The sequence below is a fragment of the Capra hircus genome, chromosome 13 (assembly GCF_001704415.2).
Source record: "Capra hircus breed San Clemente chromosome 13, ASM170441v1, whole genome shotgun sequence".
NCBI classification, from domain to species: Eukaryota; Metazoa; Chordata; class Mammalia; order Artiodactyla; family Bovidae; genus Capra; species Capra hircus.
The window spans coordinates 17409613-18563045 of record NC_030820.1 but is presented as its reverse complement, the minus strand read 5'-3'; the positions used below and the strand labels follow the sequence as shown (position 1 = coordinate 18563045).

General features: G+C 42.1%; 5 protein-coding genes, 1 long non-coding RNA gene and 1 pseudogene across 45 annotated transcripts; 2 read left to right on the top strand and 5 right to left on the bottom strand.

Annotated features, from left to right (window-relative positions):
- On the bottom strand, nucleotides 163423-166194 carry LOC102187240. Of its 2 annotated transcripts, none has more exons than XR_310474.3 (3): nucleotides 165984-166194; nucleotides 165670-165870; nucleotides 163423-163598 (listed from the first exon to the last, which is right to left on the bottom strand). It is a non-coding gene; the product is annotated as an uncharacterized LOC102187240 (long non-coding RNA). The 2 variants fall into 2 exon arrangements; XR_310473.3 differs by having other exon boundaries at nucleotides 166043-166194.
- On the bottom strand, nucleotides 185208-759114 carry PARD3 (par-3 family cell polarity regulator). Of its 21 annotated transcripts, none has more exons than XM_005687901.3 (25): nucleotides 678581-678881; nucleotides 667077-667178; nucleotides 539137-539314; nucleotides 505289-505464; nucleotides 486343-486474; nucleotides 443609-443700; nucleotides 441310-441393; nucleotides 430358-430483; nucleotides 428977-429356; nucleotides 425023-425162; nucleotides 422072-422200; nucleotides 419751-419789; nucleotides 409877-410065; nucleotides 408108-408278; nucleotides 399636-399786; nucleotides 393146-393335; nucleotides 390465-390616; nucleotides 389371-389415; nucleotides 383800-384027; nucleotides 369515-369746; nucleotides 339235-339345; nucleotides 329195-329437; nucleotides 205542-205662; nucleotides 193565-193692; nucleotides 185208-187252 (listed from the first exon to the last, which is right to left on the bottom strand). In XM_005687901.3, exons 1-25 carry the CDS (start codon nucleotides 678704-678706, stop codon nucleotides 186856-186858), a joined length of 4062 nt encoding a protein of 1353 aa, XP_005687958.2. In that variant the 5' UTR covers nucleotides 678707-678881; the 3' UTR covers nucleotides 185208-186855. The 21 variants fall into 21 exon arrangements, with proteins under 21 accessions (XP_005687958.2, XP_017912557.1, XP_017912544.1 ...); XM_018057050.1 differs by lacking the exon at nucleotides 678581-678881 and adding an exon at nucleotides 758675-758866 and having other exon boundaries at nucleotides 186806-187252; XM_018057051.1 differs by lacking the exon at nucleotides 678581-678881 and adding an exon at nucleotides 758675-758794 and having other exon boundaries at nucleotides 186806-187252; nucleotides 390468-390616.
- On the bottom strand, nucleotides 772573-781882 carry LOC102184450 (annotated as a pseudogene).
- CUL2 (cullin 2) lies at nucleotides 853121-926674 on the bottom strand. Of its 5 annotated transcripts, XM_018057045.1 has the most exons (22): nucleotides 926372-926489; nucleotides 925789-925964; nucleotides 908878-909018; nucleotides 903443-903545; nucleotides 900255-900349; nucleotides 894199-894304; nucleotides 893448-893530; nucleotides 886774-886870; nucleotides 886567-886677; nucleotides 884722-884884; nucleotides 880478-880602; nucleotides 878529-878636; nucleotides 874904-874963; nucleotides 874093-874221; nucleotides 873910-873996; nucleotides 872777-872929; nucleotides 872201-872278; nucleotides 867811-867877; nucleotides 861417-861619; nucleotides 859662-859763; nucleotides 854462-854578; nucleotides 853128-853726 (listed from the first exon to the last, which is right to left on the bottom strand). In XM_018057045.1, the coding sequence occupies exons 3-22, from the start codon at nucleotides 908994-908996 to the stop codon at nucleotides 853595-853597; spliced, it is 2238 nt and encodes a 745-aa protein (XP_017912534.1). In that variant the 5' UTR covers nucleotides 908997-909018; nucleotides 925789-925964; nucleotides 926372-926489; the 3' UTR covers nucleotides 853128-853594. The 5 variants fall into 5 exon arrangements, with proteins under 5 accessions (XP_017912533.1, XP_017912534.1, XP_017912535.1 ...); XM_018057044.1 differs by lacking the exon at nucleotides 925789-925964 and having other exon boundaries at nucleotides 853121-853726; nucleotides 926372-926548; XM_018057046.1 differs by lacking the exon at nucleotides 925789-925964 and having other exon boundaries at nucleotides 853137-853726; nucleotides 926317-926520.
- On the top strand, nucleotides 952478-1019328 carry CREM (cAMP responsive element modulator). 14 transcript variants are annotated; one of them, XM_018056829.1, is made up of 10 exons: nucleotides 952478-952698; nucleotides 963198-963297; nucleotides 968501-968624; nucleotides 987529-987675; nucleotides 990702-990799; nucleotides 990941-991083; nucleotides 999103-999291; nucleotides 1010512-1010547; nucleotides 1014323-1014479; nucleotides 1018584-1019328. In XM_018056829.1, exons 2-10 carry the CDS (start codon nucleotides 963254-963256, stop codon nucleotides 1018726-1018728), a joined length of 1083 nt encoding a protein of 360 aa, XP_017912318.1. In that variant the 5' UTR covers nucleotides 952478-952698; nucleotides 963198-963253; the 3' UTR covers nucleotides 1018729-1019328.
- LOC102181609 (endogenous retrovirus group V member 1 Env polyprotein) lies at nucleotides 1035755-1043180 on the bottom strand. Of its 2 annotated transcripts, none has more exons than XM_005687886.3 (2): nucleotides 1043096-1043180; nucleotides 1035755-1038735 (listed from the first exon to the last, which is right to left on the bottom strand). In XM_005687886.3, exon 2 carries the CDS (start codon nucleotides 1038513-1038515, stop codon nucleotides 1037460-1037462), a length of 1056 nt encoding a protein of 351 aa, XP_005687943.1. In that variant the 5' UTR covers nucleotides 1038516-1038735; nucleotides 1043096-1043180; the 3' UTR covers nucleotides 1035755-1037459. The 2 variants fall into 2 exon arrangements, with proteins under 2 accessions (XP_005687943.1, XP_013823927.1); XM_013968473.2 differs by lacking the exon at nucleotides 1043096-1043180 and adding an exon at nucleotides 1042603-1043071.
- Nucleotides 1043538-1152977, top strand: CCNY (cyclin Y). The gene is made up of 10 exons (XM_018057043.1): nucleotides 1043538-1043885; nucleotides 1115519-1115593; nucleotides 1119167-1119201; nucleotides 1125704-1125804; nucleotides 1139516-1139551; nucleotides 1141190-1141247; nucleotides 1141340-1141459; nucleotides 1146054-1146220; nucleotides 1149534-1149696; nucleotides 1150327-1152977. Exons 1-10 carry the CDS (start codon nucleotides 1043732-1043734, stop codon nucleotides 1150441-1150443), a joined length of 1026 nt encoding a protein of 341 aa, XP_017912532.1. The 5' UTR covers nucleotides 1043538-1043731; the 3' UTR covers nucleotides 1150444-1152977.

Sequence of the window (1153433 nt, the reverse complement as noted above, 5' to 3'; positions counted from 1 at the left end):
ACGGGCTCCTTGGGGTTAATGGTGACCTTGCTTCTCTGTAATCTCAGTGGCTACTATGATGGCCAGGGCATTGCAAATATTCAAATTGTTGCAGAATGGATGAGCATGGTAGAATCAGGAGAAAAATTAGAATGAAATGGGAGATTTGGTCCTTCCTTCTGTCCATGGCTGTGTAAGTTTTGGGTTCTTAATGCCTGTTCTCATGTAAAAAGTATAAATGGCCAATATTTGCCCCCGTTTCAGCCAACCGCTCCCTGACTATTGAAATACTACTCAACTCAAAGATACGAATCGGGGGAGGGAGACAAACTGTAGATGGTGGAGAGAAATTGACACAGTTTCATGGTTTCGTTATGAGAAGGCCAGTTTAAATGGCTAAGGCACGCACTTCCCTGGTGGTCCAGTGGCTAGGACGCCTCACTCCCAGCGCTGGGGACCCGTATTCGATCCCTAGTAAGGGAGATGGATCCCACGCGCTGAGACTAAAAGTCCGCATGGCACAGGCAAGTTTGGGGATCCTAGAGGGCCGCAACTCACTCCTGGCACAGCCAGATAAATAAATCAAATAGATGCCTTCTTTCTCGCGTCTTCGACCAGCCAGCCCAGCCTTTGAAGCTGAGGGTAAGAGGTGAGCCAGGGGCTGCTATGAACCAGGGGACAGGGCAGTTGGTTCCACTCATATGGACTGATGTGTGCTGTTACATTTGGTGACACTGCCTGCTTCCCATCCAAGGAACACAGACTTTTTTCAAGCATTTGTCTTTCTCTATGGATTTTTCTTTGAGAATCTTGAAAAGACAATACAAAGCTGCTGTTAAACTGTGGGAACATGTAGGTCATCCACAACAAATAGGTGCCACTTCCTTCCCTCCATTTTCTCCCCCTTCTAAAGAATAGCACGGTTTTTCACTGGTGTTTTTGAACATGGTCAAAAGGGCTACCCTGCAGCACCATTGATGGAGGCCTCCCAGGCGAAAGCTTGTAGTAACCACCATTCTTGCAAGCCATATCCTGCCATTGATTTTTACATAGAACTCCCCATTGATTGCAATAGGGAGTTTTTCCCCTCGATCAATGGCAGGATGTAGCTAGTGACATTAAGCATAGATAAAAGATCCTGGTGTTAACTGTCAACAGAACGAAAATTTAGATGTAAACTCATTTAGCAAAATTGACTTTCAAAGGTTCATCAGAAAAGAAGGCATTTCAAAATGCCTCCCCTCCACCCCTTAAGTTCAATGTAAATAAGATTTCTTATTCCCAAATCATGATTTCCCTAGATATGTCTTTTTACTTTTTATGTTTATCAAAATCCAATCTTCATTAGTACTTCCAATAGCTTTAAAGATTTTTTTTTTAAAAGAAATGTGGATTTTGCCCTCAAATAGCAAAAATATCTAGAGGCAAAGAGAGATGAGTGCAGGTATAACTCTAGTACAAAGTGGGAGGGAAAAAGAAAGCAAACAAAGAAGGGACAGGGTGTTTCAAACTCTGGAATGTTAAGAAAGAGGTGTGTGGAGTATTTATATGGGTTCTCAAGTACTAGAAGGAAAAAAATCAAAGATTTAACCATCCAAATTTTTCATTTTATATGATGCACACATTTATCAGTCCTAATAGAATACCAATAGGTATACCTATATTCCAAGCCAAAAAAGGGAAATTACCTGTAGGCAGAATGGGAAGGAAAGCTATGACAAACCTAGATAGCATATTAAAAAGTAGAGACATCACTTTGCCAACAAAGGTCCATATATTCAAAGCTATGGTTTTTCTAGTAGTCACGTATGAATAGGAGAGATAGACCATAAAGAAGGCTGAGTGCTGAAGGGTTGATGCTTTCAAATTGTGATGCTAGAGAAGACTCCTGGACTGCAAGGAGATCAAACCAGTCAATCCTAAAGGAAATCAACCCTGACTATTCAATGGAAGGACTGATGCTGAACCTGAAGCTCCAATACTTTGGCCACCTGATGTGAAGAGCTGATTCATTGGAAAAGACCCTGATGCTGGGAAAGATTGTGGGCAGGAGGAAAAAGGGGCAGCAGAGGATGAGATAGTGGATGGAATCACTGACTGAATGGACATGAGTCTGAGCAAACTCTGGGAGATAGTGGAGATCAGAAGAACCTGGCGTGCTGCAGTCCACGAGGTCACAAAGAGTAGGACACGACTTAGCAACTGAACAACAGCAAGAAGAATGGGCTGTTAGTAGGGTCACCTTACCTCCCAGGATTTCCAGGAAGTCCCAATTGCCCTGATGTACTAATTAAGTAATTATTAAGAGTGCCCCTTACACTCTCAAAGGTAACTCAGTTAAGCTGATAAGACTCCACGCCCACACTGTTAGCAATGCTGATGTCAAAATCTTAGTTGTGGGAAGTGAATAAATGAGAACAGAATAGTAGGATGTGGAGGACAATGATGTGCCAGTTGGGGGTTCAGAGCCTGGGGGCCTGAGTGCTTAATCCTCGGTGAGGCTGGAGGGTAGGGGCACAGTGGTGCCCCCAGGCCACCTGCGGCAGTGAAGATGGGAACCTTGCTGTAATATTAGATTCTTTTCAATCTTGCTTCTCCTTTTCCTCTTTTTTCCTTTTGTCCATTGTTCTCTCTCCTTTTCCCATTCTCTGCTTTTCCTTCCCTCCTAGAGTCACCAGTTGGTTTGGTTGGTTCAGTCACTACGTGGTGTCCGACTCTTGTGACCCCATGGACTGTATGTAGTCCACCAGGCTCTTCTGTCCATAGGATTTTCCAGGCAAGAATACTGGAGTGTGTTGCCATTTCCTTCTCCAGACTCACCAGTTGCTGGATGGCTATTCCCAACATCACCTGCTCCTCTGGCCAGAATCTTTTGTTGGGAAGTCATCCTTTCCGATCTGCCAGCTGGTCTGTCAACAAATGTTGACTCAACAGCTGTTTGACGCTGGGCAGAGTGCTAAGTCCTATGGATCTCACGGGGGAAAAGTCATCTAGAGCTGTAATTGTTTATAGATGTGGGTTTTAACATGGGTCTACCTTGCAGTACTGGCTTCCCTGGTGGCTCAGCGATAAAGAATCTGCCTGGAATGCAGGAGACACAGGAGATGCAGGTTCAGTCTCTAAGTCAGGAAGAGCCCGTGGAGGAGGGCATGGCAACCTACTCCAGTATTCTTGCCTGAGAAATCCCATGAACAGAGGAGACTGGCAGGCTACAGTCCATGAGGTCCCAAAGGGTTGGACAAGACTGAATTGACAGAGCACGCACATACGTACCGTGCAAGACAGGCATGTAAACATGATTTCAAACTTGCAGACAAACTTGTGGTTTCCAGTCTAGCAGATAAAGAGCTTAGAAGTCATCGCCCCATCCTAACAGCAAGTAAAACCTTAACAAACTGAAAATCAACAATGGTCATTTGAGCCAGCCTAGAGGTGAGGTCGGGAGAAGGCAATGGCACCCCACTCCAGTACTCTTGTCTGGAAACTCCCACAGACAGAGGAGGCTGGTAAGCTGCAGTCCATGGGGTCGCTAAGAGTCCGACACGACTGGGCGACTTCACTTTCACTTTTCACTTTCACGCATTGGAGAAGAAAATGGCAACCCACTCCAGTGTTTTTGCCTGGAGAGTCCCAGGGACAGGGGAGCCTGGTGGGCTGCCGTCTATGGGTTCACACAGGGTCAGACACGACTAAAGCGACTTAGCAGCAGCAGAGGTGAGATCACAGGACAAACTGCTGCTTCCCAAATTGGAGACACTGAGAGGCGAACACAGAAAATCATGACTTACTGGAGCAGAAACCCACAAGCCACAACCCTCCTGGGAATCAGTGCCGCAGCAGGGAAACCTCAGCTGTCATGGACTGAACTTGAACTGAATTCCTGGAGCCTCAGTGTGGACAAGTCTGAGAGTTAAAAACTCCAGGGAGGCCCAGTCACGGTGGAGGGGATGAAGGAGGACGTTCCTAGCCTTGGGTGAGTTTTTGCCTCCAGGAGATCTACCTGGTTCTCATAGGGAAGAGCAGAGCAAACTCTGAGTGCTTCAGTCGGGGAGGGAAAAGCAACCATTGTGAAATATTCCAGACACTCCATTCCGTTAACCAGGGCTGCCCTCAGGAGAGACTAGTCAAGCTCAGCCTCACCTGCTGGGGTTTCATCAGACCCCACTGACCACCAGGAGGGGAAATACCCAACTTCAGCCCACTATCCTGTACCATCTAAGGGACAGACCGTGGAGCCAAGAAGCATGTTTGAAATTCATGGTCCAGAGTCACAGGCTCACCAAGCCTGAGACCTCTTCCTAGGACCCCAGCATACTCCCCACCAACCACCACCTAACCTCACCATTACAGCCCTAAAGACCTCCTTACAGCAGTGCCTTCTACCTAGTTCAGCATGTCCACTATCAAAAAAAATTCTGAATTTGCTGATAAATTTGTGAACATATAAAATTGTCTTGAAGGTTTCATCAGTCTGGACAACTTAAGTTAGAGCCAGGAACTCTGAAACATTTTTCTAATTAGTGGGGGAATCAGGTGAGGTTGATTCATGTATATTTGAAATTGACATTAATCTCATTCAAACATGTTTAATGAATAATCATTAATATTTGATATAAGTAGACTTCACAAATTATTCAATTTATAACAGAGGAATTGTGTGGGTAAAATAAAGCACAGTAGAGCTTTGCTCTCTGGACATAACACCATCTGACCGGCAGATTAAAAAGATTCTGTAAGGCTCATATGTCAAAAAATACTTTTATATTTTTAGGCGCTTTCTTTCTTTTTCCCCCTGTTCATACACCCATGTAATGAATCTCAGATTTTACACAAAATAAGCTGCTTATGTTGACATCCCGGAAGTGAAATCTTAAATTTGAGGAAATGGCTACGAACCCTGGTAAACTTACAGTTCGTACATCTCAGACATTTGGCTTCCAGAAATTTCAGTTCACAAAGGGAAGTTTATATATAGCTCTTGAAATTATTTTGCAGGAAGCTGAATTGTGTGGCTCTCCCATCCCAGGAGACCTGCCATCTTTGTCCACTGATTACCCCCTCATTGCACCCAGCAATTCAGAATGGGCCTGGGCCTGGATATTCAGATGTGAGTGTGGCATTTGGATTTAGCCTGATTTGCAAACAGCAGAATTCCCAAAAACCCATGTGAGTAACAAAAGAAAGAGGACAGGGTGGTGGGAAGCTGTAATTAACGTGAACCCGAGGATTTGCAAGCTGGGAGGCAGAAGCTCCCATGTTGACCTGGATTCCAGAAGAGTTTGCCACATCCATAAAGCCCTAATCATGCAAAAGATAGGTTAGAGCTGAGAAGATGATCAAAAAAGATCACCCTCTTTCTAATGATTATCCTCCGGGTGAAAAGGGAAGAAAAGATGTGCATGACCCCCAATTTCTTCTGTGACAGATAAAATCATTACACGAGATTAGAAACCCAGAGGGTGGGAACTGCTTCCCTACCAGAAAAGCCTTTCTTTTCTTCTCCAAACCACCAGGCTTCCTGCTGGTGTCCTGAGCAGACAGTCAGCTTTTGGCTTCCTGTTTGAGACAGTTCTATTCCTCTCTCCTCTCCAGAGAGAAGCTGTTCAACCACACTCAGCTGCCCCAGCTTGTTTCTAGCTCAGCAGACAGGGGTTCTTTATTATTATTAATCATTTTTATTGGAATATAATTGCTTTACAATGTTGTGCTGGTTTCTACTGTACAGCAAAGTGAATTAGCTATCCATAAACATATATTCTCTCTTTTTTGGATTTCCTCCCCATTTAGGTCACCATGGAGCACTGAGTGGAGTTCCCTGAGCTATACAGTAGGTTCTCATTAGTTATCTATTTTATACATAGTATCAATAGTGTATATATATTGACCACAATCTTCCATTTCCTCCCACCTCCTCCCTTTCCCCCTTGGTGTCCATACATTTGTTCTTTACATCTGTGTCTCTATCTCCGCTTTGCAAATAAAATAATCTATACCATTTTTCTAGATTCCACACATATGTGTTTGTGTACAATATTTTCTCTTTCTTACTTACTTCACCCTGTATACAGTCTCTAGGTCCACCCATGTCTCTCAGTTCAGTTCAGTTCAGTCGCTCAGCCGTGTCCAACTCTTTGCGACCCCATGAATCGCAGCACACCAGGCCTCCCTGTCCATCACCAACTCCCGGAGTTCACTGAAACTCACGTCCATCGATTCGGTGATGCCATCCAGCCATCTCATCCTCGGTCATCCCCTTCTCCTCCTGTCCCCAATCCCTTCCAGCATCAGAGTCTTTTCCAATGAGTCAACTGTTCGCCTGAGGTGGCCAAAGTACTGGAGTTTCAGCTTTAGCATCATTCCTTCCAAAGAAATCCCAGGGCTGATTTCCTTTATAATTGACTGGTTGGATCTCCTTGCAGTTCAAGGGACTCTCAAGAGTCTTCTCCAAGACCACAGTTCAAAAGCATCAATTCTTTGGCGCTCAGCTTTCTTCACAGTCCATGTCTCTACAAGTGACCTAATTTCATTATTTTTATAACCGAGTAATGTTCCATTGTATATGTTTGTGCCGTATCTTCTTTATCTAGTCCTCTGTCGGTGGACGTTTAGGTTGCTTCCGTGCCCTGGCTACTGTAGACAGGGGTTCTCAGAGCATAAATGAAGCAGTTCTACTGTAGTTAAACACCTGGATGCACAAGAGATTTACGGGGGCTGGGGCTAGGGCGGGTATCATTTGTATTTCTATAAGGCTGTTTACAGTCAGTCTTAGTTCTTCACTTTTGCATGCGTACACACACACATGCACACAGATACTCACTGGAAGTTAGGAAGGGCTTTCTGGAGTTTTGCATCCCCCAACCAGCTCTCTGGGGTTGGCTCACATGCAGTGTGCAGTGTTTATGGCTGTGAACATCATCAGAGCTGTCCAGAACATCTTCCTGGAGTTCCTTCTGAGCACATAGTAGGATTGCAATTCCTTGTCCTCCTAGACAAGCATGGGCCTGTGCTCAGCTCTGGCAAGAAAAGGAATAGGAGTGGCACACCCCCTGCCAGGGCAAGCTTTAAAAGCCTGTGTGTGACTCGCATTCTTTCTCCTCTCTGTTGAGTTGACTGGCAATTTTTTAGCTGATGTTCTATCAGACTAGATCCCAGAGATGGAACAAAGCAGCAAATGGACAAGTGCACAGACAGAACGTATACCCTGTTTTTTCACACTGCTGAGAGTCAGAAATTGCTTGTCACCCCAGTTTAACCTCGAAAATTTCCCGGACTTCTGAGAAATTCTTGTGTTTACACGGCCTGTCTTAGAGCAGAGTCTCAGAGACCAACACTTTCTCTGTGCGCTTTCTTTGAACCCCGATGAAGTCCGTCCTGCCAAGGCCAGCACAGACGCCTGCTGGTTTCCATATCAGCCAAGTGCTTCATAAAACCTCCCCAAAGCTCTTGACATCAGATTTAGGCTGCGTACCTCTTCAAAGAAGAAAGGTTCACTTTAAGAGTCTGAGCCTTTAGTTGTTGAAACGAGCTCTTGGTCTTTATCCCTTTCCTACCTGAACTCACTCTCTCATAAAATTCTAACAAAGACAACTAGCCCATTAGGCATTAATAAAGACATAGGGCCGCCAATCCATTTTGGGAAATACACACTGAGTCATCCATTTCTCCACCTAACTATTCATCTGCCCCCACTTCCAGGAATTATTTCTGTCGAGAACAGCAGTTATTCATTCTCCAGTACCCAGTCTTCCTTGGCTCGGCCATCTCTCAACCCATAATAGGGCAATTTGAAACACAAACCAACTCGGGGAAGCGGTCTGTCTCTGAGCACGTGTGTTGCTGTCTCGGTCTCCTCCAGGAGCCCCTCTGCTGGGGTTGCCCTGTCAGCAGCCTCTAAGATTAGTTGCTGCTCTAAGATTCTCACCTTCCATCAGCTCACAAATAATCACAGACTCTCCGCGTGCGTCTCTCAGCAAACTCTAGATTCATTAGCCTGCATTAAAAAAAAAAAATAAATTGATAATATCAGAACCTACTCACTCCCAGAGATCTGAAAGGAAAGAAACTTAGGTGGAAAAAAGCACAGTGATGCTGGAATATTCAAATATGGGATTTACTTGATAATGGAGGAATAGAATCCATTCCGCATCATGCTACCTGCAAATGATCACAGCTCCCTTGGCGCAGCAAAAGCAGATCGTTAGATTAAACCTGGAAGTTCAAAAGATTGATGGACATCTTTTGCTCACTTCCGAAACAAAGACAGCAGGAGACTCCTGACTGCACCCTGGATAACTGGTCTTTCCTTCCAATCTACATAACTGAGCTTTTTATCTCACGTCAAAATCCTCTCTGCTGAGACAGTCTGTAAAGTGGATTCAATTATGCCACGTTGCTCTGAAGACATTTCTGTTTCTGCAAAGTGAGGCCTCTCTTTGGGTTGGGTACCCCTTCTCTATGCTGCCCCAGTAGGTCTGGCACCCTGCTTGTGAGTGCTGTTCACGCTGATGGGAGCCTAGCACCCTTATCTGAGTGCATTCCTTCAGGGAGGGACCACTTCTGATTTCATTGCTGCATCCTTGGCAGTGAGCTTCATGCCTGGCACAGAGCAGACACTTGATACATACTGAATGTTGAGGGCTTTCAATGATGCCACTTTTGAGTATCCCAGACTCTCTTGCTGCCAGGATGGCAGTCAGGGGAGAACTGGGGTCCCCTTACAAGCTCTCTTCCCAGGAGACTCCAAGGAGCTCTCCTCACCAAGAGGACGGCTCAGTTACCAGGAGCATTGTGGATCTGCTAAGAAATCAAATTCAGCAGAGGGCATGACGTCTGTGATTACCAAATGGGAGCGTATTCTACTCCTAAGCCGACTGACAGCTTGATTTGGGCTCAGAGGTTACTGAAGAAGGATGTGCCATCTCTTTCCATGCATGATTCATACAACAGGAAAAGCTTAAGAGAAGTGCATTTCTTTTGGCTCAACACTGCACTCTCCCAAAATAAAACACATTTCCACATGAAGTCACAGGTGCCTAATTTTTGCAATATACAAGCAGCAACCACCTAGAATACTATAAAATGAATTTCTGCAAAATTGTGGGAGACACTCTTTCATGCTCCTTCAAACTCTAAAAACTGTATAACTTTGGAGATTTATTTCACTCCAGAAGATTTCAGATATGCAGATATTTCTAGTTCAGTGAAAGAGAGATCAGAAAAGAATAACCTTATAAATGATACAGAAGGAATTTAATCATGGCCACAGAACAGAAAAAGAGCAGCCGAGACTCCACTTTGAAGCAAGTGTCTCAGAAAATCGCGAATGGTGGTTTTATCTCCAGAGATCGATTTATCCAAACAGGAGGGACCAGGGCCATGGAGCCATTTCAGAGGGTGGCCATAGGGCAGGTGATATAATCAATCACCTGTAATCACAGGTGGTGAAAAATCAAGTCATCCTCCATCTAAAACAGTCTTAAGTAGCTATTCTTTCTTCAAGAATTTGGGGCTTCCCTGGCGGCTCTGATGGTAAAGAATCTGCCTGCAATGCAGGAGACCTGGGTTCAATTTCTGGGTCAGGAAGATCCCCTGGAGGAGGACAGAGCAACCCACTCTAGTATTCTTGCCTGGAGAACCCCATGGACAGAGGAGCCTGGCAGGCTACAGTCCCTGGAGTCACAAACAGTCAGACACCCTTCAAGAATTTCTTTTTGTAGCACTGGTTCTAAAATTGAGGGAGAGGGTAGAGCAGAGACACCGTATTAGAATCAACCCAGGAGTCTTTCTAAATAACATGTCCTTTCATACAACTGACTAAAAAATATTTACTTTCATTTAGTAGTCAAAGAAAATAAAATAATTAGACTACGGGGAAATACTCTCTTCCTTCTCAAAAATTTCAAGGATTGTTGAAAAAAGAATACATGCAATATAAATCGATGCATACTGTTTCGGACTCCAATTTGGCAATATAACTATGAAACTTTCTTTAACCAAATGATTCCATTTCATGGAGTTTGTTCCAACAAAATAGTTTGAACTATACACCCTGGTTTAGCTATTCAACTTATCATTACTTGTAATGATGATAATTATATACTCCATATCCCAAATAAATGGAGAAACCTGGAAAAAGTAAATTTAAAATTAAGAAATAAATGTCCTTGTGGAGGGGCTGAGAGAGTGGGTGGGGGAGGGGTGATAAGGCAAGAGTGTGTTTGAAAGGTTCCTCAGGTGATTCTTTCCTTCAGAATCATTTCACAGAAAATAGAATAAAAAGAATTTTCCTTCCTTTCCATCTATTTTGTTAACCATTTTTCCTCCAAAGTTGGCTTCACTTCTCACATGGCCTGACTTTCCTTCTGCTGGGTAGGCTGTTAAGGAAATGACTATAACAATTTATTCAGTAAAACTGTCTTAGCCAAGTCTAAAAGGTTCTCTTTTTTTTTCTCTCTCAATTTCAAAAACCCTATTAATTTGTGGTGATAAAAATCTTTCTCATCTTGAGAGTTCAGCGAAAACATTCAAAAAATACATGATTGCCAAAAGCTGTGGTAAATTCCCTTTTGTGTTTCTGCACAAGTAAAAATTTACCCCAACCAGACCTCCCATGTTTAGGGACCTTCCTAAAACCCCTTGACTTTTTAAGATTATGAAACATGCTCTGGGTCCAAGCCTCTCTGAGTCCACACCCTCCCACTCCAGGAGGAGATGGAACATCTGTTCCTCAGCTCTGTGGGAAAGTATATTAAATTATTGGATGCTTTCCTTTTCAAAATGGTGCTGGCTTTCTTCTTTCCTTTTTTTTCCCCTAAAGTCTCCAGGGCACAAACAAAATAAAATAATCCCTTCGATGTTTAAATCAGATAACAGCATCCGCATCAACAAAAATAACAGTTAATAGCACAAAATCAGGTCTTCTAGACCTGGAGAGAATCAAGAGTCAGGATCAGGCATTGCTCTTCTCAGCATCCATGAAGTAAATTTACCTCAGGAGAGTTGTGGACTTCCTTGGTGGCTCAGACTGTAAATAATACGCCTGCAGTGCAGGAGACCAGGGTTTGATCCCTGATTTGGGAAGTTCCCCTGGAGGAGGTGTGGCAACCCACTCCAGTATTCTTGCCTGGAGAATCCCACGGACAGTGCAGTCTGGTGGACTACCATTCATGGGGTTGCAACAGACCTGATTGAGGGACTAACAGTTTTAGGAGACTTGTAGACGCGAGGGTGGGCTGAAAACTGCGCAGTGGGAGAACAGGGGAAGATGATAGAATTCTGCAAATTTGAGAATCCCACGCGATTCAACTTGTGTGTTTCAATCCTGGCAGAATCTATGGAGAATTGCGTAGGTGCATGTGCGGGAAAGAGAGAGAGAAAAGGGATACATTGGAGGAGGATAGAAACAAAGTATGTAAGTTTTCTTCCTGAGAATACATGACATATTCCACATCATGTTATGAAAGACTGAAAAAATGAGAAAAGGGATTTCACTGGAGTCAATCTTAAAAAAACAGAAAAAAGTTTAAGTAAGTGTGAACCCGGTATCATTCACATTTAAACACCAACCAAGGACCAGTATCACCAGCCTTTGTAAGACCTTTGTTGTTGCAGATTTGTAATGTGCCTACCGTCTTCTTTTTTAAGTCATGCTTTTCTAAAAAAACAACAAAAACTAGCCAAAAAAATAGTTTGTTTTTGTTTTAGCAAGAGCAGAGAGGAATAAAGAAACCCACCTCAGTTTTGATTCAGTTCAGTGGTTATTTTTGAACACGTCTAAGCCTGAGTCCCTGCCCTCATGAAGCGGATGTTTAACAGAGACACACAATCAAAGACACTGTAGTTCAGCTTGGAAAGGAAGATTCCCAGAGAAGTGTGTCCACACTTGGCTCCCAAACTTCCAGAATTTCCAGGGGAGCCTTTGAGACTGCTCAAGCCTGGATGTCTCTCTCTGGATTTTTGGAATCAGAATCTCAAGGAGAGGACGGTCTGTTCAAATTTCCCCTGGAGAAGTGGAAGCAGTGGTCCGACCCTGGGTTCTGGGAGGAAGAAAATGATAAAGGATGTCTAGGAGGCTGCAGGTGAGACAAGCTCATTGGAGGGAGAGCTGAGAACTGGATGGGAATGCCTGGCTCTTGGGAGCAGCTCAAGCTTAGCTGTGAGATCAAACTGGAGAACTGAAGTGGACAGATCAGAAAGGGCTATGTGTGTACTGTCACGATGGCTGGACTTCACCCCAGAACAATACAGCTGGATGAATGGTCGGTGACAACCTAACAGGAGCAGTGGAAGTGCTGGGGGCTGTGGGGATAGAGCTAAGAGGAGTCAGGAGCCGTTCCAGATCCACACTCCCCCCCACTCGGAGGTTTAGTGCAGAGTTTATCCCTCCACCCTTCCCCTTCTGTCTACACTCTACACAATTCACCATCAGGGAAAACAGATGAGGTGGAAACATCCACGTTGTTTAGGATGGTCTGGTCCAGCTCCCCTTTCTCACCTGAACTAACAGAAATGCACACAGCTTCACCCAGGGAGAAAAGACATAGCCCTCCATCCTTTGCACCAAACTCTCCAGGCTGCCTGGCTTGCCTTCTTGCTCCACCCAAGGCTACTTTTAGATGCTCATTTTAGCATCTAAAGCCAAATGGTTGGTTTCAGTCTCTCTCTGACGCTGGTGCTCACCCGCCATAGGATGACACACATCCTGTCGTCCTGGTCACGTGACCACGGCCTCGGAGTGTGACTCTCCTCTCTGGCTTCATTAGAGATTCTTGATGTCCTAAGCATCTGAGTGCATGCAGCAGGGAGGAGCGGATCTATCACAGAGGAAAGGCTGAGCTTTGTCTTCAGGAGTATTGACGCAGCTCAACCAGCAAAACTGGAAGACGGGGACAGACACTGGTGGGAAGATTTAATGAAAACATCTCGTGGTAACAGGTCAGGAAGGTGGATCTTTGAAAACCACACATTTCTCTTCTGTTTAAGTAAATATACATGTACTAATAAATGAGCTTTCCCTATGTAGAGGAAGTGAGAGATAAGTGAGAGGAAAAGAACCCCTAGATAACAGAGGTTTTTTTATCTTTGGCAGTAGCCACATAGAAAACAAACTGTATTGGAGAGGATTTAAAGCCATCACACACTGCTATATTTTAAATGGGTAATCAACAAGGACCTACTGTACATCAGAGGGAACTCTGCTCAATCCAGGTGACAGCCTGGATGAGAGGGGAACTTTGGGGGAGAAATGGATACTTGCATATGTATGGCTAGTCCCTTTGCTATTCACCTGAAACTATCACAACATTGTTTGCTAATATGCAATACTCCAATACAGAATAAAAAGGTTTTTTAAAAAAATGAAAGCAACCCTCCTTCATCCAGAAGGTCTGTAAACAGCGCTGTTGTTGAAAGCATCAACCCTTGTGGAGAATCTCGGTTTAACGTAGCTGCTGCTGCTAAGTCACTTCATTCGTGTCTGACTCTGTGCGACCCCATAGACAGCAGCCCACCAGGCTCCCCCATCCCTGGGATTCTCCAGGCAGGAACACTGGAGTGGGTTGCCATTTCCTTCTCCAATGCATGAAAGTGAAAAGTCAAAGTGAAGGAGCTCAGTCGTGTCTGACTCTTAGCGACCCCATGGACTGCAGCCTACCAGGCTCCTCCATCCACGGGATTTTCCAGGCAAGAGTACTGGAGTGGGGTGCCATTGCCTTCTCCGAATGTAACTGCAGACATTTTCTAACAGGCCGCTACCTTCTCCCCACAACTGCCCACGGCTGGGTTTTGATGTTCTCAACTTTACTACTCCTTCATACATGCTGTGGGGAAAGCAAGGGGCTGAGATTAAGAGGATTTATCAAAGAATGACTGACCCAAAACTTTGTCTTCTATGCTGTCTGACCTGAACAAACAATTTGAACCCTTATTCAAAAGAAAACTCAGAAATCTCCATCTCCTCTACTAAGAAAATTTTTCTCTTATAGCTCTGTTAGTACATTGGAAAGAATACTCAGAGGTTGAAACTAATAAAAGCCATCATGAAGATCTAGAAATTAATTTGGGTGAAAGGAAGCTTTAACCAACACATGATTTTATGGAGTAGGGAGAAGTGTCTTTGCATTAAATACTTGTTTTGGGGAAAAAAAAAAAAACTAAATGTGAATTGAGTTACTATTCAAATGCTATGGTTTAATTCATTTGTTGAATGAAGCCAAGATCCAGATAAAAAGAAAAGCAATTTAAAATACAGATCTAAAAGATGAGCTCATAAGTGAACTCTTGAAAAGAAAAGAGAGAAAATCTTTCACAACGGAAGCATCCCAGTTTTGAACTATTCTCTCTTCCCAGGAGAAGAAAAGAGAAATGAAGTGATAAGCAGAAACAGAAAGACACAAGAGAGAGAGGGAAGCCAGAATATGCTGTTTCCCGTGGGCAGGTAACTTGTCTGTGTCCCATATCCCATGCGTTGCATGCCTGCTAAGTCACTTCAGTCATGACCGACTCTTTGAGACTCTGTGGGCTGTAGGCCACCAGGATCCTCCGTCCATGGGACTCTTCAGGCAAGAATACTGGAGTGGGTTGCCATTCCCTCCGGGGGATGCTCCCAGCCCAGGGATTGAACCCACATCTCCTACGGCTCCAGCATTATAGGCGAATTCTTTACTGTTGAGCCACCAAGGAAGGCCATCTCACACCCTACCTGAACCCAAATGCTGAATGTTTAAGTAAGACAGAATAATAACCCTTTTAGTGGGTGTTTGACATAGTCTAGTAAAACTTTTGACTGTAGTTTCAGAAACATCTGTCTCCTGCATCCATCACTTGTCTTTGTCTGCCTTAGACTACAGTCTTGGGTGGAACTAATAGCTAAATTCTGCAAGCTCATGCCTCCAGGAGAAGGAGGTGAGAACACAGAAATATTAGGTCACCATCAGAGAAACGACTTGAAAGCCAGCAGCTGACAGCATTTAGTTTCATCGACTTAACACGGACTATGTAGCTTTTAAAAGTGAATAATGAAAGCAGTCAGGGGCTTGCTTAAGGCAAATGTTGGTAGGTATCACAATCAGACTGCTTGTGGCTACTACTTCTAAGCTTCCAGCGGACAGGAGTTTGTGGTCAAGATGGCACAGAGGATTCTTCAGGACCCGGAGTTCAGCTTTTCTTAGTCTGATGCCAAACCCAAGAGGGGCATGAAAACTGATTTTTATAGAGTCCAAGTCACCGACAGTATATAAAGTTTTATAATCTGATTTCTACAACACGATCCTTGCTGTGTAAATTCTCATCCTGCTGAGAAGGCAGAATGGAAGACATGGGTTGTGAGGGGCAAGTCTAGACCTGCTCAAAGCCCAGGGGTTAAAAAGTTGATACGGGTAATTACTTAGGCGGTAAGCCTGAAAAATTCAATATCGAAATCAGGGCTGGTTCAACAGAGATAACCCTGGGTGCTAGGAGGGTGGACACAGAGGCAGGCGTGTGGCAACTACCTGGCCTCCAACACTTTGGAGCTGTGGGATCTTGCTAAGTTTTCTTATGAAATCAAAGGCAGGGCAGATTTCTATGAATAGTCCCTTCATGCTGTCCTGACAGCAAACATTGTGCAATATCAAGGCAATTGTCTTCCTTTTTGGTTCAAAAACCAGATTAAGTACATGCGACTGAAATTTAAAAATTTAGCCTCACCAATGACCATCCCCCCCCAAAAAGATCTGTGACATAAGCAAGTAAACAAGGTATTAATTCTGACCCTGCACAGCCCCCCTCTAGATGTATCTGCTGATATAAATAAATCAGGTATTCATTCTGACTCTGCGCTTAAGACATGCTCAGCATTAGCACTCTGCTTTTCACTTCTGTTATTGATAATTATTCAAAATCATCCACTGAGGCATAGAATGATTTCTATGGCAATTTCATGGTCCTGACTTCAAAGAAGTCACATTATTTTCTGAGATTCATTCAACAGTCTGAATGACAAAATCAGAGAAGTGCTTATTTCTAGCCCTCTGCTTGGCAGTGACCCAGATGAGTGATGGTGTGACGTGGGCAAACACTTCATTTCGGGTCCTGGGACCTGGTTCAGGGCCCCAGCTCCAGCCCGCTCCTGGCCCGGTGGTGTCAGAGTCCTCAGTGAGGCATCCGTTTGACTTGCTTTATTTTTGTTTCGTTTAAAACCGTATAGCACTGACATATATACTCTGCTGCTAAGTCACTTCAGTCGTGTCCCACTCTGTGCAACCCCATAGACAGTAGCCCACCTGGCTCTGCCGTCCCTGGGATTCTCCAGGCAAGAACACTGGGGTGGGTTGCCATTTCCTTCTCCAATCCATGAGAGTGAAAAGTGAAAGTCAAGTTGCTCAATTGTGTCTGACTCTTAGTGACCCCATGGACTGCAGCCTACCAGGCTCCTCCGTCCATGGGATTTTCCAGGCAAGAGTACTGGAGTGGGGTGCCATGTGTAAAATAGCTAGTGGGAAGCTGCTGCATAACATAGGGAGCTCAGCTTGGTGCTCTGCGATGATCTCTAGAGGGGTGGCATGGGGGGTGGGGTGGGAGGGAGTTTCAAGAGGAAAGGGATATACATACACTTGCAGCTAATTCACATTGTTACACACAGAAATCAGCACAATACTGTAAAGCAGTTATCCTCCAGTTTAAAAAGAGAGAGAAAAGAAAGGGGGAAGGAGAAGGGGGAGCCATATTCCCATTGTTTCCCTCCTTTCTGAAATTCTTCAGGCTTGCCATTAAACATTTTTACTATGCCCACTAGAATCATGCTTTTATGAAACATTGATATGCTAAAGAATACAATTTCAAGCTGCCTAACCATTGCATAAATACAGCCTGGAAGGAGATACCATAGTGACTCACATAAAGTTAATGAAAAAGAACGACTAATGCATAGCAGAGTGTTAGATGGTCTGTTTTTATGAAATCAATATTCGTGCATAATTTACAGAGTGAAATGTACTACAAAGTTTATCATGGATAACTAGAGTCATTCCCTTCCCCACACCTCTTTCCACCAAAGTCCTACTGTCCAGTGGCAAGAGCTTCAGCTTTTTAGCTGATTCTTTCAGTGTTTGCTTTCATGTTGCAAACTGTTGTAATTAAATTGAGACCAGATATATCAATTCTCTTTTAAAATAGGGGAGGATTTATCTCTCTTATACCAATAAATACACACACACACACACACACACACACACACACGCACGCGCGCGCACAGAGTTCTCTGTTACCCATTATCCTCCCATAACATTATATAACAAATTTGCTACCCTGTGCAATTATTGTTTCCAGCTGAATCACAGAGTGAACTGTGACAACATTTCCTTCTTCATATAAACTTTTTTTCAGTTCACTCCCAATTGCCTCAGTTTGGTTGGCTGATTTGATTTGTTTTGTATGCCCCGTCACTCAATCATTCTTTGATAGAGATGAGGCCTGCTAATATGTCCACATGCGTCATAAATCCTGACCCTTTTCTGATTCGTGTTTCTGGAGCCTTCTGTCTCTTGCTCTAATCTGTTCTGTTTCCAAAGAATGGCTGCAGTTCTGTGCCTTCTCTTCACCATCAACCCAGGAACATTAATTTTTTCCTTCCTTTCGTACCAAATCCAGTTTCCTGGGCTCCTTCCTATCTTTCTCTTTACTCCTTTGTCTTCCTAGAGCAATGTTCTAGTGGCTTCCATTGTTTTGAGATTTTAATAAGCCTTTGAAAAATTTTCACTTTCATTTGCTAATTTGATTTGCTCAAGAATTTCAGGTTGAAAAACAATTGATTTACAATTTTAAGGGCATTATAATACTGTTTCTCCAGCTTCCACTGTTGTTAACGAAATCTGGTACAATTCTAAAACTCAGTCCTTTGTGTGTGTGTGTGTGTGTGTGTGTGTGTGTGTGTGTGTGTGTGTGTTTTAATATGTAGAAGCTTCTCAGGTTTTTTCTTTATTTCTCAGTTCAGTTCAGTCGCCCAGTCGTGTCCGACTCTTTGTGACCTCATGAATCGCAGCACGCCAGGCCTCCCTGTTCATCCCCATCTCCCGGAGTTCACTCAGACTCACGTCCATCGAGTCCGTGATGCCATCCAGCCATCTCATCCTCGGAAGTCCCGTTCTCCTACTGCCCCCAATCCCTCCCAGCATCAGAGTCTTTTCCAATGAGTCAACTCTTCGCATGAGGTGGCCAAAGTACTGGAGTTTCAGCTTTAGCATCATTCCCTCCAAAGAAATTCCAGGGTTGATCTCCTTCAGAATGGACTGGTTGGATCTCTTTGCAGTCCAAGGGATTCTCAAGAGTCTTCTCCAACACCACAGTTCAAAAGCATCAAGTCTTCGGTGCTCAGCCTTCTTCACAGTCCAACTCTCACATCCATACATGACCACAGGAAAAACCATAGCCTTGACTAGACGGACCTTAGTCGGCAAAGTAATGTCCCTGCTTTTGAATATGCTATCTAGGTTGGTCATAACTTTTCTTCCAAGGAGTAAGCGTCTTTTAATTTCATTGCTGTAGTCACCATCTGCGGTGATTCTATTGCTCTGGAATTTCATATTAATGAGTCTTTGGTGCTTTTCTTTGTATTTTTCTGTTTTTAGTATTTTCAAATCAGTGTAGAAACTCAGGTCCGTCAGTTTTGCAATTTTTTTTTGGATTATATGTTTGATAATTTTCTCCCTTTTTTCTCTATCTTTCTGGAATTCCTATTAATTAGATATTTTACTTACTGGATTGTAAGTAAAATACTTACATATTACTTACTGTACTTTTCTTCTTTTTCTCTTTTGATGAGGATAAAAGTCATCTTCATTCTTCTACTTTTTGAACAATTTTTAATTTTTCCCCTCTCTATTAAATGTTTTTTACCTATTATCTAAAAGCTCTTTCTAGTTTTCCCATTGCATATTTTTATTGAACTATACATATTTAGTCCACCTCGATGTTGAATAAGAACAATTTTACTATTGTCATTATTATCAATGATAATAAGGCTATCCATTAATATTTCTATTAATAACCATTGCTCATGTCCTCTGGCCACTGTGGATAAGAAGTAGTTTAAAAAAGAAGTGTTATTGGTGAGAACTCAGAACCTGGAATATTTCACGTGCTCTTTGCCTGACTCTGAATAGCTCTCTCTTCTCCCTCTCAACTTGATGGCACCTTTTCATTGGCTTTCCCCAAACTTTCTGGGCTCCTTTCCTCCAGTCACTTTCTAGTCAGCCCCTGACTACACCACGACCCCGCTGTGAACCCTCTGGCTCCTGGCAAGTCTTTCTCTCACAAACCCATCTTCGCATTTCCACATTTCCTTCACCTCTTCCTGGTTCCAATCACCCTGGTTGGCTTTCTCCTTGTCAGGTCATCAGCAGGATCTTGATAATTTGGCTCACAGATCACTGACCCAGCAAGGCATAATTGAGCTTCAAATTAAGTCCTTTAATTGCGGCACGTGGCCCTGAGCTTCTCAGAGAAAAGGCTTCGCGTGGAGCGGAAAATAATCAAGGAAATAAGAACAAACAATGGCTTCTCAGAACACATCCCACGGTTCCACACACAAGCAGTGAAGGGAAACTGTGCGTATCCAAGTCAGAGGGGCGTATTCTCTGACCTGAGCTCACAGAGAAAACACAGGAGGGGAGCTGCTCCAAGGGCTGCGAAGACCTCACCTGGATGACACAGATGGAGAAATATTGGGGTATCTTTCCCTCTTCTTAACCTGGAGCTGTTCAGTGAGACAAGCCAAAATCCTTTCTTTGCCTGGAATATGAATTATTGGCAACCCTTCCCCACTGACCTTTGAATACAGAGACTCAAATTTCTGAAGAAAGCGTCCATTTCCATTCCTGGGTCTTTCCGTCATTCTGCCTAAGTACCGCATCGTCTTCCTGCAAAGAATTGGAACTGTGGCTGCAAATGAGATCTCTGCTGTTTTGAATATTTCTCATGCCCTTGGGATTCTCCAGCTTACTTATTTATTTATATACAACAGAGATGGGAGTGCCCCAAAGAAGACCTTCATGTACTGAAACGTCTTGGTTTTTGTGAGAGCTTTCAACTCTGGAGTGAAAGGGCAGAGGGGAAAAAAAAATGCCAAGAAATATCAAAGGCACAACAGCAGAAGTAACAGCACCTGCAGGGGACATGAGCGAAGGGTAATTGTTTGGCAACTTTCTGCATGAGACCACAGTGCAAGAGCAACCTAGAAAAAGATACACAGTGAATTTTGCAAGCATGTGAGTATGGTTTAATAACAATACTGTTGTCTGGCTGAAAGCTCCTGAATTGTTAACTGTTTAATACAAAGAAATGCTGGCAATACCTCAAGTTAGAAACCCCTGGTTGAGTTAACTCTCCACTCCCACCCTCCCTCAGTAAACCTCCCAGTGAGTTCAGGAGGTTTGCCAGTCCCACAAAATATTTTGGTTTAGAATAGAAGATTGTTTATCTTGGCTGCTAAAATTTCACATGTCATCTCTGACCTTTTCTTGGGTTGAAAAATACTGAATTCACAGAAGAGATAAGAAACCTCGCCCTTCAGAATAAAATAAATACGTTTTGATTCCTCGAATACTTCATAGGAAGATTAAGTCACGCATGTTCTTTAAATGATCCCCCACCCTCTGTTGCCTCCCCAGACCATGCTCCTTGCAGACGGACATTAGTAAGGCTGAAAAGAGGGACTTTATACCAGCCTCAGACCCTTCAGGATACACTCCCTGCCTTTTTATAATAAAGCCCAAATTTAAAAATTTTGCCCAGTCACAACAGTGAGGTAATCAGTTTTCACCATCAATATCCAATTGTGAATAAAGTAATAAAAATAACAGTGTAAGTTATACCAAAAGTTACTTTCAAATAATTCTTTTGTTGACATTTTTCCTGGTAAATAAAGGATCTTTGTAATTTCTGTAGGAAAATTGAAGTAATTTATGTAAAAGAAAGTTTGAGTGCTTTTTAATCAATTAAGAGAACCATAGCCAGTGGAACAAAATGGAAGATAAAAGTGATAATTTGAGGGGGGGGGGAAGTATTTCACTAAGGGGCCATTAAAAATACCAATATGGCTAAAGTTTCTTTATCTTCCCCAAAGCAGGGACTTTAAGATTAATATTTTAAAGCCTGCCCTGTGAAAGCAAGGATGCAGCTGCTGGCCTGTTTTTCTTGGCAGGCACTGGGACCCTTTGTGGGTACTGAATAAATCCAACATTTGGGCTGAGCAACTCTAGAACGAGGCTGCTACATGGTTCTCCTGAGAGCTCAAACACTTGAGTGAAAAGATCTATATAAAACTCACTTCTTGTTGGGATGCCAGGAAATATGGACACTTAACCAGGTGTGAAAACATGGCTGAGCTTCTGTAAACGTGGTGTCGGATGTCACCAGTCTCAGGAGGTGATGGGAAATGCGCCTTCTCCGGCTGCAGACTCTCGGCAAAAAAAACCTCAGCTCCCCAACCTGCGCCAAGAAGTGACCATCTATGCTTTGTGGACCGTCTCTACTTTGCAGTTTCCTTGAGGCTTTCAATTATGAAAACATTCCTTTTCTCTTTTGACTGTTTTCAAGTTTGATCCAGGTCAGTAAGCACCTGAAGCTTTTTTTTTTTTTTTTTTTTTGAACAGCAAATAACAAGCTTCATCAACTTCCTGATGAGGGAAAATGCTTTTGGAGTCTCAGCACTCGAGCCTTTGGCATTTTCCTATGCTAGCTAAGGCTAGATAATATCTGAGATCAAATGCACTTGATGAGGTTTGAAGGGCCCCAAAGCTTACTCCATTTTTTTTAAGAGAACTTAGTCCAATTACACGCGTATAAAAGTAGACTTCCTCACCAGAAAGCTACCATTTTAAAATAAGCTTTTTTTAAAGCCAGTATCTAAATGTATTGAGAAATTTTTACAACAAATGAGTTGCCCCTGGGATGCTAAGAAGCCCAGGAAGAGAATCAGGGGAAGCACACTGATTGAAACCGCCCACCCTGGCCAGGCACCATAGTAACCATCTGCATGAGTTGTTTTATGACAGGAGATCCTGATAAGGAATACGGAACTAATAAGCTGCCACCAACCGGAAGAGTTCGGAAAGGTCTAAAGGAGACACCTCATGTCCGTCCACTTCCCAGAATCCCACTCGCTAGCATCCATCTTGGCTGAGCCATGTGTGCGCCACCAGGAAAGACTCTGAATTAGAATGATTGGCCAAAGACCACCTGGAAACTCATCCCATCACCATAAAACCCGAGACTGCTAGCCACGCACAGAGCTGTTCTCCTGGGTTCCCTTACCCTACTGCTCTCCACCCGGGTGACCTTTCCCAATAAAATCTCTTGCTTGGTCAGCACATGTCTCCTCGGACAATTCTTTTCTGAGTGTTAGACAAGGGCCCGCGCTTGGGACCCTATAGGGGACCCCTCTTCCTACAACACTGCCACTTGGAAGACAGCTGAAAAACACAGTCTTAACATCTGTAGAAGTTACTAAAGTATTTCATTTAAGAAGGGCTGAGAGAAATTGGAAGAATAGTTGTACAGAAATAGACAATCCTTAAGGAAATCCTGGTGGCCCTTTCACAAGCACAGCAACTGTGACTTTGGCTAACTTACTCAGTTCAGGTTACTATTCAAAAACAAAAGAAGACATTCATCATTTTATCTTTACTTATTGTTGCTAGGATTAAATCCATAATTCTTGGGTATTTTTCTTGATCTGTGTAAATCATTGGGTGACCAAGACACTCTGTATGTTTCCTCACACAGCTCACTTGCAGAAGACGATCACTGTTCCTGATGACCAGAGCACCTTTCAGAGCACCTGAGTCAGTCCCTTCAAAATGTATTTTACCTTATTGCTCGTGATTAACTGATAGGCAGAAACATACACACAGCAATTACACTCCTCGTTAAAGAGCCGAGAGTCTCCTTTTTCTAGATCTCTAAGCCCCTGGATGGAACTGGAAGGGAAGATCTGAGTCATCCCATTAAGAGGGGTACTTGTTTCAGTCAACATAACCACAAAGCTCATCGGCCCAGAAGACATCTATCCAGCGGCACCTGACTTGTGCGGTTCCTGTCTGGCTCTCCCTTTTAATTTCTACTTAAAGTCTCACAGACACAACTTCCTCCTGATTCTGCCTTCTCTGGCTCACTCCAACCCCCTTCTTCCCTGCCTAGCCCCAAGGTCTGCTCTGCACATGAGGCTCCCGGCAGTGTGCCAGGCAATGGTCGCCTCATCCCTGCTTCATAATGACAGTGAAAGCACATTGCCATGATGTTGTGGGTAATCATGACAAAGCAAACATCATCTCTGTGACCCAGCGGAGGAAACTAAAGGATGACACCTGTCCTGGTCAAAATCAGCCTGTTGAGAGAGATGGGAGGGAAATGAGAAGTGAAGTTTGTATTTTAGACAAAGCTAGGGCATGTTGGTTTGAAAACAATATCATGTTACTAGATCTCCAGCAAATAATAATGTTTTAAATAGATTCAGCTTATTCCACATGCTGGATTACAGAAAAGTTGAGAAGAGCTGTACAAAGAGGCAAGCCTTGAGCAAGATTCTGAAGAAGAGGCAGAATAAGGACTCATCATGCAGAGGCACCTGACTTGTGCGGTCCCTTGTCTTCTTACAAGAAGAAGAAACAGTAGCAGCAAAGGCAAGAGGGAAGCAGGGGGGTGGGGAAGCAAGAAGCCAGGAAGGCAGCTGGAAGGTCTCTAGTTGGCTGGTCTGATTTCCGGGTGGAAGTAGGTAGACTCTTCTGCAGACAGAGGGGGGCCCATGATGGCTTCTGAGCAAAAGATTGTCATAATCAGAGTAGTATTCTTAAGGAAGATGAACCTGACCACACAAGTGGGTTGGAGGCAGAAGAGCAAAGCCCAGTACCTGGGAGGCTGGGGCACCATCTTTAAGGGAGGTGAAGGTCTGAGTCACTGATGAGAGTGGGGCTGGAAGTAGGGGACAGAGGATGCATCAAAGACTTGGATATGGCTGGACCTGAGGAGTGAGGAAGGAGCTGCAGCTACTCTGAGGTTCACAGCCCACGTGACCAGGCAGGCCGTGTCACCAAAGAGGGACCCAAGGAACCTATCCTAGATGTTTCAGTGAGGGGACAACCAGATGTCCAAATCCGGCCTTGAAGACACAGGCCTGCAGGAGAGAAATGAGCTTGAGGATGGATGCGTGGTATGGGAGGAAGGGATGGGGTCTGCATAAGGTAAGATCCCAGGGCAACTGGCAAGGCGCTACTCACCTCCTAAGTATCAGTTTCTAAAATGAATGAGAAAGGGAGAAAAATATGAATATATATTCATTAGCTCCCCGCCCCCCCCACTTACAGCAAAAATGGAATCAATAAAATTCAGATACAAATAAAGGCTGGAAAGTACAAGAGACCCAAGGAAGCAAGTGCTCTGAAAAAACTTAGTTAAATTGAAACCATTCCTGCCATCTAGAAATTACTTAATAAAATAGGCATAACATGATGTAATTACATCACGGAGCATAACTTGCACTAATGAATGATAACAACCACTCGCAAAATCCAAGAATATTTTTTAAAGTACCAAGAGTACTGCTCTGTTCAGTAAATCACGTAGTCAAATAGACCTATGGCATTCTTTCAAAATAGTAGGTATTTCTGAATTTGAGAATCCGAGCATCCTGCTTGCCAGAAGTGGCTTATTACATGGGATGTCCAAGCTTTGGAATCTCTTATTGAGAACAATGTTTCAGGTCATCAACTTTTGTAAATAATTTGGTTTGTTTGTTTACTCCCTCCTGAAACTAGCAACACGTTATAACAGTGAAGTTATAGACAATAGCTATCGCTTTAAATGATTGTTTTCTCATTTCTTGAGAGGTTGGTTGTTAGCAGAAAATCTGAGTGTACTTGTCCAAAAAATTGTCAGGGGCAGAGAAGAAATGGGGACATGTAATAATATTAACAATTTGTATTTCCAAAGCATCCTCACTTGAGAGTTGAGGATGGTTTTAGAGCTATTTTGTAACACCAGTGTAGATAGAAAATGTGATGGTCTTCATGCTAGTGATTTTTGAACTTGGTCAATTAAATTTTCTGTACTCTGTGTGTGATCAGTCACTGAGTCATGTTCGACTCTTTGCAACCCCATGGACTGTAGCCCATCAGGCTTCTCTGTCCTTGGGATTTCCCAGGCAAGAATACTGGAATGGGTTGCCATTTTCTCCTCCAGGGGATCTTCTCAACCCAGGGCTCGAACACACATCTCCAGCATCTCCTGCATTGCAGGTAGATTTTTTACCACTGAGACATCGGGGAGGCCCTTGCCATACTCCACCAATAGAGTATTATTAAGATGTCAATTCTTAGATCTGAGTTCTCTTTGAATCAATGGTTAGTCCTTTCTAAACCTTCACGGTTAATATCTCATCTGAAATAACTTGCACTAAAGTTCCCCTGGCTGCAGGACTAAGAAGAATTAATTGGAAGAATCATAGCCTTTCATTTCGAAAGAAAATAACTTTGCTACAGGAGTGATGGTGGGGGATAGAGGTAGAAAGGAGGGCTTTTGCTGGGAGATGGGAGTTGTTTTAGGGAAGCCACCACATGCAAAATTTAACTTCCATCAATATGTAAATAAATAAATAGACAGATGGACGTTCCAATTCTGTAAGTGAAGTCCAGGAATGTCTGTCTCACATTTTCTCAACCCAGCTGCCAAAGATAAAGTAAAATATATTCCAGCTATTGGAATTCATAAATAATTTGTACAAAGTCCAGGCATCTTTCAACTTTCACATCCTTTTGTGTGGTTCTCAACCAAGTTGGCAGCTAAGGAATCTAAAATCGTGCTCAGCCACCATCCTTCTCCCACAGCCACGAACCCTCGAAGGCGGAGAGGATGAGGTCCCCACGATTCTGCCTTCCTGGCCCCATCGGGTGGTTTCCCTGAGGACAGAGAGGAGCAGAGGAATGATCTGTTCCAGTTATGAGAGAATTAGCAAAGATGGAGAAGCCCAGCTCAGACACCCCTGCACTGAGTCTACTGACACTCATGGAGAGCTAGTCTTGTGAGGGATTCCAACTCCTGCCCTTGGGGCTTCCCAGGCAGCACTTGTGCTAGAGAACACGGCTGCCAATGCACGAGGCTTAAGAGATGAGGGTTCGATCCCTGGGTCAGGAAGATCCCCTGAAGGAGGGCGTGGCAATCTACTCTAGGATTCTTGCCTGGAGAATCCCATGAACAAAGGAGCTTGACAAGCTACAGTCCATGGGGTAGCAAAGAGTCGGACACGGCTGAAGTGACTGAGCATGCATGCGGGCATGCACTTGCCCTTGAAAAATATATCATCGGGGAAACTGTGATGCTCCCCATTTGCTGTCACTGTTGGAGATGGCTGGGCCCAGGGACCTTTGCTTGAGGGCCCCCGTGGGCTGTGTGTATCCTTCCCACTACTGCCTCTTCTCAGCCCAGGGAAGGGAGAGGTCAAAAGTGTGAATTGCTGCCTTTGTCTTGGCCCTCACTCTTTTCTCTCTCACCATGCTGCATCCCGTCTCCCTCACCAGCTGTCTCAGAAACACCAGCCTCCAGCTCCCACCTCCCTCCCGTCTCTCAGGAAAGGGTCTGAGGTCAGTGGTTGAAGCAGAAATGCCAGCCTTAAGATCTCAGGCTTTCAGGGAGAGGTGTCAGGACAAAGCCAATTGGTTGGGAGTTACCCAAGTTACTTTTTTGTCTTCAGGCTGGATGAGAACACCGCACTGAAATAGATAAACAGGGCTGAGCCTGTTTCAAAGCTTACAAGGAAAGGGAAATAAAACTGGCTTCTAAGCTGCTCTGTGACGCCACCAAGACCACAGTTTTCATTGTATTTGGTGGATGAGCTAATTGTGGTCAGAGAAAGTGCTGGGGCTTGCAATGAACTGACACTTTTTTTTTTCCCTAGGAAACACAGCACACAGGTGACATCCTTATGCAATTCAAGTGTTTCTTCAAGGGTTTGGAAAGATGTTTAAACCAAAAGAGTTCAAGATAAAGGGGAAGGGGGCAGAAAAGAGTATCTGTGTGTGATTGTGAAGGTTGAGTGGTGAGCAGGAAGGGAAGTTCAAAAGAGATAGAATGATGGCTCACAAAAGACAGCGATATGTGGGAAGGAGCAATTAATTGAATCAGTCTGTTAAGGCTCAAAACAGTCTGATAGAGAGACGACGTAATATCCTGATTCCCAAGCTAGGAGCCCGAGTCTTCCATATGATTAGTAATTAAAGCCAGCTCTGGGGAAATGCATTCTTTAATTTGTATATTCAAAAAGGGCAATGCAGTTAGCTCTCTGACCTCAGTCCAAACTTTCTTTTGGGAAGGTAAATTCTTCAAGGTCCTTGAAAAAAAAAAAAGTTTGGAAGCATTCTATGTAACCATGACAAACTTGAGGTCCTAATAAAAAAACCAGGAAACAGCCTTCACTTCCTAATGTGCAGCCAACCACATCCTACCCAAAACCCCAAAGTCTGCCTTTGAAGACTCAGCCGCTAGCCTTCGTGAACTTAAAGGGATTTTACTGACAGTGATGTCACTAGCTTGTCTATTTCTTCCTCCATCTTGCTAGCTGACATGCATACTCTCCATACCCAGTGCGTGCTAAGTTGCATCTAACTCTTTGCGACCTTATGGATTGCAGTCCGCCAGGCTTCTCTGTCCATGGGATTATCCAAACAAGAATGCTGGAGTGAATTGCCATGCCCCCCTCCAGGGAATCTTCCATGACCCAGAGATCAAATCCATGTCCCTACATCTCCTGCATTGGTAGGCGGGTTCTTTACCACTAGAGCCATCTGGGAAGCCCCAGATACCCATATCCATACACTAAAGCCACCAGAAGCCCACGGCCAATCTGACCACAAACAGAATTATATCAGCCCTGGCTTGGGGAGAGCCATGGGTACCAGAGGAATGCTGCTCTTGATCTCTGTCAAATAAGTCACTAGCACAGTCATGCTGAGTGCGGAAGAATATTTGACTGTCTTATGGTGTTTTCAAGCTGGATAAGGCTCCTCCTCCTCCTCCAACTCTGGGAATGTGAGTTATTCAAGCTTTATGACCTAGATCATGATAAGCAAGAAAAAGCCACTTAATGCAGTATTTGGATGCAATCTCAAAAATGGCAGAATGATCTCTGTTCATTTCCAAGGCAAACCATTCAACATCATGGTAATTCAAGCCTATGATCCAACCAGTAAGGCTGAAGAAGCTAAAGTTGAATGGTTCTATGAAGACCTACAAGATCTTTTAGAACTAACACCCAAAAAAGATGTCCTTTTCACTATAGGGAACTGGAATGCCAAACTAAGAAGTCAAGAAACACCTGGAGTAACAGGCAAATTTGGCCTTGGAGTATGGAATGAAGCAGGGTGAAGGCTAATAGAGCTCTGCCAAGAGAACGCACTGGTCATAGCAAACGCCCTCTTCCAACAAAACAAGAGGAGACTCTACACATGGACATCACCAGATGGTCAACACCGAAATCAGATTGATTATGTTCTTTGCAGCCAAAGATGGAGAAGCTCTATACAGTCAACAAAAACAAGACCAGAAGCTGACTGTGGCTCAGATTATGAACTCTTTATTACCAAATTCAGACTTAAATTGAAGAAAGTAGGGAAAACCACTAGACCATTCAGGTATGACCTAAATGAAATCCCTTGGAATCCAGTGGAAGAGAGAAATAGATTTAAGGGACTAGATCTGATAGACAGAGTGCCTGATGAACTACAGACAGAAGTTTGTGGCATTGTACAGGAGACAGGGATCAAGACCATCCCCAAGAAAAAGAAATGCAAAAAAGCAAAATGGCTGTCTAAGGAGGCCTTACAAATAGCTGAGAAAAGAAGAGAAGTGAAAAGCAAAGGAGAAAAGGAAAGATATAAGCATCTGAATACAGAGTTCCAAAGAATAGCAAGGAGAGATAAGAAAGCCATTCTCAGTGATCAATGCAAAGAAATAGAGGAAAACAACAGAATAGGAAAGACTAGAGATCTCTTCAAGAAAATTAGAGATACCAAGGGAACAATTCATGGAAAGTTGGGCTTGATAAGGGACAGAAATGGTATGGACCTAACAGAAGCAGAAGATATTAAGAAGAGGTGGTAAGAATACACAGAAGAACTGTACAAAAAAGATCTTCACAACCCAGATAATCACGATGGTGTGATCACTCATCTAGAGCCAGACATCCTGGAATGTGAAGTCAAGTGGGCCTTAGAAAGCATCACTATGAACAAAGCTAGTGGAGGTGATGGAACTCCAGCTGACCTATTTCAAATCCTGAAAGATGATGCTGTGAAAGTGCTGCACTCAATATGACAGCAAATTTGGAAAACTCAGCAGTGGCCACAGGACTGGAAAAGGTCCGTTTTCATGCCAATCCCAAAGAAAAGTAATGCCAAAGAATGCTCAAACTACTGCACAACTGCACTCATCTCACACACTAGTAAAGTAATGCTCAAAATTCTCCAAGCCAGGCTTCAGCAATACGTGAACCGTGAACTTCCTGATGTTCAAGCTGGTTTTAGAAATGGCAGAGGAACCAGAGATCAAATTGCCAACATCCACTGGATCATGGAAAAAGCAAGAGAGTTCCAGAAAAACATCTATTTCTGTTTTATTGACTATGCCTAAGCCTTTGACTCTGTGGATCACAATAAACTGTGGGAAATTCTTAAAGAGATGGGAATATCAGACCACCTCACCTGCCTCTTGAGAAACCTATATGCAGGTCAGGAAGCAACAGTTAGAACTGGACATGGAACAACAGACTGGTTCCAAATAGGAAAAGGAGTACGTCAAGGCTGTATATTGTCACCCTGCTTATTTAGCTTCTATGCAGAGTACATCATGAGAAACACTGGGCTGGAAGAAGCACAAGCTGGAATCAAGATTGCCGGGAGAAATATCAGTAACTTCAGATATGCAGATTACACCACCCTTATGGCAGAAAGTGAAGAGGAGCTAAAAAACCTCTTGATGAAAGTGAAAGAGGAGAGTGAAAAAGTTGGCTGAAAACTCAACTTTCAGAAAACGAAGATCATGGCATCTGGTCCCATCACTTCATGGGAAATAGATGGGGAAACAGTGGAAACAGTGTCAGACTTTATTTTGGGGGCCTCCAAAATCACTGCAAATGGTGACTGTAGCCATGAAATTAAGATGCTTACTCCTTGGAAGGAGAGTTATGACGAACCTAGATAGCATATTCAAAAGCAGAGACATTACTTTGCCGACAAAGGTCCATCTAGTCAAGGCTATGGTTTTTCTAGTGGTCATGTATGGATGTGAGAGTTGGATTGTGAAGAAAGCTGAGCACCGAAGAATTGATGCTTTTGAACTGCGGTGTTGGGGAAGACTCTTGAGAGTCCCTTGGACTGCGAGGAGGTCCAACCAGTCCATCCTAAAGGAGATCAGTCCTGGGTGTTCATTGGAAGGACTGATGCTAAAGCTGAAACTCCAATACTTTGGCCACCTCATGCGAAGAGTTGACTCATTGGAAAAGACTCTGATGCTGGGAGGGATTGGGGGCAGGAAGAAAAGGGGACGACAGAGGATGAGATGGCTGGATGGCATCACCAATTTGGTGGACATGAGTTTGAGTAGACTCTGGGAGTTAGTGATGGACAGGGAGGCCTGGCGTGCTGCAATTCATGGGATCACAAAGAGTCGGACACAACTGCGTGACTGAACTGAACTGATTGAAGAGAAAGATATAAAAAGGAAAAATTTCTTTTCTTGCAGGGGGATTTTCCTCTCTGCTTCCAGGAATAGACAAGGGTTTGCTCCGCACAACAGGGAGAAAGCAGGCATAAAGCGGCCTCAGGGTAGGAAGAAACAATGGAGGATACGCTGCACTGTCTGCTGGTGGGCCAGTGGGGGTGCAGGATACACCACCTGGGAGGAAGCAGTCATCGAGCATGCCATGGTCTGTGAATGAAGGTCCCCTGTTGAGGGTGGCTGAGAGCAAGGCCAACACCAAGGCTTAAAGAGCCTAGGGAGCGGAAGGTACCTCTAATCAGGGTTCAGCATCCACAGAATCACCTGTCATCTTGCTGGGAGGGAGAGGGAAGGGCGGGTAGGGCCTCCAGCCCCAGAGATTCTGGTTTGGCAGGTCTGGGATGCGGCCAGTACATTTGCATGTCTGAGAAACTCCCAGGTGGTGCCAAGACTGCTGGCACTGTTGATAGATATATTTCTGCAAGGGAGCCTGTTACTATGCAGGACTATGACAGGAAGCGAGGTGTCCACGTGCCTTTAATGGGCAGTGCACCAGTCTATTCTAGCTCATCCCTGAGAAGCACAGAGTGTCCAGTGGGGCCCACACTCTCAGGAACCAGAGACAGGGCTCATCACTAAGCGTCATTTCTCTGCCTCAGGGAAAAGTTTGGTTCAAATATGTACACAGCTTTTCCAGCCCTTCTCTAAACTAATGGGAAGTCTCACTATTCTGTGGTTCCGCTTCTTTGTGTTCTCCATTTCAAGATAACTCAAGAAATCCCTATATTTTAGGCCAGGATTTTTTTCTGTCCTTCTTCAGAAGCAATGGTTTGTATCCAGGCCTATTTGAAGCCCTTGGAGATATCTAAACACCTGTTCAGAAAACCCAGAATCACATTAGCTCTGGAAAAAGCTAATAAGGCTCAACACATTGGCTGTTTGGTGTTGAGTCGCTCTCCACGGGAAATTACGGTAATACACACCATACTTTTAAATGAAAAAGTCAGTGACTCCGAGACAGATATATTCCATTTGGCCATCCAGAAATTGTGTCCCCAGGTGATCAGAATGAGACAGTCACTTTAGCTATTGGTTCAAAAGCCTCACTTCCACTGTAAAACCATTTCAGCACTTGTTCATTAAATTTAAAACATCAAAGAGGATTTGCCAATCTGGAAAACATTTATGAAAAATTTAAATGGGGTGTCACTTTGGCAGTGTAAGTGGCACAACTGTTTGATTTTCAACTATTTACAGATGTATCTGACTCTGGGATTAATGCCTACATTTTTCCTGGAGAAATGGTGTCAGCAAAATTTTGATCAAATTGGCCTGAAAGAAAATTGGTCTAAGTATATGTAAGGTGGAACGATTCTCCTGGCTATAGTCTATGTGTCTTTGTGCATGAAAAACGAGAAGCATCTCTTTTCAAATTCATCTTGTTTTATAGCTCTTGATACCAGAAATTCTACATCAGAAAATTTAAGGACTTCATGTCCTAGCCTCATTTTTGTTTGGAACTCCTGAGTCCCAAAGTTGCCAAATCCTTTCTTTCCTAATTCATATTTATTTATGTTTGAAAACTTTCTTTAAATAACTATTTGGGAACTGGTCACATAAGACAGCGCCAAAAGACAATATGAATTGGGAACATGTCTGGCCGTCCACAAGTCTAGAAGTTTTCTCTGATATTGTTTTTCTACTGTAGATTCCAGTAAATGAATGATGCTATGACTCATAGCTTCAACCCTTGGGGAAAAAGAGGAGAAAGTTCAAATCTTAGCCTAGAATATATTTGAAAGATTAAACATTTTCTGTAACACATATTTTAGTTATTATTTATGTCACTTCTTACTCTTAAAATGATTTGCTGTGACTTACGTAAGCACATACAATCCTTTTAAAAGCAAGCCCAAAAAATGAGGGGGAAAAAAACAATAATCGTTGTAAGTACACTTCACTAAAAGTCTGCTGTACATTGGGATCTACAATTTCTAGCAGCCAGCCCAAAGAAGGAAATACTCTTTTTGAAACTATTAGGAAAAAAAGCAATTGCTCAAGAGAAGTATAATTGGTTTTGGTTCCAAGACCCGAGTGAAGAGTTTAACCTGGGTCAGTTTTGAAAGAATCCTCTGTGTTCTCAACAGCTTTCCTACTTGATAGAATAATGATTTTTAAAAGACTTGGATTCTATACATCCCGAATACATGCCAGTGGTTCAACCGCAGAGGAGAGCTCAATCAGAGAATGCCATGATGTGGTCCAGAGAATTCCAGAACATTCCAGAGAACCCGCTGTACCCTGGTCTGGCTTAATCCAGGACAATGTGGTCTATTTAGGAAAAAATGGATGGATTGCACATCTTTAAGGCAATTGTCCCTTTCAGTTATCTTGAAAACAAGCCTTTGAACAATGTAAAGCACTAACTAATAATCCACCTCCTGCATTTCACTTGTGGAGATTTAAAAATGCAGTCATCTTCATGGTCTTCCTGAAATCTCGACCCTTGATCTCAACCTTCTCTGCTTTCTCTCTGCTCCTGCCCTAAGCTGGGTCACTGCACCTCCCCTGGAATTACTGAACTCAAAGATCCTTCAGTCTCAACACTTTGGGAAGAGTTAGAATAGTTCAGATGGAATTATTAATAAGTTTTAGATTTCTAAATTATACTTCTGACTTTGAAAGTCTTATTTTCTTTTACTTACAAAATTAGCTATATCATCTTTGCATCTCATCCTGTCTTTCCAAGCATTTTTATCCCATACAGGTTCTGCCCTTCCATCTCTTTGCCAACGCTCACACTGTTTCCTCCAGGGGAAATACCTCTCTGATACCAACATAAATGAAACCCCATACCCATCGAGCACTCAAAGTCTGTTAGCTGTGTATCCCACAGATCAAATAGAACAATGTATTTTCCAAGTTTGGTGTCCAGTTAATATTGAATGAATAAGTGAATGCATGAATGTTCATCTCAGAAGTTTCTCTTGGCTGTGTTAGGCAGAAAAGTCAGAATTCTCTCACTCTTTTTACTTTAAAATGGCAACCGACTCCAGTATTCTTGCCTAATCCCAAGGATGGGGGAGCCTGGTGGGCTGCCATCTATGGGGTCTCACAGAGTCGGACACGACTGAAGCGACTTAGCAGCAGCAGTAGCAGCAACACAATCCTTTTGGGAGAAAATAGTCATTTGGGCCTGCTTTGGCATTTCTTAAAAACCAAAGAGAAAAGCTTTCATATGTGTTCCCTTCAAGGATCCCTTCAAGCGAGCCACGTGTCGTACCCTCTTAAGGAGACCTTGTTTCACACCATGAATCAGAGCATCTGTGAGGGGCAAGTCCAGGCCTGGCACAGGGAAACCCACAGGACAGGAATTTGCTCAAGACCTTGAAACCAGGCACCTGGCTGCTGAGCAATAGCTCAGTTAGTTAGGAAACAAGCGTGGAGGTTGCTCTTCACCTGCCTGCTGTTACAGGGTTTGTGACACTACAGGACACTGTGATTCAGCAAAGGAAAATTGCCTGGTAATAGGAATAGAACCTCATTAAGATGAAACAGTGTCTGATATCCTCGAGTCAGACAAAAGCGAATATGAAATTGATGTGGTCAGCATTATTGCCAAGCTGCATTTGAGAAGAATCAAACCAAGTGCAATTGACAGCTCTTGAGGAAGAAAATACCCACAAATGAAACAGTAGCATGCTGAATGTAAACCTCGAGTCTTAACTGCATTAAAATATGACTTTGTGTTTGGTTTCCTTCCACAGTGAGATCATTCAGAGCAAATCTGAAAAAGGAACAAGGTGTGTACACTCCACAGAGCCCTCCGGCAGAGGGTGGTGGGAGGGTTAATTTAATTACCAACTCTCATAATCTTAAAATAAGTACGGGCTTGTTTCTCATACTGGAAAGACCAAAAGCGCTCAGGAAAAGGTGGCAGAGAAGAACTGGTTTTGTTTGGTGATGCTTGATTTGGAGGGTGCTGCTGTCATTGGCCACTGCCTTCAAAAGACCCTTCATCATGAGATAAAGGCCATGTCAGTTATCTGATCTTGTTTCCAGCCATCTCCCAAAATTTGTAGGTGGCTTGGAGGCATTTGTCTATAGCGTCCTTAGCTTGTGAGCCATACAGTCTCTATGAGTGTACAGCCTTCATTCACAGGAATGGAAGATGGTCTTCTCACGTCTATCTGAGAAAAAGTGACAACTAGTGGCAGCCTTTGTATCCACCTTGATGATATTGTTGTTGTGTAGTGTTATTTATTGTTAATAGAAGAAAACTTGGTGATCCTTTTTTTTTCCAACAAAATACTTTTATGCATGATTTTCATACAAATTCTCCCAAGATACAACCGCTTCTCTCCCAGCAAGGAGACCATGCTGCTGCTGCTGCTTCTTAGTCATTCAGTTGCGTCTGATTCTGTGCAACCTCACGGACTGTAGCCCATCAGGCTCCTATGACCATGAGAATCTCAGGCAAAAATACTGGAATGGGCTGCCATGCCCTCCTCCAGAGGATCTTCCCAACTCAGGGATCACACTGGGCTCTCCTGCATTGCAGGCAGACCCTTTACCACTGAGAGCTAGGGAAGCCCACAGGGGGACAACGTTCAATCTTTTATCCCCCACCTTTGATGTCCCTCCCATCCTGAGCACATTTCCAATACAGACAAAGAGCAGCAGCAGGCAAAAGAAAGAGGAGTCAAACGTCTTTTAGAAACTCAACCTGAAGGGCGGCTCAAGGAATGGGTAGATTCCACTGCTCCCTCCTGGCTAAGACCCCTCTTCTTCCTTCTGTTTATTCTTTTCCGAGTGAAAAAATTATTATTTTTGAAACAATGTGAAGCCATATTTTACAAAGTATGGACACTTAACACAGTCTGCTTCTCTTCATGTTTGTTTATTGATTTTTGTCTGTATCGGGTCTTAGCTGAAGTACACAGGCTTCTCTCGAGATGTCGTGCATGGGCTCTGTAGTTGTGGCCCCAGGGGCTTAGTTTGCCCTGAGGCATGTGTGGAATCTTAGTTCCCTGACCAGGGATCAAACCCAAGACCCCTGTATTGGAAGGTGGATTCTTAACCACTGGACTACTAGGGAAATCCCCATAGCCTACTTCGTAATTTTAAACACTTCAATGGAAATGCACTTATATGTGGTCGATATTACCGTTTTCAAGAATAAATGTCCTGTGTTAGACTATTTCTCTAGAACAGAATGTTTGCAGAGAATAAATCTGCAGAGATCATCATCTCACTGGACACACGACTCTTTTCAGCCAGCTGTGATGGCAGTAATCAGTCAGTTCTGTTTACCCGCTAGTCATGTGCGACTCTGCAACCCCATGGGCTGCAGCGCACCAGGCCTCCCTGTCCATCACCAACTCCTGGAGTTCACTCAAACTCATGCCCATCGAGCTGGTGATGCCATCCAACCATCTCATCCTCTGTCATCCCCTTCACCTGCCTTCAATCTTTCCCAGCATCAGGGTGTTTTTCAGTGAGTCAGTTCTTTGCATCAGGTGGCCAAAGTATTGGAGTTTCAGCTTCAGCATCAGTCTTTCCAATGAATATTCAGGACTGATTTCCTTTAGGATGGACTGTTTGGATCTCCTTGCAGCCCAAGGGACTCTCAAGAGTCTTCCCCAACACCATCTTTCAAAAGCATCAATTCTTTGGCGCTCAGCTTTCTTTATAGTCAAACTTTCACATCCATACACGACTACTGGATAAACCATAACTTTAACTAGATGGACCTTTGTTGGCAAAGTAATGTGTGTGCTTTTTAATATGCTGTCTAGGTTGGTCATAACTTTTCTTCCAAGGAGCAAGAGTCTTTTAATTTCATGGCTGTAGTCACCATCTGCAGCGATTAAATGGAGCCCCCAAAAATAAAATCTGTCACTGTTTCCATTGTTTCCCCATCTATCTGCCATGATGTGATGGGACCAGATGCCATGATCTTCATTTTCTGAATGTTTAGCTTTAAGCCAACTTTTTCACTCTCCTCTTTCACTTTCATTAAGAGTCTCTTTAGTACCTCTTCACTTTCTGCTATAAGGGTGGTGTCATCTGCATATCTGAGGTGATTGATATTTCTCCCAGCAATCTTGATTCCAGCTTGTGTTTCTTCCAGCCCAGCGTTTCTCATGATGTACTCTGCATATAAGTTAAATAAGCAGGGTGACAATATACAGCCTTGACGTACTCCTTTCCCGATTTGGAACCAGTCTGTTGTTCCATGTCCAATTCTAACTGTTGCTTCCTGACCTGCATACAGATTTCTCAGGAGGCAGGTCAGGTGGTCTGGTATTCCCATCTCTTTAAGAATTTCCCACAGTTTATTGTGATCCACACAATCAAAGGCTTTGGCATAGTCAATAAAGCAGAAATAGATGTTTTTCTGGAACTCTCTTGCTTTTTCCATGATCCACTGGGTTAGCAATTTGATCTCTGGTTCCTCTACCTTTTCTGAAACCAGCTTGAACATCTGGAAATTCTAGGTTCACGTATTGCTGAAGCCTGGCTTGGAGAATTTTGAGCATCACTTTACCAGCATGTGAGATGAGTGCAATTGTGTGGTAGTTTGAGCATTCTTTGGCATTGGCTTTCTTTGGGACTGGAATGAAAACTGACCTTTTCCTGTCATGTGGCCACTGCTGAGTTTTCCAAATTTGCTGACATATTGAGTGCCTCACTTTCACAGCATCATCTTTCAGGATTTGAAATAGGTCAGCTGGAGTTCCATCACCTCCACTAGCTTTGTTCATAGTGATGCTTCCTAAGGCCCACTTGACTTTACATTCTAGGATATCTGGCTGTAAGAGAGTGATCACACCATTGTGATTATCTGGGTCATGAAGATCTTTTTTGTATAGTTCTTGTATAGCTTTTGTATAGTTTTTGTATAGATGGCAATAATAAAGGGTAGGAAAAGGCAGAATAAACAAAAAAGTGCAATATTTGCCTTACAGGGATTTACTTGGAAATGTGACCCATAATAATTACAAAAGAGAGAAACACTTTCTGTCATTTTTTAGAAACCCACCTCATCTGAACAAGTTGATCTAAAATGAGGGAACAAAGGACTTTGCTCAATTTAATCTCATTTCCTAAAGTAAATTCTTCAAAAGGGCAAAGAGACCATGTGGTTACAGGCAAAGCCGTGGCCTGGCAATGCCGAGCTTCAGCTCTGCCTCTGGGTGACGAGGACCCCAGGAGTCGTTGCTGAAATTGATCCAACTTTCCTCACTTGCGAGGTGAGATTCGATAACTGACTTCTCACAGATTGAAAAGATGTCTTAATAATAATAATAAATAAGATGGAAGAGAAGAAGGCTTCTTTTGAAAAATTCTGAACTTCATGAATCAAATCAGAGTATTCACATTATTCAAGACATTTTCTTAAAAGACTCACCTTCTAGCTTTGACTCTCCTGGAAGATTTTTTTCTAAGGAGCATTATCATGAGAAATAGAGTTGTTGTTTTTGTTTTTTTTCTACTACAAGATAAAGATGATGCATGTTATCCATGGAAGGATGAGAGGGGAGGTGAGGAACTTCATGATGAGTTGCTCCAGGAGACTGTGCCAACAACCCTATGAAGTCATTTTGCCAGTTAAGGGGAGATGGCAAAGGCCACTCCAAAAGTGATGCTGGGGTCAGAAAACAAGCAAGCACTACAAAAAATATATATATATATAACCCTTTAATTCTTACGTGAAATGTGAACATTTTATTTTCTCTGTCTTTATCATACAGCAAAGACTTGTTAATGAGTTCTGTGTTTGGGAAGGAGTTTTTGTGATTTAGGGGAAAAAAAAGTGAAAACCCCACAAATAGAAGAACCATCATTTCAACATTAATATAATTTCTTTTCCCACCCATTTCTCACAATCATGTATACTCTTGATATATTTAATCTTTTGCAGTGGTTCCCATAGCAACTCCTGCTGGTAGTGGCAGAGCTGAAGGCTACTGGAATCTTGAAACTCAGCCTGCCCTGGGCAGGTTTCTCCCTCTCTTTCTCCATTTGCTTGTTTATATTAAATCTTGACTGTTTTAGAACTCCCTTGTATTTGCCTTCAAAATCCTGCCATAGATGAGAATACGAGAGCCTGAGATCCTTTTATGGACAAAAAGATGTATTATTTTTGTTTTGTTTCATTTGAGGGTGTCCAAGCAGAGGTCCTGACTCATTTAAATCTGAACTCTCCATCACCATTTACATATTCCTTAACAGCACTTAACCAACATGAGGAGATACCACTTGAGTGACAGGTAGTCCTTAGAATTTGTCCCTAAAGAGTAAAATCATCACCTCTGCTCTGCCCTCAGTTCTGGGGTGACCAGGAAATCAAGGTGCTGAAAATCTGTAAAAATTTCTGGGTGACACAGGCAGGGTTTGCAAAGGCAGCTTTGGGACCATGTAATGCTTATAAATTCAAATGGTAGAACATTCTTCTCATTTCCTTCCTGCAATTTGTTTCTCTGCCTCCAGATAATATCAGCTCCGAGGAGTGGGCTTGGGGACCAGAAAATCAAATATTATTATTAATCACTGTAATTACTTTTCTTGGCCAAACTGTAGAGCTGGGAAGCAAATCAAATTCTCTTGAGTTCAGTCTTAACTAAAACACATTACTGAGCCATGATTACTTCATCCTTAGTCATCTTAAACTAGAACTATTATTGCAAAAATAATGGTTTCTAAAATATAATTGATCTTGTTTATTTACATATATCCAGCTCATAAATGACAGGGTTTGAAGCACTTCTTCCTAAAAATGGAGAAAGATCTTGCCTAATTCCCAAACATACTGAAAACTTCAAGGGAAACAATATTAGTTTAAAAGTTACTTACAAATACTGGTATGAGAATATACTTCTGCTTACTAGTTGAGGAAGATTAAAATGTCAGAGTTAATAATACTTAAATGTATTGGTTGAAATTATAGCAGTTATACTTCTAATAAATTAGCTGTACATTCTCTTTTTAAAAATTTTACCTTATTTTTATTTTATTCGTATTCTTTTTTGCACCATGCCACATGGGCTTGTGCAATCTTAGTTTCCCAACCAAGGATTGAACTTGTGCCTCCTGCATGGGGAGCATGCAGTCTTAAGCACTGGACCACCAGGAAAGTCCTTGCATTCCCTTTTTCTGATAAAAATACATCCAGGGCCTCCATTGTTGCCAAACTCTGTAGAGGGCCACTCAGATTGAAAAAAGTCATACATTTATGTATTTATTACAACAATTCTCCAGCAAATGAGATTAAACTCCTTTGATCCTAAACAGAGAAGAGCATATTGTGACAATCTTCTGAGAGCAGAAAGAAAATTACCCTGAGGAAGTATAACTTTTTCGAATTTGCACAGGAGCAAATACTAAATATATTAAATGCATTCAATTTAAAGCCACTGATATGGTCTATAGAATATACCAAAATATTTTGATTGGGATTTATGGTTAGATGAAACTCGTGGATATTTTGTGCTACATTCAACAATGATTCAAAAGATTGCTTGAATGTTTCAGCCAGTAGATTTCACCATCAGGAAGTCAGGTTTGAGACGACATGAGTATGACATGCTAGCCATTTGTTAAAATGTCACAGTGACTTAGCTCTATAGGTGGCAGGAAACCAAAACTTTCACTTCTGTGAGCTAGCTTAGACACACTGCATTGTTATGTGATTCAGGGCACATCAATTTACCCCATCCAGGCTAGCTTCTTCACCTAAAAAATATCAATGCTGAAACCTGAAAGTCTCCTGATTGTATATTGCATAAGATTATAAATTTGATCCATAATCTTCAGAAATTCACAATTGCATTATAGTCAAAGAGATACAGCCTTTTTTAAAAAGCTGGGTTTTCATAGGTCAAATGGCAACATGAGACATTCAAATAGGTCAGCTTCTATTTCCTTTTTGAAAAATATATATTGAGCTATAAATGACACATAATAAGCTGTACATAAGTGAAGTATGCAATTTGATAAGTTTTGAGTCATGCATATACGCACCATCACCACAATCAGGATAATGACCATCTCCATCACCCAGACAAATTCCCTATGTTCCTCTGTGATCCCCTTTCCTGTTCCCCTATCCCTCCCTTCCCCTCAACCCCCTTCCAATCCCCAGGCAACCACAGATATGCTTTATTCACTACAGATTAGGGGTTTTTTTAATTTTATATAAAATTTTTACATTTAAAAATACACAGTAGGAATTATTTTTTGGTTTGATTTCTTTCACTCAGCATAATTATTCTGAGGTTCATTCCTATTCTTGCAAATATTGATAATCTATCCCTCTTTATCATTTAACAGTATTCGATTGTAAAAAAGAATTTGTTTATCCATTAACCTGTTAATGGACATCACAGTTGTTTCCAGTTTCAGATTATTACACATTAAGCTGATAAGAACATTTGTGTATAAATCTTTGGACATATATCTTTATTTCTAAGAACAGAGTGGCTGGATCATATAGTAAGTGTATCTAACTTCTTAAGCAGCGGACACACTGTTTCCACAGGGATTATGTGCATATACATTCCCACCTGCAGAATATGAGAATTCCAGTTTCTCCACATCCTTGCCAACTTTGGTATCATCAGTGTTTCTAATTTTACACATTCTAATCAGTGTGCATCAAGATATAATTGAGGCTTTAATTTGCATTTTCCTATGTTCAGCATGGGCTTCCCTGGTGGCTCAGTTGGTAAAGAATCCACCTGCAGTGAGGGAGATCTGGGTTCGATCCCTGGGTTGGGAAGGTCCACTGGAGGAAGGAATGGCAACCCACTCCACTTTTCTTGCCCAAAGAATCCCCATGGACAGAGGAGCCTGGTGGGCCACAGTCCATGGGGTTGCAGTCAGGCATGACTGAGCAACTAAGCATAGCACAGCATGTTCAGCATATTTCCATGAGTTTATCTGCCACCCATATGTCTTCTTTGATGAAATATCTTTTCAAATAATTTGCTCATTTTGGTTTTGGCTGTTTATCTTATTTGTTGTTATTCAGTTGCTCAGTTGTGTCCAACTCTTTGCAACCCCATGGACTGCGGCATGCCTGGCCTTGCCAGGCCTTATTACTGAGTCTTAAAACTTCTTTCTATATTTTGGATTCTAAGTTCCTTAGCTGACATGTGATTTGCAAATATTTTGTTCCCATCAGTGGCTGACAGTTTCTGCCTTTTAATTGAAGTGTTAGACTTGATGGACGTGAGTCTGAGTGAACTCCAGGAGTTGGTGATGGACAGGGAGGCCTGGCGTGCTGCGATTCATGGGGTCGCAAAGAGTCGGACACAACTGAGCAACTGAACTGAACTGAGGCCATTGTGATTTAATGTAATTATAGATATGTTAGGGTTATATCCACCATCGTGTTTATTTTTTTTTTTGCCCCATGTATTTCTTGTTAAATGGTTGAATTCTATCTATCTTTTCACTATTTATTCGTATTTGTCCTATTTCTCCCTCTCTTTTTTCTTCTTTCTCTGCTTTTCTTTGGATACATTGTTGTTATGTGTGTGCACTCAGTCCCCCAGTTGAGTCCAGCTCTATACAACTCCATGGACTGTATGTAGCCTTCCAGCCTCCTCTGTCTATGGTATTTTCCAGGCAAGAAAACTGGAGTGGGTTGCCAGTTCCTTTTCCAGGGGGTCTTCCTGACCCGGGATCCAACCTGTGTCTCTTGCATTGGCAGGTGGATTCTTTATCCCTGTGCCACTTGAAAAGTGACTTTAAGATACAGCATCCCTGGTGGCTCAGACAGTAAAGAATCCACCTGCAACATGGGAGACCTGGGTTCAGTCCCTGGGTTGGGAAGATCCCCTGGAGGAGGGCATGGCAACCCACTCCAATATTCTTGCTTGGAAAATACCATGGACAGAGGAGTCTGGTGGGCTACATCACATGGTGTCACGAAGAGGTGGACACAACTGAGTGACTAAGCACAGCAAATTTTTTAAATTGCTTATTTGTTTCAGAGCTATTCATTTTCATCTACTTGATGACAGGCATTAGTCCGGACACTGAAAATACAATAGTGAGTAAAGCCGACAAAATCTCTGTTACTCCCTAGAGATATAACCTCTAGCTGGGGAGAGAAAGGGGACCAGGATGACTGGAGCAGGGTGTGCCGGGAGAAGATGGGAGGAAGCTGAAATAAGAGGTTCAGCCAGGACTCAGATCACATAAGATCTTAAAGATCATGTTAGGGTGTTTGCCTTTTATTCTCGGTGTCATGAGAAGCTAATGACAGCTTTTGAGCATGAAAGACACATAATCTTGTTTACATTTTAAAAGAATGACTCTGGTTACTGGATGGCAAACCTAGAGGAGAAGCAGAAAGTGCAATTAGGAGGCTTGCATTTTTCCAAGGGAGAGAAAGTGGTGGTGTAGAGTAGAATGAAGCAGTTCAGATGTCAAGTGGCTGGATTCTAGCTATATTTTTAAGACATAATGGACAGAACCTACTAATAGGTCAGATTTGGGGAAGAGAAAAAGAGAAATCAGGGGTGATTCCCAGGCTTTTATCTGAGCAGCTACATGAAAGCTAGTGCCATTTGCTGAGGAAGATTAGGTTTTGCTTTGGACATATGAAACTTGACGCATTTATTAAATATTCAAATGGATAAGTCAATTAGAATGATGGACAGGAGCCCCAAAGATGAGGGGAAAGGTCATGTTGTAGCAGAATATTTCAGAGTCACCAGGGGGCTGTGTTAACTTTTAAGAAAATATTTCAATTGGTACATCCCAGGAGGAGAAGCACTTATTTTCTTGTGAAGCATATATGCTATGTTTCTTTGCACTCCAAGTCCAATGCACAGCCTATACTTAGTGTATTAATGTAAGTTCTTTCTATCACATACAACAGAAGCTGACTCTGGATAACTAAAGCAAAAAAAAGGAGGGGGGAGGGAGAGATTAGCTGAAAGGAATTTTCCAATACAGTCACAGAATTGAAGGAATATTGGAAACCATGTCACAGGAAGGGCAGCATGAAGGGCCAGCTCAGAGACCTCTGTGATAAAAGTTTGAGGAAATGCTGTGAATAAAACTCAGGTCCATTGGTGCTAAGTCCTCTGTAGTCATTGCAATGCTCTAAAAAGCCAGAAGGACCACCTATCCCTCATCTGTTAGAGAAAGAGATTGAAAGAAATCCTTGCTATTAAAGTGTGGTCTTTTGCCAAATGTTGCAGCCAGTATTTACTTGAATACTCTTTCAGTCCCACTTTCTTTCTCTTCTTCTGAGACTCCACTGATACAGATGTTAGATCTCCTGATATTGTCCCTCAGGTCCCTGTCATCATTTTTATTTTTTCTATTTCCTTCTATTGTTCAGATTAGATAAATTCTATCCATCTGTCCTCAATTTTACTAATTCTATTCTCTGCTATTCTCTGCTATACTCAACCTCGATTTTGTTTCTCTTATTTCTTTATTTAGTTGTATAATTTCCATTTGGATCTTTCTTAAACCACTTTAATTTCTTTGCTGAGATTTTCTATTTTTTTTTTTTCATTTGTTTCAAGAGAATTTGTAATACCTTGGTGAGGCATTTTTATCATCACTGTTTTTTTTTTTTAATTTATTTTTGGTTGTGATGGGTCTTCATTGCTGCATGCAGGCTTTCCCTAATTGCAAGAAGGGGCTACTCTTCATTGGGGTGCACGTGCTTCTCATTTTAGGGACTTCTCTTGTTGCGGAGGAGCACAGGCCTCTGGGTGCACAGGCTTCAGTAGTTGCAACTCAGTAGTTGTGGCGTACTGGCTTAGTTGCTCCACAGCAAGTAGAATCTTCCTAAACTAGGGACTGAACCCATGTCCCTTGCATAGGCAGGCAGATTCTTATCCACTCTACCACCAGGGAACTCCTGATAACTGCTTTAAAATTCTGGTTTTTGGTATACAGATGGCTTTTGGTGGGAGGTGAGAGAGGGATTCAGGATTGGGAGCTTGTATACACCCATGGTGGATTCATGTCAATGTATGGCAAAACCAATACAGTATTGTAAAATAAAATAAAAATAAAAAAATTTAAAAAATTTTAAAAAAACACAAATAAAATAAAATGACTAAACAAGTAAAAAATAAATAAGTAAATAGATAAAATTATTTCCTGAACTTTTTTTTTTTCCTTAGCAGACCCTAGGTCCTATTTATTAAAGGCTCTTTCATGATACTAGGCAGTCACCACATTTGGGTTTAGCCCACAGGTCCTGGCCTAATTTTGAGACCGTGGTTCCAATGCAACTTAGTTTTCAGAGCCATGTGATATTATTTTGTCTGCTTGTTTTCTTTGGTGCCACTGGGGCTCCCGCTGGTCCCTGATGGTACTTCTTGGGGTGATGGGATGTAGTTTTCTCAAAGTATCGAGTGCCTTTAGGTGAGGGAAGGGTTTCTCTGTCCAAGAGGGCCACGAGCCAACCTGGACCAGGTTCTTATTGTGGTGGGTTCCCTTTATTTGTGCCACCCAACCACACTGGGTGGAGGATGCCAAGCTCAGGCCTAGAGGGAATTAGAGCGCTTCCCTGGCCTGTTGCTGATTTGCAGCAGGATCCCCCTTGACAGTGCCTCCTGGGGAGGAGAGAGAGTTCTTCTGGTTGTTCAGCATCACAGGGCTCTCAGTCAGTCCCCCTGCTGGTGCCCCTGAGCTTCTTGTGTGGCTGGCAGGACTGTCATTCAATTGAGGGGAGTTTCAGCTTCTCTAGCTGGCATCATGACCTGAAAACATTCTCCACATCATACCCTGGGTCATTCATGGGACTCAGCCTGGCTTCTTTCCTTGTCTCATATCTCTGCCTTTTATCGCCTGGTGGCCTGATGTCCAATGTCCTGAGGACTTTTGTTTCACCGATTTTTCCTAGTCTTTTAGCTTTTCGAGTGAAAGGGTAAATCTGGTCCATTTTAATTTGTCTTGGCTTACAATGCAAATGTTACCCTTATGCCCTTCTAAAAAGTGACTTAGAATTAACGAGTCAATGTGGGATTTCATTTAGGAGGCTGTGTCCAAGTAAGCCTAAAGGGGGAGAGAAGTGGATGGATTTGAGAGATATTAGGAGGACTCAACAGTATTTGGTGACTGATGGGCAGAGGAGGGAGGAGAAGATGTCAGCTTGGCTTGGATGCATGTGACACCGCTTGCTGACACGGGGAACTCTAGAGGAGAAGCTGGTTTGGAGTGACATAAGTTTGGTTTGGAATACGTCCTGTTTGACTTGGATAAGCAAGATGTTTATGGAGCGAGGGGTGAAAACTCATTAAAAAGTAAGGCTAGGGTATGAAATAGTCAGAAAGAAAGTAGATTATAAAGAACAGAAATAGAAGAAGATGAGAAGTGTGAACGTGGGGCTTCCCTGGGGTTCCAGTGATTAAGACCTTGCACTTCCACTGTGTGCGATGTGGGTTCAATCCTTGGCTGGGAAACTTAGACCCTGCATTCTGCATGACACAGTCAAAAAAAAAAAAAAAGAATTGCAATCACGCCTTTTTGTAGTATTTTATGGATCATTGCTACTCTCCTTTGTGAGAAGCATTTATTTAACACGTAGAAACAGATATTTCACTGACCAATACTGACCACTTTGAACACATCAATAAAAAGTAAAGTTGGCTTCGACTTCTGATTTTAGAATTAGCAAAGTTAAAGCTTCGTATTAACGGAATAGGTCTTTCATAATGAATTCCTTGCTAGTTGCTTTACTTTTACAAGAGTGAAAAGTCATGATTTGTACCATCAGGCTGTTATAAGCTTACATCCTATTAAGAAAACACTGATCCCAAATGTAGATGGCAAGCTGATGTCCAGAGCTGTCAGAGCGTTGAGCCAAATTGACAAAGCAAGGTATGAGGATTCACCTCAGGATTCAGACAAGGTAATGGGTGTGGTTGTAACACATCACAGAGAAAAAAAGAAATCTCCTGCTGTCAACTAAGAATTTCCAAAAATGCAAAAGTAATTACTTACAAGAAATCGTCACTATAAAATATTTATTCCAGCAATAATAATAACAAAACTAACAGTCCTAATTCTAAAATTGGAGGTGGGAACCATTTCTATTTTTATTGACATGTGAAAAGCACAATTGTTTCAGGCTGACTCTGAACGATCTGATTATGAGCCAACATCAAACGTGCAGACAGTTTTCGGCAAGGAGAGCAAACACCTGCTGAACTTCCCATCATGGTTAATACTGTGCTGAATTTTGAGATATAAGATCAGAGTTTAAATACTTGTCTAACAAAACAGCATCTGGCTGAAGACATTGATCTTTATTTGTCTAAAACACACAGAACACTCTCCTTCCTGTCAGTGAGCATCGCTGTCAAATGCTCTGGGTGCAGCCACAAATGCTGGTGGGATTGCAAGCTGAGGCATGGATGTTAAGCATGCATTTAATCAGCTGCAGAAGGTGAGATGGAGCATCACACTGACTAATTTCAGTAGTAACTGTAATAGGCTCTTAATTACATGTAGTGTCTGGTAGATTCATTTAGTTGCTGATTGCAAGACTTGGAGGCAAATATTGAGCAGGTTATAGATGGTACACATTTTAAAAAGAAACCCATGTTCTCAAGCCACGTTATTGGGAGTCTAAATTGGGGGAACGTCTTTGGAGAACAATTTGACAACACCTATGGAAACTGAAATGTGCTTCTAGTCCCTTCAGCTGAGCAGTGTGGGTGTAATACTCCACCCTACAGGTAGTTTCACAGTTGTGCACAAAGACATATGAACAAGGGTGGTTATTGCAGAGTGAAGGGTAATAGCAAACTATTGGAAACAACTTAAGTGTTCATCGGTATGGAACTGGTTAAATAAATTATGGTATTTCCATACGCAAGAGTAAAGTGGAGCAAGGTGGTTCAGTGGTTAAGGATCAGCCTGTTAATGAAGGAGACACGGGTTCAACCTCTTGGCTGGGAAGATCCCCTGGAGAACGAAATGGCAACCCGCTCCAGTATTCTTGCCTGGGAAATCTCATGGACAGAGGAATCTGGTGGGTTGCAGTCCATGGGGTTACAAAATAGCTGGACACAACTTAGTAACTAAACAACAACATCAAAAATAATGAGATGGTATTTCAATAAATACCAATTTGGAACATTTTTCTGAGATATATAGATAAGTGAGGAAAACAAAACTCAGAACATTGTGTAACATACTCCTATTTGTCCAAAGAAGGAGGGGCAAGTATAAATACTCTACATATATGAGTATATGTTTGGAAGATACATAAGAAATGAGTAATCTTGCTTGTTTCTGGAAAATAGGGAACCGCAGGCAGGGAATGTGGAAAGGTTTACTTTTCATATATAACCTTTATAGGCTTTGAATATTTTACTATGTCATATATAAGCTATTCAAATATTAAAAATTAAAAATCCATCAAATATTTAAAATTATATCAAACTCCATTATGAATTTTGACATGGCTTCATGAAAAAATACTTGCTAAGAGATGGAGTAGAGATACTTAAGAATGTACCAAATCCTGTTAAAATTGCATATTTCAATGAAATGAGAAGTTTCTGATAAAACAGATGATGATTAACACGGTCGGAAATATAGAAACAAAGGAGTTCCGGTGTTTTCCTTGCTGGGCACATTAGCTTCACACGCTGACGGGAAAAAAAAAAAATGATAGCCTTTCTGAACTGAAGATACTTAGTTCCTCGCCATCCCTCCTCTTCCTCTCAGAAGCTCAGACCCAGGAGTTGCATAGCATTCATTAGGAGGCTTTTACTAATATATAGGTTTCCCTGACCAACAAGGAAATCTGGAAGGTGAGAAAAGAAAACATTTGAAATTGTACACACACAAAAGAGCATGTTTACTGGAATAAAACATTTTACTGGAATAAAAATACTAGGAAAAAAAATATTTATCAAATTTCTAGGTAATGAACGGTAACTATCAAAATGAATTTCATTTGCGTGACTTGACCTCCAAGGTTGTAGAAGAATACAGGCCATAAACAAATGCACACGATAAAATAGGATAAGGGAGTAGTCAGCTCCTGAACGCCCGATAGCCCAGAGAAAGAACATCCAGGTGATGGTGAGTGAACGTGAAAGTTGCTCAGTCGTGTCTGACTCTTTGAGACCATGGACTATACAGTCCATGGAATTCTCCAGGCCAGAATACTGGAGTGGGTAGCCTTTCCCTTCTCCAGGGGATCTTCCCAACCCAGGGATCAGACCCAGGTCTCCCGCATTGCAGGCAGATTCTCTACCAGCTGGGCCGCAAGGGAAGCTCAAGATTACTGGAGTGAAGAGCCTATCCTTCCAGACCCAGGAATCGACCCAGGGTCTCCTGCATTGCAGGCAAATTCTTTACCAACTGAGCCACCAGGAAAGTCCAAGAATGCTGGAGTGGTGAGTACTTCTTGGCAAATTTTGCTTGAAGATATAAACTCTAAACTTAAAGTCATTATTTTGCATTTATAAATATGAGAAGCTTTGTTAACTCCTTACTTTCATATTGAAAAGAAGTTTCTTTTAATGGGCATGGTTCAAGACCTTAATCCACTAAGGGAGTTTTAGTTTTAATTAGACATTTTTTAAAAAGGTGTTTTGTTTTCTCTTTTTGGCCAGTTTTAACAATTATAAGCTGATGGACTAAAAGGCCGAGTAAGGACAGTAGCCATCGGTTAGAGGAGCGTGTCACCAGGTGGAGGACATGCTTCAAAAATCCAATTGGCCTGATCATGAACTGTCAGTGAGAAAAGTCACTTTTTAGCTTAGGAATTGCCCTCATCACTCATGAGAGATGCTCAACATCGCTAATCCTCAGGGAAATGCAAATCAAAACAGCAATGAGTTATCACCCCACACCTGTCAGAACTGCTGTCATCAAAAAAGAACACAAATAACAAATGTTGATAAGGATGTGGAGAAAAGGGAACCCTCATACACTGTTGGTAGGAATGTGATTTGGTGCAGCCACTGTAGAAAATGGTCCAGAGGTTTCTCAAAAGACTAAAAATAGAACTATCATATGACCCAGCAATTTCTCTCCTGTGTTTGTATCTTTAAAAAAATCAATAGCACTAATTCAAAACGATACATGCACTGCAGTGTTCAAAGTTGACAAGATATAGAAGCAACCTAAGTATCCATCAGTAGATGGATAGATAAAGAAGATACAGTGTATATATACAATGAAATACTACTCAGCCATAAAGAGCAAAATTTGCCATTTGCCTGGATGGACGTGGAGGGCGTTACGCTAAGTGGAATAAGTCAAAGAAAAAGACTGCATGACATCGCTTACATGTGGAATCTTAAAAAATACAAGGAACTAGTGAATATAACAAAAAAGCAGCAGACTCACAGAGACAGAGAACAAACTAGTGGTTACCAACGGGACAAGGGAGGGGCAATTTTATAGAGGTAGGGGATTAAGAGGTACAGACTATTAGGTTTAAAATAAGCTACAAGGATATATTGTACAACACAGGAAACACAACCAATGTTTTATAATAGCTATAAATGGAGTACAACCTTTAAAAATTCTGAATCGCTCTTTCATACACCTATAATTTATATCATAATATACATCAACTATACTTCAATCTAAAAATAAAAGAATTGTCTTTATCAAGGTTTAATTACATTCCACAAGTTGGTGGACGTTTTCTTGGGCATATTCCACGCTGGTAGAACTTAACCAACTCTAAAGGCAACCCAGCAGAAGATGAAAAGCATATGCTCCCCAGCACACACAGGTGGCTGCATTTTAAAGAACTGAACTGTTGCCAGAGACAGACAGCAATTTCTATGGGAGAAACACAAGGAGAGAAGAAAAGAAAAAGCAAGAGATAATGAAAAGAGGGTACATCAGAGGATTAAAAAAAAATTTAATTTCCTCTAGAGAAGCCATCTCCTCCCCTTCCTTCCTGCCTCATAGCTCCTCCAGACACCAGACTCAAGTCTCACCTCCATTCACCTAATAGAAACCATTTCCACTCCCCTCCTCTCCACTTGAATCTGTCTCAGGCATTCTACCCTAAATTTAAACGGTTTCTCTCCCTCTACCTTGAAGTCGTTCGCCGAACGTCTCTGCACACATGGGGCTGCAAGATGGCAGATGAGTAACTCATGATTCATCATCAAGCTCACAGCTGAGTAAGTGTTTGACGGCCCTTGACTCTGAAGCTTGAACTCAAAACAGAACAGACTTCAACATAATCTATCGTGACACAAAGGTCCTACCTGTTGTACTGACTAGAACTTAGGCTAACGGCTGAACGGAAGTATCTCCTCCCACTTTGGTTATTATTATTTCTGTTCACAGATTTTCTGCAGCCCCAAATACTACGTATTTGGTCTTTGCATTGCTTCCTGTGATTCAACTAAAACATGTGTCATCTATAACATGGAGGGTTAGAAATGGTCTTATACATTCCCTCATGCCTCCCGTTTTATCAATCTATGATTCTGTACACGGGGTAACACAAAGTCAGAGTAGCCTCAGTTAATTAGTCATTCACCGATTCTATAACTTATTTATTGAATGTTTAGTGTGTGTCAGATGCTATACAAGGCCCTTAGGATAAAAAATGTGAACAAGACATAGATCTTGCTTTAAAATTGCAAGACACTGAACATGAGTGTTGAACTGAAGGAAGGGCTGGAGAAAGCAGGTCACAGAAATAAACAACTGGCTAAAATAAGGGTGATCCTTGCTATGGCAGAAATACACCTTCCATGGTGGAACAGCACAAAGGAAGGAAACTTAAAACTCGGGGTCAGAGACGATCTCTGGGAACAAGAGGGTTGTGGAAACTTAAAGCTCGGGGTTAGAGAAGATCTCTGGAAACAAGTGGGTTGGTTGTAAGAGAAATCACTAAGTTGTAAATGCTGTCTATCAGAGAAGGGTGAGCAAGTAGCAGAGCATCCCAGAAGGGATGAGCCTGCTCTGGAGACAACTGACCGGCAGGACCCATTTGTCCACTGATTTTCTCCAGTTTTTTTTTTTTTTTTTTTTTTTTTGGCCACACTGTACAGCACGCATGGATCTTAGTTCCACAACCAGGGATGGAACCTGTGCCTCCTGCAGTGAAGCCCAGGATCTTAACCACTGGACTGCCAGGGAAGTCCTTGCCCCAGTTCTAACACAGACCTGCTTTACCACGTGCCATCAGTGGATGCTTGTTGCATGAATAAATGTTGATGACTAATGTTGTTTTTCTATACATCTGTAACATAAAGTGGAGTGCTGGGGGGAGAAGAATGTTAAAGAACAAGGTTTAAGGAGTAATACGGTCATAAAGAGATATATGCCTCCTGGAAAGGAGTTTGCAGTTTACTCTACAGGTGGGTCTCCCAGGTGGCACAGTGGTAGAGAATCTGCCTGCCAACGCAGGAGATGCAAGAGACATCGGCTCAATCCCTGGGTCAGGAATATCCCCTGGAGTAGGAAATGGCAACCCGCTCCAGTACTTTTGCCTGGAACGTTCCATAGAGAAGCCTGGAGGGCTACAATTCCTGAGGTTGCAAAGAGTTGGACATGGCACACACACTATGGGTAACACAAAGCAGTGAAGAATTATCCCCAGAAACACGCTTGGAAACATTCACCATCATTTGTCCCAAGAGTGAAATGCTATGTGTCTCTGCCCGTCCTGCCTCAGTCCCCAAGAGCACATGTGACCGTACCTGGAAGCATCCTTTGAGCACAACTCTGCTGGTACATCCTTCTTTGATGGAACGTTTCTGTAAGGAAGTTCAGAAGGATGAGCAGACTGTGTGTGTTGGTACAAAGTACAGCCGTATCCTTGATATAATCCTAACACCTTGGGGAAGGGGAGGGTCTGTCATCTTCCTCAAAGAATGAAAATCCTTGGAGGCTCTATCATACTGAATGAAGTAAGTCAGACAAAGACAAGAGTCATACACCACTTACATATGGAATCTAAACAAACGATACAAATGAACTTATTTACAAAACAGACTCATAGACTTCAGAAACAAACTGATGGTTACCAAAGGGGAAAGATGGGGGGAGGGATAAATTAGGATTTTGAAATTAGCATTTATGCACTCCTATATAAAAAATACTTAACAAGGACAATGCTGTACAGCACAGGGAAATTTATGAAGCAATGTACATGGGAAAATAAGCTACAAAGAATGGATATATGCACGTGTATAACTGAATTACTACCGTACACATGAAACTAACACAACAGTGTAAATCAACCATAGTATAAAACAAAAACCAAATTAAAAGTTGTAAATTAATAAGTAAAACTGGAAGGAAAAAAAAGAAAATAGTTGGAGGTTAATTTCAAGGAATCTATTGAGTCTAGCTTTCCAATAAGGACATGCCTGGGCCAGCGCCATGACCAGCCTGTGGCTGCTGTTCAGTTGCCAAGTCGTGTCTGACGCTTTGTGACCTCATGGACTGTAGCCCAGGAGCGGGGTCTGGCCTGAGTCTCTGGGGTGCTCATGAGGGCAGTCCCAGGTGGGGTGGTTCTACCACTGTGAGTCAGGAGGCATTCCTCAAATGACTGTCGATGGAGTCACCTAGGATGGGATTCAGATTAACTCTTAGTAAATGGAGTTGGTCAAGGCAGGAAAGTGGTGGCTTGGTGCTTCCAATGAAGAGGGGTAAAGTGGGGGTGTTATCAGAGTTGCTCAGGGACAAGAGGGAGACAGTGTAAGATGTACCTTGTGAGGGTTGGGAGTCTGAATGCCTACTCTAGGGCAGCCTTGCAAGGGTTGAGCTGCTCTCCTCCCAGTATGGATACCTGAAAACCAGAAGCACAGAAACCAGAAATTTCTGAAAACCAGAAATACCTGGTAAAATAGAAAGACCCAATATAGGAACACACCCAAAGAACAGAGAACCTGAGGGAGACAAAGTTTTATAAGACCGACCACTTGCCAAGGCTCTTAGTTCCCAAACCCAGTTCCCAGATCCATCATGCTATACATCTCTGTTTCATAAAACTCTGTACCACTGTATGGAGGAGGATGTACAAGGTGTATGCCCTGGAGGGGGATAACCGACCCTATCCACACATCTAAAGTACTTACAGAGGCTATGATCAGAGATAAGGACATGATTCTCACCAAAGATGCTCTGAAAGGAGGGGTGTGAATACTAAATAAATACAAGTACACAATTCAGGCATTGAGGCACATGAAAGGCAAAAGTGACGTGTATCTACTGACATCCGGTCCTTCCAAGCCTCTAGAAAGCACGTCCTCATCTTGGGTAAAATCTCCATGCTTGCCTGTCATTTCTTCACCACCACCCTCCAAACCCCAAGATGATTTCTTGTCTGGGTGCTTCATTCAATCAGCTTTATGGTTCTCTGATACCTTAGAGACAACATTCAACCTGAAATCTGCCTATTATCGTGAACAAAGCTAGAGTGTGAAGTCACAAAGATCTTTGGAGACATTTTTAGATGATATTTCCTTTTTTTTTTTAACATCTTATAACATGAGAAATAAATTAAGTTCTTAGTTTCAAGTATTCCAAACCAAAATAGAAGAGAAGTACCTCTTCTCACTTTTATTTTGAGATGTTGCCATTTGTGCATAATATTCTAAGGTTAAGAATCAGGAAATTATATAATTAACGCCCTAGAAAAGCTCATTTATGGTTGAGAGGAGTTTCCATGTAGGTTATAGCACATTCTCAACAGCCCCATCTTCACATGCGCACGTCAACGAGAAAAAAGCAATGACTGGGTAACAGACGACAGGACGGCTCAAGGGCAAATCATAAACAGTATCAGAGGCAAAGGAATTTACAGCCAGGGCACGTCGCTTTATTATCAGTCATACATGTGGCTGCCTACCGTAGGATCTACTTAAAAGACTGTATTCCCGATTCCAAATTATGATTATCCAATTATGTATCACCTGGTTCAAGAATTATAGGTAAAGAGACTTTGGATGACTAAATAATCCCTAAAACACTTGTCTTAAAGTTTGACTCTTTGTTGTTTAAAAAGAGAGAAAACACCTTATTTTTTGAAGGGGAGAAAACCCAGAAGATGTTAATAATGGTAGCATTCAAGTCGAATCACTTTATTTGGTGTCACGTGCTATGTTCATTTCAGTTTTCCTGCAGAAGAGGAAGGCTCACTGAAGGTTGCTCTGATATTTCCTCTCTCAGGGCTGTGGGCTCTTTTCTTTGCCACCTCTCTTTGACAAATAGATGTACACTGTTACTTTCTGAGCATGCTCGGAGGCAGTGGCTTCAGCAGAAGTCCCGTTTTCTGAACTCCACAGATTGAACCGGGGACCCATTAGAGAAGACAGCTTTAGCATGGGATTCGGGAGCTGAGCTGCTGGTCCTGGCTCCTCCGTCAGCTTCCACATGACCTTGAAGATGCCATCACCACTCTGGGGCCTGAGTCTTCATGTCAGACTGAGAAGGGGCTGCATGGGATGGTCTCAAAGATCCCCCCCAACCCCTCATATCATCATCTCTGGTTATGGAAAAGAACAGTCACAGAGAGAACAGAGAACGAAGGTAAGAGACAGTGGTCTGGAAGAAAACTAGTTCAAGCTGAAAATGCAGGCCAGCGATGTAATCCAAAGAAAATGGCAGGTGGTGGAATTGCAAGAGCCTGTTTTTCAGTTTCCCAGTTTCCATCTCAGATCTCAGAACGCCAGCATCTCCAGTCTTTTCTCCACATTGGAGCCTCTGTCTCCAAGTCAGCCCCGAGCCCAACCATTGGCTCCCCAAGTTCCGAGCAAGGGCTGCTCCTGGTCCCCACGTGTCTCTCTTCACACGCTCCCTTTCTCTCACACCAACTCATCAACAGTACATGGAGTGAAGGGGCTGAGAAAAAATGAAGGGAATGTGCAGACACGCAGCAATGACATAGTGAAGGGGGGAGGAAAGCTTGCGTCACAAAGGAATCCACAGAGAACAGAGAGGAGCAAATGGATGACTATGAGTTGGAGGTCTGAGACAAGCCTCAGCCCCCTCGGTGGGTAAATATCAGAAAATACCCAGAGGAGGAGGAGGAGGGAGGAAGCCCTAAAGAGAGTCAGCTTCCCTTGAATGATTGAAAAAACTCAAGAAATGGGGAAAAAAATTGAATCCAAAAGAGAATATATTATCCACTCCCAAGGGAAGACACTGACGACCCACTCCTGGCATCACTCAAATCCAAGCAAGTCCAGGCATCAGAGAGACACACCAGAGGGACCAGCTCTGGTGATAGGGCTACGTGACTAACTTAACAAGTCTTTCCTTGAGCATCTATGCTGGTCCCTGGGTGGGACCCACAGCAAGGGCCCAAGGGCTCCTCAAACAAGAGTAAAATCAGCGTAATCAATCGGACCTTGGTTGATGGGGCAGGGTATTAAATTGCTAGTCTGGGCCAAGGGTATAGCAATATACAAGTGTGTTTTCTCTGCGGGTACTCAAGTTTTCCATCACCATAAAAGCAAACTGCTTCTTGACAATAAACACCCATGTTTCTTAAGAACATTTGGGTCCTTGTGGGATTTTCAGGTGGCTGATGGGGCATGTTTGGGGAAGGGAGGCATTTTACATGGCATCCATCTAACCAAACATAAGGATGTAAACACATATTTTTCTGACCTAGATAAAAATGACATCAGGAGAAGATTCTGCCAAAGACCACAGCACTTCAGCCTAAATGGAAGCGGTGACTGTCTGCAGACATTGTAGCCCATGTCCCCCTCAGCACAAACAGCTCCTGTGAGTGCCCTGCTGAGAAAAGGAGACCCATGGCCTCATCTGTGACATCAAAGAACAGCCAGGCGTGCTGGAGCCCATCCAAATGTATTCCTGTTCCTCCCAGAGGACACTACCCCGTGACAGGACAGTCTCTGTTTTTAGAGACAGGGAACTCCCAGAGAGAGATAAAACAGATTTGCAAGTGAATTCTGCTCTGACATGGAAGCACCAAAGAAACTAGCTACCGAACCAAAACAACTCAGGCAGCAACCCAGAGCCCAGGTCGCTGGCTCCCCACTCCCTGGGATGGGTTTTTCTGTTGCTGTTGTGGAGCAGGTCAGTTCCCAGTTAACAAGAATTCCAGATTCATTTTCCTTGCAGGTTCTAACCAAGCTCCACCTGACTGACGAGTTCTTAGATTCTAACAACCTTTCTGCAAGAATGGCGCATCTTCCAGGATGAAACCTGATCACCACCTTAAATAGCTTGGATCCTAATGAAAGGCTATAAGAGACAATACAAGAAGTTTCCTCCCTAAAAATCCAAATTTAGGGCCCGATAATTCACTCCAAAGAAATCAGACCGACTCAAAGCTATCCCTGGGTTCATTAGAGCTTCAGTATCATACCTACTGCTGAGCTGATGACAGGCAGGGATTTTACAGAAAATCAGTGAATCCAATTAGCTCCAGGGGTCCCCAAGTCAAGCGCTCCCAGGCTACAAATTATTGGTGAAATTTCTAGACACAGATTGACAACTGGAGCCAGGACAGCCTTCTCCTCACCTTCGGAACATGATTAGGGAGCACGTACCCTAGCCAACTTTTCTAATTTACAGTAGAAAAAAAAGTGCATCCTAGGAATTTTGTCACCTCACGGGCTCACGCTCAGGGGACTGGCATATGCTTACACTAATGAACCCCAAACAAACTTGTCAGAGATGTTCACATTATGCACTTGTAGGAACGTACATATCCAGGCACCCAGACTGTATAAAAATCATTATCATGGTACAATTATATAGTTGTTGGTTGATGATGGAGTCACTTTGAGATTCTCTCCCCTGGAAAATTTCAGGCACCAGTCTTGCAATAAAGGACTTAAGAGTTCACTTGTGTTTTAGACTATTCATTCTCAAACTGTTTCCTTAAAATAACAGGGCTCCAGAACCAGACCAAAATATTCCACAAGTAGTGTCCAACAACGTCAGGCAGAGACAACTGCTAGGAAAAGGATGGAGTTATGATTGTCAAGTGGGTTTCCTCACATATATCTTTCTTAAATCCTTGATGCTTGTTCCCCACAAGGCCGTTACAATACACTGGCAGATGACAACGTGGGTGAACAAATAGCAAATAGTCAAGGAAACTCAGTAACAGAGGACCCTGCTGATTCAACAGCTTGTTTCTCTTCCCCTGCAGGTATGTGCTCACGGTGGTGGTTTTATATCACTAACATGTCACACACCTGTGGTCCGTTTTTCAAGTTTAGAGGAGGGGCAGTGTCTCTACCCCCAGCTCAGCCGACTGTTTAAAAATATCTGTCTTGGGGCTCCCCTGGTGGTCCAGTGGTTAAAACTCCACGCTGCCACTGCGGGGGGTGCAGACTCGGTCCCCAGATGGGGAATGAAGATCCCACATGCTGCATGGCGCAGCCAAGAAAAATAATAAAAAACTTCTAAAAAGTCTATCCTACCTTAATAGGAGGAAAAGAGCACACACACACCCCCGCTACCTACTCATCAGGGACTTTAACTTCACTCCTTGTCTTTCTCGGTAAGAAAAACAAGATGGAAGGAGATTCGGTTGGTCCGTCCCTTTCTGCATAATCTAAAGCAGGGGCAAGCTTTCTCTGTAAAGGCCCAGCTAGTAAATATTTCAGACTTTGTGAGCGGCATGTTCTGTTCCAACTATGTAACTGCTGTTGTAGTACAAACACAGGCATAGAAAATACGTGACTAAATAAGAATTATGTGCTTTGATAAGGTTTTAATTATAGATACGGAAATTGGAATTTTATATAATTTTCATGCCATGATATCTTTTTAAAATAACTTCTAAATACAAAAAAAAAAACACAACAAACCCACACACACACATTTGACCCACAGGCCATAATTCACTGACTTACCCTAAGGTCTAGCTGCTTTCAAATACATCCTTGATCACTGGGGAACAGAGTGCCTGACTCTCTGATTTTGGTCCTTGACTAGATTACATCCACTGAATTGGCTTTGCTGCAGTTCCATCAGACTATTAATACACAAAGAAAACTGTAGAAACGGCAGATGAGCTTCCTTCGCATCCGACATGACAAGGAGTTGATTTGAGTGAAGTGGAACCACGAGCCCAGGGAAAGCGGGTATAGGGGTCACCTTACGGACCGTCACTGGGAGTGCTTATTAGAATGACAGTTTTTTGGGCTTCACTTAGAACCTCTGGATCACCTTCTTGCAGGCATGGAGAATGGTCATCTGCGTTTTAAATGAGCTCCTTGGACAACTCTTTGAAACGGTAAAAGTTGAATAACATCACCCAAAGAGCTCTGCTAAGGATAATTGGAAACACATAATTCCAGGTTATAACACCAATTACTGGAGAATTTGGAGAAAATGAGCCTAGAGAGAGGGAGCCACCGGGGAAACGGGGAAGGTTCTCGGCATACATGAAGATGAGATCAACCCCAAGACTCATTTGTCTGCATTCAAATCTGGGCTCTGCAGGTTGCTAGCTGGGTAACCTTGGGCAAGTCACTTAACCTCTCGGTAAGTACGTTCATTCTAATTGATACCACCCATTGTAGAAGGAGGATGTTGATAAGCAAACATTTGCTGGGAAGACTCTGTGAGTGCCTGTAAGCTTTCAGAATAATCCCCACTTTCACAGTCCTTCCCTGTCCAATCAGACACTTTCTAATGCCTTTCCCAATGTCTCCTCCTATTGTTCCTCTTTCTTTTCCTCTCCTAGTCTGCTATTTTACCCTCTTGGAAATAAAAACACGACATTATAGAACCAAAGTGGAAAAAGCGAAGCTGATCCCGGTTGAAGGTGTCAGGGTCAGATTGAAGAGATTAAGAGGCTTGGAGGGAGATAAACTTTGTTACCTTGAAGCCACACTACGGGGAAAACCCCACAATATAATACGTAGTATCCTGACCAGGTGTGGCTGAAGGCACTTTTGCTTCCTTAATGGACTGGGCTGAATTCTGATGACACACCTGTAGACCAAGACCAGTTTTCGGATGTCCAGCTTGAGTCCAGCTTGAGTCCTCACTGCCCCTTATAGCCCAGCAGCAGCAGTGTCGACATTAACCCAGAGGATGTGTACACTCAATGAGTATCATCTTTTACTACAAGTACACATTAAGTGTAATAAGTACTTTCCAAAGGACTTCCCTGGTGATCCAGTTGCTAAGACTCTGTACTCCCAAAGCAGGGGAAAGGGGGTTCGATCTTTGGTTAAGGAACTAGAGTCCACATGTCACAACTGAGAGTTCTTGAGCTACAACCAAAGATCCCACAAGCAGCAAACTGAAACTCAGCATAGCCAGATAAATAATAAGTACTTTTCAATCATTAGCAATCATTTCAATAGGTTTTTGGCACATACAATGCCTTAAGGAAACAAAATGTAAGAGTGACTTGATGGAAGTGTTGTGTGTATATTTCAGTGTATGTAGAGAGTGGGATTACATCCATTCTTCAGAGGCAAAAGAATTTCAGCATTATACAATAGTTTATGGTCATCTGGGGGCTCCCCTTGTGGCTCAGGGGTAAAGAATCCACTTGCAATGTGGGAGACCCAAATTCAACCCCAGTGTAAGGAAGATCCCCTGGAAGGGGAAAGAGCAACCCACTCCAGAATTCTTGCCTGGGAAATCCCATAGACAGAAGAAACTGGCAGGCTATACAGTCCATGGGGTCGCAAAACAGTCAGACATAATTTAGCACCTAAACAGCAATGGTTATCTGGAGGGCCACAGCACATTGACAGGTATACAGTACATCTGAAGCTTAAAATGTCATGGGGAAAAGGAGCAATTGAGAAAAAAGTGAAAGTGAAGTCGCTCAGTCATGTCCGACTCTTTGCGACCCCATGGACTGCAGCCTTCCAGGCTCTTCTGTCCATGGGATTTTCCAGGCAAGAGTACTGGAGTGGGTTGCCATTTCCTTCTCCAGGGGATCTTCCCTACTCAGGGACTGAACCCGGGTCTCCCACATTGCAGGCAGACACTTTACCCTGTAAGTCATGAGGGAAACCCAGTTGAGAAAAAAGGTGTCTAAAAATCTTGGCAGGGTGGTGTAGGAGAAGATTAATTCATTAATCTTGAAATATTGTTTCAGTGAATGAGGCTGATGCAAATTTGGTGGCAGAAAAAACTCAGGATGCTCAGATAAAAAGAACCACTAAAATAAATCCAATGCCTGCTGAAGATTCCGAGGGGGCCTCAGAGTTTCTGGAAGACATCGTCATTGGCAGAAGTTTTAAGACGGGCCATGATGGGGTGAAATTAAAGCAATGCGTCGTAAAGTACACTCCATTGTGTTGTCAGTTAGCTCCGAGCCTGATTCCAAAGAGCCTTATCACTGGAAACTGAGAAATCTTTTTTTTTTTTTTTCCAAGAGAAAATCCACTCTGTATTCTTGAATTAAAAATTATGCCCCATGAATTCTGAACGATAACAATAGCTACAATAAAATGATTGAGATGCCCAAATTCATCTAATCACACATTCTGTCTGGCCTATTCAAGCACAAAAGAATGAGACCCAGCCTTTCTTCTCACTGCTATCTGTAAATAGGAAAGAATGTATGAAAGATTGTGATCAAGTTCTGTCGGAAACACTCATATTTCCACAAAATGTCGCCTGCCTTCTAGAGAAGAAATCGGCTGCAAATTTAGTTTATTAAACCAGGATACGAACACTGGGGTTTAAAAGAGCAGTATTAATATTCTGTTCAAATCATCTCCTGATTTCTATTTTGAAGGGCACCCTCCGACAGCTTGATTTTTATTACAGTGAAGAAAAAGAAAAACGGCTCCTTGCCATTAATCAAAAGAACTAAAAAAAAATAGGTCTCACTAAAAGCTGACTCTGACAAGTCCAAATGGAAAGTTTGATTTTTGTGAAGAGGTAAAGAATATCTTTCGAAATATTGCAATCAATTCTGAAAAACTTAATTTTTTTTCCTCCATAGCTTTGCAGCTATTGGGATCGTCCGTCTCGAAGGCTTCCCTGAGTGATTTCCTTCTGTCTCATGGCAGAAAATGAGCTATTTAGCTCCACACATAATGGCAAACTCCATTTCAGCATAGCGTTAGGCCCAGACTTGCTCAGACCCCGATCGATGCATTTGGTTATGAAGCATCAGTCCTTCCCTCAGTGGAGATGCTCACTGGAGATAAAGACTGGAGAGCATCCCTGATTTATGCCCTCTCAGCAGCGCACTGACAGGCCAGGCCCCAAGAAGCAGAGTGGAGGGCGACCAGAGGGTCCTTGGGGAAATGCTGACCAGCAGGGGCCCAGGATCACACCTCAAGACCAGCAGGACACAGCCCTGTTGCAGCACACCCTGCCCCATGGGAACCCAGACTCTACATCCGGCTGAAGCAGGTCTGTGAGCCACAGGGCTCTCCTGAAGCAGCTGAGGCACCCGTCCCCGAGGCAGGCTCATGCGGCACTCATCAGGGGGCCGCGGCTCCTGCCCCTCTGTGCTCACTCCTTACAGCTTGCTTTGACCAACAGCTAGGATCGAAGCATCTTTGCAGCTACAGCCCCCAGGTGATGGGGCTCAGCCTAAGACACCTCGCAGATTGAACACCTCGCAACACAAGTGGCAACAGAGAATTCTCAATAGCAGAGTCCTGGTCACAGGCAGCCCCCCGGGTGCTGAACAGCCCCTTCTGTTTGAGGATGCGGTACACCTCGGCTGGAGTCTGAGGTCCTTGCAGTTGCTGCCCATTCAGCATCTCCTTCTCCAGTTCTTTATCAGTTTTCCAGTCCTGGTGAAGGCCTGCTTAAGACTTAGATTTGTTTCACAGGACAGGTCTGTAGAAAGGCATAAAAGAGAAAACTTTGCAATTATCATGCAGTTTTGCTGGAGAACTCTGAAACTCGTTGAACATTTTGAGGGTAGCTGTGCTAGACCAATGGGCTTTAGTAAAGATCAAGGAGTAAGAGAAAAGTAGCCATCAGGAACATTCTAGCAGCCAAGCACAGATGACCCACCTAGGTCCACAGAGAGAAGGTATATATGTTCCTGGATCTATGCTTTTATATCTCCTCGGGTAAAAGTAAGTGTTAGTCGCTCAGTTGTGTCCAACTCTTTGCGATCCCGTGGACTGTAGCCCACTAGGCCCTTCTGTCCATGGGATTCTCCAGGCACGAACACGGGAGTAGATTGCCATGCCCTGCTCCAGGGGATATTACCCACCCAGGGATTGAAACTGCAGCTATTATGTCTCCTGTGTTGACAGGCAGGTTCCTTACCACTAATCCACCTGGGAAGCCTGTAAGACAAACCACAAACAGCTCTTTGCTGCTGTTGTTTCATCTGCATGTATGTGTAATACTTCATAGATATGATTGGAACCAAAGAGTCAAACATCCAAAACCTTTAAATTCATGCTTGGCTGTTAAACAGAAAGAAAATAATTAAGGGATAAAACAAGTTCCTCGAAAAAACTGATATCAAAAACTGACATTGGAGTTCAAAAGGATCCATTTGAACAAACTCAGACATCGAGCACAGGAGATGAAATGATTACTCAACTCCCTTTAAGGCATCTGCCCATCAGCTATTAATACAAGCGCAGAGGATCCATATTTTCTGTCAGCAATTTCATACAGTATGAATGCTCTGAGGAAAATCATTGTTTAAATCAGATAATCCACGTGAGGGGTCCTGCACACAGCAGGCAACTGAGGGAGGCCAGGCTCCTTCCTATGACTTGATAAGTTATTGTTGTTCAGTAGCTAAGTGGTGTTCAACTCTTTGTGACCGCATGGACTGCAGCACACCAGGCTTCCCTGCCCTTCATCATCTCCCAGACTTTGCTCAAACTCATGTCCATTGAGTCGGTGATGCCATCCAACTATCTCTTCCCCTGTTGTCCCCTTCTCCTGCCTTCAGTCTTTCCCAGCATCAGAGTCTTTTCCAATGAGTCAGCTCTTCACGTCAGGTGGCCAAGTTTTGGAGCTTTAGCTTCAGCATCAGTCCTTCTAATGAACATTCAGGGGTTGATTTCCTTTAGAATTGATTGCTTTGATCTCCTTGCTGTCCAAGGGACTCTCTAGAGTGTTCTCCAACACCACAGTTTGAAAGGATCAATTCTTGGGCGCTCAGGCGTCTTTGATAGGTTAACTTGCTATTTTAGAGGATATCCACCTACACAGAGAAAAGACCAATAACAAAATCCCCCTATGCACTCCCAGAAGACCTGTATTTATTCCAACACAGTGGCCCAAATATTCCCCCTCTGGTTTTGAGGTGAATTCTGATGAGAAATATCGTTTGTGGCTATTTCAGGTAATCCATTTGCGATGATATTTTGCCAAGTCTCTCTTTTCCTTTTCTTGTTTTGATTTGGGTTTTCATAACAACAGCTGGGCTCTGAATCAGCTTCTTTTTGTTCCTTCTAAAGTGGCTGGAATCTGAGGGGGCTTTGAAAGATGCTTCTCCATACCATTGATCAAAGATTCTTTTGCCTGAGAACGGGTTTCCTCCCTATCTGTACATTCATCAAATCCTCCCCTTTTTCTCAAGCTCCAAGAGTGTTTTCTTTCCCGCCCTCTAGCCTGAAGTCCGAGTCCATATTAGGAAAGTTGATGGAGTGGTTCTGTCGTGAGGGAGACCCGGAAAGGCTTTCATCTCCAAGACCACGGATTCCATCTCCCAGTTAGCAAATTCATCAGGCTGTGCCTTATCTGTCCCCTCAGAGCCCCTCCATTGCAGGGTCAGAGTCCACACCTGAGAGCTAGCAGAGACCAATCTGGCATGTTTGTGAAGCAATGACCTACAAGGGACAGCTCCCCCCCTTCCCCAGGGGGGACTTGACCCTTGAACACACATCCGGGATCCTTTTCCAAATGACAATTTCTCACTTTCTTTGCTGTCAGCCACTCAGCCATTTGTCTCCCGTGAGTCATTTTATCTTTTGCAATAAATTTTTATTGGGCAACTATAATTCTCTTAGACTTGAAACTCTAATTAGGAACCATCTTAGTCATGTAAAACTTTGGTTTTTTTGGTCAGAATAGCATTAGGTAGCCACTCTTTCACTCCACAGAGCAAATGGTTTATTTATTCCATACACAATGTTGCCTTCCTAATCGTATTCTAATTGCCTGCATTTGGACTCTTTCTGGCTTAGCTAGTCTTGTTCTGAGACTAGCCCCTCTAATTCACAATGAAGAAGTAAATAAATGGCTAGTATTTACAGAACTAAAACATTGCACCCGTCCTTTAAGAAAGGAAGAGAACTCAGCTTGGGAATCTGTTGCCTAGCAACATGGCAATAACTTTTCTCTCCATTTCCCAAACCAGTTGATAGCCTCCTGTTGGTTTGTCAGCATTCCAATGCAAAACTCCTCCCCTACCACTACCTTTTTAAAATTAGGAATGAATGTTTGGTATTTTAGTTCCAGAGAATTGACTTAAACTATCACCACTTTTTTTTTTTTCTGAATTTCAAAGTCATCTTGATTCCCTCATTCTCACTAGGCCCCAGTTTGTTTTCCTTCCCTGATAAAAACTGCTCTTATCCTCCAATTAAGTACTACATCTAAGAACAATTTGCATATTTCTCAGAAAAGGACATCAGCCTCAAATAGAAGTTGAATAGATTTTAATTAATAATAACACCAGGCAATTAGATGGCAATTTATACTTTGCAAAATCCTTTCATGTCCACTTATTCATTGAATTCAACTTTTAGAAGCTCATCCAAGCTTCTTCCTTGGCTTATGACACCATGCTGAAACATTTCTGAACTTTGGTAGAGGTTGGTAAGATTCCCATCCTCAGCCTGGTCAGAAATCCAGAGGGAAATCAGAATCTTTCTTCTGCTCCTTTTTTTCTTTCTCCCACATGAAGCTTGATTTTATAGGTGGTGAGCCAGGGAAAAGCCCCATTTTTCTTGCTTCTTCCATTCCAGCCCCTCTGGGTCTTTGATGGAAAGCAATGTCTCTGAGCACCCGGAACAATGGCTGAACTGAGAAGGCTCCCGGGCTCATCATTATCTTGATGCCTTTTTCTGACTATTCAAGGCCTTTGAAATATGCTCCAGACAGAAAGTAAAGAGACACTCTGACAAAGCATCTCCTTATAGCTTATAGCACATTTGCCATCAGTGCCACTGTGAACCACATTAGCTGTGTTAAGTGGTTCATGAGTTCTCGTTTTGACTCTGGTCCTTCTTGGCAGTTCTCTTCAAGTGGGCTTCCACTTGACTCCCAAATCCTGGGATAGTGTAAGGGGCTACAAAGCACAGTGATTCCTAGCCTTCATTCATTCAGTCAGGGAGCAGTTTCTGGGGAGGCTGGGCCCAGGTTCAGCACAATGAATAGACAAATTTATGAAAACCACCCATGTCTCCTCTGTTCAGTGAAAATACTCCGAGAGGTTTTGGTCTTTGCTTTCAGAGGTTGGAAACAAAGCTTCAGCACAACCAGTCTCAAAACCGCTCAGGGAGTCAATGTAAAGATGTGAATAAATTAAACTAGATGAGGGAATTTTCACTTCGAAGGCCTGTGTTTAGACATCAACAAAATGTAAGAGAAACAAACGTGTCCTAAAATATCGAAATCCTTTGGCAGCTGTATTATTTGGTTTGTGTTTTAGTATATGTGAATACGTATATTTTAAGGCTCCAAATATGTAACGTTAAAAAAGAGAGAGAGAAAATATACTTAAATATTCACCCTGACATCCCACAATGCTTTCAATGACCAAGTAAACCTTAGTAGAAATTATGCCTCTTTCATTGCTTTTTTTTTCTTTTTTTTTTTTCTTAATTCTTTCAAGCCAGAAAAAGGAGCTCCGGAGAGTCTTTCTCATCCTCCTCCCTCATTTCCCCACATCCAGCAGCTGATCCAGTCATCGCCTTAGAACGGGGAGTAACTGCGCATGCGTTCCTGCAGGACCAGGCCAAGCACCGAGAAAGCATCCTTTACCAGGACTAACAGTGGAGATCAGTCCTGGGTGTTCATTGGAAGGAATGATGCTGAAGCTGAAACTCCAATACTTTGGCCACCTCATGCGAAGAGTGGACTCACTGGAAAAGACCCTGATGCTGGGAGGGATTGGGGGCAGGAGGAGAAGGGGACAACAGAGGATGAGATGGCTGGATGGCATTAACGACTCGATGGACATGAGTCTGAGTGAACTCCGGGAGTTGGTGATGGACAGGGAGGCCTGGCGTGCTGCGATTCATGGGGTCGCAAAGAGTCAGACACGACTGAGCCACTGAACTGAACTGAACTGAACATTGGAGAAGGAAATGTCAGCCCACTCCAACATTCTTGCCTGGAGAATCCTATGGACAGAGGACCCTGGAGGGCTGCCGTCTGTGGGGTCGCACAGAGTTGGACATGACTGAAGTGACTTAGCAGAGCAATGTCCTGGTGAAGGATGAGATCCAGACCCAAATGAAACATCAACCTCTACTGCAAAAATGATTAAGGATTTCCAGGTGGCAACAGTGGACTATGAAATCAAGTCCAGCCTCTCTCTCAGCTCTGGTCCCACACACCAGAAGTCCAGCTCGCCTCTCGGAGAGGAAGCCCTCTCAAACAGAGCTAGAGCAAGCCCCCAGGAGAGGTCTCAGGGAACGGGAGACAGAAGAATGAGGCCGCTGTTCTCCCTTCACCTCACATCCTGCTAGGTCAGTAGGAAAGTAGTTTGGGTCCAGAAGACAAAAGCATCCATCAGTGTCACGCATGACACTGGACAGTTGTATTTAATACCTGCTTTTGCAGTGAACACCAGTAACGACGTTCTGAGGAAGTTATGTCAGTTTAACCGATGAAAGAAACTCATAGAATGGAGCACGCTTCTCAGCTTTTACAATTTAAGTGTTGGAGACTGGATTTTTAATCCCGATCTGGCTTCTCCCAAGACTTGCCCCCACTGTTGCGTTCTGTAGGTTCAGAAAGCCTATTCTTAGTGACCCTTCTTTTCTGTTCAATTTTTTTTTTCATTGTGGTAAAAAGAGCATAATATAAAACATACTACTATTACCATATTTAACTGTGCAGCTCAGTGGCACTAAGTACATTCACATTGTTTTGCAACTTTTATCATTTCCTGAATTTTTCACCTTCCTAAACTGAAATTCTCTTCCCATTAAACATGAGCTCTCCCTCTCCCCTTTCTCCCCCTCTCCCCACTCCCCCTCCCATCCTCCAACCTCCCGCCATCTACCAGTATATTTTCTGACTCTATGAATTTGACTATTCTAGTCAGTTCAGTTCAGTTCAGTCGCTCAGTCATGTCTGACTCTTAGTGACCCCATGAATCACAGCACACCAGGCCTCCCTGTCCATCACCATCTCCCGGAGTTCGAGCAAACTCACGTCCACTGAGGCAGTGATGCCATCCAGCCATCTCATCCTCTGTCGTCCCCTTCTCCTCCTGCCCCCAATCCCTCCCAGCTACAGAGTCTTTTCCAATGAGTCAACTCTTCACATGAGGTGGCCAAAGTACTGGAGTTTCAGCTTTAGCATCATTCCTTCCAAAGAAATCCCAGGGCTGATCTCCTTCAGAATGGACTGGTTGGATCTCCTTGCAGTCCAAAGGACTCTCAAGAGTCTTCTCCAACACCACAGTTCAAAAGCATCAGTTCTTCGGCGCTCAGCTTTCTTCACAGTCCAACTCTCGCATCCATACATGACCACTGGAAAAACCATAGCCTTGATTAGACTTGACTATTCTAGGTACCCCCCATAAGTGGAATCAGTATTGGTATCTAATGTATTAATATATTGAAATGCATTCTTAATACTGGAGACAAGCCTGTTCAGTTGAGTGAAAGAGGAAACCTAAAGAGTAGATGAGTATGTCGGTTGAAATAACACACTTGGCGCTTTCCTAATAACCCCGCCTGCACCCTCCTCTCTTTGGGGCTCACCCTGTGTCCAGGAGCCCCGTGCGCTCACTGTCCTCTGGTCCCCATAGTCACCCTGATGCTTACAGCACACCTTCCACACAACATTCCAAACCCTAGATCTTTCCCAAACTTTCTTTTCATCAAATGTCCCCAATCTATATCCTTTCACCTCAGCCCCGAGGTGGGAGTTCTCTGCCAAGATAGCTAATCAGAACAACATATTCATAAGCCAATACCTTAACTTAACCCCACAAAAATGTAAATAATGTGTGAATCTCAAGGCTCTATAGTGAGGTCATTTAGGTAAACTTTTTCCTTTTCTGAACCCCTTAAATTATACCTCCTAGTCAAATTCAGTCTGTGGTTCAACAGCATCTTTATCCATATAAAACAAAATAAATGATTTAGCCATGGTTATCAGGTTTACAGATCAATTAGAGATTGCAGAAAATAGCCTTAAGTACCAGCAAACTTTCCTAGGGAACAGCAATAAAACACTTTACATCTGATCTGTAATATCCTGTACCCTGGGAGCGCTCACCCTGCAGTGAACAAAATTGCCATTTCTGTCAGATTTCATGGTTAGTGATTCTATGATATGGAGAAATGGCCAGTATGAATTAAAATGAAATCATCAATGGCCCCACACTGACCACCTATGACAGACTTGAACCATCTCTCCCAAAAGTGCGTTCATAACTCACCCCACTTCACCATGGAGCCCACTAAAACAGTATTAAGTATATGGGGAAGTGTCCACATAAAAACATAACATAAAACACTCAAACGCACCATATTATTCTTACTGGATGCACTGTGCTATCTCAGGATTCCCTGAGTTCAATAGTCAAAAGTCCATCTTTGACAAAAAAAAGAAGCTATACTCTGTGTTCCAATACAACACACTGGAAAAACACACAACTCAAGGCCTGCAGCCTCTCCTTGGTTCCCACGCAGCTCCTTTGTATTCAGAGACGGTGCTGGGCCCCACACTGTCCCTGCGTCTATGGAGCCTTCCTCCCAGCTCTGATTCCACAAATTCACTTCCACTCTCCCAAAAAGCCCCCCATCTCTATCTCTCACTTACTACCCTAAACTTCTTACCTATTACTGTTATTGTTGTTCAGCCACTAAGTGACCTCTTTGGGAACTCCTGGACTGTAGCTCGCCAGACTCCCATGGGGTTCTCCGGGCAAGAATACCGGAGTGGGTTGCCATTCCCTTTTCCAGGGACCTTCCCAACCCAGGGATTGGACCTGCATCTCCTGCACTGGCAGGTGGATCCTTTATCACTGAACCACTAGGGAAGCCCTCTTGCATATTTAACCAGACTCAATTTCCGTTCTCATTAGAAAAAGAAGAACATCTATTGTACTTCGGAGTCTCATAGTCCCCCTTAGGTTCATTTTCACTCACCATCTCACCAGACTGTTTCTCTCATTTTAAGACCTGCAACCACCTTCCAGTCTCCTGAAATCCTTACCTTTTTCATATCCTGGTACCAAATGAATCGTCACAGAATATCAGTTTGTTTGTCTTAATTTCCTACTCAGAGGTGCTCAGTGAATGATTTCCCTTTACCCATTGAACAGAGTCCAATCTTGAGCCTCATGGTTAAATCCCTCCCAAATGTCTTCAGCTACACTTCCCCATCTCATCATAGTCCCCGATGACCAGGATATTTCACTCATTCTAACTCTCCACCATCCTGTCTAGGGTTGAAGACCTCCTGATACTTCCAGCTATTAAAATTCTATGCATTCTTAAAGACCCAACCAATTATATCTTTATTGCCTATGCGTCTCCCCCAGTTTCAGTCAGAAATATGTAGTCTCTTTCTTTTCACATATTTATTCCCTAAGATTATATATCAAGTAGGTGATGGTGTCTCATGTCCAGAGTATTATAATTACCATATTTGGGTTTAATTTTTTCACATAGCCCAGCTTTTCCACGTAGTTCACCTCCTGGATGTCTAATACTTCTGTGTAAATATCACAATATTAAATATAGTGTCTCACATACAGTAGACATTTGAAAAGTTTTCATCAGCCAACTAAATGAATGAATGAATAAGCCATCCTTGGCAACACCTTTGCTAATAATGGACTATTCTTTAAACAGTTAAAAATTTTGCTCTCAATATTTTTTGTGGGAGGCAAGTAGTTTGGCTTCAAAAGATGTCTATACAAAAAAAAAATAGAGTTGAGAGGTGAATGAGGCTGTAATTAATTAGTTACTATCAATGATGCATGCACAAGTTTTTGTTTTTCTAAGTACATTACTTAGCATGGGTGAAAGAAGGGTTTTTCTCAGATAAATTAATCCACAGTTATCAAGCATCACTAGGGGTAGCTACATGTGGGTAATCCTATTCCATCATAGCTAGATGCAATTGGCCAACTTTCCTAGAACAAAATTAGTCTATGACCACTAAGTTTAAAATACCAACTTAAGTCCAAGTAAAACAATAGATACAAAAATTCATAAACTATAAATGAGACAAGACCTCCACAGTCAATTCTAATAAATGCTCATATAAGATTTATAGCACTTTCAAAATATTTCCTCTTTTTGCTCTAGCATACCGATAAAGGGAGGTCATTGCTAGCTCAGAAATGACTAGTTTCCTGTCTCAAAAGCATGGAAGTCTATCCATTGTGATAATACCCATTTGAAAGGAGATTTTGAGATGCTGCTTGTACTGTATGGGTGAAGAACCATCTGTCTGGCATCAGAGTTGCTATGTTCAAATTACCAATGTTTCTATATGTTTAAAACCCAAAAGGATGTGGAGACCAATATCATGATTTGAGTTTTTAAAACAAACATGTGGGTAATACCCCTCCAGCAGTGTTCAGCAAAGTCTGCACACTTCTAGTGTCTATAGCTTTGACACTAGTTATTCCTCCAAGCAGTTGACAATTGTCAGGTGCTAGGCAATGTCACCCCACTCCAGTACTCTTGCCTGGAAAATCCCATGAACGGAGGAGCCTGGAGGGCTGCAGTCCATGGGGTCGCTGAGGGTCAGACATGACTGAGCGACTTCACTTTCACTTTTCACTTTCATGCATTGGAGAAGGAAGTGGCGACCCAATCCAGTGTTCTTGCCTGGAGAACCCCAGGGACGGGGGAGCCTGGTGGGCTGCCGTCTATGGGGTCGCACAGAGTCGGACACAACTGAAGCAACTTAGCAGCAGAGAGCTTTACAGGGCCTTCCCAGGTGGCGCTAGTGGTAAAGAACCCATCTGCCAATGCAGGAGATGTAAGAGGTGTGGGTTTGATCCCTGGTTGGGAAGATGCCCTGGAGGAGGTCATGGTAACCCATCCAGTATTCCTGCCTGGAGCATCCCATGGATAGAGGAGCCTGGCGGGCTTCAGTCCATGGGATCACAAAGAGCTGGACACGGCTGAAGCGACTGAGCACAGCACGGCACAGGAGCTTAACAGAGGCATGCTCCATGTGATGGGAAGACACAAAAGAAGTGGCCCCCAAATCTGCTAGGGAAACAGAGAGAGAGAGATTTTTAATACAATGTAAATGGTATGCAAATAGCTGCTGCTATGTGGCAAATTCAAGTTTAATAGCATTTTGGAACTTTCTGGACTCTTTTTCCTGAATACTTTTCAATTTACAGTTGGTTGAATCCATGGATGTGGAACCTGCAGACACAGGGGGCTGACTGCATACCAAACTTACAAGCGTTTCTCTGGGCAGTAACAAAATATATAATGTTCTACTGTATTTACATAAATATTTTTTCTATTTCCTACAATTGGCACATAAAGAATTTTTAAACAAAAAACACTTTAAAGTTAGCTGACTACATTCACAATTTTCAACATCTTTCTCTGTGAACCCACAGGCATATTAAAAGAAATCATAATTTAGAGAAGAAAACTAGATGATAATTAAAACAAGTCCTACAGAGCTTGTGTTTTCTTTGTTTGAAACTATGTCATATCTGAATGAAATATCACATCTCACTCCTCTGTATGCCTCAGTCAGATCGGACCTCCTGAATCATTTTGAGGAGACACGATTCATAGTGTTCATCTAACATTTCTAAACGGTCCTCTTGATCTTTTTGATTTTCTGCAGTTCAACTCCTCCCAACAGTGAGTCAGAAAGCACACTAAAGACCTTCTCTTTCAAACTCCAGTTCAGTATTTATTAAGAGATTTGCATCTCAACACAAGGCAGGGAAATCTGCATCTCAGCCTTGATGATGAAATTGGTTAATTACTGTAATAAGCAAGGCTAGATCTCTCGGAATTTTGCGGGTACTCATCGAACTTACACCATTTTGGAAAGCAGGAAAACTTGGAGTGGCACTTACTTATTTGTTTACTTACTTTATTTCATTACTTATTATACTAAATACAAGTCAGTTAAGTTTCAATCGTGTTGTTGGCCAGCAAGAGAGAATCAAAAAATCAAAAAGAGTAAATGCAGGTGGGAGGGGAGTTCAGGATGGGGAACACATGTACACCCATGGCTGATTCATGTCAACGTATGGCAAAAATCACTACAATATTGTAATTAGCCTCCAATCAAAATAAATAAATTTATTTATTTTTTAAAAAGTAAATGCAGACATATTGGGCATAGTTTCTTCACACCTTGTAAGCAGCCACTGTGAGGAAGTATAGTATCCATCACTTGCAACCCTCTTCCTTGGCCCCTTCCACATCTTCAGATAATAACTTCATCACAATATCCATATTCTTGGGTTCTTGAGAACAGGCTGGTTGAGAGGGTGTGCTGTGCTGTAAAGTACGGTTTGCCTGAAAAGGAGATTGCCATCTCACTCATTAATTTTACATTACCATACTGTGCTTCTATTGATGTTTATCACAATGCTTTTTACAGCTACTTACAACGATGGCAAAAATACACAGATTGTTCTGTCGTTAAGCAAAGTAAACAATTTTTTTGAGTAATGCAAGGGAAGGAAAAACTTAAATGATCATTTTCTCTGATTCTAGCAAACTATTCTACGATCACAGGTGTGTGTTTGTGTGTAAAGAGTTGTGGGCAACATACATCCACGTGATAGAATTCCTTCGTTGCCCTTGGACTGTTGGACTGTTGGAGATCTTTGGCTCGTCTGCAGAATGTTGGGTTAATGGCACATAAACAAAAGAGGCCACTGACATTGCTACAAAGATGTGACTCAATCTCAACTTTCTCTTCTCTTCCTACATCGTTGGAAAATGGATGAAACGCAATAGTCGTAGAACTTCTAGCCTAGCTGTTTGCTTAACATTCAGTGTATCTGTGCATGTCAATTCCTCTCCCCTCGAAAGATAAAACCATCATAGAAAACACTTTGGAAGCAAAGATAGTAATTTTATGTAGAGAAAGCACTGGACTGGGAATCAGAAAAAGGATTTCAGGTGCCCATTGGTCACTTAAGCACGTTCATTTGACAAGAGTCTGGAACTGATCAATGAGACAGACCTTGGTTTAAATTGAAACGCTACCACATATATCTGTGTGACCTTCAGCAAAGTACTGCCTGAGCCTCAGTTTTCTGCATCTATAAAAGGGACACAACAATAGTAACCAACTCTTGAGGCTCTTGTAAAACATGCAATAAAGCATATAAAGCATTTAGCACAGCATCTGGTACATAATACAATACAAGAAATAATGTGTATCATTATTACTCCTAAGACATTATTTATAGGGAACAAATTCTTCAGCCCTGTAACGCGACTTAGCGACTGAAGGACAACAATAACATAAACGTTCATATCTGAGGGTTCATCCAGTTGCAAGTCTATGATTGAACTAGACGATGATTACACTTTACAAAAGAATTCTTCACAGAACAATTCAAATGACAAAAATAGCAAGTCAAGTCATTCACAGAAATATGAACTGCTATTTTATTATAAAAATCTTTTATAAGGTAAAGATCTGATAGAAATGATAGTATGAGAGAATTAAGACTGTGTTTCTCTGTATTTGTTTATCTTTCCCAATAGACTATAAACTTTTTGAGGCAGGGATTATGTCTTATTTACCTTTGGGATCCCAATATAAATGAATGAATTGCTTAATGTTGGGAACAAGCAACATAACATCTCTGATTTTTGATGAATATAGTCAAGCGATAGACACGTTTAAAAAAGTATGCACAGCACTGATAATTATTAGAGAAATGCAAGTCAAAACTACAGTGGGGTATTGCCTCACACTGGTCACAATGGTCATCATCAGAAAGTCTACAAATAAAAATACTGAAGAGCGTGTGGAAGAAAAGGAACCATCCTACTCTGTTGGTGGGAGTATGAATTGGTGCAGCCACTATGGAGAACAGTATGGAGGTCCCTTAAAAATCCAAAAATAGAACTACCATATGATCCAGCAAGCCCACTCCTGGGCATGTATGAAACTATGAAAATTAATTTAAAAAAACACATGCACCCCCCATGTTCATAGCAGCTCTATTTAAAGTAGCCAAGGCATGGAAGCAATCTAAATGTCCATTGACAGATGAATGGATAAAGAAGATATGGTGTTTACATATATATATATATAGTATAAATGCATATATAATATATAAATACATATGTATAAATGTATGAGTGTGCTTGTAGGTCAGGTAAAATAATGACCAAGGACTGACCACTGGGATTAGCACCATGAAGGTCACCTATGACCTTGAAGATGGAGGTTTGGAGAGCTGGTGAGGCAAAAGTATGATGGAGAGGATGCAAGAGAGAATGACTAGAGGGAAACTACGGAGAACGTATGTAAGAAACTTTCAGTTTTTATAAAAAGATAAACAGTAGTAGCAACAGGGGAAGTGCTCTCTAGAAAGATTTTTTGTTTGTTGCATTTTTTCTAAAATGAGAAATAATTGCATATTCATGTGCTGATGGGAATAATCCACTGGAAATGGAGAATGATGGTGTAGGAGAGAAAAAAATCGTTAGAACAATGTCCTAGTTTGAGACAGGATAAGATCTAATGTTCCAAGGGAGCAGCTGGCTTTAGCTAAAGATCAAGGATGGTTCCTTCTCAGTCCTCAGCAGTGAAGGTGAAGGAGAAGTGAGCAGGTTTAATCCTGTGGTTCTTTATATTCATTCTGTTCTAATGATGAAAATGGATTGGCTCCTTTCTTAAATTCACATGTGATTGCTAGAACAGCCCTAGAGTTATTATTCCAGATTGCAGGTGTTATGGAAATAATTTTAATTCAGCGAATAACAGTTTCACCTGGCTTTTCAGGAATGCATCTATTGCCTGAAGCAAACTACCACCCGACAATATAGCTCACTTCTGGAACCAACCATGGAACAGTGCTTTTTTTGAGAATAGACATTTAAATTTAGATTTACTACATAGCTTATCATCTCAGTATAACAGCAATCTGTAATAATATTTCATATCTGAATAATCGTTCTATATTATGAAGCAATAGTCTTTAAAGTTCTTTTTGATTACTCTCCATCTGCTCAGAATGCTCATAGTCCTTATCAGACATGTCATTTCTTTAACACTTTATCAGCTAGAACGTTGTGCACTTTATTTCATGGATATGTGATACGTGTGTGTGCACACATGTCAATAAACATAATATTATAACTAACTGGAGACTATGGTCCACATTTTCTTGCATTTCTGCATTACTGATGATGACTGCAGTGGTGACCTAAAAACAAGCAAAATCAGGAGATCTCTGGTGAAACATCCATTGTCATATAGCCATAAAAACAGAAGTAGAAAATAAATTTAGCTATGAGTCCACGGAAACATTATTCTGGACTACCAGAATTAAATGGCAAGCTTATATGTATTCTTCAAAGAAGAAGGCAACTTACCAAAATGAATATCCAATCATTTTTAAAAAACAGTATCTTTCTTTTAAAAATTGGAGGAAAAGTTTCCTGAGAGAGTACCTGAAAATAAAATTGCTAGAATTAAAGATCTTTCATATAAACCTCATACAGAGAAGCTGGCTGCTCCACGTTGGGAGTTGGCATTCTAAAGTCTCCATTGGTATGCTATCAAGTGAAACTTGTATGCTTCTTCTTTCCTGTCTGAGGCTGATCCTCTTCTGCATAGTAGACCGTATCTACCTGCTGTGTGTTTCTCAAGGGAATGTCTTATACCATCCTATGTCATAGTATCAAGTACACTTGACATATACCTGTTAAATTTAATTTTCACAGAGAAATCTTCCAGGGATGACAAATATTTCTATAGACCACAGTTTCTAATTACTGGAGAATACATGTCAAAGCAAAATTCAGACTTAAATTGAAGAAAGTAGCCCATTCAGGTATGACCCAAATCAAATCTGTTAAAATTATATGGTGGAAATGACAAATAGGTTCAAGGGATTAGATCTGATAGACAGAATGTCTGAAGAACTATGAACGGAGGTTCATAACATTGTACAGGAGGTGGTGAGCAAAACCAACTGCAGGGGAAAGAAATGCAAAAAGGCAAAATGGTTGTCTGAAGAGGCCTTACAGATAGCTGAGAAAAGAGAAGCAAAAGGCAAAGGAAAAAAAGAAAGATAATTCCATCTGACTGCAGAGTTCCAAAGAATAGCAAGGAAGATAAGAAAGCCTTCCTAAGTTGATCAGTGCAAAGAAACAGGGGAAAACAATAGAATGGGAAAGGCTAGTGATCTCTTCAAGAAAATTGGAGATACCAAGGGAACATTTAAGGCAAAGATGATTCAATAAAGAGCAGAAACGGTGTGGGCCGAACAGAAGCAGAAGATATGAAGAAGAGGTGGCAAGAATACACTGAAGAACTATACAAAACCCAGAAAATCACGATGGTGTGATCACTCGCCTACAGCCAGATATCCTAGAATGTGAAGTCAAGTGGGCCTTAGGAAGCATCACTACAAACAAAGCTAGTGGAGGTGATGGAATTCCAGTGGAGCTATTTCAAATCCTAAAAGATGATACTGTGAAAGTGCTGCACTCAATATGCCAGCAAATTTGGAAAACTTAGCAGTGGCCACAGGACTGGAAAAGGTCAGTTTTCATTCCAATCCCAAAGAAAGTCAATGCAAAAGAATGTTCAAACTACTGCACAATTGCACTCATCTCACATAGTAAAGCAATGCTCAAAATTCTCCAAGCCAGGCTACAACAGTACAACAACCAAGAACTTCCAGATGTTCAAGCTGGATTTTAAAATGGCAGAGGAACCAGAGATCAAATTGCCAGTATCTATCTTTGGATCATAGAAAAAGCAAGAGAATTCCAGAAGAACATCTATTTCTGCTTTATTGACTATGCCAAAGCCTTTGACTGTGTGGATCATAGCAAACTGTGGAAAATTCTTCAAGAGATGGGAATACCAGACCACCTTACCTGCCTCTTGAGAAATCTGTATGCAGGTCAAGAAGCAACAGTTAGAACTGGACATGGAACAATGGACTGGTTCCAAATTGGGAAAAGAGTATGTCAAGGCTGTCTATTGTCACCTTGCTTATTTAACTTACATGCAGTATACATCATACAAAATGGTGGGTTGGATGAAGCACAAGCTGAAATCAAGAGTTCAGGGGAAAATGTCGATAACTTCAGATATGCAGATGACACCACCCTTATGGCAGAAAGTGAAAAGGTACTAAAGAGCCTCTTGATAAATGTGAAAGAAGAGCATGAAAAAGCTTCCTTAAAAAGATCATGGCATCCGTTCCCATCACTTCATGGCAAATAGATGTGGAAACAATGGAAACAGTGACAGACTTTTTTTTTCTTGGGCTCCAAAACCACTGCAGGTGGTGACTGCAAGCCATGAAATTAAAAGATGTTTGCTCCTTGGAAGAAAAGCTATGGCAAACCTAGACAGCATATTAAAAAGCAGAGACATTACTTTTCCGAGAAAGGTCATCTAATCAAACCTGTGGTTTTTCCACTAGTCATGTATGGATATGAGAGTTGGACCATAAAGAAAGCTGAGCACACTAAAGAATTGATGGTTGGAGAAGACTCTTGAGAGTCCCTTGAACTGCAAGAAGATCCAACCAGTCCATCCTAAAGGAAGTTAGTCCTGAATATTCATTGGAAGGACTCATGCTGAAGCTGAAGCTCCAATATTTTGGCCACCTGATGCGAAGAACAGACTCATTGGAAAAGCCCTTGATGTTGGGAAAGATTGAAGGCAGGAGGAGAAGGGGATGACAGAGGGTGAGATAATTTGATGGCATCACTGACTCAATGGACATGAGTTTGAGCAAGCTCCGGGAGATTGTGATGGACAGAGAACCTGGGGTGCTCCAGTCCATGGGGTCAGTCCGTGACTGAGTGACTGAACTGAACATGTCAAAGCAAAATTCTGGTGCTTATTACTTGTATTAATAAACTATAAAGTGCAAATTACTCTGTTAATCAATAGCTTCCTAAAGTGTGATTAAAGTGATACATATTGTTAACATCTATTAATTAGGCTTTGTTAGAAAATGTTACAATTCATTATAGAACAATTAGGAAATATGGAAATACACAAGGAAAAAGAAAAGCACAAAGAAGTAATTTTATATTATCATTCCAAAACCATGTCCGAAATTCACTAATGTTTTGCTGTATCTTCCCAGTAAATATTTTTCTAGCTAGTTGGCATTTTATGATACCTGTTTATAACATGGGCTTCTTGTCATAATTAATAATATCAATATAACATAAATGATCTTCCATGTTGTTAGTAGTTTTCTAGAATACCATTTTTACTGGCTGTATCAGTTTACAAACGCACTATACCATAATTTATTTAACAAACTTTCTGTCATTGGTCATCGATGTTTTTTCTAATTTTTCATTATTATAAAAGAAGCTAAAATAAATATTTCTATTAATGAATTTCCAAAATCTGAGGCTATTTCCTTAGGGTAAATTCATCAAAGTGGAATTACTTAGTTAAAAGTTGTACGTATTATTGAGACTAAATATACACTGCCAAATGACCCTTTAGAGAGACTGAGTAATTTACACTCACCACAAAGTAAGAGAAAAATACTGTTTTCTCTGTAATGGGATATTAGTTTGGGGTAATTTCTCCATTCTTTAAAATGAAAGGGTAGTGTCCATTTTGAAAATTCTGACATGAAGAATATCTCATTTAAAAAATTTTTCATTTTGCTGAACGCTGGTGACTTGAAATTTTTTATAAATTTCCTGGCTGTTTACTGTTCATTTTTTGGAAATTTCTGCTTATGTCTTTTGTACTGGGATAATCTTCTACTGATGTCATCTTTTTTTACTTTTCATTTGTGCATTTATATATTTAAGATATTAGCCTTCTGCTCTCACATGTTACAGATATTTTTTGTTCATTTTTTCTTTAATTGTATTAGAAGGTGTTTTCGATGTACTGAACTTTTTAGTGGGGAAATCTACTGGTTTTTTGGTACTAAATGTTTGTATGTTGGCTTCCCAGTATCCATATCCTCCTCAGTCAAAGCGAAAGTGTTAGTTGCCCAGTCACATCTGATTATTTGCAACCTCATGGACTGTAGCCCTGGGGGCTCCTCTGTCCATGGAATTCTCCAGGCAAGAATATTGGGGTGTGTAGCCATTCCCTTCTCCAGGGCATCTTCTCAACCCAGGGATTGAACTTGGGTCTCCTGCATTGCAGGCAGATATCTACCTTCTGAACCACCAAGGATATCCTCCTTAACAGCACTCCCTTTGGATATCCTCTAGAGCAGTGGTCCCCAAACTTTTTGGCCCCAGAGACTGGTTTCATTGAAGACAATATTTTCATGGAGCAGGGTGGGGGGAATTGTTTCAGGATGATTCAAGAGCATTACTTTTATTGTGAACTTTATTTCTATTATTATTACATTAGCTCCATCTCAGACTGTCAGGCATCAGATCCTGGAGGTTGAGGACTCCTGCTCTAGGGGGACTGTAATTAGAAGCTTCACCTCTCTTAGCCAGAGCGTGGATACATGATAAAAATTAGTCCTTTAGTGCATGCCGTCTTTGAAATTTAAAGTTTGAGCTGGGGAACAAAAGATACTGAAAAAGATTTGAGTTCCTCCAACTCCAGTTGAAGTGCCCTGTTTCCTGCTACAGGCTCATCTTAGGATTTTAACTTCCTAGTCTCCAAAGCTCTTAGGTGCTCAGTCGCTAAGTCATGTCTGACACTTTTGCGACCCCGTGGACTATAGCCCATCAGGCTCCTCTGTCCGTGGGATTTCCCAGGCAAGAATACTGGAGTGGGTTGCCATTTTCTTCTACAGGGGATCTTCCCAACCCAGGGATCGAACCTACGTCGCCTGCATTGGCAGGCAGATTCTTTACCACTGGGCCACCTGGGAAGCCCCTTAGGATAACATTTCCCAAGCCTGCCTATTTCCCGGCATCCACTCTGTGAGCTCTGGATATTAATCCAGCAACTGACCTTTCCTTAATAAATTAGCCTGGGTAAGAGCAATGCAGTGGTAACTGAACAAAGAACCTGACAAACCTCGCCCAAGTTCACCTCTTACTCAAGTTCTGTGCTGTCGAGAAAGTTCTGCTATTCAAAGCCAGTCAGGACCCACATTGGCCGAATTTTCGTATGGATACATATGTCCATGGCAATGGGGGCAAAGGAAAGAGTAAGTTAAATTTCTCTGAAATTTCCTGCCCAGAAGTGGCATACCTTTGTTTCTGCTTACTCTTCTTTGATCAGATCAGGTCATGTGACCAAGCCAGATGTTACAGAGGCAGAAAGGTATAACTTTTACCCAGTGGGCAAATGTGAGTATTTGGAACCAATATTAGTATAATATTGACTATGCTTAATTCATAAGAGAGGTTTCCTGCTGCTTAGAACCAAAAATCTTCTATAATACAATTTTCCTTTTGGAGATCTACCTTCAATACTACGTCTAGAAAGTCCTTCCAAACACCAAAATTATAAAAATGTTTCTTGGAACTGCCCTTTAGTTTAGGTTTTGTTTTTTTTTTTTTAAGATTTTTAAATCCAAATTTCCCAAACTGGTATTACACTTTGAAAATAAAAATAGTTCTACATAATTATGCCAAATGCTGCCTTCTAATGCAGCTCCTGAATTCACAATGCACATTAACTTCATTTTTAGAGTTTTTTTTTGCTGTAAAGAAACCAGCTTAATTTAGTTTAATTTGGCACTTCCCAAACTTATGTATCCACAGAACTAGTTTTCATGTTAATTCTATTAACAGCCTACAAGTTAATGTTCCTTTGAACACATTTAGGAATTGCTATTTTCTCTCCTATTTGGGATTTATGCTGTTATTCAGGAGGTAGAGTTCTATATCTGTAATCCAAAGAGTTAGTGAATTGTTCTAGCACCATATGTTAAATAGGTTTTAGTTTATGCAGTAATCCCGTGGACTTTGGTATCCACTGGGGGTCCTAGAACCAATCTCCCATAGATACCTAGAGATGATTGTTTCCTATTTCAATGATCTTTCTTTTATTTCTCATACAAGCAATACTTGTTTTAAACACTATGGCTTTGCTGTTATCCATTACTACAGGTCCTCTGCTGCTGCTGCTGCTAAGTTGCTTCAGTCGTGTCTGACTCTGTGCGACCCCATAGATGGCAGCCCATCAGACTCCCCCATCCTCTACTACTCTTTTAATGTTTTTCTTCCTGGTTTCCATTCAGTATTCCACAAAACGGCTCATGCCAGGAATTGTGACTGGCAAAAGAATACACAGGTGAATAACACACAAGGGGGTCTGCAGACACGAGACTTCTGTTCTTACAGGATATGCAACCATTAAGCAGTTAATTATACAAACTATTCTTTAGAATTTTCATGCACGTGAAGAAGTATGGGGCTACAGGGAAACAAGAGGGGATGAACTGAAGTCTGCCTTGAAATACATGATGTTGAACTGGTTCTTAGAGGACAAGGAAGACATAACCAGGGGAAGAGAAAGAGTCAAACAGAAGAAATAGTAAAGACCTTGGGGTGCAAATATACTAGCAATTTGTAGACTAAAGTTACATGCCCAGAGCATCCCTGTGTCAGACCAGAAAGCCAAGATGCAATGGGTGAGGTCAGAGGGGGCTGTGTGATGCAGGACTCTGTGGACCACAGTGGGACAGAGCTTGTGTTTGAACAGCAATAAGAAGCTATGAATGCAGAAGACCCCAGTTTGATTCCTGGGTCAGGGAGATCCCCTGGAGAAGGGATAGACTACCCACTCCAGTATTCTTGGGCTTCCCTGGTGGCTCAGATGGTAAAGAATCCTACAGCAATGTGGGAGACCTGCGTTTGCTCCCTGCAGTTGGGAAGATCCCCTGGAGGAGGGCATGGGAACCTACTCCAGTATTCCTGCCTGGAGAATCCCCATGAACAGAGGAGCCTGGTGGGTTATAGTCCATGGGGTTGCAAAGAGTCCAACGTGACTAGTGACTAAGTACAGCACAGCAAGAAGCTATGGAAGGATTTGAAGCAGTGGAGTTATAAGATCAAAGACATTCCTTATTATTACTGTTTAAGAAAAAATAAAGAATGGAGGTTGCCAAGGGCAATGATTGAAAAGGGAGACTACTAAGAAGGCAATCCAAGAAATGATAGCTGCCTGGATGGTAGGAGAGATGACATGATGTGGAGAAATGGAAAATATTTAGGGGGTTTGATAATCTATGAGATTTTCTCAGATCAGTTCAGAAGCCAAAGCCCACTGTGATTTAATTAAGATTAAGTTCAATCTATGAATAGCTTGGTGGACAGTGGATGGCTTTGTGCCATATTTATCCTCTAATCAGGAACATAGTTTGCCCTTCTGTATATTCACATCCTTTTTTATCCCTCTTTGGCAATATTTCCTTCTCTTCTTCATATAAATCACATGTACTTCTTGCAAGGCCCACTTTAAGGAGTTGTGTTTTCTTGTTATGAATTAGAATCCTTTTTCCAAATGTATTTTTCACCTGATTACCGCTTTGTCTGATATACGAGAAAGCTTCCAGCTTTGGTAATGATTTTGTGACTCATTACTTTGCAATAGTATTCACAATTACATCTAATTGGAGAAGGAAATGGCAACCCACTCCAGTACTCTCGCCTGAAGAAGGAACCCGGCAGGCTACAGTCCACGGGGCCACAAAGAGCTGGCCACGACTGAGCACATCAGCACATTACATCTAATTTTTTTTTCCAGTTGATTGTCTTGGGGTTTCTGTAGATAACGACTACTTAATTTCTCCGTTCAATGGCTATACTTCTCTGCCAAACCCCTTCTCCAACTTACTACATTGCCAAAAGTTCTAGAGATGATATCACATATTCTTGTCTTGCTCCTAACGTTATGGGGGATACAAAGTACAGTACTTTCTAAAGAACATTCCATAGGATTTTGATACATGGTTATACAAATAAGAGATTTCTGGGTCACATAAGCTTGGAAAACACCATCTTGAGCAAAGTAAAACTGATTTCTTGATTGCATTTCATTCTCGGAAAACTTAAATGTTAACCTTCTTTTTTTTTTTTTTTTCGGTTAGCATTCATTTTGAACATCAAGAAAAGAGCCTGGCACAGAGTATTTCCCAAATTTACATGCACATACCCTTTCCTTTTCTCTCCTCTTCAGCATCACTTAGGCTTCATGAAACACAAGTTTGGAAAATGCTGCCTGGCTATTTCACCACTGTTCTTCTCTATATCACCTCAGTTGTAGGCAAGGGCTACTCGAAGTAACTAGCTTTCAGTCCCAAACTCCTGAGATGGGGACTTTGTTGATCCCCAGCCACGGCCAGGGAACCACTTCACCTCCAGGCCTGGGCCAAGTCCTGCACCCACGTCCCCTGGGGCCAGTCCAAGACTGAGAAGGCACAATTCTCAATTCTTCAAGTTCTGTGAAGTCAGGCTATCAGGAAAATCATCTGTGTCCTCCCACTGTGGATACAGGAGGACTACTCAAGAAAAATCCCCTGTGGATTTCCTGATGCATCCCTAGTTGGCACCAAACCACTAGACTCACTTAAAAATGAAGAACTGAGGCATTTACCCTCTGTCCGTTTTATTCAGTGATCTGCGGTTCTAGCATCCTCTAACTACTTGATACCTGTCATGAAGGCGTGAAGACTGCATAAGTGGGAATAAAAAATATTAGTCTTTTTAGTGATGGCACAATTCCAGGGCGATCCTTGTCCACATGACAGCTTCCCCAAATTCAACCAACTTAAACAAAAAAAAATTATTATATGGACCATTTTTTGTCTTTACTGAGTTTGTTGCAATATTGCTTCTGTTAAATGTTTTGGTTTTGTGACCACAATGCCTGTGGGTCTTAGGTCCCCAACCAGGGATTGAACTCACATCCTCTGCTCTGGAAGGCGAAGTCTTAGCCATTGGACCACCATGTATGTCCCAATGTTTTATTTTAGAATTAAAAAACACTCTATCGCCCTTCACTTAACATTGCTTTCTTTTTTTTAAAATCTCATATCAAAGCAATCCATTCATAGTACAAACTGTAACACAAGTTGAATGGATGTGTTAGAAGAAAAAAGTCACCTCCATTGCTGCCTGATGAGGGAACCTAACAGGTGAGCTGTCTGGACTGGCACCGCGGTGCCTCAAAGATGCAACCTTTCTACACAAACACATTAACCATCTGCAGCAATGTTACAGCACTGGCTGTTCTCTTTGCCCAGCAGCTCCCCCACAGCGCATGTACCCACAGTTACGCTCAGAACTCAAATTGTTTCACACCCAGAAAGCCCCAAAATATGAATGTGTAGCTATACTATACACAGAACCAAAGATGCCGCTTGAATAAAGATATTTTTATTGCCACTCATTAAATTGCTATGTTTGAAATGTCTCAAACAAATGCTGTGGAACAGCATCATGCCAAACTACCCGCACAAACAGAAAGGCAACTCAGCTTAAAAAAACAAAGTGCCAACAGCCACCGTGCTCTGATCGCAGCCACATGGGACTCGAGGCTGCCATGTGCTGCTTTTTCCACCTGAATTCACTGGGAACATTCCCTCCTGAGGGCCCCCTCTCTCCCATTTCCTCCCCACTCCCTGCTTTAGAGCGCATTGCATGAAAATTGAATGCTCTTTATCTTTTACCCAAGGAGAGAGGACAACGCGAATTGATTATGATCAAATAGAGAGACCTGTTTATTTTGATCCGTGAGCCACTGAGACTACATTTTACATGTTTCACGAAGGACTCACCCAACTACCAGCCACAATCAGGATGCAGTTCATTTCAGGACTGTTGGCCCACCTGAGGTGTAGCCTGTGGTGTGAATGTTCCCGGCTGTGTTCTCAATGGAGACACTGTCTGCTTATAGCACAGCCCAGGCCCCTGGGGGAGAAAAGATGAGATGATGAAAACACCTTTACTGAGGAAGAAACAGAGATGTGAACTTTCTTTTGCTTATCCAAGATCCCCAAACTCCTAACAGATGGCAGAAGGACAGAGATTGAGGGTAACTGACACCGAAGCCCCAGATGTGTCTGCCCTGTGGTTTGGACTCCTGAGGTCAGCTTGCAGCAAGGTTTCCCTTTTGCCTAAGAAAACAATCGTGGTGATGGTTTAAGTCACTAAGTCGTGTCCAACTGTAGCCCGCCAGGCTTCCTTGTCCATGGAATTTCCCAGACAAGAATAGTGGAGTGGGTTGTCATTTCCTTCTCCAGGGGATCTTCCCGACCCAGGGATCGAACCTGTGGACTGGCATCTCCTACATTGCAGGTGGATTCTTTACCCACTGAGCCACCAGGGAAGCCTCAGCCTAAGAAAATAGCATATTTTAATCATGAAATAGACATTTATTTCATTGAATATGCAATTTGCTATATTTAGGACTATTGAAAAGCAGAGTTTTGCTTTAAAAAAATAAACAAAAAAACTTTTATTTTGCCTTGACTTGAGCAGAGCATCCGAATCTGTTTCTTTACTGCAGGGTCTCCTAAGTGCCACTACGTGGACTATCACGACAGCACTGTAGGGTATTTTCCCCACATAATGGATGGAAGAAGTGTCTCAGGATAAGCACAACATCCAGTTGAACGCCCTGTGTCTTGCCAGCACTTGATGCAGATGGGCATTCTGTAAGCATGGTACCCCCCTGCGGCTCATGAGGGCAGATTCCAAAGCATCGCAGCTGCACAGGTGCACTGGTCAGCACATCCCCTGAGCACTCTCAAGAGCACACTCAGCATTTGCACCTACACTGTCACCGCCTTGCCTCCCTGCCTCTTGGCCTCCTATAAACTCCTGGACCTTGCCTGCACTTCAAGGAAAGTTAGAAGCCACTCATTTGTTGTAAAAGAGAATTTGGGGAGAGCTCCTCTGAGCCAAGAAAATATATGGTCTAATTTCCTGGAAGAAAGAATGGAAGGAAAGGATTCTAAAAGAGTTCTATATTTAGAGGGAAAAGGTATTGAACAGGGTGGTGCATTGGCTAGATTGTTTTCAAGAATAATTTTGAAAGACAGATGCGCTGGTCCAGGTGTGATGTTTCCTGAAACCAGATCACCTTTAAAAAAAAAACTAAAAAGGAGGTGCAGGTCAATGTTTCACTCCCTGGACACTGGAGGTGATAAGGTTAACCATCCATGCCACCACCTTCTTGCCACCAGCAGCCTCAATTCCTAGCTACACAACCAGGCAGGATGGAGGACAAAGGTCTACACAGTGACCATCTCTCCGCACGAGTAGAAAACCCTTTCCTCTCTGACCTAGTCAGGGACTTAATTATCCAACCAAAAGAATGAGATTTCCAATTCCTCCTGTTACCCAAAGCACAACACAAAAACACCACAGCTAAGGGCAAAAACCTAGAATACACTCGGAAGGAGAGACCTGCAGGGCCACGCAGACAGAGAAAAGGCCGTTTGCAGACATCACTGTGACATAGGATTGGCGAGTGCAGGGGAGACGCAAAGCCCTCTAGAGCATGTTGGGTAAATTTTTGTCCTCTTGGTGAACCTGGATCACAAGCAGGGGCTGAGGTTCTCTTCCAGCTGGTTCTGGGGACCCTGATACAAGAAGTTCCCATACTAGGGCCAAAGGCAGAGTTCAGAGAGGCCCACTGAGAAACAAATCTGATGGGTTCAAAGCAAGAGAAATGCCACCTGATTCTAAAAGCTTTCTCATCCCCAAATGAGGCTCAGCATTCTCAGCCATTGAAACTAGGAAGAAATTGGATTTTTTTCCCCCCAGATCCTGATAAACAGTGGGACCAGGATTCAAGCACAGACCAGGTCATTCGTTGCATAGTGATGCTTTATTAACTACATGGAAACCACACAGAAACCTAATCCCATTTCTGGGTTCACTTGTTTGCTGATTGTTGTTGCTGCATTACTGTTGTCTGGAGTGAGATGGACTCTTCCTTAGGAGGGGTGACCAGGTGACTCTCTCCTTCAAGGGTCTTGGGTCCCTGTGGGGAGACCAGGTGAGTAAGCTGCACTGATGAGTAGCCCAAGCTGACTTCAGTCTGCATGAACTACGCCTGGCATAGAGAAAGGGGAACTAGGCGTATAATAACAAGATGAGGTGGTCCAATAGTTTAAGAGTCTGTACTTCCAATGCAGAAGGCACAGGTTTGATCCCTGGACAGGGAACTAAGATCCCACATGCTGTGCGATGTGGCCAAAAATTTTAAAAAAATAATTAATTAAAAATAATGGCATGACATGTTTACTGCATTCTTAAAACACACTCTCAGGTCATGTCTTTCTGCCTCAGTTGTCACCCCACAATGGCCTGAGGCCCTACACTATGACCATCACCTCCCAAGAAGGGTCCTCAGAGAGAGACTTCTCCGGAGGGCAGGGAGCTTGGCTTGCTCATCTTTGTAGTTTGTACCCTGCATACTGTCACTCCCGCAATTCCCAGAACAGCAGCTCCCATGCCATCAGCGCTCAATAAATATTTATTGGAGCCAATCTGCTACAACCTTCTTCATGCTAGCACTTTGACGATGGTGAACATCTTAGCCAGTCAACTTGAGAATAACAAAACTGTTTTTCTAAGGAGGAAGCATATTTCCAAATGACACGTGTGAGCTTTTCCTGATTACAAAAGTAATACATATTCATGGCAGAAATTTGGAAAATTCAGAAAAGCATAAATAAAGAGTAAAATAATTAATACTCCCATCATTTACAAAAGAACCACTGTTAACATGCTTATTCTTCCAGGTTTCTTCCTATGCCTCTACCCACATATATTACAAAACTGGGATCAGAGCGATTACTATTTTTAATCTTTTTAACATAACTTATGAGCTCTATCATGCATGTCCTTAAATATTCTTGAAGAACATGATTTCTAATGGTTGCAATGTGTTCTACCATATGGATGCTTCAGCATTCTGTAATTTAACCAATTTCCTTTGTTGGGTATTTTGGTTGTTTTTAATTTCCCACTATTATAAATAAAGTTTCAGTGAACATCCTAGCACATAAATCTTTGCACCCATTTTAATTATTTCCATATGTGAAGTTCGTAGAAGTGGAATGGCTCAAGGACTAAAAAGCAAGAGTATATTGAAGATGAAAAATGATACGCAGGCCAGAGTCTAACTTCATCCATTTAGGGGGGTGAGGATGAAGGAACCATCTCTCGGCCTCAAAGCACAACCCTGACATTTTTGGTTCATCTTCCACTCTATGAGCAGACTATTCTGTTGAGCGTTGGTGCCACTTAACAAAAGGAAGCTGTGGAGCCAGACAGACCTGTGTTCTAATCCTGACACCTCCACTTGTCAGCTGTGTGACCTTGGGTAATGCCCTGAGCCCTATTTTCTCCAAAGACACAGTGAAGATAAGAGAAAGAAGCGTCTAAAACTGCAAGCTTTTTCTCCTCTCCTTCTTACTAGCAGAATCCTGTTTCTCATTTGAGGAAACATTGTACCAAGTGAAGTTATGACAAAGTCAGGTTCCCTGGGCAGTTAAATGTGGCTAGAGGTGACCTTAAATATTAAAACTTAATCCTAAGATGTAGGGGGAAATTGTGGAACTCCTAGAAAGACTTTTTTCCTACCTTTTTTTCAGTTCAGTTCAGTTCAGTCGCTCAATCGTGTCCGACTCTTTGTGACCCCACGAATCGCAGCTTGCCAGGCCTCCCTGTCCATCACCAACTCCTAGAGTTCACTCAGACTCACGTCCATCGAGTCAGTGATGCCATCCAGCCATCTCATCCTCTGTCGTCCCCTTCTCCTCCTGCCCCCAACCCCTGCCAGCATCAGAGTCTTTCCCAATGAGTCAACTCTTCGCATGAGGTGGCCAAAGTACTAGAGTTTCAGCTTTAGCATCATTCCTTCCAAAGAAATCCCAGGGCTGCTTTTTTTAGGTTGGAATATAATTGCTTTACAGTGTTGTGTTAGTTTCTGCTATAAACAATGTGAATCATATATACATATATATATGTATCTCCCCTCCTTTTTGAGCTTCCCTCCCATCTCCCATAACACCAGCGTCCCAACCCCCCAGGTCATCGCAAGGCTCATCCTGTGCCATACAGCAGCTTCCCACCAGCCATCTATTTTACACATGACAGTTCATGGATGTCAGTGCCCCTCTCTCCACTGTCCCACCTCCTCTGTCCCACTCTGTGTCCACAAGTCCTTCTCTGCATCTGTGTGTATATTCCTGCTTTGCAAATAGGTTGATCAGTACCATTTTTTTAGACTCCATATATATGTGTTCAGTTCAGTGCAGTTCAGTTGCTCAGTCGCGTCCGACTCTTTGCAACCCCATGAATCACAGCACTCCAGGCCTCCCTGTCCATCACCAACTCCCAGAGTTTACTCAAACTCATTGAGTCAGTGATGCATCCCACTATCTCACCCTGTGATTCCCTTTTCCTCCTGCCTTCAATCTTTCCCAGCATCAGGGTCTTTTCCAATGAGTCAGTTCTTCACATCAGGTGGCCAAAGTATTGAAGTTTCAGCTTCAATGTCAGTCCTTCCAATGAACACTCAGGACTGATCTCCTTTAGGATGGACTGGTTGGATCTCCTTGCAGTCCAAGGGACTCTCAAGAGTCTTCTCCAACACCCATGTTCTAAAGCATCAATTCTTCAGCACTCAGCTTTCTTGATAGTCCAACTCTCATATCCATACATGACCACTCGAAAAACCATAGCCTTGACTAGACAAAACTTTGTTAGCAAAGTAATGTCTCTGCTTTTGAATATGCTGTCTAGGTTGGTCAAAACCTTCCTTCCAAGGAGCAAACGTCTTTTAATTTCATGGCTGCAGTCACCATCTGCAGTAGTTTTGGAGCCCCAAAATATAAATTCTGACACTGTTTCCACTGTTTCCCCAATTATTTGCCATGAAGTGGTGGGATCAGATGCCACGATCTTAGTTTCCTGAATGTTGAGCTTTAAGCCAACTTTTTCACTCTTCTCTTTCACTTTCATCAAGAGGCTCTTTAGTTCTTCTTCACTTTCTGCCATAAGGGTGGTGTCATCTGCATATCTGAGGTTATTAATATTTCTCCCAGCAATCTTGATTCCAGCTTGTGCTTCTTCCAGCCCAGCGTTTCTCATGATGTACTCTGCATAGCAGTTAAATAAGCAGGGTGACAATATACAGCCTTGACGTACTCCTTTTCCTATTCGGAACCAGTCTGTTGTTCCATGTCCAGTTCTAACTGTTGCTTCCTGACTTACATATAGGTTTCTCAAGAGGCAGGTCAAGTGGTCTGGTATTCCCATCTCTCTCAGAATTTTCCATAGTTTATTGTGATCCACACAAAGGCTTTGGCATAGTCAATAAAGCAGAAATAGATGTTTTTCTGGAACTCTCTTGCTTTTTCAACGATCGAGCAGATGTTGGCAATTTGATCTCTGGTTCCTCTGTCTTTTCTAAAACCAGCTTGAACATCTGGAAGTTCACAGTTCATGTATTGTTGAAGCCTGGCTTGGAGAATTTTGAGCATTACTTTACTAACATGTGAGATGAGTGCAGTTGTGCGGTAGTTTGAGCATTCTTTGGCATTGCCTTTCTTTGGGATTGGAATGAAAACTGACCTTTTCCTGTCGTGTGGCCACTGCTGAGTTTTCCAAATTTTCTGGCATATTGAGTGCCTCACTTTCACAGCATCATCTTTTAGGATTTGAAATAGCTCCACTGGAATTCCACCACCTCCGCTAGCTTTGCTCATAGTGATGGTTCCTAAGGCCCACCTGACTTCATATTCCTGGATGCCTGGCTGAAGGTGAGTGATCACACCATCATAATTATCTGGGTTGTGAAGATCTTTTTTGTACAGTTCTTCTGTGTATTCTTGCTACCTCTTCTTAATATCTTCTGCTTCTGTTAGGTCCATACCATTTCTGTCCTTTATTGAGCCCATCTTTGCTTGAAATTTTCCCTTGGTATCTCTAATTTTCTTGAAGAAATCTCTAGTCTTTCCCATTATATTGTTTTCCTCTATTTCTTTGCATTGATCACTGAGAATGGCTTTCTTATCTCTCCTTGCTGTTCTTTGGAACTCTGCATTCAAATGGGTATATCTTTCCTTTTCTCCTTTGCTTTTCACTTCTCTTCTTTTCACAGCTATTTGTAAGGCCTCCTCAGACAGCCATTTTGCTTTTTTTGCATTTCTTTTTTTGGGGGATGGTCTTGATCCCTGTCTCCTATACAATGTCACAAACCTCCGTCCCTAGCTCATCAGGCACTCTGTCTATCAAATCTAGTCCCTTACATCTATTTCTTACTTCCACTGTATAATTGTAAGGAATTTGATTTAGGTCATACCTGAATGGTCTAGTGGTTTTCCCTACTTTCTTCAATTTAAGTCTGAATTTGACAATAAGGAATTCATGATCTGAGCCACAGTCAGCTCCTGGTCTTGTTTTTGCTGACTATATAGAGCTTCTCCATCTTTGGCTACAGAGAATATAATCAGTCTAACTTTAGTGTTGACCATCTGATGATGTCCATGTGTAGAGTCTTCTCTTGTGTTGTTGGAAGAGGGTGTTTGCTATGACCAGTGTGTTCTCTTGGCAAAACTCTATTAGCCTCTGCCCCCTTCATTCCGTAATCCAAGGCCAAATTTCCCTGTTACTCCTGGTGTTTCTTGACTTCCTACTTTTGCATTCCAGTCCCCTATAATGAAAAAGACATCTTTTGGGTGTGTTAGTTCTAGAAGGTCTTGTAAGTCTTTGTAGAACTGTTCAACTTCAGCTTCCTCAGCATTACTGGTTGGGGCATGTGTTAATATACTATATTTGTTTTTCTCTCTCTGACTTACTTCACTCTGTATGACAAACTCTACGGTCATACACTTTACACAAATGAGTCAGTTTTGTTCCTTTTTAAATCTGGGTAATATTCCATTGTGTGTTTAGATTCCATTGTGTGTTTAGCTGTGCTGTGCTTAGTCACTCAGTTGTGTCTGACTCTTTGTGACCCCATGGACTATAGCCTGCCAGGCTCCGCTGTCCATGGGGACTCTCCAGGGAAGAATACTGGAGTGGGTTGCCATACCCAGAGGATCTTCCCAATCCAGGGATCAAACCCAGGTCTCCCACATTGCAGGCGGATTCTTTACCATCTGAGCCACCAGGGTAGCCCATATATATATTACACAGACATAACTGTCATACAGCATTATGCAAGTTTAAGGTGTACAACATGATGATGTAATACACATACGTATTGCAAAATGATCACCTCATTAGGGTTAGTTAATACACCCATCACCTCGTGTATTTATCTTGTTTTGTACGTGTGATGAGAACATTTGAGATCTACCCTCTTAGAAATTTTCAAGTATAAGATATAATCTTATTAACTGTAATCACCATGCCATACACGTTTTTCTAGGGTTCATTCATCCTGCAACTCAAATTTGTACTTTTGACCAATATCCATTTCCCCTCACCCCTGGAAACCATCAATCTGTTCCCTATTTCTATGAGTTTTTCTTCTTCAGATTCCACATATAAGTGAGACCCTACAGTATTCATCATCCTCTGTCTGACTTATTTCACTTTGCATAAGACCTTTGCGGTCCATTCATGTTGTTGCAAACAGCAGGATTTCCTTCTTTTTAATGATGAAGCAATATTTCTGCGTGTGTGTGTATATGGCATTCATAACATGTATATAATGTGCAATATGAAAATATAATATAAATGTCATTTTCTTCATCCATTCATCTGTGGATGTACACTTGAGCTGTTTTCATGTCTTGGATGTTGTAATGCTGCAATGAACTTGGGAGAACAGCTATCTCTTTCTTACTTTTTTCTTTTTTTATTAAGGCATAATTGACATACAATATTATGTCAGTTTCAGGTATACAGCATAATGATTCAATATTCATACACACTATGAAATGATCAGCACAATGAGCCTAGTTAACAACTGTCACAATATATAGCATTCTTTTCTTGAAATAAGAACTTATAAGACTTACTCTCCCAGCAACTTTAAAGTATGCAATACAGTATTATTAACTAAGTTGCATGCTAGAAATTATATTTCCAAGACTTGTTTATTTCATAACTGGAAGTTTGTACATTTTGACTCCCTTTACCCATTTTGCCCACTCCCCACCCCTAGATAGCTGTTTGAGATAATGATTTATTTCCTTCAGATACATATCCAGAAGTGGGATTGTTGGATCATGATAGTTCTACTTTTATTTTTTTAAAAACCTCCATATTGTTTTCCATAGTGGCTGGCCCCGTTTACATTTGGGGAAGACTTCTTAAAAGCAGGACTACTTGAGAAAGAAACTCTTTCACATTCCCTCCTTCCTGATGCTTGGAACTCAGATGGGATGGCTGGAGCTCTGGCAGTCATCTTGTGATCTTAATGAAGCCATTCTTTAAGAATATTAGAAAAGAAAAGCTAGTGTCCAAGTCCCTTGGGATACCATGGAGCTGTCACATTTGCCTTGGACTGACTCATTCACTTTCTCATAACTGTGCCAAGAAACATTGTTTGATTAAGCCCGCCTTGTTTAGAATTTTCTCTTATCAGCAGCCAAACCTAACTCTAGTTGATGAGAATACCTCTATTATACAATCATTGTGAGGATAAAATAGAGTAATTTATTAATATGCCTGGCATAGAGCTGGCTCTCAGTGAAGGTTTAGTCCTTTGCCGTTCTAACTGTATCCAGTTTTTATTCTCAGCACATGCTAACCTCCTCCTGATCCTCTCCCCATTCCCCTTTTCCCTCCCAATATGAAACCACAAAAAGAGCTACTCCTCCAGCTTCCAGTGGAGACTTTCTTCCTGGTAATCTTAGCAGTCTACCTGTTGACACAAATTTTTCCATTTTTCACCATTTTCTGCTTCCCCCGTTGAAGCCTAGGTTTCCATTGATTTACTGGGATTTCTGGACTTATATGCCTCTCTTAGGGATTCAGAACCATTCCTGATTTTCCAACAATTAATCCAGATCTATTTCTCATCAAGATATAGTCATAAACCACTCCAAATACCTTCAAACAGCTATCACACACTCAGACATATTTGTGCCTGAATTGACAGTTTAGATTACCTCCCAGATCAGATCTGACAAACTCCTTGGTCAGAAGAAACTCAGAATACTTTATTCTCAGTCTGGAAATCAGAAAAATACCTAACTGTTCATCTAAAGTGCTGAGCATGCCCTACCTATCTACCTTCTACATTCTCTTAGTGGGCTGGGAACCTGAAATGATAACCAGGGCAGGGCCAACTTCTTGAATGGTGGGAATAAAGTTAGTCTAACCAGTCAACAAAGTGACATTATGAAATTTGATCACAGTTGTTCAATTAAAAGGCAAAACCATTGTTTGAACTGAAAGTTGTCTTCAGTTTTGGTTGCAAATATATATACAGAATTAAAGAGACTAAACTATAGTTACTAATAGGTTTAATATTGAAAAGTTAAAAACAACTGAAATACAGCAAGAGATGCATAAATACGTTATAACCATAGATATAATCCTCAGTTACAAAAGTATAACTGTACATAAAGTAGACTGCAACAAGGAAAACATTTGTAGTATTAGGAAAATGAACCACACAGATGGCATAAACAACAAGGCCATTCTGTCCGTCTTCGTCACTGTTAGCTGCTGATTTTTCAGTTTCTCCCACACATTTGTGGAGCATTTTGGCGCCTACTTCACAATGTTGCTCTCCACGCTAGTTCTATTCAACCCTCCTGATGGCATGGTTATCTGATATAATATACATCCACAAACCTGGTGTATGGCTCTTCAGTATCTGGAATTCCACTATCCTAAGGTTCATGGCTTTGATTCATTTTGAGCTAATTTTTATCTATGGTGTGAGATGGGAGTTGATCTTGATGCTCTCAATACTTGAAATTCTCTCTCTTCTTGACCTTCAATCTGGCTTCCCTCCAATTTTCACCCAAGCTCACTTCACTTTCATTCTGGTTTTATAAAAAGTGTTGTTTTCTTTCCTACAGGTCTCCATTGTCATTGTTGATTTAATTTTGACTCCCTTTCTTGACTGCAAGTGTGTGAGCAGAAATCTCCGTATTTAATTTTATATTCACCAAAACCTCTGATGAAGCCTGGAACTCTGTGGGTATTCATCCATGTTTATGTGAAAAACAAAGATGACATCAGGAAAAAGGTTTTGAAGTAAAATATAGAATATATATGTTTGTGTGTTTTGTGTGTGTGTGTGTGTGCATACACACAGATAGATATAGATCTTGCCTTTTTTTCTTGTATTTTTTATGGTAAAGAAACATGGAAATAACAGGAAAAATCTGTATTTAAGGAGAAGAGGGAGAAGAGCTAAAATTCTGACAAACAGGAAAAATAACTTACTATGCTGACAACCTCATGTAGTTGTGAGATCAAATGAAACCACGTAATTGAAAGCAACCTTTACTCGTAGCTCTACAAACACAAGCTAAAGCTCTCACTAAACAAGCCTCAGATGCTTATGCCCTTGTCATCATCCAGTAAAGTCTGAATTCCTTTAGGGAAAGACCCATTTCATGTGGCTCTCCTGCACCTCGCACCATGTCTGGCAAAGAGCAATCCAAATTCTTTGGCTTATTCAACTAATATGCCTTGAGTAGGTACCACGTGCCAGACTATGCATTGTTCTGGAGACTAGAAACATCTGCCATCGTGACCTACTGTGCAGTTGAAACAGAGAATAGGTTTATATGAACAATATTAAATCTGCTGGTGTTCTTGACATGCTGTCTTTTCATAATCTCAATGATGATGACCATGCAACATATTTCAAATGATTTTTAAGGAAGCGGGACTTCCCTGGCAGTCCAGTGGTTGAGAATCCGCCTGCCAATGCGGGGGACACAGGTTTGATCCCTGGTCTGGGAAGTTTCCATACGCCACAGAGCAACGAACCCCGTGTGCCACAACTATGACGCCTGTGTCTAGAGCCCGTGCTCTGCGATGAGAGAAGCCGCAACCAGAGAAAGACAGTGAGCAGCAAGGAGGGCTCAGCACAGCCAAAAATAAAGATCTGTCAATTAATGCAAAGCAAGAAAGGTGAAGAAAACCTAAGGCCATGCTAGCAAAAACAAAACCTCTCAGGCATTTCCGGAGTACCTATTCTGGGTAAACTGCCCTAGACTCTGTGAGGAATAAGGGGATATCTGAGACTTGCCTCCTGCCTAGGAAGGTGCAAAGACCAGTGGAGAGAAGGGTAGAAGGGTAGGCTCTGAGGCATGCTGGAAGGGAGGCTTGAACAAAATGCTGAGACCGTTCAGGGCAGGGCAGGATGACAAGGAGAACATCATGTTATCTTAGGCACGTTTCTGCTCATGCCTACCTGTTGGGCCACTTAAGCGGGCTACCTTTACAAAGAGATTGGGGCATCTGTGTGGTCATCTCCCCGCCCACACTGATGGGAAGATGGCTTTTGCAGGAGTCATCACTGAACACTGGGCTCCTGTGAATTTACCGGATGAGCCCTAAGTGTGGTGGGCTTTCCATTTCTTCCAGAACAAGTAAGTGGGCAGGACAGGAAGCTGGGGACCATCTAATCCAACCTTCCACTCTGTGCTTCATTAATTGTTTGTTTTTTCTATCTCTGAGTCTATGACCTCACTCAAGGATGAATGTCTTTCGACCCCACCTTTCAGGAGACCCTTGGATTTTTTTGATGGTACCCATTTTTAAAGAAAAAGTTGAAGAAATGAGCATTCAATTAAATATAACTCAGACAATCTGTTTTATCAAAGCAGACTGATCATAAATCAGAAGAAGAGGTACATTCCGAATCACATACATGAAACAGAAACTTGGCAATGGGCCCATCCTGGACTGCCATCCTCCCAGGTCTATACAAGGTCAATATGGTAATTCATTTCCACAAATTACTTAATTCTAGTGTCGGTGACCAAATGGTGATTTATCTTCAAGTACAGAAGCATGTCATGTCAGGTAAAACTGTTATTTGAAAATCCAAGTTTACACTCAGGTGAATTGTTCAGTCAGTTCAGTTCAGTTCAGTTGCTCAGTCGTGTCCGACTCTTTGCTACCCCATGAATCGCAGCACACCAGGCCTCTGTGTCCATCACCAACTCCCGGAGTTCACTCAGACTCACGTCCATCGAGTCAGTGATGCCATCCAGCCATCTCATCCTCTGTCGTCCCCTTCTCCTCCTGCCCCCAATCCCTCCCAGCATCAGAGTCCTTTCCAATGAGTCAACTCTTCGCATGAAGAGGTGGCCAAAGTACTGGAGCTTCAGCTTTAGCATCACTCCCTCCAAAGAAATCCCAGGGCTGATCTCCTTCAGAAAGGAGTGGTTGGATCTCCTTGCAGTCCACGGGATTCTCAAGAGTCTTCTCCAACACCACAGTTCAAAAGCATCAATTTTTCAGCACTCAGATTTCTTCACAGTCCAACTCTCACATCCATACATAACCACTGGAAAAACCATAGCCTTGACTAGATGGACCTTTTTTGGCAAAGTAATGTCTCTGCTTTTGAATATGCTATCTAGGTTGGGCATAACTTTTATTCCAAACAGCAAGCGTCTTTTAATTTCATGGCTGCAGTCACCATCTGCAGTGATTTTGGAGCCCAAAAAAATAAAGTCTGACACTGTTTCCACTGTTTCCTCATCTATTTCCCATGAAGTGATGGGACTGGATGCCATGATCTTCGTTTTCTGAATGTTGAAGTTTAAGCCAACTTTTTCACTCTCCCCTTTCACTTTCATCAAGAGGCTTTTTAGTTCCTCTTCACTTTCTGCCATAAGGGTGGTGTCATCTGCATATCTAAGGTTATTAATATTTCTCCTGGCAATCTTGATTCCAGCTTGTGCTTCTTCCAGCCCAGCATCTCTCATGATGTACTCTGCATAGAAGTTAAATAAGCAGAGTGACAATATACAGCCTTGACGTACTCCTTTTCCTATTTGGAACCAGTCTGTTGCTCCATGTCCAGTTCTAACTGTTGCTTCCTGACCTGCATATAGGTTTCTCAAGAGGCAGGTCAGGTGGTCTGGTGTTCCCATCTCTTTCAGAATTTTCCACAGTTTATTGTGTTACTATATCAGGAGAAATATCAATAACCTCAGATATGCAGATGACACCACCCTTATGGCAGAAAGTGAAGAGGAACTAAAAACCCTCTTGATGAAAGTGAAAGTGGAGAGTGAAAAAGTTGGCTTAAAGCTCAACGTTCAGAAAACGAAGATCATGGCATCTGGCCCCATCACTTCATGGCAAATAGATGGGGAAACAGTGGAAACAGTGTCAGACTTTATTTTGGGGGGCTCCAAAATCACTGCAGATGGTGACTGCAGCCATGAAATTAGAAGACGCTTGCTCCTTGGAAGAAAAGTTATGACCAACCTAGATAGCATATTCAAAAGCAGAGACATTACTTTGCCGACTAAGGTCTGTCTAGTCAAGGCTATGGTTTTTCCAGTGGTCATGTGTGGTGGATGTGAGAGTTGGACTGTGAAGAAGTCTGAGTACCAAAGAATTGATGCTTTTGAGCTGTGGTGTTGGAGAAGACTCTTGAGAGTCCCTTGGACTGCAAGGAGATCCAACCAGTCCATTCTGAAGATCAGCCCTGGGATTTCTTTGGAAGGAATGATGCTAAAGCTGAATCTCCAGTACTTTGGCCACCTCATGCGAAGAGCTGACTCATTGGAAAAGACTCTGATGCTGGGAGGGATTGGGGGCAGGAGGAGAAGGGGACGACAGAGGATGAGATGGCTGGATGGCATCACGGACTCAATGGACGCGAGTCTGAGTGAACTCTGGGAGTTGGTGATGGACAGGGAGGCCTGGTGTGCTGCGATTCATGGGGTCACAAAGATTTGGACACAACTGAGCAACTGAGCTGAACTGAACTGATATCATAAAACTGACTCTTTATAGAAGGAACATTTCTTAAACACGCGAAAATTGGACTCCACTGACAAAAAATAAAAGTCCTCTCTCGCTACCTTTCCTAGAACACTGTGCCTACCCAGAGCTGGGCATATCTCTACAGAAACCTTCCGGTGTGGTCAGCAGATAATGTCTGTGCTCAGGCAAGTTCCAAAAGTCTGAGTGGTAAAAGTCTTTACGCTGCCAAGCCAGACTGTTGGAGGTCAGTCGTAACTTCCTTTCAAATTATAGTAATTAATAACAGATTTTCTTCCTGTTATTGACCCAGGCATAAATGCACGCTTGAAAAATAGCCAAGACAGATTTACATGATGCCCTACAAGAAAGTTTCCCTCTATGGCACCAACATAAGCTTTACTCCAGATTTCTGGCAGAGCGCATCTCCGTTGCCTTGCTCCAGCAAAGTGGGCCTACGCACACTGCAAAATAAACCCGGAGAACGCTCAGCAATCTGCTGGCGGAGGTGCTTGCTAAGTGAGCAGCTCTCCCCTCTGCCAGCCAAAGCGTGATCATTTCCCTGTTCACCTCGTTTGCATTATCTAGTGAAAAATGCACAACCTTGGACCATATTTGAAGCCGTGAATTTACTAGAACTTGACAATGAGAAGTCAAATCCAGTATGGAGGACTTCTCTGAATGCCTGCTCAATGACACAGGACAGCAGACACATTTTACAATGATGTGGGTGACATGCTTTATCTATCTGTAAAAGTTTCATGCATTTATTTAGTAACCATTTAAAAAAAACACTAAGAAGACAAGGTAAGAACCTTACCCTTTGGTAGAAAGAGGTAAACTTGGGGTAGGTTGGAGGGCTGGCTGGACATGACACAGTCTGAGAGAAATGGACGGACCCTCCGGAGACAGGTTGATTCTATCTTGGGCTGGAGAATGGCTGGACCCTTTGTATATTTATTGTAAAATTTGGGGAGATAATGTACCCTGGTGACCCTATAAACATCCTTCCTTCCTTGTGCGAACATGAAAGCTTTCAAATGATGATCTCCTTAACAGAGATACAAATCTGTTGTTGTTTTTTCCTAGAATTGAAAGTGTGTTTGGAAGAATCCCAGTGATGAGTGACAATGAAAACTCCTGTTTTGTTTTCCAAAAAAGAAAAGGCTATCTTCTTTTGTACAGATGTAGGACATTTCACAGCCTTTCTTACTCTCCTGAACGTTCTCTTTCCTACTGGAAGTTTGGTGCTGCAGGTGAGCTGATGATACCTAATTTCCCCTCTACACTTTAAAGGAAGAAAATGATAGCCAGACCCGGCACAAGGTATTGCCATCTGTAGGCATGAGAAGAAACCAATTTAATTTTTAGGACTTTCCAAGCCTTCGAAGCTAAAGGCAAAGAAGGGGGGAAAACCAGCACAGACTTGCTGGGATTCTGGAAGTGACTTTTCTCTCTTATGTGAACTATTAAGATGATGGAAACTGACATCATTATATTTACTCCATAAGATCTTGTTTTGTAATTGCATTTGAATATATTAATATATTACCGCAAAGGGAATAAGGAAAAGTAATATGGGTTGCTCTGCCAGTGTGGGAGCTGAGAGACACATCCACAGCAACCTGAACTTCTGTGTGGGGGGTTGTGGACATCAGAACATATCAGAGAATCAGAAGCCATCAGCAAATCCAACATGTTGTCAGTGTACAAAGCTGTTCTGTGCTCCCTGCAGAAAGGCACAAGCAGAATCAATCAAACTGGGCTTTAATGAAGACACAAGTCAATCGTTAGAATTAGCCAGGGCTAATTCTAGCACTGTCCAAGACAAAAACCAAACCAAAAAAAAATTCAATTTATTGTCTTCTGGTCCTCCTCTAAAATGGAACTATCGGCTTAATTAGAAAAAGACTTCATTCATCCAAGACAAGTGAGGAGACTCATCGCTGATGTGAGGGAGGGGTAAGAATTTCTATAACTCCCAAGAACGTGTTTACAGAATTACACAGCCTCTGATGAAATTTTCATTGCATCCCACTCGTGGAGGTAGCGGGAAGTGAGTTATCCTCATCTTTAAATGAACAAATGCCAAGAATATTCCACCCAATAGCTTCTCTCCACAGAGCAAAGAAATGTGTAATTTTGGGGACTGAATGCACATTTAGCTTCCTCTTTCTGTGTTGATTATATTTCTCAAATTCATTTTTATTGAACTGGTCCAGCTTAAAATGTAATTGGCTTCAGAGAAGACAAAAATAGGTCTCCTAACAGTTGTACTGAATTTTTAAAATGTAAAATAGAAAAATTAAATGATACGAACACATTGATTCAAGGATGCCAGTTCCAGCCCACATTATATCCCACACATGTGCAGTTCCATCCAGATGGTATATCTTTCCTTTTAAGATGCCCAGAAAATGATTACATGTGTAACCATATTAAGCAATTTATCATTTGGCTTGGAGGGAGCAATTTTACCTACATTACAGTTCTGCATTTTATTTTTTTAATTTTTACTGAAATATAGTTGATTTACAATGTTGTGTTAGTCTCAGATGTACAGCAAAGTAATGCAGTTATACATATATATGTTCTTTTTTACATTCTGTTTCTTTATAAGTTATTACAAGATATTGAAACAGTTCCCTGTGCTTTAGAGTAGGTCCTTGTTGGTTATCTATTTTGTGTATAGTATTGTGTATATGTTTATCCTTAACTTCTAATTTATCCCTCTTCTCCGCTTTAATGTAAGGAAAGCCAATCCAGGTAGTTGCACATTTAGCAAGAGTTCCTATGAGGGAACTTCCCTGTGAGTTTCCCTCGTGGCTCAGACGGTAAAGAGTCTGCACACAATGCGGGAGACCCTGGTTCAATCCCTGGGTCAGGAAGATCCCATGGAGAAGGCAATGGCAACCCACTCCAGTACTCTTGCCGGGAAAATTCCACGGACTGAGGAGCCTGATAGGCTACAGTCCATGGGGTCACAAAGAGTTGGACATGACTGAGCAACTTCACTTTCACTTTTACTTTCCTACCAGGGAACATCTATTAAGAATTCGCTTGCAGGTATGGCTGTAGCGAGTGTTCAGTAGAGCTCACATGTGTCTGAGGAAGCCAAAAGGCCTTCCTGTAAATCACATACCATCGAACACCTTATTTTGTCCTCAGAATTCAGTTTTCATGTACAGACTAAATTTTTAATGATGATGTTTTCATGTTTCTCCACAAAAATATCATTCCCAGAATATTCTTAAGAGGCAAAAAGGCATATAGTTATTTAGACATCCATTTTTTTCAGTTCAACTTGCATTTTTATATTAAGATCATAGTGTTTTATATTAATAAAATGACCCTGTGTGCAGTGATGGCTCTAGTTACCTGATGGGTTGTAAAAGCTCTTGTGTTTCTTCATTCAGATGTTTTTTTTCCTCATTTGAGAGCAAGTCAGGGCAGTTGGTATGAATCAAGTCTCCAACCCAGAGAAAAGCCCCACCTATTAAAGGTCATTGGAATGACTCAATGGCAACACAAAGGAAAACGGTCAAAATGGTCCACTCAGGAATATTACTCCTTACCCTTTCCCAATCTCCTTGTAGAACGCAGCCCACACCCTCGAGATGCTTAGAAGGGAAAATACCTTCTCTCCAATATTTCTGTGGAAGATTGTTATAAGGCTGCAAACCACTTGCCTTTGTAGGAACTCCTGGCAGAGAACTGAGTGTAGACGGGCTTCTCCAAAGAGGAGGAGGAAAAACTGCTCATCTTCCTCTGTTCCTTGTCTCCAATCCTCTTGCTGCTCTAAGTGCCTCTCTTTAATTTTCACCTCTAGCAGCAGCAGCAACACACACCTCAAATACCTTTCCCCAGTGTGGTCTAAACTTCCCTTTCTTAAATCTTGGAGAAGGAAATGGCAATCCACTCCAGTATTCTTAACCCGGTGAATTCCATGGACAGAGGAGCCTGGCGGGCTACAGTCCACAGGGTCGCAACAAGTCGAACATGACTGAGCGACTACGCTTTCTTTAATCTAGAATGTGATTCAACTACTCCATCCAGTCTTCTTGACTTCTTCCAAAATAAGCCTCTAGAGGATCCCTCACCTCTTTCATTGCCAAGATTTCCATTTGCTCCTTTGACAAAAGTACCATAGCACCTGTGTTCTCTCCATTCTTTGTTTGGTGTAAAAGGTGGCACATCCAAGCTGAATTGGATAGTGTTGAGATGTTCATGGAGCCAGTCACAGCTACGCTCCACCAGCAGTCCCTGCCCTCTGAGACTGCTGGGCGGAGACCTCCCACAGCACCAGAGTGTAGCTTTGGGACATGAATAGCCCTCTCCAACAGCATCCAAGGTAGAGAACCAACCAGAATGGGGATTTGGGAATGCAAGGAATGGTCAGTTGGTATCATAAGAATGGAACAAAAAGAAAGACACGTCATGACAACAGCTTGTGCTAATCCTAAGGGAGCACCTGTGCTGTGCTTAGTCGCTCAGTCGTGTCTGACTCTTTGCCACCCCAAGGACTGTAGTTCATGGGGATTCTCCAGACAAGAACACTGAAGTAGGTTGCCATGCCCTCCTCCAATAGATCTTCCCAACCCAGGGATCGAACCCAGGTCTCCCACAAGGAAGGTGGATTCTTTACCGTCTGACTACCGGGGAAGCCCAAGAGAGCACCTGACCTATCTCTATTCCCATGGCTTTCATACTAGCCCACATCTATCTTGAGTGAGTGTTGCTTAAGATAGAAAATGCCTAGTTAAATTGGTACCAGCCCACTCATTCTCTCTTGACACTCAACCTCCTTCACCCCTCCTCCTACATCCAGGAATCCCAATACTGTTGCTGATGGTTCTAGAACTTTCTCGCCACCCCTTAACCCTTGCTCCTTCAGCAATGCATCTCCACTCACCAACCATGGAGGTTGTTAGACACAGCTAAAGGGCACAGACAGACACAGCTAAAGGGCACAGACAGACACAGCTAAAGGACACACTCCTATTCCATCTCTTGAACTCACAAGAATGTCCCAAAGACACTTTAGTTAACTGCACTGGCTAGCTGAGTGCATATGAGAACAGCTGGGAAAGACATATATGAAATATAGAAGGCAAGCAGTTTTTGGAGCTGGTATCTAGGATCTACTGGAGGTCAGAACAAGTAAACATGTAATAGCTTAACTAGTTCCAGAAGGCAGTTTAAGCAAATGATGAAGATTGGGGGTCAGAACCAGTGATTAAAACATGGTTCAGAGTAGTCTGGAGTGATAATTCATGGACCATTTGGGAAATGCAATAGGTGCCTGAATGAAGATGGTTTTTCATGATGACCATTTTCATCTCCTGGAGTTTAATTGGAAGTTTTCTTTTTCCTGGAAATTTTATTTATTTTTTATGCTTATTTCTGGTTCCTGATATTGGATTAAAAACAATGAAATCAACCCATCTTAAATTGTACTAAGTTGTGTTGAGCCCTCTGCTAGTCTGCAATTTATTATCTGGGCCATCTTTACCACACCAGTGATGGCTTGCTTTGCAATAATGTTGCAGTTTAAAGCATTTTTATAAAGGGTAGATAGAGCCTATTGTGAAGGAATGAAATTTGTGTTTCTACAGTAAAACAAATGTCATTTTATCTTTTAAAGCCAAAGAGACTTTCTCCTCCAACCCCTTTAATTTGATTCCACTCTGAAAAACTATCTCCTTTCCTTTGCTTCACTGGAAAATGGTATTTTTATGTAAAAGCTGATGTAGACACTTTAATTTCTTAACCCAAATTTTTGTGTCCTGTGTCCCAGCAAGAGATCAAGTCTACTTACAGTGGTTGTCAGAATCTCAAGTGACCCACTGCCCCCTCTTTCCAAACAGCTCATTGTCAACAAAACTCATGGACACCAGGGAGATCCCATAGATTAAAATTTCATTTGCTATAGAATGAAAGTACTTGAACTAAAGGAAACCAGTCAAAGTTAATTTGGCCTTAAAATCCCCATTGAGAAGAAAAACCTATCTTTGATATTTACTTTGTGGCAGAAAATATTCCTTCAATCAATCAAAAAACAACAAGGAAACTTCTTGGAGATGCATGAACTAAAACATCATTGGCTCTACTCTAATTTTGTAATTATCTGTAATTATTCCGGACAAAAGTAATTTTAGTTTAGGTATGTATGTGAGCAGGCTTCCCAGGTGGCGCTAGTGGTAAGAACCCACCTGCCAATGCAGGAGACATAAGAGATGTGGGTTTGATCCCTGGGTTGAGAAGATCCCTGGAGGAGGGTGTGGCCACCCACCCCAGTACTCTTGCCTGGAGGATCCCACAGATGGAGAAGCCTGGTGGGCTATAGTCCATGGAGCCACAAAGAGTCAGACATGACTAAAGCGATCTAGCATGCACGCACCCACATGTGTGTGAGCACACACACGCAACTATGGGTTTCACAAGGCACCTGCAGGAAAAAAAAACAGGGACTTGAAAAGCAAGGTGAAGCCAACAATATTAGAAACAAACAAAATCGGGAATTACTGGACTAGAAAATGTACAGATTTTTGTCCTTTGCCTTGGACTGCAAGGAGGTCAAATCAGTCAATCCTATAGGAAATTGGTCCTGAATCATCATTAGAAGGACTGATGTTCAAGCTGAAGTTCCAATACTTCGGCCACCTGATGCAAAGAACTGACTCATTGGAGAGGACCGGGATGCTGGGAAAGATTGAAGGCAGAAGGAGAAGGGGATGACAGAGGATGAGATAGCTGGATAGTATCATCGACTCAATGGACATGAGATTGAGCAAACTCCAGGAGTTGGTGATGGACAGGGAAGCCTGATGTGCTGCAGTCCACGGGGGTCTCAAAGAGTCAGATACGACTGAGCGACTGAACTGATACTTTTCAACATTAAATGCCACTCGAACTGCACGATGACCGGTTCTCTTCTTTCTCTGCTTCTCACATGATCTCTGTCTACTTAGCAGAGCATAACTTCAATGCGAAATAGAACAGAACAAGATGCACATCATCCTGGCTCTGGGTCATGGCTGTAAGCCCAGGACTTCAGGTCAATGCCTGGCTGAGAGGCAGGGGTCTTGTCAGACCCAGACATCAGGCCACAGGGGGCCGGCGGCCCTGCTGCCTCCCTCCCTCCCTCCCTCTGAAATAGAGTTATCCTGGAGAGTGACAGATGACCAACCCAGAGGCGACAGTCCGTCGCAGCCTCCAACAGGCAGAGAGCCTGCAGAGGGAAGGAGAGCCACATCACCCATTTCAACTGGGTCAATAGGAGGCCTTTGTTTTCAAAACTGCCCTCAGGCTACCAGGGTTTTATTCCTCCAGTCTTTTGGCTGAGCTTTTTGGAAAACCAACCACGCCCATTTCCTACAAACTGGCTGAAGGCGGCAGAGAGTTTCCAACCATCTCAGCTCACATGAGATGAGTAACTCTCTGATAAGAGTCTTGTGCCTTCCCACTCCAGACCAGGAGTTGTGTTCCATTTAGAATGTTATCTCTTTTAAGGAGGACACTGTCTCTTCTTGGCTTCATTTCAGTGTGGTTCAGTTCAGTCACTCAGTCATCTCTGACTCTTTGCAACCCCGTGGACTACAGTACACCAGGCTTCCCTGTCCATCACCAACTCCGGGAGCTTTCTCAAACTCATGCCCATTGAGTTGGTGATGCCACGCAACCATCTCATCCTCTGTCATCCCCTTCTCCTCCCGTCTTCAATCATTCCCACATGATAGAGGAATGTTAATAAATATTTAAAATGGGTAACCAGCAAGGACACATTGTATAGCACAGGAAAAACTGTGCTATACCCAAGTATTTAGCGCAGGGAACTCTGCTCAACATTATTTAACAACCTAAATGGGAAAAGGATTTGGAAAAGAATAGCTACGTGTATATGTATGACTGAATCACTTTGCTCTACACCTGAAACTAACACCGCATTGTTAATCAACTCGACTCCCATATAAAATAAAAAGTAAAAGCAGAGAAAGAGTATGTTATCCTTCTCCACTCATGTTTTTGGGTCCCTTAAGTTCGAAATGCTCTGATATCTGATAGACTATAATGATGACTCACAGAGAGAACAGAAGCTGGCTCTTGGGTGCAAATGACACATACAAAATTGGTCGGCTTTATCAGCTATTTGCATCTAGAATCAATAGCTCTCCCGGTTGGCGCCTCCCAGGTTTGACTATCTGGCCTGTTGATTTACAAACATTCTCAGCATCCCCTTGCTAACATCTTGCCTTCAACACATGAAATGAGACAAGGTGGCCTTGTTTCATTCTCACTGCTCTAAGGGAATCTGTGCACTTACGTCTTTGCTAAAAATGTCCCGAAAGGTCCATCTGAAGAATCTACTCCCCACTTCCATCCTATTAAATTAAAAAAAAAAAAAATCAAATCATTGCCTACAATATTTACTTGAGTTTCTATGTTGAATCGCTGATATACACCACCATATATTAATCAGCTATTACCCAAAATTTGGGAAGGGTCTGCCTGACAAAGACATGTACACAACAAAGACAAGCTGTGAGCATCATTTGGAAGAAAAAACAAGAGATATGCTACCTAAATATTTGGGACATAAAAAGGAACTTCACAAAGTTCCTTTGTGTTGTGATGTCTGTCCTGATTTTTCCAGGTAGAGTTGATTTACCGAATAAAGGACAGAGTAGGCTGCCAATTTCCTCCCCTGACATGGTACACTAGCCTAGAGACAATTGTTCTGTGGTTTTCAAGTTTTTTATATTTTGGCAAATGGTTCAGAGAAGAACCTTATTCATGCCATCTCACAGCTCTCTCAAAGGTTTTCTATACGCAATGAAGATTGATGTGTTGTTTTGTAACCTACATTGAGTAGCAAAATGGTACTAAATTTTTCCTTCCTGATTTTAATAGATGTACCTTTAAAAAAAAAAAAAAAAAAACCTTGGGAATTTATCCCATATTGGATTTTTAAGGATTCAATTATCAAATTAATTGTTTCAAAAATATTAAGGACCTACCACCTACTAGACACCAAAAAAGTAAGAAGAAAAGCTATGGTCTTTGTTCCACAAAATTCCTGTATTACAAATGGCTGAAAACGAACCTTTCTTTTTTCCATTATCTGGTTAGGTAATGCTGAGTCCTTTTAGCAAAGGAATGTTGAAAGACAAGTCATAAAAAATTGGCCCCTGAAGGCTATTGGTCATCTGTTAAACTACACTGCACTTGAACTTTAGAAAAAGGAGAAAAAGCATACCTTTGAATGAAGTAAGCTACTTGCAATATGTCAGACAAACATAATGCATTTTGTTCACACCTTTTCTTATAACAGGTTTCTTTCAAAGGTAAGGTATATTTTTACACTAGCAATTCTTTTTAAGATCAGTAAACGCTGAGTTTAAAAAAAATTCTGCAAAGTGCCTAATTCACATATGGATGTTTTAGGAGGGATAGAGTTGGTTAGATTCGAGAGGAGTATGCATTTTCTAAATGCATACTAGTTCATCACTTTCCTCAGGAGGAAAGGTGAAGGCTGGCTTGCATTTTTCCCTTGCTGGAAACACCGGTGTATTCATTTTCTGAACATAAAATAATAATGATTTATAATAGCATCCCCTCCTAGTGTAGAATCTATTGGCTAGAATCATATTGCTAATGGAATTTAAGCTATTTTCACTTATTATTCATAGTTAGACTCAGGTTCAGCTCTAGGCAAAAATGTTAAATAGGCAAAACTTAACGCTGGTGCTGTCCCCTTTGGTAGAAATTTCCCCTAGTGGGGAAAGCTAGACCTATACTTACTAAGGTGTTTATAGCAAATGCAGCAAAACATTCAAATTACCTCTTCCAGGGATATTTGTGTACTAACAAGGAATTGTTAACGTTCCAGAAAAAGGTAACACTTAATTTGAGATTTCAGGTCCTTACCTTATGGTCAGCCAGAGAAGAACTATTTGGTTCAGATTGCTCCAAGGAGTGCCCTTCATGGTCTTCCATGCTTCTCTGTCTATGTCAAGCTTTACTCTTATTAAAAAAAAAAAAAGAAAGAGAGAGAGAAAGAAAAAAACAACAGCAAATGGTTCCATTTTAAGCATAAATCTTGCTATTACTCATAAGTATGTATTAGATGAGGTATTTCAATTTGACATTACAGAATAGCACTTTGCAAAATGTTGCACAATCTGATTATATATGTAGCATTCCTATTCTCCATGGTTTTTCAAAATACAGAAGGCAAGACACTCAACACATTTTCTTTGTTTATCTGAAGGAAATTTCCCTGAACTGAGGAAGAGGAGAAATTGTAGAATACAGACAACATCAGTGGTCTCCTTATCTACAGATATCTTATGCATGAGAAAGAACAACAGAATTTCCTTTGACCTGATAGCCAAATCAACTCTTCATTTTTAGTCACTCCCAGAGAAAGAAGTAAGTAGAATGAAATGAATTTTGGACTAAGAACCAAAGTTACAAGTTCAAATCATGGACTTGCTGCTGTGAGATCCTGAACAAACCACCTCTTCCTGGGCTGCTGCTCCTGCTGCTAAGTTGCTTCAGTCCTGTCCGACTCTGTGCGACCCCATAGATGGCAACCCACCAGGCTCCCCTGCCCCTGGGATTCTCCAGGCAAGAACACTGGAGTGGGTTGCCATTTCCTTTTCCAATGCATGAAGGTGAAATATGAAAGTGAAGTCACTCAGTCATGTCCGACTCTTAGCAACCTCATGGACTGCAGCCCACCAGGCTTCTCCGTCCATGGGATTTTCCAGGCAGGAGGACTGGAGTGGGGTGCCATTGCTTCTCCTCTTCCTGGGCTAGGATCTAAAATTCTCACCCAGATGGAGAGCTTGATTTCAAAAATCCCCACCAGCAATAAAGCCTCTTGAATTTTAGAACACAATATTAGACAAAAATGAATAACAGCCCAATAAAAAAACCCCAACATGGAATGACAAAGTATGGCTTTAAATCTTTGAACTACTTGGAATAATGAATGGAATCCTTTCCCAAGTTCACATTCGCACCTCTTACAGACTTCCAATTTATGATTCATTAAGGAAAAAAAAAAACCTTTCTTCCTGATTTAGTGAAAAGCTCATTTTAAATGTAATTCAGGTCAAAGTTTCCTTTTCTATGTCGGGTGAAATTACATAACTAACTCCAGAAATAGGATTACAGAATGGGTAGGATAATAGCATTTCCAATAATTAATGAGTCTGGTTGTCTTGGTAGACGCAGTGAACATTTCATGCAGATCTGTATTTATTCTGTAGTCAAATATAGGCCAAAATGAGACAGATAGCATTTGACTTGTACATCATAGTGGGGGGAAAGCCTTGCCCATTGCCCTGCTCCTTTCCACAAATTGCTTAATATCACTTAAGTGGCTTTTGAGAAATTGGATTTTCCCCACTTTTCCTCAGGCAGGAACCAGAAACAGGAAAAGCTCTAAATACAGTTAACGGGATCCTTTCCTCCAGACTATTTCCTGAAGCTGAATACAGATCAGAGCCCAGATTGGCCCCTTTATTTTCATTTAACATCATCTTCAGAGGAACACTTTTAAATAATAATAAACTACTCTTTGAGTCTCTGATTTAAGTAGTGACTATTGATTGGCTGGTTAGAACTTCCGTGTTTTATGAATTGTTCTCTGGAGGTGATGAAATGAGGAAATCAATGCTGCTATGTGCGTTTATAGTCAGTCTAGAGAGCGAATTGGATTTTCAAACACCAGAGACAAAAGGATATTTTAGAATGCCATTACTTAAGGAATACAGCTTTCAAAGGGCTAAGCACATCAAGGCCAATATTGCTCAAAATATCCCTAAATGTTCTGAAATGAGTCGTTAATGTGGAGAGACCATCCTCAACCACTTTCTATAAAAGAGAAATTGTCATATGCATCTTTGTTCCCTGGCTGTTTAATTCATGCAGAGCAACATCATCAGATGACTCAGAGCATGACGTGGAGTCACATGGACCCGGGTTCATCCCAGCTATGGGGCCTTAAGCACGTGGCTTAGCTCATCTAAGCTTTCGTGCCTTAGCTATCAAAGGGAATCATAATAGTCCTTCCCCCAAGGACTGCAAGGAGGGTTAAATAATGTGAACCGTTTGTAACAAGTCTATGGGAGGTAACATCACAGACGGTGACTACATGCTAAGTTGTGTCCAACTCTTTGTGACCCTTTGGACTGTCGCCCACCAGGCTCCCCTGTCCAGGGCATTTTCCAGGCAAGATTACTGGAGTGGGTTGTCATTTCCTGCTCCAGGGGATCTTCCTGACCCAGGGATCGAGCCTGTGTCTCCTGCGTCTCCTGCACTGCACGCAGATTCTTACCCACTGAGCCATCGGGGTAGCCTGATAGTAGCTGTCCTGTTACTGTTATCGCTACTACATAGTAAGTAGATACTCAATAACTGTTGATGAAGGGAACTTTGGAAAAAAATTTTCAGAGGTCTGTCCTCCCTGGTCTGCCCCCAGTGTCTCTCCCATGGTCCACCCTCATTCCCACTGACTTAGGGTATCTATTTAGAATTTGGTGGTCCTAAACAAGACCCCTGTCTCTTCCATTTGGACCTTTGGGTGGGTGTTCATTAACTGTACACACTCCTCCAACCATACGCAACCTGCTGAGCTCACCTCCACAGTCATCCTGTAAAACTCACCCTTCGCAGCTGGCCTTGTTTCGGTAGTCCCTAATCATGGAGCACTAGATTTAAATCCCACTTTGATGTGGGATTCAGTGCTTGAATCCGAGTTGCACTCAATCTTTTCCCCTGCAGGATGGAAAAGGCTGGATTTCCCCAAGATGCCGCAGGGAGGAAGGGAAATGGGTACTGGGAAGAAAAGCAATAACTATCCACCAGATTACTTGTCCAGAAAAAAATTGTAACCACATGATGTTAGGTATTAACCAGACTTAGTGTGGTGGTGATTTTGCAATATGCAAATATCGAATCGTTAGGCCGTAACCTGAAACTATTATCAGTATAACTGATATTTATATCAGTAAAAATGACCCTGTTCAAATTTTGCTTCTTCAATGTAAACTCAATTCATCTCCATTGACAGTAATTCATCTCTCCTCTAAACTCCAGTTAGGGTTTGTGCCTACCTTTCTCTCTCTCTCTATGGTTTCATTTTCGGCTGTGCTGCAAAACTTGTGGGATCTTAATACCCAGACCAGGAATTGAACCTGGACCCTCAGGAGTGAAAGCATGGAGTCCTAACCACTGGACCACCAGGGAATTCCCCATGTCTACCTTTCTGATATCATTTGATCACATTGTGCCTAATAGACCATCATTTCGGCAAACTCCAAGGCCTGAGTCACACTACATGATTCTTTGTATTTGCTACCCAGTGCCCTACTATAAATAGTGTTTTATAAATGTTTATCAAAGGAATAAATTAATAAACTCCCTAATGGAAGTTTTACAATCAATAATAATTTTCACTATAATAACTGGTTATTACATTTTCTTTCCTATCATTTTTACCGGTTATTTAATCTTTCTATCAGCTGCTTTCTCCAGGGAAAGAATAACTTTAAATAATCACTTGTAAAAGCTTGAATGGTTATACTAAAGTGCAGGTGAGATTTATAATACTCTCACTTAAGGGTATATATCAAACAAGAGGTTTTCTTTCTCTTTTTCTCATTGTATTCTCCAAAGGAAAATGGAGTCTTTTGAATGTGTTTATTATTAAATAAAGGGAGGTGTCTATAGGTTTACAAATAACAGCAACCACAACTGCACTCTTAAAAATGCTCTAGGTTGGTACTTCCCTGCTGGTCCAGTGGCTAAAACTTCATGCTCCCAAGGCAGAGGGCCTGGATTCAATCCCTGGTCAGGGAACTAAATCCCATGTGCCATAACTAAGAACCCAGTGTGGCCAAATTAATTAATTAATTTAAAAAATTCTCCAGGTCATCTCATCTTAGTGGAAATTGAAAAAGAAATTGTCTGTATAATGCTTCTAGAAGACAAAATTTTTTCCTGGGAACGAGAATCTCTCCCACACTCAAAGTTCACTGACTTGTAAGACAGACCAAGGAGACAAGTGACACAGATGGATGGAGGCAAAGACGAGCAAATCACCCAGGACTGAAGCTAAATGTACTGTCCCCTAAATGGGCTACTATCCTCCCCCATCATGAACAGAAATGGTTGGGACAGTGAGAACTAATGTGGGAGAAAACACAGGATATGTGAAGGAGAGAGGTCCAAAGGAAACACGTTTGTGCAAGTAAAGGTTATCTTCTTTAATTATCATTATAATTAAAGGTATAAAACATTCCAAACTTAACCATTAAATGTTCAAAAGATCTAGGAACTCATTGGTCTATCTCCCCACCCAATGCTGAAATCAACAAATCTTTATTTTTCCCTTTAAAATAAACATCATTACTATACTCATCAACTGGATCTTTTAAAGGTTTTGAGCTTAGCATTTAATCACATGGGTGTAATTTCCATCCCATCTTGCCTTACAATAATTTGAGCAGAGTCACAGCCCTCCAAAAATGTGTTTGAATGGACATACCTGACATTTAGCACACTCTAATGTATTTCCTGCACCAAAGAATTGATGGTTTTGAACTGTGGTGTTGGAGAAGACTCTTGAGAGTCCGTTGGACTACAAGGAGATCCAACCAGTCCATTCTAAAGAAGATCAACCCTGGGTGTTCTTTGGAAGGACTGATGCTAAAGCTGAAACTCCAGTACTTTGGCCAACTCATGCGAAGAGTTGACTCATTGGAAAAGACTCTGATGCTGGGAGGGATTGGGGGCAGGAGGAGAAGGGGACAACAGAGGATGAGATGGCTGGATGGCATCACTGACTCGATGGATGTGAGTCTGAGTGAACTCCAGGAGTTGGTGATGGACAGGGAGGCCTGGCGTGCTGCAGTTCTTGGGGTCACAAAGAGTTGGACATGACTGAGCAACTGAACTGAACTGAACTGAATGATTTGCAGTGCAACTAAGGAAATACATTCAGTCAGTTCAGTCCCTCAGTCGTGTCCGACTCTTTGCGACCCTGTGAATTGCAGCATGCCAGGCCTCCCTGTCCATCACCAACTCCCGGAGTTCACTCAGACTCACATCCATCGAGTCAGTGATGCCATCCAGCCATCTCATCCTCTGTCGTCCCCTTCTCCTCCTGCCCTCAATCCCTCCCACCATCAGTCTTTTCCAATGAGTCAGCTCTTCACATGAGGTGGCCAAAGTACTGGAGTTTCAGCTTTAGCATCAGTCCTTCCAAAGCACACCCAGGGTTGATCTCCTTTAGAATGGACTGACTGGATCTCCTTGCAGTCCAAGGGACTCTGAAGAGTCTTCTCCAACACCACAGTTCCAAAGCATCAATTTTTCAGCACTCAGCTTTCTTCACAGTCCAACTCTTACATCCATACGTGACCACAGGAAAAACCATAGCCTTGACTAGATGGACCTTTGTTGGCAAAGTACTGTCTCTGCTTTTCAATATGCTATCTAGGTTGGGCATAACTTTTCTTCCAAAGAGAAAGCGTCTTTTAATTTCATGGCTGCAGTCACCATCTGCAGTGATTTTGGAGCCCCCATAAAGAAAGTCTGACACTGTTTCCACAGTTTCCCCATCTATTTCCCATGAAGTGATGGGGCCAGATGCCATGATCTTAGTTTTCTGAATGTTGAGCTTTAAGCCAACTTTTTCACTCTCCACTTTCACTTTCATCAAGAGGCTTTTTAGTTCCTCTTCACTTTCTGCCATGAGGGTGGTGTCATTGAACATTTTAAATGATGTTTCTGTGCAACTGGAAACTGTACACTATATTTTACAGGTTCTTCCCTTGCTCTACTGGCCTGGAAGCTTTCTGTAAAGAATGTGAGCAACAAATATTGTTGTTTAGTTGCTAAGTCACATCTGACTCTTTTGAGACCCCATGGACTGTAGCCAGCCAGGCTTCTCTGCCCATGGGATGTTCCAGGCAAGAATCCTGGAGTGGGTTGCCATTTCCTTCCCAGGGGATCTTCCTGACCCAGAGGTTGAACCCACATCACCTTCATTGGCAGGCAGATTCTTTACTGCTGAGCCACCTAGAAAGCCTGAGTGATAAATAGATAAATCAAATTCTAGGAGAGTGACTGTTTCAGAATCATCACAGCAACACCTGTTAACATAGGTTACTTCTGGATCCAGATCCTCCAGATCTCTGGAATTATACTTTTTATTCTTTGTATTACTGGGAGTACAAGATACATTCTATAAATATCCTCAGTGTTACCTGTTTCAGTATCGTAAATGTTATTTGTTTATTTGATGCCATAAATTCCAGGGTGGAGAAGAGAGAATGAGAATTTTATGGGAAATTTTGTGTTGTTATTCTTTTAAAATTATTTACAAGGCTAGTAAAATATACGTCCAATGTTTTGATTTCAATCAGAAACAGAAGTTTCCTTTCGTTGCTGCTTGTCAGTATTTCTTAGTGCAGTCAGCTTTACAGAATTTTATTCCATTTAAAATCATCTTATCTTACAAGTAAAAGTGATAGCTCTGAGTGAAATAAAGATATTTTCTTGAGTAGAAGCAGTAATTATTTCCATTTTTCATTAAAGTAACCCATTCAGTAGTAAAGATTAGAGAAAATTTAAATTATGAAATAAAATTGCCATGAAAGCAGAAATGAGCTAATGGAAGAAAATACATAAACAAGATATTCAAATATGAATATGTTTGAAAATTACAAATGCAAGTAATGATAAACATTAACAGCAAATACCTTGCATTTCCAAAATACCTTATATCTAAAAATGTCAGGCAAATGAGCAAACAACTGCAATGCAAAGGAAGAACGGTGAAAGAAGACAGGATTCTCTTTCATCTTTAGCAAAACGAAATAGAAGTCAAAAGGAAAACAAAGATTTAAGGAATTTTTTTTTTCTGCCTCACTCTTCACCTTTTAGCATTCTTCTGAAAAATGAATTTTCTTTGAAGATATTTGTCTCTCCACGGGTTTTCTATACTCCATAGTTCCACTGGATTGTAGAGTGAGATAGTCTTGGTATACAGGGCCAAGATGGTAATGTGTGTGTATTTTGGAAGAAATACACTCCTTTCTTGCCTTACCTCATTTTTTCTCTTTGGTGTTTCTGAGTGGAGGGCAAAGACAGAATGGAAAGGCGGGAACTAAAAATCCCTCCTCTCCAGCTCTGAGGCTTCTGGAAACCTCCTGCAGGTAGTGTAAACCCATGCCAACTCATCAGAAAATGGACACAAGATCTGGAAACTACAGCATTTGCTGGTTGTACCAAGTGGCAGCTCTAATACTTCAGTCTTTGGTGGCATTTCCTCTGCCAGGCAAAGCCATACTGTTATTATTAGAACAAACTGTGGCTATACTTTTCTCCACCAATTAGAAATTCTGGAAATATCTTAATCCCAGCTTAATTAAGAAAAGAAAAAACAGGCATCTGTTTTATTATTTTTTTAAATCTCAAAATTCTCATCAAGATTATAGAAATTTTATCCATTCTTCCGGGTATAGTCAAGGGAAAGAAAAATATGTTAAAAGAAACGGCTCTCAGGACAAAAAGCAATGCTGTTTTGGAGCACTCTATCACCTATTACACCCACCCAGCAGCCATCACAAAGCACACCCTCCATCTGGTTTTGTTCCCCTGGCCCCCATACCCCCACAGTGACAGAGACACTGCTCAGAGGCCCTGTGACAGGCACTGTGTCCAGCATGAGTCGATTTCTCACGTCCAGGTTTGGTTAAGTCACTTAATTTCTTTAGGCTTAAATTCTTTCATCTATAAGATGGAAATTATATTACATGGGGGGTGGGGGGACTTCCCTTGTGGCTCAGCTGGTAAAGAATCCGCCTACAATGCAGGAGACCTGAGTTCGATCCCTGGGTTGGGAAGATCCCCTGGAGAAGGGAACGGCTACCCACTCCAGGATTCTGGCCTGGAGAAGTCCATGAACTATATAGTCCATGGGGTCACAAAGAGTCGGACATGACTGAGAGACTTTCACTTCAGTGTGACCTGGCATGGCTAGGCTCAGCAACTATTCCATATTTCTTATCAATTCTAGCCAGTGATCATTAGAAGTGTGTTTTAGAAATATTTTTTTTTAGTCCATCACACACTGAAATGAGTAGTTGATATCCCTGAGCTCAAAAGGGAGCTAAACATAAGCATTCTACTGCAGAATCCCGTAAGATGTGACTTGTGAGTAGAGACACATCAGGACTTGAACTCACTGTGAATTTTCCCTACTTTCTCAAAACCCTGTAAGTCTTCTGCACAGAAAAAGAAACAGCCAACTAATGAAAAGGCAACCTGTGGAATGGCAAAAACATACTTACAAATCACATATCTGATAAGAGGTTAATATCAAAACCATGTAAAGAACTTACAACTCAATAACAAACAAACAATCCAACTAAGATACGGGCAGCAAATATTTTTCTAAAGAAGACACACAAATGGCCAACAGGTACATGAAAAGATGCTCAATATCATTAATCATCAGAGAAATGCAAATCAAAACCACAGTGAGATAACAGCTCACAGCTGTTAGAATGTCTGTTGTCAAAAAGATATGAGATAATAAGTGTTGATGAGGATGTGGAGAAAAGGGAACCCTTGTGCAGTATTGGTGAGAATGTAAAATGGTGTAGCCACTACAGAAGAGCTTGGATATGCCTCAAAAAATTAAAAATAGAACTACCATAGACCACAGGCTTCAGCAATACGTGAACCGTGAACTTCCTGATGTTCAAGCTGGTTTTAGAAACGGCAGAGGAACCAGAGATCAAATTGCCAACATCCGCTGGATCATGGAAAAAACAAGAGAGTTCCAGAAAAACATCTATTTCTGCCTTATTGACTATGCCAAAGCCTTTGACTGTGTGGATCACAAGAAACTGTGGAAAATTCTTCAAGAGATGGGAATACCAGACCACCTGACCTGCCTCTTGAGAAACCTATATGCCGGTCAGGAAGCAACAGTTAGAACTGGACATGGAACAACAGACTGGTTCCAAATAGCAAAAAGAGTACATCAAGGCTATATATTGTCACCCTGCTTATTTAACTCCTATGCAGAGTACATCATGAGAAACGCTGGGCTGGAAGAAACACAAGCTGGAATCAAGATTGCCAGGAGAAATATCAGTAACCTCAGATATGCAGAGGACACCACCCTTATAGCAGAAAGTGAAGAGGAACTAAAAAGCCTCTTGATGAAAGTGAAAGAGGAGAGTGAAAAAGTTGGCTTAAACCTCAACATTCAGAAAACGAAGATCATGGCATCTGGTCCCACCACTTCATGGGAAATAGATGGGGAAACAGTGGAAACAGTGGCAGACTTTATTTTGGGGGGTTCCAAAATCACTGCAGATGGTGACTGCAGCCATGAAATTAAAAGATACTTACTCTTTGGAAAAAAAGTTATGCCCAACCTAGATAGCATGTTAAAAAGCAGAGACAGTACTTTGCCAACAAAGGTCCGTCTAGTCAAGGCTATGGTTTTTCCAGTGGTCATGTATGGATGTGAGAGTTGGACTGTGAAGAAAGCTGAGCACCGAAGAATTGATGCTTTTGAACTGTGGTGTTGGAGAAGACTCTTGAGAGTCCCTTGGACTGCAAGGTGATCCAATCAGTCCATTCTAAAGGAGATCAACCCTGGGTGTTCTTTGGAAGGACTGATGCTAAAGCTGAAACTCCAGTACTTTGGCCACCTCGTACAAAGGGCTGACTCATTGGAAAAGACTCTGATGGTGGGAGGGATTGGGGGCAGGAGGAGAAGGGGATGACAGAGGATGAGATGGCTGGATGGCATCACTGACTCGATGGACATGAGTTGGGTGAACTCTGGGAGTCGGTGATGGACAGGGAGGCCTGGTGTGCTGCAATTCATGGGGTCGCAAAGAGTTGGACATAACTGAGCGACTGAACTGAAGTGAACCATATGACCCAGCCATCTCACTTTTGGGTACGTATCCAGAGGAAATGAAAACAGGATGTCGACGAGATACTGTATTCCCATGTTCACTGCAGCATTGTTCACAATAACCAAAATATGGAAACAGCCAGATAGACAGATTTTAAAATGTGGTATTTTTATGCAATGGAATATTATTCAGTCATTAGAAAGAGGGAAATACTGTCATTTGAGATAACATAGATGGGCCTTACGGGCACTGTGTTAAGTGAAAGAAGTTGGCAGGAAAAAAGAAATGCTGTATGATATATGGAATTTGAAAAAGCCCAATTTATAGAAACAGAGTAGAATGGAAGTTAACCAGGGGCTAGGGAGAGGAGGAAGGGGAATAAGAAGACAGTAGGCAAAGATGCAAAGTTCCAGTTAGAAAATGAGTAAGTTCTGGGACTGTAATGTAGAGTATGGCGGTTATAGTTGATAAACCTGTATTATTCACTTGAAAGAGGCTAAGACGGTAGATCTTAAATGTTCCCACCACAAAAAGAAATGACATCATGAGATGTGATGTGGGTGTTAGCTAAGTTAGGGTGGTAACCATTTTGTAATATAGAAGTATATCAAATCAACTTGTACAACTTAAATTTACAGTGTTACATAAATGTAGTGGGGGCAGTAGGGGAAACCTAGGTATCATTTGTCCAATGCCTGTGGAAGGCTGCACTTGGAAGTGACATTGTATCTTTTAGGTGCCCTGGGTGCCAAGCCTGATACTCTACTGAGAAAAGTGCAAGGATTACATGCCTTCAGCTCCTCTCTCCTCTCACATCTATGCAACCTTGGGCAGGTCAAGGTTGCATAGGGCAGGTACTTAATCTTTTTAAGCAAGTGTCTATACATCTGTAAAATGGTGGATTTACCAGAATCTCCTCCATTGGTGGTTTTCAAGAGTCAAGTGAGCTCAAATGCTTGGTAAGTGGCAGGCTTAAAATAAAGATTGGCTGTTATTTATTCATATGATTCTCTCCTAAATTAAAACGGTGAGGTAGACTGAGAAAATATGTCTGTAACAAGGTCTGTTTGAGGGTGCTGCCCTCGACCCCGGGAGCGACCACGGCAGCACTAAGGTTCACGAGGCAATGTTCTCCAACGAGAGAGATGAAATGCCTGCTCTGAAATCTGAACAAGCAGTGAGCTCTTGGCTTTTGGTTATTAAACCAGCACTCACCCCATCCATTTTAGTCCTATGCCGACCTTTCCCTTTCTTGCCCAGACAGTGACTAGGGTGTCCCACTGGCCAGTACAGGCGGAGCCAGCAGTACTGGAAGGTGATGGGGGAGGTCCTGCAGTCAGCGGCCGTGTTATCTCTGAGCAGGTGACCAGCGTCCCGAGGTGAGCATCATTTCCAACCAGCTAGGAGAGGAAGGAGGAGAGAACTATAATAATGTTAGTCAGGTAGCCACTTCTACCTTATCAGCCCCAGCAGATGCAAACACGCGCAGACAAATACTATACCAGAGGGTAGAATAAAAGTAGAATTAGAAAACAGCTGCCTTCAGGAGATCCTGAGCTTCCGAACTTGATAGGCAATTATCATATAGATAACACAGAAAAACAGATAATAAACACAGCTTTTAATTCAAACATGACCTTCAAAGAGCTTTTCCCTTAGAAACACAAATGAAAGCCCCCCAGACATTTGAAAGAGCAGATTCAAAGTGTAAGCCTCCCCCTGGGGGTTCCCCACACCCTGAGCTCAGGGCACACCCCAGACAGTTCTTCCCAAGAACAGCGTTGGACTTTTTATCACATTTTACCACAAATTCTAAAGTTCCTTATCACATGGGAAAGCTTCCTTTACCACGTTTTTATCTCATTCCAAATGTATCTTATCAATATTCACGGGGCGAGTGCGTATTTCTAAGGGATAGCACAGAACAGTGTATGATAAACGGAACATTGCTGCCATTCTGATCGGTGGGAGAGATCAAGAGAAAGTGGCCAGCTGGAAAAATCAGCTGGGCTCCACTGAAGTGCCAGGATCATCTATAATGTGGCAGCAGTGATGCATCGCTGAGCCCAGGGACCCTTCCGAAGAGGCAGGGGACTAAGAAACCCAAGTTCGGAGTGGCTCGGGGTTTCCTGCAGAAGTGGCTTCTAACTGCAGCCAAGTAGAAGCCACTTAGTGTCCTTGAGAGGCAAGCAAGACTCTGCATTAAAACTGTCCTCTCCTCAAGCCATATTTTATGGGTGCCAGAGCAGAGCATTTTAAATGAGCTGAACTATGTGCGCAGTCCTCTTAAGGATCAGGCAGGCCCACCGTGACATTGAACCAGAGACTGTTCCCGCTCCTTCAGTTCAGTTTAGTTCAGTTCAGTCACTCAGTCATGTCTGACTCTTTGCGACCCCATGAATCGCAGCACGCCAGGCCTCCCTGTCCATTACCAACTCCCAGAGTTCACTCAGACTCACGTCCATCGAGTCAGTGATGCCATCCAGCCATCTCATCCTCTGTCGTCCCCTTCTCCTCCTGCCCCCAATCCCTCCCAGCATCAGTCTTTTCCAATGAGTCAACTCTTCGTATGAGGTGGCCAAAGTACTGGAGCTCCAGCTTTAGCATCCCGCTCCTTAGCAGTTTGTATATCACACAGGAAATTCTGAAAGGACGAAGTCCCCTCCCACGTCCCTGTTGTCTGCCTTTGTTCTCCCCCATCTCCTTGGTTTCCCTTCTGAAATGGATCGTTAGTGTCTTGTGTAGAAAACTTTCCAGGGGATAGGAAGGGTAAACACACAGCTGAGGCATTCAAAATGCTTTACTCCTTCCCAAGAGAACTGTAAAATATTATTTTCTTAACGAGCTTGTATGAATGGTCTAGTTAAGAAAGATGATTACACCAAGGAATTAAATTCCACCAAATATAACAAGACACACACATACTTGATCTTGATATGAAGACCCAGAAGCATTCTCGGATGAATCAAATAAAAAGGCATAAACTCGATCTGTAAGAAAAGGGGAATTTGATCCTAATAATGAATATATTGTTCGATCAAAAAGTAGATGAAGTGATACCTTTCAGAAAACTTCCTAACTCTTACCAGTACAGCTCCTGAACACCAGGTGCAAAACCAAGCCTGAAAGTTGTCATTTACGGATGACCTAGGAGGCAGGTCAGTGACCCTAATAGACACCAGGGTCCTTTTACTGGACAGAGAAGTTGCAATTCACAAGCAATTGAGTGGAAATGATTTCCTCTCTGGGGCAGTTGAGCTGGCCTAAAAGTCACAAAAAGCTGTGACTGGGTTAGCTGAGTTGTTTCAAAAACAATGCTAATGGTGTCAGGGTGGCAGGGTCAAACCCCATATGGGCTCATTGTCTTTGGAGAGGGAGAAATGATAAACACAGTCAGGGAGGCTTCACAAGCAAACATCTCAGGTCACATGGGGACCCAGTACCAAGACTTCACCAAACCCCATCAGCACTTTTGGAAAAGCGATCCAAAGGGCAAACTCTCTAGCTAATTTTGCCCAATATGTGTGACCCTTCAAAAGGAAGACATGAGGTTATGATAGCATTGTGTCAGCCAAGAATTCTGGACAAGGCAATGATCTGATTTCATCAAATGTTGTCAAGGAGATCAGAGGAAAGAAAAAAGGGAAATCAGGGCTGGAAGTATGGTGTGACGGTTTTAAAAATAGAGAGTGGTGTCTTCCAAATAAAATCTAATAGGTCAATCATAAATAACCCCAAAGGGGAGGACAAAATGAATGATCTTAAAAGATACGAGGAGCCCCAAAGAAAGACTCTCTCATGGCTATTCTTAACAGTCAACAAAACTCTCACCTCAGGGGGCCCCTCCCCAACCCCAAAACCTAACACAGCCTCCATGCTCCATCATTGAACCGCACTGCTGCTTTGCAGGGTAAAACAGTCTTAAGACACATGGCTCTTTCTTTTTTGATCTGTGTTCTCAGTGTGAAGTAAAATTGCTATTCAACATGTCAGTGGGTACTTGTGAATAAACACCACATTCTCAACTAACTTAGATTTTTCCCAGTTTTAAGTTTTGCACCATTATGAATTAAAGATAAACTACCACCTCTAAATAGGAATTTGGTGACTCAGCTCCTAGAAAACAAATTATTTCAACAGCTTCAGCATCAAAGAGCTGACAGGTAAGCATCACCACCAGTTCAGAATTCAGCCCTGTTCTGTAAATATGTTTAGATCCTGCCTTCCAGCCAGGCTGTTGTGTGTGCCAAACATAAGCCTCAACTCCATTTGAAAAGTGAGAAGATAGAAAGGGGCCATCTTTTTTAATGATTGGCTGACCAATCATTTAGAAAGTTAGACTGGATCCTGATGCTAAGCATTTCCCCAATAAACACTTACAGGAAGAAGGCCATTCTTAAAAATGTAAGGGACAACTCACCAATGGCAAGGTTAGAAAACAAGCAGAGGCTGTAAGGACCCAGGATTGAGATTTGACAGCTGAGCATGAGAGATGTGTTAATTATGTCTTTGAGAAAGCCAGTATTTCAAATCTCAGTTTCTCTGAAGGATTACCCCCTCTTCAGCCCTACAAATAAACTCCCTGATGTTTTCCATAGCTTCTACAATGAAGCTTGCAACCAACACAATTACATCTCTTAATTCTGGACCATTTAACGTTACCACTCTCAGGCTGGGCTTCCAAATTCCACAGACCTTTGTCTTTTTTATTATTATTAATTTATATTAGAGCACAGTTGCTTTACAATGGTGTGTTAGTTTCTGCCATACAGAAAAATGAATCATCTATATGTTTACATATATCCCCTCTTTTTTTGGATTTCCTTTTCATTTAGGTCACCACAGAGCACTGTGCTATACACAGGTTCTTATTAGATATCTATTTTATACATAGCATCAATCTGTAAGGAGTAAGAGGAATTTGATCTTCCCATCCCTGTTCCCCCTCAGTATCCATATGCTTGTTCTCTATGTCTGAGTAGCTATTTCTGTATTGCAGATAAGATCTTCTATACCAGTTTTCTAGATTCCACATAGATGTGTTAATATACAGTGTTTGTTTTTCTCTTTCTGATTTACTTCACTCTGGATGACAGTGTCTAGGTCCATCCGTGTCTCTCCACAGACCTTTAGGACAAAGTCTCAGAGATCCACACTGACAGAAAAGTATAGATATGGACACCTCTATCATTATTATGTTATTGTTGAAATATAGTTGATTTAGAATAGTGTGTTAGTTTTAGGTGCACAGCAAAGTGACTTAGTTATGTATCTTTTGCAGACTGTTTTCCATTATAAGTCACATAGGTCCTTGTTGTTTATATATACTGATTTGTATCTGTTAGTCCCCATCAGTTTCAGTTCAGTTGCTAAGTCATGTCCAACTCTTTGTGACCCTATGGACCACACCACACCACGTTTCCCTGTCCATCACCAACTCCCAGAGCTTGCTCGGACTCATGTCCATTGAGTCGGTGATCCCATCCAACCATCTCATTCTCTGTCGTCCCCTTCTCCTCCTGCCTTATTAATATGCCTAACTTATCCCTCCTCTCTCTCCCTCTCTTTTCTGGTTATTTTTTCCCTAAGTTTGTTTTCTATGTCTGTGACAGACACATACACTTATAAATGGAATCTATGATTTGATGAATATGCTGCAAACCATTTTCCTTGAGAACATATTTCTAGCTCTCGTTGAAGAGGAGAAAGTAGGAGAGAAAAGGTCAACAGCCAAAGAGATGATGCTGACATGTCAGATGATCCAAATAATCAACTTTTTAAAAAAAGCAAAAACCTGGGTAATAAGGAAAATGAGAAATGTAATTAAGCTCTCCCAGTTCTATTATAAACAGAAGAATGATTTACTGTCTCAGCATCCTAATGATTGCTGCTCACACACCTTAACAGAGTGAAGCTTTCCACAAAGGATTCAGCCTGGGGAATTTCACTGTTCACATTGAACCATATCGTTCGTCAAGCCCTTCCCCTGGACTCACGATGTCACATCGGAATTCTCCCTCAGCGTGACTCCAGTCCCTCCTGGGAACATGGGATTGTCTCCTTGATGTTCAGGGAAAACAGACAAGGAAAAAAAGAATCGACTGTGCTCAGTGATGACCTAAATGGGAAGGAAATCCAAAAGAGAGGGGATACATGTATATGCACAGCTAATTTACTTTGCTGTGTAGCAGAAACTAACACAATACTCTAAAGCAACTATACCCCAATAAAAATTAATTTTAAAAAATTAGAAGGATCAATACAGGGATTGACATCCTCTACAATGATGTCTCATATTTTCAGGCCTTTTCCTGACCAGCCCAGCCCAAAGTTCCTGTATCTCTTTTCCTCTCCACAAGCTCTTATCTTGAACATTCACTAGGTACTTGCCCTAACTGGTAGAGTTAGTTGTCTGTTTATGTAAACTTATCATGCTGTCAGAGTAGAAGGTAAGCTAATTGACACAGGAACTATTGGAAATGAGATAATGTGATAAGGTCATATATTTTTATAACTCTCCCCAACTTCATTTAACACAATAGCTTGTATAGTAAATAATCAATAAATCTATTAATTAAACATGTGTAGGTAAAATATTCTGTTGGAGAGCCAAAACTTCATTATTCAACAACCCAGTCAGGCATTTAACTTAGATGATCTTTAAATTCCTTCTGAGCTTTAATAGTCTGTGGTTCTTATTCATTAATTTGCAATCAAATGTTATACTAAGCTTTATCTTTGCACGGTATAACAGTATAAGAAAAAAAAAAGATGTTTGTTGAAAAACTAATAGAGTCTGACATATAAGACTCAGGAAAAATGAGCTAAAACTTCCTTTTTTTTTCCTCTCTCTTTTCCCCCCTGCACTTCAAGTATATCTATTTGATTCAAATTGCTTATTTAATTATACATCCTTATTCATTTTGATAACAGTTTCATTTGGTGCTCTAAATCAAATTATATTAAAATATATATATAATCTGTGATTCTGTGCCTGGATCACTGAAATGGATTTCACTCCAGCTAATTAGTGGCAAACTCAGGCTTCAGTCACTGATCTATTTCCCCAAGACCCACAACCTTTTGAACATCTTGCAAAGTGGAAAACATCCAAATCATCTTATTGAATTCGCTATTCAAGTCACCGTCTATCCTTTCTCTGCCTCATCTATTAATAACTGCTCATTCACAGCCAATCCAATAAATATTTACTAAGGGGCTATTATATTTCAGGCAATATACTCCCCACTAGAGTCAAGAAAAACATATAAACTAGGTTATAATTCAGGAGAGGTAGGCAGAATTATGCAAGCAGCCAATACTCAGCAGCCACATGATAGAGAAGAGCTGCAGACTCTCCTGGCTTCAGGAGTGGTTCCCAAAGGAAGAGCATCTTCCCAAAGGAGGAGATCCCAGCTGAAATCTGGGGGCTTAGCAGCGTCTGGCGAGATGTGATAGTTCTGTCAAGGGATACTCTGTAGTGATGAATACTCTTTGGAAGGACTGATGCTCCAATACTTTGGTCATCTGATGTGAAGAGCTGACTCAATGGAAAAGACCCTGATGCTGGGAAAGATTGAACGCAAAAGGGGAAGAGGACAGCAGAGGATGAGATGGTTGGATAGCATCATTAAGTCTATGGGCATGAACTTGGGCAAACTCCAGGAGATGGTGAGGGATAGGGAGGAGGCCTGGAGTCACAAAGAGTTGGACATGACTTAGCAACTGAAAAACAACAACAACAAATTCTCTAGTCAGGAGGAACTGGTCATATGAAAGAGAGGAGGTGAGAAAAAGCATGTTGTTAGGGGAGCAATTTTAAGCTGGACTAGAATTCAAGGGTGTAGAGGTGGAAGGAAGGGAGGGAGGGAGAGAGGGAGGAAAGGGGAAACCAGAAAAACAAGCGTGAGCAGTGGTATGATCAGCCAGGATTTGTGAGCCATATTAAGAAGTTTGGATTTATCTTCTGGGTGATGGCAACGCCCGCTGAAGTGGCCTAAGATACAGGAATAGGGACTTCCCTCAATGGTAAAGAATCCACCTGCAAAAGAGGGGACACAGGGGATACAGGTTCCATCCCTGTGTCGGGAAGATCCCCTGGAGGAGGACACAGCAGCCCACTCCAGTATCTTTGCCTGGAGAAGCCCATGGAGAGAGGAGACTTGTGGGCTACAGTTCATTAGATCGCAAAGAGTCAGACCCACCTGAAGCTACTGAGCACACACACATGCAAGACAGAGGAATAAAATGATACAATGATATGAACTGTAGTGTAGATAATTAATGAAAGACGGTCAAGACATGCCCAAGGAGAGCAGTTAGGAGAAGGTGGAGTGACCTTGGCCAGGGCAGTTGCTATGGAGACAGAGAGACGTGGTTGATCTTTTCAGATGTCGAGGTAGCGTCTAGAGGAGTCACTGATTGGTTGAATTTGGGATGAGCAGATGGAGAAGTCAAGGATGAGACCATGGGTTCTGCCTTGGGTACTTGCGACAGAGAATACAGGATGGGGAGTGGGGACCGCAAGGAGACACTAAGTGGAGTTTCTGTGGGACTGAGTTTGAGGTACTAGTGAAACACCCCATTGGAAGTGACTGGTTGGCAACTGACGGTGTGAGTCTGAAGATCAGATAAAGGCTTGATCTGACTTGGAGATGGAATCTGGGAATCATTAACATACAAATGGTGATGGAAGTCATTAGTGGCAGAAAGAAGGAATTAAGAGGAGAAGCGAACAGGGACAAGAAGTGAAAAAAGCTGAGTGGGAAGATCTGGAGAGGTAGGAGGAAAACTAAGCGAGTATGTTCTCATAAACACAAGGAAGAGGCTAGTTCGAGAAGGAAAAGGAGACAGTGCTGAGTGCTACCGAGAGATGAAGGTCAAATCACAGCCATTGAGTTCAAGGGCAAAGAAGTCACTAGAGGCCTTGTCGAGAACAATTTAGTAAAGGGATGATTAAAAGTCCAGTTTTAAACTCACCTAACAGACCTTTCAGTAGGACTAGCAACAGCCACCCCCTGTCTCTCCCACAAGTTTTCATTGGCATCTGGATTTTGGCTTCTCTTCCATCCCAGATGGTTCATTTCCTGGATCCTTTTCCTCCTGCCCAAGCCCACTGGGCACAGGCACTCCCCAAGGTCCAGCCCCAAGACTTTCCTGCTCCCTCCTTGCTCTTGCCTACCCTCCCCAACTCCTATTCTCCACCTTCATCACTTCCATGGCCGAAACATATCTCCTACAGCTGTTCATCCAAGCCTTTTGCTCCCTCTGTCTCTATCTCTTCCTTCCCATCCCTCCCTCTCCAGCTCTGACAGAAATTCCTGTGACTCCCTCCACGACTACACTGAGACCTGTGGACTTCACTTCCATAACTTCATCAACCAAAAACACCTTAAACTCAAGACAATCCACCTGAACTCTGCATTGACACTCTACCCTCCACCTCCCAACTCCTCTATTCCTTCATTTCCCTATTTCTCGCTTGACTTTTGGTCCTGGCATCCAGTTTGCGGAGAGATGCCATCTATCTCATGCCTGAAGTTTTGCTCACTCCTTCCCTGCCTTCCATTGCACACCCACCATTCTGGTTTAGGCCACTCTTCCTCTTTGCCAATAGATCTTTCATTGGCCATCTTAACATTCTGTCTCTTCAGCAGGCTGTACATTTTGGTGGAAGGTCCAGCTCCACTCAAGATGCTGCTGCTTAGAAGTTTTCATGTCTCCCAGCTGTCTGTTGAATTAAGTACAAGCCTCTCCTATAGGCCTTCAGAGCCCTCCATAACTTGACACTCCATAGCCCACCTTTCTAGTTTACTGTTCCTCTGCCTGCTCTCTAAATCCTAAGCAAATGAGACTGTTCACCTTTTAACAAATTAAACCCACATTTCTCACCATCAACTCCACTCCATCAACATGTCCCTTCCAAGTCCCTCAAAAATTCCTCATAGCATTTCTATTGTACTTCTGTTGTGACACTCACTGTTTTTTTTTTTTTTTCTTAATTATAATCATTTGTGTCTTGGAATTATCACCCTCTGCTGCAATCCAAGATTCCTCTAGGCCAAATCCATGTCTGTTAACCCAGGAGCTTTGGGTGGGTAGTAATTGTCTGTTGGCCTGAATTAATGAGATTCCATTGCACATGTGTAAGCATTTGTTAATAAGAGTTAATTTTTTTCTTTTCTAGTGGCATCTAGAACAGAGGTCCCAAATTGGCAGTTAGAAGCTGAATCTGGCCCACAGATGTGTTTTGTTGAATCCACAGTTATTTTTTTAATTGAGCCAACATTTTTCAATGGAATATTTTACGTAAAATGCCAGATTTTCAGCTTCTCTAAAAGTAGAGTGTTCTGGCAACAGCGAGCCCATATTCATTTCCGAGAGAATACGACTAAAGTGGGAGCCAGCCTGCCCCCTTTGGATGGAGCGTGTACACCTCACTTCACCCCACTCCGCAGCCCTCCCTGGTCCACTGCCTCATTGATGTAACCAATGCCTCCCCTGTGGGCATTAGAATTTGCAACCCCTGCTCTCAAGTCCTTGCAAGGGCAATCCATAGAACCTACATTGACCAATGTTACTAGCCCAGGACTGTCTTTCAAATCAAATTTGAGGGGTACATGAATTGGACCATGGTGTTCCTTTGCCTCGTGCCCTCCACAACATCTCCCCTCCAGTGCTAAAATTTCTCTGAGTAACGAGCTACACTCGTTTCTCATCAAAACACACCTGCCTTCTAATGCAAGTTAGATGATTAATATGTGGTCAACGTTAATGAATTAATAATGATAACATTTCCTGCATGGGTGTAGTATGACACGTCTGTGTCAAGAACAATGTAACACACACACACACAGGAACACACATAGACACCATGGCTGACATCACAAATCAACCACAGGTCTCTTTCCAGCTAGATCCTCAGAAATCATCTCTATACAGCCCTTCACGAAGCCGCCACCAATGGCTCGGAGCTGGCCCTGAGGGAGGCACCCCGCATCCTTCATGTACATCACCTCTTTATTCACACAGCAGGGAGGTGAGTGGACAGAACAGGCAACATTATTATTACTTTGGTGAGAAAACTGATTCCAAACAAAGTCTGCCACTTGTTCCACATTAAGGAAGATAAAGGTACCTGAGATAAATTTTAAATCCTGCCCTCAGGGTCAAAAATCCACTCCCCTATAGGAAGGTGGGGAGGAGTGACTTAACTATTCAATAGGAAAAGATTTGAAAGCTCTGGTTGATTTTAACTGAAAAGAAATGAAAATATGACGTGGCTCACCCACAGTTAATGCGAACACAGGCGCTCCCCGCTCCAGGCTTCCTGGGGTGCCTGTGGCCTCTGATGAGCTCCTGAATGCCCCAGTGGCTTCCATTTAACAGAAATAAACTCACTGGGGATGGGCAGTCCCGCATAAGAACAAAGGGTGACTCAGCAGGAAGAGGGACGAGGTGGCGATTACATGCACCACACCAGAAACCTGCCCTGGACTCGAGAAAGAGGAGAGGCCAGCGCATAATGTTGCTCACTTTGTGACCCACCCATGTCACTGGAAACATGGAGGAGGCTTTAGGAGGATTTTTTCACAGACTGGTGGGGGGAGAATCACTTCATGTCTTCAAGACGCCTTAAGTGGTTAGTATTCTGTGCTTCCATAGAAAGGTCACTTAGCTAGGAAGGATGGAAGTCCAACTTTACTGATGCCCTCTCTGGCAGGCTTTCTTTCAGATAGTATATTTGCATTTTAACAGAGGACATCGATGCCTTAGATAACATCATCCATCCATACAACACAATGCGCTGGAGACACACAGTTTCTGTATGTCTATGCAGGAGATACAGGTTTGATCCCTGGGTTAGGAAGATCCCCTGGAGAAGGAAATGGAAACCCACTCCAGTGTTCTTGCCTGGGAAATCCCATGGACCCCCGTCCATGGAGTCGTAAAGAATCAGACACAACTTATCAACTCAATAACAAAAAATCCTATCTTGTATGTTATCTTGCATCCTGAAACTTGACAGACTTTGTCCATTAGTTCTAACAGTTTTTGATGGAATATTTGGGGGGTTCTCTATATAATATAATGTCATCTGCAAATACAGACGTTTTAATTTTTCCTTTCCTTTCCAATTTAGATGTTTTTTTCCTTTCTTTTTCTTGCCTGATTGTTCTGGCTACAACTTCCAGGACTATGCTGAAGAAAAATGATGAGAGTGGGCATCCATGTCTTGTCCTGATCCTAGAAGAAAATATTTTTTTAATATGATATTAGCTGTGGAACTTGTTGTATATGGCCATTATTGCATTGAGGTATGTTACTTCCATACTGTTTGTTGAGCATTTTTATCATGAAAGAATGTTGAATTTTGTTGAGTGGCATCTCTTGAGATAAATGTATGATTTTATCCTTCCTATTGTTAATGTGGTACATCACCTTGATTTGTGGGTGTTGTTCAACACCCTTGCGTCCCTTAAATAAATCCCACTTGATCATGGTGTATAATCCTTGTAACGCATTACTGAATTCAGTTTGCTAATATTTTGCTGAGGATTTTTGCATATGTGTCCATCAGGGATTTGATAAGTCATTTGAGTTGCCCCTGGCAGTCCATCACTGTCCTTGTATTGCTTAGTCCTTCCTCATAGCCAAGGTAGTTACATGATGGGGTGTAAATGATGAAACTAGGGACTTGGGAGGCTCAGGGGGCCTGAAAGATGGACTATCACTCAGCCTGGAATGATACTCCAAGAAATCAAGACCCTAAATAATGGGACACGCCACTCAGGAAGCTTTCATAGCAAAAGACACTCCATAAAAACCAGATTAACTGTAGTACAAACGGGAGCACAAGCAGGGCAGGAGAGAAAGGATGTCTCCTTGCAGCGCGGTGGTCAAAAAGGCAACACTGTGTATTACAGCCTTTCTGTGACTGTTGGGATGAAGTGAGGAGATGGTCCAGAGCACAGAGTTTTCTGAGTTTAAGACATGGCCATTAGTCAGTGAAGTAAGTCAGAAAGAGAAAACAAATATTGTATATTAATGTATACATATATATAGTCTAGAAAAATGGGACTGATGAACCTATTTGCAGGGCAGGAGTAGAGACACAGACATAAAGAACAGATTTGTGGACACAGCAGGGGGAAGGAACAATTGAGAGAGTGGCCCTGAAACATATGCACTACCATATGGAAAATAGACAGCTAATGGGAAGTCGCTGTCTAACAGGGAGCTCAGCCCGGGGCTCTGTGTCAGCCTGGAGGGGTGGGACTCAAGAGGGAGGGAACTTGTGTATACCTGTAGCTAAAGCATGTTGTTGTATGGCAGAAACAGCACGACGTTGTAAAGCAATTATCCTCCAATTGAACATTTTTTTTAAAAGGACACAACCGTGAGGCTGGGCAGTAGACAGCCCTAACAATCACTCTCAAGCACCAACGCCCAGAGGATGCTGAGCGGTTCTGACTGTGGAGGCAGAGCTCTGGGCCAGCTAGGAGCTTCAGGGAGGCTTCCCATGAGGTCAGGAGCTGCACCCAGGTCAATTATAGCCTGAAGTATAAAAGGGCAGTGAGAGAGTATGCTGCCAAGAGAGGACACAACGTGACAGCTCAAGGACAATTCGAGCCCATTGCAAAGAGGGAACCTCTCAGACTTGGACCTGCTTTCCAGATTCCTCGTCCTGCCATGCATTGACTAAGATCTCCAGAAGTTGTATAGAGGAATCACTATTACCTTCTACCTTTCCAGAGCCCAGAATCAGTAAGCACATCACAGCTAGTATATGTTTATATGTTCCTGTAGGTCCCTGTACAAGCATGCGTGTGCGTGCGCACACACACACATTGTTACATACACACATTTTACTTCCTCATGTTCTGAGCCAAAATATAGCTCATCTGCATAGCTTGACAAGAACACAAGTGGAGCGAAATAGAAACCGAGTATTCCAGCACTTCATGATCTGGCAACACTAACCTTACTGCAGTCTACTCCCCAGTGGGGTACAAGCCTCACCTTCTGCTGGGTTTTCAAAAGTGGTAAAACCAGGCACACATTCCCAGAGAACAAATATTCCTCTGCTTCCTATGTGGCCATGTGCTAGACACCACGGCACACAGCTGACTGCCGAGTGAATGCCTTTTCATGATTCTGGTGGGACACCAAAACTCATACCAACACAGTTTTCTAGAACAGCAGTCCCCAACCTTTTTGGCCCCAGGGTCCCATTTCATGGACGATAATCTGTCCATAGATCAGGGTTGAGGAGGGATGGTTTCAGGATGATTCAAGTGCATTACATGTGTTTCTATTGTTATTACATCAGCTCCACCTCAGATCATCAGGCGTTAGCTCAGTCTAAAATGGAGGTCCCCATCTCCAGGATCTAACGCCTGATGATCTGAGGTGGAGCTGATGTAATAATAATAGAAATACATGTGGGTTGAATTCCTTGCACACTCTAGGCCAATTCCATGGGGAAGAAAGCGTTAAAAGCATCAAGTCTCACTCAAATAGTTGACTGAATAGCTCTGTTGGAAGGCAAACTAAAACTAAAAAATAAAAGAAAAAAATTTGCTTGTTAAAAAATTCCAAAAATAGTGATTAATGGATATACTTAACAGGGTATTGCTTACATTCATCTCTGCCATAAGTTGCCTTGATAGCTTTTGGAGACCTTTATCTGTGTTAATTTTGAAACAGATTATCATGAAAAGTATGTTCTGAGATGTCATCTTTCATTTCTTAGGACTGGGTGGTAGGCTCGCCAGGGGTACAGCCTGGAGCTTAATGACGAGGCCACTTCTATGCCCCCACAGCACAAGGGACTGGAGAACACTGCCCGCTCTTCTCTGAATGGAAAATACTACTGTTTCTTCTTGGGCCACGTTCAGGGGTAGGATCGATATCTATTTCTCAGAGTCAGGCTTGGGTGATAACTCAATATTAAATGCTTGACTGAATGGGGTTCCTTCTAATCAGCTAGAGGAGATAATCTAAACCCACTTTCTGGGCACACAGAGGCAGAGAAAAGGGGCTGCAGACTATCCATATATTGCATAAGGAAGGATGTGAGGTCTGCTGTGAATGAGGGAGTTGGAATAGCTCAGCACGAACCTGGGACCCTGCAATTCTAATGAAACTGTTATGATTTGTGGAACCAGCTAGCAGATGATGGGAGACTATTAGTTCCAGAAGCTGGAAATTCTGATCTAGAAAAATAGTGCTGATGAACCTGTTTGTGGGGTAGGAATAGTGACACAGATACCGGGAATGGACTTGTGGACACAAAGGAAGAAGGAGGGGCTGAGACGAATTGAGAGAGTAGCATTGATATATACACACTATGATTTGTAAGGTATTAGTAGATAACGAGTAGGAAGCTGCTATACAGCACAGGGAACTCAGCTGGGTGTTCTGTGATGACAGAGGGGTGGGATCGGGGGAGAGGGAGGGAAGCTCAGGAGGGAGGGGATATTTGTCTGCATATAGCTGCTTCACTTGTACAACAGAAACTAACACAATATTGTAAGGCAATTATAGCCCAATAAAAAGAAAAAGGAAGAAAGTTGAAATTTTGGGTCTTCTTTCTGAATGCCTCCTAAAGTAATGGAGATTTTTATAAACATCCATATTCACTCAACCTCTCTTACAGAAGCAATCTAAATGAATAAAGTGTTCACTCGAGATCCATTGGCGCATTTACAACCCATAAGGAAGTTATAGGAAACAAGATACAGCTTTAAAGAAAGAACTCAGGAGAAAAGGAGAGGCCAAGCATGGCCAACCCCTTCCTGAGCCTTGGCCTCACTGTCCGTCTGCTTCTGCTGGGCTCCGTGGCTCGTGGCAAACACCCACGAGGCCTGTCCACACTTGCCTGTGGTCACCGCACAGATGCCACCACGCCACGCAACCCAGACTCCTGGGTCATAGCCTCAGGCTGGCTTTGTAGACACAGGACACAGAATCTTTCACTGAATGGGACACAGGGAATCGTGGCATTTCCATCCAGACAGCAAATGGCTATGGTACAGATTTTGGTTTAATATGGACAAATCACAGTGCTCTTTTCACTGCAGATTTGGGTCTGCATTGAAGGTGACAACGGAAGATGAGATGGTTGGGTGGCATCACCGACTCAACGGACATGAATGTGAGCAAACTCCAAGAGATGGTGAAGGACAGGGAAGCCTGATGTGCTGCAGTCCATGGGGTCACCAAGAGTCAGACACAACTTAGCGACTGAAAAACAAAAAAATGACATTTCATCAATGATTGAGCCAGTCCCCTGATGGAAAGGCATGGTTGCAGTGCTCACCACATGCAAAGGGTACCTGTGACCCTGGTGACAATGCTACGGTTGTTGTGACTTTACCTGTGAAAGCAATAGGGCTCAGGGAGGTTGAGGATCTCCCCCAGTGCCCAGGACAAGAAAGCGGCTAAGCTAGAATTCAAACTCGGGTCTGCACGGTTGCAAAGCTCTCTCTTCACATGATCCTTGTCATCTCTCACTGATTCGCTGAACCCTGATGTCTCTGACGGGGGGAAAGGGTTGGGGAAAGAGCACAGAAAGGAGAAAGGGGAACTAGACAATGATATGCTCTGAGACCCCATGAGCCAACAGTGTTCAAGAGCACAGCTTAGAAAGTCAGGCCAAGCCAGAAACCCAGAGTCCAAGCAAAGAGCATCCTCGATGGCAGCACAGGGCAGGGATGGTGCTAGAGAAACAGACCAAGGGTCCACATGCTGGGAGCAGGCCCCGAGAGGCCCTGGAACCCGAGCACCAGCCCACGGGGAAGACAGAGCCTGATGCTCAGACCGTGGACGCCCCCGCGACCAGATGTTCTTCCGCTGTCTCTGCTGGCCTGGCCCTGCGGGTCCTCAGAGAGTCTGGCCTCAAGCCCCACAGGTGAAGAGAACGAGAAGCAGCTGCTGGGCAGCGCGCCGGGGACGGGAAGCAGACCCTCTTCTCTGGCAAAGGCGGTTCCCTGACAGGTGGCGGGAGGAGAAGCTGTTCCCACTCACACGGAGTTGGATGGAAGGAGTGAAGATGAAAACCAAACGCGGTGCCATCCCTCCGGAATCTCCACATGCCCAGGGAAGTGGCTGCTGGCTGGATCCTGGTGGGGGAGGAGGAAGTCTCCTGGCTGAGAACTGCCACCCAGATGAGGGTCAGCAGAGACCCCCACCCAGATGAGGTCCTGACTCACGGGAAGAGTCGTGATCCGAGTAACAGCAGCACTCACTGAAAACTCTTTACGACCTAACATGTGTACGCCTTTCCCTGTGTTACCACTCCAACCATCCTGGGGTTTCCCATTTCACAGGCAAGGAGCCGGTGGTCCCCAGTGGCTGAGGGACTCGCCCACGGCGAGGAGAAACACGCACTGCTGTGGAAGAATGTGCCACAGTCTGGAAAGGATGTCAGAGCCCAGAGCCTGCAGCCCTCCTCCTTCAGCCCATGGACGTGTTCTTCCCCCAGCAAGCAGCTCAGCCTGGAATTCACTAGGAAGAAACATACACACACACACACACACACACACACACACACACACACAGAAACAGACACATGCAGATACATAGACACACAAACATTCAAACATACATAGACGCAGCTACACAATCATGTACCCAGGGACACAAGCACTCAGACACACATGCACACAGAGAAAGTGAAAGACAGAGATACTCAGACACATAGACACACAGACGCACATAGATACATACACACACACTCCCTATATCACATTTGGCAGGATTCAAAAGTAATCCCAAATCTTTTGATTTTTGAAATTACCATACACATCCCTTTTTCTCCCAGAAGACATATCTTAAAATATATTTGAATGGAAACATACATTTTAAACAGGAATATAAAATCCTTTCTTCACATCCCTCTTAAGAGCAATTTTCTTGTTAATCTTTTCCCTAAATTTAACTTTTTTCAGAACAGAAATCATATATGTCCATTTAAAAAACTTAGAAAGCATTATTTTAACTTCCTAGATCCAATTTCTTTCATCCCATATTTCTTAATTATTCCAGTTGAATTCGATAATAGTTAAGGGACTCGGATAAAATTCTCAGAACTATTCCCAGCTAGCCTATTAAATTCCCTTCTTCCAGACCAGGAATTATGGGATCTACAAGTCAAAATATAAGTACCCTCCACATGAGAAACCATTTTAAAAGACATTTTTCCCATACCATTCACTAAAATGTGTATTTAGCACTTTGGGCCTATCAACAGGACAAGAATGAGAGAGCATCACGGAAAAAAATAAGTATATTTCACTCGTTCATCAGCAAGCTCTGTTTTTAATTTTAAACACACTGTGTCTTTAGAAAGTTTGTGGAAGTCAGTTTAAGGGCACGTAGACATTTAACAGTGGGTTGTTCTTATCTGTCATTTTACTAACAACACCAGCAAGCCCCTTCAAAGAAACTTCCTAGGACTGTCGTGCCTCTGAGGGGTTCCTTTACTCAGTCCCACTGTCCTTGTTCCCAAAAGGGCGCTTCCTAACAAGCACAGAAGCTGCAAACAACCCTGGAAAAAAATATCCTGGAAAATGGTAAGCAGCCTTCTAATGGCTTACAGATGGGCTGGGAACCTTCCTGCCATTTTTTATTGTTTGCTAGCTTCCTTTCTTCTGTCTGCCGTTTTACTGTTTGCTTTCCTTGTTAGCCTCCTGGACGCTTGAATCAACCCACTGAATCTTTCCATTCCAGAGAGAGGGATTGGCTGGGGAAGACAGAGGCAGGGCAGACAGCTCTTGGCCGTGACTGTACCCAGTGGATGGATGGAGCAGGTCCTCAGGCTGTGGGCTGTGTTTCTACAGAAGGTGCTCAGATGCGTCAGACCCAGCAAGGAGGTTATAAAGTGTATTCCTGTAAAGACATTAAACTGACTTTAACAACAGAAAATTTTTTTGTTTTACTCTTCACAGGGAGAAGCATGTCCTTGGAGTCCAGGAAGCTTATCCAGGTCAGCTTTATTAGGTCGAATATCAATCAGTAAAGCTCAGGCCGCCGGAGGACAATTATGTTAGAAAAGTAAGTCGCCGTGTTAATGGTTCTGCCTGTTCGCAGCGTTAACTGGTTCGCAAGCCTGAGACGGCTTATGGCCTGACACATGTGTATCCTATGTGACGGTTCAAGCCCAGCCAACAACAGCTGTGTTCCTGACAAGGAAATACCAGTCAACAGAGCCAGACAACCGAAGCAAAGGGGAAACTTGGCAAGTGCCCTGGATGGCGAATCAGAAAACTCCATCCCAGTCCTCAGGGGCCACCCCGGGTCCACGAAGGCACCTCCAAGGTGGTTGCCCCCTTCCTCCTCCTCTGTTTCTCCTGGGAGATGCTCTTCCTCCCAGACATCAAGCGCTTCTTCTAATGGGGATGTGGATCAGAGTGCTCACTGAATGAGACCTGAGCTGTCCTGGGAATTTCTGACCTTTAACTAAGAGAGGATGGCTCCCTGTGCTCTGCGGGGAAACGGGGAGCCACCAGTGACCACTGGTCTTCAAGCCCGTATCCTAGCACCCTGTCACCTTCTTGCAAATTCCCTTCCTCTCTGGGGCTGGCTGGGTCCTGCCATGAGGGGAAGAGACTCTATTAATGCCATTTTCCTGCCTTCCTTCTATGGCCATGCAGAGCCCATCACTTGGTCGATCGATCAATCCATAAATAGATAGATGGATGTCATATATCACTGACACCTACCTAACCACTCTCAGGAGTGTTGTGAGGATTGCAGCTTGAAGCTCTGGATTCAGGACACCTGGATGCAAAACTTCCATCAAAGTCTTGGGCAAGTTATCCTTCCTAGCTTTTCAGCGGCTTAATCTCCAAAATAAAGAGGATAATATTGACGTCATGGTCTAGTTATAAGAGTTGGATGGTACATAATAAGGAGTAGTGTAGCTGATCGGTGCCATTAAACCTGAGCTTCCTACCCACTTGGCCATCGCTCTGGGGCCATTAGCATCAGCCTCCATGGCTCAGACATTCTCCCTTCCATCCAGGCCTGACTTCTGTCCCTGTTTACCTGTCAGTGTTGCTGACTCGCTGCTGAGTGTGCTCAAGTTCCATACAAAGCATGACGCCTCCTTGGTGGTAGACCCTCAGGGGGTATTTACAGAATCAGTGAGTAAATGAGCTCAGGAATTAAATCTGGTGCCAACATCCACTGTTCGCTAAATACCAGTAATCTACTCAAAGTAAAAACCTGTTCAGTTGCTGTGTCGATAAGCACGGTGGCCTTCCCCGTGGGATCCATCCTCTGTCCTTCCATGTCTCTGTCAGTAAGGAGCCAACTGACGCATCATGCCTTCATCTCCTAGGACTTACAGGGAGAGAACTACCATGAAGGAAGTTCATACTCGGTTCTGCTGCTGCTAAGTCACTTCAGTCCTGTCCGACTCTGTGCAACCCCATAGATGGCAGCCCACTGGGCTCCTCTGTCCCTGGGATTCCCCAGGCAAGAATACTGGAGTGGGTTGCCATTTCCCTCTCCAACTTGGTTCTGAGTTCCTGGGATTTACCCAGCTCTAACACTCTGGTGGCCTCCGTGTAGACATGAGTCAGTCAATGCAATCTGTGCTCTGACTCCCACAGTGGGACTGTCCCCCTGTGGGGGTTAGTCATCAGGGGACGAAGGAGGTAACAAGGCTGTGAATGCCACCCAGAGCTTCCTACTGGGAATGAATTCCCAGGCGCTGGCACGGTAGCTGGGAGCAGCTGCTCCTGCCCTGGGAACTGCACTGGCCTCTGACAGAAAGAAGAGTAAAAGAGGTCAGAAAGAGAAATCTTCCCTATTTGGCTTACAAATACCTGTTCCATGAACTAAGGTTCCCTCTGTCACCCCTGAGCACGACCCTAGGGTTTAGAACCAAGAACAATGTCCACACGGCTTTGCTCCACTGATCATCTCAACCTTGCTTAGGGGACCCATCTACATAGACTAAAAATACATCTCTTTTCTTCTCATGTGCTGTTCTCAAGTGTAAGTATCAGGTCCTGGAAAAATTTAGAAAGCAGTAGGAAGGAAAATGGTGTTAGGAAAGCTAGAGTAACAAAGGAGAAGAAGGAGGCAATTTAATGAAAAGAGTGTGAAGATCAAGACAGATGGAAGAAAGGTGAGAATGAATCCTGAAGAATCAGTCAGGGGGAGGGGGGGGTTACATAACCAGGAACACATGGGCCAAGGACGCTCTGCCTGGCTTATGACTGCAGGAACCCATCCACCTGCAGACCTGCAAGAGACACAGGTGATTGAACTTGGAGTCTGAGTGCATCATGGCAGAGTGAGAAACATCACCAAAATATTTCACAACCATTTCCCCTTTGCAGTCCATCCTGTCACATCAGTGGTATAAGCACAAGCAGTGTCCCCAGAGAGGTTCCGCCCCCATGAGGCATGTGGCTGCTAAGCTGCAGACCTGGCCATGGACACCATCTCCCCACTTCCCTCTCTCATGGCTTCCGTCCACTGGGCATTGCTCCAGGATCGTGTCCAGCCATGTGGCCCTAGAAGGCAGGCATGCTGCAGGACAGGTAGGACATTAGCTGTCACTAAGGAATCAAGGACTCCCCAGGGCTCTGCACATCTTCGGGCCAGCCCTACAGTTCAGGGTGCAGGTTTCCCCTACTGTCCGCAAAGAGAGCTCCTTGCAAAGCCTTTCATAAGTGGAGATGGCATACAGTGAAGAAGAAATGACCTTTTTTACCATAAAAGTGAAAATTCTCTTTAGATTTCTTTTGACTGGTGAAAACAGAGGCTCATGTAAGTTTTTCATTAAAGCAAAGTGGTGGAAAGGGAACTTTCAAAAAGTGGGGGATACCTGTATCCTACAAGCCAGAGGGAGAGCTTTTATTTTGGCGCTTGACTTGATTCACTGTCGTGGCTGATTAATGGCTGGCATGCGTCAGCCTTTTCCGCTGCATCGGTTACATAGGCTCTTTAAGGATGAGGACGGTATCCAGGGGGAGTGACTTCCCACACGGTGTGGAGCTGGGGGCCAACTATGTCCTGGAACGGCACGTTTGAAGGTGGACACGTGGACGTCGGGACTGGGCGCTTCAGCCTTGTTCCCCGTCCTGACTGTCCTCTACGTATGGAAATATGACTTCCATCTGTGGCAAAGGAGTGTAGGAGTTTGCCAAAATTCTCCCCACCGCCAAGCTTTTCTCCCGCCAAAGATGACTCATCCGGGTTTTAAACTAAAGACCTGGAAGGCCTGTCACTTGCCGGGGCCGCATGCCAAGCGAGGGATGGAAGAGCTCACGTCTCTCTCTCTGCCCACGTCCCACTCTGCACAGCATCGATCTCCCCTCCAGCCTCAGGTGACCTTCCTTTTGGGAGTACAAAGGCACCGCCTCACTCTGGGCACAGCTTTGCCAGCAGTCACAGATTTCTGCGCCGTGGTGTCTCCCCTCTTTCCCTGGAGAGCATCCCAAACCTCCTCTCACCTTGGAATATGTGGGGCACTGGGAACCGGGTGGGAATGGCAGTGTGAGGGACTGAAAGGAGCTGAACTTTTCCCCATTTCCTTCTCTACTCCAGCCTTCCCTTGTCTCAGTGGAAGTAGAGAAAGGGGGTAATCGTGAATAGCACATAGAAGACACTATAAATGGTGTTGAAATATTTGGCCTCCAAACACAAACTGTGACAGATTCTCAAACATCACTAAAAAGACTGATTCATCCTGGAATCGTTAATTAGAGGACTCTTGAACCATGGGAAAGAATACAGTATCTGGTATGTAACGCGTGTCCACATCCCTGCATGTGTGTGTGCATGCATGCTTAGTTGCTTCAGTTGTGCCCGACTCTTTTCGACCCTATGGACCGTAGCCTGCCAGGCTCCTCTGTCCACAGGATTCTCCAGGCAAGGAAGCTGGAGTGGGTTGCCATTTCCTCCTCCAGGGGATCTTTCCAATCCAGGGATGGAACCCTGGTCTCTTATGTCTCCTGCATTGGCAGGTGGGTTCTTTACCACTGGGAAGACCTCCACATCAGTGGGTAATCAACAGAGAATTATTTCCCTATCATTTCTGTTAAACACAGCAAACATGAAGTGACAGGTCTATGCAAACCTCTGTGCCACATTCCAGACCAGAATGAGAGGGACGCAGGGTCTGCTTTCAGGCAGCACAACTGTATGGGGAGAAGGAAGGGTTCACAATTCACAAAGATGTGTTGAGACTAACACTCACTAGCATGAGTCTTCCTTGAGGTGGGACTGGTGGATGGAGGCGAGGAGAGGTTGATTTACAAAGCGAGGTTTCGCTGGGCTCTGAGGAAGGGCTAAGAGTTTCCTAAATATTGATATCGAGTGTTGCCTTGGGTGGGGCTGAGAGTAAGGATGGGCCAGGGTTCCTGGAAAAGGAAAGTCACCAGCAAAGGCAGGGAAGAGTGAAGACACATAGCTTCTTGGGGAACCTGGTTGATCCAATGTGCCTTCAGTGGAGGGTGTACAGAGATGTGGCGAGCCAGAGGGCTGGAGGGACGCAGGGGGTCTGACTGTAAATGCGTTGCCCTCTGTGCTTGAGAGACATCCTGCAGGCCCCCAAACAATCTTCTCCAGGAAAGCACCTGATGACATCTGCATTTTATAAAATGGATTACTTTCACCTGTTAATTAACCAGAAGAGCCTCCCTCACCTCCATTACCAATGTATTGATAAAAGTGGCACCCTGACAAGGAAAATTAAAGTGCCACTGGTGTGCTACGTAAAGATGTGTGTGTCACATTGTCCTGGCTCCAGGTGGTTCCTTGAGTCCACCTGCATACCGAGAGAGGCGTGTCCTTTTTCTTTCCACTGTACGGTTGGGTGTTCAGAGTCCCACATCTTTTTTTATTTTAAACATTTTTATGTGGACCATTTTCTAAGTCTTTATGGAATCTGTTACAGTATGGCTTCTGTTTGATGTTTCGGTTTTTTGGCCTCGAGGTACGTGGGATCCTAACTCCCCAACCAGAGATGGAACCTGCACCCCCTGCATCAGAAGGTGAGGTCTTAAACACTGGACCACCAGGGAGGTCCCCTCCATAGCTTTCTCTTGAACATTATCAAGGATATTTTCAGGGGAGCTCCCTGCCCACAGTTAATCAGACCGGAAGGTGTTGGTGAGGACCCAGACAGTCCTCACCAGCTGAGCAGCTGGGTGGGATGCTGGCCAGCCTCCCCCCGGGAGGGAGGGCGACCTGCACCCCGGTTCCCTCCTGTCTCTCTGATCTCTTTGCGTGGTCTCCATCCTCTGGCTCCATCTGCCCCCACTCCTGGGCCTGGACTTCCATCCTGGTGCAGGGCCGAGGGAGGAGGATCAAGTGGGAGCCTTGTTTTTACTCATGAGGTTTTCTTCTCCTTAATTTCATCGAGGTTGAGTCCTTGCCTTTTCCATTAAAAGGAAAAATGATCCAGGAAGACCTTTCTTTTTTTCTGTTTTCTACTCTCATTTCCCCTTTAAGAGTCAAGAGTTACAGATCAGTCCAGATCTTGAATGGGAAACAGGAAAAAAATAAAAAAGGAAATATTGCCAATACTTTATAATAGCTATTAGTGGAGTGTAAACTTAAAAAAAATTGTGAATCACTATATTGTACACCTGTAACTTATATAATATTGTACATCAACTATACTTCAATTAAAAAATTTCTGATATTTTTCCCACAGAAAGGAAAGAGAGATTGGGGGACAGCTGATTCATATCTCAAAAATATCCTACAGCAAATAGATTCTTTTAAGTTTATTGGGTTTTATTAATATATGTATTGTATACATAAAATACATAAAATGCAAAATTCTTAAAATTGATCAAATACTTTCCTATAGGCATTTAAACCTACTCAAGTCACCAGAACACAGGTATTCATAGACCAGCAAATACTAGTAAATTCATCTGATGCTAATTAATACAGTTATATTTCCACAAAGATAAAACTTGAATGCTTATTACAATCATTCAACCAGCTGACTGGTTCCTCCCCAACGACATACTACTCTGAGTGATTGTGCAAACGAAATATCTCAGCAAACCACTTTTTGTATGAAAAAGGAATTCAGAGATAATTCATTCCATCCCTCATCTATAAATCCTAATCCAGTCTAAGTATATTCATATCTCTCAAATAGTCTCCTTAGGCTCCGTAAGCTTTTGAGTCTCTTTCGAAAAATTGCTCAGTTCTGAAAAATGTCTCTTACCTGGTTCCGTGAAGTCTGCCCTGGACTCCAGCCAGCTCTGGAGACCCCACCTCTGAGGTCCCAACTCTCGGTAAAATCTCTTGGCACTGTAATACTGTTCTCATGCCATATTTCACCCTTTGGAAAAGTGCCAGAAGGTTTTCTTTCTGTTCTAATAGATGACATGGCCCAAAAAGTTTGAGAGAGATCACCTTCAATGTGGTCCACCCAGGAATATCCCAGTGACCCCAAGGCTGGGGGTCAAGATGCACCCACACCCAAGATCCTTAGATAGGTCATGTTAGATAGATCCTGGATCTCTGTTAAGCCTAGAGGAAGCTCTTCCAAGAGTAAGTGGGAGCCACTGATGCAGTCTATTGGAGATTCTTGCCCTGAAGATTCTTTATTTTTTCTGGACCTAATGCAGATAGTTTTGAAAACTCTTTCTTCTGTCTGGTCATCCAATCCAGACATTTTTCTGATGGCCAGGACAGCATGGTCTGGGAAAGATGCTCTCGACTTGGGTTCTTTATATTCTGCTTTAGATTAACTGAAATTAAATAGTTCTGATGATTTTTAGGGTGCTTGGTTCTCATCTGACATTGCTGTTTCCAAAATTACATGCAAGTGGAATCACTATTCACATGGTGTGGTGACAGGTAGGAAAGCCCTTCATCACTTCACAACATTATCTTTGCACCAGTGAGTGAGTCCCTGTGCGTGTATGTGTGTGAGAGAGCAATTTTTTGCGTAGAAGCCCATCATTAGGGAATTACTCACTTGGAATTAAAAAATGTATACGCTTGACCATGAAGGAATTTTTGAAGTATATCTCTAACAGGCCTAACTTATTAAGTCATTATTTCTTCAAGTGTCAGAGCCCACAGGAATGTCCTTTGAAGCTACAACTCTCTAGGTCCTACTCCTATGAAGTCAGGATCTTTGGTGGGAGAGGCTAGGGATCTGTGCTTTTAATGTTATATGAGCTTTTTAAAAAAAATTTATTTCTTCATTTTTTTTTTTTGGTTGTTCAGTTGTGTCCAATTCTTTGCGACCCCATGGATTGCAGCACACCAGGCTTCCCCATCCATCACCAACTCTCAGAACTTGCTCAAACTCATGTCCATCGAGCTGGTGATGCCATCCAACCATCTCATCCTCTGTCATCCCCTTCTCCTCCTGCCTTTACTCTTTCCCAGAATCAGAGTCTTTTCTAAGGAGTCAGTTCTTCGCATCAGGTGGCCAAGTAATGGAGTTTCAGCTTCAGCATCAGTCCTTTCAATAAATATTTAGGACTGATTTCCTTTAGGATTGACTGGTTTGATCTCCTCGCAGTCCAAGGGATTCTCAAGAGTCTTCTCCAACACCACAGTTCAAAAGCACCAATTCTTCGGCACTCACCTTTCTTTATAGTCCAACTCTCACATCCGTACATGAACTGGAAAAACCATCGCTTTGACTAGATGGGCCTTTGTTGGCAAAGTAATATCTCTGCTTTTTAATACATTTTAATTCATTTTTTTGGCTGTACTCAGTTTCAGCCCATGGGATCTTCATTGCCACATGCTGAAGCTGAAACTCCAGTACTCTGGCCACCTGATGCAAAGGGCTGACCGATTTGAAAAGACCCTGATGCTGGGAAAGACTGAGGGCAGGAGGAGAAGGACAGAGGATGAGATGGTTGGATGGCATCACTGACTCAATGGACATGACTTTTGTTCTTTTGTTTTTTGTTTCTGTTGCAACATGCTGGATCTTTAGTTCTGGCATGCAAACTCTTAGTTGCAGCATGTGGGATCTAGTTCCCTGACCAGGGGTTTCACTCAGGCCCCCAGGGTTGGAAGAGTGTAGTCTTAGCCACCGGAACACCAGGGAAGTCCTTCTAAGAGTTTCTTAAGGAACAGAAAGTCTGGAACCATCAACAAAATGAAAGGAAAATCTACTGAACAAGAAATATTTGCAAATGAAATGACAAATAAGGGGTTAATATACAAAATATATAAATGCTCATACAACTTAATTTCAAAAAACCCAATTGAAAAATGGGCAGAAGACCGGAATAGGTGTTTTTCCAAAGAAAATATACAGATGGCTAACAGGCACTTGAAAAGATGTTCAACATCACTAATCATCAGAGAAATGCAAATCAAACTACAAGGAGATATTATCTCACACCTGTCAAAAAGACTATCATCAAAACATCTACAAATAACAAACTTCAGGGAGGATACAGAGAAAAGGGACCCCTTGCACACTGTTAGTGGGAATGCAAATGGGTACAGCCACTATAGAAAACAGTATGGAAGTTCTTCCAAAAAATTAAAGAGAACTATCATTGTTGTTATTCAGTTGCTAAGTCGTGTCCAACTCTTTGTGGACTCCACAGACTCCACAGGCACGCCAGGCTTCCCTGTCCTTCACTATCTCCCTGAGTCTGTTCAAAATCATGTCCATTGAGTCAGTGATGCCATCCAACCATTTCATCCTCCATCATCCCCTTCTCCTCCTGCCCTCAATCTTTTTCAGCATCAGGGTCTTTTCCAATGAGCTGGCTCTTCGCATCAGGTGGCCAGAGTATTGGAGTTTCAGCTTCAACATCAGTCCTTCCAATGAATATTCAGGGTCGATTTCCTTTTCGATTGACTGGTTTGATCTCCTTGCTGTCCAAGTGACTCTCAAGAGCCTTCTTCAGCACCATACTTTGAAACCACCAATCTTTCAGCACTCTGATCTGGCAATTCCACTCCTTGATAAATATCTAAGTAAAACAAAAACACTGATTTGAAAATATATGTTCAAAGCAGCATTATTTACAATAGCCAAGATATGGAGGCAAACTAAATATCCACCAATAGATGAATAAGAAAGAAAAACGCAGTATGTGTATATATTGCATATATATATATATACACATACACGCTCTTGAGAAACCTATATGCAGGTCAGGAAGCAACAGTTAGAACTGGACATGGAACAACAGACTGGTTCCAAATAGGAAAAGGAGTACGTCAAGGCTGTATAGTGTCACCCTGCTTATTTAACTGCTATGCAGAGTACATCATGAGAAACGCTGGGCTGGAAGAAGCACAGGCTGGAATCAAGATTGCCAGGAGAAATATCATTAACCTCAGATATGCAGATGACACCACCCTTATGGCAGAAAGTGAAGAGGAACTAAAAACCCTCTTGAGAAAGTGAAAGAGGAGAGTGAAAAAATTGGCTTAAAGCTCAACATTCAGAAAACGAAGATCATGGCATCCAGTCCTATCACTTCATGGGAAATAGATGGGGAAACAGTGTCAGACTTTCTTTTTTGGGGCTCCAAAATCACTGCAGATGGTGACTGCAGCCATGAAATTAAAAGACACTTACTCCTTGAAAGGAAAGTTATGACCAACCTAGATAGCATATTGAAAAGCAGAGACATTACTTCGCCAACAAAGGTCCGTCTAGTCAAGGCTATGGTTTTTCCCGTGGTCATGTATGGATGTGAGAGTTGGACAGTGAAGAAAGCTGAGCACCGAAGAATTGATGATTTTGAACTGTGGTGTTGGAGAAGACTCTTGAGAGTCCCTTGGACTGCAAGGAGATCCAACCAGTCCATTCTGAAGGATATCAGCCCTGGGATTTCTTTGGAGGAAATGATGCTAAAGCTGAAGCTCCAGTACTTTGGCCACCTCATGTGAAGAGTTGACTCATTGGAAAAGACTCTGATGCTGGGAGGGATTGGAGGCAGGAGGAGAAGGGGACGACAGAGGATGAGATGGCTGGATGGCATCACTGACTCGATGGACATGAGTCTGAGTGAACTCCGGGAGTTGGTGATGGACAGGGAGGCCTGGCGTGCTGCGATTCATGGGGTTGCAAAGAGTCGGACACAACTGAGCGACTGAACTGAACTGAACACACACGTGCAATGGAATATTACTCAGACACAAAAAAGAATGAATTCTGCCATTTGAAAAAACATGGATGGACTTACAGGGTATTACGATTATATTTACTGAAAGAAGTCAGATAAAGAAAGACAATTACTATATTTTAACCCTTATATGTGGAATAGAAAAAAATAAAACAAACGAACAATTATAACAAAACAGAAACAAGCTCACAGATAGAGAACACACGCTAGTGGTTACCAGTGGGGAGAGGGAAGGGCAGAGGGCAAGACAGGGGTAGGGGATTAAGAGAAACAAACCAGCGTGAGTAAAATAAGTAAGCATACCCTGTACAGCACAGGGAAATATAGCCATTATTTTATAATATTACTTTATAGTATTGTGTATAAAAATATTGAATTAGGTTTACACCTGAAACTAGTATAATACTGTAAAACAACTATACTTCAATTTTAAAAAGAAAATAAATTAGCTGAAATTAAGAATTTGATAGCTGAGTTGTGTCTCAGATTAGGCAGAGGAGGAGAAATAATTTTTCTCATTACCCCAAAGAGAGGAAAAAACAAAAAGCTTTAAGTCTGAGAACCACTAGGTCAAATACTGGCTTATACCACACACTGGAGAGATACACGTGGTTGAGCCAAACCAGGGTCCTTCCTCAAGGAATTTCTATTCCAGAGGGTCTGGATGAGAACAGAAAGATACTCATGGTGTCGAGCAAGTGGAGAGGTAAGGAGGGGGGCGGGATGCGGAGCGAGGCACCACGGCCAGTTCAGAGGCAGATGGAAGGCTTCAGCGAGGTTCCCCAAAGAGGGTCGTGATTTACACGGGCCCTGGAGATGGGCAGGGCTGTGACAGATGGCAGAGGGGCGGGAACAGCTGGGACCTGCTCACGTAAGGCCCGGAAGCCCGCCGTGGGTGGCGCTCAGCAGACACACTTACATCCATTCACTCCAAAAGCAAACGCTGTTCCTCAGCCGGGAGGCTCTGCCTGCTCCTTTAGGGTCAGTACAAGGTACCGAGAAGGGCAGAGTGTTTAAACAAAGGCCCAGCACTGCTTCCGCCAGAGAAAGAGGAGCCGACTAGTGCCTTTGGAGCTAATCTTCACTCTCGCGAGAGGAGTCACTTGGGTTGCTTTTCTTAAAGAATTGCAGAGCCAGCAAGTGCCACAAGCATAAGGGACACCCAGAAAGACCCTTAAGGCTGGAGGAGTGCATCCCCCCGGAACCCTTCGTGGAGGGCTCTGTGGAGAGGGCGTGGCCAATGGCCACAATCGCTCCTGGATTCTGAAAAGCGGTCAGGCCAGCCACTATGGCTAGGGACTCTGGCTGTGAACTGTGGCAGAAGAGAAGCCAAGGAGCCCAAGTAGGAAGTCCATGAGGGAAGGGCGTCTGCGCTGATGGCCTGAGCTCAGCAAGGGGTGAAGGTCATAGGATGGACTAGTCCAGGCCCCTCCAGATCCACGAGGCTAGTGCAGTGCCGTGTTCTGGAACACGTGCCCGGGACATGAACAGGAACTGAAGGGACCATAATATTGGAGCCTAATCAGTATAGGTTGTGGGGCTTCCCTGGTGGCTCAGTGATAAAGAACTCACCTCCCAGTGCAGGAGATGTGGGTTCAATCCCTGGGTCAGGAAGATGCCCTGGAGAAGGAAATGGCAACCCACTCCGGTATTATTGCCTGGGAAATCCCATGGACAGAGGAGCCTGGTGGGCTACAGTAGTCATGGGGTCGCAAAGAATCAGACACAGCTTAGTGACTAAAGCAACAACAACAATCACTAGGGGATCAACCATTGAGCATAATCTATAATCCAAGCTGGGGAGCCCCTCCTCCCCCCACCCCTCCCCAACAGATAAACACCCACCAAACAGCACAGGACCCCTCCTCCAGGTAATAACTACCTCATTTTCAGCATAGAAGCAGCTGTGCTGGGCAACTTGGAGAAAGAGAAGAGTGTTTACCACATTAGTACCAGCTGGCCAGAAAACTCCCGCCATTTCCACACAGTTTTGTTTACTGTTCAACATGGATTTCAGTGTACGCCGATATTGACATGCACACCAGTATCCATGCCGTCTCTTCCATGCGGTGAATTCCTAGCTGAGACTATGGCTGTGTAACATGCAGGTTCATCCCAGAGAGGGGAGCCACCCAGACCACAGAATGATTTTTGATGAGGACATTGGTGAGCAAGTACTTGTTAAACATCTTAAAAATCTTTCCTGTAGCAGGTTACATGTAGATTATATTAAATTCATGAGTACAAGCCTTGTCAATTTGTCTCATTTATATTCAATCCTAGATAAAAGTCCCCTCTCTCCATGGTTTCCTGTCACCTATTATTTTTTAATCAGATAATTTAACATCAAACTACACTAGTGTGGAAGAAAGCAGCAGAATGGAAGGGACATCGGGTCATTTTGACTGATCTTCTTAGGTTTTAATCAAGGTGCTGGACAGAGCAACTGGTTACATTCTTTGGAGTCTCAAATTCACCGAGATCAATAACTCTACTTGCTCACTAACTCGCCTTATCTCCTATCTGTCTCTCCAACTGCACCATATTGTGTGATCACAGAGTGAAGGACAGCTCCCCGGACCCTCAGGGGACGGTCCTTGTGGGACTTGTACCTTGAACGTGCTGTCAGAAGGAACTGCAGGGGGGCGGTGACAATGGCCCAGGGCTGCTGACCTGGGGACCCTGTCTCTGGTTTCACTAGAGACACAGGGACAGGCAGCTGCTCCAGGCATGTTTGTGTATATGTAAATATCCATATATTCCCTCTGAACCCTGAGAGCAGTCTGGCCATCTGCCACAAATTCAGTGTATGTCTCATCCATACAGCAGCGTCACAGATGGAGCTGGGGTACCCACTGGGCATCGCTGCCCCAGCCTCAAGCATGCAGACCATCCCAGAGCTGCAGTTCTCCGCCTTTGAGATTTTCCCATCCTATGATTACAAAAAACAGAGAGGACAATTCAATGAAATGTTGTCCTATTATTCCACTGTTCCTAATGGGGCGGGAAAACGCCAAAGCGTTATTAACAAGACAAGGTTGAAAACGCTCAGACAATGATACATCCATACCCCCTCCCTTCTCGTTCAAAGCTGTTTTCGAAACACCACCAGTAACTCTCTCTCTCTCAGATCCAAGTCATCAGTGCATTGAGAAAGTTCCTTACTTCAGATCTCAGAGACAAAAGTGAACAGCTGAGCAGAGTCCCCAATAAATTCTATTGTGCCTCATCCCGCCCTCCCCTCGCCCCCACCCCAGGCTTCGCTGCCTCAGCTCTTCTTTCTTTCCCTGGATTCTCAGCACTGCTGCCTAGATTCCACAGTCACAGAAGCCAAGGCTAAAAAAGATTTTGCATGATTTTCCACTTCACACAAACCCCAAGGGCAAAATGTTACCAAACTCCAACACTTAGAGCCACGGCAGATTTTCCTGTGGGGGCGTGGGCTCTGAGCAGAGTCACACGTGATCAGTCCTGTCATCCGCTCGGAGAACAACCACGGGGCTTGGCAGGTCTAAGACAGCTGCGGGAATGCTCTCTCCTTCCAAAAGAGCTTTCATCCCTCACCTCAGTTCTCATTTCCTGCTCAGGATCCGATGCCTTGAGTTCACGTATATTTCTAAAGCACTCTCATGGCAAAATCTACCCACCACTAATGCACAGGGTGTACCCCAAGCCAAGAAACACTCAGGGAGATGGGTGGGGCAGGAGGCGGGGGAGGGGGTGCAGGTCAACTCCACAAAGTTTTCTTCAGTTTCTGCCACAGGGTGACCTAGGGAGCTGCCCAGCCCACGGCAGGCCAGCAGGAAGCCAACTGTTCCAGAGATGATGATATTTTGTAACATCTGTCTTGGAGGCTGGTTTCCTGTAGACCCAGTTATATGCCTTTCCTTCCTTCCCCCAGACCAAAAACCATTGCTTGCACTGTTGTTCTGGGGCCCGCCGTGACTGGCTTTGGGCTTCCCTTGTGGCTCAGACAGTAAGGAGTCTGCCTGCAATGCAAGAGACCCAGGTTCCATCCCTGGATCTGGAGAAGGGACTGGCCACCCACTCCAGCATTCTTGCCTGGGAAATCCCACGGACACAGGCTACATACAGTCCATGGGGTCCCAGAGTGTTGCACATGACTGAGCAACTGACACTTTCACTTTTGACTGACTTTACAGGGTCAGTGAAGTATCAAGATTTGGTTCCACGACCTGGGTAGTGCCTTCGATATCTTAGCACTGAAAGTATTGTCTAATGACAGAAAGGTAAGAGTTTTGAGAGCTGGCCCGTGGAAGAGATATTTCTGAACCCAAATTAGTGATGGTAGATAACCATCAGCTGTTTGGTGGGTTCCTGTGTTTATTCTTGAGCAGTAGAACAAAACATATGAAGTTGATTTTCCAGTCTTCCCATTACATGATCTTTCCATCATAGATAAGTCTCGAGGTGGTGCATCAAATATTCAGACCATAGGGACAAGAAAATATCCCCGGATTTTCCAGTCTATAAGACTGGCAATGTGGGCATGTCCAGGGCAAGTCCTTCCTGCTGGACCAGCTCACTCAGGCACCTGTGCCCACTGACTGACCCTGTCCATCCATGGAGAGCTGGTTCACACACAGAACAAACACTTGATCATGAGCTGGCCAACTTCACAGCTGTCAGGGTCTGCTCTCCACCACACCAGTCTGAAGATCAGCTCTGTTAAGAATCTCCATCAGACCTTATCAATCACTTCTCTCAGCATCTCTTTGAGGGATTCTCTAGATACATTTGACTGAGTTGGATTTAATTTAAACACTTGGCTATCTATAGATCCTATCGGGTTAGCTTTGTGAAAATTATGACTTGAAGGTCCTAGCTTCTCTAAGGGAGTGTTGAGTCCCAGTGTTCTCAATGTCTTGTTTCCCCAGCTTAAGGAAGGATTTGGGTACATCTGCTCCTCTTTTCCACATGAACTCTGAGCTACCGCCACCTGCTTCATCTCACCATGCCTTCTTGTCCCCCAGATTTCTCTCTCTGATGAGCAATGGCTTTCAAAGCAGTCTCTCTCCCAAGACCACATACCCACCACTCTCAACATTCCACTTCGCTCCAAGAAGCAACTTTCCTGCCCACGTAGAAAAATGAGGCAATTTGAAGGAGCTGCATTCCCTTCCTACTGCGTTTTTAAAAAATCATCTTTGACACCTCTAGGGAAGGTTGTCCTAGCCAGCGTCCACTGTCCTGATTCTTTGATTCGTTGACAGTGGGGCAGAGTGGGAATTACGGGTGCGCAGAGGAGATGGATTTTCAACCCCTTCATTTTCTCGAAAATATTTCCTCTGATCGTGTGAATGGAATTTTAAAAATGATATCTAAAGCACAGCAGGAAAATAATGTAAATCTAGTGCTAGGAAATTCTTCCCTCCAGGCATCATTCAAAAGCCAAACTCATTTGAAAGAAGGTGCCGGGGTTCAGAACAGTTGAGAGTGCACTTGCTCTGCGTGGCCCGATTACATCAAAGAAAGAGAGGCTGGTATGGAGGGGATGAGCTTGGAGACCCTGGGAGCTGGGAGCGTGGAGCCGTGAGTCAGCCCCGGAGACACCCACTGAAATCAGGCATTCAGACTTGTCGAGATGATCATCTGGAGGCGTGTGTAGGTGGAGCTCGTGTTGCAGATGCTTTCAGAGTATTTTGTCATGTCATTTGTTCCATTAAGGTTTGTTTAAAAGAAGAAAAATAATTCCAGGAAGCTAATGTCAACAGCTAAGAGGATTTTTTTTTAAAATACCATCCCTCCCACTTCAAGTGGCATTGCCTACATCAACACTTAGCCATACATCAGGAATGCTTTTGAAAGGAATTATGTGAAAACGGCAGTCAAAAGTTCCTATTATTTCAGGAAGCTTTTCCCAAAACACCTACTTTGATTTCACACTTCCGAACACCAGTAGCCAAGGCCGTCCTTTTAAGTGGAAGCCTGTTCTGAAATGGATGAGTGGCACTGCCACGAAACAGGAAGCTGGCCAACAGCAAAGCACAGGTGTGACCTGGGACAGTGGCGGCCCTAGTAAGCCGCCCTCGCTCTAGTCGTGTGAGACGTGGGGCTAGCCTGGGTGAAATCCGTCCCCAAGGGATGAAGATGTGAATGGTAATAGGTGCTAGAAGTCCCCTCCCAGCGGGATGGTTGCAGTAAGACCCCAAAGGCACCAGAGATGAAAGTGAGGTTGAGTGAATTCCTGGTCTTTGGGGTAACACTTGGATTGCAAAGGACTTCTGTTTTGCTCTGAATGGTTTTTTTTTTTTTTTTCCCCTCACCTAAGACCATAATCTTGTAAACTTTTCCCGCTGCATCAGTGGAAAGTATCAGTGGTCGTGAACGTTGCGTTTATTTGCTGGATTTGGGAAGATTAGCCAAGAACTGAGAACAGTAACAAGAGGAGTAGAAACGCAGCTGGCGAACTTGTGAGGCTGGGGACGGAAACCTTGCTCCCCGCAATCTTATCAGAGAACACGGAGCCGGGGTGCCTGCAAGTACTAGGCGAGAACATCCTACCTTAGCTGCGGGGCTTCTGTCCCGGCCCAGGGAGGGGTCTCACACCGGCTCAGGTTTCAGGGCGATTGATCTAACTAGGACCGTCTTTCAAACTAAGGAAAGACTTACATGCCAAACCCAAAAAACCTGGTGTGGTTCTTTCTATTCCAGCCATTTTCTGAACTGCACAGTCTTAGAGCTGTTAGGTGAGGCAGAGCAAGGGCTGGACGGAGGGGGCCACAGTGCCCCAGAGTGGGCTGAAGATGCCACAGAGGATAAGGAAGATATTTGCTCAGAAGGGTCAGTGACTAAGGATAGGAACCCTAGCTGGGTGAGGGGGTAGCTATGCAGAGTTGGCTTCACTGGGGGCTGGACTCACAGACCAACCTAGAGTGAGTGATGCTCTACATTGCTACTAGGCTGTAATCTTTTAAAATGTCAATATCCTGATCATCAAGCAGAAACTGAGAAAATTTCCAGACAGAGGCTAAAACGGCATGATCACTAAATTCAGGGCATGTTATTGGACTGGATCCCTTTGCTATACAGGATTGGGACAATGGGTAAAACTGGAATAAAGTCAGAGGATTCGATTATAAAAATGTACCCTTTTCAATATCCTAATTTTGTTGGTTGCCCTGTGCTTAGACAGAAAAACGTTCTTGTTTACAAGAAATATACACTGAAGTACAGAAACGTGAACTATTAGGTTGCCACTTGATCTCAAACAGTTCTGTTAAAATGAATTGCTGTATTTGTAACTTGAAAACTGAGATTCTTTCCAAAAAATGTTTTAAAAAATCTTATAAGATAGGTAAATTCTGCAAGGATTTTGCATAAATTAATACAGCAATGTAGCTTTCTGAATAGTGATTCTAAGCCAACAAGCATAACAGAAATGTTTCAAAAATTTTCAAAACACACACACATAGAGAGAAGTATCCAAATTTAGCTGCTAATCCAAGCGGAGTGAGCTTTAAAAAGGAGACACTGTTACTAAACCACAGAATTGGCCTGTGGTTATGTGCACCTATTAATATAACACAAGTGAAGGTTCAAAAGAAAAGTGAGTTAGTGCAAAGAAGCATTTGCTCTCTCTCCTCTAATAATATGATAATATGTTACCCAGATTATCACACAAGACTGATAACTCCTTCCGTAATCTATATGATTAATTCTCAAAGTTTAGGTCAGAATAATAGCAGGTACTCAGTAAATGGCAGCGAGTATCATTACTGTATGCCAGCAAGGCATTTATCAAGGGAAATATAATTACCCCCTAAGTGGTAAGTGGCTTCTCTGGTGGCTCAAATGGTAAAGAATCTGCCTTCAGTGCGGGAGATCTGGGTTTGATCCCTGGATCAGGAAGATCGCCTGGAGAAGGGAATGGCAACTTAGTATTCTTGCCTGGAGAATCCCCATGGACAGAGGAGCCCGGGGGGCTATGGGGTCACAAAGAGTCAGACACAACTGAGTGAGTAGCACACACAAGTGGTAATAACCTGTCTACCTGAGGCTCAGAGAGACTCAAGTTCTTGCTCAAGGTCACACAGCTTGAAATGTCATTAGTACTTTCTCTTTCTGACCCTGGGCAGAGGCCAGATAGCCTAGCCTCCAAGGTACCCTTCACTCGGTTGGAAGAGCCCCACATCCTTGGTAGGAAAGACCTAGAAGAAAAATAGGAAGGGACTTTGGAAAAACAACACTTTCTCCTGTCAGAGCACCTTGGAATTGAGCAAAGTCACTTTGCTGTCAAGACACATCATGACATCTAACCTGGGGAGGAGACTGAGGGTGAAGCTCCCCCCCTCCCCTCTGATGGAATCACAGCGCAGCACCTGGTGGGAGCCTGAGTCCTCCCCGCCCGCCAGCCTCCTGCCCCTGGAGGAGACAGGCTTGTCCCCACTGCCCATGCTGGATGGTGCTACCGCCTCTCTGACTCTCAAAGTCAACACCCTCACTGCCTCAGCTTCAGAGAACACGTTATGGGACAGAATCTGAAGGCCTGGCCCTTACATGCTTCTCTATCTAAGCTGTTCTAAAGCCTAAACACATCAGCTCTTTATATAATGCCTGAACAGGGCCCACTAGCTAGGAAAATGGCAATTTTGTCAGACGTACTTAGATCTGACAATTAAGATCTACTCAAACCTCACATCACCTCTTGCGAACTTCCAAAGGGAAATGCCTACAGATGCTGTCTTTAAGAAATCTGTAAACCGGATACTGCATTTCAGGTCCTATCTTCATGTCCCACGTTGATAAACAGGCAGTTTGCATTAGCCCCAGCCATAGTTTTGGGATCAGCTCAGATATTGGAGGACCCCCAACAAGGAAGCAGGGGAAATAAGTATGGGGACCCTAAAGGCAGTGAGAAATGGGCAGAAACGCAAACGATTAAGTGATACAAAATGGACTCAGTTGCAAGAATTACCTTCCAGAGGCGAATGGTTGAATCCATTCACGCATTCAACAAAGATTTATCGAGAGTCTGCTGCTTATCAGGCACTGTTTTTGCCTCTGAGAATACAGAGATGAACACAACAAATAAAATCTCTGTCCCTGTGGAGAATCAATTGCTCAGTCATTCACTCCACACCTGCTTATTTGCTCATACAATATTCAAAGCCCTGGGCTGGCGTGGCTGGTGACTTTCTGGCTCTTCCAGCCCCAGGTTCATCCAGCTACTTAGCTTGATGGCTGTGTTGGCCACCCATGATCCTCCCCATCCAGTCTATGAAGAAAAGAATATGGAACTCTTCCTTTCTTTCAACTAACCATACAGAAGTCAGGAGTTGACAATCGTGATTTCTTTTTTCTTTTTTTTAAAAAATATTTACTTCTTTGGCTTTGTAAGGTCTTAGTTGCAGCATGTGGGATCTAGTTCTTTGAGGAGGGATCAAATCCAGGCCCCCTACATTGGGAGTGTGGAGTCTTAGCCACAGAGCCACCAGAGAAATCCCAGACAATATCGAGATTTCTATCTCAAAGATGAACACAGTGATACCAGCTATCTGCTGAGTAAATTTTTTTTTCTGAAGAGCAACTACAGAAGAGTTCTACAGAGTCATTAATGAAAATCAGGCACTTCGGACTCTACCTGGATACTAGCATCATCTAACTGCAAAGTTTTCAATACTCCAGAAAGCAAAGCTAAAAGAGGGACCTCCCCTCTGCAGTCTGATCAGAGTGAAATCCACCGCCAGCGCGTTCCCAGGGACAATTAACTAGCCAGCCCGTATCCTGTCTGGGTGCTGTGAGATAGCTTTCAATGAATTCCACTATTTTTATGGCAAAGACAAACTCCTCGAGTTGTCTGGGATTTATTTCAGGCCCTCCTTATGATGGGAAAGAAAAGCCTCCCTATTTGTACAAGCCGCTGTGTGTTTACAGAGGGATTCTAAACATACTGCCAACTGGATGGCATGGAGCTGGCCTAGTTTTGACAAGAATCTTAATTAGTAACACCAGCAAAAAAAATCCCATTTGGACCAAAAATTTCATGTACCAAAAGTTTTCATCTCAACTCCCCTAAGGCTTACAGATGATTATTTCTGGAACAGTCTAGAGAAGAGAGAGTAAGATAATCCAGCACCGTATATTTATCTCATTATATCAAAGCAAAAACCTCAGGCGACTCCAAACTCACAGGTTGGAGCATGAGAATGAGTCCATATAAATACTGATGATCAGAACCTCGGGTTCGGTTGAGAGGTCCTTCTGTCTCAGAAAGTTTACCAAGAGGCCCCATCTCCTTTCCTGGCCAGGCCGCAGGGTCAGTTCCCCACACTTGGTTAAGGAAGGGCATTTTCAGTTAAAACAATGTATCTGTTTTCTAGGTGGGCATTTCTCAATTATTAATAGGTATGTGAAACTACCAGGGAATCTTGATAGTTTTGATTCAGGAGGTCTGGGGTAAGACCTGAAAACCCACATTTCTCAGAAGTCCCCATAAAATGCTGATGCTGCTGGTCCCTGGATCACAACTTTGAGGGGTAAGGTTCTAGGTGATGACCAAGTGTGAGAACTTGGTGCCACCTTATGCAGAAGTGACTCCCAACAAGTTGGAGGAGGCATGTGGTGCTGGAGAGCAGAGCCTAGAGGAGGAATGTTCACTGGTTCTTGGACCACTTAACCCAGCGATCCTTAATATTTTTGGCACCAGGTCCCCATTTTGTGGAAGACAATTTTTCTACAGAGAGTCAAGGGAGGGGATGGTTCAGGTGGTAATGCCAGTGATAGAGAACATTGGGGAGCGGTAGATGAAGCTTCACTCGCTCGCCCACCACTTACCTCCTGCTGTGCAGCCTGGTTCATAACAGGCCATGGAAAAAGAACCGGGTCCACAGCCTGGGGGTCTGGGATCCCTGATAACCCCTATATATCCCAGTCCAGCCTTTCATGAGAGATGTTCCTCAGTAACAAACCACCTGATGCCCAGCAAGATACTTTCAATTCTTTTCCACACACCCATCCAGGGATGCTCAAACCTTATGCTACTGGAAAATGGAGAATTCCACTGGTGATGTAGCTTTACCATTTAGGGTCTTACTTTGGGAACTTTGTTCATTAGTATAAACTGACTGACTGCCTTCCTCCCCATCTGAGCGGATCTTTTTTGAAGACCTTTGGTTTATTCCTTGCTCAGGAAGTCGAGCGCATTGGTCCTCCCTTGGATACGCAGCAAGGCTAAATCACTATACAAGTTTTAGATTCTCACTTTTCTGTACTCTGTGGGGGTAACTGACAGTCTGAAGACTGGCAGTCTTTCTGGGGACCACACTTTCAGTAGCACAGCTTTGAAGCATGCACTTTAGGCAGAAGGAAAGTGATCCCATATGGGTTGTCTGAGATACAAGAAAGAAGACGGAGCCAAGAAAGTGACTGATCTTGTTGAGGACACACTGGTAAGGAATCTGAATGTCAAGTTTTACATGGGAGCAATTTCACATTTCTTTTTAAATTAAGTGAAGCCGAGTTCTGTGTGGTGGCTCATTAAAGCAGTTTTGCAACCCAGCTTTGGATACGTGGCAGGAAAGAGTGAATCTCACTGCAGACAGAGAGAGAGACTTTTCCTCCTCTTTACAAAACCACATACATCGTATACTGCACAGTCTTTTAAGGATTATCACCTCTCCCTGATGATATAGGTAATTGTGAAAAACCACTTGAGAAAATTGCCCCAGAAAAATCTACTAAAACAAATTTTTAAATCAACTATATTTTCTCTCTCATATTATCACAAATAACAAGCTAAAACAAATTGTGGTCTGGGTGATTTAAGTTACGGAGTTCTCAAGTAGAGCGCCGGTTGGGACCCGGCAATATCAGAAGTGTTTCTCTTTTGATTGGTTTAATAAATAATAATGTCACAGCATAAAAGAAACATTTACAACCCAAGTGTAGTATTCTTCAAAATAATGAGAGCTTAACAATGAGATTCCAATTGCTGACTACTGAGGAGTTTATTCTACCAACTAAATCAGAAAGTGGCATTCCACTATTTTATGTCTTTTATATGAACACAAAAATATATATTCAGATCTCATCTTTATCTTTCCCAGTCTCAAATAATTAATTAACTAATCCCCTTTGTCTTCACATGCCACTTCTTGTTCAGTCGTTAAATTGTGTCCAACTCTTTGTGACCCTATGGACTGCAGCACACCAGGCTTCCCTGTCCTTCACTATCTCCCAGAGTTTGCTCAGACTCATGTCCATTGAGTCGGTGATGCCATCCAACCATCTTGTCCTCTGTCGTCCCCTTCTCCTCTTGCCCTCATCACTACTTCTGCTCCCCACTAAATGTGATTCAATTGTGTTTAACATGTATGTAATCTTACAAAATAAATATTCTTCTAAAATGCATATTGTTTGTCACATGCGTATCTTTATTACACGCAAATACGTGCAGACATTCAGAAAACGAAGACCATGGCATCCGGCCCCATCACTTCATGGGAAATAGATGGGGAAGCAGTGGAAACAGTGTCAGGCTTTATTTTGGGGGGCTCCAAAATCACTGCAGATGGTGACTGCAGCCATGAAATTAAAAGACACTTACTCCTTGGAAGGAAAGTTATGACCAACCTAGATAGCATATTCAAAAGCAGAGACATTACTTTGCCGACTAATGTCCGTCTAGTCAAGGCTATGGTTTTTTGAGTGGTCATGTATGGATGTGAGAGTTGGACAGTGAAGAAGGCTGAGTGCCAAAGAATTGATGCTTTTGAGCTGTGGTGTTGAAGAAGACTCTTGAGAGTCCCTTGGACTGCAAGGAGATCCAACCAGTCCATTCTGAAGGAGATCAGCCCTGGGATTTCTTTGGAAGGAATGATGCTAAAGCTGAAACTCCAGTATTTTGGCCACCTCATGCGAAGAGTTGACTCATTAGAAAAGACTTTGATGGTGGGAGGGATTGGGGGCAGGAGGAGAAGGGGACAACAGAGGATGAGATGGCTGGATGGCATCAGTGACTCGATGGACGTGAGTCTGAGTGAACTCCGGGAGCTGGTGATGGACAGGGAGGCCTGGTGTGCTGCGATTCATGGGGTCGCAAAGAGTCGGACACGGCTGAGCGACTGAACTGAACTGAACTGAAATGAGTGTTGTCTTATGTTTTTTAACAATCTGGATGGCTTTTTATTTCATTGACTCATAGACTCACAGAAGTTAAACTGAACTTGGAAGTCAAATTCAGCCTTCCTCCCAAGATCATCCCCAGGACAAGGGCCTGGATGTCCAGGTTGGCTCCAATACTCTCAGTAATGGGAGCCTCAGCCTTTGTCAGGGGGGCCAATTTCATGGCGATGGTCAAATTCCTTCTCCTCACTAACACCCAACCCTAAATGTCACCCTTTATAAGGTCTCTGTACCAGGGCCCACAGTGGCACCATCATGACCCAGTGGATGCCTCACCAGGTACCACTCTACCATCTCTTTCCCCAAGCTCAGACATAGGAACTGGGTCTTTTAAGACCTACTCCCTGACTTCTAATAAAGCTGCTTCCCTCAGGTCATTTCCCTATTTAGAATCCTCCCTCCTTCCCTCTGTTTCCCCTGCACCACAATGCCAGGGCTCTCGCTGCCCCTTACACACCAGTCTGTCCCTCCCTGGCGCCTCCCTTGCACACCTGCGTTACAACAGGCACCCATCTCTGGCTCCCTTGTTCACTTTGCTGGTTCCTGCCCCTGTGGATTTGTTCACACCACTCTTTCCTCCTGACTCCTTTTCCTCTCTCTCTTCTAAGACCCAGGATAACTTCCACTTCCTCGCCAAGAGTTGGAGTCCCTCCTACACTGGAAATCTGGAACTATCCCACAGAGCAATTGAACAAATTACTTTCTCCTGACATTTGAATCTCAAAGTAATAAAAATACAGGCAATGGTAGAAGCCACTGTTCTGATTTCAGTGTCCTTTAGGTACCCTCTTCTGGATCCCTGGCTGCTCAAATGGTTTTTTAAGCTGTATTTGCCACTCAATATCATTTTAATAAACTCCTTTTCAAATGAAGGTCAGCAGCATTGCTGTTGCTTTCACTTAAAGAACCCTGGCTGTCACAGATGGAATACCACCTGCTAGTAGGGGAACGGGGAGGGGGATGACTTTAAAAAAAAAAAAAAAAAAAAAAACACAACTCTAATTCTCTCCACTAAGAGATGTTTAAAAACCAATTTTTGAACTACTTTGATGTTATTTAGGCCGCGTTTTAAACACTAAAACAACTCTCAGCCCATCACGGTGAGAAGCAGAGCATCTCCTCAAGTCCTCGTACTCATCAGCACCCTCCACCCCACCAGTACTTGTATCTGACTTCTTAGCAAAAGACATGAACCCAGCTTGTGGCCTACGGCATCCATGTGCTAGGAAAGTGCCCAGAAAACAGTGTATGACCGTCCTCTGGCTCTAAAGTCAAAGAACGCATTAATTTTATCAGGGCTTTCAGAGCTAGGGTTATTCGCCTGCTTCCCTCACCTCCCCCTAGAGATTCAGCCAAACACGGTCTCTCGGCTGTGAAAAACAAAACAGAAACCAATTACTATTAGGAATATTAAACTTTAATCTTTGCTTTTTTTCAGTGACACTAAAGACCTTTTGCCAAAGGGATCTTCTCTCCGGTTCCTGTTCTTCACTACAGAAGAAAGTGAGACCTCCGTGAAGCGAGGATTGTGAGATCAGGTCCACAAGAGCCAGCCAGCCCGATGCAGGTAAGCGTATTTCATTGCCCTGCATCAAATGAGTACACCGTTAGAATGATCTGGTCGTTAGAAGAGTGGTCCACTCAGACCAACAGCCTGCAAGATGTTGTTTATTGTTTGGTCACTAAATCATGTCCAACTCTTTGCAGTCCCACAGACTGCAGCCCTCCAGGGTCCTCCATCCATGGGATTTCCCAGGCCAGAATACTGGAATGGGTTACCATTTCCTTCTTCAAGCCTGCAAGATATCGTCAGCCTATAAAACCAAGCTGAGTTGGGTTCTAGGCACAGATTGCTCAATGAAGGACCATGCCTCAGAACTAGGCAGGGACTCCTGTGTTTGGAATCACAAATGAGCCCCTTGGCACCTGGTGAGGAAAACCTGGGAAGACACTTGTGCCGTATGATGTGCCTGTCCCAAGAAATGGCCCGGCGTCCCCTGAGCACTGTGCTGTTCTCCCGACTTCTGCACGGCACCTCATTGTACTGAACGATTCAGCCCCATGTTCAATTAAGAGCGTTTCTTAGCAACCAAAACAAGATTATTTTGAAGCCAGAAGAAAAGCATCCAGTTAGCACAAAACCCCAATTCCAAATTCTGAATCGGGACTTCTCCCCAAACACAGGGTCCACTGCCCTGGATGCAAAGAGGTGTCTAAGGTGACTACCCCAAATGGGGCTCTCCTCCCCATCCATAGTGTGGCTGCACCCTTCGGGGTCTGGAGGCCAGGTGGAACAGCAGCCCAAGTGCTGGAAAAGGGTGGCAGCGGTGCTGTGGGTGGCTCGGGAGGCCCCGCCCAGAAGGACCTGAGGACACGGGCTGTCACAGAGCAGCTGTGAGGCCCAGATTGTTCCCACACAGTCCCAGGCCTCCTTGTACTTTGTTCCTGGAGCCACCTCCCTCCCGAGCCTCCTGACACCATTTTGGAGGGTGTAACACGATGTCCTTGGAGCTCGGTTCTTCCCACGGCTTGAATCTCTCCCCTGGGGAGCTGGGAACCATCCTTCTCCTGACATGAACTCGGGAGTGTCTGTCTGGGAGGAGAGACAGAGCAGACGAGGGTTCTGGGCGTAGCCAAAGAGCGCAAAGACTATTTCTTGAGAAACAAGGAAGAATCGAGTGAAAATTTGAGCAATGTTTAGGAACCCAAAAGAAGATAGCCAACAGATTAAAACATTAGAGTTTACCAGCCAGCAATGGATATATCCAGGCTCTGATTGGTCCCCTGCCCAGAAGTGGCTGGATCATTTCTTTGCAAACACATTGGGCATGTTGTAAATCCGGGGAAGACATTGGCTGTGCTGTCCTGCCATCTCCACACAGGATGGGGCTGGAATTACTGCTCCAAATCCTGGCTCGCCCACAGCACCTTGTGTATGCGTGCTAAGTCACTTCAGTCAAGTCCAACCCTTTGTGACACTATGGACCCTACATAGCCTACCAGGCTCCTTTGTTCATGCAGTTTTCCAGGCAAGAATACTGGAGTGGGTTGTTCTGCCCTCCTCCAGGAGATCTTCCTGACCCCGAGATCTAACCCATGTTTCTTACATATCCTGCATTGGCTGGTGGGTTCTTTACCACCAATACCACCTGGGAAGCCCCCACAGCACCTTCAACAACCTCACTGAAGACAATACAGCCCCTCTTCACAATCAGGTCATATTGGATCACTGACAGACAAATGATCCATAGGTAAGCCAGTGTTTCTGTTGGTCAGTGACATCCTCCTCAAAAAACATGGGACACACTTATCAGAAATCTGAACTGTGAAACCGAATCAAGCCAACAGCAAGTACAGTACCTGAAAAGGTGCAAAGAGAACATTTCCAGAACAGCGGGAGTGCCACATGTTTACGGATGAGATAAAAGGAGCTGGGAGGTGGAGTCGGGGGTCATGGCAAGCCAAGGGCTGAAGAAGCAGACACTGAAAGGTACAGACGTGGTGGACAACACTGCGGCTCCCTTTCCAAGTCAGCTCAGAACATCAGACTTTTATGAAGACGCTGTTGAATCTTCAGGGCTTCGCGTTAGGGCTGTGTATTCTGTTGGGAAGCCCTCAGTGTGTCATGATTTTTTATGATGGTGGATTTGCTCTTACCTCAGAGTGTGTTGTGCCCACGTCTTATATACGTCATTTGACAATCAACCAGCTTGAGAGAATCCCTGAGCCTCTCCCAGGGCTTCAGCTGATGAGAAGTTTTGATGAGGGCCACCAAGGTCTTCTCCAGTGCTAACATTTTCAGCACAGCTAATGGTTGTCACCATGATTTTCACCGATGCCTTCTCCTCCTCGCTGCACCTAGACATGAAAAAATACCGGTACGTTATCAAGGAGGGTGAGGATCCCTTGAATAGGCAGATTTGGTGGAATTTGACGCCCCCCCCCCCAATCCACAAAATTTAGAAACACACAGCTGCTGCAGGCAATAGCAGCCTATTTGGTCACTTGGCTTCCCTGTGCCACCCCTGACCGTCTGCTCTTGAGCCAGGATCACAGCAGGCTCGCTCCCAGGCAGGGGATGGTTGGAGTCACTTTTACCAAAATCTCCTGCGTCTCAGCTGCAGGACCTACATACAATTTCCAAAGGCTACGTCACCAAGGAAACATGTGATTGCAAACATCGACTTTCAATTTTCTGATTTCCTCTGTTAGCATAATTCCATAAACCTAATCCCTGGAGACCCTGGGGTACAAACATAGAAACACACATTGAGTCCAAGTTCCCAGGAAGAAGGAAGCCAGGGGACTGTGGAGAGGAGGCCAAAGACAGTGATGCGCACTGCCTCAGGCAGTTGTGAAAGAGGAAGAATACTGCTCCCGGCTCTGGGCTCGGAAAACTCATGCCCACGCACTTGGCAGATCAGACTGCCTCATTTTCTGGACACATACACATCCGGCCTTCCAGCGTTTGCTTCTTAATCTTCTTAGCTGTTTGCTGCCCGGAAGGTTCAGGTCCAAGGCAGAAGGTGGAGATTAGATGTAATAACGCCCCCTACTCGGGAGCGTGTTATGGAGCACATGTTTGCTCTCTCAGTCAGTGCATTTTCAAAGGCCTATTGGAAGTGTCAGGAAAAATTAGCTTAAAAGGGTTTCTGAAGTAAAGGCTGGTCAAAGGGACCTAGCAGGAGTCCTTTATGTGCCTGTCTACCCCGCAGGGCCTGGAGCGAGATTATGCAGCAGCTTCAGGACAAAGCAAGGTGGGTGGCTGAGCAGCGCCCGCCCCAGGAATGATGCTTTGGGAAGTCATGGAGCTGTTTTCCCTAATCCTCCTTGCATCCATTTGGGAAGGATTTGGGTCCTGAGAGGTAGATAGCATTGAAAAAACCACAATGGACCAGTGTTTGGAGTTCACCAGCTTTGCTGGGAAGGGCTGTTTAACAAAAGCGCCAGCCTGGACTTCACGTTGTGTGACTGCATCGCCACCAATACCCTCAGCCAGGCGTCCAGCACAGCCACCAAGGCTGCTCTTATTCCAGACTGAGCCGAGAGGAAAGTCAGGTAGTGCCCTGATGGGCCAGCAGACGAGGATGGGCAGGGCCGTCTGTGACTGACAGCCCCAGCACTCAGGCCTGGAAGCGTCAAGGCCCTTTGCACTCAGTGACAGACAACACACTTTTTGCGTGCACTTTTTGCGTGCTCAGTCATGTCTGACTCTTTGCAACGCCCTGGACTGTAGCCCACCAGGCCCCTCCGCCCATGAAATTCACCAAGCACGGATACTGGAGTGGGTTGCCATTTCCTTCTCCAGGGGATCTTCCTGACCCAGGGATCAAACCCGCATCTCTTGAGTCTCCTGCATTGGCAGGTGGATTCTTTACCACTGAGCCACCAGGGAAGCCCATATATGTCTTTTATGAGGATGCAAAAGAACTACACTCCCCCGCACTGTTGGTTGGGGTATAAAATGGTACAAACACTGCCAAATTACTACATAATTTCACTTATGTAAAAGTCTAGGAAATTCGTACTAATCTGTATTGACAGCATCAGTGGTTTCCTATGGATGAAGTGGACAGCAGGAAGAGGTTACAGAAGGGCACGAGAAAATTTGGAGCTAATGGGTATATTCCTTATCTTGACTGTGATGGTGATTTTGCAGGTGTAAACACAGAATGCTACTGCTAAGTTGCTTCAGTTGTGTCCGACTCTGTGTGACCCCATAGATGACAGCCCATCAGGCTCCCCCGTCCCTCGGATTCTCCAGGCAAGAATACTGGAGTGTGTTGCCGTTTCCTTCTCCAATGCATGAAAGTGAAAAGTCAAAGTGAAGTTGCTCAGTCGTGTCCGACTCTTAGTGACCCCATGGACTGCAGCCCACCAGGCTCCTCCATCCATGGATTTTCCAGGCAAGAGTACTGGAGTGGGCTGCCATTGCCTTTTCCGAAACACAGAATAGAATTTATCAATTACATCCTTTCAACGTGTGTAGCTTATTGTATGATAATTAGGCCTCATTAAAGCTGTTTGTAAAACACCCATGTCTTTTAGTCTTCTGCCTCTTCCTTATCTTTTGAGCATGGAGCACCTTTTCTGGGAAGGTTTCTTGGCCACGACCCCTCCCCATTCCCCACCCACCCACACACACACTCTGTTTAGGCCCACACCATGCCCCTCTCCCATCCCTCTATGATAACACTCTTTAGGGTATTTTGCAAGGACTGATCGTTTTGTGTGGTACTGAGAGTTGGGCTCCAGCTTTCATTTTTGCATCTTTGGCACCTACTGTGGCACCAGGAATATTATGTTCAGTGAATGTTTGTTGAAAGAATGACTAAATGAAAGAATTTTAAATATTTACTTTGCATCTTCTAAAACACTAGATACCAAAGAATGAAGATAATATATGCTTAATAGTCAACAAAAGATGGATGGAAGGCTACATGGATGGAAGGACAGGTGGATGAATGGATAGATGGATGGATGGATGGACAGGTAGATTGATGGATGGACAGGTAGATGGATGGATGGATAAATGGATGGATGGATGGGTGGATGGATGAATGGGTGATTGGATGGATGGATGGATGCAGCCCACATCCCATGTATTAGCATGCAGGAGGCACAGTAATAACCTACCCTTGCAGCTGATGTAAGCTTCCAAGTTACACACAAAATGGCCTCATCACACCTGATCCTGCAGCATTTGAGGTTAGAATTCCTCACAACCTGGAGTAAGCTTCTGAACTCTCCTCTTGAAACTTTCCCAATAGCCACAGTACCCCCCAGGCCAGCAGCTCAGACCCCATGCTCCCTCCATGTCAGGCATCATGAGATTCAGTCCAACCCAGAGTCCCGTTGTGATGTCAAGAATTTTTTTAGGCCTTTCCAAATCAAACTTTACCTGGAAATGTTCTATTTTGTCATGGCATTGAGTGGAGAAAAATGGAATAAATTATTCCAGTCTTCTTTTTTTCTAATAAACCCCAATTTCCCAAATTATAGTTAAAAGAAAAATATTAGAGCACAAACAGCATTATAATTTTGAATTGCTGTGTTCAGTGGAGTTTCCTCTCTAAATCCACATCAATAGGTAATTTAACAAAAGGCGAAATCGCAATGGGAGTTCAACAGATGAAATTAACACAGCACACAGCTCCGGACTGAAATATTTCTTTGCCCATGTAATTGCTTGCAGCCACCCTTGTGTAAAAGCCCCCATCAGATTACAGGATTTGTTGTATGTAAATTGAAGACTAAATGGTTGGTAGCACCTTTCAGCTCTGCGATGCTGGAAATGAGTTTTTTAATAGGAAATTAGATTAGTAATATTTTAGTCAACAAAAATGTGGGAAAATTCTGCATAAAGATGAGAAAATCATTCATGCAAAGAGACTTTAGACTCAAAAACGAACAATTGTTGAAATTTGTGAATGGTTATTCACAAAAGAATTTCTCCACATTTCTCCTGGCCAAAGTCCAGGGCAGAAAAAATGATTTTCTTTATACCTTTATCACAAGAGTCCACCACAATGGGTATTCTAGATAACGATATTGGAGTCCCTTCTTCCAACTCCCAGCGTTTTGTGTGTAACCTGGAAGCTTAAATCAGCTGCAAGTTTAGGTAATTACTGTGCCTCCTGCATGCTAATACACGTGATAGGGGCTGCATCCTAAGAACATTAGCTCATGGTCCCTGGAAGGCTGGAGATGGGAACTCATTGAGAGGGGAAGGGCGTCCCGGGAAAGGAGGTGAAATCTGGTATCTGGTTCTTTGTTCCAGGAAATGGACCTGGCTGTGTTCTAGGAACCAGGATGAGGCACCTGTTGTTCTAGGCCAGAAGGAAAAGGAAATCTGATACCTAGGTCTTGCTCTAAACCCAGGAAACTTGGAAGCCAGGACAGGGCACGCTGTCCTGGTAAGTGGGAGAGACCAAGACAGAGAGAACCGTACTTAGGAGCTGGTCACTGAGCTCCCGAGAGGCAGGTTGAGGGTGGGCAGATGCTGGCAGCATCCCTTCCTCACATGCTGGACTGAGGGGGCCCTCGGCTCCTGGCCACATGGGCCCCTCCGGACCGCAACTTGTCTTACAGGGAACACAAGAGGAGAGTCAGAGAGGGAAAGTGCCAGCAGGACTGAGGTCACCGTGTGTTATAACCTAGTCCCGGAAAAGCCCACCACTGTTGCTGTAATTGACGCACTAAAAACATGTCACCGGGGGCAGCCCGCATGTGCACGGGGTTGGGGGGCACGCTTCAGGCAGGGGCAGAATAGCAGGAGGTAGGGGTCCTGGGGAGCCATTGTACAGGCGACTGGGAACCGGTCTCTTCCCTAAGTTGGACAATTCCTCCCTTCTGAACTGCGTCTGAGAAGAGAGAGCGGGTTTGAACCAAGGGGTGCTGCTCCAGCGAGGGCGTTTCCTTCCTCGACTGTGCCCCGCCCTCAGCGACGGAGTGGCGGTCGGCGCTGTGCTGGTCATTGAGCAGCCAGTCCTGCCTGTGTGTTGGGCAAGCTACTCAGCCTCTTGCAGTGCTTCTTCCTCTGTGATCCGAATATAAGGAGAGCCTTGCAGGGACTCGGGGAATGAATGAGTTGGCGTCTACATAAGGCCTGATGCGTAAGGAGCACTCAGTCACTTTCTTTTCCTCACTCCGTGTTTTGAGCTATTTGTTGTCCCTCTGACCAAAAGCATCCCCCATCCTGTCTTCTCCCCTGAAACTTCTGACTCTTCTCTGGAGCCCTCTGAGGTCCCTTCTCTGCTTCCCCACAGCTTGGAACCCACACCTCTTACTACTTGGGAATTTGATCAATTTAAAACTTGAATGGATATGACCTATTACTTTGGGGCAAGCATTTCCTAATTTCCTATTGGAAATGATGTCTCCTAAACAGTGAGCTGTTGTGCCCAATATATCATCTTGTATATTCTTTTTCAGATTCTTTTATGTTATTACAAGAAATTGAGTGGAGTTTCCTGTGCTATACAGTAGGTTCTTGCTGGTTATCCAGTTTCCATATTGTAGTCTCTATATGTTAATCCCAAACTCTTAAATTATTCCTTCCCCTCCTTTCCCCTTTAGTAACCATGTTTGTTTTCTGTGTCTGCAAGTTGATTTCTATTCTGTAAATAAGTCCCTTTGTATCATTTTTTTTTTAGATTCCACATATAAATGATATTATGTGGCAGTGGTCTTTGTCTGGCTTACTTCACTTAGCATGATAATCTGTAGGTCGATCCATGTTGCTGCAAATGACATTTCATCCTTTATTTTATACACAGACACACACACACACACACACACACACACATATATATATACTCAGCCAATGTATATTCTTTTTTAAAAAATATCTGGGGCTTCCCTCATGGGCCAGTGGCTAAGATCCCCCCTCCCACTGCAGTGGGCACAGGTTTTATCCCTGGTTGCAGACGATTTTGCATGCCACGTGGCACAGCCAAAAAGGAAAAAATATCTGGCACAGGGTGCAGCCCACAGCGCCCGTTGGGCTGATTTGAACTAGTTCCCCTCCCTCAATCAGAGTGAAATGGATTCCATCATACTGCCTTTCTGCACCGCTGTCAGGCAGGGAATTACAGGATTGACGAGCTGACAGTTTCCCAAAGAGTCTGGACTTGCTTTAAGTTAATCAATGAATCCAAAACGTGGCAGGGATGCTTCCAGGAGAGAAGGCCCACTGAGAAAACACAGAAACACAGAATATGGGCTTTGCCCCCAGGGATGCTGACAGACCACGGAGACCAGCAAGATGTGAGCACAAAGAAGCATAACCAACAGTGAGAAGCCAAGCAGGAGTGCTCGGTGGGCGGTGTCTGCAGTCTAAGAGCTGTATGTGCAGGGGAATCACAGGGCAGCTGGGCAGAGTTTTAAAGGAAGGAGACAGGAGTCGAGTTGGATGTTGAAAGGTGAGCAGGATCCAGGCGGGCAGAATGCTTGGTGGCAAGGGCAGGGCTGAGGGAGACCTTTCAGTCCAGGGAATGTCATGGACCCAAATCAGACAGGAAGGTGGGATACAGTTTGACAGGAGGGAAAGTTAGAGATGCAACCTAGAGGAGAAAGGGTCAGAAAGGCGTATCTGGGCCACAGAAAGCCTTGAAGTCAAGCTAAGAAAGTTGGACGTATTGTCACAGACCATGAGGCTCCATGGGTCCCTTAAGCTTCAGAGTGACTTAATAATGTTGATTAAGGAAGGTTGGTCTAGCCTCAGGATACAGCCCCAACCATATGCTCCCAGTGCAGATGGCATTGAATAATCTAGCAAGTCACCCTCTGGCCATGGGACAGCCTGGTCCTGACCACCAGGGACTAGCCCCTGCGCTCCTCGCCCTGGTATGTCCGCCTGCACTGGACGCTCCTCACTCACGGTTGAATATTCCTTCTACAGGCTTCTGTGTCCTCAGAGGGGCCATTCTTACTGCAAGAGAAACAAAACAAAGACAAAAGCAAGAGGGAACCGTTTGAGAATTATTGCAACAGCTGTGCAAGCTGAATAATGGACAAATATGCTCTTACCTGAGACCGAGCAGGAGAATTAGGAAAAAGAATAAATAGACTTAATGGGTTTTTTTAGTGTGTCCCTTCCCAAGACAGTATCCAAGTGTTCCCTGCAGTAGAAAATTACTCTAAAACACAACTACCTCTTAAGAAACCAGATCATCATAATCATTTAAGGAACTTAAGCAGAATAATAAGCTTCGAAAACAAATTATGGAGTTATTTAAATGACTACCCTATCAACATGTTAGGAAATTCCCTCTGAAGCATAACAGACCCCAAAAAGGAGTTAAATATCCTGATGATCCCCCCAGCCCTCAGGAAGCAAGGGTCTGTCACTTGCCAGCAGCCTGGGCAAGTGAGCTGGCTCTTTTGGGGACAGGAGTGGGGTGGCCTTTGCTCCTGGGGTTACTGTTGAATACTTAACACTGGGCAGATTGTTGAGGGTTCCAGCCTGGATGCACAAGCTCTGAGCATGTGATGAACCGGAGCCCGAAGTTTCCAACAGTAAATTTCTATAAAATGCATCTGCTGGAGGGGAGAAGGGATTAGGAGAGGGATCAGTGGGTGGAGGATGAAGAGCTCAGTGACTGTCTAAGGTCCAGTTTTCTGAACGTCCCTGAAAACTCCCTTCTGAGCTGCGTGGATAGAAGGGGACTGCCAGTAAAAACTGAAGGAGACACCCTTACAAAGAAATCTGTAAAGAAAAACAGCATTTGGAGGGAGCAGGGGGCACTTAGGTTTTAATCATGGGACTAAGCAGTTGCATTATTGATGAATCCTCTTAACAGCTCTGTGAGGTAGGTACTGAAGTGGGGTACTGTCCCCATTTCACAGATGGGAACACTGAGGCTGCCAGAGGTTAAAATGGAAGATTATCCAGTAAGTGGCAAAGCTAGGATCCAAACTCAGGCCAGTTGACTTAAGCCCCTCCCATATAATATTGCACAAAATTGTGTCACATGCAAAGCTGGGGACAATACTATGCAGAACAGGAGGCAATGGGGTGAACAATGAGCTCCAGTGACGGGTGGAAGGTCCTCAGAGACCAGGGCCTCAGACACAGGCACTGCTGAGTCCATAGAGGGCACCACCATCAGAGGGAGTGGCTCCTTGGCACTGCAGACAGGAGCAAAGCAGACTGAAGACCATGGATAAGATGGGGGGGTCCCAGGGAAACGGTGGCTGGGTGTCCTCTGTGTGTTTACGGCAGTGGAAGGGGTGAGCAAGAAGGGGACAAAGAAGAGAAGAGAAAAGGGCCCAGTAAAAATCCCAGAGGAATAGCAACATTTCAGGGATGCAAAGGGGGGTCAATATTCCAATATTCCAGTTGCCCCACTGCATGTGGAATCTTCCCAACCCAGGGATCCAGTCTGAGTCTCCGGCACAGGCAGGCGGACTCTACCACTGAGGGACCAGTGAGCCCCTCCGTAGGAATAACTCCCTAACAGTCACTCAAGAGTCTAGGGGTATTTGCTTTCTTTAAGTTTTTCTACTTCCACTGTATTTACATCTCTTTCCTTTTTTTTTTTTTTTTAATAAAGTATTTTTTATGTGGAGCATTTTTAAAGTCTTTATTGACTTTGTTATAATGTTGCTTCTGTTCTTTATGGTCTGGTCTGTAGGCTGTGAAGCCTGTGGGATCTCAGTTCCCCAATCAGCAACCAAACCTGCACCCCCTGGATTGGGAGGCGATGTCTTAACCACTGGACCACCAGGAAAGTCCCGCCATCTCTTTTCCGTACCGTGCTCTGCCTCTTTCTGTCTCTCTCTCTCTCACTGTTTACAGAAACACTATACACTTGCCATAAGTGCAAAGGAGGAAATCAGAAGGATGCTACCACCAAACCTTAAAGTCCTTTAAATAAAGTTTCAGGCAAAGCATTCACTCAACAAACATTTATTGAATGCCTACTATACAAAAGAAGCCAGGAGAAGCCAGGTTAATTTTATGGTCAATTAATTTTGCCAAGTTAACCTATCAGAGGTGATGGATGCAGTGTCCTGGGTGCCATCTGGGGACAGCAAATGTGATCCAAGGCTGGAGCATGTTTGAAGAGATGCGGCTGAGCAGCTTGGTCAAACGGATGAGCCCAGAAAGAAGGACTTGCATAGGGGAGATGTGAACCAAAGCCAGAAATGAGCCTGAAATATGGCACTGGGACTAAACAAGTCCCTGAGGTTATGGGGTGAAAAGATCATTTGGTGATTTAAGCATCAGTATCGGCTCTCAGGGACTTCCCTGGTGGCTCAGTTGGTAAAGAATCTGCCTGCAGTGCAGGAGACTCAGGTTCTGTCCCTGGGTCGGGAAGATCCCCTGGAGGAGGGCATGGCAACCCTCTCCAGTATTCTTGTCTGGAGAAACCCATGGACAGAAGAGCCTGGCGAGCTACAGTCCATAGAGTCGCATAGAGTTGGATAAGACTGAAGCGACTTAGCACGCATGCGTGCATCGGGGCCTCGGAGCTTACCTGAAATCCAGGATTCAGGTGCACTTCTGGGGTCTCCAAGGGCTTTAGCTGTTTCTAAAACAATGAACCGAAGTCTTATTTGGATTTGAATGGACCCGAGGCCTGCAGCCTGCAGATGGATACTTTGCATGGTGTTGCTGCTTGTCCCTAAAAATCTTAGTATTCGTGGGTTTTTTTTTTTTTTTCATCCAACTGATGGTCCTATTTTCATAGGAAAAGCCATAGATCTTCGCAAAGAAAGGTTTATGAAGAAAATGGATAGAGCTTGCCTGGTGGCTCAGTGGTAAACAATGCATCTGTCAATGCAGGAGACACGGGTTCAATCCCTGATCCAGGAAAATCCCACAGACCATGGAGCAACTAAGTCTGTGCAGCTTGTGCTCTAGAGCCTGGGAAGCACGACTGCTGAAGCCTGCAGGCCCAAGATCTGTGCTCTGCAACAAGAGAGGCCACCTAAACAAGGAGACCACGTACGGCAGCTAGAGAACAACCCCCTCCTGCTGCAACTAGGGAAAGCCTGTATAACAGCAACAAGGACCCAGAGCAGCCAAAAAGAAAATAAACAAATTTAATTAAATTTTTTAAAAGAATGTGGGTAAAGAGAAGATGCACGATGATTGAGTCAGAAAGACGCAGCATCTGGAAGGGAAAAGGAAGAATGTCAGATCCATTAAAGTTACATGGTGGCAACAATCGGGATGGACACTCTGGCAGCAGACACTCCTTAATGTCGAGGTTTCTTTAATGTAGGCTATTAACCATGCTGACCACCTTAGGCTTGTGCTTGCCTTGGTAAGAAACTTTTAATCAGAGAGAGAGAGTAGCATTTCCTGCCCTGTGAAGGTGATCAATACTCCCGCTCATGCCAAGAGCCCATCTGCCAAAGCCAGCATTTTTGCCAGTCTCTCCAAGTTTCAAAAGGAAAGTTGGCACTCCTGAGCAGAGCATGAATCTTTGACAGTCTCCTAATGGCCAACATTATTAAATAGTAATCAGACGGCTCTAGACCCCTCTGCATCTCGTCATCTCAGGATTTGAAGGCCTGCCTATGTGCCAAGCACCTGCTCCTCATCCCAGCTCCTTCATCCCCCCAAGGATGAGCTGGAAAACTTGTACCTCAACTTTCCAGTATATTATCTGACTTCTCTGTGTCTCTGGCTTGCCCTCAGTTTGAGTTCTAGCAAAAAAAAAAAAAAAAAAAAAAATTGTCATTGTTTGAACTCATTCTGGAAAAGCCGTGATTTGGGTCATAAATGAGAGGAGGGAGGTCCTAGGGAGGGCCTCACCCTGTAGAGAATGGCCAATGCTCTTCCCCCACTAGAATTGGACTCTCCATCCTGAAGATCAACCTGTGGCAAAGTGCCAGCTCTTACTTTTAGCATTTGTAAAAGCAAAGCTTTTAAACAGTGCTTTTTTCTTACTAAACTTTAAAATCTGTTGATAAAGGCCAGTCAGAAAAGACCAGGCCAAGAGTTCATCATAGTAAGAGATGTAAACTTGTTCCAGGTACTGAATTGATGATTAAGAAAACAGGCAAATGGTATGTAAGGCTTTTGCTGCTGAACCAAACTGAGGGTTTAGAAAACTTTTCAGGCTCCACTTTACTGCACCCAGCTTTTTTTTTTTTTTTTTTTTAAGGAAAAAATAAAATTCTTCCAAACCCCTGAACCAACTCATTGGAAAAGACCCTGATGCTGGGATAGATTGAGGGCAGGAGGAGAAGGGGACAACAGAGGATGAGGTGGTCAGATAGCATCACCAACTCAATGGACACGGGTTTGAGCAAACTCTGGGAGACGGTGAAGGACTGGGAAGCCTGGTGTGCTGCAGTTCTTTGGGTCTCAAAGAATTGAACATGGCTTAGTGACTGAACAACAACAAACTTCTCTCACATGTGCTCAATGGAAAAGAGTCTCTCTTAATTTTTTTAGCTGAATAGTGAATAGTGAAGTCGCTCAGTCGTGTCCAACTCTTTGCGACCCCATGGACTGTATGTAGCCTACCAGGCTTCTCCATCCATGGGATTCTCCCGGCAAGAATACTGGAGTGGGTTACCATTTCCTTCTCCAGGGGATCTTCCCGACCCAGGGATCAAACCCAGGTCTCCCGCATTGGAGGCAGACACTTTAACCTCTGAGCCACCAGGGAAGCCCTTTTTAGCTGAAGTCACTGGTTAATACCAGTGAATTCTCACAGAGCAAGCAGATTTGAAGAGAAGTCAAAATAATTTTGGAGAAGGCAATCGCAACCCACTCCAGTACTCTTGCCTGGAAAATCCCATGGATGGAGGAGCTTGGTGGGCTGCAGTCCATGGGGTCGCTAAGAGTCAGACATGACTGAGTGACTTCACTTTCACTTCTCACTTTCATGCATTGAAGAAGGAAATGGCAATCCACTCCAGTGTTCTTGCCTGGAGAATCCCAGGGATGGGGGAGCCTGGTGGGCTGCCGTCTCTGGGGTCGTACAGAATTGGACATGACTGAAGTGACTTAGCGGCGGCAGTAGCAGCTAAGTAATTTTGCTCAATGTTACTTACCCAGAGAACATGGGATGGTTACTAGCTAGGAAGTTGAGCCAAGAGAAATTGGAACATTTCAAGGACTTTAAATTAGCAATAACTTGAGGACCTGTGAGGGGAGCTGTTTCAGGTACAATGGCCGTAAGACTCCACTATTCTCAGTCCATAAGTAAGAAAACTCAAAGTTTTGTCAAAAGTCACCCAGTTCAAGACCTCTCCTTCTTGCGGGCTTCTTGTAACATATTATGGAACAGTAAGAACCTTAGGGAAATTAAAGGAACTGATTAAACGGTGGCATATTTATATTATTACACTGGTATTATTGATAATTACACTGATATTATTATAATATCAACAATATTTCTGATTTTGGTTATTACTCTTCATACTAAGTGGTGCAGTAAAATATATCAGTGATTTTCACATTAAAGCTTTCATGATCTGCATGGAGTGACTTCCTGAGTAAAAGTTAACCTCCTACACATACAAGCTACATTTTAAGCTCATTTATTGAACTTTTGAGGGCTTCCCTGATAGCTCAGTTGGTAAAGAATTTGCCTGTAATGCAGGAGACCCCGGTTCGATTCCTGCATCTGGAAGGTCCACTGGGGAACAGATAGACTACCCACTCCAGTGTTCCTGGGCTTCACTTGTGGCTCAGCTGATAGAGAATCCGCTTGCAATGCAGGAGACCTGGGTTTGATCCCTGGGTTGGGAAGATCCCCTGGAGAAGGGAAAGGTTACCCACTCCAGTATTCTGGCCTGGAGAATTCCATGGACTGTATAGTCCATGGGGTCGCAAAGAGTCAGACACAACGGAGCGACTTTCATTGTTGGGCTTTTGAGATATTATTGCACCTCTGCTCAGTTGCGATGCCCATCTGCTCCCCCTGAAAGAGCAGACCCCTGGCTTCCTTTGCTTCTCTGTTTCCTAATCTTCCATCATTTCCCTCATGCCAGCATCACCCTCTGACTATTATCAGATTCCTCCTTAGAATAAGACCTGTGCTACTCACTGGAGTGTTTCTAGCATCTAACTCAACACTCAGTGCACAGTAGGAGCTACAAACAAATGAGTGAGTGAGTGAAGGAAGGGATAAGCCATTTTTCCTAAACTGACTCCACATTACACATTGTGCGTTTCAGGCCGTATACAGTGGCACCTTCTTTAAAAATCAATATTGGCCTCTTCATGGGCTTACAATTACTTTGAATAGATCACACATACAGGATATCCGTGACTTTCAATTAATCCAGAGGGACCCCTAAAAGGACTTAAGATGAGCAGCAGAAGATACTCATAGAGTGTATGAAGTAGCCAATCAGAAATTAGAAGTCCCTGGTGAGCCATCCCTTAACGAACAGAGAGAGCATTTCCTGGCTTACGGGAAGGAGAGCGGAGCCCGGGGAAGTGCCTCATACAGCTGGATTAGTTATTGGAAACTCGTTTCCTTGGGCCAGCCAGTCCTTCCAGACGCTGAGTCTGTGGCTGTCTGCGTCTCTCCTTCAGGGGCACAGATCAGGGAAACGGAGTGGGCCCTGTAGCATCAGCTGCTGGCTTCCGCCTCACAACCCCACAGTCCATTTAAAGGAGCAGAGGATGGGCACAGCTGTGCAGTGAAGCACCAGACAAACCCCAGAGAGCCTCCTGGAAGAGGGATCCCATCCTTCTGAGCCACCCAACCCTGCTCATTGCCTGGAAAGACACCCACTAACCGCTTGTGTCTCTCCAGACTCTGTGACTGTGTTTGATTAGGATCTTGAGTGAATAAGCTGGGAATGTCTTCAGAGCTAAAAGTTCCTTTCTATGCATAATTAATATTCCACCTCTTTGGAGATAAATTTTATCTATCCAACTCTGTAAATGGATCGTTTCCCCTTGGCTATTAGTATGTCGTCTCTTTACCAAAAATACAATAAAACACAAAGAAAAATGATAGGTAAAGAAGAACGCCTCGCTAAAAATGATTTACATTTTTCTTCCAACGTGAAACGCTTAAGAATGTTTTTAATGCCTGTCCAGCTTGAAACCCGCCGCAAATGTCTTACAACATTTTGTTACAGGCTTTACCCATCTGTGCTGAAAACAGCTGATGATTTAATGCAAATTGTTATTGTGTTTTTGCACAATCTCCCAGCGATCTTTTCTATTTTGTATTAGCATTTGGGGGTCTCCTTTGCATCTGCTTCAGAAACTTGCCTGCTAGGATTGGCTTTCTATTGAGGCCACTCTCTTCGAATGCACACTGCCTTCCCCATGGTGCAGACCCTACTCATTTTTTTTTTTCACTGTCTTAAATCTCAAAGGACTCTTTCTTTTCTGAGCATTAAAACCTGGCTGAGAAATGCATACTTTCAGGTCTAAGAGGTTTAAATAGTGAAGTGATGGATCCAAAGCATGGAACAGTGGTTTCCAACAAGGGACCCAGTGGGGTCTGCAGGTCCACATGAAGGCTTGGCTGGTTGTCTATTTCAAAAGGGATTTGGGGGCTAAAGTAAACTGTTATAGAACCATTATATTTATCTCACACTATGCGTATCATATTTGTACATATGTAATTTTCAAGTGTATGCAAATACTATTATGATTAATAAAATTTATTTTGAGAGTGTTGTTAATTCTCTACTACTGCATACTATTGTGTTAGTTTTGCCAGTTGATGAATTACAGTCAAGTAAGGAATTTTAAATTGATTCAAAACAAAAACCTCCCTTTGGCTAAAACCCTCATAACCCCACAGGTTCAGGACAATGGGTCCCACCTTCCAATCGGGCAGTTCTCCAAACAGCAAGTCACAAACTCGCCTGGTTTCCTCATGCGTAAAATTGGACTGTCGTTGCTCTAACGTGCTTCACAGGGTTTGGGGATGCAAAAGAAGCGAACGCTGTACAAACTGAAAAGCCCTGCACGCTTAAGTCCACCGAGGAATGTGGGAGCCAGGGGCCTCTCTGCACTGGGACGGCCACTTCAGATTTTGTGTTAACACTTTGGTTGCTTGGACCAGAGGGTGAGCTCTTTAGGCTCCGCCAGTCACACAGAAAACATTAAAGGAGGCTAGGAAATGGAGGTGCAAGTCAAGGGCACGTGCAGAACAAACTTACGTGGAGGCCCTGCAAGCCAAGGTCAAAGGTTTACACTATTCCAAAATACCTGGCTTCCGGGGTGAGTCCTCATTCCAGCCCTCTCTGGGGCTGTCAGGCTGATGTTTGCTCCCATTTCATCCCAAGGTAAACAACCATGGTAAGCTTGCTGCCGCTGACAGCAGGAGATAGGAACTGAGTGAACCCTGAAGCCAGCTCGTTCCCCAAGGTCACGACTGATTTAGACATGTGGGGCCGTTTCCTTCCTGTCACTTGCCAGCAATTTATGGCACGTCCCCCTTTCTAGTTTGCAGTCGGCTGGGCCCTGAGCCACATGAGACTGTTTTTAATGGCAAAATCTTCAAAGTTGTACTTAAAATATTTGCATCATAAAATCCCACATGGAGCCAAATTTGAGCTTCAGGAGGAGTCTCCTAGCAAGTACGACTCGCCTTCAGAGAGGGGAGGATTCCTCTTGGGCACCACCTTCCAGAACTGACGGCACCCCGGGAGGAGACGCAGCTCCACAGGAAACACAGTAAGGATGGGAACAAACTCCACGTGGCTCTCCTAAGCCAACAACGGTGCAAGGCGACTCGGCAGTTAGCTGAGCAATTCAAAAAAGCGTGTTTTTCACACATTTAATTGATCTTGTGAGGAAATAAGTGTTAAAGTATGAAAGATGAGTAACTGTTCAAACTCACTGTGGGAAACCTTCCTCCTTATTTCTTGCACTTTTCTCCCAAGTCCAGACTGAAATAGACACACCTGGGGAGTGACAAGCTGATGCACAGGTAACTCGCTTTAAAAAATTAAAAATGAGGAAATAAAAATTGATCGGTGGGATTTAAACTCAGAAAGGAAAAGAAAACTCATGAAGGAACATGATTATCCTCTTTAGCAAAAACATTTGATCTTATCCGGCTCATAGTGAAATCTTTTATAAAAATGAAATTCTCCACTATAGGGTTTCCTCTAAAACTAAATTTATGGACAAAGGACACCCATTGATTTTTTCCTTTGCTGAATATGAAAGCTGAGGGAAAAGAAAAAAGAGACAGAGGAAGATATATGTTGACTGGGGAGATGATGAATTTTTGGAGGGAACAACAACCTTCTAGCAGGAAAATAAGTTCCTTCCGTGGGGAGTGCAATGATAACCCCACCTTTTCTCCATGAAATCTAAAGTAAAATATCAGTTTCTTGTTTAAAAAAAAAAAAAAGCTTATGCTCAGAATTACAACCCTCATCCTCCACGCATTAAAAAAATAAAAGTCGATTTAATTCAGCCAGCTTTGTGATCTAATCATCAGTCAGAGATGAAGGTGGTTTTCCATTAACGTGTCTCCATCACTCTCACTTTCTGACCTGCGAACATTCTTATTAGCTGCCTTATTAAGGTGATATCCTGTCTCTGAAGAAAAGAAGATTATCTCTTTACCTGACATGTCATTGTCGAAGTAATCTTTGTTAAAAAAAAAAAGAGAGAGAGAGAGATAGAACTGTTAAATAGACATTTAAATTTATAGCCCTTGGTGTCATAGGAGGACATTTATGATGGGACAAACGTGATGGAACCTCAGTCACTTCCTCCACTAGGACCAGCAAAGCAAGCCAGAAGCAAATTGCTGTCTGCTTAAGCTTATGTTGGTATTAACTGGAGTCAAGACTTTTTGTTATCCTGATTCAACAACTTTAGTATGTTTTTAAATTAGTGTTCCATTGCCTTTATAGCTACCCCTTTATGCTTTAAAATTTAGTAAAACAAAATATATACTGTGTTGTGAGTCAGCTATCATTGTGTTAAAACAAAACTCTGGCATTCATGTTATTATACCAGAGGAGCTGCTGTCTTCATTTGTTAGGGACTTTAACTTACTGAGGTTATTTTTATTTCCTTCTTTCAAATAGCAGCTTATTTCAATTCTGTTGGCTAAGTAGCTAGTGGCTAGTGGCTATTCGATGGTGGCTCAGATGGTAAAGAATCTGCCTGCAATGCAGGAGCTACAGGAGATGCAGGTTCTATCCCTGGGTCGTGAAGATACCCTGGGGAAGGGCATGGTAACCCACTCCAGTATTCTTGCCTGGAAAATCCCATGGACAGAGGAGCCTGGTGGGCTACAGTCCATGGGGTCCAAAGAGTTGGACACGACTGAAGTGACTTAGCACACACACACTGCCTGCAATGCAGGAGACCCAGGTTCAATCCCTGGGTTGGGAAGATCCCCTGGAGATGGAAATGGCAAACCACTCCAGTATTCTTGTCTTGGACAATCCCATGGACAGAGGAGCCTATAGGCCACGGGGTCACAAGAGTCGGACATGACTGAGCGACTAAACCTAACCTAACCTAACCTGACCTAACCTAAATAGCTAAAAATGGGATTTCTGGGGCTTCCCTTGTGGCTCAGCTGGTAAAAAATCCGCCTGCAATGCAAGAGACCTGGGTTCGATCCCTGGGTTGGGACGATCCCCTGGAGAAGGGAAAGGCTACCCACTCCAGTATTCTGACCTGGCAAATTCCTGGGTTGCAGAGAATCAGACACAACTTTCACTTTGGCAAAGGAAATGGCAACCCACTCCAGTATTCTTGCCTGGAGAATCCCATGGACAGAGGAGCCTGGTGGGCTACAGACCATGGGGTCCCAAAGAGTCGGAAACGACTGAGTGACTTAACTAACTAATGGTAGTTTTATTCCTTTTCTTTTAAATTTTTAGTTTATATTAAAGTACAGTTGATTAAGACTTGGGTTTCAAGGATGAAATAAGCGACACATGAAAATAAGCAGCTAAATATAGAATTCCGTATGCATTTCACACTTGTTGCATGTACCTCTCATATGTATACGTGAATACTCTACTTCCTAATGAAAGCTCTGGGAGGAGAGGAGCAGCCCAGGAGATGCGAGCCCTTTGGGATAAGTCACATGGAGATAGCCTCTGGGGCCTGGCCTCTACTTCCCTCTGGCCTCTTGTTCAGACTTATGCTGGTGACTCATGGTTCAGACAAGTGGTGGTCAGCAAGCTTTGCTTATTTTCTGCTCATTTTCAGAAAGGGTTTGCAGTAGAACCAAAGGCTCTCACTCAACAAACAAAATTCATTTGGCTTACTGACACAGAATTGATAGATTAAAAATAAAAAAGAATTGATAGATCTGACTTCCTTGACAGAAAACCTGAGAAGCCTGGGTTTATATCTCTTTCCTTTTAGTGAGGCAGCCTGACGGTGGTGGGGTGCACGCACCCCTGAGCTGTTGTTGGTCTACCTGACCCCAGGAAGAGGAGGTGGGTATGATGACTAGGTTATACAGACTATCCATACGATACATAATGTTGTCTTTATAATGGATAATTACACATACATATTTAGACTTTCTACAGTCTCAATTGGCTAAGATAGGTGGTGACAGTGAGACCATCCTTTTTGAAGAACTGTTGAGTGGCTGCACCTTGATCCTCAGCTTTGTGGGTGCCTTGAGGTTGACACTCACCCCCATTCAAGACTCAGGACTTCTCCGTGAGAACATGTTCTTCCACTGGTCCCAGCAAGTGCTTGTGGGATGCCCTGGAGTAGAGGCCAGTCCATTTTTAGACAAGGTGGCATCATAGGCATATTCTCATTTCTGTGCTGACCACATCCATTCCTCCTCCTCTTCTCCGTGCAGCTCCGATTGTCAGTTCTGATCTACAAATCTGTGATTTGGGCCCCTGTAACATTCACTGCTGCCTCTCCTGCAAGGCTTCTCACTGTCAGTTGAGATAAATAACCTGCGAGTTTTGGCATTTGCAGCGGGCCTCCTGGTCAGTGAGAAAATTAACAAATCTGTCCATCTTTCTCTCTTCTCCTTTCCCACACCTTGTAGGCATATGAGAACCAAAGACGTGTTATCTATCACCTTGGCTTGCTATACCCCTCTCGTCACTAATCCTGAGGTGAGAGAATTTGGATTTAGTGTCAAGATGAGGGTAGCTATGACAACCAGCTGATGCTTGGCCCTCCATGGGAGGGTATTTTGAACAGGTCTTTGCAAAGCCTGCCTTTTGGACAGGGACCCACCCGGGGATCTAGCACCCTTTGTGCCTTCAAAGCACCATACAAATATTAACTAGCATCCTTCTGGAAGAAAGAGAAGAAGTCTCATTGTATAATTTGGGAAATAAGCACTGAACCAGTTGAAAGTGGGCTTGAATTTGGACTGCTGTCTGAGCTCCTGGTACACATGGCGGACTCAGTCAGAACATTTGGCCTGTCTAAATGGTCCATAGAGCAAAAGGCAATGGTGGAACTCTTACTAACACATTGCTCTCTATCCAATTATTCTTTTATTTATTCTAGTGTATCATCAGCTCCTTCCATTCAGAATTTCCCAGCTACTCTGGGCAGCCCGGGCCTTCCAGTGAACTCATTAATTAGGTCCTTCTCTCTTCCCAGTCCTCTCTCTCCTCAGGTGTTCAAATAAACAATCAATCATCCATTTCCATGTTTGCACAGATAGAGACGAGGAAATTTTCAACTGTCTCTAAATATAGGGGGAAAAAAATCACATCTGCTAGTAGACTTTTGAAAAACCCAGCTAGGTGAGTTTTCACAAGAATACTAAAGAGACACAGAGAACAGGAAGAAATATGCCTTTTATTAGAAGTCTCATATGTACAGGAAAGCTGTTCCTCACAGCACAGGGGAGGCTGTGAGGAAGAGCTGCTGTCGTCAGAGGTCACCACGCTTGCACCGGTCATATCATTTCAACATCGCCACGCTCCATGAACAAACAGAACTCTCATTACACAGAGATGCAAAAGAGACGCAGGAATGGGGACGGACCCCTCACATATTTTCCAAAAACAAATGGACACAAAAAATACAATGTGCCAGTAAAAAAAAAAAAAAAATTGGCATATCAGTACATGTCTTTTTTTTTTTTTTCTTTTTGTTAACACACAATACGCTGAGCTTTCATCTCAAGCTTTTTTTCACGTCGGGATTCGCAGGCACTTTAGCAATCCAGCCATGGTTTACAACAGGATGTTCAAACCAACAGATAAGATGGAAACACGGGAGCAAACCAGGTCCTCACGACCCACACGTACGTTAACGTAGCGACACAAGGGCAATCTTTCGTTATCACTGTTTGGGGACACCAGAATGTTCTGTGGGATGTGGAATGTCTGTCCTCTTATTTATCTTTTCTGTTTCATGGCAGAATTCTGTAGAAGCCTGATGGCATCACCAGGCAGGGAGATAGCAGGTGGATGAATAGACAAACATCAATTCCAATTGACTTTAAAAGCTGGAGACAGCAGGTGAGATTTTGGAATCCCAAAATGAGTGTTTGCCTGATCTTTGTCCCACACTATGCCCTTCTTGCCAACTCATCAAATAAAAACTAATTAAAAGGACAACTGGAAGGTACTGGGCCAGACGCTCATCCTGGGAGAATTCTTGCTCAAGCTATCGCCCCCTCCATGTCATGACACGCACCGGGCTGGTGGGCGAGCAGCCCCCTGCCCCACCGGGGCTGAAGCCCGTCTCCTATGTTCTCCACGCAGAGCTGTGATGACTCAACTCATGCGTGAGGGAATAGGACTAAACAAGGGTATTTATAAATGCAGACAGAATGATCACATCACTGATAACACTGAGTTATAAGGCAGTTACAAAAGGACCCCCCTGATAACCAGACAGTGTTGGAATATGGCTTAGCTTCTCTTAGATGAAGAAAATTCCCATTACAAGGAGCTGAGAAAGAAAAGGGAAACCATACTGGTCACAAAGGGTTAAAAATGACTGTGCTGGGAAGTACCACAGAGCCCCAGTTTCTGGTGTATGTCACCCAGTTTCATCCACCAGAGATGGAGATGTCACTTGGTCTGAGAAACTCAAAGGGGAAAACAAAGAGGGATCAACATCACCTGTGACTTCAGGATGATCTGTTGCCACAAGCTGCACAGGGCGGTAACACAAAGCCACGGGGTCTCCCAGGCTGGGCCAGGTTCCCAGCACCCAAGAGAGGAGGAGCGTAGGATGCCTTGAACAGGTGATTGTCACATGGCGGGAAATTCTTCCATGAAATAGACATGTGAAACACAGTGGCAAAGACATTAAGGCCTTCCATCAAACTGCCCACACTGCTTAAAGGCACTGATACCAGCAACAGAAATACTCCGCAGTACCACCAGGGTGTTAAAAAAAACTCCCGAATACAAGTCTTCGTAGGAAAGTGTCCTTTATTGCATGACACGAAGTGTCCGCTCTCCTCCTGCTCAGGAATAGAAGGGCCTCCCTTTCTCGGGAGTCTGGAGTCTGTTCAGCCTGGCGACCTGAGAAGGTGAGGGGGGCACGTCCTGCCGGAAGGGCCCCTTGGCGGAGATGTGACTGGGGTCCTGCACTTTCTTATATGAATCATAGTTGTTGAGCCCCTCGGGGGCCGGAGGTTGCTTCTTCATCTGCTGCTCCTTCCGCCTCTGCTCCTGGCGGAGCAGCTCCTGGGTCTCCAGCATGACCCTGGCGTTGAAGCCATGCCCGCCCAGATAGCCGTTCCGGGAACCTTGGTAGCTCGAGTACCTGGGGTTCTCCTTGGCACTCTGGAAGCCTTCCCCGGGAGGGTAGTTCTGCTCCCAAGAATCCTGGGAGACAGAGCTGGCGTTCTTCCTGCTTTGCCTAGGAAGCAAAGCCCAAGGTGAGTGTGAGTGTTGGGAAAAGGGGAGGCAGGGAGACGAAGGGGAAGAGTGGGGCGGGGGGGGGGGGGGAAGCCAGAATAGCATTTCTATATCTCAACAAACATCACAGTAAGTCCTCTATATATGAACCTTAAGTCACGAGCTTTCAGACATGCAAGCGCACGTTCGTGTGTCCAATCGCGTGTTGGTCCCCGTGTCTGGCGCACATTGCCATGTGCGTGCATCCTCTGTAAGCACCTGTGCTTCTGTGCACTTCGCTGTGCAGTACTGTAGAGTATGGTAGTACAGTATCTTTACTCCAGGCCCAGGATGTACGCAGACATCACCGGATCGTTTTGTCAAGAGGGTAGATAGAACTGAATCGAGCAAGGAATCAGAACCTGTGCCATCAGTGTCAGGCATGAGTGAGACTCCAGCTTGCCCTCCATCTCCTGTTGCTGATGACCCTTCAGCTCTACCATCTCCCACCTCCTCTTCCTGCTCCAGTCAGTAACTCTTCTTGCCTGTTCACTCCCCTGTATGCCAGCTGTTGTACTGGACTAATTTAGTTTTCAAGGTACTGTACTCTAAGAGTAAAAATGTTCTCTTTATTTTCCGTGTTTGTTGTTTATGTATTATTTGTGTGAAAAGTATTATAAACCTATTCCAGTACAGTACTATATAGCCGATTGTGTTAGTCAGGTACCTGGGCTAACTTTGTTGGACTTACGAACAAATGGGACTTTCAAACACACGCTCAGAATGGAACTCATTCATATGTTACTGGTAAGTATTGGGCTTCAGCTGATTCTCAGACATTGTGATAGGAGCTGAAGGATGGAAAGGTGACTGACTCCGGCAAGCTCAAGTCTGAGACAAGCCTGGATGAACAATGGCTGCCCAGGAGAGACAGCAAACAGACTCACAGCTACTCAGAAACAGGGTCTTCCTCCTGCGTCTGGGCGGGTGTGATCTGTTCCGCTTAGGGTAACAATATATCCTGCAATTTAGACTCATTGGCAGGATGCTCTATAGGGGTATTAGAGATTTGGCAGCTTCTGTACCAGCAATAATTGCTCGCTTTACAACATTACAATTCAATTCTAAACAAGCCAAACAAATATTTTACACAGCTGCCACCCTCATGCCAGAGATGCTAGCTAATATGAAGTACATGGAATGGATTACAATATGACTTCAGTTATGAAAGATTTAAGTCTAGACTCCTCTATGATTAAAAATGCAACAGGCAGTCCCTTAAAGCCGTGGCTTTCAAGTTACATATGTCAGCAACTGACTACCTCTGGAATACACGCTCATCAAGATTGCAGAACCTGGGTGTGTGAGGAGTAAGCACCATTTTCTGCCCACAGTATCCTCATCCAAGGCCAGGGTAACTTACTCATATTCTGTCACCCTGAGATGGGGAAATAAATCAGAGTCCTATAGAAATTTCAACTTCTTATCCTTTCTGCAATAAAGTTGTACATCATTTTCAGGAAACATTATTGTTTTGAAACATCTTTAATTTACTATCAAGTCTCTAGATGCTTTTATGAATTTACAATAAGATTGGCTATGATAAAGATTGGCTATGATTTTGTGCCAGAAAGACAGACATGCCCTAATTTTTTCGCCTTGAAAATGGAAGAGAGGGAGTGAGAATTGAGTCATAAAACAAAATATATTGCTTCATTTATCAATAAAAAAGTGATTCAGTGACAGTATGTATTGCTCAGCCTTTCACATCAACACACACAACATGACGGAGTGTTCAAAAAGACTCGGTAGGGGAAAAGTAAGGTCTATGCAGCATTGGGTCTCCCATAGGAATGAAGCCATTTGCATTTCTGAACATTCAGACGTGCCATCAATATGGCTGGGAGAAATCCTCCCATTTTCCATATGACCTAAAATGTAGCCAAGGGTATTCTCAATACGGAAGATGAACTACTGTTCAGAATCATCTCTGGCAATGACTGTTTAATGATGAATTAAACAGTCTAAAGTATATTCATCCTTGTAATGGGAATCAGGCCCTGGGTACAATCAGCTCAGGCAAGAATCCTTAGATTTGACGGAATAGTTTATTTGCCTAAAGCACTGATTATCTCCACTTAAAGAGTCATAAATTAATCTGCTCAGAGCTGTGAATGATGGAAAGTGCCAGCATGAAACCAAGGGATTTGATATTAATCATGAAACTTTAATTAAAACAACAAACTTGTTACTGATGTTATAGCAACAACATGGGATTCTTTCATGGGTTAGCTATCAATTTAAGGATAACTGGAGATAAGCTTCTTCAACCTTGGTCCACTGGGATCCACTAGTCCTGCCCATCCTGGTCCCCTGCATGAAGCCTGAGGCTTTGCTCCACGTGGTCATGGACTAGAAGTTGAATCATTCCAGGAAGACAGAGTCTTTTTGTACTAGGACACATTGAAAATTCATTAACAGTTTGTTTGGGATGGAGACTATGACAAAGTGGGAAAAAGAATTTCTTGTAGATAAAATTTTCTTCAGATTAAACAGTTCAGAGAGAAGGAAGAAAACCTCCCTGAGGTTTGAAGTAAGACATGTGGGGAAAGTTCATACACACAGATGTGTACACGTGGACACATGTACATACATACACACACTACCTTGGAAAGGAAGCTAGTGTATCAGCAAGCTCTTGATTAAAGAACAGGACAAGAAACGAGCAGGTTGTAGAGAAACACGAGAAAGCAGCAGACAGTAAGTTTCCTCCACTTACTGGAAGATGAGGCACGCAGGCATGGGGAACAGTGGGAGACCGGCTGGGTGTCCCAAGGACATGGATCCAGCCCTGGGTCTGCACATGCAGCTGTGAGCCTGGGAAAGCTCTCTATTCTGGGCTCAGGTGGCTTCCTCAATGCAACAGACAGAATCTCTAACCTCATAGGATTATGGGGAGCAATAAAAGAAATCACATCTGTAAAATGCTCACAAAAGTGTAGCATATACAGCTCATGGGTGACCAATCAGTGACTTTGCCTCCAATGATTAGGCTCTGAGTTTTGGGGGAGCATTTTTCTGACCAAAGAAGAAAATAAACAAAAAGATTAGCATTTTGTCTTTCGGGACAGAAGGGTTGGTACAGATCAAGGAGCAAAGAAAGGCACCAAAGACAAACTGGAGAATCTTCACTCAGAGAAGCAACTCACAAACACGGCCCAGAGTGAGAACCAGAAGCAACCCTTCCACCGTCCCAGGGTCGCTCAAAGGCCACCAATGACCACGGGGGCAACAAAGCATCATTTCTTCCAGTGAATCTTTACGACCAACACACAGGTTTGTTGGGTCCTGGAATGAGCTCGCTGGAGATGCCTGAGGCCACCCAAAGCCCACGCCCGGGTTTGGCAATAATCGCCTCTTGGTGATTATGTCTGAAGACCACCCTCACATAGAGGACACCCAGAAAAGCCCCCACACCTGAGGAAAGCTGTCAGGCATCACATTGAGGAGGGCACAGGGGGATGAAGACAGAGCTGGGCTGACAAGGTGACAAGCAGTGGAGACACATAATACATGGGCATGGTGGGGAGACTGAGTCAGGGCACGGAGACACAGCCAGGAAACGAGGAGGATGAGCAAGAAACCACCAACGGCAGGAGGAAAGCTGGAGAGGAAACAGACGGTGGGAAAAGGGAAGAGAGAAAAACATCCCCCAAGGGTCTTGAATACACTTTTTTATCAGTGACTATGACCCAACCTACTTCTACTGCTCAGATTTAGAGCTGCCTTTTGGATACTACAACTTCTGTGGTAGCTCAGACTATAAAGAACCTGCCTGCAATGCAGGAGACCTGGGTTCAATCCTTGGGTTAGGAAGATCCGCTGGAGAAGGAAACGGCGACTCACTCCAGTCTTCTTAACCTGGAGAATTTCATGGACAGAGGAGCCTGGTGGGCTACAGTACATGGGGTTGCATAGAGTCGGATGCAACTGAGCGACCAACACTTTAACACTTTGGATACTAAGGAATAAAGCTAGAAATTTTAAAAAGGGTTTTTTTAAAAAGAGAGTAAAACAGAAAAAAGAAAACTAATTTAGGAATTTGAAAAAAAAAATCCGCTTCCAGTTAAGGATTGAGTGTTGGGCTGATCGGGTCTCCTTGCCCCACTGATCTCGTGTTACCACCTGGCTAGTGTTTCTCACTGACATTTCACAGTGGAACCTGAATTCAGCCTAGAGGTCTCCATAATCACGGCAAGACTTCACAAACCCCTCTGGTGAGTATACAGCCCTCTAATTCAAACCACCTCATCTAGCGTGCCTGATCCCAAGTCCTGACCATTTGTTTTCTCTTATGCTCCACTTTGCAACTGACCTCTGTGTGTGTGTGTGAAATCTTTTTGGTATCGAATGCCACAGCGACTTGTTTAGACCAAACTCTGTCAATTGTCCATATCCAAAGAGCAGAGGTCAAGTGTCTGAAAAACATCATATGTCAGAAACTGGGATTTGCTTCTAGTTCATGTGGGTCACAGCCCCCTCAACTTCCCTCCAGCCTCTAGCTGAGTGAGGTGGCTCTGCAAGGAACCAAGCTGTGTGCAAGACCCCGAGTTTCTGATTTCCTCAATCAGAGGTGCACACTGCGGAGTTACGGTTGACCCGTGAACTGTGTTTGTTCGACTGCATGAGTCCCTTATACGTGGATATTTTCCAATAATGAATACCTCAGGACAACACGTCTGTGGTTGGTTGAATCTGAGGATACAGAGAAGCCATGGATGGAACCACGGATATGGAGGGCAGACTACAGTAAGTCCCCTACATACAAACGGGTTCCGTTCTGAGAGCGTGTTCAGGAGTCCAATTTGTTCGTAAGTCTGACAAAGTTAGCCTAGGTACCCAACTAACACAATTGGCCTTGTAGTGCTGTACTGGAATAGGTTTATAATACTTTTCACATAAATAATATATAAAAAACAAACACACAAAATAAAGAAATCATTTTAAACCTTACAGTACAGTACCTTGAAAAGTACAGTAGTTTAGTACAACAGCTGGTATACAGGGACTGGCAGGGAGTGAATGGCAAGAAGTTACTGACGGGAGGAGGAAGAGGAGCTGGGAGATGGTAGAGCTGAAGGGTCATCAGCAACAGGAGACGGAGGGCAAGCTGCAGTTTCACTCAAGCCTATTGTTGATGGAACGCATATTTGCATCTTTGAAGGCTCACAACTTGAAGATTTGTATGTAGGGGACTTACTGTAAAAGTTACATGCAAATTACACCCCCCACACACACACACCTGTACTCTCTAAAAGGAGTGAAGACGGTGTAGAGGTCGACCAGTCCCTGCACGCCTAAACTCACGGCACTCTTTCTTTTCAAGGTTTCTACTTTTCTCCTATCCACACAGAATAGAATGGCTAACCAGAAGGAAGCTGCAGTTGACCAAAGGGCAAGTTCTGTTTCTTAGGGAATCACTGACTGACAGCAGTGGTCCCACAGCAGCAAGCCTCAGGTCTATGGCGTCCTCTTCAGAGGAGAGGTGGGAGAGAGGCATGGGGTGGGGTGCAGAAGAGGGTCACCAGTGGACATGCAGAGGGGTACGCCAGGATGAAAAGATCGGTTTGGAGGACCGAGTAGCTTTGGAAGGTGAGCAGGAGAAACCCAGTGGATGTACTTGCTTCTCTCTTATCCTCTTCCTGAGGATGAAGCCCCAGGTCTCCCCCTATCTTCCCGCCAGGCCCTCCCACCCCTGTCCCTCCCCTTCTCGAGTCCTGGACATTTCTCTTCTCACTTCTTCTCACACACTTTATGAGAGCTCTCCCCCATCCCTTAAAAAATAATCTCAAACACAACTAAAATACAGGAAGCCAAACGTTTGGCCAAGAAGACCACAGCCCCTTGAGCTTTTACACTAGTTACACCTGTCCTTTTGGAGAACTCTAGATTCACAAGGTCCACTTATGCTAGCTACCACCGAGCCGTGCAAAGTAAAAGTTCTGTTTCCATTTCTTAGTGGAGGAATCTGTCTCCGGCCCCACAGGTCACAGAACAAACACCAGATCCCAGGTTGGACCCCTAAGCCCCGTCCTTGCGGGGAGCAGGTCACTTCACTTTCCAGGAGGGAGCTGTCAGCTGGGGATGCTGGCATCTCCTGAAACACCTTCCTGCCTGGTCCCCCCTGCCAGGCAGTGGTGTGGCCAAGTAAGCCACGGTTCCCACGATTTATGAGCGGTTCCTCGGAGGTGGAAAAGCCAGTGCACTGGGAAGGAGGGATTTCCCAAGGGACAGGGACAGGGCTTGGGGGGGGGGGGGCGGGGTTGGCGCGTACCGGGGAAGCGAGCTGTACTGACGCTGGGCCTGCTGGAAGCTCTCGCGCTCCTCCTCCCGCTGCCGCTGCATCTGCACCTCCACCGACACCGAGTGTCGCCCGCTCTGCGCTGACGGCCTGGAGTTGGGCTGCAGGAGAGAACGCAACACAGGTCACGGGGAAGGAACTCCGAACAGCACAGGACTTGGTGACTCTTTCAGTTCTCAGAGGCCGACAGGGAAACAATATGTGACTCCGTGAGTTTTTTAAAAATCGAGTGCAGCTTTCTCAAGAGGCACCTTTTTGGTCTTGTGAGCCCCAAATACCCCATCATCCTAAATTTTAATTACGGCCTTAGAATGGTTTAAAATTGAGAGATCCACCTTTCTAGTCTGCCTAGTGAGGCTTGGTAAATATAGACATCAGACACTAGTTTACATCCCTTGTGTCAATTCAGTTCAGTTCAGTCGCTCAGTCGTGTCCGACTCTTTGCGACTCCATGAATCACAGCACCCCAGGCCTCCCTGTCCATCACCAACTCCCTGAGTTCACTCAAACTCACGTCCATCAAGTGGGTGATGCCATCCAGCCATCTCATCCTCTGTTGTCCCCTTCTCCTCCTGCCCCCAATCCCTCCCAGCATCGGAGTCTTTTCCAATGAGTCAACTCTTCGCATGAGGTAGCCAAAGTATTGGAGTTTCAGCTTTAGCATCATTCCTTCCAAAGAACACCCAGGGCTGATCTCCTTTAGAATGGACTGGTTGGATCTCCTTGCAGTCCAAGGGATTCTCAAGAGTCTTCTCCAACACCACAGTTCAAAAGCATCAATTCTTCGGTGCTCAGCCTTCTTCACAGTCCAACTCTCACATCCATACATGACCACAGGAAAAACCATAGCCTTGACTAGATGGACCTTTGTTGGCAAAGTAACGTCTCAGCTTTTCAATATGCTATCTAGGTTGGGCATAACTTTTCTTCCAAGGAGTAAGCGTCTTTTAATTTCATCCCTTGTATAGAAAGCAAATATAGGGGAACAACCCTTCTTGGAACACTAGGATAGTTTGTGGGAAGCTTCTGCACAGTACAGAGAGTGCAGCTCGATGCTCTGTGATGACCTGGAGGGGTAAGATGAGGTGGGGAAGGGAGCCAAGAGGGAGGGGATGTATGTATATACATAGCTGATTCATTTCCTTGTACCGCAGAAACTAACAACATTGTAAAGCAACTTTAGCCCAATTTTAAAAGTGCCCAAAACATAAAAATTTGCTTCAATAATTCACAACAGTAGGAAAGTCCCAGGCTGTACACTGGAAGGTCGGCCATGCTGGTGAAGCTTTCAGCAGTCATGCGTCTCAGTATAGCAGCAGGACGCAGCGGAGCTGATTTCCCTTTTGTTAAAGAATGACAGTTAAATTTTGAACTGAGATTAGCTGAAACTAGGCACAGTTCAACTGGAATTCCATCACTTCCACTAGCTTTGTTCGTAGTGATGCTTTCTAAGGCCCACTTGACTTCACATTCCAGGATGTCTGGCTCTGGGTGAGTGATCACACCATCGTGATTATCTTGGTCGTGAAGATTTTTTTGTATAGATCTGCTGTGTATTCTTGCCACCTCTTCTTAATATTTTCTGCTTCTGTTAGGTCCATACCATCTCTGTCCTTTATCGAGCCCATCTTTGCATGAAATGATACCACCCCTATGGCAGAAAGTGAAGAGGAACTAAAAAGCCTCTTGATGAAAGTCAAAGCGGAGAGTGAAAAAGTTGGCTTAAACCTCAACATTCAGAAAACGAAGATCATGGCATCTGGTCCCATCACTTCATGGGAAATAGATGGGGAAACAGTGGAAACAGTGTCAGACTTTATTTTGGGGGGCTCCAAAATCACTGCAGATGGTGACCACAGCCATGAAATTAAAAGACACTTACTCCTTGGAAGAAAAGTTATGCCCAACCTAAACAGCATATTGAAAAGCAGAGACATTACTTTGCCAATAAAGGTCCATCTAGTCAAGGCTATGGTTTTTCCAGTAGTCATGTATGGATGTGAGAGTTGGACTGTGAAGAAAGCTGAGCACCGAAGAATTGATGCTTTTGAACTGTGGTGTTGGAGAAGACTCTTGACAGTCCCTTGGACTGCAAGGAAATCCAACCAGTCCATTCTGAAGGAGATCAGCCCTGAGATTTCTTTGGAGGTGATGATGCTGAAGCTGAAACTCCAGTACTTTGGCCACCTCATGAGAAGAGTTGACTCATTAGAAAAGACTCTGATGCTGGGAGGGATTGGGGGCAGGAGGAGAAGGGGACGACAGAGGATGAGATGGCTGGATGGCATCACTGACTTGACGGACGTGAGTCTGAGTGAACTCCAGGAGTTGGTGATGGACAGGGAGGCCTGGTGTGCTGTGATTCATGGGGTCGCAAAGAGTCGGACACAACTGACCGACTGAACTGAACTGAACTGAGGCACAGTTCACCCGGAGAAGGCAATGGCACCCCATTCCAGTACTCTTGCCTGGAAAATCCCATGGATGGAGGAGCCTGGTGGGCCGCAGTCCATGGGGTCGTGAAGAGTCGGACACGACTTAGTGACTTCACTTTCACTTTTCACTTTCATGCACTGGAGAAGGAAATGGCAACCCACTCCAGTGTCCTTGCCTGGAGAATCCCAGGGATGGGGGAGCCTGGTGGGCTGCTGTCTATGGGGTCGCACAGAGTCGGACACGACTGAAGCGACTTAGCAGCAGCAGCAGTTTCTTAGACAACTAAGGAGTTAGAGTTGGACACGACTGAAGTGACTTAGCAGCAGTAGCAGCATCAGGCACAGTTCACCATATTCAGGTCTTCTGTGGCAGCCACCGTGGCAGCCACATGCAAACAGAATAGCTTATCCAAAGAATAAATCTGCAAGCTAATAGCTCCTGGAACTGGTTGTGAAATAATACACTTTGCCTCAGTTATTAAGAAATGGCATTTTTACCCAGGTTAATTATATGTTACAGAGAAACAGTCAATCCTTCTGGCTAAATACTTCATGCAGCAGGTCGTCTGCTGATAGCTGCCACTGAATGAAACCAGATACTGGGGGAGTGTATGGTGCTGGGCCATTGTGCCTGCTTTAGCTTCTGCCAATGGCTTTGAGCTTGCCTTTACGATGGTACATTTTGAAAGCAGCTCCACTCAAAAGAGGCAACGATGCCTCTAACTTTACAAACACCCAACAAAGGTTGATCATAGCCATCAATGGCACGCACTCTTAAGTAACCCTTTTTGGCACTCATCAACCTCTGTCCTCTTTGTGTTATGCAACATTGTGCAATAGATTTATTCCAAACAAAGAATGTCTGTGATAAACAAGTTATTGATTTTTTTTTAGAGCTGAAAGCAATAGCAGACTTGGACTCGATAATCACTTTCTAAAATAAGAGTCTCAGCACTCATTTGGAGCCTGGAAAGATAACACGTAGGCTTGTTCCTTAAAGAGTGGTTCCTCTGGTGGCTTTTGTGCAAAGAGAAAGGCAGTAACCTCTATTGTCCCCTTCTGCCTGGCCAGCATATCCCATTTGTTGGTAAGCAATAATGAAGCAATATGCAGGACAAAATTTCAAAGCATATGGGCATCGTCAGCGAGCATATTAAAAATATCCCGATACAAAAATAATATGTGAAGAGATTAGACTTTACGATACCCTAGTCTCTACTAGTGGATGTTTATAACCACACACATTGGAACAAATGTGTGTTCGGAGACACACTCCACAACACGGTTCAAATAACATCCGTGGTGCCTTCAGCAAAGAAAACATGTTGCCGAATGAGTTCTGCTTATGCAAACAAAGCATGAAGCAATTGTTCGCCAACAACATTAAGGAGACAAACAGTTTCTTCCGTGACCCTGGATGAGGCTGGCCCAGAACAGTGCTGTGGTGATCTGTTGTTGGTGGGGAGCCCGGGGAAGGGCCAGTGGACAGGAAAAGTGAAGCAAGAAAATATGCCTTCAAAAAGAACCCCATTTTCATTTCATTTACACTCAGCCTAAGCTACACACATGTGTCAAACAGTCTTGAAAGACCTGGCATTCTGCTGCAAGATTTACTAACCAGCTTTTCAAGCTCACGCTGTTCTATGACACGCTGCTTGTGGAGTTGTGAAAAGAAAATGCAAGGTCTTGTAGAAATTTCAGGTGTATTTTTAAGTTGCTTCTCCCAGAGTCCTGAAAATATGATACTGATGGAGGGAAGAAAAAAAGTTGAAGGGCTTTTGTTTCCCCCACTGTGTGTTTTCTGGGACTGTTCACCTCCAACCTTATCAGTGGTATATCTCAGTGCATCTGGATGAATCCCAGTAATGAAATTATCATCGAGTGGGATCTGAAAACTTAGAATGAGGGAAGGAGTCTGGAATCAGCAAACTGACAGATTTCATTGTTTGCTTCACTCTGATGAAATACACACCCTAGCCTTGCTATTAATATTTTACTCTCTCTTTTCAGAGTGTGTGAAAGAGTAGGTTATTAGAAAGAATCACCCTTATCTTTAGGATGAAAGTTGACTGGGCCACAGATATCCAGGGAGACTGTGCGCATGATGGACCCAGAGCAACAGTGAAAGAAGTTTGTCCTGGCCCATTCTCTACTTAGGCTGCATCAAAAATAATCGGATTCATGATTTCAACGAAGATCTCATAAAAATGTGAATTGTGGAAACAGTATTACCACCAGGAACCCTGACTTTAAGACACTGGGGTTTTGTGGTTTCCATCCCAATGGCAGAAAGAGAATAGAACAGAAACAGAAACAGCAGAAATAGAAATATCTAGAGTCCAAAATCACAAAAATAAAGACAGAAATGAAGAAAGAGATCATGTGTAACCCCAGAGAGAAGGGAATGTTTTCAGATAAAACGGCAACTACAGTGACAAAGCGGTATCTATATGGGGAAACACATAGGCAAAGCATCATTGTAATGATTCTAGAGATTCACCAGATAACAAGACAGCAGCTCTGTTTAAGAGAGCAAATTATAAATAACCCTGGCCTTGTTTGCGATGAAACGGGTGACAAGCAATGACCTTTTAAGGAAAAAAAATAGCCAAGGTTGCCACAGCCATAATAATGATAGAGGTTGTAAGACAGAAGTAAATACATGATTACCTCTTACACAATATGCTGGAAAACCACGGCTACGTGACTCTCTTCATGGCTTATGTTTAAAAACCACCAGTCAAGACTATGCAGGTTGTTTTGGTAAATGAGCTGCAAAGTACTTGTGTTTATCATGATTATGAAGAGATTTTACTACTTATATTATATTTAAAAATTATATAAAAACTTGAAAGTTGCACAATTTTGGTATTACTTACTGCTGCTGCTGCTGCTGCTGCTAAGTCACTTCAGTCGTGTCCGACTCTATGCGACCCCATAGACAGCAGCTCACCAGGCTGCCCCCTGCCTGGGATTCTCCAGGCAAGAACACTGGAGTGGGTTGCCATTTCCTTCTCCAATGGAGGAAAGTTAAAAGTGAAAGTGAAGTCACTCAGTCGTGTCCGACTCTTAGCGACCCCATGGACTGCAGCCTTCCAGGCTCTTCTGTCCATGGGATTTTCCAGGCAAGCCTTCTCCTATTACTTACTAGTGTAGAACAAACTGTGAAAATCTCTTCTGTGTACTATTTCAGTAAATTAAGAAATGCTTTGGCATTTCTCTCCATTAAGTAAAATCATCCTTATTTTTCCAAATTAAAAAAGATAATACATAAAAATAAAAATACAAAGCCCAAACTGTTAATATACTAAATAAAGAACAAAAATAAATACACACCCTACAAGTTTCAGAACTGATTAGAACTAGGTGATATTATAAGACTTTTAGAGCTTCATGTAAAAAAGTGCCTCATGAATAAAATTCATTAGTTCTATTAACATTTACATAAAGTATTTAATAATTTTAAATACACTAATTTTTCTTCTTATAGATAAGAAAAAGCCTGTAAGAATATGTGTGTGTTCTTTTGTATGTATTCACACATATTTGTAATAGTCTTGTAAGTGATTATTTGGGGTGGGTTTTCTTTTACTTAAATTATGAATAACAAAGTTTTCAGCTCTGTAATGACCTAGAAGGTATAGATGTGGGGAGGTGGGAGGGGATATGTATATACATATAGCTGATTCATGTTATTATACAGCAGAAACTAACACAACATTGTAAAGCAATTATACTCCAATTAAAAATTTTTTTTTCAAATTTTCACATATGTCCAGGGCATGTAGAGCGAGCAAAAATAAAATGCAAAGTCTGTATGCTTTGGATGAAAGCCTGTGATGAAGATGATGGCAATGAAGATGGCAATAATAACACAGAGAACAATGATATCCCTTGAGATTTAAAGTTCTCATTTTAGCGATTCAAATATACTGTGATCCTAGTATGAATTCCATCTTCCGATAACAAAAGGTCACTGAATCATGTTAAGGGTGTAAGTTTTTGACTCTGTTTAAAAGTGGCCATTGCTAACACTGGTAAATGATTTTCTATTGCGGACTTAATTGCCAACTTCTAATCCAAACAAAGTTAACTTTTGCCTCTGGATCCTGTCCTCCCAGCCCTCCTCCCCTCTACCCATCACACACTGTACTGACACAGCTATCGATTGAACTCTGTGGGTTCTGAATGTTGAAAAGCTTAATTGCTACTAATGATGTGAGTAATGGTTGAAAAATGGCAGTGCATACCAATTTCCCTCATCAAGATTTTATAAATATGTGTTTTGGTCTTAACACACTATTTGTCTTCTTCTCATCTTTCCCAACCACGGCTAGGATCTGGTTTCCCGTTGGAATCAGCAGATAGGTTGAAAATAAAGGAGCAGCCTTCCAGCGTCACTGATGGGAGGCAGGCAGCCTCGTGCACTTCACCACCAGAGGGCTCCTTGGGTATAACAGCCCTCAGGTCATGGGACTCCAAGAAAGAGGGCTGCGCTGCAGCAGCACAAGGACACCCCTCCACGACTCCAGGGCACCCCTTCGCTGCAAGAATGGCTCCCTCCAGGTGGATTTCCAAGGGAGGTGATGGGCACCCAATGTGAACTGGAGTCAAACTCCACACAGTAAGGCTGTCAACTAGGAAGGCATTTCCTGAGTCCACGCGTGGAGGCCTGCTAGGAGGGGATCACAGCAGATGCCTATAAGTCTTAAGAAAGAGGAAGACAAAAAGAGAACCATCATTTCCTCAAACTCCCCTGGTCCAGGGAAGGCAGTCTAGGGGTGTAGGATGGCTGTGCAGTCTGACCAGCCCTCTAATTAAAGCAGGTGAGATGCTAAAGTGGTAAAAGGAGCCAATGAAAGTCCAAGGTAGGGGTGCCCTGACGGTCCAGTGCCTAAGACTCTGTGCACCCAATACACGGGTCCTGGATTCAGTCTCTGGTCAGGGAACCAGACTCCACGTGCCTTCACTAAAGACCCTGCATGCTGCAACGAAGATCGAAAATCCCAAGTGCTGCCACTACCCGGCCCGGCCAAGTACTTAAGTAAATAAACGCGGAAAACAGAAGTTTCTTTAAAAACAAAAGTCCAAAGTGGGAAAATGGAGAAAGGAGCAGATTTTGTTTTGTCTGAGGACAGACAGCTAGGAAGAAAGCTTGGGGGAGAAGAGGATTTTCACATTGTGGAGGATCAATTTTCTATCTGAAGGACTAAACTACTTTCAGTCCCTACCCACCCAGGATGGAAAGGATTTAGCAATAGAGCTATTAAAGGCTCCATTATCCCATCCATCAACCGTCTCAGTCAGTGAGTCTGCTGTGGGCAACAGTCAGGTATCTGCAAAGTTTTAACAGCATACTGTACTTAGGTCTGCAGCCTGCAATTTAATTCTTTTAAAAGCAACACACTAAGTCCTGTCCATATCTGAGCTCTGTGATAATAACCCTAACCTCAGCTATTGTTCCATTATCTTAAGAAAGATTTAAAGCAGCTTGCTGCTTTATTTATGCTGCACCTGGCACTTCGTGGGGAAGAAGTTGCTTTTCCTGCTTCTTCTTCTTTTACTCAACTTGGGAGATAACTCACTTCAATTATGGAGCTAAGGAAATTTTCTAGGCCTCTGCTCATCCAAAGACCCTTTGTGCCAAAAATTAGCTCCCTCCGGCCCAAATGTTATTTTGAACAAAAGCCCGGGAACAGGTGCATTCTGTGGTGCTAGAGTCAAGAGAACATTTTGAAAAATGGGAGAGTTAAAAAGGACCACTTGGAGGAATTTTCTGTAGCATCTCTCTCTGTGTGTGAAGTCATTGGCTTGGGTATTTTTCTGTATGATATATCTGACTGCACTGCACATGTGGGCATTTCCAACAAGCAGGACAATTTCAGCTAATATGGTCTAAGTTGTACCCACAGCTTGAAGATGTGCTTGTGGTTCCTTAACACTAAAATGATTTCAAACAGTTCCAGTAGGTGAGCTCATGGTCTCATCTTTTCCAAATACAGTGATCTTTCAAGGTCAGAATATATATGAGAAGAGAATAAACAGTCCAAGATACTCAAAATTCTTTTTGTAAAACAGATAATAAAAACCATAGACCATGCTACATTCTGAACAACTGAGCAGCTCTTCCTAAGGCAACAATGAGAATTGGTATGAAAATTAGCACACTACATAGAATTACTGTCACTTGAAGCTCATTTACATGATCTGTAGAATGGGGAGTACCCAGCAAGATCCCAACTGTTTGAAAATGAAAAAATATACAAATAAAGTCAATTTGTGACCCACAATTTAGGAAATTATTCCATTCCCAAGGTAATCAGCCTGTCATCCAAATAATTCCCAGCTCAATAGGAAAAGATCTTACAAGCCAAGCGGTCCATCTGAAGTTGCTATGGCATTTTTGATACACAATAATTTGGCCTATGAACTTCAGTAGTTGAGTTTCCTAATATATAAGATAGTCTCAAATTTCCAACATGATTGCTCATATTCAATAGATAACATAGAAATATATGCCAAAATGTTCATGTCCTACATTAAAAGAAAACTTAGAAAGATATCAAATGGATACCAAATTGTTGCCACATCTCTCAGTACAAAACTTCTAGACCTAAGGAGTAGGAAATGCTCATTTTGCTTCCAACAAACCTGTAGAGACATGATGTTACTATCCAGAAATAATTCCAATTAATCTTAGGTCCCAAAGATGGGTTCCTCTGTTTCTCAAAGTTATATATTTGAAATATCTTTCAACTTAAAAGATGTGTTCTTTCAAGCTTTTTGTGCACACCCACAACCAACTTGGGTGTGGTTCCTTTGTCTTCAAATGTCCCTTCTTTTCGCTATCAAGACTGCATGCAGCATCCCTTCTTTTGTATCAGCTTGATTCTAGGATTCTAAGGGCTTTCTTTCTTTGTTTTCCCGAGCTAAACACAATAATAAACAGAACATAATGAACACTCAAGAAATTTGATGAGTTAAATAATTAACTTTAGAATAAAACATGCTGCTTGGAAATTCACACACCCAGGTAAAGTAAAATGGCGCAACACTGCCCCTGCTGGGCTGGAGCTCTATAGAGCTGGGGGTATGAGAACCATTTTCATACGTCTATCCCTTCAGGCTGCACTGGCCTCATTCTTCCTTTCAGCACCTTTGTGAAAATATACATAGTTAAGGATGTTTATCCCACAACACAAAGAGGTCGGCTTTAAGAAGCCTAACAGGACTAGGTTGAGTCATTAAGCCAAACAATAGAAGTAAATGAACATAATTCCATCCTGTTGCTACATGGGAATGACTCATTTTACTTACCATCTAGGAAAATAAACTACATATTATTAATAGTGATATTGTTGCAGAGGACAATTAGATTTTCATAGGTATTTACATGTTTTATAAACTCTCAAAGTCGGCTACCGTTGATTTCTTCCAGGATGCAGTTCTCATATTGTCTCTTCTAAGGCCCCTATCTTTCTCACCTGAGCCAAGGTGAGGTCCTTCAAACTGGGATGACTTCTCCAATTTTCCCTTCTTTCATTTACAAAATGAAAGTTCTACAAACTCCAACTTGATCACCAAATTCCAGATAATAATGTCTATGGGTTTCTGGCTTTGTGTGGAATGTACTAACCATGTTGGATTTTAGGTCCAAAGAGGACCTCAGCAATGCTCTAAACTCTGGAGCAGGGCTTCTCATGGGTGGTCCATGGACCACACTTGGAGAAGCTCTGAACCGTGGCTGCAGTCACCTGGGTCCACGGAGACCTCTGTATGCAACCGAGGAGCTCTACTGATAGCTGCTTTACACACCCAGCTTCCTTTTAAATGTTTATTCTAACAAAAGGTTTAGTAACTGACACTCAATCAGCTACTGTAATCCCCTTGGTTTACAAATAAGAAAACTGATGCCTGGAGAAAAAAAATTAAAATTATTTTCTGACCTGGCTAGTGGGCCAGCATTCTGTTCTGATACCATCCATGTTCAGACTTTCCAACTAGCATGGAAAGCTCCTACCATCTTCCCATGTTTGTCTCTCCTTCCGTACAATATGACCACACTCAGTTCTGTGTCCAGCCTTTTCTCATTCTCCCTTCTCATTCTCCCAAATATTGAGTGTAATCATATTCCCGACACAGTGAACTGAACTCTTTCACTTTTGGGACCCTAATCACTCCTCTGCTTTAGGAATTTACATGCATGGATGGGACACCTTTGATCCCAACACCATCCAGATGTTCCAAGACTCCAAAAACACACTCTTTTGACCACAGCCTCCTAGGCTTCATAATCCTAGACTGCTGATACCCCGCCCCCACTCCAGCATCCTCTCAGGCTGTCGTGGCAACACCTCCCTGAGCTGCACTGACCACCTTTCCAGCCGGGGCAGTGCTCCACCAGCATCCTCCCCAGGCTTGCCTTCCTTCACTTTCTGCCATGTCTGTCTTGCCATTCCTCATCATGGGATTAATCTAAAAAATTATTTTGCTAAATAACAAGGTCCTACTATATTGAACTCTATTCAATATCCTGTGATAAACTATAATGGAAAAGAATGTGAAAAGAATGTATAAATATAACTGGATCATTTGCTGTACAGCAGAAATGAATACAACACTGTAAATCGACTCTATTTCAATAAAATAAATTAAAAATAATTATTTTTCTATTCCCAGCCCTTAAAGTGTTGTTGGCTATGATCCCACCACCATGTGGACTAGACTTAACTAATACATTACTTCAGCTAGATTCTCCTGCCTCCAGCAGCCTATTTACTCATTTCTAATTGACCTCTCCCTCAAGTTTTCAGAGTCTTCACAATTCCCATCATCTTGAACCCCCAAATCTGCTTCAGCACCTCACATCCGCACATGGGCTATCATCTTTAAGACAAAACACAAGATCAGAGCTTAAATCTGGGGCTGGATTGGGGAGGATTAATTAGCCTGCCACACTGTGGAATCTGGACTTATCTTGGGGACACTGAGAAGCCCATTCAAAGCTTTGCTGTAGAAAGACCACTCTGGAGGCTTTGGGAGGAAGAAATGGAATTGCGCTACAGGAAGATACATGGCAGGGTTCAACAAATACACAGAGGGGATGGGGGAGAATCAAGAATCTCTAAATACTGTACTTTGTACAGAGTAGATACACCACAGATACCCAGAACTAATTTATTTAGGCTCTGATTCTCAGAAAAACGTATATAGAAAATATTTAGTAAACTTTAAAAAAGGCATAGTTGCAAGTCAGAATATTCCTGCTCTGTCTTGTCGCCAGGCAAATGAAACCTATTATGTAATGGACAGATGGTGCAACAAGATATAAAATGAAATTAGCAATGATGAAACCTAGAAGGAAATGAGGAAAAAGGTCAATATGCTAAAGGTCAAAGGAATTTGGCTCCATCTCGTCTCGTTTTGTAAAGGTCTGAGGTCACAGCTATTAATGGCTTTTACTGCAGGGAAGTTGTAGGACTTCCTACAACTGTGTGGAGGCACCAGACACTCACCCAGGGTTGTTCAAAGCTATAGGTACGTCGCCGATCCTCCACGTCTTCATCCTGTTTTGCTTGCTGAAATTCTTGCCGGAGACGCTGTATCCGATCATGGTTGCTAGGAGTTGATCTGTTGCTGAAAGACAAAATGGGCAACAATGAACACTCTTCAGAAATACAATCTGTGGATGGCAGTTACTAGGGGAAAAAATGGCAGCTTGCTGTGAAATGGTGCTGTTTGGGAGGAAGTGAAATTTTAAGACCATATCTAGGCATTTCAAATATGTGTTCATTTTGTTCTTATGATTAAGACTTATGGAGGTGATTTCAGGCAGATATTCAAGACAGTGAGCAGTATTTTTAGACATTCCTTTTTTACACAGCTCTTTAAAAGCCTCATTTCCTCTCTGTAATCTGGCAAGGTGTTGGTAACAACAATAGTTTAGAAAGGACATTGCATGAAAAATCATAAATACCAAGGTCCTCTACCTTCTTGGAATAAGACACAGTGCCTCTGGGCTGTGGCTTCTTTGTATACAGAAAGTACACATATGAATCCCTTCTGTTCTAAATATCACAGTTATAACAAGTGAGATAACCCCATACATTGTAGCCTCACAAACATGCAGTATTATTTACATAACGCCATTATATGATGTTCTTATTTACGAGTTATCAGAGGTCTAAACACAAAAGCTCACACTCACAGCATAAATAAAAAACAGTTTAAAAGCAACTTCAGGTGGTAGTTGAATTGAATCAATAAGTTAATAATATTGTTGCCTTCATTTTGATAACTTTGAATTCTGTTTTATCCTCACAGAAAGCTTATAAGATAGGTGCAGAAGGTAGTATTTCACACACACACACACACACACACACACACACACACACACACACGTATCAACTGCCATTCAGAGAAGATAAGTAACTTGTTTCCAGTCTTTCCCTGGCCAGTAGGGAAATGTGAGACTAGAATTCAGAATTTTCTAGCTGCTCTCAGACAGTAAAGAATCTGCCTGCAACACAGAACCAGGTTCGATCCCTAGGTCAGGAAGATCCCCTGGAGTGGAGCATGACAGCCCAGTCCAGCATTCTTGCCTGGAGAATCCCTTGGACAGAGGAGCCTGTCGAGGACCCTACAGTCCATTCACTTCAGTTGCTCAGTCGTGTCTGACTCTTTGCGACCCCATGAACCACAGCACTCCAGACTTCCTTATCCATCTCCATCTCCCAGAGTCCACCCAAACCCATGTCCATTGAGTTGGTGGTGCCATCCAACTGTCTCATCCTTTGCCGTCCCCTTCTCCTCCTGCCCTCAATCTTTCCCAGCATCAGGGTCTTTTCCAATGAGTCAGCTCTTTGCATCAGGTGGCCAAAGTATTGGAGTTCAGGGTCCCAAAAAATTGGACATGACTGAGTGACTGAGTATACACAAATCGATCTTAAATTTCATGGTGCTTTTGGTCGATTCCATTCCCTAGCGCAAAATCACATCCAATCCGGACAGCTACTGAAGCACATCCGGTATACAGTTTTCCAATGAAACTTTAGACTTCTTGAGGACAAGAACCAAGTCTTGTATTTATCACATATACCCTCCAAGCTGCTGGCAGAATGGGAAGCTGTCAGCCAACAGAAGGATGGGTCCCTTCATGGAACACACATTGTCCTGGTTACTTAGAGCGGAGCTGACTTCTCTTGGCCACACAGCTTCTGGGGTAATGGCATTTGTGAGGGGTGGCCTAGAAACAGAATGTGTCAGAGAAGAGAATATAAAATTCTCAAACATAGGCCTTTGTATTTCACAAATTTTGAGGGATTCTATAGGTTTAAAAATCTCAGCTTGAAATGATCACATCGAGGACCATAACATGAACACCTTCTAAGAAGACAGGATTGTCTCTCATCACTTCGTCTCCTGGGTGGGCTCCTATCACCTTCACGTTTCTGTTAATTTCATGAGAGTTTTTTAAATAGCCGGTTGACTCATTCAATTTGATGATTTTCCCAGCGATGAGAACTCATCTTCCCTTTGTTTCTCTTCTGACAAATCTCTGGGATTGACCAGCTGGAGGACATGGAAAGTTAATGCGTCTGTAAGATGTGCAACTTGACACACGAGGCATCCTTCCACTGCTTCAGACTTCCCCTCCACACTCCTGAGCCTGGCAGGCTGTTATTCCTACTGGCTTTTAAGTCACAGATACAGCATCTTATCTTGTCCCAGCCCACACATTTTCCCAGTGTAATGCCCAATCCACGGAACTCCTTACTCTCCACGGCAAAACTGTGAAGGTATAGGCATGTGTGTACATTCCTCAGACAAAGAACTGGAGAGTAAATATTCATTCATCTCACTCTCTCTTTCCAGCTGCGACTCTCTTTTGTTCCTGGCTAACTTTACAGCTTTTTTTTTTTTTTTTTTTTTTCTGACCAGGTAGCTCAGTTTGTAGAATCTTAGTTCCCCAAACAGAGATCAAACACAGGTCCCCTACCATGTAAAGGGGGAGTCCTAACCACTGGACTATCAGAGAATCCCCTAAGTGTTTCTTTAATGTTCTTTCGTTCTTCCATTTTGACTGTACTGGGTCTTCAGTTACTGTGCACGGGCTTTCTCTGGTTGCGGTTAGTGGGGGCTCCTCTTTGCTGTGGGTGTGCAGGCTGCTCATCGTGGTGGCTTCTCTTGTGGAGCACAGGCTCTCGGCACACGGGCTTCAGGAACTGCCGCACAGGGCCGCAGTAGTTGCGGTTCACGGTCCCTAAAGTGCGGGCTCAGAAGTCCTGGCACATGGGCTTAAGTTGCCTGCAGGATGTGGAATCTTCCTGGATTAGGGATCGAACCCATGGCCCCTTCACTGGCGATGGACTCCCATCCACTGCACCATCAGAGAAGTCCTACTTCACAGTTTTTAGTAGAGGGATTTAGGAGGCTTGCCTGATGAAGTATTTTACAAGTCCAAGTAGAAATATTTTCCTATTATTTATTTTCATGTAGCACAGTTTTAACCTCATAATTATTAGGTCCATGAAGTCCAAGCCATCGGTGAAAACAGACCTTTTCTGACTATTTGTGATTACTTGAACATCCAGTCTCCCAACAAGGGAAGTAGACCCAGGGTCCTTAATGTTCAATTCTAGTGACCTTCACGTTTCTCACAGGATAAGACAAGTCCTGGAAGTCATTTCCAACCTTATTTCCAAATCTGAGCTGCTGGCGTGACCACTGTTTCACTCTCTTTTCCTCGCTTCCTTTCTTCTTATGCTCTAGAAGAAGCGGACTGAGACTAGCAAAGCACCTGGGGGTTGAAGGCGGCAGCGGTTTCCTGATGGATGGAGGTTCCCAAAGACTGGGAGCCCATTAAGCACCCTTGGGCGATAGCAGCCGGCAGCCTGCAGGTGAGACCCTGGCTTCCAGAGATGTAACACTGCAACTGCTCAGCTCTGCTTCTTGGGGCAGGTCCTAAGCGTCAATAACTCACATCTGGATTCCTAAAGTTTTTGGTTACCTCTTCTGCCAAGAAGGCCAAAGGAAATTTAAAATGCTTATTAGCATTAGTGATGAGTTCCTGAAGACCCCAATCAACTTACATTTGGGTTCATCGCCAACTTAAAGTTGCTCATTATTATTACTTTTTGGTGAGGAATATAATAAAGATATCACCTAAGTTGATCAGATGGGTGAGTAAAACAATAAAACTCTTTATGTCAGTCAGTCAATCAATTATAATTGATTCCCCCTCATAAGGAGAGGAATCAGAGATGCTTTTTGTGCAAAAAATCCACACAGTTTACACTCAACACTAGCATTTAGCATGTTGGTGTTTATACACATGCACACACACATGTATGTGTGTGTGTATGTGGGAATGGGTGTGTGTATTTTAAACTAAATAAGATTCTAACAGAATCAAGAAAGCGTACATTGGATCAGACACTATAGAGATCCCTAAACCCCATGTACAACCTAACCTTGACTTAGACAGAACTCAGATCTTTCCCATTCAATTACCATCGGAATGTACCCTTTCCTATCAGAGGTAGATCACACAGAGTGCTAAGCCTTAAAACCTTCAGACTGGATTCCTGTAATGTGCTTCACAAATGAAAGTAGCTGAAAACACCAATCCATGCCAAATGCAGCCACAGTCCTATCTGTAGGTAAGCATCAGAGCCCATCCTCCACCCATGCTGCAGACGTGTGTATTCCAGCCGTCTTCTTAGGTGCCCTGAACGAGGAAAAAACTTCATAACCGTGGCTCTCACCACTACACACGTCTTGTATATGAATTTCATCCTCCAGAATGCTTGTTTAAAAATGCTGATTAAGACTTACCTTGAGATATTCTGAGCCAATCAATCCATCCACTGCAGGCCCAGGAATCTGCATGCATTAGAAAGCGCTGCAAGTGCTTGGAAAACTATGCCTGCAGGCTTCACTTGGTATTGTTCAGTTAGTAAGTCATGTACGACTCTGCGACCCCATGGACAACAGCATGCCAGGCTTCTCCGTCCTTCACTGCCTCCTGGAGTTTGCTTAAACTCAAGTCTGTTGAGTCGATGATGTTATCCAACCATGTCATCCTCTACCACTCTTTTCTCCTTTTGCCTTCAATCTTTCCCAGCATCAGGGTCTTTTCCAATGTGCTGGCTGTTCATGTCAGATGACCAAAGTTTTGGAGCTTCAGCTTCAGCGTCAGTCCTTTCAATGAATATTCAGGGTTGATTTCCTTTAGGATTGACTGGTTTGATCTCCTTGCTGTCCAAGGGACTCTCAAGAGTCTTCTCCAGCACCACAGTTCAAAAGCATCAGTTCTTCAGCACTCAGCCTTTTGGGCCAACTCTCATATCCGTATATGACTACTAGAAAAATCATAGCTTTGACTATATGGACCTTTGTCAGCAAAGCAATGTCTTTGCTTTTTAATATGCTAGAGGAGGAAATGGCTACCCACTCTAGTACTGTTGCCTCGAGAAGCCCATGAACAGAATGAAAAGCCAGGCTTCACAGTCGGGACAAATTCCAATGCCTGCAGGGCAATTATCTAAAGAGTGAAGGAAACCCACGGTGCTGTGACAATTGGGGGAAATATGCTTGGTCTACAAAGGGAGGCCCTTACTGGATTCCAGGAGATTATTGTCCTGAAAGAGTACAGGTCTGATGCTGCCTTCTAAGTTTTTTCGAGAGAGAAGTCAGAATTACAGTCTTCCCACCTCCTAATTTTAAATATTGGCTTGTTTTATTTTTTCAGTCCTAGGTGAGACAAAAAATATGTTTGTTGCCTGCTAGCTTGTAATCTCTACTTTATATTCTGCAGATGCTGCTTATCTTGTATGTTGCTTTCTCGTCTATTTACTTTCACTGCACTCAGATAAGGCTACTGGATCCCTAGCAAGAGGCCCAAGAAACAAATATTAAAAAAAAAAAAAAAAAAAAAAGACCACTTAGCATTGTCCATGGACCCTTGCCTCTGCTCCTGAGTTGTCTAACCCATGGCATACTGGCCTGCAAGCTTGAGTTCTGACCTATCTTTTCAGATCAGCATTTGCTGAGATAGACATGTTTGTGACATAACTGATGAATTCTTTATGGACTAAAAATACTTTATCATTTGCATGTTTAATTATGCAGGGGAAATCCAGAAAGTGGGAATAGAGGGCAAGGGAGAAAAACCACTCATGGTTCTGGACAAAGAGGTACCTCCTTGGGACACACTTCCCTTCCTATGGAAGGAAGGAGAGCATGAAAGGAAAGAGAGGAGCTAGACAGAGGGAGGGGATGGACCCAGGGGCTCAAGAAGGGGAGAAGATTCTAGTTTCTAAGAGAAGAGAGGCTCCCAAGAAGAAAGGAGATAAATTTGCTCAAATCTTTCTTTCTGAGATAACCTCTCCTTCCCTTTCCATCTTTCCATTTCTAATAGGAAGTCGAAGAATTCAAATTCCACCTCCTTGAAGCCTTTCCTTATTCTGCAGCCCCTGTCCATTTTTTCCTTTCAACTCCTCAATAATCCTTGTCCTCTGGCATGTATATATTTTGTATGTCACATCCCCATAGTGGGTAAATTGTTAGCAAATATTTATAATGGATAGACTTTTCAGGTGTCCCACAATCCCTGTCTCTGGGCTTCACACCTTTGTGAGTAAGTCACACTCAAACTAGTGAGTGTAGGCAGGGCCTGTGACTTGCTGCTATCCATAGAAGTGTGGCAAAGGTCACGAAATAGATATGATTATATGTATGTGGTTCTGTAAGAATGCAGGGTCCATCTTGCTAGTCCATCTCTCTCCTTTCTGGCACTGAAGAAGAAAGCCACCATGAATCCTATAGCTTCTAAGAACTGAATGCTGCCAACAACTCCAAAAGCAGGAAGTGGTGCTTCCCCAGAAGAGGAGCCTCTAGGTGAGAACACAGGCTGGCTGACATCTTGGCTGCAGCAGGATGAGACCTGAGCAGGGGATTCTGCTAAGCTGTTGTCACACTCCAGACCCACGAAAACTGATACAATAAGCATGTGCTGTTTGAAGCTGCTGAGTCTGTGTTAACTTGCTCTTCAGCAAGAAAACAGATACCCATTGATGATGGCCTTAGCCGTGTGGCTTGATCTGGCCAGTAGGATGTTAGTGGATGTGATACAAACAGGGATTTGCAATGCGATTGCATGGTGGGTCTCCCCCTGGTGACCACAAAAGATAACACACAAATTCCCTAAACCTTCCTCTCTTCCACACACACACGTATCCCCTACCACCATCACCACCACACCACCCTTTGACAATGCAAAGGGGTTGTAACACTAAATATCAAGTGGCCTAGAAGGGCACACAGAACTATGCCTTGCCGACACTTGCAACCTAATAAATATTGCCTGTTGCAAAGCCTGTTGGATAAAAGAGGGAGAGGAAACTTACTTATGAATGAGTTTCACCACTACCATTTATACAGTTAGTCACTCCAAAGTTTTGGTCTTTGAGAAAAATTGGCCAAAGTAAATACAATTGTACAAGATGTCAGTGAAAGATGGTAACTGCCAGATCTTAATGTATGCAAAACAGAGCATGCTTTCCTCTCGACACCAGTTACAGCCAAAAACACCCCATGGAAGTCTATCCAATGGCTTAGGATGACTCCTCTTGTCAAACGCCCCATCACTTCACCAACACACCCCACTCTGACTCTGTGCTCTCTGTAATCAGCCTTCATAAGGTCAAAGCAGCATTGTGGGGGTTTTCCCAGAGTGTAGTGAGAACAGACCCCTCAACCAGGTTGTTTGGTAAAACTAAACTCAAGGACTCATTCTAGTTTTCTCTTTCTGGCAGAGACCGGTAACCAGCTAGGATGTGGGTCACACACAACCCACAAGGAGATATTCCTGGTTAAAATGGGTTTTACTTAATTTGCCAAGGACTCGGTACATAACAGGTGGTGCAGTAGTAAAGAATCCACCTGCTAATGCAGGAGATGTGGGTGTGATCCCTGAGTTGGGAAGACGCCTGGAGAAGGGAATGGCAACCCACTCCAATATTCATGCCTGGGAAATCCAATGGACAGAGGAGCCTGGCAGGCTCCAGTCCATAGGGTCACAAAGAGATGGACACGACTGAGCAACCGAGCGTGCATGCACTATGTAGCAGATTTCCTTCAAATCCCCAATTTACAAAAGAATAGGTACATAGTAAAAATTTTAGTAAACCATATCAGCTCATACCTTCAGCCTCTTAATTTTTGTTATATACTTCTCAGCTCTACCAATTTACTTTTTTGGCCTAAGTACAAAATTCTATTCTAAATGCTAGTGAATTTCACACCTGTACTTGGCATCCAATTACTAGGGATGCAAGAAGATATTATTCTTTTTCTCAATTAAAAAAATGCAAAAGCCGATTTCCAAATTATATCTGAGATGGTGGAAACAATACAGCTTCACACTGAAAGCATTTTCCTGGTGCATATCTATCACCTCCCTGCAGGCATTCCATGGGCACACCAGAGGGGAACACTGCCAACTTTTCTGCTGAAGGTACTCTTTCTCCTCCACCTGCCGGGACTTCAAAGACCTATCCTCTCCAGATCCTAGGATTCTGCGGTTAAGATGCTGAACCCTCATTATGGTCTGCATCACAGCACATTTAGAAAGGAGAGAGTAAATTAAAGCTTCCAGGATTCCATTCATTTACACTCAGATCCTGTTCTGCTGACGTCTGTCTTCTCCAAGACTTGGTGATGTCTTCAGGTAACAACTCAGCCTTCATGTGAGGTTCCTGGGTTTTAGTCGACTTATTTAAGGGAAGTGTATCTTTTTATTGATTTCCTCAGTATTTACACAGATGGAAAGACTAAAGATCCAGAACCTTATGGGAACAACCCATCCTGCGAGATTACTTGTTATTTTTGGAAACATTTTCATTGGAGAAAAATTAAAGCCTCTTTCCCTCCCTTGTTCCATTAATTCTTCCTACATCCTAAGAAAGGAAAATCTTTTGGTCCCTTTATTCATACCAACGGCAAGTCTAAAATTCAACTATTTCTAGGATGTCACTTAAATCAGACACCAGGACTGGAGCAGACCAACGGTGACACTGGGAAAAACATATGCAGGGCAGACCTGTCACATAGCAATGGAAACAGGCAGCCAGTGATGACCACAAGCGTCTCAGATCATTAAGCAATGTCTGACTGTGATGTCACGTGTGGATGTACAGAGTTGTAATCCTTTCCAAACAGACAGATTGTCAGCATGATAAAGTGGATATAAACAAGTTCTTGAACAGGGATGACTAAAGTGTTGGAGGGTGGGGATGTTACTGAACTAACAAGGGATGCTGGCTCAGGGACCGGGAACCAATGCTGTTCAGAGGCTGCAGGTAAATTACAGCACTATTCTCACTCAGATATTTTTCCATACTGATTAGCAATTCCATCAAATATTCCTGATCTTGTAATCGCCAGACAAGTAGTTATAATCTACAGATGTCAGATCTGAGTTCTTAATTGCTGTAAATTAGTGAGCAAACACAGGTTTCTCATTAAACCCATTACACCCCGTATGGTAAAATGGAGCACGTGTCATGCGTTCTCTTTCCTGGCATCCTTTGTGAAATCCTAGAGGCAGACAGAACAGCAGAGATGGTAGGGTATGCGTGGCAGGTTCCTGTCCCTGAAGCTATGTTTATTCTAGGGGGAAAAAAACCCTCTAAATGGCAATGAATGTGTTGCCTGTATTTTAACAATGAGCTGGGTTGCATCCCATCTTTACTTCTTTAAGGCAAAGTGGTGTCACCCCTCTGAAAACTTCTGCTTCTCTCAGAGCAGTGGTCCCCACCCCAACCTTTTCAGCACCAAGGATCAGTTTTATGAAGACAATTTTTCCACAGACCTGGATAGGGTATGGTTTTGGGGTGATTTAAGCATGTTACATTTGTTGTGTACTTCCTTCCTTTCTTTTTAAAATTTATTTTCAGTTGGAGGATAATTGCTTTACAATATTGTGTTGGCTTCTGCCATACAACAACATGAATCAACCATAAGTAATCATACATCCTCTCCCTCTTGAACTCCCTCCCATTCCATCCTACCCCTCTAGGTTGTCACAAAGCCCCGGCTTGAGCTCCCAGTGTTATATAGAAACTTCCCATTAGCTATCTATTTTACGTATGGTAATGTACATGTTTATTTCTATTATTATCACATCAGCTGCAACTCAGATCATCAGGCATTAGATCCCAGAGGCTGGGGACCCTGTCTTAGAGGAACCTGGAGACACTTCCTCCCAAGGCCCTGTCTCCTGTCCCCTGTGTAGGCGAAGAAGCATAAATTGCTAAATTAAAAGGGAAGGAAGGAACAGGCTAAAATGCCATGACAAAGCCAACTCTGAACTTCAGCTTAGCTACACGCCTTAGCGCAACCTGGCTGAGAGAACTGGCTTTCTGCTGTGGCTTTACCTCTCAGACTGGAAGATTTATGAGGAATGGGGGAAAGGGTGGGAGGGTTAAACCAAGAAATGTATCAATTACCAAACTACAAATAAAAATAGCTCCTCTGCACAAGCTTCATTAAGTTTTATCAGCAAGTATCTTGGGGTTTTACACTCAAACCACAGGTCATAAATTCACAGTAAATTCTCCATATGTTCACCAAACACCTGAATTCAATTTCTCTTCTGGTTGTGAAGTAGGAATGTGGTGCTCAAATTAATTATGCATGCAAAGTTAGTTTCTAACAAGGGCAGTTTTTTTGTGTGATGCTGAAAGGTATTTATAACATCTGAAATTTGAGGATAGATCTCTCTTCAGTCTTCGTATTTTCATACTGGCATAAATTCTCTCTTCCAAGCTTGTACAGTGAAAAAACAAAGTTGGTGAATACCTTGTTATAATATAATGTTCGCATTTTTCTGTAGATAATCCCAGATATTTATGAGATGTAACAAACAGTCTTAACGTTTACTCTAAGGATTTTAGACAAATATTTCTATGGGTAGGTACAAATCACCTTGAATTACAGGGAAAGTCTACAGTGAGACTAAATGGCTATATTTATATATGTCTATGTGTACATGTGAAATTAGCTACCTGGGAAATATCGTGTCATTTTAGGTTTATTTTCACAGTTTTACTCATCATCTGTAATATGAAAAGAATTATGAGAAACTTATGCAAATCCCAAAGGCACTTACTTTCCTCAGCTGATAAAATTCATTTTCAGATTCTGACAGCTATGATTTGTTGTCCATTTCACACCAATTTCAGTGTAATAAATCATAACAAATTAAAAACATACAGCTCTGTTCTCTAGGTTGAAAAGGTGGTCACCAAAGCTGTTAATACTGCATCTGCTTCTGATGTGATGCGTCAGAGGGAGGGTCACCTCTCTCCATCAGAAAGACCTGGGACTAAGGCTCGAGCCCAAGTCCCTCTGTGGTCATTCGGTAAAAGGGTTTATCATTTTATCAGCAGCAGAATCTCAGGAATGTACCCCTCACCCCCTTTTATTACTATCATCATTCTTCCTTATTAGCCTGTCACTGGGTTCAGGCAGGAGTGAGAAAAATTTAGCTTTACTTTTTTCAAGGGGAATTCCTCCAGTTGCAAAGAATACACACATGCATAAACATACATAATTTCAGGACCCAACAATAAATACACGAAAAAAAGACGTTCCATTGTGAGCCTTGAGGTGGCTTCTCCTGACTAGTAAATTTCACAGAAATAATCCAAGTTGGTTGCTACCCAAAAGGGTTGCTCAGTCTTCCAGTCACACCTCCAGTGAGGCAAAATGGTAAAACTCCATATCAAAAGTAATATTGTTTAACAAGCTTTAAAAAATCATCAATGTAAAATTATCAAAGAGATCCTATTCTAATAAATCTTGCTAAACGGTCCTTGAATATTGTGAGGGTGAATGTTAGAATCTAAACCCCCAGGATGGTGGAGAAATTCATACTGAACCCACATAAGCCCCTGTGAGAGAAGAGTGCTGAGCTGTAGACAGAAGCAGAGTCCTGCAGGCAGGAGTCTTCCTAGCAGGCAGCTCTGTGTGGCTTTACACGAATAAATGATGGGAGAGAAAATGTTTTCCAGGTATACCTTTGAATTTAAATGCACTCTTGAAAATAAAATGTTACTGCCTATAAGAAACCACATATGTCATTTTTCTTTGCATAATGCAAGAACCAGTTATAATTTGGGGTTAATGCCCAAAGTGCATTCACTTTTCATTAATCGTGCGATTTTCTTGAACTGTCTATTAAACGGCAAGGACATGTAAGGTTATTCTAATGGGTTACAGAGTTGAGGAAAGTTTATGGATTATACTATTCATTCAATAAAACCACTGAGAATACAAAGGTTAGTGAGTTGTGACCTACAGTTAAAGTCTATGCTTCAAACTAAAATATACATTTGAGTGTCTGAATAAAGAGTGAATGGATTTTTAATATTACAGGCGAAAACCCTGAAGAACTAAAAGTAGAGTGAAAATCAGGAATATATTATGGAAATTTGAAATAAAAAAAGCAATGGAAATTAAATTACAAAACCTGATGGGTTTTGATGACAAAATAAAACGATTAACATGTTCTTTTTCACATTACAGAGGTTTTATCATACAAGCATAGAAACTAATTATAGAACCATTATTTTAATTCTTTAATCATGAAATGATTACACAGAATTTAAGACTAACATTGTCTTTGTTTTTGCATTCATGCTGTCTTTAATGACAGCATAAATGCTAAATACTATATAAAACTAAGATTTTTTTAAGATAAAAATTCTAATGCAATTCAGTGCTTAATGCTCATAATTCTAAATAATGGTTAAATTCTATATGGCTTTTCTGAAATGACTTAAAGTGGAAAATAATGTAACAAGATATAATGCCTGTAGGCTTCATGAGTGCCTAACTCTAGAAGGTTTTGATACCTAAAATAAAAGTAGAAACATAAATTTATTCATTTTCTCTAAAAAACAGAACACTGGATGGGCCCAGATAGAGAGTCTTCATCTATTATTTTCAAACATTTTAAAGAGCATTACAATTTTTTTTGACTGGTAATTTTTTTTTTACTTCTATTTGTGCTCTGAGTTAAATTCATAATTATTAGTTAACAATTTACTCTTCTTCTATCCATGATTTGACCATGACCTAATTTACAAATTATTTATCTGGAAATAAATGAGACAAAAATGTCAATCAATTGAACTTCTCATTCCATGCTTAGCTGAATTATTATGAGAAAGCACAAAATGTGTGACTATATTGATTTGGAATTAATGGTGGACATCATTAATGATGCTTTTATGTTTTATGCTTATATTTTTATTTGTGTTATACATATGTATAACACATGTATATACACATACATATATAAATTTGAAGACTCCGTTTTTAAAGCATTGCCCTTGTAATCTGCAAGGCTCCAAATATAAGTAAATCCTACTTTAATGATTTACCCAAATCCTCAAACTTTCTCCCCTAAACACATGTTCTGACATTAACATTCAAAACGGTTTTCCTTTCTTTGACATGTGATGAAATTCACAGTTGGGCTTTATGTTTATTATACAGGTTTACTCCCACTGGTGGTTATGATTTATCATCTTTAATCCTCTACTTCAGTATTTTCTGGGATCCACTCTTAACTGTTCTGCCCAAGAGTAACCAGCTCCCATCTGGATCTCTTAAAAGCATTCTACTGGTACTCATGACAAAGAATGTGTCATGAGTTTCCCATTGTGCAATCGTGCCCCAGCTACAGAGCATACTTTTAGAATACAGCTCCAGACTCCACAGACGTCACCGCGAAGCTGATATCATTGTCCAGGTAAGAGCGTAGTCTTATGGCTACTACAGATGAATTAATATAAGCAAATAAAAGGTGGAATGTTGTTGTTTAGTCACTAAGTAGTGTCTCTTTTGCGATCCCATGGACTGTAGCCCACCAGGCTCCTCTGTCCATGAGATTTCCTGGGCAAGAATAGTGGAGTGGGTTGCCATTTCCTTCTCCAGGGGATCTTCCCAACCCTAGGATCGAACCCTGCATTGGTAGGTGGGCTCTTTATCACTGAGTCAACCAGGGAAACCCCACAAAAAACCTATAGTGAGATCCCAAATAATCATTGTCTTAGAAGAACCAGTCCATACTCTGATTAATTAAGTTTATCAAAATCTTTTTTTGTATGTTTCAATCCTTATGTTCAAAAATCCTTACAGAAAGCAATAAAGTCTCTATCATCTTTGAAAGAAGGAAAAATGAGTATCATTTAACTTTTTAAAAAGTTTTAAGAGTCTCATGGCCTTTAGTTCTGATTACTGACTACTCTGAGTAGAAAAAAGGGAAGAAACTGAGCTGAATCGTACTCTATTGACTATAGGTATTACCCCCAAAGCTCTTTCACCTTTCTAACTTTTTTCTTATTTTTTAAACAAATTCTCCATAATGGCACTTCTTATGCACCTATTTCTTTCTCCTAAACAGGGCAGTTTGCATGCTCATTGGCTAATTGTGGATCTGCTTAATTGACTTCTAGTTAATGGAAACTCCACTGTATCATTTGCTTAAATATTTATACATTTTAGAATTATACTGTAGCTGAATGAGAAAAGAATATTTTTTTTTTGTTGCCATAGTTTTCATAGAAGAGCTTCTTTTCTTTCATTTGACTTTTTCTTTCTCAATTTCAGGGATTTTTCAAATTACAAAAAAAAAAAATCAATAATATTGAATTCCAGACAAATCATTTAAAATGTGGAAAAGAACGTTTTGACCTATATCAGTTCAGTTCAGTTCAATTCAGTTGCTCAGTCATGTCCAACATTTTGCGACCCCATGGACTGCAGCATGCCAGGCCTCCCTGTCCATCACCAACTCTCGGAGTTCACTCAGACTCACGTCTATTGAGTCAGTGATGCCATCCAACTATCTCATCCTCTGTCATCCCCTTCTCCTCTAGCCTTCAATCTTTCCCAGCATCAGGGTTTTTTCAAATGAATCAGCTCTTCCCATCAGGTGGCCAAAGTATTGGAGTTTCAGCTTCAATGTCAGTCCTTCCAATGAACACTCAGGAGTGATCTCCTTTAGGATGGACTGGTTGGATATTCTTGCAGTCCAAGGGACTGTCAAGAGTCTTCTTCAACACCACAGTTCAAAAGCATCAATTCTTCGGTGCTCAGCTTTCTTTATGGTCCAACTCTCACATCCATACATGACTACTGGAAAAACCATAGCCTTTATTAGATGGACCTTTGTTGGCAAAGTAATATCTCTGCTTTTTAATATGCTGTCTAGGTTGGTCAAAAGTTTCCTTCCAAAGAGTAAACGTCTTTTAATTTCATGGCTGCAGTCACCATTTGCAGTAATTTTGGAGCCCAGAAGAATAAAGTCTGCCACTGTTTCCAGTGTTTCATCATCTATTTGCCATGAAGTGATGGGATCGGATGCCATGATCTTCATTTTCTGAATGTTGAGCTTTAAGTCAACTTTTTCACTCTCCTCTTTCACTTTCATCAAGAGGCTTTTTAGCTCTTCTTCACTTTCTGCCATAAGGGTGGTGTCATCTGCATATCTGAGGTTACTGATATTTCTCCCAGCAATCTTGATTCCAGCTTGTACTGCATCCAGCCCAGCATTTCTCATGATGTACTCTGCATATAAGTTAAATAAGCAGGGTGACAATATACAGCCTTGACGTACTCCTTTCCCATTTTGGAACCAGTCTGTTGTTCCATGTCCAATTCTAACTGTTGCTTCCTGACCGCATAGAGGTTTCTCAAGAGGCAGGTCAGGTAGTCTGGTAGTCCCATCTCTTTCAGAATTTTCCACAGTTTATTGTGATCCACACAGTCAAAGGCTTTGGCATAGTCAATAAAGCAGAAATAGGTGTTTTTCTGGAACTCTCTTGCTTTTTCAATGATCCAGCGGATGTTGGCAATTTGATCTCTGGTTCCTCTGCCTTTTCTAAAACCAGCTTGAACATCTGGAAGTTCATGGTTCACGTATTGCTGAAGCCTGGCTTGGAGAATTTTGAGCATTACTTTACTAGCGTGTGAGATGAGTACAATTGTGTGGTAGTTTGAGGATTCTTTGGCATTGCCTTTTTGGAATTGGAATGAAAACTGACCTTTTCCAGTTCCGTGGGCACTGCTGAGTTTTCCAAATTTGCTGACATATTGAGTGCAGCACTTTCACAGCATCATCTTTTAGGATTTGAAATAGCTCAACTGGAATTCCACCACCTCCACTAGCTTTGCTCATAGTGATACTTCCTAAGGCCCACTTGACTTCACATTCCAGGATGTCTGGCTCTAGGTGAGTGATTACACCATCGTGATTATCTGGGTCATGAAGATCTTTTTTGTACAGTTCTTCTGTATAGTCTTGCCACCTCTTCTTAATATCTTCTGCTTCTGTTAGGTCCATACCATTTCTGTCCTTTATTGAGCCCATCTTTGCATGAAATGTTCCCTTTGTATCTCTAATTTTCTTGAAGAGATCTCTAGTCTTTCCCATTCTATTGTTTTCCTCTATTTCTTTGCACTGATCACTGAGGAAGGCTTTCTTATCTCTCTTTGCCATTCTTTGGAACTCTGCATTCAAATGGGTATATCTTTCCTTTTCTCCTTTGCTTTTCACTTCTCTTCTTTTCTCAGCTATTTGTAAGGCCTCCTCAGACAGCCATTTTGCCTTTTTGCATATTTTTTTCCTTGGGGATGGTCTTGATCCCTGTCTCCTGTACAATGTCATGAACCTTTGTCCATAGTTCATCAGGCACTCTATCAGAGCTAGTTTCTTAAATCTATTTCTCACTTCCACTGTATAATTGTAAAGGATTTGATTTAGGTCATACTGAATGGTCTAGTGGTTTTCCCTACTTTCTTCAATTTAAGTCTGAATTTGACAATAAGGAGTTCATGATCTGAGCCGCAGTCAGCTCCCGGTCTTTTTTTTGCTGACTGTATAGAGCTTCTCCATCTTTGGCTGCAAATAATATAATCAATCTGATTTCAGTGCTGACCATCTGGTGATGTCCATGTGTATAGTCTTCTCTTGTGTTTTTGGAAGAGGGTGTTTGCTATGACTAGTAAGTTCTTTTGGCAAAACTCTATTAGCCTTTGCCCTGCTTCATTCTGTACTCCAAGGCCAAATTTGCTGTTACTCCCGGTGTTTCTTGACTTCCTACTTTTGCATTCCATTCCCTTATAATGAAAAGGACATCTTTTTTGGGTGTTAGTTCTAGAAGATCTTGTAGGTTTTCATAGAACTGTTCAGCCTCTTCAGCATTACCAGTTGGGGCACAGACTTGGATTACTGTGATACTGAATGGTTTGCTTTGGAAACGAATGGAGATCATTCTGTCGTTTTTGAGATTGCATCCAAGTACTGCATTTTGGACTCTCCTGTTGACTATGATGGCCACTCCATTTCTTCTAAGGGATTCCTGCCCACAGTAGTAGATATAATGGTCATCTGAGTTAAATTCACCCATTCCAGTCCATTTTAGTTCACTGATTCCTAAAATGTTGACCTTTATAAGGTGATTTATATGGTGACATTTTCACTTCTCTATGTCTAATCTGGTATTCACAGACTTTAGCCTGACACTCTACTCATTTAAATAACTTTCTTTAGGGAAAAAAAAAAAAACCCTAATGTAACATGACTACAGATTTTAATAAAGATTTGCCATAAACACAGAATTTTTTAAATCTTTCAATTAATATTGAAGAGCTGGAAAACCGAATAACTACCCAGCCACAGTGCTACTGAACCATGAGTGGGAGGGGCAAAGGTCATGAGAATGCAACTGTACATTTCAAAACCAGCCTTGATGCGTGAAGGCTCCTCAAGACAGTGGTAGTGCCAGCTACACCTGAGGACAGAGGAGAAAGAAAGGGGACAAAGCAGCTGCTAAAGCCCAGTATGGTCCCTTATAAGCAGATTGTAACACCGCCTGTCCCATATTTTTATGTTCAACTGATGTCCAAGTACTGGTGTGCAGAGAAGCTAAGCCAAGACCAAACAGAACTAATTATGTGTATAGTAGAACAGAAGGCCAGAAGGAACGTAGACGTAGACTTTGACACAGATTTAGACGTAAACATTAGCAATTTTCTAACACAGTCATTTATACTAAAGAACTAGTTTGGGATATTTTCTTGAGTGGCAAAAGGATTTAGAAAAATATACACCAAAATGTCACCCATGTTTGTTACAAAGCACTTAACCTGACATGAAGCTTCATTGAGTCTCAGGAGTCACAGATCTCAACGATACTGTTTTGTCTTTTCTCATCTTGTAATGTCTCTACAGACTGGCACTGATATTGTTTCATTTTGATATCACAATAGTGTCTCCATGGATTTTGGCTGACATTCTGTTTTGACATTATGCTACAATAGACCTCTACTGACATTTCACTTTGTCACTGCAACATTTTTCTATAGGGTTCTGTTACATTATTTTGTTTTGACATCAAAATGTCATCTCCATGGTCTTGGCATGACATTATCTACAGAACTTTGAGAAGATGTATGGAGTCCATGGAATAGACAGGTAAACTGCAGAACATTTAATAAATTTTAAGGTGTTTTTGATAAACACAAATATATACGAAACTTACTGCAAATTTTGCACAATTGTTTCCATCAAATCACTAGGGTTTATTACAAACATGGATTCAGTTAAGGAGTTGATTTTCTATCTTTCCAATAACATGTCAAAAACTTGGAGAAGTGATCCACTACTCTTCTGTTGCCAGAATCTAGCTGTTGGTTTTTTTCTTTTCTTTTAATCAATATAGTCTGTTTTTTTGTGTGTGTTGCAAGCTGTACTAAAATATAAGAAGTATGCATGGAGTATACAATTATAACTATATTTTGCTGAATTTAAGACATCACTAAATCACCATTCGTAGCAACATGAATGGACCTCGAGATTATCATACTAAGCAAAGCAAGTCAGATAGAGAAAGACAAATATTCTATAATATCACTTATATGTAGAATCTAAAATATGACACAAACGAACTTATTTAGAAGACAGAAACAGACTCAGAGATAAACAAAACAAATTTATGGTTACCAAAGGGGAAATGAAGTAGGGGAGGGATAAATTAAGAGTTTGGAATTAGTAGATACAAACTAATATTTATAATATAGATAAACAACAAGGCCCTACTGTATAGCACAGGGAAATGTATTCAATTTCCTATAAAAAACCACAATGAAAAAGCATACGTATACATATGTATGGGTTTCCCAGGTGGCTCGGTGGTAAAGAATCCACCTGCCTATATTTATAAACCCTATACAAACATAAGCCAATTCGTCATACAATTTTAAATTTTAGAAAATATATATGTGAGAAATTACTCCTAATATATAACACTGGAGAAGGTATTCCTATATATGACCTCATATCTTTCCATTTATTGCACAACTGATCATAATAAAAACATTAATAAATCTGATACAACCCTTCCATTGAAAATGGTCATTTTGCTATGCAATTTCTCTTTTACAAGTAGGTATGTTAAAAATGACTCCTGGAACTTAGTGCTAATGAGAACATTTCTCCAAATAAACTCATACATTTCCTTTTGTCATAGAGGATGGTTTTCATGCTGTCCTTTTTGCCTTAGCTACCAATAAACTCTGAGATATATTTAATGTCCAATTAAAATTACTCGTTCAACTTTCTAACATACCTTTTACTTTTGCGAGTTCTTTTAAACTTCATCTTAATAACTATTTTGAAGAACTGCTTCCAATGATTTTTAGAAATCTCGTGGTCAATTCTCCTACAAGAATAAATTTTGTTTCACTAACGACAGTGCATAGAGGTCCACAATGACTACTCTATTGAGTGTGGACTATAAAGCCTAGACTTTCTTTCCCTAGTTTGAGTAGTTATTCATTCTGACTCTTCTAATAGAAATAAAATTTGGCTAATAATAAGTGTATGCAAATAATGTGAGATGATGTCTAAGAAAGCATGCAACCCAGGCACTTGATAAACACTGAAAACAATGACTTCTGAGAGAGGCATGGAGTAGGTTATACATCTGGTCTTGTAGCTCAGGAAAGAAGTGATTTTGAAGGGAATATCAGCTGCCATCAACACACGCCATGCATATTTAAGCCGTGACAGTGGATCAGATACAGAGAGAACATGTTGAAAGAGAAGGATGAATATATACGATAAATCCAACAAATATTGTTAGGAAAGGAGCGGGTTTACTTTTTGCAGCAATAGAGAAGCAAAAAGGAAGGCTGGATTGTGCTTATGAAGGAGGGGATCTCATGATATAAAAATGTGCCCAGTTTGAGCAGCACCTTAAGTCACCTGGCAGGCTCTGCTGCTAAAGGCTCATTGCAGGGAATCCCCACGGGTGCAAACACTAGCCTCTCTGCTCCCTTCAGGCTGGGCCTCGGGCTTGTGATACCTGGACTGCTGGCAGGTGGCATCTGCTGCTGTGCTGGTGACAAAGTAGAGTGTCCTCAGGGCTTGTCAATCTAGCTCCTTTCATGAGAGCTAAGGTGTCACTAATTGAAAGAAATTTTAGAGTAACTTAAAATTTTGTTTGAATGAATTAAACATGACAGCTCTGATATACTGTTGTCTTGAGTATCCTAGGTCCAAGTCTCTAACCTTCTCATTTCCTTGATGTTAGGTGAATATCTGTTATCAAGTATGCTCCACCAAGAGTTTGGTTAACGCTTCTCAAGAAGAGAGTACAAGAAAGAGTCTAGTATGTGCCCTCTCCTGATGAAGGCTACCATTCACTATATTCTCAGTATTTATTTACAGATGAGTTACTCAGTTTGTGTAACTTCTAAGTCCTAATGGATATTATTATGAAGGAGACTTAAAAAAAAAAGTTGATTGGACAACTTCAATTAATTTAAGCACTTTCAAAAAACAAAAAGACCCCCCCAAACTTAATAAGATTTATTTTTTGTCCTTTTAATCTTGCAACTAAGATCTCAGGATTTTAGAGCAATTAAAATATCATTTTAAAGTTTTGTTTTTTTTTTTTTTACTAATAATGTAAGCCTAGTTAATGAACAAAAGGAGCACAAAAGGACAACGAGGTTTTGAATTTTTAAGAGAAAAGCCAGGATTTATCAGTAACGATGACCATAATCTGTGTTTGGAAGATCAAGCTGTTTAGCATTACAGAAAATCTTTTATTTGATAACATTTTAAGTAAAACTCTCATTCAAAACATGGGTGTATATGGACTACAGCCCCCTAGGCTCCTCTCTCCATGTAATTTTTCAGGCAAAGAATACTGGAGTGGGTTGCCATTTCCTCTTCCAGGGGATCTTCCTGACCCAGGGATTAAACCCGCATCTCTTGAGTCTCCTGCATTGGCAGGCGGATTCTTTACCACTGAGCCACCTGGGAAAACCAAACTTTCCAACTAAAGCTTAAGTTTGACATATGCATTTGTTACCCCTTTAGTATCCACTTGCGGGGGGCGTGCTCTGAGACTTTAGTCAAATTCAATCCATGAATAACCTCCAACCCTAGTCATATCACATCTTGCCATGTTGTAACTGATGGTATAAAGGGTTGAAAAGCTTGCATTTTGAAAAAGGCAGGCATTCTCAACTTTTTGCCACAGTGTGTTCCTAAAAACCACATCGTAAAGTGAATCACATTTTCCCATAGGAGCAATCCTATAATTGGAGGCTATGTTTCTGACCAAGGAGTTGGCGCCAGACAAGGCCACAATACAGTAACAATGGCTCATATACGCAAAGATATAATAATTCTAAATCTTTATAGTTAGCTTAACAGTAAAAGTAGACTGCAAATACTATAAAATGAGTTTAACTGTGATCTATGTATTACTTATACAAGAAAACACAAGATTCTAGAGAATATATATATATAGCTATAGCTATCTATCTATAGTACTAAGAAATTTTTAGAAATTCGGCACCAAATGAATGTGCCAACTAAATATCGTAAATTTTTGTTTTTTACCTAAAATGGCTTTACAGAGGATCAAGATTAGATTTGGTTTTGGAAGATGAAGAAAGATATCTAGTTAAATCCTTTAATTTTACCCTGTAGACCCAACATGCTTTTTATGTGATTTTTCACAGGATCTTTCAGTTACTTTGAAAAAATTTCCCTGTAGCTAACAGAGACTTTCAAATAAAATAAAGTCATCAACTTCAGAACTCTTCCAAAATGCTAGAGCCAGGACAACACAGATTGTTCAATTAAGTGTTTGGGTGTGTGCTGATCTCCATCATGGCATTTAACATTTGATTCAAATGCCATTTAAAAAACAAACCCAGCTTTAAAAAAAAGGAATATTCAATCATTTCCCAGATAATTGGTAGAACTGCCACAGAACAACATCCGGGCTGTCCTTGGACTGTCTGGCTTTCCTGTCTTCTAGCTCAGACACTGGCTGGGAAGGTTAAGGCAAAGAAAAGGAAACCATAAGTGTTTCTTACACAGTGTGGAATGAACAGCCAACGCTCAAACAAATTTTATACTGCAGACTCTAGTTTACCATCACAGGACTGCTTTAAAAGAACTGAAGAACACTCAAATCATAAGGTAGCTTTGAGATCCTGCTCTTTATCAAAGAAGAAATTGAGGCTCAGAGATAAAATGGCCTGCCAAGGTTATTAACAAACCAGGAGACGGCGGATTCAAGACGATGCAAATATACAGATTCTTAGCCCAGGGCTATGCCAGGTTGGCCCATGTCGTAACATTCTGTTGTTGCTGTTGTCTCCCTGATGAATAGAAATTGGAGAAAAAGCTTTCTCATCTGTGCCAGACTCAAACGGGATTTCTCTCTCTCTCTCTCTCTCTCACACACATGTATATATAATAAACTTTCAGATCATAATATGAATTTAAAGCAAGCATATGTATTCGCAGGGCTCTCACCCTTCAGGCATTGGGACCTCCACACACCACCCACCATCGACTGTGGCAGAAGCAGCCCTCCGTGTGATCTGGAAACAATCTGTCAGATCCAGGGAAAAGGGGGCTTTTTAGAGGTGAGCATAGCCTAGGGTTTGAAAGCAGAGAGCAGGGCTCTATCAGGGTTCCTCCATCTCTGGTCAGTTGTGTAAATTGAATCAGATGACAAACTGTCTAAACCTCTTCTGTGAAGTGGGAATTTCCTTGCAGGTTCACTGTGGGGATTAAATAAAGAAAAATAGAAAGAACAGCCCAACCTTTGTAAACCCTGTCTTAACAGTTTCTTCCCTCTACAGAAATCCATCCTAAAGAAGTTGGGATTAGCAAATACACACTGCTATATATAAATTAAACAACAAGGACCTACTGTATATCAGGGAACTCTACTCAATATTTGGTAATAATAAAATAATAAAAAAATAATATTCTTTTCCCGAAAGGAAAAGGAATTTGAAAAAGAATATATATATACATGTATATATATATAAATATTACTGAATTGGTTTGCTGTACACATGAAACTAATATATTGTAAATCAACTATATTTCAATTTAAGAAAACCCACTGTAAAGAGTTGAATTCAAAAAAAATAAATAAACATAAAACTACTCCTTATTTATTCCACATGGGATCAACCAAGTAAAGTCTTTAATGTATATTATTCCTAAAAGAGCACTACATTTGAGGTATGACAAACACAAAAATAAGAAGAACACTAGCCTCTGGCCATTTTAATGTGGATCCTCTAAAATCAGTCAAATTTATAGGAGCCCTTTGTCCAAGCTCTGTCTTTTATTAGTAGTTGGTTGAATTCAAATTCTGGTAGAAAAGATGAATTAAATATTAATCAAAGTCCAGTGAATTTTAAGCATCTATCCCATTATCTTAAATGCAACTGCAGACAAACCACCAAAGCAAATCTCTTTCCTTCCCCTAACCCTTCAACATAAATAAGCCTTTTAGTCTTTTCCCTGATGGCGTAACTCATACCAAATGATGACACTATTTACAGTATCTGCTTTAAAAGGGCAGAGCTTCCATTCCTATTTCAATTAAAGCCATTGTGCAATTATGCTTTCAAGAAACAATTAACAGAGGAAAAAACCATTTCCCTGGCTCCAGCCTTTTTAGAGCTGGGTAGCGCGGGCCCTTTCCTACCACGAGTGGCATTGAAGTAATTATTTAATGTTAAGGTTCACTTCCTCGGGTGTAAATTTTGGTTTTAGTTGACACTAAAAAGAAACATCAATTTATTAGGAGATAAAACTTGTTCTGCAGTAATGGAGCAGCTGCGTACATAAATTTATCTTAGTTTAATGTTCTCACACATAAAGCAATTAGAGTTTTCTGACAAACAGACTTACCACTGACATGACAGAGTGTACGGAGGTGGGGATGGTGGTGGGACAGGACACAGAATGTGAGGCTTCAGCGGGAAACTCCCCGAGGAAACGTACAATGACAATAATATGTGTTGGGCAAATACAAGTGAACTCTCTTCAGTGAGCATGAATGAAAAGAAATACTGCAAATTCTACAGCTGCGGGTGAATCCTCTCAGCACCCACAGCTTTCCTGGCAATGGACCGACTTCAGAATGCCTGGAACTGAGCCCGCCTGGATTCGGAGCAAAGGACGACACAGACAGTCCCAGACAGGCATCACCTGATTTTCCCCATCAATAAGGAATGACCGCAGACACAAGAGCAGCCGCAAAGATTTCCAATCGCTGAATGCCTGGGCCACGCTCACTGGGTAGGAAAACTAAGGCACATTTCCCCAAGAGTGTGCCTCTTCCTACAATGTCCCCGTCTTTCACACACAACCCCTCCTTTTTAAAAAAAATTTTCTTATTTTATATTGGAGTATAGTTTATGAATGACATTATGATCATTTCAGATGTACAGCAGAGTGATTCAGTTATACATACACATGTAGCTATTCTTTTTCAAATTCTTTTCCCATTTAGGTTGTTATATAATACTGAGCAGCATAATACACAGTAGGATCTTGTCGGTTACGTATCTTAAACATAGCAGCGTGTACATGTTGATCCCACACTCCCTAACCATCCCCTTTCCTCACCCTTACCCCTTGGTAACCGTAAGTTCATTCCTTGTCTGTGCGTCTGTTTCTGTTTTGGAAATAAGGTCATTTGTATAATTTTTTTTAGATTCCACATATAAGCACTATCATACAGCGTTTCTCTTTCTCGGACTGACTTACTTCATTCAGTGTGACAATCTCTAGGTTCATGCACATTGCAGTAAGTGGCATTGTTTCATTCTTTTTATGGCTGAGAAACATTCCACTGTGTGTATATGTCCCGCACCTTCTTCATTTGCTCCTCTGTCAATGGACACAGGTGGTTTCTACGTCTTGGCTGCTATAAACTGTGCTGCAACAAACATTGGGGCGCATGTATCCTTTCAGATCATGCTTTTCCCTGGACGTATGTCCAGAGAGGAGTGGGACTACAGGATCATATGGTAGCTCTGTTTTTAGCTTTTTAAGGAACCTTCATACTACTCCAGTTGGTACGGTGGCTGTACCAATTTACATTCCCACCAACAGTGTAGGAGGGGCCTCCCTTTTAATACAAGAGAGAGAAGTGCCAGGAACATGTGTTTTATTTCTTTGCACCCCCGTCCCTCCCCCAAACACCATGCCTACAGGGTCGTAGCTGCCTCATTGGTGAACATTTTTCCCAGTTCCTATGGGAAGATTAGCTGAGACGTAAAACTGCTATAACATCTTTCTGTAATTTGTAATCCATGGCAGTAATCACCATTGTAATTTACCAATCATCTATTAGATGCCAGGTATCCTGCCAATTGTGGAGAAGACCAAAGTGTGAAAAATGGTGGTAAAGAATCCGCCTGCCAATGCAGGAGACACAGGTTCAATCCATGCACCAGGAAGATCCCCTGGAGTAGAAAATGACAACTTGCTCCAGTATTCTTGCCTGGAAATTTCCACAGGCAGAGGAGTGCCGGGAGCCTGCGTGAGGAACTCTGTCCGTGGCAAAGGTCATGAGGAAGGAGGCTCGGCATACCCAAAGGCAGGATCAAGCCTCAGGAGACCCCCTGTTTCCAAGCATCTACCCCCAAAACCAGAGTCTGCCTACTTTACTGCTTCATGCTCTCACCTACACCTCTGACCTTACAGGGGACTGTCCCCCACCACCTCTCTTGGAGAAGGAGTCAACTTACAGCTCCAGTTAATTAAAATTCCTGGGCGTGACAAGAGTGTTTCAACTTACAAACTCCTCTGAAAGTTCTGTAGCTTGCCTGACAGGCTCATCTGGCCACATGTGATTGTTCACAACCTCCCAACCGTGAGGGGCACGAGATGCTTTAAACTTTTTAAATACAGACTCTTTTGAGAAGTTAGAAAGTTATTAGTATAGTATTAGTAGTAAAGGGTTTTCATTTGTTGGGCCAATATTTGCTGCTAAGTCTCCATATCCCCTGCCCTTATACACATTAATGAATACAACTAGCATATAGGAGAAATGAGTATTAACCCTTGATATTAATCATGTTACACCTTAGGCTAAGTAAATTCCTTTCTTGATTACAACCCCCTGCACCCTCACCCTATAGGAATGCAACTTTATCTGGTACCTTCGGAGGGTGGTGCCTGGTTTAAGAAAAAATCACCCCTGGAAAAAATAAGTTTTCTGGTTGACTGATTGTTATCAGAAAGGGCCATAAAATGTCAGCAGGCCTCATGGCCAGAAGATGATGTAAAACCCCTAAGACCTTTGTATACATTTATATGAAGCATCTGATTTTGACAAGGGTCAGGTCTGCTGACCCCACGTGACTCTGTATTCTATCTCTATGTGTAACAAAAAGTATATAAACAAACCTGAAAATAAAGAAAATGGACCAGTTCCTGGAAAGACTGGTTTCCCCCATGTGGTCTTTTCTTGTTCTCTTCTTTTCTGGCTGAATTCCCATCTGGAGTGTGGAGGCTCACCATGTCTACTTACTTGCCCTGGCTTCTAAGACCCACGCGAGAGGGAGCCCAAGGTGGGGCACCCTCCCCTATTCAAGCGGGTGCCGGTGGCCTACGTAGATGGTGCAAACTCCTTGTCTTGGAGTTTTATTGGTTTTCCACGTAAACCAAGTTATTCAGCCCCTTTTCTCCACTAATATTTCCTACTATACTATCCTTTTCTAATCTCTTTAATATCTGTAATTAAATAAGTTCTTTCCTAGGACGCCAACTCCGTCCCCCCTTCGAATTCCCTGGATTCACCGGGGCTAGACCCCAGCAGAGGAGCCTGCCGGGCTACATTCCATGGGACTTCGAAGAGCTGTATATGACTGAGTGACTAAGCACAGCACAGCATACTCAACAGTCAAGTAACATAACAGAAAATGAGGTTGTAAGTCAGAAAATAAATGTATACTTTTTTTTATGATGATAAGAAGAGAAGGCAATCAACTCTTCAGGGAAGGCAGACCCAGCCAGGTGCATTTTCATGGGCTCCCTGGATTTGGGAAGGGCTTGGAGTAAGGAACAGCAGAGAGATGGATCACAGGTGATACAGGATTGAAAAGCAAGTGGCTCAGGAGTGCCTGACTGGATGCTGAAAGTTCCTATGGAGAGGCTGCTGAGACACCAACTGAACAGGACAGGCAGCTCGGCTCTCTTCCAAAACTCCTCTAGAATAACAACAGAGAAATACAAAGTCTTAACACCAAAAGGATAAAAAGACTGACAATAGAGGAAAGTGAAAGTAGAAGTTGCTCAGCCATGTCCAACTCTTTGTGATCCCATGGAGTGTAGCCCACCAGGCTCCTCTGTCCATGGAATTCTCCGGGCCAGAGTACTAGAGTGGGTAGCCGTTCCCTTCTCTAGAGGATCTTCTCCCACATTGCAGGCAAATTCTTTACTGTCTGCACCACCAGGGAAGCCCGACAATGGAGGAGACTGAAGTAAATAAATGAAAGATAAGATTTTAGAAGCTGGAAGGCTAAGGGATGGGACTTAGCACATCTGAGAAGGTAAAAAGCTGAGCCTTCATGGAAGAAAAACCAAAAGGCGAAGTGTCAGCTCTGCGGGACCCCAGAGGGACTCAAGAACTGAAGCCCAGGAAACTCTGAAGATCAGCCAGGGAAGAAGATGACTCTTTGGACATTTTTGATTTACACAGTTTTCCCCTTTCTCCATCCTCAGAAACCACAAGCACTTTAAAGATATGTGTGTGAGTACACATGTGTGTACATGGTATGTATACAAACATGTATTTATATTAATATTTTCGGTTCCCATGGCAGCAGCAGTGGTGCCATTGAAAGGAAGCTCAGTGGAGAAGTGTGGCCACTGGTGGACAGACAGGTCTTCTGAGAATGGGGCATCTGTGTGGGGACCATCCGCATGGACCATCTTGCTCAGGGGTAGGAAGTGGAAGCAACACCACCCATGTACAACTTGATGCTCTGCCCAAGCAGGGTGACACTCAGCTGCTCAGCACAGCCCAAAAGTCACCCCTGTGACTCTGTGACCCAGGAAGCTGCCTCCCTCTGATGACGGTCCTTGAGCAAGAAGAGGGGAAGGAGACACAAGCCACATGGTCCACAGGCAGGGGGTCAGTATTACACTGCACAGTTCAACTTCCTATTTTTATAGAGCAGCTGCAAGTCCTAGATATTGTTGGAAAGCCACAATTTCAAATACTCTGTCCATGAACAGAGTGCTCAGGGTCAAAATGCATGCCCTAATTTCTCAGTTGGTCCTAGCTGGTCAGCCTGGCATAAGGAAAGTGCTCCCTCAAGAGAACTCAGGAGGGACAGGTAAGTTGCAGCCAAGGTTCTGCATGAGGAGGTCTTGCTTCCTTGAAGCCAGGAATTGAGCATAGCTGCTCAATTCCACTTCTGGAGGGAGCAGCCCCCCCGGAGCTGCAGGGATTGAGCCCAGCTGCTCCAAGTCTCCAGGCTGCTGGGGGATGCTCATTAGGCCAAACCACCGCCCAGGCACTCATGAAACTCCTCGTCTCTTTGGTTTACATGAATGGGAAGAACAGCTTCGGCACATTTAATCTTCTTACTATAAATACCTCGGTGAAGAAAAACGGCGACAATGAAGGCTCATCCACTCAATTTATTCTTGTTAGCATTCTTTCAGTGGAAAAAAGGAGGGGGGAAAAACCCAGCCCTTGAGTATGAATGCAACATGAAAAAACCCTCTGCTGAATCACAAGTGTGATTATGATATGAAAAGATTCAAGCTGAATTTTAAAATCTCATTTTATAGCTACTTATAAATCCTCGGAATGGCTGTGCATGGAACCCAGTGAACTTCACACTCTAGTGAAGGGCGGATATTCTCAAACTCAGGCTGATGAAGGCGACATGGGGCAAGAGAGCCTACTTGGACCAGGGAAAGCCCAGGGATGATGATAACACCCTTGCATGCCTCCAGCCCCCATGCCCAGCTGTCTTAGTGTTTTGGCTCTCCCTGGAAACAGGCAGCACACTTTCTGAGTGGAGGGACCTTGCCATTTCCATGTCTGTTTCCATAGCCCTGATCCCTATGCCAGGGAAATGCATGCTCCCTGAATTTGCTGAATGAACGAGAACCTGTGATCTATGCTTTCCAGGGATATGCTCCCTTCTCTCTCATTTTCTTTGATAAGTAGTTATATTTCATGCCTGCACCTCCCAATATAGAATATCGTGAGTACATTACACAGTGTTTCCCCCATGAAAACAAACAGAAAGCATTCTCTCTACTCAAATCTGCAAATTTCACAACGAAACTCTTTCCATCCTATATTCCCAAGATTTCCAAACTCGTGACTTATGTGTTTTGAGATGTCAGACCATCATGTGCTTCTTGGACAGGATCCCCTACTCCAACCACACACCCCCAGAATGAGGCACTCATTTCTCATGGTTGTGATATCCAGAAAAAGATGACATAAACTTTGACAAAGCAAGTCTAACACTATTACAGACATGGGCATTGGAAAATGAGAAAAAGAATCCTATCTTTTGCATTAGCTACAATTCTAACTCAGGGCTATTCAGACATTGACCACAACCCACAATAAAAAGCACATTTTACATAGCAACTGGTATAATGTGTATATATAAATCTATAACTGAAATAGAAATTATGAAACAAAACAAAATGTTTTCCACTGTATTCCTGCTCTTCCTCTTTAAAAACCCTTGATGCTAACCTACTAAAATGATTTTATCAACTGACAATGGGAAGTGACCCATGGCTTAAAATCTCAGAGTTTTCTATCTCTCATTTCATCTCGAGAGAAGTTCTGATATGATTCAAAGGACATAGGGTAATCTGAATAAAAATGTCCCAGTTTACAATCTACCCTATCAGCCAATGCCCAAAGCTAGAGTACAGCTGGCCAAAATCAGTTCTCTGTGCTATGTGTGTGCTCAGTGCTCAGCTGTGTCTGACACTTTGCGACCCCATGGACTGTAGCCCACCAGGCTCCGTGCCCTGTCATACATGAGTGTATCCACAGCAAAAGCAGCTAACACAACCATGCAACTATTTCCACATAGGTGGCCTGTCCTAGGCTTCTAATTTCCAAAGTTCTAGGAAGTGAGAACAATTATGCACATTCAACGGATGAGACACCAAGGAAAGAAGTGGAAAAATTATGTAACTTGTCCAAGACCAACAGTTATCTATCTGATAGCAGAACAGGGATTAACAGGTAGGACGCACACTTTTAATCATTGTGCAAAACTCCCTTTATATGAGGAGTGGGGTGTTTTTTTACACAAGAAGATCCAACCAGTCCATTCTGAAGGAGATCAGCCCTGGGGTTTCTTTGGAAGGAATGATGCTAAAGCTGAAACTCCAGTACTTTGGCCACCTCATGTGAAGAGTTGACTCATTGGAGAAGACTTTGACGCTGGGAGGGATTGGGGGCAGGAGGAGAAGGGGACGACCGAGGATGAGATGGCTGGATGGCATCACTGACTTGATGGACGCAACTCTGAGTGAACTCCAGGAGTTGGTGATGGACAGGGAGGCCTGGCGTGCTGCGATTCATGGGGTCGCAAAGAGTCAGACACAACTGAGCGACTGAACTGAACTGAACTGAATAGGCATCTTAACATATTCATCCAGGAACTCATATTGAAAATAAGACAGTAACTGAAGAGCATCAAAGGCACAACAGTAGAAGTGAGAAACGGCAGATGACTCTGGAAGAAGTCTTATAAAAGCAGACTAAAATATTTCAACAATCTGAAGTGATTTAATATAGGAGCCATCAGTTCTTTCTATCTTAGGAACCCAATAATTAAGGCAAATAAATAACCTAGAATCATTAAGGAAGGTTCAATTATCATTTGAATAACTGCTGGGGCAAGTTAGGGAGTCACCACATTTACTGAAGGAGAACTCCCATTCAGTACTGCAGATAATACAGGGAACTGTTTTAGCTTCGAAAAGCAGTAAGTTTAGTTAATTCAAAGACTCACTATACATATGAAACCCATGCACGAAATAGCTATGCAGAACTAACAGGACTTCAACAAACAAAATGGACTGGGGGACCTCCCTGGTGGTCCAGTGGCTATGACTCCAAGCTCCCAATGCAGGCCGCTTGGGTCCCTGGTCAGTTTGATCCCTGGTTGATCCCTAGATCCCACATGCTGCAACTAAGGCCCAGCACAGCTAGATAAATAAATAAATATTTAAAACAAACAAACAAAATCAAATGGACTGGATTCAGTGTCCTTTAAGTGCTTACATTCGAAAAAGAGTCTGTAGTCTGGTGCCATCAGTAAGCATCTACACAACAGCCTTCAAGAGACTTGCAGTGTCAACACTGCTGTTGGGTACATTGAAAAAATGTGCTAAAATAGTGGGCCGAGGAGGCATTCTGAAATTAGATCTAACAAGGGGAGTAACTGCTGTGCTAGTCACACTCCATCTTGTCGGCTGTGTTCTCACGGGGAGTGAGGTGCAGAGATTGCCTTTCAAAGGCATCATCTTCCGTCATCGTACTTCAGTGTTCCACACCCTTGGAAGTGAGGAAGAAAGCAAGGGAACAATGGTGTGTATTCCCCAGACTGCAGATATGGAAGCTCTGGCCTTTCAGTGTGCAGTGAGTGGTCAGCGGGACAGAAGGACTGCAACGCTCATGGGTAAAGAAATGCTGTGCCTTTGGGACCTGTTTCTAGGATGCAGGCCCAGCTAAGCGAGCACACAGAGAAGCCTTATCACCCCATGTGACGTTCTAGGCCCAGGCAAACTAGAGAGAAGCATCATAAAAGAAAATAAGGGCAGTATGAATTGGGGAGTGGTACTCACCTGAAATTCAATGCCGAGAGGCTAATGAATGGATTCTTTCCCACATTTCTATGGTGCATGGTGAGTGAAAGGCACAGTGTTATACCCATAGAGAATAAAAGATGAATAAGACACAGTCTCAAGAGCAGGAAAGGTCCAGTGGACCTATTCACGTTATTCCATGCCTCTTGGCAGAGTCTGCTGTGCTACGTGCTGGGCAAAAGTGATGCCTAGAACAGGTAAGTGTCCTGTCCTTTTAGAGTAACTGCGCCCATAAAAATGTTTAACTAAAATTGTGTTACGTGCCAGGAAGGAGAAAAACAAGGCACACCTGGACCGAATCCACCCAAATTCTGACTTGATGAAATGGGTTGAAATGATTATTACAAATTCTCCAGTAAATGTTGACCTGATAGGCTAGAAGGACCCACAGTGATGAAAGTGCCTGCGGATGGGCATCTAAAGCCCAGCCACACACTTCCGACAGGACTGTGAGAATTCAGACGCGTCCCCTTAGCCCTGGGGTGAGCTGCTGGGATAGAGGTCACCCCCTTGTGGGAATCCGAAACCCTGTAATTTCAGAGCTGGAAATGCTTCCTCAAACCGACAAGTTGAGTTGTAAGGGGATAAGGGCACATATAGCTAAAACCCAGCTAAGACTCCATCAGAGCAGAAACAAGCCCAGGTTCTTACTGATGCCCCTGAAGGGTAGCTTTTCATATCACTATAAACTAATTTAAATACTTCTGCGATTGTCAGGTGATCAAATCTGCTACTTTTGACTTTAGAAACAAGTGACTGTCACCCACTAGACTACAGATGATGGGGATGTAAGCCCAGCACTCAGGCTGGGACTCAGAGCAGCCACACCTGGGAAGGGCTGAGCCCTTATCTTAGAAGTTAAGTCTGGGGGAGACACCTGAGCTCCTGGACACTCTATGGGCTGGGTGAGGACATACCATAAGGTGCAGCACAGGCTGAAAGTGGAGTAATCCTTGCTGGTGGAATCAAAGCAGACCTCTTAGGTAAGGCAGCACGTATGTTGGATCTTAGAAGCAGAATTTGAAAAGACTAGGAAAAGATAATGCAGGCATGATGATGTGGTTGGATTTTTTTTTTTTTAAAAAGGAACGTTAGTCAAAAATAAGGCTGAGACACATGATACTCAACTGGCGAGAGAGGAAAGTGAAAGACAGAAGTGGGAAGACACAGGGGACAAATCGTTTACAGTGGGATTGAGAATTCCTAGCAAAGTTTTTCTATAAAGGGCCATATAGCTAATATTTTTTGCCAGTTTGTTTTAATCACTCAGCTCTGCCCTTGCAGGAGACAAAGTACCATAGACAAATAGTATCTCCCAAGAGATACTAAGTGTCTTGTGGGACACTTGGTCTGATCCTGTGTTAGAAGACTTCAGAAAGAGAAGATCTGCTCAAGAACAGCTGTGTGGGGGTGGGGGGGGTGGCCACTGGGACAGCAGAGGTCAAATCAGGAATGTCCTGCAGGAGGACCCAGATGAGAGGGGGTCCAGTGAGTAATGCCAACACTCAGAAGTAAGGATTCTTGCTATTCATACCATATGGTTCCCCAAGCAATACATACCATACAGAAAGCGGTAACAAGGAGCAAAGGAACCCAACTGGGGTATTACTCCATGTTGTTACTTTCCCTAGTTATTATAGTCTTAATATATAAAGAGTAAACACAGACCCAAAAATGGTTACATGAAATAGCACGCACCTTAGCTGACTTGTGGAAAGCAGTGAACAAAAATCACTGAGACAGACCTTCCCTAAAGCAGAGAAGAAGCTTGTAAAAGCCTTTGTATTTCCAACAACGGGCTACCAAACAATGAAGAAAATGATGAGATGGCCATAAAATCCATTTCTTCTCTTTTTGACTAACTTGTGAGAGGTGAGTGGAAAGGTTTCTCTTTATCTCAGATGGGCTTTTCCACTGAGCCGTTCAGATTGGGGAACACGCTGAAGCACGATCATGGTTTACTGCTGCCGTTGGCGAGTGCAAACAGCTTCTGTGTGAACTGCCACAATGCTTGCAATTTCCAAGAATTAGCCCAAAAGAGATACCTTCAGGTCCTGCAGTTGCTAAGTCATGTCCAACTCTTTGCAACCCCATGGACTGCAGCATGCCAGACTCCTCTGTCCTCCACTATCTCCTGGAATTTGCTCAAATTCACGTTCATAGAGCCAGTGAGGTTACCTAACCATCTCATCCTCTGCCACCCCCTTTTCCTTTTGCCTTTCCTAGCATCAGGGTCTTTTCCAATGAGTTGGCTCTTTGCATCAAGTTGCCAAAGTACTGGAGCTTCAGCATCAGTCCTTTCAATGAACACTCAGGGTTGCTTTCCTCTAGGATGGACTGGTTTGATCTCCTGGCTGTCCAAGGGACTCAACAATCTTCTAGAGCACCACAATTCGAAAGCATCAATTCTTCAGCACTCAACCTTCTTCATGGACGAACTCTCACAGACGTACATGATTACTGGAAAAGTCATGGACATTGGAAAAGACTCTGATGCTGGGAGAGATTGGGGGCAGGAGGAGAAGGGGACAACAGACGATGAGATGGCTGGATGGCATCACTGACTCGATGGACGTGAGTCTGAGTGAACTCCGGGAGTTGGTGATGGACAGGGAGGCCTGGCGTGCTGCGATTCATGGGGGTCGCAAAGAGTCGGACATAACTGAGCGACTGAACCGAACTGAATACTTATCATAAATATATTCTGTAATATATCAGAATGTTCTAAAAAGGAACATGCCAAAGCTTTCAATGAAGAATAGCAGCTGTTGAATTCTTCTCACCAAGATACAGGACAATGCAAGACAAAGAATCCCAGTCTGAAGCAGGGAGAACAGACCAGTCCTTTTCTTTTTTTTTTAACTTTGAGAAACATTTAAGTAAATTTAAGCATCAAGTTTTGCAGACATTTTACAGTCACTGCTGAACACGTCTTGTAGCTTTACTATGGGTAAACAATCAAAAGCTGACTTACATATAAAAAAATTGTTCTTTTCCCACCTGGAGGGAGGGGAGTTTAGGGGAGAATGGACACATGTATAACTGAGTTTCTTTACTGCCTACCAGAAACTATCACAGCATTGTTAATCAGCTATACTCCAATATAGAAGACCCAGAGGGATGTTGTGGGGAGGGAGGTGGGAGGGGGGTTCATGTTTGGGAACGCATGTAAGAAAAAACAAAACAAAACAAAACAAAAGCATCAAAAATAAATAAATTAATAAATTAATTTAAAAAAAGTTTTTTTTTAAAAAAGAAATTGTTCTTTTTCAAAATTTATGGAGTAATACTTCTAGTTTCTCTCCTCATTGAATAGAGACACACACAAACACACACACACACAGTACTTCAATTTCATAGCCCTTTTTGTTTGCTTTTTGAAGACACATGGTAGTATTTCTGAAACAACCCAACTGAAAACATCCATAAACGTTATCAAGTCATTAAATGGAAAGTTTGTAAGACATCACCTGGCCTTGACACTTGACTTCAGTCAACTGAGTATCAGTTATTTAAAACAGATAAGTCCTTTTTCATTACAAAAGAGGGGGCTTTTCTCTTCAGCCTGACAGAATCTAACCCTACCATTTCCTTAAATTTTAGGACACAGACAAAAAGAAAATCTTTAAACTCATTTCACCCTTATTTTAGCTTTCAAAAGAGTAGGAAAATACTGGTCAGACTCAGCCTCATAAAACCCTTTGTGTTTCTGAGAATAAGAACTAGGTCTCCATCCAGATTCCTCTTTCATAAGCTGAGTTAAACCTCAGTTCTCTAGCTTTGACACGAAGCCTCCCCTCCAGCCCTTCAGTCCCGTCTGTGAAGCCTGCCAAGTCCTCCGCAGCCCTTTCGATAAGCAGACATCAAATTTCACTCTGGCCTTCCATCACATCTCCAGCACACCAGAACCTTCTTCTATTAAAAATCAGGAAAATAAGAAAGGTAAGAAGCCAGAGTCTGTGTTTCCTGAAACTGTACTAAGTATCTAGCACATTCTGAGGCTCTGTCTCGGAGACAAACTTCATCATGGCTCCAAAGGAAAAATGGTCCACGTTATTTTTCCTAAGGTTAACGTGAGTTTTGGGGTCTCTATTTCACACTCTCCTCCGCCCACCTGCCAGCACACCACCCTCTCTACCCCTGCTCATGCTGGATGAGCAACTAGGACAGCCTTGAGTTATTTTTCTCCTACATCATCAGTGCCTCCTTCATCGCTGGATGATTTAATTCAGCTTCATAACATTTCCTTGACCTTTCTTCCTCTTCAGCTGAGTTATAAATGGTCAGTTCCATCTCTGCCTTCCATGTCCACTGCTGCCTGAGAACCACTGTATCTCCCATGCCCACTTCACGCTGTCTTCTCAGCACCCAGCAGGTGGGCATCAACTCCACCCACTGCACCTCACAGGGCATTCTGATAGCTACATAAATGAATGACCTCTTTAGGGACTCATTTCCAGCGCAAAGTGAGACTGCTGCCTCTCTTCACTTGGCAAAAACATGAATCCCCCTTATTCGTTAAGGAGCACCCCAGATTATAACACATCTCTCATCTTTGCTGCAGCCCTAGACGGACACATTCCCTTCCTGCAGCTCTGACTTCTCTCCTAAAACCCACATTCATTACTCTAATGGCCTGCCTGCCTGCTGGGTATCTCACCTGCATATGCTGATGACATCTCTAAGCTGGTATACACAGTTGGCCCTTTGCATCTGTGAGTTCTCCACCTTTGAACTCAACAAACTGAGGATAAAAGAAAAAAATTGGAAAAAAAAATTCTAGAAAGGTCCAAAAAACAAAACTTGAATTTATCATGCGCAGGCAACTATTTACACAGTATTAGTGTTGTCTTAGGTATTATAAGTCATCTGTGCTGTGCCGTGCTTAGTTGCTCAATCATGTCTGGCTCTTTGAGAGCCCCCCCTGGCTGTAACCCGCCAGGCTCCTCTGTCCATGGGATTCTCCAGGCAAGAATATTGGAGAGGGTTGCCATGCCCTTCTCTAGGGGATCTTCCCAACCCAGGGATAGAACCCAGTCATCTAGAGATGATCTAAAGTACATGTAGGTTGTGTGCAGGTTCTATGCAAACATTATGCCATTTTACAGCAGTGGATTTTGGTATCTGTAAGTGGAGGGTCCTGGAACCAACCTCCCATGGATACAGAAGGACAACCAAACAAAAATGAGGTTTTTCTACCTAGAGCTTCCCCTCTTTCTCTCATCCTTACATTGGTTAACGTGACCACCATTTTGTCTTTAAAATCAGCCACTTCTTTCTCCCTAATTCTTCCCTCAAACTCGATGAGCTGGATTCAAAGATATAAAGAAGGAATAAGGGATTTTACTTTAATGTTGATAAAACAATAAACTATGGAAAATAGTTCTGTTCTATAATTTAGTAATAATTTTATTACTAAAATTTAATTTAGTAATAAAGCATGGTGTGTTCCAAAGTATGGATGATACTCTTTCTCAAGAAGTACTGGTGGATATCAATTCTTCTCCTGAGTCTCACAGAAAATTCTATTTTGATCTTGACAAATGGAAACACCAGAAATTTCACTTGCTTTAAAAAGAGCTCAGAAAAATCTCAAAGAATCTGTATGGCTGTCCGAGGCCCTTTCACCCCCTAGAAGAGAGGACAGTCACAAAATGCTGGGTAAACACTCCCCACAACACACACACGCAACACCCAACCTATAATTCTGAAACGCTTCTTTTAATTTTTTCCCCAGATTTATTGAGAAACGATTGACATACGTCACTGTATAAGTTTAAGGTACACAGCATGATGGTTTGATTCATATTTATTAAGAAATGATTACCACAGTAGATTTGGCAAACATCCATCTCCTCTTATAGACATAATGAAAAGAAAGAACAAAAAAAGATTTCTCCTTGTGATGAGAATTCTTAGGATTTACTCCCTAAAGAACTTTTCTACAGATCATATTGTACATTACCTCCCCAGTACTTATTTTTCTCGTAACTGGAAGTTTAGAAACAAGCTAAAGCCTTGCCCCTCTTTGTGATGACCTATGTTTTCCTCCATTTCCAGTTAAGGATGGACAGCTGCTGTTACTCAGTATCCACATTCCGAATACTCCATCTGAAGCAATGCATTGTGTTGGGGCCACTATTTGAGAAAAATCAAAAAAATAAAACTATGGTGCCAACTAAGAAAGTGATTTGTGAGAACAAATAATGCATGGCCAATTTGTCTGGGCAGTAATGATATAAACCTGGCGCACCACGAAAGATTTACACCTGCTGTGGCGTCAGCTCAAGCTCTCCGCTGCCTTCCCCTCGGCTGCTGGCATGCTGAGTCTGTGCGTCTGTCTGAGGCAGTAACCTCAGGCAGGGGAGTAGCTGAGTTTGGCTACTGAAATCTCCCACTTATCCACAGCAGCATATTAAATATTGTTGACTAAGAATTATTCATCCAGATCTTACTTCCCCAAAGACAAACTATGATTGAGTATCCTTAGCCCAAATTATACTGAGCACCTGAGAGTCGCTAAGAAGGTCCACCATCATTGTCGGCTTCTGCCAGCATTTGCATGTTGGTGTGACGGGCTGCAGCGCCTGAAGGCGTGCCTTGCCAAGCACAGTTAGGCTCCCAGGAAAGCCTTTTCATTACACATTCTACTCTACGAACAGTACCGAGTGTGTTTCAAGAAAGGGTGCTCCATAAGTGACAAAAGTTCCTCATTCTCTAAAAAAAAAGAAAAAACTGAAAAAAAAAAAAAAAACTTTCAAGTCAAGAAATTACTCCTTTGGTTAGTAGGAGAAAATGGAAGAAAAGCAATATTCAGGTAAATGGAAAAAAGAACATCTTCTGAAATGAAAAAAAGTAGAAAGCACATAAAGGAGCAGAATTCAGGAAAATAGAAAAATGTCTTCCTTAAGGGTAATTTATCTGTGATATAGTCTAAACTTATTCTACCAGTTTCAAACAGAATAACATGTTTATGCTTGAACATGTCTCTAGTAATGGAAGATAGTTTTATAAGACATGAATTTCTCATTTGTTTTCTAATGTAATTATTTTCATAGCTACGCATGTGTGTCCTTGGTAACAATAATAGACTCTTGGTGCTAATTGAAACACCCACTGACCCTGTCCTAAAATCTTGTACCACCATCAACAGAAAGGGCTGCCCTCTGGCCTTCACTGATCCCAGGGGTGCAAGGGTATCATGTTGAAACATGGATCTTTTGGAGCAAAGGTCATGTCACTAGTAATGGTTTCAGGTTCAGCTCTTCTTTTCTCTTAATCAAAAGGCTGAATATTTGACAGAACTGTAACATGTGAGCAATCCTCACTTTATAGCTTTAGTATCAGTTGCTGAAATAGAGTTCTGAGACCCTTAGCTTAAATATTTTATGAAAACTGCCTCCTCTGACAGAAATGTTAATAATTTACTACATGATGGGCTATACGCTACGATTCAGAAGCAGTTATTTAGTAATAGTTTTGTATTTGGTAGGAAAGCTTAGTAGATAATTCTTTTGATGTACATTTTTATCTGAAATGGTGAGTTTTTTTCTGCAAAACTATGTTAGCATAAAAAGGTGTATGAGTGAATACTCATTTTAAAATGAGTTTCTAATTTTTAATTTTTTTTTTCTTTAACCCAGAGAACCGAGAGCATGTTTTTCGGCTATGCCAACATGTCTTGCCAAAGTCTGGTTTGGATGTTAAATATTCAAAGCCCACACATTGCTATGTGGTTCCATTTAGCAAAGAACTTTCCTGAGACATCGAGGGAAACCTCCTGGACAGGCATAGGGTTTGGTAAGTCGTCTAGAGGGTGATGTGGTTTGCTTTGATTTTCCTGACGGGATCTCCCTGTACAGGGTCTACTGGCTCCGAGGTAGCTACAAAAGAGAGCATCTATAATCAACAGCTGTGTCCTGATGTTTTGCCAATCTGAGCTCATAAAATATGACATCGGTAACATATTTTAAACATGGTTTGCTTTTGTCTTTTCAACACCAAAACTCCCACTTCTGCATTTTCTTTCATCCAAGGCTTTCTACTACTTTAAGGGCATTAATTATGCCATACAAAATCCTCCCAGAGTAATTATTGGTGTTACTGTTATCCTAATTATCCATAATACCAACAAATCCACTTTCTATATTGGATTGCATCAGAGAAATACCTTCATGGAATATGCTTTAATGTTACCTAGAAACGGCTGCTGCCTCGTTGACAAAGAGCTCTGAAACGCACACCACAGACTCTTCCCTGTTTCGCATTGTGCTGTCCACGTTACATTTTGGCGCTCACCTTCTCTTTCTAAAATGCCTCTTCCCTACACAGACTTTTCCCTGCGAGTAGGAATTAAGTCCACCAGCTACACTTCCTAATTAATTTCAGACAGACTGATGCTATGCACATCAAAGAAAGAAACAGCTGCTGAAAACCCAACTTTGACTTACTACCCATTGCAGGAAATACAAAGAGGAGTGCAATCTTTCTAGAAGCTTACAATTGTAGGGGCAGGTCAGATGCAGAACAGAGCACAGGAGTAAGTCTGGTGCCCCATGATGGTGACAAAAGGAGACAGGAAAACAGTCTGGGAGGAAGACACGTAGGGGAGCTGGAGATGACAAAGCAAGCTGGGTATTCTGGTGATAAACTCGAAGCTGAAAGTTCAAGTCTGTTTTTATAAATATAATGAGAAACTTTTGGAAACCCTAAGGAGATGATAACATGATCCAAGGGGTGGCCAAGGAAGACCCCTTGGAGGTGGCCAGCTGTCTCCCCCTCTCTCCTGGAGACCGAATGGCGGGAAATGGGCATTGAGGGATTTAGATTACAGAGAAAGAATACATTTCCAACAGTGAGACTTTATTAAACAAATAATGGAAGAGGTTAGAGAAGGAAACTGTGAAAATGTCATCTGTGTGAGTCTTTAAAATTGGGATATATTTTCAACAACCTAAAGAATGGAGTGGGCTTCCCAGGTGCCTCAGTGGGAAAGAATCTGCCTGCCAATGCAGGAGATGTGGGTTCGATCCCTGGGTCGGTAAGATCCCCTGAAGAAGGAAATGGCAACCCACTCCAGTGTTCTTGCCTGGGAAATCCCATGGACAGAGAAGCCTGATGGGCTACAGTCCATGGGGTCACAAAGAGTCAGACATGCCTGAATGACTCAACAACAACAACAGAATGGGGCAGTGAGGCATGGAGTGTACTGAGTCGCAACCACAACCATTAACCTCCAAGGATTAACAAAGGCTCCTTGTCTCCATCTGCTTGGATTCCTCCTCCACACTTGATGGTCAGAGTGAACCCCCATGGTCCTTCACGTAGCAACCCCTGACCCAGAGAGAGCGTCTGCAAGGTAACCAGCACAGGGGAGCCCGGATCAGATGCAGGGAATCAAGATTCGGCTTCTGTATGATATGAACCCACAGCATTAGATTCGTTTGCAGAATCCTTCACAAACTCAGTCCACCCCCTCAGATTTTAAATCTGGCATCCTCAGAGGATGTTTAGCCTTTGGTTTAAGATACTACGGAACTCACCGGTTTATCCATCCAACAACTCAGATGCTTACTGTGTATAGGTGGTATAGACACAGAGCAACAGAAAGTTACCACCACCTTGGGAAAGACAGGCATGTAAACAGTTAATTATGCACCAGAGTGACCCATGTTAGGACAGAGGGAAGCGCAGAATGTGGGGGAAGCACAGATGGCAGACACTGACCCCAGACAGAGGGTACAAGGGACACAGGCAGGCAGAGAGTGATCCTGGGAGGACAGTCAGGCAGTTGACCGCAGGGCAGAAAGGGGTTCTTCCCAGATAAAGGACAAGGTGTGTTGGAAGGCATTAGGTGCCATCACAAAAGAGGATGGTGAGAAAGCCTATGGCACGGGGAAATCTGGCAAAATCACCATTACAGTCTCAACTGGCATTCTCTCTGCCTTCCAGAGATGAGGGTGCTTTTTACAATATTTAAGTAAGACCTTCAGCCTTGATTACAGCATCTGTCATATGAATATGTATTTGCTGGCTCCTAAGAAGAATGTGTTAGACAAGGAATTCGAATGCCCTTTTGTTTATCAATGGCCACTAAGAACTGTAATCAAGCCAAGTCCTCTTATCTAAACAAAATTCACTAAATGTAAGGGTAGATGTCTAAACAGAAAACATGATTTACTGATCACTGATTTCTCCCCCCGTAAACATTCGCTCTTCATTCATGACATATATTCTCATATGTGGACACATGTGTTTATGCATAATATCCATCAATCGGGGGGGGAAAAGGGTGTCACATGGAATATATGATTTGGCAAGCTAGAACTCAAGCTTTACCAAGGGGCAAAAAGAAGCTTCAATGCATTTTTTAAAAAGTTTTTCCGGTTATATATCAGCTCAAAGTATAAAACTCAGAGTAAAGATAACCAAAGTTGTGTTTGTAGGTCCATCACCCACTGGGGCCTCTTCACAGCCTTTGTCCACTTCGTCAGCATGGCTAAGAGGTCGCTAATAGGAAATATGGATAAGGTCTCTGCCAGGGGTCAAATCATAGAAATCTCACAAAGGGATATAAATTCAATTTGTACAAGAAAGGGAGAGGAATGTCAATGTATGATTAGTAGAAATATGGGTTTGGGCTAGGCTGCCTGGCCTACACACGTCCTGTTTCTTTTCAGCACGGACACCTGTACCATTCTCCAACCCCACCCCCATCAAAGGTGTGTAAACCAGAAACTGTCCACATGGGGAGGCTGCACAAATCTGCCTCCAGGTTCAGAAGCAGGAACCCGAACCCTAACTTCTCTGAGGTCTTTCCAATGATTTCCCCCCACTTCCTTCTCCCCATCTCTTTGCCCTTACGAAGGATTTACTCAAAGACTGAGATTTTTTTGGACAGGCAATTGCTGTTGTAACACAACCTTCTCAAGGGTTAAGTGTAAATGAATCAGAAACATATGGCTTAAATTTCCCACAAAAATTGAATTCATATGGACTCAGATATGAAAGGGAAAACAGTGTTTTCCAAAGAATGGTTTGAGTTTTGAAAAACTTCAAGTACTGGGAAAATGGTTTAGGTATTCACTCTGACTTTTAACTACAGCCAGAAATCAGTCATCCATAAAACTCCACAACTTCTTTCTCTTCAATAATGCGTCATGCTCAGGGAAAGCTACATATATAATGATCATATATACTGATATATAGAGAAGCACCCATCTTCAAAATTTTGTAAAGACCTCCCACAGAATCAGATGAGAATGAAACCAAGAAAAGTGCACGTGTATTGTCTGGGAATCGTGAAAATTCACTTTGATTTGGCAGGTCTCAGGTGGGGCCTGAAATTCTATACTGACAGCAAGCTCCCAGGTAATGTTGATGCCGATGGTCCGTGGACCCCACCAGGGCAGCAAGTCCCCATGCTGATCGTCATGTACGTCATTTGATACCATGTTAACAGATCTCTGGGCTGCCTGAGATTCCTATTTGTTTGATGACAAAAAAAAAAAAAAAATCCAAGCAAAATTACATAAATGAAAATTAAAATATCCTGTTAAAAAGGTATAGATAATTGCTCTGAAATTTACATGACAATATTCACTGATTAGCAGTAATGAGTAATGTATTCATTACGACACATGAACAATGAGGAAACAAATAAGAAACAGTAAATATTCATCATTAGCAGCTCTGCTACCACTTACATCCTAATCCAACGGGGAATTCTCTCACAAAACCTTCCAAATCATTCCGGACATCAGAGAGACAGCCCGTTCTGGATTCAAGCACTTTGTGTTTACCACATGACTGATTAGTAAGGCATCCGCTAGTCTTGCACGCATGGGTTTTGCACATACAGATGTCTTATTTTCACAACTAGATTTTTAACCTCTGCGAGGGTGGGGACTGCCTTCTTCCTTCCTGAATTCCCCAGAACCCTCAGTGTGCTTTCTCAGTTGACTATGAAACCACCCGCAGGGCCTGTATAACCATACAGCGTCCTGGTAAACCGCAGATGGTGATTTTTCATGGCTGTCCAACAGCCATAGCCGCTTCTACAACGTCAGAATTCATGCTGCTCAGCACGCAATAAAGCAGGTTCTATTTGTTACCTGGAGGGAGGGGATGAGGGCAGGGGCTGACTTTGGAGCTGGATAAGGAAACACGCATGCTCTGAGAAAACATTCACTCTTTACCCACAAGGCTACTGAAAAATGTGTGCCTTCTTTCTTCCCTCTGGGGTTGAATGGGCCCATTTTTCATACACGCAGCTTTAGAGGAACCTTGTTAAGATGAAGAATGCTACCTTTCTCCTGCTGGGTAAAGGAAAGCACAGAAGCAGCATCCCTAGCATCCCACCACAATGGCAACATGAGCAAAGAGATGGGCAAGCCCCTCAACTTCCAAACCATGACCTCTGCCTGCATCTCCAAGAGCAAAGTAATCCCAGCTTCGGAAAAAACCCACTCGCAAACCTGCCACTGAAAGAACCACTGGTCACTGTCCTTCCTTTTCCACAGAAGAGCACCTGGGCTGCACTAACACAGAAGGTCCTCCCAGGAATTGAAGAAGGGCAACCAGCCAGTGTGGCCCCAGAATCCTAGCTGTGGGTTGCCATCCCTACTCTGAGTTTTTCTGCAGCTGAGACCCTAAAGCCACAACCCCTATCACCAAGGGAGCCGCACAGTCTGCTGCCCACCCTCAAGCAGGGATAGGAACCATTTCCACCTTGCAGCATGTTACATGGTTGGCCACTTGGTCATGGATGCGATGTCCTATGTGCTGGTTGGCTGGCTGACCCAAGCATGGGTTATGAAACCTAATGATGCTCTCCAGGAAAATGTACCCCAATGTACACAGGGCCAAACAGAAATAACAGAGCTATCTATTTGAGTAGGACTGTTCAAAATGGACTTCTCCAAGATACGATGTCAAATTCACCCTTCAAGTGTTAGTTGAACAGCAGCAATACACACAGCATGATGATAGACTGAGTTTTTGAACAGTGCTGATTTTTCTTCTTATCTTTTAACTGAAGAGGGTTGCAGTCTAGGTGGGAAGACAAGAGACACACATGTAAGCAGTTAAGCTGTGTTACAGAGCCAAGGATGCTCATGTCATGAAATGGCAAGAGCTACAAGAAAGAAAGAGGGTCCTGAGCTATGTCTTGAAAGTCAGGAAAAATGAGGAAAGAAAGATAAAGGTAAAGCGTTCCAGATTGAAGGGATGCAGTCCTGAAACCCTGAGGCTCACCTGTCTGACTGGTGCAACAAGGGCAAATCAGGTAGGAATTTAGGTTGTGGTGAAAGTGAAGAGAACCATCAAATCAAAGTCTGGATGCCAGCCAGAGAGTGGACGCTTTCCAAATAATGCCTCAGAATTCTAAGATGCTACAGAGATGACTCAAAATTCTCAAGGACTTGTATTAAAGTATATAAATGTAATGCATTTACCCTTAAAAATAAGTTCATACTAATAAAATAAGGCTGTTTTGATTAGTTCTATGTACTGAGTTTCTATATAGCTTCATTGAAAAGAAAAGAATAAATGATAAGGGAGAGCTATCTTTTTTAGTTATTACAGGGAGGAACAACATTAGTTAATTTCAAGTATTTTTCTTTTCTTTACAATACAAATTCGCTTCAAGATTAATTTAAAATTCATTGTACTTTAAAAATAATACAAATGCTTCATTTGACACTTGGAGGTCCTAGTACCTATGATGGCAAAGTTATTACAGCATCATATTATTAATTATATCAATCTGGCCACATCACATGCTATGATGAGAACTAATTAAGTCAGAACATGTACTGTTATGGGATTTAACTGCACATGGTCAAAAAGAACTGCCTTCTGCTTCCTTAAACATACAACATCCACATTAACTTCATGGCGAGTTAAGCATCAGGCAGGGCTGGCCGACGATGGGCTTTTGTCCTTGATGACTACAGAAAGATATTAATTTCAGTTTTGCAACTCATTCAGAAAATTGCCTTGATAAGTTGGAAAAGCCCTGTTTATGCTTTCTGCCTCTGTGTGTGTGTGTGTGTGTGTGTGTATGTGCAAACACATGTGAGCAAATGTGCATGTGTCTGAACCCAAAGAAACCATGCCAGCCGTAAAGGAAATTAAAAATAAACTTAAATATGCTTCCATATGCCAGTGCAGGGGCCCCGGAGACTCGACCATAAACTCGCACATTTAAACTGTCTCCATGAATTTTTGATTCAAAAAGTGTACCAAGCAATTTCATCATCACAATCACATAAAACAAAATATATTTCCACTTGGGGAAAAATATTCCTCGGGCAAGCAATGGGATATTTTATTTAGACGTTCAAGTATCAGACAATTTATAATAAATGAACATTCTGGATTTTAAAAAGCCTAATAAAGCTACTACTTTGCCTTGTACTAGAAGGTAATATAGAGTGACGAATATAGGAGATATAAGAAAGGGAATTTAAAACAATCAAATTTATGGGATGATTGAGAGTTTTAAAGTAAAATTACATTAACAATTTAAGTGTTAAATCCCTGTGTCAGCTCATTCCAATCCCCTTATATTACTAAAGAGAAAACAGGTGTTCAAGTTCTCACGCTACATTTTTCATATTTCCACCACTGTTTTCCTCTAGCTGTATCAAGATAATTTTCAAATACTGACTTCAGTTACTGAACATCCTTCATACAAGGATGACTGAAAACAACCCATCAGTAGAGAAAGAGGTCGATCTCTTATTCAAATAACCAACAAACACATCCCTCTAAAATTTTATTTCAGATTTTTGGATTAAAAGTTATCTCTTTGACATGATTTTTAAAATAAGAGGTTGTTATAAAACTGGAGGGTGTCACCACGCTCCTACAGTGACTGGCACTTGTCTGCATGTGGACTGCTGGCACTTGATTTATTAGATTCAAGAAAATAAAAAAAAGAATTGAATCAATTTAATTTTAATTCCAATTTAAAAAATGTGTCTGGCAATTAAATGACAGTCACAGACTTTTAAGCCATGAGGATGCAAAAATAGGGACAGCGAGTCTCACTAATGTGTAACGTTATTAAGAAAAATTTCAGCAAGCATCAATTAAATGGGGGAAAGCAACAGAGCGCTGGCGATTAAATTCGTAAAACTGCTTGTTAGCAGAAAATCCACTTGTTTATTGAGAGACAGCCTCAATTAGCTGATGGTGGAAGTGGATAATTTGTTTATTGTTTCCACTTTGAGGAAAGGTTTTCTTACGTATTTCCAACCAAAATAATGGCCCCAGTGGTGTTGCATTTTGTCTCTGGGGCAGCTCCTGCCACCTGTACCAGTCACCTTGGTCCCCATCCCCACCTCCACCCTAGGCTTGCCGATCACTCTCTACACCATCATACACCTTGGAAGAGGCCTGGATTTCTTGGGTTAAGGGACTTAGGTGTTGCCAAGGCTGGTGCAATCAGATCCGAAAATGACTACAATTAAAAAAAAAAAGTTTGCAAGGGGTAAGCCCCGCCATAGGGATGAAAGAGAGCCAAGGATAAAACCTTAAATAACAAAAGCACCTGAAGTCTCAATGCTTCCATTGGTACAAGATTGTCAGTGGGAAGTGATCTGCAGTTATGCACAATATAGGTTTTTTTCTTTAAAAATCCTTCCTAGGGTCTTCCCTGGGGATCCAGTGGTTAAAACCTGCATTTCCACTGCAGTGGGCATGGGTTTGATCCCTAGTCAGGGAACTAAGATCCTGCATGCCACGCAGCATGGATGAAAAAATTAGATTTAAAAAATAAAATAACATTAAAAAATCCTTCCTAAGAAGAGTGCAGTTGGAGGAATCTGTGCCATTAGTTGTTTTTATTAATATAAATGTCTTGATCTTCGAATCTAAGGCTAGTGCTAGTATGGATATACATATATGCAGAGACATTATATATGTATAAAAAGACACAACATATATGCAGACATTACATATATGCACATGGAAGGCAAGAAAGTAGTGAAAGGACATGCAGTCTTCTAAAAATAAACCAAATATTGAACACTGCACTCAGGCACAGCAAATGTTAAAAAGGGGAGCAGGAAATAAGCAAGCGCTGGGCACTGCTGTGACCGGTGCTCTCCCCACTGCCCTCCCCACCCTCTGCACAGCTCCTGGACTGCTGCTCTTCTTGAGGACCCATCTTGGCCTATACCTCTTTTAGAGCTGAGATTTGCATTCCTGAGTTGATGGAAGAAGATAAAAGATAAGACAAAGACCTCCCAAATCAATTTGACAAGTACTCATCAAGCAGATTTCAAAATGTTTAAGCAAGAAAACCTCCATCTTAGACAAAATAAAGTTTAAAAAAAGTCATCCTTTCTTCTCTCCAATTTGGTCTGCTCACTGAGTTGCCAGCTTTCAAGCCTGACCCTTCCTTGATATCCACTTATTGTCCCTAAACCTCAACCCACTGGGCAATTAGAACACGAGAACTGCTCAGCAGCCGCTGCAGTTTAGTCGAATGCCTGATCAAGGAGTTCCCTTGAAAGGGCAGGAAGCCTGCGCCAGGCTGGGGAACATCACAGCCGCTTTCAAGATGCTGCGACGTCCGCCCTCACAGTTAACAGAGCGACACCAGGGAGAGGGAGTCCTTGCTTCCTCGGCCCTCGCCTCTTCATCTGCTGCGGCAGCTCTGCCCTGATGGGGACTCACAGCCCTTGGCCACTCTGATTTCTTCAAGTGTTTCCAACCTTATAAAGCTGTTTATGCAAATTACTACCACTGGGCCTGAGAATGTACTGCAACAACACATAACCTAAAGCAGTGGTCCCCAACCTTCTCGGCACCAGGGACCAGTTTCGTGGAAGGCAATTTTTCCATGGACCAGAGGTTTCGGGATGATTCAAGCACATCACATTTATTGTGCACTTTATTTCTTTCTATTATTATTATATCAGCTCCACTTCACATCAGCAGACATCAGATCTCAGAGGTTGGCGAACCCTGACCTTAAGGATACAGAAAAATATTTCTGCAGAAGTATCTTCTATTGTCTTTGCTATAAAAACTAACATATATAAAATTTTTACATTTGATCAAAGTGATTTCATTAGAACAATATATTTTGGGTTGCAGATCTCGGTAAATTGTACATTTATAGAGACAAGGAAGATAAAAATATGTATTGTGAATACATGGAGATTTTTCTAACAAAACAATCAATCAACTTTCCTCTAACATAATTACCTGCAGGAAAGTTGGTTTCTTTTATTCATATATCCAAGTACAGAAAATGGAAAAACTTAAGATTTCAGCAGCAAAAGGGAAGATTATGAAAGTCAAGGGATCCTGGGGACGGGTTAACCACAGCCCACTTTCCACCAGACCACAGAGACACGCGTGCATGAGTGCTAAGTCGATTCAGTCTTGTCCGACTCTTTGCGACCCTATAGACTGTAGCCCACCAGGTTCCTCTGTCCATGGGATTCTCCAGGCAAGAATACTGGAGTGGGTTGCCCATTTCCTCCTCCAGGGGATCTTCCTTACCCAGGGATTGAACCCACGTCTCATGTCTCCTGCATTGGCAGGCAGGTTCTTTACCACCAGCGCCATCTGGGAAGCCCCACAGAGATGTGGGTGCAAACATAATTTTTTTCTTTTTAAGACAAGACAATGAGTTTTCATGTTTCTGTGAAAAAATGAAGCCCACGAGTGAGAATGCTTCACAAACACTGACCTTTAGTGTAAGAACTTCTCCTAAGGAAAACCAGGGATAAGAAAGTAGTCCTCATGGATCTTCCTTACTGAGTGGCTTCTATGGAATTATCTGCAATCACCATGTAGAAACGGACAGAGCTGCCTCCGTCTAAACTTGTTATTAAATGTTTGATGCATAGGGGTTGGCGTTTATAGAGGGATGAACACAATTCCAAAGAAGAACGCTTTGGGATAGAAGGAATGGAAAAAACAATTTGGTGACCACGGATATATATGACCATTTTCATTTCCCATGGTCTGCACGGCATGGTCGCAAAGAGTGGGACACGACTGAACAACTGAACGGAACCGAGTCTACCTGGTGGTTAGCTGTCACAGTGCTTTCATAACTTTTAGATGATTATAAGTTTCACTAATGATGCAGTTGAGGTTCAAAGAAGATACATGACTTGGTTAGAATGTGATATGAAAGAAGCACTGGAATGAGGACTGGATACCAGGGTCCTGGAGCTGTCAGTGACTGGTGGCCTCTGCCAGGTCACCCAGCCAGCCAGGCAAGAACACTGCCGCCGCCCCTAGGCCCCCCTCCCATGGGAACTGAGGGGGAGGAAAGCCAGGAATACACTAGGGAGGGGGGAAAAAAGATACCAATATTTTTCCCTGCCCTTCTAACACAGACACAGCACACAGGTGATTCATTTAAAGCGTCCCCACATACACACCAAGTTAGACAGAGTATTTTTAAATTTACTGCAGGTCACAGAGGCCCTGAGTGGAGGCATCTATAAACAGCATGGGGACTGGAAGGGTAGCCCTCTGGTGGAACATTTGAACTGTGTGACGGCGGCTGCTTGGAACAGTCCTCGAGGACACGTGGCATCCTTCAGCTGGAGGCAGCCTGTGAGTGTGGCAGGCATGGAACCGAGAGGTGGTTTCTATCATCTGGTAACACGAGAAACCTGGGTGTTTCCGTGGAGGAAAAGCAAAGCTTCACATAAATCAACTCGAAATATAAACATACCACTTAAAGATTAATCAAGGTGATTACAGAAAAATAGTGCAGAAAATCTCTGGAACAATCCAAGATAAATAAATGTCCCCAGACTCGAAAGAAATTCAGAACTCATTTGTTCATAACGTGACTTGACTTTCTTCACATAACTCATGCCGAATACCACATGTCTGACTACATCTGTCCTAAATGAAATTACCTTCCAGTTACTATCTGATTCTCATCCAGCAACCTACACAAAGCACATATTCAGGTTTATGAACGGGGAAAACGAAGTTCAGGGTTAAAAAAAAAAATCAACAAAAATAATCACAATATCCATCAAAGAGAACCATGCTATATTTTTAATAAAGCCGGTTTCTCAACTGCTTCCTTTGGGAACACGTGAAAAAGAAGAATGAGCATGTATGCAGGGGGCAGGTATACGTAGGCCAGCCTGTGGCTAAAACTCCTTACTAGGACAGAACGCCAGTAACCTAGGCAGGCAGAGAAATAGGAGAGGCCAGTTCTTAGCATCCACCAGGACAGCAACCTCTAGAGAGGTCTGAGTTGTGGTTTTGTTGAGGCAGTGAGGTTTGATGGACTCTCCAAGAAGGAGAAAACCACATCTATGGTGCATGGTGATCTGGGGAAATGGGATTGCAGACAGAAGAAAAAGCAAGTGAAAAGGCCCTGGGGCAACAAAAAAAATGTACTTTTGAACAAGAAAAGCCTCATCAGCAGGGGTACGAGTGCTCAGCTCAGTGCGCAGTACTCACCCTGCATACTCAAGAGTGTTATGTTCCTTTTCATCCTCTGAGCTCTTTCAAATTGGAGAAGGGGCTAGGTTAAGTAATCCAAGATGATTACCTAAGCTGCAACATCGTTTTGGTCACCAGGGAGGCAACTAACACAGGAACTTACTAGCTGGGTGACCTGGGGCCAGCTGCTTCACCTCTCTGAGCCTCAATGTAAAATGAGGATAATTACTACCATCTTGATGTGATTATCATGAAGATACATGCCTGGCACACAATAGGTGTGCTAAACTACTATTGACATGATATAAATACTCCTGGCTTGACCAGTTTCTTTTAAGAAGGTTCTCTTGGGGATTTTCTTTTAACAAGTCATTAACTTCTCGAGACACTTCAAGCTAGTGCGCCAAAACCAATGACAAGAGCAGACCAATCATAAACATGGATCAGTCAGCTCTGCAGCCGTAGCACGGTGGGGAGCCATGATCCAATTAAGCAACGTTTGGTTTGTGGACTGCTGTTCAAAAATACGGATCTGTACAATGTCCATTTTGCAAGTTAAAACATTCACAGGCTAAAATTCGGAGACAGATTTACAGGAAGCTTCAGTTTCAACATCTCCAGACCACTTCTGCAAAGTGCTGAAGAAGAAAAGATCCACCAAACCAGAAAGCATGCTTTCAGAAGGTAAATACCGTCACCATAATTTGTAGTTGTTTATCAGCTTGTGTCTAGTAGATACATACAAACCTCTCCAGTTTACAAGTTTGTTGTTGTTTTTTTTTTTTTCCCTTGCAAATCAGTTCACACCAGAAGTCTTAACAGCCATAGGTAACAAGCCACCTTTCTGGAACATGCTGACATCTGCTTACATGGGATTGCTCTGCAGCTTCATAATTCAGGAGGTCCCTACAGGAAACATTGTGTTTGACCTCTATGCAAATAATATGGGTACTTTCAGACATGGCTGCTGGTGTTGCATTTGAAAATGTTAAAATCCAGATTCTTCCAAAGGCAAGGGAAGGATAGAAAAGTCGCACAGCTGGAAACAGGATTCATCCTCAGAAATTGCCCCAACTTATCATATCAGGGTCAACTAAATGTGTCAGATAAGAATTCGGTGAATTTACTTTGGCCAGTGCAGCTCTCCTTCTGAGTACACACGGCTGGTGAAGAGCCAGATGTTTTCAATCTGCAAAGCTTAACACCACCACACAGCAAAACCAGCTGGCAACAGCCTGAAAGAAAGCGTGTGTCTTGCTGGGAGGAGTCCCAGTCCTGGCGTGTTTGATCTTTTACATGCATCAAACAGAGCTCCCCTCTTCCCGAAGTCCACGCCTGTGTCACTGTCCTGGCAGCCGGCTCAGCAAGGACTCTGGAAGCAAGAGCATCGCCTCATTTTTTTGTTGTTGTTCTAGAGCTCAAAAGTACTTAAAAAAATATACACATCCCCACAAGCAGATCTCTCCTTATATACTAGTTAACCTGAAAGTAACATAAAAATTATTTAACTCCCCCCTCCAATAATCTGGTTTTGCCATAGTACAGACTTACATGTGCATGAACACAGGATAAATCTCAGCAAGTCATATTCCGTTTATACTTATAGCTTCGGAAAAGCCAGATTGAAGTTGGCTTGTGCCCCAGTCTATGAAGGGTTGTTGTGTAATTACTTGTATTTTTAAAAAATCTAACACAATGGGTGAATCTATCATAGCAAACAACTGCTATAACCAGCTCTCAAGCACTTCAAAATTACCCACCCATCCAGGTGATACAGGGCCCAGGTTCAATCCCTGGTCAGGAAATGAAGATCCCACAAGCCACGCAGTGTGGCAATAAATAAATAAATAAAACATCTAGGGAAATACTGACTTCCTGTATGGTCCAACTGCTGCCCATCCTCCTATACTGAGCCAAGGTGAGCTAAGCCCAGATCCCTACTCTTAGGTTTTAAACCAAGTACAAGCAGAGCTTGGATCATGAAGAAGGAACAGCAAGAGGTGAAACAACCACCCGGCACACTTCCTGACAAATGCCTGGAGTCGCAGGAGAGAAATTGAATTGTTAGTGGACAGGCCTTCACTCAACGCACTCATAAAATCCAGGTTTATTCCCCACTCAGGCTGATCCACATTCTACATCTGTGGTTCTTTCTCCTAAAAATTCCACACAACCTCCCCGGCTCCCAAACCAGCAGAGCTGGACTGACTTGGATATTCACCCTGGCGCGAATCTCTGGCCCTCCTTTGTGATTGGTTACTGAAGGCACCCTCTGGCTCATAGGGGGTTTAGAGAATTAATTAATGTTTGCAAAGTGCTTGTAGATCCACAAGCCGAGGGGTATTATATAAATGCAAATTACTAGCATTATTCTGTTTTCCACAGGGGCAGATTGCCCAGAGCACTCATTCATGCCTTAGAAGACAACCAAGTCTCCCTGTCTAAGTCTTCCTCTGTGAAGTGGGTTGTGGATTTACAACCCAGATCACCAACTTCTGCACATCACCCTGAGCAGGCCTTTGTGGATTTTTAATTTTTTTTTTTTCCTAGGGGACCTATTTTGGAACTCAGGTTCCTATTTTGGTTCTCAGGCTCGAAGCCTGCGAAAAAGATCAGAACTCATCATGGAGAGCAAATCTCACTTCCAGAAAGGAATTTCAGCTCTCGCCTTCTCTTCACTGGGAGGAGATAAGACGGAGGTCTTGGTTTTCTGGAAAGTTCGCAGTGTCCCCTGGTAGACTCGGGAGGCCCTGGCCAAATTCCACTTTGAGTGATTACATTCTGCTCACCTCAAGGTCTCCAGCCACTCCAACCGCGGGAAGTATTTATTGCCACTTTCTGCCCTTGAATGTTTTGCAGTCTCTCTCGGTCCTGTTTAAATACACGCTGCTTGTACCTGCCACAGCCCCTCCTCTGGAATAAGGGGAGCAGGCCACCACCACCATGGCATCGCTTTTAGGGCCTAGACCCCTGGTTTATTTTGCTATGTAGATTGGAGGAGCCGTTCATATATCGTGTTTACACATGTACTCCCTGCCTTATCTCTGTTATTTTCACTTTAGACCTAGGAAAACAGTTGGGAGGTTATGTAAGCATTACCCTGGGTCTTGATCCTCAAATACCTTTGGCAACTTTTATTGGTCTCTGAGAATTCCATTCCTTAGTACTGAAAAACACTCTTTTCTATCATGTCATTCTAACACAACTTTAGGGCACGCTGCCGTAGAGGTCTCCAAACATGCTAGAGGAAGGGGAAAAGGATTTACATGAGTCTTTTTGTATGTTAAAAACAGAAACAGGAGCAAAGGGAAAGAAAAGGATCACTGTGAGGAAGGCTTCCTTCGCAGGATATTTACTGAACTCTCCTATGGAACTCAGCCATGGAAGGACGTGACAAGGGCAAGCAGTGGCCACAACTCCCACTCAGGGCTTCATCTCAGAACCAGAACAGTTAACGGGAACGTTGACAGGCTCCAGAGGAGGTGAGGAAGAACAGTTAAGACTGAAAGAGTAAAATATCTCCTTACCTATCATATTACATACACACGTGTGTACATATCGTATATTCCATGGTAGACATTCACAGTTTTGAAAGTGCTTTACAATGAGCTCATTTAACTCTCACAACAAACCCACAAGTACTACACCCACTCAACAGATAGGGAAACTCTGCCTCCGAGGAGTGGGTGACAGGCCTAATAACACAGAGCTGGTCCAGGTGCATGTCCCAGACTTGGACCCAGGAGCTTGTTCTCCAGGGAGCAGTGGAGAGGGGTCAGCCTCTCGCACTCTAACTCAACTGATGATATGGAGGAAGAGATCACAGGAGAGAAGAAACGCAGGTGGAGCGGGCCAGGGATGCTCAAGGAGATGGGTTACAGCTTTCCCAGACACCGGCTCCTCACCAGCACGTCCGTCAGAAAGACCTTCCCACATGGATCTGCTTATACAAGTTGGAACATGAGGTCTGACCCTCAGTCACAGCTCAGTGTGGTCCCCTGGCCTCCACTGGTGAGTCTGAGAGGCTTTCTGGAAGAAGCCATCCCAGAGACCGTGGCTGGCCCCAGATTTTATGCCTCAGTTTCCCTCTGATCAGCCTAGAGTGAGTTACTATCCCCAGAGAACACTGAGTGGGACCGCTGGGCAGGGAGTGGGGAAGGGGAAACACATAAGCAACGTCCACTTCAAAGGCCCATGTGACCCCCCGCCTCTCCTTCGCCGGATATTGAGGGTTCAGCCATCTGCCTCCCCCCCAGCCTTGCCCTTCTGGGGTCAGCTCCTTTCTCCTGTATCCTTCACATTTGATGTCTCCCCTCTCTCTCCAACCCTTCCCAACAGGACTGTGACTTCCTGCGGCCAGAAGCAGGACTTTGTTTCTCTTGGTATTCCATGTAATACTAACTCCAAGCCAGACATTCCAAAACTGTCTAGCGAATTAGCTCCTGAAAAATCCCAAGTCCTTGCAGAACCCACCTTTGCTCCCTTCCACTGTTCAGTTGACAGCATGGACTCTGTTCCATGTGTAAGAACATTTCCTTCTGGAGATAGGACCCTGCGCCAGCTGCTACCAATAGGCTGGATTTCAGTTTATTGGTGTGTGGAGTCTTGGTCCCGGGAGGTCATGGGGGGCGGGAGTGGAGACTTCAAGAACTGGCCCTGAAGGCTGCTGGACACCTTCACAGCTGGTCATTTAGAGACACCATAGCAGCAGCAAAAGGCACGGTACTGAGCAAGAACTGTAACAGAACATGTCGACGCTTCTATTAATACAAGGATAATGAGGGAATTGTGGTTGAAAATTCCCATCTGTTAGAATCACGTCTGAAAGCTCCTGGCCAAGACCCATACACTCCTGGACCCTCCACGAGAACAACCCCAACAGGTGCTTGGAAGCTCTTCCCGGGGACGGAGGCGGGCTTGACCCTGGTGCAGATCACTCTCTTCTGCATCTCACCTCACGGAGAAAAGTAGCAAACCACACCATTCATCAGGACATTGCCTGAAAAGGCAAAGCAATCAATTCCAGATTGGAAAGTCTTAGCATAAGGAAGTCACAAAGCATCTTCAGTGACAGCAGTCATGTGGGGGGTTATACAAACCCAGCCCCAAATGCTTTCCACCTGAATCTCCTTCTGTGACCCCAGTCTCCCCATGTTTTCAGGATAAACTAACGTGACATTTATTAATATACCCAGCATAGTAAACTCCTTTCCAACTGGAAGGAAATTAGCAATACGTTCCTTCTTTTTCTAGGGCAGTGTTAACTATGCTCTCGAAAGTGAAGCCACCAGGCTTTGTTTCTAAGGCATTTAACTAAATCACTTTAATCAACCTAGTCAATCAAAGATGAGCTATATATTCCTTTCTCTCATGGCAATGAAAACCTTCCTGTCACCCTTGCCAGGATAGGACAGCAAACCACCAGGTGGGTATGGCTGGGAAAGGAGGATGGAGAGCAGATAATTAAAGTGCTCAGGACCACTTGCCCATTGATTTTCCTCTTGTAAAGGTAGCTCAATTGAAATGTTCAGAATAAATCATGTGTTCAAATTATCTTCTGAAGTAAGAGCTGAGAGCATATTGATTAATAATTATTTGCACTAACAGACTCAACTAAGGCAATATCATCAATTATCTTAAAAATTGTCTCAGATCAATCACAATGGAATCAGCCGAGTTTGAAGATGCATTGTCTTCCGCTTAGTATTTTTAAAAGAGGTCCACAGAGAGGCTGGTCTTCAGAATGGAGTCCTAGACAAGCACGGCTGGCCTGGGAAGATGACACGATCACTTCTGCACATACATTGACCTGGAGCTTTTAACTGAGGAACGAGTCTCCCACACTTCCCCTGAGTGGGAGGTCTCCATGGTAAACAAATATTTTCCACATACGATAGAGGATAAATGTGTATCATCCAAGGAATGTACTGCTGGTGATAAAACACAAAGTAACAGGCTGGGAGGCCAACCAGTCAACGGTGCCCAAACATCCAAGCTTACATACATGGATATATGTTATACGCCTAGGATTCATCCACCAAGTAACACCCACGTAGTAGATACGAGAACACCCAGAAGTACCTCCAATCTAATTTATTTGTACAACTGAATATGACTTGAGTAGACACCACTCCAAAGTTTTGAAAAATGAAGACCATACTCAAGCTTATACATCCACTTGGCCACTCAAAAAAAATGGCTAATTTTGGCAGTGATGCCCAGGGCCAATTTCCCAAGTCCCCAGAAGATGTTCCACCTGCAGCCACCACAGTCCCTCTAAAGTACAAACCTGACCATGTGGCTCCTCCGGCCCTGTCCTTCCTGGCACAGCACTGACTAACTCTGCACCCCTGCCAAGGACCTCATCCTGACCCTTTGGTCCAATGGTACTCAAAGTATAGTCTGTGCACTCCTGGGTCTCCAAGACCCTTTCCAAGGGTCCAGAACTGTTTTATAATAATACTAAGACATTGTTTGCCTTCTGTACTGGATTAACATTTGCAGTGCTGGTACAAAAAAGTGCACCAGGGAGCTGGTGAAACCGCTGGCGATTTGGCACAAACACATAATCAGTATTCGGCACCAAACAATATAGCGGTTGTGCTCTTCAGGTCCAAGCACTTGAAGGAAAATGAGTGCCATTTTCACTCAGGCACAAACTTGATGAAGTGGTAAATATTAATGTTAGCAAATTTGACTCCAAGTATACCTCTTTTTAATTTTCTTTCTCGAGAAAGCACGCATGCATAAAGCCACTGTGTTACATACAGACTGTAGTATGATGTTTGTCTCAAGAAAAAGCACTTGTGGGATTCAGTTGCAAGCTGAACTAGCCTTGCCCCTCTCCCCCACAAAACACCATTTTTAACTAAAAAGAACAAGTAACAAAAATCTGCTATTCAGACTTAACTATTTAAAAGGAACTTTCTTGAAAATAAACAAAGTGTGTATTTGTCCCTTTGAGGAAAATTAACTGACAATATTTGTGCCAATGATAAAATCTGGGCTTTTTAGTAACAATTCAAACTTTGGAAAATTCACCATGAGTTTGATAACTCCCTAATACTTTCAGCTTTCTGTTCTGTTTTCTCTTACTGTATAATAAAATTATCACCATTTGGAAGATCTTTAGAACTTAGTGGACCCATATCTTCCAAGTGACCAATGCGTGGTATAAGTAAATCATTCAGGGCTCAAAAAAAGAATAAAAAATAAAAAACAGGTTTTGAGAGCAGGAGAGATCAATAGTTTCAAGGTAACAGAGAAAAGTTCATCCCTGTGGTTTCAGGTTTCACATTAGAATTGAATGAAAGAAATTACCTCATGTCAGCCTTGGTGTCAGAGAAGGCAATAGCACCCCACTCCAGCCAGTATTCTTGCCTAGAAAATCCCATGGATGGAGGAGCCTGGAGGGCTGCAGTCCATGGGGTTGCTGAGGGTCGGACACGACTGAGCAACTTCATTTTCATGCATTGGAGAAGGAAATGGCACCCCACTCCAATGTTCTTGCCTGGAGAATCCCAGGGATGGGGGAGCCTGGTGGGCTGCCGTCTATGGGGTCACACAGAGTCGGACACGACTGAAGCGACTTAGCAGCAGCAGCTTTGGTGTAGAAAACTACCCGCAATCAGGTGAACTGTCTTCATAAACTTTAAACAAAACCACCCACTGAACCAGGTTGAATGTAGAGGCAGTTGTAAGAATCCAGCTGTCTTCTCTTAATAAGCCAGACATTCTAAAAACATGAAGAGCTTTGAAAAAGTATAAAACAATGCCCATCTTCTTAGTACATTTTATTTTGAAGAATAGTTATCTTAAATACAGATGTACTTTGTAATACCGCATAATGAATTATTGTTGATTTTAAAGGAATGAATAAATAAGTGTCTCAGTTTAAATTTCAAATATGGCAAATATCAATATCTGTTTACCACACAATAAACAAAAGGTTCTTTGAAGGCCTCAGTAGCACTATGCAATGAGCTTGTGACCAGAGGCCCGGCATACAGCAGAAGAGAACACAAAAAAGAAAGAAACAGGCCACTCACAGCAACATGGATGGACCTAGAGATTATCATATTATCTGAACTAAATCAGACAAACATCATATGACACCACTTATACATGAAATCTAAAAAAAAAAAAAAGATACAAATGAACTTATTTGCAAAATAGAAACAGACTCACAAACATAGAAGGCAAACTTATCGTTACCAAAGGGGAAAGTGGGACAAATTAGGAAGTTAGCATTAAAATATACACACTGCTACTGCTGCTACTGCTAAGTCGCTTCAGTCGTGTCCGACTCTGTGTGACCCCATAGATGGCAGCCAGCCAGGCTCCCCCGTCCCTGGGATTCTCCAGGCAAGAATACTGGAGTGGGTTGCCATTTCCTTCTCCAATGCATGAAAGTGAAAAGTGAAAGTGAAGTCACTCAGTCATGTCTGACTCCCAGCGACCCCATGAACTGCAGCCCACCAGGCTCCTCCATCCATGGGATTTTCCAGGCAAGAGTACTGGAGTGGGGTGCCATTGCCTTCTCCCACACACTACTACATATAAAATAGATAATCAACAAGGACCTTCTGTATAGCATAGGGAACTAAACTCAATATCTTGTAATAACCTGTAATAGAAAAGAACTTGGGAAAAAAAAAAAGATACTACATACTACACATTTACATATACATATATATAACTGATTCTCTTTGCTGTATATCTGAAACTAACACAACATTGTAAATCAACTGTACTTCAATAAAAATATTTTTACTTAAAAATTTTTTAAAAAAGAAAAGAAAAGAAAGCACAACATGCCCAGCCCAGGCGGGTGACAGAAGGACCACGAAGAGGGGTAGCAGGTTTCCAGGCAGACTATGGAAGATGCTGCTGGGGAAGGAGCATTTCAGGCAGAGAAAACAGCATACGCAAAGGCTTAAAAATACGAATGACATGGCATTTTACAAGTCCCAATGTGCAACAACGAGCTGTAGCACAGAATGTGGGGAACAATAGAGAGAGAGAGGACAGGTTGAATTCCATGCCCAAAAGGTGAGAACGGGTACCAGAAAGTCTTTCATTGGGGGTGTGAGAGATGATTTGTGTTTTAAGATAAATCTGTTTGGTCAGCAGCGTGAAAAGAACAAAGGGGCATAGGATGAGAGTGGGAGAGAGCAGTTAGGATGCTATAGCAGTAAATTTAGGTAAGAAATAAAGCAGCCCAGGTAGTGTCATGGACAATTTGGAGGGAGGGGAGAGCAAATGGAGCATCATTAGCCAGAGAGACAGGTAGCGAAGAGGCCAGTTTGGAACAAAGTTACCAAGTTGAATTGGGATAGGTTGATTGTGTTGAATGTGGGACCTGCAGGAAAGGGATTCCAGGTGGGCAGCTAGATGGATTCTAGGCTGTGACTGTAGCAATCACTAAAACCAACTAACTGATGGAGAGGCAGTCACTGAGAGTACTAAGGAATCAGAGTAAAAGAAAGAGGAAGGTAAACAGACAGGAAGGCACACTCTAAGCTCCACATCACAAACATCCCCTGGTCCAAGGAGGGAACATCAACAACCAAGACCCTTCTGATCAAACCTAAATTGACTTGTTGGATCAAAAGTGGACATCACCAACCAGATGTTCTCCAACTCACAATCCCAAAGGCTCAGTATAGTAGGAGCTTTAGTCCCGGGGGTGGGTGTGGGTGAGGATGGGTCTGGGGAAGAAGAGGGAGGAAGGCTCAAGGAGGCTGGCATTAAGTCAGAAGGGTTTCTGTGACTGCTGAAATGACGGAACAGAGTCAACGCCCCAGACGGATGACAATATCACCATCACCCTTTAATTCCTCATGGCAGACACAGAGGTATTCCAGAGGAGGGAACCCAAGTCCAAGAGACTTGTATATGACATGTGATCAAAACTGTTCCATAACAAGGAACTATTTCTATCTCTGAAGCCAGGAAATAGATTCTCTGGGCTAACACATGGGCTCCATTTCAATCAGAGGACTTGGTCTGAATACACAATCCAGCAGGAAGGCAGAACTTCGCCACGGGAAGTGGAACTTTGCGGAATGCTTCAAAATCAAGCATCAACTACTTTCCTGCCTACTTCTCGGGTGGATGTGTCTGAGGAGGAAGCAGTATCAATCTTAGAAGACAGTTCATATCTTCTCAACACAAATCTTACATTTTTCAATTATTTGCTTGTTTCATGTGTTGCAAATAAGTCTTCCACCTATTTAAAAGCTTTCAAATGGAGATCAATTTCTTCTCCTTTTCTTCTGGCCCTGGCAAGGCTGGAAGATGCCTGTGAATGAATGGCTTGGGCTACTGTCCTTCCTGTCTTGCTTAAAAAAAAACCTTCTTAAGATCTAGGGGTAGCTGGCTAGCTGTGGTCTGTGTTTCAAGGCTTTCCATGAACTCAGTACACAAAAGTGTCATAGGAGCTTCATGTGAAATGGGTAGAAACAGTGATATCTAAACCTCCACCCTCACTCTCCTGTCTGTTAAGGGGAAAGGGCATTAAAAGCAGAATGCATTTTGATGGCATTCTCACTCTTAGGTTAAACTCAATTTAAAAAGTTTGGCTGAGCCAGTGACATCTCCTAAAACTGATTTTTGAAGGAAATGGGAAGACTGCTAAGAAGAAGTCTTCCCTGAATTATACAAAACATCCTTTGAATTAAACAAGTAATTCTTCCCACTGAAGTATCTAATTTGAATTTAAACATTTCTTTACATGCTACCTTAATTAGATGCACGTTTCTCTCAGCATCTTAATTTTATGCATTTTACACTTCTAAGCAGCTTGCGAGTGAGGACTGCCTATTTGCATTCATTTACATACAATTTGCAAGAAATGTTGAAAAACCTAGAAAGGGAGAGATTGTAAATTCGTGGATTTTTTTTCCCTTAAATAAAAATGTCAACTCTATGAGGAAACAAACAGTGCATTTCTTCCTTGCTTGTCTACAGTACTTTCAAGACTACTTTTAATATTTGTACACACAGAGATCCATTTAATGACTACTGCAGTAGGAAGATTTTCCCCTGCAAATTAATCAGAACGATGAAAAAGTCTCCAAACTTCTAATCGCCTTCTTAATAAGAACGTGAAACATCCTCAAGCAGATAATGTCTCCTCAAAAATATTATTTGCCAAGTGCATCCTCTCAGACAATAAGGACATAGTTTATCAATTCTCCTTCAAAGATTCATCCAATTTAAAAACTGTTTCTACTAGCTCAGGGTATTTATTCTATATGACTTTCACTCCAGTTAATTGGATTTTTCTCCACATCCCTCTCTCTTCCTGAGCTTAAATTTATCTTCACAATAACTCCGCCATCCTTACGAGAAGCTGGGGGAATGGTTCTGGCCACTCTATACACAAGAAAATTCAAGTTGGTTATTTTGCAGAGATGGAAGCTGTTGATACTTCCCTGGGTTTCAATGCCTTGCATTTCCACTAACATTATAAATATGGGGTGCCCCTCTCCCTGTGACCTTGAGCATGGGGTCTGATGGGGCGCTGGGAGGAGATTTCCTGAGGCAGCCATTTCTGCAAGGCTGCAGAGGGAGCAAAATGGTAGCACACACTGAAAATATAAGTGCCTTCCACATTAAAATTTTATCTCGCTAATTTCACTGGAACGTGGCAGGGAGTGCTCCCACCCAAGCTTCATAAATAACCACTGCACTTCCAGAAGGCGCTCCCCTCTCCATATTGGGAGTAATTCTGGGTTACTGGCCTGAGCTTTGGGAAAGAGAGCTGCCTGTCCTAAAGAAGACGTACCTAAGCAGAATGAGAGTACTGGCAGATGGAGCTTATCCTTGAAAGACAGTGGAAAAGGCAGGGTGGAAGCTGCTTTCACAGAGCAGTCGGGGAGGCTGGGGCCCCCAGGGGCTGGAGGAGGCTCCAGCAGCTTCCTGTGTGGGCTCCGAGGGTCATGTGATTCCACTGCCTCAGTCCCCCTAATGTAAAACCAAGATCTCACAGAGAAAGCAAAAACAGATGCTGCACTTGAGATGATCTCTCTAAAGTAAACAAATTAGGGAATTTATACATCAGCTGTGGTCTCTGGAAATGAGCGAGAACTGAGTTTCCTAAAATAATTCAAGAAATCACTATGAATATCCTGCAACATGCCAAAGCCATGTTGCTGTTGTTCTTTTTTTTTTTTAATGCTTTTCTCCCTTCATTCTCAAGGAGAACGGGATGTTAAGTGGGTGATGGGAGACAGATTGTGAATGAAAGATCTAAGGTCTCACCCTAGCCCCTGAAGGGTACCACGAAAAAAGAAATACCATTTTCATCTTAGGGCTGTAAGTAAACTTTGTAAACTTAAATTGCACAGCAGGTGTCATTACACACATTAGAGAAAGCAAAATCTGATGAACTTAATCTATTAAGTTAAAATGTCAGCATATGCTTGTTTATAAAACAGATTTGCTACTTTTGGACTAGCAGAATAATTCCTAGTACTGATTTTGCAACTTCCTGAATTGTCTTCAAATACTTCAAGATGCTCCAAAAGTGATTTCTCCATGCTCAGTAAATGGGAGAATCCAAGTTGTCTTATTTTACAAATAAATAATGCCAAATGATATCTTAAGGAAAAGCATATTGATAATCAAATCAAATAAGCTGCAAAAGAATTGAACACAATTAACATAATGTTTGTGGCTTCTTTCTTCAATTTTCATCTTATCTAATCCCAACCTTAAAATAAAATTTATTTTTTATGTCATTTTCAGACTTAGACAAATAATAGGATTCTTAGTGCGGACAGTGGACTTTCTTCACCACGCCAAACAAGGTGTCTGCTCTTTTCTGAGCTGTTCTAGCAATGTCTGGCACTTAGAACAGGCATTCTGTAAATATAATGTATAATATGCACATTCGCAGAAAGCCTGCTATGAATACACACACACACAGACACAGTTCAAAATACTACTATTAACTGATGGTACACACTAGGTGCCTGTCAGAGGAAATTTTTTCAAGAGAGACAGATCATAAGTTTACACATCATAAACAAACATTTATGGAGTGTTTATGTACTAGGGCAGGAGACACATTTACCATCCTCAAGAAACCAGTTCCAGTTTGGAAGACAAGCTCTATTTATACAACTAACAATATAAGGCATCATATGTTACATGCGAAAGAGAAGGGACAGAAGGTGCCAGAAGAAGCAACGCTTAGAAATGTATTTAGAGTCATATATATGGGCACAAATATCCCAAACAGAATCTTAGGAAGAGGTGTGTGATGTCAGCAAACAGAACAGGACAAGCTCTATGTGTATACACAAACACATCCTCACACCCTCACAAACAGAAAAGCTTGCCACTCTCTGGCTATGAAAACTTGGGCAAGCTCATAGCCATCTCTCTAAATCTTAGTTTCCCGATCCAGTCACCGTGGATCATAGCAGTCACACACAGAGCTGTTCTGAAAGCAAAATGGACAAATGATACCTGAATCCATGCAAAGCACTTACACGGTGCCTGGTACGTGGACCATGCTTTCAAGAAATATTAGCTTTAATGGAATTGATTGACGTTAAACTCACCTCACCTCTCTTAGCCCAATTATTCACTCATGTCATTTGATTTGCTCTCATCATCAGCCTTGCAGCTGGCCTGGGAGCCTCTTTTCTATACTTTCTAGAAACAAGTGACCCAGGCAGAGTTTGGTGTTGGTTACACAGGATGACTGAGCTGAGTGACACGCAGCTTGTAGACAGAGGGCATGGATGCGATTGCAGCCACCCATATGCGATCAAATCTCATGAAACAGCATCCTAACGCAATAGTCACTTTTTTTTTTTTTAAATCACTGTTACTCTTAAGGTCTCTAAGTGTCTTTGCATCGTGGACGGGTTCCTGTGTTTGTGATTATTTTTGACACGCTACATGGATGATCCTACCTCCCATTATAAGTGGAACAATGTGTGAAATAAACAGGGGGAACGGAATTCCCTGGTGGTCCAGTGGTTAAAAATTCACCTGCCAATGCAGAGGACAGGGGTTTGATCGCTGGTCTGGAAAGATCCCACGTGCCGAGGAACAACAAAGCTGGTGCAGCAGAACTACTGAGCCCACGCTCTCGCGCCGCGGAGCCACAGCAAGAGAAACCGGCACACGGAGAAGCCCACACACCGCAAGGAAGAGCGGACCCACCGCCGCAGCGAGGAAGACCGCTGGAAGCAACAGAGGCCCTGTGCAGCCAGAACCACCATAAACAAATGATTTCTAAAAGAGAAACAAGGGAGGCCTGGAACTCATTGTGTCTCATAGATTTTCATGGTGTGGCATTTTGTGTTACTTCTTTTTGACCTGTGTTACCTTTTAAGTTACAAATACTTTGTACACTTTCTGTTCCGATTACTAAAGGCTTTAAGAGGAAGACCAGAACTAAAAGCAGTATTTGTGGGGCATCCCATGAGGGGCCCCCTCAGCTCCTTCTTTTGCTCCTGATGTAACTTTGCAGCACAAGCTTTGTGCGTCCCTCCCAGGAAATGGCTGGTTGTGCCTGGACACAGGTAGTCGTCATTCTTTCCCACCTTGTCCTTTCCCACCTGCACTCAAGAGATGAGAAGTGTATGCACACGCTTACACACACACACAGATGCACAGACATCTAGCACACCGTCTTGAACAACTCCTCGCAGTGACCAAACACCACGTATGTATTCTTAGGAAAACACTTGCTTTCAGGATTCAGCTGGCTTCTGAGTACACACAGATGGTCTTCATGTTTTAATTATTCAGTCTGAGGAATTGATTGGACCAGAACTGGAATGAAACCTTCAACCTCCTGTTTTGTGTCCCATCGGCGCTCTGTTCAGACAACTCTTAGGACGATATATTGTTTTCCTCTAAGAAAAAATGCAGACCACCTGCCCACCTCTAACAAATTTAAAACAAAAAAACAAACATAAAAAACACCCCACCACCAACTGCCAAGTTCCTGGCGTGGATTCCTTCAACAATGTAAATATAGTTAGTTTTAGTTTAATTCCTTCGGGACCAAAAAAAAAAAAAAAAAAAATTGCTCAGTTCTACTCTCCTCCTTAGACCAGGTGCATACAGAACTAGCAAATTCACGACTCCAGGTTAACACACACGAGATTTTTTTTTCTTATACATAAATTAACTAGTTATTAGCTTGAATTCTCCACTATTGTTTACTGTACAAACCTTAGTTCCTACTACAGAACAAATGTAAATCTGTTATTATTTTATGAAAAGAATGAGAAATTCTTAGACCCTGAAGTTCACAATACAATTTTTAACACCAACGATAGCCAACAAGATTTTAGAAGATGGAGCAGTAATTAAAATTGTGGGGGAAAAATCGATAAGCCAAGCACAAGCAAAATCTCAAGCCAACTTACATTTAAAATTATGTTTTGATTATCAAAGAACCATAATAAATTCAGATAATACAGCTATATAAAAAAGAAGAAAAGAAATCATTTGTTATCTCAGCAATCATGAGTTTAATGTTTTGGTCCTTTTTCCTTCTACAGACAGACCTCATTTTATTGCGCTTACAAATAATTGCGTTTTTTTTCCTTTTTTTACAAACTGAAGGTGTGTGGCAACCCTTCGTGGAGCAAGTGTACTGGCAGCCATTTTCCAACGGCATTTGCTCACTTTATGGCTTTGTGTCACATTTTGGTAATTTTCATACTCCTTAAAACTTTTACATTATAATTTTACTTGTTTGATGATCTGTGATCAGGGATCTCTGATGTTACTGCTACCATGGCTGAAGGTGCCAATCATGGTTAGCAATTTTTAGCAACAGTATTAATATTTTTAATCAAGGTATGTACATTTTTTAGACATAGTGCTACTGCACACTTAAAAGACTACAATATAGTGTAAACATAACTTTCACAGACACTGGGGAACCAAAAAATTCTGGTGTGTCAATTTACTGAAATATCTGCTGTATTGCAGTGGTCCAGAACCCAACCCACACTTTCTCCAAGGAATGCCCACAGTCAACATTCAATTAGTGACACAATGAAGATCTATCATATTTCAATACATTCCACCTGGGTATCGATTTTAACCAAAACTAATTTAGACTCTAGAAGAATGCACATTTGAAATCACAGGTTGGCATGTGCACACACGTAAAGAGACTTCTAGAAGGATAATCCTAGGAGGATGTTGATAGGATACGGGATCACCTTAATTTTTTTCTTTATGCTTTTCTGCATTTTAAAATTTGTATAAAGAATAATATTTTTTATTCTTAAAAATTATTCCATTTGGTGGGAAGTTTTCACCGACTGTCTTTTTGTTTTGCGATCCACTGAGACCCAGACGCTCCCCAATATCCCTTTACAGCTGACAAAATTGTCACAAGCAGTTAGTTTCTTCAAAAGGTGTCACAAAATACGCAAACACAAAGGAAAAGACAAATTGCTAGGTTGAACCCCAGACCTCGAATGTACTAGGGCAATACTTGAGGCCATGGGTTCAGACTAACATGAGTGATGCCCTGCTCCCCAAGTGGGGGCTGTTTAAAGACAGTACTGGCCCCAGCCCGGAGAAACCACAGACATGGAGGCTGGCTCCATGGAGCTGTAGACATACCTCATGCAGCCCTGAGGGAGGGACCTTCCCAGAAGCAGGGATGGGAGGACCACGAGATAACCATGAGTGCTGCAAGCTGACATCCATCCCCGGTGGCTGGTTAACACAGAGCCCAGAGTTAACCAGGCCAGAGTCACAGCTTCAAGCTGATGACCAAGGAGCCTGTTCGGCTGACAGCCATTGATATGCACACGTGTGCTCAGTTGTGTCCAGCTCTTTGCACCCCCATAGACCGTGGCCCGCCAGGCTCATCTCTCCATGGAATTTCCAGGCAGGAATACTGGAGTGGGTCGTCATTTCCTCCTCCAGTGGATCTTCTTGACCCAGGGATCTAATCTTTGTCTCCAGCCACTGAGGATGCCCCCAACTCCAGTTACCTGTTAGCAAAGGTGCCTGTTATGTTGAAGAAGCTCGAATGAGGACATGAGAATAAAGCACTCAGAGTACTAAAAATTCACCTTCCTAAGAGGTTCTCAATAGCAGCCCCCTCCTACTGTTGAGACCAGAGGATGCAACCTTTCTATTTTGAGCAGAGTCTCCCAATTACAGAACAGGAGACTCAGTAGATGGTCAAAAGGAAGGTGTGAGTTCTTAGTTACAGCCCAGTTCTTTTCCCCTGGCATTCTCCTAGGTTCTTTAACCACAAAGACCAACCTTCAAATATGAGTAGCAACACTGTAGCCAAACAGAAAGCTGAATATTACACCCATGAAAAATGGGCTAGTGATTCCTGAACACCATGCATATATCCTGCATTTCACTGAGGCAAGGAAATCATCAAGATAGCCATGAAGAGGGATTTGGAAGTAAAGACCTGCTCAAAAAAGTGCAATTTTATAAAAGAACTATGAGACTATGATCATGTGGATCTTTGTCACAAATAGCGAAAACAGTGACCTCTGTTACTGACCTCTGGCTATGTTAAGCAGTTTATGCACTGTCTCACTTAATCTCCAAGTCAACCCCAGGAGACAGGAGAACCATGATTCTTCTTTCATGGAGTACAGCTTAGACAGGCTGAGTCACTGGTCTCACGTCACCTATCAACGTTAGGGTCAGGCAGAGTGAGCTCCCAAGAGTATTGACTTTCAAACCTCTTAACAACAGGAAAAGGAAACCATAGATTTCCTGTGGACAGTTAACTTACTGAGGGATGTATGATATTTTCGCTGGTTGGGAGGGGAGGTTAAAAGAACATGTCTGCTGAACATGGATGGACTCAGAGATTATCACACTAAATGAAGTAAGAAAGAGAAAGACAAATACCATATGATATTTCTTTTATGTGGAATCTAAAATATGACCAAAAGGACTCATCTACGAAATAGAAACAGACTCACAGACATAAAGAACAGACTTGTAGTTGCTAGGGGGAGGAAGGTTGGGGAGGGATGGACTGGGAGTTTGAGATTAGCAGGTGCAAACTACTATATACAGAGTGGATAAGTTCCTACTGTATAGTACAGGGAACTATATTCAATATTCTGTGATAAACCATAATGGAAAAGAGTATGAAAAAGAAAAAAATATATATGTATGTATAACTGAATTACTATGCTGGAGAGTAGAAGTTTACACATCATTGTAAATCAGCTATACTTCGATAAGATAAACTAAAAAAAATAGCTGCAGCTCTGTGGAAATTTGCCCCAAATGGAGGGAGTTAAACACCTCACTTTAGAAAAGAAACACATCAGGAAAGGAATCTGTGTCAGTACATGGGGCCTATCTGCTATCTGCTCATCTCTAGTTGAGGAGTCTCAGCCTGTCTTAGAAAAAGGAAACTGTTAGCTAACTTCCATCCATCCATCATACGACTTGCTACCTACCGAATTCCAATAAGGCATCAATAGCTCATTGCGGTTGGTGCAACCACTCAGCTAGATATGTGATAAAGAACAGGCTTGCTAGGGGACTGAGCATCAATAGACCCCGAGCAGTGACAACAGGAAGGCAGAGACAAAGCATTAGCTATTAGGCTACTGCCTCTGTCCGCCCCGGGGCTCCTGCTGCCTTATGGAACCACGGCCCCAGATCGCCAGCAGGGCTACCACAGCAGGTGATTTTCAGCGGCTGTGAGGCCCACCCAGGCACCTGGCCCATTGTGGCCGACTTGGCATCAGTCTTCACTATTTCATGAACAGGACAGATGTCAAACAAACTCTTTGGCAGCTTCTTGGCAAACCTCTGCTTTTCCCCCTCCGATAGATGTATAACAGACACATGCACCGGCCAAGCTATCTAATCCCTGTATCTGCTCAGGAGGAGGCAGCCTGGAATAGCAAAGGTGTGGGCTTGGAGACAGAGGGAGAACTGGGTTCCAGTCCGGTCTCTGTCCCCAGAGATGATTACGCTTTACATCTCCCACCTGTCAGTGAAGGATGCTCTCACCTACTTGCAAGGAGCTCTGAGGATGAAGCCAAGTTACAATGCACACAGTATACTCAGTGAACGCGACTTACTAAAGCTATTGTTAGGAGCCACTGAGCAGGAAATGCTGATAAATCACATTGAATTTCCACTGTGAGAAACTTCTGGGAAGAAAACAGGTAGTCTCTCATTGTTTAAAAACAGTATTTTATATAACAAAGGAAGATCTTTATCTCAGCATAAGTAAAACTTTAAATAAATGATTAGAAAACCAAAGAGAAATATAAACTTAAAATTAGAAAGAAACGAAAAGCCACAGATATTAAGAAGGCTGACATATTTTCGAGAGAGAAATTCCAACTGCTGGTTCATCTCTTCAGAGTGCTGACAATGACTCTTTCACAAGGGGAGGCTTTGTTTTTTAAATTTTAAATCAACATAGAGTAAAATTGACTTTTTGTGGTTCTTTGCATTAAAATCCATAGAGTTGTACACCAAAAATGTCAACTCACTCTCAGAAAATTAATTTTTATACATCAAGAGGTTAAATACAAATAAAATTTAAAAAGGAAAAAAAAAACTAAGGATAAAATATATTTTAAATTAATGTTAAAATAATATTCATTAAAATAATTTTAAAAATAAAATGTATTTTTATACACCAAAAATATATTTAAAATAAAATGGATCCATTTTCAAAGTAAAGTGAATTCATTTTGAAACTGAGCTTTAACCCATTAAGAGACTTGTGTAAGTACTCTACAGTTAGGCTCCAGAGTCCATCTCACCCTAAAAATTTAAAGAGGAAAAGTAAGGTCTGTTGAGCAGACATTCCCCAAATGCTCAATCATGCTGAGTGTGCCAGGTACTCACTAGAGAGGTAAAGCTGAAGGACAGGGATCCCCACCCTGGAGCCTCGCTGCTGTTGGTAAGAAGGACTAGAAGGCTTCCAAAGTAGTTTAAAGACTTTTCAAGCATATTCAATACACATCCCTTTACCATTGTACAGATGAGATGTGAGAAAGCATCATTTCTGTCGAAACATCACATTGTATAAATGAAGACTAATACAGAGGTACAGAGCAACTAAGAGACTTCACACAGTGGACAGAGAGCCAGGGCCCTGGCAGAAAACCAAAACTCCTTCCCAGCTTATCTGAAAACTCAGTAAGATAAATTTTCTCTTCCTTTTATTTCAAAGGATGTTTTTGCATATGGTGGCATTCCTTATATGTGTCAATATAATTGTATTGACAATTATATTCCTTTTCTATAATCATTCCTTTTATGAGTTTATCTCCAATTTGTGAGTTTATCAGTTTATCTCCAATTGTATTGACAATTATATTCCTTTTCTATAATCATTCCTTTTATGAATTTATCTCCAATTTAATGATAGAAGAAAAGAAGGAAAATAGGTCTAAATATGTGTTTAATACATTACTTTCCTGGCAACATTTAAGCCACAATATGTGGATCGATTTCTCTTATTGTGATACATACACGAAAGACAAGTGGCTTCGATTCAGAAAAAAATAAAAGGGTCCTCTCAGTGATAGTGGCGATCCCGACCTGGCTGTAACAGAATGTCTGAGGAGCCAGAGCTGGAATCCACCCAGGTCTGCACTTGAAGACAACCAAGCCAGGGATTGCTCACATCGCCTTTCCCACCGCCCTGGCCCTTCCACCATCTGCACACCCATGGGACACGTCTTCATTTCTCCTGTGCCAAGACATCAGGACAGTTTACTTTTGAAGGTCATTTGGGGGGTGGTTACAGTGTAAAAAGGAGCTCTGTCCACTTCGGACTCTACCAAGAGACAGAAGAGTAAAACCCTTCAGTGTCTGAGCCAAGCACCTGAAGAACGAAGACAAAAGGGACTAATCGCCAACAGCTCCTCCAGAGAGATCCTCCACTCAGATCGAAGGAATGGCAGTTCTGAAGCTGGTACAACTCCCCCTAACTCCTAGCCTAGCAAAGCTTCTGAAGTTAGCCTCCCAAATAACATCAGAGTCATCACCACCTGGAATCCACAAGTCTGAGTTCTGCTGATCTATCCAAGACTAGTTTTGCTACAGCAGAAAATATACTCAAGTTATGAAATAGGGATGATGTGAAAATGTTTTGTTCATAGGCAACAGAATTTGGGGAGATGTCAAATCTATTTTGAAGAATGTTCTGAATGAGTCAAGATACCTCTCATGATTAAAAATCAATGGCAGCTAGATTGTAATTAGAATATTCAGTTAGAGTTCTATACCTTGATTCAAGGTTTCTGTAAATGTATGGACTAAGCCTAGTTCTTAAGTAGAAAGTAGACGGGATATGGAAAGTAAAACTTAGTATATCAACATTTATCGATGGCATTGATTTCAATGATGATAGTATGTTACCTTTTCAATGAAAAGTTACATGGATTAGTTTTCAAATTATCTTTCTTGATGTGGATTTAGCCAGCATAAAATATTCCAACTCATGCCACCTATATTTCTGGCATATAGTCAGAAATATGTAACTTTATACATAGAACAATTGCTTGTTTGGCAGATTTTGGATCTGCTTCTCTTATATCTAGGTACAAGTTTGTTAATTTTTACAATCATATTAAAGAACTCCAATAAAACTTTCAGTGACTCAAGGGAAAGGCAGTTTTAGACAGTCAACCATAATAAGCATAATGATTGTACCAGCTTTATTAAGGCAAATGTAAGGCATAATTTGAGTCTGGGGACAATCATCTTTAAAAAAATTGGAAAACAACAGACTGTAAACCTTTGCATCATAAGCACATTTCATCAACAGCAGCCTCAGGGCTCCAGTGAAATCAATTAGGGTGTTACATATTTAACAATGGAAAAAGACTTTGATCTTTGTATTTCTCAATTAAGATCATCTGAGGCTGAAGCCATTAGAACTTTCAGGTGAATATCAGCAGGAGCTGAGAAACCTTTGTGTTGAACTTGCCTAATCTGACTATATTTATTCTGTTATATTGACATCTGAACTCAAGTTTAAAATATTCCTATGCTGGCCTAAATTCTCTTGAAATGCTTCATAGGCTGGGTGTAAATGAGGAAAAACTTTTCAAAGTATTAGAAAACAGTTAATAGTGCATTCAAATCTTTCTGTAGTTTTTTTTTTTTTTTTAACTTTGTTGTTGTTGTTGTTAAGAAAAAAACTCTTCCAGCTCTATTCCCTAGATCAGTTTTCAGAAGGAAGTCCACGAACATTCATCATATAGGCCTCTGGTGAAGTGTCACATGCAAGGGCCTGGATTTTGGAGAAGGATGCTAAGTCCTAAGGAAGCAAGGGAACAGGCAGGGAAAGAGGGTACCAGACACAGAAGGCGAAGTCAGGGTAAAGCCATGAAGGGAGCAGAGACTGGGTCCTGGAGAAATGCAAGGACTCACCTCCTGATACTGTTCTTCAGGGCTCCCCACTTTTTAAACCTCATCTGGGGTCCAGAAAAAGCTGCAGATTGCAAGGACTCTCTGCCTGGTTTCTTCTGTAGCTACCTGGACTGGAAGGAGGCAGCACCCTGGGGCACTTGCTCTGGATAGAGTTTCCCACCCCTTGGGCTGGGTGAGCTGCTGTCATCAAACCCCAGGGGGCGGTGGCTGAGGACTGATGCTGAGCCTGGGAGGAAGGGCAGTCCTAGTGGAGGGTGGAGTGAGAGGGAGGGCAAGATGATGGAGAGACGCGTGCACGGATGCACAGCTTGACCTTCAACCCCACACAGCAACTCACTGGACACTGTCTCAGACAGAAGTAGGGGGGTGGTCCAGAAGCAAGTGTGAGAGGTAGCTGTGCCTGAGAAGGACCGAGGTGTGCCTACCTGACGGCCCAGAGACAGCGAGGGAATTGCAGGCTGGCTGGTCAAGCGCTCTAGCGCCCCCTGGCTGTAACTCGCAGACCTTTAGTATATGGAAGTGAAGTGAAAGTCGCTCAGTCGTGTCCGCCTCTTGCGACCCCATGGACTGGTCCGTGGAATTCTCCAGGCCATTATACTGAGGTGGGCAGCTATTCCCTTCTCCAGGGGATCTTGCCAACCCAGGGATCGAACCCAGGTCTCCTGCACTGCAGGCGGATTCTTTACCAGCTGAGCCACAAGAGAAGCCCTTAGTACATGGGGCGTGAAACTAGTTAGCGCCTGCAGTTGGCAAGATCCTGACAGATCTGCAGATCCAGCGGTGTCAGAAAGCAGAAGACAGGTGACATTTTCCCTGAGTGAGCCCCTAATGCCCTGGTTATGCCTCTCCCTCTGCTACCGGGAACCTGCTGAGGTCCAGGCCTGTCCCATTTGTATGATACTGTAGGAAGTTCTCCGGAGATCAGGGACCTTACTGGAGGAAGTTGCCCCGAGATCAGAGAAAACTTGTGATATCTCTGTATAAGTCAGGAGGAGCAATGCAGGAGGCTACGCAGACTCATCAACCAAGAGGCATCTAGCGCTCCCTCGCCCTGCACCCAGTTTGAAGCCACCATCTGCTGTGGTGTCTGAGTGCCCACAGGTGTGCTTGCTGGGAGAGTTCGGCAGGTAAGTTCTCTCTGCTTACAATTTTACTGGAGGAACAAGACTGATGAAGCTCACATCAGCAATTTGCTCCTATATCCTCCCCCTTTATCTTATAGAGGGATTTATACTTCATTAAGATTCGGTCTTCTGATTATTTCTCATTCAGATGGTTGTTTGTTTTGCAACTCTTGGGCAAAAAGAAAAAAGTAATAAATAAAAATAAGCAGGGCGGTGAGTGTTTTCAATAAGCAATCCTCACACTAACTGCTGGGCAGTGGAGCCCATTTTCTGCAAGCGAATTTAATGTAAACAAGTCAGGACATAGAAAAAGTGAAACCACAGCCATGGAATTCCTGGTAAGGGCATTTACTGAGTGGGTGGAGAGCAACCCCCCACCCCCATCCTCAGAGGGAGAGCGTGTTAGAGGTCAAGGCAGGCTGGGACACCATGGACTGTTTCACTCTCAGGACAAAGCTGGTTACATAAATAAGGCTAGAGGCACCAAAGGGTTAAATGCATGTTCCACCTTTTCTCTTACCAAGAAAAGATGATTCTTCCCCTTTTTTTTACAAATTCCCCAAAGCACACTCTTTAGAGATACACAGTAAACCTTATGGGAATTTCCAATTGATATTTATCAAAAGGGTTTCATTTCAGATTTCTCAATTCCAACTTTAAATAAAAATAACCAGTATGATCTTAGTTTTTAAGATGATATCAATTCCCTTCAGAGTGGACACTGAGGATTTAGCAGAAAAGTTCAAATATCTGATTTTTTAAAAAAAAAAACTCCTTTTTTCCAGAAAATAGATATTTGATGTCAAAAGAGGCAGTGATCTAACTTTTTAAAAAAGAAAAAAGTAATGAGCTCTCTCTGGACAAATTATGCCTGGGATTCTCATGCAAAGAGTGTACTGCTCCAATTTTTCAAAGCTTGAATATTCTCTATGGTGTAAAACAATTGTAAGTACCTTTGCTAATTAATGAGCTGCTTTTAGCTGTAAATCAGCAGAATTGCATTTTTTTTTTTTTTAGAAACACATAGCCATGAATGTAAGATTTACTTTTTTTTTCCGTCTCTGTATCTGTCATTTTAAAAAAATTCAATCTTTGTCACGGACACAAGTCAAATCAGGACTAATGAGCCATTCTCTAAAATGCAAGTAATAGCGTTCATTAAAGAAGAAGTATTTTCGCAAAAAGTAACTGACAATAAGGATGACGTGTAAGTGAAGATTGCCTGCAGGTGGCCTGAATGTGGGATGCTGCACCGAATTACAGAGGTTTTACATGACTATTTATTCAATTGTTCAAGATGAGAAGAGTAATATTTCCGAGTTCTCTTCTAACATTACTAACAATATTCCTTTTGTCTTCCATTTTCAGAATCCTTGCCAACACCACCAGGGGATGCCAGGCCTTTCAGTACATCTTTAACAAGGCTTTTTACTAATATGTCACACCTCATGGCATAGGTTCACCTATGGCTGATTTCTTGTGTCTCATTTTATACCAAGTTACCCCTTGAAAGGAAAGCTATGACAAACCTAGACAGCGTATTAAAAAGTAGAGACATCACTTTGCTGACAAAGGTCTGTAGAGTCAAACCTACGGTTTTCTAGTAGTCACGAACGGATATGAGTCAGTCCATAAAGAAGGCTGAGTGCCGAAGAACTGATGCTTTCAAACTGTGGTGCTGAAGAAGACTCTTAGAGTCCTTTGGACATCAAGGAGATCAAACCAGTCAATCCTAAAGGAAATCAACCCTGAATATTCATTGGAAGGACTGATGCTGAAGCTGAAGCTCTGGTACTTTGGCCACCTGCTGCAAAGAGCCCACTCACTGGAAAAGACCCTGATGCTGGGAAAGACTGAAGGCAAAAGGAGAAGGGAGCCACAGAGGATGAGATGGTTAGATACCATCACTGACTCAATGGACACGAATTTGAGTCAACTCCGGGAAATAGTGGAAGACAGAGGAGCCTGGCGTGCTGCAGCCCACGGAATTACAAAGAGTCAGACATGACTTAGCGACTGAACAAAAACAACAACAGGTAACAGACAAAGCAGAAAGATCCAGCAAAGACGGCAGGATGTGATGGTTCCTAGGTACCCCTTCAGGACAGTTTGGTAGTGAGCAGGAGCTGTGTACTGAGCAATCAGTCCTTTACCAGTTGTATTCCAGAAATAAACTTGTCTGATATATTTGAATATTCTTACTAAAGGAGAAAAGCAATATTTGAGGACAACCTTTTTAATGCAAACTAGATGTTCACATATGATATTTTGACACTCCCCACCCCCAGAAAAAGAGGTAAAACACAGCAAACGCATCCTGTCATTTAAAATTAACTAGAAGGAGGGGAGGGAAATGGCTTCAGATTTTCTTTCTACTTTGGTAACCTAAGAATCCCTGATTCCTTTAAATTCTATTTCTTGGGTCAAGAGAGGAAGAATATATGAATGCACTGGTTGTTTTAATGAGAAAAAAACGTCATTTTGCAGGAAACATCTTCTCATCAAAAGTCTAGCAGAATATTTAGTTGGAGGATTATTTGGTTATCAGGAGCCCAAAGGATTCAATCTTACTTAGCTTCTTTTAATACGATGCTATTAAGTAGTCTAGAGGTGAAGGAGGGGTGGAATTTACATGGAGATGTTGTTGGTGCCAAGAGTAGAGTCGGAACCTGGGAGAGAAGTGTTTTGAGAAGCAAAGCTTGGCTGATTCTGTTCTTTGTGAGATAACTGATATTAATGTTGAACATTAATGTATTGGGGAAAAAAACACCACGGGAGTAAATATCTAGAATCTTTTATAAACAGGAAAAAGAGTTCTTAACTCAGTTTTCTTAACCAAGAGCAAAGAAACCTGAGTCAGAGAGACCCAGGTTCAAATGCTGCCTCAGCTCTTTAGTGGTGGCTGGAGCTTGGCTGGGTAACCCTGCTAAGTCTCTGTGCACTGTTAAATGGCTTTAAAAAGTGCCCATCTCACAGAGATGGTGCTGAAAACAAAATGAGAAAATGCATGCAAATTCTTGCACGAGAAAGCACTTAATAAATGTTAGCTATTATTAGTTATCATTAACATCCTTATTTTTGTCACAAAATTGTGGTAATGATAAAACTATATTAGGTGAGATATTCATGGACAGAAATCCAAAATAGGTACCGGGTTTGATTACCATGCACATGTAACCTTCATCCTCAGTTACCAAAAATCCTCCCTAGTGGCAGAGATTCACTGAAGTTTTAATAGGTTGCTTTTTAAAATTATGCACACACTGCAAGGATAGAAAGATTTTATAGGATTCACACCAAATTGTGAACCTTTGCCTGATACTTTGTCTACGATGTTGTCGATACAAGACCAGAACTAAGGATTTCCCAACATGTAACATAAGAAAATAGCTCACACATCACTTCTGTTACCAAGATAAATGTACAGATGGGTTGTGGGTATGAGTGCGTATGTGTTGTGTGCACGTGCACGTGTGTGTGTGTGTGTGTTTGGAGGTGGTGGAAAGGAGAGAAACTGGAACAACATTAAGTATATTTATTTGGTTTTTCCTTCTTTTCTCTGTTAGGAGGGTTGTTTAATTCCTCAGTGACTTAATATAAACCTACACTGCTCTTTCATGGATGGATTGCCCCCACATGTCTTGCTTGTGAACGTAGGAGGAGGCGTTTGATGGGACTAGAGGAGACGGAAAGTATTTCAGGTAGGTGCCACCTTCCAGAAAGGGAGCCCAGGGATCAGCAGCATCGGAAACAGCTCAACTCGTTATGGCTCCTCCATCCACAGCGAGGAAAGAGCTAGCCAGTGGTACAACATGGCAATAGTCTATCCTTGTCCTGTGACTGAAGGAATAAATATTAATTATCACAAACTTGCGGCCTGAGATGACGTCATGACTGTGAAGCAGGAGTGACCCACCTCTGCGCCACAGCAGCCACGGCCTGGCCTCCTTTCCCAAGGCCTGTGATGGTCTGGGAGGACCCCCACCCCCTGATTCCCAAGAAAACTAGAATTCAGTGCACAATGGCCATTCACAAACTGACAGTTTCCTCTTGACTTAGATTTGCAACACAGGAAGGGAGTGAGGGGTCGTGCCAGACCCACTGTGGTCCCCTCCCCCCAACACCAGGAGCAGGTCCTGCTTCCTACTTTCTGTGTCATGGCGGTCACACGTGTCGTCTCGCTGAACGCCTGCTCCATGGGGCTGTCAGGAGGATTGAGAACGCATGCACACACATGCCTGTGTTCATTCCAGCACTATTCACAATAGCCAAGACATGGACACATTCTAAATGTCCATCAACAGGTGAATGAATAAACAAAATGCTGTGTGTAGACACACACACAGAAAACAGAATATTAATCAGCCATGAAAAGGATGAAACAATGCCATCTGTAGCAACACAAATACAAGCAGAGATTATCATACTCAGTGATATAAGAAAGAGGACGGGGAAGACAAACACCATATAATATCACTTATATGTGGAATCTAAAATGGGATACAAAGGAACTCTCTTTGGAACAGAAACAAATTCATGGACAAAGAAAACAAAACTGTGGTTGCCAAGGGGGAGGGAGTTGGGGAAGGGATGGAGTGGAAGGTTGGGGTTACCAGATGTAAATTATTGTATATGGAATGGATAAACAGCAAGGTCCTATGGTGTAGCACAGGGAACTCTATTTAATATTCTATGATAAGCCATAATTGAAAAGAATATTTTAAAAAATAATGTATGTGAATCATACACATTAATGAATCACTTTGCTCTACAGCAGAAATTAACACAGCATTGTAAATCAACTCTACATCAATTAATAAAAAGAGACAGAGAACATATGTATAGCCCTTTGGCCTCCGCCTAGCACATTATAAGCACTAGTAAATATTCCTTCTCTGCCCTTGACCCTTAATGCCTACCCTTCTGTAACGCCAGTGTAATCACCCCCCAACCCATAGATTCAGAAACATGTCTCGAGTCCTCAAGACAGGAAGTCACTGAGTAAGGATTTATGCCCAGTTTTGGCCCATCTGACCCCAAAGTCTGGGCAGACCCTTTCCTCTCTGCCAAGTCACCTCCTCAAGTATATGCTTCCTCTTTAAGATTAGAGCCCTGATATTGGGAAATGACTACACACTTAGAAATGCTTAGAATCTGCTGGGGGCAGGGGAGTGAAGAAAAAGACAAAGCAAAAGGAGGTGGAGGGAGAAAGAAGGATAAAGAGCAGGAAACAAAGTTCCCGTTGGAAAACTGAGTAGAGATGTGGGTTCCTTTCCCACGAGTCTGCCTGATCAAATAGCATCCCCCCACCACTTACCCTAACGCCCCTTCCCCACCCCTGCTGTCAGGAATCTGGGAGACTGTGTTTCCTCCTTTCCATCACTGCAAAAGGTGACTTTCTGGTGTTCCATGTAAGATGTTATTTCTTTAGAATCTGTTAGTGCCCTAGACCAGGGATCCCCACCCTCTGGGATCTCACGCCTGATGATCTGAGGTGGAGCTGATGTAATAATAAAGTGAAATAAAATGCACAATAATTGTAATGCACTTGAATTTTCCCAAAACCATCCCCTACACTTAGTCTGTGGAAAAATTGTCTTCCATGAAACCAGTTCTTGGTGCCAAAGGTTGGGGACTGTTGCCCTAGACCTCTTTTTTCCGGGGGGAGGGCTTCAGTGTAGATTTCTGCCCACCCCTCCCATTTTCATGTCTCCTTATTGCAGTGTGCTCAAATCACCCTTGTCCCAGCTGAACTGAGGACACTATTAGATGAGCCATGTTGGGGAATCCAATGCTCATAATTATTATTCTCCCCCCATGTTTTTATTTCCCTAGATTCCCACAGTTTGGCCAATATATACTTTTAAAACTTCTTTAATGAACTCAGGTCAGAATGTGAAGCCCTGCTATCTAGGACCATTCCTCTGGACCTCGTGGCTGCTTTCCTATGAGACCCTGCATCTTCCACATTGTTCTAGCCTGACACCTAACAGCAATCTCTTCTAGCCCAAATTAGCTTCATTATTTTGTCCTCTGCCTTCTGTTTTCCAAGCTTTTTGTTTCCATCATTAAAACTCAGAATATTCTTCTAGGCAGTGAGATCTAGAAAGTTATTCAGAAAAGGACCTCAATTAGGCAGGGAAATAACTCCCAAGGTGAAACCATAAAATGTTGAATACAAGGGAGACAATAAATAGGTGAGGGAGATTAAGAGGTAAAAACTCCCAGTTGCAAAATAAAGAAGTCACAGGTATAGAATGTATGGTGTGGGGAATACAGTCAATAACTATGTAGTATCTTTGTACGGTGACAGATGGTAACTAGACTCACTGTGGTGACCGTTTTGAAATGTATAGAAATTTTGAATCACTGTGTTGTAAAATAGGAACTAACAGTGTTGCAGGTCAATTATACTTCCAAAATAAACAAACTCATAGAAAAAGAGATAATATTCATGGTTACCAGAGGCAGGGGTTGAGGGTGGGGAGACTGGATGAGTCAGTCAAAAGGTAAAAACTCCTAGTTATAAATAAGCATTAGGGATGCAATGTGTGTGTGTGCTTAGCTGCTCAGTCGTTTTGGACTGTTTTGTGACCCTGTGGATTATAGCCTGCCAGGCTCCTCTTTCCATGGGATTTCCCAGCCATGAATATTGGAGTGTGTTGCCATTTCCTTCTCCAGGGGATCTTCCCAACCCAGGGATCAAACCCACGTCTCCTGCATTGGCAGGTAGGTTATTTACCAGTGAGCCACTGGGGAGCCTCAGGGATGCAACATTAGATAAACACAATTAAACGCTGCTGCACGTTATGTATGAAAGTTGTTCAGAGAGGAAATCATAAGAGTTCTCATCCCAAGGAAATTTTTTTTTCCTATTTCTTTTATTGTATATCCATATGAGATGAGGGATGTTCACTGATCTTCTTGTAATAATCATCCCATGATGTATGTAAGTCACATCATTATGCTGTACATCTTAAACTCATACAATGCTGTATGTCATTTATATCTCAGTAAATCTGGGAGAAAAAAATATATATATATACATGTATACATATATAAGGGAAATAAGACCAAGACGTATCTTGTATGTCTTCAGCCCTCGTGGAGAAGGGAACGATGGGAAGGTGGGTGGAAGATTCACAGGGGGTGCAAGGTATGACCATGGGAGAAGAGGACCGCGGATGGGTCTCAGTTCACTGTAAGATGCTGAGATGCCTGGATACGACCCTTTAGCTAATGCAGGGCATGGCAGGGAAGGTCAGGGGGGCAGGGAGGAGCAGTGAGAAAGGCTATTCGTGAATCAGCAATCCCTATATTGAGGATGGATTTGGAGAGACCAGAAACTCATGAATAAATCAGATAGGAAGCACTTGCAAGCGTCCAGGAAAGAGATATACCTCCATCAACACTTGTTGCAGCCCTCAGGCTCATCAGACCCACTGGGACATTCTTCTTGAAAGCCCTTTCATCTCCATTGTTCCTCTTCTATCCTGCTCCTAAAATCATCTTAAATCAACCTAAAATTTTCCTGGCTTCTCCTTGTTCTTCACACAACCTCAGGCCTTTAGAAAACACCCCCCCCCCCCGCCAGGTCTTTTATCAGATGAAGCCAACCGTAATTTCACCCCCATTTCTTGTACTACATTCAGACCGAGAAAACCAACTGGCCTAACTTGATTCAAGTCAATGACCAAGTAAGTGTTTACTGAGGATGCTAAGCGCAGACCTGCTGCTCATCTGGTTGTCGGGGACGTCAGGAGAGGCTCTCCGAAACTCACGTCCAGAGGCGGAGATTGGATGTAAACAACACAGAGGAGGGCAAAGTACAACCCAGCAGCTCAGAGGACAGAAGGGGAAGCAGTCACCGCTGCTCCGCGTCCTAGAACCTTTCATTCAATGATGACTAACCGCTGACTTTTTCTGCGACACATTTTTCAACTTTTTGAGATTTCTTATGCAGTAACTTCTCATGATGGTTTCTATATGTGGAGTCTTTTGATTAAGTAGAGTGCTTTCATTTATAGCTCTTCAGGGTCTGCAAATTGGGAGCAGGGTGGGTGTTTGTGATTTCAGAAGCCATAGTGAAGCTACTGGCGTTATTAATATGGCCACACATGCAATTTGAACGAAAGAATTCAGCAATTCTCCCTTCCCCATTGTCAGTGACAAGTTAAACTGACCACAAGCAAAGTGGGGTGTCAAGCAAAGTGGGGTGGGGTGGGGGTGCCTGGTCTGTACACACACGAGACCAGCCCATGGGTCTCCCATCAGCCCTCCCTCTCATTGCCACCACCATTACACAAACAGGAAGAAATTGTGGTTCTCACGGCAAAAACCACTACAATATTGTAAAGTAATTAGCCTCCAATTAAAATAAATAAATTAAATTTAAAAAGCAAAAAGAAACTGTGGTTCTCTTCATTGTGTTTCATATAATGAATGCCTGCAAATAGAATATATGAAGGGGCCTTGAATAACTCCTACTCAGGAGAAATCTAATATCAGAAAATGACATTCTGAAGATAATTAAAAACTTGACAAAGTCAGGACTTTGCAAGAAGGGAAAACTACAAGATGAACTTTCAGCAAGTCAAAGAATCTATGCTCCTTTTTGAAAAACCTAAAGTCATCAGGCGTGGGTTCCCTTAGCGACCAGCCCTGTCAGGAAGTTAACACATGAGCTTTGCTGAGGGACATCATATTAGCATTAATAGCCCGTTGACTTATTGGGTCCCCCTTGCCTATCGGCATTCCAGGCACCTTGCATAAATCCTGCAATAAAACCAATTAAAAACTCATTAAAAGATAAAACCTAAAACTATGCCAATAAATGCTAAACACACTTGAAGTACATTCATTTGCATCATTCTTAGAGGGCATAAAATGGAAAAGAATAGCGTGAATGTTGCAAAGCCTTCTTGCGGACAGTGCCAGACTCAGGAGATCAAAACAGAAAATGCAATTAAGTCAGTAAAATGTGTCCAGACTTGTTAGATTTCCAGGTCTGGTTTTCATCAGTACCATATTTAAGGTATTTCCTAAGTTTTATATGAAACTGTTTCTACCTGTAATAAAGTAAGGGAGCTATTTCTGAGATAAATATATATTGAAAAATACAGAAAATGTCACAATAAGCAAACTGAAATGTCACTTACAAAAAATTTATCCTTTTATCCAAATCATAGCACATATATCTTACCAGAAAGCATGGAATTTGCTCTGTGAGCATCTCTTACAGGAACAAGGAGGTGCATTTTAAGTATGAAACTTAACAACTCATGTAAACAGACTCAAAGAGCTGACCCATAGAGAATTTTTGAAGAGTCCCAACCTCATGGATTATAAAAATGCCTTTCTGTCACTTTCTACAGAAGTATATAAACATACGTTTGACAACTCTCCTTCCCATTATGTTTGAAGCAAGAAAAGCCACATTTCCTTTATCCAGAAAGAAAAAAAGCAAGAAAATGAAAACAAATTATATGCACAATTAAATGAGTGTTTAGCGAAGAAAAGAAATGTCTGCATGTGTGTGTATACATGAGCAGGAGTCAGGGGGAAGTGGGAGAGAGATGTATCCAAAAATAAAACCTGAAATACTCTATCCACAGCCACAAAATAATTATCACTGGAGGTGACATTTGTGTTTTTCACTGTGCTTTTCTGTATTCTCCATGCTTTTGGCCTTAAAGATATAGTGTTTAGGAAAATAAGTGCTCTCTGAAAATACATGAGTAGATAGTAGAAATACAAAGAAGGTAGCTGATTCGATCTACTCAATTGGCCCCGTAAAGGGGGGAGGGGGGAATGCACATCAAAGTGCTGACACTTACTTTTGGCACTGCCTGCATTCTCTCACGTGGGCATAGCCGTAGTCCAAGATGGTGCCACCATGTCCTTGCCCTGCCACCCAATTCAAACTCTTTATGCACATATATAAGAAATATGCATGAAACTGAGTAAGCGGGTTACACTGCTTTAACAATGACCATTCATAATGCTCTTTGTACTACTACCTGCAGAGAATAACACTGGATCGTCTCTTTGGAAATGTTATAAATGGAACACTGTCAAATTTATAAGCAACGTTTTAGACAGCAAATATGCGGCTTGGATTTTAGCAGTCTTAAACACTGCAAGCAGCTTACTCTTATCTCCCAGTGCCACTGCCTTCCTGGAGTAATTGATGCTTGGAGTCCCCAGTTTCACATAAACCAGGCCACCGTGTTATTGTATACAGCAATCTGACTGCTGGCAGGGACAGGAAACTGCACTGAACCCAGATCAATAGACTTGTCAACAGTAAGCAGCTTAATCTAATTCAGCCTATCTCATCTCAGGGCACAGAGTTTGCAATTTTGCTGTTGGGTCCCTCTGGCAGGAAATGGTTTAGAAAGTTTAGTCTTAAGAAGTTTAGGTGATATGCTTATCCTTCAGGCTCTTGAATGTTTATTCAGCAGAATGGCTGTTTTAAATGTTTTATAAATGGCAATAATGTAAACAAGGCATGTCTGACTTCCCTCTCCTGTGAAAACTATAATGGTGATTTCCTTGACCACGGACATAGGAATTAATACCACAGCCAGTCACACTTTAGAGGAAATTGCTCTGGTTCACGTGTTCTGAGCTCTCATCATGTTTAAACTCCATCCCCACATCCCAGCCAATGGCATTCTTCCGATAAAACTCTTCATTGCAAATACAGATTTGTTTCTTCTCTAACAAATGACTTCTTTAGTTAAGAAACCTCCAGTGATTACCCATCAAAGCATCACTCTTCTTCCTCAGAAGACTGTGCAAGATAAAGAGTTGGCACGTTGGGAAAAGGGAACATTCTTGGCAAGGAGGCTGAGAGCCTGAAATCATGAATTCTAGCCCCGCCTGAGACCTCACCCTCTCAGGATGGGCTGGGCCACCTGACTGCCCTCCTGTCACTGAGTGCTTTCCACACTCTCCACATCATCACTTGGGAGACGGTGGCGAGTGCTAAGGACCTGATACCACCCGCGGAGCTGGTGCAAGCTCTCCTTCAACTGTCAAAACAGGAAGGGCACAGACCACTACTCACATGTGTAAAAAGGTTCCATTTGTACAAGTCTCCATACTTTTTTTGTAAGCCTCTGGAGATGACAGTTCATTATCACAATTACCCTTAAATGACCTTCAACGGAAGTAAAACAGGTGATGAGATATCATCTTGTGGGTGGAGAGGGCACGGAGGATGAGGAACAAGTGCCTGGAGGATGGAGAAGAGGGGTCATGAGGATGGGACGATAGGGGCAAGGAGGATCACAGATGCAGAAGAAAGAGAAAGGAGAAGGGCAAAAAAATGGATTCATTCTGTGACCAGTGGTATCTGAGGATGGCAGAGTGTGAGACTATTTTAAGATCAGGTCTATGTTTAAAAATTGAGTAAGGGCCCCTCTACGTCACTTAAACCAGCCCAATACTTTCTACGGCAAGACAGCAAGGAAGCCCTGCCAAGTGCCAGCTGGAAGGGAAGCTCACATAGAGCTGAAGCTTTCAAGAAAGATCCAGGTGAAAGGGCTGAGAGTCCAACTGGAAGAGACCATGTCAAGGCTGGTGCCCAGGACTAAGAGCCCAGGAAAAAGTAATGATGGGGAACGTGGAGAACTTCAGCAATGCAAACTGAGGGCCAAAGGGCAGAGGGGGAGCTGCAGATACAGCATTCACAGGCCTAGAGAAGAAGGAAAAGACTGCTTCACACGTCCGCATTAAAAATCAAAATCCATGGTAGGAACTGGATTTTAATCAATTAATAATTCAGTTGGGTCTGTCCATTTAACACACTAAAATCAAAATGAAAGTCTAGTAACCTTTCTTCTGGATTTCTAAATAATCTCAACCTCTCTTTTTCTTCAAGGTGAATCATACAAACACGATGCTTCTTCAGAAACTGGGAAGCAAAGTACTGAAAAACCAGAGATAAAAGAAGAATCCTAGGAAGAACTGGTCCCCTTTATTATGGTAAGTATTTTTAATTAAAGACGAGGAAAAGCCCCAAAGAAACATGCCATTAGCTCTCTCATGGTAGCTGGACTATGCATCTCCCCCTAATTATGAAACAAGGTACACCTTTATGCACCTGACAATTTTCTAGGTAACGCATAGTACAGTGTGCAACGGGGATTATTTTAATAGGCCTGGTAATGAGATCTGGGTGAAAAATCTCTCTGTTAATTTAGCAGTCCTCCTGAGATGTTAAAATTCTAGTTGGCAAGTGTTTTCAACTTCCTTGCCAATCCTGGCCCCAGCCCAACCAAAGTCTTGACAGTAGATTCTAAATATCACCTGTAAACTTCAATCTGCCCTCAGCAGCCATCACTTCTGCTCCCTTCCTGCCTCTCTACCCCTGTGAGTCTCTTGTGATTTGCCTGGTACTAACTAAAATGTTATTAAATGAATAATTTGACACTCTAATAATCCATGCATTTTGAAAGCAAATCACTGCAGGCTTTAAATCCTCAGATCTTTCCTATCAAAGGTAAAGCATCCTCAAACAGTCAGCATTGAAACAAGCAGCTGTGGTCACTTCTCCACCTTTTTGTTTAAAGAATACATCAGTCCCTGTAAGCAGACTTAAATAAATGACTTGCAAATTAAAAGAAACATTTCTCTGATTCACTGCAGTAGCTTGCTTTTTGGGATACAAGGTTAAAAGTGAACAGTAAACCTTTTAAGGTTATTGAAACTAAATTATTAACGCTGTGTTTCACCTTCTTTTTGTCCTCTGTGTGGCATTCTTCCTGATTACTCACTGCAACTCCACTCCTACAAGTTGTAAATCAAATGAAAAATCTTTAAAGCACAAAAACAGCTGATTAAAATGTTCAACCACAGGGGAACTACCGAGATGATGGGGAGTGGCACACTGCAATTTTTTTTTTTTAATGAAGCTTTTCATATAGCCATTGAAAAAAATATGTTGCAAAAACTGTACACTTTCATCTTCAGGAGGAAGTGAAAGAGGCAGTCCCACTTTTGAGTGGGACTCAAAAGTCCCACTTGCAACTATTTGCAACCTTCAAACTAATGAGTGATTTTCCCCACTTGGATCCCACCTAGTGCCTCACACCTAGAGTGCATTTTACACGTATGTTTTTATGCTCAAACACTGCTTAAAAGGGACTGGTGACTTAGCCAGGGCTAAGAAGGAAGCTTTCTTTCAGGACTCTCACTAAGGGGTAATTGACAAAGCTCTGAAATCAGAATATGGGGATCTGTACTGTAAATGAGGAATGTCAAAGCCATGTTACCTGCCTGGGGCCTCAGTTTCCTCGTTTGTAAAATAGGCTGATGATATTTTCTTCTTAGGTCACAGTTGCGAGTATATACTTCTCAGCATACATTTAATAAAATATTCATTGGAAAACCTATGTTGTACACATCTTAGAAAACTGTGGTTCTGGGATTCACAGATAGTTTGAATTATTCAAATGTATTCTGATTAATAAAGCACATCCAGGCCCATCTCTTAGAGCTGCCACATGACATCTGGAATTCCAGGGAAAGAGCTATTGAAGTGAGGAAGGGGATAAAATGGGGGCAGGGTGAGACTTCAGGAGGCTGATTTCAAGACTCTGCATGGTCTGATTTAATTAAGAAAATTCCAAGAGTAGTGTGATTCCCAGAATCTTCCCCTCCTGCAACGATGTGTACGGTATCTACCAGGGACGGGGTCAGCTCCATGGGTGTGTGACCTGGCAGACACGAAGGGCCTGTGCTGCGAAAGGGCTCTGCTTCAACTATCTTGGTCATTTATCTTTGTTGTTGTTGTTGTTGTTTTAAGTCTTTATTGAATTTGTTACAATTTTGCTTCTGGCTTATCTTTTGGGTTTTGTTTTTTTTTTTTTTGGCCCCAAGGCATGTGGGATCTTAGTTTCCCGACTAGGGATTGAACCCTCACCCCCTGCATTGAAGGCAAAGTCTTAACCACTGGTCCTCCAGGGAAGTCCCTTGATGATTTATCTTTGAACTTGCGTTGTGGAAGTGAAGTCTCCTGGGACAATGGAGAGTGTGTGTGTGTGTGTGTGTGTGAGGACAGGAGATCCTAGCAATACCAGGTCCGGTGAGGGTCCTTCTCACCCCATTTCCCTGTCCTGTTCTGGATGCTCCCAGAGCACAGGAGTTGATGGTCTGGAGAAACCACGCTTGCCATTCAAACTAGAACCTATTTCAAATGCAGAAAGGAGGTAACAGCGTCCTAAGAAATAGGAATGTTCAGGGAGCCCTACTGTATCCTTTCTTGTGTGTATGCTAAGCTGCTTCAGTCGTGTTCGGCTGCTTTGCAACCCTAAGGACTGTAGCCCACCAGACTTCTCTGTCCGTGGGATTCTGTCCAGGAGTGGGTCGCCTTGCCTTCCTCCAGGGGATCTTCCCGACCCAGGGATCGAACCCATGCCCCTTATGTCTCCTATATTGTCAGATTCTTTACCACTAGCACCACCTGGGAGGCCCTGTATCCTTTCTTCTGTTAATTCCTGAGCTGATTAAACACAATATAAAAGAGGTACAGAGGGAAGGGAAGGAAAAGATAGGGCGACCATAGATCCTTCTCCTTTTAATTCTTCCTTACTCCCTCAGTAAGTCAAAGGCAGGGAGTGTGGGTACAATACACATTCATCCAGTGTTTAAGACGTTGTCTTCCTATTGAGGGGGTGTGGGTTCCATCCCTGGGCAGGGAGCTAACATCTCACATGCCTGGCAGCCAAAAACCAAAATACAAAACAGAAGCAATATTGTAACAAATTCCATAAAGACTTTTAAAACGGTCCATATTTTATAAAAATCTTGAAAAAAAAAAAAGGAACATACAAACAGCTGAGTTAGTTTCGTGCAGTATTTCATTGCTCTATTGACAATGCACTCCACGTGCATGCATGCTTTATGAAAAACAAATTATATAATTTCAGTGATTCTGTGCATGAGCTAAATGCTCTTCTATTTGCATTTAAAACTGGCATTGATCACTACAATGTGAATGTACTCAGCACTGCTGAGCTGAACACTTAAAAATGGTTAAATGGTAAATTTTTTGTTATGTGGTTTTGACCACAATAAAAAGACTGGCATTGCACAAGATAAAAATGGATGGTAAAAGTCATGCTAAGAAGCTAAAATGTCAATGTTTCTTTATTTGGAACAACATCCAATAACAAATTAAAAACATCGTGACAAGTCAGAAAAGAGAAAATAGAAGAAAGGAGCTTTGAATTTTCCTGCCTTTTGCAGCATATTTTTCCCCCTTGGGCCCCATTTTGCATTAGGCCTTACCATGCACACAGCTGGCCCTGACCTCTAGCCAGGTGTCTGAGCACAAGTCTTTGTCCCCAGCGTGACCTGAAAAAAACTGAGGCTTGCCCCAAGGATGGGGAGCTGCCTGCCCACAGAAAACAAACTGCAGAGCCCCTCCCATGAGGGTCTGCCAGCACCGGACTGCAAGTGGAGAGACACCTTAAAGATTCAGGAACCCTTCACAGACCCTACTGCTCTGGCAATAAATGCAATAACAGAAGCAGCAGAAGAGCAGCAGCTTTCTGGCACAACCAGATAATAACTCACGGAGAGAAGGAGGGATCCACCTGGTGGTGGTGAAGGGAGAGGATGCGCTTCTTACCTGCAGGCTACGCTGTGTCCGCAAGCATCCCTGGGGTAAGAAAGGGCCTGCTAGAGAGCAGGACTGGACCAGAAGTTCGGCTCTGGGAACAGAAGCCACCAGCAACGCCTTCTCTAACTTCCACCTTTAAAGGGTGCTTTCTTGCCCTCGCAGCCCTTTGGAATTGTTGCCCCACTCTCTTGCTCTAACGCTCCAGCTGTCCGGCTCCTTCTGGACGCCAAATCCCAGCACAACAGATCCAAATCCCCCATTTGAGATGCGAAGCAGGCTCTGAGAGATGGGGTGGTACATGTGACGTCACAGAGAGAGCAGGGAGATGGAGCTGAGTTTGCGGCGGCACTTCCCATCGGCGCCCAGGGCTCCTGGGCCACGAGGAAAGCACGGGCTCAGGGAAACCTGGGACCGTTATACAAGACCACCAGCTGGACTGCATAAATGGCACCGTCAAAACAGACATGAAAAGGGGATGCGTGGGGAAGAACGTTCTAGATGGGAAGAATCTGAGAAAGAGTCCAAGCAAATGTACTACACGGAACTGAACTGATCCTGGATCAAAACAACTATACCAATGGGCGGAACCTGGATGTGGATTACACATTAGATACTATGGAGTCAATATTAATAGATGGGGATGAGTTTTAAAGAATGGGCTAGAGCACAGATGTCAATTTCAGCACATTGCTCGTGTGTTTACGAGGGGAGGTGAACAGAATGGCAGGGGCACTGGACCATATCTGTAACACGCGATTTCTTTCACAAGAAATCTAGAGCATTAAAAGAGAGAGTCAGAGCAAGGGACACTACGTGCAGCACAGAATGCTATGTTGAGATCATATGGGTGTAACAATCAAACTCGAGTCAGCACAGAAACTGTCAAAAATATTAATAATGACGGTCATTTAATAAGAGCTTATTCCGTGCAAGGCTTAGGTCCACACGCCTTCTCGTACCCCTCAGTCAGTCTTTACCGCCTCTCATTGCTTCAGAACAAGAAACAGAGACCTTCCTTGGGTCACAGCCTCAAGGACACACAGCTTCAGGATTCCAACCCAGATCTCCGTGGCTCCGAACCCCAGCCTGATCATTATTCCACACTGCATGTTTCAAACTTAAGCAAAGGTGAGGACATAAAGGTGGATCTTACAAAGCTCATTCTTAAACCGTGAGAATGTATTTGATCCCTACTGTTTGATATGTTCAGCTACCAGAGCAGGTCAGCCTCTGGAGGGAGAATTCTAGGATCATAGCTGCCCTTACCTTCCCGTCTCAAAATAACAAACCTTAAGAGATTGACTTAAAAGCTTTTCCTAAGACATAGTTAAGAAGATCAATATCCAGAATACACTGCTCACCGAATCCTGCTTACACTGACAATATGGAAAGATTATTTCTCAGTCGGATTTGGGAAAATCTTGCCAGATTTTGCAGGGGCACATAGGGGAATTGCAACCTTACTTCTTCTTTTTTCATCAACGTTCAAACATATTGAAAACCCCCCATGGGGGAAGGGCCAGGTCTCAAGTGCATGTGCGTGCGTGTGTATGCATGTGTCTCTGCCATAGGGCATAGAGCTTAATACATGCTAAATCCTCAGTAAGTATCTGGAGAGAAAATGAGCTAGATTCTGTCTCACCAGATCACAAAGAAATATCAACAAACCTTTACTGCAGCAAATTTAAAATAAATCCCTAAGGCACTTGTTGTCTCACCTCGTGGAGTAGAAAAACGATGTGTCAGGGGCCACAGTGGGAAGCATACAGGACAGGGAGGTGGAAAAATGTGCATCTCTGGATCAGCAGGGATGAGGAGGCCTCAGTGGAACTCAGCACAGGAGGGCCACGAGTGAATAATAACAGAGGTGGAGCTGGTCACACGACTGCTGTCGTCCTAGGGTTTCCAGGCGTTCTCAGATACACTCTTTCATTAGGTCTGTAGCAGTTATCCATCACCCTATTCAAGTCCCTCACCGTCCCTTTTCATATGTCTGTCTCACAAAGCTACAAAGCAGCTCTGCAGAAACCTGGGTCCTGTCAGCTAGAATGATTTATTCCTTTTCCTGAACAAGCTGGTTCCCTGGACTATTTTCATTGTTGCTGGTGGTTCAAATACGAGCACATTTCAAATTTTAAAAGAGAGGGAAAGAGATGTTCAAGTCTCACGGAGGTTGATATTTAATCAAATTCAACCCCAAATACTTTAGGTCTTACTAGGTTTCCAGCACTGAGGCTCTGGAGATGAAGAGTGGGGGCGACAACATAAACGCATTCTGATCACATGGAGTTCACATTTAAGAGCAGCAAGTGTACAAAGACACAGAGAAGAAGCAAGTTCCCATCCAAGTGGAGAAGAGAGGACATTGAATACATCAGAAAGAACTTAATTATCCAACTGTGTTCTCAAGGATGAATAAACGAATGAATGAATGGGTTTGCCAGGCAGATTCTTATCTATCTTGAGTTAGTTGTTCATTAGGATATCCACATGTAAATAAAATTACTTTAGTTCTTAATGTCACACTACACACAAAAGTCATCTGGACCACAAACTTGAATGTGGGAGTTAATTTGTAAAATTCTGGAAGAAAATGTAAGAGAAGCTCTTTCAGGTCTTGGGTTAGCAAAAGAGTTCTTAGCTGTGACCCTAAAAGTATGATCAAGAAAAGGAAAAAAGTGATAAACTGGGTTAATCAAAATTAAAGACTTCAAAAGACATCATTAAGAAAACTGACAAGCTACAAACTGTGAGAAATATTGGTAAATCATTTATCTGTTCAAGTACTTATATCCAAAGCATACAAAGGATTCTTACAACCCAATAATGAGACAGCAAGCCTTATTAAAACATAGGCAAAAGATATGAATAGTTTACCAGAAAAAAAGTCATACAAATGGTTAATAAACAGATGAAACGATGTCCCACGTCATTAGTCATTAGGAAAATGCAAATTAAAATCATAATACTATTTCACACCCGTGAGGATGCCCATAATCAAAAAACCAAATAATAACAAGGGTTGACAGGGATGTAAATAATTGAAACTCTCATACATGGCTGGTAGGAATGTAAAATAGTACAGCCACTTTGAGAAAACAGTGTGGCAGGTTTTCTAAAAAATTAAACATAAAACAATGATATAACCCAGCAACCCACCCCTTAATCCCTCTCCTGGATGGGATTAAAGAGAAGTAAAATATGTGTTCACAGAAAAGTCTGTATGCAAAAGTTCTTAGCAGCATGATTCATAATATGCTCACACTGAAAAAAAAAAACCCATCTACTGGTGAACAAACAAATAAAATGTAGAATATGCACATAGTAGAATATTATGAGGCAATGAAAAGAAGGGACTATCAATATATGCTACCAGATAGATGGGGCTTCCCTGGTGGCTCAGATGGTAAAGAATCACACAGACCATACAGATCCACATAGATGAACATGAAAACAATAAGCAAAGCTAAAGACACCAAATCATGTATTATTCCACTTAGATGAAATGTGATATGTCCAGAAAAGGCAAATCTATAAAGACAGAAAGCAGGTAAGTGGTTGCCTCGGGTTGGGGATGAGCGGAGAGATTACTTGCCAACAGGCACGGAGGACTTTTGGGGATGAGGGAAAATATTCTAAAACTGGATTATAATGACGGTTGTACAATTCTATAAATTTATTTTAAATAAATGAATTGTACACTCAAATCAGGTAAATTTTATGGTTTGTAAATTATACCTCAGTGAAGTATAAAATTATTGGTTAGGGTGAAAAATAGGGAAGCCAAGATTTGGGGGCAGCATGACCGTTGATTAGCCTGGAGCGTGATAAAAATGTTTAAACAAATGAATAGAAACATAAAAGAATGAACATCATGCCCCCAACATAATGTTGATAAATAGCCCCCATCATGTGGGAACTCTTTCACCTTCTCCTTTGTGGAAAAATGTACTTTTGTGACTGGAGGGTAACTCAGGGACTATTCTGAAGTCTCTCTCCTCTGCTTTCATTTCTGCAGTCACCTTACTTTGCCTGCGATTGTGCTTTCTTCCTTTTATATCCCAATTACCCAAGTCCCAGAGTTACCAGCAGTGTCTCTTTATCATCTTCCTCAGCCTCAAAACCCCCAGCAACTGGCGCCCTGCTCCTTTTGGTCTAAGCCTCAGCCCCTCGGTCAGCTCCATGTCACAGCCCCTGGGCTGCCCCTCCCGAGCCCAGCTTCTCAGCATCCGTCCAGGACTCTTCCTAAGTGGGCTGTCCCCCTTCTCCCCTGGGGCATTCATGTCTGCTCCTCCAAAGGTGGCTTAGCACCTTTCTTTCTAAACACATCCCATGACTACTAAGCTTACATAAGTCTCTTTAATGGTATTATTTTGTTATTATTCACATGTCGTTTTGTTATTCTTCTGTAGTTGGAGGAATGTATGCGTGTGTAACCGGATTGAAAGCTCAAGATCACAAACCCTGTTCTATCCTGTTTCTGATGCTTTAAACATGCCTAATCCATCTTTACTATTTTTGTTGTTGGGCAATCCAAGAGCAAACGGCCAAAGGAATGAATGGATGAAGGCAGATGCACTCAAGAAAACGCTGCTTTCATTCTAAATGATTCATTCGATTTGCCCACCTGAATACTCCGGGTCACATAAGGAAAGTCTTAAGTGCAAACTCTTTATCCACCAATACTTAGCATGTGGCTCTCATATTAATTCCTCTTTGCATTTGGGTGATTTGAAAATACCATAGCTTTGGTTCATAATTACGCATTTGGTCAGCTATGAGGTGAGAGAGAAAAGTGAAATACATTCATGTCAAATATGGATTACCTGTCTTCGCCCAGCTTCAGAAGACCCTGAGCACAGAAAACAACTTGGCACTTGGGCTCTGTTTGGTACATGGAACAACTACTAATCAAAGACTGCAACCAACAAAGAAACACACACAACACAACATAATCCACCCTGCCACAGAAACCAGGAGAACCTCAACCTGCCGATTCCCTGGGTGGAGACAAACACACCCGGCTTAGCCCAGTTCAGGCCACAGCACCAGCTGGTACCGGAAGCACTCCATCTCCATTCCATTCTCACCCGAGCTCTACCCCGCCGGCTCTACGGAGACAGACTTCTTTCTAGATTCACACCAGTAAAAGCTAAGCATTTTGTTTATATGTGTCAACAAGTAATAGTAAAAAGGCACTTGGATATAGCCAATATCTATGTTTGCTTAGGGAAGACGGAGATTCTGTAATAACCTCTCTGAGGAAAGAATCTGAAAAAGAATGTATGTATGACTATGTTTAAAGGATTCACTTTGCTGTACGCTGGAAGTTATGTTTCTTTTAATCCACTCGGTACCAGGCTGTCTTGCCCTTTTCTGAACTTTAACTGTTCAAGCCAGCCGCCTGCAAAACAAGAACTCCTTTTCCCAGTCTCCCTAAAATGACAACAGGTTAAGAAAGCAGAGGAGAAAATGTACAAGTAATAACTTTAACAGACATAAGTCTCCTCTAACACTGGTTCCCTTTCTTGGGTTCCTCCACCTGCACGCAAAGCAGAGGCTCCTCCTAGCCAAGGAAGCCTGCCAGTTTGTCAGGTTAGATTCAGACATCCCCACATCCGTATGTGCACATGAAATTATCATCTCCACCCTTAACCGGAAAAAGTGTATGTAACATGAGGTTTTTCTCTGCTTTATCTGCCACAAGTCTTAGTGCCAAAATCTTAAAAGACAAATACAGAACTTACTCATGAACTGTTTGGTGACTGAACTTCATTATTTCCAGAAGTCACACTAGCTGGAAATAAATGAGTTACCTCTGAAGGTCATAAAATTTTGATCAGTTTTAGAATGTCAGGGCTGTCTGTGGCATGGTCTGAAAGTCAACATTCAAAGTGGCAGCTGTGGCTTAACGGTGATCGTCTTTCACGTCCATCACTGCTTAAACACGGTTTTCACAAGGCACATGGTAAACTTGTCTGAGGCAAGGGTGGCCTCCGGACAGTCTCTAGCACTCTCCACAAACAGCCACCTGCCGTTCTCCGACATGGACAGACTTTTGCTTCAAATCTTCATCTTTTTTCGCCGGTTAATGCCCTGACCTTGGCATCTGTGCTTGAACGCCAGCTAATGCGATCTGCTCCAACAATACCGACTATTGGCAGGGAACACAAGCAGGCTCAGTGATGTCACTGAACTCATTAGGGATCTATTTGACATTTGGCCCAAGAGAACACTCATACTAAACACCACCTGAGTGAACAGCAGTGTGGCCTGCTGATAAGTGAAGTAAAACAATGCATGTTTTGTCCCCCTATAGAAGTAGCACTTTGACCAAGAAGTAGGATTTCTGCTTTTATCCCCCTAGTTATGGCAGCAAAGCAAACTGAAAGATAACTTCTCTAAGATGAGATAAGAGTCTAAACTCTCAAGGTCATGTCAGGCATTTTAAAGACATCCATATTAATTGATCATTTAGCGAACAATCCCCTTCCCAATCCAGGTGCAAGAGAAGAGGCAGGTGTTACTGGAGAAAACATCTTATATGTACACAAGTGCACTATTGTGTGTACTCAGTCATGTCCGACTTTTTGTGACCCCATGGACTAGCCCGTGAGGCTCCTTTATCCGTGGGAATACCCAGGCAAGAATACAGGAGTGGGTTGTCACTTCCTCCTCTAGGGGATCTTCCCAACCCAGGGATCGAACCCGCATCTCTCTCACCTCCTGCATTGGCAGGCAGATTCTTTACCACTGAGCCACCTGGGAAACCCAGAGGAACATCTAAATTATGCCTTTGGTCCAGATGGGATTATTTAGGACCTGAGAAAGCTGACAAAATGTCAATTTCCAAAGACCCCATCAATGACAGTTTTATCCCCCTGATCATTCAGTGAAGCTGGCTTCACTTGGCTGTGACCGGCAGGCAGCGAAGCTTGAAAAGGTTACGGTGACACTGCTCTCTGGCATCCCAGAACAGACCTACAAGTTTAGAAAACCTGCTAAAATGCAGCTTCACGTTGGCCCTTGGGATAGGCAAGTCTTTCATTAGCTCTTAAGTCCCAACAACATCTTTTCTGATTTTTCCAAACAAGGATTTTTCACCTGTGAATGGAGTTTTCCTCATTTATTGAGCAGTATAACTGAATGAAGTTGGTCATAAAAAGCACCAAGTAACAGATCTGTGAAATGTATACACTGGAGACTCAGGCAAATTACACAGTGGAGAAAGCAACCTAGAAGCCTAGGTGGCGTCTTCATCTCACGGCAGGCAGAGAATAAATGCGAGGAGACCATCAGGACTCCCATCTATCAGTGCCAACCAGGAACAACCTTCGTGCATACGTGCCAGCTCTACGTGGGCCCTGAGCTGGAGAAAGTATGGCCTCCCCGTACCCTCAGGACACTTTGTTTCAGCATGGAGTGAGTGTCCTAGCCTTCCATGACCTCTTCCATCGCTCACCCTATCAAGCATGTCGTCAGCTGTCTTCATGCGGCTACGTCCACGGCCATCCTTCTGTCCGCACCTCATTCCACACACTCAGCACCATTACAAACGGGGGACCGCTGCCTCCCTCTGCTTTCGGTCTCTATGGAAACACCCTGCCTTGATTTCCCTCCCACGGTTCTTGCCATCCTCATTCTTCACTCTCTCCCACTCCTGTGCTCACCTCTCACAACAGGAGAACACCAGGGCTCGGAACTCGCCCTTCCCTCTCTCCATCTTTCCCTAGATCAGGGATCCACAACTTCTGGGATTTAATGCCTGATTATCTGAGGAGAAGCTGATATCATCATCATCATCATCATAGAAATAAAGTACACAATAAATGTAATGTGCTTGAATCATCCTGAAACCATTCTCCACATCCCCTCCCATGGAAAAACTGTCCTCCAAAAAACTGGTCCCTGGTTCCCAAATGGTTGGAGACTGCTGCTCTAGATGACATAGTGCATTTCTAGCTTTTAAATATTATCTGAAAATCAATTATTCCCATATTTGTCACTTCTGACCACCTCACTCAGAACCCAATAGTTTACTTGACATCCCAACTTGACAAGGAAATCAACCCTGAATATTCATTGAAATGACTGATGCTGAAGCTCCAATACTTTGGCCACCTGGTGCAAAGAGCCGACTCATTGGAAAAGACCCTGATGTTGGGAAAGACTGAAGGCAGGAGGAGAAGGCGATGGCAGAGGATGAGATGATTGGATGGCATCACCGACTCAATGGACATGAGTTTGAGCAAGCTCCGGGAGATGCTGAAGGACAAGGAGCCTGGCGTGCTGCGGTCTATGGGTCACAAGGAGTTGGACATGACTGAGTGACTGAACAACTTGACGTGTTCAAAATCAATCCTTACACACTCGGCACACCTGCCCCTCCTGGTTTCCCAACCTCCATCCATCAGTCTGAGCTTGGGAGTTGCTCTTAACTTCCTTTTTAGTGAAACGACACCATCAAAACAGGTCCTACTGGTTCCAGCTCCAAAATCTCTCTCAAATCAACTCCATTCTGATCCCAAAAACTAGTCCAAACCCCACCGCTTTGCCTTCAGGACCAGGCAGCTCTCCGGCATCCGCTGCTGGGTATTTATCTTCCTCTGCTCCAAAGCCACCTTATTCTCTACTCTGTGCTGTGAGGGTTATTCCTGCACTTGTTATCTCTAGAAACTTCTGTGTCGTCTTTTTCCTCTGTACCCTCTGTGTCATCAGGCCCCCTTACTGTTTGAGAAGTCTAGTATGGGTTCTGTTTTCCTGATGATACCTGATATACCCACCTTATAATCTACTTTGCACAGAGCAGCCATTGGTGTATTTAAAAATGATAAACCAGATTGTGCTCACAAGGTAAAAACACTAGGCAATTCCTTGGAGTTCCAGCGGTTAGGGCTTGGCACTCTCACTGTTGAGGGTCTCAGTTCAATCCCTGGTCTGGGAACTAAGATCCCACAGATTGTGTGGCATGACCAATAAATACATAAGTAAGTTAAAATAATTAGAAACTGTAATAACGCCCTCGTGACACTGAACAAAGCTCATCTCCTAAGCCTTGCCTGGATAAATTCAATTTCCACACACCTTTCCAATTTCATCCCAGATCACCTTGGCTTCCTTCGAGTTTCTGGAACACACTGGCCATTTCCCTGCTTCTCACCAGCTCACGCAGCTCCCTCTGCCCAGATTGCTCTGTTCTCCACATCTGACCTCTCTATCCTTCGGGATTCGGCCCAAACGGCATCGTGTCAAAGAAATCTCCTTCTTCCTAAAGTATCTCTGCACTGTGATTACACCCTTAGCATAATTAGTAACTACCTGTTTATTCATTAAAATGTACTTCCTTAACTCCAACCCACAGGATGGAGAAAGCAGGGGCTATGTCGAACTCGCCACTGGGTCCCCAGCACAATGACCCCCATGTGTGTTTGCTCAGTGAGTGAATGCAAGAACAAATGAGTAAATGAAGGCCTTCCAAATACCACAAATAATTTAAAAATCAGGAATATTTCTCCTATGTCTCATAGAGAATCATTTTTTTTTGCAAGGCAAATTCATAACATGCATATACTTCAGGAAGCAAAACCACTTAAAAATCCTAGTCCACGGTGTATTCTTTAGAAATATTGCTTTATTTACCCACTGATGTGCTATCTGTAAATTTTTCTTAGCTACTTACCAAAGCAATTTCTCCAAGGAACTCCATGAATCTGAAAGTAATTATATTACTATTAAATTTTTCTAAGATTCTATAATTCAGGCCACTAATTTGGTTAGGTCTTTCTCCTACTCAATGTGAATTTATTAAGTTTTGCTGTGCTTTCTGCATCCATTTTTTTTTCAAAGTAAGATTATTTTGTTATAGAAGTATAAACATCCTTTTAATTCCAAAGGTTGGAATGTCACAAAAAGTTATCCTGAAAATATAATACTGAAACAGGGAAGAGGCAGAGAAGAGATTTGCAAATTCAGTCCTGAGGCTGAAGATGATGTCAACGGCTGGGAGGTTCTAGGCCCTCTTCCAGTCTCCCAGTTGGACTTTCTTGTCTAGTCTCATTCAATTAGTGGCCTTTGTCCTGTTTTTTCCTATTCATAGGTATTTTTGCAATGGACATGACATTATTTACAGATGGTCACTCTTTGCAAATAATTTATTTTTCTGATTCATTTATGTGTTTATAAAATGGCACATTAACTACCACTGCCATTTAGCTACTGCTGTCCAATGACTGACATAAGCAAACAAACCTGTCCGTGCGTGCATGTGACTGCATGAAAGCAGATCTCACCAAGTTCTGACTAAGGGTATTCACTGGTGGTCTTGTTGGTCTAAATACAGTGCAGGTTTACAAGAGTGTAGGTCACCATCATTGCTTCGGTATTTGCATCTTATATCTGACATAGTATTAAATGATTTTTATTTGTACTGAGAAAATGTCTGACGATATCCATGTCAAAATGGACTTCCCTGGTGGCTCAGACGGTAAAGCGTCTGTCTACGATGTGGGAGACCCGGGTTCGATCCCTGGGAAAATGTCTGACAATATCCTGGGCTTCCCTGGTGGCTCAGAGGTTAAAGCATCTGCCTGCAATGTGGGAAACCTGGGTTCAATCCCTGGGTTGGGAAGATCCTCTGGAGAAGGAAATGGCAACCCACTCCAGTATTCTGGCCTGGAAAATCCCATGGAGAGAGGAGCCTGGTGGGCTACAGTCCACGGGATAGCAAAGAGTCGGACACGACTTGGCCACTTCACTTCACTTCATCCATGTCAATGCATTTTCCAGCTGAAACCTTTCCCTTCTAAAAGAATCTAACCGTATAAAAACATTCATACATTTTTAAATGTCTTTATATTAATGGAGACAGAAGTTATCAAGAAAATCCTATACAACCACCAGGTTCCAGTAGGATAGTGTCATCTGTTCCAGAGTTGGTAAAATCCTAAATGCTAGAAACAGAGTTCTTAAAGTAGGAAATGGCAATCCACTCCAGTATTCTTGCCTGGAAAATCCCATGGACAAAGGAGTCTGGCGGGCTACAGTCCATAGGACCACAAAGAGTTGGATGTGACTGAGCACGTGCACACACACAGAACTGGAGTCACAAAAGACCTTGACCATTACACCTGACCCAATCTAACTAAAGTACAAGGCCAATGTTGAGGTCTGTGATCAGCTATGACAAGAGTCATCTACAGTTTAGGAGGCTGGAGAACAGGGAGAGAGTCCACAGTCTGCACAGCCTGTTTTCCAGTGACACAATGTCAAACAGAGAAAACCATATGAAGTACCAAACAGTATATGCCAGCTCTCAGATGCTGAAATGTGCTCTTATTCCCCATCCTCAGCCACCTCTGTTTACAGGCTTGCCTGATAGGTATAGTTATTATTATTATTATTTTTTAATGTGTACCATTTTTAAAGTCTTTATTGAACTTGTTGTTAGAGCATTGCTTCCGTTTTATGTTTTGGTTTGTTGGCCAAGAGCCATGTGGGGTCTGAGCTCCCCAACCAGGGATGGAACCCACACCCCCAGCATCGGAAGGCGAAGTCTCAACCACTGGACTGCCAGGGGAGTGCCAGTACATTTCTAATAACACACTTGCTCAAGTTTTCCCACAATTCTAATAAACAGAGGTAATTTATTTAATTGTATCAAATGAAAGAATAAAAATAATAGCATTTTCCTATAATGAGTATATAATAGCCATTAAAAGCTTTAATTTATGAAAAATATTCTTCCACCCTAGTAAAGCAGAAGCCTTTCCATTGTTGTTTTCCCATTTATAGTATGTACAAATTATCTTGCAACTTGACTGTCTTGCAACCCTAGCTTCATGGGAGGGAAGGGCCTTAAAACCACTGTGATGCTGAAGTTCAGAAAATGTGAACAGATGCTCAAATTTCTGAGCCAAGGTAAAACTTTCAAAAGTTTTATTGGGATTCAAGAAAGAATAATGTGGGATCACAGTTTTCACAGTGCTCTTGGCACCAATCAAGCCTGTTCTCCAGTCAGTCTGAGTGACTTTCATTATGCAAATACGTTATCGGCAAGTGGGGGAGGGATGGCTAAAAATTACGCGTTTGGAAACTTTAAGAATAACTGAACTCCTGGAAAAATATTATTGCCAATCTTTATAACAGTGGATGTTAAAATAACGTAGACTGAGATGTTCCACAAAGAGAAGTGTAGAATTCCTACTAAGAGCAGAGAAGCTGTAAGTGACAGATGCTGAGGTCAAACCAGGCAGCCTTTTACAGCTAATATGAGACCTATTACAGCGCTCTGTACAGAGCGCTGGGTTGTCAGAAAGAGCCTGTGTCTTTAAACTCTTAACCACAGATTAGAGGCTTGCTTCCTGAGGGTTTTTAGTTTCTTTTCAACAGATGGTCCAAAGTGAGGATGAAGGAAGCTGTTTTGATCCATTGTGTAGGTACAGAATGTTATCTTTGTTTTGTTTAAGCATTACACTGCCTAGAGTTAAATAATTGGTGAAAATTCTCAGCTTTACTTTGAAGCCAGAGCACAGGGAAAAGAAGTGTTTGATAATTTCTCTTAGTGTATTTGCATAAATGTTTACTCTCCTGCAAATATGAATATAAATACAACTATTCTTAGTGATTACACATTTAAGGGATAGGCACACTTCTATATATATTGTTTATCTATTTCCTTAAGCAACTGTAATCATCTTTTATAGAAACAGGAGAAATGCTGGCATTGAACAAAGTTCAACTAAAGCAAGGAGGATAAAGCCTCAGACAGCTCTCAAAAGGTGGAAAGTCTATCTTCCTGACACTTCTTTTGATTTTACAAGCTATGGACACATACATGTGAATTTAACTCAAAAGTTTTGATTTACTTATGAGCATTTGATTATGACATTCTGATATATGTTCTGATCTGAAATTGCATTATGAAAATAGGACTCAAAGTAGTATTTCACGCACACAGAGTTGAGAATAAAGAACACTGTCTTTTTAAGCTTAGTATTTGAATGCACTTTTTTACATGCCCCTCCTGGCTTGGCTTCACACTGGTAAATGGTGTTTCATCAAGCCCAAATGATTGGGAAGATGGTTCATGAATTTACTTTATGAATATTGACACATTTCAACCCACAAATTGGGATGTAACACTGCATTAAATTGGAGCTAAAAGGAAAAAGACTAGGGCAGCCAATAGGAAATCTAGATGAACTGAACAAAGGCACTTAATTTAATAATGAAAACCACTCCAAGCTACAATGTACTGTACTATACCTCTAGCTATTCAATTATTAAAATAAATGCATATTCAGATGTTTCCTAAAGATGCATGCCTTCTCTTTCAGATTCAAAAGAACGCCTTTCTAATCCAATACAATTCTTTTCACTCCGCATTTCAGCAGCTGCCTTTCCTGATTTCTAATCAAAGCTGATGATAACTGGCTTTGGCAACAGCCTGTAGTATCCCAAATGAGTAATTAAAGCTATAAATGGGCTCACTTCTTCCTCAAAACCCAGGGTGCATTTCAGAGTCTAACAGATTCAGGCTCAACAAGGCTCTCCCGGTTTTGAAATGTGGTCAGGATCTCTCGAATGCACCGGTAAAGGAATGGCGGAGGCTTTGTGTTAGCATTTCTCAGTGGCGGGTCCCACTTCCACAATACAGATGTCAGGAGGGTGACAAACTCTCTCAGTCTCAAATATCTCCCACACATATGGGCCCAGAACAAAGGAGCTGGCAGCCAACATTTGGTTTAGACTAAGAAAGAGAAATATGGGGTTTGCGGGGGGTGGGGGGAGAAGATGTGTAATTTCTAGAGAAAACATAAGAAAAATAATGGGTTGGCCAAAAAGTTCAGTTCGGTTTCCATGAAAAACCCAAACTAACTTTCAAAATCAGAAAAAACAGGCTTTTAAAAGATGATGCTGTGGCAAACACTTTAAATTTTCTCTATTTGGGATACCAGGAGTCCAGGCAAGAGATATTCACTACTCTACCCCCTGTAAGAAAGATTAATTCATGAAATGGAGGAAAAAAAAAAAAACAGATATACCACGTTAACCTAAATAAAGCCTAAACAGGATTTTCTTTCCAACTCTACAGACTGCATTATACGACCATGAATACAGAATTTTTAATATACAAAACTTCAGAGTAGAAAATTTTTTTGACATATTTTAAAAGGGGACTAGATCTTCCTTAGAATTAGAAATGAGTATTTTTTTAATCCAAAATTGTAAAAATAGTCCAACATTAATAAATTTTTTACTTTCATGCTTCACCTAATGAGAGAAAAGAACATCTAAATTAAATCAAACAATTATTTAAGGTCACGTGCACTCTGAAAGATTACTGATGAGTTCCTCAACTCGGATAGACAATTTCTTTGACCTAATACCACTCTGAGGCTAGCAGCCCAGTGCACCCTGAGAGAGAAGAAATAAAGACCAGGTGGGGAGCTTCCAGACCCAACGCAGGGGTGCTCCAGCGTGTCTTTCTGGAACAGCCTAGGGGATCACTGACCTGTACCACAGGGTCTGGTGAAAGAGGCCACAGAGGCCCAGAGGCCAAGGATGAAACCACCTGAGGGAAGCGGGATTTCTTTCAGAAGGAAATCTGTAGGGCAAATCCCAAATTGTTTTAAATTCAGGATTTGCCTTCAGTAGAAATACCCTACCACCTTTTGATAATACCATTTAAAAATGAAGAACATGTATATCTATAGAGTTTAAAAACATTTGATGGATGAAATGCAAGTGCGTATTTATATTTGCAAGAAATTGTAGACGACAGACCATAAGATATGTTAAGTTGTTGAAAGACAGTAGGAAACGGATAAATATAAACTGAAACTAATAATCAATTGACATGAGTTTGAGCAGGCTCTGGGAATTGGTGATGGACAGGAAGCCTGGCAGGCTGCAGTCCACGGGGTCACAAAGAGTTGGACACGACTGAGCAACTGAACTGAACTGAACTGAATAATCAATTGAGTACTTTCTGTGACAGGCATTATTCTCAGTACTTCCTGTGCGTTATCTCGTTTAATTCCCTGAGACTGTTTAAGGCAATATTATTGTTCCTTTTTACACATGAGAAGACTGAAGCTTGGGCAGCTCATCAATTTGAGCAAGATAAATCCATGAAATGAAATATTGCTGCAATTTTATAAAATGTTTTCTAAGAGACTATTTCCTGGCATGGAAAGATGTTTGTGACATATTAATTAAAAGGCAGATTTCTAAAGAGGTATGTATATAACTCTATTTTTAGTTTTGTATCATTATACATATGCAAATATCAGTCTATGTGTTCAGAGAATATACTTAAGAGGTTATTATTGGCTTGGGGTGAGATCTTTAATTTTTCTGTATTTTCCAAGTTTTATACAAAAAAGTTCTACTTTTAATAGTATGATAACTTTTAGGTTTAGTGAAAGGAATTAAACCCTTACTGTGTATTATTCCATGTTAACAGCTTCTAGAAGCTCTCCATGACATATTATTGAAGAGGAATTTTTAGAAGGCATGCATGAAGGGTTAAAAGCAAAATCTTTGATAAATAGCCTATTACATAAGCAGCTGCCTGGAGATAATGTAGGATTTTAGATTTGGTGAAAGGAGATGCTTTGAAAACCAGAATCAGGAAGCATCATAAAGACAGAGAGGGCTTAAGGGACTTTCCTGCTGGCCCAGTGGTTAAGACTCCACACTCCCAATGCTGCAGGCACAGGTTCAATACCTGGTCAGGGAACTAAGATCCCACATGCTGCATGGCCAGAAAATATTGATATTTCTCCCGGCAATCTTGATTCCAGCTTGTACTGCATCCAGCCCAGCATTTCTCATGATGTACTCTGCATATAAGTTAAATAAGCAGGGCGACAATATACAGCCTTGACATACTCCTTTTCCTATTTGGAACCAGTCTGTTGTTCCATGTCCAGTTCTAACTGTTGCTTCCTGACCTGCATATAGGTTTCCCAAGAGGCAGGTCAGGTGGTCTGGTATTCCCATCTCTTTCAGAATTTTCCACATGCGTGTAGCCATTAAACAAATAGCAGACGGCACCTGCTGCTTGCTAGCCACCATGTGGGAACTTACAGACACACAGGTGGGTGTAACAGGTGGGGTCTCTGCTCCTGCAGAATTAGGAGTAATAAGACACGTGGATAAAGGGGGCATCTGGGAGAGAGGAACACATGTACGCAAGGAATTAGAGAAGAGGGACCGGCCAGAGAGGGCCTGTGGGGAGGGGCCTGGGCAGGGAGAAAGGAATGAAAGAACCAAACTGAAGAGGAGGAAGCACCCTGAGGTGACTAAAGGATGGATGGAGCAGGGGTCAGGGGAACACATGATACAGAATGCTTCATGTGTCTTGGCCCACATGCAGTGAAGGGACACCCAGATACTAGGTGGGAACCTGTAACAGACTGTAAAGGACCCTGGACACAGTCAAAGGCACCATGACCTCCCTGGCCAGTGGGAGCAGCAAGGATGACAAGGTGGGATTTAGTGGAAATGGACTTGGATGTTGCAGGCCAGAGCATCTTACCAGGTTCTCACCACAAGGGAGGATAGACATGCACATCACACACGCACTGTTCACTCACAGACACACATCTGTGTCTGCCACATTTAACTCTGATGGAAATTTGGTTATGATTCTCAAGATGGTGCATTTTGAGTTCTCTTTAAAAAAAAATCTCACGTGAAGTCCAGTTAGACTCTTCAGTTCAGTTCAGTTCAGTCGCTCAGTCGTGTCCGACTCTTTGCAACCCCACAAACCGCAGCACGCCAGGCCTCCCTGAGCATCACCAACTCCCGGAGTTCACTCAGAGTCACGTCCATCGAGTCAGTGATGCCATCCAGCTTATTACTTATAAAAATGTATTTATATCTAAGTCTAGGAATATTCCAATGAACTGCTGGTATGGTAAGATGTACTCAACTTCTCAAAGTTGCTTTCACATCCGTCTTTGAATTAACTCACCCACTCAACATAATTCTATAGGTCATGGAAGAGGTTAAGGGGCAGGCAAAATTATAGCAATATGATACAATACAAGTAGATATTTGTGTTTGTAAGTATGCTTTCACAAATATACTTTATTTGATGAATATATATTTCTTCTGTAAGTGGCAAACCAGGAGTGATTATCCCTGTTCTATAAATCTATAAACAGGCCGCTTGTGATCAGGATTTCACCCAAGGCAGCGCCGCTACTTAAGGACAGCACCCCCACCCCACCTCAGCCTGCAGATTTCCTGATCCCCATCAGGTATTCCTGCCATGGTACCAAGATTTTCTTACCTGGAAAGATGGGGATAAGAAACAGTCACCTTCTTCCACACCCCTATCCCTCTGTCCCCACTTTTGTAAAACAGGAGGCTTTTAAATCATGTTTCTTCATGCTCTGAAATGGTAGAAACCTATGACTCCAAATAAGGGCTCTTAACATAAAATTTAATGAAAACCAATATTTCATTACCCATGAAAGCAACAGTATGGCTGTCAAACCATCAGCACCCCTTGACGCTGGAAACTGAAACATGATTACCACTTTAAGAACCTTGTTAAAAAGTGTGCACATTAAAAATAATTTACAGAACCAATTCTCTGTTTGCAGCCACAGTTTAAGAAACAGGAAAATGTATTTGCATTTCTACCTTGTTATGCTGGTGTTACTAATAACATAAAATATTTAAAATTTGTGTTACACACAGAGCCAATTATAATTATCTAGTGAGAAAACAATTTTACATGGGAATCTAAAAATAATCTATTTTACCGCTGCAACAAATCACACACATTATAAAATAAATTCTATTGCCAATTAATATTACAGTTGTTCATCTACCGACCATCCTGCTTTGAAAAACTCTCATCTCAGCTGATGCTGACTTTTTAACACCATTGCAGGACACACTAGAGAAATACAGAATTGTTATCATGTACATGTGACATTGATTGCCTTCCCTGGTAGCTCAGACAGTAAAGAATCTGCCTGCAATTCAGGAGACCTGGGTTTGATCCCTGGGTCAGGAAGATCCCCTGGGGAAGAGAATGGTTACCCACTTCCAGTATTCTTGCCTGGAGAACGCCACAGACAGAGGATCACAAAGAGTAGGACACAATGGACATATGTGACATATTTTAAGTAAACTGCCAACTATGTCACATTCAAGGATTATCTCACTTTATCCCATAGTTAGGCTAGCAGTTTATACAGATTAAATTCCATTTAAAAATAAGTCCAAGAAGTTGCCCAAAATCTTATAATATGTTAAAATAGAATGCTTATTCAAGTGACTCTGCTTCTCACTGAATTTTCAAGATCTACTTAGAAGACTTTTTAATCATAATATAGTTTTTAAAAATTTTATGAAAGTATAGTTGATTTGCAATATTGTGTTCATCTCTATGTATGGTAAAGTGACTCAGCTATATAAATACATACCCTTTTTCATATTCTTTTCCATTATGGTTTATCACAGGATATTGAATATAGTTCCCTGTGTTCTACAGCAGGACCTTATTATTTATCCATCCTATATATAATAGTTTGCATCTCATAACAGAGTTTGACATGAAATTTGACCTCCACCACCATTAAACATATGTATTTATAATACTGCCAGCAGTTACTATATCAAATGATTTACTTGTATTATCTCATTTATCCCACACAACCCTACAAGAGAGTGATTATTATTTATTTATTTAAAATTATTATTTACTTGTATATAGTTACTTAATCTTACAAAAGAGGAGAGAAGTATTCACAAAGTCACATAATGTTGAAGTTTGAGAGAAAAAAAAATCCTTTATATCAGTATATAGTCCTTCAATGTAGTTGATCAATAAAATTAATGAATGTGCTAACAAGCTTAATGTCGTTTCTACTATATGCGGAGTACATCATGAGAAACGCTGGGCTGGAAGAAGCACAAGCTGGAATCAAGATTGCCAGGAGAAATATCAATAACCTCAGATATGCAGATGATACCACCCTTATGGCAGAAAGTGAAGAGGAACTAAAAACCCTCTTGATGAAAGTGAAAGAGGAGAGTGAAAAAGTTGGCTTAAAGCTCAACATTCAGAAAACGAAGATCATGGCATCTAGTCCCATCACTTCATGACAAATAGATGGGGAAACAATGGAAACAGTGGAAACAGTGTCAGACTTTATTTTGGGGGGCTCCAAAATCACTGCAGATGGTGATTGCAGCCATGAAATTAAAAGACGCTTACACCTTGGAAGGAAAGTTATGACCAACCTAGATAGCATATTGAAAAGCAGAGACATTATGTTGCCAACAAAGGTCCGTCTAGTCAAGGCTATGGTTTTTTCAGTGGTCATGTATGGATGTGAGAGTTGGACTGTGAAGAAAGCTGCTGCTGCTGCTGTTAAGTCACTTCAGTCGTGTCCGACTCTGTGCAACCCCATAGACGGCAGCCCACCAGGCTCCGCCATCCCTGGGATTCTCCAGGCAAGAATACTGGAGTGGGTTGCCATTTCCTTCTCCAATGAATGAAAGTGAAAAGTGAAAGGGAAGTCGCTCAGTCGTGTCCGACTCTTCACAACCCCATGGACTGCAGCCTACCAGGCTCCTCCATCCATGGGATTTTCCAGGCAAGGGTACTGGAGTGGCGTGCCATCACCTTCTCCGTGAAGAAAGCTGAGCGCCGAAGAATCGATGCTTTTGCAAGGAGATCCAACCAGTCCTGGGTGTTCTTTGGAAGGACTGATGCTAAAGCTGAAACTCCAGTACTTTGGCCACCTCATGCGAAGAGTTGACTCAGTGGAAAAGACCCTGATACTGGGAGGGATTGGGGGTAGGAAGAGAAGGGGACAACAGAGGATGAGATGGCTGGATGGCATCCCTGACTCGATGGACGTGAGTTTGAGTGAACTCCAGGAGTTGGTGATGGACAGGGAGGCCTGGCATGCTGCGATTCATGGGGTCACAAAGAGTCAGACACGACTGAGCGACTGAACAGAACAGTACCTCAATTTCAATGCTGCAGTACAGGAATGGGATGTTCCTTCAGACAATGTTTAATTACCAGAACTTTTGCTTAGAATTTGAAACTAATTGGAATAGGACTGTGTTTAGTGTAAACAGACATCTCAAAAGAAGCTGATTAAGGGATTAAATGGCTCTTACTCAGGAAACACTTAGAGGAAATCAGCAAAATGTTGCGCCTAGTTAAATAGTGCCCAGTAGTGTTTGAGTAACTAGCTGCACAGGAAGAAAACAGACAGGATAGAGATACCTAAGGGTCCCAAAATAACCTAAGCTCTTTGTTTCTCAGTCTGGAACCTGGCATTATCAGTAGAAGAATTACCATTCTGGCTGGCTTAAGAAATGTACAAAGAAAAAATATATATGCAACTTTATTAACACTGAATTACAATTATTTTGGGTGGAAAAGTCCCAGCCAAAAACAAAAATAGTATAATAATGGATTTGTAAAGCAATCTATTCTGTTAATATCTGTTATGCCATTGATAGGTTACTGGAAAGTTACAGGTACTTAACATTTATGAATTGAATTATCCTTACATGTTGAAGTCACATGTTAGGTAAATGCTGCTGCTGCTGCTGCTAAGTCGCTTCAGTCGTGTCCGACTCTGTGTGACCCCGTAGATGGCAGCCCACTGGGCTCCCCCATCCCTAAATCAAATCACTAAACTATTTGAAGCCAAATTTTTTTTTTCATTCATTCATCCTACATACAAACATAAACAAAAGCATTTCGAAGGTATGAGGCTAAATAAAGCATGATCCTTATCTTTAACTACTTATAGATAAGTCCTCATTTCCTAACAGGAAAAGTAGCCTGTGTACATGAGTGATCAGGACCCTATGTCTGAGATAACTTTCTAGCAGCAGTCAGGTCCTAACCACAGTTCTCGGGAATGACTTAACAACGATTCCCCACCATTGCTAAAGACAACATATAGAAAAATGTGGTGTCAAAAAAAAAAAAAATCATGCAAAAAGTAGCAGGGAGACAGATAGTTTCCAACTGTGCTGTCCAAGCACTTAAGGAAGTCGTTTGTAGACATACAAACTGTTTTGAATCCAAGGAAAAGGACAGACTCATTCCAACTAGTTGTACTATACTGCAGAAAGATGGCATTTGGAGAACTGGGATTTTAACAACAGAGATAAAGAGAGCTGAATGCATCAATTCCAGACTGATCAAAAATAAACAAATAAAAGTACATGCAGCGGGAAGTGAGGTAGAAAAATACTTGATGTATTCTAGGATGGTAAACATCCTGGAGTGACTAGAGTTTTGAAGAGGACGATACAGAGGGTTAAGACCTTGATGGTTCTCTGGGAGGAGACTGCTACCCTAAGAAGTCTGGACTTGATTCTGCAGTCAGGTTTTTTTTGGGCAGAACTGATGCCACCCAAACTAAACTTTAGGGAGGTAATTCTGCCTGGACAGAACAACATATAATCCTCCACATCCTAAATTTCAAAATATCTGACAGCTGATGAAAAAATTATTAGATAGAAGAAGAAGGAGGGGGGCTTACCTAGCGGTTCAGTGGTAAAGAATCCACCTGCCAAAGCAGAGGACATGGGTTTGATCCCTGATCTGGGAAGATCCCACATGATGCAGAGCAAGCAAGCCCACGTGCCACAGTTACTCAGCCTGTGCTCTAGAGCCCGGGAGCCGCAACTACTGAGGCCCTGGCGGCCTCGAGCCCGCCCCACAGGAGAGGCCGCCACAGTGGCGAGTCTGTACACGGCAACGAGAGGGCAGCCCCTGCTCGCCGAGACTAGAGAAAACCCGCATAGCAACAAAGACCTAGCACAGCCAAAACTAAATAAATTCAGAAAAAGAAAAAAGGAGGAAAATACAACCCAGAACCAGGAGAAAAATCAGTTCATAGAGACATCCTGAAAGGGCTGTGAGGATGGAAGAGGCAAAAGGACTTTTCAGAAGCTAATTTAAACGTGGTATATATGAGAAGGAAATGGCAACCCACTCCAGTGTTCTTGCCTGGAAAATTCCATGGAAGGAGCAGCCTGCTGGGCTGCAGTCCATGGGGTCGCTAAGAGTTGGGCATGATTGAGCGACCTCACTTTCACTTTTCACTTTCATGCATTGGAGAAGGAAATGGCAACCCACTCCAGTGTTCTTGCCTGGAGAATCCCAGGGATGGCGGAGCCTGGTGGGCTGCCATCTATGGGGTCACACAGAGTCGGACACGACTGAAGCGACTTAGCAGCAGCAGCATATATGCTGAAGAATGTAAAGGAAGACACGAACAGGAGGAGGAGAGAAAGTGAAAGATACAAATAGTCTCATGGTACGAGGACGCTAGAAATGCCATGAACTCTTTTAAGAATTGATCGGTTAGAGGACAAACTAATCCCACTACATCATTACATTGCTATACACAGGAATTAGTGGTTACTATTCAGAAGAATTTGCACATTGAGCCCTTTGTAGAAAAAGTTGTCATAAATGAGGGAAGCGCAAAGTCATTCTATTTTAAACCCTATCTCAAAAAAATATGTTATTGCAAAGTATTACTAAACACGTTTTTACATTCTTCTCATGTTACAACATCATTCAAAAGAACACAACCTGTACTGTGTACCCACAGCCAACTGATTTAGGGTAGTTTTATCATGTTTTTCAGGCACCCTAACCATATTATGTACCTTCCACTCTGGGTCATCCCATAGACAGGTGGTCTATGGTCCTTTGGTGCAACAAATTTCAGTGACTAATGTTTGGTAATCTACACTTTATCTTTTAAGATGGTGTTTATATCACCAAGAGCTTGGAAAATGGATCAATTCACAATAAAACATTTTGCTAACAACTTTCATGGTTCACTGGCAGAGAAAAGAAGGCTTATTAGCTTGGCACCCTAGATATGGCTTTGGCCATATGGTAAAAAACATACCAGATTTTTAAAAAGTCAATCAAACCATTCTTGTCTAGCTATTAGAATAAACAGCATGGTCCATAAAATCGGTTGTGTTATTTAAATCCGTCTGTTGTTCTCCCAAAAGACTAGAAGAGCATTACTATCAGAGGCTGGACCAGTATTTCTCTTTTACCCCCAACAGTCGCTAACACAGATCATAATGGACGTTTATAAAGAACGTATTTTCTAAATATAAAAATCAGGACACAGCTGACATATGCTCCAACAATGGGACAAAAAATTTTAAATCCAGATGAGTTTAAGGAGGCTCACAGAGGTTAAATAACTTGCCAGCCATTCAAGTAAATGGCAGAGCCAAGACCTAAATCTAAAACCACCTCAGGGGACAATGTAACCTACTGTGCTTCCTCAGACCTGTTATTCAAGGGCAGAAGGAACAAAGACTGTTAAGCAGGACAGGCAGGCTGAGAAGATCACAGAGATAAAGGAGAAGTCTAGCAAAGAGACCTTGTCCACTCCACCTCCACACCTGCTCCCAGAATCGTGAAGAGCCTCACACGCCAAGTGTAGAATTACGGAACTCGACATACTCTCCCAGAGCAAGTCATGTTAACTCTAAGAAATCTATTTCATGGACAGGGTTTCCAACAAACATTCTGAAGCAAGATGTAAAGAGTAGCTCTGGGCAAACAACAACTTTTAATTTTTAGTGGTGGCTAATATCTCCAAATGCAGAAGTGTTCTTTAAATTCTCCATAAGCAGATATCTATATATCTGCTGGTGGTTCATTCAATTTTTCCAGACATATTTCTGTAACAGAAATCTTGGACATAAGGAAAGGCAGCACTACTTTTTCTAGGAAATATTTAAAAGAAAGCTTCCTGTCCAATGAAAATATTTATAATTCAACGTATATTTACCGAATTTTGAAGCACACAAGTTTTTATTTCTTTACATGAAGTAATTTTTACTTAGCCTCAAAACTGCTACAGTTGGTGAATGTTAATAATATGTAATTTATACAAATTGTTAAACATGGATATAGGAGACAGATATAGAGTATTTATAGTTAATCTGGAAAAGTAAAAATATTTATCTATTAATGTGTCTTTTTTGTCAGAATCTCAGTCTGTGTTAGGGATCTAACCTGTTTCCATGTTTTAGAGGAATGACTTCTAAAAAAATGAGGACTTTCTACACATTTAAGGATAGGTGATTGAAATCTGGGGTTTCAAGAAGTTCCAATCAGATCCCCACCTCTCGCATGGACTGTCTGCAGCTAAGATCAGGTACATAGTCAATGGACAATTTAAGAAGAGGAACGGCTGTCTTCACACATGTGCCATATTAATGTGAGGATCATCTCTCAGCCTCCCTGCATCCATGCAGCACCCCCAAGGGGGCATCACAGAAGCCGGGGATGATGCCAGTACCTGAGGATACAAAGGTGTACAGAGATCAAGTGCAGGTCTGCATCTAAAGCAACCAGAGAACTGTTTTGAAAACAAGGTATATGCATAGAGTACAGTCTCATCTGCTGTGTGTGCCACACACAAGATGTTTTCAGATTAACGGCACAGTCTAAGACTGCACCCAAACTATTTACTTCCTGACTTCTGCATACGAGAAATCAGCCCTTACTCTCAGAACATAGGAAACAGAAAATTTGCACATTATTACCAGATATTCAAGTGATGAAAGAAAACTGACTTTGCACACACACACATACATATATACACACAGAGAGCTTTCCATAGCCCAGAACCCTCAGCTTTAAGTACAGTTTAAAGAAGAAAAAAAAAAGTTGGATCAATTAGCAGCCCCATGAATGTTGGAAACATCTTAACAGTGTCTCACAGATGAAAGAGTACAATACAGAATGGGAAAAAGAGGGAAAGTTAAATTATGTCTGCAGTCATAATGAATCAAAGCCCAGAAGGAGGTCTGCAAATCAGCAGGTTCTAATGAAATATTAAGGTAAGTGATTATTGATGAAAAATGAATAAGCCTTTTTGATTTTGGCAACCTTTAAATCACACCTAGCTAATTAAAACAACTCAAATGCATTCATTGACTCCTTGATGGGCATTTAGCTATCCTTGGGTGCAGTCAGACTTGATTTTCTGAGGTGCATTTATGTAGCTGATGCCAGTTACATGGATGTGTGTGCCAGAAAAAGACACACCATTAAAGAAAAACATCTAGTTCCTTTTCATATTTGATTTATCATTTCTAAACTAGGAGCAAAAAAAAAAATCACCAGGGACATTTCCTGTGTACCATAAATAAAACATCCATAATATTCTACTACATATTAACACTGAACCTTATTTTAATTAATTATCATATAATGAATACAAGGCATTTATAATACCAATATTATGCAATTAAGTGGTCATTTTTATTTAAATATATCACAGAGCTATTGAAAATGCTCTTGAAAAAATTCCAACCACACATCCAGAGGGAAGCCAAACAGTGTCTCCAAAGGTGAGCTTGTCCACACGTCACGTCACAGGCTGGGAGAGGGTCTGATCACAGCCCCAGGCCCTCACCGTCTTCGTTTGTGTATCAAAGGTCATAACCCTTGTCACCCCTAGTACCCTGGTTTAGAAATGAATCTGTGACTATTGAAGCTTAAGTCCTGTACCAAATTTCTGCAGGTTAAGTTGCTTGTTAATTACAGAAATCAATCAAATGTCCTCAGCCAGGCACATTTGAGCATCCGTATAGAATGTAAAAAGCCACAGGCATCAACTGTAGCATCAAAATTAAGTTGAGGAACCTAAAAGTTTCACACACAAAAGATGCTTTTAAAAAACAGAGAATTCTCCAATATCATGCTCATGAAAAAACAACTTTTTTTTTAATTAGGCAGAAAACTGCATAATTTGTTTTCTTTTAGGCCACAAACTGCAGAATTCCTCCACAGGCATGAGACTCCAGCAAGACCCCAGAATCCACCTGGAATGGCAACCAGTCTGGTGTCACCTAACCTGCCTTCCCCTCCCTACTGAATTCATATCACTCTGCGTATAACACAGGTCATGGTCTGTCACACGGTACCAACTGAGAGGAAACGGGAGGGGAATCTCTTATTCATTTCTGTATCCAGACCCCTCCTACATCCTCGTACATTGCAGCTGCCAAATAAGTGTTGGGGACGCGGAGGGACAGAGGGTAGAAGAAGAATCCATACCAGAATCCAGGGCTTGTTCAAAGAGTTTAAGCCCTTGACTGCTTCGCAAAGCTTGAATATCCACGTGAAAGGAAAAAAAGAAAGAGAAGGAAAAGAGAATAATTTGAATTAAGTATTTATCCTCAGCTTTAGTTTCTGTCACAAAGCAGGTGATTTTTTTTTTTTAAGCTATGCCCACACAGTGTGTAAAACCGAAACTGAAATCAGAACTCTCTTGCATCAGAATTAGAATTTTATAGAATCAAAGTCATTCCTAGGTCTTCCTTTCCTTCATAGGCCACATGGAGACTGTGAAATTTAGAGAAAACCCTCATGCCTCAAGAAACGGGGTGCCAGAATTCACTGTCCTTGTCCGAGTCCACAACAGCTGGCAGTTCCACGGAACTCCCGGGAGTCACGCTGTCTGTTAACTTGTTCCATGGATACCCCATGTTCTCCAGTAAGCCCCAGTTTCTTCTGCATCCTGCCCATCTCTGCTCCCCACCTTCTTTAAGACTTCTAAGTGTCATCAGAAAAAAGCTAAGCTGAAAGAGCTACCCACCCACTCCGCCATCGAACCGAAAGGAACCACCCTGGAGATGCTTATCTGGCCCCAAGGTACTTAACTTCAAAGACAAATATTTTGAAAACTGTGTATTCCTAAGGATTCAGCAATATAACCCTGTGTAGTTTATTCGCTAGAACTAATTATGAAAGGTATAAAGAAAGAAATTTGTTTTTAAAATATTTTTTGAGTTTTACAGAAATGTATATAATAATATTCATTCATTCATTCTACAAAGATTTATTGAGTCCCTTTTATGCAATTTGAAGTGTATATTAAGTAATTACTACAGAGCCACAGAATATATGAATTATCTAATCATTTTCTCTTCTGTGACAATACAGGTTTGAAATTTTCACACTCCTATCTCCACATCTATTTTAGTGGAATAATCTAAGGACTAAGGATTGGAAAAGAAGACAAACATCATTACTAATCAACTACTGAAGTTACACAAAATCAACCAATGGGGCACTAAAGGAAGTAGAAAGGAAACAGCATTGAACAGAGAATAATCAAACAGTTATCCACACTGAGGGCTGGAAGTGTCCAAGGAAAAGCTCTAGAACATCTGAGAAGTTAATTTAAAAATGGATTTTGAATTCAGATCTTGGTAAGTCTCCCAAGAAGTTGAAAATTCATCTCACAATAGGGCTCCACATAAATCCTCATGAATTTATATTAAGAACTGATTGATATTCCATCTTGGTGCAGAAGCAAGAAGGAAAGAACCACCAACCTAAGACCACTAAATACCAATAAGATTGGTACTTGAATCCACAGGTTTGGACTGTCTAAAGGACAGAAGAACCAGGTGGTTGGGTCAAAATAAAAAGATGAGTTACCATGATGAGTTGCATGTAAAGCAGGATTTTAGAGTTTCTGTGGGAAGGCTAAAATCAAACGAAATACCAAGCGGCTAAAGGGAATTTCCAAAAGTGTGGCCAGCTCATCATCAAAGACCCCAAAGTTCAGTGCCTTGCCAAAGGAAAGACATTCAAACAAAATGAACACACTCTGCTGGAGGACTGCTTGCCAAATAATACCAAGGTCTAAAATAGTTTCCATTTATCCTCATATTTCTGCAGAATATTTAAACTTCCTCTAAGGCTAAAATAAATATATAAATAAACAACCCCCATTACACATTAGTTCTCCAAACAAATTATGGTTTCAGGCAATGTTAATCAACAAAAAGAATTAAACAAGAAGTCTTTAAAATTAGCCATGACCTTATTTATGGCTTCATTACTTTCAAGATTTCATTTGTTGGGTTGTTTATGTCACCTCAGCCTTTAATTTAATTGCTGCATCTCTAACTATATTAGAATAGCTTAATGAATGGTGATGGCTTGTTTTTACTCACCAAAATGTAACATTTGCAGAGCATATAACACCAAAGAGCCACTTAATGCATCCATGAATTAGAAGAAGTTGGATTTATACTTTGAGGCTGATCCTCTATTAGGAAAAGTATGGTGTGAGCCAATATGACATAATTAAGGATGAGGCTAAAACGAGAGATTCCGGGGCCCATAGGCATCGTGCTGAGGGCTTGGCCTGCATCTTGGAGACGGTGAGCAGCTGGAGAACAAATTTAAGCAAGAGAATGAAATGTCAGATTTTAATTTTGGATAGAAAACTCCAGGTATTATAGAAATTTGAAGAGAACAAGACTGGAGGCTGGGAGAAGAGCTAAGAGACGACTGCTAGCATCCGTGTGTAAGAACAGGAGAGAAGGAGTTTGGAATTATTCGGAATGTAAAATCCTTAGGCCTCTGTCACTGACTGATGTCTGGTGAGGGAGGCTGGCTGCAGAAGAAAACATCGTCTAGAGTCAATGTGAGGGTCGTGACAGCATTCTCTGAGATTAGGCTGATGATAGTAGAGGAGGTCTGGACTGAGAAACAATGAACTTGGTTTTGGGTGGGGTTTAAGTGCCTGGGAGACACAGAAAGCACGTGCTAGAAGTTAGCCCCAAGAATCTAGGGTTTATGGAGGACCGAGTTAGTGCAGAATAAGTATCACCAGTGCTTCAGAGCAGTTAAAGCTATAACCCAAAGGAACACATAGGAATTATCAGTGGTCAGAGCTACTTCCTCAGGCAATCCCAAATTAGAAGACAAATAGAAGAGAATCTCTGAAGAGACAGGGAAGGAAGAGTCAGAAAGGAAGCAAGAGATAGCAGTACTGGACATAAAAACTAAAAGAACAGAGCTTCAGGGAGGCCAGAGTGACCCAAAGGGAAAAAACAGAAGCATTCACTGAACCAGGAGTCCAGGATTGGGAAACTAACACGCCATGGCTACTGTAACCCAGTGCCCACAAACCTACTGCCTTAAGATAACTCCAGTTTATCACATTTGAGCGCTGGAGGTCAGAAGTCTGAAATGAATTTTGCTGGACTTTAAGCCAACGGGTTAACAGAGCTGGTTCCTCTGGAGGCTTTCAAGGAGAACCTGCTTCCTGGCTTTTAGCAGCTTCTAGAACCCACTGACCTCCTGGGCTCATGGCTCCTTCCTGCCTTTATGGCAGCAGTCTGCATCTTCAAGTCTCTCTCTGACCTTGATTCTCTCACCTTCACTTATGATCCACTGGGCCCAGCTGGAGAATCCAGGGAAATATCCCCACTTTAAGATAATGTAATCAGATCTGCAGCGTCCTTTTGGCTGCATGAAGGAGCCTTTTTACAGGTTCCAGGGACCACAGAGTCGGACACGACTGAAGTGACTTAGCAGCAGCAGCCGCAGCAGGGACTAGGGCGGGGCATCTTTGCAGGGGCCATTATTCCGCCTACCACATGGAGAGAACAAGACGCAGGACAGAAGAAACAGCAGTCTCTATCAATCCTAGATTAATCTTTCAAGAAGTTTGGATTAGAAGTGAAGAGGGAAAATAGGGCAGAGAATAGCCAGAGGGTAAAAAGGATTTTTTTTTTTTTTTTAAAGCAACATGATCAAGACATCAACAAGCTCACCAGCTATGAGGAAGTGGCAGCAGAGACACACAGGCTAAGGGACAAAAAGGGGGACTGAGGAGCAGGCTCCTTGCAGGGGTAGGACTGGGATCTGGAATAGTGTTCACGGGGCTGGCCAAGAAGAAGGAAAGTGGATCCTCTGTGAGTAGGGAGAGAGAGGTGGTCCAGGCAGATGGAGGAGGTGGATGGAGCTGGCCAAGGTCAGAGATGGGTAGGAGGGACACTGAGATGGGGTCAGCGTAGAACTCATTCATCAGCAAGGGCATCAACTTGCAAAACACACATTACAATGAGACGGACTCCATTTGAAATATCTTTCTCACATCTCAAGAAAAGCAAAGATTAAAAAAAAAATACTAAGTAAATGTAAGTAAATAAAATGGTCTTTGACTTTTTGAATAGCAAATACAACTTTGTCATATGACCCAACCTTTTAAAAGGAGCGCATGTTTAATAATGGCCCATAGCTAAGAAAATTAGTTTGCTCTGTGTTTGGCAGACTTCCTTTTGACACAACTGGATTCCAGTTTTTAATGGGGGAGAAAACAAGTTCACAGAGGTCTTTTCTTTTAAAATCGGCATTTTCTCTTTAGTCGTAAAATGCATGCAAAAAGCTTGTGATTATGGTATTTATGTTTCCATTAAGGTGTCCTCAGCAAGCTGGGGGAGTCTAGCCTACTATTTTCCTGCTATTTAGATTTATAGCAGCATAGTAACTATTTTATTTCAATTATATTTGAGGACAGTGCCCTCTTGGTGGCAAATGACTGCATGGTGACAGTCAGCACATGTCCATTAGAACTATCCTTCTCTGCAGTTTTTAACTACAGATTCTGGGATCTTACTATAAAAGTATGAATTGTTGGTGCCCTCAAATAATAAAAAAACATACTGACTGTCATTCCATCAATATTTTTTTTTTAAGAATTCGAAGCACACAAAACTTTTGGATTGAAATTATATAACTTACAAAAAGAAACGTTTTGCTGAGTGTCAAGAAACATTGAATAAAGTTTATGATAACACACCTGCAGGCTGACATTTTGAATAAAATGATGATTTGGTCATAGGTGAATAATGGGCATTTATGAATGCCCAGATAAAGCTGTACCCAATATGGAAATTATATATTATTTCACAGCTTCACTGTAAACAGACCTTATTAAACAAACTGATATTAGAGTTCTGATTTGATTTTGATCAGCTGCATCACACTCTGAAGACACAGCAATCAAATAGGATATACACTCTACCAAAAAGACATAGGATTAGGAATCACTGACAATAGAATCTGGTTACAAGCAGGATAAAAGTTAAATACACCAAAACTTTTGTAAGTTTGAGCTTTGTCATTCATAGAAAACAGAAGACTATGTCTGACTTCTCTGGCATCCACCCAATACGAAAACACAGAATGTTATCAGGAGCATTAATAAATAGTAATAACAATGACACTATGACCAAAGGGTACAGTCAGATAACAGTACACACGTCAAGTCAATTAAAGAGGCATGGACATATTGCCGGACAGAGTATGAAGCTATTCTAGAAAAAAGTATTTTATAAATAATATGTGGAAATGGACAAAGTGTCCCATTCTGACATCAAATTCACAGCACTTAATAAATGATCCCTGGTTATTTCCATGTGGGGCTACCAGATCCACATTTCCATCAGATCAATCAAAATGATAAGCAGTGAAATTCAGAATATGGCTTTCTTACTGAACAATAAACATCCCAGAACAGATTCAGGCTACACTTCACACTGTCAATGGACTGGAGATGCTCCCATGAAATCCAAAAATTTGAATAGCAAAGTTCATCTGACACCAACAGCAAACTTGGGTGAAATTTAGTTAGTTGATGGGAGATTCTTTACTGGGTATAAACTCTCTCTGAGGAGTTTCAGGTTTTATGTTTCCATTATTTAACTTTTTAGAAAGTTAATAGAACCGTATTCTAGGTCACCTTGTATGTTATTTCCCTGTCTGAATTTATGTTTATACATACAGAGGCATCAAGAAACGCTACTTTCACTGATGTCTTGAGTTAATGATAGAGAAGCCAGTTGAATTTCATGCCTTAGGATACATGGATAGGGTGCACAGGTCAAAGACCCCTGGCTACAGACATGCAAAAGAACCGCAGAATCTAACTGAGAAGAGTGATGGCTGAACTGAGCCAGCTCTTGGCTTGTGAGGCAAACAAACTGAAGCAAATCTGCCATGGAGCATCCCCCACCATGTTCATGTTCATGATTTGTGCGAGACTTCAGATTTAAAAAAAAAACATTATTGGCCACATTAAAGTAATGTTGTTCATTTGCATGTAATGGTTTTGCTGTTTTGCTTGTATTTAATTTGTAAAGATGTTTGGTTTTATAGTTATATAATGGCTATAAACAGAAGGAGTTCAGCCCTATTTTATTTTTATACATATTTAAATAACATTATAATCAAAACAATTTAATTCTATATGGCAGTATCAAGAGATCGTTTTTTGAAGAGTCTCTAGTCTGAGCAACACTTTTTTACAGCTTTCATTCTGACAGAAAAAGGCAGTGGAGGTAAAGCCATTATTTCCAAGCCAAATTCATATTCAGTTACAGGTTGATGAAGAAATACTTCACAGGTACCATAATTCCCAACTTTTTGGATTAGCAATATCATTGTTCAATGGACAGCTTATCTCTGAAAAAAATAATTACAAAACACAAAATTTAAATTTCTGTGATGTCTTCAGAATTTTGATTTTGGAAAAGGGTTAATCCATCTGTGTTTTAAGAAGCCCTCCAGGTATCTGATGCATGCTAAAGAACCACTAGTTTGAAGGGAAACCTACTATTTTTAATGTTCAAAGCATAGCTCCACCATAGAGCAATGATTATAAGACACCATTATAAGATGGGATGGAATGAGTGTATTGTTTATGACAACAGCATGGACGTGTTTCAAATAAAAAGAAATGAGTACTATTTTCTTCATGAACTAAATTTTATATGGTGCCTGAATACATAAATGAGGGATGGAAAAAGATGTTTCTAAATTGTTTCAGATAAAATTTGAAATAAATACATAACCATTAACATAGCATCAGCATCACACTCCTTTGTGCTATACTAATGTACACAATCAGACCTGTGGTTTGTTAACGAGCAGTTTGAAGACTGGCTATACTATATATCTCATTCAGTAATTCTTTCATGACATGAAAATCATATCACCAAAAAATAAAAATAAAAAGGCCCAAATAAACCATAATTAAAACAAATCATGTCATTGCTCATCTATTTAACTATCATAACTAGAGGCTCACTGCACAACAACAACAAAAAAGTCTTAAATTGAAGAACCAGTTTCAACTTTTTTTATCTGAGTTTTAAACTACAGGTTAGTTCTCCCATCTGAACCATTTTAAGAACAAGATGAAATACGCTGGGATCATGAGACAAACTATCAAAATCTCTACTGTTCCTTCCATTAGGCTTTGATTTGTGTAAACTGGATGCTCTTAGACACAACAGCTTTTTAAAGGCCGTTAATAAAAGGCAGTTCTTGCTTTAGAACTCATGAACAATCTACTCCCTTGTCACAAACTATATAATAGCTGATTTGGAAGCAATACTCTGATTGCTCCTGGAGCCTACCTGTCTGCAGGTAAAGGTTTGGAATTCCGCGGCTTCTTCACTTGGGCATACAAAGCATCCATCATATGCCCTTCTCTTGGGCTCTGGGGTCTGGTGCTGAGAGCCATGGAACCTTCATAGGAAGAAATTCCCCCGTACATCAGCTCATCATCACAGCCAAATGTCCGATGAAAATCTTGAATTTCAGCATAGTCACGTTCCCGAGCCTGTCGCTCCCTAAATTCTCGAGTTTTGGCTTGAATCCTGTAAAATTAAAATAAGTTGGAGCAAGAAAAACTATGCCTTTCCTAAGAACTGGATATAGAACATTCATCAAAATACATTGCAAAATACATATTCTTTCATGCAATTCTAAGAAGCTGGATAGGATAAACAATGTTATATTAATTTTAGATTATCAGGGTAATATCATGGATTCTCAAAAATCATCATTCCAGATAGCTTTGTTCATGTCAATAAGACATACTCATAATTTACATCTTATTTTTAATTATCACTTATTAACTAACTCTAAAAATCCACTAGGAATAGTTTTAGGCATCCACTTGCATTTTATTCATGAAATCTTTTGAGGCAAAAAGTCATTTTTTAAAAAGTTCTACACACATACACTGTATTTGCATACATTTATGTATGTATATACATGTACGATCTTCTCATTATAGCGATACCATACACATTCAACATACTCTGAAGCTTAAGTATGAATCCACACTATTATTGTTTATTAGTGGCAAAAGATCTGTTTAATGATACTGACTTTTATTTTTTGTGATGTCTACAGAGCTTGTAAAATCCTGAGATTAAGGACAGGAAGGCATGCATTCAACCAAATTCTGAAATCAATCTATTGATATTGTGCTAAGTTGGTCTTAGTTAGCTGAAGATAATTCAACAACCCTTGATAGAATTTTGATAACTTTTAATGGGAAAAAATATTTCTATTACATACTTGTAAATGTTTACTTAAAAGTGAAATCTTATTTATAAAAGCAATACTTTGGGCTGTGTTTAACATTTTATTGCAAAGTTATTTACTTTTTTATATTCAAAGTAGACCACTGCTAGAATAAATGATACATAAATGTATTTAAAAGAATACAGAAAAGATACAAAATCAGATGAACACAGTCCATTAATAAAAGAGAAAACTACAGGTCAGTATTTCTCATGAATATAGAAATAAAATTCCTTACCAAAATATTAGCAAATAGAATTTGGTAATATATAAAAAGAATTATACACCATGACAAAGTGATGTTTATTGCCTGAATGCAAGGCTGGTTCAATATTTTAAAAATCAAACAATGTAACACATCATATTAATAGATAAAGAAGAAAAGTTACAAGATTATATCAACTGATGCAGAAAATGAATTCCTCAAAAAAACTACATAGAGCAAAACTTAACTTCCTAAACTTGACAAAAAGCATCTATAAAGAACCCATTGATAACATAACAGAGAAAGACTGAATGATTTCCCTTAAGATCAGGAAAAAGGTAAGGATATCTGCTCCCACCACCATAACTCAACACAGTGAAATTCTAGACAATGAAGTCAGCTTAGGAAAGGAAATAACTGGCATACAGATTGGAAAGGAAGAAATAAAACCATTCTTATTTGTAGACAGCATGGAGGTCTTTGTAGAAAATCGCAAGGAATCTACAAAAAACCTCCTATAACTCAAAGGAAAGTTCAGTAAGGTAACAGAATAGTAATACAATATTAATAGGTAAAAATCCATTGTATTTCTATAGGTTGGCAGTGAACACAGATGCCAAAATTAAACTAAAATGTCATTTACATCCACTAAAAGAATGAAATACACTGATTAAAAAGGTTTGTTTATAGACATGAATAAAATACATAGGTGTAAACCTAACACAACATATACAGGACTTATATGCTGAAAATTATACAATGATGATGAAAGAAATCAAGGAAGATCTAAAAACTGGAGAGACATATAATTTCATGAATGAAAGACTCAACATAGTAAAGTCAGTTCTCCCCAAGTTGATAAACAGCTTAATGTAATTCCTATAAAACTCCAGCAAGACTTTAGTAGATACAAACAAGATTATTTTTAAATTTATATGAAAAGGCAAAGGATAGAATAGCTAAACAATTGGGATAAGCACAAAAAAAGTGGGAGGAATCACACTTGATGGTGGTTTCTATGGAGGGAGAGACACTTAGATCAGTTGAGCAGGATAGAAAACTCAGAAAGAGCTTACAAGTATGGCCAATTGATTTCTCATAATTATACGAAAACAATTCAATGAAATAAGTCTTTTCAACAAATAGTGCTGGAGCAATTAGACATCCATAGGCAAAAATGAAAAGAAAACCAAACAGAGCAAAACCCGCTTTGAATTTAAACCTCATCCCTGATACAAAAATTAACTAAAAATGAATCACAAATTTAAATGTAAAACTACAGTTTACCTGTGGCCACCAACAGTGGGATAGAACTCAAAGAATTGACAAATCTGGTTAATTACCCTGAACAAATGTGTATTTTAATGTTCATCCTAGAAATAGATGCTAACAAAGCTTGCTGCATCAATAGCACTAAAAGCAGAGCTTTAGAACGAGGAATGCACTGTGGTTTTGGTGCACGTTAGTGACAATTCAGCCAATAAAACTCACACAATGATTTTATTTTATACTTTTACATTTGAATGTCTTATTTATTATAAGTGAGAAAAGAGACCACAACACAACCAGAAGTTATATATTCATGTCATATATTTTCATGTTTATTTTTCTCATTTCAGAAAAAAAAAACTTGGGGTTCAGGAAAAAAAATGGTTTTAAGGAAAATCACATAGTTTAAGGAAACTTTTCAAAAAGAGGGTGTCTGGCAGTGTAGCCCTTAACAGCTCCAGATGGTCAATGCTATAAAAGGACACCCCCTCTGCTGTTTTACGGTGACCCTGGGGTCACAAATTATCCCTAAGATGTAAGAGTCATCCGTTTTTCTGAACAGTCAGGTTGTTGTTTAGCAGTATCCATCTAATTTATCTCAGGCCAAATCTCAGCAATGACAAAAGTAACTGATTAGCACAAAACTTAGCCAAAGAAATAAATGTCTATTGATGTAAGCAGCCCAGAAAGTCATTCTGAGCCATAAACAAGAGAACCATTCTGAGGTTTAAATGATGGCAGACAGCTGTTCTGACACGGATGGGCAACACATTCAGGCACTATTTCCCAATTCTTGGAATGTTAAGAAAAAAATGTGAAAACAGCTACTAAAACTTTGTATTAAGACCTTTAAAAATGTTAATAAAGAATTTATCATTTCAATTTGGTATATTCAAACATAAATATTCACACCTTTCTTTTTTGTTAGAAAAAAAAGTATTTTCCATTATGATAATGAAATTGCCTTGAACCTGCATAGAAAATAATACACAAAATAATGTAATAGACTAAATAAAGTAATAAGGTTAATTTATTTCCTGCTGTCACTAAATTCATGCTAACAGTCTCTCTTCGGCTTGACATCAATTAATGATTTTCATCCCAGACTCTTGTCACAGTGTTCACCACCCTTTTCTCTAATTAAAATGGATGATGCATGATGAAGATAAAACACACAAGACTTCTGTTCTTGTAACATTTCTATTCATTAGAATTTTTGCTTTTACAATAAATGGCTTTTAACACTAATTGCTGTAGAGTAAAATGAAAATAACATTTTTATGACGATGAAGTATAGTCCTTACATATCCAGAAAAGACACAAAGCTTAATAAGCACTACTATTAAGGAACCAACTTCTCAAGACAGAAAAATCAATGGTTCCTTAAATTACTCTACTGTATTCAAAATACTTCTACCTCCAACATTATGAAGGCTCAATACATGGAATGTTCTCAATAATACATTTTTTAAAACTCCAAGAAGCAGAAATTGACCTTTAATGTTTTTAAAACCCACACACCACTTTTAACATCTACAAAAGATAGGATGTACTAATATTACTTTAACATACAAATTAAAATACATTTCAGATTGCTACATATTAGATAAGTGTAAACTATCTTCAAAACAATGTTCAAGAGCTTGAAATCAACTCTTTTGGGTAACATTTTGTCCCCCAACTTATTGTACTACCATATGGAAGCCTGATTCTGGGAACAAAGTTCCTGGATCTTTTCCCAACAACATTTCCTCTCTAAAAACCGGTATTAGAGAAATTCATCAAATAAAATCCTACTTTCATGGCAGAATGAAATGTAAGCAACAAGGCAACTGGAAAAAACAGTTTGACCAAAGAGAGGTTTGTGGTCAACTGACTGAATGCTGACTTGCCCCTCAAAACAGCTGAGCAAATGGCAGACACCAAAAATCTTCAATTTTCACCTTACCCTGCTGGGCAAATCAAACAACTGCCATCTACCTAGATGTATGCTGCCAATGGAGTATCTATGCTGAATTCCCCAAAGAAGGAAGATATCCCACTAAATATGAAGTTATCATTTTAAGTAGGATTTTAATATGTTTATAGTATTGGGGCAAAAGTTGACTGGAAAAGCCTTCCATGTTCTGAATGGATTCTTAGAAAAAATTTTTGAATAGGAACAATTGTTTTAAAGATGCATTTCCAATTCAAGGGAAGAAGGCAACTGTTAAAAACCACAGTGGTTATAGTAGGTTAGGGATGGCGGAGTCAAAACTTCATCCCTCAAAGCTACAATGAGGAAACAGCAGATTTATAATATAAAATAATTAAAAGTTGAAAAAAAGATCAAAGAAAAGCATTCACAGAGACAATACTATTCACTAACACAACCACCATTTTTCCAGAATCTACGCAGTTACAAGAATGTACACCCATCAGCAGCCCTTTGTCTAGGCGTGGGGATAGAATTACTCACTTTGCTAAATGCTGAGTTCTTGAGAGCTAGATCTAGGCCCCAGTTATCATCTCTGTACAGTGTCCCTTACTAACTCCAGCCCCACCAACCTCTCTCCTCCCCAAAGCTCTGTGGTCATCAACTTTCACAATTGATTATAATGTCTTATGTTGATTTTTTAATGTTATGAGGTTTAAATCTTTTCTCCATCTTAACAAAGGTAAGAAATTCTTGACGGAGGAAGAATTATAATAAGAATAAAAATTTTATACCATCATTTTATTTATTTAATATATTGTGAACAAGAAAAATTTCTCTTTTACGCTAATAAACCACTAGAATGATATTTGACTAACCAACACACACACACACACACACACACACTCACTACTCTCTCTCACAGATACTTGCTCATTCACTGACATTACGTTCTGGCTTTCACAAATGTCAAATCAACTACAATTATTTCCAACTCAAAGAGATGCTATAATGCCCAATCTAAGAAAGCTCTAATCAAAAATAAAACTGACTTTCCTACTCCAGTTACAGACTGTCAATAAAATCTGTTTCAATTTGCCCAAGTATTGGTCTATTCTGGACTTCCATGAAGTTAATAGATTCTTTAAAAATCTGTTCACCTGCACAATAAGTTCTTAAAATATGTCTGATGAACTAACCTCATTGATTAGAACTGACTTTTCTGAAGGACTTAAGGGGCCAGAGAAAAAATGAAGAACACTTCTAAATTATAGAAAAATATATTGTTCCATTAAAAGGATAAGCTTTAAAAGTTGAGTTGTATTTGAATGACAATATGTGACCTGCATGCAAAAATGATCCAGAATATCTGGGTTCTGATGTCGGAATTCAGGGAATCTGAATCCTAAGTTTCAAGCCAAAAAGAAGTGAAAATTGTTTATTCTTTTAGATGCACAGGGAACGCACCTATTGTTGCTATATAGTTCATTCCTCCTGTAATTTCACTAATTCTTATTCATGCCCTTTAAAGAAACCTTACTGCTATATTCTGATACATATTTTTAAAATGATAATCCTGCAAAAACTAACAAATAAACACATGCCGTCTCTGAAAAGGATCTTATCAACTAACAAAGACCACAAAAAAGTTCCTATCAAAATTTCAAGAACTTACTCAAAGCTGATATTGGAAACAGTTGGTAAAACTGAAAAGAGAAATGCCAGTGATTGGAAACTGGAGGCAACAAGGCCAGAAATTTTTATTTCTTGAATGTTGTATCTATATGAGATGATGAATGTTCACTAAACTTATTGTGTCATCGTAAAAAAAAAAAAATTCAATTCTGATTTCTATAGCCAGTTAGATAAATGAGCTGGACATGGCTAAACTAGGAGCCAGTGGTCTTTACTTGTCATCAGTATTTCCCAAATGACTCTTAATTCTGAGAGATACTAGTACTTTGTGGGAAAAAATAGTGAAGAAGGATGTATATCTATGAGTGAATAAGTTAGGAAGTGATGATTCTCTAGGCTGTGGGCTTCCCAGGTGGCGCTAGTGGTAAAGAACCTGCTTGCTGATGCGCAAGATGTGTGAGACATGGATGCAACTCCTGGGTCAGGAAGACTCCCTGGAGGAGGGCATGGCAACTCACTCCAGTATTGCCTGGAGAATCCCATGGACAGAGGAGCCTGGCGGGCTACAGTCCACAGTGTCAAACAGACTCGGACATGACTGAAGCAACTTAGCACGAACATGCCCACACACATTTTAGTGACTCACAATGTACATGAACAGAATTAGGCTGTTGAGAAATAATGGAGTAGAGAAATATGCATAAGCTGCTTTTAACCAAGTGTTTCTCAAATATATTTGCATGTGGAGCCCTTTTTCTGCTGATGAATGCTGTTTGGGAAACCCCAAACCACAATATTTATATACCATTAAAATATAAATGAAGCTATCAACAGAGCAAGAATACAGTAGAAAGCCAAAGATTACTTCTGACACTGAGTTAACAGAAAAATCCATTGATGTGCTTTATACTTGAAGCTCAGTGGGCCCAGAGTTACAGAGATCATGTAATTGAACCTGTGTTATGTGGGAATCCGAGTCCCATCCTTTTGTGAGGTGGAATGAGCTAATGTGCGTGCGTGCATGCTCAGTTGCTCAGTCATGTCCGACTCTTTGTGACCACACGGACTGTAGCCCACCAGGCTCCTCTGTCCATGGGGTTCTCCAGGCCAGAATACTGGAGTGGGTGGCCATGCCCTTCTCCAGGGAATCTTCCTGATCCAGGGATTGAACCTGCATCTCTTGCATCTCCTGCATTGCAGTTACTGGGGGAAGTCCCTAAATGTACTTAGTCACTCAGTCGTGTCTGACCTTTTGCAACCCCATGGACTGCAGCCTGCCAGACACCTCTGTTCATGCAGATTCTCCAGACTAGAATACTGAAGTGAGTTGCCATGCCCTCCTCCAGGGGATATTCCCAACCCAGGAATTGAACTGGGGTCTCCTGCATTGCAGGCAGATTCTTTACCAGCTGAGCTACCAGGGAAGCCCAAATGAGCTAATAGGGGTTACCAAATGTGGTCAACAGCATCACTGAACAGGTAGGGTACCAGGCTCAGCACTCAAAACTGGAAATCAAAATAGCACATCTCAGGATCAGCAAACTTCACCCTTGCTGTTTTACTTCTGAAGAGAAGACCTCAGGCAAAGAAGCTTTGGTTCTGACAGGAGAGAGCTGGTGAAGCCCAAAGACAGATTCACACCAGGATCCTTCTCCTCTTTTCTCCAAGTATCCAAGACCCCAGCTCCCAGTGACAGCAGCAAGTAGAAAGAAAGGCAGAGAAGTGAGCAAGAATGAAGGCAAATTCCATCTCAGACCCCTGCTCTGAAGAATCTAACTTACTTTCACTATCTAAATAGATATTAACATGGTAGGAAAAATCATTTTCAACTATATTTATTGTTCTTTTAATTTTTCAATATTCTATCAAATCATATTCAGGCTTCGTGGATTGATACAGACAAAAAAAATATTTTGGTATGTGGACCTGACATAACTAATAACTAAGGAATATCAGGTTTTCTATTTTTAGATAGAATCGGCCGAAATTATTTTTAGAACTCAAATAGCTACAGTAGTAAATAACATTACAGGAGATGTTTCCCTGCCCATCAGCAGTGAAGGAAAGCTGTCATGAGAACATAGGCAGTGGCTTATTTTGTTTTCTCTATTACCTCCAGTCAGGTTCTTCCCAAAGAAGCTGCAGTTCTCATTCTTAAAAGGAGCAATGCCAATGCCAATAGACAGAATAGGAAAGAGGTTTTACAAAAGCAGAATTGCTTTATCAAAATAACAGCACTAAACAAGTACCACTTATGCAATTCAATGAGTCTCATACATTTCCCTGCTCAGTTACAGGATCCATGAGTTTAAATAAAACATACTTGTAAAAACTGTTATTGAAACACGCAGTCAAACAGTTTTCTTAAATTATGAGGCTAATTGATTTTTTTTAATGGACCATTCACTTGTTCCCTGACCCTAAAAGATTCTTTATTCTAGGCCTCTTGTACGTTGTAAATTCATTAGGACCAACCTAGTTCCCAGAAGTATTGCATCACTAGAGGTACAGAGATGCAGATTAAAAGCAAAGTGGAGAGGTGAACTGCGCCTTAGGCAAATTAATAATACAAGTGAAGCCATTATGTAAAACCATTGTTTGGCTGTAAAAATTTGACTGTACATTATAAAGGATTTTGGAAAACGTTGATAGAATTCCACATTGAAACAGAGCAGTTCATCTTAAACTGCAAAAAAGGGAATATTTAGAATATGAAAAATGGTGCAGGATTAATGACATTCTTCCCCTAAGCTGGCATCAAGACAGGGAGAAGTATAATGTTTCTTCCTACCCATTAAATTACTCTCTAACTAAATCACATATTCGCCTGTGGATAAATCTGTGTTCATACATTTACCTGGTATATACTCTTCCTTAAGGGATAAGAAAGTCTTTAAGGTAGATGTTAATACTACTGAACACTTAAATGCCATACCCAAACACTGAGAATACTATGTGTCCTGTTCTAAAAATAGTGAGTTTATTAAGTTTGGGGATGTCTAAATGGTGAGGATTAGAGAGTCAGAAAAGCAAGAAAGGTGGCATGACTTTTTTTTTTTAATTGGAGAACTGGAAGAATAAACTTAATTTTGTAAAATAGATAAAAAGTACATATTTTCCCCCACTTAAATATTTTATAAACTGCAAAGCTACAAATAGAGAATCACACCTTTCCAGAAAAACACAAAAACATAACCCTCAGGGGTATAAGAAAGATGAATGAAAAATATCCAAACATGAATCACTTCTGACAGAAAAGCCTGTCTTTTCTTTCTGTCTTTGTTAAGAATAAGATCAAAGGTGCCACAACTCTAGAATTATAGTAAGAATAGCCGACTTAGCTTTAGAGATGCTGGGTTACAACCCTAGCTATGGATGATATTTAGCTTTATAACCTTGATCAAAGTAACTTTTCATCCATTTCATTGGTCTGTGGGTCCCCACCATGAAATGATTCAACAGTTGATAACAATCTTTCAGGAAGAGATGGAGAAACATTTAAGTAAAAAATGTCATACAAAATATGATAGCAAAACAGGAGGAAGAAAAAGATGTCTGACTTCATAGGAAAATAATATAGTAAAAAATCAATAGCCTCTTCAATTCTTATTAAAAATCAAAATATTTTAAATGATATATAAAAACTCAGTTTTATTTCCATATGAACATTTCTTTAAAATTATTATACTATATACGCATAGGTGAATGAGACAGAATATTACATATTTTTGCCATTTTCAGTGATCATTCATGCTGATTTATTTTCTCTTAATACCCATGCTCATATGGCCTACCATCTTCTGCGCAAAGATCTTAACCAAAACCAATAAAATTCATTTCAGTGCCACAAAGTAAAATAAGGTTTTTTTCCTTTTAATTGTTTTTACGTTGTATTCACCCAACCATCAGTCTTTGGACTGACACAGAAAGATAAAATAGAAATAAATGCATAAAATACAAATTTCATAAATACATTTCTTTCTATTAAAAAAAGAAAGAGTAGAAAGGAACAGAAGCGCCTCCCTTGAATGAGGTCCACCCAAATAACTGGAATCTACCTTTCCTGCTCCTGCTTCATTCGTACTCTCTCCTCTTCTGACGTAAGGGAGTCCTGTATTTTTATTTTACCCGTTTTCTCAATCTTGTCATCTTTTCGATGTTTGCCAAACCTGTTGATAACAAAAAATTCTAACTTGTCAATGTATACAAAACGCATTGTCATTCTCCTGGGATAAGACCCATGCACTCAACGAAGTGTGAGCATCCTCAAAATGAGGCCCCAGTGCCTCCTGCCCAGTATTAATATTTTCAGACAGATTACTTTGATCCGCTTTAATTGCAACTTTCCAGAGAAAAACCGTCTTTGGAAATGGCCTCCATAGCTGTTTTTCTTTAGCCAACAGAAAAATAACAAAATCCTTATGGTTCATCCTTATTAAACAGGCAATCCATAAATGTATAGAACTGACTATCGGAGGATAAAAATCTGCATCAGAGTGGGTTTCTCTTAGGACTATAGAATGAAAATCCACAAACATCGTTTTAATGATATCTTCACAAACAACTATTCTTTATTTTCACACTCAGGTTTATTGGCAATATGTGTCATACTTTAAACGCTGACAAACAAGGTCATATTTGCAAGGCTCAAAGCAAAAAAGGATAACTTACACTCTGACCATACTTTGGGCTTATTAAACTGAAAGCTTTAAGGCAGTTTCAACAAATACTGTTCCTAAACCTGATGAAATGCTACTGCCGAATGTGGCATCTCTGACTTGGAAATCTGTATCCAATCAAAAACAAACATGAGGAACAAACACGTGATTCAGAATCAGTCCACACACATTTCCACAGATGGGCACTGAATTCTAGGCTTTCCAAGAAAACACTGATATTATTCCCTTCTGTATCTGAAATGCCTCAGAAACCCCAGACTTGGTATCCATTCTTTTTCCTCCTCTGTTCCTTTTTTCTGCTTTTCTCCAGACCAGACCATGTTGCCTGGAAGGCATGAGCTCCATCCCCAGAAATAACATTCGTCTGGAGTGATCTGGTCACCAGATGTTTCAAAAAACAACTCTTTTATAGACAGTTACTCAACTACACATTTACAAGTATATAAAGTATATTGAGAATTCTCAATTGAGCACAAAGTAGGAATTTGGCTTATGGTGATAATCATACTGAAAAAGAGAAGAGTAAAAGGGTAGGATCAAAGCTGATATAAAGAGAGAGAAAAAAAGTGACTTTGCTGGCAGTTCTGTGGTTGGACTTTGACTTCCGAGGCAGAGAGCATGGTTTCAATCCCTGGTCAGGGAGCTAAGACCCCACATGCCTTACGGTCAAAACACCAAAGCACAATACAGAAGCAATATTGTAACAAATTCAATAAAGGCTTTTTAAAAACTGTTTCACTTAAAAAAGAAAATCTTTAAAAACAAACAAAAAAAGAGACAGAAATCTCAATTACTAGAATGGTTGGGAGCATACATCTTTTTATATATACATATAAATTTGATTGCAAATATGTGATTGAGTACACAGGAATACCACCTGTGTTCACTAAAGTAACACTATGTTATAAATGAGTAAGGGAAAGCATTTTGAAAAGGTTAAAATAGAAAACAGTTAAAGCATCACCACCGCTATTCCTTTAAAATTAGCTGTATCATTAAATGGCATTGAAAACTGCCTGTGAAATTAACTTTCACAAAGCAAACATATCCCTTAATTTTAATGTTATTTAGAAATTAGAAGATCATTTCCATTGCAAAAAGCACACACACACACACAAAAAAAAACCTCCCTAGAAACCTAAGCCCAGAAACTAATGACTTCTTACAAGGGAGAAAATATGTAGCATGCTTTTAAAACTAATAAATACAAAGCTTTAAAAATAAAACTCTTTCTCTTTCCTTTGTTTTTGTCAATATATCAATAATGCATAGGAGGTAAACATAATGAGCATCTTTGCAGTGGTTGTTCAGTCGCTAAGTTGTGTCCAACTGTGAATCCATGGACTGCACCATGCCAGGCTTCCCTGTCAGTCACTAACTCCCAGAGTTTGCTCAAATGCATGTCCATTGAATTGGTAAAGCCATTCAACCATCTCAGCCTCTGCTGTCCCCTTCTCCTCCTGCCCTCAATCTTTCCCAGCACCAGGGTCTTTTCCAAGGAGTCAGTTCTTTGCATCAGGTGGCCAAAATATTCAAGCTTCAGCTTCAACATCAGTCCTTCCAATGAATATTCAGGCTTGATTTCCTTTAGGACTGACTGGTTTGATCTCCTTGGTGTCCAAGGGACTCTCAAGAGTCTTCTCCAGCACCACAATTTGAAAGCATTAATTCTACGGTGCTCAACCTTCCTTTTAGTCCAACTCACATCCATACATGACTACTGGAAAAAAACATAGCTTTGACTGTGCGGATCTTTGTCAGCAAAGTGATGTCTCTGCTTTTTAATATGCTGCTAGGTTTGTCATAGCTTTTCTTCCAAGGAGCAAGAGTCTTTTAATTTCATAATGACTATCTTTATAGAATGAATTAACAAAAAAGCAAACCAAAACAGCTGACACATCCCAAGAGGAGCCATCATCTAAAACATAATGTTCATTCATTTGACAGAAATTTATTGAGCATCTACAAGGGGTTCAGGGAAGAGTTCAGGGCTGGACAAATTAATTTGTGTGTCGTTAGCATGTAGATGTTATTTAAAGCCCATGTGAATCCCATTGTGAAAATTCTGCAACACTGAGGCATCTGGAAATATAAAAGGCATTAAATTCTACTTCAAGAAAAATGTCAAGTTCACATCTTAGTGCATCACATTTACTTATAACAGGGATTCTTAAGGTAAATCATTTAACCATATAGTTTCTCAGTTCATAAATACCCTTCAAACATTACATTGTCACCATATTGACCTTTTTCTTTTGTGGTACTGGTTCTCATTCTGGGTTATATACATTCAATCCTGTGTCATATTTGAGAAACACTACCATGGCACCAGCAATATCATCTATCTGAACCAAAGTGAAAGTGAAAGTTGCCCAGTTGTGTCCAGCTCTTTGCAACCCCATACAGTCCATGGAGTTCTCCAGGCCAGAACACTGGAGTGGGTAGCTTTTCCCTTCTCTAGGGGATCTTCCCAACCCAGGGATCGATCCCTCGTCTCCCACAGTGCAGGCAAATTCTTTACCAGCTGAGCCACAAGGGAAGTCAAAGAATACTGGAGTGGGTGATACAGCTTAATCTTACAAGAATCTGCCCTTTGAGTTAACAATCCAGGAGAAGACTGAGGTGGTTGACTTCATGTTTTAAAGCAGTTTAGCTATTTTCAGCCCCAATCTAACACTGAGTTTAATTAGTTATTGTTAAGATATTTTTTTTCAAATGGTCTTTGTCCTATTTTGTTAAGAAAGTTTCAGTTTTCTAACTCAGTCTACAAACTTTTAGTGTTTTTTTTTTAATCTAAAATACACAATTAAAAAGAAAAAAAAAACTGTGAATCCCAACTCATTTAAGAACTGCATTTTTCTTTAATTGTATTTGTTGGCAAAATATTTGTTTCCTAGGCTGCCTGCTGGGGCTTCTCAGGTGGCTCAGTGGTTAAGAATCGCCTGCCCTGGGTTGGGAAGATCCCCTAGAGAAGGAAATGGCTGCCCACTCAAGTATTCTTGCCTGGAAAATCCCATGGACAGAGAATACTGGTGGGCTACAGTCCATGTGGTCACAAATAATCAGACACAACTTAGCAACAGACTTTTTTTTTTTTAACTTTTCAGGCTGCTGCCAATCATCAGAATATAATATTTTATTATTTGTAAATTTATTATCAAATTGCTATAACTTCCTTTTTAAAATTATAGATTCAAATTAATATAGGAAAAAAGTGAATGAACCATAGATAAAATGTGTATAGGTTAGCTTTTGGACATTTCCCTTCATGCCTGCTTTAGTTAATAAATTATGTGATTTCTTTAAGGCATACTATAAAAGCATAGCACATTACTTGATAATTGGGGTAAAAACAGATCCCTCGGCTGTAATTTTTTGACAGAAGGAAATAAAGACTGTAAATGAAAAAAAAAAATACACCAATCATTCTACAGTATAAAAAGAAAGAAAAAAAAAAAAAACAGGTAGCTATATCCTCATCACTCTAATTGCCAATCTATTCTAGTGTTCATCTTAATTTACAGTTGCTTAATTCTTCCTGAAAGAGGGACGGGTAGGTCATCGAGAAATTCCAGTCACACTTATACTCACACAGTCAGTTTCAGAGTTGAAATCAGTAATCAGCCTATGAAGACAATCACTTAATAGCAAGATGCTTAGAAACTTGGAGGACATCAATTACATTTATTTTACTATCTTTGAAAAGCCACCAATGAATTTCAACTAGGTCATTTTCCAAGGAACAGAATAACTGAAAAAATATGATGTTAATAATATGTCCAGGAAGCAAACCCATTCCCAGGAAAGAATCAGTCTCATGAACTGCCTTCTGACTACCCCATACACATGTTCAAAGAGAAATCACCACCACTTCTGGAAGAATTTGTTGGTTAAATCTTATGATATATTAATAGAGTAGAATGACCTTTATTTGTTTTTTAACAGGGACAAAGACAAATAGAGAGCTTGAGGAAAAAATTGATGGGGAAAAATTTCTCTATTGGTACTGCCCTATAGAGACAAAAGGTACAACGTAAAAAGTGCCAACAAGCCATTGAAGACTCCCTCACAGAAAGATACAGTGGATGAGCCCATCTTATCAGAGTGAAATTGATTGCTTAAACATATGGCTTTCTTTACAAAGAATACAGCAATGCTTTCATTCAGCTAAAGTAATCTCCACGTAATCTGCTAAATGGGTTCCACCATGACGCACTACAAATGAGATCACGGCTGTCTGCCAGATCAGCCATATATATTATTACTGCAAAGAGCGATGGGCAAGATGCACACTTGTTGATGAATGGAGGAGGAAAAAAAGCAAAACCACAAACCAGCAGTCATAACGGCTCGCAACCAAATTCTGTTGTTTTTTTTACAGAAAGCTTTCGTGGGAAATTAACTACTGCAAGAGGTTTGTGCTTTTCAACCAATGTTTTGGTTTTTAGGAAATTAACCTCATTCTCTCTGTGGTATGAATAACACGGAACTCTTCCTATATTTTATACAGTGACTAAAATCAGAGATTTTTTTTTAATTGGATGATAATTGCTCTGCAATATTGTGTTGGTTTCTGCCATACATCAACATGAATTAGCCAGAAGTTTCCATACGTCCCGTCCCTTCTAAACCCCTCCCATCTCCCTCGCCATCCCACCCCTCTAAGCTGTCAGAGCACTGGGTTGAGTTCCCTCACGCAGCCAATTCCCATTTGCTCTCTATTTTACGTAAGGTAATGTACATGCTTCCGTACTATTCTCTCAATTCGTCGTCCTCCTTCCCCCGTGTCCCCAAGTCTGTTTTCTATGTCTGCATCTCCATTGCTCCCCTGCAAATAGGTTCATCAGTACCATCTCTCTAGATTCCATATGCATGCGTTAATAGACAATATTTGTCTTTCCCTTTCTGAATTACTTCACTTAGTACAATAGGCTCTAGTTTCATCCACCTCAAAATCAGAGATCTTTAGGAGGGACTAGACTGAACGCTAACACACAACAGGCTGCTATAAAGAAAATAAAACTAGTTTTGTGATGAAAGGTTTTTTCCTAATACCATACTTGAAAACACAAGAGGAAAAAGAAAGTCTTAAATCTGCTGCAATATTTAAAAATCAACACACAGACTAACTAGAACCAATTAACTTGTAAGTTTTGAGGAATAATTTTTAAAATAAGATTTTCTTGCAAAAAACTCACTGAAATGTCACCTAGAAATCTGGTATTTCTCACTGCTAACTACCGAGGTCTTCATGTCTAAGAAGTACTTTGCTATAAAGATTTGTCTTCCTATTTACCCTAAGAAATGCATAGGTTAAATGATGCTACTTGGCTGAGGAGAGAAGTGAAAATGGCAGACATTCAGTATCAGCTACCAGAAGCCTTGTGTGCCCACACCCCACGTGACCCTGTCCCCAGCCAATAGCAACTCCTGCACTGGTGTGGGACTCCATCCCCTGCCCTTCATTTCTGCATACTTGCACCATTATGTGCTTTAATCACTTCCTTTCTCCAGGAACTCGGCGTCTCTTTCTGGAAATTTCCAGTTTCTGGCAGACACCTGGGTGGTACAGGCATTGTGCTACTCCGCCTTTGAACACTGCTTGCTATAACAATGTGCCAGGGCCCTAAGGATCCCTGGGAGATGCCAGCTACCCAGTGGGCCAAGTTCAAGAACCTGTAGAGCAAAACTGAAGACTCTGTCCTGCATTCCTGCATCACCATGAGAAGCCCGCATGCCCTGGGCAGGGCACATGTTCACACAAGCAAAATCACCTCACCGGCTTTTAACCTCATTCCTCTGTAGTCCTTTGAGTCACGTGAAAAGAGTGAAAGTGTTAGTCACTCAGTTACGTCCAACTCTTTGCGACTCCTTGGACTGTAGCCCACCAGGCTCCTCTGTCCATGGAATTCTCCAAGCAAGAACATGGAGTGGGTGTAGCCATTCTCTTCTTCAGGGGATCTTCCCAACCCAGGGATTGAACCTGGGTCTCCTGCATTGTAGGTGGATTCTTTACTGTCTGAGACACCAGGGAAGCCCCCTTTGAGTCATACTTTTCATAAATGGTTTTAGATCCAAGTTTCTCTAGAAGGTCTTTTTTCGATTGATTCTGGTACAATCTTTCCCCACATTCTTGGTATGAGCAGTGACTTCCCTCAATTCAACTTGCCTTAAAGTCCTAAAAGCAACTGCTCTAAACTTTAGCTGAAGAAAATAAGCCTCTAGCCGTGTGTCTCCGCAGACTGTTCTACCACATTCCTGTCCCAGTGCGCTGAAGCTTGATGTGCATATCTACCTGAAGACAGAGGCCCGGAGATGAGTCCACCTTGTCTGATGTCTTCATCTAACAGTCGAGGAAACTGACACCCGAGAGGTCTGCACTCAGAGCTGTCCAAAGTCACCGTGCAAGGAAGGAGCAGAGTTCAGGTTGCCTCACTGAGTTTAAGAGACCCTGGGGGCTCTGAACTTGGGCCCTCTAGAAAAATGAAATCCCGAACCAGTGAAGTTCACTCTGTAAATCCTATGTGAGACGTATAATTGAGCACCTGTTGAAGGCTTTTTTGCTCATTTAATTACACTTCACTAGAATTTATTGAACTCTTCTTTATGTACTTGATCTTATTGATCCCCACAACCAGCATATTAGATAGGTATTCTCGCCTTCCTGTTTAGGGAAAACCTCAGGAAGCAAAGAGGGATTGAGAGATTTAACAGGTCATCTAGCAATTAAGAGCTGTGCCCTGGTGGCTCAGTGGTTAAGACTCCACATGCCAGCGCAAGAGATGCAGAAGACTGGGTTCGATCCCTGGGTCGGGAAGATCCCCAGAAGAAATGGCAAGCCACTGCAGTGTTCTTGCCTGGGAAATCCCATGGACAGAGGAGCCTCGCAGGCTACAGTCCATTGCGAAGAGTTGGACACAACTGAGCGCACATGCAGTCTAGCCACTAAGCAGCAAAGCCAGGATTCCAGCCTCAGGCTCTCTTTATAACCACACTCAGCCACCTCCAAAGCTTGAGGAACCAAAGACAGCTAGCTACTCTATGCCTTTATACTGAAAGTAGTTGGTTCAAACATCTTGGTTGAAATTACTGAGATAAATCTTGCTTTGCCAGCAGCAAGGAGGTCCAGGAGACATTGTTCCCAAATGAACTTTTCTGTGGAGGCCAGGAGTCCAGACTCAAGGTCAAGAACTGCTCTTGAGTTTGAGGGAGAATGGATACACCTCTATGTAAGGCTGAACCCTTTGCTGTCCACCTGAAACTATCACAGCATTGAAAATGAGCTATACTCCAACACAAAATAAAACGTTTAAAAAAAAGGGGGGGGGGGGCGCGTCTGATCCTAACCATTGGAAAGGATCACACAAACAGCCACATCCCCATCTCTAGAACATTGCCAGTATTTCTATTGACACTCTCAATGACTTAGTATTGCAATGACACTCTAGAAGTCAAAGCGGTCTGCGTGAAACGTGCAAATCCTGCCAGGCCGCAGCAGAAGCGGGTCAAATCACCCAATCAGAGGGTAAAACAGCAAGAAGTCACTGGGGGTACTTCTCTGTATAATAATGGGTTCATGGTTTCTGGCTCTATTTTTTTTTTCTTTTTTTGCCTCAGCCTCCATTTTATCGATGAGAAACAAAACAAAACAAAAAAATCCTTTCTGACTTTCCCATGTATCTTTCCGATACAGGATCTTTCATATTTTAGTAACATTTAAAGAAATTGCTACCATGATCATGTACTGATTTGCTCAGCAGTGGTTTGTGGTGATGCTAGATGAATCAGGGAAGAGAGATCTGATTAGGAAAAGCAGAAAAAGCTCCCATTTAGGCAAAAAACATCTTGGTAATCAACCATGATGAGAAGCAGCCCTGGAAAGTGTACATGACAACTTGATAGTGCTTTTGTCAAATAGGATGCTGTTTTAAGCCAGTGCAGTGTAGCGGGGGTTCTCTTTGAAAGGAAATTCACAAACTTGAGGATGATTATTTGATTGTGTACGGTTTTCATCAGCGCTAGTCTGATTAGATTTAATAAACGAAATTTGTGTTGCTTGGCATCCAGGAAAAAAAAAATAGGTGACTTTTTTTTTTTTCCTTAAAGAAAGCATAGCTTTTACTCAACCAAGCTAGAACAGCCTTCAGATATGAGATGGTCCCTTAATGGGCAACGTGCCCTTCTTAGGACTCCCACTAAGTGTCCTTACAAGTGCGTGTTTCCCCAGTGGAGCTTGTGTCATCAAGTCAAGGACGCCCAGATATGCCTAGTATCCCGACACTGCAGGAGTCCTGGAAGGATACAGACAAGGAGACAGTAAAGCAATTAAGAAACTGAACCTAGCACATCATTATTTGACTTTACCAGAATCATCAGAAACTCCAAAGATTTTAAAACCCAAACCAAACCCCCCCACACACACACACCAGAAAGTGTGGGATCCAGATATAAAGTCTTAAGCGGGGGAAAAAGCAAGCACAGTAATCTTTCAAAACACAAGATGACTACATAAATAACCTGAAATAATATTCATAATCTATACATGGAGGCATTCAAGTCAAATGACAGGAGATGGGTGAAAGTATATCTTAATTATGATGTTAAAGCTTCCCTGACATCAGCTAGTTCATGGACCATACAATGTATTTTCTGTAGGAAATAAACTTCCTCTTTGTAAAAAGAGGTCAATCAGTAATGACTGCTCCACACCAGGATTTTTATAAGGTTTGATATACTTCATTTTTTTTTTTTTCAAAACATACCCACACAGGCAATCAAACCACATTAACCCAAAACACCAAAAATGCAACTGCAAAGTAATTTGTTTTCCCTCCTAGCTACTACATCGACTTTATAATGAATTATATATATAATAAATACACACACACATACGTACACTTAAGGTAAAAACAAGACACAATTCTGATTTTTCTAAATGCTTAATTTGGCACTGAAATCAGCCATGTCCACTTTACATGATTTTTGAGAGTCTTCCACCCAACTACTTCTCTGAATCCTTTCTTTACCACTGTGCTCTTAATTCTTGCACGGTTCATTTTAATGCATTATTGTTTCATAATACAATACTACAAATTGCAAATTACATTTGGCTCAAGGAGTGATTATGAAAAACACTATCACTGCTGCCTTTGCTCAAATAACTCTGACAATAATGAGAGACTGATTGAGCACTAAGCAGTCCAAGTGATGAGAAGGGTCAATTTGAACATTTCTATTAAGCTTCTTTTGTTAAACCCAACACTTTTGCCAGGTTAGAGGCAAATAATCATACCCTACATCTGGTTACCATGGTTTTCCTTTTCCTAAAGCATCAGAACAATTTAGTAAGTTGTACTGCCCCAAAGGCAATTCCTCAAATGCTAATGAGACCTAAGTCAAAAAACACATCTATGTAACAGGGCACTTGAGAGAAGAAAAGGTGAGAGAGAACGATACTTTACTGCACACTTTTTTTTTTTTTTTTCCTGTTAGGACAAAGAATCTTTAGTAACAAAGATAGATAATCCCAATAATTTCTGTTACCCTCTGCCTATCTGATACTCACCCTGGTATCCAGGTTATACATGCTTAGAAGGGAATGCAAACATACACATACAGCTTCAGGGTATCTTTTTTGAGTCAGAAATACTCACCATCAATTAAATATGTATTGCGAATCAAATTCAATACTTTGACACTTGATAAGAGATACCTAACGAAACGGCCAGCTTAAGCACCCTCCAATATATCCTGATGTTTACTGAGTAAATGAGAAAGGCAAAGACAGAGGGATACTGTGGTCATTGGAGTTTGGGTGGGGGGGCAGGGAGAGGAAGGAAACAGATTTTTGGATAGCTCCCGGAAACTCTGAAAGATGAAAACTTCCCCAAAGAGCTCATTATCCATAAAGCGAAGGTGTCAGTCAGCACTTTTTTCTGTCGATGATAGGAAACAGTTTCTGTTGATTCACATTTCTGAGAACGCTCTCTGCAGAATAAATTAGGACACAGAGCAAAACTTTTTATCTTTCAGTGGATTTGCATATTCAAATTCAACATTAAGGAGCTGACATGTTCTTTTAAGGCCCAATAGGGCTCTGCAGGCAAATTACCAGGAGCTGGCGGTGGTGGTTTAGTCGCTAAGTTGTGTCCGGCTCTTGCAACACCGTGGACTGTAGCCCGCCAGGCTCCTCTGTCCATGGGATCTCCCAGGCACGAATACTGGAGTGGGTGGCCATTTCCTTCTCCAGGGCATCTTTCTGATCCTGGAATCGAACCCGAGTCTCCTGCATTACAGGCAGATTCTTTACCGATTGAGCAATGAGGGAACCCCCACCAGGAGCTGGAGGCCACACCTAATTCTTAGGCCAAAAAAAACAAGCAGGTGCCCTCGGAGGGTGCAGCTCCCCAGGCCTTGGTGCCCACACTCGCTGTCTACTGACTCACACCATCCTCTTAAAGAACAAAGCATCAAGGTCACATATTTGGTTAAAATCAGCTTTCTTACTGGGTCCTGGTGAGTCAGCACACATAGAAGATGGTCCCATGACACCAACGAATGGCAAATGGCTAGAAAAGATTCTCCATCCTTCTGTGCTGTGGCTTCATTCTATCAGGAAGCGCAGCGCTGAGTACTGCTTATGACTCAGTGTGGTAAAAACCAAGCTGGTAACTAGGATCCACAACCTAGGGATGGGTTCAGGGACTGAAGGCAGGCGCTTAGGAGGAAGAGGCGTGTTTAGGGACTCAACCCCACGCAACATGCTCCTCCTGGGAAGGGCAACGTGAAATCCAACAATTGGTCAACCACCCCATTTTCCCCGTATTTGGCTGAAGAGTTCAATAAGCATTCCAATATAAAACTTGTAGATTTGTGCGCTGGCCTGGAACTTCTCTCATCCCAGCTCACTCCCACCTCCTAAGAGCCGTCACATCTGTCTGCACCGCCTGCTGTGTGGTCTGAGGCTCCAGGACTCTCTGGCAGACACACGGCAAAAGTGAGGCTCCGACAGAACACATGTGTGTGTCCAATCAGTGCTTCTGGAATTGAAGCCAACACCACTCACATCGGTTTAAATCCCCAAGTTGCCCCTTTTACAGCTGCTGTTATAGGATATCATCATGTTGCTTTTCCTAAGTTGACGTTCGATCTGTCTGGTCTAAACTAGTATAATCATGGTACATTAGTAAACCTCACTTCATTGAGGTCAACTCACATATACACTCCTCCTTGGAAGGGTAGCTCCAATTTGGTAGGAAAAGGAAATACCCCTAGTTGAGATAAAACTATTTCCCCCAGCCTCTTGCAAAAAGAAGAGAAGATATTAGTTAAGAGCATGACACTGGAGCCAGATTCCTGGGTCAGAATCCCAGCTTTGCCTGTCACTAGCTATGTGACTCCCTACACTTGGCCAAGTTGCTGAATCTCTTGGCTAAAAAGCAACCACCCTCACAGCTTCATTTTGAGAATGAAGTGAATTATACATTAACTGTGTGTTGGCACAAAAAAGCACTCAGTACATATTAACTATTTTATTATCATTGTTAGTCTTTATTTCCGGCTTACAAAAATTGATGGCACTTCCAGAAAGATCCTTAAAAAGGGGGCTGCCTCCACTAGCAGCTGCCTCTTCCCCTTCTTGCTTCTTCCTGCTTAGAATTCTCATATGACACCCAGAGTTGTCACCACGAAGTGACAGTGAGGACAGAAATACATGTTGGGAGATTCGTGTTCACAGCAGTACTATTCACAACAGCCAAAAGGTAGATGCAAGCAAAGTGTCTGTGGATGAGGAAAATGGGGTCTATACACACAGCGGAATATTATTCAACCTTAAAAAGGATGGACATTCTGACATGTGTTACAACATTATGCTAAGTGAAATCAGCCAGTCACCAAAAGATAACACTGTATGATTCTACTTACATGAAATATCTCGTGTAGAGAAGTTCAGAGAGACAGAAAGGTAGAACGGTGGTTGCTAGGGATAGGGGATGGAGAATGGGAAATTACTGTTTAAAAAGGACACAGTTTGCATTTTACAAGATCAAAAGACTTCTGGAGATGGATGGTGGTGATGGTTGCCCAACAAAATGAAGATGGTTAAGATGGAGCCAAGATATGTAAGCAACCTAAATGTCCATGGGCAGATAAGTGAATAAAGAAGCGGGAGGGTGTGTGTGTGTGTGTGTGTGTGCATGCACCATGGAATATTATTCGTCCATAAAAAGAATGAAACACTGCCAACTGTAGCAAAACAGATGATGAACCTAGGGATGAGCACGTTAAGTCAGATGATGACAAATACCGTATGATACACTTATATCCGCAATATAAAATCCATGATTCAAATGTACAAATGAACTGATCAGAAATAGACTCACAGACACAGGAAGCAAGCTTATGGTTATCATAGGGGATGCGGAGAGGGGAGGTATATTGGGAGGTATATTATAACTGAATCCCTTTGCTGTACACGTGAAACTAATGCAACATTGTACATTAACTATATACTTCAACAAAAAAATTTTTAATGGTTAAGAGGGTAAATGTTATAACGTACTTTGCTACAATTTAAGAAACATACATTAAGGATGGCTGAAAAGAAAAGGAGGTACTGACAGTGCTGACACTCTGGGACCACCATACACGTCTTGGTCAATCTTCAGACTCCTTTTAGAGAAAAATAAGCAGTGTCTTGTTACAACCATAGTTACTCGGGTCTATGCTACAGCCAGAACAATTTCTCCCAGAAAAAATAATGGAGGTGAGGAGGAAAGAAAGACAGTTTCCTTTCAGGGATTTGGCTTCCCCAACAGAGGATCTTTGTAAAAGATCCCATCTTCATGTCAATACCACAGCTGGTTGGGTCCTACAGTTCCCAGCAACCAGCTTTCTCTAGACACCTCTCCCCACAGTCAGTCCACAGTGGCCAAGGAATAGCAGGATGGAGACAACAGCCTTCCAAAAGAGAATGAGCAGAACTAACTGAGAACCAAAACCCCACCAATCAGAGCCTCTTCGATTCAGGCCAACACCGCCATTCCAGCTGACAAAGACTTCTCAGCAGATAAACAAGAAGAAAACATTCCCTGAGTCAGAATGATTTCATTTCCCTTCATTGTTCCTGAGGCTGTGTGGGCATTTCTCCAGTTGGGGTGCAAAAACGCCTTCACACACTTCTTTTTATTTGGCTGTTAATAGAGTTTCTCTCTAATCAGATGGCTACCTCTCAGCTGTGTGTATTCAGGACAGTGGAGGATACTTCTAGAAGAAAATATCCTTTTCCATTACAGACCCAGAATACTAGGAAATAATATGAAAATTCTATAACTCTTACCTCACAAGAATAATAATGTTCAAAGGAGTTTTGCCAGACTAAATAGACAAGCAGGGGTCGACTCTAAGAGAAAAAGCATAAAACTTTGACAGTGAAGATAATAAGACCCATATGGATAAAACTATATTTAAATATGGGACCTTTCAGAAAAAAAAGTTCCATAGGAAAAATGTTATATATTTTTCTATCTGTTCATTAAAGTTGAGAAGACAGATCTAAAAGCTTTGAAAAAACCTTTTAAAGCATCACAGTGGTTTCTAACTATGACCAAACAGTAGCTAACTAGTTACATTTCCTGCTCCTTAAAAATTATTTAGTTTATAATTTAGTTTATATTAGTTTATAATATCTTATTACTGAAATTATAAAAGAAGGCAAAATTGTGTCACAGCAGGAAATACACACATAATTCTACACTTTCCTGGGAAATATATTTCAAGAAAGAAATCTAGTTGCAGTATTTTTGAATGCAACAATGGCTATCAAGTACAGAATACATAGATTGATTTGTGATATTAAAACATGCATGTAAAAAATAACATAAAGGTTCTTAGCAAATGATACACACAGACAGAAAACAGCCAGAAACCCTTCAGGAAAGGTCTACAAACTAAATAAAATCACAGGCACTGTTCTATATGCCAATTCAATGGTCTATATAAACAATTAATAGCTTGAACATACCCAAAACTTCATACCCTCTTGAATGGAACATGAAACATGAGCTGTGCGGCCTTGAAAAGCAAAGATATCTGCAAATCACAGTTTATTAAATTTTCTTTGAAGCCACAGGAAAGGCAGAACTCATAAATATTGGGGAACTCAGTCCTGGGAAAACACAGTCTGAAAATGTATGCATTGTAGAATGAGGACTCCTGATATGTATGTCGTAATGGTTAAATATCACAATATTAAAAAAAAAAAAACACCTCTCATATAAGGTAATTTTAGAGCTGGTGTTTTGATGAAGTAAGCAATTTTTTCCAACCCCAGGCCTTGTTTTGCAAGCATGAGGGAAAGCTGGAGGCGGCCCTACTGTCACTTAGCATCTGAGTGCTCAGGGTCCACCCTCTCTGTTCCTGTGCACGGCAGCAACAGGAGGGGACAGGGCAGAGACGGAGATGATAAGTTCTCCCACCTCTGAAGGAAAAAGAGATCCCACAGTCAGCAAAATCATTCCATCACTCTACTCCTCCTTCCTCCAATTACATTTTGGTGATAACTTACTTTAAAAAAAAGTTAATTCCTCGTATCCTAATTTCTATGAAAAGTCAAAGTCTCTCAGTCATGCCCAACTCTTTGCAACTCCATGGGCTATATAGTCCATGGAATTCTCCAGGCCAGAATACTGAGGTGGGTAGCCTTTCCCTTCTCCAGGGGATCTTTCCAACCCAGGGATTGAAACCTTTGTAAAAATCTGCAGTTGGGATTAACATGCCACTTAAAACATCAATTCTATTGCTCAAAAACACAGACATCTGGCACAGGTTTCTGTACCTGTGTAGAGAGTGGGGCCAGGGGGGAGAAGAACTTTGCTCCTTGAAATGGGAGTTAATACATGATATCCTTGGAACAAGCTTTAGTGTCAGGAGATTATGCTGGCATCACACAGAGACACTGAACGACGAAACAACGGCAACCGCTCAACACGCGTCCAGGGACATCTGTCATCAGCAGCTCCCATGCAGCCAAGGCCACGAGCACCTGTAGCCCCTCAGTGGAAGCACCGTTGTGCAAGTCCCTCTAGTGAGTAAGAAACATACTCCTAGCCTGTTGTACACTTTTGATTCCACATGTAAGTGACATCACACAGCATTTGTCTTTCTGTGATTTATTTCACTTGGCACAATAACGCCCTCCAAGTCCATCCACACTGTTGCAAATGGCAAAATCTCACTTTTTTAAAGAAGCAGACTCACAGGTAAAGAGAACTAGTGGTTACTAGGGGGGAGAGGGAAGGATGGGAGAAGCAATTTAGGGTTTAGGGGTGGGGGATGAAGAGGTACAGGCTATTGGGTCTAAGACAGGCTACAAGGATCTATTATACAACACAGGGAATATAGCCAATGGTTTGTAATAACTATCAATGGAGCAGAATGTTTAAAAATTGTGAATCACTATATTGACATCCTATAACTTATAGAATACCACACAGCACATACACTGTAATTTAAAAAAAATAAAAATAATTTAAAAAAAGAAACGCAGCCCTGCCCTGGCTTTGACGACCACACTTCTGTTTTCCTCCTCTCTCTGCACTGGCCTCTCCTGGGTCCCCAGCATCTCCTTCTGCCAACTGAGCCTCCACACTGAGCCCTCGGGCATCTGAAGGGTCCTCGGAGCTCGGCCTCTGCCCTTCTGACCAGGACAAACTTCCTGGGCAGCCGCTCAGTTGACTCTGCCCCAAACTCTTTTCCATCCTCGGCTCCCAAACCTCTACATCACCAGGCCTCCCCATGTGGCCCCAGCACCTCTACTTTTACCTGCAGACAAGTAAACACCAGTTTCAACATGTCATGTCTCCCCAAAGTGATCCTCTGGAGTTTTCCTGTCGGCACCTGACTATCCACCCAGCTGATTGGGCCGAAGCACAGAATTGTTGCTGACTGTTCTTTCTCTCTCATTTTTTATATCTAACCAAGGATTCAAGTCCCCTAGATTCCGCCTGAGAAATACATATTGCATCTCTGTCCCCTCGACCACCACCATCTCTGGTGATGATTTTTACAACAGAAGCTTAGCAGAGTTTTCCAAGTTAAAAATTACAATTTTCTTTAAAACTGTACATTTTTTCAAGCCATTCTCCTTTTTCTTAAAGAGACACATGTAAAATTTGATCTATAGAAAATTAGAAAAAAAAAACATTAACCAACTGAAATCTAGTTTAGGCATATTAAAAGAAGAAAGTATGAAAGTAAATAAGGTAAATATTAATTTTACAAAAAGAAGAGAGGACACGTGATCCTCTGTGCTGACTCTGCAGTGAAGATGAGGCACTGAGCAAGGTTTATGTCATAAGTATTTCCTGAGCATTTTCTGTGCCAGAAGCTGTGACAGGCAATGGGAATTGGGGGGGGGGGGGGGCGGGGGGAATGGCAATGATCAGGTCCTTAAGCAAAGTTAAATGACAAAAATAAACAGTAGAATAAAGAGCAAAAGATATGAATTAGTAGTTCACAGAAAAGGAGTAATACGTGAAAGTGTCCAATCGCACTCAATAGAGAAATGTATATTAAAATATTTTCCACTTGTGAGATGGTCAAGCCATTCTTTTGAACAGCTTCATAGTGTCCTCAGGATAATGTCCTAACTGTATCACGAGTCCTTGACGACAGGCCACCCTGCCTCCCAAATGCCTCCAGGCTCCTCCTTCTACACTTTTGCAAACCTAGAGGACTTCTACCATCTAAACAGCATCTTTCAAATTGTGTGTTGTAATCCCTTAAAGACATAAAATTGATTTGGTGGGACTCACCTAGCATTTTTTTTAACAAATTAGAGAGTAATAATAATGACTACAACAGCTAGCATTTACCAAGTGCGTTCTTTGTGCCAGGAGGGGTTCTAAAGTGCTTAGTACACATCAACTCCCTTGAGCTTCCAGGCACCTCTGTGACACAGGCACTGTTATGATCCATGCTTTACAGCTGAGAAAAGTAAAGCTCAAGGGTGTTCATGAACTTGCCCCAAACACAAGGCTGCTGAGGGTACAGCTGGAATTTGGACCTGAGCCATCTATCTTCAAAGTCCAGACCCTCGACCTCTGTACCCTGCTGCCTCTCAATATCAGAGCCCATTGTGAGGAGGAAGGGCAGGGATCACACTGCTTAAATGTTTACTGGAGTTACTGGAGTATATAAGGCTTCCCCTGTGGCTCAGACGGTAAAGAATCTGCCTGCAATTCAGAAGACTCAGGTTGATCCCTGGATCAGAAAGATCCCCTGGAGGAGGAAATGGCAACCCACTTCAGAATTCTTGCCTGGAGAATCCCTTGGACCACGGAGCCTGGTGGGCTACCGTCCACAGGGTCGCCAAGAGTCAGACATGACTAAAGCGACTGACCGTGCGCGCACATGTTACAGGTGGAAGGTGTTTCTTGCCGCAGGTCATACCAAAAGAGTTTGAATCCCTTTGATGCAAAAGGCTCCTCTCCCCCAGAAGCCTCATCAGATACAGAGCTCACAACCTCTGTAGGTCCTCGGTTTTGAGGTCATCTTCTGGAGGGAGGCCGACTCTGCCTGCAGCTCTGATCACCCACCTCCACAATCCCTCTCCCACTGGCTCCCTGCCTCCTGCTCACGTTACTCCCACCGCTTCATCCTCCACACCTGATGTGGAGCCTCCCCTGGAGTAAGCCTCCAGTATTTGTGGAATGTGCAGATTAAAGCTTTTATCCCTCAGTTACTGAAAATCATACACACTCCATAAACAGACTTGAAAAAGATCCACCCCCTCATGCTCAGAAACAAATCTTTCCAGGTGAGCAGTGAAAATTCTCAGAATTCATTTCACTGCCCAGGTGACGTTTGTGGACGGTGCGTGGCTGCACATGCGTCTGAGTCATGTGATGTGACAGCTGACAGAGGGACGCAGAGACGGGACTAGATACCGGAGGAGAAGGAGGCAGTTCCCTTCAGAAGTAATCAGTGGAAAACAGTATTTTTTTAAAATGTCTGTATGTGTTTAACTGAGTCATTTTACTGTATGGTAGTTTGGCACAGCACTGTAAAACAATTATACTTCAATTAAAAAATTTTTTTAGTTAAAAAAAAAAAGAAACCAAGAGAAAAAAAGCAATCAGGAGCAGGGGCCCCTGGCCACCTCATACCAGGTAACTGCCTTTCCTGCCCAAAGCACCATCTGGGGAGCACACTACCCTTCACGGGACTGTTTTGGCTTCAGATCCACAGCCCTCAGCTGCCAGTTTGCAAAGTTATGATGGCCCATCAGGAGGTTTCCTGCTCATTTATACTTACCTGAACATGGAGACACATCAAGCCAGATTTATTTGAGGGGAAACACCTTTCCCCTGTGTGCTGAGGACAACTCAGGTCTGCAGTAGAGAGTGCCCAACACAGATGGTTGTCAGCGCTCTGATTCTGCCAGGCGACTGCAGCTAGGCTCCTAGACACACTCCAAAGGAAAACCGCCCGCCTGCGACACTGCCTGTCGACAGTGCTGTTACTTTCTTAAAACGGTTCCAGGATCAGCCTATCCTGAGATACAGTAAGTAGATGCTCTCATTTTCTCTGTTAAAAATGTTCTTGTCTTCTAAAAGCAAACAAAATTCAAAAGGAAAGAAAAGAAACCTGAAACTCTCAGAATTCAAAAGTACAGGTGAGATGGTTTCCTAAGGACTAAAATCAGTTATAAATGCAGGAATTAGGTCACTGAGTTCCCAGCAAGTAGCAGTGGGAATCTGCCAAGGCCAGGGGTGAGGCTCCCAGGGAGCTGGATGCGGGACCAGCCTCCCAGAGTGGGGACCCAGGGCTAGGCACTTCCAAGCTCCAGGCAGGTGCTGATATGGGCAGCAGGGATTAGAGAGGGGGGAGGATTAGGAGAGGAAGAAGAGGCTGAGAGCTTATTCTCAGGAAAGGAAGAACAGCCTTGAAATTATTTTAATAAAAATAATAAACAAATAAAAGGGCAGTGATGGAGCCAGCAGGAAGGTGTGTAGAAAGAAAGAGAAGGGGAGTGAGGTGTGAGAACAGAACAGAAGTGAGAGCCTTCCCAGGACTCTGGGCCATCCTGAGACGGGGGTGCAGGAGGAAAGATGGCCTTTTTATCATCATCATCGCCATTCAGGTCACCACAGAGCACTGAGTAGTTCCCTGTGTTGTACAGTGGGTTCCCATTAGTCATCTATTTAATACATAGTATCAATAGTGTATATGTGAAACGAACACAACACTGATAATGTATATGTGAAGCTGGCACAAACGTAAAGCAGCTATGCTCCAATAAAAATTAATTTAAAAAAAAATAAAATCATCATCACTAGCGTTCCAGACATGGAATAGACAAGTTTGAGGGTCCATTGTGAACAAGGGGATGTGGATGTTAATTTTTAATTAACAGTTATATTCTTGAGTCCTTAAGAATTAATTTAGAGAGAGTCGTAACGACCAGCCCATCACCCCCTAGATCAGAAACATGGGCCAAAAAGTGGTCGAGGATGGACATCCCTCTAAATTAACTGGAAGAGGAGAAATGGAGAGAGCTTAGTACAGAAAGTGGGGATGTTTTCCAGTTAGTTTATATCAGTTCAGTTCAAAGTCCCTGTTCCTCTGTGTGGACAGAGAATGTAAAGTTGTTCTTTGAGTTTCCTTTTTTTAGGGACCAGAATTGTTACATAAAGCAACAGATCGTGAGAAAGAGAGATGATGTTTTCCGTACAGGTGGAAGGTAAGCACATTACAGATGCTGTGGCAGGAGAGATGAAGGAGGTGAGCATCATTCCCCATCCTGGTCAAGCCACACTGCAATGGTCAGGACCATGCCAGACCTGGGCCTGGGAGGGAAAAAGGGAAAGCTCCAGAGGGCCACTAGGCGTAGGGCTGTCTGTAAGCTAACCTGGTGGGAGTGGGCCCCAGAAGGGGAAAAGCTAGCCACCAGGTCATTCTCTCTGGGTAAAACCCAGAGAGCTGGTTGAACAGCTTGTGAAGAGTAAAGCCAAGCTTCTGACGTCTTTTAAGAACAAGATCTTACACCATCTCCTGGAGCCTGACACTTGAGGCTTAGGCAATCTTAACACTTACTCCTTGTTTGAATCTATGACCCCCTCAACCAGACAATCCCCAGCCAGAAACTTCAGGTCTACCCAACGAGAGGAACCTAACTTGGAAATCCTACCATCTTTGGTTTTTTGCAAGTTTGATGTTAACAGAAAATTCTTAAATCATTTATGGCTACTCAGAGCAAAGAAAATGGTCAGTTCCAGAGCAAACAAAAGAGCCTGATGTAGCTCCTTGAGCATGAAAAGGCTTGCTCCCTGGGGACCATCTTCTGAGTCACAGGCCAACTCGGGAAGTGACTTCAGCTCCCAAAGGCAGGAACAAGCACAGCCCTGCCCTGGCACAGCCACTGCTCATCACCTGCAAAACCACTCCAGGCAGAAATTCTTCACGGGCCCTGTCACCACTTATTCTAGCAATTTCATGGACTTATTTATCTGTTCACACAGCAAGCACATTATCTTAGTCTGGGTTTTGCCAGAAGCAGATCCTGAGTCAGGGTTCGGGGCTGTGGTCTAACGGAAGCTGAAGAATTCGGGTCAGGAAGTGGCGATGGGATAGAAGGAAGGAAAGGCAGTTGGGCAGGATGGTTCCCAAGCCTGGAAGCAGGGAGCTTGATGCACAGACAAACTCTGGGAGCTGGAGGAGGGAAGGCCTCTCTACCCCGGGCTCCCCTGGGCAGATGAGCGCAGATTCTGATGTCAGGAGGTCCGAGTGGGGCCTGGGGTGCTGCGTTTCTGCTAGGCTCCCAGGTCCTGCTGTGCACGTTCACGGCTAGGGGCACAGACTCCACACCTCAGCCTTCTAACCCTAAGGCTATTCTTGGGTCCTTGGGCTTTCTTGGGTCACTGGTTGAGGCTGCCTTGAGCAGGCATTGTTGCAGGTGCTACCGACAGTTCTGCACAGCAGAGCTGGGGCATCCGGGCAAGCCAGCATCTGGTACGTTCAGCTTTTACTCTGAGAGACTTGGAAGGCTGCTGGGGTTTGAGAGGAGGTATATGCCATGACTGCTAGCTGCAAGGTTCAGACTGCAGCAGAGAAGCAAGGGCAGGAGTAGGGAGTGTAGCTGGGAGACTATTGCCCAGATCCAGGAAGGGACGAGGATGCTGCAAAGTACGAGGATTACAGAGATGTGCTGAAAACAGATCAAACAGACCTTTGCTTTCGTACATTATAGATTAAATGTGGAGTGTAAGGGGAAAAGGAATCGGAGTACTCCAAGCTTCCAGACCTAAGCAACTGAAAGAACCGAGCTGCCATTACACAAGAAAGGAAGATGGGCAGGAACAGTCCGGAGAAACACCTGAGCTGCGTGGGGAACACACATTAGGTTTCAGATGTCTGCTCGGCATCCAAGCAATTGCGTGAAGAAGAGGTCAAAAGAAGCTGCGCGAGCGAGGGATGTGAAGCTGGGAACCGTCTGCCTGCAGCCTGTCTTCAAGTTCTAAGGCTCTGTTTCCTAAGAATGCAAACATTCTGTGTTATAGAAAAGAGACACAGAAGGAGACCGAGGCTTGAGCTTTGGGAACCACGATATCTGGAGGATGGGGAAGGACCAGAACTGGCAAAGGCGAAGGCAATGGGGTGAGCAGGGAGGAAGGAGGCCGCAGGAGCGTGATCTCAGAGAAGAGCAAGAACTGACGTGCCGAATGCTCCTGCAGACCGAGGAGCGGGTGCAAATGCAGCAGGAAGGTGCGGCAGGAAAGGCCGCTGGCGGCCAGATGAGAACAGGCCTTATGGAGCCACGGGGTGCCAGGGCCTCACTCAAGGGGGATTTAAGAGAAAACAGGAAAATGCAGGCAGCAGACAGAAACTGATCCCACGGTTTGCTGTACTGGGTAAAAGAGAAAAGGAGGCACTAGCTGGAAGGGGAGGTGGGGTAAGACAGATTTTCTCTAAGGTGGAGGAGAAGACAGAGTGGATGCTCCAGGAGGGAAGGGCCAGAACCAGGGTGAAGGAGAGAAGCAAGCATTGCTGGAGCAACGTCCCGACAGAAGCAAGCTTAAAGCATGGGTCCTAGAAAAAAGTAAGTAGAAAGTTTAACAGGAAATCATAGGTTATCTCAATATGATAGGAAACCTAACCAAATTTTACTCTTTAGATTCTAAATAGAGTATTATTAAACATAGGTCAGAAAAAGAAATTCCAACATTCAATTATGTAAGAGGTCACTTCCCCAATGACTCCTTTAAAAGACAGTTGTAAAGGATCAAACAGTTTCTTTTGTATAATACATTGTGGCTTGACAAAAATCCATTTAAGAATAACATGTACTTGATCCAGTACATTTAATGTAAGAGAGTCATAGAGTCTCTCTGATGGTAACAAATAAAAACATTCAGAAAGAGTATTTCCGGTCTTTGCGATGGTAAATGTCATTAGCCAAGTTTGTCTTCTAGAGCATTTTTCCGATAGTGTGTGGTATTTATTTGCCCCATGTTAGTAAGGAGTGAATAGTCACTGGCTTTCAATTTTCACATCAATCGCAGAAAAAAAGATTCTATTTTCTACACAGTCTGGTATTGAAATTGACTTAGCATCTCAGAACTGTCAAAAATTTCTTTTACGAAAGGTTTGCTTTACAGAGACTATAAAGCAGGTGTCATCCTTGACACTTGCATTCTGTATTCAGGCCGCTGTTCTCTGGAAAAGCAGCGTTAAAGAATGTCAAAAAGGTCTCAGCGAGGCCCAGCCGTCATGCTCGGCACCCCTCGGCTCCCTCTGCAGTCAGCTTCCGTGCTGGAGATGTCAGAGGCTCTGCGCTTCAGCTTCTAACGAGGACAAGAAGGATGCTATCAGCTGCCCAAGAACTCATCTTTGCTAACAGGTCAGTCTGTCACTTACTTTCCTCTGTTAAAAACGGGAACCTCTGTTTCCATTCAAATTAGAAGAAGTATATATTAAGTATGGGATTAAGGAATTCAGAACTTACTCCAAAGAAACCTCCCAACAGGTGTACTTACATAAAGGACCTGTTCTCTGCGCAGATGACAAACCGAAAAACAAATAAAAGTATGCAAATTCGCTCTCTTCCAGTTCTTTCTTTCCCCATGACAAACTACTGCTCCTGTGTTTCATTAGGTGGGCCTAATTTTCTCCACATTTATTTTAACTGTGTCCCCTAAATCACCAGCAGGCTGCAAGGGACGTCATTCAATTTTTACCAATGAGAAACCGCTAACCTTAATCCACAGGGCAACTGGGCCTGAAGCAAAAATCCACAAGTCCAGGTATTTCTGACAGGAGCAAATGGACATTGTTGCGTGTGCCTCCATCCTGCAGCAAAGAGGGATTCCTCAGCTCAGGAGGGGGCGAGGGGATGAGGGGAGGGCTGCAAACTGCTACCAGGTCAGACAGAGGTGACTTCTTCTCACAGAAGAAGACCACTTAGGACACGGCTTTCCTCTTCATCATCCCACTTCTCTTTGAGTGTGATGCAGTTCTACACATCTCGGAAACAGAGCTAACTCAGCAGTCTTTCTGAAAATCCAAGGGGCTATGGAAGAATGCTCTGCCCTAAAGCAGGGATCCCCAGCCTCCAGGATCTAATGCCTGATGATCTGATACGGAGCTCATGTAATAATGATAGAAATAAAGTGCACAATAATTGTAATGCGCTTGAATCATCCCGAAACCATCCCCACCCCACCCGTACTCCGTGGAAAAATTGTCTTCCATGAAACCGGTTCTTGGTGCAAAAAGGTTGGGGATTGCTGCTCTAAAGGAAGGATAGTCTGAGATGCGCTTGCAAGAGCTTTCACACCTGTGAGACAACACCTGGGCCGGCAGCTCTGTCCAGAGAAGTTTTTATAAAGGAACACGTGCCCTCATCCTTGGGGCCCCTGCAAACCTCGGTGTCACTATTTGCCAATATCGCTCTACTTTTCCACACTGGAAGAACGTCCTGGTTCAGCCATCCCTGACCAAAGATATTTATTTGTTCAGAAGCTCCCCCACCCCCAATTTTTTTGTTTTTTGGTCTAAACTATATAATCCATCAAGGGATGAACCTTTGCCAAAAACTGCCTTTCAAACTGGCCCGTTTGTCCATCACTGGACAGGTGACTATCCCAACCTGCACACCTCATCACCCACAGACTGTTCCTGCCTGCATGTGTCCCCAGCCATCACATCACTCAATGAAACCAGACCAGTGTATCACCTCCTCCCAAAGCACCCATCTCACAATCTATGGGTATAGTTGGGTGAGCTCTGAGTACACCAGCAGCAAGAACGATGGTTTTCCACTATGAAAAGGGGCCGAGAAAAGAGGGGATAAAAACACTTCTCTGCCAAGCAGTAAACCCCCGAGCTTGACATCAAGAACAAAAAGTTCCAGGGGACTTCCCTGGTAGGTGCAGTGGCTAAGACTGAGCTCCCAATGCCGGGCACCCGGGTTCAAACTCTGATTGGGGAACTAGATCCCACATACCTCAGCTAAGACCCGGTTCAGCCAAATAAATAAACAATAAAAATAAAAAAAAAATAATAAAAAGTTCCAAAGCAATTAATACAAACATTATGAAACCATCAAAACTGCTGATGTCGTAAACAAAATTTGTCAACAGCCACTAAGAATTCATTAAAAGTAAATTTATTGTTTTTAAAAAAAAAAACAAAACTGTGCAATATGTGCTTCTCAAGACATTTGGACTCTGGCTTGTTGCTCATCTCTTCTCAGGCTTCAGTTTGGCCAGGCTAAACGAGAAACACGGTACAGACACACGGTTAGTGAGCACAGGTAAGGCAGACAACCACAACGCGTGTTTGCTATTCTCTCATAAGCCTACAACGTTTGATCCAGACTACAACATCGAGTTTTAAGATCTGATCGTGTGCAACATGTTCTGAGGACAATTATATACTGAAAAGGGAACGACAGCCATATATCTGATTTCAACCAAACAAGGTTTCAAATGAAATTATCCTTTACCTCATACAAAACAGGATAAAACCATGCTGGAGGGACTAAGGGAATCATTGTCAATGTAATTGGAGGATTCAGTTTTAATGGTGACAAAGCACCATGGCTTTTGCTTTCACGGTCTAGGGGGCGATGGACCCTCAGCCGTCATGTGTCAAAGCACCCTTATAAGGCGTGAGTGGGGTCACGTCCAGGAAGCTTCAATTTCAGACGGCAGACAATCCTATGACATTGAGAATGATTCTAATTTTTCAGGCAAAGTAGCATCAAATTACACTTATTCCAGGGTGAAAAGGAGGGAAATACATCTTATTATCTGAATATACTGTCCCAAATAAGGGAGTTTATTTTCTTTTTGATTATTTCATTCTGGAGATAGAAACTCACCAAAAACACATTGCTTAATGATGCTGTTGCTTTCTTTGAAAAGTAGACACATTCAAAACATTAAACAACAGATCACTCTCCTTCTAAAGGATAGACTTAGTTCCCTCTTTGGTGGCAATTTCAGACAATTGCAGAATTCTAGGAAACATTTTATGGTATTATATTTGAATAGCCAAGCATTTGAGAACCAGAATATACAAAGGTATCTGTTATATCAGAGGGCAGACAATTCCATGATATTCAAAAAAGAATGAAGGCTCTAAATCAGACCCTCCTTCTGCCCTGCACTTTCACAAAGAATGATGACATCAACAAAGTCACGTTTATCTGTTTCATAGAGAAACGTGGGTTTCTCAGATCCAAAGCCATTTTAATTAAGGCTGTGGGAGTGCCTTTGGGGTAAGCAGAGATGTCATACAAGGAGAAATTCGTACAAACAAGGAACACTTTACATTCGTCACTTGATTCCTTATAGATTTGAATTTGTGATTTAACACTTGCATTAAGGCAGCTTTTGCATTTCATATACTCCATAATTTATAAGCAGACATATAAATATGACTCCCAATATTCTTTCCTAGAGCTGTTTATCAATAATTAAACCATTTTTATGACTACTACTCAATACTCAAAGTAGAAAACTATGTCATCTGTATAGACCAACGAATAAAAATACCTATTCAAGGTGCCATAGATTCCTGCAGTACAGTTTTAAATATATATATATATACTACCACGTGTAAAACAGATAGCTAGTGGGAAGCTGCAGTATCACACAGGGAGCTCAGCTCCGTGCTCTGTGATGACTGAGAGGGGTAGAATGGCAGGGAGGTTCGAGAGGGAGGGGATATATGTATACAGAGAACTGATTCAGGTGAACAGCAGAAACACAGCACTGTAAAGGAATCATACTCCAATAATAATTTTTTTTTTTAAATATGGTATATCTATTTGGCCCTCATCAAATGTAACCAAAACCCATAGACAACTTACAGGGGAAGGAAGAGAGTGTGTGTGTGTGTGTTTTGGGAGCAGGGGAGAGGGACGGTGGGGAGCAGAGCCTGCGAGCCTAATTTGAAGGAAAGCATATCATTCCCTCAAGAGACTAAAAAGAAAAAGTTCACGTGCCTAAAAAGCCAGACATGTAACATCTAATACTCCTTACCCTTACTCTTTGCTTTTTGTTAACCAAAAACAGAAACAAATCGTAACATCCCCCACCACACACACACCCCACATCTCCTTACAAAGTGTTCTAAGAAATTAAATGCACATACACTTCTTGATTAAGGTATTTTAAAGCAACAGCACTGAGAGAATCTCATCCTGTTTTCCTCAATAGAACAAAAAAGAAGGAAGAGATTCATTTTAAATCTTACTATCTTCCCTTCTGTTGTTACCAAAAAAAAAGGAAACATAAAAAAGAATCAACCCAAAAGTCTATTTAGTCTCAAATAATTAGATTCAGTAGGTACGGAGGCAGTATAAAAAATGTTTTGAAAAACCTAACAGTGTTTTCAGAGTCTTCTCAAATACTAAGGACATATCATAATGGTATGAAGGAGTGCCAATAGACAACCAAAGAAAAGGTTTATTTTATTCTAATAAAGGGTCCTCAACTCATTTTCAAGGAGGAGTATTCGGCAAGCTTCAATCATTTCCCTAAAGGAAACCAGAGGGAAGAGGGCCACATTCTAGGGAACGAGACAAGATACTGCAACCTGTTAGGATATATCTGCATTGTCCATGTGGTGGTGTGTGGCTCTCCTCGGAGGAAAAAAAAAAAAAAAAAACTGTTTTGTGGAATTCATACACTTCCTGGGGTAAAAGTACTCCCGACACAGCTAGTTTGAAGCTACCTGCATGTAGCATCAGCGCTCTGCCGATACAGTGGGCATAAATCACCTCAAAAGCAGAGATCACAGTATATAATAAAAGGACGAGGGAGTGATGAGTTTTGAGCAGTCATCTTTGTCACAGAAGTTATCTAATTTTTAATAATGGCTGGGTTTAACAGTCAGTGGCAAATTTTCCAAAAATTGAACAACTCTCACAAGTCAGCATGAGCTTACTCCAGCAGATCTGTCCCAGAAAAGTGTGAATGTCTATGTGTTTCTCAGTAGCCATTCCTAAGCATTGGGAAGCTATGAACTTAGTTTTTAGGAAAAAAGACTTCAGCCCCTGCATTTAAACAAAAAAATGTGATTTTCAAGAACACTCAGGCCTTTGAAGTTACAAATCAGCCGTCATCGTCACAGAGCTGGCTTCCACTACGGGTTAGAGGTATAACCTAGAGCATTTGATCTCGTGTGTGTGTTCCCAGTCGCTAAGCTGTGTGCAACTCTTTGCAACCCTGTGGACTGTAGCCCACCAGGCTCCTCTGTGCGTGGGATTTCCCAGGCAAGAATACTGGAGTGGGTTACCATTTCCTCCTCCAGGGGATCTTCCCGACCCGGGGATTGAACCCGTCTCCTGCATTGGCAGGCAGATTCTTTACCACTGAGCCACCAAGGAAGCCCATGTTTTATGGAACTTTTAGCTCAGAAAAGATTGTGTAGGGTTGCATTCAGGGTCCCTTTGAAAGAAAATAAATTTGCCAAGTGCCCCCACACTCACCATTCCTCTGGCCCCAAAAAGAAAACTCTACCATAAAGCCTCTCTTATTCTGGAGTTGCAAGTAACAGAAAAAAATAATGTCCAGTTAAAATAATGTATAGATTTCTAAAATAATTTATAAACAAACTAGAATTTTGCTTATTTCGTATTCCACGAGGAGAGCAGAGCACTGACTCCATCAAATAATGGTTGGCTGATGAAGGAAACCTCAAGCCTTCAGGAAGACTTCACTCAAGAGGGGGTTGTAGATGCAGGACTGGTCTCCAGGCTAGATGTGTACATTTTAGGGGAGGTTTCCTCTTATTTCATAGTTTCTGATTCAAAGAAGACAGGGGTGCAAATTCCCTCAATGTTAATTGATGGGCAACAGCCTAATTTCTGTGTGTTATATAGATGCCTGATTATGAGCTGAGAAGCCTTCTGCCTAACACCAAAACAGAAATAAAGTGGAAGTTAGAGCAATTCCATCCGTCAGTATACCTGGGACGTGAAAATATAATGATGAAAGATGATCTGACTTAAAATGCATTCAGGAGGAATGGTATATCAATAAGATATAAACTCCTGTATAAAAGGATGCTAATTCTAATGTTTTGAAGCACTGAATATAGAAATATGATTGTATTTAATTTAAAGCTGATACTGCTCATGGGCCAAGCTCTATGCTATCTATGCCTATAGTTTACTTCCTCCATGCACTTGACTTAGCTCTGGCTGAGTCCATCCACAGGACACATCTGGTGTGTGTGTAGCCTGCAGGTTGGGCTTGAGTCCTCAACTTCATGGTCTTGACTTATCTATAACTCCCTGAGTTATTGAGGTCAACCTCCGGACCATAAATCAGGAAATTCTATGAAAATAAAAACTCTTGTTCACATTTTGCAATTAAAAAAAGCTAAAAGGAAGGGATTCATAATGCAGGATAACGACTTTTTGAAGAGTTAAGTGGTGATACCATCTGTTTTCAATTTTAAACCATCATCTTGATATGTTTAGGGTTTTAATTTATGGAACAATCAAGCAATCTTTATATTTGACATTAAATACCTGAATATTATAAATCACCTCCAATGAACATTTATGGGAGAGTTTCAGAGCAACTTCTGAACAACTTGTCACTTTTATTGTGTAGCCATGATTTGTAAAAAAAATGATATGCTAAGTAATCCTAGAGTATAATTTAGGGGCACAAAAACAACTGTCAGGAAACAGCCAGAGACTGCATTTAATGAAATCTTTACCGACTGAAGCAATAAGTATTAAATTAATCAACACAGCTTAATTGAAGCTCTATTTGTAACATTTTTTTTAGACTTGTTATTAATGAGCCTTTATGCACTACCACTAACTTGAGCTCCATGTTCAGTGTCAACAATGAACCATTGTTCACACACACAAAAGAATAAACAGGGGCTATGAGGGCCCTTTGTCTCTGTCCCTCCTTCCTCTCAACAGTTATTTACATGGTTGGCAAGATAGCATCTTTCAGACACTTAAAAAGGGTCTGAAATAGCTCCAGCGAAATCCTTAAGAAAGTAAAAACACAGCAGTGAAACCTGGGAGTTAGAGAGGACTCTCAGCTGACCTCAAAGTCCTCACATCTGGCGCTAGCCTGGCACTCACAGTGGGGACGGGCCATTCCTGCCCGGTAGCACCTACCTGAACATGTCTCCCAAGCCCCTCAGCTTCCCCTTCTTGGCTTTCATCTTCTCCTTCTCCTTGTCTCTGTCTTTCTTCTTTTCTTTGCCTATTTTCTCTTTCCTCCGATCGGGCTTCTCGCCTCTGTCTTGGTTTCCATTCATCTGTCTCTCCAGAGAGTGGGAAGGCTGGTCGCTGGCTGTGGATACAGATTCCCTTCCTGATCTCGAACTTTCTTCCGTGTCTTCTTCCACTTAAAAGGAAACAAACACACACAAAAAGATAAGGAACATGGGGAACCAAAGGGATAAAAATAAGGAGGTTGAAGTCATGTGAGGGTTTCTTTCCCATATTCCCAATGAGGCTTGCAAACGTTGTTTATCCTGTGTAGAATTAGAATGGAACATGAGATGTGGATGACTACCATACATGTGTGTACTCCTGCGTGAAGATGATGGGCCAACGGTAAGAGAGTAATAGTCACAGTAACAGTAATAGCAATGGTACTAGTATAGCATTAGTAATAGCAACAGTATATTATTAGTAATAGTATAGTATCAGTATAGTGATAGTAATCTCAGTCCCAGACCAGTGGATTCCCTCATGTTGATACAGAGCCTGTACTGCTGTGGGGATAAGCAAGCCCTCATCACAAAGCTGACCCCAAAGATCCTCAGTATCATATTTGCAAAATGAAAATAAGCAGCCTCTCACCAACAGCTTCCTTTCCTCTTATTGTAAGGGGGATGAAGCTCCACCTCAGCCCCTCATGAATTTGTTCAGTTGCACTACTCACTAGTAAGCACACCAATGTCAACACAGGACTTCTTTCCTCAGCCTCCCAAATATGTCAGTTTGTGACAATATAGAGAAGACTGGGTGTTCACAGCCTCTCTAACTTTTTCCTTATATTGTCATTACATTGTTATTGTGAGGCCAGCATTACAAGCCAATGTTACTATATGTTCTAATCTGAAATAATGTTGCATTTTGGTTGACACAATGGCAGGTGAACAGAGGTGGATGGAGCCATGAAGGCATAAATCCACAGCCTCACAGTCCTTTGAACTCTGCAGATAAAAGCTATACTTTAGCGATAACAATATTCCATCCTTTGAAGCAACACTTAGTCAGCATATGGTCCAATGGTATACCCCCAACTTTTTGCATTTGAAAGAATGACAAGTCTCCACCTCCAAAAGAACTTCAGGAATTTCTATTTTAGGATGCAATAGATGCACACGTGCACAGCCATCCTCATAAATCCTTTTCCAGATTAGTTGCCTAAGGTTTTTCCAAATATAGTAAGAATTATTGGAGCTCCAGGGTACCTCTTGAAATCTGAGGTCATTTCTGGCCCCCTGCATCAACAAAAAAAGTAGGAATCAGTGCTTTTGAGCTTCTTTTAACACAGCACCATATAAGACTCTCACAAAGAACCAACCTCTAGATCAAGTTAATATGACTTCAAGAGAAATTCAGTCTTGCCCCTCCACCAGAACTCGAGTTAGCAATACACAAAATTACGAGTATAATAAGACCAGTCTCAGTATCATCTTATTTACAAGACAGAAGCAATCACAGCCTTGGAAAACAAACTCAGGATTACAAAAGGGGAAGAGGGGGGGAAGAGATAAATTAGAAGTTTGTAAAATATACATGCTATTATACATAAAATATATAACCAACAAGGACCCACTATATAGCAAAGGGAACTCTTTCCAATATTCTATAATAAACTATCTGGGAAAAAAATCTGAAAAAGTATGGATATATGTATATACATCATTGATACATCATTGAATCACTTTGCTGTACACTGGAAACTAACACAACGTTGCAAATAAACTATGTTCTATTGTGAAATAAAAATCAAATTAAAAAAAAGTACATCTTAGTATCTTAGTGTCCTATTAAACTCTCACAGATCTTAGAAGATACTAATAAATGATAGTACCACCTTAACCAAGTTTTTAAAAATTTTTAATGCTAATTATTAAGTTAATAACCAAAGAAAGTGTAGAATTCGTTTTCACATTTGATTAAAAACATGAGGCAACCTATTTTCCATCCCACACCAGGCTACAGCCAAAGAGTAAAAATACCACTGTGTCTAAATCCAAAAAGTACTTTGGAAGTCACTTAGACCAACATCTTCCATTTCTTGCTAAGGAAACAGAGGTTTGGGGCCAGCATACCGCCAGTGTGGGGCTCTCTGAACTATATTCTGGCACAGTTGTACCTCAGCCAGACCTTCACATGTTTCTTTGATCAACTCTGTTTATGATTGCTCAGTTCCATGCTTCATACAGCATGGATTCAGGTCATCTATCATCCAGTCACTCCACTCTCTGCCCAGAAGATCATTCTAGCAGCCAGCACCATATCTCAAGAAACCCACTTCCAGTCTTGTGTGGTCGTCCAGCGCTGTGACTAGTAGTTGCTACTGATGAAATCACTCCCGTAGTTCGAACGGATGTGCACAGGGACTCAAGGACAGGCTTTCAACAAAAGAGATGAGCAGAAAGGCTGGCTTCCCTCTGCACTGGGGTAACTAACTGGGAGCCACTCTCCTTCTCCAAGGGACAAGCATGCATTTTCAAAAGATGATCATTTTAGTCTCTGTCAATTCATATGGAAATAGGAATTGAGAGGGTTTATTAGAGAAAGCCAGTTCCAACTTTCAGATGGACATTGCTAGAGAAAATCCATAGCCTTACAAATAAATGCTGAGCTAAGGCTGTGATTGTTGTACACACAGAGCAGGGAAAGAATAGTGGTCCTGGCCCAGGGAGGTCTCACTGTGTAGCCTTTTCCAATGGGTGCTCCCCGGGAGAATGTGAAATATCGCTTAAGCAGGGTTGCAGCCTCTTGTCTGAAAACATCCTTGAATTTGGCTGTGCTCTATCTGGTTACAAACCACTGCTTCCACACTTTGGGGGAAATGAGTGTGGCCTTGATTTGGAGGCAATGGACCAAATCATGATAAGACAGTTCTCAAAAGCATTCAGGAGCTACAAAACCTATATATATACTCAAGTTAGATAAAGGGATGCTAGTCAATATTCTACAAGTCCTGCAGGCAAAACTCATTTTACCTACCCATCCAAAGCGCTTTGCACAAACTTTTATTATTGTACTTCTCATATTATACAATCACAGGGATTCCCAGGTGGCTCAGACGGTAAAGCATCTGCCCGCAATGCGGAAGACCCGGGTTCAATCCCTGGGTCGGGAAGATCCCCTGGAGAAGGAAATGGCAACCCACTCCAATACTCTTGCCTAGAAAATTCCATGGATGGAGGAGCCTGGTGGGCTACAGTCCATGGGGTGGCAAAGAGTCGGACACGACTGAGCGACTTCACTAAGCTTCTAAAATGAGGACCACCGGTCGGACAGAAGCTGCCTGTGAACGACTGTTTAACAGGAAGGTTAGTGGTGAACTTGACTCATGACTTTATCCCAACCAGACACACTTTTACCCAGTCTCCACATATCACCATCCTCTGACTTCAGGACGATGCCTATGTTCCTCCATTAAGCCGGACAACACCAGCCGCACCCCAGTGCCAGCAGCCACAGGGAGGCCCTTGCTCCTGGTTATCTCATCACTTTCTGGTAGGGTTTTATACTATTACTGCTAATGCCCTACATACCGTCTAATGGACTGTATGACCCTCCACAATGTCTGAAACTATAAACAAAAAAATGAGCTCAATAAACATGAATGACTTCGTCTTCCACAGCGACCATTATCATAAATCATGAATGGAAGATCAGGAGCGATTCTGCTAGTTTTCTGCCCGATAGTTTTGGCAGAAGCACACGAGGCATCTGTCTGCTCTTGGCTCTGACACAGGAAAAAGGCAGCGCCTCCATAACTAACTATATGCCGAAGTCACATTTGTTGCCAATTCCCTTCATACTCCCAATAATTTCCTGGTGTATGTAATACAACTCATCTTCAAAAGTGGGTGAAGCAGAGAAAATTAGTACTAAATCATTTATTAACACCAGGTTTTGTAACCTCATTTTGTAAAATCAAAACTCCTAACTCAGTTTCCTGCTCAAACGATTGTTTTACAATCGTACTTGTGCATTTGAGAATTCTTTATGCTTGTTCTGAACATTCCGATTTAGATAACACACTATCACAGAAATTCTTCTGGGGGTGTACGGATGTAACTAATCCCTTCAAATGCCAACTAATTAAAAATATTTAGCAATATGTGGCTTCCTATGTATAAACATAAGATGCTCTTTTAGAGTATTACATTATATATGCTTCAAACACTAAAATTATTTGATAGAGAAAAATAAGAATCTCACTTTACCCCATTTCTAGGCAGAATTACTTTGGTTTTTAAAAGCTTATGTAAATTGGTTACACCTGCTTAATTTTTTTTAATGTATATATTCAAGGTCATTAATAGACTAATCAAATTATTTTCAGTTTTAAAACCAATCTTTGTATAATTAATACCAGCTTTATAATAAGGTCAATAAAATACTTTACTCCCTTGAGAAAACACAAAAGATACTCAGATAAACAATTTTCAAGGAAGAAAAGCACTGGTGATGTATAATGCGCAAATGACTTGATCTATTGTGTTCATACAGTAAATTACAATGAAAGAACTAATCATAAACCTACATTTAGGTAATTTACTATTTCAAATGCTATATAAATTTACATTTTTTCCTCTTTAATTTTACCCTTTACATGTTGTTTGCTTTCTTTTTGCAGATAGTCTGCCTAAAGAAAGATGATTAACTCCTTCCAAACAAATAGAAATTTCTATTTTTGACTAACATTTCTGCCTGTTTCAACCCACTCTGTGCACTACACTATCAGTTGCTTTCCCATGCGATTATCTGTAAAGACAGATATTCTGAAGTTTCTCTTTTTAAAGAAGGTATAACATGAAGCTGCTTATTTCTCTTCCAGGCAGCACATTCTGCAATTAAGACATACCTAATTACCATATTTTCAACAGATGCAAATACAGCGCAATTAAACTTCTACTCCCTGTGACAAATTCAGCTACTCGGTTCTGCAAGTTATCCTATTAGCACTGGGCCATGAAGTTTGGAAAAGATTAAGCCCTTAGACAGTAGCAGTCATTGGGAAAATGACCTTAGGTGTCCACTGAACCTCAAAGTTCTGTAACTCCTGCCATAAACAAACACTTTGTTCAGTCTGGTCATCACACACAATTCACTGTCAAGAGCTGACTCTAAGCCACACAGTCATTCACCACTTTTTTCCATTGAGAAGCAATATAATTTGGGGGACTGTAATGATCTCTGTTGCCTGCTTATCCCAAATCTGTTTCTCCCTTTCTCCTTTCTAATGGAACTCTGATTGTGCTCAGGAATGCGATCCAGCTTCGAGGGATGAATCCATTACTAGGCTTACACTGGCTTATGGGTCCCTGCCCCAGTCCACTCTTATTAGTACGGAAGTGGCCCCGACACTCTGAAAGGATATATCTTGTGCTTGGGGAGATGACTCTCTCCCTTCACTTGGATGGGATCAAGAAAGCACTCGGATCTTGAGCCCTGCAGTTACCTTCTGGATAAGCTGACTTGTGGATGGTGTGGCAGAAGGATCAGAAAGATTGCAGTGCTTTGATAATACCATTATGCTGTGGAATCAGTAACCCCCGAAGCTGCCCAACTATAGAACCAGGTAGGACAGTGTATTCCCTCAAGGTTTGAACTGGTCTGAAGTGATTTTTCTACTAAATGCAGCTGAAAGCATCTTAATAGGTACATTACATAAATCAAACTTCAGAGCAGCTGTGGAATATCAACTCTACTATTTATCACAAGTATAATATTTAGCAGTTAATATCACTCTAGGCAGCTTTGACAATTTTACTAAAATTAAGTGATTTGCTCAGACTTGTTACTAGTGTGAAATGAGTTGGTACAAACATTCAGAGAAATAAAAAACAGAGAAATACAAAATTAAAGTGATAACATTACTTCTTACTGATCAGTGAACAAGTACTCTCCTTTGAGGGCATAGCTCAAAAGAGTGTTATTAAATATTTGTTGAATAGATTGAACAAATAGCCCATCATATGAAAAACATCCTTTATCGCTCCCTGTTTAGAAAGAGCTACTCTAGTAATAGCAATATTGAATAAAGAAACACATACTCTTGAGTAATTTACAATTTACTTTGCAAGACAAAGGATTAAAGGTAGTAATTGGACACAAGAGTACGCAGTCTTCAGAATCTACCTGCTTAAAATTTAAAATGAATGAGTTAAAAGGAGGCATTAATAACTGGAAAATTTCACTAGATTTAGCAAATCCACTGACCACTACCAATTTCTACTGACTAATGTTAGTTAAAATACCGTGTAATAAAAATAAATGAGGACTGAACTCCCAGGTACTGCAAAGTCCAGTATAGTATTTAAGAAGTTTTTATTATTAATAAATATATGTTATTTTTGTTTCTTATTTTAGTGGAATATTGACTTTGGAAAAGGAATAAAAGATGTAGGAAATGAACAGCTAGTGACACAGATGGTGTCGAATAATAGGATCTGCTTTTCTGGACCCTGACTTTTAACATCAGAATGATGAGCTCTTGGCAATGGAAAAACTTAGCTTTTTCAGAACACTTGAAAAACACACACACACACAAAGCTGGCAAGAAACATGAAGAATTAAACAGCTTTTACACTAAAATGTGGGGTGAGAATAATAACTGATATTATGAAGAACAGAGAGTATGACTGAAAGGAGAAAAAGGCATGAAGGAAGTGGTTGACATTTATCAGCGGTCTTAGAGAAGGGGCTTCTGTGACTGGAGGAATATTCAAATAGTTGATTCCTAAAACCCAGTATTCTAAAATTAGATTTATTTCATTAAAAAAATGAAATTACATTGGGGTAAGGAGAGTAGAGAGAACAAAAACAATAAAATCACACTTCCAAAGAGATTAAGACTTATTACCAAAAACCATTCTTCATTTCTACTTTATGTTCTAAAGTTTCCTTTAATGCCTCCCTTCAAACAGAATGTTGCTGAAGATCTTGGTAGAATGTCACCTCCTCTATCTCTCCCATGTAGCAGAACAAATGCAAGGACCCCCCAGTTTCTGAACCTTTGAAAATTTGCTTTCAGTGTATAATTAAATTTCACATTCAAATAATGATCTATAATGGGCGCTGTTTCCTGTCCACAGAGAACAACGTATAAAGAAGCTGAAGGCTTTCCTTTCAACAGACCCAATGGACTGACTACATAATGAAAATAGTGGCACTTATAAACCCCACTGTTGGAATTGCCACTAAGAATTTTATTTTTATCATGGATTCAACTGGTCAAATGTATATTTTAACATATACAAAAAATTTATGGTGTCAAGGAAAGAGAGTCCAGGTCACTGCTCTGACTCTTTTAAGTGGGAAAACAAGAGCAAAAATAAAGAACAACATAAGAATGTGCAAATGTGATGGAACAGTGAAGGGTGAGCATTGCTATTTAATGAGAAGTCAAAATGAATGTCCCCTAAAAGTCACTGTTCTTAACTCCCATGCCATGTAACCCTTATTGAGAGATTCACAAAAATTTCTCGATGTTATAAAAATACTAAGAAGGCTCATACACATCTGTATACAGATTTCCCTTAACTTCTAGTGGGGTTATGGCACAATAAACTCCAACATAAATGGAAAATACCAAAGTCAAAAGTGTACAGAATATACCTAACCTACCAAACATCACCGCTTAAGCTCATCTACTTAAAAGTGCTCAGAACACTGACATTAGCCCACAATTGGGCTCAGTCATCTAACACAGGGCCTAAGTTATAACAAAGTGTCAAATGCCTCATGTAATTTAGTAACTACAGTACTGAAAGTGAAAACCAGAATGGTTTTGGGCTGTTTCCTTTGTGATCACATAGCTGACTGGGAGCTGAGACTGCTGCCACTGCCCATCATCTCCAGAGAAGATCTGCATTATCACCAGCCGGGAAAAGACGCAAGTTCAAAGTTAGATGTACAATTTCTATTAAAAGCACGTCACTTTCAAACCCCTGTAAAGTCAAAAAATCCTAAACTGAACCACTGTTAAGTCGGGGAACGTCCATACTCAGTGCGCTAGAAAGTTAAGGGGAAACTAGCTAGGTCAGGGGAAAGTGTCTTGAAGAAGGAAGACAACAGTCCCACGTACAGGAGAGGGTAGGGGACAGTCAGGGCAGGGAGAAGACAAACCTCAGGGACGGCACATGGTCTGGATGAGAACGCACATGGGAGCTTGAAGGACTGGGAGGAAAGTGTGACTCCAGAGCTTACTCAGCAAATGGAGAGACAGTCAGACCAGTTATGAGATCCTAATATCAACTTCAGATATTAAATAATGAGAATTGGGGCTAGATTGGGTAGAAGGAGTGAAATTATGAGATTTCATGCAGAAAAATTAAGACAATTTGGTAATGGAGGGATTATGCAGTGAGATGATAATTCTAAATTTCTGTGCCTGGAGGTACTAGTGAGAAAAACCTCATCGCTATCATCCGTCTATATGTGTGAGATGCTAAGCATGTAAATGCAGTTTTTCCCTTTCTTCTGGCTTTGCCAAGCATCATTACTCACCTGGACTACTGCATTACTGTCTAGAACCAATCTTGCCACTAACACTGCTATTTACCAGCCCACCCCCAATAACCCACCCTCGATTCTACAGCCCCAACACTCATATTCTTTCACTTGAAATTCTTCAAATGCTCTTTAAGGTCCTTAGTATGAACAAAAATTATTTAAACAAGGCTGTCTGCAAGCTGTTCTCTGCATATGTCTTACATCTCACTCCTCACCACGCTCTACCTCGATAGGATAATGGTGGTCCAGAGATGGTCCCCCTTCCCTAAGCTCCCGACACACCCTGATGAGGACCACTCAAGCAGGATTGCTCATCTCAACTCATACCTCTTGTGAGAAGCTTCCCCTCCCTCCCCTCTCCCATGCGGGCTGAGTGGTGCCCCATGCTTTGCTGCATGGCAACCTGGGCATCACAATGGCCCTTAACCATTAACCACACTGCTTCCCAAGAGTTGGTTTGCCCAGTGGGTTGAAGTACCCTTAGCCTCTCTGGAACTTACAGCCTAAATATCAGGTTTTAGATCCCAAGACTCATAAATACTTCCTTGCAGTTTTAATGTAACAGATTTTCCCATTAGGAAGTTTGTTTAATATTGTAGAAAATTCGCAGGACTGCAAATCACAAGGCATGCATTCTGATTTAATTCCTAAGTACTATCTTAGTCAAATATTTACATACTTTTTTTCTTATCAGAAAATGCTTCAAATGAGAAAGCTATAATTCAAACACTTCAGATGTGACTTTTCGTCATACTTTTAGCTTAACTTACTTTTCACCTAAAAAAAGAAATATAAGGAATTGACAGCTTTGGCTGTGTCACATGGTTATACTTCTATCGCATTCAGAAATGTCCTAAAATTCTCCAAAGCTCCTTTTCTTAAACTGCAAGTGATACTCAAGTATACAAATTGTCATAAGAGGATTAGACAGGTTATCCTTATTCCTGGCACTTCAGAATAAATATTTTTAATAGATCAACATCCAATTATCCAAAAAGATAGATTAACCAAATGGTAAATCCTTTACAAAGTACTTCGACTCTGAAAACCATACATTGAATTCTTCCACTATAGATTTATGGTAATCTGATGGAGATTCTTAAGATATCTACCTAATTTACATAATTTTTGCTCAAATAAGTAGTGACAAAAGATAGCTAGGAATGTAGAGCATGCTAAGAGTAGAAAAATCTGAGATACTCATGTAATCTGCTATTTTGAAGCTAACAAAATAAATGAAAATTAATCTTGAAGCTCTCAGATTAGCTAACTTCCTAACATAAATTCAGTTTCTTCAGATCTCATACTGCTAACCTAAGTTATGCATACTTTAGAGCAATGTTTTTTTTTCCCCTTTATCTCCTGTTAAGAGTACTATAAGAAAGCAGGCAAGCTCCTTAAATGCAATCTGTCTCTATGTTTTCAAGGAATACCGTTCTCACATTTAAAATTGTAAACTGGATAGATCTTAAAATCAAGAGTACAATGAACAGCACAGTCTTCGGTTTTGTTGTGTATCACCTCCTCGACCTCGACAAAAAGCTGTTGCTGAATTGATAGCAAGGCTGACGACTTGACGACTTTTAATAGAGGGTAAAATGGGGGTGGGGGTTGTATTCTATATTTTCAAAAGTGAAACAAGTCAGTGTTATGTAGCATCCATGTTCTTGGTTTCAACAGAAGCTGATTTATGACGGGGGCTGTAGGAGCCGCTCGCTGAGAGCCAGGCGGGAAGTATGATTTGCATAGAAGAGGGAGCAGATTGTAGATGCCCTGACCTGTCAAACACAGGTAGGGCCTCAGAGATAATGGGTCCCAGAATACAAAGCTCCATCTTGATCCAGACAGACACAGACAACGTGGAGAGGCCAGATGGATTAAACGAGAGACAAAAACGCCGACTTCTGCCATCTCCACAGGAAGCACATAAGTGTTACAGAAGATGACAGATACCAGATACCACATGGATCCCGCCCGGGTCTCTTGGCCCCCATTGTTGTGTGCATGCCACGATTGCAGCACTGCTGAGAAGAGGCAAGCCTGCTCCACGCCTGAAAGAGCGTCACCGGGGAGGAGCTTGACCCGGCTGGCAAGAACATCCAACCTCGCCCTCCACGTGTGTGACTTCCGCCTGTCGAGAGGGAAACGGCTGCATGGGACCGACATAGGCTGAGCGGGACAGGTTATGCCCGCCCCCGCCCCCCAACCCGTGCTTCCAGGGTGCACAATTGGCATCCCCACAGGACGGCCGTCTAACAGAGACCGTCGGCTCGGACAGGGTCCTCCATCAGTGCGCTGCACAACAGTGACGTGGCGGCCATAACTGGCCCCCGAGGCCCACCTCCATACAAGAAGGGACCTCAGCCACAGGGTCCCTCAAAGCACGAGGCCAGCAGCGCTCAGACATGCGGCCAGGGACAGCGCCCACACAGTAAGGATGCAGGGTAGGGCTGTACAGCGAGGGCATGAGCACAGACACGAATGCAGAGAGAGAGAGAGTCCGCAGAACGCGCCTCCAGAATCCGCTCTGCAAAGGGTGGGGTTTAGGCAACTAGAGGAGGGAGCCAGACTCCTTTCTCACACCTGCACCTAGCCATAAGGAAAGGCAACAGTCCCATAACCACCAGCAGTAACACCAGCCTTGACAGATATTTTCTTAGAGAAGCCCAAAGGGTTTGCTGAGGCGCGGAGGTCTCGGACGCCCAGCTCCAGGGTCGGACACAAGCGGGAGGAGTGAAACGTCAATGCCACCCCATGCCCTGCTGCCGACGCGCGCTGCGTCTGGGTGTGTGTCTCTCACACACGCAGTGGCGCTAGTCAAGCAGGAGCCCATTCACTGATGCAACAAACAGTCACTGACTCTGACACTTGGCCGAGCTCTGAGCCTGGTTATGCAGGAATAAGACGTGGTGGCATCTTTCCTCGTGGATTTTATGGACGGTGAGTGAAGCAGGAAGGCAGGACTGAGGTCAGTGGGTAAGTGAAGGAGGACACAGAGTCGTGGAAAGTTAAAACTGGAAAGCAACTCAGAAACGGAACCAGAGCTTTTCCAGCTTTCTCTGGCAAACTGTGAACTTCCCTTTTTTAAACTTACAATTGACAAAGAATCACAAAGTATGAAGAGTGATTTAAAAACCCCACAACTAGGAGGTCCCTGGTGGTCCAGTGATGAGGACTTGGTGTTTTCACTGCCAAGGGCCCGGGTGCAATTCTTGCTGGGGAACTAAGATCCCACAAGCCTCATGGGAATAAATAAATCCCCAAGACTGTCGCAGTGACAGCGGGTGCAGGGGGATCTGGTGGCCTTGATAGAGACCACTCGCTCAGCCTCCCACGAATTTCCCCACTCCCGCAAACCACCGAGCCGAGCCTCCTCACTAGACACTGAGACAATCTGAGCATTAATGGCCTTGGCATCCAAAGCTTCAGTTTCACAAAGGAAGGAATTAAAGAAGAATCTTAAGCAACTTGACCCAAATTCCAAGTGGGTAAGAAGAATGTGGAGGGACTCCAGGCCAGTGCTCAGATCACTTCAGTCATATAGTTTTGACAAGCCGCACTGCAGACGTTTGAAATATACAACAGTGGCCTTTCTCTGGCCATATCCAGAGTTCACCAGACTGGTCTGGGAGAAAACACCATCAAGTCAGGACTCTGTGGAAACCCAGCGCTTTGTGGTTGCAGGTGCACATGTCAGGGTGTGTCTCCCAGTTCTTACCTAGAACTTCCCCTCCGGGTCACACATTTTAGTTCATCTACTTACCTGGTTTTGTCTTGATGATAGTTGAGTACAAAAGTTTTAATATGAAATACTTAAATCGGTTATTTCCAGTTAAAACCGGAAGCTAAGTTTATGTCAGGGACAAATTTAGACGTTCACATGGTGGGAAGCTCTAGAGGCTACAGAATTAAGAACATGCCTGGTACTGATCGCTATTCCATCCCCTGCTGCATTTTAAATATGTGGTATATGTGAGAAAATTGCATTCTATGAAGGAATTTAAATAACATGTGAACTAGGACAAGAAAAAAGCTCAGGAACAAAACTGTATTTGTTAAAAGAAACAACAACAACAACAACAAAAAATACTGAGGTGCCAGAGCACTGGCTCCCTTATTAAATGTGCACCCAGGACAAAGGCAAGATCTCTAAGTGATAGAGGGTCCCCACCCTAGAAAGGCAACACAAGTAACACTGGGTGAGACTGGCAAGGAGCCCCTGAGACGCCAGGAAAAACCCGAGAGGGTTGGAAGCTTATATGACTCAGGAGCTTAGAGACCAAGCTTGGCAGCAAAAATAGGAAATATGGTCTTCATCTGGCAAGAATGGGCTGCATATATTTGAAATCACTGGCTGGATGGAGTAAAAAGCTGTCCAGATTTAAACTAAGAATTAGGTGGGGGCTGCGGGGGAATGCAGCGCTCCTCTACTAAGTTTTGCTTTGCATGTTACATTGTAGCAGAAATATTCATCTTCCCAAACACATTATATGTGACAGGCAAAGATTATATAATTTTGCTTTATATCTCCTCAGAATGTGATTTCCATTTGAAACTCTCCTTTCCCACCACAATCTTCCTTAGGCATGTGTGATGGAAGTGGTCCCCCAAAAGTTAAACTGTCATCGTTTACAATCCACCTAAATGATCTCTGCTTTAATTTTGGGTAGGGGTGTCTCCTGCTTTTCTTTATCCTTTCTTTCTTTCTTCTTTCTTTTCCCAACAGTGTTTCTTACGATGGTTAGCTGGGTAGAGTTACTTTAAGTTAAAAATCTAGAATATGAATCAGCAGTTACGAACAATATAAGCTAATCAACAGTGTTTTCTAGTAGAACTCAAGTCCATTCTCTTCTAAATAAATACAATTCTGAGTTTCCTTCTTATGTTTAAACTGAATGGGTATTTTTATACTCATTTATAAGTGTTTAACTTCAACAAGTCCCTGAAGCATACATTTTATGTATTTATAAACGTTACTTTTTTCTCAATATATCAATACTATGGAAAACACATTGCTCATTCTCAGTAACCTTTAACTGTCAATAATCTTGGCTTAAAATGTTTGGCAATTTGGAAATACATATACATAAATATATTTTGCTAGCCTAGTTCAAGGAAAGAGTAATTCATAAAAACAAAACAAAAGTATGTTATCAAAATCACAGATGATTACACATATTCATTTGAGATATATTACAGATATACTGTACAGCAGTGGTTTTTAAATATTTTGGTCTCAGGATAACTTTATACTCCTAAAATTTATTAAGGACTCAAAATTTTTCTGTGGATTGTATCTATCAATATTTACTGAACTAAAACTTTCTCAGTTTTAAACTGAGAAAGTTTAAAAATAAAAATTATTTTATAAAAAATTATAGATTTCATATTAGCAGAAATCACATTAAAAAAAAAAGAAAGAAAGAAAGAAACCTGTATTTTCCAAAAACAATTATTGAGAAGAATGGAAAATCTCTTTAATATCTAGTTGAAAAGATTCTTCTATCTGCTCTGCATTTAGTCTCTTGCAATATCACATGATATGTTGCCTTTAGAAAAACCAACTGTGCATTTGTGAGAAAATAAGAGTAAAATGGTAAATAACATCTTCGTATTATGAAAATGCTTCACTATAGAGATCCTCGCCATGGCTATTCCTTCAGACGTCGTACACTTACACGTCTCCATGCCTTCGTCATCATCATCCACTGCAGGTTTATCATAGGACTTGTCAATGGCAGCTCTGAAGCTCTCATTGCAGCCCCTTCCTCGGATTATCCGTGGCCTAGGGCGATGGAAAGGAATGTCCCCATTCAAAGTCACCTCGGCAACCGCTGTCTGCAGACTCTCTAAAGAGCTCGACTTCTTCAGACCCAGGGAAGGCCCCACATCTCTGCTGGGGGAACCTTGGAAGTCGGCAAAAACAAAATGTTAGAATGAGTGGTGAAAATTACATGGCTGAATATCTGTGAATTGTAGAAAATATCAGGGACAAATTATTTGTTCAGTGTCTACTTCTGGAACGTGGGTAGCAAGATATAAAAAGTAAAGTGACAGTAACTAATTTTAACTTTTCCCAAATGTGTATTAAATTTGGTCTATTTTCTCTATTCTCATTAGGAGACATTTTAAGCTATTAGTTTTCATTTTTAGCTCAACAGATAAAATCTTTGTCAAATTATTTGCTTCAAGTTATGTTAATAATCTAAAAAACCAGAATAACCCAGAAAATCATTCTGCAAGGCAGGATGATAAAATGGCTAAGGGAAGCAACCAAGTACACTTTGTGACTTAGCTTAAAACATTTTTTTTAGCAGTTTACAATTATTTACAATGGAAGTGCAACTTTTATCTCAGTAAGTTTCATCAAGTTGTCCTCATATGGCAAAGGTTCAGACAACTCAGCAAGTGAGAAAAGCACAGGACACCACATGTCGCCCACAGGGCACCCTAGCACCAGGTAGAAACCTATCTCTGGAAAACGGTGGTTCTCTGGGAAGAGCAATACAAGATGTGAATAGAAATAAACTACAGAAGGACCGTCGCGAGAGAGAAGTAAAGAGGGAAAGATGCCAGAACTGCATGTGAGGACTTACGCCTCCAGGTCAGCAGAGAGAAACAGGTAATGAACAGAAGGAAGAAGACATCACAGTTACCAAGACATTTTCAGTAGAGGAGAATTCAGAGCACTAAAATTGTGGCTTGGTGACTTGAGGATCTAGCAACACTAAGATTGTAACCAAGCTTTAGAAGGCAATCGAAATGGATTTCTTTAACCAGGTAAAACAACTTCATCAATGACTGCCTGAGCTGGCACTCAAATAGATGAGTTTAGCCTCAAGATGACGGAAATACCTGCAACCACCAGCTGGGCAATCCAGGTTACAGAACTAGTTCTTCACTCACACTCTTAGAAAGACAGGTACAAAGGAAAAAAAAGAGCAAGGGGTAGGAGAGGCGAGACTGGATATCTTATCTCTACATGGGGCCATCAGCCCATATGTGGATCACTAATTAAGGAGCAACCTTGATATGTTTTCACATAGAAACCAAATAGTTCTGAGATGGTCGTTCAATGGCTCAGAGTATAAAACAGAATAAAAATTAAATTGGGAGAGTCAAAACAAGAATTATCTTTTTAAAATTCATTTACATGACAACTTTCACATAATCTTCACAATGGGGTAGCAGTTTTAAGTTAGAACAAGTCTGTTCAAAATGTAACATAGGCAGACAGGCAGACAGATGATTCTAATGAAGAAAAAATATTCCATAAATTAGAGTGCTTGAGAGAAAAAGATGATTTATTTAACTTTCCCCATGCAGGTTTGTCTATATTTGATTATTTCATGAGAAAAATGCACAAGGAATATTTCTTGCCAGGATAATCAATCTTACTTTTTCTCTTGATAGCACTATAATGTTTGACAAGTTCATGTTTTAAATATCCATAAAAATCATGTCACAGGAAGGAAAATGATTTTGTTCCAAAGAGCTAAAGAAAAAGTAAGAGATTAAAGAATCAAAGAGAATGGAAAAAGATGATTTCTGGGCAGGGACATTTACTTTCACATTTTCAAGAATTAGCATTGGGAAGATCTTTTCCTGAATAAATCACGCCTATTAATTTTCATAACTTACTAGCTACATTTAGGTCCTATAAACATTTATATGGCAAACATTTGGTGTTTTCTTGGATGCATAAAGGACATATGTATGTATGTGTGTGTAATTATGTGTGTGTGTGTATATATATATACACACATATCTATGTATATTTCTCCAATAAAGATACGTATGTATCTATGCTCCCAGTAAAGATTAGCATTAAAACATAATTTATATATAAAAAGTTAGCTGAGATTTGATTTAATATCAGCACCCCAAAAAAACTTTAACAGTTAATTTCAGAAATGGCATGATTATTCAAATAAATGTACATATACATATTACATACATGTAAGTATTGATATGTATATATCTGTATATATGTATTTCTGAAGAAACATAAACACAAAGCAAATCTAGGAAGAAATAAATAGTGAAACTGTAATAAAATAAGCAATAGATTATATTGTAGGAATCATTGGAAGCTTACCTAACTACTCTTTTGTCTAATTCTGAACACCACAGTATAACATTCTGGTAAAATGTTGATAATTAAATATGGTGAGTATTGGGTATAAGAGAGATTAATAAACTATAGTCTCTCTATTTATACATAGTTGAAAGTTTTCATAACATCTATTATTTGTGTATCTACAACAGGGATCAGCAAACTATGGGTCAAATCTGGAAATTTTTACTAGAACACAGCCATGGGTCCATTTGTTTCCATTTTCTCCATGGCTGCCTTCACTTTACATCAGAATTAAGCAATTGTTCCAAAGGCTGCCTGGTTTGAAAGAGCTACAGTATTTACTCCCTGGTTCTTTATAGAAAGCTTGCTGACTCCTGATCTAAAACACAGATTTCATTCATGTAAGGTGATATATTCATCAAAGACACTTTAACAAAATAGTTCGTTAATATATTAGTAAGACTGCTAAATGATGGTCAGCGAGATTTATAACATCATAAACTTATCATAAAAGTTGAAAATGTCTTTCCCTATACAAGGTATAGGCAAAAGATTAGTTTTATTTACACACACACACAATCAATGTCTTTAATTTTTAAACAATATTTTGAAGCTCTTAATGTAAATCTATTAAGTCATTAGGATGCTTCATTTATTTTTATATTCAAAGGTTAAATTGTTAGAAACTCAATTCTCTACATTTGAATCAGTTCTGATGAGATGGATGAAACTGGAGCCGATTATACAGAGTGAAGTAAGCCAGAAAGAAAAACACCAATACAGTATACTAACACATATATATGGAATTTAGGAAGATGGCAATGACGACCCTGTATGCAAGACAGGAAAAAAGACACAGATGTGTATAACGGACTTTTGGACTCAGAGGGAGAGGGAGAGGGTGGGATGATTTCGGACAATGGCATTCTAACATGTATACTATCATGTAAGAATTGAATCGCCAGTCTATGTCCGACGCAGGATACAGCATGCTTGGGGCTGGTGCATGGGGATGACCCAGAGAGATGTTATGGGGAGGGAGGCGGGAGGGGGGTTCATGTTTGGGAACGCATGTAAGAATTAAAGATTTTAAAATTTAAAAAATAAAAAACTAAAAAAAATAAATACATAAATAAAATTTAAAAAAAAAAAACTCAATTCTCTTATTCCCATTCTCTCTTTTCCTGTAGAAAATAAATTTACTCTAGAACTATCATACAGGATTCCCAAATCCAAGAATAAAAGGGGAAATCATAATCATACTATTTTCTTTAGGTCTCTTTTTCTACTCTTATCTACTAATACCTCTCTTGCCAGAAAAAAAGAAGAGGATGTCTTTTGCAAGGGCAAAGGGAAATGGAATTCAATTTTCATTATGAAAGGCTTATGGCTAGACAGACAATCTACACTAAAATGCCACTGTGACTCTACTAAAAACCTTTGGACTAAACTGTAAAATCATGATAATCTTAGCAATTCAAGTGAAGTGAAAAAAGGAAAATAATAAAAAATCTCTTTACTGTCTAATACTGGAGGATGGGAAGAATCCAGTGGAGATATTTTATTCATTGTAGATTTAAAATCAATAGACCAGCAAATACTTCTACCTCTATGTCATAATTTTGGTCTTAAGTTTTTCCAGTTTAATTCAGTAAAACAGATTGCACATAATATTTTCAAAATGCTCTTTTTATCTAGGATCTAACTAACATTTTAAACACTACAAAAGCAGATGATTCAATTAGATGATAAAATCTGCCTACTCACCATAAAAGGTATTAATGTTTTCAGTTGACATCTGGATATTATTATTATTTCTTAATCACAATAAATTGTTCTTTTCCTGTTAGTAACAGTGATTTGGTTAAATTAACTATTTTTTTCACTTTACTGGCATGTTATATAAAATCATGTTCTTTAACCTGAGCAGCTCAATTTGGTTTTTATAAACATTAAATTGGACAAGGGTTACTTCTTGAAAAGCACTGAATACTATTAACTCCCAAAAATTAATTACTAATTTACATATGTAAACTATCAAATAATGTTTTTCTTTAGCCTTGCTCCAGAATTCCAATGAATTTTATGTTTGATAAAAGAAATAACTACTTAATAAGGGCTGAGGCTATTGTTAATTGCCTTGCACTACAGTTAATCCAGTGATTTATTGGATGCAGTTTTCACAATCTATCTTTACAGAATGTGAAAACTCCAGGCATGTCCACAGTTATCTTTACATATGTATATGAGAAACACACTTTTCAAGAAGCCTAAAACTAATTACTATTGCAGGTTAAAAAGGTGAATTGAAGCTAATTAGTGCTAAGTGGTATAACAACATCATACTGGATCTACAATAATTAAAACTCTATTCCAAACCTATAATAATAAATCAAAATGCTCAGCTGTACAAAGCACATGACTTTAATTACACATAAAGATTTTCCTCTGATTACTGTCATAAGATAACATGTAAAGTAAAATCTATGATGTAAAACCCAGGTCAACATAATCCATTATTTCTACAGAAGGATCTAGGTAGCATTTTAGCAGCAAGTCCTAAATAGTTAAAAACAAAAACAAAAAGCTTTTCAAGCACATTCACAAAGTTAAGATAAAGACGCAATATATAGCCTAATTCAATGCTATGTAACAAGGAACTAAAGCCTGCATTAGAAAAAGAACTAAGGTTTTCTGAGTGACTAATGAGAGCTATATTGGACACTGTCCTTCAGTGAAAATATTTATATGTGCTGTTATCTTCCTAACCAAAATCACCTTTTGACAATCATTTTTTTGGATGTTAAGCTAAGCATCAGATAGATGACTTCGAAACTTAAAGAATCAACCCTAAAAGATCATGCTTTCAGGATTTTGATTTTTTCTTAACCGTGACAAAACATTCCTACACAAATATAATTAACAGAATCTGGGCTGTGTTAGCATTTCTGAAGTACTAAATTATATTACCACTTAGTATATACTACATTGATACATTTCTGCTCGAAGAAAATTTTCCTTTCCTTGTACAATTTGATTTCCTTCAATGAAAACATCCATGGCAGCCTGGAATATTTATGTTTACAGCCGTATGATTGGCAGCTCTATAATTACGATAAACTCCTTGGACCACAGTTTCTATGGCAACAGGCTAAGTGTCCATTCTTACCTGCTTTCTGGTCATCCACTGTACTGAGTTTAGTCTCGTCAGCTACTGTTAAAAGGTAAATGTATAATGGTTAGCCCAGTTAGTCCCACAGCCCAACATGCTTCAACCATTCCCAGATCTTTCCAGTTAGGTGATAATTCTTAAATAATATTTCATGCAAATAATACGAAACATCAAGCAAACATAATCAAAAAAGGGGGAAAAGCCGTGTCTCCATGCAATGCCAGTCATCTCAGTTCATGACACGTGTGTTACTGATATGTTAGCATATCATCATCAGCCAGGCCAGTCATTGCCCAATTTTCATTTATGCATGGGATAAATTAATACTTTTAGTCTCAAAGTAAAAACAGCCACCAGACAACAGCGTAAATACGTTACAGTTGATTAAGAAAGGGTTTTCTAATCATTCAATCAGTGCATGGATATAATTAATTAATTTGTTTGTTTGTTTGTTTTGGTTTTCGGTGGATTTGGATTGAAAACGAGACACTACCTGATTGGTATGTGATTGAACAACTAGGATTATTTTCCTTCTCTCATTTGCTTCCAAATACTTTTTACAATAAATATGCTCTCAAATTATGATTCCAATTTAAAGGCCTTAATTATCAACACAGAAGAGTTTTCATTAAATAAACCTTAAAGGGCAGTGATGGAAGGAAAATATCATGAAGTAACCAAACTCTAGACATGGATTGAGATAATGGTTTCTCTCCAAAACTTTTTCTTCTAGTTCAAGAATCCCCACAACCAACCAAATCATAAGACCAATGAAATTGGTTTTAAACAGCTACAGTGTTAAAACATTTCATTTTTTCAAATAGAGATACATCATGATACGCACATGTGTTTGTTTCTTTTCTCATCAGAAAACATATATATTAACATATTGCACATGATGTAAACATGCCACTTAGGAGAAATGTAGTTATCTCAAACTTCGAGAAAAACTAATTTTTGCCAAATTGCCTCATTTCACATTTATTTTCTTTATTGCTCACAGTAAACAGACATGTGTTTGGGACCATCAGTTTTCATCTGAAAGCATCTAAAACCTTATTTAGATAAAGATTCATGGAGATTGTACTCACTACCTAAATCCATGCTTTTTGATTTTCGCGTTTTAACGAAATCCAATTGACTGGCATCTGAAAATTGCTTTGTGCGTTTTTCTGACATACTCTGACGTCCAAATCCTTCTCGTTGAAAAGCAAGAACTGGATCAACGTCTGGACTCAAAGAGCTGGCGTGAAGAGGAAAGAGAAACAAAAACATTTATTGAAAATAGGAGACATGCCATTCAGCAAAGTTCATCCACACCTGTGTGTATAAATGTGTCTCTGTGTGCGTCTGTATATCTTCCTCAGAAATATTTAAACTAAAGAGTACAAATATAGTCCATCAAAAAAAAATTTGGTTGTATAGGAGGCGATGGAAAAGCATGACATTAATTTACATTTAGAGCACTACACTAAAACTGAACTCCAAGTAGGCATCAAATCTGCAGACAGAGCAAATCTGCAATATATTTTTAATAGAAATTATTGGCTAATGGTTTTCCAAAGGTGTGCAAATTGTTGTTACTGAAAACCACATATTGCTATATTTTTTAAACTAATTTTCTGTCCTCTGAAATTACATTGTCACTAAGATTAGAATATGCTGTTTTTACCTTTTTCACCTTATAGACATTGTCTGTTATGTTTCCTAAATCAATTCATGGATTGAATAAAAGTATATTCTGTCAGTGAAGAAATGTAAAGTTTAGCCATTTGACATATTTAACCTTCCACAATTGTACAGTGAACTGTAAACATACACAATTGAATATGTCAAATGAGTTTGTGAGTTAATTAGCATCTTAAAATAACTAAAAATTCTTAAACCATAACATAATTAATTCTGCCCTATCAATATACCTAGTAAACTAATTTCAGACTCAAGAAACAATACACTAGCATACTTAGCAACACAGTCTGCAGGACTGACAGCTGATTCTTTAAAGAATGTAACCATATCCTGGTCCCCCCCTCCAAAGTTATTAAAATTCCAGTTATTAATCCTGCCTTATTGCCCTTTTGTTTTCATAACATTTTCATCAAGGATTAGGGAGATATTGTCAGGCTGGAAAAGCTTACATTTTCTGCTGTGATTCAGAACAGCTGCCATTCTTGTTTGGATAACCCTTCATTCATATTCTTTTCCAACTCCTGCACATTCCCCACAGCAAAATCATACAAGTCCTCACCATTCTATGAATCCCCTTAGGGACATTAATGCCACACTCCAGCCCTGTTCGTTATTCATCTCATTTTCACCAATACAGAGCTTCTTAAGGCCCCAAACAGATCTATTCCTACGGCTGCCTTCATAATTCCCCATCACGGTGTCAACTTGAAGGCTTTCGTACCGGTAACAAATATTGCAAATATCTAGTCCTTACTTTGTCATCACATTCACACTCAGAAAAAGATACACCATGCAGCAGCGCATGGGACAGCATCTGAGGATTTCAAGTGGTGGGGTTTCTCCTTTACACGGCAGCTCTTTCTCTATGCTGAACCAAAAAACTCATTCCAAGATAAGCTATTACACGTGGACTTGAGTGTAGCTCGAAGCCACAACAGTGAACGATCATTTTGCTGATAGATTCATAAAAGACCCCAGAGAAAGGGCAGTAAGAAAATTCGGGTGCAATGCCTCACATGGTTTGTGGTAATTGTCACTAAAGCCTTCCATGGTCATCCCTAGGAGGGATGGTCCTTTCGCTTATTGATGTATATAATTACTAGGCATGTAATTGATGTATATAATTACTAGGCACAGCCTCATTTCTGTGCCGCCCACTGACTCAATAATATCAAATACTTTCTTCTATTTTAAGAGATAGAGGAGAAAAAATAGGATTCAACTGCTCCAGAAATCATGACGCTAGACATGTACAGGGATTTCCCTGGTGGTCCAGTGGATACAGGAGGCGCAGGTTTGATCCTCGGCCGAGGAACTAAGATCCCACATGCAGCACCATGAGGCCAAAATAATAATAATGATCAAAGAAGTACAAAGACTAGAACAGTCACAACACTCTAAAAAGAAAACCTGTAAAAGCCTCTTCTCTACTCCCAAAACATAACAACTATTCATTTGGCCAAAGTTATCTATCTGTTACAAATTCTCAGTCACCATTAGGGATTTGCTTAGAATTTATTTATTGAATAGAAAAACAATTCATCAAATTAACACAGATCTAAAATAATTAAACGGCTTCCCAGGAGGCGCTAGTGGTATAGAAGTTGACTGCCAATGCAGGAGACAGAGACACAGGGTCAGTCCCTGCATTGAGAAGATCCCCTGGAGGAGGGCATGGCAACCCACTCCTGTATTCTTGCCTGGAGAATCCCATGGATGGAGGACCCTGGCGGCCTATGGTTCCTTGGGTTGCACAGAGTCGGACACGACCGAAGCGACTTAGTACAAATTAATTAAAAGTGAAACTTAATAAATGCGTAGGATTTCGGAGTTAGTGAGAGTTTTCTTGTTGGTTTGGTTCAATTCCTCACCATAGACCTGGAAAGGCTAACACAATTGGGCAGGTTTATGAGGTTGAGGGAAATCTTTTGTTCAGAGTGATAATTTTGAGTATTAAAATCATGAAAACAGAACTTAGCTATAAAAGACACCCATCTCACTGAGCTCAATGACAGAATATTTAAACATAAAATCAAGTGTGATTGCAATTACCCAATGTTTTCCAGCCCTGGAGTGTTCTTACCAGTCTGCAGAGTCGCTGATGCCAACCTTGGCCCATGTGCCAGTGTCTGTCGTCACAAATCCGACATCGTCATGGGAGCTGGAAGATGACTGGTCAGAGAGATGTGGCGGAAGCACTGGCAACCTGTCATCCTCAATAATGACAGTGTCATCCTGGGGCATGTTCACCGTGGGGGACAGCTGGTATTTACCTGTCCAGTGGAAACACAAAAAAGACATTCTAGACATCCATCTAAGGGCGAGATGCATTAATGTTAATACTTCGCTACATCAGAAAAAGTCTGAATTTCCAAAATGTCTCAACCTGGTAGAACAAAACAGAATAAAGAAAATTTATTTCCATAAACGGATGTCCGTTGGAGACCTCTGGTCTCTTCCTTCTTCTGATGCTATGGAGCTCTGGGTGTGGCATTCCATGTCTCTGGTTTTATGCTTCCTAAGGCCAGAGCTGATCTCTAGAATGACTTCTAACATGAAAATGCCATGTGGATTCTAAGTCGTTGAAGTTGTTTGAAAATTTTTACCAGGAAATTTGAAGGGAAGCCCTGCAGACTTACATCAGTCATTCACTCATTCACTCACTGGGCACCTACCACCTAGCAGATCTGTAAGAAAGACAATCTCTGTCTCTCAATGGCTCACAGCCTGAAGAAGGAGACAGACCAGATACAGTGGTAACTGACTGGTGCTGTGAGTGAGGTCCCGCAAGTACCCTGGCATTCACTAGTGCTGGTAGCTGAAGGCAGAGGATGCTGGAAATCATAGCAAAAGTCAGCATCTGAGAGGGGTTTTGAATGATGACTGTGATTCATTCTGCTAGAAGAAATGATGACATTCATTACAGACATCAGCAATAGCATCTTTAAGTGCACGATGGAGAAAACATCACAGTGCACTCAGGTGACACTTCAGAGACAGCAGGAGTGATCTTAGAGGGAAAAGACTAGGATCTCACTGCCGTGAGGTCTTTCAGGCCAAGACACAGGAGCTTGTGAATTCTGATTTATTCAATTAGGATATGGTGTTCTTGGTAAGAAATGACCCAGAACTGTCCACATTGATCAGTTTCTTTCAGGGAGATCGGCTCAAGTTCATGGATCAGCATGAGAGGTGTTTATCTTTCTTAGGATAAAATTATAATTCAAGGGCCTGAATCATTATAGATAAAGCTGGGGTCCAAATGCTGCCATCTTCCTGCCCCAAGATACCTACAGCTCTTCTGGCTTCCTCCCCAAACCTTGTGCCGTATTTCCTCTGAGCAAGAACTCATGGGCGAGGCTTCAGTTCACATGAATATCTTGAGAAAGGCTGTCCTCAGAGATACATTCATCACAGTGTGATGTGGTCACGCTGGTCTGGCTCTTCCAACAGAGCAAGGAAAATGGACACATTGCCTCTCACCTCACAGGAGGATGGAAACACGCTCATTGCAAGTCCAACATCCACATCTGTGAAATCAGCTCTCCTGCTTCTTATGCAAATAAGCAGGACTGCTGCCCTTTCCAAATCCTATCACTGTTTTAAAAGGGTGTCCTCGTCCTCTATGATAAACTACTTTTAAAAACAGCACAACAGCAATGTGACGACAGTTCATGACACTTTAATATCTGTCTTAAGATCTCATTTTTAAACATTCATAAGAGTGTGTACATAATAATTTTTGTTTTAACACCATTTTGGAAATTAGAGGATGGCATACATATAGACTTGAAGGATTTTAAATATATACTATTGTTCTAGACATTTAAACAAAGGAGAAACACAAAGTTGATAGAGAGTTTTTCAGGACAACCCAAAGCACAATTGCTAGAAATTTCCAATGAATTCATTACTTAGCACCAACTACTCTATTACAGAAATACTATATGTTCACTGAAATCTCTCCTCAGCAAATTATCAAGAAAAATACTCGATTCTGATTTGAAATACATCCATTTTGACAAACTGTAAAAACGAGCAACTTTTTATGAATGATCATAATAAAAAATGGGAGTCGAATTTAATACTTTACTGTTTCCTTTTCCTGAATTCAAATGACTCATTTATGCCCACTCCAGTTTTAGGATATTAGTACAGAAAGACAGAAATCTGTTCAATAAAATATCATTCATAAATAAGGTTGGACATTGCAGCACTATTACCCAAAGAAATATTTCCTACTCAAGACATACTTCCCCCACAAAAAAAACATGTAGACAATGAAAAAACACAAGTTATCCCTAATAGCACACCACTGACATGTCACAGCATTAAATGTCATGTCCTCACCCAGGCAAAATTTATTGGAAGAAACTATTATGGTGTCATGATAGCAAACTAATTTCTAAACGTAAAAATGAGAACTTGTATGCAATATATTGAGAGGCAGTCTAGCAAGCAATATGAAATACAGAATGGTTCTGCATGTGACAGTCCTTTTTCATACTGTTTTGAGTAGAAATATTGATCCTTAAGTGATCCAAAATTTTATACCGAAATAAAAAGGACAAACTGTCCCTATTAACAGCAAAACAAGGACTCAGCTTTTATTCTCTCACCCACGATTCTGGAGGCTAATATTTCAAAAGTCTTGAAAATACATATTTCTCCATCAATTTTCCACTTTGCAGCAATAACAAACTTGTCAGGAATATTGTTTTGGGATCCAACTTCAGGAATATATTGGGGGTAATAAATAAGTTGCCAAACTACATATTCTACCAAACTTCACCTAGTCTGCAGGTACGTGGCACATCCTGAATGTGAACCCTTTGAGGGCTGACTTCAGAAGCCTATGATCTGGTTTTCAGTGAATGAACTTTCCTCTTCCCACAACTAGTTAAAAAACAAGCTAAGATTTAAACTGTAGCAGAGTAAAACAATGCGATACAGAATGACTTTACCAAACATTTATTCATTGGTGTATTTACATAGGAGGCAGCACCATGCATGACACTAGAAACCAATGAAAACTTTGCCAGTGATTTGACTCACAATAAAAAACATTAATGTTCCATTTCTCTACGTTTAATTTCTAACAAGTTCAAACTACTCTGAACAAAATTTTTTTTAAACTCACTACAAGTATATGAATATAAAAACTACTGAATTACATTTGAAAATGGAGTCAACAGATTTCAATTGTGCTTTAAACAGAAAAATTCTTCAGATAAAAAATGTTGGAAAACATGTTAAGGCTCCATGCTCCCAAATGTGATGGTGTCCTATGAAGCACACATGCTGGTGAAATTAGCTGCACCTATTACTGCTATTGTTAGTAGTAGTAGTTAAGATAGCCAAGGATTTGTAAAATACTTTTAAGGCTTTTAAAAGGAAGAAATCCTACATAGACTCCATACAGATTTCTCTTTGATGAGTGTCCAAGATCACTCCTTGAAAATCCATGATAGTGGAGAGTCAGCCAATACCGAAGATACCTGGAGAACTCCTGCCTTTGTTTGCAAGTCTGGCTGAACTCACCAAAAGCTAAGGAGATGAATCAGGTTCCAATAACACGGGATTCATGACTCAGAAAAATATACATCATAATTTTGGTTCAGGAACACGGAATTCTGGGGCTTCAGACCTGTCACTTAATTTCTTTAGTCCAAAATTCCCCTGCACAGATGTTAAGTAGGTGGGGGCACATGGTTTGTAAGGTGGTTTCCTCTGAAACAACTTATTTGATTTAAATCACTGTGTTGGCCAGGACGGAAGATTCTGCATACTGTGTAATGCCAGTTGCTTGAAAATGTGGATACTTAAAAATGGATGTTAATAAAGGTTAAATGTCACTAATACTTACTGTGTGATCCCACAAATCCCCAGAGAGGGCTATTTTTAGAAAGAGGAAATAGCCAAGAACAAAATAAAACTAAAATCATCATGGGATCTTGGGGCTTAGCTCTTTTATTTGTTAAGTGGGAAAGTGTGGCTGGTGACATCTGACATGTTCCCAACTCTAGAATCTCTCCCTTTTTTGGTCTATTGTTTGGAAGCTTCTCTCCTGAGATATGTTCCCATAGAAATGAGTCAGCTTCAAAGCTCCTTTTGGACCTAGAGTTCCACAGGAGGAATATTCTATGTGAAAGTATACCCTGTCCACATGAAATTAATCATTTCTTAATGTAGTCATCTGGAATTTCAATACAAAGTTCTGTCTGAATCATAGCAGATCATGAAGCAGAAACCACCACCTCCACTGGTGTCCAAACAGGGGTAAAACGGATAGAAGACAACCCAAACAAGATCAGTCTGAGAAATTCTCATGCACCCAAATGCTGCGCCCATTAGTATATGATGGTGCTACCGGGTTTAGCTTAACTGAAATTCAGTGCTTTAATTTCTTATATTTGGTACCTTGCTTTGGTATCTTTTTGTAAAACACTATCTTTTGCAAGATTCCTAACTCTTAAGTGGGAAGTGACATTATGAATACTGCTTGTTTCTTAGGGTCAATGATGCTGAAACAGGGACTGACAAAGACTAAAGAATTCTCAAAATTTTAAAACTCAAGATAAAAACTCAAATTCAGCACATACATTTCTCAGAGTAAAATATATGAGACTCCTAGTTTCTAGTACAACTAACTTGTAAAAAAATGTCTTAAAATATCCAAATCATACAATATCAGTTTGGCCTACCATAAAAGCAGTCTGTCACCCCCAGCCCAAAACAGAGCCCACAGTACATTACAAAGCACAGAGCTGAAAGGGAGGCTACTACCCCAGCAGAAGCATCTGGAATTTTAAAGTCCATTACATCTCCAGCAGAGGGAAAGGAAAACAATGCCAACTCTAAAGCAAACTTAGGGCTAATGAGGTCGTTACTAACAAAGGCAGGGCACGAGACGGAAGAAAAAGAAGGAATCCTCAGCCCATATATACAGCATTTCCAAAGGTCACTAGGTGAACTGGGGGCTTTTGGTTTGTGTTTTAGGTTTAGTTTTTCGCCTTCCTCTGAAGCATCAGGGATTGGAGGCAGGATGCAGGTTACAGGAACTGGTGGACCAATGGTCTGATTCAGTATGGCAAGTCCTATGTTCCTATAATAGAGGGGAAATTACAGCGAATCACTTTGTATGCATACAGATCCAGGGACACATATACTCTCTTTCTCTCTTAAGAGGTCTGAATTTTCAACAGTAAAAAAAGCGCTTAATGAAGATCAAGTGACACACCAAAACTGGAAAAGCAGGGGAAACCTCACAGCAGTGAGGAGAGTGACTATTAACAAATGAAGGTTAATCTAACGCACCATGTGCAACGCCTGTCATCTGACAGGTGTGCAGTACCTTCAGCATTCTTCCCCTGCTCACACTCCACCAAGACGATCAAACAAAAATGGTGACAAAATTAAACCAGAGAGCTGGCATGTCTTTATTCTACGTGTAATAAAATTAGAAATGGGGAATTTAGCACTATATCCAAATAAGAAAGCTAGAAGGATTAGAGGAAGAACAACAGAAAATTCTACTAGTCATGTTCACATATTTTTCTGATCATGTCTGGTAGAAAGTTCTTTGAAGGCAGACTGTTTCTCACTCCTCTTTGCATCTACAGCAAAAGTAAATACAGTGTCTTGCCAACAGCAGGCTTTCCATAAACATACACTGATGAAGGAAACAAATTCCTGTCCCAGTGAAGCTTCCTAATGGAGACATGGACTGTATTCAATCTCCATTAAATGTGCTGAGAATGGAGTTAAATTTAGGCTTGTACTTCAGATTAGAGGCTTGCAAAACACACCACCAATCAAAGCATTTTAGGTCATGTGCTATTTTAATCAAAACAGCATCTTACATTTTAAATTTGACAACTCTCACAAGCTAATCCCAAGATGAGCAACTCAGTAAATCCAACCACTCTGGTGGCAGAGCAAGTCTTTATTAACCAGATCTGTTAGCAGAGAGCTGAACGGCTGCAGAGAAAGTGCTAATAACCTCATTACCCACTGGGGGCCACACAGACAGAATGGTGCTGAATGCAAACAAAGGACGCAAAACACTGGTTTCAGGATTTTCAAATGAAGCCTTTGAAAAAGTTGAGATGCAATTAAAACAGGGTAACACGTTAGTCCATAACAACCACAAAATGTGAATATTTCATATACACATATTTACATATTTTTCCTTTCCCTGTAAACAGTGCTATTATAAAAATATGACTTTGAAATCATGCCATAAACCTCTAAATTTTGATTAAAAAAAAAACACAGCTTCATTTAACATCTCAGACACACTAAGAATATCTTGATCACTGGAAAGCACTTCTGTGTGATCCCCTTCTTTTTCTCCTTTTCCACGTGTTATAGGATCTAAACCTCACTTAACAAAATCAATGTATTGATTGCCTCTTTCAGCATTAACACTTCCTGAATAATTATAACAAACATGTTCCTTTTCCCCTTGAAAACATGGGACTCCTTTACATTAATATTACATTAATAACCTCTCCGTGAACCAGTAAAAGCATAAACATAAGATGGGACCAACAGGGTTATACCTGACTCACCCATTATCCTACTGAGCGCAGCATTTCTTGTGGGTGATTCATCAAGACCCTCGAGCCCGCTGTAGAGGGAGTGGGAAATCCTTCGTTCTCTATCATCCAACACTGTTTCAATGGGCAGCTCGGGTCCAGAGGGGCTCCCAGGTGACTTCAGCTGCAGAGAAAGATGGAGAAAGGCAAAGTCAGAAGTGGAGGCCCAGGAGCAGCATGGGGGAATTATAACAACTTGCCCAAGGCCTGCATCCAACTGAGTACCAAATGAACTAGAACTTTTCACCCTGTACCAAAATAATTTGTGATGACAGCTCTGCCTAATGACCAACTTTCTGTGCCACTTTACACTGTGCCTCCCATGAAGTTCTGTCAGATTTCAAGCACTGGAGGAAAAATATGTATATTAAAGGCTTTTTTCCAAACTTATCGTGTTGCTTATTTTTTCAGTTTGACGGTTAAGTATCTGTTGAAGTCAATTTAAGCTATGGTTTAATTCAGAACTTTTTTATGACATGCTGCCCTGTGCAACACATGCTTTATCATTATCAGAATGGAAGCTGAAATTTAACTCTGCTTTTTACATTTAGAGTGTGTAAATACAACTAACCATTAGCACACCATGGTGTGTGTGCAGGGGAGTATGACCACCTACAATCTAAGACCTAAAGGCCACTTGTTAGCTCAGGTGTCTTCAACAACACACTGAGCCTCCGTTTTTTTCTGCTGAAATTAGAAACAAATTCTATTCTCTCATTGTAATCCTAAGTATGAGAGAAAATAAACCATAGGATAGGGACCTCCTGGTGGCCCAGTGGTTAAGATTTTGCCTTCCAATGCAGGAGGTGTGGGTTCAATTCCTGGTCAGGGAACTAAGATCCCACATGCCTCGTGGCCAAAAAAAGCCAAAACATAAAACGGAAGTAATACTGTCACAAATTCAATAAAGACTTAAAAAACAACAACAACAAAAAAAAGCTATTTAGGATATTGACAATACAGAAGTAAAGAGTAAGTATTCTAATGAAGCAGGCAAAGATGCCTATTTACAAACATACAATCTGCTAGATAAGTGGACCATATAGGTTGATTCCCATCACCAAGAATTAAAATAGTGAGTGGCATAACAGTTGTGCCTTATAAGTTATGAACTTCATAAAAATAATAGGAGAGAGAAATCTATGCTAGTAAGGCCATGAAACAATAGGGAACAGAACATATAAATACAAATCCTCCCAATGGGGGCTCCAACGTTAACATCACCTGATGCTTTGGCAAAGGCCTACCTACAGCCAGAGGCAGGGAGGACTTGGGTAGTGGGGGCGGCATGGAGGCAGGGGCTCCAGCACAGCAAAGCGAACGGTGCACGATCCAACACGGAGGAAACCACAACTGTGGCTTCTCCATTGGAACAAATTCTTATTTCTGTTAGAAGCTATCATCTGTTTAATATAAATGAGATATTTAATGAAGTTCTGAATTGTAGACTTATCTCGCCCAGTTTGATAAGCACTGGGGAGATTTAATGCATTGAAGGGTCAACACAATTACAACTGGAGGCACGTCAAACTGCAGGAGAATAATAAACGTGCAGTGCTGGTGAATTAGACTCAATAAGGTTTAAATTGTGAAATGAGGATTTGTTTTATTAGTTTCTTTTTTTTAATTGCAGATTACAACCGACAGCTTTACTGAAAAGAAAATTAAATACTCAAGGTCTTGGATATAAAAAAAATAAAAAAATATTTTCTGAAAGGACATGATGCCATAATTCCAAGGGACTCTGGGGAAGTAAAAACAAAAATAAACACAACAAATACCTGATATCTTTAAAAATAGACATGCATGAGTATTTTTAATGAGCACAATATTAAAGAGACTTGCTATACGTCTCAACGTGCAAAATCTGCATCCTACACAATAATTTATTTTATCATAAGACAGACAACACATCCGTGAGTTTGCTTAACAAATACATTTAATTGAACTACATAACTGCAAATTTTTTAGATAATAAACTCTTTATAAAGCACCTTTATGAGAAACCCCTAAATATCCCGAGAGGCTATTTTAGAATTTTATAAAGTCAAGTAAAAATTCCATTTAAAGAATAGTACATGCAGGCTTTCCAGAGAAAAACAATAAGATGCCTATTCATTAGGAAAGTCATACTTGAGCACTTTCCTGGGAAAGCATCTGCACCTCCCCACCTCCCTAACTGTGTCTAATTTGCATCTCAAAAGACAGATTTAAATGAAGACATCAATGGCCTCCTACATAAATATTTAACAGAAGATACAATGCCTTTTAATTTCTTAAAAAAAAAAAAAGGACTGGAGTACAGAGTTTTGTTTTAAATCTTTTGATGATTCTTTCTGTTGTTGCAAGCAAAGAGTTTGAGAAAGAAGAGTGTATGACATTGGAGTGTGGGAGTGGCCGCTCCAAGGAAGGTGGTCCTAGAAGAGTGGGTGGCCTTCCTGCAATATGGTTTGCTCCCAGGCAGACCATATATTTTCCTTATATGAAACTCTTATCAAATTAAGCTTAATTCCAAGAGGACACCAAAATAAAAGGACTGCAATTTTCACTTTGTCTTTTCAGCTGCAAAAAAAATGTTCTTCCATGCAACACAATTCAGTCCCAAGTAGGAGCAGAAGTTTGGGACCCCATCAACTCCAGTGCTAGGAAAATAGGAATGCCTTTTCACCCATTAAAGAGAATTCAGCTCTAGGCTGCAACAAGATAACCTATACTGGAGGTCAGCATGAAGCGATACAGTCTTTTCCCAAAGGAATGTGCAAGTGCACGTCACGGGCCAAGAAATAGCCTATACTCTTTGACCAGTCCATTTATTTCATTTTCCAGTTGCTATCCTCACAAAGTAAGAAGCTAAGTGAATAACAAAGATTCATGCCAATCAATAATATCAGAACTTCATTTACGAAGGCATAAACATTGGGAATTACTCCATACCTAAAAACAATGGAAATACAGCATTCTCTTCAAAACATATTCAAATGATCATATGTGGCTTTTATAATCAGGAAATAATAAGTGCTATTTAATAACAAAAAGCTGGATACTGTCCAATGAATATGCTTTATATTATACACTTGGCCTACTCTTCCTGGGAAAAGGTGAAAGATTGGTTCCTTTTTAAAAATGAATACAATATCTATAGGGCTTTGTAAAATCTCATGTTGTTGTAAGTGTGCATTAGCAGGTCAAATCATGTCTTTCCCATAAAGAGAATGTATCCCACCATCTCAACTATAAACAGTGAAAAGCTGGCACAGATACTGCCCTAATCCCCTTCAGCAAGCCTAAATCTGGGTCCGAGTTAGTAATTGGCACAATCTCATTATCTGATATTTCAGTCTTTATAAGCTTATTCTGTTTTATCCCCAATTCCTGGCACAGAGCAGGCACTGGGTGAATAATTGGATGAATAAATTCATTTCTGAGTGAATGACTCAGAGTTTCCTTAAAATGGTTTAGAGAGATCATACATATAGGCCATGTGGAAGCAGGCCCTTAAAGCTGAGGACACTGCACAACACTGGAAGTAAAAGAAAGTTGATTGAGATAAAAAAATCACACACTGTAGAAAATACTGGTTTGGTCAAAAAGTTCGTTCAGGTTCTCCATGCCTCTTAAAGGGAAAACCCAAACGAACTTCTTGGACAACTCAATACTAATATCCAAAGGACAAGTTAACACAAAACGATGGATAAAAAGATGGGGTTTAACTTTGGAAAAGAGTGACCAGAGTTTCAGGGCACAGTTCCGGGTTCTGCTTTTATGAAGAACCATTGCTAACGACCGTCACGTCTCCATGTGGTCGAGAGCAAGGACCAGAGGGTAAAGCAAGCCTGGACGTGGCAGACGCAGAACAGATGGCCTCCCTGACTCAGGGTTACTGTCCACACTTCCCAACATAGCCAGAGCATCAACTGCCCAAACAACACACACGCCATCAGACCCTCTCGTGCGCCTAAGAGGGATGGACACCTTGCTTCTCGGTTTCTTAAATTACTTGCTGGCATTAAGCACATCATTTGACCTCCCTGTGTTTATTTCTTCACACATAAAGAGAATCATAAATGATACCTTAGGCTCCTTCCTATTCTAATATAGCTTTCTAATTCTAAGAGGATTAAACTGCGAGAGAGAATTCATTTTAAAGTAGTCCTTGGTCAGTTCAGTAAGTTTTGACAAATTGACAAATCCATGTAACATACACCTCTCTTTGGATAAAGGGCATTCCCATTACCTTAGTAAATTCCTCCCTATTATTTCCCACTCAATCCCAACTTGCTCAAAAGCAACCAATGATATTTTCATCCTAGTTTTCCCAGTTCTAGATTTCCGTATAAATTAAATAATGTTGATAATAATAATAATATTAGTAACGGTATGAAAAATTAATAATCCCAATTGATATCAGCTTATTCATTGCTATAAAAATGCCTGCTGGGATGATTAACAAGAGCTTATTAAATCTATAGGCCAAGTTGAGAGAACTGATACTTCAATGATACTGAATCTGCTAATCATGTATCACTCCACTAATTTCAATCTAACTTAATTCTTCAGCAATGTTTTATAGAATTATGAGTACAGAGACTATCTGCATTGTTCAATTCATCCCAAAGTATTTTACAGTTTTTGATACATAGAACAGGAGCAGCTTGCTCTGTGGGAAGACGGGCTTTACTGCAGTGTAAACAAAATGGGTTGAGGAGGAGATCCTTCAGGGAGCGGCAGCACAGAGGCCTGCTAGGTGACTGGGCAACTGCAGGGGATGGAGGAGAGTCAGGGAGGAGAGATTCCAGAGGAGGAGGTGACAGAGACAAGAAAGGCATCTGAGAGGTCAGGGTCACCCCAGATCCCCAGCTTCAATTGAAGAAAGAGTAGAGCTGTTTCTTCGGGGAAGGACAAAGGGAGATGAAGAGCTCGAGGAGGAACTCAAGGAGGAAAAAGCAGAGGTGCCTCAGAGACGCACCAGTAGACGTCTCCAGTGGAGAGGGGGTCTGGAACTAGAATAGGGCCCTGAGATGGTAACACGATCACAGGATTCATCACAGCGAACACAGTACCCGAACACCAGGGAACAAAGGTCTCCCGGGGAGCGTGTGCAGAAGGCACAGCCTAGGAAACGCCCTGAAGACTACTAACCAATAAAGGCATAGGCAGAAGAGTGCAACCTCAGAGGAGACAGAAGGGCCAGACTGAAGTAGGAGAAAAACGGAGAGAACGGACAGGAAAGGATTCAAGAACAAGGCAGCGTTCACAGACTCCTGAGAAGTCAAGAGGGAGAGACGGAAGAACATCTTCTAGAAAATATCTCGAATGTGCTGTACAGAAACAAAGAACAGAGAAGTGCAGGGGAAGATGTACCTAGCGCCACGAGTTGCCGACTTTTTCCTTTTTTTTTTTTAAATCTTTGGCCATACCACACAGAACGTGAGATCTTAGTTCCCTGACCAGGGATCAAACCTGCACCGCCTGCTTTGGAAGCCCCAAATCTTAATCACAGGACTTCCAGGGAATTCCGCAGAGTTGCTAATTTGTAAAGAAAACATATTGAGATAGCACACAGCACTTCCCACATATAAGAGAGGGCAAGGAAAGATGTGCCAAAGCACAAAAGATGAGCTTTTTGCAAATTTTCATCTTCTCTAGCTTGAAATTAAGTATGCAAACCCTTGATTTAAAGATGAGTCAGTGAAATAAAGTTCTGTGATACTGTCCAAGGCCGGACTACACAGCTGATGGATAGACCCAGAAGGAGGGAACTTAGCACATTATTCTGGGTTGAGGTTCATGCATGACAAGACATACTCTGGTTACATCAATATTTACGGTAACATAATTTACACAAACCCTCTCAGTAATTCACGGAGATGTTTCTCCAAAGGTAATATATAATATAAGTACAACACCAGCAAAATCATGTCTTAAGACTTATGGGAAGCTGAAATGAGCTCTTCTGTCTTCATATAATTCTTTAGTTAAATCCTGTCAGTACAAAAGGCTTTTCACTGGTATTACAAAGAGAACACAGCACTCGTGATAAGATTTTTTTTTATCTAATTGCTTTATAAGCTTACTCTATCCTAAGAAATAGTAATAACCAGCAATGTATGAAAGTGATACCATAAAGAATATTGAATATTAAAGTCTATTACTGCATACTGCCGCTGTTCCCTTACTTAAATCATTTTCATTCACATAAATTCATATGCAGAAGTGAATGAGACACAAAGATATTGTGGTGGGATTTCAATTCCATGTATCTTACAGGGCGACAGGGGATCAAATCAGTGCCTTTATCAAAATATTTTCAGGCTACTACAGGTTTGTTTGGGGAACAAGAGGGAATCACCTGAACCAGATGAAAGCATGTCTAGATTCAGGATGCTGACCCTGGGTCTGTTTCTTACAGCCGAAGTGCCCATGCAATATTTCAAGCTTTTCTCTGAAGGAAAACTTTGAGAAGGTGATAACAATATGATATACTGTCCAGGAGAATATCCTGGGATGGAACCTGCATCAGTTCTGTTTGTTTTTTATTTGCACTGGGTCTTAGTTGCGGCACGTAGGATCTAGTTCCCTGACCAGGAATCGAACCCAGACCCCCTGCGCTGGGAGACTGGAGTCTCAGTCACTGGACCACCAGGGAAGTCCCCCAGGGTTTTTATTCACCACTATACCCCTGGGACCTAACACATTTTCTCAGTGAGCATCTGTCTAATGAATACAGTCTTAGGGAAAATCAAATTCTTCCATTTTTGAAAAAGACCTAATAAAGAACAATGTGTCTTGTGAACAAACTGTGGAGATAGCTCTTTACAGGACTTATGTTTAAAACATCAGGGAATGATTTGGAAACCAATAAAAATTACCATTCAAGAAAATCAATCCAGTAGCCTAGCATTTATATCGGAGAAGGCAATGGCAACCCACTCCAGTACTCTTGCCTGGAAAATCCCATGGACGGAGGAGCCTGGTAGGCTGTGGTCCATGGGGTCACTAAGAGTCGGACACGACTGAGCGACTTCACTTTTTTTCACTTTCATGCACTGGAGAAGGCAATGGCAACCCACTCCAGCGCTCTTGCCTAGAGAATCCCAGGGACAGCAGAGCCTGGTGGGCTGCCGTCTATGAGTTCGCACAGAGTTGGACACGACTGAAGCGACTTAGCAGCAGCATTTATCTTCATCATAAAAAAGCTAATGTTTTACTTTCATAGTTTTCCACTATGAGGTTTCTAGTTAAGGTGACACTCTTCTCTTGCTGTCGTGGAAATTAACTTGTTAATTAACATTAAGTCATTCTTCATTTGGAAAATAAAAATGTCAAAGTAAGTCTATGGTCGATAATTTTTCAAAAATTGGTCACCTCTCCACTAACTACCCCCTGAGCTCAAAGGTATGTTGCAAAATCCAGTTGTGTTAACTGACTGGATGAGCCATCATCATGACCTGAAAAGCTTTCTTTATATATTAAACACAGATTTTAAAATTAAGAAAAACACCTAAGCAGGTTAGGTATACTTTCCAGTCTGTGTGATTTGCTAAACATTTTCTCTTAGCTGATTTAAAAGTATGGAGAGTTGAACATCAGTAAAGAGAAAAACAACAAACAATACTTTCAGCAAGCAGGTCCCACCTCTTTCCTATAGATGGCACATACTTCATAAAATGTCTTTAAAAAATTGTTTGTTTTTTCAGGTTCTAATATTTATTAACAAACCTATATTTAATTCCCTTTAAATTTTCAAATGCGCTGCTATTGAAACATAAGTAGTATGTTTCTACTTGGTATGTTTTTGCTATCTGGGAAAACAAAAACTCACGTCCTTCAGGAAAGAAAACCTTCCCACTCACACCTGGTTAGACACAGCACAGGTGCAGAACCCACCATGGTTTCATGTAGCAGATATCACTGAAAAGCAGGTTCTCCAGAGGAAAATGCCCAGCCCTATAGTAAAGGATGAAGCAGGCCAGGCGTGGGAAGGGAGGCTCCCACTTCTGACCACGTCACAAGAGAAACAGACTCTCCCCCTTGAGGGACTTTGCAAGAGGCACCCAGTCTAGATAAGCAAGGGAACAAGCAATCGTTGCTTTGATGTTTCTCCCTCCTGGTTCAACACTGCTGAACAGCAGAGAAACTGCACTCTGAGCAGGAGTGTGGGGCTCTGTTTTCAAGGTGTGAATCCTGCTAGACAAAGGCGCCTTCCAGATCCCGGCATTAACTGTTGAGGTGGCAATAGAAATATTACAGCATGCTCAGGAATATTTTGATCACAGAATGAAGAAAATAAATCACAATCTAATGACAATGAAATAAACTCTAGCCACCAGAGATAATTGAGAATCTTGCGGTAAAGCCCAGGGACCTGTAATTCTTCGTCCAGTGTTAGGACAGAACTTGGTACTACGGCCATTTCAGATGCCTTTTGTCTTTCTCATCCTTTACCTCAGTGCATTTGCTTATTCTCCTCGCCACAATGAGCTGGATCATTCCTCGCTTGTTCCCTTCAGTGGACATGGACCTCCGGAGGGTTTCCATGGCATCCTGGTTTGTCTTGCCCAACAGGGATTCTCCATTCACTGCTATCAGTTGATCATTCACCCGAAGCCTCCCATCCTGGGAAGGGAGCAGGTAAAAATAAGTGCCATTAAACAGTCTGTGATAAAAGAAGCTGCTTTCCCCTTCGTTAAAAAAATAAAATGAAAACAAAGCAAAAAGGCAAAAAAAAAAAAAAAAAAGTGGGGGGGGGCTTTAATACTAATGGATTATGCCCAATTGAACACTAGCATAATAATGTGTGAGCAGCCCTTGCAGCCTGTGTCTACTTCAATCATTTATACATTTGTAAATCAAGTCATTATCATAATCTGTTTACCAAAATAGCATACTAATTCAAAGGACACAAAGTGATTACTTTCCTGCTTCCACAGACACCCAGAGAGGTTATTTACAACCCAAGACATGCAAAAGCTCCAGGCTATTAGACAATTGCAGAGAAGAGCAGCACCCCCCTCAACAGACAGCCAGGACATTTTCTCTCCTCTGGGAAACAGAAGTGACCCACGAGAAGCTGAAGGGAGAGAAGAGGGAGGGATTAACCTTTCCCGTCAGGCAGGTCTGTGCCAGAACCTGAGCTAAGTCTCTGCAAAGATAATCTTCATTTCACTAGCATGAACCTGGGCTGTGAACTCGGAGATCAAAAATGAGGAGCTGAAGATAAGACTTTCATCCCCAAATGGCACATCACTGAGATTTCACCAGTTGTTTGATCCTGTTTAGGTTATTAGGCAAAAAGCCAGAAAACATTTAAGTGTTACAGGGGATCAGAATACGCCACCCCAAAACACACCACTTTGGCATAAGGATTATTCTCAGCGGAAGGCAAGTGAGAAATGTCAGACACAGAGAAAGGGCTCTATCCTCGCTGCCTCTGGCTGAACCCAGGGAAGAAGGTCCTTGCTGTGAAGATGCCAGGTCTCTTCTCTCTCACCTGGAAGTGGAGGGCGACCCTCACACAGAGACAGAGACTTACTGCGATGAGTCTTCAGAAACAAACCTATAAAAGGAGACTTTTCTTCCAGGGGTTCCCTTCAGAGGTTTACCATCCCACAACTGACTGCCGCTGGAAGCCCAAACCGTCTTTCTTCGTCTAATCCCTACTCTAAAACTTACCATCATTTGCTAAAATGGTATGAGAGTGAGTGAGTGAAGTCGCTCAGTCGTGTCCGACTCTTTGCGACCCCGTGGACTGTAGCCCACCAGGCTCCTCCACCCATGGGATTCTCCAGGCAAGAATACTGGAGAGGGTTGCCATTTCCTTCTCCAGGGGATCTTCCCAACCCAGGGATCGAATCCAGGTCTCCCGCATTGCGGGCAGATGCTTTAACCTCTGAGCCACTAGGAAGCCCAAATGGTATAAAATGGAAGCTAAAATGGTATACAAGCTTCTAAATCTAACGCTTCCTTAGGTTTTCACTTCTTCCTGGGGAGTCCCATACACATAAAATTGGAAATTTTACCATCAGTAAAATTTGTAAACTTTTTCTCCTGTTAATCTGTTTTTTATCGGTTTACTTCACAGGCCACAGAAACGAACATATATAGAGAAGAGGAATGATTTCACCCCAACCACTTAAATGTTTCCAAGGAATAGGGCTATAAATTAAACACTTTTGTGAGTGCGCATAAGCTTGATAAGACTGACATTGGCTTACTTTCGATGCTGCTCCTCCATTGATAATGGACTTGACGAAGATTCCCAAATCTGCGTGGTTCTCTTTCGACCGGTTACCTTTGACACTGACGCCAAGACCAGCAGATCCTGAATCATTCAGCGGAACTTCAAACGTCAGAAATTCCCGGGTGCCATCAGGCGTGAGAACAGTATCCTCATCTTCTGCTTTCTAACAGGAAACAAAATTGCACAGTTATATTCCAATGTTTCTGTTCTTTTGAAGGACTGCTAATGAGCAGTTCTTTAATCGTAACAGGCACAGTATTTCCACGGAAGTTCCACAACAGGATGCATAACAGCACACACTGCACCCCCTCCAGATGATTCCTGGAGCCAGCTGCTAATATTTTTATGTGACACTTGTTTCAATATCGAAACAAACCTAAACCAGATTCTGAGAAATACAGGAGAAAAAATGAAGCAGAAGGACTAAAGACATGTAGACCCTTAGAGTTTTGGTCTGTTTTTCTTTTTCGTGGGGGGTTTTCATCTGTTTATATATTCTAAACCACAGGAGAAAAACAGAAACAGCAGGCAATCAAAATAAATAAACATAACTCATTTGTCTCTTTGTTTTTCACTAGGAATTTTCAGTGTTATTAATAGATTAATGGTCATTAAGGGTGTATCATTTTATTCTCAAACAACAACAAATCCTGATAATACAGTCAGCAGAAAAAGGGGTCCATTTTCAGAGAGTTGCTAGAGAGTTTTAACCTTCAACATTTGTGAGACAAAGTAGAGATAAACAACTTTAGACAGATTTTTTTTTCCACAGTACTGTATGATACATACTGCAGCTGGTGGATATTATTCAAGCAATATTATTTAATTAAAGAGTTGTATATGCTGACCTTGATTTTGTAATAGTAGACATCAAGTGCATAAGAAGACTGCTGCAGAACCCAACACATTGCAGATGCACAAACTGCCCAGCTCCTCCCCAAAAGCAAGGAGCAAGTGAATGCCTTTAGGTATAACCTGATTAAAGGCAGTGTGATGACATATAAGTATTTGGACACTGGGAGAGAACGTCCTCTGCCTTCTGTAATCCTTGGTAGTGTTCCCAACTGTACGCTGGCCATCTAGACATAGGGCACAAGTTCTCTGAATCACAACTAAATGCCTCATCTAAGCTTACAAGTTTTCCTCCTTCTCTTTTCGTACTTTTGGAATATTTCTCCTGCATCCACCTAGTCATTCACACTGAGATTATCAAAATACGCTTGAAGAATGGTTAAACATCTAATGGTACTTAATGAGGCTGGACTATAAGGCATGCTTTGAGGATTGTCCTTTTAAGAACTGTTCAGTTACATATGTGTAAGCCTACTGCAGAGCAATGGAACTGTGGGTAGACTTCAGTATTTTTCTTTGCATCTCAACAAATTTTTTAAAATTTTCTAATAATTATCAAAATTAACATAATAATATAATTGTTAAAAGACATTTGGAAAGTTAACATGCAATCTGAGATATCTCAATCAGATGAGATAATTTTTGAAGTACAGAGTTGATCAGTAAGAGTCTTTTTTTAGATTATCATAATACAAGAGGTACATTATCCAAATCCACAATAATGTGATTTTTTTGTTGTTTCTAACTTACTAATAGTCAATGCTAACACTCTTTGTGCCATCTGGAAAGATAGTCTCAAAGTTATCAGGACAAGGTATGTTTAAAAAAAAAAACTCTAATATGTTAAAAATATGAAAATTATATAATAAAGAATATTTTTAAAAGAACTTGAGAAGATACAGAGGGATAGTATGTTAACTATACAAAGTACCAAAATCAAAATAAATCCTATACCTGTGCATTATAAAAGCCTTCTTACATTTAAAATATTCCCAGAGAATAATTACAGCTCAAATAAAAATCAATGGATTGGGGAAAAATAAACATTATACTCTATTAAAATACTGACATCATATTTACTATGCAAAAGTATCTTTATATATTTGTTTTGCTCTATAAATTTTATTTTCATCCATACGGTTCAAAACAATTGGAGAACATAAATAAAAACCTTGCATGAATGAACATAGCTACCTCAATATAAAATGTTTCTGATGTTTGAAATACAAAATCATATCAGAACACAATAGAGCCCTTCTAATTTAAATTCAGAGGAAACTGAAAGATAAAATTCACTTTGTGAATCAGAACCAGTACTTATATTCCTGGGAAAATTGCATTTGAAAAGACACAGAAACCAAAGACAGCCCCTTACAAGGGCACTTTTAAGTCTGATCATTCAGTGCATTTATTTGCCTCAAATCTGGAAGCTTCTTAATTGTCACTTACTGATTTGTAGCTTCAGTTTGATTTTTTAATGTTTACTTAATATATTGACATTTCCATAATGTTCTACTAAGACTTAAAATTTTCATTTTTCTTCTACTCGAAAAATCAAGATAAGGAGCTGACTGAATACGTGAACAGAAATTTTAATCAAGTTCAAATCATTTCCTGACATGTTGCCCTGCTCTGAACCTGTTTTAAAGGAGACTGTATTCTCCATGGAAAAGTTTCATTTCTTATGAAAACTGCAGGATGGGAGTTTAATACTCTTTCCCAGCTTTCTAATCGAGTCTTAAGTCATTATTGTCATTAAAAACATTTAAGTGAGAGATTTTACTTTTCACCTGATACTGTTGTATTAATCCATTTCGCTCTTGACGTAAGACTGAAATTAACATCAGTTTTTAGAACTTAATTCTCCAGAAGCAAAATGTTTTTTAAAAATTTGCTCTTCAAAAACTATTTCAAAGTCTACTTTATACAAAATTTTTCCAAAAATCTTACTAGTATGGGGATCTCTTCATTCTGATACAAGGAGAAGCTAATTTTCTATCATCTTCAACTGTTACTCCATCCAGATTCTGTACTGTATCAACTGTTTCTTGAGTCAAGATTTTTCGTAAAGAAACACAATAAATATTTTGTTTCCCTTTAATTTGCTCCTTAAGCCATTTGGACATGAATGTCACTCAAATACACATCATGTCCCTCATATGCACACGTGATTTTTTTCTATCAGTACAATCTGGCATGTTTTCCCTTAGCCATTACTCCATAGGCATTTTTGCCTTCTAATGCCCAGGAAAAAAGAGCATTTTTGCTAAGCATATTAGAAACAGAAAACTTAAGGTATAGGCAGTATGAAGGCTATTTATTTTCCCACTAATCCTCAGGATGGCAGAATAGATGCACACATATGTGCAGCGAGACAGAAAAACAGCCACAAGTGATCTGCACTAAAGCCTAGTTTTCCTTTCTGCCCCAAACAACAGTCCCAACAGCCGAGGGGACAGAGCTGGCCCACAGGCCACTCTGAGCCTGCAGTTAATTTGCAAACTTGCTAGCAAGGAAGTAGAAGTTGATTATATTATGCGGCCAAAACATGATCATTGGGCAGGGATTAGCACTAGGATGCGGAAGACAGGCAGGGCCAAAAATTTTATGATGAATCTTACAAAATAAGTACGGCATCATATTCTCATGCCTAACTTGAGTTTTCATACAAGTTAAAGACAGAATACACTAACTCAACATCTAGAGTTTAAATAATATGCAAGTATAACAGACAAATAATAATAACCATTTACAGTTTTAATCAAGAGCAGGATTTTTTAAAGTAAGAGATGGTTCTGGGTTTATATTTTTTGCACAAAGGAATAACCCTACAGTTTAATCTATAGATTTTATTTTATCCCATATGCAAGATGAATGTTTATGCATGATATTTGGGCTGATACTTTAAGGTTAATTTCTCTTATTAGCAAAGTTAAAATGCCATATCTGGTTTTATGTGCTCTTTTCTGATTCAAACAGTAGACCTAAAATAAATAACATTTAAATTTTTTTGTAATGTTTTGCTTGATGCTACAAATACTGAGGAGGGAAAAAAAAAAAAAGGTTTGTACCGTTGTTAATCTGTAATGTGAAGCCAGAAAAATCATTTCTCCAAGAAACCCCACAAACTCCAATTGAGGGACATTCTCAAAGTAATTTGCTCTTCAAAAATGAAAACCAAAGATAAACTGAAGAAACACTCTTGATTAAGAAAGACTAAAGAGACATGACAACAAGATGCCAGGCGTGATTGTACAGTGGAAACGGGACCAGAATCTGAGGCATATGTATCCATTCGTTTGTTCACGTCTGCACACCGTGAAGGACACTAACTGAGACATCAGGTGATACGACTCTGCTAAGTCAGTGCTGACTTCATGGCTTGATGGCTATAACCTGGTCACATGCAAAATGTCATTCTTTAGGACGCACACACTGAAAGGTTTACAGATGAAGGGGAATTATGTCTACAGTTTATCTCAATTCTGAAACAAATTATACAATGGAAAGGAAAGATGCAGATATTAGAGGGAGGGGGAGGGAAGAATGGAAGAAAATTACATATCAAATGTGGTTAAATATTAACAGAAAGACAAATATACTGGAGCTCCTCAGGCTATTCTCAAAACTTTTCTGAAAGAATGATGTTTTAGAATAAAAATTACACACAGTAATTAATCCACAATAGTATTGCTATATCTAAAACAGTCATTTTTAAAACAAACATATTTTTACTACCAAAATAATCTTTAAAATGATCTGAGTTCAATAGCAAAAAAAAAAAAGAATCAATTTTAAAGATAATTTTCATCACTCTACCATTAATGGAAGACAATAAAAAATAACTAAGATATATTTCCCAAGGGAAAGTCCACCAAACATTAGGAAACCTTTAACTTACTTTAGTGAAAGTAGGGAATTTCAAATGACTCCCCTAAAAATGGATACAGATTCATTATACAAAATCATTACTATTTTTGTAAGATCATGAAAATATCATTCTATCCCAATCTTGGAATAAGATTGTTTTAAAGTAAGTTTGAATTATTTGAATTGAAAAGTATTTTACTGAATCATGACTTAAAGCTTGAGTACTTAAAGCACTAGAAATAGCACATATTTTATAAAATTCTTTGTGATAATAGCAACATTTGATGGTCAAAGCCAAACTATTATGATTAATTTAACATATGATTACTTCAACATATGATTAGGTTAACATATGATTGTAGAAATCTTCAACAAAAACTCAAATTAGAGAATTTTGTATTCTTTCATCAGTGTTAGCCAGGAGAGTGCATGTTTGATGATCAGAAATGTTTGATGATCAGTTTCTCCCAAAGAATTTATACAAGGCTTTGAATGAAGAAGTACTAACCCATAATTCAACCCCCATTAGGCTCGCTATGTGCTTTGTCTTACTTTGGGCTATTTTTCCCCCAGCTTTCTTGAGATATATATGACATATAACACTGTGTAAACTTAGGATGTGCAAAGTGTTCATTTGATACATTTATATATTGCAAAACAATCAACAGCATAGTTTAGCTAACACACCTCCATCACCTCACAAAACTACAATTTTGTGGCAAGAACATTTAAGATCTACTGTCTTAGCAATTTTTGAGTATACAACACAGTATTATTAGCTATGATCACCATGCTCTACATTAGACCTCCAGAATTCATTCATCCTATGAACAGCAGAAGTCTGTACCCTTTGCCCAGTATCTCCTTTCCCTCACTCTCCTGATCCTCCAGTCCACCAGTCTTATCTCTGTCAGCGTGCAGGTCTTTCATCTCCTTGGTTAAATTTCTTCCTAAGTATCTTTTTTTGATCCTATTATAAATGGGATTTTCTTACTTTACAGTGGGGTCAACATGGTAGGCTTTCCTTGATCTACCACAACCATTACATTAATAAGCCTATAGCCAGACTTACTGATTAGCTCATTAATTTTCCAGATCAAGATTATAACCTATCAGTTAGCTTATCCTCAAATTTCCTCAGTGTATCCTTGCAGTTTCTACAAGGAAATCCCCCTGGCTCTGCAAGGGATCCTAAGTGGAGATTCCATGCACGTTAAATTTTTGACCTTTAAGCATGTTTCATATCTTATCCATATGCTCTAGTATCATCTCTAAAAACTATTTTCTATAGCCCTACTTATATCCAGTAGCTCTGAATTTGTTTTACATACAATGATATTCTTACATGGATCTTAAGAAGAGTTCTTGGGGGCCTTATAAAGCAGTTTTGCACTGTCCTTTAAAGCCCAAGGAAGAAATTGGTACTTCGGTAAGTTAAGGCCTGAGAGCCTGTAGGTAAATTCACTACTTCTTGAGATGCTTAATTTTGTGTCTATTTGGAAGGTGTTTTGGGATAAGATTAACATTTAAATTTGTGAATCTGAATAAAACAGATTACCTTCCATATCATCCAATCAGTTAAAGAAGAACAGAAAGATAGGCCTGCCTGAGCAAGAGGGATGCTCAAGCAGACTATCTTTGAACTTCATCCACGCTGTGGACTCTCCTAGGTCTCTGCTGGCCCACATTGCAGACTTTGACTTCCCAGCCTTCATAATCACACAAACCCATATCTTATAATGAGTCTCTCTATAACTATCTATACATCCCATTGGTCCCGTTTCTCTGGAGAACCCTGGCTAATACATACATGCATTATCTTGTCCAACCTGGATGAGCACAAAACTAAACTGTCAAGTGAAGAAACTTCCCAAAGGCAAGGAGTTTGTTCAAGTCATGGAATAAGTGACCTTGCTGCTGCTGCTACTGCTGCTAAGTCACCTCATTTGTGTCCAACTCTGTGTGACCCCATAGACAGCAGCCCACCAGGCTCCCCCGTCCCTGGGATTCTCCAGACAAGAACACTGGAGTGGGTTGCCATTTCCTTCTCCAAAGCATGAAAGTGAAAAGTGAAAGTGAAGTCACTCAGTCGTGTCCGACCCTCCACGACCCCATGGACCGCAGCCCACCAGGCTCCTCCATCCATGGGATTTTCCAGGCAAGAGTACTGGAGTGGGATGCCATTGCCTTCTCCAAGTGACCTTGAGCCTATGCTAAATAATTCAGCTTTTCATCCAATTTTGAATGGATAACCTAAAACTCAGTAGGGTTTCTAGCTACCCATTCTGGCTAATTAAAACAAAATTTAGAAGATGTACAAGAATACCAAGTCTCAGACATTTAAAAGGTCTATCAGCCATTGGTACAGCTTGGCTCATCTACCTAAATGACCTTTTTTACAATTTCTAAGACTTAATCAGTTCCGGGAGTCATTATAATCAACTAATTGGGCTTTAGGGCATTCCATTCTCAAGGTGCGCACAAACACCTGAAAGTTTAACGAATATAATGTCAGAGAACTTCACTACGTGAATGAATTTGAGACTTGCCACCAAAAGGTAGAGAGAGACCCTGAAAGCCAAGTTTTAAACTGTAATTTTAACATAAAACCTCTAACAGCCCCAAATGGTTTTGCCTATCAAAAGTAGAAAGAGAGACCCAGGTGTGAGACGACCAAAGAAAGAACAATAAACTGAAAACAAAACATTCAGACGCCCCCAAAAAAAACAACAACCCTTTACCTTTCTTTACCTAGCTTGGAAAAACCCTTATCAGAAACCATTTCCATTTCCATCTCAAGTCCGATTCACATACGCACATACCATCTCTTTTGTTCAGGGGCCTGAATGGGCATTGATTCTGGCATCTATCATGACTACAAAAGGTCTGGGGTGAGGCACAGAATAGAAGGCACCTGGGCATTCTCAATGGAATACTACCTTTAAAGCCAAAGCCGCTTCTTCCCAGTGGTAATCGAAAACTTCAGAGCTAATCCTCAGTTTCCTCACCAGGACTGATTACATGTTTCAAAAGAACACGCTGATCTTATGGCATCATTCTCCATCTCAGATCATCTTAGGCATTAACAGATACAGCTTATTTGTGACGCCATTCACTTTTCCAAAAAGTTCTATGATATTAAGGTTCCAAACACCAAACAGTGGTTCTTCACCCAAGGAACACACTGCAAAATACTTCCTGCTTTTAGTATCTATCTTGCAACTCTTTCATGGTGCAGTTATTGCTATACAAGTTTTTTAATACGTATTAATCAGACCCATCAGTCTGCTCTCTTAGGACATTTTGACTTTGTCATGCCAGGACAACCATTCACTAGCCAAATTTAACAGAAATTTTTCATATATTTCCTCAATACTTTTTGGTATGTTTTTAGATTTAATTTAATAATCAATTGAGATTTATTTTTTATGGTGAATAAAAAGGAATCTAAATTTTTTTTTTTTACAAAGGAATCTAACTTTTTAAAGTCAATGGCCAATTGTTCTAAATACTAAATAAACCACTCTTTACCACTATTTTGAAATGCCTCCTTTAACAAACATGTGCACACATGTAAACACTGGGACCGCTTCCATCATCAATGTGTTTAAATTATCTACTTGTCTGTTCCTACAACAACATCATGCTATTTCAATGCTTAGCTTTATAATGCATTTTGCTAGCATTGTTGTTTGTTAAAATAGGAAATAAAAAAGACATTTTTAAGCCCTACTTGATTCTTTAGAATTAATCTGTCTGATTTTGCCTCAACCTACCCCACCCACAACCACACACACACACACACACACACACACACACACCCCTACTGTGATTTTGATTAACTATCACAGACCTATTGATTTAATGGATAAAAAATGGAGGCTATGAATTTCCTATAACCTATACTTATAAACGTGTAATATTCTCCAGCTTGTTTCCTGACTTTTGTCAGAAGTCTGATTATTCATCCATTTTTTGTAACAATGGAATATTTGAAAATGATATTTTGCTTTTTTATTAGGTTCAAAGCTGTCTGGCTATGTATGTGTCAATGAAAATTAAATTATACTATATTTTAATAGTGCTAATTATGTCATTCAGATTCAAATATTCATGTTAGACATATTATTTGTCTAGCATGCCAAATTTGGAAAAATACATACTAGCATCACCCACTGTAGATATGGTTTTGCAAATTTTCATTTTCTTCACAAGGGTTTGATAATGACATGTTTTTGTGCTGTGATGTTTAATGTATAAACTATCCTGTCTGTTAGATTTTCTACTGGATGATATCATGTGTCAATATAAAATACCCTCTCTTTTTTTCCCCATGTAGTGCATTCACATATACAAAAAGATAAGCTTAGAAACTAATATGGCAATTCTTTCTCTTTCATTACGTTAGTACTGCCTGCCTATTATTTTATTTTCAGCCTATATTAAGATTTGTCTTCTAAACACCTATTTTTGCATTTTAATCAAAGCTGTGAAAACTTACTTCTGTTAGGAGAATTTTTAGTCCCATATAAAATGTCATAATAACTGATAATAAATTAAAAAATTATTAAATATGTTATTATGACAATATGTTTAGTCTAACTGCTGACATATTTTAGTTTTCCTATTTATGACACATTTTTATGCCTTATAGTCCTATTTTTTTTTACTTGAGTTTTCTTTTTTTCATTTTTGTAGCCAGTTATAGCACTTCACAACTCATAAAATACTTTACATAGATATATGTATGTATGTATGTATGTATGTGTCATATATATATGTGTGTATGTGTGTGTCTTATATGCGCATGAGTGTGTGTGGGTGTGTGTATATGAAATTACGAAGCTCACCAATTTTAGTCCCTCTTATCATGCAGGTGAATAGGAGAGCCTTTAACGTCCATTTTTTAGCACTGTCTGATCAAAAATAATCATGAAATAGTCTTCATTTGGGGTAGTAGCAATAAGTCACTTAGAGCAAGATCAGTTTATGATTTAATAAATCTATGTAGGATCTATTATGAGCCAGGAAAAGAGAGGACAAGTAACTTCATAATTAATTAGTAAGAAGTTAGTTCAATTTATCTTTCCAACATCTCTGCATCCTGCAAAAGACAAAGCTCTTACCGTTTCTTTTGGAATCTGCATCTGGCTTGGCTCTGCATTCTAGAAGAATTGAAGAAAAACATAAATACAGACTGACCAAAGCCATCTTCAACACACAGGGAGACAAAGCTTTACTTTCAAGGAAAAATTGTTTTTTCTTAAAAATCAACAAAATATATAGAAGGTGATCAAATTATGGTTGATATATTACTCTGTCTTACAAAGTTTCATTGATATGGTTATGTTATCTTGTGTGTGCGTGTGTGCTGTGGAGGGTGGTTCTTTAAAATTTTTTCTCTAGATGTAAATTTTTAGTTGCTCATTTGGAGTACATCATGAATTTATTACTGGGAGGAAAACAAATCCCACAAAACTGCTTCTCTATTCCTGGCACTGTTTCTAATTTTGTTTTCTAATTTTCCTAACTAAGTCTAAATTATAAAGTATATTGTAATTTGATAGCTAGGCCAGATAATAACAGTCTGAACCACAGTCTGAACCGCAAGCATTATACTTTATAATATTACACAGGTTATAAATGTGATATGGTTTTCATGTACTATAGAGTCGATTTAATTAATATAGTTATATGGTTGACTTACTAAAAAGGTACCTATTGATAAATTTTGCTTTAGACATAGAATTTAAATACAAACACCCCAAAGAAAGGAAAAGTGTTCTGTATCATTTTAAACACCACCCCCCACCTTTAAGTTTTCAGAATTTTCTTTTTTTAAATCTTGTATAGCAGCTGCAATGTGAATAATAAACTGACGGCCTACTGGCTCACTCCTTAATGAAAAGCTCACAAGCAATAAATTAAATAACCAAGAAAAAAAAAAAAAAAGAAGGCAGCAGAAGGGGAAAACAGAAGCCTGGCAGATCAAACTTGGGCCAGGAGAACCTGACTAACCTTAAGCTGGTCTATGCTGGCAGGAACTCAGGAAAGGCTGTAAGAGCAGCAGTTAAGCTTTGGCAACCTAATAATGCCAACTATCACCCAGGCTCAGACACACTGAGGAAGGACTAAGGCTTCATTGCATAGAAAGTTCAGTCTTTTTTTTTTTAAGTGCTCATTTACAATTTAATAGAGACAACTCCAGATTTAGGATCAGGTGGCATTTTAAGCACAAAATTGGATAACAGTGGGGGGAAATGGAAAACTGAATTTAAATTGAGAAATAATGCATTAAACATTTTTAAACAGAAATAAAGACGTTTTTGTCATTTCTTAAAATCTATTTAAAACACAAGTGTTCAGTTTTCAGCCCTATCACAATCTGAAATTTCCATGAAATCACAGTAAATTGTCAATGTGTGTGTCACCAAGGGATGAGATATTTCCATGACTAAAAGGTATTTGTTTTATAATAAAGGGGAATTTTTACTAACCATGGCACATCTATATTTGAAGGATTAGCCTAAGAGAATTAGGGTAATCAGAAGAATTTTGAAACCGCATCCCTAAAACCTACCCACTCTAGTATATATGGATTAATTATTGTTTAGATAAAGCTAAAAGCTATCTGAAAGACAGATTAAATGCCCTAAAATGACCCAACTAGAATATCTTTTGAAATATACCAAATATCACTTGTTTTTGAAGTAAATTGATTTTCCTACTACATCAAAATAAAAAAAATTAAGGTGATTACTTATATTACCAAGAACCATGTCAATTTAATATACATATTTCACTCACACCGATACTGCACAAATACCAGTATCTAATATTTAGATACATTGACATATGTATAAAAAGTGAAATAAATAGTTTGCAAACAAACCCCTTTTCTTTTATGTCATTCCAAATAATGTCTATATTAGGAATTAATGCCCCCAGGGCTTCTTGTATCTCAGGTCTTTTTACTTTCAGTAAGACTATTTAATTAAGGCCCTCTTTTTCATACAACAGTAAGCAAGCATCTTTATTTGGCTTAGCTACATGTACCATGAAAACTTGAAATATGAAAATTTGTCATATGTAGTGGAGAATATGGCAAGCTTTCAACAACAGCCTTTGAAGTGACAGTTATGGAATAATCGACATCTCTGTATTCAATCAGTTCATCTAAAAGCGTTCAGTAATAAACATTTGCTGTCCTAGAAAATATTCCTGCAATTTGATTTTCAAATATTTATGCATGCAACATTGTGGATATTTATTTCCAAAAGGGAGGAAATGTGAGTAAAGAATGCTTATATTATGTTAAGACTGAAAGATATATAAAATGTAGAAATGGCTTGGAAAATGTTTTAATAAACATTGGCTAGCAGGTAGCTAGCCCAGATCCCTGACTCATGTGTGTCGGAAACCATTCATCTGCTCTGAAGTTACACACCAGTTCCCTCGGGTGGAAGGCATCTTCTTGGCGAAAGACCAGAAGGCTCACAGTCCCTTCCATCTTGGTGCTTCTCAACAAGGAAACAACTTCCTCCTGGGATTTGCCTGCTAGATCGACTCCATTAACCTAAAACAAACAAAAAGTTTTCAGCGATGATACCACGCAAACAGATTAACAGGAGACGAGACACATTCTAGACTGACCATGTCTGCCATGGAACGAGGCTCATTACATGACATATTCTGCCCTGATCTGGTAACCACCAGGCTGCTCGGGCCAACAATGAAAGGCATACCAGCTATCTTGAAGCAAGGCAGGAAACAGTCAATCTTTCAGATCTCATCAATAAATCAAAAGCATAGCCACTAGCACATTAACAAGTAACCAGAGATACAAATATCGCTACAATGCCACATTGGCACAAAACTTCCTATTTTTGAACTCAGATTCCGTGATGCCCTTATTCATCACAGATTTTCTTATATCAAAATTTAAAAGGGCCACCTTTACAGGGGTAGTAAAACACACTAAAAATATTTTGGTAAAAGCATCTTAGCTTCCATTGAAATGTTATTGAAAATTATGGCAACAACTTTTTATCACTAAATAGCAAACACAGAAGAATCTCTACAAAATAAAAAGAGGGCAAGCAGCATTTCATCTCAAGATTTTTCAATGTTTTAAGAGAATTCTACCAGGAAAACAATAAAGACAGAGATAGATTTTAAACAACCACATCCTGGGGAGTCTCATTATTGTAGAAATTATAATAACATTACCAGCAACAGGACATAGCTAACAGAAATGAGAATGGAAATTTCTTTTAAAAAGTATCCAATACTACTTTTTTTAGACAGAAATAACATTGAGTTAAGGCAATTAAGTGTATCACTTAAATAGTAACATCAAAACTTTTCTGTAGTTACAATATGTTTTGGAACCCTTCGGTAGTAACAGGTTTAAAGAAAGAAAAAATTTTCTAGATCATTTTTAAAAATTAATCACATGATACTTGTTTTAAATGTACAGGCTTAAAAATATCCAGATACTCAGAAAACTTTTTGCCCATGGAACTGTTGGTATTCTGTAGATATAACTACAGATACTATAAAGTTAGGTTAAAATACGCTTGACGGCTAGAGAAAAGAAAGCCTAATTCTGAAGAGGTACAGCTCGCAGGCCCTTCCATTCCTCAAAAGGTAGAGCAAAAGCCTCTCTAATGTGTCACAAGTAAAGTGATTACATGATGAAAGGGAGACACAAAAATAAAGTGATTACCTTCTGCAAAGAAGAAGGCAGCGGTGGGGTGGGGTGGAGGGGTGGGGAGGTGCAGGGAGAGAGGGGAAAAGGGGGACAGGGAAACAGACTGTTTTGGTTTTTTTTTTTTTTTTAGGGGCAAAAAATAACTGGCTCATGTCCCAGATGAGACACTTTCTAAATGAAACAAGCTACAACTACAAATGGGGACTAATACTCACCCTCACTCATAGCCTGAGGACAGGAGGTTCTTTCAGCAAACAATACCAGAAACACAATTTGTACTCAAACCTTTCTTTTTATTGGGCTTCTATCTGTATCCCTTTAAAACGTGGTGTCACACTAACAGACAAAGAGGAAAAAGGGAGATTGAAGGAATCTAGGCCTAAAATGTATATGTGGGAAAAAATCTGGAAGCTATTCCTTGGTTTCATTACTTTTCAAAAAATTTTTAGGAGGAGAGCTAGAGCTGGAGACATTCAAGCTACATATGAGACTACAAATTAAGGAAAAAGGAAAACATCATAAACATTTACCTTAACATTAGCATATTTTAAAGTATAGTTAAATTACAATGTTGTATTAATTTCTGATATACAGCAAAGTGAGTTAGTTATACACATATATACATTATTTTTTTAAATAATCTTTTTCAACGCCATGCTCCCCATGCAGAAGGCACAGGTTCAATCCCTGGTTGGGGAACTAAGATCCTACCTGTGCACAGCGCAGCCAAAAAAAGAAAATACTCTTTTCCAAAGAGGGCATATATGGATATGTACAGTTGTTTCACTTTGATATACAGTAGACATTAACGTAACAGTGTAAAGCAACTAAACTCCAATGAAAATTTTTTTAAATAATAAAATAAATGCTGTTTTCCATTATAGTTTATCATAAGATATTGAAAGAGTTCTCTGTGTTGTACAGTGGGACCTTGCTGTTTACCCCTTCCATATATTTAACGTTAGTTCTTGAATGCTAGCTAATAATTACAAAACACAGCACTTACCACCTAAAATACAGACTGTTTTCTAAGGAAAACACTAAGAAAAACCACTAATTAGGGGCCCTCTTTCTCAATCATCTTCACCTTAATTTCTACATGCACAAAACTCAGGCAAACAGAAATTAGCCATCCTACGTATGTCAAAGAGAGCCTCAAAGACCAATGAACCGAAACCCTTGAGGTACAGAAAGGAAACTTTGAAAAACTATCTTTTTTCCCCCCTGACATTTGATTTTTATGTCTCAATTCATTCTCCACGCTGACATTTCCAAATTTCCTTGTTCTTCTCATCAAGACACACTGTTTTCATTTACTTCATTTGTCTCTGCTCTGATTCCAGAGGAGATAACATTTCTATACTGCCAGACATAAATTTAAAGTCATCCAGAAATATAACCTAACAGACACTGTACTTACATAATGACAAATGTTATGTTATCTCATAAACCAAATGTCCAAGTAACTAAAAATTTATGAGTGAACTAAATGAAAGACATTTCTCATCAAATAACAAGGAGAAATGTAAAACTGAAGCGGAAAGACGTTGTTTTAAGATGCATAGTACTTCTAAAATATATAATTTAATTTCAAATTTTATGACAATGTTAGGAAAACCTTGACTTTAGTTAAAAAGAGAGCTTTTCAAGAATTATGGAACTTGGGATGCAGAGAAGCCACTCACCTCTATGAGTCTATCACCAGCCTTCAGGCGGCCATCTTGGATGGCAGCACCCCTCGGGAGGATGTTTTTCACATAAATTGGTGCTGAGCCACCTATTGTTACATCCCTGGAAGTGATGCTGAATCCCAAACCTTCTGTACCTGAATGTATAACAGGCAAAAAAAAAAAAAAGGCGAGATTTCACAGGTAGACACACATAAAGGATTTGCTACTATTCTCTACTTCATCTTGACATTTTGTAACTTTCACTCAGGTATCCATTCCTTTTAATACTTTAAAATTTTTAATAGATTTTCAAAATAGACTAAATTGTAGCAGGTTTAAGTGGTACATATATGAAGATTCATTAGTCTAAGAAGAAATGGGAACATACTCAGACAGGTGAAAATAATACACAAATATGCCTGCTGAATGTTTTAAATCCTTGATTGTGAAAATAAACAATTTCTCTACACACATACACACAGAAAACACACCCTTCTGTTAAAGTTCATAGCATCTCAAATGTCAAGTGTTACTGTGCAATAATGGTATTCAGATTTGAAGGGTAGGCAGTAAAGAAAAGGAAGAGAACAAGTCCAGGGAGATGGAAAAGAAACAGTGAAATGTTTCTAGATATGGATACCAGGACCTCCCCAAACTGACAGGATAAACCATATTATCTTTGCCTCATTCTTTGCTAATTCACCTAAATCTTACCATGTATATTTCTTTAAAACAACAAAAGCAAATTGCCCATCTGAGATCATAGCTACCAGGTCTGAGGATCACTATCTAATGCTTAAAGTTACTGAAACCAATGACACAATTACCCAACACTGTGCTGGTTTGTATAATTTCAATTCCAGGCTCTTTGGCAGCTTTCTCAAAAGGCACCCTTGTAAGTTCAACACAGTGAAAAGTTCAATGCAATAAGTTTAATATCAAAGAAACCAACAATGCAGCGAGTCAGAATAATTCAGGATAAAGTGTGGAGATGATGACAAATTTCTAATGATTCACAGAATTTTTATCTCTTCCAATGATGATTAATTTCTACCAGAGTTTCTTAAAGAGTTACTTTTTAAGGTATCGGGTTCAATTCCAGTTAAACTGACATGAGGACAAATACTTGTTCATAAAGGAAGAATAAAGAGATGTGTAAAGGGGTGAAAAATCTTTATAGAAGAATTCATTAATTGGATGTAGCACTCAGTAAAAAATGGGAAGTAAGGGTTTGAATCTCTAGGTAAACAAACATCCATGGGGAAATAAATATGAATAAAAATGTGGGTTAAAGAAGAAACAAAGTAGAAATGAGAAAAAAACATGGTACTTATAACAAAACCTACTGTAAATATTCTCAAATTCAAACAAAACATTCATTTACTTCAAGTCTGAAATCACTTTAATGTGCCTGGGCTGTTAATTTCTTAAGTCTTTTGTGAAGAGTTGAATGGCATATTGTCTACATGAAATTTTCCTAATTATTCTGCTGGGACTTTTCCATATGTCTCTGTGCTTTCATGAAACTCTAATGACTTGCAAAAACATTTATTAAGAAAATTCTAAATGATTCTCCTTCTGTAATATTAATTTCTATGAACTACAAAGACTGATTGTTATATGAACCACAATACTATTAAAATATCAGCAATAACCCCTAAATCTGTAAGCCAAAAGTTCAGACAATGACCTTTCAAACAAAGATAAATAGATATCAATTTTCATTTAGCAAAGCCAACAAAACATTTTGCACTGACTGAAATAGATCACTGACCTTCTCCTCTGACTTTATTAAAAAGCTAATTTCTACAAAAGAGCAGGGTACTTGAGAATGCCAAAATGACAATAAATATTAAGAAATCATAATTATGGAAGGAAGTACACAGGGGCTATTCTCTTTTGACATGTTATATGACATAGTTCCAGAATTATGCCAAAGAATCATTATAATGAAGCCTTTCCTTAGGATTGACCTCAGTTTATAAAGAGCTTCTGTCATTCAAATTATATCAGTTAACTCTGAACTGAATTTGAAGTTTAACACTGACAAACACTATGTTTTTGATGCACTTCCTTAAAAATGTTAAATGCAACAATAATAATCAGAAAAAATAGTATCTGTTAACTAGAATGAAAGCTTGTTCAACTTAAATCATTGAAGCATCTATATGTAGTACTAATCTAAGACAATGAGCATTCTTTGTCACTGTTGTTTAGAGTGAACATAGCTTTTTTTTTTAATAAAATATTTGTAAGTACTGGCAGAATGCACAGGCAGTTTCTGCCTTTTGCCATACATTTTCATATTTAATAAATTAAAATCAAGCCAGATTCTATGAGGCTCCATATCAATTACATAACTCAAGGTCAGAAAAATATTTAAAAGAAAACCATTATTTCTATTTTATGTTGATCGAGCATAATCTTTCTAAATTAGCTTCTGTAACATATGTAATTAGCTTCTGTAATACATGTGATCATTTACTTTTAAATATTATCAAAATATTCATTTCTGTATTCAAAAGAGTGATTCTTTTAATGGCAAATAAAATTTCACTTCATTTAAAAAGTTCATACTAGATCATAAGATGGTAATATAATAATTGTATGGGAAACTATAATTAAACAATGAATATGCCTATGTCAGAGTAAAAAGGCAGAGACGCTGATGAACTAACATCTCTCTGACAATGGAAAATATTCTTCCTCTGTTGAGAGACCCCAAGCAGAATTTTAGGTTGTATGCAACTCTATTTGTGTTCCTTGATATGCTTTTGCTTAAAAACCAAGTCCTGTCATTTACCTGATATTCCTGTATTAACAGGAGGAAAAGGGTTTAAGCTGATATGATTCTGTATTTGCAAGGGGCTTCAAAAGTGGAGTGAGACTGTCAATTCCTGATCAGGTCAACCAAGTATTTGGAGGTTAAAGAAGCCAGTCACCAGAAAAAAGGCTTTTGGGGTTCTCATAAAGCCCAATTAAAGAGTATGATTTAGGAAGGAAATAGGAATCTCAGAGTTTACAGCATTAGAAACCCTACACCAGATGAAAAGAAGCATGGTCTCAGTGTCAGGATAGGGAAAAGGTTCTAGTAAGAATCTGCCACCAATGGCCACGTGACTTGCAGCAATCACTCAACCTCTCTTGGGTTCCTTTCCAACTAACCGTGGGAGATGGTTGACCTCATAAAAGGAGAAACATTCTTTATAGTGACACCATTTTGAGGGACATGATTTAAAAACACATAAAAATGCTCAGCTAGAAGGGATGATTAACGGCAGTGTCTGGAGGGGACAGTGACAAGGGAGTCAGAAAAGAGCCTAGCAGTTTGCTTGCTCTGAGTCATGGAGAAGGCCAGAGCAGACACACACGTCACCCAGCATGCAGGATTTCCTCATCTGCAGGTGGAGATCCTTACAAAACACACTGATATAAGGCATGGGTGAAGTAATAGCCAGGGCCACTCCAACTCTTCCTGGCACATTAAGAAAGGGAAGCAACAGGATATTCCAGAAGAACAGAAGACAAGGGGCCAGGGGCCTCCAGCATTCCACCAGGAATCGCCCATAGCTCCAAAGGAATCAGTCCCTTCTCATCGCCACAAGACAGACCCAAAGTGGAAGAAGGGCCTCTAGTTCTCCTGGACATCAAATGGGGCACTCAAAGCAGTTACAGCCTCCCTGTTGCTTTGGGCTTGATGGTAACATCCTAAATCCCACTTCCTTCACTGTCAACAATTGTACTGCAGTCATAACCACTACCTCTTTCCTAGAAACATCAGGTTTAAAGCCTTATCCTCTGAACTTGTAGATGTAAATGTTTATACAGCAAAGGGAATCTGAAAAGCATAAAACAACACAATTTGAAATACTTTCTTTAAAAGTTATGTCAGTTGTAATAATGAGATAAGACTTCAGGTGCTTGGGGTTAGTTGACAGAAAGCTGACTTAGTGGGAAGATCAGTTGTACCTTTCTTGAGCTGGATGTTAAGCTTCTTGCCAATTTTTTTGGTGTTGTAACCACTGCTGGGACTGAACACATGGTGTGCTGTCAGGGCCGGAGCGGCAGGCGGCTTTCCCGAGGGCTGTGCGCTCTGAGGTAGGAGTCGGGGGTGAGGGTCCGCGTGCTCGGGTGGGGGATTCAGCCGGGACGCCCTGGGCAGAGCCTGCGGCCCCGTGCTGGTCACGCCCCTGTGATCCACATGCTGGCTGTCCGGGCTGAAGCGGCTCGAGTAGTAATTGTTCCTCTCACTTTGGGACAGTTGTTCGTACTGCTCTTTATTGGCTGCGGGAACCACATGGAACCAAATGATGGATGTCCGCATGGCTTGGCGAAACATATGTTGTGCTCTGGGTTTGAGGAAGAATGGAAAGTTAGCAAAAAGAGACTGGTGGACTCGAAGGTATTATGAACTTAATTAAGTATATGCATTAAGCAACGAGGATGGACAGACTTTGTTGAAACTAAAAACAACCCCAATATAAATTTTCATTCTCAAAAATGACAAAACTGTCTACAACTACTGTTGAAATGCTGGGTCCTGCACTGTCAATCATTCGGTTACACTGTAGCTTTAAGCATAAGAGGTATTATCATTTCAATATTAAGAGAAATTAAATATAACCTCTCTACAACATTATCCAATAGGACTTTTAAAAATCATTATTAAGTACTTCCTTGCAAGGAGACCAATCGAGTTTTTAAAGAAACATACTTAAAAATACACTTAGAAAACTATATAAAGTGACTATTTATTTATCAGAAAAATTAATCCAAGTCTCTACATGCAAAAAACCCTCAAGAATGCCAATGCCGCTTCAGTGACCCAAGAGCAGTTGGTTGCAGTGCAACGCCAAGACCAGGACAAGAAGCTCCTCTGTTTCATCTGGATCCCTAGTCAGGTCTTAAACCGGGTCCTCATGATTCCTGCTCATTCTTGCCTTACTTGACAGGAAATGGAGAATTTGTAGCTTTTTAATTGAATAAGGGCTTGAATCAAGATAAGGAAAATCTGCCTGCTTGTCATGTTATGTGTGAAAAAGTTGGTAGTGTGAGCTAAAAGTGTAATAAAAACTTGCAACCTGGTGAATTTTCTAGAAGGTGAGGAAGTTGCCAAATTGTAAAGCCTAAACTGGGCCCATAATATCTGAAGAAGTGCTGTTAGACTATAGTCTAATGGTAGTGATTACCTGGAGTTTGATGAAATTTTTAGAAGCTAGAGAATGGCAGAAAATTCCCCTTTCCAGCAGGAAGGCAAAGACCACAGACACGTGGTCCAAGGCACTCCCATCGCCTGCACTCTGTCATGCCTGACGCAGAAAAGAGCAGCAATGAGGCAGCCCACACTTACTGTTCAAATCTTCTATTTCGAAGGTCGCCATCATTAATCCTGACAATGCAATCATTCTCATGAAAAAGGTTTTCTTGTTCAGCTTTACCACCTTTCTCCAATCGTTTTACTAATAACCCCAGGGTTCTGGAACATTAAGAATGCAAATTGTTACACATGTAATATTGCCACTGTGCACAATACCCTACTGCTTTAATGTTGGTATTATATTTACAAAGACTGCCTAATAAAGGGGTGCATTAAATCACTATTCAGACATTTTAAAATAACACCAACACAAAAATCATAATGGCATAAATGGTGCATAGAAAGGGATCTTTTCAATAAATATGAGCAATTGTTTCTGGCGTGTCAGAGTCATGCTTCTGAAATAAAGTGTACACTTCTCTCTATGCTTACAAATGCTCCCAACAGAGCCGGCCTAACGGCTCGGGGGCTGAGGCAGTGGGGAGAGTGAATGAGCATGGATTTGTGAGCAGTCTGGCAGTTTCCTGTTTCAAGCCAGCTTGTACAGTGCTGATGGCAAACCCATCTTTCCATGAAAGGAAAGGTAAGGAGGAGAAGCTCACCCTGGTGCATTGCACATTTGAGAAGGAGAATTGGGAAGATTTCAAAAATAGAAGAGTTTCCATTCCTGGCATCTGAATTTGATATTGCCTCATGTTCTGAATTTCAAAACTTGTTAGGTCTCCCAGAAGTACGTAATTTGTTGCCATTATTCCCTTCGGAAGAAAATAGGAAGCCAGGGACAAGTTCCAATCTTGGCAGTCACCATTCAGCTCTCAGAATTAAGTCAAACTTGAAGTAGAAAGAAAAGCCTGAGTGAACTTTTAGAGACCAAGATGGGGATGGGGGACACTATTGCAAACATACTCGGTCTGGAGCACCAACTCCTTGACTGACAGGATGGACATTCCATATACCCCATAGAAATAGCAAACACTACATATGATCCCAGCTTCATAAGTAACAGGAATCCTCACCTAGTTCTGATGCTCTGATTTACTTGACGGTTAGCATCTATTCTGTATCATGATCATGTTAAAATTTTTATGAATTTTCTCGGTTTGTCCCCAGCTTAGATTTTCTTTCATAATCCTAATATTTAGAGACACAAAAAATACCCATATGGAGACTAGCATTTAAAATCCTGCATAAAGTTGAAGACACCAAATTTCCAATCACCTATCTGTATTTTCCAACGGAATACAATCTGCAGTATGTACTGTCCAACCTACTATATGTAGATACTGTACGTAGATGCTCCAATAGATTGCATCCTTCTTTTAAACCTTTGAGGTAATTGTTGCTGTTGATCTCATTGCCCTGTCACTGTTACTTATACACACATCTTATCTCTATTGTTGCCCTGTCAGCTCCTGGAAAGTGGGGAACATGGGCCTGAGCTTGTAGTAAGGTCTTGACAACCGAAAACTGAATGAATAGGTGCTTAGGTTTATCTGAGGCAAACAAGTCTCCTGACAAGTTTTTGCAAAATAGAATAAATGAAACAAAACGCAGAATCAGATCCTCTTTTTCATGATGGTATCATTTATACCAAATACAGGACTGAGCTGAAATTCACTGAGGTGAAGGCCCTTTTGTTTTTTGGGTGTTATTCTACAGTTTAACCCTGTTTCTTTGATGAATATTTACTGAGTCACTATCGATGTCATTCTAATTTTTATTATTAAATATACTGAAGAGGCACAGTGTCTTACTATGGTTAAGTATACCTACCGCAAGAATTAAGAGGAGATGACGTTTAAATTGCCTTTTGGTCATGTTAATAATTGGGGATTAACATCCACTAGTGTAAGAGTCTAAGAAACTTGGTGACTAGTGAAAAGTATGGCGTGGGTCGTTGTTAGTTACTTGCCATCATATACTGGAACTAAATCAATATAAAAATCCTCTAAGCTCAAAGGTAAGAATATACTGGCCCAGCTGCATGAGACTAGAGCTGTCAGAGTCCCTGCTTGGCAGGAAGTGATATCTTACTGTGCTAACCAAAGTGCACAGCAAATGTAAAGTGCCTCCTAAAATGCACTCAAGCCCACAGTGTGCCCTCCTAAGCTTCCCTATGATTTGTCAGTGTCTATGGGCTTCCCAGGTGGCTCAGTGGTCAAGAATCCACCTGCCAATGCAGGAGACACAGGTTTGGTCCCTGAGTTGGGAAGATCCCCTGGAGAAGGAAATGGCAACCCACTCCAATATTCTTGTCTAGGAAATCCCACGGACAGAGGAGACTGGCAGGATACAGTCCATGAGGCCCCAGAGTCAGCTGTGAAAGAGTGACTGAGCAAACACACACGCATGGGCAGTGAACAAACTGTTCTATCCAGAGGCATCACGTCATCAAGATATACCCATGTCTCTGTTGAGTGGGACAAAATAACAAGAGAAATCAAACTGAATCACAGTTATTGGTAATAGTGGAGCCAGGAGCAGACACGAGGCCACTTTGCCATCCAAGCACCCACCTGAGAGCACAGCAGAGAGAAAAGATGAGTCAGCCACCCACATGCAATCCTAACAGAACCACGACTTGGTACCACTTCTGTTGCTAAAAGCTGCCTCAAAGGACCAACAACAGGTCTTTCAAGTTCGTGTGTTCAGCCCCTGAGTAAAAGCATGGCCTACCAAGAGTCACTCCAGTTAATTAGTTTTTAATCAGTGAGATCATGAGCAATTTCTCAATACAGTTACAACATTGCTGTGATCTCAAGTGTCTAAAAATTATTATGTTCTTATATATTCTGAAATACTTTGTGTATTCTGAAATAGAATATTTTTAGGGAAATGGAGAAAGTCAGACCAAGTTTAATGGAAATTACTTAGCAGGTAGCTAGTATCAGTCATTTGTTTAAATTCATAAATTTATTTCCAATAAAACCTTTCAGTATCTATAACAGTTTAAATAATCTAACTTGGAAATCTGTAATTTAACTCTACAAGTGGCATTAATATTCTTCAGATGAATAGGTCCATGGATTTATATTCATCTAGATAATCATTTTTCTTTTCTTAAATCTGCTCCCCCCCCCCCCATGGGAATCATTCCAGGATAATAACATACAGTAAAAAGGCCTGACATGCTTCATTCATGGAATAGCTTGTCTTTCTATATAAGCCCTCTTATACAACCAATTGCATGAGTAATCCTCACATACAGTAAAAATGCTACAAATCAAAAACAAGTATGCTATCATATTTACATGAAATACTGCCAAAGTTTATTAAATGAGGTTTTAGAATCCAACACTATTAAAGCAGTCGCAGAAACCTCAGAATCCTCTTTCACAGCACTAGAGACTAGAGAGCTGATGGGGTGGTTGAGGGTTGTGGGTAGAGGAGCAGAAAGGGAAAAATTTCACCCTGAGTGACACAGCAAGTGATCAGGGAAGCAACAGAACAGACTGAATTAAGGAGATGTTAGTAGCCTGCTGATTTCTAAGTACTTGACCACACTATTAGAATCATTCTCTTCAAAAGAATGGTTTAATTGAAAAGGAAAATGGTACAATCCGCAAAATTATGCCATTTGGTTCACTAGGTGAAAATGATTACAAAAGGAATGGGAAGGAACGATCAAAAAAACTTCACAGGAAAACTGAACTGATAACATGAAAGCCAAACAGAATGAAGAGGACCCTCTGAAGGGAAATCAATGGGAAGTAATAACAGAGATTTTCATCTTCCTGGAAAGTTGTGTCTGCTAGCAGAGACGTCTCCACCCCCTCCTGCCCACGAAAAGGCAGCCCAGATAGTATTCATAATTAGAAACAAATTTTAGGAGTCTGGTTTGCAAATTCAACCAGCAACTAGAATTCCCTCTAAAGGAATAAAGAAGTGAGTGCCGATGCTGTTGTGTTTCCCTTAACACTCTTATTAGAGAGAATAATTAAAGGTCGTGAAGGTCAGAGCGTTTTGGCATGACTCTATGCCAGAGTAGAGAGTGGTTTTCCTTCTTGGCAGTCAGTACCAGAATTCCTTGTTAGGGGCAACCACTTTTCATCAGAAGAAACCACTTTGCAAAAGACAGAAGAGCCAGGAGAGGGAGAAGAGGAGTCGGGCAGTGGGGAGAGGAGGCTGCTTGGGGAAAGGACCAGGGGCAAGGCACCAGCCTGACTGTGCTGGCAGGTGCAGGAGGACGAGCAGGTCATGAGTAACACAGCAGGGAGGTCAGCGCCGGGAAGCCACAACATCAGGGCTCCCGGTTACATGGGGCAGCACCTCTCCACCTCCTGCACGAATTTAATGTGAACCCGACTTGGCAAGATGCTTTCCGGGCAAGTGGATTTCTTCTGGTAAACTGAAAACATCCCCAAAACTACCACCCTTCCCTGGTCCCTCTATCTTTTCAAAAATTTAGGGGAAAACACACTATGTCTGCTATGTACAAATCCCACTTCTGAATGAATTTCCTACATTAAAAAATATGTAAATACACACATATTTCTTTGAAGTCTTTCACCATGGCTTCTGTACAATGTTTCTTACCCCCAAAGGGGGCAAAGAAGGAGAACACAGCCCCAGAGAGCCAGCCATGGAAAGGCAGCATCTCTGTACATGATTTTGGATGCGTAATTAGAAATTTAACTGCTTAGATTATATTAAGGATTGCACCACTACATTTTTACAAGGTTCATTAGCCTAATTATACACTTAATTAAAACAAACTCAGTCACACATGTTAACATTTTCAATCCTAAGTATAAATTACAGCCAATGATAAAACTGAAAATAAGTAACAAATGTTTTATTGACATCTAAATTGGCTGAGTAAGTGTGAGTTTTGCTTTGATAACGTAAACTCCCACAACTGCCACCCAGCTGTATGGAAATGATCATAATTCATCTTAATAAAAGCTGACACAGTGTAAACACCACAACTACAGCAAAAGCAGAGAAGGCATGAGCAGAATGAGCTCCCAGCAGCAGGACCCTCTCCCCTCACTGAGCCCAGGACAATGGGCTGGCAATGACCTACATTCAATCCCTCAGAACCACAGTAAGAACTCCAAGTTAATATAGCCTTTAGTGGATGAGATAAAGTGGACCAAAACATGGTAAAGTGAAAATAGAGAATTCCTTAAAATAAGGGCAGAAATAATAGGCATCATACTACTACATTTTAAAAAGCAAGTTTTGTCTAAATGTAAAATACAACTTCTCTCTCTAAAACGAATGCATTTAATATGTCCCCTTGATTTGAACAAAATGAATCTGCAGCTGAGAATGAACAACTGAAATCTTCCAGACAAAAGGATACAGACTCAGTAAATAAATTGTATTTTGGGGGAGATGAACTGAAATAGAGTACTCAAAGTGCAAGAGGATATTTATTCTTTTAAAAGTGAATATTCAACTTAAAAACTCTAAAGTGAACTGAAATATACAAGCCTCAAATAAAGTTATTCTTAACACCTGAGCTGTTTCCATGAAATTCAAATCGGCTGTAATTCTTCATTAACAAATACACCTAACTACCTAAATAAGTGTGTACTGAAATTCTCAAACTTAGGATGTAAGAGTAAATTTTCATCCCATATTCATGATAGAAGAGATCATTTTGAGATCATATTCCACTATTATACAGTCTCATTAGCACTTGCCTAGACAACCAGACCCAAAGAATTGATGCTTTTGAACTGTGGTGTTGGAGAAGACTCTTGAGAGTCCCTTGGACTGCAAGGAGATCCAACCAGTCCATCCTAAAGGAGATCAGTCCTGGCTGTTCACTGGAAGGACTGATGCTGAAGCTGAAACTCCAATACTTTGACCATCTGATGCGAAGAGCTGACTCATTGGAAAAGACCCTGATGCTGAGAGGGACTGGGGGCAGGACGAGAAGGGGACGACAGAGAGATGGTTGGATTGGCAATACGACTCGATGCACATGAGTTTGGGTGAACTCCGGGAGTTGGTGATGGACAGGGAGGCCTAGCGTGCTGCAGTTCATGGGGTTGCAAAGAGTCAGACACGATTGAGTGACTGAACTGAACTGAACTGAGACAACCAGAACACCCAGCATTTGGAGGTAATCTTAAAGCACATCACAGGTAGATAAGTGGAAGGTGAAATGTCAATACCATTCTTATTATATTAGCTGCCACTGCCAAATACCTCACTAAAGGAATTTTACACGCGTTTTGTAAGTTTCTGTATTTTCTTATTTAAACCATACAAAGTCACAGGAGTGTCCCAGCCTTCAAATACGAAGACTGAGGCTAAGAGAAGGAAACCTGCTCAGGCCACACTTACTCGAAAGACAGAGCCAGGAACTGTCCCAAGTATCTGTGGTCTCAAAAAAGGTGCATCAAAATGCATCTCTTAGCCTGGACTATTCCTAACAAGCCCTTGGCCAATAACATGAAGACTCAGCATGTGGTTAAAGCCATCACTGTCTGCCACAAAGAGGGAAGACAGCACAGGCAACTGGGAATTCTGGAAAGAAGATGAGCTTTCTGATTTTGATGTCTTATGCAACAAAAAGTAATATAATAAAGGTTCAGTGACCTAAGAGTTAAAACTAACACTATTTATAACTCATGTAAGTATTAGAGGAGTCAAGTTCATAGAATTTCACTGAATTATTAAGTAGATGAGTGTTTTTCTTAAGACCTTCCAAATATGTCCAGTAACTTTTATACAGAATAGTTAAACCCTAATAAACACTTTTTTATTTGAGACAAAAATTATTCAATTATGTCCATTACAGAAAAGAGACAGAGAAGCAGGCTGCACTTTATTAAGAATAATATGCTTTAAAAAATAAAATAAAGAATAAAATTTAATTTAAAAAAGAATAATATGCTTTAGCCATATGTGTTTCCATACGGGAAAAGATTAAGAATGTCTTCTATAAGTTAGACTGGGACCAAATAGAAGAATAATAGCTAATCTAAAAAATAATACAATGGTATTTCTCGAAACCCTTCAACAATTTCTCTACTATTTATAGAATGAAGTCTCACAGGCCATTCATAAAGTGCTTTCTAAGAGCCATTTCCAATACACTCTGTTTCGAATCATTATTTCTCAGCAAATCACACACATTTGTATGGAACATCTTCCTTTCGTATATCCTCTTCCAGGAAAGAAGATCTTTTCAGACATCACTAGCATTAAGTCGTATATTTCCTTTAAAGAACAGATCAAGTTCCGTTGCTTCAAACCTCCACTTCCTCTAAATCCTACCACACACGTGCATCAGGTTCTTTGGACACATAGTATAGATCTCTTTATATAGTACATATTTCTCAGTTAGACTTTAAGTCCCTTAAAACTACAAAATCTTATTATTTCATAAGCCCAGCCCCTATTTCAGAATATACATTTTATCTTGCTTTCTAAATATTTAATATTATAACACAATCATATTCCTAAGTAATTGGAAAGGCTTGGGAAACCTCATTAACATCAAGCCAGGATACATCCTTATTGTTTTATTTCTAATGTACCTTAGATATTTATTTTTATATGTATTTTATTTCGATAGCAATGCAGAGTTAGTAGGGATAGTCAAAGTAAGCTTCGCTGAGCAATACTGTTGGGCTAGGTCCTAGAAATATAAAAAATTTTAACATGAAACATGGTTTTTCTGCCAAAGGAAATGACAATTACTTGGCAGAGCCTTCCTGAAAGTAGTAGCACTTGTGATTTAAATAAGGAGGTTATGTTTGACATTTAAAATCAAGAGGAAATGAAATTATATGTGTGAAGTGAAAATTGATTTCAAGGTAGCGAAACTGTGAATAAAGAATTCTGGGTGGGGATCAGCTAATTTTATATTTTTGAATAAAATACAGGATGATAACTAGAGAAAAACAGAGCATCAAGGGATATCAACATAGTGTCTCCTGTGCAGCCACTAGTCTCCATTTTTAATACCCAAAGCAATGGCTGGGGTAGGGGAGCCACAAGCCAGTTGTCACTAAAGAACATTCAACCCACTCTAGAAAATGGCCTCTGTAAAATTGATCCAGCAGAATCTTTATTCAAAAAACTTCATTAACCACAGGCCAAAATAATACTGAATACATAAGTAGCTTTAAAAATTTCTCTAACATTGACTTCACATTTTTTTCCTATTTCCCTGAATACTTCCTTGATATTTGAGATGTTTCGCATCAAGTTTCTTCTCTGTAGGATGTGTGATTCCAGTTCTGTACTGTTCCTTAAAACTTTCTGACTTTGAAATGGAAATCAGAAAGCAATACTGACATGTATATGTCACTTTTAGAAAAATGAGTATTCAGTAAGTGTTATTCAATTAATTACATTTCCAAAACTGAGAGGGGGCCAAGTATGACTGGAATTTTGCACAAAGAAACTTATTCTCAGAAATTTCAACTTATATCCCACAAATATGTATTCTTTTATTCCCACTGGATAATATATGCAATTTCTTCACGAGTTCCACTTAATTTCCTCCTTTACACTATTCTGCATTGCTTAATTTGCCCTCACAGTCACCATGGAGCTGATGTAGCTTCCCCTCACAAAGTGTCATCTCAATTAAAATCATCTTCTACAACAAGCCAGCTTCAGTTACCTAATTCAGACAACCCCTCCCCATCAACTCACAATGTCGGCATTTATCACATAATTATAATAGTGTGAGTTCCTGGCTATCACTCCGTCTTGACTGCACATCCCTGGAGAGAGACCATGTCCCATCCATCCTTGTTTCCCAACACCTAACACAGGAACCGTCACTCAGTAATGCTTGGGAAGGTTTCTGACAGACTGGGAAGAATGTACTTGTCAGCATTTCTGAGAACAAGGGAGATGGGTGTGTCTGGCTCCTGAAGATTGGCGGCTAGGATTCTGGAGGAGCCCTCCTGTTGCTCTCTGCATTTTCCGCCTCACTCCAGAGAACCAGCAATGTCAAGACAATGAGGAAGCTCAAAGACACATTACAGGTGTTAGGGGGAAAAAATTCTGCTCCGTTTTCAAAATTGCTGATGCCTAGAAAGGGTTTATAAAGAATCTCATTGTCTTAATCTCTTTGTCCCTTGTACAAGAATGCTGTACAGGATTTTCTTCATTACACTGCCAAATCAACAGGGATTAAAAATGACACCTAGTTCTGCAAAGGGATCCTTGTCTAGTTGAATGAGTTCTGTATATCAAAATGAAATGCCATGGTAACCAGTAAAAATACCTTCCACTGAATTAATCTGCAGTAGATTAATTTTTCTATCTTACAGTTTTTTTGCTTTAGGCTTTTTACCTCTTTTATCCCAATATCCTTTCACACAATGCCGTAGAATATGTGTAATAAATGACAGAAAATAGCATGCTTGAAATATTGGTTCGAAGCTGGTCTATACACAATTAAGTCTCAGTTGTGATGAGTTATATTCCACAAGCAGTAAAAGACACACTAGTATTGGGAAGCTATCATTCATGCCTTTTACCCTCTTAGCTTATTTTTCTACTCATGAAATAAATGGAAAAGGGATTTAACTTCTCAGATCATTTAAGATTATAATTTTTAAAGGAGATAAAGGCAAGGGCCATTTTGAAAACAACTGAGCTCATTTAAATGAAAGTTCTTTGATGAAAGTTCATTGTTTCTCTAGAGTTTTAAAAAAAGAAGAAAAGAAGGGAAAAAAGTAAAAGTGGTCATAAGTCTGTGAATTTAACACCCCGCTCTCAATTCCAGGAGAATTTCACATCTTGTTAGATAATGCTCACTTTCAAGCCTCCTACTCCAGCAGAGTTCTAGGTAAATCAATGCATCAGCTTCCAGACCTTCCATAAAGCATGTGCATTACCAGAAACATGAAGTCTGGACACAGCACGGTCAGGAACATACACTAGGAAGGTGGTACAACTGTTCAAACACTTATTTTAAAAAATTAAACAGATAATTCAGTCACATGCCTGTAATTGACATTCCAATGTCTCTTACAACATACTAGATGCTTATAATTCTTCGGCAAGAGTTGAAAGAATGTTCTATGTTCTCACTCGCTGGCCTAAGGCGACTTTCCAGCTCCCTGTTTTCTTTTCCCAGCATAAAGGAAGTTTAAAAATAAATAGATAAAGGGATAACAATAAAAGAAAGACGTTCAAACTAGAAAGCCAAATAGATCATAACTATGTTTCAGCTGGTAATAACTAAATAGGTAAATAAGAGAGGATGAGATTAAACCTCAAAGGTTACTGCCTCTCCCCAAGCCCCAGGAGGAGGCAGTATTTCATGGATGATGAAAGGCTCATCAAACATTTGATTAATTGATGTGATTAGCTGCAAAATCAGTTCTTAGTATTTGAATATGTATAAAACAAACAATAATTCTTTCATTGAAAACAAGCAGCAGGGTAAAAGAAACTCATTTAACATTTGACATTTTTAAGGATACATGTTCTATGAAGTAATGAAGTCATACTAACAAACAGTGCAAAACTGTGCCATTTGGGTGGGCAGATTGAAGAGGAGACACAGATCACATGGGAGGAAATAAATCTATAGCTTCTCTGACTTAAAAATTTTGGAACACAATTATAAAAATCATTAAAAATTAAAGAACTAAACAGACATATAAACAAATTTTCAATGAATCATTTTCTATGTTATCCAGGTAACTGATACTGGATACATGTTTTCCAGGAAAATGCTTGAAGAACTTCCTTACCTTTGCACATTCAGCTGGAGTTCTGGCAATAAAGGCTATCATCAATTTGCAGCGTAGTAAAATGTTTGCATGGATGTGATGAACAATAAAATTATTAGAATAATTTAAATGCCCGATTTCTTCATCAGCCTAAGTGCTTTTGTGATTATGATGCATACGTGTGAAGGAAGGCACGGTGGCCCGCAAATGAAGAGGCTTCTATTAAGCATACACTAACTCAACACTACTCTACATCTGAGCATAAATGAAGATAAAACACTGTACATTATGATTCAATTAAAAACCTGCAAGATACGTTACCTGCCGCCTCGAGCACTGAAAGGCACTACATGGATTCCCAGAGGCCCTCCATCGTTGGGGACTTGTACGAGCTTTACCATATCACTGTGAGACAATGATGAATGAGGGAGCATGAACATGTACTGTCACAAACCAAAACCAAACCAAACCAAACACGAAGCTGCAACGGCACAGACACACGGTAAACAACAAAAGAGACAAAACAAAAATTCCAAGGGGCACACACGCATATACATTCACATTCTGGAAGAGAAGCATGGTGATGAAAGCACATTCAACACTACATACCGGCACGCTAGTCTGATGGCATGGGAGGGGAGCAATCATCAGAAATAACTACATTAAAAATCACCCAGGACATTGCTCTTCTGTATACTCCAAGTCCACATTTTGTAATCAGATCTCTAGACTTGCACTGAAAGTTTCCCATTCTAATATCTAATCAAGGATTACGAAGACTAACGGGCTAAAGATGTTTCCATTGCACAGCACTTTATAATTTACAAAGCGCTTCTGAGCAGGTCATCTCATTGATCCTTCCAATAGTCCAGTAAGGGCACAGCTCTGCCCCTGCAGGTAGCCGTCCAGATAGGATGCCACCACCCTTACTCCTAACACCGTACCTGCTGTAAGCTCACTGCTCATGCCGGTGACACAACCCCAGTGGGCACCCATGAAAAATCGAACAATTGCCTTAAGAGTGTTTGTAATTGAACTCTAAAAGTCTTTACACTATTTATATAAAGTTACATGACTTCATTTGCAGGCATTTACTACATAACTACAGTACTTTAATATGAATATCATAAGCCCAAATTTACTGCAAATTGGTGTAACCTGGAGAATGTAAATTTTCTAAACCATTTCAATGAGATTTCACTTTCTTTGTTGGTATTTCTGTGGGTATGAGCACGGCACAGAAATCTAAACAGTACTGATCCAATGATCAATATTTGGAAATACTATTTCAACTAGATATTAGGTATCTAGTTTAAGGAAACCTGGACAAACATAAGTAACTACCAACGGACTTGATCAGGATCCCAGGACAGTTCTTATGCACTGGAAAATGCCAATACTTCAACTGTATGCCTTAAATAAAAACCTGAGGTAATCTTATGTACTATAAGTGCCCTGGTTATGTAATACAAAGACTCAAGAAAATTAAAGATTGGAATATCAAAAAAATCAAAATTGAAAATATGTATATAGATTAAATCATATACACTACTTAGGACATTAGTTAATATCCTAATTAGCTAAATTAAAATTTTGTCATATTGCAAAATATTTACTAAAGTAATACTATTTACATGGATATTTAATTTTTTAATGTTTTCATAGAATGTCCTAAGATGCTATTTCAGATATCATTAATAGCATTTGAACATCTATTTAATGTCTGTTTGTCAACTAAGGATAGTATGGTATTTTTAATACATATATTTATTTCACAATGTTTCTCAAAAGAACTACAACAGTACAAATATTTCTTAAATGTAATTACTTAGAGAGCACTGGGTGCTAAATATCCAAGTATAATCTGATTTGGGAGCTGTTTAATTTCACTGAGAAAATTCTTATAACCCCTTCTTGGAAAACCAAGAAAAGACAAAATTCAGAGTCTAATTATTAATATCACCACCCCCAAACTTTTACCCAAAGTCAAAGAAAAAATTTAGAAAGGGCTGCTCTAAGGTAACTCAGACAAAGTCTTAAAAACATCTTCCATTCAAACCTGACGTTATTTAAGATAATTGCAAAGTTGTGACAATATATGAAAGCTTTTCTTTGACCTTTGATACTTAAAATCATGTTCAAGGTCCCTAACCTCTTATAAGGTCCCCATCAAATATCTTGACAGATTCTATTTCTTCAAGCCAATAAAACACATACTAAAATGACTAATGCTTACCTGATCCAGCTAGTTTTTCAAGTATGTCTACAGTATCTTTGTCAACTTGGCAAAGTTGAAAAACAAACAAAGCACTGACATACGAAAGCAAACTGAGAGCAATGACAGTGCCGTGAGCATGACAAACGCTTTCAATCAAACACTGCTTCAGACTATCATTTAATGGTCTTTGCCAAGGCATGGAACCCAGCAGGAACCTGTGAACTTCCATGCTGCAGCTCTTACATTATACCACTAACTCAGTAGATGAAAGATGCTCTTTGGAAAACAAACCAGTGCAAAGCGTGTTTTGAATAAGCACAGACATTCCGCATGCCATACGCTTTCGGAATACTTGCTGCCATCAGTGAAGCTACAACTTAGCTGAAACTGTCAGTAACTTACTCCAGAGAGAAGTTGGGGATGTTCTCCACACCAGTGTCGGCATGGCCCACGGGTTCTACGCGACTGCTGTCCTCCTCTGCGACATCCTCATCCTAAACGGAGAGAAGCACACCCCGGGTCAGGTTTATCCTTAGAAAGCGCATGAGAAGCAACTGGATAAAACTGGAGTCTAACAGGCATTATGATCACGTTAACTACATCTCTCGTCTACTGAGGATGACCTTTAATGATAACATGGGTTTGAACATGTGAAAAGTTGTATTTTAAAGCAGTAAGCCTCCCGAGTTAGTATATCCCAGGGGGTAAACAAGATGCCTCTGCAATAAGGAAAGAAAACATTAGGACTTATACCTATGTTAACTTCTTATTGTTTTTACTCCACCTTTTGGTATATTTAATGCGTAAAAATCAGACCCAAGGTAGCGGAGGAGACAGACATGCACTCATCTTCTCATGTGAGAATACCAAAATTGTAACTAGCCACTGAACAACCACCAACAACCATTGTAACTAGCCACCAACAACCATACAGAAGAACCCACCGAAAAGAGATGCCCCACAATCAAGGGCAACGGAGAAGCTGCAACAAGACGGTAAGAGGGACGCAATCACATTTAAACTCAAACCTCATACCTGCCAGAGATGGTTGGAGGGCACAAACAGAACCTGTGTGTACCAAGACCAAGGGAAGGAGCAGTGACTCCCACAGGAGACTGCGGCAGACCTGCCTTTGAGTGTTTGAGGGTCTCCTGCAGAGGCATGAGTCAGCAGTGGCCTGCCACAGAGACAGAGGCTCTAGCAACAGCAGTCCTGGGAGTCCCAGGGTATGGCATTAAGTCATCTTGAAGGAGGTGACCATTAGCTACACAATAGAGCCGCCAGGTGGGTGAGTCACAAACTGGAGAACAGCTATACCAAAGAAGTTCTCATACTACTGGGAAAGTTCTAAACCTCACAACCGACTTCTCTCACACCTGTACGTGACTGCTGGGAAAACCGTACCTTTGACTATATGGACCTTTGTCAGCAAAGGGATGTCTCTGCTTAATACAGTTTAGGTTTGTCGTAGCTTTTTTTCCCAAGGAGCAAGTGTCTTTTAATTTTATGGCTGAAGTCACTGTCCCCAGTGATTTTGGAGCCCAAGAAAATAAACTCTGTCACTGTTTCCATTTTTCCCTCATCTATATGTCATGAAGTGATGGGACCGGATCCCATGATCTCTGTTTTTTGAATGTTGAATTTTAAGCCGGCTTTTCCACTCTCCTCTTTCACCTTCATCAAGAGGCTCTTTAGTTCCTCTTCACTTTCTGCCATTCACGTTGTGTCATCTGCAAATCTGTTGCTGCTGCTGCTGCTGCTGCCAAGTCGCTTCAGTCGTGTCCAACTCTGTGCAACCCCATAGATGGCAGCCCACCAGGCTCCCCCGTCCCTGGGATTCTCCAGGCAAGAACACTGGAGTGGGTTGCCATTTCCTTCTCCAATGCATGAAAATGAAAAGTGAAAAGGAAGTCACTCAGTCATGTCCAACTCTTAGCGACCCCATGGACTGCAGCCTACTAGGCTCCTCCATCCATGGGATTTTCCAGGCAAGAGTACTGGAGTGGGGTGCCACTGCCTTCTCTGCCTGCAAATCTGAGGTTATTGATATTATACACTGGGTGTCCTTGATGGCGCAGCGGGTAAGGAATCTGCTTGCAATGCAGGAGACACAGATTCAGTCTCTGGGTCAGGAAGATCCTCTGGAGGAGGAAATGGCAATCCATTCCAGTATTCTTGCCTGAAAAATTCCATGGACAGAGAAGCCTGGCAAAGGGTCGCAAAGAGTTGGACATGACTGAGCGACTAAGCATACATTCTTGCATGCATACTGCTGCTCTGAATATATTACTACAATGTTACAATATATGAATAAATGTACATTATACTGGGGACAGATATTTAACATTTTAATAATCCAAACAGTTGAGACCATTATAAATCTTAAAGATTAGCAAAGTTTTCAGTTCAATTGTCAGTTCCCTAGTTCCTATTAACATAGGTTGTCAAAATGAACATGAAGTTAGTACAATCCTAGACTTAAACACTTCCTCCTGTGAAATGTCACATAAGGTTATCCTAAGCCTACTGACCGATCATTTAGAGGTAAAGGCAGTGAGATCTTAGCCATGAAGAACGACTTCTGTTTACTTCAGTTACGAAGGACCAGGTGCATGAAAAGGGACAAAGAGTAAGCTAACCAACTCCCAGCATTGCACTCTTCCTTTCAGAAAGGCAGAGTGTTAGTAAAAAAAAAAAAAAATTATATTCCAACATGTTGTAGAAATTGAATAAATATGCCAGTGCTTCAAAAAGTACATGTGGAATAAATGTGACAGTTCATAAAAGTAAATGAAATGTCACCCAAGAATATACCTCTCTTTGTCATCTTGTCCACCGTCTTTTCACTACGCAGTTCGCTAACAGTGATGTTGGCTTTGCAGGATCATCTAAATAAGGATAAACATGTCTGATGACATCAACGGTTTTATTATCTAAATTAGAATACTTAGAAAAGACTCAGAATCTCCAAACACAGTGGCTCACGTGGGCTTTACTTTGGCTCCACAGTGTCTTACACCCAGCAGGTAGTATGCAAGTATTTGCTAATGAAAACAAAATCACCCTCAGGAATCTCTGGGGTAATATGCTTCCAAATACAACTCAATAAAATTTATTTAATTTACATCTTGGAGGTTTATGTGTATAATTTACATACCCATAATTTGTTAGGTTTATCTTTTTCTACTATATAAACTTGACAACAGTGAGCTTATATATGAACTTATTAAACCACCTAATGAGGGTCTACCATTACAGAAAAATTGCATATTTCTAACTCATAGTATAAATGTATAAGCCATTAACAGAGACATCAATCAACAAAATGATAAGCAATGGCTCTAAGTTCAAGACAGAGCATCAGATGATATTTCAAGTCACTAAGGCAATATGAAGGCAAGGTAGTTGCTAATGCTCAGTTGCCTCTGAGTCCAGCAAAATAAGAAGCTGGATGTGCCGAGCTCTTCTATGAGTTTAGATAGACTCCATGCATCCTCAATGGTGGAGCACTGCGTGAGGCCAAGCTACTTGAAGAGTGATGATCCTGTGCTTTGAGGGGCTCTGCTATGTCCTTCTTAGTCATTTATCTCCTTTAAGCACCATTCAGTTCAGTTCAGTTCAGTTCAGTCGCTCAGTCATGTCCGACTCTTTGTGACCCCATGAATCACAGCACGCCAGGCCTCCCTGTCCATCACGAACTGCTGGAGTTCACTCAAACTCATGTCCATCGAGTCAGTGATGCCATCCAGCCATCTCATCCTCTGTCATCCCCTTCTCCTCCTGCCCCCAATCCCTCCCAGCATCAGAGTCTTTTCCAATGAGTTAACTCTTCACATGAGGTGGCCAAAGTATTGGAGTTTCAGCTTTAGCACCATTACATAATACATTTCAAAGGTGAACCAGCATCTTGAACCTGCCTAAGAGTCACACTCAGAATGTAAACAACAAACTCCCAAAATTAAGCTTTTCCATTGGGAGTTGGGATAGAGAGGAGAGATATATACACAGTAGTATATAAATCACATGGAAAACATACAAATAGTTTATGGGTTATGGACATTTAGTTTCAGGATTCATTAATAATTTAAGCACTGCTGAAACACCACCACGATATACAACTGGCAGAAACACCTATGCGGCACTGGGAAATAGCCACATAAAGGAAATGCCCCAAACTAGAGTGATGAAACAGCAACTAATAATTGACACATTCACTGTTCCCACAGTGGCCATTATCAGGGCCCCAAGAGCATGGAGAATATTATTTCATGTCACTGCATATGGTGTTCACTTATTTTGCAAAATTCACTACCCTGAGGCTGGGCTGCAGTTGCTGTGGGAACTACAGTTTCTGAATGTGTACACACCAACTCCTATACTGCTTTATTTTGTTGTTTTGTACTTTTAAGAGCTGCAACTGAACACAGTCACTTTTAGCAGGAGTTCTACACTGAATTCCATTGTCACCATAATAAATAAAGCTCGGTTATGACCTATGCCAAATCAAGATGGAAGGCCTAGAGTATTAGTTTAAACTATGCAGTGTGAAGAAAATTTTTCAGGTGAGTCAATGTACTTTTTGTCCTATCCCATCTATTTTACAGTAGAGAATAGTGGTTAAGAGCTCAGTTTCAAAAATTAAACAGACCTGGATGTGAAAAGTGAGTGTGCCATCTGCCAACTTTACATCCTTAAACAAGTTATATACCCTTTCTGTATTTCTGTCCCTTCTTCTGTAAACTAGGAACTATAAAACCATCTAATTCTTCTTAGGATTACTGAGAGGAATAAGTAAGATAAACCCACGTCACAAATCATAACACAGTACCTGACACGTGGTAATGGACAATAAATGTTAGCTGTTATTGAAATGAGACACAGTGAATACATGACATATAAAACATACCTCAGTAATTGTTTTAGGGTAATGTTACACAACTATAAGATATTTTAAGAGTATATATTCACCCTTTCATACTTTATGCCTTGTAGTAAAATTTAATATTAAACATATTACCCACTCAATTAAATACAGAATGTATCATATACATTTTAGAAAGCTGCATAAAACCCATAATTTCTTGCACTTTGCTGTATACAAAGTACTTTCATCATAAAAGGGTTTCAGAATGAGAAAACATATCAAAAATTATAAACAACTAAATGCTGTGTTGCTGTGGTTGTTCATTCACTAAGTCGTGTTCGACTCTGTCACCTCATGGACCATTAGCATGCCAGGCTCCTCTGCCCTCTACTATCTCCTGGAGTTTACTCAAATTTTTGTCCACTGAGTCAGTGATGCTCTCTAACCATCTCATCCTCTGCTGCCCCATTCTCCTGTTGCCTTCAATCTTTCCCAGCATCAGGGTCTTTCCTAATGACCTGGCTCATCACATCAGGTGGCCAAAGTATTAGAGCTTCAGCTTCAACAACAGTCCTTCCAATGAATCTTCTACAATCCAATAAATGGCAGGAAAAAGAAAACACCACAGGTTGCTAGTTGAGGAAATTTTCAGAGAAGGGACAGATGTGAAGACCTGTGACGGGGCTGTGATTCCATCCTGCTTGACAGCTCTAAGTTAGCCTGCCACATAGCTTCATGGGTATCACAGAGGACACCTTGGTTCAGAGACAAAGGACAGTTCATTACAGCAATGGCATCAGCCAGAGTATCTTCCATTTGTGTACTGATTCCTAAGCTAAAATTCTCAAAGGCGATACGAAGAGGGCCCGGGACACTGGTCTACACAGGAGAAACTGAGCCCAGGGAACTGGAACCCTTTACACAAACAGTTTGCATGCCTGCTCACTGCTTTGAAGGGAGACACCATGTCTGTCTTCCAAGGTTGTTTGCTCTACACATATCGTTGAAAGAAGAGTGCAGCACAAAGGCCTTCATTCTCAAGATGTACAGAAATGCAAAAGAACCATGGAAAATTATCTCCCAATAACAGAATTTAATCTGAGTGTCGCCAAGTGGTAGCATCTGTAGGCCCCTGGGGGAGGGCATGGCAACCCACTCCAGTATTCTTGCCTAGAGAACTCTATGGACAGAGGAGCCTGGCGGGCTACAGTCCATGGGGTTGCAAAGAGTCAGACGCAACTGAAGCGACTGAGTACACACACACAGCGTTTGTATGATCGCTAGCAAACTAAAACTGGGAACATGATTAACACATGCTCTATGATAAGAATGTCTTTTGAACAGTAAAACATTAAATTCTACTACATGAAATAGTTAAACCATCTGTATCAAGGGGAAAACATATTTTTCAACATAGAACAATATGACCAACCAAACAAAAACAAAAATCAAGTATGAAAAAAAAAATCAAGTATAAAAAAAAGTATAAAAAATCAAATATAAAAAAAAGCAAGTATTTAAAAAAAAAAATCAGACAAGCAGTCTTTACTTCCCCTGGTCCCTTTCCTATCAATTTATTTTTGGATGTCTTCCAGTAAAACCCAGAAAACTCAATGAGACAATGGACAGAACCCAAGGTAAGTCCAGAATATGGTGACAGTCCAGAGAAGATTAGAGCAGCAGGACACAGAGGTCTGGGAAGTCCGTCTCCATGAGAAAAATCATAATAATAATTACTCTGATATTTTTTAATATTTGGGAGATATTTTCACAGACCTGATAGAGAATGACGGGGCAGGACACAGATTAAAGATAGAGACAGAGAAAACAAACCAAATTGTCAAAATGCCAAAGCAATTAGCTCCAAGAATAGCGAAGGAAAAAGTGTAAGAAAGGAAACATAATCAGAGAACCCACTCAGCTAAACTGTGAGCAGTTCTCACATCGCTATATAATGTGACACTGGGTATTGATTCCACTTGGAATTTTCATGTAACAAGACTTAGGGGAGGGGTATCTGGAAGGTAAAAGTGGCATTAAAGGGAAAACCCCATCTTCCATAATGACAAAGCAAAAGATGTTAATCGCTTGTAACCACAAAACAACAACATAAATATTTTATTCAGAAACATGGAAGTAAATACCAGAACCAACCAACATCTGCATAGATTGGGAGTTGCTGCCTCTAGGGAGAGGGGCTGGGGGAACACAGAGAGTGCTAGTTTTTTCATTAAATGCCTTCGAGTATGCTGTATTTAATTTTAATTTAAATCTGGCACCAGGTTTACTTCAAATAATAAAAGATAGGAAACCCAACGAGCCAGGAAGGCAGTATCGTGGTCGTGTCCCTGGCAGGTGCCTTCCTGGAAGATGCCCACGAACTTCTCCTGTGGGTCCCCCAGATGACAGTTCAGTTGCACAGGAAGACACTTATAGAGGCTGGATGCAGAGTGCTACCCTGGCTCAGGAGACTCCTGCCTCAGAGAAGCCAGTATGCCTCATGACATCACCAAAGGGACAGCTGCTTGTCAGATATTTACAGTTTTTCCAGTCCAGATACAATTTACCAATCAGAATAATTTAATTACCATACAAAGATTGTTCACGGAAACCTTTATCAGGTTTCCAGGAAAAGGGAACAAAACAAAACCAAAAACCTCACCAAAGTTTATACTCTTGGGAAGAGGGGGAAATAATTTTTGTTAACCCTTTATCTGTGATATAATACTGATCTAAGCCATGTTTTTAAGATGGAAGAGTCAAGTAGTAAAAGGAGAGAGAAAAAAATGAAATTAGGCTAAATCTGTAATTATCTTTTTAATTTTAAAAATTATCTAGTTGTATTTTATCCTTCTTGGGCACTAAATATTTTCTCTATATTCACAGATTTTTGTTAATGACATCATTAACAAAAGTGGATACTATTACAAAATAGGACAGAATTGGTAGTTAGAACACTTAAAATCTGAATCCTGCTTCCATCATTCATACAAGAGGATAAACTTTGTAATCGGTTTGTTTACAAAACAAGGAAAATTGTCTGTTTTATGGAACACAATAAAAATTTACCCAGAAAGCAATCACCTGCATCTCTGCATTCACACTCTTGAGTTCTGAGGATATAAATATTTTGAATAGCTATTACTTTAAAGAAAAGCCTACAGTTTCAAGAAATAATTTACATACTGTCTAAATGTTTTTTAAAAACTTAAGTTATACTTGCTTACTTAAATATCCGGCATACCAATCTGATTTTTATGTTTAAGAAGCAGAAAGGAAAAGAAAGTTCTGATGATATCTTGCTTAACAAATTTATAATATTCTTCCTCAAATGTTAATTATTTTTCATGTAAAATAATGTAACCAGTTCAATTACACTGCTACACAAATGCTCAACTAAATGATCTTTTTCACCTTTTTGGAGTTTTGGAATTCCAAAATTTTCCAAACTTAATGAGAGATACATTAACTCTTAGTGAGCCATAGCTTCCAGAGAAAGTATTTACTTGAATGTTGACAGTATGAATTAAACCACTTTGGCGGATCACATTTGGTGGAAAATAAATTCTGAGGGGAATCTGTTTTCAAGTCCCCTGAGTATCACAAATTGGATTCCAGAAGGCTTTTGTGTTAAGGTTGCCACTATTTGATTAATTAGCCTAATCCCCAGGGAAAAATAATTTTCCATCATATGTGGAAAACAATTGAAAACATTTGAGTGGGCGGGGTGGGGGGGCGGGGATTTCACTGCTGAAATGATATAAGCAAATTTCTAAAGAAAGAAAATCAGGAAATGTGTAACATAATTTTATTTAAAGATCATTGTACTCTACTAGAGTAAAGTCACTTTAAAAAAAAAGAATTAGAAAAGACAGTACTAGATACTAAGCAAGACTTTTAAAAATAAAACTGTCTTCTTATATTATAGAGGGAAAATAATAGCTCTTATACCTCTAAAGGCAGTGCAGTTTATCTTAATATAAACTTGCTCCATAGAACTCCAGAGTTCAATGTCAAATAACTTTGGATTAAATGAAGAATAATTCAGTACCTGTGATGCTGAATATTATATGTGAGTTGCCCACCCTCAAAAGGATGCCTAACACTCTCATCTCAAGTTAATACTGATCAAATGGAATGGCAAACACAGTCCTGAACATAGTCCATGAAATTTCCATTTCCCACAGAAATGAAACATTTCCTGTCTTGAAACATACACAACATGACTCCACACAACCCAAGGCAAGAGAAGAGTCTTTTAGAAGAAGAACAGATGGTGCTGATTTATGAAGCTATCTAACCACAGAGAACAACAAATAGTATGTATCTTTGCACCTGTTACATGCACAGTGGAATCCTGAAATTAAGTTTCAAAATCTAAGCTTGCTTCTTATAGATTATTAGAGTTACTGGGGGTGGAGGACTCCTATCAGGCATACTTAGTCTGATATCCAGTCATATGCAGGAATCTTCCTCCACAATTCCTGTGCTCCAAGACACACAAAAGAAGCCTTACTAAGTATCACTGGGTTCAGTAACTAACTCCAGCATCCCACTTGCCTGACTCCTAACATGTTTATCCCAAGACTTGACCACTATCACCACTTCAACAATATGGAAGTCATTTCTTTTGCAGGAAGTAGCTCTCACTGCTCAGATTCCCTACCACACACCAAAGGCTAAGTGTGCCCATTAGTTGACATGATTTTAACCAGCGTAATCAGTCTGGTTCAAGTGTGGCTTCCTTATCAGACTAATATCCATTGGATTCTTTTGAACATTTCCAAAAAAAATAATTTATGGATTGTAGAAACATACTGATTTTGTGATATGACCAATTTTGCTGTTCTCAGTTCAGTTCAGTTCAATCACTCAGTCGTGTCCGACTCTTTGTGACTCCATGAATTGTAGCACACCAGGCCTCCCTGTCCATCACCAACTCCTGGAGTTCACCCAAACTCTTGTCCATCGAGTTGGTGATGTCATCCAGCCATCTCATCCTCTGTCATCCCCTTCTCCTGCCCCCAATCCCTCCCAGCATCAGGGTCTTTTCCAATGAGTCAACTCTTCGCATGAGGTAGCCAAAGTATTGGAGTTTCAGCTTTAGCATCAGTCCTTCCAAAGAACACCCAGGACTGACCTCCTCTAGAATGGATGGATTGGTTGGATCTCCTTGCAGTCCAAAGGACTCTCAAGAGTCTTCTCCAACACCACAGTTCAAAGGCATCAATTCTTTAGTGCTCAGCTTTCTTCACAGTCCAACTCTCACATCCATACATCACCACTGGAAAAACCATAGTCTTGACTAGATGGACCTTTGTCAGCAACATAATGTCTCTCTCTGCTTTTCAATATGCTATCTAGGTTGGTCATAACTTTCCTTCCAAGAAGTAAGCATATTTTAATTTCATAGCTGCAATCACCATCTGCAGTGATTTTGGAGCCCCAAAAAAGAAAGTCTGACACTGTTTCCCCATCTATTTCCCATAAAGTGATGGGACCAGATGCCATGATCTTAGTTTTCTAAATGTTGAGCTTTAAGCCAACTTTTTCACTCTCCACTTTCACTTTCATCAAGAGGCTCTTTAGCTCCTCTTCACTTTCTGCCATAAGGGTGGTGTCATCTGCATATCTGAGGTTATTGATATTTCTCCTGGCAATCTTGATTCCAGCTTGTGCTTCCTCCAGCCTGGTGTTTCTCGTGATGTATTCTGCATATAAGTTGAATAAGAAGGGTGACAGTATACAGCCTTGACGTACTCCTTTTCCTATTTGCAACCAGTCTGTTGTTTCATGCTGTTCTAACTAGCATTTAATCCTTACAGAGGTGACATTTTAAAATGTTTTATCTTCAGGGTGAAATAAGTGTAATACATGAGTAAATAAATATCGAGATTTATATTTATAAAACAATTTATAACTATTTTCTCTCAAAAAATCAATTTCTCCTTGGCTTAAAAATGATTTCAAAATTAATCATCAATTTGTTAATGTAGAAACTTGTTGTTATTCGGTTGCTCAGTCGTGTTAGACTCTTTGTGACCCCATGGACTGTAGCACACCAGGCTTTCCTGCCCTTCAGTAACTCCTGGAGTTTGCTCAAACTCATGTCCATTGAGTTGATGATGCCATCCAACCATCCCTTCTCCTCCTGCCATCAATCTTTCCAGCATCAGGGCTTTCCCATTCATCATCAATCTTTCCATTCATTAAAAGACTCTTTAGTTTAAATAAACTTTTACTTAAATCAGTAAGAAAGAAAAAGTCTAAACAAATATTTCTTGCTACACATAAGGACAAATCACTTCTTCGAAAGGCAAGGCACTTATGAATTTTAAATTTTAATTAACAAAAAGTGATAATTGCTAGTATATACTGAGGACTTCCGACATGCCAATTACTAAAGAACACACTTCTCTAGTCCTCAATACAACCTCAATTTAATCAACAATACAACCCTTAAATATATTTCAGTAAACAAAACAGATGGGATCTTTTTTGTGAATTAAGTTTCTGCTAGTCTTTTTTCAATTATAACTAAGCAATGTAACCATGTGATAAGTTCACAAATCTTTGAGTTCTGTTATCCAACGTAACTTGGATAACAGAGCTGTGTTGCTGACATGCAAAGTATTCTTTAATAAAGTTTACTGAATGCTCTACTTGAAATCATAACTAGACATGTAATGGATCCACCCAGTACATTAATTCAAATTAAAGAAATACAACATTCTCCATGTCATGAGCTTGCTGGAAGAGATTCATGGCTATCACTACATGCAAAGCACCCCACCTATTAAAGCAAAGTATTTAGGAAAAAGAGAGAGAACTAATTTTATGAAACATCTATAACACACAACAAACTGCCTATACAATCTTTCATTTAATCCTCACAACAAGGCAGGAATTCTTATTACAGAGAAATTAGGCCTACAAAAAATTGCAGATTTCTCTGCAGCAGCAGCCCTGTGATTTTGAGAACGGTCTTATGGCCTGTGGTTCTTTGGTTTCACTCTTTATAACCCAGAGAAGAGGAACCAAGCACAATTCAGTACTGGATGTGATCCTCGCTAACTAGTAAATCAGGGCCAGGGTCTGTGAGAAAACATGATAATCATGTTGTAACAAATATTTAACTCTGAACATATAATAACTGTACTTTCATATAGAGTGAGAATTACCATTAAAATACTTTTGTCGATGAATTTTCATTTTAGGCTGTTATGTCAGTAGCTCAGTTATGTCTGACTCCCTCTGACCCCATGAACTGCAGCATGCCAGGCGTCCCTGTTCACTGTCTCCTGGAGTTTGTTCAGACTCATGTCCATTGAGTCAATGTTGCCATCCAACCATCTCATCGTTTTAGGAGAAACGTGTAAATAACACTGTCCTAGGTTAAAGAACCCTAAAGAACCTGCCTGCTGATACAGGAGATCGAGGTTCAATTCCCGGGTCGGGAAGATCCCCTGGAGAAGCAAAAGGAAACCACTCCAGTATTCTTGTCTGGAGAATTCCATGGACAGAGGAGCCTGGTAGGCTTAGATAGTCCATGGGCTCACAAACAGGCAGGCACAACTGAGCCGACCGCACACACCTTCATAGAAACAACGAACATCAGGAAATCTTACCAGCTATTACATCTGGATGGCAGGGATTTTTATCGTGTCTTTCTAACGTTAAGTATTTTTACAATGAGCATAAAATCTTTTAGAAATAAAAGGTATTTTTATCTTTTTTAATGTTACAAAACTTTCATAAATTGCTTTTTATTATCTGATATCACTACTTCATAACTCCTTTGAAATGGGACTCTACAAAGAATTAAGGATCTAGAAAGAAAATTAGAACATTATATGTAAGTAATAAGATGGAACTGCACATTGACACTAATGTATATCATAGTGAATCAGTTCCAGCAGAGAGTTGTTTTCTTAATCATTTTGGTGTAGTATCTGAATGGTAGAAAAGTTTAAAAAAGGAAGATTGGTAAGATGCCATATCAAATAAATTAGAAGAAATTTCAATTTAAAAAAAAAGAGTAAAGAGTAAAGAAGAGTCCCTACAAGGCAAGTTCATCACTGAGCTTTGTGGTCCATAAAAGCCTCACATTGCTTCCAACGGGGACTAACATATGTTTATGTAACCCTTTTTCCTTGATGATAAATACATATTTCACCATTATTAATTCTGAAGGGCTTATTACAAATTTTTTGTGGTCCTCAAAGTTCTACACCTCATTATTTTAAATTGTTAAGAAACAAGTGAAGAACAACACATGGGTCCCATAACAAAATCCACTCATGTAAACATCTATTAGAGTTTGTACTGTTTTATTACTTTCCAATGAAGTCTTTTAATTCACATATGAAACACAGTCATTAACTTACTTGAAATGGCTTAGAGAAAGTAGCTTTCCAAAACAAAAAATTCCTCAATTTCCTAGTTAAAGTCAGTGATGCAAAAGCTAGTTGGTAGCTCTCCTGGGGATCAAGAGATCGTATTCGCAAACAAAACAAAACCTATTATATGTTTAAAACAAGGTACATGGCAATGATGACAAGTCTGAATGCTCAATTTTAGATCATGATTCAAAAGTTTATAATAAATGCAGAGGTTAACATTAATAAAGCTAATTAGCTATGCATGGTTGCATTGCCCTAATGCTTGGAATGTGATACAAATACCAAACAAAAATTAAGATGTTAAACAAAAATGTTAATTTAAACTAATAAACATGTTACAGTTGTTTTGGAACCTTAGTGAAAGTAAAAGTCACTCAGTCGTGTCCGACTTTTTGCAACCCCATGGACTCTACAGTCCATGGAATTCTCTAGGCCAGAATACTAGGGTGGGTAGCCTTCCCTTCTCCAGGGGATCTTCTCAACCCAGGAATCAAAATGGGGTCTCCTGCATTGCAGGCGGATTCTTTACCAGCTGAGCTACCAGCTGAGCACATTAGCCTTGTGGTTAAACATGGAATCTCCATGCAAAATGGTTTTGACGAATGATCTCACTTCTCTGACTTAGTTGACTCATTTGAAACTGAGAAGAATAATATAATACTATCTACTGATAATCTATGAGGATAAGCTAACATAAAATGCTTGGAATACTGCCTTCTACATAAATAAAATAGGACTAAAACTTCATGTATAGCATGTGACTTCATATATAGAATAGACTCTCTGTTCTAAGGTTTAACCTTCAGAAATATTTCAACCAAAAACAGTCTGGAGAAAAGGACTATTTAGGAAGAGTACCTGCTCAGAATATCCCTTTCAACGTACTTATTACTAAAATTTCTGGAATCAGAGAAATGAATTAAATGCTGGAAATCATTTCATTAGGATTAATAACCACATCATTTGCTTTTGATTACACAATTTGATCCAATTATGTCAGTTCTTTTGGTTTCCTCAGGTTGTTCCCTTGAGATATAATTAAAACCAGAATTTGTGATTTGCACATGGCCTAAAAAACTTGAGCTCATTTTGTATTAAAGACTGTCTTATCAATATTTACCAGAAAGAGAGGTCTTCAGAGCAAGAGGCTCATTTTATACAATTTTCAGTATAAAATGATTGTAGCAGCGATAGCACAAATTAAAATATTAACAGAAAACGTAACAGATACCTGGTTACTTTCAGTTACAAAAATAAAAGTCTTGAAATATTTAAGATTTTAGGTCATTCATGGGAATAGAAACTGTTTGACTCTTGAAATATTTACTCCTGGATGTTGACATAAAAGATCAAGTTCTCTGCTACTTGGTCATGTATGGATGTGAGAGTTGGACTGTGAAGAAAGCTGAGCGCCGAAGAATTGATGCTTTTGAACTGTGGTGCTGGAGAAGACTCTTGCGAGTCCCTTGGACTGCAAGGAGATCCAACCAGTCCATCCTAAAGGAGATCAGTCCTGGGTGTTCTTTGGAAGGACGGATGCTGAGGCTGAAACTCCAATACTTTGGCCACCTGATGCGAAGAGTTGACTCATTGGAAAAGACCCTGATGCTGGGAGGGATTGGGGGCAGGAGGAGAAGGGGACGACAGAGGATGAGATGGCTGGATGGCATCACCGACTTGATGCACATGAGTTTGGGTGAACTCCCGGAGTTGGTGATGGACAGGGAGGCCTGGCGAGCTGTGATTCATGGAGTCGCAAATAGTCGGACACGACTGAGCGACTGAACTGAACGGAACTGTGATTCAGTAGAAAACAGACTTCGTAACTGGTAAGAAACTGAAATAAAATTTAAGGTATTAGACAATCCGTGTATTTTCAAAAAGCTCAGCAGCTATCTTCAGCATCACAACCCAGAGCAAGGACTTATTTCACCCTTGCGAACAACTGGCAGTATCTTCAGATGGAGATAATACAAGGGAAACCTTCAGAAACCTTCCACACTTTCCCTGTAAAGTCAGCTCAGATTAGCTTTAAATCCAGAATACCAAATACTATTTCCTATAAAAAACCCTGAATCTGTCATTCCGCAGTGTCTAAAGTAAGTCTCAGAGCCCTTTCATCCAGATTCTTGCCTCTTTGTGAGCCCTAGTGGCCAGATTTCTTTTTCCTGAAGTGCCTTTCCTCTCTCCCTTGGGCATTAAATGTGAATCCCAGCCTCCTCAGGGCACAATGGCCTTTGTCTATTCTTCATCATTTTGAAAATCATCTCCACGTGAGGATTCTTGGTCAAAATAGAACTGCAGGTGGTTTTTGTGCCTGCACATATTCTTGAGGATAGCAATCAGATATTAATAAAATTCCAACTTCTTAAAAGAATCTTTAGAATGACACTATTACTAGTGGAGCTATGAAAGTTATATAGTTGAGTCAAACATGCTTGAGGAAGTCAGAGACCTACAATCACAGAACTCACTGCTAACAGTCTAAAGAGGTACCATCAAGGTACAAATGTATGTTAAAAATAGCAACACATATACTGTCCTGCACACATCTAAGGAGCAGGTGTCTTCTCAAGGCACTTAATCCATGATACCCCAAAGAATACTTGCACCCTGCCTGGCTTTTCTGATAGGACTACAAGTGTGAAAGGGTTAGTTTCACGTCACATCCACTTGGGCTTCCCTGACAGCTCAGCTGGTAAAGAATCCACCAGCAACGCAGGAGACCCCAGTTCAGTTCCGGGGTCGGGAAGATCCGCCAGAGAAGGGATAGGCTAGCCGCTCAAGTATTCTTGGGCTTCCCTTGTGGCTCAGCTGGTGAAGAATCCACCCTCAATACAGGAGACCTGGGTTGCGAAGATCCCCTGGAGGAGGGAAAGGCTAGCCACTCCAGTACTCTGGCCTGAAGAATTCCATGGACTCTATAGGCCATGGGGTTGCAAAGAGTCGGATGTGACTGAGCGACTTTCACTCTCCTCAGGTCAGAGTCCTGAGGAGACGCATAGCAAGGTCACTGAGAAATCACAAGGAGATGGACCTGAACCATCCTAAGCACAGCTCTTTGTGGGGCTCCAGCAGAGAAGGTGCGGGCAGGCACTAAAGCACAGAAACTCATTTGGGCTAAACAGAAGTCTGATCATCCAGGTTAGAGAAAACTTCAATACAATGATGGGCTCTCAAAGCAGAGACCTGGAGGGATAACCAAAAAATTAGAAAATGCTGTGAAGATATGCCGTGACTAGGAGTATGCTAGAGGTGGCTCTCCAAAAAAAAAAATTGTTAAACAGCAAAAAGATCTTATCTGTAATGTTTGCCAATACAGATACTCCCCCCATAGCAGACTGCAAACCACCAGTATCACGTCACTGAACAGTGTGGAAGACACATGACCTTCGGGTAGGAGCCATCTATGATTACCCAGGTGGCGCTGGGATGAGTGAAAAAACAAGAGCTCTTAACAGATTAATAGCAGATATTAACAATATAAAAATACCAGCATCATGTTTGACAGTTAATCATACTTGGCCAGATTACTGCTTAGTTTTATATCCTAACAGGGCTATTCATCTATCAGATGTTTATAATTTGAACCAACTAACGGATGAATTATAGATCTCCTACGACAAACCCATAGGAAGTCAAAAATATTGTCAAGTCCAAAATCCATCTAATACTCCTAACCTACTAACTATCACAGCTTCAGTTCAGTCGCTCAGTCATGTCCAGCTCTTTGCACACCAGGCCTCACTGTCCATCACCAGCTCCCAGAGTCCACCCAAACCCATGTCCATTGAGTTAACGATGCCATCCAACCATCTCATCCTCTGTCATCCCCTTCTCCTCCTACCCTCAACCTTTCCCAGCATCAGGGTCTTTTCAAATGAGTCAGCTCTTTGCATCGGTGGCCAAAGTATTGGAGTTTCAGCTTCAACATCAGCCAAGCCTGATTTACATGTGCTCCAAACACATTAGCTGACAGTTAGGCAAAATTATCCAACACAAAGCCTATTTTATAATAAAGTGTTGGCTATCTCATGTAATTTATTGAACACTGTATTGAAAGGGAAGAACAGATGTTTGTTGGTGTACTGACTGCTCACCCTCCTGATCACACACTGGGAGCTGTGAATCACTGCCACCACCCAGCATCATGAGAGAGAATGCAGCAGTACATGACTAGACCCAAATTTAAAATTCGAAATAAGTTTCTGATGAATGCGAACTGAACATTCCTAAGTCGGGAACCATGTGGACAATAAGCCAGTGAATTTCTAACAACTACCACCACCACTCTGACAGCAAAGGGCAATTCTTATCTGAAACGGTAACTTAATTTCCTAAAAGTCCAGTTAGAAAGAGATTAGACACCGAAGTACATCTGGTACCTCTGAGGCACCTAAGTGAGCCTAGAGAAAGGTATCACCTTGGAGGGTCCGACTTGGGGTGCAAAACACAAGTTAAAATTCACCCCAATTCTTTCCTTCAGCAAAACAACTAAAAGGTCATGGCCTTGAGCATGACATTGATTTCAGTTCAGTTTAGTCGCTCAGTCGTGTCCAACTCTTTGTGACCCCGTGAATCACAGCATGCCAGGCCTCCCTGTCCATCACCAACTCCGGGAGTTCACCCAAACTCATGTGCATTGAGGCGGTGATGCCATCCAGCCATCCCGTCCTCTGTCGTCCCCTTCTCCTCCTGCCCCCAATCCCTCCCAGCATCAGCTTTCAGTGTTTAATAATTATACCTCTTAAGTGCACACATTTTGAATAAAACATTTATTTTATCTTATAAATATCTTTATTTTATCTTACAGATATTTTAGAGAAACACTGAAAAGAACTTTATATATAGAGTACTTTCTTCACTGGATAAAGATGGGTAGGAAGAGAGAAAACACTTTATTAAGAGTTGTGTTAACATTAAACATCTCCACAAATGTGCCAGACCCTATACTTAGGCTGTTTCTGTTCTACAGAGAATTGCAGCTCAGAGTAACTAAGTGACCCATCCTTTGTTATACAGCCATCAGTCCACATGGTAATCTACCAGACTCAAGGGCAAGCTCCTACAGAGCAGGGCCCAGACACATGTTCCCAGCACCACAAAGTGAAATGCAAAGAGACCCTACAGGCAGGGAAGGAAGGAACACCCATAATCACCCCTACCTGTTATTCAGCAGTCAGCTACTGCTGAGCCAGGTCAGAGAACCTCAGGGGCATCTTTACAAAGTCACACCATCCAACTCAGCTCCTGACTCCAGGATCCTACTTGTGAGGCCAGTCCTGGGCCACTCTGGATTGCTAAAGTGACAACCTATGAACTTCCCTGGTCCAGTGGTTAAGCCTTCGCCTTCCAGTGCAGGGAGTGTGGGTCTGATCCCTTGTTGAGGAGCTAAGATCCCACATGCCTTGCAGCCAAAAACACAAAACATTTTCAAAAAAAAGAAAGAAAGAAAACAGCATATTGTAACAAATCCAATAAAGTCCTAAAAAAAAAAAAAGTGACAAACTAAGTGCACCATGAAAATGAAAACAAGGCCTGACCCAGTCTACCAACAGCCACATACTCATCCGTTGTTGCGGACAGTGAGGACGGGGAGCTTATAAACAGAGGCGGCTGCAGATGAAGGTCTCAAGCTGAGGCTGAAATACTCTTTACTTCCTGAGCCGCAGTGACCACATTCAGATAGGAATCAGTTAACTGCTGTTTTAAAGAAAATGCAAAAAATTTGGTTTACATGCAACTTGATTTCCCCCCAGATTTGGGAGGGCCGGGAGTGGGGGCGATGTCCAACCTACAGAAAATTGAATAAATACACCCAACAGACTCTTCACCTAAATTCACTAATGGCAAACATTTGTTGTCTATCTCATATATGTTTTATTTTCAAAACTGGAAGGTGCTTGAGGACAACAAATTGTTTTCGAAAATAGAAAATGGAGTGCAATTGGCTAGGTTTAATTTAATTTGGAGAAATTTTTCTAAGAAAATGGCAAGAGTATACATCATGATGGTTTTCAATTACCAAATGCATGTACTTCTGTTTGCCTTTGCTGATATTTTAAACTATCTCCCTCAAAAAAAAAGAAAGAGGAAGAGAGAGAAGTTAAGCTTACATTACAAAAGATTAGACATTTAGTCAAAGATTTCACAGGTGCTTTCCCATACAGTACAACTAAAATTACCCTTGTTTTAACAGATTATAATGTGATTATATAAACGTTTCTTAGAGGGAAATGACCAATGACCAAACTAGAAGGATAAGGTTTGGTTTCAGAGAATGTGGTTGGAAAGCAGTTAGGCAAGTCTAAAATAAAATTTTAAAGAATAAATCCAATTTCAGCCTATTAAAAGCATATTTATAAAGGTTGTTCTTAAGCCTATAAAATACATTCATTTCATAATTGTATACTTCCAAAGATTTGAAGGTACTAATTCCCAAAAAACCATAATTCTACATGTTAGATGGTGGGTGATAATTTTTGAGATTTAAAACGTAAATTTTGACCAGTTTATAATGAAACTCTTCATGACACTAAAGTAATCATGGTTGGTGATTATCCATTCTTTATTTTGGACACTGTCCACATTCCTGATGGAAATAGGAGGTGACTGTTATTCCATCAGACTTAATCTAGTGTTTCATAAATGAGAGCAAATAAATTCATGGTCAATTTAAATATCCATGATTACAATTCTTCAGAAAATTAACCTGATTAGAAATATTTAATTTACTAGTGTTAACTGTACAAAAAAGAACTATACAAAAAAAGATCTTCACAACCCAGATAATCACAATGGTGTGATCACTCACCTAGAGCCAGACATCCTGGAATGTGAAGTCAGGTGGGCCTAGGGAAGCATTACTACAAACAAAGCTAGTGGAGGTGATGGAATTCCAGTTGAGCTATTTCAAATCCTGAAAGATGATGCTGTGAAAGTGCTGCACTCAATATGCCAGCAAATTTAGAAAACTCAGCAGTGGTCACAGGACTGGAAAAGATCAGTTTTCACTACAATCCCTAAGGCAATGCCAAAGAATGCTCAAACTACCATACAACTGCATTCATCTCACATGCTAACAAAGTAATGCTCAAAATTCTCCAAGCCAGGCTTCAACAGTACATGAACCGTGAACTTCCAGATATTCAAGCTGGTTTTAGAAAAGGCAGAGGAACCAGAAACCAAATTGCCAACATCCGCTGGATCGTGAAAAAAAGAAAAAGCAAGAGAGTTCCAGAAAAATATCTACTTCTGCTTTACTGACTATGCAAAAGCCTTTGACTGTGTGGATCACAATAAACTGTGGAAAATTCTTCAAGAGATGGGAATAACCAGACCACCTGACCGGTCTCTTGAGAAATCTGTATGCAGGTTAGGAAGCAACAGTTAGAACAAGACATGGAACAACAGACTGGTTCCAAATAGGAAAAGGAGTACATCAAGGCTGCATGTTGTCACACTGCTTTTTCAACTTCCATGCAAAAACACTGGGCTGGATGAAGCACAAGCTGGAATCAAGATTGCCAGGAGAAATATCAATAACTTCAGATATGCAGATGACACCATCCTTATGGCAGAAAGTGAAGAGGAACTAAAAGACTCTCTTGATGAAAGTGACAGAGGAGAGTGAAAAAGTTGGCTTAAAGCTCAACATTCAGAAAAACTAAGATCATGGCATCTGGTCCCATCACTTCATGGCAAATAGATGGGGAAACAATGGAAACAGTGTCAGACTTTATCTTTTGGGGCTCCAAAATCACTGCAGATGGTGACTGCAGCCATGAAATTAAGACGTTTGTTCCTTGGAATAAAAATTATGACCAACCTAGACAGCTTATTAAAAAACAGAGACATTACTTTGCCAACAAAAGTCCATGTAGTCAAAGCTATAGTTTTTCCAGTAGTCATGTATGGATGTGAGAGTCGGACTATAAAGAAAGCTGAATGCTGAAGAATTGATGCTTTTGAACTGTGGTGTTGGAGAAGACTCTTCAGAGTCCCTTAGACTGCAAGGTGATCCAACCAGTCCACCCTAAAGGAGACCAGTCCTGAACATTCATTGGAAGGACTGATGCTGAAGCTGAAACTCCAGTACTTTGGCCAGCTGATGTGAAGAACTGACTCATTGGAAAAAACCCTGATGCTGGGAAAGATTGAAGGCGGGAGGAGAAGGGGATGACAGAGAATGAGATGCTTGGACGGCATCACCAACTCAATGGACACAAGTCTGAGTAAACTCCGGGAGTTGGTGATGGACAGGGAGACCTGGCATGCTGAAGTATATGGGGTTGCAAAGAGTCGGACACGGCTGAGCAACTGAACTGCACTGCACTGAACTAAGTGCTTACTGAGTGACCACCTTCACATCAGGGCACAAAACACGAGGACATGTATCTGGTCATGTGCCACCTTTCACAGGGCTGCTGCTGCTACTGCTGCTAAGTCGCTCCAGTCGTGTCCGACTCTGTGTGACCCCATAGACGGCAGCCCACCAGGCTTCCCCATCCCTGGGATTCTCCAGGCAAGAACACTGGAGTGGGTTGCCATTTCCTTCTCCAATGCATGAAAGTGAAAAGTGAAAGTGAAGTCTCTCAGTCGTGTCCGACTCTTAGCGACCCCATGGACTGCGGCCCACCAGGATTTTCCAGGCAAGAGTGCTGGAGTGGGGTGCCATTGCAAGCAACTCCAATCTTGCATTAAACTTTTTAATGAAAGACACTATGCATTCATAAACTTGAATATAAAAAACAATAGGATAATTTTTAAATATTAACTTAAAACAGATCATAAAGTAAATGTTAAAGAAGATGTTGGATGTTGAGAGAAGAATAGAATAGAAGTAATACAAAGAAACATTATCAGAAGCAGGGGAAACCAACCCACCTCAATGTTGGGAGCGTGTCTCCTTAGTAACTCCTTTTAATGTCATAGGGAGCATTTCCCCATCATCAAATCATCTCATAAAGGATTAACTGGTGCTAAAGTATACAGAATAAAACATAGAAGTCCCATGTCATCACTACGCTCCTAGTCCAAGTTTCCTCTTTAGAATGATTCACAATTGCAATTTAGAATCATACCTGCAATTTGGAAAATATCCCTCCAATTTCCTCTCTATACTTACATATGCATGAGATGCCCATATACTCAGGTATAATTTTTATGTGAAGTGAAACATATAATATATACTCTGTGAAACTTGTTCTTTTCATTTAATGACACATTTTGGAAATCTTTCAATACTTTTACCTCAACTCTTTTAATGGCTGCACTAATAGTATCCCTCAATACAAATATAAAATAATTGATATAGATACTCCTCCATAAATGGATAACAGTAGGTTCTTTCTAGCACTTTTTGCTACTGTAACAATTAACATACTTATCCAACAGCAAACATTTCTCTGTAAACAGTACTCAATCCCATGGACGGAGGAGCCTGGTAGGCTGCAGTCCGTGGGGTCGCGAAGAGTCGGACACGACTGAGCGACTTCCCTTTCACTTTGCACTTCATGCATTGGAGAAGGAAATGGCAACCCACTCCAGTGTTCTTGCCTGGAGAATCCCAGGGACGGGGGAGCCTGGTGGGCTGCTGTCTATGGGGTCGCAGAGTCAGACATGACTGACGCGACTTAGCAGCAGCAGCAGCAGCAGCATAGTACACAAGTTTGCCTCTAGAGCCACTGCCTTATTACCACTTGGTTACTAAAAAATTTTTGCTAATTTTTTTTGCTAAACTACAGTAAAAAAAAAAAAAAAAATCAATATTTTAATTTGTACGTTAGCCCCTTACCTAATAGTAGAAAAACAATAGAAGAAAGAAGCTATAAAGTTTGATGATAAACAGTTTCCATCATCTCATTACGTAGAGCAAAGCATGTGGAGGGTAAAAGCAAAAAAACAAAATCACCAGCCATATCATATTTTCTACCAAACAAAAAGTTCCTTAGCATGAACAGAAATTTTAATAGTCAGAATCCCTTGAGATAAGAATCAAGCCCAGTGTTATTTAATATTTCCATAGCAATCTATTGGAAGAAACAGACAACAAGATAAATTCCAGTAACACAAAACCATTCCGGTTAGGAGAAACCAGAGGGCCTTTGGAAGACTCCAGGAGGAACTAATCAAATATGAAGTCTGATGAAAGCTGGCTTATTAATGCAAGGTAATCAAGGTTCTTTTTAAATTTTGAGTGAACAGCTCTATCCCAATGAGCAATGACTTCTTCATACCAACAGGCAACTAGGTAAACCATTCCCCCCATCATTGAAAAAAACAAAATGCCTTCCTCTTTTTCTCTTAGTTTTTCACATCTTATACACCCTACTAATCCTAGTGCAGGCATGCTAAGTCACTGCAGTTGTGTCTGACTGTTTGCAACCCTCCGGACTGTCGCCCACCAGGCTCCTCATTTCATGGGGATTCTCCAAGCAAGAATACTGGAGTGGGTTGCCGTGCCCTCTTCCATGGGATCTTCCCGACTCAGGGATCAAACTTGTATCTCTTATGCCTCCTGCACTGTCAGGCGGGCTCTTTACCACGGGCACCACCTGGGGAGATCCACTACTCCTTAACCCCTAGAAATCTGGTGCCTGGCCCTTTGTTCTACTGAAATTATTGTCAGCAATTTTTAATATCTCAACCAGAGAAAATCACACCTTGAATAATCACATTATACCAAGACCAACAGATTCTTCCTCCTGGTACCTGTCAAATTTATTCTTTTTTATCTCTGCTGCAACAGCATGGATTTAAGACATTATTTCTTATCTTCCTAATAGAGCTTTCTCATCTCAAATCCACTTGCAGTGGACTTTAATGGTTAAAGAAATGTGTTGTTTGAACCAATGTGATAGATTTGACCCCCTTTCTCCACCACCAGTGTTGCCTTTGCATAATACATATTTGAATACCTGTGCAAATCTGGACCCAACTGAACTTCTAATATCCTTCTTATCCAAACATGTCACTAAAACCCAGCATATCAGATGTTTGCCAACAAAACTTCCTCTATGTTCATGTTTCTGTAACCTGGCTTTACCAGGGGTACCACTGTCATCTTTCAAGACCCGAAGTGAATACCATCCACTATTTTACAACTAAGACAATTTTTAAGAGTCAAAGCGTCCAGTCAAAGTGACCATAGTTTTTCAGGGTTTAGGAGCATAAGCTGTTAACCACTACGAGGAAATCATTAGAGCTTCTGAAAAACTGTGTTAGTAAAAAAAAAAGGGGGGGTATTAATAATTTCCCTAATTGCCCAGAGAAGGAAAAAGCAGCTCATAGTGGTCAGATTAGGAAGTCCCTCAAAGCAGAAGTCAAGTCTGAGCCTGTGGCTATAAGCACAGGACCTCACCTCCTCGCACCAGAACATCTCTGACTCAAAGGCAACGAAAATCACCTGATCAGTTCAGCTCAGTTCAGCCGCTCAGTCGTGTCCAACTCTTTGCGACCCCATGAATCACAGCACACCAGGCCTACCTGTCCATCACCAACTCCCAGAGTTCACTCAAAGTCATGTCCATCACATCGGTGATGCCATCCAGCCATCTCATCCTCTGTCATCCCCTTCTCCTCCTGCCCCCAATCCCTCTTAGCATCAGAGTCTTTTCCAATGAGTCAACTCTTCCCATCAGGGGGCCAAAGTGTTGGAGTTTCAGCTTTAGCATCAGTCCTTCCAAAGAACACAGAGAACTGATCTCCTTTAGGATGGACTGGTTGGATTCCCTTGCAGTCCAAGGGACTCGCAAGAGTCTTCTCCAACACCACACTTCAAATGCATCAATTCTTTGGTGCTCAGCTTTCTTCACAGTCCAACTCTCGAATCCATACATGACCACTGGAAAAGCCATAACCTTGACTAGACAGACCTTTGTTGGCAAAGTAATGTCTCTGCTTTTGAATATGCTGTCTAGGTTGGTCATAACTTTCCTTCCAAGGAGTAAGTGTCTTTTCATTTCATGGCTGCAATCACTATCTGCAGTGATTTTGGAGCCCAAAAAAATAAAGTCTGACACTGTTTCCACTGTTTCCCCATCTATTTCCCATGAAGTGATGGGACGAGATGCCATGATCTTAGTTTTCTGAATGTTGAGCTTTAAGCCAACTTTTTCACTCTCCTCTTTTACTTTCTCAAGAGGGTTTTTAGTTCCTCTTCACTTTCTGCCATAAGGGTGGTGTCATCTGTATATCTGAGGTTATTGATAGTTCTCCCGGCAATCTTGATTCCAGTTTGTGCTTCTTCCAGCCCAGTGTTTCTCATGATGTACTCTGCATATAAGTTAAATAAGCAGGGTGACAATATACAGCCTTGACGTACTCCTTTTCCTATTTGGAACCAGTCTGTTGTTCCATGTCCAGTTCTAACTGTTGCTTCCTGGCCTGCGTATAGGTTTCTCAAGAGGCAGGTCAGGTGGTCTGGTATTCCCATCTCTTTCTGAATTTTCCAGTTTATTGTGATCCACACAGTCAAAGGCTTTGGCATAGTCAATAAAGCAGAAATAGATGTTCTTCTGGAACTCTCTTGCTTTTTTGATGATCCAGCGGACGTTGGCAATTTGGTTTCTGGTTCCTCTGCCTTTTCTAAAATCATCTTGAACATCTGGAAGTTCACGGTTCATGTATTGCAAAGCCTGGCTTGGAGAATTTTGAGCATTACTTTACTAGTGTGTGAGATGAGTGCAACTGTGTGGTAGTTTGGGCATTCTTTGGCACTGCCTTTCTTTGGGATTGGAATGAAAGCTGACCTTTCCCAGTTCTGTGGCCACTGCTGAGTTTTCCAAACTTGCTGGCACACTGAGTGCACCGGACGCATGAGACAAACACTGACCGGTGCCTTGCAGAAAGATCATTAACTGAAATCGACAATTTGCAGTTCCTCAAAATTTTACCAGACTCCTTGTTCTCCAGAGAGGCTTGTGGAATACTGTTTTTCCTTAAGTGACAATTTCCATCCAGGATATGCCCGCCCCTCCGGGAAGCTAGAGATTAAGCAGCTTATTTAGGATCCCAGGTAAGAAGCATGAACGAGGACCCATTCTGGACCTCTTCCCTGTTCTAACCACTCTGTTCTCAAGCAGGCTGATGTCTCAGAGTGAGCATCCAAAACATATGTAACTTCCCTGGCAGTCCAGGGCTTAGGACTCAGCACTTTCACTGTTGAGGGTCCGGGTTCAATCCCTGGCCAGGGAACCAAGATCTCGCAAATGGTGCAGCACAGCCAAAAACAAAACAGACCAGAGATTGGACTAAGTAAATAAGGGCACAACACTGACTCTACAGGTGGGGGGACACTGGAGGCAGAAGAAAGATAATATTCATTAAAAAGGAAGGCCCAGAAGTCTGACATAGGATCTGCATGAGGTCATGGTGGGAGATAAAGCCTAAAAAAAGTTAACCAGGGTTCTGGATTGCAGAATTCTCAGAACACCCAGCTAATGTGGTTAATTTTAAATCAGTGCAGGAGAGATTTTTAATGCCTTTACACTTGGAGGTGATGCAATACAAATGGTGCTTTGAAAGATGAAGCAAACAGGAAGATGCAGCATTGATTAGGGAAGGGACAGATGGTGGAGGGAGACAAATCTTACATGAGTCCAGTCGAAGGGAGTGAGGCTGAAGTGCGAACAGGTGCAAAGAAAGCAGAAAGGCACAGATACACGCCAGACTAAAGGTATAATATGTCGCACCTGGCAATAGATAAAACAAGAAGCAGTAGAAGGAAGAGAGAAAGCAAAATTAGTTTGAAACCTGGGAGACTCATGGCAAAATGACAAAAAATAAGAAAGTCACCAACAATCAGAATTTTCTAGCTCTAGGAAACATTCGGAAATTAACTGCAGACCATTTCGCAGGGGGTGAGGTCATCCTAGCATCCAGAGGCTGTGATGGATCACACAACTGGATGTGGGCGGCAGGTCAGGTCCAGAAATAGGGGCTTTACCTCACATTGCCCCTCAGACTAGGGACCATTTCCCCTCTGCTTGGAAGAAAGTGTAAAAATGGCTGAAAGACATCTAGAAAGAAGTAGTTCGCTAGTATTTGTGGGTAACATAAGGCTGGAGGGATGGGAAGAGAAACTAAAAGGTCATGCCAAAGAAGAGCACATAAAATTCCATTTAGAAAAATGACCTGCACACACTCAGGCAGAGCAAAAGAAAGGGATTCCTGCAAATAAAACAGTGAGTGAGTTTACGGAGAGAATGGCAGAGAAGCCAAGAGAAAGACTTCCTTGGGATGCAGTAGGTCCACAATGCTAGTCCAGCCACTTACAGAAGGAAAAATGCACACACACCTGAAAGAAGACATGTTCACCATCAATAAAACCCTCTGCATATTTTACGGTTTCCAACATATTCAAGGAAATAAGACGTGGGATTTATCTTTTTATAAAAATCTACAAAATAAATAATAAAAGTTAATTAAATAATTATGTATACCCTAATTCAACTTAACTCCTACTCAAGAGCAAAATTGTAAAAACTCAAATAGTCATTATACTGAGCCACAGAAAGTATATCAAATTGCTGGCTAAGTCTTGTCCAATATTAGACAACCAAATTAGCAAAAGTTTAACACATAACTCAGTGGAAAAATCTTTTTAAAATAACAAACATTATTTTTATTTGAATTGAGACCTATTTTTCTTGGCCAATCCACAGAAATATGTTTCTCTTTCTATGAGTTCAGGACATTAATGCCAAACTCTCAGCCAAAGGTTTATGAAAGTATTACTGAATCAGGTCTGTTTATGATTAAAATACAAAGTTCTCAGGAAAATTAGTTCCTCCAGGGACTTAAAATAGGAGTAAGTCCAAAAGCCTAGATTTCTGCTGATATAACCTAACTTTCCTTGCCCTCCCTCCAAATTTTCCCCAACTTAATCTAGAAGAGATTCTTGAAAACTTAAACATTCAATGTAAGGAAAGATATACATCTAAGGAATAGTATATTTTTTATTGGAATGTTTGCTACAAAAATGTTTCATGAGAAGAACTGTTTAGATACAAAAATTACAAATAGGTAGCCCTTTACAACTACAAGTGCATTCAATGAAAGTAAAGTTGTGTTTAGATGCAAAGGTTGTGAAAGAGATTTCATGCCACCAGAAGTTAATGCATGCCTCCCTCAAAAACAGAACCCAGGGCAACAAATACTGGCATGCTCTCATTAAAAGAAAAAGACACATTTAAAATGAAGCCTGATGCTACACTATGCTAAACATAATTGCTATGTTGGGAAGAAAGGGAATCAGCAGTTGCTGGGTCCACCTTCTTTTGGTTTGGCCAGAAGCAAGGCAATAGGATAATGGGTCACAGGAGGCAGGTGTCAGGACCTCTCCAGAGATGGAGCTCTCCTAGTTCTGACCAGAGGAGAGGAGTTAGGAAGAGAGGAAGGGAGAGTCAACCAGCATGTTCAAAAAGCCAGTGATGGAAGAGCCACATGAATCTGGAGATGGAAGAAGGTCCAGGCAGCTGGCAATGCTGGAGCAAGGGGAAAAGCACTGGGATGTAAAAGAGCAGCAGGAAGACCCACCCACAACAGAAACATTGACTGTCCGGCAGCCCAGTAGTTACGACCCCACGTTTCCAATGCAGGTGGTGTTGGTTCGATTCCTGCTCAGGGAACTAAGATCCCACATGCCACGTGGCATGGCCAAAAAACAAATAAATAGAATAGCATGGAAAGAATTAAAAACAGAAAAAACTAATACTACTGTGTCTTTTGTCTGTGAAGGAATAACAAGAACCTCCACCCCTAGCCCTAAGGCTTCCTTTTCCTTCCAGGAAGACAAGGATTGAGTGACATGCTCTCCTGAAGAGGAAAGGAAGCCCACTCTCAGCTCACGTGCTGCCAACTGAGTCGACACTTCTGTTCTAGAGAGCATGGAAAGGGAGGAATTTTAAAGGCACATCTCGTCAGCTGAACAGATTTCACAGAACCTCATGTTGTAAGGTAAAATGACAGAGTGCAGGGGATCTCCTGGGTATTGCTGATGGGAGTATAAGCTGGTCCAATATCTACTGAGGTCAGTCTGGAAACATCCATCAAAGTTACATATATATATACTCTCGTACAAACCCACAAATGTACAATTTCAATTTTAGGTATCTATCCACGAGACAGTCAATGCCAAGTAGCTTAAGGACACAGGTTATTCACTGGGGTGCAAAGCCCAGTGAACAGCAGAGTGCTTATCAGCAGACAATGTCCCATCTGTACAAAGGAAAATTATTAAACTGTTTCATAAACAGACACTATTTATGTTTCAATATAAAAAGACTGCCCAGTCTTCTCAGCAGAGAAGTCAAAGCTCAGAAGATGATGGATAGTATTTATGTAAAAATGTGAAAAAAGAATATATTTTCATGTTAGCTTAGAAAAGAATGGTACTATGTTAAAGGATCCATAAGAACCCAGTAACAGTGATTGCATAAAGGGAGGAGAGCTGGACACTGGAAGGCAGTATTTTGTAATATCCATGTGTAATGTTTCATTTGTGGACTATGAATATATCACCTTTGCCAAACTTAAATAACATAGCCTAACATTTTTATTTAAAAAAAGAAGAAGTACGTATTATCAAATTAATCCCCATATAGTCCAATGAGTATACTAACTTTCAGGATAACAGAGAAGACCCCATAATTCTTCTCACTCATCTCACTAGATGTCCAATGAGCCCAGAGTATTTTCCATAAGAAATAAAGGACATCACATCTCTTTTTGAAAATAATTTCTAAAATTCAATTTCATATGAAATATCCATGTATAAGAAGAGAAATGTTACTCAGAATTGGATGAAGAAAATAATATCAAAAATCTATATACTAGATCTAAAATGCTAGTGGTAGGCTCAGAATTTATAATATCCACATGTTATACACTGAACATGTAAATATGAAACTCCAATGTTCCCAGAATAAGAAAATTTGTCCGTAAAAGAAAATGAAATTTTTGCTAGCCTGGCATCCAAGAGTAATAATTATAATTCATATTCATTCTAATGACAATACAAACCTCAGAACTCTCTGAAAAACAATTTTTAAACTGCAAGAAAGCAGCTCTGAAACAAACAAAATATATGATATATTCAGGAGAGAATATATTACATTCAACTCACTTGCTTATAAAATATTAAATATAATCAAACAACTTGTTCAAATATTGTTTTCCAATTAAATGAAAAATTAATCTGTCGCTTTAGCTACAACCACAGAGTAATTTCACATTTTCTGATAATTAAATATTTTAAATATTCAAGTAATTAAAAACTTTACAGCTAATAGAATCGGTGACTATGTTGGAACATGAGCAACATTTTAGGGGGCTTTTTTTTTATGTCCCACTAATGCCTCCCCTAAGTAAGTCCCAGCAGCTTGCACCTTCTGTGATCATGATGTTCTCTAAAAAGCTTTAAAAGCCTGAAAAGCCTCAGGTGTCTTTCCCAGGGCAACTGTGACCTGTGATACAGCGAAAATTATAAGGATGCAGAGACACTGCTGGTAACAGACTGCTCGAGCTCACCTTTTAACACCATGTTCAGTTACAAGACACTCTCAGGGAAAGGTAAGAAGTGATCAAATAAGTCTGAAAATGATGAAGACCAAGCTCTCCATCAGACCTGGTTTTTGGTGTAAAACTTGCACCCCTTGCAAAACAAGCAAGGATGTAGCCAAACACTGATGACTCAGAAGTATGACCACATGCATAAGGTTGACTTATGTACATGTCTTAATATTTAACAGGTTTTCTTTGCTTTACCTATAATCTGCAGTTTTTAGCTGGTAACTAATAAAAATCACAGGATCATATCTTATGGCATAAAAACAGCCAATCCAGTCCACTCAACAAAGAATCAACCTGCAATACATGGTATCAGGAAAAGTAAAATCATTATGGACTTTCTCCTTCAAATTTCTCAAAACACTTATTCACTCAAAAACACATGGGGGATGAGTCAGAGCTACAAACAAATAGTAACCAGGATGACGTCTGTGCCATTTTGGTGCATGGAAACAGATATAAACAAAGATAAATTCAAATTCATAAGTGTAATAAAGAAAAGGTTGATGAAAGAAGAGACGATAGCCTGAGGCTGCAGGAATGTGCCCCTCCTTCAAGCATGAGGATTAGGGAGGGGCGGGGGAGGGGGGCAGATACAGGAAAGATAAAGGACAGAAAGAACAAACCTGTGGACACCAAGTGGGTGGTGTGGGATGGGCTGGGAGACTGGGATTGATGCATGTACACTATTACGTATGAGACAGACAGCTGGTGAGGGCCTTCTGTATAACATGGCCTGGGCAAGGGCAGGAGGGGGGCGTGCGGGGGCAGAACGTGCAATCTGTTTGTAGGATGTATGTTGCTGCTGCTGCTGCTGCTTCTGCTAAGTCACTTCAGTCATGTCCGACTCTGTGCGACCCCATAGACGGCAGCCCACCAGGCTTCCCTGTCCCTGGGATTCTCCAGGCAAGAACACTGGAGTGGGTTGCCATTTCCTTCTCCAATGCATGAAAGTGAAAGGATGTATGTTAGTGAAAGTGAAGTCGCTCAGTCGTGTCCGATTCTTTGTGACCCCGTGGACTGTAGCCTACCAGGCTCCTCTGTCCATGGGATTCTCCAGGCAAGAATGCTGGAGTGGGTTGCCATTTCCTTCTCTAGGGTATCTTCCCGATTCAGGGATCGAACCTGGGTCTCCCACATTGCAAGCAGACGCTCTAATCTCTGAGCCACCAGGGAAGCCTCCAGGATGTATGTTAAGTTAACCTTAAAAATGCATTCCAACATACAGAAGGGGCAGATGAATACTGCTTGATTCCACTTATACAAGGTACCTAGAATAGTCAAATCATGGTCAGAAAGTACATCAAGAGATGCCAGGGGCCAGGTGGTGGGGGTGGAGCTGTGGGGAGGGGGACTTACTGCTTAAAGAGGACAGAGCTTCAGTTTCAGAAGGTGAAAACTTCAGGAGATGGATGATGGTGAGAGGTGCACAACAGTGTGAATGGACTTAGTGCTCTGAACTGCACAACTAAATATGGTTAAAATAGTATGTTTTATATTATGTGATTTTTACCACAATTTTTAAAAAAGGGAAGGAAGGAACTGAGTCTGTGAATTGGCAGGGCAGCCAGGAGACAAGAGCTTGTGGGACAGGGCCAGTGTTAATGAAGCCTGTGTGCTGGGTTTAGTCGCTCAGTCGTGGCCGACTGTTTGTGACCCCGTGGACTGTAGCCCACCAGGCTCCTCTGTTTGCGGGATTCTCCAAGCAAGAGCATTGGAGTGGGTTGCCATGCTCTCCTCCAGGGGATCTTCCCAACCCAGGAATCAAACCCAGGTCTCCTGCATTGCAGGCAGATTCTTTCCTGTCTGGGCCACCAGGGAAGCCCAGGAATGCGGCAGCGGGTAGCCTATAGCTGCTGACTAGACCGAGTGCAGAGACACACACACATGTGCACACACTCAGGGCTGCACAGAGAAGAAATAAACACAAAGTCCTGTGACTGAGAAGGCACAGCAGACAAAGAAGCGTCGAGGACTGCTGACCTGAGGGGAATTTCCTCCAGATACGAGGAGGGCGGCAGCTCGCGCCAAGGGAGGTGAGTAAACACTGTGCTGGGAACAGGAGGAACCAGAGAACACAAGAATGACTTCAGAGACGTGAAGGAATACAGCAGGCAGGAAGAAGCACTCTGCTTCTCAAAAGTTTTAACTTGATCCTGATAAACATCCACATTGCCATTTTATCTTACAATCTGGTGATTACAGTATTTGCTTAATAAAGAGAGAGAAAACATCACTCCATCTTTCAATCTTATGAAGCTTGATTTGCTAAAAATAAAAATATTACAAGTAATATGTTCTTATTGCAAAGGAGTATGTATTTCTATAAAAACATGAAGTGAAACCCAAAAGCCCACTCCAAACCCCTCTGCCTTGCAATGCTATTGAGGTTATATTATGGAAATGTGTGTGTTAGTCTCTCAGTCATGTCTGACAATTTGCAACCCCACAGACTAGCCTGACAGGCTCCTCTGTCCATGGGATTCTCCAGGCAAGAATACTGGAGTGACTTGCCACTCCCTTCTCCAGAGGATCTTCCCAACCCAGGGATCAAACCCTAATCTCCTGCATTGCAGGCAGATTCTTTATCATTTGAGCTACAGGGAAGTCCTTTATATCATGGAAACTACATGTTTATTTTCAGTATTTTCTTCTTTAAAATCTTTTCAGATATTGAAGAAAGCTGATCAAAAACCTCCTTCAGCCATAAGAGCAGAAAGAGAAAGAAAGGAGGGAAAAACTGAAGGAAAAAATAGCTCATGGATACACAGACCCAATGAAAATACTACAGGGCACATATACTCAGGCCTCAGTGGGAAAAAAGAACATATAACCATTGAGCAAAATGCTTTAGTGTTTAAAAATAGCCATTTTTTTCAGGACCATTCCAGAATCCTGTTGAACGTAGCTGGAAAAAGCCTGTATGAGACTGACTTTGAAAAACTACACCTACCTAGATCACAAAACCCCCCAATTTAAAACGGCTCATGTGGGATTCACTTGCTATGGGCAGGCCGCAGGACACGGGCAGGGAAGACCACATACTGTAAGCTAAAGATTTTAATGCAACTTCTTCACCAAATTTCTTTAAAAGAGAGCAGTTCACTGCTCAGTGAATGTAGAAGAGAGAGGAGAAAACTTGTATTCTTTTCATAGTCATATTTAATCGTGCAGCTCACAACAAAAATCTTGAAGACTGCCTGCAATGAATATATGAAAAGGCACCTGAGGGTCGTAGCTAAAAAAGAAAATGTGCCTTTATCCACAGCACAAGCTCCAAACATCGAGTTATAGCAGCTATATTCACAGGCAAGGAAATCATCAGCTACTAACAGACACCCCGTGAAGGTTAATCCACACACTACCAAAGATTTTTCACTCAGTAGAATTTCAGACGCACGTCCCTGCTGCTCCCAGGCTTTTAGCTCCATAGGCCAAAGAAGCAATAAAAAGGGCCAGTCATAAAGGAACAGAATTGACTAGTTCCCATTAAACCGCACTACCCCAACCCAACACTCCAAAAACCAACGAGGAGAACTATGCCTCCGGAGCGTCCTCCATTCACAAAGGGACCCAGATGCTCAGGAAGTGGCCAAGCAGAAGCCCTCGTAAGACACTTAGCAATCTCAAACGGTATCCTTAGGTCTAATCGTATCAAAACCACACATGTTTGTCAAAAACAGAAGCGAATATAATACATGGACACAGACACACCGATTAACACTAATGTCATTCTTATGTCAGACTAGGTTCTTCAGAGAAGAACCAGAGATGATTTAAAATGATTAACTTGTATTCTAATTCTGATAAGATGCCATGGAAGCAAGAATCCAATTCTGGAAGGATGATGAGGGCATTAGAATACACCAGGGATGAAAACGAACCAGCCCAGCACACCAAGTGGTACACCTAATATGCTAGGAGAAAATAACATTTCAGTGACTCAAAACTAGAGAGAGTTAAGTGAGCTGTAACCATTAAGCCCATTCTCCCCCAGAATTAAGACAGGAAAGCAGCACTGAGCAAGTGCCTGTGATGTATCAAAAGCTGGATCTGAGTTTGGGTGTGTGTCCCCTCACTTCACCTGCACACACGCCTACAGTGGGCATTATTTTCCCCATTTTGTCTGTAGTGAAAATGAAGTTTGCAGAGTTTACACAACCCAGTCAAGGCCACGCCAGTGAATTATGAGTTTAGATAAGGGTAAAATTCAGCTTATCACTCTCACGAAAGTGGCCCTGCATGCGTTTTGGCAAGGCTCTCCAGGAAACTCGTGGGCCCTTCTTGGAAAAATGTCCACCAGCCCCTTGCCTTCCAGTCCTGATTTTGTATTTGATGTTATGAGTCCACAGTTCTTTGATAATACAAGTAGAAAACGTGTAGGGTTTATGAGAAATAATATGCCATGTACACAGAAGTCACTTTAATCATGTTTTAAACCTTAACTAATGTAATGACATGTCATATTATGGTACGCACCCCATTATCAAAGTCCAAGACAATCTGCTCTTGGCATATCCAAGAGACATGACACCTCACTTCAGAGGTTGTTTGGGTTTTATTTTTGGTGTTACTGTGAACATGACAGGTTTCTGCTATGAAGAAACTCTCTGGCATTTTATAATGAAAGCTAAATTTAATTTTAAAACGATCAATGTTCCTTGTTTCTACATTTGCTGCTGCTGGAGGGGAACACAACTATACCTGCTTCTGCACAAGTTCTGCCGAACTCTGCCAACTAGGAATTAATATTAATAGATCCCCTACCTTTTAATAGAAAACTGTAGAATTTGAGAATTGGGAGGCAAGGACCTTCGATTATTTTTAACCAGACAATCCAGTCTTTTGGTTTCTCAGTGTCTATGTGCTAAAGAAATAACAAACAAAACACATTCTAATTACTATCTGCCAGCACCAGACCCTACCTCCTGTTCCGTTAATGTCGGCAGAGACCACAAAGCCCGACCAGTTCCCTGGTCAGAATTTCCATCGTGACTCCTGGTTCTAACTGGATGACCTTGCAGTCATTTCAGTGATGGGCTTGCAGCTGTTGTAATCAGGTTTCTGAGGAAGCCACCTCCTAATTTTGTCATTAAGAAAGTATGCCCAGTTCACATTCTGGAAAACAACTTATTTATGTCATCTGGATGGTTCTAAGTGTCATTGAAAGGAGAATTTTCTTCTTCCCCGTTTAGAAAAGGCTTTTAAGCACTTGGGAAAGAATGAGGATCTGACCCTGTGCAGGTGGATGAAAGGAAAATCAGCCACAAAGAGAGGTGTGCAGACAGGGCCCATGGCGTGACCCCTTGGCCTCTATTACGGATCACACCAGGGCGAAACAGGCAAGACCTAGGACTGTGAGCAATTACTGACTGACTTACTCATTTTTTTAATTATCCCTATATAAAAATCTGGATAAACTTAAAAGTTTCTCTTTTTTTTGTTTCTAAATAAAGCTTTTTATTTTATTTTGTATTTGTAGCCGATTAACAACGTCATGGCAATTTCGGTGAACAGTGAAGGGACCCAGCCATACCTACACACGTATCCATCCTAAAAATGTTTCTTTGCACACTGCTCATTCACATCCAAAACAGACTGTAACTTTTATGTTTTAATACTTATTTTTACTTATTTATTCATTTATTTATTTGGCTGCACTGGGTGTTAGTTGTAGCATTAGAACTCTCAGATGCAGTATGGAAGATCTAGTTCCCTGATCGGGAATGGAAGCCAGGCCTCCTGCATTGGGAATGTGGAGTGTTAAGACACTGGACCACCAGCAAAGTCCCCAGGCTCTAATTTTTAAAATTTACTTCTGCCCCAGATCTTCAAAAATTTGGCCTTAAACAAATTATAACGAAAAGTAAAAGTGAAACGCTTTCATACTAACTTACCTTTTCTATGATTTGTGAATATACTCACTGTGTAGCACGTGAGTAGTAGTCATAATGTGTAAATATTTTCAAAAACTTTAAAAAGCATCAGGATAAGCAGACAATGTTGGACTTTTTTTTTGCAAATAAGACCAATGATAAACATTCATTCTCTGGCATTATTTTATTACATCTGTTTTCTATTTAACAGTCAATTATTTTCTCATTATAATCTCTACGACTCAACAAACACAGGCTGACGTAAAAACAAACCTATCCCTCCCTGGATTAACCACCTTCATTTTAGAAGGAAGATGTGATCATAAGTCAGAAATGTCCTGTCGACATGAAAAAGTCTGCAGCAAGAGCATCAGGTCTGGAGACAGCGACAGAAGTACACAAAATAAGAAGGAAAAAGGCAGGTCAGCGCTTCTAAACCTCACAGCCTCATAGGCTCCAGCAGGGCGGGGGCAGCACATTCAATGTCAAGCCTGAATCTCGCCATCACCACACATTTAAGGCTTTCCCTGAGTCTGCCTCCCTCAGTATAACCTGCCAATTAGATGAAGTTTTTGCTTGATGGGAAAAACCTTAAAGCATGGACTTTCCTCTAAAGGTCAGGGCAGTCGTCCCCTGTAACACAGCGTAAGTGGTGGCTGGAATGTGCCTTCCACCTCACCACTCTTTCTGTTAATTGGCTTCAGGCCTGTTCACCCAGACAAGGTAGTGAAAATGGCAGGCTCCCAATTAGCTTAAATTTCCCTTAAGGTCCCTCTGCAGTTCTAGTCCCAAATTCTCCCAATCATATATTGTAAAGATCCTGCCTCCTCTTTTGTGGAATTTATTAGCTGCAATAAACCATGGGGATATAAGAACAAAGGCAGCTTATGATCTATTATCTGCCAATATTATAGTCCACGCAGAGTCAGGGAAGTGGTAATCATAAAAAGAAATTCAGATTTCTTAAAACATAGCCACACATCAAAACTAAGGACTTCATTGCATTTTTTGTTACTTAGATCTTAGAATCAAAATTTTTAAAGCAGGAGAATATTTTTTTTACATTTTATTTATTTAAGACCTAATTTTATTATTTTTATAAAACTTGTTGGCTGCATGGCATGTGGGTGGGATCTTAGTGCCCACACCAGGGTTCCAACTAATGCCCCCTTGCAGGGAAAGCTCAGAGTCCTAGCTATTGGCCAGCCAGGGAAGTCCCAAGAGAACTTTTTAAAGGCAACACAACAAATACTGATTTAGTCTTCAAATCCTCTGTGCTTCCTCTGAGTGCTCTCAGAAGAAGGAAGTCAAATGACTGAGGTAAGAAAAGGTTGCCTTTGAAGGATGCTCAGTCCTACCTTCTGAGATGATCTTGATGTAGGATGCAGCTACAGGTTATTCTGAGCAGTGAGGTCAGTCATGATTCCATAATCATGTGAAGTTTGACTGCAAGTGCTTCCTGGGTCAGAGTTCAGTATACCACATACCTCTGGTCACAGAGGTGTAACTTAGCAACACTGAGGGAAGGAAGATTCAGTAGCCCTCCTATGTAGGGTCCATCCACAAAAGGGAAAGCACCTCAGCTTCCAGAAGTGCCTGCTAGCTCAGCACTCACACCCTCCTTTGTCCTTTTCATCCCTGCTGTTTAGTCCCATTGGCACTGCTGATGTGGGCATAATTGCCTTCAAAAACCAGAGCTAATGAGAGGCAAGCACTCCAGGAGGAAACAGAGCAAAAACAAAACAAGTGCTGGCATATAGAAGCTGGAACTCTCCCGACCTCTTTAGGACAGATGGCAGACTAAGAGGAGATACCAGTTCCACCCTTGTGATCTCAAATCCTAAAGGCAAGGGCTGACTTTTCTTTAAACCATATGAAACATTCTTTTATCTACCTGATGCCACTCCTTTACTTTATTTTTAATGGTAAAAATTAAGGCAGAAAAAAGAAAAAAAAACACAGACAAGGCATCAGGCCATTAAAGTCAGATGACTCATGGGAACAGCTAAATGAATAAATCCACAATTAAATGAGAATGGCTGGACTAGATTTCCAGTGTATCCAGCATAACATATTTGTCCTCTTCTATCCAAACAACTGTGCTTACTTTAAGCCAAAGTTTTAATATGAATTTCGTTTTTGCTCTTCCTGTCTAGTTAAGTAGTTTTCAGGTTGGTTAATTATCTAGCTGATGGTAAACCACTAAATTTAATGAATGAATCATCATTTCTTAAGCTAAGGAAAAAGATGTTGTGGGCTCAGGAATCAATTAGCAATTAGGTAATGTCAACTACTGCACAATTGCACTCATCTCACACACTAGTAAAGTAATGCTCAAAATTCTCCAAGCCAGGCTTCAGCAATACATGAACCGTGAACTTCCAGATGTTCAAGCTGGTTTTAGAAAAGGCAGAGGAACCAGAAACCAAATTGCCAACATCTGCTGGATCATCGAAAAAGCAAAAGAGTTCCAGAAAAACATCTATGTCTGATTTATTGACTATGCCAAAGCCTTTGACTGTGTGGATCACAATAAATTGTGGAAAATTCTGAAAGAGATGGGAATACCAGAGTACCTGACCTGCCTCTTGAGAAACCTATATGCAGGTCAGGAAGCAACAGTTAGAACTGGACATGGAACAACAGACTGGTTCCAAATAGGAAAAGGAGTACGTCAAGGCTGTATCTTGTCACCCTGCTTATTTAACTTATATGCAGAGTACATCATGAGAAATGCTGGACTGGAAGAAACACAAGCTGAATCAAGATTGCCGGGAGAAATATCAATAACCTCAGATATGAACATGACACCACCCCTATGGCAGAAAGTGAAGAGCAACTAAAAAGCCTCTTGATGAAAGTGAAAGAAGAGAGTGAAAAAGTTGGCTTAAAGCTCAATATTCAGAAAATGAAGATCATGGCATCTGGTCCCATCACTCCATGGGAAATAGATGGGGAAAGAGTGGAAACAGTGTCAGACTTTATTTTTTTGGGCTCCAAAATCACTGCAGATGGTGATTGCAGCCATGAAATGAAAAGACACTTACTCCTTGGAAGAAAAGTTATGACCAACCTAGATAGCATGTTGAAAACCAGAGACATTACTTTGCCAACAAAGGTCCATTTAGTCAAGGCTATGGATTTTCCTGTGGTCATGTATGGATGTGAGAGTTGGACTGTGAAGAAGGCTGAGCACCGAAGAATTGATGCTTTTAAACTGCGGTGTTGGAGAAGACTCTTGAGGGTCCCTTGGACTGCAAGGAGATCCAACCAGTCCATTCTAAAGGAGATCAGCCCTGGGATTTCCTTGGAAGGAATGATGCTAAAGCTGAAACTCCAGTACTTTGGCCACCTCATGGGAAGAGTTGACTCATTAGAAAAGACCCTGATGCTGGGAGGGATTGGGGGCAGGAGGAGAAGGGGACGACAGAGGATGAGATGGCTGGATGGCATCACGGACTCGATGGATGTGAGTCTGAGTGAACTCCGGGAGTTGGTGATGGACAGGGAGGCCTGGTGTGCTGCGATTCATGAGGTCGCAAAGAGTCGGACATGACTGAGAGACTGAACTGAATCGAACTGAATGTCATCTACAGTGGGCTACACAGACTGAAAAAGTACTTTTTTAAAAAAACTTTTTTATCATAGAACAAATACTTAAGATAACTTCAAAAGAAGCAAAGCAAGGCTTATTTGGGGTGGGGGGATGTGTTTGTGTGGCTTCTCAATGAATTCCTTTTGCTTAAAAAGAAATTCCAAAATTACAAAGAAAAACTATTTTACTTTCTTTACAGGCCTACAACTGCAACATTAAGACAAAGTCATATTTTTAGGAATAATTAAATGTATAATATTTTAGAAACTCTTGTCTGCCAATTTTTTTTCTCTGAATCTTGCAAAAAAAAGAAAAAAAAAACCGATCAGAATCAGCAACTTTTGCTGGAACAGAGCCCTGATTGTGTGTGTGTGTGTGTGAGAGTGTGTGTGTGTGTGTGTGTGTGTGAGAGTGTGTGTGTGTGTGTGTGTGTGTGGTTGTGTTTAGTGACGAGCAACTGTGTTTCAGGAAAGGTAAACCCTTATTTCCACCCCTACTTCCAGGAGGTCAAGTTTGATTAGTCTAAACCAACACAGGTACTTTACTGCCTCTGATTTAGAAACGGGCCGGCAAGTCATGCAATTCTGAACAGCAAAACACAAAGGGCATCTGGTGGGTAAGGAAAGAGGCAGGCTGGCAGGGGAAGCTTATCTGCTTTCAAGTGAGCCACAGTGAAGAGAAGGGCATGCCCCCTTCCTCTGCAAGGATGTGATGGTCTGAATCATGCAGGAAGAGACTAGTGGAGACCTCGGGAGACTCCCAGAACAGCTGGGGACCCCAGGCCTTGAGGGAGGCCACCGGGCCAAAAGCGAAGCCCCCTCTGCCCTTCCCCCAGACTTCTTGTTACAGGAACAAGGAGTGCTTCCTTATCACACAATCCAGATATTCTGTATTCATACCCAGTGTTTTTCCAGCAAATACACCAAGACACAGTGAGTCTTTCTGGGTACCAGGCATGACTGTAAACCCTCAGCAGGTATTCCATCGCTGATGAGGCAGGTTCGATGATAAACTCATCTGTTATATGAATAATCTGGGGGTAGACATGATGACCAAGAGCCCAAACTCCATACAAGGTGAACGGCAGGCAGCTGCCAGTCTGATCCCCGGCCCAGCTAAACCATCTTCATTTTAAAAAGTTGCTTCAGTGAGAGCTGACTCTCTCTCAACACAGTGTGGTGACCTAAATGGGAAGGAAATCCACAAAAGAGAGGATGTATGTATACGTATAGCTGATTCACTTTGCCGTCCAGCAGAAACTAACACTGTGAAGCAACTACACTCCAATAAAAATTTTTTTAATAAATCTATACATCAAAACCCCTGGAGAAGGAAATGGCAACAGAGGAGACTGGTGGGCTATAGCCCATGGGATCACAAAGAGTCAGACATGACTGAGCAACTAACACACATACATCAAAAGAATACAAGTAAAAACTGGCAGAAACCAAATAAGTTAATAGTGTTGTTTCAACTTTTTTGATAATGTGGTTATTTATGTTAGCTGCTATCACTAAGCCATGTGAAGTGTGCATCAGAACTCTGTGCTGTCTTTATAATTAATTGTACTACTTTTTTTTTCAAATAAAAAGTAAACAATAAAAAAACTTTACTTCAAAGTGATAATCTCATGGACTTTAATCTAATCGGTATTACTATTTCATTTCCGCTGGTTTTTCATTTGTTTTTATCACTTGTTCTTCCTACTAGAACGTCAATGGCTTTTTAATTATTTAAAAAATTTTCCATCACACAAAGTCTTATGCTCCTTACTATCGGATAAAAATCATACCATTGCAGGCATCAAAGGCAGACTGTCATTTTTCATTGTTCAAATACCCCCCATACATAGAACTATTTTAGGAGATTACACTGAAAAAATAGACTGAGACGAATTCAGTAGAATAGGGTTTCCTTCCACTGATATCATCAATCTAAATTGAAAACCAGCTTATTCCAGTATCTAGGCAACCACATTATCAATAATTTTAGAAATTACTTAAAAAAATACACAACCAAGCATCCTGTCACTGAGTACTCACCTAGTTTGTGATCCATATGAACTTTTTAACTAAGTGATGCGGGAACCAAACACACAGATTTTTAATATCAATACTATTAAGACTATAGAGAAAACGCTGTAACTAACAATAAGCAATTAACACTTTTTTTTAAATGACACTGCAAGAATTTTTTTATACATCAAAACTTAGCAGAACAATACTAGAATGTCTATTTCTCCCATAAAGTGAAGTCAAGGGAAACAGAAATTTTTATTTCATCCCTTCAGATCTTTTGACTTTATTGCCTCTCAATAGAGAGGGGAACTCATAGGTAATTGTTTTAAGCCCCTCTGTTTTATATAGACCATTTTTAAAGTTTTTATTAAATTTGTTACAATATTGCTTCTGTTTTTTTATGTTTTGGTTTTTCTGGCTGTGAGGCATGTGGGATCTACCTGCACCCCCTGCATTGGAAGGTGAAGTCTTAACCCCTGGACTGCCAGAGAAGTCCCCCATGGGTGGCCTTGAAAGTCTACTTATAAACTGAATTATTCATACCAAATATCTGTGCCTCACAACCTCAAAAGCTCTATGGTGGTAATTCTTGAGAATCTACAGCAACTGCTTAGGAGAAATCTTTGCTCAGGGACCACCACCAAAACAGTCTACATTTATGTTAGACACACTCAGATACAGAGCCTGGTATTTAACTACAGTTGGGCAGAACCACTTATCTCCAAGCATCACTGTGATGGAGGGAAATGCCTAGGGGGAAGGCCAGGAAGTTATACCACCAACACGAGCAGAAGGATGCGTTTATGTTACCTGTTCTTGCTTCTCCAGCCACTTGTCCACCATTGGGTGACTGGCACTCAGAGATGAGCGAGCATTGTCTCTCTGAAACTGGTTAGACCAGTTACTAGTGTCCCGTGGGAGGCTTCTGTAGTTTTCATCTTTCTATTCAAAAAGAAACAAAAAGGTGTCTTGTAAAAAACCAGACTTTGCAAATTAATGATGCACCTGGTTTTTCTCAAGTAGCAGAAGAAAAATGATTCTACATATTTGAAATGTTTTCCCCTAGTCGATACCAAAGAGCTGACTGAGCTCATTTCCTCCAGTTTAGACCTCAGAAATGCAGTCACCTGCCTGGGAAAGGGAGTCCGATGGCTGTGGCCACGTGGGTAGGAGCACAGCGGACAGAACTGCACACACTGCCCTCCTCTGGGCCAACCTCTGCAGGAAAATACTTCTATGCTAGACTTTTACATCACTCAGTCATGGCATTGCTCTTTTCTTCTTCTTTCCAATCTTAGAATAATGTTGTGACATGTTTTCCATAATTTACCAAAAACATTTAAAACAGAGAAGATGAATGAATTTGCACTTTATTTAGATCCTCATAGTTTCACGACTTTGGGCAAGACATTGAAGACTCTGGGCTCTTCAGTTACCTCCTTCACAAGCTAGTTGTAAACATTAATTTAAATAATGGGAAAAGAAAAAAATTAGCCTATCCTGACACATGGTACATAATATACACATAATTGTTCACCCCAACATGCTTGAGATGAGATGTCTTTGATTGATAAATATTTATTTAATATACCCCAGAGCAGCCAAGGTAATTCTTTCAAATAATAATTTATAACAACTTGCTTTGGCTTTAGAGCTTTGGCTTAATCTCTTAATCTTAATGTTCCGAAAAGAAATGAGAAGGCTAGGATAAGGTAGGAAAATTGAGCATTTCATTTCAATAGCTAAATCTAAGTATCTTCTAAAAGAACAAATTTAAAATGTTAGCCTCACTTCAGCTAACTTAACAACAGTGCCCATGTTAAATACCCAAATATTTTCCTTAAAAACTTTGTTGAGGGTAGTCTGGCTGTAAAAATCTTCATACACATGATTGATTCTTATTCTTCATTACTTAAACCACATTAGCAGCAAACTCACACAGAAACAAAAAATGTAACATAATAGTATTGACTGCACAGACCTTAGAATAGACCAGGATACTGTTTTCTGTTCCATCAGAGGATAAAACTTAAAATGAACTGGTCATCCTGAACCTATGCCAATATTGTGACTTCTGAAAAAAAATTTAATCTATAAATATTTACCAGTAGAAACTGTAGCGCGAAACTTTGTAACTTTTTATAACCAAACTACAGAAAGTAAACATTAGAAACACAATAGTAGAATTAGCAGCGACTACTTTTTACTAGAAAAACTCTGTATCCTGCTGGTTACTGTGGGTCAAAGTTGTGTCGAGGCACAACCACAAGTACAAGGAAAATGCTGGTGAGATTAGGCAGCTGCTCCATGCCCACGATGAAGTACTGACCCTGCTTATGAGAACACGGAAAGGGTAAAGTAGAGGACACAGACGAAGTCTAAAGAAAGGAATCAAGCAAATGAAGCAACTAAAGTTCACTGCATCCCAAAATATTAAGAGCCCTTCCTTGAGCATAATAACTTCACAGCAAAGCAAATCTATGCTTCACATGGTAGTCCCTAAACTTACTGACCAGGCACTCAAATAAGTCATAAAAGGCAGACAAATTTATTAATGACAGAAACTAAAAGATCCATGAAGAGAGGAAAGATGGAAGGGTGGAGAAACAGAAGCACAAGTTTTACATCAAGGATCTTGTGCTCCTCCCATTGACTAGGGACCTGGTTTTGCTATTCATTTTCTACCTCTAGAAAGTATTATTATACCAACTCTCTACTTTGAAAATGAACAATCAAACAGAGAGCATTAAAAAAATACGTCCTGCTTTTTCTGTAGAAATGGTATTTCAAAGTAACCAATAGTCAAGGAGGAAAGCTTGTCCTTTCAGAAAACATGAAGAGTAATGCACATAATAATAGAATAATTAATAGAATTAGAAAAATCACCATTTTCAACTCCTAATGAAATCATTCATTCAGGCAAAGATAATTAATGGGTGCTAAAACCGTTAGGTGAAAAGTTGACAATGAACAGGGTGTCTGCAACATGATGAAATACCACTTGCAAAGGGGAAAATCTATCTTTAAAATGATGAGACAAGATGCTACAAAACACTCTTGTTGATGTCTAGAATCCAAGAAGCTGCTGGTGCTTTTGATTCCTTTTGAATCTCCATAATGATGGAGATTCCTCATCTTTTAAACGGCCCCTGTGGGCTCTTACTATGGACCACTCACCACCGTCTCCCTGAACAAGCCCAAAAGTGTACAGTTTCAAAATCTGCACACATGCTAAGTCACTTCAGTCGTATCTGATTCTTTGCAAACCCGTGGACCTCAGCCCGCCAGGCTCCTCTGTCCATGGGATCCTCCAGGCAAGATTACTGGAGTGGGTTACCATGGCCTCCTCCGGGGATCTTCTCCACCCAAGAATGGTCCTTAAGTCTCCTGCACTAGCAGGCATGTTCTTTGCCATTGGCACCACCTGGGAAGCCCTTCAAAACTTAACCCATGAAAATATCTACACACAGGTTACCAACACTAAATATTTTTTCTGAATTCATGATCTAAATTTCCAACAGGATGTCCCAAGATACCTCAAAATCAGTAGACCAAAATGAAACCCAACTCCTATATCAATTCTAGCACCCTTCTGAAAAACAGCATCACCTGTTTCACCTCTTTCCATCCTGCCTAATCCCCACAGTTGCTAGGTCTTGTGAATCCAGAGTTCATGGCCAAGATCTTAGATTTTGGCCATCACCCTCGTACAGAATCAATGTGCCTCTCATCTGAATGATTACAGCAGCCCTCAAATTGGAGGCTTGCTCAATCCTCATCCTCTCCAACAACCTGCCACAGAGGATTCTTCTACAATGCCCTCTAGGCCACGTCATACCTGGAACAAACACGAGGCCGAGCTGGGGACCTCAGTGCCACAGGCCTCCCATCTCCATCAGGATCTTCCCGAGTCTAGACTCTGAGTAACGCTTCTTCTATAAAGACACTTACCACTCTTCAACACCCAGTGTCCAAGCTGCTTTCTCTAAGAGGCATTCCCTGATTCTCACCAGAACTAATAATGTCATGCATTTTATTATCACTATATTCCAATTTTACTGCTAATTATAATTCTAACTCATAATTTAGTTAATCTTTAAAATGGCTATTTTCATGATCACAGTGACACCTGGGCAGAAGATCACCAGTCACCTTTAAACTCTAGCACTTAGCTCAGTGGCCTACACCTACGTGGAAGGCTTTTTCTGGAATACTTATTATGTTTCCTATTTTCACAAGGTTTCAGAATCCCATAATTTTAAAGGAACATTTCTATCAGTTGTTTTAAAAATCAAATTGAGGGACTTCCTTGGAATCCCAGTGGTTAGGGCTCCATGCTTCTGCTGCAGGGGGTGCAGGTTCTATCTCTGGTAGGGGAACTAGGATCCCACATGCCACAGCTTGGCAAATAATCATAACAAGAAATTAATAAAATAATCTTGAAAAACATCAGAAACAACTCAAGAAATAAAACTGAGAAAAATTTTTTAATAAAAATCAAATTGATAATGGAATGCTTTAATAAAGGTATCATGACAAAATTTAGTAGAAATGCACTTTCACTGAAATACAAAGACTGTACTTTTAAATTTATACTAAAAGACGTATTGCTGTCTTTTAGTATAACTAGTATCAGCCGCTAAGTCGTGTTTGACACTTTCCTACCTCATGAACTGCAGCATACTACTGTTAGATGTCTATTTCAATTTTATGTCACACCTACAGTACTACAGCACACCGCGTCTGCAGAAAATATGATTATTTCCAATTGCATCTAAAAAGTTGTGTGGTATTTCTCCATTTATGTCAATTATGACATGTAATTCATGCAGCAGGCTACCACAAAGTAATCATATTAAGGCATATAAGGGCTTAAAAAAAATCAAAAGATCTATCAGTAGAATCAACTTTGAGCCTTTAAATGGTAAGAAAAATATATCTCTCATAAAAAAAATTTTCCTAATTCAATGTTAATATGGTAAAGTCAGTAATAAACTCATATACTAATGTGTTTACGAAAAGTCCAGTTACAGTCAGTCACCTTAGTCATCACCAGGTAAGTGAAGAATTTCTGAAACATGTTACCAATTGTTACCCTACATTATCTGTTATTTTGTTGACTGCGCCATCTCATGCTACTGGCATTTCAGCAACGTTATTCCTCAAAATCCTGCCTGAAGTCTGGATCAAATACAAACACTTTATAGTTCTATTAAGCTGTGATTCGTATTCAATGATGTAAGCACATACTTAAACCTAATAGCACACTATGTGTTTCTACTTGTATTTTCTACAATGTATGTGTGGACAGTCACCATTTTCAAATGAAATGTATATAGTGTGTTCTATTTTCAATTTGAAAATATTTTTTCCAGTGTAAATGATTTTTAAATTACGGTACTCTTAACTCCGTCTTTGGAGAAGGCAATGGCACCCCACTCCAGTATTCTTGCCTGGAAAATCCCATGGATGGAGGAGCCTGGTAGGCTGCAGTCCTTGGGGTCACTAAGAGTCGGACACGACTGAGCAACTTCACTTTCATGCATTGGGGAAGAACATGGCAACCCACTCCAGTGTTCTTGCCTGGAGAATCCCAGGGATGGGGGAGCCTGGCGGGCTGCCGTCTATGGGGTCGCACAGAGTCGGACACGACTGAAGCAACTTAGCAGCAGCAGCAGCAACTATGTCTTTGCAAGACCACATTTTCCATGGACCAAACTGTAGCTAACTAGATAAAAGTCAAAAATATTTTTTGAATGTATTTGCAAAACTTATATACCATAACCTAAAGAAAAAAATAAACCAACCAAAATGTTAATCATTGATAGTTTCACACTGAATTTATAATATATTGGAGAATGGGCTTTTACATCTATTTTATTCTATTATCAAATCCATGTCTCAATTCTGTATATTGGTAAACTTAAAGCAAAACATGAAATCTTTTTCTTGAGACTTATAAAAATCTAGCAGTAGGACCAATATATTAGTAGAAATAGACCAACAGACCAATAGAAAGCCCTAATAAGTACTAAATTTGCAAACAGCAAAAAATTATTAAAGCCACAACTTTATATCTAAAAGATTATATAAGAAAAATACCATAAGGAATTACTCTTCTTTTAAATTAGAAGAAACTGGACCAAACAGCCCCTTAAGCTTCTGCACAAGGTAGGAAACTTGCCCTCTTGCCAGAAAAACCCAGATGTTCCTGCTGTGATCAGGGATTTTCCTTATCATCTAAATGTACTGCCACATCATCAGGTGTCAAAAAGCCACCCAGGCTGAGAAATGCATATTAATTTGCTGCTCCCTGGTAGCAGTACCCTGGGTATGGAGTAAGCTAAGTAGCTGTTCCCTCTCCCCTCTTCCTGAGCCAATTACAATTCAATAAAAAGAAATCACACAGAACCCACCCAATGCCTTGGGACAGAGGCTTATTCCTGGCATAATAAGCTGCAGCTTCAAGGCTTTATCTCTCAGAAACAGCTATTTAGCTGATGGTCAGATTTCCTGGCAGACCTACATCCCTACTGCAGAAATAAAGGAAAATTTCATGAGCATTATAGAAGTAATGGATATTTCTAAGTTAGCACAGGAAACTCAATTCTATTTCCACTTTATCTCAAAACAAAAATTCCAAACGTCTTTTAAAAAGTCATTAGGAATTGCGCCATGTTTTGAAACACTAAACACTCAACGCATATAGATTTTCTTTTTACACCCTCTATGAATCCTATGGTTTTGAATATTCCTGTGTGGTTTTAAGATTTTAAATTTACAATATTTTTCAACTCTGCAATTGTGGTCCAAGAGAATTCAATTTTCTACTTTATCGTTTCCCCCCAAAAAACAGATGGAAAACAAAGGAAACTCTTTTCAGGATGTCTAACCTGAGATTATGAGGCTGAAGTGAAATGAGTAGTTATAGCTTAGATCACTTTTTTAACTGCAGCAAGCTTGCTAGAATCTTCAATAGTCATATTGTCTAGTCAGTGTGGCAGACCCGGTCCCCTTCGGGGTCAGAGTATATCTTTTGTGCCTCTTGGTGGCTACACCAGAGCATGCCCTTGGAAGCAATGCCAAAGCTAAAGTTTAAAGATAACCATTAAAGGGTCTGTAAACAGGACTGCTGTCAATGCACTGTTCTGACCTTCATTCCACTTCACAGATATAAATAAGAGTGGAGGGGGTTGGTCAGGAGGAGAGAGAGGTGAGGATAAATAAAGTGATTCACACACACACAAAAACATAGGTTCAACAACCAACTTGTACATGAAGTCAGAAAGTTTGGCGGCCCCTATCAGTTTAAACCAACTGCATGCCTATTAAGGCACTTTTTGAGGGCTTCCCAGGTGGCTCAACGGTAAAGAATCTGTCTGCCAATGCAGGAGACACAGGAGATACAAGTTCAAACCCTGGTTCAGGAAGATCCCCTGGAGAAGGGAATGGCAAACAATTCCAGTATTCTTGCCTGGAGAATCCCATGGACAGAGGAGCCTGGCATACAGTCCATAGAGTTGCAAAGAACTGGACATGACTGAAGCGACTTAGCACACACATATATTAGGCACACATCTATTTTCAAGTGGAATGAACAGAAAAGCATTATTTGAAACTCTGGTAGGTCAAGCAATCATTTCCATATTAGCAGTAATTCCCATCTCTAAATGAGCATAAATACTGGTACATATATGTATACATCTTCCTTTCCATTTTTATAATTGCCATCTTTCACAGTCTTAATCATTATTAATAACAGGGGTAGAGGAGACAAAGAAAAGGATATGTGTTTAAAATCTGTTCCTACTTCTGAGCAGAACTATGACAAGACAAAAAGGAAATTCAAAATTCATGCTATTTATGTCAAAACAAAATTGTGTCTAGTAGTAGACTATATATCTATTTATAAATGATACAGTCTACTAAAATGTGGTAGAATTTGCAACAAGAGACACTAAATACACTTTACACAGTAACTTGTTTAAAATTTTAAACCTCAAGAGTCAAAATCCAAAGATTTTGAATGCCAAAACTGTATTAGCATGTCTTCAGCTCAAATTTCACAACTATTTTACTGTTAACTATGTTAATCTTCCTGATAAACTGAGTTTAAGTATTGAACAGGAGTTAGTAAAAAAAAAAAAAATTGAAGATATTACTTGATTCAAGCCAATTTTTAAATTAAGGTATAAAGCAATATCTCCTAGCAGGCACATCAAATTTCATCAGTTTTTCTTTTTTTTCCTTGAAATGTTAAAAGTACTATAAACAGTTCTCAAAACTCATTTTGGCCTTAAATTCTTAACTATAACTCATATCTTTGCTAGCCTTTATGATATATGTGCAATAGTTTATAGGTTGTAAAATTATATTTAGATCACTGGGACACTGGGGAATGTTAAATATGCCCCCCCCAAAACAAATCACATTGGAACCCTCCAATATGGAAGAACACATCTGAGAATTAAAAGTAATTTTGCAAATAAGTTTCCTGTCACACAGCAAATCTTTCAGGGTGTATATTTGCAAAACCAGAAGCTTGATGCTATAGTTTTATCTCATAAGTTACAACTGAGCTTGGTAATAGTCTTCATATCAGGTAAGAAAAATCACCCCTGGAACACAGATGTGCATCAGACCTTGAACATAAAGGATCTGACCTTAAAGGGGTTGTTCAAATCTCTCACGGAGGTACATCTACTTATGAACGCCATAATGCTTCCAGAGGTGACCATCGGAGCGCAGGGTTCTCGGAAGCGGCCAGATCTGCTTGTGGAGCAGACCAGGAAATCCGAGAAAAGCAAAAGATCAGTGAAACAGTCTCAGTCAGGCTCCTTCTTCGAACCAATGTCCCCAGCTGTTCCTAACCCACCTCAACAGTTTGAATGCCATGAAAAACTTCAGAAACAGAATTTTAAAAGTTGGAAGGAAAAAGGCAGAGAACATCCAACTGAACCTCTTACTGTCTAAAAGAAGAGACAGGGATTCAGGAAAGTTATGACAAATACTGTACGGAGATTAAGATGCTTAACCAGCTCCCAAGGTTCCACCTCCCCACTTCAGTGCCCAGTTTCTACAAGACAACATTTCCAAGCTCTCGCTCTCAATCTAAGCAGGAATTGTGGTTTACCTGAGTAATGACATAATTCTGATATCCAGCCATTCTTACACAATGACCCTCTCCCATGGGAACGTACCACCCAAGTTCTTGAATCACAAAATATATTTATCTTAGAGATGGTTGGTTCATTGATAAATACTACATAGTCTTGGGAATAATCACGAGCAATAAAATGCTTGCTTTACAACTGTTATAAATACAATGATCTCTTGTCTGATACAGCTAGGATTAGCTCCTTTATCCTATGAAAATATGCATCAGGGAGTGAGGAGAAGGTAGAGGCAGAGGAAAATGTCATATTTTCCCAAGTTTCAAAGATGCTGTCTCCATCTGGATTCTGAGCAACAAAGGAAAAGAGCTAACAGGGAAGCAGCAGTTGTAGCGGCTCCTCTTTCGTTTCTTTCACTTTGTTTCATAAAAATCAGCATGGCCACCCAGCTGGCCTACAGCCATATGCACCCACTGTCAGTAAGGTCGGGGTGACCACTTCTGACCATCTTCCTCCACCAAGAGCAAGCGTATAAGAAAAAAACAGGATGCAAATGCTGTGAGTCAGATCACATTGCAGAGCCTAGCTCATTTTCCAAACAATTAATACAATAAAGATGACAAGTGGCACTTGTTTGACTCTGCAAAACAAATTTGAATCTGAAACAATTGTCAAACATTTTAGAAAGTGCTACTTGTTTCTTATTTTGAAGGTACAAAATACCCATCTACATTTCATTTTCTTTCAAAAACACATAACTCCAAATGTTCATATCTCAAACTAAAATTGCAAGTAACAATCGCATTTTGCATCAGGAGCAAACTGCAAGGGAGGAAGGGAACAGATGCAAAGAGGTGAGGGAAAGAAAAACACTCAGAGTGGCCACCTGAATCCAAAATATCCGCTGTGTTACATACCGCCTAAATGTGCAATGTGAATCTCTTAGGTTTACCTATCTAAATATTTTACCTTGATTTTAAAACATATATTATAGTAAAAGAGAGTGCTAAAACCTGAAAATATTTTACCTTAATTTTAAAGCAATCTTTTATCCAAAGAACTTACTAAAATAGGCACCATATACAATTGATGTGACAATGTAAATATTTACAGCTCCTTCTTAGATTTTTCTGTTTATAATCATAAATTCAATGGACTGAGTGGATTAGCAGAACAACTGAGTCATTTTTGTGAAAAGTTCTCAGGGACCATCTATTAACACAATTTAGTTCTGGTAAAGCTTTCCCTTTAATTGTGAAATTGTTTCCTTGGGTAAAGCATCTCCAGAGATATATTTTTGAAAAATACAGAACATCATTTTTATCTCCTCTAAAACTTTCTGTTAAGCAATTAAAAGGAATACAAGAACTAATCAGCAGTAAGTAATAAAGTTTATTAATTATAAAGGGCTTCCCTCATAGCTGTCGGTAAAGAATCTGTCTGCAATTCAGGAGACCTGGATTTGATTCCTGGGTCAAGAAGATCCCTGGAGAAGGAAATGGCAACCCACTCTGGTATTCTTACCTGGAGAATTCCATGGACAGAGGAGCCTGGCAGGCTACAGTCCATGGGGTCGCAAGAGTCAGACATGACTTAGCAACTAAACCGCCACCACCACTGTGATAAAAGTCACATAATATAAAACACACTATTTTAACTATATTTAACTGCACAGCTCAGTGGTACTCACCAAAAGGATTAGTGACACTAATGAAGCTAGTGTATTTTTACTCAAGACTAAGATGCTAAGATATAATATAGACTTGGTAAGGTTTTAAAAATTATGCCAGTTTTTTAATAACAAATGCTGATTATTCCTATATTTCTATTTTAATTGCCTAACAGATAGAGGCAACAGAAATGAGGTTGTTACGAAATATTTTGCAGTTTAAAATATACAACTAAATGAACATTGGGCAATATGCAAAGTCTATAAGCATGTAGGAAACCGGGTAGTAAAATCAAAAGCACAGAATACGAAACTGGATAGTCAAGGTTAATAACTTTACTGTTTAGCAGTTGGTTTAACTCTAAGGTGAGTTACTTAAACTCTTTCAGACTCTACCTCTTGATCAATGAATTGCAACAATACTTAGACTTCAGAGAGTGAATAGATGAGATACAACACATAATACACCCTGCAAGTACTCAGATCAACTTGGCTTAACACTACACAAAAACACCAGCCCACATGATGGCCCCTAGAACACGTGCGAGTTATTAATAAAATAGAGCCGGAGGGCACACACCAGGGAACCCAAGCCCAGCAGCCCACCAAGGCTCTTCTCTTTAGTGACAGGCCATGACTTCATGACCCGAACTGGTAGGTTTAGGAGCTAAAGTATTAAATACTAAAAATAGAAACCACTGAGAAAGACAAAATGAGGCCAAAATACTTTTACACGTCTAAAGAATACCGGAAGTTTTCTTCATTGTAAGTTAATGAGTTCCTGGTCTCCTCCCTCAAATTAAGAGAATGGGTTTAGTATCTTCATTTCCATCTATCTGTAGGATGTGTAACTTTGAGGGTGCTAAACAGGAATCCTGACATTGCTTTGGATTTATATTCCTGGAATGGTTTGTGAGCTCTAAAAATATCACATCGAGGCTTAACCATTTTCTCCATAGCACCTTAGGATTTCATAACTATGAACACAAATTATAATATTTAAAGCATGTGAAGGAAGATCACAATCCTAAATGTGGCACAGAAGTAGAAGATGAATCTAGGTTATTAAAAATTCAGACTAGTAGAGCCTGGCACTTGAGGTTAGCCTATTGCAGAAATGAGTAGATTCATAAGTACTGAAAGCACAAAAATGCAGTGCATTCAAACTAAGATCTTTTAATATGCAAAATAGAAAGGTGATATTTATGGTTTTAGTGGCATTTTGCAGAAAGTACAAATGTTGTACCAGGTTAGTCATAGACCTGGGTCTCAGCTGGATTTCCCTCAAAGCTAATCAGATAGGGGAAAAGTGAAAACAGTGACATATTTGATTTTCTTGGGCTCCAAAATCACTGCAGACAGTGACTGTAGCCACAAAATTAAAACACGCCTGCTCCTTGGAAGAAAAGCTATGACAAACTGAGACAGTGTATTAAAAAGGAGAAACATCACTTTGCCAACAAAGGTCCATATAGTCAAAGCTATGGTTTTTCCACTAGTCATGTATGGATGTGAGAGCTATATCATAAAGAAGGCTGAGCAATGAAGAATTGATGCTTTTGAACTGCGGTGCTGAATAAGTCTCTTAAGAGTCCCTTGGATACCCAGGAGATAGAGCCAGTGAATCCTAAAGGAAATCAACCCTGAATATTCATTAGAAGGACTGATGCTGAAGCTCCAATATTGTGGCCACCTGATGCAAAGAGCAGACTCATTGGAAAAGACCCTGAAGATGGAAAAGATTGAGGGCAAGAGGAGAAGGAGACGACAGAGGATGAGATGGTTAGATGGCATCACGGACTCAATGGACATGAGTTTGAGCAAACTCCAGGAGATAGTGAAGGACAGGGAAGCCTGGTGTGCTGCAGTTCAGGGAGTCACAAAGAGCCTGACCCAACTTGGCCACTTAACAGCAGAAAATTAAGGACAGCTATACACAGAGAAAACATGGTTTTAAAACACTTTTTAGCCCATCCTTTGAGGTTTTAGATGGTTATTGTAACTAGGTGGCATGCACAACTTTTTTTTAATAGCCTCCTGCTAAAATGGACTAGTGTTTTCAAATTTACCAATATGACTGGTCTTCTACATTAGAAAGAAAAATGAGCAGAAAAAGACTAAGCAGCCAAAGGTTTGAAAAGAGGAGGAGGAAGCGAAAAAGAGCTAAATATAGAATATCATTTTACAATGAATGAACAAATGACTGAGCTGGCAAGCAGCTACTTTATAATCACCTGAAATAGGATTCAAAGATTATTGCTATTTTATTCTCTGCATATCAACTGTAAAAGTTTTCTTACTCCCACTCTCAATAAAACAGGTAGCCGAAGTTTTCTGGAGGTTTCTTGTGTCTGATTAGCATTGGTGACTCTAATGCTAGGAATTTGATGTCCCAGAAAATGACCTTAGGTGTTCAAATGCACTTTCAACTAAGATTAGGGGGCAGGATGGATGCACAAATTAAAAATAAACAAAAACACTGCTTTTATCAAAGCTTCTATCTAGAAAAATATTTCCTGTTCTAGCTTTGTATTGATAAGATAGGATCTAATATCTCAATGGGGTGTTGTTATACTTTTGAAAAAGACTCAATAATAGATTTCATTTAAAAATGATAATTATGAGCTGAGTGTGAAATGAAGTGAAATGTCACAAAATCAAATATGCTAAATGTTCCAGATTCTATTCTAAGACAGAAAACCTAGCCTAAAAAGAAAACATCTCAAAAACAGAATTATACTATTATTTGCCTTCTCTTGAAAGGCAAAGACATCCCTTTTGAACTGGATCCAAGTTCTTTAAAAAAAGACTCTCCTGGAATCAACAGAAGAGCTTTAAATAAACACACACAAATGTCCTGAAACAGATAAATGAATCTATTGATATCAATGTGTTTTATCTTTTAAAAGTCCATAGGTAATTCTGATGCACAGTCAAATGGAACCATTAAGCTATTCGATAGGAGAGTAAGTACTGGAATTCAGAAGTAGTACCAGCTGCTTCTGGGTGCTCTTCATTCTACCTCTCACTTCCCAGCCCACCCGTCTAGGACTTATCACAAACCTCTTTATATAACATAAGTACTTTTCACTTTATCATTTATGAATTTATGGGAAATAACTATCAATAGCCTTAAAAATGTTTGTTTCCTTGGTCAAATAATTGTACTTAAGGAATCTATTCTAAGGAAATAATCAGAGATGTCAACATCTGATTGGTATATTAGGATATCCTCTGAAGGGTACTTCTAAAGATTATAAAAGCAAAAAAAAGGAAAACATATGTTAAATAACAACAACAAGAAACACCAAAGTTAATAAACAAGTCCGAAAAATCGTTACATAACAGAACATTGTGCAAGCTATCAATACTTACAAGACACAGAAAAATGCTCTCAATATAATACAAATTAACAAAAAAAAAAGGCAGGAAATTAAACTATACTTATTGAATAGATAAACCAAGGGAACATTTCATGAAAAGATGAGCACAATTAAGGACAGAATGGCATAGACCTAACAGAAGCAGAAGATATTAAGAAGAGGTGGCAGAATACACAGAAGGACTATACAAAAAAGATCTTCATGATCCAGATAACCACAATGGTGTGATCACTCACCTAGAGCCAGACATCCTAGAAGGCAAAGTCAAGTGGGCCTTAGGAAGCATCACTATGAACAAAGCTAGTGGAGGTGATGGAATTCCAGATGAGCTATTTCAAATCCTAAAAGATGATGCTGTGAAAGCGCTGCACTCAATATGTCAGCAAATGTGGAAAATTCAACAGTGGCCACAGGAATGGAAAAGGTCAGTTTTCATTCCAATCCCAAAGAAAGGCAATGCCAAAGAATGTTCAAACTACCACACAATTGCACTCATCTCACACGATGGCAAAGTAATGCTCAAAATTCTCCAAGCCAGGCTTCAACAACACGAACTGAGAACTTCCAGATGTACAAGCTGGTTTTAGAAAAGGCAGAGGAACCAGAGATCAAATTGCCAACATCCACTGGATCATCAAAAAAGCAAGAGAGTTCCAGAAAAACATCTACTTATACCGTAAAAAAGCAACACCTCTTATTATTCATCAGAAAGAAACTACAGCTTACAACCACTGCGCAATGAACAGAACAGAGACCTTGTCCCTGAAATCTCGTGGGATGCTGGTTGTGATAAGCACCTCATTACACTGCATTGAGTGAAACGATGTCCACATCCTAGACAGCCACTTCATTCACAGGGATATGGACCTAAAGGATGGCTGAACGGGTGGCAGGACAACTTAGATATTCACACTGACTGAAATATCTTGACTCTTCCCAAGATGAAATATTAATTTGCACACACAAAATCTCAAAGGACAATACATCTTCTAGCAAGATACTTTCCACATACAGTGTGAGCAAACTGGTCTCAAAGAGGTGGAAAGGGCAGTCAGCCACAAAATGTTGAGAAACAGGAATGAGCCAATGTTCCAGAGAACTCTGAAAAAAAAAAAAAAAACGCCAAGATTCTCCTCCCCTCTATGCCTCACTGCCAGGTAAAACTGACACAATTGAAGGAATTCAGAAGTCTGCATCACTCTTGGTTTCCGAGTTCTCATCTGGCTTAGCAGCATCCAAGTCTGTGCACTGTGCTCTCTAAACTTGGCAGCGCAGCACCACTCTTTACCCTGGTTAGACTCCACCTCTCCTCTGTGGTTTTGAACCACCAGGGAGAATTCACTGTGGCTGTCCTGTTCAGAAAGAAGTGGCTTTAGCTGATTGGGTACTCCAAAATCATTCTGTTCATTTAACTGGGAAAAATAGAAAACTACTTACATATGCAGATGAATTATACAAGAACAGAGATGATTTATACAAGCACAGAGATCAATGAATCATAGGACCGTGAACTCTTAACTAATTTGTTTCCATGTTTTTATACAGAAAACCTAAATCTCTACACACTGATAAGAATTTGTAACATGTTGAAATTGCCCAGCATGAGTGAGTGCTCGTGGATGCAACACAAATAAAATTTAATACCAATAAGCAAGTATGCTTTCCTTCAAGCATTCTTCCTTAATACTGTAAACATCACAAGTCATTGACAGAAAATAAGACAGCATTTATCAGACATATACATGCTAAAAAAAAAAAAAACACTCCTCAGACTAAACCACAAACAGCTTAAAATCTAGACTAGGAAACTTAGTCAATAGGTATTGAAAAGTAAAGCCAAAGATAATTCAAAAGACAAATTCCCTGCACAATACCTTTAACGTGTGCCATACGTGAATATGATGTCATCTAGAGATATGTGTGTGAATCAGGGACTTTGCTAAGGAATAGTGTGGCTATCTGGCTACATTAAATACCACTCCCAATAGGAAAAGAGTTTGTTGGGTAAAGTAATCATTTTTAAAACCAACAAAATTATATTCAAGTTTATCTCATAGCACTGATATTTATAATGTGATAAAATAGAATAAATGTCCAACAATTAGAGAATGATGAAGTATACTCTACATTGGAATATCTCGCATTCATCAAAAACATTTTCTAACAAAGTTCACACCAGGGGAAATCCCCAGGAAATGGAAAAAAAATGTAGAAATCATCAGGATGCAACTATGTAGACAGAGAATGACTCCAACTTTGTGTGTGTGATCATTAACATCTGTGTTACAATGAATTTCGAAATTGGCTATTATAGTTTTGTTCTATGCTACTAGTTGCCCACATTTTTACAATGACAGATACATGTTTTTAAAAAGAACTGCCCAGAAGGATCCCCATCTGCTCCGGGTAACCTCTGTGGGCTCTGGAGGCTAGAACACTAAAGTTCATTTCCCAGGAAAAAAAATGCCCCTGGAGACAAGTATCTGGAGCAAACCTCATTCTGCTCATTTGGATTCAAGGGCCTGTGATGTTCATGATAATTGTGAAACAGAGATTTTTCTTGGGCTACTGTTTGTGGCAAGCAGTGGAGACGGTGGTGTTTTCAGGGGTTTTCCTGGTTCAGGTCAGGTACACAGGTGACAGGAGGCAAGGTGAGCACGTGAGGAGACGGTGCTAGGTCTACTGGGCAGATGCAGGCACGGGGACATTAGGTCTTGTACCCACTCCTGAGACCAGCCAGACACTGTCCAGAAAGCGCTGGGGGCCCAGACTATGGCCTGCCCTGCCAGCCCTTCCAGTGATTTTGTGAAACACAAATTCTCTTTTGTGTTTAAAATAGCTCCTGTGGTTCTCTTCACTACAAGTGAAGCTGACACATACAGACAAGATGTTGAATGACGTAGAAACAAAACCTTCATTTCTTCAATGAGTTCTGACCCACTATCCTACAACTAAGCAAAAACCTTTCTAAGGATAAATTTTTTTAAACTACCAACTTGACTTCTAATATATTTGTGAAGTGAAGTGGCTCAGTTGTGTCCGATTCTTTGTGACCCCATGGACTGTAGCCTACCAGGCTCCTCCATCCATGGGATTCTCCAGGCAAGAATACTGGAGTGGGTTGCCATTTCCTTCTCCAGAGGATCTGCCCAACCCAGGGATCGAACCCAGGTGTCCCACATTGCAGGCAGACGCTTTACCAGAGTCACCAGGGAAGCCATATATTTGTGAATATCCAAGTAAATCAGGTCTATTCCAAACATAAATGAAAGGTCGTGAGGCCTATTCAGAAACCAGATTCTTTGAAGTTTGTTGTGTGATAAAAAATTCTAAATTTTCAGGCTAATCTCAATAAGATACTCATCACATATCTAATAAAATAGGTCAGAAGAATGAGCCTAACAGTTAAACCTCTCATCCAAAATAAGCAGAGACTACAGTACATTGCTTTTTCTTAATAGCGTCTTCTCAGTTTAAACTTATATATTTCTTCTTCTTTCTTTACACAAACAAGTACAAAAAGGAGTTTGTTGAAATGTGAAACTGAGTTAAAAGATATTAAAAAGGTATTTTAACATAGACCCAAAGGGTAAATCAAGCAAATATCAAGCTACATTTATTTTACTATTAATATGTGATTAGTATCAAGAGAGTTCCAGAAAAACATCTATTTCTGCTTTATTGACTATGCCAAAGCCTTTGACTGTGTGGATCACAATAAATTATGGAAAATTCTGAAAGAAATGGGAATACCAGACCACCTGACCTGCCTCTTGAGAAACCTGTATGCAGGTCAGGAAGCAACAGTTAGAACTGGACATGGAACAACAGACTGGTTCCAAATAGGAAAACGAGTATGTCAAGGCTGTACATTGTCACCCTGCTTATTTAACTTATATGCAGAGTACATCATGAGAAACTCGGCTGGAAGAAGCACAAGCTGGATTCAAGATTGCCGAGAGAAATATCAATAACCTCAGATATGCAGATGACACCACCCTTATGGCAGAAAGTGAAGAGGAACTGAAAAGCCTCTTGATGAAAGTGCAAGTGGAGAGTGAACAAGCTGGCTTAAAGCTCAACATTTAGAAAACGAAGATCATGGCATCCGGTCCCATCACTTCATGGGAAATAGATGGGGAAACAGTGGAAACAGTGTCAGACATTATCTTTTTGGGCTCCAAAATCATTGCAGATGGTGACTGCAGCCATGAAATTAAAAGACGCTTACTCCTTGGAGGAAAAGTTATGACCAACCTAGATAGCATATCCAAAAGCAGAGACATTACTTTGCCAATAAAAGTCCATCTAGTCAAGGTTATAGTTTTTCCAGTGGTCATGTATGGATTCGAGAGTTGGACTGTGAAGAAAGCTGAGCACCAAAGAATTGATGCTTTTGAACTGTGGTGTTGGAGAAGACTCTTGAGAGTCTCTTGGACTACAAGGAGATCCAACCAGTCCATTCCAAAGGAGATCAGCCCTGGCTGTTCTTTGGAAGGAATGATGGTAAAGCTGAAACTCCAGTACTCTGGCCACCTCATGCAAAGAGATGACTCATTGGAAAAGACCCTGATGGTGGGAGGGATTGGGGGCAGGAGGAGAAGGGGACAACAGAGGATGAGATGGCTGGATGGCATCACCAACTGGGTGGACGTGAGTTTGAGTGAACTCCAGGAGTTGGTAATGGACAGGGAGGCTGGGTGTGCTACAATTCATGGGGTCGCAAAGAGTTGGACACAACTGAGCGACCGAACTGAACTGAACTGAACTGAATATGTTTCCATACTTCTCAACACATACAGTGCTCAGGTACAGTCTGCACTGAAAAATGGTCATTAATTTATTCAACAGATGTTCGCTGAGAATCTATTTCATACATTCAGCAGTGAAAATGACGAGCACAGCTTAAAGCTCATCGGGTAAAGGGTTAGAGGTCTAACAGAACGGGATGATAAGGAATACATGACAAAGACCATTAATACAAAGTAGAAAAAAGTAGGCTAAATAGACTAAAATAACGTTTGTTTATTTAGACTAAATAAATTAGATCATGGACAAAATTAAATCAGGTCAAAGAAGAGAATATTACTAAGACTAGACAGTGGGCTTTCATTTCATATGAAGATAAAATTATGAACTGAATTGTGAGAGCAAATGACCACGGACAGCGTCCACTCCCATCCTTACCAGTCCACACGCTGTGATTTCTTTAGTATACCTCCAGGGCCAATGCACGCTTACACATTGATAAAATACCCCTTTAAGGACATGGAAAAAGCTCCTAAGAGGGTTGCTGAAGAGGACAGAGACAAGGGTAGCCAGGAGACAAGTTTGGAGAGGGACCTTAAGTACATATATTTCATGTTGTACGTTTTCGTGTTTAATCATGTGAACATGTTATCAATTCAAAAAAATGCAAAAATAATACAGATTTTTATCAGAAAATTCAAGGGCAATACAAAATAGGAAGTGCTTGGAACTTTGGCATGAAGGTCACAGAGGACACGATGGGGATGCTCTGGAAACAAAGTTCTGGCCCTTGGGTGCCAGCCCTCACTGGCGTGAAGGAGACACGAATGAGAGGCACTCACCTTCCTGTCACAGGCTGCAGGACTGCCAGCAGTGTTTTGCTTGAGGAAGCCAGCGGTTGTCGACCAGCGTGTGGGGTTTTTCCTTGAAGGCTCTTCAGAGAAGTTATTATCACTGACAGACGTGGAAAGGCCAATTAACGCTGGGTCACTGCTTCGTCGGACATGAAGAGGCATATCTGTAACACAAAAAAGCATTGTGTTTTTAAAAGATAACCTAACACCTGAAAACTGTGTGTGAGAATAAAGGTAGTTAAATCCCAAAGATTAAAGCGTAGAGTAACACTTTAAGGTGACAGTGGGTCAGCATCCTAGGTAGAAATTCCATTCGTTTCTTTAAAAGACTTCACTGCGAAAGAAACAGGATGTCTACAGGATAAAAGAATACCTATCTACAGGATGACCTGCTCTAGAGTAAGACGGTCAGGTGTATCTGCATTTCACACCTGTTACCTGTGTGGCTCTAGGCAAGTGGCTTCACTGTCCTCTCCCTGGTCCCTTCCTACACAAACAGCAATAAAACATCACTTCTCAGCTAAGGGTACTGCAAGGACTAAATGAGACAGACTGCTTAAAGCAGTTCCTGATACATGGTGTGCACTCAACAGAGAGTGACAAAAATAACTGTTGCTGTTATTATCATCCCGACATTGGTTTGGCTTTTCTAGTAAAGAAATCTGTTGAATAAAATATTTCTTTTGCTCAACAAACTATTATCAAAAGGTACAAAGCACAAACATATTTCTTATCCTTCAGATAATGAAATCTTAAAAGTAGAACACCAATACACAAGTGTGAATGCTCAGTCAGTCATGTGCGACTCTTTGCAACCCCATGGACTATAGCCCACCAGGCTCCTCTGTCCATGGAGTTTTCCAGGCAAGAATACTGGAGTGGCTTGCCATGCCTTCTCCAGGGGACCTCTCCAACCCAAGGAGCGAACTCTTGTCTCTTGCATCTCCTGCATTGGCAGGCGGGTTCTTGACCCCTGTGCCACCTGGCTGTAAACTCAGGTAGTACCTGCCACATACTCACGTGCACAATTACATTAAAGGTGGTGTTTTATCAGCTGTATTCTGTTTGCAATTACTCTAACAAAAACAATAACAAACTCAGGTTAGCCTTCGTATGGTAGCACTGGGCACATGCTAGCAGATGTGATCACTGTGACAACGGAAGAGAAACACTACGAAACCAGGTAGAAGAACATAGGCACATGCCTCTGTAACACTGAGAGTCAGAACCAAAAGCCCCACACGTCAACTGAGCGGAGAGCGTGATCAACCTACGACAAAACTTTAGATTAAATTCATGCTTAGAGCAACTTGTTTACAAAACCTAAGATGCAGGGTAAATATTTATTAAAAGCCGCGAATAAAACAGCTTTAGTGGAGAAGGAGTAAACTCATCATTTATTCTATGAGAAACAATTCTGGAATATTGATGCATCTGGTAAATGTGTGGCTATGGAGATCGTTGAGGATGTGGAACTAAGGAAAGATGATTTATACATGTTAACGGCTACATTTAAACCACTGTCAATTCAATAGTCTCAAATACGTTAAAGCAAATTAGAAACGATCAGAGAAAACATATGAATGATCAGAAAAGCATATGAATCATACTGAAATGTTGCATTTAACATTTGCTTCCACATCATGAGGATTTGATAACCAATAAAGAGTCTGAGTAACATAACCAGAGAAAAAAAATATGTTGAACATTTAATACTATTGGTATTTATCTTAATACATACAGGAAAATTACAGGAAAGAATAATTTCCAATTTTTAAGTGTATGTAAAAAACGTGTGACAGTCCTTATTGCTTACAATTTATATCAAAAAAAAAAAAGAAAGAAAGAAAACAAAACAAAGAACTATACAGTCACTCTCAAAAACAAGTTCACAAAAATATTACCTTTAAGGATCCAGGTGTGTTAATAATACTATGCTCTTACCATAAAAAAGTCCTCTCCCAATTAACAAAATTGTTCTCAGATTCAAAAATCAAAAATGTAAGCAGAAAAGCAACAGAATGGGGAGGAGGGAGAATAAAATACTTCTGGGAAATTATAATACTGCTCCTTAGATATGGGTTCCGTCGCCTCCAGTTACAGGGTTGCTGATTGCTTGGTTGTTAAGGAACTGTGTCTACTTAAAAAATGGTCCAGAAATAATGACTAGAAGCAGACAATGATAACATTTTAAAGTACATGAAAGTACATTTCACCCCCAAATAAATTCAGGGACTATAAATTTCAATGAATTTGATTGGACACAATAAAACAGCCTACTCAACTTGTTTCTGAAATTCTCCCCAAGAGAAATACACTGCAGACCCGATTCAGATTAGATAAATACTTGGGATCATCGTCTTCTGAAAAGTCATGATCGCTGTGTTAATCTGTTAGCCTGAAACAGACACAAATAATTAGCACTTCGTACCTCTCTGCATCTGTAACCCTCAAAATTCAAGATGCAGGGGAAAGTGGATTCAAGGAGAGGTGGGGTTATAGCGGGACTGCAGACCTTTCAGTTGCCCCTTCTGGCGAGATGCCGGGGCACAGACACAAACCACAGGGAGAAGGATGCCGCAGGAGATCAAACTCTTTTTGAAAAGCAAACAGTGTGTTCTCAGCAAAGGAATGCCAAGTGACAGCATGATGATACTGAGGTCAGGCGGTCTCGCAGCTGATGAACTGCAGCAACAGAGCCATCAAAGAGCACACGGGCAGCAAGCGGAAAGACGCCAGAACAGGTCGCATGTCCAGCTCATGCCGGCTGCGGTTTAGGCAGCGCCTCACGCTGAGAGCGACAATTTACATTTTTATTGGTTTACGATTTCTTCGTTTTATGGCTGTGTGAAAATTATGTCATTTTCATCCAGTTTATATTCACGCATGCACATATTAAATAACATTAAGAAGTCAATGACTTGAAAGGATCTGAATCTTTATTTTAAGCATTAATCCTAGTGGAAAAGGGGGCTTCCCTGGTGCTTAGTGGTAAAGAACCCACCTGCAATGCAGGAGCTGCAGGTTCGATCCCTGGGACAGGAAGATCCCCTGAAAGAGGGAATGGCAATCCACTCCAGTCAGTAATCTGCCTGGAGAATCCCAGAGACAGAGAATCCTGGTGGGCTTCAGTCCATAGGGTTGCAGAGTTGGACACAGCTCAAGTGACTTAGCACGCGTGCAGGCCCAGTGGAGAAACGTGTGACTCACTTCACAGACCAGTAAGTGGAGCCTGAGAGGTGACAGGAAGAGCATGGGGACATGCATCTGGCCAGAACTTGAGGCTCCTTGGTCAGCCCTCCATCACCACCCAAATCATGAAACTGATTCTATTATTCGACCAGTCACTGAAAAATAAACTCCACTTCTAGCTATTTGCAGATATAAATGTCAGTCTCAGTGTTGTAAAGGGGAAGAATTCTGCAGTGTTTTCAAAGTAAAATTACACACACTGAGAAATCAAACACAGATTTTAATAGCATCATTAGATTTGGGAGAGTTGAAGAACTATTACATTAGCTATACATATAAACTGACACAAGAGGAATCCCAATTTCAAAAATGTTAAAAGGAGATGAAAAAAAAAATGAAGGAAAAAAAAAATCTCTACTAGTTCAATAAAGGAAGTACGATGCATAAGATGACGAAGCATGCCCTAGGGCACAGAGATACTTATACCTCAACTTTGACCTCAGGACCCTTTCTCACTCTAAAAGTTACTGAAGAACCCAAAAAACTTTTGTTTATGTGGGTTATAGCTAGGCATATATACCACGCTAGAAGTGAAAATGAAAAGAAAGTTTTTAAATATTTATTCATTCATTTTTAAGTTAACAATAATAAACCTATTACATGTTAACATAAACAACAGAATTTTATGAAGATGATTTTACAAAACAAAGCACATGAAGCTGGAGAGGAGCACTCTTTCACATGTTGCTTAGCAGCAGACATCTGGATTCTCATTTCTGCTTCTTCATTAACATGCTGCAATATGACCGAGTATACAGAGAAAAAAAGAACTCCACAAACAGCTGCAACTGGAAATAGAATTTTAATAATCTTCTCAGATGGACTTCCCTGGTGGTCCAGTGGCTAAGATGCCACACTCCCAATACAAGGGGCCCAGGTTTGATCCCTGGTCAGGGAACTAGATAGATAACACACACAGCAACTAATAGCCCATGTCCCATAACTAAGTGGCTCAGCTGGTAAAGAATCTGCCTGCAATGTGGGAGACCTGTGTTCAATCACTGGGGTTGGGAAGATCCCCTGGAGAAGGGAAAGGCTACCCACTTCAGTATTCTGGCCTAGAGAACTAAGACTCAGTGCAGGCAAATAAATAAAATAAAAATTAATCTCCTCAGATAACTATATATCTTTGATACTACACCAAAACTTGACTCAAAGGTTAGCTGCAATATAGAATGCAAACTTCTTGTTCTCTTGTTACAACTTACTCTTCGAATGGATCTTCTACCCATGAAAAATTTTGCAACAATTACTTGGAATATATTAGTAATTAGGTTAAACCAACTCTCCAAATGTTGATATATTTCTTTACAGCAGAAAATCACATATGTGAATATCACTACCAATTCCATCAGAAAAAAATCATTAAGTATTGGGACATTATCATGCTCACAATGAGATATAAGTTTTCCAAAATCTAATTCTACTAGAATTTAAAGCTCAAATGTTATCTTTGGCAATGAACACTATAAGTTGTTTTCCATGTAATGACAGGCTCAGTTCATTCATTTTCTAGAAACCCTGCCAGATAACTGAAGTCTCAAAAACACAGCTTTTCCATTCTTCTTTCAAATAAAAGCACTGCTCCATTAAAAATGGTTATCTTAGCTTACAACTCAAATCATCATATACAAGTTTTTCTGAATATGTGGTTTCCCCGGTGGCTCAGGGGAGCGAGTTCGCCTGCAATGCACTAGACCAGGGTTGGATCCCTGGGCCAGGAGGATCCTTTGGAGAAGGAAAGGGCAACCCACTCCAGTATTCCTGCTTGGGAAATCATTTGGATAGATGAGCTGTGTCTGGAGAGCTATAGTCCATGGGGTAACAAAAAGTTGGACACCCCTGAGAGAGTAACACTGTCACTACTCTCAATATGTACAAGCACTTCATGCCTACCTCCTATGTTGTTACACAAAATATCAAATTGCATGTTCCACGGTCAGGGCTTTTTAAAAGTTATCATTTTGCTGCCTCATCAAGAATAGCAGATAAAATGGCTTTTTTCTCTAAACTGTGCTAAGTGAGGAACACATTTGGGGCTACCATCATATTTTGTTCCAAGGGGCCTCATCTTACCCATTAGTATCTGGGCACCTTTGGTTCAATAACAACTCAGTGAACAACAAAAAATATGTTTCTGGATCACTATGAATAGAGTTTTGCCTAACAGTCTCCCTGAGATGTTCTTAGTGATGCAAAGGACCCAAATCTCCATTATAATAAGTAGATGTTCATTAAATGACACCATTAGATAAAAAATTGAATACAGATTAGGAGAAGCTATGACTTGGAGTATTATAGTATTGACCATGGACTTGAACATGAACTTCCAGATGTTCAAACTGGATTTAGAAAAGGCACAGGAACCAGAGATCAAATTGCCAACATCCGTTGGATCATTGAAAAAGCAAGATAGTTCCAGAAAAACATCTACTTCTGCTTTATTGACTATGCCAAAGCCTTTTACTATGTGGATCAAAACAAACTGTGGAAAATTCTTCAAGAGAAGGGAATACCAGACCTCCTGAGAAATAGGTATGCAGGTCAGGAAGCAAGAGTTAAAACTGGACATGGAACAACAGACTGATTCTAAATCAGGAAAGGAGTACGTAAAGGCTATATATTGTCACCCTGCTTATTTAACTTATACATGAGAAATGCTGGGCTGGAGGAAGCACAAGCCAGAATCAAGATTGCCGGAAGAAATATGAATAACCTCAGATAAGCAGATGATAGCACCCTTATGGCAGAAAGCGAAGAAGAACTAAAGAGCCTCTTGATGAAAGTGAAAGAGGAGAGTGAAAAAGTTGGCTTAAAACTCAACATTCAGAAAACTAAGATTATGGCATCTAGTCCCATTACTTCATAGCAAATAGATGGGGAAGCAATGGAAACAGTGACAGACTTTATTTTGGGGGGTTCCAAAATCACTGCGGATAGTGACTGCAGCCATGAAATTAAAAGACACTTGCTCCTTGGAAGAAAAGTTATGACCAATCTAGACAGCTTATTTAAAAGCAGAGATATTACTTTGCCAACAAAGGTCCATCTAGTCAAAGCTATGGTTTTTGCAGTAGTCATGTATGGTTGTGAGAGTTAGACTATAAAGAAAGCTGAGCACTGAAGAATTGATGTTTTTGAACTGTGGTGTTGAAGACTCTTGAGAGTCCCTTGGACTGCAAGGAGATCCAACCAGTCCATCCTAAAGGAGATCAGTCCTGAAAATTAATTGAAAGGACTGATGCTGAAGCTGAAACTCCAATACTTTGGCTAGCTCATGCAAAGAACTGACTCACTGGAAAAGACCCTAATGCTGGGCGATTGAAGGCAGGAGGAGAAGGGGACGACAGAGGATGAGATGGTTGGATGGCATCACCGACTCTATGGACATGAGTTTGAGTAAGCTCCAGGAGTTGGTGATGGACAGGGGAGCCTGGCGTGCTATAGTCCACAGGGTCACAAAGAGACACAAATGAGCAGCTGAACTGAACTGAACTGACCAAGTACTAGGATGAAGAATTATAAAAAGCTATAGTTTTTGTGATTTTGGTTAACACTCACTTCAGCCTTTGCCTTTAGTTTTTGTATTCCTAGGGTGTTTCTGCTTTATTTTACAAAAACAGGCCCATACTGTATGTGCTGGTTTGTACCTTTTCCCTCCTAGTAGTCTAGGGACTACTAGATGGACAGGGAAGCCTGGCTTGATGCATCCCTGAGGTTGCAAGAGTCAGACACAGCTTATCGACTGACCAACAACAGTTTATCAAGTAAGTTATATCAACTATAAGGCACAAATAAAATTGATTAGTCTGCCAAAAAAAAAAAAAGAACCACCACCTGCCTAGATGTGTAATCCCAACATGTCAGTCCACCTCACTGGACCTCAGTGTCCCCATCTATAAAACCAGAGATTTAGCATTAAAACTAAAAACTGTATGATTCCATAGAAGATCAATATTCCTATACTGATGATCATCCACCAAAAATCATCCTAAACAGAACTTACAACCATTTATGAAGAGGCACTAGAAAAAAGTATATAAGCATCTCAAAGTAGCATCATTACCAGTTGCCTCAGAGAAGAATGAAAAATGCCCAAGAGTTGTGCGTTAGAATGCAGAAGTAGCCACAACTGCCTTGAGGTCTTTGGATGACCTGAACATGATTCTAAGGAGAGAGACGACTTCAGATGTCTGGCCTTTTCAACAAAATGAAACATGAAACACAACTGCTTGATTCATTTGACAAGCTGCCCACCTCTCACTGTCCTGATAAAGCAAAATATTGGATAAAAGAACTCAATTTTGTCTTGGCCTCAGAGAAATAAAATACAAAAACAGCCTTTTTGCCTATAATTTGCTTCATGTTTCTAGGGCTCACAATTTTTCAGCATTACTAATAATCCAATGCAATTTGCATTCTTGTAAGCAATTAGAAATAATGGGAGCTTCTCATTTAAGGTAATTTGGTCATTATTATTATGATTCCTTACCATCCATTTTAGGAAAATCAATACTTTTCAAAACACAATAATAAAACTTTCTCTCCTAGTAATCTTCTGATTTATTTAATATATAGATTTTCAAAGTATGGCCTCTGAAATATTAACAAGAAAATTCAAAGATGAGGGGCTTCAATAATTAAGCTCCTGGATGAAGCACCCAGAGATGGGGACGATGTCACCAGGTCCCGGGTGGTGGTAGAGGCTGTTTGATGTGTGCCTTCCTTTGAAGAGGGGATAAACCTTCAAATTCTCTGTGGCACTAATGCACTGTAAATATTGATTTGCCTCTCTAGATAAGGGGCCTTTTAAATAAGTGAAAAAATGGAACATCTAATAATGAATTAGAGCAAATACTTAAAGGTCAGATATATACATTTTTAACAGTTATACATCATACCCCTACTCCTAATCAGTTTTCCCAATGTTTCTCTTCTTTTATTCTTCCAGTGATTTTTAAATCATTTAACCACCCAAGGCAACAAAGAAACCTTTTCCAAGAAGACAGACACCAGCCATCAAGGTATTTAATCAAATCTAAAAATAATATGCAGTTGACACACATATTAGAACTTATGATGCAAGCAGCAAAATTATGCTTCATGCAAAATGAAAACCATCTCCACCATCTTTGGCAGTTTTACATTTCTTAAAGACACATATCACAGTGAGGAGAGAAGTTATTAACACCAGCCATGGGGAGAAAAACGTGACCTCAGAATTGCCACTTTTCATTATTAGAGTGCCCCTTTTTATAAAAGTATTCATCTGTATTTCACTTACTGAGATAAAATCCTTGGAAGAAATCTGAGGAAAGGCAAGATAGGAAATAAGCTTGAAAAAACAGCAGATGACTCAGAGAGAAGGACATAAAATGAATTTTATTACCCTGTTATCATACACACACACAACACACACACACAATTTACAAGCTATAAATAAAGAATACTATAGTTGGAAGGTGTCTGAGAAACAAATTGAAAGATCACATTTACAGATGAGTGCACTGAGTCCAGAAAGGGAGTGTAGGGCTGGGTCAAAGGTTACACTACCCCTCTGAGCCTAGCTGTCCCTGGAGTGCTTGTCAATGGACTCCCCATCCCGTGTCATTTGGATATGACCACAGTGCTCTCCAAGAAGAATTAAGATGTGTCAAAGCCACCACAGTATGCTTACGCTTCACTAGAAATAACAGGAGATTTCTTGGGAAGACTGAGTTTAAAACCCATTTCTATAGATAAGAGAATGAGTTCAAAGGTCCCACTGAATCTTAGATACATATGAGGAAGGGGGAGAGACTCAAGAGGGAAATAAATATTCAGTGTTCTAATATCATGCGAATATTTACAAAGAAAAACCCAATAATTTCTCTGAGGCATATGAAATTGGAATCATTAGGATTCCCATTCTGGAAAAAAAATAATACATCCACCCTCATCAGGAACCTCCCAAATATTCATATGAGTACAAGTAAATGGAGAGAAGTGAATAAGATCAATGGGTTGTCTCAATGTTGTTAGGATCTAAAACTTCAGTGTTTCAAAATCTTACCAGTGAGGGAAATAGACAAGGGATCTCTAGATATTATTTCTTACAGCTGCATGTGATTCTCAGTTCTCTCAATTTTAAATATTAAATAAAAGCCCCTTCCAAAAAAACAGAAAGCCCCAGGTTAAGATGTCATGAGGTCTAGGCCTGTAGCTACCAGGACTGAAGACATCTTTCTAACCCCGTCTTCTAGAACAGTCTCCTCACCTCTGCACACAGCCACATGCCTTGCTGACTGTCTACACCGATGGCTCCCCACAATGTGCTCCCAGCTCAGATGCCTCCATGTCTCCCCTCCTGGGCGGCCTCTGGCGTCCACCTACCCCGGTCCTCACTGCCCAGGGGCCCCCCACGGCTGCTCCTCAAAGGGCACCAACTCCTCACACCTGTCTGATCCAGCAGCAGATTCAGAAAGAGGCAATTAAAGGGAAGTTTAAAGGAAGGACAAATATACAGCAGGACTGAGGAAAAGCTGCAGGGGGGACGTGGGGGGAATAAAGTACCCGAGAGAGAGGAGTTGAGAGCATGCACGGGGAGCCAGGAGCAGGCAGGAGCGACTCCTGAGCTACTCTCCTGAGAAAATGAACACAACACAGGACAGGACAGGAAAAGGTGTATGCTGCGGCTGGGAGGATTTTGTGTTATCGTGAGTGGTAATGCTTCCCCCCACAGATGAGTGCTGGGCCCTGCACATGCCCTCTATTTCCAGGGACAGTCGCCCAGCTGGTGGGGAGACCTCAAGGGTCAAGTCCAGCTCTGTCTGTCCTCACTGCCTGATCCCAGGACCCAGAGTGGCCCCTAGAAGAGAAAATCCCTGATTCCTGCAAGAAATTTGTGCGGCTAAACTGTAGCGTTAAAGAAGTGATGGAGAAAGTGAACACCAAGTGGGAGCCCTGGATGAGCCAGCCAGGGTCGTTTAAGTCAGAAATTCTCCAACTTTAATGTGCATACAACACACCGCGGGATCTTGTTAAGATGATGCCACAGATCTTGGGTCACAGAAGACAGAATTCTGCATTTCTAGTGTAACCATGACATCCAGGCTGCTGCTCCCGCCAGTGCACTTGAAGACTCCGCACCGCCAGTGCACTTGAAGACTCCGCAGGGCTGTGTGTGTGCTCCGTCGCTCGGTCAGGTCCAACTCCTTGCAGTCCCATTGGCTATACCCAGGCTTCTGGGTTGATGGGATTTTCCAGGCAAGAATACCAGAGTGGGTTGCCATTTTCTTCTCCAGGGGATCTTCCCAACCTAGGGATTGAACCCTCATCTCTTGTATCTCCTGCATTGGCAAGGCGGATTCTTCACCACTATGCAACATGTTAAAACTTTCTTTAGCTGTGCTACAACATTTTGATGGGCTCTCATCAGCTCGTGTGTTCCTTGCCTCCAGCCCAGACCTCTGAATGCATGAATGCATCCTCTGCATATCACTCACAACACCTTTACTAAAGTACATGTCAGACGACACAACTCAGAGAGGTTGATCCGGTGGGGTCACAAGGCATCAGATTAAGCCCTGGCACCTCTCCACCCAATGCCGAGATCCAGTTGGAGTGCTCTGAAGTGACCAGAGGCCACAGACCCCTCCATCCGTTCTTGCCCATTGTCTTGGCCACTCTAGGAGCCTGGAGGGCACCTCCTTCTCTAAGGAGTCCCTAGGTTCTGAAAGCATAGTGAATCCGCCTTGTGTTAGTTTCACCGACTAGAACCAGTGCTCTCTTAACCCCTCTCCCTTGTTAATCTCAGAGGTTCCACCCTTAGATCCCAGCCCAGCAAATGTTTGCTAAAATGTGGTATGAATGAATGTGACTACCCATCTATCTCCATCCCTTCACACTGACTGTCTCAAGTATTATAAGGGCAACCTTTTTAGCAAAGAAAAAAACAATTACAGAACTTAGATGGCCAGAGAAAACCAGAAGAAAAGGGGGGGGGGGGGGGTTGGGGTGGTTTCTGCTAGGAGAAGCTCAAAGAATTAGGAACTGATATATTAGTGATAAACTCTCTCATCAAGAATCTCAGCAACATTCTACCAACTATTTATTATTAACTTTGTACTACTGTTCTTCACTCAGTGTTTGCTCTCCTCTGAGAATATTTGAGCCTGAGTAAATCTAAGTTCTTCATATATAATTTTATATGTATGTCTATCAAATCCCTTATATGACTTCCACTGTACCAATTTAGTTCAACCACCATGTAAATTAAATTTTGAAATTATCAGCTTCACCTGACAAGTTATTTGTCTTTCAAAATTGATGTTACCTATTGATGGTTTCAGAGATACTCTAAATGCACACTGCCCTTTCTCCTTTGACATTTGTCTTCTATTATTTTATTAAGGATTCAAGTAACTCAGTAACTGTCAAGTTAACTTTTGATTAGCATTATTCTCCCATTCCTTTATTATTTTAACCTTTATTTCATAATACTCTACAAAAGTGTAATATTTTTCTCCTAACCAGGGACCAGCTTTTCACCTATTTCATGAGCCAACTTTCTATTCTTTAAGAATGTAATCCTTTCTATTATTTAAGGAAAGTACAACTTTCTGTTACATAAGGAAGGTCCTCTGTGTAAGTAGACTTTATAATTATTTCACGAGCACAGTAACCGTCATCAGCTACTTCACAATGGCAAGGAACTCCTTTTTTAAGTTTTTTTTTTTTAATGTGGACTATTTTTAAAATCTTTATTGAATTTGTTATAATTTTGCTTCTGTTTTATGTTTTTTTTTCTTGGCCACAAGGCACATGGGATCTTAGCTGCCCAACAAGGGATCAAACCCACACCCCCTACATTGCAAGGCAAAATCTTAACCACTGGACCACGAGGGAATTTCTTAGCTGGAAGGGCCAGCTAAGAAGCAAAGCGCTTCTTAGCACCCAGGTGGTAAAACTTCCACCAGAGTCGCTACACATCATTATGGTCATATATAGATTCTTCATCTTGAACTTGAATGTTCATGATACTAAAAGCTATGCAAGAAGGTATCAAAAGTCATTCATTCAATACAAATATCTGATAAGCACCTACTGTGTGCTAGGCACACTTCTAGTTGCTGCCAGTAAGTGATCCCTCAAGGACTATATACTCTGGTGATACAAATCACCAGAAAGATTCCTTGTCCGTTTCCCTTACTAGTGATGAGAAGGACAATGGATAAACAAATAAGAACAGATAATGTTACAAGGTGATCAGCGCTGCAAAGTGAAGCTGAGGAAGGAATCAGGGGCTGGGGAAGGTGGAAAAATGCTAGTTTATCTAGGGGAGTCTGAAGGCAGCATTAAGAAAGCATTCAAATAGCTCATTATCCACTTTCCTGTCTTGAGTGTTCCAGTTTCAAATTAATTCCTTGCCACGAGCCTTATACATCCTGGCTATTCATAAAGCCATTTGGCCCTGGTTGCTGCAAGGCGGCAATAAGACTGGATACTTCTGAAACATATGGCCTCGTGTCTGTTCGTGTTACCTTCAAAGTGCAGAGATCTTTCAGAGCTAATCTAATCCATTCCTCCTTTTTCTTGAGGAAAGAATCATGTAAAAGTAAATACATCCTGATCATTTGTAATGAGCCAATTAAGTCTGTAATCACTAACACTCATTGAACATTTACTGTGGGGTCATGTGTGTGCTAAGAATCTTACTGCATTAATTGATAATCTCCTCAGAACAAGGCTAAATACAGGTTACATTATTACTCCCACTTACTAAGTAGGGAAACTGGTGAAGCTAACCTACCACTAACTGGTGGAGACAAATCCAAGCCAGTCAAGCCATGGAGCGCACACCCCTTTCCAGGAAGCATGGAGTCCTGCAACACCAAGAGCTGAAAGATCAGGGCTCTGACTTCCCCGCCAACCTGGAGGAAGAGCAGTAAATGCATGTGGGTTTGCTCAGGGATGCAGGAACACCACTGTCACTAAGCTAGTGGCTCCCCTCATGCTGGGACCTTTGCAATTCTTTCCACGCGTAAAAAGAAAGGTCATGAAAGAACTTCAGACTGAGACGTTTCCCTTCAGCTAAGACTGGCAGAGAAATGAGACTTTTAACTTCATCACAATTTATTTCATTCTTAGGGGATATGAGGGAAGAAACGGGCAATGGCACACACTGAAGTGGGGTGACATCATGGAGTGTGTGTGTGTGTGTGTGTAAAACTAAATGCTTCATGCTTCATATCTATGTAGGGAACACTGAGCGGGATTAATAGGTTCAATCTATATATTCACACAGTATGTCACCACAACCTTGTGATGTAGGCTATATATTTGCCGAAAGACTCTTTTCAGTCAAATATGTAGTCTGTTTAGGACAATAATGCCTGAAATATACTAAGTACTCAACAAGGGCTAATTCTCTCATCTGCAGCCTTGCTATACCTGACCTTAATAAAAGGTCAGAAATGCAGGTCAGTACTAAGGTCTTCCCATCCCCACCATGCTCTTGTTTGTAACTCTTTGAGTTACACCCATGGGTGCAAATAATCACTAGTCATTAAAAATGATCTGGGAGTATCCTGTAAAATGTGGGTTCCCAGGCCCCCACAAAGAAATCCTGAAACTTGGGTCTAGGGTCTAGGACAAAGTCCAGTCATTACTTTTTCAAGCTCTCCAGGAAATTCTGTTTGCAGCCAAGACGGGGAATCACTGCTCTCTACTAGAGAGCACTGCACATCTAACCTGGGAGATCTTGTTAAAAATACAGGTGCTGATTCAGTAGGTTCTGGGCAGGGCTGAGCAACTGCATTTCTAATAAGGCCCCAAATGGTGCCTTGGACTAGGAAGACCCCTATCTGTGCTGCCAGGCAGGTAGCCACTAGCCACAGTGTGCAAAACATGTCATCGCAAGTTTTTATATATTCAGCAATTCTGTCAGATATTGAATTTAGCTAAACAAAAGTATAATTAAGTGATCAGTAATTTTATACTCTCTGTTTTATTAAGTACTAATCACTAAGAAAGGATAAGATATGAAATGGTCCTCCTGCATCTTTTTAATTTGAAAATGTTATAAAGAGAAAACAATCTTTCAACATGTTAGATAGAGGGTGAATAACTTGCATTTTCTAAAATCTCATTGGACTTTTTTATGTAATATTTCCATGTTTATATTTGCATATTTGGAGAATCATAATACATGACTCCCCAAAGAAACAAATATTTACAGAAGAATTTTTTTATTAAATATTTGGAATTTTTAATTAAATTGATATATTTGATATATATTGATATATGTGACAATTCAAATCCTACTGCAAATCTGTATACAACATAGAAAATTCCAATAGTAATGTGAGGTGAGGAGGAATCCTCTATTTACTATTTTAAGAAAACCAAACAATTGCTTGTCTGCTTTTTAATTGAGGCGATACAGCACTTTAATATAGATAAAACATTTCTAATATTTAGGAAGCATTTTTCCAACTATAAAGTCACGAACTTTACCCATAACTCTGACAGCCTGACAAGCAAGCAAACAGAATTCAACCCAAGAGTAGTTTCCTAGGCAACAAGCAGAGATACGACCAATGAAAAAAATGAAAAGGAGAAAAGCATTGCAGCATTTCCAGTGAGCTTGAGAAATACATTTTAATTGTCAAAATGCCACAAAGACAACAATATTGAAAATCATTTCACTGAAAACGATTCAAAGCAGAAAGCCATTTTCATTACAGCAAACGAGGTGTGGAAAAATAGAAAAATTAGGTTCCCTTCCTTTGCTCTGAATTAAGTAGGGCCGGTGATCAATCTTGGTTGATTTTACAAAATTTATCTACATTAGTACAGATTTTTAATATGCCTCTTTAGTTTTCTCGACAAATGGGACCGTACATTAATTCAACGGACAAAAGAAGAGAGTCACCCAGAAAGACGAGGTAGCACAGGATACAGGGTGCGTCTGAGCATCTTCTTTACAAAGACATGCTCATCATACCTGCTTAGGTCTTAATTCAAACAGCAAATCACACACTTCACAAAACAGATTAAAAAGCACTAGGCTGTCCATATTCTCACCTGGCTTCTGTTTCTTCATCTGTAACAAGAAGGGCCTGGATTCCATCGCAAAACCCTTTCTGGCTCTAACAGCTTTTGATTTTTAGAAATAAAGTATAGAAGGGCTGTTTTTTCTAAAAACACTGAGAACAAACAAAGGCTAGATTCTAAGCCATTTTAAAACTTTTTCTTCACAGGATGTAAACTTTGACAGCTAACCTTTAGAAAATAATATTGGAAATGTTCTACTACACAGCTATTTAAATGTCTACGTCTTACATCAGCTTTTGTGATGGCATTTGCTCTTATATTTAGGTCAGGAACATTTACTTGGATTAACTAAAATGTGTTGGATGCTCATAATCTATATTTTCACACAATGTGTCACTACAAGCTTCTGAAACAGTCTATATTTTTACCAAGAGTCTTTTCAGCCAAATGTTTAGTCAATTTAGGAACTTGCGTTGAATCGATCAACTAATTCAGGCAAAACTACCAATTTAGTAGCTGCAGGCAAATGTCACTGAAATGTTTTTCTGATAATTCACCTTTCAACGATTGATGAATTAAGGGAATGAATAGCAAAATGATGCTTCCAAACAAGAATATGTTCACAGTTTTTCTTTTTCTCTCTTGTCTACCCAACAAAGTCAGATTAATATATTATAATTCATTCTCCAAAGCCAATCACCTACCCATGAACTTCATTAGATCCCTTTAATTTTAGAATCAGGTGCTTCCCTGAAATCAACTTGGGTTTCTGGGTGCACTGACATCCCTCCCTCTTTTTTTATATATAAACACTTGTTCTCATATAAAAGTTATTACAATGAAAGAAATATAAGTTACAACAGAAAAAGTTAATAATTCAAAAGTTAAGACAATACACATTCTGTGAAATATCAGCACATACGTTGGTAAGTGGGGGCTTCCCTGGTAGCTAAGCTGGTAAAGGACCTCCCTGCAACGCAGGAGATCCTGGTTCAATTCCTGGGTTGGGAAGATCCCCGGGAGAAGAGATAGGCTACCCATTCCAGTATTCTTGGGCTTCCCTGGTGACTCAGACGGTAAAGAATCCTCCTGCAATGCAGGAGAACTCGGTTCGATTCCTGGGTGGGGAAAGTCCCCTGGGGAAGGGCATGGCAACCCACTCCAGTATTCTTCCCTGGAGAATCCCCATGAACAGAGGAGCCTAGCGGGCTACAGCTCATGGTGTCACAAAGAGTCGGACACAACTAAGTGACTAGACACAGCACAGCACAGCATGTTGGTAAGTATACCCTTATAAATTAATTTCAGTTCACTTATAATTGCCTTACTTTTTGCTTTTTATCTTACTATCTAGATTCTTCAACTGTCTACTCTTCAGAACACTGAACATCATTAAGCGTCCGTAGAAATAAGCTCTTTAATACATGATACATATAAGATCAGCTGAAAGAAAAGTTAAGCGATTTGGCCATTAAAAGAAAAATGAGAAGAGTAAATCCTAAAAGAATCTCATGAGTAGACAGACAGAAATTATATGTATGTCTGCGAGGAGTCTGACAAAGCCTGAACTTGATTAGGAAGGAAATGTTAAAAGATTTCTTTCCCTTTCATGTGAACTGCCAGGAAGCAAGCCCAAAGGTTTGTAGATTTAACTACTATGTGATAGGTGGTATAGATATATAGATTATATACAAATAAAATTTTCTTTGTCTCGGTTTTCAACTTACATTTTCCTTTTTCACAATTCTCTATTTTTATTTTCTAATTATTGTTTTTAGTGTTATTTTTAGAAATTCAACATAAATCCACATGTGCTAGATAATCACAGAACATATCTAACATTACTGAGTCTGTACAGTATCAACATTATAATTATACAAAGGGAGATAAGCTTTAAAGTATCAAAATTAACAGGATATATACAACCAATTTATTCTAACATATCTAGAACTTAATATGCTTAAAAAGTATATGTTGAAGAAATCAGTTAATTGGCATTTATTTATTCCAAGCAACAATATTCCAATGAAGCATCACACATTTCACAAGAGACCTGGGACTGAATACAGGTCTTCCTTTGTGGGAAAAAACAAAAAGGTAACAGCAAATCTTTGAATCCTCAAATTTGAAAAACTCTCATATGCTCTAAAGCAAATTATGGGGAAAAAATTATCATGACCTAAGTGTAAGATCTTTACAAGGGATTAATCAGTGACTTGACAAGCCACAAACTTTTTGTGCTTGCATTTCTAAAAAGAGAAATTCCTATCGAAAAAAAAAAAAACCAATAGTATTCAGTATCTTTCAGAATTAATCATAAGATTCATTCAGAATAAACTGGCTATTAGAGAGCTGACTCCATGTCAAAACCCTACTGAATTAAAATATCAAAACTAAAAATCAACTATGTTTTTAGGATAACTAAGTCGCTGGAAAAGAGCAAGCAGGAAAAAGAACCCTACGTTTGCTTCTCACCAGGATTAACTGGAGCAGGCTGACATGTACCACTAGGAGTGCATTATCAGCTATGCCATGCATATCCAAGAATGGATAATCATCACAGAGGGTTCAAAAATACGGTATGAAAATAAATGCCAAGGATGACAGGAAAATAAACATTCATGGGAGAAGGAGATTATGCACATTTTTAGTACAAACATGGCCAAAAATCGGAACATTCTCTTTCCCTTCCTTCCCCGGAACCAGTGCAGTGTCCAAATGTTGCTAATCTATATATCGATCTACCTGAAACACTCTCTCTTCCTCCTCCACAGACTTGTCCCAAAATTGCTCCAGGCCCCTCACAATTGGAACTATCTGCAGTAAATACCTATCATACTTGTCTTATCCCACTGTTTTTAATCAAAATCAAAATGTGTGACTTGTCTGTGCTTCCACAGGGGATGTCTAGAGTTGGTTCAAATCATGAGAAAAAAATAAACATTTAAGAAATTTTTGAGAGTTGGTCATTGAACAGAACTATGATTCAAATTCAAATGATATAAACTTATAATTAAATAGGGGCTTCCCAGGTGGGGCTACTGGTAAAGAACCCACCTGCCAATGCAGGAGACCTAAGAGACATGAGTTTGATCCCTCAGTTGGGAATGATCCCCTGGAGAAGGACACGGCAACCCACTCCAGTATTCTTGCCTGGAGAATCCCATGGACAGAGGAGCCTGGTGGGCTACAGTTCATAGCATTGCAAAGAGTTGGACACAACTGAATGACTAAGTATGCGTCCATATACAATCACAGAGGAATCCTCACCTAGCCCTGATGCTCCGGCTTACCTGAGGTTAGCATCTATTCTGTATCATGATCATGTCAAAATTTTTACGAATTTGTTTTTGGCTTGTCCAAAGCTTGCATTTTCTTTCATAATCCTAATATTTAGAGACCAAAACAAAAAAAAAAATGCCCATAAGAGACTAGGTTTTAGAACCCTGCATAAAGTTGAAGACACCAAACTTCCAATCGCCTATCTGTATTTCCCAACTGAGAACAATTTGCAGTACCCTGTATTTGTTTTCCAGTAGAAAGATACTCCAATTGACAGCATCCTTCTTCTTTTAAACCTTTGCAGTAATTGGTGTTGATCCAGAGGGTCACAAAGAGTCAGACACAACTAAAGCAACTTAGCACCCACACGTGCATGCATAATTAAATTGATTATATTAAAAGACTCCAATATTTTGGGGCTTTCCTGGTGGCTCAGCTGGTAAAGATTCCATCTGCAATGTGGGAGACCTGGGTTGGATCCCTGGGGAAGGGAAAGGCTACCCACACTAGTATTCTGGCCTGGAGAAATCCATGGACTGTATGGTCCATGGGGTTGCAAAGAGTCGGATACGACTGAGTGACTTCCACTTTCACTTCAAAACACATCACTTTCCAAGTCCTTTACAACAAGTTGTTATTATGAACGCTTGTGGTACACTGATGCATCTGTATGATGGAAACACCGTATAGTAGTGCGTCTCTCACCAATGCTGTGCTCAGAGACATGGCCCTGGGAACATAAAACTGGCCAGTGAGAATGTTTACACCACGGAAATGGGCAAATGCCACAAGCCAGGTCTTCTTCGGTTTTCAGAGACACAGCCGTGAAAAGGTTACCAGCACACCAGCAGATCTGCAGAACCAGACAATCCTCTTCTCCTAGAATCAGGAAAAGCGCAAGACACCACAGGACTGCACTGCGAGTCTGTGCGATCAGGAAAGACCACGGGAGAAACTGTGGCTTCGAGCAGAGTCCTGAGAGAGAAGCCGAGGTGAGGCAGGTGAGCAGTGAGGACAGAGAGACAGCTTCACCACACTTGTGGGGAAGCAGGGAGCTTGGGGCCCTGAAGGCCTGAGACCCATCCATGAAACTCAAGCAAGGGAACCTGTTACAGGGTAAAAAAGATAGACACAAGACAGTTCTTGCAAACTCTGCCAAAACTTATTGATGCTCAGTTCAGTTCAGTTTAGTTGTGTCCGACTCACTGCCACCCCACGAACTACAGCACGCCAGGCCTCCCTGTCCATCACCAACTCCCGGACTCCACCCAAACTCATGTCCATTGAGTCAGTGATGCCATCCAACCATCTCATCCCCTGTTGTCCCCTGCTCCTCCTACCTTCAATCTTTCCCAGCATCAGGGTCTTTTCCAATGAGTCAGCTCTTCGCATCAGGTGGCCAAAGTATTGGGGTTTCAGCTTCAACATCAGTCTTTCCAATGAACACCCAGGACTGATCTCTTTTAGGACAGACTGGTTGGATCTCCTTGCAATCCAAGGGACTCTCAACAGTCTTCTCCAACACCACGGTTCAAAAGCATCAATTCTTCGGCACTTAGCTTTCTTTATAGTCCAACCCTCACATCCATGCATGACCACTGGAAAAACCATAGCCATGACTAGACAGACTTTTGCTGACAAAGTGATGTCTCTGCTTTTTAATATGCTGTCTAGGTTGGTCATAACTTTCCTTCCAAGGAGTAAGCATCTTTTAATTTCATGGCTGCAGTCACCATCTGCAGTGATTTTGGAGCCCAGAAAAATAAAGTCAGCCACTGTTTCCACTGTTTCCCCATTTGTTTACCATGAAGTGATGTTACTAATGGGAGAAGGCAATGGCAACCCACTCCAGTACTCTTGCCTGGAAAATCCCATGGATGGAGGAGCCTGGTAGGCTGCAGTCCATGGAGTAGCTAGGAGTCAGACACAACTGAGCGACTTCACTTTCACTTTTCACTTTCATGCATTGGAGAAGGAAACGGCAACCCACTCCAGTGTTCTTGCCTGGAGAATCCCAGGGACGGGGGAGCCTGGTGGGCTGCCGTCTATGGGGTCACACAGATTTGGACACGACTGAAGCAACTTAGCAGCAGCAGCAGATGTTACTGATGTTAACTGTATTTTACAATGTCGGGAAGCCATGGAAGGTTTTGAGGCAATGGGGTGAATGGATGAGATGTAGGCGTTACAACAATCACTCCTGCTATTGCAGAATGGACTGCAGGACTGCCCCACAGAGGACAAGGAGAGAACAGCCATAGAGAGGCCCAGGAGCTCTGCTTTCCTGACAATAGAGCACTAACAGCAAAATCTTGAGCATGCAGGTCTTTGTTTATTATTAAAATGCATGCTCAACTAATAGAGGCACTATTAACCACATACAAGAAATGGTAAATTCTTGAATACAATAAAGTAAAAAATAAACTAACGATAAGTTCTAATATTCTGTTTCCCCACATCCCCATTCATGACCCCACTGCAGAGACCACCAGCAGCACCATCCTTGGAAGCTCGAAAGCAGGTCGTGAAGTCACAGAACCTGGTGAGGCTGTGAGAGCTGGGGACAGCACCACCCTTGGTGACAGTTACAACAGGCCTCTCCAAACTCCAGCATCCCTGGCCAAGGCCATATTCCCCTAGAGTGCCCACCAGAGATGGCACAGGGATCTGGAGTCATCCTCTGGCCACTTACTTTCACCAGGGGCACAGATAGCGTCAAATTCACTAACTGAGAGGCCATTTCTTCTTCACAACTTGAACAATAACTACAATAAAAATGAAAACACTGGCTGCTGATCATGATACAAACACCCTGGATTCCTTTTGAGGGACTCCCTGCAAATACCAGCGTGCCGGCAGCTCTGAGTGCTGGCATCTACCGACAGCCAAGCACAATGTCCACCAATGCTTCTGACACCTGCCAAGGACGACCTCATCACACTCGCGGTCACAGTGCCCAGGGAAACACGGCAGAGCCCTCCCCCCCGCCCCCGCCCCAGTTACACCTCACAGCTTGCAGGATCTCAGTTCCCCAATCAGGGACTGAACCTGGGTCCTGGCAGTGAAAGCATGCAGTCCTAACCACTGGACCACCAGGAAACTCACAATCCCAGTCTTACAGTTACCATAAAACTCGACCACCCAAATAAAGGAAACCTGGAATTGCCATGAACAACCTACGCTGACTAGTATCACTGGAAAGACTCACTCTCAAATAATCAAATCATCAGACACTTCGAGGCACCACTTTGAAAACTGAAATTAGACCAGGATGCTCTTAATTTTAAGTCACTTTTAGGCTTAGCAAAATAAAACCAATGTACCCACACAGCAGTCTCTGAATACCTTTCCCTATTAAAAGGACAAGGCTGCTTCAGGAAGTGACTGACGGCAGATGTAGGGCAGAAAATATCTAAGACGAGCATGGAACACATTTCATGGCAGAAAGTGAGGATGGGGTCATGAAGGGCTCTCAGGACCCAGTTTAGAGAGGTCACATCACTACAAATATGGATGATCTGAACAATATCAGAGCAGACACAAACAAGAACTATACTAGAGTTTATGAGCTCTTGTGGCTGTTGTAAAGAGGGAAACAGGAAAAAATGAAACCAGGAGAATGCCAACCAAAGAAACAAACATGTTATTGTGGAAACTAATACAGAGACAGAATTAGGTATTTGGTCTGTTCTTCTTGGACATAGGGTATCTCAGAGTAACAAACCAGTTGACAAAAAGATTTTATAGAAATAATGTGGCCAATAAGTGAAAGAACTGGAATATCAACACACTGCAAACATTAAAAAAAAATAATAATAGATCTAAGCAAAAATTACCAATGCTGTTAATATCACAAAATGAGAACCAACAACCAGGCTGTATGTGTCTCCTGAGTGAACCACACAATAGCACCCAGAGACGCTGTTGTCAGAGATTCAAACCAGAAACAAATCAAGACACCTAATAACTACCAGGTTACAAGAAGCACAGGGTCCGTGAGGAAACAGCAGATGCCCCAGGGATGTTGCCGTTCACTGTTGTTCAGTCACTCAGCTGGGTCTGACTCTTTGCAACCCCATAGACTGCAGCTCAGCAGGCTTCCCTGTCCATCACCATCTTCCAGAGCTTGGTCAAACTCATGTGCATTGAGTCCATGATGGCATCCAACCATCTCATCCTCTGTCGTCCCCTTCTCCTCCCGCCTTCAATCTTTCCCAGCACCAGGATCTTTTCTAATGATGGGTTTGGCAGAGGAAAACCACAGGAAAAACTGTCCAAGGAATAAACTGCAGTGTGTGTGCGTGTGTGTGTGTGTACATATACTCATACCCATGTATAGATACATGCAGACACACACAGAAAGAGGAACTCACAGACCAAAAGAAACATCAATCAGATGTATTGTGTGGATTTTCCCAAGACACTGATTTAAACAAGCCAAATAGAAAAACTACATTTACAAAATAGAGTAATTTTAATACTAATATCACATTACATAGCATTAAGAAAGTATTATATAAGGTTATATATTTAAAGTTTTACTTTTTAGAAATAAACACAGTACTGAAATATCTTCACAAGAAATTATATAAGATCTAGAACTTACTTTGAAATAATGCTATTTGGGGGAGTACAGATGAAACAAGACTGGCCACCAACTGATAACTGTTAGAACTGAGAGTGGGGCATGGCATTTCCTTACACTATTCTCTTTAATCATGTATGTGCTTGAAATCGTCTATGATGAAAGACTGAACAGAAGACAAGTGACCTTGCAATACTGAAAATTATAAAGACAAGTGAAAATAAGCAATGTAATGATACTGAGTAATAGTCTTTTTTTCTCAATTAGGATTAAATTTTTTAAAAATCTATGCAAAGTTGCATATTCATCATGACAGCCTCTTTAATATTTTGTGTGCTACAACTGAATGCATCTCCTCCAAACAGACTGTGCAGACTTTATGCATTTGTTCAGAAGAGGCTCGGTTTCCCCGAAAAGATTTGCTAAGTCAAGCCTCTTAAAATGCTGCTTCTCACAAAGTACAGGGCTAAGAAGCAGCAAGAAGTTTAACAACATGATCAGCGGGTCCAGGTGTGGCCCCTGAACCCCATTTACTCAGCTGTGCCTTGATTTTGAAAAGGTAAAGTGCTACTGCAGCCTAATTTCTCCCATTTTTCTGAAAGATGAAGCGCATTTGACCAAAATCAATGTCCAGATATAAAGCAGTTGCATTTTCCCATCACACACCTAGTAGACCTTTTCAAGCAGCAATGGAGTGCCAGACAGTAAGTAGTGGTAGAGAAGTGAAAAATATTCTTACACTACTTTGATGTCTTAAAGTTTATTATGAGAAAATGCTTAAAAATGTAATAGTTACCAATACAGTTAGCAGACGAGCAGACAGGGAAAAAAATCAAATTTTTCAAATATGAGTAGCATAAAAGCATTAAAGCTTAGAACCCATAGAAATTGAAAGCAAATTATAAAAACCAGTCACAAGTAGACAGTCTTCACTGTTTATTAGCTTCATCTGATTAATAACTTCCTCAAAAGTCTGATGTGTACTTATTCCAAGGGCAGAGTTTATGAGAGTAAATGAAGAAAAAAATCTAGACAGACATTTCATTTATTTAGAAATGTAACATATTTGTCATACAGAAGAAAAAAAAAAACTGTCCCATTAATTTTATGAGAAATATCTTCACGTTATGTAATATTCTTTAATATTGCTATGGACATTTGAAGTTTAAAAGTCCATATTAAAATTCAGTTTTCTGTCAGCCCAAAAGGGCAGTACTTGGGAAAATACAAAAACAAAGACAAGAATCACTGCAAATCACACACATACACACACACCTTCTCCAGACATGCACAGTACACCACTGTCTTGACAGCACTGACCCTTGCATAGGAAGGTAGATTCCACACACCAGCATTTGTGTTACCCATGAGAGTGAAGCATCATTTGCTGTAAATAAGTAAATGGGAATCAAGGTCTACAATAGCCAAGCTCCAGAGAATAACACTGTGCCACGAGCAGTTACTCTATTTGTAGCTCAAAATGTTTTTGCCCCTAAGTATATACTCTGTCTTTAAAATTGGTAAGGTGACCACAACCACCTATAGCTAAACCAGACTTCTCCTCCGAAACAACTGAGTCTTATAGTAAGATGTAACACGAATGCAGTGGCTCAGTACGTCTTGATAATAAAGGAAGAGAACAAAGATGGATGATGTAACCACCAAACAGAGAGTGGTCATTTTAGATGCGTTTTCAGTAGATATTTTTTCTAATTAAGGGTCTCAATTTTCTACACTAATAGAGGATTGCGTCAAGCATATCCAATTGAGGATATAAATGAAGAAAACTGAAAGTGTTAGTCACTCAGTCGTGTCTGACTCTTTGCAACCCCTGGGCTGTAGCCTGCCAGGCTCCCCTGTTCAAGGAATTCTCCAGGCAAGAATACTGAAGTGAGTTGCCATTCCCTTCTCCGGGGGATCTTCCCCACTCAGGAATCAAACCCAAGTCTCATGCGTTGCAGGCAGATTCTTTACCAACTGAGCTCCCAGGGAAGCCCCACACATGACTGTTTGCAAAGTTTTCATATAAATTTACAGTCTTTGAGAATGTAGGAATATTGAAATATATATAAAATTGTGTTCAGTTGCAAATGTTATCAAACATTTCTTCAGTGTAAAAAAAAATCCTATTAAAGGAATGTTAGCCCTTGTAAATAAAATTAAGAGATCAAACACACATTTGAACTTGGATCAGTTGAAATTTTATGTTCAAAGTTATAAAGAGTCTTTTATCACATTTCATTATGCAGCAGCTGAACTGCCAGAGAGGAACATAAGCAGTTACAAAATAAAGCAGCATTATCAGGAAACCCAGAAACAGGAAGGAGCACTGGGTTTTAGAAAAGGTTTCTTACTTTTAAAAAAATTTAGTAAATGCCTAACAATCCGCTTCTTTACAAGCAAACGAAGAAGGTGCGGTAACATAAAATAAAACGTCTTTAGATGAATGAGCCCATGAAGGGTTAGTAGAAGTGGTCTTCAGTCACTTCAACACCTCTGTTCAAAGCAGAATTATTAGAAACTCCTAGGAGAGCTCAAGAATGTGAACTGGACGTGAGGTGATATGGAGGTTCAAGAATGAAAATTACATCTAGTACTCACAAGTTCCATTAATTTATGTAATCATCCTAGAAGCCATGCAGATCTTAGTTCCTTAACCAGGGATTGAACCTGTGCCTTCAGCAGTGGAAGCATGGACTCCTAACCGCTGGACCACCAGGGACGTCCCAGTGACTCATCATTGACCTTGCTTCTGCCTCCCACTCCCAACTTCCTGACTCTGGTTATAAAACAAACAGTTATTATCCAGCATTAGTAGATAACCCTATACTACTTATGCAAACTGATCACCAGCTGGTTTTTGTTGTTCTAAATCATAAATCTTTAGGCTGTAACATCTCTGCCAAGCAAGAGAATATTTTTTTCCAATGCATTAACACAAATTCTGTATTTGAAATAAATGCTTCTCAAGCTGATCTAAATAACAAATTAACCAGTAGATCAGCTATGGCACAAATTGACATTTTAATTAAAAGTGATGATGGGTTGACTAATCTAGCAGGAATCTGAAATGCCCTTTGGCTCCTGCCCTTTCCATATTACGATTAGCCCTAGATGGATCCAGCTGCAGTCTTCCATCTTTGAACACATGAATTATCTCTACAAAAATGATTATTTTCCTGAAGGTACATGCTACTCCTATTCTCCTTCCTCATATAACCTCACTAAGTATCAGCTGTATATGTGTGTGTACATATTGGATGGGCCCAAAAAGTTCATTCGAGTTTTTCTAAAAGATTGTATGGAAAAACCCAACGAACATTTTGGCCAATCCTAACCATACACTTATTACTATGGTACCACTATAAAGACAAGAAAACTTATATAATACTGTCAAAACAGAACTGCAGCCCAGGCAACAAGCTGTCATTGCTGTATTTACCCTTGACCCTGTAAGAAAGAGCTGAAAAAGAACATATCGAGATTGCTTAATCTTCAGAACAGACAGAAAACATAGGGTGATGTAGAAAAATGTAGAGATAGAAAGCTTTCTACAAATTTTAGAGAGAACGCAAATGGAAAGGCATTCCACTGAGGAACAAGCAGGGTGACAGTATCTGAAAATAAGCCAGGTCCATGGTCTGGATCATTTTTGAGACCAAGAGAGGGAAACAGGAGGGTTTGGTAAACAGATGCACAGTCCCCTTTTTGCTGTTATGAAAATTCTGGACTCATTTAAGTCCTGTCAAATGCCAACAGGAGGGAACTACGTAACAGAAGCATCAGCTCTAAGCCACAGAAAGTGCTGGATAGATATGATCTCACTGTCCTCTCTCATGTGTGTCTGGGGCCACAAGCACTCATGCCACTATGCCCACATACTACAGTGCCCAGGCTCTTTGTTAAGGAGAAAGATAATTTGCTGAAATGTAGGCAATGAAGTGTTAAACAATAATTAAATTAACTCAAACATCAATATAAATGAAATTTGTAAATGCAAAATAATTTAATGAATTCATACAGTGATTTTAGACATGTTAGTTTTTCTTCAAAACGTGGCCACCACAGAGATCACTAGCTTTCCATTCCAGGAAAAAGGCAGAAGGGGGTGACGACCTCAGGAGTGCCTTTAAAAATCACCCTGCCTCTGGGTCCCTCCCCATTTGGGACTCACACAAGGATTCTGAGAGATGAAGTTGGTCTCTAGCTGCAGACAGGAGCAAACAGGATGAGGAACACAAGGCCATTTCTGACATTAAAAGCAATGAAAGAATAAATAAGCAAACACCGTTTCAAGAAGAGCTATACAAGAGATCTATATCAAGTGCAACAAGAAGAGAAGAAAAGATGTTATCTGCCAGGCTTCCATGCTGACAAAATAATCCACATATGGGTCTCCCTGTGACATCCGCTAATAGAAAAAAGAATCTAGATACCTGGTTAGAATGGAGGATGAAAATGAAAAAGAAAGCTTGTTTACAATCCAATTGTGTCTGCTCAAACATTTTCATACAATTATTTTCTCTCTGTAATGCACTTCTTATTGCGATGTGAAAATGGGCTTTCTTGCTTCGATTTAAATTGTACTTTCTTAACGTATTCATAGCTATATCACTTTTACCAATTTTCAAGTGTCAGTAACTGTTTCTGTACACGATAAACAGATAAACATTGGGCACATAAGGTATATTCCCATACAAAGACAAGAGTACAAGGCAAGACTTTAGGGTCAAATAAAATATACTAGCCAAGGACGAAAAGAAGTGAAGAATACAGAGGTGATTGGACCATGGGGAAATCTTGGGCTCGGGGGTAGGGAGAGGTGGGAAATCTGTAAAACTGCTCTTCCCTAGATTTCAGCAGGTGCGACAGACACAGAGAGCTCCATGCACCGGTGTCCAGCTCTCTAAGGTTAGAGTTTGGAGACCACACACAGGCGGTGCTGTGACCCCTGCAGGAAACCTTTTCACTGACCAAGGATCGCCTGCTGACTACAGTCCAAAGTCCAGCTGACCACCTGAGGCAGAGAAGTTCTAAAATATACTCCTCCTCCCCATGGTCCACAGTCATCATTAAGGGTAAAATATTGTACACATGTGATGCGTGGAGGGTTTTCTTTTTTAATTAAGTACTTCACAGAAATGCAGTTAAACAATGTAGTAAACAAGTGTTTATTCTGCTGAAAGATATTGGGAAATACTGGTGTCAGACAGGAAGCGCAACAGTGCTCTGACTCCAAGTCTCGTATCTTAAAATGTCACAAAGGGACCTTGGTGTACAGTAAGTATCCATGCATTTTCAGCAATAACTCCACTGTCAGTACAGCCTGTGTTAGTTCACTCTGCTGAGCCTCAGATGCCTGATGGTAAAGTAGGGGAGAGGGACCTGGTGGTTTCCCAAGGGACTGCCCCTGCACTCCCAGGATACGGAAACCTGTCCCAGCATCCCTTTTACAATACACTGAGAGCCTCTGTAGGGAGAAGCCATCCATATGCCTAGACTTTCATGTGCTGCATGGAAGGAAAGGATTCTTGGGTTAAAGAAGCAGATATAAATGACACAGTTTGCTGAAAAGACTACACTGTTTCTTGGTTGACTGTTAAGTTCCAACTTAAAGACCACAGACAAAATGCTTCAGCCCAAGGAAGCAAGGATGGCTTACATTTTATCACCATTTTAAAACCTAACATTTCTTGTGTGCTGGTGTGGGGGAAACATACATTGGCCTTTTTTTCTTTTTTAAATGGATGAACCGTATGAAAAGGCAAGTTTAACAATAATTTTGCAACCAAAATCGCCATATGTTGATGTCTGGTTACTTCACTGGAAAATCGACGGATGAAATAAACATGTTTGCCACACCAGATACCAACCGAAAAAGCTTTCTTTATGGTATTGAAATGCTGTCTCTGGAACAAGCATCTTGGTCTGCAGACTACGCCTGCTGCTGAACTGCTGTCGCCTGACAGCCCGTCTTATCTGCCAAATTGCTCATTAGGCCTGGCAATTTTCACCTGCGCCTCCAGTTTATACTCCAGCAGGGAATAAACATCAGCCTGCTTGCACCATCCTAGGTAGTGAGCTTCCAACACCCCCTTCAGTAACCCGGCCCCCACCCACCAGGAACTCTCCAAACACACTCACCTTGTGTACACACCATTATTTTTAAAATGTCAATTCAGCTTGCAGCTCTTAAAAGCTGGTTAGTTTAAATGAAGCAAAAAACACACAAAAAAGAGATGATATGCAAAATAAGCCATATATTACAGTGCGAAATGGGCTGACCAATAATTCATTTAATTATTCATGCCAAAAAAGAACATAAACAATGTGAATGGAGTGAGGACTGTTCATTTTGGGGAGTATTTCTGAGTGCACAGGTGACAACAGAGCAGAGCGGAGGAGCCCTCTTCCAATTGGATATGACCCATTCAACCTTGATTTTAAGTCTGAAAGGAGAGTGCTCGAATTTATAAATAAACAATAGAGGTACCGTGGCAACCAGAACAAAGAGGCAGTGAGTGCTCCAGGCTCTCTGCCTTTGCTGCTTCCACTGATGCCTGCCAATGAGCACTCTGACATCCAAAGGCGGACTGATACACAAAAAATAGATACAAAAGAGGTACTTTGTGGGCAAAAAGCACCAAAGATATGAAACAAAATGTCTGAAACCCCATAGAACAACTTCTGATGGAATACTGTTTTCCATTTTGCAGAAGTAAAATATTCACCACCAACCCTGCAATTAGCTAGAAAATTACAATAATTACAGCAATTTTGTATCCCATCTCCAATCCAATTAATAGATATATGACCTTGTCAACATGTAATAATCAGATTGCATCTACAACAAAACTGGATGAGTTTTATAGGCTGAATAGAACTTGCACAGTAAGAAGGTAATTATTTGAAATACTGAGAATGCCATTTGTATGCCATGCTCCACTTCACAAGTTAAAAGGAAATACAATAGGAATATTATTTCTATTTTCAATACATATTTAAATTAAATCTGGAAAATAGTATTCTAATACCAGATAAGAGGCTAGATCTCTAAACCAAAGATCTTAGATCTCCTAGCAAGAGAAAACCAATCTGTATATTCTTGAGTAAGAAAAAACATTTAGAGCTCAAGAAAGAGGCAGGGGGGCTAACTTCATAACACAAGCTTGTATAGCAATTGTTGATGTCTCCGTAAGTTCTAAAAGCCAGGGAGCTCATAAAATCTTACCAACTAGTTACACAGCACCATTTTGCCAGAAATGGTAAAAATTCACTATAAAATTAAAATAGCTCAAAAAAGTTAAAATGTTAAAAGTCAATCTAATCAGATACTTTGTTTCTCAGAACTTCTAGAGCAATTTTATTTCTAGGACTTTTTCCATCACTGGGGCAAATGCCACTGCCAAGGTATCTTGAATCTTTAGTCTGGCTCTTCCAAAGGAAATACTAAATCAGCATTCTGGGGTGAAAAGGAATGCTGTCAGCACTCTAGAGCTAGACTACCCTCAGAAAGTCTGGCCCTATAAACAGCCTTTAGAATTTTTTTTTTTTTTTTTTACAAAAAAACATCATAGAGTGAGAAAAATAAGACTTGGTCTCAATGATCTGCTCCAAAAATTGTGCCCCTAAGCACAGTAAGTAAAATCTAAATCTGGATTTGTGAACATGAAAAACAGAGGAAGCTAGGTATCTATCACAGAACTGTGAGGTTAGGAGAACACAGTTCCAATTTCACTCCACATGTGAGTACTCCACCCCACCCCACCAAGAAAGGCAATATGTTCTATCCAGGAAGACACATTCTCTATACTTGGGCTCTGTAACTCCTCAAACCTTTAGAACATCCAGAACTGGGTCTGCACTCAAGAGACGTCATTATCACCATCCCCTCTCTACAATTTCCCGTTACTCTAGTGTTCATCATGTGTCAGACACTATCAAGAGTTCAAGCATCTCATTTACTCTTCACGGTCCTAGGCCAGGTACCCTGAGATGAAGGAACCGAGGCTGAGCAAGGCCACTGATCGCGGTTGACGTGGTTTCGCCTTACTTTTTCTGAACCATAAATACTCTAAACCGTGTTCTAGAAAGGAGTGTCTTCAGAGTAAGCTCATGTTAAAAGTGTAAAGTACAATAGACTCTCAAACTTATCAAAAGTCTGTTTAAAAAAAAAAAAAGAAAGAACTGGTTATCATTAAATCAAAGTATACCTATCTATGACTGAAGAACACAGAAGAGATGCCAAGAGATCCCAGAACAACAGCTTGAAGTGTCTGCTGTCAAATCATCACCTTCCTCATTTGCCACTCCTTAAAATGGCTCTGTTGGCCTGAAAACCTCTGGATTTCTCCACTGTGGCAGAGAAGATCCAATGCCCAGGGTACACAGCACTTCTGGAGGCCCAAATGTCTTGATATTTTTTAATCAGAAGAGGAAAAGTAAACTTTGGGAGAAAAAGAAAACATTTTCATTTTTTTTCTCACATCAGAAGACAATGATACTTGTAGAGTTTTCTTAGCTTCCATCAGTTCCTTATAGAATAAAAGAGATGAGTGAATTAACTCATAGAAAAATCATCACTTTATTTCTTCAAGATAAGTATTGAAGCTTATTTATCTGAAATCTTGTGTTAACTATGCCTCTAACTGCAGTTGATTATTGCATGATGGAACAGATCTCTACATATTGTTGGTTTCTTTCCTCTCATACCTGAAAATGAGGAAGATCACTGAACATAAACTCCTTGATAGCAAAGACTTACTAACTCAGCCCTAGACTCTGATCGGCTAGCACAAAGCCTGGCCAGCACTGACTGACCCTTGTTTTATTTCTGAATGAATAGTATTAATACTATCGAAAATGACTCTCATGTATTGAGTAACGTCATCAAACCTTGTATTTAGTACATGTTTAACATGCATTTTACCCAATGCCTGCCAAGGACATAAAATCTAAATAACCTTAGTAAATAAAAGTCAGAGCTTCTTGTTCTTAATATTTGTGTATTTTCCCACTGGTGGCTACAAGACAACATATACACTTCAAATATAGCTTCCTTTTCTCAATAAAAACAAGGTAAAAGAGATGTTTGGGGGTGAAAACAGCATATAAATTTTAACACACAGAGCCAGCCAAATGTGGGTGGTGGTGGTATAGAAATTTTGTTGAATCAGTGAAGTCAAAAGATACAAACGGATGGGCAACAAGCCATTCAAATTCTTCCAAACTTAAAGATAGGACTGGACTTTCTTCCAGCATATATCTAAATTTAAGGTGCATCTTGCTATATAAAACACATGAATAAAAAAACTACAACAATAATACAACAAAAAAACTCTGTACTTCATTATATATATATTGGTGTAATTACTCACATAAAGACACTGCTTTCCAAACATCAGGCACCGATGAATAGTTACAATATTATTTCATTAAAATTTTCTTTAAACTGAAACCAGGCAATCCATTTTTTACACACATCTGCTCCAAGCAGATAATCACTGAAGCATGGATTTATGAGTCAGTATATAATAAAAGAAAATGACCTGTGCACACCCTACATATTACTTCATATACCATACATGGTACACATCATATCACATTTTGGACCATCAGATGTGTTAACTATTAAATTGATGTTCTTTCCTTATTCTCCATAGATAGATAGAAATATGGAGATATTATATAGTTATATATTAATATATATATATATACCTATATATCTTCAAGGGACAGTGGAAGCAGAAATAGTTTATAAACATCTAGAAGCAAATTACCAAGATGCTATAGACTGCTACCAATACAGAAAGTGGGGACAAAGATACATTTTGCAAGAAAAAACTGCATATTTTCAAAATTATCTAACTATATTCTATATATCACTTTTATATATCATTCCATATCTCTACGTGAAGATCCACTGAAAACTACCAGTAATATCACACAAGATTAAATTTTCTACTTGAAAACTTAAATGTTTCTAAATTAGATGTGCCTAAAAGATAAGTGATTTCTAACATAAATTTCTTGAAATAGGCCTTCTTTCTCTTACCAACTGCTCAATGATAAGATTATACAATTACAAACACTAAATATTATATTTAGCAGACATTCTTCACATTTGTGAGTAAAAGAAGTGAAGGGATGGCCGGAGTGGTATAGAACTCTTCAAGCTAGTTTCCTGGAACTTGGGCACTCTGCATCCTAGGATTTCTGCTATAAACTCACTAAGTCTGATATTTTCTTTCTTTGAGATGGTATCTCATAGCAGCTCTTCCAGATCCCTGAAGATAATGCTGACCCCCTCCAGATAAAGATCAAGAAACGATTATAACCAAGTTGACTGTCAATCAAACATGCTCTGCTTTGTTTCAATGGAAGGCTTTTGATAACTTCCATTTGTTCTAGCATTCAGACAAAATACATAGGAAGAAAAATTCAAGTAATATAACCTTATATTATCCTTATTGATCTTTAGTGAGCTATTAAAAGTTTACCAGTCCAAAGTAATCTAAGCTCAATCCAAAAATGTAAAGAATCTTACTTATCTCTCTTGCAAAAGGCATTTGCAGATTCTAAACTTAATCAATTTTAAACAGATAATGAATTCCATTCACAGGAGCATGCCTGAATAACAAAGGTTGGCATCCCTGTAAATGAAGATGAAATACGCACTTACTCGCACGCAGGACTGAAGGGGTGACCTCGATCTCACTTGTTGCTTGGTAAGGCTGGAAGGCTGAGACGCTGGTGCCGAGCTCACTGCCGAGTATCTCTGGGCTCTGGGTGCCCGTGGAGCTGGCACTGGTGCCATCGCCTCCGTGGTGTGGGTCTTGCTCATCAAACACGGCTACCAGCTAGAAATGACAGGTGAATCTGCAGTTATACACAAAGGCGTGTAAAAGGACAACCCCAAACTTACACGGTCTTTGGTGTGGATAGTGAGATTTACGCACCCAGGAATGTTACATTTTAGGAAGAGGGACTTCAGAGAAATAGGCTCACGCTGGGTTTTGATACTTTTACATTTCTAAGTTGTACATGTCATATCCAAAATTATGCAGGTGGAAAATAACACAATGGTTTTGTATCACAGAATGCTAAAGGGGATCGAGTGGATTTAAATCTTTTTGTAGATAGTATATCAAGTGGATGAGAAAGTGCTTATACCTATATATAAATGCATATACATATATACGACATGTAGTATACACAGCATAGGGTAATAAGGGGCCCTTCATGTGGGAAGAAGGGGATATGAACTGTCATAAAGCATCTGCTCACGGTGCATAAGAAACACACGAAGGATAGAAGAAACTAACGAGGCTGGTAGCCTACAGGGAGTTAGAGGGAACAAGGCTGAAAGAAAGAGAACGGGAGCAGGTAATGAGGATAATGGGGTGGTGACACTTTCCTGAACATATTTTTCTGTAACTCTCTTAGAGCCATCATAATAATTAAACTATTTAAAACAAATACATAATTGAAATCAACCAAGAGGCAAGGTGGGGGTCTGGAGGCCGGATAATCTAAAATGGAACACAAACAAATAAACCTGTTACAAATGAAAAACACAACCACACAGAAAAGGGTGGGGAAGAAAAGAACTAAGCAACTCTGGAAAATTATTTTCACTGTTTAAAGTACATCTAAAGGAAAAAGGGCAGGAACAGAAATATTGTATTCAGTTAGTAAGCTTGTTTCCCACAGCACATGGTTTAGAAATTCATGCTACTCCTACTATTATGACTGCTATTACCATTCCTCCTCCTCCTCCTCCTCCTCCTCCACACACACCTCAAGAATGAATGGAGAAAATATTTTGGATAATGAGAGCCAAAGTTCTTACCAAGTTCAGAAACAGAAGTGACAAAAAAAGGAAATTAACTGTAGTATTCGATTCGAATCGGAGGCATCGATGTGAACTCAGGGTTTTCATAAGCAGGTAGGGAGGCAGTCACAGGTGGATGTGAGTCCATGTGTGGTGTGCAGACCACACAGGTATGTCCTAGTTCTGTCCACTGAGAGATCCTTGACGCAAGGACATTGCTTCAATGTCAAGTTACAAGTTACTGACTCAATGGCTACGAATGACCAGATCTTGGTTTCTAATACGATTTTCCAGTAAATGAACTAGAAGTCCGAAGAAAAACCATTAACTCCAGAGGCAGGGTAAGAAAAATACATGATGAGCCTGAAACACCGTATGATGCTAAAGAGAACATCTAAGGGAATCAGGGGCCAACCTGAAGGAGCTCTGAATCACCAAAGCCATCTGGGACACTTGTAAACAGATAATGACAGCATTAGATTATAACCCAAGAGAAAACTAAACGTCCTTGAGTCCATAATGATATAATCAAATAATCGAAGAAATAAATGATGGAGAATGGACAGCTCTTCCTTACTGGAGCATCCAAATTAGTAAACATGGAAAAATTTAAGAGAAATCATCACTAGGCAATTTCCACAGTCAGAACTGTTGCAGGCAAGATCTACCAGTGGATGCTAACATTAATTGCAAGAATATGATCAGAGGTGGGCATATCTCAGAGCATCTCCCCATAAGATGCTTTTTAATTAAAAAGAGAAAATAATATCTTGCAGGGCAGAAACTTGGCAGACAGCATTTTGCTAAGTAATAAGACATACTGACAGCATGTACTCTCTGAAAAATACACCAAGAAGTATATGACGTTACTTCCATGGTACTCCTGCCCAAAACACATAACTTTGGTCTAATCATGAGGAAACATCAGACAAATCCAAACTAAGGAACATTCCATAAAATAACTCCTATTCTTTAAAAATATCAAGACCAGGAAAGTAAAGGGCTGACCAAATTGTGCACCTTGGAGGAGACTGGGGAGGAATTCAAACTGCATGCAGTATGAGATCTTTGCCTGGATCCTGGACTAGAAAACAGGCATTAGTGGAAAAGAGGCAAAATTCAGATGAGAGCTATAGATTAGTTCGTGGTAGGTACTAACAGTGGTATGTACAGCACTGTTCGTTTCCTAACTTTGATAAAGATACTATGGTTATGTCAGATGTTAACATTAGGGATAGGTGAAGAGTACATGAAAACACTCTGTACTATTTTTGTAACTTTTCTGAAAATTGAAAATTTTCATAATACAGTATTACCAAGTACTGCATAAATTATCTCTATTTAAACTCACTCTATTTCTTCTTACAACTAAACAGTGGCAGCACTTCTTTAAAATCTCAAAGAGGACAAAAGTTCTATGGCACAGAACACCTTGGCCATTCACCCTCCAATCTCATGCCTAGAAAACTCATCTTAGCCTTCCAAGGAAAGAAGAGACAGGACCACACCCCAAAAGAACCAAGCCTTCAGCTTCCAACCCAAGTCTTTTCAACTCCTTTTAGCTAACAGACTGAGAGAAGAATTCACAGACGATGAAAAGTATTTATAATTACAGTTTTAATTAATTCTATTTACAACCATCAATTCATAAGACAAAAAAGCAAACCACCATAAGGTCATAGAGATATGTAGACAAACAGGAAGCTCAGAATCCTGCTGTGGCATCTTATATAATTAGCTGATTAAACAATCTGAAGGAAGGCTAAGTGGTAAGAAGAAATTAAAGTCGGATGAGGAGTTGGGCCACTCAACCTTATAATTAGCAACATTAGTGGGAAAAGAAATCCTTAGCAATTGTAAAAAATGGAAAGGTATTTGTATGTATACACTAGTTTTCACAAACAGTATATATATGTATACATTATCAACCTGTTTATCTCACAAGCATCTCCTCTGATTAAAAATAGACATTCTACAGATCAAGGTGAGCAAACATTTTTCTAAATGTACAGAGACTAAATATTTTTGGAGCTGTGTAAGTCATATAGTCTCTGTCACACGATTCTACTTTGCATTCTATCATGAAAATAGCCATCCACAATACATAAATAAATGACAGTTACTGTGTTTAAATAAAACTTTATTTACAAAGCAGATAATGAACCAAACTTAACCCATGGGCCATACTTTGATGATTCTGCACTAGATTGCTCATCCCTCTCGTAACATCCAATTTAAAAATTTCCGTGTGGGAAATAAAACTAAAAGTCAAGGTTCCTTGGTAACCCTGCTAAGCTAAGAATATTCATTTCAAGCTCTTCATCAGGATTTTGAATTTCTGTACTTGATTTTAATTTCATCAGACTTCTTACAAGGTGTGTGGCTTCATATGCATTTTGAAGATATTAAGTTTTGACATTTTGGCGCTTAATTGGCAGCAAATGAAATTCAAGTTTTGTTATTAACTTTTCACAATGGTGTGTTCTCCTAAGAATAAAGTCCTTTCTGCAAACGAAAATGGAGATTGAAAATTACAAAGAACAAGTCTTTAAATGCCACACATGATGGAAGAACTTACACACGCATATTAGTTTCAATAATTATCTCCAGCATTTTTAGAAAACACAAGTATTATGAAATCTGGACTGTGTCATGAACAAATGCTGTTTGAATTTCAATGGCAGAATCACAGTTGGTGATTTGCAATATGCCAAAAACATACAATTCTACAGCTCTCTTTTAAATCAAAATTTAAGTGCCAGGTGCAGATATAAAGTAATTTTGTGTTAAATTGGGAAGGATATACAATTTTAGAAAATCTACTCTACAAGAATACCCAGTAGCACAGCAAAAGAAAACAAGACCTTCACAGAAACATCACATATTAAAAAACTCTATCGTGCCCTTCAAAAAATAAAGGAAACGTCTTGCTCTTCAATTTGTGAAACGTGACTCAAACCCATATTTTAACAGATGGAATCTTCACCGCTGCCCATGAAGTAGACTGTTTTTGAAAGTTCATTTTTAATTTCGACAGTTATTATTCCATCACTCTTGTGGTCCATTCACCCAAAAAGTGTCCACAAGAAAAGAGGGAATTTAGGATAACAGCCACGATTAAAGTGAAAGTGCAGTTGTTCAGTCATGTCCGACCCTTTGCGACCTAAGACGACCCACCGATAAATAAAACTCCGAACCTGGCCACACAGTTCCACCTCCCTTGGAACACGTCATTTCAGGGGCCTGAGACACCAGACCCTTACAGCAGGAAACCCATTTCATAAACATCGCATGCAAATGCATACCAAATCACTTGAGGATCGAGGGTGGCCCCTTCTATGAATAAAAACTGCATGGAGCAAAGTGGCTAAGGACATAGAACCCACAATCAAAGAGAACTACACTCAAAACCAGCTCTAACCTTACTTCTTGGATAGGTGTTGGCCCAATCCACTGGCCTCTCTGCCATCCCTAAGCCTTACATCTCCTCATCTCAAAAGACGATGGCGGTGAGGTTGGCAGAATAATGCTCATGACTGCCCACCCAAGTCCTCAGAACCTGTGGGTACCGTTCTTCCACAGTGAAAGGGACCTGAAGATGAGATTCAGATAAAGGACCTTCAAACAGGGAGACTGTCCAGTGGGCCCCATCTAATCACACAAGTCCGGATAAATGGAGACTCTTTCCCAGCTGTGATCAGAGAAGAAATGGGACAATAGTTAGACACAGAGCACGCTGCTGGTTTTAAGGAAGGTGGGGGTCTCCAGAAGGCTAGGGGATGAATTCTCTTCTCCAGGAAAGAAAGGATTTTACCTATGTCAGACCCCTACCTTACAGAATTATAAGTGTAAAAATGTGCAATGCAGCTGGAGAGCCTGTGTGCCACAACCACTGAGCAAACATGCCACAGCTAGAGAGACTGAGTGCCACAGTGAAGATTCCACACACTGCAACGGAGACTCAGCGCAGCCAAATAAGTGCTGTTCAAAAATGATGACAGATACTAATAAACGTGTGGTGTTTCAAACCACTAGTCTGTGGGGATTGGCTGTGGCAGCAATAGGAAACTACTCGAAGCCCTGGCCTCTCCTCCTGGACTTCGGACACATAAAGGAGAAGGCACATCAGCTTCCAGAACACAAGCGCACCCTCACTGTTACCTAAAATTAAAGCGATATCGTGGTGGTTGATGAACACAGACTTCTGGGATTTTGAGGATCAGTTCCAAGAGTAACTGGAGGCTGAGGCAAAGTTCTTTGACATCAATAATAAGAGGGAAAAACAACAGGAAAACAAAAGGAGAAGGCTTGCTGGAAAAATTCAGCATCATAATAAGCACAGAGTGAAGTTCTGCAGATGCCCTGCAACCTGCCTCAACCCCTCACAGGAACACGGAGCAGCTTTTTATATTTTGTTTCAGGGAAAAGAAAACTGAGACTCAGAAAGATTCATATGACTAGAGTTTAGCTGGAAGTATACAATGAATCTGAAATTGGAAGTTCAAATCTACCTTCCCACCTCACTGCCCTGGAGCATCGCAGGGCCTGCGGGGAATCTCCAGGCTATGAGCACCTGCAAGTCTTGGAATTGAATTCTGTTCATTGAGGATAAACCACAGATAATATCCCACCTTACCAAGTTCACATTATTTTGATACTACTATGTGAAAGTTTCTGAACATACTTGAGGTTAACAGTGCTAAAGATATTGTCACTCAGTTTGAATCAGAAAAGCCTTTTATTTATTTGGGAGTTGGGGATGGCATGTGGGATCCTAGTTCCCCCACACAGGGATCAAACCCATGCCCCCTGCATTGGAAGCACAGAGTCTTAATCACTGGAGCCCCAGGGAAGTCCCAGAAGAATTTTTTTTTTTTTTTTAAGAATCAAAAGATCTTGTGGAGTCTATCTTCATACAGGAAATGGCAGGGGACTTAAGTTAGCTGTCCAAGTGAAGTCACCAAGACTCTGGACCTGGGCTGCATACACCCTCCAAAGCTGTTTTACTGCCCTAGCCTTTAAGTAACCCACCTGTCTCTGTTGATTTCTTCATGTACAGTCTGCACATATCCAGAAAAAGTTGATTATTATGGGTCTCATGAATGTCTTTAGCATGTTCAACATTAACGTATTGAATTGTTTGACTTTGAAATAAAGACCTATAACTCTTTAGAAAGGCATCATATTTCTGGCCCTGGAGAAGGTCCAATGCATATGGAAAAATACTAAAAATGACAAGGAACTTGAAGATGCCTTCAAGACCCTTTCTTCACCTAAGAAATATGAGCAAGCCAGACTTCACTGAATCACTTGGTCTACAGTATCAAAACAAAATCACCAATCACCAAAACACAGTGACTGTGCTTCTGGTGGGGAACTTTGCTTGCCATACTTTTCAATATTCTTCCTAACAGGAGACTATGGTGATGATGCTTTGAACCCCAAAGTAATGATGACATCATGTAACATAACACCTCTCTGAACAATGGCAAGGAGGTTTCATAGGCAGATGTGCCTATAAAGAATAAATGTCACACAGAGAAAATGCATTACAAAGCTGTAGCGCAGTGCAGCATTCCCCAAAAATAACAAGAAAAATCAAGCAGTTGGACATACATGTATTTCACGACAGAAGTGAGGCTGTTCTGTAACATACTAAACTATCACTATGGCAAAAATGACTTTTCCTTCTCCTAGGTCAATCTGAGTTTCTATAGTTAAGATTACATTGTATCAAGACCTTTACTTTTTTTTTTTTTGTCTTTTGACTCAAGGCAGCACTTTTAAAAACAAGGTAAAGTAGGTCAAGCATTCAGGTTCCTGGATTTTGCTTTATCCATTCCTTAAAAAAAAAAAAATTCCACGTACAGTTGTTTCCCATAAAGCACACTTGATAACCTGCGGCACACAAATAAAAGAAAAGAAAAACTAGGGAAGTCCCTGGTGACCCAGTGGTTAGGACTCAGTACTCTCACTGCCTGGGCCCAGGTTCAGTCCCTGGTCCAACAGCTAAAACCCTGTAGGCCATGTAGCACGGCCAAAAACAAAAAGAAAGCTAAGAGACACTAGCAGATCATGTTATCTACTCACAAAAATGGAACCTAACGAGAAAAATATTTAACAGTGCCATTTCAAACAATACACCACATAGGGGAGTAAGGAGACCAACAAGATCAGAAGCTCCCACCTGCCTATGATCGAAGTCACTGTCCCACAAGAGCTAACAGCATCCCTTAAGAAGGTACCATTTCTTGGTCACAGATGCCTAATAAATACATTATGCTTCATCGGAAGTCACAGTGAAATATATATTCACCTATGACACTCCCCAGCTTCCAGTTTAGAACTGGGATTTGATTCTGCTCTCCCTCAGGGTGACACACTCTGTCACCCACTGAGCCTTCAGACTAATTAGATTCCCAATCTGAGTTATGCTCAACTAATAGCCTTGAGTATGTCAACCGCAAACCACAATGAGCGTATGCAAAGGCTGTAGCCAGGAGCTGGCTGACCCGCTTGTCAGACAATGCCAAGCCCCTCCCCAAGAGCCACTGTTCTATTTGTACCCATCCATAAGGTTACAACTCAATTTCATTATTGCTGAAGTGTAAATAAAAAGCAAAACTGCACAGTAAGACAGAACAAAGTAATCCTGAAACTGGCTAATCAAACATATATAGGTTGACTCCAAACTGGAGAAGGTGGCATTTGTTGTGACTTTACAACACAGGCAGGTTTCCCTTGAAGAGATGATGGTAAAATTGGGAAAGAATCATATGAACCTCAGAATCAAATGTAATGATGTAATAACAAATTATTATGTAGACATGACAAAAAAAAACCCCACCCATTAAATCAATTCATAGGCTTTCTAATGACTGAATTCATTTTAAAGACAGGGGCAACACTAAATCCTTAGCCATTCTCTGAGCCTTACTTGCTCTCATGGTTCATTAAAAACTCATTTAAATAAAGCTACTGTTTTTACTGGTCGAGTAAGCAAAACATTAGTAAAAGAATATATTTGCACCAATGGTGTTTTATAATAGTAGTAATGCTGATAACAGCTAACTCATGGCAGACAGAGCATCTCAAGTTTGCCACAGAAAAACTTTAAATGTTATGTATGCAAGATTAATTCTCTGCTTCATCAGCATTTCAAGAATTAAGTGTATCTTGTCTGATGCAAAAAAAAAAAAAAGACACCAACAACAAAAAACGAATGACCAAAACAAAAGATCCTAAATCTTAGAAAAGAACTCTAAATGCCATAAGCACACTGAAGGCTTAGCTATTTTTCCTCCTGGCTAAGCTAGGAACAGCAAAGAGTGGGAGTCCTTTCCCTGCCTAGTACCAGGAGCCTTGACCTCAATCTGTCTTCACCTCCAGCTCCAGAGCTTAAGATTTGAGAGGCAGCAGGTCCTCATCCATGGGTACCCCCCTGCCACCTTGCCACTCTTCCAACCTTCTCACATACATCTCTCCAAAAATCAGCAAGGTAAGGAAACAGGATTCAACCACAAGTTGTTTTATTCTGTACACAATTTAGCTTGACAATCAATAAGTGTTACATATTGACTCAGGAATAGCTGCATCAACAAATCACAAATTAGACATTCCACCAATAGCGACTCCTTCATGAATGCCGTGGTCTGGGGATTAGGGATCTAAATTTAAAAATATATATGTTATTAACCAAAAGCCCAACATCACCCAGGAAACAGACAGACACAATGGTAAGCCAAAATCATATGCATACATAGAAAAGACACACAGAGAGACGCTTTCCGTCAATACCTTACTCTGAACTGTGATTTAAAGGTTCACTACCAAAGCCCACAGCCCCAACCACGCCACCTAAGCTTTGAGGAGTAAGTATGCCTGAGTGACCCTCCCTTCTTTGTCCCACAAAGATGTGTCATTTCTGGGGCACCAGACTCAACTCTCCCCAAACCCCAACACACAGACCTAAGGGATGACAGCTGCAATGCGATTGCTCAGCCCAGAAACACAGCATCACAATTACCCAGGCAGGACCACTGGGTCGTGAGAGGTAAGAGCTCATCCTACCATCCTGCACTTCAAAACTTCTGCCTCCACTTGGAGAGCCTGCAGAAGCCAAGTTGAGGCCTCCATCAGGAAGGCCCTTTAGTCTTTTTACCTCCTTAGCCAGGTTAAATTCAGCCAGTGCCTCTTCACTGGCCTGAAAGCCTTGTCTCCATATGCCCTACCCACCCCTACACCTAGCATGAGAGAAACATCTACATCAGAGGGAAGCAGGGGTGCTTTTAAGCTTCAAGTCACAAGCACAGCCTCCCACCAACCTATGCCCTGACTCTGTGCTCGATGGACTGCAGATCAGGTGATTCCAGGCTCCCAGGAGAAACCCACCCGGTTCATCAAAATCACCACCTAACAGATCAATGCATTCACATCCTCTCCCTAATCACCCATCGCTGATCCCACTGTTGAATATATGACTCATCACTAACATTCCTTGCCAGTCAAATCCAGGAAGCCATAGTGCTTTCATTTTTTTTGGCAATCAGCAAAGGAAAATTTCCTATCCTAAAATAGAAATTTAAAGGATCGCTTCCTTAGTTCTAAATTTTGCAGATTATGTTTAAAATTAAAAGCACGAGAAATGAAAACTTGGCTCTTGCTCCATCAAGGCATCAGTACTGAGAAGGAGTCAAGCAGAAAGCCTCTCAGTACGCTAGTCCTAGAGGTGGTGCAATAAAGGTGAAAACCATCATCCCCGGCATTTACAGACAAGATCACACTTCCAACTAAAGGAACCAGCCTGTTTCCAAGGCAACTTGCCATTTGTATAGGGGACTTACTCAGGGTTAGTAATCCCTTAACTGCTGACTTCACAATTTGAACCAGACTCCCACTGATAGCTTAGCTTCCAACGAAAAGGCATCGTCGGAAAAAAAGAGAGTTTAACTGCTTTAACAGACAGAAATTCAGAAGATTCTACAGCACTGACTTTGAGGAGCAGTAGGGGGCACAGGAGAAAAAAGGTGACTCAGAAAAGTTGACAGTGGAAGAACTGGGAGTCGCTGCTTCTGGGTGATTTCTTTCCCACTGAAAACGCATCAAACCCATCACTTCCGCTCCCTCCAAACTCTGAATCAAAGTTAGGTTTATGCTGATTCGTAACAGAGTCAGTCTTCATTCTGACAACCACAAGCCAATATGAGCAAAAGATCAGAGTTCAACAAATTTGTTTTGTAAAATATAACTCTAATGTTACATTACAAAATGCCTTTCACATTAATTTGCATGCAAAAAGACAAAGTGTGATTTTTAAATATCCAGCCAGAGGCGGAGATGAAAAACTTCAAACATGTTCTGACTCCTTTCTGCTACACTCATTATCTCACCACCTTCCACAAAGAAGAGAGAACGTGTCCTTGACATTATCCCAAATTATCTTCAGTATGCAACACAATGCTGATTAAATTAGGTTCATTTTAATCAGCTGGCAGGTTTATTCAAAAAGTAACTAAATAATAAAATTCTTTATAACAACTCTTCATTAATATAACTTGCTTACTACTGTTTTTTTCCTTTAAAAAAAATGAACACAGAATAAATACTAATTGTGTGTCAATCCTTTCTCCCCTGTATTTGACAGATGAAAAGAAATACCTTAGAAGTTAAACATATCCCCCAATCCACAAATCGCTTTAATACTAAAACTGCACAAAAATCTTTTGAAATCCAGTGCCACCTAATGGATTTAGACAAGCACAAAGAGTTTGGAAAGCTTAACTTTTAGGAGAATGAATTCTAAAGATAGCCAAACTCTCTGCTTCCATTTACGTCTCACAGAAAACTTCCCCACAGTGGACCTGGAATTGGGGTTTGAGCCAAGGTCACCCATTCATGTGCAGTGTCCTCTACTCATTTCGATAGGGCGAGACTGTCTGTTTCGGATGGGTTTCCCGGGATGGGTGAGGCTCATAGAGAGGACCCCCAGCTGGAGGGCCTGGACAGCTCCTCACTCTGTTGTCTCTGCACTGCACAGGACTGTCTCGTGTGTATTTAATACTGACCAAGTGCTCAGAAGTTCCTGCACGTTACAAGTACTCAATAAATGTCAGCTACCCTGATGATTTGAGAGAGAGAGCATCAGGAGACTGAGGCTATCAAGGGAGGAAGATGAAGGGCTGCCACAAGGCAACCCTGAATGCACAGCAGTGTGATCTGCATTTATTCTGCAAAGGTTTGGAGGAGTTTGGAGAAAGGACGGGAAGGGTAAACACACAGAACACGTTAGCCCAATAATGAGGAAGTCAGGAGAGGTTAGACTCATGGGAGAGCAGTGGAGTAAAAGGACAATTAAATAATTATGAAAATTCAGAATTGAGACTTAGTTCAAAGGCTTTAGTGCTTGGTAGATGGGTGCCACTGCGGAGGAGAGGATCGAACCTGAGATCTCCAGGTTTGTGTGCCTTGGGTGGCTGGTCAGGGGGCAAGGACAAGGACAAAGAAGTTTGAGACAGAAGATGATGCCTTCAATTGAGGTACCCACTGGATTCAGTTCCCAGGAGACACCTGGAGATGGGGTTCCAGGATGGGAAGGGGAGTTCAAGGTTAAAGATATGGAACTGGCGATGTCATCAGTGGGGGGTGGGTGAAACCAGGAGTTTAGCTAAGGTCCCAATCTGGATGCGGAACATGTAGGGAACTCCAAACCAAACCAGCACAAAGCTGAGATGGCAGGCTTCTCTTCTCTTCCTCCAATTTCACTTTGGAAGAAATTTAAGAACTGACTAGTGAATAGAAGTAAACTCAAGGAAACATGGTTTCACAGAAGCCAGGAAGAGGAGAGTATCATGGAGTCACGATAAGTAGTACTGAAATACCATGAGGAAGCACATTAGCACTTTCTCAAGGAAGGTGACATCGATACATATTTTCAACAAGTGGGACCTAAAGTTACTGCAACACTTGTGCTAAAATAATTTTACTGATAGGGGATGAATAATAAAAGAATAGGAAAAAGCTAAATTGTTACTCCACTGATATACAAAATACAGACATTCAGATATTTGTTCAAATAACACTAGGTAACTACAGTAGGTAATTCATCTTCATAATGCGCTTGTCTCAACAAATAAGGATTCTGTAAACAGCTCTTGGAGTTTTTGTGAAACGATCTATTTCTTTAACCTCTGTGTCCCACCCTGCTGCTGTCTGAAAGATGCTGCAATAAATACATGATGAATTAATATCATGTTGCATAATGATTTGGCAACCCCTTTGAGAAGTGTAGGCAAGCTAATACCAGCAGCTGAGTCACTGCAAGTCCTCTGGGCCCCATGCCCTGACCTCACCCCTCTGCTCACACACCCAGATAAACAGCCTGCAAGAGGAGAGAAGTGAGCAACGCAGCATGTACCTCAGTTCAAGGAATCAGACCATTGCCCACATTATCGTCCTCCTGCTTTTCAACACCCTAACATCCAGGTCTCATTATTCTCAGAAGCCAGAAGTACGTTTCAACTAGACTGAGTCTAGAATTTCAGGAGACAGTAGACTGATGCAAAACAAGGGGTCTTGGATGTTCCCTAACCCTCCAGCTGTAATTTCTGCCTTTCCTATAAGAAGGACCACAATGCATTGCTGATTATACAACACTACACCAGATCATAAAAGATCATAAGCTAGCTTTATTCTTTTACTCACACCACACACCTACTATGTGTCAAGCCATGAATGAATCAAACTTCTCCACAGAACAAAACTGCACAGACACATTGCATTCTGGATATAATTTCAGCAGGTTCACAGATCTCCCCTCTAAGACAATGAAGACAGAGTTTAAAACTCATTTTCTAACATTCAATAAAATAGCCATTCATATTTCGTAAGTTCCACCACATCACTCTGATAACCACAGTTATATAGTATCAGAGTGTACATCTCTTCTCAATATCCTCAAATTCTTTTTATTTCCTTGAAGCACATCCCTGCTACTTTTTCTGCTTCATCTTCTCATTTTACTCTATAAATATTCAATGTTAAAACCTAGAAATAAGGTTTTACTTTACATGGATTAGAATAAAAGTAAGAGAATCGGCAACCCACTCCAGTGTTCTTGCCTGGAGAATCCCAGGGGCGGGGAGGCTGGTGGGCTGCCGTCTATGGGGTCGCACAGAGTCGGACACGACCGAAGTGACTTAGCAGCAGCAGCAGCAAGAGAATCATAAACAAAATTCCTAACTATTTAAAAAATGTGATTACAGTAATAGCAATAACAACCAAGTTATACTAAATGACAGGAGCTGATGGTGACTGCAGCCATGAAATTAAAAGACGCTTACTCCTTGGAAGAAAAGTTATGAGCAACCTAGATAGCATATTGAAAAGCAGAGACATTACCTTGTCAACAAAGGTTAGTCTAGTCAAGGCTATGGTTTTTCCAGTTGTCATGTATGGATGTGAGAGTTGGACTGTGCAAAGCTGAGCGCCGAAGAATTGATGCTTTTGAACTGTGGTGTTGGAGAAGACTCCTTAGAGTCCCTTGGACTGCAAGGAGATTCAACCGGTCCATTCTAAAGGAGATCAGTCCTGGGTGTTCTTTGGAAGAAACGATGCTAAAGCTGAAACTCCAGTACTTTGGCCACCTCATGAGAAGAGTTGACTCATTGGAAAAGACTCTGATGCTGGGAGGGATTGGGGGCAGGAGGAGAAGGGGACGACCCAGGATGAGATGGCTGGATGGCATCACGGACTCAATGGACGTGAGTTTGAGTGAACTCTGGCAGTTGGTGATGGACAGGGAGGCCTGGCGTGCTACAATTCATGGGGTTGCAAAGAGTCGGACCCAACTGAGTGACTGGACTGAACTGAACTGACCTTTCTTAGCCTCGAAATACAAAGAGCATCCACTCAATACTGGCAGGGACATCCCTGGCAGTCCAGTGGTTAAGACTTCACTTTCCAACATAAGGGGTGCAGGTTCGATCCCTGGTCAGGGAATTAAAATCCCACGTCTCGCAGCCAAAAGACCAAAACATAAAACAGAAGCCATACTGTAACAAATTCAATAAAGACTTTAAAAATGGTCCACATTTAAAAAAACAAACAAACAGTGAAAGGGAAACCTATAGGGTTGCATTAACTGGCTTTGATTCAGCACTGCTTATATGTAGCAGAACTGCCCATGCGCATTTAAGACCAATGGTTTGGCTTCAAACCCTGCAGGATACTGCTCAGGACACACCCTCCATCATGGCCAACAAGCAGAGGGGCCTTGCTAAGGGCAGCAACAGATACTCACGAAGAACAATGTTAAAGCAAAACAGTTTTTAAAAACTAGCATCTGATTTACAATGATCTTGAAAATACACTTAGGCTGTAAAAAGTCAAATCTGAGTACACTGAACTCAAAATGCTTACATTTTTGTTGGTATTGATACTAAATCTACAGGACAATTGCCCAAAGCAGTTTTTGTAAAGGAATTAAGTTAGTATTGTTAGTGTTTTTCCTTTAAATGTGAGCATAAAAGTGTAGAGTATCCTGTGGTCAGAAGTATGAGGAAATATTCCAAACACAATCCATCCCAAGTGCTTAGCGCTAATCCACTTTGGGATCTAGAACGCCAGTCACGACCTGTGTTTCCACAAACCAGAACCAATGTGTAGGGTTTCAGTATAGTGTAATAACATTTTAAGTATTCTAGTTGTTTATCTCCCCTCAAACATAAGCATGTCTATTAAAGATATTTAAATCACTGAGTGCTATTATGCTTTCAAATCAAAAAGTGACATAAATTCACCAAACATAAGAAAATCTAGGGAAAAGCTAAGGCTATATTAACAATCACCCCCACCATCTACAAAAGGAGAAATGGGCTGCAGTCCTTCCCCAAAGTAATATGTCTCCAATGACATAAAGATGTCAAGGAGACAATCAGAACCAGAACTAAGCTCTTTATAGCCTCAACCATTCGGTTTTCTAAAGATACGAATCCTATACCAAGGCATTACAAGGAGACATAGCTCAGAACCATTATCTCCCATAGGTTCCTTTACAGAAGGATCTCACACTTTTTTTAGAAGACCGCACCCACCCCAGAAAACCAACCACCATGTGGGGTCCTGAACCCTGGACTCGACGGGCCTGGGTGGAACCTTTGTGGTTCACTTCACCCCGTCTGGAAGGGCACATTGTCCCAGCACATCGCCCTGCCCTGCTCTGCGGAAGTGAACATACTCAATACATCGGATGTAAGGAATTTAACACAGCAGCCCGAATGACCCAAGGACTGAAAGGGAAGGTGAGAGAGACATCGTGAAACCCAGTAACAAGGAGACCACCTGCAAGCCGAGGAGACGTTGGTGTTTGGGACCCAGTAGCAGACCAACCAGTGGATGCTGTGGAGCCCACGCACCTCATCAACAGTTTTATCTCTGAAGCCACGGAAAATGCTGGAAATGTCTTCATGACCCAGAAGCTGGAAACTGCTCAGACAATAAAATCGCCTCACATACAAGAGACTCCACAGAGCACAGGGTCTGCCTACACAGGTGTGAGAGGAAAGCAGAAAAGGCCGAGGCTCGGATATGTAAACACAGTCCCTATGCTTGCAAAATAGCCTAAAAGATAGGAAAACACAAACTCCTCAACTGGCCACATCAGTGTTTATTGTAAAACACAAATCTGATGAGACAATTAGCATCAAAATTGCCAGAAATAAACACAAATTTCATGTAAACAAACCATTAATAGGCTGCTGCTTTTTCTTTGGAAGAAGCACATTATTTATAAATTGCTGCCACCTTAAAACTTGCCTGATTCAATCCTGTCAGACAGTGAAACACACTTAGGTAAGTGGCAAAATAAAAGGGAGAAAAGTCACTTCACAAATTGTGGCACTGCTAAGTGTAACAAATGAATAAAATAGACTATTACACAAGATTGTGAAATCTTAATATATAATATTTTTACCAATAAAGGTTGAATTAAACTTCCACATAAAGTGATTAAAACATAAGTTCAGCTCAATTATTAGTTTGCCCACAGAAAATAATATTAACGAAGGGAATTCACTGGCAGTCCAGTGGGTAAGACTCTGCTTCTAAGGCAAGGGGTGCAGGTTCAATCCCTGGTTGGGTAACTAAGACCCCACATGCCTGCCATGCAGTGCAACCAATAAATAAATAATAAATTTAAAAAAATACTAATGGAAAACCTCTGAAATTACTGGTTGAAAGTTCCCATTCTCAAACATTCCCAGCAGAACTTTAAAAACCACAAGAGAGTCAAGAAAGCTGAATGCCACCATGCACGGGCGCTCTAGAAGACTGGCTGCTCTTCCCTAATGCGGTCGCCTTCATGGATGCCACCACAGATAATGTCCCTCGGACATACGCTCCTTGTAAACAAGTATGCAAGGAAACGGGCCTGATTGATGAGAATGTCACTGAAGTTGTCTTGGGAGTTGAAAGGAAAGAAGCTTCGTTAAGACACAACTCCAAGCAATTGGAATGAACTGACCCTGGGAATCAGATCATCAGAGGGAGCTGTCCACTCCAATCCACTTCTTGGAGGATGAGCTCGGGGGCTGGACCCCAGCTGCTGTGGCCTCTGAACCATCAGTGCTCAGCTGGATACTGCAAACGCTGAGAGAACAGCAGCAGTAGCAGGCTGTGCAGATCACTGGTCCCCAGACTTTTTGGCAGCAGGGACCAGTTTCGCGGAAGATACCCCTTTCTAATTACCTGACTGCATTTCACTGCTATGTGTCATCTGAGGATACGTATACCTACCTCATCCATGCATCTGTGCTCAGTTGAGTCTAACTCTTTGTAGTCCGTGAGGCTCCTCTGTCCAGGGGAGTCTCCAGGCAAGAATACTGAAGCGGGTTGCCATGCTCTCCTCCAGGGGATCTTCCTGACCCAGGAATCAAACACGTGTCTCCTCTGGCTCCTACACTGGTAGGTGGGTGCTTTACCACTGAGCCACCTGGGAACCACATCTACCCCAAAGGGCAGAAATACTACAAAATGGTATGCACGGTGTGTTTCCAAGCTCACACTCACTGACATCACACTGGTTCTTGAAATTGCCTGCAGTAAAGCATTCACACCACAGAAACCAATGAACACTACAAACACATTGGATGTTAGACATCAACAAGCACATCAGCGCTTTAGGCTCTCTTGACACTGTGAAGACAAAGACGAACGAGGACGACGTCAGGATGGCAGAGCTCAGGAATGGCTCCCGTGCACAACAGACAGCTAGAAGGGAAACTTGGGAACCAGGTGGATGGAGCAGAGGCTTCAGGAACCCCAGCGCCCCTTTTCCAGGGTTCCATTAGCCACTGAAGGAAAAGGCCTCAAGGCAGCCTCCTTCCTGGCCTCCTACCTCATTCCCAGGGCATGAAATTAGAGGTCAGCTCCCAACTGCCAGCAGGCACTGGGGAAGCGGCTAACATCATTTTATTTGATGCTAGGGTCTCAACCAGTGCCTTGCAAATAGTTGGGACACGGTAAATATTTACTACAGGAATGAATAAATCCTCCAAAGCCCCTATATTTCAAATCCTGTAAAGTAAGAAATGGGGTTTCCCTGGTGGCTCAGAGGCAAAGACTCCTCCTGCCCAAGCAGGAGATGTGGGTTCGGTCCTGAGTTGGGAAGATCCCCTGGAGAAGGAAATGGCAACCCACTCCAGGATTCTTGCCTGGGAAATCCCAGGGACAGAGGAGCCTGGCGGGCTACAGACCATGGAGTTACAAAGAGTCAGACGTGGCTGATTGACTAAACAACAACAAGGTAAGTAAAAGTACAAAACAAACAAACCATCTGCTAAACTTCTCATTGGAGAATTCATGAGGGAAAAAATGAGCATATGAAATTTCCTTTCCTTTCTGGTTTAAGTAAGTTTTCTGCTTGAGTCTAAAACCTAACTATTACTTTCAATATTGTTTCTGTGAAAAAAGTTAACAGTTCCGAATAACTGATTTTAAAATGAGGTTTTAGACTGCAGATCCATTCCTAAATTAGAGAAAAAAGCTTAAATATATATTCATCATAGCAACTTTTCACAAGCTCTATTAGTTTTAATCTGAGATACAGGTAAGACTATAAAGGAAAAAAAAATACCCCCCAAAATTAGATAATTGAAACATTCCATAAAGACACAGTCAAAAGAATGTTGAAAATGCAGGAGCTGATTTTTCAGGATATAAAGTTAATGCTTCTTTTTGAATGTTAACACAGTATTTTTAAGGCAGTTGGAAGGTTTCTTACTTGTGGCCTAGGAGGACCATCATCTCCTACATTACTGTGCATAACTGCTATTTCACACACAGTATTTGCATAAGAAAAACAAATGCGAAGAGAAGGGAAGAACTTCCAAAGCACACAGACATAACAGAAACGCTTCCTTTAGAGAGATGAAACTAAATGTTGTGGTGTGAGACTCAAAAAGCCTTCTACCCCAAGATCTAATCTATGTCCCTAAAGGAATAACAACATTCTCTTGTTCTATGGATGCTCTACAGATGAAGAGCTGGCTCACTGGAAAAGACCCTGATGCTGGGAAAGACTGAGGGCAGGAGGAGAAGGGGGTGACAGAGGATGAGACGGTTGGATGGAATTATTGACTCAATGGACATGAGTTTGAGCAAACTTGGGGAGACAGTGAAGGACAGGGAAGCCGGGCGTGCTGCAGTCCATGGGGTCTTAAAGGGTCAGACATGAGTGAGCGACTGAACAACAGATGAATTCTGGCCTCACAGGCATCTTCCACTGTGAACTGTGTGCAAAATCCCTGAAGCCCAAAACAACACACCTTCTCCTGCTGACAGCATAAACTTTGTCTCCTAAACCGCGGCAGCCACAGTTCTAGAGCGGAACCACCCCTCTAGGGTGGTGTGCGTCGGATCGCAGTTTGGAGGGGCCCTGGGTAGTTCTGCTGCCTCTCCTGGTGCAGCTTTTCAGAACCATCTCTGCCCGGAGCAGCTACTGGCAGCCCCGGAAAAGCATGTTCTTCAGCCTGGTGCCTCACTTTAAGAAAACCCTTAGTAAATCATTATCCCACATACAGTTTTAAGTGCAAACCAAGTGCCATCAGGACCTACTAGAAAAATATGCTTACAAGAATTTTTAAATAAAATGGTATGGGACTAATGAAATGGAATAGGAAAGAATAGAAAATATCAATGCACATCTTATGCGTTGTTTACAAGTTTACGTTTTCCTTCACAGGGATGCCAAGCCAAGAGCACCTTTTACTGTAGGGGATTTGTTGAGGGGACATTGGCAGCGTCTGGAGAGACTTTGGTTGTCATAACTTCAGAAGGGTGCTATCGACATCTAGGTGGTACAGGTCAGGGAAAACCACAAAACCTCCTACAACGTAACAGGACAGACCACACAGCCAAGAACAGTCTAGTCGCAAATGTCACCACTGCCGATCCTGGAGACAGTCACAAGATTCAAGGCCACTAACTGAGCTGTATTTCACACCATCTGAGGGCCATTCCTATAGGGCACATATGTGCACCACTGTAAGCAGAGTCTGCTAATACTTAAGAAATGAATGCAACAACAGCTTCTCAATGGACACAGTTAAAACTTAGTTCCAATTTTTTTCCTAATAATAAAAATTATGAAGCTCACTTCAGAGAGGTGTGAAACTAAAAGAGAATAAAGGGTTTTGTGACAAACTAACAAAAAGAGCAAGGCAGGGCAGCTTCATAATCTGTAAACCCTTACTCAGAAAGTAAAAAGTCTCTAGACATTGTGAAGAAGCCAACAGTTTCAGATTTTTTGACCTGACAGTCCTTCCATCATCAAAATCACCAGAGTAAGTCACTAGAGTTGACTAAAAAATCCTAAAACAAAAGGTAGGAAGTGAGAAAGAGAGGACCAGAAAGAGAGAAATAAAGCAGAAAAAAAAAAAAAAAAAAAAAAACCAAGCCAGGAAAACACAAGCAGAAACCAACTTCCAACTCACGCTTTTCAAAACACAGTGTGAGCTGGAGGTTTTCTGGTTTGAAACTGCTAAACTTCACACCTGCAGACACAGGCTCTACCTTGGAAAAACACAGCCTGATGAAGGACTGAACACAGATAAGCTCCTCTTTGCTTTTCAAACTGCTGAGAAAGAGACAAGGCAACAGAACCACAAACTATACAGTTGCAAGTTAAGTCTTTTTTAACCACAGTCCGGTCTAATACATTTTAATCATCATATTTAGAAGAAACCTAATCACATTCAAAAGAAGATATGTTTTCTGTCACTAATGAGATCTCAGGGCATGAGAATTTTTCAGAAGCAGCAGCTAGTATCCAAGGGTGCATTTTTTTCAGCATTTGCATTAAGCAGAAATTTTATCAGAAGGCCAATTAATAGTCAATGTAATAGCTTTGTGGAAGGAGTACTAAATTAAGTGTGTCAACACCATACATTCATGCCTGCCCTTGTCTTGCACTCATCAAGAAAATTACAAGTGAAGCTTTGTTCTCACGATGATGGCCAATCACTGGCAACTCATGACAATACTCTAGATGATTCCAGTTGCTTTAAACAGCTGGCAGAAAAAATGCCACGAGAGGAGCCTAGTCCCTGCAGATCTTTCACAAGGAAGCAAAGGAAAAAAAAAAATCAAGGCTCACAGTCTAACATTATTTTAAATTCTGAACCTATTTTAAAATTCTGGAAAATATCTCATGTTCAAATGTTCTAGATCCACCAGAAATATATACAGAGTCCATATCAAAGGAAAATGATTCTTATTAAACCATTTTCTTTAAAAATTAAGCCAATATTGGTGGCTCAGACAGTAAAGAATCCACCTGCAATGTGGGAGACCTGGGTTTGATCCCTAGGTTGGGAAGAGCCCCTGAAGAAGGGAACAGCCAACCATTACAGTATTCTTGCTAGAGAATTCCATGAACAGAGGAGCCTGGCAGGCTACAATCCATGGGGTCACAAAGAGTCGGACACAACTGAGTGAGCACATTATATACTCATAGAATATTACATACTCATATATTATGTATATACTTAAAGGCTATCAAAATCCTCAAAATTCTAGACATTATTTAAATTCTAAAATTTAAAGTAACTATGTAACTCTAGCTTTAAATTTCTACAATAATCCAAAACAATTCAGATCTGACCACTTACAAAAAATGGGACTAGAAGATAAGTTGGAAGTGATTTAAATGTTATCTCCGGCCAGGAGCATTAGCACCATGTGGGAACTCATTAGAAACGTAAACGCTTAGGCCTCAACCCAGATCTACTGAGTAAGAAACTTGGGGGCTGGAAGTCTGTTTTTCTGAACCCTCCAGCAACTCTAATCCAAAGTCAAGTTGGAGAAGCGCTATCCTAACCTGCAAGTAAGTGCTAAGATGACTTCCTGTGCTAAGCAACATCCACACCTTAGCCCATTTCACCCTTATGATAGTTTCATGATGTAGAACTTGTGTTCTCATGACTCTGGAGCAGCTCTGGCTCAGTCACTTTAAACACTAAGCTGAGGCTCTAAGAAGTAGTATGAAACCAAAGTCTACTGCTAACCACTATTGCCCACCACACATGGGGAGTGTCCCTCCCTTCCTGCTTTCAGAGAACCAGGCTCATCCACCCGCTTTGTGCAAATGGATAGCTTTCCTGAGGATGTAATTTCAGTTTCTGTAACACGTAGAAAGCCCCACACCCATGACACTACTTCCTCCTCAAAAATAGGCAGGGTGTGAATTTCAGATAGCCACTGGAATCCTCTTCCATTCGTTCAAATTTTTATTTAACTGCTTGACTAAAGAGTAACTTATGTGCAGCCCATCTTGCCATCTTTACAATGTGATCACCCATTCCTAAATCAAGGCCGGGTTTCCACAACTCGCTAACCTCTAACCAAAATCCCAACTGCTTCAATTTAAGGGGCGAATTGAGAGAGACAGAAGTAACAGACCCTCTGGGAGTAGAGCTTTCAAAGTAGCCTGAGGCCCCTAAAGATCTAGGAAATGAGAGATGTGAGGAACCAAATATCACATTGCTGGAAAGCACTTGTCAACAGAGACAGATATGCGGAAGAGATTTCCGTGAGAATCTGGACACATGGATGTTGAGAGGGAAGACACTGAGAAGAATTCTATCACAAATTCATAACCGCACCCTTAACTATACACAGTAGGAGATTTTTAAATAAATTGCTGAACATCCATACTATTTTAAACCAAAATAGCTATTAAAATATATATCCACAGACATTGAAAGGAGAGCAAATGATATACTTCAAAGTATTAACAGCTTTTAAAATAATTTTTATTATTTTTTGGCTGCCCCCCTGCCTCATGAGGGATCTTCATTCCCAAAGAGGGATGGAACCCGAGCAGTGCAGTCTTAACCACTGGGCTGCTACGGAAGTCCCCCAAACACTAACATATTGTGGTCAACATCTGATATTGTAGAATTACAGGAGATTTATTTTCCAGCTTTTATTCCTTTGTTTTTCAGCATCTTATAATCCTGCATTGCAGGTGGATTCTTTACCATCTGAGCAACAGGCAAAGCCAATCTTACACTACGAGTATGTTTTAATGTACAATGTATATTTACGATAAAATAAAATTAGAAAAAAATACCATATGTAAATTAGATGTTCTATAGTTCTAAAACCTAGTAAATATTCAACATATAGAATGATGTCAACATAATAATAAAAAATTGTTTAAAATTCTGAAGTTAATACTTTATATTATTCACTAAAACACTGAATATACTAGATGAATACATTTTTGTACAAAGAAGAAAAATAGAACTTTGCAGATTACAGCAATTAGCAATACTCGTCTATGGGGTCTCACAGAGTTGGACACGACTGACGCGACTTGGCAGCAGCAGCAGCAGCATTTTATTAACAAGACTCAGGGTTCCACTGAAAATAAATATATAGCTTTTGTTTTCATTGTATTAACTAAGTAGCATTTCTCTCCTTTTATACTGTTTCAGACATTTAATGTTTTCTCCTGGTTCAATACAATGAATGAGCACATTAGAATTTAAGGCCACATTAGAATTTAAGGTCCATCTAGTCAAGGCTATGGTTTTTCCAATAGTCATGTATGGATGTGAGAGTTAGACAGTGAAGAAAGCTGAGCACCAAAGAATTGATGCTTTTGAACTGTGGTGTTGGAGAAGACTCTTGAGAGTCCTTTGGACTGCAAGGAGATCCAACCAGTCCATTCTAAAGGAGATCAGTCCTGGATGTTCATTGGAAGGACTGATGCTAAAGCTGAAACTCCAGTACTTTGGCCACCTCATGCAAAGAGTTGACTCAGACTCATTGGAAAAGACTCTGATGCTGGGAGGGATTGGGGGCAGGAAGAGAAGGGGATGACAGAGGATGACATGGCTGGATGGCATCACCGACTTGATGGATGTGAGTTTGAGTGAACTCCGGGAATTGGTGATGGACAGGGAGGCCTGGTGTGCTGCAATTCATGGGGTCACAAAGAGTCGGACACAACTGAGCGACTGAACTGAACTAAACTGAACTTATTATTGCCAGAACACAAATGAAATTATCTGAAAAAGCAAAAAATTGTTAGCCTGCTGTCTAGTTTTCAAACACACAAAGCAAGAAATATTTTTAAATTGCTTAACTTACTACAAGAGTTATTTTTATAAAATTTATTTATACAATATTTGATAAGATTGCAGAAATTTTCCTAGTATCCAGTGGCAAATGAAACTTTCAAATCTTCATGCAAATTTATGCAAGGGGTGATATTATTGAACTATCCATCAAAAAGTTAGGGGGACACTACCACTGTCAGCCACTTCCCACCAGCCAGTCAATTCAATGAATGTTCGCCATTTATAGTAATTGACAAGAGGAAATAGGTAAAAACAAGATTACTCTGCTTAGTTTCTTTATTTTCATACAACTGTTTAAAAATAGAACAGTAGGGGTGTTTCAAAGACAGATACATAGAATTTTTTACCAAACATTTGAAGGATAAATAATATAAATAATCTGCCAGAATTACAGATCATTTTTCCCCTTGGGAAGATAAATGTTACATATACCGTGTGTCTTAAATAATTATGGCTGGAGATAATCACAGTACACATAGAACATATGCATCACTGCCAAGAATTCACCTAGAGATTTATGATACTGAGACATAAAGCTTCTAAGCTCTGTTAGGAAATTGCACGTTTAGCTCTGAACAATACGCAGAAATGCTCATCAAGACTGAGGAAGAATACCAGCGGGGGAAGTAGCAGGGAGATTTGGATTGACAGATACACACTACTATATATAAAACAGATGACTTCCTGTCTAGCACAGGGAACTCTACTCAATGCTCTGTAATGGCCTAAATGGGAAAAAAAATCTAAAAAAGAGAGGATATATGTACATGTGTAACTAAGTCACTGTGCTGTATAGCAGGAACTTACAACATGTAAGTCAACTCTACACCAATAAAATTTTTTCAAAAAAGATTGGCAAGGCAATGCTAAGTTTGCAATCGGATGGATTACTACTGAGAGTTTTCTTCTTCTCCTCAAATAACCTGACATCTACTGCTCAAGTAGCAACTCAAATTAAAATACTGCTTAATGATGAGAGAAAAAAATGCTGTGTAACAGAAAAACGTATTTCAGGCAATGACTATGTTTAAAATGGCAAATTAACCAGCAAACTTTGACCATCACTTCTAGTAACTACTGAAAAATTAGCTGACATTAAACATAAACAATCTCCCATGACTTCATATATGTATGTGGTTGTGCTTTTCTGGGCTCTAAAAGCTAATAAGATGGTGACAAACAAGTTATACAATAGGGGCCTTAGTCTCTACTGATCAAGCTCACCAACTCCCCATTTGATGTTTTGGATTTTATCAGTTAGCCAGCCTGTTCTTTAAAATTTTATTTCAAAGGAATAACATTGATTTACCCTGGAAACCCAGTTTTCTGTAATTCAAAACAATATCTTTCTCTCTTCCTTTCATTTATAAATATCATTTCCCACAGAAGTTTCTCCACTGTTTAAAAGAGGATGACATTCACCCCCCAAACAGCATTAAAATCTGACCTTAAGCATAGTGGTTTATCAACAATCCTCCTCAACACGTCAGCCTTCCAAACAAGAAGTGCTGTTTTTCTCTTTTATTTGAAGACCAACGTGAAGAACTAAAGAAAAGTAGTAGAGTCTCCTTTGCTTGACTTTACTTTGTAAACACTTTGAACAGGATTGCCCCCTACAAGTTCTTGTTCAGTCTCTGTCATATCCCAAATCCTCTTGCCTGTTCATCACTCTCAGAAGTTAGGTCATCTGTAGTGGTCAGCTTTCAATTGACCAGGAGCAAAATGATTCAGGAATATCCACCACTGGATCTTCTTTCTGCTGAATCAGACCAACCAAACTACCCTAACATCTATAAAGAAGATGAGCAGGAGCTGGGAAACCAAACTGCAGCAATCAGATAGCTCTCACCTCAACAGTCACACTTTTCAAAGTTTTTAGCTGGTATCTTTCAACAATGGAAACTTCAAGCCACTATGTCTTTCCATATATATATATTAACTGTGATATCTTTTAAAATCCAGTATCTTGGAAACTGCTCACAAATAATGCTGATTCTCCCATAAGAAACTCTGGATTACAAGCCCTGCTGGGATACGCTATGGGTTTATCTCAACAGAACTCGGATGGTTCCCTTTGATTTGGAGCACTTGACCACAAAGTTTTATTTAAATAATACACAACAAAGGCAACGTTCAATAATTTCCTCCTCTGAAGGCCTTAGATTTTATGATGCACCTTTTATCTAAAGTTGAAAATACAATATAGCCCCACACCTTCACTTTACAAAGGTGAGAATCTCCTGTCTGTATTGATCCACAATAGTAAGACCAAAACATGATGGGCTTCCTGTTGGCTCAGTGGTGAGGAACCCGCCTGCCAATGCAGAAGCTTCAAGAGACCAAGTTCTATCCCTGGGTCAGGAAGATCCCTTGGAGAAGGAAAGGGCAAACTCACTCCAGTATTCTTGCCTGGAAAATTCCATGCACAGAGGATCATGACAGGCTACAGCCCATGCTGGGGTCACAAAGAGTCAGACATGACTGAGCATGCACACTCGCATGCATGCAATACGTGATGGGATGAGTTTTGTTGCTCTTGTTGAACTTGGCTCTAGGAATTGATCAGCAGCCAGGTTCAGAGCTGGGAAATGACTCACTGTGATCACACTGGTCACCAGACAGGGCTCCCAGGTCAAAACCAGTGCAGGCACGGTTAGAGGAACCCCAGGCCTCCTCTCTGGTCCCTGGAACCTGAGTCCCCAGGGCAGGTCCCAGGAGATACACAAGAAAACAGCCTGGAGCTGGGGGTTCCGAGTCAGGTTCTACATTCAGAGGAGAAAAGGCCTTTGTACATCTCTGAACAATAACAAAATAATTGCAAAAATGATGCACTGGATAAACTGCAAATTCTCAGGAAAACTACAGAGAGGTAAAGTGGGATGAGCAGATGAGGCGGACAAGATGCCTGGCTCAGTGGAACATGACCCATCTGAAGGATGCATGTTTTGATGAATCATACAAATGACACTGGGAGAAAATGTGCGAAGAATAACAAGCATGAAACAAAAAGCAAGAGTGAGAAACAAAAGATGGCATTAATCACATATTTGGGTTTTAGAAGAAAGGTGGGTTTTTGTTTTTGTTTTTATAAAGTCCATTGGGCCAAATAAGCTGTAACACATAAACAGGCAATGTTCTGTTAAAAAGAAAAAAGAAAAAACAGAGCTTCACCATAACATTTACAATTCTACAAAAGAATCCATCAATTTCTGCCGAGGCAGACCCTGTAGCTGGCATCCAAGGCTTTGGAGAGGTAAAAGCTGAAACTGCACACTGCCATTTTATGCATTTTACTGCTAGACCAGGATGCATTTAATGCACAAATGCCAGCAATTCCAGGGCAAGATACAAAAACTTATTATGGATGTGCTTAAGTTAATGTTTACTATCCATCAGCTATTCTAGTGCCAATTAGCACCTTTAAAATCATGTGTAAATATTTGAAAAACATGTTAGCAATTAAAGAGAGGAAATATTCCACATTAAAATCAGGAAGAGACTTTAGGTTAAATGTTAAAAGGTAACTATATTCTCAGAACATCAAGTTTCATGGCATAACCCACAATGCTATATATGCTCTAAACCAAAACTACAATGCAAGATCCTATTTAAAATTCAGTAAATGCCAATTATTATTTACTGCTTTCAAAGCTAACAGGTCCTCTAATTGAATATACGAGGTTTTAAACTTAGTGCATCATTACTTATACTCCATGTTAGTGATGAAGTGTTGACAAATGCTTTCAGTGAACTAAGAAGGTGAAAAATTTTGAAGAAAGGTAGCTTAGGTTCTTTCTTTGTACTAACCTTTTAATGCTTGCCTTTTTTAAATAACAGAGAAAGTTAGAGTGCCTGGCACATGGCTTACTGTCAAGCTTCCTTCTTATGCAATCTAAAAAGAAGATAAATTCTTCATCATTTAAAGCGTTTATTTTCTAAGAAGAGTAATTCCCATAGTTAAAAAAAGAAATGTAATATAAATCGAAAGAAACTTAATATGCCAAGTTAACCAACTTACAATTAAGGCCAATGACAACTCAATAGCCTTCCATTAGGAATCAGGATACCACAGAATGGGGGCCACTTTTTAAGTGTTGAGCTTTAAGACTGGGACAAAAAAAATAGTAGGAAAGGATAAAGTTTTGTTAAACCACACTAACACTTTCACAATGAGAAAAATAAAAATGAATCACAAAATCTTTCATTCAAGGGGAAAAATCTAGACTATTAACAGTAAGATATTTTGATGGTAGTGAATAAAATATTTGAAGATCAATTAACTGATTGAAAATGGATAGATAGTTTTGTCTTTTAAAAATAGTAACTGTAATGTCAGCTTTCAAGACATGGACTGTGGTCCCAATCCATTCAAACAAAACAATGCTGCCACTCTTCTACTTTAAGAGAATGTTGGGAAGTTATACTTCCATTTTTAAAATTCCATTAGAAAACAAAATCTTGTCTATTGCATGTATGGCAAAATTATCTAGAAAAAATTTAAATCAAAATAACTAAGGAACAAAACAAAGTTATAAGATCAAAGAAGAATGAATACTTCGAGTTTTGCTTCAACTATCACAAAGGTTTTTTCCAAAGAGGTGGATCATGAACCTTTCACAACTGAATACATACCTTCCATTATTATTTTACTATCCTTATTATTTTCTAATGTCCTCAGGATGTTTCAGGGTGTTTTTTTTATAATCATAGGACCACTTTGCCCAAGTTCAGTGCCATCTCTCATTTTCTGAGAAACACCTCCACTCAACTGCACACCCACCAGCCCACCACATCCAAAGGGGTGTGTGGGTCTACTTCATCTCCACAGACACTGCCAACATCACTGCACCCACACCCTCCCCTTCCAGCGACACTGATGACATCAGAGGTGGGCCTTCGACCTAAATTAGGTCAACTGAAAACTTACAAGGAAACTTACATATGGGACTGACAGACTGAAAGGGGCCGAGACTAATATAAGCCACAGGTGTGGATGTTGAGACAGACAAATAATAACATGGAAACAGCAGTGAAAAAAGCTGCTGTTGGGGAGGAAAAATAAAGAAGAATTCCAGAAGCAAGCAAGAAATCACAGCATAAAAAGAGACCTTTTGGTTTTCCTAAGGACTTCACAGTCTCTGCTCCCATTAACTTCTGGCACTTTTGAGGTCATGAAGAACCCCTCTGGTACTGTCCCAATTCCATTTTTCTTATGCTAGTCTGATTTGGCTATTGTTATGTGGAATATCAAGAAACTCAACTGAATAGGCCCTAACATCCTATGTGCAACAAAGATTTAATATATGCAACATGCTACCACTCTTCAGCCCCGTGGCTTAAGACCTTTTAGATGGACAACATTATTACGATTGGGCTTTTTATGTCCAGGTCTGTTTCGATCATGAATCTCAAGGGTGATAACTATCCCTCCCCAGCACACTCGTTCCCCTCCCCACCCAGCCCATTGTCCTTCACTTTTCCAAGTTCCACCCAAAATACCTATACAAGGACATTTCTGATTCACTGATAGTCCACATTTCATTCAAAATCTTTCTGAACACATACACATATCTGACCCCAACCCACCAGCAGGGACGGGTGACAGAAACGGGTATAATAGTCAGTTTAACTTTTCCTCACAGCCTGTAGCACAGCAATGCTTAAAGGACCCAGAGGTTCACACAGGACAGAGGAGTATCCAAACAACATCCATACCAAAGGAGGTCATTGTTACCACTATAAGGTGTTTTTATTCTGAGTGGTTTGGGCATGAAAATAGATGAGGATTCCTAAACTACTTGAAAAGTAGGAACTTTATTGAATATTTGTTCAAAAAAAATAAATTCAACTTTATTCAATAAAGTTCAAATTATTCAAAATTGCTTTAGTCAATTTTGTATCCTTGGCACCCAAACCATCTTGTAGAAACACATCTTGTACAAACACAGAAAATAATTACCAATCAGAATAACTAGAAAATACAGAAAGCATGATGATGCCAGGATTGTTTCTCAATCAAAGATACAGACAACTGTGGTGTAGGTGTTATGGTTGCTGGTGCTTAGTAGCTCAGTCATGTCCGACTCTGCAACCCCATGGACTGTAGCCCGCCAGGTTCCACTGTCTATGGGATTTCCCAGGCAAGAATACAGGAGTGGGTTGCGATTTCCTTCTCCAGGGGATCTTCCCAATCCAGGGACTGAACCCAGATCTCTTGCATTGCAGGCAAATGCTTTACCACTTAGTCACCTGGGAAGCCCAAATTTTTTTGACTGTGGCACACAGCATGCTAGATTATAGTTCCTCAACCACGGATCAAACTTGTATCACCTACAGTGAAGACACAGAGTCTTAACGGCTAGACCACTTGTCCATATAAATAGCTATGGGTAAAGATCTTGCAAAACATACTTCTCTGTAGAAGATGCCAAATATTTCTCAGCCCCTACTTTCTCGTGCATGTGGCTGCACATGTCTTTGCTCAGAAGTATTGAATGAGTCATTTTTCCCTTCACTGTTACAGCCCAAATGATCTAGCACACCCACATCAGAGGTGCATTTGTGACTGGAGTACTCCAAAAACACTTGGAGTGAATGCCGTTACAAAGCTGTAGTTCTTAACAGAAATACTGTTGTTTTATCAGCTATGAGTATGGAATTATAGAAAAGAAGCACGTTGTAAACTATCATCATTGCCTTCATCTTTAGGACCGATAAAATTCTTACCATTCCTACTAATTCCTTTTCTCAACATGTTAAGTCCTAAGTAATCTGAGAACAAGTTCTATTTCCTTTCTGATGGTCCCCTTGACTCTCTAACATGCAAGAGTGTGAAGATGTCTACTGCAAACACAGTGTCTGTGCCTCAGCTTCCATGATGTCCCCTCCCCCCAAGTGTGCACCCTGAGCTTTTATTCCAGTTACAGGGAACCAGAGATCAATTTGGAGAAGGCAATGGCACCCGACTCCAGTACTCTTGCCTGGAAAATCCCATGGATGGAGGAGCCTGATAGGCTGCAGTCCATGGGGTCGCTAAGTCAGACATGACTGAGCAACTTCACTTTCACTTTTCACTTTCATGCATTGGAGAAGGAAATGGCAACCCACTCCAGTGTTCTTGCCTGGAGAATCCCAGGGACGGGGGAGCCTGGTGGGCTGCTGTCTCTGGGGTCGCACAGAGTCGGACACGACTGAAGTGACTTAGCAGAGATCAATTAGATGCTCACTTCCAAACCCAAACATTTGCTATTTCTTCTCCCTGAGATAAACAACTCATATAGAATTAAGACTTTTTTTTCCAAAGTCTTAAGTTTTCTGGAGCCTCTATCCCAAAACACTCCCTCATGTCATTCTTCTGTCCTTGGTCCACACACCCTGTTAATCCTGGCCCCACACCCTGCCTTCTACTCCAGCTCATTGTGCACATCTTACAAGAGATCAAACTGACTGAATTGATTTTATTGGCAAAGTAGCATTTTTCATGGATCTAAGACAAAAAGGCTTGTAGGCTAATTGGTGCAAATTTGTTATGATTTTCTATAACCCATGGCTGAGGTGTCTTTCTCTCCTATTTGTAAGTACCTGTGCATTTTTAGGCACGGGTCATAAAATCTAGTGGAGAAGGAAATGGCAACCCACTCCAGTATTCTTGCCTGGAGAATTCCATGGATAGAGGAGCCTGGCAGGCAACAGTCCATGGGGTCAGAAAGAGTCAGACACAACTGAGCGACTAACATTCACTCACTGATAAAGTCTAGAGAATTAGACAGAAATGGTTTTTAAGCCCAATTTTATTGTAAACTGCCAGCAACTAGAGCTTTTATAACACTTTCTAAAAGAAAACTAAAACACTGAGTTGTAAATTCTACCTGAGTCACAATAGTTACCAGTCAGAATAGATACAAACCCATGAAAGAAAAAAACAATATTACTGCCTTTTTAACATCTCAGCAAGTCAAGGTTCCTTAAGTGAATGCCCACTTGTCAATGCCACAGTTTCCTCCGTAAATCATTATTTCATTGTTTAATAGTTACTCATCGAAAAGAAAGACACACAATAACTGGTAAAAAGGATGACTCCCAGGACAGCAATATAATCTGACCTTACTTAATGAAAACAGAAATGATTATAACAACAGAAACATACTTGAAAGGCTTCTACCACTTGTCAAAGTGAAGAAGATTGGTTGCATTTAAGAAGAAATGGATGTATTTATTTTAAGATGATCCTGAAAGCTGAATGAAGATCTTCCACGTTGTATGCTGCTGCTGCTGCTGCTAAGTTGCTTTAGTCGTGTCCGACTCTGTGCAATCCCATAGACGGCAGCCCACCAGGCTCCCCCGTCCCTGGGACTCTCCAGGCAAGAACACTGCAGTGGGTTGCCATTTCCTTCTCCAATGCATGCAAGTGAAGTCGCTCAGTCATGTCTGACTCTTTGCGACCCCATGGACTGCAGCCTACCAGGCTCCTCCATCCATGGGATTTTCCAGGCAAGAATACTGGAGTGGGGTGCCATCACCTTCTCCGTTCACATTGTATAGAAATGGGCATTTAAAATGAGTCTGTGAAGAGAGTTTTGTTTTTTAACAAAATATTGTTTGCAAAGTAAAAAAACTTTTAAGCTTGAATTAGAAGCTGACATAGGTCATATGCTCTAATTATATGCATCAGAAACACCAGTATATTCTACTGAGTAACTCAAAATAGTGGTAAATATTTGGCTTTCCAGGCCAAAAAAAAAAAAGTGCTTAATTTATAAGAATTATATATGAGGAACCGTGACTAACCATGATTCCTGAAGAAGGAATCAGAGTCCAAAGAAGCATTTTGGGGATACTTTTCCTAACCTTTTGAAGGCTGACTTTACCATATCCTGAATATTTTTTCTAGTAAGTTCTGTACTGGCACATTGGCATGTAATATCACTACTTCTTAAACACAGAACAATTATTCTTCAAAACTAGGCCATGCAGAAAAAGTTAATGATACCAAATATCAAAAGCAAATACTTTTATATATGTTAATTCTAATTCTTAATCTCTAATGCTTAAAGAGTTTAAGGGGTTGTTACATGTGTAGGGCTTGATAATGAAAAAAGGACACAAGCCTAGTACAGACAATGTCACAGAAAACTAAACAATCTGCTAAATGGAAACACATTCATTTTTTGGTTTCCTCCAAGTAATGCATTTTTTAAATTTATCTTTTTAATCCATGAATCAGTGAGGACAATATTTTACTATTTATGGGTACAAAGCAACTGTTTCCAAGGTATACCAGGGTATACTTCAGTCTGTAACATCATTAACGACAGTAAGTGTACTTTACTAGGCAGTGTATCACAGAGAAGGCGATGGCACCCCACTCCACTACTCTTGCCTGGAAAATCCCACGGACGGAGGAGCCTGGTAGGTTGCAGTCCATGGGGTTGCGAAGAGTCAGACACGACTGAGCGACTTCACTTTCACTTTTCACTTCATGCACTGGAGAAGGAAATGGCAACCCACTCCAGTGTTCTTGCCTGGAGAATCCCAGGGATGGGGGAGCCTGGTGGGCTGTCGTCTATGGGGTCGCACAGAATCAGACACAACTGAAGCGACTCAGCAGCAGCAGCAGCAGCAGGCAGAGTATCAAAGTAGAATTAACTAAAGATATATTTCAAGTAGAAAATGCTTTAAAGTAACAAAGTCGATGAAAATTTAAATTTATTTTGTCAAATATAAATGTTTGTCACTGTATGTGGGTACATTATACTGTCAGTCTCAACATAGCCACGTGCTTTGTATGGTGCAAAAAAATTAATAAGCAATTCTCTAAAGGGTATACCAAAAACTTCCAGAATACACTAGATATCTGGTCATAGATAAAGGATTTTTTTTTTGATACATGGTTATAGTATTAAAAAATTTTCCTATGTTTGAAAGTTAATGTCAACAGATACAAGAACTTTATGCTTAAAACTCCAGGGAGACAAAGTCGTTCAAGAATGGGGCCAGTACCCTGTCATCTAGTTTGGGATTGGGGGAGTGACTGGGAACAGCAGAAGGCATGCAGGTCCAGGGAGCTCTTTTATGCCTTTTTAAAACAATAGTATTAAATTTTGATCACGTTTTCATGAGTTCCAAAGGATAGCAAGGGGAATAAAGTGTCAGCTCTCCTTTTGATCTGAGGCATTTGGAACTAACTCAGCATTTTTATGCAAAAATGACAGAATCTAAGGTCAAATTTGTGTCTATCTTTTCCTTCCGGGAATGTACTCAGATGAGGGCTTTCTCAAACCACCGTGTAGGGTAAGGTTTTAGAGCAAAAACAAACAAAAAGATTAAAAATTAGTTAATTAAACAAATAGTATTGTTTAAACAAATTAAATTGGTAAAAACAGGTGACACAGCTAGTCAATATTAAGAACAGCAACAGATGAGTTTCTGATCCTGAGAAGGGGACAGGGAACAGAAATACTCTTGATTACTCCAATTACTGATGCAGATTACACCCTGTCTCCAATCTTGGCGGCAGTGAGGTAAGAGGAGGATTGACACAAGAAATCCCCTCTACCACTACCAAACATTTTGTATTCAGGAATTAAATTATTCGAACCTCCAGTGTTCATCATGGCAATAGCAAAGATGAAATGATGCGAATCTTATCTTGCTAAAAGTTGACCAACTGCTTTGCCTTTTTCCTCTAATTTCAAACCAGTATCTAATTTGTCACTTCCAATTTCCATTTATCCTTGTCCAAAATCATATTCAGTAAAACCAAGTACAGGGTAGAAGCCATGTTGAAATGTCTTCGTCCAAGTAACTGGAGGCACACATCAGTGGAAGCCAGCACACCCTCCTCCAAGGACGGGCATACAGATCTCTTGCTTACTCTATTCGTCCATTTCAGTTTTCCATCTCCGAAGTATTTTATAGGAAATTTCACAGAAGGGATCACCATTTAAAGTTTTTTGTAAGTCTGTCATTTATATAACTATTAAAACCATTTTTTAAACCAATCAGAACATAGTTTCAACCAAATGAATCATCATCTTCTGGCAGGATACAGGATGCTTGGGGCTGGTGCACGGGGATGATCCAGAGAGATGATATGGGGTGGGAGGGGGAGGGGGGTTCATGTTTGGGAACTCATGAACACCCATGGTGGATTCATGTCAATGTATGGCAAAACCAATACAGTATTGTAAAGTAAAATAAAGTAAAAAAAAAAGAAAAAAGAAAATGAGAGGCATAAAGAAAAATATGGGTTTTTTAACTCACCAAAAGTAATGAGACTTGTTTAACTTAAATAAAGTAATACAAGATTGCCTGGAGAAATATCAATAAACTCAGATATGCAGATGACACCACCCTTATGGCAGAAAGTGAAGAAGAACTAAAGAGCCTCTTGATGAAAGTGAAAGAGGAGAGTGAAAAAGTCAGCTTAAAGATCAACATTCAGAAAATGAAGATCATTGCATTTGGTCCCATCACTTCATGGGAAATAGATGGGGAAATAGTGGAAACAGTGGCTGACTTTATTTTGGGGGGCTCCAAAATCACTGTAGAATGACTGCAGCCATGAAATTAAAAGACGCTTAGTCCTTGGAAGGAAAGTTATGATCAACCTAGACAGCATATTAAAAAGCAGAGACATTACTTTGTCAACAAAGGTCCATCTAGTCAAGGTTATGGTTTATCCAGTAGTCATGTATGGATGTGAGAGTTGGACTATAAAGAAAGCTGAGCACTGAAAAATTGATGCTTTTGAACTGTGGTGTTGGAGAAGACTCTTGAGAGTCCCTTGGATTGCAAGGAGATCCAACCAGTCCATCCTAAAGGAAATCGGTCCTGGGTGTTCATTGGAAGGACTGATGTTGAAGCTGAAACTCCAATACTTTGGCCACCTGATGCGAAAAGCTGACTCACTTGAAAAGACCCTGATGCTGGGAAAGATTGAAGGCGGGAGGAGAAGGGCACGACAGAGGATGAGACGGTTGAATGGCATCACTGACTCAGTGGACATGAGCTTGAGTACACTCCTGGAGTCAATGATGGACAGGGAGGCCTGGCGTGCTGAGGTCCATGGGGTCGCAAAGAGTTGAACATGACTGCGCGACTGAACTGCACTGAACCATGACCCTGCAATCATTCAACCTTCTAAATGCAGCCACATTTTGTATTGCCATTCTTTCAGTTACCCAGGTTATAAACCTAATATGTTGAGGATAGACAAAACTGACTCTTTGAGGGGATTTTGTTTTAACATCTTGAAAATTTGAAGTTAAAATATGTGCTTTAGAATGAGTTGCTGGAGTCTCAGCACTAAACAGATGTACTTATATATTCTCTGTAAGATTATTATGAAGCATTTTACAAGTTCTATATTCAATTTCCATTTACTAAAACAGTTTATTCATTAGGAAAATTTTTGCTAATATGAGAATATGGAACACTAATATCTTGGAGATAGAATCTGTTTATACATGAAATGCATACCTGTCTTCAAAAAGAACTAAGGTAAATCAGTTTACCATAAAGTAAAATTAAGAGCATCAGTTAATATTCTGATGTCCAAAAGGAATAAGAAACTGCATTTTATAATAGAAAGAGCTTCAACTTCAGAGAACCACATTTCTTTCAGCAGAAACTGGTCCCACCATCTTGGACTGCTTAACCCTGTCTATCCATGAAATGGAGTTAACAGTTTCTACCTCCTGGGGATTATTCACATATAAATAAATACTATCTATCTATGTCTTTATAACGCATCTGACTGTGGATCAAAAGATTCCAGGTTCGTCTCCTGGCTGGTTCAGTGGGACAAGTGCTCTCTGGGCTTCCCAGGTGGCGTTAGTGGTAAAGAGCCCACTGCCACTGCAGGATCCACAGGAGACGCAGGTCCGATCCCTTGGTTGGGAATGATTCCCCGGAGGAGGGCATGGCAATCCACTTCTGTATTCTTGGCTGAAGAGTCCCATGGACAGAGGAGTCCGGCAGCCTACAGTCCACAGGGTTGCAAAGAGTCGGACACAACTGAAGCAACTTAGCACACATGTACACATTTACATATCAGTAAAATATAAAAATAAATGCTACAACAATGTTACTCAATATCCTTTCCAAACTCTTGGGTCACCAACTGAACCCCAATTTTTCAGTATCTATTAGTCTCTGATTGGCTCTATGACTTCTTACAGTTTCCTTTCATTTTCAAGGTCTGCTCAGAGAAGAATAAGGGATTCGATTCTAGCCCACTGGTCAGCAGGTGAAGCTTTCCTAGGGCTTTGGAGATGGGCTTCCGACTCATATTGCTGGAATGTGCAAGATGGAACCACTACAGTTCTTTCGTGATTTTGGGAAGAACCAGCCTAGACGCTGAGGATGACAGAAAAGAAAGAACTGAGTCCCTCTTATTGAACATTATTGAATTTCATGATTAATGAAATAATCTCAGTCTATAGTTATGTCATTAATATGATAATTTTTCATTTACTGATAGAATAAAAACAACTAACACTTCTCAAATGTTCACTGTAATTCATGTATTTCTTACTACAAAGTTATGCGGTAAGTATATCTCCTATCCCCACTTTAGAGACAGGTCAACTGAGGCCCAAAAAAGCCAAGTAACTTATCCAGATGCACAGAAGTATTAACTTGATGAATCAAGATTAAGTTCAGGAAACTGGCTCTCAAGTCCACTCATTATTGTTAACCAAAACTGTCTGTGGAAGGAATAGCATTAAAACAAATTCAGACCATCAGTGATATTAATTGCTGGGCAGGAACCCAAGATAACTTATTGTCCAATTATACTCAATTAGGAGAGCTAGTTTAATTATATAAAGACAGTTCTTCATCTGGTCACTATTGAAAACCATATGGCCAGATAGAAGATATAACTTTGAAAGATTTAATACCATTTTTCTTGTTTCAAAAAACTCAAGAAAACAGAGTTATTTGCAGCAACTCTGTGCTGCAAATTATTTATTCCTAATTCCTGACTTTTCAGAAAGTGATTTTGATGCATAGCACACCTGGGAACCTCTGCCTTGGGTTGTTATGGATGATGACCTTCACTTTTCAAATGGGAAAGGACAGTGGTGCTCTCCTTTAAGAGTGTGCGTAAGTGCACAGCACTAATTAGAGCACCAGAGTTGGTGCAAGGAAGACAACCTTCAAAAAATGTAGAATTCAAATTATCGTGATTATTGGCTTTTCCTAATTTGGCCCATTTTCTAGATGACAAAAAAAAAACCAAAAATGAAAGTCAGGATTCAACTATTGTTCCACTCTATCAAAAGGAAAATACCAGTCAAAGATTAAACAAAATCCAATGAACTGACCCTTAAAGTCCAACTGAACACATTCCACTGATCCTAGGGTCGCCCCAAGGCAAAAGCAGGAAGCGGGCTCTTCATAGTGTGTGGGGGGGATTTCAAAGTTCAGTCAACAACCCCCTGCAGCGTGGGTGCGGGAACAATGGCCAGCCCTGTCAACACTATTGCACAGTATGAAAATTTCTACTTTGCAGAAAGTTTTGAACTATTTTTTTTTTTCAGAGATTGACAGATAGAGCTGTGCATTCTTGAAAATGATGTGAAAACAACACAAAGCACCCCTTAAGGGACATTTCTTTAACAGTCATTACAAGCATATGCAAAGAGGCGTAAACTTACAGAAAAGCACAGATAGTGACTAATTCCAAATACAGATTAAAAATCCTTAAAAACCAAGTCAGGTCATGATTTGACCCTTTGACAGGCAAGTGCAAAAACATCCTGGGGGAAACAAGGTGGAGAGTCAGGGGCAGGAGGAGTGAAATGTATGGTAAGTACATTATTCAGGAAATGCAGTGAGAATGTCTGGCCAAAAGTGGTAAAGTGGTGCAAAATGGATCACAGTGCAAAATCTACCTGTGTAATGTCAAAACAAAGAAGAAAAGCAGGTTTTGAATATGAGTTGTGTGTTTTCTTCTTCATATACTGCTCTTGCTTTTACAATGGAAAATGTCATGCAGAAGTCCCATGGTAGCTCATTTATGGTATTCTATCTGGATACTAATTAAACAAATTAATTCAAAAGTTTTTGCAATTGGCATATCCACCCCGCATCAGGCCAAACAACACACATGATGCTGATCAGATGGCTATAAAGCCAATATTGCTTTAAGACAACAACATGTCTTTAAATGTTTTCTGAATGTACTATATTAAGGGGTAAACTTTTTTAAAAATAAAATTCTGTAACTGTTCAGATACTTTCCGGATTTTTTTTTTAATGTATTTTAGGGTAAAATTTAACTTCTCTATTTATAGTTACTTCCTCTATAAAGACTTGGAAATAAAGAGCACTATAGACTAGTTAAGAAAGATTGCTACACAGGAAACTAATAACAGGAAATGCAATTTATAGCTGCTAGCACAGTGCCCCACGCAAAGAAAACAAGAGGTTAATGAGACCTTGTCGCGCCAACCTTCCCTGAAAACAGGGTTGCTACTTAATGTGCGACAGAGAAAAAAGATATTCAACAGACTGTCAATATCAACCTTTGGAGCATAGTCCTCTTATACCATGAACTGATTTAATAGATGTTCTGAAAACAAACTCTGAACCTACTAAAAAAAAAATTAAAAAACAATGTCAATATAGACAAGCACTCATGTCAAAAATAGTGATAAGAACTAGGACCATTTGAAATTAAAATAGTAACTAAATATGTGTGGGGGCATACATATGAGTGTTTGCTTGGGTGTATGTAGCATCTATTATAAAAATTTAAATACCCAAGACATTTCCAAAACAGTTTTAAACCTTAAGAAGTCTGAGTCCTTTGATAACATTTTCTTTTTACACTGATTTGACTTCACATTAAACAACTGGCCTAGATAGAATTTCAAACATTCAGAGGATAAACTCATCCTTAGAGTACTACCTCGAATCATTCATTAACACAAATACAGAGAGAAGCAAACATCAGTTATGTGCTTTGACAATTTAATCTAATTTTAAAATTTCCAGTGGCTTTTAAAGTAGTAAGAGCATTATTCATTTAAACAATAAGATAAACACAGGAAGAGCAGAACCAGCAGTTACAGCTGGACACTAAGCTATCAATATTTTAGCGAGAAGCCTTGCACAACAGACTTAACTTGACATTTACAGATTTATGCTCCAGCCATCTGTCCTCAGATCGTAAGATGTGTGTCATTGTTGGAGGAGCTAGCTAGTAAGGACGAGTAGTTGACTCCAAGTATAGTAGGTTCTGCCTGACAAAGAACTGATAGGTGGGCTAAAAGACAAGGAAACCAACTATCTTCCATTCACTATGCATTTCCCTTCCTGTGGGGCCATCAAACAGACATTGTACCTCACCCTCCCTTCCAGAGTCCATCAGTCACCATCAGGACCAACCTTCCATCCTGCTAGCTACACTTCCTACTGAATAGAGGAGGAGTTTCAGGAACTGCCTTCCCAAAAAACTGCATTTTATCTGGGCTGAGACTATCGTTGGACAGAAGAGTGAATTCAAAATTCACCTAACTGAAAATACTAACTGAAGTTAGTATTACAGATGTGAATGACCTCCACTACGATGATCACACTTTGACAATCAACCAGTGCTGTAGGAATCGTGCCATTATTGGCAAAAGAGACACCCTATGAAGAAGCTTGAATTCATTATGATTTTGAATACTTTTGTTATGAATTAAAACCTTGCTCAATTTGAAATAAAATATACAATATAATATACAATAAAATACACAATAAAAAAGAAAATGTATCTCTCTGCCAATTACACCAGGAAACACAAATCATATCTTTAAAATTTTTAAGAAATAACAAAAGGGGGAATATTTTATTTTTAAAAAACCGTCGAGATTATTTTCATAAATGATACAACTCTGAGGTCTAAGGATAAGAATAACAACATGACAATTAATAATACACTAACACAGCTAAGAGGTGGCAGAGCGGGGATGACCCACTCTGTTCCTCTCAGATGCAGCAATTTGCAAGTTAAAGAACAGAGACGCTGGAGTCAAGCTCTGAAGTTCTGTTCCAGAACTTGCTTGCCGTTTGACTTCAGGCAATTAACTTCTCTGAACTTCAATTCCCTGAGCTGAAGGAAGGATGCACGCAAATGTCAATTGCCCAATGCCCTTCCTAACTTTTATTTCTAATAGTATTGAGTATGAAATACTTCAACTGACACAAGCAATTACAATTATAGTCTGCATTATTATCTCCAGATAAAAATGTTAATAAAGCCTTCCAAAAACAAAAAATCATTCCTTAGGATGTTTAATCATTAACAGGTACTAATATAAAAAGCTAAACTCATCATACTACTTTTCATACCATCTGAAAATGCATGAAAACTTTTAAAATGCCAGATAAACAGCCAGAGCCCTTCAGAACAAGAAAAGACAGCAACACGACATCCGCCAAGTACAAAATGAGAAAAGTTTTACTGCATTAACATTTGAACATCAGCATTTGGAGACTACAGAGAAGTAGAAAAGCAATCCTACAGAAGAATGAGGGCAGGGGGCGGGCTGATCTTACTACCACAAGAAAACTTGGATAGACAAGGTTTTGATTTTTAAATTATGAGGTAGAAAATGATTCAAAATAAATATGCAATGCTATGTAATCCTGTGTTATAAGCAACAGTAATTTTTTTTAAAAATCAATACAAGTCACCATCACTAAATGCTACCAGAACATGAAAAAAACTGTAGTATCAGAAAAAATGATGAAACTAAAGTTCTTCCCCACGCAAATGAGTGAGGATTAGCTGACAATTGGTTAAGCAAGCCTTTCCTTACTATTTAGACAACTAGAAACAACTAGTCTAAAAATAGACTACGTGTAAATATTTTCCATACCGCTACTAAATATTTCGTATGGAAATTTTGCTAAAATAAACGCAGGAATAAGTGATTCTAATGCCACCAATACATATTTTTACTTTCTGCTTTATTGACTATGCCAAAGCCTTTGACTGTGAGGATCACAATAAACTGTGGGAAATTCTTCAAGAGAAGGGAATTCCAGACCACCTGACCTGCCTCTTGAGAAACCTATATGCAGGTCAGGAAGCAACATGGAACTGGACTGAACAACAGACTGGTTCCAAATAGGAAAAGAAGTACGTCAAGGCTGTATATTGTCACCCTGCTTATTTAACTTATATGCAGAGTACATCATGAGAAACGGTGGGCTGGAAGAAGCACAAGCTGGAATCAAGATTGCCGAAAGAAATACCAATAACCTCAGATACGCAGATGACACCACCCGTATGGCAGAAAGTGAAGAGGAGCTAAAACGCCTCTTGATGAAAGTGAAAAAGGAGAGTGAAAAAGCTGGCTTAAAGCTCAACATTTAGAAAACGAAGATCATGGCATCTGGTCCCATCACTTCATGGGAAACAGATGGGGAAACAGTGGAAACAGTGTCAGACTTTATTTTTTTGGGCTCCAAAATCATTGCAGATGGTGACTGCAGCCATGAAATTAAAAGACGCTTACTCCTTGGAAGGAAAGTTATGACCAATCTAGATAGTATATTCAAAAGCAGAGACATTACTTTGTCGACTAAGGTCTGTCTAGTCAAGGCTATGGTTTTTCCTGGTCATGTATGGATGTGAGAGTTGGACTGTGAAGAAGGCTGAGCGCCGAAGAATTGATGCTTTTGAACTGTGGTGTTGGAGAAGACTCTTGAGAGTCCCTTGGACTGCAAGGAGATCCAATCAGTCCATTTTGAAGGAGATCAACCCTGGGATTTCTTTGGAAGGAATGATGCTAAAGCTGAAGCTCCAGTACTTTGGCCACCTCATGCAAAGAATTGACTCATTGGAAAAGACTCTGATGCTGGGAGGGATTGGGGGCAGGAGGAGAAGGGGACGACCCAGGATGAGATGGCTGGATGGCATCACGGATTCGATGGACGTGAGTCTGAGTGAACTCCGAGTGTTGGTGATGGACAGGGAGGCCTGGCATGCTGCGATTCATGGGGTCGCAAAGAGTCAGACATGACTGAGCGACTGAACTGAAGTGAATGTATGGATGTGAGAGTTGGACTGTGAAGAAAGCTGAGTGCTGAAGAATTGATGCTTTTGAACTGTGGTGTTGGAGAAGACTCAAGAGTCCCTTGGACTGCAAGGAGATCCAACCAGTCCATCCTAAAGGAGATCAGTCCTGGATGTTCATTGGAAAGACTGATGCTGAAGCTGAAACTTCAATACTTTGGCCACCTCATGCGAAGAGTCGACTCATTGGAAAAGACCCTGATGCTGGGAGGGATTGCAGGCAGGAGGAGAAGGGGACAAAAGAGGATGAGATGGCTGGATGGCATCACTGAGTCGGTGGACATGAGTTTGGGTGTACTCCGGGAGTTGGTGATGGACAGGGAGGCCTGGCGTGCTGCAATTCACAGGGTCGCAAAGAGTCAGACATGACTGAGCAACTGAACTGAACTGAACTGATGTTAGTTTACAACAGAGCTGAGCAATGTTTTCCTTCTCAGTGGTAAAGGTGGGCTACAAAGGACTATTCAGGAAAAATTAAGAAGTGATGGACTGTTTTTGTCTCCACTCAAAACTACAATAGGTTATGAAGTTCCAGTCATTTATTCTTAAAGCTAGATGAATGTGAGTTAGAATCAGCACTCCTCTTCACATAGTAAAAATTTAAATCCTGGGATTCTATGAAAAGTTATACAGAAGTGGGTTTTTAATTTTTTATCCTCACGCCTCAGGGAGCAAATGGAGCTACAAAGCTTGGCCATAACCTGGGACCGAGGAGTCGCTGGCTTACACCTCACCTGTTTTGATCAAAGTTAGACGCCTCAGGAATATTTCTGCTCTAAGAAGTTAGTGGAAACTCCACAGAGATTTTGTTTCTGTGAAGTATGTCATTTAGTCACTAAGTCATGTCCAACTCTTTTGAGAGCCCATGGAATGTAGCTTGGCAAGTTCCTTTCTCCATGGGATTCTCTGGGCAAGAATACTGCAGAGGGTTGCCACTTCCTTCTCCAGGGGATCTTCTCGACCCAGGGACTGAACCCACATCTCCCGCATTGTAGGCAGGTTCTTCACCATTGAGCCGCTGCGGGAGCCCTTCACGGGGTATACCTGTCGACATTCCCATTTCAGAAATTAACATTTCGATGTTGTCAGATCACACTGAGAACCCACAGAACTAAATCAAGTGTCTTGAGGATTCATCAACCCAAGAAAAATCACCCTCTGCCAAGAAGCAGCACAGGAGCAGAAGTAAATACATCAGGCACTTATAGTCCTATGAATAGGAAAGTTTTAAAAAGTGTTTAATTGATTATAAGCTGGGCAAAGACACACTTAGAAGACTAAATTTTCTCCTCTGGAGAAGTTAAAGGGATAATATGGATTAATATTAACAGATTAATCATGATAACAGTGCAATTATGATGATGCTGTGATAATGTCAACAGCTAACATTAATATACACACTTAATATGGGCTAAGCATTGCTTCAAGCCTTTTATGCATATAATTCATTTGGTCTTTATAACCCTGTGAGGTAGCACCAAGCACTGTACATCTTACTATAAAACATAAACAGGGACTTCCCTGGTGGTCCAGTGGTTAAGAATCATGCTTCCATTGCAGGGGGCATGGGGTTCCATTCTGTGGGCAGGGAACTAAGATCCCTCATGCCATTTGGCAAAAAAAATTATAATAATGAATGCATAAAAATAAATAAATAACACAATCACAAGACTTCCTCTTCAGCATGAGGTCGTAAAACTGAGCTATGACCGAGTTAATCTTAGAATATCCAACCTCATGTTCACAGCTTTCTTGCTCTGCTCATCATCTCTAATACAAGATCTGACAAAATGGTTTTTTTCTGAAAAAATTAATAAAATACTAGATGTCACAGTAAAAGTAAATGATAGTGAAGCTGTCAAATCTAATGATGCAATGTGGTATAAATTTCATTTTGGTAGTAGAAAATTTTAACGATGATTTATTTCTGTACTAAAGGAGGTATCTAATGTTTTCTGCCTTATGTAACATATTTTGTGGGGCTCGTAATAGTATACACTAGTATTACAATTTTTGGATAAAATAGTCTCTGTAATGTACACTGGGAAATTTCAAGGATCCATTATAGCTGTGGTTTAGAAGGAAATCAAAGTGTCAGCTTCAATGCAGTTTCTGGATTGAACTGCTTCATGCCTCCCCTTTTCATGAAACACTATCAAGAAGTGTAACCTTAACAGGGAGCTCGTCAAGAGGTCTTTTGATACAGTGAGGCCATTTGTTTTCTGGGTAGATAAGACTTTAATATTTTCATTATAAGTAACTTCCTTTGTATTTGCAATCTTATGATAAGTCACTAATTATCATATAATATAATCCATCGTATATGTTAACATTATAGACTAATATAATAAATCCTATAAGAATTTAGACAATTTGCTTTTCTACTAAATCAGAATCTGTCAAGAGCAAGACAAGGAATAAGCACTGATTTTTCAGGCTCCGTAGGTGATTCTTATGTGTTGTCTTGAAGAAAGAAGAATCAGTTTTTAAATGTGCTTGGAAGGTCCCTGGTAGCCTAGTGGTTAGGATTCCAGGCTTTCGCTGCCTTGGCGTGGGTTCAATCCCTGATCAGAGAACTGAGATCCCAGAGGCCACACAGTGTGTGTTAAACATCTTTATAATCGTGTGTGTGTGCGTGTGTGTGTGTGTGTGTGTGTGTTAAAGATATTAGGGCCTCCCCAAAGTTCAGTGCATTCATTTCAATGGGAGTCCTTGGTAGAACACATTCATGACCAAAGGCACTATGCTTTCAGCACACAAGCTGGCTAAGGCACTGCACAGGAGAGGGCTACAGACCCAAAACAAATTTGTCCCCTTGGCTTGCCTCTAGCCCCTCTTCCTACCCCAGGTCAACCCATTCTAACCTCAGAGAGGTGGCAGCTTGTTTATCTAACTTTCTCTCATCTGCTCTGTTCCTCTTTCAGCTTTTAAGAGCTCGTAATAGCCAAATCAGAAAAACCTTTAAAGAGGAATTCAAGTCCAAAAAAATCAACCACAGAAACACATTGTTTTCATGCCTTTACCTTTTAGGGCAAGACATTTTTGAAGATGACAATCTTACCAGACGGAGTGGAGAAAAGAAAAAAAATTTTGGGACCATAAAAATTAGAGGTGATCAGCTGGTGGCTGGTTTTCATCTCAGCCCTCTCCACTACCCCAATTTCACGTGTCACTCCCTGACTGCGCTAATCAGAACTCTATTGAAGGAGACGGCTGTGTGAATTTATTGGAAACCAAAGAAATCACTACAGAAACAGTCTCCAAAACCAAAGAGGATTCTGTAAGCTGACCAGTGTCAAGATCTGAATACTAACACGTACAAATCCAAATTTAGACGCCTCTACGATCGTTTTAGTTTCAGTGCAACGAGTCACCGTATAGTTTCTCCACATCCAACACATAAAAAGGAAAGGGACTCCGGTTTTTAACATCACACAACATCTAAAACAACTTGCAATCAATTAACGTTGTCAGCAGCAAAACTCAATTTTCTCCCCTGCATGCAGAGGTGAACGCACAGGACAGATTGATAATTCCCGTGGAGAGTGTGGCTAACTGTTTCTAGGCAACCTTGCTCCATCATCTTCCCTGACAAAAACAAGGGAAAAGAGTCTGAGCTGTGGGCTGATGCATACTAATGATCAGGCAAAGAGGGGAGCTGCCTCACTGACTTTGGGGAGAGACACATGGGAGCAGCTTCTAGTTGTGAACTGTGCAGCTCCTACTATTGAACCCAAGCCTAACGATGAGGTTCCCTACGACTGTCCATCCACATAAGCAGGAATCGTTCATGTACCTGATGTTTAGCTTAGCAAATGATTCCTGTGTGTTTTCTGGAAATTAACTTGGGGGGGAAAACCTTCTAAACATGTCCATTTATTTACTGTGGAATTTGTTTAATCCTCTTAGGAAAATTTAGACTGGTAACATTCTTAAATTAGTATCTTTGCCCAAGAGACCGTTCCAGTCACAAGCACTGAACTATATGACAACACAGAAGCAAAATTTAAAACATTTCAAAAAGCTGGCCATGCTGGAAACACCACATAGCACAGCAGAAATGAATCCAATTTGAATGAGAATCAAGGATGCCTGCCTCCTCACGCCCTTTCCTTCGCTGCAAATCCATCACTCTCACTGCTCTCCTAAGTACCATTTTATGACTCATCTTCCCTGCCTGTAAAATGTGAAGGAGAAATAACTTTTTCCAATAAAAAGAACCCCCAAAACATCTTATTTTATTTAAATATATGTGTTTAAAACTATATATGTGTGTGTGTGTGTGTGTGTGTGTGTGTACACATATATATGAAACAGTTTTATACTGTTCAGGGATATGAATCATTCATTTAATGTGTCAGTTGATACTAGAATAAATGAAAAACTGTAACACTTCCTCAATACTTCAACTACTACTGAATAAAAATATCATAGAAAATTTTTTGAAAATTTTAAAGGAAACTAATTTTTAACTGAATCATATTTGAGGCTCAATGGGGGGGGGATCTATTTAGAGGACTTCTATAGTCTTTAAAATAACTAACATAAAAAATACACCCAATATTAATTAGTAAGTCTTCCTTTCTTATTTTTAAAATTCTTAACACATGTTATTTTTCTTGACTCAAATGAGAAGGCATTCCCATGCCAATAAATAATAAACTTACCCCAAAAGAGCAAGAGCAACTTAAATATTGCCAAGCACTATGCTTATGATTCAAACATATCATTTCACTTTAACCTGACAGCCCTGAAGTAAGTTTAACTTACGTGGAAACTGAAGCTCTTAAGTGGTCATACGTCAATACTTGGTGGAGCTAGGATTCAAATCCAGGGTTTCTGTCTACACAGCCTGTGCCTTTAATTCACACTGACATTTGCAACTCTCCAAAGGCACTAAGTCCCTGAGGTAAAGTACATGTTTTACATTTCTAAGAGTATTAGCATGCACACAAGTACATTTACTGGGCTTTCCAAGTGGCACTAGTAACAGAGAACCCGCCTCCCAGTGCAGGAGACATAAGAGACAAGGGTTCAATCCCTGGATAGGGAAGATCCCCTGAAGGAGGGCAAGGCAACCCACTCCAGTCTTCTTGCCTGGAGAATCCCATGGACAGGGGAGCTTGATGGGCTACAGGGTCGCAAAGAGTCGTACATGACTAAAGAGACTTAGCACAGTACAGCACAAGGAAACATATTAATCAGATTATATGTGGGCAAAATTTTTTTAATCTCTTTTTTTTCTGAATCCGTTCAGGCCTAATTCCTATTACTTACAAGTTCTAAGGTAGGGGAAGAGGAAGATATACCAGTTATATAAAATTTCAAGAGATCTGCTTAATCAGGAAAGCAAAATATTAAATAAAACACTTTAAAAACAAAGTGAAAGTAAAGTCGCTCAGTCGTGTCCGACTCTTTGCAACCCCATGGACTGTAGCCTACCAGGCTCCTCCGTCCGTGGGATTTTCCAGGCAAGAGTACTGGAGTGGGTTGCCGTTTCCTTCTCCAGGAGATCTTCCCAACCCAGGGATCAAACCCAGGTCTCCCGCATTGCAGGCAGACAGTTTACCATCTGAGCCACCAGGGAACAACATCCTTCGCAATAAATACTGGTGTCTCAGTACTCTCAGGTAAGGGTGAGCCCCCCTCAACTCTGCCTTCCTGTCCCTCATTCTGGATGACTTCAGTTTCCCCACCTGTGAAATAGGTGTGAACCCTCTGGAGATATTAAATGAAAAAAAAATAAATGTGAAGAGGCTAGTTCATTGCCGACAGTAGATACTAAGTAAATAATACCTACCATTTTCACTAAAAATAATTTTAAATCTCCCAATTAAACATTCCAGATAGAATCTCAAAAAGCACTTTAACCCATTTGCTAAATACTGCAGAATGAAATTTCTTTTCTAAAGGCTGTGTCTATACCCCCATAGTTTTCACTGATCCTGGCTGTTCTCCTTAAAATCTATTCTAAAAACCTGAACTCTCCCATATTTAAATACTTTAAGTTTGAAATCGTAATCACACACATAAAGCACATAAAGATTTACAAAGACAACAGACACATTGGACTCGGGACAGGGACCAAGCTTCAGAACAATGGCAGCTGCTAATCCAACGAGACTTGCTGTTTGAATACAAATAAAATTGAATGTCATCAAGGAGGCTGACAGAGTATTTGGCTTTTGAGATGGTTCCTCCTTATCCGACTTCAGTAATTCAACACGTTTATCATTAAATTTCTAACAGAAAATGTAGAATATGATTAGCATTTGAAAGTAACATTTTCGTTGCAACTTTTTTTTCCCCACAAAATATAGGTATCATAAAAATTAAGCTTAGCTACTTGAGCTCATAATCACAAATACTCAAACTTTTTTTTACTTCAATTCCTTTTACAAAGCTAATAATTTAATAACTTAAACGTAGCATCTTTAAAATAAATTAACATGTTTGGGATTATTGGAAAAACATGTTCTAGAAAAAATTTTTTGCTAATTTTTAAAGAAACCATTGCACTGAGTTTCAGATTTTCATAAGTGGAAGAGAATAATACTGTAACTCAAGTTATTGTTTTAAATGTGGGAATACTGAGGCCTCAAAACACACATCAGTTTGCCTTAACTTATACCTTGTCCTTCAACAACAAATCTAGAACTAAGATCCAGGTCTCTGAGAAGCTAGGACTTGCTCTGCTGGTTTAGAGCTGAACCTGATGAAAATAGATTGTAAGAAAAACCAGAAGGCTGGGAGCCTGGATGAGCAGTGGTGGGAAGTAAGGATTTCACTTGGTTATGGATAAAAAAGAGAATCTCACAATTATGACATTATGGGCAATCCTTCAAGTGCCTAAAAACTACTACTTAATATGTTTGACACAGAAACACACGTGAGTTGATTCACAGTTTCACTAAAAGGCATTCTTTGTAACACAGCAAGCTTTTTTCCCACTAGCTCTACGAAAAGAGAAACGAAAGAATAGAAAGCTGATATTAACTATTAAAAAATTTACACCAAGCACCAAGGAATTCCCCAGTAGAAATATAAAGACTTGCTGGAAGTTTCATTACGTGAATTTATTGCCAATTCAGTTGTCTTAAAAGTTGTGCTATAAAACATATTGTCCTTTGCTGTTCCAAATCACATTTAAGAGAAAATAATAACTTTCTTAAGAGTGTTTCTGGAATTTTCTTCTATGCTCCACAGCCAAATCTCAGACCTTAAAGACACAGTGGCTGGCATTTGGCCCATTGTTCTCTATGCACTTTATTGCTCCTTTAAAGAAAAAGGAGAGGAAATCACATAGAAAACTATTCTAGCATCAAGCTGCTCGCATTTCCCCCTGAAGCCTTAGGAAATAATGTAAAAATTAGAAACAGTACAGAAATCTAACCTTACTCAGTGACTTCTGAGAACAAATACTCTCTCCTTTTACAGGCACAAGTTTAAATGAATCAGGTGATTATTCTAATATATGTGCACCTCTACATGAAGAGCAGTAAGTCACAGCACCCTATCATTATAAGCCAATCGGTGCAGCCAGACAATGGACAGACTGTAGAGGCACCCTCCCTGCTCATCGATGGTGCCCTACATCACATGTGCAAGATGAGAGGTCCTTGCACCAGCACTCACTCTCCTCTCCCCCTCAGTAAGGAACTCTGGTCTTGAGCTGAGCTTACCTGGCAGCAAGTTGTTCCTCATCGGCCCTCTAACTAGAGCAGGAATAAAAACAGGAAAGCTATTTGGTATACAAAAAAAACCATCCTAAAAGGGAAATCAGGCGCCCTTCTTCTCCCCTGATGCCTAGAATGTGGACCCGATGGTTGACACTCAAGCAACCTCTCTGGATCACGAGGTTGACAGTCTGAAGATAACACTGAAGTGAGTCAGGCATCTGGTTCTCTGCCTCTGGAACTATCACACAAATCAGTTCTGGGATGCAGACTGCTTGACTTCTTTATCTAAGAGGGAAATAAACTTTTAGCATATTTAAGACCCTGCTGTTATTTGGGGAATCAGCGGTTGTATACTGCAATGCTTAATCCTAACTTAAAAAGTCAGAAAATAAAAGTGAAGTGGCTCAGTCGTGTCCGACTCTTTGTGACCCCATGGACTGTAGCCTACCAGGCTCCTCTGTCCATGGGATTTTCCAGGCAATAGTACTGGAGTTGATTGCCATTTCCTTCTCCAGGGATCGAACCCGGGTCTCCTGCATTGTAGACAGACGCCTTACCGTCTGAGCCACCAACGAAGTCATAATTATGAAAAGAATGATACAGAAGTCTCAATTTTTGTTTTAATGAGATGAAATATAAATCCAGAATAAGCATATGCCGGTAAAACAAGACACTGAGGAGAAAAAACAAAGTTGACTTTGCAGAACAGACAGCCAAAGCAAATTCCTCCCCAAGGCACAGCAGGAAGGCCCTGCTCCACTGCCAAGTTCAAAAACACACGTGCGCCCTGCTTTCCTTGTCTTTGTTTTCAGCCTTTGGAAAAAGAAGTGAGACTGCTGGCGAAATCATTTCAGGGGTGGTTTCTATCATCTAGAATCTCTAGCTCTTCCTTTCCTCTGCCTCCTTGAATATCCCATCATACAGTTAATCCAACCAGCCTTCGAAATTGAGGAAATGGAGTTCAATCAATCTGCTTTTAGACAGAGTTAAGAAATAGACAGTAAAAAAACATAATTAGAAAATCCTGTCTTCCAGAGGTTGTTACACAGATGAAATATGAGAATATATGTGAATCCACTTGGTAAACACTGAAGTACAATACAAACAGTATTAGCATTGATTCTATGCTAAACTCATCAGGAGAAGGGGAAAGAGAACATTTTCTACCAGAAGGAGAGTGTGCTTTACAGTTTTCTATCAGTTTAATTCTTCAAAAGTTTCCATAAAATTGATGTCTTCTTTAAAAAAATCAATGCAAATTAGGGACTAATTTTAATTCTAGCATCTCCACCAGTTTAACATACATCAATAATGCTACTATTCTGGGGTATTTAATTATTACAGCCTTTGGTATACACGAGTCATGCACTATGATAAATTCTTAGGATCACTCAGGTTAGAAAATCTATGCTTGATCCACAAATTTGATGACACAAAACTGACTGGCATGTCCTCCTGACTCTTCAAGCTATTAGATTTCAAACTACTGTTTCTTCCTGGTCCAAAGCAGACATGAATTTGTTGCTGTGAGATGCTGTAAGTCAAAAGGGCAACCCATCATGACTGCCTTAGAGACTGAAATCTTATCCTCCTCCTTGTCCATGCAGACATAAAACCCCTACTGCTTGCTAACATGAAGCATGACTACTGATGTTACCTCAGGAAATCCAGCACAAAGACTCTAGTCTAGTAAGCAGGAGACAACTATATGCCTAAACACACTTCATAAGACGCTGCAACTTCTCTAAGCTAAAGCCCAACTGTGTGAAACAAGGGACAGCGTCTACGATGAAGGGCATTCAGAGGCTAGCTCCTCGGTCCCACCAGACTTTCTCAAGTGATCGTGTGCAGTTCCTTCAGGAAGACAGCAACATGGTACCCAACTCAGGCCAACAATTCACAATAAAACAAAGGTCATCTGCCTCAACAAGTCTTCACGTGTCTCTACAATGTATGTCCACTTTATTTTCTCAGTTGAAAGACACTTCTTTTTAGAATATTTTCCTTTATTGCAGTACAACCTCTTGCTTTTGCAGTCAAGATGCCGTCTAATGATGGTATGGTAATGAAACTGACAAATATGTATAATATTATACCTAGATTAGCACTTGATATTTGTTCATCATATGGACTAAAAATCTTTAGGTTAATTGTACATCAAGATCTTATCAAATTCACATAATAATGAACTGCTATTATACTGCCATCTCCTGAAATGGTCATCTGGTCACTATGTTTTTCCTTCCCTTGACCCATTGATTTGATGATTTCTCTCAAATGCAATAGTTTTTTGAAATTCAGTCTGTTTCACCTTTTGCTGTTATACTGAAAGTACATTTTGACTCCTATGCTTCATTCTCACTAATACAAAAAAAAAAAAAAAAAAAAGAGGCACCCTCCCATTCACCATTATCTGTAGATGCCATTAATACACTGCTTAGCTAATCCTTCCAGATCATTAAAAAATATATACACGTTACCCTGCGGGTCTCTTTAATTTGATATGTTTTCAATAATCATTATCTCTTTGGATAATTCATTATACATTTACCATTTCTTATCCAATTCAGTTAATTTGGTACATAAGATTTCAAAAAACACTGTTTTCTTAAAATCATGATATTTAACATATATAGCCTTTTTTTAATCAAGTAATTGTATAAAGCTATCAAGGAAAGCAATCAGGTTTTTGCGTGATGATTACTGCTTTAAAGTCTTTGGTTCTGTTTCCATTATTTTATAGATGTTTACACATTCTTGTTAATGTTATTTCATCAGTCTATTAGGAACTGAAATTAAACTAACTGGATGATAATTTTTCTTTTTAAAAACAATCTACTATATTTCCCCTGGCAATTCTTTATTATTTCTAATACAAAAGCCCACCACTGTTTCTAATATCCCCTTTTTTGGGCAAAACTCTGAACGCCTAGGAACAGCACCAACTCTAAAGAGCAGTAAGAAAAGGTGACTGTGGCAGCAGGTGGGATCTCTGGCTACTGAGCGCACACACGTCTAACCCCTCAAATCTTCCACCTCCATTGCTTATAGTCCTGAACGTTATTACCTTTCACAAAATCCTGTATTATAGTTTAGATTATTTTTTAAATGTGCAAAACCATGAAAATAGTTTCCTAGAGGGAAGCATGGGCACATTTGCTCATGTAAGCCTAAACTAACTTTAGAGGACACACAACTGTGGGGAACCTTCAAGGAAGGAACTGAATGGCTTGAGGATGGTAGCGGCAATCATACCTTTTGAATTTTGAGCCGTTGGACAAACACAGACAGCATATTAAAAAGCAGAGACATCATTTTGCCAACAAAAGTCCATATAGTCAAAACTATAGTTTTTCCAGTAGTCATGTACAGATGTGAGAGTTGGACCATAAAGGAGGCTGAGCGCTGAAGAATTGATGCTTTCGAACTATGGTGCTACAGAAGACTCCTGAGAGTCCTTGGACAGAAAGGAGATCAAACCAGTCAATTCCAAAGGAAATCAACCCTGAATATTCATTGGAAGGACTGATGCTAAAGCTGAAACTCCAATACTTCGGCTACCTGATGCAAACAGTCGACTCACTGGAAAAGACCCTGATGCTGGGAAAGATTGAAGGCAAAAGGAGAAGAGGATGGCAGAGGAGGAGATGGTTAGAGTCGCTGACTCAATAGACATGAATTTGAGCAAACTCCAGGAGATAATGGAGGACAGGGGAGCCTAGGTGCTGCAGCCCATGGGGTCACAAAGAGTAAGACACGACCTGGTGACTGAATAACAACAAATGGAAATAGCACTTGTTCAAAAAATTCAGGTTACCATTCCAGACCAAGGCAATCACAATCCTCCACAAGATGTTTACCAGAATTTTTTTAAGAAACTATTTTCCCTTAAACTTAATAATTCAGGGACTTCCCTGGTGGTCCAGTGGTAAAGACTCCATGCTTCCACTGCAGGGAGTACTTGACCACAAGGAAGATCCCACATGCTACACAGCATGACCAAAAAAATTAATTTAGAAAAATTCATACAGAAATAAGATACCTGGAGATAAAGATATAGGAAAGAAGTATTAAAAAACACACCTATAAAAGAAGTAATCATTCCATACAAACCTGACCGTTGTCTTTGCAATAATTACTTGATTACAGGAACCTAGTACCAAGGACTTGGAAAAGTACCAAAAATCTAGTAGGATGAAAGAGTTGGACGAGACCTCAGACCATTCTCATCAAACTTCGGGTTTCTCCTTGGGCTAATCCTAAATGAAAACCATTTCCTCGGCTTCTGGAATTATCTACCTATACAGTTCTCTTAATGAAGAGGAGAGGAGGGGAGAAGGAAGCAGGAAAATGGCGAGATAACTCTAAGATGTACAACTCAGTACATGGGTGGTTGTGTTCCCTCCACAGAAAACTAACAAGTACATGCATATGAGTAACCCAAGTTTTTAAATTTTTATATTATTATAATGATCTTCATCTCAAAAAAAAAAAAAATGCAATGGATTTTGCTCCTAGAGTTAAACTCAGCTATAAAAAGAAGGCTTAGTGCTATCTCAAGGACAAAAAAGAAGAATCATCATTTTTGCCAAGGAATTCGCATGTCATGGCCTAGATGCCTTTGCACCTTTCCAAATGAAGGATGAGCTGTGTATCACAGTCACTGTGCTAGTGGTGACAGAGTTCTGTTTTATACACAGGGATATGCAGAGTGTCAGGGCAACTCTATTTATGCTTCCCACGTGCTCATGCTTCCCCACATCTTCAGAGTTTTGTGCAAACATTATGTAAAACCATAAGTGTTTAGCGGTACAAAGATTTTATATGGGTCAATACGGGTAATCATGTCACAGATCAGTGTGAGTAAGTGGCCTGAGATCATTTCCACTAGCGCTTCGAAAGCAGCTCAGGGTTGGCTCATGGGCATTTTAATGGTGTCACAGCATAGGGTTCCATGCACTTAGTTTAACTCTCTGCTGGTACAGTCTCAAATTTATTAATCATTTTTGAAAACGAGGGACCACACTCTGATTCTGCATTGCAACCTGTCACCTGTGGAGCCAGTCCTGCCTGCCTCTCAAGGTGTGGTCTCAGCAGCATCAGTACCATCCAGAGTACAGGTGAGATACAGCATCTTAGCCTCTGAGGAAGACCTGGCGAATTGACACCTGCATGTGAAAAAGATCCCTGCAATAGTAATGTGCGCGTTAAAGTCTGAGGCATACTACCCTGTCAGAAGTACTTAAAAGCTCCTTCAAAATCCTGTGCTATGGAGGATACATGACAATGGGTCAGTTCCTCTGAGCTTAATGTGATTAATCAAGTATTCTGTTTTGTAGAAATCAATATAAGAAGTTTGGTTAAGCAGAGCTGGTCTATCCTTCCCTTTGCCCCAAGAAAAGCCAATTCATTTAACAAGAGCTTCAAATCACATTTTAAAAGTGTTGCACTGTTAGAAGACTACCCATATTCCCTACCCCACCCTGCCCAAAATCATATGTCAAAATCCTAAGTTCTAGTACCTCAGAATGTGACTGTATTTGAAGAGTCTTTAAAGAGGTAACTAAAATAGGTCATATGGGTGGGTCCTAATGCAGTATGACTGTTTCCTTATAAGATGAGGACACTCACACATAGGGACACCAAGGACAGAACATTCAAACAGAGCCAACTATGAAAGCCTACTACATTCTAGGCAACACGTAAGGAATTTCACTTACATAATCTTATTAACCCTTAATCCAGTGACATGGGTACAATAATGCATATTTTTCAAATAAAGAACTAAACAGAGGAAAGAACTGGTCCAAAGTGATGCAAAAGGGGCAGAATCATAGAATGAACCTTCTCTGGGACCCTGCACATTGCCCTGGTTTCTTCATATTCCGCATTCATCCAACACTGATACCTTCATTCAACGGGGAATACCTACACTGGGCCAGAAACTGCTCAGATCCTATACGTGCCAAAGTGGGCAAAATTTAACTGCATCTTTGGAAGAAGCAAGTAGTGAGAAAGACACAAGTATGCTATTAACGTGGTTTTAGGCAAAAATGTTATAGATTAGAGAGTATGAGGGGTGAGAGGAAAATAAAAGCTATAAATGAGGGAAATAATGGATTATGGAAAACTAGTGTTTCCATAACAGCAGTTCATAGTATAATCAAATAAGAATAAATCCTGAACTTTCTTGAAAATAAATCATTAAACATAGATAGACAAATATATATAGACAGATATTCATGTCCACATCTGCATATGAATATCCATAGTTAAAGGTTTTATAAAAACTCAACAAATAGTTCTTAATGGAGCACTACTTTGTATTGGGTGTATAACATAATCAATGTTACACTAACAGGCACAAACAAACCATACAAACATTCACCATAGAGTTAATACATATTTTTATAGTATAGAATGTGTATCATTTTTAACCATCTTTTTAGATTAACTGCTGCACACAAACACACACACCTTCCAGCATGGAAACCTATAAATCACTGAATACCTCAGGGCTATTAGAAAACATTAATTCAATTCCTCGAGCTAAATTACATTTCAGCATTTCCATCAATGGACTTGAATAGAACCGTGAGATGATTAATGTTTCATCAGTGATTATCCCAACAGCAGAACAGAGAGAATGCCATCTCGAATTTAGAATGTTAGCTCAGCGCCACTGAGAAAGTGCTGGCCTGAGCTATCATCTGTAAGGAGCATTATTATTATTCAGATTTAGTAAAAATTTTGAAAAAGTTTTACTTATTTAGGAATCATTTCTGTCATTTAAGACTCTATATTTGTTTTCTTGCAGGAAGCCAATAGACTGGAGATTATAAGAAGCCTTCAAAATTTCATGGCTTAAAAAAAAAAGAATAATTTTTTTGTGATCTGGGCCCCAGAAAGGAGGACTGGGGCATGGTTTTACAAGCTTCTGCTACTTAGCTGTCTGAAGCTGAACCATTTCTCATGGATTTACATTTATTACAACCTACAATTATGACTTATATGCCTTTTCCCAAACAGACTACAGCCTCCCTTTCAGCTCTCAGACAGCAAAGAGAAGGTTTATTACTTCAACAGTCAGTCGCACGCCCTGAGAACCATGCCAAGCACTGGAAACATGTGAGGCTGGTAAAGACTGTTCAGTCCAAGACTGCTACATGAAAGACCTAGCATGTTGTCATCAATTTGTAAAAACAATGTCTTTGAAATGACCCACAATTCACACTTAATGGCTATTACATTTCAACTCCTATTTCCAACTTGTACTGGAAAGCTTCAATAGAATAGTATACAGGCAGTTCTGTCATAAGGAAGTGTACTTGGGTGGATTCTGAGGCTCATTTACACAAATACATCACTGAAGCCTGGGTAGAAAGCTCTTCAACTCTCCTCTCACACAACTTTGCTAGAAAACAGAAAAACCCGAGAACAAGCAGTAAGTGATGCCAACAGTTAGAGAGAGAGAGCCATGAAGCCCCTCTGGAGGCAGATGGGGACAGTGAAAGGACATGGCCCTAAAATAGGTCAGATTTGGGCTTTTAACACTGGCCTTTTGAATGCAGGGCATCTTGCCCAGCAACTCTTGAAAGTTTAGTTTCTTCAGATCAGCACCATGGAGTTATTTGCCTGTTGAATAAACAGCAACATTTAAAACACCTAGGACAGAGCCAAGCGAATAGCAGACACAGAGTAAAGGATAATAGTAAAGGACGCTGTCATCACCATCATTATTATTCAGTTCTTTATCCAAAACTCTATACTTGAGGTTGTAGTCCTGTGGTCCAGGAATATATGAGAACTACTTAAGGCTTCAAAATCAAAATATCCCCTAAAAATGACTCAGACCATCACTGGTGAAATTCTCCACTCCTCATTCTAGTTTTAAAGTCAAATCAGCCTTGACTAAATTTTTTAAAGTCATTCTTGTTAAATGTGGGAAAGAGATTTTTCTCTCAGCATAGCAAAGATTAATCAACTGAACATATGAAATACTATACAATAGAAATTTCTGCTGCAAAATATTGGCCTAAGTATTCACAGAATATTCAGAGTCTAAAAGAAACCCTTCAGAAATTTAGAAATAAAAGATTTTTTCACTTCCAAATACAACTTCTGAAATCTACTAAAAAGTTTTACAAAACATGGCTACACTCCATAAAGTACCCTACAAGGTATGATGTCTCCAAGTTGGTTAAATTTCAAATTGATTTCATGACATTTTCTCCTTTATCCTCATGCATACCCAATGGCATTTCAAATACCAATTATGGTGGTGGTGGTAGTCAGAATTACCCATCTAAAATATTTCAAGGAAGGAGAGTGTGTCACCATAACTAAGTCACTTTTTTAAATAAAAAGTGAAATTTATTATAGTGTAGTATAATAAGTTTTTCCATTGAAACATTCAAGACACAAAGTAAAATTTTATTTTTCACTTTGTTACCTTAAATAGAGCTCATTATTTAGGTCAAAAAATATTCTGCCTTGGTTTTTACATTAGAATTACTGCAGTTTTCTTCTTCTTCTTGCTCAAATATCAAATACATGAGGATAAAAAACTTAATTTTATCCTTAATTTTTTTTTCATGAAAAAGAAAAAAAAAAAAAAGTGAGTGTTCCAGTCATTGCTTTTGTTCCTGAGCCCTAATTCCAGTTAAACCCTATACAGTCAGATGGATCCAGTGAGATTTGGCATGTCTGTGCAGATAACCTTGGGAGCATTCAAATTTGCAAGCAATATTCATCCGACTCTAATTTTTACCTCTTTTTGGAATATGTGCTTGTTTAAACATAACTGCATCAGACTTTCCTTCTGTTACATACACACATGTTTTTCAAAGCCCTGTAGGAAATGTGAACACACACCAAAGGTGCCTAACCCAGTTCTAGAGTGGAGAAGATTAGAAAGTGGTGGGAGGGGTGGAGGGCGTCCCTTAATAGAGCAATCTCAAAGAGCAGCAGAGGTGTGCCCCAGCAGTGTTTCAATGTATTATCTCTATCTTAAATGAATCTAGAGAGAGACTGCAAAAGAGAGAAGGGATTTGACTAGCTTTAGGCACATAAATAAGAAATCGCTCCCAGCTGTAGAGTTTAAATGGATAGAGGGTAGATTTTGCACTCCCAGTGCCAAAGACATTTCAAGAATCTGCTTAATCAAAGAAACACCAGAAAGTCCCAAAGTCTCTAAGTTCCTAACAGAACGGTCAAGGAAATGGTCCTGGAGGGCCAAAGTGGAACAAGGCATGAGTTAGTAGCTTATGATAGGCTTGCAAGGTCACACTGGAATGAGAGCTGAGAAGACTGCGGAGTTCTCAACTTCACTGTGGTGCCGGCAGAAACAGGGGCTGCAGAGGCTGCTAAGAGAAGCTGGATGGATATTTATAATTTGTCACTGATTTGTTGGTTTTGCTTATATAATATTATTATATATTCTATAATGTAATATATGTTCTATACGTATACATTTCTTGCTTGTTTTACTGGGACAACAATTTGTTTAGAAAAACACTTTTCAGGAATTCCCTGATGGCCCAGTGGTTAGGACTCAGCCCTTTCACTCCAAGAACTAGAGTTCGATCCCTGGTCAGGAAACTAAGATATATACAGACTTCAATGTTTAAAGGCCTTTTCTACTGTCCATATAACGCCCACAATGAACAGAAAGAGAAACTGAGGTTCAGAAGTGTAAAATATGTATCCAACATCACTAGGACTTAAAATTGTGATAGTTTAAAATAGTTGACAAATAGTAATGCTGTAGTTTTAAAATTCAAAATGTTGTTTCGTTTCATGTGATTGGTAGAAAGAGACGAATGGAAAGAAGAAAGAGCCATTGAATACCAGACCAGCAAATGGCTATCAAAATTAAGCACTGTATGTAGGGCCTGAGAGAGTGATTCCGAAAAATTTTGTTGTGCTTTGAAAATTACTCTTTGCTGGCAGCTTGTCAAGGTGTCCTAGAGTGAAGCAATGGCGCCTGGGTGGGCTGCAAGTTTTTAAATTAGAAGGGACCCCCTGCCTGGTGCTTTGCAGTTCCAGTGCTAATAAAGTTGCATCCTTGTTTCCCTGAAGAGTTCATCTTTGTCCTCGATGGCATCCTGCCCTTGGCAGAAAAAACCCGACATATTCCAAGAAGCCCAGGGGTTAATACTCTTTGCCCAACAACAACATTAACTTGCCTGGGTTTAATCTGCGAAGACTGTCCCGTCTGCCTAGTTCCCTCCAAAATCATGCAGAAAAGGAAGGCAAAGGAAAGGCAACATACTGAAAAGTGGATATGCAGTCCAGGATGGGGCTCCTAAGTCAATTAGAGTTCAAAACTCAGAAGGAATCTCAGTTATCTAAGCCGTCCATTAGCAGAGTAGACTCAGACAACTCATTTCTTTGCCAAAGACTTCACAAACAGAAACATATAACAGGATCGGAGGTTATCATATCCACCCGGCACACCAGACAGGGAATAGAAGGAGCAGGGGAGAGAAAGCAAGGAAGAAATGGAAATAGGAAAAACATACTAGAAAACGTACGAGTAGCAGTCATGGGGAAAAGAAAAAGGTGCGAAGATGATAAGCTGGTATAAACCACCACTCCAGGTTCAGAGAAAGACAATTACACGTAGAAATTCATCTGACATGCCACCAACCCCTTTACATCCAAATCCTGGAGGAATAAGGTGACTGAAGATGCCTTCAGTCCCAGATACTTCAGTCCCAGAACAAGAAATTCAAAAAACCTCATTTCCCTCCACCCCCACCAAAAATGGCTACCCTGACATTTTAACAAGGAAGTTGATTCCCTTATTTCACAAAAGGGCCCCCAAAGCAAAGGACACACACCCAAATATACTCTCTGAGAGTTATAAAACTGTGCCCAGCCAACCAGCAAATGCAAGTGATTTCTTGTTAGTCTTGCTGGTTTTCATAGGAGAAATGGCACCTGTTCACACTCAGGTGCAGGGGAGAGGGGGACACATGTGGGAGCCTGGGTGCCACCAACCAAGAGAGCAACCAGGAGAGAGGGGAGGTGGAGACAGACGAGCTGGAAGTGGGAAAGCACGCCTGACGCAATCCCCTCCATCAGGTCCACACGCAGAGCAACCAAGAGAAAGGGGAGGTGGAGACAGACGAGCCGGAAGTGGGAAAGCACGCCTGACGCAATCCCCTCCATCAGGTCCACATGCTGTGCGGCATGCATTTCCAGGATTCTCGTTTCTGGTGGTTCTTTGGTTCTTCATGGGTCTAGCGGGGCAGTTAACAGTATCCAGGAGACAGCCCTAACACAGCTGGAACATGGAAGGAGTGGCCCAGATCCACAGATAGATGTGCTGTTTTTGTGGCGCGAGGAGAACTTGAGAAATGTGCTTTGGCATAAATCTTCATCTTTGGGGGCCCATCTAAGTGCCTCAGAAGGCAAGACCAAGCTTTCTGCATTTTACACATTTTAAAACTGTCAGAGCTTCACCTCGTCCCACCCACAAAGTCATTACTCCAGGTACATTAAAACCATATAAAAATATTCCATCATTTTACAGATAAATTCACAACATATGTGATCTGTGTTTGCAAACAACCCTCCAGGGTACATACAAATGTGCTAAAAACCACATTTCATGGTCATATCAGAAATAATAAGGATGAGTGCATTCCCAAGACGAGGCTTAAGTGATGGGTTTTGTGCCAACAATAGGAATTCTTAATGTGTAACAGCTAGAAGCACAGTTAAATAATTAAGTAACTTCCTGGGATTCTTGGGAGGGAAAACAGTATGAATGGAAAATGAATAGATTAAAAGAAAGGGATCCTCTGTGTTTTATACAAACTCTACTAATTATACAAATTCTGAATGGCAGGTATCCGAGGTGATGTCTGTTTTTATGACCCTTTTTCTGTTCCAAGTGTGTTGAGAAAAGGAAGGAAAGGTGAATTCCTCTTTTGGCACCTCTCAGACATTTCTGCTTGTGTGCCTGGCACCTCTCAGAGCTCATTCTGTAGCTGGAGGAAGACTGGGGGTGAATCAGCAGGGAAAACTCAATTCCAAGATCTGGAATAGGGCTTCCCCGATGTCTCAGATGGGAAAGAATTTCTCCGTAATGCAGGAGATATGGTTTCGATCCCTGAGTCAGGAAGATGCCCTGGAAGAGGAAATGACTACCCGCTCCAGTATTCTTGCCTGGAGAATCCCACGGACAGAGGAGCCTGGCATCCATGGGGATGCAAAGAGTTGGACACGACTGAGATACTAACACTTAACTCTGCTCAGGCCTCTAGCATTAGAATTGAGAAAGCTTTGGGAGAAACATTTATGTGTTCTTCATTTGTTTGAGAGGAAAAGCAGGGCGGGCTTCAGGGGTGCACCCACCCAGTCTCAGCACAGAGCCCCACACTGTGTTTACACTCTGTTCTTGATGTCTTGAATGGCGACTTTTTGAATCAAGTACCGGGCACTTTGAATAACTCTGCACGGGGCATCCCAGCAAGTTACTCAGCCGGTCCTGGGTGAGGGTCTGGTGCTCACTAGTCTCTGGCTGCTCTTCAGAGTCTCCTACATGTGAACATGTGAAGCATGCTAGGCTGTGTCCTTGTTCAAAATGGCAGAAAAGAGCCACACTCATCAAAACCCGGCGGACACTGTGCAACCACAACACTCTTCAAAGCAAGAAATCTTGATGCAGACAGTCTCAGCAGAAACCAACCTTCCAGGACAGCTCAGAGGATTAGCAAATACACCCCAAAATGTTACCTGTAGACTTGAGTCAATCACAGGAAAAGAGGCAGGTCTATGCAGAGAAGTCATAGGAGGAAAATTCGAAGGAACCAATAGGATCAGAGTTGAACTAGATTCATGTTCCAAAGAACATTTACGGAGCTCCTACAGCATGCTGTTAGGAGGTTTTTTTAAGGATGGGAAGGAGGTGTTTTGTTTTGTTTCATGCCATGATCATCATTGACTGTAAAATGAAATTGCTGAATGTCGTATATGATTAACTCTAGGTTTTACAGAGTGTGGTACCAAATGGAACAACTAGAAAATAGCCATAGATTTTGATTATTTAAAATTTAACACAAGGATTATTTATATTTGCAGATCCAGTTGACAAGGCTGTGTGTGTGCGCTGACAGCAAACTTGAAAATTTTCAACTCTTCCATGACTTTAAAAAGTAAGCAGCACCAAGGGAAATACATTCATACAAAAGGGGGAAAAAATGGATGGTTTTCTTTTCTGTGTAAAGTGTTGCAGAAAACATCCTAGTCCCTAAACAATTTAGGAGATAAATCAGCCTATTGCCACAGTGCCTGCCAAATTCAGCACTAAAAATAGAAGAAACACATGAATCTACAATTAGGCAAAATAAGGACCAATTTATTTTTACATTCATTGTTCAGTGCTTACATAGAAGTAAAAATCAGTGACAGCTAAGAAATTTAATTATAGTTTTCAGAGGTATTCTGTGTTTACTAGTTACTTGTAAAACAAAAGGTCATACAAATATGAATGTTTTTCCATCCCAATTTTGTACCATTTTAGGAACATAACCTTGCCTAACAACTAAGTCAGTTTACTGTTAAACAACTGTATTCCTCAACCTAAAAACAGAGAGAAGGTAAGCTAACCAAAATGTGACATTTTAACTTTTTCTAGAAATTCAAGACAATAAGACCCTTAGAGATGCATTATCTAACCAAGCATTATCTGGAGAAAACTGGAAGACAGAAGAGATTAAAAACCAAACTATTAAAAGGCACAGGAGTACTCATATATTGAGGAAGGCAAGGAAAAGAAGCATAAGGGAGTTATTTTAGATTCTCCTATGTGTGTGTATGTATGTGTTAGTCGCTCAGTCGTGCCTGACTCTTTGCAACTCCATGGACTGCAGCCCACCAGGCTTCTCTGTCCATGAGATTGTCTAGGCACGGATACTGGAGTGGGTTGCTATTTCCTCCTAATGCCTTTACAAATTTCAGATATGGCCAGAAAAATTAACTTGGCAAATTAAAAAATATCACTTTTAGAATTACTTTCCTATGAACTTCTAATAGGACAAATTAGAGTAAAAGTATAAGAGGTCCAGGGAAAAATTTAGATCTCGGACCAACCACAAGAATTCCACCCTCGAGGCCCCAGTTGTGCATAATGAAATCAGGGGGAGGCAGTTAAAAACTGTTAAATTTATCTTAATCCATGTACACAAAAGTGGGAAATAAACTTAATGTCTGACATTTAGACTAAAGCAGTTCAAATATAATGTGTGTTCAGTCACTCAGTGATGTCCGACTTTTTGCAACCCCATAGACTGCAGCCGCCAGGCTCCTCTGTCCGTGGAACGCTCGAGGCAAGAACACTGGAGTGGGTTGTCATTTCCTATTCCAGGGGATCTTCCTGGCCCAGGGACTGAACCCACATCTCCTGCATGTCCTGCACTGGCAGGCAGATTCTTTACCACTGCCCCACCCGGGGAAGTCTTCCATACAGTGGGTAAGATATAAACATAGACGGAAGTAAGAAATATGCGTAAATAATTGTATGCATACACCAAAGTGTTCTAAGGCTATGTTTAAAATGCATTAAAAATATAAAATTTTAAAACATATAAAATCTTTTTGCATTAAAATATACTCCCAAATCCTTAAACACACAGACTTTTGCCCTATCAGTGAGAAATTATCCCTTAGGAGAGGAAAACCATGATTTTTGAAAAGGCAAAAGAAAATGCCCAAGACAATGTCATATTTAAAAAATTAGTTTCCATCTCTTTACACACTTTTCTCAGGTGGTTACTGTGGCTCTATAACAACCACAACGACGTGAGAGGATGGTGCTGGGTGCTCTACATGCACTGTCCCAGCACAGCGTCTTAGGAGCTGTGTGCAACCCTGGGCAAGCGTGGGAAGCCTGCATAATTCATTTCCCTCGTGGGAAAACTAGGGCAACAGTTTCTACCCAAAAGCGCAGTAGCAAGGTTTAATGACAGAACAGATGCAGAAAGCCTCTTAATTCTGATGCACAGTATTGGACCCAGTGAGTGGAATCCATTGTTACTCACTACAAGAACACAGCAAGGTGAGTCTCCTTATTCTCTTTACGGGAAAAATGACAACCCAGGACACTAAGCTAGTTGCAAAAAGACTGGGCAGCCTTGGGCTGGGAACGAGCTGAAGGGGAGATGATAAAGTACTCTGCCAGCCAATCAAGCCAACAATAATAATCAATCTTAAATGAAAATTAAATGTAATTTATCTTTCAAGTTAATGTACATAATTCTCCAAGCAGCTATAAAATCTAAACCCATATAGGTGACCATAATTCTACCAAAGCTACTTATAGTACATATACTAATAAATATTTAAACTTAAAGTCCATCACACAAAATAACTTTGTTTCTGAATTCAAAAGGGAGCTCAGAACAATTCTACAATGGCTGAATTGTTTCAAGTGTTTTAAGTCATTCACAAAAACTTACTCTTGCACTCATAAAACTATGTAAAAACATATAAAGATATGTAAAAAAATGACTTAAAAAATAAGTCACTCACAAAAACTTACTTTTGCACGTTTAGAAAAATATGTAAACAACACACAAATCAAGCCAACATGCATCCCAATTAAAGTGCATCACATGTGCGCTACTGGACACCTGCTTTCTTTTCCACTCACCTACCTCTCAGTTTTCAGCATTCTGAGGTCTAACCTGTGAAACACAGAGATACATGAAACCTTATTTTCATTAGAAAGCAGTCCCAGAATATTTTTATGGCGTGAAATTTGAGCTCAGCAACATCTGTGCAATTACAAAGCATATCTTATATGAACAATAGAGCTATGTATCATAAATACGTACCAGTAGCCCAATGTTAAAATCATTAAGTTTTATTTAATTACAACCCACTCTCAGAAATGCACATGGTCTAGCTCACAATTAATCATAATTATTCAACCCCACAGCATAGCACCACACAGCATCAAGAGGATTAGCAAATGTGTGGCCTTCTTACTCTTTCTGCCCATTATGAGTACAGAATGGAAATTCAGACAATATGGCACCACAGGAAAAGAGCAAACACATTCATTTCCTGTAGAATAAAAAAAGCCTTTAAAAAATGGTTTTCTGCCCAATATTCTCTAGGGACCAGCTTCCAAGTTTCTAAATTTATGGAGGAAACCCTTTAGGGTCAAAGTGCCAAAAATATTTTGCAAACGAAAATAAATAAATTTTTAAAATTTTAATTAAAAAAAAGCTTTAAATAAGTCCCATGTAGTTCTAAAATAAAACACACACACACATTTTGCATCTTTTTCTAAAACCACTGTCACTTCTTATTTTAATGTGCTTTTTGACATTATGATACATCACAAGCTACAGATGTATAATGCTCTATTGATCGCAGATCCTCCCTTTCATGAATCAACTTATAGAAATTACTAAAATTAAAGCAATCACTAAGAATATACTCCAAGGAAAAAAAATAAAAGAATATACTCCAAGGCCATACTAATAGGACAAGTTTATAAACACTGAAATGTGTTAACAAATATACTCATATACACATATTTGTTTATATAGATGTGTTTGCTTGGCTGGATCCAGCTTTCAAAGGCAAAGAGCTAAATTTGAAGAGAGGGGGAAAAAAATGTTTTTTCTCCTTTAAAGTTTTGTTTCTTCTGGGGAAAAGTGTTCGTGACATTTGAAGTCAGCCAACAGCCGTCATTCAAGCGCACAGACCCCCTCCTCCTGCTCCTCTGCGTGGGGCGGCAGAAGGACCACAGGTCTCCCAGGAAGAGACAGAATCCTCTGGGAAATTATTTCACAGCTGCCTATGAAGAAGAGTTAATAACAGCTGAAGCTCTGGAGACGACAAATTTGAATACATCAGGCAGTTCTCTGACAGAAGATTGAGAGAAAAGGAATATAAAGTTCAAGGAACATTAGAGTGAGACCAAAAAAAGTATGCTATTCAAGGATAAAAAAAACTAATGAATAATGACAACATTTATTAACAAATAATCTAAAGGTACCCAGATCACTTAAGTGATATTCTAAATGCCTAGCATGTATTTTTAAAGCACTGCTAATACTAATTAACATTTTTACCTAACTTTTTCAAAAAAGAAAGTTATTTTTAAGTGCACTACAATGGGTAATCTGGCCCACAGAACCGAATCAGCTTACTGTCGCACAAACTGAAGCAGAGTTCACGTGGTAGGGAACAGTCTCTTCACAGGACTGGTCTTGGACGCTTAGATCCACAAAGGGACAGCCACCCTCAGAGAGTACGGGGCTAGTCTCCAGGACTCAGAGCTTAAAGAGATCAAACTTAGAGCTTTACATTTTTATTTTTAAACTCTTTAACTTCTCAGTTTTGGTAAAAAAAAAAAACTGTGAGAAGTAAAACTCAAATGCATTTCAGCTCGAAAAAAATTTTTAAAGGAAAAGGTTTGAAAGTATCAGCTATGGCTTCTCTAAAAATACTGATATTCAACTGTATTTGTCTGGTGCAAAATTATAGTATAACAACAGAGGATCCTCCAAACCATGGCCTTTTTAAGCCATAGCACTAGATGGGCAGGGGAAGGAGGAGGAAGGAAAAGGAGGGAGGAAAGGCACAATTCCCCCGTCACTTCCTCTAAAATTCAGGCTTCCTCACCTTTACTTTAAAACACTAGGGCTTTCACACTCGATTCTATTTGTTTCTATAAACGTCCAATGGTGTTCCACCAAAAATGCCCTAGAAACAAAGGACCAGAATAAAATTCAAAGCCTTTTAACAAGACCTTCCGAGAACACACAAGTGCCCAAGCTCCTTAAAAATCCTCAGCTTTGTTTGAAAACTTAGGGGCTCCTTTAAAGCCTGAAATACATTTCCTTTGCCACCCCACTTAAAATAGCTTTTCTCAGCTCCTGGTGACATCAAGTGACATCTTACACCAGTGAAGCCAGCATGTGAGAACACTTGCATAACAGTGACAGTCAGTCACAATTAGTGCAGAAATGAGGTGATGAATGCCAACGGACCCACGTGAAAGGAAAACGGACCCCAAAAAGAAGAGACCCCAAATGCACTAAGTGTGCATTTAAACTGGCAAACAGATGAGCCACCAACAAAACAAAAGAGGTCTTTTTAGCTATGATACATCCCTGATGGACTCTGTACAGCTGGCTCTCCATGTCATTTTCACCTAGTCCTCCTTCCTCTCTGGCGGGGGCAAAAACTTTTCTAAATGCACTTGAACCACACACACCTCTCCCCCCACACTGGATCACAGGATCAACTCAGTGTCTAGGTGACACCTGAGGTCAACCATGATGCGACTCCAGCTTCCTGCCTGGTGTCCCTGCATTATTTCTTAGGCAAGGTTTCCTCACTGTTGGAGGCACCTCCTCATCCCCGCACCAGCTTTCCGCACTTCCCACTGCCCACTGCTGATGCTCTTCTGTAATTTCTTCACAGTCAGCCAGACCCCATCCCCTCTCAGAAGATTTGCTGTCCTCTCCAACTATAAACACGACCACTGTATCTACAATGCCTATGGGCAATTCAAATTTTTATTGAGTGAATGGTTTAAATTATCTTGAATTTCATCATATCTATTTATAATTTGTTATTCACTAAGTTTTACTTTTAAATTTTTATCTTACTATCAAGATGCAATTGGGAATACCCAAGCCTAGGTAGGCATCTCGTTGCACACACTGTGGGATCTCTCCCTGGTGACTCACACATTGTTATGGAAACAGGAGTGCTCAAATATTTAATGGAGTCTCAGAATATAAACAGCACTTTAGAATCATCTGGCTTAACTGCCCATTAAAACTCTTTGAGTGCCCTCTGCTCTGTTCCTACCACTCACCCTCTGCCTGCAGTCCCTCCCTCCCCAGGCAGCTCACAGCAATCTCAGGGAGCTCTGACTCAGAAGATTTTCCTAACACAGGACAGTGCACTTCCCCCTGGCACTGAGCCGAGCAAGCCTGGGTCTGCATCTGCATGATAGCAGAACCTGCTTCTAGGTGTTATGACTTCATTTATTTATTCATCAAACGCTTCCTGAGGACCTACCATGAGCTCCCACCCCTATGCCAGGCACCGGGGGTGTAATGCAGGCACCCATCAGCTCTGCAGCAAGACCCATGGGCCCTGCTCTTGTGAAGTGAAAACAAGCGGAAAAACAGGCACTGTTCAGACAACCACACACAAGAGGTGTCCCCAGGTCATCAGTCACTCATGCATGATGTCATCTTGCCTCCCTTTGGCTTCTCCTTCTCAAATGCCACCAACTTATTACCAAAAAGAGAAAAAAAGCAACAAAATGCATCCTGCATCCCTAACAACCAAGAGGTGACTCAGACCATCAACAGCTCAGAGCAGCTGAACCCACACCAAGTCTGTGCTCTACAGATTTCATCCACACCTCTTCCCACCTTGCTTCCAGACGCACTTGCTCCAAACTCTCTGTCACTGGAGAGCAAGAGGTCGGGGGGTACGGAGGGCACTCCTCTCTTTCTGAATCACTGCACAATAAAAACCTTTCACAGAGTCCTCATACAAAGACAAGCTAAAATCTAGACTTACATAAATTTATCTTTTCATTTGGAATATACATCATTTCTTATTAAAAAGAAAAGGGAAGAAAAGAATGCTGCTGTTTGATGAACACAGCAGAAAAGTCAAAACGGGTTGAGCGTTTCAGCTACCTCAGAATCCTGTTTTGGCATTTCTGTTCTGCTTCCAAGATAGCAGCTTAAAAGTCTCACGAATAAACAGACAGAAGCTCACCCTGCAATTTCAGGGCACTTTTTAATTAAACTAATTCCAAAGCTTGAAAGAGAAGTGGAAATTTTCTTATTCCAAGTTAAATCATTCATGATGAACCAGCTCTCATTCTTTATGAAAGCAACAGGAGATGAGAAGCACTTCAATCTTAGGCTAGAATAGCAAGGCCACATGCATGCCCAGGCACCTCACTGCGGGCCTGCAAGTGCCCTCAAGCCCACAGATGGTCTCCTTTCCCCCAGGTGGGCTGGCATGACCTCTTCCTTTGTCATGAGCCAATGAAGAGAAACCTCTAAACAGAGATGGAAGGAGAATCCCACTCTATTCTAGGTTTGCACACACACACACAAAATATCGAATCAGGCAGGGCCCATTAAAGAATTCATAGTTCCAACATTAAACAACAGAATAGGACCTACCTGCACATTCCTAGCTGCTCAAGAAAACCCTTGAAAACTGTTAAGACAGAATCCAGATGCCAGACTCACATCATGACCTGAAATAAACAGCACCTCTGCCTTCTCACGGAGAAGGCAATGGCACCCCACTCCAGTACTCTTGCCTGGAAAATCCCATGGATGGAGGAGCCTGGCAGGCTGCAGTCCATGGGGTGGCTAAGAGTCGGACACGACTGAGCAACTTCACTTTCACTTTTCATTTTCATGCATTGGAGAAGGAAATGGCAACCCCACTCCAATGTTCTTGCCTGGAGAATCCCAGGGACGGGGAAGCCTGGTGGGCTGCCGTCTCTGCGGTCGCACAGAGTCGGACACGACTGAAGCAACTTAGCAGCAGCAGCTGCCTTCTCACCTCCTTAAAATGATCACATTAATTTTTTCATGTAATAATAAGCCCTCTAAAGAAGCATGTATAGTATGTTTCTATGCTCTAGAAGTTTCCATGGCAGGCTATACCAATAAGGACAAATACAGTCACATGATGCACAGATTTCTTTTTTTTTCCAGTGTCAGACTTTTGTATTTTTAAATCTACTTTGCAGTACATAAACTGAAACAAAAAAGACTGTATATCTAAATATAATTTGTATACCTAAATATATGTGGATGAAATAAGTATCAAAACCCTGGTGCTCATATTTATATACCATTTTGTGCCAGCTGAGGGAGAAATAGTTCTCAAGCAACACATGAATCCCAATCACTTATTTAATCATTATTCAATTTTCACACCTTTCCTAAAATTCAGTAGAAGAACTAGGTACTTCTACAGGTGGCCATTCCCACACTTGTTTTCAATTAGAGATTTTTACTTATTAACCCAAGCCACACTCATGTCAGACCACATTGCTTGCTAAAAACAAAGAACAGAAATCCTGTAGGCAGGGCAACATTACCAATCTATTAGAAACATATAGAAAGAAAGATACATTTACAGAACTTAATTTGGAAAATACTCTAGTGACAGAAATCCAAGATCATCATTTATTCGGAAGAACTTCATTTTTTTCTGACTTACCCATTTTGCCTAAATTTCATAGAAATATCAACTTTGGATTTGCAGGTCAACTTTGGATTTGCAGGCCAATGCTGCTTTAAATCAAAACCCAAAGTCTCAAGATATTAATTAAATTAACATAGAAAAGAGGTATCAAATAAGAAAGTTATATGTGAGAAAGGAAACTATGTTTCCTTTATTGAAGCTTCTGAAAATAATTCTATATTATAATTTTCACCTAAAATGTCAGCCATTTCAATTCTTACGAAAGGATGACAGATAATATTTGTCAGAAGAGGTTTTTTTCTCCTTTCTATGGGGACAGGGAGGAGCCACTGAAGAGATAAAGATGAGTTTGTATCTGTAAGCAAGATAACAATTACAATTAGTCCCAGTGGGCTACATACAAACACTGAATAAATTAGGGTTGAGAGAATAAATTGGATAAACTTTAGTCAGCTGCTTTTAGTGTCTTTTATAAAAACAAGAAGCTCCGGGGAAAGATTCTGCAAAGATCAAATGCCTGACAGGACAATACTGCCTGGGATGCGTTTGGATTTTAGTGTCCAGGGCAAGCATAGTCCATATTAATAGTATTTCTCATAATCCTCCTGAGAAAATCACTAGAGAAGAGTGGGAATTAAGCTTTGGGAGGAGCTTTGTCACTTATTTCTTTTTTTCCTGACAAATAGACTGTTTTCTTTCTCCTGGCCCTTCAGTATCGTGTCAGAAGCTTGAGAGTTTGCAGGTCACGTGTGAAACGTCAGTGTTTCTGGCTCCTGAACGCAGAGTAAGAAAAGTGATGAAATAGCAAAAACCCACCCCAAAGTGCTCTACAAAGACACACAAAAGCATATGGGAATATACATTGGGCTTACGCAGCCCAGAAGTGAAAACTGACACTTCACAGGGCCGTGTCTGCAGCATGTGGGGCAGGGAGCCACGGAACAGCCCCCAAGGCTGTTCCCACATGTGAAGGAAGAGCATCGCACCCTGTCTGACGGCATTTATTTATAGTAGACCTGCCTACTCCAGACACACGATTATTTATGCACATTAAATATGCATTATTTAACAGTGCAACTAAACCAAAATGGGGATTTTCTAGGCATCTTTTAATAGGCTATCAAACTTTCTTCTATATAATTATGTTCACTTTTAAGTAACTTCAATCTTCAACTTTAATCGTGAACAAGGCATTTGAAATCAAAACCTCTAGGACAACAGTGTTTTATCATCTGAACAAAAGTGTCTAAAGGCGTGCGGTGTGGGGAGGGAGGGTTGGCGCAGGGGTTGTCTGTGTAAACAGTGGAATTCATTCAGTGCAACAAGATGCTGGCACTGGGCGGCCAGAAGGAGCTGGGATGGAGTGAAGAGCAGGCTTCACTGGATGCTCATTCTCAATCCACCCGCTGAGTTGGGAGGGCAGGTCCACAGGCAGTCCTTCTGGAGTCACCCTCCCTCCGTGTGTGCTTCCTCGCTCGCTCTTCCTCTCTGCATGGGGAAAGGTACTCTCTGTCTTTCTCACTCTCTGACTCTCATCCTCTCTCTCTCCAAGAATAAAACGTGTCTTTTCTAATCTCTTTCTTTCTTTCTAGAGAGGACAGGGGAGGGAAATCCAACCAAAAGAACAATGTCATTGAACATGACTATGTGGTTAGCTCACAGTTCTGCATCTGGCAGTACAGTCTCTGGAAGCACTCACAGAATATGTGTCATGGCTTAGATGCAAAATCAAGAAGAAAATTCTGACTGGTTTGAGGGGTGAAACTCACATTTGGATACAAATATCTGAAAATTGGCCAAGAACATGACAAAACATATGAGAAGACCGTGGTTACAGTCGTGACATCTAACACACTTGTGGACACTGTGATTTCAGGGCAAACTTTCAAAAACAGTTCCCTTCTTTATAACCATATCCAAACATATGAACGCGCATATCCAAAAAGAGACGTCGTGACCAACACAGCCAACACATGAGCCCATTTATGAAGCCCAGGCAGTCATATCCAACACTGTCTTAGCTCAGAGAATGACAGGCTACCTTTTCTCGGCCGTGTTTCTGTACGACTTCACTTTTGAGGCCAAACATCCTCTTGAATTATACTGATCTGAGATACCCATCTATTATGCATTGAATTATGTCCCCTTGAAATGATCTGCAAAAGTCCTGAGCCCCAGGACCTCAGAAGGTGACCTTACTTGGAAATAAGGTCTTCAAAGAAGCAATTAAGTTGAAATGAATTCACTACAGCAGGCCCTAGTGAAACACGACTGGTATCCTTATAAATCAGGGAAATTTGAACACAGAGATGGACAGACATCGAGGTTAAGACAACGTGAACGCACACAGGACTGGAATGATGTGTCCTCAAGCCAAGGAACACGTGCGGCACCACAAGCCAGGCAGCACTCCTTCCCCCGAGGCTTCAGAGGACAGGCAGCCACGCTGACACCTTGGCCAGCTATCTCGTCTCAGGAACTGAAAGACAACACATTTCTGCTGTTTAACCCACCCAGCTCTGGGGCCTCCATTACAGCATCCCTCCGAAATGAACAGAGCATCCATAAGCACTCTGGATTAAAACAGCTTTTCAAGTTTCATGTGGGAAATAATATCAATGATTTTAGCAGGATGTGAAGTACACACAGAAGTTGCCCTGACCATTTTTTGAAATGTCTGAAGCTCACGTTCACCAGCTCACTCTATGGGCATGGCCTGTCTTTTCATCTGAAGGCATATAGACGGCAAGCATCTCCCTGGTTCCGACCTCACCTGGCTGACTCTCCAGGGACCTGCACCACCAAGACTAAGGGACTCAATGCATGTGGGATGCCCATCCATGCTACCTGGGAACATTTTCCAGCCCAGAAACTTACTTCCCCAAGTCTTCCCTTTTCCTCTGAGAGGTGCCGCACAGAAGCTTACATAATGCTCACACTCAACAGTGGCGTGACAGGATGATACACACCTGTGTGGACTCAAGCACATGCTCTGACGGATCTTCACCACAGGTGCACCAGGAGTCCAAGCACCCAGGACCAGCGGGTTTGTTTCTATACTAAGTAGGACCTGATTGGGAGTCCTTCATACACCAGTTCATTCAGTGGCTAGTAAATCTCTCTCTGCTCTGCTCTGCTAAGTCGCGTCAGTTGTGTCCGACTCTGTGCGACCCCATGGACGGCAGCCCACCAGGCTCCCCCATCCCAGGGATTCTCCAGGCGAGAACACTGGAGTGGGTTGCCATTTCCTTCTCCAATGCATGAAAGTGAAAAGTGAAAGTGAAGTCGCTCAGTCGTGTCTGACTCTTCGCGACCCCATGGACTGCAGCCTACCAGGCTTCTCCGTCCATGGGACTTTCCAGGCAAGAGTACTGGCATGGGGTGCCATTGCCTTCTCCAGTAAATATCTACTCTGATTTAGATTAGGGGTCAGCAACCTTTTCTTGAGAAGGACCTGATAGTAGGTGTTGGAGGCTCTGAGGCCACTTCTCAGCAATACCCAGCGCTGCACAGTGAAAGCGGCCACAGGCAGCGTGGGGGACAGCAGCCGGGTCCAACAACCAGGCGGGTTTGGCATGTGGGCTGTAGTTTGTCACCCCAACTTTGATGATGGAGACTAGCAACGTGTCCCCAACAAGCATGGCCATACCTGTGCTCTAAGCGTCTTCCAACAAAATTGGAAGTTAACAAAAAGAGGGAAGAAAAGCATAGAACGGAGAGGGGAAAAAAAAAAAGATGAAGCAAAATGCACTACAGATGGGAGGGGGTCAAAAGACACCATTCAGTGTCAGAGGTGACACTAATATGATGTGTCTACATACTTCAGATATGATTTTTAAAATCCCGGTGAAAAGCCAAATGATCTAAGAATAGGTCCATAAACCCTCCCCCAGGAGGGGCAGACAAGGTGTTAAATCCCCCTTCACCGCGGTCTCCAGCAGCTGTTCAATAGCACAGAATTACAAGGTGACTGCAGTGTGCTGGTCGGGGCAATGAGGGTCCCGGGAGGGACCTGAGCGCCCGCCCCCAAGGATGCTGATTTAACAAGCCCACGGGTGATTTACTGCCTCAGCTCCATATTAAACATTTTCAATATCTTTCAGCAGTTTGATAAAACCTGTTAAAATTAAATTCTAACCACAACGCACTCATCCACACCTTAAGGGGCAAAGGTTATACTAATGTGATCTCTCTTTATAGCCCTTGCCAAAAAAAGAGGAAGTCTTCCAGTCTCCATCACAAAAGCAGTAATCCCAAAGCACAGGGGTGGGGGATTCTCTTAACTTACACACACACACACACACACACACACACACACACACACACACACACGCACACACACACGCAAGGACCGTGTAGTGCTATGGTCTCCTGCTCAGGACATCTACTGACTGCAGCCCTGAAAGAAAACAACCTCCAGTCTGCTAGCAGAGAGCCTCTCAGAGAGGGCCTCAGCTAAGCATATTTCATTCATCAAAATTAATATCACATTGCATTATCTGGAAGCCGGGGAAAAGAGACCACCCAGTCACTCAACTGCTTCAGATAAAACACTCATCCAGTTGCCGTAACCTCTGTTTAGTGACCTCATTAAAATAACAAGCACCAAAAAACTCAAGACCCTCAGCTTTCATTAGTCTTTTAAGACTATTTTTTTAATAATTTGTCATTTTCCTGGGGTCAACAGTACACAGCGTTTAGTTATTGACTAAGCAACATTATAGATCTTTAGATACTGAATATATGCAGGATGTAGACATTTAGATAAATATCTAATGCCTGGGATAAAACATGCCTGGGAATACACGTAGCTGTCCCCACTGTGCTATGTGAGCGTGGCCTGCATCCCTCCATAATGAGCAGCCCTGCAGAAGTCACCTGGCCATACAGACCATCAGTCGAGAAGAGGACGGGGAGCCAGTGGTGGGACAGGAGACACAGGAACCCAGGGCTTCGGGATTAACATTTCAACTTCCTGGAGCCTGGAGCTGGTCCCCAGGTCACCAAAACTGGAAAACAGATTCCTTCTGCGTCCCTCAGGCCACATTTGGTTTGACAAGAGGTTTAATCCATGGCCACAGCCCCTACCCAGATCTGGCGGGCACACAGAGAAGCCACCTCCCCCCTGTCCAGGTTTCCAACCTCCAAAGACACTACCAGGATCCCAGGCTGGCCCCTTACTCAGCCTCTCTCTTTTCAGGACCCACTGGAAGGAGCAATCACAGAGTGACTTCTGTGAACAAAGATCTTTGTTTTCCCACATTCCCATCCTGGCTGAGTGACACAGAGGCAAAGCACCCACGTAGTGAACTTGCCAAAAGCACCCGCTTGGCCTCCCCCTGCTGCCCTCCATGCACCGGCCAGCTGTTTCCTTCTGATTATGGTTTGAAACCACAGTCATATGTGGCCCAGGAAGGTAAAGATGGGAAGGCAAGTGGACCGGTGAAGATAATGTGAGAAGCAGGTGGCTGTGGAGAGAGAATATTCTCCAGGCCAAGCAGTCAGCCCGCACACCTCAGCAGGGTTGGGGACTTCAGGGGATCCCAGAGCCTCGTTTTTCTATTTCTATTCCAGTGAGGACCTGACCCCACTTTCCCACCAGCTGCTGCCCCAGTAACTGGCATCCACAGCATCACAGGAACTGCAAACAAATCCTGCTACTCTGACATAACGCATAGAGGGCTGGGATTGGGCTTGGAATAACTGGCTGTGCTTGCATGTGCTGAGTCACTTCAGTCGTGTCCGACTCTTCACGCCCCTATGAACCACAGCCTGCCAGGTTCCTCAGTCCGTGGGATTCTCCAGGCAAGAATACTGGAGTGGGTTGCCGCACCCTCCTGCAGGGGATCTTCCTGACCCAGGGATCAAATCCATGTCTCTTACATCTCCTGCATGGGCAGGCAGGATCTTTACCACCTGGGAAGCCCCCGAATGACTGGGCACCTACCCTCAAACATCACTGGGCGAGACCTAGAAATTCACAGTGCTGTCAGTTACAAAAAAAGAAAAACCTCAGCTATTACAACCACAGTGACTGGCTCTTCGCAGGCTTTACCTGTTCCACTTTGTGGGTCTCCTCCTGGCCCCATTGCCCAAACCCAGAATCCAACTCAAAATCCATGCCAAGGGGACACCCTAACCTTCATGTCACTTCATAGTCAAAAGAGGGCTGCCTTTCCCCCAAGTGCTTCAGACAGACTTAGAATAAAGGAGTTAATGTTGACTTTAAGAGCCTGACGCAAAATATCCAGAAAACAAAAGTCAATAAGAAGGTCTGAATAGTTTGACACAGATGACCGTAGATAAAGGTATTCACACTAGTTCTACGGCATTTATACCAGGTAGCTAACACTCAGAAACGTTGCTTTTAAAGGGAAATTAGAAAATGGATTAGCTAAAAGTGCATATTTTGAAAGCAAGAATCTTAAGCACTTGAAAGCTAATTATACTGATTATACACAAATACAAATTCTCGGTCACATACAGTTCTAGAAAATGAAACTAGTAGGCTCTACTGTCATAGAAACATTGATAATATTTACACTGGTTTAAATAAAAGGAGTCTATATTTTTAATTGTGATTTTTTTTTTTCTAATGCACTCTTTGACTGCCTTTTTATCTCCCACTGAATTCAAATGGTGAATGGAGCTCCACGGCCAAAGACAACTCAGGAAAGAACAAAGAGGGTGAGATCTAAAGGGGAACCCAGGTCGCTGGTCAAATAACTGGGAAGAGCTTTCATCTCCAGAAGTTCTCCTGAGTTGGAGGCTCCAGTTTTTAACATTGTGCTTAACAGGTCATTGCTCCATCTTGATCCCCAATTCCCTGTCCAGCTGCATTTGCCTCTGGTGGCCAACTTAAGTTCTGAGACCCATACCTTTCTTATTAGAAATGTAATTGGTAACACACCTAAGCAATTGAAAGCCACAAAAAGTTGAGTGGGTGACATTAGTAGATGGAACTCTCCGTAAAGGAAGCAGGGCTGGACGAGCACTGAACACAGGAAGTGGCACAAGGAGAGCATGGGAACGGGTCCAGAGCATCCTGCTTTGGAACCAAAAAATAGGAGAGTTGTAAGAAATTATCCCCTAATTACTAAGGAGCTGCTAACAGATGAAGTCAATCTATATTTGCTGATGTGGAAACACATCCAAGATATACTGGCAGAACAGTATGTAGAGCAGGAAACCATTTGTGTGTGGGGGTGTGTTTAAAATGCTCATATATGTGCAGAAATTTCTAGAAGAATGCTGCCAAAACAGAAAAAACATGATTATGTTTTCCCTCCAAGGGAGGGTAGGGGTGTGGTATTCAGGGCATTTTTTGTTATTTTCCATTTTATACACTTTTTTTCCCCCATCAGTATTACAATTTAGAGGGAAGAGAAAAAAAACCCTCAGACTTTAAAGGAACAGAGAGATTCTGAGAGTAGGGTTTTTAAGAGATGTTCTGCCGGGGGCCAGCGTGAGGAATTCCGCCCGTGGCAAAGGTCATGAGGAAGGAGGCTTGGCATACGCAAAGGCATGATCAAGCCTCAGGAAACACCCTGTTCCCGAGCATCTAACCCCAAAACCAGAGTCTGTTTTATGCTCTCACCTACACCTCTGACTTTACGGGGGGCTCTCCCCCATAACTGTTTCTCTCGGAGAAGGAGTAAACGTGCAGCTCCAAGGCAATAAAAATTCTTGGGCGTGACAAGAGTGTTTCAGCTTGCCGACTCCTCTGAAGGTTATCTAGCCCACCTGTATAGGTTTGTCCGGCCACATGTGATTGTTTACAGCCTCCCAACCTGAGAGGCACGAGATGTTTTAGACTTACTAAAGGCAAATTCTTTTGGGGAGTTAGAAATTGTTAGTATAGTTGGTTAGGAATTATATTGGTGAAGGGTTCTTCATTTGTTGTGTCAATAATTGCTGCTAATTCCCTGCTCTGGGTGGGACAAGGATGTCTCAGGTCAAACCTCTCTGCTGACAGACTAGCTTGTGTGACAGGATTATCCATACTGCTGCCTCTAGGCACATGATTGTTTACTACCTCTCAACTGTAAACAGCACAGAGAGTTTTGGAGTATTTTGAGAGTCTTAATTAGCATAGGACCTTTTCTTCTTGTTGAGTCAATGATTGCCGCCAGGCCTCCATATCCTTGGACACCTGGGAATATATTAATCAATGTATGTGGAATATAGCAAAGGAAATATAGTCGTTTTTGATGTTAGTGATACTAGACTTTTTGAGTTAATGGATTTTCTCTTTTGTAACAGATCACTGTACTTTGTTATAAAACATTGTGTCCTTGCTATGTAAGAATGTAACTTTATCATATCTTAAGACTAAATAGATCTTAAGGGGAGCATTGGTGAAAGGATTTTCATTTATGGGGCTGATATTTGCTGCTAAATCTCCATATTCCCTACCCTTATAATGAATATAACTAACATATAGGAGAAATAAGTATTAACCTTTAAGCATATAGGAGAAATAAGTATTAACCTTTAAGACTAATCATGTTAACCTTGGGTTAAATAAATTCCTTTCTTGATTGTAACTCACTACACCCTCACCCTATAGGAATGTAACTTTATTTGGAGGGTGGTGCCTGGTTTAAGAAAAAACACCCTTGGAAAAAATAAGTTTTTTGGTTATCAGAAAGAAAGGATCATAAAATGTTAGCAGGTCTCACTCATGGCCAGAAGATGATGTAATATCCCTAAGACCTTTTTTATACATTTATGTGAAGCACCTGATTTTGATAAAGGTCAGGACCGCCGACTCCCACGTGACTCTGTATTCATCCCTATGTGTAACAAGAGGTATATAAGCAAACCCAAAAATAAAGAAATCGGATCAGTTTCCGGAAAGACTGATTCCCCCATGTCGCATCTTTCTCGCTCCCGGTTTTTCTGGCTGAATTCCCATCTGGAGCATGGATGCTATTCCACGTATCCCAAGTTATTCAGCCTCCTTTTCTCCACTGATCTTCCTACTACACCATCCATTTCTAATCTCTCTATATCTGTGATTAAATATGTATTTTTCCAAAGACGCCGACTCCATCCCCCCACCTTCGAATCACCCTGGATCCACCGGGGCTGGACCTCGGTAATGTTCTGTTGAATAAGAAGAAAAGAACACCATGGCTCAGAGTCCCCTGGCAGGCACCAGGAGTAACAGACCACAAACAGTAACAGTAACAACCTGCACTGAAACAGGGGGATGGCTTTGTTTTTTTGCAGAGATCCTACAGGTGGTGCTTCTGAATACTCCCGTATGGAGTGAAAGCCACAAAATTCCATTCCCACAATTCGGAGTCTTTTCAGTTGGTTGGGTGATTTCTAGTTAAGATTGAAGCTGTGGTGCTTGGAACAAAAGGATCAAGAAACACAGCGGAGACAGCCTGACATGAAGGAGGTGGAGGCAGGCAAGAGGCAGCAAGGATACCCGCCAAGTTTTCTACCCTAGATCTTCACCAAACACATGGCTCCAAGGGGAGGAGGACCCAGGGGCCCCTTCTGGCCTCCACACAGGTTCCTCCCGTACGGCAGCTGCCAGTGGCCACGTGGGCCACTGGCCACGCCAGTGTATTTCAGGAAAGGCCCACAGGTGCAGGGTTTGGAGTGCTGGAGCAGGACACCTGAGTTCAGCCTGCTTTCGCGAGGTCAGCTCCGGGCCACCTCTGTGGGTGGGGGCCTGGCCCTGGGCCACACAGGGGACATCTGAGTCCCCACCCTCTTCTTTTCAAGAAAGGTTTCCTGGGCTTCCTGACTGTCCCGAGTGACCTCAGGGGTGAATGGAGGGTGATAACTTGATGGGGGTAGCTAAAAGGACTCAGTGAGATAAGAAAGCACTCAGAACCTGGTACCAGGTCACACATCAGTCAAATCTCCAGAACTGTTCGTTCCTTGAGATCAGACAACTAGCACATAGGAAGTAATGTATTTGTTTTGATGCTTATTTTTTCCATTAATTCAGTTGCAAAGGATGATGGAGAGAGAGAACATGTGAGCGCCTGCTGGAATGAGCCAGGCAGCGTGCTGGGTTTTTACAAACACTATGTGACATCGTCCCACAAGCTGTTTGGGCACAGAGCACACACACCAGCGGACAAAATCCAGGGAAGGATCTGGCCACAGAGGTGATGGTGAAGAGCAAACCAAACCTCCAAGCCCACACACCCCCAGAACAGCACCACAGCACCATGGGGTCTGGTCTAATGAGGATGAGGATGCTGTCTCTATGCACTGTTCTTTAAAAAAGCAAAACCCCAAAACTCTATACTTATCTTTCTTACTCTGCCCGGTTATATGCAAGCTTTGTTTTAGCGAAACCAACAGTCAGCCGCAGGTCCCTGGACACCCAAATTCAAAGGCTGCCCTCCCCAAGTCGAGCCTAGCTGCTCCGCTCTCAGCCAGGTCTCAGCCACCCAGGCCATCCATGTGGCCTCAGGAGCCCACCTTCTCCACCAGGCCCGAGGCAAGCACCTTGTCGGGCTACGGGGCGCTACCGGCCCCTGACACCAGTTCACCACGGGCATGCAGACGATCTCACACCGGCGGGTGGGAGGTTTTGAAAACCTTAGGCAAACAGCTGAGCTGCAACTGAGCCGGTGACTGCTCAAGCGCTTCTGCAGGGCTGGCGAAAGACAAACAAAGCCACCCTGAACCTCAAGCCATCTCACCCAGAGTCAAAGCAACAGTGACGCTGAAGATAGCCCGCAGTTCCCGTCAGCCTGTTGTCAACCGCGTAGTAGAAAAACTGACCCACTGCACGATGCTGCACGCCCCCGCGTTGATTTGCCTGTGGGACCAGCGAGGAAAGAGCCAGTGGGCGTGGCACGCGGCCGTGATGGACAGGCAGGAAGACCCGGATGCAGGCGCATCCGCGCAGAAAGAGGGAAAAGCATGTTAAAAGGGCAACTGAGCCGGCGGGAGGATGGTGCAGTTTTTCACAGAAAAGCCTATCAAACAAATGTTGGCTCTGACTTACATTCAAAACTCTATGTTAGGCACTAAGATCGTCGGGGGAAAAAGAAAAACACGAAACCTAAAGAAGGAACTTAAAATCAAGATGATAGTCCAAGACACGAGTTACACAAGTAACACAGAAACACGTCTGATACTGTAATTATACCCCTTTGCAGAGATTGACTAGTTAAATGGTCCAGTTCCCAGGAATCAACAAGTATAATAAGTCTGTCAGCAAGGACACCGTCAGGTGCTGTGAGTGTCGTTTCCTGCAAGACGGATAGTGATCCATATGCCTTTATTTGCGAGTATTTTCCATTCCTTTCACAAACGGACGAATCCAGATAACAAGCCTCCTCCCAACTAGCTCTTACTTCTGTACCTCATAAGTATTCAAGGGATAAGAGGCGCTGGCTCCGCGGGCTTGCCACAGCTTTCCAAAGCCCCACAATGAGCCGCCCGGTAACATCGGCGCTCACCCCATCCACAAGTGTGAGCTTTAATTACAAGTGATCAGTGTCTCAGGCTCGCCCTAGAGACCAGTCCCGGGGACCCTGAGAATTTTCCCGGATCGTGTATTTGAATTCACGGCAATGCTCTGTCGCTGGGGGTTTCTGTGTTCGGTAATAATGTGCTTTGTTCTCACAAGTGCCCCTCGCACCTGCCAACTGAAAAGAAAGCCGCTAGACTTTGCCGGGCAGTGCGCAGTCGTGCTGCCCTCCAGCGGACCATGCCGGCCCAGCGCCTATAAAGGAGAAGGGCAGACAGGCAGGGAAAGCCTGTGAACTGGATCAATGAGGGGGAAAAAAAAAGAAAACGGAAACACAAGCTAACCCCAGAAAACATAAAGAGGTCTCTCCTAAAAATTCGACATTTGATGGACATCAAAAAATCAAGCTTTACAAGCATGAAAGATACTCAAACCTCAGAAATGTATGGACATGCCAACACATCACTTAAAATTTTTCACACTAAAGAACTTAAGCCAAAATGTGTCTGCATCCATATGCGTATGTATAGACAAAACACACATATACACACAGACATCTACTGCACCCACCGTTCCTGTGCTGAGAAAACACTGGCAAGTCAAGTCCACAGAATGTAAGGGTTGTACGGGTCTGGCAGACAAAGTACAGGAGAGAGAACGTGGACACTGTAAGGAGCAGGGAAGTGGACCTAACAAAGCCATGTAAGTCTCCACGGAAGATGCAGTCACCAGGACCCAGAACTGGTAAAGAAATACTTGAAATTTAAGAACAATTAAAAATCAGCAGGAAATCACAAAGCCACCAATAAGGAATTGTCATGCCTTTTTTTTTTTTTTTTTGCTACATAGTAAAAATTACCCCCCAAATCGTATGCATCCCCTGAATTCAAATTAGTAAGATTTCCTTTATAAAACCCAAATCAAGCTGGGGGAGGGGGCAGGGGAGGGAGTGGGCTAAGTAGAGATTCAAGCCATAGTAACAACCCCTTCTGTCGTTCAGCTGCTAAGTAGTGTCCAACTCTTTGTGACCCCATGAATTGCAGCACACCAGGCTTCCCTGTCCTTCACTATCTCCTGGAGTTTGCTCAAACTCATGTCCATTGAGTCGGTGATGAAATCCAACCAATTTTATGTCAAACCTCACTGGGTAGCTAACTGCAAAATGTTCATTACATTCAGGTAATAAGAAACAGTCCCATCTTCTGAGATACCTTACAAACGCTATTATGACACCTATAATAATTTTCATGATAACATCCTAAAATAAAATATAACTATTTGCACATCACACTCAGATCCATTTCCTCTGGAAAGCACCACATACACAGACAGGCTCACTGAACTGCCAGCAGTAAAACTCAATGACAAACTGGCAGTGCCCTCTGCTGGAAGGTCCAGAAATCACACCCTGAAAACCAAGAGGGTATTGACTTTCATTTGTGGGTATTCTGAAATAAAAATATCACCAAACAGCACAACTATTTAGTCTTATAATAGCCCCTTCAATCGGGTGTTACAAAGCATTTGAAAAGCTTAGCTTTTAAGTGGGTTTGCTTTGATTTGAAAATCAGTTATGAATTGAGTTCTGTCATCCACAAACATCTCTGTTAGTATTTATGTGATTTATGGTTCTCCCTCCAGGAAAAATTAAATTAAATTCCTTTCCAATTCTTAGAAGAGAATATATAAAATATGAAATACGCCTGTGAGAGTTCATTTCAAAGAATATTTCTTACTAGGCCTACGGTCCTCGTGCCACTGGCATAATATCTAAGATTTTCTCTGGCTTCAAAGTCATTCTAATCTACGAAACAAGATCTGATGAGACATGAAGGTGGATACATAAAGATGACAAACACCTTTGAAAGAGTGTGCATAGGAAAACACAACATATATTATGACCACTACTCCTTTTTAAAATGCACAGGAGGGGCTTCCCTAGTGGTCCAGTGTTTAAGATACCACACTTACATTGCAGGGGACACAGGTTTGATCATGGAGGGGGACGGGTGGAGGGATGGGGATGGGGATTAAGATCCCACAAATCCTTGCAGTGGGGACAAAAAAAAGAAAAATAGAAATAATTCTATAAAGTAAAAATAAATAAAATGCTTCTGCATGGGGGACAGCACAGCGTTAGGGACCCCTCACAGGTGAGTGGCCAGAGCCCTGCTTCCTCCCCTCCCCGGGAACCAGCAGCCAGAGAGCAGAGCTATTGTGAGAATCCATGCATGCACCTCACCAGCACACACCCACACTTAACAGGAGACTTTTGTGCGGGTGCGCGCGCGCGCACACACACACACACACACACACACACACACACACACACACACACACACACACACACACACACACACACACACAGAAGACAGAGCTGCCCCCCCTCTCCCCACGACGTCTTCCAAGGTTCCCTGTTCAGGGCAGAGGTCCACCCATGCAGAGGTCCTCCCCTGAGATGGTCTAGCGAGCAGAAGGGCTTCTGCTGCAGGAGGCGGAAATGATGCGGCTTCGAGCTGCTTCCTCACGCTCTCCTGTGATGGATGACTTTCTTATCATGAGCACACTGTGTTATATAATTAAACAACTCCCATCTTGAATTCCTGCTTGGGCTAAAACACATCCAAGGCCGGCAAGGAAACCACAGAGGCCAAAACTACAAAGCAATTAAATGGAGCTGCCTTCCTGCAGGCACCTGGGGCAGCCCGTCTGTGGGGGAGGACGGGCCCATCTCTGCTCCTGCACAAAATCTCGATCCTTCCCATCCAAAATCTTCCCATCCAAAATCTTCCCTTCCCAAAATCTCTACGTTCCCATCCAATCTCCTTCCAGACAGTGGCTTTGGCTGGCAGATTGTGCGATTCTAACCCGCACAATCTAACTCTCTCAGAGTTTCGGGGCCCTACGGTGATCCATCCTCAGAGCACACACCCCAGAGACAGGGGGGCGCGGAGAAAACTGAGCAGAAGGCCGCGAGCACAACTTGCCCCAAGGCCACGTCCCGGGCTCGAGGGCCACCGGAAGTGCTGGGCCCGCCGGGATGCAGCTCCTCATCTCTAAGTCGGTCCCCTGGTCCGTAAAGTGGGGAGGCTGGGAGGGAGGTGTCGCAGGGCAGCACTCGGCATTTAACTGCTGACTCTTAATCCCGTGTTGTGTGTTATTAAGTGTAGGATGCAATGCGCTGAGAGCAAAAGTGCCCGCGCAAGAGGCACTGGTGATGTGCTTCAGGGACCAGAAGGTGCACCGAGGTCTCCCTACCAGGCGGCAGGCATCTCCCCAGCAAATTCCCACAGGACTGGGGGGACTCGGTGGCATGTGGGCACCACGTCCCTGCAAGTGGCACCGGGTCTCCTGCGTCTCAGGCGCGCAGCTGTCCCACCTCCTCAGCGCCCTGGACCACCTACCAGCCCTGCCCTTCTGCCCCGCCTCCTCTGCTCCCCCACCAGTCCCCCCAGCTGCCTGTAAACGTACTGTTGTCACCAACCCTTCCCAGGCTCCTCGCTGCATCCCCAGCCACAGCCCAGCTGCTTCCCTCAACCCCCTCCCCACTATGGTTCCCCCAGCCTGTGGACCCAGGCCTACTCAGCAGGCATCCCTCCCCACCCACCCTCCCTGTCCCCAGGGTCCCCACTGAAGTGGGGGGCTCACCCTCGCTGCAGGCCCCAAGGCTCAGCCTGGGACCTCATCGCTTTCACTGACCTAGGCTCTCCCTAGATCGGCTCCCTGATCCTCAGCCACACCCAAAGTCAGCACCCCAGCCTAGACTTCTCCTCAGAGCCCCAAACCTGATCACCTGCTCAATAGAGCAATTTGAACACTACACAGCACATGCCAAAATGTCCCTCATGATCACCAGCACCCCCTAACTTCGACCCGGTTTCTGCTGTACTGGCCAGAAACTGGCCTGTCATTCCACCTCCTAACTAGCCTTTCAGATCCACCCGCTCTTGCCTCTTTCTTTGGCCAGAGCTGCCCTCCCCCACACCTCCTAGATCCTGCAAGAGCCTCCTGACTTGCCTTATGGCCCGCGGAGGAGCCAGACCACATTCATGAAGATGCATCTTGCCACTCCCCAGAGCCCGCTCCGTGCTTCCTATGTTCTTATTACTGACCAGAAACTCTAAGACACCTTCTGCCGACACGCGGCCCCATCAGAGAAGAGGGACTCAGGCAGCCTATCAGACCAGCACCCACCTGTGCTCATTCTGTCTCCCTTGTTTACGGGTGTTGTCAGGACTCAAGCCTCCTGAAGCCCTCCATGTCATTTCTATAACTGCTCGTGCCTGCTCCCCAAACATGAAGATCAGAGTTTCCCTGAACCTCCGATCACGCTGGCCCCTGCAGTCACTCAGATGTCTGCTGAGGGACAGGGTGGCCCTGCTGCCCTAACCATCCACCTGAGCCCTCCCACTCGGCTGGGGAGCCCTCCAACACTGCTGGCTTCCCACCCCGAAGGAAAGACCCGTCCTCCCCCTCAGGGCTTCCCTCCTCCCACCTTCAGTCACCTGCTGACTCCTTCCCAAGCATTTGGTCTAAAAGTAGGCATCTCAGGGGCGACTTTCCTGACAAGCCCCCAGGATGGAGGCATGGAAGCATGTGAGAGCCCTGATGGCAGAAGCTCAGCTCCTCAACAGTGAGCGTCTGCTATGCAAGGGGCGCCTTGTGGGCTGCACACAGCAGGGCCTGGGTGTCCTTTGCCTGGGGTTGGCCTGGTGCCCCCTAACAGCTCATACGCAGAAAGGGTTCAAGGCAATTAAGCAAGAAAAAGAAATTAAAGGCATCCAAATTGAAAAGGAAAACTGTCTCTATCAGCAGATGACATGATATTATACATGAAAACTCTAAAGATTATTATATTATACAGAAAACCCTAAAAATTTATATATTATAAAGATTTCTATATTATACAGAAAACCCTAAAGATTCCGCCAAAAGAAAAAAAAAAAAAAAACTGTGAGAGCTAGTAAACAGATTCAGAAAGATTACAGCATACAAACCAATATACAAATATCCATTGCATTTCAATAAAATACTTAGGAATAAACTTAACCAAGGAGGTGAAAGATAATAGTGAAAAATTAAAGGAGACACATACATTGGAAGAATTAATGTTATTGAAATGCCTACACTACCTAAAGCTATCTAGATGGAAAATAGTATGAAGGTTCCTAAACAAAAAAACTTAAAAGAAAACCACTATATGATCCAGCAATCCCACTGCTGGTTATATATCCAGAGGAAATGAAATCACTCTCTTGAAGAGATATTTGAATCCCTATGTTCATTGCATCTTTATTCACAGTAGCTGAGATGGAAAAACAACGAGCAAGTCAATGGATAAAGGGATAAAGAAAATATGCTGTGTATGTGCAATGGAATATTATTCAGCCATGAGAAAGAAGAAAGTCCTGCCATTTGTGACAATGTGGATGAAACTGAAGGGCGTTGTGCTAAGTGAAAAATAAGTCAGAGAGAGAAAGACCAATACTGTATGATCTCACTCATAAGTGGAAACTAAAAAAACTGAACAAATCAAAACATAGGGCTGACTGGTAGTTACCAGAGACTGGTGGCGAGGAGGAAGAGAGGAGATGTTAGCCAAAAGGCCAAAACTTCCAGCTTTAGGGTGTATAAATAAATTCTGGGGATGTAGTGTACTGTCCTATACATGGACGTTACACAGACAGGAAATGTCACTCTCACCTCACAGACACACACACACACACACACACACACACACACACAGTAACTCTGTGAAGTGATAGGTGTGTTAACCAGTCTTAGTGTGATATCATTATACAGCATGTAAGTACCTTGCACACCTTAAACTTACAGTGTTATATGTCAATTGCATCTCAATAAAGGTGGAGAAAAATAAATAGCTCAGGGAGCATCTATGCAGTGAGTGAACAGGAGATTCTGTGTACATTTTAGTTCGACATTGACTAAATGTATTAAAGTGTCCTTTACTAACAGAAGTATAAAATAAACAAGTCAAAGGAGCACAGAGACCTTTTCTAATTCTGTTACTTTCTGCTTTCATACTTACAAATACAGTAACACTGAATTTCCTTCTCCACATTTTAGAATAATATATTTCCTCATGTAAATCTAACGGAGAATTTTTAAAAAATAAAATGAAATGGAAGAGAAGTATAACCTGTACAAAAGACCCCATAGTGGCGAGATATGTATGTTGTGTCCGTGTGTCAGATTTTTTTTTTTTTTTATTTACTGCCTGCATGATATTTTTAGGCTGCAAAACCTGGCAAAGCTGTCCACAGTGGCTGGGTATTGAGCTCTGAGACAAACATGCCAAATTCAGAACCATCTCCCTGTGCCTTTGAGGGCTTCCCGAGTCAAACCTGCCAGTTCCACATCCCAGGGCCTGAACCTCGGCCAGGGTTGGGGGAGGGGGGCGAGGGGCGGGAGAGTGAGGGATGCCTGCCCTGCAGCCGGAAACCAATAAAACAGGCGAGACCCAAAGGACACCAAGTCTTTATCCAGCTCAGCAGGAGCTTTCCAAGCTTAATATATTAAAACTGCTTCACAGAGGCAGCAGCTGGGTCTCCAGGGCCCAGCTCAGCGCCCTGACAACCATCTGACCACTGAGATGCAAGTGTGACTGGTGCCGAAGGGAGCGGCCAAGGGTGGCTGCAGGGGCAGCCGGTTCCAAGCGATGCTACCTGCATCGCTGTGTGCCTAGGGCCCTGGGATTCTTCCTGGCAGCCCATTCCAGACACCCCTCTAAGGAATAAGGATAAAGCACGCACTCCATTTCCAGGATGCCGTTTGCAGGGTACACAACAGCTATGCAGTCTTGACACTAAATACCCCCCTGACCAACAGGACTGGGCATCCATTTGGCCTGAGGGTCTCTGCAGGCGCCACAGCATTCTCAGTGATAAGGAAACTGGCATTCAGTGTTTTAAGCCATTTATGAATTTTAAGAAATTTATTTACTGAATAACTGAGGGTAAAAATACATATTTTATACAAGTAAAAGAAAGCCTGTGTATTTCACAAAGTTTCTTCATGGTGCTGGGATGCTCACCAAATTTTCCAAGGGAAGAGGGGATGTCTGTCATGATCAGAGCAGCAGACAGTACATACAGTTTAAAGAAAATGACAATAAAGATACCGATAAATATAATGATAATGATAAATCCCAACCAAGATAATGGGGTTCCAGACTCAACATTGTCACTACAAGCAGTCAAGAATTTTTTGCAGGCATGTTGTTCCCACCAGCACACTAAGAAACCAAGTTTTTCATACGTACAAACATACAGAACAGACTTGTAGATGCCAAGGGTAGAGATGGCAGGGAGAGAGGGATAGACTGGAGTGAGGGGCCTGCGGATGTAAACTATCATGGATAGAAGGTCCTACCTATCGTGCAGCACAGGGAACTACTCTCAGCCTCCTGTGATAAACCGTAACGGAAGAGAATATGAAAACAGGATGTGCATGTGTATAACCGAGTCACTTTGCTGTACAGCAGAAATTAGCTCAACATTGTTAACCAACTATACTTCAATTTCAACAAAGAAAGAAACCAAGTTTTTCAAACTAGAAATAGCAGTCTGGCAATGAGCCAGCCTGGGGCTCCTGGTCTCAGTCCCTAGAGCCAAGGGGTTCAAGGAGACTCTGCCCAGCCCCTCAGGGTTACCATTTCCCCTCCTCTTGGGGAGAGCAGAGACGGGGCACCACACAGCTTCCCAGGCCTCTGCAAGGCACTCAGGGAGGGAGCCAGCGCAACGCCCCATTATCCCAGCAGGCCTGATGCCAGGGCGGGTCCAGCTTGGCCCCTGCCTCATGGTTGGAAGGGGACCCAGTGAGGGGGGAGGAGAAGGCTGGCAAGGGGGCAGCTGCCTCAATGTGAGCATAGCCAGACCCTCTTGGCTCCTTTAAATATTAGATCAATGTGCAAATAAAAGCCCTCCTAAGAAATGAGGGGGAAAAAAGACGAAATTCAGGTAAGCAGAGATTACCTATTAACAGATTTTTAGAGCAAACTATTACAGTGTGTCACTGTACTTGACATGTTCTAATTCTCCCTGTTACATAGTCATAGAGCATTTGACTACGAAAAGTAAAACTTCAGGCTACAATCTGAAATGGAAAAGAAAATCTCTTTAACTGATTAGGTCTCTGGAGAATCACTAGGACAAGACTGAAGCTTGATAAAAGTATAGATGATAGGAAGTAGGACATAATTTCCCCCAACACAGTAAGAGTGCAGAAATGTGAGTTTTCACAAAAGAGGCAAGATAAAAATACTAAGGACGTGATTATAATATCTAAGTGCTTACAGTCAAATGATTCATTGTGTTTTCTCTAAATAACTACATTAATAACTTTTCTTTTTTGTTTTTGGATTAGTACATATGAGTGACTAAAATTAACCAAACTTTTTTTTTGGGGGGGGGGGGGGGCGGGGACGGTGAGTAGCCATAATTAAGTCCAGGTACATGAAAAAAAACAGACTTTCATGAATAGTTTAGAAAATAACACACTTTTATTGAAATTTTGCCCTGAAGCTTTCTCTCCTGTCCAAATAATTTCCAAACTGCATTTCAAATTAAACTCCTAAGTTTTCATCTCTCCCCCCTAGGGTGTTCTTCCACATTACAACATATTTTAATATGTGTAAATGATAGCAATGCTATAAAGTGTTATTTCTCATTGCAAATGGTCATTAATATCACTTCATACCTCAGAGAGCATAACAGTCATTTGGCAATAAAACGAAGTGTGAGCATCATCCACTAATAACCTGAGAGGGGGCCCTGCTAGGACTTTATGTCTCTCACAGAATATTCTTCACATAAAGCACATTCTGGTCATTACTTAGATGGGAACACGTCCCCATCATGCTGCTAATGTAGTAACTGCAGGATCTTTTATGAGATTACTGGTTCCCTCTCCAAATTTCCATTCACCTCTCATGGTCCTCTCTAGCATCACAGCCATATGCCTTCCACTTAGGACTGCTTTTTTGGGAAATGTGGGAGTATCTGCTCTTATTTAAGAGAGCTTTACTAATTACTCTTCCACCTTGATTGCTACTACACACATTCAGAGGAAAGAGAGGAGGGTAAGTTGCTTTAAATATAACCAGACAGCTGCTCACACATGAAACTTCGTTCTGTCTACACGGAGTAGAACCTCATCGTGAACTGCACCCACAACACCTCCCTCCCCAACCCTCCGTCACCATGCACACAGCTGGCGTGCGGGTGCTCAGGGCAGGGCTCTGTCCCCTGGCTACCGTGCCCCTCGTCTGGAGGACACATTACAAGATTCACAAATGATGGTCTGGCTAAATTAAATAAAGCAGGCAACTTCAGAATGTCTTCTGGGTGAAGCTTTCACAAAACCAGCAACCCTACCAATACAACTCCACCCACTTATAGCTGTTCTGTATTCTAAGATATAACCAGTAGGAAGGGGCTGACAATGGAATCTTTAAAGCCTTCCCTTCAAGCCCCCAGGAGATCTACACCAGACATAAAAATCCAGAAAAAATCTGAAAAGCCCTCTTCTAGTGTTGGAACCAGGCTGACAGGCACCCTTAATTTCCTTGTGATGTTTGAGCTAAAATGCCAGCAAGTATAACATACCTTCACTCTTTGTCTTCTAATCAATATGACCAGCTAAGACCTATGTGAGAGAAATTCTAGGACATGTCAGCTTTTGAAAATATTTTGAAACTATTCAATCAAGAAATGATAAACATATTTGGAAACTGAGTTTTGGACTGTTTGAAACTGCATTTGGAAGTGAGAGCATTTAAGCGTTGTTTCTACTAAAACCTTCAAGGATAGGGTTCAAGGCGTATGTGTGTGGCAAGAGAGGAGGGTGGGAATCATTACTATTACTATACTCTGTAGAGATTGCTCCTAGGTAGACATGCAATCTGCAAATCACACCTAAAATCCTCACCAGCATATTTGTTTATAAATAGAAACATATTCTTCAGCCCGATACTGCCATGTGGCACCCACATGGGTTTGAAGACTGCATTTGGTTTTTATAAACAGACTGAAACTGCATATAATGCTATATCATCTTAAAACACATATGGAACCCAAGATTAGAAACCTATAAAGCAGAGCTGAACTGCAGAGTAAATGCTACAATGTTAAGTCAGCTTCAAAGCAATTCTTAAAAGGGCTCCAAAAACTTTCATGACTGTTTTATGCTTTATTTTTCATATTGATGCATTTCATCTGAAAACAAATGCCAAGAGCTGTGGGAAAGCTCCTCTTTTCATGTCGGCCATGCTCTGAGGAACCCGTGATAAGACCCCATGACACGTGGAGAACTAAGGAGCCCCACGCCAACTGCAAGCACCTTCCCCCAGCACATGACACGTTTATAGGGGCTGGGGCATCAGCTCACACTTTTCAGGGCACTGCCCTTGGGGAGCGGCTGGGATGAACTTATTACAGTCACTGTCCAATGACACCTCCAGAATGGGAAGCCATGTCCTCGGCTTTATGCATGGTGGTGGAGCTATGCATCCTCCGAAGTAAAGAGGCTGAGTCAGAAGATTCCTGAACTTTGGGACTCGCGGTAAGCTCCTTTGCCCCACGCCGGTGTGGCATCCCCGTGAGTGGCCATCACGCCCAGAGGCCAAATGTGTCTCGAATGCTGAGCTCAAGCATAGTGGAGCCGCTGGCTGGGCAGTGGAGCAGCCCCGAAGATGGGAGGGCATGTCTTTTAAGGTGCTTACATACCGAAGAAGGCCTAGGAAAACGGAGCGCCTTCAGGGTGAGCCTAGAAACTATCTTCACCATCCACTCATTCAGCAGTGCAGCTGCTACCAGCACTGGGGTCAGAGGACACAGGAGCAGGGACGAGAGCTGAGAAGCCCGGACCCAGGACCACGATCACAATCTGGGGGTCTGCACGCGGTGCCCTGCCCTGCTGTGACAGGGAGGAAGGGCATCGCCCACACCCCAGCCAAACTCAGGGACCCACAGGCATAGCTCACTTGCTCCCGCCATCACTGACACTAAAAGGAGATTTTTTTTTTTTTTTTACTCCAAAAGGCAGAAATCAACATAGTCAAAGATGTCCGATGTGCTTTTCCACTGATCTGAGCAGAGAACAACACCCTCTCTGAAAAGGAGACTCCTCCTGCCCTCACACGGCTCCTATGGGGGCATGTGACACCCTACTTCTCTCAGGAACTCCTCCCACAGAAGAGCCCACCAGCCTCCCCAGGCAGCTGCACAGGGAGGGACAGTGCCCCCTCTCCCCTCCCCACCCCCATTCAGAGAAGGCTCCCCCTCACTGAGAGGGTCCCTGCAGAGAAGTCCCCACGAGCCTGACATTCACTCCGTGGCCAGACCCAGTGGCAGCACCTTCAGGCCCCAGGACCCTGGGAGCTTGTCCGCACAGCCGCCTCAGGAAGGCCTCCCAGACTCTGGGACCGCACAGCACTGAGACCACCCTCTGGCCAGAGGTGCCAAGTGATGGAGCCACTAACTGCATCCTTTGGAACCAAGCTGCCTTCAGTGAATAAGACCAGAAACTCAGCTGCTGAGTCACAAAGGCACACCACCCAGGAGGCTGAGCAATTTTACTACTGTGAGAGACACGGACAGGCTTTAGGAAGTGTTCATCAGATGAATTACTTTAGGGTCTCTTTTGTTTCAGATAACAAGAGTTCGGGGCTTTTTTCAGAACAAAATGAGCCAATCGGTCCCCTATCTCCTACTCACACTGTAGACCGCAGCACACACTACCAACCCTCCTCACAAATGTCACACTCAGCACGCAGTCCTGTGGTTGGTAGCTGGCCCCCAGAGAGAAGCAAGTCCCAAGGAGAAGACACAGCACTTATTCGTGCTGAACAAACAGCCCCTCACCAACGGCATCTCCCTCCCAGTTCTCCCACAGCCACCAGCCAGCCGGCTCTGATTGTGCAGACATGCGCAGTCTGTGCACAAGTTCAAGACACAGGGCCAATTCACAGTCCACTGTTGGCCATGGAGAGACAGGTCAGTGTATGCGGATGGTCTGGGCTGAAGACAAGAACAAGGTGATGGCCCCAGAAGCTTTCGTGCTTTTTTCTCTTTTCCTTTTTTTTTGTTAAAAATCTACATTTTACTCCTAAAGAGTTCAGAAGTAAATACATCATTTTCCCTAAATTTCTAGAAAAGAAAGTTTAAAAAAAAAAAACTCCTCTCTTTATGCAAAGACCTACAGACTATTTTGATAATCTGGCTATGAGTGAGTCACCAGCTCAACCAAGATGATTCACAACCTGAAATGATCTCTGAGAGAACAGGCAAGCAGCCTGGAGCCCCCTTGCCCACACTTCCATCGATTATCAGTTTGGATGATAACCCTTTTTTTTTCTAATCCTGTTTCCTTAAGGGATTTGAGACAGAGATTTCCTTTCACTTTTTGCCAAATCTGAACAGTAGATCCCAGACAACAGGGAAGGTACCTGGTTTGAGATGTTCTACAAATAACCAACCACATGGATGCTGAGGACAGCTCAGAAATGCTGACATTCCAAAACGGCCAACATCTGCCAAGTAATACACAGGAGCAGGGGTGCGGCAGGATCTTGGGGGCTGACTGGGGTGTGTGCTGTTTGTGGGATGGGTCCTGTCTCAGCTGGCAGGGCAGCTCTGAGCTTGCAGAGTCACCAGAAGGTCCACAGGGGGAATACACACTCAAATTCTAGAGAATGAAGCACACTCATATCCAGGCTCGCTGCAACCATATGCAACAAATGTGCAAACTCCTCAGCTGTAACAAGGAGCCTATATGGAAAGCAACAAACTGTATAAGTAGGTCAGACTTTGGCTTGTTCCTTAGAGATTTGCATTTCAAATAAAAAGTTGGTCACTAAGGCATAGGGAATGAAGAGCTACAGCATGTTAAACCAAAAGTGCTCATTTAAATGACAAGCCCTAGAGCTCTGAGGCTGGTAAGGGCCCATAAATAAATTTTTAAAAAGACAAATCACACGCTTGAGAGGGGAAAATGTGGTAGCTTAGATCCTCCCTTTTAAGGAAAAGAAAGATCTGGAGGATCTTACATAAAGAATAATAATCAGAAAAATAATATTTGGGGCCAGTACAAGGACTACGTTCCTCAGGAGGGAACAAATTATTCTCACCTTTAAAAAGGAGACGATATTTGGGAGCAGAACCACCCGAGAAGCAGAACCTCAGGGTCAGACACTTAAACTGGAAGCTGACGTCTTTCCTTGTGACCTGTGGTCAGCCCGCCCCTCACAAGCCCCCTAATACATGTCGTCATCAGTCCCCACAGAGATCTGCTCGATGTGTTTAAGGACTGTAAAAATCATACCTACTCATCTTTTTCCCGGTTTTGACAAACTTTGCCTCCTCTGAAAAGAAAATGCTCCCACAACAAACATAACAATAGCACGGTGTGCCCGTGGAGGGGCATCTGGAGGGAGAGATGAAGGACTCAGATGCACGGAACACCTCTACAAAGATGCTCACAGAGATGAAACCCATGGCCTGGGCAAGCCCAGAGGACCCTGGTGCAGCTCCTGGGGTGGCCATGGGGCACCCAGCTGTGAAGGAAGAGTCCATCCTCTGTGACCTGTTACCTGGAGATGCGATCACAGGGCAGAAAGAAATCTGGAAGAGACATGTTTGTACCCTTGTACACACACTCACTCGATGGTAGAATCTTTAAATCTGCTTAACACAGAGGCATGAGCTCACAGAATATTTCACACCTTGTCTTTATTAATTGCTCTAATAGTAAACTGACAGCCTTTATAAAAATATGAATATGATTACATGGTTCTAATAGGGACTGGGTGAAAATGAACACATTTGGTGCCAGTAAAATCGTGAAAAACAGTTCAGAAGTATCATAAAGATGATGCCACTGTTGGTTTCTGGGGAAGGCTATGCAAATACAAAAAGAATGAAATAATAACAGCTAACATATATAAAGGGGCTTCCCTAGTGGCTCAGCAGGAAAGACTCCAAATGCAACGCAGGAGATACAGGTTGGACCCCTGAGTCGGAAAGACCCCTGGAGGAAGCAGTGGCAAGCCACTCCGGTATTCTTGTTGGTAAACCCATGGACAGAGGAGCCTGGCGGGCTACAGACCACAGGGTCACAGAGTCGGACATGACTGAGCGACTAAGTCACCACCCACGTGTGTTAGGCGACGCTACAGACCACATACTGTTTTCACCCTCACAACCACCCTCTTGCAAACAGAACTGTTATAATCACTGCCTTTTTTTTGCAGATGGGCGGAAAGTTTTGGTAACTTGTCCAAAGTCACAAAGCCAGATATCTGGGCTGAACTTGAACCCGAGCCATCTGAATCCAGACTCTGCTCTAGAATCCAAGATGCACTCCCAGCCTTTCTATGGAAAAATATCTGTGATGGGGAAAAACAAAACCAGAGCACGATGGTGGTTATGCTGCTAAATTCGATCAAGCCGAGCACCAAATCCAATCTGTTTCCTTCTGCCTCTCCGTCCTTTTCCTCATGAGCACCTGGCACTTTTTCCTAAACTCAGCTCTGACGTCTGCCTTTCAAAATCTTCCATTTGGGCTCTTCTTCAGCTGCTTCCAACGGCCCCCCACTCCAGTGCTCTTGCCTGAAAAATCCCACGGATGGAGGAGCCTGGTGGGCTGCAGTCCATGGGGTCGCGAAGAATCGGACACGACTGAGCGACTTCCCTTTCACTTTCAGCTGCTTCCTATAAACACAGCCCACCGAGAGGCACACGAGCATTTCATAGCTGTACTCCCCTGATGCTGGTGCCCACGACACTGGTGAACCCTGGGCCTCTCCTTTCCAAAGTCACAGTCCATTCCTGATTGCTCATCCCCTTCCACCTGCCAACTGTCTAGTAACAGAACCATAAAATCTGTGATAAAAATTGCTAGTCTCTCCTATGATGAAAGTAGAAGAGCACGTGACAAATGCTTTCAGAGCCCAAAACTCTGCCCAAGACCCACGAAGCACAGCTTGGGACAATATCTGCCCTTCAAACCCCTGTTACGAAAACAGCCACTCCCCTTACGTAATCAAGTGATTCTTTGGTGCTTACCTATGTGACACTATTCGAAAGAGAAGTGAGCTTAGCTTCCTATCAAGCCATTGCAAACTCCTAAAAAGTGGAGCCTGAACTACTTAACACAAAGACTGGATGAGAAGGTCTCTCCTAGGCTCACCTGGTTAGCATTTGCACACTGCACAATGTTTGTCTATAAATCTTTCCAGCATATTAGTTCTCAGGGATTATTCTGTGTGTTTTCTCTGTAAAAGACAACAGGAATGGCCCTAGTCTGCGTTTCTCCTGATCACAGGGTGCGGTAACGGGCGTCATGTGCATGATATTACTAGAAAATGTGTGAAATAGGGCAGAATGCTAGGAAGGGTCAATAAGGAAATGAGAACTCCGAAGGATATGGTCATTTGCGCTGGGGCCTTTTACCAAGAGCCTTGGGAGAGACAATACAGAGGTTGCCCACAAGGGGGAGCCAGTGGGTCCATTTTCAAAGTAACTGGACACAAGGAAATTCGCTTTACAAACCAAAACTTTACCTTAACACTAAACTTTAAATTCCACTAAGACAAACCACGAGAGGCAATGAAAAAATACTAAGAGTAACAAGAGGAGCAGTGAAAGAAATCAGTAAAGAATAACATACAGGAATTCCTTATGCTCCTCAGAACTGAATTCAAAAAAGAAAAGGACTTTTTAGAGTAATCTTCAGTGTGAGTGTTTCTGAAACAAACATTTCAGACGGATGGCTTGACAACAGCCCTCTCACATAGTAGTTAAAAATAAAAATTTTTTATGACATACAAACTTGAGATTGAAGAAAGTCAAATAAACAAGCATTTTCTTCAAAATTTCCTTCCTTTGACAAGTTTCATTACTAGGACCACCTCATACGCCACCAAAAATTTTAAAAATTATAATGTTAACAGAATGGTTGTAAATTCATTCTAACAGATTTCTCTCGACCTCTCCTATCTCGCATTTTATTTTTAACCATCAAAATTAAAAAAAAACAATCTGGAACACATTCCATTCCAATATTTTCCTGAGGTTCCAGACAACTGACCTTAATTCTAGAAAATATTATCTGATAAATATGTTGTCAGTAAAGATTTAAATATTGCTACTAAATATGTAATTTTAGATGTTCAAGTTTTCATACTATTGAAGCACATTGATTAAAACTTGGCACAGCTGAAGAAAATCAGGAGACAAATGAAAAGGAAGATGGCGTGCATTTCACATTGAGTGTAACATAATTATTACCTCTTTTTGATGAAGACATTCAGAGGAAGGCTCCAGCATTGTGCCTGCAATCACTTTAATCATCGTTCAACACAGAAGAACCAATCCGTCAAAATCCAAAGGGATTTGCTTACTGTTATGCTTTTAGAAAGCTCACCAGGTATTTCCAAATGCTTTCTAATGACAATAATTAAACATCTGGTAATGGTGACCTACTTGTGGCTGCTAAACTTCCTGGGATAGTCTCTTCCATTAATTATGTACATGCTGGGAACCGGGAGAGAGTTTACGTTATGAATAATAACTCAAGACACAGGAGAAGTCAGAAGCCGACAGGGGCAGCTCCCTGCTGTCTTGACTGCTATCTGTATTAAGGTCTTGTTAGCGCCCTCGGATTGGGGAACAGATGCTACATAAAAATTGCAAAAGCACCAAGCTAAGGCATGCATGCAAGCTTGATGGAAACTCGGTGTGAAGAAACATCCTTTTACTAAACATTCCAAACTATGCCTGAGGGGGAAGAACCAAGCTGTCACAGCTCTACTTTCTCCTCCACAAGGAGTTGTGTTCAGATGCAAACTTGGACCCTAAACTTTTGCTACAGTGACCGGGTCTTTTAGTCTTGGCAAAGGCACAAATAAGAAAAGCGAGAACAAGCACACACACGTTCGAGCACTGCTTCATGCTTCCTTAAACTGAGGGTGATGAGAAAGGAACAAACATAGAGGTTTGTGATGAAAGATCATGAAATCTGAAATTCATTTGATGAAATAATTTTCTTTAGGTCCAACTGGAGTTCATTAAAATCAACTGATATTTGTTTATTCTAAATGGATCAGCAGCTTTCCCCAAAGCCACAGATTTTCACTAATTAATAATTGAGAACTATCTCCTTCCTACTTTGTTCCAGCCTCATTTTAACTTTTTTGGAGCTTAGTAAAGGAATCATTCCATTTTTCAAAAAAGATGGTTTGGGTTTTATATCCCTTGGCAAATATTTGAAAATAAATACTAGTACTAATTCATAATTAGATACTAGCTTAAATTATAATATTTCTTAGGATAAGTTCACCAAAATTATTTTATGAGCTAATATGCTTAATCCTGAATATTATTTAATATATGCCAAAAGAGCTATCAGGGTCCAGTAAGGAAAACAGAAGTCACAACAGAGCGTATAAGGAAGGGTAAACACGTAAGCTTGGAGCTGGGAACACTAGAGAAGGAGGGAGACAGAGGTTCGCAGAACCAAGACCCTTGGAGGGAGGTCCTGGGCAGCTGGTACCCAGGCCAGAGCAGAGGGTGCTGCCTGCTGGGGCTGGGATGTAGGGCACTTAGTGGAGGGCTTTTGTGGAACAAGGACACAGCAGGATGGGCTGGCCCCTAGGAGCTCAGAGGAAGCTCACAGCAGAGCGCGTGCTGGGGCATCTGAGAGGGAAACCTGGCTGCTGCCTCCTGGGATGGTTCTGGGGCTTCCAGAAAAAGAGCTGAAAACTAGAATCAGTTACCTCTGAATTGCCCAGGCTGGGCAATGCTGACAGGAAGAGCAAACAGGAAAAGCCAGGCGCCTCCTCTCCACCCTTCCTTCTAGACTTCCTCCAGCACCAACGGCAGGGAGCAGCAGGCAAGCAAGACGTGCAGTGCAGCGCTTAGTGCCCCAGTCGGGGCTGGTAAGCAGTTCAATGTGTGAAAGAATGCCTATCAGTGCCGCGGTGTCCTCACCCACGGAGAAGAGACGGAGAAGACACCAGAACCCACTCACAGATGGTGTGCGTCATGTTTGTTAAAAAGTCCTTATAGTTATGCCTGGCACAGGAGAAGTGTCAAATCTATACATGACATTAGTTTATTTTCAAAGTACTTGTTATTTAATGTGTATGACTTTATCGGTTAGAATTCACACACAAAATCCACTTTAATAGAAAACTCTCATGCAAAGCAAAAGCACACATAGCCTGGGTGTGGACTACACCCTCAGGAAGCAAACTCTAAAAAGGAGGTGGGTTTTAAGGAGTGAGGACCCAGGAGACCCTGGCCTGAGGCAAGTCCTGCCTGCAACACACCACCTGGGCCTGTGGTTCTTCCCCCAGAGGAGGGAGCCTGATAAACATTTATTTCTAAACTTCCTTCTAGTGTTTGAAATTTTTATAATTATAAAAATCCTCTTTCGTTTCAAATTTGAAACTAATTTTCTAAAAGTCTTTTGTTTCAATGAAGGCATCTCATAGGACAGAAGTTTGGTTGAATCACATACAGTATCAACATAAATGCCTGCACTGCACGTTTCTTTTTCTGAAAAGACAGATCATTTGAAACTTAGATTAAAACTGTAGAACATAAAGAACATTTTAAACGTCGCAGTATTTTCTGTGCACAGTATTTACTGTGCACAAGGCTGCCACGTACACGGGGTGCACAGGGTGCTTCCCCCCAGCCCTGTAGAGGGGGAGCTGTGCAGGGTGGGCCCTGAGTGCAGAGCCACTGAAAGTCACAGCTGAAAAGCGCACCGTGAAGATACACGCGGGGATGAAGACTGTCATTCCCTCACTGACCCCTGGACGCAGCAGTGAACACATGGATAGACAGCCTTGGATTTCCACGTGTGGGTGCAGTACCCATTAGGCTTTCTGTGGCTGAACCAGCCTGACCAGACTCCCGTGAGCCCCAATCAGCACCCAGGATAGTGCCTCCAGCAGCAAGAACTTAGGAACTGAACCACGCAACACAGCCAGCCTCAGTTCTGTCCAGACGGGAAAGTTATTTTAAAACACGACACAGAAGCATGGTGCTCTAGTTCAATATTCTAAGCCAGTGTCGCAGTGGTAGATCCTATAACCCAATCTGCCCCTCGTATTCTGCGCTGGTGTGTAAGAACGGACCCTGCTGACCCCGTCGGCAAGGAACTAACAAACATTCTTTCACACATTAAATTGTCTACCAAAAGCCCCTTCTTACGTGTGGCAGAAGGGCTAGGATTATAACTAATTGGACTGACAGAAATAATGTGAAGATCTGGTCGAACAAATACGCTTTCATCTTTACACATAATACAGCCCTTCGGGTCATAGTGGACACCTCAAGTCAAAAAGCTTCTTAACTGAAGCTGCGGTTATTCTCCCTGAGAAACAAGAGACAGAAAAGATGCATCTCCCTCACCCAACAAGCTGATAAGACTAGTTCTTCTGTAACTAATAAAGCAACAGCTTCTTAGGAAATAAAACTTACTTGCAAACACCCTAAAACGAACGAATAAAGGACCTCGGGACATCCGTTCAGCAAATATGCAAACCTTTTTTTTCCCTGAAGTGGCCTGATGAAGGACCTGTGGTTTTTCCCAAACTGCTCACATCTAGTCAAAGGAGGGCTTGAGGGTCATGGCAGAGAAACTGAGACAAACCCCTTCCTACGGAGGTCAGGAAGGTAGGTGACAACAATTAAGCATCATTTTTGCATAAAATAATGGGGAAAGAAAAAACAATGGACGGGATCTATTTATTCATCTGTAGCCAAAACTGGGCCTGGGTTGTGGTCCACAGGCCTTCATCCAAGGTCAGTGACACAGAGGAAAGAACCACAGAAAGAGAGCTGTTATCACCATGACTTTGCACAGAGCTCAGGGTCAGTGAACTTTGCTGCAGTAGAGAGACAAGGACAAGAGCCCTTGACCTTCAGGTAAGCCCTTCAGGGGAGGGAGGGGTTGGCATAGTCACTGATGCATCAAGTTTCCCCATCAGCAAGGGAGTGGTGCACAGAAAGGGGCGCACCTCCTGAAAATATTGCACACCCTTAGGAAGAGGGACGGATCTTGCTCCTCTGATCTCAGTCCCTAAAATGTGCAAGCAGAGAGCCACGCCCCCACTTTCCTGGAGGTACACACATCATGGGACCAGTGATCAATTTCTCTAAATCAGGCTAAGCTGACGTCTGAGGCTGGCTGAAAGGGTGGCCCTTTCTCTCTCCAAGATCAGCTTTTGTTGTTCAGTCACTCAGTTGTGTCCGACTCTTTGTGACCCCATGGACTGCAGCACGCCAGGCTTCTCTGTCCTTCACTATCTCCCGGAGTTTGCTCAAATTTATGTTCATTGAGTCAGTGATGCCATCCAACCGTCTCATCCTCTGTCGACCCCTTCTCTTCCCACCCTCAATCTTTGCCAGCGTCAGGGTCTTTTCAAGTGAGTCGGCTCTTTGTATCAGCTGGCCAAAGGGTTGGAAGCTTTGGATCAGTCCAAAGCTTAAGGATCAATCCTTCCAATGAATATTTTGGGGTTGATTTCCTTTAGGATTGCCTGGTTTGATCTCCTTGCAGTCCAAAGGACTCTCAAAAGTCTTCTCCAACAGCACAGTTCAAAAGCATCAATTCTTTAGTGCTCAGCCTTCTTTACGATCCAACTCTCACATCCATACATGACTACTGGAAAAACCATAGCTTGGACTATTTGGACCTTTGTCAGCAAAGTGATGTCTCTGCTTTTTAACACGTTGTACAGGTTGGTCATACCTTTGTCAAAACTTGGTCCACTGGAGAACAGAATGGTAAATCACTTCAGCATTCTTGCCTTGAGAACCCCAAGAACGGTATGATCAGCTTTCCTCAGTCTCAAAACACCCCCTCTCTCCACTTCCAGACACTTGGTTATAGGCAAATACTGCTGTGATAAGCAGGCATACTTAACACGAGGTGGGCTCTTATGTGTGATCCACCTGGCCTGGGAGGCACCATGCATGGCAAATGTTTTAAAGACACTGTATCATCCTATTCATCCACAAAGCACTCCACTTTCTACTTTTTTTTCCAAAAAGAGTGCTTTTAATATATTTATGTCAATGTCAGTATCAATAGCAAATGCAATCAGAACCTGTTTGTTAGTCAAATTAGTGGCCACTGCTTCCATCATCCTAGACAAGGCTATTAAGAGGCTCATCCTAAGCAAGTCTTTCTGTGCAAAATATTAAATACCTCTTTCTAAAGACTTCTGGGTTCTCAAGCACACTCTATCCTACTCTCTGTAACAGCTTACACAGAATCTGCAGGCAGTTCAGAAATGCTTTAAAGTACGTACGTGTTTACATATGTGTCTTAGATAGAAGGATAGATAGCCCAAAAGATAGAATAAGCAACTTTCTACAAAGGCATCCCATTAAATAGGGACACAACATAGGTAAAACCACAACTACCAGGAAAATCATATCTTTTAAGTAAAAAGAAAACTTGCCTGGAAAAGTTCTCTGTTTTAATACAATCTGTGCAAGTTATTAATAATAAAGATTTCTAGATTGTCTTTATCGAAACAGGTATAGCAATTCAAATAAGCTAGAGGATAATGAAACTATAGTAGAGATTCTGATGAATTGCCTAATTTACTTTTAAATAAAAGTTAATCCTCCCAAAACCCCAGTTTAAATATAGGAAATATATTACTGAGGCATAAATTATTTTTTAAACCATAGCATATGTATTCATGCAATATATATTGACTAATTATGTGGCTAATCAAGGAGCAAGAAATTGCTGCTGACTTGCTGCTTTTGGTTCCCAACACAATACAAAGGATCTAAGAATCTCAACCTCTCTTTCTGTCAAAGCCAGGGGAAAGCCTGGTGCTGGCCAGCAGGAGCTAATGCAGTATTGCTCTCAGACTCTAGGTGGTGCTATAGGAATCACTCAACAAGACTCCAAACTTCCAATACTGAGGTTTGTCCTATTCATTCATCTGTCCAGTGAGGGCTCCTCATTTCTTGCTCTTCTGTTCCTGGACTTGATTACCTCCTCCTCATCCTTAAAGGCAGGAAGCGTGGGAGGAGGACATGTACACATCACACAGGACTGGGAGTTCTAGAAACTAAAGACGGATGTTTTGAACAAGACCTTGTTTGGACCTAATTTGATACCTGACCTTGATATGCATATCCAACAACCAAAATATCTGCTCCAGGTCTTTCAGAAACACGCTAAGGTAAACTATAACATAATTATTGACAAACAAGTTGAGAAACTGGTTTGGAAATTCAAGAATAAAATCCAAAACACTAAAATGAACCACTCAACAAGGGCCAATCAGCTGGAAGAAGCAAACTTTCTGTTTACACAATGTCAGAAATTAGAATTTGATGTCTAAGGAAAGAATGGATTGTATTCCCAGCATCATTCCACAGTTCCTCAAGACATACTGATCGACACCCAGAGCAAGCAGTGGTGCTGAGGCCACCGGCACCTCCAAGCATTCTCTGTGGGGGCACCAACAGCAGCAGCATGACAGTCTGGGGCCACAGTGAGGTCACCTTATTCACCACGGAGTCAAAAGAACATTGCGCAATGAGATATTTTTATTGGCCAGCCTTTAGCACTGAAAAATGCACACTGATTTTAAATGGTTTTGTATCTCGCATATTTGAGAAATGCTTGCAGTAGAGAATTCTAAGCATCAAAGTGCTCACACGTGGGTGTCTTGGGACAAAGCCAGAGTGCTCCCCTTTCGAGCCCAGTCCAGATGGAGGCACCCAATGACTGACAGCTGAATGCCCAGCCGAGGTAGACTTGCTCTTGGTAAATTAAGCCAAATGTAAATAGTAGCCACCGTAGCTAATGTTTATTCTTAAATTCCACAGGAAATGTTTATTGTACTATGATGACTTTGTTAAAAGTAATTATAATAAGCTTTACTATCGTAAGCTCCATCCTTATTTGTAAGGCCTGAAGGAGAAACTGCCTCCTTCTTCACTGTTCTAAGGTCATAACAGAAAGGAGTGAGATGGATGGATTTTCCAAAAACCCAGGGAGAAAGGAGGTACCGCACAGCCATGTGGCACTTCTCTCCTTGGTCCTTTACCTTCCTGGATGAGCTGATGACGGACATGGTTTTCACCAGTAGCCTGCAGTGATTAAGGTAGAATGTGGGTGGAAGAGTAACCACTACCTGTTCTCAGCCTAACCTACAAAGACAAGTGAAAACAACAAAGACCAGGACAGGCCCAGACAAACCACAACTCAGGTCAATTTCTTGGTCGTAATAAAAAAAATAAGTCCATTTCCAAGGCATAAAAACTTGATTTTATTGTAAATTCACACAATATAAATGTCTCCAAAGCCTTCTTTGTAGTTATATTTGAAGCCAATGGCAAATATTTAATTAGATAAGAAAAAGAAAAAAATGTATTCACACGATCAGGCCTTCTCAAAGCAAAGATACTTTGGGCAATATCTCTATTCTGATTCATTCAACAAATATTTGAGCACTTCCTATGGCCCAGGCATTGTTCTAGGTTGAGGATACAGAGATGAAAATATGGGAGACAGAAAAGGGGGGAGGGGAATTCCCATAATACTGGGATAATTATTTGGCGTTGAGTTCATTGAAATACCTTAAATGTGACAGAAACCACATATCATGAGTCAGAGTAGATTTGGGGCAGGTAAGTAGTAAACAAGGACATCCCCCATGACTCAGTGGTAAAGAATTCACCTGCAATGCAGGAGCTGCAGGAAATACGGGTTCAATCCCTGGGTCAGGAAGATTCCCTGGAGGAGGGCATGGCAACCCACTCCAGTATTCTTGCCTGGAGAATCCCATAAACAGACGAGCCTGGCAGGCTATAGTCCATAGGGTCGCAAAGAGTCAGACACAACTAAAGAAACTTAGCACGCATATCCAGTAGTAAACAAGAGTGATTTTACTTATTTTTACTTTCTGCAAAGAGAGATAACACAATTTCAGAAGGTGCAATCAGGTGTATAATGTTAAGAATCACTTTCACTCCAACCAGAATAGTCTTGGCACAGAATGGGTGCTTGAGGTGTCCGGAGTAAAAAAAATGTAACCTGGTAAACTTTGTGCTTTTCCTCAAGGCTGGCTTAAGTATTAAATTGTTTTTTTTAAACACTAAAATGATTTGTTTTATTTATGAAATAATATATTTACTAATGTAACTATCATTGTAAGAAAAGGAGGTGCTAGTTTAGAATGAATGAAAAGAAACAGGATCCTTTGACAAAAATGCCAGTTTTCCCACATTTTGGTGATTTGAGTGTTCCCAAGATCAGCATCAGGTTATTGAAAAAAAAAAAAAAACCACACATTTTACCTAAGGTGTCTAGACTCCTCAGATGGTCTTCAATTTAAAGGAGCTAAGAGTCTTATTTCTGTTAAAATCATGGCTTTAATGAAAGGGTAAGTTGCAATGATAAGGCCAGATCACTGCTTTTGCATTTAAGAAATAGTTTTGAATCGAGGAAAATCCAAATGTATCAGCAGATATTCAAAGTGTATAGAAATGCCAATTTCAATATGGAAAAAATAAAGTGAAATCCCACAAATCAAACTTTAAAAGAGCGTGAATTAGAATTTCAAACCAATTCCTCAAATAATGCATTAATCCCATCGACACCAAAATCAGATTGATTATATTCTTTGCAGCCAAAGATGGAGAAGCTCTATACAGTCAGCAAAAACAAGACCGGGAGCTGACTGTGGCTCAGATCATGAACTCCTTATTGCCAAATACAGACTGAAATTGAAGAAAGTGGAGAAAACCACTAGACCACTCAGGTATGACTTAAATCAAATCTCTCATGATTATACAGTGGAAGTGAGGAATAGATTTAAGGGACTAGATCTGATAGACAGAGTACCTGATGAACTATGGACGGAGGTTCGTGACAATGTACAGAAGACAGGAATCAAGACCATCCCAAGGAAAAAAAAATGCAAAAAAGAAAAATGGCTGTCTGAGGAGGCCTTACAAATAGCTGTGAAAAGAAGGGAAGCGAAAAGCAAAGGGGAAAATGAAAGACACACCCATTTGAATGCAGAGTTCCAAAGAATAGCAAGAAGAGATAAGAAAGCCTTCTTCAGCAATCAATGAAAAGACATATAGGAAAACAATAGAATGGGAAAGGCTAGAGATCTCTTCAAGAAAATTAGAGACACCAATGGTACATTTTATGCAAAGATGGGCTCAATAAAGGACAGAAATGATACGGACCTAACGGAAGCAGAAGATATTAAGAAGAGGTGGCAAGAATACATAGAAGAACTATACAAAAAAGATCTTCATGACCCAAATAACCACGATGGTGTGATCACTCATCTAGAGCCAGACATCCTGGAATGTGAAGTCAAGTAGGCCTTAGGAAGCATCACTATGAACAAAGCTAATGGAGGTGATGGAATTCCAGTTGAGTTATTTCAAATCCTGAAAGATGATGCTGTGAAAGTGCTACACTCAATATGCCAGCAAATTTGGAAAACTCAGCAGTGGCCACAGGACTGGAAAAGGTCAGTTTTCATTCCAATCCCAAAGAAAGGCAATGCCAAAGAATGCTCAAACTACCACACAATTGCACTCATCTCACACGCTAGTAAAGTGATGCTTAAAATTCTCCAAGCCAGTCTTCAGCAATACGTGAACCTTAAGCTTCCAGATGTTCAATCTGGTTTTAGAAAAGGCAGAGGAACCAGAGATCAAATTGCCAACATCCACTGGATCATCGAAAAAGCAAAGAGAGTTCCAGAAAAACACCTATTTCTGCTTTATTGACTATGCCAAAGCCTTTGACTGTGTGGATCACAATAAACTGTGGAAAATTCTGAAAGAGATGGGAATACCAGACCTGCCTCTTGAGAAACCTATATGCAGGTCAGGAAGCAACAGTTAGAACTGGACATGGAACAAAAGACTGATTCCAAATTGGGAAAGGAGTACGACAAGGCTGTATATTGTCACCCTACTATTTAACTTATATGCAGAGTACATCATGAGAAACACTGGGCTGGAGGAAGCACAAGCTGGAATCAAGATTGCCAGGAGAAATATCAATAGCCTCAGATATGCAGATGACATCACCCTTATGGCAGAAAGTGAAGAAGAACTAAAGAGCCTGTTGATGAAAGTGAAAGAGGAGAGTGAACAAGTTGGCTTAAAGCTCAACATTCAGAAAACTAAGATCACGCACTCTGGTCCCATCAGTTCATGGCAAATAGATGGGGAAACAGTGGCTGACTTTATTTTTCTGGGCTCCAAAATCACTGCAGATGGTGACTACAGCCATGAAATTAAAAGACGCTTACTCCTTGGAAGGAAAGCTATGACCAACCTAGACAGCACATTAAAAAGGAAAGACATTACTTTGCCAACAAAGGTCTGTCTAGTCAAGGCTATGGTTTTTCCAGTAGTCATGTATGGATGTGAGAGTTGGACTATAAAGAAAGCTGAGCACCGAAGAATTGATGCTTTTGAACTGTGGGGTTAGAGAAGACTCTTGAGAGTCCCTTGAACTGCAAGGAGATCCAACCAGTCCATCCTAAAGGAGATCAGTCCTGGGTGTTCATTGGAAGGACTGATGCTGAAGCCAAAACTCCAATACTTTGACCACCTAATGCGAAGAGCTGACTCATTTGAAAAGACCCTGATGCTGGGAAAGATTGAGGGCAGGAGGAGAAGGGGATGACAGAGGATGACATGGTTGGATTGAATCACCGACTCAATGGACATGGGTTTGGGTGGACTCCGGGAGTTGGTGATGGACAGAGAGGCCTGGCATGCTGCAGTTCATGGGGTTGAAAAGAGTCAGATATGACTGAGTGATTGAACTGAACTGTACTCCTCCATAAAGTTCAAAAAACTAAAAACAAAAACGAAAACAAACTGAACAAAACCTTGAAAGTTTGTTTGGCTCTTGATAGTTAGAACACAGTCCTAAAAACCATTTAAAAACTGTTTTATTCTTTGCATCATAGTAATATGTATTTCAACCTTCATGTGAAAATTAAATTCAAAAACATTTTAAAACTAAGAGCCAATGTTAACATGGCTGCAAGAGACACTAAAACATCAGGGTTAGGAGAAACTGGAATGGGAAAATGCTTGCCAAAATATGATTATATGTGTTTCCAAATCAGAGAGAACTGATTGTTTGAAAATGAATGTCAGTCATTCCAGCTGTTACAAAGAGCCACACAAGTTGTAAGGGCTTAAGAACTCAGGAGCAGAGTCTCTAAGGGACAGAGAAACAGGTCACAAATTTCAAAATCAACTCGTTTTGTGGTTTTAAAGCTTGAAAATCGATATATCACTTTAAAAAAAGCTGAGTTTATTTACCTGTGACTCTGATTCAAAAGGTTAACCACTCTCCCTTTCCCCAGGAACACTGTTATTCATACGCACTTCTTCATCTTTCTTACCAGACCTTATGATCAAGTACAAAATTGAAGACTTTTAAAAGCACAAATTAACATAAATTACAGTACATTTAGTTCACAGCCCCAAAAGGTAAACAAGGAATTTACCACCAGCCGAGCACCCAGTCACTCTCACCAGGTAACCGCAGGTCCCATGTGGCAGGAACAACCGTTCATTCTAACCCGACAGAGAGGACTTCTCCTTGGGAACATGTATAACCAACAGTACATAAAATATAAATCACATCCACCGCATGGATGGGCTGCATTGCTTCCACCCTGTTTGAAGACACTCCCTATGTAAGAGCTGCTGCCTTTCGAAAGAACATACATCCTCCAACTACATGGCCTTAACTTTTTACCCAAAATGAGCCCCATTTCATGCTGGTCCTTCTTTCTTGGTCACCAAGGCCTTCTTGGGCTGGTGTTATGATGTGGTGAGGACTTCCCTGGGGGCTCAGATGGTAAAGTCTCTACCTGTGATGCAGAAGATCTGGGTTCGATCCCTGGGTCAGGAGAATCCTCTGGAGAAGGGAATGGCAAGCCACTCCAGTATTCTTGCCTGGAGAATTCCACGGACAGAGGAGCCTGGTGGGCTACAGTCCACGGGGTCACAGAGAATTGGACAGGACTGAGCGGCTAACACACATGACATGGTGAGATGCTAACTACAGGAAGGGGTATGGAATAGAAGCTAAAGACCCTGGCCCCATTTGATTCTTTCAGCAGTTCACTGTTCAGCAGCCTTTCTTTGCTCACCTCAAGGATGATACATTTCATCATTAACACCTACATGCATTTCACTTCCCCTTATGTATTAAAAGCTCTGGACTAATCTATTCTTAAATTCAAAATTAACTCAGCATACTTTAACTTGACTGCTATTTCAGATCAAACTACCTAAGCGAGAAATGTCAAAGGATAACTAAGGAGTACAATTAATGCTGGAACAAACCCCTAAAAAATAACTAAAGAGAACTTACTTTAATCCGAATCAGAACTCTCTCAATCTGGAGACAGTGTGTTTTGGAAAGAAAATGTATTTGCCCTAGAATAACGTAAGGGTATTAAATACTAAAGGTTTGTATTTTTTAAACTGATACTTTGTGTAGTACCACCTGCACATTTCACCTAACTACATAGGGTAAAGCTAAACCTAATATTAAAAAATACATAAGCTATTCTTGAAAACATGAATTGCATTTACGTTTAGGAGCTTCTCATTAATTGCGGTTGTGAGAAAACCAAGAATATACAACTTTTGCAACACAAAAGTGAAAGAGAATAGAACTTGATGACATTTTATTGTGTACACAGCAAAGCTATGTTACAAAACTCATCAGGAACACACTTCTTCCCACCTGGGTGACGTCCGCAGCACTAGCTTTTCTGCTATGATTAGAGAACTATTCTGGTAACAAACAAACAAAAAAAATTCTTCCAAGTTATCTAGACATATACATTCTATTTCTAAAACATTCCCTCTTTAAAAAAAAAAAAGTGACTACATTTTATGAAATAAGAGAACCGTTACATATTCCTAACTTGTTAAATATTTTCAAAGTAGTTTTCTAAAAAGCACTGAACAAGGACATATGTTTTAGTGTTTTACAATAAACAGTGCTATACGTCAAATTATTCTGGACGTAACTGCAATCTCTCACTGATGAGTAGTGGCACTGTCTATGGTTAAGGAATGGTTGGTGTAGGAAGACAACTTCATTCAGCCAGAGCTACACTTTCACCAACTGTGATCCTTCTACAAGCCACTCTTAACAGAACATGGAAAAAGACTTAGCACGTTATCTTCACACACACACTATAGATAATACAATTTTCTTTGTTTGGATACAAAATCCATGCAATATCCTTTGCTTTGTACCTGAAGATAACCAATAAACGGATCCAAAATAATTACCTTCAGGCCCTAAAAGACCAAGGCAACTTTATTCTAAGGTCTTTGCCTTCTACTTAAAAATGAAGGCTCTTTAGCAGATAAAATACATGTCTATATAACTTAAGGCTCTTAAAGTTCCTTTTTGTTGAATTAAAAAACCATCTAACTTTCTGAGTTGGCTTCCTTGTTTTTCCGTCATTAATCATTAAGCAGAATGTGTCATTCTGCTGACTTCTGAGTCTACATGCTGGTTTTCTATGTAATCAGGATGTAGAAGTAAGTCAGCATAGAGACAGAGACATACAGATGAATGACGGCAATGACGGTGTCATAGCAAATGACTGAAATCCACACGTCGGGCCACACACAGATCCTGGATGCACAAACTCTGACCATTTACTCCAAAAACCTTGGTTGTGTTTTTGCTGAGACAGATTTTTCAACCACACACACTTTAAACTGCTTTGCCTTGTGAGCCCAGCAAACTGTCCAATATAGAACATTTCTGCTTTTCTTAGTTTTTTTCCACTTAATATGAGATCTTAATTCCCTTGACAAGTCTCAAAAGTATTACACTCTTGTCCTAACCATTACTACCGCACCCCCACCCGCAGCCAAAAGCATACAAAACCCTGATTTTGAAACCTATGGAAACCTTTCCTAAAGCAAAACAATGCAGGAATCTGAAATTATACGGCTGCTGACATTTCGCACACTGGCTTTCAACAAGGCTCTGAGGAGGCGATGCGTCTTCCTTGGGGGGAGGGTAGGTGCCTTTCTTGGTCAATAGTGTCACCAACTGTACATACAAGATGACCCAGAAACTTGGCATAGGAATCTGAACTCATCACCAATACAGCCGACATCCCCGTGCATCCTCCAAAAGCTAAGTCTTTTTCATCCCTCATTTTCCCCGACAGGTTGGAATGTAATCACTTCAACACATGTTTACCAGAGCAGAATACCATCACTACTATTATCACCGCTGGAACTACAAGCAATTAGAATGCGTTTCAGGCAGGAAGTTAGAAATGCTCAGCAGAATTTAATTAGACAAATTGGATTGTGGCGGAGAACTGGAGGTCAACACCCTACTTCTGTAAACAATGCGTGGAATCGTTAATGACAAGACAGGGTGCTCCTATTGAAATTCTCAAGCACAGAATGCCGACACACAGGTCCCACCCTCAAGTTCAAGCAGAGTTTTCAACTCTGTACTTCCTCGAGGACGTAGAGAAAAGATTCTGACATCTGAATCAGCGCCCTTGATTTCCTCATTAATTTCTCATCTTCTTTTCTGTACACTCTACGTAGAAGGTTTAATTTCTTAAAAACAGGTTTTAATCTGTGTCCGCAATTCAAATTACACTGAGCTGTGCATAAATAACCAAAAAAGAAAATCAGGATTGTTGAGAATCCCTAGTCAACAAACATCTACTATGGCTGTGATTTCTGCCAGAGAAAATGGTTAGTGATTTGGAAGGTCTTGGATTTGATTTGTATCTGACATGTCAACGTTCTTCGTGGTAAAAAGGAAAAGAAGGGGAAAAAGAAGAAATTAAAATTACTCAATATTAGCAGTTAGGTCCAAAATAAGGGTCGACATGATGGTACATATTAACATGAGTTTCCATATATTAACATGAGTTTTCACTGTCCCCTCCTACAAACCACTGAGAGATGTTCCCAAACACACATCCTTCAGAAAGTATCCAAATAAATATCACATATTTGAGCTGGGTCTGAACTACATGAAGGAAGTTGCTCTGAAGAACTTGTCTGTAATGTTGAAGGCACAATTCTTCCCCTAGGAGTGGCGTGGATATTACGACTGCTTCTTAATGGAACTCAAAAATGACCATTCTACAAAAGACCACTGGGGGGCACACGTAACCCATGACCCTTGTCCAAAAATAAATGATGAAGTAAAAAGAAAATCACATTCTATGTGAGATGTTAGTTGACTTTTTATCAGTTATTACTGCTATTTGGTAACTGAAAGGGAGCTCCAGAAATATTAATATTAAGAAGAGGAATCTTTAATTTTTAAATTCTATGTGCTATTTTGGGCTACCCTGGTGGCTCAGATGGCAAAGAATCCGCCTGCAATGCAAGAGACCTGGGTTCGATCCCTGGATTGGAAAGATCCCCTATAGGAGGGCTTGGCAACCCACTCCAGTATTCTTGCCTGGAGAATCCCCATGGACAGAGGAGCTTGGCTGACTACAGTTCACGGGGCCACAAAGAGTTGGACACGACTGAGCGACTAAGCACAGCACAGCACACATGTATTATTTCAACAGCCGGTAAGTTACATACTCAACACATAGATAGTAAAACTAAACAAGAAAGCACACAGCCAGAATTGCTTCATTTTTTTATATTCCCAAGCAGTAGCCTCCAATTATTTTTTTAATATAAAAAATACTTTTTTAAAATTTCAGTTTAATTCCACATAGTCCTATGGAACAATATTCCTATGAAAGTACATAAACATTAATCTGTATTCAGTGTAATATTTTGTTTATGCACAAAAGTCAACTAATCCTTTCAGTGAGATGTTTTGGTACTATGAGAGTCTTCACTGAAACAAACTTTTAGGAGAAGAATTCATATTAGGAATCAGAATCTTCTGATACCATGACAACTTTGTGTTGTAACAGTGAATAATTTAAACCCATGTAATACATGAACAAACATACACACAAATAATAAACATCCACTAACTGACAGATGGCGCAGAAAATAGCAATGTTTTTGAAACCTTAAAAGAATTTTCAAATTAAATTTTCAAATCAAATGTTCAAAGCTTTTCTCAAAAGTTGCAACTACTTTCAACTCCAAATGAAACTTGAAGGAATCAGAAATTTCTGTACCAACCTTCCTTTTGCTGATTTCTGAAGTGGCTCTTTTAAGGTTCAATGACCTTGAAAACCTCAGGGCCTTCACTGAATCTTTCCGAGAGATTCCAGAAAAGGAGTAATATCTCTTCGCAGGTTTCCTTGTCAATCTGTCTGCCATCTCAGTCCATCAGAAGGCAAAATCCACAGTGACCCAGGTTCCAAAACTAACTACAGGAAAAAAGAAAATGATCCCCCAAACCCAGATACAAGACCTGTGTTTTGCTCAGTCCTCTAGAAAGGGCAACAGATGAGAAACAGCTGGGAAACACAGGAAAGAACCCTTTCCATAGATATAAGCCCCCAGGAAGACGAGAGCTTTGCTTAGGGCAGGGAGACCAAGGACAGGGCTTCCTCTGTACCATATGAAAACACCCTCCACCAGTTAAACAGGCCAGAAGTAGTTGTCAGGAGTGACACAGGGTGTAACAACACACCTAGGAGTCAGCAGGGTGTGAGTAAACACAGCATGCTCAAAGAAGTCTCTTTAACTCATTACTTGCCAAAACAGACAGCTGGTTCCAGGACAGGATGGAGCCCCAACCCCTACTTCAAAGTCAGAGCCCTCTTACTTAGCAAACACTGTTTTCTAAACTCCTTGAACATTCTCTTCTTCCAGTGAATGAGAACTGAAGCGATCCGATGCTTAAACACTTTTACCCAGAAAAGTATAGGACAAAAGAGTCACAGGAGAAATGAACAGGACTCTGGAATACCTGTCCTCTGCCCCAGAAAGGAGAGGAGGGTGTTTTACGTCCTTTCCAAAGGCAGCAGCATACCTTCAGCTTGTCTCAAGTCCAACTGAATGAAGCTTTAGTGGGAGGAGGGGGCAGGAAAATGAAAGATGAAAAACCAGATAACTCAATTACAAATATTCACGACACAATGAATGCTCCTGGCATGGTTAATTTTAGACTCTCCCACAAAACTCAATGCTTTGGGACACACACAGCCTAACCCAAGGACTGAAAGGAAGTGCAGTCAAGGCAATATTTTTAAATTTAGCTCATAATCCTAAAAGTTCATTTTTGTAACAAGTGGTGTAACATTATTGTTTTTAAAAACACACATATACCAATCATTAAAGAAACTACATAACTGTAAAAACCACATAGCCAAACATTAGATTATACCAGAATATATAGCTGATAAATCATACAAGTACAAGAACTTTAATGGGGACAATACTAAACAAAGCAATCATCTGCTATGTCAAATGAAGGTAGAATTATCTTAAGACTGCAGCTCTGTAAGAGGGAAAGTCAGAAATGGCGCACAGGATTAGAAGCACTTTCATCTTCCTGTTTTACAACGGATGGTGAAAAGCAAGCGTCTGTCTATTCCCTTCAATATCTCAAGTTCTGCCTGGCATGGAACGGGTGCTCAAAAAACACATCTGAGCTAAATTAAAGAAAATGATACTGTTAATAAAAAAAGAAAATGTAAGCGCAGCTAGGTTTCAGTCTCAGGTTCCTAGAACTGAGAAATCTCTGCTGACACTACACACTACTGCTAATAACAAAATGCCTGAGCACAGTCAGCATTTGACTGTCCCCTTAAAAAGAAGTGTTGCTTAATATTTTATAAGAAATTAAGCAATCTATTGGGCATTCCAATGGAGGGACTATCAAAATTCTGAAATACAGGATACAGATTATAGGATCCTGCTATTCCAGGTGAGTTTCAGATTTTAACTATGTGCTTTTATTGTATTAAATAAGCTCTTTCCTAGGAGGCAATTATGTCTGGACCATCTAAGATCAAATGGTTACAGCATTCACATATTTCTGCGCATGTCTTAGAAATAATACTACCAGTCTTGTGTCTGAGGCGTCATCTCCCTGAGCTGTCTCTTTATAGCTTTCTACATTCAGTTGTTTTCCTCAATATCTAAACCTCGTTATTCTAATTCAAATGTTTTGACTCAGAAGAATTTAAGGAGTTTCTTTTCCACATTTTAATACTAATTTCTAATTAAAATGTTACTAGTATTTTCCATCACAGTGAAGGCAAGCAATAAGATGAGGGTGTACACTCTTGGAGGAACCAATAAAGGTGACCAGGTTAGAATGATTGCAAACTTTGCCACATGGAAACACTATTTGTCACACGCCTTTAAATACCATCTATTCTATGTAGTAGTTATTTCCAAATTCATATCTCCAACTACAATCTTCCCCTTGAGCTTCAGAATTATATGTCCAATGACCTACTTGACATCTCTGTTTGGATGTCTCACAGGCATTGCAAAATCAGTTCAGTGTCTCAACAGGAAGAAGACTTGACTGTCCCCAACCCTGAATCCTTATTCCACTTGTGACAGCTTCCACGTATATGAAATGGAACCTCTGTATACCCACCTTGCTCCAGTTAAGACTCTAAAATCATTCTCAATATATCTTCTTTGCCCTCATTCCTCACACCTAGAATGCATTCTTCCCAAATCCATCTTCTAAAATTATACCTCTGTGTCACCTCTCAGTTTGACAGTTTAATGGCTTTCTATTGAATTTAGTAGCTTAATATAGTCCTCAATACCCACCCTTCCTCTCCAACCCCACCATTTCCCCTCTCCCAGCTGCTCACTGCATCCCAGCCACACTCATCCCCTTCAGATCCTGCATCCTTTTTCCCATTTCAGGTTGCTGTTCCCTCTGCCTCCGGCTGTTCCCACATCTGCTCCTTCTCATTCACTGAAACCGGCACAACTGTGTCCTGAGAGCTGTCCTTCCGTCCTATGCTCCACTACAGCCCAGACTCACTGCCTTCAGAGTCTCTTTTTCTCACTGCAAGGAGAGCTTTGTGAGATAAGAGGACATCACGCCACAACATGCCCTCAGCACCTCCATCTGTTTCTCCAGTATATTAGAGACTGAAAAGCATTTGTTGAATGGACGTCAGAAGGATGAAACGAGTGAAGAATGAGTGAATCTGTAAGGTCTGTTTAACCTTTGTTCAAACATATGCTATAATTTTAGTCTTACACAGGAACATGGGGCATCAATAACTGTGATAATAATCAATCATTGTGATATTAATCATTGTGATACAATTACACACGACAAAACTCTTGGCATTTGAATATTCATATAAGAAGATTACATACAAGTAGTCTGACAAAATTAAATATAGTAGTTAAAAATCAATATATTTTTACTAGCTAAACTAGCCTCTTTTCCAACCCCAACCATCAATTAAAATGTTTGTTATCTGAGGCCAGGCAGGATCCCAAGGCAGTGAAAGAGATCTGCGGGTTTAGAAAGTATATTTGGTTCTCCCACTTCTCAAACCAAGGACACTGCCATACCCGACTCCCAGGGCTGATGCAAAGTTACATCTCTATCCTGCTATCATATGTAGCACAGGAGGCTTCAGTTTTATTAGTTGACTTATTTTGGAATTATAAGAGGGTCAAATGATCCACACTTTTCCTATTTTCCTCCTTCTTTACTATACAATCCAGGAAGGGGAAAAAACTGCTACTTTCTACATGATTTCTATCCTTTATTAATAGTTGCATGAATGAATGGGATGATCGTGTTTATTATTTATAATTACTTCTCCAAAATTATTCAGAAAATATCAATGAGGAAAAAGCCAACAGTCATCAACCTTCCTCCTTTTTTTTCCTTTTTGTGATGATAACAGTTTACTATATACATGAAAAGTTGAATTTTATACATTGCACTTGAGATATGAGAGAAAGGAAAACCTACACAAAATACTTTAAAAGATGAAATTTGTTATAAAATACCTTTTCACAGCATTTATTCAGGAGCCCTTGTTTTGAGATGTGCTGTTTTTTCTGGAGAACTGTCGGTGTTGGCCAAGTAATATTTTAAAACCATAAACAAGGCCTTCCTTCCCGTCCTTCCCCGGCTTGAGATGTAACTGACATATGACATTATATAAGTTTAAGGTGTACAAACTGTTGATTTGATGCACTGATTATACTGCAAAACAATTACCACTGAAGTATCAGTAACATTTGCATCACAGCACATAATTACCATATCTTTCTTGGGTGAGAACAATTAAAATCTACTGTCGTCGCAACTTTCAAGCATGTAAGACAATATTACTAACTCTAATCGTTATGTTGTTCTTATTCATCTTAATTGTGTGCCCTTTAACCAACATCACCCCTTCTCTCCCAACTTCCAGCCCCTAGTCACCACCATTCTTTTAATCTCTGCTTCTGCAGGTTTGGCTTTTTTTGGTTTCTATATACAAATGAGATCATGCAATACATATTTGTCTTTCTCTGACTTATTTAACTCAGCATAAATTCCCTAAGGTCCACCCACGTTGTCACAAATGATGGGATTTTCTTCTTCCTTATGGCTGAATAATATTCCTGTGAGTGTGTGTGTGTGTGTAAACACTCTTTTATCCATTCATCCATGGATGACACTTGGGTTGTTTCTATACCTTGGCAACGGTAAATAATATAGTCCAATGAACATGGGAGGGCAGATATCATTTCAAGACAAGTGTTTTCACTTGATTTACATAAACACCCAGAGGAAGGATTACTGGATCCTTTGGTAATTTCAGTTTTGATGTTTTGGGAATTGTCCATGCAGTTTTTCCCTGCAGCTGCACCGGTTTACATTCCCATCAACAGTGAACAAGGCCTCGGTCCCCCTTTATCCCACATCCCCACCAAAATCTGCCGTCTCCTGTTTTCTGATACCAGCCACTCTGACAGGTGCGAACTGATGCTGTGGTTCTGAGTTGTTTCCCTGATGATCAGTCATGTTGAGCACATATTTGCATACCCGGTGGTAATTTTGCATGTCTTCTTTGGAAAAATATCTATTCATTTCCTCAGTCCATTACGTGACCCAGTTGGGTTTTGTTTTTGGTGTTCTTTTTTTAGTTATTTGAGTTATTAGATAAATGGTTTCCAAATATTTTTTCCCATTCTGCAGGCTACATTTTCCTAATATTGGTAGCTTCCTTTGCTGAGCAGAAACTTTTAAATTTGATTCATTCCTACTCATTTATTTTTGCTTTTTGTTGCCTTTGCTTTTGATGTCAAGACTTTTGGTTTGTTAGAAAATAACCTATTTCCCCCCTCAACTATTCCTGAGCATCTATTATGTGCCAAGTTCTCTTCAAATTGATAGAAATACTAAAATAAGTAAATGAAAATGAATATCTACAGAAATTCTTTTTATAAAACAAATACCTAAGATAGCCCAGCTTATATGTTTGTTTTTAAATCATTAGAAGATGGTATTTAAGAATGAATGAAAGTGAGAGTGAAGTTGCTCAGCCGTGTCCGACTCTTGTGGTGACCCCATGCACTGTAGCCTACCAGGTTCCACCATCCGTGGGATTTTCCAGGCAAGAATACTGGAGTCGGTTGCCATTTCCTTCTAGTTTCCCTAATTCAAAGATGGTGGCAGCAACAGTGATCAAGGATGATCAGATTACTGTTTCCTGGGGTCTTATTTTTGCCGAGCACAATGTTAAAATCTTAACACAAATTCTCAGGTTTAAACTTAATACAAACTTACAAGGTAATACAATTACTATTCACCATTTAGAGATGGGAAAACTGAGGTTACAGAGATTAAATACTTTGTCACAGGTCATAAAGAATCAGGATTTGCCATAGGTCATAAGAAGCCAGGCCAGGATTCAGACAGGCGCACTGTAGCCTCTCAGCCACCCCCCAGCAGCCACCCCCAAGATACCCCTTGCTGATGAAGCAACAGAAAAGCAACATGCAGCAGCCCAGGGAACCCAGCCCCAGCCTACCAGTAACAGTGATAACTGAGCCCCACTCCCCCTGACTCACGGGGTGGCCCCAGCCAAGCTAAGTCCTCAAAGCCTCCCCCAGAAAAGCTGCCCAGCCATGATTCCACAGGCAGCCCCCACCAGCAAAGGTCCTACTGCTTCCGTCCCCCTCAGCTAACTCCGCTCACCCACCACCACCTCGGATACCCTTGGTCCTTTGCTCCTCGACCCACCCACCCACAAACTAATGAGCAGTGGGTGAACCAGTACTCACGAAATAATTAAATGTTGGGAAATAATCCCTTCGAGTTAATTAATTAGCCATTTGGTGCTCCGCTGTCATTTAATTTAAATATTTTCTTATTTAGAACCTAACTCAAATAAATCCATTTAGGAGGAAATTAATCAAGTCATCTAGCTAAATGAAGTCTATTTATACAAATTATTTCTAATTATTTCTTTAAATCATCACTATGCCAATTCACACTAAAGTTTTTTTTTTTTTTTTTTTAAGAAAAAAAAAAAAAAAAGGATGTTCCTATTATAACCCAAATTTAGAACTGACTAATGCTCTCTTCATATTGGGATTAGGCAGAAGGAGAACTACGGAGAAATTAAAAAAAATAAAGTAACAAAATCTCCAGTTATTCACCTATTCCACCCTCAGAGATAACTATTTCAATTGGTCCCTTAAAACCTTTCAAAGGTGTATAATTATTTTCATTAAAATTAGACTATACTTTCAATGCTGTTTTAATCTGATTTTTTAACAATTTTATATCAGATCCATACATTTATCTGTGCTTTGGTTCCAAATATTCACCTGCCAAACTGATCCTCCAGAGCACCTCAACCAGCTAAAGTCAGGACTAAATCCTGATCCCCCGACCTGATTCCCCCCCAACACTCCCGACCTTGGGGAATAATCCCACCATTAAATTTACCTATTAAGCTACCTGAGATCTGCCTACCTACCTACTTCCCACTTCACCACCAGATCCAACCTCCATCCATCTCGCATCCCCCTCAAAGCCCACCAACTGGCCCCCCAGGTCCACTATGTCTCCTGTCCATTCATTCCTTTTTTAATTTTTTGCCAAACCACCCGATTTGTAGGATCTTAGCTCCCTGCCCGGGGATGGAATCTATAACTCGCTGCTTTGGAAGCACAGAATTTGAACCAATGGACCATCAGGGAAGTTCGCCCATTTGTTCTTGACACATTCAGCTAGGGATATTTCTCAAATACAAATCTGAACACCTAACACTTCTTTGTTCTCACCTGGCTGTCTAAATTCCAGCTCACTCACATTTTTTTTAAGTATTGTTTCCCACTGAGCATGGTCAGGGGACTTTAATCCCATATTTCACAAGACTGTTCCTTTTCCTCAAAATCATTATCTATCAGTAAGTCTGACTCTTGTAACAGATCCTAAGCCCCAAGAAAGCAGGAACTGTATCTACTTGTGTGTTCAACAATATACCATGGCATGAAGCACAACATCTAGCACACAACAGGTGCGCAGTCAATAAATAGGTCAAATTACCTAAAAATAATTTTTAAAAATATATATCAAAAGTCTTATCCTTCAAAGGAAATTATTACATGTGTTGTCTTTTCATTATTATTATTATATTATTACTATTATTATTCAGCACCCTGGTTTGAAAACTTCTCTACTTAAGCTTTCTTCAACAGCAGGAGGGGCACTTGGCTTTGGTTCAACAACGCAGTTTTAACTTGTCTGTTCCACAAATGTCTCTGTGCTAGCTTCCACCGACAAGTGGAAACGGTTGCTTGTCCACAATGCCAATACATTTTAAGAGTTTCTTTTTCTCAATATTCTTCTACATTAGGACACTGGCCAGCCAGACTGTCCCCCAGAGAATCCTGGCTTCTTTCCAACAAGCAGCAGACAGCTGGCTCCACAGCAACCAACGCTTTGACAACCTGGACCCCATTCTAAACATACAAACTCTTCAAAGAGTTGAAATTGCTATCCCATCCAAATCTTCCTAAAAAGAGCTAGATATGGATAAATGAAAGCTATTTCCCAAGGTCATCACAAAGCTAGAACCACATGACATCATCCTTAGTCAAAACAAAACCACATCCCAGTGTGACAGAGGAAATGCTTGATACCACATCTTAAATCACCTTCAACACCAAGGACTTGAGAGAAGACAATGCTGTGAGTGAGAAAAAGACTCTGTTCCTGCTGACTGCTCCCCAACAAAGCATTCTTTCCCAACTCTAACTGCTGATTACTTCCGCCTGAAACGTCCATTTCCACCCTTCAGTCAGTGTAAGGTGCCAGCTTGCAGGGAGAAGTAAACGCCCAGTATTCTTACCCGGACATCTATGTACCCAGTTTACTAGAGTTTACAGAGGGAATGACAGGAGGGACAGGGAACTAAGAGAAGCTCAGAGATAGTAAATAATAAATAATGGAGAGCAAATCAGGAAGAAATTCAGACAGAACAGAGCACCATTCAGGAAGGCTGGAGTTACAGCTGCTGTCAACCGTGCTAGAGAACGCGTGAAAGCTACTCTAGTTTTTCACAATTTGGCAGGATGTCAATGAGAAGACTGAGAATCAGATTCTGAGAGTAAACAGACTGGTGTAACAGCACGTACAGGCTGACTCTGTACCCTGCCTGGAAGAATCAATGTCCAGAAGAGATGAACACATAGGGCACATCCTCATGCTCAACCTAACTCTAGAATATTCTGTCTCTTAGGAAATCAAACCTACTCCAAGAACCCAAGACAACCCACACTCACACCATTTTGAATACATTTGGGTAAGCCCTGGTATTGGAATCATATAGGCGCTAAATGAAAGCTTCTCAGTGCTATGCATTGAACATTAATAACTAAAGGATAGTGACCAAAATTACAGCTAATAGATGCTTCAATTTTTTCCTGTGATTATTTGAATTATTTCCTCTTAATCCTAACTTCCCTCTGTTAAAAATATTTTTTCATAATTTTACAAATTCAATGACCAGATATAAAATCTGTATCTCTGAGTTTGCCCTTTTATAGAGACTGCCAGGTGGACAAGCCAATGAAGTCTTGTCTTCACAGTTTGGGAGCAAAAACAGCACCTGGGGCACTTGAGGAGTTGTTGCTCAGTTACTGAGTTGGGTCCATCTCTTTGCAATCCCATGGAGTACAGCACACCAGGCTTCCCTTTCCTTCACTATCTCCCGGAGTTTGTGCAAACTCATGCACATTGTTTCAGTGATCATCCAACCATCTCATCCTCTGTCACCCTCTTCTCCTCCTGCCCTCAAACTTTCCCAGCATCAGGGTCTTTCCAATGAGTTGGCTCACTTGAGGGGTGGAGAGTATAAAATGCAGGAGCCCAGAGGAGTTCCAAAAAACAGGACTTTTTTTTTAAGAGGAAATGTATTATTTATTTAGAAGATTGCTTTTCTAACCTAAAAGCAAAATAGGTGTCAAGATTCTTAGTCAGAGAACCTGCCAAAAAAAAGTTGAAAATACTCCAAGGTGATTATACAGAATCAAATTTCAGAACCATGGAAAACAGCCATGCAGCTGACTACACACAATCCCTTACTTTGTATAATTTTATCACTTCAAATAATATACTTTTCTTTGAACTCAAAATAATACATAAAATAATACAACAATCACCCAACAACACTCGTGTGGTGCTGAGATTCTGGATTAGTTATATGTTTTGAGTTACAACTTAAAGTGGGTCCATGAAGATGCTCCTTCAAAAACTGAAATTAATTTTACACGTATACATATCTGGACTTCTCTTATGGCTCAGATGGTAAAGAATGTGCCTGAAATGCAGAAGACCAGGGTTCAAGCACTGGGTTGGGAAGATCCCCTGGAGAAGGCAATAGCTACCTACTCCAGTGTTCTTGTCTGGGGAATCCCATGGATAGAGGAGACTGGTGGGCTACAGTCCACGGGGTCACAAAGATCCGGACACAACTGAGTGACTAACACACATGCACGCACACACACATTTAAATACTTTGAAACAAAACAATGATTATAAAATCTAAAACACAGTTTATTAAGTACCCTATGATTTTAATAGGCAACTGTTTTAGATCACAGTTTGCCTTATTCTCTCTCTCCCTCTTTTTCCTTTCTCTCCCCCTGCCCCCACCTTCTCTTTCTCTCCTTCTCTCTCCCTCTCTCTCCTCTCTCTCCAAACACCCACCAAAAAGACCATACACTGGGCCGTAAAATAAGTCTCAATAACCCAATAGCCGAACACCTACGTCTCAATACCAACTCAGAATGTGAACTGTGTCTGGAGTGTGAATGCTGATGAGGGTGCTTCATGAACCCGCCAGGTGCTATATCATCCTGCTCCTATGGCAACCGTGGTCCCGACAACACACCAGGGCAAGACACAGCACGGAGGCAGTCTCAGAGCCAATTCTTACTCCCTCTCTTTACTTGGACATAAAGTCAAAACACAGAGTGAAAAGGCACCAACTTGGGGGAAACCTACATCTGTGCTCAATGCAGAAAAGAAACAGTTTGCAATATCCTGTAATAAGCAATAATGGAAAGGAATATATGCACAAGTATAACTGAATCACTCTGCTGTATACCTGAAACTAATACAAAATTGTAAATTAACTATACTTCAACTGAAAGGAAACAGGCAGAGAAACAGGCATGCTCATCACTGCCGCTGTGGGCAGGGACACGCCTCCACAGAAATCCAAGAATCCAAACCAGGAAGAAAGAACCAGCACAAAACTCCCTAAAACAGAACACTGTGCAGTTCTGTCAGCAAAGCCACCATCGGTGGACATGGAAATATATTTATAAGCAACTCCAAAAAGGCAGGCTCACGCCCTCCTATTTAAGAGAAACAGTGTGTGTGTGTCTGAAGGAAAAGAGTGTCAGGAAAAGCAAAGCCCACTCAAAGAGCAGCAGTAATGAGCTTCAGGCAGCAATGGGGTCACGGGCAGCTATGTCTTTGCCGGTATTTTTCTCTTTCTGCACAAGAAGCCATATTATCTTAAGAAAAACAACCAAAAAAAGAACAGAAGGAAGAGGAAGGGAGAAGAAAAAATATTAAAAGATCAATACAACATTAGCTCATCTCTTTGCAGCATTATGACTGGGAAAGGACACCTGTTTAAATCCTTCATAAATCTCTGCAGTTGTCTAAGCTCTGGAGCTGAGCTGCACAATAAAGTGACTATAATTTGAGTCTCGAGAGGGGCCTCTTCATGTGGATTGCAGCAGAAGGACTTGAGAGCCTCTTGCTCCTGGAGCCTCATGACTAGAACTGACACCTGAAGAAACAGCAGCAAATCACATGTGGGCAGGAAAGCTCTGTATTTTCAACACAGTGTGCTCCCAGCCCATGGGAGCTGCAGGGGACAAACCCCACTATGGCAGGTGCTAGTGAATCAAATATCCTTGAAGTTACACAATACCTGGTACCTGGAAATTTTCCTTTTCCTTAAGATTTCAAGAAAACACATAAGACATCAACCGGTTCTGCACCAGGCACCATGCTAACTGTCGGGAATGCAGGTGTAAAGAAGACGCGGCAGCCCACAGCCCAGGAGGCAAGGGGCCAGTGGTTGGCATGATCCATCACCTGGGAGGAACAGGAGTGATCGCTGGGAGATTTACCTTCCTTGATCCCATGAGGTAACATCACTGCAGCCCACCCTGAGCTATATCACAAGCCGTGATGAACAGGTGAGGATGCAGCAGCCAGTCCTCCCCATCATCTCACTGCCAGACATGAGGGGCGTGGCCACAGCCTGCTCAAGTCAGCACCTCATCCAGTCAAGAATTTGCACTACTTCAGTTGTATCACGTGCAATCTCTTGACCAAGCCTATTTTTAAACTCTGGTAGAGTATCACGTTATACATATTGCCAGCTGCAGAATTGGTATTGCTTATCTCAGCAAAAAGAGATTGTTTGCATGGAAAGATCAATGGCACTCATTAACTTTCTAATACTTCACACTTTTTGAAATGTTTGGTTTTTATGTGATTATATTTAAAACTTAAGTAAATACTGAAATAAAATCATATGTTTAACCAGCTGCCTAAAATGAAGTGGGAGGTGGCGGGGGAAGATTGAGAGGGGCGGAATCTGAATTCCTGTGCCAGCATCCTGTCATGCTCCTAACACACCCTGAGTCTTTCCTCTGCCCCCTCCATCAGTGAGGACAGACAGGAGGTGGGTCCAGGCCATGGCTTCAGCGCTGACAGTGAAGATAGTGTTGCAGTATGACAGAACCCGAAGAGGAGCTACAGAGGGAAGGGTGGCTTCCTGGAAGCCAAGCCCACTGGGAGGACGCTGGAATGCAGCCAGGGAATGCCAGCCACTGGGATCAAAACAGAGATGGTGATCATAATGACAGGCCTTAGTTGTCAAGAAAGATGTTACGTTTGGTGAAAATAAGGGGGGAATGGCATGGAAACTTCTTAAAATGTTTCCATTTAAACACTGCAATTTTAAAATTCCCAAAACCTAGTATTGAGTCCCTGGGGTTCAGGAAAGCAAAGATTCATGATACTTACGATAAAATAAGCAAACCAGTATGAGTGGCCCAAATGCTCTTTAAAATAGTGTCTGAAACAGAAAGGAAAGTGCTCCCCTCCACCCACACCCTCCCCAGGCTTCACAAAATGCACCAGAGCCGCTTCCCTGGACTTGAACTCACCCTGTCTTTGTCATCTGCCACATCACAGAGGATGTCGTCGAGATCCAGAATTCCTCCATCTCCATGTTCTAGTCGATGCACTTGTATCCAGTAGTTTGGATCCTGTATGAGAGCATACAGCAAGTTAGCACCACCAAAAGGGAACGCAACCATTTAAACCGGGATAAACTCCTGCCGTGAAAAGGAACTGACCTCATCAACAATACGGCACTTGACTGAAAATTCAGGTGGCTCCCTACGTTTGAGTCCACTTAGCTTTTTTATGATGGGGTCACTCACGCATGTACATCCCTTTGGCTCAGACACTGATGTACTATTGTGACAGGAGCTGCAGACACCAGCACAACTCACGGCACACAAAATAGTAATTCGTCTGAAGTATGCTGAGTTTCCCATGGTCCAATATGAAATACTTCATAATCTCCCCAATCCAATCTATTGAGACATTCTAATAAGCAAGCAACACATACTGTGTGTCTGGAAAACTCTTGTTGCAGCCTATCTGAAGAAAAGGAGGCTGTCTGCATTGGTGGCTCTATGTAATCACTACAAACAGGTCTAAAATATACTGACACAGAATGTTAAGACCACAAGTGAACAAAGCAAGCTCAGAACAGCATGCATGCTTGAGTCTGTTTTATAAAGACAAAATTACATACACTCGTATGTGTGCACAGAAAAATGTACCCAGATATACACACCAACATTTTAATACTTATCCCTGAGGGGTGGGGCTGGGGAAGAAGGAAGACAAAGGACTTCACTTTAAGTGTTACACACTGCTGCCTGGGTTTGTGTGCACACTTATGCATGTACACATATACACATGCACACACACATACACACACAACATATATACCACAGAATATAACATCAAGCCAAGTTCTAAAATGGAAAAGGGAGGAAAAAACATAGCTGTTCTTCAACTTCTACAATCATTCTCATTTGTATATTCAAAAATGAAAATACACTAAACTATAACCTTTGCCATTAGCTACTGAATCATCCATAGCACAGAATTACTAATAAAAAGTTCAATTCACATTAACACTCTATTTTACCAACTTAAACAGTGATGTCAGGTACAGCTCTTTCTGAGAGGAAAGGCTGGGGTGGAGGAGGCACAAGATTAATGACAGTTATTAATAAAAACACAGACTATGGACCCTACCCCATATCTACTGACTCAGACCTTCCAAGGGCGAAGCCAAGGACTCCAAAGCCCTAGGCAATCATTACAATGGAACATGTATTATCAATCCCTGTCACTTTTCAACCAGCACAGAAAACCATTCAGATTCCAGTTCTCAAAGTTATTAAACACGACCATAGAAACCACTACGCCAACACTCCACAGTTGCTCTGCATGCACCTTCATTTATCTGGACTTCTTTAAAAGGCAATTCAGGGAATTCCCTGGAGGTGCAGAGGTTAAGACTCAGCCCTTTCAGCCGGGGAACTAAGATGCCACACGGCCAAAACATTTAAAAAGAGAAAGAGATTCAGTACTGAAATCAACTGTTTATCCAGAACACAGACAGTGAGCTTCTAGAATACACACGCACGCTCGCGCGCGCGCAGACAGACAGACACACGCACACACACACACACACACACACACACACACACACCCCTCTCTTGGCATCCCCTTCATACACAGGCCTTACTCGGCTAATTCCCTGGTTATATTAATCACGTCACCTAGAGAGTTCTTAGGAAACCCGCTGCTGTTAGTCCAGCCAGGCTCCAGAATTTTTCATTTCTAGATTTGTTCAGCTGTTAAAGAACAAAGTCCTGAAACAAACTGTACTTCTACTCTTCCTTCCCAAGTGGCATTCACTCTGCAAGAGAAATGGGGAAGAATGAATAACCCGGGGGGTGAATAAAGAGAAGGTAGTCCTTTACCATCATATCCAGCCATTTATCACTGATCCACCCTGTCCTCTGCTTCCCCCGAGCAGGATGACCTAACCAGCTTAAATATCCGCTTTCATTTCTGAAACACTTTTATGCACACAAAAGGCAATGTGTGCATGCTCAGTTGTGTCCGATTGCTTGCAACCCCATGGAGCCCGCCAGGCTCCTCTGTCCATGGAATTTCCCAGGCAAGAATACTGGAGTGGGTTGCCATTTCCTGCCCCAACACAGATGCAAACTGACCCCTAAAACGTAACTTATAAAACACGTTCTTAAAGCCTCTTGACCCTCCTCACTCTTTCCACATGAGATCATAATCTACTGCCTGTCTATAACATTTGGAGGTACTCCCTGGAAATAAATTCCCTCCTAAAGACGTCCCAATCTCTTAAACTGATACAGGGGAACCTACCACAGTCCGGCCTCCTTTGCACCATTTCCTCTCTAGCAGCCTGCACTGTGTCCTGTATAAATGCACCCCTCCCCACTGTGCCCAATGTTTGGAGCCCCACTTACCTGCAGGCTGACCATTTCCATCCCTCAAGACTCCTCAGCCATCCTCTTCCCCAAGAGCTTCTCCTGACTGAAACATCCCAAGAAAGGTTAAAAGTCTATCTCTAGCCTTACTGTTACAGTTCCTAAAAACCGTTAACAGTATGATGCAAACTAGCACATATCGGATGGATAAACAACAAGGTCCCCTTATATAGCACAATGTACCTGTGATAAACCATAATGGAAAAGAACATTTTTTAAAAAGAATGTATATATGTATATGACTGAATCAGTCGTACAGTAGAAATTAACACAACAGTGTAAATCAACTATACTTCAATAAAATTAATTTTTTAAAACCATTAACAGCATGGAAAATAGCACTCAGCTGTCAACTCAGAGTCTTCAAAAGTTATTTATACTGTATTTTTGCAGATGCTAAAATAATTGTATGAAATCTTCTGTGGACCCTACTTTTGTCCTTGAGCTACCACACTTTGATCCCCTTGACAGCAAAGTATTTTAAGGGTCTGCCATCTCAGATTCTTCTTCTCCTATAGCCCCCTGCCAGTCAGGCTTCCTCCCCACCACAAGTGCCAAACTGTCCATCGAGGTCACCAACAGCCTCCATGCTGCTAGTGAGTTCTCAAGACCCATCTTCCTTGGTCTATCAACAGAATCTGACACTGCTGGTCACTCCCTCCTCCTTGAAATATTCTCCAGACTTGGCTTATCATCCTTCAACTGCCTGACCAGGGTGTGTCCATTTCTGAGATTCAGTTGTTGATTCCTGACTTCAGAGAAGTCCTGATTCAGCGGTCAGCTATGCCAAGTAGCCACGACAACACCATGTCAAGGCTTTCATCAGGCTGGTACTTATTAATGTCACGCTGAACCATGTGCTGAATGGAAACAACTGCTGAGAGAGAAGACACAAAGTGGGAATCATCAGTAATCCCAACAGAGCAAAGGACACTGAAAAAAAAGTCCTCCCACAAGAGTATAAAACCAGGATGCTTTTTGCCGCTGAGAAATACATCTCCTTGGAAGAGTTGTCTCTCAGGAGGTGTTAACTGACAGCCTTCGTCCACACAATTCTCTCTAAATACCCAGAGGACTGGCAGTATTTTCAAGGAACGGTCAAGTACCCAGGAGAAAAACTTGTTTTCTAAACAAGTTGGCACATACTCGTTGATTCCACTTCACGGTAGTTTTCACTAAGAAGTTTGAAATAATTAATAACAGAAATCATTGCTGTTGCTGTCCTGGCTATAGAAACTTATACATACAACTGAACAGAAAGCAGTGATAAGCCACTTTTAAAAATGCCGAAAACATTAATTCCACAATCAGTAGACTTGTAATCAGATAAAAAAACAAACGCTACACATACTCAATTTTTTAAAAAGGTTTCATTTACAGTATGTGCATATAAACAACCAAAGATCTGAACAGTAGCAATAAGGTTACATTATGATGAACAAAAATCCAGAAATGAGAGACAAGGTTCTCAACAAGTGGCTGGATAGAGGACTACCAAGAAGCAAATGTCCCCGCCAGGCAACACTCCCCAAGATGGATCGGAGCCCAGAGAAGAAACCAGGAGACAAACCCACACACGGAATCACTGCTTCTCACCCAAGACGACTGGGGAAAGATGGAGGGGATAGTTCTGTGATCAGGTAAAAAGAAAGCAGAGATTTGATAAGATGCAAACTGCAAAGAATTCTGATGCACACTCTATCCCAGGACACAGGAAGAGAGACAGAGGAGGGAAAGTCATAATGAAAGAAAGATTCCTACCCAGACTTCAAGAAATCTCTCACCACTCCACAAAGCATCACCACACTGTTCAGTTCAGTTCAGTTCAGTTGCTCAGTCGTGTCCAACTCTTTGCAACCCCATGGACTGCAGCACGCCAGGCCTCCCTGTCCATCACCAACTCCCAGAGCCCACCCAAACCCATGTCCATCAAGTCGGTGATGCCACCCAATCTTCTTATCCTCTGTCGTCCCCCTTTCTTCCTGCCTTCAATCTTTCCCAGCATCAGGGTCTTGTCCAATGAGCCAGTTCTTTGTATCGGGTGGCCAAAGTATTGGAGTTTCAGCTTCAGCATCAGTCCTTCCAATGAATATTCAGGACTGATTTTTCCTTTAGGATAGACTAGTTGGATCTCCTTGAAGTCCAAGGGACTCTTAAGACACCACACCATACAACAAGGTAATGAGCTTTTTCAAGTGGTGACGCACAAGTGGTACATATTTTATGCCCAAGTGAGTTTCAAGAAAAGCATCTGCAAATAGAAATGGTACCCTACTCTTGCCTCAATCACGGTGTATAGTAATGGTCTAGACCCTGTCAAATCTTCAAAGGAGAATAGACTTGTGTAACTAGAAAATTCACAGTGATCCAAAAAAAACTGAGTATAAGCACTAACAATCAAGACCTATTGTGAAAAATAAAAATTTATCAGATAAGAAAAAAAAAACACAAATAGTTAAAAACAGACAGACCATGGGTCATAAGAAAATGAAACACAAAAATGATTCGTGAGGGTTAAAGAAGGAAAGGAAACATGTACACCTACGGGTGACTCATGTTGATATATGGCAGAGGCTTCACAATACTGGGAAGCAATTTTCCTCCACTTAAAAATAAGTAAGTTAAAAAAATGCTTTGTGAGTTCTGAAGAGAAAAAGATTACGTTCAGTGAGAACATTTGAGAAAGGTTGGTGATGAGGTTTTAAGAGAATCAGATCCCAGAAGAGGGTGGGATGGAATGAAGAAAGGAAGGAACTTCCAGAAAGTAAAATACAAGTCACCAACAAAGGGAAAAGGAATCAGAAATCAGAACGGGTTGGACCTTTTTAAGAGCAACACCAAAATCTATATGATAACAGCACACTGACTTCAAAACTCCTAAGAGAAATGTTCTACAACATAGAATTCTGGACCTCACCGACCAACTATCAGTAAAGCATGAGCTCCAGTAGAATACAACACTTTCAGAAATGAAGTGTCGCCAAAAAGTTCCCCTCTCTTTCTCAGATGGGTGCTAGAAGATGTGTGCCGACAGAGACCTAACCACGAATGAGGACACCATGGCGCGTGAAGCCGGGACAGACCCGTGAGAGGACCCACAGGATGCCTACCAGGGGTGGGAAGGGCAGGTCATGGTGGGAGCTGTCGTCAGACGAGGCCGGGAGAGGACCCCATGCACCTCAACACAATGAGACGCTACTTAACAGCTGGCCAAGCGGGGATGGAATTAGCTGCAAGTTCACAGAAGACCAACCAAAGGAGGGTGGGGGGGGGGGGTGAATTGTTCATTCCAGAGAAAACATACAAGTTGTCCAAGAATAAGCAAAAAAGGTATCTTACATGCTTTAGCTCTGAGCAGTTTTAAAAGAAAATAATGTGACATCAAACATCACATTTGTGTGTGTGTGTGAGAGAGAGAGAGAGAGAGAAAGAGACAGAAATCCAAGAAGCGGTTGCAAGAGAGGGAGGCAAAGCACACACAGGGCAGTGAAACAGGGTTCAATCTTCCACACTGAGTCAAAAGACAGACAAAAAGAAGAAGTAACATAACTGTTCACACAGAAATATGGAGGAGAATGTGGCATGGACCAGGCACAAAGTTGGAAAAGACAAACTCTCCAGGAGATGCTGCTCTTTTTCATGAGAATCCTGGTAGAACCACTTGACTCTGCACAACTATAGTGTCCAGAAACCAAAAGACAAGAAATTGTTGGAAAATAAAATAATGGGCATGGTGGCACAGGGCTTCATGGTTAGCATTTGTCCATCCTGTGAGCCAAGGAAAGTTATAATGCAGAGACAAATGAAGTCACTGGTAATGACATCACAAATAGAAAGCATATTCTCTTTAAAGTCAGTAGAAGAGCAATATAAAGTCAGTAGGATTGATGCCTCATGCTAGATTATCGTGGTAAGTATCTTTCCAATCTACTTAAACCAAAAGCAAGAAACTTTAAGTATGCTGTAAAGTTCTTTTTTTTTTTTTAAATGAACATTGGTAGTTCAAGATAGACATGATATAGTCCCCCCTCAGTATGGGGTTCCAAGACTTATGGGGACATCAAAAGCCAGATGCTCAATCCCTGGTACAAAATGATGTAGTATTTGTATATGACCTACCACCTCCTCCTGTGTACTTTAGATGATGTATACTACCTAAAACAATGTAAGAACTGTGTAAAGAGTCATCTGTGTGGATGGCAAATTCAAGTTATGCTTTGGGAATTTTCTGGGATCTTAAAAAATATTTTCAATTGAAATCTATAGACCAATTGATCAATCTCTGCTGCCCCCCTTTTCCACCCCAAACCACACCCAACACTCATGACACCACCTCACCACCACAACACAACAGAGCAAACCACAAACCTGCTGCCTCCCTTGAAGGGTGGATGGCTGCATTTAACATGTCGATCAAAAAAGAAGGCAGCCTGAAACCAAAGGTGAATTCCAACCCCAAGGAAATAACTGTCTGGCATTCTGCTTTATTAGAATCAGCACATGATCACTCTACAGTCACACATTAGCCCAGTAGTATGGGAGATCAGCCCATGATCGACGTCTGTGCCTGTGACATTACTTTCACAACAGCAAAGATATCACCCGAGCCACAGATGCTCCCCAATTCCTGCTCCTCTCCATAGAAATCATCTAACAGAGATCACAGGGTTGGCTTGGGACAGAGCCAAGGCAAGAATGAGAATGTGGTAACCCTGAGTTAGATTTGCATTACATTCACGCGCACTATCTAACGTGATGGGAGGGTTTATCAGCCCTATTTTCAGATGAGAAAATTTAAGACTCAGAGAGCATAAACTGCTGCCAAGAAGTCACAACTAATAAATGCTGTCAGCCAAGACGGCCCCAGGTCTGCCGATGATTCCTAGCCCTTTCTAAGACCCATACGGGTGGTTTCCAACAGCAGCATCACAGCTGTTTGTCTTCCTACAGCCCCTCCTCCCAATCTCTTCCCAATAGCATCACTTTTTAATGTTTTGCACAGTGAGTAGGTCCATAAAATATTTATTTTAATAAAAAAGTTTTGATTGTTTAAAAAAATCAAGTTTGAAAACCCACTCACCTAAGTATTGTATTACAGTTTGAACCTCATCCTAGCTGAAGCAGTGGTTCTGTAAGTAGGATTCCATCCCAGATCAGCACCCCTTGACTACTAGTCAGAAGTTCCAAACCTCAGCTCTACTGAATCAGAACTTCTCAAGGCTGAAATGCTTTGTATTTCTTCTAGGTACTATTAGTACTATGTTTTAGCTCATAAACTCATGGGCTAATGCCCCCATGAACACTTCTTTTCTTTCCCATGCCATGTGGCATGCAGGATCTGAGTCCCCGTGCCCCCTGCAGTGGAAGCACAGCGTCCTAACCACTGGGCCGCCAGGGAAGTCCCAGGAACATTTCTTAAATGAAACAGATACTTGTTACTACATCTTACAAAACATCACCATGAATACATACATAGATATTTCACAATCACATAGATGGTTATATATGTATTCACAGTCAGTGTCGGAAACAAACTCTTTCTCAGAGCCATTTCACCTCAAAGCTCTCCCGACATGCAATCATTAACCTCTCTCACTGCACGTGACTTTGGGAGCTGTCTGAGTTCCCCAGGGAGCTTGTTTTGATTACTTGCCAGGAAATTTTAATGCGATGAATAAAAGGATATTCATTTGGGAATAACTGATAACTACACAATATTTTTATCAAGTCCTATTTTAATTCTAATTTATGAAGCTTTTATCCCTTATCTTGCCCATAAAATCAACATTTTGTCTTCATTCCTACTGGCAGTACCATCCTCCTCTGACTTAACCTAATCAAGCCATAAAACTCACCTCCCCACAGGAAATACAGGGGACAGAAAATCAAGTCAAATGACACCACAAGGAAACAACCAGACAAGTCCAGAAGTTGAGACCTTAATAACACAACTGCACTGATTTCTCTTTTTTTGAAATGCACATTATCTAGTATCTAGGTGCAACGTATGATACTGAAGTGGACCCTGTGTCTGGAGAGAAATTTTATTTAAAAAAAAAAAAAAGCTGGGACAATTGAAGAATCTGTCTTATCATGACAGAATTAATTAACGGAAAATTTCCTGGAAGTGATCAGTATGTGACCCAGGAATTTAAAATGTTTGTCTACATGGTCAAGATGTATATAGAAAATCAGATGTTTTAATAAACAGTACTACAAAATAGGAAACCAGCTACATACCCAACAATTAGAAATTGAGGACATATAATCCATGAAACACTGCACAGCAATTTAAATGCTGTGCACAGAACACCATGAAAGGTAGCATCTCATCTTTAGTCTGAAGTAGAATCTGCAGCCATAGACAATGGGAAAGAACTGCTAAACTCAATTGGCCACCCTTCTGATTTTCCATAAGAAACATATATGTATAATTTTATAATTTTATCACCTTAAGTAACAAGTGAATACATCCCTTCCTTTCCCCTTCCTTCTTCTCTTGTTCTCAATAATGGAATCACCTTCTAACTCATCTCACTGCTTCCAGACTCCTCTCTTAATCCTCTCTACATCCTGAGACTGCATTCATCTTCACAAAACACCTATTTCACCATGTCCCTGCCCTGTGATGAGTCACTTCCAGTGACTCACTACATCCTAAACACTAAAACCCAACGTCCTCGGCCAAGCACTCAACACTCTCCAAGCCTGCTTTTCCAGACTCTCTGTGGATCCTACCCTAGGCACCCAGAGCAAAGCCCGAGACAGAGCAGGTGCTCAGTAAACACTGGTCCCTTCCCCTCCACACAGTTGAGAACAGTCACCCCACGGCTCCAGTGACCCAGGCTGTCCTTCCCTCTCCCAACGGAGATCACAACCACCTCCCCTGTGAAATGCCCTCCAACCCCAAGGTGTTCATCCAGACCACAGAGGTGTCACATAATAGCCTGTTTCCTTGCACACGCATGGAGATACTTTTTATCTCTAGATAAGTTCCCCAAATGCAGGGATCATCTTCTGCTCTTTAGCACAAAACAATGAACAAAACACCATGCTGTTGCACAAATAATGTATAAAAGACGTATAATAAATAACCCAATTTGACAAAAAAGAAATTTCAACAAGACTTTCTCGGAAAACTAGAATCCACAAAGAGGCTTATGCTCCCCTAACCACCAAAAGAAACCCCATGGACACGGGCGCCTGTTGGGATCAACGCTCCCTTCATCCTGTATCCTCTGACTTCAGAGCTCGCTCAAGAACCTCAGTGTGACTGTCCTGGCTGACACTCCAGATGGCCTGAGCTGTGGGGAAAGAAGCCTTCCAGGTACTCTATCCTCCCAATGTAAAGGAACCCAATTTCCTGCAGAAACACCTTCATGCTCACGCGCACAGCTGCATCCCCAGCACCGCTGGCCTGGAGGACCAAGCAGAAGTTGAGTTTATGCTGGTCACACCTGCTTACAACTTAGGAAAAGGAGAGCCAGACAACAGCTTACTGAGGCCAGCCACGTTCTCCCCGATTACGTCCCAGGGAGGGTCAGGATGCCCAGGGTATACAGTGGGCAGTACTGTCACCTGATGGGCCAGAGGCACCGGGAAAGGGCGTGAGACAGTAAATGAGGCTGAGACCCGAAAAACAACATGGACCTACAGGAGTGTCCTCCCCAACTCCAAGCCTCTCCTTCCAGGCCAGGGGACCACCAGAGAGCTGAAGGTGGGCGCCTGCACCAGGCCTCCCTGGGCCTCCCTAACCCTCCCGACTCCACGAGGGGCCAGCCATGGGGCCACTCAGGCACAGCAATGGTTTTCAGGACATTCATTCGAGGTAAATGCTTCCGGCTCCATGTGCAGGTGTGAGGCCAGGGGAGCAGGAAACCCAACCTGTCTGAGATCATGGAAGAGAAAGGGCATTTCAGCTCAGATGTCACTCTGACTCCTCAGTGACTGCTCTGCTCTTTTGGACACACTGCTTCTTGCACGAGGATCAGACGGATTCGTCAGGAGGACACACGAGGAAGGGAAAATCTGATCAGGATAGAGTCTTTTCTTTTCTTTCTTTCATTCTTTTTCACTTAGAATGGGAAAAAATAACAATAATGAAAAATATATAACCCAAGTCTACACGTATATAGACTAGACTATCTTCAGTTTAAGGAAGTAATGTTTTACCCCCAGTGTTACCTATAAAGACATATAGATTTAAGAAGCATGTCGGCACCTGGAAGTGCTGGATTCCAAGCTGCAGGGAAAAAAGCAAAAAACCCATAACCATTAAAGGGCTTCCCAGGTGGCGCTAGTGGTAAAGAATCTGCCTGCCAATGCAAGAGACATAAGAGACCCCTGGGTCGGGAAGATCCCCTGGAGGACAGGGCAACCCACTCCAGTATTCTTGCCTGGAGAATTCTATGGACAAAGGAGCCTGTTAGGCTACAGCCCATAAGGTTGCAAAGAGTCGGACACAACTGAAGCAACTTAGCACACACATACAACCATTAAAACCAAGCCTCAGACCCCTCAGGGCAGAGACCCATCCTGGGGCACCAGCAGCCCACAGCACCTGTACACATCAGGCAACAACTGAGATCTTCTAAAGTGAACTAAGATGCTGAGTGTTTTTCTACTGTTTATAAAGAAATAACCAACCTAAGAGATCCTCAAGGTTCTCACCCAGCTTCACAAAAGAAAAACCTCCCCTCTCCTATTTACTCTCCAACCAGCCAACAAGAGAGGCTGACTCAGACAAAAAGGAATTTCTCCGACAGAAAGAAAGCCTCCCTGAAACATGATAAACTCTAATAGTGCAGAATTCTAAAACAAACCAACCAAATTTGACCCCAAAGCAGCTCTCGACTCCCCCATCCTATGACTTAATCCAAAAACCACCTCCCAGTTTTTCTTTAAAGATGTTATCTCAAGTTGCTTAAAAATCCACAATTAATTCCTTACATCTGGCAGTACCCAACTGGACTGAATCAGAAGAATGACTCGTGAACTAACAGAGGAGACTGTGAGGAAACGGTGGGTTTTGATAGATAACTTGCACCTACCTGGGGTCTCCTTTTTAGAAGCCTGGGCACACAGCCATCCGGCCGCACTCTGTGGCCCCTACACTCAAACTCAGCATAGCCCCCGCTGTGCAGGGTCCGGCGAGGAAGGCCACAGCACCACCACATCACAGGGGTGGCCTCAAGGTGGGGGACAGCAGATGCTGGTGCTCAGAACGCGGTTCCAACTGCAGGCACTCGGGAGGTGGAAAGGCCTGTCCCAGTGTTTCCTGGGACCGCTGATGCCAGAGGTGGAGCACCCTCCTCCTCCCAGGACACTCCCAGCATGGGTCCAGGGCGGGAGCTATGATGGTATCTTCAAAAGATGTGCCAGAGACCAGAGTCCTCTCCGAGTCTCATTACCTTGGACATACGTGCAGGCGAGGAACCTGCATCAGCTTTTAGGATGATTTTCAGCAGAGAAGAGAGCGACAGACCGACAAAGCACACAGTCACCACGAACACCGAGACCCGGGCCAGTGAATGCACGGGGTCTCCTTGTCACTCGGACTTGCTATAGCTCGCTGGGCCCCTCCTGGAAACACCGGGGAAAGCTCACCCAAATGTCAGTGCCTGCTAACATCTACCCTGCACAGCAGCAGCTTCCAGTCTCATTTTGTCTCCTGCCCTGTCTCTCCACGGCACTCACAACAGTGTCTGGAAGATGTGCATGTTTACAGTATCACCCTAATCAAGCCTCAGGACCTGATTCACACACTCAAGGAGCATCTACCCGATGGCAGGCACTGAACAGGCACAGGGTTACAGCAGCAAATGGTCCCTAGTCCCAAGTCGCTTAAACACAGCCCCACACCCCAAAACTCATCGGTGTTACTGGTGACCCAATACCAAAGGTCAATTTGTATTCCTTTGCTAACTCATCGGTTTCCAAGTGTGTTCGCACTTAAAATTTTTCCTTGAAAATTCCTAGTGTGACTCACAAACTTATCTGGCTTTATCTGGTCAATTTCAAATTGATTTGAAATGGGGGAATTTGAAAGAAAGGGCTTCAAGATACCTTATGAAATATGTGAGCAGATGATAGAGGTTAACGCCATATCGTTTCTTAATCCCTTAGATACACAGTTAGTTTGCTGTCCTTGTAAAGTTTTCCTTTATGAGGCATTTGAAATTTAGTTAACTGTGCCTTCAATGTATTACTTCTAAGAAATTATAGTGCACAGTGTTCCCAAAGAAACAAAACAAAATGCTAAGCTGTGCAATCGAAGCACTAAAACAGGAAATATCGCAGGCACAGACCCAACATATTCTGCATCATACCTAAAGCCTCCGATAAAAATCCTGCATGGATGCAAAGAAACAAATTAGCTGTTTGGGAACTCAGGCAAAACCTAATTATACAACTAGTAATTAAAGCATGAAATGGACTACCTCAAACAACAGTAAGACTTGAACTTATCAGGCAGGGTGGGTAGACAGCAAAACAGAAGCACAGCTGGTTTGTGAAGCACTGAAGATGCACAGATCCAGTGGACTGGGCACAAAGGCAGAGCTTTACTGACGCAGGCATGTAGCCCGTCTACCAAGAGCAACAACGAGAAGGCAGTGAGAAAAAAGACCCCACGGACTCAGTGGCCCAGCGATGCAGTCATTTCCCGCCTGCAGACACTCGAGGCCATGTGTGTAGCAATGAAGGAGCTAAGTTGTCACTGAGGGTCACACATTGCTCAAGCAGACACAAAAATTGAACACACTCCAAATAGCTCTCCTTTTCAAAGTGGAGGGAAGATAAGCATTTTCACAACCACCATAATCTGATCTTGAAAGCAACTCATCATACAAAATTAAAACTACCTAACCTCCCCCTAACTACAACATCCTCTGCTGAGCACGTGTTTACAGACATATGTCTTGGCAGCAGCAGAGTTCTGAGCTGTCGATCCATCCACCTTTCCAAACACAGGGAGCCTCCTGATGGCAGCAGGACCACGCTCTGCACCATCCAGACTAGGAAGCAGGAAGCAAGGCCACGGGCCCATCCAAGTTAAAGACTCCTGCCAGCAGGAACAGTCGAGGATAGGGAAGAACATCCGTTCAGTGGCTCCTAATGACTGAAAACACTGTGCTCTCATTACCCAGTTTAACTGCTGCAGCTGACAGGCTGGCATCTGACACGCCACCAGCCAATGAAAACCTTAACACTCAGTCTCAAAGTTCAGCTTGAGTTTTAGGATAAAGGGGTCCAGCCAGGTCTATGGAGGCCCGGGCCCTCCAAGACTTCAAATCAACTTTGGGAGGCAAACCACAGGTGTGTGGAAAGTTCACTAACAATTCCTAGGTATCAAAATTAAATGCCAATCAAGTGGTACAGGAATTACAAAAACAAATAGAGACAAAGAACACTTCACAAAGGAATTATGCCCCCTCAAGTGGGGGACATCTTCAGACAAAGGTGAGGAGGCCAAGATGTACATGGCATGTTTGGACAGTGGGGAGTAAAGCCCAGACATCACACACACACACCCCCTCAGCACCTGTCTTGTACCCGACTCCTCTCTTCACAGGACCGGGATGTGGGGAGCTGAGGCGCACACACAGGAAATCTGGGGGCCAGGCTGCAGAAGAGGCTCTCTAAACCTGAGTGGGAATCACTGACACTCAAACCCCCAACCCAAACATCATCTCCAGCTTCGTGTTTGCTCTAAACAACTATTTAAGCAAGCTGTCACCCACAGAAGCTGCAGGTGTGAACCCACAGTTCGAGATCCAACAAGCATTTTGAAAGACCCCAAATCACACTGGTTAAAATCCCAAAACTAAGGATTGTGGGATTATCTTGGGTTACATTCTCCAACCCCTCACCTCTCCTCTTTTTAAAATGAAATCCTATATGGGCTTAACAGTAAAAGTCCTTCAGACACCCCCTCTCAGCCCTGCAACAGCACTTCCTGTTTATCAACAGACTAAAGTGAAAAGCAGGTCAACAAAACTCCACAAGGAAAACAGAAAACCCGTCTGACATGTGCTGTGTGAGCCAGAGAAGCACCCCCACCTTTCAGTCACCAGCCCCACATACCGGCGGCCTCAGGCGTGTCCAGCCCAGCCCTCTGACCACCTCCCAACACCAAGACAGGGCTCTGTTCACATCACAGCAGAGCCTGGACCAGCACACAGGAGACTGAAGCCGCATAACATCAACATACCCAAGCATCTGAACACCAGAGCCCATTCTTAACTAAAAATCTCCCATCAACAAACAAGAGGCAAACTCCATTTGGACCAGGTGAGTGTTTGTTTTGACACAAAGCGTCTCTGGGGCCCATCTCACAGTCACGACATCCCTGCAAAAACCTGTCTCCATTCTGGATAGAACCACACACCAGGGTACTGGCACCAAAATTTCAGTTTATGGTGTAAGATATATGGGAAACCATTGCTCCCACAGGTAAATATTAATCAAGCGTAGACTACTGACACTCCTTTTTCTTGTTTTCCCCTTACTTTTTTGGGGAAAAAAAAAAAAAAGTACCTTGGAATTGATGCCATTTTGTACCTTGTCAAGAATTCTTCTCAACGCACCTAAAATAATACCTATATATACACATATAAATGCCACTAGAGTCCTAAAATTGCGCCCACTTATTTAGGAAAGCAAAATCCATCATAATTTAAATAAGATAATATGCCTTTAAGGACTGTCACTGTCATTTAATGAGAAGTCACAATGTTATGAACTAAGAAAGAACTTTTCAGACTGATTTCAGGGCACTTGACACAGTTTTGAACCCCATCACAGCAGAAGGGCAATGGAAGTACCTTGAGAAGGGCGATGCATTAACTCTGAATCTACAGCAAATATTCACGCCCCCTTGACAAAGCTTATGCAAAGTAATACAACACTGAAGCAAACTTGACTAGGTTACATGTAAATCCTAAGCAAGGTTCACTCTTCACAAAGACCAGTGACAACCAAATGAAATCAATTCCAGGGCTGAGGAGGCTGCATTCTAAAAATAACAGAATTCTAACCTTCAAATTAGGTTTCTTTCTATCCATGCTGTTTTTGAAAACAGTCAAACAACTGTGGAAAGAATACAGTGTAAATTAAACCATATGAAAAGAAGGAAAGTGATGGAGGCTAATGCTGCAGGGATGTTTGACTGGCACCTGGGTTTAGCAAGACAGCAAGCAGGAGGACACGGAAGAACTGACCCCTTTTCTCCAAAGACAGGGTGAGCATGCTGAGTTGGATGAGGCGGGGCAGGATTGGGGCTGAGAGGTGGTGGGAGGGGGGGTCCACCTCCCTGAGAGTGTCCAGTGTGCACAAGGGATGAGCAAGTGACCAGGGAACTCAATCCCCACAAGGTCAACAGGACAGCAAGGCACTGAGGTTCCACTGCTCAAGCCACAGAGGCTGCCGGAGCATCATCTCCTGGAGCTGTGAGAAGCCACGCTTTCACCATCGGGACAAAACTGAAGAAGAATATGAGAGATCTAACAAGTAGGTGGATTCAGTAACTGATGGAAGATACAAACAAAGCATTAAATACTACTTCCAATCTGCGTTAGATGAAAAAAGAAATGTGTACTGGGGTTATACCAATACCTTTAATGAAGCATATACTAAATTGCGATCATATAAGCTGTGACACTAGAAAACCACTGGCTTTGTTATTTTCTAAATAGTAATAAGTAAGATTTCACCCACCGCCACCCTTCCTTTCACCCGTGCACTTCCACAGAAAGTCACCTACAGAAAAAACAAGTTATAGTTTATCAACTGCATGTTTTAAGAATAAATTGGTTCAGTGCAAGGGAGCCCTGCCAACCACAATCACAAGAAGCATCCATGGAGACATCTTGACTGACAGGGGCAGAGGGAAAGACCTGGCTGCTCCATCTCCAGTGTGGGCAGGGCCACTCACATTTCCTCCGCATGTCAGGACACGTGCTCAAGGCCTCCCTCTCAAAAACTTTTAATTTCAAGTTGTTTGCTTCTGCATCTGGCATATCGCAGAGCTTGTTTAAAACCCCCTTCCAAAATAGAATCGTCTTTACAAAGCACAGCCAAGAGCAGGGTGTTCTTAGTTCACTGGTCTTGTTTGCCAGATACATATATTGACTTGAAGGGCAGAGGCTGCCCTCGATTCACATGTTCTCAATAAAACCATAAGAGGAAAAGTAGTCAGTGACAGCTGAAACACACACACAGCAGCAGCAGCAAAGTCATCATGCCTCTTATGACTTTCTGGAGTTTTTCCCCCTTAAGCAAACACAGTGCCTTACCAGCTCCCCAGATCTTCTCTGTCAGAGATCGTCTTTCAGCTGCTTTCAGCTCAGATCACTGTGTAATTCTACCAATCTCTTGAAAAACAAAATGTACTAAGTAGCAATCAGATCAGAGTAATTAATTTTGGCTTTATTATGTCACGAAAACTTTGAAACTTCTCACTTTCGCTAGTTCGATGCTTTGGAGGTGGCGGGGAAAACCCAATTACCTCATAAATTTTGCATTATCCTGGTACACTGTGTTTTAAAATACACTCAAGTATTGACCACAGTGATGCAGCAGAGGCACTGAAAGCGCCCGCTGTCCTGGGCTTGGCAACTCCACAGGGAGGCAGGACGGGGATGGGGAGGCAGGACGCGGATGGGGAGGCAGGACAGGGATGGGGAGGCAGGAGGCGGATGGGGAGGCAGGACAGGGATGGGGAGGCAGGACGTGGATGGGGAGGCAGGACCGGGATGGGGAGGCAGGACGGGGATGGGGAGGCAGGACCGGGATGGGGAGGCAGGACGGGGATGGGGAGGCAGGACCAGGATGGGGAGGCAGGACCGGGATGGGGAGGCAGGACGGGGATGGAGAGGCAGGACGGGGATGGGGAGGCAGGACCGGGATGGGGAGGCAGGACGGGGATGGGGAGGCAGGACGGGGATGGGGAGGCAGGACGGGCATGGGGAGGCAGGAGGGCATGGGGAGGCAGGACGGGGATGGGGAGGCAGGACGGGGATGGGGAGGCAGGACGGGGATGGGGAGGCAGGACGGGGATGGGGAGGCAGGACCGGGATGGGGAGGCAGGATGGGGATGGGGATGCAAGACCGGGATGGGGAGGCAGGACCGGGATGGGAAAGAAGGACTGGGATGGGGAGGCAGGAACAGGAAGGGGCTGCTTCGTCCCTCCTCGGGGGCTGCCTTACACTCTAGGCCCGAGGGCAGAGAGATGCTGCTGCTGGGAGTGGGTGCTAAAGTGCCTTTGACTCTCAAGTCCCACATTCCTTCTATCACTTAGAGGAAGCTGGCTTTGTGACTACTACTAAAACCCAAAGCCACCAGCAGAGTGCACTCTGTGAGCAGAGGTTCCTTTCCTCTGTGGAGGGAAACAGTTCTTCACCCCAATCAAGGCAAAATGCATTCTTAACTGATACTTCATGTTTAGCATGGGAGCAATTTAATAATAAATTAGAATAAATTCGTGTTCATGAGAAAATAAACAGGCAATTTGAAGATGCTACAAAATAAATCCTATACTATTTAAAACATTTTTCTACGTAAAACACTTTTTAAGGGTGGGGGAAACCCGGAGCAGTGCATCCAGAAGCTGCATTGTGGCCTATGGCTTTCACCATGGAATTAAAATGTCCTTCCAAATCACGCCCACATTGAAAGACTTGTACGACCATCCACTGTCTCATGACAGTAGAGAAAAAGCTCTTTATTTCCCTTCAGTTCCCTACATTTTTTAAAAAAAAGCTCATACATTTCTATATTTGTTAGTAAAATGTTTCTAAATTTATTAGTACTTTTCTAAAATTGCTTGTAAAAATTAAATTATATGTAATAAACCTCTCTGTTCCTAATCTCAATAAACTATTTAAATAACTTGATTACTGGGACTTCCCTGGTGGTCCAGTGGCTAAGACTCCAGCTTCCCAATGCAGGGGGCCCAGGTTTGATTTCTGTCCAGGGAACTAGATCCCATATGCTGTAACTAAAAAAAGATCTCGTGTGCCACAACTAAGACCGGGTACAGCCGAATCAATAAATATTTGTTTAGAAACATTTAAAAAATAAAAATTATAATTACAGTAAACATAGCACTGAAAGCCACAGGAAATGCTAGGGTGAATATATATATATATTCATAAGAATGTATACGCACACACATGGTGCAGAACAACTCCGGGATAAGCCCACGCTGCAGCAGGTGTTTCCAGAACTCTTGCACATCACAGAGCGTTCTGGCCTCCATGGTCTAAGACATGCTGTGGAGCAAGTGCACAAGCAGTAGAAATGCCGACGCTTTAAATCAGCCTCGTGAGCTAAGGGGCTTCTGTGGATCATCAGTATGAAGGGAGGGTTAGCTGCTTCCAAACAAGCAACAGAGCCAGGAGTCAGCGTCCAGGCTCTGGGCCTCACTGAGCCGACTCCTGACCCTCTTTTCACAGCACTCTCCTAGGCAGAGAAATGAGAGTAACAGAGAGTCCCCAACACACATAGTGGTTAAAACAATTACAGGAGTCTAAACCTTTAAAGCAGTTAAAATAGCTCATGGGATTGAGTCACTGCTCAGTAAGTTTAGTTACTATTATTATAGCCAAGGTTCCTTCCTCAACTGTGGATGGGTATTGTACATTGCAAACCCTACCCTTTGGGGGGCGCAAATATCTAGGGCAATCTATCTCAAAAAGGAGTGAGGTTGTTCACAGGAGTTCTCATTCCTGACTATCCGAAACACCCACAGAGCTTTACTAATTAGCTACCCAACACCCCAACCCAGACCATCTGGTCTACAAATGAGCACGGGGAACTCTCCCCCAACACCATAAGGGTGATAACTGAATAAAAAGGTTCTGTGCAACCCAGAATACGATTTCCTTGGTGTGGACTGACTCTGCTGTCCTGGGTAAGTGCACTCCTCGTTTATAAAGAAATCCCCTGTTCTCCTATTCTCAGCCCTGCAACAGCTAGACGCACTATCTAAGCATAAATTTCTCTAGACTGAGATTTGATCCAAGCTTAAGGGTCAGTACAGATCATCAATTAGCTCCTCGTGGATTTCGGCCTAAATTTAACCATCAACAGCCAACTGTCTCCGAGCCAGATGTAATATAACATTCCTAAAGCTCTTAGTGATAACTACGTTTATCCTTAGAAGTTGGTGGTTTCCTAAAACAAAAGCTGATTTCTCTTAGACATAGGGGACTGGCCAACATTCCATTTGTCCAGCATCTTCTGTGACCCCAGCCCTGGAACGGGCTCTCTTACAGCCACGGTATCCCTGAGCCCTGACGGCTGGCAGCTTTCCATGAGATTCTGCGGACTGGAGCCAGCTCTAGTCCCTGCTTTGCCAATAACTAGCTGTGTGTGCTCAGGCAATTAAAAGCTCTGGCCATTTCCCCATCTGTAATCACAGAGGAGCAGCACAAGATCTAAGGGCCCCACTACCCTTAACATATATCCTCCTGTAAGCCACAAAAACTGGACCACCCATTCCCCCTCACAGTGGGCTGGGCCAGTCCCTTGTTGGGAGAAGTCAAGCTTAAACACTCTGGCACAGGAGTCCCAAGAGCACATGACTACAAGAACCGAGAAAGCAAATGATGGGGGCAGGATGGGGGTTCCAGCAGCCTGGAGGGGAAAATCAGGCATGTGGAGTGGGCTTGCTCCTGCTTTGATGCCCCAGGTCTCAGGAGAAGCTGTGCATTGTGAGGGCCGGCGGGGGGGGGGGGGGGGGGCAGGGGGGTGGGTCTTCTCAACTGCTCAGGTGGCCGTGGCAGACGCCATCAATGCCCTGCTGTCCAGACCAGCTCCACCTGCAGGCAGGGCAAGTCCCATGGGACCCCAAGCAGGCCTGTCCTCCCAGGCTTAAGCCTGAAAGCTCAAAGAATTCCCACCTGGTATTTTGGAAAGAGGTCAAAATTCATTTCACTGGAACAAGTCTGAGCACAGCCACCAGAGAGATCACCAAGTTCTTCTCTTCATCAGTGACTTATGGGCAGCTCAAAGCCTTTTTGATTTTCTTTCTGCCTCTGGTCACATCTTGCTCCATCCCAGATCCTTTCCCTGTGCCAGAATAAAGCTCTTCTGGCCCTCTTATTAAACACTGTCTTTGACAACTGTGAGTTTCCTATGGAAATGATGGAAGTATTAATCCCACCCCACCACCACATGCCCCTCCATCACCACTGTGTACTGGGCACATTTGACATCGGCCCTTCTAACACCAGACACCTGCATGCATTCTAGTTTAAAGACCATATTTATTTTATCTATTTGATTAGATTTCACCAATTTGAGGCTCAGTAGTGTATTGTGTTGGAGAGAGCAGTGGCACCCCACTCCAGTACTCTTGCCTGGAAAATCCCATGGACGGAGGAGCCTGGTGGGCTGCCGTCTATGGTGCTGCACAGAGTCGGACACGACTGATGTGACTTAGCAGCAGGAGCAGCAGCAGTGTGTTGTGTATGATAAATCATGGGCAAGGATCAAGCAGAGGAAAAGCCCTTCATTCTGTCTTCCTCAATTTCTCATCATCAATAAAGCACAGTTTTTAGAAAACGCTCCCACATTTTGGCTGTCAAATGCTTAATAAAGGTATACAGTGCTTCAAATACATACAAATAGCCTTTGGGAAACCTGTAGATTGGAACACAACAAATAAAACTTATAACAGGCTCCGATAATGACTGTTATTAGTGAACATCTTCACAGATTAGAAAAAGCCAGGTTAGTAGCCAGCGAGTCCCAATCTTAAATGTTTCCACTGACTGACTGCAACAGTCAGAAACTGAAGCAGCAAAATTCCCTTCAATTCTGAAACATCTCCTAAAAGATGAATATAAGAGAATGGAACATCCGCACCTAAAAGTGCCTTTCCACTTTAAAAAGATTCATTTCCAATAAGCTACTACCCAGTTTTGGAGAAGGAAATGGCAACCCACTCCAGCACTCCTGCCTGGAGAATCCCATGGACAGAGAAGCCTGGCAGGCTACAGTCCATAGGGCTGCAAAGAGTCGGACACCACTGAGCGGCTTAGCACGCGCACAGGCACCACCCAGTTTACAGTAAATGTGTCACATTGTTGCTTGTTTTAAAATGCTCCCCAACAGTCTGATTTCATCACAGGCTGGAGTAAAATGTTTCTGTTTTCCAATAGAACACAACCATTTTGATACTTAACTATTTTTTTCTCACTACCTAGAAGCAGCAAACAAAGATTCCACATTTTAGGAAGCCCAGTAACGTTTAAAATAGTTTGTCGTGTGTGTGTGCTACACCACTTCGGTCGTGTCCAACTCTATGTGACCCTATGGGCTGTAGCCCACCAGGCTCCTTTGTCCATGGGATTCTCCAGGCAAGAATATTGGAGTGGATCTCCACGCCCTCCTCCTGGGCATCTTCCCGGCCCAGGAGTCAACCCAGTGTCTCTTTCATCTCGGTCTCCTGCATCGGCAGGCAGGTTTTTTACCACTAGTGCCACCATATGTAACACAATGTTCTGAATCCTCACATTAGACAAAATTATCGAATTATCCTCAAATGTAAAACCCTTCAAATGCTGAAAGCACTCTACCTTTTTTAAAAAGATAACACTCTGAATAAAAATCTCTTGTAAGGATTTGAAATATTCTACATGTGAAATATATGCTAAACATCTTCAAATAGTGTGACTTGACTTAATATAGAAAGTTTACTATAAGCCAATCTGACCAGTAGCTCAGCTGGTAAAGAATCTGCCTGTAATGCAGGAGACCCGGGTTCTTTTCCTGGGTTGGGAAGATCCACTGGAGAAGGAAATGGCAACCCACTCCAGTATTCTTGCCTGGAGAATTCCACCCAACAGAGGAGGCTGGCAGGCTACTGTCCATTGGGTCACAAGAGTTGGACACGACTTAGCAACTAAATCACCACCAATCTGACCAGTACATGTTCACAAAAACTTCACTTAATTAAAAATATACTAAGGAAGTTACAACAAATTCACTCATTATGCAATGAGCAACCCTCTACAGGAGCCAGAAAGGAATCTGACCGCAGCCCTACAGCTCACTGTGCTCACTCTGGCGCTTGTGCACTCATCTGTGATCTATCCCCAGGGAGAGATTCAGTTTAAAAGGATGGGAAAAGAAGGGAGGATCCTTCTTAGAAAAAACACTCCCAACATCCCCCTTGCCTCACTTTTGCAAAACCATGAGCTTTCCAATATGTATTACAGAATTGTAATAGGTCTTATCATCTAAGTCAGAACTAAAGAGCATTTCATAAATAATTTTTGTGTGTTTCTTAAAATGTTCAAGAAAACAATTTCTCAGGGCTATATCCTGAACCCAAGATAGGTGTTATCAGTCCCAGAGCATCTCATAGCACAGAGAAATACCAAGGTTTGGCTTTTGAAATGTGACATACTTCTGATGCCTGTATCAGATCTAATCTTCAGGCTCATCTTTTAGAAATTATGCCCTTCTGGACAAACATATACAGATGTGGGAAAGCCAGACTGTTGAGAGTGAGACTCTGGGCCTGGAAAACACACCAAGAGGCAATGAAAATTTAATGTTACCAAGGTTTCCAAAAAATATAGTTAATATTTCAAAGCTTTCAACTAGGTAATAAATTGACAAGTGGTTGAAATCAGACTTTTACACCAATGCCTCCTTTGCCCTTTATTCACCCTAACGGGAGCTGAACAATACATTAGCACTGAGGTAGAATCTTTGGTTGCAGTTGTGATTTGCCATGAATATAAAATTATCAAAATTCAGTATGAGCAAAATGCTTTTTTAAACTTTCACTCTTAAGGGATTAGTGAAATTCAGTTAGGTCAGTATCCCTAGAAAACGAAATGTGTGTTGCCAAGTAGCTTTATTTACCTGACCGAGTCCATTGTTCATCTAAGTTCCATGAGAGGAGGTGATGATCATTTCTGTCCTGACTATCCCAGAGAACTTATCCTAGCTGCCTCACTCTAGCTACAGAATCCTAAGTTAAGACAGAAAAGGCTCAAGGCATCAAATTTTAGTATTTATTTTAATAGGAAATGCATAGTGGATAAATTGTTATTTCACAACAAAACAGTCTGAGTTATCCATCTATATGAAATTATCATCCTTAGCACAGGTATATTAAGCTGTCTGTGCCCCCAGGTTTTGCATCCAAGGATTCAAGCAACTATCTAAATATTTGAGAAAAAATTTTTTCCAGAAAGGTCTACAAGCAAAACTTGAATTTGTCATGTTTCAGTATATTTGCATAGTATTAGTAATCTAATAAATAATCTAGAGATGATTTAAAGTATACAGGAGGATGTGCTTAGGTTACACAAATACCACACCATTTTATATAAGGGACTTGAGCATCCACAGATCTTGGTGTCCAAGGAGCTCCAGGAACTAAGCCCCCATGGATACTGAGGGACAGTTGTATGTATAATATTACATGAAAGCCCTCCTGCTAAAAAATGGAATTTCAGCAAGGTGAATTATTCCTATCATTTCTTGAGTTGCCCACAGAATGAGCAAATTTGCAATTTGAGGAAGGAACCTATTAAGCAATCTTCCTTCTATAGACTACAATTGCCTCCTGTTTCGTTATTACAGTTTTGCGGTCAATCATAAGGCGAGGGGACCCCATATCCCCTCCCACATAAAATACACCAAGAAAGTCATTGTGAACAGAGCTGCCTGCATCACTCCCACACCTCAGCCTGGAGAAAGATGTTGTTTTGTTCTCAGTCCAACTTGTCTTTCCTTTTCTGGCCAAAATAAGAAGCGAAAACAGCTTCAAGTGCACATGGAACATTCACCCAGATTCAACCGCAGGCTGAATTATCCAACAAGCCTCAGGAAATCTCAAAGAACTGAAATAATACAGCATATGCTCTCTAGTCACAGAGTTAAATTATAAATCAATGATAAAGATATTTGGAAAATCTCCAAATGTTTGGATATTTGAAGGTTAAGGGACATACTTCTAAATAACCCAAGGCTAAGGGAAATTTAAAAGATTTTGAACCAAATAATAATAAAAATTCAACATATCACAATTTGTGGACTAGAGCTAAAGCTTGATGGTAAATTTATAGGTCTATGTGCTTATTTTAAAAAGAAAAAAAAAAGGTAGATGGCAAGATAGAGAGCAAGTGGGAATTTGCTGTGTGACACAGGAGCTCAGTCCAGTGATCTGTGACAACCTAGAGGGATGGGATGGGGTGAGAGATGGGAGGGGGATTGAGGAGAGAGGGGCTATATATACACACCTGTGGCTGATTCATGTTGATATGTGGCAGAGGCCAACACGATATTGTAAAGCAATTATTCTCCAATTAAAAAGGAAGGGAAAAGGCCTAAAAACAATTATCTATGGTTCTAGCTTAAGAAGCTTGAAAAACAAACAAGCAAATTAAACCAAAGTAAGCAGAAAGGAAATACTAAAGTTAAGTGAGAAACCAATAAAATAGAAAGTGGACAAATGCAGAATATAAACCAAAGGTTGGGTCTTTGAAAATTAATAAAATAAACCCCTAGCTATACTAATCAAAGAAAAAGTGAAACCACAGATTATATCTGTGAATGCAAAAGGGACATCACTACAAATCCTAGATATTAAACAGTTAATAACAGAACATTACAAGCAGCTTTATGCTGATAAATTTGACAACTTGGAAGAAATGACCAATTCCTTGAAAGACACAAATTACCAAAACTGATACCAAAAGATATAGAAAATTTGAATAACCCTGTTAAACGATTCATAATTTTAAACTTTCCCGCAAAGAAAACTCCAAATTCGAACGGTTTCACTGCTGAATTCTCTCATAAATATTTAAGGGAGAATTAATGTCAATTTTACATAAACTCTCTATGTAAATATTCAAAACTTTTCAACTCATGTTGAAAGGTCAGCATAACCTGATACCAAAATCAGACAAAGACATTAAAATATATGTTATCTCCCTCACGAACACAGGCACAAAAATCCTTAACAAAATATTAGCAAAGTAAAGCCAGCAACATATAAAAGCAGTCAGATATAAAGTGATTTCATCCACAACCACAACTCTTAAGACTCTCTCCCTCTCCAAAATCCAAATCTTTTTTTGTTTTCTAATGGATAAATTAACTATGTGTGGAAATCAATGAGCCTGCATTTTAGATTGTACTATACAGCTACAACGGAGAAGGCAATGGCACCCCACTCCAGTACTCTTGCCTGGAAAATCCCATGGGTGGAGGAACCTGATGGGCTGCAGTCCGTGAGGTCGCTAAGAGTCAGACACGACTGAGTGACTTCACTTTCACATTTCACTTTCATGCATTGGAGAAGGAAATGGCACCCACTCCAGTGTTCTTGCCTGGAGAATCCCAGGGACGGGGGAGCCTGGTGGGCTGCTGTCTATAGGGTTGCACAGAGTCAGACACAACTGAAGCGACTCAGCAGCAGCAGCAGCAGCAGCAGCATACAGCTACAAAGTTGCATAATGCAGCAGGATGTTTTTAATCATCTAAAATCAAGAGCAGAGAAATCAAATCTGGAAAACTATAATGAAGCCAAAGGTATTCAAAATGACTTCCATGAAGTCTCCGGACTGGCTTAGGAGGAAATCCAGCAGCCTGGCCTAGGAGGGACTGAATCCCTCTCACTGAGTGCATACATGTAAGAGGCAAACCACCATGGTGTGTGTCACCAGGAAGAAGTTTCCCTTACAGATTCCCAAGATGAATGTGGTGTGAGACACAGTAAACTCATGTCCTCAACACCATTCTTTAATAAACCCAACAGTGAGTTTCATGTGTGTGTTTATTTTACAGTCTCCCAATTAAAAGGAAATGATCTATTGCAATGGGGGAGGCACAGGAGTCTGAAATTTGATCTGGTTACGTATCTCTACCACTGTAAGTTACCCAAATTTGTACCCCAAAGTTAAGAATTTTACAGCTACAAATTGCCATCAGCAAGGTTTCTGCGTCATAAAGGTATTTGTATCTGTGTGAATGCATACATTTATAAACATCTGTAAAATATGCTTTGAGCTATTTCTTTAAACTATTTTCTCTGTGCTTATCATTTTTCTCTGATTCAGAAAACTGTCAGAATGCAAAATGATGACTGATCATCTTCTTTCAAGAACTCTCTTATAGAGCAGGTCCGAGTTTGAGGCTGTATGCAAAGAAAATGTATTCTAGCATGAGATCTTCAGTTCCCCTATAAATTCCACTCAACTCTTATTTGGCGAGGGGTTCTTTTACACAAGTCCTTTACACTAACTGCTGACTTTGCTGCCTGAACTATTGTACCAAGATTTTTTAGAAGCAGCGCAAAAAACCCTTTATGTCCTATAAATTAGGGTTCTTCCTAAAATAACACTTTTTAGGCCATAAAAGAATATAAAACAAATTTGATTTGCAATTAAAACCACTAAGATTTAAGCAAACACAAAGAATTTGTAGATCAAGAATAACAACTGAGAAAGTCAAGGCTCAAAATTAAATGTTAACTGGAGAGCAAGATCTAAAAACTTCCAACTCCCAAATACTATTCCGATAATTCTTCAGCATGCCAAACATTTTGCCAAAATCTTTAAAAAAAAAAAAAAAAAAACACTTAAACCACAGGGAAAGTAAATATGTAACGAATTTGCAAATATTTACAAGAGGAGAGCAAAGAATTAAGTCAACTAAAGTTAAGGAGACAGGCATAATACAAAATAAGCCTCAGGTTCAGGGGTCCCTGTTTCTCAGAATTGACAGGGTAAAAACAAGAGGAAAAGGGATAATCTTGCAAGGAAAAATGTTAAAAGAATAGTTTTTATAAGATTAATCACAGCTATTGGCACAGGAGCAACAGCTGCTATGGAATTGATGCTTTTGAACTGTGGTGTTGGAGAAGACCCTTGAGAGTCTCTGGACTGCAAGGAGATCCAACCAGTCCATCCTAAAGGAGATCAGTCCTGGGTGTTCATTGGAAGGACTGATGTTGAAGCTGAAACTCCAGTACTCTAACCACCTGATGGGAAGAGCTGACTCATTTGAAAAGACCTGATGCTGGGAAAGATTGAGGGCAGGAGGAGAAGGGGACAACAGAGGATGAGATGGTTGGATGGCATCACCGACTCAATGAACATGGGTTTGGGTGGACTCCGGGAGTTGGTGATGGACAGGGAGGCCTGGCGTGCTGCAGTTCATGGGGTCGCAAAGAGTCGGGCACAACTGAGCGACTGAACTGAACTGAATCACAGCTATTAACTATTCTTTGAAAAACAGACAGCTGGGAAGCCCCCTCTCTCTAATCTAAAAGAGTCAATGAAAGAGCTATTAGAGGAAACACCACCAGGATGTGCAACTTAATGAAAATGTAAAACTAAGAAACAGTCAATGTACCCCATGCACTGATAGTCCATGTTTGGTTAGACTGAATTTAGAGTTGATTTTTCTCATTAACAAACTGTGTTATAAAAGAAATCAGGCAGAAACAGATTACTTAAATAATTGCATGGCGTGTCTGACTCTTTGCGATCTCATGGACTGTATCCCACCAGGCTCCTCTGTCCATGGAATTTTCCAGGCAAGAATACTGGAGTGGGTTGCCATTTCCTCCTCCAGGGGAATCTTCCTGACCCAGGGGTTGAACCCGAGTCTCCTGAAACTCCTACATTGGCAGACAGATAATTAATTTTGCACTATTGTCTATGTTCAATAAAAAGTGAGAACTACAGAAAATACACCTGAAGAATGATCTCGAAATGTTGGAAACAGGTTACTTTAGACATTCCAGAACGTGGGAAGCAACCAGTCTCATGTCTCCATCCCCTTTTATAGCTGAGACTCTCCACAATCTCAACTGAGAACCGCAGTTATCTAAATCCAGGCTCAGAAATGTGAGCGACCAGAGCCAGAGGGAGAAGTGGGAGTGTGCAGCGTGGATCTGGTCCCAGGGACTCGCTGTGTATTTAGGTGGCTGAGCTAACAGTTGTGAGGTCAAAGGTATCTCATTCGTACAATTTGCCTTTCATTTTTTAACAGAAGCCAAAGTTTATTCTGTGATTATGCGGTCAGGCAAGGAGGAGTTCCTATTTCGGCAGTCACAATAGGCAAAAGTAGAAAGCCCTTCTAGGTACTTGGCTATATTCAGCTTCAAGGACAGGTGAAGTCATGCCCTTAATCTTGGCCCAAACAAGGAAAGGAAAAGAGGTCTGCCACAAACACCCCAGAGCAGCACTTATCCCGAAGCCGGAGAGACGAAAGGCAGATCCCCTTCCTCAACACACTTATATCACTGTGGAGGCAAAACCACAGCAAGGCAGTCTGCTGCACATTCAAGAGAACAGGGACATGAGCGTGCCGGGTGCACGCGCAGAAGCCTGGGCCAGAGTACATGCCTGGGCAAGGGCAAGGAGGGAGGCAAGACCAGCTGTGGGCTCTCACTGGACAAGTGAAGACTGCATTTTCCCTAAAGGTTATGGGTCTTACTACATGCAATATCCTCAACTATTTTCTTTTTATTTTTAATGCCAGTTTTAACCTACTAAGAAACAAACTCCCCTCCCTCTCCCAGATGAACTATCTACATGATGCCTGCATCTATAATTTCAAGGAAAATACCTTTATTAGCTAGCTGGACATAACAATCACACTTTTACAAGTGCCACTGGTCCTGGAAAAGCTGGTACTACTCATCCATCATACAAACAGAACCCTAGATTTTTTTTTTAAGTATAGTTGATTTACAAGGCTGTGTTAGTTTCAGGTGTACAGCGCTGTGATTCAGTTATTATATATATATATGTACACACACACACATTCTCCTTCCGATTCTTCTTCCTTATAAATTGTTACAAAATATTGATAAAATCCCACTTTTAATCAGCTCCATGGCACACAAAACTACTGGGTATTCAAACCTCATTAAAATGCAAGGAAGTATGTTGCCACTTCATACACAATATTGCTAATTTTACTTGTAAATATAAAGTGTTTAAAGAATACACTACTACAAAACATAAACCAGAGCAAACACAAATGAGGGTGTTCAGTGAAAGGCTATGGACGATGTATCTGAACAAAATACCGACCAGAGGCAGTGAGGAAAGATGACACCCAAGAGAAGGTTTCTCTCCGTATCACCATCCCCTTAAATAAAACAACGGGCCCTGACCGCGCACACGCTCCTGTGTGGTGGTCCGCTTCCCTGTACCGCAGACCCCTCCCGCCCGGCTGAGGCCGGGTGGCTCGTGGAGCGCCTCCGTGAAACACAAGGTTTTATTAATATACAGTCAACAACTAACTAAAATGGAACAGAAAGGGGACATTAATGGAAAAACGAGTGAAAACCAAATAAAACCTGGAGCTGAGTAACACAAGCCACGGTAAGCAGTGGCAGAAGTCGGGGCACAGACAAGCAACCATTAGGATTCACCTCCCACGGGCTCACAGGAGGCAGAGTGGAGCGCGGGGGATGTCAGAGACTTTAGCTCAAGAGAGAAAACACAAAGAGAGCAGCTGGGGGAGTCAGGCCCCCCCCCCGCAACCCCAAAGCAGGAGGGAAGGAAACATGAAACCAGAGCAAGCGGGCGGTGAGGGGGCGGGGCTGGGGTCCTCTCCAGATGACCACCAGTGCAGCAAGAGCTGAGAAGCAGACGTATCTCCCTGGAAGAAGCTCCAAGCTGAGTGGCAGGAGATGTCCCTAACAGCTCTCCTAGATGAGGAGACAGTAGTTAATTCAAGCAGACACAGATGCTCTGAACGCAAAATGAGGAAAAAGTGTATCAGTGGATCTGTCTCCTGAGAAATACATGTGCTATTAGGGTTCATCCTCTTTCCTGACCTCAAAGTCACCAGCCTTTTGAATCAGTGGCAGTGGCTTTAGACAACTTTCTCTGTCAATCGCCTTTGCAGTTACAACAAAACAGAGGTTTACCATGGGTTCTTGGCAGGACTGTAAGAAGAATGCCTTTTGGCTCCACCCCATCTCACATTCCCACTACCCCCACCTGTCACCCCGGGTCTCCTCCTCATTCATGTCAGTCTATTCCGAAGCTTCGCAATGCCTCCCCTACCAGCTTCTTCTGTATTTTATGAACAACAAACTCCCTTTCCTTCCCTCTCCTGCTGAGGGCTCAGAAACGAATTTTTATTCTGAGCCAAAAAAAAAAAAATTTAATTGGCATGTATCTTTTTTTTACTTCAAAAGTGATCTTAAATGTTTAAAATGTGAAACAACTCTACAAGTCTATTTATGAAGAATACATCAATAATCCACTGGGCACACAACACTGGAGGGGTCTCAAATCGCTGGTGGTTTTTTGTTTTGCTTTGTTTTTTGCTGCACCATCCAACTCGTGAGATCTTAGCTCCCGAACTAGGGATCCAACCTGCCTCCCATGGATTGGGAGCACAGCGTCTTAACCACTGGACCGCCAAGGAAGTTCCTCAAACCGCTGACTCTCGAGTTCAACTTCGAACAGTCTCAGGCTCCATTTACTGCCAAGGGTCCTCCGGTATGATGTGAAGATAGCACCTAGCTCATGGATTACAAATCTGGGTTACAAAGGTCTAGGAGAGTGCCCTGGACTTAGATGACATTCAGTTAAAGTGTATCTTCTCATTATTCTCCACTACATCTTCCTCCCAAACAGGAAACTTCTTGGAACGTCTGGGTTCCAGGACACGCACACAAACAGGACCAGAAGGCAAAGAAAACCGCACACCCAGGCCTCGGCGCTTGTCTGCCCCTGTCTTCGTGTGTGTGTGTGTGTGTGTGTGTGTGTGTGTGTGTGTGTGTGTGTAAAACCACACACCCAGGCCGTGTGTGTGTGTATGTAAAACCGCACACCCAGGCCTCAGCGCTTGTCTGCCCCTGTCTTCGTGTGTGTGTGTGTGTGTGTGTAAAACCACACACCCAGGCCGTGTGTGTGTGTGTGTGTAAAACTGCACCCCCAGGCCATGTGTGTGTTTGTGTGTCTGTGTGTAAAACCACACACCCAGGTCTCAGCGCGTGTCTGCCCATCTTCGTGTGTGTGTGTGTGTATGAGTGTGTGTGTGTGTGTGTGTGTGTGTGTGTGTGAGTGCATGCGCATGCGCGCTTGTCTGCCCCTGTCTGCATGTGCGTGTGTGTGTGCGCGTGTGTGTGTGTGTGTTTAGTCAGTCCGGTCCAATTCTTTGTGACCCTTTGGGCTGTAGCCCGCCAGGCTCCTCTGTCCATGGGATTTCCCAGGCAAGAACACGGGGGTGGGCCGCCATTGCCTCCCGCAGGAGACCCTCCTGTGCCTCCCGCACTGCAGGGGGACTCTTTACCCACTGAGCCATCAGAGCAGCTTCCTGAGGAGCCAGAGCCACAGGTCTGGTCAGTAACTCAGTCCTCTCATCTGCACAGCTCAGGGTCAAAGACCCAGCAGAGCTTCCTCAGCTCAGGACAGAAGCCTGAGACCAGCTTCTGTGACAGATCTGACAAACAGCTGGATTTAGGATAAATCAACCCTGATAAGACCCCACTTGATCAGTACCTGATATACTGAGAACTGTCCCTCACACTTGTCTTTCAAAATGAATTGAAATCAACTCTAAATTTCAGACCCTTAAAAATGCCAATTAATGCAGCACACAGAGCCGAAAGTCAGCGGCCAAGTTCTCCTCGACCTAAAACCTGCGTCCTCTGAACACCAGACCATCTTCACCAACTGCGATGGATTTTTACATGCAGCACTGACCAGCAGTGGCTATTGGAAGCTGAAGTGATGGCTGCAGGTAACATGAAGACTGATCCTGCATATCAGCTGCCCAAAGTCAATGCCACCATCAGGGAACTTCCCTGGCAGTCCAGGGTTAAACTTTGCCTTCCAATGTAAGGGGTTCGTGTTCAGTTCCTGGTCAGCGAGCTGAGATCCCATATGCCTCCTGGCCAAAAAAACCAAAGCATAAAACAAAAGCAGTGTTGTAATCAGTTCAGTAAAGACTTTAAAAATGGTCCACGTTTAAAAAAAAAAGTCAGTGCCACGGTCAGAGGAGGGAAGAGGAAAACAGAGCTGGCCTGAGGGCTGGCAAGCTACATGACTGCCCCTGCATGGCTCTGCGTCCCTGGTGGGCCCTCCCACTGCGGCCCATCCCTGCCTTATACAGCAGCGCTGGGAACCTGGCACAGATACCGTCAGCACTCAGGACCGCCTGCAAGACTGCTCCAAGGAGAAGCGTGCCTCTGCCCGGCGAAGAGGTTCCCAGACACAACTGAGCCCATGCAAGCAGCAGCAAGCAGCCAGCCCGGGCCCTCCTGGTGACAGACGGAGCACAGCAATCCCAGGGCCCAGGCAGCCACCACAGCCCCACCCCTGCATCTCCTTCTCCTCCATGGACCCGCCACGGCATCACTACGAAATGATCATAAACAGCACAACAGCTCAATTTTACAGTTGAAGGCAACAAACCAGATGGCTATGCTTCTCTTAACATCAGTCATGTTGGAGGAAGATTTGCATGATCCATGTAAATCTTGAAATATTTGCCGGAAGAAATTCCAGTTTAAAAAAAAAAAAATGTTCACTGCGAAGAGGAATTCAGTAGCAAGACCATTATATTTCCCATCTCAAAAGTAATAACATTTTTAAGTTAGTCCAATATTTGGCTGTTTACCTTCCAGGATTAAAAGACTGAAAGGTTTCCTTTCACCACTAATGGGAGAGACTACCGCCCTGACCACTGCCCACCTCACTGCTCTGTCTTCACTTCAGGGTTTTGCAACTGCTATTGCCTGGCCACTAAGTCAGCATAAACAGGCATCTGTTTACCAGCATATCAGTGAAATCTCTTGTCTACACCTCCAAATTACCTGGCTTTGATAACCACCCTTTATGACAAACAACAAAGAATTATAGTCTTTACAAGCCTGTGACTGGAGCAGGGCCAGGACTGGGGTGAGACAAGGGGGACCTGTCTAGGAGACAAAACTTAAGTGGGGTGGGGGGCAGAATCTCAGTAGTTGTGATAAGCACTTTCAATGAAAATTTTGGGGGGGAAAGTCAAAATTAATGTCAAAATCCATGATGAATAAAATGTCAAAATCTCAAATAAAAACAGGACCATTTGAGGAGAGTTTAGAAAACTTCCCTCCAAATCTTCATTATAATCACAGGCCACATTGCTCCCCACCAGGGATCAGAAGAGGCTCAGCTGGTACCACTATACTTTTCAAGGTACTGTACTGTGAGTTTAAAATATTTTTTAATTTTTGTTTTTTAATATATTATTTATGAGAAAAGTATTATACACCTATTACAATACAGTCCTATATAGCCTATTGTGTTAGTTGAGTACTTAGGCTAACTTGGTTGGCTTATGAAATGTGCTCTCGAAACAGAACTCATTTGCACGTAGGGACTTACTGTATGTAATTGCATGACAGTAATTAACCTTGAAATTTTTCTATGCAAAAAAGCTTTCCTCATTTGTCCTCTTCAATTACAACTCTTCAAAAATCAAAACTAGAGCAGTAACTAACTAAATAATACTCTCTAATGTACTAGAACTTCTAATAGAATTATTTGCCTCATTCCAGCAGGAACAGCTTTGGAATTGCATACGTGCAACTTTTAAACTTTTAACTTCTTCCAAACATTTCTACTATTTTAACCTACTGGTAGTCCTGCTTCATGGCCATTTCATATGACACTTTTGGCTAGAAAACTAAAGAACTGGTCCTTTGCAGCTTTGAAAAAGGCAGATTACAGGATCGTAATAGCGCCAGCAAAACGTCCAACAGTTTGCAACTGTCAGGCATTCATCATCAACAGAAACAAGTGTTTTCTCTGTCCCAGTATAACCGTCAAGTGACCAATACACATTTCTTCAAGGGCCAAAGTTTCTCCCTTTTGTTTCCCATTATAAGAAATAATGGGAAATGCATCGTTAGGTTTTACTTTTTAAATCTCTTTGCAGTTAGCAGATATTCCCACTTTACAAAGATCTGCGAGTTGCAGCGTAAAAGTCTCCTGAAGGTGCTGTTTATAGCACATGCTGAGTGATCATGTGTGGTCCGCAATTCCTCTGAGAAGCTCCCATAGATGTCAGTTTGAGTATACAGCATCTCATCTAGGGGAACAGGCAACAGAACCTTGAGTTCTCAGATCAGAGAGAAATCCCAGGCTCCCTCTCCCGCTCAAGGTGAGCCCCCACCACTGCGGTGTGTGCTTTGCAGTTAAGTGGTCACATTACCTCACAGCCCGAGACCTGACCTCCTCCACCCCAGCTAGGAACTCCAGTCAGACATTCCTAGGTTCCAATCCTGCCTGTCTCACCCACAGGCTCTGAGAGACAGTGCCAATTACTTAACCACACCAAGCTTCAATTTCATCTCCTATCAAAATAGGGATAATATCACCCACATCATAGGATCAGTGTGAGGACTTAATCACATAACGTACACAAAACCCCTAGACCTTGATATATCCTGGCAATCAACACCAGTGTCAGCCCCAGAACACTGGAATCCCAAATGCCTTGCAGCACGGCCAAAAAATTAAATTAAAAAAAAAACAGTTAATACTGTTGTTAAAATATTGAAAACATTATTTTTAAATCATGCAAGTCAAACGTTTCATCCTTAAACAACATAAAAGCAAACACTGGGTGCTGACTTTATATAGCACTAACTTCTCTACCACCCTCACCGCTGCTCATCCAAAACTGAGTATTACACGTTACAACTCTACAGAAGTTTGCTGACATTCTTTCTGAGCTTCTGGCAGCATCCTCAAGACCTGGCCCAACACCCTCAAACTTCCCAGACAGATGGTCTCATCTCTTCCCTTCCCTCTTCCCCAAACTGAAAGCAGTCTTTTCATCATATGTTCATCCAACTGGGCTCTCTCTCCTCACAGTTCATTTAATCAAAGGACCCATGACTAACAGTGACTGAGAGTCATTCGTGAAAGAAAGATACTGAGACATGTTCCCAACAGTCAGTGGATGGCTCACGTCCACTCTTACATCCTGGCTCTGTTGGGCAGACCTGCAAATGCCTTGCTCTACGTCCACTCTGACACCCTGAGCCCTTGCGGGCTTCCCTGAGGTGCACAGAGAAGCTCAAGCCTTGTGCCCACTGCTCTCTGACCCGGGAGCCCCGACATCAGCTGTCCAAAGATGGAGTGTAGGTGCGGGGTTTGGGCAGCACTTGGACCATCTGCTTTCCTGTCTTCACAGCATGAAACACAGGGAAAATGTGGGTGCGGGAGCCAGAGGCAGCCAGCCCCTCCACCCTCACCCTGAGGGCTCCAACCCGGTCTCAGCCACCAGGAGCCCTCCACCTGCCCCCAATCCACCTGCCCCTGCAAAGCCCCACATGGCAAATAGGACCCCCGTCCAGACCCCATCTGGAACAGTTCACCTGCATCCAGCTCTCCACCTCTGAGCAGCAGCCCCTCCCTCTCCTCCCACCTTCCTTTCCATTCATTTACTGCGCCTCCCTCTGTCACAGGCACTTCATAAAAGGATGCCATCTTCAGAGCATCCAACCAAATGAAGCCTGATGCAGAGCTGGTTTCAGAATCCAGACTGACTCAGCAGGTGGATACACAGCCTCCAGTGCACCCTTTCTGCCTGGATTGACCTTACTTTTCTTCCATTAGATTTTCTCATTATTTATTCCTCGAATTCTAGTCCTAGTCTATTACCTGCCCCCTGTACTTGGGTTTCAATCTACTTTCTCTTTATCCATTTTCACAGCTATAAATTTAACAGTTACGTATTTTTATGGTAGACCTTGATATCCTTTATACCAAAACCATTATTATGTGTCTGGCATATAGTTGACTGGATGCTCATTAACACCACTCTCACTTAACATTACCCTGAAAGTGCTAGTCAGGCAATAAACAGAGAAGTAATATTTGCTAAGAATACAGAAAAGGGAACCAAATTATCATTATTTGCATATGATAAAATTACATACCTGGAAAACCCAAAAGAATAGCTTGAATTATTATAAAACTTAAAAATTAAATACAATAACTTCTTCCCTATATATAAATATAGCCATATGAAAATATGATGACAGGAAAAAGTAAAAACATTATGAGAAAAGTTGACAATAGCAATCAAAAGGGTTTAAGTACCTAGGAAATAATAAATGTATTAGACTTACACGATATTTAGAATTCTAAGAAGCGACCAAAAAAGACTTAAGTAAAAGGGAAATTACACATACTCTCGGGATTTTCTTTTGTTTCTTTCCTTTTTTCTTTTTTGGTTAGAGTTAACTGTTTTAAAGATGTCAGGACTTCCCTAGCAGTGCAATGGTTAAGACTCAGAGATTCCACTACAGGGGAAGCAGGTCCCAACACTGGTTGGGAAACTAAGATCTCGCAAACTTGGAGGTTTGATCAATTAAATAAATAAAATAAAGTCTCAACTCCTTCATTGTAATGCATTCTCAATTACAATATTAATAGATTTCCATTTGTCTTGTTTCTGTGGAACGGGTCACCTTTGGCAAAATGAGTCTAAAGTTATAGTCTTAAAAAGAAAAAATGAAAAATTGAGAAAAATTATGAAAACAAAAAGTAACATGAGGTGCTTTGTCAGAATTAACAGTAGTTTGGGACTGAGGGGTGGAAAGGAGAAAAAATAAACAGAATAGATACAGAATACAGAAAAAGAAATAAACATATCTAAATTTGTGGAAGATACAACATTTCAAGCAAAGGTAAAAATGAGAGACTATGAAAAGAAAAATAGCCCAGCAATTCCACTTCTAGAAAGCAGCAGAGCCACTTGTAGTATTACCAAAATTGGGATTATATCGTCCCCCTCTCCTCTGTCTGACACACATGCGCGCGCGCACACACACACTCCCACCTAAAAGCCTAGAAGACTGCAAGGCTACGCAGAAGGCACAATTAATGCGGTTACATTTGGAGGCGAGAGCTAGAGCAGGAGCCTTTATTTCTTGTTGGTACTGATTAAGCTGTCTAAATGTTTATACACTAAGTCCATTTGGATTATTCTTGGAGGTGAAATAAGAAACATTTTTCTTATCTTATTTATAACTCCTTCGTACTGTAAATTCGGAGTGGAAGACACGTGAAGAAGCACAGGCACGGACATCAGACAAAACCAGGCTCAAAATCCCTCCCTTCCAGGCGCTGCTGCCTGGGGCAGTTGCTGAGGCAACTTCGTCTGCAGGACAAAGACAAAGCCCTCACCGAGCTGCTCTAAGTATTAAACACAAAAATACTCAGCCTAGTACCTGGCACATAATTACCCAATAGAAGGAAACAGCTGCTGTGCTGATGAGGACTATGGGTAAAACAGCAAGAGCAGGGGAACCTCCCTGGTGGTCCGGTGACTAAGACTCTGAGCTCCCAGTGCTCAGGGCCGGGGCTTGATCCTTGGTCAGGGAGCCAGATCCCACACACCACAGCTGAAGATCCCGCATGCTGCAAGGAAGACCGAAGATCCTACATGCTGCAAGTAGGACCTGGCACATCAAAGAAAAAATTAATTTTTTATTAAAAAAAAAAAAAACACAAGAGCAACTCAACCCTGCATAGTAAGTACTGCACACTTGTAAGACAGGGAGGTCAAATTGGTTACATATCTGAGATATGTAGTTCTCCTAATCTGTTAATCTAGTGCTTATCCCAGTAAACTAAAATTTAGTTTTCTTTTCTTAGAGAATAACAATTTATTTTTGTGAGAGATTTTTCTGTGGAACAACAAAAACCCAATTTCTCAGGTGACCATGAACTAGAAGTACCAGTGGGAACAAGCTTAGCCAGGAGACAGCAACCCATCTGCTAATCACAAACATGTTCAAGAAAGGCTGTCTCCTGCTTGTCCCCAATTCAAACTCAGTGAGACAACCTGAAAATAACGTATTAACAGCAGCCTATTATTGTGCAGATAGCATTTCTGACCTGGCAGCTCCATCAACTTAAGGCAGCTTTTTGTATTATTTAAGGGATAAGTTTTTACAAAGTCATTTAAATGCCCCGAAACCAGAGCAAAAGCTAAGAAAGTATTGGCGGGGCGGGGAAATACATATATATATATATATAGGTACTTACACTGAGGTTGTTGGAGCTGATGGATGTGAAGACCATTTTAGAGTATCTTATGGGGTCAAGTGTAATCACTGACCTCAAATTACTTCTGTCTCTCAATTCAGTGGAATCTCTTTACAAAATACCCAAACAAAATTCAAGAGGCAGATCCAACTCATGACACCTGTCCTTAACCAGCAGGAGGATGCTGTCACCTGTCACACCACTAAACCTGAAAAGACTGGTATTTGGCCACCCCGGAGGACAGGATGGCCATTCTCCCCAAGTGCATGGCCAGGGGCTGTCTGAGAATAGCTCAGCCAAAAGTTTTCATTCCAGGGAAGCCTATACTTACTAATCCGAATACTGACAGGGATGTTCTCCAATTCAGAGTGGAAACGCGTCTTCCCCCACAGCCAATTTTTCCGAATGTCCCATCAAGAGACGTCATAACGGAAGAAAGGAACGAGAGCAGCTGGTAAAGCCCTTCTGATGCGCTCGGCAGCCTCAGCCTTGTGGTCCTGGACCCAGGACGGGCCTCAGAACCCAACCCGGCTACAGGTGTGCACCCAGGAAGCCTCTCCTCTCCACCCACAATGCTGAGGGGCAGAACTGGATGACACACTACCCACGCCCCAAGGGCACTGGGACTGGCAAACAGAAAGACAAACCAAGAGCAGCAGGCACCCTTGGAGAGGCCGGCAGCCGAGCTCCGGGCAAGCCCTGAAGAACACGTGTGCTGCTGCCAACCATGACCCGGGGCTGCCACTTCTGCCTGACACACCACTGATTTGACCTCCACGTCCCCCCCACCACAGGAGACCAGACCACTGTAAGTAAAGTCTTGAATGCAGTCATTCAAAATGCCAAAGGCACAAATACTTCCGAGACCTTACCATGTGGCATGGAAAGTAACACAGAAAGGAACTCCCGGTCTGGTTAATTAATGCAATTGTGTAGTTTGTTGCTGCCTATCTACCAAAATACCAGTTGGGATACAGGTAAGTATTTAGCTACTTACAACAGTTGTAACAGGACACCAGTTAGAGCTTGCACAGATTTTAGCAGAGGACTGGAAGCAAAGTTTTTACTAAGACTGAAAGGGTAAAAGGAAATGTTTTAATTGTCATTGACTTACAATGCTTTCTTCTCGTCCCGCCTCCCTTCAACCCTAACCCACCAAATGAGGTATACACACCAGTGACTTCACCCCACAAAATGCAAGTTCTACTGTGCACGGTTAAAGCCTTCATTTAAAGCATGTGGGCATTTTGTTTCTAACCTAAACAATCCACAACTGATCTGGGCTGAATCTTTTGGTAGAAGATTCACCAAAAACAAGATGATTTAACCCTCCTTCCGCTGTGCCCCCATGTGCTTTCCAGGGCTAGTTTCTCAGCCTGGACTCTGAGACTTCAAACTGAACATTAGTATGAACTTAAAAAAAATAAATAAATAAAGTTTGCCTTCTTAGACAACAGTATCTGATGAAGGAAATTCACAGAAGTTGTGAGCTCAGGGACCTACCTGTCCCTCACCTCCTGTTTCCTTATCCACTCACTGAGACTCTGAAACAATCTGTTTTCTTAAAGAGTACATCCTGAAAACCACTATAAATTCCCCTGGACAATCTAAAACCATGCCCAAGCCTCTGGCCCCCTCTTGCCCTTGTAAGGGACACATTTTTTCTCACAATTGTCATAAGATAACCCAACACGTGATGCCTCATTTTGCCCTTACACCTGGATGGATTCACTGTTGGTGCTTCACAGAGATGTTCTAAAAATCTCTCTTTTAAGGCAAAACTGCCTTTTTACACATGAAGTTTGGGGGCATGAAACCTACTCTTCTAAAACTAACTCCTTACTGTCAACTCAGTTATGAGCCCACCTTGCTGTTTACTTCTAAATCACACCTGTTCCTGACCCGCTATACCTGCTCAGTGTTTCTCTGTTATTCACTAGCTGCCTAGACCATGCTGGACATGCTACCACCATCATCAACAGGTGCCACTTTAACAAAACCTCACACAACTCAGGCTGTAGCACTGACACGGAAGGAATCAACTGAATAAAGAGAGAGTGTGGCTGCTGCTGCTGAGCCGCTTCAGTCGTGTCCAACTCTGTGCGACCCCGTAGATGGCAGCCCACCAGGCTCCTCTGTCCCTGGGATTCTCCAGGCAAGAATACTGGAGTGGGCTGCTATTTCCTTCTCCAATGTATGCATGCATGCTAAGTCACTTCAGTCATGACCGACTCTGTGCAACCCCAGACAGCAGCCCACCAGCCTCCTCCGTCCACAGGATTCTCCAGGCAAGAATACTGGAGTGGGCTGCCATTTTCTTCTCCGGCGAGAGTGTGGAATACCCACCAATTACCACCCACTGTGCTAGATGTTATTTCACACATTCTTATAGAACCTCCAGCCAAGCTCTCAAGGAAACTGGCATTCTCCCCATTTTACAGATGAGGAAACCCAGGTCTAGAGAGATTAAGTAATTTTCCCATGCACTGTGGCTGCAAAGTGGTAGGTAATTCCAAAACCTCCCCACTACCCTGAGGTCCATCTGACACTCAAGTGAAGGAGAGACGTTTCAAAAGGACTTTAGAGGAGCCGAGCAAATTTCAGAGTCGCTGTTTCACCGGCAGTTTCCCTTTTGCTCTATCACGTCATGCTCTCTACATAACTACACCTGATGATGAATCACTTTCTCATTGGGGCAGCTAAGTACTATGGACCTTCGACTTACAGTGTCATATGCAAATGTGTTTTCATTTCAGCACTGAGCTTGGATTAATTTCACTGTTACTCATTCACAGAGAAAACAATCCCTAAGATGAGCTCCCACCTAAAATATAAGACCTGGAGAGTTCTGGCCCTGCCCTCTGAAAGGCACACCTTGGACCCCAGGGACAAGGAGGGCTTAACAGCACTGGAAATCCCCCATTGTATAATGGGTGTGACCGAAACAGCTAAACCAAGTCATGACAGAAAGCTGTGTCAGACAAAATAGGTTATGCAAACAGAGGATTCACGGGGATGCTTTTAGATACTGCTGCCCAAGAAGAGCAGAAAGGGGAGAGAGGGAAGAAAAGCTATGGAAGCAAAGGCAGTGAAGGTAAGGGAGGGCTGAAATAAAACAAAGAGGAAATACTACTGCTTCCATTAGTCAACACTCAGTACTAAGAGCAGAAATAGGAAACCACAGAGACATACTGCATAGAGGAGAACCAAAGAGACCTGACAGAGGAATTCAGCCACAGTGTCAAACCTCTGAACTTAGGACCTAACTACCACCTTCAGAGAAAAACTAAGTATAAACGTAACCAATAAATACTGTACCTGCACTTAAGAGACTTCCAAGTAGATACAATGTACTCTTGAGACCTGCTTCACAAGGGGCCCTGCTTAAGGAAAACATCTCCTCCTTGGTTAGAATCCTCCAGATTATCTCCCAGGAGATTTGTAGTCTATTCAGCACCCCAGCGAAAAGAGAAAATAAGCTTCTAGAACTTTCTGCGACAAACATTTCATCTAAGGATGACATACTTAGCAATCAAATATTCCAAATTAAAGCAAGTGAAAAGAGGGTAAAGAAAAAGTATCAATCTAAAAAAGAATTGAGAGAACTGATTTAGGGCAGCCAGTTCATCACTCTGTACCCAAAATCAAGGCAAAATTCTTTGAAGCAAACAACATGTTAAGTGCTCGGATTTCAGCCCACATAATAATGCCAAGGTAAAAACTAACATTAGAGAAGATGACTGAATCAAAGCTCACCGCCAGTGGTGATCCACAAGTCAGTTCACATATGAAATACAAGTCTTACGGTGTAATGTTTTAATATAGTAAGAAGCTCTGCATATACCAGTACCATTTTGTTTCCCCTTTACTTTCAAGATCAGCTCTGAACATTTATGAATTTTAAAAATCCTTCATTTTCTTTGGAGATTCTTAATTAAGTTTCAGAAACATAACTTGACCCATCAAAATCTTTCACGTTGCCATGAGGTATTCAATTTTCAACAAGTTCACTATAATTCTAAGATCTAGCAAACTGTACATTTTATAAGTAAATGTAATATGGGAGACAGACTCTAAAACACCCCCATGATCTTCTATCTCTTGTTTATGCCCCTGTGTTGTCCCTTCTCCTTGGTCTACTTTTAATGAACAGAATATAGACGAAGGAACAGACTGTTGCTTCCAAATTGGTTATAAAAAGCAGGTGGCTTCTGTTAGGTGCTCACTGATTGTAGTGAGGAACCAGGGCCTCCAGCCGTCAGCCCCATGAGTGGAGCTCAACAGATTCCCCAGTCCCCCTCTTACCTTCAGTCTCCTAAGAGATGAGCCAAAGCCCCCTGACCAGCCACGCTTCAAGTCCTGCCCGCCAGAAACAAGTTAGTAAGCACCTGGGGTTTTAAGCCATTATAGTTTGGAGTAATTTTTATTCCACAATAGATAAATTATATAAATTAGATAATTAATAGACTTTTTATATAGAGCCCATCATAAAAGACAAAACATTATTTGGGCATAAATTTCAACCCATCTTTTTATTTGTTTAAGGCACAAATATATTTAAGTAAATGGCCTTAGTAAAAAAAAAAAAAGAATCCTAATTTGGATTTATTATTTTTCAAACATTAAAAAAAAAGGTTACACACATATTTTATTAGCTAAGGTAATTTAAAACTAAGCAATTAGGATTTATTCTTTAACTCTAAGAAAATGATCAGTGAAATATTTTAGAAGTATAGCCAAATTATAGTATTCCTAGATTTTCAGAGGCAAAGGATGGCACATTTCTTCTACCAAGTCACATAAATGATACTAGCGTCCCTCCCATGACACTTAAATGAGTAGATTTCCCTAGAGAATCAACGTTAAGCAAAGACATATGCCGGCCTTCTGTGATATCTTTGTAGTATTTTACGCTCTTCTCTCCCTAAAAAGGTCTATTACTTTCTATTTAAGAATAGGATATCTCAAAGGAACAAAGTGCTATGACAGAGGAAATGATGGATGTCATGATAAAGGAACTAGGAAGGAAGAGGGCTCAAGGACGGTGCTTGAAAAACTGCTCCCACATGCATAGGCAGCTTTACACACGCCGCTTGAGAATCCATGAGATGTATCAAGATAACACATACATGTATATGAACAACACCCACAAAAGAGAATTCAAGTTCACTTAACAGTGCTATTTAGATGTGCTAGTTTACATTCATAATTGTAACAGCACAAACAAGTTCATCTTGACCACAAGTCTGTTCTCTCTGTCTGTGACTCTCGAAAACTTATACTTCCAAACAAAAACTGTCCACAGACATTACACATCCCAGGGAACAGCTGGCACAATCAGCACCTTACAAAGTGAAACAAAGCCAAGCTGGGCAGGCCACACAGAGGCCTCAGCTGGACACTCCTTATTCAGATCTGGCCCTTGTTCCAGTCTCTGTACTGTGCACATGGGCAGCGAGAGCTCCAGCTTCTCAGATGAGGAGGGCAATGATGATACATCGATGCTATTAGTGACAGAGCTGACGTTTCTGCAGTGACTACGAGCCAGTAAGCATTCTTGGCACTTTCCATTCATAAACTCATGTAACCCCTACTCAGTCAGAAAAGCCATACTATTATTACCCCCCTTGCTCACTCCCACTTTACAGATGAGGAAACCGAAGCACAGCGTTGCAAGGTCATGCCTAAATCTACATTGGTCTTACGACACAGCTAACTTTCAAAACCAGGCAGTCCACCAACAGCCTGAGTTCAGCAGATAATCTGAAGAGTCAAACTATGCTTAAGTGAAATGATTTTTTCAGAGTTATGATCCGTAGTTCATGTTAACAGTGTGTGGATCAACAAATTACCACTTACCCAGTCAATCAAGACATTGGACTTGCACTCAGATAAGCACGTGGATTAACCAATACTACATACTAAAGCATGTTCTATTCATACTTTATCAGACTTCTTTGTAAGGATCTATACAGCCCCTCAGCAGGGAAAAACACCCAAAACTGAAACAAGTAGGTCAGAAGTGAGCATTTGCCAAGGGAAACACCTCAAGGTACAGAGCAGATTAAAACACTCTGATTCAACACAGACATCTGTTCTGTCATAAGCAACCATCTGCTTCATATCCCAGACAGCAAAACATTTCAATAGGAAGTGTCAAATCTGACTTCTAATCAGGAAACAATTATCTACATTTGCTACCAGCCCCAAAGCTGATCCGAAACTCCTGGGGCAAAGCTTAATGGAAAAACCCCAGTACAGGTATATATTCCAATGAGCCTAGATATTGGCCAAGATCCCCACCAGCTGTAATATTTTAACTATTTCATGGACCAAAAAATATACAACTAAAGAGGTAAAATGAGAAACAAATTGAGAAACTGGAGGAGGTGGGGGAGACAATTTGAGAAACAAAGACTTTTGAATGAAAAGTCCAGTGGACCTTTAGCTGCCTGAGCCCCGAGCACTGCAGGGCCAGGAACTTGGGTGAGGAGGGAGTCCCCACTCTAGAGGCACAAAGACATAACCACACACGGAAGTCACTTTTAAGACACAGGATGACTTTCCGGGATGCACAGAAGACTAGAGCCAGTTAGGATGTGAGGGAATGTTTTGTCAGGGATTATCAGCAAAACACTGAGTTGAACGCTAAACACTCAACAAGTCCTCTGCCAGGCCCCATGTGAAACGGGGCATCAGAGACAGGAGGCCCCTGGGCATCAGAGCATCACAGGCAGCACGCACATGTGGATACAGGGCAGTGTCATTCAGGAAGATGCTCTGGGAAAGCCACTGGGGCAAACTGAAGATGGGGTGGCAGTCTACACTTGTCTCCACGGGCAACAGGGAGCCTCCTTCAGCACCGCTTACAGCCCAGATTCTGGGGAGGCTGCACAAGCCAAAAAAACAAAGTACTTGTTATATTAGAGCCTGGATCCTAAGGGGACAAGACTGAATCAAAGACGTAAATGATTTTAGTTGGAAGACGGGCACTTAAAAATTAGACGGGGAAAGGAGACAGAGGGGCAGGAGGAGCCCAGCAGCTGATCAATGCAGCACCTCGCTCCTCTGGGCGCAGGGAAGCAAGAAACAAATGCAGCTCAGGGGTCCTGAAGGACGAACAGGCCCCCGCAAAGTGCTCCTGCACTCTGAGCGTCCCAAGAAAGTCAACCAGCTCCATGGCTTTTTAATTCAACCTCAATCAACTGAACTAATTCGAGGCCGCCAATAATGACTTCTTGCCACCTCAAACTGAAGCCCCTTGAAAAGTGGCCTCCCGCTCTCTCTGGGGTTCTCGTTGACCAACATGTCCACCCCTGCTACTGTTGCAGTCCAACACCGCTGGACACAAGTGTAGCAGGGGACACTTTCCCTCGGTAAAATTACGGGAAACCTAGGACAACAGCAGATGAAAAAATATTTACTTATATACTTATTAGGCTGGGCCGGGCCTCGGTTGCCACGTGCAGGATATTTAGCTGGAGCGTGTGGATCCTGTAGTTGCGGCATGTAGGATCTAGTTTCCCAACCAGGGACAAACCCGTGCCCCCTGCACCAGGATCCCAGCCTTAACCACTGGACCACCAGGACAGCAGACTTTTTAATTATGATTTCTGAATAAATTTAGCAAAAAAATTTAAATGATATAATCTAGTAGAGAAAGGTGAAATGAAGCATTACCTTCATAAATGTTGGTATGTTGATGAGGCTATATAATTACAGCCCTTCTAAAAAGAACACGGCAATATATGGTTTGTTTCTTTAGAATAATTCCTCTTTTAGAATCTAAAGACTATATTGGACATTTATGTAAGTATTTACATACAAACAAGCTCAATGCAAGGTTATTTATAAAAACAATTTAAATATCTCGGAAGAAAACTAAATAGTATATCCATACAAAGAAACATGTAAGCTTTGAGAATGTTTAAAATAATATTAATAGAAGAAAAATTATGTTTTTAAAGTAGTAAATAATCATGTTTGTGTGACCTCCAAATTTCTAAGAATTTGAGAGAAATAAAAAATCAAAATACAAAACGTTAGGTGACAAGACTCCAATCTATCTGAAGGAAGCATGAGTTTGTTTTTTGAAAGGACAGGCACAGCTGTTTTGCCTCCTTATGTTGTCTGTTCCATCACTTCACTGGGCTTCAGTGCTCAAAGGACCTTCTGACGTCCAAGTTTACCATATACAGCCCTGAAAGTATCGCTCAGAGTGTCACCACAGAGGGGCAAGGGAAAAGAGCCCTGACTTGGCCCTGGTCCACCTTTATCCTCAAACAGCTTGGCCGCTGGCTCCCAGCCCTGGCTGCAGCCCTGCACACATGCCACCACCTGTGGGGTGTGTCTCCAGCCCGGCACAGAGACAGAGCTCTAATAGGTGTCACTGCCTTGGGTCTAAACAGGTAGATAGCCAGTTCTCAGCGCTGACCCAAGTTCACTGTCAAACTCTGCTCAGCCCTCACAGCTCATCAACCAAAGAAGAGGCATGCATGTCACCTCCCCTTCCTAGGCTTCCATCAGTAAATTCAATAAACTCCTTTGATGTCAGCCTCCTGTCAAAGCCGAATGATGTCCATCATCCCATCCCATCTCAACCTCAAACTGACGTCACTGTCAACAAAGCCAGGCTCTCATAGAGCCACACTGGCCCACATTCTGCTCTGAGGCAGGCTCTGCAGCTGCCCAACAGGGGTGAGGACGTGGCTGAACCTCAGGACTGGCTCTGCCTGGGACACGGCACACTGCAGCCCCAGCCACAGTGCTGGGACTCCCACCCTGACCAACGCTATCACTGCCTACTGACCCACCGCTATAGCCAAGTTTTTTCTCACTTAAAAGGCTGCCTTCAACGGATTTAACTGAAAGTCTCTGAACACAAAATTCAGCATCACCGAAGAACGCAGCCAGCCCTGAAGTCATTCTGAGCCCCCTTTCTACCATAGTCACAGTTACACCCCCATTCAAAAGGTGCCAGTCTTAAACTGGTGAGCAAGAGCTAGCCCAGCTTTTGCCCACTGTCCAAAGTGTCTTCAGTGACTCTTCAGTTAGACCATCCCTGGACCACAGACACGCTCTCATAAATGTCATGGGTTCTACATTTGTATATTACACTACCGTTTCAGTGACAGCCCTTCCAGGATCAAGGCATGACTAGTCTTTTTTGTGTACACTCCAATGCTTTGCGCAGCACTCCAAACCCTACGAGTGCCCTAAAATAACCTATCTGAAGGCTTTTCACAAGCATTAGATATGAAAATGAAGAGGTCCATCAGTGCCTTTTCGGTATCCTCTGATATTCTCTGGGTGACCTATAAGCCTCACTCTTCTGATCTATAACGTAAGGGAGGGAATGCTCCACAGGATCTACCTCCCTCATATACTGAAGCATTTGCACGCTGCTGCTGCTGCTGCTGCTTCTAAGTCGCTTCAGTCGTGTCCGACTCTTAGCAACCCCATAGACTGTAGCCCACCAGGCTCCTCCATCCATGGGATTTTCCAGGCAAGAGTACTGGAGTGGGGTGCCATTGCCTTCTCCGGAAGCGTCTGCATATATTCCAACAATTACAAGAGCTCTCATTTTACTCCCAAAAGCCCACTCGAGTTTCACGGTAAGTGCATATTGGTTCCTCAGGTTATGTGACATCCACCAAGCACATACACAGCGGGGTGGAAGATGAACAGGGTCGGTGCTCTCGTGGAGACCATGGTCTGACAGGAATACAAGTGGGGGAGAGCACGTATAACAACACGCTACATACAGTGAAAGCACACCAGAAACTCTAAGGGGTCCCTGAGAACAGCAGGCTTGGGTGAGGCAGGGTGAGAAAAGGACTGAGCAGTGTGTTTAAGGAGGTAGCGGGAGGGGGCAATTTAGGGAAGATGGGTTTGGTCAAAAAGGACTTCTTAACCAAACTCTGATGGAGATTCACTGAGGAAAATCACAATAGAACATAGAACCGCCCTCTTCTCCATCAAACTACTTCAGCTGGGAAAGGATTATACAAATGAAAAGGCCTCGAGGTTTCTCAGGTCCTTTCATTTGAAGAATAGAACAACACTTTTAGCACTTTACATACCATGAAAAAACAACCAAAACAGTACAAATAACTCAAAGGTCTTTAAAAAAAAACTAGGTTATACATCAGCACAGTCATTAACCCTAACAGACTGATTACTGAGACTTTTAAAGAATGACATTAGACAAAAACCTGTCCATTTTTTCTTTGTTTAAAACCATACCCAGTGTTCTTCAATTATACATCCATCCACATCACACACAACACGCCACAACCATGCCACTCTCCCGAGAATGACAACTCCCCACACCATGCCTTCTAATTAACACTCACTTCAGCAGCACAATTGCTGCCATTTACTTTCAAAAAGCTCGCTCCAGCATATCCTCCTTCTAGACTGACAACATCCATTTGTGTCTGAAATTGGGTGCGAGGCCTAAGTGCCTCTAAGGCCTAAACCCTCAGCTGCTGAGTCTCTGTGGCTCTTTCCCTAAATGACATTAACTCAGAATGAGGGGGAGGGGTCCTCTGTTCTGATCTGCCCTTTCCACCAAAGCCAGCTTTGTCTTACTAAAATATAGCCCCGATTACTTAATTCCCCTGCTCAAAAATCTTCAGTGGCTCCCAATAACTTCCTAAATTAGATTTCAGCTGATGGCCCTACATTCAAGACCATCTATTACAGATGCTGTTTTTCCATCTTGTCTGCCACGTGCAGCTACATCCAGTCAAATAGTCCCTGCACCTCGGATATGAGCCATTCTGCCACCTCTGTGGCTCGCCAATGCTGTCTCAGCCAACATGCCCACTTATCTGTTCTTCTATTAAGATCTACTAAGTGCTATCTCCCCTCCAACATCTTTCCTCGTTATTCAGCCAATGATCATCTCTCCAGCATGTGAGCTGCAAAAGCATTTCCACCCTCTGTTTAAAAGCATTCCTTTTGCCTAGTATTCTCAATATTCCTGAACTCAACTTATACCTCTAGCCCTGAGCTCGCCTGTAAACTCCCTGAAGACAGGGCTTTGAGCTCTGATCATCCCATCACTTCTGCTAAGAACCCCAAACAGAACGGCTTGCCTGGATCTGATAAAGCATCCTTCACCCAGCTTTTCATGCGGGGCAGCCATTTTTGAGCAGGTGCATCATGGGACTGGCGCTCACTCGCAGAGCAGCAGGGTGGCCTACTAGAGAGGGAAGCACGAGGCCAGGAGTCCAAACTCGCCTGCCACTTACCAGGTATGTAACTGTGGACAGAGGACTCACCCCGCAGGCCACAGGAACCTGACCCAGCATGTCTGCTCTGAGAGCAAATTAGAGGGGACAAATAAACTGCATGTCAAGTTCCAGTGTCAAGGTCCTGGTGGTGGCGTCCGCGACGACTGAGGTTACGTGGGGACTCCAGACAAAGAGCATGCGACCAGCTCTCAAAAACCACCAGATTCGAAACTTGGGCAGCAACAAGAGGCCCTGGATTTGCCATCCTCGGACTCCATGACCTTCAAGGTCTAAAGTCACCGGGTTTGGGGAGGTTTTGCGATGTTCCTCTGGGAACTCAAACCCTAAAAGTCTATGAGGTTGCTCTGGAATGAACAACCAAACAACAATCAAATGCTCTTCTGGCTGATGAGGAGGAGGGGGCGAGGGAGGAAGACCTGGTATTAAAATCTGTCATTTTAGGAACTCCCCTGGAGGCCCAGTGATTAAGACTCCAGTCTTCCACTGCAGGGAGTATGGGTTCGATCCTGGCTGGGGAATTAAGGTCCCAGAGGCCTCATGGCAAAAAAAAAAAGACAAAAGACAAAACAAGCAATATTTTAACAAATTCAAAAAAAATTTTTTTAATGGTCCACATCAAAAAAAAGCTTAAAAAATAGAATTTGACATTTTAAAATACGCAAGCATTCACGATTTTCTTCAAGAAGCTACTCAAAATTCATAGCAGTTTTTAAGTTTATACTCCTTTGATTTTAAGTGTTCTGGCCTCTGAAAGCAAATGTGGACAAAGCACAGCAGTAATGAAGCCATTCACCAGGATGGGTACCCTGCAAAGGCAGGGGTGCAGCTCTGCCCATCCCAGCTGTTAGACGCAGCATCCCTCGGCCCCCCAGGTTCATTTTCTGAGAACAACAGAAATCGTCGCACCCGCCAGATGGGAGACCCTGAAGGAGTCTCCCTGTGTGAAGCACCGTGCCTGGCACATGGGCACAAGCAACGGAAATTTGCTGCTCCTATTACCACCACTGTCAAGACCACAGCCGCGCAATTAGCAGGGCACATCAGTCCGCATGTTGTTAGCGCAAAACAACTTTCTAAAGCCAAAAATAATTAGCGCAGAACTACGAAAGAAAAGCAATGTCAGCCAGTCCCACCCATGTAAGCTTTACAACAACTTGCTACTTTTTTTTTTTTTTTTTTTGGTGTCTGCTTTTAATGCCAGCTGAGGAACAGTTTTCTCTGCCTCTTCCAATTCTGTGGTATATCTTATGAAGCAATAGATGTTTAAGCAAAGACACACACATGCCCAGGCTGGTATATTTAAAGGAACTGATCTGATATAAATGAACGCCCTGTCCTTTTAGCCAGAAACAAAGGAGTTTTTCCATGGGGTGAGCTCAGACCTTGTTTAATGGAGCTTCACAGAAATAGAGCAAATTAAAATGACAGTATTTCCCAACAGCTCACAGGATAAGCCAACAAAGACAGGTCATGCCTAGAAACAAGCTCAGGTCAGCCCTTGACAGTGGGAAGAAGTTATGGATACAAATACCAAGGAAGTTTTTCAACCTGGAAGGCAGAACTGCCTATGCTCATCCCAACTAGCAAAGGGTTCTGTTTTTTCCAACAACTCTGTAATGCCCCAGTCCACTCTACAGCAGAAATATACCCACTGGATTACAATACCTGCTTAAAATAGACACTCAGTCCCATGTGAACTGAATGAATAAACCAAATGAACAAAGTTGGATATAACTAGGATTCAAAGATAAAAAACAGATTTTGGACAGTACACATTATCAGGTTTGAAGCCCACCCTCTCAAGGCAGCTAATCTCTCTGAAATCCTCTGTGTTGGAGCAAAATTTCCCACATTTGCTATGGAAGCAGCAGCTAAAGCAGTTGGCAGGGAGGCTGGTCCATCGGCAGCAACCAGAGCTAACAGAACTGGGGCAGGAGCAATGTCTGCCCTGCATTATATGTGAGTATACATACTGTTTTCTAGTTGCCACTATAGGTGGATGACACCTAGAAGTTGAGCCAGTAACTCTTTAAAATAGCCAGGGCAAACATAACTATACTAGAATCTGAGGAAACGGAATTACACTAAAGTTGGCAAAAATCAAGTTGTTTCCTGAGAGATTCAATTATATTAAAAATGTGAATGGGAAATCATCCAAGTGACTTTATTACCAGACTGTCAAAACATTGTATTTCCTATTCAGAAGTGTATCTACAACTCAATACATCAAGGATGTTGTTCAAGTTTTTATAAACACATCCTTAAGAACTCTTAATACGATCAAAAGTAGGTATCAGTTTAATAAAGTGACCCCTTTTAAGGTCGATTACCAATACATGATGAAGAAGGCATGGCACCCCACTCCAGCACTCTTGCCTGGAAAATCCCATGGATGGAGGAGCCTGGTGGGCTGCAGTCCATGGAGTCGAGAAGAGTCGGACATGACTGAGCAACTTCCCTTTCACTTTTCACTTTCATGCATTGGAGAAGGAAATGGCAACCCACTCCAGTGTTCTTGCCTGGAGAATCCCAGGGACGGGGGAGCCTGGTGGGCTGCCGTCTACGGGGTCGCACAGAGTCAGACACGACTGAAGTGACTTAGCAGCAGCAGCAGCAGCAGCAGCAGCACCAACACATGAAATATATATGTTTAGGTGTGTGTGTAATTCCCTGGCGGTCCAGCAGTTATCACTTTGTGCATCCACTGCAAGGGGAATGCGTTCAGTTCCTGGTTGGGGAATTCCACAAGACAAGTAGCATGACCAAAAAAGTAAAATAAAATTTCTTTAAAAATATAGATATGAAGTATCTTAAGTACCTAAATGTTAGCAATTAAATGATAAACTGATTAAAATTTTCCAAAATACCAGGTAATTAAAAAACAGATGCTAGAAATTGGACAAGTTTAATACTTTCTTAACCTGCTCCTTTTCTTTTTTTTAACTGGAGGATAATTGTTTTACAGTATTGTGTTGGCCTCTGCCATACATCAACATGAATCAGACACAGGTATATATGTCACCTCCCACCTGAACCCCCAACTTGTTTTTTAAAATTGATTTCTCTGTATTTCCTTTTATTTAAAATGCCTATTTATAGATAGTTCTCTTAAAAAAAATATTAAAATCAAGAGCTAACCTCCCAAAGAAAGAAAAATTTCATTCTGTATCATGATTACCTTCTTAAACAGCTAAAATCACTTTTGCTTCAAATCATTTTCTACCAAAATATGACAGATATACAGTGATGTTGAAAATTTCACTAACCTAATTCAAAATTTCTCATGGGACATCATTTTATTCCACTGTGAAGTCATGATTCAAAATAAAAGGAAGCCATTTTGCTTGAAACTATTAAAATAAACCCTGCTCATTTTTCTTGTGTCTACTCTGAACTGCAGGTTGCTGAAAGTCATTTGGAAACTACTATACATATACTGAAGCTACTATTAAGCATCTTAGGTTACTTCAATGTTAGAAAGTATCACTATTCAAATCTCAAGTTTATTTTGATAGGTAAAACTTCTTCTAAATATTAATATTTCTATAATATAAGTTCTAGAAGGGAGATGGGGGGATTCTTTTTGATATTTCAGTAATATGGAAATCAGGTTGCAAATGAAATCTGCCTTCACAGCAATGTTCAAATAACACTAAAAGCCTGAAGCAGTGGAGTTCCTTCCCATCATCAAAAAGTAATCTTCAAAGCATGCAGTTTAAGCAGAAGCACCCTGCAGAGCCTTGCTGTGCCTGACCATCAAAGGTCCAGCATCACCTGCACCACCTGGGATCCTGTCTGAAGTGGAGACTCTTGGTCCACCTTGGACCCGCTGAATCAGAATCTGCACTTTCACAAGATCCCCAGCGTGCAGATGAGCTGAAGAAGCACTGCTCTAGAGGAGTATGGCATTTTGAAAACACAGTAAACTCCGAAACAAGAGAAGCCACCACAGTGACAATGCCTCATACTGCAGCTAAAGAAAGCCCGTAGAGACGATAAAGACCCAGCACAGCCAGTAATAACTGAAACTTCTTTAAAAAAAAATTAAACCCACGGGGAAAAAATGTTATAAAATATCAGCAGCAATACAGTATAACACATCAAACAGGATCACTCCCACATGTGGCAGTGATGAAATCCCAACAGTCTTCCTATAATATCCCACCAACAAAATGTGTACACCAAAACTCAGGGGTCAGAAATTATCCTCAATCACAACCTAGGACTGTCCTCAGAAAACAGGAAGTGTGATTACATAAAAGTGGATAATCACTGCACTTCCAAGTTTAAGGGAAACTTCAGGTTAATTTTGTAGTCTCTAAGTGAGAAAATTGATATGCAGGGTTACAAAAATGATTGCTGACCTGGAATTGAGTTATGATTGAATAATTCTCTATCCCTGTCTCTCAGTCCAAATTCCAGGTGGCATCTTTGCCTCCCTCCTCTCACGTTGTATCAAAAGAAGCATCTATGTCTCTTGCATTAGCCCTTTCTATTCCCACTGATATCTTAGTTAGATGTTCATCATTCACTGCCTAAAACAACATACTTCCCCCGGGTCCTCTGGCTAATCCCTGCAACTGAGATCACCTTACAGGGCCCTGCCCACAGTCTTGCTCAGATAGCATCAGGAATCCCATCTGCCCCAAACTTCACAAGATCCCATTTCTTAGAGGAATTATGGAGAAAAGGCCAAGCTACACATGCAGCCTGCCACACAGGTAGGTCTCTCCCACCTCAACTTCCAGGACACCAACTGCCCATTCTGTGCACTGGGCCCCCTGTCATATGTAGATCACAATACCCTGCAGATTCCTCATTGTTCAGACTTGTCTCCTGACCTGTAACATTTTCTCTATAAATCCACTTTAAAATAAAAAACACAACTGGGAGGTCACCAATATACACTGTGGATGCATGCTCAGCCATATCCGACTTCTTGGACTGTAGCCGCTGAGACTCCTCTGTCCATGAGATTTTCCAGGCAAGAATAATGGAATCGGTTGCCATTTCCTCCTCCAGGGGATCTTCCCAACCAAAGGACTGAATCCACATCTCTAGTTGGCAAGTGGATTTTTTTTTACTACTGAGCCACTTTGGCTAAGACCCACTTACACTATATGAATAAGCATTTGTGCAAATTTCAACCTTCATCCCAAAACGTGTGATCTTAATTACTTAGTAAAGATAGAGTATCTTTGAGAGATCTGTACAAAGAAAAATGTAGTAACTACTTCACTAAAAAGCATGTCATTAATCTATCAATTACATTTCAAAGGTAGGACAGAACTTCTGTAAACAGGATAATAGAAATGATCCAAAATGAGGAGTAAAAGAGAGTCAAAATATTTGATGAGTCCAAGATTTACTCTAAAACACTTAAGGAAAAAAACATCTATTCCTATATGGTTCTCTGGTTTGTATTCTCATTAGAGCAAAGGAAGACACAATAAATACCTTTAGCAAAAACATTCAGCAGATGGAATTTGAACTTTAAAATATGGCCTCAACATGTTCATTTAGCTACCAAAATTACTTCTCATTCATACCCAGGTGATAGGAAAGCAAAATCCACTTAGACAGCAAATGAACTCCTGGCAGAACCAGGCGGCACACCAAAGAAGCTGACACATTCCCTTGGATTCAAAATATAGTCATCCCAGCATCTCATTTTCATCCTACCATAGCCTTATCTAATTCTTTAATTTTCTCTTTACTTTGATGAAGCTCTTAATTATAAACAAACAAAAAAATCTATTAACTCTCCACCCTTCAACAAATAACATTTGGGTTTTACCTTAGCATGTTTAATGTTTTTCTAACTGTAGGGTACACTTTAATTTTGTACCTTTTTTCACTAAGCCTAGTATAACCTTTTTTCACTTTACTATAAAGCCTTTATATTCACTTAAAGGCTACATACTATTTCTTCTAATGAATAAACTGTGGCTTACATAATGATTTTCCTGATGTTAGACCTTTGAAGTCATGCTGAGGATTTCAGAGTTTAAATAATGCGGGCTGAATATCCTCACCCATGATTTTAATTTCCTAGGGATAAACAGTATCTCAGAGGACAATATTCCAGGAACTGAATGAAAGAGTAGGAACATTTTTGCAGATCTTCATAATCTTGCCAAATTGCTTTTCAGAGGAAATATACAGTTGCACAAAAGCACCAGCAAAGACACGATGATCCAAACACACGGTCACCGTGACTTTGGAGCACTGAGTGTGTTATGCAGTTTTTGTTTTACCAATTTAATAAGATAGATGATAACTTAATTTGTGAGTCTGTGAATAGCAGGTTTATTCAATGTTTTTCCATGGTTTTTTACTAGTTGATTCTCTCCTTTTAAACTGCTCATTTGAGTCCTCTGGCCAGCCATCCACTGGGCTCTTAATATTCTTCTGTTTAGTTTGATGGCGTCAAAGTGCCCCATAAGTGCCTTGCACTTTCAATGAGAAGCTTTCGTGTTAGACAAAGAATAATAGGGACTTAATTCTACCACTGCAGTTGGATGAATGTTCAGAAGTAAACAACACATCGCTGCTCCCAGGGACTCCCACCTCTTTGCTTTAAACCAGTGGCTCTCCAATTTACTTAACACAGCCCACATTTCTCAGCCATTACTACTTCTCAACTGAAAGCAAGCTCAATGACAAAAATGCATTGTCACTGTGTGAACAAATTGAGGGTGAAAATACATAGCTATTTAAATAGGGTCGTGGATGGTTCACGCTTGAACAGTAAAGCATACCTAGCTTAAGTTCTCAATATTAAAAAACTATAATCCTTCAATGCTGTTGATAATAAAGTACATCACTACACCCTACAGATCTGGCCAAAGAATTCACAGCAAACCTTTGATGCAGAGCTTCTAAGACCAAGGTTAAGGTTTAGGACAAAATTATCCCCGAAAATTACTTGAAGAGACCACACAATACAGTGCGCATGGTGTTTTGAGTACTGCGCTCTGTCTCACAAAGGCCAGTTCGCCTGTGGCACCAGTGCTGCCAGTTTTTCCTGCGGTGTTGGAAGAGACTGCACTTTCATTGAATACAAGAAGCATGGTAAATACAAGTCTGACTTGTTCAAGAGAATGCTGCATGGAAAATATATATATACTATTAATTATTTTTAAGCAAACATTTACAGTTAAATTAGCATAAGTTAAATACACATTACCCAATGACACCGTAAATGGATAATGATGATGTCAAATGAACTAATTTGTCATTTAAAAGCAGCCATTGAAAACCACAGCCAACTCAAAGACCACACTGATCTTATGATGGTAAAACAGTTTTAGCTGAATTAAAATCAACTGCATGTACATACCTGTCACTGTTTCGCAGTCCTGCCAAATATAATACTGACATCCAGACGTTAAAATACTGAACTCAAATCACGCACTAATTTTTCATTTACAGATACCAAATTTCAGTAATTCAAATGTTTACTTAGTTTAAAAAAAAAATGAAGGTATATGAAATGGAAAAATCCAAGAGATACTCTGCATCAGCATTTCAGGCTTGTCAGAAGTTATGCTTTGAAGATAAGTACCAACCAGATAAAGGAAACATACTTTGAGGAATAAGAGAAGCAATTTTAACTCCAAAATCCCTTTCCTCTGGAGACTGGTACAACACAGAAAGAAGTAACATAGTACCCAGTTGTTCAACGTTACGCGACAGAGAACTTGCTCAAAATACGGCAATACTCTAACCTTTATGTGTCGTTAGATAAAGACTGATCAGCAAAAAAAAAACAAATTCTTTATAGGATCAAAGCTGGACAGACAATGGAACACAAGGCTGCCAGTTAAAGGTAACCCTTTGTTCAGAAAATGTATCATAAGGGGAAATATTGGATGTACTTGTGGGAGCATGAAGAAATTTGAGTGCAAATAAGAAGGAAACAAAATAGACAAAAAGCCCTCCTAAGAGCATTTGCCACTTACTGTCCAGAGAAAACATAGATGGATAGATAGATGGATGGATATACAAAAAAGATCTTCATGACCCAGATAATCACGATGGTGTAATCACTCACCTAGAGCCAGACATCCTTGAATGTGAAGTCAAATGGGCCCTAGGAAGCATCACTATGAACAAAGCTAGTGGAGGTGATGGAATTCCAGTTGAGTTATTTCAAATCCTAAAAGATGATGCTGTGAAAAGCGCTGCACTAAATACACCAGGAAATTTGGAAAACTCAGCAGTGGTCACAGGACTGGAAAAGGTCACTTTTCATTCCAATCCCAAAGAAAGGCAATGCCAAAGAATGCTCAAACTACCACACAATTGCACTCATCTCACACGCTTGCAAAGTAATGCTCAAAATTCTCCAAGCCAGGCTTCAATAGTATATGAACCATGAACTTCCAGATGTTCAAGCTGGATTTAGAAAAGGCAGAGGAACCAGAGACGAAATTGCCAACATCCACTGGATCATTAAAAAACCAAGAGAGTTTCAGAAAAACATCTACTTCTGCTTTATTGACTATTCCAAAGCCTTTGACTGTGTGCAAAATTGTTCAAGAGATGGAAATACCAGACCACCTTACCTGCCTCCTGAAAAATCTGTATGCAGGTCAGGAAGCATCAGTTAAAACTGGACATGGAACAACAGACTGGTTCCAAATTGGGAAAGGAGTACATCAAGGCTATATATTGTCCCCCTGCTTATTTAACTTATATGCAGAGTACATCATGAGAAATGCTGGGGTGGCTGAAGCACAAGCTGAAATCACGATTGCCTGGAGAAGCATCAATAACCTCAGATATGCAGATGACACCACCCTTATGGCAGAAAGTGAAAAAGAACTAAAGAGCCTCTTGGTGAAAGTGAAAGAGGAGAGTGAAAAAGTTGGCTTAAAACTCAACATTCAGAAAACTAAGATCATGGCATCTAGTCCCATCACTTCATGGCAAATAGATGGAGAAACAGTGGAAACAGTGACAGACTTTATTTTGGGGGGCTCCAAAAATCACTGCAGATGGTGACTACAGCCATGAAATTAAAAGATGCTTGCTCCTTGGAAGAAAAGCTATGACCAACCTAGATAGCATATTAAAAAGCAGAGACATTACTTTGCCAACAAATGTCCATCTAGTCAAAGCTATGGTTTTTCCAGTTGTCATGTATGGATGTGAGAGTTGGACTATAAAGAAAGCAGAGAGCCAAAGAATTGATGCTTTTGAACTGTGGTGTTGGAGAAGACTCTTGAGAGTCCCTTGGGCAGCAAGGAGATCCAACCAGTCCATCCTAAAGGAAATCAGTCCTGAATATTCATTGGAAGGACTGATGTTGAAGCTGAAACTCTGGCCACCTGATGCAAAGAACTGACTCATTTGAAAAGACCCTGATGCTGGGAAAGATTGAAGGCAGGAAGAGAAGGAGATGACAGAGGATGAGATGGTTGGATGGTATCACCGACTCAATGAACATGAATTTGAGTAATATATCAACCTTTCTTATTTTTAACCATAAATTTGAGCAGAATCAAGACATAAGGGAAACTTCCAGGTATGACTCTAGAATTCTAAGAGTATGTCATAAGAACTCTTGACTTGCCTCTGAAGAAGCAGTAAGAAAAGCTATCATTCTCAGTTTCATTCTTTGTAATGAATAACACTTTGTTCTTTAACAAAATTAATGTAGCTCATTGAAGAAATGTTGGGAAAGTATGAAGAAAATCAAATTCACCTATAATTTGGACCAAACAGGAACTCATCAATCAGACCATCAAGACCCCTGGAAGAAAGTGAGAATGCAGTTGTGGAACTAGTAATAACAATACAAGGGACTAAGCAGACACCACCTCTAGACTTAAATTTGAAAAGTCCAAGAAAAAGAAATTACACACCTGAAAGAATCACTGCTTTTGCAGCACTCAAGACACTAAAGCATGACAATCTGAGGAAGATGAATCAGCATTATCCGAAGCAATTACTCTGACTAACTGAGCAGTTCCATTTTTAAAACAGTTTATCTAAAAACTGGAGGGGCAGGCCCATGGCCAAGAAGGAAACAAAAATGTGGTATGAACCACAAAGAACTCTGTCAGAAAGATAAACCCCAGAATTAGCTGAAGTGCAGGAACAATTTTTTTTTTAAGAAACTAAAGGAGGAAAGTAAGATTCTAAGCTATATTTGGAGCTTGAAAGAGGCAGGCTACAGTGTGGAGAGTGTAGGCTACTACTAACCAATTGTATTTCTTACTGGTCTTTTAAAACACAATTTCAAGCTAAAAAAGGAACCAGAAAATCAGTAGCCTCTCTCTCACTCCAAAATAATAAAAATAATAAACTAAGAACATTTCCAAAGCATTTTCAGTAATTTTGTGCTATTTCCCCCACTTTAGAACCTTCACCTGCTTGGAGGCAGGTACAAATTCCTCTGCTGGACAATAAGCCCCTTCCCTCCAAGGTCAGTCCCTCTTCCCCTAGAGGACTCACCCAAATCCACCTCCAACGTCATCTTCTCTGGATGGGCTCTTACTTGCCATCAGACCAGGAAGAACAAAGGTGACGTTCCCTAGGCCCCACGACACATGGGGCCTGGGTCTCTACCCCATTTCCCACTCTTGCTGATGCTGTTTCCCACCAGACTGGGGGTCTGAGTGGACATCTTCATATCACTAACACCATGAACTCAGTAAGAGATGTTCATTTCTTAATCGATCAACTAATGACTGAATCCCTGAAGAATGGTCATGAGACCAGGAAAAAGATAAGAAAATGAAGATGAGCAGTCCTGCCTCACCAAGGACATGGAGACCACTTAGGCTCTGAGTTAGAGCTTTATTCTCCAACATCCTTCCAAGGGAGGGAGTGCCCTGACCTTCAAAAAACGAAAAAGCTGCAACTCAGTGGCTGAGTAACTTGTCTGAGCTAAGAAATGGTTCCAAATCCCATGTCCACATGTCTCTAAAGCTTCTCCCATCTCCCTTAGATTCCAATGAACTCTCAACACCCGACAGGGGCAGGGACGCTGTGACCTACCCCAGGACCACTCAGGCCAGGTACATGAAACTAGTGTCGTTTTTTTCCTACTATGGCTGTCAAATGTCAACAAGGTACTTTAAAATTTTCCCCAGTTACTATTATTACATTAAACAGTGAAACCGTGAACAAATAGTAAATGTCCTTGAGTGTCAAACCTGGTCGAAATCACACTCAGAAACAAGAGCTAGCAACTTCCAACATGGAGATCAAAGTACGTTTTCACTATTGAACCCAAACCTGAAACAAAATTCACTGAGCTCACAGCCAACTGGCTTTGGACAGTACATGTAAGCTTGCGGGGTCTCCTGGTGTCCCCATAAGTGGGCAGGGAGGGATAGAGGAAGGGAGGGAGCACCAGGTAACCTCCAGGTCTGACTCGCAGTCTGTTCGATTCTACACCCCTTGGCCAAGGACAAATGTAAGACGGCAGCGGGTGTGGAGTCCCTTGTCTGGCAAACAGCAATATCTCTGTGCTGCCTGATTCTCACGTTGGGTTCTTAGCTTCCAGATCTCAGTGTCACGGATGGAGGTGAAGAGACTTGTCTCTCTTGCTGAATGATAAGCAACATGAATTGCCAAGGATGAAAATGAAGCAGGTATCAGGACAACAGAACTTTTCCAGTAAGTTTTTAACCCTCTGAACTGGCTGCTGTGAACAGCGCTGAATGTATCACCACAGATGTGATCCCCAGGCAAACATTTGGTGAAGAAAGTATGTCTGCAGTGCTCAGAAGGCCTACATACTTAGAAGCCATCTCTTAGGATCCACAGTTACCCCACATTCTATTCTATCAGTTACACAGGTAGTCACATGTATGCTGAACTGATGTAAATGACAAATCATATTTTCAATGAAGAACTTGCTGTTTAAACAGCTTAGTGTGGTTTTTTTCCCTCTTAGTGCATTCTGTTTAAAAATGCATCTCCTTTCCCTTAAAATCCATCTCCTTTCCCTTAAAATGAGGCAGATAAACCAGGATTTTTGCTCATGAGGGATGGTTAATTGTAAATAATAGTTAATTGTCAAAACTGACAGACTCTGACTTAGAATAACCTAGCGTCCTACAGCATATACAATATATGTAATCAATCAAGATTACTATGGATAAAGTTACAGTCACCACCCATATAACATAAAGCAACTATGTGTAAATCATTCTCTTCTGAATTTGCTATAAAAAACCCACGGAATTCACTTCTATGAAGTGACATGTAGACAGTGAAAGCAAGAGGAGATACTCGTTGTAACATTTCAATCACGTCATGCAAAACTGCAAACACTATCCGGATGAGAGTCACACCTGAAAAAACCCAGCCCGGCTCTCTCACATGGCACTTTCAGGAAGGTGTGCTTATTTCAGAGAAATTCCTACATGGGGCAAATCCTCCGTGGTTTTCCTGCATCCCCGTCTTCTTTGACCCCTTGTAACTGAGGATCCAGATGCTCAGAAATGAATGAATGACGACACTGATGCCACAAGTGACGCATGTAATCAGCACTCGCCGTCACACTCTGCGTCTTCTCTCCGTCCGTCTCTGAACAGGAGGTGCCTGATCCCTATTGGCTATCCCCATGGAAACACTGTGAGTTTGTTTTGAATCTACATCATTTATATGAATGGTTTTAAAGTTGCTGACACATTTATTTTGCCCTTGACCTAACCTAACCTCAAAAACCAATCACCAAATAAGTCCCTGGTTCCCCATTCCTTCCCAAAAAGTTGGATGCTATTCAACAATGGGAATGTGGGTACAACTTGTTAGGCGCTTGGTGGACATGATGGATACTGTCTATAAGTCCAAGTACTGCTCTATGGGAGAACTCTTGGTCAACAGCCTTCTCAGTACATTTTTTGAAATGATGGAGACTGTAAGATAACAATTTACATGATAAGGTACACAAGCATTTCCCTTTCACTACTAATAAAATTTTATGGTATTTTTTTTTCTGGAGATAAACATCTAATTACTACAAGCCTGTAATCAGAAAGAAGTCATATGAGTACTTTCCTAAAGAATTGTTATCTTGGAGGTCATCAAGAATCATAATAGGAGGAAACCCTGCTCTGCTGTTAAAAGTCTACTGGGATTCATTAATAAAACCATTGCTAAGTGGAAACGGAGTTGCCTTTGGTCCCCTGCCTAGTTTATCCCCAGAAATAGAACACCCCTTCTTTCCTCCTGCCGCAGACTTTACAGAAGTGGTATCTTTTAAAAATAAAAACGGAGAGAATGGCAATTCAAAATTGCTGTTATTTTTCTGTTCTTCTCTGGGTAAAACAGGACTTCTAAACTAACAAAGAACAATCATCCATGCAGGTGAGAAATACAATACACTATAATAAGGAAATACTGAAAATCAACCCCTAGGATGCCACACAGTAAAAGGAGCTGAAGTTCAACGTTACGGCTAAATTGCAAGATATTATTTCACACAGCTGTGAGGGGAAACATAAAGGCGACTAGGGATTTCCTGTATTTGAAGGGAAGTACTTCCGTTTACTCTGTACTTTTCTTGAACTTGGTGGGGCAGATGCCTCTCCCATCCCAGGCTTCCCAGTCCCAGCACAGCATCCAAGTGAAGCTCTGCCCCTTCGGGCCCGGGGGCACCTTCCCCCTCCCCAACTCCCTGAGTGCCTGCATCTGCAGAGGCTCACAGGAGCATCAACCTAGGAATCTGGGTGACACCGAGAGGCCGCCCAGCTGCAGACGCTGCGGGTCGGGGCAGAACGCCCCCTGCAGAGGCAGCTGTGCTACTCCCTTCCCCCTGACCTCGGGCTCAGGATGAGCTGTGGTGCTTCGCTGGGGAAACTGGTATTTCCTGTCTGCTCCAGTCACTTCCCATTCTTTTTTATTGGTTTCTGGTGGTTTCCACATTGGGCGGGGGTGAGGCAGAGAAAAAAATGGGGGGGGAGGGGAAATAAAGAGGCCCACCAGATTTTGGCTTTCTTTCGCAGCTAGTACTTGATGCAAAAGGAAACTGGTAGGCGAAGACCCCTAAAACCAAGATCCTACAACAGAATGTTTAAACAAGTTTGATCTGATTCTCTAAATTCATCATGCCTTCTCCTATAAGACATTTAACTTTAGTTCTTTGAATAAACAAGGCTTTCTGGGAGTAAAAGCAGGACAGAAATTAATGATTTCTCAGCACAGTCCATACTCAGTGTATAAAAGACACAAAACATCACGCCTGGCCTGGAGCTCACGGTTCTGTGGAGGAAAGAGGGCTCTTGAACCCAGGGGAGCGCACGAGCCACTCTGAACACCTAGGACCGAACTACACGGTCCCAGCAAGACAGCAATAGGGATGTTTTTTAACTTATTAGAAAAACAGGACTTTATGATTAATGGAATTCTGTCTTCACAGTGCTTAAGCACTCTAAAAAGTGATATACCTAAATCTGGCACCTATAAGAAATTGTGAAATGCCTGCCATACTTTTTAGATATTTTTAACTTGTAAAATGCAGAGTAAGGGAATGCACTTTAACTCCACTATTTACCACATAATTGTCCTTCAAATATCATCCTAACTTGCTTCAGGACCCAACTGCATCCTAGCAGAAGTCTCCTACAAATTGCAGAGGCCTGATTTAAGGTCAGGGTGTAACCCAAGCCCACTCTGATCAAGCAGCTTGAGAAGACCTGCCCATCTGAAGATCCTGAGAGGCCCTAGAGGAGGAGAGGCAGCACCCAGCCTCCTTCACTGGGTGCTGGAGACAAGTTTTAGAAAGGCTGCGATGAAGTCTGGAATCTCCAGTACCCTCCGAGGTACTCAACCAACACTGGGGCACAGAGAAAGGTCTTTGAGGAGCTCCGTCTTCCATAATCTCCAGTGTTGAGATGAGCTCTATATCTGTTCTTTATAACTAACTGCAATTCTCACAATGATATCCACGTACCTAAGAGCTGGCCACTCCACTTCCAGATACTCAGATCTTCAGTACTAGCAATTATGCCCCCAACACATCAGTCCTGCCACTTTTACCCCATGACTTACATACAAAGGCTTCCTCCTACCTGCCAACTATATTCCAAGAAGGACTTACAGTAAGCATTTTTTTAAACTTTTATGCTAGAGTATAGATGATCAACAATGTTGTGTTAGTCTCAGGCGTCCAGCAAAGTGATTCTGTTTTACATATGTGTGCATGCTCAGTCACCTCACTTGTGCTCTTTGCAACCCTATGGACTGTAGCCCACCATGCTCCCCTGTCCACTGGAGTCTCCAGGCAAGAATACTAGAGAAGGTAGCAATGCCCTCCTCCAGGGGTTCTTCCCAACACAGGGATTGAACCCCCAACTCCTGCATTGCAGGTGGATTCTTTACCACTGAGCCACCAGGGAAGCCCTCAGTTACACATAGACGTTTCAAATTTTTTTACTAGATTTTAGGTTATTACAGAGTACTGAGCAGAGTTCCCTGTGCTATACAGTAGGTCCTTGTTGGTTATCTATTTTAAATATCGAAGCTTGTACATTTAAACTTTAGCTTAAAACATTTTTTAAATGCCATTTTTATCAGTGTGCTAAAACTGAAACCTTAATTGGGTCAAGTTGAATTTATTTTCATCCAAGGGACAACAGTTAAAAAGCATTAATCTGGGTCTGATGTAACTCCCACCTAGAAATTTTGGTTTCTAAATATTTTCTGTAAGGTACATTTATTTGAATTTTCAGATATTTGATTTCAGTTTTAATGCGGAATAATTGCCTCAGGGTGTAAACTATTTGAGACTGTAATAAGTCCTCTAGCACATTTAAAATAAAAACAAGAAAGTATACAGTTTTCATTTATCATAAATATATATAACCACATTATAACAATTTTAGAATAGAAAAAGGGAAAACCACCCTATTTCATCACTCTAAAGCAAATATTGCTGTTGGTCTAGTATGTCCCAAAGCATCTAACGCCTTCCTTTAACTGCTTGCAAGCAAACTCTGTATAAAATGTGCATCTTATAAGTGGTTTCTGAAACAGCTACAGTTTTTATAACCATCATTCTAATATTTAAAGTAGGCAATAAGTAAATAAAAATTAAATAAAACACTAGTTCCCTGCGAGTAGACAGGAGAAAATGACTCCAGTGTTTTAGGATGTTTCGCTTTGTCCTAAGAAGATCTGAATAACAAAAGAGCAGGTGTAAGTGGAGATGAGCATTCTCCTGGTATTTTCAATTTTTTTTTTTTAAGATTTTCTTCCCTTTTCTTTTCCTATGTCTCTGTCTAACCTCGTGGAACTGGAAATGTATCTTGAACCTTCCCACACATGAACATAACTGTTGAAACCCTCTTAATAAATGCATTTCAGTAGTAATAATTCCTAGTATTTATTCTTCTCAATCTTCACCTCAACGTCCTCTTTGAAAAACTGGTGCCAGAAATCCAATCACCAACTAAGCTTCTTCCCTGCCCTAAAACTGTTGGAAATGGTTTAAGTGGATATTGGAGTTTATTTAAATTCATTTATGGGAATATTAAAGTGCGTCATACTAGAAAATAATGGCTAGAGCTTCATAAAAATGTCACTAACCATTCAGTTCACACAGTGAAGCTACCTGGGCCATCAGGTTCAGGTGACATTTTTACTTAAACACAAAAGAAAAATGACTTCATACTTTTAAAAAGGAATGGTTTTAGCAGATATATGAATACTTGTAACTGATTCATGGTTTTGTACAGCAGAAACTAACACAACATTGTAAAGCAATTATCCTCCAACCAAAAAAAAAGTTTAAAAAATGTTTTTCTAATCTCAAATGACCTCAGTCTCCCAAACTAGCACAAGTATCACATAGTCATATTTTGAAACCCAGATATCTAAATCTATGATTTTAACATTTTTCTTATTTCCTTAACTTTGCACTTTGAAATGGATACTCCAGTAGCAGCTTGGGATGAGACTTCCCCAGTGGTTCAGTGGTAAAGAATTCACCTGCAACGCAGGAGTCGGAGGAGGCACAGATTCAATCTTTGGGTCAGGAAAATCCCCTGGAAGAGGAAATGGCAACCCACTCCAGCATTCTTGCCTGGAGACTCCCCATGGACAGAGGACCCCTCCGGACTACAGTCCTTAGGGCTGTAAAGAGTCAGACACGACTGAAGCGACTCAGCACGCATGCACGGAGCAGCTTGGGGTAACCCAACCGACTCTTTCTGGCAACCATTTTTTGATTCTGGCCAAAGTTTTGACCCATAATCACTGACTGAAAGTGGCCACATGATGATGCTAGAGCATTGTATCCTGGAAAAGCCCAAGTCAACACAAAACACCCCAACGGTCTGAGTGATGTGAGTCTCACAAGGGAAGGGCAAGTGGGCTCTGACAGTCTGAAAGGCGCTAGAACCACCACCACCTGGGAGGACTGGCCAGCAGTTTTATGAATGGCAGTTGGAAGTAACAAGAGTCAGAGGCATCCTGTTACATCTGGGGATTAGAAAGGAACAGAGGCGCCTGCCAGTGTCTAATGGTACAGGAGAGCCACACACAGATTCTTATCCCATTCAAGTAACAAGCCCAAAAGATTCACTTAAAATCTACCCATTTCTGACACTCACTGCCTGGTTAGAAACTTAAAAATGGTCTTTAGGATTCTATGTCTATTTCTTTTCCAATATGTACATATAGATTTGCTTTCAGAAGTCCAAAGATATCATGCAGGATTCAGTGAAAATGTGACTGCTATGCATCATTATATCAGGAGAATCAAACACCCAAAAGTGGGACATACAGCTTCAAGGCTTGCAAAGAGTTCTCCAAAGCAATTAGTCTAAAAACTAGCACCACACCCAGTCCAGAGTCAAGTAACTGAAAACCTACTGGGTGTTTGCCAACTTTTCTCAATCCTAGGAAATTTGACAAAAATCCTCATAGATCTATTATGCACCTCAAGAATACAAAGATAAAACTGAGTTCATATGAACACTACTAAGGTAGTACAGACTGATCCAAACACAGTAGATAACAAGGACACATCCTTTCCGTATCATGGGGAGATGGGACACACTTAAAAGAATGAAACAAGTATGATTCCAACAGCAGAATCTGAACAAAAGATGGAATGTTGATCACATAACACCTCAGTGAGGTGAGTGGGCTTAGAGCTGTCATGGAAATGCTGAGACCAGATGTGCTTGACAATTCACTGAGGTCTGGGAGCATGTAAGCTGGACAAACAATGGTGAAGGTATGGAGTGTTTCTGTATCTCAGGCAAGATGGAAGGAATCCTAGAAAACCATAATGGCAAAGGAAATGTTTTAAGTCTTAACGTGGAAAACAGACACTGTACAGTCATAACCCAGTCAGACTAGCAGGAAAGCTGCGGAAAATGCCATTCCACACCCAAAGCACAGGGCAGAGGGGCACCGTGGTGCACTGGTGAAGCACCACGGGGTCCGTAAAATGCAGGGGGCCCACGTGGACAGGTGGGAGATGCTCTAGACACGGGGACACCTTTGCATTTCATGCCCAGAGCATTCTCAGGAGAAAAAAGCTATTTTTTTTCGGTTTGTTAAATTAAGCTTTGGTTGTCAAACTGTTTTACACAGAATCCCAGTTCAGAAAAGCACTTGTGCCTCTTCCTGAAAGACAAGTTGATACAGTTACCATTCCTCTCTGGTCACTGCCTTGCTCTAGCATCAGGGAAGAATCTCAATGCTGCACATTAGATCAGTCATCTCCACAGCAACCAAGCACCAGATGCCTGCACTGGACAAGCTCAAGATCACACCCTTTACACAAGTGTCTCTCTTTAATCTTCACAGAGAAGGTGCGATGTATTACAGCCCAGCTAACAGATGATCAAAACGAGGCTGCAGGCTTCATTCCTGGGCCCAGGGGCTCACAGCTGTGAGTGTGGTGTACCACCTAAGCCACGAGGCCTCCCCAGAGGAGGCAGGAAGCACCTCCCAGGCCAGCCAAGCACACACTGGTGCAACTTCTGGAAAGCAAACTGGCAAAATGCATAAACTGAGAGCCTTAAGAAAAGTTCATGACTTCCTCACCCCAAAAAAAATTATACACCTAATTTAAATAAATAATCCAAACCACTGACCAAATTTTATGCACCAGGATTGTTACAATATTTTTAAATGGTGAAAAAGGGAGCAACAAATTTCCAACAATAGGCAAATATGTATATATTCACACAGTGAAACACTAGATAGCCTTTAAATTTTGTTATGACAATTTTTAAAAGACATGAGAAGGACGGGAGGGGACCATGTTCAGTCCCTAGTCAGGGAACTAAGATCCTGCATGCCACACAACAAGGCCAAAAACAAAAAAAGAAAAAGACATGGGAAAACATAAACATATCAAGGAAACAAAGTCGGAACAATCATACATCATGTTTCAACTTATTTTTAAAAAGCATATGTATTTATATACACACAAACACAGAAATTCAGACTGAAAATACTCAAATTTTAGATTATTCTGGGTGGTGAGACTGTAGGTGAGGTAATTTGCTCTACAAAAACATCTGTACATTGCAAACTCCCTATAATAAGTATTTATGTTCTTGTAAATGATTAATGCAAACAAACATTTTTCAAGAAAGCATTCATCACACCTCTCAAACCAGAATCTCTGAAGAAGAATTGAGTGTTCACAGATGCCTCAGAGAGATTTCATCTGCACAGGCAGACTGTCTCAAACTCTCTGCAGCTTTGGATTGGGATAAAACTTCTCATATTCCTGGTTAATTATTGATGAATGTGGAAATTGCCTCATTTATTAAAGACTTATGTGCTTCCAAAGGCAAAGCAACACACTCTGAGGCTTGTAATCTGGTGTGAGCAAGCAGTTTCTAGTCTGTAATAGGATTACTTGTGGCGTTCTCATTCAAAGGACAAAATCCAATAAAATAAATTGTAGAGTCTATTTGTTTAAGTAAAACACTTGTGCATTGTCTTCCACTTCCTCTGCCAGCTCTAATTTACCAATCAGTCAGATCCCCAAAGAGGCAGGCACAACAATGATGCTGATGCATAAATGAGGGGGAGAAAGACGCTGAAATGACTTCACGGGCGCACCGAGCACCCGCACAGAGGAGCAGAGAGGCAGAGGGGGCCTCAGAGGCTCTGCCCTGTGTGGAACTGGCATTCATGCAACACAGCACTTGTAAGTAAATGATAAGTTTGCAAATGACGCAGGGAAAATCAAGTTACAGCTGAGCTAATACAAACTGGTGGTGGGGGAGGGCCGGGGCGGGGATGAAGCTTTTTGTGAATTTTTTTCTAAATATTTCAGCAATGCACCCAAGTACAAATGGATTTTTAAACGATTTAATGAGCCATACAAAAACTGACTGCATTTCTTTAATCCATGGAATTACATGAGAGGTATTTATTCCCTGGAAGACAAAAAAAGCCCATCTCTGACTGTGAAATAAATCCCAAGTCTCTGACCAAAGAACTCACACAGTGCAGTAACCACCTTCCACCCCAGCCTCTCACACAGACACATATACATGATGCATCCACACTCTGGTTGATAGTTTAAGAGCATCACAAAATAGACAATCACCACTTCCCTGGTGGTGCAGAGGTTAAAGAATCTGCCTGCAATGTGGGAGACCTGGGTTCGATCCCTGGGTCAGGAAAATCCCCTGGAGAAGAAATAGCAACCCACTCCAGTATTCTTGCCTGGAGAATCCCATGGACAGAGGAGCTTGGTAAGCTACCGTGCATGGGTCGCAAAGAGTCGGACACGACTGAGGGACTTTACTTTCACTTTCTTTCCACTGGGAGAAAAAGAAACCAAACCAAAGGCCTAGAAGGACTGAAGGCAGGAAGAGAAGGGGACGACAGAGGATGAGATGGCTGGATGGCATCACCGACTCAACAGACATGAGTTTGAGCAAGCTCCAGAAGTTGGTGAAGGACAGGGAAGCCTGGTGTGCTGCAGTCCACGGGGTCGCAAAAAGTCAGACACAACTAAGCGACTGAACTGAACTCTCCTATACAACGTTCCATCATCTAACTGCTCCAACCCATCATTTCACTGTCCCTGACCCATTGTTACCAAAACACCAGTCAATGGGTGCAATGCACAGCAAGGCCAAACAACACCAAATCGTCAGAGTTTGGAGCAGAGAAAGGTTTACTTCAGGGTCATGCAAGGAGATGAGTGGCTCATGCCCTCAAAAACCCCAAACTCCCCCAAGAACTCTCAGCAAAGCCCTTTCCTAGAGAAGGAGAGGGAAGGGCGAGCGAGTTGTTGCAAATGTCTTGGTGGCAGAGCCTGTGTTCCTGAGATCAGGTCATACACAGTAAGGGAACGATGCTCCTGTAAACCTCCACCAACTGAATGTTATTCTCTGTTCTGACGAGAAAGGACACAGTTCCCAGGCACAACCGTCACCTCCGAGGTCCAGTCCTGGCTGAGATGAGCAGATCTCAGCGGGCAGCTCCCTCAGGGCCAGGTCCCAGACCCTCTCCAGCCATCATCACTGAGGGAGCAAGGGCACAGGATCCAACCAGTCCTCAGGCTCTTCAGGCCACCCACACAACAGTGGGAGGAAGAGCAGGTCCCACAGATGGTGACCCATCCCATGAGGTTGCAGAGGTGGGGATGGAGGAGAGGGTCATCACCACCTCAAGGCCTAGGCACAGCTAGTGGGTGGCCTTAGTGAGAGCTCTGGAGCCTGCAGGACATGGCCCCCAGCCTGTTCCCTGGGCCCCCAGCTCACCTGTTGGTTTGAGGCCAGGTGAGCTGGAGGGCCCAGGGGGAGAAGGCCAGGATCTGCCTCTTACTTCTCTCGCTGCCTGATGACCACCACTCTACAGGAAGTTGACTGAACGCCTCACTAATGGGCCCTCACTGACAGTTGGTTGCTTGTGGGTGGGGCCTAACACCAACCAATGGCTGAGCAAGACCACTAACGGTCCTCACTGACAGTTGGTTGCTTGGGGGAGGGGCCCACAGCTGTGCCAATCAATGGCTGAGCCGGACCACTAACACTCATGCAGTAATGGGGTACAGGTTAATGGCAGCACAGCAATGGCCAGTGCTAAGGTCTGTGCCCAGCCATGCTCTATTACACCATCATCTAACGGCCCCTGATCCATCGTCCAACTGCCCTGATCCATCATCTACCTGTCCCTGACCCACTGTCTAACTGCTCTGATCCATCGGGATGCAGCCACAGCATTCTGGAAGGTGCCTTTGCACCACTCACTCTGCAGGTACCTCCTGCTCTGCCCAACCCTGGGGCTAAGGAGATGGGTGATAATAGAACAGAGTCCAAAGGGTCTTGCCAATTCCCTGAGGTAAGAAGAGATGAACATTTCAAATACCCGGCTCAGGCTACCAGTTCACTTTCCTCCCTCAATTCAGAAATGGTCATTTATGCAGCAGCACCTGTTCTCCCTCTCTTGACGCTTCACAGACTCCACTCCTCAGCATAGCAAACGCAAAAAAAAAAAAAAAACGCTTAATATTCATTCAAGTTTAATGCTGTGCTGTGCTTAGTCGCTCAGTCAAGTCCCACTCTTTGCGACCCTGTGGACTGTAGCCCGCCAAGCTCCTCTGTCCATGAGATTATCCAGGCAAGAATACTGGAGTGGGTAACCTAGCCCTTCTCCAGAGGATCTTCTCTGGAATCAAACCGGGGTCTCCTGCACTGCAGGCAGATTCTTTACCAGCTGAGCTACCAGGGAAGCCCCGATAAAAGACACAGACACATAAAAAAAGTGGCTCCTCACTGCCAGCGGAGTATTTCTTAATCAATTCCAAGCATTAGTCATAGCTGCGGTGCAGTTTCCAAGGACACTGTTTTTCCACTAAGGACATACCTCCCCCTCTTCTAGCCACTCTATGGAAAAGTTATCCACCTCCTGGAACGTGAGTATCCACCCACAATCTTTACAGCGACATCTGAGCACAGTAAATCCAACATGTCAAGCCACAGTTGTCAGCAGGGGAATCTGGACAGCACCAAGGATTCCCAGTGGAGAACCAGCACCATGCTGCAAAAGGAACATTCAAAAGGTCCTTCTTGATGGTATCAGCACACTGTCTCTTAAAAATTCGTTCATGCATGCTCAGTCACTTAGTCATGTCTCTTTACAACCCATGGACTGTAGCCCACTAGGCTCCTCTGTTCCCAGGTAAGAATACTGGAGTGGGTTGCCATTTCCTCTCCAGGGGATCATCCTGACCCAGAGATTGAACCCACATCTCCTGTGTCTCCTGCATTGGCAGGCAGATTCTTATCACTGAGCCACCTGGGAAGCCCCCTAAAAGTTCATCCTCTTAAAATTATTTACAAGTAATAAAACATGTAATAACACAGTCAAAATTATTGGGGTAACTTCCTTTCAAAAAGAAAATGTTTGTGTTAGTGACGCTTTATATCCCTATAACCGGATGCGTCTATTTTTGGATCTCTCTAGTTTGTGGGTGGGGAGGAGCAGAGGGTACCTTTTGGGCCACACCTGGGTCTGTGGCATAGATGACCCTGAGTGGTCTAGGCAATGGCACATGGTGCCAGCAAGGAGAAACAGACTGGGGCAGAGCCTTGTATCCTCCCTGGGATGGTGGGAGGAAGACTGTCCTGGGGGCAACAGGGAAGCCCTGAATCTATCTGAACATAAAGGCACAGCTCTGTCAACAACACAGAGGAAAAAGTGGGGGAACCCAAGTGAGAAGAGAAATGAGGGCAAGAGGATTCAAGGCTAGGGAACCAGGAAACAGCACAGCTTTGGGAAAATACAAGAGTCCATTCTATTAAGATGAGCAGGTGAAGAGAGGTGGTGGGAGTCAAGGGGAAAGGTAGGCAGGGGCCGTTTTCAGGCTGATACAGGTTGTTTTTGCCTGGAAGCCCTGCCAAGCCTCATGGACTTCTCTGAGCTGGAGAGTGTTGTGATGAAAGCTGTCCTTGGGGACTTTCCCTGCTGGGAACATGCAGGGTGGGTTACTGCACATTTGGGGGGGGTGGGGAGGGGGGTGGGGTGAGGGAGTCATGAACCAGGAGATGCCCTTAACAAGTAGTGACTGGAGAACTTTATTCCCAAAGCCTGATACCTATCAATTACATGTAAAGTGCTTCATCTTAAGTAAAACAGAATGTATGTAACCAGCACCACATTTAGAGCATTACAGTGGAGCAGCATATTACCCAAAAGTAAGGCACTAAATAGCATGGTGAGCTTAACATATGGTTAAACTACCCCCTGAAAACTCCACTGTATCACCCATAAGCACCAGGGGATGCTCCCACAATGAAAGGACTCGGGAATGGACACCACAGAGGGGACAAGGTTCTCCCACTTCCAAAGCCACCCTCCATCCACAGCACACACTCATGAGAGAGTGGCTGCCTTCACCAACCCTAATGTCTCCTATCTGCTGAACCCACAGAATTTAACTCATTATTGTGAAACACCCCAGTGATGCAATATCCATAAGCTTTTACCACTCCCCCCCCAAAAAAAAATCCACATTAGAAAAATAACTAACTCTTCTTTAAACTTGACACTGGTTTTGGCAGAAGACATATAATTCAAAACACTACCAGATGTTCAAAAGTCCATCTCCACCATCTTCCAGAATCCCCTCTAAGAAAGGCAAACTCATATTCCAGTTCTAATTAGTACATGGAACATTGAAGAGCTGCATTCTGAACACCTGTTGCTTAGCAGACTGATGGAATTACTTCATTTCCTCATCGGTACATGACCTCGAAGATATATGACTAATTTACCTCACGAGACATTCCAATAAAGGAATCCTAAGCAGCACAGCCACTTTGAACCTCTCAGAGGAGATGCCATGTAAACCCAAGGTGTTATTATTTTTATCTCTTTCTGCTGCACAGCCTGGGAAAGCTGACAGATTTCTGGCCTCATGAATTAGGAACTCCAATGACTTCTTAGATTTGTCAGCCTTGACAGTTCAGGATATACACTTTATTACTGTGCCCAGACCAAGAAAAGGAGAACTTTACAACATGACACAGAACAATTAGAAGACTGAATTTTTGATATTGTCTGCAGTACACACACACACACACACACACACACACACACACACACACATCTCTACAGTGACAGAAAATAAAGCCGGTCACAAGTTCCTGGACTCTCCTGGCTTTGAAAAGTGCAGCCAGCCTCCCCTGCCCTGGAATCTCTGCTGTTTAGTGACTGGTTTGGCACAGAGAATATAAGGTTAGTGAGTTTGTGCTGGCTTCCACATTAAGGTCTTTATAGAGTGACAGCTTCCTCTTCTGACTCATAGGACACCCTCTCCAGGAGCCCTGAGCCCTCCATGCTGGAGATGCAAAAACTAGGTGCCCTGGTCAACAGTCCCAGTGTGCCTCAAACTGCTACCAACCCCACCAGCACCAAACATGTGAATGAATGCAGCCATCTAGGACCTTTACATGGCATCTATACATGCCAGCTATATAGTATCCCCAAGTAACTCCAAATGAAGCAGAAGAATCACCCAGCTGAGCCTTGACCAAATCCTGACCCACTACATCATGATATATAATTAGTTATTGATTTAAGCCATGAAGTTCTGGGTAGTTTGTTAAGCAGCAATACCTAAACATACATAAATTTTCAAACATTTTTACTAATCAACTCATGGTTAAGTGCTATTTGAAACCGCCAATTAAGAAAAAAATTCTCACAAGGGCAGTGCTCCCAAACACGTTACACCTTTAACTAAAGTAACTTCTAACAGGTCTGTAAGTAAGTTCTTATGGCTGCAGTATCTTTGAAGACACTGTTTTAAATATTGCACTTTGCATCTCTGAAATCTCCCTTGAGGAAAGCATGTCCTGTCCTTATCATCTCTGGCTGGTGAGCCCTGTACTGGGTCTTCTTGGCACTATGACTGGGGTTGGGGGGTTGGGGGGGAGTGGCAGGAAGCCCCATTCCATGTGCAAACTTTCCAAATGAAGGTCGGTCGGCAAATCCATGTGAAGAATGACAGCTGGTCATCTGTCCTCTTTTTCCTACTTCAAGTAACAAAGGAAATGTATAAAAATGTAGGAATAGTATAAGGAACTACAATGCCAGGAAAAGCAGAGACTACAATGCCATTTGTTGTTGTCTTTGCTGTTGTGCAGTCACTGAGTCATGTCCAACTCTTTGCGACCCCATGGACTGCAGTATGTCATGTTCCTCTGTCCTTTACTATCTCCTGGAGTTTGCTCAGATTCATGTCCACTGAGTTGGTGATGATATCTAACCATCTCATTCTCTGTCACTCTCTTCTCCTTTTGCCTTCAATCTTTCCCAGCATCAGGGTCTTTTCCAATGAGTTGGCTCTTCGCATCGGGTGGCCAAAGTGTTGGGAGTTTCAGCTTCAGCATCCATCCTTCCAATGAATATTCAGGGTTGATTTTCTATAGGATCAACTGGTTTGATCTCCCTGCAGTCCAAAGGACTCTCAAGAGTCTTCTCCAACACCACAGTTTGAAGGCATCAATTCTTGATTGCTCAGCCTTCTTAATGGTACAACTCTCACATTCATACATGACTACTGGAAAAACCATAGCTTTGACTATACACACCTTTGTTGGCAAAGTGATGTCTTTGCTTTTTAAATACACTGTCTAGGTTTGTCATAGCTTTCCTTCCAAGGAGCAAACGTCTTTTCATTTCATGCCCAAGTTAATAAAATGGACCCAGGCGGGCAGGCACATTCTCTGACCCACGTTCAGGTCCCCGAGGCCTTAGGGCAGAGGCACCTGTTGCCCTTGCTCCCTGGTGTGGGGGTGGGGACTGACTGGAACATTCCAGCAAGCTGAGAGTGGATGTGTGTGATAGGAGTGCCCTTTGGCCTGGTGAGGGTGTGCCTTCTCCTACACAGGCAGGCACAGCCACAAACAAGCCTGAAGAGAAGCTCAGCAAAAGGAGTGCTCAGTCCACTGCTCACAAGCCTGCTTCACCCAGAACCAGAAGTCTTAGCTGTCCTGTCACTACACATCACAAACACCAAGAGGACAGCCCATGACTTGCACCAAATCTCACATGTGTGACTCAATATGACCTTTCCTTTCCCCCTTATTTCTATCTCGTGGGCTGTCAATTTTACTGCTCCTCTGAACCTTTTGAGCCATTTCTGTCATTAAACTCAGACTCGACGTCCTTAAGAGTTAACGGCTGAAACCTCAGGAATACCTAGTACCGATGCTGTCAACTGCGTCCACAAATAAAACTCAAAACTAATTAACAGGCAGGAGAAGAGAGTGAGTTCATTTTGAAAAAGAATAGATTCTTATATATTTATACCTTGAATCACTTTTGCTATACACTAGAAACTAACACAAAACTGCCAATCAACTATGAGTTCAGTTCAGTCGCTCAGTCTTGTCTGATTCTTTGCAACCCCATGTATTGCAGCACGTCAGGCTTCCCTGTCCATCACCAACTCCCGGAGCTTGCTCAAACTTATGCCCATCCAACCATCGGTGATGCCATCCAACCATCTCATCCTCTGTCTCCTCCCAGCTTTCAATCCTTCCCAGCATCAGGGTCTTTTCAAATGAGTCAGTTCTTCACATCAGGTCAATCAACTATACTCCAATAGAAAATAGAAAATTTTTAAGCGGGGGAGTGACTTCAAAAGTCAGAAATAATAATGTACAGGTGGAGCCATTGTCACTTAAGTGACCAGCCTGTGAGCGCCCTGGCTGATCCTCTCAATTTTTGTTCTGGAAATTTCCATGTACAGCTACAAGGCGGCAGGTCCCAGGTCACATAACACAACAACCCCTAAGGGCCTGGAGGCTGCTCTAAACCAGTAGTTCTCCACCCTGGAAGCACAGAGAAACCCCGAGGAGCTTCAGAGCAATACCAGTATCCACTCCAACCCGGAGATCTGATTCCCTTGGTTCGTGGGGAGCCTGAGCATCCAGTTCTTAAAACCCTTTCAGATGTTCCTACCTGCAGCCAGAGTTGAGGGCAACTGCTCTGAAGCATCTGTTGTTGTTTTAGTCAATAAGTTGTGGTCAACTCTTTGTGATCCCATCGATTATAGACAGCCAGGCTCCTCTTTCCATGGGATTCTCTAGGCAAGAACAGCAGAGTGGGTTGCCATTTCCTCCTCCAGGGGATCTTCCTGACCCAGGGATCAAACTCAAGTCTCCTTCACCGGTAGGCAGGTTCTTTATCACTGAATCACCAGGGAAGCCCCTGGAATCATCTGAGTGAGTGAATGTCTCTCAGTCGTGTCCAACTCTTTGTGACCCCATGGCCTGTAGCCTGACAGGCTCCCTGTCCATGGAATTTTCCAAGCCACAATACTGGACAGGGTAGCCATTTGGATTCTTTACCAGCTGAGCTACCAGAGAAGCTTGGAATCATCTGAGGATCTGACTAAAATGCAGATTTTGAGAGCATCTCTCAGGGATGGGGTCCATGATTCTCCATTCCTAACAATCTTCCAAGCAAAGCCAGCACTGCTGATCCATAGACCACACCTGAGCAGCAAGGGGCTTCGACATCTAGCCTCCTTGACCCAGCCAGCTCCATCATCCCAAATGTGCACTTCTTCCTTTCACTCATGAGCCACCAGATGAAACCTAGATCAGAAAAGAACTTGTCTTCTCCAATGGGCGCTGTTCATTCTTTCCTGTAGAACAGTACAGGCTCTCCAGCCAGAGGGGTCACATCAGATGTACAACTGTTTGCCACCTTCTTAATCTTCTTTAGCCCAAGTTTCCTCACCCATAAACTCAGAGTTGCCTCACTACCACTCCATGGGTTTAATGAGCATGAGCCCAGACTTAGGGCCTGATGTTACAAAATGCCCCCAGAGTGCTAACCATGCCTGTTGATAATAAGTGTTAACACTGCTACTCTTACCTGATACATACCACTGTGTCCTGGTTACCCTCCTACCTGTCAGAAACTCCTCAACAAATTGGGACTGAGATGTGATGGGTATCACTGTTAAAGGTACTTTCTCAACAGCTCCCCAGTGTGACAGGCAGATAAATAACGCCCTTGATACAGCACCTCTTGTGCAAGAACTTTCTATCATCCATTCTGACCTAAAAAAGGTTATTGACACCAAAAGACTGACCTGAAAATACCACTCCCCTGAATCTATAAAAGAGGCGGCTTCCCTCCTCATCGGTGGAAAAACAGCCCAGGACCAAAAACTCTTCTGTTTTAAACTAAAACTCCAAGAAAACAAATAAATAAATAAATAAACTAAAACTCCACCTCAATCACCCATCAGAACAGATCTGTCTAAAATGCTCCCAAGTCAAAGAGTACGATTTAAGTGTTCTCAGAGAACATAAATACTCAAGATGACACAAATGTGTTAATTAACTCAATGGGAGGAAGTCTGCACAATGTACAGGTGTATCAAATAACAGTGCACACTTTTAAATATCTTACAACTTTATTGAAAAAACTCCCCCAGAGCTATTTCTCTACAGTTTTGTTATAAAATGCTGGGGTATTCTGGAAAGGTTCTGAAAGCACTATTTATCACTTTCATTACAAAGCACGAAAACAATGGAAACAATATATATAAATTCCAACCAACCATGTTGCTGTATCTGTTTTTTGGCCTTGTGTGAATCAAAAGCTTTGGATTTCAAATGCACTCACCTGACACAATGTTTATAAACAAATACTGGAAGGAATCAAAGTCAAAATATGAATGCTGCACAACTAGATAAGCTTTATTGTTTTGAGCATGACCTGGCAACTTCCCTAAACACATATGCAGAGAGGGAGGAAGCTTGAATTAACAAGGTGTTTAAAGTCCTCAGAGAGAGGAAGACAACTCTCAATACTGTGAAATGGAAAAGGTAAGTAAGAAGTGGTCCTCTTGGGCATGAACTCAGTTGAGTTTTGATGAGTTGGCAAGTCTGGCATTTTAGCACAGCCCCACCCAGAGCCCTGAGGAAGCCTCCCAGGCACCACTCCTGGTTCAGAATGATAAATAGGTCAACTCTTGGGCGAAGTCTTCAGGTGATTGGCATTGGGTGCCTTTAGCTGAACTAAAGTATTAAACGCCTGGAGAAGGAAATGGCAATCCACTCCAGTACTGTTGCCTGGAAAATCCCATGGACAGAGGCGCCTGGTACGCTACAGTCTACGGAGTCGCAAAGAGTCAGACACGACTGAGTGACTTCACTTCAAAGTATTAAAAGTTGTATCAATGTGTCAACCCTTATAACTATCTACCCAAGCAAAAGATGTTCGGTGTCCATTTACTGCTGATTTAGCTGCCCAAAATCACCATCTTAAAGATACAGAAAAGAGTGAAGAAGTGTTATGGGCATGTGAGTTATAGAGGCCTATAGAATAAAGGATTAGAGGGGTCACAAAACTGTCAACCTTCGCATTTTTTTTATAACTCAGATTATCTCTTTGTGCTCCAGGGTACTCTCAGAACTACTGCTGCTGCTACTAGTTAATAAAGGCTAAAGGTCTTTAAAACAGCTGTCTGAAAGATCTCTAGGATTTTTTAAATATCAGAATTTACAATTTCTAGTTTTACTCTTTCCAACTTTCAAAAGATTTCTTTAATGGAAAAATGTGCAACCAGTGCCTTTTAAAATATTATAAATATAGCAAAGAAAGGTTCCATAATCTCCATTCATCTAGCAGTATGGCAGCTGCAATTATTTTAAAAAATAAGAAGGGCTAATAGGACTTCCCTGGTGGTTCAGTGGTTAAGAATCTGCATGTCAATTCAGGGGACAGGAGTTCAATCCCTGGTCCAGGTGGATCCCATACGCCGCAGAGCAACTAAGCTCAAGTGCAGCTACCGAAACCCACTCACCCTAGAGCCTGCACTCTGCAACAAGAAGTCACCGAAATGAGAAGCCCGAGCACCACAACAAGGAGCAGCCCCAGCTCGCCACAACTTGAGAAAGTGCACAGGCAGCAGAGTAAGTCCACAGGCAGCAACGAAGACCCAGCACAGCCAAAAATAAATAAAGTTAACAAAAAGAAGAGGCTAATAACAGAAAAAGCTACAGAGTTAGGATAAACACACTTCTTGATCTGTAAAAGAACCAGCTACTGGATTATTAGAACATTTCTTTTTCCCTATTTCCAACTGAGTTAGTAAAAGTACCAAAACTGGAAAACTAAATACTGGAATTTCTACAGTACTTTTAAGAAGAAAGTGCTAACTCTTTGACAAACCATCTTGAAAAATGACAACTAGAATTATAAATCAAATAAAAGTCAAGTTGATTTTATGAATTAGCCATTAAAACTGTGTCTAATTTCTGTGTGAAACTTGAAGGAAAGGAAAAGATCTAAAATTGACTAAGAGTCTGTAACATGGCAGGGGAATTATCTATATTAAATCCCTTAATCTCCGTGACTGCTGACTAAAGAAAACATTTCCAAATTACAGATGAGAAAACTGAGGCTCAGAGAGCTGGTGAGACTTATCAAAGTCCAAAACTACCATGGCCAAAACCAAAAATGAGGAAAGATATTCCTCTATGGACATCTTTGGAACATCTATAACAATGTCACTGGGATTTTATTTCTCAAACAGCAGAATGCTTTCAAGACTTTTAAAGGGAGAACTCTTTTTCCCCCCCAAATATTCAATATTCCACATCTAGAACAGTTTAAGGAAGATGAGAAGAAACAATTTAAAAGCATTTATTCAAGTGAGCCTTAATCACTTGTGACCTTTCTTAGCAAGAGCGAAAGAACAGTACAGCTCTCAAGCTCTCTGCTTTACTTCTTGCAATGCCTTTTTATAACATTCTCTCTTTAAACGTTCACAACAGTCCCATGAAGGACATGGACCCTAGGCTGACAGAAGTTACCGTTCTTGCTTTCTGATACACAAATGATGTAATCTGTTCTTCTGAATCCTGGCCCAGACTGTGTCATACTGATGTGCTTGCCTCCTAGAAGGAGAAAAACAAAAAAAAACGCCCACCACCAAACTTTCCACCTCCAGCTAATTGTGTTTTACCAAACATCTGTGTTTTTAAAAAGTGGGTCATGAAATACAAAAGATAAAACTGACTCCACTATTAAAAATTCAGGGTTTTATTAGCTTTCCAGGTTTCCTTGAAAAAAAATATTCCCAATAGTATATGCCTTCATAATTTAAAATATGACTCATTTCATATTCCTCAGGCAGTACAAATGCAGAAATGCCACCATCTTCCAGATGCAGTTGTTTAAGTAGTTACCAAGCCAAATGAGGCGCTTTCATGTAGCGAGCCCCTTGATTTGTCTGAACGGTTTTTTCCCAGATCTCTGCTGCTGCTGCTAAGTCGCTTCAGTCATGTCCGACTCTGTGCGACCCCATAGACGGCAGCCCACCAGACTCCCCCGTCCCTGGGATTCTCCAGGCAAGAACACTGGAGTGGATTGCCATTTCCTTCTCCAATGCATGAGAGTGAAAAGTGAAAGTGAAGCTCTGTCCATGGGATTTTCCAGGCAAAAGTACTGGAGTGGGTTGCCATTGCCTTCTCCGCCCAGATCTCTAAAAAAGCAATAAAAACACCAAATTCTACATTCAGCTTTCATGGATTTAGTGATTAGTCATATCCTATATGGTGGTTCACCAGGAACCAATAACCTGCACATCTCACCTCCTTCTTCTACAGGTGCTGCTGGCTGGAATGAGAGAATCTCAGGTTAGACTATACCCCTGTTGGGCAGGAATCTGGCTAAGTATTATTCACATATGACTTTGCACAACAGGTTTCAGAATTACAAATGGTGGAGAAGGAAATGGCAACCCACTCCAGTATTCTTGCCTGGAGAATCCCATGGACGGAGGAGCCTGGTGGGCTACAGTCCACGGGGTCACAAAGAGTCGGACACAACTGAGTGACTTCACTTTCACTTTCACTTTACATCCACTAAGATATAATCAAAGGACAGATAATAATAAGTGTTGATGAGAATGTGAAGAAATTGCAACTCTCAACACTGCTGGTGGAAATGTAAAGTAGTACAGCCACTTTGAAAAACACCTTGGATTCCTCAAAATGTCAAATACAGAGCTACCATATGGCCCAGCAATTCCACTCATAGGTATATACCCAAGACAAATGAAGACATACATCCACACAAAAATTTGTATGTGAATGTTCTTAGGAGTATCATTCATAATAATGGAAACAACCCAAATGTCCATCAGCCAATGAATGGATAAATAAAATGTGGTATATCCATATAATATACTCTTATTTAGCAATAAAAAGAAACAAAGTATTACCATATAACATGACAGGGATGAACCCTGAAAACATTGTGTCAAGTGAAACTAGTTACAAAGTAGTTACAAATGTTGTATGATTCCACTTATAGTGATCAGAATAGGCAAGTCAATGGAGACAGAAAAATGGGTTAGTGGTTTCCCAGGGCTGAGGGGGATGGGGGACCTGGAGAGTGACTGCTAACTGCGCGCAGGGTATCTTTTGGGGATAATAATAATGTTCCAAAATTGACTGCAGTGATGGATGCACAACTCTGCTAATTTGCTAGAATTCACTGACTTGTATACTTTACTGAGTTAATTGTTTGGTATGAGAATCATATCTCAGTAACACTGTTAAAACGCTTTACCCCAAATTTTCATCTTTATATAATAAAGAAATTAGAGATGCCTTTCTCAAAAAAAAAGAATTACAAATGGTGTATCCTAAAAGCCTTCCTGTGTTCCCTGGGGAATGGATTATTTGTAAATCCTGGATTCAATATTAGATTTGAAAAAAATTAAATCATGAACATGAAAAAATATTTCCCAGTTTTTATTGTATACTGCAAAGAACTAGAACAAAATAGCCCACTCTCATCTCAAACACTTACACAGAAACAGCCTTTCTGTGTTTTTCATCTGTTAATACCACATATTTTTAGTATTTAGGAACCTTAGGTTTTTTTATATATAGTGAGTTGTTTTCTAAAATAAACAGAGAAGGAAACATTGCTTTGTATCATAGAATATCTCTAAGAGGTCATTTCAGATTCCTGTACAGGGATGCAGTAAAATATAAGAAAAACTACACACCAGGAAAAAATAAACCTGAGTTCCAAAAACTTGCCTTATCATTTCTGAATATTAAAGAACATTAAAAGTAGGGACCAGTCATCTCTAAAACCCCTTAAATTGATATCACCATAAAAATACCAAATTCATGAATACATTTGTGCATGTATGTGTACACACATGCCATACATTTAGAACCATGCAGAATCACACCTTTAGCTACACTTCACAAAGGACACAGTCTTATTAAGTTACTTCTGAGCATGTAATTTATTTTAAAAGATATTTATCTTGGGACAGTAAGGAATTCTGAGGGACAGTCAGGCAAAATACATCCTAACTTTCAAACAGCGTATGTCTGACCTGTGGGTCAAGCCCATCATTTCAAAGTAAAGGAAGCAAAACCTTCTCATAGGGAGGGTCCGGGGAGTTGAGATCTACTCTGTTTGCGCCTCTGAAAAGCCTCTCATGCCTGATGGTCCCATGGGTACAACCACCAACCATGCAGACTCAGGGTGGCTGTTGCCCAGGGGGACAGAAAGCAGAAGCCCAGCCCAGACCTTCTGAGTATGGGGAGATGAAGATGGTAAAACTGATGTGCACAGAGCTTGTGGGACCTGCCAAAGCTCAAAACCAAGAACTGGAAAAGTTCTTCCATGATGGACATCTTAGGTCATCTGAAGCAACCGCCAGGGCAGCTGGTGGACTGGGCTGAGGGAGAACAAGGCAGAATAGGTGAACGGATAGTTGGTGAAGCCTTTACAGGGGCACTAGGGAACGCAGATTCTCAGCAGTCAGGGGCTTAGCAGACAGCACCGGGAGAAAGCCGGCAACCTCGAGAAAGCAGGTTCACACATTGTATGGAAAACTCCTAAAAATAGCCCTTCTTCATTTGAACATCTCTGACACAGAAAAACATGTTTTATGGGACTCTCATAAAATACCTAAAAAATGGAGCTCTGCCCATAGGGGCTTATGCAGACTTTTTTTTTTTTTTAGCATCTTTATTGAGACATAACAATATATTACAAAATTCACCCATTTAAAGTGTACAATTCAGTGATGTTTATAGTATACTTACAGAGGCATACCACCATCATCACTATCTAAATTGAGAACATTTTCATCATCCCAAAGATCAACCCCATCCCCATGAACAGTCACCTACCATTCTTCAACCCCCAGGCCCTGGCAACCACTACTCTACTTTCTATATCTACAGATTTGTCTATTCTGGTCATTTTGTAAATATGGACTCATAGTATGTGGGCCTTTATGATTGGCTTCCTTTATGAAGCATACCATTTGCAAGGTGCATCTCTAGGGAGCCATGCATCACAGCTTCATTCATCTTTACAGCTTAATAATATTCTAATGTATAGATATACCACATTTTATTCAGTTGATGAGCATCTGATTTATTCTATTTTTTGGCTGTTATGAATCATGCCATAGACATTCATGTATATATTTTTTGTATGATGTGTTTTCAATTTCTCATGTGTGTGTATAAGCTAGTGTTGAGAGTGAAATAATTCACATTTCAAGTCATTTGGAAAGAAGCTGGAAATTGTATTTCTAAGTTACAATATTAGTTGATGGAGGAGAAAAGAATAAACAAAAGTAATATTTAATGGCAGGAACACATAAAGATGGAAGGTCAGATACAGGAAGACAGAGCCATGAAGGAAAAGCATTTTTCCATAATCCTTCCAAATGGAAAAAAATTTTCAATTGGATAAAATAATGACTATAAGGCAAAAAACAATCACCTTCCTATTATGATCATAGAACTTTGCATTTCTTCTTATTAAGATTTTTCTCTTTTCCATGTAAAACAGAAAAGATACCAAAAATTGGTAAAATGCATAAATTTTCTGAGCCCTGTTCCACTGCCATTGACCTTGATGGCCACTTGGACTGCTACGTGAGTGGCCAAGTGGGAGAAAAGTCACCTGTGTGGGCTGCCCACCTCTACCCCATGGAAAAGCACCTCCACTTGGGGAAAGCACTTTCCCAGACTAAGCACTTTCCAAGATGGATGTTTCTTTCTATCCTTGAAAAAGGGCAGAGGGCTCGGGTCATCTTTCAAGTGTTAACCACCACCCACCTGCATCCAACTCTAGGCTTGAACAAACCTTCCAGCACAGATGAAGATTCTGTGCACGTGTGCACACATTACCTCCCGTGCCCAATTCACCACATTCACCACAAGCCAAGAAGCACGTCTCATCGCCAGATTCTCCCTATGAATCTCAGATCCTAAACATTTCTGTTTACTCCTGGCACTTACCCACGGATCCCAACTGACAGAATTAGAAGCGCCAGACCGAGCACAGGTGTGTCTTGAGGCCAGATTCCTGCACTGCCCTGGCCACCAGCCTTGAAACAGGCCAGAAGCAAACCCCAGGATGATTCCTCTGCTCTGGGTGAAAAATGGACCAAACTCCTTGAAAACAAATGATACCAAAGAATAACTTCCAAGTACCCTGAAACCACACTAAATCAATCTCTTTGTCCTAATACGCCAAACATACCAAATTTTAAAGTCTTCAAAATCATACAGTCTTCCAAGCAAAAGTGCACTTTTTGTGTGAGAATACATGCCATGTATTTATCCTCAATTTTGCACCTACTCAGCTTGTTAAGATGACTACGTGGCAGATACCACCAGTAAGACTGAGGCAGGACCATCACCTTCAAGCACCTCACCAGGAGGAGAAGGGGCATAGTTCTGCTCCAAAACAAACCCCCTGAAGCACCCACAACAAAGCACATTCCTCCAGGTCAGTATGGGAGCTGTGGGAAGATGTGAAGCAAGCAAGTGATCTAGGCGGGAGAAACTGAAAATGCCAGAGCAAAGGCAGGAAAGTGCAAGCAAGGCCGAATGGGTAGGGGTGAAGTGGGAGGATCTGGGGTGGAAGAGGCAGGAGGGGTCCTACAAGGGACAGGCTCTGCTGAGGTGGCAGGACCTGGCCTCTGGGGAAAGCTGATACTGGGGTCCTTAAGCAGAAGAGTACATGGAAATGTGCATTTTAGAAAGATCAACCATTCAGACATGTTTCTTGTTTTTTTCCTTTTGAAGAGGAAGATGAGAAAATGTTAACAAAATAATAAAATGTACTTCATTTCACTATTCAAAAATACGGTCATTCAAACTCTGCAACAATTTCCTAAAAGTTTCCTATTTTCCTAATAGTTTCAATAACCTTGCGAATGTGTAACAACATGTGGTCATCCATCTGTCCGCAAGAAATCACACACCAAACATAAGAGTCTTCGTACAAACCATGACTTACATGGTTTTGGTAATCAACAGTCCTCCTCACCCCCAAAAAAGAAAAGTATATTTTCAAAAGTTACTGCCCATAAATTTATGTTTGTGGGGTTTCTTTATACCATTAAACTGAAAGTGAAAGTTTCTCAGTCATGTCCGACTCTTTTCCCCAGGCCAGAATACTGGGTAGCCTTTACCTTCTGCAGTGGATCTTTCCAACCCAGGGATGGAACCCAGGTCTCCTGCATTGGAGGTGGATTCTTTACCAGCTGAGCCACAGATAAATTGCTATTAAATAACTCTTAAGGTTTCCATGCTCAAGGAACAGAAGCAGTGGCCCCTACACACACAAAAAAAATGGAGGCCCAGAAGTCAACCCAGAGTAAAGCTGTAACAGCCGTGATTTTTACATTCTCTACTTTATACACACACACACATAATGTGCTCTTCTGATTGTGGTATTGCTTAGGCAAATATTAACATTCCTACCTATTCTTTAATTAAATTACACACTGTCTTCCTGAGCAAAGAGGAAAAACCCAAACAGAACTAGCAGACTACTCGGGAAAATCTTGCAGGCAGTCAAGTGAGTGAAACCATTTGGTGAGTGAAACCAATTAGGGATCCAGATGCAGAGCTGAGGAGCTGCCCATTCATCACCCCTCAGCACTCACAGGAACCCTGCAGGGGAGGAACCTGTTCAAGATGAGGAAATGAGGCTCCGTAGGGCTGGTCTACCCAAGGTTAAATGGTGAAAAAACCAGCGTTTCTGTGGACTGAAGGTGATCCTGGTCCTCTGCCCAGAAGAGAACTAGCCCTGCCCAAACACCTCAGTCCCCCTGGACCATCAGATTGTACGAAGCCTCAGGGTCTCATCCTGGCGTTCCTGGCCCTCCTCAGCTTGGTCCTGCCACCATCTGACGGGACAGCAGCCCAGGAGCTAAACTAGCGCTGATGCTCACCGGCAATGCCCACCCTTCCACCCCTCAGCATGGCAGCCAACACGCTCCAGACTCAGACGCCCGGACCCACCGGACACCTGTCAAACCAGGACTCCTAGGCCAGGCAGGTGGTTTTGGGGGTCACCCCACTACCCAGTTAGGAAGTGCCATCCTAAATCCAGGCCAGCCTTCCCACTGACTAAGCCTACTGTATGCAAACCCCAGGGATTCCAGGAGATTGCCACCCCCAGGCTATAATGACCACTTCCATCTCTGAAATCCAGAAGCAGCTACTCTCTGTATGCACCACCCTGTTGCTAATTAATGTTATTGCCTACTGTTATTTATAGTTTAATATATTCACCCTATTGCCCACATTACATTCTTCTTGAGAGCAAGAATTCAGCCTTACATTTCTTCATAGAGCATGACATTTTGCACACAGTAGCCCTTCAACAAATAAACAATTTTAAAAAAAAAAGAATGGAGATTTTTTTTTCCTGCCTACCAGAGTTGAGGTGCACAGCAGGAAAAAATGGGAAGTCTCAGGCCAGCCCTGATCCACTGAGAATAAAGAATGAGCAGGCAAAGCCCTGAGAAGCCAAGTGACCACACTACACAGTCCGGGCAGTTGGTGCTCTGCACCCTGTGTCCATCAGGGACCATGGATGAGTCAGGCCACAGGTAGGAGTAGAACAGTCCATATGGTACGGTCCTCCATGTCTCCAGGGCACCCTCCTCAGAGATGGTCCAGATGAGGATGGGTGGATGGGGAAGAACAGCCAACCGATTTTCACCCATCAGGGATCATAAACAGAAAAACAGTTTTTAACTGGAGAAAAAAAAAAGTGCTATGAATAACTAAGCCTTCAAATATCTGTTTATTGAGGACATTTCTGGTATTCAGTCACACCACTCCACTGCCCAGAAAAACGTATTTGTTTAACCTGAAAACAGCTTAAATATAATGCCAAAAATTAGCCCCACCACACCACAAAATGCTCACTGCAGAGAAAGTCTTAGTGGCTTGGGATCATTCTTTCTCTTTCCTTTTTCCTTTAATTTCTTTCTTTCTTTTTCCAGCTTAGCTGGTTTTTATACAAAGCCATAAACATGATCTTCCCCCATTCTCCCCCACCAGATGGGAGTTCAGCATGGCACATGTCACCTAGCAACCAAACACCACTCTACAGCTACCCAGTTACCCAGTTCTTCATACAAAATTTATCTTGTTCTATTCAACAGTAAGGGGTAAGGAAGAGATAAGAGGATAAAAGTTAAAACAAGTGTTAATAAGTGTTTGCTTCATAACCATTTTAAAGGAGGTGGGCAAAATGGAAAGAACCACTGAAGTTTCATCTTAGCCATTACCTAATCATTTAAGAGGAAAAAAATACAAATGGACCTGGAAGAAACTCCAGCTCATCCAACACTGGAGAGTCAACAGTCTTGTGATCCGATGACCGAACTTTGTAGACCACAAAGCCCATTTTAAAATTTACCTGCTGAACTGTGAATTGCACTTAAAGAGAATTTAAACAATTTTGGAAGCCCCTGAATCATCTCTGAGTCATTTATATCCAACTCCAATAACACTGTCACTCTCTGAGCATGATCCTTCCTTCCTTCCATCTCCACCAGGAACAATAATCAGTCTCACGCCTACCCTTCAAAACTCAGCTCTTGATGCTGCTTCTCTTGGGTGCCTTCCCAGGTGCTCTGCAGAAACCGGCGATTCCTTCTTCATGCTCCCCAGTCATTGCAAAACCACCACCACTGATACCTAAAGACAAAGTCCAGCTCCCTCACCGAGGCCTCTCAACTCCATCTACTCAAAACCCCAGAGGCCTGTCTTCTCCCCACTGCATGTAACTCGCCAGTCCAAAGGCTGGCTACCCTCACTTGCAGGACCGTGTAGCCTCTCTCCTTGAGTCTCACAGTCCAATTTCCACAAGCAGCCAGTGGATCTCACAGATGTCCAGCACCCAGAACAATGCCTCAGTCACAGTAAATGCTTAAGAATTTCTGTGGAGCATACAAATGACCCAAACAACTACATTTGTATCTCCCAAACAAGCTGTTCCACCCACATGCATCGTGTGCATAAGGAAATATGACTAATGTTAAGCATGTTAATGTTTAAGCATGTAAATGACTAATGTTAAGCAGGTCCATTTTAAGCATGTAAGCCAAGAAATGTCCATCACTCCTCTGTACTCGGAACCTGGGCACACTGCAAAGTATATATTATTCTCTTTCCTCTCACCGTTTATTTTGTTGGTTTCCTGAGTACATGTGCAATCTAATTATTGGTACCGAACATTTAGATCACAAACTGTCATCCATAAACAACCCTTTAAAATGCTCAAGGTATGTTCAGAGGTTGACAGTGGTTCAAGATAAGCAGGTGCCCAATTTCCACTAATTTTATTTGATTTTTCAATAAAAGTTCAACCAACTGTAAGGAACATTTTAGAGCCCTGAAGTCAAGTCAACATCTTCCATCACTGTCATGTTCCTGAACTTCCCCAAGATTATCTTTAAAAGGCCAAACGTGGGCTAATTTTCCTCTCTCCTCAAAACAGAAGTGTAAAAATTTTTTTTTCCTCTGTGGCCCTCAGACCCACAGGGCTCAAACCACTCCAAGATCGGGGACAAAACGGGAATTCTTAAAGTGACTGTGCTTTCCAACCAACGTTCCTCTGGCTCAAAGGAAATATCCTCAGGTGCTTGAGAGAAACTTGGGAGGCGTGGGCTGTTGTCAAACAGACACAGACGATAAAACAATTTAACAAAAAGCCTTTTCACTTCTGACACATTGTAGAGGAATGCAGGGAAGTGGAGACAATGTTATCACTCCACCGGGAAAAGGGAAATCCACTCCACTCGAGGCCGGGGCGCGGCCCGGGCTCCGCAGGGAGCTCGGTGCAGACGGGTCCACGGGGAGGTGCCGGCAGGAACACTCGGAATCCGGTGACCCATCTCCAGGCTGTGCTCCTCCCAGAAGCCAGCTGTGCTCCCGGGCCTCTCGGTCTCCGAAGTGCTGGGCTCCAGCGACGATCGCGAGCCAGCTGGAGCTGGTCGCTCCCGGCGCCGCGCCGCCACCCGCCCCGGGACCCCCGCCCGGCAGGGCCCGCAGGAGGGCCCCGCCACCACCGCCCGGCGGGGGACGGGGGGGGCGGTGCGCAGAGGCACCAGCGAGCCACTCTCCCCGCGCGCGGGCAGAACTCCGCTCCAGCAGGAAAAGTTCCCTCGCCCGGCCTCCGCCCGCGGCCCAGGGCGCGGAGCCGGGGCCGCAGCCCGCGGCCGGGAGCAGGCTCCGCACGCCCCGCCGCGGCTCGGGCTCGGCTCCCCGGAGGCTCGGGGCGCCGGCCGCCAGGCCTCGAAGCAACAGCGGGGACCGGGGCGCGGGGGCCGGGCGCGGGGAAGTTTGCGGCCCGCAGCCCGGCCGGGGGGCGCAGGCCGGGCCGGCCGCCGCGCGCTCCCTCTCCGCGCCTCCGCCGCCGCCTCCCCTTCCAGGAAGCGCCATATTGATCCCGGCGCCTTCCCTCCTCCCGCGCCTCCGCCCCTCCTCCGCCCCCTCGGCCGCCCGCCCGCCCCCGCCCGCGCCCCCGGCCCCTCACCTTGGCGATGGCCTTCCGGTAGCGGGTCACCGCTTGCTGGATGAGGCTGAAAACTTTCATGTGGCCGTCCCCGCACGGCACGACCACCCGGGTCCTCCCGAAGCACACGGTCACTTTCATGCCGCCGCCGCCGCCGCCGCCGCGGGCCGGCCCGCGCCCCTCGGTGACCGCGGCCGGAGGGGCCGGAGCGCCCTGGGCCGAGGCGACTGCACGCGGGGCGCGCGGCGCGGGGCGCGGGGCGCGAGGCTAGGGGCCGCGGCCGGGGGCCCGATCGGCTCGCATGCCCGGCCTGTGGCCCTCGCCGCGCCTAGCCCGGCCTGGCCCCGGGCTCGCCCGCCTGTGCCCGCGCGGCGCCGCAGCCTCCGGCCACCTGTTCGGTGTGTGTCGTCGCGCTCGGCCGCCGGGCCGTGTGGCGCTGGCGCGGCGCTCGCTCCGGGCCGCGGGGGAGGGGACGCGGCGAGGGGAGGGACGGGGAGGAGGCGAGGGGTGGGGAGAGGAGGGGAGGGACAAGGAGGGAGGGGAAGGGACCAGACTGGAGGGAGGGGAGGGGAGGGGAGGGGAGGGGAGGGGAGGGGAGGGGAGGGGAGGGGAGGGGAGGGGAGGGAGGGGCGCGGCCGGCCCACAACACACTGCACACGCGGAGACCTGGCGCGGGGCGCGGGGCGGCCTCCCTCCTCCGCCGCCCCGCAAGCCTGGGCGCCGCAGCCCCCGGCCCCCGCCTCCCGCACCCCGCTTCCTTTGTCGCTGTGGATCCCCCTCCTGGCGCTGGAGGGGCCCAGGCGGAATCGCGGCTGACTCCACACTACCCCAAAGGTCCGGGGGGGACGGGGGGGAGGGGCTCCCGCCCGATCCCCCCCAACTCCCAACCTCCCCACCCCGCCCCCAGAGGCCAGGAGCGAGGGGGCTGCTCTGCGGGGAGTCCTTTCTCCCGAGGCCACCACTTACCTTGAAGTTCCTTTGACCCCGTGGTGACCCACCCGCTTTGTCGTTTGCAACTCCGACATCAGCAGTTCGCATCGTTTTATTTCTTAGAATTCGGCAACCCAAGCAATCTGAACGCAAAGTCAGGAACAATGCACTAGGAAGGCCACCGCAGCCCTGGGGAAGAAAGCAGCGCCGCATGGAGTCACCTGCGTGGGGACCCGCGACAGTTAATAGAGGAACTGACACCACGTCAAGAGAAGTAACTGAGGCCCCTCTGTTATGGCAGGAATCTCAGTGTTCCTGGCAACTGTGTGTCTCTCTGTTCAGAGAATGCAAGCGTCAACAGAGTCATCGCTGGCCCAGGTCTGTCCCAAATGATAGTGGATTCATTCTTGCCAGCGTCTCTAGGGCTTGTGAAAGTGATCAACAGCTCCGTGGGCTCTAAGAGAACTTCAGCAGGTACAGTTGGTGACCGTCCACCTCCCTTTTTAAACTAAGGAAACTAGACAGGTTAATCTGCTTTTTGGATCCCTAAACTTTCCACTGCCCCAGGTATAGTGCGGTTTGTCATACACAAGGTACTTCCACTCCTCTGCAGCCCTTGACCAGTACAATCAATTATCCTGGCAAAGCAGTGCAATAAGTATGCACCATGTGTCATCATCCCATCTTACCCCAAGATGCTTAGGAGTGTTGAAATCACTAGCCCAAGGCCAGCCAGAGAAAGCTAGAGGATGACCCAGAAAGAGAACCCGTTTCCTGCCATGCATTCATGGGAAAGGCTCTCTTACTCCTCTTCTGTTTAGAGGCAACCTTCAATATTTCTACCCAATAATTAAGTTTGTAACAGTGACGACAACAAATCTTGCGGAGGTCTCCTTGCTTCTGTATTAATACTTGGATCCACAACAACAATTACTGATAATTATAGATGTTGTCTCTGTTTTAATGCTTTGGAAAGAGAGGAGTATACTAGTTTAGAGTGGGGCTTTCTCAAAATAGTTCTGGTTGAAAGGCAAGTTCAGGAATAGCCAGAGGACATCAGACAATTGCTGGGATGTAGGTAGAAATAGTAATTGTACCATTTACTTGTGCCTTAGAAATGCCACTCAATCTCTCTCCAGCCTCAGTTTTATTCGCTGAGAAGTGGGGCTGATGATCTCCATAAATTATGAGATAAATTATTAAGATTAAAATAATGTGTTAAGATACTTAGTGCATGCTGCCACATGGGAGTGTGTAGTTTTGTAGAGTCCAGTTACTGTAATGTAGGGTTCCCTGGTGGCGCAGTGGTAAAGAATCCACCTGCCAGTGCTGGAGACAGGTTTGATCCCTATGCCTGGAAGATCCCCTGGAGAAGGGAATGGCAACTGGCTTCAGTATTCTTGCCTGGAAAATTCCATGGACAGGAGAGCCTGGCAGGCTACAGTCCATGGGGTCACAAAGAGGTGGACACAACTAAGGAACTTAGCACACACGCACACATCATGAAGTTGGGTGAACGGTAACAAAGTCAGGACCAGATACCAAAGGAGGGTGTTGAGGGGGAGGGAGAGCCTGGGAGAGGAGTCCAAGGCTCAGAGAAATTGCCGAATCGGCGATACAGCTGTTTAGTGTCTGGACCAGGACTCATGACCTTCAATCAAATCTCTGCTCACTTCCCTTAATTTGATCCCACACACAGTTAGAGAACTTCCATGTGGAAAGCAGAATTTTTTTTGAGTAAGAAAAATATAGATTTTAAAATAAGATACCTACTCCAATAGCTGTAATTCAGACATTACAAATTCAAGCCAGCAAAGTGTTTACAGCCGAACTAGGGAAGGAGGCCTGAATTCAGAAAAGAGACAGCATCCAAGTACTCCTGTACCATTTTGTGTACATCAATGCCGTTCACTATTAAATCATTAATACGTTTAGACAGCTTTTCAAAAATGTGATCATAAGATTAATAATTACAATGTGATTTAACTACCTTAAGTCTTTATTTAAATCTACCTAGTTTATCTAGATACAGTGATTCCCTCTATATTAATAACTGATGAAAAACTAATGCTGTGTTAATTTTAGATACCAGACACTTTGGTGTCTTGAGTCAAATTCATAAACTTTTCTCACAAATAATAAATCTGTTTTCACAAATATACTTATCTAGTGTCTAACCATAAAGATGCATTAGGGTCAGGCTGCACTCACATCCACGTAATGTTCAGTTTGACCGTATTGCTTCCGACCTGAGATGAGCAGAAAAGCAAACCCAGACCCCTGAGAAGCAAACTCATCATAGTTAATGGTCAAATGTTAAGCAAATATTTTCTAGTGTGTTTACTGTCTTAAATTCTGCTTATTTTGGTTAAAAAAAAATTATGAGTCTTACCTAACTTATATCTCTCTATTTTATAATTGACTGATTTCAATTGGTTTTGAAAACATCAGAGAATTCTGAAAATTGATTAGAATCTAGCTGGGTTTTGTGCCTATTTTGTAAATGGGCAGGTGTGACCACATGGACCATAAATTCAACTCTATCCAGCAGCATTCATGTACACTGTGAAATAAATACACACCCCATGTGTGTAGCAACAGTATTGAATTACCTAACAGCAGACCCTTAAAAGTTTTAATAATTAGGAATAAAATATTTCCAGGAATTTTAAAACTCATATGTATTTTAGAAATTATCTCTGAAATGTTTCCCACACATACCGAATGCCTATGCAGTATTATACTTAAGACCACATTAACAATCGTAAATGCCTTGCCTCACACAAGTTTCATCTAATAGGAGCAATTGATCAGTATTCACCAATTAATTATTGTCTGTCTATTTTATAACAAGCATAGCACTGTGGGCTGGGTATGAAAGTTCCTCCTTCAAGAGGTTCTGACGCTGGAAATGGTTTCAGACATGAATAGGCAGCCACTAGGGTATGAGAAGGAAATGGCAACCCACTCCAGTGTTCTTGTCTGGAGAATCCCAGGGATGTGGGAGCCTGGTGGGCTGCCCTCTATGGGGTCGCACAGAGTCAGACACAACTGAAGTGACTTAGCAGCTTAGCAGCAGGGTATGAGAGATGCTACATATGGAGATGATGATGGTACCCAGAGGAAGTGCTCCTTCCTGGGAGAGAGGAAAGTGAAGGGGGTGGAAGCAGGCCATCTAGAGTGAAACTGTCCAAGAGAAACACCAAGCGAACCATATTCCTAACTTTAAATCTTCTAGTAGCCACAGATGAAATTAATTTCAATAATATATTCTATTCAACCCAGTATATCCTATTATCCTTGCTTGGAGAATCCCATGGACAGAGGAGCCTGGTAGACTTCAGTTGATAGGGTTGCAAAGAGTCAGACAGGACTGAATCAACATAGCATGCATGCACACAAAACATCATGGGCGTGTTTGATCCATGCCAGATGGTTTGGGACAGGACCAAATATCAAGGACCTTTTGACATGGACCAAATGTCCCCATGGGTGTTTTGGACAGGGCCAAAAGTGTGAACTCCGGGAGTTGGTGATGGACAGGGAGGCCTGGCGTGCTGCGACTCATGGGGTCGCAAAGAGTCGGACACGACTGAGCAACTAAACTGAACTGAACTGAAAAGTGACCAAATATCGAGAACCTTTTGGTGTAGACCAAATGTCCTGTGAAAGTTTTGGACAGAACCAAATGTCTATTAACCACTATTTTTCATACTTTTTTTGCCTACTAATTCTTCTTGACCCTGTGCATAGTTTAAACATACAGCACATCTTCCTTTGAACCAGTCCTCCATATTCATTCATCACGCATTCACTCTTCCGTCAAAGCCTGAGTAACCAGCATGTGTCTAACCTTCTGAGAGCTCAGCGGCTGCATGTGGCTGGTGGCCACCATATTGGACAGCAAAGCTCTACAGGATGGAACTGCTAATGGCTGGAAGCCACATGCACTGGTGAGGAACTTACAAGTGGCCTCTCTGACAGCACTTTCCCAGAGTTTCTCTCCCAAGGCTATCTGCACACTAGCTTCTAAGTGTGATGAATGAGTGCATGAATACAGAGGGATAGGAGAAAAATGGTTTCTTAACATATGTACAAATATTGTAATAGTAAAGCTGTTTAGGATAGAATGCAAAGATTAAGGGAAATTAGAATGGCACATAAGGAACTTCCCTGGTGGTCCTTTGATTAAGACTCCACACTTCCACTGCAGGTAACCTGGGTTCAATCTCTGGTCGGCAAACTAAGATCCAAGGCCCAGTTGCAGCCAAAAAAAAAAAAAAAAAAAAAAACGAATGGCATTTAGAGTCCACAGATCTTCCTATTGTGCAACATTAAACAGAAGTCTAAAAACAGTGGTTTTTCTAACGAAGCTTGAGCTCATACGAATTGTTCAGGTGAGAATAAGTCAATGAAAGAAAAGGAAAAGAACAAGAAACAGGAGGAGCCTTAATGATCCCTCATCATCAGACATGAAAAGTACACAGATTGACCTGGTTCTGATCAGAAGAAAATCTCATGGGATGCGGTGGGCCCATCTCCTTTTCCCTTGCATCTGACAATGTCTTTACCCTAGAGGCTGGTGTAATCCAAAAGGCACCTGACTCACCAGCTTGTGATTTCCAATGGGGTGGTGTTGACTTTCACACCCAACCATGGGCATCCAAGTCCTCCCTTCAAAATAGTCCAGGTTGCCCTCAACCAGTCCATCGGTAGTCACCAGACTATCTACCATATTCTTGCTGTCCTATGCCAGTTCCCAGAAATGCCTGGGAGCTGTGTCAGCCCCACTGCCTTGCTTGGAAAACCACTTCTAGATGCCCCCATGTCACCCAACCTCAGTGTGCAGGAAGAGATCCCAAGTTCCTTACAGAAAGCCATCCCCTGCATCCTTCTATCCATCCATCCAGCATCGTGATCCACCGCTCAAGAGCCATGGTTCCTTCATCAAATGCCTCTCTGCTTCCCATGCTCCAAAGCCTGAGAATGAGGGAGCTTGTCAATCAAGTCCTCAAAGGCCAGCCCAGAAACACATGGAGCAGAGTTAAGGCGGCACCACTGGTGATGTTAAAACCCAGCTATTGGAAGACAGATCTGTAAGAAAGTGAAAGTCACTCAGTCATGTCCAACTCTTCGTGACCCCATGGACTACACAGTCCATGGAATTCTCCAGGCCAGAATACTAGAGTGGGTAGCCTCTCCCTTCACCCGGGGATCTTCCCAACCCAGGGATCGAAACAAGGTCTCCCGCATTGCAGGCGGATTCTTTACCAGCTGAGCCACAAGGGAAGCGCAAGAATACTGGAGTGGACAGCCTATCCCTTCTCCAGCAGATCTTCCCAACCCAGGAATCAAACCAGGGTCTCCTGCATTGAAGGCAGATTCTTTACCAACTGAGCTATTGGAGACAGATCTGCAGGAGAGTCAAGCAAAGCAGTCTGAGCTGCCTACTTGCCAGTGGCCACTTGACCTGAGGCAGATGGGAGCAGCCAGTAGTGTGGAGAGGTGTCTCCACCTGAGGTTCTTTCAGCTGAATTTTTGAGAACAAAGTCCTGGGTCAAGTTCTGCTGAACTTCTAAGCTGGAGGAGTCCAGAGGCACAGGAAGTGAGGCTCGAAGTCTGAACTGGGATTCCCAGCTGGGAGGACCACTCTGCAGTCTCTCCAAGGTGGGCGTGGCTCTCCTAGAAGCACGAAGTACTGAAGTCATTGTTTGTTTTTTATTTTTACTCCAAGACTTTGAGAAAATGAGGTAGGAAGGGGAACAGATCAAGGAAATGATTGTAATCATTTCTGAAGAAGAAAAATTCTCCTCTCCCAGAGGATACTTAATCTTTGATGATTAAAAGGAAAAGGATGAAATGAGTTCACATGAAGCCTCGCACCAATGCTCAGCTCTAAAGGACTTCGGGTCAGGGGATATGAATCCGCTTTTAAAGACTGTTTTTTTTTTGTTTGTTTGTTTGTTTGTTTGTTTTTAGCAAATGTGGCTGAGCAGCTTCATTCAGTAAAGAAGGGGAAAAAAATGCATTGTGGTTGATCATTGGAACAATATATTTTTTTCTTGACCTTGTCAAGATTAAATGTCTGAAATTCTCAAATCTTGAAACAATGAGGCTGGGTGACAGGGAAGCTTTAATTGCAGTCACTGTGGTGGAATTAACCATGCGGCAGGACTTCCCCAGTGGTCCAGTGGTTAAGAATCTACCTTGCAATACAGGGGATGTGGGTTCAATCTCTGGTTAGGGAACTAAGATTCCACCTGTCCAGGGGCAACTAAGCCGACATGCCACAACTAAGACCCGATGAGGCCAAATTAATCAACATTAAAAAAACAACCAACCATGCAGGACCTTCGCCAAGGACCTCTGGGCAGTGGGCCAACCTGGGTTACCCCACCTGAGACACACCCAAAGCCCCTCATCTCTACCCCCACCCAGAGTCCCCCACCTCCACCTCCACCCAAAGTTCTCCACCTCCACCCCCCAACCTCACCCAGCTGACAACGGGAAGTCTTCCTTCCACAAAGCTAGACTGCTCGTGTCAGAAGGACCCACTTGGCCGCGAGGCTGCTCCGTGATACAATCCAGCACCTGGGTGCTGGTGTTCTAGGCAGTAATGCAAGTGTGCTGAGCAGCACACACCCAGCCCGGCTGCTCCTCTGCCCCTGACATGAGACGGCTGAGTCACCCTCCCTCCTCTTACAATGCTGCTAAGCTAGGAGTTCAATTTCAAAAGCTCGCTGTCTCTGTGCTTTGGAATGTCATCTGCTCAGCATCTCAGCAGAGGCTACCAGCTTGTTCCGGATGGGGAAGTTCTCCGAGGCAAGCTGCCCTTTGTGGCCCTGGGTCTCTGCTCAGCTCAGAGATAGCATGGAGACATTCCTGCCAGCATCCTGAGGGTGGCTCCCAGGAACTTCAGGAAGGGAGTCCCACTGAGCAAGAAGCAGGATGATCCAGGCTTTGGGCGAAGCAGTGATGAGCAGACAGGCCTTATGGAAGTGGAACTCTTGGAAATGAGTGGCTGAAAGTAACGGGTGAAAATGTGTGTTAGGGGCCTTTTATACCAAAGTCTCTCTTTTAGGACTTCTCTGGTAGTCCAACGGTTAAGAGGCTGCCTGCCAATGCGGGAGACATGGGTTCAGTCCCTGGACTGGAAATATCCCACATACGGTGATACAGCTTGCTGTCTCTCTCCCTCTGACACCCAGCACTCTTCTTCCCGCTTGTGACACCCAGAGTTCATGTGCTTCAAAGATGTCCCTTTGTAAAAAATTTACTCATTCACTCTTTCAGCTTTCATTGGGAAATTAGTATTTTGCCAAGCACTGTGCTAAATAGTGATAAAAGGTAAGACGCAATCATGTCCTCAAGAACAGCCTTCTTCTTGGGATGGAGACAGCCAGAGAGCGATGTAAACAGACTGTTATAACACAGAGTGTATAAATGGAAACACAGAGGCTGAAGCCTCAGTAGTCAGACAAAAGCTTCCAGAAAAGGGCAAATTTAAAAATGGACAATTGGCAGTGAGCCAAGTAGGAAATTAAACGTCTGAACCAAGGGGGGATGTCCAATCCATGGAAATGGATTATGAACAGATCTAAGTTCTTCTAGAAGAGAAGCTAAAAGATTTAAAAATGACCAACTTTGGAATAAAATGAGGTGGAGAAATCAAAGAAAACTGAAGTTTGAGACTGTGATGCTAGAAAAATGATGGAGTCATTGACAGGCAAGGCATCCAGCAAGAATATCAGTTTGAAGGTGGGAGGGAACACATAGAGATCCTCTTTAAAGAGGAAAGTGGAATATAATTTAGGAAAATACTGTCAATGCAGGCCATGCCAACACGACTTTATTGTGTCCTGTGCACCAGGGGACCACGTACCCTCCACAGGGAGTGGGCTGGGCGAATGCTCCCTGACAACTAAATATTCTTTCAGGGCAGCCCTTGATGTTATGCAATAGGAGGAATATGGGACTCACAGGCAGAGACTTAAATTTGAGCCTTATCATTACTAGCAGTGTTGTTGGCCAAGCAAAGGAACCAACAATTATGACTGTTTCTGTTTCTACACCTGCACAATGTGAATAATTCAAATGCATATCTCCAGGGTTGCTGAAACAACCAAATGAGATCATTAAGATGAAAATCTTTTGGAAAATGGAATGGCCTCTACAAATGTTAGCTACAATGATTGCTATTTTGTTTTTCAACTTGCTCTCTTTCTCACCATATATTTTTTTTTTTTCACTTACAGAGATGACTTTTCGCCCTAGTATTTTAGATGGGCATGTTTGTCATCACGGCTCTTCTGATTACAAAAGTCCCCATGCCCTGCTTCCATAATTCAAACACGGTGGAAACAGATAAGAGAAAAAGGGGACAAGTTCCTGTCCCCACCCAACTGGAGATAACCGGAGCTGGTGGTTCTCTTCTGGGACCTCTTACCTTGTTTATGAAACCAGTCTTTCCATGAAGCACAACAAAGAGGTGTGAGAATAGCACTGCTGTATTTTTGTTTCCAAGGCCCCTTAAAATTGATCCAGCAGGGAAATTTTCCCCTGCCACTGGCTAATCACTGGGCAGTCTCCTCAATTTTCTTGCTCAGTCTTTAGGAACTAGACTGTCATGCAATCTCAAAACACAGTAGCAAATCAGAAACTAGATATCCAGTCCAAGCTTTGGTTCATCAATTTAGCCTTCGTTCAAAGAAGATACTTCTTTTCCTGCAAATGGTGCATCTGGTTCTCTCTCTCTCTCTTTTTTTTTTTTTCTCCTCATGGTGTCTCAGATGGTAAAATGTCTGCCTGCAGTGTGGGAGACCCAGGGTCGATCCCTGGTTCAGGAAGATCCCCTGGAGAAGGAAATGGTAACCCACTCCAGAACTCTTGCCTGGAAAATTCCATGGACGGAAGAGCCTGGTAGGTTACAGTCCATGGGGTTGCAAAGAGTCGGACACAACTGAGCGATTTCACTTTCTTTCTTTCATTCCCACTTGCTGGCTTGGCCAAGTCGAGGGTGGGGAGCACAAGTGATGAGAGATGCGGACCTCCCCACTCAGCTGCTGGCTACTACACCGGGCGGAAAAAGTGCTTCCAGTCAACAGCTCCTTCCCAGGGTGTTTCAGGGTCACCTTGTGGGTCCCCTGCTAGGCCCTCAGGCCTAGAGGATGCCTCTGCTTCGATGGGATCCTGCCCAATTCAGGTCTCAGGATCCACTCCTGGCTCAGACTCTCTGAGGGAGGCCCTGGCCTTTCCCACCCCTCCTTTTGGACTTTAGTGGACTTTAAGTGATAGCAGACTGGCTCTCTTACCAGGATCTGCAAGAAACAGCCATGCATTACATCTCCATACACACAGATCCATGGGAGCATGGTCACTTTGTGGAAACAGCCCTCTGCTCTTTGCCCTGCCACAAGCTGCTTTTGCTTTGTTGGGCATGAATCAGGCACCAATCCGTGAGGTCCCCCAACTCTGAGGGACACAAACCCAATTCTGCAAGGGTCTGGAGGAGCCCATCCTCAAGGGACTCCAGCACTTCCCCGTTCCTGGCCTCGGTAGCAGAACTCTTCAAATTCACTTTCTCCCAAAGCCCTCCATCTCCACTTGCTTATATTCTCAAAATGGGTGCCAGGATTCAACGGTCCCAGAACTAGTTTTCTGTATTTACTTTGAAGATTCCTCCAGGGTGACCTGTGTCATTCTCTGCATGGCATCTGACATCTATCCTACCTACAGTGTTGATGTCATTGAATCTTCCATTTTAATGTCCAGTTCCACGAACTAATATATATGTCAATACCAATAATTTAGCAAAATGTTCTGTTACAGATACAGTTTTGCACATTTTTGTTCACTTAATATATCTCGGGCAGCTTTTCACATCAGTACAAGTAGATTCATCTCATTAACAGAGATTATTGTACTCTGGATAGCATATAACCTACAGACATAAGACAGTGGTTTAAGACAGTGCTTCTTGAAAGGATGGTCATCTAACATCGGTTTAGACCTTGGGAGAGCATTGGAAGTGGTGGCTCTGGGCCTGGGCTGGGCAGCAGTGATTCAGTGGGTGGGGTGGTAGAGAGGGAGGTTGGAGGGAGCATCACAGCATTCCCTGAAGGGCTGTAATTAGAGCAGCTGCTGCAGGGAGCTACGCCTTGGTCCCCGGGGTGTGCTGAGAATTTAAATTATGGGATGGGGACTAAAGGTGCAATCCTCCTACCTTTTCTCAGGGCCTAAATCCATGTCCTCATTGTTTAAGGGGCCCAATGTCTCTTGGAGAAGCACTTTTATCTTCTAGGCCCTTCTAGGCTCTCTCCCCCAGTGCTTGGGGTCGGGGAAAAGAGTGGGTGGTAGGAAACATTAGTAACTGTGGCTAATAGACTTGGGGCTGAAACAGGAGGAAGGATGTTATTCCAGAGAAATATGGAACATTGAGAGAGCTGAATGGGATGAAGTGAGAAAGGCAGTTAAAAGCGAATTCTCTTCTGTATGTGTGAGTGATCAGTCATGTGTGGCTCTTTGTGACCCCATGGATTGTAGCCTGCCAGGCTCCTCTGCCTATGGGATTTCCCAAGCAAGAATACTGGAGTGGGCTGCACTTTTTCCTTCTCCAGGGGATTTTCCCAACCCAGGGACTGAACCTGCATTTCTTATATCTCCTGCATTGGCAAATGAATTCTTTACCACTTGTGCCACCTGGGAAGCCTCATTTTTTCTTTCTTCCCTCCTCTCCCTCCATCCCACCACTTCAAGTTGGGACGGGCAAATATTTTTCTCTTAACTCCAAACTCACATAACTTAGAGAAACAACCACCAAAATGGGCCACTAATGGAGCTCATGCACAACCATGATGATGTCCCTTTCTGCTCCATGCCCACGTCTCCATTGCCGTCTAGGTCACCAAGGTCATAAGTCATTAGGAATCTGATGGTCTGAGGTTACAAACATCTGGTTTAGATGTGCACAGAGCAAAACTGTAATCTCATAAAATAGCTGGGTTTTTATGGAAACAATATGGACAAACGTCCTCATCACAAGCCGCGCTGTGGACCAGGGAAGGTCCACCTGGGTTGGACTGTTGAAGACGGAAGAAGGTCCCACAAGGGTAATGAAGATGGAGCTTCAGAAAAGAATGATCTGAATATCAAAAGATTAAGAAAGGCCCTTGGGAAAACTGATGAAACTAGGGCACATTTTTGTAGAAACAGTTCTTTTCATGGTCACAGTGTAAAATCAGCAGAGGATTATACGATTGTGTCAGAAAAGTTCTCTCTCTCCTCAGATTAAATAATTTCCTTAGGGTTTATTCTGAGACTTAGTTCAGGGCTTCCCTGGTGGCTCAGTGGTAAAGAATCTGCCTGCCAATGCAGGAGCGACACAGGTTCGATCCCTGATCCAGGAAGATCCTACATGCCCCGGAGCAACTAAGCCCGTGCACCACAACTATTGAGCCTGTGCTGCAGAGCCTGGGAGCCGCAACTACTGAAGCTCTTGCACGCTCAAACCCAGCAACAAGAGAAGCCACTGCAATGAGAAGCCCAGACACTGCAACTGAAGAGTAGCCCTGGCTCACCAAAACTGGAGAAAGCACAAGCAGCCATGAAAACCCAACACAGACAAAAATAGAGAGATAAATAACATTATTTTTAAAAAGGACATAGTTCATATTATAATGTGACCCAATCTAAACCTTCTTAATACACATTTTTTACAATTTAGTTTTTTTGCTGTCTAGTTTCATTTTTCTAGATAAATCCCAATCAAAAGAATCTAAAAATTTTTATTAATATGAGGCTTATGTGTGAAAAGAATATAAATAAGAGTAGATATAACACATTAATTTTGCTGTACACCTGAAACTAATACAACACTATTAATCTACTAACCCCAATAATTTTTTTTTAATTTAACTAATATCAAAATTTTGTTCCACATTGGAAGTGGATTCCATTGTATTAATTTTTTATGCTAAGATGATGAGGGCTTCTTCTATGGCATACATGCACCAAAAAAATTTTTTTCAAAGTTTAGCAGTCGATCAATCATTCCCCAGGTTGATGTTGAAAACTTGTTCAATCAAGGATCCAATCCAATAAGGTTCTCATTCCCTGGAGTTCTTCATGACCTAGATAGGAGGAAACTCAGTAAGTCTGAGATTTCCACACACACTTGCCATCAACCAGACAGCAGCTCCACTATTGAACAGCTTATCAGAATACCAAGCTCTTAGAGAATGATAAAGGAAATACAAAAACAATGAAAAACTCAAGTCCTGATCTCCAGAAGATTGCCATACAAAGATGCACATTTATCTATGAACTGGAAATAAGGAGCCTTTGGAAAGTACAAATAACCTTAAACACAACTTGCTAGAACTTGTCCTGACAGGTCGTATTTATTCTCATGGGACTTTTTGTTTTCAGGCAATAGCTGGTATGTGAAAATAGCTCTTGCATTAACAGTGGTAACCATTTCAGTCATGGGAGAGATAACGTAACCATTTCAAACAGGAAAAAATGTTCTAAACAGAACAGTGAGACAGGTTCCCAATTGTGATACATCTTGCTCTATAGGAACAACAGCCCAGGGCCTATGGGCTTTGCAGAAGCACAGGGTGGAGGGAGGTGGTGGGGCTTGCCAGACCCAGAGCTGAACATCACTGGGCAGTCAGAGCACCTGGGCATTAGCTAAGAGTCTGGATTTGGATCCTAGACCGGCCATCTATTCATCACCTATCTGCCACTTATTCACTGCCAGCCCATGAAATGCTCTGAGTCTCAACTTCTTCATTTGTAAACATTTCAAAAAATAAAAAATAAATTTGGGGGCTTTCCTGGTGGCCCAGTGGTTAAGACTTCACCTTCCAATGTAGGGGGTGTGGGTTTGACCACTGATTGGAGAGCTAAGATCCCACATGCCTCACAACCAAAACGTAAAACAGAAGCCAAAAAAAAAAAAGAAGCAATATCATAACAGATTCAATAAAGACTTTTAAAAAATGGTCCACATCAAGAAAAAAATCTTAATAAATTTTTCATCTATATGTTGTCAGAGTAATACAGTGACTAAATCAGCAGAGTCTCTGACTTACAGAAGGTACTTGATAAACATGGTTCTTACCTCACATTGTCATTATTGTTATTATTAATATTTATTTTATAGTCTATTTTATAGAGTTAGGGAGAATGATTTTTTTCAAAATACATTTTTAGTAACACTCATGTTGACAATAATCTGAATTCTATGTTCCTTATGTAATCCTCTTGCCTTGAGAACGTTGGTCCCCAAATTTTTAATCAGAATTTCCCTCTGTTGTTAAATCATTCCCATTAGCATACACACAAGTTCCAGAAACTCATATCTTGAACGAAAAACAAAAACCCCAACACCTTCCTTTGTCCCCACATCTCCCAGAAAGGACTTCCATTTCTCTGCTGCTCTTCAGAGCATGCCTTTGTAAAGGACTGACTTGGTTCAGCCACCCACACTCTCATTCCTATTTTCTCTTTTTTTCTTTTTTTTTTTTTTTGAAAATTTTAAAAAGTTTAGTACAGTTCAAAGCAGCGTACGTGATTCATTTCAGCTCCTTCACGGCCAAACCGGGGGCAGGGACTGCTTGAGCTTCTCGGCCTTCTCTTTGTCTGTGATGACCAAGGTGTAAAGGTATCTGCTGCATCAAACTTTAAACTTCACATTATCCTTATTTTTCTTGATCTTGACAGACTTGGTGTCCTTGCGGCAGGCTGTGAGCAGGAAGTCCTTGATTTCCTCAGTTTTGTGAGGCTGCAACACAGAGCGAAAGAAATCAGCTGCTGAGACGCATCTGCTGGGATGCCCAAGCCCGGCAGCCCCTTTGGGGCCCCTGAAGACCCTCGCAGAGGCCGCCCTGCCTGCACCCCCCACCCCCTGCATTTTCTGTTGAATCTGCTTGAATCATGTTCCCGTCTCCACAATTCCACTGAGATCCCTCAAGGTCACACACACCTTCCTTGTTTCCGCGTCCAGCGGTCTTTTTCACTTGACCCTTGTACTTGGCACTGTCCTGTCCTCTGGAAGCACTTCTTTCAGGAGCTTCCAGGATATCACACACTTTGATCTTTTTCCTGCCATTCTGGCCACTCCTTTTCCATGACCTTGGCTGGATATTTCAAGTCTGAAGAATCATTAAATGGTGGAGCACAGCAAGGTTCAGTCCCAATATCTTCTCCATTACTCTTGGCTGCCTAGATATCCCATCCAGCCCATGGGCTTAAATAGCATTCATGATCTTGATTCTGATGGAGAGACAAACAGATGGGAGTATAGAAGGATGGGCATAGGAATCCAGCCCCCAGCTCTCCTCTGATTCCCAGACTCCTTTTTCCATCTACTTACAAGATACTACATCCTGGATGCAGAAAAGGCATCTGCAATCTAAAAAGAACCCTGGATACCCACCCTATTCTTCTAGGCTTCCAAATCTCAGTAAGTGGCACTGCCATCTGCTCCAGCCCTAAACCTGAAAATCACCCAGAGTTCTCCCTCCCCTGCCTTCCCCTCCACAGGCACAGCTACCCTGAATTTGCCCAGTTTGGTCCAGATTCTTTGTGAGCACTATCTAGGATATATTTCTCAGCAGTTGGGCTTCCTGGTTGTAATTCCTGTACATGTTGGCTTCACTAGTCACTGCCAAATTTGTTTCCCAAGTGGAAATTTCCATGTCTCTACATCTTCTCCAGTATGTAGGACTGTTAGACTTTTTAACTTGGGGGTGAGTGTGAAATCATATCTAATTGGTGCCTTTAATTTTCCTTCAGAGAAGGCAATGGCAACCCACTCCAGTGTTCTTGCCTGGAGAATCCCAGGGACAGAGAAGCCTGGTGGGCTTCGCACAGAGTCAGACACAACTGAAGCAATTTAGCAGCAGCAGCAATTTTCCTTACCTTGATTGCTATATGAGATTGTGTGCCTTTTCATGTATTTATGGACCATCCGTGTTGCCTTTTCTATGAGGAACATTTTCATGCCTCTCTCTGTTTCCCTATTGGGTGGTCTGTCTTATTTTTGCACCTATTTATTAATTTGTATATTGATCCTTTGTCAGTGGTATGTATTGCAAATGTCCTACCCCAGGTTGTTACTTTCTTTTTAACTCTCATAAGTTGTCTTATAATGAGCAAACATTCTCATTTTTAACATAGTTCAACTTATCTTTATTTTCTTTCACAGTTTGTTTTTTGCATCTTATTTTAAAAATCTATACCTACTTCAAGCTTATATATTCTCCTATGTCTTTTAAATTTTTTCATAGTTTTGCCTTTTGATTTTGTCTTTAAATTCACATAGAATGGATTTTTAATGTGAGAGGAAGCAATCCAACTTCATGTTTTTCTATATGGATAGCCAATTGTTTGGATCAATAGCATTTGCTGAATTGTCCACTCTTTTTTTCACAAATCTTTGATGCCTCTCCAGTCATAAATAGAGCTTCCAAATTTCTTCCATATTTGCATTAGTCTGTCCATTTGTCTGGAGAAGGAAATGGCAACCCATTCCAGTGTTCTTGCCTGGAGAATTCCAGGGATGGCGGAGCCTGGTGGGCTGCCGTCTACGGGGTCGCACAGAGTCAGACACGACTAAAGCGACTTAGCAGCAGCAGTCCATTTGTCTGTCTAGCTTTGTGCCAATACCAACAGTCACTGCTGCCATACGATGGAACTAGTCAAGACACATTTTCAGGAGTCTCTTAACCATTCTTCACGCTTTGCTCTTCTTCATTCACTTTTGAATCACTTTGTCAAGTTTCCATTAGGGAGGGATGGGGCAGAACCTTTGGGACCTTGATTTAAAATGACCGTTATAGGAACACTTGATATTGACTCTTTCCATCTGTGAATAAAATACATCTTTCCACTTCCTTTGCCCTTCTTTACTGTCAGTCCACAAAGCTCTAAAATGTTTTCCTAAAGAGCTTACTCATTTTGCAAGATTCCTGCCTTGCCCCTTCATACTTTTGCTGCTGGGTTTTTTTTTTTTTTTTTCAAAATTATACTTTTTACTTTCAGTGGTATACAAAAAGGCAATTGGCATTAGTGTGTTGATTTTGTATTCAACAGCCTAGCCAAACGCTTATTGGTTTTCATAATTTTTCTTTATATTCTTTTGGATTGTCTATGTAGACAAGCATATCATCAATAAATAATAAGAGGTTTATTTCTTCCTTTCTACTCTTCATGTGGTGGACAAAAATGAAAAATACTTTGTAGTTATAATCAGAAAGTCCTGAGATTTGTTGGATTAAAGGGTTAGAAAAAAGGGAAGAATGAGAATATTTCCCTACCCAGATTCTTTGGAGTCTATATGGTGGCAGATGGTGTCTCTATCTGAAGGCTAACAAAGGAAAAAAACACCTTAAATTAACTAAAAGCAAGCAATATACACAGACAGGTAAATGAAACTTGCTTTAACCTATATAATGGAACCATATCCTTGGCTTTTATCATCACCAGCTTTTCAGAGTGATATCGATGTAGTCAGGGCTTTATTATGTGATGCAAAGTACAACATGCTTCAAGTGTAACCATGTAGACTCATTTTCCAAGGAATTTTGGAAAATAAAGGAACAATATTTTTGTCACCTCATTACCATGGTCTCCTTTTAAAACTTAACTGTATCACTTCAATATAAATATTGTATATTATGGTGTTATCATATAAACTCTATTGAGGTAATACATCTTTGAATGTATTTCTTTTCAATGATCCGAAAGCTCCCTAAGAAAAGCTGAAAAGTGAGGGCAGGAGATGAATCTTAGGTCAGTGAATATATGCTTTTGGGAAGTGGTGAGGTGGCCCTTGGGAGGATCCTGAGGATGTGAAGGAGAAGAGATCTCAGCAGATATTTGGAAATGGTCTTTGGAGGAGGGCATGATCTGTTAAATTAATTGGGGAAATGCAGAAAAGGAATATGGTTTTCCCAATAAAAACTAAAAATATAGAGATCTGGATTAGAAACTTTGAGGTCTACATCCACTTAAATATCCTCAGATCCAATCACAGGAGTATAAAATAAATCAAAGATAAAAATCTAATGTTTTTAACAAGGAAACTTGACAAAACTAGTCTTATGAAAATTATCTGGTAAGAAAAAGGTTTGTATTTTTCCAAAGTGTCTGCATTTACAAAGAAAGAATTTTCTACAATTACAAAAAGAGAAAACTGCTAAAGAGTCTCTCACAATGTGAGACATAAATATTCAACCAAGTTTCCTGATATTTGTTTGAAAAATTAAAGTAGGAGATGAACTGCTTTCTCATGGAAGAGATTCTTCTAGTTTAGTATGTAGGGGAGCAATGGGCTTTGGGATCTGACAATTTCGTGGTGCATTTTTCTACATATTCAATATGACTCAGACTTCACATTTGTATTATCTCAGAAGTCTAGTCAATTGGAGAGGTTTAAAAGTGAGTGAATGAAGCTTGAAGACCAATAGTCTGGAGAAGGGGACTCTGGGGTGGGATTGCCTGAGTCCAATTCTGCCTCTGCCCCTGTAGCCATGTAACCTTGGACAATCTTAAGTCACCTCTCTGGAGCTCAGTTATCTCATCTGTAAAACAGAAAGAATCACAAATATCTTCTGAATAGAATAGTGATGAAGTTTAAATGAACCAGTGAAGTCCTGAGAGTACTACCTGCTGACGTGCAACAGGTGTTTATTTATCCATCCATTCAGTCCCCAATGGACTCTGACACTTGTTGTGATTTTCTTGTTTTTGTTTATTTTTTGGCTGAATCCAAATGACCTTTTATTTTTTGTCCATGTCACATGGCATGTGGGATCTTAGTTCCCTGACCAGGGATTGAACCCGAGTCCCCTGCATTGGAAGTTCAGAGTCCTAACCACTGGACCACCAGGAAAGTCTCTCTGATACTTGTTGAAGGTAGAAAGCTCAGTTTAAGTGTTACTTATTTTTATTTTGTTATTGTTATTATTAGAGAAAAAGACCACAAAACCCATGAAGTAATCATTAAAGAGATTTGGACTGATTGAGTTCATGAAGATGACGAAAGCTGCAAATCTAACTGAAGAAACATTCCGTTCCCTGTTCCCTCGGGGAACTAAACACACGTTAGGAACAGCTGAAGGCAGCGCAGGCCCCGAACGCGCGGCATCCTGCATTCGGAGCACGTGTTCTCAACCCCTCGGGGTCTCTGCTCCTTGTCTTTCCTTCGCCGCGGAGCTTCTTCCCGTGATGGCTTCAGGTCGCATCCAGCCTCTTGACTGTGTCTTTGTGTTGGTTGTTTTCTGCTGCTTCCTGAATTTCTGTCAGCAATCCAGCTTTACAAATTACTTGGCTGAGATCAGTGTTTGTCGTCTTCCTTTGAAACTGTGATTCACAGTGTACACCCTTTACACAGAATCCTCGCAGCCGAGAGACTGAAAAGCTTGTTTTCAAAACAAAGTGCAGAACAGGCCGGCTACCCGGGGTTTCCACGCAGCTGCTCAAATGGTCAAATGTAATTAAGGGAGCGCGTTCGAGATCTCTATTTTTTTTAACTTAGCCGAAATGTTTTTAGATGCTGATCAGATGGTGATGTCACTTCGCCCACAATCTAGTCAGCTGAGAAAACAAACTTGAAAAAGAAAAAGAGAACACTTGGGCTTGAGGATTTGTGTAAGATGCATACAGACTGGACTTTTTGGGGTTTTTATTTTTATTATTTTAGGACTTTTGATGTGGACCATTTTTAAAAGTCTCTATTGAATTCATTAAAATATTGCTTTGTTTTATTTTTATTGTTTTAGGGGTTTTTTTGGCCCCAAGGCATGTGGGCTCTTAGGTCCCCGACCAGGGATCAAACCCACACCCTCTGCCCTGGGAGCTCAGAGTCCTAACCACTGGACTGCCAGGGAAGTCCTGAGACTGGGCTTTTTAATTGAGTAAGAAGAGGGTGATGATCACAGTAAGCTTGTAGGATCCTTGGTTCCTAACCTTTTAACTTGGGACAGACACAGGAATAGCTCTTGTCCCATTCCGTCACGTGTAGGATGGGAAGCAATGACACTAACTTCTGTGCATTATTTTGGGGTTAAGTAAGACTGTGCATGTAAACACTCAGTGCCACGCCTGGGGCCAGCAAATGTTACACAGGTGTTGCTGTCGTTGTTATTATTTATTGCATGGACTGAGCTGCCTGTACTTGCCCGAGGGGGAAATAGGGTCACGGTAACAAAGTATATGTCCATCACCTTGTCCACTGGCAGAATTTAAGAACCAGCAGTGGACAGAAGTCCCAGTGGTTCACAGAAGCCCTAGGAGTGTCATTGGTCTGTTTGAGAACTGAACCCTCTTGGCTGCTACAAAAGAGACCTCATTTTCCTCCGCCTGGTCCCTAAAGCCATCCCCGATGAATCCTGCATCTCCAGACACCCTGACAAGGGCTGCAGAACCCATATATCCTCCCTGAGCCGCGGGCCTCCAGTCTTTCCAAGGTGGCCAGTGCGTTCTGCCCCCCAACCCCTGCTGCATGGCCTCCTAAGCAGCCCTCCTGGAAATAGACCTTTCATTTTTACTGCCTGCTTGATCCAGTGCTCCTGTACCAGCCCTCCTTTCCTGGCCCGTTTCTGTCCCCCAGATGGGGGATCGGCCCACTCTGTTCTCCAAAATGCTGGAACACTTCAGACTTTCAGACTGAGGTCACACCTCCTACTTCTGGAAAGGCGGCAAACAATACACGGTGACGAAGGGAGGAGACGGGCAGACGTGGGTGCCGGATGCGGCTTGGCCTCTGTGTAAATGTGGGCAGCCACCCCACCCTTCTGCATCCCGGTCCACCCTCACCCGGGGATCCTCCCCTCCAGGGGCTTCTGTAAGTGCCAATGGCACAAACCCAGTGAAGGGCCAGCTCAGCTCGCTCAGCTGAGCGAGCGCACACTGCTCCACACCCAGACCCCTGCGACCACAGGACAACTCCGACCTGAGCATCATCCTCCTTCCCTGCCTCATCCAGCATCGCAACATCCTGCCATTTCTAGTCCAGAAACAGCTCCTGGTTCTACTGACCCCTCCTCTCACCACCAGCACCATCCTCCTTCAGACCTTAGTGGTCCCCAAAAGCACCATTACAGCCTCCTAACTAAACATCACCTCCTGTCTTGGCTCCTTTCCTTCCGGGATGTTCTCCACACTGCAAAAGTGCGCAGACAGTCTACCAGCTCACCCTCACCTGCAGGGAAAGGCAGAATGCAACACCTCAGAAAAGTCATCAAAGGTGCTTCATGAGTCCTGAGCTTGCACCTCTCAGCTGCCAGAGTGCCTGTGCTGCCCTGGGCTGGCTTCTGCAAACCAGTCCCCTCAAGCTCACCCTCCCCTCCAGCTGTCAGGGGTTATACCATGACCTCCACTCAGGTGAGTCATTTCACAAGTTTCTGGGACCTCATAAGCTTGGTGGTCCCTCTTGGAAATGAATTAGTACCCTGCTCCCTATCTGAGCATCAGGGTTATGGGTGATCGCTGCTCTCATCTTTTGCTGAGCCCTGAGTAGTGTGGCTGGTGGGGGTACCTACTCAGCAGAGAGAGAAGGGTACTGTGCCCTGGTCACCCCAGACTTCTCACTCGTCTGATCAGTAATCCGCAGTCTTGGCTGACGGTTAACCTTTGGCACACGCTATACAGCATCTCTCTAGAATGGCCTTTTCTCCCATTTTCATCTCGACAAATTCCTACTTCTCCTCAAAGTAATATCACCCACTCATATCACCTTGTTCTTACATGTATACCTGGGGTTTCCCAGGTGGCAGAGTGGTAAAGAATCTGTCTGCAATGTAGGAGACTAAGATTTGATCTCTGAGTCAGGAAGACCCCCTGGAGTAGGAAATGGCAACCCAATTGAGTGTTCTTACCTGGAAAATTCCATGGGCAGAGGAGCCTGGTGGGCTACAGTTCCAGGGGTCTCAAAGAGTTGGACATGATTGAGCCACTGAGCATGCTTCCATCACTAACTTTAAGCTCCTCAAAGTTAAGGAACTTGTTCATCTTTGGATATCCAACCCCTGGCAAACAACATAATAATTTCTCAACAGATACGTGTTGCTGTTCAGTCTCTAAGGCATGTCTGCCTCTTTGCGACCCCATGGACTGCAGCACAGCAGGCTTCTCTGTCCTTTACTGTCTCTGGTAGTTTGCTCAAATTCATGTCCATTGAGGTAGTGATGCCATCTAACCTGAAAGCTGGAGTTTTTGCTTTTCTTTTCTTTATGGATAAAGTCACAGTTCCAAGACTTTGTGTTCTGGGAAAGTAGAAAATAGTTCTTTACAAAAGGCAGGTTCCCAGGGCTTTGAAACAAGTTCCCAGGTAAATCTCACTAACCTGACCTATCTGAAAGCTACCTTCATTCTCTGCTTGGCTTTGTGTGTGGGGGGCAGGTCCTTGGGCATCTGACAAGAAGGGCCAGCTACACAGAACCTTAGAAGGTTGTCCTACAGTGTGAATCTAGACCCCTGGGCTAACTCAGTAAAATGCAAAAGTTCCTGCTATTTTAGAGTTTTAGAGAAATAAACATGGGGTCTTGAAAACAAATCTCTAGGGAAATGTGAAGTGCATTCTGACTGTAGGCTGTCCTCCACAGAATGTTGCAAGACCTGCAGTGAAAGAGGGTTTAAACCTCATGGCAAGTGAACAAAAGTAATAATAATAGATTAATGTTAAAGTGCATCTGAGGCTGACTGTGAGAGAAGCATTTTAAATGCTTTAAAATACATTAACTCAGCTCTTGCAATCATCATGACAACCCCATTTACAGACAAGTAAACTGAATAAACCCCCAGTCTAATCCCCAGTTAGGGCCCTGGAACCTAATCCTGTACCTCCCCCACTCCCAAAAAAAGGGAAAGAACTCAAAAATTCTCTATTGAGAGCTACATTTACAATCTTAATGTTGTCTCTCACAGCATTGCTTTTTTTAAAAGGAAACTCCGATTAGTATGAGATCTGCACTCAAATCCTAAAGCCTGACAAGGCGGCTGCCCACAAACCCATGGTAAGACGGGCAGTCCCCCACTCGAGGGTGCCCTCCCACCGCCATATCCACACAGCCCGTTTGTCCATGGGGCAGAGGGAAGGCACAGCCAGCCTCTCTGGGTGTGTCCAGCTGCCCTGGAGCACCACTTCCTGTTCCATGATGAGAGTCTGGTCAGACAGGGCATCGAGGGCCCGCTACCCGAAAAGCTCTCGACATGGACCTTGATGCATCCGCATGAGGTTTTCTTTCTGTTCAGCTCCCTTGGAGAACAGAGCTCACTGCCTGCTTCTTCCATTCGTACCTACTGAACCTCACAAAAAAGAAGCGCGTGACTCAAAAATGAAAAAAAAAAAAAAAAGAGAGAGAGAGAGAGAAAGAGAAAGAAAACCTTCCTTCCTTCTGATTCAGGTCAGTAGACAGGGTTTGGGCTTCTTCCATTCTCCCAGCAAGAATGAAGACAGAACTTCGGCGACCTCTGCAGTGAGAGGAGCTAAAGATGCTGCCAGATACAGAAGCTGAAATAACAGCAATAACAGTGGCTGGATCTACTAATTTATGTTAAATGTTATATATTTATCACTGTGTGCTGTGCTTAGTTGCTTAGTCATGTCCAACTCTTTGCGACCCCCATGGACTGTACCCTGCCAGGCTCCTCTGTCTATGGGGATTTTCCAGGCAAGAATATTGGAGTGGGTTGCCATGCCCTTCTCCAGGCGATCTTCCCAACCCGGGGATTGAACCCAAGTCTCCCTCATTGCAGGCGGATTCTTTACCGTCTGAGCCACCAGGGAAGCCCATATTTATCACTACTAAATAGTTTATAGTAGTATAGTACATTCAGAAAACTAAGATCATGGCATCTGGCCCCATCACTTCATGGCAAATAGATGGGGAAACAGTAAAAACAGTGTCAGACTTTATTTTGGGGGCTCCAAAATCACTGCAGATGGTGATTTCAGCCATGAAATTAAAAGACGCTTACTCCTTGGAAGGAAAGTTATGATCAACCTAGACAGCATATTAAAAAGCAGAGGCATTACTTTGCCAACAAAGGTCTGTCTGTCTAGTCAAGGCTATGGTTTTTCCAGTAGTCATGTATGGATGTGTGAGTTGGACTATAAAGAAAGCCTAGTGCTGAAGAATTGATGCTTTTGAACTGTGATGTTGGAGAAGACTCTTGAGAGTCCCTTGGACTGCAAGGAGATCCAACCAGTCCATCCTAAAGGAGATCAGTCCTGGGTGTTCATTGGAAGGACTGATGTTGAAGCTGAAACTCCAATACTTTGGCCACCTGATGCGAAGAGCTGACTCATTTGAAAAGACCCTGATGTTGGGAAAGATTGAGGGCAGGAGGAGAAGGGGATGATGGAGGATGAGATGGTTGGATGGCATCACCAACTCAATGGACATGAGTCTGGGTGGGCTCTGGGAGTTGGTGATGGACAGGGAGGCCTGGTGTGATGCAGTTCATGGGGTTGCAAAGAGTCAGACACGACTAAGCGACTGAACTGAACCGAAATAGTATATGTTTAGGGGCCCAGAAAATCCAGTGTTCTATCAGATAAAAAACAAACAGGACATAATCACATGGAAGACTTCAAAGGAGACCCCCATCCTATTTTTCAAAGTGACAAGTACCACACTTGACTCAGTTTGGGCAAATAGGACTCTTGGAACTGCCTCTGAAACCAGCTACCTTCTCAGGGGTGTGGCCCTGCCTTCTGTACTTACATGCCCCAAGAGGCATCAGCCTGCTCCCTGAAATCCAAAGCACACAGTGTCAGTGCACGGCTCCCATGCAAATATTTGCTGCAGGAAAAGAAAAGTCTTAAATGCCTGTTCACCCAATTTTCTAGCAGGCAGCAGAATGAAAAGGAGAATTCATGCGTGCATTCAGAGATTTCTTATCTGGGTCCTACCAACTCCGCGTCGCCTTCATCACCGCACACTAAATGGCTTTTTCCTTCCTCCCTCCCCTCTCCCTCCCGCCTGGCTCTTCTATTAATAATAAAAAGCGCAGTAAGTCTTTAGCTCTGTTGGCAAGGAGAATTAAATTGCTATTTGCCACTGGTGTTGTCTTACTTAACGTATTTCCAAATTATTCTTAAATCTCCCTTTGGAATTCTGAGTATAAATACTAGAAAGAAGGAGAGGGAGTAAGAAGAAAGAAAAACAGTGGTACAGCAGAAACTAACACAACACAAGCAAATATACTCCAATAAAAAATGTTTAATTAAAAAAAAGAAACAGATAAAAAATAAAGTGACTCAGCTGTAGTAACTCCTCTGTAATTATTTGCTCACTGTAATATTAAAAATATCCAGGCAAGAATACTGGAGTGGGTTGCTATGCCCTCCTCCAGGGGGTCTTCCTAACCCAGGGACTGAACCCAGGTCTCCTGCAATGCAGGTGGATTCTTTACCATCTGAGCCACCAGGGAAGTCCATATTTATCACTACTAAATAGTATCTGTTTGATCACACATCTTGAGATCAGATGTCTGATCTCAAGTTTGAAGAATAAAGGTGGGAGATTTATCTCTGTAAAAAAAAAAGAAAAGAAAAACAGAAATGTGCTCACATTTCTGTTTTAGTTTTCCTTTTACCAAACTCATCTGTTTTTCTTCTTCACCTTTATTTTCTGTTCACCTCATTCAAATTTTCCTGGCATTCATCTTTTTTTCACCCCTTTTCTTTCTCTAAAATTTTATTCAAAAAAAGAGAAACACATGCTTTCCTCATGACAAAAATCATACTCATGCTCACAATGGTCTGAATGTTTTTAATTGAATTTCATCCCAGGAGCTGAGATCTTACATCATGACTGTTTTTAAATTTTCAGGGCTCCTTTTCATTCATTCAGCAAATATTTGTTGAGAATCTATTCTTGCCCAGCACTGTGCTCTCTTCTTTTTCCTCTGTTTTCTGACTTATTTCCTTTCCCATTCAATTATCAACTACAAGGAATGAGTAGAGTAATAAATTTAAAGAGCTCACGTGAAAACAATCCGTTCTTAGCAGCTGTAAGGCGCTCTTCTTTCTACAGCTTTTGGTGATAAAATGAGGCATTATAATTAGCACAAAGTTCTAGAAGACTTATCAAATGACAAATACTTAATTTCTACTAAAATGCGTTACTTTCAAGGGGTAAAACTGAGTCATTCTCCATGACCCATATTAAAGTGTTGTTTGGGGGACTTCCCAGTGGTCCAGTGGTTAAGACTACCTTTCCACACAGGAGCCATGGGTTCAACCCCTGGTGGGACTAAGGTCCCACATGCTGTAACATGCAACCGAAAATAAAAAAAATAAAGAAAGGGAGGTTTTCATTCTAAGTGGGGTTTCTATGTGCTCTCAGAGGCCCATTGGAAGCTGCATTTCACTCATTGTAGTGGCAACTTTCTGAAGCTTACCACAGAAACAAAGGGGGGGAAATCAGTTGATAAACCGACAGGAATCACAGACTCAATGTTAGGCCCCTTAGGGAATTTAAAATCAGAGGGAAAAGATAGTAGGGCCCAAGGATGAAAACAAACCATAATGAAGCGCCAGCCTTCAGCTAGGGATGGCCCAGCAGTGGGAACAAACCCAGCCAGGGTTACACAGCATGGAGAGAAACCATAGCTTTCAAACAAGCTGGACAGGCCTGGGGTGAGAAGGAGCCTCTCTGACATGTTTGGACACATCCTGTTAATAAGATGTTTAAGATGTTTAGAATTAGGATTATTTTATTCAACTCAGAGCGAGAAGGTCTGCCTTAGTCGGGATTGCAGTGAAGACAGTTGAAGTATCAGGTCTGTACTTCTGCCTGGAAGGCATATCCATGTCCCTCTAACCAGGGCTGATGGGGAGAAGAGTCTGAGTTGGGCTGCTCTGAAAAACCAGAAGCAAGGTTTGGGTGTTGAGAACCTCATAGCTGCTTGGGGGCATTCGAGGCTTCTAGCAAGGAGCAGGGAGATGTTAAGGAGGTAATTAACATCTGTATTCTAAATAGCAGTGAGTACAGGTTGGAACAGATGGGTTCAGAAACCATAAAAATAGCCTGGATAGTCTGTAGGTAGAAGAAAGAGCTTAATAAGTGTGAGCATGTGAGCGACAAGATACTACAGGAAATGGTTCATTAGGGTGTCTTTTCTCTAAACACTTGCTTTTACTGTGTAGTTTGGCCATTAAAGAGAAAGTGTCTCTTGTACTATCATTTAAATGAATAACTCCTCTGAAAAAAGTATCCGTAAACGTTAATGAGTGTGTATCTTTGCATCTCTCTGCTCTGTATCTGGAAGTCAATTCAATCCCTGTCAGGAACTATACATAAAACAGCAGAAACTGGTAGTCCAAAAGCCACATGTGCATCCAGTATCTTGCAGGAGTCTCATTCTATGCGCAGTCCTTCACCATGAAAAGTTTACCTTCAGTAAAAGGTGCTGGGTAAAATCTAGAGAACACGAGTGCGTTCGTATATGAAAGTCAACCGAAAATGCGTCAAAAATGATACAAGAAAAGTCTCATGCAGTTAAGTAAAACCTAGCAGAACCACTTGCTTTCAAAAGGTTAAATTCTAAAAAGCAAAGAATTCACTGATTTTGTGGACATTAAAAAAAAAAAATCTAAATGTTATATGCTTCAGAAGCACCTTGAATCAACTTATATACACTACTATATAAACATAATAGATAATCAATAGGAACCTACGGCAGAGCACAGGGAACGATGCTTAATATTTGGTAATGACCTATAATGAAAAAGAATATATGCATATGAAAAAGAATGCATATGTAAATAACTGAATCACTTGGCTGTCCGCCTAAACTAACACAGCATTGTAAATCCACTATACATCAATAAAAAAAGAAAAAAGGAAGCACCCTGAATTTTGAAGAGCTCAGAATAGAGAAAGTGTAGGTGCTCAGAGGAAAACATTAATTCACGTCTGGTCTTGTTTTCTGCTTAATGAGGTACTTCACAGGAGGACTTTGAGTTTGCAGTAACAAAATGACATTTCAAAATAAAACATTTCATTGCCGTTTAACACAATTATCTGTGTGCTTAACCCTCATTTAAGTTGAATGCTTCAAGCTGATTCTTTTTTATAGAAGCATGTCTTGTCCCAAATGCTCTCCCTTACCATATCCTTTATTTACAGACAATTAAACATGAAAATGTTGCTGAACGCTGAAGCTAAAGCTCCAGTGTTTTGGTCATCTGATGCAAACAGACAACTCATTGGAAAAGACCCTGATGCTGGGAAAGATTGAGGGCAGAAGAAGAGGATATCAGAGGATGAGATGGCTGGATGGGATCACTGGTGCAATGAACATGAACTTGGGCAAACTCCAGGAGATGATGAGGGACAGGGAGGCCTGGTGTGCTGCAGTCCATAGAGTCCCAGAGTCGGACACAACTGGGTGACTGAACAACAACAACAATAAATGTATAAATACAGCCACTAAGAAGACATGGATTGATGAATTTGAAAACAGGGAGCATTTTTTTTTTTTGTCTAGAAAGTTCCCCAGGATCATAGTAACTAAAGTGCCATGAAGACAGAGCAAATCCAAACTAAATACTGCCACCTACAAGGACTTGATTCAATTTCTAACTTGCCGAAATCACTTGACAATGTACTATTTATCTCTATGTTTGTTTATTCCACAGGTTGTTAAATTAGATTTGCAATGTGATCATGATAGCAGAAAGGCATGTTCATTTGGTGTTTGCTGGAAAGAAAAATTTCAACAGTAATTAGTATGCAGTAATTACCAAGTAATACTGGAAATTCTCGAAGTTTGTATTGAAAACTGAAACTAAATCCCAGAGGCTGGAACACAGGAAGGAGGACCATTCGGAAGCAGGCCTCAAAAACGACAACACATCTCACTGGCAATGGGTCCGTGGACTTAGGAAGGCAAGCCAACGGGATGCATGGAGGAGAGAATGACTTGGTTGAAATAGAGGGGTGGAATTTGGGATGAAGCATCAGAGTCAAGGATCTACACCAGCCTCCTGGGTCCTCCTTCTCATAAAAGGAATTGTTTAAACTACCAAGGTCGTATGACACTTCCCATGTAGATCACTGACAATTTTTTAATATTGGCAAAGGGCTATGCTTCACCTCTTTCCAGAATTTGACCCTTTCTCACCTCCTCTGCTGTCCCCTCCCTGGTCCAAGCCACCTGCTCTTCTCACCTGAATGGTCATCATAGCCCCCTGCCCGGTTACCTTGCATGCATGCTTGCCTTCGTCACACTAAGGTGATATGAAAATACACAAGAACACACGCCAGGCCCCAGTGCCTCCTGGCTGAAGAACAGCTCTGCTTCAGACAGTTGCCAACAGAGCAGCTGTGTTAACCCTTTTATAGCAGACGTCTGACGGGGCCGTTCCTCTCACCAGAAGCCTCCATGTCTGCCAGTGAGTCTTGACAATGGCCCTGAGGCCCTGCACTGACTGTGACCCCATGTGTTATTGCTTATTCTCCTTCATCCTGCCCCCCCCCAGTTCATTCTCTGCCCCAGGGCCTTTGCACCTACCATCTCTGCTTCCTGGCCTGGGGCTCTGCATGATACTAGAACAGTCCCCTGAATCCTTCAAATCTATACAAAATGTCACCTCCTCAGGAATCCTAGCCCAGCCACCCCAGTGCTAAACTGAAACCCTAGACAGTTCCATCTTCTATCCTCCTCCCTGCTTTGGTTTCTTCCACAGCTCACTCTTTTAAATCTGTCTGTATTACTGTGTTACTCTTACCATAGCAGACATTTTATTTGTAGCATGAATAGATGATTGACTGAATGAACAAATAACAGTAAGAGGGAAACATCCCTAAGACTTATATCACGATTATGCTGCAGGGATAGGGAGAGGATTACAGGGGTCAAAGATGAGCCAAAGCGAGATATATATATACACATATATATATGTATATGTATATATTTATAATCAGAGCAAACTGGACAAAGAAATGACACCAATAAAAATAAGGATAATGAAAAGCTAGGCATGTTTTAACAGCAGATATCATTCCCTAAAGAAATTAAACTGAGTCTTTTAAGCAGAGATAGATGCAGAAAGAGCTTCCCAGGCGTCTCAGTGGTAAAGAATTTGCCTGCCAGTGCAGGAGGCGCAGGAAACTCATGTTCCGTCCCTGGGTAGGGAAGACCACTGGAGAAAGAAATGGCAACCCACTCCAGTATTCTTGCCTGGAAAATTCCATAGGCAGAGGAGCCTGGCAGGCTGCAGTCCATAGGGTTGCGGAGAGTCAGACACAACAGAGCGCAGCAGCAGACAAGATAATTAGCAGCGTTTCTGCTTGGACACACCCTCTCCCCACTTACTCTCTTTACCTCCCGGTGTCTCCCCTTCCCCCTCAGCCTTCCCCTCCTTTCCCTCTACACCTGCTCTTTCTATCCCTTCACACTGTTCGCTATTCACTTACCTTCTCTCACAAGACTCCTTGTGGCCACACCCAAAATGAGTCCAAGTCCTGCAAACTAGCAAGACCTGTCAGTGTTGCTCAGCACAGCACACCAGCTCAGGCCTTCACGTCTGAACTCTTGAGACGCAGCAGCTGATTGGCCCAGGTGTGTGGGGCGTCCACCTGGTTTAATCACTTGTGGCCGGAGGAGGAGGGGCAAGATCACACCTGTGTTGGTCTGTGGCTTCTAGGGCTGTGGAAGTTTCTTTAAATTAAGACAATGGTACCTCTGGTGGGAGAAGTGAGGAGAGGTACCCAAGTGTCTGCAACTATTTTAGTTTGGGTTTATTTCTTAAATTCTGTGTTGGGTTCCCTGGTGTTTGTTATATTCTTTTTCACAATATTTTGAATGTCTGAAACCCTTCTTGAAAGTTTCCAAATGAAAAGAAAATTGCACTTCTTGAAATTAAAAGGAAGAAAACGTGAATAAAATTGCATGTATATGGACAATGACATTTCTACCCATGATCAGTTTTTTAAAAATATTTTTAATGTTTACTTATGTATCTACTTGCATTTCCTGCTCCTTTATTATTAATTTTTTGATGGCATTTTGTTGTTACTTTGTTTTTATTAGTTTGTTTATCTTTAGGCTGTGTCATATGTGGTATCTTAGTTCCCTGAGCAGGGGGATCAAACCCCTGCCTCCTGCATTGGGAGCTCAGAGTCATTACCACCGGGCCACCAGGGAAATCCCTGATTAGCAGCAATTAACAGGGTTATTAGATCATTCTGCACCCATCCTTTGGTTCTCAAACCCTAGTTTACTGATTGGCATGAATTTTTTCAGGAATTGGTGATACAATCATTCAGCAAGAACTGATTGTCTGCCCTCCATGTTCCATGAATGGGCTCAGATGAAGCTGAGGTTCTGAGGCTTAAACAGGAGATGCAGTATGATGGAGTCTTTTTTTTTTTTTTTTTTTGAAACCTAAAATGAGCTTCCATTTAAAAGTTTCTCACAGTCTCTATCTAGATAAACTCTCAGTTATTCAGGGATAAATCATCTTCGTGTTGGAAAGGCTCACTTGAGTGGTCCTTCTTGGTCACAGGAGGTGAGCGACACCTTTACTCTAGAGCAAGGGGATGGAAGGCCCATGTCTGTGTGCCTGACTGCAGCTGCTCTCCTCCTCCTCCTCCAAGCAAGCGGGCGAGGGCAACTCAGACAGGGGCCAGGCCTTCCTGGGATGAAGGGGAAGGAGACCTTGATAGAAGGTGAAGATTGTAGGGCTGGAGGATGAGATAGTTTCAGCCATCAGCTAGCAGAGAAAATCTCAAGGGTGCTGATGGGAGCTCATCTTGGAGAAGGGGGTCTCAAGTCTCCTCCTGCAGCCACAGACCCTGAGGTGAAAGGATTATCAGTACATGTTTCCAGGGTGTGGCTTGTGTGTGGGAGGCAGGACCGCAAAGAGGCAAAGAGGGAGGAAAAGTAGCTGGATCCCATAAGGGACTCTGGAGTGTAAGCTGTCTACACTGCAGGCGACTGGAGTCCTCAGGGATCTCCCTGAACCCATTCTCCAATGTCTCGAAGCAGCTATACCGGCTGTTGGGCCTGTTATAGAACCAGGACACCCATGGCCACCGGGCAGGGGTGGGATGCCAGGGTTAAGCCCTGGAGTCATACCAGACACCCCCTCATGCGGTGTGCCCCAAAGTATGAGCTCAGCCAAAGAAGGTGGACCAGCAGCAATGGACACTGACCCCTCAAGGTGCATGGGGTCAGCTCTCAACAAGGAGCACAGCCCTTTTACAACCAGGGACTGCCCTGGTGATCCAGGGGTTAAGAATCTGCCTTGCAATGCAGGGGAGATGGGTTCAATCCCTGATTAGGGAACTAACTTTCCACATGCTGTCTGAGAAGCAATTAAGCCTGCATACCACAACTACTGAACCTGCTGGAACCTGTGTGCCACAACTAAATAATTTGTATTAAATAAATAGTTATTTGTTTTTAAATAAATAAATAGTTTAAAAATTTTTAAAATAAGTCTACTACTTTATAAAAACTAAAACAAAGGAGCCAACTACTGAACTCTTCAGAGGCTACAACTGACTCTTTTTCTTTTTTTTTAATTTTTAGCAGAGCATAGCTGCTTTACAATGTTGTGTTAGTTTCTGCTGTACAGCAAATTGAATCCGCTTTGTTTATATAGATCCCCTCTTTTTTGGATTTCCTTCCCATTTGGGTCACCACCAAGTACTGAGTAGAGTCCCCTGTGCTTCACAGCAGGTCCTCCTTCGTCCTCTACTTTATACACAATACTCTTGACAAGATGTTTGGGGCCAGGACTGGCCCCTTCGAAGCAAGTAAACCCCTGAAGTTATTGGGCAACTTGATGGGAAAAGAACCTCCCCTAACCTCAGGAAGGGCGTAAGCTTCCTGGAAATCTGGCTCATGGAACCAGAGCCAGTTCTGACTTGAAGATTTAAGCACTGTGACTTAATTTTCACCCCAAGCTGGTGAAGCAGGTCATACCAGTTACACACAGGAAGGGAAAATAATTTCAAGCTGTGATAAGTGCCATGGTTGTAAAAGATAGGTGAAAAAGAGACGGGATGATAGGGAGATGCCATTGGATAAGGGGCTTAGAGAGGCCTCTCTAAAAATGTGGTATTTCAACACAGCCTGAAGAACCAGTAGTGGGGGGAGAGCCTTGTGTTAAAGAATACTGCTTGTGCAAAGGTCCTGAGGCAGGAAACCATTTGATGTGCCTGACAAAAGAGGCCCCAGAAGAGTAAGTGAGGAGAAAATTGCTCCTGCAAGGCTGAAAAGAATGTGGCAGGGTATTATGAGCCATATCAACCATTTTCTACTTTTTAAATAAGTCCACTGTCCCTAGGCTTCAGAATCACCAGCATAAGGATGCATATATGCAATTTCTATGTAATGTTCTAGGTCTCTTGAGGGAATATGATACATATTTCTTCTAATAATGTTTTTTTAAACCTTGAACTGCATTGCCAATATCTTTGGCACAAACTATGAATTGATATGGCTCTGAAGATCTTATTTCAATAGACTATGTGATAGGCCAGTAGGGGCAAGTAAACATTTAGCTGTGATAAAGGTAATGAAGTCAAGGATGACGTGATTTTTCATGGCCAAGCAACACCAAGTCAAGCTAAGAACTACATTTCTGTGTGTCATGGACAGCCAGCAGGCTCCCATTAAATTTCATGGATCCTGGACCAATTAAATTAATTTTTTTAAAAAGAAAGTTTGTTAGCTGATACTTCTGGGGAGACTGGGATACAGCTAGCTGCAGACCAAGCTGAGTTCAAATGCTCAGAGGATGTTATCATGCTCACGTCTACCTCTTGGCTCTGTTTCTTCTTGCTCAGCAGGTGAAAGTCACTCAGTCGTGTGCGACTCTTTGTGACCTCATGGACTATACAATCCATGGAATTCTCCAGGCCAGAATACTGGACTGGGTAGCCTTTCCCTTCTCCAGGGGATCTTCCCAACCCAGGGATCAAACCCAGGTCTCCCACATTGCAGGCAGATTCTCTACCAGCTGAGTTACAAGGGAAGCCCCACTCAGCAAGTGGTGACTAACAAATCCAGCCTGAAGTCCTTTAAGGGGTAAGAATAGCTCCACTGAAGTCCTAGCAGGAAATAAATGGCACACTCCAAGTTAGGTGACTTGAGGGTTATCTAATGAAGGGGCTATTCATGGTGGTGAGTGCAAGTTTATGAAAGAGGAGAGTGAAAAATGTGGCTTAAAGCTCAACATTCAGAAAATGAAGATCATGGCATCTGGTCCCATCACTTCATGGGAAATAGACGGGGAAACAGTGGAAACAGTGTCAGACTTTATTTTTGGGGGGCTCCAAAATCACTGCAGATGGTGATCACAGCCATTAAATTAAAAGACACTCCTTGAAAGGAAAGTTATGACCAACCTAGATAGCATATTCAAAAGCAGAGACATTACTCTGCCAACAAAGGTCCGTCTAGTCAAGACTATGGTTTTTCCAGTGGTCATTTATGGATGTGAGAGTTGGGCTGTGGAGAAAGCTGAGCACCGAAGAATTGATGCCTTTGAACTGTGGTGTTGGAGAAGACTCTTGAGAGTCCTTGGACTGCAAGAAGATCCAACCAGTCCATCCTAAAGGAGATCAGTCCTGGGTCTTTATTGGAAGGGCTGATGCTAAAGCTGAAACTCCAGTACTTTGGCCACCTCATGCGAAGAGTTGACTCATTGGAAAAGACCCTGATGCTGGGAGGGATTGGGGGCAGGAGGAGAGGGGGATGACAGAGGATGAGATGGCTGGATGGCACCACCGACTCGGTGGACATGAGTTTGGGTAAACTCCAGGAGTTGGTAATGGACAGGGAGGCCTGGCGTGCTGTGATTCATGGGGTCACAAAGAGTCGGACATGACTGAGCGACTGAACTGAACTGAACTGAGGGCTGTCCTTAGTGCTATAAACCACAGAACCTATCATTAATATAATATTATTCCCAGGCCTGAGGATGCTGGAGAAAGAAATGGTTTGGAGCCGCTGGAGTGGGGAGAGGTGTGGAAAGGACTTACTAGCAGAAGCCATGGCATTTTGGGGGAGCACCATGAACCCAGGCTATCTGGCCTTTACTTGCCCTCTCACTGGTTTCCAGGGAGTGCCCCACAGGTTCAGTCCAGTGGGAGACTGATAGATCAGAGAGCCTCTCCGGACAAACACAGGACAAGAACATCTCTGGACAGGCAACAGAAGACAGGCAGCACAGAGGGGTTTTTCCCTCTCGGATGTGTTATTAATATTAACCACACTGGCCTTGCTTGAGCTCCCATGACTATCTCTGTGGTCAGACGGAGGGCAACATGATTGACCAGCCCCACAAATGAGAGGATGGTGATTCTCCTAAGAAGTGCTCTCAGACAAATACCACATGGTCCCTCCAGACCCACACCCACAACCTCAGTCTCAACGAAAGCAAAGTCCATTGCTTGACTGGATAGAGAAGTCTGCTAGAACTTTCTTCTTTCTATCCCTTTCTTCATAAATATATTTGTTCTGGTTCATTGTATCATTCCATAACAAAAGCGGGGACTCAATAGGGAGTTACCCAGCCAAATGGTCAATCATTTGTAAGGGGGAATCATGACAACTTTAGATATGTGAAGTCTCCAAAAAATTTGCCTTCTATGCACATTACTTTGCTGACAAAGGTCCGTCTAGTCAAAGCTATGGTTTTTCCAGTAGTCATGAATGGATGTGAGAGTTGGGCCATAAAGAAAGCTGAGCACCGAAGAATTGATGCTTTCGATCCTGTTGTGGTGTTGGAGAAGACTCTTGAGAGTCCTTTGGACTGCAAGGAGATCAAATCAGTCAATCCTAAAAGAAATCAGTCCTGAATATTCACTGGAAGGACTGATGCTGAAGCTGAAACTCCAATACTTTGGCCACCAGATGGAAAGAATTGACTCATTGGAAAAGACCCTGATGCTGGGAAAGATTGAAGGCAGGAGAAGGGGATGACAGAGGATGAGATGGTTGGATGGTACCACAGATTCAATGGACACGAGTTTGAGCAAGCTCCAGAAGTTGGTGATGGATAGGGAAGCCTGGTGTGCTCCAGTTCATAGAGTTGCAAAGAGTCAGACACGACTGAGTGACTGAACTGATGTACTTTCTTAGGAATACCCTAGGGGATATGCTTCATCAAATGAGGGAATAAACCAAAAGAGAAGACATGAGACTCAGGACGCAAGACGTCTAGGATGGGAGGGAAAGAAAGTAATTTCTAGAAGAGCTATCACAGGACAACAACTGTGGGGAGAACAGCTAAAAGGGAGTGAAGGCTGAGGTGGAGGATTTCAGAAGACATGTCCTCAGGAGGGAAAAACAAACATAAAAAAAGTAGATTACTTAATGATTCTGAACACATCAGAGATTTATTGTGGAAGTTAGGAGGTGAATCAGCAATAGGTAAATGCGAAATAAAGTGAACAAAAACTCAGAAGAACCAAGGAACAAAATCCAAGTCAATTACTATCACTAGGGGAAAATAGTACAAGAAAGAAAATGTATTCCTAGTAGAACCAGCAACTCTGTCGTGAATAATATCACATATGATCATAAAATATAAACAATGAATTTAACTTTAATAAAAATTGTGATATAACCCCACAGATAAGATGAGGGTGTCAATAGGAAGTGATAATGTGTGTAGAGAAGAAATCCTTTCTTCCACTTACAGCCAGTGTATTGAATGAATTAGCACAAAGAAATTTTATTGTTGTCAAACCACTGCCCTTTTTTCAGATACACTCTAGCTGAATTATTTTTCGCTAAGATAACAAGTTCACACAGATCTCAGTTAACTTTCAGTTAATAACCAGAAGTCTCTTTTTTGGGTATTAAAGGTCTAATCATGTCTATTCTGATAGCAAACCTGCAATCAGAATTCTGCTTCCCTTCCTTCCTCCCCTCCCTCCTTCCTTCCCTCCTTTCTTTCCCTCATTCCTTCTTTCTCGCTCTCACATATCAGACCCCTCAAGCCACATGGCCTTCAGGGGCCCTCCCTCTGGCCATTACCAGGCTCCCGTGAGTTCCTCCGCGACCCGCGTGGAGGAAATACAGCTGCTCTCTCCAGTCCTCGCAGCCGTCTGTCGCTATTTCTGTAGCAAAATCTCATTAGAATTTCTTCTCTTAAAAAAGAGAAAAAAAAGACTGTATCTCTAGATTTAATGGACTAACACGCAATCAGACAAGCCCTCAACCACCCTCCTTGTAGGAAATCTGAACGTGAAACAAAAAGTACTGGAGACGGAACAGAAGCTGAGAGTCTGGGGGTGTGGGGAGGGGTACCCATTTACTGGGAAAGGCGAGGGGAGGGCCATGCAAGGAAGTTCCCAGCTCTGGCGTTTTGCCAGGGGCTAAGGCTGGTCTGTGCAGCTCGCGCAGCAGCACTGTGGCAAACAAGGAAAACCCCACAGGTTTTCTATCCTGGGAAACAAAACATAAATAAATAAAGACAGGAAGCCAGAGAAATGAAGGCAAGAAATCATGAGTGGTGAAGAGAGCGACAGGGGAGTCCCAGGAGGGAGAAACTCAGAGGTGGGATCCTCCATTGGTCTCTGGCAGACCCTGAGCCAGGTGTATGTGAAACAGGCTTAAGTCAGCTCAGCTAAGGAAATAAGATCTAGACCGAGACCAGTATTCATATCGAAAAACTGAATTACCCCATAAAACTCGCCTGTGAACATATGAAACACACTCATTGAAGAATAATAGCAGAATCCAGAATCTCTACAGCTTAACATTCATAATGTCCAGGATCGGTCCAAACTGACCTGTCCTCTGAAAAATCAAGAAAATGGAATTTCTTCTCAAGAGGAAAGAGAAGCAAGGAAGCTGTATCTCAGTATGAATCCAAGATGGAACCCACAGGCAAGACTTTTGAAGTGACTATTGTAGCTATTGTCTCTGAAGTGACAGAAATATGTTTTAAATAAATGGAAAACAAGACATCTCATCAGAGATACTGACACAATTAAAAAAAAAAAACTAAATGGAAATTCTAGAACCGAAACCCCTCAAAATTTCTGAAATAAAAATTTCACAGGAATAGACTTATGCTGGAATAGAAATACCAGAGTAATAAATGAAATAAATGCAAGATAGGTCAACTAAAAGGATTCAAAATGAAGAATACAGAGGAGAGAAAATTCTGAAAAGTTTGAACAGAAATTCAAGGACCAGTTAAATGATATCAAGTGGTCTAATACTTGAGTCATTGGGACACTAAAGGGAAAGAAGAGAGAATGGGCAGAAAAAAATTTTTTGAAGAAATAAAGGCCAAAATTTCCCCAAATTGGATGAAGTATAGAACTTTGTAGATGAAAAACGATAGGCAAACACCAAGCAGGGTAAACGTAAAGAAGCTTATGAGTTACATCCAGGTCAAACTGTTAAAAACCAAGAATAAAGAGGAGTATTTGGATGTTTCAGTTCATCCACAGCAACCAGTAGACAAAGACACCATTTAAAGCCCCTCCGTCTTTGGCTTGCTTGTTCTCAGGTACAGTCAGTCCTTGCCCTTTGGCTCCTCTGGCCAATATCACGAGAAGGCTGATCCCAGCAAGTTGTGTGGCTGCAGCCTGGGCCTGATGTCTGTGGCTGGGTTGCTAGAAGGAGCCTGTGGGAGGCTGGAGGGTGGGGGCAGGAAGCCTTGGGCAACAGCAGCTGCATCTCTCCTGGGGCAGCACCTCAAGGTATGTCTGGTCCCTGACTCAGTAACACCACCTCCTCCCAGCCCCGAGGGGAAGTACCAACTTATCACTTTTACTAATCTGCAGAGTCTTACTGGGACTTCTTAGCATTTCTGCCACCTGTGTACCCACTTCCTTGGTTATAGTCATGCACGCTCAGTCGTTCAGTTGTGCCCAACTCTTTGCGACCCTGTGGACTGTAACCCACCAGGCTCCTCTGTCCATGGGATTTTCCAGGCAGGAATACTGAAGTGGGCCACCATTTCCTCCTTCAGGGGTTCTTCCTGATCCAGTCACTTTGGTTATTCATGGTTTCTGTTTTCCTAGGCCCTGACTGATGTAAGAGCTGACAACTCAAGTGAAAAACTAGAAACTTGTTTAAAGAACAAAGATGGATTGTAACAAATATCAAATTATGAGCTGCTTGAAAATGCGTTGGTAGTAGAATGATGAGAAAGAGGAAACATACTAATTTTGCCATTGCTTGTAGTAGGGAAATAACCAGTTCAGTTCAGTCGCTCAGTCATGTCCAACTCTTTGTGACACTATGGACTGCAGCATGCCAGGACTCCCTGTCCATCACCAACTCCTGGAGCTTGCACAAACTCATGTCCATCGAGTCGGTGATGCCATCCAACCATCTCATCCTCTATTGTCTCCTTCTCCTCCTGCCTTCAATCTTTCTCAGCATCAGGGTCTTTTCCAATGAGTCAGTTCTTCACATCAGGTGGCCAATGTATTGGAGCTTCAGCTTCAGCATCAGCCTTCCAATGAATATTCAGGACTGATTTCCTTTGGATGGACTGGTATGATCTCCTTGCAGTCCAAGGAACTCTCAAGAGTCTTCTCCAACACCACAGTTCAAAAGCATCAATTCTTCAGCCCTCAGCTTTCTTTATAGTCCAACTCTCACATCCATACATGACTATTGGAAAAACCATAGCTTTAACTAGATGGACCTTTGTTGCCAAAGTAATGTATCCACTTTTTAATATGCTGTCTAGAAGAGATTAGTAACAGTGATAAGTTGCTTAGGGAACTAATAGATACTTTCTATACAAATATTGGGTTGGTTTGTTCAAGTTTTTCTGTCACATCAGATGGAAAAACCCAAATGAACTTTTTGGCCAACCCAGTAGAATGTCAACATTATTATTATAAAGATATCTACTAGAAAATATATTAACGTCCTAAATATCACAAAGATGACACTAAAAAACAAAGGCAAACAAACAGACCAACAAATAAAATGGAATTATGTTGACTTATAAAGAAACTCTAAAAGCAAATCATAATATAAAATAACTGAACTAAGACTAAACATGCCCTAGTTTCATCAATAAACAAATACAAACAGGGTTAATGCTCAAAGAGAAAGAATATTTTCGTATCTGATTATAAAGTAGAGCTGAATTCTATATACCTGGGACACAACTAAAGCAAATCAGAATATTGAAAGTAAAAGGGTAAGTAAAGGTAGTTTAGTGGAAAATACCCCCAAAGTCTTCCCTAGTGGCTCAGGTGGTAAGGAATCCCCCTGCAACGTGGTAAACCTGGGTTCAGTCCCTGGGGGAGGGCATGGCAACCCCCTCTAGTATTCTCACCTGGAGAATCGCCATGGACAGAAGAGCCTGGTGGGTTACAGTCCATGGGGTCACAAAGATCTGGACATGGCTGAGTGACTAAGCACACACACACCCAAAGGAAGCAGGGGTCCTGGTTTTTCAGAGAAGTTGGAATTCAGGCCAAAAAAGTGATTAAGCAAGACCAATAAAAAGCACCTTATAAAGCTAAAGGGCATGATTCACAGTGAAGATAAAATAGCTATAAATTTATAACTATTAGTCTATATTAATATAAATAGATAAAATAGTTATAAAGCACCAAATAGCCAAGCAATAGTGCCCATAAACTTGAAATTATAGGAGAGGAAAGGAGAAATAAAGAGAAACATGCTGGCCTCCTCCCTTGTCTCTGTGGTTTATAAGTCAAGTGGGTAAAATGAAATCAATAATATAGAACTTTTGTATAGCATATAGTAAATATGATAGCTCTGATTAATACATGTATCAAACTCTCTTCTCTACACATAGAGTATTCTTATCTTCTTTCTATTGAGGGGGAGTGATTACATTTTTATTGAGTATCAGGTTGATGTTGTTCACTTGCTGAGTCATGTTCTACTCTTTGCAACCCTAGCATGCCAGGCTCCTATGTCCTCCACTATCTCCCAGAGTTTGCTCAAATTCATGTCTATTGAGTCAGTGATACTATCTAACCATATCATCCTCTGTCACCCCCTTCTGATTTTGGCTTCAGTCTTTCCCAGCATCAGGGTCTTTTTCAATGAGCCGACTCTTTGCATCAGGTGGCCAAAGTATTGGAGCTTCAGCATTAGTCCTTCCTGTGAATATACAGAGTTGATTTCCTTTCCGATTGACTGGTTTGATTTCCTTGCTGTTCAGGGGCTCAGAAGAGTCTTCTCCAGCACAATTCAAAAAGCATCAATTCTTCTGCATTCACCCATCTTTATGGTCCATCTCAGTGGTAAAGAATCTATCTGCCCACGTAGGAGACACGGGAGACACACATTCGATCCCTGGGTTGGGAAGATCCCCTAGAGTAGGAGATGGCAACCCACAACAGTATTCTTGCCTGGAGAATCCCATGGACATGGACAGAATAGCCTGGTGGGCTATAGTCCTGGGTATCACAATGAGTCGGACACGACTGAGCAACTGAGCACACACATGTACCAGGGTTTCGATGATAACCATGGGTGGATTTCCTTGACTCTTTGGTTGAGTAAGTGATTTTAGCTCTAGCAACACTGCGGCATGTTAAGAAAAAGAACCCCGAGGCTTGTACGTACCTGGTGGCGGGGAGACACATGCATACCTATGGCCGATTCATGTTGAGGTATGGCAAAAAACCATCACAACGTTGTTAAGTAACTATCCTCTAATTAAAACAAATAAATTAACTTTTAAAACATTGACAAGTCTATAGCTCCTGGTTAAATGCAATCAGTTAGCCAAATACGTGCATTTCCTTTCCCTTCAAAATAAAAAGTATACAAAGCCACAAGGGCAAAGATTTTGGTAGAGGAGATACCAGAAGATGAAAGATGTGAACACATTTCTGAGAGCTACAGGTGGAAGGCTGGCCAATTTGCAGAGTAAAGGAAGACAAACTGGATCAATGGTCCAGTCTGCAGGTTGACTCAGAGCCCCTTCCCTGTCCTGCACCTGGATGGAGTGCATCCAGCAGGCTGGAAAGGGACTGGCAGACAGACTCAGCAGTCCCCACCCTTTTGAAGAAGCCCCCTCAAGCTGCTCTGTTTCAGGCTGGACTTGCTTGGCCAGGTGGGATCCGGCCTCAGGGAAGGGCCGCAGACACCCCAGAGTTTCAGCCCTCTGCCAGGCCTGCCTGTGGACAACCGCGCCTGTCCCAGCACCCACCACCAAGGCATATTTGCTGATTTGCTTTTTAGTTTCTGCAGTCCACCCTTCCTCTGCCCTGGAGCTGTGGTCTGTGTATGTAGCCCCAGGCACAGAGTGACTTGTGTTAGAAGCACAGAGGGGAAGGACACAAAGAGATTTTCAGGGGAAAATGGATTTCAGGTCTATAGACATAAACATTTGCCGCTTTATGGTCTTCCAAACAGACCATCACCTCCTCTTGCACCTCAGCTTTACAAGGATTTTAGAACAGGAGGCTGACTCTTGACCACATCAGCTGGGCACAGGGAGAAAACCAGCCTACCCAGGGCCTTTCCTGCTTTCCTGCAGCAGTCTCTTGCCACTGTGGGCAGAAGAAGAAATTAGAAAAACAAGAGACTGTGGTAGAAGATCAGCTTTAAACATCTGGGCTGTGGGCATAATAAGCTGGAGACACAATCCCATCAGAACACCTAGGGTGGGACAAGAGGGAAATTCCATTTTAAAACCACAGGAGTTGCTTGATTCCCAGTATTTTGATGGCTTCAACTGCCTTCACAAAGAAATCCAAAGACATCTTAGGATGGGTGGATAAGCCCTGCCCTCTGCGTCATATCAGCAGACTTGAGATAAATGCTTACCTGAGTTTAAGCCATAAGAACAAATGTGACTAAAAATGGTTTTATTCCACTGGAAGATGCCAAGTCTTTCACCAATATGGGGGCCTGTGTGGTTTGGAATAAACCTGGTCACCACAAGACACATCTATGAGGAATCTTGGTGGGGTGGGGCGGGGGACTCCAGCCTCTCATGGGCAGGGGAGCCCGACCTGTGATGCAGATGTGCTCTGCTAGTCGCTTAGTGGCATCCAACTCTTTGCGACCCCAAGGACTGCAACCCACCAGGCTCCACTGTCCATGGGATTTTTCAGGCAAGAATACTGGAGTGGGTTTCCATTTCCTCCTCCAAGGGATCTTCCCCACCTAGGGATCGAACCCACATCTCCTGCATTGCAAACTGATTCTTTACCATTTGAGCCATTTGGGACACTGGATTGGAGTGAAGGTTCCAGCCCACAAGCCAGTCAGGGCGCACAAAGTGTGGCAAAGAGGAGGAGGCTGACGTCACTGCCCAGGCCAGAGGGGCCCCAAGGCAGCTCTCTCATCCCTGAGATGGAACCAGAGGCTCAGCACATGCCTTGGGAGACTTGGGAAGTAACAAAATCTGAGGTGTTCAGTCTCTCTGTGGAAGGGGAGCAATTCAAGTCCATTGACATCATCCTAACAAGAACAGAAATGCTCCCTATGCAAACTGGAGAAATATCAGCCAGTGTAACGCACAGCTTCCTGGCCACCAGAACCACTCCCCATTTCATCTTTGCAGATAGAACCCTACCTCCTTTTTTTTTCTTCTCTTTTCTTGATCACAAGGCTTGTAAGATCTCAGTTGCCTGACCAGGGATCAAACCCAGGCTCCCTGCAGTAGAAGCGCAGAGTATTAACCTCTGGATCACCGGGGAACTCTCCAGAGAGCCCTACTTTTGCCGCCACAGTGTCTGGGCTTCTCTGTGACTCATGGATAAGCCAGTTCTAATGGCTCCGTCCCCTGGACAGTGATTTATCTAGGGATGTGCCTGTGCCCATTTCTGGTCACGTGTCATAAGGGGAGGTCTTCTGAAGGAGGAGGGAATTTTAAGAAACACTTTCTTGTTTATGAAAAGTGTCACAGGTGAAGGAATGATCATTTATCTTCCACCCACATGGCCGTATCTGGATGTGAGGCTTGGCTCTACTGTCATGTTCTTGTGAACACGGGGTGAGTAGTCAGAGTTTTTGCTGAGGCTGCAAGGGAGGAAAGAATGGAGAGCCCCACTGACAACGACTAAATGAACCAGCCCCAAAGTTCTCAGAAAATATTGTGATCGCAAAAACATGATCTTGATACATAGGACTACAAAATAAGCCAAATATATGGAAATATATGTATTAAAATATTTAAGGGGAGTTCCCTAGTGACTTAGTGGTTAGGACTCAGCATTTTCATTGTTGTGGTCCAGGTTGAATCCTTGGTCAGGGAACTGAGATCCTGCAAGTCAAGTGGCATGACCAAAAAAAAAAAAATTAAGTTGTTACCTCATGCTTCTATTAAAAAAATAAGACCAACAGGTCTGATGAGTACCATAATTTCCAGTGATCATAATTTCCAAATCATAATTAGACGTATCCACAACCACTGTTTTGTGATATGAAAACATCAGTGATTTCTGTTGGTAATGAAATTACGAATATTTCCATTACTTACCTCTGTGGTTTCTTGCAGCATTCATGATTGAATTTCAACTAGAAGTTATTGCAAATACAGATATGAAAAAAAAAAGATATGATATTTCTCCCATCCAACTTCATGCACATTCTAACCACAGACTCCCCCCACTACCACCATTCATGGATCCTAAGTTAAGAAAGTGTGAGTCAAAAGATTTTTCTCTGCCTTTCTGATGTATCATTTTTGCCCAAAGTCATGAATGGGGCTGACCAACTGAGGGGAGGTCTAAAAAATGAAAGCAAGTTCCCAGAAACAGAATTTTATCCTGCCTCAGTTGGGAGAATAACATATCCAGTTCCACTAGGTGCTGCGTGGACACTGGACAGGTCACCACCTGGAAGTGTAGGAACCCTCTGCTCTCTCCCTCATCACCGGTGCCAGTGAAATTACTTTAGCAAAATTGATGTGTCTAAGGCTCATGGTTAAATACGATCAATTAGCCACATACATGCATCTCCTTTCCCTTTAAAATAAAAGATATACAAAGCCACAAGGACAAAGATTTTGGTAGAGGGGACATCAGAAGACGAAAGATTTGAACACATTTCTGAAAGCTACAGGCAGTTAACATGCAGAGTAAAAGAACAGACCACTGGAATAATGATCAGCACTGGGTCAGTACTTTGCAGTGAAGTGTTAGTTGCTAAGTCATGGCTGACTTTTTGCAACGCCATGGACTGTAGCCCTCCAGGCACCTCTGTCCATGGGATTTTCCAGGCAAGAATAATGAAGTAGGTTGCTATTCCCTTCTCCATGGGATTTTCCTGAGCCAGGGATAGAACCCAGGTCTCCTATAATGGAAGCAGTTTCTTCACCGTCTGAGCCACCGAGAAGCTCATATAGTTTGAAGAGGGGGTGCTAAAAAAAGCATCAGTTTTTTCCATGGGATTCAGGAAGGCTCAGAACTGGAGACAGGGAGGTGGGAGGCGGAGTTCATTCCCCCACCCCTGCCCAGAAATCAGGAGCCTGCTCACCCCACCCTACCCCCACCCATGCACCCTCCTTACCACCCCAAATGCCAAGAGACTAGAAGTAGATAGAAAGAAAGCAGGATGAGCCTGGGGCTTGAACACATGGTTTTTAAGTGAAATTCTTCTAGTTGACTCCCTTCATTCCTAATTTGCTTCCAGAATCTCAGCAGGATGCCCTCTGGCCCCTTGGAAAGTGAAGGCTGGGAGCAGTTGTAGGAAACTTCTCCTAACACCCTGAAAATGCTGACTTAGGGGCCAACAAAGAGGCCACACAATCATTCAATGAACAAGTTCCTGAGCTGACAAGCTCCATCTGCATAGAGAGCTTCCAAAGAACATCCCAAGGACGTCCCTCTCAAGTACAAATGGACAGGCAAAGAGCAAAGAGCACCTGAGAAAAGTCTCCAATACGAGTTTTGCACAGACTCAGATTTACCTACCATACATTCTTCCATGAGAATGAAGCAAATCAAGAGCAAATCTCCCTGCAAATCAAGAGCATTAATGTAGAAGAAAAGCACCCCAGGAAGCGGGATTCAATACAGACAGCAGTAAGTAGTATAGGTCTTTTCTATGAGGACAGCTTTGTCCAGGCCAGTACAGAGGGGAACAGTTTATAAAAAAGCAAAACAAACAAACAAACAAACAAAAAACCATAACAACAAAACCCTGATTATTTATTCCAGGAAAAAGGGAAATGCTGTATGAGAAAGGAAACAGCACCCTCCGTGGCTCAGCAGTGCACAGTAATTAAAAGGGCCTAACAATGCTGACACTATTATCACAGCCTTCTCTTTTTTAAAAATTTACTTTATTGATCTATAGCTGACTTACAAGGTTGTGTTAATTTTGACTGTACAGCAAAATGACTCAGTTATACACGTATATGCATTATTTTTCGTATTCTTTGCCATTATGGTTTGACACAGGATATTGAACATAGCTCCCTGTGCAATACAACAGGACCCTCTTGCTTATCCATCCTATATGTACTAGTTTGCATCCGTGCAATTCTCTCAGCTGAATGGAGGAGGGAGGAAGAAGGCTATGTGACAGAGAATGCTCAGCTGTTACAAGTCCCGCAGAAAATGTCCGGATGTGATGAAATGAAAAACAGCAGAGAAAGTGAGAAACATGAAGGTACAGATTGGAAGAAAGAGCCACGAGAAACTAAAGTGTTTGCCCCGGGGAGTGCACAACTGGGGGCTCCTTACTGGACCGAGCTGCCAGGAAGAGGCAACGTGAAAGTGGAGTTGGTGAAGGACAGGGAAGCCTGGTATGCAGCAGTCCATGGGGTCGCAAAGAGGCAGACACAACTGAGCGACTGAACTGAACTGATCAGGCAGATGCTGTGAGGCAGAGCCTGGACTCTTAACCAGCCCCTCCCCAGATCCCAGTGCGGGATGGCTGCCCCCACTCTGCTTAGGTTAGCTGTTAGCTGACTTCTTACCAAATGAATCAGAGTTTCAGATGAAGCTCCTATAAAACCATGGGCCGCTTGGAGACTGCAAATTGCTAACAGATGTCTTTTGGGTTACAGTACAGTCACATTTCTGCCAACGATAAAAATGAGAGGTTAGAGAACAGATCATTTTATTATCACACAAAGAAAACCAGCCAGTTGAGCATTTGTGTTTTTCAGGTATATGTGGAGTGAATTTTGAAATCTCCTGAAAAGGACCATATTTTCAAAGTTAAAGAAGGCCTTGGCTATTAGAGGTGCCCTGTGTATCTAAATTTTATTAATTCAAAAACAGAGTAAAATAGACTGTGTGTGTCTGCATTGCTTATATATTGGGCTGGGGGGGGGGTGGTTCTTTTAAACTTTATTTATGCTCTGCTACCACAAACCATTCCAACATATTTTATTGATAAAATTTCATCAGTGCCTAAACCATTTCCGTATTTGTTTCTATTCTATAATCATATACAATAAATTACAGGATTTCAGCTAAAAGAAGATCTATGTATGTACATGTATAAGCTGTAATTTTTCCCTTTGTGGCTAATGGGTGAGGTGTCCATTGCATATTTTTACTTATCCAGCTTACAGTGTGGTTATCATACGATTGCTATTTTAAGAGCACTTATTAGCCTGGTTAAACACTCCTGAAATGTCCATTGTCAAAAACCTTTAAAATTAATCAGCTGAGCTTGATTAGGGCAAGCTCAATTTAGCAATTCATCTGACCAAATTGTCTTTTACTATCTAAGAAGAGTTTATAATAAAGAACAGTCCTCTGTATAATTATTTTTGCCAGGCACCGTTATTCCAAAAATCAAAACCCATACACATACGGAGGCAGCTCCAAGCAAAGAGATGCCAGCTAAAAATGTCACTGGCTTATAACGAAATTCAGATCCTCGGTGTTCCAGGTTAAACCTAAAGATGAAGATAAACATTGCAGTGTCAAAATTACCAGGGGAGTTAGACTTTCCCTTTGCTGTTTGAATATACACAGCCACTAGCTCCCTTGTAGCAGGAGTTAGAAAGTTCCAAGGGGAGCATTTTGACTGTATTTCTGATTAGTTCATTCTGCAGAAGCCAGCAGACCTCTAGCACTTATTTTTATTTGGTTGCAGAGAGCCCTGAGCCAGAGAAGACAACAAAGCCTGGGTCTGCCACAGATACAATCTCTTCTCCTGCCCCCCACCCCACCTCCACCAAAGCTTGAGGCTTTGAGCACTTTGATGCCCCTCTGGATTTAATCATGCAAGTGTGAGTCTTGGAGATGGGTGGCTTGGAGGAAGAGGCCTCTGAGGCTAAGCTGGGTGCAGCCCATCCCTCAAAAGCACATTGTCCATCACTCCGTCCCTGGGGGAATGCACTGCTGTGACCTAAGCAAAAAGCAGGGAGCTCCAATCAATCAACCAATTAGTCACCCACTCACTCAATCAATTGATCCCTCGCTCTGTTTACTGAGCATCTGCCAACTGCCCAGCTCTTTGCACTCTGCACACCATGCCTGGAGGTGAAGATGAGTGAGTGGAAAAGAGGGGCCGCTGCATCACCAGGAAACAAAAGCAGTATTTGCTGACTCATTGCCAACAGCCTAATTCAGAAATAACACCAAACAGTGCAATGCGAGGAAGACGTTCAGGGGAAGGCAAAAGTTCAGAGGAGATTGACAGTGTGGAAGCATGGTGTGTCTGGAGCAGCCGCTCCCCAGAGTTAGCAGGGCAGGGGCGAGGGCTCCAGGCTCTGCAGCCACCAGCCCCTCACGCCAGGGGGGTCCCAGCCAGAAAGGACTCAGGGACTCTGTCCTATGTCCCCAAGTAGTAGGATCCACATCATATCCATATATGAGCCCTGGTGAACAGACACCACAAGTATGAGCTTTCAGGAAAGGCAACCACCGAGATGACCATCTACGTGGATCAACTTCCAAGTTTCACTCCAGCCACCAGCTGAGCCAGTTTGGTTGAGAATTAGTTAACTCCTCCAAGTGGACTCGGAGGGACAGTGACAGGCATTGTCATGATGAATCACAGGCTGAAATCTAGACCTTTCCTCCCCAATGGCTGAGCACCTGGCCTCATACGTGAGGGACAGGCTTGTGGGATGCTTAGGAGGAGGGAAAGGGCCGCACATGTCTCATTTTGATTAAAAATGATCATCCCTTAGCTTCATCTTAATGTATTTTCAGAGTAGCCTCCATCTGTCCAATTACTCTAGCATAATAGAGAAATGCACCTGGAAAGCATCACCTGGCCCCTTAAATGATCAATTTTGTTGACCATTTTGAGTAATGAAAAATAATGAAAGTTCTAGTCGCTTGGTTCTGTCCGACTCTTTGCGACCCCATGGACTATAGCCTGCCAGGCTCCTCTCGTCATGGACTTCTCCAGGCAAGAATACTGGAGTGGGTGGCCATTTCCTTCTCCAGGAGATCTTTGCAACCCAGGGACTGAACCCAGGTCTCCTGTGTTGCAGGCAGATTCTTTACCATTTGAGCCACCAGGGAAGCCCATTTTTGAGGAGATGATCAAGCAATTCTAATGGTAACTGTTTCCTTGAGCATCTCTGAAGTAGAGTCACAGAGATATACGACTCATTTTCAGAAAAGTCATCTTAATGGTGTTTACTTGCTTCCTTATGGCAGACTGAAAACTTGCTTTCGTTTTCTAGAACTAAAACCCTGCCTGCTGTGAACCCTTTGAGGTGCAAATCTATGCCAGAAGGCCAATCCCACTGACAGTATGCACTTTTTGAAGAAGTCAAAAGATGGTGAGTTATTTCTACCCATTCTTTTCCATTCTAAAACTAGTTATTCAGGGAAACAGGATTGCACTGGTCCTTAACGGAAGCACTAAACCTGCCAGCATGGAAAACTGTGCAGTATTATGTGGATAATAATGGAAGCAAAAGGTAAACCCCAAGAAATTTACAGCCAAGTAATTATAAAACCAGAAAAAGCCCTCAGACTTTTGGGGGGGGTGTTGTTTTGTCTGAGGCTTCCCTGGTGGGTCAGCAGTAAGGACTCTGCATGCAACACAGGAGACTCGGGTTCGGTTCCTGGGTGGGAAAGATCCCCTGGAGGAGGAAACGGCAGCCCATTCCAGTGTTCTTGTCTGGAAATCCTATGGACTGGTGGGCTACTGTCCATAGGGTTGCAGAGTTGGACATGACTGTGTAGACACACTTTTGTCTACTGTAAGCAAAAAGCAAGGGTGGGTCCTGAATGGTAAGTTTATTTCTACAAATGTGTGACCACCTCACAAGGGGAGAAGGATCCAGAAGATGTACCCTTTAAAGAAAATTGAAGTCCACAGGATAAAAAAAAATGAGTTTCCTCTACTCTCACTGAAGACCAGGATTCCTACACAGACCACAAAAGAGCTTTAACTCAGCAGACTTACTTCTCTCAGATTCTTACAGACAGAGCTTAGAGGTTTCGGCTTATAAGGCTTCTAGCTACTTCTTCCCTTCTGCAGACCAAGTAGAAGTTGTCACTGATGGCAAACAGAGATGCCACCTGGAAATCCCCCTATCTACGTAAAAAATGGTATTTTCCATTTTTCTTTCAATCCGAGTTCCTTTCGGCTTGGCTCAGTTCCGTTCAGGCCCTGAAACAGTGAGTCAAAATCAATCTGTAGCACAGACCTACAATGTTCTGAGTTTCGATAGCATTACACAAGAAAGAAAACAAGGACAGAAGGACTATTTCAGCATCTGAATTTATTAGTTCCACGTGACATGTGTCTGAGAATGGCCTCTGAGTGACATAGTGTTGATGTTTCTGCATGTGTTGGATTTCGTGATTTCACTAACAGCTTGAATTTTTAAAAAACTGCTTCTGACTCATGCACAGGTGGTGCCTAACATGAGCCCCCACACCATTTGCTCACAAATATGTCTAAGATCTCATTCACTTAAGAGCCTTGTCCTGAAAACCCCGGGTCCAAACTACCAGGAAACTATTCCAGTAACTCTAATGTCTAACAACTCCCTCACCTCTCAGCTTCTTGTTCAGAGGAGCTGTGTTAACATGGGGTTCTCCCTTACAGACACGCGCACAGCTTTGGCAAAACGCTGTGTTAGTCTGGTGAACTCTGAGTTGACGTTAGGGAATTTTTTTTTTTCCTGAGTGTTGAAGATATACAGATACCATCTGTATCTCTCTGTATCTGTCAGATGTCTGTTCAGGTCCTTTGCCCACCTTTTAATAAGACAGTCTTTTGAAAATCCAGTTCTTAACTGAATAGATCGGGCTTTCCAGGTGGCTCAGTGGTAAAAAATTTGCCTGTTAATCCAGGAGTCATGGGTTTGATCCCTGAGTCATGAAGATTCCCTAGAGGAGGAAATGGCAACCCACTCCAGTCTTCTTGCCTGGGAAATCTCACGGACAGAGGAGCCTGGCAGGGCTACAAGTCCATGAGGCTGTGAAAGAGTCAGGTGCAATTTAGCGACTAAAGCAACAACAACAGTAAAATCAGAGTAGACTATAGGCCGCAGAGAGAAGCCAGGTGCAGGGAGATTACAAGTGCAGACTCTGGAGGCAGATTGTGTGGATTTGAAACTCATATCCGCCCCTTTCTAGCTGTGTGTCTTTGAGCAAGTTCCTGACCTCTCTGCGCCTCCATTTCCTCATCTCTAAAATGAGAATAATAATAACAGTATCTACCTTGGAGGGTTGTTGTTATGAGAGTTCCACACATTAATACATGTCAATCACTTTGATCAGCCTTGGGCATTTGGGATGCACTTGGCATTCAGCAGGCCTTCCAAACAAAGGACACCCACCTAAGATCTGCTCTGTTACCAACTTATCATCAAAGCTCATCTGTAAACGCCCATCAGTTAGTAAGAGCATTCTTCCAGATCATGAATTTTAAGGTTGAATTTGGTATTATTACCTCCATTTGAGGGAGACAGTGACCCACATTAGACAGCCAGGGGGTAGCATCAGGGTTTCAACTCAGGCCTTTCTGACTCCTCAAACTGAATTCCTAATCACTTCTGTGGTCCCTTAGGCTATTAGTGAAAATAAATTATGTTTCTTTCAATCTGACATCTATTAGGTGAACTCTGTGAGACTGCTGACTTTTGACCACTGCTGCCCTCAATTTTGTATGGATCATCCTAGTAGTGAAAGCTACTTTATTTAGAACGTGATCCACGAGGGGGGAGAAAGATGGCTGTGCCGAGCTCCCCAGGGAAGAAAATGCTTGTTCCAGATAGCCGCGGGGGGTTGTGGGAGCAGTGGACACTCAGTCCTGGAGGGAGGTTCCTGAGAGCTGGACCTGGATGGGAAAGACCAGCACAGTCCACTTCCCCACTTGGCCAAGGGCAGCCCCTGCGGGTCCACCCGGCTGGAAACAGCAGCATGGGCGGGCTCAGCCATTCCAATATCAGGGAGAAATTTTTTCTTTACTATCTAAAAAACTGTGATTACTGTGCTTTCAAAACTGACTCTGAGAGCAAGAACCATCCTATTAGATACACTATAAATAGTATTTGGCTCATTTGAAAGCTTAATAGATATTTTAGAATTAGAAGAAAAGTCATAATAAGTCCTTTGTTTCTGGAAACACAAGAGCTCTCTGGGTTCTGCCAGCTCCCCTCCCCAACCCCAAGGGAACTCTGAGATGCCCAGATGCAGGTGGGCTGGACTGGTTGAGCCCATGAAGGACCATCTCCCCTCAGTCCCTGGTCCCTGCAACTTCAGTCTGGGGTTCTCCTCCACTTCTGTCCAGGGAATGATGGTCCCACCATCTTATCAAAGGCAGTCACTTTAATTCCAACTTGGGTTAGACTAACAGGACCCTCTGCAAAACTATTATATTCTGTCAACACCACATTTTCTATCTTGTGACCAAAAAAGCAGGTACTCAGGGGTTCCTTAGATCTCCCCACTGGCTACTTCCCCCAAACAGATGGCACATTTCTGCCCTTGGGGTTAAGAATCTACTCAGGCAGACTGACCGATGTGGCAGGCAGTTAGAGACACATTGTCACTCCTGAGTGTGAAATTCGGAGGAAATCAGCGACACCCTACCTGGGGGACAATCACAGCTAAACTTCAGGGAGAGTTGGATCTGAAAGGTGATGAGGAAATGGGAGACCAAGATAACAGCGGGAAGGTGTGGAGATGGCAGGAAGATGACTGGGGAGAGCGGTGTGTGTGTGTGTGTGTGTGTGTGTGTGTGTGTGCGCGCGCGCGCGCGCACGTGGAGGGGTGGGGGGCCCCGCGGGAGAGGGCCGGAGGGGCGGAGCTTGGGCAGGAGCAGGGATTCCCGGAAGCCCAGTGTCCCCAGCACAAGGACTGCCCTACAGTTGGCACTGCCCACTACAGTGGACAGATCGTCCACTTCGCTCACTCCCCTCACTCGACTCCAAATGACCATCTGAAACCTGTCCTGTCCCTGTTTGCAGGTGGGGACACTGAGCCCAGGACACGGTTTGCAAGACGCAGAACCTGCACAACCCAGGTTCAACCCCAAATGCTCTGTGTTCTTTGCATGGAGACCCGCTGCTCACAGGAGGAACAGTCATTCCTGGCCAGGCCCTTTCCAACCTGTGGTCCAGTAATAAGGACAGCGCCTCACATGTGTGACTCTTCACTCAGCTGTTCATTCTGATCACAGGTCTATTACTGCCACCCGATTGTCACATTATAGATTTTCTCTTCCCTTTTCACAGAACAAATAATTATGGGGAAATGACACTAAAAACTTAATGTTCCAACAGCCGTTTCTGAAAAAATGAGATGTTGGTCCAGGTACCAGACAGCATCCATGGAAAGGCAGTTGGGCCAGGAGCTGAAGGAGCATCCGTGAGGATGTGGTGATAGCCAGGGCAAGGATGCTGCCTGCGCTCCAGGACTTGAGCCATGCCTCAATTAGCAGTTTTTACAGGAGCCACAGGAGTGGATTAACCTCATGACCTGAGGACTTGCTCAGAAGTGGGCTCTTTTTCCACTCTCCCAGCCTCTGTGGATGGCTGGCTTCATCCCTTAATACCCAACGTGAAATGAAATATGTGAAACAGTAACCAAATCACCGACACCAGATGTGACGCCAAATGTTCGGAATTATCCAAAACAGCTGAATCGGGGTCGCTGTCCTCACTTCCCCAGCTTCCGGCCTGGAGGATGGCCCTGTGGGGTCCACTGGGGCTGCGGCCGCAGCTGTCACCTGGCAGCTCAACCCCAGATCCCTGCCTTCCCGGCCTGCCAGGTTGGTGGCGCTATCTGGGCCAGTGACCCCCCCACCCCGGAGGCTCCCCTGCAGCTGCTCTCCTTTTGTGTAATCAGTAGTTCACCCCCTGGTAGGACTTCACAGCTGCCCCAGGAAAGAGCCACCTCCCACACCCAAGTACTTTGTTCTCATTGCTTTTCCTGAGAAGTGAGAACTTGCACAGTCTTATCAAGAGACCAATGAATTTAAGAGGCAAAGACGTCCCCTTAGATGTCGCTAAATGCCCACCACTCGGAGCACAGCTGTGTCTTTCACGCATCCCTTGTATGTTGCACTGGTGCTGGATATCTGATGGAAGTGTGGAAGCTTTGTCCCGCTCTGCGCAGCTGCCACTCTGTACCACACATCAAAGGAGGTGCATTTCCACCCGCATCTCCCGGCACACTGTGTGCAGCATTTGAGGGAGTTTTAAGGAATTGTCTGAGCAAGTACTTGCATTTAATAAAATTCATCCTTCATTTGTTCCCACTCCCAGCAAGATGGTTTTGCATTAACAAAATCATAAGGCCATAACACTCCATTTTAATTATGGCCAGTGACAGCTGGCAACCCAGTTCATGTTAATGACATGCAACTCGCAGACACTGATTCCTACTCAAAGTTGGGAGCACTCTGTCAAGTGGCGGACCCGAGACTGGAAGGGCTAACCTGCTCGTCACAAGCCAGGATGGACAAATGGTTACATTCAAGCAAATAACACCCCCTACTGCCATGCTAGACGATACCCATGCTCCCCATCCCTTCAATAAACCTTCATTCCCTCCTAGTACTCACACCTTTCTGCTTACTTTCCTCATTATTGTTTGTCTTCTCACTAAAATATAAGCTTCAAGAGGCAGGAACATTCTCTCTTGTTCTATCTGTGGTGCCTGCAGAGTGCCCAGTCCTCAACAACAGACTGCAGGCACTGGATGATATGAGTGAAACTTCCACTCGGGAATTCAGTGTTCCTGCCCATGAGCACACACCACTGGGGCACAAGGCTTGTGTCCATACATGCTGATGAGAGAGAACTGGCCACAGGAGCCACCCCTCAGGGGCCTGTCCAGCCCTTGAAAGCCCAGACGAGGGCCACTGGAGACAGTGCTGAGCTCAGTGGGCCCCAGGGCATCACCCTCCATAGGAAGATGGGCACTTTCATTACAAAACTCCTTTTAAAAGTATTTTTGAAGAAAGGGTGCTGGAATTTTTCTGATCAGTCACTGTCCTTTGGGCACCATGCATCAAAGCCAAGACTCTATTTGTTTTCACATGTATGGTTTCAAATCAGCAGATCAAGATTAATATCGTCAAATTGGCCAAAAGAACAGTTCCGTCTATTTCCTTGCTATTAACCCCACTGAGCATATACCTTGGAGAAGGAAATAGCAATCCACTCCAGTACTCTTGCCTGGAGAATCCCATGGGCAGGGGAGCCTGGTGGGCTGCCGTCTCTGGGGTCACACAGAGTCGGGCACAACTGAAGCGACTTAGCAGCAGCAGTAGAGCGTATACCTTGCCAATGTACAAATGGTGAATGACTTTGACACTACTTGCTTCTACACTTGGAGGAATCCAACAGCTAGACAGGATGGTGACCCATCTTTGAAAGTATGGTGAACACCTTGTAATTAAACTTTACTTAAAAATTCTGGAGAAAATAAAGATGTTTCATTTCTAATTTCCTTATAGGAGACTTAACTGGAAAACCAACATCTTCTTCTTATAGAAGCTGAGAATAACCCACAGGTTTTATTAAGCCAAGAGTCCCAATGCCCTTGAACTTGAGCCAAGACAATTGTACATGAACCGTTCCAGTTTATCTACGTTTAGTACCCAGAATTTACTTCCTTCAAGCTGAAGAATATTAGGACAGAGATGACACTGTTAAGCGAGTAGATGTGTGAGGCTGGGTCCTACTCCAACAGAACGAGACTCAATAGGATCTTTTAAGCAGTAAACCACATTACAGGAACAGCAACTTTTGGGAGTCTGCCAGCCCCCTGGTGTAGAGTTTAGAGAACTTAGGGAATGCGAAGCTAGAGTGTGATCTCTGGGAAGACCCTCCACCAACACGAGGTCTTTCTGTGTATCTTCTCCCCAACCTTATTTATCTTCTCTGGCCACTCGTCACGTGGGAACATACATACCTAAGCTTTCCTGGTTCCTTCTCCCTCCTCTGCGTCTCCAGAATTTACACTAACAAAGAGGTTGTGTTTACTATGACCCTCCTCTGGCCACACATTGGTGTTTTTAAGGCACCTGCTCGGAAGTCACTTAGAAACCCCAGAGAAACATCTTTAATGCTGAGGCCCTCTGTCAGTGGGGAGAGAAATACTCCACAAGGCTGCCTGGACTCTAATTAGATTTGTGATCTATGGGGACACTTCAAAAGATTTTGCCTTGTGCTGTTATTCATTTTCAGGGCTTTGGAAATGCACTCAGAATTTTATAGCAAGCAGACAAGACTCCAGGCCACGAGAGAGACCGCACACGGAGTGCACTCCTCACGCCCTCACCAGAGCTTCAGGGCTCATCCTGGACAACACATGAAGCCTGACATTTCTCATCACTCATACCCTGGAGCCATCCCTAAAATGTAGTCAAGAGTAATTTTCCATTGAATGTAAATCATATTCGTTTGAGTAATAAACACTTTGTTAAGAGATAGATATTAGAGCATGGGGGCTTCCCAGGTGGTCAGGGGTAAAGAATCCATCTGCCAGTTCAGGAGACGCAAGAGATGTTCCCTGGGTTGGGAAGATTCCCTTGGAGAAAGGCATAGCAACCCACTCCAGTATTCTTGCCTGGGAAATCCCATGAACAGAGGAGACTGGTGGGCTGCAGTCCATGTGGTCGCAAAGAGTCAGACATGACTGAGTGACCGAGCATGCATGCAGGCATTAGAGCAGATATCAGTAACAATGTCAAAAGATGCAGACAACCTTCCTCAGAAGCCTGAGTTGATGTGTGCTTACTTAGGCCATGGGTGGTGAGGATCCTGGGAGAGATGGAGGAACTCTGGGTATAACTGCAAATAATAGTTGTAATACTATGCTATGATTTAATCATTGCTTCTCTCCACAAAAAGTTTAATTAAGATCATTCTAAAGGTTGTATGATATTTAATACATATTTATGTTAGTGTATATGTATATTCTATGTGGATAGAGAGATGATAGATGGATAGATAAGTAGATACATAATCAGTCAGTTTAGTCGCTCAGTCCTGTCCAACTCTTGGCAACCCCATGGACTGCAGCATGCCAGGCTTCCCTGTCCTTCACCAACTCCCAGAGCTTGTTTAAACTCACGTCCATAGAGTTGGTGATACCATCCAACCATCTCATCCTCTGTCGTCCTCTTCTCCTCCCACCTTCAATCTTTCCCAGTACCAGGGTCTTTTCCAATGAGTCGGTTCTTCACATCAGGTGGCCAAAGTATTGGGGTTTCAGCTTCAGCATCAGTCCTTCCAATGAATATTCAGGACTGATATTCTTTAGGATTGACTGGTCTGACCTCCTTGCAGTCCAAGGAACTCTCAAGAGTCTTCTTCAACACCACAGTTCAAAAGCATCAATTCTTTGGCGCTCAGCTTTCTTTATAGACCAACTCTCACATCCATACATGACTACTGGAAAAACCATAGCTTTGACTAGATGGACCTTTGTTGGCAAAGTAACGTCTCCGTTTTTAAATATGCTGTCTAGGTTGGTCATAATTTTCTTCCAGGAGCAAGTGTCTTCTAATTTTATGGCTGCACAGTCATCATCTGCAGTGATTTTGGAGCTAACAGTGAATCTGGTTTTAAAAAACATATTTTCTCACTTACTGGTTTGTTGGTTTATAACAAATGGATTAAGGAAATTTTCCTTTGAGAGGAAAATATAAATCCTATATTCACAGAAAAGAACATTAAACTATTCATGGTAGACAAGATTTTTTCAGATATGCCTCTATTAACAAAAGGTGCCTTTGGGGATGAGTATGGGGAGGAAGTTTCATGTTTTTCTTTTTATGTTTTTTATATACTTCTATGGTTTGATTATTTTGGTCCCAAGCATTTGAAAATGGCATTGTCGATTTTGAAATGAAAATGATATTTTGACAATAATATTGTATATTTCCCTTTCAATCGTGATCACATAATGTAGGAGTGAAAGAGAGAAAAAGCGAAGACAAGTGAGAGAAAAAGAAAATCTAAGGTAAAAATAAGGTTGATGGCAGTTTGTTTGAGCAACTTTAGAGAACAACCTTTCAAGCATTCTAAAACAGTTTGGAAATATTTGGTTACTAATTGCCTCAGCATTGATTTAGAGTTAATTTCCGCACAGTCACTTCTGGGCTACTTTTGTTTCAGTCATTTTGTACAGATATCTAAAAAGTCTATAATTCATATTGTTCTTTTCTTAACAGAACTGAAAAGTCCAACTGGGGTGTGCAGAATTCCAGCCTCACTGCACCATAGCCTAAGGTTGTTCAGGAAGGTATGGAGTGAGCGATGTGGAGCCACCTGCTGCCTTCAGGGTTTAAGGATGGTGAGCACATGGCTTTGTCATCTGCTGACGTCACTTGAGACTAGGAATCAACTCAGGATGGATGTTTCCATTATATAAGTCAGTTACCACAAATAGATGAACCTATTTTCAAAGCAGAAATAAAGACACAGACATAGAGAACAAACATATAGACACCAAGACCAGGAAGGAGGGTAGGGTGAATTGGAAGATTGGGATTGATATATACACTATTATGAATAAAACAGATAACTAATGAGAACCTACTGTATAGCACAGGAAATTCTACTCAATGCTCTGCAGTGACAGAGAGGATCTATGTATACATATAGCTGATTCACTTAGCCACACAGCAGAAACTAACACAATATTATAAAGCAACTTCAATTAAAAAAAATTTTTTTTAAATAAGCCAGTTACTACCACCAGCCTTTTTTGTGTGCACTTAAATTGTTTGGTTATCCTATAACCAAAATAAGAAAGCCTTCATTGCTAACTTCAAGATGAATAGTAAAGCGTTATTTTGTATTGCATTTGTGGTGTTCCATGTAAGGTTCAGTGTACAGTCCTCCTCCATCAAGGAGGGACCTCGTGTTGCCCTCTTGCTCACTCTCTCTCCAAGCAAAGCACCTCTAACTTCTCAGGCCCTCCAACCTCCCCACTCTCTCTCTTCTTGGACACAAGCCCAAGTTTGAGTTTCCCACACTTCCTTCTTTACACTCAAGTCGCCCCTAACTGTGCCTACAGCAGATATTCCTAATACATCGCAGCTTTCTTCTCCACTGAACCTGAAAAATCTTAATTTAGTGCTCCAAGAAGCCATTAAGAATTAATCACAGGCAACGTGGGAACGAAAACAGATCGTCTATCCTTCTCTTGAATTAGATTCTCACCGCATGGGGCCCCAGACACTCAGCCCTCCGTCCAGCGCTTCACTCTTTGGGACGGGACCTGAGGTCTCAGCAGCATCCCTCACTCCATTTGCCAGCTCTGACCTTCCATTTCTCAATGGAAGTCTTCCAGGCTGGACTTCTGGAATGTAGCAGTGTCGCCCGCCACTGGCCCTGGGAAGTCTTAGTCTTATTCTTATTCTGCAGTGGATTAAGGCCCACCGCAGCCCTATCCCTCAGAGGAACAACACTGGCAGGCCTGTGAGGTGTGACTGGGGATCTGCTCACTGTTTGTGCTCAGTTCAGTTCAGTTCAGTCGCTCAGTCGTGTCCGACTCTTTGTGACCACATGAATCACAGCACGCCAGGCCTCCTTGTTCATCACCAACTCCCGGAGTTCACTCAGACTCACATCCATCGAGCCAGTGATGCCATCCAGCCATCTCATCCTCCATCGTCCCCTTCTCCTCCTGCCCCCAATCCCTCCCAGCATCAGAGTCTTTTCCAATGAGTTAACTCTTTGCATGAGGTGGCCAAAGTACTGGAGTTTCAGCTTCAGCATCGTTCCTTCCAAAGAAATCCCAGGGCTAATCTGTGCCTCCTGTCCTGGGATCTAGGACAGGAGAGGGTGCTTCTTGAGCTCCTAGGCAGCTAGGGCTCTACATGAGGTTCAGCTGCTGCTGATTGGAGGCACTCAAGCAAGACTTGAATTTAGAAGGGAATTATATGGGGGAGAGGCAGGGCATAGAGCCCCCAGCCTGTTGGCATGCACGGTAGCCAAATCCTGTAGATCTGGGGCCAGTCACTGCAGGGGAGGTCTCCCAGGTCTGCAGGCAGCTTCTGCATGTGGCCGGGCCGCCAGCTGTCTGTGCCCGCTGCTGGATTGTGGGAGCTGGCCACTCAGCCCAACTCTGCTTCTTCTGTTCTCCCCCTGCTCCTTTCAGCCAGTCAATACCCTGTACTAAATCCCTTCTGCTTCAAGCACAGCTGCACAGTATGGACATGGGATGCAGTCATGAGATGCTTCCCAAACATCTTCCTGTTGCTTCTTTGATCTGACCTGGCTTCACTCTCAGAAATTGCTGGGCTTCGAAGAGTGAGAGTACAGGACCACGCCAGGTAATCTAGTCACCAACACCATAGATAAGAAAGGAAATACAGTAAGTTTTTGGCAGTCCTTGGCTAGAAGATACATTGAATATAGGAGAACACAGAAGGTTCTTGATTACTGCAGAAAATGAATTGTTTTGTGTGTTTTTTTTTAGTGGGAGAACTTATTTGCAGCACAGGGAGAAAAGGATAATGATAATTGTAACCTTAATGAATTACAGGACACCTCGCATGCTTGTTTGATATTTATGTTGAGAACTCTTTTTCCACTGTGCTCCTACCAAAATACGACCATTACTTTCACATTACTCACAGGTTTTAGCAGCTGAGGTACCTGTATTTTCTCTGGTATCATTTCTGTTCATACACACTCAACAGAAACTGGAAGGATCTTAGAAAAGTTTTCTTATTTATGAACACCTTTTAAAAACCTGGCCAAGAAATTAATCCCGACACTAAAATGAGGTCCATGCAGGTATTATGCTTCCTCATGTGGAACCCATACACAAATTCTGCGGATCTCTATCTTATTAAACAATCATAAAATATCAGAATATATATCAACTCTCTCTCTCTCCAACTCGCTTAGGCTCACACTGGCTGAGATGAAGACACATAACTTTAAATGCTTACAGTATTGCCCATCAGGAAATTTTAAAGTATGATGTTATTTATAGCCCACCTGAGAAAGGCAAAAATATCTTGAAAGTTAAGAACTCCAGTTGGTAAAATTACTAATAGAGTAGAGAGAGAGCTGGAATTCTTACCAGAAACTCTAAAAGCACATCTGAAAACAAGATCTGTCTGCCGGTATTGGCCCAATCTTGCCTAAAACAGGATGGACCAGAGTGAAGACATGAACATCTCCTAGGAGCAGGCACGGGGGTGGTGCCCTGCTGCCTGCTTAATCCCTCAGAGTGCACAGCCTGCTTGCTGGGCGTGTAGGTTCACCATTCCCCAAGAAGGATAAGGCGGGTCCCCTATACCTTAGGAAACAGGCTTGCAGAGACGAAGTAAGTTAACAGAACCCAACAGCTCTTAAGGAGCAAAGGCAAGAACCAAACTCAGGTCCACCCAGGTCCACTGAGAACAGATTCTGCTTCATTGGCACTTCACCATTTACTGAGAAGCATTTCTGCATCTGATTAAAAGAGACTTTCAAAGGCTTTGGGAAATCTTTTCACTTCCATTTTACTTTAATTTTATCTTTGTAGCTTTTGCAAGATGAGGTCAAAAGGCCCTGACAGCTGCACAGAAGACTGTATTTCCACCTTCACCAGTTCTCTTGTTCTAAACTCAGGCTCAGAAGAAGATCCTGGGGGCTGAGCTGTGGAGTCCTTCTCTCTGACTTCACTGTGAGGCAGCCGGCAAGACTAGTCAGTAATTACCTCCCAGGTGATTGTACGATGTCTGCAGTGCCTTGCAAAGCTGGTTGGAAGCCGTGTAGATACGTGCAGGCTGAGAAGTCTCTGCATGACGGGATCTGCTGCTGCCTGCACGGCTCTTGCTACCCCCAAGGGGATGATAAGGAGATAACTGGTTGGGCCATGCCAGAGTTTTGTTTGGTGATCACACACAGAGGACCCAGCCCTCAGAGGGTTAGACCCTAAAGATCTTAAACATCCTTGACATTTACATAGCAAACACCAGTGTTTGGAACATTTGGAATAAATCTACAGATGGAGCACCAGATTTCACTGTGTTTCTAATGGCAAATGTGGATGTGAACTGAGATTGCGTAAAACTAAAAGTCCCCTAACAGGACTTCCCTGGTGGTGTAAGAACAGTTCTTTTCATGGCCAGACGGTAAAACTGGCAAAGGATGCTATATTATATGACTGTATCAGAAAAGTGCTTCCCCCTCCCCAAATACATAATTTACTAAGAGTTTACTCTACGACTTAGTTCAGGGCTTCCCTGGTGGCTCAGTAGTAAAGAATCTGCCTGCCAAATGCAGGAGAGACACGGGTTCGATCCCTGATCCAGGAAGATTCCACATGCCACGGAGCAACTAAGCCTGTGCTCTGCAACTACTGAGCCCGTGCTGTAGAGCCCGTGAGCTGCAATTACGAAGCCCGCTAGACCTAAGGCCCATGCTCCACAACAAGAGAAGCCGCCGCAGTGAGAGGCACCACAGCTAGAGAGCAGCCTCCGCAGTGAGAGGCACCACAGCTAGAGAGCAGCCTCCGCTTGCCACAGCTAGAGAAAAGTTCACCCAGCAACAGATGCAGGACAGCCAAAGATGAATGAAATTATAAAAAAGACTTAAAGAAATCCCCTGACGAAAGCAGAGAGAGGGGGAGGGGAGAGACAGCTGGAGCAAAGCTTCTGGTCCTTCATGAAGCCTTTGCACTGTTGGAGCTTTTAAACCAGATGCATGTACCATTGTGACTATGTTCAGTAGCTTATTAAAGATGAGAAACAAATCATTTATATCCAGCCAGCAGCCCACAGCAAGGGACAAAAGGCAACCTGGGCCTTTGGAGTCTGGGGACCGTATTTCAAGACATCCCTGATGTGAAGTACTTGGTGTTTCTTGAAGATGGAGGCTATACAAATACCCATGATACTTTTCTCTTACTCCCTGCCATTTCACGTTGAAGTCACCAGTTCTTTACTTCTTGTTTCAGGAAGTTTTAAGGAATAAGCACAGACATTCAGCTACCTGATGCAAAGAACTAACTCATTGGAAAATGAGATGCTGAGATAAGATTGAAGGCAGGAGGAGAAGGGGCAACAGAGGATGAGATGGTTGGGTGGCATCACTGACTCAATAGACATGAGTTTGAACAAACTCTGGGAGTTGGTGGTGGACAGGGAAGCCTGGTGTGCTGTAGTGCATGGGGTCGCAAAGAGTTGGACATGACTGAGCAACTGAATAAGAGTAACAACAATGAGGCTTTTCTCTTACCCTGCTCATTTCACATTGATGTCACCGGTTCTTCACTGCCAGTTTCAGGAAGTTTTAAGGAATCGGCACAGACATTCAACCAGAGAAGTGCTCAGAGGGCAATCAGCCCTCATAATCCAAGCTGGCAGGAGCCTACCTCCAAGACCCTCAGCCTCCCCATAACCAACCCCTACCAGGAATGTGGGAGGCAGTGAGCTTAGCACACTGAGTGCTCTGGGCTTTCTGGTCTTTGAGGATTAATTACCGTTAAGTAGTTGCAGGCAGGCCAGGCTGACCCCTTGCCAAAGGTCAGGCAGCCCCTGGCTCCTCCTGCCTCTTTGTCAGAAAGAATATTTTTTATGACTTGATATGATTTTAAATCTGTTCTGTAGAAGGCTCTCCCTGGAAGAGGAGATTCTGACATTCTGAAAAACATGTCAGCAGTCTCTGCAAAAGCCATCAGAACATGGGCTGCCAGTACCAGTCCTCGGCTGCATCGCAAGTGGCAGGCTCCCTCCTGGGGCCGGACAGGGCTTGGTGGAGGATGAAGGGCCAGGTCAGGCTGCCTGTGACTTGCATCTTGGGCAGGGGCTATTAGTGGACCACGTGGACCCTGGCAGGACACTGGAACCACTGTTGTCCTGGATAATTTTCCTTTTTTCCTGCCAGTAAGTCCCAAGGAGTCCACATACTGTTTCTCCAAGGATCATCCCAATCCTGGAAGAATGGAAACTCCCCATGTCCCCAAGAATGATGGCTTTTCTGGTGCCAGATGGATGGTAGAAAGGATGAGTCTCTTCTAAATGAACCAAGCACCCCGAGTAATTTGCCTTTAAAAGCATCCTTAAAAATTCCCAACCTTTACTTTTCAAAGAATACTGCTAGAATGTTATTTTTCTTTCAGGTTTACAAACACCGCCTTCAAGACATTTCTTTTTCTTTACAGGACTTCCCCTGCAATGAAGAGTATGTGACTGCAAGGTGGCCCTGTGGCTCTGGCTACCTGGGTTCACCCAGCTCATGAGCTGTGTGGTTAATTACTCTCTAGAGGGCAAAAATCTTTCTTAAAGATGGTTATGTAAACCAATGTTAAAGACTGCTTTATTTCAAAAGATTGAATTTTCTGGAAAAAAAGGTAAAGAAACAGATATTCATTCATCAGTGTAGCTATTCAACAAATATTTTTGGAGTGGGTGCCGCTCTAGAGCAGGCCTGGTCTCAGTCTGGGGCCACAGTGATGAACAACGGAGAAAACAACTCCTACTTTCCCGGGACACAACCTGGTGGCAGAGGACTGGCAACAAACAAGAGAACCGTACGCAGTGTTAGATGGTGACGGTGCTGTGGAGAAATCAGAGCCGGCGAATGGAGGGGGAGTGTGGGGGGAAGGAAGGGTGCAACCCCAGCAGGGTGGCCAGGGAAGGCCTTCTGCAAGAGAGGAGGACACAGGTGCATGAGGAAAGCTGGAAAGCAGGGTGACTAGATCGAAGGATGCTGAGTTCAGAAAGGACATGGCCGAGGGGGAACATAGATGTAAAGCCTTGGAGGCCATTCTTCTGCTTGTTTTTTTCTTACAAAACGTGTTCTTTTTAACTTATTTTTAATTGAATGATAATTGCTTTACAATATTGTGTTGGTTTCTGCCATACATCAACATCAATCAGTCATAGATTCTTTTTTAAAAAAATATCAAACCATTTTTAAAGTCTTTCTTGGATTTGTTACACTGTTGCTTCTGTTGCTTATGTTATCGTTTTTTGGCTCCGAGGCACATGGGATCCTAGCTCCCTACCCCTCAGAGGTTGCACACACACCCCTCACATTAGAAGACGAAGTTCTAACCACTGACTGCCAGGGAAGTCCCCCTGGAGGCCATTCTTAAAGATGAAGGCTTTTCTCTGAACAAGAGAAGCCTATGCAAGGTGCCCAAGCCCAGAAGTGACACACTCTGTTTCAGCAATAAAAGCATTGCCCTGGCAATAATGCCATTTGCAGAAATATGGATGGACCTAGAGATGACCATTCTAAGTGAAGTAGATCAGAAAGGCAAAGACATATAATATCATTCAGATGTGGAATCTAAAAACATGATACAAATGAACTTATTTACAAAACAGAAACAGACTCATAGACATAGAAAGCAAACATGGTTACTAAAGGGGAGGGGAGGTGGGGATAAATTAAAAGTTTGGAATTAATGCATATACAACACTATACATGGCTTCCTAGGACTCCGTGGTAAAGAATCCACCCGCCAATGCAGGAGATGCCAGTTCAATCCCTGGGTCAGGAAGATGCCCTGTAGGAGGAAATGGCAACCCACTCCAGGATTTTCCCTGGAAAATCCCATGAACAGAGGAGCATGGCAGACTACAGTCCACAGGGTTGTAAAGAGCTGGACACGACTGAGCATGCAGGCACACACCACTATATACAAAACATAAACAACAAGGAGCAAAACTGTACAGTACAGGGAACTATATTCAATATCTTATAATAATCTATAATAGGAAAGAATCTGAAAACTAATTTCACTTCGCTGTACACCAGAAACTAACACATTGTAAATCAACTATTTGTTGTCCAGTCACTAAGTCATGTATAACTCTTTGCAACCCCATGAACTGTAGCCCGCCAGGCTCTTCTGTCCATGGGGTTCTCCAGGAAGGAATACTGTAGTGGGTTGCAATTTCCTCCTCCAGGGAATCTTCCCAGACTAGGGATTGAATCCAGTCTCCTCAACTGGCAGGCAAATTCTTTACGGAGCCATCAGTTCAGTTCAGTCGCTCAGTCGTCTCCGACTCTCTGCGACCCCATGAATCACAGCACGCCAGGCCTCCCTGTCCATCACCATCTCCTGGAGTGCACTCAGACTCACGTCCATCGAGTCCGTGATGCCATCCAGCCATCTCATCCTCGGTCGTCCCCTTCTCCTCCTGCCCCCAATCCCTCCCAGCATCAGATCAGGGAAGCCTAAATCAACTATACATCAATAAAACATAAATACATAAGTTATAAAATAAAAGCATTACTCTGGCTGTTTCGTTTTGTTTCTGTTGGTTTATTTTGATAAGAGAACAGACTGGGGTGTGGGTGTGACGAATCCAGCATAGAAAGGTGTGCTGAGGTTCTGGCGATCACCTAGCAGCCTGAGCGCTGTCAGTGATCAGTGGCGGGTAAAGTCTGAATGTAGTCTGAAGGCAAATTTGTTGACAGGTCTCTCTGTATCTCCTTCTCTTCTTAAAAGGACACTGATTCTACGGGATCAGAGCTGCCTTTATGACCTCATATAACTCATAAGGTTTTCTCTCCAGTACACTCACACGGGCGGCTTAGGGCTTCAATATGTGGATTTGGGGGACACAATTCAGTCCAAAGCAGCAACCGAAAGCATGAAATTATCATTTACTAAAATGAGAAGCAGCAAGATTTGAGAGAAGGAGAAAAACCTGGAGGCGTGATTCTGAGACTATGCCCTTTCTATTTTTAAAATGTCAATGCATCCTTTGTTTTGTGAAATGAAGGTGATTTTAAAGTCAGGTCTTTTTTTTTTTTTCTTTCTTTTAACATCCTTCCCGGACAAAAGCAAGTTGTTGTTCCTAAAGTCAAAAAAAGAGAAGAGTTGGAGGCTTGAGATGCCTGTTCACCTAGGGTTTTGCCCATGAACTTGGAAATAAGGGGGCAGGTCTGGGCCCAAGATACGAACTTGGAAGACATCACACTGCTGCTGGCTGGGAGACTAATGAGATCCATGGAAGGAAGGGGACTAATGACTATGCCTGAGCACCCCAATGGGCAGTATTTGGGGGTGCACTTGAGACTCCAAAGCAGCAGCGAGGGACAGAGGAGAAAACCAAGGGAGCGTGGTGTTCCCCAAGCCAACTGGAAACAGTCATGTCATGAGGCATGTGGCAAGAGCCACAAACCGGTCAAGGAAGAGGAAGACTGAGATGCGTGGGTTGATGGAACCCCACGAAGGTCACTGGGGACTCTGTCATTGGCAGCCTTCACAAAGCAAAGGCTAATGGAGCAGGCAGGAGAGACAAGTCAAAGCACAGGAGGATGGTGCAAGAGGCTGCCCTCACCTGGAGCCCTGCTGTGGACGTGGGAGGGAAGGGAGGGCCCTTCCGGGAGCAGGGAGCAGGAGGAGAGAGGACGCAGTAACTGAAGGGGCACGCGGGCCAGAGAGGGATCCCTTTCTGGGCAACGTCATCTACATCACATTTGCATGTTGAGAAGAGGGAGGAATAATGAAGAAAAACTGCAGTTTTTCTCCTCTCACTACGTGATTGCTGATTAAACCATCTCTTCTCGATTGAACCATAGACGCTGTCCTACCCTCAACTGCCATGTTTGGGCTTGTTCAAAACTGAATTTTGCCTCTTAGGCTCCATCTGGTTCACCCCATCCTGCACCTGGTTTCTCTACTGCTTGCTTCTGCACGATGCTGACCTTCATGAATCCTAAGGGCTGGGATCTACAGCTCCCCACTAATTTAACCTTCACTATGGTCATTTATAGGGCTCCCAGATGGCATTTGTGGCAAAGAACCCGCCTGCCAATGCGGGAGACATAAGAGATACAGGTTCAATCCCTGGGTTGGGAAGATCCCCTGGAGGAAGGCATGGCAACTCATTCCAGTATTTGTGCCTGGGGAATCTTCATGGACAGGGGAGCCTGGCAGACTACAGTCCATAGGCTGGCAGAGAATCGAACATGATGGAAATGACTTAGCAGGCACCCAGATACGCATGGTCATTTGTGGTCTTCCTGGTGGCTCCGTGGTAAAGAATCTGCCTGCCAATGCAGGAGATGTAGGTTCAGTCCCTTGGAGAAGGCAATGGCACCCCACTCCAGCACTCTTGCCTGGAAAATCCCATGGACGGAGGAGCCTGGTGGGCTGCAGTCCATGGGGTCGCTAAGAGTCGGACACGACTGAGCAACTTCACTTTCACTTTTCACTTTCATGCATTGGAGAAGGAAATGGCAACCCACTCCACAGTTCTCGCCTGGAGAGTCCCAGGGACGGGGGAGCCTGGTGGGCTGCTGTCTATGGGGTCGCACAGAGTCGGACACGACTGAAGTGACTTAGCAGTAGCAGGTTCAGTCCCTAAGTTGGGAAGATCCCCTGGAGAAGGAAATGGCAACCCACTCCAGTATTCTTGCCTAGAAAACACTATGGATAGAGGAACTTGGCAGGCTCCAGTCCATGGGGTGGCAAAGAGTAAGACACAATGACTCAACAACAACATGGTCCTTTATATATGGGACAGTGCGAGAGAACCATCTCTCAAATGTCTATCATATGACATCATCTCAAGGGTTTTGCCTGTATTTTCTTGGTTTTCACCCTCATCTTCCACAGGAGAAGCTGAAGCTCAGAGGTTAGGTTAACAAGGTCAAGATCCCACATTAATGAGCAGAGAAGCTGAGAACGGGAGCTGATTCCTCTCATTCCAAGTCTGTGTGGGTTCCCTATGTGACACTGGCTCCTGAATCCAAACTCAGTCTGGACTGGCTCATGGCACTGCCAAGTGTTAACACACTCACTCCCAACGGAGAGATGCATTGGGACCGGACGTGTTTTACCCAGTCATCATCCCTGTCTCTCCCCAGAAAGAAAACGCACATGGAAATGCAAAGGAAGCCAGGAAAGTTACTTACTGGATATAAAGACAGATCAAAGGAGACCCGACATCCTTAAATGATCCCCTTATCAGGTCCTTTTGGCCGTGGCTGTCCTGCTGCAACTGAAGGTCGATGTCAGCCTGCTGGGGCGGCCGCCTTCTGACACATCCCTGGAGTCGCCCAGCCAACCTTTATCCCGACTTCTCCTTGTGACCACATTTTCTCACCTGTGATTCACTCTCCCTTGGCCAGCTACAGCTGGAACATGTCACAACTCATGGCTTGTTTGGCGTCAGGTACATTTTAGGTTGCCTGCTTCCTACTGGGATCTGGAGAGCCTCCTTGCCCCTCTCCAGACAATAGCTAGGAGGCATTGTCTCCAGGAAATGGTGAGTTCTTTAAGTCTCATCTACAGGGCTTTCCTGGTGGCTCGGGGTAAAGAATACGCCTGCTGATGCAGGAGACACAGGTTCGATCCCTGATCTGGGAAGATTCCACTTGCCAAGGAAGGACTCAGCCTGTGTGCCACGATGCCTGCGCTCTGGAGCCCGGGAGCCACAGATACTGATGCCTGTGGGCCCTGAAGCCCGTGCTCTGCAACGAGAAAAGCTGCCAAAATGAGGGACCCGAGCACCATGACTAGAGAGCAGGCCCCACTTGCCACAACTAGAGAAAAGTCCACACACAGTGAAGACCCAGCACAGCCAAAGTAAATAAATAAAACTGTATACTAAAAAACTCATCTACGGTAAGTGCACCAAGTAACTCTCACTGACTTTGGACCCTGCTTGGATGGCTCCCAGAGCCAATGAACATTCCAATATCCTTCTGTCTGTAGAGGCCACTGTTTACCAGGCATGGCCATTGTTTTTGGTTTTTTGGTTTATTTTTAATGACAGCATGTGCTCATATTAAATTAACAGTATAAAAGGGCATTCTGTGCAAAGAAACTCTCCTGCCCGCTGACCTCTTGAGCTCTGATCCCCAGTTGACTCTTCCTAGAGGCAATGGGTCTTTCCCACTGTTGGGGCATATTTACTTTTAGCTTTTAAAATCAAAAGAACAGTGCGGGGGCTTCCCAGATGGTCCAGTGGTTAAGAATCTGCCTTCTGTAAAATAGATAGCCAGTGGGAATTTGCTGTATGATTCAGGGAACTCAAACCGGGGCTCTGTCACAACCTAGAGGGGTGGGATGGGGTGGGAGGTGGGAGGGAGGTTCAGGAGGGAGGGGACAAGTGTATACCTGTGGCTGACTCACTTTGATGTGTGGCTGAAACCAACTCAATATTGTGAAGCAATTATTCTTCAATTAAAAATAAATAATTTTTTTAAAAAAAGAAAAAGAATTTTCCTTCCGATGTAGATGTAGAAGGTTTGATCCCTAGTCGAGGAACTAAGATCTCACGTGCCTCGGGGCAACCAAGCCCGTGCATCACAGTTACTGAAGCCTGCGTGCACAGAGCCTGTGTTCTGCAGCAAGAGTAGCCACTGCAATGAGAAGCTCACACACCACAGCTAGAGAGAAGCCCCCATTCACCGCAACTAGAGAAAGACCTCGAGCACCAGCAGAGACCCAGCACAGCCAATAATAATAAATAAATAGTTTTTTTTAGGGTAGCAATGTGTGTTTCAAATTATAGTTACGTGTGTCCAGATTACATAAACATGCCATAAATGTTAACTCCGCTTCTAACCTAAGCCTTGGCTCTGCCTCTGGCAGCCAGCTCCTCTCCTTGGTACTGTTTGTGCAAGCCTTGGCTAACCTGGACAACAGAACTAAGATCCATTTGGCAACCCAACAGTAGATCAATCTAGCAACGGACTTAGTACACAAAGAAGGTGAATTCAGGAAATTTCCTGGCTGTCCCGTGATTAGGACCCCACGCTTCAAATGCAGGGGCCTGGGTTCGATTCCTGGTCAGGGAACTAGATGATTGCATGCTGAAATGAAGACTTGGCACAGCCAAATACATAAATAAATAAATATTTTAAAAATAAAGAATGATTCTGAAGATTTGGCCTCAGCAAGTAAAAATGTGCAGTTGCCATCCATTTAGGCTAGAAATTATTTATGCAGCATTGTCTATATATATTGTAATAAAGGATGAAATCCTCCTAAAAAGACACTTAAACCCTGAATCTGCCTAAATCATCATAAAACAGAATGTAAAGCATGATCCAATATCACTGACGTGTAGCAAACTGCCAGGACTTAAGTAGAAAAGTTGAAACCTGGAGGCCATGCCTGACTCTTTAAGGTGTATACTAAGAATATGTGGTACGTGGTTTTTCTGTGAGGTAAATTTCCAGAAACTTCCTTGCACCCAAATCTAATCATAGAACCTAGTAAATGAATGGGAAATAAAATATTAAGAACATTCTCTGAGGGTTTAAAGTACGTATAAACAGTGTCAACTATCTGCATCTTTTAATCTGGTTTTTATCATGTATCTCATTTCCCAAGTGAAAATAGACATTTGCTCTTTATGGCAACTGCAGAAAATAAATTAGATCCCAGATTGTCCCTTTCCTAATTGTCTGTGTTGATGTGAATACACAAGGACAGTCATTTTCTATCATGTATATTATACCCTGGGGAACGGTATAATTCTTTTTTCACTTAGATCTAACTATCCATGGTAAAAATCCTAAAATAAGTTAAATAGCATATAGCCAGATATGGGCAATTTAAAAATGAAGTAAAGATTTTTCTGAAATGTATTTTTCTACCCTAAAGTTTTTTTTTAATTTTACTTTTTCAGAGTGAAATATAAAATAATACATCAGTCCCTTGATGATAAAGTGAACCTGAACATATTTTTGCAGCTTCAGTTATGACTCCCTAAAATACAGATAAGCTGTGCCAAATTCCAGGAGTGTGGGGATCTATGTGTTGGATATCTGCAGCTAATATGATTGCCAAAGTTATTGATTTGCCACACTGTCTCACATATAGATTGAAAAACTGTATTCAGTACAGTTGTACATCGTGTGTGTGAATGTCATTCACGGCACAAATCAACTGTTGGTATGACGTGCATTTTTATGTTCTTAACATTAGTTCATTCTTTAAACACCAGGTGTACCTGTTGGATGAGATTTCTGGAGACAGATACCCAAATCTGACTAATTACACCCCCACTAACTTTCTGAATGGTCTCATTGGACTTTTGAGCCATTTCTCTGCCTTTTGCCATTTTCTCAATGAGTTGTCCCTCTCCCATGAGGGACCCTGAGCCGTCCTGCCCAAAATACGTCAAAACCACAAGCAGACAGCATGTCAGCCCTTCTGGGTGGAGTGAATGGGTGGGCCAGCCCTGAGCAGGGCATGATTTCTTGATTCAGCAGAAGGCCTCCTGAACCTCTTCGGACTGTGTTTCCATGAGACATGTGTTTGTCTCATATTTCTTTTCTTCTTAGATTTTTTTTTGAATGTGTACCATTTTTAAAGTCTTCATTGAATTTGTTACCCATTTCTTCTGTTGTATGTTTTGGTTTCTCAGCCCTGAGGCATGTGGGATCTTAGCTCCCTGACCAGGGATCAAACCCAAACCCTCTGGATTGGAAGGTGAAATCTCAGCCACTGGACTGCCAGGAAAGTTCCCATATTTATTTTCTTTAAAACCAAGTTTGTTCTCCATTCTTCAATTTCCATGGTGCTGCTTTAAATTAAACATCAGCCTGTTAGGATGCAGGCAGGCCCACATAAGGAGACCCTTGTCTCTCAAACACAGCTCAGTTCTAGGAATTCAACTGAGGGGCAGCTCCCCAGGCTGGCAGGGGTGTGAGCTCTGGAAGAAATGGTCCCAGATTTCAGTCTGGGCCTTGCTGCTCACAGGGTCATTGCTAACTTGGCCAGCTGCTCAGGGTGCTTCCCCAGAATTCCCAGCCAAGTGCAGCACAGTGGGACAGCCAGCCTGGAAGTGTCTCCTCTTCCCCTTCTCTGGCCACGACCTGAAGCCCTGCATCGATCACCCTTTCTGCCTGGCCCAGACAACGTCACTGCTGCCCAGGTCTGGGCCACCAGCTTCTTTTCAAACAGCACCTCCACCAGCTGTTGAAACTGGAACTCCACAGATGAGCTACGTCACTTCATGCCAGAGGAAGGGCCGGCTCCGTATCTACCTCAAGCGCAACGTTGGAGGCTAGAACAGTCATCTTTTGTCTTAATTCATAGGTTTAGTCACTAACCCAGGAAAGTGCTCTCAAAGCCGCAGAGCATTACTCAAATACCAAGTGGTGTTTTGATTGCCGCGGCCGGCCTGCTAGAATCCGGCTGCTGTTGGATTTCACGATCTCCTTCCCTCTGAAAGTGTGCACTTGTAAAGACAGCAAGGTGTGAGCTTATTTGAAAGTGCAGGGACTTAAAATCGTTTTAGTTTTAGAATTTCACAATCGCCCTTGGAATAAAGACACCTGGGGGTGTCCTAAAACCCGGCGCTGGTATTCATTCACTGACTTTAACCACTTGGAAAGTCATATAAACAGGGTTGGGTGCCCAGGCAGACTTGAAAATCGGGTTTGCTTCTTTTCCACAGCTCTCTGTCAGCTGCCCACTGTTGTCACTCCTGTGTTTTTTGCTTTGGGGTCTGGAAGGGTAGGGGTGAGTAGGAAGAAACAGGGAGAGGATGCAGGGCGTTTGATACGTACTCTTCCATCAGGGTCTCTGGGCAGCTTCCCAAGGAGGACCCTGCTGACTCCTTTCCTCTGCGCACTCAGAGGCACCACAGGCACAATGATTATTTTTCTAAATGCTCAGAACTGTGGTTGCCCAGCTCCCCAGGGCAAAGCCTGACCCCACAGCCCAGCCACGGTATGTGCGAGATGCAGGGAACGAGGCTCATGTCTGCCCACTCCCAGGTCTCCCAGCTCTCTCTCTTGAAAAACACACCTCTTTTTAGAGTTCACGTGCGGGTCCCCTCCAGGCGCTCCTTGATCAGGCCTCCTCCTCCCTTGTGTTTTCCTCTCTTTGGCCCTGTCCTCTCCCCAGGGCAGCATATCAGGGGCTCCCTGGCTTCATTCCCTGGATGACTAACCCTGGTGGGCAGTACCTCGGAGCTGGCATCGTATGCGTCAGCGAGTCCAGGCCTGCAACGGGGCTCCCAAGGTCTGCTCTGCATCCGCATCCCGCATGGGGACTTGCTCTGCAGCGGGTCCCCCTAGGGTGGGCAAAGGCCCTCCTCCTGTCTTCCTGGCAGCTTTTTCCTTCCTTCAGAAAGTGGTTTTTGTGATTTGCAACTGTGTCTTCACCACAAAAGCAGTTTTCTCTAATGTCCCCTCTCTCTCAGGAAGTTCATTTCAATAGATACGATACAATGTACATCAGTGACAAACTTGCCAATAAGTCTTATGATGAATGAAGAGTAACAATGGGGACTTCAATGGCAGACCAGCGGTTAAGCTTTTGCCTTCCAATGCAGGGGGTGCAGGTTCGATCCCTGGTCGGGGAGACAAGATCCCATGTGCCTCGCAGCCAAAAACTCAAAACATAAAACAGAAGCAGTATTGTAAAAAAGTCAATAAAGACTTTAAAAATGGCCCACAATTGTGCTGGGAAAACTGGTCAACCGCTTGTAAAAGAATGAAACTACAACACTTTCTAACACCATACACAAAAATAAACTCAAAATAGATTAAAGATTTAAACGTAAGACCGGAAACTATAAAACTCCTAGAGGAGAACATAGGCAAAACACTCTCTGACATAAATCACAGCAGGATCCTCTATGATCCACCTCCCAGAATATTGGAAATAAAAGCAAAAATAAACAAATGGGACCTAATTAAACTGAAAAGCTTCTGCACAACAAAGGAAACTATAAGCAAGGTGAAAAGACAGCCTTCAGAATGGGAGAAAATAATAGCAAGTGAAGCAACTGACAAGCAACTAATCTCAAAAATATACAAGCAACTTATGCAGCTCAATTCCAGAAAAATTAATGACCTAATCAAAAAATGGGCCAAAGAACTAGACATTTCTCCAAAGAAGACATACAAATGGCTAACAAACACATGAAAAGATGCTCAACATCACTCATTATCAGAGAAATGCAAATCAAGACCACAATGAGGTACCATTTCACACCAGTCAGAATGGCTACAATCCAAAAGTCTACAAGCAATAAATGCTGGAGAGGGTGTGGAGAAAAGGGAACCCTCTTACACTGTTGGTGGGAATGCAAACTAGTACAGCCACTATGGAGAACAATGTGGAGATTCCTTAAAAAACTGGAAATAGAACTGCCTTATGACACAGCAATCCCACTGCTGGGCATACACACGGAGGAAACCAGAATTGAAAGAGACACGTGTACCCCAAGGTTCATCCCAGCACTGTTTATAATAGCCAGGACATGGAAGCAACCTAGATGTCCATCAGCAGATGAATGGATAAGAAAGCTGTGGTACATATACACAATGGAGTATTACTCAGCCATCGAAAAGAATACATTTGAATCAGTTCTAATGAGGTGGATGAAACTGGAGCCGATTATACAGAGGGAAGTAAGCCAGAAAGAAAAACACCAATACAGTACACTAACACATATATATGGAATTTAGGAAGATGGTAACGATAACCCTGTATGTGAGACAGCAAAAGAGACACAGATGTACAGAACAGATTTTTTGACTCTGTGGGAGAGGGAGAGGGCAGGATGATTTGGGAGAATGGCATTGAAACATGTATAATATCATATAAGAAACAAATTGCCAGTCTAAGTTTGATGCAAGACACAGGATGCTTGGGGCTGGTGCAGTGGGATAACCCAGAGGTATGGTATGGGGAGGGAGGTGGAAGGAGGGTTCAGGAGTGGGAACTTATGTACACCCGTGGCGGATTCATGTTGATGTATGGCAAAACCAATACAGTATTGTAAAGTAAAAAAAAATAAATAAAATTAGGAAAAAAAAGCCCACAATTTAAAAAAAACTTAAAAAAACACAGTGAGTGTGGGTAGTGATGGGTGTTCACAAAACATCACCATGATCATTGCTCATATACGTATCTATATATCAAGTCTTTATGCTGTACACCTAAAACTAAGATGACGTCATATGTTCATCATCTCTCAGTAAAGCTCAGGGGTAAACACCATGATGATACGTGAAGCTCTTTGGAAAGTCCTCCCCTGCGCTGCAGATTTCATAAACATGTCCTGCAACTCCCCTTGATGTTCCACAATCTGAACTCCAACTGGCAAGGATACGGGCAGAGACCTCAGGCTGTAGGTGGCTGGTTACCTCCAGTGGTCTGACCTCCAGGTTGCCCATCTCTTCCAGCTTTCTGTGGCAAGAGGCTTCCTCCCCACCCCAGTCAGACCTCAGCACCTCAGGCCTCACTCATCACAGAGTGAGGTCCCCACACCATCCCAATAGGCCCAGGCTTTGGGACCAGGCTGTTTGTATTTTTAACTCCAGCTGCTATAAATATACACCTTGGTGGATCCACTTGCTCCCTCCTTCACAGACACCTGTCCTGTCATGCCTCAATCAGCCATCTGCCCTGACACAGTGTGGTTTAAGATGACTGCTTTAGGATAATCAGGTCTCAAATGTCAATCTTGAGGAGCCTGGGGAAGGAGGAGGGTCAGGAGCCTGGGATAAAACCGAAGAGAAGGCATTGGCTTTGCAAAGGCTTTTCTTTCCTACATAAGGACTAGACTCGAATGCAGTTGCTCTTGAATGCAGCCAGCAAGAGGGCTACACACATCCTTCAGGAGGAAGTGAGCTAAAAACCCATCTTCAAATAACTTTCCGTGGACCACGTGAAGATGCCAGCTCATCCTATTAAGAGTACTTGATGAGCCTAGGAGCTGGCTCTACTTCCAGCTCACAAAGCCCTCTTCTTTTTTTATTCCTTTTATTTTCATCAAAGTAACATGTACGCTTGGCTTCAAAAGAGAAAATCCATTTGAACAGTTCCACATCATGAAAACCTGCCTTCCCAGCAGTGTTTAAGCCTTGATGCTTCTCAGCATGGCTCTGGACTGTGGGAGGTGGGTTCTGCCCATCCCTTGACCTCCCACACCTTTGACCTGAAGCCTGGCAAGGGGGACCTGTGTTTTGTGGCCCAGGTTGTAGTGAGGAGGCTGCGGCTGACAGCAGGGCAGTGTGTATCCAGGCAGTGGCCACCTCTGCAGCCCAGCACGGGACCCACCATACAAACCCAGCCTCTTCACATCTCCCTGAGATTCTTGGAGCTCCAGCTAGTCCTTACACTCCTGTCTTCTTAAGAAAAAAGCTAGAGTAGATTGTTATCTCAACTAAGAACCCTGACAGTCAAGGATTATGGGTTTATAATGAAAAACAGCAGCCCCACCCTAAGCCCCACTCTGAGCGGGAACACAGAAAGCGTTTTAGCTTCTGGTACATATTAACTTCAGCTCCAGTGTTTTCACACAACTACCTACTTCTATTTTCCCTCTTTCATTCTCCAAATATATTTATATGTTAAAGATCCATTTTATATTAATTATGTAAATATATACTGTTGAGTTAAGCAGTAGGTTTCCCTTCTCATGAGAGTTTTATGTCTTAACTATTTTCCGGTTTAACTTTTCTAAGCAAAATAAAAAGATCTATTGCTCTTTTTTCCAAATATTTTACAAGATCCAGGATAAGAATATTTACGCATTTTGCTCAAGATGCCCCAAAGAACAAAGGCTAAAAGTTGCAATGAGAACAAGGTTTGTGTTCTGAAGGGGCTTGCCATTCTCAGGTACCCAGATTTATGAGACACCCAAAAAAGCCATAAGGTCAGCAGTAATACACAGGAGATGAAATCCAGAGCTGAGTTCTATTTCAACAAGATGATGGTGGCCAAGGCAACACCACAGACTCTCCACATTTATTGATTTACAGCTATTCGCAAAATATTATAAAAGTCAATGATGTGGCATAATGCAGTTTTGCCGAGCCTCATTTCTTTCATTTTCTCTTAGGCTTCAAATATTTATTTGTATGGATTAATTGATTGATTTTAATATTGCATGGCTTCTTAAGAATTATCAAGGTAATAAATGGCTCTGGATCAAAGTTGACTGGCTTCCCAGGTGGCCCTAGTGGTAAAGAACCCCACCTGGCAATGTGGGAGACATAAGCGACTCAGGTTTGATCCTTGGGGCAGGAAGGTCCCCTGGAAGAGGGCATGGCAACCCACTCCAGTATTCTTGCCTGGAGAATCCCATGGACAGAGAGGCCTGGTGTCCATAGGGCCACAAAGATTCAGACATGACTTAGCAATTGAACAACATTAAAAAAATTAAGAAAGTGATGGTTCTCAACCAGGAAAATCAAAACTGGGGGTAAACTAAGGGGTGGATTTTAGCTACGGTGTTGCCTTAGAACAAGGACGTGGACCTTGCTCTGCTCTATAAACAGAAAAATGAACGGGGACACTATCTGTGGAAATCTCCTCAGCAGAGGCTCTCAGGGGAGCAGAATCGAGCAGGTGAGAAATATTCCCGAAAATCCGAGCTCTGATTGGCCTTGCAGAGAGGACAGTCCTGGAAACCATGGGAAACCAGACGGAAAGAGATGTAGCCAGCAGTCACAGCAAACACCTTCTTAGCCAAAACGTGGACAGACGATAAAAATCTCCAATGTATCCCTTGAAGATCCTTTTCTGGTACCCGAGGAAATTGCCAGGGAAGGAGGGGCCTTGTGAGGCTGGACTCAGGGTGGTGCAGAGAGGGCATTGCTCTGAGTGTTAGCATCACTGCTGGGGCTGCACGGGGAGGGTCCGAGGTCCACTCTTCACGAGGAGCACCCACCAGGTGCCCAGGGGCTGAGTTCCCTTCATCCCATCCCAGAAGGTGGTGTCTGCTCTTACCTCCGACCTCAAGTGCCCTGAGCCCGTGCCCCTCACCTTTCCCGTGTATATGCTCAGAAAAGAATATGATGAATTCCTTTACACTCATGAGGGCTACAGAGGATTCATCCGTGCCCTTCATAGGCAAGGTTGCCAGAGAGAATACAGGACACTCGGTTAAATCCGAATTTCAGATCAACAATGAATAATTTTTAGTTTAAGTATAAAAATATTACATGGGACATCCTAAGACTAAAGTGATGAATAATCTTTAATGTATATGTGCCCCAATTATTGCATGGGACACACTAAAAAAAAATAGGTTGTTTATCTGAAATGATGATTTAACCAGTGCCCTGTGTTTTTGTCTGCCAAATCTGGCAGCTCTATCCCAGTCAACAAAGAAAGTACTTCTCATCAACACTCAATAAATATCCACATACAGGAGAAAGAAATCCACGGGGCTGCAGAGAAAAGCAGGAATATCTAAACAGGCAGGAACATGGCAAATTAAGCTCCTCTTCCTGCCTCAAGCAGCTTGAAGGTCGTGGTGATGACAGCCCTTGAGAAACTCAACCCAAACACTCCTTTTTTCCAGACCAAATCCTAGTAAGTTGCAGGAAATCTCGGCTTCTTTTACGATTCTACCCAAAGACACCATCTTGAATGTAGCTGGCCACGCCAGGGACGTGGTTTGGGACGGGGCCCAGTGCAGTTTTTCCCAGAGCTATTATAAGGAAGTAGTCATGAAACAAAACGAATCTGTGTGGTTGAAAACTGCAGTGCTGACCCAAAATATTTCTAATGTGTGGAACCAGCTGGCAAGCTGAGAGCCTGAGAAAACACAAAGAGCTGTCTGGCCGCTCCGAGATGCCCAGCGCCTCCAAGGGTGGCTTTTGCTCCACGCTATTAGCTGTGTTCCAACAGGCAGGGAGCCAAGGCGGGCAACTCCAGGGGAGATGTGTTGGCAGACACAGTTCGGCCTTGACAGCTTCATTTGGAGGACAAGCAAGGGTGAGAGGGAGAGAGCACTAGGGGAGCAGAGGGCCCGGCCTGCCTCTAGGTGGCGCCCCAGAGCCCGCTGCCCCATCACCCTGTGACCCTGGATATGTTTCCTCCATTTCACAGACGGGCAAAGGGAGGTTCCCTCGGTCATCTGAGGGTCAAAAGTCAAACTCGGCTATTTGCAATCACACTTTATTTATCTTTTGCCCATGGTTCAAAATCCAAAATGTACTTTCTTATTGTTGTTTCTGTCACTAAGTCATGTCCGACCCTTTGCGACCCCATGGACTGTAGTCCATGGAATTCTCCAGGCCAGGATACCGAACGGGTAGCCTTTCCCTTCTTCAGGGGATCTTCCCAACCTAGGGATTGAACCCAGGTCTCTTGCATTGCAGGCAGATTCTTCACCAGCTGAACCACAAGCGAAGCCCAAGAATACCAGAGTGGGTAGCCTCTCCCTCCCCCAGCGGATCTTCCCGACCCAGTAATCAAACTGGGGTCTCCTGCATTGCAGGCAGATTCTTTACCAACTGAGCTATCAGGGAAGCCCTGAAGGCATTTCCTTCTCTAGGGGATCTTTCCAACCCAGGGATCGAACCTGCATTTCCTGTATTAGCAGGCAGATTCCCTACCACTGAGCCATCTGGGAAGCTCCAGAATGTACTTAGGGACTTGGTGAAAAGCCTGCCTCCTTCGGCCCTGGCCTCCTAGCTCCCCTCCAAGGAAGTGATTGACATTGCCAATATATGTGTCCTTCAAGAGAGATTTTATAAATATATGTTTTTTCTGATTTTCTTTTTCTAGACAGATGACCATTTGATATACATACTATTCTGCCTGAAACTAAGCTTTTTCAGTCTTTCCAACAAAAAAAAAAAAAGAGAAGAAAAAAAGAGTATTTTCCCATTACAAAATATAGTCAATTTAAGAAATTAGAGAAAATGGAACCAATACACTATCATCCCCTGCCCCACTGCCCAGAGGCCACCTCTGTTAACCATTTGGCTTTTCACTCCAGAATTTTCACAGAGATGTTATCTGGAAATGACTTTGTGTGTTCTCTTCCTACAGTACCATAGTCATCACTGTGGACAGAGAGGCAAAGCAAAGAAGAAAAGATGAAGAAACAGGAGCAAATAATTTGTCCAGAAGGCATGGAGCGTGTGAGCAGGAGAGGTCAGTCAGTCTCGGGAGGAAGTGAACACTTATTCACACATTTGAGAACACTTTTTTTTTTTTGAGCCCCAAGCACCTGCTCTGTGGGAATGCAGATCCCATCATAAATCAGAGAGCAGGGGAAAATAATAAATCAACAGCCCATTTCAACACTGTGTGATAACTGTTAAAACAACAGGAAGCCTGGGGAGGTGGGAGGCAGGGCCAGGTCCCTGTGGGGGCAAGGGCACCGGAGCCGAACTTTGACCCAGAAACCCCTTGGGTCAAGCCAGTTGATGAGTGGAGGGGGCATCCCCATGGAGAAAGGAAATGCAGAATTAGAAACTGGTTAGTAAGGTGGCAGGAATGGCAAGAGACAGGAAAGGACAGGTGTGTAATATGTAAGGAATGTTGGCTTTATCCTGAGAATAACGTGAAGCTTCTGCAAGTCACAAGACCAGAAAATGGACACGATCACATCTGCACTTTGACAACGATCCAGTGTGCCCCTGGGGGAGGAGTACGTTAGGAGTGGGCATGCCAGAGGGGCATCCGGAGACTGGAGAGCTAGTTAGGGCAGTGCTGTGTCCATCCAGGCGAGAGAAAGTGGCGGCTGAACGGAGGTGCGGTGACCTAACGGATGGAGAGACTTGCTCGGTTCTTAAAGTGGTTGAGGATGTAGAGTTGGTGACTGGGGAAAAGAATGCCTTCCAGATTGAATCTTGGGCATTTCTTGACTCCAAATTCTTCTCTGGTTCCTCTTTTTCTATAAAAGTTTAAGCTTCTGAACTTGACCTGGAGACCATCAATGACATCACTTCAACCTTCCTTTGATAATATCCTTTCCTCTATCTCCCTCTTTCTCTCTCAACTTGTACTTGAGCCATAGTGGAAAGCTAGTGACTCTCCAAGCACACCATCCCTCTGTCCAATGTCCTCTTCCACCCTCTGGACTTTCTGAAGCATTCAAGCCCAGCTCAGTGCCACCTCCTCCAAGAAGCCTTCCCAGACCTGCCCTATCCTTTCCCCTCTACTCATTTGGAACTAGTCTCTCCCTCTTGGCTCTAGTAGCATTTTGCTTCTTCATCAGCTGAAATATTCACCACATCACATATTTTGATCTCCTGTGGAAGTGTCTAATTTTTACTACAAATTTAAAGGTTTCTTGAAGGCAGAGGCTAAAACTCTCCTGGAATGTCAAGGAATGTTTGTTGAGTTGAAATGAGCACTCACTGGGGAAACCAAGTTCAGAGCCAAGAAGGTTTGTCAAAAAAAGGAAAATCAGGTAGGCATGAGGGTTCAGTAGGTTATGTGCGTGCTAAAGCACTTCAGTTGTGTCTATCTCTTTGTGACCCTAAGGACTGTAATCCACCAGGCTCCTCTGTCCATGAAATTCTCCAGGCAAGAATACTGGGGTGGGTCGCCATGCCCTCCTCCAGACTAGCACTACTTGGGAAGCCCTCAGTGGGGTCAGTTCAGTTGTTCAGTTGTGTCCTACTCTTTGCAACCCCATGGACTGCAACATGCCAGCCTTCCCTGTCCATCACCAACTCCCGAAGCTTGCTTAAACTCACGTCTATCGAGTCAGTGATGCCATCCAACCATCTCATTCTCTGTCGTCCCCTTCTTCTATCTTCAATCTGTCCCAGCATCAGGGTCTTTTCCAATGAGTCAGCTCTTCGCATCAGGTGGCCAAAGTATTGGAGCTTCAGCTTCATCATCAGTCCTTCCAATGTATACTGAGGATTGATTTTTTTAGGATTGACTGGTTTGATCTCTTTGCAGTCCAAGGGACTCTCAAGAGTCTTCTCCAACACAGTTCAAAAGCAATACTTCAGCACTCAGCTTTCTTTATGGTCTAACTCCCATGGGGTGAAAGTGAAAGTGAAATGAAGCCGCTCAGTCATGTCCAACTCTTTGGGACCCCGTGAACTGTAGCCCACTAGGCTCCTCCGCCGATGGGATTCTCTAGGCAAGAATACTGGAGTGGGTTGCCATTTCCTTCTCCAGGGGATCTTCCTGATCCAGGGATCAAACCCAGGTCTCCCGCATTGCAGGCAGATGCCTTAACCTCTGAGCCACCAGTAAATAGGGTCAAATAGGGTCAAACCTGTGAGAAGACCCTGACGGTAGGAATAGTTCTTATTAAGGCGGAGTCGGCTCTGAAGAAAGAGCAGGATTTTGACCTGAACCAGCTCAGAGATGAAAAGGAAGGGACAGTGAAGAGGCAACAGCCACAGTCAGTAAAGAGATGACAGCTGAGAGGCCGTGAGAGGAGAAGCAGGAGAAAGAGAGAGACCTTGGGATGAGTGCAGCCTCTTCTGAACCGAGGCATCAGGCAACACTCAAGAGCTAGGCATGGCCTGAGTTGGAACTAGAAAAGGTCGTAGAAAAGGGCCTGCAGGTCAGAGGAGGGGGACTCTGGCGTGTCCAGCGCCCTTAGGAAAGTCCTACATCGCATATCCTGTGACTGGGGACCGTGCAGAGGGTTTCATAACCCTTGAACTCCCATCCTCCCCGAGGTCCCAGCGTAGCTGAGGGCCCTCAGCCAGCTCGCCTGTCTCCGAGGCCCCCACTGGTCCGGGTCCTCTCAAACTTGATGAGGGGACAGGGCAGAGGCTGCCACCCACCCCAAGTCGCAGCCCTGAGCCCTGCCCTGAGCCAGCATGGCCCTCAGCTTCGGCTCCCCAGGGCCTGTTGACAGCAGCTGGCAGGGAGGTGGGGCCCCACCCAGTTCCCTAACTTTCAGGGAGGCTCAATCACCTGCTCAAGACCTGAGCCTCAGGAAGCAGAAGCTAACTTCAAACTGGGGAGAGGCGGATGCTGGTCCTGGCAGGTATTCCCTCGAGGGCAGCCAAGTGAGTGCGTGGAGGGCGGAGACCTCGCTCACCTGTTCTAAACCTCAGCTCACTCTCCCATATGACGGTCTCATGATAACCACCTCAGGGGGTTGACTCTAGATTTAAATTATTGTTAAAATACTGGAGAGGGGGACTTCCCTGGTGCTTCCGCTGCGGGGGCACGGATTCGATCCCTGATTAGGGAACCAAGATCCCACAGGCTGCTTGGCGAGGCCGAAAATCAATCAATAAAATTTTTGTTAAATACAGAGGGAAATGTGGGAAGCAGACCCTGGCGCAGAGTATAGTTGAGCCAATTCACCCCCCGCCCCCCACCTTCTGCCTTCTGCAGAGAAAGTGGCGGAGGAAGGAGGGCAGGGAGGCTGCTCCGCTGTCTGTCCACTTCACAGCAACTCTGGGTCTCAGGGCCCAGGGCCCAGTTCCAAGATCAGAGAGGCCATGGAGCTCTGGAGGAGAGCCACTCACAGGCAAAGAGATGGGACCCCGGAAAGGAGGAAGGACCCTGTGACGTTGCCAGTCGAGGCGGAGGTGGGACCGTGCAGCCTCAGACAGTGGTCATGGAGCCCCGCCTCCGAGGGCCCAGGCTGGCAGAGCCCCAGCCTCGTGGGCGGTGCAGGCAGCCGGTACCTGCCCTGATGGAGCGTGCGCTCTAGTTGGAGCGTGACCGCAAGCAGCCCTGCTGAGAGGAGGAGCCTGGGGATGAAGTCCAGTATCGGGACTACTTTTGCCTGGGAACTTCATTCCCTTGATTCCTATCTCATTCCAGACCTTGTCCCTCGTGACTCTTCCCTGGCTGGTTCTTTGAGGCTTTTAGGAAGACTATGTTTTTTAAACACAATGGCTGGCTTTTTCCTGGCTTTAGTCAAGCAATTGGGGTATTAAGTAGTTCAGCCCAGACCTAGTAGTAGAGAGGAGTCACTATTCTTTTCTTTTTAAAATACTATTTATTTATTTGGCTGTGCCAGGTCTTAGTTTCGGCATGCGAGATCTCTTGTTGCGGCACGGGGCATCTAGTTCGCCACCCAGGGATTGAACCCCGGGCCCCCTGCACTTGGAGCATGGAGTGTTACTCCCTGGACCACCAGGGAAGTCCCCCATCTTTCATTCTTTACTGAAAACAGTCTTTATTATGTCCTGTGGGCCATCTGGAGGCTTAGTTCCTACCCTGCAGCATCATTTCCCCAGGAAGTCATCTTTGAACATGCACCTTCACGTTCCACAATACCCTGGGCATATTTAATTATCAACTTAACACAGTTAGACTGTGAGTTGCTTGAGGGCAGGAACTGCTCCACTGTTTTCTCATAGCCTTAGTACTGACTATGGTACGTGGCTCGTAGGAGGTATTTGAAACAGCTACCTGAGGTGAAGGTATGATTAACAACGGCTTTGTTCTGATTTCTTCAATTTTTGACATTTCCTCTGCAAAGCTGATCTTATCTTTGGGAGCAAGAGTTCAACCTGCTCTTCAAGGACTGAGTCTTAAAGGAGACCTGAGGAACGTGCCCAAGCTCGCTCTGGGTGCCTATCCGCCCTCCTCTCTCAGGCAGAGCGAATCCCTGCTCCACGGATTGCTTCCTTTTCAGGTCATCCTGTCCCAGCATGTCTGGAGGCACATGATGAGACGTGAATGCGACGTCAGTAAGAAGTCAGCCCGGGATCACACAACAGATTTTTAGAAGTCCACACGCAGAGAATTTATTTATTTCAAAATGCTGTCCAAAGTTATTTGGGGGACTCATTTGAGAGGATCAATCACAGATGACCAGAAGCACCGGCTGCCCTGTGACAAGGTAGAGGGGTGGGGAGGGGGAGGGTGGGAGAGAGGTTCAAGAGGGAGGGGATTTATGTATACTCATGACTGACTTGCGTTGTTGTACAGCAGAAACCAACACAACATCATAAAGCAATTATCCTCCAATTAAAAATAAATTTTAAAAAAACATAAAAAAGATGACCAGGAGCATCCCTGTGTTTGGATGGGCTGGACTTATTCTTCATCACAGCAAAGCATCTTAGGAGGACCTAACATGTTAGGAGGATGGGATTTGGTACAGGCTTTCCAGGTGGCGCTAGTGGTAAAGAACCTGCCTGCCAATGCAGGAAATGTAAGAGACGCAGGTTTGATCCCTGGGCTGGGAAGATCCTCTGGAGGAGGGATGGCAACCCACTCCAGTATTCTTGCCTGGAGAATCCCATGGACAGAGGAAACCTGGAGGTTTCCGTCCTATCTGTGGGGAGGGCAGACTAGGGAGGCCATCACTCACTAGACAGAGGGGCATCTGGTACACTGTGGCTTTGGCAATGGTCATGTTTTGTCTGGCTTCAGACATGATTATAGGGTGGTTTTGTCTTTACCATGATCCAGCGTGGTCAGAGTGGCCCTGGGGTTCTGCGAGATGGCTAGGGCTCAGCAAGAGGACACCGAGCCCTTCCTGTGGGTGCTGGCCTCCCAAGAGCACCACTGGTGCCCAACCGGCGGCAGCTGCCAGCGCCTAGGTGCCAGGGTGCTTCTCCTTCTCAGGGACATTCTGTAGAACTGCCTCCTGCCTTTCATCAGCTCACAAAGGACAAAGAAATACTGAGAAGTGTTTCCACATTGAAACAGACCGAGGAGAAACAATACTGCCTAATCTGGGCTTCCATTCCAGATGAGAAAAGCATGAAACGTGAATGGAGGTTGCCATTAGGGATGTCGTATAAACGCTGTCTCCTGCTTCTGATCACCCTGTGGTTATACAAGAGAACAAACTCAGCTATTTAGGGGCACACGGGTACGGGATCAGCACCTTATTCTCAATCAGTTCAGGAAGAAGAATGTTTCCATAGATAAATAATAAACCAAACTGAGCAAATTGTAAATAATTGGCGCATCTGAGAGGGGGTATCACAGAGTTCTTTGTGTTATGCTTCCAACATTTCTGCATGCTTGAAATTACAAAAAAAAAAAAAGAATATTCACACCACCACCCCCACACACCACCAAAAGGGCAAACCCTAAACAAAGAATGGATTTTCTTAATTTTCTTTTTTGCAAATGGTAACAAAAACATAGCCCTGCAGCTGGGCCTCCAGAGCCTGTACTTGCCTGGAATGGGTTGGACTCAGGCCCTGGTTTCTCCAGGAGGCACAGGGAAGGAAGAGGAGCTGGAAACCACGGGTCTCTGTGTCCTCTGCTGCTCTGACCTGGCAACTTCAGCCAGAAGTGGGTCCATCACCATTCCAGTCTCGGGCATCACTTAGACTAATTTTTCTTATCCAGACATGAAAATTCTACCATAATTTTCCATTTCACTAGTGGATACCACTCTATACCTGGTACAATGGACACCTATTTCTCTACCACTATATGTCACAATAGAAACGCAGAGCAATATGATGTCTCTCCACCACAAAACTCCAGTCCTTCATCAGTGAGAAACCTTGAGGACATCACAGCTACCCTGCAGGCTCCCAGGCCCAGATGGGACACGCGGGCCACTGCTCCACCAGGGAATTTAGTGCTTTCATTTCCCGGCTACTATTATGGTTTTGCTCGTAGAATTGTTTCTATTCTAAGATCCTTAGTTAGCACGCACGGTACACAGTCCTGACCACAGTATCACTTTACATGCATCACAGCACGCACTCTGCAAAGCTCCTTGCCCATCACGCCAACCTTGAGGTCTTTTTCTTTTCTGCTTTATTTATAGTCTGATTAGAGTTCTCAAGTGTTTTCATCAAATGGAAGTAGATGTGCGATTCATTCTCTGAATCTTTGCAGAAAGAATATTCGCCTTTTACCTTAATGGTTGCACAGTAATCTTGGCTTCTTTCCTCTAAGCAGTTGTAAATGTTATTCCACTGTTATTCCAATGTTTTGGAAGACAAATCCGGTGCAAGCTGATTCTTTCCCTTTTAGTCCAGAGTATGAGAGATTTTTCTTTTTCCTTACAATGCAGGAATTTTTATCAGGATATTCTTTAAGTGGCTGTTTTATTAATCCAGCCTGGGATTTGGTAAATGTACTTGCTTTGAGCACTCAAGTCTTTTTTAGCACAGAGGAATTTATTATTATTGCTTCTCCTCTGCCAGGCTCTTGTATCTTTCTGGAAATTTTACTGCCCATGTGTAAGGTCGTGCCCCTCCCAGGTCTCTGCTGGTGTTTCTGATGCTCATGGCTGCATCGCTCCGATCTCTGCCTGTCTTCACGTGGCTGTGTGTCTGTGTCCAAACTTCCCTTTCCTTGTAACGACCCACATCATTGTATCAGGGCTCACACTAACCAGGCATCACCTTTCTGTAAGGACCCCATCATTGTATCAGGGCTCACACTAACCTGGCATGACCTCAACTTAGCTTGATTACTACTGCAAAGACCCTATTTCCAAACGAGGTCGCATTCAGGGGTTCTGGGTGGACATGCAGTTTGGGGGGACACTATCCAACACAGCACAGTAAGGAACAATACGTGGGTGTCGCTGGTGGCTCAGTGGCAAAGCATGTGCCTGCCAATGCAGGAGATGCAGGTTCAGTCCCTAAGTGGGGAAGATCCCCTGGAGAAGGAAATGGCAACCCACTCCAGTATTCTTGCCTGGGGAATCCCATGGACAGAGGAGCCTGGCGAGCTACAATCCACCAGGTCACAAAGGAGGCGGACACGACTGAGCGATTCAACAGCAACCAGTATGCAACCAAAGACAGCATCAGATGAGTCCGATGAAAATGAACATACGCACCCACCACTGCAAAACAAAGCGGTTAATGAAGCAAGTCCTTCAGGCAGAGGACTGACCCCAGTCCTCTGAGTTCACATCACACCTTGCATCCCTCCGGTGTACATTCAGAAACCCCAGCTCAGTGCTCCGCCGAGTTCCCTGAGCTTCCTGGTTGGCCCCATTCTTGCCTCTTGAGAGTCACCCCTGTAGGGAGTGACCATCTGACAGGGACAAAGATGCATTAGCTAGCGGCCTGGTCCTTGAGTGCTGCTTCTGGGATCGGCAGCTACAAGGAATTGGTGTCAGAGCTTTCAGACGGAGCCAACTGGGATGTGACTGGGTCAGTAGTGAGCCTGACTGACTTGTCCAGAGCAAGGCTGGCCTCCTGGAGGTGCCACCCCCTTGGGAATGCAAACAGGCTCTCTCCGATTGGACCTGGGCAGATGCCAGCAGGGAAGAGGGCAGAGGCAGTGGGTTAGCCTGTGGACACCTCTTCCTCTCATCCTGCTTCATGGGGCAGTGCTGGGGGTTGGGGGGCAAGCCAGGTGGAGGAGCGCTGTGCAATCAGGGACTGCACGTCCCCCCACCCCACCGCTGTCCTGGCCCTTCCTACCCTACTGCACATCCAGGTTACCATTACACCAGGGGGCTGGGGGGCTGGAGGGCTGGTATCTTTCTTGGCTGCCAACATTGAGAGATGGGTATTATAAAATGTACAGTCTAAACAAGGTGTCTCCAAAGTTTCCTCCATGCACAGCATAGATTTGAATTTAGTCACCTCAGCTGTATATAAACAGCTAAAACAGCCTTTCTTATTTCCTATTCAGCATTCAACTTTTTCTTTATCAGGGCACTTCTGCTGCATGCGTGACCTCCTTGGACCACATTAGGTACAGTTCAGTTCAGTCACTCAGTCGTGTCTGACTCTTTGCAATCCCATGAACCCCAGCATGCCAGGCTTCCCTGTCCATCACCAGCTCCTGGAGCTTGCTCAAACTCATGTCCATGGAGTTAGTGATGCCATCCAACCATCTCATCCTCTGTCGTCCCCTTCTCCTCCTGCCTTCAATCTTTCCCAGCATCAGGGTCTCTTCCAACGAGTCAGTTCTTCACATCAGGTGGCCAAAATTAGGTACAGTTGATGCTAAACCAGCTTATTTCTGCTAAAAGTAGATCTTTGCTTTTCAAGCGTGTCCTTTCTTCCCCGAAGGATCAACTAATAAAGCCCACCCACTCTGAGGTCAGGCTGTCAGCACAGTGCTGAGGTGGGCAATCCCACAAACCGAGTGATACCTCAATAGGGCGGTTACAAAAATCACAGAACGTTTCCATCGTTTTCCTATGACCCCAAAGTTCTTCCAAGGAAAATACTGAACTGACCACATGGGATAAAATTAGCAACCCATTCACTTTACCCACCCTCCCCTGGACTGTGAACCTCTGACACAGGCTGCAATTCTTCAATTACTGGAACTATAAATAGGAAGCACTGGAGGAAAAGAAAATAATAAAGAATCGAAAACTGAACAAACCCTGCCTGCCTTGAGTTCTTTTCCACAAGCTAGTTCTCAAATGTTTCTTCCTTTTGCTGAAAAATGGTACCATTAATGTTGTCAGGAGAATGAAAAACACTGATATGTTCCTCCGTCAAGGTTACTGCTTAACGCTAACAAAGATTGTGAACAGAAGAAATAATCATATAACGGAGTGACTTACGGCTCAATTCCTCTACTTCTACAAACATGTCCTTGCCTCCAAGTAGGGTGACAAGGACCACTCTCTGAGGTTCTAGGAAGACAGACCGTAGAACATGTGTTCAGTCGATCAGTCATATCTGACTCTTTGCAACCCCACGGACTGCAGCACACCAGGCTTCCCTGTCCGTCACTATCTCCCAGAGTTTGCTCAGACTCATGTCCACTGAGTCGATGATGCCATCCGACCATCTCATCCTCTGTCGTCCCCTTCTCCTCCTGCCTTCAATCTTTCCCAGCATCAGGGTCTTTTCCTATGAGTCGGCTCTCTTCACATCAGGTGGCCAAAGTATTGGAGCCTCAGCTTCAGCATCAGTCCTTCCAGTAAATATTCAGGGTTGATTTCCTTTAGGATGGACTGGTTGGATCTCCTTGCAGTCCAAGGGACTCTCAAGGCATGTACAAATGATCAAATACTCTCATTCTTGCTGGTTCTTAGTTTTCTGATGTAAGATGTTAGGTACTGTACTCATGTGGTAGTAAATACCCACTACTCATAGTCACAGTTACCTGGGACATTCATTCAAGGGCTGAAGAGTCAGGGAAATGAGGATGGATTCAGAAGCCTCTATGATTGGCTTCTGAGGTTCAGGATCAGAGCACCTACATCAGGAGCATCAGGCCCCTGGGACCCACTGCCAGCTCCACTGGGTCATCTCACACACACATCACAGGTATCTGGAGCCAGGCTCACCCCGCTCCTTCTCCACCTCTGTCTCTGTCCAGGTGCCCCATCTCGCTGGATAGTATTTTCTGTGACAGCCAAGAGTCTCGGGTCCTCTTTGACTCACCTCTGCCCTCACTGGCAAGTGGTGTCGCTTTACCCACTGCCCCCACTGGAGGGCGCCACGGGCCCTCTCCTAACTGCCCACTACCACCTAGGCCTCCTGCTTCCTGTGTGGACGTCTCCCGCCCTCCCTCCAGAGTCCGTTCTACACACACACAGTGTCTCCATTTCCACTGAAATCGCAAATACTCTGAAACAGTTCATAAACACCAAAGAAATAACATAGACATGCACACTATACAGCATCAGCAAAGGAAATATTCGTGCACTCACCACCTATGTTTTCAAAGACATCGTCACCCATTTCTTTCTGATACAACTACAACTTGCCCAAGCAAACTGTAAACACCAGCCCCTCAGGCTCAGCAAGTGTTCTGGCCGCTGCTGCCTACCCTGCGCTCTCCCACCTTCATTTTCTGCCTTTAACTTCTCCTACCCAACCTCCTGCAAGAGCCCAGGAGGCCCCTTCATCAGCACTTGGAATGCTGTGTTCACGTCTGACCAACACAAGTCTAAATGCCCCACTTGGGCACAGATCATACTTTGGCTGCTGATGGTCAGAGTCATGGTACCCATATAATACCTGGCCCCAAGGCATGGCTGTTTGGCGACAAAGGAGCAGGGGGGCGGAGCTTGCCTGAGCCCTAGAGGGAGGCCAGGGGGGTAAACCTTACATTTTCCCAGGCAGCACAGTCACCAAATGTGAAAACCATTCCTGCCAACCGGTGAAGCCCGCCTTTAATGAACTCCAACCAACGGGGCTTCTGTCTCACATGAGGATTTTACTGATTCGGCCTTAGATATGCCCCAGGAACACATCAACTCTCAGCCAGTGAGCCTTTCCATATTCATTCCCACCCACTTAGCTACGGTCCACATACAGCTGCCCTTACAACTACTGTTTTAAAAGCCCATATCCTTTCTCTGCCATGTACAGCCAAATCTGACACCTGACTTCACGTTGGAACAGTTTCTTTGACTTGTTTTCCATTGCTTTTGTTATAATCATACACAATGGCCTGCCTCAGAGAACCCCGTCCCTCTGCCTGACTGTTAAAACTGCTTTTGTTCAGGATTCTGTCCACCTGTAGATGGAGGAGGTTTTGAACCAACTCACTTAACCATGTATTTTACAGCTTAAATAAGTATCTTAAGAAACTAAAAAAGGAAGTGTTTATTACTCACAAATTAACTGGACACAAACTTTTATTATGAAAAGTTAGGGAAAATGATCGTTCTTCACATATAAAATGGAGTTATTTCTATCTGATTCACAGGATACACTATATTAGGTCCACAGTTTTGCCTTCGTTTTAAGTTCAGGTTATGCAGTTTCTGGCAACGACTCCTGGAAAGCACTCTATAGTTTCCTCATCTATGAAAAGAAAGGAATGCTGCTTATTTTTCAGGATTACCTGAAGATTGCAAACCAATAACATATAGAAGCAGCAGCCACAGTCTGCATTCAATAAAGATAAAAAAAAAATTAACGGAAATGTTATAGCATTGTGGCAATTACAGGTTATAAAATCCTATTAAAACCATAAGTTTATAAGGTAAAACACAAACTCCAGAATGTCTATCCCATTGTTTGGATTAGAGCGACTGTCATACAATACTGGACCAAACTCTAGAATAAACCTGCACCTACAGCAGCAATGAAAACATCTGGGTTCGAGCGGAGAAGACAAAGTGCACATGAGCTATCCATTGCGTGGCCGTAAGCCAGATCTCTGACTCACGTTAACCACCCGCGCGTGTGTGATTTTTCAACTTCTCAAGAGTGTTCGTCACATTCTTTTTGTTTTCTGAGGCAAAGCACTGACAGCCTTTCCTGTCGCCCCTCGTTTTGCCCTTCTGTCGTTCTGACCCTTCCTGCCCATGGCTCTGGGCACCAAGCACGAGTGCCAAGGTTTGGTTGGTGCCACGACGTCGCCTGCCTGACCCCACCCGACCCCGCAGCCTCAGCTCTTCCCCAGCTCCTTGCTGCTCAACGGAGGGCGCACTAAATCCATCCTCCTGGAAGGTGCCTTTGTTAAGGGCACCTGGCTCCTCCTCGCGGATGACAACCGTGCCTTCAATGTCTCCTTTCAGGTCAAACGCAAAAAAGATGGGACAAAAACTCCTGTCAGTCATTTCTGTCAACCTCGGCTCAAGTATTTTCTCCACTTTTCAATATATTTTCTTGACAATTAGATAGCAGGATAAGACTTATAAGTATTTAAGAAAAAAGGAATCAATTTGGAAAACTTTATCAAGTTATCAAAACAAAGTGGATGTACAGTGATGTACATCTAGTGGATGTACAATATTGTACAATATTGTATATTTGCCATTATATCCTCTCTAGGGGATAAAAGGGAAAATGAGAAATACAGTAGGAGTCACTAAAAGCTCAGATTTTTTTTTTTAAACATTTAAAGAGACATGAGTTAGAAATACTACCATCAAACACCACAACTGAAAAAGCCACTTTGGCAACAATAAGAGAAACTGGAATACAAGCCATATATGAGATGATATTAAGTAATTATTATTTGTTAAGTGTAGTAAAGTAACTGTGGTTGTGTTTTTCTACAGGCCTTTTCTGACTGAAGTATTGCAAATGAAATGATCCACGAAGGATATGCTTTAAAAAAAAGAGTGTGTGTAGTGGTGGAGGAAGGGTAGATAATAAATACGGAAATAAACCAGAGTATTCTAATACTGCTGTTGACACACATAAACAAAATAATGAACTTTCATGTCAATAAAAGCGGCACCTGGTGTAATGCACTATACAGAAAAAAAAAGTATTTAGGTTATGCATTGCTAAGAGTATCTGTGACGTAGGAGCGAATCTAGTGTTAAACTGATAGGAGGTGGGAGTAACAGGCAGGCAGGGGTACGAGGGGAACGCACAGGCAGACACTGGGACCGCAGGATGACCTACGACCCCGAGGAAGGCGGGAGGGAAGGAACAGAGGGGCGTCAGACCTCATTAGAACTGATGCACTGTGGAGAGAAGTAACACAGCCTGGGTGGGAATGGCGGCTCTTTCTAAGCCAGACACGAGGTCACCGCAATCCCCTCGCTCACAGTTCTGTGCTGCAGCAGGACACCACCAGAAACTCGAGACAGAACCACAGCCTCACTCCTCACAAGGCCCACATCCACTGTAGTTCTAATCCATAAAAAGAAGGCATCACTTATGCTGAACGCATCGCATTCTTTATGCTAAAGGCATTCAGAAACAATAACTGAGACGTTTTCACGTAGGATTTAAACAGGAACACAAGGACTCACGGACATTTCTGATCATTGTATTGTGATACTCCATCCACATAAAAAAGGCATTCTATTTCTTTATTTTTTTATTTGACAAGCAGCAATATCATGTTTGTCATTTTAATGTAGATACAATTATTAGGTTATCTGTCATATTACAATATTTAGGGTTTTTTTTTAATCTTATGTCCTTTAAGATACATTAAAAAAAAAAAAAAAAAAAAAACATCAACTGCAAACGTGAAGGGGAGAAAAAGCATGGTACCCAGCCAGATTTCCACATTTCAGCAATACTTCACTCATCCTTTTTTTAATAAAGTTTTAAGAAATGTCATAATGACATGAGCTTGAAATATCTCTAGGCATCTTCTCTGACGCTCATGACGTGGCACTGGTGATGTTGTAAACAGCAGAGAAACAGGGGCTGCCAAATGACCAAATTATGGAGGCACAGGCCTGCCTTCTCCCACGGGCACACACCGGACGCTGACGGCAACGACCTCCTCACACCGACGCCGGAGGAGCGCCGCGTCACGCGACGTAGCTGTACTCATCCGCGGACGCCTGGCTGCGTTCGATGTACTGTTTGTCTATCAGGACTTCAATACACTTCTTAATCATGCTGATACTAGGGTTAAACCGAGCTCTTGACTGGCTAATCACCTGTGGGAGAGAGGCGGATGGTAAAAATGCTCTTCTCGCCAGGAGCACTTCGTTCAACTCTGCTGCAATGCACAAAAATACCTTTTCATGCAATCTATGGGAATAGTCTTAACGTTGAGGTGAAGGAATTTAAATGGTGAAGAGCACAGATACAGCCAAACCTAATAACATACTAAATCAAATTGCAAACTAATTAACTATTCATACACGCCCTCGAGCTTCCATTTAATCCCTAAACAACTTCTGGCTCTTAGCTGAAGGAACACCTGCTCAAGAAAGCTTTCCCTAACACCCCGAGTCAAGACACTCTCATTGAACCATATCCCTTTTCTCTGTTGCACATTAGTGTAATTTTATATTTACTGACACATTACTTCAGTAATGCATTTCTTCCTTATGACACTGAACTCCCAAAGGGCAGAAGCCATGTCCCGAGCTGGTGTGCACCCCACAGCGACCAGCACAGTACTCCACCAAACGGGAGACACGTGTGAATTCAAGGAACGAGTGAGTGGTGGATGCCGGCGACCTCCTTCAATAACTGGACACAAGGCTCAGACCTCTAAATCTAAAAGTGAATTTAATACTGGATTTATGAGCACTGTTCTCTTTCAGAAACAAAAAGCATTTCTTTATGCTATACAGGAGTCACAGGTTTCTGTATCATCTTCACAAAGAAACATGCCTAATTCTCATACTCTCTGCCAAGAAGTCTTCAGGGCTTTCCCCTTTTACCTCTTGAATAAGGGCGTTATGCCGCAGTACTTTTCTCGCTTTCATGATACGAACTATAGCAGCCTGGAGGTACATTTTCCGGTCTTCGTCTACAGCACTTCTCGTCTGCTCCATTTCCTGTTTTATGAAGCCCATAAAAAGCAAAGGAGACCCTCAGTCAATGCACTTGTTTTTAACTCCTTTTATTTGTGAGTTTAAATAAATCTCCAATCAATACTGAGAATCAAACTATATGACTATGTGCCCAATATAACATAACCATCACCAAAATATCTATGAGTTATATATAATTTCTCAAGTTAAAGTGGGGAGGCTATTTTTTAAAAAATGAACACTACTGTACATTGTACTCAGTGTGAATAGTCAAGAAAGTAGAACTTAAGTGACACAGAGTAATAAGTCTCAAGATCACGGACCTATGAGTGAGTAAAGACTTATACCACAAAGCTTGCAGACTTTAGCAACTGGCTCCAAGTGGATACTGGATCAGGCTTCAAGGGCAAGAGCTGGGAAGGGCTCCATTTGACTCAAGCAGAGAAGCCAGGAAGGCTGGGCCAGAAGGGCCTCTCTCCGTGGAGCTCAAGGGAAGACAGTGGCAGGAAGGCACAGAAGCAGGCAGTGCCACATTAACAGGGACTTCACAGCAGCTAACAGATAGAAGCACACGTTATCACCATTGCCTACAGGCATGAGATCTTGACCATTTTAGGGGTCAAACTGAATAGCAACTGATTAACATTTGACCTTGGGGGGGAGTTAAGTTCCCAGAGGAGCCTGACATATCTGATAAATTCACAACCTGCCTCAAGCCCAAGGTCAGGGTGGCACATGGGAAGCAATAAGGAAATCCTCAGTGATATGAACAGGCTGCCCGAGAAGAACCACCACGTCAACAGCGGATGTTCACGGTGCACACTGGCTCATCCCAGGTCGGACTCTACTCCAGACCTATGAGCTCATCAGTTTGAGTTTTAACATGATCTCCATGCAGTTCATTTGCACAGGGAAGTCTGAAGGTATTTTCAACAGTTTTTCTTTGAAAGAAATGTGTTGCAAAACTTTCCCTTATTTTGTGAATGAAAAACATGAGAGACTGCATTATTCTTCAAGGCAGAAATTTTTGAAAAGAATACAAAACAAATCTGTACATTTTAACAAAACTTGAAAGCAAGTAAGACTATGTTCATTGCAGCATTACTTACAACAGCAAAGATATGGAAGCAATCTAAGTGCCCATCAATAGAAGAATGGATAAAAAAGATGTGGTGCGCATGCGCGCGCACACACACACACACACACACACACACACACACAAAGGTATATTACTCATAAAAAAAGAATCAATAAAATCTTGCCATTTGTGACAACACAGATGGACCTAGAGAGTATTCTGCTGAGTGAAATAAGTCAGAGAAAGACATGTCTCCATGGTTTCATGTATATGTAAAATCTAAAAAAAAAAAAGAGCAAACATAGCAAAACAGAGTTATAGATACAAAGAATCAACAAGTGGTTGGAAGGGGGATGGGGAAAGAGAAAAATCAGTGAGGGAGATGAAGAGGTATAAACTTCCAGCAGCAAAATAAATGAGTCTTGGGTATGAAATGTGCAGTGTAGGGAAATTTATGTGGTATCTTTATATGGTGATTTATTGTAACTACGCTTCTCATGATGATCATTTTGAAATGTACAGAAATAAATCACTATGTTCCTGTACCATGAACTAACATAGCATCAATTATACTTCAAAAACAAACACACTCATAGAAAAAGAGACCACATTTGGTGTTACCAGAGGCAGGGATTGGGAGGGGAGGGGAGGAAAATTGGATGAAGGCAGTTAGAAGGCATCAGCTGAGTTCAGTCGTTCACTCGTGTCCAACTCTTTGAGACCCCATGAATCGCAGCACGCCAGGCCTCCCTGTCCATCACCAACTCCTGGAGTTTACTCAGACTCACGTCCATCCAGTCAGTGATGCCATCTAGCCATCTCATCCTCTGTTGTCCCCTTCTCCTCCTGCCCCCAATCCCTCCCAGCATCAGAGTCTTTTCCAATGAGTCAATTCTTCACATGAGGTGGCCAAAGTACTGGAGTTTCAGCTTTAGCATCATTCCTTCCAAAGAAATCCCAGGGCTGATCGCCTTCAGAATGGGCTGGTTGGATCTCCTTGAAGTCCAAGGGACTCAAGAGTCTTCTCCAACACCACAGTTCAAAAGCATCAATTCTTCGGCACCTCAGCCTTCTTCACAATCCAACTCTCACATCCATACATGACCACTGGGAAAACCATAGCCTTGACTAGATGGACCTTTGTTGACAAAGTAATGTCCCTGCTTTTGAATATGCTATCTAGGTTGGTCATAACTTTCCTTTCCAAGGAGTAAGCATCTTTTCATTTCATGGCTGCAATCACCATCTAAGGTGATTTTGGAGCCCCCCAAAATAAAGTCTGACACTGTTTCCACTGTTTCCCCATCTATTTCCCATGAAGTGATGGGACCAGATGCCATGATCTTCGTTTTCTGAATGTTGAGCTTTAAGTCAACTTGTTCACTCTCCTCTTTCACTTTCATCAAGAGGCTTTTTAGTTCCTCTTCACTTTCTACCATAAGGGTGGTCATCTGCATATCTGAGGTTATTGATATTTCTCCCTGCAATCTTGATTCCAGCTTGTGCTTCTTCCAGCCCAGCGTTTCTCATGATGTACTCTGCATAGAAGTTAAATAAGCAGGGTGACAATATACAGCCTCGACGTACTTCTTTTCCTATTTGGTCTGTTGTTCCACGTCCAGTTCTAACTGCTGCTTCCTGACCTGCATATAGGTTTCTCAAGAGGCAGGTCAGGTGGTCTGGTATTCCCATCTCTTTCAGTATTTTCCACAGTTTATTGTGATCCACACAGTCAAAGGCTTTGGCATAGTCAAGAAAGCAGAAATAGATGTTTTTCTGGAACTCTCTTGCTTTTTTGTTGATTCAGCGGATGTTGGCAATTTGATCTCTGGTTCCTCTGCCTTTTCTAAAACCAGCTTGAACATCTGGAAGTTCATGGTTCACATATTGCTGAAGCTGGCTTGGAGAATTTTGAGCATTACTTTACTAGCATGTGAGATGAGTGCAATTGTCTGGTAGTTTGAGCATTCTTTGGCATTGGAATGAAAACTGACCTTTCCCAGTCCTGTGGCCACTGCTGAGTTTTCCAAATTTGCTGGCATATTGAGCGCAGCACTCTCACAGCATCATCTTTCAGGATTTGAAATAGCTCAACTGGAATTCCCTCACCTCTACTAGCTTTGTTCGTAGTGATGCTTTCTAAGGCCCATTTAACTTCACATTCCAGGATGTCTGGCTCTAGGTGAGTTATCACACCATTGTGATTATCTTGGTCATGAAGATCCTTTTTGTATAGTTCTATGTATTCTTGCCACCTCTTAATATCTTCTGCTTCTGTTAGGTCCATACCATTTCTGTCCTTTATCGAGCCCATCTTTGCATGAAATGTTCCCTTGGTGTCTCTAATTTTCTTGAAGAGATCTCTAGTCTTTCCCATTCTGTTGTTTTCCTCTATTTCTTTGCATTGATCACTGAAGAAGGCTTTCTTATCTCTCCTTGCTATTCTTTGGAACTCTGCATTCAGATGCTTGTATCTTTCCTTTTCTCCTTTGCTTTTCACTTCTCTTCTTTTCACTTCTCTTCTTTTCACAGCTATTTGTAAGGCCTCCTCAGACAGCCATTTTGCTTTTTGGCATTTTTTTTCCATGGAGATGGTCTTGATCCCTGTCTCCTGTACAATGTCACAAACCTCCATCCATAGTTCATCAGGCACTCTGTCTATCAGATCTAGTCCCTTAAATCTATTTCTCACTTCCACTGTATAATCATAAGGGATTTGATTTAGGTCATACCTGAATGGTCTAGTGGTTTTCCCTACTTTCTTCAATTTAAGTCTGAATTTGGCAATAAGGAGTTCATGATCTGAGCCACAGTCAGCTCCCGGTCTTGTTTTTGTTGACTGTATAGAGCTTCTCCATCTTTGGCTGCAAAGAATATAATCAATCTGATTTTGGTGTTGACCATCTGGTGATGTCCATGTATAGTCTTCTCTTGTGTTGTTGGAAGAGGGTGTTTGCTATGACCAGTGCATTTTCTTGGCAAAACTCTATTAGCCTTTGCCCTGCTTCATTCTGTATTCCAAGGCCAAATTTGCCTGTTACTCCAGGTGTTTCTTGACTTCCTACTTTTGCATTCCAGTCCCCTATAATGAAAAGGACATCTTTTTCGCGTGTTAGTTCTAAAAGGTCTTGTAGGTCTTCATAGAACCGTTCAACTTCAGCTTCTTCAGCGTTACTGGTTGGGGCATAGACTTGGATAACTGTGATACTGAATGGTTTGCCTTGGAAACGAACAGAGATCATTCTGTCGTTTTTGAGATTGCATCCAAGTACTGCTTTTCGGACTCTTTTGTTGACCATGATGCCTACTCCGTTTCTTCTGAGGGATTCCTGCCCGCAGTAGTAGATATAATGGTCATCTGAGTTAAATTCACCCATTCCAGTCCATTTTAGTTCGCTGATTCCTAGAATGTCGACGTTCACTCTTGCCATCTCCTGTTTGACCACTTCCAATTTGCCTTGATTCATGGACCTGATATTCCAGGTTCCTATGACAGAATATGGTTAGAAGGTATAGACTCCCAATTATAAAATGAGTATTAGAGATGTAATGTACAACATGATAAATATAATTAATGCTGCTGTGTGTTATATACAAAAGGGGTTAAGAGAGTAAATCCTGAGTTCTCATCACAAGGAAGTTTTTTTCCTACTTCTTTAATTTTGTCTCTATATGAGATAATCAATATTCACTAAAGCAACTGTGATCATCATCTCACAGTATGTAAATCAAGTCATTATGCTGTACAGCTTAAACTTATACTGTGATGTATGGCAATTATATCTCAATAAAACTGGGAGAAAAAACAAAAGGGCAAATGTGACTAAACTATAACACCTTTTCCCTAAGATTATATTACTCTTTTTAAAATCTAATATACTGTTTGTGAGGCCAGTCAATGGAAAGAATAAACCAGAGAAGATGTATCATAATTTTGATGTGCAAAATTCTGCATTGGTCTCAATGTTACTGCTTGTAAAGTCCAATGCTTTAATATTTCCAAAAGAAATGACATCAGAAACCACTTACCTGTGGTGTGTCTTTCTGCATTGATGTAGTAATTTTAAATTTTGTTCTTTTACTGCTAAAGTTCATATTTAATGAAAATGAAGATTCTGCATCGATGTCTTCCTATAATTAAAAATAATTCATTTACATTTATAAAAATAAAATCATCAAATAACAATTGCTACAAATAACACACCATGAAGTTAAATAATGACCAAGCAAAAAACACTGAACTCTCATAATCTCTTACATTATAAATATTATTTAAGAGAAAATAACTGTCTTTTGTCAAACCACGAAGGAGAAAACAATTCTTTCCTAATTTTACACTTAATAGAATTTTAATCAGCTTAGATTCAGCAAAACTTTTTCTGGCCCAACTGTTTAGCAGAATTTTAACATTTGAATTTTTATTAAATACCAAGGCTCATAATTTTTCCATTACATTTTGAAAAACTGAATAACCAAATTTTTTTGAATGCTATTACAATAACAAAATACCAATTAAAAATAACCTAACGATAGAAGCCAGCTGGTTTCAATGGCACACAAGCTCACTTCCCTACCACCTAGTGCAACTCTGACATTACCCCTTAATGCACATTTTATCCACTCTGCCAGAAGCCAGTGGTCTTTTCTCAAGTGGAAGTTGTTAAGCCAATCCTTAGCTCTTAAGCTCTATTGAGCTTAAGAAAGCCACTTTTGTCATGCACTGGAATTTCTCCACCAGCAGGACCATGCAGCACTTGGCAGATGGCACTTCCTCAGTAATAACCATAAAAAGTCTATTAAAGAAATGACAGCTTTGTATTTCACATTTAATGTGCACACAACATATCAGTATTTATTCTATACATTACTGAGCAGCAAAAATATGTAATTAGAAAAATAGTTACCTTTTTAAGCATTTTAATAAAGCTTAAAAATTTAAACTTAAACTTTAAGCTTAAAAGCTTTTACTCATAATTAATTAAAACTTTAATATTAAGAATTCAATATTCTGCTAAGTTTCTAGAATCAGAAAAATTAATCATTTCTCAAAATTAAGAAAAGCTTGATTTGAATTACAGCATGCCTGCCATTCAGAGGCCACAAAAGTCATCTTTAGCAAGAGGAACTGGTGTAGGCCATGAAGTAAAATAAAAACACAACATCATTTGCAAAAGTTTTTCTTACAGGCACAATAATCTGAAACAGAAGATTGAACCCACATCTGTTGCTTTTTTAACTATTCAAATATCTATGAGATACTATAAAAACAAAACCATGTTACTAGGGGGGAAAAGTTATAAAGAAAAAAGGAATGTACTATCAGCTTGCTAGTCCCGTGACAGACACTAAAACTTACGGGGTTGAGCTGAATCCTAGAGTTTAGGACTCTAGATTAAATGTGAGAGTGACAGCATCCAAGATGGGAGTTACACGTTGTAAATTCGCATGGAATAGACATCAATAAGCTGTGATTTCCTATCATAGAACCATGTGATTAAACATTAACTAAACACACAGAAGAGCCCAGAAAAATTTATGACAGACTAGTTTTAAAACCTCAATTAATCAGAATCCTTCTGATGTTACCTCTTAAATAATTTTCAAATAAAACTGACCTACAAAGGGCACATGAGTACCAACTGATGGAGCCTTCTCTGCAACACTGAAAGAGCGCTGCAAAGTACAAAGGGCATTAACGAATATAACCTTACTTTTAAAACTGCAAAGGTACCATGAAGCTTTAATGTTTATAATACTTAAATTTCTTAAAGTATTACCCCATACCTTTTCTGAATCATGGTTAATCATTTTCACATCGAGTAATGATTTGATTGTTTTTGTCAGTTCTTTTTCATTCATCTGAGTGCTGTCTTGAAGCTCTTTATAGCTGACGGTTTCACTGTTGTTGAAGGCAAGAAGAACTGCCATTTGGTATGTTGTAACCATAGCTACGTATGGTTTGCCCAAATAGTTCATTTTTACTTCACCTATAATTAAGACAAAATCGTGACAATAAGCTGATCACTCAAAGAAGCATTCCAAAATTACCTGATAAATAATTATTTCCAATATTTTCTCTTGAAAGAGTGAACCAAGAACTTAATTATTGAAAAGTTATTCCTGCTAGCAATGCAGCATTTGTTTGCTGAGGGGATGGGGGAGGAGGGAGAATTGAGTGAAGGGTTATTAGTCTGGGGTATCTAATATAATCACAGTTAAGCTATCAAATAGTTAATAGGAAAGCTAAGACCTGGGCAGAAAAAACAGTAAGAAGTGGAGGTGGAAGAGAAACAGACAAAAAGAGAAGACAGTCAGCTACCAGCAACTGCCTCCTGTGTGTCTATCTGGTCTACCCCAGGGAAGGTTCGTGCCTACAGGAGGATACCGTTATTGCAGCTCTGGCTAAAGCATAATTTCTGCTAAACTATAACAATGTTATTTTGTCTCATAAGTTTTTCTCCACAGTAATCTTCTAGAAACAAACACAAATGTGAGGAGAGGCAAACAGGCAGATTCATTATTTTGTTGAAATCAGTTCTGTTCAGTTGCTCAGTTGTGTCTGACTCTTTGTGACCCCATGGACTGCAGCACGCCAGGCCTACTCTGTCCATCACCAACTCCCAGGGCTTACTCAAACTCATGTCCATTGAGTCGGTGATGCCATCTAACCATCTCATCCTGTCATCCCCTTCTCCTCCTGCCCTCAATCTTTCCCATCATCAGGATCTTTTCCAATGAATCAGTTCTTTTCATCAGGTGGCCAAAGTACTAGAGTTTCAGCTTCAGCATCAGTCCTTCCAATGAATATTTAGGACTGGCAGATTTCCTTTAGGATAGACTGGCTGGATCTCCCTGCAGTCCAAGAGACTCTCAAGAGTCTTCTCCAACACCACAGTTCAAAGGCATCAATTCTTCAGCCCTCAGCTTTCTTTATAGTCTGACTCTCATATCCATCCATGACTACTGGAAAAACCATAGCTTTGACTAGACAGACCTTTGTTGGCAAAGTAATGTCTCTGCTTTTTAATATGCTGTCTAGGTTGGTCATAGCTTTTCTTCCAAGGAGCAAGTATCTTTTAATTTCATGGCTGCAGTCACCATCTGCAGTGATTTTGGAGCCTCCCAAATAAAGTCTCTTACTGTTTCCAGTGTTTCCCCATCTATTTGCTATGAAGTGATGGGACCAGATGCCATGATCTTAGTTTTCTGAATGTTGAGTTTTAAGCTAACTTTTACACTCTTCTCTTTTGTCAGGGTCCAGTCCTGGTGGATCCAGGGAATTCGAAGCGGGGACGGAGTCGGCGAGGAAAAACTTATTTATTTAGAAATATAAAGAGAGATTAGGAAAGAATAGTGTATTAAGAAAATTAGTGGAGAAAGGAGTGTAGTAAGAAAATTAGTGGAGAAAGGAGGCTGATATTCCTTGGTTTACACAGAAAGCTAATAAAGTCTCAAGACAAGAAACTTGCACCATCTACGTTAGGCCACAGGTGCCCTCTTGAATAGCAGAGGGTGCCCTTCCTTGGGCTCCCTCTCGCGTGGGTCTTAGAAGCCTGGGCAAATAAGTAGACACGGAGAGCCTCCCCCTCCGTTCCAAGGGATCAGCCTGAAAAGGAGAGGGAGGGAGAGGGAGAAAGAGAGAGAGAGAGAGTCGACACGGGGGAAGCCTGCTGCTGCTGCTAAGTTGCTTCAGTCATGCCCGACTCTGTGCGACTCCATAGACGGCAGCCCATAAGGCTCCCCCGTCCCTGGGATTCTCCACGCAAGAACACTGGAGTGGGTTGCCATTTCCTTCTCCAGTGCATGAAAGTGAAAAGTGAAAGAAGTCACTCAGTCGTGTCCGACTCTTAGCGACCCCATGGACTGCGGCCCACCAGGCTCCTCCATCTATGGGATTTTCCAGGCAAGAGTGCTGGAGTAGGGTGCCATTGCCTTCTCCATGGGGGAGGCCAAGCTTGTGCAAAAACCCCATAACTTTATTTTTAAAAGGTGTTTATATACCCTAAGTTTTACATAATGGAACATACAGAGTAATGTGGGGGCAGCAGTCCTGACCCTTTCTGTATATCTTTTTGTATACAAAAGGTCTCAGGTGATTTACATTATCTTCTGGCCAAGAGGCCTGTTAACACTTTATGGCTCTCTTTCTTAATGAATGTTAATCTCATTTCCCCTGAAGTGTTTTTCTTTAATCTGCATCACCCTCAAAGCACTAAAGTTACATCCCTATAGAACAATGGTGCAGTGGGTTATAACAAAGAAGGTACTTAACTCAAAGATCTATGTTGCTACTTGTTTTTTTTTTCCTATATACCAACTATATCAACAAATAAAAGATATGAAAATTTGGCAGCAAGTACTGGCTCAACAAATGAAACCCTTAATCAGCCCTATTCTAATGATTTTGACTCCTCGGAAGCCCCTACATTCTTAGATGTTTTGAGCTTCCGGTGCCTCTCACTGTCAAACAATCACATGCGCAGCTGTAAGAGTCCTGTAGGCAGGCTAGAAAGCCATCAGAGGGGGTTTTGGATTGAAACACTCTTATTATGCCCAGGAGTCCTATTATCTAAAAGCTCTAAATTAACTTTTTCCAGAAAAAGGCGGTGGGGGGACAGCCCCCTGTTAAAGTCACAGGAGTTGGTGAAAGCATAATGCTGTACGGCAGGCAGACTCTGGTTTTGGTGGTAGATGCTCGAGAAAATCCAGCGAGGCTCCCTTAAGGCCGGACTCGCCTTTGCCTGTCGGTCCCCTTAACCTCATGACCTTTGCCACAGGCGGGACTCCTCGTGCTGGCTCCCGGCACTCTTTCACTTTCAACAAGAGGCTCTTTAGTTATGGCTTCCCTTGTGGCTCAGCTGGTAAAGAATCCGCCTGCAATGTGAGAGACCTGGGTTCGATCCCTGGGTTGGGAAGATCCCCTGGAGAAGGGAACGGCTACCCACTCCAGTATTCTGGCCTGGAGAATTCCATGGACCACAGGCCATGTGGTGACAAAGAGTCAGACACAACTGAACAAGTTTGTGGAAACAGTTGATGGAATAAAAATGTTTAGACCCCACACTACCCTGAGAGCTATAAAAACACATCAGGGTTTGGTCAACCACAGTTCCACCCATCTGGGGCCACAGGGGGTGGTGGGTGAGCTCACTGAAGAGCTTGTAGCCAACACTGTTGTCAAACAGACATGCACTTGTAACATAAGAAACAGTTACTACAAGTCAATCTCTTCCTAAAGCACAAAGTTGTAGTTTAGTGATTGCATTTCTCTTTCTCTTACACGCACATACACATCCTACATTATTTTCTTTTACTGACTTGTAAACTAAATCAGTATGACATCTGGTTTTCGGGTTCTACATTTTAACTCAAGGAAGTTGAATTTTACATGAACTTACCCCAAAGGCTCTGTTAGTGATAATTAGCAACTGTGGTCAAGATTTTGTGCTTCTTTTATTATTTAATAATATATATTTCATTCATTATATAATTAGAGAATTTAAAGGCGATAAGTCAATTCTCCAACTTACTATCACTAGATAGATACGCTTTTCCTAACTTGCACTTTGCCTCAACTTAAAAAAAAAAAAAAAACACTAACACTCAGAAATGTTTTTCAAAATTATTTGAACACCTACAGAAAAAAAAATTCTAATCTCTGAATTTCCACAAAAGGAGGTTTTAATACTTAATGGGAATATCCAATTCACATAGAGTTCAAGTATAAGAATATTACCATTAGGATTGTACTACTAACAATTAATATAAAGAGCATTTTAAGAGCTTAATCTCAACATTGAAGTTTAGGAAATGCGGTGAGAGGCCAAAATATAAACCACATAAATGGCATTAGACCATTTGTGCAATGACTGCTCGATCATATCCCAGGAACAAAGTATAAAACAATGCCTCAAGCATCTAGAAGATTAAGTTAGGACCGTCACCCAGCTTTCAAAGATGCTGCAATGTACTGCCAAGGGTCTGGAAACAGAGTGAGTCTCTGCCACAAGAACCCAGAGAGCATCAGGAGACAATGCAATTAAGGGCTCAAAGTATTATTCATTGATATCAAATCCACTCTGCAACTTAGAGAAAAAATGAAAACTTGTTAGTTTTCTTGCTGTTTTCCATACATTATTAGTATCAATGGTACATGGACCTCTTCTTACTTTTTCCTGCACCATTCTCTTATTACTCCTCTCAGGGCTGAAAAGACTGGGGAAAGGGTGAGGAGCATGTGGGGCAGTGAAGAAAACCCGAAACCTGGATGATTCACTTAATTACTGCTGGGTAAACAGGAAAGGAGAATGACAAAGAAGTCATTTAACCTTTAGAACAGGCCGACAAACTCTAAGAGACTCCAAACTAGAATAAAACATTCTGATACACACATACTTGAAAAATTAGCCAACCATAATTCAAGTGATATGAACAGCTGCCAGAATAGAGAGTAGGCAGAACTCTCAAAACACTTTCATCTGCCTTTCTCCTTCCTTACCTATCAGCAACCTAGTCTCTAGCAGAAAGGTTTTCGTTACAGAACAATGTCAGCTGCTAAGCTGCTGAGTGCATGACAGAGTGTCATTGATCTGCAACCAGGAGTAAGATATCCGATTCAAGCCATGATCACCAGTGGATGCTCCAGCCACGAGTGATCAGGGCCCCCAAAGAGATATTCTCACCAATATCTGAATACACCTGGTTTCCAAACGCCAAAAAGTCAAGTCCCTCATTAAAACTACTTGAAGAGATGGACTGATTACTGCTGAGGTAACTACAAAGAGAGTTTAAACTCCCCAAGATAGATATTTGGGGAAAGTAAAAGTAACTGTAATTCAAGCACATTAAAACACTGGTCCAGCAATGTACTGTTCCTTAAAACCAATTTACTAAAACTCACAACAGGTATGAAACTAAAAGCCAACTACTAAGTGACCACATACTAAGAATATCAGCAAACATCTCTTTATTTCACCAACAACTGAAAAATTAAAATGCTCAGCTTGTTCATTAAAGATACACTTGTATAAATATGTATTGAAAGTAAAGGTGAAAGTGAGGTTGCTCAGTCGTCTCCAACTTTTTGTGACCCCATAGACTGCAGCCCACCAGGCTCCTCCATCCATGGGATTCTCCAGGCAAGAGTACTAGAGTGGGTTGCCATTTCCTTCTAAAGGGGATCTTCCCGACCCAGGGATCGAACCCGGGTCTCCCGCATTACACTTATTATTATGTACTAACATGAATTACTAACATAATGAGACATCATATTTCAAACATAAAGTAATCAAATAAATGGTACTTATGTTTCTCTTTCCAACCCAGGATCAATCTGCATATCCTGCATTGGCAGGTGGATTCTTTACCACTGAGCCACCAGAAATTTCTCGAGTCAATTTCCTGACAAAGGTATAGCAACTAATCAGATTTTCCTATATCATTTCTAAGAGACATTAACATACATGGATATCCTTTCCTTCTTATACAAACTGAAAGTTGACTCAATGCACTTTTCAAAGCGTAGCTTTAGCAAAAGTAGACAAAATTCTGAGTGTTTGCTTTGGCTCACATCTTCAGGCAGCTCAGAGCAATTACATATAAGCTCTCACCACCCAAAATATTAATCCTACTTTCCAATAAGTCGACCCCACTGTTCTAGGAAGAAGCTAAGAAAATGATTAGATTTTGATTAAACTTTTCTAAAACTGGGAAGTACTGGAAGTTAATTGGGACATTTTGGAAAAAGCATTTTCTATAGCAGTTCACTACAGTACCACAAACAAATTCAAATGGTTAGGTCTCCTTGTGGTGCTGTAATAATTAATGAACTTTCTGAGGATATCTGGCATATCTAGAAAGAACAGGTTTTTTAAGAGTATCTGACTCATTAAGTCTGGGTTTCTAAATAAAATTCCACAGAAATGTAGGAAACCGTTATAAAATTCAGAAATTCTTTATCAGCAGCACACTATTAAAAGTGCTGCATGTGAACTTGTTTATTGTTGCTTTAAGGGTAACCAGAAAGGTAGATGAAGAAGAAAAGGTTAAAAACTATAATTAGAAAAGAAAAGAAAAAAAAACAACTATAATTAGGTTCTAATAAATCTCTGTCCAAAATTTTAACATAATCATTATCAGGTAAATTTCATTAAACTAGATATAATTAAATGCATTTTACCTGTACAAAGATAGTGTAACCATGTAAGTTTCCTTCCACTGAAATGCTGGCTGTAAAACAATTCAAACTGTAAAAAAGAAAAAAGGAATCAAATTATTTTCAGCTATGACAACCTAACTTCCTTGGCTATCACTACACTAAAAAAGCAAAAAGAAAATTCATGTTAGAAAAAGACATTAGAGCCCACAGAGTATATTTACTCATTTTGTAGATGAGAAAACGCAAAACACATTAAAGCTCCTAATAAAGATTATGCAAATATCAGACCAGCCCTTTTCACTTACAACTCAGTCTGTAGTTTCACTGCCAAACCAGTCCTGCAAATCTGACTTTTCGTATAAAGTCAGAAATTACTGTTTTGAATGATATCAATTTGAACTTTATAAATACAAGTGAAAGTTGCTCAGTCATGTCAGACTCCTTGTGACCCCATGGACTGTAGCCTGCTGGCTCTTCCCTCTATCCACAAACTTCTCCAGACCAGAATACTGAAGTGGGTAGCTGCTCCCTTTTCCAGGGGATCTTCCCAACCCCGGGATTGAACCCAGGTCTCCCACATTGAAGGCAGATTCTTTATCAACTGAGCCCCAAGGGAAGCCCAAGAATACTGGAGTGGGTAACCTATCCCTTCTCCAGCAGATCTTCCTGACCTAGGAATCGAAATGGGGTCTCCTGCACTGCAGGTGAATTCTTTACCAGCTGAGCTACCAGGGAAGCTGATAAAAGCACTAAGCAAAAAACATTACTGTGCACATTTTAATATGAAAATATAAATCATTAAACTATACCTTCATCTCTAGTCTCCTATAACATATACCCTGCTGAAGGGACAGGCTGACCAGTGCCAACAGTTATTTCAAAAGTGACAGCCGTTATTTAACTCCCACATACAGTCAAACACTAATACAAGCAAAGCATCAGAGTCTTGACTTTGTATCCTTTTGTTGATACTACTGTGGAAAATTAAACATTCTACTAACATAGCTTTGACATTAAAAAAATTCCTCCCTCTGACTGAATGTGGGACATCAGTCCAAAAAGTAGAGAGTTCTTTTTAAAGAGCTAGTACATAATCTACAGTGAGAAAATGATACTGAAATTGTACTAGGGAAAAAAAAAAGGACAAACTCCCTCTACTGGTACTGAGAGAAAGTTCAAATGGAGAAAACAATCTTCTTGAAAGCAAGATTTTACAGTCAGAAAGAAACCCACTTTTTGTTTGTAAATAAGGACACTGGAACCTGGGGGTGGTCATATGTTAATAAATGAAGTTTAAGGGGTTTATTCCAGTACTCCAAAAAGTACTGGAAAATACTTATTTCAAGGAGAAAGAAAAGAATGACAAAGTTACAAGGAAACTATTACTGTTTCTGCCCCCAACTTCTCCTTTAATTTCAATTGGCAAGGTAGGCTCTAAAGAAGAAATAGGTTTTAAGACTGTTAAAGGCAAGGGGTCAGCCTTCTAAGTCTACCTTATGCGCGGCATCTTAAAATACACCTGACTGTTTACATTATGCTAGCCTGCTGTTACCACTATTATCAGCATTAGCATCAACTACTGTTGCTACTATCAGCCACCGTTTAGTGAGTACTTACTTTACACATCTCACTCTATCTTTATATCAGCACTGTGAGTACTAGCATCATCAGTTAACAGAAAATTAGAAAGTTATTTGCCCTGAGTCACAGAGCACAGTAAATGACAGAATTAACATGTAAAACCAGGATTTATGACTCCAAAGCTCACATGTTATTTGATTTATAATCCTTATTTTGAAAGAAACAAAAACATACATAATTCAAAGATTCAAATGGCACATTGTGAACTTCTCTAGGAAACAGTGTAATGAAGTATCATTTTCAATTTATTTTTAACTGAAGGATAATTGCTTTACAACACTGTGTTGGTTTCTGCCATACATCAACATGAATCAGCTATAAGTATAAATATGTCCCCTCCCACCTCTCACCCCATCCCATTCCTCCAGGGCATTGGTCTGAGCTCCCTAAGTCATAGAGCAAATTCCCACTGGCTACCTGTTTTACATATAGTAGTGTACATGTTTCCATGCAACTCTCTCCATTTTCATTTTAAATAACATATGCATACCTTGAGGTTCACAACCTCACGTTATTGCCCAAATAAAAGACTACTAAAAGATAATGAAAGCCTTTTCGATACAAGTATACGTATGACTGAGTCACCTTCACTGTTTACCTGAAATTATCAAAAGATTGTTAATCGGCCATGAAGGTGAAATTATCACAATATTGTTAGTTGGCAGTGAAACTGAAAGTCGCTCGGCCATGTCCAACTCTTTGGGACCCCAAGGACTATGTAGTCCATGGATTCACCAGGCCAGAATACTGGAGTGGGTAGCCTTTCTCTTCTCCTGGAATCGAATGCAGGTCTCCTGCATTGCAGGCAGATTCTTTACCAGCTGAGCCACAAGGGAAGCCCAAGAATACTGGAGTGAGCAGCCAATCCCTTCTCCAGTGGATCTTCCCAACCTACGAATTGAACCAGGGTCTCCTGCATTGCAGATGGATTCCTTAAGAGCTGAGTTACCAGGGAAGCTCTGGTTAGTAGGCTATACTCCAACATAAAATAAAAAGTTAATGAAAAGGATAATGAAGATTTTGCTGGAAAAAAAAAATGCTACCTAAACTTCCATCCAATCAAGAAATAAGAAGCCTTGTTTGGTGAGTTAGAGAATCAAAAAGGGTCAGTTGGAAGAGAAATGGAAACATGTCCATCCATTCAAGACTGTTCAGAGTAGCATGACTGCTGCTACTGCTGCTAAGTCACTTCAGTCGTGTCCGATTCTGTGCAACCCCACAGACAGCATGACTTATACACCCAAAAGATCAAAACAGCTCAAATGCCCATCAACTGATGTTGGATGAGTAAATAAAATGTGGTGACTCCAAACAATGGAACATTATTTGGCACAGGCTAAAACATGGATAAATCGTGACATTCTGCAAAGTGAATGAAGGCAGTCACAAAAGACCACGTATGGCGTAGCACTGCAACAGATGTCCAGAATGGTTAAATCTACAGAGAAAGAAAGCAGACTGCCTAGGGCTGGGGAGGGGTAGGGAGCTGCTGAAGGTGAAGAGTGACTGCTAATGGGTAGGGGGTTTCTTTCAGGGTAATTAAACAATTAAGCTCCCTGGTGGCTCAGAGGTTAAAGTGCCTGCCTGCAATGCGGGAGATCTGGGTTCGATCCCTGGGTCGGGAAGATCCCCTGGAGAAGGAAATGGCAACCCACTCCAGTATTCTTGCCTGGAGAATCCCATGGACAGAGGAGCCTGGTGGGCTACAGTCCACGGGGTTGCAAACAGTTGGACACGACTGAGCAACTTCACTTCACTTCACTTCAAACAATTTAAATGATCTAAGGTTAATGGTGCTAACGAACGTACTGTGAATATACTGAAAACCACTGAAAATGTACATGTTACATGAACTGTGTAGTGCTGTGGCCTGAATGTTTGTGTCTCCCCAAATTTGCATGTTGAAATCCTGATGCCCAGTGGGATGGTTTTAGAAGGTGGGGCCTTTGGGAGGTGCTTAGATCACCTCATCTGAGGCATTAAACCCCACAGAGCTCCCCAGCTCCTGCCACCACGTGAGGTCACAGTCTGTCACCTTCAAGGCCTTTGCCCCACCATGCTGTCATCCCGGCCTCAAACTTCCAGCCTTGAGAACCATGAGAAATCAATCTCTGTTGTTTATAAGCCACCTAGGCTGTGGTATTTTGTTACAGCAGCCTTATAGAATGACTACACAACTATATGACTAAGCCATATGGTACATGAATTATAGCTCAACAGCTGCTGACAATGGAGTCTCCACAGTCTCTGCAAACGCTTTAGGTTAGAATTCTAAGGTTTCTATTCAGTCACATTTTAAGACCATGTTTACTTGTATTTTCCATCTTCAATCCATTTTTCTTTCTAGAATATTTCCCATTCTCTATATATTTACCCAAATTATAGCCCAGAAACAAAAATAACTATTTTAAAGACTAAATGAATTATAAAAATGGCTCCACATTCAAGTGAAAAATTAGATGACTGCTTTAAGTCCTGGATTCTAAAACTTTCTTCTAATATCAAAATTTTTGTAATTTAGAATTACTTACGACAGATAATCGATTTACTAAGAGTAAGAGACACGTTCTGACAAACAACTGACACCACTAAGTGTTTTAGAAACTATCATCATTTACATTCTTCCTACAAGGCAGAATAATCATAACTTGTGAATGTGTTTTTACATCATATGAGCCCAGAAGACTTTGAAGAAATATTTAAAGTGATATAACATGAAGACAATTATTAAAATTCCTTAGGTCTTCCAATATATCTTCTGTCCACTTACCATCTGTACACTTTTTTCCAATTCCTGGGGAATTGCAAATGTAGATGAAGGAGCCTGAGTAAGAGGCCATGCACCAGCCTAAAAGGAGAAGAGTAAAACTGTTAAGCAGATACACTTCTCACTTGAAAGTGAATGTTTATAAAATGATGCAAGCAACTACAATGGGAATGCCTGGTGACTCAGCAGTAAAGACTCTGCCTGCAATGTAGGAGACTTGGGTTTGATCCCTGGGTCGGAAATATCCCCGGGAGAAGGACATGCCAATTCACTCCAGTATTCCTGCCTGGGAAATCCCTTGGACATCGGCAGACTAAGGTCCATGGGATCTTAAGAGCTGGTCACAACTTACCAACTAACACCACCACCACACGCAACTAAAACAACTTTTTCCTCCTCCCTTCAAATGCTGATAAAACCCATCAGCATGACTGTCGGCACAGTTCATTCCAAATCAACGTAACATGTAACTTCAGAAGCTATTACCCTCTGACTGAAAGAAAGGTAATCAGGCATCCATCTATTAATCAGTCCTCTGTATCAGAAATCATTAGTAAATGCCCACAATAAAACACATACCTGTAGAACATATATTTGAAAACTAATTCCCAAATCTATTACTGTGTCCTGATTTTTGATAAAATTGTTGAACTTATTGTTGAGATCTGCACTGACACTCATATCTGTATACATCCGATGTAGCTTGCTGGTAAATTCATAACCACAGGCTTGCTGTAAGAAGAAAGTTTTAAAGATTTAAAAACAGAAATAATAAACCATACTGATTATTAAGAATGTTGTGCTACTGCTATGTGCCTGGTCAAAGATCCGGCCTGTACACTCACACCGAAGGCCTGTATTACTCATCACGCAAAGCAGTTACTCAAAATATTTCAAAAATTCCTTTCTTCTTTTTTTTTTAACACAGATTAAATAAGTGAATGAAAACAAGTATTCATGAAGTAACAAATTTCCATTTAAAACAAGAACTTTTCTATAAATCTGTATGTCATTTCAACACTAAAAACTGCTTCATTACTGTAAGATACCTTATAAGGTTTACAGATAGTATCGAATACACATGAAAGATAACTGGGAGTATTTGAGCCAGTAGTTAATGTTATAAGGAGGACACTGAGGCAGATTTTTAATACTATCAGGTGAATAATGAAGAAATCTATTTCTTTGAAATTATTCCAAACTCTGTGATCATCAGGTCAAAAAATCTGGATCTCTAAGCTTGGGATATAAAAAGCTTTGTTAACATTATCTTTAAAAATTAAAAGTTATTTTTGGTATCTTTGAAAAGGACTGCATATTCAATGTCTGCTATACAGGAAAATTATCAACTATTGAATAACTCAGGATACATATGAATCAGCAACTGCTTATCTCATCAGTGTGTAAGCTAAAATCACGTAAAAGTGAACTGAAATTCAAATGCCCTCCACAAAACTTGTACTTAGAGGAATATTTTAGGTATGCTCCTTTCTAAGTAATACAAATCTTATCTTGTATATGATTCTATATCAACATATAGAGATTCTGTCTTTTAATACAGCCTTCGCATGTGCTAACATGAAACTACACTTTACATTTAACCAGTCAACTGCTAATGAATTATTTCCTGTTATTACTCATACTGTGAAAATGACCATCTCTGTGTGCTAGTGGAATAACTTCTAAGACATCATATCAAAGTCCTACAGTACCTTTAATTTATTGATCATGGCTTCTTCAGAATCCATAGACATAGATAACCCATGAATTAAACGCTTCGCCAGCATTCTTGCGTAGAACTACATTTAAAAACATTAAAAGGTTATTTCCTTTCCGATTTAAAGTTCAAAGATTAATCAAAGCTGACACATAAAACTTTCAGACTCAAAAATTACCTTTTGAAAAACATCTTTATCGTCGATATATTTGAAGACAGTGATAAAGCTCGTGAGCTTGTCCTCTACTTCATTCTCTGTCATCCCCTTTGCTGATTTCTTCAGCAAGTTGTCACAGTACTTAGCGAGCTCAAATAGAAATTGACAGTAACTCTTACAAAGGGTCCTTCTCAAAGGAGGCACCATGGTAACAATGCAAAGTAAGATCATGGGTTTTGCCATCCTCAAGCTTATGTTTTGAAATTATGCACTAAAACTTAAAATACATGTCACTGGGTGAATTTTTTTAAAAAACTATAAACAAGTAAAATCTAATCAACACTGAATGATCCAATGGAGCACTGATATAAGTAATTAGGTTTTGATGCAACACCTAGGTGAGTTTTGAGCAGTAAAATCATTTATGACATTAAAAAATACTTACTAAAAATCTTACAACAACCTTATAAGCAAGTTTCCTTTAAAGGTTTTCATTTGTCATCAAATTCCCCCTTTAGAGTTGAGATAAAATTAAACCTCTATGAAATGCGATGCAAATTATTTTAAAGCAGTCATCCTTTCCAACCCAAACTTTGTAAGATGGAATACTTCTCCTTCAATTACTTTTTTAAGAAAAGGCTACAGAGATGACTGACTGCATCCCTTATACAAATGCCAAATTAATTACAATGTTGCTCAGTTTCTATTTTTAATAATTAGTTTCATTAATTTTTCCAAAAAATGCTACAAAAACAAATCTGACATTCATCTCAGCTTGCATCTCTAATGACAATTTTTCATAAGATTACATTTATGCAACCATCAAACTTACCAATTCAGGTGCTTTGCAAACAGACTTGGGTTCTCTGTAATTTACAACTGATGTAAGGGCCTAAATGGAAGACAGAACAGGAATTAGTCACCAGTAATAGGGTAAAAGACCTTTCAGAACTAACACCCCAAAAGATGTCCTTTTCATTATAGGGGACTGGAATGCAAAAGTAGGAAGTCAAGAAACACCTGGAGTAACAGGCAAATTTGTCCTTGGAATGCGGAATGAAGCAGGGCAAAAGGTAATGCAGTTTTGCCAAGAGAACACACTGGTCATAGCAAACACCCTCTTCCCACAACACAAGAGAAGACTCTACACATGGACATCACCAGATGGTTAACACCGAAATCAGACTGATTATATTCTTCGCAGCCAAAGATGGAGAAGCTCTAAAAAGTCAGCAAAAACAAGACCGGGAGCTGACTGTGGCTCAGATCATGAACTCCTTATTGCCAAATTCAGGCTAAAATTAAAGAAACTGGGGAAAACCAATAGACCATTCAGGTATGACCTAAATCAAATCCCTTGTGATTATGCAGTAGAAGTGAGAAATAGATTTACAGGACTAGATCTGATAGAGTGCCTGATAAAACGATGGATGGAGGTTCGTGACACTGTATAGGAGACAGGGATCAAGACCATCCCCAAGAAAAAGAAATGCCAAAAAGCAAAATGGCTATCTGAGGAGGGCTTACAAATAGCTGTGAAAAGAAGAGAAGTAAAAAGCAAAGGAGAAAAGGAAAGATATACCCATTTGAATGCAGAGTTTGAAAGAATAACAAGGAGATAAGAAAGACGTCCTCAGCAATCAATGCAAAGAAATAGAGGAAAACAATAGAATAGGAAAGCCTAGAGATCAAGAAAATCAGAGATACCAAGGCAACATTTCATGCAAAGATGGGCACAATAAAGGTCAGAAATGGTATGGACCTCACAGAAGCAGAAGATATTAAGAAGAGGTAGAAAGAATCCACAGAAAAACTGTACAAAAAAGATCTTTTCAACCAAGATAATCACGATGGTGTGATCACTCACTTAGAGCCAGATATCCTGGAATGTGAAGTCAAGTGGGCCTTAGAAAGCATCACTATGAACAAAGCTAGTGGAGGTGAGGGAATTCCAGTTGAACTATTTCAAATACTAAAAGATGATGCTGTGAAAGTGCGGCACTCAATATGCCAGCAAATTTGGAAAACTCAGCAGTGGCCACAGGACTGGAAAAGGTCAATTTTCATTCCAATCCCAAAGAAAGGCAATGCCAAAGAATGCTCAAACTACCACACAAATGCACTCATCTCACTCGCTAGTAAAGTAATGCTCAAAATTCTCCAAGCCAGGCTTCAGCTATATGTGAACTATGAACTTCCAGATGTTCAAGCTGGTTTTAGAAAAGGCAGAGGAACCAGAGATCAAATTGCCAACATCCACTGGATCAACAAAAAAGCAAGAGAGCTCCAGAAAAACATCTGTTTCTGCTTTATGACTATGCCAAAGCCTTTGACTGTGTAGATCACAATAAACTGGAAATTCTGAAAGAGATGGGAATACCAGACCACCTGACCTGCCTCTTGAGAAACCTGTATGCAGGTCAGGAAGCAACAGTTAGAACTGGACATAGAACAACAGACTGGTTCCAAATAGGAACAGGAGTATGTCAAGGCTGTCACCCTACTTATTTAACTTACATGCAGAGGGCATCATGAGAAACACTGGGCTGGATGAAGCACAAGCTGGAATCAAGATTGCCGGGAGAAATATCAATAACCTCAGATATGCAAATGACACCACCCTTATGGCAGAAAGTGAAGAGGAACTAAAAAGACTCTTGATGAAAATGAAAGAGGAGAGTGAAAAAGTTGGCTTAAAGCTCAACATCCAGAAAACGAAGATCATGGCATCCGGTCCCATCACTTCATGCGAAACAGATGGGGAAACACTGGAAACAGTGTCAGACTTTATATTTTTGGGCTCCAAAATCACTGCAGATGGTGACTGCAGCCATGAAATGAAAAGACGCTTACTCCTTGGAAGGAAAGTTATGACCAACCTAGATAGCATATTCAAAAGCAGAGACATTACTTTGCCGACTAAGGTCCGTCTAGTCAAGGCTGTGGTTTTTCCAGTGGTCATGTATGGATGTGAGAGTTGGACTGTGAAGAAAGCTGAGCGCCGAAGAATTGATGCTTTTGAGCTGTGCTGTTGGAGAAGACTCTTGAGAGTCCCTTGGACTGCAAGGAGATCCAATCAGTCCATCCTAAAGGAGATCAGTCCTGGGTGTTCACTGGAAGGACTGATGTTGAAGCTGAAAGTTCAATACTTTGGTCACCTGATCCAAAGAGCTAACTCATTGGAAAGGACCCTGATGCTGTGAAAGACTGAGGACAGGAGGAGAAGGTGATGACAGAGGATGAGATGGTTGGATGGCATCACTGACTCAACGGACATGAATTTGAGTGAACTCTGGGAGTTGGTGATGGAAAGGGAGGCCTGGCGTGCTGTGGTTCATGGGGTCGCAAAAAGTCGGACACAACTGAGTGACTGAACTGAACTGAACAGGGTAAAAATACAGCCAGCTTAATATATGCTATAATCGGTACATCCAAAAATTACTACCTGACGCAAAACATGGCATTTTGGTGGTAGTTTGTTAATATTCTTTTCATATATAATACAGAGTAAACTCCTATCCTTGTATCCCTCGTGACAATTATATAATGATTATATATATCCTGTTCCTACTAAAAGATGCTCTTTATAACTTATTTCTAATATCTGAACACAGACAAAATAAAACTATATTTAAAAAAAATCTTACAACAAACATGTAAGCAAATTTAAATTCAAGTTTGTAAAATATATTTTTTCTTTCAAGTAATATTCAATATAGCTTAAGTATTATATTCAAAGGAAAAAAGAGCACTAAATAATACTAAAATTTTACATGTAATTTTCAGAATGTACTAGTATATTAACAAGTCTCCTTTTACAGCAAAATCATGGGAAATTCAATTCCCATATAATCTATGCATTCAATTTAATAATTCAGTTATTTACTCAAAAATTATAAGTTACATACTTCTGACTTTCACTATGAAGTTGGTTAAGGTGAAGAAAGCTGAGTGCCGAAGAATTGATGCTTTTGAACTGTGGTGTTGGAGAAGAGTCTTGAGAGTCCCTTGGACTGCAAGGAGATCCAATCAGTCCATTCTAAAGGAGATCACCCTGGGTGTTCTTTGGAAGGAATGATGCTAAAGCTGAAACTCCAGTACTTTGGCCACCTCATGCGAAGAGTTGACTCATTGGAAAAGACTCTGATGCTGGGAGGGATTGGGGGCAGGAGGAAAAGGGGACGACAGAGGATGAGATGGCTGGATGGCATCACCGACTCAATGGATGAGAGTTTGAGTGAACTCCGGGAGTTGGTGATAGACAAGGAGGCCTGGCGTGCTGCGATTCATGGGGTCGCAAAGAGTCGGACACGACTGAGCGACTGAACTGAAGGTTAATCTTCATGTACAGATTAGAAATCTCATAATTAGTAGCCCTATTTCTGAAACTATTTAAAGAATAATGATTAAATTAGGAGAATTATATATAGATAAAGATACATGTATTGAAAATTTACCTTATCCAACGCACTCATAAAGTGCTGATCACCATTCAAAACAGTGTTGATAAGCTGAACAAATTTACCATGTACTTCTAAAACTGACTCCACAAATAGTGTTGGCATCTAAAATTAAGAAATACAAAACCATATTTTAAGAAGTTCAGGGATAAAACCATTAGGCTTAGTAAAGACTGCTTAAAAGTAAAATTTTCCCCCAGCAAACAATGTTACAAACAATACACATCCTCAAAAAATGTTTTTAGCTAAGACAGTCAAAATCTAAAACTTCAGTGTTGAAATCGGCTGTCACTCAACACCAGAAATGGAGGACTGTGGTTGGAAAACACAGTTCTCTCTAGTGCTAGAATTCTGTACCATAAGGGTAACAAGATACAATCTCAGAACTACCAGGCCTATCAATTTCATAGGGGATTATGTAAACAAAAACAGTCTTCAAAGTCACTAAAGGCTGAGAGAGGGGAGAGGTTAAAAAGATATTATCTGTGAAAACTGAGACTCTTCCAGAGTTGGGCAGTAGAGTTCCCCACATCTCACAGGGAAGAAATAGCTAGTAGTGCAAAAGTGAGTTTTCACTATTAATGAATATAACTGTGAAGTTAGACCTAAGACCTCTAAGTTAGCTAAAATTTTCTGAGTTTCCTATGAACACATTCTCTTGTACTTGCATCTCCCAGGCCGTGACACTAAACTCTATGCCTCTACGACCAATGTCATTCCACACTCTGAATCTGTAAAACTAACATAAAGTAAGAAAACTAATAAATAATACAGGCTATTAGATCTAAACAATATAAACCAACAGTTTAACAAAAATAGAAAAGTTTATGCATTACTGTGACAGGACATGACATCTAAGAATTATCTGCCAAAGACCAATCTACGGCTAAGGAAAACAGCACTTCATAAATGCTCCTGTCAGTAAGGTCTATAGGGCTTCCCTGATAGCTCAGTTGGTGAAGAATCCCTCTGCAGTGCAGGAGACCCAGGTTCGATTCCTGGGTCAGGAAGATCTGCTGGAGAAGGGATAAGCTACCCATTCCAGTATTCTTGAATTTCCCTTGTGGCTCAGCTGGTAAAAATTCTACCTGCAATGCTGGAGACCTGGGTTTGAGCCTTGGGTTGGGCAGATCTCCTGGAGAAGGGAAAGGCTACCTCCTTCAGTATTCTGGCCTGGAGAATTCCATGGACTGTATAGTCCATGGGGTTGCAAAGAGTCAGACACAACTGAATAACATCTCTTTTCTTTAAATAAGGTCTATACACAGATCACTCCTCACAGGGGAGCAAACAGTTCTACTTAGGGAAGACAAGCGACATATGATGTCATGTCTACCTTAGTTGTCATCCATTACTAGTAAAACCAAGGAAGGTGGTCCAACAAAATTTGACAACAGGAGCATACTTTGATAGGAAAGACACTTTGTTGTAAACTGTCATTTAAATGGCAGGGAACTCTTAAGAAAGACAGGAATTTGGGTCACTGTTGACTATTTTGGGTAATAAGCATATATTTAGGGAAGATAGTTTTAATCCAAATTTGCTTCCTGGGCTATCATACCCAGGACATGTAAAAGGAAACCAAATTGTAAGTTGTCTATATGATCAGTGATTAATACCAATACTACTACAATTAACTTAACATAGATGCTAGTTATATAGAAACACAACTGTTTTGAAGTTGCAAACATACTTTTCTGGGAGAAATTAACTAAGAATTGGTAAATGAACACAGTAGTGTAAGAAGTCTTACTCAACTGATTTCCTAATCACTGATAATTCTAAAACATGTCCAACAAATTCTAGGTTTGAACATTTTAATAAAGATGTCTCATTTATTGGCATGGTAGGACTTTTCTTTCATGCTTTTAAACAGTAAAGTCAAAAGAAAAACTCCATGATAGTCTGATTAAGAGAAAAATCTTCCCATTCCTTATGTCACTCACATTTTCCTGAGTAAGATTACTGGTTGCTCTAAGGCCCTCATCATGGATATGATTTTGCAGCTCCTGAATCATATGAGGTAAACCAGTGGACACAGCACGGAGTAAGACATACATATTTGCCATGTCTGAGGGGAGAAAGAAATTTATTATGAAATTTACAAACAGTTTAAAAAATATTTTTAATACAATAGGTAATACATGATTCAAAATGCAGAATTACAGAAGCATATGCAGACAAGTGCCCGCCCCCCCTCCCCCGACACCTTTCTCCTAATCCCCCTGGTACTCCTCCCCTGGGAAAGCAACGCTGTGGCTGTTTCTATCTTCTCAGAGCTGTTTCCTACCCATTCAAGCACTATTCTTCCCTCTGCCCACCTGTTTCAATAAACAGTGTAGCGTACTTCATATACTATCTGCGACTGTAGAACACAACATTTTAACTTGAAGATCTTTTCCTATGAGTACATAAAGCCTTTCCCCATATTTTACAACTGCTTAACACTCCATCTGATAGCTATATGACAATTATTTAACAACTCATGGGAATTTGGCTGTTTCCAATCTTTTGATATTTACAGTTACAATTAATAATCCTGCATATGTGCAAGAGTATCCATAGTATAAATTCCCAGAAGTGGGACTGCTGTGCAAAAGCTGTCTTACAGAAGGACCTTGTAGACACAGCCCCCAAGCAGCCGGGAGCTCCGTCAACAAATGCTTTGATCTTCACACAGAGAGGTGCAAAATGACATCTCAGGGTAGTGGTTTTTATTTCAAACTTTTTATTGAAGTATAACACACATATGGAAGAGTATACAATCCCTAAGTGTATAGCTCAATGAATTACCACAAGTGAGCCCCCTCCCCAGCCAGGTTCTCACCACCCACAGTGAGAAATGGACACAACCTCCTCCTGGAAGCCCCCCTGCCTTCACTCCTCCTCCTGCTCTTCCACAACGGTAATCACGGTCATGACAACACTATTCAACTACACCACAGATTCAATTTGCCTGTTTGAAACTATCTAGAAGAACAAGACCATCCAATTCTTTCATGTTTGGTTTTTTCGGTTCAATATAAAAGGTTCGTCTGAGTTGTACGCAGCTCTCAGGTGTTCCTTTCCACTCTTCTTTAACATTCCATCGTATCTCTGTGTGGCACTTTATTCATTCTACGGTTTCAGGACATCTGCACTGCTTCCAGACTGGGGCTATTACAAACAACACTGTTGTGAGCATGCTTGCACATATTCTTCTGGGCATGTATGCATGCATTTTGGGTGGGGGCGTTAACACCTAGGAGAGCAATGGCTGGATCTTAAGAGATATGTTTATTCAGTGTTAGTGGCTACTCACTGTCAAGAGTTTCAAGGTGGCTACATCAATTTATACTCTATGTCCAATGTATAACAAGTTCCTATTACTCTATACACTTCCAAACACTTTTTATTTTCAGTCTTTTTCATTTTATATCAAAATATTATTAATTACTGATACCTTAGTGTGATTTTAATTTGTATTTCTGTTTTAGCGAGATTGAGAGACTTTTTATATGTTTATTGGCCAACTGGATATATATATATATGTATATTCTGCAGTGCCTGTTCAAATGTCCTAATTATTTTATATTTTGGACATAAACCTTTTTCAACAATTACAAATATATAACCCTATGACTGGCTTTTTTTCAAGTATAACTGACATATATTACTTTTAAAGATTATAACAAAATGATTTTCAATATTGTTATATACTGCAAAATGATCATTACAATCAGTCGAGTTAACATCTTTCACCATTACGTATTTATAACTTTTTTCCTGTGATGAGAACTTTAAAAATCTATTCTCTTAGCAACTTTCAAATATGTAACACAGTATTATTAACTAGTCACCATGCTACATATTATTACATCCCTGACTTCAGCAACCACCGTATCTGTTCCCTGTATTAATGAGCTCACTTGTTTTGCTTTTTAGATTCCATATATAAGTGAGATCTTGCAGTATTTGTCTTTGTCTGACATTTCACTTAGCACAATGCCCTGGAGATCCTTCCATGTTGTTACAAAATAGCAATACTTCATTTTGTTTACATGGCTGAATGATATTTCTCTATGTGTTTGTGTGTTTATTTTCATCCACTCACCTATTGACAGACACTTGTTTTCTTATTTTGGCTCTTGTAAATAATGCTGCAGTGAACACTGGGATGCCTATATCTTTTTAAGCTTTTTTTCTTTTTGGATAAATATCCAGAGGTAGAATTACTAGATCACATGAAAGTTTCACTTTTTAATTTCTGAGAAACCTCCATACTGTTCTTCATAGAGGCTCCACCAATTTTCATTCTCACCAACAGTACACGAGAGCTCCCTTTTCCTTATATCCTTGTCAACATCTGTTATTTCTAGTCTTTTGGATAATGGCCACGCTAACAGGTGCCAGGTGATACCTCACTGTGGTTTGGATTTGTATTTCCTTGATGATTAATGATGGTGAGCACCTTTTCATGTACCTGTTGGCCATTTGGAGGTCTTCTTTAGAAAAATGCCTATTCAGGTCTTCTGCTCATTTTTCAATTTTTTTTTGCTATTGAGTTGTATGAGCCCTTTATCAGATATGTGATTTTTTCCCATTCAGTAGGTCGCTTTTTCATTTTGTGAATGGTTACCTTTGCTGGGCAGAAGCTTTTTAGTTTGATGCAGAACCACATGTTTACTTTCGCTTCCCTTGTGGCTCAGCTGGTCAAGAATCTGCCTGCAATGCGATCTGGGTTCGATCCCTGGGCTGGGAAGATCCCCTGGAGAAGGGAAATGCTACCCACTCCAGTATTCTGGCCTGGAGAATCCATGCATAGTCCATGGGGTCGCAAAGAGTAGAACACAACTGAGCGTCTTTCACTTTCACTTTAGTGTCAGTTTCAAAATATCGTCACTAAGACAAGTATCAAGAAGCTTATCACCTTTGCTTTCTTCTAGTTTCATGGCTTCAGGTCTTAAGTTAAAGTGTTTAATTCATTTTGAGTTAATTTTTGTGTATGGTATTAAGCCGGTTATCCAGTTTCTTCAAAAACACTTATTATAGAGACTATCCTTTCCATGCTGTGTATTCTTGGCTCCTTTGTCCTATGACTGTTCTTGTGATGCTCTTTTGATGATCCAATGGCCTTATGGTTTTGTATTGATTTTAAGCTTTTAATGATAAAGTAATAAACTTGATCATCTCCTGTGGTTAGTGCTTTCTGTGTCTCATTTAAATTATCTTTCTCTACCCTCAAGTCCTGAAGTTATTCTATGTTATCTTCTGGAAGAGTTACTGCTTTATACTGAGATCAAAAGCCCAAGGTGAATTGACTGACTCTGTATAGTGTTTGAAGTAGTGATCAAATTTCACTTTTTCCCCAACTGGTTATCCAATGGACCTGGCACTGTGTGTTCAAAATACTATCTTTCACCCACTGCTCTGCAGGCCGCCTTGGTCTTAAATGAAATATCTTCGTATGCATGAGTTATTTCCTGGCTTTTTTATTTTATCCCACTGGTCACTCTGACTACCCTTGTGCCACTTCCTTTTCTTAATTACTGTAATTTTTAGAAGTCATGCTATCCTGCAAAGGTTTCTCACTGTGCTCTTCAAAACTGTCTTGACCGTTTAGGCTAACAGTGTAACTTTCAGAGTTTAAAAAAATAATCTTGGGTTTTGCAAAGCCTGCCCTGGATCTATCCATGCTCCTTTCACTGATGTTCAGTTTTTTGTGTGAGTCTGGCACGTATCTTGTCACATTTATTCCTTATTACTGAAAAATTCTCATTGTTTTTTTTCTAAAAAAATTCCATTTTTTCACTGCTTATTGTTAACGTCTCGTATCTTCACTTTGTATTTCTATTTTGACTGAGGCTGAGCATCTTCAGATATTTAAAATCTACTTTCATTTCCCTTTCTTGTTCTTTGTTTTTCCTCCTCCTAGAAACTCTTAATGTATTAAAGAAATTAGTCCCTGTGATTTTTTAAAATGTGCAAACACACTTTCCCAGTTTTTCTTTTGACTTTAGAAAATAGTTTGAAAATATACTTTTCCAAACAGTCCTTTAAAATAGATAATTAATAATCTGTAAAAAGGCATATTGAAAAACGTATCAACATATTGCTTAAATATGTTTGAAGCCTAAGGAGGCTGGAAGATGATATAAAAAGTGGGTTTATAATTTCACTCCTATTCCTATTGATGTTTGGTATCACTTACCATTTTTTTTTTCTTGTCGGATGATATTATGACATTCTGCGTGTAAGAACTGTAAGTGGTCTGCTACCATTCGTTGTTGACATTCGTGAATCACTTTAGTATATGAACTTGGATGTAAGTATTTTCGACACCGAATTTCTTCATCTTTTAATCTACCTAGAACCTTTAGAAATATATTCTTACAGTCATGAACTACTATGAGAAAACACCTGAAATATCAGTAAGTAACTTACATGGCAAATTAACAAATAGAATTATTTACATAATTCTATTCACAATTCAAAGTTCCATTCCATAAATCATTTCAAAATCCTATTTAAGCTACACTTCAGCACTGCCTTATGAAAAAGAACAAAAGTTAACTGGTCTGCATTTTTTCCCTTATTTTTTGACTCCAATTGTCCTATATATACAATTCAATGATTTCTGGTATATTATTAGTGTTTTTAAATTGTGATCAAATATGTGTAACATAAAATTTGTCATTTTAACCATCTTTAAGTATACAATCTAGTACCATTAATTGCATTTACAATGTTGCCCAACTGTCTATTCCCAAAACTTTTTCACTACACCCAACAGAAGCTCAGAAACCATTAAGATATAACTCCCTGTTCTCTTCTCCCCAAAACCTTTAATCTACCTTCTGCCTCTCTTTGTCTATTCTAGACATTTTGTATAAGATAAACCAGAAGATATTTGTTCTTTTGTGTCTGGCTTCTCTAATTCAGCATAATGTCTTCAAAGTTAATCCATGCTGCAGCATGTGTCAGAACTTTATTGTTTTTTAAGTGTGAATAATAGTTCATTTTATGTACATACATTTTGCCTGTCTTTTCAACTCTTGAAAGGCATTTGGGTTGTTTTCAGTGTTTGCCAACAGCCTGTTTTTGAGAGTCAGATATAATGATGAGAATTTATATATCACTGATACTCTGTGCATACCTTTCAAGACTGGATCTAGAACCTTTAGTAAGAGTCTAAGATGTAAAAAGGGCTAAAAACTAAGACCCACTGACTTTGCATAACCTGCACTTAATGGAGGAAAATGTCCTAGATAACTTACTCAAGGTCCCAGAGCTAATCACTGACAAAGCAAAAGAGAATTAAGCAACTCCTGGACCTGGATTTGTGGAACAGACACCAGTGTATTTTATCAGTAAGTACTGATATTTCCTGATCCATGTCCTATGGAGGCTTCACTACAGCTTTTCCACTTCAGACATTTACTAAAGCTGAACAAACTAACAAAAATCACCTGATAATAAAATGCCTGAGATTCAATATAGTGGCAGAAGAAAACTAGTTAAAATGTCTAACATATCTGATGACTGAATTTATAATCTGATTATTCTTTGACTAAGAAAATATACATGGCCGTTTTAAATATGGTTATTGATGTGCTGGTTTAATGACTAAAATTTCTCATGCAAGTTTTTCTCAGTCTCCACAAATTTAACAGACCAAAAGACTAAGTATCTAGAATTATTATAATTTTACTATTTTTTTCCTTCTATTTTACAGAAAGAAAGAAAAACACTCCCAATACCTAGCTATTGTACTTAGCATATTCTCTTAACTACTAAACATAAAATATAGCTTATTATTTTGTCAAGAATATGAAATATATTAATTTTAGATTAATCAGAATTATCAGAGAGCACTGACCACAATGAAAACTGGAACAGCACTTTTTCTCATGGAAAATGTCAAGCAAGAACAATGACTGATCAAGAAAAAGGGAACCTTTTCCACCAAAAAAAAATATTAACTAAGATAACTAATATTAAATAAGCCACACCTGATATATAATAGATGACAATAGTTAACATAATGCTTTCCTACCTTTTCCATATACTGTGAGCAGTTTGATTCTTGTAATAAATTTGAAGCTTCTTGTTTGTAATACTCTCCTGTTTCAGTCAGAAAGGGAGACTCAAAGATTTCCTGATAAAACTAAATAAATCAATTAAATCATATTTTAAAAATCAGAACAAGCAACCTTAGAAATTAAAAGTCTAATAATTTATGTTTTAAAGGAAGCTTTGTTACCTTTAAAGGGAATTTTTTCTTATACTGTTCAACATGAACAAAGGAGTTAATAACCCCGTGGATTACTTTCTGGTTTGGGTCTTCTCCACCACGATCACTAAAACAAGGTAAAACAAAAAACATTCTTGAGAATACAAGTATCCATGGAAATATACCAAAGTATGCCAAAATATGGCTGCTTATTCTGTTGGTCTAATCACTTTATTTATGAAGTATTTTAAAGGTCAATGCACCCATGATACTTAAAATGCAATTTTTAATATTGCAGCTGAATTAATATTTATGACAGTTAATGTACCCATCAGATGTCAGTTCAATAAACAACAGAAAAGCTTAATTGTAAAATTAAAAGATACTATTTTGATACTAAGATAATTCTTCAATTTTAATAGAGTAGCTATAAACCCATCAATTCAAGATTTGCAATACCAGTGGTTAAGAATATTTGAATTTCACTCACCACAAACTCTGTTACTAGAGGATTTGGTCTGAGAATCCAGTTTTTAAACCATCACAAGTATGCCTACAGTATTCTGATGGGACTCATTCCTCAAAAGTACACTCTATACAGTATTTTGCTCATTGAAATGACTAATAGCTATTGTTCTCTAAGACATCTGCTAGAGCCACTGAGTTGCTTTCATCTAAGCACAAAGGTAATTCTCTACTTAGAATTTTCTGAGACATGCTTTAATATTTCTATATTCTTTTACAGCTACAAAGGGATCTAAAATCATCTCAATTATTGAGATGTGACCCAATTATGTGACTTTTGATAAGCTCCTAGTCAGTCGAGGGCACTACTGGGATGCAAGTCTTAGTCACAATAAGAAATGTAGGTGAATTTTGTATTTTTCTAATTATAGACATAGGAAAAAAAAAAAAAAGGTTTGCCTAAAGCCACACAGCCTGGCTCTATACTGGAAGGTTCTGAATCCAGTAATAATGCCTAAATCAAACCATTATCCAGTCAAAGGTTTACCTTTCTATTGGTGATCTTCCACCTCACTTTTAAATATCTTTCTTTGAATGAATAATTATTTTACAAAAAAAAGCAACAGAAAAGTATACCATCATCATTTCCAGTACAATCATCTGGGTGTTACACTGGGATAGAAAGCGCTTCTAACATTTAGGAGAATCACGCGGCAATAACCTTTGTAAGTCAGTGTCCTTCCCTGCCTCCACCTCCCTCTAAGCTTCTTTCCTTCTTCCTTTAATTATCTGGATGTTCTGAGAAAAGTTTTTTTTGTGATTGAATTAATATGGCTACAGTCCTTCTGACAGTCACAAAATCTTGGTTACAAAGTCTACGTTTTGTTATCACTAATAAGGACAATAAATATATACAAAGTGACACTAGGTGAGCTCATGTCTTCTGCTCACCTTCCCTCTTGAGCCCAAATTAAATCTGGTGAAAAAATGATTTGACTTAATTTATCAATTTGGAGCGCACAGCTCTTTGCCTTTTAACTCTGTGTAGGACAAAGTGAGAAATATCTAAATCAGGTTACCTAAAGTTATTTTCATGACCAAATTCTACTGTCCCTGCTCAGCACCCAGAAAACACCCACTCCTACTCCTGCCCTTTTTGTTTCTGACCCCAAAAGGCCCAGAGAAGCAGCAATCTGGTAAGGTACTGCCTAGAAAGTATATCAATATTCCTAGCGCTTAATGACTAAGTTGTCTTCTACTGTAAGAATAACATCTGAACTCAGAAACCCTTAGGCATAATTATTCAGTCTTTAAGATCACCACATACTTTTATAACTGCACAAAACGTACAACAAAATCATTATAATTTATTTCTATTAAGTTGACAGATAATGAAAATAAACTGAAATAATGCTCATAAGGTAGTACTATATAAAAGCAATGACTAAGCTGGTTATGTGAATAAGCTCTGGATTTATCTAAGAACAGTGAACCCAAGAGATGAGCCCTGAGAAAACAATATAAAGAATTTTTATTATGTGGTTCATTATTTGATCTTGACAGAACTAAGTGGAAAATGCCTACAACAACCATAATGAAATCACTCGTCTGGGAGCTTATAGGAATTGTTTATTGTAATTCTTAAGACCCAGATTTTGGAGTCAGACTGCCTAGGTTCAAGTTCTGGTTGCATTAATATGTCACCATGTGCAGGTGCTTAACCTTTCCTACTCAGAGATTTCTCTTTCTGTAAAGTGGGGATAAGAAATGCACCCACTCTCAAGAGGATATGGTAAAGATTAAGCATAATCCAAGAAAGTATGCAGCACAGTGCCTAGTAAATGAGTGAAGCATCCCTAAGACAGCATTTTAAGTACAGACTGAGCAAAATGGAAGCAAGAGAAGAAAGCTAAGAGACCCCCCCCCCAAAAAATGCACTGAGTGTGATTTTAAAACCAAGGCATTTAAGAGGGCAGACTAGGTTTGTGACGGTCATTGAAAGTGAGGCTGAGGGACTTCCCTGGTGTAACAGCAGTTAAGAGTCTGACTGCCAGTGCAGGGGACATGGGTATAATTCCTGCTTTGGGAAGATCCCATATGCCCAAGGAGGCAACTAAGCCTGTGCGTCAGTCACAACTACTGAGCCTGTGCTCTAGAGCCTGTGCTCCGCAACAAGAGAAGCCACCGCAATGAGAAGCCCACACACCCCAACTAGAGAGTAGCCCCTGCTCGCCACAACTGGAGAAAGCCCTCATGCAGCAACGAAGACTCAGTGCAGCAAAAAAAAAAAAAAGGCTGAAACTCTCATAAATCCTGATTCTGCTATGTGACAACAGGCAAATTAATCTCTTGGTTGAAACCTTCGTTTGCCCCCTGTGATTATGACGAGAAGATTAAATTAAATGCAGTCTCCTGCCTCAATCCAAACCTGATAAGTGATAGGAAGGATACTTTTTAATATTCCATTGTTGGCAGTAGCCCTTGGACCTGTAGAAATTGAAAATAAGATGGAATGAAGACTAGATAGCACAGAAAAACAAAAATGCAGAAGAGAAAGGACGGCTACAAGAAGGAGGATGGGCAAGGAGTGGCATTACTGAAAGCGGGCTGGCACAAAACCAGTGAGCTCACTGGCAGACCAGCTGCTCAGTGCATCCCTGCAGGAGCAGTGAGCGTAGTCCAAGGAGGAAGGAAACTGCCTGCATCCAGACTCTGTGGTATCCACTCGAGGGCACCTCCAGTGGTACCGGGAAATCAAGGACTAGAAAGATTTGGTAGCATCAAGACTTGATGAGTGGTAGAGAAATGGGTTCCCATACTATGCCTTTGGAAGAACAGTTACTTTATAGAGGGCAAAATTCTAAATGCATATACTCTGTAGCTCTAAAAAGCTGCATATGTGCATAACAGAACTCAGAGTTGTACTAATGGAAAGACTGGAAACAACCTAATATACATCACTAGGAGAAAGTTTAATAAAATGAGGCAGAACTGTACTCGATATAGAGTTTAGGAAGAAGGAGGAAGGTAAGATCTCTACGTACAAATACAGAAAAATTATCAAGATAGATAAATCAGTATGTCATAAATGATTTTTAAAAGTTAGAAAAAAATGAAAAAATTATACACTTGAAAAAAGAAAACAAAAAAATATTTTGTATCGTATTTATTTCTGTACATAGATACAAAAATTCATAGGAAAAAGTTTGAAAAGACAGTTAACCAAATGATAAACAGGGATTACCTCCATGGAGAGGAAAAGATCTGGAGCATTCATTGTTTTTCAAGAATGTATTTACATATCATTTGTGTATTTGGAACTAAGTTTTTCACTAAGTAGCTAGTGCCAGGTCTGAGGAAGAAAATGTACAAGATAAGCCTGAAACATCCTGACATACGAGATAGCAAGAAAGTTATCAAGGATGGCAATGGTCATAGCAAAAAGACTCGGGCACCAACTAACTAGAGAGATGCTATTCAAACTTTAATAAAATTGAGACAATAGAGACAAATAAAATATATTTAAGTCTTTATGTTTCATCACGATATACTGGGTGGAAAAAGCTAACTGGCCACTTTCTGAAGATGACAGCGAACCAATTCATTATCCTGACAAATGGGTGAAGAAAAGGAAAAAAAGCAGTTATTTTGTCTTTCGTGTATGATAACCAAATAATAGACAAGGGTAAGTATATTTTTATAAAATTTTTCAAGTTAAAAAATGAAAATCAAACAACAGGAAGATCCCCTGGAGAAAGGAATGACAACCCACTCCAGAATTCTTGCCTAGAGAATTGCATAGCCAGAGGAGTCTGACGGGCTATAGTCCATGGAGTTGCAAACAGTCAGGGACAACTGAGCGACTAATACACACACGTTAAATTTTATTTTTATCCACGATTATATTTTTTCCTCAATGAAATCTCAACAGTTTAGAAATAGAATAAAAAGCCTACGAACATGTCAGAGAAAATACAAATCAGTCACAGCAGCCTATGTTATAAATTGCTCCTAATTCACAGGTGAACAAAGAATTTTATTTAAAGTTTTTATTTTTGCTCAAAGACTATCTGACTAGAAAGTTAACTACAGAGCTACTGGAAAAAGGAAAGCAATTCTGAATCCATTTAACATTAAAGAGTTTGTGTTTTCAGTAGTATCCTTAAGTACCTAAACAATTCCTTTTACTTGCATTAAAAAACTGATCTGCTTTCTTCTCTCCAATTTCACATTCTTACACTGTAACATTTAGATCCATGAAATTACAGCATTTTATTGACTAGAATTATCAATGTTAGGCTGTTACTATACTGAAAGTCCCAGTTGGCACTCTACTATTTTACTACAAAAGACAAGTTATTGTATGAACAGAGTTACTTCCATCTTTCCTTAGTAAAGCAGACACTATGAAAATATGCTGACGCACAATCTATGACTCCATCGCTTGTTTCTTTCTTCCTTATATAGGAGCAACTTTACTTTTCGATTATCAATTAAATTTCGTGTGTACGCATTTAATGATACCACAAAAAACAAAAATTAAACTAAGAATTTTTCATTGATTCTCTCAAGCAAACAAAAAAATTCTGCAATCTACAGTCTGCTTTTGAAAAAATCCCCCATTAGCCTGACAGATAACTTTACCTTAAGGCTGAGATGGCCCTCAACTTTCTGAAATCGTCAAAGAAGATTAACACATTATAAATGGTAAATCATACCAGTCTCCTAGGGTGGCGAGGATTAAATGGGATTAGCATGTAAAACTTCAACTGCTGCCTGGTACACAGTTTCCATATTTTATTATTATTACTAAGCCTTAGTACCCCTCACTAGAAAATGTAAGGTAATACCTACTTAATAAAGCAGACATAAAAAAATAAATGAGATATTAGTAAAGCATGTCAAATAATACTGTAAAGGAAATTGACTATAACAACAAAACTAAAAGGAGCTGGCCTAATGTCTCTGACCATAGTCTCTATGTCTTTTCCAGAATTAGTATCCTACAGTTGTTATTGTTTTTCTTACACAGTCATGCTTTCCTTAGTTTTTTATTAAATTCACTTTTAATAAGCTAACAATCACACTGAAAAATTTACTAGGTTGGATCAAAATTGTTATAAAAGAGACACTCATTAAAAGTGCATTTATGGGGAGGGAGGCGGGAGGGGGGTTCATGTTTGGGAATGCATGTAAGAATTAAGGATTTTAAAATTTTAAAAAAAAGTGCATTTAGAAAATTTTAACAATATTTCCATTGTACCTGTAAAATAGCTGAATTTTAAGAATAAAGTTGATATTTTTAGCAAAGGAAACCTAAAACCCTTATTGGGAGCGCCCTTTTAGTCATTCATAGTTCAGCAGAGAAAAGAGGAAGGAAAAAACAGTTCCCCTTTGGAAACAACAGTATTATTAAAGTGTGAGTGACCATTTTTAAAAAACAAGTTATTAATTTCTATCACATACTTCCTATTTGGTATTAACATTAACTATTAAAACAGTGTCTTATCCTTTTCGGTGAACTTTTTTTCATAGTAAATGGGGGCTCACATAAAAAAACTCCCTATTTGGGTCTTCTGAAGGCAGCTTCAGAGGGAGTGGCCATTATCATGTGGCAATTCACTGGTCTAGGGAATTCCCTTCACAGCAGTTCCAGTCACCTAGGGTCTAGTAAGAATCTGCTAGGCCACACCTGAGCCAAGGATGCCCCGCTCTGGACTCCACAAGAAAACTTACACTGTGCCACAATCTATTCACACAGCAGCTCAGACAAGCCATCCTCTCTGGGCCACAAGCAGAATCAACCATTCTAGAGCCTTTTTCTCATAAATTTGCCTCATGGGTTAGCTGGTTGTAAAGGTAACCCAACTAACTGGAAGAATCTCTTTTCCTGAGCAGGTTATCGTCATCAGGGTTTCAACTGAGAACATGTTCAAAGAACTCAGCAGCACTGCCTACAGGATCCAAGAGGTTTCGGGACTACAGAAGAAGTCATTTCCTTTGGGGACTTACTTATTTACTAAGCATATGATGTCACAGTAAAATCTTGTGGTTCCACCCCCCCCAAAACCAAAAGATTATAAAACCACTTTAAAATACTAGCTTTATTAAAATGGAAAAAGAGGGTCATTACAGTAAAATGGGGCCTATGTGCAGTGGACAGCCAGGCCAGTGTTCAGTATTTTAAACCATTTCAATCAGCAAATCAGAACCAACTTAAGATCTATGTCAACACTCACTTTTTGATTTCTCGGAGCAACATTCGGATAAGGATGGTCTGAAGTGGTTCAACCATCAATTTCCTCCACATGTCCAATGCTAGCTGCCAGGAAAAATTGAAAATCATCAAGGCTGAATTACTCAGTGTTTGCTTTAAACATTTGTAAAAGTAAATACCCATCAGAAGAAGTATTTATAACTTTATTTCAAAATTCAAATAAAAACTGAATATACATAAGGAAAATAAATGGCTTAATTTAAAATGACACTGGCTCACATGTCAGACATTCTGAATAAGGAACAGAATTAAGGTTTTATCATGAACTGAAAATCTTACAGAAATAAATGATTTTTATAAAACCTTAGTTAAAATAAGTTTGCTGCATCCACAGATTTCTATTTCATCTCTTCTGGGTTCTCTTTTAAGTCCATGTCCTTCACATTTTTTTTTTTTAAACTATAAGAGTCTCAATATTTTCTAAATACATTTTATGAGCTTCTTCATAAAGCAAAACTATTAACCTTCTGTCATTCATCCACCATTAATTTAATTATTAAAATAATACTTTTCCCACATCTTTTCTGTTTTTCTCATCTATGTGAAAGTCTTAGTAAATCATAACAGTATTTCATTTATTTAACATTTAGGATGTTTTAAATCTTGAGAATTTTAAGACAGTCAACTCAGTGTTCTTAAGAAGACAGGGAATCACATTACTTCAGTATATAAAAACATGCTTATGTTTGCCAGTCTTTTAAAGGATTTCCTACCTCTCCTATTTCCATAAGTGGTTCATTCATATCTACACCACCATAACCATATTGAAGGTCCGCTTCTGTCAGTTTATTCTTTTTAATAAACTGTGTGTTGAGATACCTGGAAAACAAATGTAGTATCAAGATGCTATGTCACAATCAGTCGGAAAGAAATAACTTGGAATTTTAGAATAAAAACTTTAGAGTTATAATCAACTACAGAATAGTTCAGTAATACACCCCAAAGAAATTAGAAATATAATTTTTAAAAAAGATAAAAATTATCAGCTAAACTCTCTTTGCAAGGCCCTAAAAGACAAAAAATAAGACCTCTAAGGGTAGGAAAAAAAAAAAAATCCTATTACCACAGTCCCACTTAAAAAAACTCAAGGGTTTTGCTCCAAAAATTTCTAATACTCTTAGAGCTCAACAGCTGCTATCCAAGGTCAGACCCTCTACAAGTTAATTTGCTCATTCTCAGATTCTCCTTAAATAAGCCAAATTCACTTTGCAAAGAATTAAACAGAAAATGCTTAAAAAGATCAAATTCAAGTAAGTTCTCTAATTTATATTTTATCACCATTAAATATCTAACTTTTCATTTTTGAACCAAAAACAAAATCACAATCACTAAGTAAGAAAATGGAATAGACTGTTATAGACAGGTAGAAGGAAAAATGGACAGAAGTAAGATCACTGTGTCAACCAGAGGGAAACAGCTTTATAAAGAAAGACCAACTGTAATGAACTCCTAGAATCACTGAGATGAACAGAGTTCTAAGATCAAAGGAAATGTGTGCAACGGGTGCGCAATATTCAAGTAACCACTTGCCACCATCCCAGATTTCACAAGACCCTTCATGCTCACCTCCTAAAACTATTTGTTGGACAGGTTCTGCCAAGGTGAAAACGGCTATTGACGATACAAGTATTTAGGCAACAACCACGAAATCTCTGTATTAAAACACACATGTTTGCTGCATCGAAATCAAAGGTCTACTCAGTGTTCACAGACAACTGAAACTGAAAGCAAAGACAACAAAAATCTCAACGGCGGGACTCCTCTGCCAATTCTAGGAAACGATGGGAAATAATAAAGCACAAGGCCACAACCGTTTACACACCTTCCCTCCCACCTTCACTCACTTCAAGCTCTGGCCTCCAGGGCTTACACCGTGGAGCTTCAGTCAACATTTTGGTCCCTTCTGTCCACTGCTGACAAAGTCATTCCCCTCCAAGTAACACTGAACCTTCCCTTCCATTCTCACTATAACCCCCGTAATTTCCTGCTGGGTTTCCAACCATGCTTCCAGCTGAGGATAAGGGAACAGGAGAGACAGGAAGCCTCAGCTCTAGAGAGAACGCCTGCCTCACCTGAAACCAGACTCTCTGGGGCAGGGAGGCGCCTCTGGCCTAGGTCACTCTGGTCATGGCTCACACACCTCTCGGGCCTGACCTGATCCCCAAGCCAAACCAGCCTTCACTCCCCACCCCCAGTGAGTTAGTATCCGATACACAACTGTTTCCTTTCCTTCACAGTACCTGCCACTATGTGAAGTAACCCTGTTCTTTCTTTGTCTGCACATACTCTCTAGAATATGAGGGCTGCCAGATGGTGTCCAGAACAGTGGCAGGCAGACAGGCAGTCCTTGAAAAATACTCCTTCGAATTAACGAAATGAATAAACGGGTAACTTTCCAGCAAGCATGGATGGCAAAAGCTAACAGTAGAACCCAAGTCTGGAAAAGCAGCCTGGAGCCAGATCATAAAAGTCATGAATGCCAGGAAATAAAAAGTCACTAATATTTATGGAGTGCCTATTATGCGTCACAGACAGCTCTAAGCATTGCAGCTGGCTGAATAATAGGAGGTAGGTATTTGTGGTACCATTAAGATCCCCATTTTATGTGTAAGGAAACTGCAGCTTAGAGAGTTTAAAGAATTCGGCAAAGGTCCATCCACTACTAAGTTGCAGAGCTGACTCAGAAAATTCACGAGGGTTCCCTCTCTCATTCAGCAAGTACTGACCAACTGCGTGCTACACACCAGGTACAACAAGGCAATAGGGACAGAAAAAAAGGAGAACAGAAATGTAGTTTCTGCCCAGTGAGCTTACCCATCCGGCAGGACATAACAACAGGAAGAAATGTAACATTTCTGAGCAGGGGAACTTAGCTGTCATACCTGCACCATTACGTGCCTTTCTGAAAGAGCCTCTGCTCCAAACCCCTCCTTTTCTGGTCAGTGTACCATGGCCACCAGCAATCCTACCTAGAACGTTAGCACCACCTACCTCATGCTCCATTTTATATCCTTTTCATCAGCTGGTCCTCCTGTTCTAAACTATTCATCACCTCCTCCCATTATTTTCTTTTTTTACTTCCAAGGCATCTGTGGACTCTTCGTTTGGATCAAGTGCAACATTCTCATGACTGGTCTCTGTTTCCCATTTCTGGCATCTCTCATTCATCTGAAAACTCTATTTTCAGGATACCAACTTCCTACCCAGGAGCCTACAGCAGCCCCCTTATTCCTATATTAAATGTAAACTTCTTAGCACTGCTGACTTGGAAGAGAAGCTGCTGAAGTCTAGATCTGCAGAAGTCTAGATTCACTGATCCCTTCCCAAGGTCTGTGTGTATATTTCAGAGCCAGTACTCTGTATCAGGGGAGCTTCATACGTTGTGTTATTTCAGAGGACCAGTCAGTATCCTCTTTCCCTCATGGGATAAATTTTAAACTAACTTTTATTATCTAGATCCTTCTCATTCCAGATATTCTACTCTTGACAGCTTAAGCTTGATAAAGACACTTTTAAAATAATTTATATATATAACTGAAAAAAGTAGGGTAGTTGTTCATTTTGATTCAGACATGATTCTTAACTTCTAAGTCACTGTAACACTTTACAATAGAATTTATTAGGCACACATTTGTTTTTAAATGAACATATATATACTATAAGGTCGTAAAACAGCTTCCAATAAATTCTTTAAATAGTCTTTACTCTTTTGCACAGGTAATATCTCATTGCTCAGGTGCAACTTGTACAATAGTACACATTTTTATAATTCATCCTGGCTCAAAGTGGTTAATAATTATCCTTTGCTTTTTTGGAGTACTAGCAGTAACCCAACAGCATTAACTAATGAGAACTAAGAGCCTAAAGGTAAATTTGAAGCCTCTAAGAAATCAGGCATTTCAGCTATCTTAAGAGAATTGCATTACAAGGACTGTTCTCATGCTAATACCTCCTAGATTTCAGGAGTTGTTAGGTCTCAAGCTAATTGCTCCGGTCCATGAGGTCGCAAAGAGTCGGACACAACTTAGTACTAAAATAACCTTGGGTCCCAGCAGTTCCATCAAGGGCCAGCAGGGCCTAAACAGGTATGGAGTAGCAGGAAAAGTGGGACAGAAACATTACTATTTTCCTTTAAGATCAGAATCCTTAAGTCACCTATGCTAAGGCACATCCATTTTATAAATCAACCAGAGTAAAGAAGAGGCTAGAAATTACTTCGAAATAATATTTAAAAATACTTTTGAAACAAAACTTTTTTTTTTTCCTTTACCTTTCTTTACACAGATTTCCTTATAGACTGAGATTGCTAACAAGATAGCCTGGATAACCTGCTATCCAACAAGCATCAAACACTTTTCGTCTAATTACTGCCAAATGTACCTCCATGAGATCTCATGACTCAGTCTACCGGTATAATTAAGCAATGATGATCATCACACGAAGCCAACCACATGGAGGTCAGACAAAGCCCTCCAAGTGAATCCCGTGAGCCACTGACTCTAAGCCTTTGCTAGACAGTGGAAAGGTACTAAGTGACCAAATCTGCACTTAAGGAATTTACCAAATAGAATAAATCAGAAATCAAAAGCTGGGAAACTGGTTACACTATCATTAATATACAGGTGAGAAATGATAAAAAAAAAAGTCAAACTACCATACTATAATAGCAATGCAAAGGAAATAATAAATTTAAGAGACATTTGCAGGATTTGACCAAGAGGCATCAGACAGAGAAGATGACCTCAGGTAAAGGATAACCGACTTCTGACACATACATCTGGGTGTCCAGCACTACCATTAACTGAGATGAGCATTACTGGGGGCAGTGTATGCGTAAAAGATAACAAGTTGTAAACATCTGCAGCAGTATGATGTACCCACAGAACACCTTAGAGGTACAGGCTGTCAGGTAAGACTACTCCTCTGAAACTGAGGCTACCTGAAATAAACGTCTATTTTGATGGTAATCGATATACAGGTTGTAGTTAAAACCAGGAGTAACTGAGCTCATCCTAGAAAGAATAAGGAGTGTGGCTAAGGAATGAGAAGAGAACCTACATGACTACAGTCTCTATCTAGAATGAGACTAGGCAGAATGAAGGGGTTGAATGGACTTACTCAGGCTGACCTGGGTTTAAATTCTCCCCTTGTCATTTTTCCAGCTCAGGGACCTTGAGCAAAGACATCTAACCTCTCTGACCCATAGTTTTCCTCCACTGTAAAAAAATCACCTCATATGGCTTTATCTGTACGCACATATATATATGTGTGTGCATCATATATACTACAAAACTTAATAACAGTTCTTTAATAGTACTAATTTCAATAGCACCAGATTGATTTTGGTCAAGAGAGATGCAGAAGAACCAAGAGAATGTTCTCTCAGAAAACTAAGAAAGAACAGGAAAGTAACTTGGATCTTTGCTGAAGCATCTCAGCTAATGAGGGGTCCCGCGGCCCACACACAGGTAAAGCGCTTTCTCTTGTCATCTGTACAGCAGCGGCCCCAGCTTCTCAGCAGGAGCAGAAGCACACATGCGCCTTCACTCTGATCCTTAAACCGCCCTCTGGTCTCCCTCATAGTTCAGCTAAGGAATTCTCAAAGTTCTATTTATGACTAGGTAACTTTGGTGGCTGAGGTAGGGAAAAAAATCAAATGGTCAGGATGTTTAATGGATGGCAGACACCATTTTATAAAAGCCAAAGCCACAGTAAGCCATGCCTTTCTTAGCCAGTGCTGGTTTCTGGTTTGGTTTTATTACATTTTGCTCTTCTAAGAAGAAACAGAGCAACTGGCTATTTAGAATTAAGCTCCAGTTTCTAACATAAGCAACCTACATCTAGTAAAGTCCAACGGTGATATAAAAACGAAAGGAAACAAAAAACGCATAAAGCAAAGAAGGACAAACACGAAGAGGTGACCATACCTTGGCCCCGGTGTGGCTTCCTGCAAAGCATCATGTAAATGTGCAAGTCAGCTCGGCTTCTCAGTTTCTCCTCAGTCAGAAACTGAGGCAGCGGTTCACCTGTGGCCCAAGCCACAGTGCAGAGGGGGCACAGTTCTCACTGCAGCCATCACAAGCCACTGGGGCCAGCATCATTCCTTTATTTATCCACAATCCTTCAATAAATGGGATTCTGCCTGTGTACCCCAGTACCTATTTCCAGCGTTGGCGTGAATGAGTCAGAGAGGACCCGGCCAGAGGGCCATGGAACATGCAGGAGGGGGCAGTTAAGGCAGGAGATCTAAGCAGGAGACCAAGGCAAAAAGTTCAGGGCAGGGAATGGGGATTAGTCACTCAGGGAAAGGAAGAAAAGCAATCCAGACAGACGGACAGAATGGTGGGAGGAATGGCAGGATGAGATGAGGCTGGGTACCTCCATGAGACATAAAATACTGAATCCTGGAGTCAATCAGGAACACGCTGGAGGGTGCTGGCTTGGATCCACTAGACGTTTCATCCAAGCTGAAGCTTCACTTTAGATCTGTCAAGATTTAATGCGTGCTACCCAGTCCCAGACAACTGAAGAAACAGAGCTAGGCCATCAAACACAGCTTCAGTTTTCACAGACTAAGTTTCCACACATGGCCTGGCTCCCAAATATCCACATGACCCGCACTACAGACCTGTCCCCTTAGCAGAGAGAAAAGTCCATACATCACGAAACGCTTCAGTTCTGTGTATTTTAGTAGGTCATAAAAGCAAAAGCTCCTTCAACTACCAAATATAGGCGTCTGTCAGGGGAGTGAAAGAGAAAGTGCACTTACCTGTATAAGCAGTCCATATAGTCTGCACCCTTGCTATATTCCTCCCAGTACCTATGGTACATAACAAGCACTTGCTCTTCAGACTCCAGAACTCTCTAGATAAAGAAGAAAAACGCTTTTTACACACAAAGCAGTGATCATTTTCATTTGTAAGCGATGAAATTTACCAAAAACTAATGTTCTTACATAAAAGACATAATTTGAGCATTATATATTTAGAAATTACATTCTAATTTAACTACCTTCTAGCCAGGACATGGAAGCAACCTAGATGTCCATCAGCAGATGAATGGATAAGAAAGCTGTGGTTACATATACACAATGGAGTATTACTCAGCCATTAAATAGAATATATTTGAATCAGTTCTAATGAGGTGGACGAAACTGGAGCCTATTATACAGAGTGAAGTAAGCCAGAAAAATACCAGTACAGTGTACTAACGCATATATATATGGAATTTAGAAAGATGGTAACGATAACCCTGCATGCAAGACAGCAAGAGAGACCCAGATGTATAGAACAGTCTTTGGACTCTGTGGGAGAGGGAGAGGGTGGGATGATTTGGGGGAATGGCATTGAAACATGTATAATATCATATAAGAAACGAATCACCAGTCCAGGTTCGATACAGGATCCTTGGGGCTGGTGCACTGTGATGATCCGGAGGGATGGTACAGGGAGGAGGTGGGAGGGGGGTTCAGGATGGGGAACACGTGTACGCCTATGGCGGATTCATGTTGATATGTGGCAGAACCAATACAATATTGTAAAGTAATTAGCCTCCAATTAAAATAAATAAATTAAAATTAAAATAATAATAATAATTTAACTACCTTCAGTAACAATGAAAGAGCTAGGGAAAAAAAATGTGCATCTCAGAGATGAAAATGAAACATCCACATTACAGAGTAAATGCTTCATTTCCTAAGATAAAAAAATAAAATGTAATGGTTTGATGCTGTTCCTTGGGCTAAAATACTAGGTCAGATTAAAACCGAATGTAATTCTATTGCCATGTATCTCTCTTTTTCCTCATGTCCATCAATTTTGATCAGATTGCTAGTTGTACGTCATCACCTCACAGTATTCACTTCTCTGAATAAGACTATGAAAATTGACAATTTTCCACATTCTCCAAGTAAAATAAAAATAAAAGCCTACTGTCTTTTGAAAAATGAAAATCAAGCTGAATCTGAGGCCTGGTATTTAAAAAGTTAATTTTAATTGAAATTCAGTATAGCAACAAAAATTCACTGACTAGGACGGACATTCCCAGAGTCACTGCTTCTTGTACCTCAACTGTCCTTCCATCAACTGTCCATGTGACCTTGGGCAAGTCCTGATCTCAATGCTCTTCTAGTAACTCTGATCAAATGCTATGCTTTTAAACTTGGGATTTAAACAATTAAAGCTCACAATGATATGAACAGCCGACAAATAGTACTTTTTTTGCCTACCATGTGGTAAGTAAATTAAAAATACCAACCACTATTAATAAGGCCACACTTCCCAGGTAGCACAGTGTGGAACAGAATCCACCTGCCAATGCAGGAGACACAGGTTCAATCCCGGGGTCAGGAAGACTTCTTAGAGTAGGAAAGGGCAACCAACTCCAGTATTCCTGTCTGGGAAATTCCATGGACAGAAAAGCCTGGCAGGCTATGGTCCATGGCATCGCAGAGACGGACAGGACTGAGAAATTGACATGGCACAGCATTAACAATGCTAGGGAACAGGGCCCCCTTAGGAACTTCTGCGGCTGGTGGGGTAAAATATAAATCTAGAAACTTTCTTACTACAGTCGTTCCTGAGTATCAGCAGGGACTGTTTGTAGGATGCCCCATGGATACCAAAACCCACAGAGGCTCAACCCCCCTACAGTCAGGCCTCCACATCCACCAATATGGAAGACCAACTGCATTAAGTCAAAAAAATAAAAAATGTTCATGACTTAAGACCTAGGAATTCTAAGTCTAGGGACTTGCCCTATTTAGAAATAATAATAAACAAATAGATAAAACAGGCTTTGAAAAATTAGCTTTCCATCAAAGGTTACAAGGGAAATATCACAGGATCAATTGTGCTCTACTTATAGGTTACTACCCTTTGAAAAAGGCCTCATCCTACTCATGTGCAGGGTTAGACACACTACACAGTTTATGTTACTTTATCTCTATTTTATAGATAAAAGAACTTAAAGTTCAATCCAGGTTAAGTGAGGTAGGTTAAGTGAGTTGCCCAGGGTCACAGGGCTAATAAAAGGTGATCAAAAGTTTCTAGCTCAAACAATAAATTATCTCATCCAGTTCCTGATAAGATCACTAATCCGAAATAAGTCAGAAATGCTGCCATTAGCCAAATACTGCAAATCTGTTCACTGCGTATATGCAGATCATCAAGTCTATGATGTGTCCCTCATGTGCATGGCACACTGACCGAAACAACTGGTCACGGGGAGTTCCTGTCGTACTTCCTCATTTATCATTCTCCTTTCTAATCCTAGGATTTTCAAGACCTTACATAAGATATTGCTGCTAAGTCACTTCAGTCGTGTCTGACTCTGTACAACCCCAGAGACGGTAGCCCACCAGGCTCCCCCGTCCCTGGGATTCTCCAGGCAAGAACACTGGAGTGGGTTGCCATTTCCTTCTCCAGAGCATGAAAGTGAAAAGCGAAAGTGAAGCCACTCAGTCTTGTCCGACTCTTCGCGACCCCACAGACTGCAGCCTACCAGGCTCCTCTGCCCATGGGATTTCCCAGGCAGGAGTACTGGAGTGGGGTGCCATTGCCTTCTCCAACATAGGATATTAAGAGGCAGCTAAAAGGTTGATTACAGAGATTCACCAAGAGGTGGGGAAGGGACAGTAAAAACAAAAACACCTGGTTCTACAAACACCATCCGAAGAACATGTAAGGACTTGATTTCAAGTTGAACAAATCTTGATTTGAAACTCTCCTCACTTACTAGTAGCATGACCTTGAGCAACTAAACTGATTTCCCTTGGAGAACCTAACCACACATTGCTTGACTCATAGCTCTTAAATACATTTTAGAAAAATGCTATTTAGGAAACAAAACAAATAACCTTAACTTGATACAAGTTCTGCACTGGAAAACAGTGAACTAGTCAAAAAACTATGTAGCCATAAACACACTTACATCATGTATACATACAGCAGTCCTTACCTTGTGCAAATGCCGTACATGATTTTCCAAAAAAATCTTAGTTTCCGTATAAAGTCTTTCTCCAAGGGGTTCAGGATAGGCCACACATAAAGCATAGATATCTCTAGTTAAATTGTTAAGGTTTTCATATTCACTGGAAACATTACTTTAAAACAAATGAGATTTAACTCAAGTTAGAACTCAAGTTAAAAAATGAAAAACCTTTATTTCACTCTTATAGTTTAGGATTATATAGATACATACAGAATGAAGGACACTGACCCAACATGTGACAGGACAGGACCACATAAGATAAGTCACACACCCCAAAAAATGCTTTGTAAAAAATTAAGTACTAACATATGGTGCTGCACAATTTTCAGAGGAGGGTGGGGGGCTTTTTTTTTCAGTTTCAAAATATGAAAGGTTTATCACCGCTAAAATTTCTACCTAATATCTGAGTATCAGAAGTCAATTCCTGGGCAAAATAACAGGAAAAGGAAAAAGAGAAAAACTGGCCGTAGAACAATTAGGAACACAGTTCTTTATTTTTCAAAATAAAATTTTAAAACTGAGATTCCAAGTTTGCTGTCTGCACAGACATTTTTTTATTTCAGGGGAGGAGCAGAAAACTCAAGATCAGGTGAAGAGTAATTGGATCATCTTAAACAGATCAAACAATAAACATTTTAGAAATATCAATAACTGAAGGGACTTTTCAAGGAAACTAGCTATCTCAAAGCCATTTACAAATCAACAAGTAACTATATATTCTGTAGAATAAGAACACATTTAATTATTCCATTTTCTTTAACTTATGCTCATTTTCTCTTGTCATCTTCTATGACCAACTTCTTCTCTTTTTACTCATTATTTTAGTTAAAACAGCCTTAGAAGTACCTAAGTACTTGCCTAGCCCAACCTCATTCATGCACAAGTAACTTTTAACACTTTTTAAAGTTTTTAGTAAGATTCCAATCAGAAACAGTTCATGATATTCCACACACACACAGAACTTAAAAGAGACTAGTTCAATAATAAGCTCTTCAAAGGCAAAATCCATTATAAATTATCATCTAGATACAATGGAAAGTACAAGAAATCAGATGCTAGAAATCTTGCATAAAGTCTGTGCTCCATCATCAATTACCAGCACAGCGTGTGTGGGTCCCTTTACTCCTGAGTACCAGTTTTCACATCTGCCCCACCAGTCTGATAGGCGTGTTTGGGGCACCAAATAACACTAAAAATGTAAAAGATCTCTGCAAACTATGAAGCCTTCTAGAAAAGTTACCATCATTTTCTGTATCTGTAGTGACTAGAACACAGATAGCCTATCAAATGTTTCTTACTGACAACTGCAACAGTAATGAATTCAAAGAACTTCACTGTTCCTGTACCAACATTCGGTTTAATATTAACAACTGGGTTAGGCATTGACAACAAGTTGAATCACTCTTATGAAATCCCAGCCTTTCTGGAGAACACACACCTTGTTCGGTGAGGCAGCCATCCTTCAGCCGCAGGGCTCTGCTGGAGGGGGCAGCGAGCAGGAGACGACAGGAACCTTCACCCATGTAATAATACCTTCACATCTCATCTTCCCTTTAGACAGAAAGAGTCTCTGGTTCCTGCAGGGTCTATCAGTCCATAAAGCCTCCTACAGGGCCCTTCAACCCAGAGACCAGGCCTCAACCCTACTCCCTTCCTTCATGTGGAATGTCCCTGTGGTAGGTGGTGAAGGCAGGTCAGCAGTCTGCCAGGGCTGCCCCCAGGCCCTCCCAGCCACAGCGCCTGGCAGACACTGGGCAGAGCTGGTCAGACAGCCACCCACCCCTCTCCCGAGCTACCTGCAGCTGAGGGTTCCTAGAGACCGCTTTAACCTCCCAAATACTAAGAAGCTAAAGTACTGGAATGCTGTGGGTTTTCTCCAGAGTATATATCCTGGGTGCTGGAGGTCACACTGTGTTTTTACCTATATAATGATATCATTAACGCTATAATATACATGTCTGCCCTCTTAGCACAGAAGGCAGCATGTCAGTCTCAATCTGAAGGTCCTAAGTTCGAACCTCAGAAAGGGCAGATCCCTCTGTTAGGGCTTCCCTGATAGCTCAGTTGGTAAAGAATCCACCTGCAATGTTCAGTTCCGGGGTTGGAAAGATCTGCTGGAGAAGGGATAGGCTACCCACTCAAGTATTCTTGGGCTTCCCTTGTGGCTCAGCTGATAAAGACTCCATTTGCAATGTGGGAGACCTGGGTTCAATCCCTGGGTTGGGAAGATCCCCTGCAAAAGGGAAAGGTTACCCACTTCAGTATTCTAGCCTGGAGAATTCCATGGACTGTACAGGTCAAGAGGTCGCAAAGAGTCGGACATGACTGAGTGACTTTCACTTTCATATACATACATTATATTCAGTTCAGTTCAGTCACTCAGTTGTGTCTGATTCTTTGCAACCTCATGGACTGCAGCACACCAGGCCTCCCCGTTCATCACCAACTCCCGGAACTTACTCAAACTCGTGTCCATCGCGTCATGATGCCATGCAACCATCTAATCCTCTGCTGTCCCTTTCTCTTCCCGCCTTCAATTGTTCCCACCATCAGGGTCTTTTCAAATGAGTCAGTTCTTCACATCAGGTGGCCAAAGTATTGGAGTTTCAAGCTTCAGCATCAGTCCTTCCAATGAATATTCAGGACTGATTTCCCTTAGGATTGACTGGTTTGATCTCCTTGCAGTCCAAGGGACTCTTCAGAGTCTTCTCCAACACCACAGCTCAAAAGCATCAATTCTTCGGCTCCCAGCTTTCTTCATAGTCTAACTCTCACATCCATACATGACCACTGGAAAAACCACAGCTTTGACTAGACGGACCTTTGTTAGCAAAGTAATGTCTCTGCTTTTTAATATGCTATCTAGGTTGGTCATAGCTTTTCTTCCAAGGAGCAAGCATATTTTAATTTCATGGCTGCAGTTACCATTGGCAGTGATTTTGGAGCCCCCCAAAATAAAGTCTGACACTGTTTCCATTGTTTCCCCATCTATTTGCCATGAAGTGACAGGACCAGATGTCATGATCTTAGTTTTCTGAATGCTGAGTTTTAAGTCAACTTTTTCACTCTCTTTCATCAAGAGGCTCTTTAGTTCTTTCTCACTTTCTGCCATAAGCATGGTGTCATCTGCATATCTGAGGTTATTGATATTTGTCCCGTCAATCTTGATTCCAGATTGTGCTTCTTCCAGCCCAGCGTTTCTCATGATGTACTCTGCATAGAAGTTAAATGAGCAGGGTGACAATGTACAGCCTTGACGTACTCCTTTTCCTATTTGGAACCAGTCTGTTGTTCCATGTCCAGTTCTAACTGTTGCTTCCTGACCTGCATACAGATTTCTCAGGAGGCAGGTCAGGTGGTCTGGTATTCCCATTTCTAAGAATTTTCCAAAGTTTGTTGTGATCCACACAGTTAAAGACTTTGGCACAGTCAATAAAGCAGAAATAGATGTTTTTCTGGAACTCTTGCTTTTTCCACGATCCAGCAGATGTTGGCAATTTGATCTCTGGTTCCTCTGCCTTTTCTAAAACCAGCTTGACCATATGGAAGTTCACGGTTCACATATTGCTGAAGCCTGGCTTGGAGAATTTTGAGCATTACTTTACTAGCGTGTGAGATGAGCGCAATTGTGCGGTAGTTTGAGCATTCTTTGGCATTGCCTTTTTTTGAGATTGGAATGAAAATTGACCTTTTCCAATCCTATGGCCACTGCTGAGTTTTCCAAATTTGCTGGCATATTGAGTGCAGCACTTTCACAGCATCATCTTTCAGGATTTGAAATAGTTCAGCTGGAATTCCATCACCTCCACTAGCCTTTGGTCATAGTGATGCTTCCTAAAGCCCACTTGACTTTATATTCCAGGATGTCTGGTTCTAGGTGAGTGATCACACCATCGTGGTTATCTGGGTCATGAAGATCTTTTTTGTACAGTTCTGTGCATTCTTGCCACCTCTTCTTAGTATCTTCTGCTTCTGTGAGGTCCATACCATTTCTGTCCTTTATTGAGCCCATCTTTGCATGAAATGTTCCCTTGGTGTCTCTAAATTTCTTGAAGAGATCACTAGTCTTTCGCACTCTGTTGTTTTCCTCTATTTCTTTGCACTGATCACTGAGGAAGGCTTTCTTATCTCTCCTTGCTATTCTGCTATTCTTTGGAACTCTGCATTCAAATGGGTTTATCTTTCCTTTTCTCCTTTGTCTTTCGCTTCTCTTCTTTTCACAGCTATTTGTAAGGCCTTCCCAGACAACCATTTTGCCTTTTTGCATTTTTTCTCTTGGGGGTGGTCTGATCACTGCCTCCTGTCCAATGTCACAAACCTCCATAGTTCATCAGGCACTCTATCAGAACTAATCCCTTGAACCCAATCCCTTGACTCTATTTGTCACTTCCACTGTATAACGTAAGGGATTCGATTTAGGTCATACAGGAATGGTCTCGTGGTTTTCTCTACTTTTTTCAATTTAAATCTGAATGTGGCAATAAGGAGTTCATGATCTGAGCCACAGTTAGCTCCCGGTCTTGTTTTAGCTGACTGTATAGAGCTTCTCCATATCAGGTATAGTACATATACATGTGCATGTATATAAATTTAAAAAATAAGATTGCTTTCATGTAGGAATGCAAGGCAGCAGGTTTTAGAACACAGGGAAACCACCAATTTATGTTTTCATATACAACCCCTAACTCGCAAATGCAGACAACCCAGGTAAGAACTGTTTCCGCCTCACAGCCGCTGAACGTGCAATGTGCTCCTGCCTGCAGCGCTGCCCCTAGGTCTCTGTGTGACCTGCTCCCTCCCTCTGTCCTAGTCTTTGCTCAAGTTTTACCACCATCCTCAAAGAGACCTTCCCTGACCACCATCTGCAGAGTCGCACACACACTCCAGCCATACTCAGATGCTTGCCCTGCTTCACTCCTCCACAACCCACTGCCCTGATATTTAACCTGTTATGATTAACAGTAGCACTGGCATTAGGTTTGCTTTCCGTGAATCTGAGTGAACTCCGGGAGTTGGTGACGGACAGGGAGGCCTGGCGTGCTGCGATTGATGGGGTCGCAAAGGGTCGGACACGATTGAGCGACTGAACTGAACTGAACACCTGGCTCCTTTAGCAGAATGAAGGGAAAGTGGCTTGTTTTGTTCACAGCTGTACTCCCAAAGCCTGAAGCGGTGTCTGACATACTCTAAATCTCAGTACAGTATTTGTTGAACAAAAGGTTATGGAAGATTGTTGACTGCCACATACGGGCAATAAACTTGGAACTGTTAACAATAATACATTTGAAAATAGTTATACTGGAAAGTTCTTCCACTTAGGAAAGCTTAAACCTGTTTTCAACAAGCTTATGAACCCAGAGTGCTTGCTGACAGGCGCAGGCGTAGGTGCCACCAAAGGATACGAGAAGCGGTCATTCCACGTTGCTCTTTCCACGTACTCCAACATGACCACAGCTTTGATTGTCGTGAGGAGTTTGTTCCAGGTTTCATCAAAATCCACTACTCTTGGTTTCAAAGACATTGTGCAAGTTTAGTGTTGAAATCTGTTAATTAAAGACAATCCTAACATTAGCATGAATTACACGGGGTCAGTCACTTGTCTCTAAAACAATCGCATCATTAGACAGCAGGATGCAGAAAGGCGTGAAACAGAGCCTGGCATGTGGTGAGAACAATCAACGTTGGCTGCCATCTTTTCATGCCTGTCCTGACAAGGAATCCTTCAGAATGTTTGTATTCACTACAAACTCTAAGAAATAGAGAGCTTTTAACACAAATTATTTATAATTCAGGGTGGTCCAAAGAATGAGAAGCTTCACGTGCTGACAGAAAGAAGCTGGGACTCAATGAGCCAAAAAGTTAAACTCCAACATGAGAAATGCACAGCAGATACTCGGTCAAGACAAAAAGGCTTCGGCCCCAAATCCTCGTGGTTTGCACTCCTTAAACTGGGGACCAAGCCCATATATGAGGAAACACAAAACCATTAAAGGGTTTCTTTTCTTAAAGCATCAGTTTAGCTGGATTCCAAATCCTTCTCCATAACACACTAGAACAGAATTAAAAGAAAAACCTTGTAAAGCCACATTTAATTGCACAAGGGAGCATTTTTCCAGCCCAAGCCTTCACATTCTCCCCGAAGTTTTCCCTTATTACCGGGACTGTGAAGCACCAAGTTAGTCTGTAGCCAGGGCCAAACAAGAAGGAAACATTTTTCTTCTTTGTGTCCCACTGTGGGGAAAAAAGGAGGTAAAGAGACAGCAGGGAGAAGGCAGAATGCATAGAGAGAAAGGAAATGAGACAAGAGACCAGTTGCATGGTCCACGAACTGGAGGAGGCTCTGGACCCGTCTTCTGTGGCAAAGAAAAGAATTCCAGAGGGGTCCAGGTAACAGACTTCAAGGAAGAGAAGAAAAGGAATCAGAGAGGTCAAACAAAAGCCCAAAGAGGGTGTGCCACACTGAATCAACTCTCTTCTGTCAACGACCAGGCCTTAAATTTCCTCTTAACTAGCAGTAATCCCTGAGTGAGTGTGTGTGTGTGTGTGTGTGTGTGTGTGTGTGTGTGTGTGTGTGTGTGTATTTGGGGGAAGAGGGGAACCTAAAGCTCCAGTTTTAAATCAGAAAATTAACCTTAACTTCTCATGCTTTTCACACATCCTATCTAACTGTGTGGGATTTTCTTAAATCCTTCCATTCTTGTGCAACCCCATGAAAGCTCTGGGGTCAGGCCTCCAACAGTTCCAGTTTGCATTCATCTTTTATCAAAGAAGTACTAATAACTGTTATACAGTACTTACTATGAAAGTGAAAGTCGCTCAGTTGTGTCTGACTCTTTGCGACCCCATGGATTATATAGTCCATGGAATTAATTCTCCAGGCCAGAATACTGGAGTAGGTAGCCTTTCCCTTCTCCAGGGGATCTTCCCAACTCAGGGATCAAACCCAGGTCTCCCACACTGCATGCAGATTCTTTACCAGTTGAGCCACAAAGGAAGCCCAAGAATACTGGAGCGGGTAGCCTATCCCTTCTCCAGCAGATCTTCCTGACCCAGGAATTGAACCAGGGTCTCCTGCACTGCAGGCAGATTCTTTACCAACTGAGCTATCAGGGAAGCCCATACTTACTATGAGCCAAACACAAATCTAAGTGCTTTATATAAAGTCACTTAATCCTCCCAACAATCGGAAGTAGGGCCCACTGTTCCCTCCATTTTCTGGATAAGAAAACTAATTACATGCTGATTAACAAACTTGCTTTAAGTCACAGAGCTATTTATTGATGGCATCAGGATTCAGACCTGCGCTGGAACCCCTCCCCTCAACTGACATATACAACTATGTGCTGTGTGCTCAGTGATGGCCGACTCCTTGCGACCCCATGAACTGTAGCCCACCAGGTTTCTCTGTCCATGGGATTTCCCAGGCAAGAATACTAGGAGTGGGTTGCCATGTCCTACTCCAGCAGACTTAGTAACATCCTTAGTGAGTACTTAGATACCTGCCAGGCATTGTACTAGGTGAGGATAACAGTGGTCAACAGAGTTCTTGACTTTCAAGAAAGTTAGACTCTTGGATCTGGCATTCAGCAACAAAAATAACCTACCTAAACCACAGAGCTGACCATGTCACTCTGGTACTTAAAACAGCTTGAGATTTTCCACTATGGATAGCATCTGGTTTAAGCTCATTGGCAACAGGATCATCAAGCTTCCATGATGTGACCTTGGACTGAAGCCCATCCTCACCTTGCTCTTCCCATGGGACTCCTTTCCTTGGCATCATAATCTGGAAACTTCTTTGCTTAGAGGTCACTGAACACAACAGGTTGATTCACAAACACTGAGTGTTACCCTGATTGCTTTCTGTACCTAAAATTCTTCTCTTCTCCATGCCTCCTCCTTTCAATCCATTCACCTAACTCCTACTGATCTTTTAGCCTTGGCCCAGAGTATTAGCTTTTTAGAAATTTCCTGGGCCTACTTAAGCTAGGTAAGGTGTCCTCTTCTGTATGACTTAAGAACTCTCTTTAACCACTATTAGAGGATTAAACTACCCTCAGCCAACTCGATGGACATTAATTTGAGCAAGCTCCAGGAGTTGATGATAGACAAGGAAGCCTGGCATGTTGCAGTCCACGGAGTCATAGAGTCAGACACGACTAAGCAACTGAACTGAACTGAGCCATGATTATCTGAGTGCTTCCTCAGGGTAAGGAGACTACTGTGTAACTGTGTACCAAAAAGCTATCACTGTTTGCTTCACATTCCATTCCTCCCCCTATAAGAATGGGATCATACCACACACCCTGCTCATACATTATTTTAATGGTCGCGTCGATTACCTTTTAGCTTTATTCAAGTTTTAGCAGAATCAGACTGGCATTGATTTCTCTGTTGAGAACAGAGAGAATGGGTTTATGTACAGTGATAATCCACTCTTAGATGGATGAAAAATGTGAACACCAAGGTGAGAGAAGCATCAGCCAAGGGAAATACACTAAAAACTAACAAACCAGTAACAGGAAGTATGCTGAAACAGTCGATTAGCTTCTACGCCTACCCAATAGAAAGCTCCTTTATTTAAGCTCCTTAAATAAAATGTGTGCTCCTTCATCTTACTTAAATTGTTTAAATGATCATTTACTCATGGAGAATTTAAATAAGGGTGTAAAAAACAGAGGGCAAAGAAAGAAATGTTATGACAATAACATTTATGAAATTTTCATTACATTTGAAAATGATTCATAGATTAGATTTTCTCACTGAGAGCACCATTTCTAAGTATCGTACGGCTGTTAATAATAATTACAAAAGTGATTTATATAAACGCAGAGCTACCACGTGACTCAGTAATTCACTCCTATGCAAGAGAAAACATGTCCACACAAAAACTTGGACATGGGGCTTTCCTGGTGGCTCAGTGATAAAGAATCCACCTGGCAATGCAAGAGACTCCAGTTCAATCCTGATCCAGGAAGATCCCACATGCCACAGAGCAACTAAAGCCTAGGAGCCGCAACTACTGACCCCATTTGCCACAACTACCGAAGCTCAAGTGCCGTACAGCCTTGCTCTGCAACACACAGAAGCCACGGCAGTGAGAAGCCCAGGCACCACAACTAGAGAAGAGCCCCACAGCAACAGAGACCCAGCCCAGCCAAAAATTAACAAAATAAAATAAAGTAACACAAAAACGTGGACACGAATGTTCATAACAGCATTTATTCATAAAGGCCAAAAAAGTGGAAGTCACTCAAATGTCTATCAAGTAAAAAATGGATAAATAAAATGTACTAAGTCCATACAATGATTACTCTGTAGTACAAAGGAATGGAGTACTGACTGATGCTACAACATATATAAACCTCCAAAGCATACTCTGTGAATGAAGTTGGTCATAAAAGACTGCCTATTACAGGGTTCCATTTACATGAAATATCTAGAAAAGACAGATCAGCAGACACAGGAAGTATTTTAGTGTTTGCACAGGGTTAGAGGACCTGGAGAAAAATGGGAAGTGACTGCTAATTAGGTGATGAAAATGTTTTAAAACTGATTGTCACCATGTTTGCACAACCCTCACATGTGCTAAAAACCACTGAACTGTACAGTTCAAATGAGTACACTGAATGGTATGCGAAGGATAACTCAATAAAGCTGTTAAAGCACTTACGGTGAAATAACTGTACCAAAAATTCTGGAGCAATTTAATATGGAGGGGAATGTAGGGGAGAACAGGTACATTTCCATGATTGCAAACTCTGAAATCTCAGTCTCCCTCTCACTCCTATGTTAGAGTCACCAGGTCCCATCACTAGGGGAATCTATTATATGTGTCTGGGAGTATTTTATGCATATATGTCATTATTTCCCCTTTTTACATTTTTGGATATAGAGATGGTCTTTCTTTACCTGTTTTATATAAATGGCATCACACCACTTAATATATTCACTTAACAGTACATTTGGAAAAGCATTCCATATTAACACATAAGGATTTCTTTAATCCTAGTAGCATTTCTTGGAGAAGGAAATGGCAACCCACTCCAGCATTCTTTGCTTGGAGAATCCCATGGACTGAGGAGCCTCGCAGGCCACAGTCTATGGGGTCGCAAAGAGTCGGACACAACCGAGTAACTAGGCAAATAGCATCTCACTGCTTGGCTGTACTTGGATTCATTCTATTATGTTTGATATGATATGTGATGAGTCCTCCAAAATTAAAGTACCTAGTTTAATATCAATATTTTTGAGTTAAAAGTTTTTTAAATGTATTAGTAAGTTCTTTTCACACTGACATCAACAAAGTTTTCTTCTAAAGATACTGTTAACACAACTTAAGTTACAATTGCTACAAATACTTATTAATAAGAAAATTACAATTTATCATTAACCTTACTGTTCATTAAATACCCTCTGAATTCCTCCTATGTGATACATAATATATATACAAACATTACTAACCATCAACCTGCAAGTCAGCAAAATCCAGACTACAGGAAACCACTGGATAATCAGATTTCTTCAATAAATTATGGAGAAGGCAATGGCACCCCACTCCAGTGCTCTTGCCTGGAGAATCCCATGGGCGGAGAAAATTATGCACATACATAAGACAGAGAAGAGAAAATGAGAGTGAGAGACATTTACGGAGGAGAAATTAAACTAAAATAGACTGAAAAGGCACATTTAATCTACCATAGTATGATTGTTCCTATTTGGATCTAGATTTACGCTCCTTTTTAAAATTCATATTTATGATAACCCTGGAATCTGAAAACACTGAGGGGCTATTTCATGACCTTAAAAATATTTTTTATAACAATTATGAGAGCTTTAAAAATGAGAGTTCTTATCTGTCAAAGACACATCCCAAAATACTTATGAATGTAATAAATGCTATCTGACCTACCTCAAAATTAAACAGCTTCTTTATGAACTGTTTGATAATTGTTGAGAGTGAGTGACAAGTACATTAGGCATTATTAAACTATTCATTCTCTGTATATGTCTGCAATTTATCAAAGTAAAAGGGTTTAAAAAAAATCTTTACCATCATCATTAACAGTTCCACAAATATGAGGATGAGTGGGGAGCACATAAAAGAAATCAGAATCAGAAAGGTTTTTTTTAAGTATTACTAATCCAAAAGATCTAACATTCAATTAATATGCATTCTAGAAAATCAGAATGAGAGGTAATTATCAAAGAAAAAATACTACAGAACTAATGAACATTAGTTTTCCAACCCAGAAGGGCATACTGAGTACCCAGAATATTTGATTTTAAAAATAACAAGGCACCACTTTTTGGCATACTAAACCACTGAGGATAAAGAAAGGAGTTTATAATTTTCCAGAAAAGAAAAAAGTCACAACAGACTATAAATTATATCTAGATTTACAATTGCAACACTGGATGCTGGAAGGTAATACAAAGCAACGGCTTCAAAATGCTCAGGGGAAAACGACTAATCACCTAGAATTCTCTATCCAGAGTGGTAGCAAATAATCTATATGAAATCATTTTACTCAGGAATCTACTGGAAGATATTCTCTATCAGGAGGAAATTAACAAACCAAGAAAGGCTTGGGATCCCAGAAACAGAGGGATCTAACACAGAAGAGAGGAACCGGAATTTTTCAGGACAGAAGCTTGACAGATTTTAAAAACAACCTGTCTATACAGACACAGAACAAAGGGCTCCAGGAGGGTTCTTTCCAAGAAAAAAAAAAGAAGGAAGGATACTTCCAAACTCATGTTACAAGGCCAGTATTATCATGATTACCAAAGGACACTCCAAGAGAAGAAAATCTAGATACATATGTATGTATGGCTGAGTCCCTTCGCTGTTCACCTGAAACTTTTATACTTGTTATCAGCTATATCTCAATACAAAATACAAAGTTTTTAAGATAAACAAACAAAATGGGTATCAAAATAAAAAAAAAATATACACACACCAAAAAGAAAAGAAAGCTACAGGCCAGTATTCCTGATGAACATAGATGCAAAAATCTGCCAAAAAAAAATTTAGCAAGTCAAATTCAACAACACATTAAAAGGATTGATACACCATGATCAACTGTGATATATTCCAGGGATACAAGGTTCAACATCCACAGATCAATCAGTGACATTAATAAAATGAACAATGAAAAATCACATGATGATCTCAACAGATGCTGAAAAAGCATCTGTCAAAATTCAACATTCATTTATAACAAAAACTCTCAACAAAGTGGGCATAGAGGGAATGTACCTCAACATAATAAAGGTCATATAAGGCAAGCCCACAGCTAATATACTAAACAGTGACAAGCTGCCTAATAACCACTTAGGCAGTTTCTATTAAAGTTAAGCATATACTTTCCATGGGATCCAGCAACTCCATTTCTGGGTATTTACACAAGAGAAATGAAGACATACACTTACAGGAAAACCTAAACACGAATTTTCAGAGCACCTTTATTAATAACTAAAGTGCACAAACCCAAATGTCCCATCAACTAGTGGATGGAAAACAAAATGCGGTGAATTCACACAACAGTATACTATCCAGTATTAAAGTCGACAAATCACTGATATGTGGACAACAGCAGAGGATTCTCAAAAGCATTATGCCAAGTGAAAGCAGACATACTCATCAAGCTACATAGTGTATGGTTGCTGCAAAAGTAAAAAATATAAAAACATACATCAAATCACTGATTGTCAGAGACTCAGGACAGATACTTGACTAGTATTCTGACAACAAACATTTTCTAATCAGTTACTAGCTCTACAGAGAATAGCTAGGTAATCCAAGCTAAAGACAAAAATCAAATTGATAAGTTATCTAGATTTCTGACAGCAATGTTCTAAAATCTCTTTTCCTTTTTTCTCTTCACACACCTACCTCACTCCCCGGAACACTGAAAGAGATCCCCTGGAGGAGGAGATAGCAACCCACTCCAGTAATCTTGCCTGAAGAATCCCATGGACAGAGAAGCCTGGTGGGTCCACGGACTCACAGAAGAGTTGGACATGACTGAGCAACTGATTATGCACAAACGCACTAACCTTTCCTTTCTCCCAAGAATCTTAGCTTTGAAGTACAGATGCTCAAAGAGTTCTGAAACACAGCCTGACAATGTGTTATGATGTGTTAACACAGCCTGACAAAATTCCCACCCCAACAATGTTTCAAAGAAAACAAAGTTGCCAGCAATAGCAGAAATACAAAAGATATAATTTTGCCAACATCAGATGGATTTTAATATGGAGTGATACTGTTTTTCACTCAGACATTTTTCACACAAAGAAGTGATTTGGATAATTATACTACAGCAGGTAAAGCAGTAACAGCATCTCAAAACACTGATTTTAAGAACAGAACTGATGCTGGTACATAATTAAATATTTTATTTGAAGCACAAACTATTTTAGTAAAATGTATAACCATGTTCAACATACTGATCAGTATGACTACAGCTTAATTACTGATGAACATTTCAGTTGCCTTCCAAAAGTATAATTATCAACAATGTAAATGGCTAAACACTTAATGTCTTTTTTAGTAAAAAAAAATTAAAAATAAAACAAAAAACCCATCAAATTTAACTTTTTATTTCAGTACTGATCATTCCCAGCAATAAAACTCTGGCATTCCAAAAATTATCAAAAGAATCAGTTCAGTTCAGTAGCTCAGTCGTGTCCGATTCTTTGCGACCCCATGAACTGCAGCACTCCAGGCCTCCATGTCCATCACTAACTCCGGGAGTTTATTCAAACTCATGTCCATCGAGTCGGTGATGCCATCCAGCCAACTCATCCTCTGTCGTCCCCTTCTCTTCCTGCCCCCAATCCCTCCCAGCATCAGAGTCTTTTCCAATGAGTCAACTCGTTGCATGAGGTGGCCAAAGTATTGAAGTTTCAGCTTTAGCATGAGTCCTTCCAATGAACATCCAGGACTGATCGATCTCCTTTAGAATGGACCAGTTGGATCTCCTTGCAGTCCAAGGGACTCTCAAGAGTCTTCTCCAACACCACAGTTCAAAAGCATCAATTCTTCGGTGCTCAGCTTTCTTCACAGTCCAACTTTCACATCCACACATGACCACTGGAAAAACCATAGCCTTGACTAGACAGACCTTTGTTGGCAAAGTAATGTCTCTGCTTTTGAATATGCTATCTAGGTTGGTCATAACTTTCCTTTCAAGGAGTAAGTGTCTTTTAATTTCATGGCTGCAATCACCATCTGCAGTGATTTTAGAGCCCAAAAAAATAAAGTCTGACACTGTGTCCACTGTTTCCCCATCTATTTCCCATGAAGTGATGGGACCAGATGCCATGATCTTCATTTTCTGAATGTTGAGCTTTAAGTCAACTGTTCACTCTCCTCTTTCACTTTCATCAAGAGGCTTTTTAGTTCCTCTTCGCTTTCTGCCATAAGGGTGGTGTCATCTGCATATCTGAGGTTATTGATATTTCTCCCGGCAATCTTGATTCCAGCTTGTGCTTCTTCCAGCCCAGCGTTTCTCATGATGTATTCTGCAGAGAAGTTAAATAAGCAGGGTGACAATGTACAGCCTTGACGTACTCCTTTTCCTATTTGGAACCAGTCTGTTGTTCCATGTCCAGTTCTAACTGTTGCTTCCTAACCTGCATACAGGTTTCTCAAGAGGCAGGTCAGGTGGTCTGGTATTCCCATCTCTTTCAGAATTTTCCACAATTTATTGTGATCCACACAGTCAAAGGCTTTGGCATAGTCAAGAAAGCAGAAATAGATGTTTTTCTGGAACTCTCTTGCTTTTTTGTTGATTCAGCGGATGTTGGCAATTTGATCTCTGGTTCCTCTGCCTTTTCTAAAACCAGCTTGACCATCTGGAAGTTCACGGTTCACGTACTGCTGAAGCCTGGCTTGGAGAATTTTGAGCATTACTTTACTAGTGTGTGAGATGAGCGCAATTGTGCGGTAGTTTGAGCATTCTTTGGCATTGCCTTTCTTTGGGATTGGAATGAAAACTGACCTTTTCCAGTCCTGAGTTTTCACTCAGGACTGCTGAGTTTTCCAAATTTGCTGGCATATTGAGTGCAGCACTTTCACAGCATCATCTTTTAGGATTTGAAATAGCTCAACTAGAATTCCATCACCTCCACTAGCTTTGTTCATAGTGATGCTTTCTAAGGACCACTTGACTTCACATTCCAGGATGTCTGGCTCTAGGTGAGTGATCCCACCATCGTGATTATCTGGGTCGTAAAGATCTTTTTTGTACAGTTCTTCTGTGTATTCTTGCCACCTTGTCTTAATATCTTCTGCTTCTGTGAGGTCCATACCATTTCTGTCCTTTATCGAGCCCATCTTTGCATGACATGTTCCCTTGGTATCTAATTTTCTTGAGATCTCTAGTCTTTCACATTCTTTTGTTTTCCTCTATTTCTTTGCATTGATCAAAACAATACTGGGGCCTAAATAAATTTCAGTTAAGTCAATATACCCTAGTAAGTTTTAAAAATGACATACAGGGGGCTTATCGAGCAGGTTATAGCCTAAATACATAAAATAAGGAAAATATTTAATACCTAAGCAAAGAGTGTTATTAATTCTGCAATATTTTCCATTTCTAAGACTGTCTCTGGTATACACTGACCAAAAGTTATCATGATTTCATATGAAAATAAGCTCCAAGTATGCATCTAAACACTTTCATCTTACTGCACTGAATGTGTGACCCATGAGCTATAGCCAAGAGGTATCTTTGTTAACCGAAGGTTCAGGGTATAATGTTTACTGTTGCAATAAAGTGTGACACACACTGCTCCACACCACAAATGTCATTTCCATCATGTGACTTGCTTACTTAAGAATTTCTAGGGGACCTCCCTGGTAGTCCAGTGGCTAAGAGTCCATGCTCCAGCAGGGTCCAGGCTCGATTCCTGGTCAGGGAACTAGATCCCATATGCTGTAACTAACAGTTCACAGGCAACAACTAGAGATTACACATGCGGCAACTAAGATCTGGTGCAGCAAAATAAATAAATAAATAAATTTTTAAATTAAAAATAAAAAGAATTTCTAGTAATGTGTTTTGTTTTGTTTTGTTTTTTCAAAAAGGCAGACACTGGTGAAAAAAAGTTAACAGAAACACAGTGGTCTGTAACTCCAATTGGCAAAATGTACAGTGCAGGAAGAAAACCTTAGGAAGGGGGGACAGTAGGAAATACGTAATCTATTTATAATACAACAAAGAAATTATAGAAGAATCTGCTTCCAAACTAAAGTCAACTTGACCAGAATTAACGACCTTTCTCCTCCATGATCTGAGACTCTCCCACATGTCTACAGACAGTATTTCTCTCCATGGCTCCTATCTCAATGAAGCTTTATGTCTTTTTTCACTTACTTGCTCACTTTTTTCCAATTTTAATAAGCCAGGCAAGAATTTAAGACTCCAACTAGCCTTAAAAAAATTCTTACATATGTTTCAAGGATGAGTTAGAGATCTTGAATTAATCTGAGTTTCTTATGAGTAGGCAAGCCCACCCACTTTGGCGCACAGGTTAGACAAAGCTATGACCAATACACCTTTTCACAAATAAACATTAAGACTGAGTTTTCTTTCTAGTCCTGACCATCTATCCAAATATTAAAAAGGATTACTCAAATTATACTCTAGTTATCCTTTTTAACAACCCAATGACTTGTAATATTTGTTATCCTATTCTGAGAGCTAAATTAAGTCACATTATCTAAAAACCTTGGACTCACTTTGGTAACTTCAAACCATTATTATGACTATTGGGAAAGTATGCTCTATTTTTATCAGAAAACAGCAGTTATAAATAAAAGGGGATAGCAAGTGTAAATGCTATAGTGTTTGACTGGAATGAGAGTTATCAGTATGGTTTTTAACACGCACAGAGACGAAAAGATATAGAAATAAACAGATGTTGTGTATGCATGGATTAGTTTTCACACACGTATTTCTAGCTCTGTTCACTGACACCCGGTGGCAATCAGCACACCTAATCTAGATCTTGGTTTCTAAAAACCATTCTTCAAGAGAAGGAACCAGAGCTCACTGGAGAGGTGACTGGTTCCAGGACTGCAGCAGGGGCAATATAATGAGTCTGGACATGTTAAGATGTCAGAAAACAGAAAGTGCTTTCTTAAAGAGATTGGAGGATGTTAAAAAGACAAAGAGCAAACTTGAAAGCCATAGCAGAACAATCTGAGTGATTAAATGAAGATAAAATTAAATTATAAACCATAGAGTAAAACAAGTATCTCTGACTCAACATGGATACAAAGATGGAGAAGGGACAGTTCTCCCTTACAGAAGAATTCCAATTAATAAGTATAGAAGGAAATGAGAAAAATATAAAATTGCCATCAGGTGAACACTGCTGTAATTATTGTTATAAGCAAGAACTACCAAAGAACGCTGAAATGAAAGGACAAAAATTTGAGAACAGGATTTCTGCATAGTTTCAAAGAATCTCCCCTATATATCCAGCAATTACAAAGAGAAAAAATAGTAACTTCTACAAACAAAGAAATTTAACAGACATGACCTTAATGAGGGCTAACATCACCTCTAATACAACATACTGACATCCTGTATCCCGCAATATATGCTGTAGACTCAGCATCACTTCTTTAGTATGCCTGCCAAAAATGTACCACCTCAATCTAACTATGAGAAACCATCAGAGAAACCCAAATTGAGTCATTCTACAAAATAAACTGACCATTCATTGCAAGCATGAAGATAATGGAAGAAAAGATCATCACAGATTAGAAGAGACTAGGGAGACAGATGCTAAATGCTGTGTCTGATCCTGAACTGAATCTTGAAAAGGTAAAGGACATTACAGGAAAAACTAGTGGGATTCACATAAAGGTCTGTAGTTTAATTAACAGCATGGTACCAATGTTAATTTTCCTCGTTTTGATCATTGCGCCCTGGTTATGTAAGCTGTTAGCATTAGGGAAATCTGGAGAAAGATGTACCTGAGCTTTCTGTACCATTTGTGCAACTTCTCTGTAGAGTCTCGAATTATTTCAACATTTAAATTTAAGAGACTTCCCTGGCAGTCGAGACTCAGTGCTTTTGCTGCAGGGGCCATGCATTTGATCCCTGGTTGGGGAACTAAAATCCTACTTGCTACATGATGCAGCCAAATCAACAAAAAAGAAACAAAAATGAAATAAAATAAAAAAATTAAGTATCCTGGGCTTTCCATCAACTGAAGTAAAGCAAAACTGAGAAATTCAAGAAATATTTACACATGGTAAATCTGACATTTCATTATTTGAAAAGCAACCTACATTAGAACAAGACTTAAGTCATTGAGTTAATAGATATTTATTAAGTATTCACAATACTCAGACCTCTACCAGGTATTAAAGATGTTGCCTTCAAGAAGCTTACAGCTGATAAGAGAAACAAAGATGATAAACTACTAACCTGACTGTATATGTGTCAGAATTTTTCATCAGTCAGGCTATAATTCAACGATTAAATAACAACAGTAACATTTACACTGTTAAGTGAAAATGCTCTGGATAACTAAGATCTTCAAATATAACATTAACATCTACATTTACAGAGTTTAAGTAAGCTTAATACACTAAACACACATATTTCATAGTATTACTACTAATGCTTCAAAAAAAGAAAAACTAATTTTTTTGAAGATATTTCTCTAACCTAGAAACTAAATGCTTACTTATCTCAGACGAAAAAAAAAAAAGGGAGGTAACAATAACATAAACAAAATCAAACTGAACAAAACAGTTCATAAATCCAGAACAATGTTAAAAAAAAAAAAAAGAGGTAGATCAATTTACATATAAAGTGTCTGACTAAAGACAGCTAAGTGAAAATCAAAATGTCAACCAATATAAAAAATAGTATTAAATTCAGTAGGGAACACAATGAGTCTGAGTTTTTTAATTCTTCAGAGAAAATTAAGCTTAAGCAACTGAAAGAAAATATTCCATCTCCCCTCCTCTGGGTCAATCAACAGGGGAAGCTAACATTAACTGCACCCCAAAAGTTGTAGCAGATGCTAATATCAGGACCTTAACTCTAGTCATTGTCTCAAAACTTTTAAGACTTAAAGGAACTTCACTGTTTCAGTATCTTCAACAGGCCTTCCCAAATACAAAGTGGTAACATAGTCTGAATCTTATATAGATCTTCTTCAACTTAAGATCAGGTTATGTCTCCCCAAATCCATCAAAAGTTACAAATATCGTCAAGATACATTTAATACACCTCATACCTTACATCATACCGAACATCATACCTTAGCCTAGCCTACCTTAAAAGTGCTCAGGACGCCTACATGAGCCCATGGTTGGGCAAATCATCTAACAGAAAGCCTACTTTGTAATACCATGTTGACTATCTCATGTAATTCTGTGACTGCTACACTGATGAAAAACAAAACAGTTGCCCATGTGCGGGATGACTGTTCAGTGCACTGGTTGTTCCCTCTCATGACCGCTTGGCTTTCTGGGAGCTGAGGCTCGCTGCCACTGCCCAGCATCACAAGACTATCATACTCCATATTGCTAGACGAAGAAAAGATCAAAATTCAAAATAGGGTTCTACTGAATTCATATTGCTTTTGTACCACCATAAAGCTGAAAAATTGTTAAGGCAAATCATTGTAAATTGGGACCGTCTGTATTCCTAAAGATGGTAACATAAGAATTATGCTAACATCTGCAACGCAACAGAAACTTGACTGTTAAGATTCAAACCCAGGCAAAGGGCCAGACAACTCTGAACAGATAGTCTGATTATTAACTGATTACTGAGAGAGAATTCAGTCACACATCTCAAGTACCAATAACTTTTGTCTCATGAAAACATTCCAAATTTCTGGTTGTTTTTCCAACTTTTAACATTAGCTAAACTTCCTCAAAACATTAAGATTCAATGCTGGTCTTTTTATCAACTTACTTAAATTTAACTGACAGTACATTCACGGAAATGCTGCTTTCGATCATAATCAAACATTTTTCTAGCACATAAAGAAAACAGGCAGATAAGAAAGGTGAAAGACACAAGAAACAGTGTAAACTTTTGTTAAAAAAAAAAGCCTCACCAAAACAGCTCTTTAAACTAAACTCCCTATCTGCAGGTCCTAAACTCACAGAAGATAGGGACCAAATCAGAAAATGCTGTGGTGCCCCAGGACCGTCTCCTCTTCTTTCGTACATTCTTATTTCAGATGGTCTCATACTGTTTCATAACCTTTTAAATACTATTTAATACTCTAAAAAATACAAGGTGTCAAATCAAAGCAAGTATGCTACCATTTTTGCCAAGTGGGGAGAAGAAACCTACACACATTTGTCTACATGTGCACAAAATATATCTTTGGAAAGACGTGTTGAGAGACCATCAAAATATTTGGCCTCAAATATGTTGGGACAAGAAATAGAGACTCTCATTCTATATTCCATCAAACATTTCAAATTCTGAATCATGTGAATATAGTTTGTATCTAAAAATAACTATAACAAGAAGCAAAACAGAGGAGTTTTTAATTCTTTAAAAAATTAACATAATTATAATAACCAACAGATAAAGTCAGATGACTCCCCATATCTTTCTCTGACTAAAAGTTAAATCCTATGAAGGCAGAGATTTTTGTCTGTTTTTTCACTATGATGTATCCCCACTGCCTAGCCCATAGCTGGTGTTTAAAAAATACTTGTTGAATCAATGAATGCCTCCCTAATCTCTCCACTGAATTCCAGACTTGTGTATCCAACCGCCTGCTTCTCACCTCTACATGAATACTGAATAGGTCCTACTTCAAATGTCCCATCCAACCCTACACCCATACAACAACCTGCTTCCCTCACTTCCCCATCTCAATTCACGGCATCACCACGTTCCAAGTGAAGCCTCAAACCCAGGAGTCACCCCCATCCCAGCCAACTGCGTTCCCATCTGAACCAGGCCAGATCACTACTTTCAACTCCAAAATAGACCTCAGCATCTTTTTTCTTTGACTTTGGTCACTACTCAGACCTGCTGCAGCCTTCTCACCAGTAGGCCTGCTTCTTTCCTCTTATCCAACCTCCTTCACAGTCAGATTGTAAACCAGACCATATCACTCCCAGCTTTGCAAAAAGGGAACAGCTTTTCAATGATCCTTAAGAATAAAAGCCAAACAAACTCCTCTGGATAACAGACCTCACATGACCTGACCCATGGCTACCACCTAACCTTTTCTTTCTCAAGAGGGTCTCAGCCCAACTTCAGTGAGTTGCTTTCAGTTTGCTGAACCTAAGCTTGAAACTACCTTTGGACATATCCATTTGCTGTTCCCTCAGACTTGCAGAGGCCATATTCTTCCCACTTTTCAGATATCAGGTCAAAAGTCTCCTCAGACAGGTCTTTCCTGACCACAGCATCTGAAGCAGTCTCTCCTCGTCACTACCACGACTTCCTATTTTACTTCTTTTATAGCATTTTGGATTGGCTGAAACTTTTTCTATTTCTTACTTTCTGGCTTTCCCTTACCTCCCAGAACTGAAGCTCCTCGAGAGCAGAACTTTCACATGTCCTGTTTATGGCTGTATCCCTAAGGCCTCAGGTAATGCTTGTCATATAAATCAGGTGCTTAATAAATAGTGAACTGACAAAGGCAAGGCAAAACAGACTTTGAAGAAGGCCTACAACATTCCATTTAGTGACACTGGTGAAGATTAAAAAAAAAACATGAAAAAACTACCTTCCCACAGAAAACACTTAAAAATCACCAGAGGCTGGAGCAAAAGTATTTCAGATGCATGTGAGTATTCAGACATAGAAAGGGTATTTTTCACATACTATGTACAAATGTCCTTCCAACTTATAAACAGTATCTGGGGTAGGGAAGAGTAACTGAGAACACCGTGTACATCTGCTATTTCATCTCTGACTCTTTTGGAAGGGTCTTCCAACACCGTATTTGGGCAAAAGAGGCAAAATATAAACAATCTGTTTGATTGTCTGCCTTGGAAAGAAACGTGAGATAGTAAGGAAGAGAGAGCAGTCTTTTGAGTGTTCTTAAATGCCTATTATGTAGTGGGTGATAAGTCAGAACTAAGTGATTATTTCCCCTATCTTACTATGTATAGATCTGGGACTGGTCTAGTTCAAAGATGTTTACACTGTGAAGCCAAAGTCTTTAGTGAATGTTAATAGTTTTTAATCTTATAATCAAAATGTAAACTTCCAAGGTTCTCCCTTACAACTAGGTATTAGTACTCCCTGGGGAAAGGAGAGGATTTAACGACAAAACAGTCTGCAACTCACAAATGTTCTCTGTACATGCACGTTTTTGCAGGGTGGTAGGGAATGGTCCAGACTCCCTGGTGTGTATCTAAGTGCTCTTAAGAGTCTAAGGATCTTATTTCACCAGACCCCAAGGGTTGAGACAGGTCTAGCATGCACGCAGGGCACTCCTCCCCAGAGCTATCAATCTTCGCTGTCTGCGGAAACAAAAGTGAAGACACTCGTGGTAAGGATGTAAGAGATTGATGCCCCCCGCCCCCGACCCCTCACACCGCAAACACACAGAGCTGTGTAACCGCATGGGCGCGTAAATAAAAGAGAACACGCACTCGCACCTTTCCTCCCTGGGAGCAAAATGGGGCCGAGGGAGGGGCGGCCAAGGCCGGCTGGAGGCCCGGGATACAGTCCGGGGGCGGCCAGGCTCCGGGGCCGGCGCTCCTGGAGCCAGGGTCACCCTCAGGACACCCGGTCCCCGGCCTCCCCCCATGCCTCCCCTCCCCCTCCGCGCCCCCAACTCCTCTCCCCGCCCCAGCCCCGCCACCCACTAACCGGGAGAGGAAGTTTCCCGGAGCCCGCAGCTGGCTCCGGGCCTTCAGCGGGTTACCTGCTGCAGAGGCGGGACCCGGGGCAGGGAGCAGGGGAGGGAGACAGTCCGAGGGCGCGCAGGACGGTGCCCGGCGAGGAGGGTGGGCGGCGGCGGCTGTCAGCTCCGTCCCTGCTCACCGCGCTGCCATTACTGCGCGCAGGCGCCTCCCCGCCGGCCGCCACCACCGCCGAGGAGCGGGGGGGGGCCTGCCCGGGGCCGGGGGCCAGGGCGCTCACCTGCCGTCGCGGGAACACGGGACAGCTCCCGGATGGAACGGCGCAGTGGGGAGCGGACAGGGGAGAAGGGCGGGCGAGCCACGCGAGCGGCGAAACAACCGTCCTCCGAGGTCCTGCTTTCCCGGCACACCCTCGGGGTTCCTCTTCCGCGACCACCAAACACCCCCGTCCTGTGCCGGCGTTGGTAGAGTCCGAGTACGGCGAGGGCCGAGGGCCACTCTTGTGAGGTGGAGGAAGGCCGAGGGAACCTTGCTCCAAGCCACTGCGAGCGGCCCCAGCTGCCCACGAGCGCTCGTGGTTCGCTGAGCTGGCGACTGAGGACCCCTTAAGTCCAGGGGCTGCTGATAACAATGTGTTAGAAAAGTGGTTTCAACACAGGATTTTCCCCTAAAGTTCTTTTAGAACCACGTGAACATTCTGATACACCACCATCTCCTTGCCACCTACTTACTTCTATGGGCTTTTCAAAGGATTGATAGATATTAGCAAAATTAGTTTCCTCGGAGTATCCTTTTCTAGTGGGTTTTTATCTGTAGACATTCTGAGACATAAATATGTATTTCCAGTAGAGGCCCGTCCCTTCACAGCCTGTGACCCCAACTCCCCGCCTCCCTGCACCTGTCAATCCAAGGGTGTCCTTCGCCTACAAATGCTCAGGGTGATGTTGACAAAAGTTCAGACAGTACCCATCTCCTCCCTAGTACGCACAGCGCCCCAGGGAACAAAAGCCTGGCTTTATTCTTTTATCAGCCTTTGGTATCCAAAGATCTCAGAAGTCAGTCTTGTCTTCTCTGTGCGTTTTGAGCCTTTCCCATCCAACACCCTTTCTTAAAACTCTGTACCATTCCTTCAATGCATGCGTGTAGGCCTAGCCTCTTCAGTCGAGTCCGACTCTTTGGGACCCCATGGACTGTAGCCCGCCAGGCTCTACTGTCCATGGGACTTTCCAGGCAAGAATACTGGAGTGGGTTCCATTCCCTCAAGGTCCACGTAAAATCTCCCGACCTGGTAAATCCCACGGATCTTTCTCCTCTTCTAATCTGCCTCTCACAGCACTTGAAGTCTGCAGTACTTATTCTAAGAAACCTATCATATGTTAAAATCAATCCCACATATGACGTGTTTTCTCACATGGTCTCTTTCTTTTAATCCAGCAATTCTCAAAGTATGGCCCTCAGACCTCTGGAAATCTGAGATCTTTTCAGGGGTCCCGATGTTAAAAACAATCATCTTTGTAAATGACACGTTCTTTGTTATTTTTTTCTGGGTTCACAAAACTCAACTGACATCTCCTCAGGCAGAATCAAGAGGGAGGCAAGAGACATTCCCTAGCCAACCAGTGGTTAGGCCTCTGCACTTTTACTGCCCGGGCCTGCGTTTGATTCCTGGTGGGAAAACTAAGATGCCACAAGGTGCCTGGCAAGTCCAAAAAAAAAAAAGAGGGTGGCACAAATCTGTCCTGTTGGTCATTGCATTGATGCCATACACTCCCAGTTTGGTACTTTGTTCTTGTTTTGTATTAGGAATATCCTTGGTGAAGTAGTAAAAAGTACTGATTTTATAAATTTCAACCCTGAACACAGGTCTTCTAACATTGTGAGGGAAGAAACGGGAAGCACACACCTACTCCTGCTGAATACCACAGGACTGTGGTCTTGAAGAAAAACACTTGAGTGGCTGAGTTGCCAGCTGAACTGTTTTTTCATGGAGTGCCATTTTTCCTTGAAAGAACAGTTGGTAGAAATGTTAACATTACTCTGCCTTGGACATTTCTACAAAAAGAGTAACGTGAGCCTAACACTTCAAGCAAAATAACTGACAGTATTTGTTGCCAATGATAAAATTTCCCTTGCAAGTGAAATTTGAAAATGTGGGAAATTTGTGTCAATACTGTCAACTGAGGTAATCAATGAACAATCTATAACAGGAATAGAAAAGAGTTTTATTCCAGCCTAACTGAGAATGATAGCCCAAGAGACATAGATTCTGGCTCAAAAATGAGAGAGGCTTATATGGGCAAAAACCACAAAGTTAACCTAAGTTGTCAGGATTTAGGATTAGAAATAGCAAAAAGTAAGGATGCTTGTTAGGTAAGGATTGGTTGGGATCCAAAATGGTTGCATAGTTAAAAGGGAAGACCTTGAGACCATAAGGTTGCAGCCGTCAGCTACTAACAGATAATTGTGTTTGAGAACTGCTGTCTTTGAATTCAGAAAATTCAAGTTCTCAGTGATGGAGTAACAAGTGTGAAACTTTATCCATAATGGCAACCTGGCTCCCTTTTGAAAGCCTGAACCACAATTACTCCATTTTCATTTTTTAAATAATTCTTTTTTTAAGGGTTAAAGTAGACATACACAGTACCTTCGATAAGCCATAAGACATGCTATTCCAGTTAGCCTAAAGTTCAAGCCAGAATGACTTCGCCATACTTCAGATGTGAAAATGTCTTCCATCACCACCATGAGCTTGACAGCTTAGACTTTTCTGATGAGACTGTAGTGCTATTAATGATTGTAATTTTTTGATATTGAATGATAAGCCATCTCAATACATGGAAGATCTACACGACACAGTGAACCAATATTTTCCAAATAACTGATGCAGACCATTTAAAATAATCCATGGATAAACTATCAATTTAAAGTGAAAGATCAGAGGATAGATAGGTGTGGGAGTGTGTGTGTGTACATACACATAAAACACAGAGTACAAAAGATTACCTGATATGGTTGCAGATTTTCATTGCAACTAACCCTTAAGAAACATCCACCTGTCAAATTTTCTGTATCAGATAAGAATATCCACAATCACCCCAAAAGACAATTGAATTCTCCACCCAAGGCTTTCTATATTCTTCCTGTACTTCAATCATAGAGAATCTAGCTGTCTTTTATTAAGCCAGATATTAAAGAGATACACACAAAAAGAAAGCAATGCCTCACTTCTCACTAAAAGAATGAAAACTCACAGGCTCTTTTTATTTTGGAAATATGAGAGATTGGTTTAAGATGGCAGAGTAGGAGGATGTACACTCATCTCCTCCTGTGAGAGCACCAAAATCACAACTAGCTGTTGGACAACCATCAACAGGAGGAAGCTGGAACCTACCAAAGAAAGATACCCCATATCCAAAAGCAAAGGAGAAGCCACAAGAAGACAGTAGGAGGGGGCCATCACGACAAAATCAAATCCCATACCCACTGGGTGGGTGACCCACAGTCTGGAGAACAGTAATACCAGAGAAATTCTCCCTCTGTTGACAAGATTCTGAGCCCCACATCAGGCTTCCCAGCCTGGGGATCTGGCAAAGGGACAGGAAATCCCCGGGGAATCTGACTTTGAAGGCCAGAGGGATTTGATTGCAGGACTTCCACAGGTCTGGGGAAAACAGAGACTCCACTCTTGGAGGGTACAGACAAAACCTTGTGTATACCAAGACCCAGGGCAAAGGAGCAGTGGCTCCACAGGAGACTGAACCAGACCTACCTGCTAGTGTTGGAGGCTCTCTTGCAGAGGCCTGGGTCCACAGTAGCTCTCTGGCAGAGGCAGTGTCCTACACCATGAGCCCTTTTATAGGTTATCATTCACCCTATCATAGAGTTTTTAGACTCTTGGGCTGGGTCACCTCAGGCCAAACAACTAACTGGGAGGGATTGAAGCCACACCCATCAGCGGACAATCTGATTAAAGTTTTATGGAGAGAAAATATGATTTTCTGCCCACTAGAGAAAAGACGATTATTTTTCATAAAGACAGTTTGTTAAAATGTGTTTGTTTCTTAAAATTAATATTTTAAAAATCTTCTCTTTTTAATTCTAATATGGTAACTAGTGCTAGATACAACCCACGTAAACACAGCTCTTTAAGTTACCCAGTAACATTTGAGAGTATAAAGTGGTCCAGGGACTAAAAAGTTTCATAACAGTTCCCCTGAACACAGGAAACACCTCTGCTCTCCCCACCTTCCTTGCAATCTCCAGCTGAAGGTGTGGATTAGCACAGAGTGCCAAACCTGATTCACTGTAACACTCATATTTCTTTTCTATTTTTAAGATTTCTTTATTTTATTAGTTTTTTTTTTTTTTTTTTTTTCGGCTGTGCTGGGTCTTGCAGGGCATAGGCCTTCTCTAGTGGGTGAGCTGGAGCCACTCTTGTTTCCGTGCATGGGCTTCTCGTTGGGGTTGCTTCTCTTGTTGCCGAGCACAGACTCTAGAGAATCTGAACCCAGCAGTTGTGGTGCACGAGGTTAGTTGCTCCGTGGCATAAGAGATCTTCCCAGACTGAGGATCAAACTTGTGTCCCCTGCAATGGCAGACAAATTCTTAACCACTGAACCACCAGGGAAGCCCATCACTCTTCTATTTCCAAATTCTAGAGACCTTTCTGGAATTGATACCTTTCCCAACCTGTATAATAGGGAAATTACATTTTGAAAAGTTATAGCCTTCATATTAAATTGAGATTACTTCTTCCTTCCAGGAAAACAAAGTTATTCTTTCTAATCAACCCTTCAAGACACTGCTTTAGGCAATATTTGGTCTTTACCGTCAAACCAAACCTTAAACTCTAGTTCATCTCTGAGTCCTCTTGTTTTACTTCTTAGCAAAAGCTACATGTATTACTTAAAAATGTGTTTTGGCTTTGTGTGATGTTTATTGAATTCCTTTATTTTTTTCCAATTTCAAAAGTAATAAATGTTTTTTTGTTTAAAAAAAAAAAGCAAACAAACTTTTTTAAAAGACCGATATTACAGAAATAGATAACCATGTTTAGGTTGATAAATATTCCTCAAGATTTTTCTATGAATATGATTAAATACATTTATGCAACTCTGAACATATTATAGATTTGCCACTTTGTAGCCAGCTATTTTTACGTCTGAATCTTTCTGGTTTTGGTCTTTATGAGAATATTTAAGTAATTCTCAGACAGGCATAGTAATTTATAAATTTATATTTAAAGTAAATTAATGAAAAAAATTTAAATAGAATATATTAAAATGTCATTACATAACTCAGTAAACCAAGTATATCTATTTCTATTCATTTTCCACTTAAGAGTGTACATAGTTTTCTCTTTTCATTTCATAATCTACAAATAATACCCACCATTCAAGGAGCCCAACCAGAACCGTTTTCTGTGCTTCTAAGCATCCTTTATAGACGTGAAACCCAAGGAGCCCTGATTTTTCTGGGACTTATGATTTCAAATAATTTTATCCTTTTTATAATCTATACGCTAAAATTGAATCATCTTTTCTTAAACCTTTACTGGAAATTTGCATTTCATAGTTACATCGTTTATTAAAACATTTTTCCATCTTTTGTTTCTAGTAAACTAAAAAGGAAAAACAGAGATTGAAGAACTGTTTTCATGTTTACAGTAGCTGATTAAGGAGCTGTTTTATGCTTATAAAAATGCAAGGCTCCTCTTTGGAGAAACATCTAGCTGCAGGGCCAGGGCAGGAAATACATGAGTCTGGAACATCTTGTAGTGTGAGAAAGTAAGGAAGTGCTCAAAAATAAAAACATCCACTTTGATAGGAGTAGGTCAAAGGACACAGAAGCTAACTGAAAAAGCTCCCATGAGTCAGAACTAGAACAATGTAAGCAAGAAAATAACGAGTCGAAGATGATAACTCAAAGTAGAAAGCAAATATCCATGAAACCTGCAAGTGAAAGTCGCTTAGTCATGTCTTACTCTTTGCAATCCCATGGACTACATACTCCATGGAATTCTTGAGGCCAGAATACTAGAGTGGGTAGCCTTTTCCTTCTCCAGGGGATCTGCCCAACTCAGGAATAAAACCCATGTCTCCAACATTGCAGGCAGATACTTTACCAGCTGAGCCACAAGGGAAGCCTGAAGTATCCATCAGTCCATACTAATATAAAGGAATGACTGAATAAGCCTTATATGAGGGAAAGAAAACAATCTCAGGCAGGAGAATGCCAGATAAATTATGTAGGTCTTCCACCTAAAGGAAAGCGACCGTAAGTCCCTGCTTCTTAAGTATAGGCTAGGAAAAGTGATTTCCTTCCAAAGAATACAGTACAAAAAGGGAATTTAAAAGAGAAACTTTCTAGTGGAGAAACATGACAAATGTCACATTAGCCAGATGACGGTCAACATTGATAATGACAACTCATTGCTCATCCTATGTCCCCTTGATGTGATGGGGTGGGACTGGCTCTTTTACTGTGATCATCCTACCCCAAACCCCAAATTTCCATCTAATCACGAGAAAAATTCTAATACAGGGAGGAACATTCTACAAAATACCTGCCCAGGACACCTCAAAACTGTCAAGGTCATCGAAAACAAGATAAGCTCTATCTCAATAGACCTGAACAGAAAACAGAAACAAGATAAGTCTGAGAAACTGTCACAGCCAAGAGGAAACATGACTGCTGAATGTAACATGGGGTTTCTGGAGAAGATCCTGGGTCAGAAAAAAGACATTAGGTAAAAAATTAAGGAAAATTTCAACCATATATTAATAGTAATATATCAAAATACATTCACTAATTGTAACAAATGTGCCATCTCAATGTAAGATGTTAATAGGGAAAACAGGGGATGGGGGAAAGAGAGGAGGTAGGAATTATTATGCCCTCAGTTTCTGTGTAAATCTAAAGCTATTCTAAAAAATAAAATCTGTTAATTAAAAATAAAAATAAAAACCTCATCTAAATGTACACTTAAATAAAGAAAAAGTCTAGGGTCTCTAATCAGAAAAGCTAAGAGCACTTAAGATTTTTCCATATGGAGAAGTGGAGCCAGATGCCAAGTTTACATGTAGATAATTCTGGTTGAAAGTTGTTTAAAAAACAAAAAAAAAAAAAAAGGAAAAGTATCTTCTTTTAAATTAGAAAAACAATTGCTTTAATTAAAAAAAAAAATTACCTCCGAATCCTTTATATTTCTTTGCAGTCACATTCAGACAGGTAATTTAACAAAATCAAAGCTGTGTCAAAAGAGAGCTCATTTCAAAGAAATACATCCACAGCATTGTAAATCAACTATTCAATAAAAATTTTTTAAAACAAGAAAGAAAAATGAAATATCCATAAAGTTCACTGTCTGGAATAATGCATTTAGAAGGTGATTTCCCAGAACTGGGAATCAAGAGTGACTCTGAGTAATGGATTACAATAAATAACATGTGATATATGAAAGAAAGAGAGATGACATTTTTCTCAACTGTTATATCATATTAAAAATATGTGTGTCACTAGAGTGGAAATGAATCATGATCCACCCAGAGAAATGTGATGAGAGAAGATGGGAATACTTGTAACTTAATGAAAATAAGAAATGTGGTCCATCTCACTCTAGGAGAAAGGGATCAAAGAAGCAGAGCAAATCAAATGTGGCAAGTCTGGAAGGAAGGAAGGAAGCTAATTTTGTGAAAGAGTAAATGGCAAAGCATCACCAACTCAATGGACATGAATTTGAGCAAACTCCAGGAGATAGTGGAGGACAGAGAAGCCTGGCACGCTGCAGTCCATGGGGTCGCAAAGAGTCAGACACAACTTAGCGATTGAATAACCACTACAACAAATGGCAAAGAAACAATCTCTGAGCAAAAGAAGGAGGTCGATTAATAAAGTCAAACTGTGCAGAGTGGGTTCTAAGGGCTTCATCTGCTCAACACCAACGCTGAAGATAAGAACTGTGCACCATTATGCAACTGGATTTCTAAAGTAGCATATTTATCAATAGGTATGGCAAGGTCATGTCCAGCTCTTTGTGACTCCATGGACTCTAGCCCGCCAGGTCTTCTGTCTATGGAATTCTCCAGGCAAGAATACTGGAGTGGGTAGCCATTCCCTTCTCTAGGGGATCCTCCCAATCCTCCCAGGATCGAACTCTGGTCTCCCACATTGCAGGCAGATTCTTTACAGTCTGAACCACCAGGGAACCCCATGGCAAGGATAAGAGCCAGTAAATAGAATGCAAGTCAAGTAAGAAAACAAAAAAAAAAGAATTTGACCCTTTTAACCTTCAAGTTTGTTTGTCTAGATCTCTATGGATGAGCAAATAAGACCAATATACTAAGAACTGCACGATGGTTTAATGTTTAATAAAAATACTCATGTATCCCAACAACCTTTAAAAAATGTCAGCAACTACTTGCTTCCCAAAAGATGTTTTATGCTAGTGAAAAAACACAGAGAGAGAAAGTGACATTCACATAATCATACAATATGTAAGTAGTCTCAGAAATTAGCATGTGTAGCCTATACTATTTCTAACAAATAGCCACTTTGTAACCTAGATCCTCAACACATTTCCCTTATGACTGTTTAGGAAGATAGGAAAGATGAGAAGCCTAACTCTTTGCACTGTTTTACACTTTGTTTTCATTTAATTTTAAATTATCATGCAGTAACATTGATTAGGGGAGAGATGTGCAATGGCACCCCACTCCAGTACTCTTGCCTGGAAAATCCCATGGAAAGAGGAGCCGGGTAGGCTGCAGTCCATGGGGTCGCTAGGAGTCGGACACGACTGAGCGACTTCACTTTGACTTTTCACTTTCATGCATTGGAGAAGGAAATGGCAACCCACTCCAGTGTTCTTGCCTGGAGAATCCCAGGGATGGGAGAGCCTGGTGGGCTGCCGTCTATGGGGTCGCACAGAGTCGGACACGACTGAATTGACTTAGTAGCAGCATACATTTTTTTTTTTTACCTATTTGAACACTGTTTAAAGACTTTTTTGATGTGTGGCATTTTTAAAGTCTTTATTGAATTTGTTACAATATTTCTTCTGTTGTTTATGTTTTGTTTTTTGTTATGTTTTGATTTTCCCAAGGCATGTGAGATCTTAGCTCCCCAACCAGGGATTGAGCTCGCACTCGCCTTCACTGACCACTGAAGCACCAGGGAAGTCCCTGAACACTGTTTAGATCTGTGGCGCCGCCACCACCGCGGGATTCAAAAGAGCTCCATCACCCTGACAAGCTCTCTCTCACTACTCATTTATATCACTCTACTTCTTTCCATGTCATCCTCGGTTCTCATCCAAGTTCTTTCTCATGTACGTTTTCCTCCAATTTACTTAGACTTTTCTGACCAATCGACCCCATAATAGAACAGGGGAGCAGGACGATGCCTATCTGGGTAAATGGGTACCTGGCGGACCCGGGAGAAGGAAGAGGAGGAGAAAATGAGAGGAGAGGTCTTCCAGGTGGTAGGGAAGCAGAGAATGTATTTACAACACAGTGTTCAGTCTTCCATTTGAGCAGCTCTCATAACCTTCAAGGAAGTCTCAGGTCTCTTATCCACGAAAACCAGGAGTTGGAGAAGTTAAACTTGTTTGAGAGATACAATACCTGGAAGTCAAGATAAATGACATATAACCTTATGTGAGTTTAAAGTGTACAACCTGTCTCTTTGATACACTTACATGTTGTGAAATGGTTTTCACCATAGCTTGGCTAACACCTCCATCAACTCACAAAATTACCATTTCCTTTTTGTAGTGAGAACATTTAAGATCTACTGTCTTAGCAACTTTTGATATATAGGACAGTAATGTTAACTATAATTACCATGCTGTGCATTAGACCCCCAGAACATATTCATCTTATAACTGGAAGTATGACCCTCTCACCAATAGCTCCCCATTTCTCCACCCCTATAGCCCCTGGGAACTACCACTTGACTATCAGATTTTTTAGATTCCACATGTTAAGTGAGAATACACTATTTCTTTCTCTATTATTTTACTCGTTTCATCCAAGTTGTCATGAATGGCAGGATTTCCTTCTTTCTCATGGAAATGTTACCAAAAGCTCAGCCTCTCTGTATACTGGTGCTGAATCAAATCCCAGGGACAGAATTTTGGGTGAAGTAGAAAAGGACAACTTCATAGCTTTGCCAGGCAAAGGAAGACACACTGCTCTTCAGCCTCAAAAAACTGGATATACACCCTAAAGTATTTGATGAGGGTTTTTAAAACAGTGGGCCAAAGGTGAGGTCTGATAAGATCAGGATGTGAGCCAACCTCTGTTATTGTTGGTTCCTCAGTCATGTCAGTTTTTGCAACCCCATGGACTGCAGCACGCCAGGCTTCCCTGTCCTCTACCATCTCCCGGAGTTTGCTCAAATTCATGTCCATTGAGTCATTGATGCCATCCAACCATCTCATCCTCTGTCATCCCCTTCTCTTCCTGCCTTCAATCTTTCGCAGCATCAGGGTCTTTTCCAATGAGTCGGCTCTTCACATCAGGTAGTCAAAGTATTGGAGTTTCAGCTTCAGCATCTGTCCTTCCAGTGAATATTCAGGGTTGATTTCTTTTAGGATTGACTAGTTTGATCTCCTTGCAGTCCAAGGGACTCTCAAGAGTCTTCAGCACCACAGTTCCAAAGTGTCTCCTTGCACTCCCTTAATCTCATCTCAGGTGGTCCCTCTCCTAATCCTGATAAGCTTCCCTGGTCTCTTTAATTGTGCCTCAGGTGATTTCATGGCTGCTCCTCCTTGATTAACAACTGTTCCAATCCATCCTTTGGAAGTCAGGGGAGGAGTCTTGCCTACAAGAAATGGGGGACAGAAAGGCCCCAATCCTTGGGAACTCCACAGGGTCCTGCTTAGTTTCAGAGACTCGGCAATATTCTCATCTCCTCCAGGAAGTCTCCCCTTCTAGGTCTATTGAAGCTTTTATGATTGTGATGTACAACACAACACAAATGTTTGTATTGGTCAGTTTTCTGAATCTGAATGATGAGCATGCTCGGGAGAATGATGGTGAATAGTCACAGATTCGCCATAGTGCCAGAACAATTCTGAGGTCATTATGAAAGTTAAAGCGAAAGTCGCTCAGTCGTGTCCAACTCTTTGTGACCCCATGGACTATACAGTGCATGGAATTCTCCAGACCAGAATACTGGAGTGGGTAGCCTTTCCCTTCTCCAGGGGATCTTCCCAACCCAGGAATCAAACTCAGGTCTCCTGCATTGCAGGTGGATTCTTTACCGACTGAGCTATCGGGGAAGCCCCATTATGGAAGTTCATAAATACTTATGGATTAACTGCTAAGTGTAATCACTTTTTTATTGACTGAACTGTGGGGCTTGAGAGGTCTTAGTTCCCCCACGAGGACAGAAGCAACACCCCCTGCAGTGGAAGCTCCTTGGGCTGATTGGAAGTCACCTGCAGGCAGCATCTTTTTTATTTACAAATATGTTATTTATTCATTAATTTAACTAAACAAGTATCAAGAGAGTCTATTTTTTCTTAGATCTTATTCTAGAATCTGACACCAGAGAAAATCATACAATTACTGCATCTAGGAACCTACTATTGACTTTGTTGTTTAGTCTCAAAGTCTTGTCTGACTCTTTTGTGATCCAATGGACTGTAGCCTGCCAGGCTCCTTCATCCATGGGATTTCCCAGGCAAGAATACTGGAGGGATCTTCCCAACCCAGGGATTGAACCCCTATCTCCTGCATTGGCAGGAGAGTTCTTCACCACTGAGCCACCAGGGAAGCAAAGCAATTGACTTAAGGAGTACAAATATTTCTCACTCTTCAACCTCATGATAGATGGGAGAAGGATAGGAGAGATATCTAAGAAGGGGACACAGGTACACATATAGCTGATTCAGTTCATGTACAGCAAAAACCAACACAAAAGCAACCTCGACTTCCCTGTTAGCACAGTGGATAGGAATCCACCTACCAATGCATATTTGTTCCCCGGTCCAGGGAGATTCCACATACCATGGAGCACACACCCATGCTAAGTCGCTTTAGTCATGTCCAGCGCTTTGCCACCCTATGGACGGTAGCCTGCCAGGCTGCTCTGTCCATGGGCTTCTCCAGGCAAGAATACTGGAGTGGGTAAATAAATAAATACAGCTGTGTGCACATGTCAAAAAAATTTTTAAAGAAATATATACAGTCTTGTGGGACTGCAATGTAAACCTTGCTAGCCTCCAGACAAGCTGATCTTGAGGTGTCCCCGTGGTAAAGCTGCAAAATCTGGGGCTCCAGAGGAATGTATGTACTTCTTTTTGGGAGATATTGGTGAGCTGCAGGGAGGCCAAGGGAGTGCACACAGATGACCTCTGTCCCCTGAGAGCACCGCTGGAGTCTCTAGACGTGCTGTAAACCTGAAGCCTGCCCCTCAGGCTGAAGTAAATAATAAAAGACAGGACCAGTAAACAGGCCTTTTTCATGAGAAGACTGTGGGCACTTTTCAGTCTGCTGACGGCACCATGCCCTGGGGGTGGTAGCATGACCACCACGAGAGACCCCCCAACAGGCCTTTGCCCCACTGGCAGATGGTTTACGATAAGCAAATGAATCTCCTTCTCATGGGGTCTAGATACTTTTCACATTGCTACTTTTGCGCTGGGTCCTGAGGTGAATAAGATTGCCCTTGAGCCCTTTAAGAGCAGGGCTCTCAGCTCCCTGCAGCCTTTTGGGTCTCCTGGAGGTAAGCCCCATTGGTTTTCAAAGCCAGGTGTTCTGGGGGCTCATCTCTTTGGAACTGGTCCCAATGACTGCGGTGCCTGATGTGGGGTGTGAACCCCTTGCTTCTTAGGGAGAAGCTCCGTATTTGTGAGATCCTCCTGATTGTGGGTCACCACGCTGTGGGTGGAGACCTTTTCTCCTCCCCATCTCAGTGTGGCCCTTTTATCCTTTGTTGTGCAGGAACTGCTCAGCTAGTTTCCAGACCTTTTTCAGAGGGAATGGTTCCACAAGCAGCTGGGGGTTTGGTGTGTCTGTGGGAGGAGGCAAGTTCAGGATCTTCCTACACCACCATGTTGAACTGCCTCCTCAATTCTATTTTTAAAAATTGAAAGCACAAGTTGTTTAAAAATTTGTGGGAAGAAAAACAGAAAATTGAAATACTAGGTCCCCTAGCCTAATGCCTTTTACTAATTAAGATAATTATTTTTCACCTTTAGTGGTGTGTGTGTGGTGTCCGTCACTAAGTCGGTTCCAACTCTTTGTGACCCCAGGGACTGCAGCCCACCAGGCTTCTCTGTCCATGGGATTTCCAGGCAAGAATACTGGAGTGGGTTGCCATTTCATTCTCCAGGGGACCTTCCAAACTCAGGGACTGAACCTGCATCTCCTGCATCTCCTGCATTGCAGGTGGATTTTTAACCGCTGAGCTAGTGGTGAAGCGAAAGTCGCTCAGTGTTTGTGACCCCATGGACTATACAGTCCATGGAATTCTCCAGGCCAGAATATGGCCTTTACCTTCTCCAGGGGATCTTCCCAACCCAGGGATCAAACCCAGGTCTCCGGCATTGCAGGCAGATTTTTAAATGCAGCATAAAAAGACTAGACTAGACTAGACTAGAAGAATCCTAAGTCTACTTCCATGTTCCACATTTTACAATTCTATGTATACGCTTTACCTATCAGTGCTAGGAAAGAATATATAAATTATAAAGGTGATGATTGATAGTTGGAAAGAGAGACAAATCAAACTATAGCACTTGATCTTAAAATAAGACATTTTTCAAGCAGTTTAAAATGTTTGAAATATATATATATGTATACATTAAAAAGATGGGACTGCCAGACCACCTTACCTGCCTCCTGAGAAACCTGTATGCAGGTCAAGAAGCGACAGTTAGAACCAGACATGAAGCAATGGATTGGATCAAAATTGGGAAGGGAGTAGCACAAGGCTGTATGTTGTCACCCTGCTTATTTAAGTTATGTGCAGAGTACATCATGTGGAATGCCACATGGATGAACCACATGCTGGAATCAAGATTGCCAGGAGAAATACCAACAGCCTGAGATATGCAGATGATACCACTCTAACAGAAGAAAGCGAAGAGGAACTAAAGAGCTTCTTGATAAAGGTGGAAGAGGAGAGTGAAAAAGCTGGCTTAAAACTCAACATTCAAAAAACTAAGATTATCACATCCAGTCCCACCACTTCATGGCAAATAGAAAAGGGAAAAGTAGAAAGTGACAGACTTTATTTTCTTGGGCTCCAAAATCACTGTGGATGGTGACTGTAGCCATGAAGTTAAAAGACACTTGCTGTGCTGAATAAAAGTGGCCAGAGTGGGCATCCGTGTCTTGTTCCTGATCTTACGGGGAATGCTTTCAGCTTCTCAACATTGAGTATAATGTTAGCTGTGGGTTTGTCATATACGGCCTTTATTATGTTAACATATGTTCCCTCTGTGCCCACTCTCTGGCGAGTTTCTATCATAAATGGATGTTGAATAGAGCAGCTGCTTTTAACACTGGCAGTAGCAGAGCTAGTGTTCAGTTTATTGCTCTAATAGCACACCAAACAGAATGGTTACTAACTAGAGGGAGTAGACACAATAGAGTACAAGAAACAGGAGATCTGTTTTGTAGCTGTAACATCACATTTAAAGTCATTTAAATGTCTGTGCCTCGGGACTTCTCTGGTAGTCCAGTGGTTAAGCATCCGCTTGCCAATGCAGGGGTCACAGGTTCAATCCCTGGTTGGGGAACTAAGATCCCACATGCTGCAGGGCAACTAAGCCCGTGTGCCACAACTACTGAACCTTGTGCACCCTAGAGCCTGTGCTCCACAAGGAAGAGCAGCCCCTGCTCGCTGCAACTAGAGAAAAGCCTGCGCAGCAGTGAAGACCCAGCACAAAAATAAATAAATAAACTAATAAAATGGAGAAGGCAATGGCACCCCACTCCAGTACTCTTGCCTGGAAAATCCCATGGATGGAGGAACCTGGTAGGCTGCAGTCCATGGGGTTGCAAGGAGTCGGACACGACTGAGAGACTTCACTTTGACATTTCACTTTCATGCACTGGAGAAGGAAATGGCACCCCACTCCAGTATTCTTGCCTGGGGAATCCCAGGGACAGGGGAGCCTGGTGGGCTGCCATCTATGGGGTCGCAGAGAATGAGACACGACTGAAGTGGCTTAGCAGCAGCAGCAGCAAACTAATAAAATAAAAAATATATATATCTGTGACTCCTTGATAAAATAAGAAACTTGAACTAGGTGACCTTCAACGTTATTTCCATTTCAAATTGTTGAAATTCCATAAAACCTAAACTGAATAATGCTACCTTTTAAGGGAAAGAGCTAGTTATAAAATCAGTAGGGAAAGCTCTATAATTTGATAATTTTTTTCATTCGAAGTCTAATCAGTTGGATTTTTGCAAACTCTCTAAGCCAGAGACCAATGAGCTTTCTAGGTAGTCCTACCCAAAATCTACTTGACTCAAAATGTGTTAATTCAAGCTTCTTGGATCTAATATTAACCTCTTATTCTATCCTCCATTCATCCTTCCCCCTCTATACTTAATCTAAATTTTTATGATAAAATGTAATCTCACCAGATCCAGGATTTGAGAGGTTGTTCTTAAGAAAAAGTATATAAAATAACAAATAACTATATTAGGACTCCACAGAGTGCCTTGGAAAGGAAATTAAAGCTGCATTAACGTTATGGTGAATCATTTCTCTCTCTGATCTCTGAAAGAGTTCAAATACAGCATATTAGCTATACAAAAACAATGTTACTATGAGACACATACACACTTAACAACATGTAACACACAGATACAGAAGATGGGGCAAGACATTTCTTTACTTTTCCTGTTGAACTGAGCATCTTGACTTTTGGTCTCTTTTCTCTCCTGCCCTCTGCCTTCTCAGTCTTTATGACTTCTCATTTTTCTTGGTTGCCTAGAAACTTTCATGCATTGGAGAAGGAAATGGCAACCCACTCCAGTGTTCTTGCCTGGAGAATCCCAGGGACGGGGGAGCCTGATGGGCTGCCGTCTGTGGGGTCGCACAGAGTCGGACACGACTGAAGCAACTTAGCAGCAGGAGCGGCAGCAGCCTAGAAACTTGGTGTGGTAGGAAGAAGGGACTGCTGGCCCTCTTTTCTGGTTCTTAGTTGTGTTAAAGATGGATGAAATTTTAGGAAAGCATAGTAATGTGCAAATACTAGGTGCTCAATTAATGTCAAGTTAATTCAATTTATGGGCTTTCCCAGGTAGCTCAGAGGTAAAGAATCTGCCTGCTGATGCAAGAGACATGGGTTTGATCCCTGGGTCAGGCAGATCCCCTGCAGAAGGAAATGGCAACCCATTCCAATATCCTTGTCTGAGAAATCCCATAGACAGAGGAGCCTGGCGGACTACAGTCCATGGAGTCCCAGAAGAGCTGGACATGACTTAACGGTTAAACAACAACAGTTCAATTTATAGGTCAAGGCAAAAACCACTACAATATTGTAAAGTAGTTAGCCTCCAATTAAAATAAACAAATTAAAAAAAAATAAAGGGACTCACAACGGACAGAAGAAAGACATCAGAATTGTATCACCTGAGAGCCTAGATTCTTCTACCAACCCTGTCTACTTTGTTGATCTTGCAGTGGTTCAATTTTAGCTAGAATCACTTAGGGAATCTTTTAAAAGATCCTTCCCAGATCACAACTCAGATTAAATAAATCAAAACCTCTGGAAAAAAAATTTATAGGTCAATGCAGAATAAAGGTACTTAAAAACATATTCAAGGTCCAGAAATGAAACAAATAGCATGATATTCAGCAAGGGTTAAATGTGATGGCCTGGATTTGGGTTCCCCCCCAAATTAAATAATTACATACAAGAAAGGGAGTGCAGTTAATGTTATTTACATGTTTAATGAAAAGCAATGAATCTGGCTCCTGAAAGAAGCAGCCTCCTTAAATTAAAAAAAAAATCAATAAACACTACAAGAAAAGAACTTTCACACACAAAATATGTGAAAATGTATTTTATATGTAAAATACAGAGTTATGAAATATAAAGTTATAAAAAATAAAATTTTAGTTTATAAAATATAAAGAGACTTATGAAAGACAAGACAAAAAAATATCCTCAACAATTACTGAAACAAAGAATGAATGGTTTGAAGACTGGAGGCTAAATCAAAAAATCTGTGGGTAGGATCCTGTATACCATGTTGAGAAGTTTAGAGTTCATTCTAACCATGTGGGAAACCTTCGGAGGTTTTTAAGCATGGGGCTTCCCAGGTGGCGCTAGTGGAAAAGAACCTGCTTGCCAATGCAGGATACTTAAGAGATGCAGGTTTGATCCCTGAGTCAGGAAGATCCCCTGGAGGAGGGCATGGCAACCAACTCCAGTATTCTTGCCTGGAGAATCCCACGGACAGAGGAGCTGGGAAGCTGTGGTACATAGAGTTGCAAAGAGACGGACACAATGAAGCGACTTAGCACACACGCATAGGTAACAACAAGCAAATGAAAATTCGCTGGGCTATAGGAGGATGTATTGGTTTTCTAGGGCAGCCACAACAAACACACAATGCGCTGGGTTCCCTTAAACAACAGAAGTTTGTTTCCTCACAGTTTCAGAGGCTGGAAGTCCAAGATCAAGGAGCCAGGGGGCTGGTTTCCTCTGAGGGCCATAAGAGGAAGAACTGTCCCAGGGCCCTCGCCTTGACTTGCAGATGGCTTCCTTTCTCTCCGCATGTCCACCTGTCTGCGTGCACACTGCTGGGATCTCTTTCTCTTCTTATGAGACCACCAGTCAGATGGGATTAGGTCCCCATGCTAATGGCCTCATTTTAGCTTAATCACCTCCTTGAAGACCTTAGCTCCAAATAGGATTACATTCAGATGTTATGCTGCCGCTGCTGCTGCTAAGTCGCTTCAGTCATGTCCGACTCTGTGCGACCCCATAGACGGCAGCCCACCAGGCTCCACCCGTCCCTGGGATTCTCCAGGCAAGAACACTGGAGTGGGTTGCCATTCCTTCTCCAATGCATCAAAGTGAAAAGTGAAAGTGAAGTCGTGTCCGACTGCTTGCAACCCCATGGACTGCAGCCTACCAGGCTCCTCCATCCATGGGATTTTCCAGGCAAGAGTACTAGAGTGGGTTGCCATTGTCTTCTCCGTCAGATGTTATGGGGACATACGAATTTGAGTAGGGAGACCCAGTTCGGTCTGTAACATGGTGAAGAATGGAAATAGAGACCAGTTAGGATATTACTGCAGCATTTCAGCAGAAGATACTAGTGTTTTGGATTATGGTTTTGGCCATAGCAGATAGAAGTGGATGGATTAGGCAATTATTTTAGAGGCAGCATGAATGGATTTGCCACTTTTTTTTTTTTTTTTTTGACCACAGCTTGCAGTTCCCAGACTAAGATCAAACCCAGGCACCCTCCCCTACCCAAAGTGGAAGTGCAGAGTCTTATCCATGGATACTAGGAAATTCCCAAGTTTGCCATTTCTAAGTGAGAGAAAGAAAAGATTCAGGGATTATTATCAGATTTTGGTCTAAGCAATAAGGCTGAGTGTGCTGAGATAAAGATTCTTTTCCTTAGACTATATCGCTCTCCTGAGCCAGGTTGAGGTGATTCTGTTTACATTAAAAAGGGTAGATTGTAACCGACCAGGCTCCTCTGTCCATGGGATATTCCAGGCAAGAACCTAGAACATGGCAAAAAAAGACTTTGGACCATGATTTCTTTCTCACAGTCTCCTAACCATAAATAAAATTTTAACAGCCTGGTGGGTAAAATCTGAAATTATTCTTCTTCTGGAAGAAAACCCATGAGAAAAATCTTTGTTCTCCAGGCAAAGCTTTCCTAGGTATGACACTGAAGGCTTGACTCATAAAATAACAAATTAATTGATTGGATTTCTTCATCAAGTTTAAAACTTCTCTTCAAAGTCCATTATTAGGACTATAGAGAGACAAGCTGAGACAGGGAGGAAATACTTGCAAAGCACGTACATAATAAGAACTTTTATTGGAATGTGTAAATAATTCTCATAGACCAATGTTATAAAAACTTTTTTTAATAAACAAAGGCCCTTCACCTATGATATAGAGAGGGAAAATGAGCACATGAAAAGTTAGTCAATTAAAATCCTTAGTCACTAGAAAAGTTGCAGATTAAAATGACGAGATACCTCTGCACAACTGCAGAATGGCTAATTGTGACATAATAAGAAATGTGTATTCAGGGACTTCCTTGGCAATCCAGTGGTTAAGACTCCATGCTTCCACTGGAGGGGGCATGGGTTTGATCCCTGGTTGGGAAACTAAGATACTTCATGCTGCATGGCACAGTCAAAAAAGAAAAAAAAAAAAAAAAATATATATACATTTGGTCACTGCCCCTGGTTCCTGACACAAAGTTCCATGGGCGCTTTGGGATTTCCTGAGTGACAGAAGCATCTTTGGTTGCCTCTGGATAGCTTCAGGATGGAGGCTGGTCTCCAGGAAGACCAAGCCAGGATTTGAAGCTTGGAATTTTAAGTTTACAGCGAGGGAAGGGAGCTGACGTTCACCTGCATGATGCAGTCTCCATAAAAACCTTTAAACTGTGAGATTCTGAGAGTTTCCAGGTTGGTAAACACCAAGTTGGGCCTGGTGGGGTGGTTCAGTTCAGTTGCCCAGTCATGTCCGACTCTTTGCAACCCCATGAACTGCAGCACACCAGGCCTCCCTGTCCATCACCAACTCCCGGAGTTTACCCAAACTCATGTCCATCGAGTCGGCGATGCCATCCAGCCATCTCATCCCCTGTCATTCCCTTCTCCTCCGGCCCCCAATGGTTCCCAGCATCAGGGTCTTTTCCAATGAGTCAACTCTTCACATGAGGTGGCCAAAGTATTGGAGTTTCTGCTTCAACATCAGTCCTTCCAATGAACACTCAGGACTGATCTCCTTTAGAATGGACTGGTTGGATCTTCTTGCAGTCTTTCTTGTTTTTGCTGACTGTATAGAGCTTCTCCATCTTTGGCTGCAAATAATATAATCAATCAGATTTTGGTGTTGGCCATCTGGTGATGTCCATGTGTAGAGCCTTTTCTTGCGTTGTTGGAAGAGGGTGTTTGCTATGCCCAGTGAGTCCTCTTGGCAAAACTCTATTAGGCTTTGCCCTGCTTCATTCTGGCATACTGCAACTCCAAGGGACAGAAGAAGCTCCTGCACTGGGACCCTTCCAGACCTATGTGGCTCTTCATCTAGCTAATCATCTGTATGCTTTATTATTTTTTTAATTTTTAAAATTTATTTAGTTATGGCTGTGCTATGTCTTCACTGCTGTGAGGGCTCTTCTCTAGTTGCCACGAGTGGGGGCTACTCGCTAGCTGTAGTCTGCCGGCTTCTCACCACGGTGGCTTCACTTGCTGTGGAGCACAGGGTCTAGGGTTTGTAGGCTTCTGTACTTGCAGCTCCCGGGCTCTATATCACAGGTTCCGTAGTTGTGGCACCCGGGCCCAGCTGCTCTGAGGCATGTGGGATCCTCCCGGATCAGAAATCGAACCTATATCTCCTGCATTGGCAGGTGGATTCTTACACACACAAAATAACCTGAGGATCATAGGAATTGCAGGCATCTTCAAGCTATTGTATTTTGTAAGCTTTCTTTTATCATTTAAATGAATGTTTCCAAATTCTGCATGCTTACAACGAAGATTCAGAAGTCCCCTAATGAACCTTCACTCAGCCAGACTTGGTAACTAGTACTGAATTATAACTAGTGCCTGGGTGTGGGATGGTTGGGTTTCCAGTCATAGTGTTCTAGTCTCTATGACAAAAATGTTACATTTTATTTTAGGAAAATCAAGTATCCACATGATGGCACTATAACCTACAAAATAAGGGGCTGTCAGTTTATGAAAACCAAAGGCTTCCCAGGTGGCATTAGTCGTAAAGAATCTGCCTGCCAATGCAGCAGACCAAGAGATCTGGGTTTGATCCCTGGGTCAGGAAGATCTCCTGGAGAAGGAAATGGCAACCCACTCCAGTATGCTTGCCTGGAAAAATCCCTTGGACTGAGGAGCCTGGCAGGTTGTAGTCCATGGGGTGCAAAACGGTCAGACACAACTTAGTACTTGTCAGTAGCAGCAAGGACCTGGTAAATTCTAGTTGTTGTTGTTTAGTTGCTCAGTCGTGTCGTACCTTTGTGACCCCATGGACTGCAGCATACCAGGCTTCCCTATCCCTCACTATCTCCCAGAGTTGGCTCAAAATTTATGTCCTCTGAATCAGTGATGCCACCCAACCATCTTATCCTCTGTCCCTTCCTTCTCTTCCTGCCCTCAGTCTTTTCCAGCATCAAGGTCTTCTCTAATGAGTTGACTCTTCGCATCAGGTGGCCAGAGTATTAGAGCTTCAGCTTCAGCATCAGTCCTTCCAATGAATATTCAGGACTGATTTCCTTTAGGATTGACTGGTTTGATCTCCTTGCAGTCCAAGGGACTCTCAAGAGTCTTCTCCAGTATCACAATTCAAAAACATCAATTCTCCGGTGCTCAGCCTTCTTTATGGTCCAACTTTCACATCCATACATAACTACCAGAAAAACCATAGCTGTGACTATATGGATATTTGTCAGCAAAGTAATGTCTCTGTATTTTAATAAACTGTCTAGGTTTGTCATAGCCTTAAATTTTTTTAATTTTAAATTCTAGTTAAAATACTTATTATTGATGGAGCATGCATATATATAAGGCATTTTGGAGACTTCCCTGGTGGTCCAGTGGTTAAAAATATGTCTTCCAATGCAGTGGACATGAGTTCCATCCCTGGTTGGGGAACTAAGATCCCACATACCTCAGGGTAACTAAACCTGCATGCCATAACTACTGAGCCAGAGAGCCCCGAGGGAAACCAAAATTTCCCCATGCCACGACTAAGAGCCAATTCAGTCAATTAAATAGATATATTTTTTAAAATAAGGTATTTTATATACAAAATAATATGGATATCATTTCTCCTGTGTTTTACAGAGACGCACTGGCTAATGTTTCATTTCAAGTGCATTTTTCACATGGTTCATTTGATAACTGGATCTTATTCCTCATCTTTTCAGAAAACAGTTATTAATCATGTCTAGCATATGGCCCTGAACTGGATAAGTAGAACAAAAGCAGGTGAACAGCTATGTAAGAGCCTAATATGAGGATGCAACTGTATTGATGTTACCCATGATATCATTTCTCCCTATTATTGAATTAAGGAATAACTCAGAAGTTATCAGGCAAACTGCATTGGAGAAGACAGATGTCATCATGGAGTTTACATTCTGGCAAGGGAGATGGGCTTTAAATACATGATGACATAATTACTTAATTAAACTTATGATAAGTGCTACAACAGATAAATCTAATAAAATGAGGATACATAAATGGTTAAAGGGGCTGAATTCAGTCTGCCAAGTAAAGAGAAGCTTCATTGAACAAGACACAGTGAGCTAAGCTCTGAAGAATGAATAGACATTAACGAGGAAAAAAGAAAAGGGAAAAGCATAATAGTCAGAGGGAATGGGCATATGCAAAAGGCCTGTCGTGGCCTGTTCCAGGAATTAAGAGCATGAAAAAAATCCTATCTTGATCATCATCAGTCAGTTAGTTAGGGACATTTTATCACCAATTCATTAATCTCTGAATTTGAACATAACATCAAATTTATAGATGAACTATATTCTAAAAGTTTGATGAGAAATTGTTTAGAAGGAAAAATATTTTCCCATGACAAAAACAGTAGAAATAATAGTACCATGAAGCCTATTTAACCCCTAAGGTAATTTCTATTGACTGTTCTCCTTGAAGTCTGTTCTCCATAAATAGTTTTTTTAAATCACCCTTTGACAAAATAACTGGACTATTCCATTTAAAATATCAAGGTTAAGAGGAAAAAAAAGTTGAAGAATAGTTCCAGAATAAAGAGATATAAACAGATAAGTGCAATGCATGACTCCAATGGGATCATGGATGGGAGAAGACAGTTATTGAGAATAATGTTGGGAAAATTGATAAAATTTGAATATAAGTCACAGATCAAGCCTGGGATACCATGATAGGAGAGAGCCACCCATGTTGGGCACAGAATTTATGATGGCACAAGAACTCAGTAATCAAAATAAATGACATTTGAATGTAATACTTAAAAAGAATATTTAATGCAAAAATCCATAATGAACATGATTAGATATGTGTTCTAGCTTTCTAAATGAAATAGAATCAGAGAAAGTAAGGAAGAAAGGTGCTTTTGATGCTCTTCTCTAGCAACTAAATGGTAGTCAAAAAGGAAAAAAGGAGAAACTAAAGAGAGTATGGGCAAAGATGTGGGGGTAGGAGGAATAACAGGAAGCCATAGGTGTGGGGTGCAAGAGGAAGGCAGAGATGTAGATGAGGAAGGCACTGGTGTGGATGTGGAAGAAGGCATACATGTGAGATTTATGAGGAAAGCACAGCATGACAGACGGAGAACACTGTACCCACGGTGGACCTAAATGTTGGGAAAGGGAGTGTGGCAGGTATAAAAAAAATCTCTCCAATGAAGAAAGTCAGAGAAGGAAAGGAAGGGCAATCAGACTGTTTCTTGCCTTCATGGGTGGGAAATATCCTTGCATCCTTGACTGCAAGGCTATTGGATATTTAACGATTTAACAGCTTCCTGTGACTTGTCAGATAAAGCTAACACTAGTGAAAGTGGTTTTAATCACCTATGTACTATGCATCTGTGTGCTAAGTTGCTTCAGTTGTGTCCAACGCATTGTGACTCTATCGACTGTAGCCTGCCAGGCTCCTGTGTCCATGGGATTCTCCAGGCAAGAATACTGGAGTGGGTTGCCATGTCCTACTCCAGGGGATCTTCCTGACCCAGGGATCGAACCTGTGTCTCTTATGTCTCCAACATTGGCAGGCAGATTCTTTACCACTCAGCCCCAGGGAAGCCCCCTATCTACTATAGCAATAGAGAAAAAGAATCTAGCATGAACTGAATTCAACATCAATTTAGAGAGGCGATCGAGTGTTTTAAAGGGGAATGGAAGAATAGGGAGGGGCTGAATGGGGCTGAGAAGAGTCAGGAAAGTGATTAATACAAAAAGCCAGAAGGCAGTATTGGGTCACTTGGATCTATCTGGGCATGTTAAGTGGTGCTTATGAAAGCTCCTAAGGATACAGTAGATGCTTTCTGACTGAGGTGCTGGAGAAGACTCTTGAGAGTCCTCTGGACTAGAAGGAGATCAAACCAGTCAATCTCAAAGGAAATCAACCCTGAATATTCACTGGAAGGACTAAGGCTGAAGAAGCTGAAGCCATGATTCAAAGAGCCAGCTGACTGGAAAAGACCCTGATGCCGGGGAAGACTGAAGGCAAAAGGAGAAGAGGGCAGCAGAGGATGAGATGGCTGGATAGCATTATCTACTCAATGGACATGAATTTGAGCAAATTCCAGGAGACAGCAGAAGACAGAAGAGCCTGAAGTGCCACAGTTGCAGAGTCCATGAGATCTGAAAGTTAGTCACAACTTAGCAACTGAACAACAGTGATACAGGGTCTCTGTCTTGAGTTGTCACTGGAACGGGCTACAAATGCTTTTCAGCCCCCTCTGACTCATATTTGCATTTGAAGCCCTCTGTTTGATGGATTCTATCTACAAAGAATGTATACTTTGTTTAAAAAAATTTAGTGATAAACAAGTAGGTGGAGAACAATGTTTTGGGAAGGAGAGGGATCACTGCTGCTGCTGCTGCTGCTGCTGCTAAGTCGCTTCAGTCGTGTCCGACTCTATGCGACCCCATAGATGGCAGGCCACTAGGCTCCCCCGTCCCTGGGATTCTCCAGGGATTACAATTCCCCATAAATCACTGGAAGCTAAAAATCTATTCTTCCAGCACATGGTCAACCTTGATCAAAACAAAGGTTATGACTTTTCAGGTTTAGCATTCTGGTCTTTTTTTCCTTCTCATTCCTTCTAATGGCTCTCTCTCTCTTTTTTTTTCTGAACTAAAATGAGCTTCATTGATTACTTACGAATAAATACCCTGTGCCAGCCTTACCTCAGCACACACAGAAAAAGGACTTGGTTAACTTTATTAGCTTTGTAATGTCCCTCATTTTTAACAGGAGGAGGAGACAGGCATCGACTATTGTCCTGGAAGAATTTCAAAGCTCTGCTAATGTGGAAAGGAGAACGTGAACCGACCACGTTATTACCCTCTTATCTCTGCTAGCAGGCATTTACTGCTGACAGTACGTCGGAATGGCAATAATCTAGCAGTGAACAGTTCAGGATTCTCCCCTTCCGGAAGAACCGCACTGGGATCCTACTATTTCTCAAAGCTGCCCTTCTCCACCTGCACTACGTGGCTTATGCTCTTATTTTCTTTACTCATCAACTTTTCAAATAGTGTCCTTAACGGCAGTTCTCGGTGTGACCCATTCCTGAGAACCTAAGGTCGGGCGTTGGGTCACCGTTATAACAGGGTTCCTGGTACACAACAGGTGACCGTTTTATCTGCCGGGACCGCCCCTATTACTAGAAAACCCCGGGTTTCCAGCTAGACGAAAACGAAACTCTCCCCTCTTCCAGGCGGGGGTTTTGCTTGTTGCCAAAAAGCCTTCCTGTCTTCCGCGAAATCACCAAATGGGGACCCCAGGACCCTGACAAGGTCGCCGAGGATCGGTGGCGGGCGGGGCCTCCGGGGCTCGTGGCCGGAGGCGGCGGGGTGGTGTCCGTAGGATGCGCTCCCGGGCCTCGTCTGGCAGTTGGGGACAATCCAAAGGGAAGCCACTTCGACACACACAACGGCACCACCTGGGTTAGCAGTTTCCGATGGACTGACTTCCGAGAGCAGGTGCCACCTAGCAATTTCCGGTTCTTTCAGTACAGCCTCAGATCCCGCCCGCAACGCGGTTCTCTTCCCCGCCCAGCCTACTTCCTTCTCCCGGCCCCGCCCCTGGCCTCTCCTCCCCATCTAAGACCCCTCCTCCCACGCCCATCAGGCCCCGCCCCTCATCCCCTCCCCCCCGCCCCGTTCCATTCAATTGTTGGATTGTCGGCGCCGCACTCCCACAGGCGGCCGGCAGGGGGCGGGGTTCGAGCGTGGATTTCCCCGGCGTCCACTGGGCAGGGACAGGCGCGGAGCGGGGCGGGCGGGTGGACGCGCGGACTCCAGGCCGCGAGCGGGCGGGCGGCTGCGACGCCGAGTTGGATCGCGCTCGGCGGGGAGGCCGCGGCCGCATCAGCGCTGACGTGGGGCAACGTGGGCCGGCGGCGGTCCCGGTGGGGCTCGTCGTCCCACCTCCTCGCGTCCGTAAGCAGTGACGAGGTCCGCTACGTAAATCGCTTCGCTGCGGGTAAGTGGCGCGCCGGCCGGCGGCACCCGCGGGGCCTGAGGCGGCGGCGCCGGAGCCGAGGCGGGGCGGAGCGGGTAGCCGGGGGCCGTTTGCCCCGCGCACCTCAAGGGCTTTTTCCGAGGGGCCGCCGCTCCGGCTCCTGGGAGGGGAGGGCCGACGGGCGACGCGGGTCGGTCGGCTTCGCTCGCTCGCCAGAGCCGCCGCCCCCGATTCTCGCTACCCGAGACAGACCGAGCGGTGCTTCTGGAAGGCGCGCTACCTTCCTTCCCCGTGCCCCGCTGGCTCCGGGACCAGCCAGCCAGGCGACCGCGGTCCCGACCGCGGACTCAGAGGGACGAGCGTCCTCGGACGGCCGGACCTGGATCCATAGTGTGAGCCGCTTCCCTCCCTGCGCAGCTCGGGCAGCGGCGGTCGGCCGGCCCAAGGGTGAGCGATGCCGCCTGGCGGAACCAGTTCGGCCCACACCGGAGGCCCCGTAACCGAGCGGCTCACCCAAGCAGCTTCCGAACACCTCTGGCTTCCCCGCCTCATTCGCCACCCTCCCTGGAAATAAACACAAACCGAGATGCGCAGGGCTGGAGGTCCAAGGTGAAGACTGTGTTAGAAGACAGGAAGGTCGTGTTCTCTGGTTATTCCCCTGTGGGTACCACATCTTTGGCCTAGTCTCTATGCTGCTTTTGAATAACAAGCTGCTTTCCCCTCATAAGTCACAGTCTTTAAATCTTTGACCTTAAAAGGAACTTTTTCCCCACTCAGTTCACTTCAGTTCAGTCGCTCAGTCGTGTCCGACTCTTTGCAACCCCATGGACTGCAGCACACCAGGCTTCCCTGTCCATCACCAACTCCCGGAGTTCACCCAAACTCATGTCCATCGAGTCGGTGACGCCATCCAGCCATCTCATCCTCTGTCGTCCCCTTCTCCCCCTGCCCCCAATCCCTCCCAGCATCAGAGTTTTTTCGAATGAGTCAACTCTGCATAAGATGGCCAAAGTATTGGAGTTTCAGCTTTAGCATCAGTCCTTCCAAAGAACACCCAGGACTGATCTCCTTTAGAATGGACTGGTTGGATCTCCTTGCAGTCCAAGGGACTCTCAAGAGTCTTCTCCAACACCACAGTTCAAAAGCATCAATTCTTCAGTGCTCAGCTTTCTTCACAGTCCAACTCTCACATCCATACATGACCACTGGAAAAACCATAGCCTTGACTAGACGGACCTTTGTTGGCAAGTAATGTCTCTGCTTTTGAATATGCTATCTAGGTTGGTCATAACTTTCCTTTCAAGGAGTAAGCGTCTTTTCATTTCATGGCTGCAGTCACCATCTGCAGTGATTTTGGGGCCCAAAAAAATAAAGTCTGACACTGTTTCCACTGCTTCCCCATCTATTTCCCATGAAGTGATGGGACCGGATGCCATGATCTTCATTTTCTGAATGTTGAGCTTTAGCCAACTTTTTCACTCTCCACTTTCACTTTCATCAAGAGGCTTTTTAGTTCCTCTTCACTTTCTGCCATAAGGGTGGTGTCATCTGCATATCTGAGGTTATTGATATTTCTCCCTGCAATCTTGGTTCCAGCTTGTGCTTCTTCCAGCCCAGTGTTTCTCATGATGTACTCTGCATAGAAGTTAAATAAGCAGGGTGACAATATACAGCCTCGATGTACTCCTTTTCCTATTTGGAACCAGTCTGTTGTTCCGTGTCCAGTTCTAACTGTTGCTTCCTGAACAACAGGAAGCAACATATAGGTTTCTCAAGAGGCAGGTCAGGTGGTCTGGTATTCCCATCTCTTTCAGAATTTTCCACAGTTTATTGTGATCCACACAGTCAAAGGTTTTGGCATAGTCAATAAACCAGAAATAGATATTTTTCTAGAACTCTCTTGGTTTTTCCATGATCCAACAAATGTTGGCAATTTGATCTCTGGTTCCTCTGCCTTTTCTAAAACCAGCTTGAACATCTGGAAGTTCACAGTTCACGTATTGCTGAAGCCTGGCTTGGAGAATTTTAAGCATTACTTTATTAGCATGTGAGATGAGTGCAATTGTGTGGTAGTTTGAGCATTCTTTGGCATTGCCTTTCTTTGGGGTTAGAATGAAAACTGTCATGTTAAGTGATGGTAATGACACAGACATTTTTGGTGCATCTGTAAAATAGTTAAGAGTAAACTAATGCTTGCACAATGACTTGCTCTTGAACCTGGAGTTGCTTTGGTGAGTGTGAAGTTGTAATTACATGGATGTTTTATGTACACGTTTTGTAAGAGTGTATGAATAAATTTTTTATTGAATGTGTAAACAAAGAAGAACGCTTTAGTCTTTCTGTTTCCCTATTGCCCCAGAAGCTTTCCTGAAATCTGGTGAATTTAACAAATTCCAGACTCCATAGACTAGTTTCCCATTGAGGCAAATCATTGTATGTTTAAAATATGAAATCATGTTTAGAATTAAGGGCATTTCATGAATAGTACCACTCCAGTGTTCTTGCCTGGAGAATCCCAGGGACGGCGGAGCCTGGTGGGCTGCCGTCTATGGGGTCACACAGAGTCGGACACGACTGAAGCGACTTAGCAGCAGCAGCAGCAGGGAAGTATGTTCAGGTTAACATACAAAAGGAATCCTGACTGAATCTTTTATCAGTATAGACATATATTTCTGATCCTGTTTTCTCCACCCTCGTGTTCTCTACAAGTTAATATTGGGCCAGTTCAACTGGGGAATGTGCTCAAATGTCATGGCCTATTTAGATAAACTTTGAAAAATAAAACTGAACAATGCAAATACTTAACAACTGTACCATTGATGTTTTGACATGCAATCAGTAGTGGTCATTAAGGAAATAAACCTGAAATGTGATTGAATCCTGTTAATTTTCTACTTAATGAGACTGCTGTTAACCCATATAAAAGTCAACTTTGAGAAGAATTAGTATCCTACATTGAATCCAGTTTCAATATTATCAGTACAGGTATATACACTGTAAAAATATAGATTTCAGGGGAAGTGTTTCTCACCCATTATACACATGTAGATAACTGTGAAGAAACTGAGATATACATTTTAAATCATTTTCTTAATTCCCTTTTAAAGCACACAAAGTATGTAAAATACTTTTTACCATGAGAATTGCACAATAAACAGTGCCCTGTTTTTAAGTCTTTCATTCATGGGTTTTCTTTTAATGATGCTATAGGATATCCAGTAAAAAGTAAGAGAGAATGAAGAGAATAACGTAAGGATGACATTACTGGGGATTTATCTTAATATTACTCATGAAGACAAGTTGAGTCTTATGGTATAATTCAGTTATAGCAAATTTCAAAAATACCTATTTTGCAAATCTCTTGACTGACCATCCCAGGAGTATTATAGGAAATTATTGGCAAGGTGCACGCAAAACAGTTTTGAAAAGCATGGGCCGGTAAGGTTATTTGGAACTGTTTAAAATAATTGTCTCGCTGGTGAGGAAGGAGGCTTGCCTCCGAGAAAACCTTACTAGCAACTTTTTGTGAGGCTCTCCTGAAGTCTCTCTCCCCAAATGATAAGCAGCTTCACGCACACTTTCTGAACACTGAACAGACCAATCAAATGTCAAAATGAAATTCTGCTAAATTGTAACAGTGGGGTTCATGTGATTCTAATATTTTTACTTTTGAGGATTCCTGAAAATAAACTCAGTTTCTTCAAAGTTATCTTAATGAACGTTTTTGTTTTTGTTTTGTTTTAAACTCAGCAGACTTAAAATTAGAACATCCTAACTCAGAATGTCAAATGTCATAGAGTTTTGTTCACATTCTCAAACAGCTTCAATTTTTTTCCACTGATAGCACAAAAATTATTTTTTCCACCTAGAAATGCTTAGTAATTTATAGCATAGCATTGATTGTCATGAAAGTTTCCAGCTCTGGCATTGGAACAACTATGTATCATGCATAAAGACACTTGGGATGCTTTTGCATTTCTTAAAATTATCGGAGGGGTGAAGTTTAATTTATTTAGACATGTGTCTGCACTTGGACACTAATTTTGTTCGTATACACAAGATAGGACCAACCTGAGTATCACAACATTGAAATTCATTTCTATAAACTTTAGCTAATTCCAGTGTCTTACCTACTCTTTCCCAAATTTACTAGTTAGTGGTCAATGCAGTTGTACTTTAAATGTAGGTAAGTGTTTTTGAAATATACCTAAAGTGCAGCAATGGAGCATGCTGTTGAAACACCCTACAGTGATTATTAGTCAAGCAATAACTTCCCCAAAAGACTGAAAGTTTTGTTTCCTTTCATGAATTGGAGCTGGAGCAGGGAAGGGGGACTTGGAGACAAGGAAATAGGCCATGATTATTTGAATTTCATTTTTCATTTCCTCCTTAGCAGCAGATTCTGCTGTTCATTGACTGAAATAGACAAAAGCAGGCACCAGGGGGGAATGAATTGAGAATGAGATGCTTGAATAATTTTTAATCCTTTGGTGATTTTGGTAAAGAGTTAATATTTCTTAAATAATAATAGGTATCTGAGGTGGCTCAGTGGTAAAGAACCTGCCTGCTAATGCAGGAGATGCAGGAGACATGGATTCAGTCCCTAGGTTGAGAAGATCCCCTGGAGGAGGAAATGGCAACCCAGTCCAGTATCCTTGCCTGGACTCCATGGAGAAGGGGGAGCCTGGCAGCCTGCAGCCCATGGGATCGCACACAACTGAGTGACTGAGCATGCATACACGCACGCATAATAGGTATCTGAAGCAATTAAACTGGGTGGTCTTGAATCTGTATTAGAATGCTGCTTGATTTTCTGGGTGATTCACGTTCAAAGTAAAAGACAGTATTTGCAAGTGTTTCAAATAATTATTTACAAAAACTATTCCTGACCACTTATATTTTTACAGAGAAGTGTAAAAATTGTTATTTGAAGGTTATTCTAATTTTGCGTCACAAAAATTACAAAAAGTTAAAAGTGGCATGATTTCCTGTTACTACTGTATTTTTTGTTTTTCCTGTACTCATCTTCACCTAAAAATACATAATAATCATAGGATCATCCCTGTCAACTTCACATATATGGCTTTTGGTAATTGAAGTTGACTCTTGAACAACATGGGGGTTAGAGGCACTAACCCCTGAATATTCCCATATACTTTTTGACTCCCCTAAAACTTAACTGCTAATTGCCTATTATTGACCAGAAACCTCACCAATAACATAAACAGTCAATTGAAATGTATTTTGTATGTTATTTGTATTATATGCTATATTCTTACAATAAAGAAGCTAGAGAAAAGAAAATGTTATCAAGAAAACCATAAGGAAGAGAAGCATTTATAGGACTGTACTGTATTTATCAGTACTATAAATTGACAAGATGAATCATTTGTCAGTACATCAATACCATCTTAGGTGATAACAAAACACTGTAGCTGTTATATGTATTCCTAACGCTAGACATCAAAAATGAAGAGATAATATGAAAAGAAATTTTGTTTCATTTATAGATGTAATGGTTCATGCATTAACAGTGGCACAGTAGCCTAGGCTATACACTAATGAATGAATCACTATAGAAATTTATGGCATAGAATATTACAGTCATTATAATACAGTATTGGAAACATTGTTACATTAAAAAATCAAAACACTCACCTATCATGACAGTTTCTCCAATTGTGAGAGTGAGGCATACTGTATGGTCATGTAACCCTCTGAAAGTTATGAAAGAGTAAGAAAACTAACACGCTGTATTAAGTGCCTACCACTCACCTTATGCCTATGTTCAGCTAGATTAGAATCTCCGTATATTTTATGCATTCGTGACATACCTTTTCTTAAAAAATATTTTCAATATTTGTAGGCTATGAGTTTCACCTGAGAGTTTTTTTCAAATTATTGCCTGTTTCCCCCAAATTTCCAATATATTTATTGAAAAGAATCCGTATATAGGTGGACCCATGCTGTTTCAATCCTGAGTTGTTTAAAGGTCAACCGTACTTCTCTTTTCTAGCTAGCCTGCCCTTCCCCAACTTTTTAATTGACTTGGTTGAGAAGAACCAGCTTTACCTTATGAACTTCATAGTCTTCTCCTATCTTCTTCCAAACCTTACTGTTGCTACTTAAATCATAGTTAACCTGTGAGGGTCTCCTACTTTCCCAAAGAGCTAAAATCTTTCTTCAACCACAGCCCAAGAAACAGATTATTCATTCCTGTGTTCTTTCTTTTCTTGCTTCCGTTAGAGGAGCACTGCCCTTTTATTCCACATTCTTTTCATTTTGACCATGCTAATTGTGGTGGGACTTCAGTTTTGTCTTTCTTGCAAAACCATAGTCCAGTAAGGGCTAGAACTCAAGTTGACACGCAGATCAGCCTGCAGTGCTGTGCTGCGCTGTGGATATCGCACACTGTGCTGCTGTGTATGACCATTAGACCGCACTGCCTCCTCAGGAACTGGGGACCGACAAAGGAAGCGGAGTAAAGGCAGAGGATGCCCAGATACGGTGCCTGAGGCCATGGCGATGTCAGTCTCCAACTGAGATGAAAAGTATAGCAGGAAGGGAGATGTAGAGCAAAGGAGTTGAGGTTAGTTTTAAATATTTCAGGCTTGAGGATCTGTGAACAAACTGTTGAGAGATGTCAAATAGGCAGATACATACAGGCCCAGATGGCGCTGGTGGTACTGCCAATACAAGAGACAAAGGTTCGATCCCTGGGTCAGAACGATTTCCCTGAAGGAGGAAAAGGCTACCCTCTCCAGTATTCTTGCCTGGGAAATCCCATGCACAGAGGAGCTTCCATGGTGTTTTAAAAGAGTCGGGTACTCCTGAGCATTCGACCATAGAGGAGTCAGGCTGGAGGTGAAATTTGAGACTCATCTAACAGGGATGAAGCAGTCTTGGAGAGTGTGGCGGTTTTTGTGACTGGGAGCATGGAAACACCAACCCTTAAAGAGTGGGCCAAAGGAGGCTGGGGCAAAGGACTGGATAACTTGGAAGGGAAGCTTGACTGTGGTGCCCTGAAGAGTTCAAGGAGGACAAAGTTTGGTGAGTAGGAAATGCTGTAGGTGTATTAAGGAAGATAGAGACTAAAGATCATAGCTGACCTTTGCTCCATCAGAGCTCTGGTCCCCGTGTCTTTCTTTCTCTCTCTCTCTCTCTCTCTCTCTCTCTCTCTCTCTCTCTCTCCCCTCCCTTTCTTTTTCAGGCTGATCCCCTGGAGTGCAGAGGCTCTCCGAGTTCACTTTCCTGCCCGGGCTTCTAAGACCCTCTTGAGAAGGTGCTCTATGCCTTCACCCCATCGAGAGGGCGCCGGATGCCTTCGTGAACAGAGCAAGCCCCATGCAGAGGCTTTATTGGCTTTCTGTGTAAACCATGGAATATCAGCCTCTTTCTCTCCTTTACTTTCTTATCATTGACTCCGGACCACCAGGAGTTCTGGTCTATTAAAGGACCTCAACAAGTGGCGCCCAGAACAGGGACCTGGTACATGTAGGCAGATTCTCGGACAGAGTGACCCCAGGGCCTATTGAGGCCGATGGATCCAACGAATTCACATGGCTTCCTCTTAGGAAGATTCGACCCAAGGGGCCCCCTGGCCTTCAAAATGGAGACGGGACAACAAGGACCCCAGGAGGAAGGAATTCCAGTATGGGCCATGGCGGCTGTAAAGATCTCCAGGAAGCACCGCCCTCAGCGACATCACCCCTGTGATCTTCCCACTTGCTGCTGCGGCTAAGTCACTTCAGTCATGTTCAACTCTGTGTGACCCCATAGTCGGCAGCCCACCAGGCTCCCCTGTCCCTGGGATTCTCCAGGCAAGAACACTGGAGTGGGTTGCCATTTCCTTCTCCAATGCATGAAAGTGAAAAGTGAAAAGTGAAATTGAGGTCGCTCAGTTGTGCCTGACTCTTTGGGACCCCATGGACTGTAGCTACCAGGCTTTTCCATCCATGGGATTTTCCAGGCAAGAGTACTGGAGTGGGACGCCATCTTCTTCTCCTACATTGCTTCAATCGATCAATAAGGAGAATGGGTTTTATATAATCTATTTCTGCTTTATTGACTATGCCAAAGCCTTTGACTGTGTGGATCACAATAAACTGGAAAATTCTGAAAGACATTGGAATACCAGACCACCTGACCTGCCTCTTGAGAAACCTATATGCAGGTCAGGAAGCAACAGTTAGAACTGGACATGGAACAACAGACTGGTTCCAAATAGGAAAAGGAGTATGTCAAGGCTGTATATTGTCACCCTGCTTATTTAACCTCTGTGCAGAGTACATCATGAGAAATGCTGGGCTGGAAGAAGCACAAGCTGGAATTAAGATCGCCGGGAGAAATATCAATAACCTCAGATATGCAGAGGACACCATCCTTATGGCAGAAAGTGAAGAGGAACTAAAAAGCCTCTTGATGAAAGTGAAAGAGGAGTGAACAAGTTGCTTAAAGCTCAACATTCAGAAAACGAAGATCATGGCATCTAGTCCCAACACTTCATGGGAAATAGATGGGGAAACAGTGGAAACAGTCTCAGATTTTATTTTTTGGGACTCCAAAATCACTGCAGATGGTGATTGCAGCCATGAAATGAAAAGATGCTTAATCCTTGGAAAGGAAAGTTATGACCAACCTAGATAGCATATTCAAAAGCAGAGACATTACTTTGCCAACAAAGGTCCGTCTAGTCAAGGCTATGGTTTTTCCAGTGGTCACTGTATGGATGTGAGAGTTGGACTGTGAAGAAAGCTGAGCACCGAAGAATTGATGCTTTTCAACTGTGGTGTTGGAGAAGACTCTTGAGAGTCCCTTGGACTGCAAGGAGATCCAACCAGTCCATTCTAAAGGAGATCAGTCCTGAGTGTTCTTTGGAAGAACTGATGATGCTAAAGCTGAAACTCCAATACTTTGGCCACCTCATGTGAAGAGTTGACTCATTGGAAAAGACCCTGATCTGGGAGGGATTGGGGGCAGGAGGAGAAGGGGACATCAGAGGATAGGATGGCTGGATGGCATCACTGACTCGATGGACATGAGTTTGAGTGAACTCCGGGAGTTGGTGATGGACATGGAGGCCTGGCATGCTGCGATTCATGGGGTTGCAGAGTCGGACACTACTGAGCGACTGAACTGAACTGAACTGATGGCTGATTCGTGTTGAAGTTTGACAGAAAATGACAGAATTCTGTAAAGCAATTATCCTTCAATTGAAAAATAAAAGTGCTGGAGTGAGTTGCCATTTCCTTCTCCAGTAGGATCTTCCTGACCCAGGGATCGAACCTTGGTTTCCTGTATTGCCGGCAATCTCCTGCACTGCAGGCGGATTCTTTTACCAACTGACCCACCAGGGAATCCTGGTTGGGGTCAGGGAGGGGTGGGGGTGGGGGGTTTGGTTCAAATGCCCTATCTTTTCTCATCTCTAGTGTAGATTGGGGGCAGGTGGTAACAATAATCATTGTCCTAGTGCCCCTAGTGAGGGGTAGCACACCTGACTGCCAACTCAGTTTCCAAATTGGGTGAGATGGTGTAACATCTTTATAAAGGGACCATTATGAGGGAGCCCTGAAAATAGCCTATTTGTGGCAGAGCACCCATTGTTGGCATAGGCGCCCGGAAGAAACTTAGGAATGCCAGTGTTTGTCCTTTCAAATCTAGAATAAAGTGAGAGCTCACTGCTCTCCTTTGGTCTTTTTCTTTGTCGATTTTATTTCACTCAGCATGTCGAGGGCTTCCCTGGTGGTGCGGTGGTAGAGAATCCACCTGCCAGTCAGTGCAGGAGACACAAAAGATGCAGGTTCAATCCCTGAGTGAGGAAGATCCCCTGGAAAAGGAAATGGCAACCCACCCTAGTACTTTTGCCTGGAGCATTCCATGGGCAGAGGAGCCTGGCAGGCTACAGTCCATGGGGTTGCAGAGAGTCAGACACAACTGAGCACTCCACAGCAGCAGTAGCATGTCAAATGTACATTTTAAAGAGATATTAGTAAAAAAAAGGAGTTTAATTTCTACAGTGTCTAAAACAGCTTTTTAAAATAGATTGAAGGCTGTCAGAGGAGATTTTAAAGGAAAAATTACTATTTTGTTTGGAATTAAAATTTTTTAACAAAACCCAGTTTTGAAGTTAAGGTATATGAAAAACAGTTGACAAATTTGTTTCAGTGAAATGAAATTTGAGAAAATGATAATTCATTCAGTTTATTAAATGTTTATTGTCATAAAATAGAGCTGATAGAAGCACGTTGCAATGTGTATTAAATGATTCAAGTAGCACTGCTCTGTTCAATAGGAAATCATCTGGTAAATAGCATACAATTTAATTTTTCTGAAAATTTTTTTCTTCCAAAAATGAGAAAATTGGGTAGGAATAAGTATGAAAAAAAATACATTTCCAGCTTTCTATGCCTTTTTTTTTTTTAGTTTTATGAAACTAGGGTATTTTGCTGTAGTTGTGAGATTTTAATTTTTTTGAAATAAAATCTTATGATCCCCCAATTCAACATTATAATTTACTGCAGGATAAATAAAGAAGAAAACAGGAAGGAGCAAAGCATTGATTATTAATGTCTTAATAATGAGCAAATGTGGCAGGAAAAAATATATGAAGACAAATCTAAGGTAGGTGGATATGTTATTTTTCTATTCTTTTGAAAGTTCTACTTAGCTTAAAGTTAAAATGGATAAATTAATGGTGTGTGTATATACGTATATGTGTTTGTGTATGTATATGTGTGTGTGTGGAGAAGGCGACGGCACCCCACTCCAGTACTCTTGCCTGGTGTGTGTATATATATATATATATATTTTTTTTTTTTTAATATAACTATAATAGTATGTACCCAAATTGCTCAGCTGTTCAATTAGGGAGTTTGTCTTCTACCATGAGTTGTGCTGGGCATCATAGGAGTTGAGTGGTCATTCATGGTCAGCTCGTTCTAAGTGGTGGCCTTTTCAGTTAGAAAGGAGATGATATATATGGAAGTGGACAGAGTTTTCATTTTTATTTTTGCCTTTAGTCAACACCTGTAAAGTTGTAAAACAGCACATCTCTACCAATGTTTTCTGGAAATCCAAATATTATTTTTCAGATTGTCTTTTAGTTATTTTCAGAGACATTCTGGTTTATCAGTTGGGTCTAGCAGCAAAAAGAAAATGAATTTTTCATGACAGTTTTAATAAAACTATTTAAAAAGAGATAATAAAAACAACTTTAATCATTTTTCCTTTCGTTGCTGGATTCTGTTTTTTAAGCAGGTAAAAAAGTTTTGCATGGATAAATATAGTTGCTCTGCAGTATAATTTGTCTTTGCAAATTGGATACAACTAAGATTTTTTAAGTTATTAATTGTATACTTTAATTATAACTAGGAAACTTATTTTTCACTTAGATATTTTTGGCTTGTATGTCTTTTCTTTGTTTCTTTTTTTTTCTTCCTTTCTTTTAAGAATATCTTCCTGGGTACCTAGGATAGAATTTTTCAAAAATGTTTTTCCTTTTCCTTCTCATTTTTCCTTCTTTTTAAATATCTTGTGTGTGCTTGGTACATAGGTATGCCAAAATAACTTTGGTCATTAATTATCTCAATATTTCTATAATTATAAAAACATAATTTTTACAACTGTACTGCTTTGTATTCATTTCTTCAAAGTGTGTTATATAAACCATATACAAACAGTACTGTGCTGTTTGCTGTAGTTCAGTATTTTGGGGAGTTTTTGAAATATGACATAGATGTTCTACTAAAAACCTAGAAAATAACAGAGTAACCCGCAAATACAAGGCTACCCGCACTAAAGGTAGTTCACCCTAGAAGACTTTGAAAATTGTGCAACTGAGTGGATCCTGTTCTTTTAAAACAATGATTATATTAATATTTATGAAGATGAATCCCAATTTTTCAAAACATGTTGGGATAACATTTACTTTTCTACTGAAGAAGAGAATGGTTTGCTAATAAATAAAGATTTCAGAAGAAATATTTAACTTTCATAAGAATGTTGCTACCATCATTAATCATTTATAAGTTTAAATATGCCTGTGTTAGCAAATCCTTATCTGTTCTTTAGAATTGTAGAACCAAATGTTTCCCAGTATTTTGCTTACTTGTAGATTATAGTGCTTAATGGACTTTTAACTTTGTTTCTGTTTTTATCATTTTGTATGTGTTTATTTTTAAATATTCTTTAATTTCTATTTCCTAATTAGTCTTTTTCTCATTTGTATTTAAAATTGAAATATTATATAATTAATTAATATACAGATTATTAATACTAGTATAACTGTGTTTAAAATTTGGTATAGAAAGTGAGATTTGGGGAAAAATATTGTATGATTCACCTCTTTAATTTTTGCTGTAAAGTAGGTAAGTGAACAGTGCAAGATTAAAATGGGTCTCTCTCTTACACTTGGTAAACAAATTCCTTTGGAACTAGCTGAGACTGATTTACAGATATTAGTGTTGATATGTGTCATTTCCATCTGAGGTTTGGGCCCTTTATTTCCTGCTGGGTTACTGTCTGAAAATGCCCAGTACAGTGACTGATCCATATTGAGCACTCCAGTGTTAGTTGAATCTTCTCCCCTGAGTCTTGGTCTGGGGTTGGCTTTTAGTGGGTTTAGGAGGCTGTACTGGAGAGGAGTTGGTTATAGATCAGCAGAATGAACTTATTTGAAGATGACAGGCTATATAAATTGGTAGTACTGACCTGCTCTTCTGTAGATTTTTACTTTCAAATAAATTGATTTAGTAACAAAGTTGGACTGAATGACATGTACCGGGCCCTGTACAAGGCACTCCAGGAGAATAAAATGGGATGAAATTAGAGTCTGTACATCCCATCTGAGTGAAGACTGTGACACCAGTGGCAGCATACTGCGAAGCACACCGTTTTTGTAAGATGTATCTAGACGGGAATACTGCTCAGGGTACCAGCTGTGGGAGGGACCCTGGAGTCACAAACTCCGGACCTCCTGTTCACCCTCTATCATTCAGTCTTCTGTGAGCCCTGGAGCAAGACACCAAATCTCTCTGAACCTTCTTATTATTTTAGTAACCCCTGACAGTCATATAGTCTTCTGGAATAGTTGATTAATTAATTCCCTCACTTAACGATTATGGTAGATTCTATTCTAGGTACTGGGAATACATTGAAATCTAAGATGTTGTGTCTGTTCCTCACACTATTGCTAGAACTTTGTGGACAGATGAACATGCTAGACAAGTGCTGAAATGGAGGGATTGAACAAGATGCCTTGGGAACTCAGGACAGAATCATTCTGCCCAAGGCTATCAGAATAGACTTTTTAAAGATGGTATCCTTGATCTAGACTTTGAAGAATGAGTAGAAATGTGCCCGTTGGACAAAGAAAGACTGAAGGGCATCCAAGGAAGAGAGAAGTACAGATACAGGAAATTAAAATTGGGGAAATAAGATGTGTTATTCAACCAAAGACATGGCTCGTAAGGAGGCTGGATTGCAGAATGTGGGAAGGAATGGAGTGACTGGAGATGAGGCTGTAAAGATAAAGTGAGCTCATGTTGTGAGAGAGATTGAATGGCAGTTTGGTTTGGTCATTGAGAATATGCTTTGGGAAAAGACCTCGGTTCGAAACTCGGCTTTGCCACTCAATCCCTTTGTCGAAAATCAGATTCTAAACCTCTTTATGTCCCTTTTCCCTCACCTCTATAAGAAGAACTGACTATATTGCCCTTTAGAAGTTGTTAAGGATGAAAACTAGCAGGCTCCTGTACGCCTCACCAGATTGTCTGCTCTAGTCAGCTACTCTGTCTTCCAAACATGCTCTGTATTTTCCTTCCTCTCTTGGTTGTCCTGATCTTTTCTACCCTCTCCTCCTTCAGCATACAACTCATATGGCCCCATCCTCAGGCCTATTTCAGTTTTCCTGTGTTTCTCCTAGCATTTCATACATAGCATCCCCACACAATTTGTGTTCATTACGGGTCTAATCAATATCATTTACCAATAAGCTAAGTTGTTCTCAAATTTTAATAGCTATCAGAATCTCTTAGATATAAAAATTAGACCCCTTAGAAAGTTTGAATCAGTAGGTTTTGGATCGAGCCTGGGAATCTGCTTTTTTTTTCCTTTACAAGTGTGTTTGTCAATTCTAAGACAGGTTGTCCGAGGACTTTTGGAGAAACTAAGGTCCAAGTGGAGAACGGTGTCCTTGAGAGCAAGGACTGTGACTTTTGTATTCTCAGGGTATGTCATGTAGATGGTGCTAAAGGAATGTTTCTGAAAGGGGGAAGGCCTTTCAGAGGGTAATGTTTTAGTGGAGACTCAAGTTCTTGACAGAACCTGAAGAGCTTTTAATAAAGGTGTAGGAAGCATAAGACAACATTTCTCGCAATCTTTCCAAACCATTTCTGCTAGGACTCGCTTTGTTGGAAAAGGGTTTGGGATGGTTCTTTTGGAAAATGCTGTTGACTGCATCTGCATCATCCTTCCCAAGTCAAACTGGAATAGTCAAGCATCAGAGAAGGTTCTGCGGCCAAGAAACCCTTTTAATCCCAGATATTTTAAACTCTGGCCAAGCGTTTTTCCTCTTACACTCTTTGCCCAGATAATACCTTTTCATATCCTGCAGAATCAAATGTTCTAGGTATTCTCCTTGGAAACTGCTCACAAGCAAAAGTGGAACCTCAGGAATTGGCAGTTTTTGCAGGGGGATGGCCTCTGCTTACCTAGAATTAGAAAGCCCATGCTGGGAAATAATAAGAAATAAAAGAATTGGGGAACATTGAGGGAAAGATGTCTTTCCAGAGTAGACTCTAGATTTTCATAATTGCTCTGAACTGTCACGGTCAGTTGTAAGTATTAAACTGTCTGAATAGAGAGAAGTAACTCTAGGTGTAGTGCAGGCTACAGCAGACAGCTTTGGGAACAGAAGACTTGGATTCAAGTGATGCCTCTTGAAATGCAGAAGAATTCAATCTGGAAAAAACGTCTGGACATTTCAATTTAAAGTTCTAAGTTGCCTGCATACTTTCGGGATATATATTTAGGCTACTGAGGTGAAAAAAACACACTATATTATGAACGATTGCAAAGATACACAATTGCAGGGAGTAGTTCCTATAAGTTTTTAAAATTTTTTTGTTGATTTTGTTTGCATATTTTACATATTCTCGTAGTAGGGTAACATTATAATGTGGCTTACCTTCTGTCTAGAAAGGGCCTATATAGAAATTATTAACTTAAGTTGAAATTATAAGATAAAAATTTACAAGTTTTTCCTGGAAAAATTAGATTCTCCTCTTTAAGTGAAGGAAGAGCTGCAGGACAAGTGGTCCACTCCGAGTGATTCAATTTGACAGGTTTTTTTAAAATCAGAAACTATTTAGTTCTGACAAAGCCAGACACATCTTTATATCATAACGCATTTAATATAGGTAATATGGAAATTCTTTCATACTGAATCATAGTATAAAGCAGGTTTATTAGGTCATGAGAGTTGTAGTATGTTTAAACTTCGTGTGAAATATAAAACCTAACTTTATCACTAATTTATGCTAGAGAGCTTAAAGTAATTATCAAGGAGACTTTATTATAAGATTAAAAAATTTTCAAATAAACTAATTCCCATGGGACATTGCTCTCTTGGTATACTGTTCATATCCAGTGAGCAGAGAAGGTGTCTTTACATTTGGAGAGTTAGAGAGCTTTGCCACTGAATCTATTTCTTGAAAAACAAGGTAGAACAATTGGATGATAGAAGTGAATATCAGCCAGAAAGCCAGGTGAAAACAGGTATTTCAGATAGGGCCTTAATTCTTCTTCCTTTTTATTGTCTTTTCAGACAAATGACCATGGAAACAATTGACTCTCAGCAGGATGGAAGTTTACCAGATTCTGTGGCAGAGAGCGAATCTGCTCACATGCAGACGCAGACTGGTCAAAATTCAATCCCCACTTTAGCTCAGGTAAACTCAACGTAGGCATCAGGCAGGCACCCATGAAAGTCAGCCTGTGTGGAAATGAGAATTACACACAGATTCTGTTTTCTTGCCATTGATCTTAAGTTTCCCCTGTTCCCTGGGTATCAGCCAGTCTTACTGATTTGCCTTCAAAGAGAAGATATGTGTTTGAATTACTTTTGCATTGTAACAGACACTATGTAAAGGAGAAACAAAACCCCCTGCATAGTGTGTAGTCCTCAGATTACTATTTGGTAAGGTTGGTAATTCCAGATTGATGTAGTTTTATATTCTCAGCTCTAAAGATGACAGAAATCTTGCCATTTGCCCAGTATATACTTGGTTTAATCTTTACTTTCTTTTTAGTTAGGCCTTAAACTTTGAATTGGTTTCATTTAGAGAGCACCAATATGAGTTAGCTGTTTTTCAGCTCTTAAACCTCATTTCTGAGATATCTATAAAACTATATAGTAAAAACAGATACATTTATTTAGCTCATCAACTACTTACTGAGCCCCTTCCATATCTAGGCGGTGTTTTGGATGCATGAGGCTCTGGATTTCCTGTACTTGACATCTCACGGTTTAGTGGGGAGAGGTGTTTAGGGGATAAGTCTCGCCATGTAAGAAGTGCTGCAAGGTGTTACATAGGAATGACTGGGCTGTGCAGAGGGGAAGCAGCTGGGGGACCAGGAGTGCTCTGTTGCTGTTCAGTCACTCAGTCCGACTCTTTGTGACGCCATGGACTGCAGCACACCAGGCTTCCCTGTCCTTCACCATCTCCTGGAGCTTGTTCAAACTCTGTCCATTGAGTCGGTGATGCCATCCAACCGTCTCATTTTCTGTTGTCCCCTTCTCGTTCTGCCTTCTATCTTTCCCAGCATCAGGGTCTTTTCCAGTGAATCAGTTCTTCGCTATCAAGGCCCAAAGTATTGGAGCTTCGGCTTGAGCATGAGTCCTTCCAATGAATATTCAGGGTTGATTTCCTGAATATTCAGAGTGCTCTGTAGAGGGTTTTATTATGAAGGGTGGAGGTCACTGGGTATATAAGGAGAGGGAAGCATATTCTCTAGGCCAGGGAAGAATATACAGAAGGCAGAGGATGGGGGTAGGAACTGCTGGTGTTGAGGCCAAGTGGTGCTGTGTCTGGGCTGGGAAGTGGAGCTGGTCAGGGTTAGCTGGAGGGTGGTATGCATCTGAGAGAGTGGACCATCCCGTGTTCTAAGTGTTCACCAAAGCAGGATACCTGGGGCCCCGTGGTGTTGAGTGGGACATCAGCAAGCCGGGAGTGGGAACCTCATTTGGGTGGCATCACAGTGACATGAGTTCGAGCAGTAGAGAGACTTTGCAGTATCTGGAAGAGAGACTAGGAAGGACCGATGGCTGCCTGGAAGGCCTGCAGCAGTGCCAGGCAACTCCAGGGTTGTCTCCGGCCAGCCTGGTTCCTGCATGGTCTGGACTTTTCCAAAACGCCCTGCACTCAGCCTGCCCTTCTTTCCTCTTTCAGGCTCCCAACACCCACTTGCTCCCTGGGGTTTCCTCCTCACAAGTGCTCTGTGGAGCTGCATCTCCCTGGCAACACCCTTCTTTGTTACCGTGGAAAACTGGCATGCAGACCATGCTATTTTTCAAGAAAGCAGCCTTTTTCTCATTAAAAAAAAAAGTTCATTTGTAGAAAATTGGCAAAATGTGTATTATTAAATGAAGAAGAAAATTAAAGCCACCTGTAGTCTTTACATGCAGAAATTTAATTGTTGTTAGCATCTTGATGTTTATCCTATTGTCTTTTTGTCTGCGAAAAGAATGTTAATAGAATATACATATATCTTTTGATTAATCTGGGGTCTTCTAGAGTTTTCTTTTAAGGTTTTTAAAATGACATTTATTTCTTAAAAGTTAACCTGTGCATAATAGGAAACCAAAACAAAAACCAAAGTCATCCAGAATCATAAGCACTTTACCGTCTGATGCATCTTTTTAGGTCTCGTTTGTGTATTTACACAACCAAGCGTCCATTTTTATGTAATTAAGATCATACAGTTATGTATCATGCTTTTTTACACATCACAAATATTTACCATTTCAAAGTCCCAAATATGTTGTTAGTCACCCAGTCATGTCTGACTCTGCGACCCCATGGACTCTAGCCCGCCAGGCTCTTCTGTCTATGGGATTCGCTGGGCGAGAACACTGGAGTGGGTTGCCATTTCCTTCTCCAGGGGATCTTCCCAACCTAGGGATTGAATCTGGGTCTCCTGCATTGCAGGCAGATTCTTTACTGTCTGAGCCACCAGGGAAGTCCAGTCCTGCCTTCCTTGGTGACAAAAATTTCAGAAAAGACAAAAGTGGCAACTAGAGTTGTTATAACTGTGATTCCAGATCTGTAGTTCGCCTTTTGCTGAAGCGCTAGTTGAGAGCAGCTCTTCCTCCTGCGCCCGCTTCTCTCCCTGTAGGCACTGCTTCCCTGTCTGTCCTCTACACGTGCCTTTTCCTCCAGCCTTCAGCCTGGGTGACACCCAGCTCTGTGAGTCTCAGTCAGAAGTTGCTGAAGAGGTCAATGTAGGGTCTGAAAAATAACCTCGGATTAATGAGGTTTGTGAAATCTCACAGGAGTCCAGTGAACAGAAACCAGGCTTTAGTAGGTTACAGAATAATTAAGAGAGAGAGAAAGTAGAAATTGGAAGTATAGATTCTTTAAGAAATTTTCCTGTGAAAGAGAAAGATGGGTCTGGGAGACAAAGGAGTGTGAGCTGGGGTAAGTTTGAAGTGTTAAATAGGAGTGTGGGGAAGTTTGAAGGGTTAAATAAAACAGAAGGGCTCAGAGATAGAGACTTGTGAGAAGACTGAACCACAGAGCAAGGAAAAGGCTGTGGTTTACATTCATAATGTTTACTTCCTTAAAAATCTCAAGTATATTAAATGTTGATAGTCATTACATTTGGATAGCAAGTTCATAGACCTATCTTATTCTGTTTTCCATATATTTAAAACACTTGATCAAAAAATATATCACGGTATTTATCTTTCATATACTAGGAATGTTAAGAGATTAAGAAGAAATCTGTATGCTGACTCATTGATTCTTTTGATTAAATAAGAGTTATCCTCCATGGATGTGAGGCCATAAATCCTTTATGGATCATGATGTCTTACAGAATTAGGACACAGTTCTTAAGAGTCATAATTTTTCTAAACATTATTATCAGTTTAGAGTCTTGTGATGCCTGAAGCAGTTCATTTGAGTGTTCATTATTATGCAATATATGATAGAAGGATTAGGAAATCAAGCTGAAATCTTCATTCATTAAGCCTATAATGTATGCTAAACATGACTGACTCTTCTGAATAATTCCTGATATTTTGTACATTCTTGCCACTTATTTTAAACTAGAGGATTGTGAATTCCCAGATGTTTTAGACTTAAATTCAGTCTTGTATAAAGCAAAATTTATGACACTTACTTTCTTTTCCACATGGTCTATTTATCATTAAATAGTGTGAGAACAAAAGATATAACCCCAAGTTTCAGTGGGCCTCATCCTTTGCCTCTGGTCATTCGATAGCAGTAGTTTTGCCTATCCCGGCCTTTCCAGGGCTTCTGCTAATCAAGTTAACGCTGCAAACCATCCCAGCTATAAAGATGTGAAAACTTGAGCTTGCTCTTGGCCCTCACACCTCTGCTCTGTTGACTGATGGAGGAAGGCTAGAGTTCTGAGTTTGCAGTTTTTCTGTTTTATAACTTCCCAGGTATCAGTGGAGCCTGCCACTTCTGTCTGTATCCAAAAGCAAATAGAGATCACGTGGTAACGGTATCCAAGGGCTAGAGGCTGGCGTGGAAGATCGCTGAGGTTTGAGTACTGTGATTTGTGTATTTTCTTGCTTTGAATTATTTTTTATGTTGATTTTTTTTAATTGAAGCTGGAGTCTGTCTAAATGTATATGTTGATACGTATATAAGACTAGAGTCTACTCTCCTCTCCCCCTGGAAAAACTGTTGATGATAAGTTACGAGAGTCTATTTTATATCACCAAGCCAGGAGAAAACTCTTTCCCAAAGCCAAAATAGTGACAAGCAAAATTACTGTATATACAGGTAGTCTTAAAAGTTACACATACAGCCTTTGGAAGTAATATAATCCTTAAGTGGTAATGGGAACTTATCATTTCTTTTGTGATGAAAGATTTCAGACATATATAAGAGTAGAATAAGGCTTCAACATTTATAGAAACCTAAAATTAAGATTTTGTAGCAGTTGCTACAAAATTTATATTTAAAAATTTTTTCTTTTTCCCTTTTTGTGGAAGAATTTTAAGCAGCTCTCCAGATCTCAGACATCACGTCATCTCATTCCACCTTTCTTCTGGGTATGCAACGCTTATACATATTGTCTAAAATAACCAAATGTCATGATCATACCTAATAAAATTGAGTGTAATTCCTTGGCATAATATGCTCACCATACTCCTGTTTTCCCATTTATCTGACAATGTGTAATCTGCTCTGAAAGCAGCAGTGATGGCCCCCTGCCCTTTCTTTATCCCACGTCTCTTGGGAATTGATAATGCTGCCACGAAGCTCTTGGTTGAGTGAGGGAACCTGGATGGAGCCCTGAGAGAGGGTGTGCTGTCTGGGGTTTCATGCCTTACAGCTCCTGGTGCAGCCCAAGGCCTGACTTGGAAGGCTCAATATCTCTGCTGTGTAAATGACCAGTTCTCCAAGTTTCAGCCAAGATAGGAAGGAAAGATGCAAGGAGCAAAACCACAGGGATCACAGAGTTGGAAGGAAACTCGAGAGCATCAAGGTCAGCATAGTGCCTTGAGAGACTTAGTTCTAATGTTCCACCTTTCTGACACCCTCTGTAGTTTTAGAACAAGAGGACTCTGTGGAGCAGAGGAAGCCACTAGGGAGTGTTGTTCAGGGATTGCAGTCTGCTCACTCGTTCCTTATCCTGTCTGCTGTAGATGCCAACGGTGTGTTAAAGAAGCGCCTTAGAGGAAAGCAGGCCTGGCTTGCAGTGAGGGATTGGAGTAGGAATGATTGATTTAACAAGGGATAGGTTTCAGTGTATGACTTACATGTTTGCTTTTTCAAACTGGTGGAAAATTGGGATGGCGTTTCTCATTGTCTTGCCAGCGTGTCAAAAGTCTATCTCGTCTGTCCTAAGTAGGACCAGGAATAATATGAATAGCTGTCAGAAAACAAAACAAGCAACGTTTGTTATTGCTAATTGGCCGGCAACATCATATTTGTATATGATGATCTGCATCATGTTAGGTTGATTTATTATATTTATTATTGGCTGAGTACATCTAGCTCAAGCTCAGTGTTTAACTGAATCTTGTTTTTTAAACCTCAGTATGCTGATTCTATGACTTGAGAGGCTGTTACTGAAGGAGGAAATATTCCTCTTAAGATTGTAAAATAAAAAGTTTCATTTTATTGTTGACTTTCTTTCTATTGCTCTTTAATTTTATGTATTCTTTCTCCTGGTTATTTTTAAGTGCCATAATTTAATTTTTTTGATCATAATATTTGTATTCACTTAGCTCTAAAAATTAACATAAATTAGGAGGAGAAAATAGAACACTGATTTTTTTTTTCAGTAAATGCTAAATCTTCATTGTTTTTTAGCTAATTCAAGAAAATATACTACTTTGACATGTAACTCATTCTTGAAAGTAATTCAGGGTTTAAGGGACATAAGTAAAAATAATTTGTGAACAATTAATATTAGTGACCATTTTGTTTGATTTGAGTAATAATTTTTTATATAATCTGTACTCATATTTTGAGAACTCTGTATATAATAGTTGTGTTGTTGTTCAGTCTCTAAGTCAGGTCTGACTCTTTGCAACCCCAGGGACTGCGGCATGCCAGGCTTCCCTGTCCTCCAATATCTCCCAGAGTTTGCTCAAATTCTTGTCCATTGAGTTGGTGATGCCATCCAACCATCTCATCCTCTGTTGCCCCCTTCTTTCCTAATAATAATAGCTAGTATATTTTGCTAGTATATTTCTTTCAGTTCAGTTCAGTTGCTCAGTCATGTCCAACTCTTTGCATCCTCGTGGACTGCAGCATACCAGGCCTCCCTGTCCATCACCAGCTCCCGGAGTTCAACCAAACTCATCTCCATTGAGTCGGTGATGCCATCCAACCATCTCATCCTCTGTTGTCCCCTTCTCTTCCTGCCCTCAGTCTTTCCCAGTATCAGGGTCTTTTCAAATGAGTCAGCTCTTCGCATCAGGTGGCCAAAGTATTGGACTTTCAGCTTCAACATCAGTCCTTCCAATGAACACTCAGGACTGATCTCCTTTAGGATGGACTGGTTGGATCTCCTTGCAGTCCAAGAGACTCTCAAGAGTCTTCTCCAACACCACAGTTCAAAAGCATCAATTCTTCAGTGCTCAGCTTTCTTTTTAGTCCAACTCTCACATGCATACATGACTACTAGAAAAACCATAGCCTTGACTAGACGGACCTTTGTTGACAAAGTAATGTCTCTGCTTTTTTAATATGCTGCCTAGGTTGGTCATGACTTTCCTTCCAAGGAGTAAGCATCTTTTAATTTCATGGCTGCAGTCATCATCTGCAGTGACTTTGGAGCCCAAAAAAATAAAGTCTGACACTGTGTCCACTGTTTCCCCATCTATTTGCCATGAACTGATGGGACCAGATGCCATGATCTTAGTTTTCTGAACGTTGAGCTTTAAGCCAACTTTTTCACTTTCCTCTTTCACTTTCTTCAAGAGGCTCTTTACTTCTTCACCTTCTGCTTCTCTGAAGGTTAATTTTTGGCTTTAAAATGCACTCTGTATTTTCATCCCAGTGTATTACATGTGATAATACTTTGCTTTGAATGAAAATTGGTGTTTCAGGAACTTCCCTGGTGCCCCAGTGATTAAGAATCCACTTTCTAATTTAGGGGACACAGATTTGATCCCTGGTCAGGGAACTAAGATCCCACAGACCGAGGAGCAACTTAGCTCATGTGCCACAACTAAGACCTGATGCAGCCAAATAAATATTTTTTAAAAAATAAGAAAATTGATGTTTCAAAGATAATTTCAGCAGGTATAAAGCAAAGTCAAATTTCAGAAAAAGATTTTGTTTTTTCACTTATAATCAGAAAAAAAAAACTGCATACAAATCTGTTTTAGTGTTTAAGAGATTGTTAGAGATGTTCTGTCATTTGTAATGATTTTAGGTACTTTTTGTTTGATGCTCAAGTCTTAGTTTTAGTAGCAGATAGTTTGTCACTAACAGTATTGGAAAAATAACTGAGTATAAACAGTTACTTTTTTACCCTTTCTCTGATTTTTCCTAGTTAAAGAGTAGGTTGTGGAGAGGGAATACAGGAAGTGCTGTTGATAAAGGGCTATAGTTTCCGATTTGAAGGATAAAAATGTTCTGGAGATCTTTTACAAAAGTATGAATATGATGAACAGTACACTTAAAAGTGGTTAAGATGATTAATTTTATATTATGTGTTTTTTTACCACAGTAAAAAAAAGAACAGCAAAAACAAAAATAGTAGACTAAACACTGAAATTTTTTAATATTAGAAATGTTAATTTTTGTAGTGTCTTCCTTGAAACTACAAGGAAGTAGTTTGTTTGTTTACTTTGCCTCACTTCAATTTTTGCTGCTACAACCTCTGGAAGCCCCAGACTACTAAAGGAATTACACTGGGAAGCACAGAGGCTTTGGGAAATTTTCACTCGTTGATTAATTGTGATGACAGCATCTTAGTAATGATCTTCAGAAATGTGAGCTTTCTGAGCTTTCTCCCACCCCCAGAGGTATGACGTGTGGTTCTCCAAAAAGGCGTAGGAGAGAAAAGCCTGCTTGTGAGGTCAAAAATACGGGGTTGGCCAAAAAGTTTGTTCAGGTTTTACAGCAAAACCCAATGCTAAGTAAAGACAATATCAGGTGAAAATAGTGCAAGCAGAAATAGTTCAGGAAAAGCACTTGCCTTTAAGTAGGTAAGTTCTATACAGCAGTAGACCTCTTTCTAAATACCTTTTGAAAACTAATGGTAATTTATTTGCTATCAGATATGTTAATATACCATAATAGGTACTGCCAGTATAAGTTGGCCTCCCAGTTCCTCAGAACTTTCTAGTTTTTTTTTTTTGAATCAGAAAATTTTAATACCAAAGAAAGATATTTGTAACAACTAGTTGTTTTATAGGGAAGGAGGTGAGGCAGCAAACTCTGCTATTTTTGTACTTATTACTAATCAAATAACATATATTTCTATTTTCTTCTCTAGATTCAAATTAATGGTTTAGGGATTTCCAAATTGTAGGTTGTGAACAGTAAGAACTTTCTAGTTTTAAAAGAGCCCTAACTTACACCAATACTCAGTTTGAATTAAGTGTTTTACACATAGCTCAGTTCTCACAACAACTCTGTAGAAAGGTACTGTTTTCATTATCTTTTACAGTTGAGGAAAATTTGGTACAGAGAGGCTGAGTAACTTGTCACAGGTCACATAGCTAGTAAAAGGCAGAGCCCAGGAAACCTGGCTTTAGATTGCATTAAACATATCTGTTACTTCTGTGATAATACATAGGTACTCAGTGTTGAACCAGATTATTTCAGAGGACATTACCTGGGAACATGCATGATCAGCAAAGAGTAATCATAATTATATGCTACATATAGTTACTATGGGGCTTCCCTGGTAGCTTAGCTGGTAAAGAACCCGCCTACAATTCAGGAGACCCTGGTTTGATTCCTGGGTTGGGAAGTTCCACTGGAGAAGGGATAGGCTACCCACTCCAGTATTTTGGGGCTTTCCTGGTGGCTCAGATGGTAAAGAATCTGCCTCCTGTGCAGGAGACCCAAGTTCAATCCCTGAGTCAGGAAGATCCCCTGGAGAAGGGAATGGCTACCCACTCCGGTATTCTTGCCTGGAGAATTCTATGGACAGAAGAGCCTAGCAGGCTACAGTCCATGGGGTCGAAGAGTTGGACAACAGACTGAGCGACTAACACTTTTCACTTTCAAGATAGTTTCATGTTTATGTTCCAGTTCAGCTTCTGATCTTGGATATATGAAGAGTGTAGAAGATTTAAACTTTATCCATTTTGATGTATTAGTAACTGGTACATATAAATCCTGGGACCAATAGCCAATCAAAGTATTGAGCAGTAGCTCTGGGGCCAGGAGCACGAGAGCACCCAGAGCTTTAGAATTATGTTTTATAAAATGATGGGGAAGTCAGTCTCATTGCCTTTGGTAAAATCAATGGATTGATTATCTTCTTGGCAATGAGCCATTTAATTATCATCTACAGCAAATGTGGGGCAATAAGTTATTACTATTTTTGTATATGGTTAAAGAAAAGACATAAAATCCACAGTCTTAACAAGTTCAAGTTTATAGTTCAGCAGTGTTCGCTGTAATGTACTCGCGATGTTGTGACACAAATCTCCAGATTTTTTTCATCTTGCATATCTAACACTCTGTACCTATTAAACAACAACTCCTTTTTACACACCCTGCCAGCCTCCTATAACTACCATTCCATATTTGGTTTCTATGAATTTACCTAATTTGGATACCTCATATAAGAGGAATCATTAATATTTGTCTTTTTAGTTCAGTTCCCTCAGTTGTGTCCAACTCTTTGCAACCTCAGGGACTGCAGCACGCCAGGCCTCTCTGTCCATCACCAACTCCTGGAGTTCAACCAAACTCATCTCCATTGAGTCGGTGATGCCATCCAACCATCTCATCCTCTGTCGTTCCTTCTCCTCCTGCCCTCAATCTTTCCCAGCATCAGGGACTTTTCAGATAGTCAGCTCTTCATATCAAGTGGCCAAAGTAATGGAGTTTCAGCTTCAGCATCAGTCCTTCAATGAATATTCAGGACTGATCTCCTTTAGGATGGACTGGTTGGATCTCCTTGCAGTCCAAGGGACTCTTAAGAGTCTTCTCCAACACCACAGTTCAAAAGCGTCAATTCTTTGGCACTCAGCTTTCTTTATAGTCCAGCTCTCACATCCATACATGACTACTGGAAAAACCATAGCTTTGACTAGACAGACCTTTGTTGGTAAAGTAATGTCTCTGCTTTTTAATAAATATGCTGCCTAGGTTGGTCATAACTTTCCTTCCAAGGAGTAAGGAAGGAAAGTTAATTTCATGGCTGCAGTCATCATCTGCAGTGATTCTGGAACCCGCGCACCCCGCCCCCCCCCCCCCGCCGGCAAATAAAGTCTGTCACTGCTTCCACTGTTTCCCCATCTATTTGCCATGAAGTGAAGGGACTGGATGACACAATCTTAGTTTTCTGAATGTTGAGATTTACACCAACTTTTTCACTTTCCTCTTTCACTTTCATGAAGAGGCTCTTTAGTTCTTCTTCACTTTCTGCCATAAGGGTTGTGTCATCTGCACATCTGAGGTTATTGACATTTCTCCCGGCAATCTTGATTGCATCTTGTGCTTCCTCCAGCCTAGCGTTTCTCATGATGTACTGCATATAAGTTAAATAAACAGGGTGACAATATACAGCCTTGACATACTCGTTCCCCTATTTGGAACCGGTCTGTTGTTCCATGTCCAGTTCTCACTGTTGCTTCCTGACCTGCATATAGGTTTCTCAAGAGGCAGGTCAGGTAGTCTGGTATTCCCATCTCTTTCAGAATTTTCCAGAGTTTGTTGTGGTCTACACAGTCAGAGACTTTGGCATAGTCAATAAAGCAGAAATAGATATTTTTCTGGAACTCTCTTGCTTTTTTGATGATCCAACAGATGTTGGCAATTTGATCTCTGGTTCCTCTGCCTTTTCTAAAACCAGCTTGAATGTCTAGAAGTTTGTGATTCACGTACTGTTGAAGCCTGGCTTGGAGAATTTTGAGCATTACTTTGCTAGCATGTGAGATGAGTGCAGTTGTGCGGTAGTTTGAGCATTCTTTGGCATTGTCTTTCTTTGGGATTAGAATGAAAACTGACCTTTTCCAGTCCTGTGGCCACTGTTGAGTTTTCCAAATTTGCTGGCATATTGAGTGCAGCACTTTCACAGCATCATCTTTTAGGATTTGAAATAGCTCAACTGGAATTCCATCACCTCCACTAGCTTTGTTCATAGTGATGCTTCCTAAGGCCCACTTGACTTCACATTCCAGGATGTCTGGCTCTAGGTTGGTGATCACACCATTGTGATTATCTGGGTCATGAAGATCTTTTTTGGTATAGTTCTTCTGTGTATTCTTGCCACCTCTTCTTAATATCTTCTGCTTCTGTGAGGTCCATACCATTTCTGTCCTTTATTGAGCCCATCTTTGCATGAAATATTCCCTTGGTATCTCTAATTTTCTTGAAGAGATCTCTAGTCTTTCCCATTCTTTTGTTTTCCTCTATTTCTTTGCACTGATCACTGAGGAAGGCTTTCTTATTCTCCTTGCTGTTCTTTGGAACTCTGCATTCAAATGGGTCTATCTTTCCTTTTCTCCTTTGCCTTTCACTTCTCTTCTATTCACATCTATTTGTAAGGCCTCCTCAGACAACCATTTTGTCTTTTTGCATTTATTTTCCTTGTCTTTTTGTGATTGGCTTATTTCACGTCACATAATGTCTTGAAGGTTTATCTGTATTGTATGTGATAGGAATTCCTTCCTCTCTGTATGTACACACCACATTTTGTTTATTATTACTGTTTTTTAAAGTTGTTTTTGTTAAATCAGTAATCTTTAGGGCTTATATACCAAGTCATTGGTAGAAAAATTAATGTAGAATAGTTCAAGTGAATTGAAGTTTCCTTCATAGGCATTCCTATGAGTTGATATTGTGGTGGCGGTTTGGTTGCCAAGTCGTTTCCGACTCTTGCACCCTCATGGACGATAGCCTGCCAGGCTCCTCTGTCCATGGAATTCTCCAGGCAAGAATACTGGAGTGGATTGCCATTTCCTTCTCCAAGGGATCTTCCTGATCCAAGAATTGAACCCAGGTCTCCTGCCTTTCAGGCAGATTCTTTACCCACTGAGCTACGAGAGAAGATCCCCGTAAGTTGATACTGGTCAGAAATAAAGGTAAGTGGTTTTAGGCATTCATTCTGTAGCGTCAGGCTTTTGGCATGTATTTCTTCCTCAGTATTAGAAATGAATCTAATCTATATCATTGTTAAGAGTAGTTTTACTATCCACTGTTTGCCCATATAAGCCATCTGTTGGGTAAATGTCATTTGGGGCTCAGAATCTCATAGCAACCTACTTCACTATGTGCGTTTATTACTTTGTAATGGAGTTGGCTAGAAAATTATGAAAAGTTTTAGTTTCAGTCTTACTGAAATCAGTATATAAGATTGATTTTTAAAAGTCTAGAGCTAAAAGAATTTTGACCTCCCTAAAGATCATGTTCATAGTCAGTCTTTATAAGTAAAACACATATCATATTAGAATATAAAATGATGCTCCAAGTACTATTAATAGGAAATGATAAGGATCAGCTAGGGAAAAAGATGCGCTAGAGCGTTGTTTTTCAAAGCTTAAAGAAACCCTAATTTTGTCATCACCAGTCACCACAGCGATCACCACTGCTTATTGGAAGTATTATCAGAATAGACGATATAATTAAGAATGACGTGATTCTGATATTTGCTTTTCTTTCAAAAGGGGAATATTTTTAAAGAGACATATTTGGCCATTTATAATTACAGAAACAGAATTACTTCCTTTTTAAGTTCAGATTATAAATTTTAGATAGTTTTTGTTTATTCCCTATACACGGAAAGGATTCAAAGATCATGTTGTAGTTCTCCTTATAATTTTAACATAGATATAAAAATATCAGTCTTATCTGTCCAACTCTGTTATCAGTGCTTTCAGTTGATATTTACAAGGTAAAATTTAACTCCATTGATTTTTGCAATTTGTTAGTCACACTGTTTAAAAAAACCTCAATATGGGAAAGAAAAACAGTAGAGACACTACAGTGATACCAGTTCTGTATTCTTCATGTTGTGTTTGCCTTCATTTAATGCAAGTAACAACTTTTTAAAAATTATTTATTTATTTATTTATTTATTTATTTGGCTGCACCAGGTCTTCGTAGTGGCATGTGAGATTTAGTTCCCTGACCAGAGATGAAACCCGGGCCCCTGCATTGGGAGCATGGTGTCTTAGCCACTGGACCAGCAGGGGAGTCCCTAAGGACAGCTTTTTAAAAAGTGAAGTGAAATATTTTATGTCTTTTTTTAAGTGTACACATTTATATTATTATTTTCCTGTTTTCAGCCTTATTCTTTAAACACTTATTTCCCTGTAGAAGAAACAGACTTCCTTTTGAGAATCCTGTCTTAATACACAGAAATCAAGATGTTTTTCCAGCTTCTCCCATAGGGTGTTACTGGGTTTTCATTGGAGTCCTTGGAATTAAAATAGATAATGTATAGATTTGATTTTTCAGGCAGCAGAGTTGATAGTGAAGTCTGCTAGACCATGCATTCACATCCTCTCATCCTTTATTAACTGTCTGGAATGCGGGCTCAGTGGCTGTGTGACACGTTCACCTGCACTGTGACATCATAAACCCCATCATAAGGAAACCTAGCTACGGATTGGTGCCAGTCCACTAGGTGCTAATCAAATGCTGTGTTACAACATTGTGAGGTGTTACCAGTTATAAGTGTCATTATTAGGAGATTTTCTTTAATTGCAAAGACAAGTTAGGCTGTCAGCTGCATCATCTTCACTTATTTCATCACATTAACTCCTGTCTCCAGTGAGGCTTTTGGTGGATGTGGTGGCCTCAGCATAATCTATGTTTCAGGCATCCTATAGAAGAGGATTATTCTTCAGGGGATCTGGAAAAAAAGGTAAACTGTCTGGCATGAGTTCATTTTTACACTTTTTAGAGCCTCATAAATAGAGGTGTAAAATTATAAAATATAAAATACACCTATTTTATGTGTTTGTTTTTGGGGCAGTTGGCTGCTTGATTGTTGGAATGTGATGAACATATTGACAGATCTTCCCATGGCCTTCTTTCCCACTTTTCTTTTAGACTATTTTTTTGCACAGAAGTTCCCTCCTCTGAGAAGCTTTCCACAGTAGGTATGCCTTAACGTAGCTTCCTTCCACCCTCCCTCTACCCCATTAGCTGTTGTTGATTAGTCTCTTAGTTGTGTCCAATTCTTTGTGACTCCATGGACTGTAGCCCACCAGTTTCCTCTGTCCATGGGATTTTCCCAGGCAAGAATACTGGAGCAGGTTGCCATTTCCTTCTCCCGGGGATCTTCCTGACCCAGGGATCAAACTCATGTCTCCTGCATTGGCAGGTGGATTCTTTATCCCTGAGACACCAGGGAAGCCCACCTCACTAGTTACCCTTCTTTATTTTTCTTTTAAGAATTTGGCACCTCTCCCAAACTATGTTTTAGTCTCTTCATCTGTCTTCTGTCTCCTTCTGATTTAGGAAAGCAGACTTTTCTTGTTTACTACTTTATCTCTGCTGTCTAGACTGGTCCACAAGGCCAGCTTCCAACATTTGTTGAGGGAACAAAAGAATGAGTTAATTTGTAAGTATGAATTGTTTCTGTGAGGTTGACTTATTAAAAATTCTTGGAATGAATATATGATGTTTATAAGAAAAATTGGACTTCCCAGGTGCCTCAATGGGCAAAGACTCCATCTGCAATGCAGGAGACACAGGAGACTTGGGTTCGAACCCTGGTTTGGGAAGATCCCCTGGAAGAGGAAATGGCAACCCACTCCAGTATTCTTGCCTGGAGAATTCCATGGATAGAGGAGTCTGGTGGATTACAGTCCATGAGATCACAAAGAGTCGGATACAGCTGAGCGCACGCACACATTACCTTCTTCACTGCCCAGAGTTTGGACATTGAGTTTTCACTGCACAGATATAACTCATCTCCAGAATTCTGAGAATTCAGTTTTGTTCTAGTGGGTATAGCTCTCTTTTCTACAGCAGAGTTTCTTCTCACTAAGCCATTTTGATGGAGCATTGTTTAATAATGTAAAGTCGTGAAAAGTACACTTGAAAGACATATAGAGTGACTTTAAGCATGGTTTATACTTATCAAAACCCCCATGAATCTTTCTTGAGTTGTTCTTCAGAATATCTAATTTTTCTACAGCAGGTCATTTCCATGAAACTGTGCGTAGCACTCACTGCATCTCAAGCCACAGGTCTCATCTGTAGGAATACTGGTGATGCTCTTGGGTATAATGTACTTTCTGTTTTGCTCTATTTCTGACATAGGAATGTTCTATCAGAATTACTGTGGATGGTGATTTTGGCCATCCTGCTGTGGTGGAGCTAAAATTGCAGCCCGTTTCAGCACTCTGTGCTTTGAGCTGTGAGCAGGGCCCAGAGGCTGCATGAGGATAGAGCAGCAGTTTTCAAAGTGTGATCCAGGGAACCCTGAAGGAAACTCCAAGGACCCAGTATTTTCCAAATAACTACTACATGATGTTACACAATCATGCCTGGAGGTTTGGAGGACAAACCTATTTTCATAATAATACAAAGATGTATTTTTTTTCTCTGTATTAGCATTTGCCCTGATGGCGCAAAAACAGTGGGGGTTTAAAAGTGTTGGTGCCTCATCCCAGTCACGTAACTTTGTTACGTGGCACCAAACTTTGTTAGTGGTCATTACAGTCTTCACTGCATTCACTTGCAGTTTTTAAAAAAAATGTCTGTTCCACTTAAGACTGTCCCTGATGAAGCAGTAAACATTACCAATTATATTGAATCTTGACCCTCAAGTACATGTTGTTTTAATATTCTGTGTTTTGGAAGTGGAACATTCATTGAAAGCATTTCTGCCACTTATTGAAGATCAGTGGTGATCTTGAGAAAAAACACAAGTTATTGTCTGAGAAAAAACACAAGTTGTTGTCTGAGGAACAAGATGAGCTAGCTGCATTCACACACACACACACGCACACACACACACACACACACACCCTGGCCACAGGATATAATTTTTCTCAAAGCAGTGGCAAATAACTAAATTATGTCTATGTCTGTTCAAACTTGAGTATCTGAAAAATTTTCTCAAAAGCGAATGAAGTAAGCTTGTCACATCGAGGAAAACAGTTAACAGTGTTTATTGCTGATGATAAAATTCAGGTTTTTAGCAGAAGTTTCAAATTGTGGAAATTCTTCATCTGCCATTTTGAGCTTGATAACTTGCCAGTATTTTATAGTTTTCTGATGACGTTGATCTTGATTTTAATGAATGTAGTTTTCTGATAGTGTATCATGAAATTTATCAGCATTTGGGAGATCTACTTAATTCAGTAACTCAGTATTTTCCAAGTAGCTGCTACATGACATTACAAAATCATGCCTAGCTAAAGAACCATCTGAAGTATAAGACAGAGCAATAGATTTTTTTTTTTTTAGCATTTACTTGTTCGGCTGCATCAGGTCTTAGTTGTAGCACACAGGATCTTTAGTTGCAGTGTGTAGGATCCCGTTCCCTGACCAGGGATTGAATCTGAATTCCCTGCACTGGGAGTGTGTTGTGTTAGACATCGGACCCCCAGGGAAGTCCCAGATCAACTGATTTTAACGTAACTAAGTTTTCAGATTCCACATGGCCACTAATCTTTGAGAAAAACAACCACTTGCTGAGTTTTGGGGTAGTATCCAAGAAGAATACCCATATTTTTCTGAAAAAGCTATTGATGCACTCCACCTTTTCTAATCATATATCTGTATAAGGCATGTTCATTTACCAATTAAAATAACTTATTACAATAGATTCAGTGCAGAAATAGGTATGAAAATCCAGCTTGTTTTAAGTTAAACCAGACATTAAAAGAATTTGTAAAAATGTAAAACATTGACATTCTTGTCACTAATTATTATTTCTTTGAAAATAGTCTTCAGAAAATGCTATTTATGTTAGCATATGATGGAATTATTGTTTTTAAATTAATTACTAAGTATTTTAAAAAATTTCTCAGTTTTAATTTCTATTTAGTACATATCAATATTTTATATATATATATACACACACACACATATAACAGCTTATATATATAAGAGCTGAGCTGCTTGTCATAGCCAGTTGTGCACATCTTTTTCCAGCTTTGTCTTCAATGTCAGCCACTGGCAGCTTAAAATCTGCATAGTAGGAGTATTTTCATTATAGAAATCCACAAAAGTTACCCATAGCATTTTCCTTCCCAGGAGCTGGCTGTACATTTACAGGATCCTGCTGGATGTAACATAAACATAAGTTATTTGAGGTCATCAGTCATTTTCAGGAGTGTAAAGGTGTCCTGAGACTGAGCCCTAGTCATTTGGCAGAGGAATACCTTTTGTTTTTTTTTTTTTTTGGCAACTGGTTCACAAAGAGAAGGATCCCTTTATACAGTTCATGCAGGGAACATTTGTAGAATAAATCTAGTGGCTTTTAAACTTCTGGATGTTAAATCTGAGGGCTCCATTATGGGATGCTGTTTTTCTTTCCCCTGAAATCTAAAGTTGGCAATAATACTCCAGGGGCAGGTGGGCTGAATTCGCCTATGGGGCTCCATGTCGGGTGGTCTCTGCCCTAGTCTCTCACTTTTCTGTCCAGCTGTTATCCAGACCATAGCAAGGCCCGGCTCAAGGGGCAGCTTCTGCACACCACCTCCACTTGTTCAGACTCCTGCTGATCTGTCTGTTTTGTACTCCTGTGGTCTTCATGACCTGGGCATTGGAGCGATTAGTTCTCTACTGTTTGTGTGCTGTTGTTTCTTAGGTGTTGGATTTAGCACTTCTGCTTTCCACCCCGGTGCACCTAGTTCAGTTCTCTCCATGAAGGTTCTCTTGCATGGATGGAAGACTTTACTTCTAGGTTGCCAAAGAAGTTTGCCTTCCAAGGGAATGATGTAAACACATCTGATTATTTGTTATAAACCCAGTTCTTAGTAATTCTTAAAAAGTATTTGTGTAAGTTGATTGGAAATGATTGGTTTTCCTTTAAGTGAGGGCCCACAGAGGCTTTCTTCAAAATTTGTTTTAGATTCTGTGGTCTGCCACCACTCATGATAGAAACTAGTAGGTTCTTTCATGTCCAAAGTCTCTGTCTGTTCCAAGGAAGTCGTAATGAATAGTGAAACTTAGTAAAATGAGGCAGAGTTTGTAAGATTATGCCGGCTTTTAGGACTGAGTTGTTTACCAATTAGAAACTTGGCAGGTTTTGAGTCCAGAGAAGTGAACAAAACAAAACACGTTTTAATGTGTTTTGCTGCAGGGCTCTTTGTTGCAAGCACCCAAGGTGGTGGGAAATAGCTGTAATCTCCTCTCTGTGCAAACCAAGTGATGGTTCTGTGTGCTTAAGCTGTGGGGAGGGGAGTGTGCAAGGACCACACAGTCTCCAGGGTATGAGCTTTCTCTGGTTTGGAGATGCTAAGGGCCTGAGAGATCCTGGGATTTCTTTGATCTATGCCTATTTTGGTGACTATTGGGGCATAAAAGTAACTGCAATTTTCATTAGTATAGAGACAAGGCATTAGCTTGTATCTGGAGTAATTCTAATATCACATGTCAGAAGTTGCACTTATTGAAAAAATAATTTACCATATTTAAGTTCTGTCTCCGATTGCTCTTAAGTTAGAGAGAGTGGTTTATACTCTGGCCTAAAGAAGGCTTCACTGTTAGTAGTCTTGAGGTCGTAGTGAGGTAGTTTAACTGCTTTAGAACTTTGTGCTTGGAACATTCTTAGCCACTGAAGCATGGGGACTGAAAGTGAGACGCATGGGTTCTTTGATATCTGTCACACCAGAGAATGGCTGTTCCAGCACAGTAACCATCTCCTGATGCTGAGTGCCCTGGCTTGCTGGTCAGATCTCAGAAGCAGGGAAAATAAGCAGATTGTAACAGTGGGGGTGCGGAAAAAATGTTCATCCTTAATCCTCAGTGATGCTGGTTTTTGCAGGTTTCTGTAGCTGGATCCAGCACCGGAAGAGGCTCCCCAGCTGTAACTCTAGTACAGTTACCTTCCGGCCAGACCGTCCACGTCCAGGGAGTAATTCAGACACCACAGCCATCCGTTATTCAGTCACCACAAATACAAACTGTTCAGGTTAGCCTCCTTCCTAAATAACTTCTCTTTGACTTTCTTGAGCTTTTTACTAATTCATTTATTCATTTATCTTTTTTTTTTTCCTGTAGATTTGATGCTCTTTTTTTTTTTAACCATATAAGGAACAATCTATTAGTATGGTGGTAATTTCTTTTTGTTATGTCAACACTGGCTTCTTTTATTTTGAAATTGCACATTTGCCTATGTTCATTGAGAGAAAAATTATAAAATACAGAAAAGAAGAAAGTAAAAATAATCTCACTCAGATATAAGTACTATTAACATTTGGTTGAAAGTCTTCCATATATGTTTCCTATGTGCATACATAAACATTTTAATGGCATGCTAGTATTCTATTATTTATATGTACCATATTATTACCAAATTATAATGTAGTAATGTTACCAATTATATGTAGTATATTTTTTTAGTTATAGAGGACCTAATATAAATTATTTTAATACCATTCAACATAATATAACAATTTCCATATTTTAAAATATTTTTAAGTTTTTAACGCCTTGAGAAATGTTATTTGTACACATCCCTGTGTTTATCTAAATATATGTACATAAGCTATATTTGTACATTTGCCTAAAAATTTCTTTAGGGTAAATTCTAAGTGGTTGAACTGGTGGGCATGGAAAAGAGTGATGCTCAACTCTTGTTATTAAACATTTGTAAGAATTTCCCTTTTATTTCTGTAGAAGTTTTTTGTTTTGAAAGTCCCTCAGTCATGTCCGACTCTTTGCTACCCTATGGACTATAGCACGCCAGGGTCCTCTATCCATGAATTCAGGCCAGAATACTGGAGTGGGTAGCTGTTCCTTTCTCCAGGGGATCTTCCCACCCCAGGCTTTGAACCCAGATCTCCCACATTGCAGGCAGATTCCTTTTTCTTTGTGAAGTGCTTGGTGTCCTGTTGGATACAGAGATTGACTCGAGCTGCAGTTTTGTTATCAGCTCCTAATTTGAAGGTCCGGTCATTCTCCTTGAAATAAGGCTGCTCTTTGCTCGAACTCAGATTCATTTAGCAGAGCTCTCCAAAAACGCTTAAAAGTGCTTTGAGGCTTCTTTGGAGATGTCTGATAAACCTCGTAATGTAGATTTTCTAATACTGACACTGTTTTCACCAATACTCATAGTAAAGTGTAGAAATTCAGGTCTATTGTTCATTCAGTATGTGTGCCATGATATCATTGTTAATTGCTGTTGCATTTATACATCAGATTAAACCTTGTTTTTTTTAGATGTGGTTAGTGTTGCAATTGTGATCCAGAGACGTGTTTTGTTATTTATTGTCACCAAAGTTGGTCATAAATTCTTAACATTTCTTAAGCAAAAACATTCTTTTTTGCATCAACAGAGATAAATTATTAAGTATACTTTTTTAAAGCATACTTTTCTCTTTTACCAAATTTATTTTTGTTCCTTTTTAAGGTCAATTTGTCTTTATCCTTTAAATATTGAAATTATTTGAACCTATCTGATGACAAAAAGATCTGTGAAGAAAACGTAATTGCTTATACTTAATTGGTCTTGTCCTTTTCCTGTGTATTTGAATCCAGTTTGTTGCAAAATAAGGGTTGCACCAAGATACTTGAAGTAATAAATCCATGTGCAATAAAGTTTATCTTTGTGGCACAGATGTCTCTTCCGAGTTGTTCAAAATTTGAGTGATTCTCAGTAGTGTCTCTTTTTTTTTTTTTCCTTTCTCGTGAGGACCTTAATTCTAGGAGCTTCTGACTCTTTCTGACTCTGATTATAAAACAAGACTTTCCACTCTCCTTTTTGTGACTTTTATTAGGATGCAGATATTTCTACTTAGCTTTAACCTTGGTGGCACTGGAAGAGAGAGTATTATCTCATTTTCAATAGGCTGTTTTGGATTTTGTTAAATGGGTGACTTAATCATCTTTACAGAGGTAGGTGCCTATGGATCTTGTCTTAGAATTCCGACCTGGTGAATGATGAACTTCAGTTTTCACTTTCTACAGTAATAGCCTACCTTGCACAAAGGGGTGTATGATTATACAAGAGATGTGTGAAAGCCCAATGGAAAGTGACAAATAGTGGTGATGATGTATGATTGTCTGACTGCAACAATACTTTTTCTAAAGATTCTCTTCATGCCTGAGTGTGCTTATGTATAGGGTATCCATGACCAAAGATGCATGATCATACATGTGGACAAACATACATGCACATCCATGTGCCTTGGGAAGTATATGTTCCTGCTTACATTGTTGGTATTTTAATATGATTTTTTGATTATACTCAAATCAAATCCCATGTCCTTACAATATTCATTGGAGGAGTTTTGTAAGCTTAGAACTATATGATAAACTGAGAACCTGTGATAGATGGCTGAATATATTGAGAACAGTCATGTTGTGGAGAGATTATTATTTTAGTTTCCTTAATACTCATGTTATTATATTACTCCTTCAAAAAATGAAATTCTATTTAAAACTGATCTTCCTTTTAAGGAGTAATTCCTTATTTTGACAAGACCTACTGACATCAAGCCCAACCTACTTCTTGTAATATAAATCATAACTTTAACCAGGCTTGTTAACACAAGTATTTACCTACTTAATGTTCTTTCTTCTTTGGATCTATCTAATGTGTAATTTGAAGACCCAGCCTAAGTCAGCAGTGGTATTGCTTTCTCCTCTGTCGCTTGCTAGCTCACCCTCTGCTGGATTTGTGAGACATTTTCAGGGCTGGTCTTAGGCCTTGTGTGTCTTACGTTCAGTGTTTTCCGGAAGCCTGTCTGGCACGTGTGCATTTCTGTAGCATTTGTCATCTGTGTCATCCTTGGTGCACAGGCTGGTTTACAGCCAAGTGTCAGTGTCTGCACTTCCTCTCCTGAGCCAGGTTGTGAACATGGTTAGCCTGGCTCAGTGTGTTCTGTTGGCAGTGCCCGGCTTTGTGCTGCACGCAGAGCCCCGTCAGACACCGGGTTGTGAATGGAGGAGATACCATGGGTTTTATGATGCATCTCAGGAACTCTTGTGTTATAGGTAGCAACCATTGCAGAAACAGATGAGTCTGCAGAATCAGAAGGTGTAATTGATTCTCATAAACGTAGAGAAATCCTTTCACGAAGACCCTCTTACAGGTAAGTTAAGTTTCCTACAGTCATGAAAAGCTTTTCCAAAAAGGGAGAAATAAAGATACCTCAGATTCTCCCGTGATAGCTTTTCTGTTTTAAATCTCACTCTTGTATCTTAATTCTTTGTATTGTTGAATTATATTTTAGAAAAATACTGAATGAACTTTCCTCTGATGTGCCTGGTGTACCCAAGATTGAAGAAGAAAAATCAGAGGAAGAGGGAACACCGCCTAACATCGCTGCTATGGCAGTACCGACTAGCATATATCAGACTAGCACGGGGCAATACAGTATGTATGCGGCGATTCCATATGACGTAGCGCTAGCTTTCAGTCTCTCGTTTCCCTGAAGCAGCTTGGGTTTTGGCACTAAACTGTCCCATTTAAAAAATGCATCATGATACCTAAATTGTGTATCACAGTGTGAAAAGTACATGTTAAAGAAGTGAGAGATTTGTACTGACAGTTGTCGTATACTTTTGAAAAATAACAAAAAAAAATTTGTTTACTAAATGAAGACAACTTTGGGGTCAAAATAAAGGGAAGGTTTTTCTTGTTTATATGTTTGTATTCACATCTAGTAAACACTTAACTGTTTTTGTCTCTATGATGCATGTGAACACAATAAGATATAAATGTCTGTATTTCGTTCTTGTTGACTTTTGTCACCAACAATTACATCCTATACTTACTAATCTAAAAGAGGTGCTTATGTTTTCTAAACTATGTTTTAAATGTAATTCTGTTTTCACTACTCTCTGCTGTGTTAATTTGTGCTACAGCTTTTTCTAGAAGAGAATGGAAAAATGACTTATTTTTTTAAACTAATGCAATTGGACAGATCATTTTATTTGAAATTTTAAGCACCAAAAGCTGTAAATAAACAGATACATTCGCATTTAGTCTTGTGCATTTTAATGGGCTGTTAGTTCTGTGCTTTGTGCTCCTGTTAAAGCACTAGTCTTTCCCCAAATCAAGAACATTTGATATAAGAAATACTTTAGTAAAAAAGGAAAGAAAAGTGGGGAGGAAAAGAGAGAAAAGGGCAGGAAAAAAGCTAGTTAGGTACAGAAAAAAGCTAGTTAGGTACAGAAATATGTGTGATGTTAATGACTGTGTTGATCCAAGTACAGTGTTAATATTTTAGATATATTTTCTGTTTTCCCTTTAAAAAGTAATAATACCTACAAAAAGTCTCAAACCTTAACTTGTGACCTGGCTGCTGTAATCTGTGGAAAAGCCTTATACAGTCATTATTTTTTTTCTTTTAGTGGTGGTAGATTTGCAGTATTAAGCAAGTTCTGCTTTGGTGATTCTGGTTCTTTGGGTAGCTCCTACCCTGATACTAGGCAGAACTGGGCTATAATATAATTTGTCCACATCCTGTACAGAGTGCTGATTGGACATGTCCAAAGTCAATGTCAGGAAAAGAGAACTCTCCACGGTCTATAAGAGTTAGACCTTGAGGTTTTCCCCTTCATTTTTCTTTAATCACTTCTCTGATTTATATGCCTTTTTTTTTCTGACCCATGGGAGTAGATGATGGGAATTTTAGAACCAGTGTGACTGGGCAGGGCTTGGAGATGCTGAAACCTCCTGACTAGTCAGCTCTGGTCTTGAGCAGTGGGCTGTTACCATCTTATCATTGTCTCTTTTGTGTCATGACAGGAAAAATGTTGGAAATTACTGCTGAAATTATGCTAAGATATCTTAAAGTTTGGAGGGTGATTAAGATGCTGGCATCTTACAAATCTCTCTGGCATATCCTGAGTCTGCTTAGCAGTTGATCTGTTTCTAAGTGACATGGGTGAGGATGCTGTGGGTGAATTTGTCTAGATTATTAGCTGAGAATTTGGAGTCGTGAGAACATGTTGGGTTGAGAGGATGTTGAAGCTGGCGATGATATGGGGAAGGCGGTGGTACATGGTCCTGCCAGTCACTGCCTGGTATAATTTCACATCTCGGGTTTTTAGTCTTTGAAGTGTGACTAACACTAAATTGCCAAGCTCAGGGTTAATGTGAGAACAAAAGGAGACAACAGATTTTACCTGTGAGGGTAAAATCTTTTGACTCTTCATGTCAGAAGAGACATACTGCTTTTGACGTGAAACAGAGAAATGTAAGCCAGCTATGGCAGTGTCTCACTCACTGTTATTAAACTGTCCTCTCCAGCAGCATTTTGAGCTCTTAGCATGCCCTTAGAGCTGGGGGTTCAATATTGTCACTACCTTGGATGTGGAGTATGTGGGTGTGGGGGAGTGGAGTCAGAGGTTCTGGTTGAGAACTAGAAAATCAAATGTTTAGAAATTAGGGTATATATTTATTTGCCACATTAGAAATCATGGACAATTTTTTTTCATTAGCATAGAAGTTTAGGCATATTTATTTACTGTTTACCATATGGTTTTCCATAGCATGTCATGGACAGTTTGTTACTTAGTTTTCTTAATTTGGACCCATACAATATGATCCTGGCAGTTATTTTAATAAAAAGTTGTGTTTGTCCAATATGTGTTGTCTGCAGGTTAAAAACTGTCATTTTATCGGTTCTCAAAAAGGGGAATTGCCTATGTTAAAAACGAGTTTCTTAGATACTTAGTGACACTTGGTTATGTTGATAATTCTTTCATTTGAGAAGCGAATACTAATATTTAAGTTTTTCTTTAGAAGACCTTGCTTTAAATGTATATTTATACAAGATCCATTTTCATCAACCATTTCTTACTAGCAGTAGCTTAACAGAAATTAATGATTAAATGTTCTTAAATATCTAGAAATAGAGTTATTGGTGTCTTTTGGTTTTTAGATTAGAGTTTATTTTACTAGAATTTCTGGAGATTTTTCTGTGTATTTCCATGTACCTAGTTTTGAGATCATTTTATAAACTTTTATTATAAAAAGATTTTAATTCTTTCTTCAACTTTTATCCATAGATAAAAACCTTCAAAAATTATATATAAATTATTATTATTTATTTTAATTTGATACAGTGAGTGCGTTGGTGTTAAAAACAAAGGAAATGTCAAAGTTGAGGAAATAAAATAAAAAATAAAAAAATGAAGTGTGCTTAAGTTTTCTTATATACAAGTAGTTGCATTTTTAGTAGTTGAAAGTGAGATATTTACAGAAGTTGGCCTTATTATTTCAACTTATTTTTTAAATGACAAAAGCAAGAAGTGAAAGTTAGAATAGGCTATTTCCAGGACTAGGGAAAATAACTTAAAATAGGCAGGGATTTGTTATTGCAACACCAAGAAAGTGAGCTACACTTGCGAAACTTTATTGAAAGTACTGATGTTAGTGACAGGTTTGCTGTATGCCAATTAAGTCATTCTGGTCAAAGAAACTGTGATTTGTCTCAAGAGACTATTTCTGAACAATGGTGGTTCAGACTGTCTTAGAATTAGCAAAGAATGTTACTTGCTGCATGACATGCATTGAGTGGGAATGAATTCATGAACAGAAGTTGTGGTTATTCTATTTGTGCTGTTGCAGGTAAATAAATTTAAATGTTTGAAGTTTCTTTATTAAATTTTCTCTAAAGACAATTTTTTTTTAACCCATTGTCGAGCTAACCCTACTTCTTCCCTTACCAGTTAAGGGCTATCATCCAAGACTTCAAATTATTTTTTCCTAAACATCTCTGTCTCTTTTCTTGCTCCTACTTTGTTTCCTAGGAATCTTGTTAGAGTGAGTCTCTATTAACTCATCTGTATGCTCACGGTAAGTAAGTTCATCCTAAATCCACCATTATGAAGAAAGGTTATCTGTGACCTTTGTGGACTGCTTGAAGAATTCAGAATTCTCAGGAAGCTTGAATGAATAAGCACCCATTCTATTTCTTCACAGAGGAATTGGCATTCCAAAGTATATGCAGTTGCATTTATTGCTGTTAGGAATGACTTAGGTGCTCCCAAGGTACCTTCAAAGCAAACTTTGGATGGTATCTGCTTAGTGTCAGTCTGGTTCTTTACCTTTGGTGCTGCTGTTCTTGTTGTAGTACCAGGCTGTTTTAGTCTTTCAGGTACTCACAATTTCTGTGTTGTGCTCACTTTTTGAATTTCAGTCTGAGAATTCACTGAAATAAGGTCTGTTCTTTCTTTTTTTTTTTTGGCTATTCCTTTTTAAAGTTCATTCAGTGAGGTTTTATCTATGAATCCTTTCATTGCAATTGGAATAAAGATGGTTTTAAATTGTAAATTATAAGTAATTAAACATTTGCATGTTTATGTGTTTGAATTAGCTCTTATATAGTAGTAGTGGTAGTGTTAGTCGCTTGGTAGTATCCGACTCTTTGCGACCCCATGCACTGTGGCTCGTCAGGCTCCTCTGTCCATGGGATTCTCCAGGCAAGAATACTGGAGTGGGTTGCCATTCCCTTCTCCAGAGGATCTTTCTGACCCAGGGATCAAACCTGGGTCTTCTTCATTGCAGGCAGATTCTTTACTGTCTGAGCTACAGGGAAGATCCTGTAGTTTGAATTAGCTCATATATACAGATTTAGATTTAAAAAGATATATCATGTGAAAAGAGGTCAGATGAAATCTTAAATTTTGCTTCTTCCTCATTTGGTCATGAATTTTTTTTTCAGTTTCCATCCTTTTTTCTCTTCCTCCTTTATTGATTATATACACCTTTAAAATATTATTTTTTAATTAATTTTTTTTTACCAAAGTTCTTGAACTTTCATCCTGTAAGTAGTGTTTTCCTTGCTTCAGTGATAATTGCCTAGACTAGTTGGTATGGTATCATCCTGGTTACCATGGAATATGGTAAGTTGGGGATGGGGAGACCATACTTGTTAATTCTGATTTGAAACTAAATATCATGGCTATGTCAGAATGTATAGGAAGACATCTATGTAACCACTAAAACTGACTTAGTAGAAAAATACTTCTTAACTAATGAATTAAACTCTCTGTAGACAAACTTTTTTTTTATTAGTGTAAGGTCAGTGTGTTCAAGATTCAGTCTGTGGGTATAGAGTAGAGTGACCTACTTAATTATGGGGTGTAGTTCACCTGAGACTTTAGGGGACAGAAAGTTAAGCATATCCCAGAGCAACTGGAATACCAGAGCTTAACCTCTGCCGGCCACTACTATGAGCAGATAGTATACCATCTGGCTTGAGTCAACTCATAAAGGACAGTGAAGTAGAATTTAACTGATCATGTAATCTAAGCATTCAGTTTTCCTTCAGTTGAGATTATTTCATCAAATCGTAATGTTATTAAGGCTTACTTAGAAGAGGAAAATAAGTGTGCATGTGTTAGGTGGCCTAAAATAATACACTACTTTACCTCTGCTTGCATCCTAATCACTATACACAGGCCCGTGTAGGCTCTCCAGTACAAACAATAAAGTGGCCATAAGTATAAGCTTTTATGCCTCAGTTGCATGCCCACCAGGCTGCTCTGTTCATGGAATTCTCCAGGCAAGAATACTGGATGGGTAGCCATTCCCTTTTCCAGGGGATCTTCCTGATCCAGGGATCAAACCTAAGTCTCCTGCACTGCAAGTGGATTCTTTACTGTCTGAGCCACCAGGGCAGCCCTTTCAGTCCAAGAGAGCATTAGTAAAACCTAGGTCCCCAAGGACCTAGGAATCAGTAGGAAATACAAAGCTATTTTATTTTCATTGGTTCCTAATGGCCTTGATATGGGCCAGTGATTTTATTTTTAAATGATTTGCCAGACCTGATGTCTGAGATTGGTTTTGACAAATAGCTGACACAAAATTCTTTTACCTTTTATGTTCACTAGAAATTTTCCATAAGTTTATAAAGTTAATAATTAGCTAAGATATAACTAAACTCACTCAGTTAATTTCATTTTTGTTTTTCCTACTACTTAATTTACATTGATGTGTTTATTGAAAACATATTATGCTATCCTTAAAAATTTTTGTAACCTAAAAAGTTTCCTCCTCACATCTTTTGAATATATACACACATGCTCACAAAGCCTATTTCCGGTATTCAGCATTGGGGATATTGTCAGTGAGAGAGATTTTTAAATGGGACAGCCCTCTGTCATTTGCTTATGCCAAAATCAAGAGTGCCTTTGATATAAAAAAAAAAAGTTAGGCTAAAGGACAAGACTCATCGGTAGAAACATTTTCTCTCTAGAGCCAGCTTCTGTGTGCCTGCTTGTCTTTGTTTTTCATGTCTAATTATGTAATGATCATAAGAACAGATTCAGTTTTTCACAGCGCGAAAGCAAAGAAATTTGGTTAGATCTATTGGGAAAACATTGAAAACTAAAAGAGTAAAACAAATGAAGTATGAAAAGAAGAAAGAAAGGATCTTTATCTACCTATTTCATGGTTCTTATCCTTGGAAGCAACTACTCAGATTTGTTACTAGTTCAAAAGCTTGATAATACTGTCAATATGGAAAATTAAGTTCTGTAGTTACAATTTGAAACCATACTTCATTTAACTCTTCTACACTCACATGTGGCTTAAGTTTTTATCTGTCCTGTCTTGAGGAAATGATAGCCATTCACTCATCAGTCATATTTATCGAGTGCCTGCTGTGTGCTAGGCTTTGTGCTTCTTAACATGGTGGGTACACTGCCCGTGCCTTTTCTTTATAAAGCACCGTTTCTTTGACATCCAACTATCAACTGAAAATATGCATTCAAATATATAACAACATATGACATTCATTCATGTCCACCCATGAAGATCCAAGGAGGCGATATCTCTTCTGTTTTAGATTTCTCTCAAACCCTTTTATTATTAAGAGTGAGTCCTGAGACCCTTGAAATCTTTGGACAGTCATGGTGAAATGTTGTTTTGAATATGTGTACAAAATATAATGCTGTAGATGAACGAGACAAATAAAGTCCGATTGCTTCAGAGTTTCTCAACTATTGACATTTTGGTAACTGATTCTTCAGTTTCTATCAGTCTTGTGCTGGCCTGCCAGTGAGCTAAAACCAGATAGTGCCTCTGTGTTGAAATCTTTTTTAAAAATGTTAACTCATCTTTCTGTGTTGGCCCTAGAACTTTAGGTCAAAGAACTGAAGATTTGGTGGTGGTGGTGGTGGTGGTGGTTGTTATTGTTACTAATAGTTCTGACAGGTTTATCTGATCAGATTGTCACCTTTGCTTAGATGACAACAAAGTTAGAAAATGACTCTGAAATATTCAGAATATACCTGAGACACTACCGCAGCATTCCTGTAGGGCACTTACATTAAATTATAGGGGTCATGTTACTCTGATTATGTGTTAACTTCTATCTTCATTGTAAAGTCTAGTTAGCTGGTTTATATGTGATTTTTTTTTTAAAGACTAGCCCTTGTTCCACTTGATCTCTAGTGTCTAAACTAAAACATGGAGTCATCTTTATGTTAAAGTATACAGAGCTCTCAGATATTTTCAATAGTATTTATTTGTCTATTAGAGTGAAATTTTAAAACATAACATTTGATCAGTTATTCTTTCGAAACTTTCTGTTAATATGTCAGCTTTTAAACATGGTTGGTAAGCCTCAATATTTAAGGGAAGTCTACCTCATATCTTTTGCCATAGCTACAGTTATTTAAGATATTTTGTAGAGGTAAATACTGTAGCACAAATTCTTTCCGTACAGTTACCTTTTAAGGTTCTTTCTGACTTAGCATTTTATATTTCAGAATTCTCCTGACATAATCAAAATGGTAAAAGTTACAGTTTTATAGACTTGCGCTTTAAAACCTCATGTCTAAATGTATATATATACACATATATACACAATATTTATTAAATATTTAAGTACACATATATTTTAATAAATATATATAGGCTTTAAAGCTATATATTAAATATATATTCAATTAAAAGGTACTTTTGATGATAAATTAGACAAGTAGTTAGCTGAAGGTACAAATTTGTTGTAATTATAATGCTCGATGGAATTTAACTGACCATTTCTTAAATCTTAGAAGAATGTTATTTATAACTAATAATATATGAGAAAGAAAGGAGAAAGTCAAAACCTGGACTTTATTCCTGCCTGCATCTCCATTCTTCCTCTTAAATACTATATATATGTATATGGATGCCAGAGAGGAGGAAGAACTCCCTGAGTTCTAGGTATTTCAAGCAGTTCTGAATATGAGACATTTTCAAGTGTTTTGAGCTTTTTCAGTGTGTTTACCCATGAAGGAGGGTCCCTTGATCAATCTAGCATAGAGAATTAAGGGTAACTTGAGAATGAGAAGCTTTGGTCATATATAGGTCCAGAGTATGTATTCTTCCAATATGGGGTTGTTAAGAACAAATCTTGAAATTCTCTAACACTTCTTTTCTTTTTCTGTTAAGTTGCTATAGCCCAAGGTGGAACAATCCAGATTTCTAACCCAGGATCTGATGGTGTTCAGGGACTGCAGGCATTAACAATGACAAATTCAGGAGCTCCTCCACCAGGTGCTACAATTGTGCAGTACGCAGCACAGTCAGCAGATGGCACACAGCAGTTCTTTGTCCCAGGCAGCCAGGTGGTGGTTCAAGGTATATGTCATTCATCTAATACATTTAGAATACCTGTGGGTTACTAGAGCGCGCCATTTAGTGGTGATTTCATAGTTCTCTGAAACATACAGGATGTAGATTTGGGGAGGGAGGGAGGGGGTAGAGAGGACTTAAAAAGGCTTGGAGAAGTATTTTAGCATACTAAAGCAAAAGTTAAATAAACTATACAGTTTTCAATTTTTAGCAGATTTTCTTGGCTCTAAAGAAAAGTTAAATTCAGAGTAACAATGGAAAAAAAGGAGTTGGAAACATGAAGTTTCTAAGTAAATATTCTTCCTCTGGGGATTAGAAATGTACCGAATATGTTTTTAGTATCTAGTCTTAGGAAGACTTAAGTATTCAGTCCACAATGCACTGAATTTGGGTTTTTCCCCGGTTGTTACTCTCAAGCCTACTCTCTAGACATCTTATTTCAAAACAAATGCTGATTTTGTGCTTTCTTTCGAGCATTTTTAGTGCATTTGAATTCTGAGGTACCTATTCTATCTCTTGTGAAAGCTAAGAGTAGTGAAATGGAGCAGTTGTGATACATAGCCTTAAGTTTTTAGGGTAACCTAAGATTTCAATGAAAACTGAAGTATACAGTATTTTTTATTTTATTCAGCTGTGCTCAAATAACTATAATGTGTTCAATGCAACTTTCAAAAAATTCCCCTTGGTCTATTTGCAGTAATTTTAAGGGTGGGGGGGGTAACATCAGTTGTTTTAGTTTGAAAGTTTTGCAAGTATAGAAAATAGCAGATTACAATTGATGAGTCTCTTGATAATTTAGATTTACTCTGAAGTATTTGGGGCACTATATGGAGCATAATTGGAGAAGGCAATGGCACCCCACTCCAGTACTCTTGCCTGGAAAATCCCATGAATGGAGGAGCCTGGTGGGCTGCAGTCCATGGGGTCACTAAGAGTCGGACACGACCAAGTGACTTCACTTACACTTTTCACTTTCATGCATTGGAGAAGGAAATGGCAACCCACTCCAGTGTTGCCTGGAGAATCCCACGGACTGGGGAGCCTGGTGGGCTGCCATCGATGGGGTCGCACAGAGTCGGACATGACTAAAGCGACATAGCAGCAGCAGCAGCAGCAGCAGCAGCATGGAGTATAATAAAAATGTACGAAAAGCTAAACTGGTGACATTTATGGAGTTAAAAAAAATCAATAGTATTTACCCAGTGCTTTAATGTTTTCTTTTAAATATAAAATTAAAGCACCCATTCTATTTATCTGATACTCATAAATCCTTTATACCTAAGTGAAAAATCATAAAGAATGCTCTCATTTCTTCTTTTATCTTTTTTAATATGGATGATCTACTGACAACTTGCTACTTTAAGAAGGAGTTTTATTTTTCATGTTTTGTGTTGTACATCAGTAATGCACATGTGAGTCTTCTATTTGGGCGGGGGAGTTAACAAGTCTTTTTCTTCCATAAGTCACAAAGGATATTTTTCTGCATTGACTCTGTCAGCTTTATGGTTTTACCTTCCACATTACATTGTTAACCTACCTGTGGCCCACCTCTGTGTAGGGTTGGGTGAAAGCCTGTTTTTATTTCTTTGTCTCCGCATATGCAGCCAGTTGTGCGCCGTCTTAACTGTACAGTAAGTAGGCCTTGTGCAGTCGTGAAACGTCTCAGCATTCTCGCTGCTGCATGCCAGCACCACACTGCTTTTGTTGTCACAGAACAAGCGCCCCTTTTTTGTCTTTTTAACTTTTTGTTTTTAGTGCTGTTTTCGCTTTTGTGAACTATAGTTCTCTCATATGCGCTGGGAATAAGGTTGAATTTCTAAATACTAATAGTATAATACAGTAAGAAAACCAATGATGAGATTACACTCAATTTATCCATTGACTTAGGGAGAACTGAAGTCTTTTTTCTTATTGAGGTATACCTGACACATAGCATTTTTGTTAATTTCAGGTATACAACATAATGATCCTACATTTGTACAGTCACAGCTAGTGATCGCCGTGATAAGGCTGTTTATTATAGTGATCGCCGTGATAAGGCTGTTTATTATAACATACTTAACCATGTATAGTTACAGACATTTTTTGTTGTGTGCTGAGGACCGGAGATCAGCCCTGGGATTTCTTTGGAAGGAATGATGCTAAAGCTGAAACTCCAGTACTTTGGCCACCTCATGCAAAGAGTTGACTCATTGGAAAAGACTCTGATGCTGGGAGGGATTGGGGGCAGGAGGAGAAGGGGACGACAGAGGATGAGATGGCTGGATGGCATCACTGACTCGATGGACGTGAATCTGAGTGAACTCCGGGAGATGGTGATGGACAGGGAGGCCTGGTGTGCTGCGATTCATGGGGTCGCAAAGAGTCGGACAGGATTGAGCGACTGAACTGAACTGAGGACCTTTAAGACTTACTCTTTGTAAGTCTTACAACACAATGTTAGTAACATACAACACAATGTTAGTAACTCTAGTCGCCAATTTGCACTTTACATTCCTGGGACTTATGTTATAACTAGAATTTGTACCTTTTGACATCCCCTTCACTCTTTTTTGCTCTCCCCCATGCTCCACCTTTGGCATCCACCAGTCTGCTCTCTTTGTCTGTGAGTCTGAGTTTTGTTTAAATTTCACATATAAGTGATATCATCCAGCATTTGTCTTTCTCTGTCTGACTGATTTTACTTCGCATAATTTTCTTCTCAGGGTCCATCTGTGCTGTCACAAATGGCAGAATTTCCTTCCTTTTTTATAGTTGATTAAAATTACATTATATATATATATGCATATACCACATCTTCTTTATTTCTCTGTCGATAGACACTTAGATTGCTTCCATGTTTTGGCTATTGTAAATATTGCTGCAGTGAACACGAGGGTGTAGATATCTTTTTGAATTAGTATTTTTATTTTCTTCAGATAAATACCCAGAAGTAGGATTGCTGGATCATAGGGTAGTTGATTCTTAATTTTTTAAGGACTCTCCATAGTGTTTTCCATAGTGGCTGCACCAATTTATATTCCCACCAAACAGAGCATAACATTCAGATCTTAACTTTTAACAGTTTAAAATTTTCTCCATGGCGGGTTTGGGGGGGGGGTCCTGTCATACTCTGAACAGTGTTCAATTCTTAAATACTTGATGGTGTTGGGTTTTTGTTTTTGCTATTAGGAGTGGTAGCTCTTTGTTACATTCTCTGGTTGCTGGTATAGAGAAATGATTTTTTTTTAAGTTTATCTTTTATCTATGAACCTTGCTAAAACTCTAATTACTTCTACTGCTAATAATATTCTGACTCTTGGTGAATCTCTCTGTGATCCTACATGAATGTTTATATCAAACACAAATAAGATATAAATAAATATTCCTCTTGTTCTTTCTCCTTGCCTGTACTTTTTTTTTTTCCTTGCCTTTACTTTTATCTTCTCCTCCTCCATATGAAAAATAATGGTGGCCAGGGGTTCTACTTCTTCCTTAAACATAGCAGGGTCTGTGGGCATTCTTGTCTTACTCTCTGTCAACCTTCCACCCTGTCAGCCCCTTGAAAGGTCACAGCAGTTTCCCTGTGAGTCTCTGTCCTCATCTTTTTTTTTTTTTTTCCCATATTATGCCACATAATGCTTTTGAATGCAAAGTGTTCCTGTACAACAGAAGTTTATAAATGACTACTTCTTAAACAGCTTTCTAGACCCCAGGGGTCTGGCAGTGTTTCATACTTTTATTTTTAAACAGTTTAGATAAAAATTTAAGAATAATACAAAGGCATTCTGGATCATCTGAATAAGCTACACCTATGCTCCTGTAATTATGCTGATTACCTTCACTGCCTGGGTAGCCCTGCCCCTCTTCCAGTCCCCTCGGCCCAGCTCCCAGGTGCTGGTGGTTGTGGTGGAGCTCAGGCTGCATCCCAGGCCCTCTCCTGCCTGGCTTGAGTGCTCTCCCTGGATGACCTCATCCCTGCTCCTGGCTCACATCTCTTGATGCCTAAAGTCCAAAACCCCACATTAATTTTTCCCACCCCACTTCCCTTTCTGTTACCCTATTTCATTCAGTAACTGTCCATCCTGTTACTTCATGCAGAATCCTGGGTGTCGCCTGTCACTCTCCCGCCCCGTCTTCATCCCTCCTCCTTGCTAAAGAGCCCATGTCTTCATTCCTCCCCACCTCCACTGTCACAGTCCTCTTTCCGGACCTTGGTGATCCCTGTCCACTGCCCGGTGGCTGCCCTGAAGCTGGTGGCTATGGAGCAGCACTCTGATTTTCTTCCTCATGCCAGAAGCAGCAGCTCCCTTGTTGGCCTGGTGTTTTGGGAACTGCTCCTGAAAGTTTAGCTAGGCTCCCTTTACTCATACTTCCCAGTGATTCTGGGAGCTACTAATATTTCTTAGAAACAAAAGTCTCTGTCTCCAGCATTTCCTCTTTCCCATTCTGCTCTCCCTTCTGCAGTTCAGAGTGGTGTTTGTAAAATTTTCAAGTGTGTAATCACGTCAACCTCCTCTGCTCAAAACCCTTGTGTGAATGCCTGTTACTTGTTAGAGTCAGAGTCCCTAACAAAGCCCAAGCCTCTGCTTGATCCAGGCTTTCCTTCTTCACTGGACTTCTCCCTACACTTGTCCCTCTTCTGTGCAGAGTTCCTTTCATTTCCTGTCCTGTGCCATGCGCCCTCTACCCTCTAGGGCCCTCACCTCAAGCCATTCGCCCTGGCAGGAGCACTTCCCCCATCACTTCATGCTGAGAAACACTTTCCTAGGCAGCCTTCCCCAACCTCCTACATCTGGCTGCTGGGACCCCTGACATGTAATAAATGTTTGATAACCGTTTACTGAACGAAAGCGAAATAGTCTCTCTCTGTAAAAATGTTACTAACTAGTTCCATGTGCTGATTAACCAAGTTTATCTAGTCCAGGGGATTTATTAAAACTGTACCGATAGCAGTAGTCAGCCAAGCAACCAACCCCCCTTCTTCCTTTCCTTCCTCTACTCTTTTTTAAAAATATATTTATATTTATTTACTTGGCTCCTCTGGGTCTTAGCTGAGGCATGTAGGATTTAGTTCCCTGACCAGGGATCGAACCTAAGCCCCCTGTATTGGGAGTCTTAGCCACTGGACCACCAGGGAAGTACCTCCCCTCTTTTTTTTAACACAAATAGGTTTGAGCACCCAAGTGCCAATTTAAAGAAATGTTGAGATTAAAATCAATGTGAACTTTCTCAAATTTGAAATAAAAGTTGATCAAGAGTCCTGAACCCAAGCCCTCAGGCATGGCTGGAATGGAAAAGAGTCCCTCATGGACTCTCCATTGGTCTCCAGACTTTCTTACTTAGTCAGGATGTCTTCAGTTTATGTGCTTCAGAAAATTACTGGAACCATGGATCCTTCATCATGTTTTGCCTCCCAAGGGTCTGAATGTGAAGTCTCTGCCTTACTAGAAGTACTTCATTGAATAAAGCAAGAAGGAGGTAGTGGAATGAATACCCTTTCACTGATGTAACATTGAATTGAATCCTAGTCCTACAGGGAATAGACTTTGTAAGCCCACTGATAAGGACAGAAGATCAGTGACAGATCACTTATTTGGGGGCACTAGAGATGTAGATAATTTTCTTCCCCAGGGCTGTAGTCTGTTTTTCTGTTGAACATGTGCCAATCTTTTGTCTAACTTTGTAATAGTTAAATTTCCGGCAATGATCCAGCTCTTCATGTGCTGAACCTTTACTAAGTGATCCAAATAAAACTGGATGCATTTTTAAATGTATGAATAGTAATTGTGATTTATTTATGAGTTTTATAAACCACAAAATTCTTTTCAAGGGATTTTGAGTAAAATGGCATATTAGATTGAGCCACATGAAATTGCTATTTTTATGGGCCAAAAAGGTTAACTATCGGCCAATTCATATGATTCAATCTAATTTTTCTGGAAGAATTTATATAATACTTGCTGCTTTGGGCAGAGTGAATTTCTAAAATTTCAGTATGTATTTCCTTCAAGTGAAATTAGCAAATTCTGTCATCTTAGGAACAGCTGGATTTTATGATATTGTAGCAAATAAAAATGTATTAAGTCAACTAAGGTGGCTGGATATTCCTTACCTGGTCAGTTTAGAAGCATCAATGAAATACATTACGTGTATTTCACAGCATTTTTCTGGGCTGATTGTCAATTTTTTTTTAATATGTAAGTGCTTTTTATCTTTCTATGAGTTAAGAAAAATATTTAAGGTTTATGCCTACTTTGCTTACTTAGAAACACTGGACATAACAATAATTAAAAGTAGCTCCATAAAAAACAACCAGGTAACTTTTAATGCTAATAAGATGGTGTTTTGTTTTGTTTTGTTTTTGCCAGAGCCCAACTTGATTTTTATATAAAAATGAGGAACTAGAACACTGAGATGATTTATTACAGGAAGGGTTTTCATAGGGTTTGGTTTCGGTGAGCTCGTGTGTGACAAAGCAAATTGATGGCAGTGATAGGCTAATGATGTCATTGTGATGTCAGTACTCCTACTCACCCCGCACGAGCTTGCTGGTTTGGAACACTTTATGTGGGACCCGCGGCAGGGGAAGCCAGGCGGTGCTGTATGCAGAAGCCCATCATGGCTGTAACTGGGGATGAAACAGGTAAGAATTTTAAAGAGGGGTTTACATTCCGCAGAATTGTTTTTAAAGTTTAGAAAATTTATTTAGGGACCTCTTCAGTGTTTCCCAAAGTATCAACTTTCTAGTAGCTGAGAAGTAAGACGTCTCTTCTAATCTGTAACCGTATCTGCTCGGTACCATGTGAAGGCATCTGAGTGTAGTTGCTTCTTTCCTCAGTACTGAGCTGCTTCCTTAGACAAATCGGTAATCCGGCACCCCCCACCCCGCACCCGCCACCCCACGCCCCTCTCTCTCTCTCCATTTGCTCTACTAAAATAAGCTGTTGATTCATCTGCAACCTGTTGCAGATCCAATGCAGCTGCGAGTGAAACACACATTCTGTTCAAGTTGTTAAAAAAAAAGTCAGAGTCAGCTTCCGATTTTTTTCACGCTGTGTTCAAATGTAGCTGCAAAACAGAATAAGGAACCCAGCGCGTCAAGGGTGTTGGTGAGCCTGCCGTTCCTTCCGTCCTGTGGAAAACGGTCTGCTGCTCGGCTCACCGGGTTCAGAGGGCCGACGTCATTACATTTCCTGGAATCGGTGCAGCGGGGAGTGGAAAGTTAAACTGCAGGCGAGCTGCACGCTGACGTCAGTCCGAGTCACGCCGTAATTGACTCAGTTCTTTCCGCTCGGCCGCGCGCAGGTGGGGGCGGCCACCCTCCCTGACGGCGCCCTTAGCTCCCAGCAGGTCCCGTGAGCCTTGCCTTCACGTTGTGCCCCAGGTAAGTGTGTGCCCGGCGGGGCCAAACGGCCTGCGCAGGTGCCTGGGGAGCGCCCGCTCGTGCTTGGCCCGGGGAGTGCAAGTCTTTGATTGGCCGCCCCCCACCTACCCCACCCCCACCTTCACTTTTTCCCGGGGTTGATGCTCTCAGTTACAGGTAATGCCTGTGATTTAGTGACTTGTAGTTGAGTGCCAGACCCGTACTAAACTTGTAGTCGAGTTTCTTAAGAAAGGGTTACTGTAAACACCTTTTAGCTGTTCAGTCGGTGGATCTCGCTCTCTTCCCGAAGGGAACATTCCATTGTCTTGAGCAAGTAAAGCCTGTGTTAAATTGTTTTTCTCAAAGAAGTTTTTGTGAGGTTGAGGTTTTGGAAGTGCTATAGATTACAGAAGCCCTCAGATGACAGACTTACTGTAAGAGATAGATGGACTTAATCTCAAACACTGCATGTCATAGTGATTTTAGGACCAAAGGCATTTTTGTGCGTGCATTTATTTTCTAAAAATCATTAGTTGGTGTGTATCTTTCTTTACTAAGCCTTTAATTCCAATTGGCGTGTGCAAACATGAGAAACAAATATAGCAAAAAATAAAATCAAATGATTGGAGAATAACTAGAATATATTTAAACATAAGTAAAAATGTGCATACATTTTTAACCATTGCTTGTAGATAAGAGAACATTTATGTGTACAGAGTGAACATACTACTACTATCCTTGAAAAGATTTTTTTCTCACAGTTTTGCCCACAATGCTTATACCTGATTTACCCATTCCAATTTAAAATTTTCAGAATGCTGAAATTTTTAAAATGTCAAACGTTTTTCACAAGACCTCACTGTGTCTTCAGAAATCATTATTTTTGGAAATCTGGTCAGTTCTCACAGAATCAATTCTGTTTAAAATGGTATTTGAGAATGAAAAGCGTATTTTATTTGCTTTTTTGAGGAGCTCCCAAAACACAGGATTTAAGGGGCCTTTTGAAGGCAGTAGTACAGCTTTTCCTTCTTTGGAAGGAATGGTGCTAAAGCTGAAACTCCAGTACTTTGGCCACCTCATGCAGAGTTGACTCATTGGAAAAGACTCTGATGCTGGGAGGGATTGGGGGCAGGAGAAGAAGGGGACGACCGAGGATGAGATGGCTGGATGGCATCACTGACTCGATGGACGTGAATCTGAGTGAACTCCGGGAGTTGGTGATGGACAGGGAGGTCTGGTGTGCTGCAATTCATGGGTTCGAAAAGAGTCGGACACGACTGAACGACTGAACTGAACTGAACTGAACTGAGTGGAGCTTTGCGCCCCACCTTTGGACTCCTAGTTTCACCCCCTCTCCATTCGGATTTTGAAGGGAGTGGATGGAGCTGGATCTTTTGACTTGCCAACTTTTGACCATGTGTGCTAAGTGTCTTCAGTCATGTCCGACTCTGTGACCCTATGGACTATGGCCCACCAAGCTTCTCTCTCCATGGGATTCTCCAGGCAAGAATACTGGAGTGGGTTGCTATTCCTTTCTCTACGGGATCGTCCCCACCCAGTTTTGACCATGATGCACATTTTACATCATGCTGCAGTAGACTTTGTGTGTGTGTGTGTTTATATAAAACAAGTACGTTTATATAAAACCAGTTCAAAAATAGTGCTTGCGCTCTGTGATATACTTGTGTATTCTATTTTTTAATGCCGTTCTTGACCCATGAAACTAATGAATAGCTTATGGTCTCAACTTATAGTTTGAAAAGCTTATCTAGACCAAAATCAGGCTCCAGAATAATGACTGGCATGGAAAAGGTGTTAGAAGGATTTGCTTATAGGATCATGGAATTGAATGTGAGAGTAAATATCCATTGTTTATAGAATTATATTATTGATTCTGTTGGTTATACTTTAAATTTTTATCAGAAATAGTTTTTATCATGGTATTCAGCCTGGATTTCTAAATTGTTAAAAAGTTACAACTTATTCAAATTTGGAAAATAGTATCTTAATTAATATTTGATGCATGAGAATAAGGATACATTTCACCTTTGTGAAAAGGGGCTGCTGGAAAAAGTTTTTGTTTGGAGATTTTCACATGAAAAAATGTTTTGGATCAGGTTGTAACTGCATGGAAGGTATACAGAAATTGCCATTGTGTTATTTCCCCACTATTTTTGAAAAAACATTTTAATGAAATACAATTTTGGATGCTTGTTTCACTTTGCTCAGTTTTATATGCCTATATGAACATAAAATAATGCCTAATAAAATATAAATGAATGCCTAATAAAATAATTATGATGATACTTTGCATTTATGTAAACTTAAAAAAAATCACTTAATGTTACAAATAAATACAAATGTGGCGAGTGCTATAAGAAAGCTGGCAGAACATGAGAGACCATGAGAAGCAGGTAACAGGGTTAAGGGATCAGGAAAGTCCCCACTGAGGAAACCACGTTTAAATAGGTGAGAGGAGAAGCACTTTCCATGCCTTGTCACTAAGGTACTGACTGCGGATGATGTTACCCTTATTTGCATCTAACCGAACAGGGATCAGAGCGGGTGAAGCTCTTCTAGCTCAGAGTTAGCAAGCGATGAACTCTTCTGGATTTTCAGAGTCCTTGTTGGGTCCTGTTCACACCATATCACGTTGCTTTTTTCCAGAATATTTATTATTACTCTCCTAGGATGATAAGAGTATATATTTGCTATTATATAGAACTTTAAATTTTGATATTCATAATTTCATCTTTTATATGGACTTTTTTTTTTTTTTCACTTGAAGAATTTTACTTAATAAACAATTCAGGAAGGTAACTTAATAAAAAATAGTACTGGCTTAATTCTATGGGGTCTATGTGTTACAGTAATTATAACACATTTGAAAGTGTTCAGTATTTAGTTAGATTTATATAGGACTTCATTTACCTGGGAAAAGTTGGGGGCAGTGGAGGAGGGGAAGTTTGACAGCAGGCGAGGGCACCCCTGGTCTGGACAGTTTGAGTCCTGGTGTGGTGGCAGGGAGGAAGAGGGCCGGAAAAGGAAAATGAGGGTGCTGTTGGTTTTTGGAGCCAGGGCAAGCACCCTGTGCTAACCAGTGTGACTGCTAAGTCACCTCCATTGCTTGCAGTTCTCCAGTGTGTTTGGGATTGGCCACACAGAGCAACGTGACACATGAAGGTAGGAGCTGTGTGTGGAAACAGAGATCTTTATTCAGTTAGTGTGCTCAGAGAACTCAATGAACAAATAAGCAAATAATATCACCATCATTAGGGGTGTTGATAAATCGCTTCACTCTGAAAGTTATCAAGCTAGGCATTTGGCTGGCTTTCCTCTTTTCTTTGTTAGGAAGAAACAAGCACCTTTGACTTGTGGGATTTTCAGTTTTCTTACTACCAGGCTGATGAGATTGTACCATCTGTTTATTTGTGATTCTCCACCTTTGAGGTTCTCTTTTAAATGATTATATACCTTAAGAAGGATGTTTTCTATTATTGCTTAATAATTATTCTCTAAGGGGATAGAATATATAGTAGAAATTTTTATAGTAGAAATTTTAAAAGTTTTTTAAGAGGCATATTTTTTAAAAAGCACAGTAAGGAATAAGAGCTGCACATTTCAACCATTTCTATTACCCAGGTTTGTTAGAAGGGAAACTCCAGGGGGAAATATATTTATGGTTGTTATATGCCTTTGAACTAATATACAGTATAAGCATAATCTGGAATATTGTCTTTCAGAACTTAAGGAAGGGAAGAGGAAGGGAACTAACATTTGCTGAAAACCTACCATGTGCCAGGCACTGTGCTAGACACTTTGACATACATTACAGGGTTTATTGTGAGTATTAAATGAGACCATGTATCCCCATTTTACAGATGAGGAAACTGAACTTGCCCCAAGTCACATGGCTGGTAAGTGGCAGAGCTGACTAGAACCCAAACTCCAAGCCCCATGCTTTTTCTGCTGTACCGTGTTTAAAGCTTGCGAAGAGAGGTATGAAGTTACTGACCAGAAGTGAGAGTTCTAGGAATTTTCTTTCTCATGAAATATCAATACTAAACCTAAACATTTCTTTTTACATGTCAGGAGTTAGATGGTTGGAATCACACTGTAAATAGAACTTCTCTCCTTCTAAAATGCCAGGTTAGATGACTACTATCTAAGGGAAAACTGAAGAAATAATGCCTTTTATCCAGAAGTCTGAATAAACACATGGCACCTTATCAGGCTTTCCATGGCTTAGTGTTAAAGACAGCTGTAATAACAATAGCTTATGGTCTTATAATCATAATATTGCTTACTTTAGACATTCTAAATGACAGTGGGCTTTTGCAAAACCCCAGGAAGTTCAGAATTTACTCCGTGTGGTGCACATGTAAACTCACCAGGCACTCACAGTATCAAAGACCAAGCTAGATTCTAGGGGATACCAAGGTAAAAAAGATGTCCCTGATTTGTCTTTAAAGTTTGCAGCCTTAGAATAAAACTAGTGTATCAATATCTTTTTCTTGTTTTTCTTTGATCATGGGTTTAAAGCCCCCACAGATGGTCTACTTATTTTCAGAAATAATGTGTACAGTGAAATTCTGGAATAAAAAATAATTTGGGCACTTTTAGTAGTTAGAAGGAACAGAAATTGGCCTTTATAAGAATCCATGGATCAGAGTGTGACACCGAAGAATGTAATAGATTTCTTTGAACTGTGATCCTCAACATCTGACATGCTTTAAATTACCACTGAATCACTTCATCAAAAACTAAAGCTAAGACAAAAACTTCTTGATAACTTGTTTCAAAACCAAAACTTTTTGACATTTGGATTTCCTTAAAACAAAAGATTCTCTTTGCCCCTATCTTATTAACATGCTTACTAACAAGATCATATTTCAATATATGGAATTCATCCTTTGATACTTATTCAGTAACCATTAGACATTAGAATAGCACCATCACATAGATTATTTGGGATATTATAGGAATTGATGCTAATTCCTACTAATTTACATTAATTCCTATTTCTGGCTTGAACTAATGCACTGCAGGGTGATTTTTTGTTGAAGGAGATAGAATGAATATATTCTAGGTCTGAAAAATTGTAATAAAACCTAGTTTTGTTAGCGAATAATCTAAAACTAATACATCCAAATACAACATTCCGTTCCAAGATATCATTTTAAAGCTGTATTTTTTCCTGAGCTATTGCTCAAAATGTTTTAAGAATACTTCTTTAAAAAGTGCCGTTCTTCATGGTGCCAAGTTTGGCCCTTGGAGGGTAGTTTCAGCTTTGGGGAACAGGCACAAGTTTAGAAACATTTCTGGCTTTAAGACCAGTGAATGAACTTTATTTTTTCACCTGCAAAATATTCCTCCCCCTACCCCTTTTCCTTTTTTAAAAAATGGATACTCTTTAACTTTTGTGTATCACATAACCAGTCTGCTCTGACTTACAGTACCAAAAATAGCAGATATACACAAAGCTAGAGCAAGCATCCTGAACCCATCTGTACCTTGCTGTTAATTTTTATTGCACTCTTTGTGAGCAGTGTTTGGCCAGAAAAACACTAGACCAAGGTCTGCATCCTTGCTGCCTGCAAATGTCAGCACAGGGACAACACAAGAACTTCTCATTCGTCACAGGCCATTGTTCCAATTTTAGAAAGCCTCTGTCGCCTCCAGCTGTTCCATTGTTTAACCTTTATTAACCCATAACCACCTTCCCCTGCTGTGAGTACAGAGAAAGGAGACCACTGTGTAGTTCTAGTTCCCCTGGCAATAGATTTGAAGTTTTTCTAAAAAATCTTTAGGAAGTTAACAGTTTACAACTGATTTTTTAAAATATCTTCTTAAATAATTTCAAAATATTTCAAAATTTTCAGTGACATATAATAAGACATCTGTGTATACAGTGTTTTAAATAGTCACAAAAAATAAATTTAGGATTTTTTTCAAGTTTACTAATATCAAATTTTGCTAGTGATTGTTATATCTATCACAGTTGCTGTTTGTCATGACTGTTTATTAAATTATGTACAGAAGGGAGAAATTTATAAGTGGTTTTGTTAGTCTTACAAAGACCTTGTTATCTTCACTCAAAGCCATATTTTTATTCTTTCACCTAATTCTCAAGCCCTAGAGGGAAAAAAAAACCCTGGTATATATCCAAAAGAAGCACATAGATCATTTTTGATGAACCTTTTAAATTGGTTGGCTATTTTCAGTGATAATATTCCACTTTAGTGAAAAAGTCTTTTGTCTCCCTTTTGGGTAAAATTTTGTTTCTTACTCAATAGGTATAATACATTTCAATGACACATAGTGATGATGCCTTTCATATTTTGATTGGCACTAAGTTCAGACCAATTTTTATAGAACTTGATAACTTTTTAAACCTTTCTTGCATTTAACTTTGAGAGAGCACGCATTTTGCAACATTTCATCAAAATGTCAAATTAACTATGGACCATTCATTCTCAAAGTGGAAAAGTTGGTGGTAAAAAAATGTTTCGTGACTTAAATCTGTCCTTTCTAGGAAGCTGTGTTTATGGCAGTGGATAGACAAACTTTGAAATCAGGACACTTGGAGGACTTTTAGTATTCAGTGTGAATACTAAATATTTAAATTTATCATTTAGCTAGCTATGATTATACTATAATTAGAAAATGTGTTTTAAAAAATGATTGCTTAGAAATGTGTTATTATCCCAAGGAACCTAGGAAAGACAAAAATTATTATTCCACAGAGAAACCAGTTTTAAGTAGAGCTTTCCTGTTTCTTATTTTGTTCTTGTTTTTAAGCTGAAAATACAGTAAGCTAGTATTTTCCTTCCAGCAGCCCAGTTAGTCATCATCTGTTAATAACACTTGCACTTAAAGATTTTCAGGAACTGTTTCAGGTATGATGTAGGCTATGGGAAAATCTCTTCACTGGGCTATTCAGAGGATACAGATGTTCTGCTTAAGTAAAATTCTTGCAGTGGTGTGCAAGGGCCAGCTCCCACTAGTTTGCTGGTATCAATGTTTACATTTTCAGGATTTTTATGAACTGATTGCAAAAACAGCCATCAGTAAAAAATAGATGTATTGATAATACACATATACTTAACAAATAAATTACATTAATAAACACTTAAAACTCATCCTTTCTAATAATTATATCCATGATCTTGAGGTTATTTACATCTGTTTTGTCTCCATGGTGTGCCCCTTACTATAGTATGTCTTTCCGCCTCTACATCTAGTGAAGTTACACTGGTAGCTTGAAACTGTCCATGGTGAAAATGTTCACATCCTGGAATTTGATAAACACTACAGACCAGGGCTTTTTTTCCCTCCTGGAGAGCTTGCAATTAAATATGTATCAGCACAACACTGATTTTAGGCTAAATGAACTATTAATTCAAAAGTCTCCTACTTTAGCCTTTGATTAAAAAAAAAAAAACTTTCTAAAAAGTGTTAGGGCATTTTCTATTAAATGTATAGACCATCCTGAGTATCATTGTTCCAAATGCTCATGAGATCTCTCATACCTAAGATTTCTATAATGCCCTGAACAGTCATCTTAAACATTAGCAAGATCACCTCTCACAACATGTAAAAAAGAAGGTGGTTATTTCCAGGTCAACTTTATATAAAATATATCAAGTGGGAAATTGTTTATATGACTTGTGCCATTTTGTTTCCTTGCAGCCGCCACTGGCGAGATGCCGACTTACCAGATCCGAGCTCCAACCACTGCTTTGCCACAGGGAGTGGTGATGGCTGCCTCCCCCGGAAGCCTGCACAGTCCCCAGCAGCTAGCAGAGGAAGCGACACGCAAACGGGAGCTGAGGCTAATGAAAAACAGGTAAGGCGTTTCATTAGAAACTGCGGCCACCTAGGGGACCTATCGTTTACTACTTGTCCTCAGCCATTTCTCCCATGTTACATGTTCTGTGTCATTTTGTGTAGACTCCTGCTCTGCTTGTGCTCATAGGTAAGTTTTCTAATCAGAGTTCCAGCCGTGAAACTCTTTCATCAGCCCCCTGTGTTGTAGGGTAATATCTAAATGAGACATTAAATTTTTTTAATGACAACAGAAGAACTTTATTACAAATAAAGATTCACTTTATACTTGGTATTTACTTTGTGAAATAGATGATAAGTAATATTTAGCTTCTTAGCAACTATACTCAATAACAATTTAAAATAATCATTATTTTTAAAAATTATCATTATTTATCAATTAGTATGGTCAATATAATGATCATTATTATGAAATAAGACATTCAGATACAATGAAAACCCTAGAAAATGGTTTGATGATGACAACGAAGTACTTTATATACTTTATACACTTTATACAAAAAGACTGAAATAAGATGATTGCCTGACTTGTTTTTATTTATTTATTTTTAATTGGAGAATAATTGTTTTACAAGATTGTATTGGTTTCTGCCATACATCATCATGAATCAGCCATACGCATACGTATGTCCCGTTCCTCTTGAACCTTCTTCCCACCTCCCAACCCATCCCACCCCATCCCACCCCTCTGACTCGTTAAAGATCCTGTGGAAAAAAAAAAAAAAGCTTCTTTATGAGCAAAATAAATTTGAGTGTGAGTTCAGAATTTTCTAAGTCTTTTACACGTAGTTTTCTATCCATTTTGTAACTTCGTTTTTTCTCTATTATACCAAAGTACAGTCTATTCTGAAAAATTCTAGTTGAGTGCAGGGACAAAGCAAGAGGAAGAATTAAAATTACCCACAGCCCCACCACGTAGAGACACCTCCTGTAGTACATATACTTCTAGTTCCCTCTCTCATTTTCTCACATGTTCTTGCATATTTTCTGGCCTAGAAATAACTGAGAGAGTCCCTAGGTGCAAGGAATTCTGAGAAGGGTCTATTTTAGCTTCCAGATTTCAGTTTCAGAGCAGGACAAGAGAAAAGCAGATGACAAATGGCTATTCGGTTGCTCAGTGTCTGTTGAGCAAGTTTTCAATGCTTGTTTCTACCATTTCTTTAACTCGCAGGCATATAGCTTTCACATGAGAATAGGTCTAGTTCTTCTCCTTACTTTTCATGGGCTTCCCTGGTGGCTCAGACCATAAAGAATCTGCCTACAATGCAGCAGACCTAGGTTTGATCCCTGGGTCAGGAAGATACTTTGGAGAAGGGAATGGTTCCCACTCCAGTGTTCATGCCTGGGAGATCCCGTGGACACAGGAGCCTAGTGGGCTACAGTCCATGGGGTTGCAAAGAGTCAGACATGACTGAGCATACACACACACACACATTCTCCTTACTTTACAGATGAGCAGCTGAGGTTCAGAGAGGTCAGGTAACAAGCTGGCTAAAATCACACAGCCCAAACTGCACAGAACCTGGAAGTGCATTCAGGTTGTCTTTACCCAGAGCCCACACAGCACTGACACCGAGGTCACCTGCAAGAGACCTTGGTGTCAGCTGCACATTTAGTTGTATGGCCTTACCCATAGCCCCACCATGTAGAGACACGTAGGACTGACTTACTCATGAAAAAGACCTGTTACATATTCTCCCTTTAAAAAGACTAAATTCTTTGGCTAGCATTCATAATAGATACTTAATTGTATTTCTACCAACCCCACAACGGTTTTTAGTTTTTTAACAAGCTTGTCAGCTTTTCTTCTTTGCTGGGTATTTTTTCTCCACGCCAAGGATATCTTCAGACAAATGCAAGACCTGAAAGCTGAGCTAACTATTAATAGAAGAAACAGGTGTTTTCCGTAGCTGAGACAACTTAGGAATGTACCACCTACTGGTATGACCATCCAGAGCTTTGTGCCTAGAACATTTTGACTCTGGTAACAGGCAGGCAGACACATGAAACACGAAGTATGAATATTTCACTAGAAATAGTTGACCTTGGTAAATAAAACTTGAAAAATTAGACATCCCACGACACTGCTCTTCAATATTTAAAATTTCATTTCATGGTAACTTGTTTTATAAAATGGCTATCTTCCTTCCAGATCTAGAATTTCATATGAGGATTTAATCATGAAAAGCTTGGTATTCAGAAATATATTTTCATTTCTTTGTGAAAGAGTTGAATTGTGCTCCCAAACTGCCAAGTGTGATTGGAGTTACTCTTGACCTGCCATGTGAATCATTTAGATTAACTTAATCTGTGTTTATCAGATTGGGCTCACTTTTACACTGTTAATTTTTCTGTTAACTGGTTGAGAAGTCTGAGAACATCTTAAATTCACAGGGCGACGGCATTGTTCTCAGCTAGGCGGTAAGGCTTGATCTCTTCCTGCGGATCATTGGGATTTCAAGGTCTTTCTTCTGCTGACCCTTACTTCCCACAGAGAAAACACAGATAACCAGTTGTTAGTGTCAACTACCCCCAAACATTAAAACAGAATCGGCCAAGTGTGTTGCACACGTCAGTCCTAGTTCAGCATTGCGGCAGAGTAACTGGCATTACCGTAGCTGGTAATTAGACATTCGACACAACTTTTGTTTACATATTTGAATTATCTGTTTCAACGTAGGCTTTTTGGTACGATGAGTACCCGAATGGCAGTTCTTCTCAAAGGAATGCTCCAAAATTAAGCTGTGATCAAAGGGTATCTTCTGCAGAGGAGTTAAATGACATGGTTGCCACCTCCTCCCCCCTAGAAAAAAAAAAAGAGAGAAAATGTTGGCTGTGTCCGTTGTGTTTTGGTGGAGCTACGCATGAAAATAACTCACTCCGCTCATGGGTTCATTTCCGTGTGTTGCTTTGGCTGCTGGTCTGGTCTTCCTCTGGGCCTGTCTGCACTACGTTCAGTCCTGGTTTGCAGATGTGTGTCTCATGTCCTTTCCATGATCTCTGTCATGGCAGTCTCACCTTTCTGGGTTTAAGTTGTCTGAATTACTGAGGGATGTATTTCTGTACCCTCTCTTCTCTCCTTTAATTTTCGAAAGCCGAGTCCCTTTAATTTTGGTCTATGAAAATGTGCATGACCTGTTATTCTTATCCGTGTTGATTTTCCAGCCAAGAAATTATTGCTTGCCATCCCAGTTGATCTTGTCTTAACTGAAATTTAGTCTTGAAGAATGAAAACCTCCCATACTGAGGTTTAAGGTTGCTGAGGACTAATTGTTCTAATCATTTTTGATCAAAGTTAACTTGTGTTAGAACATGTGGCTTTTGGTGGACAAAGATAGTTAAGAGAATTGAACAGATCTGTAATTTTTGTTGTTGTTTCCGGTGGGAATTCATGTGGGGATGTGTTCCTATCGTTTTGGTTACTGAAAACCTTTCTGGTCCCTGTGACCATGGGCCGTGTGCCCTCAGGAAACACCTTGTACCACAGATGCCGGGCCAGTTGTCGCTCTGCCATCGCTCCTGCTGGCTGAGGGTGGCCACACGCCCAGGCACATGCTTGGTCACAGCTGTCGTGCTGCTCTGTCCAGAGCTGACCGAGGACCGCCTGGCGGTTGAACCCGGGGGGCCGCTCTGGACTGCGCTGAGAGGTTGTTCCCCTTGTCACTTGCCTTGTGTTGGTTCCAGGGAAGCTGCCCGGGAGTGTCGCAGGAAGAAGAAAGAATATGTCAAGTGTCTTGAAAACCGCGTGGCTGTGCTTGAAAACCAAAACAAGACCCTCATTGAGGAACTCAAGGCCCTCAAAGATCTTTATTGCCATAAAGCAGAGTAATTGTCTTTGACTTGGACCTTGTTTGCTCTGAACTCTAATCAAGGCAGGAGGTGCAGCCATGCTACTAATTGCCTTGCGGAATGACTTGTGGAAGGGACCCCAGTGACCCTTGAGAACCCAGTTTGGCTTTAGTGTTTGACATTGAATGAGACCTCTTGTCCCAGGATGGGGAACGCCACCATGATCACACTTCCCAAGCCTCCTTCAGCCTCCTTGTCAGTAGCGTGCATGCGAAAAAATGTTTTGTTTGCCCTTTTGCTTTCTATTTTCTTTCAGGGAAGCTGCTAAAGAATGTCGACGTCGAAAGAAAGAATATGTCAAGTGTCTGGAGAGTCGAGTCGCAGTGCTGGAAGTTCAAAACAAGAAGCTTATAGAGGAACTGGAAACCTTGAAAGACATTTGCTCTCCCAAAACAGATTAGTAGAAATATTTAACTATGAACTGATTACAACCTGTACAGTTGCTTTTGAAGGCAATACAATATATAGCCGGCAAGAATTATGGCTTTTTTTTCTCCTTTGTATCATTCAGTGTATTTTCTAATCTCTAACATTCCCAAACTGCTTCACTGTACGTAGTTAACTCTTAGCTGTAACTTCAGTTTTTTTTAAAAAGAGACAAACTGTAAAAAAAGTCTGTAACAGATTCTTAAAATGCAATATTTGTAAGACTTGTTCCAATGCCACATATTTGCAGTTCCCAATCTGTGTCATGAATAGTGTCCTATGCAATAAAAATTTTTTGCAGATCTTTAAAAATCATTTTAGGAAAGGGTGATCAAAGATAAATGCATCCAGCAGTACAATAAAAATAAACCACAAAAAAATACCTCAGGAGAGAATGGAAAGAAAGAAGGAATGGAAAGAATCTAGTGACATGCCTATGTGAAAAATAATAGCCTATAAATGAATTTATGGCATTTGCAGATTTTTATATTGGTTGCTTTGTAAAGAAAATATTGTATTGCTGTCTTTGAATGCCAGAGTTGACAACAGTTTCTAATAGAACCATGTTGGTTACACTTTGTAGTGTTTGGTGCTCTTTTAACTATCCGAACATTGACTGCAGGTTTTACTCTATGGTGTAATATAATAGATCTTCAGAAGCTTTTAGTGTCGGTTTGCTCTTAAGGTGATGAAAGGTGACACATATTTTAATACCTGTGCCGAGTTACAAGTTCGAATTGTATTTGCAGACCTTCACGGGCTCCTCTGCCGATTTCCACAGTGGGCCGTGTTTTCTGCCACGTGTCCTTTCTGCCGTCGTCTCAGAAACCCAGCCCCAGGGCTTAGCCGTATACAGCGGAGTAGCTCTGAGAGATTCAGCTGGGGTGATGCACTAGGCCTCTCTGCACACGGTCTGGAAATCTCCTGCTGGTGACCCTCTATTTTGAGTTATGGCTAACAACCATGGGAGGGTTTGGTTTTTTGTTGTTTTTTAAAAATATTTGTTTGGCTGCATCAGGGCTTTGTTGCGACACACGGGATGCTTTGCTGCTTCATGGACTCTCTAGTTGTAGCAAATGGGCTTAGTTGCCCCACAGACTGTGGGATCCTAGTTCCCCGGTCAGGGATCCAATCCAAGCCCCTCGCATTGCAAGGCAGATTCTTAACCACTGGACCACCAGGGAAGTCCCACCAAAGGAATTTTAAAGGAAAATCTAAGACAACTCTAAGGTTTTATTTTTCACTTCAAGACAGCTACTTGTAGATCAAACACTTTTGAGTCAGCACTTTCAGATGAGGTTCATTACGTCGGGTGGGTTATTACTGGTATTCACATCTCATCCTGCTTTTATAATAAAAAACCTCGAAGACACGTGTAAGCCCAAAGCCCTGACCACAAGATACTCACTCGTGGGACGTCTGCTGAAGGCCTCCTCTGGGCTGGACTCACCTTAGTTTCTGCTGTAACTCCCGACCTGTGAAGGCTGCCCCTCCCCCAGTTTCAGCAGTGGAGCTGGCTACTGTGTGGAGGAGTGTGGGGTGCAGGACGGGAGGCTGCTGGGTGGCATCTTAGTGCCACCCCACGTCATCATCCCTTATCTGTAACTCCCAGGAGGCGAGGCACACTGTTTGTGGCTTTCTCTAGAAATACTTAATCCACCCATCAGAGCCTGAGCTCTGAATCTCTTTTATCTCAATGTTTGTCTCATTCTACAGAGAAGTAAGGTGAGGAAGGAAGATAAGAAAGAAACGAGGAAAGTAAAACCCCAGGTTTCAAGTGAAGCAGAAGGGTGCTTGGTACTCATGCAGGTATCATTCACTCCATCACTCAACCTTTCATTCAGTCGCTCAGAGTCCGTGTAAATGAGATGTATGTTCAGAAGTGTGGACACTGAGAGGGTGACCCAGGGATCGGCAGACAGGGCGTAAAAAAGTTGATGCTGGAGGTGCAGTAGGTCAGAATGGGAGGCAGATGTGGGCAGAGCCAGATGGGGTCTTCCTGAAGGAGGCAGACTTGGGAGTGACTGGAAATGCAGTGGTGGGGGTGTGTGTATCCAGATGGGGTACAGAGCAGACACCCCCTCCTAGGAGAAGAGTCAAGGAGATGGAGGAGGTGAAGTTAGCAGTCATGGCGGGGGAGTCCATTTGGTTCGACAGAGGCTGTGCATGTACATGTGTACCCCACTCTGTCATTTCAGGGGAAGGAGATTGCATCTGACTACTTGGGACCCCCAGATAGCCAATGCCCCTCCTTTTCCCCAGTGGTTTAAACATGAGGAAATGTTATCATCTCATGAGACACCAGGCCCAGATATTCAGTGGGAGATTCAGTGGCTCAACACGACCTCATGAGCATCGGCTCCCTATGTAGGCTGGTCTCCCAATCCTGGTATCGTTGTCTGGATACAGGCACCAGAGGGCAGCCAGCAGCACCTCTTCTGGTTGTCCTGTCTTCAGAGCAAAGAAAACCTGCACAGAAGACCTGCAGGTCTCACCAGCTGAGTCTAACCTGCTGAGTCTCACCTGCCAGACGCTCATCGTCACCTCCTTCCGCAGCTGCTCACTGGCCTGGAGGGTGGAGTTAAAAGCTCTGGATTCCTAGTGAGGATGCAACCTCTGGGGCTGGGAGGGCAGCCAGCTTCTGTGAAGCATACGGCCAATTGGTGTTGAATAGAACTGGATTCCGGAAGAGCCAGGTGTGGGCAGCTAATGGGGTCTCCCATATTGGTGATGTGCAAGGCTGCAGCTGGCTGGGAGTTGGGGACCTTGGTGGGACTTGAGGCTGGAGCCGCACAGGACTTCCCCAGATTCTGGCTCATCTGATTTGTACCTTGGAACCTCGTCTTTTGCTGCTAGATTAGCACAGTGTGCTAGCTCTCCACCCAGTATTAGCAGATACTGCCTGCAGCCTCCTGGTGGATGGAGCCACAGGTAAGTTGGAAGCTGTGTGAACATTGCTTGTCTCGTGCAGCAGGGCTGCGTGGAATCCAGAGCTGTCACTGTGTCTGTGACTGTACTCTTCTAAGCGTGTCTGCACCTGGACTATTGGAAATAGAAATCGTTGACCCTAGGTTGGAGGATTACACCACCTTGTCAGATTTAACTGCGTGGCTTGTGACATGAAATTGCTCGGAACGGAAGAATAGAGGGAGGACATTGCTGGGTGTGTGGCCAGGAGCTCTGCACTTACCCAAAGTAGCACCATTTGTATCAGCAGCCTCACCTCTCTGCTTCCTTCATCAGCTCTTATGTCCAGTAAGGCTGGGCCTTTGTGCCTAAAGTACATTTTTAAAATATGAGGACTCTTGAAACCAACACACTGCTTTTCTAGTCCTCAACCAAAAATAATGGTGTGATTTGGGCACATGTGCGGCACAGGCTTCCCCCGGAAACTCAGCCAGCCCTGCTGAGTTATCAGCACTTCACAAGCTTCGCAGCAGCTGAGGTGGTCCTAGAGACACCCAACCCCACGCCAGCTACTCAAGCATGGCACAGTTGAATCTTTATGCTTTGTGGGTAAGCTTCTCTATAAATCCATTTTCCCCTAAGTATATTTCATATTCATACATTTCAGAATTCCAAATGTATTTTTTTAAACACAAACCATTGTTAACACAGTGTTTGTACTTCAAAGATTTATTTTGCCACAGGGTACTGTGTGATGACTTATGACGAGATTTAAGGTAAGTCTCTTCACGCACACATAATTCCATCAAAGATGTGAAATCGCTTAGTCCAACTCTGCAACACCATGGACTGTAGCCTATGAGGCTCCTCCATCCATAGAATTTTACAGGCAAGAGTACTGGAGTGGGTTGCCATTTCCTTCTCCAGGGGATCTTCCTCACCCAGGGATTGAACCCAGGTCTCCCACATTGCAAGCAGACATTTTTACCATCTGAGCCACCAGGGAAGCTCATCAAAGATGGAAAACGAATAAAACAAAAGCAACCTTGCACTCTGTTACAGCAGGTTGTATGTGCTTAAATAAAATGCAACCCTTCTTATTCCTAAGCCAGTCTTAGTGTTCAGGAAGATAGAAGTTTTTGTTTTTTTCAGATTTCCTTATTTAAAAAAAATGTCTGTTCGTAAATAGTACCAAACCTCAGTGTGGGTTGCACTGCACACACTTCATTACCATTTGTTTTTACTTTTTTTTTTTTTTTTAATTGTTTGGCCGAGGGATCTTAGTTCCCCGACCAGGGATTGAACCAGTGACCTTTGCTTTGGGAGTGTGGAGTCTTAACCACTGAACCACCAGGGAGTCCATGTTCTTGCTTTTAATCCAGATCTTTATCTTTCCTGGGCCATCAATCAGATTTGGAGATAAAGCTTTGCTCCGAATCTATGAATTCCTTGGACCTTTGTGCAGAAAGAGTCAGAGCCTGAGCTTAACACCCTTCCTCCTCCCCTCTGTGCCCCATGGCTTCTGCCCACAGCCCTGAGGTTGGGGACAGGGGATGAGGAAGCCTGTGAGGCTCGACTTTCAGCTCCCCAACAGTCCAGAGGGAAGGTGTCACCTTTAAAAAATAAACTGTATCCTTTTACTTTTCAGAAATCAACTTTAGTTTTTAATATAGGTAAGACATATTTGAGATTCAAAACTCAAAGGATACAAAGGTATAGAGGGCAAAGTCTGTTTCCCATCCCTGGCTCCCATCACCCGGGAGGCATCTGCGGTCACCAGCTTCTTTTTTGGGAAAGAGATTCATGGATGATGCCTCCTGTTTCCTCAGATCGCTGTGCCATACTCAGGGCTGTGATGAGAGGTTTCTGGAAAGAGACCTGCGGAGAAGGGCAGCATGTTCGTCGCTACAAGTGAGAAAGGGTCTGCAAGGAGAGAGGGTCAGGGCCCGTGGCAACACTGGCACTTCACGGGCTCTTCTGTTACATCCTGAGTCCTGTGGAGGCTCCAACCGCACAGCTGTTATCCAAAGTAATGGCTGCCATTTACTGAGTGCTGTCCCTGTGCCCGGCACCAAACTGCATGCCATACGGGGCTTATCCCACCTAATTCTCATCAGAATTGGTGCTTTTACCATCATCCCCATCTTGCAGATGAGGAAGTAGACTTGGAGAGGGTAAGTGACTTGCCCGAGGTCACACAACTGCTAGGGCTCAGGGCCGAGAGCAAACCTGGCAGGGAGCAAGGGAGCCCGGACCCAAAGCAAGAAGGTGGCCAGAGGGCATATGTGCTGGCCAGGTGGGTGGTGGCTGGAGACAGCTCTGTGGTCCCATTGGGTAGACTTAAGAACACCCAAACCCTTCCTGTCGTGATGAACAAGAGCATGCATCCATTTCTTTTTAAAACTTATTTTATATTGGAATGTAGCCAATTAACATTGTTGTGATAGGTTCATGTGCACAGCAGAGGGACTCAGCCATACATGGACATGTATCCACTCTCCCCCAAACTCCCCTCCTATCCAGGCTGCCATACAACACTGAGCAGAGTTCCCTGTGCTATTCAGGAGGCTCTTGCTGGTTACCCGTTTGAGAGCATGCATCCATTTCTCTCTGGTGTTTAAAATCCATGAAGCCAGTCAGGAGAAAATGGTACTACAGATTTAGGATTAGATGCTGGAATATCAAAGCTGCAGACTTACACACTGGACTAGAATCCTCAAGCTAAAAAGAAGTGATAAAGGTGTAACTTACTACTTTCATTTCATAGACAAGGAAACCAGATTTCAGGTTGATTTATTTAAAGGTCGATAGTTACTGGGAATGGTGAGATTAGAAATACTCAGAACTCTTAACTCCATTACCACAATGCCTCTCTTTTTTTATAAACTGGATTTTTAACCAGCTTTTGGAGAAAGCATAGTTTTCTGACAAAACATTTGCCCTTGTGACCCCTGAAACAGTGGGAGGCTGCAGGACCTTGGTGGATCCATCCATCTCTGACATGTGGTACAGAATTCATGAGCAAAATGGCCTTAAACTGAAACTGGTCTTAATGAAGGAAGGGGTGTCTACTTTGATCTGGATCATGTAGGTGAAGATTTTGACACCTGAAAACTTTATTTAGACAAATGTTACTTCACTTACAGTTATTTATGAATATGCTCAAAATGTGACTGAAAATTTTCCAGCTCATAAGTCTCTGCCTTGCTCAATCTTAACACGGCTGCACTGAGTAAAAGGAAGTACTGTCAGCCCAGAAACCACTGTGGTTTTCAATGCCTTAGATTTACCTTCCCATAACCCGACTTATTGATTTTACTTCTTCAAAGAACTAAATTAGTCATGAGTAAGAGAGACTATACTCCTTTTAGAAGATTTCTCTCCATGTTAACTAGTTATTTGAAAAGTTTTATTGATTATTTTATCTGATTTTTAAAATCAAACTTGTTATTTGAATAGTTTTATTGATTTTTATATAATTAGATGGAAATTTTTAAAATTCTACTTTTAAATTTACAGTTTTAATGTATAATATAATAGCTATACAAATTAAAGATTATATAACAGAACATATAACTAGTCCAAAACCAGTTTTAAAGGACTTTAATATTTCCAATAGGACCGAATTTCTAGTTTTCTTATTGAAGATTATTGTGGTGTGAGGTTTTTCACTGAATTGCATATCAGTTCAGTTTAGTTGCTCAGTCATGTCCAACTTTTCGCAACCCCATGGACTGCAGCACACCAGGCTTCCCTATCCTTCACCAACCCCTGGAGCTTGCTCAAACTCATGTCCACTGAGTCAATGATGCCATCCAACCATCTCATCCTCTGTCGTTCCCTTCTCCTCCTGCCTTTAATCTTTCCCAGCATCAGAGTATTTTCCAATGAGTCAGTTCTTTGTATCATGTAGCCAAAGTATTGGAGTTTCAGCTTCAGCAAATATCATGGGTTAAATGATTTGATAGCTACGATCACTGTAGATTTGCATAAGCAAATATTTGAAAATATTTCCTTATTCCTGCTACCTGACTTTGGTGCTTGGTAATTTCAAACCCCTGAGGCCCAGGACACAGGAACTTCTGTGGTGAGAGGCAGCCATAGTCAGTGTGGTTGGTGATGTTCTCTTTGGAGATAGGTTTATGGGAAAATCCTTCACGTTTGTCTTGGCACATTTTATGACCACAGTGGTCATAAAATGTACTGCAATGAATTTGGCATGTGGCAGCAACTTTGTTGCGCATGAATTCACATGCTGCAGTTCATCTAGTTCAAGTGTACAGTTCAATGACTTTTAGCTGTGTAAACATCACCACAATCTAGAAGTTAGAGCATCGCCACCACCCCACTAAGATGGTTCATACCCATTTATAGTGAACTAACTTGCTTTTATTTTGCTTCCTGTGATATAAAGAATGGTAAGATATCATTTGTAATTTGGGATTTCATCAAAACTAGGAGAGAATTTTTTGAGGGGCTCCACCACACAGTTTCGGGGATCTTAGTTCCCTGACCAGGGACCAAACCCATGCCCCTTGCTGTGGAAAGTGGAAGCACAGAGTTTTAATCATTGGACCACCAGGGAAGTCCCCCTGTATTTTATGATGACAGTCTGGAGTTGCAGGAGAGAAGCTGCAGCAGCCTGTCGTTGGGCTGAGTTCCATGATAAAGATTGCCCTCGTGTGGTAGCTGTGTCCTCACAAACGACTGGAACCCACAGGTGTGCCCGAGGGGCCAGGTGGGGAAGCTTCAGGGAGAGGCTGAGGGTCCCCTGGGACCTTGCATGGTGATCATTCCACCTGGTCAAGTTAAAACAAAGGTGTCTCAGGATACTTGGAGCTTAAACTGAAGTGTTATCTGATCAGACTCTGATCTGATTTCTTCTGGAAACTTGACGAAAATTTCTAAAGAAAAAAGGACAAGCCATAGTAAAATGGGAAAAATACTTTTGAATTTTTTTGAGCCTTTCATCCTCAGAATTCTCATTTGTTAAATGAGATGCAAAATATGATAGAAATACATAAATTGCCAGATTAATGTATTTGAAGCATACTTATACTAAAAATTTTTTTACTAAATTTTATACTAAAACTATTTTTAATCTGAAATTTAAATTTTATTGAGTACCCTGTATTTTTATTTGCTAAGCCTGTCAATCATATATACAAACCTTAGTCATTCTTCAAAAAATGTTATATGGCAGTCTGGATAGAAGGGAAGTTTGGGGGAGAATAGATAACATGTGTATGTATGGCCGAGTCCCTTTGCTGTGCACCTGAAACTACCACAACATTGTTAAGTGGCTACACTTCAGTATAAAATAAAAAGTTTAAAATATAAAAATTTCTTATCCACTTGAAAAAAAACCACAGTCATTCTTCAAAAAATGACTGTCATATTTGCTAAAAATGCATATATTCTCTTAATTTTAGTCAGTTATGCCCCCCCAAACCTTCCTAAGAAAAATGACTATGTTTGAAGAGTTTTAAAGGTGGCAGTAGTGGTAAAAAAATCAGCCTGCCAGTGCAGGGGACACAAGAGACGGGTTTGATCCCTGGATCGGGATGATCCCCTGGAGGAGGAAATGGCAACCCACGCCAGTATTCTTGCCTGGGGAATCCCATGGACAGAGGATCCGGCGGGCTACAGTCCATGGGATTGCAGAGTCAAGACAGGAAAGCACACGCTATTGCTATTAAAGAACAGATGAGAGCCTATGAAAATTCCCAAACTGACCACTCAGTTCAGTTTAGTTCAGTCGCTCAGTTGTGTCCGACTCTTTGTGACCCCATGAATCACAGCACGCCAGGCCTCCCTGTCCATCCTGGAGTTCACCCAAACTCATGTCCATCGACTCGGTAATGCCATCCAGCCATCTCATCCTCGGTCGTCCCCTTCTCCTCCTGCCCCCAATCCCTCTCAGCATTAGAGTCTTTTCCAATGAGTCAACTCTTCGCATGAGGTGGCCAAAGCATTGGAGTTTCAGCTTCAGCATCTGTCCTTCCAAAGAAATCCCAGGGTTGATCTCCTTTAGAATGGACTGGTTGAATCTCCTTGTAGTCCACTAGATGGAGCCAAATTGTTACACAGAAATAACAGCCCATCCCCGGGTCCGCTTAGTCTCAAAGGCACGTCAAAATGAACCCTATTTGAGAATCACTGTTCTGAAAGAGATGGGTTTTTCTTTTAATTCCCTCAAAACATAATCAACGTATCCAATTAAAAAAGGTATCAAGCAACCTATGCTTTTCAACAAAAGTATGCTTTGTGTTAAACATTTCCCATTTGCCATGAGTGGAGATGGGGAAGAGAAGGGAGAAGGTGCAAACTCACAGGAAATACCCAGGTGGCAAGCCCTAAGACTCGTGATGTAATGCACCAAACCTAAAACTGCAAACCAGAATCAAATACCAGGAAAGCACTGTAGGACATCGCCAAGCTCCATTCTCTCCACCACTGGGATGTTACCTTCCCGGCAGTCCTCTGACTAGAGGGCGAACCAATTCATTTTGCTGGTGCTTCCTCTCCCCAGACCTGGAAGAGATGGGATTTTTCTATTTTCCTTTCCTGTTTCAAGGGACTCCCTGGCACTCTGGTTTAAAGTAAACTTCTGTTTTACCCTTGCATTTTCCCACAAGATCATTAGTGTTAAAAATCAAGCTCTTGTAACAATGTACCAGCCAGCCTGGGTTTGCCTCTGGAAATACAAAGACAGAACATTTGGGATTTAGAAAGTCCTTTCTCTTTTGAAAGCCTGATTTGCAAAGTTTGTGATCTTAAAAATTCTCGATAGCAAAGGCTAGACAGCACAAACATAACATGTTTTCTTTGTCTTCTAGAAGAATCATAATTCTGCCTGAAACAAATAGATGCTACCAACAGGGCATAGGGAGGTCATGTACATGGAGGTACAGGGAGAGAAGGACATCACCTAACTAAAAAATAATATCCATTCCGATTTTTCAGCATGACAGTGAAGCCAGCTTTATCAAGTACTTTCTAACACCTGATGTTTAGCCAGTAGTTATTCAGATCCAAGCAAACAGAAATGCATCCTACCTTTAATTTTATTACAAGTTAATCACTGAAGGGACATTGCCTATAAACTTAAATCATACATAATGGCCCATCTCTGGGAACCCTGCCTCCCAGGTAATAAGCATTAAGCTAAAACACCTTTGTTTAGCTCCCAGGAAACATCCTGACCAGGCCCACCTGTGAATGACTTCAGGGAGAAAGAAATTAACACATCCCTTCTGAAGGCTGACCGGAAACAGGAAATGTCTGACTTTACGCCCTCCCCTGTTAGTATAAAAGAAGCCTGAATGCTAACTCCAGACTAGCTGCCTATTTGGAACACATCCGTTATTTTTTTCAGGCTTCTGGCTTCCCTCTTAAAGTTGCTTTTCCTCACCCCAGCAGCTCATCTCTTGACGTACTGGTCTGTCATGCAGTGAGCAGTACAAGCTTGGACTCAGTAACACATGTACATTCTCAAGCAAGATGGACAAATATCCCTGCTATTCGGAGGTCATCTGTTGGGGCCACTCCAGCCATCCGCAAACACTAGAACAAACAGAACAAACAGCTGTTCTCTGTTTCTCAGTGGCTGAAGCATCATAGAAGAGTCTAAGTGGCAAAAGAACTGTTCTAAAAGAATTTTTCCAAATGACTACCCACTGTCAAAATTTTCAGCACTGTAATAATGAAAGAACTTGCTAGGAAACTGGGGTTGTAACAGTTATGTTTTTGCAGTTAAGTGTTGCAGAAAGTTGAATAGTGTTTTGCCATTACACAGTAGAAACTAGACATCTGCAGAAATAAAGAGCAACGAACAAAATGAGAAAAGCAAACGCCATTATTCTGAGTTTGCGATAGTAAGGGGGCCAGCCACCATCACTGGTGTTTCGGTGGAGACTCAAAGGTGGGCAAGGCGTGGGAAAACTTTGTAAGATGGAGAAAGGGAGGTTTCAGGTGTGCCTGACCAGAGGCTGGTGGCAGGGGGCAGCTGAGGGTGGAAAACCTAGAACCGGGGATCTTACGTGATTGCTTGGGGGTCAGATTTGACTGTCTCTGATTGGCTTTAAATTGGAAGCAGGGGCAAAATTAGGAAGGTGTGTCAGTTATTAATCAAGCCCTAGCCATCTGAGGCCAATTGTTACAGAAGTTACTATTTAGCTTCCAGGCTTGTTGCTAGAGACAGCAATCTTGCTTCCTGTAAGTTTGATTTAAAGGAGGCTGGCTTCTTGGGCTGGTTGCTATAGATAAGGGGTTGGTCTCCCGGGCAGGTGGCTGCAGGTCGTGGGTCAGCCTATTGCTCTGATGGTCTGGCCACTGGGTTTGTGTACATTCAGTCTCTCCCATTCCATTCCTTAATCTGTAACAGAAAGAAAAACTAAGCAGATACACCCAGATGTTGATGAGAGATCAAAATTAAAATTTTAATCATAATGGGAATTTCCTGGTGGTCCTAAAGTTAGGACTCTGTGCTCCCACTGTATCTATGATTTGATTTCCCAGGTGCCTCACATATATAAGTAGAATCTTAAAATACCTGTCTTTTTGTGACTGGCTTACTTCACTTGGCACAATGTCAAGGTTGGTTCATATGTAGCGTATGTCAGAATTTCCTTTCTTCCTTTTTTTAACAGCCTCTCCCTACCTGTTGCTCCCCCTGAGAAAAATTAGGAAAGAGTTAATCTGAGAATAATGAACACAGAGCAGTGCCCTTGTTTCTCTTCACTTAATTTCACCTTTTGGAAACAGGCCTCAATTTCACTCATTTATAAGATTGCGTCATAATATATACCTGTTCATGTGCCCACTGCCTAGCACAAAAGAGGGGATGAGGGGCTGTTAGGTCTCCCCTGCTAGTCCCCTCAAGATGGTTTTCCCCTGCACCCCATCTTCCCCTACTCAATTTCCTTCTCTCTTCTTTTCACCCTCCTAGGAACTGAGAGAGGGAGGGACCAGGGTGAGCTGTCGGTCATGACATGAAGAGGTCATGGCCTGGTGGGGAAAGCCTGAGAGGGAAGAAAACTCACTAGGCCCAGGACAACATAGAGATTCTCAAGGGGAAATTCAGCCTTTGTAAGGCTGGGAAATATTCCACTGTAGGTATACACCACATTTTGTTTATCCACTCACCTGTCGACGGACCCTTAGGTTGCTTCCACCTTTTGGCTATTGTAGATGCTGCTGCTGTGAACACGAATGTACAAAAATCTTTTTGAAACCCTGCCTTCAAATTTTGGGGGGGAGTATACTCAGAAGTGGGATTGCTCAATCATACAATAATTCTATTTTTATTTTGGTGGAATTCCCCTGGAGAAGGAAATGGCAACCCACTCTAGTATTCTTGCTTGGAGAATCCCATGGACAGAGGGGTCTGGCAGGATACAGTCCATGAGGTTGCAAGAGTCGGACACAACTTAGCGACTAAACCAGCACCACCATACTAGTTTATATAGCAGCTGCACCAGTTTACATTCCTACCAGCAGTGCACAAACACGTTTCTTACTCCTGAGTCTGATTTCCTGGTGTGCTGGTCTGGAGGAGATTGCTTATTTAGTCACTAAGTTGTGTTTGACTCTTTTGCGACCCTCTGTACTGTAGCCTGCCAGGCTCCTCTGTGCATGGGATTCTGGGGCAAGAATACTGAGTGGGTTGCCCTCCTCCTCCAGGGGATCTTCTTGACCCAGGAATCAAACCCACATCTCCTGCACTGGCAGGTGGATTCTCTACCACTGAGCCACCTGGGAAGCCTGTGGATCAGAAGCAGTGAATTAGAAGGGACCAGCAGGTGAAATAATAGTGTGTCATCTGGCTGAGACGAATTCTAAGAAGCAAAACTAGCACTGGATTATTATAATATTCAATAATGTATATTTAATGATGCTTTGGAATGTAATGAAAAACTTAAATTATGTCTGATTTGCCATTTACAAAGAAGCAGACATCTATATATATTTTAGAAAAACAGCCACTGATAAATATGTAAGTACTGAAGCGTTTGATTATATTATGATTTCTGAAATGAAGAGTGCTATCAAAAATGGTGAAACTTTTCAAAGGCTCCTTAAGGAGATCTTTTCACTTACCCAGGAAGTTCACTTAAATGGCCTGGACCCCTTCCTATAATGCCACATCAGTGAGACATTGCTGTTTCCATGTGTAATCATCATACAGAGGCACTCCCTGGTGGCTCAGCGGTTAAAGCATCTGCCTGCGGTGCGGGAGACCCGGGTGTGATCCCTGGGTTGGGAAGATCCCCTGCAGAAGGAAATGGCAACCCACTCCAGTATTCTTGTCTGGAAAATTCCATGGACTGAAGAGCCTGGTGGGCTACAGTCCATGGGGTTGCAAAGAGTCGGACACGACTGAGCCTGCCCGGCTCCTCTGTGCATGGGATTCTGGGGCAAGAATACTGAGTGGGTTGCCCTCCTCCTCCAGAGGATCTTCTTGACCCAGGAATCAAACCCACATCTCAGGGGCCTTTTCAAATTTAAATCATGATGTAATAAGGACATGCACTAAGCCAGAATGATATTTTCTGCTAATGGTGTTTGTATGGTAGTGAAATGTTTATTGATTAAGGAAAGCACTAATCTGTTGAGTTGGGAAAACATTCTCCATACCATTGGAGAACGACAGGTCTAACAGATAGTGACCATTTGGGGGTGTATATTGAACTGTCTTATGTACAGAGCACTGGGAGTCTGAGAGAAGTGAGGAGGTGACATATGGCCCGAGAAAGGTCACGACCTAGTTATGACACACAAGGGACATTATTACAGTGTGTAGGCTGCACGTGGGAAGAGGGGGTGGTCAGAGAGAGGTGTGCCCTTTATCCTGGGCAAGCCAGGCCTGGGGTCCTGGGGATGCAGGGTGAGCTGGGAGGCAGATTAAATGGTTGTCGGAAAGCTCAGTCAGGGCTCACCATCAGAGGTCAAAGTCAAGGTTAGGGAATCCAGAGTAACCTGAACAGAAGTATTGTGACTGAGACTGAATAAGTCACTGATGGTTAATGGGCTTCCCAGGTGGCACAGTGGGAAAAGAATCCACCTGCCAAAGCAGGCGATGTAGATGTGGGTTTGATCCCTGGGTTGGCAACCCTCTCCAGTATTCATGCCTGGAAAATTCCATGAGCAGAGGAGCCTAGCGGGCCATAGTCCATGGACTCGCAGAGTTGGACATGACTGAACACCATGCCCTGATAGTTAAAACGGCAGAGGCGTGTGGGGACATCTCACATGAGGCTGTGCGTGCCCACTTTTTTTCTTTTTAATGTCTTCCCATCTTGAAATGGGAAAAGTGCTGTCCTTTGTCTGCCCCACATCCTGGCCCCTTTGTGAAGTCGGCTGTGTTGTCAATTCACTGGGCGGTGAGCCCAACGTCCCTTCAGTCACATCATGTCAGGAGCTGAACTGGGACTGGAATTCCCTGCCCCGGAGCTTTCTGCCACCAGGTGAGCCTTGGTCCTAGTATTTTCCAGTGCTAAACATCTTCTCCTTCCTAGAAAAAGCTTTTGTTTCTAACAAATGTGTTACATCTTAGTGGGCAGTGGGCTGTGAAGCCTGGAGGGTAGCAAACTCAGTCAAAATTGCAGGTTAGTACCCTGGTTTCCTCAGCAATGTTAGGAGGTGGCCTGAAATTAAGGTGACTTGGCTTTTGAAAAGTCTTTTTTAGAGACACTAGATTTTTGGTGGCTGGCACTGAGACTTCTATTCAGTACAGATTCCATACTAACCAATAATCCTTGGCTGGACTGATGATTTCTTTCTAGGTGAAGGTATTCATCTGTTTCACAGGCAATGAAGCAATGGCTTTTGCATGTACATTTGACACTTCAGTGAATATTTCAGAAAATCACTAAAATATAAGACTACTGAGATTGCTTATGTTATTTAAGGCTTTTAAAAAATTAACTGGATTGGTAGGGAATGAATCTTGGCCACATTTTCAACTCTTAAGTTCCCTTATTCACTTGTTGTATCTTTAAACCTAAGTTACCACTCGTTGCTTACAAACAGTTCAAGGCATTAAAGTATTCTAGAACGTTCTGCAAACAAGTGCAGTTTAGGATGTATACTTACAATGAATCGCAAGGTGGAGTGGGCTCCCTTACTTCCTAACACGCCTCAATGGTAGAGGAAATAACCTTGGAGCTTTGTTCTACACATAAATGAAGCACTTTACACTGGTCCAGGTTAAGTTGCTATCAGAGTCATTACTTCCCCTGTAGCTGGTCACCATCATATTTTCCAGGGGCCTATTTTGGAGGGGGAGGGGTCACTGGAAAATAAAGTGACTGGAAGAGCACTGGTGGCACAACAAAGGGTTTTGGTTATCCCACAGCCGCCTTACAAATGCCAGCGGCTGCCAGGGAAGCTGCCACCAGGTGGTTGGAGCAGACATACTCTGAGCAGGTACTTAGCCTGAGCTTGGGGCCATTTTCCTTCTTTTGACCAAAGGTCCACGTCCTGGGTTAACTTGGCTCAGTGTTTTCTGTCTTCTAGGAGGTGATTCAGGGAGTTGTGCAAATGACTGGTTTGTGTAATTATGGCTCCCTGATTCAGTTGAGGTGGTTTCTTTTTATAAGCAGATATTTATAAATTGTTTGAGCTGACAGTGATATTGCTCATGTTTTAAATATTGTGATTCCTTTCAAAATTCTGCTTTAAAATGCCCAGCTTCTATAGCTAAAAAGTTTGAAGAGCACTGACTAATAAGCCATCCCCCCAAGTTTCATATTTACTTCTCTACAACCACCAAAACCTTTAACAGCGATTATGGAGATGAAGGAAAAAAAATTCCCAAGTACTTTTGTCTGCTCACAGAGCAGGGTGTGGTTAGCTGATCCAGCTGGAAGCTTTCTAAGAAGGCTGAGTGTTCAAGGACAGGGTCTCAGGCTGCACTGCTTGCCTCCCCTCGCCCCCTCCAGCCCCACACCTGGGCCAGATCCATGTGAGAAAGTACCCCTGCATTCAGACTTCCAAGGGCTACATCACAGCAGATGCTGGGGCTAAAGGCATGGATTTTTCCTGAATAATGCTTCTCAACCTTGCTGCCTTTGGTCAGGAGGGCTGAGTTCCACAGAAGTTAACAAGGCCCCCCTCTCTTCAAGTCTAGAACTAGTCCTAAGCAGTCATTCCTAAACCACTTCAAAAAGAGGAAAGGAGACAAGCAAGGCTCACTAGAATGGGTCTCTTTTCCACTCGAAACATCTGCAGAATCCTCTCTCATTATTCCAATCTGCTTTCCTGAGCTCCTCCTGTTCAGTGATTCCTGGAGGTGGGGCAGAAGGGTGATCTTGCACACAAGATCCCCACTTTGGCCATTTCTCAGTAGTGTGACCTTCCACAGGTTTAATGATCAGAATTAGTGTCTTTATTTGTAAAATGGAGGACAAAAGCACAGGCTTGGTTTTATATATATATATAAACAACCAATTTCAGAGAAGGCAATGGCAACCCACTCCAGTGTTCTTGCCTGGAGAATCCCAGGGATGGCGGAGCCTGGTGGGCTGCCGTCTATGGGGTCGCACAGAGTCGGACACGACTGAAGCGACTTAGCACCAGCAGCAGCAAACAACCAACTTAGTATGCATCAGGCGTTCAATGAGAGATGCCTTTCATCATCTTGGCATCACACTGCTTCTGTGGCCTTTCCTGGAACCCTCACGACGTGTCAAGCCGGAGTCATTTCTGTCTTGAGGATTTTCATGTGCATGTGATGTTTTGGTGGGAGGGGTTTGGCACTCTGGAAAATTACTGATGAGGCCTTCGTACTTATCTTTCCCTTCCAGGCCTGTGGACCCAAAGTCATATCCTGAATAAGCCCCACAGATGCATTGTTAAGGGGAATATGGCAGGAACATTAGAGGAGGAGGTGGGATGGGGGCAGGTAGTGCAGAAAAGTTGCTGTAGACCAGCAGCTGTCCATCACTGGGCAATAGCCTGTGGACACCTTGCCCCCTGGTCGTGTCTGAGCGCTCCCCCAGATGGTATTCTCAGTTGACACTGCCATTCTCTTCTGCCAATGACCCTTCAGCATGGAAAGCTTGCAGAAGTCATGCTGTCTCCTATGTGCCATTGTGTCTCCTTGTAAGCCCTTCAGCCCACATAGTTAATATAAATATGTTAACTGTTACGATGAAATAAAAAGTCCATGTGTCTGCACAGACATGCCGCACACACAGGGTTGAATGACTGCACGCTTCCTTTCGCACAGCACCCACACCACAAACCAGCAGCTGGAGCAGATCACACAGTAACCGTGCACCGTAGCCCAGAAAATCTGGATATTCACTGACTTGCAGTTACATTCCAGCCAAACTTGCCTGGGAAGCAAAAGGGTCGGAACTGCCTTAATAAAGAGAAGTCATTTCATCCTGTCGCTATCTCCGCACCTCTATGCGACTGCAGCTCTTTAGAACTTTCCCTCCTCATCTTGGCATTAGCACTTTGCTGTCATTCATTTTCCCAGTGCTACAGACCTGGGCCCTTGGACTCTTTAATCAATAGACATTGACAAGAGGCCAGATCAGAATTTCCAACAAGGTTTTATGGGGGCTCACACTGCAGCACAAAGGAACAAAGGCAAGAATCAGGTGGCCTTGCCCACCTGCTCCTTCACAAAATGCTCCCTGGGTCCTTAGATGGGGTGACGGCGGGAATGGATCTGCAGTCCAGGCAGGGGGCATGGCTCAGGTGGTCTGTCCATCCTCCTCGGCAGTGCCATAAGCATGAATTGTGCAGTTTTTTGCTTTCTGCATTAGCACTTCAAAATGGCAGACTTGCCGACTACCGCCACCAGGAAGGGTGTGTAGTGGTCAGCACTGCCCTGCTGCACAGGTGTGAGGTTGCTTTCAATCACTTGTGGTTAACTTATGGCCTTCAGCACCATGTTGTTTAAGGAAGCTGCACCCCTTGGTCAGTCTACGGATGCCAGCTTCCTGTTCAAGGAGGTGCTGTCCAGGGGCAAGTGTCCTGGAAGATGACTCAAGCTCCCAGATGATCTCATTTTCCTTTGAGGGGTTCTACACCCTTTGTCCTGAAGGGTAAAGGAGCCGAATGTCTCTGCTTCTGGAGCTTCTTCCTGCTGAGACCGTAGCCTAGCCGAGAGGTGCAGAAGTCCCTTGCTGACTGTTCCAAAGACCTATAGGGACCAGGGTCACCTTCTAGGACTTAAATCCTTGGGTTTAAACCTTCTAGGGTTTAAATCCTTAGGCCATCAGGAGCCTCACTTGGAACTGCTGAAGCATGGAAGACACAAATCTAACTAAAGATTAAACAGGCAGGCTCTGAATGACAGAAGAACTACGGCCACTAGAGGGCCCAGGAGCGGCAGGAACCAAGGAATGTAACAGGATGAAACCTTTGACTCCCATATAGTTTGGGCAGTGGGGTAGCTGAACCCATATTGGTAACAAGCCATTTAACTTGTTCATAAATTTCCTGAGTATTTACTTCAACCTCCTCTGAGTTGTTGATGCATGTTCTACAAGTGTTGTTAATCATGGCATAGATACCCCCTTGTTCATCCAGATGATCCAGGGTTATTGTCAAATACAACATTGGCTAAGGATCTGGGGACTCTTGGAGACCTCTTAAAGGCATCACCAGTTGTTTTTTTTTTTGGCTGCACCAGGCATATCTTGCAGGATCTTAGTTCCCTGACCAGGGATTGAACCTGCACCCTTGGCAGTGAAAGCATGGAGTCCTGACCACTGGACCACCGGGGAATTCCCATCACCGTTTTCTGAGACCAGGTTTTCTATGGCCTGTGTGAGGTTTCTTAAGATTGTTTCATCATAGGCAAAACTCCCCAAGGGGCAGCCAGACCTATGGCCGCCCCAATCCCTGCCAGGACTAATCTGAGTGCCCAGTTATGTCTGTTTTGAGAGGTGGCACTATTATATGCAGTGGTGCTTAGCCCTTTAGCGCCCAATCGGCCCAAAGTGCATTCTCCTCGGAAGTGAACATTGTCTAGGCATGGGTAGGCCATTGCTCGGAGAGGCCAGGAGAAGGAGGAATTTGGGCTCCCTTCAAAGGGTAGTTTATTCTGCGGTGGACCACAGAGGAATAGATATCCGGCAGGGGTACAAGCTTGGCGGGGTGAAGTAGAATTAAACCATCGACGTAAAAGGGCACCCCAGCGAGGGGCATTACTGCACCTAGGGGACAAAGGCCCTCCGTCTAGCGGTCCCCCATCTAGTTCTGAGTTTTCCTCTATTTCCTCCTCATCGCTGAAAGCAGAAGGGGTCTGATAGGCGAGCCTCCAGGCCGGGGCTGCTGTTCCTTTCCAGTGCGTACAAGATGTGTTGGGCTGGGTGCCTGGGGAGAGCAGAGATGAGTCCACACACCAGTGAGTCTGGTTAGGGGTGCAGGAGGAGCTTAACGTGGAAAATGACATTGGATAAATAGACAGTGAGCTTCCCGCATCGATAAGGCAGGCATCTGTCTGGCAGGGGCAACAGGGTTTTCCTTGCCCTGTGCAGAGAAAGGGCCGCTTGATCCAGAGACCTGTTTGGTTCCAAGGGTCTGTAAGCTCTACACACCCCATTTCCTCATGATCTTCAAGATCCACTATTAGAAGCAGCGTGTTCCTAACTGGTTCAGAAGTCAGGGTGAGATTGACATCCTCATCTACAGGCACAATCTGGAGCTGAGGAACCCCCTCTTGTGGGTGGGGATGACAGGTCCAACTGGAGAGATTATTTCCTGAGGCCAAAATGCTGGAGAAGTTGACGACTGAGTTCTCTCTCCAGGCTCCCCTCTCCTCGTTGTTCTGTCCCCAGCCCCTCCTTAGGAGAAGGGCCAGGAGAAGGGTCCATGTTTCCCATCCTGTCATTGGTTCTGGTCTTCTAGATGCCAAGGGTCCAAAAAAGCTGCTTATCCGGTGGGGGTGGCTGAGCAAACCAGGCGGATGTGAGCGAAAATGCAATGACAAAATTAGCACCCAGAAGTCCAGCCTAATGCATCACTCTTTACTCATCTGTTAGCGGTGCCTTTCTTCTGCATAAGTATCTCAGGTCTGCAACTGGCTCACAGGTATGTTCTTCTGTTGTAGCCTGTGGGGTTTTTGGAGGCAAGAGATTTAATCTAGTTAAATGTAACTAACTAGGTATTCCTTGTAGTTCACTGGCAGTGAGGGTGGCTAAGATTACTCCATAGAGGCCCTTCCATTTTGGTAGCTGATCTTCAGGGGATTCCTTCCTTCCAAGTTTTAAGAACTTGGTCCCCAGACTTAACTCATAAAGAAGCTGCCCCCTGTTGTATCCCTAGTGAGCGTTGGTGGTGCCTTGTTGGCACTAGCCAAGGCTGCTTTGTGAACTTGTTCCAAGTTAACAGCACATTGTAGGCACTGGCTCAATTCCTCACACCGGTGGTAAGGAAGGGCCTCTGCTAGGTCATGTCAAATGGGCTAAACTTCAGGATACCCTGGGGGCTGTGTTCACCCTGAGGAGTGCAAGAGGAACCAGGGCTCATGAGTCTCTTGGCAAAGTTTTGTTATGGTTTTCTTTAAAGTATGGTTAATTTTTTTCTACTTTTTCCTGAAGATTGGAGGTGCCAAGTGGTGTGTAGATTATAGCTAATCCCCAAGGTGTTTGTTAGGCCTTCCTTTGCTATGAAGGAGGGCCCATTATGGCTCTGGAGGGATTTTAGAAGTCCAAACCAAGCAACTGTCTCCTTTAAGAGAGACTCACAGACTTCAGTGGCCTTTTCAGACTGAATGGGGAAGGCGTCCCTCCATCCTGTAAAAGTACTGATGGACACAGAAAGATACTTTTATCCTGACTGTGGGGGCATCTGGGTGAAGTTCAATTGCCAGTCTTCCCCCAGGTCTGTCCATCGGTGCTGAACTGGCTTGAGTAATGAACCAGGGATTGCATGGGCTTGCAGATTATTACAGGGGTACAAATCACAAGCAAGGGTCACTTGCTTTATTGTTCCTTTAAGCCCCTTTACTGAAAAAGTCCTTAGTATCAAGTTCCATAGTGCACTCCTCCCACAGGTGGTGGCATCATATGAACCCTAATAAGCCTTCGTTGTTAGGCTCCAGGGATAAGAAACTTGTCATCCTTTCTATACCAGCTTGTTCTAGCTTTCTTATAGCCCCATTTTTCAGCATCTTCTTGTTCCTGTGGGGACTACTGGGGAAGGCAGGCCAGTTCAGGGTGGGGAGACAGTCACTAGGGCCATGATTTGGTCATGCTCTGCAACTGCACTGTGTGTTTAGGGACTTGATCAGCTTTGTTCTTTCTTTGGGTTATAAAGGACCTGTCCTTCTGATGGCCATTACAGGGAATTACTGCTGCCTGGGTCAGGAACTGCACTGCTTCTAAAAGAGCCAAGATTAAATCTTCATGTTTTATGGCAGAATCTCTAGCAGTTCCTGTCTCTCTCCAAATGGCAGCATGAGTGTGTACATATCACATGGAATCCATATTTAGAATCAGTAAAAATATTTTTCTGGGCTGAAGTCTGGGTGCTGGGGCCTTGGCTTCGATGATTTTATATAAGCTAACTATGTGTGCTGTGCTTAGTCTCAAAGTCGTGTCCGACCCATGATGACCACATGGACTGTAGCCTGCCAGGCTCCTCTGTCCATGGGGATATCTAGGCAAGAATACTAGAGTGGGTTGCCTTGCCTTCCTCCAGGGGATCTTCCCGACCCAGGGACTGAACCCAGGTCTCCAGCATTGCAGGCGGACTCTTCACCATCTGAGCCACCAGGGAAGCGCTAACTATAGCAGCTTGCCATTTGGATTCCCATCTCTATAAACTACTCCCATCAATGAACCGTTCAGCTTCAGGGTTGTCATGGGGTTCATCCAGAAGACTGGATCTGACAGAATAAGTCTGTTTTACTGTCTCTGTACACTAATGCAATGAATTTCCATTTTCAACAGCTGGGAGAACTGTTGGGTTTAAGGCTTGGCACACCTTTAAAGTAATATCAGGGGATCAGGGGTGTCCATTAGAAGAGCCTGGTATTTTGCTAACCTTACTCTGTTCACCAATGGTATCCTTTGGCTTCTAACACAGATTGCACTTGATGAAGGGTTAATTCATGTAGATGCTGTCCCAGGGTGAGCTTGTAAGCCTCACTGACCAGTAGGGCCATGCTGCTAAGCCCGAAGGCAGCTGGGGCATCCCAAGGCGACTGAGTAGAACTGTTCTGAAAAGTAAGCCACTGGCCGTCGATCTGCTTCCAGTTTTTGGGTCAGGACTCCTAGTGCCATCCTTGCCCTCTCATGGACAGGGTGAAAGGTTTGTCTAAATTTGGAAGCCCCAGTGCTGGTGCTTTGCTCAACTCAGTCTTTAGAGTCTCAAAGTGCTATTGGTGCTCCCTACTCCACTGAAAGGGTTCCCTTTCTCCCTTCAGAGCTTCATATATAAGGCCATGCCTGGAATCCAGATACGGCAGAACCCAGACATTCCGAGAAAGCCTCAGTGTTGTCTTTGTGGCTGGAGGTGGTAATGCACGAACTGCTGTTTTCTGATCTATGGCCAGGGGGTCAAAACAAACCCTAAACATTGAACCTGTTGTAAAAGCTCAGGCTTTGTTGAGGAGGCTTTATATCCCCTTTCTGCCAGGAAACTTGGGACCTTAACAGTATTCTGATCTGAATCTTGCCTTATCTCACAACTTATTAATGGTCGGACATGGAGTTTCAGCAAACTCCGGGAGACGGCGAAGGACAGGAGAGCCTGGTGTGCTGCAGTCCATGGGGATGCAAAGAGTCAGACACGATTTAGTGGCTGAACACCAATTAATAGGTCATCAACATACTGGAACACAGCGTTCCACATTACAGGCTCAGTTCCATAAGTTCTTTTGCTAATGCATTTCCAAGGACATGGGGGCTCTCCAGAAAGCCCCAGGGAAGCACTGTCCAAGTGCTTCCAGGGTATCAAGTTCCCTCCGTTCAAAGGCAGAAAGGTTTGAGTCTGGATGAAGGGGGACAAAGAACATGCATCCTTGAGGTCTAGGAGAGAGAAGTACTGAGCACCCCCTGGCATTTAGGTGAGTTGGGTGTATGTATGGGTTTGGCACCAAAGGATGAATGGGGTGGATAACCCGTAAGTCTTGTACAAACCGGGGCCAAAACATATCCCTGTGAGGCTTTTTGGATGGGAGAATTCGAGTGCTGTAATAGGACTGACTGGGCTCAGTGGGCCTGTGTTTTAGGAATTTGGTGAGCAGAGCAGCAGTTTGATCTGCGACCTCTCGTCCCTGCCAAGGTCTCAGGCTTTAAAAGACAGTGCCTCTACCAGGGGTATTTTCCCACAGGCTTGACCTCTATTTCCATCCGGGGAACAAGCTTTGCCTTTCCTGGTACCGATATAGTTCCAAACCACAGGATCCACCTGTTCCCTAATTACTTGGGGAATGTTTTCATGACCAGTGGGTGGGGCATCGGGGGCTACTAACAAATGCATTTTCTGTTCTGATTTTCTGTCTTCTTGGCTCTCACCTGGTTCTAAGAGTATACTAGCTCCCAGTTTATTCAGCAAATCTTTTCTGAGACGGGGAAGAGGCCACTCAGGCATACACAAAAAAGAATGAGAGATGAGACGACACCAGCTGCAAACTCACAGGTAAAGGGGAGGGGGTGTAAATCGTCTTACGTTTGGCCGCCCTTCAATCCCCAGTTAGTACAGTCGCGTTAGAGACGCGGGTGGGCTGGGGATGGCACAACCGGGCAAGTCAGAACAAGGACACACATCACTTATTCCAAAAACAGCAACAATACACTTCAGACATGGAGCTTTTAAAATACGGACTAACAAAAAGACAGAAGGGGAAGCACAAGTTTAAAAAAGAGTAAACTCGTCCAGATTTAGACAATATCATGTTTACAGTGCCTCTGGCAAGCTGTACACACATTGCGGATGCCGAGTATTTGCTCCCTTTTGTTACCAGTTAGCACCTGCGTCGACACGTCGTGTTTCTGGGCCTCAGTTTCCTCGTATGGAGAATGGGGTCACGCCAGGTTCCACCCGCTAAAGCATTCTGTCCCCGGTCTCAGGATGCCTTCCCCGGCCATTTGGAAAGGGGGGGGAAGGGTTGTTTCAGCTGCCTTATTTTGTCCTTCCGAGAGGCGAGGGGGCAGTGCTGCCATGTGTGTGTGGGTGGGTGGCAGGATGGGGACCACCCTGCAAAGTTCTCGCACCCACAGCCGACTGCGTGGTGGGGTGAACAGGAGAGCCTGGGGCACCTGACGATAAACCTGCGGGGAGCGCGGCGCCGCCCCGGCCCAAGGTGCATTCTGGGCAGACGACGGGCGGCTCAGGACGGGAGAGTGCCCCAACCCTGCCCATTAACTCTAACCTCTGAGAGTTTAAAGGAGGAGAAAAAAAAATTCCCCTCCCTCCACCCCGACTCCCGTCCACCGCTGCCAGCGGCCCAGGCGCCGCACGCACCTCTCTTCCCTGCGCCGGTTCCTCGCGACACCACTGCACCGCTGGCGCGCACGCGCGGGAGGCCACCCCCTCCTCCGCATCCGCTTCCAGGGCAGAGGGTGGGGCGAGGCCGGGTGGGCGGGGCGCCGAGGCCGCGGAGGGCGGGGCGGCCCACGGGTGGGCGGGGAGCGGGGCGGGACCGGACCAGCAGGTGGGCGGGGCGCGGAGGGCGCGGGGGGCGGGGCCGGGCCCCAGCGTCCCCCGGGCCGCCCACGCCCGGGCCCAGCGCCGCGCCTCCCTGCCGCCCGCGTTCCCGTCGCCCACGGCCGCTCGCGTCCCCGCCGCCTGCTTTCGCCCCCGCCGCCTGCTTTCGCCCCCGCGTCTCCGCATCCCTAACGGCCGCGCCCCCTGAACCGGAACCGCTTGCGGCCGCCGGCGCAGAGCCGGGCCGATCGGGAAGCGGAGGAGGTTGCGCGGCGCCCGCCATGGCGGCGGCGGGGTGAGCCGGGCCGGGCGGCCGCAGTCGCGCGGGCGCGGGCGCTCCTCCGCCGCGGACAGGCCGCCGGGCCGGGCGAGGGGAGCCGGGCCGCCCATGGCGAGGCCGCGCCGCCGCCGCCGCTGCTGACCCGGGGCCGCGCCGGGGCCGGGGCGCCAGCCATGGGGAACACCGCCTCGTGCTGCGTGTCGTCCAGCCCCAAGCTCCGCAGGAATGCCCACTCGCGGCTGGAGTCCTGCCGGCCCGACGCCGACCTGAGCCGCGAGGACACGGGCTGCAACCTGCAGCACATCAGCGACCGGGAGAACATCGACGGTGAGGCGGGCGGGCGGGGGTCCCTCTGATTCCTCCGACGCCCCGCGCCGCCTGCGCGCTCGCCCCGCACCCCGCGCCCCGCCCGGCGGCCGTTGCTCTCGGCCGGTTACCGCGAGCGGACCGGGGTCTTCGCCCCGGAGAGCGGGCCGGGGCGGGGTCCAGGCCGGGCTCCGGCTGTCTGTCCGGCGGAGCTGCCTGTCGAGTTGCGCGCGGAAGGGTGAGCCTATCTGTATCCCGAGAGGCGAAGGAGATGGGGACCCTGGGCATGGCCGAGGACTGAATGCCTGGGTCGGCTCCCCGGAAACTGGCGAATTGAGCCCATTTGCTGGCCCTGACCCCATTTCTTTAAAAAACCAAAAAAAAAAAAAATCCCCACAGCCCTCCTCGCAAAATACCAACAACAAAAAGGATTTTGGGTGGGGGAATGTTGAGAGATTGCAGTCAAATAACGTCACCTGAATTCTTTAACATTTTTTTTTTCTTTACAGTATTATCGCAGTGATTTGCAGACAGCTTTGGAATAAGTCCCCTTGTTTTTGCTTGAGGTTGAATTACAGTCCTGTGAATTTCTGAGTGATTTCAATGACTTCTGGACTATGATTTGTAAAGGAAGTTAAGACTGATCGCTGCTCCTAGTAATGATTGTTGATTTTATTGGTCTTACAGTATTTTATTAGTACTGTTTTATCAATAAGCTTATGTGATTTAATATCTGATAGATGGGTAGTTTATGCATCAGTTTATGTAATTTTCAACTTAAAAAATTTTGAAATTGGAAATATATTTTTATGAAATCTTGACTTTTTCTTTAAACCACCGATTCTTTTCACAGTTGATGTGGTTGAACTAATTTGAAAAAAATTTCTTGTGTGAATGAATTGGCACAACTCTGTCATAATTCATTCTTGTCACTTTTAGAATGGCGCATTCCATCTAGTATGCAAAGCCAAATTTAAACTCTGCCACGGGGAAGAATTTTTTCATTGTTTGGCGTCATTTAATTTCTTGTAAATAGTAAATTCATCTTTTTAGAACAACTTTATTAAATGGGTACCATATGTAAAGAGAGACTAATAAAATGTCTGGTTTATAGTAGACAGTAAGTTAGGGTTCAGTATGACATTTCTAATGGTGTTATTTTAACTTCCATTGTGTTAACCTGGGCTTCCCTGGTTGTCTGGGTGCATGGGTGCGAAGTGGATTCAGTCCTGGCTGACTCTTTGTGACCCCCATGGAGTGTAGCCAGCCAGGCTCCTCTGTCCATGGGATTGTCCAGGCAAGAATACTGGAGTGGGTTACCATTTCCTTCTCCTGGGGATTTTCCTGACCCAGGGTGCAAACCCGCACGTCTTGAGTCTCCTGCATTGGCAGGCAGGTTCTTTACCACTAAGTAGCGCCAGCTGGGAAGCCCTCCCTGGTAGCTTGGTGGTAAAGAATCCCTGGGTGGGGAAGATCCCCTGGAGAAGGAAATGACAACCGGCTCCAGTATTCTTGCCTGGGAAATCCCATGGACAGAGGAACATAGTGGGCTATAGTCCATGAGATCCAAAAGAGTGGGACATGAATGACGCGACTTAGCACACATGCACAGCAGAAAGGTATTAAGTCCCACTTGTCTCGATCACTTCTGTGGTGCCAAGCACCTGAAAGAAGTGTCCAGCATGTAATAAAGACTGAATAACCATTGTATTATAAAGGAATGAATGACTTTGTTGTAGAATATCGTTATTCATATACATTGTTGGAACATTGGAAATAACTTCTCCCTTGTGTTGTGTCCTGCTATTGGGTAGAGACATTGTTTTAAATAATGGATTAAAATAATACAGAGAAAAGGAAGACTCGCATTTCTTAGACCCAGGCTGCATGCTGTTATGACTGTAATAAGGAAAGGGGAAAATAAAAGTAACTACAGTCAGCTATTTGGCAATAAGGTGTAGAAGGATTTTGCCAGAAGAATGTAGAATGATATGTGTTCTTTCATTTGGAAGAAGTCTAAGTTTTGGTCATCATTTGTTTTTGAGGAAACATTTGAAAGATCATCAGTTCTTGTTTTGGAGCTTTGGGATGGTTTGAGAGACTAGCAGAGCAGGTTAAGAGGATTTCTCATCTGGGCTGTAGTGTCTTCGTTCCCCAGAACTCACTGGTTATGATGCTAATTTAAACCCAGAAGTCCTCATTCACTATTTAAATAATGTTCTGTCTACCTCATTCAGTCAGTAATACTTGTAGTTTACCTATTCAGCTGTTCTCAATGATTTCAGTTAGACCAGAAATCTAGGACTGGGCTTTGGCATGAGTATGTGTAAAGCTCTCCAGGTGATTCTGAAATGCTACTGGTTTGAAAATCACTGGTTGAGGTGTCTTGGAATTGTCATTGTTGTTCAGAGGCATTTTCCATGGGAACTCATTGTGTCAGAAGCTGACAGAAGAAAATAGATTTGTTTAAGTTGTAGTGTATAGATATGTATATATATATTTGTATTTTAACTTCTGATTATTAGACGATTAAACTTTTAAAAACTGCGTCTCAAGAGTTCTTAATTTTAGTACATAACAAAAGCTAAAGTGCCTAAGTACCATATTTCTTCTGTCCTGAAAGACCTTCCAGTTAGCTAGACTTGGAAGATTCAGAGAAATTCATAGAGCTTGGTTAGGTTAGTTTCTTTAGAGCACCAAGGATACTAGGTTCACGTTTTCCACACCCAAACACAGCAGGTAATGTTTGTCTGTAGAATTTCAATGATTGTATTAGGCTTCCATGATGCCCAAGGGGAACGTGCCTCCTTTTATATTTGGTGTACTCTATCCATTGGAGGAGGGAATGGCTACCCACTCCAGTATTCTTGCCTGGAGAATCCCATGGACAGAGGAGCCTAGAGGGCTACAGTCCATGGAGTTGCAAAGAGTCGAACATGATTGAGCAGTTGACACACAATGTTAGGTTATTCCTGTCTTAGAAATTTATGTTAGACTCATTAGATAAGAAAATGAATGAGTTACTAAATGAAATGAATGTTACTTAGTAAATGTTTGAGAGTCCCTTGGACTACAGGGAGATCCAATCAGTCCATTCTAAAGGAGATCAGTCCTGGGTGTTCTTTAGAAGGACTGATGCTAAAGCTGAAACTCCAATACTTTGGCTACCTCATGGGAAGAGTTGACTCATTGGAAAAGACTGATGCTGGGAGGGATTGGGGACATGAGGAGAAGGGGACGACAGAGGATGAGATGGCTGGATGGCATCACCGAGTCGATGGACATGAGTTTGGGTGAACTCCAGGAGTTGGTGATGGACAGGGAGGCCTGGTGTGCTGCAGTTCATGGGGTCGCAAAGAGTCTGAGGGACTGAGACTGAACTGAAAGAAATGTTACTTCTTATAAAGTTATTTTGAGAACAAGAAGTAACGGAAACACTTAGCAACAATGATGATAACAAAGTATAGCACTTACATGTTACTTGAGATCAGCTCATTCATTTAGTAACATTTAGTCACATTTAGTGACAGTAACATTTCATTTAGTAACTCATTCATTTAGTAACATTTAGTCACAGTAACCTTGGGGATAATATCATCCTTACTTTAGGACCAGAAGCAAAGGAGACAGGAGAAATGACTTGCCCAAAGCCATGGAGCCATTAAATTACAAGTGGAAACTTTCCAGTGTTGCTTGACTAGCCATCAGATAATAACTAGGCTGGGCTTGCCTTCTTGGGTAGGCTGTGGGTTACCGGGTCATATCTGGTTTCTCTTCTTCCATCTGTAACAACTGGTCTTACCTGATTGTACCATTTTTTATGGAAGAAGAAGAGGAGAAAGGGACTAAAGAGAATTTAAAATTCAGTGAGGCCAAATAAATCAGGATAATTATAATACCTGTACCTGGTGTGTCAGTTTGGGTTGGCAAACTCAGATCTTAAAATGATTGAGAGCCACTTCATCCAGGGACTAGCGGTCATCCCGGACCACCCTATCACTTCCTCATCTCCTGTTCAGTCTGCTGGGCAGCATGACTCTGCCTTCAAAGTACATCCAGAGGGACTCCTCTAGTGGCCCAGTGGCTAAGACTCCACACTCCCAGTGCAGGGTATCAGGCTTGATCAGTCGTCAGGGAACCAGATCCCACTGACAGCAATGAAGATCAACGACTCTGCATGCCACAACTAAGACCTGGTGCAGAATCTGACCACTCTAAAACCTCTCCTGCTGTTGCCATGTAATGAGCCCGACTGGTCTCCCTGCCTCTCTCCAAGCTTACCCACCGCAGTCTGTTCTCAGCACTGCTGCTGCACTGAGATCCTTCTGAGAACTTTTAACACATCACTCCTCTGCTTAGAAAGCTGCAGCGACTCCTTCTGTCACATAGAATAAAAGTCTTACAGTGAATTTGACAACGCAGGCCTTCCAGTGGGCCCCAGGGTCCTTTGTAATCTGCATGCCTGCCTACCTGCCTCAGTCACTTGCTCTTTGCAGCCACACTGGCCCCTTCAGTGCTGTTCCTTGAACACATCAGACATGCAGTTGCTTCAGGACCTTTGCTCTGTCACTCTGCCTGGAGTTCTCTTCTCCATGTGTGCTCTTGGCTAGCTAGCTTCCTCACCACTTTCAGTCTCAATTCAGGCCTCACTTTTCAGTGAATCCTTCCCAGACACCCCACTAGACACCCCTCTTGTCACCCCATCAGCAATCCTAATATGCCTTTTGTGCACCACCATTTTTCTTTATTGCATGTCAGCTATAGTGCATTGTATGTGTTCTTGTACCACTGCACCACTTGCAAAGCCCCTTTTCGTGCATACAACTGTAACCATAACTATTTCCACTTACTTTAGCGTGTAAGTTCTAATAGAACTCTTTTATTCATTGATGTAATGCACATGCTTACAATAGTGGGTTGTCTGATACCTTGCAGACATGCTCTATTTGTTGGATGAATGAGTGACACCACCCGCTGAAGGACATCAGTCAGAGCATCAGCGTGTGTGTTTATTGAGAGGAAGTAGAGAATGTGTGAGACTTGTAGTAATGAAAGCAGATTGGGATAGGAAACTTTTTGTTTGGTGTGCGTTTCTACCTGAGAGGTAAGCAGATAGGGTCATGTCCTGAAAATGAAACTTAAGAAAGATTTCAAAGCATATAGCGAAAGAAAAAAACACCCAAACGAAACTGAAAGGAAACCGTGGCTAGTGGCAATCTGTTTAACAGCAAGATACTGTTCAGTCTTCTTTCCTTGTCTCTTTAGATGAATGACTTTAGCTGTCTCACATCTTTGAGGATCAAAAGGAGTCTCAAATGCTTAACACACCAAAAAGTACTAGATAAGCATTTTTGATTAGGGACACAGCCACTCACGGTGATTTTCATGTATTTAATGTGAAGTGTGTTCTGGGCTGTACAGCACTGATACCTGAACCACTCATCTCAGGCACAGGAGGTGCACAGGAGAGTCCAGTGTTTAAACTCCAGAGACTGCAGTGCCTGTTGGGGAGTATTAGCCTGGACTCCTGCAGTCAGTTTCCATGCTGTCTGCAGCCTATGGAAGTTCATCTCTTATGCATTCTTTTTCTCGGGCTTTAACCCACTTTAACCTTTCCAGTTTGTTGGGCAAAACCACGCCAGTAGACTTTGCTTCCAAACTAAAACTTATTAGCAGTGCTGCCTGCGAGGTTGTGAAGATGCCCTGACCAAGTGTGGGCTGACTGCATACAGGTGGCTCCCTGACCACCACCCCGCTCACTTATTTTCGTCTCTGATTTAGAGTAGGGGATCGTTTGCTCCCATCCCCTTATGCTGTGCATGAGGAAACTGAATCTTGGAGAGGTGCAGTCTCTTGCCCTGGTCTTGCAGATCCTGGACAAGGGCAGTGAATCTCTTCATGTCTTTGTCTTCATTTTCCAGGAGAGGTAATCGAGTCTTAAAGGTTAAGATAGTTGCTCGAGTTTCCGCAGCTGGTTAGTGGCAGAGTTGGAGTCCAGCCTGCCCTCACTTGGTAGAGGATCCCACCTCAGCTGCCCTGTGCCTGCTAATTCGAGGTGGGGGGTGGTCTGTGCCTGGCCCACACTTGCCTTGTTTTCAGAGATTCAGTTGTTGCCTGTGCACTTTTGACTAGCAGTATTTGTGATTAGGATTTTTACTTTTCTGCTCCTTTTTGAGAGGAGTGCATATTAAATAATTTTGTGAAATAATATTGAATAGATTTTCTCACCCTTTTCTACAAAGCTGATTGTCTCTATCCTCTTGAGATGAATTGCTTTCACATTTCTGGCTAGATGAAACTTAACAACACAAAGATGAAATCCATTCCTACCCAGGAAAGGGCAGAACCAAAAGGAAAAATATAGGAGACAAGCCACGTGAGCAGTTTTGAAATCTTGTTTTAATCATGCAGGGTCAGAGATGTAGCTCCAAGTGTATAGTGTTGGACTTGTCTGTAAGGAAGCAGTGTTTGGTATTTTTCACAAGAGAGCTATTGACAGTGTTATACTTGTCACACTTCAAAGTACAAATCCCTTAATGATTCAACATCTGGGCGCCCAGGGTAAGTGCATGGCACCAGCAGCTGATGTCAGGGCCTCTCGTGTTTTCATCAGAGAGCTAGAAGGAAAGAGAGAGCTCACTCTCTGCAGCCTTTGCGTCATTGTGAAATGTTGAGTTTGTGGCTGCTAGTCTTGGGTAGGAGATCGTTTCCTCTCTGTGCTCTGAGACTCACTGTTAGCCTGTCCTACCTTTCTGGGAGAAGAGGGAGAGCTTTTCTCTGAATGTTTTTCAGAATATGCCTCTGGCTATGTGAAGTGGGTGGAGGGTGAAGAGCCCAGAAGTCAGGAGTCTGCACTCTGGCCATGACCCCGCATTGGCTATGGATCATCTGTCCTACTGAGCCTCACTGCATCTCTGCTTAAACATACTGCCTTGACATGTGACCCGAGGAACCTGAAATTAGACTAAGATGGTTAATAAACCAGAGGTGCTAGATGGATATATGTCGTTATGAATGTAGCATTCAGGCTGATTTTCTTGAATTAAATATGCGGTGAGTGGTAAGAGCTACAGCAGCCTTTGTATGAACTTGCTGAAGCCAGCAGCCAGAGGGCTTGTCCTGCAAACACATCGAGGGTTCAAAGCAGTCCTGGAAGGATAAGTGGAGTTCGAGAGCTGGGTGGGATGAGGTTAAACAGAGCTCTGTGACTTGAGTGGATACTTGCAGGCAGTAGAATTTGGACTGCAAATCCTCCTCCTCTTGGCATTTATTGCCCTTCTAGGTTGCGTCTCTCTACAGTCACAGCATAATGCCGCACAGAGAGGGTGGGATGAGTGTTTGAGGCAACTCCCCTCTCTCCCGTGGGTGCCGGGCCCACCCAGCCGGCCAGTCAGAGTCCACCCTCATCCTCGGAACATCAGCTTGTGCCCTGACAAAGGGTGAGGCCAGGGATTTAAAAAAAAAAAAAAAAATTCTTCAAAGAATAAGGTTTAGAGGCCTGCATACAGGTGCTTTATTTTAACTGCTCTAACTAAAGAGGAGTTGATGGGCTGAAAAATAAGTGCAGGCAGCCCTGAGTAAATTTGGGGGATGGTTTGTGCCTGTTTCTTTCAAGGAAAAGTCTAACCAGCTGACTCTACAGCTGCAGAGGTCAGAGGAGACCGATGGTCCCTTCCTTTGCTTCTTTTTGAGGCTTCTGTTGCTCTCTGCCAGCTTGGAGAGAGGGATGTGCTGAAGCTAAAATCGAGTGGTCGGCCCAACAGCAGACAACTTGGCAGGCTCCTCGGCTGGCAAGATTCTGCCTAGAAAGTCAGTTGGTGGCTCTAAGAAGAGAGGTCATCTCAGGGACGTTTGGTCCCAGTCAGCAGCGTGCTGGCTTCTCTGCTGCTTTGCTGGGAGGTTACTTAACATGTAAATACTGGAGTGGAAAGCCTTGAAATCCATTATTCTTCACCTTTGTCAGAATACTGACATTCTGTACATTGGTTTTGACTTTGTAAAGAGGTTTTTGTTTTCATTATTTGTTTTTTCATCTGGCTCAAAAGTTGGACTGGAAAGAGTCCAAAAAGGGAGTTCTAAAATGTTCCGGCAATGGAGACATCTCTGGGCTAAGTGTTTAGGCTCCCTTGGTTATACTACTTTGATAAAAAAAAATTCAACCTGGTTTTATTATTCTATAGATACATTACCTGGCACGTGTGATTTTGATTTCTGGGTCATTTTCTGCGGTCTTTGTCCCCTATTCGGGCTGTATAGTGGGGGCTTATTGGGTGTGACAGATGAGTGCCGTGCCCAGCAGCGATGTACCAGCCTCCGCAGACATGTCAGCTGGCTCCTGGTACTGAGAGGAATACAGCTGGAGTACACTAAAGATGATTGTCAGCCACTGCAGTTACATCCTTGCCAGCGTGCTCTGTGAGCTTCGCAGAAGTCTTCGTTGGATGGTGAAATGCAAGTCACTTCTCTTTCGGATGCCTCTGATTATAGACCTTGTGACTCTGAGGAGGGTGAATAGGAAATACTCTGCATGGGAGTTGGTTGATATGTAGTATAGCCATGAGTGTAGCGCTTGAAACATTCTGTAAGCAGGTTCCCTCTTGTGACTGTGTGATTCTGGTCTTTGGTGGGGAAAGAAAAGCTATGAAAAATATTCTGATTATATTTGGGGAATCTTGTCTCTCTCTGCAAATTGACCATTAATCTGGGGAATTGGTGCATGGATTGATAGGTTGAAAGGCCTGTACTTTAAGAGAAGGCTTTGCTCCACACTTAGAATTTTGTCCCTTAATGAACCTCTGACTCAGGATACCAGTTGATGACAGCTGTTCTGTTAAGTGTAATCATCATCATCTTTTAAACACGCTCTTGTTTTTAGATGTGAATCTAGATTTTGTACAGTTGCTAGTCAGTCCAGGTTTTAGGGCTCCCTGTGTGTCCTGCCAAAATCTAGGACAAGAGTTGAAGTCATGATGCTGTGTTTGAATTCAGCTTCGAAAATTTTGAACTCCCAAAACAATCAAGCAGTACTTTCATTTATGGTGAACATTACTTTTGCCAGTTTTATGCGGACAGTCTTTTTTCCCCTCAAGCTGTAAGTGATGGGTGGTTATTTTAATGTATAGTCCTTGTTACTCCTTTGCTTGAAAGGCATTAGTAAGCAGAGTTTCTGCAGTGTTGGAAAATGCCTTCTGTCTTCTGCAAGCTGCAGTGGGGACTCGTTCATTCACTGTAATGTTAGCGTACATTTGATTCTTAAGATAAATCTAATGTCTAATTTTCTGTTTCTTGCATTTTGTCAGACATCTGGAGGAAGCATAGCAGAGCTGGCCTTCAGAAGTGTGACTTTAGGTTTTAACCACACAGCCCTGAATTGGAGGAGGAGAGCACAGGCCCTTGCTTTGCACGCCGCTCTCTTCCCAGAGGCTGGTTGTTCAGAGCCCTGGCCTGGCTGCAGGGCCTGCTCCTTTGCAGCGAGGGTGGTGTGGCTTTGTTGCTGGCTTTGCAGCTGTCACTGGCCCCCGGGTGATGGGAGTGCAGGATGTGAGCAGAGTGTGCGTGAAGGAGCTGCAGTGGCCTTGAGAAGCAGGAAGGTGACCGAGCACAAGACCCCCAGACAAGCACAGCCCCCACGGTGGCCCAGGAGTGCTCAGTGGCTCTGCTCCTGGGCCACGCTGGGTGTCTCTGAGCCTTTGAGAATGACTGGGTCTGGATGGCGAGTGTGGCCGTGGTTTTCAGTTGGTGGGGATGGTCTACTGGGGCCCTGTGGGCTTCTGGTGTGGAGCCAGGAGACTGGATGACTGGACCACATTGCCTTCTCTCATTTAACCAAGAATGTTCTGGGAGGAGCCCTTGGGGAATCTAGACTCAGGTTTTTTGAAAACAAAAGTTATTCCTGTGTCTGGGGTAAAATAGTGCTGTGATGGCTCAGAGGGAAGGACAGAAGGAGCTGTGGACAGAGTGTGAGAACAAGAGAGGGCGGAACGAGTAAGTGCGGGCCCCAGCCACTGAGGCCAGGTGAGTCACCCTCGTCCTGGCCACCCAGCCCCCAGGGGCCTCAGGCTCGATCTGTGTCTTCACGTTGGATGTAGAAGGGTGGCAGCCGGGGCACTGGGCGAGTGCTGTCCCCCGCCTTCTGGGTCCGGAACATAGTGCTGACATCCAGCCAAGAAGGACCTCAAGCTGATTTTCATAAATGGGTTTCTGTCTTGATGAGCTGTATTCACATGTGAGGGGATATTTATGGAGCCTGGCCTCTTGGGGTGAAGATCAGGGTCATGTTCAGTAAAGCAGGCGTCCTCAGTGAAGGCCCACTGGGTCTCTCAGCCTTGGCGTTGTTGATGCTTTGGGCAAGATCCTTCCGTGGTGGTGGTGCTGCTGCCTGTCCATGGTAGCATGCTTAGCAGCGCCCCTCCCTCCACCCACTGCTCAGGACAGTCAGACATGTCTCCAGACTTTGCCACATCTCATTTCCCCAGAGGGCAGCTCCCCTCTGCCCCTTTTGCGGGCTCCGTGAGTCAAAGTGACAGAGAAACTGACATGGTGGCCGTCCTGCGCACACCAGAGGCTGCAGTGCGGGCCTCCTGGGGCACCGTGTGGACCATGCCACTGTTCCCCCACAGGACTGCCTTCTGTACTCATGTGGACTCCGTGGAGCTGGCCCAGGCCCTGAGGTGGGGCTCCTCGGAGTGCTGTGGACAGCAACCTGTGCCCTTGACTCTGATGGTGCCGTGGCGTTCTGGGTGCACTGAATGGTGTGTGATTCCATTACTCAGATTAAAAGGTCATGTGTTTTTCTTCTCTGTGCCTTTTCCTTTTTTTTCTCCTTTCTTTTTTCCCTTTTTAATGCAATATACTGAGAGGCGTGGTACATTTTTCTTCTTTTAGCCAGCAGTTTTATTTTTTACTTCAACTTCAAAATCAGCTGGTTTTTTGTGGGGGTTTTTCATATTTTATCAATACTCACAGTGGACTCTCCTCTGAGACTCTGTTTTGAGGAGAAATGTAAAGATTGTTCGAGTTGGTAAAGCTCTCATCTGTGTTTTCTGCTTCATTCTGGCTTGGTTTGACTGCTTAGTGCAGTTTTGTATTTTTGTGGACCTTATCAAATCTCATTTCTGCAGCTGGACAATCTGGGTGAACTGGGTGGGTATTTGATTCCGGGTCTGGTGTTCAGGTCATGCTCAGTAGAAAACTTGAGGGGGAACCCTCAGGGCGTGGATCTCTGTTGCACTCTTACACTCTGAAGGAAAAAAGTTGAGAGATGAACCCACTTAAGTCACTTGAAACACACCACTGCTGGAATGAGGAAGTGGAGTTTAGGTTTCTTGAGATGGAAGTTTAGAAATTGAGGTCTTGATTTGTAGCTTGCCTAGATGAAGAAAGCCCCCTAAAATATGGTGATGCTGTATTCCTGACAGTTAAACGTTGCTTCTATGAATATTTGAAGCCAAAATGTCAGTCCCTCCGTTGTAAAAGTCCTTATAAAAATACAAACGGATGTATGTATCTGTATGTATGTATTGGTTCCTGAAGTTAGAGGTGTCCTCCCAGAGCCTGGGGGTTGAAGGTGTCTGGTCAGTGCCCACATAGCACAGATCATTGGTTAGGAAGCATCCTTGTGGTCAAGGTGCAGCTGCTGGTTAGAGGGGTGCTGGTCAGCACCCTTGTTACAGAGCTAGGAGGGAAGCTGGCTGCCTGGACCTTGACTGCAGGATTGAAAAGGATCCCAGCAGAAAGATGGGAAGACCGAGGCCTTGAGGCTGGGACTGCGTCTGGGGCTGCCTGTCTGTGCACATGCAGTGTGCCGTTTAGCAGCACTGTTTGGAGTTATTAGGTCCAGCCCCTCTTGGTCCTTGGGACACATCTGGACGTGATGCAGAGGTGAGCCTCAGAAGCAGCCAGAGCTTGGTCATTTTCTCTCACTTCTTTCTGTATTCTAAAGTTCTCCAAGGTGACCTTCAGTATTGTTTTCAGAGTGACTACTAAGTCTAACCAAGCCCAGCGCACGCCTGTGTGCATGAGATAAGAGATCTCTCAGGAAGGGAAGGTCTAGCCTTACCCAAGCGAAGTGTGTCGTAGTTCTTTCAGCTCCTTTCACGAGCAGGCCGGCTAGCAAGTCTCTCTGCACAAGAAGAAACAGCAATACGCATTCTGTACCACTTACAGAGTGGTGCTTAGCAATGTGTGGGAACCCTGAGACAGAAGATGGTGGTTTTAGAGGATTTTAAGTATTTTTATTTTAGGCATATAAACAAAACCGTGGGGCAGTATGACCAGAAGAGCTTCTTATCCAGGTGCCCTCACAAGACTTTTTCAGTGAGCAGTGACCAGGATATAAAGGGGTGTCCAGTGTGAACTTGCATCCTGTTCCCTCGGTAAAGAGCAATGTGCCTCGCAAGTGTCTACAGCCCAACAGTTCGTGTGACTATTTCTCCTTTTACCTGTTGGTGGTTTAACATAGCGGCCAGATGGGCGCCATCACTGAGATCTGTTTTGGCCATGTTGTTTGGTTTGCTCCCCGGAGTGCAAGTAATTTATCTAATTTTCAGGCATTATTAGAAGACACTTGGTGTGTGGCATTTTAGCCTTCATTTCTCTATAGTCTACCAACAATACACAACTTTTGGTACCATTTTTATTTGAAATGATTATTACTGTTGATGATAGGATCAGCGATCCCATCACAAAGCTGATAGCAAAGCTTTATTTTTTTTCCCCCAGAGTTCAGAAATGTGGTGACAGTTTGGAATTCTCTCTATAGATAAAGCAGGCCATGTGAGCAAAATGCTAATGCTGAGAAGTCAGGGGGCTTCCTTCCCTCTTAAACCAATATGTCTAGCAAGTGGTAAATTCCTTATGAGAAAGTATTTCTAGAATGTGTTCTCTTCAGCCACAGAGCTGGAGAGAACGTGGAGTTCAGTAGCACTATCGGCTGAGAGACGTCGGGCCCACTTACAGGGGAATTCGTGGTGCCTGTGACCACTGGGCTCAGAGCCCTGGCTACCGTGGGCAGCACACAGCTACGTTGGCATTTTGTACGGGAGCGAGAATTTGATGCCCCCTGTTGGAGATTAAGGTTCATTTCTTCTGCAGGTCAATAAGTAATTGGTCATTCCAAGTACCAGTAAATTCCAGGCTCCTCACTGGATTCTGGGAATGCAAAGAACAGTGTAGCTCAGACTTTGCCCTTAAGGACCTGGTGATCCTTTAAGGGAGACAGATACGCAGATAAATGATCGCAGTACCTTATGCTGAGGTAGAAGGGAGGCCAGTGGTGACCTCTGGCCTAGGTGGTGAGGGGATGTGGTCAGGGGATGCTTTGCCAAGGCAGCCTGGTGGTGAGGGAAGAGGAGTGCGAGTGGGGAAGAGGCAGGAAGTGGGCAGGGAAACTGCTTCAGAAAGATCGCACACAAATTGGTCCCCGGACGGTGTGAAGTCAGTAGATGATATTGGACTTGTTGGTGGCTTAGTTCCCAGACATCCCGTTTAATGGTTTCTGCTTGTTAGGGGAACGTTTGTTCTAAAAGATTTCCTAATGGATGGATATTCACTCGGGAGCAGTGTCTTGTGTATTTTGCACATACTCTGGATTCTGGAAAATGATGACTCAATGTTGTAACATGGAAGACAGAATAACGTCTTGAGAACTGTTTTTGTTGAGCTTGCGAAGTTAACCTTCATAGAATCACAGAATGTTCGTACCATCAGGGACCACCGAGATCCTTGAGCTCTAGGCCAGGTGGCCTGCTGGGAGGGTTGCTCCTCCCCAGCGCCCCACGATTCCTGCTGGGTGGTGTGCAGCCGGGAGCTGTCTCCTGACGGGGTCAGAGCCTTTCACCTTGGTTCTTGCCACCAGGTTAAAGATTTCCCCAGAGGAGATAAATCTTGACCCATCTTAATGTTCCTTCTTTACATGATGTTAGTCTGATTGAGAATTGTGTCTTAGAAAATTGTGTTAGTCATCAGGCTGTGTAACAAACTACCCCCAAGTTTAGTAACAACAGCATTCATTATCCTCAGTGTCTATGGGTGGGGACTAGACCTAGCTTAGCCCGGGGCCTCTGGTGGCATTGTAGTCCATCTGTCAGCTGGGGCCTCCATCCTCTTAGGGCTCGGCCAGGGGAATTGAATCTCTTCCCAAGGCCTAGGTGCTGGCTGTAGATATCATTTCCTTGCCTCGGGCCTCTCCAGGCAGCTCACACTGGCAGCTGCCTTCCCTGGAACCAGTGGTCTGAGAGGGCAAGAGAGACCCCTAGGGTGAAACCTCAGCTTTTCTGTACCTAAGTTAGAAATGGCATTTCATTATTGCTCAAGGCTGGCCCACACCCAAGGAGCCTGTGATCCACAGGAGTGCAAATACCTGGAGGTATTTGGGGGGCTGTATTGGAGGCGGCTTACCATGAACATTAGACCAGATTCTCTTGCTGGTATGTAACAGAAGTCCACTGAAACCACGAGAGCAAGGTGGGTGGGGAGTGCGGGAGGGAAGAGCTATTGCAAGTATGGGAGGATATTTCATGGAAAGCGAGGGCCAGGAGCACCCTGAGTCTCACAGGGAACTGGAGTTGGGAGTTGGACACCCTGTTGGAACAGGTGCGCCTTTCTCTTCAGTATTTTACTATCAAATTCTCTTGTCAAGCTTAGTTGGTCTTATCCTTCTCCATGTCTCAGATTTACTTTTGTGTCAGTTTTTATTCTCTATAAAATTTCTTCTTTCCTTCCTTCCTCCTTCCCTCCCTCAGTTCTAAGACCCCCACCAACTGACTAGGATCTCAGTGTTTGAGCTTCCCAGGAGAGAGGACTGCATTCACTCAGCCCAGCTAATGGGGTGGCTCCCCTGTGAAAGGCGTCCAGTCAGCTATGGTGCCTGAAGGTCGAGATGGGGATCTAGACGTGACTACAGAAGCATTGTCTCTGTTGTTGTGGAAACAGATAAAAGGATGAGGATGCAGGGGCTGGTGAATGGTTGGGGGAAGCGCATTTCAGAGAAGGAAATAATTTTGGAAATAATTTTTTCAGATAGGTATATTTTAAAATCCATATTTCAGTTTTTCTTAGTAGGAAAAGAAATTCCCTAGTAGACCTAAAATAAATTGATTTGGGTAAAACTCAAGCTAAGGGTAAGTTTGCAAATAGTTTTGAAAAGAGGGACCTTAGCAGAAAAGCATGGCTATCTCTATTAAGAAACAAATTTAAAAATTTCTTTGAGGCCTTTGTTAATTTGAAAGCTGGAAAATCTATTCGTTACTAAAATTACTGTTTCTCTTTCTCACTCTTTCTGAGCTTGCCCCTTATAAATTCCAGGTTTATCCACTTAAAAAAAATGTTCTTAGAATGTGAACATCTGTCAGCTTTCCTATCTTAGATTTTTTTTTTTTAGGAGTTTATGTAACTTGAATTGAAATAAGCATTTTTGTTCTGTTCTAAAACTGCCCATTTAAGTGTCTTCATAACACTATGTTTTGAGCTTTAATTGATTTCAATAAATTACAAAAATGCACAGAAGGTTCTTATCCACATTTTTGCATGCTTGTTTACTTTCACAACATTTTAAAATGATGTACACTTTGACTTAGCTGTGAAAAAAATTTTATTGTAAAGATGGGAACTGAAAGGCTCTCCCAGAGGTTTTTCTTTTTTTTTTTCTTTTGGCTTTGTAGACAAGTTGGTTGGTTGGTTTCGAGTTTGCTCAGAGTTTGATTTGAATGGCCCCAGTAGTAGCAGCAGGTCTTTTTTCCTTCTAGATTCTAATAGGAAATAACAGCATTGTTACCAAATCTATATCTGCAATAGGGGTTCCCCGGTGGCTCAGTGGTGAAGAATCTGCCTTCAGTGCAGGAGAGCCAGCTTCAATCCCTGGGTTGGGAAGATCCCCTGGAGGAGGGGATGGCAACCCACTCTAGTATTCTTGCTAGGAAAATCTCATGGACAGAGGAGCCTGGAGAGGTACAGTTCACGGGGTGGCCAGGAGTCGGACATGACTGAGTGACCAAACACACACACACGCCAACTGCAGTAATAAGAGTATCGTGTGAGGAACAGACTAGAGTAAATAGAGCGGGCAGACTTTTCCAAAGGAGCACCAGCCAGCAAACCTTGCAGAAATCAGTGGACCCTGAAACGCTCAGAATACCCTCTGGTTCTCCGCACCCACCGGTGCCAACTCTACTTGCCAGCTCCCCCACCCAGGGACCTGTGAGGGCTTAGCATTCCCGGAGACCATTCTGCCAGTTTCAATTTTTAACCAACAGAGCTACATCCTAAGATGTACAGGCTTAAGTATTCACCATGTATTAGTCTGCTTTGACTGGCACATCACACCCAGGGGCACACATGTCCTGTTCATCCCAGTGCTGCTGATGTTGACTTCACCCTTGGTTAAGGGATGATGTCATCCAGGTTTCTTCGGCACTCTGGCTTTCAGTTCAGTTCAGTCCAGTCACTCAGTCGTGTCCGACTCTTTGCGACCCCATGAATCACAGCACGCCAGGCCTCCCTGTCCATCACCAACTCCCAGAGTTCACTCAGACTCACGTCCATCGAGTCAGTGATGCCATCCAGCCATCTCATCCTCTGTCGTCCCCTTCTCCTCCTGCCCTGAATCTCTCCCAGCATCAGGGTCTTTTCCAATGAGTCAACTCTTTGCATGAGGTGGCCAAAGTACTGGAGTTTCAGCTTTAGCATCATTCCTTCCAAAGAAATCTCAGGGCTGATCTCCTTCAGAATGGACTGGTTGGATCTCCTTGCAGTCCAAGGGACTCTCAAGAGTCTTCTCCAACACCACAGTTCAAAAGCATCAATTCTTCTGTGCTCAGCCTTCTTCACAGTCCAACTCTCACATCCATACAGGACCACTGGAAAAACCATAGCCTTGACTAGACGGACCTTAGTCGGCAATGTAATGTCTCTGCTTTTGAATATGCTATCTAGGTTGGTCATAACTTTTCTTCCAAGGAGTAAGCATCTTTTAATTTCATGGCTGCAGTCACCATCTGCAGTGATTTTGGAGCCCCCAAAAATAAAGTCTGGCACTGTTTCACTGTTTCCCCATCTATTTCCCATGAAGTGATGGGACCGGATGCCATGATCTTCGTTTTCTGAATGTTGAGCTTTAAGTCAACTTTTTCACTCTCCACTTTCACTTCTGGCTTTAGTTAATAGTAATAAGTGATTTGTGGGGAGATCGAGACTGTGTTGACACCCTGTTTCTGATGAGTTTTTTTTTTTTTTCTGCGAGCTGCAGTGTCCACTGGTGACTTAGCCCCTTCCATGTTTGGGGTAGGCATCTATTGTGGGGGTGAGCTCTTTCTTCTCACCTATATATTTGCCAGTATGGAGTCATGGATTCTTATTTTATTCAGTGAGTTGCAATACCCTTGTCTTCTTTTTTTTTGTTATTGTTGTTGCTCAAGTTGTGCCAGATTTGGTTGGTGGAAGCCTCTTCAAACTGCAGACTGGTTTCTTTACAAGCTGTGTCGTTTTGCTATGTCTTCCTCATTCCTTGAACACTTCCTTAATTTCCAGCAGGTTATTTGCCTTTTAGAAGTAATTTTTCTCTTAGTTTGGAAAAAGCTTTCCCCCTTAAGAAATACGGATCCAATATTTTCTTTTCCAGAACATCCCAGTAACATCAGTGGCCAATCATTCTGCCTGAGAATGTGACTAGAAGCCAGTCTCTTGTAAACTCACACGATTTTGCGTGCTGGTCCTGAGAAATCAAAGAGAGGCAGCTCATCTGTTTTCAGTGAGATGCTGACAGTGTTTGTGGAGTGCTGCCAGTGGCTCAGTGGCAAAGAGCCTGCCTCCAGTGCAGGAGACACAGGAGCTGTGGGTTCGATCCCTGGGTTGGAAAGATCCCCTGAAGGGAGAAATGGCAACCTGCTCCTCTGGAAAAATCCCATGGATTGAGGAGCCTGGCAGGCTACAGTCCATGAGGTCTCTGAGTCAGATACAGTTGAGCTCGCACACAGGCCGGTGTGTGAAGCCTTCTGCCTGGAGCTGAAAAAACTGAAGACAATTGCCGGCTCTGCTCCCTGCGATGGACGGTTTAGGGGAGGAAGACGAGACTGTCTGTGCTGAAGAAAGTGAGGTCAGAAAGTTGGACTTTGGTAATGAACAGTCCTCTTTACCTGCTCACACACACAGGACAAGGCAAGGCCAGGGCCTGACCCTTTGACTATAAAGATATGACCAGTCACCTTCTGATTTAGATGGTTGATTAGCTATATGGACAAAGGAGCTGGTGTTGCATAATCCTTGTCCCGCACACCAGCAGGGGTGCACTGAAATAAAAGGGACCCATGATTGTGTGACTCGCAGAACCCTGCTGCCATGAAGCCACATGTCAGTGGGTTTATGTTCTGGACATCTGCTCAGGGCGGAGTGAGGTGTGCAGAAGGCCCCCACTTCACCAGAACCCCAGGGACAGAGAAAACAGTCTCATGGCAGCTGCCAGAGAGCAGGGGTGGCCGACGGGAAGTGGCCTCTGCAGTGTCTGAGAGTGTATGTTCCCCAGAATTCAAATGTTGGAATCCTCACTCCCACTGTGTTTGTATTCAACTCAGGCCTTTGGGAGTGCTTACGTTGTGAGGGTGGGGCCCTCGTGAGTTGGACTAGTACCTCATGAAAGAGATTTCAGCGTGCTCCCTCACCCCTTCTACTAGGAGAGGGTACAGTCAGAAGTCTGCACCCCAGAAGAGGGCCCTCACCCCACCGTGCTGGCACCCCATCCTTGGACTTCCAGCCACCAGAACTGTGAGAAATCAGTTTCTGGTGTTTATAAGCCATCCAGGCTGTTTGTATCTGCAACCAGAGCAGATTAAGGCAGGCTCCAGGCACTCCTTAGGCCCCCTCCTCTCGTGTCCTGGGAGAGGCTCAAGGTGTTCCTCCAGGACAGGTCAGCTGCGGTTCTGCCTCTGGGACTGTGTACATTGAGTGCAGGGTCGCTGGGGCATCAAGGCAGAGCCATCCTTCTGCACTTTTTCACTTTGCAATACGGTTGGTATCTCCACGTGGAGATAGTCATGGGACCTCTGATTATCGCTTACCTGGTTGTTCCACTTCCCCCAGTCCTGATCCACCTGGCTACACGTCGGTTCTGTGATTGGCTCTCGTATGTATCAGGCTGTTCTTGGGGCTTTTTTTCCCCTGTCTACTTTTCTCTTTAGATCCAGTCTAAACTCATGAATGGCATTTGTTTGAGAATGCCAGGTCAGGCTGTCCTGACTGCCATTTTTCAGGAGCATCTGGTTTTGGGCAGCAGGCTCAGCTGGTCAGTCATTCAGGAAGATGAGTGTGTTGGAGCTGTGGAGCCAGAGAAGTTGCTAATAGGAAATGACTAGAGCCCATGGGTTCACGTGGAAAGTCTGAGGTGGGATAGTGGTCTTGAAAGTTGTGGAAGTGCCCTGCTGCCACATCCCCCAGCACCATGCAGACTGAGTCTGTTAGAACACCTGCACCACTCACTCAACCAGCTTTGTTGAGAATGAATGGAGCAGTCTTGGAGTTCAGTGCCTGAGGGACGATTCAGAGCTGCCCCTGGGTTCTTGGAGATGGGAGGATGCTGTGCTAGTGAGTGGAAACTGCAGGAGAGGAGGAGCAGTTGGCTTTGAGGAAGGAGGGGGCAAACTTTGGGGGCAGAGACAGGTTTCATACACTCTCTCTCAGTGTTCAGTGATAAGCAATTTTCACAGAGTTCATTGTCATATATTCCTGTTAAGAATGTAATTTTCTAAGATCTGAATGTTCTCATCCTCAGATTGGTGTCAAAGGGATGATGAAAGGATCAAGATTTATAGTCATTTCACTTGATGAAAATGTGTGTTTATAGCAGCTCTTGGTGGTTTGGGATCCTTTGATCTCATTTCTCATGGGACTTCGGGTCCTGTAGCCCTTTGCCCATAATTCAAAACAAGAGAAGAGGCAAGTAGGGGTGAAATTCAAGTATTCAGATTTAACTAAAGGTTCTTTTGATTATTTCTTTGTTATTCAAGCTAGCATGATAGAAAGTTGACCAAGTTTTATGTCCTGTTTGTCTCACTTGTAATTAAATATACCAAAAGATTGCTTTCTGACCCCCAGACATAGTTTTTAAGTTGATTCAATATAATGTTATGCATTTAACTAATTTAAAAATATGATGTGGTGGAATGGTCAGAAGTACCATTAGGATGATTTTTTAATTTTATTAAAAAAATTTTATTGGGGTATAATTGATTGACAGTGTTGTATTAGTTTGAGGTGTACAGCAAAGTGAATCTGTTAAACAAATACTTTAAATCCACTCTTCTTTTAGATTCTTTTTCCATATAGACCATTGTAGAATATTGAGTATTGAAGTATAATTGATTTACAATTTTATATTACTTTCAAGTGTGCAACATAGTGATTCAGTATTTCTGTACATTACAAAACAATCACTGCAATAAGTTTAGTTACCATCTATTAGCATTCAAAGTTATTAAAATAATACTGAGTATATTCTCTTTGCTGTACATCACATCCTTATGACATATAACTGGAAGTTTGTATTTCTTAATCTTTCTCACCTATTTCACTCATCACCCCACTCCCCTCTCTTCTGGCAATCACTTGTTTATTCTCTTTATGAATCTGTTTCTGTTTTGTTGTTTGTGTTCATTGTTTTTTTTTGTTATATGCGTCCGCCTTCCCGGGTGGTGCAGTTGACAAAGAATCCGCCTGCCATTGCTGGAGTCACAAGAGATCCAGGTTCGATCCCTGGGTCAGGAAGCTCCCCTGGAGTAGGAATGGCAACCCACTCCAGTGTTCTTGCCTGGAAAATCCCATGGACACAGTCGTCTGAAAGGCTACGGTCCGTGGAATCACAAAGAGTTAGACATGACTGAGCACACACGCATAAGTGAAATTCTATGGTATTTGCCTTTTTCTGACTCGTTTCACTTAGCATAATCCCCTCAGGTCCATCCATGTTGTCACAAATGGCAAGAGTTCATTCTTTATGGCTGCTGCTGCTAAGTCGCTTCAGTCGTATCCAACTCTGTGCGACCCCATAAACGCTAGCCCACCAGGCACCCCGTCCCTGGGATTCTCCAGGCAAGAACACTGGAGTGGGTTGCCATTTCCTTCTCCAAGGCATGAAAGTGAAAAGTGAAAGTGAAGTCGCTCAGTCGTGTCCGACTCTTCGCAACCCCATGGACTGCAGCCCACCAGGCTCCTCTGCCCATGGGATTTTCCAGGCGAGAGTCCTGAAGTGGGTGCCATGGCTTTCCCTGTCTTTATGGCTAATACTCTATTTTATAAGTATGCCGCATCTTCTTTATCCACTCATCTGTTGATGGACGCACAGATTGTTTCCTTGTCTTAGCTATTGTAGATAATAGTGCTGTGGATATGGAGGTGCAGATAGACATAGTGTTTTTGTTTTCTCGGGATATGTACCTAGAAGTAGAATTGCTGGATCATGTGGTAGTTCTATTTTTAATTTTTTGAGGTACCTCCATACTGTTTCTCATAGTGGCTGCACAAATTTACATTCCCATCAACAGTGTCCAAGGGTTTCCTTTCCTCCACACATTAGGATGATCTTTGAATTTGTGTTCATAGTGGTATAAAATATCAAGAGACAGCATACTTCTGAAGAGTTCTAAATTCTTATGTGAAAGTCAGTTTTAATAGGAACATTACCTACATTGATGTGCTTATTAGACATTTCACCTCTGTGAACTGTATGTTTTTATACTTCATTTTTTCCAGCTGATTGTGTTTTTTCCAAACTTTGGTTTCTTTACGGATTTGCCTGTTAACTGTTACAACTTTTGAACTTCTAAAAGCCACCTTCTTTTACAGATTGAGGTCTTTGCCAAAGCGAAGGGTGTATAAATCTGATTTGGGGAATGGTCCCAAGTTAGAATTGGGCACCAGCTGTCAAAATGTGGATGTTTTGAGTTCTTCTAGTGCTCATTTAAGTTCAAGACTACCTGGTTTATGCTTTTGAAGCTAGCCAATTAGCATATGTTTAACAGTCAGTCAATTTAAACAAATGCGTTTTGTAACATGTTGAACTTTGAACATTAGTGCTTCGGAAGGTGGACAGTTCCAAGTGCATGTGAAAGATTTTTATCACTGAGTTTCATACCTTAAAGTCAGTTCTATCTCACACTTACTGAGTAATGTTTGTTGAGCTGGTGAGGTTTCTGGAGTATAAATAAGATAGGTTATCTTCTTCCCTGTAGGACATTTGAAAGCAAGGGTAACATAAATTTGATACTCAGCTAGAAAAGAGAAGAAATGTGGCTGGTGGCTGCAAGTGCTCGTTCATTAAGTGGTCCACCTTGAATGCCAATTTGAGTGTAAAAGAAGACACAGACATTCAGTTCTCCATTTTTGATATCAAATCTCCATTAAAGCACATGGAAATGGTGTTACCATGTTGACTGTCTTCTGTTGCTCTAGGGGTGCCTTAGTGAGAATCACCTTTTGGGTGCCTCTTTTTTTTGGGAGGGGATGACATGCCACATGTCTTGTGGGATGTTAGTGTCCTGACCAAGGATTGAACCTGGGCCTAGCAGTGAAAGTGTGGAGTCCTAACTACTGGACCTCCAAGGAATTCCCCCTGGGTACCATTTTAAAATATAATTATTTTTTCACGTAAACTTTTTTCCCAGGTCAGTAAACATAATTTATCTCATTGTTGTTAATCACTGTTGTAGTATTCTATTTTATGGCTCCTTGTTGTTAATCACTGTTGTAATGTTCCATTTTATGGCTCTGTCATCATTTACTTATCACCTGTTTATTCTTTTAAAATATTACGTACAATTTTTATGTTACATGCAATTCTTAGGAGATTAATTATGTACATTCACTTAGGAAGGGGATACATCTTTGCTTTGTTCCTCAGGAAATTCCTAGGATTACAGTTTCATAGTCAAAGCTCAGGTGTTTATTATGATGGTTTGGTATTTACTGCCAAAGTGTCCCTGCTGTCACCCCCACCTCTCAAGGCTGGGCCAGTTTACTCTGTAAACCGGCACTTGTGGAAGGTTCATCAGAGAGAGACACATTTTAGGGGTCATGTGTTGAAATGAAGGTGGCTCTGAGGTGACATCTGCACTTGCCTGAATCTTCGTCTCTTCTTTCTGCCCTGTTCAGGGCAGAGATGGCGTGACCCTGAACAGGGTGTCGTGTTAGATACTTGGCTTTCTGTTGACCTCGGGGTGGAGGCTCAGCAGCACCTCCTGGGGGGTAGGGTTGGGGCTCGTCTGATGGGTCCATGGGGAGCTCTGGCCATGGCTCTCACTGCCTGTCGGGTATCCCTGTAGAGAAGCTTTTTCCTGGACAGCTCTCTCTGCCCTGCGCTGCTGCCCCAGGACAGAGGCCCCGGCTAAGCACAGTGATGCCGCGTTCACGGCCGGCGCGTCTCTCACTGGACCAAGTTAGCTGTGACAGGTCAGGTCAGTGCTGCCAGTCCAGTGCTGAAAACAGGTGTTATTTGACATTTGGGGCAAAAGGGGACCATTTTCTTTCACGATTCTGTCTAATCTTCCTTTTGAAAAAGGCCTCAAGTTCAGAGACTTGTTGAAAGGAAGTAGCCTGGCTTATTCCTAATTTATTTTTAAAGACAAATTTAAAAAGAGCAGTTAAGGTTCACCACAAAATTGAGAGGGAAAGCAGAGCAGTTTCTCATACATGTCCTTCCCCAACAGCTGCAGAGTCTGCCCCACTGCCAGCATCCCCTCCCAGAGTGGGGCTTGTTACAGTTGCTGGACCTACATTCATTATCACCCACCGTTCATGCTTACATTAAGGTTCACTCTTGGTGCTGTGCATTCTTTGGGTTTGGACAGATATGTAATGACAAGGATCCATCATTATAGTATCATACATAGTATCTTCAGTGCCCTGAGAATCCTCTGTGCGCCACCTGTTCATCCCCCCCTCCTCCCAACTCCTGGCAACCACTGATCTTTTTTACTGTTGCCATAGTTCCTCCTTTTCCAGAATGTCATGTAGTTGGAATCATACTATATGTCACCTTTTTAGACTGTCTTCTTTCACTTAGTAATATTAATTCAGGGCTCCTCCATGTCTTGGCATAGCTCAATAGCCTATTTCTTTTTAGCACTGAGTGATTTTGCATTGTCTGAATGTGCCACATTTGTTTATCCGTTTATCTACTGAAGGACATCCTGGTTGCTTCCGAACTTGGGCAGTTCAGGATAAAGCTGCTATAAACATGTTCATGTTCAGGTTTATGTGTGGGCTTAAGTTTTTGATCACTTTGGGGTAAATACCAAGGAACATAATTACTGGATTGTATGGGATGAGTACCTTTAGTTTTGTAAGAAATTGCCAAACCCTCTTCTGCGGTAGTTTTACCATTTTGCATCCCCACCAGTAATGAATGAGAGTCCTTGATGCTCCACGTCTCACCAGCATTTGGTGGTGTTGGTGTTCAGATTTGGGGCCATTCTTATAGGTCTGTGGTGGTATCTCATTTTAATTTACATTTGCCTGATGACATTTGCTTATTTGTCAACATTTTAGAAAAAGTGATAATTTAAAAATTGTGGTAAGAACTGACCTCTGCTAGAATTAAACCTGGGGAAGTGCAGGACCACTAGCACAGAGATGAAATCCCTGAACTTTAGAATGGATGGTGGAAAGCTTTTTCTTTGACGGACTGTATGTGGGTGGGAATAACAGCCCTTGCTTATTGGAAAGCAGAGTGATGTGGGAGATAAGATATATAAGGAAAAGTCACAAAAGAAGGCTTGATTAGATCGTAAGAAAGTGAAAGAGGCAAATGGGTTAACATTCATGGAGCACCTGCTGTGATTACCTGTGATTAGCCTCATTTTCCTCTTCTTCGAAATGGGATAATAAAAATACCTACCTCAGAAAGTGTTTGGGGCTCGCTTGGGAAAAAAAAGGATCAAGATCACTTACTTTGTTTGGTACAAAGTAAGGAGTCAACAAATACTATTTGTTATTAATCATATTACTAGGTGAAGGGTGTTTCTTGTGAAATGACATGGGCTCAAATGTCATGGATCTTAATAGAATAAAACAAACACCAGAAAACTTGGGACAGGTTAGGCATCTCTGGATTCCGAGTCCCAAGTGCTGACCATTATACCTTGGAACCAGCTAGTCCGGCATCTCTGGAATGCTGCTCTCCAAGAGGCTGGCTTCCAAGGTGGGCGGGCAGCCTCTTCTGGGGGAGTCATGTGGTTTGTGAGAGGGCACCTTCCCCTCAGAGCCGAGTGGTGGAGGTGGGCAGAGTCATCAGGGCACCTCTGGACCTATATTTTTTTCACAAGTCTGTGGTCTGAAACTGATTTTCCTAGAATAACTAGGAACAAGGAACAAACTAGGAACAAGGAACAAACTAGGAACAAACTAGAACAAGGCATGTCTGAATGACCGGAAGTTGAAGATAAAACCTACTCTCGGGGACTTCTCATTCTGCCCTGTCTCCTGCGTAATGGGGTACAGAGAATAGTCACACACACAAGTTCCCCCTTCCCACTCCTCTGTAAAGCTTCAGAGTGTAGATGCTGGTTTAAAGAATTCGGTTACTGCCTAGATGGAAGGCCACTAGCTTTTTTTTTCTTTTTTAATCAGCACAGGGAAATGGGTAAAATTATCAGAAGAGTGATTTAAGTGCATGTGCTAAGGACACTCTTACAAGTAAGAAAGGTTAGAGCTGGAACTGGTCACAAGTGAGGCTGCACAGTCTTGCCTGGGGGGCTCACAACCAAGGTGAGAGCTGCTCCATTGGGAAGCAGCTCCGCAGCCGGAAATCTGGAGACCTGCCCTAATGTTCACCCAGCCGCTCTCAGCTGCACGGCTTGGGCGAGTCTTACGAGTTTTCTGGGCTTCAGGTGCTTAACCTTCATCTTTAGGATCCATCTTGTAGACCACGTCCTAGTGTGTTTCATTTGCAGAAACTGCGCTGCCACAAAAAATGGAAAAATCATAAGTCTTTTCCTAATTTGCAAAAAGCAAAAAAAGAAAGCTTTTAAAATCGCATTGATGAGCTTTTCTTTGTTCTGAGTTTTCTTATAGAAAATTGTCTTATACTTCTTTTTTTTTTTTTTGGTTCAGGCCCAGGGATCGAACCTGAGCCCTCTACAATGGGAACACAGAGTCTCATCCACTGGACCACCAGGAAGCCCCCATCTTACACTCTTTTGCTTCTTTTCACCTGTATCGAGCATTCATAGATAATATATATGCTTATTCTGTTCACAGATGTGGTCATCATCATATCCTCTGTTAGGGTGTCAGAGGCATGTCTGTATGGGTGAGACCATTCCCAATTTGCCATGGAGCCATCTGTGCTCCTGCCCAGAGACCGGGGCTACCCTGGGGTACTCACTGCCCTGCCCAGGCCCTTCCCAGTGGGATTACAGATGATGTTTGGAGTAAAGAGTCATAAAATCCTAGATTTTAGATCCTCAGAGGGGCCTCACAGAACATCTTACTATCTCCTTAACTAAGGCTCAGAGTTGTCCCAGCTCACAAGGCTGCTGAAAGGCTACTCAGTGGGCTGGGCAAGCAGCACTCCAGACTCCAGGCCAGTGTACTTTCCACTACTGAATTCTGAGAACTTATCATTCTGTTGAGAAACCTTTTGGTGTTTGCCACTTTCTGGTGTATAGGAAAGAGCAGCAGTAGCCTGCCTTTTATCCTGTGGAACTTCCTGCTGGTCTGACATCATGGAGAGTGCCCAGCTTGCTTTGTAGAAGCGGTTCAGTGCCAGACATACAAATAGCGTTCTGGACTAATTCATCATCAGGTACAAATGGCTTTGCACTGTGTCATGGACAAGATTAGTTAAGATGATCTTAACGGAGGTGCTGGTGACTGTGGGAACTATTGTCCCTCTGCGGGTGTCAGTGGATAGAGGGGACAGAGCAGGACAGATGAATCTTGACAGAGGTCCTGCCTGTGACCTTGGACTCATTAGCACTGTATCTCATCCCACCAGAGGCATCAGCTAAACCGTTAGGGTATGAACATTGTTTGGTTTCAGGGGTAAATGTGTTGTTAATCACATTTGGAAAGCTGAGGATGAAAGGCTCAGCAGAGTTCAGGGAGGTTGTGATCTCTGGCAAGTCATAAACAGAACCATTTCTGTAATCCCTGAAAACTTGGATTCTTGCTGTCAGAAAACACAGAACAAATTCTGGTCAGTTCTTTGTGGGAAATAATTATGAAAATGTAAATTAAAAGAATAAATTCTTGGCTTTGCTGACTTGAAAAAGCAGCACAGTGTCAGAGCTGTGAGTTTCAGCTTGATTTGGGGGTGGCAGTGGTCTTACTAAGGACTTCAGCCTGGGAGACAGCCTCTCAGACAGCTCTGAGGAGCCGCTCCACAGAGAGAACCATGTGTGTGATTCTGGTGACGGGTAGTATGTGTGAGTAGGGCTTCTCTAGTGGCTCAGTGGTAAAGAATTCCCCTGCCAATGCAGGAGACATGGGTTCGATCCCTGGGTCAAGAAGATCCCCTGGAGGAGGAAATGTCAACCTACTCCAGTATTCTTGCCTGGAGAATCCCAGGGACAGAGGAGCCTGGTGGGGTACAGTCCATGGGGTCACGAAGAATCAGGCAGGACTCAGAGACTAAACAACAGACAGCAACGTGTAATCAAGCACACTTCTTGGTAGAAGGTTGCTGCTCATTACAGGGAACAAGTATCTCAGTTAATGATATTAGTGCTTTTCTAAGTATGGGAAGATGCCGGGAACTGGGTTCATGACATTTTCTCCTAAAAATACCTGTGTGAAGCTCGAAGTGCCTCATTCCTGATCTTTGCCCTGAATTCCTTTTGTGGTATACTCTAGGTGGAACTGGAATGCGGGCAGCATTCTTTGTTTTATAGGTTTATATACCCTTCTGAGAAAACTGCTTCATCAGGCCATCCTCTATTACATTTATCTTCCTTGAGATTTTCATAGCATTTTTCTCACTGGACTGAACCAACTTAGGTGAGCTAAACATATATAAAAATTTGCAACTGAACTATGTTTCTGAGATTGAGCCTACTACTGTGTAATGGAGTATTTTTCTACTTCCCATTTGTGTGTATTTCATCAATTGGACACCAGAGAAATCGATATCTTCATTAGATTAGAGGTGACCAGACATAAAGCGCGTTTGAATTCTGCCCTGTGTTGCTCTAGACTTGGCAGACCACTTTTGAGAATATTGAAAAGGGTGACTGTACTTTATTCTGGATCAGAATTCCCTGGGTGGCTGTTTGAAAGTACAGATTTCTAAATCAGAATTTGCAGGAATGGAACTTGCAGAATATGTGTTTTTAGGAAATTGCCCAGGTGATTTGTCCTAAAGCCTTAGCTCCTCCAAGACTCACAGCATCCCCATGATTTCACTGATGAGGGCATATGCTCAAAGAGGGGAGGTGAATCCTGTCTGTCACCCAGGCCATATTCTCTGGGCATTGGCATGTATTTGCTGTGTGCCTGGAGGTGTTCTGGTTATGAAGCCTGAACTGAACGCTGTTGTGACTTAGTGAGTTACAGCATTGCCCATAAACAGGGATCTTCTGCTCTGTTCCCATTGCTGATCATCCAGAGACTTGGCCAGGTCATGTCACTGCTTTTCTTCTGCTCAGCTGTTTCTGGTCTCATCTTGGAAGAAACTCTTAGACTCTGTTCCTTATTGATTTGGCTCTTAGGTAGCTTATTTCACTTTTTGTGCTGTGAGATTTTTTTTTAATAAGGCTGGATTTCTTTTCCTTCCTCCCTGCCTAGCCTGCTCAGCAGGGACTGTATATGGATGGTGTTGGTAACAGCAACAAAGGGAAGCAGGAGGAACGTGGTGCCTAGTTAAAGATGTGGACTGGTGAAACCTTCCTTTCTGTTGCCACCCTCACTCCCGCCCTCATCTCCTAAGACTGGACTTGGTGGCCTCCTCAGCCTCCTCCTCTGTGGTCAGGACCCGTCTTCGCCAACCTGCCAGGCTGATGTGTGAACACTGCTTTGACTGAGTCCGTCCCTGTTCAGTGACCTTCACTGATCCTCGCTAGCCTAGGAGACTCTTCACAATCTCCCTTCTGCCTGCTTTCTCAGCGTCTCATCCTTTCAGATCAAGTCTGTACCAGCTGGGATCGGCTTTTTCATCCTCCCCCCAGTTTTAAATGTTGGGCTCATGCTGAGCAGGGTCAGGACAGGGCCTAGGTGGTGGAAGTGTTCTCCTGGCATAGGGCTGCGGGCCCAGAACGAGACGCGGGGCTACAGCTCCGGTTCAGAAGTCAAGTGGAAAAGGGTGGTCAGAGTTGAGACGGGAACCAGGAGAGGCAGCCACTAAGTCCAGGGAAGAAAGAATTTCCAGGTGAAGAGGATGATTGAGAGTATTGCGTGTTCAGGCAAGTGGGCGAAGACTGAGGGAGTTCCATTGCATTTGATGAGTGAGTGATGACAGTCTGGTGTGCTCTGAAAGCGCTTCAACAGGAACAGAGGTTAAATTGCAGCAGGGAGGAGCCAGACCACACACACTTTTGTGAGATTTAAAAACGAAAAGGCAGGTTTTATTATTTTTATTTCCCAAATGGCAGATTCTTAGGTGTATTGAATTCTCAGAGGATGGAGCTGGAATAGAGGAGAAGGTTCAGAATAAAGAGCTGTCGTGGAGGATGGGGGAAGGGACCGGGTTCCCCTGGGGCAGTCAGGAAGGAGGAGAGGGCGTGAGGCCAGTGGAGGCACTCAGTCCAGCTCTGTCCCTTTTGCTGCTGGGAGGAGAGGAGTCTCACTGTTGGCCGCCCACCTGGGGCAGCTTGAGGCGAGCCTGCACAGATTAGTCTGGCAAAGGTCTGTCTTGTGCCATCCTCTTCTCTTCACAAAGCTTAGGTGATTCCCTGTTGCTAACGTGAGCCCAGGTGACTTCTGTGGTGGCCAGGCCGTCGCCTGTGTGCCTGCCCAGCCCCTCTGTTCCGAGTGTCGTTCCCCTAACACACCCGGCTGTTTGCCGACGTGCCTTCACTCACACAGGCTCAGGCCTTGGCCGGAATCAGCCTTTCCTGCTCCCCTTCCTCCACTGTGCTATGGGTCAGTTAACTGTAGGTCTCACTCCATAGAGAATGGAAACACATTCCTTAAACCTGTGGTTATTTTTAGTCATGCTCTTATTTCCTCTGCTAGGTTGTGACTGAAAGGATTTTTAAATCCAGGAATAATTTAAATGTTTATAAACTGTAGTGAGAACATGCATGTCAGTATCAGAGGACAAGCCCTAACTGGGCTGACTTCAGTTTGAATCCAGGCTCTGCTTCTCCCTGGGTGTGGTTTGGGGTAGTTACATCCTGTCACCTTATTAACCTACAAAGTGGGGATCGAGCAGCTGACCTTTTAGCAATGTGGGGCCCAGGCCTGGCACACACTAAGTACTTAGCAGTCTACACCCCAACAACATCTGGCTGTGCCTCGGGGGGCGGGGATGACAAGGTAGAGGAGAGTGGGTGAAGGTGCCCCTGCTCCTCATCAGGATGGCGGGGGCAGAGGTGTGTGATTCTACCCTCTGAACATCCTTTGCCATGTCTGCGCATCGGGTGGTGCATGTCACAAAGAGCTGGGGACGTTCTTCATGATTGTGCTCACTTGTTTCCTAGAGTGTCCTATGCTAATAGCAGTTTCATTTTTTTCTGCTGGTGATTGCGTAGAAGGAAGCGCATGTTTATTCTGGGAAAGCAGTGTACACTGCAGTCAATAGCATCAATTTGTACTTTTTAAAAAAGATTTGATTGGCAACTATTTGGGAGTATCACACAGTTTGATACTTATAACATTTATGGCAGGAGGTGCAACCTGTCATGTTAGTTTCCCCACTGAAGTTGCTCTGTTTTGCCTTTGCCCACAGAACTCTGGGCATGATTTGGTTTTTGGCCCTCTCCTTTTCAGAACAAATGCTGAGGCTTAAATGTGTAGTAGGGCAGCTGTATGAAGTGTACCTACCATATCGCTTATGAAACCAGAGAAGGAATATTACCACGGGGTTCGTTTTTTCCTATAAATTTTTAATGTATTTGACATGGTTGTGGGTAGCTGATCTTTCCGTTTTCTCAGTAGGAATACAAATGTTTCCTAACAGAGAAAGGAAAAGAAGCTTGCTCTATGAGAACTCGATAAACCAATATAAATATTTTAAAGGTATTCTGTTCCTCTCCATAGCCAGTCACACCAGGTTTTATCTCTCATCCATCTTCGTGATAAATGAGTGCACATTAATTTTTAGTGCTGGAAATCTGTCTCATGACATGGAGGCTGGTGACAAGTGACACTTCCAGCCGAGAGACTGTGCTGAGATGTTTTGCAGGTGCAGATGGGGTGGTGGTTCACAGAGCCAGTGGGAAGCGTCTCATTGACTGCCGATGCATCCTTGACCTTTGTGGAGTGTTTCTTGGTTTTTAAGATGAGCATTCTGAAACAGTTTATATTCATAGCATACCAGAGGCCTAACTGGAGGTCTAACACGTGGATCTCTGGAAAATAGGTAAATATGCCAAAGTGAACCCTGACAGAAAAGGTGGGGGAAATGAAGTCTTGCCCACGGAAGAGATTTGAATCGTTAAGACCAGAATGCAAAGGAGACAAAAGCGTATTGTCAGTACTGGGTATGAAGTGGTGCTGAGCAGGTACTCTGATGTTTGTCATTCAACAGAAAAGAATAAGGGTTACGAATGAGGGTTCAGATTGTAAGAAAGGACGTTGAAAAGCTCCAGGGAAAGAGCATGGGTAGGTCCGTGCCTCTTGCTTCCTCGCTCCGTCCATCCCTACCTGCCCTCCGAGTGTTTGCAGCAACTTTATTTGGAATAGTTAGAAACCAGAAACCACGCAGATGTTCTTAAACGGGTCAGTGAGTACCCCATGGAACTCTCCACAACAATCAGAAGAAACATACCACCTAAACATGTAGCTCCCTGGGGGCATCTCCAGAGTACTGGGCTGAGTGGAAGAAGCCAGTCCCCACTGATGACCTCATGTTCAATACCAAGCATGGGGCCGGTCTCCTTTCGCTTTCTGGGTTCCTGTCCACCTCTCCATGCTCGTCTCTCCTTCACTTTCGTCCCAAGTGTCTCTCTTCTCTCATCTGCTGTACTTCTTGGCTTCCTGTAAAAGACGGCCCGTGACAGGTACCAGCAGGCAGACAGCGCTGTGCTTATTGTGCCCCTCTCTGAGCACCTGTGGCAGCAGACTTGGAGAGGTGGATTCAAAAGCCACTCTTTAGAGTTTCTGAGATACAATAAAGATAGCATAATGCCCTTGTGGTCTGTCTGTGCTAAAGCAAAAGGCAGGATTTGCTTCTTTTCAGAGACCTCATTTCGAGGTCCGTTGGACTAGCACATAGTAGATGTTAAGTGCATACATCAACTACTGTTTCTCATATTATAATTCTTCATAGCTCTATCTTTGATCCAGGCTCTCATCGCTCCATCTCCAGCATTGGGCACAGTGCCCCAGAGAGAGCAGGGCACTGATAAACCTGGGATTAACGCATGAACTCCTGCGGGTTGGTATTGGAGGAGGTCGTGTTCAGCAGCTGCCTGCTGTGCCGGATGCTGAAGGGAAGGAGGCTGCTTTCTGGGATGAGTAGTTCATCTTTTGGTGCTTTCTTGATAACTTTGATGGTGAGTGACGTTTTCCTTGAGGGTACCAGATAATTGCAGATTTTGATATTTGACATTTGGCTGAGACCTCCATCTCGGGAGTCTCTGTGATGATGTTTGAGCTCAAGAAGACATTTCAGGCAGGTGATAGACATGTGATTTCCAGCCATCCCCTCTTTCGAGGAATTGGCCCCAGTGTCCATTTGGATGTGCACGGGGAACGCGGGTGTCAGCACAGGGAGGGGGCAGTGGGGCCACGGGAGGCTGAGTTCCACTTGGATCCATTTCTGGATTAAGACCTGCTTTCTCAGCACTTTGAGCAGTTTTTGTTTGTTTTGTGTTTTGTTTCTGTTTTCAATTTGATGACGAAAAGTTTATGAGTATGGGAGCCATTACCTTAAAGAGGTTTTGGTATTCTTTATCCTAACCCTGAAACTTGGATAATTAACCTGGAGGTGACTTGTTATATTTAGATTTTTCAAAATCGACATCTGCTTGACTTCTGAGCTCTTCCTTATTACCAGTGTTGTCGTCAGTGGGAGAAGTGGCTTTTCTTTTTCAGTGATTCTCTGTGGTGTGATCAACATATTCCCTTCCTCCAAGGGGCTCAGAAGTTGAGAGGGAACCCTAGCTCTTGGCCTTGGGGGCTGTGATAAGACGTGTGATATTCAGTGTTTGGCAGTATGAGAGATTGTGGCTGGTGTTAGCCTGTTTACATGGATGACTCCCTGGAAGTCCTCCGTTACTGCTTGGGTAGGAGGAGAGCTGGGGTTTTGTTTGTGTTCAGTGATCTAAGCCTTTAGAGCAGAGCCCGAGGGAGCGGAGGAGGGCAGAGAGCAGGGCAGGTGCTGGGGGGGTCGTCACCTCGGGGAGCCACTGTGTGTGTGGCACCACAGCTTGCAGCGTGCCATCCACCCCTTCCGCTCCTCAGCATCATCAAAGGGCAGGCAGGATGGCCAGCCGTGCTTATAAGTGTGAAAGTGAGACTCACACCTGCCAGTCTCAAGTCTTAGGTAGTCGGGGGTGGAGTGGGCCCTGGTCCTCAGGCCTTCTGTTCTGTGGACGCCTGTAGGTTTGTGACCGCAGAGTTGGCATACCGAGTGGCGACCGTGGAAAAGACCTGGGCTGAAGTTGGAAGGAGCACCTGGGGACGTGTGGGAGTGGGGTGGCCCCTGCTTGAGCTTGGTTCAGAGGTCAGGGGCTCATGAAGCCACACACACAGGGCATGTTGTCACATCTGAAGCTTTACAGGGAGCACCCTGTGGGCTCTCAGGCAGGCTGAGGGGTGTCTTAGAAGAGCAGGGGAAGGACATGGCGTGGCTTTGTGTTTCGAGGGTGAGCTTGACTGAGGGCTTCCTTGGTTTGAAAGTCCTGCATGTGCTAAAAGCGGTCCCCAGCTTTCTTCCCAGCTCACCCCCAGAAAGCCTTAGAGTCATTTGTGGTGTAGTATCGCCTTCAACTCAGTCAGCCTTTTGAGGGGGTATTTCCTTCCTCCAGCAACAGCCCCTATCATTGTGTCCTTTGCTGTGCTCTGGTCCGTGAAGAGCAGGAAGATTCAGGCCCCAATCTTGGGTCATCGGGGGCCTGGGTCTGAAAGTGCTGGTCCCATTTGGGTTTGTATTTTGTAATGAAAGCTTGGAGTCGGTCTGACATCCAGTCATTGCGGTGAGTATGTGTAGGATGCCAAAATGGAATAATATGATGTATCCCTAAGATTCATCCCCCAGATTCAATAATTTCAAGGTATTTCCTGGGTACAACTGCCTGTTATGTCTAGAGCACTTAACTCTGCTTTTATTACCTTACAACAGCCCCATGGGGCAGATATTATTTATTTCCATCTTGATGATGAGAAAACTGACAGGCCCAGAGATACGAAGTAACTTATCCAGGGTCACACAGCAGCAGCTGGCCTTGGCAGCCTCTGTGCTGACTCTCGCGACTGCACTGCTTGGGAACTCTTCTTAGCTTTTCTGATACAGTTTAGTAAAACCATCCAAAAGTTTGTCTGCAAAATCTGAAAGTCTAGAATTGTGCATGTAATTGTGAATGTCGGTGATGGCATACTCCTCCAACAAAAATTTGTTGGTGTGTGTTCTGAATAATTGCTATGGTAACTTGAGTTTTAACAATATATGTGTAAGCCTCAAATGAGTACTTTTTGATTACTTAGCCTTTAGTAGACATCGTAGACTGCATGAAAGTTAAATCAGAGACTGCTAATTATACAGTTAGCTGCTAACATGTGGTGAGGGACTCAGCTATGTGCATTCATTTCGAGAGATTTTTAAGAGTTTGGAATTGTTCCAGCTTGCTTCAGACCTTCTTCCCCTACTTAACCCCTGTGGTACTGTGTATTTCTGTATTTAAACAGTAGATTTGAAATGAACAATAGTGGTATTATTGAGCAATTCTGTCATTCTGTGTGACCATGTGGAGTTTTTATTTCTGTTTAAAAATTAAAACAGATCTGGAGGTGTAATATTTTTTCTTTGGTAAGTTCAAATTTTAGGTCATACATGAACTGTTTTACTAAATTTGCTTAATGTCAGTAAAGTTGAAATGTATTATTTTTAAATGGGTGGTTCTGATACTGAAGAACAAATCATGAAAATAGTTGATTTTTACGTAATTATTACTGAAAATAGTGTTTTCGTATGAAGAGAGTGTTTTTAAAAATGGTCCTTCCTGGCTGTTGAATACACGAGGTGTATCCTGGCAGGCAGAATTCTTTTTCTTAGCCTTTGGCAGGACAGGAAGAAAGACTCAGGACTCTACTGCGGGAGGAGTCTGTGCCAGAAATCACCGTGGGCACGCGCTGCACCTTTATATCACTCTGTCCCTCTGCGAACTTCTCCCGGGCCTGCAGCCTGTGAGACTGAGCAGTGAGGGCTCTTACAGGGCCAGCTGGATGGAGCCACAAAGATTGGCATCAGGGCTGCTCCCCTCCAGGTGGTGGGCTGGTGGAAACCTCTGCTCTGACCTGGAGCATCACTCAAGGCACACCTGATTGTGTGCCCCGGGGGGTGTGGTGAGGACTGGAGACATTCATGGTCACAGCTGGAGGGGATCTGACCTTGGCATCTTGTGTGTAGAGGCGGGTTATGCAGCTCAGTATCCTCCAGGGCACCAAGCAGCCTCTCCACCCCCATGGCAAAGAATTCTCTGCCCAGAACATCCACGGTGCTGAGAAACTTTGACTTGGGGCAAATGAAGTAAAATTCCCTAGCCCGTTTCATTTCCTTGAAATGGGAAAAAATTGGTGCTTTTCTCATAGTGATTTTGTAGCAAACTGTGGAAAATGACACCTTGAAGAGGCCAGTTTTTGGTGGCATAACAATGATGGTTAATTGTTGGGGAGACATGTAGGATGGAAACCTGTTGCTGTGATGGCTTAGGTGCAGTAGGAACGCTCCACTCTGCATCCTAGGTGCTCTCCACGGGTGATGATGCTTAGGATCCAGCCTTAGATATTCATTCATTTTGGGCTGCACTGTGCAGCTTACAGGATCTCAATCCCCTGATCAAGGGTTGAACCCAGGCCACTGTGCCAAATTGTAACCACTGGATCCCCAGGAAATTCCCAAGATCGTGCCTTTAAATTAGGAAATTGAACTGGAAATCACTTAGAAGTGTTTGAACAGGAAGTAGTGTTTCTGGCCAAATGCTGGCTTGTCAGTCTTTTCCCGAACTAGTCTGATGATAAGCCATCTGGGTTGCTTGTTACATGACAAAATCCTCCCCTTGAAGATCAGAGGTTAGAAGAAGGAGCCAGGGTTGTAGCCGTGTGACGGGAGTCCTCAGTGTCAACAGTAGTCCTCAGTGAGTCTTAAGATCAAGCAAATTTGGGAAGTAGTCCTTTTAGGTGGGGAAAAGATCCTTTGTCAGTGAGTTTGGAAAACCATGGTTTAGAGTAATGTGTGTGTGTTAGTCACTTAGTCGTGTCCAATTCTTTCAACCCCATGGACTGTAGTCTGCCAGGCTCTTCTGTCCATGGAATTCTCCAGGCAAGAATACTGGAGTGGGTTGCCATTTCCTTCTCCATGGGATCTTGCTGACCCAGGGATAGAACCCAGGTCTCCTGCATTGCGGGAGGATACTTTTACTGTCTAAGCTACTAGGGAAGCCCATCATTTAGAGTAAAGCAGACATCTTTCATATAGCCCTCTGCTGAGCCTTTAATAGGATAATTTGCATTGCTGTCTGCTCAGTGTCCCATCTGGTGCAGGTATGGGACAGGGTGGTGGGACGGGAAGCAGCTTTAATCAGCCTGCTGACCACATGTGCAAAGTTGCACACTGGGTGGTACCTCCGAGAAGCTATGAGGAGATCAGGAAAAAGAAAGAACTTAGACATGAGCAGAGGGGAGGATGCACATGTTCTTAAAAGTGACTGTATTCACAACAGTTCACTTGTTTTTAAAATTTACTATGGGAAGTATTCTAAGTGCAAAAAACTAAGACAAAATTTTGGACAGTGTAATAAATTTAGTAGTTAATACACAGCACATTGAATGCAACTTGCTGCCAGCATCCACAGGATAATTTTTAAGCCACAGATCGTTGATGGATTCTGGATGGGATTTCATACTGAAGCCTGACTTTCCTGAAAATACCCCCTGAGGCATGGCCCTTCCCCTTTGGCCTCGGTCCTCCTGAGACTGTGCTCCCCAGAGTCCTCTTGAGGCACGCACACACTCCAGGCTGGGACCCAGGGGAAGCTGTCGCCTTGTGCTTTTCCACATTCACTTCCAGTTGGTGTTTCAGAATTCAGCCTGGCAGGAGACTTGGGTGCTATTTCCTTTGCAGAGCAGTTCCGGAGAAGCAGACTCTGTGGCCCCTGATTCTGTAGCTTTTTGTGACATCACATTTAAATGCTGTGCTCCATAATAAGCAACATTTATAGTCTCTGTTGACCAACGCTGCCGCAAAGTAGACTCAGCTAGCAGGCACCTCAGAAGGCCTGCGTCAGATGCGTGGCACGCACGTATTCAAGGTGGTGGTACCAGCCCAGTGGTTGTGGCCTTGTAATTTGGCAAGTAGTTTGTCTCCCAAATGACAGCTCTCTGGCTGGTGAACGAGTGAAGGGTGTTTCAAGAGCAGGCCCCGGAGACCTACTGTAGCACCGTGAACGTGTGGAGCTTGGCCGTTTGTGCTTCTGGGTGGAGCGTTAAGGTTGAACAGGCTTGCTCTCCTTGCCGAGCCTGGCTGATGAAGCTTTGGTAAGAGTGAGTGTTCTCGTTCACATGTAGTTAGTATCTTCCCAATGAAGGGCTCTTGATTAACTTTCTGTTCCTACCTTAAATTACTGCACACTTAGTGGTTTAAAATGCTACAGACGTATTTATTTTCTCTGGTTCAGAAGTGCGCGTGCATCACCAGGCTGACATCACGCAGCCCCGTGTGCAGCTCCGGGAGCTCCCTCTCTCCCTGCCTTTTCCAACTGCATCCCTTGGCTTGTAGTCCCCTCTGTCTTCAGAGACAGCAGCCTCACATCTCTTGACTTGCTTCTCTCATTGCATATCTTCTGTTCTCCATGTTTATGGGTTCCTGGGGTTAGAGTGTGGACACATCTGGAGTCATTATTCTGCCTACCACAGGCTCTTTCTGTATTTCCATAGTACCCTGATCTGTACTGAGTCGTATAGAAGTTCTCTGTTTACATATATTTCATCCCTACTAAATTTCCCAGACTCCTCTAGGGCCACCATGTTTTCTGTATCACCTTTGAATTCCCAGCCTTTCCACAGCACCTGGCACACAATATAGGGTCCTCAGTAAGTGTTTGCCAAGCTAAACAGAACTGTGTCAACCACCCCCCATCCCACCCTGGCCCAGATTTTAAGAACAAACATAAGAGCTGGAGAATTGTGACTTTTATAGCAAAGCAGTAAGAACTCAAAACCCCTTTTGTCTCTTGACTTCTGAAAACCATTGAGCGTAAGGCTCAGACAACCTACATGTGCAGTAGAATGCATTATTGTAGCCATGTCTCAGGAACGCATCATCTGATGCTGGTCATGAGTGTGCAAGATGAATTACCGCTTGTCTCTTTGAAGACTGCTCTTTGCTAAACCAAGTATCGCTTTGTTATAAATCACGGAAAATGGAAAACCTCAAACCACACATTCATTATTGCCTTGCTCTTAAGGATAATATTGTAAAACTATGAGGACTTCAGATTATTTTTGTATCAAATGTACCATATAAGTTAGCACAAAAGCACGATTTGATCTTTCTTTATATAACAGGTGAGGATAGATAAATTCTCGTCCATTAATTTTGACTTTGTCTGAATGTCCTTTTTGCCACCTTTTTAGTGATTAATTTGTAGGAGGCTCACCTCAGATAGAGTAACACCCCCCAAAACTTGTCCAGAATACCTAGTGAGACTGCCTCAGGAGCAGGAATGCTGAGAAAGCTCACTTTCTTTTGCAGGATTGGCACACATTCAGTTGATTTTAAAACAGAGCTACACATCTGTTGCATTTGTCTTGGTATTTGAGTTTTTAAATCAGAACCGGCTATCCCAGAACAGCAGGCTCTCTGAAGTTTGTATTAAACGTCATTGCTTCGAGAGTGACCTACACATTTGGTTTTGGTGTGGATGGTTGTCACCCCTAGAGGCTCCTTCACCTCTCTCCTGCTCCAGGTCCTCTGGAACGTCCTGGCCCTCGTGTTCCATCTCATTTCTGTTTCCAGCACACGCCTCTTCCTTCCCACTGTGTCACTTGTCCAGCATACCTACCAAATACATCTCAGCCCCTCAGGGCCCATGTAATTGGCACTGTGGCAAAGGAAGGTGGTTTTCAAACTGCTGTTAATTTTTTGAAGCATTGAGAACTCCTTTTTTTTTTTTTTTTAATGCTCTCACACAGATACTGAAGACACAGAAGATGGGTGCAGGTGGAACTGCTCAGGCGACACTGAAGGGGCCAGGGCCGTCCCTGCTCAGTGCGGAGGCTGAGGCCAAGTGTCTGAGGGTCTCGCTGGTAACACAGTGCCCCTCGAGAAATTGGTGGCAGAGTAGAGAGAGCACAGACTCCATCACTTACTAGACGTGTGCTTCAGGCAGGTCGCCCTGGTTTTCAGTTTTGTCATCTTTAAAATGGAAATAATAGCTATACCTACCCCCTTCACCACCACCACCACCACCACCACCACCGCCACGCCAGCGGCGCCCCCACCCCCACCCGGTGGTTGTAAGGACAAGATGAGATTATGCTTATCAGGAGCCTGGGGTCTGGCTGCTCTCAGTAAATGGTAGCCTTGGCTGGAGATCGGGCTTTATTGGGACGGCAGGCCAGGCATGTGTTCTCCTATTTATAGGGGCTCTCAGAAAACACGTGCAACCAGAGGCTTGCTCACCAGCGCCTATTGGATACTCTCTCTCTCCTGATTCCAGCCACGTGGGTAACTTTCCTTTCTATTTGGATTCCCTTCCAGCAACATATATTTGATGTGGGTAGTTTTGCAGAGGAAGCCTTGTAGTCTTTGTGAGACACTAAGAAGTTGTCCTTGTCATGCAATGAATAGTCATTTTATTTAGAATCTCCCTGGTACAGTGCTGGGGTTTTATTCTGGGAGGAGAAGCTGAACAGTTACCTTCTTCTCACCCCATCCTCCTGCTTTGGGAATGCATGTTCAGGCACTTCAGTGGGTCTCTCGGAGAGAGGAGGGCACTTGGCATCACAGCCTGGAGCCTTGTAGTTGCCGACTTGATTGGATTATTTGAAGTAACCTTGTGTGCTTGGTTAAAAATAAGCCTTATTGAGAAAGTGTATTTTTTGTTCTAAGAACTGACAGAGATTTTCCTGGCTGACATCTCCCAGTCCTCCAGCTGAAAGAACTATCAGGAGATGTCTCCAGAGTCGTCAGCTGTGGGTTAGATGGCTGGGAGCAGGGATATGAATGGTGCTGTAGGTGCCCAAACAGTGTTCTCAGTGGAGAGAATCCCAATCACAGAACAAGGGAGCCCTCCCTGCCTTGGGAATCTCTGCAGCATGGAGGCATTCAATGGTTGATGCCGCGAGTTGGGCTGTGGAACTGTTGCTGTGGCAACCTCTGCATGAATTTCCAGACTTCTGTGTTTTCTTTTAGTAGGCATGCTGTGGCAGTGATCTGTTGTTTTTAATCGGCACTTACTTTCTTTTGGGAGAAGAAGATGGTGGAGAAGAAAAGAGACTTTTGCGTGTGTACTTTCTAGAAAACGGGCTGCAGTGAACTGTGCTCTGAAGGGCACGCAGGACTGGCAGGGAAGGCATGGGGCTGGAAGGCCCCTGCGGGCGGTACTTGTGTTTGGGGGGGTTCCCGTCTGGGGGGGTTCTGTCATGAGAGGCATGTGCCTCTTCACATCCCTGGCCCCCAGCTGCCCTGTGATTGCTCCATCGCAGCTGTGGAGAGAGGAGTGGAAGCAGGGCTGAGGGCAGGCCTGTGAAGAAGAGTGTGTACTCCCAGGGGGTCTGCAGCATGTTCCTCTGTGACCCCCTCATTGCCTGGGAGGTGATAACAAAACCCTGGCGCTACTGGAGGACCACAGAGTGCTTGCCCTTCCAGCTCCACTCTCCTGGACTGAATGATTGCCTGCCAGTCCTCTCCTCAGATATCTATAGCAGAAATTTGTTTTGCCAGAAGCTAGCACGATTCTAAATTTTTTGCAGGGTAGGGGGAGGGAGTGACACCTGCTTTTCTCTCTCGGAAGTGTTTTTCTCAAAATAAGTGAAAATTCAGGACCTGACATGAGAAATTGATGAACACAGGCCAGCAAACTGTATTGTTTGATCGCGAATGGCTCAGCTTATGTTCTTGCCATCCGCCACCCTGCTTAACAACTTGATCTTACTTTCCAGGAGAAAAACAAAAAATAATTATTCTTTTCCCTGAACCCAGGCACAGAGATGAAAGCAGAAATCAGTGACCCTACATCATAGCTCATTATGAGAAGCAAACTGTGTTGGGAGGACTGTCTCTCCCTTGCGGACTCGCCTCGCTGTGTATTGTGACCAGGAGTCACCAAGCTTCTGGCCCAAGTCCAGGTCGGGAGCCGGGATGCCGCATAGCCGGGCGCCTCCATGGGGGCGAGCCCTGCGCCTGCCATGGTGACCTCCCCCAACCCCACAGCTGCGGTGTCCCCGGGTCGCTGCAGTGATGGCTCCGGCTCGCTTGCTGGCTTTTCTGGAGCTCCTGTGCTGGGAGAGCCCCCTGGCTGAGGGGGCCTGGCCGCAGCTGCTTTCCAGGCATCTGAAGCAGGGCAGCTGTATGCGGGGTGGCCAGGCCACACGCTCTGAGAGTCACTGAAGTCACCGCCGGCAGCCGGAAGGTAACGGCTGCTGTGAACAGAGGACCAGCTGGTCTCCTGCCCTCCAGAGGCCGGGCCAGAGTGAGCAGAGAAGAGAAACAGCCGGGAACAGAAAATGTACTGTAATTCTAAAGTGCAAAGAGAAATTGCCTTAATTTAAGCTGACGTACAGATGATTCCTGGGCTTCCCTGTTAGCTCAGCTGGTAAAGAATCTGCCTGCAATGCAGGATACCCCAGTTCGATCCCTGGGTCAGGAAGATCCCCTGGAGGAGGGCATGGCAACCCACTCCAGTATTCTTGCCTGGAGAATCCCCATGGAGCCTGGCAGGCTACATACAGTCCATGGGGTCACAAAGAGTCGGACACGACTGAGCGATGAAGCACAGCACAGCATAGATGTTTCCTAGGGAATAAAGGCACAGTATAGGGAACACCTTGAAGAAGTCATGTTAAAATGAAATTAATACTAAAACGTTACAGATAAGAGATACTCCGCCCCCATGTGATAAAGTTGTCTGTGATTCTTACATACGTCTTGGATGGTACAGAAACACAAAGGAACCAAAAAAATCCGCCTTGACCTGTTCCCCCAGAAAGAGGAAACCGTAGATGCAGGAGAGGCACTGACTTTCATGAACACTGTCAAACCCAAGATAAGCAGCAGCTTTCACAAAAGCTAGAGACAAAACAGAATAGTGAAAACGGTCTTATGCCTTGAGCACGACCAAGGAAGAGACAGGCTCCCTGCATGGAAGATGATACAAAACAAGCAGCTTGGTTCTCTTGTACATTCCCCTTGCTCTGCTTGCATACCAGCTGGGCAGAGCTGGACTGAGAATGAGAGGAGACATGGGGAGATGTGATGCTCAGGACAGAGGCGCCCCCTCCACCCCTCACCCTGCTTTCTTGGGGAGATGTGGAGCCAGTGGTGGCTGAACTTGACCTCTCAAGTTCCCTTCTGCCATGGAGCCTCTGTCACTGAGTCAAGTTGCAGATACTGATCTTTCAGTCCAAGGATTTCTCCTTTTTACCTGTCCCTTCTGTGTTAGTTGGTTATTGCAGTGTGATAAATCACAAATTCAGCATACCTTGAGTGCTCTGCTATTTCTATTACTTGGGGAATTCTTGAAGGAAAGTTAACAAAAGGTAGGTTGAGGTTAATTGTGAAGCACCTTTAATGTGATTTGATGCTAAATAAGTTGGACTTTGTCCTGTAAGTCTTTAAAAAAATTAAGCAAAGCAATGGCATGGAGAAGTGTTTCGGAGATGTTGGAACACTGGCAGAGTCATCCATGGTGGACCCGAGGTTTCACTGGAAACCTGGTGAAATAATGAATGCAGGTGTGCCTCAGGCATGCACCTGGGTGGTATCCATGGAGACATAAAGGGAGCTGGGGTGCATTGGTCCTTTCCCTTTCTTTGCAGTATGTATCAGGTGTTAAATTAGAGGTTGAGAGACTGACTGAGTAGCTAATTTGGAGACTGTCCCAAACTAGGTCCCCATAGACACACCACTCGCTGTACTTTCATCCTTAGTCATTCATATATATGTGTGTGGATTTTATATATATATGAATTATAGATGTATATATGGTGTTTTCAGTTTTGATGCTTCCCCATCATTGTGGCCATCTTCACTCTTCTGAAGGTAGGATGTATGTTGACTGATTATCAATTCCTAGATAAATTTTCTAATTAAAAGAAATAAGAAATATGGCTGTCATTATTTGGTCCTGCAAATGATTTCTTCCTTATTCAGTTTTTCTCTGTAGGAAAAGTTTGGTGCCCCCTGTTCCTAATCTTCTCTTTTTTCTTAGTTGAGGTCCTAGGCCTGTGCTTGCCTGATTTCTTCCTGCACTGTCTCTCTTTCCCTAGCTAAAATAATGGGGGTGTTGTCATGTATATAAATTCCAGAAAATTTTCTTTGAACCACTTTGCTCCCTAGAGAAATCTGCATCCTGCTTCATCTTTTGTTTGTGTGTAGGAGTGTATAGAGCCATGCCTGAGTGATTCATGTCCTGCTCTGGGCGAGAAGTTTCTGGTATCATTTGCCTTGTGTACAGTGGAGTGGGCTGGTGGGATCTGGCCCCAGTGGTCCTTCATAATGGGGAGGAGGGAGCTAGTTTGGGAATCTGGGTCCGCCTGGATATTCTGGGTCTTTCTCACTGGTGGCCTGTTATTTCTCGAGAAGGTGTGAAGCTGTTGCGATGATATTTTTATGCCTCTGACTTGGCACAGGTAGCTTTTTGGTGAGTTTACACCTACTCCTCCAGCGTATCTTCAATTTGAGGTTAAAAAAAGATGAAAATGTGTGGAGTGCGACTGGAGTGAGGTAAAAACCCACACCTGCAGATGGAGGCTCTAGGGAGTGGAATGTGAAACCCAGGATTGCCTATCTCGTCCCCGATAATCGAATCATAAGGAAAATCACTACCTTACCTCAAATTCTCATTTGAAAATGAAAACGAAGTCTCACCTAAAAAGCAGAAACTGAATGCTCAGTAAGCTCTAAAATGAAGCAGCTGGCTGCCATGCCGCAGGTGCTGCCTAGGCTGAGTGTGAGTGGAGAGTAATTCTTAACTACTTCAATATTAATTTGTTGGAGTCTGGACGAAAATGAGTCTGAACTCTCATTTCAAAATCTCACTTGGCCGACCACTGTGAAAAATGTGTCATTGTGTTACTAAGTCAGAGTCATACCCTGTAGCATTTTAAGCCAAATCTGAGCCTGTCTTCATCAAATGTAAATGTGCCGGTTTCCATTTATTTATTTATTAATAGCGCAGGCCTGTCATCTAAGTCAGGCTGTGCTGAGGCCTGCTGGGCTCGGGAGCTGGGCCTTGGGTACGGGACTAGGGAACCTGGCTGAGGACACGGAGTGGCCACAGAGGTGACCAGCAGGCCCGCTCCCAGAAGCCCATGCCTGTGCCCTGCTCAGGTGATCTTTGGAAGGCCAAGTGTAAGGAGAGGGCATTTCTTCTTTAGGTTGGCAGTCCTGGCTTCATGGACATGTCTGTACTTTGACTTCTCTGGAAGTTACTGGGCAGACAGTGTGGGGCTTCGTGCTTCTGTCCCTCTAACTTAGTAACTCCCAGCGCCTGTCTCCTGTTGCTCGGGTTCATGGGGCTGGTGCCGTGTGCAGTCCTGTCCAGGAGCCCTCCCCTCTTATTCTGGACCCCGACCTCGATGGCCCAGAACTTGCTAGTGTGCCTTCAGTGTCCTGTCTGCAGCCTGCGGCCAAGGACTTTTGACTCCATTGGTATTTCCGAGAGTCAGGCTATTCATGTCAGAGACTCAGTTTCACGCCCCCTTGGCTTTGTTTCTCTCCAAAACCACCCTGCTCGTCTTACGCAGATGCTGCCGTGTCCTCCTGGCTGGACCCCGTTCTCCGAGAGTCTGAGTGGCCCTTCCCGCTGGTCTGGGCAGCCCACCCTGTGTCTCTGAGCGCGGCTGCCCGTCGTCCTGCTGGAGCTGTGTCTCCCTGTCTGCTCTGTCATCTCCTCTGTGCTCTGTCCTTGTCCATGGGGTAACCCTGCCTCCAGACGTCTCCCTTCACAGCAGCAGCCCTAGCTCAGTGCTTGCTGTAGCCAGACGTGGTTCTCAGTTAGGGGCACATTTAACCCATTCCTCATCACGGTCTTACCAGGTGCATTATCCCTGCTTTGCAGGTGGGGCAACAGAGGCGCAAAGAAAAGAAGGTAGGTCACTGCCCCAGGTAGGTCACTGCTAAGTCGGGGAACGGGGATTTGAACTTAGACCTCTGTCTTTGTGGCCAGATCTCGTACCACTGCTTTATTCTGCTTGCAGGTCTTGGTTCCTCCGTTCTCTGAAATCTTCTTTCCATCTGGCCCAGTGGTCCCAGATGGGTCAGCTCATTCATACGTGCTCAGCCACCCTGTAACACAGGCAGGTGTGTTTTGAAAACAGCCTCGGGCTTTGGATTAGATCTGGGGTCCTGGCTTCAACACTCACGTAATTATGTAACTTTGGATAAGCTTCCTAACCTCCCTGATCTGTTTCCTCCTGTAACTCACGACCATTTGGGAAGATTAAATGTGAATAAGTAGCAAGGTTCCTGGCACAATACTAGATGTTCAGAAAATGGTAGTTATTATGTCCTTTATGAAAAAGCGGTGAACTGTTATTAACTTGAGAAAGACGCTAGTTCAGTGTTTGCAGTTAATTCAGGTTTATGATGGATGGGACCAAGAAAAGACTTTGCAGTTTGCATTCAGTTTGGGACAAAAAGGCTTTTTTTGTTGTTGTTTTTTCCAGTTAAGAGCTGAAGGGATAGGCGAGAACTTTTCACATATAGTTAAGTCTGAAGATACTGATTTATATTTTGCATATTTTTTTTCCCATTTACTTTCTCTCTTAAGAAATATTGACTCATTTAATGTCTATAGCTAGGGTAAAGGCCCTTATAAAAATTTTCTCTAAAAGCACAATAAAATAGTCTCTGCTTTCATCTAATTGCAGCCTTTGAAACTGACTCCAAATGTTGTTAGATGGCAGTAAGTCATCCGCAGTTTAGTGCTCGAATTAATGGGGAGGAAAACCCCCTTGATTTATGAGCCTCTATTTTGAGCCACCAAACCCCCCATCCCCTCAGCCTCCTAAAATGAGACGGGCCCTCCTCGGGTGCTGCTTCGTCAGCGTGATGCTCGCCTTTAATTCAGTCGGTTTTCTATAGATAGTTTCATTTATTTAATCATTTTCTACTGAAAGAGGCTTTTGGGGGAGCGGACGTGCATACTGAGGGTTGACTGCAGCAGTGGGTTATTTTGGTAGAAACTCTTGTTTTGGGAAGAAGCTTTCTCTCCATGTGCTGGACGGTGGCAGATGCGTCAGTTTGGTTTCGACACCTGAGACCTCTTGGAGATCCTGCAAGGAAACCTCTATCCAAGAACTTTGGCCTGCTTGAATTCCTGGGGCAGAAATTCCTGCCATGGCCAGACCAGGCAAATGATTAAAAACAGCAGACCTCTTTGACAGACGTCCTCCTTTGAAAATTCTCACATTTTTGCTGTTTCGAAACTCCAGTGAGGCTGCACGTATCCAAAGGTTGCTTTTCAGGTCACCTAACAGAATTCATGCAGTGAAACGTGCTGGTTAGAGAAGAACCCTTCAGATGGCCCTCAAGCCCCTTCAGCATGGAGATGAGGAAGCCCGGGCGGTAATGTGCCCAGAACAAGGGGGCAGAGCAGAGAGCAAGGACGGGCCCTGCAGTCAGACTGCCTGGGCTTCTCCACGTCCCGAGCCGCTCAGCGTGGGTAGGAGCCCCTCCTTCAGAGCAGCTGTGAGGGTGGGACGAGTTAATGCATGCAGAGCCCACTGTACGCTCTCAGATGTTAGTTCTTCTGATTGTGGTAAATAACCCCTTGCATTTCTGCAGTGCTTTGTGGCTTACAGAGTGTTTCCTCACACATTCTCTTATCCGAGGTTCACAGCATCTTCTCAAAGGGTGTGTCTGCTGTCAGTGATGCTGGACCTTGTGTTCAAGGGGCGTGAGCAGAGGCTGGCTCTGCAGCTGTCCAGAGTGTTGAGAACGAAGGTGGGTGTTCCACCATGTGTCTGAGGAGACGTGTATAGTTTATAGAATTCATGCTTTGAAACTCATGCCTTGTGTGATTGTAGAAATTCCCTTTGCTGAGAACATATCTACTGTCAGGCACAGTCAAGAGAAATGTCTAATCTGCATTGTCCTCCAGCTACACGAGCTTGGAAAGTGCAAGTAAAAACGTCAGGTACAAGATTGGTTCTAAAACAAGTAGAACTGTGATTTCTTCTCAACCCCATAAACTGGCCGGGGTTTTCTCTGGTTCTGCAGAAGTCCTGATGCTGTGTGCTGTGTTCCAGGTGTAACATGGGTGGCCCTGCTTTCACTCCACATGTGTACAGTCACGTGTGCAGCCAGGTGTGCAGCCTGGGCCCCCAGAAGGTATGTGGCAGTCCTCTTCTCCGGAGATGGCAGGCTGCTCTGAAAGGTGGTGGTGGTGGTGGTTTAGTCGCTCAGTCATGCCTGACTCTTTGTGACCCCATGGACTGTAGCCTGCCAGGCTCCTCTCTCCATGGGATTTCCCAGGCAAGAATACTAGAGTGGGTTACCATTTCCTTCTCCAAGGGATTTTCCCAACCCAGGGATCGAACTCTTGTCTCCTGCGTTGGTAGGCAGATTCTTTACCGCTAGAGTCAGCAAGAAAGCACTGCCATAAGAGGGGCTCCTTCCAAGTAGCGTGGGCTTTGGGATCGCAGTTCCCATTTATTTGACTTACTCTTTACTGTTTTCTCCTATTAGGGCCAGGAACCTTGGAAAGGCCTAAAGATGATCGCATTGGTATCAGATTAGAAGTTCTGTAAATTGTCACAGCCTGTTGGGAAGGTGACTGGGCAATATCTGTTTAAATTTACTTGAACCCAATGACCAAGAAATTTCCATTTAAAGGCATTTATTACTAGTATGCATTTTCAAAGGTCTAGGGTTTCCATCTGGGCTTCCCTGGTGGCTCAGATGGTAAAGAATTCGCCTGCAATGCAGGAGACCTGGGTTCAGTCCCTGGGTCTGGTAGATCCCCTGGAGAAGGGAGTGGCAACCCACTCCAATATTCTTGCCTAGGAAATCCCATGGACAGAGGAGCCTGGCTGGCTAAAATCCACGGGGTCTCAGAGTTGGACACGACTGAGCGACTACCACCTTTCGGGCGTTCATGACAGCATTATTCATAGTAACTATTTATTGGAGGACCTCTGGAGAAGGAAATGGCAGCCCACTCCAGTACTCTTGCCTGGAAAATCCCATGGACGGAGGAGCTTGATAGGCTATAGTCCATGGTATTGCAAAGAGTCGGACACGACTGAGCGAGTTCACTTTTTTCTTTCATTCAGTTAAAACCCTGTTTCCTTCTCCCCCCTCCACTACCCCAGCACACACCCATGTGCACACACCCACACCCATTCTTACACACTTGCACACACAGTGAGCAGCAGTTAAGCCTTTGCTCTGAAATCTTCTCTACAAACATGCTGTGTTGCCTGCTTTCCCAGTTGGAAGCAAGGTATTAGGAAGGCGTGATAGTGAGGAAGGAGACAGCAGAACTATAGAGAAATAAACCAAGACTTCAAAAAACACCCCAAGTCAAACTCCACGTTGGTGCAAAGACCCCAGCATCCTCAGTAGCCTCTTCACTGCAGTAATGTGTTGTCCCCGAGGATTTATCCTGATAGATAATTTTGGGCAGGCATTGAGAACAGGCAAGATGTGGTCTCAGATACTCTGATTAGGAAGGCAGGAGGGTACGCAGTGCATTTTAGAAACACTCTTAGAATTTCTTTTAACAGCATGGTATAATACAGTGTCAGTTACCTGGAAATTCTGAGATGCTGAACCAGTGGTTTCACTGACTTTTAAAGACAATATCCATCTCCCTGAAACTCTTTGTCTCAAAATGTTAAGTTGAAGCCAGAAATCTTTCTAGCAACTCTTCCACCCTGGTAGAGTATTAGAGTATTCTGAATTATCATTTCTACGTGGACAAGCACTCTGACAGAAAAGACTTCGATATTTTGTTCTGAGGAAGAAGTCAGATTTCTACCTGTCTGTGTGTCACAATAGGTTTTCTGGTTCCTTCATTATTGTTAGATCGAATTTGTAATGAGGAGAAGCCATTGTGCCCCTGAGGCTTCCTGTCTGGACCCAGACAAATGTAGCCACAGTGGCAGAAACCATTTCTAAGATCCATTGTGCACTCTTAAGAAGTATATCGGTGTCTTGAGCAGAGCAGAAAAAAGGTCCCTTTAATATCCTGGGCTTTATGTTATAATTAAATGCAGTGACCCCTATCACAGATTTATTAAGCATCACTAAGAAATCCACTGCTCAAGCTGCCCACCAGGGCATGCGACATGAATTTTGTCAGGGACGTAGTTGGTGCCTGGATGGACTAAGGCATTAAAGCCTTGGAGTGAAGAACTCGGGTGCCTTATGGGTCTTTTTCATGGTGAGGGGTGGGGGTGGTGCGCTGCCGGAGGGAGGCTGGTACAGCACCCCACCCCTCCCTCCGGCTACCTCACGGGCTCCCCAACCAACTCTGAGATCTGCCTGGCCTGAGCCCATCCCAGACCTGTGGAGTCTGGAGCTGTTGGGGTGGATCCAGGCATCAGTATTTTGTAAACTTCCCAGGTGAGTCTCACCTGAAGCCAGGTGAGCCCGATTGCTTGGGATGGATCAGTGGGAGGAGAGGAGCTCTCCTTCGAGGGAAGAGGAGGTGGTTACCTATCTCTCCCAGTCCTGCCCTCACATCTAGTCAGGGAACCAGCTCCACCTTTTCTGTGACACCTACACATAGAGAAAAATACTATAAATTTAAAAGGGAAGGAAAGAAAATGGAAAACTGTGATCGAAGCATAAGATGAAACAGAAGTGATGCTGAACACAATTCCAGAGAGCCTGAGGACCTGCTGTGAGCCGGGGGCTCATTTTGCGGCAGCCAGAGTCACAGGGAACTCTTCCCGGGGTTCACAGAAAACGGGCTTCCCAGGCTCCATGCCTTCAGCCTGCCTGGGGTGCTGGGAGGTGGGGCACTGTGCCAGGGCTCGGCTGTTTGCACGCACACTTGTGCCTGCGTCAGTGCGGCATGAACTTGCCTCTCCACACTGTGGCTCATTGAGCAGAGCATCAGACAGCACAGCTAGAATTAACTAAATACCAGGATTTATGAAACAGTGCACTGTGGAGAAGATGTGTAAGTCACGGGTGGGCAAGGGTCATACTCCATGCATCTGTTTGTGTGCAAGTCTAGAGAAGACGCCTCCAGGTCACTGTGAGTGACGGGGGATCAGGACCTGCCTGTGGGTAGGGGTGAGGGGGGTGTGTGGTCTGGGAAGGGGCACAGGAGCAGATCTGAAGTTACAGAAATACTCTGTGTCTTGACTGTGATGGTGGTCATACAGTGTATAAATTTGCCAAAACACCCTGAGATGTACACCCAAAATGGGTGTACATTTAATTCCCTGTAGATCACCTCCATAAAGTTTATTTTTAAAAAGTGGACAAGAAAAAAGGTGGGTGAGGAGCAGCAGTGTGAGCGGAGGGCCCTGGCATTGCTGTTCTCAGGGTTTGTACGTCATGGGTGTTTTTCCAGGGAGGGACATGGTCATTTTCTCTGTAGTTAAAATACATGCTTCCTAAGGGCATGTTGTAGTTTTCCATCCAGGCCAGCAAGGGTGGAATCAAAAAAGCCGGTTTTAAGAAATGTATTAAGTAAACGGTATTACCCTTGGTAGTTTCCCTGCCTTTCTTTGATGCGTGTGATTGTATGTGCTTACACCTAGCCTGAGAATTCATTCTATGGTGGAGATGGATCTCCGAATAAACCCACTGTTCTAGCTCTGTGTGTGGTTAAGGCCTGCCGTGGCATGGAAAGACTAATTAAGCTAAGGATGGTATTTTCTTCTCTTAAAAAAGCCAAAACATTTTTCTTTCCAAGCTCCTGCTGGTTGGCTGTAGTTTGGCAGAAGTCTAGGGAGCTTGGGGGAAGAGATGGCGGGTCTGCAGCAGACAGACGCCTGCTCTGCCTCTCCCCTGTGGTTGTTCAGTCACTCAGTCGTGTCCGACTCTCTGCGACCCCATGGACTGCAGCACACCTGGCTTCCCTGTCCTTCACTATCTCCGGGAGTTTGCTCAAACTCATGTCCATTGAATCAGTGATGCCATCCAGTTGTCTCTTCATCTGTCGCCCCCTTCTCCTCCTGCCTTCAGTCTTTCCCAGCTTCAGGATCTTTTCCTATAATTTCGGCTCTTCACATCAGATGCCCAGAGTATTGGAGCTTCAGCATCAGTCCTTCCAATATTAAGGGTTGATTTCCTTTAGCATCGACTGGTTTGATCTCCTTGCTGTCCAGGGAACTCTCAAGAGTCTCCTCCAGCACCACAGTTTGAAAACATCAGTTCTTTGGGGCTCATCCTTCTTTATGTAGCCTTGGGCCTTGGGCCAGTTATACAGCCTTCTAACCTTCAGTTTCCTCATTTTTAAATGGATATGATCATAGGATGTTCTTGAAAGCCTTCTAGTAAGTAACTGAAATAATACATCTAAAACCTTTGTTATTATGCCTGGCACATAATGAGTGAAGTCACTCAGTCGTGTCCAAGCCTTTGTGACCCCATGGACTGTAGCCTACCAGGCTCCTCCATCCATGGAATTTTCCAGGCAAGAGTACTGGAGTGGGTTGCCATTTCCTTCTCCAGGGGATCTTCCCAACCCAGGGATTGAACCCAGGTCTCCCTCATTGCAGGCAGACACTTTACCATCTAAGCCACCAGGCACATAATAAGTGTTCCCTAAATGTTAATGAATCTTTGTATCTGTTGGGAGTGTTATAATACTTACTGGTACACACTTTTTCCATGTATGTATTTGAGATAAATTTGTTACAACCCACGGAAGCATATGTGTAAATAAAGAACATAGATTGCAAGGGAGTTGAGATCAGCGTCTGGGATTTGCCAGGAGCAAATATGTGTAGTGTCAGTGGGAGTCTGTCAGAGGTCTTCTTAAAAGAGGCTGAAACCCAGTCTCAAATTACATCCTTCATTGAGATTTAAGAAGCAGCAACCAGCCAAACGCTGACGGGAGCCAGCTGTAAGGGCACCGCATGCTGCTGCGTCCTTCACCACTGCCCCTCCTGGGCCTGGCAGCCACCACTTAGCCAGGACATGGAAACTTCCCTAGTACCTGGTGACGAAGGTGGGAAAAGTCACTGTCACCTCCTGTGGGAGTGTAAATCGGCTCGTTCTTTCTGGGCGTGTATCAGCACATTCTGATTATATGTTGGCTTTTATTTATCTGACGGCTGTCTATTATGTTCTTACTCTGTGCCGAGCTTTGGGTTAAAATGGTGAGCAGAGCAGATGTCGCCCCTGCTGCTAGTGGTTGACAGTCAGGAGGGAGAGGCGGTGCGCTATGATGGATGCCAGGGTCGTTCAGGAGAGCCTGCAGGGAGAAGCAGCACCGCGGGGCCGGGGCGCGTCTAACTGAGACCCGAGGGTCTGGCGGGGACCAGTGGTGATGCGAGGCCTTTTGAGTGGAGAGGTAAGCGTGTGGACCGCTGCCCGCCACCAGCAGCTGCAGGAAGCCCACGTGGCCAGAACAGGAGTGTGAGAGGGAGGGAAGGTGGTGGAGGGTGGGCCCAGAAGGGTGAAACACAGCAAGGTGGCTGTGGCAATCCTCTGTGTTTACACTGAGGAGTGAGAAGCCAGTGATGGGGTGTGAGAAGAGAGGGAGGGCGGGTGGAACACTTGTTAGGGTTGGAGAATAGATGAGAACAATCTAGAGAGGCGATGTGGTGGGGAGTTGTGCAGGTGAGAGGTGATGGAGATAAGGTTAAGGTGGTGACTTTGGCAGCACGTGCTGGATGTGTGAGGGGAGGGAACCACTGGTTTGAGTCACTGCGCGGTGCTTCCGCAAACTCAGGGAACCCTGGAGGAGAGCGTTTTGAATGCATCCGGACCTTCTCTCCTTTTCTTCAATCAAAATAAGGACAGTTGACTGTTGAAATGAACACGAGAGTCTCCCGGAGGGGAATGGAATCCACCATAGGGCAGCAGGTAGCCACAGCCTGAATGAAGCAGCATTTACCTGGCCTTTGAGGTGGCAGATTTAGGGATTGGCAACGTGGACTGAGGAAACTGCCAGCTCCTCTCCTGACTACGATTGCATTTCCCTGGATTGTCTTAGGCTATGGAGAAGAAGAATCTGGGGCAGCTGTCCTTATCCACTGCTCCCTAAGGGCAGCTCTACAGGGAAGTAGCTTTATGCTTCCCTGGTGTGCTGAGTTCACATACGATTTACATCTGCAGGAGATGAAAATGCTTTATAGACTGTGGGGTCAGGTGAGCTAGGTTTGGGTATCGGGTCTGCCAGTTTCTAGCTTTGAGACACTAGGCCAGTTATTTAGTTCTCTCTCAGCCTCAGTTTGGGCTTCCCAGGTTATGCTCATGATAAAGAACCTGCCTGCCAATGCTGGAGATGTAAGTGGCGCGGATTCGATCTCTGGATTGGGAAGATCCCCTGGAGGAGGATATTGCAGCCCACTCCAGTATACTTGCCTGGAGAACCCCATGGACAGAGGAGCCTGGCGGGCCACAGTCCATAGGGTCGCAGAGTCAGACATGACTGAAACAACTTAGCACGCATGCACCAGCCTCAGTTTTCATTTGTAAGATAGGAATTAAAAGACCATGTTTATAGGGTTGCTTTAACTAACTACAATAAGACTTTGTTATCTTGTACCATGCATAACCTGCTCAACCCACTGTGTGTGTGTGGTGGTGCAGTGGTGGGCAGAGGAAGGCAGGTTGGTGGGGCAGAGCAGGTTCTCGTGTCAGCAGTATGCACGCATCTTTTGAAGCATATATTTGGGTTATATAAATGCCTTTCAAACACTTAAGAGTGTTTGACATTTTTTTGAGATACTGATAATTAGCATTGAAGGGTAAGAGACTTGAATAAATGGTACATCCCTGTATTCCTTACATGGATGAAAAGAAAAAAACATTTTCAAAAAACTAAGCATAATTATTCTTTGTTTCTTGTGGTGTGTCTTGTCGCTTGTTTATGAGAACTAACACATGTACTTTTGCATACATACTTTTTACTTAGCAGAGTGTGCTCTTCGGGGATCGAGAGTAAGAACTGGGTGGGACTGGTCTAGAAGCTTCCTTGTCCGACCCCCTGCTTAACCGTCAGATGACTAAGACATTGTTTTCCTGGGGAGTGACACCTCTATGCCCCTATCCAGAGATTCCCTCACCTGTGTTTCCAGCCTTGGTCTTTTTCCTTAGCTCTAGACCAGAGGTCAGCTGACTTTTTATGGAAAGGGCCACGTGGTCTGCATCTCACCTACTCAGCTCCACCAAAGAGCTACAGAAACACCCACAGACAAGCTGCACATGAACAGGTCCCCCCGCTGCAGACTCTTCTTGTTTCCCATGCCTCGTACCGCTGTTTCTCCAGCACTCCCAGAAGCTTCTTTGGGGTGTCTGACTGGGGCTTCTGCCCATGTTCCAGACCCTGTTCCTGGTCTCCAGTGTTTGAACATTTGACACACACTCAAGCACACTGGGACCCAGTCTCTAGTGAGCTGCACTTCCAGTAGACTTTACACAACACTTGTTTGCTTGTTCATAGCATTTTTAGTGATGCTACCCATAGAAGTCATCCACTCAGCTGAAGCATGTCTGCATTTTCACGTAGTGTTGCTGAGTCAAAACATCTTTTTACACATCATTTTGGCTTGTGCTTCTGTGATGTTGTTTAAGGATGGGTGCTCTTATTTCTTTTGTATAGCTGTGACCAGAGACATTGCAGAAAGCTGTGCTTTTTCTCCAGTTAGACTGTTGTGGTTGCTAATCCAGAGTTCATGCTATATTATTAGCACCTCCCTGACAAGACCCCATTTGCTGGAAATTTAAAGGCAGAGTCTCTTAAGAAGCCAGACTGAAATGAATAATATGCATTAGATTATTTACTTGCGATTAAGCCTATAATATGGGCTTTCCTGGTGACCCAGTGGTAAAGAATCCACCTGCCAAGGGGAAGACTCAGGTTCAATCCCTGGGTCAGGAGGATTCCCTGAAGACGAGGGTGGCAACCCACTCCAGTATTCTTGCCTGAAGAATCCCATGGACAGAGGAGCCTGGTGAACTACAGTCCGTGGAGTCCCGAAGAGTCGGACACAATTTAGCAACTCAATAACAACAAGGCCTGTAGTAGAAAAGGAAAGATGATAAATGTTCATGACAAGAAGGGAAATCCCCTTCTCCCCTCCCCCCGCCTTTTTTTTAATTAAAGAAAGTCATGTGTTAAAAATCAGACTGAAATTGCTTGAAATGTAAAGTTTCCCAAAATGTCAACTTCATAAAAGTTCTGCTTATACTAAAGGGACATAAAATGTAGCAGTAGAAATATAGGAATCTGAGTCCCAAGTGCTGTAATTATACAACAATCTGAGAAGAGCACTGTTGCATAACATTCCATGCTTTGAAAGATGGCTCTGTGCTCCCGGCGGTCCTGTGGAACGCGTCATGGGCTGGGCTGGGCTGGGGGTTCTCCAGCTCCGACAGGTGTCGGGCCCCCTCCTTCGGAACACAGCCCGTTCCACCGTCTTGCAGAAAGGCGCCATTGTGAGTGTGGAACAAGTTGGCTTTTAGACTATTGTCAGCGGAGAAGCAGCAGCAGTCTTGTTTGAAACGACTTTCACTGTGGAAGGGACGGTAACAGGAAGAGCCGGAGCTTTCCCAGATGTGTGTGTGTGGCCTTAGGTGGCTACACAGAGTGTTTCTTCCTCTGCATCGGCCTTGTGTGTGCTGCTTGCTTTACCGTCATGGTCTATAAATAGACTGTACCTTAGAAGTTGGGCTTTTAAATGGAAAAAGCAGGAGGTTATTCTTATAAATTTGGTAAGAGTTTATCTGTTGTATCTCATTTGACAGTGGAGATGCCTTTTATATAAAGTTAAATTCGGTTAATGACTCACTGTAAAATTAAAAGAGAAAGCAAATGTGTTTCTCAGGAAATAAACTTGGCTTCAGAGTTGAAGATACTGAGAATACCCAACCTTATAAGAAAATCTATGAAAGGGAAAGTTTCCATTTATAGTTTTAGGTAGAAAAAGTTTTAAACAGTGAAACAGTTATAAAGAAAGGTTTTAAACAATAGTTTAAAAGTCTGAGTAAAGCAGTATGAAAAGTGTCCCCGGGCATAACCCAAGGGCTGGAAAGGTCAGTTTGTCTCCACAACCAGCACTAAATGACCAGTTACCTGCCCAGCAGAGCGCGTCGGTATCGCCCCTGGTGTTTAAGGTCGTGTGCTGAGGTTGGGCTTTGGCAAGCCTTGAAGTCAGGGCCTGTTGCCCTGCGTGGGTTTACAGTGGAGCCTCAGGATCCTTCCCGGGGCAGAGCACTGGGAGTTGACAGAAGTTGGGGCAAAAAGTGCATCGTATTTGAAATCTAAGGGAAGTCTTAGGAGTCAGAGGAAGAGAAGCTCATGGAGAGACAACAGCAGAGCAGTAGTCGGAGTCACATCGCTACCAGAAAAGCTGGAGTCTGCTTGGAGCTGGTGTGTCGGAAGTGAGAGTCATTGATGGCTTTGGTGAGAAAGGATTCAGGTGAGAAGAAACAGAAGCCGTGTTTGGAGGTGGCTTGGAGCCAGGAGTGGGGTGAGAGAGCCCACCTTCCTACAAGTCTGACTAGGAAGCACGGAGGTTGGATGAGAACCAGAAGTGAGGAAAGGTAGAGAGTCTGTAGGAAAGACTTCACAACCTAAATAACTCTTCTTTTGTGTAGTAAACCTGCTGATATCAACATGTTCCGTCATGTTTTTTTTGTAAACAGTTTCAGACTTACAGAAAAGGTGGAATAGTACTAACGTTACCACAAAATGTAGTTAACATTTTGCCACAATCGCTTTATTGTTTTTTCTTTCTTACATACATTTTTTTCCTGAACCATATGAGAATAAGTTGCAGACAGTAGGTATTTTTACTTCTAAATAGTTCATGTTTTAAGAACTCTCACATTTGTTATATAATCTGTTTAATACCCTTTACTCTCATAAGAAAAAGCTTTTGAGACACTCTGTTGGAAAATAATTAGGACACCCCAGCATCTCCTAAAATATTTTATGTTATTGTCTAATGAGAGGCTTAAACACAGAAAGTTTGGGACTTGGACTATACTATAAAGTTCTGAAATAAAAACTATTCTTTTAGATATTGGTTTTTCTTGACTGGTAACCAATCAGCAGAAAAGGTAGAGGAACATGATGGCTATTTGGACCTTTTTCAAAAAATAGTAAATGTTTGATTCCACAGTGTAACACTGCGTTATTTATTAATTTTATTAATTGAGAAGTGAGATAGATTAGTGAGGTTCAAAAGTCTTCCCTTCAAAATACTTACGTGTCAAATTAATCTCTAAAGCGTTGTCCCCTTTTCAACATTGGACAAATCTATACGCCCAGTGGAAAATGTGAGTTTGTTCCATCTCCTCCAAATACAGAATATTTTAGTTCAGTTAAATAGTACTTAACTGTCCTAAATCTGCTGCCCTCTGGACCATGTTTGTATGCAGGAAGTCATTCCCTTTCCTTCCCTGCTTTCAGTGAAAACGGGTGGTGTATATTTGCCACAGATAGTGTATATTTGGAACACAAAACTCAGAAACAGGAATTATCGTAAAATTGTGTTGGATCATCTTTCTCGAGCAGGTTCCCCTCTTTGCCAGGGTCTTTGTTTGGTGGTGAGGAGAGACAGCCTTCTGTCCTTGCTCTGCCCCTTGTGGGATCTGTGAAGCTGATGACCACCCACCCCCACCCCCCTGCCCACGATGTTTCCCCAGGGCTGTTTATGGTTCCCTGCTCTGCTGGTTCAGGGGAGAAGTGGGTTGGTTTTCATTTATATTTAAAAGCAGAGGATAAAAGCCAGCACTCTGGGCCTGAGATGGTGATGATGACAAAGATGGTGGTGATGATGATTGATCACCATCATCATCGTTGTCCTCATCTCAGTTATTTCTAACACTGTGCATTCATGTTTCTTAAGAAAATATGACAGGAGTTCCCTGGTGGTCTAGTAGTTTGGACTCTGCACTTTCACTGCCATGGCCCAGGTTCGATCCCTGGTGAGGGCCGCACGATGTGCCCCCCCCCCCGCCCCCGCCCAATTAACTCTGAATCCTAAAAAAAGAAAAGAAAAAATATGGCAAGACTGGAAGTAATGTAAAATTTTAATTTCTAAGATGTCAAGGGTTATTTAGTAGCAGTGTTGTTTCAGTAGCTTGAAAGCTTTATAAATAATAACCCAGATGTAGTGTGTCTACCATGAAATGCCAGAAATAGCATGTCTGACGCTGGGGCGTTTGCAGGCTTCCTGTGATTTCTGTTCACTGGTTTTGCTCAGTCTTTTCACCCAAAGTTGGCTATTTGTGCTGTGTCTGTGATTTGGGACCACAGATAGTTGGATAAGGAAGTAACCCAAATGTGTAGGTCTGTCCTGGGATTTCTTTGGGGCACTGAGCTGCTCAGGGTGCCCCTGGGTGCTCTGTTCAGCTCCCCGCTCTTCTGTGAGACTTTGTCTCTGCATATGTGCTTAGTCGCTCAGTCATGTCCTACTCTTTCCAACCCCATGGACTGTAGCCCGCCAGGCTCCTGGGGTATTCTCCAAGCAAGAATACTAGAGTGGGTAGCCTAGTCCTCCTCCAGGGGATCTTCCCGACCCAGGAATCAAACCAGGGTCTCCTGAATTGTAGGTGGATTCTCTACTAGCCGAGCTACCGGCTGAGCGACAAGAGAAGCCCCGTCTCTACATATACATTTAGGGTAAATGCTGCTGAGATAAGAAATGACATGCACACTTTTCACCTCCTGTTCAGACATCAAAATAGCCTTTTAGTTTAGCCAACAGTGGTATTGGTCTTCTTAAACCAACCATAACCTTGCTTATCTGGAATGAAACTGTTCCTGTTCAGCAGTAAATAAATTTAACCTTGTTTAATTTGTAATGTTTGTCTTCCCATCTCATATATGAAGTTACTACCAACTCTTTGTTTTTCATCTAAGTGACTGTGGAAGTTTCCACCATTTTAGAGTAAATTTTTTTGTCTTTGTTGATGCTGAAAATTTAATGGTAAGATTTAAAGCTCTGTAGCATGATATAAAGGGCAGCTCTAACTTTCTCTTCATTTTAAATATGCAAAATATGTCCACAGAGAAAACCTGGAACATATAGAAAAGCTTTTTTTTTTTAAAAGGAAGGACTCAAATGTGTTCCTTTTTATGACTAATATTCCATTGTGTATATGTACCACAGTTTCTTTATCCATTCATCTGTCGATGGACATCTAGGTGCTGTCATGTTCTAGCTATTGTAAATAGTGCTGCAGTGAACAATGGGATACATGTGTCTTTTTCAATTTTGGCTTCCTCAGGGTATATGCCTAGGAGTGGGATTGCTGGGTCGTATGGTGGTTTTATTCCTAATTTTTAATGGAATCTCCATACCTTCTTCCATAGTGGCTGTATCAGTTTACTTTCCCACCAGCAATGCAAGAGGGTTCCCTTTTTTCCACACCCTTCTAATGAGGTGGACACACCTAGAGCCTATTTTACAGAGTGAAGTGAGTCAGAAAGAGAAATATAAATATCGTATACTAACGCATATATATGGAATCTACAAAGATGGTACTGATGAATTTATTTGCAGGCCAGCAGTGGAGATACAGACATAGAGAACAGACTTAGGGACACGGGAGAGGAGAAGAGAGAGTGGGATGTCTGGAGAGAGTAACATGGAAACTTACTTTACCCTATGTAAAATAGATAGCCAATGGGAATTAGCTGTATGACTCAGGGAACTCAGACAGGGACTCTGTATCAACCTAGAGGGGTGGGATGGGGAGGGAGATGGGAGAGGGGTTTGGGAGGGAGGGAACATGGGTGTACCTAGGGCTGATTCTTGTTGATGTTTGACAGAAAACAACATAATTCTGTAAAACAGTTATCTTTCAATTAAAAAAATAAAGTGGAAAAAAAATGAAAAGAGAACAAGTTCCCATGCTTGCCTTACTCAAAAGAAGTACTGGGAACATTTTTTTGTATAGTTTCTTTTAGTAATTTTTTTTTTTCTTTTAGTAATTTTAAAAGCTAGATTTACTTAAAACCACCACCAAAGCAATAAAATCCAAACCTGGGTGACATATAATTCTGGTGACACTTGTGTACAAAATTTTTTATCTTCATTTTCATTTAGCATGATACATAGAAGCATTTCCCCAATTATAAATGCATTATGCATTTTATAAACATTTATTATTTGTAATAGCTGCAAATTTTTCAATGTGGTACATTTGCCACCTACTTTATTCAGTCTCTTATTAGTGAACATTTAGATTATTTATTATTTTCTTTTTCCTATTATAAGTTATGCAGTAATGAACATCTTTGGGCTTAAAGCCTTGTCTGCATGTGAGATTATCTCACTAGGATAGAGTCCCGAAACTAAATGACTTTCTCATAGTTTCAGATTGCAGTCTGAAACTACTATTTGAGAAAGTAGGTAATACTAATATTTAATGTAACTAGCAAAAGCTATTCGTTGGATGTCTAAATTGAGCAGGTGTAGCTTATTTTAATTCTTTTTAATTACTTTTTCTCTCTTCAGTGACTAGACTTTTTAAAAGAGTTTAATCAGGTAAAAGAAACTCTGGTATATTTAAGGCTTTTTGCAGTTGTGCATGCTTTCTAGTAATAATATTGGTGTTTTACTGATATACTTGTGGCCCTTATCAATTTTTTCACTGTGACCTGTCCAAATCTGTGTTTTCTGTTCACAAACTCCCGTGAAGCAGTATGATCCCCGCTTGGATCAGAGGTGGCTGCTGGGTGCTTTGAGGAGGAGGCTGTCAGTGACTCAGACCTCTCACCACTCTGACTCCCAAGAAGCATGATGCAGTGACCATAGTACCCAAGGGTTTCTGAGGGCCTGATGTCACTGGAACTGTCCCCTTCCCTTCGGTGCGGTAACCATGGCAGGATGACCTTTCAGTGAACGCTCTAGGACATTCTAATTATGGAAGAAAATCAAAGCTAATCACTGCTAGTGTCTTTCTCTTCTCAAAGGGCAGTTCATTGTATCATGCAAACAAGGGACATTTCCTATTTTGAACATAGTCACCAGGGTATGTGGTTGATCATGGATTTCTTGGAATGCTGAGAAAAATGTTGCCTTAAAAATCCATTTTCACCAAACCTGGCAGATTGTGGTAGGAAAAATGTAATAAATGTGGCATTCTCCCCTCCTCTTCTCCGTCACAAGAAACCTACCAGAGGACCTGCTCCTATTCTGCTTCCCCTGGGGTCACCACCGTGCTGCCAGTGCAGAGAAGATGCCCAGCACCCTGGCTGCTGCACTCAAGCCTGGGGACACCGAGCAGGCTTGGTGCCTGATCTCTCACCGGGTCTAGAGAGGAGAGGAACAGGACGGGAGCTGAGCCCCTGGTTCTGGCGTACTGATCGAACACTTGTTTACTAGGTTAACAAACCAGGGACCCCGAGTGACCTGCCCCAGTCAAACGTGTCTCTGTTTTCTTCTGCTGTCGCGATGGCTGTTTTAGTGGCAGGCTGGGCTCTTGGCTGCCTGTCCCCCTGTCTCAGCGCCTCGGGTTTTGCGGAGGACTGAGGGCTGTCACGTGTGCTGGTGTGTGTGCTTGCACTCACGTGCTGAGAGTCAAGTTGCATCGTTGGCCGGATGGTTGTGCAGGGCGGACTTGTTGCGCCTCAGTGCCGCCGGGACTGGAGCCTGGCGCGCCCAGTGCTGAGCCCTCAGACGGGACCGCGCTTCTCTCCTGCTGGACGTGGTGCTGACTCAGCTTTAAAAACGAAATGTGATTGTTTCAGTTCGGTGCTAGTGAACCGAGCAGCAGGTGTGTGATGGCAGGGTCGGAGGCGCATTTATTCACTTGAATCTTCCGGTGTGGCTCTTATGAATGCACGTCTTGTCCGTCTGGCTGCCTGTTTTCTTTCCCTCTGAAGCTCGACAGACCCGATTAAATACAGAACGGCTTGGCCCTGGCAGTTGCCTCTCAGATTTTATTAGTTATGCATCCCATTCCCTTGTGTCTGAGTCAAGTAGGATGCTCAGAGGCCACAGTATTCCCTTGTATATATTTCCCCAGAATTGGCAGGTTGAAGTTACAGATTGAAGTAGGAGGTAAATTCTGGATTTAACTTTCTTCTTAGATTGTAAGATATAGATCAGGTCTATATCTTAGATTGTAAGATATAGATCAGGTCTATACTGAAGGGTGATGATCTCATTTGCAGAGTGAGTGTGACCTCTTGGGATTGTGGACTTGCTCTCGGCTGACATATTGAAACTGAGAGAACAGTCTTCAGAGTCTGTGGAATAGAATTGCTGTAAGAGAGGCAGACTGGTTCCTTTCCCGTCATTTATTCCCGTGTTGTTGGCGTCAAGAAGGAGCCAGGTCTTTCTTCCCCTCAAATGGTTCTGGGGCGTTGCACCTCGGTGCCCGCATTCTGGTGTCACTCACCCAACAGGTCTCCTCACACATAGGTTACACTGCATTTGCCCCGAGTTATATCTTCTGTTTACCTGTCTTCCATGTGATACCTTTTTGTAGTCTTATTTTCGTTTTTTATTTGGTTTATTTCCTCTCTTTAAAGTGCTTTCAGATAATTCCTGATTTATATAACCATGATCTCTGCTTTTAGCGCTTTCTGCTGCTGCTGCAAATGTGACCCTCATTTACATGTGCGGTGGTGACTGGGGAATGCTTTGGATTACTTGGTGAGAATTGATCAGAGAATCTCTTGCCACCTCTTGCTTGTGCTGTATTCTTTACGGCACCTGTGAGTTTTTGGTGGTTTTGTGTTTGAAAGTGGAAATACTGTCAGATCTGTTATTTGGGAGATCTCAGTATCCCTGACTTCATTTGTCCGGATGTTATTCAGTCCCACCTGCCTCTAAAATCAGATGTGAGTCCTTTTGTGGACTGAGTGTTCTTGGTGCGCTTATGTTTTATCCCCAGCACCCCCACATCCCTCTCCTCTCACTCAGCACACAGTGTGGCTCGATTCACGGCGGCCTCAGCTCTCTGCTGGGTTCCGAGGCACCGCCCTGCCCTCTGCTTCCCTGCCCCCAGGCCTCAGCATTCCTGGGGCCATGGGATTTCCACTCTGTATTCCTTGCATGCAGTGCCTGCATCAGGTTGATTCTGGGTAAATATTTATTGACCGTTGAATAAAGTAATAATTGGGACTCAAGTGTCTCTGCTGACTTTCAGGGTGTCATTTCAGACACTTTCTAGTTGTCTGCAGTAGCCAATTTTACCAATATTGCCCATACTGAATCTAGTTATTTGCCTGATATTAAAATATCAATGTTCCAAGTGGTGTTTTTCCTGTTTGGTGATAGCTTGATTCAGGCCTCAGGAGAGGCTGGTTGCTAGGAGATTCTTTCTCTTTGAATTAATCTACATGTGAGTTAATGGTTGGTTCTTGCCAGTTTTTCTTTAAAGAAAAAAAAAAGCTGAGAAGAGCTGCTTCACTTGATCATTCTCTTATGTATTTCCATTATTCACCTTGTTTGCTGATTATTGTTGTTGAGCATTTGGACTTTGTACATGTGGTCTCTGTCCTCAGTGCTGATCTGTGGGGCTGAGGGCCCCACCTAACCTTTCCATGGGGCCCCCGAATCCCATTGGCTTTAAGCAGCACTGTCTCTGATCATCACAGGGTCCAGTAGCCTGTCAGAGTGTCACCATCATCTTTAAGTGATTTGCTCACATGGCCGAGGAGAAGCCAGAATTCAGTCTTGTCATTTTCAGTTGTACGTTTTTATCTTTTTCTCTCCTGGACTTTAAGTACCTCAGCCTGTGCTTATTTTGCCGTCTCTCACCAGCTCTGTAATCCAGGTTCTAGTCGAATCATTTGTTGTGTCTCTTGATACTCACTTTTGATGGATCATTTCCTCTGAGTCATGTCGTTTGGGATGGGAAGCCTGGCTTTGCAGGGGCTCAGAGAGGCAGACTTCACCAGAGTGGTTTGCAGTTACTTCTGCCAGGCACACAGGGGTCTCACTGGCATGTGACCAGTTTGGTGTAAAAGTCTTGTCACAGGGTTCCCTGGACTACATGTGCTGAGTAGAGTGGAACTCCAGAACCATGCTGGAGATTCAGACAGACCAGTGGGTACCATTCACTGTGGGGGGGTGGGGGGCGGACTTGGGAGATGTTTCCCCTTCTGAGGCCCAGCTCCTTTTTCATTTGGGTTTATAGATAACTTTGTTTTCTAATTCAATTTTTGTTGCAATTGTATCTCTTTGAGGGTTTCAGACACATGTACAAGCATCTGTTCTAACTTGTATCCCCTATACTGGCTTATATTCTATCCTGCAGGACATTAAAATGAGCTAACTTCCTAATCAGGACATTATAAGTAAAGAGGATAGAATTGGTTATTGTGCCAGAATAATTGGTGTGAACCAAGACATGTGGTCACCTTGGTTGAAACCTGAGACCCAGGGCACACAGCCAAACAGCCTTTGCTCTGCCAGAAGACTCCATTTCACTCTTCGGTTAGAGGCTCAAGCCATTTCCCTTGCCTCACTCTCTAGGCTTTTTCATGGATGTCTTGTATTTTATCTCAGATTTCTAGGTGCTTGTAGTGTGAGAGCTTATAGGTTATCTAGTTGCTGTATTGGCAGAACAGTCTCTCTTTAGCCTTAAACAGTAGGATCTTTTCTCTCCTTTGATTCATCTTAACAAAGAATATTTGAAAGGGACAGTGGAGAGACTGGAGAGAGTTTGCGGGAGGGAAAGAGGAGACAGATACAGGAAGAGAACAAGAGTGAGTAGGAGACTGAGAGATAGGCAGTTTGGAAAGAGGTGGATGGAGAGACAGAGCACATGAGTGGGAGTCAGATGTGTGCACAGACCTAGGCTGGAGGCCCACCATGCACAGGTGTGCCCCTAGGAGAGAGAGAACAGAAAATGACCAAATGTGAGCGCGTTAGAATAATTGTAAAGAATAAACATGAAGTTAGCAGGGGTACAAAAGATGGCTTTGGAATCAGTCGAAATTGTGGTAGCAGCAGTTTGCTGCCACAGCAACAGCAGCAGAGTTTATAAATAGGGGTGCTGATGCGGGATGCAGGGATTGGGGCTGGCCCGACGGCAACCAGTGGAGCAAACCAATGGGGTCAGGTTCTGATGAATGGAGCACTAATGAATGGAGATAGTCACTGATCTTCAGGCAGTGGGTCAACAGTGACTAAAAATAAAAGTAAACCAAACTGATTTAAAATTAACAAGCTTTATTTGCTGATTTTTCATCATTGCTTTGCAGATCCTAGTCACACTTAGCAATGTGACTACCTAAAATTGAAATTAGAAGTTTAAGATTATGACCATGTCAAATACATTTGTCTAAAGATAGGAAACAGACCTGATGGAGTCATCTGAGGTTAGGTTGGGGTGGTTAGCTGACCACAGTTGGTCTTAAAACACTACCAAGTGCTCACAGGGTCCTTGAGTCCTTTGGCCTCTACTCACTGATGCTGTCAAGGCCAAAATGAACAGCTTGTCTCTTGGATGAGTCACTGGAACATGACCAACCTGAGGCCAGGCAGTGCGGAGAAAGTGGGTGGGAGGTGAAAGCTTCTGGTTTTTGCAGCTCATCTTTTATGTCTCCTCATCTATCCTAATTAGACCCAGCACTGTTCAGGCCTTGCTGCGCCATCGTGTTTTTCTTTTTCTGGTTTTCCAGACCGTCAATCATGGATTATGACTCCCACTTCTTTTAGGCACCATCACAGGGATCCTTATAGCATCGGTGCTAGTTTAAAAGCTGAGACGAACAGGCCTGTGACATCTGTGGAAAGGACAGAAAAAAAACTAAGTTACGTGGCATGGGAGAATATAGTCATTCCTCAGTAACCACTGGGGATTGGTTCCAAAATCCGTGGATGCCCAAGTCCCTCATATAAAATGGCATGGATTTGCATATAACCTACCACATCTCCCTATACACCTTAAGTCATCCCTAGGTTATTTATAATCCCTAATGCTATGTGAATTTTATATACAGAGTTGTAAATATGCAGTATGAATGTTATTTAAATAGATGCCCATGTGTGGCAAATGCACTATTTTTGACCAAAGGTTGATTGAACACACAGGTGCAGTTCCCACAGACATGGAAGGCTCACAGCATTGCTGTATTAAATTCTGTCAGTTTCTTTTCAGTTTTGAATAAAGGGATCCTGTCATGCCTTGTACTCAGCCAAAATGTGGACTGAAAGCATTGTGACCAAGTATTTCCATTTTCACCTGAAAGTCTGGCGATAGACTCATAATGTTCTATTAGTATGAGGTGCTCAGTCATGTCCGACTCTTTGTGATCCTGTGGACTGTAGCCTACCAGGCTCCTCTGTCCATGGGATTTCCCAGGCAAGAATACTGGAGTGGGCAGCCCTTTCCTTCTCCATGGGATCTTCCCAATCTAGGGATTTAATCTGCGTCTCCTGCATTGGATTCTTTACTGCTGAGCCACCTGGAAAGCTTAATAAGTATCACCATCATAAAGAATCAGTGGGTTGAAGTCAACTCCAGGCACTCGACATCTCCTAAAACTGCCTTTTCTCTCTGAGGCACAGTCACCTCAAAGGGGTCTCTGTGACAGCCATCAGGTGTTGCCTCCAGGGTACAAGGCAAAGTGCCAAAGTAGTGATGCCTGCCAACTATGGTGCTGGAGAAGACTCCTGAGAGTCCCTTGGACAGCAAGGAGATCGAACCAGTCAATCTTAAGGGAAATCAACCCTGAATACTCATTGGAAGGACTGATGCTGTAGCTGAAGCTCTCGTGTTTTGGTCACCTAATGTGAACAGCCAACTCATTGGAAAAGTCACTGATGCTGGGAAAGATTGAGCGTAGGAGGAGGAAAGGGCATCAGAGGATGAGAAGGCTGGATGGCATCACCAATGCAATGGACTTGAATTTGGGCACACTTTGGGAGATGGTGAAGGACAGGGAAGCCTGGCATGCTGCAGTCCATAGGGTCACAAAGAGTCAGACATGACTTAGTGGCTGAACAACAAAGAATAATAAAGTGCACAATAAAAGTAATGTACTTGAATCACCCCAAAACCATCCTCCCCACCTTAATCTGTAGAAAAACTGTCTTCCACAAAGCTGGTCCCTGGTGCCAAAAAGGTTGGGGACCACTGGCTTAGAGCAAGCCCTAGGCTTTAACCTGCCACTCTGAATGGATTCTGAAGCCATTTCCCCTGTGTTCTCTCCTGATTGGCAGGTAGATACTTATCTCCTCAGAGGATATGATCCTCAAGTTAAAATGAGCAAAGAGCGACTTCCCTGGTGATCCAGGGGCCAAGACTCTGTGCTCCCAAGGCAGGGGACCCCAGGTTGGATTACTGGTCAGGGAACTAGATCCCACCTGCCACAGCTGAGATCTCAGGCAACCCAATAAATACTATATATATATATATTTTTTTAAACCATTTATCATTTATTATTATAATTTTTTTAACTTTACAATATTGTATTGGTTTTGCCATACATCAGCATGAATCCGCCACGGGTGTACATGTGTTCCCCATCCTGAACCCCCCTCCCACCTCCCTCCCCATACCATCCCTCTGGGTCATCCCAGTGCACCAGCCCCAAGCATCCTGTATCCTGCATCGAACCTGGACTGGCAATTCGTTTCTTATATGATATTATACATGTTTCAGTGCCATTCTCCCAAATCATCCCACCCTCTCCCTCTCCCACAGAGTCCAAAAGACTGTTCTATACATCTGTGTCTCTTTTGCTCTCTCACATACCGAATTATCGTTACCGTCTTTGTAAATTCCATATATATGTGTTAGTACACTGTATTGGTGTTTTTTCTTTCTGGCTTACTTCACTCTGTATAATAAATAGGCTCCAGTTTCATCCACCTCATTAGAACTAATTCAAATGTATTCTTTTTAATGGCTGAGTAATACTCCATTGTGTATATGTACCACAGCTTTCTTAACCATTCATCTGCTATTGGACATCTAGGTTGCTTCCATGTCCTGGCTATTATAAACAGTGCTGGGATGGACATTGGGGTACACATGTCTCTTTCAATTCTGGTTTCCTCGATGTGTATGCCCGGCAGTGGGATTGCTGGGTCATAAGGCAGTTCTGTTTCCAGTTTTTTAAGGAATCTCCACACTGTTCTCCATAGTGGCTGTACTAGTTTGCATTCCCACCAACAGTGTAAAAGGGTTCCCTTTTCTCCACACCCTCTCCAGCATTTATTGCTTGTAGACTTTTGGATCGCAGCCATTCTGACTGGTGTGAAGTGGGCTTTATCCCAGGGATGCAAGGATTCTTCAATATCTGCAAATCAATCAATGTAATACACCACATTAACAAATTGAGAAATAAAAGCCATATGATGATTTCAGTAGATACAGAGAAAGCCTTTGACAAATTCAACATCCATTTATGATGAAAACTCTCCAGAAAGCAGGAATAGAAGGAACATACCTCAACATAATAAAAGCTATATATGACAAACCTACAGCAAACATTATCCTCAATGGTGAAAAATTGAAAGCATTTCCCCTAAAGTCAGGGACAAGAACAGGGTGCCCACTCTCAACACTACTATTCAATATAGTTTTGGAAGTTTTGGCAACAGCAATCAGAGCAGAAAAAGAAAAGGAATCCAAATTGGAAAAGAAGAAGTAAAACTCTCACTGTTTGCAGATGACATGATCCTCTACATAGAAAACCCTAAAGACTCCGCCAGAAAATTACTAGAGCTAATCAATGAATAAAGTTAAGTTGCAGGATATAAAATCAACACACAGAAATCCCTTGCATTCCTATACACTAATAATGAGAAAATAGAAAAAGAAATTAAGGAAACAATTCCATTCGCCATTGCAACGAAAAGAATAAAATACTTAGGAATATATCTACCTAAAGAAACTAAAGACCTATATATAGAAAATTATAAAACACTGATGAAAGAAATCAAAGAGAACACTAATAGATGGAGAAATATACCATGTTCATGGATCGGAAGAATCAATATAGTGAAAATGAGTTTACTACCCAAAGCAATCTATAGATTCAATGCAATCCCTGTCAAGCTACCAACGGTATTTTTCACAGAGCTAGAACAAATAATTTCACAATTTGTATGGAAAAACAAAAAACCTCGAATAGCCAAAGCAATATAGAGAAAGAAGAATGGAACAGGAGGAATCAACCTGCCTGATTTCAGGCTCTACTACAAAGCCATAGTCATCAAGACACTATGGTACTGGCACAAAGACAGAAATATAGATCAATGGAACAAAATAGAAAGCCCAGAGATAAATCCACACACCTATGGACACCTTATCTTTGACAAAGGAGAATATACAATGGATTAAAGACAATCTCTGTAACAAGTGGTGCCGGGAAAACTGGTCAACCACTTGTAAAAGAATGAAACTAGAACACTTTCTAACACCATACACAAAAATAAACTCAAAATGGATTAAAGATCTAAGACCAGAAACTATAAAACTAGAGGAGAACATAGGCAAAACACTCTCTAAATCACAGCAGGATCCTCTATGACCCACCTCCCAGAATACTGGAAATAAATAAAAGCAAAAATAAACGGGACCTAATTAAAATTAAAAGCTTCTGCACAACAAAGGAAACTATAAATATATATTTTTTTAATGAAGCGATAGAACACAAAAACACACAAGGAGTCAGGGCCCCCGCCAACGTGAGCCACAGGCACCACGATGGCTCTCCTGATCTGATTCTCTTTCCACCAGCAAGTCACAAACGCCCACCTTCCACCAGGTCATGAGCTGCCACACCTTAATGCAGGTGGCACCTCAGGCTGAGACACAGTCACTCTCCCTCAAGGCAGTCTCCAGAGAAAACTCACAAGCACAGACACGCCAACACCCTCCAGAGCTGAGGCTGCCCTGAGCCCAGGGCCCTGGATGCCCCGAACAACAACAACATGTGACCATCCTTGTTTTTTCTTTCCTTTTATCTTTGACTAGATTAGCTGTTAAAGCTAAGGATAAGATCCCTTCTGTTTTTTGTTGGTGTTGATTAGATTTCTTTGCAAATTTATTGACATAATGGAACTCAGACGTTTTCACTGTGATGTTGGAAGCTGATTTGAAGACCATTCTGACTTTCCATTAATTTTGATCTTCTCTCTTCCCTTCTGTAACTTTATTCTTTTGTTTTGCTTAACCATTCTTTCCATATGGAATTTTTTTTTAATTGAAAAAACTCCCCTGTGATGGGATTCTGATTGTTTATACTGGACAAGTCTGTAGCCCTTGGAGACTGTTCTAAGGCAGGATTACAAAGGCAGATGCCAGTAGGGGAGGAACTGAGGAATGGCCCCAAGGAGTGGGTGGTGGGGCAGAGGGTGAGGACTGGGCAGTGGGGTCTTAGGTCCTGCCAGTTGCTACCATTGGGGTGGGGCCTGGTGTTGCTAAATGATCTGATTTCTCAAGAGAAGCTGGAAATAAATTTTTTTCCCTTTGTGATATGTGTTTGAAATACGGAAATTATACATGGGTTCAAATTTATTAAAAAAGAAAGAAGATGAATGAATCAGACAAAACACATCTGTGGCCCCGATTATGCCCACAGATGGGCAATGTGAGCTTTTGCTCTAAAGGATTAATTTTGCCTTTTCAGAAAATAACCATCTTAATTAAGCAGAGTGTGTAGATACCAATTTGGCTGAGATATCCTATTTTAATCACATTTAAGAAGGAAATACCACTTGCTTAACTGGATTTAGATGAGTCCGTTTTAGCACGTACCTCTCCTTAATTATGTGTTAGGACGTTGTCCTGCTATTTTGTAGTTATACTGGGTGCAGAACAGACTTTTAAAAAGAAAATGGAGTTTTCAGTTAATAGATCTCCAGCCAGGTGTCTAAGTTTTATGTGTGAGTTTCTCAAGTTTCTAAATAGTTAAGTGTTCGAAGTTGAACCTGGAAGAATCTATTAACACAGTAATTGTTGGTTTCTTCCAGAATCCTTGAATGTCTTAGTGATCTGAGGTTTAAAAAATTGAAAATCTTGATGCCCTTTAGTTATCAGATGGGTTTTCATATATCTTCTTTTTCTTTCTTTAAAGATTTGAACATGGAATTCAATCCCTCAGACCATCCTCGGGCCAGCACGATATTCCTCAGTAAATCTCAAACAGACGGTAGGTTCTTTCTTTCTTTTTTTTTTTTAAAGACTTATGCTGGTAACTAGCCTGTCTTGATTTTCCAGTCACTGTGATTCTCAGGATAAAGATAGAATCCTAAGTGGTCATCCTTAGTGACCACTAAGAATGTTTGGGTGGTTACCCTTTGGGGTTTCTTTATAGTAAGTCATATTTTTAGAATTTGCTATTTGAAGCAACTGTCCTCATTTTGCCAATCAGTTGGGATAGTTCAAGGCAGTTTCTACCCTGAGAATCAGAAACTTTCCTTTAAAAATTTATTATTTGCATAAATTCTCTAAAGATCAGAAGTATTAGATAGTATGTAAAAAGAAATCATAATACAACTCTAAATACAAACACCGTTATCTCAGTTGTGTCATTTGAGAGCCAGATTGAACCTGTACACTAGGGTTAGATGTTTTCCTTCTGTCATACTTGTGTTAAGCTGTTTGTTCTGTGGCATGGAATTTCTTCTGGGGGATTTCCCCCTCTTTTTAGCCCTTGACTTATGTCGCTGTTCCCTGGCTCTTGGCTGCAAAGGAGAGATAAAACACACAATACAGTGAACATAGCCTGTTCCTGCAGAAAAGAGCAGTGGAGGAATCTGTTGAATCATGTTGCAGTGACAGTGCTGAGGTCCTGGGGCTTCTAGCCGTGACTCTTGTCAAATTGCTAAGGTCTCATTTTGAGAAGATCCTAAGTTGACTAGAAAAGTAATCAAACATATTTAAGAGAGTTCATTTTAAGAACTGATAACTCCTCAGTTATGGCTAGGTGACAACTTTGATGTAGCATATTGCTGATATAATATTGGTGATCTTGATTTAAGCAGGCCAGTGATGAGATCTGAGAGAATTTGGTGCCTTTTTTTTTTTTTAAGTGTATAAGAATAAATCACTGTAGGCATCAAATCCTTGTGATTTAAGTTTTGAATGTTTTGGGTGGAAGCTAAGCAGGACGTTTTTTTCTTCATCTGGTGAAGTGGGAGCCCATGGAGAAGGGAGGTTATTGCCAGGCAGGAAAGTGGTGGTGGGGTGAAGGTTTTGGACAATGAAAAATGAGAGTCAAAAGCAAGTCTTTGCACTTAATATAGTACTATGAAAACAAGTCACACGAATCTGGCACACTTTCAGATTTGGTTCTCACTTCCTGTGAATTCAGGGCACAGACCAACGTCAGTCAGAAGCTTTTTACCTATATTCACATGGAATGGCACTAGAGGCTCTTAAGTGGATGACACGTGGCTTGGTTGTCACAGGGAGACGGATGGCAGGGTCCTCTGACCTCACAGGATCCCCAGGTGTGAGTCAGGGGCACGCATCTACCCCTTCCCTCTCACCCTCCCCTCCTCCACCGATCACTGGGGAGAGTTGGCAACTCTCATCCTTCTGTTTTTGCTTCATTCCTCAAATGCTGGGTTTTCCCTTTGAGTGTAAAGTATCTACTTGAGTCTCAACAGGTTGAAAACAAGGAAGAGGAACCGACACCCATGTCTGTGCGGTGTCCTGTCTCCCAGCCTGCAGAGCGAACACTCCTGTACCTCCTCCTCCTCTGCTTGCCCACTCGGCTCTTCTACCAGCCCCGTTCAGGGGATGTGTTTGCAGTGAAACACTGAATAATCCATAGGTTCTACACTACTTGGTTTATGTGTCAGAAACTCCAAGGGATTTATCATCCAGAATCCCTCCTAATCGCTGCAGTTCAGCCTTATTCTCCTTCAGTTCTGTTGACAGTAAGGAATTAGAGTCCACTTAATTGTCAGAGTTTGTCACCTGGTCATGGGAGTGCCTTAAAAGTAAGGAGTTTCTGGAAAGTACACCCTAAAGCCTGTGAATGACTGTCACTCGCGTCCAGTGCTCTTGTCATTTGGTGGCACCTGGGCTGAGCTGACACACTCAGGAGCCTAGAGAAAGTGGGCAAGGGGTCAGCCGCGGGTCTCTTCTGCATGCCAGGCGCAGCACCTCACAGACAAGGACCTCACATCCACACTCAGTCAGAGAGCCTCACCTGCCCTTTTCCTTTCAGCTGATGTTCCTTTTGGTTTAAATATATCTCTGTCCTCTGCAGTGAGCTGCTTGTTAACTGTGTTGATTGATTTCTATGTTGTTGTTCAGTCACTAAGTCCCATCCGACTCTGCAACCCCCATGGACTGCAGCACGCTAGGCTTCGCTGTCCTTCACTATCTCGCCAAGTTTGCTCAAACTCATGACCATTGAGTTGGTGATGCCATCCAGCCATCTCATCCTCCGTCGTCCTTCTCCTCCTGCGTTCAGTCTTTGCCAGCATCAGGGTCTTGTCCAGTGAGTAAGCTCTTCACATCAGGTGGCCAAAGTGTTGGCATTCCAGCTTCAGCATCAGTTCTTCCAATGAATATTCAGAGTTGATTTCCCCTAGGATGGACTAGTTTGATCTCCTTGCAGTCCAAGCTACTCTCAGAAGTCTTCTCCAGCACCACAATTTGAAAGCATCACTTCTTCGGCACTCAGCCTTCTTTATGGTCCAACTATTACTTTGTGCTGTGCACAGTCATTCAGTCGTGTCTGACACTTTGAGACCCCATGGACTGTAGCCCACCAGGCTCCTCTGTCCATGGAATGTCCCAGACAAGAATACTGGAGTGGGTTGCCATTTCCTTCTCCAGGGAATGTTCCCAACCCAGGGATCGAAGTGGGTCTCATGCATTGCAGGCAGATTCTTTACCATCTGAGCCACCAGGGAAGCCCCAGAATACTGGAGTGGGTAGCCTATCCCTTCTCCAGGGGATCTTCCTGACTGAACTCTCACTCTATATACTCTCAAAAGGGAGTTTTCAGGAAAGAAAATGCAAAACTCAGTGATACTAGGTTGTTAAAAAGCTCCTCTGGGTTCCCTATCTCCCCCCTCTACATCTTTGAGGTTGAGGGCCCCAATTTTGAGAAACACTGAGGTCCGGGAAACGAAGGTGGGGTGCTGACCCTGCCACACAGACACCAGCGTGAGAACAACCTCTGAGAAGGGGTACTTTTGTTGTGAGTTTGCTCGGCCTCCCTGCAGGGAGGCAGGGTGCTCTGGGAGGCCCCCAGCACCGGCGTGGAGAGTAACTGGTCTCCAGCGATGCTTCGGACGTCCAGTGTCCTGTGTTTTAATCCAGTTATGGATAGTATTGTTATCATTTGTTGTCTAGTCACTGTGTTGTCTCTTATTTCATCCTAGTAGTATGGACCTGTATGGGTCTGTTTTGGTTAGAAATAAACAGTCCTGCTTTTTGTTGACAATCTTAATTAGTGGATACATGCAGAATTTTATGAGCTTTACTAGTTACTGTTTTCTTTAGTTTGGCGTTACCACTCAGTTAACTGTGGTGCAGTGATTTTGTTGGGTGCTGTGGTGTATGTGGTTTCATGTTCTGCTGTCTTAGCAGAGGTCACATCTGCATGTGTGCAGGTCGCATTTCTTAAGTCGTAACTGAGCAGCTGGATATGTTGGTTGGTGGAAGGATGGGACCTTGACACAGAGGCCCATCCTCAGCAACCTGCCAGGGGTTAGCACGCAGGTGTGTAACATTTCTGTTGCATCTTTTGTTTTCACAGTGAGAGAAAAGCGCAAGAGTCTCTTCATTAACCATGTAAGTGGAGCTGTTCCCCTGTGTTCTTCGTAATAACTGTCCAGAGACCATCCACACTGTGTGTGCGGTGGGGAAGTGGTCCGCGAATCTTGTCTGCACGTGGAAGAGTGTGAAGAAGGCTGCAGGGCACTCGTGCTCTGTTTGGCCTGTGGCTGGACGGGCACGGCTTGGCATTTATCACCAGGGCCAGTGTGTGACCTGAAGCCCCGGGCTGCTGCTGCTCCTCGATTGGTGTGCGTGGACAGGGCGACATCAGATCCCACAGGTCCTTTCCTGCCTCCCTTCCCCCAAGTGACTGTCTCCTAACTCTGTCCCATTTGAATAAGCAAACACATGTTTTCTTCCCCCTTGTTTATAGGTGCAGTAGAGTCTGCGTTTTCCTTCGATGCTCTAAGAAAGGATGAACTTAGACAACACTTGAATTTTAAAACGAATTAAAAAAAACCCAGCTGTAGTCTTTTGCCCATTCTGAGCAGCGTCTCCCTGCCCTGCTGGCCAGGCATAAAGATACTTGATCTTTCTCCTTTGATCAGTGGGTGCAGCCAGCCTCCCTCCACCCTGCCCAGGGGTGATCTCAAGCTGCGCCACCACCCCCCCAGGACTGTGGTGCCCGGCCACCAGGAAAACTATGGCCACACATCCTAATCCTCTAAACTTAGGCCTCTTGATGAAGTAGGTGTGTTACCAAATAAGTATATGCCATCAATTCTCATATTGAAAACAAGAATGATGTATTTGATTTCTCAGGGGTTTTTCTCAGGATTTCTAAACTGTCTGCATTTAAGTGTTTGTGGATCTTAGGCACTAGAGCTTTGTGCTAAACAGACTTAAAGCCATAGTATTGCCTCTTCTGCTCTTTGAAAATCTGGGCAAAATGCAGTTGAAAGGAAATTCATAGCCAGACCCTTGCACCCCAAGGGCTCAGCCCATAGGAGGTTGGTGAGTCCTTCGTAGGCAGTGGTCGCAGGGTTGGAGAGACGCCCTATAGTTTTTATCAGATTCTTACAGCAATTCGCGGCCTTTTCCTGGCCCTCTCCAGTTTTGCCGCAGCAGTGTGAAGCATCTGTGAAATTACGAGCTGTGTCTTAAGGATAATATGCGGAAAACTGCTGTGCCCTTTTTGGTTTTTTTGAAAGCTGTATCTGCCTGGACCTAGAGAGCTGAGAGGTTTGACCCCATTCTGTAGGTCTCACTCCCGCCTCTTCACTTGCCGGGGGCACTAGAGCACTGCCCCCCAGTCAGCATGTCTGCCCAGGAGCCTGTAGACCACCGCTGCCGGTCACTGCAGCCCATGCCAGTGGCCGGAGGGGAGGCCTGCCCTTGTGCCAGCCGCACGCCCCACGTGTCTCCCCCGTGCCCCATGACTTCATGCTCTGCGGCGCACCATCCTGGCGCCTATCCCCCAAGCTGTGCCCCCTGACTCAGCGTGTCCTCTCACCCCTGCCAGCCTCTCGCCCCCCGAGACAAAGAACGGAAGCACAGTTGTCGGAATGTGCTCAGATGTGCTCATGCCTATAGAAGAAACCTCTGTGCTGCCTTATGTAATAGATGCCCGGGTAACAGCGTGCCCTCCAGACCACATTGCACAGTAGCATCTCAGCTCTGCCCACGCTGGGAGAAGCCACTGGAATGTGCCGTCAACCAACTGAAGTAGAACTGGAATGGAAGTACCTGCAGGTTCAATTAGGCTAATAAACCAGCTGTGCTTTTCAAGTTTTGAGACACTCGAGTGTCATAAGTTAGGGCAATAAAGAGACAATAAGTGGTAATAATCATCAGTACAGTCTAACGAACGTTTTATACCATGTTTGTGTCAGACTCTGTTCTTTAGTTTAATGTACTGGATAACTTTGCCCAGGAGGTACTGTGTGTCACTCCAGTCTTCCATATGGGGAAAGTGAGGCACAAAGAGTCAGCCATCTGAGCAGTGGAACCAGCCTGGGGCCCAGGGGGCTGACCCGGGCCATTCAGTCCTCAGACAGTCATACCAAGCGCCACCCGGACACAAGTTGTTTAGCTTTTTATCTGAAGACAGAGAGCGCTGTTTTCTGAATCGGGGCCCCAACTAACATTTGTAGTTTCTTTTGTTGTTGAACTCTGGAATGACCATTGTTCTTTGCCCTTGTTTATAAAATCCGTTGTGTTTTTTATTTGCTTTATTGTGAGGGATGTTGTTTCTTAATTTACCCTTCAAGTTTCTGAAGAACCTACTTATTAGTACATGCTGCTAAGACAATCTATAAAGAGGCTGCTATTTAAGAAAAAGCAGTTGGACGTAGGTAAGCCATGTGAGGAAAGGTGAGGGGTGATGGTCACAACAGGGAAATAGCTTCTACCAGGTGGAGAGAAACAAGGTTTTTTCTGGATCCAGGACAGTAACACAGTCTAGCAAGTGATGGAAGCTGACTTTGGATACACCCTCCAAGGAAGGGGCCAAAAGAAGGAACCCCTGGCTGGTAAAGAGGGCACCGCTTGCTGGTTGAGAATTGACAAGAGACTTACAAAGTAAAAGGAGCTTCTTCTAAAAGAATTATAGGTTTTAAATCTTGAAGCTATTTGAGGATAAACCCTTTGGGGGAGTTTTAACAGTAAGTTAAACCAGGGCAAAGTATAAAGATTAATATTCTAATAGCACTATGTTTTAGATGTAATTATCTGATCAACAGTTACATGAAAATTTAATACAATAGAGACACTTAGGTATTTTAGCAAAGATTGTGTAAAGGGCTTTATTTAAAGTTCATAGCTTAAAATTTGCTGAAGTTTTGGCTAGCTGTTTTAATGAATCGTTTAATTAAAATGCGGTAGTCTCTGATTATAAACTGTGGGTGGCATTGTCAGTGGCTGAGAATCTGGAATCTCTCTCCTGAAACCTAGGGAAAATGCACATCTTTTGCTTTAGCCTAATTTTTCCATGACATTTCCTCCCCTTGATGACAGCATACCTGAAGGGAATTGATCATTCTAAGTTAAAGAAAAAATTAAAACAGAGTGAGTCAGGAGTTGAATGGCCAGCCTCCTTCACCCTCAGCAAAATAATCACAGTTATTTGTCTTAATATTGAGACAGGTGGTAGCTGTAAAAACTTTGCAAAGGAATGTAGAACCTTATCAGTTTAACAAGAGCCACATTTGTAGCTGGACTTGGAGCCAAAAGAATTTTGTTCAAGCCCTAAATCTACCAGCTGATAAAAGGGGGACCTTGAAAAAGTCTTGAAGTCATAGTTGTCTGATCTTGTAAAATGACTCCTGGTCCGCCTGTTTACCTAGTGGACTGAACAGAAGGTGATTTGCAAGTGATTTTAGCACCATCTGAATATGTTGATGTTGTTATTGCTCATTAGATTTGTGAGTAAATTTTGTTGACTTTTCCAAGTTCAGTAGCAAAACTGATCAAAGTCTTTCTGGTATTTTGAGTACGGATTTAGTTTTTTCATAAGTATTAAGCCATAGAAATTAAGGAATGAAGTGAATGTGATCCAGGAACTGAAATTTTAAAAATTCTAAACTTTGTTTTTGCCTCTTTGGGAGCTTTGCTCCTAATAGAACACAAATTTATTGAGCACTGTTCCTGCCTGCCTCTTCCACACGAAAGAGTTCAAACCAGGAACCAGGCAGGGGAGCTGCCCTGGGCTCAGGAGACTTTCTGTGGAGGGATCCTTGTTCTCTCAGCTCTTTTTTTTTTATTTTTGGTGGGGGGTGGATGTCAGATCAAGAGAAGTATACATTCTGTGAACCTTGTAGCCCTTCTAGCAAATGACTTAATGCCCAAATAGGGTTTCAAACTTAACCCTATTATAACAATGCCAAGGACTTCTGTTCAATTTAGAAATTACTAGATAGTTTGAAGGGGGCTTCCCTGATGGCTCAGATGATAACAAATCTGCCTGCACTGTAGGAGACCCGAGTTCCATCCCTGGGTCAGGAAGACCCCTTGGAGAAGGGAATGGCAACCCACTCCAGTATTATTGCCTGGAGAATCCCATGGACAGAGGAGCCTGGTGGGCTACAGTCCATGGGGTTGCAAAGAGTCAGAAAGCTGAGTTGGCATCCCCCGTTGGCACACCAGCCCTTAGTGATAGAGGGCTCAGACTAACAGATGGGGATCCCCAGGCAGGACTGGCCCCTGGGGGTGCTAGTTTCCAGTTAACCCTGTGACCCCAAAGGGTACTTCTACTCCTGAAAGGATGAGGAAGTGCCCACTCTGTGACCTGGTGTATCACTGACCTCTCTCTTTAACTCTAGCGCTCATGTTTTCTTAGGGAAACCATTTACTCTTGGCTGTTCCTATCACATTTTCATCTTGAGGAAATTTGTGTCAGAGGAAACAGTGGAAACCTCACAAATAGAAGCCCGTCATTGCTGTCCTTTGCTTCACTGTTGTGATTATTCCTAAATAATAATTCTCTTGTATCTCTAAAGATTCTTTAATATATCAACTAATTACTGAATTTTTGTGTTAAGTATATCTGTTAAGGTTTCTGTTTATAGTAGATTTTCCATTGGTGGGGAAAATTTCATAAGAATTTTTTTAAAAACTTGGCGCACATGTTAATATCTATTATTAGATTGCAAGTTTTTGTCTGTGACTTAAGTGTGATTGCTACCTGACCTACAAAAGAGATCAAAATGGTTTTTAATGTCTCCGGCTTGTCTTAATGAAACTGTTGTGATTAATTTGATAGACGTGAAAAATGCCATGTTAAAATTGCAGTCAAGAAACTTGAACTTGACAGGCTTTTTTGGTGCCCTTATCTTACACAGGGCTTCCCTAGTAGCTCAGTTGGTAAAGATTCTGCCTGCAATGCAGGAGACCCAGGTTCAATCCCTGGGAAGGAAAGATCCCCTGGAGAAGGGAATGGCAACCTACTCCAGTACTCTTGCCTGGAGAATTCCATGGACAGAGGAGCCTGGAGGACTACATACAGCCCATGGAATCGCAAAGAGTTGGACACAGCTGTGCGTGTTATCTTACACAGGCACAGAACAATGTGTGCCTAAACACATTGGCCAAGATCAAGCCTTATCTTTTGAATTCCCTGACTCTGGTTATTTCCTCCTGACCTACATGCCCTTCGTAAAAGCAGCGCTCCAGAGGGTCGTAGTGATTCAGTGGTGCAGTGCCCTCTGGTGGGAGTTTTAGGAACTGTATGCCCCAGGGAGTGACGATTAGCAAGAGGGGAGATTGTTTATAACACTGACTTCTGTTTCTCAGGCTGTTGCATATTTCCATAATTTTATCACATGTGAAAGTGAAAGTCGCTTAGTCGTGTCCGACTCTTTGCAACCCCATGGACTATACAGTCCATGGAATTCTCCAGGCCAGAATACTGGAGTAGATAGCCGTTCCCTTCTCCAGGGGATCTTCCCAATCCAGGGATCAAACCCAGGTCTCCCACATTGCAGGCAGATTCTTTACCAGCCGAGCCACAAGGGAAGCCCTTATTACATGGGAAACCTTATTAAATAAGAAGTAAATGTTAAACAGGGCGTTTGGTCTCTGATGAGCTTTAAGGCTCCCTTCATGTTCATAAACCATGGGTACTAAGGGCTTCCCTGGGGGTGGGCAGCTGAGTCAGGGCAGTGTTATTATCCTTAAGGAACTGATTGTTTTGGTTGCTGAAAATGACACTTTTGATTGTCAGCATAGCACCAGGCCAGTCGAAACTGGTTTGGATGATTTGATTTTTTTTTTTTTAAGCATGCTTTGAGCAAGAATGATCCAGATTGATATATACTAGTCAAATTGCCCACAATTGCCTGATCTGCTTGCTGTTCAGTTAGATGTCATCTGCGTGTAATTTAAATTCTTTTTCTTTAGCAGTATGTTTGAGAAGTATAGTTCTCAGTTCTAAAGTTTTCCAAAGAGCTCAAAATTTACACAGCCTGAAAGAACCAGATGCACAGCTGCCACAGGCACCCCACCTGAAGTCATATTTTCAAAAGCATCAGATAACTCTCACCTTTAAAATGTATTTTGCCCTTAAAGGAGTACTTTTTTCTTTACATCTTCACCTCATGAAATTGAAGAGTAGGAGATTCTAAATTAACAGTGGCTGCATCTTCCATGGTCCCCAAATTGACTGTACCTCAGGGGTAGGAAAAAATGGGTGCTGTGGACTCCTGTCTTAATTCTGGCGCCTCACACAAGGTTGCCTCCTGAAGCATGGGCTTTTGCTGGTGAGATGAGTACATGCTGCTTGTTTCTCAGTGATTTTTATGGACTCTGCAGCACACCCTTTGATGCTCGATTTTGGGAGTGTGCTGAGCTGATGGAGGTTTCAGACCTGGAGTGGTGGTGGTGACTTTTTTATAAGGAAGAACATGGAATTCCGCTGTAGGAAGAAAGTAAGTTTTGTGCTGTACTTGATGATAGTATTAACATTTCTTGGTAAGACACTTTTCCTCTATAGGCTGGTCTCAAGGTGAAGGGGATGATGTTCCTTGGAAGAATTTTGAGCCCCTTTTTAATTGTTCTTGTCTTGTTGCCATTGTTTTTGTAGCATCCTCCAGGACAAATAGCGAGGAAATACAGCTCCTGCTCGACTATTTTCCTAGATGATAGCACAGTCAGTCAACCAAACCTCAAGTATACAATTAAATGGTGGGTATACGCATTTTTCCTTCACTGAATGTCTTGTCTGTTCCTTAACCTGCTAGCTAACTGTTCGGTTGTGGGGTCTGTAAGTGGTAGGATTGGGTAGAGGGAAGACATTGACACTCAGGGAGTCTTTTAAAAATGTGATTTGGGGAGTTAAAATTTGGAGGTGTTCAAAATATTTATGTATATTACCATTTACAAAAAAGACCACAATTTTCAATGACTTGAAATTGTGAGTTAAGCATAGTTTTATTTTTGTGCATGCTTTCTGCCTTCCCAGTTTGTATGAACTCCATCCCAGCCTAACTCTGCTTGAATTTTACCGTCAGAATGTGATGGGTCCCACTTTGACTTGGGGCTGCAGTAGAGAGCAGGCCTGGCACTGTGGAAGTGTGCTTGTCTGGAGCAAGGACAGCAGGCTTCTGACCTTGGCTCCCTCCCCAGCGGGGAGGATGGGAGTGAGGACCCTTTGCTTTGGGCTTCTGCTGTAGAGTGGGGTTTAAGGGAGGAAGGGGAGTCTTTGGATTAAAATCTTTCCCTTTGGGCTTCAGCTCCCTTATTTTAAAGTGGGAAGTGGGAGAGTTGGAACGCTGGTTTTCCCTGAAGTGTGCCCCCCAGCATTGTAGTAGGAAGCCTTGACTGAGGTTACAGAGACCCACTTGCTGGGGATCTGATCTAGGCTTAACTATGAAAAACCTGGGATATTTTGCCTCTGTACTAATTTAAGGAGAATCCATGTTTAACAGTTCTCTGTGCCATTGTGTGCAGTGAGTGTTTGCTCTCTAAATAAGATGCTTTCTGTTCCATTGGGCCAGGCCTTCAGGTCTAGAAACCCTTTCCTGCACATGCCCATATGTGACAGTGAGTTAGGCCTGCTAGGCAGTGGAGACTGGGATAGTCTTCTATGGACCGTGTCCCCTCCAGGGGAAAGGTGAGAGGTGGGCCCACCTGGAGAGTTGGCTGAGTTGCATGTCTCTAAGACCTAAATGGGAATGTAGCTTCTTCCTTTGTTCCATTGGTGATAGAGGGTATGGTGGTGACCAGTGGGCATCACCCCATGATGGACACTCACAGCTAGGGGACCATGTGTGCCCTCGCTCCACTGTTCTGCCCTTGGTCAAGCCACTTTGCCCTGGGAGCTTCATGCCAAGAACGAGAGGTACTGGGGAGTGGGAGCCTGGAGACCTGATAGCTAGCACCCACTCCAGCCCTGGAGCCCAGCCTCCCTGGGGTCTGAGACCTGCCTTCCGGGGCCAGTGGGTTTCCTGGGCCTCCGACTCTGTTGCTCAGCACTTCCTCTGGGGATGACTTGACACTGCCCCTGGTTGTGACACAGACACTCAGGGGCCCAGCAGGAAATCTGGGTGACAGTTGGATACTTCGGTATTGAGTCTGGGAGGTGCCAGCTCCAAAGTCATGTGTGTGGTTTGTGCATCAGCGGTTTTAGCCATACTGCACTTGCAAGGCCCCCACAGGGGCTTAAGGGCCCCACGAGGTGTGTCTGGCCCCACACATCTAGGATCTGGATTGTCAGCTCCTCCAGGAGGGTTTCATGGGTAGCCAAGGCTGAGGACCCTAGACGTCTGTGGACCTCTGCCTTCCAATTCTCTTGAAGGTGTCACCTGTGGTTAATAAACCAAGAGGAAGAGCAGAGTCTCCCATGCAAAGGGTGGAACGTCCAACCTGACACCCTCAGTCTCATCAGGTCATGACTTGTATCTGCAAAAAAATAAAAACTTAACCTGTCTTAAGAACTACCACAGATGCTGGACTCTTCTAGAAAACATCACATCGACTTGGTCTCTCCTCGTTGTAGACACTGACGACTGGTATATGGTATCAGTTTGTCTCATTACTGTGATGTTGTGATGTTGATTATGTGCCTAAAGTGGTCACCAGAGAGCACCAGGTAGAGTTCCCTGTGCTGTACACTCTTAGCACCCTCTTACTGAGATGCCCATAGTTCCCTGTTGGTGGGTTTTCTTCTTGTTGAAACAAGCAATGAAACTACTCAAGGACTCTGATGAAGAGGGACATGAAGAGGTCAAGCCCTGAGCCTCTAGAGTGGGAGCACTGACTCTAAGACCCTCGACTACCAGAGAACTAACCCTAGGGAGTACCAAATAGTGAGAACTAACACAAAGGAAACCACTTGAATACAAGATCCAGCATCATGCACCAACAGTAGCACCCTTTGCAGGATGCCCCATCTAAACAACAAACAAAACAAAAATACAAACTCAATGATCAGCAGACGGGATTATCACCTCACTCAGCCTTGCCCATCAGGGGAAAAACAAATAAAAAACTCACCACAAATCTCACCCTATACCAAGCTTACACAAACCACTGGACCAGCCTTAGGAGGGCAGAAACCAAAAGGAAGAAAGAATTCAACCTTGAAGCCAGGGAAAATGAGACCTCAAACACATTAAGTTTAAAAAAAAAATAATGAAAAGGCAGAGAAATACTACACAAATGAAGGACCAAATTAGAAACACAGAAGTCCAAATAAATGAAGAGGAAATAGGCAAACTACCTGAAAAAGAATTCAGAATAATGATAGTAAAGATGATCAAAAACCTTGAAATCAAAATGGGCAAAATGCAAGAATCAATTAACAAAGACCTCGAAGAATTAAAGAATAAACATACAAAGACAACACAATTACTGAAATTAAAAATACTCTGGAAGGAATCTGAAGCAGAACAAATCAGTGAGCTGGAAGATAAAATGGTGGAAATAACTTCAGGAGAGCAGAATAAAGTAAAAAGAATGAAAAGAACTGAGGATAGTCTCAGAGACCTCTGGGACAGTATCAAATGCACAAACATTCGAATTATAGGGGTCCCAGAAGAAGAAGAGAAAAAGAAAGGCTATGAGAAAAATTTTGAAGAGATTATAGTTGAAATTTCCCCAACATGGAAAAGGAAATCGTCAAATCAAGTCCAAGAGGCACAGAGAGTCCCATACAGGATAAACCCAAGGAGAAACATGCTAAGACACATACTAATCAAACTAACAAAGACTAAACACAAAGAAAGAATATTAAAAGCAGCAAGGGAAAAGCAGCAAGTAACATACAAGGGAAACACCATACATTTAACAGCCGATCTTTCAGCAGAAACTCTGCAGGCCAGAAGGGAATGGCAGGATATATTTAAAGTACTGAAAGGGAAAAATCTACAACCAAGATTACTGTACCTGGTAAGGATCTCATTCAGAAATGATGGAGAAATAAAAAGCTTTTTAGACAAGCAAAAGTTAAGAGAATTCAGTACCATGAAACCAGCTTTACAACAAATGTTAAAGGGACTTATATAGTCTAGAAATGCAAGAGAAGGAAGAAGATCTTCAAAATCAACCCCAAACAATTAAGAAAATGGCGATAGGAACATATATATCAATAATTACTTTAAATGTAAATGGATTAAATGCTCCAACAAAAAGACACAGACTGGCTGAATGTATACAAAACAAGACCCATATATATGCTGTCTACAAGAAACCCACTTCAGACCTCAAGATACATATAGACTGAAAGTGAGAAGATGGCAAAATATATTCCATGCAAACAGGAAGCAAAAGAAAGCTGGAGTAGCAATCCTCATATCAGACAAAATAGACCTTGAAATAAAGAATATCACAAGAGATAAGGAAGGACGCTACATAATGATCAGGGGATCAATCCAAGAGGACGACATAACAATTGTAAATATCTATGCACCCAACATAGGAGCACCTCAATACATAAGACACTAATAGACATAAAAGGAGAAATTGACAGTAACACAATAATAATAGGAGACCCCACTCACACCATTGGACAGATATCAAAACAGAAAACTAATAAGGAAACACAAGTCTTAAATGATAACATTAGATGAGATGGATCTCATTGATATCTTCAGGACATTCCATCTAAATGCAGAAGAATATACCTTCTCAAGTGCACATGGAACATTCTCCAGGATAGACCACATCTTGGTCACAAGTCAAACCTCAGTAAATTTAAGAAAATTGAAATTGTATCAAGCATCTTCTCTGACCACAATGCTATGAGACTGCTGCTGCTGCTGCTGCTAAGTCACTTCAGTCGTGTCCGACTCTGTGTGACCCCATAGACGGCAGCCCACCAGGCTCCCCCATCACTGGGATTCTCCAGGCAAGAACACTGGAGTGGATTGCCATTTCCTTCTCCAATGCATGAAAGTGAAAAGTGAAAGTGAAGTCACTCAGTCGTGCCCGACTCTTAGCGACCCCATGGACTGCAGCCTTCCAGGCTCCTTCGTCCATGGGATTTTCCAGGCAAGAGTACTGGAGTGGGGTGCCATTGCCTTCTCCAGATAGCAATTATAAGAAAAAAAGTGTAAGAAACACAAACACATGGAGATTAAACACTATGTTTCTAAATAACCAACAGGTTCCTGAAGAAATCAAAAGGAAAATTAAAAAATTTCTAGAAACAAATAACAATGAAAACATGACAACTCAAAACCTGTGGGATGTAGCAAAAGCAGTCCTAAGAGGGAAGTTTATAGCAACACAACCCTACCTCAAGACACAAACATCAAATAGACAGCCTAACTTTACACCCAAAACAACTGGAAAAAGGACAGAACACCCCCAAAATTAGTAGAAGGAGAGCAGTCATAAAGATCTGAGCAGAAATAAATGAAAAAGAAATGAAAGAAACAATAGTAACGATTAATAAAACTAAAAGCTGCTTCTTTAGGAAGATAAACTTGACAGACCTTTAGCCAGACTCATCAAGAAAAAAAGGAGAATCGAATCAACAAAATTAGAAATGAAAAAGAGATTACAACAGACAATGCAGAAATACAAAGGATTATAAGATAAGAGACTATTATGAACAACTGTGAGAGTCCCTTGGACTGCAAGCTGATCCAACCAGTCCATTCTGAAGGAGATCAACCCTGGGATTTCTTTGGAAGGAATGATGCTAAAGCTGAAACTCCAGTACTTTGGCCACCTCATGTGAAGAGTTGGCTCATTGGAAAAGACTTTGATGCTGGGAGAGATTGGGGGCAGGAGAAGAAGGGGATGACCAAGGATTAGATGGCTGGATGGCATCACTGACTGGATGAACACAAGTCTGAATGAACTCCAGGAGTTGGTGATGGACAGGGAGGCCTGGCGTGCTGCGATTCATGGGGTCACAGAGTCAGACACGACTGAGCGACTGAATTGAACTGAACTGATATGGCAATAAAATGGATAACCTAGAAGAAATGGACAGATTCTTAAAAAAGTTTAATCTTCCCGGAAGAAATAGAAATTATGAACAATCCAATTATAAGCACTGAAATTGAACCTGTGATCAAAAATCTCCCCAAAAACAAAAGCCTAGGACCAGATGGCTTCACAGGAGAGTTCTGTTAAACATTTAGAGAAGAGCTAATGCCTATCCTTCTAAAATTCTTTCAAAAAATTACAAAGGAAGGAACACTTCCAAACTTATTCTACGAGGCCACCATCACCCTGATACCAAAACCAGACAAAGTCAACACAAAAAAGAAAACCTTATTGCCAAATTCAGACTTAAACTGAAGAAAGTGGGGAAAACCACTAGACCATTCAGGTATGACCTAAATCAAATCCCTTACGATTATACAGTGGAAGTGACAAATAGATTCAAGGGATTAGATCTGATTGAGTGCCTGAAGAACTATGGACAGAGGTTCATGATATTGTACAGGAGGCAGTGATCAAGACCACCCCCATGGAAAAGAAATGTGGAAAGGCAAAATGGTTGTCTGAGGAGGCCTTACAAATAGCTGTGAAAAGAAGAGAAGCTAAAGGCAAAGGAGAAAAGGAATGCAGAGTTCCAAGGAATAGCAAGGAGAGATAATAAAGCCTTCCTCAGTGATCAATGCAGGGAAATAGAGGAAAACAGTAGAATGGGAAAGACTGGAGATCTCTTCAAGACAATTAGGGATACCAAGGGAACTTTTCATGCAAATGACAAAAGGACACAATGGTGTGGACTTAACAGAAGCAGAAGATATTAAGAGGAGGTGGCAAGAACACACAGAAGAACTATACGAAAAAGATCTTCAAGACCCAGATAATCGAGATGGTGTGATGACTCACCTAGAGCCAGACATCCTGGAATGTGAAGTCAAGTGGGCCTTAGAAAGCATCACTATGAACAAAGCTAGTGGAGGTGATGAAATTCCAGTTGAGCTACTTCAAATCCTGGAAGATGATGCTGTGAACGTGCTGCACTCAATATGCCAGCAAATTTGGAAACCTCAGCCGTGGCCACAGGACTGGAAAAGGTCAGTTTTCATTCCAATCCCGAAGAAAGACAATGCCAAAGAATGGTCAAACTACCGCACAGTTGCACTCATCTCACACACTAGTATAGTAATGCTCAAAATTCTCCAAGCCAGGCTTCAACAGTATGTGAACCAAGAACTTCCAGATGTTTAAGCTGGATTTAGGAAAGACAGGAACTAGAGATCAAATTGCCAACATCTATTGGATCACGGAAAAAGCGAGAGAGTTCCAGAAAAACATCTATTTCTGCTCTATTGACTATGCCAAAGCCTTTGACTGTGTGGATCACAACAAACTGGAAAATTCTGAAAGAGATGGGAATACCAGACCACCTGACCTGCCTCTTGAGAAATCTGTATGCAGGTCAGGAAGCAACAGTTAGAACTGGACATGGAACAACAGATTGGTTCCAAATGGGAAAAGGAGTACGTCAAGGTGGAATATTGTCACCTTGCTTATTTAACTTCTGTGCAGAGCACATCAGGAGAAACGCTGGGCTGGAGGAAGCACAAGCTGGAATCAAGATTGCCAGGAGAAATATCAATAACCTCAGATGTGCAGATGACACCACCCTTACCACAGAAAGCGAAGAAGAACTAAAGAGCCTCTTGATGAAAGTGAAAGAGGAGTGAAAGAGTTGGCTTAAAGCTCAACGTTCAGAAAACGAAGATCATGGCATCCAGTCCCATGACTTAATGGTAAATAGTTGGGGAAACAATGAAACAGTGGCAGGGTTTATTTTTTGAGCTCCAAAATCACTGCAGATGGTGACTGCAGCCATGAAATTAAGATGCTTACTCCTTGGTAGGAAAGTTATAACCAACCTATACAGCATATTAAAAAGCCAAGACATTACTTTGCCAACAAAGGTTTGTCTAGTCAAGGCTATGGTTTTTCCAGTAGTCACATGAATGTGAGAGTTGGACTATAAAGAAAGCTGAGCGCCAAAGAATTGATGCTTTTGAAGTGTGGTGTTGGAGAAGACTCTTGAGAGTCCCTTGGACTGCAAGGAGATCCAACCAATCCATCCTAAAGGAAATCAATCAGTCCTGAATATTCATTGGAAGGACTGATGTTGAAGCTGAAGTTCCAATACTTTGGCCACCTGATGTGAAGAACTGCCTCATTTGAAAGACCCTGATGCTGGGAAAGATTGAGGGCAGGAGGAGAAGGGGACGACAGAAGATGAGATGGTTGGATGGCATCACCGACTCAATGGACATGAGTTTGAGTAAACTCCAGGAGTTGGTGATGGACAGGGAGGCCTGGCATGCTGCAGTCCATGGGGTCACAAAGAGTCGGACACAACTCAGCAACTGAACTGAACTGAAGAAGACAAAGGAACTGTACACAAAAAATTATAAGACACTAATGAAAAAAACAAAGATGACAAACAGATGGCGAGATATTCCATGTTCCTGGGTAGGAAGAATCAATACTGTGAAAATGACTGTACTACCAAACGCAGTCTACATATTCACTCTGATCCCTATCAAATTACCAATGACATTTTTCACACAACTAGAACAAAAGATTTCATAATTAATATGGAAACACAAAAAACCCCGATAGCCAAAGTAGTCTTGAGAAAGAAGAATGGAGCTGGAGGACTCAACCTTCCTGACTTCAGATTATACTACAAAGCTTCAGTCATCAAGACAGTATGGTACCGGCACAAAAACAGAAATATACACCAGTGGAACAAGATACAAAGTCCAGAAATAAACCCGTGCACCTATGGGTACCTTATTTTTCGCTAAGGAGGTGAGAATATACAATGGGCCAAAGACAGCCTCTTCAATAAATGGTGCTGGGGAAACTGGAGATCTACATGTAAAAGAATGAAATTAGAACACTTCCTAACACCATACACAAAGATAAACTCCAAATGGATTAAAGACCTAAATACAAGACCAGAACTATAAAAACCCTTAGATGAAAACATAGGCAGAACACTTGATGACATAAAGCAAGATCCTGTGTGACCCACCTAGCATAATGGAAATAAAAACAAAAGTAAACAAGTGGGACCTGACTAAACTTAAAAGCTTTTGCACAGCAAAGGAAACACTAAGCAAGCTGAAAAGACAACCCTCAGAATGCTGTCTGGAGAAAATAATAGCAAATGAAACAACTGACAGAAGATTACTTTCTGAAATATATAAGCAGCTCATACAACTCAATACCAGAAAAACAAACAATCCAATCAAAAAGTGGGAAAAAGACCTAAACGGACATTTCTCCAAAGAAGACATAGATGGCTAACAAACATGAAAAGATACTCAACATCGCTCTTTACTAGAGAATTGCAAATCAAAACTGCAATGAGATGTCACCTTACACCAGTCAGAATGGCCATCATTAAAAAAGTCTACAAACAGTAAATGCTGGAGAAGGGTGTGGAGAAAAAGGAGCCTCTTGCACTTTTGGTGGGAATGTAAATTGATTCAGCCACCATGGAAGACGGTATGGAGATTCCTTAAAAAACTAGAAATAAAACCACCATACGACCCAGGCATATACCCTCAGGAAACCAAAATTTAAAGACACACGTGTCCCATTATTCATTGCAACACTGTTTACAATAGCTAGAACATGGAAGCAACCTAGGTGTTCATCGGCAGATGGATGGATAAAGAAGGTGTGGTACAGACAGACAACGGAGTATTACTCAGCTATAAAAAGGTGCCTTTGAGTCAGTTCTCATGAGCTGGATGAACCTAGAACCTATTGAACAGAGTGAAGTAAGTCAGATAAATATCGTATTCAACGCACATATACAGAATCTAGAAAAATGGTACTGAAGAATTTATTTACGGGGCAGCAGTGGAGAAATAGACATAAGACTTATGGACATGGGGAGAGGGGAAGAGAGGGTGAGATGTTTGGAAAGAGTAACGTGGAAACTTATATCACCATATATAAAATAGATAGCCAATGGGAATTTGCTGTGTGGCTTAGGAAACTCTGTCTAATAGGGGCTCTGTATCAACCTAGAGGGGTGGGATGGGAAGGGAGATGGGAGGGAGGTTCAAAAGGTAGGGGATATGTATATACCTATCAGCTGTGGCTCAGACAGTAAAGCGTCTGTCTACAATATGGGAGACCCGGGTTCAAGCCCAGGGTTGGGAAGATCCCCTGGAGAAGGAAACGGCAATCCACTCCAGTACTATTGCCTGGAAAATCCCATGGACAGAGAAGCCTGGTAGGCTACAGTCTATGGGGTCGTATGGCTGATTAATGTTGAGGTTTGACAGAAAGCAGGAAAATTCTGTAAAGCAATTATCCTTCAATAAAAAAAAATGTTAAAAAAAAAAAGAAAGAGGAAGAGAAGCTGGAAAGCTACGGCAGTGGTAAGGCTTTAGTGTCCAGGGGAAGAGTCCAGTGTGGACGCTGTGGCTTCCCTGGACACCACCCAGATTTGAGATGCCTTCAGGCAATAGCTTATTTGGTTTAAAATGTGCTCTGTTTTTAAAAATGTCCATTTTGGATCTGAGAGCTTGGCAGGGTGGACCCTAACTGTAGACATACCATCAGAATCCTTCCCTATAAATCCGGTAAGTCACACATGACTTGGTGATGGTCATTTTGAGGTGTTAGCTGGCCTGGAAGACTTCAGCCAGGGCCTTTGCCCGCACAAGGGGAATGCATGTCTTGAAGGGCAGGGTGTGCAAGGTCTGAATGCCCTCCTGTTCTGAAATCCTGCCACCTGCTAAGGACCCTGTGGCCTCCTCCCCCAAGATGTTAAAATTGATACAAACTCACTAATCAGTCATTCAGCTTCCTGTGGGCAGAGCAGGGCATTCATAGGCTGAACTCACCTTATGTTAACCACTTTTGACCTTTGAGAAAAGCTCTAGGTTCTAACAACTGCTTTGTAAGCTAATTTTAGAAGAAAACCTTCTGGGGAGTTCCCTGGTGGCCTAGTGGTCAGGATTCTGGGCTTTTCATGGCTGTGGCCCAGGTTCAATCCCTGGTCGGTACAGCCAGAAAAAAGAGTTAAGTTACAAAAAGACCCAAATAGAAATCCAGGAACTGAAAGGTACTGTGAAATAAAATTCATATATATATACATATATATATATATATTTTTATTTTATTTATTTATTATTTTTTTAAGAAAACTCTTTTGTAAATTGGGGATTGCCCAAAGAGCAAACATATTTGCACATTCTGGTTAGGGAATGGGTGGAGAGTTGAAAGGTCAAAGAGAAGCAGACGTGTGACAGGTTTCCACACGACTCTGTTCATTTTTTCACAGGCATGATATCTTCCCTGAGAACTTGATTTTCCCCATCTTTCCCCTGAATGCTGATATCTGTGGCACGAATTCAGTTTGCCATCTACCACAGTGCCCCTGTAACCACCCCAGGCCTCCAGTTGTGTACAAGCATGGGGCTGGTGCTCAGAGGATGGGTGCAGGTGGTGAGGAGCTGTTTGCAGCTGCCCACACCATCCATGGCCCCTGGCCTCAGGGTCAGAGCAGCTTCGTAGACCTTCCAGAACCCTGCACCTCTGATCTAGCTCTAGGTCAGAAGTGAGGCAAGGGTGGTGCTAGCTGTCAGAAATGGGGTTTGTTTTCCTGGGCAAGAAAATAACATCTTTTCCTTCCAGGCTCCCCTTTCCACCGGTTCTGCAACTAAGGCGGTTGCTCTAGCCCTCTGGTCGGCCTGTCCTGGGAGACCTCGCCAGTTCTGAGGACGTGGCTGACTGGCCAGGCCTCCCAAGCTGGCCATTGGGAGTGAAGCCTGGGATTGATTCCGTTTCCAGCTGGCCAGGCTTTGTCCCCAAGAGTCGCTTGCTTCTTTCACGGTGAACTGGCCGGTGGAGCTGGACCACACGTGCATCCTCAGCTTGGTTTTCTCACTTTCGGGGTTTGACCTTGAGTGGACATTGGCCTTCTGAGCATCCCTGTGTTTCGCGGGGGTGTGAGTCATGATAACGTCCGGCCTGGCTTTCGGCTCTGGAGATATGGGAGATAGTAGTAACCTGGGGCCCTGAGACTTTCCCTCCACAGAGGCTGGAAGACCTCCAGAGGTGGTGATTATTCATAGGGCAACAACAGCAGTAATAATAGTAACTTGCATTTGAGAACTTTATATTTGAGGTCATGCTTTTATTTACTTCATTTGATTGTAATAACTACTCTGTGATGCAGGTTGAAGTGTCCGAATGTTATAGATGAGGAAGTGAGGGCTCTGAGGGGTGGATGAACTCTAACTCATGAAGGAGCCAGGTTTTGACCCTAGCTGGTCTGACTTTAGTCCAGTGATGTTTTTCCTATGACATGTTCCCTCACAGGGAAAGCAGGGACCATACTTTTTCCTCAACCAATTAAAGCAATTAAAGTAATCGCTTTACCAAACCCATCATATGAAACATTCAATTTAATCATCACAGCATGACTTTTAAATGAATAAAACAGTATCTCTTCCTTTTTTCCAGAGGCCGGCATTATAGAATGAAAGGGCACAAAACCATTATATGAGTCAGAAATCCTGACATCTGATATCTTTACATGAATTTTCTCATTTATAAAATAGAATCGGTAACATTTATTATTTCTCATGGCAGGGCTTTTTTAGGTGCATGTATGTGAAGGTACTTGGAAAACTGTACCATTATTTTTTAAACTTTTGAAGTCCCTTCACCCCAATTACAATTCCTTCATCAGCTTAGATGCTTTTCAGGATGTTAGGAGAACGAATATATTACACTTGCTCGGGAATACTTTTCACGCTTGTCTAAAATCTCTTGAATTCATAGATGTGGAAAGAGAGGTTTGGGAGAACGTGCTCTCTTTCGGCAGAGTGAATGAGCTGTTGTGTCAGGTCGTGGGTGAACGTCGGGCCCGCTTGGAGTCCAGCGTGCATGCCCGGGCTCTAGGTGGGCACCGCCAAGTGAGGGGAGGTGTCTGGGGCTCAGTCTGCTCGCTCCATGTTGGGGCCCTGGGTGGCAGTTCCTGGGCTCAGAGACCAGAGCACAATCTGATGCAGCCAGTTAGCTATGTTCTTAGAAGCTTAAAAAAAAAAAAAAATTGGCCTCCTCAGTAAATTTTAAAATTGTGGAAGGATCTAGACAGGTTACAAAGGAGGAAGTAATAAAAAGATTGAACAGTTCAACCTGAATAACCCTGCCCACTTGATAGGTGATCAAAGAAACTCAGGTTGAAAGCAGTTACCCTTTGTACCCTATCCAGCTGGAGAACATTTTTTCAAAACATTCAAGGTGAGCGTTGGTGAAGGTGAAGTGAGACAGACACTGGTGAGGAGGTGTACACTGGTACAGCTTTTCTGCAAAGATTTTGGGAGGTATGTTTGGGGGAGCCTTATGATTATTAATGACCTTAGAGCTCCTGTTTCCAATTACAGGATGTTTTCTTGTGGAAATAATAATAAGAGTTGTAGGTCACAAAATGTTTATTTGTGGGAATATTATGGTGTTAATCATAATTGCAAAATACTATAAACAACTTAAATGTTCAAGAATAGAGAAATGGTTAATAAATTATTCAGTAGTATGGTGGAATATGGAATATAGTCGGCCATTTAAAGTTGTATTTTTGAGTAACGTTTTAATGGTAAGAAACATGTTAATGAGGGTGAAAGTGGGATGCCAGCCTGCTTCCTTACACACATAATTTATAGGTAACTAGGAATAGATGTCTTTGTATCTCAAGCTGGTAGTAATCATCTTTGGGCAGAGGAATTATTTTCTGTATACTTTATTTTCCAAAAATTTCTACAATATGAATATATCTCATTTTGTAATCAGAGAAACAGTACTTGAAAATTCAGGGGATGGGAATATCTTCATTAAATTCTTTTAAAATGTAAAATGAAACTTTAAAGTATTAAAGTATAAGGTATTACAAATAAGAGGTAAGTACCATTTCAGCAGATGAATGAATAAGTTAGGCAGATTGTCAAGAGGTTATTTATTTTAAGAGAAAAAATGTTAAACCACTGTGGGTAATATTCACGTTTTTCTGGCAGTTATAAGGAAACCACTGATTGTCTAAAATAGCAGGTGCTAAAAAATAAAATAAAATAAAATAGCAGGTGCTGAATTGGGAGACCTCTAGAGGAGTTTAATTTCATCACTTAATTTTTACATAATGACTATATTATAAAGTGAGGAAAGCTTAAAATTTCAGATAGAGAAATTTATTTCTGAATATCACAAAGTTTTGGTGTTTCTAGAAAAGATTTAATAACTGCTGGGTATAAATACCTGATTGATTTACTTCAAAGAGTGCATATTCTTAATCAGCATTCTGAATTAAATGGGGGCTGTTCACATGGATCGTTTTACTTAAGTTTTAGACAGTTATGACCAGACTGATGCCAGGGAAACTATAGCATCTTGAATATGCTTCTGAAACACTGAACTGCTGCATTTTATTTTACAGTGTAGCTCTCGCAATATATTACCACATCAAAAACAGGTATGTGGATTTTGTTTAATTTTGTGCTGAAAACATCACATTTTATCAGCAATTACATTTTTCCTATTGTGTTCCAGTTGCCTCAGCCTTTGAGTTTTGTATTCTTATCTCACTTTCATAGAATCTGTAAAGGTAACAGTTTACCCACACCTCCCAGAGAAGTACTGAATTGCTTCTGAGTCAGAGGAAACCAAATGAAGTCAGCAAAAGAGAACAGAGTTTCTTGACAGTATTCAGCCTCCTCTTGACTTTATTTTCTGTGTCATTCACTTAAACATTCAGTCTTTTATAAAATATTTCAACAAGTTTCTGCGCACAGCTTTCACATGAAAACGAAGTTTATAGTTTCAATTCAGTAGAAACAGTTTTGTTGTAAAGTTAGTCATAAACTCTTTTAAGGTGGTAGAAATCCTCTCTGATGGGAGTCTGGAGATAGTTCAGTTAATTTTAGAAGTGAATTGAAACACGGAATCATGGAAAAATCATATAACAAGTTAGCCGTTCTGCCAAGCTCTCTTTAGTCTTTTTGCAGATAGTAAGTCATAGAGCAGAAACTGTAGTGTGTGCCACGGGGGTGCACAGCAGACAGATCTGCAGCTTTTGATAATCGGGAGCCTAACTGACGTTGGAACGTTACGTGCTGTTACTAAGCAGCGGTTTCCAAAGAAAATTTTTTATTTTCACTCAAATGACATAAGTCAGGTGGAAGCAGAGCCGTCACTAGCGGGGTGTGGCCCCCCCAGAGCCCAGCGCCCCTTCTGCCTGTGTTCACAGAGAAAGCCACCCCTTTAAATGGGTCTGTGCAGGTACCGGCTTGGTAACAGCCAGGTACACTTTTCTGCATGCCCCTGTTGTTTTTCAGAATGGAGTTGTGGGGCTTCCCTGATGGGTCAGTGGTAAAGAATCCGCCTGCCAGTGCAGGAGACAAGTTTGATCCCTGATTCAGGACGATTTCGCATGCTGCAGAGTGGCTAAGCCCTCGCACCACAACTACTGAGCCTGTGTGCGGGAGCCCGGGAGCCACCACCACTGAGCACACGTGCCGTGACTGCTGAAGGCCGTGTGCCTAGAGCCCATGCTCTGCAACGAGAAGCCTGCACAGCACCTAGAGAAAAGCCCGCGCGGCAGCGAAGGCCCAGAGCAGCCAAAGATAAATACATTCATAAAATCCTTTTAAAAATACAGTCATGAAGCCCCTCAGTAGTGAAGTGGTTAAGCTGCATGCTGTGAGAATTTCAGACTAATCTCTAGGACACACTGCGTGTTCATTCTTAAAACCTCAGACTTCTTTTGTGTTGACCACAACGTAGTTGTGGTTTAAACAGATCCATCAAACTTTGCTCAGAAACAAGATGTTAAAGAAATTCAGATTTGCTGCATTTGAAAACTCAAGAAATGGAAGTCTTTGATTTTTACTTTACTAAATGAGGGTTCATAACCTTTATTTTATGGACTATTCAAAAGTGATTAAGTATTGTCCCCCCAAAAATGATAATTCATGAATAATCAGTAGCATCTCTTAACAGTACTGCCTCTGTTTCTTGAAATAACAGTTGAATCAGAATATATTTTGTTTTCATTTTGACTGGCACTCTGTTACAGAAGGGAAGCTCCATTTTCTGTTACTTTCCTCCCCAGGGACCCAGATGGAAGGATGCTCTTGGATATTTTCGATGAAAACCTTCACCCTCTTTCGGTAACCCTCCCCTTGGGTCCCAGGGTGTGGTCCAGTCATGTCTCTGTGGCTCCTGTGGGCCAGCTAGTCATTGAGAATGTCTCCCTCCCCAGAAATCCGAAGTGCCACCAGATTATGACAAACACAACCCAGAGCAGAAGCAGATTTACCGGTTTGTTCGGACACTGTTCAGTGCTGCTCAGCTGACTGCAGAATGTGCCATCGTCACCCTGGTGAGTGCCCGCAGGATGACCTGGCCATGGAGTGGGGTGCAGGTGGGAATGTCCACTGTAGACCTAGGAACCCCAGCCACCTCAAGGTTGTCTTTTATCCAGAATAGCAACTGGATCTCCCAAAAGAGGGCATGTGGTCTGTTCCGCAGTCCCATCTAAAGCCCCCTGTCAGATCACACTCAGAAGCAGGAAAGCTGAAACGACCCATGCAGGGTCCACAGTGCTGAGAAGGACCAGGGCCACCTCATTGATGTCCAGGTTTGTGGTGTTGGTTCCCTACGTTGCAAGGACTGCTGTAATTGCTGCCTTCTCCTCTGTGATTTTTGTGTAAATACATGTCTGTAAGATGAGACATTCATCTTACATTCAGAGACAGTCACGAGACATTCAGAGACAGTGTGGACATAATCTGCACATTGACTCAAGTTAAAAACCTGTAACCTTCCTTAGATTCTTAAAACCTTAGGGACGGTTGATTTAGCTCCGATCTCATTGGGGAAGCAGCTTTAACAGCGGAGCCCGCTGTCACTGACCTTTCCCATTGTGCACCACTCAGATAAGAAATGGGCTCTGCCAGTGCGTGGGCTGCCCCGCAGGCCCATGCAGTTCCCTGAGAAGAGACCCTGTGGTGTGACGACGAGTGTAAAGACCATCCGCCTCTCCCCCACACTGAGAGCCCCGTGTTCTCAGCCGACGGCACAGGACTGGTTTGCTTGTGCTTTCCTTCTCTCCTGGAACTTGCCCCCTGACAGGTGAACAGACATCCAGCAAATCTTCCTCAGGTGATGTGGCGTGCTGATAGACCCTGAGGTCGTTACTGAGAAGCATATTTATGGCTCAGCTTTGTTCCTCCAAAGGATGTCAAGTCCTCAAAAAACCCCCTCCAGGCGGCAGGGTAGACTTTTCAACGAAGGGAGATTGTGACAAAGAGGGAAGAAGGGGAAGAAAATCAGATAATGAGTACTTAAATTGACGCCCTGAAGAAAGATTTATTTTTAAGCTCTTGCTTCAAGATGCTCTGTGGTAGGTTTTTTTGCCTTCCATTCTGAAGAAAATGGTGACCTGACTTTGCCCTGTAGCACCTTCGAGTTTGGATTTATCAGCGTGAAGAAACTTTGTGTCCTGTGAAAGACGTGGTTTCTGCAGAGACTTCTGTTGAGAACATGTAGAGTTTGTTCCCCTGTCTCTGAGCAGACGTGGGTGGTTAGTTTGTCTTGGGAGTGCTGTGGGAGTGGTGTGTGTCTGTCAGTCATGGGAGCTGCTGAAATCCTCCCTTGTCCTGGGACATCAGCTGGTGGCTTAGCAGGAGATGAGCACCTCTGGCTACAGCTGGCAGGTGGGCAGCGTCGCGGGCCCTCACAACAAGCACAGCTCTGCAGACTGAGTCTCCAGGGTCTGCCTGGATGCTGCAGGCAGCCAACTCTCTGTTCGATCAAGCCCTGCGTGTGATGGTTCCCACCTGTCTCTCCAGGTTTGCAACAACCCTTCACAGCAGGTCTGGGCTAGAGCTGGTGGGCTGCATCCATCTCTGCCTTTCTCCTGGGCCTTCTCTTGGTGGCCTGGCCTGTTGCCCGGAGGAGGCAGGGAAGACCACAGTTAGCTCTGCCCGGCTGCCCGCAGGGGACCAGACCACTGCCTGCCTGTGGGAGACCCTTCCAGAGCCTTCAGCCACTTGCTGCTGCGTGTGTCCGGGAGCACCAGGCATGCCAGCCCAGCTGGGTTCCCCCGGGCAGCCCTGAGGGCTGTCACTTGGCCCCAAAGTGCCTCTCAGAGGCCGGCGCTCTGGTGAAGAGGCCACCTGTGGAATCTATCCATTCTGACCCCAGAGAACCCCCTTTATAGGGCACATTAGTGGTTTCTACCAAGGTCAAAAGTGTTGTTCAGATAGAGTCCAGTGAGGAATCCAGCTACCTCAGATATTAGCAGATAGGAAGCACTGGGGAGGCCCAGTCAGCCGAGCTGTGGGAAGAGTCTGCAGGGAACGGACCCGGAGCTGCTCTCTGTGATGGACAGGGAAACCCAGCATCCCCGGAAGTGTGGTCCTGTGTACCCTGGAGTCCATGAGTTTGCACTTTCTTTCTCCCCTCCTCCCCCACGCCATGCCTTCGAACAGCTTTATTTTGTACAGTCACCTGAACGCTCTGTAAGCACTCACTAACCTGTATTTTCTAGAGACGCTCAGGATGGTCCTTCTTAGGAAATTAAATCTGAAAATTTAATTGAGCAGCAGTGTCCTATTAGCAATGGTGTAGGGAATGGTGTTCAGAAAAAAATCAATCGTATATTATTTTACTTGGCAGAAAATTAAAATACCCAAGTGGGAGTTTACTAAAGAAATTACAGCTGACCCTTGAATATAGCTTTCTTGGCAAGTTCTGCCAAATTACATGCTATTATGTGGTGCTTATTATGAATTCCTTCTCCCCAAACATAACATCTGCTTCCTCTCGGTAATGGAGTGTGTTATCATATCTAATTTCTCTAGTTCATCTTAGTGGAATATCAGATGTGGTAGATGCCTGGTTTTTTCCAAACATTATCTTAAATGTTACCTAGTGTACCTGTTAACTGGAGAAGGAAATGGCAACCCGCTCCAGTGTTCTTGCCTGGAGAATCCCAGGGACGGCGGAGCCTGGTGGGCTGCTGTCCATGGGGTCACACGGAGTCGGACATGACTGAAGTGACTTAGCAGCAGCAGCAGCAGTGTACCTATTAATATCTATCTACTGTGGTTAAGTAAGAACAAAATTGAATAACCTTCTTTTTGTACTGAGTCAGTGAGAAGCTATTTCATTGGGGAGCTTGGAGAGGTTTACATAGCTCATTTATAAAAAGGAATAGCGTCTAAGGGGGAGAAGGCAATGGCAACCCACTCCAGTCCTCTTGCCTGGAAAATCCCATGGACGGAGGAGCCTGCTAGGCTGCAGTCCATGGGGTTGCAAAGAGTCGGACATGACTGAGCGACTTCACTTTCACTTTTCACTTTCATGCATTGGAGAAGGAAATGGCAACCCACTCCAGTGTTCTTGCCTGGAAAATCCCAGGGACGGCAGAGCCTGGTGGGCTGCCGTCTATGGGGTCGCACAGAGTCGGACATGACTGAAGCAACTTAGCAGCAGTAGCAGCATCTTAGGGATCTGGTTGAAGAGTGTCCATAATGATTGCTTCAAAAAATCTGGAGTTAGATCCAGCCTCAGTTTTCTACTCTTAGTACAGTTTTGTGGCACATTTAAAAAATTCTTTTCTTAGTGGAATGAGAAGAGTTGGTCATCAAACTTTGTAACATACATAGTCTGGGCTCCTGAGGTTGGTGTCCAGTTAAAATTCCACTCAGCCTGGCCTGGATCTCTCGCTGAAGAATTTCAGTTTTCACACAGAAATAATGATCTAAAACATGAGCTTACTCTTCCTGCTCCTTGAATGTAATAAATGCCATTAACACTAAAACCTGAACGACGGAAAAGATGATTGAAGTCTGCTGAGTGACCTACTTTTCTTCACCAGTGGTTGCCACAGCCCGGTGCTGTTCTGTCCCTGAGACGTTTGGAAGTGTCCCAAAGGTCCATTGAGTACGGTTGGCGGGCACGTGTCGTGACCTCAGAGGCCTCTCTGAAGGCCTCTTAGATGTTCTGTGCTGAGCACCGCAGAGTGGGCTCTTCCCTGAGTGGTCTCCTCTGACCCCCTATTCCCCCACACCTGTCTCTCAATCCAGGGCCTGAGTTTCCCGACTGCGGCTCTTCCTGAATGCCATTGCTGTGGTCATCTCATCCACTCAGGCCTCCCTAGGCCTGCTCTCTCGTAGCCACATTCCACACCCAGAGCGTCCTTCCTGCAGGGTCCTGTGTCCCTGAGGCCAGCACGCGGGGGCCGCTCCCTGACCCAGCCCTGGGCTGGATGCTGGGCACACAGTGGGAGTGAGGCCCGGGCATGGTCCTCAGGGGACTTGGCTTCCTCGGGGGAGACAGTGGAGGAGGGCAGCTGCCCAGCCCGGGGAGAGACGCAGCCACGGTGGCGGGGCTGGGTCACCAGTCCAGGGTGGGGCAGTAAGGTGGACGTGATGGCTTCCTGTTTTATCACCTCTCAGGAAACTTAGGGCCTCTTGGCAGCTCATTGGGTATGGCTGTTTTGTCCTTGTGATTACATTAGTAATTTCTTTCTCATGATTTGTATTTTGTCTTTCATACTGTGCCCCTCATCCAGTCTGAGGAGGACCTGGTATCTGAGATCAGCCATAAAAATCCTGCTTCTTAAGATGGAAAGAATTGACTTTTCTTTAGTAAAGCAATGGAAGCAGAACGAAAACCTTTTAAGCAAAAGAACCATCATCACTCGTCTGTTTACTGACCTAGCAGACAGTTGAGTGCCGGCCCCCATCTCGAGGCAGAGAGCTCCTGTTTGGGTGGCAGAGGCAGACAGGTGCTGGCCCCGGTCAGCCTCCCTGGGGCTCCCCACCTGGGCCCCGGTTCACAGACCGCAGGCCGCACAGACGGGCTGCCGAGGCCATCGGGGCTGCTGCGGCTTGGGAGGGAGCCCCTGACTCTCCCTCTGCCTGTGGCTTAGGCATGAAGGGCGCCGGTGTGCTCGTGTCTTCCAGGTGTACCTCGAACGGCTTCTCACATACGCAGAGATTGACATCTGTCCAGCCAACTGGAAGCGGATTGTTCTGGGGGCCATCCTGCTGGCCTCCAAGGTGTGGGACGACCAGGCGGTGTGGAACGTGGACTACTGCCAGATCCTGAAGGACATCACGGTGGAGGATATGTGAGTGTGGGCGGGGGCATCCCCGCGTGGACGAGCTCGGGGTGGAGTGAGTGACTGTGGCTGTGCGTCTGTTGTGAGCTGGCCAAGCAAGGACACGGTTGTGGATAGGATTTACAAAAACCTATGCGTCTCGTCCTTTGGGTCCCAGACGGGTACTGGTAACGCTTTCTGGCTTGTGAATCTAGTCTCTGAAACCATGTTCCAGGGAACTTTCCTTTACCTTCCTGCTTCCCGTCTGCGGTGGGGTTCATCCCCACTACTCACTGCAGACTGACAACAGGCAGCAGACGGGCTAAAGTGCTCCCTGCCGCTGCTCAGTTCCAGAGGAGATTGTCACTGCTTCTGTCTCATGTTGCAAGTTCACTTGGCTTCACATGTACTTTCTGTCCCTCAGGGTCCTCCTGTGTTTCCCGGTCAGGCTGCTCCTCTCTCAGGGCACCGTTCTGGGTTCACCTGCAGCCCGGGGCCTGGGGTCCCTGGGGCTGGGTGTTCAGGAAATGGGGTCAGGACGAAAGGAGCTGCTTTGGGAACAATCAGGATGAACTTCTGCATTGCTGACCCAATTCTTACTGACGTTTTTCTCATCTTTTTGTCCAGCTTCCTCAAGCCGGACAACCTCCTCTTGCTAGAGGAGGTTCCACTGTGTCCCAGCCCCCATCTGTGTCCCTGGACCCCACCTGCCCCTTCCTCTGGTTGCTGGCTGGCTGGGCATCCCCTCGCTTTTGTCTGCCCTGCGGACACTTGTTTATGTTCACGCATCTTTTGCCACAAAGCCTTTTCCTACTACAGACCAGTAAGACTCTTTCCTGCACCTGTTATTCTTTATCCTTAAAAAGTAAGAAAATACGAAGTTTTTGATAACAAGAATAAGAAAATTAAATTTTTTTTACGTCTTGATTTTATTTCAAGCTGAAAACAGTTATTAAGAGAACTGTCATACAGACCATAAGGTGGTCCCTTCCACCTTTTGGCTGCTGTGAATAACTCTGCTGTAAACGTGAACATCACTGTGCGGATTCCTCCCTGAGGCCCTACTCTTTGGAGTCTGTGCCCAGGAGTGGGATTGCCGCTTAGTAGCTGGTGTTTAAAAGTAGGCTCATTTTTCTAGAAAAGTCAATAGGCCATGAGGTGATGAAACAACTCTTTCTTCCATTGTAGAGCCCCATTCACAAGTTGCTAAGTGGCATCAATTCAACTGGGTTTCTTTACAGTAATGACCTAATGTAACAAATACTTCTGAAATGTTTTTATTTATTGGCTTGAATTTACTTATTATAAAATTTTACATCAGAACTATTTACTATAATTAGGCTTCCCAGGTGGTGCTAATGGTAAAGAATCCACCTGCCAGTGCAGGAGACGAGAGAGACTCAGGTTCGATATCCTGGGCAAGATCTCCTGGAGAAGGAAATGGCAACCCACTCTAGTATTCTTACCTGGAGAATCCCATAGACAAGGAGCCAGGCGGGCTAAAGTTCATGGGGGCGCAAAGAGTCAGACATGATGATTTATCATATAACAAGCTGTCAGATGTCCCTGGAGGAGGTACTGCTATCGTTTGGAAATTCAAATTTGGGGAATTATTTTTATTTTCTAGGTATTACCCTAGTTTGAAAACACAGCCACTCTAATATCTTTATTTCCCCCAAAACTTAAACAGAAACATTAAAAAAATAAATATTCAGAAAGGCTGTTTTTCCTTTAAGGAACCTGGGGAAACTGCCACCTTGTTTGAAACCAGATTCCTCTCCTGGTTATACCCTCAACAAAAGGCAGTGGTGTCTAGATAACCGTCTGGGGTGGGAATAGCTTCTCTGGCTCTCTTACTGGTGTTTCTTCCTGGCATTGGAGAATGGGAGCGGCAGTGTCACCACGTGGCCACTAGGTGGCAGTGTGTCCACAGGCAGCTCCCAAGTCTTGTTAAGCTCGTACCTGGATTCTTGAATTTCACAGGATGATCTCCTAAGTCTGACTTAGAGCAGGCATAAATAAAAGTGATTAGAAGAGTAGATTTTGACATCACGTATACATTTGGGGCTTAATTCCTTTCTCACAGCTGCATGGAAGCAGCCCTTCTGATTAGATGAACTGAATTCAATGTCTTGATCTTTCCCTCCAAAGCGCTCAGGCCTTCGATAACAACTTGCTAAGGTTTCTTAGCTATCTTTTGCCTGAGAGCTGCTGTCAGGGAACCAGCCACTACCGCCTCCCAGACTTAGCTCAGCTGTCACTTCCAGGAAGCTTTCCCTGATCCCTCCACTCAGGCTAATCTTGGTCCATTCCATTCAATAATTAATAACAGTAATTATTGAGCACCAGCTGTGTGTCAGGTGCTGTGCTGGGGCCAGGCTGCAGTCAGATGTCATGGATTATGGCTCGGAGGAGGGGAGGAGGGGAGACTGTGATAAACGACAGAAGTGAGTCCAGGGTGCTGCCCGGAGGGTGGCCTAGAGCTGAGAGTCTGGCCCAGGACCAGTGCTGACAGACCTCTCCCTGAGGACGCTTCTCCCCCCCCACTGACTGCTAAGAGGTGGGCCTGCTGATGGGGGACGTTTTACAATGTGTTCTGGCTTCATCCAGCTAGAAGAGGGTTGGCTCCTTTATGAATCAGGCGCTGTTATCCAAGTTTTCGGCAGGAAGGAAGACTCAGCAGCAGGAGCGTACTAGAGATGCATGTTCTTGGGCCCACCTAGACCTGTCAAATCAGATGGGTGGCCCAGCTGTGGGTCCTCACAGACCCTGCAGGTGATGGGTTAGGCTTAGGGTTAGGGTGGCTGGGTGGGTGCATGCTGAGACTGGTGGTCTCCTCCCTCCACTCCCATGATCCTGAGGAAGTTGCTCATCGCTTCCCCACCCTTCCCTCCCAGCAAGGCGATCCTCTGGGTCTTGGAGGCCTGTCCTCTCGGCAGCTGTCCAGTCTCACTGGACTCTGTTTGACAGCTCCTAACTGTGTCTTCTGCCCCCTGTTTGAACTGATGGTTCATGTGGTGAGGTGAGGCCAGAGCCTGCTACATGTGTATGTGTGTGCACACATACATGTGCTTGGTCTCAGTGTTGGGGTCACCCTGAAGCACTTCCTGGTACTGATCATCCCAGTTAATCAGGCCTCATCCTTCCGGGCACTGGACCAGATGGGCTTGGCTTTTATCGCCAGTTTGGTGGTGAGATGGCAACTCTGCGTCCAAGCGGGCCGCTGGTGAGATGGCGCTTCTCCTGGAGGGCGCGGTCTTGTGGCCTCCGTGTCCGGCAGCCTGCTTGGGTCGTCCGCGGTGGGGACGGCGGCCGAGCTGCGCGTTTCTGTCTTCCTCTGCAGGAACGAGCTAGAGCGACAGTTCCTTGAATTGCTCCAGTTCAACATCAACGTTCCTTCCAGTGTTTATGCCAAGTATTATTTTGATCTTCGTTCTCTGGCGGAAGCCAACAACCTGAGCTTCCCCTTGGAGCCGCTGAGCAGGGAGAGGGCCCACAAGCTGGAGGTAAGAGGCGCCAGCGTCCTGAGGGTACACTCCTGCGGCAGAGCTCTGTGCTCAGGCTAGTTCCTGCCATTGCCAGTCATCGAAAACTAAGGACCAGGTGACCTGGATTGCATTGGTACAACCTCATACTTTTAATAACCTTCTCAGTACTGGTTTTTATTTAATGTGCATTGATTCTGTTTTTTAAATCAAATAAGTTTTTTAAAACCGGTTTTAAACAAGCATTCACTTTTATAAGGGAAAAGATACCAGATGACCCTATGATTGGCAATCCAGAAAGGTCTGAACCCACTTGTTTCATTTTTTGAAGCATTTTCTCCACAGCCTTGTTGTTGGTCCTGACCTGGGTATAGGGCCGTCACTGTGAAGCTGTGTGACACTTGTGTCTTACGTATAGCTCGGCTTTGCACTTGCACCGGGCTCTTTCCATCCGACTTTGGCGGCTGCAGGTGTGGAAAGAAGGCTCACTCACGTGTCAGAGCCGTCTTCCAGTGGAGGTGCGGGGCCCTCAGCACCTTCATCCCGAGTGTCTTCAGTGTCGGGGACGGTGCTGGCCCACTGCGAGGATGGAGAGTGTGGCCAGGGAGCCGGCCCTGGGGCTGATGTGAGTGTCTCTCTCCTGCCCCTCAGGCCATCTCCCGCCTCTGCGAGGATAAGTACAAGGACCTGAGAAGACCCACGAGGAAGCGGTCAGCAAGTGCTGACAATCTGACTCTGCCCCGGTGGTCCCCGGCCATCATCTCCTAACTGTGGGCGTCCCTGCCGGAGGCCGTGCCATCCCTGTTTCTCCTTTAGTTCGAGAAAAGACAGACGTGGGGTGGTTTTGTTTTTGTTTCCCCTCTCCTTTTCTTTTTAATTCATAGCTCTGCCAGGCTGCCTTGATGAGCGCCTCCAGGCTGCGCGCACGCGCAGCGGGGCTCCGAGGACGCGGAGTCGGTGCCATGGAATCCCGTCCACGCCTTCCCAGCCCCGGGTCAGCGCTTCCTTCGTGGAGGAAAAAGACTCTAACCCTGGAGGAGGCAGGGAAGGGACGGGAAGTCACATAGAGGCAGGGAGATCGGCTTGGCCTGCTCCCTATGTCCCCGTCGGTCAGTAGCCGAACCACCCTGATAGGAGAGCCCGGCCTAGGTGACAAAGTTGGATGCGCATTAAAGGCGCGCGCCGTGTTCACCACCCCACCCGGATCAGTATGTCCCGTTAAGACTTCTTGCATTCCTTCTTGCTGCTTCTCGGGGATCTGGGGGGGATTTTTGTTTGTTTTATTGTTTTGGTTTTGGTCCCACAGAGCAGAGAATATAGTTTGTACCCACCATGGCACAGACATCCAAATAAATAGCACTGGCTGTTTCTCTGCACCACTCCTGCGAGCTGTCTTCTGAGCTTTCTTGCTCTCCAGGGGGGCACTTGTCCCGTGTCTGCGCACCTTTATCCTAGCCGGTTTTCTCCACAGTGGCGGATCAGCTTGACTGTAGTGCTGAACCAGACGACTCCCTTCCCCCAGCTCCTCCCCCACGAACATTCTAGATCACATGGGTGCTTGTGCCTTCTGATCCTGCGGTGGTCTGTCTCTCTGCCTGCCCCAAGGGGCAGCCCCTTCCTCGCCCTGCCCACCCCACTCCTCTACTTCCACGTCCATTGTGCAAGCAATATTCCTCTCAACTTTTATATGTTTACTTCAAATCAAAGTTAGTCTATTTGTATAAAAATTTTTTAAAAATCTAAAATTAAAAAAAAAAGGGGTGGGGGTGGGTATTCACATGGAAGATCACTGAAGGGCAAAATGTTCCTATTTACTGAGGTATTTTTCACAGAATGATTGAATAAAAAACTCAACTTGCATTTTCATTGTGGGTGCTTAGTGAAGTTATATGAAACTAAAACTGTGAAGGTTTATATGTCATTAATTATGACTGTCCTTTTTCATTTCTGACTGTTCTTCATTTCCTTATGGGCTAGATGGAAAGCTCTTATAGCAAGGAAAATTAAAGGGTTAATGACAGAACCTCACAGTTAAGTCTAAGAATCTGGGTTAGTGAAGTATACAGTGCTTTGGGGGTTGCACATTTTCTCGGGTCACAATGACAGAGGTTTCTAAGTTTTTCCTTCATCAGGTCTTTGAGGCAAATGGCAGTAGATAAATCATGTGTTTTACCACCCTCCTGTGTGAGCTTGGAAAACTCTGGAATCTTTTGTTATTTGTCTTATGCCCTGAACTCATACACCTGCTCCCCAGACATGCCTGCCCCTGAGGAGACATGCTTTGTTAGTGGGAGGGACTCAGAAACAGCCAAGCAGCCCAAGAACACGAAGCCCAGTGCTCATCAGACGGCCCTGAAGTTCGTAGCATGTGTAAACCCAGCTGTGTGGGCCAAAAATACTGTCAGATTCTTTCTGGCTTAAACTTTCAAAAGCAAACAAGCGGAATATGAAAAGTTAATTACCTTTCCATTGTAACTGTATCAGTATATTCCATATGGGTTCCAAAATCAGCTGCTCTCTTCAAGTAAGATTTGGATTTAGAACATGAAATAGAGACCCCCCCAAAAAATGTAGAAAATACCATTTTATATTCCCTAAACTATATAGCTTAAAAAGGGACATATTTTCTTAGCTGACTATGAATACCTCTCAAATAAATTAGTTCCTCCCATGTATCTTACTTTACCGATCCATTTCAGGAAAGAGGTTTTGCTGCCTTTCAAGCAGACATCTTATTTTTATCCCTTTTATTTGAATGAGAGATTTGAAAATTGAATTATGTAAATATTTCAATGCATCTGCTATTATTTTGTGGAGTTTATTAAACTACTTTAAAAAATTGTATAGTCTATTTATTGTATGTATGTACATACAGTCTGCTAACTAAAAGTTTAAAGTGGATTCCGTAAAACCTGACTCAGTCTTGTTTAGACTATTGAATATTGTTTTAGCCTTGTGCACTGGATTCTACCTCTGTATAGGAAAATTTTCCATATTCCTGAGCATTGATCTGTATTAATTGGTTATGTTTCTTGCACTAAGGATTTTTAAAACTCTGCTGTAAGTGTAGATTTCAATTTTACTTTTGCAGAATGGATCCCTTGACATGAAGGTAATTTAGGTTGAGTTTATTTTTCTACATGATGAAGACTTAAACATTACGTTCTCTGGTTTGTTCTAAGTTTGCAAAAAAAAAAAAAAGGCCCGACAACACCCAGTACAGTACCTATTGATAAATCATCGTGATGTAATTTGTTTGCAAGGTGGTTCATGCCCTACAATTAAAGCCGGATTGCTATTTAGGAATACATTGTCTTAGTGTAGTTTTTGAACGGGCAGTTTTCATCATTAATGAAGGGTGAAGAAAGCCACACAATTTATTGCCTTTAAGTTTAGATTTGACTTAAACAGTCATTTGGGAGAATAAGTGTGCCAATGAATTTTCCCTTTTTGTTTTACCTTTTTTCTTTTAAACTGGGAGAAGGCAAAAAAGTCAGGGATTTAAAACCAACTGGAGGGCAAGATGGGAGGTCCTGCCAAGATTCCAGACATCGCTGTGCCTTACATGCACCGATGGCCCCTCTCCTGGTGGCCCACCCGCGCCACCCCCAAGCTCCTCCTCTTGGTCTTTGGCAAGACCATCTCCGCCCTGGGCTTTCCTTTGGGTCTAGGGGTTTTGATGCTTGGCCTAGCTGCAGAGCAAAATTTGCAGCGTGAGTGATTTTGATCCTTCCAGGCTACTTTGGTAACCTCTCACC

Coding starts and splice junctions, on each gene's coding strand:
- PARD3 (XM_005687901.3), bottom strand. CDS start 678,706: ATGTGGTGGTGCTGTGGCCTTCCTCGCCGGACCCTGCACAGCGGGGGC. Junction 429,357..430,357: donor CGAAATAGAAGATTTGAACA/GTAAGTGTGGGC, acceptor CCTCAAACCCAG/AGCACAACATATGTTTCGCC. Junction 193,693..205,541: donor ATAGCTTTGAACAACCCTGG/GTGAGTGTCTGG, acceptor TCTCTCCTGCAG/CCCAACTCCAGGCCGTCAGC.
- CUL2 (XM_018057047.1), bottom strand. CDS start 908,996: ATGTCTTTGAAACCAAGAGTAGTGGATTTTGATGAAACCTGGAACAAA. Junction 873,997..874,092: donor ATAAAGATGTTTTTCAAAAG/GTAATTTTTGAG, acceptor TTTTAAATGTAG/TTCTACGCAAGAATGCTGGC. Junction 861,620..867,810: donor GTTACACTATCTTTGTACAG/GTAAAATGCATT, acceptor TCTTAATTATAG/GTGAAGTAAAAATGAACTAT.
- CREM (XM_018056829.1), top strand. CDS start 963,254: ATGAGCAAATGTGGCAGGAAAAAATATATGAAGACAAATCTAAG. Junction 963,298..968,500: donor TATATGAAGACAAATCTAAG/GTAGGTGGATAT, acceptor TTGTCTTTTCAG/ACAAATGACCATGGAAACAA. Junction 1,014,480..1,018,583: donor CTGAGGCTAATGAAAAACAG/GTAAGGCGTTTC, acceptor ATTTTCTTTCAG/GGAAGCTGCTAAAGAATGTC.
- LOC102181609 (XM_005687886.3), bottom strand. CDS start 1,038,515: ATGACAGGATGGGAAACATGGACCCTTCTCCTGGCCCTTCTCCTAAGG.
- CCNY (XM_018057043.1), top strand. CDS start 1,043,732: ATGGGGAACACCGCCTCGTGCTGCGTGTCGTCCAGCCCCAAGCTCCGC. Junction 1,139,552..1,141,189: donor TATTACCACATCAAAAACAG/GTATGTGGATTT, acceptor TTTCCTCCCCAG/GGACCCAGATGGAAGGATGC. Junction 1,141,460..1,146,053: donor AATGTGCCATCGTCACCCTG/GTGAGTGCCCGC, acceptor CGTGTCTTCCAG/GTGTACCTCGAACGGCTTCT.